This window comes from Aspergillus campestris (genome assembly GCF_002847485.1).
Source record: "Aspergillus campestris IBT 28561 chromosome Unknown P168scaffold_1, whole genome shotgun sequence".
Classification (NCBI taxonomy): domain Eukaryota; kingdom Fungi; phylum Ascomycota; class Eurotiomycetes; order Eurotiales; family Aspergillaceae; genus Aspergillus; species Aspergillus campestris.
The window spans coordinates 2,224,317-3,196,501 of record NW_020194336.1 but is presented as its reverse complement, the minus strand read 5'-3'; the positions used below and the strand labels follow the sequence as shown (position 1 = coordinate 3,196,501).

Below are 972,185 nucleotides of genomic sequence, written 5' to 3'. Positions count from 1 at the left end.
TTTGATTAAGATGAACAGACGGGTTTTTATTTTGGCTTCTTGGCTTCTTGGCTCCTGCTTCATGTGGAACCATCCTATGTCATAGTTTTCAAGGATACTACTCTTGCAGTACTACGGTGTAGGCCCACGTTCCACATCATAGGACTTTCTTACCTAGGAGTATATCCGTAGTGTTTCAGGGCCTATCCACGTGGCATGGTATGTACAAGTCAAGCACCATATGCAGTCGGACAACATGAGTCTCATGTGTCGTGCACGTTGCCGATAACATCCGGATATCAAGGGCTCGGCATATGAAGACTGGAAGCCAAACGGAACCATGCCACTACTGCAAACCCTCCAATCTAGACCTATCGCCTTCGCAACCGTGCAATAAAGTCTTCCCACTAAGAGTTATATAGTAAGATCTCATGGAAGACCCAGAATTTGAATTGCTTGAAGAAAGTGATAATCAATAAGGGCTGCGCCGACCTTATTCCTCGCTCGGGATCACCGTAGGTATATACTATACAAATATAAAAGTAATCAGACAGACACTTATGGACCATGGTAATACAGAGGAGAAGGAGAAGAGTTCAAAAGAAAGAAGAAAAGTACAGCGCTCGTTCAACTTCTAACTCATCTCAGTCCGGACATTCATTCCCCCAGGATGCTTCTCAAGAACTTGTTCTTGTTCATCGTTCGCTCACTGTCTAAATCGGAGTGCCCAAGTTCTCTGGATGGCGTCCTATGCCGAGATCACGCTCATAGATTCCCCTCGCAGCTCGTGGCTGTGGGTATCGGGGCCCGAAATCTTGGTAGCTCAGTGGTATTGGGACACGATCGCTGTTGTCCTTTGCGGCTCTCCGCTGTTTTCGGGTCCCCTGGCATGGTACAATTGGACTAATTGTACCAGAAAGCTCAGTATACCCGGTCGATTGGGATATTGGGCTTTCCAGCGCATTATCAACATCCTGGCAACTGCATCGACTTGAAGCCGCCACGGAATCATGTGCTCTTCGAGTTCGAACGTGCTTTATTGGATCTCCAACGCCGGTTAGGCACTCCACATGTTGTGGCAAACAGATAGACTCTGATCCAGAATCCCACGTTTGGGCCGAATTGGCTGAGCAGTACGGATGGAGAGGGACGTCGACAGGGTTGGCCGCAAGCCTCGGGACAGAGGTATCCAAATCATATCGCTTAGACTTGTAGATCCCGGGGTGGTGTGATGGGAGATACTCCTCGGTGTGATCTTCAAAGTGAATGGATGGCTTTTCCTCGTCTGTATTTGTCTGAAATGGATCAATCCAGGCGATCATCTCATGATCCTGCGCTTTAGTTTGCAAACTTCCCCTTCCAAAGGTGGTATCTCCGTCTGCTTTGGCAGCATCTGCTCTCGGTCCTCCCCATGTTCGTTGGCTGGCAGTCAAAACTCCATACACCACATAGAGCCAATTGAAGAATGGGTTCAATATAAACATCAGTGGATAAAGCCAAGCCTTGTATCGCTTCAGCTTTGCTCCAAAATAGAGCATGAGTAGGTAATTGAGCCCTAGAGACACACCAATGAATCCTACAGGAAGGTCTTCCACCCTGTGCGAGGTGGTAATGAGTGAGATAACCATTACGGGGAATAATAGACTTGTCGTCCGAACTGTATCCTGCGCAAGGCGAACCAGGCATAGAAGAGGGTACCGCCTCCATAAGCGAGTATCAGTCAACATGCACACCTCGTTGGTCAGATACCCGAGGAACCAACGACGCCGTTGCTTCAAAAGGCTGCGAAATGTCTGGACTGCTTCAGTTTTGCAGAATGCACTGGTGCACATTTGGATTTGATAGCGTTCCTTGGCCCCTATCATAAGTAAATGTGTTAACCAACGATCTTCGCCCAAATGGCATTTCCCAAAATCGAAAAGGTCATCACACTGCTCGGCTTTGTCCATGAAGTAGTATTTGGCCATTTTTCGAAAGGCCGAAAACCGTAAGATTGTCAATGCCCCAGGGAGACAAGTCACAGCGCCGCAGCCCGACTCCACGGAACGCTCGAGGAGCTGACCATGGATATATTCCATATCCTGAAGCACAGTGAGAAGAGAGTTATTTTCTGTGGTGGAAGTTATAATCCCTGTCATAGCTAGCATGTTGGACTTGCTGCCCGGCTTCAGGTCCATGTCGTACATGAAATTCTGAAGAGCCAACTTGTCGAGGATACAATCAGAGTCAATGAACAGCATAAAGAGATTATCGTTGTGTTTAAGGTAGTCCGAGTACACTCGGTCGATTAGCTTAAATGTCTGTTTCTGGCAATGCCGTTTTCCTCCGTGCTCAAAGCGCGATACTGTAATTCTGGCGCCTCGATAAGTCACATCTATGCTTCGCGGATGGTCTTTAAATGCGATGGGAATACCAAGGTGATGGATGACCTGGAGATAGGATTCGTCGATGGCGTCTCCGTCATACGAGAGGAACACATGAATGCAATATGATGGATAGTCACTGCGAACAACCGAATCGATGGCCTTTACCAAAATCTCCGGGTCTTCCTTGTATACTGGGATGACAATAACTGTCTTGGGCGCTGTACGGTCGTCTAGGGCGTTTTTGATTCGTTTTGTGCGCCCCAATGAGCTTGTGACCACCCTGTAGACACAAAAAAGCCAGGGTAAAGTCAGAAGCGTGGCAAACGTCCAGAATGCAAACCACTGAAGGAAGGAGATCATTCGCTTGGGGTAACGCCGTGTGATCTGAGCCGGCAATGGAAGAGTGACAAGCATAACCGGGAGGAAAATACCTCTTTGGGCGATCCATTAGTACCATGTCCTGTCAAACAAATCTGATCATAAGTGTACCTTAGCATAGAGAAAATAATTATAAGAACCACTGCGAGAGCTTTGATACTCCAGCGGTCTGCCTTCTGGTAGGCCTTGACAAAGCAGTACAAGAAGGCTGCTAGAAACAGGAACCATTCCAGAAATGCCGCCAGTAAAAGTGGCATGGCAATCGACATATATGCTATCTGAACCATCCATCAGCTGTGGGACACGCGATCATTGAGGAGATAAAAGGACAAGGAATAGACCCTACGTCTTTGGGAGGCCATGGCCTCAAGAGCCCGGTTCCATCATCTTTGCCCATCGCTAATATGTTCCGGGGCAGCGCCTTCAATCCTAGAATGCCAATTTCAGGCACATGCATGGTCCTCACCTCCCTTCCAAAAAGCGTTCTATAGTATATGGCGATATGCGTAACTAGGAATAAGACGGAAGCAGCGCATCAAAGAGTCGACTTGTCGGAATGGAGCAAGTATAGAGACCGTGTTGGCTTTGATCGAACCTTTGCTAGAAGACTTGATCGCCGTATCTGTCGTCTGAAGAAGGGCTGCGCTTTTCAGGAGGAGAGATATCTTGACCACGTTGACCACAATAGACAAAAGCTGGGAAACGAATGATTCATACAAAACCAAAGAAAGTGTTTTTCACAGAGCACGATGGAATAGATGTAGGGTTAAGAAAATAATTGTAACGAAGATGGTGAATTGGGAGTCGCGAGCTTGGGAGTTCTCAGAAAATGAGTTCCAATGGACGTGTGAAGAGCAAGCCATCAAGCTCCAGGACGGGTGTGTACGTGCGGTCCCAAAATGGCAGGCGCACGCAGACTGGACTGGAGGTAGGTTAGTACTTGGTGGTAAGGTAAGTAGGGGCTTGAGTACTGATTCAAAGTAGCCCGACAGACACGAACAAAAGATACTTATCATGCTCAGACTATTTTCGATGGACCTAGCCCTAGTAGGTGACATATCTCAGATGTTAGTATCTGTCCCCGTTCTACTACTCGAGTGACGATACGTATATTGTGGTCTTGACACCACCAGCGCCTGGGGCATAAAAAGCGGGATTGTTTAATACGTTCCCAATTCATCCCCAAGACATTATTCTGTACCAGGCATCTATAATGGGATATCATAGTATGAGGGTTCATGTGTCCTGGCTTGCCGAAGCCCCTCATTCCAGCGAAAAGCCATCACCTCTGCGAACAATTGCAGGAAAGTATACATCATGTGATTTCATGATAGGGTCAGATCAAATTGCTATGAAGTGTAAAATGGTACCAGCGGAATAGTCAAGTCAACCATAATAAGCTATCGTCGCCTTTGTACACTACCCGAGTCCGTTGACCGAGGTCTATTTCTTCTTCTTGGTCTTGTCCGTCACGTCAATCCATTGCGTCTTCAGTCCCCGCCGAAGTAGAGCGGTTTCCAATGCACGGCGTTGGTCGCCCTGTACCAAAACTTCCATCACACCCTTAGTGGCCCCTGTAGCCTGTGTGACGCTGGTGCTGCTAGCACACTTCTTTTGCAGCTCTTCGGCCAGTAAGGTAGGGATGATTCCAAATATCTCCAGATTGAAGACCTTGGTGACGGTCTTAGACCCCGTCCGCCGCTCAAGAGTCACATTGACCTTTGGTGCTGTGCCGGCTTTGGGCTTGACGTCGGCCATCGTTTGACCTTGTCTGAGAATGACATAATGGACTGTCATGAGGCCGTGGTCTTCGACGATGCGTTTCAAAAGGCCGTCTCGAGTGGTCTTTCCACGTGCCAAGGTGCTCTTGTCCTCGGAAGTTGATGTCGTAAAGATGGTGTTGGCAAGGTATGGATTCACTGAAATGATGCGACGGTTTCCCTTGTCAACAATCGGTGGGTTTTGGGATTGGATATACTGATCTAAACGACTGGAGACATCGGTGTATTTATAGTAGTTATCCGGGTGAGTTGCAGACAAGGCCGGAAAGATGGTCGGCACCAGTTTTCCGGTGGGTCGATAAAGGTTTTGCACCGTGATTGTCTGGCCGACTGAAGGATCATGGTCATCTGTCGCCGGAGCCTTCTTGTTCGAGGCAGATTTTCCTGCATTCTCGATGGCATTCTTCGACGGCAGCCTATAAGGGACAAATTCGTCTACCCGGCGATCGTCGAAGTCCACATCCAGGATGACGGTCTCTTGCCCGTTGCGATCTTTCGATTTGACTAGGCGCTGTTTGTCGAGATATTTGATGAACTTCTTGACGTTCTTCCAGCTTGTCTTCTTGATCTGATACCACTGCATCTGCTGGGCTGAGTAGATTGGCAGATATGGCGTGATCATGTTAGATATCAGGGCAGAGGGCTGCACAGGAAGAGAAAGCCCGTGGTTGGGCGATGTGGGGTTATCCTGTTTGAGTTTGTGTAGAGAGTAAAGGAAAGCTTTCTCAAAAGCATCGTCGATTTCTGCACAGCATCAGCATTGTCCTAGACAAAATTTGAGATTTTTTTGGAAATAGCGTACCTTTCATCGAAGGCTCCTTCTCGGTAGCCGTCGTCTCTTCTGGTTGATCTTCCGAAGGTCCGGGAAACCCTTCCCCATTCTCTTTCTCATCCAAGGTAAGGCCACCGACACCCTCCTGTACCTCTCCTGCACTAGATGCGTCTTGATCCTGTTTCTCCTCATCCCAGCCTTCTAGATACTCGGGGGCTGGCTGACCAGGCCGAGAAGACGAACTCCAGGCCCACAGCTCATCCCCCTCCCAATGCAAACCTTTAACCGCGTGGCCTTTTGTACCCTGTACCTCCCCAAGAGACGAGACATCGATCTCACAAACCCCCACAAACAATGGCACAGACCAACGGTCCAAGCCCGCGACAGCAACCACGGCCCCCTTCACAGCCCTTTGAGGGAAGGGTGGCTCGTTTGCCAGACCGGGGGTCATCAGATCCGCGCCCGCGTGCAATTTCCGCATCACCATTTCCGGAGTGTAAAGCAAGGGCACCAGGTTGGGATTGTTCCAGAGCGTATATACCGTGGGATATAAGCGACCGTCCGCACCAGGACCATGATCTAGTCTAAACCACAGGATCCGTTCATCGCCTCCAGTATGAGTCCCCACATACACAGTGCCCTGGACCTCCTTCAACTGTGGGCCTGCTGTGGTCGTGAAGCGCGCAGACGAGGAGTTCTCGGGCAGTAAGGCATTCCGGATGGTAGTGAGATTGGGGGTTTGGGGGGCAGATGCGCCGGGATCGGTTGAATCATCCCCGCTACGTTCGGGGGGAGGGTTGGACGGGATCTCGACTTTGTAGTCACGTATGATCTGATCGGCGATTTTCCGACGATCTGAAGACCGCAGCGGGGAAATATTTTTGATCTCCTTGGTGTTAGCGCGTCGTCGTGTAGGGTAAGTTATTCATGTGGTGGGGGCTCAAATGTGGTGGTGCAGTTTGCGAGAACAGTGCGGGGGAGGGGTTCACACACCGTCGGCTTCTTCTTGAACATGTTGGGCTAAGTATAGGTAGTGTTATTTAAAAAGATGCATGTACTTGTCATATCCAAAAAGCCTGAATCAATATCCAGCTCAATGTTGGACTAACCCGGTAAATGTGTCGGGGGAATGATTGAAGCTGGAAGAGAAAAGTAATCGCTGAGCTTCCCGCGGCGTGAGGGTCGAGCGGGGAAGAGCAAACCCAGAACCTGCCTATCAGCAAGCAAATCTTTTCCAATACTGAACAACCCACCTAGCAACTTACTGGTGACTACTTTCGTCATCAACATATCCTTACATTCAACATTCTATATTAATTGAAATATTTACTCACTCTTGTTTCTCTTAAGCCAGCTCACGCCATCAGAATGGCTAATGACCCATTGCCCATGACGGAAAGAGAATGGAGACGGTTTTACCGTTGAATTCAAGGAACACCAATCCCTGTGGATGAACGAGAAATTGTGTTCTGCGTCGAAAGTCACCTACAAGCAGTATTTGCTCTTCCGGGCTATCCTCCTCCCATGCAACAGGGGGGCCATGGCAGACTGTTCAGGACCCCAGCGATCCAACAACAGCAGGTAATTCGCAACAAGGCTGAGCAAGTTGCTTTTTGGTGTGCCTACGAATCTGCTGTTAACACTACTTTCGTCTCATTCTCTTACAAGCCATTGCGGATCTATTTCCTCAGTCCGGGCGCCAGTGGACAGCTGATAGAATACGCTTAACGGCTGGCTTTAGCACCCAGCGACGGGAAAAGCAGTCTGTTGCATATACCGGCGGACAACAAGAGACGTCCAGTTGTCGCATTTGGCACTCGTCGAGTGTAACCCATAGCCGCGGCAATACTATTCTCCAGCTGTTTATATATATAGTGGTTTGGATGAAGCAGTACCCTGGTGGACCAAGAAACGATAAGCGAGCGAGTTCGACTAGCCCAGGATGAGACCGATATTTATCTCAGTCTTTACTTACAATCAAGGATGGTTGCGCTATCTAAATGAAGGCCGCGGGAGTATCGCGAATGCCGGGCTACTCGGTGACATCAATCGCTATGCTCTGTTCAGAGATCGGCCATTGTACCAATGCCGAATCGGTATTTCGTCGGGCTTGATATGACTGATATTATCGGCAGACATGGACACCAGTTGTGCACTAAAAACCACAATGTGTTTACTCATTGGCCTAGGGAAGCAAGGAAATCAAATAACTGATACTAACTGGTGCTCTTGAGACCCACGCGGGATTAAATAAGTAACAAATACCGAACACCTTTTTGGGGTTACCGCAGGTTTCGCACGAAATAGAAAGAGGAAAAGGGTGAAGGAATATGAGATCTACAGCCGGTGATTATAGACAAGTCACGAGTCCTTGTTTGAAATATGTTATTAGAACTATAATGCTTCTTTTATTTCATCATTCTATCTTATTTGGGAACACTTGGAGATCCAGACTATCACTGATCATTACTCTATTTTGTCTTATTTTCAAGCGACTATCACTAGAAGACTATATGATGTATAGAGAAGGCAAGAAACTACCCAAACCAGCCTACTATAAATCCGGCCCACATATCCGCCCACGCGTATTGTATTTATCCGACCTTAGTACTTCGTAGTACCATGTCATATAGGATGAGTCAAATAAGTAGACCGTTAAGTTATAGGAGTAAATAATAATGCCCGCTATGATGTACCGCAGCGCTCAAAAAAGGAATCAGCCAGGAGGAAAGCGGGCATCCTTGAGGCAAATAGTATTTGAAATGGTGGAGTACCACTCGCCAGACGAAGAAGATCTAACACACTAGATAGGATGGGACAAAGAAAGCACCGACTCGGGAGGAATCCGGTAGCCTAGTTGATTTCCGGCCTGTTCTCAAAAGGTTTAGCGGATTCACTCACCGCGAGATGATTTACTCCAGACAATCGGGAAGATTATTTGTTGTTGAGTCAGGAAACTGACTCCTTGTCAGTGTGTGTTTACTGAACTATACCTAAATAGTTAAGTACCGGACTACTGTGGCTGACTAACACCCACCGCCCCAACCCAAAGGAGTTGATGCCATTCTCCCCTTTCCTTTTCCCTCATGCGGATCGACTGTGGGCGTATGATATCCTACTATCCGTCCAAATATTATTGATTTATTTATCGTATCTCTTAAGCTATCTCTGCGTTGAGTGTGTATCTTTGTGCTTTCTACCACGCGATTGTTGTTCGTCAGATTTGCGCCCACCGCCTCCTCCGACCCGTCGCCGCTCCGGTTTTTCCACTCTCCTTTCGATCTCTGCCGCGTCGCCTCCGCCTCCGCCATCTCTTACGCCGGTCCAGACCCCCCAACATCGTTTCTCCCACAAAACCCCCTCCTCTTCTCGACTGGATAACAATACGGACCGGCAATCCATCACCTTTCAGAACACTCGGTATCGCGTGATCCGCTTCGATGGGTGACGGGTGCTGTTGATTTCGAGACGTCGGATATTCTGCGCCCAGTCCGTATCGCTTCGATCGCAGTTTCTTCCCGACTTGTCCCGGAGGGCTTGGAGTTACGCACAGGTAGTGTTGGAGGTCGGCGCTGTGTCAGTGGATAAACTGGGTGCTTCGCAGCCCTATTATCTCCAGCTCCGTGGACCCGCGGATTCCGACGATGGGACCAGCAGAGGCCGCCTCTTCGCCTGCGTTTCCTGCCCTGGACCCCATAGTTGTGGACGACGAAATGGAGAACCCTTATCATACGACCAACATGGATTTTTTGGACTCCGCAAGGTTGCAGATGTCGTCTGAGAATGCTGGTCAAGATTTTGACGATCTCTTTTCCCATCCCACGTCCTCCCGTACCGTTACCGAACAGGGATCTGCCTGTCTGTCGCCCTCAGAACTGTCTGTGAAAAGACCCTACCAAGAACAACAGGATGCGCTGAGACCGCCGAACATCGTGAAGTCAGACTCTCCTGCAGAGTCGGCGGATGATTCGAGTCGGAGTTCGTCCTCGGAATCGCCCCGTAATCACCTGCGGAACCCATCAGTCTCTTCGTCTACCTCTGCCGTCCACAGCGAAAACCACATGATGCCTTTTGGATACACATCGGAGGACTGGGTGAACTCAGACCTTGGCTCGGTAAAGGAAGAATCGCTGTTCAATTTCGATCCGTCTTTACCAAACGTCGAAGTCCCGTTTTCTACCGAGCCCGATCTGGAAACCAGCAACAAAGCGATGGATGCAGCCTTTGATTTCGAAAGCGCCGCCAGCACACCTAGCCCCTTGAGGACGGAGCCAGCTCCGCAGTTGAACCATCAGAAGAAAGCCAAGCCGCGATTTCGGGGTGCTTCTAGTACTATGATTAGACAACCTGGGTCCCCTGTGAGTAATTCGACCATAGGCCATTGTCGCGATTATAACGTTCTAACCCTTCATCAGCACATCGCCTCCGGCGGTTCGCCATTCCCTACTCATCATATCAAGGAAGCATCTCCATTTTCGCCATCAGGGTTACCCGGCCATGGAAACACGCCCAATCAATGGGGAGGACAATCTCCGTCGTCGCTCCTAGAGGAAAGCTTCGGAGGGATCAACATGAACGGCAGCTCTCCTTTGAATTCCAATATCACTTTCGGCGCCAATCCCTTTGCCTTCGGCATCAATTTTGCGCCGTCTCCTCAAACCAACATTCAACCGGAAATCCCGCAACGCCCGATCCTGACCGTCCATCCTACGTCGCTGAAATCGCGAGTTGAAACTCAGATACCCATCCGTTTAACGCTTTTCCCGTTGCCTGCCGGAGTCAAAAGGCTCAGATTGCCAAGTCACACCATCTCGAAACCAAAATTTCTGGCGCCCCCATCTGCTGAACGCTCTCCAGACACCGTGGAGCTGCACACTAGCTTGGTTTGTACAAGTGCAATGCAAGATGAGGATAAGCTCAAGAAGGCATATGCACGAGCGCGCGGCGACTTCCGCCACTCATACAGCTCTAGTCCTCATGTTGATGACATGCAGGAAGATGATAAACCCTTGGAGGGTGGTGAAGTGAAGATTTGTGCTGGTTGCATCCAACGAGAACGGAAGCGGGCATTCCGCAAGAAGCAGAGGAAGCCAGAGGAAGATGAACTGTTTCAAAAGGATGAAGGGAAACGGGTGATCGTATTCAACACCAACGAGATCAAGGACTGGACTGAACCATCGAAAAACGCTGTTCCGGGCTATCACGATGCTCCGTTGCCAGCCGCACCTCCGGGAGCTATGCAGGTCGAGCTGCCTATGCGAATAGCCTGCTACTGCAGGCACCAGAACGAGAAACTCGGGTTCCAGGTCATATTCACGGTCAAAGACTACAAAGACAACGTGATCGCTCAGGCTATCACGAATTCCATCATGATCACGGATGACCACAAGACCCACCCTCCTCCGGGACCTCCCGCCCCTGGTCCGTCTCCTTCTTTGCCTGACGGAACGCAGCTTCCTGGTGTTAGCGTATTCCCGTCGGGCCCCAGCATCGAGGTGAGCAAGAGCTCTGCCTCGTCACAACCGACGTCGGAGGCCACGGATCTTCGGCAAAAATTCAATTCGGAATATCGGTTGAACTCGCACTCTTTGCCGGCTTCCCAAAGCTCGATTAGTGGGGCATCGCCCAATTCGCAAACTCCACGCAGTCTCTCGCGACAAACCTCTCCCAACGACTTCCAAGGTCCGATGAGCAAACGACGCAAACATAGCAGCTCTGGAAGACTTCCGTCAGAGTTGACGATGACCAAACTCGAGTCAGCACAAGGTTCTTCGGCGGCCTCAAGTACGCCGGGTGTCAATGCTGATACGCCATTTTCTGCTCCTCGTGGATTCGCATCACCTGTTGAAAGGCCCTTTGTTACCTCATCTGCTATGTCTGGGCAGTTTGCCAATGGTCCTCCGACCCCCAACAGTGGTGAAAACAACCTATTTTTCAATCCATCACAGCAACAGAGCCTAGACAACTTTATCCAACAGCAATTGATGTCTGCGCCTAACTCAGCCCAGCCTAGTCGCCCGAGCACGCCCGGTGGTTCCTCCCGCAACACCTTTCAAGATCAGAACTTCAATGTCCCGCTTGGGCCAAGTTCTTCTGCTTCGATGTGGCCGCCGCTGACAAATCCGGCGACCCGATTACCCTCCGTCATCCATAAATTGGTACCAGCGGAGGGGTCTATAACCGGGGGAACGGAAGTCACGCTGTTGGGAAGCGGGTTTTACCCCGGCATGGAAGTGGTCTTTGGAGACACTTTGGCTACAACAACCACTTTCTGGGGTGATAAGTGCCTCAATTGTCTAACTCCCCCTGCGCTTCAACCTGGGCTAGTGGCCGTTGTCTTCAAACATGAGCATCCCACATTTGGCCAGGTGCAGGCCGCCCAGCCTTTGATGCCAAAACAGCATCAGTTTTTCCGCTACGTGGATGACAGAGAATTGCAGATGTACCGGCTCGCGCTTGGAATCCTGGGGCAGAAACTCGGTAGCCAAGCCGATGCGTTCCACACAGCTCAGCAGATCATGGGTAGCGATCCTAAATCAATCTTCGGCCTCCAGAAAGACTTTCAAGGCGGGTCTGGTGGTCATCAGCGCCAGGTCCCCGGGCTGGAGTCACAGGGCCAATTGGGTGATCTGGATTCCCGGATGCTAACCTACCTCGAATTTGTGGACCTTGACGATAACCCTCGTCCGCCCAAGTTCAATTCTCGTTGTGCAACGGGTCAGACTTTGCTTCACTTTGCTTCTTCTCTGGGGTTGACACGCTTTGTTGCGGGACTCCTGGCAAGGGGTGCGAACCCAGATGTCCAAGACAACACTGGCAACACACCCATGCATCTAGCCGCATTGAATGGCCACGCCCACATCGTCCACAGGCTCCGTTTGACAGGCGCCAATGCAAGTGCTCGCAGTGCCCGTGGCTTCACGCCTGCCGATATCGCATCCACACTCCCTGCACACCAGGCTGCGTTTATCCCCCCTCGCAATCATCGCTCGCGCAGCGTGGGATCATTGGGCTCCTCGCGGCGCAGACGCAGCAGCTCTGCATCCGTCCACTCGCTTTGGGAGACCTCTTCTGGTTCTTTCGATGATGTAACCTCAGATTCTGAAGGCGATAGTTCGGAGGACGACGAACGCATTTTCGCTGCGTCGCGGCGATCTAGCATCCATCAGGATGCAGCTACGTCTATTCCCACGCCTGAGGCGTCTCCCCCGGCAGAGGACGCCAGGCCATTCTCCCCTCCTGCCGCCCTCGTGGCTTGGCGCAATCAACTGCAGGCTCAGATTAACCAATTCCAGCAGAGCGTCTCCAATGCGTTCCCTAATCTCCCTGCGCTTCCTCCTATGCCGGCTCTGCCTGACTATCAGGCTCATCCGATGATGCGGCGCATTACAAACCTCGTGCCGCACCGGCCAACTGCGAAGGATGGCTGGTGGGACCTCTTGACAGGCAACTCTGGGCCCAGTGCCACCGAACTACCATCTTACGACGACCTCTACCCACACAGCGAGAACGTAGATGAAGAGGAAGCCGAGCGAACGAAGAAGTCGACCCTACTGCGAGCTGCCACAGAAGCAGCTCTGGACCAACATTTCGAAGCACAAGCCAGTTCCTCGGTCGCGGCCGCTCCTGCGAAACAGGAGAGAGAAGATATCCAGGATATACGGATCGGTCGCAACGTGATATCTCGCGAACAGCAGAAACACCTTCGGGAGCAACAAGCGCGCCGGATGAAGGGACTCGGTAGTGACCGGAATCTGTACTTCATTTGGGTAAGTTTCTAGCCTCCCCTCATATCCCCCTTTCCAGCCTTTGCGAGCCTCTTGCTAACTCATTACAGATCCCTCTCCTACTTCTGGTCATTTGTGCTTGGGCCCGAAGCTATATTCCTGGTATTTGGCGAGTCTTCTCCGAAGGGTCTCAATTTATCAAGGCACGATTTGCGCAACCCGCTTTGGAAGCAGGGGCTTAGCTCTTGTTTAGCGTTCTTTTGTTTTATCCTCTTTCTTTTTTTTTTCCTTCTTCCTTTTTGTTTCTACAAGCTAGGGCGTTATGTCCTCTGGACGGATATCACATTGGACATGTGATTATTTTCTTTGTTTCAAGTATTGGTACTTGCATAATGACGGGATACGACTGCTTTTTTCAATTTTATAAGGGGCTTGTAGTTTTCAGTATGTTTGTCTTGGATCACTGGCGACCTGTTATACTTTACACAATTAGTGATAAATTGCGGTTTCATCTACTCGTCTGTATATAAACATGTATATATGTGTGGGTTATTTTAATAGACATTATGTTTGAGTCCCTGCTTTGGCCGTCGATATAGATCGCGTACCTGGGGAACTAGTCGTGATGAGGTAATTAGGATGTCCAGAGCCCACGCCAAGAAGCGGACAGCGAGCCCCAACGCGGAGAAAGACAGCGGCCGCCTTGGTGCCCCCCCAAAACAACAAACTCCTATCCCTGCCCTCCATTCCACTAAGAAGCTCTCGCTGTTTGGGGATCTGCGTTAGTCGCACAAGCGGCATGTCCTCGAAGTCTTGTCTTTTATACCCCGAATAGAGCTCGGGAATATGGAGCCATCACAACAGGCGGGCTCGAACAGTGTCACCGGTAAGGGAGGCGAAAGGACCGCTCCCCCTCCCCGCAAACACAGTGCTTTTTTTTGTGGATTGCTAACTAATGCTGTATTCATTTTCCTTAGTCGAGTATACTGATCCGTCTGGCTTGTTTCCTCTTGTTCAACCCATCATCGCGGACAAGGTCCCTCTCAAGAACCTCCACTGGAAATCCCCTAGCCGCCCCGTTCGGTCAATCGAGTCGCTCCGCATTGGGTTCGTACCTGTCCAGCAGGGGGCAAATGAACGCCCATCTTCCAGCGAAGGTGCGTCAGGCACCGTAGCGCATCGACGGCACCAAATTCCCGGTCTGCGCCAGACCCCCTATTTGAAGATCTACCTCCTCCGCTGCGACGACAACGACACATACAAGAACACGGCGCGGAAAGCACTACGGGAGTGGATCAAGTCCCATGCGTCAACGTCGCAGTCTGGCACCCAGCCGAGCAGCCAGGAGAAGCATGACGCTTTTGAGTGGTTGATTCTTCATGTGGCGCAGGACGGGGACGGCACCGAAAAGGTCGCGCCCTCCACCAAATGGGGTCGCACCACGACGACGGTCTTGGATAAGGTGAAGGCCGACTTTAATGGTACCTCGAAGTCTGCCGTGGATAGGGTGGCCCAGATTCGTCTCCCGAAGCCGGATAACAAGCAGAAGTCGCCCGAGCTGCGTGAGCAGGTCGAGGACTTTATCGAGAAGGTCAAGAATGGTATCCTGGCGTCCTTGGATCTCCGTGTGGCGCAGTATGAGGAAGACATCAAGGAGAAGGACTCGCAGCGGAGCTTGCCTGGTTGGAACTTTTGTACATTCTTCATTCTGAAGGAAGGGCTTGCGCGAGGGTTTGAGAATGTAGGGCTGTTTGAGGATGCGCTACTCGGATACGATGAGCTGTCTGTTGGGCTAGATGCTGCGATCAATGACCAGCTCGAAGGCGTCGAGCAGCACGGCAATATTTTCTTGGAGTACAGTAAAGATTGGCAAGAAAAAGCCAAAGCGGCTCTGGCCTCGGCGTCTGCCCGCAAGGACAGCGATGACACCCAACCAGCGTCGATTCCGGAAATCGATGTGCAAGACTTTCCCATTGACTCGAACAAAAAGGCGTATCGTGATATGATCCTGGCCAGCAATATCTCGGTCCTTGATTTTCGCGCCTATGTTTTCTCAAGGCAGCTAACGCTGCTTTTGCGGGCAGCAAAGGCGCCGTCAATGACCACTACAGACGTTGATACCAGTGAAAAGCCAACTAAGGACGGCAAGAAACCCGAAGATCTATTGTTACTCTCCGAGGTCTGCGAGAGAGCGGCTGAATTCGCCAGTCTTGCCGCTCGAACGCTCCGGGGTGATCTAACAGCCGGTCTAGCGGATGTTGAGTCTCCTGCAAAATCGGAGGTTATCCACAATCTGGTTTCGTCCTGGGCGTATGCTGTTGTGTCGCAAGTCCTGGTGCAGACGTTCACCCCTACCCTCACACTCCCCGAATCGTCTCTCAATACCATCAATAAGGCCGTGGCAGCGTCTGCGGAGAGCAGACCGGACACACCCAAGCGGTCCAGCTCATTAGCTACTACGACTGGAGCTCGACCCTCTCGAAGCAGTGAAATTCTACCGGCCGAGGCGCTTTCGCATGTACCCTCTCGATCTGTTCACGAAGCATCAAAGCCTCCAATCACCCTCAGGACAGGCGGTGAACAACTGGCCTCTACGAGAGGCGATCTTCTCCTAATGGCCCGGCGTTTACTAGAGGAGATTGCGAGTCAATGCGGCTGGGAGGAAAAGTGGCAGAAACTTGGACTTCTTTTCGACGACAAGGAAGATGACGACATGGACGAAGTGTCTTTGAGTGATACAGAGAAACCAGTCAAGCCTTCCCCAGTGGGCTCTCTTGCCGGCGTCGATCTTCCCCGCCTGAAAGCAGCGCTTTGTGGCCAGGAAGCCTTCCGCTCGCATTACGAGGAGCTCACAGATCTGATGTATCGACATTATGTCATTGCGAATCGCAGCTACTCAGCACACATGGCATTGGCAGACATGGCCCTGCTGCGATTCCGACGGGACGATCATAGCGCTGCCGCCTCTTACTTCCACCAGATCACGCCCTTTTACGGCAATAAGGGCTGGGTCGTCCTAGAAGGCGTGATGCTGGAGATGTACGCACGTTGCCTCAAGCAACTGCAGCGCAACGAGGAGTATGTCCGAATGACGCTTCGCCTGCTAGCTAAATATGCAGTCTACATACAATCAAGCCTATCGGCGCGGCAAAAGACGCTAGATGCCTCGCACATCTTTGCTGAGAATTCGCTGGTCTTCCAGTATGTCGAAGAGTTGTTCCAGGTGTCGAGCACGCTCCAGAAGGAGGTTTCAGCTTCCTTGACCGATTTCTTTGCGGATCTGGAAGTTAAGCCGTGTGTCCTCCATTTTGCCGACAAGGATGGTTTCCAGATGCAGCTTTCTCTGCGGTTTCTGCTGGGAAAGCGGATCAATATCGATTCCACTAAGGTGCGGCTCGTCAGTGCCGGCGGTGGTCAAAGCAACGAGCATTGGATCGAGGCTTCTACCAAAGCCACTGTCAAGTCGTCCCTCACAAAGGTCCTGGTGGATTCATCGGTAAGTAAACTCTTCTCCACCTACACTGGTCTCTGCTCATATCTGTCTAGATCACCTTGCATGGAAAGTACTATGTGGATCGTCTCGAGGTGCGATCTGGTAATCTCACTTTCACATTCGGCGGCGGGAAGAACTTGGCTCTCCCGGTGGGCTTCAGAGAAGCTGGGGAGGCCGAAGTTGAAGACAGCCGGCCCTACATCTACTGCTACCCCCCACCGGAAGGACTGCAGGCAAAGATCGTACCCCCTCACCTAGTCAATCTCGAGGAAATGCGAACGCTGGAGCTGGAACTCAATAGCGGGCGGAACGATATCAGCACAGGGACTCTCCGGGTCAGGCCCGCCACCGCGGGGCTACGGCTCCGAGTGGCAGAGGCCGAGCTGGTGGAGGGCGACATCACGATTGTCAGCAACAGCGACGGAAACATCGAGTTCGCAAGCCTGAGCGCACAGTCCTTCGTCCGTCTACGGATCCCTTACACAGTGGAGGAAAACCACCCTGTCCTATTCGCGCGAGCCGAAATTGGATACGAGACAGAAATCGGCCAGTTCTCGTACTCGTCGACACACAGCATCGTCTCCGGTCTCCCGATCAGCGTCAACGTGCAGGATGCCTTCAAAGACAGCGTCCTCTTCTCTCGGTTCACCATCAGTCCGGCCATGATGATCCCGCTCCGGATCCTGACATGCCGCATCCCAAGCTCCGACGTCTACCAGGTCCAGTCCAACGTCGGCGAATCCGTCGCGCTAGACGTATTCCCCAAACAGCCCGCGTCCCTCGTCTACAAGATCCAGCAGCGGGAGGACTGCGTCACGTCTCCGGGCTCGAGACGGTCGCTCCGCCTCAGCGTGGATTTCACATGCATCGACGACGAGTACCTGTCTGCAGTGGAGCAGACGTTCCAGGACAGCATCGCGTCCAGCAAATTCCGCGAATACACGACGCTGCTCACGTCGCACATCGTGGAAGCCGTCCGCGCGCAGTTGTCGATCTCTGACATGGAGGTGATTGCGCTGGTGCGTGAGACGGAAACGCTGGGATACACGAGTGTTGGTTGGGATGGGCTTTTAGGAGCACTCAAGGGGTCAATGGACGAGTTGAGAGCGTGGCTCCAGGAGTGGCACACGGTAAGTACCGCATACACGAACGCTTTAGACCATCTACGGCCGTGTTGCTTTAATCATGACAGACCCAAGACTGACGTTCTAACCCGACAGAAACACCCCGTCATCGTACTCCCAACCCAGCCCTCCATCCCACGCCGACACATCATCATCCCAGTCGACATCCCAGAGGTACAGGTAGTGCACACCGCAGAACTCCGCCTCAACAACCTAGCCACGGACCCGCGCCACGCAGCCGTCGGCCAGATGATCTCCGGCGATCTCGTCCTCCGTCACACCCGCCGATGGTGCACCCCAGCAAACCGCGAAAACGGCACCGGGAGCCTCGAATTCACATACGAGATCCACGCGAACCCCGAACACTGGCTCGTCAGCGGGCGACGCCGGGGCAACTTCAGCGCCAGCGAGGGCGAAACCACCACCTTCCCCGTGATGCTGCTACCCCAGAAATCAGGCCATGTCCTGCTCCCGGGCCTCGAGATCCGCACGTTCGTGCCCCCGCCTCCTTCGACGCAGTCGGCAAATGCTGCCGCCGCTGCGGCTGCTGCTGCTGCGGGAGGAGGGACGGTGCAGCGGCGCCAGGTGCCGAGCGAGCTAGACTACCGCAACCACGCAGAGACGCTATTGGTGTTGCCGGATCTGCGGGCGACGACGGTGCGGTTGAGTCCTGGGAGTAGCGGGCATGGAGTGGCGTGGTTGGTTGACTCGGAGCGGCGGGTGATGCCTGCGTAGGTGGTGCCTTGGGTGGTACCACCTGTTTCCTTGCATTCATGGAATGAGGGGTGGGGAGGTAGAAAGCGGATGATACATTGATTACCTACGGAGTACATTACGAAGTATATAGAAATTTAACCAGTAATATGTGACTAGACTGTAATGATTAAGCGCAGAGATGCCGTCCCTTGCTTCGGTACATACAAGGACTGTTTCACAGACAGTCATTCAGCTGGTCAGCTATGTCGACCCTCTATGATACGACGGGCCCAATACAATCAATCATATATCAGCCCGCCCATTCTATTCCCAAAGGTATCGAACGTAGTCAAAACGAAGACAAATAACCAGAAAAATCCCCCCCAATTCAACAAATCAAAACATGCCCTTTTCTTTTTTTTTTTTTTTTTTCCCCCTCTCACTTAGGTATAGACTGGAGTGAAGCCCCACCGTATTAGCGCCCGAACTCTAGAGATGGGAAAAGGGCTTGTTCAATTGACATCCCGAGGCGGGAAAAAAACTAGAAGACAGGGAAGAGAGTTTCCGCCCCACTTGGGTGGAGTCGGACCCGCTTCTCAACAAAACGATGGGCTGCCCCAACAAAATCTAGGAATTGACGGGTGGGAGGGGCCTATCAGGTTCTTTTGTTGCTTGGAGGTAGGTAGGTGCCAGTGTTTTCTGGGTGGTTTCTTCTTTCTTCTATAGGAGGTTTTGTCTACGGTAGATTGTTATCTACGGTAAAGAGGGAGTAGATGAAGTATAGGATTGATATGACTTTGTCGATTTGATGTTGATCCAATCGTATATAAAAATCGGATAGGGGATTCTTCAACCGTATCGTTTGCTCCCGCCGGAGAAATACAAATACAAATCACGATGAAATAATATTCAAATTGTAAACCAAGACAATCACATGCTGCAAATTCTCCCGTCCATCGTCTGATCATAATGATCACCATTTTGTGGCCCTTTCCACCAGATGGACATGGCTGTCTCGATGGGCAGGGACCATCATCCACCAGAGGCCGGTGGTAGGGGCCACACCATCTACTACTGAAGCCAATGGCCGGGATCGCATTACCTTGTTTCACGGATTGAATGGCCGGGCTATATGCTATGACTTCCAAAGTCAGATGAAAGATAGATCGGTGTTTGGAATACTGCATCTGTCGGTAATCGGTAGAGACTATAGTCATATGCTGGAATATCCACCTGGTTGGCATCTGAGAATACTCCGTACGTTGTAGAATCACATGAGGCGACTCAGTCTATCAATATCCAGAACAAAGGCCGAATGTGCTGTTGGCTTGATAAGGCAGTAGCAGTGTACCATCTCTCCATGCCAATCCCTACACAGGTCAACCAGTCGTGATAAAGAACATGGCACCCATCAGACCAAATCAAGGACACCCAATCCAGTCCCACCACGAACGATAAGATCCAAACCGAGTCATCTCCGTCAGGTAAGAAAGAAGGCGACCAATTCCATTCACAGGTGTTTCCGTTCCTCGCCCAACACAGTAGGTATCGTCCTTCGGTCTGCCACACTTTCTTTCCAGCGAGAAAGGTCTATCATATGATACCTCGGGCCCCTGTGAGGGACCGGAAAAGAAGGAAAGACGATCAGGTCAGATCGTTTGTTGAGAGCAGAACCCGTTCTTTCTGTGGGTCGAGACAGGATCCTATCTCTCTTGATTGGCTGTGTATTGTGGGTTTCTGATCCCCCGGTTCCTGGTCTGTATTTTACGGGGTTTTTTGCAACTTGCGGGTGTCCGGACCCTGGATTTTTTTTTTCTGATGGGATCAGCCATCCACATGGCGATCGATCCTCAACAGGAGCGGTGTATATCCGTTTATTCGTCTACTATTTTACATGTGACAATATGAAGATGAATAATAATAAGAAAAATGGAAGATAAAGATATGTTGGGAGACAGAGAGAAAATCCAATCAGATGATCGATCGAGGATTATCCGTCTGGGTGGCGGGCTGATCATGCAGTGTGCAGAACCACTGTTCCTGATGCAGGTCGTCTGCAGTGGACTGTGACCACTGTGTCTATTATATGATCAAGCTGACAGTTATTATTTATAGCTTCCATATCATGTAAGAGACTCTTGATGTACGGAGTACATCAAATGATAGTAACAATAATAATATGAGTGATAAAGCAAGAGTTGATAGTGACAGTAACACATACTGGCTGATCGCCAGTCGAGTCTTAGTCTGTAGAACCCTGAATATTCTCTCGATTCTCTCGAACCCGCACAGACCAAGGCACAATACACCATCCCCAACCAAACGCAAATTACCACCCAATACCAAAGATACCACCCCATCCAACCGACCCTCGCCTTGTCAGTGGCGCCACCACCCATTTCACCCCCCTAACGGTATCCTCTTCGGCCCCGGGGAGACCCAAAATTACCCATGATGGAGAAAGCGGGTCGCAAGGAAGTGTCTTTCGGTCTGATTTTCCTGGTTTTTCGGATTGGTTTGCAATTTTCGGTTTTTTTTTTCCTGTTCTTTTCCCTGCGCCACTGGTGGTTTGTGGACATCCTCATTGGTTGGTTGCGCCCCTTGCGCGATTCTTTGCATATTTCCATTTGAGTTCCCTCCATTCATCCCTACAAGTCGATTAGTAGTTGATTGCTTGGATGATCTGAATAGAATGATCTGAAACGGAATAGTAAAGAATTTCGGAAGGAAAAAAGAATTTATTTACAGCTTTTTTCAGTTGTATCTGGTGAACTGTTTTTAATTTTCCAATTTTCAACTCATTGTTTATATTGATTCAGTATATTTTACCTTATTTGGATTTTTTTATTTTTTATTTTTTTATTTTTTTATCTTACATTTATTTTTTTTTGCCTCTGCTCACCAGCTGAACCGTTCTTCGTCCCTTTTTCTTCTCGCCGACTTCCTACTTCCTCCTCTTCCTTCCCTTCACCTCTCTCCTCCTCTCCAATTCCCCTCCCTCTCCCCCTCTCAGGCCTCCGGTGGTGGTCCTTGACGAAGATCGGTCTACATACCTCCTATCCACCCTGACCGGATCATCCTCTCTCACACCCTCCGTCCCTGTGGTGTCGTCCCTTGGTAAGTCTCCCGTTAGGAGTAAATTCCCCGCACTGTCAATCGTGGTCAGGATGGGCAATATTTCACCCCCCCCCGGTGTTGTCCTTCCTTGTCCTTCCTTACCCCGGCGTGTTCTTCCTGTCCCACTTCGCATGGTCAAGAATCACATGTCACCACGCCCACACATCCACATCCACATATCCAGTTGCTGACAGCAATTGCTCCAGAACATCATGTCGTCCACCGCGATCCCCAAGCGCATGGCGCTGAACCGCAACCCCGGGACCGACTCGTCCGTTCCCTCCATCGCCCCCTCCCCTATGGAGAGCCCCCGGCAGTCCCCCTCGTCCACCTCCCTGTCGTCCATGGCCTCTGATGCCGAGGCCACCAAGGCCTCCAAGCTCCTCGACACCTATGGCAACGAGTTCAAGATCCCCGACTACACCATCAAGCAGATCCGCGATGCCATTCCGGCCCACTGCTACCAGCGCAAGGCCTGGACTAGCTTGTACTATGTCTTCCGGGACATCGCGATCCTGGCCGCCGTCTTCTATGCCTTCCACAACTATGTGACTCCGGAGAACATCCCGTCCCTGCCCGTCCGCACTGGGCTCTGGGCTCTGTATACCGTTGTCCAGGGTATGGTCGGTACTGGTGTCTGGGTGCTGGCTCACGAGTGTGGCCACCAGGCCTTCTCGCCCTCCAAGGTGCTGAATGACACGGTTGGCTTCATCTGCCACTCCGCCCTTCTCGTGCCGTACTTCTCCTGGAAGATCTCCCACGGCAAGCACCACAAGGCTACCGGTAACGTTGCCCGCGACATGGTCTTCATCCCCAAGACCCGTGAACAGTATGCGTCTCGTGTCGGCAAGGCCGTCCATGAGCTCAGCGAGTTGATGGAGGAGACTCCCATTGCGACGGCCCTTCACATGATCCTGCAGCAGCTGTTCGGGTGGCCCTTGTACCTCCTCACCAACGTGACCGGCCACAACCACCACGAACGCCAGCCCGAAGGCCGTGGCAAGGGCAAGAGCAACGGATACTTCGGCGGTGTCAACCACTTCAACCCGTCCAGCCCTCTGTATGAGGCCAAGGATGCGAAGCTGATCCTTCTGAGCGACCTCGGTCTCGCCATCGTCGGCAGCGTCCTGTACTATGTTGGCTCGACGTACGGCTGGCTCAACCTCTCGGTGTGGTACGGCATCCCCTATCTGTGGGTGAACCACTGGCTCGGTAAGTTTTCGAATCATCTTCCTGAAATCATGATCAGTTCTAATTAGTGTCCAGTTGCCATCACCTACCTCCAGCACACCGACCCCAGCCTGCCCCACTACGAGCCCGAGTCGTGGACCTTCGCCCGTGGAGCCGCTGCCACCATCGACCGTGACTTTGGCTTCGTCGGCCGTCACATCTTCCACGGCATCATCGAGACCCACGTCCTGCACCACTACGTCAGCACCATCCCCTTCTATCACGCAGACGAGGCCAGCGAGGCCATCAAGGAAGTGATGGGCAACCACTACCGCACCGAGGCCCAGACCGGATGGACCGGCTTCCTCAAGGCCCTCTGGACCAGCCCCCGCGTGTGCCACTTCGTGGAGCCCACCGAGGGCGCCGAAGGCGAGGGCAAGGGCGTGCTCTTCTTCCGCAACACGAACGGAATCGGGCTTCCCCCCACCAAGATCCACGCCCAATAGATTCGATCTGTCGATACATAGAACGTGTGGCTGTTGCAGTATTTATTTTGGTTTTTTCCGTGGTGCTCTCGCAGGATCGATATGGCCACGATCTGGACCTTCCTAGAGCGACTGCCAGTCGGTTGACATTAAGGCGTATTCAAAAGATGTTCCATTTTTTTTTTCTCTCTTTCGCTCTCTCTTCTCACTAATTGTTGTTAATTGCGAATGGTCTCATCGATGTTTTTCTGCCATCTTGTATCATCTGACATATATGTTTGTGTGTGTTGTGTGTGGTTGTTAATACGCCTTATCATTGAAGGGATCAGACAGTGAGCCATATCGAGCACCGCAGCTGAGGCCATTCTTCCCACGAGTTACGAGCGAATCATATCGCGCTGTTCGATCTGTCAATAGATAATAACACCGTGAAGCGAGCTATGATGTCATCAAAAGTAACGCAGTAGCAAGGTGCAGCAACTGGGGTAAAGCCCAAGCTTAGGCCTAGACCACAGTACTCTAAATAAATGGAAGAGCGAAATAAAGGTGGATACAGCGATCAGAAGATCCCTTATACCATTTAAGTATCAAGCTTGAAAGTGAATGAAGATTGACTATCCTAACAAAGCACAAGCCAGATCGGACGTTCGAAGCAAGATGCGGGGGCGAAAGATATTTATATACTGTAGCTCCGTGATCCGCGCACTAGCCCTGATTTGTTATGTACGTCTCTGTAAGTTGCTGGGGCTTTGACCACCAGATATGGTTTTACATGGGTTGGATTGACTTGATTTTTCTTTCTTTCTTAATAATCTAAATTTTGTGTTGTGTTGTATTGGGTAATGTAGGATAGAGCTTTGGAGTGTCTTGTCGTGTCATGTGGAGGCGAGGCGAGGTAATTGACAAGTGGATGGATTGATTATATTTTGATATCTATGGGTTTTGTTCCTCTATCCTGTATGATTTATTTATTTACCTCTATACCTACCACTTCATGGAGTACAGAGTTAGTGAGTTAGTATATGGCAGAGACCTACCTGCCTCTTTCGATATCCATATGGTACTCACTTTGTACTTCCGGGATAATGAAATAACGGGCTGGGTTACTGTGGAACACGGACGTGGGTATACTACCTATCTACCTATACAGATACCGAGCAAAAATCCACAAGTACCCTCATGCCTGACTGCCTTTCCTGTTTCAATTATACAGGCGAGCAGTGCCGTGAATTTCGAGACCGCACAACAACTTGGATCATTCATTAGTAGCTGTGGAGTGACTGCGTAGTTTATTCTAATATCATGGGTGTGTTTACTGCCATTTACGCTATAAACAAGTCTACCATCCACCCATCAATGGAATTGAGTATCATACTCTAGTTACAGAGTATCCAGCTTACTCCACCCTCACTCACTCCCCCAACCCCTCCATCAACCACTCATCATACAAGAGTTCCAAAGCCGTCGGCCGGTCCCGCGGGTCCCACTGCAAAGCCATCCGTAGCCAGCGTAAAAACCCTTCGTTGTCTTCCCCTTTAACCATCTCAGCAAGGCTCTCCAGGGTGATCTCTGGAAGGGGGACTACTTCCTTCCAGTCCCCCGACTCATCCCAGAAGACCGAACTGAGGTGTCTTTGTTCCCGGAATTCAGGCGGTGGGGGGCCTAGCAGGGCGACTAGCTCTGCCATGTGGACGCGGTCATCGAATACGCCGCTTGGGTTTTTGCCGTTGATGAGGGTGCGGGGGCTGACGATGTCCCAGGCCTGATTATCAGACAGAGTATCAGCATTTGCTTGGTAACCAGCTTAGGTTATGTTCACTCACGACCATGGCAATATTCCATATATCTACTTTATAGCTCCACTTTGATCTCAAAATCACTTCAGGAGCTCTGTAGACATTGGGCATGATATCTTCGTTGTGCTCTTCATCGCCTATTCGAGCTTCCCCGAAATCGGCGAGGAGAGGCAGCCCGCCTCTTGGAATGAAACTTAATGTCTTGTAGATAGTTCGATCTTTGAGTATCTTTCTGGGCGATGGATCTGTGACTTCGGCTTCTTCAAATCGTTCAAGACAGCTTGTCTCTGGGCCCGGGAGTAGCAAGTTCTTCAGCTGAAGGTCTGGGATAATGTTAGACTAGTAACTATATAGGGTCTTCTCCAGGGGAATTTAGAAATAATATCAGTTACCAGTATGAATAACATGACATTCCGAATGCAAGAAATCTAGCGCGATAAGTAGCTGTCGAATACCAGGCTTCATATCATCAAGAGTCATCACATGCCCAGGAGACATCTTTATCAAAACATTCGCGCTCGTCCCAAGGGGCTCGTGAGCCAGACAGACGTGGCGGCCATGCGGGCTCTGAATATAAAAATAGTCGAGGAGTTTTCGAATCAAGTTCCTGCCCGGATGCTTCGTTTCCACCGAATTCATATGCTTGTAGAGGTCCAGCTCTCGGTCATGGTCCCGGTTGTGGCCCGTAACGTAAACTTTCAGAGCAACATATGATGATGTGCTAGTTTTAACACACGCTATCAGAATATCGTCGATGAAGCAAATAATCTACTGCACCTACATCAAGTCTTTCGCAAGCCAAACCGTCGAAGTTACCCCGTATCCTATCTTGGCAAGTGTTTGATACCGCTCATTGAGTATCTCGCCCTGGCTGACCGGGTAGTGCTTCTCAGGTTGGTAAGTTGGCAGTGTCTCCTCGTCAATCTTGATAGACTGGTCAAGCAGCTTGGAATCCCGAGGTGGGAAATACTCTGGGGGTGCTTTTCCACTGTGATGACATGACTGTTCGATGCGGCAGAATTGTGGTTGATGATACATGGTTACTTAGAAAGAATCTTGAAATGCCAACTCTTAACATTGTTTATTCTATCTTATTCTATGCTATGCTATGTACGTGCCTGCACGCTAGCACGCCATAAACAGTCTATTATCTACCTATCATGGTATAGCATCATACTCCAGTCATGGAGATTCATCCATCATGTCGTAAAACCTTCATATATATGTCTAACTATTTACATCATCGAACAGCTCTAAGACCGCCCTCCCAAATCGTAAACTCAACCTCGTCGCATATATTGAACTCTTCTTTCCCGTAGACTCCTCCCCCCGTCCACGGAGCAAAGACAAGCTTCATTATCCGTCGGGTTGGCCTATCGGGTCGCTCGAGGGGATGTGAGGAGGGAAGGCGGTCTTTTGCGGCGGGGATAGTAGATGGGGGGGGTTCGGTGGGAGGTTCAGCGGCCGAGTTTTCAGCGGATTCTCGACTTGTTGTCCTGTTTGGTGGCTCTTGATATGGTGGTTTTGTTTCCTCCTCATCATTATTGCCCCCTTCTACTGTGTCTGTGGGGTCCTGTAACTGCGGCTGTGACTGTTCTAGGTCCGGAGGTGGTTTCTCCTCAGGATGATGGGACATATCCCCCCCGTCAGCCGCAACCTGCTGAGCACTGTCTGCAAAAACCAACTCGTCCAACGTGGCGACACGCTCTTCTTTCTTCAATGCAATCCGACACGCGATCTGCGTCGCCCACACCAGACCCAGCGCGGGCGTCTTCAGAGCCGGCTGCCTCTGGTAAGGACTCCAGGTCGGAAACGCCGACTGCCGCGTATCGCCCCAGCCGGTGAAAAACCGCTGCTGGTGCAACAGGCTGAGCATGTCGTTGCGCACTGGACTTCCTACCAGGTAGGACCCGTCGAATGGTGGCTGCTGGTGCGGAGGCCCCCCCTCTTCATCCCCTGCGTACGGCGAGGACGATGCGGGAGAAGATGGCAGTGCGGTGTGCTGGGACGACGGGTCTAGGTTCCCCGGTGAGTACTGCATCCGGGTCCGCACCAGCGGGGATGCTGTCGCTGGGCCGGGGTCCCGCTGCGACGGTGAGGAAGAAACGGGCGTCCCGTTCCCTGCTGTGGCTGCCCCTCCAATGCGGACGGGCGGTCTCTCCGTGTCTTCGAAGCGATCTGATACCTGGTTTGCGACGACTACGGCGATGGACTCCGCGGCCGCTAGGTTCCGCAGCATTTGGCCCCGTTTGGCGAGTTCGCCTGAGCGCGCGGACAGGCCGGACAGGCTCGAGGACGAATGTTCGGCGCGGTAATTCGACGTGATGGAGTCGATAATTACCAAGCCAACGTTGTGGCGCGCGACTACCACTGGAAGCTGGTAGTTGAGTATGTGATCCTGTGTCTCGAGGTCCATGGCGTTGATGGAGAGGATATTCTGCAGGGACGGCTTGGGGACAGCCGCCGAGAGCTCCGGGTGTGAGTCGAGCATCTGCGACAGACGGGAGGTCGATAGGGGCGCCTCGGTAGAGACGTAGACGGCATTCTTGCCTAGGCCGCGGGGTGACGGGAGCTGGACGGAGAGGAGGAGACTGAGGAGGAACTGGGTCTTTCCACTTCCGCTGTTCGCATTCAGTCAGTGTTCAGCTGTTCAAACTAATTCTGTGTATAACATGCAAGGGTGCAGTAGCGCAGACATACCTCTCACCCGTAACCTCCGTCAGATATCCCGTGGGCACCCCGCCTCCCAGCAGCGCATCAAGGGCGGGGTCGAGCGTGCTTATCGCACTCCATCGCGACAGATCCAACGCGGTTGTCGGGCCCAGGACGAGTGGCGCGTCGGCATTGAGGCTCGAGCTGGGCGGTTCGTCGGGAGATGGTTCGTCCTCGAATCCGATATCGTGGTGTAGAGCGCGCACAAGCTGGGTGGTCAAGCGACGGACGTCGGCGGGGGGGACGTGGGCGCGTTTGGCGATCTCGAGCGGGTCGAGGGTGATGAGGTCGACGGTGCTGATGTGGCTTCGCTCTAAGGGTGGGATGATATGCGCGTGTGGTCTGGTTGGAAAGTCCGGGAGGACTGAGAGAAGATCCATAGAGGTCAGTTCTATCGAGAGAGACGTGAAGTGGATGAACTTGTTGGAGCTCGGGAAGATGGCTGTGAACCAATCAGATACTCAATCGGGTAATAAGCAGCGGCCGACATGTCGGAGGGTTCATTAATAACGAATACTAGGACTGTGATATGACATGGTCAATTCCGATTGAGTAGTACCTAGTAATATAAACTAAGCTTATAAGATACAGATTACTGCTCTCCTGCGTTTATCACAGCTTAGTATTTCCCAGCTTCGCGGTAGAGGCTATGTTCATAGTAGACAATATATACATCCAACCCCTCCTAAACAGTACTCAACAGCACATATTTACAAACTACAATTTACACCCTCTCCCCTCAACCGCCCTCATCTGAATCTCCTGCACACCCTCATCCCCACACCTCACCAAATCCTCCCCCAAAACCGCCTCACAGCCCCCCAATACCTCCCCGCATCCTCCAAAACCAACGCACAATGCTCCGCCTCCCGAAACACAACCTCATCAACCGCAAACCCGGCACGCCTCGCATCCACCGCATGCGATCTCACATTATGCGCACCTACCATCTCATCGGCCTCTGAATACAGATATAGCCGGGGAACACCCGCCCCAAACACAGCGGGATCATTCAGCTGGCGGCGCAGATCGCGCACAGACGCCATGAGGTGCAGGTGCTGGAGGACCGTCACGGTCGCGATGGTCGGGTACAGCAGGGCGCGGCCGATGGACTGGATATGAGGCGTTGTCTCGGTGGGGAGAGAGAGCACGGCGGCGTTGTATGAGCGGCGGAAGGTGGTGTCGCCCGGGGAGCAGTCGAGGATGACCCCGCGCAGCGGGAGGGGGTAGTTGTTCTCTTCGTGCCATGAGAGGGCGAGCTGTACTGCTGTGTTGCTGCCGCCGTGGGAGAATATGTGGAGCAGGATGCTGCTGCTGCTGCTGCTGATGCTGCTGTCGCCGCTGGGGGATGTCACGTTGGCTCGGCCATTGTGGGTGGTGAGGATACGGGCGATCGCGTCGCGCGCGGGCTGAAGACGGGCGCGGAGGGCGTGGATGGTGCGGATGGTGATGTCGAGGACGATGCTGGTTATGAGGAGGATGCAGGTGTTAGGGAATTGTTGTCGGTACCCCTCGATGTACTTGTGGATGCGGCGGGGTGTTGCGCCGCCGAGCCATGTGCAGAGGATGACGAGGGATGGATCGTTGGGGGTAGCGTCTGTGACTGATGGGGGCTCATATAGATGGGTGTTTTGCGCGAGGGACTGGAGTGGTGTTTGTGATGCCATGGTGGTGCTTGCTGGCTTTCCTAGTGGTGAGAGTCATTGCTCTCTGGGGATGTTGTAGCGTTGCTGGTTTGCGCCGCATGCATTGGGGGGTGATCTGATCCCATAAGCCGTAGTAAGGTAAGCAGCTTCTCGTAGCCACCGAGGTTAAATGTATAAATCATGTCTTTCATGAGATATCCATGTCTAATATGTGCTTCTGTTGTATGGTATCTCTGCTTTCATATGATCTGGATTAGCCTCTCCACTACAGAGTACTACATAGTGCCATGCCCTGACCCAGTACAATAGGCCAATGTTAGCTGTTTGATGCTCACCCAATGTCAAGCTGCCAGACCAGAATGAAAAACCAACTGGCCATGACTCTAAACTACACGTAACTACCCATCGCCATCCAAAACATACTGCTCAATGACACTATCTACGTGATCGCCCACCCCTAGCTCTACTCTGTCGGACTAGGGAGTACCCACGCGGGAGTCAAGCCAGGCACCACCGCATTCACCACCACGAGGGCTTCGGCCGACCGCGCCAACCGAGTAATTCAAGGGATGGACTCTGCATACTCGCTGTAACCGAGCCCCGAGAATGCGAGGAGTATTCAGGCAATGATAACGGCGGGGAAACGCATACTCGGTGTTTGATGTCTCATATGGACGGCCAAGGTGCCGCAGGTCGGTTTGTTCCCTGAGACAAGGCTCGCTCCCCTTACATTGTGCATTGGTATGGACTGTGCATACATGATGGCGCGTGCTTTCACTTGCATATTGATGGTGTATCAGGAGACTACCTATCGAGTTGTTGGAAGAGTGGAGGTGATTAGCTGGATCGATTACCTTGCCATCGACGTCGGCTGGCGAAGCTGTCAGGATAAGACTATTCTATTATGTGACCCCATGATGAACAATCAACTGTACCGTATGGTAAGCTCCATAGTCAAGGTATTGGAAAGGCGCGAGAAAAAAAGCAAAAAGAAAGACTAGAAGACAAAATGATCAAGAAAAAGCTCACCATCGCCTCCTGGCGCAGCTGGCCCTTCCTGGAGCCAGGAGCGAATATGGCTCCTGCCATGTTGGGTTAGATCTATTAAAACATACAATAACCTACGGAGATACGTATTCAGCGAACACCATACTTGCATAAACGATCATACTCCGCCAACCCCATACGTACGCAGATAAAGTACCTTCACAAAGGCAACTGATCCAGCCAGAAGGCAACCACAAGGCAACGGAGAAAAAAAAGGAGATGTCAAAGCGAGACACTATCGCGCTCAGTGGCCGGATACGAGGGCGGAAGCTGATACATCACATTGTACGTCGCGTATCCACCGAATAAAAATGGGGGAACAATAACGGTCGTTAAACCTGATGCAGTTTAGCGGATCGGGGGACGTAGTTGGTGATCCTGCGATGGATTAGCAGGAGTACGAAGGATGAAGAAGGAGTTGGACCCATCCATCATCTTATTGTACGACGGCTGGATCAGTCGAGTGGTGATGAGGATTATTGTTGACGGGTCAATTCCATTGTCGGCGAGGCCGATGGGATTGTATACGAGGTGAGTGATGGGGTTCGCTTTCAGGTCAGTGTTGTATCTGGGTACTTCGTACATCGTCTGGACGTTGGATCGAAAAGGGTATAGTGAAGGCTCGATATATTGGCCGATCGCCAGACACCGAGTCAGACAATGGACAGAGGCTGCACGGCATCATGGCCGTTGGGAGTCAGTTGACAGGTGAGTGCGACCCCACTGCACTTAACTATATCACCTGAAGACATGACAGGGGATGACACCGTTTCTTTCTTGCTCCCCTGTCTATTGGGGTAGTTATCAAGTGGCAGGTAGGATTTCAGACGTATCGAGTCTCGTTATTCCGATGAGCCATGTAGGGATATCTCCCTTACCGAGTACTGGCTTGGATGACGGAGATTTAGGGCTTGAGGCTTGAGGCTTGCAGAGCAAATCAGGCCACAGGCTAGGAGAATGTGTCACGGAGGCGACTTATAGCGACGACGACTCATTGGAGCTGTCTCACACGCTATCTCACGTCGTATATTTACTCCGTAAGCCACATTTCCTATATTGATACGATGGAAACCTTAAAGCAAGGCGTGCTACTTTACTCTGTATACTCTGAACTACATACTTTGACAAGTGTGGTATTGTCTCCGAAAGACGACTAGATGTGTCTGGTATATACGAGACAAACACCGACAATATCAACAACGTCTCTATATAAAAACTTCTTATAGATTGAAAGTAAATTCTGACATGAGTGCCGTCACAATCTTCCGCGCGGGTATTGGCCCGTTATTAAACACACCCACTAGACACAGTGAATCAACAGGGATAGATGGTCACCACATAACCACCACCCGCAGTCCCAAACAGATTCAGAAAAGTGTCACTAGCATTCCAACCCCAATCCCTCACCTGATGCACCCGGAAACAACGGGTAAATGGGTAAGGGTGTGCGCTATATTTCGACGACGCCGGGCAAAACCGAGGGGTTCATATATAACGTAGTATTGCACAGATATACTCGGTGTATCCTTGGATAGAAGACGGCCAGGAAGTAGTAGGCAGAGAGGCACCCAGATATGCAAAGGGGCTGGGAATTTGGAAGAATGTATTATCTAGCCTAACGTGCATGCATATGATACATAACCTCGAGATCTGCCGATTCGGTGAGAAATCCCTGACCTCAGGCTGACAAGGACCGAGCGCTTAAGCCCTGTGTCTTAGTCCAATTATATCCATTGAGAAAGGATAGAGATCGACGAGGGAAGGCAACCCTGCTGGTTGATATAGATGTTTGTTTTCTATTAATCAGATTTAACTTCGCTGCTATGGACCTGTAGACGTTTGGCTAGGGGAACTTTTTGCAGGATTGGCCAACGGTCACTGGGAAGTCGACTCTGCATGAACGTGTAAAGACCGTTATTTAATAGGTAGGTATCCATGCGGGCAACTCCGGTACTGTGGTTATTGGCTCGCTTGTGGGATACCACGCGTATCAGTCCATGACGATGCCGCTATACTAGGTAGACACTCCGCCCAGCATCGTGATGTGACGATATTCTGAAGTCCGAGACCGCCATCTACCAATGTATCAAACTGAGACAGCCATGGCGATAGCTGCCAAATGCTCCGACAGCTATCCTACATCGAAGCCAGACTGATCATAGGAGGCGCTACAACCTCAAGACATCCATCGATAGGTATAACGTCTATTCCAAGAGGTCTGAACTCTAACAAAACCTAATGACTTAAACATAGCGGCTAGCTCAACAGTTTCTTGGTTACTGGGACAATCTGTGTGGAGGGTTCAAACGGCCGCAGAGGTAGTTTCCAAGCGATGACGATTACGGCGCCAAAAAGCCTTTAGTTACCATGGTTGACGTGCTTAACCCGCGTCGGATACCATCAGATATATCTTTGTGTCTATTTATTCAACTATTCAATTACTTAATATGCATCATACCGGGGGAAGGTGACAAAGTATTGTCCAAGTCCAAACCAATCAACGAGAGTCACACGATGCTTCAATGATTCAGGAAGACGCTCCATACCCGATGGTGTGTAGTCTAAGTGGGCCGTAGATTTTCCTTAGTGGCGCATGAGGAGATTTTCCAGTTCTTCCGTCGTGGTAGGGATGGGATCCTTGCCCAAGGAACCGCCTTGCCGTCGCATGAGTCGTTAGAACCTTCCACGGCTGGTTCCATCAAAACTCCCAACCTATCGCATCAAACCAGACCGGTCCAAATCCCCGAGGAACCTTGTTTCCTTCGTATAAAGTCTTCAGGTCTACTATATGGAGAATAATGCGAGAACAGAAGAAGCTTCTCGTATGGATACCTACCAAAGAGTGGATGGAGTCAGCTCTGGACCCGCTTCCCATCTATTCGGTGCGGACCGTCGGAGGGTGGGGACCATGTATTATTGGTTCTTCGATCATCTCCACCCACGGACAAATTGACAAATAAGCATTGTGTCAAGTTCTCCGAAAAAAAAAAAAGACGGTCTCGGACGAGCCGAGCGCGTGGCTTGGGAATGCGGCCGAGATTTCCCCTTCTTCCGCCAATGATGGATGGATTTTCGAGGACGATGCACGAGGTAGTAATGAGTGAAGATTTTTTTTTCTTTTTTTTTTCTGTGCCGTGATGGTATGGAGGAGGTGAGACAGTGATGGTTCGTGCATGTGCCTTTGCCAGCTAGCTCTGTACCTTGGTACGGAGCATCTTGGGCGGTGGGCCTCCTTTCATAGATAAGCACTTCTGTACCTGGTACCTACAGTAAGTTAATACTAGGTACTCTGTATAAGTGGAGGTATGTATTACTGGTACTAAAGACAAGTGACTTCGTCATTCAAGGATACCCTAGCGATCGACGCACCAAGGAAGCGGACGTGGGGCCTTCTTTTCCGATATGGACAAGGATGTTCCCCCCAAACCAATGGGCAACCGGCGACCCATCGTGGATGTGACAGATGGGAGGGAAAGCCCCCTGTTTTCGGCTAAATCTCTCTTGCCGGATTCAACCTAGCTCGGTCATGGCTGGTGGAGTCCGTGATTCGGTGGTTGTTCAAACCCCGGCTCCTGTCATATTCGGTAATGATCGCTCCCCAGACTCAGGTTTGTCGCCCGCTTGGGTCTGGTCGATACTGGGACTGAGTAATGGTGGGGACTCCACCCATAGGATCCTCGATCGGGTACGAGGTTAGTCGATCTGCTTCGATTCTTCTGTTTTATTTTCTCGTTCTTTTTTTGACTTTCTTCGGTTGAAGTGTAATTAATTAATTTTGGTTCTTTCTTTTTTTATCCTGGATAAAAGTTATTGTTCTTATGCGAAATGCTGGATATGCTGGATCATTGAGATGTGAAACAAGTAATGCAGGCAGATTAATCAGGCGGTATTATCCTCCATCTTCCTCTCTCTTTTCTTTCTTCTTTCTTTTCTTTTTTCCCTGTATTATGTCTAGGCTGAGAATGTGCTCTAGTTTCTCAGATTCTTGTTTTCTCATTCATGGAATCTGATCACAGTGCATGCGCAAAATCCTCCAGAGTTGGGTAGGAAATAAGGAGGGTACTTGATCGACATAATAGAATCACCAGGTCTTGCCATCGGGGAGGAGGGGGGTTTACCGTGCTTATGAAGATCATGGGTCTGGTGTATCCTATTACTACGAATTAGGCAGTAGGTTGGAGATACCAGGGTGATGATGACACCATAATTATCTAGCCGACAGCAGTTCCTAATCTCCCCTCTGATAGAGTCAGTTGTCTTCTGATAGGAATGAACAAAATAGATGCATGTCATCCGAAACTAACTTTTATCCCAGCGCAACGGATTCCGCCAGGTGTCTAGTGCGTTGGGCGCAGAATGGAATGCAGGCTGCAGGTGGCGGTCCTTACATTCTCAGCGGGCTTAGGTTCAGTCTGCGTTGGTTCCCAGAACGCTGGATTACGAAGGGGCTGCGACCAGTCCGTTGGGCTGGGTATGGCCACCGGAGGATTCAAATAATGGAACAATATAAATAAATATATTTAAAATACATAAACAAAATAGGAGAAAGAAAGGAAATGCTGTCATTGTCTTGGTCACACAGGTAGAACCTGAGAACACAGGCAGTCCAAGGTGTCAAATCCCCAGCTTTCCGGATCCAATCGTTGAGCTTCACACATGGTGCCACTGAATCCTTGGGATTGCTGCGGTTGTGTATGGGTCAGTGCTACTCTGGGCTTTGGGGAGTCTGGATCAGTGGAGATTACGTGTACGATAATCGATCCAAGATCTGCACTGCTAGCCTTGTGCCTGTCTCCGTCCAGGAGTCTGTTAGTCTTGCCGACGGGGGACTTCTTCGTTTCTGATCATATGGTCAAGAATATAGGGATACTACCCTTCTCTTCACTGATCATAAGAACAATTTAATCAAGTAAATCAAGTAAATCAAGAAAGAAAACGGTACCTGACCAGCACGATGATCAAAAGTGAGAGGGTGAGCACGCCAGCTGACTTCTTACAGGGGCTCTTAGTATGTGATCGACTATGACAAATTCGTCTAGTGCCCTAGTAATGGTACCTCCTACCTAGGAGAGATAATTTGGGATGCGCCGGGACTATCATGGCCGAGAACAATTGGTCTTCCACAAGGTCGCCTAGAAGAGAAGATCCACCCTAGGACAGAGAGGGGGGGGGGGGTTCAGGAAAGTTGGGACCGGGTAATCGGTGGGGTTACAGAGTTACAGCATTGGAATTTGGAACTGATGGGCCTGCCGCTAATCTTCAAGTGTCCTAGCTTGTCCCGCCCCGACGATTCCTCCGTCCAGTCATGCAGTTCCATTCCGCACTGGCGCTGGCGTGACTTTTCCCAATATTCCTCTTAGCTTTGAAATCATCGTCTGGGCGGAGTAAGTGATGTTTTGTCACTTGGGACGGTACGGAGGGCCCACTGGTAATGATGACCATTTATGCTCCGTAGTCCGTACTTTGGGTGAAACCACAGATCGAGGTTTTGCTTTATTTTTATTTTTACTTTTATTATCATTATCCTTTTTCTTTCTCTCTTCTTTCTTCTTTTCTCTCTCTTCTTTTATTCTTATTTTTATTTACCGATTTCTTGTCTGAATCGTGACTGCCAAGCAGCGGTGGTAGTAATTACTTACAGCCCTCGTGAAATGCCCTTACGGAGATACAGAGATACACAGCTTACAGGGCCCCTCCTCCTTTCTCTCCCCTTTTACCTTTCAGTTTTGGCCGTGCTGACCCAGTACCCACCATTCCGGCTCCGTGGTTGCAGCTGGGTCCTGCCTTGTTGGTAACAAACTTGCATACTAAGAATAATAAATCGAAATAAAGATATAATAATAAAAATAAATAATATAATAAAAGAAAACAGAAAAAGAAAAAGTACCACCCACTCATTTTACTCATCCAGACCGACCTGAGGAATTCATCTCATTCTTTGCAGTCTGGATAATCATTATTTTTCTTTTCTTTTTTTTCCCTTTTTTTATTCTATAGTACTCGAATAACTAGAACGATTCAAAGGAAAAAGTGTAGATAAATCATTACCAGTGGTCAAGATCGAGAAAGTGGGCCGTCCCCGTAGAAAAACTGAACCCATCAGGATATCTCGTAAGTACCAAGCTAGTGAATCTTACCACCGCTGGGGTTTAGTGTCCATGGTATAGTTAAATCATGATGGCGGCAACGGGACCGTGGTTACAGCTGACAGGTAGGAGGTCTATCTGCGCTTCCCCCCTCTTCTTCGCTAGTTCACCTTCATCTCTCCTACTCCCACCCCGACTTACCGACCTCTTCCACACTCTATCTTTAATCTTCACGATCCTCGTCCACCCTCTTTCTTTCATTTTCTATATAGGCCAATCGCTGGGATTGATCGCTGTTTGTTAAACCAGCAACAGCCTCAGTGATATTCTCCCCCCCCTCCCTCCCCTTTTCGACTCCCCATTCTCGCACCATAGAGGTTCCTCTCGTGCCGATAGATGCCCTGATCACCTGCGCCCGTCCCTTGTCCCGCTATACCTACGAGTCGGGTCGCAGCTTGAAATTTCCGCAGGATTCCTGGAGGAACGAACCAACAGAGATCGGACTGAACGCTGTATACGTATCAGTTGACGTGTGTGAGAACATACCTGGAAATCAGCCCTGGAGCTTGAGCGTGGCGTTTGAGGTTGTTAGGTATGTTATATTCCGGAACCATTGCCTTTCGTTCGCTTGATGCGTGTGATGCTTGGTGGTCAAGGGGAGACGGTCGAGAGTATACTAATGGTATCCAACAGGTTATCATTCGATCGCACGGGATAACATTCACGATGGCAACCAGAGGTCCTATGCCGCCTCCGGGCCCTATCGGGGAGCACTGTGTCAGCCGGGTCACTCGCGGCGGCAAGTTGCTTACCTACCGACTGGTTGTGGTGCAAGAACCACACCGTGCAAGGGCTTGCGGTGCCGGTGCTAAATGTGCGCAACGACTTCTAAACTACCCCAGAGAAAGAGACTTTGACGAAGCTGACTGTCGTTCGTCCTAACAGCGTCTGCGGACCGTCGTCCTGTCGACCCGCCCCCGGTTGTCGAGCTGCGTATCTTCGAGTCGGACCCCCACGATGAGCACAACAAGACCGATATCACGTTCGCCTACAATGCCAATTTCTTCCTTTTTGCTACATTGGAGAGCGCACGCCCGGTGGCACACCCAAGGGTCGCCCCTCCTCCCCAGTCCTGTCCGGTATTGACGGGGGTGCCCGTAGCGGGAGTGGCTTATCTGGACCGTCCGCACCAGGCTGGGTATTTCATCTTCCCCGACCTATCGGTGCGGCACGAGGGTCACTACCACCTGAATTTCCATTTTTATGAGGAGACCAAAGATAGCAAAGATATGAGCGAGGGCGCCCCGGCGGGCCAAGTACCCGCCCCCAACCCCAGCACTATTCCGTCCAAGCCGGCCCCTCCCCAGTCCGCGCTTGACTTCCGGCTGGCCGTTCTCTCTCACCAGTTCAGCGTTTACAGCGCAAAGAAATTCCCCGGGCTCACCATGAGCACCTCTCTGAGCCGCGTCATCGCGGAGCAAGGCTGCCGGGTCCGGATTCGCCGTGACGTCCGGATGAGGCGCCGTGGCGATAAACGATCGGACGACTTTAACTACGAGGAGCAAGACGCCTATCGATCATCGGACCGATTTCCCTCGTCGGATGCCTACGCCCGGAACGCCGCGGATCGCGACCGCTCGGCCAGCATCAGTACGACCGACCTGTCGTACCCCTATGGCCCCGATGCGCAACGGCGGCAGTCGACCGCGGAGTATGGTTATCCGGCCGCCCAGCCTTATCAACGACCCATGCCCCCGGCCCCGGCACCCGGCGTACCGGGTCCGACCGCCGCCGTCGCCCCTGTTGCGGCCGCTCCGCCTCCACCCCAAGCGGCTGCTTCGCACCCGTCGTCACACCTTGCCTTCGGCTCGACGCAATCTCAGTATATGGCCCCCCAGCCACCCCAATCCGCTCCCGTTACGACCCCGTCCGCCACCTATTCTCCCCATCCGCCATCGTCTCATCACCGGACTCCTTCGACGGGTACCGAGTATGACTCGATGAGAGCCGCTCCCCCCTCGGAGCCCCGCCAGACTACGGGAGACGACCGGGAGCAATTTAGGCTGCCTCCGATTCACCTGGCGTTTCCCAAACCGTTGGATACGGTACCCGCGAATGAATCGCGGTCTTCTGATCCGAGTACTTATCGGCCTACGGCCCCGCCTGCGTCTCGTCCTCTGGCTCCTCCCTTGCATTCGCTTCCGCCTTTGAGGACCCTTGAGAGGTCACTCCCCGAGTTCCAGCCTCCCAGCGGGTTTGCGCAGAACCAATCTGCCGAGATGACTCCGACGAAGAAGACCCTGTGGGACACCGCGCCCACGTTGACCAAGCGGACGCACGCGGAGACGTTCGGTCACGATGATCGTCCATTGTACAATGGAATGCGGCCCGACACCGAATCGTACCCTGTGGGACAACGGAAAGCCTCGGAAGACAGCACCCGGGAGGCATTTCACCCCAGTCCTCGGGATGAAATGGAATATAAGCGAGCGAACGGGCGGATGGCCTCGAAGCCAACTCCTGCCATGCTGTAGCCCGTCGATCTTTGCTCACAGAACAAAGAAAGAAAAAGAAGCAATTATGAAAAAAAAAAAAGGAGGAAGAAAACAAGACGAAACAGAAAAAAACAATATCATTTTCTTCTCCGCGCTTCTTCATAGAACGGCGTCTGGGCATATTGTCCACTGGAGCTTTTTTTGTTGTGGTGGAAGATCTCTTTTGTTTGGTTTTTGTGGAGGTTGAATAGATTCGTTGGTGAATCAGGCCCCATGCATCCATCTTCATCATTCTTCTCTTCCCTGTCTCTCCTTTGATTCCCTTTATACTGTATTTTTTTTTTTTTTTTTTTTTTTTCATTTCTTTCTTTCCTTGTTGTATATGGTTTTTTTATGTGTTTCCTAGATATTCCCCCGGACTGTTCGTTTCATACTCCAGACGAGACTTTGATTACTGTGTTGTGTTACAGACACTGATTCTATTTTGGTTAATTTATCCTGCCCAGGGCAGATGAACTTCATTTCTTGTGTTCTTTTCTACGTCGCAATCCAGCGATTTGGAGCTGGATGAATCTATGGATACATCATGCCCTATGTAGCATCTTAAAATTCCCTACTTTGTGCTCTGCAAATCTTGCGGGCGCCACGTTTTCCTTTATAATACACAATGGGAATAGCTTGCCACACCACATAGCTTGCCACATACCAGATACACGACACGACAACATTGTCCGCTCAGACCACATGCGAGATAGTTAGATTTCTCTGCACATTCCAGCTCGTCAACTCTGGTACGTAAGTGGTTCCCCGTAAGATGAGCCCCCCTCTGGATCATTCCGTGGTGGGGCCATCAGAGGTGGGCCGGCAGTCACTGCACGATGGGGAGCAGAATGTGGTCCAAGACCCTCACTCGGGCCCTTCGATCGGTTCGTTCTCAAACACCTTGCATTCTTATTATAAGGCTAGGCGCAGGTCGGTCCAAACGCCAGATATCCCATCCCTCGGTCTGGAAGATGATTCAGATGGAGAGGATGGAATTATGAGAGCCTTCATATCAAGGACTGTCAAGAATGACGAACCGTTGGAACTGATGATGAAGGGAACAGGTGCAGACATGACTAAGGTGAGCTTGGCACATACTTGACTGGTCAGTTCCCGCACGCGGCAAAACAATAACAACAACAATAACAATAAACAACAACAACAACTGGCGGTCAAAATAGTCCACCGTCTGTCGATCATTTACTGGTCTTCTCCACCTGAGACAAAAACAAACACCCCCGCCCAGTGTTCAGGTGTTAATCCACTTGTCAAGAACCCTGATGCTATCTTAATGCTGTCTTCCCTCACTCTCCCATCTCCATCTCTATTCCCTCTCTCTCCCTTTCACTCCCAGATATCTAGTTGTAGACAGGCGTTGACGAAAGAAGAGAGGATAGGCTATCCAACCTCGTCATCGTAGAGATGACGCAGGGCGCGGAGGTTCGTGTCAATCTCTTTATTCCTTTCTTCCTCTGTCTCATCTCCCTTGCGCCCCTCCCTCCCGTTCAAACCAACTCACCCGTGCACCCTGACCTGCAGATGACACCCGCTCCAGCGAACGTCGACAACAACAAGTCTCCAACACCCTTTGAAGCAGCCCACCAGCTGCAGCAGACCCTCCTCCAATCAACCAGTGGCTGCTCCCCACCCCGCTCCCGCAAACACTCCCGCGCAAGCAGCACCGCAAGCGACAGATCCGACCTGTCAGGCGTCACAGGCCAATTCGACGACGCCGATGAGTTCGATTACCCCCCGGGGCCAGCCGGCTCACCGTATTCCAAACGCCGTCGCTCCAACGACTGGCCGCGCGGTCCAGAAGATCCTTCGTCATTATCATCTCGGAAGGAAAACACCAGCTACCTCTGGCCCTTCCATCACGGACGCACGACAGGCTCCCCGCGGGGGTCCGCGCGAAACCGCCATGCGGTTCCGGCGAGGGGTCGACGGTCCAGGTTCGTGGAAGCCCACATGAATGACAGCGTGAGCGAGAAACCTCCGAGTATCTACTTGCGTGATGGTAGACCTGCGCCTGGCGATGGGCCAAATGCGAACGGCCAACGTTCGTCCGGGATCTTCCGCTTCGGGAAAGCGATTGCGTCGGCGTTTAATCCGTTTGGTGCTTGGGGTAACGTTACTGAGATGTGGAGGGGTAGCTCGCCGGAGGCGAACCATGCTGTTGATGACCCTGTGGCGCAGGCGGAGAAGGCGTACGCGGAGTTGAAGAAGTCGGGGTATAAGGGGACGAATAAGGGGAGTTATCTTCAGGATATGAAACCGGGAGGGCCTGACGAACAGATGTGGAAGTCGAAATCAACGAGGGAGAAGACGGACTACAAACCGACTACAGGCTACCACTCGAGGCAGAACTCAGGCGACGGACACGAGTCCAATACTTCGATTCGAAGCTCTATCAAGGAACTTCGCAAGGCCAAGTCCTCCCTGGGGATCCCCACCATCAACGCGACGTCCATCTTCGGTTCACAGCGTCGTCGCTCCGACGACTCAGGGAACCCCGAAGTGCGACACCAGAAGTCGCGCAAGGAACTCCAAAAGCAAGCCAAGTTACTCAAACGCGTGAGCGATCTAGAAGTGAAACTCGGCAGAGCGCGTCGCGAGTTGCAGGATCTGATCGGGGAGGACGAAGTCTTCGAGACTATCTTCTGCCAGGACAGGGCTCATCACCGGAAATTCGTGCCGGGGGCGCTGCCTTCGCTTCCTTCGGAGCGACTCTTGCATGCTGCGGCTTCGTCGCCATCGGCGCCGTCTGCCGAGCTTGCTCGTTTGGCTGCGGTGTCGGAGAATGTCCAGCGACAGCTAGAGGAGTTGAAAGGCGATCCTGATTCGCCTGTTAAGTCCAAGAGTCAAGCTGCGCCTTTCACCCCGACATCTGCCTCCCACGAAAATCGCTTGCAGACTTCCTTAACGGCAGACAGCCCTCCATCTCGGAAACGAAAGTCCCCAGACCCAGCCTCCGTCCAAGCGAGAGAAGGCCAATCCACGCCCAGGAGAGTTACCGAGGAGCCCACCAGCACCCCAGCGCCCGACAGCACGCGCAAAGCCAAACTCCCGAAAATGATCATAGGCGACAGCCCGGGGTCCGTCGAGCGCAAGTGGCCGAAAGACCAGCCGAAAACCAACACACACCAACAAACCCCCAAAGAAGACCGAGGGACCAAAGAAGACAGAAGCAGACCACCCCTCCAACCCTCCGCCAGACGATCCCCCTCCTCCCGGCGGAAGGCATCCAACTCGCGCAACAGAACAGCAGCAGCAGGGGTGCCCTCCCTCCGCATGAAGAAGGGCCGCTCGAACCTCCGCTCTGCGAGCGCTAGCTCCGAAGCTCTCCCGCGCTTCTTCCCAGACGACGGCGATGACGGAGACAAGGAAAACCAGTACCAGTGCCAGCCCGGGGAATCAACGACCCCCAAGTCAGACGACGGCAACACCAACCCCAACGATGTGACAACACCAAGTCCCAGCCCGACGCCCAACAAACGCAAAGACCGCAGCGACACTACCTACAGCTACATCCCGCCTGTACCACCCCTGCCTAAGGACCTCGCTGCCACGGCCGCGAAGGTCGACCGACGGCTTGCAAAGGAGATAGGCCAGAAGAGGGTGCGCGGGAAGAAGACGCAGGGTGGGGTTGGCAATGGGAATGGGGGAGTTGTTGTGCATAATAAGGGGAGTCGGGAGGGGATGAATTTTCAGTGGCCGGATGATATTTTCTAGGAGAATTGTTTGATGGGCTTGGTGATATGGTTGGTTTGTGGTTTTGATTTTGACTGCAGGGTTATGATGTTGGATTTGAGGAGAGGAAGATGATGATGATGAGGTGGATGAAGAGCCTGCTTCACAGCTGCATACACCGTATACAGTGTACGGTGTCTTGTCAGCTTGAGCGGGAGGGTGGGAGTGAATATGTGTGTGTATGTGTGTGCCATTTCCTTTGTTATCACGATTCACGAAGCCACGACAATGTTTACCGCGACTATGTCTATGATTGATCAATCAGTTACCCAATGCCATGCCTATGCCTTATGCCTTGCAATGCGATGAATTCATATACAACCGTAGATCAATAGATAAGACGTGAGTCTAGTCTTGTCGAGGTCTCAAGCTGAGGCTAATGACTCCGTGATTGTGGTTGTATACATAAGCTGCATTCGTATCATAATCACATTGTCTACTGTCAACGGTCATCATAGTCGAGGATATGCAATGTATATAGATCTTTCTTGCTTATCCTCATTTATAGACCAGCTTTCCCTTGGATCGGTTAGGTTATAGAAAGCCAAGCCCAGCAGCCCACAGAATGGCAGTCGCATTTCCATGAGAACCAACACCAACGCCTCCTGTTTATCAAATACCCCGTCAGTGACTCGGACTCGATATACGGCAGAAGGAAGGACAACAAAAAAAAAAAAGACACAGAGAGAAGGGAAGACCTGCCAGCAATGCAACCCGGCGCACTCGTCACAAACGACGTCCACCTGCCCCTCCCCTCCCCCTACCCATCACCGCCAACCTCTCCAAATCCCACATCTCGCCCACCGGCATCCCGCACAATCGAGGGGCCGGGTGGGACCCACCTACCGAGGAACAGCCTGGACAGGAGGGAACGGAATGCGGATTGATGATGGATGTTGGCAGCTTTGGGGTTCAAGAAGGGTGGCTTGGTGGCACCATTGCCTGATCAGGTCATTCTTTCCTACTGGAGTACGTGCCCAGGTGTCCGTCCCTTGTTATTTCGTATCTTGTATGTCTGTCTTAAGCTTCGGAGGATTGTCCCGGCGTGATACATGTATCACCAATATATATCAAAGACCCGACAGAATGGGTTCGTCGCACTGATATAGGATACTTACAAGGCCAAAAGTGTCGTGATATCTTGTAGCCGAGTGGAATTCTCTTGTTGTTTGCAACAGGTTTACAAGTTTGATTCTAACAACTGTCCATCTCAGTTTACGTATTCATGTATCATTTGGTAGACCAATTGGCCTTCCTTTTTTTGTGGATTTTCATTCAGGGAATGATTTGCTGTATTATGGTACAGAAAGTGTATTCCGTCAGAGGCATTAGCTGACCTGGCCAGCAACATCACCCACCAAGGGTTGGGAATCGGGGAAAGGAGATAGATCGTAACTCGAATATCCGACCCAGAGAAGACCCATGCCACGGCATGGGTTAAGTTATGCATCCGAACGCGCAGCAGACAAATGTTATCATAATCCAGACATGATGCAAGGCGGCCATAACCAACCTATGCGTAAAGCAGAAGGACAAACGCCATAAAATTCGACACCACAGTAGAAGCCTTCCCAGAAGAGTTCACCAAGGCCACCGTAACCTGCTGATCCCAGGACATCGTGCATGGTACGCCCGAGTTAATAGCCGTAGGATACACCTTCAGACGCCGGGGATATTCCAGATAAAGCACATGGAAGTCATCCGACACTTCCATAACACAGGATAAAAAAGTCAAACGGTCGCTAAGTGGATCATGAATTAAAGATCAAAAAAGAAAAAAAAAAAAAAAAAATGGAAAGAAAAGAAGAAAAGGCCAAGCGTTTAGGTTGGACTGTATCAAGTTTGGGTAGGCACGCCGGTGGATTGCGAAGCATTTCGACCTCCGCGAATCCCACCGCGGCCACGCGAGTAGCCGCGACCATAACCACCCCGACCACGGCCGAAACCTCTGCCTCGTCCACGACCGCGGTAGCTGCTGCGGTACCCATCGACGCTACCTTGGCCGAAGGTTTCGATGTTTCGCTTCTCTTCCTCGCCGCGCCACTCGCGACCGCCATGTCGGGCGCCAGTCCCTTCTTCACGGTCACGAGCCTCGCTGGAGATGTTATCAAAGAAAGAGCTGGTCCGGTTGTAAATCTGGTAGCCATCCGCACTAGCACTGGTTGATTCGTCGTCACCCTCGGGCATTGGGTTCTCGGCTTCATGAATGGGGGAACCAGAGGCAATCGCTTCTTTAACCATGTCCTGTTTGTTGAACTTGGCGTTGGCCGTTTCAAAGTCATAGTCCGTCTTGGGGACCTCGAATTTCTTCGTCTGGCCCTGGTACTGGCCTCGACCGCGCCCGCCACGGTTCTGGTGGCCACCCCGTGAAACACGGTTAGACTCATAAGCTTTCATTTCGGCCATCTGCTTCGTCATTGCGTCGACAGCAGCGTCCCCAGGCGCGGACTTCTGAGCATTAGGCTGCGGAAGCTTCGCCATGGCGGCGGCGACAGCAGCCGTGGCCGCGCGAGTGGCCTCGGTAATTGCCGCTTGAGCTTGGCCCTGGGATACATTATTCCCGGGGGCACCAGCAGAAGGTTGGGCTACAGTGGGAACCGGCGGTTTGGCAGGGCCCGTTACCGGGATCGCGGGCTGTACACGGCCGCTCCTAGGTCCAGTGGGTGCTGTCCTAGGCACACCAAACCCACCGTGAGTGACGCCGGCGTGGGCCTGTGAAGCTTCTGATACGGGAGGTTTAGAGTCAACTGGGGGTGCCTGAGCACTCTGAGTGACTTGTGGTGTGGCCGCCGCAGGCGCCGGAGTGACATCCCGACTAGCAGGCTTACTAGATGGTCTTTCGCCAACCGGGAGCTCTGAAGTTGCCCTAGGCATGTTTACGGGACCTGCGCCAGGGACTCCTGGTCGCTGTGGCGGAGGTGTCTGGTGCGGGCCAGGAGGTCCGAGGGGCATTTGAGGTGGAGGAAACTGGCCCGGTCCTTGGGGGAATCCCTGACCAGGGGGAGGAAACCATCCCGGGGGAGCTCCATAAGGCATGTTGGGAAAACCTGGTCCAGGCGGGAATCCAGGTGCGCCAAATCTCTGTCCGTAAGGCGGATAGAAGCCTTGGAAAGGAGGCTGCGGAGGGTACCCAGGAGGAGCCGGGCGAGCTTGGTGGGGTGGTTGAGAGTGAGGGGGAGGCCCGGGGGGACCTTGAGGACCGGGTCCTGGACGCGACATGCTCTGTTCACACAATTAGCAAGTTATTCATGAAAAACAACATTGGCTGTGTGCAATAAAAATAAAAAGGCCCATGATCATATCAGAAGGAAGGCAACGGAAAATATCCACATAGTTTTGCGCAATTCAGAACAGGTCTGTGAGTTTACATCCGAATATATTTCATCATGTGATCATTCGTCCGACCGCGACATAGACGGTGGACTTGGGCAGGGAGAAAAAATTTTCACAGCAAAACGGGTTCAACTTACACCCAGGATAGCAGGATCATCAGGTACCTGAGGAGGTTCGGGCTTTGCCGGTTCCTTATCCTCAGCTACACTGATGTCCTTTACATCGCTGCCACGGAACACAATGTATTCGTAGACACTGGTAGATGGAGCAAGCTCTTCCGAAGGGTTGCCTCGGCGGCCTTCTGTCCCGAAGGAAACGACATTCTCCAGAGCTATTGTTGAAGCTTCAGGGTTGATCTCATGTAAGGTACCAACATAGCTGTGGAAGACTGGGTTAGCTATAGCTCAAGGATGAGAGCATTGAATGGGAGTAGGAAGGAAGAAGAAAAGCGAAGAGAAGAAAAAGATTTAAAAAGGAAAGCTAGAAAGTGGGAAGCTTACCGAATATCACTTTTGGAAATCAGGTTGAACCGCTGACTGCCAGGTGTTAACTCCAGCCGAGCCGCACAAACCCTGGTTCAAACCAGAGGGCAGAGAAGACTGACCCTATGAGATGGTTCATATCCATGCTGACGGGGGGAGTTGCGCGCCAATGCGCACAGAACAAAAAGAAAATAGGAAGAGAGAGAGAGAGAGAGAGAGGGTGAATGGAGGAATTTATAGGAGTGAGGGTGGTGGAGAGGGGAGGGGGAGGGGGGAAGAAACGCGTATGAGATGAAAAGAGAAGAGAAAAGAGAAGACGAGGTGAGAAGAAGGAAGAAGAAGAAATAGGTGGAAAGTCGGGAAAGGCGGTGGAGTCTTAGGGTGGGAAAAGGTCGGGCGCTACGGCGGGCTGGAGGAGCTCTGGGCGCAAATACTTCGATTCTTTCTGCCATCTTCGTCTGAACTGCGCGAGTGGGTGATTCGACTGGCATTATTGAGTCAATTTTGGTTTACATGGTGGGTATCGATTGTTCTTGAATTGTAGTTACAAACAGTCCCAGATTTATTGGTTGCGCGATCACCTCCATCCACGACAAGGCGAATATGGCTCAGTCATCCCACCGTGGCGATTTCTTCCAAACCACGTACGTCAGACCTCCCAGCAGCATCCCGTCATGTTTGCTAATTCCCCTCTTCTAGGACAGCTTTAGAGGACCAAAATCGCAAGGACACCAAGTCGTTGAATCCAGATGGATCGCCCATAAGGCTACAGAGTAAGATACTGGCTGTTCAGGCAGACCCGAAGAATGCGGGCGTCGTGTTTGTTGCCCAGAGCGGGGGAACGGTCCGGAAGATCATACTCGAAGTAGGTGCATGGTGTCCTTCTTTCTGGATACCTTGCTGGTACTGTAGCTAAGATAGCGCTCTGTGCGTCGCCCGTGACCGCAGACAGGGGAAATTGCCGCCGTCTTCAAAGGACCAACTGCGCCGGTTACGAGTCTCTGCTTCAGTCCCGATGGCCGATTGCTGTTTGCCGGTTGCTGGGACAAGACTATTTGGAGCTGGGAGGTGGCTACAGCACAACCGAAGTTAAGATATGAGGGCCACACCGACTTTGTGAGATCGGTCGTCAGTACACAGTTGAAAGGACAGGACGTCCTCGTCTCCGGCGGTGCGGACGCGCAGATCTTGGTTTTCGACATTACCAGCGGGCAGCGCTTGTCGGTCTTGAAGGGCCATGTCAAAGGAATTCAAGATCTCGCGGTGGATCCCATTTCTCTGGAATCCGAGAGCCCAGAATTGACCGTCTTCAGCGCGGGGAGTGACCGGGAAATCCGCCAGTTCGACATCGCCCATGGCAGCAAAGACCTTACTGGGACGGATGCCATTCTGGCTCACGACACCAACGTCTACAAGCTGTTTTTCGATCGGGACGGGGATTTATGGACTGCCTCGGCAGACAAGACCGCCAAGTGTCTTGCCCGAGAGGACAGCTGGAAGCCCAATCTGACGTTAACACACCCGGATTACGTCCGAGATGTCGTGGTGTGTGAACAGGGCGGCTGGGTCGTCACTGCCTGCAGAGATGAAGAAGTTCGAGTGTGGAATCGAGCCGTATGTACCCTGTTCCTATCCCTGTTCTGGCTTGCCACTTTCTCTGTGTTCTGACCGCCGCAACATCTAGACTGGAAAACTCCATCACACGTTCTCCGGGCACTTCGAAGAGGTAACGGGCCTAGTACTCTCGGGATGGACGATTGTCAGCGTCAGTATCGATGCGACGGTACGGCAGTGGTCCTTGAAACCGGATGATCTACAAAACGCAGTGGAAAAGGCCAAGAAGCCAACCGAAGAGGACGAGGAGACGCCGGAAAATTCGGGACCTAAGCTTACAGAAGAAGAAGAACGGGAGCTGGCCGAGCTCATGGGTGAAGACTGAATGGAGTGACATCATGGCGAAAGCCAGCCATAATGAGATACGTGGAATGTATAGGTTATATTTCTTGTTTATAGACACCAAACTAAAGATCATCCATGATAAAACATAATCGAGCTTCATGACAAGAACCGGTTAACGAGACGCTGTGTCGCCAGTGCCCCCCGTAAACGCGCCTCACGTGACCGTTGGTGCAGCCATGACGCACTGCCTGCGGGCGACGATCTCCCGGATGCGGGCCAGAGCGCAGAAGACGAAGCACATGGGCTGGGTTTCTTACAGAGGCGCTTGTCCAGTCTGATCTAGTTGATTCTCAATTTATCTCGCTCTCCTAATTTAGTCTTCGTGTGGAGTGTATAAATTGTTCTACGTGAACGTTCCAAAATTATTCGACGATCTCTGACTGGAGCCGCGGCTCCCTTGGGGCGATTTACCGCCAACTCTTATCGGTGCTTCGGACCCCTCCAACGCACTTCCGCCTACGGATACAATCGGGCAAGATCGTTCCCCCGCGCCAATACACACGTATCCCAACACTTACCCCCCGCCGCGTGGGTATCCATCGGTAATCCTTCCAGAATGTCGACATCGGCGGGCCTGCACGCGCAGTCCCACGATGCTGCCGCAGAGGCGGAGCCCAAGCTCGTTAACCGGCTGCGCGAGAGCCGATCGCCCTACGTGCGGGCGCACATGAACAACCCCGTCGCCTGGCAGCTCTGGGACGCGCAGGCTATTAATCTAGCCCGGCGTCAGAACCGACTGATCTTTCTCAGCATCGGGTACTCGGCGTGCCACTGGTGCCATGTTATGGAGAAGGAGTCGTTCATGTCCCAGGAGGTGGCGGCGATATTAAACGAGTCTTTCGTCCCGATCAAGATCGACCGCGAGGAGAGACCTGATATCGACGACGTATATATGAACTATGTCCAGGCCACTACCGGCTCGGGCGGATGGCCGCTGAACGTGTTCCTGACCCCGGACTTGGAGCCCGTGTTTGGCGGCACCTATTGGCCTGGACCGAATACGACCGCGCTGCATGGTCACGAGACGCTGACTCTGGTCGATATATTGGAAAAGCTCAGGGATGTGTGGCAGACCCAGCAGCAGCGGTGTAGGGAGAGTGCGAAGGAGATCACCAAGCAGCTCCGGGAATTTGCGGAAGAGGGGACGCATTCGTTCGAAGGCGACCGGGAGGTGGATGAGGATCTGGACATCGAGCTTCTCGAAGAAGCCTACCAGCATTTTGTGTCGCGATACGATCCCGTCTACGGTGGCTTCTCGGGGGCTCCGAAGTTTCCCACCCCCGCAAACCTCAGCTTCCTGCTCAACCTCAAAATTTACCCGAGTGCGGTGTCTGATGTGGTCGGAAAGGATGAATGTGAGACTGCGGCTGCTATGGCGGTCAATACACTCATCAATATGGCCCGGGGTGGTATCCGAGATCATATCGGCCATGGCTTCGCACGTTATAGTGTCACCCCAGACTGGAGCTTGCCTCACTTCGAGAAGATGCTCTACGACCAGGCGCAGCTCCTGGACGTCTACGTGGATGCATTCAAAATTACCCACAACCCCGAACTCCTGGGTGCAGTCTATGATCTAGCCACTTATCTGACGACGCCCCCGATCCAGTCACCGACGGGTGGGTTCCACTCGTCCGAAGATGCGGACAGTCTCCCGAGTCCCAACGATACAGAGAAGCGCGAAGGCGCTTTTTACGTGTGGACATTGAAGGAGTTAACGCAAGTTCTCGGTGCACGGGATGCGGGCGTATGTGCGCGTCACTGGGGCGTGCTGTCCGACGGCAACATCGCTCCCGAGAACGACCCCCATGACGAGTTCATGAACCAGAACGTGCTTTCTATCAATGTGACGCCGAGCAAGCTGGCTAGAGAGTTTGGCCTTGGAGAGGACGAAGTGGTTCGCATTATCCGGTCCGCGAAGCAAAAGCTCCGTGAGTATAGGGAAAGAACGCGGGTGCGTCCCGACTTGGACGACAAGATCATCGTTGCTTGGAACGGATTGGCCATTGGTGCGCTCGCCAAGTGCAGTACGCTACTTGAGAAGATCGAGAGCGAGAAAGCGCTGCAATACAGAGAGGCTGCGGTCAAGGCTGCAGGGTTTATCAAGGAAGCTCTCTTTGAAAAGAGCACCGGCCAGCTTTGGCGCATCTGGCGTGATGGCGACCGAGGAGACACGCCTGGGTTCGCCGATGACTACGCCTATCTGATCAGTGGGCTCTTGGAACTGTATGAGGCTACGTTTGACGACAGCCATTTGCAGTTTGCAGAACAGCTGCAGAGTATGTGACCCTCTTAACCAAGAGGCTCCCCAATACTAACTACTTGTATCAGAATATCTCAACCGCCATTTCCTTGCATATGCAGGTTCAACACCAGCAGGATATTACAGTACACCTTCAACCATGACAGCCGACATGCCGGGACCTCTTCTCCGCCTGAAGACCGGAACGGAGTCAGCGACGCCCTCATTCAACGGCGTGATCGCCCGCAACCTACTCCGTCTCGGAAACATCCTAGAAGACGACGTGTACCGGACACTCGCGCGGCAGACCTGCCATTCCTTCTCGGTAGAGATCCTCCAACACCCCTTCCTCTTCGTGGGCCTCCTCGACACCATCGTCGGATTAGAGGCCGGCACGCGCAGCGTCACGGGTGTCTTCACGACCACCCATCTGTCGCGGCCGCAGCCCCCAGAAGAATTGATCAAGCGATCCGACGAGCCACTCTCCGTGCGGGACATCCTCATCCAAAAAGTCCGAAGCCAAGCCGGACCGGGGACGTCGACCTCGACTGCAACCGCCTCGCTCGTCGACGTTCGCCCGTCGCACGTGGGCGATTTCGTAGGAAACCAGTCATTCTGGCTGAGGACACGGAACCCGCTGTTCAAGGACCTGTCACCGCCTGAGCCACCCAAGAACTACCTATTGGTCTGCGAGAGCGGCAGCTGCAGAATTGTCGATGTCTAAATCAGGGTAGATACATGCATTTCGGAGTTTTCCCCCCATCTAATCAACGCATGTATCGGTGGGATTGTGTGTCTCGTTTGCGCGCAAAAAGTGCACTTGGAGAGGAGTCCAAGCTGTGTATAGGCTTGGTCGACTGTTGTTTCGGATAGTCGGAGGCGTTCTGGGTACACCAGGCACCCGCATATTCGAAACCTGTCATAACGCTTTGTACTTGTCTTACTTGCCAAATCAAAATTGTTAGACACAGACATTCCGTGAAACAGCATCAAACAGACACAGTCAGACAACGTAGAGAGTAGACAGCGAAGAGCGACGTAGCCGTAAATCTACATCTAGATCCAAACTGTCCGAGTCCGACCCATGCTTCCACGATCTACAAAGTAATAACTATATCCATATTAAACCCTCGATCATGTTCATCCTCCGCACAGATCTCAATATCTAACTATATCTGGTATCTACCTAAGGCAAGGTTTAGCCACTAGCAAACAAACAAACAAATAAATAAATGATTATAGCGAAAACGCAAGGGTATGACAAAAGATCAAACGGTCCCTGCCTATGATATCACGCAGTTAGCCGCTCTGACGAGTCTAGTTGAGATCGAGATCGAGATTGAGATCGGAGAATATTTTACTGATTGGTATTTTTTATTTGTTCAAGGGGTTTATTTTTGTGTACTCTGTACGACGTACGGGGTTCTCCGTAGATCGAGTTTCACGGATGAATGCAGAGAGGGCGGTCTTGTCTCGCTGATTTAGGCGTTATCGCGGCTAGTTAGTTGGAGGTACTGTAGAATGTGAGTAACCTTGGATACTCTCAATGAAACATCTACTATCTTACTCTTTCCCATTCATCATAGTTAATAGTAAGGAAAAGCAATAAACATATCAAGTCATCCTATTACCTTCCCTAATCCCAGCCCACGAAACAAATAGATTAACCCGACCAAACCAGTGAAACCATCCGGATCCGCACGACGGTTTCTTCTCACCGACAGGGATACAGTATATTGTCCATCAACATACGAATAACTACCTAGCGAGCCCCAAACCGGACAGGACCTCATCCGAACTTCCGAGTCATGTATAATTACTTTAATTAACGGTCTGGAGTCGAAGGAGATTACCCGACGCGGTGGACAATATATTATGGTTGTGCTAGCGCGGTGGCTGAAACAGGTGCATACGGGGGGGGTGCTTTATGCACAGTGTTTGTACCACGGTAGCTATCCATTCAGGACTATTGTTGTTTCTGTCATCATAATTGTGGAGTGGGTTTGTTGCAGAGTGTCTTATCTGGACTAGTCGAGGTCGTATAGGCTTGATAGATACGAGGGGTAAATAGTACAAGGTAGTAGGTAGTTGATATGAGGGTGTGGCATCAACACCATTGGATTTAGGACAAACCTGACTAACTATAAGCTAGAATGACACATCAAAGTCAACGTGGTATCGCTTGTACCTGGTCAGGTACCTGACTCTCTTAGCGCCGTGAACATGTCAGAAGGAAACCCCTGACAACCAACCTGGTTGAACCAGACTGGGCGATTCTCCTGCAGAGCCAGACCAGACCAGATCCAGACCACCCAGATCTCATACTCACCGTCAATTCTCGTCTGAGCGTCCCGGTTCCATTCAAATGAGAGATGGAGTCAGGACAAGCCAGCTAAACTAGATTAAGCCAGACCAGACCACTCAGTGTGGACTGGGCATTGGCCGGTGGAATTGAATAAATTAAGTTCTGAACAAAAAATGCGCAATGACAATGGGCCAGCCAAGAGCGTTAGTGAGTCAGTTAGGTGAAAGAAATTTTGGTTTTATTTCCCCAGCCAAGGCTTCCTAAGGCTGGGCACGATCAGAATTCTTTCCGATATGTCTAGACCCCATGGCTGGAGGATGTGGAAGGATGGGCTAGAGCTCTTAGGCTCTTGCCTATGTGGTCTAAGAGTCAGTGGTAGGTGATAACGATTTGGAGACAAAAATTATCATATATACGGAGTACATGAAAGATAGAGAAAACAAAAAAACTAGAAAATAAAAAAAAAAAAGAAGAGAAAAAACAAACAAGACAGAGGAAGAAATCCGTCAACAAAGATAAATCTTTGTTTTTGTGGGATATCTCGATGAATCGAGTCAACCATGGATCCTACCAGGTAATCTCCGAGCCCTCACAGATCATGAATCGATGGTCCTCAATATGAAACATTAGTGGAGGACCAACAGAGTGAGCTGCCGAGTTGCCAAGTTTTGGTGGTTAATCATGGTTGCTCGTCCCTGCGCTGGTGCCCGTCCCCAGGAGCACAAAAGTGTCAAAAGAATCGAGCTTTTCTCTTGGCTGGCTGAAGTGGTCCGTTCAACGGTCCTGTGGTGGCAATGAAAGAAAGGAGAAGAAAGGGCCGGAAAATAAGATGGTCGGGTATTGTTGGGTATTGGGTTTGTTGTTTATTACCGACGTCAGCAGTAGTTTCCTGCTATCTCATGCTATAAATGATCATCATTATTATTACTATCGTTATATTACCTATGGTTACTACCATCGATTTCTTATTCTTTGTTCGTTCTATCCTTCGTATATCCTAAATTCTCCAAATTATCGAGACCAGACAATTTTGATTGATCTGACTGTGTCAAAATGACGAATATATCTGAAATTTCATGGGGCACAACAACCGAGTCTGTTCTCACTGATCGACAGATGTTCCCTGGTTAACCTTACTCCGTACTCCGTACCTGACCTAGTAGTTACCCCCATTTACGGAGCTCCCGCCCTGCACAGCAAGCCACCTGTCCCTCGATACACACTTTACCGCCTGGAGTAAGTGTCTTTCCTCGGGCGATACCTGCTGAAAATGAAATAAGAGGCAAATTGGTTTGCCACGTTCTCTTTCTTCATTTCTGAACAAAGCCGGATCTTTGATTTTAAGTTTCTATCTATGCATATTCTTTGTACCCGCTGGGTATTCTTCATGATATTTTTGTTATTATGATTTTTTGATACTTTTTCGACTGGATCTCCTTAGGGTTCATTGGCCCCAGAAACAAAAGGTAAAAAAGAGGTAAAAAATCCTTGGCACAGGAATGGTTACTGACAGGATGATGAATTGGGGCTTGAACCTTTGTTTGGAGATGATTCTCTTTGTTTAGTTCGGCGGTAAGAACTAGTTCTGGAGTATGGAGAAACCAGTACCTGAGGACAGGCCTTCATGGGTCATGACGGTGGGAAAAGTGGAGACGCGCCAGGGGTCGCAGGGTTCGAGCTGCCTGTTTCATTGGTTACAGACCCTCCAGTGCCTGAAACGGGGCGGCATGTGGATATCCCCATTCGGGTTAGACTCTGTCAGGGGTTATCATCATCAACCGCTGGCGAAAAAAAGTAGTCGAAATGATAAACAATTAGTATGTGTTCCTGTGGAGTGGCTGATAGACAAAGAGAACGCCGTTCTGGATTCCCCCAGGCGAGACATCCATTGTATCCTTTATATGATCCCAGAACCAAACTCAGCTGGGAAAGAATGCTTCGTGGCAGTCCACCAAGTAGAGTAATGTAGCCCTGTAGCCCAGTCTCCCGTAGTGATTTGTGGCATGTGCCACACGCGGTTGGGAGGTTCCTCTCCCCATTCAGGGGAGACTTTGATCCCCTCAGACCATTCCCATGGTACTTGAGACTGGTCTGAATGGAAAGAGGCATTCCGGCGTTCCCTGGTGGAGGTTTTCTTTTTCTGATGATGAGGATAATGGTCATCAATCTAAATAAAAGAAAAGATTAGCCGTCATAATTCCCTCGATCGAGCATCACACAGAGTACTATAAGTGAGGTTGGAGCTCCCTGGGCGCTGGATTAATTTGCCTTTTAATTAATGATCCCAGATCGCACGGCCCCACTGGGAAAACACGCCCACTGGAGACGCTCTCCCCTTTCCACTCAGCTCACCTCCCGCTCTCCATCGGTTTTACCTCACTCTCTCATTTACTATATTATCACTTACCCTTCCCCTTGTCTCTCTTTTATCCCCCTCCTCATCCCCACCGTTGAGCGTTCACTTTCGTTCCTCTCCCCAAACCGCCTTTGGTGCACTTTTTCCACTCTTTCAAAAAGTGCTCTTCAGGCTTGTCACTCTTTTTGTTTACCCACGGAAGTTCAAGGATCCCCCGGACTGCCCAATATTCCCCCCCCAATCGCACCCGTTAGTTCTATCGCAGTCGATCTGCTCGTCAGCCTTGAACGCCCTTCGCTCTTTGGTCCCGCCCGAAATTCGCTCTTTTGGATTTGATTGTTTGGTCGGATATACTTCCCGGTGAAGTCATTTCTTGATCGATCGCAGTTGACCTGTGGGAACACTTCTCGATATCGTCAAGGGACAAACGAAAATCCAGTCAATTACCAGGAACCGTAGGCCCCATGCGCTCTGTATATCTCTGGAGCGCCCTGTGCGCGGCGGTCGCCGTCAGCGCCGCTGAGAAGCGTGAGTACACCACCGAATGGACTGTTGTTACCGTGACGACTACTATCACGGCACCCCTGCCCCCTTCGACTCCCACCAATCCGCCAGTACCAGGACTCCAGGATCCGGACACTTCTTCTTCTTCTTCTTCAAGTACGCATGCTGAGACTCAGGAACCCCCCACAGCGGCACCTGCCCCCGTGGTGACGACTATCGTGGACCCCCCGCAACCGGCCCCAACGGACAACCAGCCTGCGCCGCCTCCCCCGACCGACAACCCGCAACCCCCCGCCGACGGCCAGGCCACCACTTGGACTTCTTCCTGGTCTAGCGAGTGGACTATCACCGGCGATGCCCCCCAGCCCACGACCATGTCGACCACGACCTCCGCCGATGAGGCCAAGCCGACCAATGACTACATGCAGCACGTGCTGTACAGCCACAACGTCCACCGGAGCAACCACTCGTCCAACTCCCTGGAGTGGGACTCCAAGTTGGAATCTAGCGCAGAAGTCCTCGCGAAGCGTTGCGTGTATAAGCACGACCCGTGAGTATCCGCGGTTCTCGACCGTGTGGGGTGCATGTTGGAGAGGCTGACTTTTGATTTTCCTTGGTATAGCGATATCAACGGCGGCGGATATGGTCAGAACATTGGTTACGGAGTCAAGTCGGATAAGGTCGCCGTCATGATCTCGAACCTGATGTACAACAACGAGATGGGTTTCTTCGAGAGTCTGTACGGCCAGGACAACCCAGACCAGTCCAACTTCCACGCCTGGGGCCATTTCACCCAGATTGTGTGGAAGGGCACGACTCATGTGGGTTGCTCCACGGTCGTGTGCCCGTCCCTTGGCAACGTTGATGGCTCGGACATGCCCTTCACGGTCTGCAATTACGGCCCTGCCGGTATGCTCCCGCCTCCGTCTCTAAGTTTTACCCAAGAGGCATGCGCTGACTATGATTATTAGGAAACTTCGATGGTGAATACGCCGCCAACGTCCTTCGTCCCCAGGGACACAAGATGTATTCCGCCTAACCACCCGAATCCTTTTTGTATTACCTTCGTTTCTCGCTTCAACGGTAGCAGGAGTTTTATCCCGCCTGGGGCATCGAAAACCGCCTAGTTCTTGAAGCAGCCATGATTCTTGCATGTGACTGTCCGGATGGAAATTAGGAATTTCATGGGGTTTTTGTGGTCCTTTTTTCCATGGACAGGAAGACCGCCACAGTCAGTCGTGCTTTGGGGCGGGGTGTAACTCTTGATATCGACCGTTTGCGATCTTTTTGGGAAGTCGAACGTCCGAAATTTGAATGGAGAATCTTTTTTCTGGCAATTGTCAGTCATTCGAAACACTTGTCTTTGTTTTAATTTGACTTCTTTGTGTCTAGTCTTGTCCTTTAATCTTCTTTTCTTGACCTCTGGCCTTTCGAGATTGCATCATCATGTTTGTCTCCCGTGCCCAACTTGCCAAGGCTTGCTCCGGGGTGCTTTTGGGGGAGGGGGATCACTAATATCCTCTTTCCCCACCATCTCCCACCCCGAACCACAACCCTACGCCTTTTGGGCATGACGTTATCCGGTCTTTGTTTGTGAATATTCATTCTTCTCTTGTCTTGGTATCCCAATGACACACCCGAATCGTTGGATCTCTCCTCTTTTTCTTCTTTACTCTTTCTTTTTGTCTAGCCTGTGACGTGGGTAAATTGGCGCCTGGAATAGACTACGATATGGATGACCAAACACTGATTGACGATCTCCCTTGGCCATGTTGTTTGTAGATAGTAACGATGTAATTACTGTTCAATTGATCGATGTAATTCCACGGTACTTTTGCAGTGCATCCATGGTTGTTGCCTCGGTATACCAATCTTGAGGCGAATTGCCCTACCGGTGATCAGGGTTGAGATGGAGACCACGTGACCTACCGTTCCCCCGCAAGCAGTTCATCCGATTCCCTTGGCCCTTCAGCGTTTCCACTGCGCCAAAGTCACAGTTACACTCGGTTTCCCTTCGCCCGAAACGTCATCAAGCCTTGACTAGTAAGTTTGACTTCTGCACACGTCGAGGACTGGGACTCTTGATTCTTTCTACCAAGGTAGTTTGCTCATTGCGCGTTTCGGATATTTGTAATAGAGAAAATATAATACACCTGGGTTTGGGGATGATTCGACTTGTATCAGGATCACTGACTTTATAGGTACTAGTCAAGTCTATAGAATTGGGACTACTACGGTGACCTCGATTACCCCAGTTGGTCACTGCGTCAAGTGAGAGAACCCGTCTGACCGGTGCAATTTGTCCATAGACTTGCATCCTTCTTGGATTTTTCTCCCGAGTTTCGGCCAGAAGTTTCTTTTATCTGTTCGTTACTTGACGTCCCCGCCTTCTGACATCATCTATTACTGCGGCGAGAACGGCATCCCATTGCTGTACAAAATCAATTAGCATCGGCCTGTTTGATGCTGGTGTCGTTGGCTTGGTGAAACATTACAATCTAGTTTCTACCGGGTTGATTTCTATACGTGACCCACTAGGACTATCGTTGCAACGGGCATCGTATCTCTTGGCAATCTGTCGCAACCTGCCTATACAGCCCGCACCAAGCTTCATCCATCCGTTTCTCCGACACCAATTCACATCATCCCGGTCTGGTCCTGAAAGCTGCGGAGGCTTATGCCCGTGTGAAAGTGATCCACTTGTGGCTCTACTGTATTAGCTGCAGGCTCTCTTATACTACCTACCAGCGATTCTTGCGTCTGGTGCATCGTATCAGCGCTCTACTGCTTGGTGAGTCCCCTCCACCTCGCCTCCCTTTCCTCCGTTGCCTGGCGCTATTTTCCCATTGTTCCGAAGCCACCCCCTCCACCCCGCGCTCTCATGTTCCCCCCGGGGCCCTGGTACCGCAAGGGCGGTCCTCTTGTTTCCCAGGAAAATACAAATATCATCTGGCCCTTCTCTCCCCGTCCGTTGGACCTCTTCACTTGACCTACTTCCCCCAAGCCCACTTACAAAAACCCACCCCGTGATCTATACCATACCTGTCATGCGATAATCTCTATGCCCTCCTACTGCACGCAAGATTGCCATTACTTCTACCGCACCGCCTTGCGCCTCTTATCTATCCCCACTCTACTTGCCTGTCGCTACGCTTGATATTCTCACTGCGCGGTCCGGATATTGCTTACTGACATCATGTCGTACTCCTCTATGGCAGTTCGCCATTTCACGTCCCCCAAACCACTCGCGGACACCATGGAGTCCGCTCGGTACCCGTCGCTGGAGCCGAAAATCACACCCACGTCTGTGGATGCAGGAGAGCAAGAGAATGCCACCCCGGTGGTGGGACCGAAGACAGGGTTGACATTTTCCCATCAAGACGCTTTACCCAAGCTGCCGATTCCCAGCTTGGAGGACACCTGCAAACGATACCTCGAGTCCCTCTCGGCGCTGCAGACGCCGAGGGAGCAGATAGAGTCCAAGGCGGCTGTACAGGATTTTCTCAAATCGGACGGTCCGGTGCTCCAGGAAAAACTCAAGAATTATGCTACGTCGAAGACAAGTTACATCGAACAGTTCTGTAAGTGCTCGACAGATGTATTTCCACCAATCAAGCGCGACATCATATCTAATAACTCGGACCATAGGGTACGACTCGTATCTGAACTGCGATAGCCGTAAGTTGCCTGATTCCTACTCAATTTATTACCTGTACTAACCGAAACCACAGCGGTTGTCCTGAACCTCAATCCCTTTTTCTTGCTGGAGGATGACCCGACCCCTGCAAGGAATAACCAAGTGACCCGGTCAGCGTCACTGGCCGTGTCAGCACTGGCCTTCGTCAGGGCGGTTCGTCGGGAGGAATTGCCGCCAGACAATGTCCGTGGGACGCCACTTTGCATGTACCAATACTCGCGATTGTTCGGAACCGCACGACTTCCGACAGAGAATGGGTGCATGATCAGCCAGGATCCTAATGCGAAGCATCTGGTCGTTCTGTGCCGAGGCCAGTTCTACTGGTTTGATGTTCTCGACGAGAACAACGATCTCATCATGAGTGAGAAGGATATCGCCTTGAATCTCCAAGTCATCATCAACGATGCGGAGCAGACTCCAATCCACGATGCGGCGAAGGGCGCCCTCGGCGTTCTTAGCACGGAGAACCGGAAAGTGTGGTCTGGAGTGCGAGACATCCTGACCAAGGACGAGGGATCGAACAACGCGGAGTGCCTGAACATCGTCGACACCGCTCTCTTCTGCCTTTGCCTGGATGACACCGAGCCCCAAAGCACGTCTGACCTGTGCGCCAACATGCTCTGCGGGACCAGCGAAGTGATCCGCGGGGTGCAGGTCGGCACCTGCACCAACCGGTGGTACGACAAGCTCCAGATCATCGTCTGCAAGAACGGCAGCGCGGGAATCAACTTCGAACACACCGGTGTTGACGGCCACACGGTCCTCCGGTTCGCCAGCGACCTCTACACGGACACCATCCTCCGTTTCGCCCAGACCATCAACGGCCAGGCTCCGAGTTTGTGGGCGACCAGCAGCCCCGACCCATCCAAGCGTGACCCCCGAAGCTTCGGCAACGTCAGCACCACCCCGCGCAAGCTCGAATGGGACATGGCGCCCGAGCTGATCATCGCACTGCGGTTCGCCGAGTCTCACCTCTCGGATCTCCTCAAGCAGCACGAATTCGAAGTTCTTGAATTCAACGGCTACGGCAAAAATTTCATCACGTCGATGGGCTTTTCGCCCGATGCCTTCGTGCAGATGGCATTCCAGGCCGCTTACTACGGCCTCTACGGCCGCATCGAGAACACATACGAGCCAGCCATGACGAAATTCTTCCTGCACGGTCGGACGGAGGCCATCCGCACGGTGACGAACGAATGCGTCGACTTCGTCAAGACCTTCTGGGGCGAGAACCCGCCGCAGGAGAAGGTGGACGCTCTCCGCAGAGCCACCGAGAAGCACACGGCCATGACCAAGGTGTGCTCCAAGGCGCAGGGCCACGATCGTCACTTATACGCACTCTACTGCGTATGGCAGCGGTCCTTCGAGGAGGCCCCCGCTTCGTCCGGCAACGACAGCGTCGAAGGAGGCAGCTCAACCTTCGGCTCCAGCCCCGTGGAGAACGGACTCGACTCGCCCAAATTCTCCCCCTCAATGTCCGAAGACGGCCTCTCCACCAACAGCTACGGTCTCCGCGCGATCCGCCCCGCACCACCTACCCCCGCCCTCTTCAGCGACCCCGGCTGGGACAAAATCAACAGCACGATCCTCTCCACCTCCAACTGCGGCAATCCCTGCCTGCGGCACTTCGGCTTCGGCCCCACTTCCGCCGACGGCTTCGGCATCGGCTACATCATCAAAGACGAGTCGATCTCCATCTGCGCGTCTTCCAAACACCGCCAGACTGCTCGTCTGATGTACACGCTCGAGTCCTACCTCTTCGAGATCCGCAAACTCCTCCGCACGACGAACCGCGAGGCGACGAGCCCGCGCACCAGCCGCGCGCGCGAGACCGAGGCCCTCGCCGAACGACTCCAGCAGAACGAGAGTCACCACCGTCGGGGGCGAATCGTCCGGGGGGATCCGGGTCAGATTCATCGTGGGGCGGAGACGCCTACGACTGATAGTGGCGAGGTTGACGATGATGGCATGGGTGGATGTAAGTGCTTTCCTCTTCTTATCATGTTCGTATATATGGAAAAAGATACTAATAGTGAAACAGACGGCTTCTTCGACGCAGGCATGCTCCTCCACGCGCTCAAGGGCGTCAGCGCAGATCGGGAACGCGCAGCCGAAAGACCCGAACGACGGCGGTTTGTGGGAAAGAAGTTGCGGTTGAATGATTACTGAGTTGGGGTTTGTTATTACGAGTTGGTTATGGTGTGTTGGTATATGACGCGGCACGGATATATGCATTTCGATACCATTATGATTGGGTTTTAGCTGAATTTTATATATTTGAGTTTTTATTTCTGGGTTTGTAGGTTTGGGAGCTTTCATATACATACCCTACATGGACAAGGGAAAGCAAGAGCGTTGTTATTGTCGACCTGGCACTGCCAAGCAACGCAGATTCATGCTCTGCCCCCATCTATATCTCCAATGATTACGAAATAGAGATAGATCCCCACAGAAAGAACTAATCCAGATCCTTGACATGAAAGATAGATCATATATATCTATACCACTGGTCGCCCTTGACCCTTGACTCGGGCTAATATCAACTTTGCCCGTTGTTTGATGGCGCGATATGACACCGACGCTGATGCTGATGCCGGGTAGCTGGAGCGGGACTATCGCCTGCATGAAATTCTGTCCATTCTGTGCCGCGTTGCTTCTCGACATGTCTCCTTTTCTCTGTCGGTCTTGCCTCATACTCACCTGTCTAGGGTCTCGTGCATTGCGCGCCATTCTTTGAGTTTTACACTTGCGCTGGACGCGAATGCTAATGTACGTGAGGATGATGCTTTTACGCCGTTATCTTCTACGTCCCTTTGCCGTGAGTGTTATTTGCCGCCAATTGAGGTAGGTTGACGGAGAAGAAGAAGAGGAAGTAAGGGGGGGGGGGGAGGTTTATACTCAGAACGTGACTTATCCAGGCCCTCAGGTTTTCTATATTCCGTAGAGGTCTCGTGCCTCCACCGCCAGAGGTTCGATAGGATGTAGTATAGCTAACCTCCCTGACATATAAGGTATGCTTTCAATAAGTAGCAAGCCCTTGCCACTCAGCTACAAGAGGTATCTTACCTCCATTGGCTTTCGTAGCTTACCCTATATCTAATGCGACATCATGTAACAATGATCAACGTGCGAACGCGATACACACAACAGAATGAAGAATTGACAAGTCAATCCAATCAATACCTAAGATAGTGATATGAAATCCCATAACGATAATCTCCAGGCAGATACAATTGGCCGACATGCGTTCATGCCCATCTGATCATATTGCCCATACATCAGCAGTTCTGATATCAACTTCAACCAATGTATGCCGTCTGTCGATCCCGAACGAGTTTTCCTTGCATGGCTCGTACATGGAGCGCCAGTGCGCCACCCGTGTGTGCCCAACTGCTTTTCATGGTTGGGGCCTACTGGTTTATCGAGTACCGACATCCCTCTGGAGAGCAAGGTAAGCTTGGTCAAATCGTCGAGATCAGGCATACATGGCGAACCCCCACAAATCAAACCAACACACCCAAGCCGTTAAAATGCAGGTGAACAGTCTAGCGATGCAGCTCTACCCCATACTGGCGCACGTGCATACTGACTACCTACCTACGTCCTCGAGAGTGGCGTGCGAGTACGGCAGCTTCTTTGCAGCAAGCCTCATGCATGGTGATAGACGGCTTTGCTGGATTGGGTTAGTATAGCTTATAGACTGTTGGTTCTACTGAGTTGTTTAGTGAGTTTGCCAAGGCATTGGTCTGTCATAGGAGGGTTTTTATTTCCCTCTTGCCCTTCCCCACTTTACATGGTTTGATTTATTTTGTTTGGTTTCTTTGAGTTTGGGTGTTGTTGGGGGTGGGTTCGTGAGTATAGCAGGAGGTGTGTGGGGGTTTGTTATGATGTATGTTGGTGTTTGGAGGAAGGCTACAGCTAAGTAGGTTACTCGTGGACCGTGGTACATATGCTTTATGTATGGACTGGAGTATGGAGTACAAAGAGGCGTCAACTAAGTTGGTTCAAATTGGGTGGCATGGTGTAGATATATGCTTCTCATTTGAGCCCTACCTCGTAAGACAGCCTTATCTACTACTTATTCCTACTACCTGGTATATTGAGGGTACTTAATAGGGTTAGCCATACATGAAACAAATGCTAACTCCCAGCACGTCATGAGCGACGGTATAAATCCTTCGTTCGCATCTCAGATCTCACCGTAAAGAATCGACTGCGAGGATAACCGGGAATTGACCTCCATCAGCCAACAAAGCCAAACCAATGAAAATGGACACCGGTGAGGTCATCCCATGGATCAGACCACCTTCTAGAGCGCCCCTAGTCTCATTGATATCCAGCCAGATTAAGATCTATGGCCAATACCACCGTCCTACGCAGATGTGGACTTGCACAGCCTTCTTTTTCGGGCCCTGTGCTGGGGACTACGGTGGTCAGGGTAGCGCGGGTCCTGCCGGATCAACTCGTATTAGTCAGTATACTGTAGTCACGTGATACATTAGACCATGATCATGATTCTCTAAGCCAGGCAGTGACAATGATCAGTGTCATTGTTCTATACTTGGGCTGCCCTGTCTTTATCCATCAGCTCTAAGAGACTGTCTATCAGTCATACTCTCCCTCACCTACATAATCTAGAGTAAGTTGCTTCAATTCCTTCGGATTGCCTTCTCTCGGTGTTAGCCCGACACCGGACCCGTGCTGTGATCTGCTGGCGGTTGGCAAATTACCATTGCGTATCTTCATCCTCATTCGTTGCCCGTGGTTTCAGGCCATGGCCCGAGAGTCCTGATACTGCTAGTCTTGATGCCTTAACCGGTCCCAGGCCCTCAGGCAGCTCCACCTTTTCCCTTCCCTTCCCCCCTTCCTTGCCTGCGGACTCCGTACACATTATCCCTTCTTAATTCCACGGCCTACACTACCTGGCACTACCTACCTGGTACAGAACTCTCTTGAATCCTCAGACCATCTGGTGCATCGGATCCACCCTCCTTGTCACTGGCATTGGTTCTGCCGCTCACCCCCCCCTGGCCCTTCTGCTTCCATTTCTTCCTCTAGCGGCCCCCATCCACCTTTCCGCTAACAGATCCTGCCTCTGCATCGTCGGCGAACCAGCGCCCTCGTTGCTGAGTATCTGCGGTCTTGCTTGGTCCTGCACCACGGCAAATCTGCTCGTTCTCCGTCCCTCAACCTGCCCTGCATTGATAGGGATTGTTGGTCTGCACGAGCATCGTGTTTTCATCATTCTCCATATTGACGATACCCTATCTATTCCTTCCCATTGCCTCGCCCTCATTGTGTCATTTACTGGTTGCGTGGTATTGGACTGCGTGGATAATTCTCCGTCGTTGATAGACCCGAGCTCGGATCATCTATTGATCTACTTCCGGGCTCACGCACGCCTTCATCACTGCATCACTCCATCCACACTTTATCTCTACTCCTTCCCCTTATCTTTTTGAGCCACCTCTCTGCGCCCGACTTAAACCAACACTTTCCTTGAAGGAGAGAGAAGCCACGGAAAGCGACACTCCTTGCGATATTAACTAGCGTGCAGCAATCTACCCTCTCCTTGGCGCCCTCTTCCCCGACCGCTGGGAATCCCCCGTTTGCCGTCGATCAGCGGTCGCATTTTCGACGACGGCCCCCCCGAACAACCGATTAGCCCTCGTTTGGCTCTTCCAGTCCGACTTGAGATGATGGCGGCAGCGCTTGATCAACCATTCCCCGACTCGGTCGCCGGCGCCCCTGCGACCGAGGCAGCTTCGATTACCCCCCCTCACAGCGTCAACGGCAAGAAGGACGCCCCCGAAGGCGCGCTCTCCGACCTGTCCGACCTCGAGCTCGACCCCAATGCCGGTGGCGGCCCGGATGTTACGTCGGTCGAGGCGGAAGAAGAGGACATCGAGCCGGATCATTACTATGGCGGTGGCAAGGTCCCTGTGTTCAAACCGGTGAGCTTGGAATTCGCGTTTGAGGGGGAATACCCCTGTCCGGACACAGTTGACTGATTGGCCGTCGGAACCAGACCATGGACCAGTTTCGCGATTTCCAGCACTTCATCAAGAAGATCGAGAAATATGGTATGAAGTCGGGAATTGTGAAGGTCGTTCCTCCGAAAGAGTGGTATGTTGCGCGCTTCTCATCTATATAGGTCTACGCTAGATCCATCTCTAATCGCGCCTGTTTGCAGGAGCGATGCCCTACCACCCCTTGACGATGCAGTTAAGAAGATCCGCGTCAAGAATCCGATCATGCAGGAATTCCACGGCTCCCACGGTACCTACACCCAAGCGAACATCGAGAGACAACGGTCATACAACTTGCCACAATGGAAAGGACTATGCGAAGAAAGCAGCCACCAACCCCCCGCTCGTCGCGGCGAGCGGCGCCGGAACCAAGAGCGAGTCAATCGTGCGGCTCCGGCCCCTAAGTCTCAGACCGGTCGGTCGGAAACACAAAAGCGCCGACCTGGACCGGGGCGGCCTCCGAAGAGAGCGAACCAGGTCAAAGTGAAGGAGGAACCTCAGGCCGAAGAGGGAATCGACAAGACCAAGCTCGAAGGGCCCCCAACCCCCGTGTCGCCCGAATCGAACCCCGTCGAAGCGAAGACAGAGGAGTTGAGCGACGGCGAATCACTCCCCGCGACGAAGCCCAAGGGGCGACAGCCCAAATCGGTGACGGCGCGGCGAAAGAACAACAAGGGCGACGCGGTGGATTTTGTCGACGAGGAGGCCTTCAAGGACTTCGACTATCGCATCCACGACCATGGGGAGTACACTGCCGAACGATGCGAGGAGTTGGAGACCGCATACTGGAAGTCGCTCATGTTCAACAATCCGATGTACGGGGCGGATATGCCGGGCTCCCTGTTCGACGACAATATCACCCAAACGTGGAATGTCGCGAAACTGCCCAATCTGCTGGATGTTCTCGGTCAGAAGGTGCCCGGAGTGAACACCGCGTATCTATACTTGGGCATGTGGAAAGCAACCTTCGCCTGGCACCTGGAGGACGTGGATCTGTACAGTATCAACTATATCCACTTTGGTGCGCCCAAACAGTGGTATAGTATCTCGCAGGAGGATGCTCCCCGTTTCGAACAAGCCATGAAGAGTAAGTTGAGCCTGTGGGGGGGTAGTGAGGTGGTACCGGTACTGACAGGAATTCCAGGCATTTGGACTAGCGATGCAAAGAACTGCGATCAATTCCTCCGTCACAAAACTTACCTGGTGTCGCCGAGTCTCCTTAAATCTCAATATGGCATTACTGTCAACCGGCTAGTCCACTACGAGGGCGAGTTCGTCATTACCTACCCCTATGGGTACCATTCCGGGTACAATATCGGATACAATTGCGCTGAATCGGTCAACTTCGCGACGGAACAATGGCTGGACTACGCTCGAGTGGCCAAGAAGTGTCACTGCGAATCGGATAGTGTTTGGATCGATGTGGACGAGATTGAGCGCAAGTTGCGTGGCGAATCGACGCCCGAATATTACGGCGAATTCGAGAGCGACCTGGACGAAGTTGAGGGAGCTTCCGATCTTCTGACTCCCCCGCGCAGCGTTCCAGAAAAGACATCTACTCGCGGTCGCAAACGGAAGCACGATGGCGAAACAACCAAGACGAAACGCATCAAGGCTGGTTTCAACCTGGCGAAGAAACCCTGCCTCCTGTGCCCGAACGATATGGACCACGAGGATCTTCTCCCGACCGAAGATGGAAAGTCGCAGGTCCATCGGCGCTGTGCGCTGTATACCGAGGAGACCACCATTCTCCGTAACGGGTCCGACCAAGAGACGGTGTGTGACGTCGACAATATCCCCAAGGCTCGGATGGGTCTCAAGTGCCTGTACTGCCGCGAGGTGCGCGGGGCTTGTTTCCAGTGTAGCTTCGGTAAATGCACGCGGTCCTACCACGCCACCTGCGCCATCCTGGCTGGTGTGCAAGTAGAGGAGGGTCAGGTCGCGGTGGTCGCAGACGACGGGAACCAGTACTCCATCCCCAGTGTGGATCTCAAGTGCAAGTTCCATCGCCAGAAGCTTCCTGCGTGGATGGTGGGTCATGACTCGCCCGACAAGGACCGAAAACTGTTGGCGATGGCGCAGAGGCTGGGACCCCGGGAGCTGGTGCAGTTCCAGGCCGACAAGGAGATCAGTGGCACCGTGGTGGTGGAGAATCGACCAGAGGAGCGGGCGGCCCTAGTGAAAGTGCTTCCTCGAGGGTCAGTTAAACCAACCCCCTGCAAAGCTGTTTGGGATTTTCCCGTTCCGGAAATCCAAAACAAACACCTAAAACTGTACCTGATGCTGACCATGGTTCCAGGGATGTCATCGAACTACCGTACCGGTGGATGCTGTTTGTGCGCCGGAGCAACTTTGCAGCTCTGGCGCCCGGGATTGAACCACTGCCAGCGCATCTGGCGCGCAAGCCCGACAGTCGGAAAGAAGTGGACTCGGCCATGCCCGTGGCAGGAACACCATTTGGCGATGGGCGATCTCCATATCAGTGGGCCGAGTTCGAGACGGTCGATACGACTAATCACCACCTCGCCCCACCATCGTCGGGGCCAGTGGACATGAACAGGGGTGACCGGGTCTGGTATTACCTGGGCCAGTCGTCGACCGAATGTAGGGCTCAGTATACACACAACCCTAGCGTGTCCGTCCACAACCCGCGGTCGAATTTCCTAGACAGCGTTAAGTCTCTTGGCGCCGTGATGGGCCGGCTCCCCTCTTACCCCCACCACGTCCCGCCTCAACCTTCTGCTTCTCGGACTAGTCATAGTCACTATGCTGCCCCTCCTCCTCCTGTTCCTTCTGTTGTTGTTCCTCACCTCAACCACCTCCGACAATTCTACCCGCCCAACCACCCTCACCATCGCCTTTCGCCTGCTGCCCCCGCTGCTGCCGCCGCCGCCGCCGCCGCTGCTGCTGCTGCTGCTCCCGCCACTACTACGCCCACTACTACCACTACCACCACCACCGCCACCACCACCACCGCTGCTGCTGCACCTCTCTCCCGCCCTTCCCTACTGCAGCGCCCTTCTTTTGCCCCTCCTCCTCGTACTTCGTCGACCTCCTCCTCCTCCTCGCCTTCTGTCACCTCCGCCGCCCATTCTGCGATGCCGTCGGCCTATCGATCCTTGCCCACTCAATCTGCCCGCCATGCTCCATACCCATCGATTGCCAAGTCTCGTTTTCAACACCACCCCCACCAATCCCAGCAGCAGCAGCACCTCAACCACCTCAACCACCACCAACACCATACCCCGCAGCCGCAGCAGCAGAGCCACTCCTCCCTCCCGGCGAATACCTATGCCAATGTCCGAGAGCTTATCGCCCGTCGACGCCTGGTCCAGATCACCGAACATGCCAACGTGTTCGCCGGGTATACCATCGTTAGCCCAGAACTGGTCGTCGAGACCCTGTTGGGGCCGATGGGCTCCATGATGCCGTCCAATGGACTGGAGAAACTGGAGCTGGCCATGGCCCAACAGCGCGTGCAACCACGGGCCGCCGACGGCACCTTGCTGCCGCCGCAACCCCTCAACATGCGCTCGGAGGAAGTGACTCGGTTGCTGCAGATGCTTCGGTTCTCGGTGGTGAGTCATCGGGATCGGTTGGATGTGATCCAGAAGAAGGAGTCGGAGAATGCCCGGCAGGAGTCGGCCAGTCGGGGCACGGCGTTCTCTGGGCGGATGCCACGCAAGTATGCCTTCTTGGAACAGCAGCAGGAGCAGACGCCGACCGTCTACCAGTCCCCCTACGACATGCCGTCCGGCTTCACGGAATACGCACAGAAGACCTTCGGTCTGACGCCGTGCGAGCCCGAGCTCCCCAAGCCTTCCCTGGCGAACGACTACTTCGCCGGCTTGGCCCCCGAGGACCAGGAGAAAATCCTGAAGACGTGTGGCAGTTTCGTGCAGCGAGCGATCGAGCGGTCGGCGAGTCACAGCCGTCAGAGCTCCGCGTCCAACCTTCGCCTCGCGTCGGCTCTCGCCCAACAGACCGAAAACCCCACGATCGACATCACGACGGTCGAAGATCTCCCGTTTACGGGCCTAGACTTCCCGCTTCATGCCGATTCGCCCTGCTCTAATTTCAGCCGGTCGCATCTGCGGTTTCAGTCCCCCAATGACTTCCCCAGTCACGGCGGGGAAGTGCATCAGGACCACCACGATCTGTTCGGGGACCAACAAGCGAACACCCGGTTCTGGCAGCATGGGCCGTGGGCCGCTGGGGATGGCAACACGCCAAACGACGAAATGCGGCCGTTCTTTGGACCACACGAACGCCTCAAGCATGACTATGCGTCGTCCGACATTTCGTTAGGGCGTGGTCCAGGCTCTCTACATTCCGTTGATATGGCCGGGTTCGGGCTAGATGGGAACGACGACATCTGTGCCGTCCTTAGTCCCTGACGGTGTGGCAACCTTCTTTTTTCCTTTTTGATGTATTCGCAGGGTGGCATGATTGCATCCATCACTCGCATGTAACGATTTATCTGGATTGACGACAGCATGATTGGGCGTTTCTTCTTTTCTTTTCATTCCCAATTTTTTTTTTTTTTCACTTCATTTCGTTTTCGTCTCCGTCGTCTGGCTCTCCGTCGTGACTCTTTTGGCATTCTCCTGCCATGACTCCGGGGTGCCTTGGAATGTTGACTGGTTACGACGGGTTGACGTTGGTTAGTTCATCGACTCGACGCTCAGGACGAGAAAAGAACAAACCACTTTGGATTCGACGAGCCACGGACTGATCACGCATGTCCCGGTTCTTTGTTCTGGTCTACAACGAAAACGACAGCATCGTGATGACCGACTTGGGGAGCAGACGGCCCATCCAACCTTCAAATGGCGGTGGGAGCGCAGTCCGCCAGGTGGCATGCCAGCAGGGCAGCTTGGGGTTGATGCCCGGATTGCTCCACCCAACATCTAACTCCCACGTCACATTTCTTTCTTTTCCTTTTTTTCATGAGCAATCCTTCATCATCTCCCTTGATTTTATCTCCCTGTATCTTGTCCCCTTATTTCCCTCCTCCCACATTTTCCACCATCTTGCCTTCTTCCTCTTCACCCCCTTGTTTATGAGTGCATTCGCAGGGCTCCGATCCACGATCGGAGACAGACGGGGCCTACTTTCGCCCCTCGTGCCTGCGAGTCTGAACGTACTATAGAGAGATTCAACAAAAGAAAAAACAAACCAAACCAAAAGCCACACATAATTCCCCCTCAAAATACAGTTCTGCTTTGTTTACCTATCAATCAAAAATTTCGATTGTGCCCCCTATTCTCCTGTTTGATACCCCCCTTTTGAATTTCCTTCCCTATTTCAACTCGGTTGGATTTGTTTATAATCCCTCAACGGTCGTCTTATTCCACTGACACACGCACCCCTTCACCTCCTTTTCCTCTCTCCCTCGTGTCTCTCCTCCACAATGTGCTTGTTTCTACTGGCACTTCTCTTGATTTGGTCATGTCTGCCTTGTCCCTTCTCTATGAGACGGGCTGAACCAGGCTGGCTAACAATGGCAATGGCCACTGTTCGCAAATGGCAAATACAGTCGCATGATGTATGTAGAAGGAGAGCGATCAAAAACAAAAAAAAGCCTACTGATAGCTTTGAATGGACATTATTTGACCCAGACCTGAAGACCCCACTCTAATTGCAACTGTAGTCATATGCATTCTAGTAATATCATTTGAGTTGTTTGCGGGGGAAACCCCAGGGCCACGAGTAATGAATGGAATGGAATCTGTAACCCAATGTTATATCATGTATGGTTCAACCCCAGTTTCTCTCCTCGTATCCGCCCGTCCGTCCCTGACCGACCGTTTTCTTGTCTTCCCCGCAAGTTAAGTGGGCGGTTCGGTTCCACTTCACCGCGCGGACTGCGGAGGGGGGGCGCAAAGATGAAATGAACGAAATCGGAGATGGTGACGATGACTATGACGTTTTTTTATGGGGTTCAAGAATGGACTGAGGGGATGTACTCCATATGTGGTTGATGTCAGTTGTGGGGGTGGATTTAAATCAAATAAGACGAAATACCAAGTTACTTGGTTGGATGTGAGGTTAGATAGAAGTTACATTGTAGGACGAGAGAAAGATGTCCGGTCGGATCTGGAGAGGATTGATTGAGCCCCTTACATGTGTTGCACGGATCAGATTGATTGATTCTATTTTGGAGTCGACGGAATGATACATGGAGTATATAGGGCTAATGGTTGTTTTGATTTATTCTGTGAGGGTCAGTATTGGGATAAAGGGTTATCTTATAGAGTCAGTTCCATCGTGTAGATAACCATCTATCTAATCAATATACGAATGTATCAATGTTAAGAGGCGGGGAAGGAAAAGAGAGAGAGCCATGTGGATTCTGCACCCTCTTGTCTGCCAGGGCATTAAACAGGGACTGGTACGATATGACCCCACATATACCAAACCTCCGATACGTTATCAGCGCGCTCCGGGACCGCCGGCATTTGTTAAGGTCGGGGTATCCATTACTATCTATCTATCCTGATATCATTACCTACGTTAGTTACTACCCAGGTGGGTAAGGTAGGTAAGATATTACAGTATCTATGAGGAGAAGATCACCATTGGAGAAAGGTTACCTGGGTTTAGTCGCGTATTGAATCTCCGACGCTAGGGTCTTATCTATGGTCTGAGCATTCGTCTTACTAGTGTCTGGGGTAGTGTAGTATCATAGGATGGGTATGGTCGTAACTTTGAGTAGACGGAAGATACTGGATGGTACTTGCGTCAACGAAGGAGCGCCTGCGAAAACTAAGTCCCTTATCGGTACCGATGACCGCTGGTTAGTGTATTACTTAGGAGTGACCCTGCATGCATGATGGACTCTTTGGGTAGCTCCCCTCGTGATCCTTCAGTCACGTTTCTGACTCTGATCCCTTGCGCATTATATCCATTCAACTTTTCTTCCTCCTCCTCACCTCGCCTTTCGTCTGTCATCGGCATGACGCCCCATCCTCTCAGCTCTCCTCCCTGAATTGTGACCTTAACCTTGTTCCGAATCCAACAACATGGCTCCCGACCCCGAGCAACCCTCCGTCGCAGCCAACGCCGACGAGGCGTTGGCCCGCATGGGCTACCAGAGTGAATTGCCGCGCAATTTGAGCATGTTGAGTATTCTGGGTCTGTATGTCAACAACCGCTTCTACCTCCACCCTGTCAGAAACACCAATTGACCGATACAAGCTCCTTCGCCATCATCGCCGCCCCCTTCGGCCTCAGCACCACCCTCTACATCACCCTCATCGACGGCCAATCCGTGACCATCCTCTGGGGCTGGGTCTTCGTCACCCTCATCTCCATCGCCATCGCCGCCTCGCTGGCCGAGATCTGCGCCGTCTACCCCACGGCCGGCGGCGTCTACTACTGGAGCGCCATGCTGTCGACGAAAAAATGGGCCCCCATGATGTCCTTCATCGACGGCTGGGTCACCCTCGTCGGGAACTGGACCGTCACGCTTAGCATCACGTTCGCCGGCGGCCAGCTTATCCTCAGCGCTATCTCGCTGTGGAATGAGGATTTCGTCCCCAATGCCTGGCAGACTATTCTGACCTTCTGGGCTGTCATCCTCTGCTGTGCGGCTGTTAATATCTTCTTGTCGAAGTGGCTGGACCTTATTAACAAAGTTTGTATCTTTTGGACCGGGGCCAGTGTTATCATTATTTTGGTTACGCTGTTGACGATGGCGGAAGATCGGAGGGATGCTGAGTTCGTTTTTGGTCATTATGATGCGTCGGAGAGTGGATGGTGTGTTTTTCTCTTTTCTTTTCTTCTTCTCTTCTTTCTTCGTTTTTCTTTTATCCACTGGCTAACCCTTTAGGCCGGATGGCTGGGCTTTCTTCGTCGGCCTCCTACAGGCCTCGTATACCCTGACCGGGTATGGCATGGTGGCTGCCATGTGTGAAGAGGTGCAAAACCCCGAAAAAGAGGTCCCGAAAGCGATTGTGCTGTCTGTCGTCGCCGCTGGCGTTACCGGCGTGGTATACCTCATTCCCGTGCTATTCGTGTTGCCCTCGGTCAAGGCGCTCAACAATGTGGCCAGCGGACAACCCATTGGCCTCGTGTTTAAGACGGTCACCGGCTCGGCCGGCGGCGGCTTTGGCCTACTATTCCTGATTCTGGGGATCTTGGTGTTTGCGGGTATTGGCGCCCTGACGGCGGCCAGTCGATGCACCTACGCGTTTGCCCGGGATGGCGCCATCCCCGGATTCCGGCTCTGGCGCAAGGTGGACAAGCGCCTGGACGTGCCGCTGTGGTCCATCATCCTGTCGACCCTGGTGATTTGCCTGCTGGGACTGATCTACTTCGGATCGGAGGCCGCCTTCAACTCTTTTACCGGCGTCGCCACCCTGTGCCTGCTGATGTCGTATGGTCTCCCCATTTTGATCAGTGTCATCCGCGGACGCGAGGCTGTGAAGGAGTCGAGCTACTCCCTCGGGCGGTTTGGTTACGCCATCAACATTGCCAGTCTCTGCTGGATTGTGCTAGCCGTGGTCCTATTCTGCATGCCCGTGTCGTTGCCGGTGTCGCCCTCGTCCATGAACTACGCGAGTGTGGTGTTTGCTGGGTTTGCCTTGATCAGCATTACTTGGTATTTCGTCTACGCGCGCAAGCATTTCACCGGGCCTCCTGTCTCCGGCGACGACGTGCGAGGCGTGATGACTGGGAAAGACTTGGGAGAGGATGAGACGGTGATCGCGGAAGAGACTGAGAAACGATCCGTGAAGCAATGAAATATAGATTGAAATGAAATAGTGGATTTTCGGCGTTTGGGAATGATATACCACGTATTGATACTGTTATGGGGGGGTTCATTGATTTTTAGCTGTATTATGTATGTTGCGCAGAATAAAACAATTTATGTATATGAATGTACCTAGACAAGTAAGATTCAATATGTATTAAATGCAGTGGAGTGTAGTTCTTGAAGTGCATATCTGGGGAAGTCTCTCCAACCAGACGGGCACAGCCGGCGATCACAGGGCACCAGATGTCCGAGAACCGCGGCTCATCCGTTGTCATCGACCTAATCAATCACCGCAACTGATTCAATCCTGGCATTCAATTCAATCAATCAGCCAACAAACTCCACATTCATTTACTCATTCATCATCATCACTACAAACTCACCCCTCAAACCAGTTTATCCAACCCCTAATTCCTCATCTCAAACGCCACACTGGTACAATTACCATTCCCCTCCTACTCTATTATTATCATTGTGCTCTGGAGCCTCCCACTCTCATTGGGTTTTTTTCTTGTCATTTTTTTTTTCTCCCTTCTTCCCCGAAAGCGGAATCCGGGGAAGCTTTTTCGCCTCTCCTTGAACTCTACAATCCTTTCTTCAACACCCCTTTCGATCCTGTCCTCGTACACGTCACACCGTGTACCGTCGCCGGGTCGTCACCTCGAACCTCAACTGGTTGAACGCTTATGTGATTGATTGGATTGCCCTGTTGACCTCCATGAGGGTAACCCGTCGACCCCAATGCTTCGATACCACACTGAAGAGGCGCTCGCTCAGCCGAGGTTCCTAATGAGCATGTCGGACTCCGTGGGTATGTTTTTACTACTTTATTTTATTATCGCTATTGTTGTTTATTCTTTTGTTGTTCTTCTTTGTACTGTCTTTTTATCTTATTTTATTGTTCAATCCACTAATCTGACCTGGCAGATCGGGTCTTCGTCCACGCTTTGAATACCGTCAAACGCATCCCCCGAACCGGTACCGCACGACCCCCTGCGTCCGAACGACTGAAGCTCTATGGCTTGTACAAACAGAGCATGGGTATGGACTTGCATATTCCTGACACTCTCGAACTATACTGATGGACGACCACAGAGGGCGATGTGGAGGGAGTGATGGATCGGCCGATTGGGAACACCGCGGACGTCTACGCCGAATGTGAGAAATGGTGCGTTGGTGACCAAACGGGTGGATCGTCAGATTGGACGATAGATAACTGGGGACACCGCATACTGACTCGCCATTAGGGACGCATGGTTTGCCCAGAGCGGGCTATCTCGCACCGAAGCCAAACGACGATACATCTCAACCTTGATCGAGACGATGCACCAATACGCGTCGCAAACCCCCGAAGCATGCGAACTAGTCTCCGAACTCGAATTCGTCTGGGACCAGATCAAGTCCAACACGCCCCCGTCCACCGCGTCCAGTCCGCGACAGACCGTCGGGGTTCCGCCCCTGCCGCCCGCCAGCTACCCCAGCATCAACGATCGCCTGGCCCGATCCGACTACGAACATATGGTGACCGCCACCGCCCGCGGGGACTCGCGACTGCGCGTCCTCAGCCCCGTCAGCCAGCCCGAAGACATGTACCGACGCCGCGGGGGCGCTTCGCCCATGCGCGAGGACGAAATCGACGAGCAGGAGCGCGCGCTCGACGAAGAGGAGGAAGAGGAGTACGCCGAAGCACAAGATACCCTATACGACGATGACGACATCATCGACGACATCGTGCAAGTCCCCGACAACTACGACAGCGGGTCCACGAACCCAGAAGCCGACGAGGAAGAGTTCGAGCAGGAGCGTCCACCAGACGAAGAGTACGACGACGACGTCAGCAGCGCCCTACAGCGGCGGCGGTTGAATCACCACCCCCAGCACCCGCACCAGCAAATCCCGGATGTCGGCCACCCACGATGGCGTCGACGGGTCGAGCAGGCCTTGACTAGCATGACGGCTGAGATCGCCGCCGTCCGGGAACAGATGGAGTCGCGCGCGCTGGCCCAGCGCCGTCGCAATGCCCTCTGGACCTGGATCAAGTGGCTGGTGTGGGTGACGTTCCGACAGATCATCTGGGACCTGGCTGTGTTGGGGGCGATGCTGATCTGGATGAGGATGCGCGGTGACCGTCGACTCGAGCAGAAGCTCCGGGTGGGGTGGACCGAGGTGAAGACTCGATTGATGAGGTTGAAGTCGCTACGACAGGTGCCGAAATTATACACTTTTCCTTGATTTTTCTTTCCTCCCCTTCTCCTCCCTTCCCCACCCCCCTTAAATATCGATGTTCTTCGGTGTTCCGCTTTCGCTTCAGGTACATATTTGATTCATAGAAGAGGGGCACGACCCTGTTTGATCTGCCTCTCTCACTTTTTGCTGTTCGTCTTTTTGGTTTGGTATGGTCTTCCTCTTCCACTTTCATCCTTTTCTTTTCTACCCCCTTTTTCCTTTATCTTTTCTTTCTGTTTTCACAATTCATGATATCCTGCATGGAAGACAAGAAGAAGGCCCCCAGCCGGCCCGTTTCCTTTGTGATCTTGATCTTGATCTTGGTGTTTTTGTTTTATTCAAGTGGGTGTTCTTCGTGTTTGTTTTATTTGGTAGAGGCGAGCATGTGCATGCACTTTTGACTTTTCATTTTTTCATTTTTGTTTTGTTACTTCCTGTATTCTATGCATACATAGGTTGGTTCATATATAGATGGACGGAGAAATATCCATCAAATGTTCATTCACTTTTTCTATTCTCCTTTAGAGTTTTGGTCTTGTGTAAACGTATTTCATCTCTTTCCTTGGTTAGATACTATACTACTTTTTACTGGTGTATCTTGCGCAAGACAGTATGAGGAAGAATAGACATAGTAGACAAGAAAAGAAATAATAGTAGACGATCCAAACAACCATCGATTCCTAATGCTAATATATACACATACACAGACAGACACAAGACAAGACAACACGCACAGCCCGATCAATCAAAGGAACCAGCGCATTCCCTGAAGCAGAACCAAATCTAGACCGAACGAATTAAGAAAGGGGAAAAAAGATAGGAAAATCAACATAAAATACTGCCATAAAGCGTCCTGGCTTGTTATCTTTTTTTTTATCGTTTATTTTTTGTGGTAGAGGCTGGTTCACCATTGGGGACCGCTGTGCTGGGCGTACTTCTGCTTGGGGCGCAAGTGCACGGGGACGACGTTTTCGGGAGTGCCGGGGATGGTCTTTTTGAGGCCCTATACCATCATCATTAGTATTGATTTTATATGATGGAGCGCAGTTGAGGGGTGTATATCACTGGGACAACAGGGGAGAAAGAAGAAAGAAAGAAAGAACATACCAGCTTCTCAAACACGCAGCTATTCAGGTTCATCTCCGCCTTTCGGCACTCCCACAGACGGTGGTTGTTGTTCTCAAGACACTCCCAGTGCGCATTGAACTGCTGCAAGCAGTGGGTGTTGATATCCTTGATTCTGCATGATCAATGCTTGTCAGCCATCATCCATCCATCCATCCATCCATCCCATGTATAAACCACATATGTTGGGTTCCAATTCGTCCACCGGTAACTCCGGCAAGGTGAAAACATACACACTAGCCGCACAGCGCGTAACCTTCCGCCCTTCCTTCAGACACTCCAATTCCCCACGGCCGTTCGACTCCACCTTGCACTTCATGTAGTCGTCGTTGAAGGCCTTGCAGCGGTCGCCGATGAAGTAAGCCGCGCTGGTGAGCGGCGCCGACGTGGTTCCGATCTCCTCCACCTTGGGGATGTGGTCCGGCATCGGGGTCGTATCCACGAGGATCTGCTGGTTGAACCTGCATTGAGTGGTTAGATCGATGATTCTATCGGTGGAAGGGCGCTGGCTCTGTCCGAGCGGGCAGCATTGCAACGTACTGGGGCTCCCGGCGCGACATTGTGGCGGTTGGTGGGTGTCTATTTAACTTGAAAAGGGGGAATTGGAGAGATTGAGGGTGGTGTGGACCGTGAGGCTGTCGCTGTCGCTGTCGTCGTCGAAGGCCTCGGATGAATTGAGGGATTGAGGAATGAAGCGGGAGCTCAGGTTGGCTTGGTCAGGGCCGTTTTTGCCCGTCCGTGATTGGCTGTGGCTGCAGTGGTTATGTAAAACTGCATTTGTTGCCTGAGGCTGTGATGAAAGCAATGAGCTTCCGCCCACGTGACCGGCGAAAAACAAAGTGGTTGCTTTTGGGTCCATCACGAAACTCCCGTTGATGAGAGAGCTTCGTATCGCGGTGGTCTTGTCTTCTCTCTCTGGCGCGCGTGATTTTCTCCCTCATTTACGATTCACTTTCGACCTCCAATCATGCGGTGCTGAGACGTAACGAATCTCCCTTGTTGTTTAATTGATTTTGTCGGTCTGAAGACAGACAACCGTTTTTTGACCCGTTGACTTCCGTCGCGGAGCTATTCACTTTTTTCTTCTCTAAGACCGGACTGTCTCGACGTTGCCGGCGCAGCTCTCGTCCTACCGAATATCATCGATCCTGTTGACCCTGTCTGACTACCTACTCCCTCTTCGCCATGTCTCTCTTCGGCCAACCCCAGTCTGGCGGCATGTTTGGGGCAGCTGCCAATAAACCCAGCCCCTTTGGCGGCGCCGCCGGCGCCGGTGCCGGTGCTACCGGAGGTGGTCTCTTCGGACAAAACGCGACTACCGGAACCCAGCCTAGCGGAGGCAGTCCTTTCGGCTCATCCAATGCGACGCAGCAGCAGCAACCACAGCAGGGTGGTGGATTGTTTGGCGGCGGCGGCGCCTCGACGACGAATACGCAAACGGGTGGTGGTGGATTATTTGGGGGGGCGGCGGCTCAGCAAAAGCCAGCGGGCGGGGGTCTCTTCGGCGGCCTCGGCCAGACGCAGACACAGCAGCAACCTCAACAACCGCAGGCTGGAGGTGGGATGTTTGGTGGTGCCTTGGGACAGCAGAAACCGCAGGGAACGGGTATGTTTGGGGGCACATTAGGCGGGCAGCAGCAGCAGCAACCGCCGCAGCAGGGTGGTGGGATGTTCGGAGGGTTGGGTCAGACACAGCAGCAGCAACCGCAACAGCAGCAACAACCACAGCAACAGAGCTTGTTCGGAGGGTCGCTACTAGGCGGCCAGCAGCAACAGCAGCAACAACAGCAGCAGCAGCAGCAGCAGCCTCAGTTGGGCCAAACGATGGCTTCTCAGCAGCAAGGGTCGAGTCTGTGGTCGCCCGGTCGAGCCGTCACTGGAGGTTAGTCCCTGGGCCCCTGACAAAGAGTTGAACCGATGGGGTATTAAGCTGACTCGTAACAGTACATCGAACTGTCCCGATGCAAATTCAAATCGTCAAGGATAAATGGGAGGCCGTCAACCATACTTCCCCGTTCCGCACTTACCTGTATAACAACGTCGGCGAGGAGGCCGCACCCTTCTACCAACCGAGCGCGGAGGATGACGAGACCAAATGGGAAGATGCTTTGCGGAAGCGTCCCGCTCCCGGATACGTCCCCGTCCTGGTGAGGGGCTTCTTCGAGCTGGGCAAGCGGGCGCAGCGCCAGAAGGACTTCTTGTCCATGATGCAGACTCGTCTGCACGAAATCAACAACTGTCTATCGGACCTGCTCTCCCGCCACGACCTCAAAATCTCCGTCAAGATCGCCGACTGCCGACGGAAGCACCTGGTGCTGAGCAAACGCTGTCTGTCGCTAGCGGCCAAGACCCAGGTCCTGCGCAATCGAGGCTACGCCATGGACGATGCCGAGGAGGAGCTTAAGAAGAAGCTGACCCAGCTGGAGCGGTCGGTGTTCGACCCGTCGCTCGGGGGGCGTGCAGAGGAGATCTGGGCGCGGATGCTTGCCATTCGCGAACAATCCAAACGCCTACAGATGGAGATGGAGCGGGCTGGCCCGAGAGCGGCTGCCCAAGCGGACGACCAACTCGATGAAAATACCATGAAGACGGCGAAGAAGGTATGCTTTGACACAGCTGTCGCGACCTCTATGGCTTCTTGCTAACCGGCACAGATTCTCGACGACTACCACGCACAGATCCAGCACCTACAGAAGGAGCTCGTCTCAGTGAAGAAGGAATTCGAGGAGGCTGAAAAGCTAACTGGCGCGTAACTCGCGAACGGGTATTCCTCTGTAATGACCTGGACACTGCCTCGTCCTACGGTTGATTGACTGATCTATTGAATCCTACACGGAGCAAGGAGTTTTGGAGCTTGGTTGTGGACCTGAATCCGTGTGACGTGGCTTGCTTGAACAAACGGTCTTAACTTTCATACCATAATAGACAACTGCCTAGAAAAGCCCTGCCAAAACACGACCGACAAGAATCTGGGATGCGTTCAAGTATACAACAAAATGGTAATAATACAATCTATCATGATATATATCGGTCGAATGGGAGACGTAGCGATTCCCGGCCAGCGATAGATTCTAGCCGCTCGATCCTGTCCACACGCGCCCATTCACACCGACCGTCTCAACACATGGCGTAGCATAGTAACGTGAAACCTTTAAAGGAATTTGCGGACGAAATCGATGGCGAAGGGAGCTTCATCAACGGTAATATCGTTAGTTTGAGATTCTCTCATCGAATGTGGCGAGACAACATACACAGGTAGAGGAGGACGCTGCCGGTGACGGCCATGCGGACGGTCTGGTTGGCCAGCAGTTCACCCGCCTATTGTTTAGTTATTAGCGTTGGATTTCATGAGGCCCCCGGAAAGACTATTGAGAGCAATAGATCAGAGGGGAAGAAGATGGGAAGTCGTACGCGGATATCCTCCTTGGAGATCTGTTCTTGGCCTGTTCCATGTTAGCTGAGATATCCCAAATCAAACATCCACATATTGATAGAGTAACATACCAGGAGCGAACATTGTGACGTGTGTTGGATAGGATAGGATAGAAAAAGCGGATGGTATAAAAGTGACAGTGATAGCTGAAAGAAACACCGACGATGGCGAAAGTTCAATGAATGTTTGAAGAGGCTGCGATTCTGCCGCGCACAGACCAGGCGGTGTCGCGGCAAATGATGTTTCTTCCGGTCTATTAAGCCTGCCTCTCTTCCTGTGTCTTCCACCTCACTGCGCGCGTTTCTTCCTCATTGCTCTATTATCCCCCTGGGGTTCACACGTATCAGACTACCTATTGAATTGCGCGGCGGCTGTTGTCTGTCTGACTTATCTTGGTATCGGGAGATTTTGAGCCCGCGTTGTGACCCGCGGAGAACTCGCCGCATCATCTAATCTCACTTTATCACCGACTCCTTACTATCTATCATTTTCGCTTTCACTTCCTTAAACACCGTTACATCGATCCCATCGCCCACCGTCGAAATGTCCGCTAGTCCCGAACCCAAGACGGTGCCGGAGACCGCGCCCGACTCGGAGGAGCCCACCCAGGCCCCGACCCCTGGCGGTAACGATGAACAGGACGACGAAGAGCACGAAGAGAAGGTAGCTGCATCTGCGGAGCCTGCCTCCCCTCCCGCCGCCGCCGCCGCCGCCGTCGATAAGGAGGATGTCAACGAAAACGAGGAAGACGACGACAACGATGTCGAATCCGACGACGAATCCATCATCTCCGAAGTTGACGAAGCCCAGTTTGAGGACTTCGATCTCGAGAACGTCGATATCGAGGACCGTCCGCAGCTAGCCATCGACGAGGACAACCTGAAGCTGATCGGTCGGCATAAGCGCAAGCGCACGGACTCCGGTGGCGAGCGGTCGCAGCGGAAGCGCGAGGGTCGTCGCGAGAAGAAGACCCGACGGATGAAGGAGCTGGAGGAGGGCCCGACTAGTGATGGGGAGGGTAGGACTAGGCGCAAGGTTGAGCGGAAGAAGAAGGAGGTCGCGCCGGAGGATGATGAAACGCTGGACCCTGCTACGCGTATGTTCTTTCTTTCTTTACAGGTTGATGGTTTCCCTGGTGGCGAGATGGCTAATTTGTACAGGTCGTCGTCGAGCTTTGGATCGTGCGATGGACGAAGCGTTGAAGAAGCCGACTAAGAGACGTGCCCGCAAGGCTGATGGCATTGTATGTTCTCTTTCCATACTCTTTCCATACATTTGATTGTCCCCAACTAATTATCTAGGATTTGGAACAAATGGCCGACGCGGAGATCGAAGATATGCGCCGTCGCATGACCAACGCAGCGCAGATGGACGCCGAAAACCGACGTGAGGGTAAACCCGCCATGCACAAGCTTAAGATGCTGCCCGAGGTGGTGTCGCTGTTGAATCGCAACCAGTATGTCAACAGTCTGGTCGATCCGGAAATCAACCTGCTGGAGGCCGTGAAATTCTTTTTGGAACCGCTGGATGACGGTTCGCTGCCGGCCTACAATATCCAGCGGGATTTGATCGGTGCGCTGGGCCGCCTTCCGATCAACAAGGAGGCTCTCATCGCCAGTGGCATTGGCAAGGTTATTGTCTTCTACACGCGCAGCAAGCGCCCCGAGCCGGGCATCAAGCGCCAGGCGGAGCGTCTCCTCGCTGAATGGACTCGCCCGATCCTCCAGCGAAGTGATGACTACTCGAAGCGGGTGTACCAGGAGGCCGCTTTTGATCCTACGTATGTTGCATGCTCAACCCCGCCAGATTTAGTTCTGCCGATGCTAACCGATCCCCCAGAAAACTCACTTCCCGGACCCAATCGGCGCAGGCAACGGCTGCCGAAGCGCGTGCGCGCGAACTGCTCCCCCCGCGTCTGGCCAACCGTGCGCGGGCCGATATCACGCACACCAGTTATACGGTGGTGCCGCGACCGACGATGGTACAGGAAAGCAAGTTTGCGCGACCTCTGGGCGCCAGCGGAGAGGATCGATTCCGGAAGATGCGGGCGCGCCAAATTGCGGCTTCCAAGAACAGTCGGCAGAGGTAGATATTGGATTGGAGATTGTGTCATTAGAAATATTGGTGTCGTGGAGGGGGCGTTCTGGCGTGTCTTTTGAAACATGGATCGTAACTGTGCATGAATGGGTCGTATTGCAATATTCGCACTAGTATTTGAACATAGCATGTTGATTATCAATTTTCCATGAAAAATCAAGTAAACGAAAGTAGAAACAAACTCCTTTACTGGCTATTATTAGGATTGCATGTCCAAGTATGGCACCACCACAGCGCAAGCAAACACCGAACTATGGCCGGCAGATACCGGGCCGACGTCATCGGGCTTTGCTCGTTCCGTCTTGCTTCCGTTCGCCATTCAACCTCTTGATTTTTCGATGACTCTTACTCCCAACAACTTCTGGTTCGTATAAATCCAGAATTCATTCCTCAATCCACCTGGACCCTTTGTTTTTCACTATACACTACATCAATTCAGTGTTGAAACACACCCCCACCACCCTTAATCCATCACCATGAAGATCCTGACCAAGGCAGAAGAGGATGCTCACTACCGGTAAGCAGCGAACCGCCACCCCGCCACCTGTCGAATTCAATCCACGATCGCAATATGGCAGCCATGGTGTCTTTTCCTCAAGCTAACAACCGAAACAGAGAGGTCGTCAAAGGCGGCACGATCGGCACAATCCTCGGCCTCATCGGCGGCGGCGCAGGCGTACTGGCCGCAGCCCGCCGCTACCCCACAATCCGCAACCTCACCATCCCCATGAAAGCCTTCCTGGTCACCTCGTCCGGTACCTTCGTGGGTATCGTGGCAGCGGATCACGCCTCGCGGGCGTACGAAGCCGAGCGCAACCAGACCGTCCAGTGGTACGAGAACCGCGAGCAACGGCTCCGCGATAAGGAGCTCTCGAGCCTGTCGTTCGTCGACCGCACAGTGGCGTGGGCGAAGCGCGAGAAGTACAAGATTGTGGGCGCGACGTGGATTGCGTCGATGATTGGGTCGTTCGCGCTTGTCGGCCGGAACCCGTACCTCTCGGGTCAGCAGAAGCTTGTCCAGGCTCGTGTGTATGCGCAGGGCTTGACGCTCGCCGTGCTGGTTGCTTCGGCGGGCTTTGAGATCGCTGATCAGAAGAAGGGGAAGGGCATCCTTGATGCGAAGAAGAAGGCTGAGGCTGCTGAGAAGGGCCAGAAGGCTGTTGAGGTTGCTCAGCCTGAAAAGGAGCAGAGCGGCGATCTGTGGAAGGATATGGTCGCTGCTGAGGAGGAGAGACTGAAGAACAAGCATGTGGATCTTTACGAACATCATGAGAAGCAGAAGGACGCCAAGGAGCAGGCTGGTGAGGGCGCCAAGGAGCAGGCCCAGGCCCCCGCTAAGGCGGAGGGCAAGAAGGAAGCGTGAAGCTTGATGACGGATTAAAAAGTCTCATTGGGTTTTACTCGGATGGTGCATGGTGTTGACTCCCCCTTGTTTTTACTTTCTTTAATCATGGCTGGTCCATACGTTGATTACATGCGGTGGATCTGCCTCTTTCCATTGTGTTGTTTATTGTGATGTATATTGCGGTTATCTCGCCGCTCTCTCCCCTATCATTCGTGTACATGATCTCTCGCTTTGGGTCTGTGTCCTTTTGTCTATATCTTGGTGTTGTTATACATTCACATAATACATATTAGATGTTTGAATATGGCGTGTTTGGAATTGACGTCAGTAGCAGTCCTATGGAGGATTATCGTACAAATGAGAGGCGGTGGAAGCAAAAATCAAGCCGTAGATCTCAAGTAACAATGAGCATTGATCCCGCATTCGAGTTACATCATCGCCCACCAAGAAAGGCTTGATTTCATTAGCCTACATGCCTGATCGTCAGCCGTTCACCTGGTGGGGTTGAAATCACAGACTGGTGATGAAAGACACTATACGTCACTCTGGGGTTATAAGCTTCCTGGTTTCCACATAGACTCTTGGCCTCCACCGCATGGTAGAACCATCCATGAACCGAGTCAAAATAAACAATCCAGTCGGAGATCAATTGGCATACATCATAAATATGCCATCCGGAGTCGATCTGCGCTATCATTGCCCCGCTCATTTAGAGCTAAGCTGCGTACTAGGTAGAGATCCTGCACGTCTCCCACCAATGAGGCGCAGCGCTTCCTGGGGCTGACAAGGGCCGACAAGCTAGGATGAAAAGATCCTTGGACTTCCCGACCTTCCAAACGCCTCCTCAGCTGACAAGAAGGGGATAAACCATGTGGGCAATGGACAGAAAAGTCCCCCAGCAGCATACGCTTTCCCTTCCCGTGGACGACGACAGCGTCGATCGGTTAATGCAAGCCGCTCTGCACGGCCACACCCACATCGCGAAAACCTTGCTTTACGGCGTCTCGGCCGACATTAGAGACCGGACAGGCCGGACACCGCTATCATGGATTGCGTCGTACGATCTGACCGCTAGGCCGGGGGACCGCGTCATCCCTGAGCAGTTTGTGCGGTTTATCCTGGGGAAAGGCGCTGACCCGAATCTGGGAGACCTCCACGGCGAGACGCCGCTGCATTGGGCGGCCAAGGCCGGCGATGATGGAATGGTAGATCTGCTCCTGCAGAACGGGATCCATTCCGATCTGGCGGACTTGCGTGGCCGCACGCCGTTGTCGCGCGCGGCGGAGCGTGGCCATTCCGCGGTGGTCAAGCTGCTCTTGACGACGGGCCGGGCGGACGCGGACAGCAAAGACGCCAGAGGACGGACACCATTGTCGTGGGCAGCGGAGACCAGACGCTTGGAGACCGCGCAGATCCTGCTCGACCACGGCGCCAGTGTAGACATTCAGGACCACGAAGGGCAGATCCCGCTGTGGTGGTTTATCAGCAATGCAGTCACCGTCCGTGCTGCGGATGAACAATCGGCCACATCGCCGGGGGACTTCCAGCAATGGCTGAACCTCCTGGGGTCCAACCATGGAGTTGAGCCGCTGACAAAAGCGCGTCGTACGTTTCTCTCATGGGCCTGTGAGCGAGGCGATAAGAAGCTAGTCGAGCATCTCCTGCGGACGACCTGGGCCGACCCGAACACCGTCGATCGGTACCGGAAGACGCCGCTGATCTACGCGCTGGAATGGGACCACTATGACATCGTCGAATTGCTTCTCTCTGGGGTTGCCGAGTCTGTCACGAGACGAAGGGATATAGTGTCGCTTCGGATTATGGTCCAAGAGGGGCGGTCCCGGATCCTCAAGTCGTTCCTCGAGCGCTTCAAGCCGAGTCTCGAGGAGGAGGATGAGTACGGCTCCTTTTCACTAATAAGAATGGCGTTGAGCCAAGGGGACCGCACGACGGTTACGGTCCTTTTAGAGCACAAGGCTACCATCGAGTGTCTCGAGAACGCCGACTGGTTTGGGCCCTGCAGTACAACCAATCCGGCCACGGATTTGGTTCCTCTCAAGACAGGGCACGTAGAGAACATCCAGCACTCCGTTCCCGTGATGGACATGACAATCAAGGATGCCGACCGCGGCGCAATTGCCACTCTGCTGCGCCAGCGTGCCAAGTTATTGCAACTCAAAGAGGACGACGAAGAAGGCTACGGCATTGGACACAACAGGAAGCAGGGCAGAGCAAGCACGGCCGTCTACATCACGGCTTTACGCGACGGGCGGAAAAAGGCGCGGTGGATCTTGAATAACTTCGTGGACCGCGAAGTTCGTGCCTTGCCCCGGGTGACGGAGGAGACGCACTTGATGTCAGTAACGCTCTTCCTAGCCGGTAGACTGTACTGATCCGAACAGACTCTTCCGAGAGAATTACGTGTGGAACACGTACTCCCAGATGGATCATTCGCCGAACCAGCTATTCTACTCTCTCGGACACAGGGGCCCCTGCAGAACGTTTACCCTGTCCATCCGGGGAGACGTTAAGATGCAGAGGGTTCTACCGCGGCGATATGACGCAGACGGCTATACCAGATACGAGGACCACGCTACCCGCACCGTCGAGTGGGTAGTCCTAGAAGCGCCTCTCAAAACAATCCACTACTTCAGCAACTTGCCCTACGGCTGGATCCCGCAGAACGACGTCGAGCTGGTCCAATTATTCATGCAAACCCTGAGAGACGACTGGATGGCGTTCTGTCAGGATGCGCGCAACAGCATGGGAGAACTTGTAAGACCACCGTCTAGAGAATGAAGAGTAGAGTATCGCTGACTAGTCGACTAGCGATCCCACCAGCTGACAGCGCGCGGCAAAGACGACGTCCTGATAGACACCGTAGCGGAGAGTATGCTCCAGTGGACGCACATCCAGGGCATCCTCACGGAGCAGCTCAGCCAGGCACGGAGTTTTGTCTCCCAGTATCAGCGATTCAGCGAGACGCGAGGGTTCAACGAGAAAATAAGCAAGATAATCGATGCGCTTGACCAAGACGTCACGACGCAGATTGAGAAGCTGGAGCAGACAGTCCGCGATCTCCTCCAGATAGTGAGTTTCCCCCCATATGCTTCTATGTTTACGGTTTTCTAACGACAGGATAGGAATTTGCATGGGTTACCATCAACGAAGCTCATCGGTCGACAAGTCTAGCGGCTAGCTTGCAGCGGCTCAGCTGGATCACGTTTATTTTTCTGCCACTTATGTTTGCGTCGGTTTGTTCTCTCCCCTTTCTTTACCCCATATTGCCATGTCTAATATGACGTGTAGAGTCTCTTCGGAATGAACGTAGACGTCCTCAAGAACGACCCCAGCTGGCGCTGGTATCCCCTCGTGGGAGGCGTACTGCTCCTACTCACACTGGTAGTATGGATATCGTCAAAATTCACCAATGTAAGTGACTGAAACCCCCCCCCCCCCCCAAATGTTCAAATACCCTATTAAACACCATCGTAGGTGGATCAGATAGAACACAAGACAAGAGCCATAGCAAAACGATCAATGCTCCGGCTGCGTCCTGTCAAGAAGGATTTTACCACGCAGAAGACAGGCTGGTTATGACACATCACATAGTAGTACAGCTAGACACTATAGACTACCAATAGATCTAGTAAACCACCCAAGGCACGTTCACCCAACAAAATGACCTTAAATGCATTTCCAACCCATCACATCAACACGTTAAAGAATCACGTCCCCATTGGACAGTCAGTCCAAAGTGGATTTTCGCGATTGCTTGCGGTTTGGGTTGGGGAGTGACTGGGGATGTTGGGGGGAGTGATCTAGGCTTGTCTGGCCTGGATTTCAATTCAGGTTGGATCAGATTAGATCGGACATTGGCATTGAATGGTAGACATGTCAGCGTGGCTGAGACTAGTGTCTATTAGACGAGGCTGAAATGTATATTCGTGGTTGCTCATAGTCCAGGATTGTATAGTCGGGTACCTCCCACCTAGTGTGTGAACATGGGCCAAAGCAGACATACTTGGATATTATGAGAGTGGGATAGATACAACCAATATCATTACAGTGTTTCTCAAGTGAGTAGAGGGTTTAGAGCCCATCATATTCTAAGAAAGATCAATTATTCTCAATTTAAACTAAATAGCTAAGAGGAAAGGAAGAGCGGAGAACAGATGTCATGGTCAACACATGGTTACGTCTTGGTTGGGGAGTTAGCCTGCGGTCTTTTCATACTTGCTCCAATATTATTCTTCGAAGTGTAGAGTTAAAGTCAAGTATACTGCCCTTTTTTTATGCTTCGAACGGATTCATACTGATATCACAGGATAGAAGCATAGTGGAGAAATCATTTTATAGTACTATGTCATGGCTGTGGCGACGGGACATAGAACAATTTGCCAACCATATCTAGAAGTTTATTTGGGTATTTGTCTTGAATAGAAGGGATGGTAGTGCTGATCACACATTTTATTAATGTTGTTGCCTTTTGAGTGCACATAGCGATATAGATGATTGTCAGATCTTCCAACTCTAGCATGTCATGTTCCATTGAGGTGACACACTGGGGCTACTATTGTTTTGCTCAGTGGTTGTTCAATATGCCCAGGGCGTGCTCAATTGATTCAATTGATTCAGTAAAAACAGCGAGAGTTAGATACAAAGATGCAAAAAGAGCGTTTGACATATCTGAAAATGCAGTACATGTATATGTACATCAACTATAGGTGAACTCCGATAATGAAACATAGAACGCAGCGACCTTAATTAAACACATAACCGTCCGGTAAAATATGATGACACAACGCTATGGGCCCTATTGGGAAACTTGGTCACACTGAATACCGCCGAGGTATCCACTCACGGCTTCTGTCCGTAGACCAGATAGAGTTTCCCGTACTGATGAACGGACGTATCCCGGAGTTCCTTCTTCGCATGGGCCACCAGAACGGCAACTTCGTTAGACGACCAGCCCAGAACTTTGGTCAGAAGCTCCGGCGCATACGACTGGATGCCCTGTGCCTGCTGGACCTGGAAGAATCTGCCAATCTCCTTTTGCTTGGGGTCTTTGGGCCAGGGGTTGAACGGGACCTTGACGACTCTGCAGTTCACATCCTTGAAGCCCGCTTTGGCCAGTTCCTCGGGCCAGCTGTCCATCTCGGCCATGGGTTTTCCGAATTTGGCGCTCGCCTCTTGCAGCAGGGAGACCAATTGCTTGGTGTAGGGCGCCTTGTCGAGGGTGCCGTCGTCCGAGAAGACCTCGATGCGGAAGCTCTGCACTTCGAAGTAGCCACCGGGTTTCAGATTCGCGTAGGCTTGTTTAGTAAGGCGGCCGAAGTTGCTTACAGCGCCCGCAAGCTCACGGCCGTGGATGTAGTCGAAAGGGCGCGAATATGTCCACTCGGCTTCGAAATCGTCCACTTCGAACTGGCAGTTGGGAGGGGTCCTTCAACCGCTGGGTTAGCGACCTGAGAGCTAGCGATCATAATTCCTTTCTCACCATTTCGGTTGGATTGCGCTAAGGTCGTTTCCTTTCGGAAAAGTTAGATCGACAAATGTCTGATTTGGAAGAAGCACCAGACTCACCGGTCACATCGGCAGATGCATAATGGCTACAGGTCGATTAACGGTGTTAGTTGGCTGCTGAACTGTCGGGAGGGGTATATTTGCGTACTCGGCAAAGTCCACTGCCCAGATGCCCGTGCCCGTGCCCAGATCTAATACGCGTTGAGGATGCTCGCCGATCGGGGCGGAGTGGAGCTGGCCGTCGAGCACGAGGTTATAAATATGGTGGAGTAAGTCCATTCGGTCTTGCTCTTCCTCATCATTTGGCTGTCCTGCATTAGTAATCGATCTGCGTGGGTATGAGACAAAGAACTGGCTAGGCTTACAAGGACGTAGGAGCCTGCTTGGTAGGCATGGTACCTCCGGCCGTTCTAGATCGTCATTGTCAGTATAAGGCGTCCGTACGCGGGAGATGGTATGACAAGAGTATACCTTATACCTAGTCGATATCAATATTAGTTTAGTTGTGATCCATCAACTCGATCAGGTCAGAAGTCTGGTGAAAACTGGACGCACTCATAATTTAAGATGCTGGACGAAATCGAGGTCAAATCTGACTCGACCGTGTAGATCGAATCTCCGTCGCTATTCTCTGGGGTACTCTTGGGCGACGTCAGGTTATGCGACTTGATCACGCGGTACCAGGGAGACGGTGAGATTAGGACATACATCGGCCAGGATGGCTGGATCAACGGTCCGGTGGATATCTTGAGACATGGTTTTAATATGTCTGGGGAGTGAGTTCAGTAAGGGTTGCAGAAATAGGAATAAAATAAAAATAAAGATAAAGAGAGAAAAATGGTTCCCTTACAAAGACACCCTTCGAGTCAAAAAAAAAGCCGAATGAGAATATCAGAGATGACAGCCGCGTGGATATCAGTCCCAACAGACCCTGGCTCGGTTCACGATCAATGAAGATGGAGACAATGAGAATGGACAGCACGGGGTAAGAGTGGAAAGTAAGTTGTGGGAGGGACCAGGGAACGGAAGAGAGGAGGGGTGGGGAACCATGACAAGGTGACCCACCCAGCTCTGATCCGGATCCAATAGTACCTTCTCTCAACTCCCCACAACTTCCCGTCCCGAACCCCCGTCAGTACGGCAGTTCATTTACATCCATGTCACCTGCCAACTGAGCGGAGCAAGGTTTCCAACTACATGCACTTTGTGGTCCAATTCTAAACTGAGACCGGAGTACAAGACACGGGAGTGGAGATCTTTGATCTCCCGCAAGGCATACACAGCTCCCTGACTTTAAGTCTCTCGAGTGTTCCATTGTTTCGGGTGATTACTCGATCGGACGCCACAAGGCGTTTTAATGCCAATAATAGAGTGGCTCCTGTTCTAAAATGATGAGTACTAATGTGACGACAAATCCCTATGGAGTACATTTTCTTCGTCGCAGGTTGGTTCATCCCACGATACGAAGGCACGTCCCTAACATACACCAAGGGGGAAGGGAAAGGACCATAATGCAACCTCACGGTTGATCTTGGGATTCTATAGCGGTAGAGAAGAATAGAGGAACATATTTGCAAAACCAGAAGATGTTTCCTTCTTGTACACCTGCACAACCACAACAAGGAATTAAGGATCGTAGGCACAAACACACCTCACCCGGCCAATAATCCAAATCCAGTCAGTATACAACGAAGCTTTCCATCCTCTCCCTTTCCCGGGCGACCCTCGTAACCACGGTTGTGGACCAGCCATGCATGGTCTGTCACTTCTATATCTTATCCTCCCTTCGCCAGGAACGCGGTTATCTTTCCATATCAACGTGGTTGATAATCTCGAGTGTTTCCATACATGCTGAATGAGTTGTGTCTGCAGGAAGTTTGCGCGAATGGTGCTAGGCACTGTGACATTAGCCGTATAGAGTTGAAATGCGCGTGTACCAGCAAAGAATTCCAGAGTGACGTTTGAGAGTGTATGGAGCCCCGTTATCCCGAGGGAGTGGAGGAGTGGAAGGTAAGATGCTCTTTGCCTTGGATTGAGTGGCATTTCTTTGATAAATTATCTCTTTTATATCTATCATTTTGGACCTTGTATAGTAATACTAACAATATATAAACCAGAGTGTCGAAACCTTCTCGATAATATGTGCAAGAATACGAAATAGAGCCAGCCGTCTATTCTGGTGGACAAGTGGAACTCGAGTGTTCCTTGGTGATGCTTTCTATGTAGATCACCTACTATAAGCCTGTATCCTCTTCAGTAGAGAAAGACATGGTTACAATCTTTCCGATGCAGTGTCTATCTGATGCCGCTTGTTATAGTGCCTTAAACATGATTCTATATCCACCACGTCCCTCAAAGACTAACAGAATGGTTTGCGCTTTTGCAACTACAGTATTGACCAGTTGAACCAGCGCAGATGAATTCAAGACAAGGTTCTCTACTTGCATTGCCAATGCAATTGATGCATTCAGCAGTGACGTAACGGCATAGCTACGACCCGCAGCGCAGAGAATCTCCGCGTGCGAGAATATACAGGAGTGTCTGGGGATATCAAGCTTCCTTGCTTGGCACAATTGTCCATCTTAGAGAAGTGGTATGCTCGGTATGTCCGAGAGTGCAAGATGATGTTTGTCCACATTTTCAGCTGAACTCTATCAGTTACACAATGCAAGGGGCTGTCCCTGACATACGCCAGGGGGTAGGGTATATGAAATCATAGTGTAGCCCCACGATTAATCCTTGGTATTTGACAACGGGAAACAGAGAAAGGGGAAAGATATATAAACCAGGTGCTAGTCTTGATTCCCTCGTGGGTACTTCAACAATCATCCAAATTCCAAGTCCAAAGCATACTATTACCTCACACACTCAATTATCCAGGCCCTGTCTAAGCAAGAACAATAAGAAGAAAATGAAGCTCTCCATCCTCTCCCTCCCCCTGGTGACCCTCGTGGCCACGGTCCTGGCCCAGAAACCTTCCAAATGCGTCGTACGTCATTCCCTCATATTATACTCCCTTCGCCATGACTAGGCACATAGTCACCCATCCACGCCGAGATAGTCAATGTTCAAGAGTCTACACATACTGAAAGAAATCCGCCCACAGGAAACCTGCTCCAGCAATGCCGGACCTTGCGACTTCAAAAAGCTTGACATCGGCTGCATGTGCAGCAACGCGGACTTCCAGGCCCAGGTCCGCGACTGCATTCACAGGGACTGTCCTGATCAGCTCAAAGGTAAGAGTGTCTTTGCTTCTGGTTTCGATTTTACTCTCCGTTGATAGACCGTCTCTCATATTGTTGCTCTATCACTCTTAATCTTCACTTATAACAACGCTGACCATATACAATCCAGACGCCGAGAGCCTGCAGCACAGCGTCTGTGGCTAGACCTGTCTTTTCTAAATTGGTTGGATAAAAAATTTCTTGGTTTCTTTCTACAGGGATGGGTGTGGACTGGTATCTTCCAATGGAGAGAAAGACGTGGTTGTTATCTATCCCACCTCGCTCGTTCCAGTGCTCTTGAATATATGATCTGTATCCCATACAATGGGGTCTGTTGAAGAACAGTCGAATGGTTTACACTCGCAGTCTGAATACCTATCCCATTCAAATAAAGTAGCTCAAATCCAGAATATATTTCGGTATACAATTCAATGGGCTCAGTGATTTCAAGGTAGTATATACAACAGTGAATGCCTATACTTCGTACTAAAGATATAAACCAACATAAGTTCTTCATGTCAACAACGGTATATAATACATCTCCATGTTAAATCAATCCCATGATCTCACCGTTCCCACTCTTCCAACAGCTTCGTATCCAAAGAAGCATACCCCTCCACCACACGGAGTCCCCGCAATCTCTCCTCCTCGATCCGCTCCCACGTCCACTCATCCGCATCCCACGACTCAGTATTCTCCGTGCGTTCCTTCTCCAGCGTAGCCCGCTCAGGAATATCGCCCTCCTTCATCTGCAGCACCTCGCGAACCAACGACCCATCCACACCCGCCGCAGAAGCCGTAATGCCCTCACCCGCGGGCGTGCCCACACCAGACACCTCCGCCGAAGACTCAGCAGGCGTCTCAGCCGCGACACCCTCAGGCCGCGGCGGGAGAAAGCCACTCGCACGCATGACCCGCTCCGGCGAAACAGTCAACCGGCCCTTCTTAGCAACGTACTTGCTAAGCGCAGTAGCGAAAAGGACCCGCTGGCCGCCCTTGCGCGGCGCCGGCCGCAGGAAAAAGCTCATGACATACATCCACTTCTGGTCCCAGGCGATGGTCTTGGACTCGATCTCGTACTTCTCGAAGGGCTTGATCTCGCGCTTAAAGTTGCAGTACACCGACCCCAGCGCGATGTACATGGCCTTGGACGCAGGCGGCTTCTTGCCCTCCTTGCGGGCGGCGGCTGCGAACTCCGCGTCGAGCTCCTTGCTTACTAGACCCACGCCGGGGGAGTACAGTCTTGTAACGAGTGCTGTGCGCGCGACGTCTAGGTCTGAGAAGTAGGTGCTGTTGGATTTGTGGAAGTTGTAGTCTGTTTCCCACATGGGTGTGCGCGATGTGATCCCGAAGGCTGTGAAGACTGGGTGTGTTGGTTTGCCTGTGTGTGTGGCAATGGCTGTGCCTTTGGGGAAGTATGGATGGTCGGTCTTCCATCGGATGTTGCCCCAGAAGTGGCGGAGGATGCGAAGCTGGCGCATGTTAACATACTATTGTTCATCCGTCCCCGTCCCCGCCCCTGCCCCCTCCCCCTGGCATACTCGGGGTATGTTTCACGTCATACTTACATGCCAGATGAATGGAAGGTTTTTCAGGTTGACAATGGCCAATAGTAGCGTCAGCGTCTTCCAGGGGATGGACGCCGATGCGCTTGATAGCAGCTCGCGCACGCTATCGATGTGGGAGGTCGTCACCATGATCGGGCAAGAGTACACGTTTGCTTTTATAATACAAAGGAGGGTATCTCAACGGCAAGGGCTGATATTAACGAATATGTATAATCGGAATTCACGAGTCCAACAAATAGAAATCAAGATAAAAGGAGCGTCTGATCGGAGGGGCTACAGTAACCCTCTCCACGACAATATTTAAACACAATTGAAGGCTACACGTCACAACTTATGAAAGGGTAAACGAAAGATATAACGAGCGACTGCGACAGACTAAAAAAAGGTGGATGAAGTGGGGGAGATTATGTAGATCGACCGGGGAGAGGAATCAGATGGGCTGAACAGATCCAAAATGTTGGGACTGGGACAACCGAGGCCCGACCAGCGTCACGTGTTGATAATCCCGCTCTCTATCTTGTCGGATGAGACAAGGATATTGAGCCAAACACCGGGACTTGAAGTATCAGATTCAAAGTCAAAAAGATAACCGACGTCCTGAGCTTTGCATGCTGTCCTCATCAGCTCGCCCGGCCTGAAGATCTTCGCAAGCGGGAATCCTGAGCTAGCGCGTGGTGTGTATGGCGTCAGTTGCATTGCAGGCGTAGACTCGTTCACTCATCTGGATCGACTTTGCGACGCGTCTGGGTTTGAACCTGCCGCGTGAATGCGGAGTAGTTGTGGACGATGATGGAAAAGACCATGATTGTGCGGGATCTCGAATTTTAGAGGCGTGCGCTTTCCACACTGTGCATTGCTAGTAGAATTACCACTGGTGATCATGACACTTTTGGCCTTCGTAAGTAGCCTTATATTCAGTGCAACGCTATCTTGCATAGTCAAATTCGGCTATACCAAATTTATCTCGTTATTTTGATTCATGTAGGGTCTGATGTTGGGAATAATAATCCAGCATACTCGATACATTTGTGCTCACATACTGATGGAACTATAGCAAGGAGGACTAATAGGAGCCCTCCACAATATTAAAGTGAATTTATACCACAAAGAGCCAATTAGTACCTGCCAATTCCGCGACGTGCAAGCTTGCGATGAACCCGACCAAGCCCAATGCCACCACCCATACCCAATCCTGAACCCAGGCCAAGACCTCCACCTAGACCATTGCTTGGTGCCGCCCCTTGAGCTGGCATGACTACAACAGTTTGTGCAGGTAGCTGTTGCTGTTGCTGTTGCTGCTGTTGTTGGCCATGGTTTTGTTTACTTGTAGTTGTTAGCTCCGAGTTTCAGATTTGATGGATTTGGGGCCATGAGCTTAGCATACATCTTGTGTGTCGCCATATTCATGCCGACAGCTCCCAAAAGTGCACCCCCTGCAGTGGCCAACTTCCCACCACCCATCTGATGGGCTGCATATCCTCCAGCTGCACCGCCTGTGACGGTAGACCCGAGGCCCTTCTCACCATCTCTGTTCTCAGAAGCATGACTCGAATCCGCTCCGTCAGATGGAGGAGTATATTGATAATAAGAGGCATTTTCACCAGGCAGTTGCTGGAATTCGTACGGTGGTGGGGTGGGGCTATGAGTATCTGTGGGCACGGCTATTCTGTGTGTAGAGCCGTAGTGACACGAGCTTGTGCCAACGTAGGGAGAGAAGGCTTCATGGCCATTGCTAGAGTGCTGCCCACTGTAGGAGTCCTGCTGCTATATGGTTCGACGTTCAGTATTGAGGATCTCTGGATTCATCTGATCTTTCGGCGATTTTGGTCTATCGCATAAAGCCCAAGATCATATTGCAGACAATAACTCACCTGAGGGTACGAGCTTGATCGTTCAGTTTGGCCACAAGAGCAGCCCTCTAGGTGATGGTCGTTATATTCACTTTTAGGGTACGACATATTGAAAAAGAAAGGACGCGATGCAACTGGAGACAGTGGATAGGATTATTCGAAGATCTGGAGCTGTTGGTATTGATGGATATGCCGATGAAACTTGCTGATATTTTTTTAATGTCTGGACAAATGCCTTGATTTATATCTTTGAGAATGCCTTACCATATGATTGTTTACATACAATACTTTACAACAATCCAACACTAAAACACCTGAGAAGTAGGAGGACAGGAGATTGAACTGCCAATAATTGCCCCAGGATTACTGTGGTAGCATTGGAAGCAATAGTAGCATAGGTCAGCGAGTTTCATCGCGCAAATTAATGCGGAAATTGAAGATCGTCGCGCGCAAATTTTGTTATAATGCCATGTACAATATAGGGCGATGAAAAAGAGACGCTCTTAGCGCAAATCTAGGTTTTTTGGAATGAATTAGTACTACCTAACCAGCTAAGATGTCATTCCTTTCCAAACAGGGTCTAGCATACACAAGGTGGCTGTGGTACCAAGATCGAGCTGAGCTTGACACTGCATCGTTATCGCTCTGAGTATCTCTGACTACCAGCCTTGTTGCTTGGGAGTTGTCCCACCACTAAATACCCCACCTACCACTATCGAGTCGCTCTTTGATCAAAAAAATGCAAAGTCAAAAAGCCGAGCGAGGTCCAAGGGGAAGATATGCCCGCACAATATGCCGCGGCTGTCGCTCAAGAAAGATTAAATGCGTCATGCAGAACCGGGGAGATCTCGGTCCCTTGGGTGTTCCGCAACCTCCAGAAAAATCGTGTGAAAGATGTCGCAATCTGAACCTGGAATGCATCTTTGAGCGTACCTTTTTAGGACGCCCCGCAGCGAAGCGCCTTCGTGGCATGGCGGCTCAAGAGAATGATACCGTAATATCAGCCGAATCCGACAGACCTAATGGGCCTGTCACTTCTACGCTTTCTAGCGTGGATATTCAAGATCATCTATTCTCCGATGCAGCGGAGATTGGTCCCAATTGGCAGGAGTTGCGAATGAGATTAGCTCCGCGTCCGACTAAAGAAGAGCGTTTCAGATCGATGATAGAGCCTCATTATTTCCTTTCATCAGTCTTGTCCAAAGATCAAGCATTTGGGAGCGATGTAACTCAACTCCCTTCGTGTTGGGACGCATCTCTTACAGAGCTCATTGACAACGACACTGCGGAGTCGCTCGAAAAGAGGTGAGCCCACTTGATCTGAGATCTTTCACCTTGCCTAACTAGCGAGGATAGTTTGACTTGGCATTACTTTTTTCATCCTTCAATGCCAGGATTGGTAGAACTTAGAAGCCGCTTACTCTCGAATGACTTCACGTCGATCAATCCTGCAACTAAGCTGCTCTTTGCACTGCTCTGCTTGACCGCTATAGACATTGACGAGGCCTTGGCCAAAAGACACCCCGCTTTGAAACCGAGTCTTCGCCTTGCTGTGGCATTCGTCGGCCAAGAATTTATATTTTCGCCACCAACGCACCATGACACGGTTGTGGTTTGCCTTTTTTTAGCAGACTACAAACCCACAGCTTTAGCCACGACACAAAGAGTCTTACATCGTGCCATTAAGTCTGAAATGTTTGTTCATTTAGCTCAAAGAGTGGCAGAAAGACTTAAAGAAAACTCGGAACAAGGAGGTACACTTCCATGTGAGTTGTATATTGCGGATGGTGCCCAATTCGATTTGGGCTTTAACCAAACGGTAGAGCGCTTACAGCTATTGCATTTTGACACATTCCTGGATGGCTACCTTGCAAAATCACATTATGCTTTACGACAAGCTCTTACGAAGATGGCGCCTGTTGTCGATGTGTACCAAATTGTTTTGAAACATCGGCAGTGTTCACCAAGAACTATCTTCCACATAAATTGGGCCATGTCAGTCTACATTCTGTTGAACGCTGTGGCAAATATAAAAGAACGATGGAACAACCCCGGATCGCTGTTTAGAGAAATTGACGAGGCTGAGAGAAGATGTGTTGAGCAACTCAAAACAAGTGACGACTTATTCGAGAAATCATCGGGCGTTTTTGACTCGCGAGAGATAGAGGCTGCTCGCTCCATCTTAGAGCTAAGGTTCAATTCTATAATCGCTAGGATATGGGGCCTCGGGCTTTTATATGCCTCAGTCCTTAAAGTAAGGTCTTTGGAAGGCGGACCGAAATGGGAACACGAGATTGAGAGCCATGAAGCAATTCAAATCAGTGACCAAGTCAGGGGAAGCAGAGAGGATATGATCGCAGGCACAGCAGAACCCTTTGCTATGGCATTGAGTCAGCTTGGAGTCAAGTTTCCCCAAAGGCTAACAAGACTTTTGGAGCTCTTCATCAGATGCACGGATCTGAGGCTTGCCGGGACAAGCTTTTGCCCTCCACTTCAACATCTTGCTCTTGAGGTTCTCACACATTGCAAGAATATTGTTGAAAACAATCTTGTGCACTTGAAGTGTTTTGGACGACTGAACCCCGAGTTTGAGAAACAGCTCGAGCTGTTTACCATATGCGCACAGCGATTCGATTCCATGGTTGCCGCGCCGTGGACATCAACTGACGTGGCCTTTGCTAATGGCTGCGTCTATGCCGTGGGTAGTAAAGTAATAGTGGGCTTTTGTCAGGTGATGAAACCGGCGAAAGAAAACCTTTCGAGGCAAATCGAAAGACAGGAGTGTCAGCAAGGAGAGGAGAGACAGGCAGGAGTGGGCTTTTCGCCCATGTACTCAGACATGAGTGAAGGCACTTTCTTCAACTTGACTACGTCAACTGAAGCATGGAATATGTGGCCTTACCTTGGAGGATTTGACCCGCTTCCCAACCCACTGGAATTTTATGACTGGATTGAAGGCCACAATACTGATGGTAATCCTGGGAGTATCCCATTTCTATAAAATATATGTGCATAGTCATTTGATTCTTGCTTCCATGTAACGCAGCATGGCATTCAACCCCCCGCTGTAACATTATTGTGACAGCAAGAGAATCATGGGCACCGAATCTCAACATCTTTTTGGTACAGATGAGTAAAGCAAGCTGATATCGACCGGGTAGAACACCGGGTGACTATCTGTGGGTCAATTCTGACTCCCCGGCAGAGAAGTAGTGCGCAACGAGCGCGCAACGAGCGTGCAACTGACAAGTGTTTCCTTGGTCGATCCCGCGACAAGAAAATGCGCAACGAGCGTAATTTTTCCAAGGCGAAAATGCCACAATCCAAGTCTCATCCGACATACTCTCCTATTCCCATTTGATGTTACGCGCAGATCACCAGTAAACTTCGCTACTAATAGTTGGCTTGATTATCCATGTGGGTATATGGTATGTTCTATTGCGCGCTCGTTGCGCACTACCACAGCCCCGGGCAATCAGCTTCTATGACTTCATGCGTAAGAACCAAGTCAGCCCACTAATTGGGCTAAGCTCGTGGCTTGAACTATCAGCTGGCGAAGAGCGGAAAATTAATTGCGCATCTTACTGACGATCGGCTCTGGTAGTAACTAAACCCTAAGGAATGAAGAAGGAGATTATATATAAGTCATTGATTCCATAATGTAGTTGGGGATTCAGCATGCTCATCAATTATGTTCTTCAAAGGTCTCTTGCTCCTCGCTGGAGCACAGTCCGCTTTTGCTACTTGTAAATGTGTATGTCTTTGCAACTTGAGTTGTCACATCTTGGAAACTGACAGGATCTAAATAGACCCCAACTGACGAATGTTGGCCATCGTTTTCTACATGGAATTCCCTTAATGTATCCGTTGGTGGTCAGCTTATAGCCAACCAGCCCATTGCTCAACCATGTTATCCCGGCCCGGGCCAGGATGCAGAGCTATGTCAAGATATCAGCCAAGAATGGACGAGTTCAAAGTTCCAAGAGGCCCACCCCGTCGGATATACTTATCCAGTTGCTGTGACCTGTCCTCCAATCAATGCCTCGATCGCCGCTTACCCTCTTTGCCAACTGGGTGCCGCTCCAGTATACACGATCAATGCAACCAAAACCAGTGACGTCTCAACAGGCATCAAATTTGCCAAAGAGAATAATTTGCGGCTTGTGATTAAAAACACCGGCCACGATATTGTGCAAAGGTACGATAATCTGATTCCCGTCGATTTGGAAGTTGCATCATGTGCTAACGTTCTATTGGCAGATCTCAAGGATATGGCAGTCTGATGATTTGGATCAAATACATCCAGGACGGGCTATCTTACCAAACCCGTTATACTCCGTCAAATCATTCCTGTCCAGCCAATTGGACTGGGGGTGCCATCACTGTCGGTGGTGGATATATTTGGGGAGACGTATATGACTTTGCAGCCAAGCACAACTCTATCGCTGTTGGAGGTGATGATAGCGTAAGAAATCATTCATCTTGAGTCATGACTGGCAGACAGGCTAACAAGAACACAGACTGTTGGGGTCATTGGAGGGTATATCCAGGGCGCCGGCCATGGCCCGACTAGCCACGCCTTTGGATTGGCGACCGACCAAGTCCTCGAATACGTAGTCGTCTTGGCATCAGGAAAGGTTGTGAGCGCAAGCCCATGCCAATACCCTGACTTATTCACTGCCCTGCGTGGAGGAGGTGGTGGTACGTACGGTGTTGTTGTATCCGCTACAATCAAAGCACACCCTACGCGCCCAGTCCTCGCGCATACGTTACTCATGACTCCAACGAAGGGCAACTTGAGCGATCTTGTGAATGCCACTGGCAACGTACTATCAAAATATCCCATTCTTTCGGACCAAGGATTTGGGGGTATCGGGGAGTTGCTCAATATGAAAGGGAAAACACTCTACGCGCACACCTTCATCATGTTCCTTGACAACAACGCTTCCAGCACCATCGAGAGCACTAAGAAGTTTGTGCACAAGCACCTCGTGAGCGATCTGCTTCCGTACAACGAGACATCGCTTCACGTCTCTTCTTCCTTCAGCCATTACCCGACGTTCCAGGGATACTTCGGCTTCAAAACTCACGCAGCCCAGGCTGGAGATAACCTCGTCATGATTTCTCGATTCTTCGACAAGAAGTCACTTGTCTCCCAGCAGGAAGGTTTATCTAGTATGCTTTCGACCATGTTTATCGAGACAGGCCCAGGGGCCCGTCCCTCTGGATCTGGACTGTCGCTGTCTCTCGATGGTGGTGGACAAGTCCTTCACCAGGAACCCTTCACATCCGTCAACCCAGCATGGCGCAAGACCTACGCTCTCTTGACACATGTCGATCTCTATCCTCTCAATGCAGGCTCGCAGGGAGTCCAGGAAGTCCAGGACAAGGCTACCTACAAAAAGCTAAAAGCAATGGAGGATCTGACCCCCGGCATGGGAACGTATCTGAATGAAGCTGATGGATTCGATCCCCGATGGAAGGAAAATTGGTTTGGAGAGAACTACAATTGGCTCAAGTCTGTGAAGCACAAGTATGATCCTGAAGGCGTGTTTTGGTGCTGGCGATGTGTTGGGAATGAGGGATGGGAAGAAGTGAAGGGCGGTGCGACCTACGGACCCCTGTGTACAACTGACTAGGTATTCTTAATGAGGGCTGCTATAACAATTTGCGCAGTATTGCTATAATATATTGTATGCGGATTTGAACTATACAGCAAGTTTCGAAATATGTCCTAAGTATATGAATTGAAAACAGTAACAGCAACACTTGTAAAAGATATAGATACCGCGAGACCAACAAAGATCTTGTCACATCTTGGCCTTCCCAAATCTCTATCACGCTATACTTGAAATTTGCTTTGGTAGTTGCCTGTTTTGTTTCGCACTTGTAATCCGGGATATAGTAAGAAGTGAGGGCTCTCAAAAAATGATTGCTAATAAACAATATTGTGGAACAATGTGCTTTTAGATAGACTAAGCGTAGACTAAGTGCTCAATAGATGCCTCTGATCAGTCTGAGCGCATCGAATTTATGCTGCATAAAAAAAACAATCTACATAAAAACACATCTGTGATTCGCTCAGTAATATATGTAGTGGGACAATAGACAAATACAGAGATCCATGGATACAGTCACATAGAATACAAGGCTCCGTCCAGCCTTCCCGTTTACAAATCGTCCGCGTCCGCGTCCGCGTCTTCACTTGCCTTGCCCTGTCCGTTGAGTCGAGACATCTCAACCTCCTCCGCGCGCCCAGAGCCCGCGCCGGGAGTAGACATGGCAATGGCCTGTCGGCCCGAGTCAGATGACTCCAGGAACTCACGCAGTCGCTTTTTGCCTTCCGTGAGAGCCTGGTTCGAGGCGGCCTCGGACATCTTGATGATCGGGCCCCACAGGTTGAGCTGGTAGGTCACGTAGGCCCCGATGGCACACAGGAAGAGAAGGAAGAAGTAAGCCGGGTTGCGAAGAACTAGTTCCGAGTGGTTAGTCGTGGTAACGAGAATACTATACAGCGTAAGGGGGACTCACCAGCAACGATCTCGTTCCACCCAAGGGCAAGCAGGATGCCGTAGAAATAGAGGGGGACTTGGGTCATGCCACCAATAGCGCTCCGCTTGGCCTCGACATACACCCCGTCCGCTGCTTTCTTGAAACGGACCGTGAGTTCCTGTCGCTTACCGTCGCCGAGGATGGTCATCTCCTCCTCCAGGCTCTTGCCCTCCTCTTCGTCGACTCCGCCAATGGGGGCCAGATCCTCTTCATCGGCCGGCGTGGCAGAGGTGGGCGTGTGCCCAACCCAGCGGTCGAGCGGGGGAGGGGCATTTGTATCAGCCAGACGGAACCGGGAGAGGAGGGGAATCAAGGTCAGGGTCGACTCCCGGGCGCGAGTATAGATGCCCTCAATGTCGTCGGTTGGCCGCCAGATCCTGGGGACCCCAGCCTCATCGTAGCGGAACTTGTCCTCGAAATTCTCGCGCAGCTTCAGCAGCAGGTTACCCTCGATCATCTCCTCGTCGATCTTGGCACGCAAAACGCCCCAGGACTTCCGGCGCAATCGCCAAAGGCCCACATCGACCTCCTCTAAGCTGGCGTCGAAGCTGCTAGCACGGTCGGTAAACCTCCGCTCAGCATCGAGGACCGTCTCGACGAAGACGTTCCACACACGGTCCCAGAAGCCTTTCTCGGTGGGCTTATTCCCTTCTTCCGGAGCACCGCCCCCAGCCCGTCCGGAACCGAGGGCGTTGAACTCGAGGCCGATGGCCTCTCCCAGGCGGGACTGAACCCATCGCTCAACTCGGCTAGCCAGGCGCCGCATCTCGTCCCGTCTGAGCCGTGAACTGACGTCCGCAAGTTCCTTCTCGTAAAGAGCCAGCTCCTGGCTATAGTCACTGAACTCGGTGCCCTCCACGGCCGTTGCGCGACCGACCTCTTCGAACTTGGCCACGGCTTTCTTCGCCTCATCTTTGACAATCTCGGCAAAGTCGTATCCCGTGCCTTTCTTCTGGCCCGACTTAACAGCCCCCGAGACAGCCTCGCTGAATTCGTGGATCCCCAACTTATGCGCTGCGTGGAGCTGACCATGGAAAAGAGCCTTGAGGCGGCTATCGATCTTTTCTTCCAGCTCGGCGTTCTTGCGCTGGTAGACGCCCTTGTGGTACCGACTGGCTTCGGTCTCAAAACTCTTCACGGCCTTGGTCCGCGACGATCGCATCGCAGCTCCCAGTCCTCCGAGGATTTCGGGCTCGCCCAGACGAGCGGCTTGGGACTGCTTGTCTTCAAATGGGACGATAGCCTCGTCGAACGTTACCATCACTGCCCTCAAAATCTCATCGCATCGGAATTGCGCGAGCAACTCTTGTTGCGTAGGAAGATCCAGGTCTTTGTTGTTGACGATCTGGTCCCAAATACCCTCCGCATAATGCGAGAACCCGTCCGCCGGAATGCGTCGGTGGTACTCCGGAAGGAACACCCCTCCATCAGAGAACTGCCCCTTCTGCGCATCCAACGTAGGGTCCCGCTGGGCAGCACGGAAGCGCAGGCTGAGCTTCTGCGTCTCGGCCACGAACTGATCCGGCTGATATCCTTTGTGTGGGAGGCCGTAGAACTGGAAGTCGAAGTAGTCGTGGACAGGCGCGTTTTCCAGGCCTGCGGGCTTAGAGATCGAGTCCCACAGGCGGGACATATCTTCCATGAGCGTCTTCTGGAGGTTTTGGAGGGGAGTGTTTCCGACGAAATCCCGAATGACGAAGAACAGAAGGGACCGGTGAGTGGTACTGAAGACCGAACAGTCAGCACAGAGATAGAATACAGCACATCACTCGAAACCAACGTACCTCCTGTCCTTCAGGAATAATTGAAGATTGACCTCAAACACCGTCTTCAAGAGACCCATGTTTGCTCCTTGGTATAGACCCACCTGGTGTTCCCAGATGTTGACAATGAGGACTTCACTCGTCGCCAGGGCAAACAAGGCGCTCTTGCGCTCAAAGTCCTGATCCTCTCCTCTCTCACGACCGTCCGTGCCTTCCACGTCCATAACCAAGATGTTGTCGGCCATCGATCCATCCCCACCCCTCTTATTCTTAGATAGCCAGATACCCTTGGTCGTCTGTCGCCGTTCCATCTCGGACATGACGGAGAACTGTGTCCCGAATAGATGATTAAGGAGCGTCGACTTTCCAGTGGACTGAGACCCAAAGACGGAAATGAGATGATAGTTGAAGCCTGCTGGCGTGACATCTTCATCGGTCAAGTATTTGGACAGGTTCGGACTACAATATCATAGTTAGCCCCTGAAGGTATATGCCCCCCTAGATTATAGGGAACACCGAGACAGATCACACGGCGTCAAGATGCCAGAGACAAGAGACCGAAGATGCGCCCGCAAGGAAGAACAAGAAGGAGGCTTACTTGAACTCTTTATTCTCATCAATGACCTGCACGCCATGCCCGTAGGCTTCCTTGTGGCTACTCTCGCCCCCAATCGAGGCGAAATGCCCATTAGTACCCATGACGTAGAGCTCCCCCTGAATTCACTTCAGAACCGAGAAAGCGAGTCGCGATGCGAGTAGATGTGATGTCGCTCAATATATAGCTAGTGTTCACTCCCTAGAAGTTGGAGACACGGCTAATGTTGGAATCTGGGGAGGGGATCCGGGATAACGTCTAGTGCGGAGAGGGTGGCGAGAGACGGTTGAAACGAAGGAGTAATAAGAGGGAAACGCTTATGCGAACGATATAGCAAAAGGGTCACAGTTAATGCTGATCCTAAAGTGATAGAAGAACTAAGTAATCACGAGGCTGGAGCACATGAGGACAATGGATGATTGCGCCCGAGGTCGGATGGTTAGCTAGCTGCTTTGGGGGCGTCGAGGGTGTGGTGCCAGAACAAGAAGGGGAACAACTGACTAAAGATACATTTATTTGCATCATCGTTAGTGCCTGCGGTTTCAGGCTGTAACACCCGAGTGGGCATGGCGTGTTCCGTCATGGGACCATGGATGCCTCAGGCACTACTCCATACTTGCCACGGATGATACGTGAGAATTGCAGCCAAGTTGACCTGCTATATATCTTTTCTCAGGCTGATTTGAGACCACGCCAAGATTAATTCAGCATTGGCTGTTATATACTGAGAGACAAAACAATATGCCAAAACGTGGAAAGTCATTGGTCTCATATTCAAGACATGATAAGAACTATAAGAGGGGAGTGATCAAGGAAATTCTACATATTTGAGTACAATAATACAGATACAAGGACATGATAAGGCTCAAGAACTCCGGCCCTAGCCACCATCAGGGGTGTATCAACATCTCCCAGAACCCCACGCGATGACGGCGTAACCTAAAAATACCCTGGAAGCAAGTGTTTTATGGGGCAAGATAGCCCCCGACTCGAGTGCCAACTTAGACCATGACGCGGGTCACCAGGCCAGTGGCCACGGTGCGGCCGCCCTCACGGATGTTGAAACGCTGGCCAGCCTCGGCAGCGACGGGGCGAAGGGTCTTGAGGACCATCTCGACGTTGTCACCGGGCATCACACGCTGGGACTGGTCCTCACCGGGGAAGCTCAGGTCGGCGGGTTCATCTGCGAAAGATCATATATTAGATGAAGTCGGCGGGATTGGAGCATGACGACGATTACTTACCAGCAGTACGCAGGAACATCTGGGGACGGTAGTTGGCGCCGAATCCGGTACGGCGACCACCTTCGGCCTCGGTCAGGACGTACATGGACACCAGGAACTTGTCGTGGGCCTTGGTGCTGGCAGGAGCGGCAATGACCATGCCACGGCGGACATCCTCACGGCGGATACCACGGAGGAGAAGGCCGGAGTTGTCACCGGCACGAGACTCGGAGCAAGACTTCTTGAAAGTCTCAATGTCGGTGACCTTGGTCTTGACGGGGACGTTGCTGCCACCAATGATCTCAACCTCACTATCCTTCTTCAGAAGGCCACGCTCGACGCGGCCGGACGCGACAGTGCCACGGCCAGGGATGGAGAACACCTCCTCAACGGACATCAGGAAAGGCTTGTCCATGTCACGCTGGGGGGTGGGGATCCAGGTGTCAACGGCCTCAAGGAGGGAGTCGATACGCTCGGTACCGATATCGGAGCGACGGCCTTCCAGAGCGCAAAGAGCAGACCCGAAGATGATAGGAGTCTCTTCACCCTCGAAACCGTAGGTGGAGAGAAGCTCACGCATCTCCAGCTCGACCAGTTCCAGCATTTCGGGGTCATCCACAGCATCGACCTTGTTGACGAACACGACGATCTTCTGGACACCGACTTGGCGAGCGAGCAGCAAGTGCTCACGGGTCTGAGGCCTGTTTTGCAAGTCAGCATCATCCTTCCATCATCACAGATTCTTGTTTCGGTTGAACCATACATCTGACCGTCGGAAGCGGCAACGACGACGATGGCGCCGTCCATGTTGGCCGCACCAGTAATCATGTTCTTAATGTAATCGGCGTGACCCGGGCAGTCAACGTGGGCATAATGGCGGTCCTGGGTCGAGAATTCGATGTGGGCGGTAGAGATGGTGATACCACGCTTGCGCTCCTCGGGAGCCTTATCGATGGCATTGTATTCGAGGAAGTTGGCAAGACCCTTAGAGGCCTGGTATTTGGTAATGGCAGCGGTCAAAGTGGTCTAACGAGGACATGCTGGTTAGAAACAGGCCGGGCACCAAGGGGAGCGCAACAGTGAAAAGGCGTCAAATCCTCACCTTGCCGTGATCGACGTGACCAATGGTACCTATTCCGTGTTCGTTAACAACCGAGCGATATTCAAATCAATTGGCGAAAAGGAAACTATCTTCATACCGATGTTGACGTGAGGCTTGGTACGCTCGAAAGCAGTGGCCAAACCACGGGCAGCCAGGCGATCTTTGCAGAAGAGATGCTGGACGGGGTTGACAGCGCTGGGACGCAGCAGGGAAGCCCTGCTGCTGCGCATGAGAAGGTTTGCGGATCTGGAGATGCTCGACATGATGGCTGCCTGGTACTGATGAAAAGACCGACGACAAAGATACCAAAGGAAACGCGATGGAGAAGAGAAAGGAAATATGATCAGGACCGCCTGGACCAGTTGCCCGAACCCGAAAAATTTAGGGAGGCGCTTAGTCAGGACAGGGACCCGTCCAATGAGAGTGGCGGGATTGCGGAAGTGCCTGGCCTGCTATAAACTTTTGATGCTGGAATAGTGACTTCTTCATCAATCATTGACCTGTCAAACTTCCAGGGAGTCTACATAAGACTGTTGGCTGAGTGCATCCGGTGTCTGCCACGGTGTTGGATTAGGGACGTTGGATATCCTTGAATAGTGAGAACTTATATAGTGGAGGCATACGGAGTACAATACGGGCATCGCTCGGCATGCGCTCTGATGCACATAGACCTGGAACATCTGTATATGAAAAGACTCCTGTACAACTCCCATAGTCAGGTACTCGGCAGCACCTCCAGGATTGACAATATACACCCTGTATGTAATGGACTATATTTTATTTTACATCAAGTCTTTCCTCTTCAATATGATCAAGACCTGCTTTCCCAGAACCCCTTCCATCGGCTTGACCAGACCAGCATTGGCCTCGTCTGCCACCTCCATCACCCGATTATAAGTGTTCTGCGCTTCTTCCATGGTGGGGGCCCGTTTTCTCTTCTTGAGAGTCAAAAGGACCTCGACTTTTCGACCCTTCTCCAAGAAGCTCGCCAATTGCTTCATGCGGTGGGAGAGATCATTATTGCTGATGCACCAATTCAGCTCTATCTGTTTAAGCTGCGACTTCAGTGCCTTTGCAGCCTTTGCCTTGTTGCGTTCGTACTCCCGTATCGCAGCCTTGTTCATGATCTTGCATACCGGAGGTCGGTCGCTCAGCGGGGGTGACACCTGGAGCACGAATTCCTCGGCACGATTGATAGAGTTCAAGACATCCCGAAGCCTCGTAGGAGGGTCTAGGTGGCCTTCTTCGTTAACCAACTGGATATGTGGCACCCCGATCTGCTCATCTTTGAATTGTTGTGACTCGTCTTGCGCAGTAGGTTGCCGCCTAGGTATTCTTAGGAATCGCAATTGCGGAAGGTTCCGTACGACGGGAGGATTGAGGGCATGGACGGGGTGGGGGTGGAATATAGGGCGGCGGAGAAGTGAAAACTGAGTGGCATCGGTGGTGAATGTTCGACGGAGGGCTTGTGTCGTTGAAAGGAGACCCCGAATGTGCTTCATCTTGACCCAAACCAAGTGGGCGTAGGTGGATGGTCCGGAAGAACAGGGAGAGCCACAAAGCCCGGAGGAATTCCAGGTGCGAACAAGGCGGAGCCGCTAATAATGCAATCAGATAATAATACCAATCACAATGACGAAGACAATAATATTATTCAGACGTGGGCGAACCGTTCCCTCATTTGATCTAGGGAAATACAATGGAGAGATCGAGGATAATGGAGTGGACACGAGGAAATGAGGTTGGACTGACGCATGCGGAGCATGAGCCACAGAGGGTTCCAGAGTTCGACCGCGGAGACTCGACGGTGTGTGGTGTGCGCCACCGTGGGCGGATCCAGAACGTTTCAAAGGGCTCTCGGCGACTGGGGCCTCCTTTCTGTTCGGGTCTTTCTCTCTCCCTTCTTTTTTTCCCTCCCTGGGTCTTCTCACTCACTCGCCCTCTAGGGATTCATTCGCTTGGTTTCCACTCGCTTTGTCTTTTATTCCCTCCACAATCCTTTGTTGATTTGCCCTGGAGGTCTTGGAGCGAATCTATGGTTTCTCCTTTCGGCCGCTAATCCATCTTTCTTATCGTTGGTAAGAACAGAACAACGCCGACAGGTCTCCGGATTGAGAGGCCACTCGCTTAGCTTTACGTTTCCGGCCTCGCTCGCATGTCGACCGGAGTTGACGGTTGGCATCTGAAGAACACTTCGTCTTTCTCACACTCAGGGTCACGAACGAGTAAACGCTCAAATTCACGGGCCTCCGAGGCCGCGAGCCCCCCCGTCGACTTCCTGAACAACGTATCGGATAAAACACTTGACAACCCATTCACCGCAACCATGGCACAAAGTCAGCGATCTCGGTACCTCAAGACAGGCGCCATCATTGGTGCCCTGTTGATGATGATGTTTTGGTTATCTCCCTCGAAGTCGTCTGTGGCGAATGTCAGCGGATCCCGTAAGTTATCTACCAGTGCCTGGTCGACTCAACTGGCTCGGAGGCCAGCCAACTAATAATCACATCGCAGAAAAAGCGTCCCCTGGCACCGCCGCGCCTTTGACGGACAGGTGCACCAAACCCCATGACCCGTCAAAGCCACTGATCCAATATGCCCTGATGATCGACGCGGGAAGCCAAGGTTCTCGTATCCACGTCTATCGATTCAACAACTGCGGTCCCACTCCCGAACTCGAAAATGAAGTGTTCGAACAGACTGAAAAGAGGGCTGGTGGTTCTGGGCTGAGCGCATACAAGGAAGATGCTGAGGGCGCAGCGAAGAGTCTTGATCCTCTCATGCAGGCGGCTTTGCGGTCTGTCCCTGATGAGTACAAAACTTGCTCTCCAGTCGCCGTGAAAGCCACCGCGGGTCTGCGTATGCTTGGCCCGGAGTTGAGCCAGAACATCTTGGAAGCCGTCAGGGCTCGATTGGAGACCGTCTATCCCTTCCCCGTGGTTTCCCGCGAGAAGAATGGTGTTGCGATTATGGACGGCTCCGACGAAGGTGTCTACGCTTGGATCACTACGAACTACCTTCTTGGAAAGATTGGCGGGCCCGACGAGACCCCGACGGCTGCTATCTTCGATCTTGGTGGCGGCTCGACTCAAATCGTCTTCCAGCCCACATTCGCAAACAGCAAGTCGGGCGGGATGCCGGAGCGACTGGCGGAGGGCGACCACAAGTACTCTCTTGACTTTGGTGGCCGATACTTCGAGCTCTATCAGCACTCGCATCTGGGTTATGGTCTCATGGCTGCGCGCGAGGCTGTCCACAAGACAATCGTTGAAGCAAAGTTGGCCATGGGTACTAAGGATCTGGCTTGGCTGAAACAGCCCATCTCTAACCCGTGCATTGGGCCAGGCATGAGCCGTGATATTACTCTGACTTTCCCTCACGATCACCCGCTTGGACCCGAGGTTACGGTTACTATGGAGGGCCCGAAGGAAGGTTCTCTCGCGGCTGTTCAGTGCCGTGGGCTCACGGAGAAGATCCTCAAGAAGGATGCCGACTGCACTCTAGCCCCGTGCTCCTTCAACGGAGTTCACCAGCCCTCGCTCGAGAAGACCTTCTCTCGTGAGGACGTGTACGTCTTCTCGTACTTCTTTGACCGCACCAGACCCCTGGGCATGCCGGACTCATTCACCCTGGCAGAGCTTCACGACCTCACCTCGACGGTCTGTGCCGGGGCCCCGTCCTGGAAGATTTTCGAGGGCATCGAGGGAGCTCTGCCGGAGCTGCAGGGTCGCCCCGAATGGTGCTTGGACCTGAACTTCATGCTGGGACTCCTGCACACGGGCTACGACATGCCCTTGTCGCGTGAAGTCAAGATTGCGAAGAAGATCAAGAACAACGAACTTGGCTGGTGTCTTGGTGCAAGGTAAGAGACCGCCCTATATTGACTACGTAATTACTATACTGACAAACGCAAACAGCTTGCCCCTTCTGAGCCAGGAATCGGGCTGGACCTGCCGGGTGAAGGAGATCGTTTAATGAATCACGGCGATTACGGAGATAAACCAACTACCCTATCTATATTTTTGTCTCATGTTTAATTATCTCTGACGGGTGCAAGCCACGCTGTCACTTCCTTCATGCAAATAGAGCTTGGCCATTTACCATTCTGCCATTTATCTGTTTGTCGCATTAGATTTGGTTGATATTATATATGGTGTTGAAATAAATCGATTTGACACCGAGTTTGAGTGAAGAAAGTTCATGGAGTTTTTATACATTGTTATTTGTCCAGATGTAGCGGAATAGTATCAGCCATAGCACATGTCCTTTTTGCCACCACTTCAATTCTAATATAACTTCGACAAAAGAGAAAACGAAAGAAAGAAAGAGAAAGCAAATTCTATACCACCAACTCCCACATGTAGATACCTATAACATGCAAGTATAAATAAAGAAACACGAGATCCACCGGGAACGCCAACCCATGCAATCTAATATAATGTCGCGCGACAGTAGGTCTCCCTCCACTGGGTGCATCACTCGTTGATCTCCTGGATAGAGGGTTTCTCGGTGGACGATTCGTGATGCTGATTGCCCATCAACTTGCCCAAAACGTCCGTCTCCTTAGCCTGACTTCCGGGAGCTGCTGTCTCGGGATTCTGAGGGTTTGTGGTATTGGTGTGATCTTTCTCGTCATCTTCGTCGGAATCGTCCCCGTCGCGCTTTTCTTCCAGGACGCCTAGGCCGAGATTCTGGATTATCAACCAAAGTCAGCCATACACTATTTCAATCGGTGTATAGATACCACCCCCAAAGAAGGATGATCCCACTCACCATCTCGATATACCTCCCCTCACCCCCCTCGTCCGCCTCATCCAGACGAACATCCTGTCCTCGCCCAGCCTCAATCTCCCGCTGAAGATCCTCATTCGCGCTCTTCATCTGCGGAAGGAAAGTAGACAGACGGTCAAGAAGACCATTATCGCGCTTCATACGGTGGATGTACGGTCTCGGACGGCCAGGAACGCTGGGCGGGACGTCAGACCCTTGCGCGCCGGTGTGACGATCAGAGGTACGTGACTCGGAATTGCTTTCTGCATCGTTGTCGCTGTCGCTGTCTGACTCGGACGAATCGGAACCCGACGACGAGGTCGGATCGTCGTCATCGTCGTCGTTGCAGGAAAAATCCGCTTCGGTGCGTTTCGAGGCGGACGGCGCTGGCCGGTGAGCGAGATCTGTGCGCGTTTGTGTGGGGTTGACGGCCATGGTTGGTTGGTTGGTTGGTCGGTCGATTGGCTTGTTCAGGTTGTGTTAGGTTGGATTTTGGAATTAGGTAGGAGTGTTGAGTGCTCTTTTTTTTTTATGGCCCCGCGCTGCAGGATTGGAGATATTTTGGAACGCCGGGCGTATCGCGCGAGATAAATCCTTATCGAGGAGGACGGCCGCTCATTGGTGGATCGTCTGACTAAGGCCGGCGGCAGCCCGATCTATGAGGTCCATTCATTCTTGAGTCTCCTTCGAAGATATCACATTGACAGGCAACCGAGTGATGAACATTGGCGGTTAGGGAAATAGGAGGAGGATGAAACGGCTCGAAGTGGTTTCCACGTGGCTGATTCCCCTCAATGGTAGATCCTTTTGTTCCACCATCATTGTCTGATTGATGGAGAGCGTTTGACACCCCAGCATGGTGTCAGCTTCAGGAATTCTACTGGGACAAACTGGCTATCACACGATGCGATGTTAGGCTCTTTCAAAATGGCGAGTAATCTTCTTGTTCTAGCTACGGAGAACCTTAAACTCGCTCATACTATCCACGGCGTCAATCCAATCTATACAGATTCTTCCAGTCCCCAATCATCCGTGTCTGGTGATTGAAACCAACAATAGGCAAGGTTGTCTAATTGTCCATTGACTCGCTATTGATAGGGCTACGGTGATTGTTCTGAGATCTGCTGGGGTTTTCCAACGCTTGGCCATATCTTGGACTTTCCATTCTCAGTATACTTATACTCCAAAGACCTCATCTGTCCCCAACCTAATCACACATACCCTACATGCATCTGACCGAATTCAACACGCACCCAACATAAAGTATGAACGTTCTTAGATTACCACAAGAAATACCCATGGCTGCACCCTCACTCAAACTCGAGCCCATCAACGAAGACCCAACCCAAAAAGAAGGAGAGCCCCTCTCAGCAGAAACCCGGAAAGCCCTCCACCAAAACATCGTCAGCAAGCTCCGGCCACTGCCTTTCCAGTATCACTGGGCCGTCTGGTACGACAAGCACGCAGAGAACACGGCGACCCCATCAACCTACCAAAACCAGTTATACCTCTTACACGAGGACGTCGCTGACATTGCGACATTCTACCGCGTGTACAACAACTACCCATGGCATAGAATCCGCATGCGTGACTCCGTGCACATCTTCCGGAAAGGGGTACGTCCTGTCTGGGAAGATCCGGAGAACGCCCAGGGTGGATGTTGGATGTTTCGCGTGCCCAAGAGCAAGGCGCAGGCGTTTTTTCACGAGATGGCTGTGCTGTGCTTGGCGAATGAGTTCCAGGCGGTTGTTGAGAAGGGTATGTATTGTGTACTCTCTCTTTATCTCTCTTTGTCATCTTCTTTACATAACTATTCATCGCGATGTATGCACGCACATATACTGATCAGCCCAGAACACGACCATGTCCTTGGTATATCCATGACCGTCCGTTTCAACTCCCATCTCATCAGTGTCTGGCATAAGCTTGGCTCCAACGACCGCTCCATTAAGGCACTTGAGTGCACAGCTATCGACCGTTTATCACCCGAGCTGCGATTGCCAGCTGCAGGGCCCGATTCCTCGTCTTATTCGTATTCTTATCGCCGCCACGATGAGAACCCCGGGTATAAGGAGGCGATTGAGTTAGCGAGGAAGCAGTCAATTGTTCGGTAATCCATTAGACCTGGATAGAGTCATTCAAGCGCATGTTTCTCTTTATTCAGAACGTTGGATCAGATAGGGATCTTGATTTGTATAGCAACTTTAGATTGGCAATATTCAATGGAGTGTAGGCACTATCTAAACAACCTTGTCATAAAAACCCTTTTTACACCATCATGTACCAGGCCATTGGACGAACATGAATCTCTAAAGGCATTGAAGACCTACAGGATGTGATATTGAGCTGGGTCACATAGTAAGGATATATTCCCCCTATTAAAGCCCTTATGGTTACAAATCATACATCGTCAGTCGCGTGGTCTAATGGTTATGATTTCTCATTCACAAGTATTGTTAACTGAGAAGGTTCCCGGTTCGATCCCGGGCGCGACTATTTTTGTGTTTTTATATATTTCCGCTACGCTATCTTTTTCGGGGAGGATCTCTTTTTTCCTCGATCTAAAAAAGACAGGAAATGAATATCAATTGTAAGTCTATACTCGTTGTCGCAACAATGTATTGTGTATGCCCTGGGTCCGAATTATAGTATTGTCGTTGATCTCGATGCCAACAAGCAATAACTAGCAGTAGAATAGGTTGTCCCGACATTTGTCTACTTGATTTGGTGTATACTACAGTGTAAACCTGGCAGCCGGGGAACCAAGAAACCACAGCAGGTTTCTCTGTATTGAAATCTTCGAGACTTCAAAGTGCATAAGAGGATGACGGAGAGAGACACAGCAGGAGGACTTGGACGGCAATACCATCCTTAATTCACATTAATAGTACATTTTCCTTGATAGATAGATTCTGGTGCGAGATATCCTCAAAGAACCTCGACGTATTATAAAAATGCATTAGACGTTCAATGCCCAGGGACACAGATGCTGCTAAAGCCCCCCCCCCCCCGCAAGGCGTCCAGGCCGCTGGGGAGAGATGTGTATGTATGTGTACATTGTAGATAGGACTTTGGGCCAGGACCAAAGACAGAAATTGACAGCCAAAGACTGTGTCATTTCTGACCGTTCAAGGAGGTCTAGTTGGCGTCTTTTCGGCACCACCAGGAACGTACCGGTCGATTTCCACGAATCCTCGCCGCTCTCGCTCCCGCTCCCGCTCCCTGTCTCGGTCTCTATCCCGGTCACGGTCACGGTCCCGTTCTCGGTCTCGATCACGTTCTCGTTCATCTGCCCGTTCTGAAGAGCGAAGTCGACGACGCGGAGATCGGCTGCGGTTACTTGTTACAGGCACGTAGCGGTCGATGTCGAGAAGGCTAGGCGAAGGATGACGGGAGCGAGACCGCCGGCGAGATCGTGAGCGTCGCCGAGAAGAGGCTGATACGCGAGACTGCGATCGTTCGCGCTCTTTGCCGCGCTCTCGCTCGCGTTCACGCTCCCCACCATGTTCCTTGACCCGCTCGCTGTCCTTGGGTCTCTCGCGACTGCGATCACCACGCCCACGTTCTCTTTCACGGTCTCGCTCACGTTCCTGATCCCGACCCTGTCCTCGAAATTGTGAGCGCGAGCGAGAACGATATCGCCGTCGGCGATACTCATCGCGGTCGCGGTCCCGGTCCCGGTCCCGATCACGGTCTCGATCCCTGCGGTCCCTGTCACGATCACGGCTGCGGTCCCGACGATGGTCGAAATCCCGATCACGGTTATCACGCCGGAGATCTCTCTCCCGCTCGGTACTCTTATCGCGATATCGCGCCCTAGATCGGTCTCGTTCCCGATCCCTGTCGTATCCGCGGGTGGTTGACCTACTCCTGCTCCGTCTCCCGGGTCGATAGCTGCGATCGCCAAATCTGTCTTCCCGACGGTCGTCTCGGCGATCTTCTCGACGATCTTCTCGACGATCTTCTCGGCGGTCTCCTCGAAAGTCACGAATCGGAAGTCGTTCTCCGGAATCCCGATCGCGAGGTCGAGCAGAGGCATCCCGCGAATCCCGGCGATCATCGTCTAATCGTGAAAACCTTCTCCGGGAGCGGCTGCGGCTTTTGTCGCGTCGGCGAGTGCGGTGATGCTCGTCCGCTATTGTCGACTCTCGTCGTCGATTAGGATCGGTCTCGCCAGCTGGACTCTCTGCCTTGGAAGGAGTATTGGTGTGTTTCGATTCCGATGTTGCTTTGGTTTTGGTCGTTGGGGGCTTTAGACCGTTTTCGATCGCCTCTGCTTCTTCGAAGTCGAATTCTGGCTTCTGGCGAGCCTTGGCTGCCAGCTCTTCACCTTCCTTTAGAAGCATTTGCAAAGCGGCCTCCTCCAACGACTTCTCATCCACAGGGGGTGCCGCCGCCGCCGGCGGAGCAGGCGTCGGTTCTTTTGGCGTCGCAGATTTTTCCTTCCGGGCATCGCGATAACGCGGAGACAAACCACGGTCAGAGCGATAGCCAGGAGAGCGGTCACGGTAGCGATACCTGTCTCTATCCCGATCTCGGTCCGAGTCACGATCTCTTGTGCGACTGTGGTCATGCCAGTCGCGGTATCTGTCTCGGTCTTCCCGTCGTCGCCGTTCGTACCGTTCTTGCCGTTCCTTTTCTCTCTGCTCGTCCGCTGCGCGTTGCTCTGCCCGTCGCTCGTCCTCGCGCTCCCTCCTCCTGGCCCGGTCTTCTTCATCTTTCTGTCGCTCAACCTCGCGACGTTTTCGATCCTCCTCTGCCTTTTTCCGCGCTTCTTCCTCTTCCTTTTCTCGCTGCTTCCGGACCGTTTCCTGCCATATCTTCTCTCGCTCGTCACGTAATTCCTTGACATGGGCAGCGTAGTCTTCGTCTGTTTTATTTCCAGCCTGTTCTTCCGCAAGTGCAACCTCGTCACCAATTTCTTGCCGACGAATGTCGCGAACAGAGTCTAGAATGGTGGGTAGGTAATTCGAAGCTAGCGAGTCTAGTGACTTCTCCACCGTTTTGTAGATATCGCTTCGGTCCACGGCGCCTTCGATCAATGTCGCAGCCTTACCGCGCTCGCGGGAGAGGAGGCCCGGTTCGCGATCGATCTCCGTTTCTGCCAACTCCACTAAGAGGTTTGTAAATTCCACTTTTTTCTCCTGATAATCGACACAATTAGCATGGACAACCCATTTGAAATAAACCATCAAGAGATAAACAAGATGATAAACGTACCCCATCATGGAAGTCCGCCCAAATCTTTTTCCGTATATTATCGAAACCACCCTTTTTCTTGAACGAATGGAGTAGATCCTCAATCGCGGTGTGTTTCGCGGCGGACAAGGGTAGCTCATCGGTCTTGAACTTCTTCCGTTGCAGACTGTCGACATCGATCGACGGGCGTTTTGCGCTCGCGGGCTGTGCATCAGTCATCTCCTCTGGACCAGCCATAACGAGAAGCGCAGAGAAAATGCGCAACAACCCGGTGAGGAAGGGGATCGAGAAAGCGCGAAATACACAGCGGAGAAAGCGCGTGGCGCAAGATGGACCCTCCAGTGCTAAGGCCGGAGAATGATAACACTGACTGGTTCATTTTCCCTTAGTTCAGCAAGAGCGACCGGGCTCAGCGGACTAAACCGTAGAGGGAAAATCAGTTCGGCACAATGTTAATCCGCGGATTGGGAACTGCGGCTCCATGATTCGATGAGTTGGGTAAGGAACATTCAAACCGTCAACATCATCTCGACCGGACGATCACCTATAATCGCCAATTGCGCCGCCGGTTCACGCCCAGACCGTGAAGTGACTGTTTGAGCTTCATCCGGAGAAGACTCCCTCCCCGACTTCCTCGCAAACCCGACCCTCTCGCCGGGTTTTCTTCGCACGATCCTACCCCCCTCCTCCGTCCGCGCAACACATTCATAATGGTCCACAAGGTGCTCTTCTGGGGCGGCTTCGGTACGTACACTACCTCTTCGATTTGATCCGGATCTTCTGTCGATATGAGTGCCGTGTCGCGGCCCACCACTGTACCCCCACCAGCTAACACCTCGATCCCTAGGCATCGCCGTCCGTCTTTGGCAACTCGGTATCGAGATGCGTCCCATCCTCGCCAAGGAATCCCTCTGGGTGTACCCTCTGTTCGCCGGAGTCGGTGGCAGCTTCGGCTACTGGCTGCAGGGCGTCGAGACCCGTCAGCTCCGGATCCTGGCCCAGCGCCGCGAAGCGATCCTCGAGAAGCGCCGGAGAAGGGACAACCAGGTGCAAGAGGCTGGCTCTCTGGCTGCGACGGCATGAAGGAAGGGCTGTACATATAGTGGTTGATTTCTGTTACAGTTCTGTTTTGGTTTTTTTTTTTTTCTATCGTGTTTTTTCCCGTTTCCCTGGTCAAGTCAGCCGGGGAAGGGTGATGAGTTGTGTGGACTGCGGACGGGCGCGGACTCGGTTGACCTGCCCCTTCGGTGTACTAAAATTCAATTGAATGGTTAATGCTCAACTTATTCTTTCTCTTTGGTTCTTGTTGCGGTGGAGATTGGTGTATCTCTTTGGGTGTGGGGTGACTGGGTTGGGGCGAGCATGTAAGGAATCCACGGGCTAAAGGTGGTAGGTATTATAGGGACCACACATTACCCAATTGGTTTATAGTAGCCGTCCTACCTGGTGAATCCTCCACAGATCTACTACTGTGGTGCTTATTTTATATGCATGGGCTGGTGGAATTGCCTTGGAATAGCGTTCTGATCATAGTGCTTGGCTGCGTTGCGCCGTGTCCTGCTACAAGAAAAGCAATAAACAGTAAATGATATATGCAGTAGTCCCAAGATCAAACAGTGTCCAAACATGTATATTGAAAAGAAGGTATCATGAATTTCATGTACAGGTACCGATCACGGCAAATTTATGTCCGCTCAACCGTAAACTGCAAAGACACTTCCCACTTCTGGCCGCCAGTTCCATACCCACCACCTAGTCGGTTCTTGATCAAACTGGAGATACGCTCTCGGAGCCTGATGAGGTTCTCTTCGGAGCCGGAAACCCGCAGCTTGAGATTGGCCATGCACAGGCCATAATGCACCTGCCAGAAGCGGGCATCGTCAACACCGAAGACGTTCGGGTCAGCTTCAATGTCCCGAATGACATCGTTGACGCCCTGGCCTGAGTAGGACATGAGAAGCATAGAGCCCAGTGTCTTGACCAGACGCACGCCGATGACACACATCGAGATGGAGATAGTGCTAGACAGGAAGACATCGAGCCAATTATAAAGCTTGATTGACACCAGTGGAAGCAACAGAAGCAGCGTAGAGCAGGAGAGGGTCAGGAAATGCGACGGGTTGCTCAGTACCGACGGGAGCGATTCGATATATCCAAAACGCATGGCTTTTCCTATCCGGGCATGGTTTTTGAGCCCAATCGCCGACACCAAGGTTGATGAGATGGCAAGCAACGCGGTAATATCCACGCTTCCTACCGAAACACGCTCATGGGGGTGAGGGTGGTGAGGCTCGTGCCCCGAGGACTCGAGGAAGTGCTGGAGACTATGTGAAATCAAGTCCATCCCCATGAAAAGGAGCAGGACACACATTGCGAACCCAGCCAGCACTTCTGCACGTTCCAGCCCAAATGGATGCCGGATACTAGATCTCTTCCACACCTCGAAGTTGCCCAACACATCCACCGCTACGCAAAGTAGCGCTCCAAGTGAATCGAATAGGATCAAGTGAGACAGAGCTGTCATCGCCAGCGACCCATGCGCGCTCCAGAGAGTGTAAGCGGCAACAAACATGTGGCAGACACTCCACCAGAACCGCGTCTTTTGCTCTTTCGACATACTCGTTCGGTATTCCTTCAAGGTTGGGATCGGCAACGAATTGGGAAGTGCCAAAGGTGCTCGCGGTGGGGGTTCGAGAAATATCTGATGTGAGATACTGCTATGCTTGTATTTGTGTCCGCGCCGCTGTCCGATATTCTGATAATGCAAACCACCGCTTTAGCGTCGCACTCTTTGAAGAGAAAAAAAATGCGATTTTTCAGACTTACCGATTTCACGACCGGACTTTTGGCCATCGTCGCCGTCTTGAAGTTGAAGGGTCCCGCAGATGCATTCTCGTTCTGGACGGTGGCATCTGAAGGACTGAGGTTGAAGGAAGACCGCTGAGGACTCAACCGACTACGATTCTCTCCATCCTGGGGCGATCGCGGAGTCGGTAAGTCCCCCGCTAAAGGAGACAAAGCATCATGGTTACCAACATCAAAGCCAGATGGCTCGTTGGATGGATTGGGAGAATCATCCGGGGGAGGAGTGGGCGTGCGGGGAGGAACAGGGATGGGAAAACTGGATGCCATTTGCCCTGCTGAGGATTGAAGGGATAGGAATTGACACCTGCACTGACAAGATGAATGCTCGGGCGCGGGATATACCAATCAGACGAAGACCAAAAATCCAAGAACAGGGTGGAGCGGAGGCATGGACCGATGGAGGTGAAGATGGTTAGGAGGTTCCATGCGCGCGATAACTTGGCTATCTGTCGGGGCCTGAGGAGATAACGGACGCCACAAAGGTACCCAGGCGGACAGCCAGACTCCGTCCCTAACAATACAGCCTGAGTGGCCCTGAAGTACCCGGGCGGGCGCTGCGGCGGGAGTAGCAGATCACTCAATTGGGGTTAGTGGGCAGTCCACTACCCGCCAAGACCCTTGAAGTGAGGACCGAGAAACATGGATGAGGGCCTAAGGCCTCGACTCTCTCATAGCATCATCGATTACTCCCCCCCACTCCTTCCGGCCATCACCATCTAACACTAATACTACCCACCCACCCGTCATTCCTGGGTTACTTCTACCTACAGATTCCATCTACTCATCTTCTTTTTACTCACTTGATATTTCTCTTGGGACTCTCTGTACCCTACTGGACCGGACCCTTTTGATTTTCCATCGGGACTGGCGATGCGATACTCCGTATAGACCGTTTTATCGTGAGGAGAGTCCGACTCTTATGCTTCCCGGCTCCTAAGGTGCATCTATGGATCACCGCGGTTCCTTCTTTTTCCTTCTCCTCGTGTTCTATCTTCTTCTCAATTCCCAGTCGCATGCTCCGCTGGTCGCGCAGGATCGGGAACGTCAACGGGAGCTCGAAAGGGAGCGACAGGCGCTCCGTTTGCTGAATGAGTCTTCCTATGGAGACTTGAATCCTGAAGCAGATCGGTGGCTGCCGTACCATGGATTCAGGAAGAATGACAGTTACGCGTGGAGTCTCCTCGGCGAGGTCCAGGATAGGGCGCGGGATCAACTGCAGTCGATCGTATCCAACGCCGGGTTCGAACCGCCATCGCCCGGCCTCAATCTGTCGCAGTTACCTCTTCCTGTGTATCAAAATGTGACAGGGAAGCTTCAGGGAGATTGGGTGCGTCGCAAGCTGGCTGGGGATCGACCGCCGCTAAACACGACCGCCATCGCGTTGGAGAACGAATACTTCACGAACGAGTTTAGCCAGAATGTCACCGGCAACAGTGGGACGTTCTACTTGGACTTGCGGGAAGGCGGAGGAGAAGAGCTGCGGCTGCGCAATGGCGAGATCCGGGAAATACGCGCAGCTATGGCTGTGGAGAGCGGCGATTTCTGGGGAACCACCTGGCACCTATCTTTGTACGGTGTCCATTTCCCGGAAACCGGGGCTGTCGTCCTGACGACCTCGAGCGAAAAGTTTGGCGGCGTGTTCGCTCTGCCGCATTTGGCACTGTCGTCCGATGGGTACGATCTCTCCCACAAGCTCCTCGTCAAGTCCCTCTCCGATGCCATATCGGAGAAACACAATCGGCCGCCCACGATATTACCTTGGCCATTGCTGGTCGGTACGGAGCAAGTGGAATTTCCTTCGCCCAAATGTGAACACATAGTCTACTTGCAGCAACATCCGGTTGCGACTCGCGATTATCTGATGGACAAGTCGATCATCCACCAAGTGGAACAAGAGCTTCGATACCCGATGGGTGCCCCCATCCCATCGCCTCCACTGATGGCCATGTCAGCCGTGGTCTTTTCTCCTGACTGTGGCTACATCCTGGAGACTAAAGGCACACCTGAATTTCCGCCAACAGACTCGCTCTACCTGACGGGGCTTAAGTTGGAAGAGTTTGGCAAATACTCCGCGCGTATAATATCCGTCATGTCGGCCTTCTGGGTTGCGCAGATAGCATTGCTTCTTCGGCAGATCAAGGTTTCTTCTACACCATCGACCCGAAGTCGTGTAAGCTTCTACACGATTGCGCTGATGGCGTTCGGAGACGCTTTTGTGCTCGTTTTTGTCCTGCTTGAGCTTTACCCGGCCGTATCGTTTCTGATTATGACGACCGCTTCTTTCCTCACTTTCCTGTCAGTCAGCTACATTGGCATGAAATTCATGATGGAAATCTGGGCGGTTCAGGCACCGGAACGGAGGGAACAAGAACGGAGGGAACAAGAGCGTCGCTCGAATCCCCCAACCCCTAGTGTGCGACCTGGAGACCTGCCACTGCCAGTGACTGCGGCACGGATGCGAGATTCGGGTGCAACGCCGATCATCTTGACGCCCGATCAGGATCCTCCGGAAGAAGAAGAGGAGGCACCGCCGGCCAGGGCCACCGCTACACCATCCGCACGGGACGCTCGCAGCGACGTCGGAGCTATGTATGCTCGATTTTACTTCATCCTGTTTGTGACGCTTATTGTCTCCATCTGGTCATTCATGTGGCCAAACCAGCTTGCAGCACTCTACGCCCGGGTTCTGGGGTTCATCTATGTGTCCTTTTGGACGCCTCAGATCTATCGGAACGTCATGCGCAATTGTCGCAAAGCCCTACGATGGGATTTTGTCGTTGGGCAAAGCTTTTTGCGACTATTCCCGTTCATGTACTTCCTCACTGTGCGAGGAAACGTGCTGTTTGTGCGACCCGATGTGACCACGGCGTTGGTGCTGGCTGGGTGGGTATGGATCCAAGTTTGGGTATTGGCAAGCCAGGACATCCTAGGCCCTCGTTTCTTCATTCCTCGTGGATGGGCACCCCCAGCCTATGACTACCACCCTCTCGTGCGTGATGCGGCCGGGTCAGATGATTTGGAGTCCGGTGGAGTGCTACCCATCGAGGCATTACGAGCCGACGAACGAGACATATCAATAGACGACAAAGGCGATGACAAGCACCGACCCAAGGACAAGAAAAAAGCGATCTTCGACTGCGCGATCTGCATGCAGGAGATTGAGGTGCCCGTCTTGGCCGCGTCCACAGGCAGCAACAGCGTCACGGACGGAGCCACCACCATCCTCAGTCGGCGCGCATACATGGTGACTCCGTGCCGGCACATCTTCCACAGCACTTGTCTCGAAAGCTGGATGCGGCTCCGGCTGCAGTGCCCGATCTGCCGCGAATCCATCCCTCCTGTATAGAATGTATTATGGCTATGGTTATGACTATGATTCATGTGATAGTGTACATTATCTAGAGTGTCTGACATGGTTTGCACATCACCGCTAGTGATTTTATGTTCAAAAGGGTTTTTTATCTCAGTGTATTATATTTATCATCTATTATATATATGGCAGGGTTCCTTAACTATAGAAACAATCGAAGCATAGTTAAGGAGTATAATCTGATCATGCAAGCTCTCACCGCTCGGGAGGTGTCGGCGAATACCATACATAGCTGTGATTCGTGGACGGGAAAGGTGCAATGACGAAATGAAATGGCCCGCCTGGGGCCCGGCAGGCAGATGCCCGATCCTCGTCCACCACGATTATAGCAAATACAAAGGATAATAAAATGGAAAAATAATAATGATACCTTAGATTCTGAGAATACCTGTACAATATACTACGGCACATAATATGGTGAACAACACCTACAGCATTGATGTCTAATCCACACTGAGAGAGCGAAGGAAAAAAGAACTCATCAATTCACATGCAATCAATCCCAATTCTACTACGTACAAAAAAACAGACACCCGGAAAAGCCTTTCCCGAACCAAATAATAATGATAATAATAAAAGAAGCTTAGATATCTACCTATACCTAGTGGTCCTCACCACTGATAGACTCCTTGTAGGCAGCCTCATCCAGCAGGGCATCCAGCTCAGCCGGATCGTTGACCTTGATCTCGGCGATCCAGGCATCACCCTCGGGGCTCTCGTTGATAAGCTTAGCCTTGTCCTCGAGGGCGGCGTTGCCCTGCAACACGGTACCCGAGACAGGGGAGAGGACGTCAGAGGCGGACTTGACGGACTCGACGGCACCGACGGGCTCGCCGGCTGCGACCTCCAGGTCGGCGCTGGGGAGCTCCACATAGACGACGTCGCCCAGGGAATGGGCGGCGTACTCGGTGATTCCGATCTTGGCTGTTGGGAAGGAAAGATGTCAGTACAGCTCGAGTAGTACACAGGGTGGGAGTGCGCAATTGGAGTCTTCTTGCGAGGGGTGGTGGTGGTTGCTGGGCTAGATGATGGATGCTACTTACCCGTGCCGTTGTCGGCCAGGTCAATCCACTCGTGAGACTCGGTGTACTTCTTCAACTGCGCTGTATAATAAGAACAACATCTCAATTAGCTATTCGCCATGCTACACGGTATATTTCGAGGCCATTCATGACTCAATTGGAGGAAGAAACGCACACAACGGGCTCTGCGAAAAGCTCCGGATGCTTCCCCGCGGGAAACCCGCAGCGGGCGACACCCTGCGGACGGCAGCCAGAGGGAGCTGCTGGGAGAGGGCGCGCGAGGCGAAGGGGCGGAGGCAACGGGCGACAGCGGCCATTGTGAAGGTGACGAGGTGTCGAGGGGAGAAGAGAGTGGGAATTGTAAGAGTGGAAGATGAGTGAAGGAAGATGGAAAAGGGCGGGGGAATTGTGCAAAATGACTTTATCTACTCCATCCCATGCCCGCGGAGCAGTGAGGGAAGCAACCAGGGCCCGGTTCAGTGCTAGTGGCCGTAACGGGATTAGCGCGGATTACGTACGTTTCCGACCGCTGATAGCTGTGCCAAGCGTGACTCCGATAAGCGGCTCCCGGCGTTACGGGAAAATCTCGACTTGTTGTCTGGTCAGTTATTAATCGTCGACTTTATCGTCATCCTGCGCTCCGGCATCGTCACCCGTCTGTCCTTACACGCCCGCAATTATGTTGTATGAGTTGATTGCTATTGTAAGAGACTTCTTTACCGATCTGTTCGGCGTTTCCCAATGGCGCGGTGGTCCACTAACACACTCCTTAGGTCCGTCCGGGCAGCCTCCACGAGGTCCGCGAGTACGTCTTTACCCAGCGCCCCCGACCCGCGCATATATTCTACCCTTCATCCATCAAAAGCACAAGAATTGGTATTGACACATGCTAGAATTGCCCGAAACTGCGGCCTCCAGGTTCTCCGCTCCGGTGGCGTCATCCGCGGATACACCAACTGGGGTACCTTTAGATTGCCCAAGCCCACGACGAAACATCAGGCCCGATACAACGACGGCCATCATTTCATCATGCGCTTCGACTCGTCCGGACCCGTGCAGACCTCCATCCGCCGCACGCTCGGCCTCGATCCCCGGATGATCCGCTTCTCGGTTGTGAAGCTGGGCGACAAGCTCGAGGAGATCAAGGATGTGGAGGGACATATTACCTGGAACCACGCACGCAACATTTCCGACACGATTTGAGTTGGGGGCAGCGTGGTGGAAAGCGATTTGTATTGGATGGGTCGGTTGATTAACTGCAGCGCTGCAGTTCTGTTTGGGTCTGTATTATTGGGGATTCGGAGATATCGTTTTGTATCATCATACCATTTCAGCATCGCAGGCGCATATATATGATAATCTTTTTACGTTCTTCTTTGTCATTTGCTGGGTTGCTGGACACCAACCAGTACGTTGGTTGCGTATACCCTTGCGCTTACTAGCAGGAAGTGATCATGGGACCCGCGTTGTTTACCACGCCGTTCGCACCAGGGATGCGTTGTCGGCGGGATATCTTTAGGGGGGATCGTTAATGCCATTGGTTTTATACCAGTGGTTTGCAACTGTTGACATCTCTATCCCAGCTCTACGCCTAGCGCGTACTACCAGTCAACCTGCCAAGCCATCGACATTCTTCTTAGCCAATAGATAACTAGATGAACAAAAGAAAAGACCCTGCACACAAGGTCCTTATGAAAAACCCAAGCAGCGTTGTTGAAAAGAACCTGCAAGGGCTTTGCAGTAGCTGTTGCGATCATCGACTAATTCTGATCGGATTGAAGCAAGTAAGTAGCTTTAGGAACCCCAGGAACCGACAGGGAGGAGTCCCGCAGCGGCAAATCGGCGACTGCCCACGGGGAACCTTAGTAGAACCGCCATCAACCGAGGTCCCATGATTGATCATCGATCCGCCCGTGGAGATTTAATGCCAGTATCTTCTCTTTCGCGATTATTCTGTAGTCCCAAGGGCGTTATTACAACATCCATTGCTATATCAAGCCACGAACGCCCTACAATCTTAACTACTCCACTCCCGACCTGACCCCTCAGCTTTAACCGATCCCCGGAACTATTTATTTACCCTGGTCATACCTTAATCCCACCCGTCAACACCAGCCTCAACAATTGCCGATACCGACACTATATCTCCGGACTTTATATACGGGCGCAATGACGCAGGAATCTTCAGACTCGGGAGCTATGCCCTCCCCGTCGTCTTTCGCCAATTTGATGGCCCTCAAGCCACTGGGAAATGCCGAGGTCCCGCCTAGCCAGCCTGAAAGGGTCGAGCTGTTCCAATCACTAGCAGTCCCATTTACCCCGGGGAGTCGCGGTGTAGCATTCGGAGGGCACGTCTACGCGCAGTCCGCCTACGCAGCATCCAAAACCGTTAAAGCAGGCTTCGTCATCCACGTAAGTGCCACGGCAAAGAGACGCCACCTGCGAGGGGTGTCTCACCAAAACCATGACCCAGGTACTGACCGCAAGACTAGGATATTGCCGGTACATTCATTTTACCCGGCCGCTTAGACGTTCCGTACATTTACGCCGTGCGTCATTTGCGAGACGGCAAGGGATATTGTAGCCGCGCAGTCGATGTCCGCCAGGGCGGCGAGATCTGTTTCTCGTGTTTATGCTCGTTCAAGCGGGATGAAGCACCGATAGCGGTCAGCCATCAGCCGCCACCCGTGCAGGAAAGATTCAAAAAAATTCTCGCGGCGCGGCGTCCCGAAGACCAACCGCCCAGCGTCGGTGTGGACGCAGACTTTTGGATCGAGCTTCTAGAGAGTGGAGCCGTCTCCGAGGCGCCGTTTCCGGGGCTAGACGTGCGTAAAGTTGACATGCTGGACTACAACACTACGGACGAGGTGAAAGCGGGGCCGGAAAAGTACCGTCAACTAACAATGTATTCAATCCGGGGGTCGCCCCTAGAGGAGGCGTCAGGGCTGGCGAGTCGGGAAGAGCTGAAGAAAAGGGAGGACTCGGGGGAATTCGACAACCTGTACGCCTGCGCACACATGTATTCCAGCGATAAGAACTCCTTGCTGTTGATTCCGCGTGCGCTGGGTTACAAGACCTTTGCAGCCATGGCCAGCTTGACCTTGACGGTCGTTTTCCACCAGCACGGAAAGGCCTTGCGGATGATTGACTGGGATTCAACGGAAGGGGGCGAAGAGCTTCCCAAGAAGTGGTTCATCCAGGAAGGCTGGTCGCCCCGTTCTGGGGAGAATCGCGCGATCCACGAGAGCTGGCTGTGGAGCCCGGATGGACAATTGATGGGCACTAGCTACCAGGATAGCTTACTGAGACTTGCAGGCCGCGGGGAAAAGCTATGAGCTGGACTCCACAGAGCGTTGAGGGAGATGCTTCTACCATTTGAAACTAGAGATAGATCTTATCATGTACAGACCCAATGCACAACTTGCCTTTGTTTTTTGCGGGATGTCAACTGCCTACCGAGTCTATATCATTCTGCGAGGGAAGGTTTGCCAATTCGTAAATATATATAGTTAGATCGATCCTGAGTGGGAGAGATCTCCACCCACGCCTATGATATTACCGATAGCGGCCATGAGGCTGGAGGTGGATGTGGAGAGGAAGGCGAAACAGGGTGGAGACTGGAGAGGCAGACCGCGTGGAGTTACCCAGCACGGGTAAGGCGCCCATGGTTCCATCCCGACAACTCTCTGTCAATGTCTTCCGTGCGTCTTCCTCCGATTAGTGTCGTTCTTCTCATTCGCACGGAACCACAGGCGGTCTCCTCTCCACAGCATCCAGCGCCTATCTACTGCTATTCCGGTACTTAGTACCTACTAATGAATGGTGTCAGTGCCTTTGTTGATCGGGTCGACTCCGTTCCTTTATTATCTCTCCGTCCCCACCTTCCTCAGTTCTCGGCTGTTTCCTCCGTCGAAAGATTTTAAAGTACATACCTAGGTATGTGCCCGGTTGACATCATTGTGCAACTCGTCCTTGGCACCTCTGTCGGTGCAGCCCCTGTCTGACTGAAACTTGACCTACCCTAGCCCACCGATAACCGAGAGTTCTCTTTTGTTCTCTCGGTGTTTGATTGAGCTTGTGTTCCTGGAGCTAATCATTGCAACCACAGGCGCCACCCCCACAATAACCCATAGCTCCCGCTTGTATTCGCAAGGATCTAATAAGCAAAATGGCGATCGAGATTTCTCCCTTAACCGAGGCAGACATCCCTGCAGCGATCGAAGTGATCCAGCAGGCATTTGCCGAAGATCCCTATTTCTTATGGGTCTTTGATAAAGCCCAGGTAAGTCCAAGCTTTGCCATGTGGTCTTCCACCCGCGTGGGGCCCAGATCCGCCGGCTAACATCAACCCTCGTCGAGAGTCCCGTCGACCCTTCGGGATTCGGATGAGGTGCAATAACAGTTCAACCAACAGAGGAATTATGACTCGCTCAAAGCGCGTTGTCTTTGGGGCATCGACAACGCCCTCTTCCAGGTCGCGAAAGAGGTCGACCCTGCCGGTTCGGTTCCGTCGCGTGTTGTTGGCGTTTCTTGCTGGATGCGGCCCCATTCCCCCTCGGAACCAGAGAGCTGGACCAGCTGGCTGCAAGGGTGGGTGCTGTCGTACCGCCAACTGTTGAACAACCTGTTTCACTGGGGTCGCGGTGGGCTCATCTCGCGCCGCTACTGGATCTGGAAGGAGCGGCAGAATGAGGCCCAGACCGCCATCTGGGACGACCCGCGGGGGTATTACTTCTGCAACATCGTGGCTATCAGCCCCGACCAGCAGGGGAAGGGGATTGGACGGTTGTTGTTCAAGGCGGTGGCCGATATCGCTGACCAAGAGGGCGCCAAGTGCTATCTGGAGAGCTCGAGGAATGAGCCTAATGTGCAGATCTATGAGAAGATGGGGTTCGAGCTGAGACGGGAGATGGAGTGTCGAGATGGCGACGATGTTTGCATGGTACGTGGCCCGTAAAGCAGTATGCCTTCACTGGCTGGGTTCGTTGTCCTGCTAATCACCGTGGCTGCAGCTTTATTGCATGGTTCGAGATCCCAAGACCTAGATTAGAGCCAGGATGCTTGTTCACTACAGGAGGTTGCATTTGAAGGTGAATCGCGGCATAACTAGGGCGCGAGGTTGTCAGCACTTATCGGACTCCTGACATATGGACACAGTGCTTGTTGCAATATTTGACAAATGGAATACTACCTTTGTTTCAGACCCATGGCCTAAGAGGTATGTCTACCTCTCCGGTTCACATAGTATGGCTTGGCTGCAGAGGTTTCAGTATGACCAGCTGGTAAAGAAATGGCGGGATGCAAAGCGGAAAATGACAGAGAAAAATCGGAAGGGAAAAAGGACAAGAATAAAAAAGAATATAAAAAAAAAATCAAAAGAAGAAGAAGAGGAAAGCACAAAAAGAACAATTACAAGGGGCACCAGTCCAATGCACGAGTTTAGTGACGCCTTGACATCGAATCGAAGAAAACGGTTGGTGTATCTTCCAAGAAGTCGAAAGTGTCGTGATGGAATGCCCACCCGGACTCCGGTGGTATAGACGTTCTCGACTAGAGTCTGGCTGGTTTCCGCTCTCGCAGAGCTCCACGATAAAGCCCCTTAGTTACTTTTTACTTTGGATTGATGACCCTGTCCCATCCAAACAGACAAATAGTCTTACGCAAGCAGATCCCGGGTTCCACCTCTTCTCCACCATAGACACGCGGGAATCAAAGGGAGACGGGTGGTACTGGTATCAGGTCTTGTTTTGGAGGAATAATTCTCTCACAGCCATGTTACAGGTGACGTTCCAGCCTCTGACAAACTTCCACAGAACTAATTACGAAGCACACGGGGCAGACGGCGTGGCTTTCACAGTAGAACCATGGGATTCCCAAAAATTGGCGTCCATGCCCCATTAGCCCGACTTGGCCCCCATGATACGAGTCAGTGTCCCGATCACCGTTTCGAAAATCCTCTGGAGGAGTCCTCTCTGGTGGCACCTTGACGAACTCGCCTATCGTATCGTCCACAAGAGGATGGCAAAGGAGATCTAACGGGAAGAAGCTTTGCAGGCTTTGCCGAACAACGGCCCTCATCGCTATGGGCCTCCTCGTTTCCAGTCTTAGTCCTATCCTATACTGACTAGTTATATGCGGCCTCTTGACTTATGAAAAGTTTCAATACATCTGTAACTGTTTTGGACGAAGGTCCCATTCACCACAGTACTCGACTGGCTCCAAGCCCCTTGTCAAGCAAACAGCGGACTAGATATCTCGAATATCACAGCCATCCTTCTGCCCACAACGATCTACACGGAACAGTCCCTGCTCGCCTCTTAATGCGGAAACATTCCCTTCTCCGAGTTCCGGCGTGACATGACCAGTACAGGCTGCAACGCCATGTCCCTAAAATGCACGGTCCAATGAACCAGCAACAAGCAACCAAACCAACCAGCAACAGGAAGAACGTCCGCCCCCAACCGAGTAACCGAGATTTCGCACGTCATCTTCCCCAACAGAAACACATCTAACGGCCTCTCCGGACAAGCCTACGAGACCAAGATCCGGACAGATCCGCTTCCTGGCCGGGTTGATATCCCAGCCACTCTTAGCCCCGAGCAAAGCAAGTCTTGTCTTCCCGCCTGTAAGAGGCAGGGCTGCCATCCAGTCTGATAGGCAATTCGGGACGCAGATCGCAAACCCGCGATCGCCGAGGGCTAAATTTCCCCTGACACCCACACACGAGGAATCCTACCACTAGTCCTGCTGGCGGTTTTAAACAGCCTATGATGGGGGTGTCGGTGTGTGTGTGTGGAAGACAGCATCGTAGTTTGCTGGCCGCCCGTCCCCCCACCTCTGGAAGGAAGAAAAGAAAGGAGAGGGAATCCTAATAGGAGAGGAGGGATGAGTCGAGAGACCTAATATGTGCAGCGTGTGGCACAGGAGGCCCACTATTTCAGCCAAAACGCAGAGACCAGATTGGAAGCCCAGATGGCACTGCCCACGGATATATCGCGATACCATTTTGGGAGAAAGAAGACACCGTGCGATCCACAGAAAATGATTTTTTTTTCCTTTTTCTATGCCCTTTTTTTTTTAATCTTACTGCCGCCGTTTCGCACGCTCCTTTACCGTTACAAGTTCATGTCTCGCTACGAAACAGAGATACCTACCACACGCTAGACATTTCCCCCCCTCTGATGTCGCATATGCCGTCTTCTAACCGCGGACTGCAGCTCCCATAACCGCATAGGTCTTTGCACTGCCCAGTGACCGGCCGATTGATTAATAGGCATTAGCAACCTGCAGTCGTCAGAAACACTGGACACTTCCGTGCATGCAAGCACGCAACCAATCGGGGGGTAGGAAGTGCAGTCGCGAGGAGAAGAGCGGGAGAGTTTTTTTCGTGACCCCGCAGAGGGTATGGATGGCTGTTGTCCTGTCGTTGTCGGACTAGTGCTTGATACTAAAGGGACTATTGGATTTTGACATGTATCCGCGATCTGGGGGATGTAAAGGTGGACACTTGACGGGTGGTCTGGCGGAGGTGTTTCGATTACTGTAGAAGGTAAATTAGAGTATTCATGGCAGACTTATTCTTAAGGAGGTGGATAATTATTGTTTACTAACTGCTGATAGTCTTTATAGCATACCTACTATGTACGTAGATTGTTCACACCAGGGTATGTGTCTTTGGGAATATCAACCCGATATAATGGCCTGTTTTGGCTTAGTGTAGATAAAAACGAGAAAGGGTAGAAGAAGCGATATGGGGTTAGAAATATTAGGAATGTCAGCTACGGATATACTATACCTAAGTGTGTCTTCCCTATAGAAGTACAGAATATTTAAACAAATAAAGCCACTATAAAACCAAACCGGACCGGAAAAGCCCGCAGCTAACTACCACCTGCTGCAGCGATGACACCTGGTACCGTAAATTTAAAATGAAAAGTTTGATAAATATCCAATGGGGTGAATTTCGAAGGTTCTCCCAATGTGTTAATCGCTAGTAGAAATACGGTGTAGGTGGAAAATTCACCGCTTATTACCTGCCTGCCTATGCTGGTAGGATTCCAAGACGCAGACGCGCCCAAGTGAGTAAGATCTACCTACTATTGTATCTTTAGTGCTCGTTATCAAGTAGGTTCCGAGGACGCACACTTCAGTAAATAGTGTGGTTTGATTGGGATAAGACCACCTTTTGAAGTCCAGTGACTATATATTTGGATAGTTAAGGGCTCCTAAAGATATCTCTAGCGAAAATTGATCAACTGTGATCAATTCGCTAAGCTAGCCAGGGATTTACAGGGCTGGTAATTTGTCGCGGGTATCTGCCACGAGTCTCGTGGGCTGCGTTTTCTTTTTTCATTGGGTTTCTTTTGATGATTATTCTTTTTCCTGGACAGAAAGGAGCAATGCCTGAGTAACGACAAGTTCAGTGCTTATCATTTGCAATTGCATCCCTATCCTTATAGATACTGGAGTGTAATGAAATTATCAGCATATCATGTGTATATGGAAAACGGCGAAGACTGTAGAGAATATACATACATGAACAGGGTAAACTCTAAACACACGCTATATACCCAGGAGATAAAACAACAGGCTGATGAATATACTGATCCAGAATAAGAAGTACTCCAAGCACCTCAATGGATACAACAGTAGCACAGTATTACCCTGAGTTCAGCGTTTAGGTCAGTTGAGTGGAGTCTGTCGCGTGGTCAGTGACGTGACGAGGTTCCATCACTCTATCACTCCATCACTCCATCACCAAATCCAGGATTCAGACCTGAATCGGAGTTGATGGAGGTGGCCTGTGATACGTGCGTTTATCGGGCGGACACTGTTGTAGTACCTACCTTATGATGTATGTGGGTTTGGGTTTGATTGGTTTCATTTCTTGGTTTTTATTGTATTTGATTTTACAATCTACACCTTATCATTAGTTGATTCGTTAAAACCTGTTTATATCAATCTTTTTTCTTGTTTTTCTTGCCGATTGTTTCATCAGTGTTATTAGCTGAGGTATGAAATAAGAAAATATTGAACAACAGGCTTCTATCACCTGACTTTTCATCGCGGATAGAATGTTATATAAAACTGATGACAAGAAAAGGGAAGCATTCTCAAAATAAGCAAACGAAACAGCTGATTAGGATCAGATAAAAATAGGCCGAATGCCGGCTCCTGCTTAATCGTGCAGAAAAAAAAAAAAAAAAAAAAAACGACGAACTGCCCAGGTCGTCACCCACCTACCGACTATTGCCTAGAGTAAACAACACTATGCAAGTCCTACCCTAACAAGGCCCCAGCCAGCCGGTCAGCCGGCAAAATCTCGCAATCTGATTGACTAGTCGATCCGTGATGATCGTCTGGCCCAAGGCCCTATGAAAGCCGTTCCCTGCCGGGTGCGTCGACATGAGGTAATTCGAACGAGGGATGGACGGGGGTTGTGCCGTGTGAAGGTCTCAATACTAGTCTACTGAGTCGTGAGTACCCTCCCAATCATCAGATGGCCTCAGCCGTCAGGTAGGTGTTGTAGATCGGCAGTGCGTCAAACACAGCCGGAGCAAACCATTGATGATCAGGCCTGACGTTGCTCCTCTGTCCGGCAATCTACCCTAGCGTGCTTTTCGTGGCCGGGGTGGGTAGTGGTACCCGCTTTCTATCGGTAGGTCGTTGATAGACCCTGGATAGCTTGGACAACACGGATTTGTCATTGGGAAAGAAGAGGGGGTAGGTGTTCTCGTGCCGCGGTATCTGTTGCACCGGTTGATTCGAGGTGGATTTTGTTTGGATTCGGTTGGAAGTATTACGGACTCAATAAAAACTAGGTTGGAAATTTAAGTTTATGGTATACTAGAAATTCAAGGGAAAAGGAAAGGGCAAAAAAAAGATTTTCGCAAAAAGAAGAAAAAATAGAAGGAAAAGGAAAATATCGGCCATCCACTAATCATTCTTTATAGAATTTCCACTAATTCCGTCTGCCATGATACCCTGTCAGGCATTCTGCCCTATAAGCGCCATACGGGTATCCATGAATCTGTAGACAACCAGACCGCCATTCACAAACCCCGGGATACAAGAGTGGTTATATTGGCACAGAAAAAACCGTGAATTTAACAGATTTTCTTCCATGAAAAAAACACGGACACAAGGATAGACAAAAAAATAGAAGAGGGGCAGGCAGTCATTAAAGGTATAGATTGCGAACACAGGAACCAACGCATCCGTCTGCATCGTGCGTGCAGACTCGGCCCGAGAGTGGACTAAGGCGCCAGTAGACTTTCCTAGCACCATGCGACTCCTACTCTTTGTGTGTTTTTATTTGGATCTAACAACCGCGGCGTATTATATACGGAGTACGGAGCACTCCATAAGTTTTGTATTGTCTGGGGAATAGTGGGGATCGTGATGGGCAGTAAACGAAAGATAGTCTATCTCTATTAGGGTTATCCCCCTCTTCCTTCCCGCTTTTCTTTACTATAGTGTCTTAACTATACTTACTTTGCCAATACCCAGTGGTTTGACACTGCCTATCAAGTCCTTTGGCAGGATCCAGCCCGTGCATGCAGCAATCCCTGATTAGCGGGCAGCAACCTCAGAACTATTTGTTTCTTTGGTCCAGTGTCATCCATCCTTTTCTAGTTCTAGCGAGTGTGTAACCGTAATTTGTCACGGCTGTCTGCCACATGGACGATTGGTCTGAGTTCAAAACTGACCGTCCTTTGGCACGGAGAGGATAAACAGTGGACGGTGGAAATAGATTGCGTCGATCGATGCGTGGGCCAATGGAAAGGGATGGAATAATACGTTTTTAGTAATAATGATATTAGGTACTTACCTACCTGGCAATTATCATAACTAAAAAGGGTAAAATATGTAAAATAAACTAGTAATATCAAGAATATAAATGACGATAATAATAACAAGTACATCAGGATTTGCGGATAGGTATAGATGAGTAGATAACACGTAATTAAACAGATAAAACAATGACAAGAACAGAATCAGACAATTACCTAGATACAAAGTAGACACGTAGGTAGATATGTGCCTAGGTACGCAGTAAATGAAAGTGTAGCAGTCTCGGCCACGCCGCAGGTGGAGGGGACGGGCCATTCAGTCAGCCACAACATCAGGCACTAAATTAGACTTGATCTTGGTTTTTGATCTCTGTAATCTGGAAAAAAGCCTCGATTGTCACACTCTGTGGCTGATCAACTGATGAAGACAGTGCAACACCCGTCGTTCATCGTGCCCTAACATTCATTCAAGGTAGTGGGCAGCCAGTCACTGAGAAAGGAAAAGAGGGAAAAGACAGCCGGGCACAGACACTCCCTCTCGATCAAGGTGGCTCTGGTCCATGCGTAACGGACGGTGTGTGTGTTGCCTTGGCGCGCAACGGCGTCCGCACCGCCATGCAGGTAAATTCCGACTCAACCGGATATCCGCCGTTTCGAATGGCTGGTGGATCAGGCGGAAGTATGTAGTAGTAGTATTTAGCATGTAGTATGTATGCTACCATGTCGGCACGCAAGTAGCAGCAGCTGCTGTGAGAGGAGGGGGTGTGTGCTCCGTATGTAGCTACGTAGTTTTGGTATAGTATGCATATTTAGGTAGAAAGAAGGAGAGAAAGAAACATCTTGATAACTAAATCATCATCTATTGTAGGTATAGTACAGTACTGCCGGGACAGAGAGGAAAGGGCTCGTAGCCCTAGTTGCTCCGGTCTAGCCTGAACTAAATCCTTGAACAAACAATGATGAAAGGGTCAGGGCGTTTTATTTATTTATTTTTAATTCGATATCCTCTATTTCTTTTCTATTATCTCATTTTTCTACCTAGGTATCTACTATTTACCCTTACCCAATTCCAGCAATATTCATCTTTCCAACAAGCCACGGCATCCATTTCCCCTCCCCTCCCCTTCCGAATCCCTGATACATCCTTGAATTCCTCCACTCACCCACTCACTCACATCAATGGATTTCGTTCCCTTTCTCCAACGCTGCTAGAGATCGACATGTGACTGAATGATCATTCGCGAGTCTAGAGCAACAAGCCGGACCAGCAACGGATAACAATCGGAACCGGAATTTTAGGTTCTTAGGTTCTTATCCCAAACAATCAATCGACCCTGACTCGTAGCAGGATAGTTTATGATGAAATTGGTTATAATAACAAACAGTACCTACCCAATATAATATACCTCGTCGCAACGCTAGTAGATGATTTGATGTTTTTATTTTTCCACCTTACCCCCGCCTCACCCCTTTGGATTTTTTATTTATTTTTTTATTTTATTTTCCCCTCATCTACCTGGTAAGATGATTTTTTTGCCCCTCATTGGAGATGTCACAGCAATGTCTACTCTGTACAGCTGGAGACTTGGAACAATGGGTAATATTTTTCAACGAAAAGAAAGCAAAAGAAGAAAAGGAATAAACATAAAAGATAAAATAACTATCGCAAACCAATTCTAAGTATCCACTTTTTTTTAACTCCGTTTTAGCACCATGCTGCATACAAGCAAATCCCAAATACCAATCCAAGTTCCCGATACCGTATATCATATCCTATCCTGTAGGATAAAAATGTGGAGAGGCGAATGAAAAAAAAAAAAAGCAAAGGGGATATCAACAAAAAAAGGCATGGAGGGGGGAAGTCGAAACAGAACAGGAAAATGGAAAGAAAACCGCGAAGAGGGAAATAGTCGAAGATGGAAACAGCCAAAAAAAAAAGAAGACGGTCCACACGTCCCCTTTCCACCACAACCATCTAACAAGATCGAAACAATTATCTCGAGAGATATGCGGGATCGTCACGGATCATGAGTCACGTAGTCGGGTCGAAATCCATGGAACCAGCCCATCCAAGGCGCATTCAAGAAGGCACGAATTGAACGAAGACGCAGAGCACAGCAGTTGCAGCGGTCCATGCCGCGCAGATGGAGGGCTGATGCGAGGGTGTCACGCAACCAGTCCATACATATACATCCCAGACAGGTAGTGGATGTTCAACAGCATAGGCGACATTTCCCAATGACGACAATGAACCGATCGTGGGGACTATCCTTGCATCGAGTCTCTTTTTTGTCCGTGTCGTCCAGCGAAGTCTCGATGAAATGCGCCGAGGGCTCGCGACAGGTGCTGTAGATGTGGTAGTTCTTGAAGTAATTGCACATTGCGGTCAAGTCGAAGGCGGGAAGCGCAAGGTTTCAGGGAGGGCGGAGAGAAGAAGAGGAAGGGGAGGATATAGAGTTTATGTTGATTGACCAGAGACGAAGCGTTTAATTCGATGTATATTGTATACCATATGTTGATGATAGCGAACTGGAGGACAATGGCGCCTAGGCCGTGGGGAGGGAAAAACCAACTCTATAGTCACTATAGAAGAAGTCGAACGGTCAATTGTCGACTGGAGCTCTGGACGGGGAGCCGGTAATATACAAATGCCAGGTGCAGACACATGCTGTCATGGCGGGCATGGACAGGCGAGGGTGTTTGCCATTTAGAAACATTGGGGGTGTTTAGGGCCCATCACAAGCCGGGTGCAAGAAAGTCCCAGCAGGGGGCGGAGATGGTGAGAGAGAAGAAAGAGAGGGATAAAAAAAACTAAGTAAAATAAGATAAAGTAAAAATCAGAATAAAAAATGGAAAATAAAAATAAGGGAAGTGAAAAAAGAGAAAAGAAAAAGAAGGAAAGAATTGAATTGTTGAATTATTAAATTTAAATCCAATCAAATAAATTGGTACATTGATAAATTGATGCCGGGATGCCTCGCTTCTCAACTATCCCGCCGGCTGTGGTAGCAGAAACTGTCGGGCGTTTCGGTTGATAAAAGATTAGATAAATAAATTGAAATAATCAATAATGTTAATATTGAGGAAGGGTGGAAAAAATAAGGTAAAAGTAAAGGAAAAATAGTAGGGAAGAGAGAAAAGAACGCAGGAAAAACAAAATAAGATAGAAAAACTCAAAATCAAAAAAACGTAAAATAAATCCTTGCCCAGGTGGAGGTCTAGCGTCATCGAACGTCACCCAAGATGCAACACTTGAGAGTGGAATAATGCCGCGGCTAAGGATATTAAATCGCTAAAGGTATGAAGGAGCATGTATCCTCGGGGGAGAAGAACTGGTCCACCAGACGGCCTGGTCTACCTGAAGGGTGAAACACCAGGACCCATCTCCGTTGGCCGGATCGGGTCAATGGGAGATCGACGCGGTCCCTCGCAGCCGTTGATGCTTCACCCGCACGTGGCGCTAGCCAGGATTATCATGCAGGCGCAATATGGAGGGTTACAAGATTGAAGAAAGTTGGAAGGGGTGCCATGTTACTGTGTGGGTGGTCATCGTCACCGTTGTCTGTCCGAGAGAGAAGAGGAGAAGAGATTTGTCCAGCAGACGAAGGGAAGTGCCAGCGACTGTTTCAAAAAGCAAACATTAGACAACAATGGCCCACTAACGGCGACTTGGCCAACATGGAAACGGCTTTCCTGCCCCACGGAGTAAAGTTCGGGATGAGATGATGGATATCAAATTATAGGAGTTGACAATATTTAGGTGGATATTGCCATCATTGGTCCGTTCGAACCATCCCATTCATGCCGGCTGACCTTGCGCGTCTTGACAGGGGCCAGGTATCTCGTCAGATGTTATACTAAGCTCCCGAAGTTGCCTATCCGTGGGTGCAAGAGTCGACCCATGACATCAGCAACTTCACGTTGAAAGGGGCTAGCTTCTGGTGGCGGACGTGTACATGTTAGGTTCAAATCATGCCGAGGCGTGTTTTCTGTCCCAGATGCATCGCATAGGATGAATTTACACAGTCAAGATAGCAAGTTAAGCTTCCATAGCAGTGAATCCTCTGTACGCAAATTTTCTAGTCATATGTGTCCTTTATGAAAGTTAGGGGAGTTGGTGGAATACCTGATGATAGGTGACTAGGTAGAGATGTAGGTCTGGCAGGTGGGTACAATCCACATCGACTTCTCGGTTCGAGTACGTTTCATTGGTTCCTACCCCTGATTTTCTAGACCAGGAAATGAGAAGCGAACCAACCGCAGACTAAGGAAAAGCCGAATCCAATGCGATAGAAGAAATCGGCTGAAATGGGGGTCTGTCCGTACTCCGTAGTACTAGGCTGGCACTATGGGGCCGAATCGACGTACCGAGCAATTAGCGGAAGGGACTGGAAGGGAAATAGCGTCAAAGTTAAACCCCAGTCAATGGAGTAAGCACTTTCATTGTACTATACACCTCACGCACAGGCCCAGAACCTAACGTCCTGGAGGAAGCAACCAAACGGTTTCGATAAAACTCGGCCAACGAACGAGGGTGTCACGCCTTGGAAAACGGTTCGTCAGGGGCCTTGTCTGCTACTGAAAAGACAGAAGCCAAAAAGGAATAAATGAATTTCTAATTAAAACTCAATATTGTTCATTTATTTTACCTTTATCTTTATTATGTTTCGCTTCTTTCCGCTGGATAATTTAGGCATGATACTCCGTAGACTGCGTTCCATCTACTTTCTCTAAACTTTCTTGAGTACTATAAGGACACACAGCAACTGTGGCATTATCTTGCGACGTGTCCACTTGAACAGGACCTTCCCCAGCGAATTCGATTTTTTCTCTCTTCTTAATTTGATTGATTCTACTTTGGTTCATTTATTCTTGCTTTCTTGTGTTTGTTCTTTTTCTTGTCTTCAAGTAGTGACCGAAAATGGTGACCGAAATGACGCATATGGCCCAGTGACGAAATTACTCGGTTTACTCGCAAGATCACCATCGACGATCCAGTATAGAAGTCGCTCTTAGGTTAAAAGCACTAACGTCAGCATACAAACTCACTAAAGGCCTCTCAGACGTTGAGTAAGGCGAGTCGAGAAGGAAAGGAACCCGATCCAAGTCGGGGCGCGGCCGGAAACCCTTCCCGTTTTTGATATGATTGACTTGTACTGAGCAGCATCGAAAGTGACAGACAGCATTGGGACCGCGGCAATTAATCATACCGATACTAGAAGCCACGGCGCCTGGGATGCGTTGATAATCTCACGGCTACTCCCCCTGACGTACCCACTACTTATAGTGGGGTTTGCTGGGATGGACTTGAAACCTTGTAAACAAAGCTTACTAGCCTTTTCTTCCGCGAGGCCTTATCGGTGGTCTGACTCGATTTTTGCAGCCGGGAATATTCTATGAGGCCACGGAGCGAAATTGAATCCGCTTGCATCGCAGATTGTGTCTGTTGTCGTGGAGATAGCTAGGCTTGTTTATCGCGATTCGGGAGATTGAAGTAATCGCTGTTCAGGGGGCGTTCAAAGCCACATTTGGCATCGCAAAGGCAGACCGTGCAATAGCACTTTTCATAGACCTAGGATTCGGTATAGGGGTGATTAGCATGGTCATACTTGCATGTGCCGTGTTTTCCTGGGAATCCATGACACGCAAGAACATGGGGTCTGATACAAGTACTAAATAGATACTATACAACACCAACATGAAGATTTGCTGACGTATTTACTATAATTCTGAAGCTAGAACATTCTAACTGTTCCTGTTATAATCCTACCCTACTTTAACCTCATACTCACCAAAAGCACCTGGACTAACTATAAGTGGGGAAGTGTACCTGAATAGAACCTCAGGCCAGGCCGGCCGGCAGGCATCCAGGCACAGACGGGCGGGACTGACCGCCTAGCGGGCTCACCAGGAACTTTCCCATTTATGGTTAGCGCCATCATGTTGCGCCTGGGGCATCTCTCAGGCCAGACCAGTCCCGATTTGACCCTGGTGCACCCCGTGATCACCAACCCCAGCGACCGATTCGCAAAAGCATCAAAATTCCTCGTCAGCATCGCTACGGGATCGATCGCGAACCCTGCTTAGGCGATTTCCGAACTCTTTGCGCTCATTCTCACCTATCTCGGTGCGCTTGTTTCTTCCGTCTTTTCTGTGAGATAGCACTCACTGCGGTCCACTGAGGAGAGACTTGCGATTTGGGTCGTGGGGTGGCCTCGGTCGTTGTGGAGACGAGGATCTGCTATCCATCGAAATAATCAAACAAACCAAGATTCGACTGCGATCATACCCGTACATTTCGCGCACTCCCGTACCTGTGTACAGTTTCGCGATCATCCGCCGCGATGGGGTTCGGTGATTTCAACACCATCTGCGAAAAAGCGGCATTGCCGCTTTGCGCCCTGGTGGGCCCCGCCTCATCGATTACAGGTTCCACCGGAATCATTCCCAACTGCTATGCGAGGAATGTCGAGGTCGCCAACACGATCATCTTCGAGGGCGCTGCATCGTTTGTCCATATTATTGCGCTGGGAATGACGGTGATTATGATCTTGCACATCCGGTCCAAGTTCACTGCAGTCGGTACGTTTCAATTCTCCGATCTGGGTCGACGGATCAATTCTAACGGGGGGCTTCGTACTGTTTTGTAACAGGTCGCAAGGAGATTATCACGTTCTTCTATATCTACATGCTCTTGACAATGTGCTCTTTGATCATCGATGCGGGAGTTGTTCCCCCTCGGAGCGGGCCGTTCCCATATTTTGTTGCCGTTCAGAGCGGACTGACCTCCTCGCTGTGTACATCTTTACTTGTCAACGGGTTCGTGGGCTTCCAGCTCTATGAGGATGGAACTGCCCTTTCCGTCTGGCTACTGCGGTTGACATCAGTGGCCATGTTCGCCATATCCTTCCTCGTGTCGCTACTGACCTTCAAGTCGTGGGGTGGTCTGAGTCCGACCAGCACCGTCGGCATGTTCGTGGTTTTGTATCTGTTGAATGCGGTCTGCATTGCCGTGTATCTAGTCATGCAGTTGCTGCTGGTGATGAACACCCTCGAGGACCGCTGGCCGCTGGGCCACATCTGTTTCGGCGTGTTGGTGTTCATCTGTGGACAGGTCATCCTGTACGGATTCAGCGACACCATCTGCGACAACGTCCAGCACTACCTTGACGGACTTTTCTTCGCCACATTCTGCAACCTACTTGCCGTCATGATGGTCTACAAGGTAAGCCACCAATCGAACCCGACTGTCAAGGGCATAACTGATCTCGCAGTTCTGGGATTACATCACCAAGGAAGATCTGGAATTTTCCGTTGGCATCAAACCCAACACGTGGGAAGTGAAAGAACTCCTCCCCGAAGAGGACCGCCGACAGACGGGCTTCCAGGATTCGAACTCGGAGTACGCCGGAAGCATGTATCACCATCGCGCGTCGACCTATAACGTCCACCAGTATTAACCTTCCACCGCATTGTCTTTTTTACCCGTTTATCATATTATTTTATCTTTTTTTTTTTCTCGCACAAATTCATAAATTTGAGTTCACTAGCGGGCACGAACTGAACTCTTTCCGACGGAACCCGTTTTCTTCAGACAATACCGACGAATGGATCCGAGCGCTATGTTGCGTATACTGCATTTCTCATCACCCTTCATTTGGTTTTAGCTGTTGCCTAGACACTTCCCGGTGAATTAGCATCTGTCATATAAGCTTCTTACGCTGCGCTGTATATCTGGTTAATCTACTACATCCGTTTTTACCCATTCATCTAATTCCATGCAATCCTATTTCATACTATATTCCTATCTAAAAACATCTACCAACCACCCGTCCATAACAAACCTATTAATCAACAAGGATCCGAAATTCCAATACCTACTGATCCTATCGCGGTCAGAAAGACAGTAAAAGAACCAAGGGTTAAACCATATCAAATAATACCCCTCCATCCTCCAAATTCTATGTACAACGCACCACAATACAGCAAATCCCTTGACCAAAAACGAGTAATCTCCAACATCCCTGCGAGATCCGGTAAAATTAACCGTCAATAGGCTAGGTACTACTGTCGGCTAGTCTACTGCGGTACTTATTTCACCCGCCCTAGTACTTTAGGTAGATGAGGCACCTAGGTACCTAGTAACTAAGTACAATACACTTTAATATAGTTACATGAAGATGGTGCCATCAGCCGGACCGGTAGGTAGCGTACGTAGCACCTGGGGCCTGCCTGAACGGCTAACGACGGGGATATATAGTTTGTTAGGTATATAAATCATGGTTAAATATGGATGGATATAGTCCAAACTATCAAGATAAACAAAACGAAATAAAATACAAAAGTGAGAAAGACAAATTAATAATGAAATCGAAACGAAAATAGTAAAAGCAACATAAATACAAAATCAAAAATATAGCAGAATCCAGGAGTGGATTTACTCTACCAGTGTATTCAGTATTCATGCAACAAGCGAATAAAGAAGTTAGTTAGTACACGGCTTAAGCGGGTGCGCGCGGCATGTGCAGAAGTCTAGATCCACGTTGATCAATCAATTTAGGAAAAGGATTCCGAAGGCTCGTCAGGACGACCGGTTGGAGAAGGTTGGTGGGCGGTCACTCACGGCCCCTCAATGATGTTTAGATTGTTGTGCCGGTTGAAGTATACAGAATAGATAACTCAATATTATTATCTTCCCAGTAATTGAAGTTTAATAAAGATTTCAAAGATGGTTGTTATTCTATTGGACTCCCATCCTGGTCGGCGTACCTTTTACCTAAAGTAATTAAGCTCCGTTTTATAGTACCAGCAGTCAGACCACTCCGGCGTATACCGTATCATGCCATAAGATAAACCATCTTCGGCGCAAGGACCAGTCGGCTCAGGCGCTCGACCGGGAAACAGACATGACAGGAGTGAGACTGACCCCACCTGCAAATATTCCGTCTCGGTGGTCGGACCTTTGACAGCGTACTTAGTACACTAACCCACAAGGTGTCACTCCGCGATAGGGCGAAATATGGAACCTCGGAAGGCATGGAACGATCGACGAGGGGTTGATGATTGCTGCATCCCTGCCGATACCGTATGGCTTTGGTGGCTTGGAACGGAATCCTAATCCCTAAATTGGCAGGAATTGGTCAATCATTCCCTCCCATCCCACAGGATTCGTAGCATCTGTTCGCGGTGATTTAGGCGAATTGTGTTGTTCGACCAGAGGCTAGACCTGCAGTACCTTTAAAATGGTTCAACATGATTTTTCATTCCCTCTTCTCGGGTTCTTTTTCCCGTGTTTGATCCTTTTCAAGCCACGAATCTAATCCACAACCACGACATCGTCTCCATCCATGAATCCGTTATCAGTGTCGTCCGCACCCTTGCTGTTGTCGGTCCGTGGAATGCGCTCATCAACCGTAGCGGAGGAGTACCAGCTCTTGTCGACGGACTTCACGAGCCATTTGGATGCATCGCCAACGAGGTCCAAAAAGGCAGGGTTCTGCTTGGGCAGAAACATGCTAATGTGCGCCTTGACTTCGTCGCTTGCATTATCGTTCACCGCTCGGACCCATCCGAGACCTGGACCCTCTTGCACAGGCAGGTCCCGGCCCTCTACGTTTACCGGCAGGGTGCAGAATGTGCGGTGTTTTGACCGTATGATCTTTTGACTAAAAGAGGTCTGTCCGGGACCGGTGTTCTCGACCAACGCTGATGCATTCTTGCCCAGGCACGTATAATAATTGATGCAGCCGATGCCCCGGTCCCTCTGGACCTCGGCCAAGCGGTCCAAACGCTGGCGCATCTCGGCGGACCGTGTCAAACATCCAACGAATTCGAGATGCGACGAGATCCAGCCCCATCCGCTGGTTATATTGTGTCTCTGGGAGTAGATAGCTGCTGCGCCGCCTGCAGCAACTGCGCCTGCAGCTCCCGCAAACATGGCGTACCGGCCCCATCGCTGCCAGGAAGGTGTCGCGGCGGCATCTGTAGATGGCTCCGGGCTGTTGGTCACTGCAGGAGTTTGCTGTTTCGATCGAGCCTCCTGGTTGGTAGCCCCCTTGGGGGATGACGCGCTATTACCGCCGAATCCGAATAATCCTGCTACCTCAGAGACTGCGCTGTACGCAGACGAGGCATTCTTGTAATGCCCTTCAGCTCCGTAGGATATAACACCTGGCGCTATGCCCAGGAAAGGAGTATCAAAAGCCAGCACGCCTTGAATATGCGGGAACATAAACGAGCCAGGTTCTACAACAGGAGAGGCACGGGCTTTCCCCGTATCCTCCTCCGGAGCCGTGGCGGATTTCGGGGGTATCGGCTGCTCCGAGGCCAACAGGATCAACGACTCCGCAGCAACAATCCCACCCATCGAGTGGCCGATAAGGAAGACATGGACGGAAGGGTCAACAGTAGGCGACGGGGTCTGATTCTCGACCTCTAAATCAATAACTTGATTCTGTAGCCTGTATATCAAAAAGTCAGTCAACTACTCGCGCAGATTCATCGTTCGCGCGTCGACAACATACCATTCCCGAAAATTGGCCACACATTCTTTCAGCTCGCCGCGAGTATCATACCGAGGATACACAGCGGTGGCGACCTGCACGTTGGGCAGACAGCGGCCCACCACTGCCTTTAGGCGTTCGGGGAAACTCCCAAAAGTATCATTGTCTCCCTATCGATGTACTTGTCAGCAAGCCGATCTGGCATATTGCGGGCGTCTGACACAGGCGCATGTCTTCTGGACAGGCGGCGAAGGACGGAGTGAGACAAACCTTGAAGCCGTGAATAAATACTAAAAGAAGCGACTTTTTCATCTTTGACCGCAGATCTGATGTCGAGCATTCATCTTCGCGGGGCTAGGCTGATCGGAGAAAGAGATCTGGTAGGGTCGGTGGTCTGAGCTCGCTATTTCCGAATCTGGAGCAGGAATGGCTCCTTACGTCATCGGTATGATATCATGTGACTGCCCAAGTATGCAAATATATTGACGCCAAATTGAAACCACAGCATCCTACTAATATCAGAAACTTGAAGGTAGCATTTGATAATGTAATCAGACAGCACTTATATCCAACATATAAGCTCACCCCAATAACGAAGCTCCCAAAAAAAGCCCAAGATTATGTGATCGGTTAATCCTCAGCAACCGCACATCCTCGGCTTCTCCACTTTCCTCTCACCGTTGCCGGCCCGAACCCATACTGATAGTAGTAGCATGTAGCTACGTACCTCGTAGACACAAAGTGAAGACACTACACAAACCTTTATTTCCAAACTCAACTCATATACAAGCTTAGAAGGGTTATCAGAAAAGAAAGCACCATGGCAGGAGAAATCTACAACATCGTGAAGCTCGTCCCTCGGCCGGAGAAGTTCAACGAGGTGTGTTCATACCCTATATAAAACCCACCCCTGATCAACTAGTACCCAGGTATTCATACGCGCCTATCCTACACTCAGACTAACCATCGAATATAATATAATATAACCAGCTCGTGGAAGCATTCAAAACCCTCTCCAAGCACGTCCAGGAACAGGAGCCCAAGACCCAAATCTACTTTGCTCTGCAGCCGCCCAAGAGCCAGGAGCTTATTATTGTGGAGAAGTATGTTTTCTCCCTCCGTTTCCCTCTCTTTCTAAGAATATAGTAAACGCCAACTACTGGCTATGCTACATGCCATCCCCACCCGCTAACCCCACCCCGTGAATATACAGGTACACAGACATCGACAACCTGAAAGCCCACGCCGGCTCGTCGGAGTTCAAGACGTTCTTCAAGGCTGTGGGACCGCTGTTGGCGCAGCCTGCTGAGATTAAGACTTCGTCTTTTGTGGGGGGATTTGATGGTCGGGCTAAGCTTTAGGTTCTGTCTTCCTGTAGGGGTGACTTTGCTGTTTTGGTGGACTAGTCGTTGGGACGTTCTTTTTTTATAGATAGGGGTAACTCTGTCTGGTTAGCTACTGAAGGAGAGTGGAAGTGTGATTGATTTGATGGCTACTTTTATAATAAGAGGTTTGTAGAGATCGAGTCTGATCGAGGAGACGATGCATCGCAAATGTAGTAGATTGTGTTGGTTTGATATTTGAGATACCTACCAATATAGATTCTCTCTATAGAGCTAGCTCCCTGGAGCATCTTACCAATTCATCTATATGTTGGTTCCCCAATATCCTAGAAGAAAAGCAAACGTAAACAGCGCGCAATATGTGCTTATCTGATTTATATACACCACTACATGTATATACCAACTCCCAAACGAGGAAGTCAGATCCGCCCACCTCAACTATAATTTAAAAAAAAAAAAAAAAAAAAAAAAAAAAAAAAAAAATACAAACGCCAATCCAACTCTATCTTCCAACTCAGCAAGAAACAGCTAGTAAATTCCCCGAATATCCAAGCTATACAGTAAAGTAACATTCAAGCCCAAAACCGAACGGGTATACCCGAGTTTGATGCTGAACTCCAATATCGTACCAACAGTGTAAAGTGAATTAGACTTGTAAAAAGAAGAGGCAAAAAGAGGCAAAGGCTGATGAATGATTCGTGATTTCGTTTATCCGTGAGCCGTGCATCGTTCATTGAATGGTAGATGGTAAGGGGGGACGTCGGTCGGGTAGCGTATCTTTCAGACGGCTGACTCTTCCAGACGAACCCATTCACGGGGAACGTCCATGCTGCGGTTGACGCGGCCGCCGGGGGTGAGAGGGACGTCGACACGGCCTCGGCCGCGTTCGTCGTCGGCGTGCTCTTCGTAGCAGGATAGCCGCGAGAAGTAGTCCTCGAGCACCGCGTCCCGGTCGTTGTCGCCGACGATCGACGTATATTCGGGGGGAGGCGTGATCAGCGGTGGCGGTGGAGGGACGTCCTCGAAAGGAGGTGGAGCGAAGGACGGGGCTCTCAAAAGATGCATTGGACGCGGTGCCGGGTCGGTAGCCGGCTCGCTCGCCCCGTACGCCAAGTGCGCCTGAGGAGGCAGAGCTAAACCGCCAGAGCCGTTGGTGAAGCTCCGGCTGACTGACCGTCCAGGAAATGGCTCCTCCCCTTCGGAGGGAGGACGGTGGCCGCCTGAGTTGTTCCGGTGGAGGGGAGGGGCGCCGGGGCACCCGCACTCGAACTCCTGCGCTTGCGGCACGGGATCTGAGTTCGGGGTCGTATACGCGGGGAGACAGATGTTGGCTTGGGTCGCTTTGCAGGAGAGGAGATGGAAGGGAGAGTCGATTGAGATCTCAAAATGTCTCCTCTTTCCTGAGTCCCGTTCGTCAACCTTGGAGAGACGCAGTACGATCTGGGAAAAAGAGGCAAGGTTAGCACGGCGTGGACCATCATCCGCTAATGGGTTGCATACCTTGATCCAATGGTTGATTTGGATATTTTCGTAGGTCGTGTCGAAATGCAGCCGTTGAGACTCGTCGCGGTGCTTCATTTCGTGGCAACTCGGGAGCTGGACATTGAATTCCATCTCGGTCGGGCCGGTTCCTGCGTCGCTGGCGACGTCTCCCAATAAACTCGTCCGACTCCGATCTACGAGTTCTTCGCCCCGCGCCGCAGCCTCACGCTGGTCGAAGCCGACACCGCCGCCAGCCATGACACGCATAGAGCTGCCAGGGTAGGTGCTCGTACTGGGAGAATCCGCTCGCTTCTCAAAGAGGAGGACCTTCTTGGCTGGTTGAAAGCGGTGGACGCTCTTGTCGCTTGTCCAGTGTTGTATATTTTCGGAGACGTAAACCTTAATCCGATGACACTCCACCTTGGAGAGGGGTGTCAGTTTGAATGCGATGGGCACCTGGGTGCCCAGGGGAAACGACTTCCCCGAGATGACAATATCGTAGTGCAGTTGATCCTCCCAGTTTCGCGAGATCGCGATCGGCTCGACTTGCTCCAATGAACCCTCGGCTGGGGTCCGAATAACGGGGACTTCCAGGCTGCCCAGCAGATTGGGCCGGAACGCGCCCGACCGTTCCACGATGGCTTCAAGATCATACTTCACAAATCCCAGTTCGGTATTGATGGTCTCCGGGAGAGAGCCATCAACGGGAAATTCGAAGTTATATATATAATCACCGGGAGGGAACATGAGGTAGTTGCGCGGTGGATGAGCGCTGGTGTTGGACGGTGCATCATTCTTGCCAAAGCTGCGCGAGTGATGATGATTTGATTGCAAGGAGAGCCGCTTCGACCCACCACTGCTCAACGAGGTCGAGGATCCGGTTTTCGGGAAAAATTCACGGGCGAACGTTGTCGTTCCATCCTTTCCCGTCACGGACGGCAGCGGTTTGGCAAGTCGATAGAAGGATGCACCGTAATCATTCTGCATCAGGGTGCTACCGCCGTGGTCGAAGTAGACGACGCCATGGGTGACGAGGTCGTTCTTATCGTGGAAGTGGATTTTCTTCGGGGGGATTCCTAGAGTGAAACAAGGTTGATGAGTAAAAAGGACGCACCGAGCAGGATGGATCCAGTCGTACCGTCAGGCCAGTCCGTTTGAGCATGTCCACGGAAACAGACAGACACCTTTTTGATCTTGACAGGTTTGGTCACCTTGAGATGCAACTGCCCGCGCAGAATCGCAGACTTCTTGGTGGTCGGATCATTTTGATCGTATCCCTGCAGATACAGCACGGGCTCCGTGAGAGCGACACCGACGGTGATGCCGCTGCCCGTCGCGACAGTTTTCTCGTTGCGCAAGGTCGGAAACTGCGCGGTGGACTCTGGAGGGGGGGTACTCTGGCGTGTCGATCCCGAGCGGGGTCGATTTGCCGAAATGGTCGACGAGGAGTCCGATCGTAATCGGCCAGTCTGCGTATTTGCAGCCGCCAACATTTGAGCATCGTCTGCGGAGATTAGGATTTCCGACACGGGACGTGGACGGCGTGAGCGAGACATCGGGAGGCCAGGTGGCGATGGGGTGGGTTGCATGAGACCGGGGACCCCCAAGCGGAGGAGGCGCTTTGCGTTTTCCCGTGGACCCGCCAGCTTTCTGAAGATCGACCTGCGACGGTGGCCTTGCTTGGAATATGGGTCCGGTACCAAACTGGACCCAGTCGGTGTCGGAGGGCTAAGCGACCGGCGATGGTCCGCTCTGGCGTTCAGGAGGCCGGGAAATAAGGGGAGAGTATCAGGCGCGCCACAGGGAAGCTGATGGACAGGATGAGTCGAGACCGAACCCGACGATTCCTGCGGCAAAGACGGAACGTGAGTAGTTGTCATCATTGCAAAAAGACCAAATCCCGCATCATTGATCGGACGATAAACATGAACATCAGGGATCCCGCCAGACAGGGCTCTTTCTTTTTCTTTTTTCTTTTTTTTTTTTTTCCCTTTCTAGTCCGCTCAACACCCGCCACTGCGCAAAGGAAACGGAGGGTTTCGCACGGGATGAATGAAACAACAATAGTGAGGCGCGTGAGTAAAACAGGATAGGCGCAGCAACACTATTCCCTTGGTTGGAAGTGGGAAAAGAGGCACATATGTACAAGCAACGCGACAAGAAGAGAAGACCAATGATTTAAGAGCGAGGAGCAAGGCAAGAAGAAGACCAAAACAGCAACGACAGGCAATGAAGTCACTTACCCTGCAGGTAGATGATACACCCGGGAATCAGAATTGGGGCGCTTGAAGGGTATATTATAAAGTACACCGTACTGGGGATTATAGTGATTATGATAGGACCGAGCGATTATCCACAACCCTGATGCATAGAGTCGTGCGACCTCTCTCAAGGCCTATTTTTAATTTCCTTTTCCTTTTTCTCTTTTTTTTTCTAGTTTTTTTTTTCTTTAGTTTTGGTTTGCTTTTTCACCCCTTAGTCCGCTTTGGCTGAAGATCGACTGACCAACGCAAGGAGGACCACAGTTGATATATTGATATCGATATGTCGGAAAAGGGAGGGGGAATCTGGAGGAAATTGGCGAGAGAGAGGGGAACGACGAGGCAGCAATGATTTGGGAACAGAAGACCAATACCAGGTAAAGTAGCTTGGTGAAGATGATCAACTGTTGTCCAGCAAACCAGAGACAGCGAAAGGCCAGAAGGGTCGATGAACTGCGGGGAAAAAGGTCTCTGGAGTAGGTTAAGTAAGGTAGGGTACCGGGGTGGGTTGCCGTCAGGCTGCTGTCCAGGAAGAATGAATCAATGATCTTCTTCCTTGATCGTAATACGAGTGGACGAGGGACGTGATGGTACTGGCGTTGCGACAAAACGAGGCGGTGCCGAGGCAAGAACTAAGTAGGGATATGGGGGTCAGGCGCGCCTTTTCTGAGGGTCGGAGTCTCAAAAAGAGGAAAGTAAAAAAATGAATAAAAAAGTAAAAAAGTCAAATCAAAAAAGATAGAAGGGAGAGAGAGGTAAAAAGTACAATGAAATATGACAGATATTAGGATTCTGGGATGATGACGCGGAGTGGAAGGAGGTAAACTTCCTTACGATCCGGCGATCCGTGGGTGAAGTTGGATAAAGTGGTTGATTAATCAATCCATTGATGATATCAAACCGGTGGATCAACCTTAAATGGGCTTCTAAGTTTTGTCCACGGGTTTTTTGGACCAACTTTTTTATTTCTCTATCATTTGACGAAGGGTAGGTAGTACGACACCTACAATCTCCAATCACACCTATCAACAGAAGAGACCCATAGTGGATCGTTGGAGAAAATGTCCAAGAGTGCCTGTATCCATTCCTAGATATTGGAATCTGGGTGTATTGGACATGTGACACGTATATGGATGGATTCAGATAACTATCAGCACCATAATGTACCCACCCAACCGATACCTACTAAGGTAGTATGGACACCTAACAATGTCAAGAAGCTGAAGAATGTGCAGTGTGAGGCTCGGAGGCCGAGGATTAAGCGGATGTTGCCTCCGTGCGGATAACCCGGCACCATTCGAACCAGTATCCCAGTCGACATTATTAACTGCCTTTTCGACCAGAAGGGAAAGACGTTCCTAACACCAGTCTATAACAGCTGAACAGCCCACGAGGGAGGTTACCAACATGAGGGTTCAGGTGAGTGACAGGCGGTCTGCTAGACCGGTGGATGTACTCTGTACATCAGTGCAAATCTTCCCCGAGCGCCAATCCCCGTGCGGGGATCGTCTGGGAGAACCTGTTGGTTGTCGGTGTGGTGGTGGGAGCTGCATGACATCATGATATTCTCCCCCTCCATATTTGTCGCGCCCCCCCCCCCCCCCCCTTCCCCCCCTCCAGGACGGGAGTAAATCATGGTATTATTGCACTAGATTAAGAAAATGTCACGATCATCGCCGTGGTCTTGTGGATATTTGTACTGAATGAGGAAGGGGAAGTGGGTATCAAACAGTATTGCAAGTGTTGCTCATGCTTGAATAATACCAACTATTTTGTCCTTTTTCTTCTATTTTACCTTGTTGGCTTGATGTCCATTCTATTTTAATCACATTTTCCCGTCTGATTTCAAAAAGGGCCGGTCAAAGTTTATTTCATATCTTAAATCTATCTGTCACTCTTCAATCACTAACTATAGCCGCTTATCTCACGCGGCATTGGTCGGCGCCTTGGGTCAGCGCTGATACGCTTCCATGCTGTCGGGGTACGGGATTCTATCCACTGATCCACAGAGAGAAGGATTTTTATTTCTGCTAGGCGTGGATCGTTTGCATTCTAGAATGTTGGAATGAGAACCCCTAGTCTAGTGATGAGTGACCTCATCACTAGACGGGGTATAATAGTCATCATCATTAGCTGTCGTCTGCTCGCTCATAGATTCTATCAACCCGCACATTCCTTAGCATTTGGTCAATTGAGAGGTCTGTAGATTGCCCTAGCGCTTTACCTCTATACGCCACAATCTGTTGTAGGAACATGGCTATTTGAAAGTATATATGTAGCAGATCGTGGTCGATAGGCTTGACACGAGGCAAAGCCACGGGCAATCCACATGCAGAGCTAATCTGGTTTAAAGTTGAGGCGTCAACTTTGACAGGAATTGAGATTAGCTCTCTCTAGAAGATACCCCGGCTGACGCCTTGCGTCATTGCACATTCCGGGTTTGGGCTATCCCTTGCATAGATTCTTTGTGCCTTCTGGAATTGAAAGCGGGGGGTGGTGAGGAGACTGTCCTGGACTCTGTAGCGTAGGGGTTTGGACGATCGAGGTTGAGAGCAAGGTGGTCTGCTCGCTAGTTGAATGACCGTACATGTAGATTAGCACGATGCTGTTTCGTGCTTCGAATCCAGTTTGCGTAGTATGTTGACCCCAGAAGGGACCGTATATTAGCTAATACGCTATCAGATATTCAAACCATCCTTCTCATGCGCTGGTCAAGGCTCTCTCTCAGAGATAAATCAAGAAAACCAGTTGTCGTCGATCTCGGTGATATTCATTAAGTCATCGCCTTCAAGCAGATTCGGATCTCCCCCTGCTTCTCCTCCAAAGTTATCGTTCTCCATGAATAGATCGTCGAAACTTGATTCCCCCGGTCCTATGATATCCTCGGTGTTACTTCCGATCTGTGCGTCTGGCTGCTGGTTGCTATTTTCACCCCCAGGGGTGTCTGTTTTCTGTAGGTCCAAGTCGAATACATCTCCGCCTGCTGGCCCACTGGCGCCTGCCCCTGGTAGCTCCATGGCTGTGTTCGCGGACGGATCATTCTCGTTCGTATGACCGTTGGTGCCGTCCACGGCATTGGCAAAGTTGGACCCGGACAGGAAATTCTCGTTCCCAAGGTCGTCATCCCCGAAATCTAGGTTGAGATCGAACTCGTTGGGGGCGCTGTTGTCGTTTAACATGGAGTGGAAACTGATTTCTTCTGGTTTATTTGGGGATTGGTCAGGAGCTGCGGCTGCCGGTTCGTCGTTATTCTCCGGCTCTTGTTTCACAGGTTGATTCTCCTGCTTCACCGGGGCAGCTTCTTCGGCCGTGGCGACCTCGGGTTGCTCCGTTTGGCCTGGGGCATCTTTTTCTGCAACTGCGCTGGCGGACTCCATTTCAGGCTGTGATGGTGCAGGTTCCGGGTCTTGCTTGATGTCGGTTTCATCCATGACGGTGTCTTGAGCTGGTTGTAGGGCGGACTTTTGGGCCAAGACTGCTTCGTAGTCCCTTTCCAAAAACGCTTTGGCAATAAACTGTTTACTGTTAGACGAATCCGATAGTCGACCCAGGACACTTGTATCATTGTCCACAGTTGATAAGGTTCACTCACAATCTGTTCAGACAAATTGTCCAATGCGTTCTGAAATTCTTCGTGGGCGACTGGGATCGTCCGCTTCAACTGCGTCCTGGCCTGCGTCGAGCCTGCTGCCCGGAAGAATCGCCCGGTTTCGACCAGCTATCAAGCGCATGTCAGGCTCTCGTCCATCCACCGGGATCAATGGGGAATTACCGATTTATTGACCATCGTAGCTAGGACCCCCAAAGACTCGGGGTCCGCATAGTTTGTTGTAGCCATACTCGTGAGCTTCGGATGATCTCTTCTTCAGAAGCGAGATGGGAGAGTATGGAGATCCTGCTATGCCCAGTTAATGGATCGGGACTAGTGTTCACTTAAACAAATAATCGACAGGCTCATCATTCATGAGAGCAGACGCACAAAAACAAGAAGATCAATTAAGACAACATTTGGTATTATTGCTACCACTTTGGACTGAAGTGGGATTTACAGGTCATACATCAGTCCAATTGAAAAAAGGCACGGCACCCCAGGAATCGTGATTATGTGATGTATCTAGCGCTAGACGATCTGTATCAGGGGCTAGAAAAAAATCCAAAAGAACGTACCTGAAGGAGCTTCCAGAAATAAACCGGGATAATGTCTCGCGACAGATGGATAGATCGATAGATCAACTGGGGGTCAAGTGGTAAGCGCCTTGAGGAGGGAACAAAGAGACTCTGAGAATGGGATGTCTGAAGTTCCAGGCAAGCCTAACGCCATGCGGACTAGATCGGAGCTCACCTTTCCCCACCCGCAGCGGCTCTTGACCATCCAAACTCCCTCGTTCCCTTCAATCATCCATCTTCTCCCCCTGTTGTTCTTCCCGATTTCATTTCCATTCCATTTCATTTCTCACCTGTTTCCTAGTTCCCTTTCCTTCTTCCTCGTCGTTTGTCTCCTGGTGTCGAGATCCGAAGGTGATTTGTTCATTTCTCCCCTTTGCGTCTTCTGTTTCCCTTATTTTCCTATCTTCATTAGCTGTCGGACTGTTCTCCTAAGCTTTGTCGGCCACTTCTTCGCTGTCGTTGAGAAAGTGGTGTTTTGAGTTGTCTGGATTCTAGCGCCTTTTAATCCGTCACGAATCTTTCTTTGTTTTTTACTCTTCCCACCTTTACTCCAATCGTCACTTCGTCGACGGTTTATTTTTTTTTTCTCTCTTCCCTCTACGCTTTTCGTTTTCTCTGTCTTCTCATCTAGCGCTTGTTGCTCCATCTTCAACCCTTCCCCTTTCTCTTTTCCCTTTCCTTTATTTCCTTGTCGATTGTGTCCTTTGGTGAGTCGATCCCCGCGTCGCTTTCCGCCTTTTGACACCCAGCAAGCAGCCTCTGACTGCGTAACGCCCTGCATCGTCCCGTCACAGGCAGCAGATTTTCCCATCACCTTACTTCCCCCCTGATCAAACACTACCAATTGGGGGAAAAAAAAAGGAAAATACCTAATAATAGTAACTGACCGGTATAGCATTTGGATTACGGATCGCCTCCTTTGTATATTCCACCTCGCGGACTTCTCACAATGGCTGATAACGTTCCCGCCTCGGCTCCCTCGAACATCCCTCAGGCTTCGCCTGCTGCCGCCGGACAGCATTACGATGGCTCTCAGGGTAACGGGCCAGCGAATCCTTCCCACATGCCTCCTCCTCCCCGCCCGCCCGTGATCATTCCTCAGAACACCAACCCGATCCCGACTGCCATCACCTCTCCGATGTCCGGGAACATGATGTCTCCGACCAGCGCGGGCGGGTTCGTGCGCCGGGCGGCCCCTGAGCCCAACAAGAGAGCTCTCTACGTCGGTGGTCTGGATCCCCGGGTGACGGAGGATATCCTGAAACAAATCTTCGAAACCACGGGCCATGTCAGCAGTGTGAAGATCATCCCCGACAAGAACGTGTGTTTACTCTTACTCTAGCGTTGAGAACTCCCTGTGGTACTAATTGAAACAGAAATTCAACAGCAAAGGTTACAACTACGGCTTCATCGAATTCGACGACCCGGGTGCCGCCGAACGAGCGATGCAGACCCTCAATGGTCGTCGCATCCATCAATCGGTATGGGATCATGTTCTCTCAAGTCCCCCTTGGGAGCAATTGCTGATGGCCTGTCAATAGGAAATCCGCGTCAACTGGGCCTACCAGTCCAACAGCACCAACAAAGAAGACACCTCGAATCACTTCCACATCTTCGTTGGCGACCTGAGCAACGAAGTCAACGACGAGATCTTGCAACAGGCGTTCAATGCGTTCGGCTCGGTGTCCGAGGCCCGGGTTATGTGGGACATGAAGACCGGCCGTTCTCGTGGCTACGGGTTTGTTGCTTTCCGCGACCGCAATGAGGCCGACAAGGCCCTGACCTCGATGGACGGGGAATGGCTCGGCTCCCGCGCTATTCGGTGCAACTGGGCCAACCAGAAGGGACAACCTTCCATCTCGCAGCAGCAGGCCATGGCCGCAATGGGCATGACCCCAACCACGCCGTTCGGCCACCACCACTTCCCTACGCATGGCATCCAGAGCTACGACATGGTGGTCCAGCAGACCCCGCAGTGGCAGACCACGTGCTATGTGGGTAACTTGACCCCGTACACCACCCAGAACGACCTGGTTCCCCTGTTCCAGAACTTTGGCTACGTCGTGGAGACTCGTCTCCAGGCCGACCGTGGTTTTGCCTTCATCAAGATGGACACGCATGAGAACGCGGCCATGGCCATTTGCCAATTGAACGGATACAACGTCAACGGACGACCCCTGAAGTGCAGCGTATGTTTTCTACCTTGGCATCGTGCTTGCTCTACATGCTCTGCGTGACCCCGTCTATTGTCTACGTGCTAATATCGTCGCAGTGGGGCAAGGATCGCCCTCCCACCGGTCAATTTGATAACTTTTCTGCTCCCCAGGGTAACTCCCCTTTTAACTCCAACCCTACCCCATTCTTCCCTCCGTACCCTGGTCCAGGAGGACCGATGGCTCCTCAAGGTAGCTCTCCTACCGACGACGTTTATCACAGTGGGGAACTGTAGCTGATGAAACGAGGTTCAGGACCAAACCCGGCTGGTAGAGGTTGGGATCAATCGGGAATGGCTGGCCAGGGGTATGGTCAAGTTCCTGCAAATGCTGGCTTCGGCCGCGGACAAGCCGCACCCAATGCCGGCTGGGCTCAACCCAACAACGCCAACTTCGGAAATGGCTTTGGAGGCTACCAGTCGTAGCCTGTCGATATACTCCCCGAGCATACCATCCTGGCTACTGCTGAGCATAGTGTCAGCAAAAAGATTGATCTTCAAGATGGCTAGTGGTTATAGCTACCTACAGTGATAAGAAGAGGCCCTTTTTGCTTGTGTGTGGTTTTTCCTTTTCTCTTTTCTCTTGTCGTGTCTCCTTTTTCTACTATTTTCTTTTTTCTATTTTGTTCTTACTTCAATCTTCTTTTCTTATCTTCTCTCTTATTCCAATTACCAATCATCTCCTCCCCTTCGATCTGCATACTTCTCTTCCCATGCAATGTTTCCCATCGTTGTCTCAAATGGATTTTGAAGCGCTTCCCCCATTCTCGACTGCTTTCTTTTTGAAATTAAACCTGTGTGTTATCGTACACCAAATACCCCAAGTTCATCTTGCTGGTTAAATCCCAATTACTTCTTTCAATCATGTCAAGATTCCTGCTCAGGAGCTTCTTGGACTTACGGTCCAAGTCTTTTGCAGAACAAAAAAGTACCTCCATGTCTCTCTTCTTTATCTTTATCATTATTTTGGACCGTCATTTGAAACTTTCCTCTCGGAGTTCCTAAAGTATATCATACATAGTTTGTATGCGTGGCCGATTACAGGAATCGGGTTCTCTTATGCATGCCCGCACTGTATTTCTTGTTCTGCCATATAGCTGGTTTTCTTTCAGAATATTTCTGTTCATTATTTTCATTCTCTATGATATTGGCCATTCTCAATATGCGTTCTCGCATTCTGTTCTACAAAACTGTCCCCCTGATGATACCAATTTGATTTTCGTCGCCAGTGCCCTGAGGCAAATCATTACTTTTAGGTCTGGTTGCCGGTGTTTTGGACATTCAATAGTACTTTACCCCTGACATTCAAATGAGAAGTTGTGAAAGAACAAGAGCAAAACTGTTATATTCTGGAGATAGACTAGCTACCAGTCATAGCTTGTATTTTATATTCCTAGGTATCTAATTGACACCAACTACTCGATGTCACTCGAATTACTCCACACTCAAGAAACCGTTTCCAGACCAGGTCTAAACTTGGGTCTACTAAGACCGGGTACCGTACTCACGGGGTGCGGTTGATAGTGGGTTGCTTACCGCCCGGGTTCTGGGTGGTCCAGACTACTACTACCCGTTCCAATCCCGACCCTTCCATCTTTCGCAAGAAACAACCTCCCAATGAACACCCGCGCAAAACAACCTTCCACATCTCCAGTCTGAATGAGACCATCCTAACCATCAGCTGATATGGTTGCGCCCACCTCGCGCCAATGGAAGATGCAAACGGCCCCAAAACCATAATCCCCGCGCCGCCGGACAACGATGACCAGCAGCACCCAGGGCGGACGCGCTCCAGCAGCGCAAGCAGCGGACACAAGCGCACCACATCCAGCTCGCTCCTGTCACGGCTCTCCTTCCTGCGAATGATGCAAGCCAACCAGGACAATAATCCGTCCCAGCGAAACTACCCCAGCGCCAACCGCGACAGCGTCGACGAGCTCGGCCCGGGCCTAAAGGGGGCCAAGGCCATGTCGACCGCGCTGCAGCAGCACAAGCGCACACGCAGACGGAGAGGCTCGCTACGGAAGACAGCGCTGCTGGGAACGCGGTTCGAACACCGCGATAAGAAGATCAGCCGGACGTCGTCGGATGTTCTGCGGGGGGAGGTCAGGGAAGGACCACAGCAGCTGCCGCCGCCCCGCGCTGGGACGTTCCCTGTCGGCAGTGACATGTACCCTATCGGCAACCAGGACGAAGAAGAAAGTTATGAGAATACGCGAGCGTGGACGTTTATGGAGGCGCCGTCGAGGTCTGCGGGGGACCATCCTCATCTGCCCCTCGCAAAGGACGACAAGATGCTCGGGGGTGAGACGACCGACGACGAGGAGATCATGACGTTCCCGCGCGTCAAGAACACAAACGCCGCTGTCGCTGCGGCGCTGCATAGTTCCTCCGCGGGCAGCAATGCCGGCGCTGCAGGCTTGCACCTCCCGACGACCGCTTCCAGCGCAGACCCCTACTACGCTCTCCAGGCAGAGCCGGCGTACAGGGCCATCCACCGGGCCAAATCGCCTCTCACGACTCATCCGGCGGATATAGCGGGTGGCCCGGAACTGGTGCGGGACTACTCGGAGACGGAGTGGTGGGGGTGGATAATTCTGATTGTGACGTGGATTGTGTTTGTTGTCGGCATGGGGAGTTGCTTTGGGGTGTGGAGCTGGGCTTGGGATGTCGGTGAGACGCCCTATGCGCCGCCTGAGCTGGAGGATGATCCTACGCTGCCTATTGTCGGGTATTATCCGGCGCTTATTATTCTGACGGCTGTTATGTCGTGGGTTTGGGTTGTGGTTGCCTGGGTGGGTATGAAGTATTTTAAGCATGCGAATATCTCGGGGGATGATATATGATTGTACCAACCAATGGATCTTTATGTGCTGTTTTTGTCGCCCTAGACAAGCTCTTAGAAGACAGTAGTTATATGAGGCTCACAACTCCTAATAGCAATACGCCCCAAACTCCACACACTAGTAGGCAAGAAAGAGTAAATGGTCAAATTAAAAATATCTATGATGTATGCTGCACCGAAAGCCACAATACCAAAGCAACAACCCCATCCATGTCTTCTCGACAACCTCGCAATAGTAATCCAATCACCAACGCCAGAGCCCATCAACTCCAAATCATATTCAATCAACACAGTCGCTAATGCGACAACGCGCACTGATTCGCGACAGAAATCTGGTGCTGTTCGAGTCCTCCGCTGGGATCATCCAGCCTCGATCCGTTCAGATTGATAGCCGGTGTTCGCGGGCCCTCCGTGTTCTGAGGCTGCACCGTGGTTCCCGGCGCCGTGCTAACGAGGCCCTTGGACACGGCGAAACAGGAGGACCGGTCTTGGTTCACGTTCTCGACGTAGAACTCGTCCATGATTGGGTGAAGCAGGACGGTCTGCTTGTCGATTGTGACGACGGAGTTGGCGGGGACGGAGACCCAGTTGTCTATGATTGGTACTGTCAGTGTTTTGCCTTTCCCAATGAGAAAGAAGGGGGGGGGGGTTTAAAACGTACGTCTCTCAAAAGTGATCGGCTCACTAGCCACCAAAACGATATCCGCGCCCTTATCATGGCGCTCCATCTTATAATGGCCCTTATCCGCCCCCTCCTTCCACTTTGTCCCAGACGAAAAGTACAAACTCGCCGGCTCATCCGTCTTGCTGCTAATATACCGCGTACAAACAACCGTATTCCCATCCGTGACAGCAAAATTGAGCAAACTGCGCGTCTCGACCCCTGAAACATTATGCCTCTTGGGAATATCGCGAATAAACTCATTAATCTTCGCAATAGTCTTCACCATCACACGCCTCAACACCTCATGCCCAAACCCATCAGGCCCCGGATCCGCACTCGGATCCACGCCCTCCTTCTCCAGCAGATCCAGAAACAGCGCAAACGCCCACTCGCTGTCCGTGCCGCCCTTGACACCCAGGTACCACTTGTCGGCCAGCGAATCCGCCAGCGTCCGCTTGATGTACCCCCACCCGCCGACGTTGCCGTTGTGCATCCACATTAGACGCTGGTGCTGGAAGGGGTGGCAGTTGTTATCGGAGAGGGCGCCCTCTGTTGTTGCGCGCACGTGCGCGAAGATTAGGTTTGAGCATGTTTTGGAGGCGAGACGCTCTAGGTTCTCGCAGTTCCATGCAGGCAGTGTGGATGTGAAGATGCATGGCTCAGGGCCGAGTTTGGGGTCGGTGTAGAAGCCTACGCCGAAGCCGTCGCCGTTTACGGGGCGGCGGTTGTCCTGTTTGTTTGTTAGATGGCACTTGTCTTCTTTCTTTCTTTCTTTCTTTTTTTTTTTTTTTTTGTATATCCTCGTAGGGTACTCCTCCGCACACTAGCTGGATCGGAGCTCTCCCGAAAGTATCGATTGCATGATATCGAAAGCTTACCAGTCTTAAGCGAGAGTCATACGACTGAGTCAGGATAGAATGACTGGGTTCAGTGACCAACTTGCTGAGGCGAATGTCATGGCTGCCTTTGTATATCTGCGAAGGAGCGGTCAGAGACATGTGTACTGGAGTGATGTATGTATGGACAGGAAATGTACAAAGCCAACTTACCAAGAAACGGCACATGATAGAGGGTTCAAGTCCGACTACTCTGTGCTCTAGAGGCTATGATTCACCAAAATAGGGGCAATGAGCTTGGAATAAAGGAATGCTAGAAAGTTGAAGTTTCGACTGTTGACCGGCAGGGCCGAGATCGCAGGCTGATAACGTGTGGGATCTGGTTTGTCCACTGTCGATTGAGCAACACGTCACCCTGCACCACAATATGTATCAAGTACTACAAGATCAATTGAGCCTGAAGACCTTTAACAAAAATATAAGTGGTATTTAAAGAGTATAGTAAAAGAAACATGTGTTATCTACTATGATGATGTCGCCATTCCAATCCCACGTGACTCACACCGACTCCGTACGGGCGGCGACGCGGCCAGAGCGCGCAGGTCACGGGGCCCGCCGGCAGACATCGATGACATCCCGCTTTCTCCATTCCCGGCTTCACATCATCCGATTCTCCAACAGCTAGCTCTTCAAGCTTTGCCTGCACCTTCCTCTCTATCATCATATCCCCACGTGGCGCTGAGCCCTGGAGATGACTACGTGCTTCCCTCTTTTCTACTAGAGAGGTGTATGAGATCACAACAACCATGAGCGGGAGAATTATCTCCCACCGACTAGTTCCGCTTTTGCGGACGGGACTCCTCGCCCGCCGTGTTCACAACGCCAGCGCTAGGACCGGGGGCCTGTTGCGCTCTGATGGCGGTGCCGCGCTGCGAGGACGGGCCTGGCCGTTTGGGGCCAATGCTATCCATAATGTCCCCGCTGTGCGCACCATCTCGTTCGCGAGAATGCTTCCCAAGCTGGCTGTGAAACTCGCGAAGATTCCGACGATGTTGGGCGGGGCGACGGTGGCTGGATTCGCTTATTTTCAGTACCAGGCTACCCGTATGTGAATGATAATGTCCTACTTGTGTTGGAGAATGTGCTTGGCTAATGTGAATTTACCAGAGGCCGGAATTTATGCGATCGATGTGTTTAAGCGAGCTGGGGAAACGGCAGGCGATACGGCGTCGAGCTTATTTTCGGAGCTGCAGGGTATGGCGGAACAGACCCAGCGCGGCTGGCAGAAGACTACGGGGGACATTGAAGTCCCGGAATGGCTGCAGAAGATTCTGAGGTTTGACGAGGAGTCTCAATCCAACAAGGGTGGTTCTTCGGGGGGCGGAAAAGAACCCAAGGAAGCTAGGTCTGGTGCTGCAGCGGCTGCAGGCGCGGCCACCGGTTCGGCGTTGGCATACGAGGATGACGACGAGCGTTCGAATAAGCAGGCTGCGGAGGACGATCAGATGATGCTTCTGACGCGGAAGATGATTGAGATCAGGAATATCCTTCAGACCGTCGGGCAGTCCAACACGCTCACGCTCCCGTCCATTGTCGTCATTGGCTCTCAGTCGTCCGGGAAAAGCTCGGTTCTGGAGGCCATCGTGGGCCACGAATTCCTTCCGAAAGGCTCCAACATGGTCACTCGACGACCCATCGAGCTTACGCTTGTCAACACACCCAATGCGCAGGCTGAATATGGAGAGTTCCCGGCTCTTGGATTGGGCAAGATCACCGACTTCTCTCAGGTGCAGCGCACCCTTACCGACCTCAACCTGGCTGTGCCTGAGAAGGACTGCGTGACGGATGATCCGATTCAGCTCACCATCTACTCCCCCAACGTCCCTGATTTATCTCTCATCGACCTTCCGGGATATATCCAAGTTGCTGGCGAGGACCAGCCCCCGCAGCTGAAGCAGAAAATCTCGGACCTTTGCGACAAGTACATCCAGGCGCCCAACGTGATTCTTGCGATCTCCGCCGCAGATGTTGATCTTGCCAACTCGACCGCTCTCCGGGCAAGCCGTAGGGTCGATCCCCGAGGCGAGAGAACGATTGGAGTCATTACGAAGATGGATCTAGTTGATCCTGAGCGGGGCGCCAGAATGCTCGCCGACAAGAAATACCCTCTTCGTCTAGGATACGTGGGAGTCGTCTCTCGCATTCCGCCAACAACAACCCTATTCTCCCGAGGAAGTGGCAACATTACGAGTGCCATCATGAAGAACGAGCATTCCTATTTCTCTGCGCACCCCTCCGAGTTTGGCTCGCAGTCTGATGTGTTGGTTGGCGTGAACACTTTGCGCAACAAGCTCATGCATGTCCTCGAGCAGACGATGGCGTCAAGCCTAGCCGGTACTAGGGACGCCATCAGTCAAGAACTAGAAGAAGCGACGTACGAGTTCAAGGTCCAATATAACGACCGTCCTCTGAGCGCAGAGTCATATCTCGCCGAAAGCCTGGACAGCTTCAAGCATTCGTTCAAGGCGTTCGCCGAAAACTTCGGCCGACCGCAAGTCCGCGAGATGCTCAAGAATGAGCTGGACCAGCGAGTCATGGACATCCTGGCCCAGAGATACTGGAACCGACCAGTCGACGATCTGACCAGCGCACTGCCCGAAGTCGATCCCCTCAGCGACCTGCCCAAGGCCGACCCAGAATCGCTCTATTGGCACCGTAAATTGGACGCGTCGACTTCCTCCCTAACCAAACTCGGCATTGGCCGACTCGCTACGACTGTCGTTGCGAACGCCATCCAAAGCCACGTGGATCGACTGCTCGCCGATTCCACTTTCGCTGCCCACCCATACGCTCAGAAGCAGATCGTGGACGCGTCCACCAGCATCCTCAACGACCGCTTCTTCAGCACCAGCGACCAGGTCGAGAACTGCATCAAACCGTATAAGTTCGAGATCGAAGTCGAAGATCCTGAGTGGACCAAAGGCCGCGAGAACGTCAGCAAAGTCCTAAAGGACGAGCTTCGCGCTTGCGAAGCGGCATTGAAGCGTGTCGAAGACAACATCGGCAAGAGAAAGATCCGCGACGTAATGGGTTTCGTCGACAAGGTACGAAAGGGCGAGTTGGTTCTCGAAGGCGACGGTGCCGTCGGTGCCGGTGGTTTCAGCGCTGCTCTTCTGTCCAAAGGTACGAAAACTCTCTCAAGAGTTCCCAACCAAAACTCCCCCCCACTCTTTAGACTCCAATCCTAACCTACAAACCCCAGGCCGCGAAAGCATCTTCCTCCGCGACCGCGCCGACTTGATCAAAATGCGCCTCCTCGCAATCCGGTCCAAGCAATGCGCCACAAAAAAGAACAAATACTACTGCCCCGAGATCTTCCTCGACGTCGTCGCCGACAAGCTCACCTCCACCGCCGTCCTCTTCCTCAACGTCGAGCTCCTCTCCGAATTCTACTACAACTTCCCTCGCGAGCTGGACCTCCGCCTGGGTCGCCACCTCTCCGACGCAGAGATCGAGCGGTTCGCGCGCGAAGACCCCCGCATCCGCCGCCACCTGGACGTCATCCGCAAGAAGGAGCTGCTCGAGCTGGCCCTGCAGAAGATCGAGAGCATTCGCCAGCTGGATGGGCGGAGCAGTTTGCATCGGGGTGGTAAGGAGCGGCCGGCGTTGGCGAAGGAGCAGCGCGGGAGGGGGTGGAATTTGTTCTGATATGATTGATCTGTCTGACTTGCGCGTAGATACCTAGATATTGATTTCTCTCTTCTTCTTTCTCTCGCTCTTTTCTCTTTCTTGTTTATTATTTCGGATCGTCACTCCCTCTACAATGGTCTGCAACCTTCCTCCAGGCCAACCATCCGTCTCATCTCATCTGAGAGTTCACCCCAGATATCTATAATACTGGGTACATACATTCCCACTCCTTATTCCAACTCAGGACGAACCATGTATATTAAACACACCATACTGGAAACATTCATATTCAACCCCTTTTCCCATCTTCCATAAAGTAGCACAGTATCATCCAGTACCAAGCTATACCAAACACCCACACGGAGTCCTACGCTGACTGATATTTCTCACACAACCAAACGGATAAATATCACGTGTACTTACGTGTACCACTCGAAGAAGAGGTAGATGGTCGACTGCTTGCCTAGAGAAACCTAAGTAACAGGCACATTCTACGTATGGTCGTATTGACAAACACGATCCATAATGAGCTAAGTAGGTCTGTTCCAGGTAGTAGATCTAGTCAGACTCGTTTCCATGGTTGGTTTGACATAACCCATGTAAATCAAGTATCCACTTGTGGTGTTCAAGGCAATAAGTAGATAGATACGCTTATAGAAGACAAAGAAAGTGGAAATGTTCCAAAGATGGTAGTACAAAAGATAGGATAGGATAGGATAGGAAAGCTAAGTAAGACAAGTGAGAAAGACAAAGTGGGACAATAGAAAGACAGGAAATAAGATCATAGAAAATAGAAATAGAAACGATTATGGCAGGTTCTAGAGTATCTCTAAAAAAAAAAAAAAAAAAGGAAAAGACATGAATAAACCAATCAACCCCACGCCAGTCTATCTATTCAATACACGGAGAAGAAAACAAAGGAGAAAAAAATAAGATAAGAAGGAAAATTAGTGCTTTTCGAATACCTCGTTTCGAGAGATAGTCGGACTAAATCAGCCGACTAGAATGCACCGATATCTTTAGCTAGATGGCGTTCTAGGTAACTGACACCACAGCTGAAGGACAGTCCAGGTATTAGACAGCCCTACGTGGTGTTGAGGGCAAGAAGGGTAGGTGGAAGAAGAAAAGAACATGGTCGTGGAAACGGCGTCAAGGAAAGATGAGGGGTTTGGTGAAGGGACAAAGCGAGAGATTGGTTCCCTCGTGCCCCGAGTGGTGAGTGAAGGATGTATGAGTGAGTGAGGGATGTAGTTGGTCGAGAGGTTTACTCGCGAGACACGTCACGACCGAAAAGCTTGGCCTTGATCCAGTCCACAGCGACCAAAACACGGTTGCGGTCTATAATAATCATCAGTAAACTATTCACAAAGAAAGGGGTAAATGGTTAAAACTTACTGCTGAAGCACATGCTCAGGTAGGCGCTGCGCCAGAACAGGTAGGTCATGGTGCCACCGCTTGCGATATTGCCACTCAGCCAGCTGATATCTGCAACCGCGCGCTCCTTGCCAATGTAGGCCAGACTGCCCTGGTGGGAGTACTGGAAGGGGCCGATCTGCTTGATGCGGCGCAATTGACGCTGGCGCTCACGGATATCGTCAAAGACCTTGTTCCGCTCGTCGCCGTTCTTGGCCAGGGCCTGGGCGTCCGACAGACCCTTCAATTCCTTCTCGAGAGTCTCCGTCTTCGCCATGGTGTTGAACAGGCGCGCCAGGAAAGCACCTTCTTGGCCGGCAACCTGGGCGGTGGGGGCGTAGTTGGTGATCGCACAGTCACCGACGGCCCAGACGTTCTCGGTGCCGTTGACGACGAGGTACTCGTTGACGGCCAGACCGCGACGCGAGTTCTTCTGGGCGGGAAGCTGGTTCATGAGGTCGCGAACGACGTTGCGCACCGCGTTACCGGTGGCCCAGACCAGCAGACCGTAGGGGATGGTCTCCAACTCCCGGGAGCCATCGGGCTTGGTGACCTCAGCCTCGATGTACTTGTCGGTGACGTTCTTGACCATGGTCTTGGCCCGGATGCTGATAGCCTCCTCCTTGAAGGTCGACTCGGTGTAGTCAATGAGCTGCTTGGAGAACATGGGGAGCACGTTGGGCAGCGCCTCGACCAGGGTGACGTGGAAGTTCTTCTGGATATCGGGGATCCACTTCTTCAAGTCCTCCTCGAAGAAATCCTGCAGCTCGCCGGCGAATTCGACACCGGTCGGGCCACCACCGACGACCACCATGTGCAGGAGACGCTTGACCTCCTCGGGCGACTGATCCTTGAACATAGCGGTCTCGACACAGTCCATGATACGCTTGCGGATCTTCTGCGCATCGCCGACTTCCTTCAGGAAGCAGGAGTGCTCCTTAACACCCTTGATGCCTATCATTGTGCGTCAGCGGGTGTCATCAAGAGGGAGGAGTATCGAATTGGTACATACCGAAAGTAGCGTTCTCGGCACCGACACCCACGACAAGCATATCGAAGGGAACCACGGTGTGCGAGATATCACCCTTGATCTCGGAGTCGTCGCTGATGTACACCACGCGCTTCTCGTAGTCGATCTTTGTAGCCTCGGCTTCGTAGAACTTCACGCCGGCGACTTTCTGGCGAAGGATGTTCCGGATCGGCTCCATGATCGAACGGTGCTCAATCAGACCGGTGGTGCACGACGGCAGCAGGGGGGTGAAGAGGAAGTAGTTTCGGGGGGAAACCACGACGACATTGTAGTTTTCCGTGTCGAGCTTCTTCAGCAGAGAAACGGAGCCCCATCCGGTACCTGGCGCGCGGAATTCTCATCAGCAACTATATTCGTTGTCGCGTCGAACGGGACACTGCAGGAGACCGCGCAAAAGCCTCACTTACCCAGAATCACCAGGGTCTTCTTCGACGGGTCCGGCTCGGACTGCTCGATCGGATGACGTTGCTCGTAGATGCTGTAAACCAAGGCACCGGTCATCCCCAAACCGGTCAGCCACGTCAGGCGCCAAGCCCACCGCAAAAACCGGAATCGCTGCTTGGGCTTCGGGGCGGGGGCGGTCGGGGCGGCATCGGCGTAAGTCCGACGGGCGACGCGCTGGACGGATTGCTGGGAGAGCCCGCTGGAGCGCAAAGGGCGAGCAGCGCGAAGGGCATGGCAGGGAGAGCGCGTCGAGAGCGACCTGCGCGACAGCGACGACAAATGCATGATTGACGGGGGGGTCATGTTGGCTCGCATGGCCAAAGTACTTCCAACCATTGTTAGGTTGTCGCACCTAGACAAGGGCGAGGCAGGAAGAGCGCAGGTGGAAGGGAGGGGAGAGGTGGAGGGAGTGAAAGAAGGGAATGGGAAAAAGAGAAAGAAAGAAAGAAGAGAGAAGAAAGAAGGGGTGGATAAGAAGATCGACCTCTTTGATAATAAACCACAAGCCTCGAGGAAAGACAGAAAAAAAAAAAAAAAATATGCCCGCCCAGGTGACTGATTGCGATAGCGTTTTTAGCTCTTTTGGGCGAATCGGTGTGCTTGCTGGGACTGTAGAAGGTTTAGCTGTCCCGGTGGAAGTTTTCCTCTTTTACCCTCTTAATGGGGTCTGCCGTGGGGCTTTTCGTTCCAACGCCCCCCCTGGAGCCACCCAAACTCGTCTGTTGTCCGGTAACAGATTGGGATTATTATTAAGAATTGGGGTGAGGGGAACTGATCTCGGTGAGGAGATGGATTTGTCGTGAGGGGAGCAGTCAACACTCCTCCTGAGGGGTCAAAATACAGGATCGACTGATGATTCAATGGTGACTCAATTCAATGATTTGGAGAGAAGAGGTCGTGATGCATATGAAACGACAGTCTTTGATAGACCCGACTGACGTCGCACAGTATGAAACTTCCGAATTGGACAGGGATGATTAAATTGAACCAGCCAGATGGGAATAGCTGGACGGTATATTGTAGATTACGAGGTAATTAGGTACATACTCCCCCTACTCGGTAGATATCTCCAATTCATTATTATCCTGATCTCCATTCACATTCAAACTTCAAAAAGATTGAATATCAAAATTCATCAATTAGATAAAGATAGCCAGTCAGCTGACACATCACATGCCCAAAATAGCCCACCGCGCTAAACCCAAACGAGCGACTCTGGTCACGGTCCTTCCCGAGAAACTCGCCGGGATCATCCGCCAATTCTAGACCATTTAGTCTTTGAATGGGGTTCTTCTCTCCATCTTGCCAGCCCTTCTTCTCGTCTGTCCCACTGACGATGAGAATCCGGGGCAGTCGGAGATCCACTCGGATCCCGTTGGCGTCCTGGGTGGATAGCCCAATTGTGCCTCGGTTGAACCGGTGCTCTCCGATTCTGACCATGAGCTGTGACGTCGAGTCATCCCATTGACAGTGTCCGTCAATGCTCTTCATGCCTCATGCTCTCCTTCTGCCATACTCGCTATCTATACTATGTCGATCTATAGTGTGGGAGATGTATCTCCTGACACTTCATCCGACTTGATCCTGATTTCATCGGAGAGTGTAGGCTTCGTAACCATGCCGAGCTGCCATGTCCTGTCGAATTTCTCGGGAGAGGTTGTCCCACGCGCATATGGGCGCTTTAAAATCGCGCTGGATGGGACAATGCCTGTGTCAAGCGAATATCCTTCGATCGTATGACGGGAGACTGCCAAATGCATGAGATCCTCAATTGGGCCAAGCAACGTTTGCTGGGATCGACTGAGTCATAAATCGTCAGGACAAAGTGCAATAATGCTAGGGAATTCTATTCCTAATGTGGGCACGTCTCGGCCATTGAATCGGGATTGATGCAAGAGTACCTTCAACAGATGCAAGAGCACTTGCTTGACTCTCCCATTCATCTTCCAGATGATCCTCGCGCAGGCGTTCTTCTCCATTGCTCAAGACTATCGTAGGCCAGCAGCTTGCGGTCCTGACATATAATAGTAAACATATACTGGTAAGAAGAATGACAAGTGCTTTATCGAGGCTCGAGCACATCATATAGTCTAGTAAAGAGTAGAGAGATATAAACGAGGCCTACATTCTTCTCATAGATCAAGTCTAAAATCTTCCATACTATATCAGCCGCTCAAACACATCGACTGCATGGAATACTCGATACCACCGATGATTGTTCAATTTCTCTGTGAATCATTTATATTATTCGGGTGATATGGTAGATAGATAGACAAACTCGTTGATCTACTTGGCCCTTATGAGAAGATATATCCGGACCCCAGTAATTATATATAACCTATACACATAGAGCCGTGAAACTACTGCACTACCACAGCAAGAAAGATATCGTAATACTTTCGGGGTTCAAGAGAGCGTCTACTATCCAAGCTTATAATATCCAGTCATCATCTTGTCTGTCTTGTCAAAATTTGCTCGCAGAACAGACACACTGATGAATACGCCGCCCGCTTCCTACCAGTACCCTCATCCGGAGTGCAGACTAGAGCTCGCTTCGTACAATAGAAGCACATAGACATATATTATATTTCCTAACTTTTGAAGATCTCCAATTAGGAAATCAAGACAACGTCGTCCGAGTAACTCATATATTGAACGTGTGGGCTACTTGGATTCTCAGACCTGATATATGACTCTCATCACCGACAATGCTGGTAAGCACATCAACCAAGAATTCGAAGACATATAACATAACGTCTTACAGGCTCGGTCAGTAGCATGCCCGGAACTACACCCAAGACACATAGATGAGAGACTGCCCTCTCGCAAACGTCGTTCGTCCCTATACACCCACGGGTGCGAGTTTGCCAATATCCGTAGATTGACCGCGGCCCGGACCTTCTAGGTAGGAACAGCGTAGACCTCGTCCATCTACAGCGAGGACCTAGCAGATATCACAATGCTCCCATTCGTGCACATCGGCTTGCTTCCCTGTCCACGGCGATTTGAGAGCCCAGCTGTTGTATGCGTTCAGAGGGCTCATCTCAGTTGGTGGTGCATACGGGGAGACGTCTTTGCGGGAGTTGCCAATACGGCAGTAAGCTATGGCGGGGGTGAAGATCGCAATGCAGTCGTCTATTCCAAATGTTGGCCGCAGACTGAACCCAGAAGCGTTGTAATTCGGGAAGCGATATTTGAAGTCGTCTGCTGGACTCTCCCTCGTGATTTTGATCGAATCGAGTGTCAATTTGATGGAAGATGACAGGAAATGCGAACGATTTTGAATTATGAATATATATTAATACACTCAAGATGATAAACTGCGTTTATGGGTAATCAACCACGGCCTTTGGTGGCCGTCTGCCACGAGGGCCTGGCTTGGGTCGGCCATACTCCGGTCAGGGTGCGCTATGTTGGTGATCACGATCTATTGGAGGCGTCTCTCTTGGCCCTTACAAAGTAACGAAAGCACGGAAGTAAACCCCTTCAGTGAGTGGTGTCTGCGTACGGAACAAGCGTGTATATCTTGGTCAGACTATCTATAAAGCGTTTGGAATCAAGAATGGCTTCAAGAAGTTGAGAGACTATCGAAGTGATACTCCCTATCTCTTGGGTTGGATGAGCATATCAGCTAATCAACTGGACTGCTACCTGGAACAAAGTAGACATATTGTATTTATCTAGTGCTCAAGTGGCAGACGGTCAACTTCTCTTGGAAGTTCACAATGATCTTGGATAGGAGATCCAAATAGCATGTAATGCGTCATAATCAAGCTGCCACAAAGAGATGAGGGCGTAGGCAGTATGTCATAGAAAAAGGTGGTGATTGGAGGGTGTATATAGAGTGTATTCTATTAGTAGGGAAGAACCTTCTGTCACAACAAGTCCTATAGACTCATTAAAGTACAATATGTTGGGTATATCAGTCAGGGTAAGCCCTATACCAATCGTTGGTCAACATTTTGGTGTAGCGGTCTTGAGACAAGGTCCTTCTGGTCGGTATTGGGCAACTTTGAAATCCCACCACAGAAGAGATGTCTATCTTTAATAAAATGTGGTGCCTCTCGTGTGCTTGTATAATGTATACCTTTGAGAGATATCCGTGAGCAGTTACGGTTATGGCAATTGTTTTCAAATCTCGTATGCGATGAAGGGATGTGGCAATGTATAAGCTCAATAGGCTTGAACACTACGCTCAGCCAGCGGCTTCCAAAGCAAAAAGCAACAGCTCACCTCGAAAACCAATATAAACACATACAAAAGTACTAGATGCCGAATGGCGTAAGTAGGCCGTAAATAGTATATGCATCAGCTCTCCTTAGAGTTTGCTGCTCCAGTTAAAACAGCGCCGGTCCAGCCTGTGCAACCGGACTTGACGAAAGCCCACGGAAAACCGAGAACGCAGATTATGCGGTGGAGTGAAATACTTTCTCACCAATGGCTGCTCTCACGGTAAGCCGCGGTTGGAACAGGCAACCCGTCTACGTAGCAATAGAATAGTAGGCAGCATGACATAACTTCACAGTTTGTCAATAGGAAACCATCCTGTTTGCGGTCTAGAACACGGCCAAGCAAACCGGGCCCTGTAGCTTTTATTCGAAGGCTGGCTGGCTGATAGGTACTTTATTCTAGCGAGCTTCGATAGAGATCGTGATGACGGAGTCTTTGTCCTCCTTCTCAATGGAACGCCTTTCCCTGGATCGCTTTGAAATTGGCCTAGGCGCGGACAAAATCCTGCGAGGAAGGTCCGGGGAATATGTGGCTGGTAGATATTAGCTGGTCATACATTTCTAGGCGACTCCACGGATAGATAGATAGATCCCTGGCGCGAATGAAACTCGACCCGACTCGACTCGCTGGCTGGCTTTGTGCATGGGATGTCTGTTGCCCTAATCGAGCGAAGAAAGCAAGATATTGACTTTGTCAGCTGCTTGGCTCCCTTGTGATCGGAAAGCTGTCTGTCTCACTGGTTTCGGTAACACCACTGGTCGATGGCATGGTTGTCTTTGAGGGCTGCCCGTACATGTCAACAGAACGTTGACGGCATATGGTTGCCTCTCCGTGGGTCGACAGCGATGGTTGCGTGTGGCTTGCAGGAGGACCAGTCGACTGAATCATGTTCGAAACCGAGTCAGACGGCATGAGGGAGAATGAAGGTCGAGATTTTTTTTTATTTCTTTATCTTTCTTTCTGAAATATCCCAAATCTTTCCTCTTCCTATGGCTGTTGGCGTTTTCAATTCTTTGTTCGGATATGTGTTAGATCAAGGATCCCCCAACGATAGGCATGGTTCCCGATATAAAGAAAGCAAGACGTACTTTGTCAGATGCAACAACAACCAACTCGCCCAGCTCTATTTGTTGGTTGACGCGGCCGGCAGCGCGGATGCGTTGGGTCTGCGCAGACACATAAAGTACAGCATCCACTGCAGCTGCGCGATGTACCTCCCTGATCATTAGGGCCAAGAAATCAAACCAACCGCTTTGAAGTATGTGCCAATCCAGGGACAAGGAACGAAGGTATCCCATTGCCCACCTTATGTACGAATACGCCCAGCCCAGTCCGATACGACGAGCACCTCCAAACGAGCGCCAAGGCCGAAGACAATGAGAGCTCCGTGAAAATCATGGACCGGCTTGCTGATTCCCTCATTCGGCAGCGCATGCAGGCACTAACCCCAAACTAGTTATATTGGCTTTTCACCTGCCGCGCGTTTGTCCCTCTGTTCAACTTTTGATGATATATCAAAGAGACTGGAGGGAAGATCCCGAGGTACAGAGTATACAGCCAATATACAGCCTGGAGATTGACTGGTTTCCAAGGTGGAATGCAGAGGCTGGCTGGGCTGGCCCGCTGCGTTGTTAAATCCTCGTACCACTCGCCCAGGACTTATATGCGGTGATAGGCCAATTCCGCGTGTGACTGCGAAGTGGTTTTGATAGAGCAACAAGAACTGTGTCACGGATATACTGAAGAGGGAGAATATGAAGTCGACTGTTGTGCTGTGGAGAGGATTGTTGATTGAGGGTAACAGCACACCAGAGGTGGCTCACTGTGTTCAATAGAGCGCTGGCTGTACCCTAACTTGAGACTCACTGTGACGCCACAACTTCACTATGAGCGCAATTACTATGCTTTTCTTGAATCCGTTCCCCGATATTAGCAGTTTGTAGCCCATCACTATCCCTCCATAGAGAGCCCTTCTGCCGGGTCGCATATCGTATTCCAGCCTGTTCCATGCGCCTGGAAGGTCAAACCAAGCAAAGGTATTCTCCACCCATTTCGATCGAGCCGGCCAGCTGACCGACCGACTGACTCACAACTCATCGGAGGAAAGCAAGTTGACAGCACTGCGAGTTGCTCCTCGGCGACATATCCGGTTATCAGCACGACTAGAACATGCCGTCTTCCCGTGCGTCCCACACATACGACAGAGCATTACGTGGATCGGTCACCACAGTCGATCTAGACAAGTACATCCATGTCGCGTATCGTATAGGGGGGCCCCGAATGCACCGCGAGAGGATGACGATAAAACAATTGTTACAATGCTACTCCTGAAGACGCAACACTCCCCATATGGGAATGACCAGATAACCCTGCTCGGCAGCACAGCCTGAGACCAGCTCGCGGGTGCGAGGAAAGTGGTAAACAGATGAGTGAGGGCAGTGACACAGAGCGAAAAGTGGCAGTGATAGTCTGGACCGTCCCACTCCAGGCATCTTTGTTTGACCCGACCAGTCGTCCCATAAAAAGATCAAACAAACAAGTTTAGTAGAATAGCTCCAAAAGAACCTGCTTTAACCGTGCCATGATAATCAGTATGACATGATCAAAATTATGATTGATTATCACCATCGTTACCAATCCATCCAGCCTCCAACCTTACGTGTAGGTGACTCCACCACGCGTTCTGGCAAGTGACGATGTCACTAGTGTCCTGTGTTTGGGCGGTTGACCACAGACTGAGGCCCTAGGCTAGGGTCGATGTCGGATGATTATGAATGATAATCACTTATCACAGCCACTCCAGGCATTATGATGATATTAAACTGAACTCACAAGATCATTCCTGTTTGGGTAATTATTTTGACGATCTAATCGACTACGCTGGCGTTGACTGAAACCGAATAATATCATTTCGAATCAGGGAGACTCTTATGAAGGTCATGTGAGGTCATGTGTTCAGTTTCATCTGATTAGGAAAGCGGGGCCCTAGCTGAGGCAGGGATACTTGTAAAACCGGTCAAATTCGCTGAGGGCATGGTGCGAATGGTCATACAACTGGACCTTCTGTGTCTAGTGTCCAATGATCCATACCGGATACTACTTACTGTCTGTAGAGTGCCTATAGGAGGCGGCCTCAGGCATATGAGCAAGTGAGACAGACTCGTAAGGGACCAGGTAGAGTCATCTGGCCCCGAACATAATAAAAGCGATCTTTAATTATTGCGATCGCATCCCTCGGACTCAAGGGTGTTTACACTTTACACTGATCACAGCGGTCCAGACGGTCTGAGACATGATAGACAACCCCCCCCCCCCCCCCCCCCCCCTCCCCTTCCTCCTCCTCCCACTATGAGCCATCAACCTAACTGGACCAGCTAGTTGCTCCCCAGTCGCGAGGTGGGCTGCAAAGATGCAGACAGACAGACATCGGCTGGACATAGTGGCCCTGCACGGGGCTGTCTGATTGGCGCAAAACTTACGAAACGCTGGGCGGAGGGGGGCGGGCGTGTCTCCCCATCAGTGTGGAAAGTGACTTATTTATATTACCTGGTAGGTAATAGAGAGGTTTCATACCTGCCGTGCGTTCTTGTATCCCCTCACGACAAGACTATGACTAGGTACGAGCAAACATGGGGGCGCGCGTCTCCATAACGGGGGGCCCAGAATCAATCTGCCAGCTCCTGCTGACCTTGTCCAACAACAATGACAAAAGCAATGAGCATATGGTGTGGAGGGGGACCAAACTCTACTGAGGAGAGGACGGAGGAGAGGCTGAGGGCCTGATAATCTATTTCCAAATCGGTCGCGATGATAGGGTGGAATATTATTGTTGAACTGGAGACACATGTCTACCACTCCTTGTATAATTGGATGGTCTTTTCGTGTGTCTGCCTCTTCTGAAGTCGATGCAATATCCCACGAAGCGGACGGAATAGAAGGGGGTGCGTCTGTGTGGTCGGGTACTTACTATACGGCATCCATCCATCCAACCCACGTAAGTAAGGCTCTGTGATATCGATCCATACATATCGAAACAGCGATATTGATCCGAAGACAAGGGCAGTGGGATCTTCAGCATCATCATTACAGTACATGCGATCATCGGAGTGACCGACTTTATTTTCTTTTTCCTACTTTACCTTTCCAACATGGGGCTCGGTTACCACCACAATGACAATCAATCAATACCAACATATCCCCAAGCGACTGACCGACCGACCGCGACGATCCCAGCGCCTCGTCAAGAGTAGAGTATATAGCAAGTATCCTTGCACAGTACTGAAACCAGTCAATCCATCCAATCCAATCCAATCCGCGCCATACGACGACTCCTCACAGCATAATCGAAAGGGATAGGCTGGAAGTAATACACCCCAACGGGCCTGGGCAACATGAACGAAAGTCAAGTCAGGCTGGCTCATTCCTTCAAACGCCCCACGACTCATAACGGTCAGCAGTAATAAGGCTGCAAAGTACTCCGTACATCAGCTATAGAAGTTACTACTATAAGTTACACCCCCTGTTATACTTGGGGCTAGATGGTCTCTGCAGATGTCGGGGTTCACACGGGCCTCGTAGAAGGGATTATGATGTATCTATTTCTTACAACGCCAGACCTGACCTGACTGACCTGACCTGACCTTCCCCACCAAACGAGTGATGTTGTCTGTTTACTTACTTATTTCCGAGTCATTGCTGCATAAATGATGAGTACTGGAGAGGGTTGTCCAAGGATACGACAATCAACCACTGTTTTCTCTTTACTTTTTTTTCTCCTTTCATCCTGCATGTAAGGAGCCATAAAAAAGCACAAAGAAAAGAAAAGACAAGAAAGACTGTGGGAGGTGTGATATCCCATGTAAATTGCTGGCTGTCCTTGCGTGTCATTCTCTTTGATTAATTATTGATATCGCCAATCAGTCCGGTGACGCGATCATTTGCCGACGCGCCTGCAGTGTGAGAAGAGGAGAGGAGAGAAGCGAGCTGGGGATGACAACCAACAACACACTAACTACAAGCTTAGGCCGCGCATTAATGTCAACTTCGTGGGGGGTGGATAGGAGAAAATCCCCTGTAAATATCACCCGCCCAAGAAGGGTAGATAATGTATGTATGGATGAAGCACAAGATGTGACTAACGTGGGAAGGGGGTTAGAGGGGGCAATAAAATAGATAATAACAAGGATTATTATTATAATATTTATTATTAGCCTGGAGCGATAGCATAATCAGACAAAAGCAGTAGTAGGTTCTGTCCACTGTTAAACAGGCAATGCTTGTGGCAGGACTCTCGCGCGGTACGAGAGATTGTCGAGCTGATCAAAGCCTTCGCATTATTGATGCTGATCCGCTTACAAGCACAGGGTTTTTTGGAGAGTACCACACCATTACGAACTGCGTTGCTTCCTTCCAAGCCTCCAACAGGAACGATGTACAGTCAGACGTAGGTAGGCGTGCCCTGCCTTGCCGAGTACAGTAACAGTCGAAGCCCACCAGACCAGACCAGTCATCATCATCGTTGGGGTCCTTTGATCCCAAGGAACCTGACCATTACCAAGAGGAGGGGGGCGAGGGGGGAGGGGTTTATCCACTACTCCATCAGGAGAACATTAACCGCCCAGTCAAAGGGGATATCCTATCGCGAATCAGTCGTACAGAATACCACTGCTAAAGACAAGAAAGCAAAGATCAGCTCGCCGGGGAGGTAACCTCGGATTGGGATAACCAGGATGTTTCATCGAACCGCCCTGCAAGATGTGGAGTAGGAGGGAGTAACTTTCTCCTCATCATGGATATCTAGGTATCAATCTATAAAATTAAACCGGCCTCAATGAATGGGGCACAACGGATCCTTCTTGGTTCGGAACGAAAAATAGCCGAAGTTCGAGAAAGTGCCATCGCCAGCATACATAGTACATGCCTAGTTGGAAACCCTTGGACGTGGGATGAGCTAGATCAATGTTAATTTCAGGTTCTAAAATCGGTGATGTCTCTTGTCACAGAGCGGGGAGGAAATTAGTTCAGTGCCAGGCAGCAACTGGGCCCGATCGCGTTAGTCGTTGGAGAGCCACATGGTTGTTGGTTTGGCCGTAGTCGGAATAGGCCATCGTCATTATTGGCAACTGTCCTGTAGTATGACTAGACAGGTAATGAGTGAGCTAATAATAATAGACAGCAACTAACTGATTATCGACAGTTTAGACAATTATCATTAGTTTAGTAGTATAGTGGCGGTCACCGAGGATTGACCCTCGGCCATGGTGCCGCATCCGGAGGTGGCAACAGGTTGGATTGGTTCAACATGGTCGATTCTCTACCAGTTTCGTCGTAGCAGGCAATGGTGCCTGTCGTTTTTGCTTTTGCTGGTCGGGCGTTTTCTTGGATCATCGCGCACTACGTAAACGATATGGAAATAATAATCACATCAATAATGATATTTAATAAGCCTTAATAAGGTTGAATAATACTAGATAATATTGAATAATATCAACCGACAATACTGACAAGGAGTGCCAGTGTATAGAGTAAAACCGACCATGACCGGTCATATCCAAACGAAACCCGTCTCCATACTACGTACTAGGTATGATACTATCCTATAATTCCTAATCCTTCTCATTTTTGCCCCCCATCCTCTCCGCCGACCGTCCCGGCGACGCGGAAAGGATTCGCCTGGAAACGATGGCAGCAAGAATGGCCTCTGAGTGGCCGGACTCGGTGGAGTGTGTGGTATTGGGTTTAGTGAAGAGACAGACTTGTGGCAGCAATCCTTCAGAGAAGATCCGAAAACCACCAAAGCAATAATTATGCTGGGACGCGGTGGATAAGGTAGGGAAACGAACGGATCGAATCCGATGAATAAAAAATAAAATGAAATATAATAAAACAAAGGAAAGATGTCGAATAATGATAATTACTGGTTGCGGTTGAAGACAGCTAGCTCCGAAGTCGATCCTCGCACAGAGCAGCCGCCGACATTATGCCGGTTTTGCTATTGCTATGCAAACACTCGAAGAGAAGGAAGGCATGCGATGTATTCTGGACCCTCATGACGAAGAGTGATCGTCGTGAGACAGTACCAAATATTAATAAATCTTTATTATAATTATTGTAATTGTTATCGCCGCCCTTCTCGCATGCTTTGGTCTGTGGAGTGGTCGGATGACAAGTGATCCAAGGATTCAATCCGTGTATTCAATTTGATAGTCTTTCAGTTTTACCTTCATTTGGAGAATCTAGACGGGACTTGAAAGCTTCGAGAGATAGCATTGAGCTAATATTAATAGCATCAATTTTTAAATATCAAATGCACGAGCAAAATAATAGAAATTTCGTAATAAAACTCAAACATAAATCAATAAAGAACTATGAAGTGTGATAATACTGGTTCAAAGTTGGTTAGCTGGAAGATGGAGCATGGCATACACACACAGCGCCCAGAGTCCAGTCCAGTTAACCCCACTGGGCAAGAGAGAACAAACCACACAGCCTTCTTAAGTTCTGGAACACCAGAACCCACCGTGTCTATGTGTTACACTTGTCAGTGGTTGTTGGCCCAGACCTAAACCAAAACCATGATGGAGAAAAACGGAACACATTTGTCTTCTGACTATCTGTCTGATTGGTCAAGTATTTGTCTTTTCCCCATGACTACTATCAATCAAGTTGATAACTTTCAAAGTCGCAAAACCGAGCCAGTTCCGCCAAGGTATAAGCCTGGCTGAATGGGGGCGTGTTTCTTCCCATCCTGTTTTGTTTGGGATAACCATGCGATTACGGGGGCGTCAAAAGCACCAGGGAAGAAGGCTGGGACTTCGAGATCCCAACATCCCCGTTCTTATCCGGGCCACACCCGGAACCAGTGTAGAGTTTGAATCTATACGAAGGCGGCTAAGTTTCCATACTCCGGTTTTATCTGGTCGTATACTTCAATGTTTCTGCCTATCGGCATCCAACTGGGCCCCCAAACCCAGCGGGGTCTCTCGGTCGGTAGCCTGACTAGCTGATATACGGATAGTATGTTCACAATCATTTCGGTTTGGTTTGAACCATGGAGGTTCTCTCCACGGATTAGTATGAACTAACTTGATCTCGGTAAAAAAAAATCTCTTTCGCGTGTGTGATTGGAATGTCGACGGTGAGCCTCGATTCCGGCGACAATAAGGATGGCGACGCCCCAATGATGTGATGTTGGGCTACTGTTAGTTGTAATGCAATAACTACTCCATATACGAAAGTCTAAACAGCCCCCGAAAATCTCATAATTTCGTCAATATCCCACTAGGGCGAGGGCGAAACTTGAAGAAAGAAGAGGCGAAAAAAAAGCAAATAAAAAGAAGACGACAAAATGGAGTAAAAAGGCTCCAGGTTGACGAGATCCGCAGTAATGCCAATCAATCAAAGCGGGTGCTATGTATGCATCATCACAATCCGGTCATTCCTGTGTCTCCCCGATATGCTGGTGGATGATACTTCAAATAGTATCTGTAATGGCTTAGAGTCATAGACGACGGAGTAGATATGGAAATGGAGTTCTCCACAGTGACAACTTACACTTATAAAGTAAAACATTTTCTCAAAAGAAAAACAGGCAAAAAAGAAGTATAGAAGGCTATCAGGTTATGCTAGTCACGTTGCTTGCTGATTCGTATACACGTTCCCCGTCACCCCCTCCTCCTCCTTCTAAACCTCTCACTCGTTTCCACCCCTTCCACATCCTTTCCCTTTTCCAAGTTTGAAGGGCGGGGGTTGGTCGTTAGCCACTTTCTGCGCGACCGGGCGAATGAGAGGTCGCATTGATGTATCGCTCTGGAACATTTGATCTGCTCCACCCGGTAGGTATCATGGATGAAAATTACAGATGATAGAGAATTGGAAATGATGGAGTCTCTTTGGTCTGTCCGGACCAATTCCAATGATCCATGTACGGAGTACTCCGTACAGTCGTCCGACTGATTGCTCGATGCCGACGTACAGAAGGAGAAGAAAAAAAAAACGAGAAAGAAAGAAAGAAAGACAGAAAGCAAGCAAAAGAAAAAGATTGAGGTATCACGGGCAAAACGTAAAAGAGGTCCATTACGCTACATGGCGAGCTGTTCGATCGTCCATCTCCAAACTAAAATCTTCGGAGAAATGGTAATATTGGGAAATGCATCGTCGGACAGTATCATCTAGGTGGTTACTTCTGTGCCCTTGACTGTATGCTGGTGGTCGTACGCCGACGTTGGCGTTGACGATCAAGCGTCCTGGTAAGCTCAGTACTATTCGACTTTCCCCCTCCGAACGCAGAGGTAGCCGGAAATGACCAGGCGTCTCGTCTCGATGACCAGAGCATCACCTAGCACTTTCGTAGATGATGTAAAGAGTAGGTCCTTGGCTGGATAGCTAACTAACCTCTACAGTACTACTCCGTACAGTGCTAGTAGATTTCGATTTCTGGATGATATGGGACCCTGGTTGGGCAGATGATCAGGAGTAAAATATCTACCTAGTTTTCCCCTGTATATAGGTTTCTCGGCAGAGGTAGTATCATCGCGACCAATGATTGAATCCATCTCCCACTTCCATACGGGGCAAAGGAGGCAAACTGAGAAGATGTCCTTTGGAACGTTCCCATATTATTTATGTACCATGTAATCCATACTCCGTACTATGTGCTAGGCGAAGCATATATGGAGTAACACTATTGGTAGGGTGGTCACTAGATGGCTGCTGAACGCAGCGGTGTCAATAATAAAGATATATTTTTTTTCTTTATTATTATTTCCTTTATTTTGTTTTCATTTCCAGCCGCTTTCTGGTTTCCCTTGTTGGTCCTTGTCTCAAGGCGAGTCAGAGAGAAGATAAGGAGGTTCACTTTTATTGCAAATTGTCTGAGCATCATCCATCCCCATCCTTAGCGCCGGTATCCATGCCATGCTAGGGGACCTGGAAATGGTAGTGACTGTCTTGGACGCAAGTTCCCCCCCCCCCCCCTCCTCCGTCTGGGCCCCCATTGTTAGTTTCACCACCTTGTTGCCACGGGAGGGCTGCGCAATGTGATAATCCCCAAGACGGAGAGGGTGATATCAGACCATGGAAACGAAATTTTCTCTTTGACGCCGATCCAACCAGAGTCCCCGAATCCATCATACCTAATGTATCGATGTACACGAGCCCAGCTGACAGGGGCCCCCGTAAGGGTAGTAAGTGGAAAGAGAAATGGAAAAGTCCCCAACCCGTCCGTCGTCCTCCGCCGTCGCCGGGGCCTGCGCCTCCATGGGTCCAAGGGTGCTTTTTTTTTTCCTTGGTCGGGTGGGCTCTCCTCTTTTCCCAGGCAAACTAAACTACCTACCTAAACCATTTGGTCACTTTATCCTAGAGGTACCATGAGTCCGTAACGACCGATTGTCCTATGGTCGCGAAACCCAGAATTATACCGGGAAGGACCTAGTGGCGGCATGACGATGGACTGGAATCAATTTTGGGCTATCGGAATCGTCGAACACACCGCAGAATGACACGCGGAGATGATGAATGGATCCTTCTTTTCTTTTTTTCGTTTTCGTTTTCTTTTCTTTCTTCGCTTTCTTTTGTTTTGTTTTTGGGTTTGATGGATTTTTGGTTGGGACGTGTTATGGAATCCTACGACTGGCCAGAATACAACAGACTAACAAGAACGACCAGTTGGACGATCGAAAATAGCAGTCTGCGAAAAGGCGCCGCAGACGAGATCGGTGTTGGATGGGGAGATGATGATGAATTATGTGGGGTGGATACTGGATAGGGAGAACTCACAGTAATATCTCGGGAGGGTAATAAACCAAGTAGGTAATAATACAGTGATTTGGACGGGAGAATATTACCAGTACCAGTCCGGTCGGTCGGCAAGGTTGGTTGTTGGCAACAGGCATGTAGGGCGCATAGCTAATGCATTATTATTATGATGGGTATGCATTACCAGGTTCAGATGGATCAGGGGGGGGCGTTTGTGGCCGCTGCTGACCCCCCTCAGTATGGAGACTTACTCGTATACCTCTTCGCGTCGCAGATTACTTTACTTGGATACTTTACTTGGATGGGAAAGGTACTACGGATAGTTAGGATGTATAGGGATCCTAGGCACAAATCCTGGTAAAGTGACCTATCTGTACTTCTGTAGTCTCACTTCGTAAGGACGGTATCAAGAGGTCCGGCGGCTACAACCTATCCACTATTCACAGGGAAAAGGAAGGCAAGGCAAGGCAAAAGGCCCGGGAATGAACGGATCAAGCACGGCGATTGGAGGGTTGAATTGGTGCTCTTTCGACGAGTGGGGTTTAAAGTCATTGGCTGACTATTTCGTGGGCCTTCTGGGTCCTCCTCGTCGGAGTGACGCTTCCATCAGCTTGTTGTTATTTGTCCAATAAACTGGCCAAACAAGCGTGCTGTGTCTCCAGCTGCATGTACCTGCCTTGGTCTTTTTGGTGCGGACGCAAGTACGCAGTAAGAAGCTACGAGGCTGGTCAAGGTCGAATCATTACGGAGTTAGAGGTGTTATAATTAGGTCGTACGGAGGGCGGAGGACTCAGGCTCTTTCCGACCATGAGATTGACTATGAAATTGACATGACTACTGGGAGCATTGATCATGACTATTACTACCTACTATGTAGTACTATTCCATCGGTGCCGTGCTTGTGGATAGGTGACGGACTGGGGGTCTGTCATTTACAGCCAATTTCAGTCTAGGCTAGTGTTAGTGTGTAATGTAATGGTACTCCCTAGCAGTCTCCGGGCATGTTCCATACCGGGGAACAAGAGGGTCGGTAATCCTCTGTCTATCTCTTCCTCCTAACAACAGCAACAGCAATATGATTTGAGCTCATTAGCCTGGTGATTAATACCACACCCAGTCAATTCCCCTCCACCCACACCATACCATATGTGCCCGTCTTGTTTCTTTACCATTGCCATACCCTGGGAGCTTTTCCAAGGTAACCCACAGAGCCCATTTCACATTTCTACCTATCAGTGATAATCCTTCGTCTTTGGCCACTCTTACCAAAATTTCGATTCTGTACGCAAGTGACCCATAATTCCAACCTTTCCGCCTCTCTGTTTTCTTTTCTTTTTTTTTTACTTTCTCATTTTCTTTCTTTTTCGCTTTATTATTTTTTTCTCACCTTCCCCAATTCAGTCATCCCTATGGGCCATACATTATCTGTAAGCATGAGGTTCCCCAAAGTAAAACCATCCAGGTATGATTCCGTAAGGATCGTTTGATGATTGCACCGGTACTGCGGCGCCAATGGAATTCTCTATCCTATTCCCCCCTCTCATTCCTTTGCCTTCAACCTGGTTCAACTAGATTCTGGTGATCAACCATACACGAGTGCACAAACCCCCTTTCGCTCACTTCTCCCGTGCCTCCCGGGAAGCTGACAATGCCCCCTTCACCCCTGGGGTATTATCTTTCATCAGTGTATATGGAAGTACGTATTATTCTTTTGTTTTGTTTTGCTTTGCTTTGCTTGCTTTGATATGGTTTGATATAGTCTGGTTTAATTTGATTGATTTACTATTACTATTCTTATCAGTACTTTGTATTATTTCTGCTCTATGCTATCATTTGGAATATCAACTCGGATACATAATTACTTACCAAACCTTAAGCCTGGAAAAAAGGTAATTAAAGAAACCAGAAAAAAAAAAAAAAAAAAAAAAAGGTTATTTGGGCGGTACACCAAAACGACGGTTGCAATGTGACGCTAAAATTGATTTATAATTGGATCTGATATGGGTCCTGACGGGGACTCAAACAATCACCACGACGAGGTTGTTGTCCGAAATTCCCATCCCCTCTTTCTCTTCCTCACTTTCCGCCTCTCTGGCTGACTGATGGACGTTTCTCCCGTGGACTGGACTGGACTGGACTTGGGGGACCCAGTTTACTCACTAGTCGCTCAGCCTACCCTTTCTTTCCTTTATCATCATCATTATTATTTTTATTTCTTTTAATTTCTACGCTTTAAACTCACTTTACTGGTACAAGACTAGGGCTGCTCACCTTGTTACCCTTCCACTACTCCGTAGCATGCATCCACTTGTTCCCTTGCCCCCCCTCCCCTTCAACCCCCCCGTGGGCTCTTCTGACATCAACCGGTATTTCCATCACTCTTCCAAGACAAAGCAGAGACAACCAATCTAGGATGACCAAACCGGAACCGACCCAAACGAGTCCAGAAAGGAGGATCTGCCTTCTGGACCTGCGTCCGGGCCAAACTCTGTCTACTCTGTATGGTCACAGCACTTTGTTCCGACCGAGAACTAATACCCTGGCTCATGCTAGCGGAGTTGGATGATTTATTAGTATTTGCTGGATGAGGCATGATGTCTTGACCTCATCCTTTGCCTATAATTACCTTTTTTTTTTCTTTTCTTTCCTTTTTTTACCTTTTTTGGTTTCTTTTTATTTTCCTTTTTTGTTTTATTCCCCTTCCCATTTTCCTTCTCCTCTCTACGTAGTAAGTCTTCTTTTATTACAATTTTCAATTTAATCATTTCTTGATTTTACCTTTTTATTTTGGTTTGATTTATTTTATTTTTCACTCTATTTCCTTTTCCGCTTCACCCTTTCCATTCCCTGCCTTATTCAATTTTGAATCCATTCTCTTACATAGTTTGGATCCATAGAGCGTCTTGGTATACTAGCTTTTTGGTTTTTTAGTTTATTCAATTCATTTACTGGAGTCTCTTCTCATTTATTCCATTTTATTTATCTTATTAATTACCATTCCATTCTACTATAATACTCTGGGTATTTGATTATGACTATCCTTTACTTTGATTTGATTTTCATTTAATTATTCTTGGGACATACTTTGCTTTGATCTATAACTGGTTGATTCGCCAACTGCTATAGTTCCTGCTTATACCTTCACCTCACGTCCCTTCCTTTTTATTCTCAATATATCTCTCTATATTGCTATGGATACTATGTGATATTTTTGTCTATCTTGGCCTGGAAACCCCCTTCACCAGATCTTGCCTCTCACCCCTTAAGTGCCTTCATTCCACCAGGCAAGGCATGGTCAACATTCACGAGCACCACTGTTGCTATCCGACCAAGACCCGCATGGCTTCATGATATTTACAATCAGAGAGTATACAACCTCGAATCTTGTGTCTACCTAATTGACCCATTCCTGAGGGTTTGCTCATTCACTTTTCCGCCGTTACAAACCAGCGATTGCAACCGTGGATTGGTAGTGGATAGTGACATTGAATATATCACCATCTGTCAATGAGAGCTCCGCAACAACTCCGGTTACCAAATTTACCCTCCTAGATCTCTCAACCTCAGTCATCTTGCCGGACTTTCTTCTTTTCTCTTTCTTGCCATATGTCTCTTCCAGTCCTCCCGACACACTCATTTCCTACTGTCCCTCCGATTACTCCCACTCCACCTGTCTACACTCGCGCGGAAGGCGTAAGGAAGCGACATCTCGAATCTCTGCCCGAAGTGTCGGATCACTGGACCGCTCCCTTCAGGGACGGTTTACCAACTCCTCCCAGCGACATGACCGGCGTGGCCTACAACAGCATACCCCCGTCCAGCTATGGTTCGAAATTGGAGGGCATCACCCTTCCGCCTTACGCCAAAGCCCCCAACTACTCGTGGATTCCCTCGGAGCCGTCGAGTGCCGTGACGCTTTCCAACCACCGAAACCATGAGCCGTCGATCCAGAACGCCCCGGCCTCGGAACCGGAGAGTCGGAAGAAAAGCACCAATTCTGTTCCCTCATATCTCAAAGTTCCTCCCTCTATCAATAACGGCAAGGGAAGCTTGACTGAATTTGCTGCGCAGGTGAGCTCTCGTTCAACTATTTGATGAAGGTGGACTGGGTACTGACCAGAGTAGATGACGTGCCTCTTTTGGTTCGAAAGCACTGCCAAGTTGAAGGCCATTGAAGACCGCCTGAACTCCGTTCCCTTCCTTGTTCCGGAGGCCTTTCCCACGGCCGGATTTCAGAAATGGGTGACGAATATCCTCTCGACCACCCAAGTGAGCCAGAACGTCATCCTACTGGCATTGATGTTCGTCTACCGCCTGAAGAAGTTCAACCCCGGAGTGCGAGGGAAGAAGGGTAGCGAGTATCGTCTCATGACGATTGCCTTGATGTTGGGGAATAAATGTGGGTAACCCGAGGCCCTAGTAAAGTGACGCAACAGAGAGCTGACTGGTTTGCAGTCCTTGATGACAACACCTACACCAACAAGACCTGGGCCGAGGTCTCCGGAATCTCGGTTCAAGAGATTCACATCATGGAGGTCGAATTTCTCAGCAATGTTCGGTACAACCTGTTCGCGTCTGAAGAGCAGTGGGCGGAATGGCATACGAAGCTTGCTCTCTTTGCCGACTTTTTCAACAAGGCGACTCCTGCACTGGAGAGCGAGATGGGCCCATCCCCCCCAGTCCTCCGCGTCTCGCCCAATCTGGGACCGCTCCCTCGGGTGCCGCAGCTGTCATCTCCAGTATCCAAATTGCCCTCGCCTCCCGCATCCGATTCTCTTCGCTCCCACAACTGGAACCTCCCATTGAATGGCCCAGCATACTCGGCCGCTCCCCAGCCCCGGAACGAAGGACCCGTTCTTTCTCGAAAGCGTACTCGCGATGAGCAGATCGAGGAGCATCCGGCCAAGAGAGTGGCAATGCCAAATTCCGCGCAGAAACCTCTACCTGTCTTGCCGCCATCGTCGGCGTTGGCGAACATGCCAGCATTGCCTTCAGTCTTGACTCCGACATCAGCCTCTTCACAACCTTCCCTACCCACAACTATCTCGAGACTGCCTCCACCTAACTTCCCGCCGCCCTCCTCTTACGCCTACACCCCGTCTATCCCGACCCCGGTATCTCAGTACCCTCCCGCTGCCTCTCGCGCCATGCAGTCTTCTTTCAACCCCGCTCCCACCTGGCCGTCTCAAATGACTCAGTCGATGAGTGTTCCGCCTATGACCAATGGACTTTATGCCTCCAATACATCGATCTCGCTGCCAGATCCCGGAAGACTCAACAGCAGTCCGTTCGGAGTGTCATCGGCCACCGTGTCTCCTGCATCGGCATATTCCGTCCATACTCCTCAAACCTATCCATCTCCCTCCTACCTCCTCGCGAACCGAAACTCGCCCTACCGGCCCGTGCGAAGCGTCAACACCTTGCTGATCCCTCCGCCATCCTCGTCATTGCAACAGCAACGCAACATTCCCTACGAGCACATGCACTATCAGCCACTCGGCAAGACCGCGGCCGACCGCAAGTCTGGTCTGTTGCCGTACCTCCAGCCCGAGGATTGGTCGCAGGGACAGCAGTTCCTCCACCCTATCTTCCACTCCACCCCGAACTACTAGAGATGGCCGAATTTCATTTCTCGCAACAAAACCACCCATCACGTGACACGACGATTCATACGAGAGAGATGCTGATTCTTCTTTTCCATTCTGATTATTGAACTTACGACAACCCTGTATATTGTACTTTTAACCTTTTCCATTTTTCACGACCTGGCATCATTATGGCGTTTTGACATAGAACTCGGATTAACAACGTGTCCGGGGGATTGAAGATTTTTATCCATTCTCATTCTCATGTTATCTACTCCTCAAGCATCATGGGACTCGGCGTCTTTTATCTATCTTCTACTGCAGATTTGATCTGCGAATACATCCAGTGTGTTGATTTATGCATTGCATGTCTAGGCGCTTTTGGGTGCTGTTTCAAACGGACATACTTAGCTAGGTAGACTGGCCTTCTGCTGGTGACTTATATGATTATCGTGTGATATCTTATTCTGTACTCCGTAGTTGTGGAATTTATTTGTAGTTCATACAAGTCACATCGATCATGATCTTGCTAGCTTTACTATCTCGCCTTAGTCGATGAAGACATACAGACTTGTCAGGTGATTAACTCTCGTCATTACTGGACGGTCAACACCGTAGTAATCTGCCAGTCTACCGTCTTACAGGACCACTTTGACCACACTAAAGCCATGCCATATTGACAAATGTATGTATAGCCTTTGCTGCTCTGACCGACCAGGAGAGTAGCATGATGAGGATAGGCTTGGCTCGTAGAGTTTTACTGGTCTGGTTTATTGAGCTTTTGTATTGTTGGTGTATTGCATAGTAGGTATTTTGGTTAGGAGAGAGATGGCTTGACTTGGTCGTAGGTATTAAGTGTATATTATACTCGGATCCATAATCAAAGATTTTTTAGTTATTTAAGTTTAATTTCTCTATCTAAATGTCTTCATTTGATAGGTTTTGATTGGGAATTACTCTGGTTAAGAGGAATTATAGTACCTAATGGTTGTTAACGATAACCATAGGTATCGACCTAACTATGGACTTGGTGGGTTTGTTAGTAAACGGCCCGACATTTATCCACCCCGGGCCGCCAGCAGCAACACCCGGAAAGATCTTGTCGCCCGTTCGTTCCCATCCATATACATAACGCCGCCCATAACCACGCCGTCCACAACGCCATTGCAACAATGGCACCCAAGCTCCAAGCGTTAGCCATGCAATGGCAGCGCGCCCTCGCCAAGCCAATCGTGGCAACCCCGACACAGTTCCTCCTCCCCCAACTGCAGCAACAAACCAGGAACGCCCACATCCTCGCCTCGCTCTCCGATAACCCCGGCGCCTACAACAAGAAGATCCGTCGCGGTCGTGGTCCCGCTTCGGGGAAGGGAAAGACGTCTGGTCGTGGTCATAAGGGTCAGGGTCAGCATGGAAAGGTCCCTGCGGGTTTCAACGGTGGTCAGACGCCGGAGATTATTGTGCATGGTGAGAGGGGGTGGAATAATGTGTATGTTTTTTCCTTCTTCTTTTTTTCTTTTCATTCTGGGAGTTTTGCTCTATACGCTTCAAGCGGAGAGTGAAAATGCTAATGAAATGCTAGTTTCGCCCTCGACCTCGCAACCGTCAACCTAGACCGCATCCAATCCTGGATCGACCAAGGCCGCATCGACCCAACCCGCCCGATCACCATCCGCGAGCTCGCTCAATCCCGCTGCATCCACCAGACCAAAGAAGGCGTGAAGCTCCTCGGCCGCTCCGCCGACGCCGACACCCCCACCGACGCCTCCGCCGAGACCCAGGCCGCCACCGGCAGCAGCAGCGCCCTGAAGCAGCCCATCCACATCGTGGTATCGCGCGCCTCGGCGTCCGCCATCGCAGCCGTCGAATCCGCCGGCGGCTCCGTGACCGCCCGCTTCTACACGCGCTCCGCCATCGCGCGCATCATGAAGCGCGAGATGCACCCGTTCGTGTCGACGGCGTGGACCACCGAGAGCGGCAGCGACGAGCTGCACCGCGCGGACGGCATCCTCGACGGCCAGACAACCGAAGTGGCTGTTATGAGCCAGATGGGTTTCAAGTACCGTCTGCCGGACCCGACTAAGCGTCGCGATATCGAGTACTACCGTGACCCTGCCCACCGCGGGTATCTCAGCCATCTGCTGAAGCCGATGGAGGGTCCCAGTTTGTTCTTCCGCAGCCCGGTTGAGAGGAAGTCGGCTGCTGGTACGAGGAAGGAGAAGGTGTTGCCTGAGAACAGACTTTGGTAAGGGTAGTTTGGTGCCTGACTGTTTGGTGTTAGCGCTTTTCTATCTGTGTATTTTGGTAGGGTTTGGTTGATGTCTTCCTTTTTTCTTTGTTATATTGGATCCTTGTATAAATATCATTTCTAGATCTTCATGGAATACGCTTTGAGCATAAGCTTCTTCTATCTTACGAGATCTATCACGGCTTGGTTGCAACACTCGAGAAGTCCAACCTACGCCAAACAGGATTGCTTTGATGGCGAACCTACATAATTTCGTCTATGAGCCAGCTGTCTTCGCCAGTCACTTCGAATCAACGATAAAGCCACTTAAGCCTATTGTATTAAAGAGAAAGAAGACCTCCGGATAGGTATATAGGTACACGATAATTAAGGCAGAAAATTCCGACCGTACAAACGCCTTGCTGGTTGCCCACGTATCATTTTGGTAATTTTGCTCAAGAATCTGCTCGGGAATTTTGCTCGACTGGTTGAAAGAAATGGGAATAATGGGGGAGTGGAAAGCCAAAATGTCGATGCTTGGAAAACAGACGCATATAAAAGAGAAAGTAGTATAAAATATATCAAAAACGACGAAAAATGAGAAGACACCACGAGAAAGCGAGAGAGTAACATCAGAAAGGAAGGGGAAAAAACAAGAGAAAAAGAGAAGGGTATCAAATATGATCGAAATCCGAAACACCACCACATTCGTCCAAATTCATTATAGGGTAGAAACGACCTCCTGGTCGTAAAATTAGAAATTCGTGTCAATCTGTGACGACCCATCGATCAACGAGGGTTCATAACACAAATCACACCGCATGACCCCAAAGACACTTTTACAGTCTCCACGGGCTTTCAACGGCACTGTCATCAATACCATCCGAGTACTCTTGGAACCAGCGAGAAGACAAAACATCGCGAATGGTCCAACGGCTTTCAGGGTTCATATCGAGGCATCCTGCGATCACCTCCAGCGCAAATTCTCGCTGCTGGCGACCAGGCAACTCATCGCCCGCGCCCAGCACGGCATTTTTGTCCCATATGCCGTTCATGATGCAGTTTTGAATGCGAGGAGCAAAGGGGTCCTGGAATGGTCGTGATCCCACCAGCACAGCGAAGAGGACGACGCCGAACGCCCACATGTCGACCGAAGGGGCGATGATGCCACATGAAGAATGAAGCAGCTCGGGGGGCGCGTATTCTAGGCTTCCTGCAACGCTGGTACTGGAACCAGCAGGTCCGATATTCTGCGGGGGTGGCCGATCCGCTGCATCGTCGTAAGGGTCGGGCGAGCCACCGTCATTGTCCGTGGACATCCATTCTGCCATTCCAAAATCACACAGTACAAGGTTGGACGAAGTCTGGCCATCGGACACCTCGACCGGATCCAGGAGGCAATTCTCGAGTTTGATGTCCCGATGCACCACGCGTGCATCCTCGTGCAAGTATCGCAAAGCGCAGGCCAACTGATAGGTGTACTTTTTTGCCAATCTCAATCCAATACCAGACCGATTTTTTTTTATGAGGTCAAATAGAGTGCCGCCGATGTGCAATTTGGTGAAACAGAAAGTTGCATATTCGGTCTCGTAGACCGCGTCCAGTGTCAGAACATTCGGATGGCTGAGATATCGCCAAACCCCGACTTCGTGGTCGAATTCAGCTTGAACGGCGTCGTTCTCCATTTCGCTCTTGCCAGAAACTTGCTTCCGAACAATCTTGACAGCCAGCCGCTTGGTTTCGCCGCTCTCCTCAACCTTGTAGGCTTCTTTGACCGTACTAAAACCACCGAAGCCGATTTGCTTTCCAAGGACGTAATCCGTCCCGACCATTTGTCCCTCATCGTCGGGCTTGGGGGCAGGTTCTTCCCTGGTGCTCCACATAGAAAGGAACATGCTGGCTGGTGACTTGCCGCTTGAGGCAGTAGATCGGCGGGAACTATGACGAGTAGAGCCTCGGAGACCCCTCTGCTTGCTTCCGAATGGAGTGGGCACGCTTCCCGACCAAGAGCCGCGATCATCCAATGACGCAAATGTCTGTGCTGGGGACGCCACGCAGATTGGAGAAGGAAGGATGCCTTTCGACGCTTCCGGGGGAGTTCTCAGCTCCTCTGTGACGGGGGATGCAGTTGACACGGAGGTCAAGGAAGTCGGACGGTCGATATCCTGCTGAGCATCGCGAGTCCCACCATCTTCCTGAGGGAGCGCGTTCCTCAAAGCTGAGCTCCTCGGCTGGAACTTCTGAGCTCGCACCCTCCCATCGCCTCTGGGTAACGGCTCTTCGAGCGGTCGCGGCTGGCCCGAGTTCAGGGTAACATTCGGGTCAAAGCTAACGGAGGGTCGCCGGTTTTGCAGGAACTCATCAAAAGGGGATGCTGGGATATCATCCGGTTTATGAGGGAACTCGACATCATCTTGCGGAGGAGGTTCGCCAGGACGGGGTACGGAGATTGGCGGTGTCGATGAATGCAAATCATTCAGCACACTGTTGTCTTCATCAGTACCGCCACGGGATGCGTCATAATCGTGAAAAGTGTTGGTACGGTCGCCCTCGATACCATCTCCACTACCCATCCCTCCTCGTCCCCCATTTTCAGGCCGCCACCGGGGCCTGTGTGCGAGATCGAAAGAAGTATCAAGCCTCAACCCAGCCAGCGCACTGTTCCTATCTGTATCAGCCATGCCCCTCCCTGAGAGCGCAAGGCTAGTTTCGTAGTAGTTATGTCGAGTTGTTGTAAGTTTCTAGCGAGTATCACGGGATAACATGTGTGGTGAGAGGTGGATTATATGATGAAAGGATGCTGTCGCAAAAGACACCCGACAGAGGATGACGTCGACAGGGAGTATAGTAGGCAGGCAGTGGAAAGGGTCTCATCGACAAAAGGTGATAAGAATGAGGTCACATAGGTTAATATGGATGGTAGGAAAGAAGGAAAAATCGTCAGATTGGGATGAAAAAGAGGCAAGGATGGGCATATCGGGTGAATACGGAGGTCGATTACTGCAGGATGAGGAAATGAGCAACAGCGGGGAAGGCGGGTCAGGGTGACTAATGCACAATACTATCAACCAGGGCCAATGAACGCGGGGGCAGACGTAAGGTGGACCCGCCCGGTCTATCACCTGACTCTAAAGTCATCGGCGCTAATGCAGTGTACCCTCTTACCCTGTACCCTAAACCCTAAGTGCGTCCCGGTGAGTTCGTCTGTAACCTGCATTATCGCCTCTCGTTCAGCCACTTAAACGTTTATATTATGTTTATTCATGTATAATGAAGTCGCAGCTTACTTAAGACGTTGTCCATCTACCGTTCTTAATACTCTCTAACCCCCTTGGTATAGTGGTGGTACAAACCATGACAATGTTTACATGATAACTTGCTCCGCGGGACATACTATTTAAGTTGGATAAAACTATGGGGTAATCAGACCGGACTTGAATAGATTGCAGGTGCCTAGGCGCTCACAGGAGAAGTCTGTTTGAAACCCCACCGTAGTACTACATCTAGATGTGTGAGTGGAGTACGGAGTAGATCTAAAATAATCCAGAATTGATCTTTCGATCTTTGGGCTCAATTGTCAGTCCAATACATGTCTAAATATGATAGGAAGGAACTCATGCATCGACTGAGCAAAATACCACGGGATACGTCTCATTGGATGGCAACGACGTCGTGCCTCCACGAGTGTGTCTTCATCTAACATATGACGTGAAGAGCTACTACTCCACATACGATTCGCTTGAAGGCCTGCAAGGCTGGCTATTAATCCATGTACTAAAGGCAGAATTTCCGATGATGCAACCATCGCTACACCAATATTCTCGAGTCGTATGATGATCCCTCACTATAATTATGTTGCTATAATTAACTATTTCATCCCCCCTGTACAAACATGAAATTGCAACGTCATGGAGAGAGGATAACAAAATCTCTCTGATCACCGAGGTCTAATAATCTTTAGTTGATTGTTGTAAGTCTCTAGCAAAGACATTTTCCCTTTATAATCTGTATGTCTTGATTGAATCTCCTTGTTGTTTAATTTGATGAAAAAGATGAGGAATTCTTTGATTGATTGACTGGGAAAGGGATCGGATATTCCTTTTCTATGTGATTGATGCAAATAAGACCCATCATACCTATTCTTCCAGAAGATGTATCTTCAACCCAAGGGAATTCTGAAGTGTCCGTTGGGCATGGAAGAATAAATAGTTGGGCGGCATATACACCTTCCCACAGTAACCAAGCCTGGGCATCTAGTGGGGCTAACCGAAGTGGACGACCCAAGGGATCGTGTCTGTGGTCCAGGCACGAGTTCCTTTCCGACGTTGGCTCATTTAGGCGCGCGCAAGGGGCGCTTGTTACGGAGATTCTGGAGACCTCCTTTTCCCGCGTGTCTCACAAGTCTGGGGAGCTCGTTCCATCCAACTGACGGACAGAGTTCCGGGTTGTTTGTTTGTCTGCCCACGGCCTCTTTCTTTTTTGCTTTCTTTTCGGTCGCTCATATTACTCTGGAAGTATTATTTTCATCCCGTCGCTCGAGCCCCCCCCTTTCGATCGCCTTGTGCGATTATTCTTTGTTTTCTGTGGCCCAGTGCCCTCCCCCACCTGTCGCTATTCGTGGCGTAATTATCTCCTCGTTCTATATTCGTCTCTATTGATCGCGGCCGGAACCTTGTGGCCTTCGCTCTTTTCTATACTCGTCGTTCTTGTCATTCCTTCGAGTTCTCTGGGTCGTCAAAACCGCCGCGTTCCTTCCGCACTTTGATCCAACACAAAATTACCAATTAATGAATCGCTCTTAAACTCGCGAGCTTTACCTCAACTTCTACAGATCTCTCACTGCTTTCTATAAAAACCTCCAATTCCAGCACCATGGCGAGACCGAAGATGGTGCGAGCGGGTACTTGTTTCCCACTCCGTATAGTCCCCACATAATACTAATTTCCAGACACTATAGACACCCTTGACCTCCAAGACGCGGAGGCACCATCGGCGAAGGACCACACGAAGCAGGGTAGTAACGCGGCCAACACCCAGGGTACCCTTGCCCCCCACCAGGAACAATCTATCCGCCATGCCGATCAAGACTCGAAGTCGGAAATGAAGCAAGGGCCCGGAGGAGTCTCGACGAACGGCGACGGAATAGACATGTATGATGACGAAGATGACCTGGATGGTGATTTGAGACATGGCCATGACGCGGACGATGGCGACATCGGCGACGGGGACAGTGATGATATGCTGGATGACGAGTTTATGGACAAAATTTCTAGCTCCCCATCGATCGACGATGGTGAGTAATGCCCTCTTTGTGGCATTCTGTCATACCGTTTTCGCTTTGTGCGTGGGCTCTACAAGTTTCAGGCTAACCCCGATCAGAGGATATCGACTTTGAATTCGTTTACGCCCTCCACAATTTCGTCGCGACGGTCGATGGACAGGCCAATGCATCCAAAGGCGATACCATGGTTCTTCTCGACGACAGCAACAGCTATTGGTGGCTTGTTCGCATTGTTAAAGATGGCAGCATTGGTACGTCGAGGTCCTGCCAATAGCATTCCACTTACTTACCAAACCTAGGGTATCTTCCCGCTGAGCATATTGAGACGCCAACCGAGAGGCTTGCTCGTCTGAATAAGCACAGGAATGTTGATGTATGTGGCTCTGACTCGGCTCCTTGATTTGTCTAATAACATCTTCAGCTTTCTGCCACGATGCTGGGAGACAACTCGGAAAAGTCTAAAAACCCGCTCAAGAAAGCAATGCGACGCAGAAATGCAAAGTCGGTTGCTTTCACTAGTCCGACCTACATCGAAGCATCCGATGTCGATTGGTCTACTGACGAGGAAGATGATGACGATGCGTCCTTCGCTGATGAGGACTTGGCGCGGGACGTTGTTGACGACATTCAAGAAGAGCAAGACGATGACATTGTTGTGGAGCCCTTGAGAACTAAATCACAGCGTGACAAGGTATCCGAGGAAACGGAGAAGATAGATGAAGTGCAAGAAGCCGATCCCTCTAGTCCTACTAAACCACGATCGAGCCAGGACCTCCTGGAGCCTGATGGTAAGATGATCTTTATTCGCGCCATTCGACTGTTTCACAACTGATCTAACTTTGTTTGTAGCCGAGAGCACTGTCAGCAGATCGAGAAATGGTACTGTGCGGAATACGGACTCATTCTTCAAAGATGAGACAGTGGAAACGAAGAAGATCTCACTTACTCCCAACCTTCTCCGAGATGAGAACCGTGGCGGGCCTATGTCACCTGATTCGAAAGAGGTAAGTTTTCCACTGGTCTTTTGTTTCCTGTTCAAGGTACTGATAGGATGTTGCGCTGCAGAGTCGTGGAAGCTTAGACACGCTGGACAAGGCATCTATCTACACAACCGACAAAGAGAAAGCCAAGGAAGACAAAAAACGCAAGGACAAGAAGGGCGGGATGCTCAGTGGCTTGTTTAAGAGAAAGGATAAGAAACCCAGGACTTCCGAAGATGAGCCCGAGGACCTCGAGAAGGTCTCCGGCGAATCATCCCGAATGTCACCACCGCCAAAGACCTCAATGGAGTCGATTTCTACCATCTCTTCACCCGAGACGCGTTCTCCTAAGTCTGTCGCTGCCGTGCAAAGACAGACTGGTAAATTGCAGAAGCCGTCTCCGGAGGCCGCTTCCCCCACCAAGCAGGATTTCGAGTACACCTCTAGGGCACATGAACGGATCCCAGAGGAGGAGGAACCATTATCTCCGGACATCCAAAAGCCAGACCAGACAATTCGCCGTGTGGCGTCTGAGGATGCTCAAACCGCTTCCCGGTCTCTCCAACATGTTGGCACGCACGGAGAGGCTGTGTTGTCTTCTATTGATACGTCAAGGTCGCCAGCAAAGAACCAAAAAGACGAGCAAGAACTGGTTGATAAACGGGCGTATGTCCAACCGCAGTCTGTGATGTCTCCGCCCCAAAAATTCCCGCCAAGTCAGGGCTCAGAAAACCGGAACCAACGTTTGGACTCGCCTATCCATACATCTCCCACGGTATCTGGAGTTTCACCACTGGCACCAAGCATGTCATCACCGGGACGCTCTCCTTCTCCAGTCTCCCCGCCTCTGTCACCTGCCAGTGATACTATGGATCGAAAAGCTAGCGACGCGACTTCTGTATCGTTATCTTCTGAGCTTCCTCCATGGAGCGATGCAAGCCTACGCTCGTATCTTGACGAAGAAAATGATATCCGCGATCTGTTTATTCTCGTCCATGACAATTCCAATGTCCCACCTGCTGGTCCTGACCATCCGATAACCGGAAGTCTCTTCAAAGAAGAAAGCAAGAGGCTGAAGGAAATGACCAGCCACTTGGACACCATGCTAAGTGACTGGATCACCCGGAAAGCACAGAGCACAACAAGCAAGTAAGGATGGTTCGCACTCCGAAGATACCTTTTCCTTTCTATCTTTCTTTCTCTCTTTTTTCTTTCTCCCTTTTATCTGGCTAGACTCGGGCCCGCGTTCCTATGCAGCAAACGGCCTAGTATTGGTTACATATTGGCTGAAAGGGGTGCGATGTGCTGGACGCATGATTTTGGTTGGACCATTTGGACACTCTTTTTTCCGCCCTTTTTTTTGAAAGAATCATCGGGGGCAGTATGGCTGCCTTCATAGGACATGGTGTCTTTTCTTTCTCTTATTTGCTACCAGTCGTTTTGCCATTTTCGTTTGGTTGTTGATTTCCCCGCCTTTTCAACCCTACTGGGATACCCAAGTGATTTTCGTCTTTGTTGCTTTTGTTTTTATCTTTTTCTCTGCTTACTATTCCCCCTATTTGATTTTGAGACTTTGAATTATTCATTTCTAGACCTGAATACCTGTAGATCCTTAAAGTAGAAAGTTAATATCGTACTCAATACTTGGCACCCAGGTCAGGATATTGGAGTGGGTATTTGTTGAACCATCAAGCAATGTCAGCAAATACACATATGATTCATAGCAAAATCTGTCATTTACATGATTGGCAATCATCAGGTCTGACGTAAGTACGAATTACAAGACCGCTGTGTAATATAATGCAGGGGGGTGTCGTGCGGCCTGGTCAGCAGATAGGGAAGCTGTCATTCAGCCGTCATTCAGCCAGTCATTAGACAGACAGTAATGATACACGCATGCCCTTCCCTACATCTTACAATCCTAGGTATTTATACATATTGAGTCAACATCCTGACGTATCCCAACAATCGTGAACTTCTTTCTTTTCCCTTCGCTGTTTCAGACTACATACCCTTCAACATGGCCGATCCATATCAACAGTATACAAACCCACACCCGCAGTACATGCAGCAGCCAGCCCCGCCTCCCCCCCCTCTTCCTGCGGAAAGCGAGGCAGCGTACTACGCACCGCCCGATAGTCTCTACCAGAATCCTCCGTATGACTACGAGACGCAGTACTCGTATGGCCAACATGTCCCGCCAGATCATGGATCGAACTATGATGTGAGCCAGATGCCGAGATATCAGCCTCCGATACCGCCACCGGCGCAGAGCCAGAGCGATAACTTTTTGAGTCCTGCGTCGGCGGCGGAGTATCATCCGCAAGAGTATTATGATTCGGGGCGACTGAGTCCGAATTATGAGGCTGTGGCTGTGGGGAAGATGGGGAGTAATGCGGATTATTAGTGTGTATATCGTCTTTTATCCTTCCTGTTTGGGCGACTAACTAAGAATGTGATTTTGCAGCAATCGACACCCAGCTGAGAACCTTAGCGGGAACAGTCCACACCCATCCCAGCGATCAGACCTCCCAGAAGGTCCCGGAGGCGAAAAAGACGGCGGCGCAGATGGCAGCGGCGACGAGCGCAGCGTGGGTGGGGCCCTGGTAGGCGGCGCTACGGGATACTATCTGGGACATAAAAAGGGTCATGGGCTGCTGGGGGCTGTGGGTGGTGCGTTGCTGGGGAATTTCATTGGTGATCGCTTGGAGGGGGATGATGGGAAGGGGGAGCATCATGGGGGCCGGCATGGGCATGGACATGGACATGGACATCGGCATGGGAGACGGCGCCATCATCATCATCATGGTCATCATGGTCACAGTCATGGTCATAGTCATAGCCATAGCCATAGTCATAGTCATCATCGGAGCCGGTCGAGGCATGATACTAGTAGTACTAGTTATAGTGGGAGTTCTTGATCGTGGGTGGTTTGTTGAGTTTGTTGTTTTGTCATAGGTTTGTTGCCTTGCTTTGTGCTTTGCTGGTTATTAGAGGGGCGTTTGAAGAAGATGCTGTTTTCAAGATTGATGATTCTGATGATATGATGATTGATGATTGCGATTAATATCGTTTATGATTAAGATCCAGACACTACAATTTTACGCACCATTTATGTATCGATAGATCTAAAACAGATAACCATACAGTTTTGAATACTATCTGTATCATCAATTAGTAGCCATGAAATCACTACAAAGGCTTGAACGAGTCTATCTCGCCGTATCAGAGTCCAGACATGAGGCTCAGCGATATCAGATCTCCGATATCCGGCTCGACCAATCGACAGCCACAACTTCGCAACTTGCCAAACCTTATTCTAGACTAGACTTTGGTCCAGGCAGACTTTAAACCCTGAAAACCAATCATCTCGCTCAGAACACCCTGAATGTCGAGCAATCGCGAAAATCCACTCTGGCCTACTGGACCAATGGCGGGGAGAGCCAAAGTACACGTCGACGCGTCGGTTGAGATAGGCCAGTCTAGGCTGTTTCAATAGATATGAGTCATACTTGATGGATCTTATCTGGATAGAGAGCTGAAGTGTGGGACGAGGTCGTATTCCTTACTTTCCATTCACTGTTTCCTATCATGTTTGGGGGATGCACTGGGATCATCCTGAGACAACAGTACACTATCCTGTCACAGATGACGATTACTAACTCAACTCATACATATCTACTGGTCTACGATCAAGTGTGCCTATACAGGCATTTGAATCATAGGCTGTCGTTTTGTCCGTTCACAAACCACATGAGCTCGTACAGTACGCTGTTCTTTTAGACACCACGACTGATCATCAGTATGTAGAATGGCCGTAACTTGGCAATCGTCACACTGCGTGAACCACAAGATCCATGAGATAAGCCATGTCGAATCAGCTCTCAACTCTCAGCCATCACGCTCCCTCGTAAGCGGCCGGGTGAACGGCATAAATAGCAGTATTCGTCCCACGTACGGACGTCAAGCATGTAACAATGGATAAACCTTATTTGCGTGATTCTGCAGATGAAATCCTCAAAGACTCCATCCCCCAGGGAGGATCATGGAGGAGATGCTCCTGAAGAACTACCCCAACCGGGTGTGATATCCGCGGTGTAGACACTAGCGAGGAATGAAGATCCGCAATAGCCAAACACGGTAAGCCTCAGGCTGACCCGCCGGATGCCCGATCCACTCTATTGCGGGCAGCCAATCAGCGGGCCTGGATAGCGGGGGATCTGTTATCAGCGGTGACAATCATCCCCATCAACTCGTGACCGGATCTCAGCTCGAATGACTGACTGGACTAGTCCACCACACCTCATCCCTTCCCTCCTCCCTGACTCTCCCCCTTTCCTTTCATCCGACTTGCTATTCTTATTCTCTCTCTGTTTCTCAACTGTTATTTCTCTCCGATCTTTGTCGCTACGCTTGAACATCCCTCCCTGTACAGTTGGAGTATACCGCTCGATAGACTACGCCTGCTCCGTGTGACGCGCGCCGGTGTCCCTACATTATTCTCCCTCAAGCTTGCTAGAGCATTACCGCAGAGTCCTGTCCGCGTGACACATCATCGAAGAAACAGATCATGCATTTCCCTCGATTAGAGGCTGCATTACCGCATCACTGTGAACCGACATCGCCCGTACTGGCCTATATTTCCGCCCACCTGCACATATGCCTTCCGACGCCTCTCGCACTCATATCCACCCTCCTTGGGATGCTCAGCATAGTTTCATGGCTATTCGCGCAGCTCCCGCAAATATACAAGAATATACAACTTCAGTCGACGTCGGGGTTGTCCATCTACTTTCTTGTGGAGTGGTGCTTGGGTGATGCGAGCAACTTGCTCGGTGCTCTGCTCACCAGGCAAGCAGGCTGGCAGGTGGTTATTGCAGGGTACTATGTGCTGGTCGATGTGACGCTGGTGTTCCAGTTTTTCTGGTACACGCACTACAAAGGAAGATGGGAGGATCGCTACATTGGATTTTCTTCGTCGCGCCGCGATGATGGATCCGAGGACATCCTGGAAGGAATCTCCGTCATGGAGGACGACTCCGCATCACAGACTATTTCTACAGGGGGCACACCGAGATCCAACGCAAAGAACGTAGCGGATCTTAAGGAACCACTACCGCGCTCCCTGGGCAGCCAGTCTCCGTCGTATTCCCACATTGAGAAACTAAGCACATCCCGACGCACGACGAGCCGACCCAGCAGCGGACCGAGTCTTCCAAGTGGACCAGCAAGGACGATTCTACTAGCCTCGATGCTCTGCGCCATGGCCGCAAACGCCGCACCGACAGAAGTGCAAACCACAGCCAGTCCATCAGACGACAGCCTCGAACTTCTCGGCCGGATCTTCTCCTGGATGTCGACCGTCCTGTACCTATTCTCGCGCCCTCCCCAACTCTACAAGAACTACTGCCGCAAAAGCACCTCAGGCCTGTCCCCACTTCTCTTCATGGCCGCCTTCTGCGGCAACTTCTTCTACTCCGCCTCACTCCTGACGAACCCCAACGCCTGGGCCGACCTCCCACCCTACGGCGGAGGCGGGTGGGCCGATGCGGACGGCAACGATCGTCTGGAATGGATCGGCCGAACTATCCCGTTCTTCCTTGGCGCCTTTGGCGTTCTCTTCTTTGATGGCTTCATGGGCGCCCAGTTCCTCATGTATGGCTCAAATGATGACGAATCTGTCATGGAAATCGAGGACCCTAAGCGTGGGCGTAGCAAGTGGACTCGCGTCCGGGGCTGGATGAGAGGCTGGATCCCCTCTATTTCTCCGGATCGTATGCAGTCTGCGGAGGCGTCTCACGAGAGTCAGCGTCTTCTCGCTGGTGAGCGGGATCGATATGGTACTGTCTGATGCTATTCTCCAGGCAGTCACTTTCTTGATTCTCATTACTTCTTTCGCATCACCCACTTACTGTTATTCCCGACGATCTCGCCTGCATTCGCAGAGGGGATTCAATCATGACGTTACGACATACACACCAGAGTACATGTATCCTCTGGACTCCATACATTTGTTCTCTCGCTTGGCACTATTTTTTTCGGGTTTCCTACCTTTAGCATTCACTTGGTTTAGCTTCTTGGCGTACTATCTTCCTTTTCTTTTTCTTTCCTGAATCTGTGCCTTCCTCCCCATATTACACATTGTTTGGCGCTCACACACGCACGCGTCATCAGAATTGGATTTACAACGGTTGTTCTGTCTTGGGTCAGGTTGGTTACTCCGATATGGTTGGTTGGTTGGTTGGTTGGTGGGTATACACACATGCATACAGGTTACATCTTTCTATAGACGGCAGTCATATGGTAGAGGGTCAGTCAGTACATACTATTACAATATGTACCAGAATTACACCACAGCTTCAACATTTTCATAAACCTTTCTGCTTCGGTGCTCACAGTGCTCACGTGTCAATTTTGCTTTTTGCTTTTTGCTCACTGAAAAAAACCTACGCATACCCGGAGCTTATCTCAGTTAGTAGGGGGAGATAACCTGACATACTACCAGTAATACGAAGAGCCTGTCAAAGAAGCCAACGCGCGCTCACAATCTAGTTCCGCCATGTATCGGCCGCCCCCAAGCCCTATCACAAAGTTATACCACCAGAAATCTTCCATCGTGAACCCAAGCGCCGTGGTAAACTCCCAATACTCAGGGTACCAGCCCGCAGACTCCCAGTCCAGAAACCCCGTGATCCGTCCGTTCTGCACGAGGATATTATGGTGTTTAAGGTCGCCGTGCGTGAAAACAACACGATGAGCCATGGACCCCATCTTCCTGGCCCGAGCAAGCGCATCGTTGTACTCTGCTTCAGACGGGAAGCCGCCTGCCCAAGCGGGCTTCAGAAGGTTCTCGTTGAGCTCTTGCTCCGACTCGAACGGCCCAGTGAGATGATCATTAGGCACGCGGACACTCCGGACAGCCGTGCCCACCAGAGAACAAACCCTGCTCCCGTCCCACGGATGTTCCCATCTCCGCATCACCTCCAAGTAGCCCTTTAACTGCATCTGGATGGTATCCCGTTCAGCGTCGCTGAGCGCTTCGTATACTCGACCAAGTTCATCGCCGGGAATACGCGTCATCGGGATCGATACGGGAGCATGCGGACTATCCGCATGTTCTCCGTAGCAGATCACTCTCGGAACGGGGAGACCTGCCCTTCTGGCGACCTCCATCGTCAGGACTTCTTCCAACCGCGTGCCGTCAGACCATTTCAGGATCCGTCCGAATGGAAGCTGGGCGATCTGGTTGTCGTAGGTGGTCCCTACCCAGCTGCAGTATGATCGGTAGAACCGTCTCAGGTACTTGTGACTGATGCCCCATAGTCGGCGTACCTGTGGATGAGTCGTGCGTGGGGTTACGGGTATTTGGTCGGTCACTGTGTGTGTGAGGTGTGGACTGTCCAGGTGAAATCTGGCATCAAGCAATGGAGTAGCAACGGGAATTCCATCATCAGGGGAGATTATAGCAAAAGTGGAAGGGGTTGAAACGGAGTGTTGGGCCTGATGGGAGAAGAAAGAAACATGTTCGTTTTCTGGGTCAGATGCTTGCATTCATTGTCTCTGGGCGGTTGTTGTGCACGACCATTTTCCTCTGGTTAATTGGGTTAGGGTTCACCCCACGGGGATCCTGTTGGTCGCAAAACAATGCCCCAGACTCTACGCCTCTAGGCCCGGTCCGAGGCCGGCTTCCGGGGGCAATCCTGTCCCTTTCTAAGAATCATCGAGATAGCTTCTTTTATATGGGAGATATTAACACATAACAGACCTCCTCTTATCTTATTGCTTAGCTTATCTCTATATATATAATTAGCTAGTGATAGCTAATAGTGAAAAGCAAGATTCTTCCTTCTTCTCCTATGTATGGGTATATATATACGTAGCTTTCTTCAATAATTTTATATAAGTTTGTCCGGGGATACTTCCATGAAACTCTGGCTGGACTTTTTCGTGAATTAGGTGATCCCCGTCCGCTGGAAACCACATGCATTCAATCAGCTGGTGCTCCATCCCGACCAGAAGGAACTCATTCTGGTTGTCATTGAATCGCAAAGAGACAATGGGCTTGGATTCGAGGACTTTGGGGCAGGCAAGGGTCAGGGGATCCTGGCGCTGCTCTCGGGGCCACCAGGAACGGGGAAAACCATCATGGCAGAAGCAGTGGCTGAGAATCTTCGTGTCCCATTGCACACTGTCGGCTCTGAGGATTTGGGCTCTGGCGCTTGGGAGATTGAGAGGCGACTCAAACAGACAATGAGCCTGGTTGCTCGCTGGAACGCCATTCTGCTACTGGACGAGTGTGGCATCTTTCTCGAAGCCCGCACAACACACGATCTCGAACGGAATGCCGTCGTATCGGTCTTCCTGCGTTGTCTCGAGTATTACGAGGGTATCCTCTTCATGACCACCAACCGCCCCGAGAATATCGATGAGGCCTTTCGCTCTCGGATTCATCTTATGCTCCAATACCCCAAGCTCGAGTCACGGTCGCGCCGCCAGATATGGTCGAACCTACTGCAGTCGTCTGTTCCCCATCACGAGCTGACAGAAGACGATATCACTCAGCTGGGGGCTCATGAGCTCAATGGACGGCAAATTAAGAACACTGTGAAGATAGCTCAACTGTTAGCGCTCAAGAGAAAGACGGGGCTGAACAGGGTATCTGTTGATGCTGCTCTAGGGATTGAAAGGAAGTGGCAGACCCCTGATTTCAACACCAGCCAGTCTGGATGTTCCAGTTTCTCCTGTCCAGCGGTAACAGAAGAACTGACAGCTCCGCCAAATGGCGACACGGGCCGAGTGGTCGCAGCCCAGGAGACGCAATCTTTAAAACGCGCACGCGATGTCGAGGTGACAGACGAGAAGAGGGAGAAGAAGAAGCAGAAGAGGAAGGATAAAAAGAAGAGCAAGAAGGAGTAGTGGAAGACGGCGCGGGGTTCAAAAGGCTACTCAAACGTAGTTATGGGAGGACAAGAAGAAGAAGAAGAAGAAGAAGAAGAAGAAGAAGAAGAAGAAGAAGAAGAAGAAAGGAACATGTTTGGCAAAAAAGGCAAGAGCTACTTCGCAAACCGGCTACCCCCGTTTACATCTGTCTCTCTCACACTCAGATTTGTTGTTCACTTCTCTCATCCCCGTTCCTGGCCTCACCACATCCAGCAAAACATGTCCCGATCGCACACTATCACACATTATGCATGCTTGACACATCCTGAGTAGACTTGTTAAGACAGTTTCCCTACAATTCAAAGCGTGTTCAGGTTCATAGATGCTTAATCCCAAATCGCCAACCCGTTATCTTCCACGACATTATGACTTTTTTTTTGTCAATAACCAAGACGCAGTCATTCCAGTGCCTAAGCAGTGTGGGGCTGCATGTGGTATGTAGGATTGGGGCTTCTTGTAGATTGATTTTGGCGAATGTATTGTCATGTGGATGGTGGTGGTGGTGGTAGACAATAAATTCAGAAGACATAACAGAACAGAAAAGAACACACAAAAAACAATATGAGACTTGAGATCCCATATACTTGAGCATTTATCTGTCTATCATTACAAATGATAACGGTGAATGAATGACCGAGGCATATCATATGTGTATCTACCTTACAGGAACGCTCATTCATCGTCAACCTCATTTCATTAAGCTAAGGTACAGCGGGTCGGTGCAAACGTCCCGGGTAATAAAAGATGTATGTGAAAAAAAGGAAAAGAAAAAGAAGAAAAAGAGAAGAGGAGAAGGGAACAAAGAGCAGGCAGCCCCGGCCCTCCAGCACTTGGTGGGCAGTCGATAGGCGACCGCTCGGTGGGTCATAAGGAAGTGTCTATAGGGATGACATGACGGTGGTGATGATTTGACCAGGGGGGAGGGGACACTGCCGGATGAAGAAGAATAATGGTAATAATGGTGATGTTGATGATAACGGTGATTAGGGGATGATCGGGGGGAGAGGGAACACGGCGGAATGAAATGGAGGATGATCCAGGACACTCTCGGTTCTCTGTCAGTCGCACGGCGCGGAGAGGTCAATAGGATGATAGAAGACGAGTCGAGGGTATGTTTTGTTGCGATTGATGTTTTCTCCAATTAGTGTAGGTGTGATGAACCATGATGATACCCCGACCGTCTTTCGATCTGAGTGCTCCCATGGGGCGCGTGGACTGATCTCCGAATAGCCGTTGAAGGCGGTGATAATAATAGAATCTGTGCCGCGGTATGACCAGCATCAACCGGGTCCATATAAAATTGAACCGTGACTGTGTGAAAAAGAACTCCTTCCAATCCTATATGCAAGACCACCAGAGGTAATATGGACATTCAACGTAACGAATGACCCGGCCCGCCCGGAAGTGGGCAGGCTGGGTTGGGCTTCCAAAAGAACACGCGTGTGCCCGTTTAGTACAACGGCGTCTGCACATCTTGAACACCACGCTTGATCACATCTTCGAGCCGCCAGCGCGGCGGGATGACGGTGCTGCTCTGATGACGACGCTGGTGTTTCAGCATTTCGGGAGACGGCTTCACATCGTCGGTGGGCGGCAAGGCGCCCCCAGCAACGCCGGTCGAAAACTTGAGTTGCAACGCGTTTCCGATTTCGTCACACGCAGCCAGGACCCGATCCAGGTCTTCTTTCGTGTGGGCGGCCGAGACGCAGAACCGGGCTCGGGAGGAGACCAGAGGGGTAGCCGGATAACCGACGACGACCACGGAGATCTTGCGTCGAAGCATTTCGTGGGAGAAGGCAGGCATCTTGGCCGGGTTGAAGAGGAGAACAGGGATGATAGGCGAATCGTCGTGGCCGTACACTATAAAACCAAGACGCTTCAATCCGAGACGCAGGTAACGAGAGTTGAAGGCCAATCGCTGTAGCCGCTCTTCACCCTGGCCGGGGACGATGTCGCCGCTGATAAGCCGCAGCGCCGAGGAGATCTGCGACAGCACCGCCGGCGCCGGAGACTCTCCGTAGAGAACGCCCGAGTTGGTTGCGCGCAGGGTGTCAATCATCGCCTTATCCGCCGCGATGTAACCTCCGTTGGCGCCAAAGGACTTGGTGAGGGTCCCCATCAAGACATCCACTTCGCTGGTATCGACGCTGAAGAAGTCACAGACGCCGCGCCCGCGGGGACCAATGGCGCCGATAGAATGGGCTTCGTCGACAAAAAGGTTGAACTTGTAACGTCGCTTCAACAGAATCAGGCCGGGGAGGTTGCACATCGATCCCTCCATGGAATAGAGGCCCTCGACCACGACCAAGATCTTCTTCCACGGGCGGTGCGTGCGCGGCTGTCCTTGGCTAATTGCCTCACGCAGTTTGATCTCCAGATCCTTCATGTCATTATGTTTGAACATGGCGATCGACGCGCCGGACAGACGGGCGCCGAAGCGGATCGACGCGTGGTTGAGTTCGTCCGAGATGAGGAGACAGCCCCGGCTCACCAAAGCGGGGAAGACATTGGCATTGGTTCCGAAACCCATGGAGAAGACCATCGAGGCTTCCTTGCCCACGAATCTGGCTACTAGATCCTCCACTTCCACGTGCAGATCCTGCGAGCCGACTTCGGCGCGGGTGCTGGGAGAGACGATGCCGTATTTTCGGATCGCCTCCTCGGCCATGTCGGCGCAGGGGCCTTCGGATTGGGCGAAGCCCAGGTAGTTATACGAACTGAGGTTCAGGGTGTCGGTGGTGGTTCCGGTGAAGTAGAAATGCTTATTGTGGTCATTAGTGGACCGGTCCATCAAGGTGATGTACCGGCCGGGCACGCCGATCACGGGGCGTTCGAAGCAATCGTTGATGCGCAATTTTAAGCGGCGGACGTAGAAATTATCAAAGTCACTATTCAAGGCCCCGTAGCCATTCTGCGGCTTCAGGTGGCGATAATGCTCTTCGCGGAAGCGCTTCCCGAAGAAGTCACGGACGTGCCCAAAAGCAATTAGGATTAGGTAACTGATGTAGGTGGTGAGCAGATAGTAATAGGGCGGTTCGTCCATGACGGGCTCCGGGAAGACACCGCCAGGATGTCGACTCGAATAGCGGTGGCTTTGATGACCGATGGGCCCGAATTGCGCATGCTGCTTCGCCAGGCGACGGGCCTGCTCCGGCGAAGGGGGCTGGAAGAGCGTAGTGGGCGGCTCGTCCATGTTGGGATTGTCCGCGGTGGCGGTGGAGAGCGAGATCGTCGGCAGCGATAGGGAGGCTGAGCTGATGGGAGGAGCGGAGGCAGGAGGCTGTGAATTGGCACTAGCGGTCTGTCGAGGGGCAGTCGCGTCAGCCTTGGGTTTCGGGGAGGCGGAAAAGAACTGAACGAAGCGATTGGGCTTGACGGAGGACGATTGAGTCGCAATACCGCGCTTCCCGGAGGAGGTGGAGGAGGGAGAAAAAGACGGCGAGCCGGAGGGGTCTTGAGCGGAGGAAGAACCAACAGATCGACGAGGCATCGCAAGGAAACCAACGAACCAGACAAGTGAGTGTTGTTGCACCACTGGTGATTTGAGAGATTGAACTCTGCGATGAACACCGGGACAGAAGTTGTTATCACGGCACCACCAGTCTGGTTTCTTGGGTTAAGAATAGATCGACACCAATCTATTCAGCCGCAGAACAGCAGTTAGCGACGGCGTTCCCCAGTATGATAAGACAAAATAAAATAAAAATAAGAATATGGTCGAATGGGTGTGAAGAAGGTAGCAAGAAATTCAAAGGTCGAGTCGTGCAGGTAAAATTCAGGTACAAGATAGGAGAAGGGTGGAGGCCGATTCCGAGGGAGCCGGGTCGGTCCTGTAATTTGCGGGAACGAGCAAAATGGAGTTGACTGACCGACATGCACACGTGGAGAAGGCGTTGAAGGACTCGGAGCCTTGCAAGAGACGGAGAATGGATCCCAATCAAGGGATGGGAAGTTTCAATTCCCAGGCAGGAGTGAAAGGATTGACGAAATTTAGGAAGAGAGTGGAGGATGATATGACACAAGAGCAAGAGGGGGAAAAACAAGAGGAGAGAGAAAGCTTGAGGAGGAAAAGAAGCGAAGAAGAGAATTCGAGAGAGAGAGAGAGAGAGAGACAGAGAGACAGAGAGAGTCCTTGGGTCACGGATGGATCCAAGCGCCAAGTTTTGGTTGGGATTCTTTTTCTTTTTCTTTTTCTTATTTTTTTCTTGATTTCTCTATTTTTTTTTTTTTTTTTTTCTTTAATTTTGATTTATTTTAATTATATTCTTTTCCAGTTCTTTCGCTTTCTTCCCCTGGCGTGAGTCTTATTTCTTCATTTCTCAGGTTGACTAATGCTTTACTGCTTTTCTCCGACGGCTCCGAGGTATGGTAACGTGGTAAGATATACCGGATGGAAAGTAGGATCGGAGCGATTGGCTGGATTGGACCACTATGGAAGCGCCACTAGGATGGGTTTTCATACGGTAAATGAGTTACCAACTGAGTTACCAGCCCCCTGGTTCCTTTTGTGCTTATTTTATTAATGGATTTTATTCATATTGATTTGATATTTTATTTACCTACGGTATATTAGTTTTAATTCTTTCCCTCCCTTGAATGTGATCAACTAACGAGTCTGATTCAATTCAATTGGATCAACTCATCACAATCCAGCCCACCCAACTTCAGCCTAAGAAAGGGGCATGCAAGGTGAAAGAGATGGAAATGAGGTGAACTCATGCAGGAGACTGACTTCAAAGGTTCAGACTCCATCCGACATTCCACTCCCCTGGATTTCCACCACTCTTGAAACACTGCACTCTCTGTTGTTCTCCAGAACTGCATGCTTCGATGCCAGTATTGTTCAGGAGGATCCACTGCCGGTTGACGACCTATTTTTACCCCTTGGATGACCGACGCCGTGGATCGGTACAACGGTAGAAGAAAGACTCCCAAGCGGTCATCAGAATTGAGTACTAGTAACCCTCTAAGAAGAATCCCCTGTCCACACTACCGTGGGCTATCGTGGCTATCGTAGCCTTAGTGGCAATGCCAAGACCCGACTATGGATCATGCATGATGGGTGTTGGGCCCGTTGGGGTTGCGCCGTTCAGTCTCCAAATCATGGACTCCAGAAATGTATTGAGCGTGATAGAACTCCGTAGGCGTCGTAATGCTTCCTGGACTGTGACCGGTGGAGTTCCAATTGAACGATTCATTCCATCTTGGGATGTCACGGCGGGGGTCCCCTTCCTCATGGTTTGAACGGCCACCGCACCTCCGGTATTTTCCGCCCCCGCGATTCCAGATTTGGAGTCAGCAATAATTCGCCTCAGATCAGCCTGGTCTGGATTTTTCCCTGTCAACCCAGGTTGATCTTCTCATTCTTTGATCCATTGCCACTGGGACCTCCCATTCAACTTTCAACTCACTCCTCTCCGACACCGAAGCAATTGGCGCACCCTGTATCAAAGAGTCAGTGTGGGGTAAGGTTACAGTTCCAACCCACGACAACCGATGATGGCCACAAATGGGTCCTGTCATACTTCCCCGGAAGAACTATGGCGGCATTCCTCGCCCGAAAGCACCCAGATCCACGATTTCATGCAAAAGTCGGCGAAAAAATATGACCTGCCTTTAAACAACTACCAAGATCTGTGGCAGTGGAGCGTGTCCGAGCCGGCCCAATTCTGGGAACACGTGTGGGAATACACCGGCGTCAAGGCCCACGAACCCTACAACCGCGTGAGTAGACCCGGCAATTTCAGCGATGATGCGTCATTGATTCCCTTTGCCCCGTTACCAGAGTTTCTGACTGCCGCATAGGTCCTGGGAACGGACGACTCTCTCTTTCCGCGGCCGAACTTCTTCGAGGGCAGCAAGCTCAACTTCGCCGAAAATCTACTCTACCCGACGAGTGCCCCCGATGAGAATGCCATCGCCATCATTGGTGCTACGGAGGTGGGTCGCGAATATATCTCCTGGAAAGAACTTCGTGAGCGGGTTCGTAAATGCGCCAATGCCCTGAAAGAGGCGGGTCTACAGGCAGAGGATCGGGTCGCGGGGTTCCTCGGCAACCATGCGAATACGGTGGTTGCCATGCTGGCAACAACGTCAATCGGCGCGTTCTGGACCGGAGTCTCCCCAGATACCGGGGTGCACGCGGTGCTTGAGCGCCTTCAGCAGATCGAGCCGAAAATCCTATTTGCCGACAACGCCTCGATATACAATGGAAAGGTACACGGAGCGAATGCAAAGCTGGGGCTGATTGCCCCGGAGATACCGAATCTGGAGCTGCTCGTTTTGTTCGAGACGGTTCCGTCCCACACCTTGAACCTAGAGGAGATTCCGCTCGTCAAAGGAAAGGCTCTCACCTACGATGCCTTCCTCGGCAATGTCAGCAACTCCTCGGCCCCGCTGGAATTTGGCAGCTTCAGTCCGGAGCACCCCGTTTATATCTTGTATTCCTCCGGTACTACTGGTGCGCCGAAGCCCATTGTGCATGGGTCGCTGGGCACTCTGCTGCAGCACAAGAAAGAACATGCACTCCATTGCGAGATTCGCCCGGGAGACCGCCTGTTCTACTTCACAACCGTCACCTGGATGATGTGGCACTGGCTGATCTCCGGTCTGGCCACGGGCGCCACTATCGTTCTCTACGACGGTTCGCCCTTCCGGCCGTTCGACTCCGAGGGAGGAAATGGGGAGATGGCGATGCTGCGCCTAATCGACGAACTGCAGATTACCCACTTTGGCACTTCCGCCAAATACCTTTCCGTGCTGGAGCAGGCATCCCTGAACCCCCGCAGGCACCCCCACCGCCCGGTGGCCCTGCAATCCTTGCAGGCGATTTTCAGCACGGGATCCCCCCTCGCTCCCTCGACCTTCGAGTACGTCTACTCGTCGATCCACCCCGATATCATGCTGGGCTCCATCACGGGCGGCACCGATATATTATCGCTATTCTGCGCCAGCTGTCCGATTCTACCCGTCTACAAGGGCGAAATTCAGTGTCGCTGCCTCGCGATGGCAGTCAGCGCATATGACTATGCAGGGAAGGACATCAGCGCTTCCGACGAGCCCGGCGATCTAGTCTGCACCAAGCCCTTCCCCGCCCAGCCCGTCATGTTCTGGCCGCCGGGCCCGACCGGAGCAGACAAGTACCGCAAGAGCTACTTCGACGTGTTCGGCCCGTCGGTCTGGCACCACGGTGATTTCGTGCGCATCAACCCCGCCACAGGCGGCGTGACCATGCTCGGCCGAAGCGACGGCGTCCTCAAACCCTCCGGCGTCCGCTTCGGCAGCGCAGAGATCTACAACGTCCTCCTCAAGCATTTCGCGGAGGAAGTCGAGGACTCTCTATGCATCGGGCGCCGGCGCGAAGGGCTCGACTCAGACGAGACGGTCGTCCTTTTCGTGAAGCTGGCCTCGTCGTGTGAATCTCCGACCGGTATGCCAGCCGACCTGGCTACCCGCATCCAGACGATGATTCGCAAAGAGCTCAGTCCGCGCCACGTGCCTGGTGTCGTGGATGCCTGCCCTGAGATTCCGGTCACGTCTAATGGGAAGAAGGTGGAGAATGCTGTGAAGCAGATCTTGTGTGGCCTTAATATTAAGATCGGGGCTAGTGTTGCGAACGCTACTTGTCTTGACTGGTATAGGAACTGGGCTGCGGAGCATCCTTGAGTCGAGGATTTCCTTATATCAACTGTACATGTATAGATGGACTAAGGGTTGTAGATAGACTTAGATCTTAGATAGAATATACCATAGAATCTCTCCCACGTTAACGTGAACTTGAATTAGATGAATATCCCCAACCACAGGGACTATCCTCGTATCAGTATACTAGGCGTACTGAGCCGATGAAGCCTAGGTGCTTGCTTGTGCTTTTCATAGTGCAGCGGTTGCCATTCCATCAAGCCGAGGACGCAACGTTTCAGACAATGCTTGTCAATTATTTGACACCATTCGATTCAACAAAAATCGTAATACAAATTCCACACTCATAAACAATCCTGTTTCTGCAACAATCCGTAGTCGCAGCATCCTGTTCTTCCGACCTGTCCGGCCCATCGGCGCGTCTCGATTAGATAAGCGAACCCGGCCAAATCCTTTTCCAGGGCAGACGGCCGTGACGAAACCTATCCGGAAGTAGTCGACTTTCTCTCACCATATCGCACGGGGAGGCGCAAGTTCAACAGATTATTTCTAACCGCGCTTTGAAATCTACATATTCACCATGCGTCGCTCTGTACTGCGGGCAGTCGAGTCCGCGAAGCCTCTCGCCCGCTTGCCTCGTGCAGCGTCCAGAGGTTTTGCTACTGCCCAGGAAGATAACTCGAAGGTATGCATGCACCTCTTTGATACGCACAGCTTTGGGGATTGCTTTAACCAGTGACTGACACTTTCTTGTGCTAGGACCCTGTCGAGTTGGATCAGATCACCGCTCTCCCGAACGGTATTCGCGTCGCTACCGAATCCTTACCTGGACCTTTCGCCGGTGTTGGAGTCTACGTGGACGCGGGCTCTCGCTATGAGGATCCAAGCCTTCGAGGTGTGAGCCATATCATGGATCGGTTGGCGTTCAAGTCGACCACAAACCACTCCAGCGACGCCATGCTCGAGGCCCTCGAGGGTCTGGGCGGAAACATCCAATGCGCTTCGTCCCGCGAGTCGCTCATGTACCAGTCCGCCAGCTTCAACTCGACGGTCTCTACCACCCTCGGCCTGTTGGCGGAGACGATTCGTGACCCGCTCATCACGGAAGAGGAGGTTCTTCAGCAGCTAGCGACCGCGGAGTATGAGATCAATGAGATCTGGGCTAAGCCGGAGCTCATCCTGCCGGAGTTGGTCCATATGGCTGCCTACAAGGACAATACTTTAGGGAACCCTCTGCTTTGTCCCGCTGAGAGACTGGGAGAGATCAACAAATCTGTGGTGGAGAAGTATCGCGAGACGTTCTTCAACCCGGACAGGATGGTCGTTGCGTTCGCGGGAGTCCCGCACGACCAGGCTGTGAAGCTCACGGAGCAGCTTTTCGGCGACATGAAGGCACACAGCCCGAGCAAGGGCCCTGTGCTTTCCGGGAATGGGGTGGACACAACCTTATCCTCTAACGAAGGCCAAGTACACACGATCCCTCAGTTCTCGCCCACATCCACCATTTCGTCCACGACTGCCTCCCAGAAGACCGAACTCGGCTTCCTCTCCAAATTCCCCTTCCTCAAGAATCTCTCTGGTTCCGGATCCCAGTCGGGCTCTACGGAACCGCTTGACCCGGCGCTGATGGAATCGCCGTCGTTCCATCTGACGCGCCCGTCCCACTACACCGGTGGATTCCTCTCCCTTCCCCCGATTCCTCCCCCGGCCAGCCCCATGCTCCCCCGGCTGAGCTACATCCACCTCGCCTTCGAAGCGGTCCCGATCTCGAACCCCGACATCTACGCCCTCGCCACTCTCCAGACCCTTCTCGGCGGCGGCGGGTCCTTCTCCGCTGGTGGGCCCGGCAAAGGCATGTACTCCCGTCTGTACACCAACGTGCTGAACCAACACGGGTGGGTCGAAAGCTGCATCGCCTTCAACCACAGCTACACCGACAGCGGCATCTTCGGCATCTCCGCCTCGTGCAGCCCGACCCGCTCCACCGAGATGCTCGAGGTGATGTGCCGTGAGCTGCAGTCGCTGACCCTCGACACGGGATACAGCTCCCTGCAGCCGCAGGAGGTCAACCGGGCCAAGAACCAGCTCCGCTCGTCGCTCCTCATGAACCTCGAGTCCCGCATGGTGGAGCTGGAGGACCTGGGCCGTCAGGTCCAGGTGCACGGCCGCAAGGTCGGCGTCCACGAGATGTGCCAGCACATTGAGTCCTTGACCGTCGAAGACCTCCGACGCGTGGCTAAGCAGGTCTTTGGTGGCCTCGTCCAGAACCCTGGACAGGGAACTGGTAAGCCGACGGTTGTGTTGCAGGAGGGCGAGCTGGAGGGATACCGTCTTCGTCCGTTCCCGTGGGAGGAGATCCAGGAGCGGATTGCGCGCTGGAATCTCGGACGTCGTTGATTTAGTATATTAACGTGTCGAGGGAATGCGAGAAGGCACTTACTATAGAAACGTCGTGTCATATTAGATGTATAGTATAGAACGAAGACGATCGGATTGGTATTCCACTCTATGTATTTGAAAATGATAATGAGATTCATTCTAATCTACCATGTTGAATTTTTGCAGGCCCTAATTTTTGAAATCACATATTATTCGTAGCCTCCAGCGATACTATCACATAAAAAATACAATAAGAAACCAAAAACGAAGAAAAAGTAAAAACATCGTCATAGTACTTACATACTGCATAGTAAAAGCGGCTCCCGAAGCTCCTTGCCACTTTAGTCGCCGAGGGCTCTCGCTCCGCCGGGAAAAAAGTTGGACCATCGGTGCTCAACCTCATCCGCCTCGGAATCCGCAAACTCACATCTAACCTCCCCTTCCCCGACCACATCACTCTTCAACCAACGCGCCAACCAAATTCCCTCCTACCTCTATACACGCTTTATAGCCTTTTTTATTCACAACCTTCACAATGGTCAAGCTCACCGAGGTCGAGGACGAGCACTTCACCCAGGAGAAGCCCCAGCCTAGCAAGCATGATGTCCTGCTGGCTTCCGATGATGAGGACGACTACACTGATACTGGTGAGTACTGCTGCGTCAACTTTCTTTTAGATTGAGGGGAATATGCCCCATCGACAATTCATCGCGCTGGCTTGCCTTCTTTTCTCCCTCACAACACCATCAATCATCAATCAATCACCATCTGCGTCATCCACAATCCACCCAACACGCCCTCCCCCAAAAAATCAACCAAAAAAACCCGAATTCCAATCTCAAAGAGTCATCCATCTAACCATGAAATCAACAACCAGAATCCGAGATCTCCGAGCAGTCCGACGAAGAACTCGACAGCGAGTCCTTCCTGGACCGCCTGTCGGCTCTGCAAGACATGATCCCCCCGTCGGCCCGCCGCTCCTTCACGAGCTCCGTCTCCGCCGTCACCAACCTCACCAAGTCCAGCCTGAGCTTCAGCGGCAAGGCCCTGTGGATCCTGAGCACCAGCGCTTTCCTGGTCGGTGTCCCGTGGGCGCTGGCTTACGCTGAGGAGGAGCAGTATATTCAGCTCGAGCGCGAGCAGGGTATGATTAAGGGTGCTAATGATGTGAGTTTATAACTTTCTTTTTCCGTCTATCTTCGTATTTCACTTGGGAGTTGCGGCTATCGTGCGTGTTTACGTACGCTGTCGGGCTTTGGTTTGCGGGGACGGTGACGTGAAAACTTTTTTTCTGGTGATGATGGCACCAACAACATCAGAAAGAGTGGTTTCATGCGTTACAGCTCTCTCATCATCCGTTCTCGTTGGAAATTGTATGACCATACTAATATAATCCTCTCTAGATGCTCACCCCCGGCATGGCTCCCTCCGACGAGCAGAAGGCTCAGTCCACCATCTAAATGAAAAACACCGACGAATATGAAGATCACAACAATTCGAATGATTCGCCGTGAATCTCGCTGCAGCGGCCGCTCGATCCGCTCGACGCTTTTTTGACCTTACGGCTTATGTATGTGGTATACGATGTCATTGGTTCGCCCGGCGGAAAAGACTGTTGGTTATAAAAAACAAGAGAAAAGAGAAAAAAAATGACAGAAAAGAAGAAGGGGGAAAACAACGGCAACATGCTGATTGGTTTGGATCCAAAAAGGAAAAACGCTCAGCATCGGAGCGGAGTGGCATGAGAAACAAAAAATGGGCATTTGCATGATCAGGTTTCGTTTCCAACGCGTTGCAGTGCACGAACGGTGTTTCATCACTATTTACCCAACCCCTGTTGATTGATCTTTGTTTTCATGCTTCATGCTCAATTCCTCGTTCGTCTCCTCTCATCTCTCATCTCATCATTGTTTCGGGAGTCGTGGGATATCTCGGGCAATGCTTGTATTTGTACATTTCCTTTTCTCTCTCTCTTTCTTTCCTTTTTGTCTCCCCCTGTTGTTATGTGAGTTCTTCCTTGTGTTTAGTATAGTTTCGACCTACGTTTTCCGGATATGGACTGGATGAGCGGATGGTGTTGGGAATGAATCAATCAATTTAGTTCTTTCCTTTTTATCGGTTGGACTATTTATGTATGTATGTATGTATCAACAGGTACATTTCTGTCTGCCAATAAGTATGGGATAGATGTCGTTTGTGCCGTTGTAAAAAAAGCAGCAGAGAAAAGGAACTGTCAACCAAGAGATGAAATTGGGTATCACAAGAATATGGAATATGGATTCCGTAATAGAAAGAAGATGACAAGAAAGAAAAGGTGCAAATAGAGGCAATAGCAAATTCCTTCCGTAGCATATGTAAGACCATCGAGGAAGAATATCAAGAATGTTTGTAAAAGAAGCAAGAAGACAACGAACTCGAAATTCAGCCAATACTGCCAGAAAGAGCCCTATCAAAGTGTCTACAACAATCAGTCAGTCAGTCAATAAGCCCTATTCAGTTCAAGAAAGAGGATGGGGAAAAGAAACATACAGTCGACTCCCTAGCCGTCCGCAAATTGATATGAAAATCGCGCCACAGCTTTTTAACCTCATCGTTCTCAACCATCGTTTTGAAGACCTGCGCGGCGTACTTCGTCTGTTTCCTCACACTCCAGTGGCTGCGTTTGACGACTTCCTCGTCGGAGAGGTACCCCATGCGTGCGAGGTGGTCGACGACCCATTCGTTGAGGTTGAAGCGCCAGTGGGTTAGTGTGTGTGCGATTGTGGCTCGGTTTTTGCAGTGTCTGTTGAGATGGTTAGTTTGGAATTTATTGGGTCTGGGGTAGACTATGGGACTGGTCGTACCGGCCGAGATAGAAGCGGTTGTTTTCGTCGGGGAGGATGTGGCCTTCGCGATCGCGCTCTACGCCGTCATCCTCGACCTCCTCCTCCTCTTCTTCTTCTCCCTCCTCCTCCTCCTCCTGTTGTGAGAGTTGTCCGTCGTCGCTGCTGTCCTGGTCTGTAAGCGCCTCCAGCGTTTCCAGAGAATACGCCTTTCCGTAGAGCTTGATATCCGATGAAGCCGGATGTCCAGACCGTTTACACGCATCACACGGGTGGTGCTCGGATGTCGGATAAGAGGTGATCTCGATGTATGGACGCGCGAGAAGAGCGTATCGGAATTCCGCGTTCCACACTGACGACACAAGTGTTGACCCAGTCCGCCCCTTGACTTCGCTTTCGAGCTTGTCGAAGGCGACTTTGTAGAGCGGGTCGGACCGGGGGAAGGCCGGGTTGAGCTTGTTATGCACCATCCACTCCACGGCGTCTTGGAAGTAATCCTTGAGTTGCTTGTATGCGTGGCGGGAGAACTCGAGGGGCATGTCTTCGTGGCTGGTCGGGACGCCGAGCTTGTCGTCTTCGTCTTCTAGCACGAAGTCGTCCTCGTAGCGATCTAGATCGTCGTTGCTGGCTATGGCGGATTCGACGTCGCTGTCTTCGTGCGTGATGCGGAGTCGGGGCTTTCTGGTGTCGCTTGTCTCGCTGCTTGCTTCACTTTCTTCGCTTTCTGATTGATCGTCCTCCTGCTCGGATTCTTCGTCCTCTTCCTGGCCCGCGGATTCCTCGATATCGTCTTCTTTTTGTCCTGCCCGTCGGCGCCGCAGGGTCTCTAGGTGGAGCTGCCGCTGGGCTTTAGCTGAATTCGCTAGTCGACCACGGGTTCTTGTCTTCTTTACAACTACTAAAAGTCAGCCATGTATACTAGGTGCAGGCGAGATCTAGTAGCATACCGGAATCTTGAAGATCCGCCAGGTCCTCCTCAATGTCCAGCATATCCTGGTTTTGATTCTGCGGAGGTGTCTGAGGGGGTTCAGTAGGCGCACTAACGCGCCGTCTTTTGACGGGCGAAACCACCGGTTCATCCTCAGAATCATCCAGTACTACAGTAGACACCGGTGCTGGACCTCGTCTCAGCTTGCGGCGAGGTCGAGTGATAATTTCGTCGACATCGCTATCTTCCAAAACGGCCGGACTTGGGGAGGCTGCAGATGACGGCTCAGGAGCATCCGGAGTGGGGGAGCGTTTTCGCTTAGACCTTCTCTTTTTCTGCTCAGATGGCACACTGCGGTTTGTATCCATGGTCTCTTCCTCTTCGGCGGTTTTAACATCTGGCTCGGGAGCGGGGACGTCATCGGAGCCGTCGGCCTGCGTCGACTGCTTGTCTACTCGAAGACTCATCATCAGCAACAGACATCCCGACATAACGAAGCAAACGTGTAAGCAGCATACCTTTCTTTTTCTTCTCTTTCTTCTCCTTCTTGGCCCTCTTCTTTTCTCGCTTCTCCTTTTTCTCTTTTTTGTCCTTGGTTTTTTTTTCGCGCCCGGGCTTCATGGTGTCTTCCGCAGATTTCGTCTCCACGATCGGGCTGGGCGAGACTTGGGGACGCTCCCGGCGAAGTGTGGCCGTTGAGGGATGCCCGTAGCGCAGGGTCGCTCGGCGATCGGTTCCATCTACTGTTTCTTGCGTATCTTGGGTCGGCGACGCTACCGGGGCGAAGGAAAGCCGCGTCTGTTTCGCTTTGCCATAGGTGCGGGGCATTTGCGATGGGGGAGTGAGCGGTCTCAGTGCGTAGGGTGGGTATGAGGTTGTCACTGCTTGAAGTAAAAATGAAAGAAGAAGAGCCAAAAGACTGATCTGCAAGCAGACAACTTCTCTTAAGACGAAGGTAAAATATGGACCACTAAAGGTTTTGGAGAAGCTCCGGATGAAGATCCGCGGAGACCGCGTCGGAACGTCACGAGAGCACGTGATATGATATAGACCGATCAGTGATTGATATGGGAAGTAGGCATGGATATCGAGGTTGAACTTGCTGGGTTGAAAATCTACTACATAATAAGAGGAACGATATGTTCAACCTAGTACCAAGTACTGTCTTAAATCAAGTGAAAAAAAAGTGAAACTGAATTTATGTTTTGCTCAGACCCAGAAGTATATATCATTCAGATCTATGTGATAAATATATTTGCAGTATAGATATGTTGAAGGGTGTTCAGAGTAAACAATCCCAACACATGAATTTCTTATAACAGTGTTACTATCGTTATTAAACAGTAGTTTCATGAACGAAGATTTCCACAAGCATCAAACAAAAATAGATCAATTGCTTAATCTTGTTAGCATTGCCAGTGTCCGTGACCAATCTACTGGCTCTCCAACACTAATATACCAGCTCCAGCATTCCGTGTCCAAATTTATAGATTGTGCATTTTGCATGTCTATCACTTGTCAGTGCTAAACACCACTTTCCCCATGAAATGCACTGCCAACAACAACTACGCGCATTCATCTATGCGGTGCTACACACAATTTCTTATGAGACCAAAGCTTTCCACCTCTCATCCCAGTGAGACCTTGAGAAAGACAAGCCTAAAAACCAAGACTAATTACATCAATTACTTTTGAAGAAGCTCGTCCCGTGCTGTTAATACCAAAGTGGTTGGAACAGATTTCAAGATGGGAAGTACTGGTGAGCCACCTACTGCCGTGGCCAGAAGGGCTGGTATCTTCCCGGATGGATTAAGACAGGTAAACAGCCTCATCCTTTGAACTAATGGGCTGCTCAGTTGAATCTGTGTTAAGCCTATTCTAATCTTGCTGGTGAAGCTTGTGGTCTGGGAGACGTGTGACCCCTGTTAATTCTCAAGTCTGCGAATCCCTCTGTTCCCCATCCATCTACTCATTCTCGCCCATCCATCGCTCGTTTCCCCAGAAGTCGGTCTTGAATGTCTTAGTGACACCAAATATCAAGAGATCCTGGATCTATAATGCCGCTTTATTCGTGGATTTTGTGTCATCCCATTCCCTCGTTCATTTGTCTCTGATTCGTGGAAATTACAGTGTACTTTCTACGGCCTAGAATTTCCTCGAATACCACCCTAGGTCTTTCCAGATAGCTTCAACCTCGTCGACGCCTCAAGCTACCCCTGCTCGAATTATCGCCCTTCGTTGGCCCTGCCTGGTCATCCCACCTTTTAGGGGCTGCATACCGACTCCTAGTGCTATGGGCACGGATGTTAGCGTTGGTTGGGGAAGCCCGTCTCGTGGGTTCGGGCTACCACCGAGCGAGGGACTCGACTATGGCCTACTTATGGCTTAAGTACATAGAGGTTGTCTCCGCTCTTTTCCTATCTGATCTGTGGTGACCCACAACTCGAGCGTATCTTCTGTTTATGTAACTCGGGAGGGCATCGCCAGGTCAAGATCAACATACAACTTGTGATAGTCCATGCATGGGTTTGCAATTGCTAAGGACTAGTTAAAACAAATCTCATTCGATTGGTATCGCATCTCCCCTCCTTGCTCCGCGAGCACATACCGCAACATAAATCACAGGCACCATGGGAACCATGGGCTTAGGCCTCTCAAAACGAGGCTACAACTGGTTCGTACATATCACCATCATCCAGTTGGGTTAACATAACTAACTTATTCCAAAGGTACATCTCACTTGTCGCAGCAGCATGCATGGTGCTTTACGGCTATGATGCATCCGTGTACAACTCCGTCCAAGGATCCACAAACTGGGTGACTTACTTCAATGAGCCGGATGCAAACGTGATTGGGGCTGTCAACACAGCATACACTGTTGGTGCAATTTTCGGAGGTTTTTTCCTCGGGGGCCCGATTGCCGATTTTTTAGGTCGGAAGCTTGGGATGGGTATTGGCTGCGTGTTGGTAATTGCGTCAACATTCATGCAGACGTGGTCTCCACGTGGGAACATCGGGTGCTTCCTTGCTGGAAGATGTATCATCGGTATTGGCCAGGGGATTGCCTTGAGTAAGTCACTGATTATATGCTGTCACATGTAGAAGAAAGGAAGTTGAACTGACCGTGCTATCTGACAGCGTCGGGCCCGATCTATATTGGTGAGCTTGCACCAGCAGAGATTCGAGGGAAGATCATGACATTCTGGCAAATGTTCTACTCGGTGGGATCTTTTATCTGCTTCTGGGTGAATTATGGCTGCACCCAACACAAAGAAAATCTGGGTGAATGGGATTGGAAAATGGTTGTTCTTTTCCAGCTTCTGGTTCCCATCTTGATTCTCTGCTTGTTGCCGACTATTCCCGGCTCGCCACGATGGTATAGTCTCACATAGTACGCTCCATTAAAATTTTATGCTAACATAACACCAGGTATATCCAGCGAGGAAATAATGTCGAAAAAGCTCGTGCCGCTCTTGAAATGGTTCGAGAAACAGCGGAGGAAGTAGAAGACGAGCTGCTGAAAATCCGCGAGGCCCTCGAATACGAGAGGGAGGCTATATCCAGTACCTACTCGGCCCTTTGGAAGGACAAGTCTTTGCGCAAGCGTATGGGTCTGGCACTGGTTGTCAACGCTGGTCAGCAAATCACCGGACAGGGGACGCTGAATACGTACTCCACCAAGATCTACCAGAAGGTATTCACCAGTGCCGGCCAGATAGCCCTCATCAACGCACTCAACGCCACTTTTGGTATTCTTTTTACGCTGAATGCTGTTTGGATCATTGATCGATTTGGGCGAAAGTTCCTCCTCATTATTGGAGGCATTGGTATGGGGATCTGCATGATCATTGTCTCTGCAGTTGAGACAGAGACCGCATCACCCGGTGGCACGAAAACCCAGCCAGTCGGTATATCGATCGTGTTTCTACTATTCCTATTCATATTCTTCTGTGAGTGTCCAATAACCACTAAATACCCATGTCAATTGCTAATGATAAAACACAGACAAACCATCCTGGGGCGCCACGGTATGGATTTGGACCTCAGAAATCTTCTCTATGAACGTGCGAGCGCAGGCAGTGGGAATGGCGTCGCAGACGCAAAACGTCGCCAATGCCATCTTCCAACAATTCTTCCCCATCTTCCTGGATAATTGCGGTTTTTATGCGTTCTACATGTTCGCCGGTATCAACTTTCTCCTCGCCGTGTTTGTGTTCTTCTTCATCCCGGAAACCAAGCAGGTTCCTCTCGAGGAGATCGATGCCCTGTTTGGCGGGGCTAATCATGTTACACATGGCGAGGATCTCATTAGGAATGAGAAGGAAGTTAGACCATCGTACTCGGATACCGGCGAAAAGAGGTCTTGAAGCAGTTGTGGCTGAGAATGCTGCCGGAGATAGGTACGGCTTGAATGTTATTGTGATGTAGTCTCGCATACGACATTTATCCTCACTGATACTGGATCATTAGGATGCCCCTTACTGGGGATACACCTGGCCCGTTTGACATCAATTCAACTAACCTTATCAAATGTGGAGCCGAATGCCCAGCTTTATAGACTCGACCAGCAGCCGTGGTATGCGGGGAAGCGAGACCGCGGATTAAATCCGGGGAAGGGCTCCATCATCTCTCTTCTCCTACAGATTATTTCTAAGACCATAATATACACTATATTGTCCTCTGTTCCCCCACTATTTACAGACCCATACACTACGAACGAATTGAGAACAAGTCTCGCCCCCAAATCCTAACCCGTATATCCCCACGTGGACAACAAGCCCTAGCGACCATCCTCAACCTAAATCAAACGCTAAACACCCCCAAGAAATGAAGGCTCCCAACAAACGGATCCCATTCCGCCCGCCAAGCAGACCAGCTAGCCTGATTAAGGGCGAGTTGAGTCCTGGGCTGGTTCTTTTCCTGTATTGATGTGGTGGCAAATCGGCGGGCTAACTCCAACCCAACCCAGAGATGTGGTCGGAATCGCTCCGCACTTGTTTGCCCTTGGGATGTCCGGGGTTTGCGGGGGAGGATCCAGCACTAGCTTGGCATGTTCTTCCTCTCTCCAAGTTAAGTTCTTCCCGAGATTCTGGGGACTGTCGTATACTATCGTCTGGATTTGTTTTTCAAGCACCTCTACTAGGTTATTCAAGCGTACAGGCAAGACTTTTATTGTAAGTAGGTGCTTCTATAGTTAGTGGTAGTACAATCCCACTGTTCGCCTTTCCTTCAACGATTATCCATAGCAAAACCTAGGTATATTCACTTCTATTCTCGTACTTCGCAACATGTCCGACTTCATCTATCTCTCCCCATCTTAAATCATAACCGCCTACCAAACTGATAAAGACGGATCTTCCTTGTCGAGACATCCCCATTAACTAATTAACCTCCAAGTGCCAATCCTTCTTCCCTGCTAGACGAAAAACCTTCTTTGTACCCAGTTTCCTTGGCGCGCGGAACCCGGTTGAGAATGCGGAATCCTTACGTTCCTGGGCGTCATGTATCTCTGTTGGCGCAACTAGTTCATGCATATGGCCGTCGGAGAAGACACCGACTTTAGCTTTTGTTTTTGATTTCGTTTATTGAATACTGGTTTTTTATTTTCTTATTTCGTTCTGGGCGGATGGCGCTTAAGTAGGTGTGATAGTAATAAGTGTTAGTCTGTATAAAGGGTGCTTGCCCCGCGCTTTTCGTGCTGGTGATGTGGTGATGTAGGGGCCGGTGTTTATATTTCTAGGTACTCATCCTCTATTTTTCTTTTCAAACGTGTAGAAGCTACGTGGTTCTGGTAGTATCTGCTTCAATCATTGACTTTGTGGACTACCCCTACCTCCCTCTCTTGCTACCCTACCTCCACCACCACAGCCTTCCACCAAACGAGGTCCCAATCCTCCAAGGGCCCCAACAGAACCCGCAAAAATGACACCACCATCCGACCCCGAAAAAACCGAGATGTCTCAAGAGCACCTCGAAGACATCAAGTCCTCCTCAAGCTCCACCCTCTCGCCCGACGCCGTCTCCGAGCGCGCCCTCCTCTGGAAACTCGACCTCCACGTCGTCCCGATCCTCACCCTCCTCTTCCTATTCGCCTTTCTCGACCGCATCAATATCGGAAATGCGCGGCTCATGGGCCTGGAAGAGGACCTCGGTATGAAGGGCCATCAGTATAATATCGCGCTGTTTGTGTTCTTTATACCGTATGTGCTGTTCGAGGTGCCGAGTAATGTCATCTTGAAGAAGGTGAAGCCGAGCTGGTGGCTTTCTGGGATTATGTTTGGGTGGGGTGGGTTATTCCTTTCTTGCCTTTCTCTCCCTATGATATTGATTTGGTGGTTTTCTAGGTATTGTGACAATCTGTCAGGGTGTGACGGAAAGTTTCAAGGGACTAGTTGCTTGTAGGGTCTTAATAGGGTTGTTGGAGGCTGGGTTCATGCCTGGTTCGTGCCCCCTTTATACTCCATATTATCGGATGTATGCTGACTCCAAAAGGATCCGTATACCTCATCAACATGTACTACCGTCGCCACGAGCTCCAGTGGCGCCTCAACGTCTTCTTCAGCGCAAGTATCTTGGCTGGTGCAATCAGCGGGGTACGTGACCCTCCCCCCAGCCTGACGAAACGCATTTAATAAAGAATATAGCTTCTCGCCTACGGCATAGCCAACATGGACGGCATCGCCGGGTACAGCGGCTGGCGCTGGATCTTCATCATCGAGGGCCTCGCCACCGTCGTCGTGGCTGTCATCGCCAAATTTGTCATCGTCGACTGGCCCGAATCAGCGACCTTTTTGAATGAAGACGAGCGGGCTCTCCTGCTGAAACGGCTGGCCGAGGATCAGGGCGAAGCGAAGATGAACCGGATGGATAAGAGCTCGATGAAAAGGACGTTCTCGGATCCGAAGCTGTACCTTGGGTACGTGGCAATTTCCCTGGATGAAACCTCCGAGATTTGTTGAACTAATGATCGTGTCGAATAGCCCTATCATGTACTTCGGCATCGTCAACACCGGCTACGCGGTATCATTCTTCACACCGACCATCCTGCACCAACTCGGCTGGACGCAAGTGCGCGCACAAGTGATGAGCATCCCCGTGTACTGCGTCTCGGTGGTCATCACACTGGCGACAGCCTACGCGAGCGACAGGCTCCGACACCGCTTCGCGTTCACCCTGACCGGGTGTCTCATCGCCACGCTGGGCTACGTGATTCTGCTCTGCCAGGGCTCTGTGCCCGTGGGAGTGCGCTATTTCGCCGTCTTCGCCATCACGAGCGGCGGGTTCCTCACGCAGCCGATCTTGATGGGTTGGCTCAGTAATAACATGGCGGGCCACTATAAGCAGTCTATTGCATCTGCGATGCAGATCGGCTTTGGCAACTGTGGGGGTCTCGTCGCGAGTAATATCTATTTCGACTCTGAGGCGCCCGGGTACCGCACGGGGTATGGTGTCAGTTTGGGGATGACTTGGATTTGTGGATTGTCGTGTATGGCTTTCCTTTGGTATCTGGTTAAGGAGAATAAGTTGCGAGAGAGGGGGGAGAGGGATCATCGGTATGAGCTTCCGAGGGAGGAGTTGGAGAATTTGGGGGATGATCATCCGAGTTTTCGGTTTACGTATTAGAGTATTGTTTGTTGTTTGGGAGCTTGAGCATATTGGAATTAAATTGGTGTCCCGCGTTCATTCATCTTGTATTTACTCGGAGACTGGGACTAAGCTGTCCCGTGAGTATATCGTCGACTCGACCTCTCTGTCTGCACTCGCGTCCACGCTGCTGGTTGACTCGGCATATACGGTGCATTTCCAGAACGATATGCTTACCCCATCGAAATGGAATGTGTAGCAGTATTTTTTGCGTAGGTCCGACTGAGAACCCCCTATTGTACTCGTTGCGTGAACAACAAGCTCGTCCAGTGTTTGCGTTTCTTCTCTAGCCCGCTGGGGCAGCGTAGCATTCATTCCATAAGAACGATGGTAAATCTCAGTGGATCCACCAACGACGTCCTCTAGCCAAACTTGTATGTGTGGGCCGCAGGGTTGCAAGAATGAGTCCTTGAGACGGTAAACACTGCGTCTAACCACTGCTGTTTCGCTGATCTCTTCACAGAGGAATTCCTTCTCGTATCCCGGGGTAGACACATATCGCGGAAAGAACGTCACTGTACCAGATGCATTCTTCTCCCCGGTAGAGTTTTTCCGCGAGAATCGCCAGGTCCCATGGAGAGCCCGAAAGACTGCGGCGGCGGTAGCCATATTCGGTAGATCAGGACTGGGAGAGAGGGTTTTCTCCAGGGATTCCAAAACAATACGAACGTCTTGATCTCCCGCGGTTTTCCCTCTCTCCACGCAACATGCGTTGGGTTTACTGCCCGTATACCGCGCAGGTATAACAGGCCCTGGCTCACCCTCCGGTATGGAGAGTGGAGTACGACAGATCCCTAGCTCTCTGGAAAAAGACTCCATCAATCCCACGTAGTCGCCCATGGGGAATTGACCACGCTGCAGGCGCGGATCGGCACGCCTAAGATTGCGAATGGCTTGTCTTTCTTGAGATCGTGACTCAACCTCATGGCTCGGGATCTCAATTGGATCCTCGGATTTACCTCGGGACCAGGTTGCCGCGAGGCTTTTCGCCTGCATCTCCATGGCGCCCCAGTATGGACCGCGGTAGAACCCGACGAACCCTAGGTCGGGTATGTCAACGTGGGAAGTACCCTTTCCGTCTAGAACAAGGGATAGGAAGGAGTCGCTTGGGGAGTACTCCAGTGTTGTGAGGACATCCTCTGGAAGGTAGGATATAGAGGTAAATGGTGTAAAGCCAGTGGCCGTGACGATGGCAGCAACGTTGTCTAGGAGCTTCGTTTCGCCATTTGGAAGAGTCACTTCGATGCTCGCTTTGTCAGAGGAGAAAGGCTTCACAGCGCATACCCGTCCAGTAACTGGGTTGATTGTCCCTGCGCGCACATATTCTGCATAGTCGTCTTGAATGGCTACCCAGGACGGTGGTTTGCGGTGATCTTTTCTGTCGTTTATATGGACATCAACACTTCCGACGCGTCTGTGCTCTCCTCCAAACAAAGAGAAAAAATAATCATTTAATTTCGTAGCCTGTTCTTGACCGATAGGCCCATAGGCATATTCGACTGGTCCTGGTGGACGCCGTGCTAGGTCATAGAACACTAGGTCAACGGGTAAGAACGTCGAGGGTGACTGAGCAGCAGCCGACGAGCTCGTATGTGGAATGTAAAATGGGACTGTCCAGAATGGCCTTGAACAAACATGGTACACCTCAAAGTGCGGTGCATTTTGGGACGAATGTAGTGAATGCTTGAGAGAGGACAAGTGAAGTGAGATTGCCGATGCAGCCTCAGCACCAGAAATACTGCCTCCAATGACAACTATTTTACCACCTGCGGTTCTGGCAGTGTTCAGAAACTTGCGCATATCGCCCTCATTGTTCAGAGCTGAGCTGTGGATAGCCCTGTGAGCAAAGATATCTAGCCCGGGGATATCTGGTGTGTGAGGACTCGAGAAGTATCCAGATGCGACCAAGAGGAAGTCGAAGGTTTCACTGCTTTCTTCTTGGCTGTCCTTATCCTGACCTGTACTGCTGAGACTTTAGCCTGTATTCCAAGTCTCCTGGCAAAAGCGGGTAGAGAAACCTTTCATCCGAAACCCAATGGATAGTCCACCGCTCACTCGGCCTCGCCTCAGCACAGCGGACAGCGCGAACAACCCGCTGGCCCAGCCGAAGCACATCCGGCGACAGATACTTCTCCGAATACCTCTTCAGATACCCCCCCACCTGCCACGCCTGGGGAAACATAGGAACATCCCGTCCCTCGAATACTGCATCCCACGCCAGATCGGAAAACGCCACCGAGAACCTGCTGAGGTTTGTCCTCATCAGCGGATCCACCTGCAGCCCGCGCGTCGGCCGGCAGCTGGAGCTTTCATTCTCAGCGGCTGGGGGCTCCGTAGGCCATAGACCGCCTATATCATGGCGTTTTTCGAAAATCACCGGCTGAAATGTCCCTTCTGGATGGTTCTGGAGCAGCGTTTTGGCTGCTACTAGGCCCGAGGGACCGCCGCCTGTGGTTGTTAGCCGGTATATTCCCTACAAAGGGTAACACCCTCATCCTATACTAAGGGAGAGCTGACCTATTATGGCGACTTTCTTTGGGCGTTGCATATCATGCTATCACATCGCCTGGCTGGGAGACATGAATGAGTGAAGGATGAGGGGGTCCGCCCGTGCCCCGCAGAGGGGTATCATATACAATATTCCCTCTTCTCGACAGCACCCAGCAATGACAGGGGTGGTAGCAGAAATCGCACGGGGACATGCTTTTATGTTCGCTCTTAATGATTATTGTTGTTTGCTCGCATCTTCAACCTCAAATCGTAAATCATTTCATAAATTGAAGTTTGCCAATTGGCTTCCAGTCTTCCTACGTTAGCAGTATGCCAATTATCGTAGATACACTACGATGTGCTCGGGAGATACATTGCTTATAGTTTCGCCAACCTCCCAGCAGCGACTTCCTGAGCATTGCGATAGTCAATCGCAAAACTATAAGCGGGATCGTAATGCATAGCCCAATACCCATCCCAGATGGTCTTAGTGATGGGTCCAACGTTCCCCCCATTTACAGGTTCACCATCCAACGACGTGATGGGCATCACACCACCAGCAGTCGTACACATGAAAATCTCATCACAGGAGTAGGCCAAACTAACCGGCACGACCTCGACGCGAACCGGGATCCCATTAGCCCGCGCGACGTCGATGACACTCTTGCGCGTCACGCCTTCCAAGACGCCCCGGTCCGGAGTATAAAGGGTACCGTCCTTTACCAAGACAATGTTGTACCCGGAGCCCTCGGTGAGATTTCCATCTCCGTCGGTGAGAAAAGGATAGTCGGCGCCCCGATCGGCCGCCTCGATCAGACCACGCGTCAAATCACCCCATTGCAGGTTTTTCACAGTGGGGTCCATGGAGCCTGGTGGGACCCGTCGCACAGTGCGGGTGATGATAGCACTACCGCCGACGTGCTGCTCCTTGGGCTCCATGACCCAGAGATAAGGGACGACGAATAGGTAGAGGGTATTGGTGAGGTCTTTGGTTTTGGCACCTCGGACGCCCTGAAGACCGCGGGTGACGATTAATTCCACAAAGGCGTCTTGGATGCCGCTCTTCGCGATCATGTCCACTAGGATTTGCTTCACCTGTTCCCGGGGCAGAGGAAGTTTGAGGTGCAGCTTATGACAGCTGCTCTCTAGGCGGGACAGGTGATCGTCGAGGCGGAAGAAGCGCCCATCCCAGACTGCGGGGACATCATACGTCAAATCACTGTGCAAGAAGCCTTGGTCTAGGAGGGGAATCCGGGCCTCGGCGATGGGGACGAGATTCCCTTCCACCCACGCGATTCCTTGGGCGAAGGGACTATTGTTTGCTGCGAGAGTAGCCTGTCGAGAGGTATATCCCGCGAATACATCTTTCATGGAAGTCATGGTGGAGGGACTTGTAGTATGAGTCGATTTTTGGTTTCAATCAACGACTGCGATTACAGCTGAATGGATTATTCGGCCGTATAGACTGTGCACGACCTTCCCTCTTATATGCTGTCCACGAGAGAGGGGTGCACAGGGCATGGTTAGGGACATGAGGTACATTAGTGCCGGTGCTTCCTTCACATTCAAGCGTTGCATTGAGCGGGGGAGCGGGCGGGCAAGGCAGCGAGACACCCAGGCTGCAATAAGGAACGAAAAACGAACTTCCCAATCCGGCAAGTGAAACGACTGACATAATCAATCCGGGCCAGCCGAGTCCTTATTGCTTGATTCGGTTAGCGCCAACTGGTCAATCTGCACGCAGCACTGTAAACGGAGGATAAGGTTATCTATCTACTAAACAAGCGATAGTCCGACCAACAAATTGACATATCCGTAGAATTGAACGACTAGCTATGAGTCAAGCAATGGATCAGTTAATATGGCCTGATCTTACAATCCTGACCAAGTCTCCGATGCGGGGCAAACCGAAACCTTTAGGTAATTGACACAGGGACCTAGCCTTGGTGCTTGCTATCAGCGGAGGTTCCCCACACTCAGTCGTTGGTTTTAATTCGGACCCAAACCTCAACCTGGGGCGGTTCATTTGTCTTCCACCTCTGTAACTTCCCTTGACAAGAGAAACTCAAGATTGCAAGATGTCGCAAAAAAATGTCGTTGTGATAGGGTACGGAATATGCATTGGTTTCTTCCATATGACATGAACAACTAACGACTGTAGAGCCGGTGTCGCCGGGTTGACCACCGCTCTCCTCCTGTCCAAGCGTCCCGGCTACAAGATTGTCGTGGCTGCCAAGCACATGCCGGGAGATTATGACATTGAATATGCTTCCCCGTGGGCTGGAGCGAACTATATGCCGTAAGTCATACTGTGGATCTTTGCTAGACAGTGACTGACTGGTTTCATGCAGTGTTTCTGTTCGTGGAACAGAGGCGGCAAAGTGGGACAAGGACACTTGGGGTCCGCTGGAAGACCTAGCGCAGAACCATCCCGATGCTGGGGTTCACTTCCAAGGTATGTCGGAACACTGCTGTACAGTTAACTCGGAAGCTAATGTTGCCTAGAGTGCGAAATCCGCAGTCGCTCGAAGGATGTCGGCACTGCGACGGCAGACTGGTTCGCTGAGCTCCTGTCGCCCAGCCCGTGGTTCAAGGACGTCGTGCCCAACGTATGTTGAAAATGCATGTTCACAATCAGTGTAAGACCAAATATGCTAAAAACCCACAGTTCCGCACGCTCCCTAAAGAGACTCTCGGCTCAGGGATCGACTCCGGCACGGCATTCACCTCCGTCTGCATCAACACAGCCATCTACCTCCCCTGGCTCGTCTCGCAGTGTCTCAAGAACGGCGTGATCTTCAAACGCGCCGTCTTCAAGCACATTTCGGAGGCAAGCTCCTCAGGCATCCACCCCGGAAACAAAGTCGACATCGTAATCAACTGCACAGGACTGATGGCCTCGACCCTCGGCGGCGTGGAAGACAAAAAGGTCGTTCCCGCTCGCGGTCAAATAGTTATCGTCCGCAACGACTCCGGTCGCATGTACGATATCTCCGGCACAGACGACGGGCCCGACGAAGCGTGCTACATGATGACGAGGGCCGCTGGCGGCGGCACCATCCTCGGCGGCTCCTACCAGAAGGGCAGCTGGGAGTCGCAGCCGGACCCGAATCTCGCGACCAGGATCATGAAGCGCGCTGTTGAGCTGTGTCCTGCGCTGACGGGCGGGAAGGGAATCGAGCATCTGGATGTTATTCGCCATGGGGTGGGGTTGCGGCCTGTGCGTGAGGGTGGTACCAGGATTGAAAAGGAGCGTCTGGGAGGTGTGTGGGTTGTTCATAACTATGGTGCTGGTGGGGCTGGATATCAGTCATCGTATGGGTGTGCGAAGGCTGCTGTTGACCTCGTTGAGGAGGCCTCGAGAGAGAAGGCGAAGCTGTAGATAACATACCGTACGGTATATAGATCTTCTTAGGGTAGGAAGTCAGTTTTGTAAAGCAGTGCCTCAATGCTGATTCAATTCCGCCGGGCGGATGGAATAATTACAATTTACCTAACAGTCTTGAGTAGTAGACAGTATACTATACATAGGTTATCAGAATTGTAAAAGATATACAAACTACAATATTAGCAGGATTTATACCCAGGCAATATTACCCCATAGTAATGATGTGCCCGCCAGCCCGACCCCACTTCAGAAGATACCACGTCCAAGTTCATACATCACATCAATCAATCAACACAATTTCCCCCCCTGCATAACCCACCCCAAAACCTAGACACCTACCCTAAGTATCTATATACCTCATTAGAGCCAACACCAACAATGGCCGCAACCGCCAAACGCCCCGAGATCATCGCGCTCGCCCGCGACTTACACGGCGTGCCCATGTGCGAAGACTACGAGCGCATGATCTCAGGAATGATGTACGTACACTGCACACATATAGTACCGTTCCTGCATACATTAGTCACATATAAAGAAATATCTTACCACATACCACGTTCCCCCCAGTTAACAATCACAGGTACAACCCCACAACCCCGCAACTCTCCGAAGCGCGCCACCGCTGCCGGGGCCTCACAGCCGACTACAACAACCTGGACACGAAAACCATCAGCTACGAAGAAATCGGCACCGCACGACACGCCCTCCTCGGCAAACTCGTCGGCAAAGTCGGGGCCGGCACGTTCGTCGAACCCCCGTTCTACGTAGACTACGGCTGTAATACAGTCATCGGGGAGAACTGCTTTATTAATTGGAAGTTAGTATCCCTTTTCCCCCTCCACTTCCCATATATATCGTGATGAATGCTAATGGCGATGACAGTGTAACAATCCTCGACACAAGCCTCGTCCACATCGGCAACAGAGTCCAACTCGGCACCGGCGTAAGCATATTCAGCGCCGGGCACGACACGAGCGTTCTCTCGCGGCGGAAGTGCGTCGAGTTCGGACACCCGGTGTTCATCGAGGATGACTGCTGGATCGGCGGGAATGTTATCATCTTGCCCGGGGTGAGGATCGGGCAGGGCTCGACGATTGGGGCGGGGTCGGTTGTCACGAAGGATGTTCCGCCGTTTTCGGTCGCCGTGGGGAGTCCTTGTCGGGTGATAAAGACGGTATTGTCGGCGGAGGAGGAGGAGAGGGAGGAGGGGAATGTTTATCGGGATTTGTAGGTGTTGATTGAGGTCAGCTCTTTGGTGCCTGTTGTTGCTGGTTTAGTGTACTGCTGGTAGGGTGTAGATAGGTATATGGACTATATATAGATGATATTGAAACGCGTCTATGCATACCCGTTCGTTCAATCACTGGTACAACTACTGATTCTTCAGGTCGACCGCTAGATTATAGGATAGAGTGTTTGTTCATTTGTATCAAGGGTCAGGAAGGTTTCATTCGGGAGAAACATCAAGCCAAGTCAACGAACAGTGGTTCGTTCAAGTCTCCAGGGCATAGATATATATTTCGAACACCAAGTATATATTACGTGGAATTGTCATCCAATGCAATCGGCATCGTAGAAAATCCAGCTCTACTACATCCTAGCCATTTAGTACAGTACTTGCCATAGCACCTATAGTATATATACATGTGACTCACTGTTTCCAAAGTGGTCAAACTCAACACCAAGGTCATTAATGCTTCAAACTGAGCCAAATTCAAGGCACTGCTTTATCCATCCATCCTATCAAAAAAAACAAGACACAATCTGAGCAACTCTTCATCCCCAAAACCAAGAAACCTCATCAAAGTCAATTAAAAATTATATTCAAGATTCATTATCGGATCAATGGGTATCAAAAAAGGGTATAAAAGAAGAAAAAGAAAGAAGGAGAGAGATAGAGAGGTGGTTGGTAGAGAAAAAAAGAGGAAAAAGAAAAAAGATATCAACGGCCCGAGCCGCGGATCGAACGCGGGACCTCTCGCAGATATGCTTGGGTTTAAATCCCTAAGCGAGAATCATACCACTAGACCACCCGGGCTTTGATGATGACGACATGAAGGGAGGATTGTTCCAGAAGGCGGGAATCCAGGGGAGCTGGTTGAAGGTCGGTTGCATGGAAGTGGAATTGGCAGTGGAAAGGAGGCGAGACGGAGTTGAGGTGAAGGTCATGAGATCGAACGTGATGAGCGTTTTTCGACAAGGCTGAGAAAAAGAAAAGAAACAAAAAAAGGAAAAGAAGATGAGACATTAAACGATAGGCTGTGCGATGATGCTTGTTTGTCGTTGGCGTGCGTCGCTTGGCGCCGTCTGATGACGCCAATGCCAAGGGCGAGGATTCGCATGCCCGCATCGTTCTGGAAGTAGGGGGTATAATCCATGACGCAGCCTGCGCCTCGGGTATCGTCACTTAGATCGATTGGTTTGTTTCAGGGTTGGCTGGGTGGGTGTCGATCTGGGGTAGTAGTAAAGTTCTTTGGGAGGGTTGATTCTCCCACCTAGATAGTGTGGCGATCGATGGATGGCGTGTATGAGTTGTTACACACCGCTGTTGTCGAGATGGTGTGGGCAGGGACTAGGGAGTCTAGTGACCTAGTTGGATACCCGCTCCAGCCAAGCAGTCACCTGCACCTCTGGGCTGTCGCTTTGGGGATGATAAACGGCTGTGACCTGCTGTGACGTGACAAAGGTATCGACGTTGCGCTCGGTCAGAGGAACCTTGGTCCTGTTCTTCTGTCGAAGGACCTCGCGCTCGGCACGGGCAGCCGGTGATAACTTGGAGAGGGTGTTGCGGATGCGACGGATGCCATCTCCGCCCGGGAAGGAGGTGATGCGCGGTGGGCCGAACGGGGTATCGACTCTCCACGGGTCTTCGGAGGCGAGAGAGCGAACGCTCTTCTTGCGCTCGGAGCGGAACTTGGACATGATGGGCCAGGGTGCTTTGGAGGGGCGGTTATGATGGTGATGATGACGGTGGAAGGGGAAACAGGAAGGCATCGAAGGGGGGACAACCAATGTGAATATATAGGGGGAGGGTTAAGAAAGTATGTGTTGTGCTGGACTGGCTGGCCCACTAAAGTGATTAACGTGCGGGGGGGCGCGGCGGGGTGGCAGGGGACTGTCTTCGACATCAACTGGGTAAATACGGGATGAGTGGATCCGCATGCACTAGTTCCAGTGAAGTTGGGGAAACGGAGGGGAATAAGATAGATAGCAAGTGCGCGAAGGAAGACTATACCTGCCATTAAACCTGCAAGAGCCCAGAAGGAAATAATACGCTACTTGGCAGGAAAGTAGCCCGGGGGGTCCGAGTGTTATGCCATGCCTTGCCTTGTCTTAAACGTGGGATTTCTGATTTCCCTTCATCTCTGTCTCGAGAATGAGTGGTTAAGGAGATTAAGATCAGACAAAGGGAGAAAAGAAAACAGGAGCATGGAGGGAAAAAGGGTGACCTAACGACGTCATTGAACAACGAGGCAGGCACTAGGATATGTTGATCCGACAGGTTTGGTTTCATGACACGACTGTATTTATTATTAGCCTGTACCTTGGACAGATAAGCACTGCCATACTAGGACATAAATAATAGAAAAACGGCAATAACGGCAATACTTCCACATTCAAGTAATATTATTACCCGTTCCACTTACGTATCATCCCATCAAGATAGTACTGATGGGTTCCTGCCTCACTTACTGATAACACGGCAATCGCGCGTATCCCTCTAATCTAGCAAGTAGTTACCAGTTAGCGCCCGGAGTGGGGTGAAAACAAGACGAAGCCATACACTTAGACCTGGTTTTATCTCGACCAGACAAGCGTGTGGATAAGGCTGATCTCCCAGAATCATCCGGATTGTTCGACCAGGGATTGTAGATGCATGAAGCTGGTGCTTGGCAGGGAATGATCGCCGAACAAGTCATCAACTACTCCATACTGTAATCTAGTCCATCTTAGCAGGTTGTACACAACCGGACTGAGACTGCATCTGACACAAGCCCAGCTACCTGATAATGAGACAGTCATTATTCTATCCCATCAAGTAATCCACCAAGTCATCTATCTACAATCCCCCACTGACAGCAACTCACTCACTCACGCCCCTCCCCACCCGCATAGCAAACATGCAACTCCGCGGGGATCAACCCAACCAAACGCAGCTGGAACCATCTGGAAAAAGCCAAGGAATGCTTGGAAGGGCTCCGTGCGGGGTCAGCAGCCACCAGGTGTCAGTAGCAGTATCTCCGCTGGTCCATTGCCCGCTCTGGATGCGGGCCCTGGATGGGTGGTTGATTTGACTGGTTGGTAGTCTGTGGGTAGGTACTGGATGGGTTCGTATTCTCCGTCTACCTACATAATGCTTTCGAGGTGATTCCCCGATGCATATCCTGATTGGGTGTTTGGTTTGGGTTGCGTGGACTTGGGGTTGGCGTGCGTATATTGTGCAGGCTTGTGCTAGGTTATACTACTAGGTTGTGGATTAGGTATGGGTGGGGACTGGTCATCTGACTAGCATTTGCAAATGGTGTCTTGGTGAAAATATGGAAGTTTGTAATTTCCCTAGCCAATTCCTATACACCATTGATATATATCCACAGAGATATTATACACAAATCAAATCAACCATACCCGCTGGTTGGCAAAAACGCCAAACGACCATTTTCTACAATCTTGCATATCATACCAGATGCCCAGGCAACGGTCACTAAGAAATCAACAGTTCTCGAACGCTCATTCCCGTCTTCTTGTGGGGATCTTGCATCGCAACTCGGGGGCCTTCCGGTGGAGTGTGATGCCCCTCGACAGAGCCCACAGAGCCCACAGACCCCACAGACCCCACCGACCGGCGACACTCCCGGTTCAACATCAGCAGCGCAGCTGACGCCTCGTGGTCGAGATTGGCGGACGGGTTCATATACTGCGGGTGGAGCGCTGGTGATGTGTGTGCGGACGATGCCGTCCATGATGCATGCGACGAAGGGATGCCATGGTCGGCAAGATACATGGGACCCAGGGCCGGGCTGGGGAGGATAGAGGGTAGAGGCTCGACTGCTGCAGCGGTCGGTAGTACACCACCCCAGGGAGATGCCAGGGATGCCTGGGGAGCCTGGTATGGAGGAAGGTCCGGGGATACCGAAGCCGAGGGGTCCTCGGCCTCATCCCCCAGGATTTCAGGTGACGTGGGAGAGGGAGGTCCGGGCGGCATTCGCAGAGGGGCCGTGGCCGGCTGGTCGGTCGTCTTCAGATCCTGGACGCACTGTTCCAGGTAATTGACGTAGTCAATGCTTGCCTAGTGATACTATCAGCCGACTGAACGAGGGTGGGCGTGAAGGGTCGGGTCGCCGGACGAACCTGCAAGATAGCCAGCTTATGCATCTCCTGGCCATTACAGGCGGGAATCATATCCTTCAGCGTCGAAAATTCCTCGTTCATTTTGGACCGCCGCCGTCGCTCGATCAAACTGTGGGCGGTCTTCCGGGCAATTTTCCGACCGGCCGCGCTCGTCGCACTGGGTTGTTTCTTTTTGGACGCCGCCGCCGTCGGGCTGTTGCTGGGGTTCTTGCCATTCTCCCGGGACTTGTTGGCCGGCGGGGGAGGCTTGGGTTGGGTGTGTGCCTTGGGCTTCATCTGGATGATCTTGCGGGTGCGGGTGGGAGGTGGCGGCAGGCCAAAGTCTTCGAGTGGCCTCTTGACGCCGGTCTGATGGGGTTGGTTTGCACGACTCCGAGCGGCGTCTGGGGAGGTGGGCGAGACCGGATAGTAAACTGAGGGGTCTGATCTTGAGGATCTCCGGCTGGGGTGGTCCAGGTTGGATGGACTGACGGCGGCAGGAGGTAGAGCGAACAGGTCTGTTCCGTCCAAGGATGTCTGCTCCTTGATGATGAGTTCCCCCGACATGGCGGGGGTCGGAGGAAGACGAGAACGAGACATGGGGGCGAGGCGAGACGAGGGAATGGCTGAGGTTTCAGCGAGCACGAGACTGGTGCACTGGTCTAGGAGTATGTAGGACAACCGGTTTGGCCAAGCGAACGTTCCTAGATGGTAGGGTGAGGTAAAAAGGATAGATAAATGTGATAAAAATAAAAGAGGATTCTTATTCAATTGTATTCTCTCAAGGAAGAGAGAAAAAGTTCAGCCCCAATGATCTAAATCAAAAGACCAAAACAGCAACATGATGGGCTCCTCCGTACTATAAGGAGATCGGGAAGGGGAGAACGAAACAAGGGAGAAACTCAAAAGGATGGCAGAATCCGATCGGGTAATACGTCAGGTCTCAAAGACGAAAGTCAAAGGCCAAAAAGTGCAAGCAGGAGAATGGGATCGACGTGGAGCCAGGAGAGAAAGACGAAGTCGATCATGGTGTTTGGTGTCGCGTGCTTGGATTGCCCATGCCCACGCGGGGGATCTAAGGGAGCTAATTGGCTGTATGTGGGTAATGCACTTCCGCGGTGCCTGTTTACTTAATGAGTATTTCCTTCGTACTTTAGTAACAATTGACTTTGGTTAGAACTCGTGTTGGTGTCTGTTCTTCTGATGGGTGTACCATTAATCGAATTTCAACCTTATCGATTTGTTTGGACAACCATGGTACGGAAGAGAGCACCAAACACCAGGGCCCGGAGCATGGGATGAAGTCGGAGTCAAGGCAACTATCACATCCGACATCCGAAGTCTTTCCGAGCCCAATATGATTAAGGTACTCCCACTCAGGAAATTGTTCATATGACTTGCAGACAATAAAAAGAATACCATTGTTACTCAATATTGGAGGACCATAACATGAAACAATCAAACTAACGACATCCTTCGAGACGACCAGCGCTCCGAAGATCGTCGTCATAGGTCGCGTGTTATTTTCGTAGCCCATACACTCCCTGATACCTTACTATAATAGCGAAGGCACTATAGTGTGTTCCGTGGTCCGCCCCCGGACGGGGATCGGAGCACGTGCACACCTCCCCTTCCCTGAGTGGGATTTTCCCGACAAGTCCATACCGGGTATATTTCCATGAATCCACCGCAACTATCCATGGACGAGCATGGATCCCTGCACATGTTCCTCCCATTCAGAGTCGGAGCTCCTGCACGATGGAGGATACCCCATTCTAACGGCACCGATCGGTACACCCAATATACGTATCCCAGCTGTCACCCATTAGTCAATGAAATCTACCATCAGACAGGGAAAGAAACCCACCAGAAAGATTCATCATGAGGCAAAGCCACCACGCACGCCTGCGCGGCAATCGCACACAGAGCCGAGCAATCGGACGTATCGTCGGAACCACTCGATGCTTCCTTATTGGCGCTGTGCGTAGTGTCCGGCGATGAGATCTTGGGCCAGTTGCGGTGGCCGCCTTCACCGGGCGCAGTCGCTCGATCTGAGGCTGTGCTGTTGGTGCCGGAGATCTTGGCTATGCGGAGGGGGCCGGCGGATGGGAACGCGGTGGATGTGGTTGCCAGGATGGCAATGGTTGTGAGGAGGGTGTTGGTTAGGTGCATGGTGCAGGTAAGATGTAGTTGATGGGTGAACCAACGTATGGACAAGTATGGGAAAATAGGTTGGGACGTAAAGTATACAGAAGAGGAACTCGTAGTGAACAATATCTTTCTTCTTTCCACTGACTTGGGAACCATGGTCTGTATTCCATCGTCTTTATATCGTGGACCTCACTAGAAGCAAGAGCTAGCATTCACAAAGGCACATCCAGCCTCCCACCGACCTTCAGCATTCCTCATATCCCCAATGTCACTTTAATTTCTTCAGCCAGACTCGAATTCACACTATGACTGGGTGAATATAACAAGGTGCATACCAGACGATGATGAAACATGATCGGATCAAATAACCGCTATGTACACAACGCGCTCATGCATACCAGGATCGTCGCAGGGAGGACTGACCGTGTCTTTAGGGCATCAAAGCATCTGGTGGTACAGACTTTGATGGTTTGCAGGTTTGCATAGTCAACTTTACGTGTTATGTACATCTTGGTTTGGGTACTGCTTACTATGTGGTACCTTATCTATGCTGGAGTATCACCAGATCAGCTATCCACACGGTCAGTAAGTACCTAAGTACCTGCCTGGTATCTGGGGAGTAAAGTCCAACGCGCAATTCCTGCACGAAAACCAAACTCGGGATATACTACACCCATACATACTTTCCCAGCATCAAGCATTATGGGTTTATCAATTTACACCCTCCCACACACTCAACAACCAACATGACAGAATGAATAAAGGTGAAACACCAAACTCCCCAACCTTGAGGAAACATGCCAGCCCAAGGGGTTCGCATTTTTCGTCGTTCCAGCCTGGCTACTTGAAGTAAGTGAGAAAGAAGGAGTGGGCGTGGTTGTATTTTCAGATTTGCGATCCTGAGACGGTTCAGGAATGCGGGTCTTCACTCGCTCCTGAGTAGTATTAGGTACCGGTAGTATCTGAGGTAGGTAGTTCTACTGGTATAGCTGTTGGATGATATTGTGTGGGATTAGTAGGTATCTGTCTTTCCTGCCCCTTGTTCTATCTCCTTGAATAAAAATTGATGTCATAGTCTCATGTTTCTAATGTTTCTATATACTCATGATGTATGTTTATATTTACATACAAATTCCATCACTGTATCATGCAACAAGGGCATCCATCCCTTCCCTTCATCTACAGACTGACATCATCACCGTCATATCACACAGTGAAAGGCCAACTCAGGTAAAAACTCTCTCCAACAACACCTCCCCAAAGTTCCCCTCAACAGGCGACCCATCCATCCTCCAAATACGATTCCCCGCCGACGCACTCAACCAAAACCCATGGTCACTAGAGCTCTCCTCATCGCCCTCAAGACGGTGCCTATTCCTCCTATCAACAATACAAGCCCCACGCGTCCACTGCCCCGTCGTCTCAACCCGGATATCCTCCGGCGACGTCGCACTCGGCACCCACCGCTTGTCGTCCGTCGTCAGCGCGTACCACACACAAACAGGGTCATGCAGGCTCAGCTCGGCGTCATCGCCCACGTGGCCCTGGTGTAGGCGCTCCAGTGTGCGGAACGTGTGCCCCATGAAGGCTGAGACCCATTCTGCGAGTGGTGAGCCTGCGACGACTAGCGGGGCGGTTGTTGTGCGGAACTGTCCGCGTTTCATGCCGTGCTTGAGGGTGATGTCTAGCGGGAATTGCCGTAGTGTGAGCTGCTTGGGGAGGGTGGCTGGGTAGTTGGGGAGGCTTTTGGGGCTCTTTGTGTGCGGCATTGTTGTGTGGGGTCGGGGGGATGTTAGGGCGTAGACTCTTGCTGCTGCGACGGCGTCGGCATAGGCGTTGAATTCGCCGACGGGGGTTACCTGGGGTGGTAGTGTTAGCATACAGCCTCTCTAGATATATAGATGTCTGGACGAGTGCGTCTGAAGGGTGTAAGGGTATAAGGGTGTCTCGCGGCTTACATTCCCAGGCTCATTCACAGTCCCTCCCATAACGACAACCTCCTTAACCCGAAGGAAAGCTTCCGGGTCAGCCGCAGACGCAAGCGCCAGATTAGTCAACGGACCAACAGCCACGAGCGTCACAGTGTCGGGGTCATTCTCGCGCAGCACACGCAGGATCTCTTCGTGCGCGGGGCGCTTTGAAGCGACGTATAACGGACGGGCAGGGTCGCCCACTGGAACGGGGTCGATCTTGGAAGGATCCGCAGACGGGTCGAAGAGGTGCTCCCATGTCTCCTTGGGAGTAAGATGTGGGTGCTATACGTAGTCATTAGTATTTTGGTGTTTGTAGGAATGGTTGGAATGGTTGTGTCTCTTACACTAGCGTGGATACCGCCTAGTCCGTCGGTTCCGTCTGTAGATGATCAGTTAGTACTTGGATCCAGGTAGACAGTTAAGAAGGATGGATGTACTCACGGAAGTAATCAGCCAGCATCTTCTGCTCCTCGAGGGGATCCTCGGCTCCCACCGCTACCGTGGGAGGATGGGCGCGCAGAGCGTCGAACCCCTCGGGCCGGCCCTGCTCTCTGCGCCACTGCATCTCGCGCTCCAGGATGTGGAACATGGAGACGACATTGCGGAGACAGCTGTAAAATCTTGGTCAGAAGCTGGATACTGAAGGGGAAAGGGTATAAGATAGTCTCGTGGCTAACTGGCCTGACCTACCTTCTCACTTCAATATTGCCAAATGTCAACGAGATCAACTCGACCTCGACTTCCTCGGGTTTAGCCGACAGAGCGAGGAGAAGCCCGAGAATGTCATCGATGCCCTATTATTTTACAGCCAAATTAGCATGGGTTATTCAAGCGAAGATGTCCATTGAAGCGGCATGATATGAAAGATGAGGGGTAAGGTGGCGCACGGCGCAACTCGCAACTGGTAGAATCGCGAGGTATACCAGGTAAAGTTAGTACATACAGGATCGGTGTCAATAATAATTTTCTTGCCCATTTTCTCTTATGTCTCTTGCGTAGTTCTGATTCTAATAAAAGGTTTGCACAGCAGGTAGGTACCTATTTATTGATTGTTGTAGAAGTGATAAAGCCAGTGACGAAGGCGGGTTGGTTTGGCTATGTCATCATCGAACTCCACTTCGTTTGACGTTAGTCATGGCTATTACGGACTCCGGGGGGCTAGTTAGGGACAACTCCTGAGTAAGTGGGTCCTGGCTACGAACGCTTCGAAGGCTCAGTTTAGATTTGGCCATGCATTGAGGGTCTCTTATATACATAGGTTGCAGTATAACATCATTCCTTGTATCAGACAGACAACGAACATTGACACCACATGGCCTAGAACTAGATGATATACTATAGCACGCTCTACTAGCACGAGAAACCACCCTGTCGGCACTGTTCAAATGAGAAAATTGGTAGATTGCTCGGTCATTAATTGTCATCGAAGTCACTGTATAAAATGCCACTGCTTTACAGGATAGAAGGCGAAAAAAGAAGATAAAATGATTGGAAGAGATATCAAAAAGAAAAAGAAAAACACATCCACCGATCAGTGGTGGTCAAAGCCAGCGCCCTTGTGCCACGGGCTCGCGTTGTTCTGGCCACGCTGCATGGTCTGGGCTGAAAGCATCGGGCTACCCATGGGCTGTCCATTGCTGGGGATGAGCGGCACGGACAGATCGACTTGGGACACGGGGGTGTGAGGCGAGGGCTGGTCCAGACTGTGGCGGCCGCCGAGACCGTTGCCGGGGGAGAACGCATCGCCATACATCGGGTCCTTGTGGTCGCCGCGGGCGGTGGCGCCCAGGGCGTCCAACTCGGTCGACATCGGCAGGTTGTGCGACGACTTGATGAACGAGTCGCGGTTGTCGGCCATGGGCTGGTATCGGGTGTCCGGGTTCTTGGTGAAGATGGCGAAGGCGGAGGAGACCAGGATCGCAATCAGCAGGATGAGGATGAAGACGGCGTTGACGACGAAGAACACGACGCCCATGACACCGGTCACCAGGCCCGGCTGGTTGAACACGCCCGAGAAGAAGAGGAGGAAGATGGAGTTCAGGAATCCGACCGCGCAGATCGCGATGTTGGCCACGTTGGCCTTCTTGTCCATCCACGGGCGGAGGACACTGGCCGCGATCAGCATGGCGGCTTCGATGACCACCATGGCGACCGTCTGCACGACGGGGGCCGATTGAGCGCAGGCGATGAAGATGGCTTTGGCGGCGAGATAGGCAAGCGCCAGGACGATGAAGTAGTACGCAGTGGCATTGTACTGGGTGTAGAGGATGCCCCACTTGGTCAGACACACGGGGTTGGCATAGAGGATGAAGGCCGGGTTCTGGTGGATTTGCACGGATTGCCGAGCGAGATAGATCACCTTGAACGCCGCGACGCCCACCGTGACCACGGTCAACAGGAGCATGAAGACCGCAAGGAAGATCTCGGCCGGTGAGTCCCGGTGGGTGAACTCCCACAGGCACAGAACACACATCTGGACGAATCCAACGAGGAACAGGCGGAACAAGGTCCCCTTCGCTTTGAGGTTCCAGTCGATTTCCTGGACCTTATGAGTTGGGATCTTCCCCTTCTTTTCCAGGAGGGTATAGATACCCCGGGAAATCCCAAGGCAGATCATGACGAGAATCACAAAGGCGAAGAAGAAGATCAGACCCGTCAAGAAGATATTGGTCAATTCGATCCCGGCGCGGAATCCGACTCGCTCGATGCCAGCGACGGAGACATCATCTGCCGTCCCTTTACTGCCTGCCCTCCTCACCAGGCCGGACGACCTCTTCATGATATCGAGCGACCGCTTTTTGACGACGTGAACGGAAGTATCTTCGAGGTTGGATAAGATCATGGATGGTTTTCCGCCCGTCGCTCGCTGGTACCAAGTGGTCAGAGTCTCCAGGAATTCGACGTGTATGATCCCCATACTCCACTGGAAATTCTGCGTCCAGGACTCCACGATCGGAGGCATATCGACTGCGAGCATACCGAACAACGCCTGGGATTGCATGAACCCGAACAACGTGAGGACGTTTGTCGCAATGTGGATGGCAGTCTTGGATAGACCCATGGTCGACATCACAGCGGAGACGAGCACACCCAGCCCCGAGATGACCGCGGACGACCATCCCACTCCGGACTGGTAGACTGTTTTACCGTTGGTAAGGGATGCTTCAATACAGGAGATGCTGTCGCCCGTGGTGGTTTGGTTGATGTAGACCCGGATGGTAGCGTCCAGATCCGGCACCGAATATGCGATCCCTACATCTCTATGGTTAGGACCACCACCCACGGCTCCTGCTTGCTTTCCAAGCACAGAGAAGAAAGGTCTTACCGGGAATATTTTTGGCCACATCCTTCGGGACATCGACGTTGGTGTCAATAGGGGGCATTTTGCCCGAGCGCAGGGGACACAGCCCGTCCATTTTCATTTCGCACGGGTCCATCTCCTTCCGCAACGCCTCATAACCATAGGCCGTGAGAACCACCGTGGCACTCACTTTGCCGGAAATTGAGGATATCAGATCAAAGTTCAGGGATAGGGTGCTGTTGTCCGGGTAGAAAATTGCTTCAAAGTGAGAGGATGTGATGCCTTGGCCCTCGGAGCACAGAGCCAGAGAGTCGGATTTGATCATGTCAATAGCCATGACCAGCGGGCACAGAAAGGCCGCGAGCAGGTAAGAGGACAACTGCATATTGGCCAGTTGTCCCTAAAAGGGTTTCAACAAAAGGGTGGGAAGAATGGTGTCTGCGATGTAAAGAATGATGCTCGCAAGCGAGGAGATCGATAATAACAGGAAGTTGGTTCAAGCAAAATGAGAGACTAGTCCACCAGGGCTCATGAGGTTCTTGTAGCGCCAGCGACGAGATTGGACGACGATAGCTCTGCCCTGAAGTTGTACAGAGCTTTTGATAACGAGCGTGGTATTCGGGAGGGGTGGGAGGGGGCCCTCAAGCCAACAAGCGCCGATGAAAACGGCGCTGAAACCAAGATCAGAAGGGAATGAATGAATGTACAGTATCGGAGTGACGGAGAGACCGCAATAGATGGAGCATCGAAAATAGTCAAGCCTAAAGAAAAGAAAATAAAATAAAAAATAGACCAAAAAGGTAAAATGAAAAAAATCGAAAAAAATAATATAAAAAAAAGTAGAAAATAAATCTAATAAAAAATTAGATAATAAAATACATGAGAATTAAAGAAGAGAACCGGCAGGATAAGGAAACGGGAGACGGAGAATGATGGGGGAAAGAGAGGAAAAAGAGCGTGGTTGGAAAGACCGAGTGTATGGACATGGATGGATGGGTCTCCTTTTCTTTTAGTTGGCCGTCCCTGGGCTCTTTGGCTTGAACCAACGGACAAGGTCTTTGTGGGATTGACGGGCGACGCGAATCGCTGAGACGGACCGTGATGGGATCGTCGAAGGATTATTATTACACAGCCACCCGGATAACTCAGGAGAAGAGAGGGGAAATCTTCCCATGTCGTCGAGTATAAGCTCGCCCCCTTCCCCTCAGGTTACAAGACCCATGGAATGTAAATTAAATCAAATGCTTGCACATGATAGACTACTTACCGTCGTCCCTTCCCCCCCGCAAGAGAGCTTGGGTGTTGTGTGTCTGGAACAAATGTTGCCGGAGGATAAGAGGAAGAATAAATTATCAGCCTTACTGGTGGCCGTCACCCTCTCCATCGACATGATCGTTTTTGTTAGGTGTCTGGACGATCACTATCATCACTAAACGAAGATTGGCCCGTTGAACCCCTGGACCCAGAAGTCCTTTGGTTTTTTTAATATTTTTTTGCCTCCCCCCCATAGGATGGGTCCTCGTGTTAGGCCAATATAACCTGTAGATAAAATCATGAGCATCTGCCACTGGCGTCAGTTGACAGTTTTCATATCACGCTCCTCCGGCTGGATCCGGTCGATGGTACCTTTTTCTCGTTCGTCCTTTCTTCTTCTCTTTGCCTTCTTTTTTTATGGGGAAGCCCTCCCGGTCTTGACACGGTAGAATAGGTGACGTAGTGGAGGCGGGTTGCCCCTTTTCACAGGCCCACCGCATCCAAAACTCAGCTGGTGAGGAAATGAAGATCATAACATGGCGCGATCCGGGGGGGCACACCATAGGCGCACATTCGCACCGTCCCTTGGCTCGAGGACCCCTGTGGGGTTACCGCAGAAATAGAAACAGAAAGCCTTGGATGTGACTGCGTCAGCTTGCTGATCGAAGAGACTAACAAGTCATGACCCTTCCGCGGGTGAAAGTTATATATATGAGGCGATTACCACACCTAATCTCTCAATGAATCGTTGGGAGAAGATCCTTGATCCTCCTGTTCATGACGACATCGTTTTAGATGAGAAAGCGAGCCGAAGTCGCACGCCCGTTATGTGAAGTGGAAACAAGATCTTTTAAGCCGCAGTGGCCAGCCACTATTCCAGCCAAGATCTGGAGGTCTTGAAGACGATGCCAGCCATTCTGTCCGACATGAAATCAATGACGACTGGTCGTTCGATTGCTTGACGTTGGTCAGTGTCAAGTCGACTTGGGAGACCCTGACAACCGAGGCATGCTGCCGATGGAGAAGATAACTAGCCTTTTCAATAGATGGTTCTTGGGGGGCTTGGAAGGCTTGGACGGGGCTCTAGAGTCCAGGGGAATTTTTGGTTGTGTCGCACGGGTCAAATAATTGTCTAGGGAGTGAGACTTGAGTGATGAGGCGGAGCGCCTACATCCTGTATACGAACGCCTGTGGAACATGGAGGAAGCATCAGGTTTGGACGCTTCCCTTCCACTTCTTACTTCATATTTATACACATCACGTGGTGCATGTCTACTTATTCATATTCACTTATAATTGATAATGAAGGCATTCTTTCTTCACATCTTGTTTTCTCTTTTTTTTTGCGTCCCCAAGTCATAGTCCATACACAGGGATGAGTTTCAGATGTCAACTAAGGCAGAGGACCTCACAGCGAACCACGTTATTACAGTCAGAAATAAGACAAGGTGAGGTTACATCCAAAAGACAGATGACCAAGCACGCAAACCTCGTGATATTTCAAGACATCTGTGTCGGTCGCCACCCGATTGAGTGTCAATATATTGGTGTTGGTCATACTCGGGATAGGTGAGATGTCTTAAAATCTCATTGTGTTGTTAGGCTGTGTCTTGCTTCATATATAATGGTGCACGGAGACTGGATAGTCACTAGTTAACTAGGTAGCTACCTATTCAAGAGGACTCCGTTTATCGTGACTTCCAGGGGATGAGCATCTTCCATAACTCTAGAGTCCAGAGTCAGATATCTGATTGCGATTCTCCTATTGATTTCCCCGGGGTTTCAGCGGAGACTACAGACTAACTCCAGACTACAGAGACAGAGACGTGGCCTGTTCGACCAAGGTCCCGTATTGTCAATACGGATGTGGTAACCACTGTACTCGGTGACTTCGATCCGAATACAGAACGGATACACGCCATCATGATCCTCCCCGGTGATTCGTGTGCGCATTTGATGAAACCCTCCGTCGGCCTTGTCTAGACGTCGGGAGACAGGGTTACCGCAGGATGGCATTTCTAGGAGCGAATGAACAGCTTGATCCTTTACACTTGGACCTATCTAGGCCATCCTCTCATAATGGGTGACCATATGATTCACGATATAGACATTGTTTACCTGTTCAATACAGGTCTTCATTGCCTGGATTCGAGGTACCAGGACAACAATGCCTATCTGTCATCTAGGTGCGATAGTCTAGATCCTCCTCCCTAGACCCGTTGCTTATTGGCTATGCTGCAATGGTGTCTCTAGATGAAGGGAAGACTCCTGTGTGGTGAGCTTATCCTTTCTCCGTGATCCATAAGACTAAGCGCAAAGGGCGTGTAATATATACAACAAAAGGGCATGTCTCGATTTATATACAGTCGAGATGAATATTCAATGTCTCCAAGTTCGTACTTCATTGTGGTAGATCCATTCCACACCTTGGTAATCTGAACTCCTCCCCTTTTGATGAGCATACACCAATGATCACATTGCGTTGAGTGGAGTCTCAAGTCAGTCAGCAGTGCAAAGACCACCTTGATAAATTAACATGATTATGATAGATGGAGTACTTTAATCTCAGTGGTGAGTATCAGAAATGGCGATCAAGAGCTTAGCATAGCAGTACCTTTGAAGAGCTCTCAGGTAACACTCAAGTCAATAATACTGATTGAAGGTGGAAGACGTAATTACCATGTAATGAAACATGATTTCATCCGGTGACCGGTGACTAGTTCGTAATTCGGGGCCCCTTCATCTTCGGCCGTTGTCCTCTTCTTCCGCCTTTCTCTTCAACTCTGCTTGTCTCCTTTTCCCTCCTCTTCATATCCCTCCTGTGTTGCTGCAATTGTCTTCTGAACGTACGCGGTTTACTCTTCCGCAACCCTTAATTTCTCCGACACGTTCTCATCGAGGTTGTAGATCGCGTTGATGCTCCTCGGGTGATCCGCTTTTCTCGCCTCTTACCCCGTTCTCGCACGCCTCGTCTTACCTCGAAGCGCTACGGAACCGAAAAACCACCCCCTGCTGACGATCGACGGTTACTTCGGTCATTCCTAGGTCATCGCGAAATCTTGCGGAAAGCTTCAATCGCTCCGAGGGATTGATTCTGATAATTGATAATTGTTCCGGCCCATTGGAAGCTAGCCACAGCGCAACCGCAACGCAATCTGGCCTCACGGCAATTAGCTTCTCTTGGCATTTCTCTATCTTCTCCTTCAACCCGCTCTTGATCTTCCCATCTTTCTCAGCTCGATGATCTAAAGTCAACTTGAGGATCTGCGAGAGGTCGCCCGCTTGGTATCTTCTCGCACATGTACTAGTTGCCTAGTTGACAGCTGTCTCTTTCCGACTCTTGACACGCGTGCGCTGGTTGCTCCAGTTCCACCGCACAGATCCGCAATCCGCTTCTTTCACCCCTAACCCGTTTGTACTTTGAATTACTACTGTAAGTATGATAATATCGCCTGTTTCCCGCGCCATTGGCTGACCCTACTTTCATTAGCATCGAAAATGATGAACCCATACATCAGCTGGGCCCTCGTGCTCGTTGTGGCCGGTGGCCTCGGTTGGTACTACAATGGCCCTGTCCCCAAAACGAAATCCCCGATCAAACCCGCCACCGAGAAGATCGAGGCTGCAGTGAATGTGAAGAAACCGAAGCGGAAAACGAAGAAGTCGCCGGAACCCTCGCCTGCCCCCGCCTACCAGGAGGAAAAGTCCGTGTATGAGCCGCAGGTTGATGAGGCCGACGAGGAGATTGACCAGAAGGAGATGGCCAAGCGCTTTGCCGCTGTTAAGAACGGAGTTACCCCCGGTGGCGGTAGCAAGTCGCAGAAGAAGAGCAAGAAGGCTGCGGCTTCCACCCGGGCCGAGAAGGGCGACAATCGCTCCGTTTCTCGTACCTCGTCCACCGGTGCGGATGCCGATGATGATCTGTCCTCTACCGGCTCTCCCATGGTTAATGCTGCTACTTCGTCCGCCGATTACGTTTCGGATATGCTCGAGGCGCCCGCCCCCGGAGCTTCCGTCCTCCGTGTCACTGGTTCCATGGACTCCGACTCGCAGAAGAAGAAGAAGACCCAGTCCTTCAAGCAGGTCGAAACCAAGAAACAGCGCCAACAGCGTCTGAAGAACGAGGCTCGCAAGCAGCAGGTCCAGGAAGCTGAAGGGGAGAGACGCAAGCTGCTGGAGAAGCAGCTGCACTCCGCTCGTGAAGCCGAGCGTCAGGCGGCAGCCAGCTCGAAGCCGTCGGCGCCTCAGACCAATGCCTGGCAGACGAAGAGCGCGGCCAACGGCGCCAACGGCACCAACGGTGTCAGCAGTGCCCCCAAGCCCGCCCGGCCTGCCTCGCTGGATCTCCTGGACACCTTTGAGCCCGGCGTTCCGTCCGCTCAGCCCGCGAAGCAGTGGAGCCAAGGGATCCCCACGGAGGAGGAGCAGATGCGCCTCCTCGGTGCTGGCGATGACCAGTGGACGACTGTCCCCAGCAAGAAGGTCAAGAAGAAGGGTGGCAAGACTGACGAGAGCGAGGCCAGCGCCACGGAGAGCCTGCCTCCCTCGTCGGCCCCTACTCCCGCCCCGGTCGAGCCCAAGGTGAAGGTGACCCCCACCTATCTCCCTGACGCTCTTCGCTCCGGGCAGAAGGGTCACCCGCTCGACTCCGACTGGGCCGCTTGAATGACATGTCTTGAATTCTCTCCGCTCCCAAAGCCACACCGGCGAAAAGGGGCAGCACCTTCCATCTCCGCGGGGAACGCGCAGCTTGGACTGTACCTACTACTATCACTCGAGGATTTGGCGTTCTCGGTCATCGACTTTATCAAAAGCCAGACCTGTTGGCGGGGCATCACATTGCTGAGGGTTCGGCGACGGACGATTCCCACCGACGGCACAGAAAACACAAAAAATATCCCTGAACAGAAAAAAGCAAGGTAGAGAGGAGTGGCATGTATTCTTTGATATGATCTTTATCATTCTATTGTTGTCCTTCTTAGGTTACGGCTTTGTGTTTTCTTTTCTTTACCACTTCTCTGTCCTTTTCTTTTCTCTATTTCCTTATCTTTTCTTTTCCTTTTTTTTTTTTTTTATCATTGTGGAAACCGACTGTGTTCTCCCGGTTATATTCTGCATGACGCTGTGGACTCGCGGCCGAGTGGAATATTAAACTGGGGTCCATCGTATCTTTCTTCCGACCTGGACGGCGTTCGCATACCTCTGTCTAGGCTAGTCGAGGCTCAGACGAAATTGTGGAGTATGATCTGCAACGTTCGTATATCCACTGAGCGACAGCTGGCCTTTTTCTATTTTTGTTTCTTCACGGAGGCTATGTTCGATCGTCCAGATCAGGTAACTGTTGTTTTTCTCTCTGTTCCATGCGCTTTTGTTTTACTACCGGAATTATGCTTGGTTTGGGTGGGGGGAACGAAGAAGATCTGGGATCCCTCGATTGATGTGGGGGGGGTCGGTGTATGTATCTTAATACCATGTATATCCATCCACTGAAGAATGATTAATGCGGGTGCTTTGACGATTTCAAATCCCGTGGGGAGACTGTTTATTGGCGTAGCGATGATCTCCATATGCATCGGACTCCGGAATTCTATTGAGGTTTCTGAGGTTTATTGAAGGAGGCGCAGGGCGGCAATCGACCATACCGCAAGGGGACTAGCGGCGAGTTCCGGTTATCGTGTCCTGAACTGGCCTGAAAGTCACGGACCACCACAGCAGGCGGAGCAGAATAACAACTTCCCTTCCACCCTGGCTCCTTTCACCTTGACTTCTTATACGGTTCTCTTCTTCTCGATCTTGACCAGCTCTCTATAGCTTTGGTCTCTTTTCTCTCCCTTGCGCTTCGTTTCTTGCTCTTCCAATCTTCCGGTTTGCCCGTTTATCGTTTGTTTTTCCTTCCGCCACTGCCGAGGATCAGGATTACCCACTATACCCGGCGTCATCCACCTCCCTTCAGCCCTCTTTGGTTTCTCTATTCTAAGTAACAGAAACCAATAAACCAGAAGACCCCGAATTCTCCCGCCATGGCGCAAATCCGGGGCACTGCGGGATACAATCTCGGCCATCAGAACCCCTTCCAGGGTCCTGGGCGAGCTGATGCCATTGACGATCCGAGCCCCTTGGATGCGATCCGGGAACAGACCAGCAAGATTGAGGACTGGCTGGACACGATGTCCGACCCAATCAAGCCGTATGTTGCTCCCAGTGACTCCGATTCTTTGAGTGTTACACCAGATCATGTTTATGAAGGGGTGGGCGTTTACAATGGCAGTTCCGAAATGCCCTGCTAACACCGTGTCTTTTTGCTCCGCAGGTATCTACCAGCTTTTGGCCGATTTCTGATCGTGGTCACCTTCATTGAGGACTCATTGCGGATTCTGGCCCAATGGAGTGACCAGCTCATGTACCTGCGTGACTACCGAGGGAGTAAGCCATACCCTTGCTTTGCGACGAGACGGGCCTTTGATAGTCCCGTCGCCATCCCCTAGTATACAAGCTGTCATACAGAGGTTGTAGCTAACTCTACATCTTCTATAGTCCCCTGGGGCATCACGCACACCTTCCTCCTGTTCAACGTGCTCGCGATGACGGTATGCTCGACACTGGTCATCGCCCGCAAGCACACCGAAATCGCCGTCGCCGGCCTACTGCTGGTCGTCATCACCCAGGGCCTCGGATACGGACTCATCTTTGATCTCAACTTCTTCTTCCGCAACCTCAGCGTCGTCGGCGGTCTTCTCATGGTCCTGTCCGATTCGTGGGTCCGCAAGAAGTTCGTGCCCGCGGGTCTGCCCCAGCTCGACGAGAAGGACCGCAAGATGTACGTCCAGTTCGCGGGGCGCGTTCTGCTGATCTTCCTCTTCGTCGGGTTCGTCTTCTCCGGCCAGTGGAGCTTGTGGCGTGTGATCGTCTGCCTGTTCGGCCTCGTCTCCTGCGTCATGGTCGTCGTTGGCTTCAAGGCCAAGTTCAGCGCCATCATGCTGGTGCTGCTGCTGAGCGTGTTCAACGTGCTTGTCAACAACTTCTGGACGGTATGTTCCATCCCCAAGGGACACATGCGTGCAATTACTAAACTCAATGCAGCTCCATCCTCACCACCCCCAGAAGGATTTCGCCAAGTACGATTTCTTCCAGATCCTCTCTATCGTGTAAGTGACGTCATCCGTTCTTCCACCTCCATCCTCCCCGCAACCACTAACACCGGCACACAGCGGAGGTCTGCTGCTCCTTGTCAACATGGGCCCGGGTCAACTGAGTATGGACGAGAAGAAGAAGGTCTACTAAAGAGTAGACACCGTCGAGTAAAGCACGAAGACAAAGTAAACGGAAAACAAAGAAAAAACGAGTTTAGTCGAACTGTATGGCTCGTGACATGATTTTTTATCTATGGGCTTAGGGCTAGTGAGACCCTTATGAATATTGAGATTTGATTGCATTTCATCTATTTCATTTCCTTTTGACATCCATTCAATTCATCGTCCACATCCCTGGGAAGAAGAAAAGCATATTCTGCGATGCCCTTCATACTGGATTATATTATTCATCAATCAATCTATCTAGCTAGCTAGCTATTATTTAGGGGAGCTAACAATGGATTATTTGTCTGGTTCCAGCTTGGGGTGGATTAGCTGCATTTCATCAATGAGTCTTCAATGCAGAGTTATATTCCAGCATTTGTGTATCTTTTCTATATCTTGTTTCTATATGTCCTAAACTATCAATTTCTCGGATGAATCAATCAACCATATAATCTACATCTTTTACTTTGGGCGTTTCCTCCTTGCATACGTGGGTCTACACTACACTACTTCTCCGACGCCCTTGCTCTGGATTTTTCTCCCGGTGCTATTTTCGTCATCTTATTTATTCTTTTCATCCTTCCTTGATTTTTATATATTATTGGGTAAAATAATAAGCAATTATCTATCTGTTTGCATATAAACCAGATGTTCTAACCGCGCATGTATGATATGTATGTATCTATGGTGGACGGAACCCGGCTGGTGGATTAAGCGTATAACTCTATTTATTTGACTTTGGCTAGATTTTGCTAGATCTCACCTTATTCATTTGATAGATCCAGAGGATGCCTCTATTTATGCCCAGATGAAATGAATGCCTTTGTATCCTAGAGTGGGACGATCATGCACCCTGCGAAGGATGACATATACCACACACCATATGGTTATGTAGTTAACTTGAGGACCTTCTCTCTAACCACCATACTTCGGTGGTCAGTTTGGTCAGGTGGTAGGTAGGTAGGTAGGTAGTTAGTTTTGTGTTGTATAGAAGGAAGGACTAATTCAAGTTGAGACCCCTTCTCATGTTCGTTTTCCCTGGGAGGTGATTAGGATTTAGTGATCCGTCAAAGGATAGAGAGAGAGATATATACAAACAAACAGCATAGACTAGATAGACTAGACTAGACAAACACTGGATGTTCAGTATCGGCGCATCTTTAAGAAATACATCAATGCCTGACAACAACACAAGATACTAAGACGGTTTTGATCTGATGCTCTATCATGATCAACTAGTAATAAAGCAATAGAAACTAGTTCGTAATCTACTTCCTATCTCCGTATCGTAACTATGGGGTGTTTGGCTTCGATGCTACATGGCTTATCTATATTAGATTATCAATGATATATCCTATCTACTCCTGAATACGCCGTACCTCCTACTATATTATAAGAAATGGAGACCACTCAATACTATACTCCCTACACAACTAGTACGCATCCACTCAACTATACCACCCCATTTCCTACTCTAATCTCTACCCATAATCTAAACAATTCACACAATTGATCCATTGATCTCCTATCTATAACTAAACAAACCAAACAAAAAAATAAAATAAAGAAAACAGACATCGAACGCTCAAATGCACCCACGCAAGACGGAAGGCAAACAAAAAGATATACCTAGGTTATTATTGTAGTGTACACGATGGAAAGTACAGACACAGGGTCATCATTTCCATCCAGAGAAGTATAAAGAAATAACTGATAACTAAGGAGAGTAATCCACGCACGGCAGCTTAAACAGATGAATGAAGATGTTTAGAACCCCTGCGCAGGGACGGTCGGAATGGAAATTGGTAGAAAAGAGGGAATGAAGGAAGGAAGAAAGAAAGAAAGGTAGGCGGTATAATGGGAGACTAGTAGGAGGATAGCCAGGCGACGTCCTCACGTTCGATTCGTGCTGGTCCTGCCATTCTGTGCACATAGCTTTATCTATTCGAACGGCGAACATGCTTTTCTGATATTTCTGGCTCCCATGCAGAAAAGGATAAAAGAATGACCGCTTTTAATTGCTGCCAACGCCGAGGGAAATAAAAAGGTGGGTAGAATACCGCCCCTGGAATCAGAAAGGGGGGAAAATGAAAAAGCCACGAGAAAGCCAACTCCCAGCATAACAGAACGCAAAGGATGAAAAGCGAGGAAGGGGGCGGAGTGCGACGATCACCCTAGATATCCATGCTCCAACGCCACGGCCGGATCTGTTCGAAGTGGCCTACTGCGACGTCGTCGTGAGGGTCGTTGATTTCCACATGGATACACTGGACCTTGTTGGTATCCCGCTGTAAGGTGGAAAGAGTTTTGGAGATCTGCGGGTGGTGCACTTTATCGCCATCGTTCATGCGCTTGGAGACTGGCCGGGAAACGGGGGTATCGGGAGAGTGTAAGGAGACACCAGGGGAGGAGTCGGTCGGAGAAGGAGGTGACGAGGAATCTGATCGGGAATGAAGGGACTCAGGGATGACGAATTTCGATTCATCGCGGCCGTACACGGAGGCCGAGGGCAGGAGTTGAGGGACACGACTGTCGGGACCAGCAGGTTCCCGACTGCGATAGCCACTGGGAGTGACGCGGATCGAAGGCTTAGGTTTTCGTTCAGGGGCGCGAGAGGAACGGTGGGATGTTTCTTGCGGTGAAGATGTAGGTCCGGTGGCATTCTTCTCGGGGATGGTTCGCCGGGTGGCTTCAGTCGGGCTGCTGCTGGAAGAACTGAACCGCTCCTTGCCAGCCATAACCTTGGCACTCGGCGGAGGTTGCAGCATCCATCGCGTTTCCGCCTTGCTCTTAGGCCCACTGACGATCGGCGGGTGCAGGTCGTTGACAGGAGGCACCCGAGCGATGTAGTATTTACTATTCGAGTCCTCGTCCGCCCTGCCCCGACCGGAGAGTCCGACCGACGAACCCTTTACCTCCACCTCTTCACCCCACAGCGGTTCGTCCTCCCGTTGATACCGCATCCGATTCCACCGATCGCCGAGCTGGTGCTTGAGCACGCTCTTGTCCTTCTTCTGCAGCCCTTCGAGCTCCAACTCGGAGGCATCCAGGGATCGTGCATCGGTATTCCAACTATCCGTCCGACGATGGTTGTTGCGATGCCTTCGCGGCGGGGGTCCGGGGCCCAGGGCGATTTCCTCATTCCACCCTTGGTTAGTGCTAAATGCGGTCGGCTGGGCAAAGGGTCGGGGTTGGTCGGTCACGACGGCGTCGATCTTGGCGTTCTCGCGGCGCGATCGGGCGGCATCTTTCATGCGTTTTCGACGGTCGACTGAGTTCGCACAAGGGGTGCAGGTAGCGTAGTAGAAGACGGCCGACTGGACGCCCCGATAAAGCCACATGGTGACGAAAGCGGAGGCGGAGTGACGACGGCTTCGGTTTCAACGGATAACGAGTAACGAAGTGATACTGTTGATCCGGCGACTACGGACAGGGCGTTCAGAAGAACAGACGAGCCCGTAGGCACGAATAAGTACAGTCCGAGGTGTGCAGCGACGGTGACGAGAACATGAAGGGCGTTCTTGGCGTTTGCAAGCTGGCAGGTATAGATAACGGAGGTCGCCCAGCGACCTACAACGTATGGGCGGTGAGATAGGGGAAGGAGGCGAAAAAGGCTCAATACGACGAGCACAACCGAAGACAAAGTCTATCTCCAGGGATGAGGGAACTGAGGGGTAAGGAAAGGAGCGACAATCAGAAGGAAGAATTCGAGAAGAGGGGAGAGATGAGGGAAAAGAGAGTGAGAGGGGAGAAGGAGACGAGAGAGAGAGAGAGGAAAGAAAGGGACCGATAGGACGGAACGGAAAGTGACAGGGCCAGCCTCAGGCAGTTAAGGGGCAGGACGGGACGAAACAGTTTTGGGAGAGACTTTCTCTTGGCACGGGCGGGGCGTGGATTAGGGAAAAGAAACGGCGCAGTCAGAGATTGATGATCATTTCGTACGCTTGGAACAAGGGGCTTATATTGGTTTATCCGGTTTATTTCATGGACATTGGATCTTTAATTTGATGTGAAAATTTGATTTTTTATCTTCTTAAGATCCATATGTAATCTCCTATTCCCTGGCCCGACAGTCAGCGGTGCCGAGTTCCTCATCCGGGGAATCCTGGCGCCCTGTTCATGCGACGGGTGTCATCTCCCTCCCGAACTAAATAGTCACCATTGTAACACTAAAATTGGCAAGGTAGAGTGAGATTGAGTAGTATTCCTTTCTTCGTCCTAATAGTAGGTATCAATGTAGATCTCTCGGCCACAGGTGTCATGTTGGAGCCCCTGGAGGGATTCCGTTCCTCCGTCTAAGTATAGAGAAATCGAACACATGGAACATGTATCCATACATCAGTTTGGACCCCACGATGCGTTGTGCTTTGCTTTTTCCATTTCGTTCCCCAAATAGAATCACCACCGCTGATTGGGGTGTAGTCGTGGACATTCCCCCGTCCCAAATTCCAACAGTAGACGGACCGCACGGATGGCCATCTTGTGTTCCCGGTGACCCCCCATCCATCCCTTGTCAAGCCTTATATCCACCGTCCCGAGGCTCGTAAGTTCCCATAGCACCCTGTCTGGAAGAGCGTAATCGGTCGGTTGACAGAGGATAATCACGGATGGTCAAACCATGTCCACAGCCACAGGGAACGATTCTGATCTCATCCTCCATGCATGCAGGCCGCGGCATGGTCGTGCGCCCCGTCCCCGCATGGCCCCCAGCCAAACAAGTGACGCCTTCGACCGCTTGCCACCTCACCACCCCTTCCTTTGAGAACAATAAAAAAAGAAATAGAAGGTAAAAAAAAAAGAAAAAAAGCAGATCATGACGAAAACAACCAGCTCGACTAAGCATGCCAAGCCAAGCCAATCGAACCTCCCCACGTCATGGTTCGATCATCCGCCACCGTAATCGTGAGCAAATTAGAGACAAGAGTGACAACAAGACCACTGGAGGGCGTGCGAGCGAACGAGAGACAGCGAGAGAGAGAGAGGTAGGGAAAGGGAAGAGAGAACCAGCCAGCTAGCCTCCTGTCGTAGGCAAACCGTCGTAAGCATGCATGCAGAGCCTCACGCGTTCTTCGTGCCCCGAACCACTTCACCCTTGACCTTCGTCCAGTCGATGTCCTCGTCGATCTTCTCGTCAACCTCACCGCACACCACCACGTTGTCTCCGCGGATCAGGTAGAGCCCGTGTTCGATCTGCGAGCTCGGTTCCGGGTCGTCGGGTGTCCGGATGATGCGCTCGATCGTGTCCAGGAGGACTAAGTTTGTTAGCTGGTCAGTGGACAGCAGTGTGCCCAGCAGGGTGCGGCCGTCAACGGTCAACACTAGGATTTTCTCTGGAACGCGGTAACCACGTATTAGCTTGCTTCCTTGCGTGGAGAGTTTGCGTCGATCTAGGTTCCTTACTGTTGATATAAGAGTTGAGAGACATTGTGGGATTTCGAAAGAAAAAAGAGTGAAAGTCGTGAGATAGTACTGATATGGTGTCTCCGAGCTCGAATGCGCGCCTCGGCTTAAAACCCTGGATAGCGATATGATCCCCAGCTAGTCACAGCTATTTCGGTTCGTCGGGAGAGCCGCGCTCGTCTCTAACACGAACAGATGGAAACCGTATGAGGTCCTGGACGTAGACAGACGCAGTAGGTCGTGGTGAGATGACCGCAAAAGGATTCAAGATCGCCCGACTCGGAATTTCGTGAGCTGGTGATGCTACCCGACGTGATGGGAGAGCTCGCGGGCGGTGTCGTCCTCGGCACACGTTTCGGACAGTAGCGTAGATACGGATCGTATATAGTCGGGCCGTCGATAGAATCTATTCTGGGTATGGTGAGTTATGTAGTGAGGGGTGTGGCCGGCAATTGGAAGTGTTTGCGCTGCTTCTCCGGGTCCCGTCACCGTCGCCGATATGGTTTACATGGTCACGTGAGAGCAGATATGGGCTACCATCCATGTCGATGGTGGAAACGTTCCACCAAGACAGTGTCTCCACTACTTCCTAATTATGTGCATATGAAACAAATGGTTAAAGATTCATTCCAAAGCAGTCGTCTCATGCCAATCTTAATAATTTCGGTGGATGATGTCTTTCAATTCTAGTAAGGTCCACTGATCCAGAATGCATGATACAATTTATAGAATATATTGATTCGCTACCACTGCCTACTACTTTGCACGTCTGCTTCAACCAGTCAAAGCCCTCAGATCCAACGGCACACTGCTTCCCCGCCCTGCGCGATACCGTCGAGTACCCCCAACGAAAGGCCGAGGCTTGGGTAAAAGCCCCTCCGGTTGGAACTTGAATCGATTGTCATCTACCCGAATGGCCCCGTGCGCACCTGGACCCAGAGGGCTCGATCCCGGCGACGGCCCGCCGTTCGTGAGGGTGAAAGCGCTGGGGTCCAGAGGGGAACGACTGGGTTGGGAACTGGCGGGAGCGTCGAAGGAATGTGGAGGCTGAGAGGGCTGACTGGGAGGAGGTGGCGGAGGTGCAGCGGGCGCCGACGCTGCTGGTGGGGGTGGAGGGGGCGCGGACGGGGTGTGATGGCCAAGGGCGTTCCTCGCTGCTTGTACGGCTATCGAAGCTGCGGATGTCCCATTAGGCGGTAGCGGGGCTGATGATGGAGGCGGGGGCGGGGGTGTAGATCGCGCAGGCGCTGGAGGAGGAGGAGCCCGGGGGCTGACGCCGCAGGCGGAGGAGGGGGTGGTGCCGACGGACTGGCGGAGGGAGGCGGTGGGGCGGGAGCAGAGGGCTTCTTGGAGAATATTGGTGGAGGGGGCGCTCTTCCCGGACCGGGCACTGGCGGAGGCGCGCGAGGAGGTGGAACATCGGGGGCTGACTTTGCCGACGCGGTTGAGATAGTTGACGACGGTCGAGAGCCCGGCCTCGGCGGAGGTTTCCTGAGATTCGCGACCAGCGGGTTCACCGGAGCAGGTGGAGAGCCTGCCGAAACCGGGCGTGGTGGAGGACGAACGCCTGGAGGCTTTGGAGCTGAGGCAACTGGGGGCCTAGAGCTATCATTTTCCGACTTATATGGCGAGTCACGGTTGGCACCGGTATCGACACCTCCTCGACTGCGCAATTTGGGCATCCCGCCAGCAAGAATCCCAGCAAGCTGCGGAGGAGCTCCCGGTGCGCTGTCGCCTCCTGCTCCTGCTCCGCTATCACTCCGTCCTCGGCTCGCTGCTCCTGGAATTGGCGGTGCTTGTGCGGTGGGGGGCTTCTTCATTCCTGGGACAGGCGGGGCACTTGCAACGGGAGGCGCGCCGCCTGATTTCACCCCCCCCGAGACCTGTGGTGCCGACCTGTCGTTGGTAACGGCCTTCTTCAACCGGGCGCCCTTGTTGATATCTGACAGGAGCGCGCCCTATCCAAGAGATTAGCAGTCGGCCGGGGCGGGCGCTTCAGATTCGTTCCTATCTTACCCGATCTTTCACCTCCGATTTGGGCGGCCTATTTGGTAACATGGCTGGCGGGGGAGGAGGAGGAGGACCACCCATCGCGCCGGGTGGCGGCGGGGGCGGGGGCGGCGGAGGCATGCTGTCGAGACAACTATCTAAGACAATTGGATATGGCGCTCAATGCCGGGGAGATAGGGATAAGGGTCGATGAGGTCACTTAGGGAGAACGATACTCCAAAACGTTAGGGATCATTTGTTCTTGCCTTAGAAGGCCAGGGTCAACTGAATAAAAAGGAACCCAAGACGTAGAGATGTCGTCCAGGTAGCTGTGTTGACCAGAGGGGAAGAGGAAGTAGGAGAGAGGGGAGAAGGGGAGTGAGATAATGGAGGGTTAGGTAAATGGTTCGTCAGAGGGACTCCAGGCTGCCTTCGGAGTTCAACGCACTAGTGGCGGTGTTGCCGCCGGCAGTATGTCTCCGCCTTGGCTAAGTAGACGGTAAATATGGGCCATATCGACTTTGTCGTGATTAGCATCTTTCACCAGAGTCCCACAGTTCCATGATGATGATGAAAGGCATTGCTCTCCCCCGTCAGAAGGGTTCGACTCCACACGCGCTTGTGTGTCAGTTGTGCCAGATATCTGCTTCGCCCGCTCCCCGCCAGCCGTCTCAGTTTGCCCGACCCTATACGACCAGACCGTTCACCCGCAAGACGGAACTCGGACAAGTGCGCCCCAGAAATGCGCTGAACCGACCATTGACGTTCCCTCGATCAATCCCGAGACGATTCGCGTCTACGGCGTCCGAATCCCCCGTTTCGCAGACCCCCGAGGCTACCCTCGCGCAGATCGAACAGGAACTCGACGAGCTGCGAAACACGGACGCGGTCCCTTCGAACCAGACGGTCGATTCCCTTCTGCACCGATGCCAGGAAATAGCCGAGGCGCTGGCTCTCCCCGAGCAAGACTCGAAGACACCAGCCCCTCGAAAAGACGACAATGAGATCTCGCACCTCCTCGACCTGGAGGAAAAGAACCAAACACGGAAGCGAACCAAGTCCTCCCCCAAAGACACAATCCCCCAACTCTCCAGCGCCGTCTCCCGCGTCGCCTACGAGCTCCTCTCCGACGAGAAGGTCTTCATCACCCCCGAGGCCCTAGCCCGCTACTCCAAAATCCAAACGCTGCTGAAGCGCCCAGACTACTTCCCCGAGATCTTCTACCAGTACGCGCACAAGCCCCACCCCGAGGAGGGCAGCTCGCCCGTCAAATACCACAAGGCGAACCCCAAGGACATCAACAGCGCGATCCCCGTCGACATCGCCAACATGGCGCTGGGTGTTGCGATTGAGCAGCGGAATTTGCCCCTCGTGCTGTCTATAATCGACCACACTTTCTGCGCGCCGGCCTTCCACCGCGCCAAGGTCTTCAAGAAGGCTGCTATCCCGCTGGGCGGTCTGGCGGCTGCTCCTGCTGCTTGTTATGCTGTCGCTTCGTGGGCTGCGAGCATGCAGAATACCATGGATCCGAGCACTGCGACGGGGATCGCGTTCGCTGCTATCCTTGCGTATGTGGGCGGGACTTCTTCCGTTGGGCTGTTGGCGATCACGACTGCGAATGACCAGATGGAGAGAGTGGTGTGGCAGTCGGGGATGCCGTTGCGGCATCGCTGGCTCCGTGAGGAGGAGCGGGCTGCTTTGGATAAGGTTGCGCTTGCGTGGGGGTTCAAGGATGAGTACATGAGGGGTGAGGAAGAGGGGGAGGAGTGGGAGAGTTTGCGGGAGTTTATCGGTATGAGGGGAATGGTTCTGGATAAGACGGAGTTGATGCCTGGAATGGAGTAACCGCATCTTTGGCATTGATAGTATATCTTGTATTTATTTTATAGATATCATGTAGTTTTACGCATACTTGATCGCATCTTCAGTTACCAATTTTACTGAGATACAAAAGAATGACTACGAGTGTCAAGAAAAAAGTAGAACCAAGTCGTGAGTGTTTTTCATTCCATACATAAGGCGTTCAAAACCCCACAGCTAAGATCCTAAAACCCCAGCGTAACGCAAGAGCGCAAGACGTCTAGTACAGACGCTTGGGAGGAGACATGGAAGCCTTGATGACCAGGCTTCCAACGTTCTGCCAGCCCTTCTTGAGCAGGGAGACGAGGTAGTTGATGGCCAGCATAACGTTGGAGACCAGCTCGTCCTCGATCATGCCGACGTTGCCAACGGCAACACCCAGGCACAGAACCTTCTTCAGCTGGAACTTGATGGTCGACTTGACGTCGGTGACCTTGTTGTTCAGGTCCTCACCGTGGGAGACGGGGGTGGGGAACTTGCCGGCTAGAGGGGAAAAAAAATCACGGTCAGTTTTGAGGTAGAGGATTGCAAGGCGAATAGATGTCACATACCCTTGGACAGACCGGGACCGAGGAGACGGGGAATCTGCTTGATCAGAGACTCGGAAGCCAGGAAGGCATCGTACTTGCGCGCGAGCTTCTTGATGAGCTTCTTGTTCTTGTTCAGCTTTTTCAGGTCGTCGGTGGACATGCCGTCGATGCCGTGGTGCTTGGCACGATCGAGATCGTGCTGGTCACCAAGAACACTGTAGAAAGACAACTGTCAGCCACCTTATTCCGCCATTATCCATCACTCGACGATTGTTTCCCGTCGATCACATCCATCTTTCAAGATTTGTCGGCGCAGAGGCATATAGACGTACCAGACGCTCATGTTGGGGCGGGGCACGGTGGGCAGGCGGATGGTGCCGGAGAAACGCTTGTCACGCTGGGGGTCATAGTTCTTCAGACCGATCTGAAGCTCGACGGTCTCGAGGAAGTTCCTCTTCTTCTCATTGAGAGAGTAGTTGAGGAGCTGCGAAACGTTATCGCGCACTCCGGCTGTCACGAGGCAATAGATGTTAGCAGCGGTTTCACAGGGGACGACGGCGTGAATGAGATGGAAATATCATACCGACTGTGATCTTCGACATGATGCTGACAGTCTTCCAAAAGGTCTCTTTTAGGGATCTTAAGGTGTGGCTCTGCGCTGATTCCTAAGACAGAAAGAAAAGAGGCTCCCGACATCGAGAGAAAATCCAGTCTCCGCTTGTGGGTGGTAGCGGCGCTAACCGGATGTGGGATAGCCTTGCCCTAAGCGCCTAATGAAGTTCACTGATGACAAAGACATAGCATAAAATCTAATCCCCGAGTCACGTGCGTACGGCTCAATGAAGCAGTGGTCGAGACAAAACATCCCATCTTCTGCAATGGTTCATCTGAATTTTGGGCTCCATTTGTTATCTGGGCAGATGCAAAGTGTACGAGAAGAAGAACACTTTCCCCCCCCTCAGTCTCGCAGTCATTCTAGCACTCTCCAACCCATTCTAGGGTATCACTGCCAGGATGGGGTATACACCCTGCCCAGCATCTAGATCTAGGATCGTAGTCTAATGAACTTTATACTGATTAAGAGTCGAGAATTACTGGGAACTAATGACCCCTTCCAAGCTCATATGCGACATATGGAAGTCACGTTCCGGTAGTAAATGTTTAGGGGGTGTGGTCAGAGGCCGGTCAGCTGCACGAGCCCCCTCCTCACGCCCCCAAGGCAGCAGAACACTGGGCGCGAATCGACTGGTAAATCGACACCGTCGGCTCAGCCCTCAACTGACTAGTTCAGTCATTCGCTCCTAACTTTAGCACGCGGCTGATAATGCGCTGATGATGTCTTGAATCTTAGCATTTATTAGTACGATTGCCAAAGCACTTTGTGCTACTGAAGAAGTGCTTAATTTTTCTCTCATCTTTCTGTCAAGCTATTGTTAACTGCTTATCACTGACCCGCTTTACATATTCTGTATACTTACTCCACGCTTAATTGTCACTTTGCGAAAACGCGGTTTAGACTGTTTGTTTAGCACGTGAAGGGAAGCAAAAGCAAGCATGTCTGAATCTCCGCGCTCTCACAGCTTTCAAACACCTCGCGAGTATTATTCGAGCTTTACGAAGAATCCGAAAATCCAGGATAGCTTCGATAACATTGATGATGGTACGAATTTCAGGAATTACTTGAGACACCTGCAGAATCCAGGGACGCGCAACTTTGTGCTGGACTTTGGCAATGATGATGCGTGGTGCGCGGTGAACATGGAGAATGGCGATCTCGCAGCCTTGCTCCAACAGCAGGTATGGACTATGGGACATTCTCACTGTTGATCTGGTCTGATCATTTGATAGAAACCTGGGTTCTTTGGGACTCGATGGATGTAAGTCGCATTGACACCTTGCTACTGGAAGTTTTTGATCGCTAACAGCGAGCTTAGAAATATATGGGCCCCCGAGGAGCAGAAGGACATAATCAGGGTTAGTTTCACAACAAGCACTTATAGTCCCTCCATGAGATTGACTCGTCCAGACAATCACAAGCCACTATGGAGTCTCAGAGCGGTTGCGGGGAATGATGTGTACAGAACCAGTGGGACGTCCATCCAAACCTGCCGCCAATGCCGACCCTTCTAAACCCCAATCTCCATCGGTCGAAATGGTCGATCCATCCCCCCGTGTTCGCATGGATGACCTCGAAGAGGCGCAGGCGATGAAGGACTTGGCCACGCAAACCCAGGCCCAGACGGCTGCGTCGTTCAGAGGCCTTACCTTTGCCCATGTGACGAACCAGATCTGGCATTTTTGCTCCGTCGACCATGGACCGCGTTGTATGTAGCACTGGACCATTCTATCTTTCTATAATCGCTACTAACTGAGGCTACAGATACCTGTCTCGGGTTCAACTCCCTGTACGTCGTTCCGAACGTTGAGATACAAAATGAGAAGTTCCTCCCAGACGGAAAACGATTATGGTCGTGGTTGATTCTATTCAATGATGGTAGGTCTTTTTTCTTTGGAATTTTGACGGGTTTTTGCTAATTTGGTAGGGACTGTCGTGTCGATCCAGGAGAATCCGTATCCTGGGGCGTCCAAGCCGTCGGAAAACGAGCTGAGGTCTGTCCTTGGGATAGTCCGCCGAAACGTGCAGTTTATTTTTGCTGGGGTTTCTAAACAACACTCTGCCCTATCGGAGAGCGACTCGTTAGTGACTATCCGAGTGCGACACTTCCGCGACGCAGGGCCAGACGACGCAAGCATCAGGCAGGACGACGGGCCGAGCCTGCTTTTTTTCTATATCTTTGACGATTGGCCCACGAGCTACGCCCTCGTTGCGAAGCGGGAGCATAGATATGGAGTTGTTCTCGACAAGTTGGTAGGTGGGCCCGGTCGTTTGGTTTGTCCCTCGTCTAACGCGGCAACATAGAGACGAGATATGCTTACCAAGCCTGCTATTGATTTGGTAAACGAACTGCACACGTTGGGCCGACAACTGGGCGTCTTGAAACGCCTATACCAGAGCTACGAACTGATCATGCTGCGTATTCTGCAACAACAGCGTACCCTCCGTGACGAGGCTCGCTCGAACCCTCCTCAACCCTTGACAGCGCATATCAATGGAGCTCCCCAGACGGCGGATGCCCAACACCAGACACTGCCATATAGCCCCAGTTTCCCAATTCTGTCAGACCACAGCGTTGGTGTGCGACTGAGTCCAGCTGCTGTGACGCGTTTCGAACGACTGCTCGACCGTATCAAGTTGTACTGCCTCTCGGAGCTCGAAACGTGCCTCACGGAGAAGGAATCCATGACATTTCTTGTAAGACGCGTGTCCCATGCTATTGCAGACACTTTGCTGACAAGCTGTCTAGAACTTCAACTTGATCGCCCTGAAAGATTCGCAGGCCGTCGAAAAGCTGACCCGCATCACGATCCTCCTGGCCAAGGTGACGATCCTCTTCCTGCCAGTTAGTCTGATGACCGGGTATTTCTCGACCGAGTTAGCGAATGTAAAGGGGGTCTACACCGTCGCCCAGTACTGGGTGGCCTTTGCGGTGATCATGGTCCTGTCCATCTTGGTTCTGGTCATGTTCGGATACATGAGCGACACCATTGAAGGTAAACCCATCTACCAGTCGTTCTGGCAGACATTCTTCCGGTCTTCGAAACACCGACTACGCGCTCGACAAGAAGACGAAGACTTGCGATTGCACTGAAATTCCAAGTCGTCTGGTGATGACTTGATATGTTCAACTGATGTTAAATGCGTGACGGATTATGAAGGATGAGAAGAACGATAATACTCGCAGTATATCCATAGCTCAGCGGAGTCTAACAATGCAAGAAGCAACCAACGTGGCCCTTTACCGAACTAGGTAGATGAAACAATCCCATTCAAGAGTTGATTATCATCTGAACCATGGGCCTTATATGCTGAGTCACTCCCGCGGCGACAGGAGTGGACACCGAGACCGAGACCGAGACCAACCATCTGATTAGCGTTAGGTATTATAAGGTACTGACACCGTATTGTGCAATGCTTGTAAATTGTACGCTATGGATGTAAAATAACAGCCACATGGTTCTAAATGGACACAAGAGTCTGTCACATGGACTTCCGATCAGGAGAGACATCAAGACAGATTGACAAAGGCTAGTCCAATAGGGAGACGTAGCTTATCAAGGACAGACAGCCAGAGCGGACCCAAAGGGAAATGACTAGCTTCGAACATGACGCGTATGTGGGTTCCGGAAGTTCTTGGGGTTATCTTCGAAGCTGGTCTCCATACAGGGGGCGAATCTTCATTGTAGTAAGTAGTGCGGTGTAATCGTACAGTACCGGACACGATATATGTAATCAGTGTTCTGATGGCAAATTATAGGGGAAGTCGAGATAACTTCTTGGACAGACGACAACGACCGTCGAGATCCACTTCGATGGGGGGTTTAAAATCCAGGCCGATGGGGAGCCTATCAGGAGATGGCCAGTTAGGTTGTCTGGACCTTTGTTCGTTGGGTTTAACTCGAAGTTATTTAGCTGTGGTTACTTTTAGTCAGGCAGGTTCTCCCATGGATGGGGAAACACCGTGTCCTCTTCGTGACGTACCAGTATTATACCTTTTATTACTGTCTTTGATACTTCTTGAATACTCTAGGTTACAAGATGCTGGATTGATCGATATGGAGTATTCTAATACTGATAAAAGACCACGGTGGAAGATGGCTAGGCAGCAACAGTAGCACAGTAGCACAGTAGCAATAGTAACAACTATCAACAATGATCGACTGGTTGATAGAGTAATTATAGCAGCATTTCCAGTATAGACATTAGTGTACTCCCTTTTATCGGTCCCTTGTTTTCCCTGGCTGGTTTCGTTCAAGAGTGACGGAAGCTACGCCGGCGGCTGAATTTCTTGACCTGGCATTTTTTCGCAGCAAAATCCCACCGCCCGACCAAAACAGTGACTGTCTTAGTGTCCGCCATAATAACATAACGCCTGCTTGTCCTGACCGGACTTGACCTGTCCTAATTCTAATTCTCCTTCCCACGCCATCACCACCTTTGAACGAACCTCACCCCATTCCACCCTCCATCCCTCTATATCTTCTGGTAAGCTACCTACTGTTTTGTCTTCGCCGTTGCCCTTGATTCTTGAATCGCATACTCCCCCCTCCGTCGACTCGCCTGTATTGTTTCCCCCCTCTCTGCGCCCACTCCGTGTATGCGGTAACCCCTGATTGTTCTGGTCATTGGGCCTTTTTTTGGGTTTATTCTGGCCCTCTGCCCACTCTGCAGGCCTCTTTTCCCCGGCTTCGGTTATCGTGCACCCTTGACTGCTTTCTTCTCTCCCCCCTTATATACCACGGGTGTTTCTGTTTACTGCTTTTCGCTCTTCCGTCCATCTGGCTATTATCGAACAACAAAACATTTCGACTATTGATTATTCTGACACCGCTTTTTTCCCTTCCAGTCCTCGAACTACATCCTCGCCACCGCCAATATGGGTCTCACTTTCTCGCGGCTGTTCGATCGTCTGTGGGGCAGAAAGGAGATGCGAATCCTCATGGTCGGTCTCGATGCTGCCGGTAAAACCACCATCCTGTATAAGTTGAAGTTGGGTGAAATCGTCACCACCATCCCTACAATCGGTCAGTCATCGCCCCTCCCCGTGTTCCGTCAATCAGGAGATTTGGTCGGACCACAGGCCACGTGGTCTGGAGGGGAACTTGCAACTGACCTGAAATACTTGTAAAGGTTTCAACGTCGAGACCGTCGAGTACAAGAACATTCAGTTTACCGTGTGGGATGTCGGTGGACAGGACAAGATCCGTCCTCTCTGGAGACATTACTTCCAGAACACCCAGGGTATCATCTTCGTCGTCGATAGCAACGATCGGGATCGTATCGTCGAGGCCCGGGAAGAGCTGCAGCGCATGCTGAACGAAGATGAACTCCGTGATGCCCTCCTCCTTGTCTTTGCCAACAAGCAAGATCTGCCGGTATGTTTTTCGACAGGAGATTTCAGCGAAATGATGATATTGACGTGATGTTAGAACGCCATGAGCCCCGCCGAGATCACCCAGCAGCTTGGTCTGCAGAGTCTCACCCGCCGTCCCTGGGTAAGTTGGACCGACCCCTTCGGATGACGGTATCCGTGGCTAACGAAATCTAGTACATCCAATCCACCTGCGCCACCACTGGTGACGGTCTGTACGAGGGTCTGGAGTGGCTCGCCGAGACGCTCCGCAAAACGAACCGGGACAGCTAGACTGTTGTTATGTCATTAGAAGGATGATCTGGATGGTTGACTGGGAGTTGGGGATGATGAATGGAGAACCGGGGCTGGCAACGACACCCCGTGTAGGGCAGGAAATGCTACGTGGCGGTGCTTGTATGTTCTCTTAACGGCTCTTCATTCCTCTATGCAATTAGCTTTTTGTGTTTTCTTCGTTCATCCCGGCGTCGATCTCAACGCATACTCCTGTTAAAACATCTTTTCCTTTTCTTTTTCCCTTTGTGTCTTTCCCCTTTCCCATTTTGCCTCTTCCCCCCTATTATTTTTTTTTATTATTTTACTTGATTTTCCTTGTGTTTTCTACTCTACTGGCAAAACTTGAATATTTACGAGCCACCGTGAACGGGTTACGTTCAAAAACGCCAATGTATTCTGATTTGAAACAACCATAGTAGACTACTATCTAGGCCATCACATTTACCACATTACCAAGCCAACTATAAAGAACAGCTGAACCCAACAAAATAAGATATAACCAGATTCATCCACACTAAACCCAGACCTAAACCTACGACCCCATTCCCATCCCCTCAGTCCAACCTAACCCATCTACACCCCCAACACCACCAACCCACCCAACATCCACAACCGTCCCGCCCCCACCCATCCCATCCCCACTAACCCACCAAGCAGCAGCACGCACAATCTCCAACACACAGCGCAGCTCATGCCCATCCCGCGGCGCATAAACCATCACAAACCCAGTTGGCACGCACCGCCCCAGCAATCCTCCCAGCCACCCGGTGTCATCATCACGAGCAAGCGGATGCCGCTGCGCCCAGCCGCGCTCGATGGCGGTGGCTACGTCTGCGGGGTGCAGTGTTAGGTGCAGGCTTCCGTCTGAGGGGTGGGCGTGGCATATTTCTTTGCCGTTGGAGGGATTGGTAGTGGTGGTGGAGGGGTTGGGTTGGAGGGGATGGATGAAGAGAGCCGTGCTGTGTTTCTCGAAGGAGGAGGTTGCTGTGTAGAGGGTGGAGTGGTTGTGTTTGGCGAGGGTGTGGAGGGCGCTTGTGAGGGCTCGACGCATGGTGTTGGTGTTGTTGTGTGTTAGTTGGCGCTGGGGGGCGATTCCGGAGATGAGGGGGCGGGGGCTGGGGCGTGTGGGGAGGGTGTGCAATGAGGTATGGAGGAGGCCGTTCGGGTTGTGGAGGGTTGAGGGGATGGGTGGTGGTGTGAGTGGGTTGCGGAGGGCGATGAGGCGGAGGAGGCTGATGCGGAGGTAGCCTGTGGGCGTGGAGGGTGTGCCGCCTGGTCCGAGGGCTAGGAAGGCGTGGTAGTCTTTGCGGATATGGTGGGTTAGGAGGAGGAGGGGGGGGAGGGAGAGGGTGAGGAGGATGAGGGGGAGGATGTTTGATGGGGGTGGGTTCTGCTTGGTGAGGGTTAGCTTTAGTATCTATGGGGGGGGGGGGGGGGGGGGTAGATGTCTATAGGGTAGTGTGGTTGAGGTAGTTATGGAGGTTGAGTGTCGTGACGGGTGTAGGTAGTAGGGTAAGCATACCATGACGAGAGGGTTTACGCTGCTATCGTGGGCAAAGTAGTTGATAGGCAGTCCGAATCAAGTATCCAACTTATCCAGCATTCGACTATTCAAGAAGGGTAGAAAGGTCAGTCTCCATCCGTGATTCCAGCGAGTTAGATAGAAATCAAGTATGATCCGGCCCAGAAGGTAGATAGGCAAATAGGAGCAATGTATGCCCGCAAGCGGATGGCTAGAGTGTCTTTGCATTGACTGTGTAGGTCAATAAAGTTGCGGAATTAGATGTGGTATTGGATCTGGTGTGTATGGTTTGACCTTCCTGTTAGGACTGACTTCTGCGGGCAATAGTTTTAAAGATAGTTTTAAAGTTGAATATGTGTTTTTGAGTGCTTGTATAGGTGGTGTACTCTACGTATGTTTAATGATATAGATATGGTTTATACTGCTGGGGGATGATCTTGTGCATTATCTGCATGATTGGGTATGCAGCTATCACCTCACATAAGCCATTACCTTGCTGTATCTCTAACAGTATGGGCAAATATATTGTAGTAAATATAACATAGATACTCATATAAGTCTGTCAAGCAAATTCATGCTGAAAGAGTGGGTGTAATCGAATTCATCCAGAAGTAACCATGATCGACCTACTATCGCCCTAGCCAGATCGGGTTGACCAGTTGGCCAACCAATTTTGGTACGAGGTACGGCCCGCTGAGATACCTTCAAGTACCTGGATATAGGCACACATTGTACCTGTTCCTTTTGTCAACAAAGACATCTGTGATCCATAACAAAAGATATCCTCTTGATAAAAACTGGGATATGTTTATTGCTTGCTATTCGGCAATGATTTCCATCAAGGCAGCATATGCCAAGCCGTAAGGTGACTAGTGGCAAGCGTTCCATCCCTTGGGCAACGCTGGCGTCGATCCAGTGATCCCCGGCCGACTAGTTGCTGGGGCGCCTTTGTTGATATCATTTTATAGATCTCTCCATCTATCCATCTCATCCACTCTCGTCCTTGGACCCCACTCGCATCTCAGAGATCGTTCATTGTTCTCTATTCATCCCATTTCATTCCATCTTCCTTTCCTATTAATCTAATCTTAATTCTTTCTTTTGTACTCTGATCTAATCAAGTAGTGAGTTGACTGCATGCTGGCCATACCATCTAGGTTGCATTGAGTTTACCAGGAGGTACGTGAGAGATCAGATCCCTTGTAATGTCTCATTACAGTCCCTTCCTCCTAACTCAGTCGCATCCCAGGACAATCCCCCTTGGTCCCTCACTCCCTGCATCCCTTGACACTTTGGATCGGTCCGTTGATCGTCCTCCTCACATACCACACCCGCTGCGTGGCATTGCTGTCGATTTTTCGGCAGTCAGCCTGTAGCCCTTGCGACGCGCAGCCATGACGCTCCCAACGGGGAGGCATTCCTCTAGCTCCGATGGCTCATTCCCATGCTCCCCGGGCGGTCGAGATGCCACAATAGACCTCGAGAAACAACACCGACCACGCAACTACCGCCGAACGAGCTACAGTTCCTTCACTTCAGCAGACAGTGGTGACGACTCGGTCACCTCGTCTTCCCCTTCGGACCAACCTATGTTGGCCCCTACAACGGTGCGCCGCACCCGCGCTGGTGTAGGCTTCTACCGCGTCCCCCATCGCATCATGAGATGGCTCTGCTTCTCGCTATTCATGGCGCTGGTCTTGTTTATTGTCACCTTGTTCCGATTCACGATCACTTCCTCTGTTAGTCCAGTTCCTCTGGAAGTACCTAATACCCCTCCGAAGCCGCCGACCTGGGAAAGCTTCCCGTTCTTAACACGATATCACGGTGGGATTCGGACCTTGGTGCCCCGCAAAGGTCAAGTCGCTGAATATCCGAACGATGAATGGGAGGCGTTGGGGTTGGATGCCAATGAGACGAAACCAGCCGTCGAGGCACGCGACAAACACCTGCCCGTGTCGAGTTCGGTTTTCAATCCTTATCCCGACTACGCCTCGCAGAAATACACTGAGAAATATGGCGAGAAGCGTGAGTGCTTCTTGGATGAGCATCGGGCGATCCACGTTCCCCAGGTTCACCATTATCCTGCGGTTCCGCGGGGTTTCCCGGACGCCGTGATGGGCTCAAACGAGATGCTGGGGATTCAAGACGATGTGTGCTTTGACCGCTTTGGCCGCTTGGGTCCCTACGGCTTAGGGTATAGCGTACGAAAAGGCGGCATCGGCGCCGGCTTGGAGGGCGACCGTGACGGCGCAGAGCGCGTCTGGGAAGAACACCCGCCCGTGGACTTTCGCAAAGTGGACTGGGCTGCTGCTCAAAGCCGCTGCCTCGATATCAACCGACATCGATTCCAGGATCTGCCGAAACCGCGGGCGAATCACTTCCTCTCGATGCCGGTGGGCACGCTGCTCACGACCAACGAGACCTCGCCAAAACTGCAGGACCGACAGGAACCGCCACGGGTTGGCAGTGAGCGTTTGCAACGGACGGCTGTCGTGATCCGCACCTGGCATGATTTCCGCTTCACCTCCGAGGACATCCTATACCTGCGTTCTTTGATCTCGGAGTTATCGCTCATGTCCGGCGGTGAATACGTGGTTCACATTCTGGTTCACGTCAAGGACGAAAACCTGCAGATCTGGTCCGACGACGAGACATACGACCGTGTCCTGAAAGACTCCCTGCCCGAAGAATTCCGCGGTTTGGGGACGCTGTGGTCCGAACGGCAAATGTCTCTCATGTACCCCGGATTGGAAGAGACAATGACCCGCGGGCTGCCCATCCACGGTGTATACCGCAGCACCTACATGCCCATGCAGTACTTTTCACACCAGCATCCCGAGTACGACTACTACTGGAACTGGGAGATGGACGCGCGGTACACAGGTCACTGGTACCAGCTTTTCGAGAAGGTCGTCGGCTGGGCAAAGGAGCAGCCGCGGAAGGGCCTCTGGGAGCGAAATGCTCGCTTCTATGTTCCCTCGGTCCACGGCTCCTGGGAGGACTTCCGCCAGATGGTCCGCGTGCAGACCGAGATCGGCACCAACAGCCCGAACAACATGTGGAGTGGAGCCAACGGTCCAACGCCCGGAGACAAAAGTCCTCACAAACAGCAGGGCGACAAGCCGATCTGGGGACCCGAGCGGCCCGACGAGCGCGACATGTTCGAAGTTGAAGGCGAGGGCATCCCCCCAACCACGGTGGACAAGGACCGATACGAATGGGGCGTCGGGGAAGACGCAGACCTGGTCGTGTTCAACCCGCTCTACGACCCAGAAGGCACCACCTGGCTCCTCCGTGACGACGTCACCGGGTACAACCGGGAGAACGGCATGCCCCCGCGGCGGACAGCCATCATCACAGCCTCGCGTCTCTCCCGCAAGCTGCTCCACACGATGCACCGCGAGACGACCCTCAAGCGGCACAGCATGTTCTCCGAGATGTGGCCCGCCACAACGGCGCTGCACCACGGGTTCAAAGCCGTGTACGTGCCGCACTCGGTGTACGTCGACCGCCGGTGGCCCACGCGGTACCTCGAGTCGGTGTTCAACGCCGGCCGCAACGGCGCGTCGGGAGGCGCGCGCACCTCCATCTTCGGCGACCGCGAGCACAACTTCCGCGGCACCACATGGTTCTACTCGGCGGGGTTCTCGCCCAATCTGTGGCGCCGGTGGCTGGGTTATAAGGTCGATAACGACGGGGGCGAGCAGGCGGAAGTGGCTGGGGAGGGGCGTATGTGTCTTCCTCCGATGCTTTTACACCCGGTGAAGGAGCTGGATATGGTAATTGATGATGGTGTTCAGCCTAGTGAGTCTACTCCTGAGGAGTAGCCACATTCTGGGCGGAGACTGCTATATGTGTGATGTGATTTTACAGTTTGATGGGCTGACCACTTACGTTTGGCAAAACGGCGTTGATCTATTCTGGACTGAGCTTGAGCATGTTGCTGGATGTTAGAGTTTTTTTTTTTTTTCCGACCTACATTATGTGTATATGAATGACTTGATGAATGATATATTCCCTTCAGTAAACTCACCAATAGGCAACAGAGAGAAGTGTATATTGTACACATAGAGTATGCTATATATAGAACAGTACAGCCTTGCATATCGAACTCATAATAACATTCCAAGATAATTGACACCGCTGCCTAGCACACAAACCCACATCCATTCTCCATAAAAGTAGCACACGAAACAATCCAATAACCTCCAATATCAACATCAATCTCAATCCCAAGCTAAACAAACCCTCTCACGAAACCCACCTCAGCCCTTAATCCAAGCCCAGGGAATTAGGGCCCGAAATAAAACCCACCGAACAAGGCTGAGTGACAAGGAAAAGTTAAAAAAAAGCCGTGGCGCCAATAGTCCCAACAACGCACACAGCCGTTCAAAGAGCACCCCGCGCCTCATTGGTTATGTCTTGACAGAAGGGCCCAACACAAGGCTGCCACTTCCCGTATGTACGGAGTAATAAGGCCCTTAATTCCAACAGAACAGGATGTGCGTACATGCCGGGGGCTGAGATATGAGGGAGGAATGTGACGGATGTTATGTTATGGCCCCTGGATTGGGATACAATCAAATATATACCCTTGACGCCCGCGCCTTTGGAATCTGGTTGTGAATGAAACAAAACAAACTTAAGCAACAAGAATAACTGAGTTCACTCTTTGAACTTTCCATATCAATATCCACATACCTAGGTGCCCAGGTATATAAGACACAGAGAAAAATGCACACCAAGTTCCTCGCAAGCAGCCTTATGGCTTTCTGCCTGTCGGCGACAGCAGCAGCAGCAGCAAAGGAATTCCCCAAAGCACCTGTCACGACGAACAACAACCCTACCGTCCAGCTCAAGGCGGAGCTGCTGGACAAAAGTAACACGACTGTTCGCGGCCAGGTTACTGCGTTTGCCTTGCCTGATACGGCTGGTATCAAGATTAATGCTCGGTTTACGGGTCTTCCTGATGGAAAGCCGTTGAGTGCGTCCCTCTCCCTTTCTCTTTCTCCCTCTCAGTTACCACAGCATGGTGTCCAAATCTACCCTACCCATAAACAAAAGAATCTCAATATACTAACAAAGCAATAAAATAGAATACCACATCCACGTCAACCCCGTCCCCGAAAACGGCGACTGCTACGCCACAGGCGGCCACCTGGATCCCTACAAGCGCACCGACACGCCCCCCTGCGACATCAACGCGCCCGAGACCTGCGAGGTCGGCGACCTCAGCGGCAAGCACGGTCCCATCTGGGCGGCTAAAGGCGAGGGCTTCGATACCTTGTACACGGACTATTTCATCTCGACTGAGGTCGGCTCGCCGGCGTTCTTTGGTGGTCGCTCGCTTGTGGTCCATGCTGCGGACAATACGAGGCTGAACTGTGGGAATTTTGAGGTTCAAGGTGGGGTTATCAGGGGGTTGGGGGACTTTCATGAGGGGGGGTATTGAATGAGTGAGTGACTGGGTTGGTTGTTCTTTGCGGTAGGGTTGGTTTAGATGGGGGGGGGTGGCGATAGGGGAGTAGCTGGTGGTTTTGCCCCGGTGGGGATAATGTTGTTTGAATTTGAATTTGTTGGCTATTTATTTGGTTGTTGGATGTTTGTTGAAATGCCATAGTTAGGCAGAAGAAATAATCACCCTATTCTGTGATGCGCCAGCGAGGCACGACAATCTATAGATGTCAGATATCATGCTAGTTGACGAGTATATTATACTCTTTTTAAATGCCCACTCCTTGCATGCCAACCATAGAGGCAATGGATCACGTCGGCTGCCCATCCAAATTCTCCAACCTGCTCTGTATGGCACTCTGGAAATACTGCCCCTCCTCCCCCTTATACTCCTGCAGCACAACAGCCCGCATCAACCGCCTAGGAGCCCTCCGCCCAGTGAAGAGCTCAAACTGCGCGAACCCTTGCTCCGGGAGCACGTCCAGCCCGTCGAGGGTGACCCAGCCGCGGTGCGAGAGGGCTCGCATTTGTTTGATTAGAGGGGAGTAGAGAGGTTTGTAGGCGAGCTATTTGTATGTTAGTTAGTATTGGGTTGAACGGTACTCTAGCTGAAGCTGGAGACATACCTCGACGACTACTCCACCAGTGGGACTCTCCAGCCACTGCGACGGGATCTCAAAGTTCGGCGCCGGCTGGTTACCAATGCTGTGCTGCGGGATGCAGGAGCAGATGACGGTTGGCTGTTTGTACTTCTCTGGCCAGGGGTCGTCTAGCGAGTGCAGGATGTGGATTCTGGCGCCCTCTGAAGACCCGTTTGCGCTGGTACTGCGGAGATTCTGTCGGTTATAGTGGTAGGCGAGTTTCTCCGCATTGGCAACCGTGCGGTTCCAGACGAAAATGTTCTGCACCCCCAGGTGAATCATGGAGTATACGGCTGCGCGAGCCATGCCGCCTGCGCCGATTACCACGCCTGTAGACGAAGGCCGGATTGCATTCGCTGGGGAGAGGCCCCTCCGGAAACAGTTGCACATGCCGATCCAGTCGGTGTTGTCTCCGTGGAGAGCCTTGATCGGCCCCGCGCGGCTTTTCTCCATGTACAGCGACGAGCCCTCCGTGTCTGTGGTGTCTGTGAATTTGCGGATGGGAATTAAAGTGTTGACAGCCCCTATGGCGCGCGCGTGGGGCGACATCGAGTGGAGGAGTGGGATGACCTCTGTCTTGTACGGTAGACTGACGCTCGTGCCTCCGAAATGGGGGTTCTCGACCAGCTCGTTGAGACCGCGCAGCGAGGACGACTGGTGGAGGTTGTATGTGTGGGGTAGTCCGGAGGCTCTGTATGCGGCGTTGTGCATCGCGGGGGATAAGCTGTATGTGATGTTTGCGCCGAAGACGAAGAACTGCATGGGGTCCAGCGCGAATGAGGTGTAGAGGGCCCCTTGCGCCTCGCGTAGCGTGATGCACGGTAGTCCCTTGGTGTGGATCTCGGGCGCGAGGGACTGGTGCACGACGGGGGTTAGGATTGGGTTGAAGCAGCATGATAGTCGGCCTAGGGAGCCGGAGTTGTATGCGATGAGAGGTAATGATGGTGTTGGAAGGGACGTGATGCGGTGGCGGAAGCGTTCGACGGAGAAATTGTCCTCTATTGATGCTGCTGGCTGGGTCAATCGGACCATGTCGCAGCCGAGCTGTTGAGCTCGTTCGTACATCGTCTGAAACTCGGCGTTGTCCCAGCCTCCGGGGCGGGATTCCAAAGCTGCGTAATGGCCGATCACTTTGCTTGATCCTTTGGAGGAGATTATCTGCATTAGAAGGGCATTGTCGTACGAAAGGTCGACGGTCAGGAACTCGGGTGCTAATCGTAAGCCGTGCTGTACTAAGTTCAGATACTGCTCGGCTGGGCGGCGTGGGTCCTCCGTTTGCTGCGCACCGGACCCGAGGTTACTATCGACATGGTAAATCAGGGGCACGACTATGTTCCGTCTGATCATGGCTACGATGTGGCTGATCCTGTCTTCATAGGTTGGATCGTCTCCGGTAGATGTCTTCCCCACGTCAACCTTCAACTCGAATGCGTCCGCAGTGGACTCCAAGTCCTCGATGTCCAAATCACGCTCGAAGAACGAAGAAATCGGCACGCTCACTGCGTAGGTGAACGTTCGCGTCTCGACTGGCTGCATTGACAGGGGGAACGACGCCAGATGATTGCTCAGATCGGTGGGGTCACCAGTAGCGAATGCGATGAAGCGGAGGAAATCCCGCTGCAGCCGTTTGAGCGTCAAGAAAGGAGTGACGGGTTGATGCCGCTGATTGACCTCTAGATCTAGTAGTGTATGAGGTCCGTCTCTGATAGTCCTTTCCGAGATATTGAAAAATTCGAAATTGGAACAGTCCCGATAGATCGGACCAGAGAGTTCCAGGAAGCGACGGATCTTGTTCGAATCCCACGCTTTAAGGTAAGATTGAATACTCTCTGGATCTCGAACGATATGGATCACCGGATGGGTTTTTGCGTACTCTCTAAGCAGCATCTGCCCACTCCGTTCCATAAATCCAGGTCCGCACACAATTACCCAACCCTCGCTATGTTCCGCCAACACCGACTCCATGACCCTCGCATCTTGACGGCGATATTCTGTCAGACCGAATGATTTTTTGAACGTGGCGCGCGAGTGTCCCGTCACATGCTGGAAGTATCGGTCTGCGTCTATCAAGCGACGTCCCGATGTGGCTGCCAGGATGACCGCCAGACTGGATTTGCCCGTGCCTCTGATTCCGATAAGAACGATGGACGAGTTCGGAGTAAATTTGCGATTGGTATGGAACGACCTCTCCAGGCTGCCCTGCGATGTACGATTGGAGTTTGTACCTCTCTGGGTTTCGGGCTCTGTAGCTGTCACGCAGAAGGACTCATCATGGGAGAGAACCCCCGCGATGCTGCGAGCACTGATTAGGGGCGTCGCGTTGTACACATCATGCCCTTGCGCGAAACGTCTTCTATTTTGCTCCTCCAATCCCTCTAACTCATGTAGCTTTCGTTTGACCGGCTTCACCAGAATGGACATGACCGGAGTTGAGACTGCGTCGTCGGTTAGATGTACATTAGAACGTCACAGGCCACGAAATGCGCAGTCGCGAAGCCTTTCGAGCCGCGAACCATGGAGAGCCGACAAAGGGCGCGTCGCATGTGTGAATGGCCGTTGATTCAAAAGAGATTGTGTCATAGCATGAGGGTTTCTGACAATCTAATCCTGTAATAAGGACAATGGAGACTTTGAAGGATGTGCTGTTGTGGGGTGTGCGAAGTATCCAAGAAACCACAATGTACCGAATCACACCACACAGCGCAGCCAAAGGAATTTGCTCTGACCTCGGCGCTTCCGCGGGGAAGTCAGACTTGTGCGGGAAAAGGCTCAGCCGGTCAGCTTGTCCATTGCCTGGCTCGAGTGTCGCGTTGTGGAGCAGTTCGGTAATTTCCCGTTCCCCACGGGGGATGCCGACGATTCAGCGGATTGATGTTGGTCATAATGGTTTTTCCCCGACTTTCCCCTCATGATTTTCTCCCAGTAATTCTCTCTGTTCACAGATCTCTATTATCATCGCTTGTCATTTGACATTTCGACACTGGTGTCTTTTGGGATCCTCAATTAATCAATGCCCTTCCGTTGACCACCTCTCTGTACCCTTACCCTAAGAGGTGGGGCCGCTCTCGATCGCATTCCTTTAGATGCGTCGCCGGCAAAACGTTCATTTCGATGGCATGATCGGAAGATGAACGTGCATCTAGAACAGTCAAGCGGGCCGTTGTACAGACGACCATGACCGGCGACACGCGCCACACCGCAAGGGGCAGCAGCAGATCCAAACGGCGATTAACAGGGGACGACGACAGCGGCAAATTGAATCGCGCTGCAGATGACTCGGTCTCGAATCCCAAACGTCAGCGAGTGTCGCGTGCTTGCGACAGCTGTCGTTCGAAGAAAGACAAGTGCGACGGCGTCAAACCGGTGTGCTCGACATGCGCTTCGTTATCGCGCCCGTGTACATACAAAGCAAATCCGAAGAAGAGGGGCCTGCCGACGGGGTATATTCGCTCGCTCGAATTACTATGGGGTCTTGTATTTTGCAAGATACAGGGGAGCGAGGATGTGGTTCGGGCGTTGTTGAAGACGGCCAATTTACCGAGTCATTTAGCGTCGATGGGTAAAGAAACGGAGGCGTCGGATACCCTCCTTTCTTCGTTCAAGAATAGCGCTATGTTGAAGGATATTGAGAAGATGATTTTATCCTTGGAACAGCCAGAAGAGGAGTTGGACAAGAGCGATCACATTCCGGGAGATAATGACTCTCCCTCTGATGCAGGGAGCAGTGCGCTGGCTTCCAACGCCCTCGAATGGCACTTGCCCCAGATACAAGTATATGAAGGAGAAGCATTGACTACATCTGGGCTTTCTCCCGCCAAAACACCGAGTACTGCATCCACTGCCAGGCTTCCTCCATGCATGACTCGTGATTGTGGCAGTCAAACCATGGATGCTGAAGTGACGATTGACCCCCCATCCCAGCTTTCACCTCTCCGAGCTGACCACCATTCAACACCACTCAAACTTCCTTCCAATGTATGGCCTTTGCTTGACATATACTTTTCCTACACACAATGCTGGTTTCCTATACTTGAGAAACATGACATACTTCGCACTGCATTTCGCCATTCTGAAGACGACGCGCCGGTCGATCCCTCATCCCCTGGTTCCGGAGATTATGCTGCTCTATGGGCCGCTTTGGCCCTTGCTTCTATTCAAGAGACATCAATCTCAAAGACTGGCGCTCGCAGTCGACTGGACTGTAATGTGTTATATACCACAGCCAAAAGCCTAATCCCTGACGAGAGTGACGCTTATGAGATCGGTCATGTGCAGGCATTATTGATCTTGTCCCTCGTGAAGTTTGGCCAACACAAGTGGATGACATCCTGGATTCTTGTAGGACAAGCTGTTCGAATTGCACGCTTTTCAGGGCTAGATTTTCTTCAGGGACAGGGCGCGAATCGAGACGGCAAGGCTTCTCCGCGTACCAAACATGTTCTCTTGGGCTGTTTTGTCCTGGAATCATTGATATCTATGCAGACTGGCCAGGTTCCCTCCATGCGGAAGGATGATGTGGCGAAAATTGGTTTGATCAACGAAGATGGCTTGGAAGAGTGGCACCCATGGGAGGACCAGACCGGCCTCCAACCAGGCGAACCATCGCGTGGTTCATTCCACAGGGGGCCTCTCCTTGCTCTAAGCACGTTCAATCGTTTGGTCTCGCTGATGTGTATTTTGAATGAACTTTGCTGTTTACGGCAAAGCCCAGCCGTCGCCCTACCACAGCTTGAGGCACTCCAGCGGCAGCTGCAATCGTGGGCGTCCGCGCTTTCGAAGAGCTACCGCGTCGATCTACAGAACCCTGCCAAAGTGGGCTCACCACATATCTTTGGCCTGGAAGTGATGCACGAGAGCGTTGCTACAATACTGAGCACCCATGTCGCCCTCCAAGAGAGCGATGGGAACAGTCTAGAGTCATCATATACGAAGGGTGCTACGGAAAGCGCCAGAAGGTTACTGCTACTGCTCCAGACCTACGTAAATAATTACAGTCTTGCAGCGACGTGTCCGACATTCGGAATGATGCTGAGTTTCAGCACCCTACAAACCACTCTTTTCTCTGAAGCTGAGCCAGAGTTAAAGAAAGAACTTCAATCTTTCTTGTCCCGCTTGTCAGCAGTATGGGCAGATCCAAAGAATACCATTCCAATTCTGACGCCCCCGGAACAACCGCCAATATCAGAAACCATGGCTCTCACAAGGACTCGAGAGGAAACTCACCCTCATGTACCCTCGGATAACTCTACTGTCATACCTCAAGCCACAACTAATATCTCCATCAATCCGTCACGAAGCACGCAAATGACGAACGAGAGCCGCAGAGACCTCGCTACCCCAGAGTCACTCATAGCCAATCTATGGATGAGAACACCGAGAAACACCGAAGGAAACATACCGTTATCTTTATCAACGCCCACGCCTTCGCTAAACGTGCATGGATCCCCAAAGGAAAGCCGCCACCGTGCATCTATATCTGAAAAACCGTCGAACGAAACGCCAATGGCTATACCCGACACAGCAACCCAATTCCACAGAAATGAACCTCAATACCCCACACCTTTCACCGAACCCAACCTTAACCTCGGCGCCTTCGTAGGCGTTGACGGATACGGATCTCTCCAAAGACAGCGAATCGCCCCTGATTTGGACGCATTGTTTGATGAGCTAGCATCCCTTGATGGGACAGAACAGTGAGCTTCCTCGTTAGAACATTATTCAAATGAGTACAAGCTAATATATGGCTGATGCAGCGCTGATAACCAGCCGGAGTTTATGCAGAATCTGGGATTCGTGCCTGATGCTGGGATTCCTGAGTTCTATCCGTATACACATCAGGTGGACCCTTCTTGATGGCCAAGCCCTGATTTTTCTGTCTTAAGCGACTGTTGAAAGATAGTGATCATGTTACCTCAGGCGAAAGTAACGTGAACTTCCATTTCCGGCCATGATTTAGTGGCGACGGAGTATTCCATACAAAGTTGGAATGCTTGTACATTTCGCAACGGTCTATTAGAGATACCCAATAAGATACTACACATTGCATCCCCCTAGCCTATTACAGAAGATAACAGTCTTCAAAAATCATAATTATAGCGACAGATGTATATGCAAAACAATCACAAAACCGCCCTCCCCTCCCTCTTCCCCCCAAATTTCCCAACCACATACTCCACCGCAACCTTATACCCAAACACCCCCAATCCAACAATGACACCCGCCGCCTTATCACTCAAATAGCTATGGCGACGCCAAGGCTCCCGCGCATGGACATTACTCACATGCAGCTCGACAAAGGGGATATCAACCGCGAGAAGCGCATCGCGGATGGCGACGGAGGTATGCGTGAAGGCGCCGGGGTTGATGATGATGGCGTCCATGTGGGTGCGGGCGGCTTGGATGCGGTCGACGATGGCGCCTTCGTGGTTGGATTGGAAGGTGATGAGCGAGGCGCCTAGTGAGGCGGCATGGGCTTTGCTGCTGCTTTCGATGTCGGTGAGGGTGGTGGTGCCGTAGGTGGTGGGTTCGCGGGTGCCGAGGAGGTTGAGGTTGGGGCCGTTTATGAGGAGGATTGAGGGGGGCATCTTATTGATTTATTGATTATTTGTTGTTTATCTTTGGTTAGAGGAGAGAGATCGGTGGGGAATTGTTCGATGTGTAGTTATTCAAGGTAGCAACGTTGTGTAGAGTAAGAGTGGATGATGATATGGAGTATTTAGGGTTGATATAGTTCTATACGTTGTTGAGTATGATATAGTTGACATTCTGTCGATTCCGCTTCCTGTTCGGATATACGAATATGCTAACTATAGGTAGAGATAGTGGCTGAATATACAGTGTCTACTTTTAGTATTACTCTGCAGAGCAAGTTACTGTTGGCCCAACCATGGTTAAGATAAACCGGATGGATATTGTAGAAGAACAGTGGAGAAGGTGGCCGGCTAAGCGTACATCCGCCATCTGATTCATACATCCGTACTGCATCACTGCGTTATAACCACTGATTATTATTTCAAAATATATTGCCATCAAGAAGAGAATGACAGAAGCTTGTAAGATACTTCTGGGCACTGCATTTGAAATAGTGTATAGCATGTCGACATCTTAATATCAATCTCGGAAAACCCCCGATTGAGTCACTCAGAACAACACCCCTAGCCATGTAAAGCGAAGTGGAGACGACTCCAGATCAGCGGCGGTTATCCACGGACGCTCAAACCTCCAGAGCGTTGATTTGCATTTCCAAGTCTGGTCTTTCCTTCCAAAGACTTGCTCAGAGCACCTCGTCTCCTTTCTCTGATTGTCGTCGCGTGATAACACCCTGCAGAGTACGATCACCGTTGAACAACACCACCGCTAGCCTGCATCTTATCATGGCCGTGACCGAGTTCTCCCAAGATCAGCTAGATGAGATCTACACCTTCGCGGTCGATCTAGGCCGCAAAGCCGGCGAGATGCTGCTGGCCAGTGTCGAGAGACGAATTGGAGACGGCGACAACCAGTTCGAGGAAAAGGACAGTTCAGTCGACATTGTGACTCAGACAGACGAAGGTTCTACACCAAAATCCGGTATCTCACACACAAACTAATAATCACTCTGGAAGATGTGGAGTCTTTCATCAAGACTGCGATCCATGATAAATATCCTGCGCACAAGTCAGTCTTTACTGTCCCTCCGCAAAAAACAACCAATCTCATTTAATGGATACCACAGATTCCTAGGAGAAGAAACATACGCCAAAAGCCAGTCGCGCGAATACCTCATCGACGAGCATCCAACATGGTGCGTCGACCCATTAGACGGTACGTCAATCCCATCTCCAATCACCAAACCCTCCCGACCAGTCAGTCAGTACCTTACAGAATCCAACAGGAACAGTCAACTTCACCCACCTCTTCCCCATGTTCTGCGTCTCCATAGCCTTCATCGTCAACCACCGCCCCCTAATCGGCGTAATCTACTCCCCCTTCCAAGACCAGCTCTTCTCATCCTGCGCCAACCGCGGCGCCTGGCTCAACGAAAAGCGCCGCCTCCCTCTCATCCGCAATCCGTCCATCCCGCCCTTACCATCCAACGCCCCCAGGCAATGCATCTTTTCCTGCGAGTGGGGCAAAGACCGCCGCGACGTTCCCGACGGAAACATGCACCGCAAGGTTGAGAGTTTCATGAACATGGCTACTGAGGCTGGTGGGCGTGATGGCAAGGGTGGCATGGTGCATGGCGTGCGGAGCCTCGGTAGCGCGACGTTGGATTTGGCGTATACTGCTATGGGGTCGTTTGATATTTGGTGGGAGGGGGGGTGTTGGGAGTGGTATGTTTTCTCCTCTTTTTTTGCGTTTTGATGAGTGGTTGATTTATATTGGATAGGGATGTTGCGGCGGGTATTGCTATTTTGCTTGAAGCGGGTGGGCTTGTCACTACGGCTAACCCTCCTGAGGATCCGATGACGGCTCCGATTGAGAATTTCAGGTTGGGGAGTCGGCTGTATCTGGCTATTCGGTATGTTTTCATATATATGTATGAGGAAACAGGATAACACTAATATGTTCAAGACCGGCTGGTCCGTCGTCGACAGAGACAGGGCGACAGTCGCAGGAGAGAACGGTGCGGGAGGTATGGCGTCGGGTGCGTGAGCTCGAGTACACGCGGCCTGGGGCGTGATCAGTAGCCTACATTGACAATCTTGGTCAAAGACTTGGCAGTTACAAAACGAATACAATGATAAAGAAAGATATGCTTTATTTGACATTTAAGAATCATTCTATCACATCAATGCTCTAGGGTATGCTATACACGAGAATCATGAGTACGTAAGGTCAGCAACAAACGCGCAAAGAAGAATCACATCTTCGACAGCTTAGGCGTCCGGTCTGCAATCGACCTGCTCACCATGTCGCGGACAGCCTGCACCAGGCCCGGTACAGCGACGATATCCCGATCAGTCCAAAGTCGCGCTTGCTCCAGACCCTGCCAGATGAGGGCTTCGGTGCCCATGATGACCTTCCAGCCGGTGGCGGACGCCAGCGCCGCGATCTCGGTGTAGGGAGTAGGGTGGTAGCACATCTCGAGGATAACGCCCTTGAAGGGTTCACCGGACTGCTGGCGCGATCCCAAAAAGGCCTGCAGGGTCTCACGGGCGCGGAGCTCCTCGGGCGTTTTGGGCGGGTAGTTCGGGATGCCGGAGACAATGGCCGCGGGCTTGTCGGCCGCCGCAGCGGATGCAGGGTCAGAGACGTGGATGAGGGGCGCCTTGGTGGAGTCGGGATTGCGCTGGTTGTCTTCCCGGAGGATAGCCTCGACCTCTGCGCTGTCGCGATTGACAATGTAGATCTTGCTAGCGCCTAGCCACTTGCGCATCACGTAGATCGCGGTGCGGGCGGTGCCGCCGCCGCCGACGATGAGGGCGGGCTTGCCGCGGAAGGGGTCCTCGGGAGTAGCTGGGGCGTTCTGCACCAGGGCTTCGCGGATGCCGATGCAGTCGGTGTTGGTGCCGACGTAGGTGCGCTTGTTTCCGGCCCCCCGGCGCACGAAGATGGTGTTGCAGGCGCCTGCTTGCTGCGCGTCTTCGGTCATCTCGTCTAGGTAAGGCATGATGGCTACCTTCCAGGGCATCGTTACAGACGACCCGACGAACTTGGGGTTGGCTCGGATTGCCGCCAGGTACTTGTCGATTGGTGGTGATTTGGTGTATGGCGGTGGGTAGGTGGCTGATTTGCCTGTGACGCTGGACAGGGGGATCTGCGTCCAGTTCAGGCCCAGCTTCTTGTAGACGGTCTGGTGCAGGGGTGGCGAGAGAGAGTTGATCAATGGGTGCCCGTATAGATAGGCTACCCCATCCAGATGGTCTGGGCAAGTAATGGGCTCTTCAAGCGGTGGTTGCGCATTGTTGGCAACCTGTGATGTGGCCATGATAGAGGGACCAATTAGGGCTGGAAGAAGTGGAAGGTGTAGAAGAATTGAGGTTGAGGGACTTGGTCAAAATGGCCTAAGGTGTGATCTTAACAATTATACAATAGCCATTAAGGGTTCCAACATTGAATGACCTCGTCTAATAAGGACAGTCCGAGTGGATGAAGTTGAAGAAACAATCAATGCTGGTTTGCGGCGGAGAAACATTTTGCTGGCCCGTGACGGCGGGTGCCTGAGGCAGCACCTCATCTCAAGTGTTCAGCCGATCTCTCTCTCTTTTCTCTTTGCCCTCGTCTACACAACTCCCATCTGTGGGTATCATTCCTTCCTGGTTGCCCCACTGACTGACATAGATCCAGCATATCAAGAATGAAACATCCGGAGTGCGATCGGAAGTTATCCGCTCCATCTACTCTTAACCACAAACTTTAGGGCCGGGGAGAACTCTTATCCCGGCCAAGCGTCCCTAAGCCTCATTAAGCTCGCTTAATAACTGACCCCCATGGGGAATGCCACAAGGATGTCAGAGCCGGGGAAGCCCTTTTCCCGGCAATTTGACACCCAATGGCCCAGGACTCGTTAGACATGCATCTCGTGGGATCCTTGACTCTTGGCTGCGAAATGCCGAAGACCCGGGGGTATCGCCCAGCCTAGGATGGTCCGTGCCGCTATTCACTCGATAACCTCGGACCTGACTGGTGAATGGTTTACTAGCTTCTTCGGTTCAACCATGCTAATGGCCTGGTTCTCCACCTCTGGCCTCCAACCTTCCTGCGTCTCCACAACCACTTCGAGAGCGGGATCGGAGAGAGACGTCCAGCTTTTGGCAGAGATTTCTTGACAAGGCGTAGCTTGGGCTGGATCTCGTGGAAGTCACCCGAGCAAGAAACTTGTACAATAATTAGGTTTCTATATCCCAGTCGCGTGCGCTGCGCTCCCTTGTGGTATAGTGTTTTCCGGCTCTGGGAGTGAGATATACGTTTTGCCGCCCCTAGTCTCTCTCCAACGACATTGGCCAGAATATTGCATGCTGGGGTTTCCTTCCCCTTCTCCCCTGTCCGCATCCTTACGCCGCTGCGTGATCCCCGGATTTTCTCTCCTGGGACTGAATTAGCGTGACGTTAAGTCACCCCATACTATTTAGACCTGGTGCCCGGTCAATCGTATGGTATTTTTCTCATTCTTTTGGTTCTTCATCTACATCTACCGTCTGAGCCTAGCGCTGTTCACAATACCCCTGTCTATACCTAGCCCTTGGAATTACATAGGAGGTCTCGATATTCGCGCCCTTCCAGGTCGGGCAAGTGCACTCAAAATGGGCGTTCTGTCGCTGGTCGAGGACCGTCCTACTCCCAAAGAGGTCTACAACTGGCGGATTTACCTCCTCGCAGCCGTCGCGTCGTTCACGTCATGTATGATCGGCTATGACAGCGCCTTCATCGGCACCACCATCCAGCTTGACTCTTTCAAGGAAGAGTTCAACTGGGACGCCATGTCCCCGGGGAAGCAAGACCTGGTGAGCGCCAACATCGTGTCGCTGTACCAGGCCGGGGCTTTCTTCGGCGCATTCTTCGCCTACCCCATTGGCCATTTCTGGGGGAGAAAGTGGGGTCTGATGTGCTCCGCCTTGATCTTCACCCTGGGCGCTGGCCTCATGCTGGGGGCCACGGGTGACCGCGGTCTCGGGCTCATCTACGGAGGACGTGTCCTTGCCGGTCTGGGGGTGGGAGCAGGCTCGAATATCACCCCTATCTATATTTCCGAGCTGGCCCCGCCTGCCATTCGGGGTCGGTTGGTCGGTGTCTACGAGCTGGGTTGGCAAATCGGTGGCCTGGTGGGCTTCTGGATCTGTGTAAGTGGGAGTCGCAAGAGTCAACAAGGCTCTGCCAAAAGCCATAACAATACATAGCTGACGGTGCTTTAACAGTATGGGGTCGATTCGACCATGCCCCCCAGCCACAAACAGTGGATTATTCCCTTTGCAGTGCAGCTCATTCCGTCAGGTCTGCTCATCTGCGGCTCCTTGTTCATCAAAGAGTCTCCGCGGTGGCTGTTCCTACGGGGCCGGCGCGAGGAGGCCATCGAAAGTCTCAGCTGGGTCCGTCAGCTCCCCGAAGACCACATCTACATGGTCGAGGAGATCGGAGCGATCGACCGCGCCCTGGAAGAGCAGCGGACCACCATGGGTCTGGGATTCTGGAAGCCGTTCATGCTGGTCTGGACCAACAAGAAGATCATGTACCGTCTGTTTGTGGGCAGCATGCTGTTCCTGTGGCAAAACGGCTCCGGCATCAACGCCATAAACTACTACAGCCCTACCGTCTTCGCCAGCATCGGCGTGAAGGGCGGCAATACCAGCCTGTTCACCACCGGTATCTTCGGCGTCGTCAAGACCGTGGTCACGTTCGTCTGGCTGCTTTGGCTGATTGACCACGTGGGCCGACGGATGCTTCTTCTGGTCGGTGCGGCCGGCGGTTCGATCTGTCTGTGGATCGTCGGTGCGTATATCAAGATCGCCGATACCAAGAATAGCGACAATACGGAGATGGATGGCGGTGGCATTATGGCCATGTTTTTCTTCTACTTGTGGACGGTGTACGTACAGCCCTTTGGATGCATTCCTAGATCTATCCCTCTAACCTACTCATACAGATTCTACACCCCCTCATGGAACGGCACCCCCTGGGTAATCAACTCCGTAAGTCCACCTACTCAACCCCAATAAACAACCACTCACATTACCCAGGAAATGTTCGAGCCCAACATCCGATCCCTAGCACAAGCCTGCGCAGCAGGCTCCAACTGGCTCTGGAACTTCCTCATCTCGCGCTTCACGCCACAAATGTTCGACAAGATGGACTACGGAGTATACTTTTTCTTCGCGACGCTGATGATCTTCTCCATCGTGTTTGTGTTCTTCTTCGTGCCGGAGACGAAGGGCGTTCCGCTTGAGAATATGGATGGTCTGTTTGAGCATAAGCCGATTTGGCGGGCTCACGGCGAAGTCATTGCTAGGCTGCGCGAGGACGAGATGCAGTTCCGGAGGGATGTTGAGGAGGCTGGGGGGTCGAAGTTGGGGTGGAGCGGGTTGAGGAGACTGTTCAGGGTAAGGGGGTGGATGGGTGAATGTGGTTGTATATATAGGTTTGGTAGTTAAATTTATGAATTGAATATACAGTCGGCATGCTGCGAGATCTGTCTCTGTCTACTAGATGTTAATCAATAACGAGATTGGCGTATGGCTTTCCCTCTCGCTGCTACACAATAATAAACTACTCCACTGTTTCCCCCCGCCACCCTCCTTCTCGCTCTCTCCTTCTCTCTGTCCATACCTATGTATATGTACTGATATACCACTCCAAACCCAGCCTAAAAAGCACCAACATCAACATCAACATCAACAGGCCCCCCCGTCCGCAACGACTCCCTAACAGCCCCACAAACAACCAAAGCCCTCAACCCCTCCTCCCCCGAACACCCCACCTCCACCCTCCCGCAAATAACATCCACAAAATGCCTCACCTGCTCATCAAACGGCTTCTTCCCCTCCTCCAGCTCAACCTCAAACCTCTCCACCCCCAACCTCTCCCCCAACCCCCCTCCCCACACCCATCATAACTCCACCGCGTCATATCCGGCACACTCAACGACGCCCGGGATCCAAAGATGCGGTAAAAATCCGCCCCACCGCCCTCCACCCGCGGAATAAGCGGGTTCTCGCCGGTCCCAGCCTCGAAGTTATGCGGGGAGGGCGTCGCGTCGCAGACGAGGAATGTGCCCACTGCGCCGGACGCGAAGCGCAGCGTGAGGGCGGCGCCTTCTTCGGTGGGGTTGGTGCGTTGCGGGGGGTTTGCTCGGCGTGCACGCGGGTGATGGGGCCGAGGAGGTAGTGGAGGATGTCGATGTCGTGGATGAGGTTTATGGGGATGACGCCGCCGCCTGTTGTGGAGGAGGCGCGCCAGGCGGTTGGGGCGGAGAAGTAGGAATCTGGTTTGAGGAGGGTCCAGAGGCCGTTTATGGCGATTATGTGGCCGAGGGAGGTGGCACTTGAGGTGAGGAGTTCCTTTGTTTTGAGCACGTAGGGGTTGAAGCGTCTGTGGTGGCCGACGAGGAGTTTGAGGTGGGCGTGTTGGGGTTGCTTTAGGAGAGAGAGGAGCTCGCGGGCTGAGGCGATGTTGTCGCTGAGGGGTTTCTCGACGAGGACGTGGATGTTGGCGAGGAGGAGTTGCTTGGTGATGGCGACGTGGGTGTGGTTGGGGGTGCAGACTATGGCGGCGTCGGGCTTGGGGATTGCTTGTAGGGTGGCTTCTATTGTTGGGTAGTAGCTTGTTCCTAGCTTTTGAGCGGTGGTTGCGGCGCTGGGGAGGGGGTCGATGAGGGCGACGAGGTCGGTGGAGGGGTTGGAGAGGATGGATTGGGCGTGTCGGGGGCCGATGAGGCCTGCGCCTACGATGATGAATTTGAGGGTCATGTTTATTTGGAGGTTTTTCTTGTGTAGTATGCTTGAAGTATAGGCTGACAAGGAAGAGAGGGAGATAGAACGCGATCAACCAACAGGGTCAATTCCATCAACTACAGACTAATGAAACATTGACAGTCATCGAAATAATCCTCTGCTCATACGCGGGTAAGTGAGGTACATGATCCACAGCGCAGGGAGAAAGCTTAGCCGGGCTGTTTTAGCCCTAAGTCTGGGTCATTTCTCCAACATCCGCTTATAGTTGAGAATGACATCAATACCAGACTCAGTAAGGATCATTTGAAAATAGAACAGAACTAGGTAGATATCACTGAAATATTCATCAGATCTAGATCACAACGCTCTGGCACTCTTGTGTCTGCCATGGTGTCTTGCTTGGGGGCATATACTCTAGATAGTGTCAGAATGGAGCTATCCTAGAATGGCATTATCGAATGGGCAGTTTATGAGACTGCCGACTCTGTTATTACTGTAGGCAGTTGTCTACTATCTAGATGGATGATCCAGCCAAGCAACTACTGATAGATGAACAGATCCATCCCGCCCACCGTACCTACTTAGAATTTCTTCAGCGTTTACGAAAAACCCCCTGCTCTATGTAGCAACATCTCAAACATCGAAGCAAGTCAACTCTACCAGAAGTATAAAAGCATGAACTGCATCATATAAATATTACGCTATGCCCTCCTGCACGCCAATAGACCAAACACCAGATCAATCCGATCAAGCCAGCCAGCCAAGTCAGTCAGTCAGTCGTTGAAGACGAGAGAACCCATACATTTAAATGCCAATGCCGTCGCTGTCGTCACTCTTGATATATCTTGTGCTTTATCTTTTCTTTTCACTTTTTTCTTCCTTCCTTTTCTTTTTTTTTATTGTCACAATTTTTTGTCTTTTAATTTTGTTATTCCGTTGGTCGTCAGGCGGCATAACGTCTCTGCTGCACATCCCCGTTCGTCAATCCGAGAGATATTGTTGAAACTCCCGTTTCACGCAAGACAGAGAAAAGCATAGGACGATCACAGTTATCAACACTGGATCGATCCTATCGCCGCGAAATGAAAGAATGTCTAGTGGTATATATAATAGGAAATTATGTGAGCGCCGTTGGGTGTGGCGTTTCGGCCCCGTCGTAAACGACGGGCTAGAGTGCACAAGCCAGAGTGCGATGTTTAAGCTTCTTGCGCCCACCGCCGCTCGCGCAGCGGCATCTCCTCCCCGGCCTGGGCTCGACTACCGTCCGTTTCACGGCGCCAGGCGTAGTATTCTCCGAGACGGTTCTCGGCGTAGGTGGCGTAGTCGAAGTCGATCTGGGAGATCTGGGCTTGGATCAGACCCCATACACCCCTATCACTATTAGCTCGGCTCATCACAACATATAGGAGAGGCTGGTTATACCAGTAGAGTCCGGGAATTCCCCGGAATCGATCCACGTCCTCGTACAGCCGGTCGACCAGGTCCGTCTGCGACGATTCGGAGATCCCCTTGTGTGAAGTGTAGCTCTTGATATATTCCGTCAAGAACTGCCGGCGCACCGCCCGGGTGGGCATCATGCCGTAGTCGCAGTCGTATCCGCCCCACTCGGCGAAATGGTTGGCGATGTCGAATGCCGCCGGGGAGGGAGTCGCGTATTCGTAGTCGATGAAATGGACCGTGGCGTCTTCCGAGTCGTTCGTCGACGGCAGCGCGATCACGTTGGCGCAGAGGAGGTCGCAATGGGCAAACACCAACTAGGAAACCATCGAGTTAATCGCGGCTCTCCTGGAACCCCTCGTGGGGAGTCTGGACTACGTACCCCGTCTTCACCTAATCCCTTTCCGTCGTCAAACTCGCCCGCTACCCGCTCCAGCTCCCCCTGCAGGCGGAGTCGCCGCTGGCGTTGGTCCTCGGAGGCGCTCGGGAGGGCGAGGATCCACTTCTGGAGAACCGTCCACATGTTGGGCCCGGGCTGGCGGGGCTTGATCAACGGGAAGTCGTGCTCCCTGGGCTGCAGATGCGGCTGGGCGTCGGTCTGCGCGTCTACTTGGGGGATGATGGGCATCGCCGCCGCAGACATGGAGGGCTCCGCCTTGCCCTTAATGGGCAACACGGCGTGCCACTGCGCGAGCCTCCGGGCCACCGGCCGCCAGATCCGCGGGGTCACCAAGTCATCGTGGGTGGCCGGACGGCCCCGGATGAAGCGGTAGAGGAGGCCATTCTGGAAGCGGGCCAGCAGGGGCGGGGCTAGGCCGTGGCGAGCCAGGAGCGCATGGGAGTTCGTTTCTCCTAAAGACAGCACAATCTACTCAGCAAGGTCGCAATGGGCAGGGAGAGGAATGGGCACCGGAGTATGGCATACTTTCGCGGTCTATGATAATCTCTGTATGGTTACCGTACGCTCTCATCAGTACTGCATCGTTGTCTATCTGCTCCTCGGACCAGCCCGATTTGCGATTGATGATTTTGAGGAGCTACCGGTGAGTATTAGCGACAAAGTCCGAGGTCGCCCGTTTTTACGAGGAAAGAGCTGCAGAGGGGCAACGCGGGAAACACACAGTGTTGGTGATCCCGTCCGTGAACCGCACGAACTCGATCTGGTTGCCTGGGCCCTCCCAATGTGGGTTTAAGGTCAGAACCAGCCTCAACGCGGAGGCGTGCGAATCCGCATGGTTATAGGACTGGGCGATATACCGAACGGAAGATAAGGCCGTCGACTCGGGTGTCGAGCCCATATCGCGGAGGGGTCAGGAATGAGCGTCAATCGATCTATTCAAGTATACTTTGCCAACAGTTAGCCAGGGGGATAACCAGTTTCTTTCACTCGGGGATCCGCTAAGCAACACCATCTTCGCAAGTTCAATGAGGAAGTTCCTTACCTATTTATCCAGTCTATGCAACGTCTGAATCAGAGCTGATCGGCGCATTAGCATTCCAGACAGCGAGTGAACGGTAACCAATAATGAATACCTAGTAACGAGTACCTTCGTACAACAAGAAAAAAAAGCCACTATGAGGGGAGGGGAGAGGGGCGGGATGAAAAGAAGAAATAGTGGTTAATAGCCCCTGTGGCGGGGAGGAGAGACGCTTGAGTATCAATGGGCGGTTGGACTCGGGGGTGTGATTGGCAGATGCGGCAGGGCGCCCCTCACTTTCTGCCTGAGTCAGCAATGATCAAGACAGGCGTTTCTTCATCTAAAATGACGACACGGACAAGATTGATATGCATGGGGGCTGTCAGAACTTAATCTCTTGCTGATTATCGTGATCTCAGGGACTGTACACCTTCGTATCTCTATATAGTAGCTAGACAGTCTATGCTGTTGTTGAATGCTACTCTAAATGAACCAATATACAGTATCTTCAGTATATTAACTACTACCAAAGACACCAGCCTAACCCAAAGCACCAAATCCACTCAACCATTCCCATGTGATCCCAACATGTGACTTTGACGCCCACTCCATCAGGCATCAACGAACCCCATCACATGACATGCCTAACCCCAGCCCTACACCCCTCCTCCCTCGGCAATCACTAGTCAGAAACCCCCCCTAGCGCGACCGCCCCAGCCCGACTACAAATAGCTCCTCTCCCCCCCCAACATTTACACTCTTTTTTTTTTCTTTCTCTATCATCAGTAGAGGTTTACATTGACCAATGTAAATTTTTAACACCGAGGTCCCTCAAAGAGGCTTGCTGAGGGTTATCCTGTTTGGAATTTTTTCTCTATGGGTTTCCCTCCGTTCCCAACTTCGAAGAGTGTCGTGCACGTTCCTTTCTCCCTAACACCATATGGCTTACATAGGGATTTCATTTCGCAAGATTTGTGCCCCATGCTCGTGAGCTGTGGAGGAGGTGCTACATTTTTTTCTACTTCATACTTTATGCTGTGTGATGTGGATTTTATTATCATTATTATCTAGATTTGAATTCACTTCGTATATTATCATGATTATCTTCTCTGGACATCGTAACTGGTATAAACAGCTAGAATGACAGCTGCTGATTAGCATATAACCGTCTACTTGGATTTCAGTTTCGACCAAGGATGAATGCAATGAATCTCGTGTCTCGTCCCAAGCATCCATCTAAGGATGCTTTTTTAATATATATCAAATACTAAATCAAGCCCGTCCAGCATTCCCAATCTGGATCCTCTCTCCACTCCACCTATCGTCGCTGCGCAGCACCGGCCAGCTCGTTCCGTCCGCCTTGGCCAGCGTCAACTCGAGCTTCGTGCCCAGCACCCGGAACCCAGACTTCTCCACGTCGATGGGCGCAAACAAATTGTAGGTATCCTTATACCGCTTGTTATCCGCGGTCGGCAGATCGAGCTCGACCGACTGCGGCGAGAACTTCACGCTCGCCCTGTCCTTGTCGATCTTCTTCAAGTAAAGCGAGGCGTTCACAGTCGACGCCGTTTGGTAGAAATCGTTTCTGTATCAAAGCCCAATTAGCCTTCCCCTCCCCCACGCACCTCCAAGCTGGAGATATGTAGATGCCTACCGGACAGAATCCACCTTCTCCTCCCCAGCCGGCTTCCCCTTCCCAACAAACAAATGCTTCACCTTCTCCGTACACCCAGGCAGCTTCAAGAACTCATCAAACTCCAGCACGCGCTTCTTGCAGCACGACCACCCCTTGCTCCCCTCATGGAAGATCGGATGCCCGGGATGATGCACGCACTTCTCGTCCGCGCGCGGCACAGCCGCATCGTAGCCCGCGCCGCAGCCCTTCCGCCGACAGGTCGCATTCGCGGGGATCTCGAGGGTCTCGTCGTCGGACTCGGGTTCCTCGGGCGTGGGCGTGGGTGCGTTCGACGGGGGCGGGATCGCGGGGGAGATGGTGTTGCGCGGCACGGCGCTCTCCGGTATCGCGGTGACGGGCTTGACGGATGGCGTGGGGGTCTCGGTTTGCGACTGCTCCTTGGGAGCGGGCTCCGCGGGCGTGTCGTCTACTGTTGAGTGTTTGCCGGTCGTGCAGGGTGGGATGGCGAGGAATTCGTCAAAGGTGAGCACGCGGGGCTTGCAGCATTTCCAGCCTGTAGATCATGACACCAGTAGATTTCAGTCAGTTTAGTGTCTTGCTATGAGGGACTAGTTCCCACCGTCAGGTAGGTAGGTCGAGCTTCCACAAGACGTAGGTCGATAGTTGCCCGAAAAGAAACTCCAAGGTCCTCAAACTTACCCTTTTGGCCTTCATGAAACACCGGCGGACCGGGGTGATAGACGCAAGGTTCGTCGGCGTCGGAGAATTCCTTCCCGCAGCACTTGTGCACACACTTGGACGGCATCCTCTGGTTTGTATGGTCGATCGGCACTCAAGAGAGAAATAGAGAGAGGGAGAGAGAGAGAAAGAGAGAGAGAAAGAGAGAGAGAGAGAGAGAGATGGTCTGCAGCGGGGAAGGAAGATCGCGGGGAAGAAAAGCGAATCGCAGACAGAGGTACCGGTACAAATCGAAAGTAAACCCGATCCATGATGAAAAGCTAACACGCCCGCCCCCCGAACGGGTTTAGTCTCAGGAAGCTCGAAGGTTCCAGTCAACATCCATCGTCTTCTATACCTACTTCAGTTATTGTATTTCTACCGGTTTTCGGACAATTAACTCCTCATCGAATAATATATATATAAAAAAGATGTTCCCAACACAAATCCTCTCCCAAGCCGCCCGCGTCACGCTCTTCACCCGCGTCGGCTGCGGCCTCTGCGACACCGCCAAACACACCGTGACGCAGCTACACAAGCGCCGCCCATTCGCCTACTCCGAGTGCGACATCATGCTGCCGGAGAACAAGTCCTGGAAAGACGTCTATGACTTTGACGTGCCGGTGCTGCATGTACAGTTTCCCAAGGGCCAGAACACGTCGGAACTCTCGGATCCGAAGAAGCTCTTTCATCGGTGGACGGAGCAGGAGGTTGAGCAGTTGGTTGATGAGGCTGAGAAGGCGTCTTCGTCGTAGGGTCTCTTGATTTCCTGTCTTTATTGAATATACCACGACGTCGCTGGGCAGTCAGCGTCACGTGTGGTGCCCGGACGGTGTGCAAAGCAGCTGGGTTGTATGAGCCATCTCCAGATATTGAGAATATGGGTTACTCTTGCGGCAATAAATCCCCCCGGCTGGCTCGATTGATTGCCTCTAAGGGCTAGCTTAGAGCTGATGCTTTCTTTGCCTGTTTCAACACTGCTTGGGTCGCCCTCGGAGTCTACCCTCGTATAGTTGGTTGGATCATATATCAAAGTGCCTGCGAAAGCCGCCGTCGACGAATCAACAGATATGCCCAATAGTTCTGAATTAAGTGTAAATAGGATTAGACTATATACAATCATAATCGTTCTCGCGCACACCCCCACCATAAATCACTCCAACCCCCCACCAAGATCAACCGGCAAACTCTCAATCCACGCAAACTGCCCCCGGCTAGCATTCATCTGGTCCCCAAGACCCAGTCTACTATAACTGCCCCTCCCCCCCGCCGTTCCATTCGCGAGCACCCCATCTCGCAAAGCCAACCCAGCACTACCTACACCCTCCGGAGCCGGCCTCCTAACATCCTTCGACAACCCCATCAACGTATCCCAGCACCGCTGCGCACCGCGCTTCAGAGACCCATGCGGCCAGATATTTCTGTACCGATCGAGGAGGTCGACAGCGCGCGAGCGGGTCGTCTCCATCGCCTGGCTGTCGATTCGCGCCGGGTCAGTGCTTCCAGGCCCGCAGAGACGGTTCGCGAGGGCGATTATCCCGCAGGCGTATGCGTAGTGGATGTTTTCCCAGTATGGGGTGATGGCGTTGGATCCGAGCGCGTCGGGTTGGCTGTTGAGTAGCCCGTCTTCGTTTTTGTAGAGGAGGTCGGCGAGCTCGGCGGCTGCGCCGGCGCATTTGCTTGATGAGTCGCGGATCATGCTGAGGGCTATGGGGGAGTCCGGGGATGTGGCGTTCCTGTCGGGTGCGTGGGACTGGCTGTCTGTGGGAGGATTGTGGGTATGGCTTAATGCGAGGCCGAGGATCAGGAGAGGTCGGTGTAGTCGTAGTTTGAGGTACAGGTAGCGGATGCGAAGGATGTTGCGTTGTCGGTGGACGAGGGGGTCCTCTGGATTGCCATTTGGTGTCTCGGTTCGGAGGAATGATGGCAAAGATCTCTGCCAGTCGTATAGGAAACTGTCCACTTTGAATAGTAGCCTGAAGTCCAGGGATAACATCTTTTTCGAGGCACAGCCGCTGGTCTGTACCCTCGACTCGTCTTCCCAGGCCATGATATCTTCGACGTGGCAGTAGAGCCTCGCGCAGGCTGTCAGAAACTCTATCGTGGATGGCCGTTCGGCATGTGCCCGAGGCTGCTTTTCCGAGATGGCGTCGAGGTAGTCGGTGTCCGAGTGCATAGGCAACGGGACGCGGAGCGGGTTGGGGGTCTGCGGTGGGATCCCCAGCTGCAGCGCAAGCATTCGCTCGATAATCATGGCGCTGTGCCAGAGCCTTCGGGCCAGGTCCCGATCTCTTCTCTCAACGACGTCCCGTCCCCCTGTCTTCAGGTGTAATCCTTGAGTTTGGGCAATCCTAATAGTAGATCCAATGACCGACCACGCTGACTGCAGCTTCCCGGTAGCATACAGGTAATGACTCTGCAACAGGGAGCTCTGTATGTGCTCCCATTGGTTCCCAGGCTGGACTATCCCCGGGGCCAAGTTCTTACCGTGGGCGAAGAAGCGGTCCACATCAGCAAAGTCCATCTGGTGAGAGTTCCATCCGGAGATAGCGAAGATGACATTCAGGATCCCGTGGAACGTGTCCGTGGAGGAACCCGTCTCTCGCCCGGTTTTTGCCGCTTCATACGCAGATCGGAAGTGGGCCAGGTCAAATATAGGCAGGTTTGCGTATTCTCGCGTGAGGTAGATGTGTATGAGGCTATCTGCCAGCTCCTGGGTCAAATGCACGGGAAAGTCACGCCGCGTCGGGCCTTTGGCAGATGATGGATCCTCTCCGGGAGGACTCATGATCGGGGAGCAAAAGGCGCCATCCTCCAGTGGTTCTTCCGCTTTGATATCACCCGTCCGTTCGCCGACGACCCGCTGCAATTGCCTAAGGCGCGAGTAGTCACTTGCCATCTCCGGGGGCTCTGTCGAGAAATTGGCCGTGTGGAAGCTCTGGTCCGAATGGACAGACTCGACTTCGACCTGTTCATCATTAAGGTCAACGCCGGCAGGCTCATCCAAGCTCTGGGGTGTCTCAACGCCGTTCGCGATGATCTCCGGACTAGAGGAATGGAAGGGCTCGATGACCACCATGGGTATCGTGGACGGACTCCGGAGAGTGTCTGACGGATACCAACCCTGGCTCCGACGTACTAGGGTTTGAGACTCCCTCTTACGCTTGTTGTTACTGTTTGACGGTTAGGACGGTCTGACGAAGGATGCCGATATGTCCATACATTGGCGGGGGCATGTCAGAGGGCTTGTACGAGCAGTCCTCCTCGAGGCCCCGGGCTTTACAGCCGCCACAGCCTAACAGATGCATCAGCTGTCGTTACTTAGACAAGGGAGGTGGAGCTACGTACTTGGTCGGTTTCGATCACATCCTCTCCGTTTCAACCGGCACACGCAACAAGGAGTAGACGGGAGGGGGTCGTTGGCATAGCCCATTTGTCTGGTAGGCTGGGTTTGTTAAGATGCAATCAACTAAATGTACGTCAATTTATCTGTATGAGATGACCAAAGTGTGTGTATCAAAGCATTCGGCAGAAAGTGGGGAGGGCATCAACGAAGAAACACCTGAAAGTCAAGGCTCAGGTACTAGACGACCGTAATAGGAAAAAGAAAACGTATGAAACCGTAAATTTTAAGAACGATAACTATAACAGAACAATTGGATAGAAGAAAGAAACCCAATTGCGATTATGACAGCCAGTCAGGCCATCTACGCTTTCACATACCTTTATAATGAATGATTGGGCATGTAAGCGCGGCTGGGTCTGAATCTGGGGATGCTGGGGACGCTCCAGCCAGGGAAGACGCGGTCTGGGACGGGACAAGTCAACCCAGTCCACAACCAGACAGTCCTGTCAACAATCCCAACAGGACAATCGACCGACTAAAGAGATATATAAACGAGTCGAAAAGATACGATAAGGTTTTGGTACTAGAAAGATGATGATGATGATGCTGGTAGTTGAAGTTGGCTGGGACTGTTCCCCAGGGGCGGACGCGGGTTATCCGAGTGCCTTATCGAGCTTATCGTTATCAGCAACTGGCCAGAATAGTCACCACCGAGGTAGGAGTTATGAGGGGAAATCAATGGATTCGGTGGAACTCAAAAAACATTCAGGATGTCAGATAGGTTAAGATTGAGAAAAGGGTTCAATCGTCCAGGGATCTCAGTCCCTAGCCCTGTAAACAATCGGATACTGTTTGTGATCAGTCAGGTGATGAACACATGCAGATGCTTCAATTGGTTGGTTACTTTCGCATCTAAATCCATCTTACATGGACTCATTGTATAGGGATTGAAGGCATTATGAGTGCTATCGTTCTAGAACAGGCTCGTACGTAGGTATAAACAAGCTGTCTGGGTTCTTGTTTCTGCGCATTACGGTTACTACCTATAGCTTGCGGACTTTGATAGGCCAATCGACTACAACTAAAGCCAAGGTCATCGAAACCAGTATCCAATCATTATTGCTAATATGTAATGCATTGATTCATTTTCGAAGTAGCCAGTAGCATGTATAACTGCTAACTTCCAATGACACTATACACAGCCACTCAGGTTAGATCCCAAGGATCCGATACATTGTACCTGGAACAATCCCCCAGACTCCACACGGAGCCCTCTCGGATTATGTATGTCCAGTAACGAGGTTCGTAAAACATTAAAGTGGAGCCCAATATTTGCGTGTAAGAAAACGGACGACAAGAAGATCTCCCCGGGTCATCGGTCGCTCTGACATATGACGACAGGGAAAGGAGTGGGAGGGATATAGAAGAATGTACACAGCAATAAGCACCAGTGGTGCAGGGCATAAATAAGCATCAATCATGAAGGAGGAAAGTGAAGGGAGGTTCTGTAGTGAGTGCTGTCAAAACCACACAACACCCACGACAATGCTAATCACAATCGCCATGCAACTGCCGCGCAATCTTTCTGGATCTCGATCAAGCGTTGCAGCCTGGGCCTCTGCTGCGGCTCGCTCTGGGATGTGCGCAGGTTTGGCTGTGAGATTGACATGGGGTATCGTTTCTGGCAGAACGATATTGTGGACTTTTGCCGGAGATGCTTGCGAGCAATTCCCTTCTGACAAGACATAATCGTGGGAAGGAAATTGAGCAGGAACATGCTCCTTTGGGTGTGACGTCGTTGGATAAGAGGTAGGAGGCTTTTTATTAAGGAGTTCGGGTGATGCGAAAAAGGTTTGAAGGTGGTGGACAAGATAGCAGGCCCGCTGCCATGTTGCGTTGAAGGGGAAGGAGAATCTCGATTCGGTGAGGTTGATTTCATGCGTAAGCCCGCGCGTGTAGCCTTTTTCAAAAGATCCCACCACGGCAGGCGTCGCTGGAGTAACAGGTAAATCGACAGTCGGTGTATAGGGCGCGGGGTCTGTCTTGCCGGAGCTGTCGAGCAAGGACGGTTGAGGAATAGGAATTTGTTCATCGACTTGTTTATAAACAAGAGATCTGAACGCGCGGACGCCCCGCACGAGACTCGACGGTTGCTCAACGGGACGCGTTATCGGACCATCGAGAACGGGTGCGGTTTCAATCAGATTCTCAGCCAACGAGTCCAACGTCGTCCGTCGAGGTCGCGACTTGCGGTCCAACAGCGGCTGATCCGCGCGCTCTAAATAAGACTTGCTCTGTCCATTATCCGTCCGCAACAACGGTTGCACATCGACCAAGGCATCGCTGACGCGGGGAACATCTGTCGGACCTGCATTGTGAGCTCGAGAACCACTATCATCCATTCATTCCTGGGGCAAGCAACATACGGTGGGCGTCAGGACGGCGATAGCCCAAATATCCAAAACGAAAACTATACAGATCCCATTCTTTCGCTAACGACGGCACCAAACTGAACAGCGAGAAGACAAGAAGAGCAAGGAACGGGACTGCGACAGGTTTCTGTAGGCCCGACCGCATCGTACACACTCATAGAAATCTCTCTCGAGCAGAACCGACACACTTCAAATCGCTTTATTTCGACGGCCGACAAAGTATACCACTCGGTGTAGACGCCTCAAAAGCAGACAGCAATTTCATTGCCAGTGCGTAAGGTAATAAACCGATCGCGGTTGGGATGTCGTAGCCCCGCAGTGCGTAACTATGTCACAGTGGCAAGCTCAGTCGCCCAGCACAACGATTATCGTTTCGATCGTGGACCAAAGAGATCGGCCGATGGAATGCGCAGGGAAAGGTGGGTTTGTGGTGGCCGGTTCGGGTAACTCTCGCAGGCAGGCACGTCTTTTCTTGGAAACTAATCCAACGTCCCCAGCAACGGGCGGTCGGAGGGGATCAGGGAAGGCAACAATTCGAACCAGAAATAGAAACTGCAGCCGTCTGGCCTTGATTTGAATTGACGCGACGCCTATCAGTCTTTTAGATATGGAAGAATCGCCGAGGAATGACGTAAAGGACGAGTACTAAGGTTGTGGCTGAATAGCTTGGGATAGCTCCGGCTAATGATAGTGGTCGCAAGCGGATGCCGCCCAACTGATTGGACAAGGGAGAAACAAGTCTTGGAGCAACAGAGAAAAAGAGGGGGATCCCTGTGGAGGGGGAGATCAAGAAGATTAAAAAAAAGTCACAGACGATCAGAACTCATCATGCATGATTTATTTTGGCGAGTCTGAGTCCGAGCTCCAAATAAAATTTCAAATCTCCAAAATAAAATTAATCAAATGAATCGATTAATTAATTGTGTCTTAAAGTGGTGGTTCGCGCCAGATTCCTTGTTGGCCTCGAAGAAAGGCCTTGACCGCCTCCTTTATCATTGGCCCTGAGTATCAGTGGAAATCATCGTGGGTCCTTCCTGGCAGTTAGTACCACTGCAGACCACCGATGGAGTCGGGGCCGACCGACCATTGCTCTTGATGCCGTTTGCAGTTGCAGATGCAACCTCACGATGACCATTGTGTTGCGTTCAATCCCTCTATTTAACATCTGGGTCCTTGCTCTAAACGGCTTTGGACTTACTGGTACCTTACCCACCATGATAATCGATTGTTTCTTGACCTACCTTGCTGGGAAACTTGGTCCTTAAATCGGACTAAACCGCTTCAAGAACCCAATTTACCACCCGCTGCCCAGGGCGAAAACAGGGCACACAGGGTCAAGTCTGAGTAGCCATAGAATTCTTAGACTCTTGGTGGCTCGTATCAGGGAAATCTCGGTCGATATCAGTTCAGTCCCAACTCTCGTTTCTTTCGTGGGCAAGCCGACAACTGGTATATATAAAAAAAGCGCTTATTAATCGACATGTAGGGATAGGATAGTACAAAGACAGGATACACTCCAGGCCAACAATTGTAAAAGATTGTATACCATGCTGGTATTATAGAAACCCATGCTATACCTCCCAATGAAAAAAGTATACAAAAAAAGAGGCAAAAAAAGAGACAAGAAAAGAAAAGGGAAAAAAGAAAAAAGGTACGGAAATTTTTTGAACGAATCGCAATTCCAGTCGTCATATATAATAATAGTCGTGGTCAAGACATTTCACATCACTCGTAACGGTCTTTTGCACAGAGATAAAGCACCTAGATAGGATTCATGATAGTCGGGTCAGGCACAGCAGGCGACAGCGCCTTCTGGTTCATCTTGACAGGGATCGGGAGTCTCGAGGCTGCGACTTTCGCCTTGGGCTGCGAGGCCTTCCTGGGCGGTGGGGTCTCGGCCTGGCTGCGACTACCGTCACTCCTCGAATTCTCGCCACCGGGAGTCATCGACGGCGTTGTTGTACTGCCGCCTTCGAGAGTGCTCGTCTTCCGTCCACGCTTCACCATCTTGCCTAGGACTCGCACGATCTCGGCTGCGTCCGTGAAGCTCTCGTCGTCCATGCCTTCTTGCGCGTTGTATACGTCGGATATGGCTTGTTTGGCGAGTCGGCGGCAACCATGGGAGTCGTGAAGGCAGTCGTAGAGGTAGGCCGCATATTCGAGTTTGATGGATAGGCGGAGCGGGTGGGAGCCTGGGAGGAATTGGTCCGCTAGAAGCACTGCTTGATCAAAGCAGGCTGTTGCGGTGGGGGTATAGTCGAGGGCTGGGAGGAGGAAGGCGGCCGTGTGGGAGGGTCGGACGGGTGCGAGGCCCGGTGGTGCCTTGGTCACTTTCGCTCGGGAAGAGTTCCTGGAGGAAGTATGCCGCTCGGGAACAGCCAGTTCCTCTCCTTTCCCTTGAAAGGAGAACCGCGACATTGAGTCTTTGGAGGGCGATTCCGATCTGCTGGCGGGATTCCCCGCAAGGCTGAGGATCCCCGGGGAATGGATGGCCGGTTGGTTGTGAAACAAGACAAAGATGTGGTAGAAGGAAGCTCTAAGTTTATATGCAAGGATCTGTAACTCGACGGAGACATGGACCATCGGGAGCACAACCTGTTCCAGTATTACAAGCCCTTCCCGGGAGAGCCAGATAACATGGTGGTAGAGCTGAAGGGATTTGGTCTCGCGAGTCGGATCCAGTCGTCGCAGCCGCCGCGCACGGAGAAGCTTCTTCGACAACATGATCGATAGGCCGAGAATCTTGTATAACATTGCAGACAGCAGAGGGCTTTCGAAGGTCGTGGCGGCCGCGAGGTTAGCCAGAGCCTTCTGGTCTACTTCGGATGAAGCCATCCACAATGCAATAAATGCGGGATCTATCGTCGGCGCATTGCAAAAGCTATAGTCAGCCGGACCGGTCCCAAACAGAGGCATAATGTAGAGCAGCCAGTCAAGATATAAACAGCAAAGGTAGGGCGCGAAAACTCAATTGAGCTGGGAACCATCAAGCTCCCTCCTCTGCGAGAATAAAAGAAAAACATTGAGAAATGAAACATTCTACGGAAGAAATTAGGCAGGAAAGAAGGAAAGAAGGAAAGAAGGCCAGAGCGAAGCATAACAGCAGCAGTCACTTTCAAGGGGACCCCAAAACAAGACGAAAGAAGCAAGCGGCAAGGCGACTCCATAAACTTACCTCCGAAGCGCGCGCAAACAATTGATGGGACACAATTAACCGTTCAGACGTTGTTCTTCTGCATACCCGTGCCAAGCGCTTATGCGAGTCTGGTTATTCAAAAATTGACCTTGAAGCTGGGTGTCGCTGGTGTTCAATGGAAGGGAGAATCTCGTCACTCGTTTGACCGTGTCCGTCAGTTCCTGCTCTTGAGCCGTTGCTGTCAAACCGGGCCAGGGAGGATGGATGCAGGTAAAGATAAAACCACAAAGCCGCCAAGTCAAACAAGCCGTTATGGTATACTACATGGAAATCGGGGTATAAAATTGGACATAAAGGTCCTGGTGTACAAGGTGCGTTTGCGAAGCGGGGGAAGCAAGACCAGAGATAAGCAAGGGTCAGTACATCAAACGGCTGAACAATTCGACCATTCGTCTGGGTGACTGCCTCTGGAAGCGAGTACGGCAAGCAATTGGGGATAGTGTAGGGTTCATGCAAATGAAGGGGTCCAGGGGGTGTATAATGATAACAGATCTTGGTTTAACAACCATGCAAGGTACGAAAAGGGGTAGTCAACAGCAGAAGGTCAAGAAAGCAGTCAAAAGCATTGTGTGCGCAACGAGGAGTGGTAAGGCATATTCATATGTGCTGAGTAGTAGCTGGGATCGAAGATGTTGCTGGCAATGCGAGGTGATCGATTGATGAATACCCAATCACTCCGACAGTTGGTTAAATAGGTTGTGTTAGTTCGTCCCGGGGATCGCCATCTCAGGCAAAGAAATCGAGTTGACGGTGAGGCATGAACATGAGGCCACCGAAGCCCTATCGGAAATAAATTTGGACAGGAAAGCAATGCAAAATGCAATTGATGAACAAATCAATGTCAATAAGGAGGATACAAGAGAAAGCACCTAGGCAGTAAGGAATAGAGACGGGCAATGCAAGGGCAGGGAGGTTATCTGCATGGGGGGAAGTGGAAAATCGGCCTCGGACAGCAAAAGTGGACGGAAGCCCACCACAATAATAATAATAATATATATTCCACCCCGCCTGGAGAGCGGCAGCTACTGCATTAGATAGTAAATACACATTACCTCGCTACTCCACTTGGCAGTTGGTACATAAACATCGGCACAAGACTGGCGTATAATCCTTTTGATACCCAGGAAACGGTACAATCGGGCACGAATAGTATCAGAGTGACTCCATCGTCAGGGTCTTCGTCATAGGTGATAAAATGGCAATTTTGTTGCGGGGCACATAGTAGTAGAACGTAGTCGTAATAAATAAAATATAATAAAATAAATATAAAGTGGCAAGTTGGAGACCCTAGTGCTTAGTTACTGCTACTCAGTGCTCAGCCATGAGGCGCAATGGACAGCGCATCAATCCTAATCATTGAGCCAAGTCAAACCCAATCCAGTCAGTCAGTCGACTGTTAGACCCGTCCCATCCCGTCGATTAACCGTGTCTTGCAATTTCCAAACCAGTCGAATGGGACGGTAGGAATAGCCCCCGTTGAGTCAAGAACCGGTGAGTCCACTCTGGACCCCGAACATCGCCACAGCCATGGCAAACACGGATAGAAAGTGACCTGCGATTTGGTGCCTGATCCAAACCTCCAGTCCGATTCGGAGACGGTCTATCCGGCTAAGCTGGAATGGCTGCCCCGCGCGCTTCTTCGTATGCGACGTGAGGATGGCGGCAGAATTAGCTCGGAAAGACGCAACACTGACAGCTGGCTGCCAGCGTGGCATCGGAAAAATTGATCCTGTCGAGGGGTTTTGCACGGCGTCTGGGCGAATCATGTTGCTTCAATCTTAGCCTAGCAGTGGGTGGGATCATGAGTTTAGATTCTATAGGTCTATGTCTATTGAATGCCGTATCGACCTTGAACTGGAGAAGTCGGGAAGATATATGATGACATACATACCAACGATAAAAAATGGATTGTAAATAAATTAAAAAAGGGAGAAAAAAAGAAACGACAAGGGCCGGATTCGAACCGACGACCCCGAAGGGATAAGATTTCTAGTCTTACGGATTAACCGCTCTCCCACCTTGCCGGGTTCATATTATCACGTGTCTCTCTAATGATACAGGTCTCACTGATCATCAGTTTCTATCCGTGAAACAGTAAAACATCATGTACAACTACAGTAACAGATATGGAACCCATACTATCTCTCTCTATTCCTGGGGTGAATCATTTACCAAAAGATCTGATACAGTATGGGAGATAAAAGAAGATTACTAGCATGGTATAAGAGCGAATATCCCACAATAAAAGTTACCACAATATATCTGAGTACACTCTACGCGGCCTTTATATATAATCACTCTATGAACTCTACATGATCACTCAGTCTATGAAGCCCTACATGGTCACTTATTTAACCCCTTGTTATAGTTTAATTGTGAAACACGCAGTCAGCAACATGTCAGCGTTGCCGAGTTTCTCCTACAAATTGTCATTTTGATTCTTCATGTTTCTTGCAACCTTGTAACTATTCGCAACTTCTTTATATAGCTTCAAGAATCGTCGACATCATCAAAATTTGATTGTTTTCATTAATCTTCCTACAATATACAATTTTTCTTCTTCACCTAGGTATTTTGCTGGGATATCAGTCACATCAAAACCGACCAAGATGCTATTCGGTATTTTGGTACAGTGGTTGAGGTATTATATATATTGCGCCTGTCCAAATTACCCGCTGGCTGTTATCTGTCTACCATGACCTCGCAATTTATATCGCCCACCATGGACCCCCAGCACAGTATCCACTGAACAATCTTCGAATACAATATATATTCTGGGCTCGCAACTGCTGCACCCGAACCTGAGGGTGCTCTAACACAACTCAGAGGGACAGTGCAGCATGGCCAACATACCAGCAGCCAGAGCTTACAAAGCGCCTTGGAAGATCATCAGAAGCATTATCTTTACAGCTATTCCACGGTAGAATTCTCCAGTCTAAGATACGACCAATAACCAGCACGCAAATACAGTTGATATTCCTACAATGAAGAACATGAACGTTGATCATCAAAAGAATGCCAAATCCCACCCATGAAAACACTGCAGATTCTGTCGAAACACTAATTTTTCTTGACCTGCATTCCATCAACTCAGAAGATGAGATGAAACCTTTCGGCTCAACAACAGTTACAATCGGAAACTGGAGAAAAGAGTCCGACTGTTCCTGGGCACATGCTTCAAAGACTACAGAGCTGAGTCTTGTGGCAGAAGTAGGGTTATCACAGTCGTCTCGAAAACTAGGTAGCTGTTGAAGCTCGAGAGTAATTTGAGACCTATACCGTGTCAGTGTACATCGCCGTCATTTTGAATATCAACCGGGTATATCCAGAAATTATCATACAGCGATGGGAGCTATCCTCTACCAAGAACCGCCTTTTCTTAGGGGCTCTCCCTCTTTAGCACGTCGTACTGCATCCCTCAAGCTATCTCGAGCAAATAACACGACATTCGTTACTGGAGTATTTGAAATGAATGGGCATATTACAACTGCGACGCAGCTGTATCTACCCTTTGACAAGGTAGTTGGGCGTCCACCGAACCCGCCTCTGCAAAGGGATCTTGTCCATTTACGAGCAAAAGTTTGGATGTTCAAGTTTTGCCGAGAGGGTATGGTGGGACGAAGAAGTTCCTCCTATGGCTTGATTGGGCTATGTTGTTGGTGGTTTATGTGATGAGTTTACGTGGCTGTTGTTCTGGCGTATTTGTCGCAATAGAGGGAGAAAATATCTCACTCGGCTGCAAAAGATATTATGACTGTTGCTTCAAATTTAAGGACCCCAGTCTTGTCTATTTATTTGGAATTTATATACAATTAAGTTCCATATAGATTTTAAACCAATTGGGATCTAAACAAAGCTAAATACATACAAGGCTATCATGTCCATCCCCAAATTCCTAATTCCTCCAAGTGGAGCTGCGTATATAATCCCTCATAGATTCCAGACAGATCACGGCCTGTCCGCTAGAATCCGCCCCATTCCACCCTCATAATTCATTCTATATCATAAAGTTCATCATAGGACATATACTTCACAAAAGCGCGTTCCAAGAAAGCCCTCCACACTCGGTTCTTCTTCGTTACGGTATCGTCATCGTCATCATCACCAGCCCCCTCGCTACTGGCTGCGAAATTGTCCGCAGCCCGAGTAGCCAGCTTGAAGAAGCTGCGCACCGTGAGATCGTCCATCTTGTATATACGATCCTTTGTGTCGTATTCGACCTCGAATGAGAAAAGGTTCTTCATGATTGTTTCGTCGGATTCCTCCATGGCCTGGTTGGTGGTGTTGGTTGAACTCTTGAACTCGGCCATTTCATCGTAGATCCGAGTCAGGTTCGCGAAGTACTGAGTGTAACTTAGCCATGTTAATGGCTGGTTTGAGTAGGCTGGTCCTGGGGGTGCCGATGGCGATGGGGGTTCAGGGACTTTGAAATTTGGCTTCTTCTTTTTTTTCTTTCCATTCTTCTCCGGCGTTCCTTCGTCGGCAGAGTCATCGTCGGCAGAGTCATCGGTCTCATGAGAGCGTACTTCATGAGACAAATTGCTGGAATTTTCTACCCATGTGGCCACTCCTTCCAGGCCGGTGATATTATATTCGACAACTCTCAACGTTGGAAAATAGTTCGGTACCAGACTGGGAGATACCAATGAGACACTATATCTCTCGGCCCACGGGCCCCCAATCTTCTTGAAGAACTTCTTTCTCTTCTTCTTAGATCCCTGCGATAGGATCTCACCCCCAGGAGGTGAATCGTCCATCAAGTCTTCCATCAGTGATAGATCGTTTGGCGGGGAAGGCATCCTAGACCAATCCTTTCGGAGACTAGAAAGATAGTCGGAACGGGACTGAACACCGACCCTATCTGAAAGCTCTTCTGAAGGGACTTCGGACGACGAAGCCCCAAAATCGTCAACGATGTCAATCTTGCGACTGTCTTGGAACATAAAGTGATCGAGATTCATGTGGCCATATGCACTGCCGACAATCACATCACGATACTGATGCACCCACAGGGTGTACTTTTGCCAGCAGGACTCATCCCAATTCTGCTTGGAACTCGTCCTCGCCGGGGGCACATGCCCAATCAAGATCGCCTTCATTCCACGGGAGCGTAGTATTTTGAGCTGTACGCGCAGCCACTCCATGTGTTCGTAGCCTGGTTCCGACTTATCGGCGCACCCGTCGACCGCGGAGTTGGAGTCGAAGAAGTACATGGTATTCAGACTGATGACCGCCAGCTGATTGGGGATAACTTCCGAGGTGAACCAGCCACCTTCCACGAAGCTATGGCGCTGGTGTTCGGGGATAAACCTGGTCCAGACGTTCAGATATCGTTTCGTCCACTCATTTGGCCCGTCCACGAGAATATTGTGTGGCATGATGTCGTTGTTTCCGAGCGTGGGGATGACGGGGATCGAAAGCGTGCGCGGAGCTTCGGGGTGCTTGAAGGTGTCGAGAAACTTGTCCGCGATGAATTTGTTTAGGGAGATCACCTCATCCGGTGTACGAGGGTTCTTCCAATCGTTGTCGTGGCGAGCCGAATCCCCTGTCCATATCACAAAATCGATCTCTCCTTTCAGATTGTTCTCAATCCAGCGAAATGTCTCGTCGATGAGGGCCAAGGGCGCGTCGCATTCCGTGCCTTCTGCGCCGAGATACCCCGCGCGCCCTTCGCCGCGGTGGCAGGAAACACGCTCCGAGGTGGAAGCTCCATCTTTGTAAAGTCTATCCGGATGGAGATCTGAATTGATCAGCAAAGGGATCTCTGAGTTGCGACCTGACAAATCAAGAATGTGGTATAGTCCATACCCGTTATGTGCAGAAAACGGCCCGACAGTCCTCGCTGGGACCCTGCAGAGTTTGCGGTATCTGCATCTGCGCTCGAGGACAAAGCCTCATGTCCCAAGGGGCGTTGATCCGACAGAGGACTGGCAAATACACTGCCAAAAAACAGAATGCCCGCGAGCAATGGATTCGGAATCATTGGAGTTTTCGTGCCAAGGAGAGCTCGACAGCGGGGAACGAGCGATTATCCTTGATCAATAATATCAATCATAAAGCAGACATCGGTACATGCGATTTAGAATAGAAGAAGAAGCGACTGCTGATAACGAAAATAGGGAAACAATTAGTTTTGAATTCGTTTCATTTTTTTTCCCGAGTGAACAGTGCGATATCGAAGTTACTGACCGTCAGTTTAAAAATGGAGAAGTAGCTTCGGAAGAGCACGAGACAACAACGTCACCACCTAAGTTAGTGACCTCCCAACCGTGTGGAACGCGCTGACAATTCTCCAATCAGGTTAAGGTCTCCCGACAATTGATGGCAGACGACTCCACACCATGGTACTGTGAAATAATAATGTCTTTCTCTTCACGGTCAAAGGCAATGTATTTATTTATTGCGACTGCGACTCGAATTGTGGGGCAGTTAATTAGGGTCAGAATGGTGTAGTAGGTAGGTTGGTGGCTACTGCAGTATCACCGAACCGGCATCAAACCCCCCCCTACACAACATCATGCAAGGGAGACAACTGCATCTCAGCCTGTCCGATTGTCCAGGCGCTCCACGTGCTCATTGGCGTGGTTCCCACTCCACGATATTTCCACACCCATCCTCAACGACCATCCAATCATTCAGTTTCTCCGCCAGCCAAGACACCTTCTCTGCACATCACCGAGGACCTTGTGGATGATGGAATGCCACGACTACCAGGAGGCAGTGGATGATCTAGTCAGTTGAGCACGCTTTGATCTCTCAACTTCGTTCAGGGTAGTACCGATCTCAGAGGTCTTACGATGCATCTTCTACGGAAGTGTTTAGCCTCAGCGTTGCATCACCAGTACAGTACAGCACGGGTCGAAACCTCTTTCCGGCCGCTGGAGACGAGCTTATCAAAAAATCTGGTCTATACCTTGACAAGATGGCAGTCTTCCTATTTGACAGATTTGACTGCATTGCATACATGACTGAGAAGCTGTATTGTCCATACTGCTAAACAAAGGGTCATCGCCAAAGTTCATAAGCCCGGCGGAAGCCCTGTCCTCCCACACTCCCTAAAACTACTGCTCCCCGGGTAGGAGGGCCAGTCTCCCCACGAGCTTGTTCACCACTGTCCGCATCTGCACCGCGCTGAATCTTCTGTATGAACTCTTCCGGGTGGTCCCAGCATGACGAAGTCCCTGCGCCGTGGACACACCGGATGAACGGCTGCCCGCTCAGCGCGAGTACATAGTCTCGTGTGATTCGCCTGTGTTCATTCGTGAGGGTGCTGCCTTGCTTCCGGCATAGCGTCTGGATAGTCTCGACTGGCGATGCCAGTAGGTTCCGGCCGACGGGTAGGTAGTTGCACGGAGAATCCAGTTTGCTGGCCCTCGTCCCCACGATTGCATCTCCCAGCCCCGCGCAAAAAAGACAGGGCAGCTCGTTCAACAGGGGCGCCCATCCCAGACCGGGTCGCTCCACCATGATGGTCTTCAGGTCGCTTCGTGGAGATCCTACCACCAAGTCCATGAATTCATAGCCGTAGATCCGGGACCCCCTGGGCGGCTGCAGGGTCGTCATAGAAAAGTTGATCGAAAATCCCATGATGAGCTCGCGCACGGTCAGCGTGTCTTCCCCGACTCCCTCCACCGCAACCGCCCCGTTGGCTCGCAGGCTCTCTAACGAGCTCGCGGATCCATTAGAAGGTATCGCGACGGGGATCGGTCGCCGGTCACCTGGCGGCGACATCATGGAGTGGTAGACCAATAACATGTGATGGTAGATGGAGAGAAGGGGCACGAGCCACGCTCGTTGGGCGCTGACGTCGTAGAGAATGGCCTGTTCCAGCATACTACTGGCCAGACATCGTGTGTAGTTTCCTCCCGGCGTGAACCGGACGGTGTTGACAGCGCGTTCCCACGCAAACCCAACCTGGGCCCCAATCTGGATGGGTGCCGCCGACTGAGCTAGCAACTGCAGATTGGCTCCCTTCCAGCGCCATGTCGTGGGCTTGACCTTGGCGTCCGACCAGCCCACATTGGCCTCGAGACTGTCCGTCCCTAATCGGACCTGTGCCGATGCGCACCAGCCTAGCAGGGCCTCTGCGGTATGAAGCTCTTCCAGCGTTTGTCTCTGCAGCCAGGATCCTTGAGTCGCCAGCAGTTCGGATTTTCGGAGCTGCTGCTCTCCAGGAGCAACCTCAAAGGTGCCATATCACCTGGCCGCGATCGTTGATATCAACCGGAACCAAAGCGGTCGAGTAGCCCATGAGAACCAATCCTGACTCTATTTCTACAGGGTATTCCACTGCTGCAAGCTGGAGCAAGGCCCCGAAGCTCAATTTCAATAGCCCATTTGTAGGGAAGACCTCAGCAGGCATTACGACGACGACTGCGTTTTCAAATAGCTGAGACCAACATGCGGGGGACGACAGCATATGAGTCTCACTCATTGTGAACCTCGAACCGTTGAATGAGCCCGTGGAAACCATGACTGTGACCCCGTTTCTCGGCGTACGGAATGTCAGACACAGCCACACCGCGATGTCTTTGAACTGAGGGTCCTCCCTGGAAGTCATGATAGTCAGCCGGTCGGGCGTTGCCTCAATTACCGTATCTTGGTCCACTAGCGATTGCGCGTCAGTATCAGAACGCAAAACCCAACTTGATGAGGAATTACTTGCCAGACACATAACCCGGAGAGCCCAGAGCATCGATGCAGATCCCCACTAGCTTGACCCCCATGTCTGGGTGAGAGCCCTCAAGGTACTGCCGGCAAGTCATCAACTCGACCGAATCACTCTTTGCCACTAGAGTGATTGCATCGAGAACGGACTCTCTCCTGGCATACGCATTTGCACTGGAAGAGATTTCCCGGAGCAGTGATGGCAATTCCCAGTCAAACGTGATCACTTCTCGAAGCCGGCCGATATCAGGAGCAGCTGGGCCCGACGCGCTCTCCTCGACAGAGACCCTAGAGCTACCACCCCGGCCTACTCCTATATCATCATCATCAGTCCATACAGATCTTTGAGATCCTATATAATTACGGATTGGATACCTAGCATAGGAAGGTAACGGTGATCCAGAAGTCCAGCATTTTCTTGCACGGCTGAAAGGTCAGCCCAAGGGGATACCGGTTCATCACTCGATGGAGTCGTGGACGAGATGCTGCTATTACCCAGCCGCACAGCTCTCACGTAACCTCCGTAACCCCCTCCGTAGCTTCTTCCGTCAACCCCAATCTCACTTCGGTTATAACCTCCACGGCCGTGAAATGCTTCGCCTCCGGACCTGTCCTGGCGGTCCGAAGCGGGGCCGACTCGGATCACCCGGCCATCAAACCTGATGGGGAGAGAGATTTTGTCAGCAACAATTGAAATTCTATGAATTTAATGCAGACCAGCTCTCATACTCTTTGTTATTCATGGCCTGCTGTGCCACCACGGCGTCTCTCTCGTGCGCAAAACGAACCAACCCGAACCCCCGACTACGTAGCGTGTCGCGATCTTTCACCACAACCTACTCAAAGCAGCACATATCAGAATCTCTTGATCCATCAATCTAGCCGATAGCAATGGCAACTGACAGCTTCCTGCACCTCCCCAAATATCTCAAACCCATGCCGTAGAGTTGCGTCATCAGTGTGCCAGGCGAGGCCGCTGCCGCCGTTAGCAATGGGCGCGGAAGCAAAAAAGCGAACGATTTGCACCCACCCGATAAATAGCTTTGACATGGCGATTTGCTGGACGCCTAAGGTCTCGGTTGTTGTCGTCGCTGGGAAACAATATCTGTGGATTTAGGAAACTGGGAGACGGGATCTGGCAGCGTCACAGCCTTGGGCTCAGCCGTGAGCGCACCCCCATGCTTGATTAGCTTCCTTCCCTGGAGGATTAGCACGAAAAATGCTGCCTAATTAATCCAACTTATAGTTCAATTATCAGATCATAAACATTTGTAAAGATTTCGAGCCCCTGACCATCGTTGCGACTCATATAATGCGGCCATTTACCATCCACCCTACCTCTGGCTAGGGCGGCGGGGATTCAATTGCATTAATGGGTGTTTGATGGTGAAGCTGGCCTGCACACCTATCTAACTAGCGGATATTCTGAATTGAGAGTCTTTGGTGGATATCAATACAGGTGTACATGTATGTAATCATATACTGAACCTCTACCAGACAAAGATCCTCGAAAACTACATCCATGTGCTATTGATACAGTTCACAATACCTAGGTAGCTTTGTTATTTGACATGCCATTTGACCGTCTTGATTCGGTTGAAGAATGTCTCTCTCTTCATATCCATAACCAAACGGAAGATCCCAAGGATATAGCCCTTGGTTGCTCGGCAACAATCTTACCCCGACCTCGTGAGGCCCGTGTCTGATCTGCTCGGAGATTTATACATGTACACTTCCAATACATGAATGGCACGTACACTATCTGATGGATGTACACCGGAACCTATAAGCACTCAGCATGGGTCATAAGAAACATCCATGGGCACTCTTGTGCGCATATCGGCTTCAATGCCGACACTGGCTCTGTTCGCAACAACATTTAGATATTCCTCCAAAGTCCAAGCTAAAGACAGAAAGCAGAGAAGGAAAGATTCACGGGCTAGTCTGCATAAAAGTGAATTGATGCCCATCTGAATGTAGCCTCTATTTATCTTGGTCGAATAAGGCGAGCCACCCCCTCATCGTCGAGTGCGGGGTTAGAAACCATGACTTCATCTTCTGATAACTGGAACTCTCCACCTGCAAACCATCAATATTCGAATACTCTTGTCGTATAGTAGCATTATATCCTCTCTTCTATATATCGAGTCAATTGGAAAAGCATCATGTCAGAGTTCCCTTCGCTGCAACCCGCCTTTACGGTCAAGGTAGGTAGAAGTACCCTCGCAGCCATGATCAGACATGCCGGAAAACGAAAGCACATTCCACATACTGACATTAATCTCCAGGTCGATATCGATGCCTCACTACCTGTTGGTAAGTCTCACTTCCATGATGTGCATCAATTATGCAAAGCCCATGGGACTGACTGATTGGAAACAAAGGGAGTGCGTCTCGTACCGGCAGCCTCCAGGTCGTGGTAAGCACACCTTACAACTTCCCCATAATCTAAACGAACATGATCTCACCATATACCAAAACGCAAGCCCATGATCGGCGGCACCGTCAAGAGCGATTCGAGTTTCAACCTCCCTATCGATGCCGAGTTCGTCGGAGTGGGCAATGACTACATCCACGGGGATCCGGATGGTAAACACCTGCGATTGAACGCCCATGGCGTTCTCAAGTAAGTGTGCTATTGCAATACATCCCATTGTCATCTGTGATACTGACGTGGTGGGCTTATCTTCTAGGACAAAGGATGATGCGGCATGTCTCTCTTTTCTATCTTACTATGGAAGCAGTTGCTAACCGTCCCTTGCACAGCTGCTCTACTTGAACTATACCGGTGTCATCACGCTCGGCCCCGCGGAGGCGGCGGTTTTCGGTGGTACCGCTGCGGATGGCTCTACGCCTTTTGGGAATTCCTGTCCGTTAGATTCCTTTTGTCGTTCCACTATGAGGCTGCGATTGCTGATATTCTGGTTTCCCTTCAGTCACACACTTTACGTTCGAAGTAAGTATACTACTTATTTTACCAGTCGCCCGTCAACAGATCATATCTAATTGTCTCAATACAGACCGGCGACGAACGCTACAAGGAGTTGGAGAACCGCGTGTTCGTCGGCCAGGGACGATTCAATGTCGAAAAGGGAAAGCCTATCGTTGTTGAGTATAGGGTTGGACAGGTTGTACACGGCTAGCAGTTTGCTCTGTTACTCTCCAGCCTCATATGGTGTCTATGTCAATATCACACATCTCAATGGAGTCAAGACATACCATTACCATCCACATAGGAAACACAGACATAATCCGCAGCCAGGAATCCCACCCACCACCACCCAGCAAACTACATACACACACACACACACACACACACACACACACTACCCCCCGCAAGCAACGGCCTCCTCTCCCCATCATCACGACCCTCCCCCCAATACCGACTCCTCCCCTCCAGATCACCCCCCTCACCCACACCCCCATCCGAACTCCCATAAAACGACCCCCCCAGCTTCCCCCATTCCCAACAACTACTCCATCTCTTCTTCCACAGCCGCACGGCAAGAACCCCCGCCCCAATGGCAGATACCGTCCCTAGAACAGCCACAACAACGCTCAGGAACGTCACCGTGCTCACGTGGCATCCGAAGGGCGGCGCGCGCAGCTCCCACCGCTCTTTTTGGCCGAGCGGGCAGATACCTGTGTCAAAGAGGGGGGCGAGGATGGGGAAGTGGGAGGGGTTGGGGACGCAGGTTGAGGTCTGTTTTGTTTTGTTAGTTTTTTGTTGGTTTGGTAGTGTACATGTGAATGATCCGAAATAGAAGAAAGGAAGATGAAAAAGGAAAAAGGAAAGGAAAGAGAAGAAAAAGAAGAAAAGAAAGGCATACCACTGCGCACCAACTGCATGGAACATCCCCCTCCAGGCACCACCCGCACGACTGACGTCGCCAGCAGATCCGGAACAGCGGATCGTCGATATCCGACGCGAGAGATGTATTTCGGTCCATGGTAGTCTTGTGACCTCTTGGCTACAACGCCGACCTAGGTTTAAACAGCGTTGCGGGAGCTCCCACTGAGGTCGATATTTTGGCTTGATAGATCTTAAATAATTTATTGTACGATTTCGAAGTTGCTGAAGCTCGACAGATGCGAAGAGTGTCGTGATGATACTTGCTGGTGGCTGTGCGGGGTCCGGCGGTTCGTGCTCTGGGTTTTAGATTGTATACTACCTACCTGGGCTATTTATTTTGTTGTGGGTTCCGTGTACCACCGAGAGAATTCTCCCTTTCAGTTGTATATTGTTGTGTGGGCTTTTCGGATTATAGTTCTATGATATACCAATCTGCACTACAGGTTCATAATATGAGATGGCTCGATTAATCCATTCGTGACTGTGTACATGACGTATAATTAAAGCCTCTCCATTTACACCCTAGAGCCCCAATGATTTCTCAATGCTAGAACGAAATCCCATTGCAAGCCAAAAAGGAGACAGCCCGCTTTATAAGACCGGCGAGTGAACGTACATCAGACAACGCGCTTGACCTGTACGATGATAGCGTTAGCGAGCACTCCGAATCGACTACAGAGTTCACTGGAAGGATTTACCTCGAAAAATCTCTTCAGCCACCACACCTGGAAGACTCCTTCGCCAATGACCACAGCCAGCTGGAACATACTCCACCACTTCACCCGGGCGTTGGTGCTCTCCGCTGTGTTCCGGTGGACTCGTTCCCTCATCACGATATAAGACTGCTCGTCCTTGACCTGGGCCAAGGCTTCGGAAAGCCGGCGGACTAGAAATGATACCGTTAGTTTGGTCCGGAGCGTTGACGCACAAACCCCATCCGTTTCAGGGCGGTCTTCCTACCTTCTGTCTCCAGCGGATCCTGTGCGAGTTCCGATTCGGGGACGTAGACGATGCCGTGGACGTTGAAGGAAACCTCCTTCGAGTTGGAGGCCCAGCCCTCGTTGCTGAAGCAGTAGGTGAATTGGCCGTCGGAGTGGGCGTTGAACGAGTAGTCTTCGGAGGAGATAGCTTGCTTGAAGTACTGGCGGTGTCCGCGGGGGTCCTCGACCTGTAGACAGAAATAAGACGTCAGTATTCTGTTTGAACCGACAAAATGTAGCCCCTTCTCTTATATGCATGAAGCTCTTTTCGTCCGTGGGTATTCAAATAACGAAAGCCCCCCTCCCCCCAATCTCAGAAACACCACCAAAACAACACAAGGAGACCTTACCCAGAAGTCCACGTCAAGGTTCCCACTCCCTCCAAACTCCCGATCACCGACCTGGAAGGTCACCGTCATCCGATCATCCTTGTGCAGCGACTCGTGGAAGCATTCTCTGGAGTGAGCTTTGAGCTGGATAGTGTGTGCGGTCGCGGCCGTGATCCACCCGAGCGCGGTGATCAGGATCGTTGTTGCGGAGAATCGCATGGCGGTGGTGTATTTGTCGTTCCGATAAGTTTATTCTCGGTCAAAAACGGTACCGGATCCCTTTTAGTTGAGGGGACGATTAGTGGTGGAGGGTGAGGCCTGATGGTTGATCGTCGACCCGACGCGCAAGGTGGTCTCTCTTCCATCTACGGAGGAATTTCGAGACGCACGGACCAGCTAAACAAGGTGTCAGGACAGGACCTCAGGAGCATTAGACAAACCATCTAGCTGTCTAGGTAAATTTATGGAAGTTTCAATTCTTATTAATTTGGATTAATAGCTCTTATTTTCTTTAGCTTCAAGCAACTTTTATGATTATTCCTTACCTCGATAGTTGATTATGAGTATACATCCCTTGAAACCCATAAGCAAGCTTCGGAAATGTATCAATGGTTTTTCGCTTTCCAATTGCTTCTTTCTTTTATTTGTCTGATCAGTACCTTTCGGTTGGTGTGATCCTAGCTTAATTGGACGTAAGATTCGTTTGCTGCCCTGTTGTCCACGCCATCTGGTTGATCATTGGAACCAAGTGTATACATACGTGTTGGCAGCAAATGTATGGCATATGAGACGGTGACATATCAACACCGCCGATTTCTCAGTGAAACCACTTCGTCCAATGTTTTTATAAGAAGGATACAGGGGAAAAGCAAATAATCAAACAAAAAAGAACAAAGAAGAAAGTAAAAAAGCCCCACAACCGTTTGGTATCAGATGCCGTATTTACCATATCCCACCTACGTATTATCGGTCAAACCTACCTACTTACGGATACTTGGGAAGGAAGTACCGTCCTCAGTACTCCTGCCCTGGGTAGCACTTGATTACTCTGGGAAGGAGTGTATATAACTTGGGCAATAAGTGTCAAGATAGTTACTTCCTATTTCATCTTGTCCGAGAATATTTGAAAGTCGCCAGCTTCACCAGTGTTACGAAATGAGATATCAGTCAATGGCACCTCCTATGATGCTGCGGTTGGTTTCCAGACAACATGCCGGTTTTCTTGATTGACGGAAAAAGCTATCGAGTTCCGTTACTGTCATCCTGGAGGAATCCCAGGATTCTTTTCAGAGAACCACCAATGGCAATCGAAGCCAAACCTACCCGATGGACTCCAGCAGAAGATGCACTTCTCAAGGAACTCAAAGCGTGTCATACACCATGGCAATCGATATCCATCGCCATTGGACACAGACCAGTCGCCGAACTCAAAAGACGCTGGGACGATCTGGGCCGCTACGAGAACAACCAGAACCGGCCTCTGAACGGGAGATCTTACAGAAGGAAATTCTACGAGAATCCTCCGAGCATGGGACCGTCGGGAGATGAGGAGGCTCCGCGTAATGTGTCCTTCTCCGATCCGTTGATCACCGGGGGCGATGTGGGTACAACCGTCGAAAAGCCTTGAGTTCTGGCTCCATTTTGTGAGAAGTCGAATGATTGACGGCTTGTTGCAGATGGATTATGTCGGTAGCCGCTCGTCCCTAGAGACTAAGAGAGTCCTTTATATCGATCGCGACTTGTCGTGGCAAGAGGCCGTTCTGCTACATCAGATCGCGGCCGGATGGGAGAAAGAACGGTGGGTGGCAATCAGTAGCCGGTTCAATGATAGGACCGGACGAACCATTACCCCGGAACAGGCGAAATCAGTTCTTGATCACTAAGCATTCGAGAATGCGTCGACACATCGAAGAAGAACTTTAGGCACAGGGCATGGGAACAGAAGAGCCGACACGTGTGTCATGATCTCGGCGCTGTCCGGATGGAATGCTGGAGAGGGCTCGATTCGATCATACTTGGAGAATGTTCGATATGATGGATCCATCGGCGAGAAGGATGATGTTTTTTGTGTTTGTTGCGCTGTTTCTTTATCGTTCGCCTCTGGATGAATCCAGAGATTAGATGTCCAAGGTTCTCGAGGAATGTACTCGCGTTCATCGGCCGAGTGACATCATGGTCCTTGTCCGCAGAACCAGTACCTTACCTAAGGCCATGAACCTAATAACAGAATAGCCAAGAATAGAAAGTTCAATTCCCACGTTTTGGCTCTCCGAAGGTTTGTGATATCAATGATAAGGGTGCATAAATCCGCAGGGGCCACTAGGGAGATAAATAGCTTTACGGATATTATAGTTTATAAATAACTGTGGATGTTTAACCATTCAGGCAACAGGAAGTACGGCACATCAGGAGTTAAGACACCAATTTCGAGAATAAATAGAGAAGTCACTAAACCATTCTAGCGTTGCAGAAGGAAGGGGGTTGGGAGTCTGGACCATGGCTGGCCAACTTGGGCCTGTTGCAACTTGCCCGTCACTGAATGGGAGCAATAATAATAGGTAGTCAGGTACCATAGTGGATGGTCTCACTCCGAGACTCCCCCAGAATTAGAACAAAACTTATAGGGATCGCCGACGCATTTTGGCATCATCCAGTTAGCCTGTCAACCAGGGGTCGCTGGGTGGAGCCTTCGAGGGTCTGGAATTATTGAATACCTTTGTGGATTGGATGAAACGGACGGTTGTGCCCCTCCGACGTGCCTGTTCTCATCATTGGCCCTCAATGTCTCGTGCGCCCCGATCGGATCCATGCAAATTGGGCCTTGTCTCTTTTGGCTCGTCGTGCTCAGGAGGCGAACCTTGGGTTCTATCGCCGCTGCTGTCGTGTTGTGATCCAACTTCTTTCCTTCCATTTCTCCACACTCTTTTTCTCTGGCCCTGACGTACGGTTCCTTGGATTTTCTTTATTTAACCTCAAGTCGCTCTTTGCCAGTCGTTCCGACTCCCTTACATCTCTTATTCTGTCCATTTCAAACATCCCTTTCTTTCAAGACCCTCGCTTATTTCTGGCTGACGAGGAACCTTGTCTTCTCGCTCTCCCTATTCACCCATCTCTGCTTCTGCAGTTCTGATTCCTTCTCACGAAGAGATCCCTCCACAATGCGTCTCACCGGATTGCTTCCTTTCCTGATGGCGGCCGCCCCCGCGGTTGCTAAGCGCGGTACCCTTGGTTTCGCTCTGGGCAACCAGAACGGCCCGGAGAGCACCGACTGCAAGTCTACCGAGGACTACAAGAAGGACTTTGATGCGCTGAAGCCCTACTCCACGCTTGTGCGCACCTACTCCGCCAGCAACTGCGATACCGCGGAGAACATCATCCCGGCTGCCAAGGCCAAGGGCTTCAAGGTCGTGCTGGGTGTTTGGTAGGAATCCTCCACCTGGAACAAATGCGCATCCGTGCCATTGCTGACAGTTTATTTTGCTTAGGCCCGATACTAAGGAGTCCTTCGAGGAGGATTTCGAAGCCCTCAAGTCTAGCGTCAAGGGCAACGAGGATGTCGTCCAGGCCATCACCGTCGGCTCGGAGGCCCTCTACCGTGATACCATGAAGGCGGATGCTCTCCTGAAGCGCATCCAGCAGGTGCAGGATGAGTTCCCCAAGGTGACTGTCGGCATGGTCGACAGCTGGAACAAGTTTGCCGATGGCACTGCCGACGCCATCCTCCAGAGCGGCATCAAGTACATGTGAGAATAACCTGCAATCTCGTGTCTGCACACGGTTTAACTAATCATTACGTCAGTCTTGCCAACGGCTTCGCTTACTGGCAGGGCCAGGCCATCGACAATGCCACCAACACCTACTTCGACGATATGTCGCAGGCCAAGGCTCACATTGAGGAGGCTGCTGGCCCCGAGGGCAAGAACATCCGCTTCGGCAACGGCGAGACTGGCTGGCCTACTAGTGAGTAACCCTGGTTTCCATTTCACTGACGATGCATGCGCTGACGATTTTGTAGACGGCGGCTCTGATTACGATGATGCCAAGGCTGGCACCAAGAACGCCGAGATCTACTGGAAGAAGGCTGTCTGCGGCATGCTTGCCTGGGGCGCTGATGTTTTCTTCTTCGAGGCCTTTGACGAGGCCTGGAAGCCCAAGACCAAGGGTGACAACGGTGAGATGCAGGACGAATCCCACTGGGGTGCGTTCACCGTCGACCGCAAGGCCAAGTTCGACCTGTCTTGCCCTGACAACTAAGCAGAGGACATGAATATTTGTGTTCTTGTGTTTTTGGGTTCAACTGAATAGTCTACTTGGATTGGACCTCGCTCTTTTTTCTATGATTCTTCTGTATCATATATCACATATATCAGAATTGACAAGCGATCAAGCGACTTTTGAGACCATCACATCACGTGGACGACTTCAGTAGAATAGGAAGATTGATCCACTGTTGATCCAAACGCGATCCAGCCTAATGTGGAAAGGAGAAATAGTTACTATTCACTGACTGTAGCCACTATAAGATTGATCAGTTGATATCATTAGTCAAATCGAGTCGTATTATTCATAGTGTAATCTATTCTGAATGGTGGTATGGCTGTATGTATGGATGTATGGATGTAAGGTAAACATGTGGAAATAGCCGACTGGAGAACCGTGGTTCATAGCGTAGTTTTTACCCCTGAGTGGCCGACACGAACCAGAGTCTGTTGTTTGTTTATGGGGTTGGATCCTGGTCATTCAGGGGTCATCTATATCTATTCTTCCTTCTCCTTCCTTTACTTGAGTGTCTTTGAGAGATACTTATCATAAACAATTAGAATAGCCAGCCAACAATCACAGTATGACCATAAGCCAGACGAGGCTCGCAGGTAAATGTACACAGGTTGGTACGTGTACCGACAGCGTACATACCGAGTCAAAACTGGAGCCCACCCACCACTAGACAAGAGACCACTAGACAAGAGACAAGAGGCAGATGGCGGTCAACAGGTGGAACAGCCGGCCGATCCTCTGGATTTCGAGTTGGCGTCAGGAAACCATTCCCACTGCAGTATATTTGACCGTCTTCCCAGGCCTGGAGAAGGGACTATTTCCGAGGTCCATTGGCCAAAGTAGGTAAACTTTTAATTGGAATTTTTTACCTTAGTGGTATATTGGCTGTAAATTACCTGCCCTTTTTCCCTGTCCCAACGGCCGTCCGCAAGTTCCCTCCCCTCCACCTATGATAGTCTGCATAAACGGAGTCCTTCTTGGCCGATCGTGACATAGACCAGCGACCATCTATTGGATTGGATTCTCGAGGGTAATTAAGAAAAAAAAAAAAAAAGAACTGACCATCACTCTCCATCTTTTTTTCTCCCCTTAGCCCCGACTTTTCGCTCTCCCTCTCTCTGTTCGTCTAACCTCGATCCAGCTGTCCTCCGCGTATGCGCCATGTCCAAGTTTTTCGCATACCTTGGGTATCTGTGATCTCTCCCTTATCGACACCATTTGCTCGCCCTCCCGTGTTGGGTTGGATTATCTCGGCCTACACCACCACGCACCCCTGAAGAACCGTCCCGCCAACCCGCCCCTAAAACACGTTATACTTCCCTGAGTCGCGGTACATCTTGTCTCCTTCCCTCCCCCCTCCTTCTGTGCCGATCACAGGTCATTCTGCGAGGTTGATCCGATCTCTGTGGTTTGATTTCCATGCTTCAATATTTTGGACAATAAGGAGAGCAGCAAGCCAGTGCTTGCTGCAGGTGTCGACACGGAAGGTGAGTGAATCTCTCTCTGGGATTCGTTCTGCTTGTTACCGTCCCCTCCCTGGCTCTCCTTATACCCACTCGTCCTGTCAATCACACATTCCAGCGCTGATAAGTTGAACGCGTTCTCGCAGATCTAGATCCGTCCGTCGCCCATTCGGCGCATTCTTCGGTGCCGCCGCATTCCGCAAATCCTTTGATCATTCGTGACGATTCGCACTTGACAGTTCCATTGACATCGGGTTCCACTTCACCAGTAGAGTCGAGTCGCTCGGCCGCTGGATCCCCTGGTCCTCGTATCCCCAAAAGGGACCGCAGCGTCGACCCCGACCCGCCTCTGGCCAAGTACCGTGGCACTGGGGATTCTTCCACCTCGTCCCCCGAGAATCGAAAAGCCGAGAGTAGCATCTACTATACCACCGTCTGGGGTTCTCCGTATGCTGCACCAAGCCCTCGGAGGCTCTCCTGGTCATTGAGTCAGTACGGCATCGTCGATCGTGGTTCTGGAGCCAGCTCTCCAGGCTCGATGCACAGTGGTCTCCCCCACGACTCGGAAGTGAACAATAACGATTCCCTGAGGCCCCCCGCCTTCGAAGGCTCGACGAGACTGCCGCATAGTGGCACCCTCAACCGTTCCTCGGGACGCGGCGACTTTTTTGGCAGAAAGGGAGGGAAATCGATCAAGGATTTCACGCAGGATTGGATAAATCAGTACCTCTCGGGTCAGCCTAGGACAGAGCGCAGTAACTGGCTGAGCGACGACTCTGGCAGCGAAGCGCCCTCGTTCTTCACGGCACCGAATAATTTCGCCGACGACGCATCGGACGATTGGCTTGCGCTAGAGCAAGATACGCGCGACGAGGATCTCCTCAAGACCCCGACGCTCTCAGACTTTGTAGGTCGACGATCGGCGGCTCGTAACGGAGAAGGGCCTTCTTCTCGTCCACGGGCAAAGGAGCACACTCACAAGAGAGCCGATACGCTGCGACAGGAGGATTTTTGGGGATTTGCATACGATCAAGACCCTCAACCGATCACAATGTCTGACGCAAAGGACGCCCAGTCTCCCACTGAACAGGAGCCGGGCAAGGCACCCGCGCGGGCTGAGAAGCCGTTGCCGCCTCCTCCCGCCGACGACGCCCAGGAGACGTCGACATCTGACAGCGCCCCGCCCCCTGAACCTAAACCGATGAAGACACCGGAGAAGAGTACGACTCCGAGGCCGAGGAAGAAGATCCTCTGGCGGGGAAAGGCATGCATCATTGCCCTCCCAATGGAGGACAAGAGAGGCTCGGAAGAATCGGGATACCGCCTAATGTCAGTAAAGGACGTGGACGAAAAAATGAAACAGTGGGAGGAGCAAGGGTACGACACTCGTGGGTTCAGTGTTTGCGCACCGGAGGACCCCGCAGATACCGAGTTGGGCGGCAATAGTCGGCCAACGTTCCCCGACCAGATCGAGGCCTACGATGACTACAAGGCAGGGAACTACGGTGTGAAGATTCCGAACAAGCACGAGTGGGATTCCTACGTCAATTTCCTTCAGGAGGAAAAGCTGCGAGCCCTGGGTGTGCTGTCTCCGGCGGAGGAGCCGGCGCCGTCCATTTCGCCTGCGTCGGCCGCGATGGGCCAGGTTGCCCCGTTCCCCGGTCTGGTTTCCTCACCACCCATCCCAACGGCGTCAGCAGCTAGCAACCCGCTGTCTGTGCCTCATCCGTTCTCGCCCCATTTCAACCAGTCCGCAAACCCCAACAACGGCATCCCTTCGTTGGCCTCCCCCGCCTCGCAGTTCGGCGTGCAGACGCCATTCATGGGCGTCGAGCATCAACATATGCTGCCCGGCTTCCACATGCCATTCCAGCCGACGCCTCCGACGCAGGGAACTCTCACGCCCCAGAGCTTCTTCAACGCCAGGAATGTCAGCGGCACGTCCACCATGGGTGGAGGCATCCCCAATTTGACGTCCATGTTGTCGCCGGTATCTCCACTGCATGAACAGAATGGGTTCCACCCCGGCCTGAACGAACAGCACTCGTCCATGAAGGACGCTTTTGGTGACCCTATGGCCCATGATATGCAGGAGCACATGATGGACGGTCAGCTGCTGCGACCTGTTCACACTCCTACCGAGGATGACAATTTCCATGCCTCGACGGTTGAGATCGCCCAGCCCACGCCTCGCGGCCACAGCCGAGGCCACAACCTGAGCGAGACGCTTCAAAAGGGGCTGGACCAGATGGGTCCGTCTGATTACCACTTGGAAGAATCGATCAAGCGACAACTCGAGGAGGGCGACCGTGAGCCGGCTCACAACTTTGAAGGCCCTGGGCTGATGAACTCTCGATGGGCTATGCCAGAAGACCAGAACCGTAACCTCCACCACCTCCCCCAGCATGTGCAACAGTTTTACAACGGCAGCTACCCTGCAGAGAACGCTCACGAGGGTTCCGACATCGACACCAACCCAAGTCTGTCTGGAACACCCCATGTACACGGTGCGCTCCCGAACCATCTGCCTTGGCATCAATCCAAGCCGAGTGGCGGGTCCTACGGTGTTGGGCACCGTTCCAAGCTCTCGGCGTCGACTCTCAATGTCGACGCGAAGGAGTTCGACCCGTCGGCCTCGATGTCGTTCCAAGGGAACGCTGCCGATAACCCCGTGTTTACTTTCGGTTCGGGAGCCGGCTTCCAGCCTCCATCGGGCACATATGGTATGGAAGGCCCTTTCACACCCGGCAGTGCGAGGCACAGCAACGTGGGCCGCGCGTCTGGTGAATTCAAGTTCTCTCCCGCTTCCTTCAACGTCGGGGCCGCTGCATTCAACCCGGCTGCTAGTGTCCATTCTGCGTCCTCCAAGCACGCATCGCCCGGACGGGCCAACATCTTCGGTGACATTGATCTCTCGGAGATATCCAAGCCTGCGAAGAAATCCAAAGCCATCCCCATCGTACGCCCAGACAGCGTTCAGGAGCAGAAGGAAGAAGAAGAAAAGGCAGCGGATGATAACAACGGCACTGCTTCTGCTGACCGTCACAAGCGAGTTCGTCGTGGTGTTGAGATTTCTGACAAGGAGGCTAAATTCAGTATTTCTGATAACGCCTTGGCAGAAAAACTCAACCTCCAATCAGCCCAGCCCTCGAATCTGTCCTTGTCCGCTGCGGGCAAAGAGAATACATCCCCCGAGAAAGGAGATGCTAAGCCGAGCTCGAAGATTGAGAAGCTCGACGAGCGCAAGGACACACCTGTCAGTGAGGCGTCCACTTGGGCACCCGAGGGCAAGGAAGAGCCTAAACAAAACGAAGGACAAGACAAGGAGCACAAGAAGACGCCTGAAGTCGAGCCGATTTCGGCCCAGGAACAGCCCGCCGAGCAACCCAAGGCAGAAGGTCCCCCGCCGAGAAACCCGCCGAGAAGCCCGCCGAGAGGGGATCTATCTTCTCCCGCTTGGGCAAGAGATTCACGTTCAAGCCATCTGTGGCTGAGTTCGTTCCCTCTGCCGCTAAGCTACAGTCTCCTTCGCCTCAACCTACTCCTGCACCCAAGGAATCAGAGCCTACGCCCCAACCAGCTGCCGAACAGAAGAATGATCTCATGGCCTCCCGTTACGCTGACCCCGCTCCTCCGGCCGAGCCGCAGAACAAACCGGCCTCTGCGGGGACCGATGACCCGGAGATCATGGCGAAGGCCCTGTCAGCTGCAATCGCCAGACAAGATGATTCGGACCAGGGATCCCCTGACGAGGAGGAGCTGAACGCGATCATGGAACAGCTCAACGGCGATTCCGACGTTGGTGTTGAGAGGATAAGCACACCGCACCATGTCTATCGCTCTCATCACGAGTCTGCCGTCGCGCCGTCCAAAGAAAAGCGCCACGCCCCTGTCGAGATCAGGAGTGAGGCTCCCAGTCCTAGCCCAGGACGCGGTCCCATGCCCCATGCTCTGGACATGCCCAAACTTGACTTCGATGCTCAGTCACAAATGGCGGTCACTCCTTCGAAGGGCTTCGCTTCCGGTATGCACTCGCCGATCCGGAAGCTGGCGAACCCGAACGACGACCACATTAGCGATTGGGATGACGTGATTACGTCTGGCGAGGAAGGAAAACTGATGAACAGAAGCCGGTTCTTTGATCGTCGGATCAACGACCTCGTCGGATCTGCGGTCGAAGAGCGTCTGTCTCCGCTTGAGCGTGCGCTGGGTGTCATTCAGCAGTCAATGGCGGCTATTGCCTCTGGCGACCCGAGTAAACTTGGCTGGAGCACTTCGGCTGATGCCGAGAGCGATGCCGATGACGAGGACGACGAGCTTGAAGAGAACGCTTCGTTCAGGGCACGATCACCTGTGCGACAACAGAGAACTCGCAAGCTTGATCAGCTGAAGTCCGTCATCCTGGAGGCTATGGCCGCCCGGGAACTTCCCGCGGAGCCAGAAAAAGAAGAGGTTTCCGAAATCGCTCAGATTCGCGACAGCATCGCTGAGTTGCAGACCTTGACCATCCAGAAGCTTTCGCAGAACCCGACCGCGGATCTGCGGGACATGATGGAAGATGTTGTCTCCGCCCAGCTGGCGCAGCAGCAGGCCCGTCCGTCCGATGCTGACGAGATCGGCGCCGACAGCCTTATGCTCCAAATTGATGGCCTGAAGAGCATGCTGCGGATCACCGATGAAAGGGCTGAGCAAGAGTACAAGCTGCGGCGGGAAGCCCAGGACTCTTTGGCAGAGCTGCAGCGGCTCTTGAAGGTTGCTGAGGAAGATGCCGCTCGTCACAGCGAGGCTGCAGAGTCTGCAGAGGCTCGTCTGCTTCAATTCAAGGAGGAGAAGATTCCTTACTTTGAGAGGATCCAATTCAGGACCGACTCTCTGGAGCAAGATCACGCCACCCTCAAGCTTACCCTCGCGGAAGTATCTTCGAAGAATATCCACCTGGAGGGCACCTTGGACGAGTACCGGGTTACCAGCGACAACTGGAAGCGACAGGGCGAGCGGGCCAACGCCGAATTGGAAGTCGTCAGGAAGGAAAATAAGAAGCTCACTGGCCACATCGACCATATGAAGACACGGATCGAGGATGGCATCAGCATCAGAAAGAACCTGTCGGAGAAGCTGGACCACATCCAGGAGGAGATGGCCCATGTGACCTGCGATATCACCCGCGACCAGGTCAATTGGCGGAAACGCGAAGAGCAGCTCAATTCGAAGTACAACGACATGAACGCTGCTTACAACAGAGAAGTCAAGCTGCGTGAGAAGCTTGAGAATGACGTCAGCGAGCTTGAACAGCAGGACCGTGAGGCTGCTAAGCTCAAATTCATCTTCGGGCAGTCCCAGCAGGAGAACGCGAGACTGGAAGAGCTGGTTGCCAACTTGCGAATTGAGAACCATGAACTCGAAGTCAAGGCGGCTCGCTTTGAGCGTGAGTTCAACGACGCGCGTGAGAGCAGTCGGATGGAGATCCAGCGTACTAGGACCTCGATGGAGGCCGACCTCGAGGCCGCAAACAGCCAGGTCAACATCGTCCGGGCTGAACTGGAGGCACAGTACCTCCGTCTCCAGAGCCAGCTTGATAGCTTCCGACTCGACAGCGACACGGCACGGGAGCGCTACGAGATGCTGCTGGAAGAGGCCAACGAAACAAAGGCCGCCTCCATCGCCGCTGTTGTCGAGTCGAAGGAGATCGCTATGGAGGACCAGCGGAAGCTTCACGAACGCACTCTCAATGACCTCCGGGAACGCCACGCTCGCGCACTGCACAACTCGTCTGAGGACAAGCAGCGCGGAGAAAACCATCTCATGGAGCGGTTGGCGCTGTCCGACGAGAAGGCGCAGCATCTACAAGACCGCGTCCGCCATCTCGAAGAGAAGGTTGAGATCGCCCAGTCCGCAGCTCGCGCAGCGGCTGAAGCCGCCCAGAAGGGCAAGGCCACCAGCGCCATGCCGTCTCTGCATGCAGGCTCTCCGTCACTGTCCTTTGACAAGGACTCCCACGCCCCGGAGAAGATCTCGCCGCAGGCGCTCCGTGAGTCGATCCTTGTTCTCCAGGACCAGCTGCAGCAGCGCGAGTCTCGCATCGAAGAGCTGGAGCAGGAGGTCTCTGGTTTCGACAAGGATGCACCAAACACGATCCGCGAGAAAGACACCGAGATCAATTGGCTGCGTGAGCTTCTCGGAGTTCGCATCGACGACCTCGAGGATATCATCAAGACCGTCTCGCAGCCTTCGTTCGATAATAACGCTGTGCGCGACGCTGCCATCCGGCTGAGAGCGAACCTCCAGATGCAACAGCAGGAGAAGGAACGAGCCTCCCCGGGCCAGAGCTTCCCGAGTCTCCGTTCTCTCACCGAGCTGACTTCGTCGCCACGGTCTCTGCCCCTCGCTGCCGCCGCCGCGTGGGGTAACTGGCGCAAGGGACGGGACAGCCAGCAACAGTCCAACCCCTCAGAGCAGACGCCATCCAAGACGAGCCATGCCAGCGCGTTCCTCTCCGGACTTCTAACGCCCCCGAGCTCGCACGTCCGCCGAAGCCCCCTGAACGCCAGTGCTCCCCCACCATGGAGGCGCACATCCGACAGCGGGGCTGCTCACAACGTGGACACGACCCCCAGACCACTATCTTCACGAAGCGGCGCCGGGAACCGCGAGCCACCGCAGACCCCGCCTTTCCTCCGCCAATCCAGCTACGACCACGACGCCGAGCCCACCGTCGACTACGGCGAGAGCTCCCTGGAAGACGAGGAGAACGAGGAGAACGAGGAGATTGAAAGCACCGTCGACGGCCTCGTCTCTGCGTCCCCCAAGGACGCGAGAGATGACGGACCGTTTGGACCGCAAATAGCATTCCCGCCGCCGTCTTCACCTTAGATTGCCCATATGTTCATTTCTTTTTACTTTCCGTTTCATTTGATTGCATTTCATTTCATTTATTTCCTTGTGTTCTCCCCCCCTGGTTTAGTTGATTCGAAATCATCAGTCGCAGTCGCTTAGACGAGAGGGCATTGTGTTATTACTATAATGGTGGTGTGGTGCAAACCCAGAAATTTTTCTTTCATCGTTTTCATCATCTTGCAATTTCATGTTTCCTTTCTTATCAGCATTTGAGAAGTTCACCATCACGATCTTTCCCCTCCTCTCCCCCCTTCCCCCTATTACTGCTACATACACGTCCATATCTATCTGTTGCTTTGCGTTCTTCCCTGATACCAATACTTGTTGATTGATTGATCGCACGAAACCGTTCTTTTAAACCTGCTCTGCTCTGCTCTGCGCTCTGCTCTTGTACATTGTACCATCCTCCTCTCTTCCTCTCCTCCTCTCGCCTAATATCGATCTATCTATCTATCTATATATCTACCTATTCATTAATTGACTTATTACTTGGTCAGCTTGTTCTGCTGCGTCTATGGGCGGGTTAAGTTGAGTTTGGGTTTGGTGTCTTCTTGCTCTGACTGTTATTTGTTCATGGCTAGTTAATCGAATGGCCATGTATATACTATAGATAGATGTCTCTGTACAGTCGTGTTGTCTGTTACTTGCGGTGGGATCCAGTTTGGTTTGTCTGATTGTAGATATCATATTATACTGTATTATGTTATAGATGTTTGTCATTCTATAGAACTTTTATATAGATATGGCAGATAGATAGATAGGTAGTGTAATAGCTAACCAGTATAGATGTGACCTGTAGTGATACTCTAGGGTATAATCAATTATCTTCAAGATTTGCCTTGGATTAGTCCACCCAGACATGTATCTAGAGGTGATAATGGTATACTACATAGTACGTAGTAAAAGAGTCAAAGCAAACAATCAATTCAGCATTACTTTTAACCAGTAGTATATAACCCATAACCCAAATCCAAACCCAATCTCAAATCCAAATACGCCTCCCGTCCACGCAAAACGCCCAAAAGCAAACAAACCTAATACTTTACTTATATCATATATCATAAACCAATCTGATAACGCCCCCCAACCCGACCCGAGGCCCCCGCCCCCGCGCAAAAGAGGGTGTCTTATCATCCACCTCTCATCTCCGGAAGAAGACATCTACTCCTCATCTCAAGGGAAAGATATATTTGCGCCTAGCTCCCACTGCATTTTTACGCCATTTGCTTCGAATAGAGCCCATACTATGTATCGGGTGGGTTCTTTTAGTTTTGGAGATGGGCTGGGTTGGGGATGGGAGCTGGAACTGGGGAGGGGAGGGGTGCTGGTTGTGGGGGTACTTGATGTAGGAGAAGAGGAGGGGGGGGATGGGGAGGAGGGGGAGGACAGAGAAAAATAGGAACACGAATCAGAAGGAGAGGAATATGAGGAAGAGGAAGCAGATGGGGAAGAAAAAGAAGAAGTAGAAGAAGAAGCCAAGGCAGAATCCGCCACCTCAACCCCAACAGCATCAGCATCAAAGTTGAGCCGATCCAGCAAAAACGGCCAGGCAGGGATAATGTCCTGCGGCGCCTTTTCCTTCCGCACCCTCAGCCACGCGGCCGTCGAATTCGTCGGGCTGCCCGCGGCGGAAGCCCGCCGCCCCGCGTAGGGCTGGTAGGCTGATGTGCAGGACGAGATGTTGACCACGTAGAGGGTGCCGCCGCGGGAGACGAAGCGGGTGTGCGAGCCGCCGGGTTCGTAGATCACCGCGAGCCGGTTGTCGGGGGAGGTGGCGAGGAGGGGCGAGGTGAAGGTTGCGGAGGGGAGGTTCGTGTTGGACCATCTTTGGACGTCGTGGCGGAGGTTGGTGGTGGTTGTGCCTGGGGTTGGGTCTGCGGGTGTGTTTGTGGGCGGGTTGGGTCTGCGTGTGTAGGGGGGAGTGAACCGGCGGGCGTGCTGTTGTTGTTGTTGTTGTAGTTGTTGTAGTAGTAGTCTTGATACATTTGGAGAGGGGAGGAGCTGGGGAAGGGGTTTGCGCTGGTGAGCACGTTGTTGGTGTTGTTGTTGTTGTTGTTGTTGTTGTTGTTGTTGTTGTTGTTACTGACACCTGGTAGGCGGAGGAGGCTCGGGAGATAGTAGCGGGAAGGCAAGACGCGGTGAATCTGGACACCGGCAGTAGTGAGCCCTTCTGGGGTAATGGAGCCGACAGCGTAGCTGTCCACGAGGCTCGTCTGAAGAGCGGCGATGAAGTACCGGGTGGCGGTGGTGGTGTCCAAGCGGGACATCCTTCTCGTGGGGTAACGGTGGTGGTTATGGTGGTGTCTGTGCTGAGAATGTACCTGGAAGGACGGCGGGAGGAGTCGAAGGCCGCGGAGGAGACATTGCCCCCCGCGGTGATCTCCAAGGTCGAGGGCGAGAACGACCGAGTCGACGTAGATGTGGTTGAGACTGGTCTTCCAGTACGACAGGCCCGGGTTGCAACCGCGAGCGAGGTCCGGGTTCCCCAGGTAGCGGACACGCGAGGGCTGATGGGAGGTCGTCTCGCGGTGGATGCAGACGCGGAGGAGGGCATCGTCTTCTGTGAATTCCAGCGACTTGACGACGCCGTCGGTTTCTTCGAAGCGTGCGGGTGGGGCGAAGCGGAATACTTTGTTGGTCTGGTTGATGGTGTACTCGACTGGGGCGGCGCGGCTTTCGTCGTCGCCGTCGCGGAGGCTGTAGATCTGGATATTTTTGCCCAGGGCTACTGCGAGGGTGTCGCCTCGCGAGGAGACCGCGAGGCAGTAGTTCGTGTACCGCTCGTTGATTGGTAGGTAGACGGAGTTATTGATGCTCATCGAGTTCCCGCAGATGGACTCCCAGGGCGGGTACAATGATGGAGCCACTGGAAACTCCCAGGGCGCTTGACTGCTGTACACACGTAATCGCGCTCCCTCCAAGGCCACTTTTATGTGGCCATTGGGTGACGAAGCTTGCGCGTTGCTCGGACTACAACTTGAAGCAAAGGGCAGCTCGGAGACTGTCTTTCGGACGTTGGTCCGGTAGGAGAGGAGGTTGAGCCGGGCGATCTGGTCGAAATATCTGTTCCATTCGGCTCCTGTCAAGGAGCTTGTTCTGGGGGGCATCAGCACGTGGGTTTGCTGGAGCACCCGTGAGAGCATACACGGCGCTGAGGCCGCATATCGCCAACCGCGACATGTTGACCGTGCGGCGTGATAACTCTCGATGTCCAGCTGTTGGAGAATGGATTGGATGATCTCCACGGGCAGTGGGGCGGGCCCTGTTTGTGATTTTGCCATGGTGAGAAGGATATCTCTTCAGCAACTGACAGGGCCACTCGATTTCAATCCTGAAGGTCTGTCACAGGAACTGGTATCACCCTTCGATTTCAAGGTCCTCAGGCCCTGTGATAAGAGCTGACACGATCACTCGACGAAGAGATCTTGAAGCTCGGTCACAAGAATCAGAAGCCTCCTAATATCAAGACGAAACCTCACCGCAAATATCAACCCTAACAGACCGCAACTCTCACCAAATATTCCTTTTGCTTTCCAGGGTCTTCGCGGTCCTATCCCTAGCCAGTCGATCTGCACCAAGGTATGCAAGATGCAAGGCACATTACACAACAGCTCGTACGTCAAGCCGGGAAGGACATTGGGGAGGAATGCAGCAAAGCAAACAAAACTCACAACTCGCCTTGAGAGAGTTTGCAGGAGGGGTTTGCTTCCGAGGCAGCCGCTGTCCATCGCGTATAAATTACATCACTTTGGTCGGCCGCTTTTTCCGCTGTTCGGGCTTGAGGTCAAAGTTTAATATGGGTTGTTGGGTGGGTGGGATTGTAGCCTGCTGTTCTGTATGTACTGCGTCCGGCTAGCGAGGTGATAGAGAGTAGGAGAACGTTGTAGGATTCGGATGTTGATACAAGGATGCTACGCTGTGGAAATGGCAATTTCAAGTTTTTATTGAAAGTAAAATATAGGTATGGATTACATACGTCGATATGTACCAAAGTGGCCCTGCATGGTGTCGAAACAATTAGTCCAAGCAGGGACCACCACCCATGGCATCAAACACAACCACCCAGCAACCTTGCAGTAGGAACGTATCCTCCATTAGACCACGTTGCAGGTAGATGTCGTTCGTGGCTACCCTAATTCTAGGGCCCATGGATGAAAGAAAGAAAAACAAACGGACCGCAGTCCAAGAACTGACGAGCTGACGAGGCGCTCGAATATGGGGTATATAAACGCTAAAATCTTAAAAACATATCAAACCAGCTTTTGATCAAAGACGAGTCGGCAACACCACACAAAATGAGAAGACCAGTCCGGTCTCACCTGCGTAGTTCGCACAGAAAGACGGAATGAGGGTGGAGGAGAAGGGAACTCCGGTTCCAAGCATGCTCGCGGATTTCGGTGTGATGATGGGGGCACAAAGAGCCAACTTCGTGAACTCGGATCGAAAAGGGTAAAGGCGCTGTCGTCATGGCATAGTCTGGCATCGAACCACAGATGATGCCGTGGGGACTCGCAGCACAGCTCACACAAAATCATCACCCTGTCCACCGTCGATGATCTTTCTCCAGTGCTGTGGAAGGCACACACAGACCAAGGGGAACGCTTTGATATCCCCGATTGGCGCCGGGGAAACCAAAGGCCTCTGAGAGCCATTGGACACGCCGCTATCCCGTTGTTCGCGATGTCGGATGTCGTAGTCCTCGGCAGTTTCAGGGACGCGAATCCCCGTGGCCCAGCCATCATCCCAGATACCGATCACCTTCAACATCTCACCGCGGTCCAGCGCGAACTCGTCGTCCGCTCGGGGTTGATATGCCCACAAGACCGCGACCCTATCACCCGGGCGCATGTCATCTTGCGAGTAATAGTCTTGGAAGGTCGAGAGCTGCTCCGATTGTCCGCTCGACAATGCTTCGGGGGACGAGTAATTCCCCACCGTCCCTGAACGAGGCGACGTGGTGTCGCTGCCTACGCCGGCCAGGACCGAGTTGCTGGACAGGGAACCCAACCGCTTCCCGGCAGTGGGAGGGATACTCTTGGACATGGCCCCGGGACTCGCCCCATAGCCTTCCGAGTCCGAAGTGTCGCTATGATATTTGCCACCAAAGAAGGCTGAGGCCCGGGAGCGTGCGGATCCAGGAACTTCCCGAAGCGCGGACATGCGTGTGACTCGTCCACCAGGGATCGCAGCGAAGCCTCGAGGACTTCCCTGCTGCTGCATCGAAGGCGAGCCCTTCCGTTGGGGATTGGGCTGGTTCAACCCACTGTCGAGGCTCAAGCGACGCTTTCGTCGCCAGTACACCAGGGATAACATGGCCAGAGCGGCGATGAGGGCGAATGCCGCGACGGCGCCGATCACAACCCCGGCGATCTCTCCTCCCGACAGGCCATGGTGCGCCTCGCCGGCGGAAGCATCGGAGGTCGTGGTGAACAGCGGGGGGAGGGTGCTGGCCGACGGGAGCGTGACGTCTCGGCATCGCGTTCCGGCGTCCGCGTTGACACAGCATGAATCGGTCGAATTTGGCGAGCTCGATCTGCAATAATCACACAGGCCGACCAGGTTGGAGCGGAAGCCGCATTCTTTCGGTTCGTTGTCGGCTCCATGGATACAGCCGACCGTCAGGGAGTCGGCGGGTAGGGCGCACACGGTGAAATCGGAACGGATTTGGTCCAAGTAGTTCTTCGCCTTCTGGGGACACCGTTCGGATGTGAGGATCCTGCCTTCACTCGTCGCCATGGAGGCCTGCAATTGTGTATTAGTAGCGGTTGGGGCTAGAGGAAGGGTAAGAGGACGAACGCAAGTGTCAGCACAGAGCGGGGGGGATTGTTCATCCGACAGGTCGCAGTCCTCCTTGGAGCTCTGGACCAGCCCACTGCAGATGGAACTGGTGGTATACTGGGCGTAGAATTCGTCCGTGTCGGTGAGATTGGCCCCCTCACATCCCAGGTAGTTTACATATCTAATGAGCGGTGATTTAGCGCCGAGCTCGCTGTCTTGGGCCGGAGGCCGACTTACTTTGACCGGACGTATGACCCCAGGACGAAGTCATCCAACGCTTTATCAAAGTCGGAGAGGCTAGTCACGTCTTTCATAAACGGACTGTGCAGCGGTTAGCGGGTTCGGGTTTGTGATAGGGTTGTCAGGATCAAACCCATACAAATCAGTGTGGATACGCGAGTTGGTCGATATGGAAGACGATTTGAAGGCAGGACATTGTTTCGACCCGGACAGCGAAAAGCATTTGGCCATGATGGGCCTCGTCGACCCTATCCAGCGGGTGGCTCGTCAAGCAGTGCTCTCGGTATACGGTTCGTGACCACCCGAAGGCCCACCACAATCAATCGCGAATTCAAGGACGGCTCAGTAGTCGAATTGGCGGACAGAATCGCTCATAGCGTGGCACGGTCTTTTCGCAGGTTGTGTCGTCAATGCGTTGGGTGGTAAACCTCGAGTCGGTTTTGGATGGATGACAGCGGAACGATCGCAACGCGTCCAGCTTTCAAAGGGACCGGTTGAGATGATAAAAGGTCACCAGCCTTAGAGGAATAGGAAAGTGAAAGAGGAAAAAACAAGGTGGTCCAAGCCCGGATCCACAGGAGTGGTGGAGAAGGGAAAGTGAAAAATCAATAAATCAATAAACGAATGACTGGGAAATGTGACGAGTGGTGAGAAGGAAAGACGAAGCACGAGAGATGGGGAAGAGGAGAGAGAGAAAGAGAGAGAGAGCGAGAGGAAAGACGAGAGAGAAAAGAGAGAGAAGGAGATAAAGCCAAGAATAGAAATGAGCAGAGAGAAGGATTGAAAAGGTAGGAAGATTTGACTCGTGTCGATGCTCAGCCTGGACGCTTGATTAGCGACAGAGACTTAGGCAGGTACTCAACACCCCCTCACAGACGAAAAGTGCGATAAACAAGGTCAATCTCCATCCCAATGCAGTCGACTCGCCAGGAACAGGAAATATGGACCACGCGGGTTGAAACTCAGACAGACCGATTGGAAAAGGGGGGATAAAAGAAAAGCGAACTAACCTCGAACTAAAAAAGCACCGGCGTCTGTCCAATCTCTCGACTTCTCCACGGCCCTTACTGTGTCGCACAGGTCTGCTAATTATTATTATTCGGATTCTTATTATCGTTAATTAATTGTGATCTCCAGAAGACTCTCACCGATGAATCGGGTTAACTTGAGGCAATGCAAGTCGCCTAGGTCAATCGAGAAGACTGGATTCGGTGGATTGGATGAGCGATCTCGATCCACTTCAGGCTCGAGACCCTAGATCACCCGTTCGTGCCACCGAACGGGTTCGTCAATCCTGGGATGGAGTACAAGAATAATAATCGAAGTCAAGGCAAGGGTGGTCGGAGGTATTCTTCTGGATCAATCCTCCGAGGTCTGACACCGCTCGCTATATATACAGATCCAATCTGGTACTTTGACAACCCCAACGCCTAATAAACACAAAAGAAAGACAAAAGCAGGAACGCCAACATGATGCCGTCTGATTGGGATTTGGCTGGTCGGTCAGTTGTCTTTCTGACGTGGCGTTTCGACCGATAGCCTCGTCCATTGAAGGGCTGAGTATACAACTCTCTGCTAGTCATCCACGTCGCACCATCGCTCACTGTTGTCTCTGAAATTGTACCGATACCTATCAGAGACCATTTCGGATGAGCGCACCTCGATCAGTGGGACCAGCATGTGACTAGAGTACGAACAGTGGCTGCAGATATTATCGGATATTTTCCACCTTCGCTGTTATGCACTCGGTTTGTTTGACATCCAGATAACTGGCAAACAATCCCCATGCCAGACCACCTGGTCAGGCGTCAATGCCAGGGACGATGGGGATCAAATTACCCATGATCAAGGACAGAAAGCCCGGCAGGACTGGGCCCAAGCTCCCAACATCGGTGTTTCAGTTGCTGCAAGGTCCCTTGCCCAGTCACAGCGAAGAAGCCTCGGCTCCACCCTTCTAAAGACGATCGCTATTTATTGTAAGATGATGATAAGGACAATAATAGTCACTGACTCGGGAAATACAAATTACCGGCCGACGTCGGTTATGCATCTTATGGACGATTGATGGCTTGATTGTCAACATCAGACTATCTTCTTATTGGCGCTTCGAGACCTTCACTTTTGCTCTTCATGCCTTAATCGTCAGGCAGAGATACAAGTAGATCCACTGTTCTTCAGCCTCACGTTCTGACCTTGCTCATGTGGCACTCAAGATAATGAGATCACTTGACTCTCGAAGTGAGGGGAGACTGAATATCATCCACCTTACTCTATGCCGGAGATAATTAATCTCCAAGGCGCATACCCCTAAATTGACCTCGTTATGGGTGTTAATTTCCTGTATGCAAGGACGATCTAGCGCACAAGCAAGACCGAGTTAGTCACAACACTCATCTTCAAAGTCACACTCCAAGCGTCAAAAGGGTCAACCCTGGGTTCAACGATGGACGAGAAACTGATACCCCGCTGTTATGACACGAGGATGCGGGATTATCGTGATCTGGTTGGTAATAATCTGACTATCTCTGTAGAAGCTGTCATACCCCGCAGGCACACGAGTCCCTAGTCAGTCAGCCAGTTTTGCAGTCAGGGACTGTCAGAATAGGCAACTCAGAACTAAAGACAAATCTATACTATCTATCTCAGCGGCATCTTTGTAGATCTAAAGAGGGTGAGGATAATTTTAATACATCCTTAGTATATAGGATGTTTGATACTGAAATATATAGAACCACCGTGGGAGTATACAACCCAGATCAACAGATCATATACCGTTTCCCAAGCACAGATAACCATAATGACAGAACTAATATTACATAGATATAATATAGATATATGTAACCATTATATAGATATAATATAGGAATGTATATGATGAAATGAATCCATGATGGCTCATCGCCACAGGTCAGGTGACCTCAGACGTCATCTGACAGGCAGAGGCGGCACCATTATTACTGTACATTTCCCCGACTTCTCCATCATCCTCGTTGCGCTGCATCGCTGACGGTCTTCATCCCACTCGGTGACGCCAATCCCATCTGCCGTCGGCCCTGCGCGTTCCTTACCTTTCAGATAGATACACATCCACCTTGATCGTCTCTTCTTAGAATCTTATATGGTGACAAGGTCCTCGAGAGACGTCACCTTATCATAACAACCATGTGCAGCTCGGACATGTTCCTTGGCGTCCTAGCCATCTTCTTTCCCCCAGTGGCAGGTAGGTTCCCATACGTCATCTGTTGTGGTCTAAGAGTGGCCCCCTACTCTCATATCCCCCGAAATCATCTAAGATCGGACCAAACTAACCAGAGAACCCACAGTATGGATCAAGAAAGGACTATGCACCGCCGACTCTGTCATTAACCTTGCCCTCTGTTGCCTGGGGTATATCCCCGGACTCCTCCATGCCTGGTACGTAATCATTAGAAACCCAGAGCCCGACTACGACGATCCCAACTACGAGCCGATCCCACGGTCTGGGTCGCGGGACGACGTCGAAGGTGGCCGCGTGACCTACTACTACGTCTCGCACCAGTCCCCGCAGCTTCAACCCCAACGGGGTTATGGCACCGTCGAATCGCAGGGACCACCCGCACAACCTTCTCCCAAACCCCAAAATCAGAACAGTGGTGGCAGCGATGGTGGCGGCCAGGGCAGCAGCCAGGACAACAGTCACCACCATGCCTCGGATGAGGCGCGTCCTCCCCCAACGTATGCGGAGGCGGTGCGGGGTGATCATAAGGTGCAGACCGACGAGTGAGTGCAGGGTATGATCAGAGTTGACCCGGGGGGGAGAGTGATTGGGCCGTCTCTTTTCTCCGTGGGATGGGCGGACCTCGTTCATTGCCCCTCATGTCTTTGCTCTTTTGGGATAGTGGTGATGGGCCATGGGAGCGACCGGCGATTGGCACATGTGTATACGATATCACAGCGGACGAGCTCAATGGGTTTTGATTTCGACGAGCTATGGATTTGACGACCCTGCATAATATTGTCTCGGATTTTGTAATGAATGTTTAGTGTATTGAATATTTTTCGAGAGATTTTCCCGGAGGCAGAAATGAGTTCGCCAGAGACGATCGTGGAGAATTGCCAGCCTCGTAGGTCCATCGGAGGACAACTGGCGGTGGGGGGGAGGAGTTCTTCTTCGAAGCCCGCAGAACCCGCGGACATGTAAATTCCGCTTTCCCGGTGCTGCCCGGACCCCATCGGGACCCCCAACCCCAACAACATCAATTCCACGTCCCTCTCTTCCCCACGACCAACCATCAATCAGCCTCTGGTCGGCAACTCGGGGCTTCCCTTCATATCGGCCATGCAGTCAATGCCACTGCTGTTCCGGCAGTCTCTCCGAGCGAGCGCCAACCTCACCAGAACCCCTCGTCCCATTCGCCCACCTACGTTTCCTTCCGCCATCAGCTCGAAGACATTATTACCGCCCACCACACGGGCATTCTCCGTCTGCCTGCAGCGTCAATTCCGCAGCAACCCCGCCACATATGCCTCCCCCAACGACCCAGACCACCTGAAGGATCAGGAGAAACACGCAGAGCAATCACCGCAAAACGCCGCCGACACCCCGTGGACCGACGCGATCCCGAAACCGGACGTGCTCACCGGGGAGCAACAGCCCCCGCCCGCCGCGGAGAAGGAGTCCCTATACAGATCGACAGAGGAGTCAGGGAAGACGGGCTCTGACCGAACGCACGATGGTGGTCTGCCGTCGTACATGGAGGACCGCAGGTCGCAGTTCGCGAAGCAGTTCAGCACGATGATGGACAATCTGCAGTCGAATGTCTTCGTGGCGGGTCAGCGATTGAACGACCTGACGGGATATTCATCGATCGAGTCTTTGAAACGAGACATCCATAACCAGGGCAAGCACCGTGACCTGACTTGACTACACTTTCAGCCACCTGCTAACCGCCCCAAAACGAACAGAGGACCGACTCCGCTCCGCCCGCTCCCACGTCCGCAGCGCCAAAGACGCCTACGCATCCGCCATCAACCGCCGCTCGACCTCGCAGCGCGAAGTCAACGAGCTCCTGCAACGGAAACACGCCTGGTCGCCCACCGACCTCGAGCGCTTCACGCACCTCTACCGCAACGACCACACCAACGAAGTCGCCGAGAACGAAGCCCAAGAGGCCCTGTCAGCAGCCGAGCGCGAGGCCGAAGAGGCCGCCGCCCAGCTGAGCAAGAGCATCCTGTCCCGCTACCACGAGGAGCAAGTCTGGTCGGACAAGATCCGTCGCATGAGTACGTGGGGCACCTGGGGCCTGATGGGCGTCAACGTGCTCCTGTTCCTGATCTTCCAGATCGCCGTTGAGCCGTGGCGCCGGGCGCGCCTGGTCCGCGGCTTCGAAGAGAAGGTCATCGAGGCTATCGAGAAGGAGAAGTCATTTAATAACGGCAACATCCTTTCTCCTGAGGACGGTCACGTCCCGAAGGATGCGCACTTCTCCACACCTCTTGAAGTTACCGATTCCGAGGAACCTTTCCACACCAACAGTGCCCCAGCTACCACGGACAACGCCCCCACCCCGGAAGCAGCAGCAGCAGAAGCAGCAGCAACACCAGCCGAGACACCCCTCCCCCCAGCAGACAACTACAAAGACGTGCTCAACAACACCGTCGAGCACTGGCGCCGCGTCCTCCACGACTGCTTCAGCGAGCGCAGCATCACCATCACGCAGCGGGACCTCTCGACCGTCGCGCTGCAGGGCGCCGCAGCCGGCGCGGCAGTCATGGGTCTTGTGATCGCACTGATTCGGCCGCGGTGATTGTGCTGACTTAACTGTCGTGATCTGCGGAATGTATATTTGAATATAAGTCCAAGTTTTGGTTGAGTTGTATCAGCGTTGCTTTTCTTTCTTTTGGTTTCTTTTCTTGCTTTGTTTGGTTTATGCTAGAGCCGGAAATGCTTTTGTACAGGGTGATGAAAATAGATATGGATGGATGGATGGATGGTTGGTTGGATGGATAGGATAGATATACCTGTATAAATATGAAGATCTTTTCAACTACATGCATGGAATGGACACTACTTGTAGATGATACCTATATAATACCCATACATCATCTGATTGAATGACTGGATAAACCACCTGAGTGGGTACGATGTGAACGACGTCCACCAGGATCCTTAGGAAACTCTAGTATCAGCCTATGGATATGGTATGTTGTACAAAGTTTGATACTACATACAATACACACACGGAGAGAAAGAGAGAGGATTAAAAATGAACAAAAGAAACTGAACTGCGTAGCGAATATACTATATAGACAAGACAAGACAAGACAAGACCAGACAAGACCAGACAATCCATCCACGTCCGAGATTTACATACATGTGCATTTTCAACGGTTTTCTGAATCAGGCCTTCCATGTCTCCTGTCTGGTGGAGGTGGAAAAAGTCTATGACTTGGAAAGAAAAGAAAAGTAAAAAAAAAGAAAAGAAAGAAAGTCCCTAAACAAACGGGTGGCTCTCTCTGAGGTGTCGTAAAGTAGAGCAGAGCAGAGCAGAGGATTTGTTGTCGAAGGGTACTGAAAACTGACACCAACAGGTTCAGGTTTTTGGTCGCACGTGTGATCAATCGGTTCCATATTAAAACAAAGTTCTCTTTATAATCTTGACAAAGGGTACACTGAGATGTCCATCTAAAACCACAAAAACAAACAAACCTTCTGGTCTCTCCCTCACTTCCTCCGTCTCAACCCCTTCTCCATTTTGCGTTCAGTCAATCGTCGCTCAGCAACCGGATGACGGGCGGTGATACGATGCGAATGCGTTTAACCGATAACGAGGGACTCCTCGTCGGGGAAGCTGTACTGAGGAACCTCCAGGTTCAGGGGAGCGGGACCCTTCCTGATACGGCCGGAGATGTCGTAGTGGGAACCGTGGCAGGGGCAGAACCAGCCACCGTAGTCGCCGGCCTCACCGATGGGGACACAACCCAGATGGGTGCAGACACCTGTAGGGCATGTGTATTAGTTGCTGAACAGTAACACCAGTGGGATGTAAAGTGTCACGAGATAATAGAAACATACCAAGCATGACCAGCCACTCGGACTTCTGGACACGGTCCTGATCGGGCTGGGGGTCACGGAGGGCCTTCCAGTCGTAATCCTCGGCCTCCTTGATCTCATCCGCGGTACGGTGGCGGATGAAGACGGGCTTTCCACGCCACTTGATGATGACCTGTAGACGGAGTCAGTCTATTGGACCCTGAACGATTTGCGACGAGCTGTCGGCGGATGGACAAAGGACGAGAGGAATAGCATACGTTCTTGCCCTCGGGGATGGCACCGAGACCAATCTCGACCTTAGCCTGGGCCAGGACGTCGGCGGAGGCGGACATGTTGACGAGGAAGTCTGTAGACGGATGTGTATCAGCCGAGGGATCTAACAACCTCCCAACCCAGTGCGTCCACCATGTGACGCCTTCCATTGTCCAAAACCACCAATTGCAACTGTATCCCCACAATCCTCCTCTTGATAAGCCTGGGACGATAATCCAATCACTCACCCTGAACAGTGGCCTTGGCGCCCACGGCGGAGGCCAGACCGAGAGAACCGGCCATGAAGTAGGAGAAGACCTGGTTGGAGCGCGGGGACTTCTTGGAAGAGTATTTGCTGAAGTTGGGGATCTTCAGGGTCGACGAGTACTCCTCGGAGGAGCCGAAGGGGCTTTGGAAGGAGGACTTGGAGGCCTCGGAGACTCCCCTCCGCTGTTGGCAGGAGGCGACGGCGGCGCGGGAGGTCGTGGGGAGCTGCTGGCGGGCGCAGGCGCGCAGCAGAGAGCTGGAAGCGGAAGAGAGAGACATGGCGAGAGAAGCAATTGCAGCCGACCAATTGCTAGATCTGAGGGAGGGTGGTCGTGGGGGAGGGGAGGGGGGGAGGAAAACACGGGGTGTGGTGAGGATTTTCGGCCAGAATGGAGATTGGAGGTTGAAGTCGGAGGGCCGGCATCACCCTCAGGCTCAGTTTTCACTAAGCCACAAGCGATCGGAATCAGCGGCCTTCTGATTGGACGAGCCCACCCGAAAACTGCCTTCCTTGATTGAGGACATATATAGGTACTATCTAAGTTCTCTTATGACTAGAATATGGATGGATTCATTATTCAACTATATATTCTTTATATAATTATGTAATTCCTTCTTCTCATTATATACAAAATGCTTTGATAGAGACGAGTGTTGGTGAACTGTTAACGGACAAAAGGCCTGGCTGCTGAGTCAGCCGTCACAGACCCGATCGAGTCTTCCGCCCGAGATTAAACACCATCATTTGAGTCCTAGTGTGCCATTGTCATTCAGAGTCTGATCTGGTTCTTCATCTTAAAACGAAACTGTCAAGATGATGATACGATAAAAGAAACGGATGATAATAACACTAATTTGCAGCACTGCATATATACATGTCATTTTCTTCCAAACTAACCAGCACAACTAACAGCAAACCCAGGTCCAGTGTACTATCTTCGCCAACCAGCGACTCTCCGTCCCAGAAGTCTGACTCCCACCACGAATACCTTCTCAAATGAACAAAAGACGTCGGACAACGAGCTTCGACATCAACCAAGGCCCAGGATATTCAACAAATATAGACGCATATATTCGCTTCCCCAGAAAAACGTCTACTTTGCCCACAACACTCAACCGACCACACCGAACGTCCCTCACAGTGAAACAACGGAAAGTACCAGCGACAAGAACATCTCGCTTCTTCACCATACATCGCGCGCATGATCCTCGAACACTACATGCACGCCGCATACGCAGCCTCCGTCCCGAAACCTGGATAAAAAGCGCAACAAAGAAAGTCAGGGATGTAGACTGGGTTCTGGCTAGGCGGATGTCCGAGGATGGTGTGGGTTATGGGAAGAGGGATGTAGTAGCTATATATGTGGAGCTCAGTGAGGAAGTAAAGTAGGTCTACTACGTAGGCATACCATGTGTATGGAGTTGTTTCTTGATATGGTGGACACTATATCCTCACTAACTGTCATAATGTGAATGAAAATAAAAGAAAAAGGCCAAAAGTCATTTCGAAATGGACACAAACAAAGTTAAGAAATCGAAAAAAAATCGAAAAAATGAAACAAAAGACAAACTCCATAATACTTGGTATATGGGTATGGGACGAAACAAACAACCACAAAATGCAAGTCCATCTACAAAACCCAGATCCGATCCAAACCCAACTCCGCCCAAAGCTCGACAAATGGAAATCTCCTGTTCCCGTGAAGACATATCGATAAGATTGAGTGCAAACCTCTCATAGACCGTGCAGTAGGCTACCCTCCGCGAATGGGCTCTGCGGCGTCATGTCCAACATGGGTTTGGCCGCGTTGCGGTCGCCCGTTGCGACGCCGTGTCCGATTGGCGCTCCGCTTGGTGTCACGGCCAGCTGGGCGGTTCGGGCTAGGAGGCTGTTTGGTATGAAGGGTTCCTTCCCTGGGTACTGGGCGCTGTCGATGGGAGACGTGGGGGAAGAGGGGGCGGTGTATGTTTGGTGGTGTCGAGGGTGGTTGCTCACGCTGCGGGCTGTGTTGGATCGCTTGCGAGTTCGACAGTCTGCTGTTGTCGCTGACGGGAGTTCTGGGACTGGAGGGATAGTTGGCCGTTTCCAGGTCGTTGCCGGTGGGATTGTGATTGCATTAAGCGGGCCATCACGGCTCGTAGCGGCGCCGATTAATGGCATGCCGGGGTCAACCGTGACGGCTCGGCCTTTGCGGGCATGCTGCGGTGGCTCTTGGTAGACCGGCGTCAAGTCGACTAGCGGCTTGCTCTTGACGGACTGGGAGCGTTTCATGAGACTCGCATGATCGGGGGCATGTGCCGACGTCATCGTATTGGATCGGCTGTTGGACCGACTATTGGGTCCGCTGGCGGAGTTGTGCGACGGACGGGAGCTCATGGCCCCGACAAGGCCTTGGGTAAACGCTTCCTCATTCGCCCTCCTTTCTTGTTCTTCCCGCTCTTTCATGGCCCGTTGGCGGACCGTATAGGTTCGGCCCAACAGACCTGAAGACGTAAAAGGAGCCGCTTCAGACAATTGAGATAATGGCGTATCGGCATCTGTCGCGAGCGACTTTGGGAGAGAACAGGGAGGTGGTCCGTGGCCCCGAGCGCTCTTCTTGCGCGAGAACAGCTGCTTGGATGTCGTTGCTTTCGAGGGATCTTGAGACGAAGACGAAGCCATTCCTTCGTCAGAGCTCTCGAAAGGGTTCATCAATGGCTTCGGGGGCGACTTCACTCCACCTCGGGCGTCATCCGTGTCTATCTGGGATTGCCGTTTTTCTTCCGGCCTACCGGCGCATAGTTTGGTCACCAGGTACCAGCTGCGCCAGGCTTGAACTGCCTTGTACCAGGTCTCCGCGACATCCTTGTGGTTGGTCGAGAAGAAGTGCACGAATTTTTCGGTGGTCAAGAACATGCTTGACTTCTGCTGGCTTTTCACTGCCTGGCAGACCTTTTTCGGCGGCCTCACGCTGTCCGCATAGTAACTTGATGTGAGCGAGTACATATCAAAATCGGACAGATGGCAGGTGTTGGTTTGATCTTGGCTCCGCTCCTTCTTGGAGACAGTGATCTGCCCATCCGACCGTAAGGTCACGTAGCGTTTGTCCCACTTGCGCGGGCGTTGCGAGTAGTACATCTGTACGGTCACGTCCGCAGGTGGTTCAGACGAGACACTTTGAGACTCGAGCATAGACAAGGCATCAAGGCTGGCGGGAGGAACGATGATCAACCGGTTCTCTCCATCACTTGCCCACGAGTTCATGACATCTCTGATGTACTCGTATCTGCGCAGCGGTCGCTCCAGCCCAAGCTCTCGGAAGGACTCTACCAATATGTATTTGTGAGGGTCAATCTGGCCAGTCAAAACTTCTGCTGCGGAGAGCAAAAGGTCTTGGGCCGATGTGGATGGGACCACATTTAGTATGAAAGTATGTTTCTTGAACTGGACATGGACTGCCCGTTCGCCGGAATTCACGGCAGAAACGGGCGCATCGATGCCAGGAAACCGGCTCAAGGCGCCAGATTCGACCGGGCTGTTAAATGCGGCATCGCTGTCACTTTGATCATTTGAGAGAGCATTCGGTGGCTTCCTCGACGGCGGTGTTGGTTGTTGATTCTTCGACCGTCGTCGACCCGCTTTAATCTCTTGACTCGACGGCCTGGACCGAGTCCGATCATGGTTGCGATCGTCATCGGGCTCGTTTTCGCTCTCTGTATTCTTACGAGTCCTCAGTCGCACCGTTGGTCTCCGAAACGCCGAAGTGGACGCCGAGGAAATTTGATCCCCTCCAGTCAAACAATCCATCGCATTTTGTCGATGCAGATCGCGAGCGGTTGCAGAATGATCGCCATTATTAGCGCGGGCCCTATTGTGGTCTCCACCACGGTACGGTCTCTCCTCAGTGGCCGATCTCGAATCAATCTTGTTGTCTGCAGCAATTCTGGACCCCACGTCCTCGCTACGTCCTGCAGAGCGCCGGCGGACGGGAGAGTCAACAGTGTCACCACGGGGACGTCCCTGATGCGCGAGATCTCGCGTTCGATCGGCGGAGGTCGGAAGGGGAGGCGGTGGATCGGGAGTCGATTGCGAAGTGGATGTTCTCGGACGCCGATATCGCGACATACTTCTCTTAATGGTGGTGTTCGAGGCCAAAGCGGTCGCGAAATCATCCTGAGGGACGGGCGCATGGGCTCCTGAGCCCGCGGCGCTAGGAGCACGAGACACCGGTGGCTGTTTGGCGGCTTTTCTCACGGACCGGTAGCGGGAAAATTTCATGGGGCCACCACCCTGGCTGCCACCCACACTGTCCTGTTTCTCGCTGGCCATCTTGATGCTGTCCTTTCAACGGTGATATTCATCAAGGTACCAAAAGCATGGTAACGCGAGGCGCGCCGTTTTCAAACAATCCCGTATAGTTGTAGCACAGTAAGGGGGGGTTATTTGAGCAAAAAACCTCCCCACCAGTCCACGTCGCGCCTAATCAGGTTCGACTGTCCAGTATATCCCACCCAACCCAATCTCGTCGAGGGTGCACAGCAAATAAATGGGACCGCTGGCTCGTTGTTCGTCGCCACCAACAAACAACGAGAGCGGAAAGATTGGATAGAAATAACGACGGGCCTTCGTATTCTCCACCCCCCCCTAAAGCCTGCAGGTATGTTTCACTGGCGTTTAATCACTTCATTCTCTCTGGTCAGATCCGGAAGCCAAGCCCAACCAAGGGATATAATGCGTCGAACAACGACAGATCTTGACCAGGGCTGAATGGAATGTGCGGAGACGTCGACCAGCGGTGGACAGACTAGTAAGGAGTGGAGACTGGAGCAAGAGATCTGTTGTGTAATGGAACGAAAGGGAGTTTGATTCTTGCAAATGCGCGCCGTGCAGCGACAGAAAGGGAGGCTGCAGCAACTGCACCTGGATCCAGGCAAGGGGGTGAGAGAATTCGGTTGGTTTTTTTTTTCTCTTCCTTTTGACGCATTTGGGAGCGGGCGTAGTGGAATTTAACTAATTTATGGGCAAGTATGATGAGAAAGGGTCAAGACTCTAGGGAAATTGTCCAGACCAACTTTGGTCCAATCCGGGAGAGGATTCCGGGGAAGAGGAAAACCTGCTTAACGGCCAGACTTGCGAATTGCGACCAACCTAAGTGGCGTGGGATCCAGATACAACAAACACTAAGGGAAGGAAGTTGGTAGGATTTAGTTAGCGCCAAGTCTTGGTGAGATCCATTCCTGCATCCCATTCATTTCGTTAGCCTGATTACCAGGGTTAACTAAATACACCAGCCTCGAAGCGTCCAGTGGGGCTATAACCACCCGTCTTTTCCATGAACAAAATCTCATAGGATATAGCCATATAACAAGGGATAATCAAATAATATAAAGAAGAATCAAAAAGGGTCAAGTCGATATACACAAGCCACAAGCCACACGCCACGCCGGTTGGGTACCCACCTCTTAGACAATGCCACCAAGTCAATTTATGCTTTCCGTTGGAGCTTATGATCACTGGCTAGTCCAGGACGGGGGGGGAGAGAGAATGGAATGATTATTCTGGCCCATTATGCATTCGTTGGTAGGTGTGTAAACTGTGTATCAATAGCAACATCGATGATCAACTTTTGTTGTCCTGTCTAGTGTTTTCCCTTCCATGGTGCTGTGGCGATTCACCCAGTTTGAGTCTTATTTCTTGTAGGCTCCCAAGTGTTTTTTCCTGTATCCCTACATTAGCCTCCCCCGCCCACTATGCAGCGCCAAGTCACTCGCAGGAGGAAACTTACCACCATGTCACGAAATTCACTGTCCGTACATCAATCCCCATGTCTTGGAGCCCCTTGGTCGAGAGGTGGGTATCGTACGGCCGTTGCACGGACGCATTCGGATCGTTGCCTTCTTTGTTTCGGACCATCCCGACGAGCGACAAACCCAGCACCTCAGCCAGTTTTTCGCAGATCTCATACTTGGTCATGCGATCTTCAGACGAGAACTGGAGGATCTTGGGCAGATGCTTGGTCGTCCGTTTCTCCTTGACGGCCTTGAGGTATTTGATCACGATGTCGCGGCAGATTCGGGCGACATCCTCCGTGTTGGTGGGGTAGCGCTGCGCCCAGTCGTCCATCTTGATGCCCGCGTTTTCATCCTGGGCCTTCTCGATCGTGTCGATCAGCGTGTTCACCGCACTCTCGGAGTTATCCTTGGCGGCGCCGTACAACACCGGCACGCGCAGAACGACGCCCAGCCCCGTCTCTTTGGTCGCTTCCAGGACGGCGATCTCCCCATCCCGCTTCAGCTGCCCGTAGAGGTTCGGCGGCTTCGTTTCCGCGTCAGCTTCGTAGGGTGCATCTCCTTCGGTTCCCGGGAAAACGTAGTCCGTCGAGATGTACAGCAGGAAAGCTCCCCGGGCCGACGTTTCTTCGGCGAGGACACGAGTGGCGTCGACGTTAATGCGGCGGGCGAGCTCGGGGTTCTTTTCGCACGAATCGGGAGAGCGGTCCGCAGCACCTTCATTCCCATGGAATTAGTATACATTGTTGTGGGTTGGGTTGAGAGGTAGTCTCAACGTACAGTGGATGACAATCTGAGGCCTGGAGGGTACATGATTAGCACGGAAGAGCACGGCAAGCAAGAAACAAAACGACTCTCTATATCTTGGTAGACATAGATAAGCCGGAGGTGGTATGGGCTAACTAAAACTACTTACTTCGCATCATCCAGCAGAGCCCTGATCTCCTCCGGCTTTCCGAGATCAGCCTTGAGGATGGTTGGGGGGTTAGCTCTGGAGTAACCCTGGCCGACAGCCAAGCATCCCGAATGCTTGAAGGTATTCAGTACTTGTCGGCCCAGAAGACCGGTCGCTCCGGTGACTAAAGCAATGCTCGACATGATTTCAGGGTATGTTTCTTCGGAGGACATGGTGTGGAGGGGGAGCTCTGCTTTTTACTGAATTTGAGCTTTGCTGCGGGACCCGGTAGTGACGTAACAGCCGTTCTTCTGGGCCTACGTTTCAAGGTTGGGAACGCCGGGACCAAAACCGGATCGGGTGGTGTGGTCACTGAGTAATGGAAACCTCTGCAGGTTGATAATGAGAGTGATTATCTGGTGGAGATGGAGCAAACGAAATGATGCTTTAGTTTTGCTGTTTATGAGAGCTAGTCAACCCCACCGGTGAGGGGTTGATACCATGACGCACTAAGACAGCGATTACATCCAACAATAAGTGTCACGACACTTTTGGGACATAAGTCGCTCGATAACAAGTGCGACATTAAACTATATATACGGGTTATATTGGAGGATAGGGGGGTTGTTTTCTGAAAGCGACCGGCGTGCCTGAAGATCCCTCGTTAACCTTTATGGGCTTTAGTGATCTGCCAACTGGCCAGAATTCAATTCGACGGCCGCCTGGCGAGCGTGGTCTGAGAGCAGAACTAGTGGAATAGTGAATAATATAGAACTTAGATATAATTTTGTGTTTACACTGAGCTTCCATAAGTATACATGTTCCTCTATAATAATCAGTATGGGGTCAATTTTTAGGCCGTGAAGACTGAAAGTAGAAAGATGCCATGGTAGACGGATGACTTTAGGGTTGATACGGAGAATAGAGTTCGCCTTACGCTCTCAACTCCTCCACAATCCGACCGCGCGCAAAGATCCCATCTTGGTATATTATATTTATCACATTGATCGGTAGGTAGACCCTTGCATATGAGGGATAACTTATGAAGCACAGCTCTGATTAAAGCACAGCTCTGATTAGATAGATATATACATTAGGATCTCGCTCTCGATCAGAGCTAATCCTGCAAAAACAAAGATCAATGCGAAGATGATATAGTGTCCTGTGGCATGCAGTGAAGGAGCTTCCTGTGATCACAAGATAGATCATGTATGTAGAGGACGTAATAGATACGCAAAGTTATAGATGAGCCATGCATAATACAGAGTTAGTGATAAATTACATGGGTCGTCGCTAAAACCGGAATCCGTTATAATGATTCATACTCCTGGGTGTATGCATGGAAAATGCCACAATTCCAGAACAATCACATATCCTGAGACATCGCCCACAGCCACAGCTACGGGACCGAGTAACACCAACAGCTGGCTGCAGAGTCGCACGGGGCGAGGCTTACTGTCTCCAACTGCTCAGCTGTATAAGCTGCAATTGGCCCGAGATTTTCCAAGCCAACAAAGAGCTACGATCTCTGATAAAGGAGCTCCACTATGAATTATGTCAGATCTAACACACCTTGTCTCGGCCGCTTGCATGGTACTTGGGTTGAAGGTGCTCAGTGGCGATGGTAGCAAGTACTCCAGCTGTTCCTGATCTATTTATCTCCGCCAAGTTGATCTCCAACCCGAGACTGTGGCGTACCCGGTCTTAGATCTCGATAGCTATCAAAGGATCGACGGCAATCTTGGCGGCTTGTAAAACATCCATGGCTTCCGAGCTTGCCGTGTGCTGCATGATCAGTCTGCCCAGCTCTCGGCAAATGGTTGCTTCGGTCTCAGGGTCATCGGGGATAGCAGGATTTTGCTCGATCCTGGCCGGCAGTACCCTGGTCTGGTCATTGGTTGCGTTCGGTGTCTTGAGCTGATTCGATGTTACGGTATATCGCGTAGCGCATGTTGCGTGTCCTGGACGTGCGGACGGTGGAGTCCATATTACTTACTGGGTATGGTCACAGATGGGGGGAAAACCAGAAGTGGGGATGTGATCAGTTGACGCATGAAAGTGGATTGGATCTTCCAGACCGACATTTGCAGGTCTAACGGATACATCTGAGCTCCCATCAGCCAAAGAGGTAGACGAGTTGCTTTAAGTCTGGGAGACCAACTGGCGTGGTATACGTTATGACGGTCTATGTCAGTTGATTGTTGACAATGTGTTACATTGTCCATGTCTTTCTTGTCTAAAGAACGAATGTAGACTGGGAGAAAATATAATCACTATGGAAGAAATTCATGAGAATATGATCCTGGCCGAACTAATCATGTTTATACTTAGAGATTAGCGTGGTGCAGCCAATGGCATTATTAAATGACCAATGAACCGAGAAGACAGGTATCTCGAAGTGTGCCATCCGCACAACTACTTGGAACCCCCGGCGGGGGAATCAACTCATCATAGGTAAGTAAACGGATTTTAAACGCCGGTCGAGAAGATAGCTCCGACGGGATGTCTTCTTCTTTCCATCTGGTGGTATCCGGCAGCCACAGTTCAAACATCTTAGCTGAAATCATGGCCAACGGTGAAAATACAGCATCCAGCTCTTTGCCCTCTTTTAGCTGCTCTCCACGAAGACACAGATACAAATTAGTCAGACCCTTCATATTTGCCAGAATCGCACAGTCGTTCACCCAAAGGTCGTATCGGCGAAGAAACATTTTGTATGTATCTCGTCGAGACATTCTCTCGAGCGTCCAATCCAGCTTTAAAGTGCGAATGAGGTTGAAGCGTGACGAGGGCACCGAGTACGACATCGATCTCACGTCTTTGATATCATTAAAGTCGAAGACGTTGTCTTTATATAGTAGAGGGACAGTCTCAGAGTACCTGCATTCGTCAACAAAGTCCTGCGGCCTTTTCATGTATAGATAGGCGAATGGGCATTATCTTACACCGTCCGACACACTTGCAGCAACGACAGCCGGCCAACGGCCTTCAACCTGCCTCTCAAAGTTCGCCCATTCATATCCGTATCAATTCGGCAGTGAAGGTCCGTCGCCAGATGACAACCATTGCATTCGAGACCCAGCAGTCGGAGTTTGGTAGGCTCACAACCGATATGCCAGCGGTGGTCACTCAAGCACGCTTCCCAGATCTTCAGCCGGACATCGTATGGAAGCCGACATAAAGGCGACTGTTGTTGATCGTATGTCTGTTGGGTCACCGTCTTGACCACAAATGAGATGCTGGGTTCACATTTTGCCTTCTGGTTACGTTGAAAGACCTTTCCCATGAGACTAGTAGGCTGTTGCGGCTGCTGATGGACTCTCACTTTCTCAATTACCTGGGTTTCATTGATGCCTTCCGGTAGAGGGATGGTAAGTGCCCGTGGACGTCTGGTTGGCGCTTGCTGGGAGTGGAGGATAGATGAAGATGTTGTTTGGGGATGCTTGTCTGTAATTGCAGCCATTTTATGTCACAGCATTTTCAATATTCTCATAAACCAAAGACCGTGGATTACAGAGTAGACTTCCACATAATTATATCAAAGGTATAACACGTGTCAGCCTCGTCAGGCGTCCTTTTCCATCATATAATTGCTGCCTAGTTGGGGGCGTTGAAATTAAGACATAAACAAAACATGTGCTGCCAGTTTGAGCATCCTGTTCTATAGTCTCCTGGAAAGATGAGATTCTCCGAGGGAATAGACTCCACGAATTGAAGAATTCATAGAACGTCAGTGGTATATAGAAAGTACATGCCTGAGGCAGTAAAGATGACATAATCACTGGCCCCTGCGCGGGTGGGACTTGGCTCGCACAGACTCGATCGGTTGCCATGCGCTACGGCCTGTTGTTTCCCGCGAACCATGGGAAAGTGCGGATTCGACCATCGGATGCGATCTGTTAGTATTTGGGTTCACCCACTGTTTCCACTCTACAGATCTATCCCCGATTGCCCAAAAGTCGCTTCATGCGACTTATCCAGCTCAGCTTGAAAGGTTGACTGTTTGGTCATAGCTAGCTGGCTGGCTGCGTGGGTCGTCGTTTGTATTTTTGCTTTCATTTTCCATTTTTGCATCGCCCTTGAAGGACAATTGGGTAGGCGACACCGATCTCTCGCGAACCATGGCGGACGATATGGCAAATCATTACCAGATGCTGGAGGAGTTGGGAAGTGAGTTCGATAAATTGGAATCGTGGTCAATTGCAGGAACTGATGCGAGCGACTGTTGCAGGTGGGAGCTTTGGCACGGTATACAAAGCCATTGAAAAAGCGACGGGGGAGATTGTTGCAGTGAAACACGTACGTGAACGCGATATGCAATCCGGTTTTCAGGAAAAGCAATAAGACTGACTCTAGAACACATGACTAGATTGATCTCGAGTCGAGCGAAGATGATATCCAAGAGATTCAGCAAGAGATCTCCGTTTTGGCCACATGCGCTAGTCAATACGTGACACAGTACAAAGCGAGCTTTCTTCGAGGACACAAGTTATGGATTGTCATGGAATATCTGGGCGGAGGATCGTGTCTCGATCTGGTAAAAGCAAACCGACCTGTCTGATGCAGGATCCATCGCTAATGTGGATACAGCTGAAACCCGGGGTCTTTAACGAGGCCCATGTCGCGATCATCTGTCAACAGCTGCTACAAGGCCTTGAATACTTGCATAGCGAAGGCAAAATCCATCGGGACGTTAAGGCGGCCAACGTACTCCTCTCGCATACCGGGAAAGTGAAGCTTGCGGACTTTGGGGTGGCGGCACAGCTGGTGAATATCAAATCACAGCGAAATACTTTTGTCGGGACCCCGTTCTGGATGGCACCAGAAGTAATCCAGCAGGCTGGATACGACTATAAAGCAGATATTTGGTCTCTAGGAATCACTGCCATCGAGATCATCAATGGGGAACCGCCGCATGCGAGTACCCACCCGATGAAGGTGCTCTTTTTGATTCCCAAGGAGGCCGCTCCTCGCTTGGAGGGCAACGAATACAGTAGTGCCTTTAAAGATTTCATCTCGCAGTGCTTAACGAAGGACCCCGACCGGAGACCCAGCGCGAAGGAGCTCTTGAGGCACAAATTTATTCGCAATGCGGGGAAGACTGAAGCGTTACAGGAACTCATCCAGCGGAAGCAAGACTGGGATGCAGGACGAGGCGTGAGCCGCAATGTCAAATACTATGCCGAATCCCTGTGCGTGTTCCTAGGCCATTCTGATGAGACGTCGACTAACAAAACAACTTTGGCAGAAACACGATGACCAACTTGCAGGACGATGACGATTGGGTTTTCGACACCGTTAGAGCACCGACAATGAAGATAGCCGAGGACCCGGAAGACATATTCCGTGAGCCAGAAAGCCAAAATCTTGTATACGACGAGACCTCCGAAACTTCCGAAATGATGGAAAGCTTGCACATCTCCAACAGCCCGCCCGTTGCACCTAAGCAGGTTCCGAACTCGACAGTGCGGCGCATTCCGGCTCCCGAACGGATCCCTTCGATCAAGCGACCTCAAAAAAAGCGACGATCCAGCGGTTTCAAACAGCCCCTCGGAGTTGACTTGACCTTCGGCAATAGTCCATCGGCAGTCCGCCCATTCCGTCGCGTTTCCGACAAGGCACCGCTGAACGCAACTGACAGTCACTATTCGCCTCCATATTCTTCCAGCAATGGGGAGAATGCTAGTCCCAACGCCATATCCACCGAGGGGAACAGTAAAGAGGCGTCTCTAGGCCGTCGGGCGTACAGCAAAGCTGTAGGGATGGCTTGCCAAGAAGTTCTGGGGACAACTGGGGATCAAGACAAGCGCGAGGCGATTTCGCGGCTGGCAGAAGCTTGGAGTGACCTGGAAATGGTGGACCCCGAAGGACTTTTCCACATCCTCAGGGTCACCAATGAGAAGCTTCAAGCGTAAGTGGTTCTTCTTCTGTTTACCTCCTGTTTTCCATTTTTCTGGTTTTCTACTGGTGTCCTCCATTAGCGCTCTTGTCCTCTTCCCCAACCATCTGCTTCTAACGATTTGCTAACACTTCTTGGTCCAGTGACACCAAGCTGTCAGGTCTCGTTCCACAAGCTCCACCACCCGAATCTCCACAGAAGCCTCGATTAATTTTGGCACAAAACAACCCACACCTAAAAAGCCACAAGCGGCGGCAGTCGACAGCTACGGTTGAGCCTAACCTGCAACCGGCGCAGCTAGCCAGCCTACCGGGCCAGCAAGTTCCTGGAATGGAGCACACCAAGCAGCTGTCGGATGTCCTCTACCAATGTTGGTCCGAAGGCCTTCGCAACCGCTGGGCTGGGCTTTGAATGACACTTTCACTTGGTGAAGAGCATCCTTCTACTTTTCCTCTTTCCCACATCCCTTTTCTTCCATTCGCTGTATAAATGGTCTATGTGGCGTTCGTTGTACTATGTTCTTTCCCCTTGCTTTGCACTCGTTTCCCGTCCTTTTCAGCTTTTGATTGATTACTAGCGTTCGCTTGACTGTTTCTTGATGCACCTGATAGGGTTCTTATACGTTCGTTTTCCTGCGTCTGTCTTTTGGAGTTGGTTGCTGATGGCTGGCACCCCATGGTTGATTCCCCCTCTGCCAACAGTATAGCATGACCCGTACTCTGCGGCCCTGCGGGTCTGCTTGCCCACATCTTCTAGCCGTTACTGGTCCCTCTCTTTTCCATGCTGCGATATCTTTGGCGAGGACCCGGGTCTGGAGTTTGCATTTGACTCTGTTTGTGATGGATTGCTGTCATGGGCTTTGCTTTTCTTTTGTTGATAGATTTGTCCCCTGTACATTTTCTTTTTCATCCCCCTTTGCGAATATTGGCTGGGATAGTCGTGTAATTATCATGATCTACTTTTTGTACGAATGTGTGTACGGACATAGATACCTAACAAGGCAGAGTGATGGTCCAAGACGGCCCTGCGAATTCTTTGGTAGGCAGATAGCTTCCAATATAGCTATGCTCTTGGTAGTAGCAGGAACCTTTGAACATGTCATCCCTGCTATTTTCCAGATATTCACCCCCGTCCATGTACGACCGTTATATAATCGATGATTGACATCCCTACTACCCTGTCAGATAGGGCTGGTGATCCACCACGAGGTGTTCCATGTGCGGCTGTCAACCACCTGCAGACAGACACTGACTCGGGTTTAGATCTAGCGGTCAAGCAGGGGGTTCTCAATCGGTGCAACCTCAGTAGATGTTGTCTGCTGTAGAGAACTCGCACTCCTTCCATAATCGACCTAGCAACGCCGAGAGAACTCCATTCCCCATTTTGGGAAAGGATTGTTCCCAGCAACGGTGAAAATCTCCGAGCGGCATCGCATCTAAGTCAGTCTACTACCACGAACTATTCCCAGATCATCCTGCAAGGAATATGCAATGAATCATCTTAAAGATGGATCGTCCGGTGGGATTATTATTAGCATCAACACTTCCAAGTCATCGACTCATCATACTAATTATAATACTCAATCTTAAATAAAATCAAGAAGAACCCGCATGAAACGGAGGTGAGCAGATCGTGCCCCTGAAAGGCCGGCCAGAAACTGGAGGCGGAAGGGATTCGCGCTCGACCCGCTCCGTCAGCAGAATCCTCTCTCCCCATCGCTCCTCCTTCGTCAATTAAACGGCCCTTACCGGCTCTTCTGGGTGATTACTACGGTATTAATTACCCTTTGGCCCTTCTAGGCGGGGAGACGGAAGCTATCTCGAAGACGGAAGAGGTCAAGAATGAGGACTAACCTGTTTGTCGTCTAGTTCAGTGATGCGTCTCCTGGCCCAGATTGTTTAATTTCTTCGCTGTCTCCTCTTCTCTGCCGCTCTCGACTACATTCCTTTCTTTTATTTTGACCCCCTGACGGCCTTCTTCTTCTTCTTTTCTCCATCCTCGACTATTGGCACGTTTCTTCCCCCGTTTCTCAGCTAGAGTTGAATGTTGTCACCCTTTCACCTCCTCGTCTCCCTCGACCAGTGAACCCTTGGTCCGTCATGGGGGATTCCCCGGGAACGGGCGAGCCGGGAACTGCGCCGGAAGCGTTCCAGCCATCCAAGTCGTCTTCACCTGACCAGAACCAGAACCAGAACCATGACGCCCCGAATCATCCGCCACCGTCAAATGATCTCGCCAATGATTTTGATCTCCAAAACCGCGAGCTTCGCCGACAGAAGCGATCGTCTCTTCCTGCTCGACCTCACGCCGCCGCTCGTCACAGTAAAAGGTTGACCTTGAACTTTCCCATCAGCATCCCCCCGGATTTGCTCTCAGAACCGAGTTCTGCGTCTCCCGGATCGATGACGCCAATCGGTCGTTCGTCCGCCCACCAATCGCCGGTGCCTGTCGGCAGCCCGCCGCTGGGCTTGGATGATAAGGATGATGGATCGGGGATCTTGACCGCCATCGCATCCCAAGAACGGAAGGTCCTGGAGCTCAAGGAGGAGTTGCAGCGAGCGGAAACCGAGCTGGACTCTTTGAAGAAGCAGTGGGCGCAGTCGGAGAAATCGAAGAAGCGCACGGAGATCAACTACCGCGCGGAGCCGCTGGTGCCGTTGAAAACGCCCGACCAGGTGATCGGCGACCCGCTCGCCCAACATAACCGGGAACGCAGCGGAGGGAGTGTCGACAGTCCATCCGCGACCCAGGCGAGGCTCAGCCGGGAGCTGGAGCGCCGTCAGAGCCTCCGCTCGGCGACGAACAAGGGCACTACCATCTCGTCGAATGGGAGGCGGGTGTTTCAGGGGTCGCACGCGCGGACTTTGTCTCTACTCTCCGCCGGCTCGGGCCCTACCAGCGGTAAAGCGCCTGGATCTGAATCACCCAGGGGCCAAGGAGAGGCGGAGCGGTTGGGTCGGCCTCCGCGGTCTGCGACCTTGCCATCCCTTGAACGCATGCCTGTGGCGATGGGTGATAAACAGGCCCAGGACGCGATGTCGCAGTGGGGACAGACCTTGCCTCCCCCGTCGCGGGAAATGCTCATGCGAACGGGCAAGCAGATGGCGTCCGACCTGAGGGAGGGACTCTGGACATTCTTGGAAGACATTCGACAGGCGACCGTCGGGGAAGAGGGAATCAACGCGACCGAAACGAGAACCATGCGGTCGTCCAGCTCGAAGTCACGGAGCAGAGACCGGTTGTCGGTCCAGGGAGACCGGCCGTCACGGTCGTCTTCGACGTCACAAAGCAAGGGGGCGGGGGCGAAACTTTCCGGTAAAGACTCGAAATCGGTGGACCTAGATATGTTGTTCTGGAGTGAATTCGGCATTGATACCCCTGGGCAGACGTCCCCGAGAGCACAAGAAGCGTCCAACAACCAAGACGGCACGACCGACCCCGCCGCGTCCAGTCCACCCGACGTTGATGATAACTGGGACGATTGGGAATCGCCGCAGCCGAAGAAGACGCACACCCCATCATCCAGCCACTCCACCTTGGCCTCGAAGCACGATCGGTCACCGACGACTCAGAACAGCAGTCCCCGGACTAGCACAAGGTAAGTTTTGGTATCTGTGCGCTTATGCAATTCTGGACCGTGTCGACCGAGATGCTGATTTGTCTAGCTTGGGCGATTGGCGCGCCACCCAGGATGCCAACATGTCCGATCCCAATGGTTCCGATGGAATCCCCTGGCCCGCCATCACGAAGCTGGCGCCCTCGAAGCTCACCCGCACCGCCTCGAACCTGATGGCGGAGTGGGAGCGCAGTCTCTCGCAATCCCCGGAAAGCGGGCACGAGAGGAGCTCTTCACTCGATAAGGACCACAAGAACGACTAGAGTCCACGCCCCCTTTCTTTTCCTGCTACAACCATTTGAGCGCATTTTTATCTCGGCTCTCGGTGCTACTGTAAATATATGCACCCGAGTAGCCTGCACGATCTACCTTTTTCATTTCTTGGTGACCGGATTTCCCTGGACATGAGACAGTACGGAATAACGCAGGGTTTATGATCGTTGATCCGAATACCCTTTATGATCACGCTTTTGACTACTTTACCCTTACGATCCTTGATGTCCATTTAACTTGTGTTTGGTCTGATTTACTTTTCTTTACTTTTCTTTACTTTTCTCTTCGATGACTTGGATGTTTACAACATTCTGGAATGTATATTTAAGTGTAGTTCAGTTAGACATTTTCAACCGAAGAACTTTATTTCTTTCCAAATCTATTGCGGCCTAGAAAGCCACCAGGACAATTTCTCCGTATGCAATCAATTCGGTGATTATAGTAGGATTGGTGGCGATATCGGTGTCTTCCCGAGAATCCTCCGGGATGTCACGTGTCATTCTGCGTCCATGGTCCGTCCGGCCCGCAGTAAATAAAATTGCGACAAATTCGCCCATCTCCGCAAAACCCCCGGAGATCACCAGCTTCGTCATTCTTTGGCGCTGTGTTTTGCGAGCTTTCCATCTTGGTTGCGTTTTGCATTTTTTTACTCGAGAGTTCTTCTTTGATATTTCCGGATCTCTCTGAAAACAGCTGAAACCCCGTTACTCGCCAAACGAAGAGAGAAAAAGACAAAACAAATAGTCAGCGCACGTCGCCATGAGTTTTCCTGGAATGACCTCGCCCGTGGGCATGGGTGGTGCCGGGGGTGCTGCCATGCCTGGGATGAGTGAGCAAGAGCAGATGATGGTCAAGTCGGTGAGTTTTGTCAAAAGGATTGCTATATCTATTCGACCGGCAGGACGCTAATCTCCAATGTATAGATGCAAGCCGCCATGGAGTCGTGTCCGGTGAAGACCGTGATGGCCGGCGGTATGGGTTTCGCACTTGGTGGTGTGTTTGGCTTGTTCATGGCCAGTGTATGTCTTCTCTCCTACCCCTGATCTCCCTACGCGTGTGCTCTTGACCAGACAGCTAACGGACCGCCTCCACGACAGATGTCCTACGATTCCTCCTTCACCCCACAAGGCAAAGCCATCATGGACCTCCCCTGGAAGGAGCAAGTCCGCCGCGGCTTCAAGGACATGGGGACCCGCTCGTGGTCGTCGGCCAAGAACTTCGGTATCGTGGGTGCGCTTTACTCGGGCACGGAGTGCTGCATCGAGGGCCTGCGGGCTAAGAACGACCTCACCAACAGCGTCAGCGCTGGGTGCATCACCGGTGGCATTTTGGGCGCCAAGGCTGGGCCTCAGGCTGCGGCTGCTGGGTGTGTTGGTTTTGCGGCGTTCAGTGCTGCTATTGATGCTTATATGCGGATGCCGTCGGAGGATGATTGAACTGCTAGAGTGGTGTGAACCAATCCTTTTTCTTGCATGAATGGGATTGGTGGTGAAGATGACTGTAAGAGATGTGGAAAGGGGCTGATTGTCTGATTATACATTGGCACGGCGTTGACTTGTTTTGGGATAGAAGTGGCAGCATTGTGGCGTTATGGGTGTTTATTTTCTGCTGGGGTCTGCTTTGGCTGGCTCTGGCTTTCTGGCTCTCAACCTTATAGCTAATAGGTTTGAGGGCTGGTTTTGTTGTGTTGGTTTGCACATGGGACTCACAACTCTTCTGTATAGTATCTTGTTACATATTAGATTTAGATGTACGCACAAACAAGTGATCTTTGACACATCCATTTATTGTATAGCCTAGCATGGGCTCCAGTGGCAGTTTACAGCAACCACAGAATAGGAAAATTAGAATTGGAACCCCAGCACATTGCTTTCACTCTCGAGACCAGCAACGCGCTTCATGATGGCCTTGACCGGCGCCAGATCTGTTAGACCAGCATAATGCGCGAGCGTAGCCACCTTCGACTCCAATTCCGACCTGTGAGCAAATAGTCAGTATAGCCCATGACACTGGCTACTAGCCATCGTATGAAACAAGGCCTACCAAGACAACGTATCCCCCGGATCCCCCTTAACCACATCCACCTCCTCCGTATAGGAATCCCCACCCTTCGTCGTAACAGTAACACACCCCGTCCACTCCTCCGGAAACCTCCCATCAATCCGCTCATCCAGCACCATCTGCACCCTCGTCTGAAACTCCCGAATCACCCCATCCCGCAGCGCCTCCTCCGTGAAATCATTGATCGACGCCCGCCGATACTTCGCCGCAACGCCCAGCACAAACCCCATCGAGAACTTGCTCTGATGCACCGTCTCAGCCTGCTCGCTCATCGACAGCACATTAATCCCAGCCTGGTACATGCGCGCCACGACGCTCTCGATATCGCCGATCTTCACATCATGCGTCTCGACGATCTTCAGCAGCGCGTCTACGCTGGGATGCGTGTGTCGGCAAGATGCGTGCCACTTGAAGCTCGACTCTAGCACGGAGTATTTCTGCCCCAGTAGGGCGTCGATTGCTGTTGGGATAGTCGCTCCTGATGGGACGAGCGAGGCTCCCATCCCCCGCTTTCCCTCGAGAACGTCGCGCGGGCCGAGCAGGTCCGCCTGCGCTGTGTACGCCGCGAAGATCCCGTCGAAGCAGGCCTTGCCGGTGTGCACTTGCTTTGAGTGTGTCGCGTCGAGTAGGAACTGCCATAGTCCGGCGGCTTGCGTTCCGGCTGTGCCTAGTGCTGAGAGCGTCTTGTCGGTGTCGAGGTTGAGGAGCTTTGCTGCTGCTGCGGCGGCGCCGAGGGTTCCTGCTGTTGCTGTTGAGTGGAAGTTCTACTGTCTGTTAGCTAGATACCTGGCTTATAGATACCGTACGAATGTACACCACGACGGGAAAAGAATGTACATACCTGGTAATGCGTCTTCCCAAGATACTCCCCCGTCCGACAAGCAACCTCATACCCAACCACACAAGCAGTGATGAACTCCTTCCCAGTCGCTCCCTTCTCCTGCGCTACAGCCAGCGCCGTGGGGAACACAACCGTTGCCTTTACACAAATCAGCCACGCCATTCATATATAGATATATTCTCAACCTTTCCCCAACCCGCAGAAGAACGCTGGGAATAGAGAAAACCCACCGGATGCACAATACTACAATTATGCAAATCATCCTGCTCAACAACATGCGACGCCGCGCCATTCACAAGCGCCGCAAACGCAGCACTGCTTGTCCCCCCGCTGGCATCTACAATCTCGCTCTTGCCAGACGCGGGGCCCATCTGTTTGCTGAAGGCTGCTATCGCTGCTATGGCGGGGTGGTGGCGGCCGGCGATGGCGCAGCCGATCCAGTCGACGAAGAGGGATTTGGTGCGTTGGATGGCTGCTTCTGGGAGGTCGTCGTATGTGAGTGTCGTGCACCATCTGGCGAGGTTTTCGGTTCGTGTTGGTGTCATTTTCTTTGGTTTGGTTTGCTTGAGTTGGGATGTTTTTGGTTTGGGCTGTTTGGTAGGGAAGTACGTGTTGGAATATTATGTTAAGGGCGTGTTCAGTGTAGTAGTAATGTAAAAGGTGTTGAAGTTCTGTTCCCTGTATTCAGTCAATCCCCGGATTCGAGGCTATAGTTACTACTCCGCATGGAGGCGCGGGGCGCATCAGTGGGGTTGATAACGGGTATAGAGAACCCCCCACGCAGCCGATATCCGTGCCGAGGTTACAATTACGGTTCTGTTGAAGACGGATTGTCATACTCGCACGCATGCAGTCAAATCAAATTGCTATGTACAGTAATGATCACATTGAAACGTTCAGCGTGAGTACGGCAGCTGTCGTAACCGTATTGGTTGTGTCCAACCGTCTATAAACTCTTTTTAAAAGACTTAATGCTTGTTTAAGGAAGCACAATGTACTTCTCAAGGTGCTTGGGAATGGCATTGCGCAACCCCTTGTTCTGCAGCCACGTGTCCGAGAACAGGCGATCCGCGTACCGGTAAGCACCATCGCAGAGGATGGTGACGACCGTGTTGCCCTTGCCGAGCTTCTCCGCGACTTCCTTCGCGGCGACAACGTTGAGCGCGGAGCTCGCCCCCAGGTACAGACCTTCTTCGTCCAGGCAGCGGTACACCATCTCAATGGACTTCTCGTCGGCGATGGTCAGCGAGCCGTCCAGCAGGTCAACATCCGGCGCCAGGTTGTCCGTCACACGGCCCTGTCCAATACCCTCGGTGATGCTGCTTCCGGACCGCTCCTTCAGCGTGCCTCCACTCTGGATGTAGCTGTGCAGCACACTGCCCGGCGGGTCAGCCAGGAAACACTTGACCTTCCCGTCGCTGGCATCCTTCAGCGCGCGCGTGATACCCGCCAGCGTGCCACCAGTGCCAGTCGCACAAGTGAAAGCGTCGACCTTGCCGCCCGTCTGGGCCCAGATCTCCGGACCGGTGGTGGCAATGTGCGCCTGGCGGTTGGCGGTGTTGTCGAACTGGTTCGTCCAGACGGCGTTCTCGAGCGACTCGGCGTGTCTCCGGGCCTGGTGGTTGTAGTTCTGCGGGTTGTCAAACGCCACCGCGGGGACAGGGTACACCTCCGCACCCAGCAGACGCAGCAGATCGATCTTGCCCTGCGACTGGGTGTTGGGCATGTAGATCACGAGCTTGTATCCCTTCGACCGGCACACGTGCGCCAACCCAATACCCGTGTTGCCTGCGGTGCCTTCCACAACCGTTCCACCGGGCTTGAGCAGGCCCTTCTCCTCGGCGTCTTTGACCACGAATAACGCCGCGCGATCCTTCACACTGCCACCGGGGTTCTGGAACTCGGCTTTGCCGAGGATGTTGCAGCCGGTCTGCTCGGAGAGGCGCTTCAGGCGGATGAGCGGCGTGTTTCCGATTGCTGAAACGCATGTCAGCAATCTCTCGTTCGTTCAATTTCGCTGTTGTTGGGGGAGAGCCTGGTAAGGTGCCAGTGCCGTACCTTCCGTAAGGCCGTTGACATAGCCCTGCGCCTGCGACACTCGCACTGCATAACCAGTCGAGCCCTCTGCGGCACGGAGGGCCGTGGTGCCAAATCGCCGAACACTTTGACGGAACATATTGTCTTGATTTTAAAATCCAACACAGGCACCCCAGAACGCCGTTAGAATGACTGTCTGGGAAAGAAGGAAGAATGGATGGACAATCATCGATGTTGGGGAGCCGATCATCGGCGTTAGTCAGCAGGAGTCACGTGCACGATGGCGTGCTTGACGATAGCGATAGAGTGGTTACATGATAGGAAGCGGAGACGCGCCAGAGCAACATGACGTTATTTTCATATACCATGCTTGATTATAGAGAGAGATGCCATACATATATTGGTCTTAATTGTTCCTCGGGGGAGCGTGACTGATCCAAAGGGCAGATTGTCCCCGCTCCAGTAGTAGTAGTACAGTAGTAGAGACTCAATGCAGCCCTAGCCCTTATCGGGCTATTTCCCGTTTGGGCTGTTTGTTTATGCGCAACCCCGTGACTGTCCTGTCACCTCGTTATTATCATCTATCGCTCCGCCAAAAACGCCGCAACTTCAATTTCGCATCCCCGCTGCGACACCACCTACCACTTACACCAGGGAGTGCTGCGCGGAATCGCCGCTTTCCACAGAGAAAATATCAAATCCAACCATAGATGACGCTGTTTGGTAATGGTTTTTGATTTTATCAACACCCCCACCCGCTGAGCGACATTCCTCACGACATACCCCTCCTCACTATTACAACATCATGCCTGCTCGAGTTTCCGCCCGTTCGACATCAGGCTCGTCACGCAAGGCGTCAGCACAGTCATCTGTCTCAGGAGGACGTGCGGGTTCCGCGACACCCTCGTTCGCCATCCCAGAAGAGCCCGAAGCCCCCGAAGCCGTCCCGAGCCTGCGTCGCGATGTCGGTTCGCTCTTTGCAGACGCCCAGCGGTCGACGACTGGTCACCGTAAACTCGTCGTTCGTCTGAGGAAACTCCAAGAATCATGCTGCGGAATTTCTCGAAAGTCTAAGAAGGATGACAAAAGTGCGCCAGAACCTATACTACCGACCGAGGAGACCCTGCCGGAGAAGGAGCTTAACGTGGAGATCGGTCGCTGCATGCTGCGTATCTTGGTAATCAAGAAATCCGAACCCGTCGGTGACCGCATCTTGCGATTCCTTGGAACTTTCTTGACCCATGCGTCGGAGAAAGACGCGGAGCTCTTCGCCTCGGACGATGATGATGAGGGTATACCTGAAACGCCGACTGCGCGCTTGACGGCCAGTTTGGTCGCTCTCCTTGCTCCTATCATGTCTGCAAAGGACAGAACCGTGCGCTTCCGTGCGACTCAGACCATCGTTCATATCGTCAACTCATTGGAAACGGTGGATGATGATGTGTACCGTGCCGTCCGCCAGGGCCTGCTGAGGCGAATCAGAGACAAAGAACCTTCCGTGCGGGTGCAAGCCGTAATGGGATTAGGCCGTCTAGCCGGGAATGAGGATGAGGAAGAGGACGACGATAGCAGTGCCCTTGTCGAGAAACTTGTCGATATCATGCAGAACGATACGAGCGCCGATGTGCGCAAGACCTTGCTTGTCAACCTACCCCTTATGCAAAGGACACTTCCATACCTCCTTGAAAGAGCCCGAGATCTCGATGCCCCTACGCGGCGTGCCTTGTATTCCCGTCTACTTCCCACACTAGGCGACTTCCGACATCTGTCACTGTCAATGCGAGAGAAGATGCTCCGATGGGGCCTACGTGACCGAGATGAGAGTGTCAGGAAGGCCACCGGAAAACTTTTCTACGATCGCTGGGTTGAGGACTGTGCAGGGACCAATAGCGAATCTGAAGGGGGACCTACAGGCCAGCGTTCCCCACCCAACATTCCAGCTTTGTTGGAATTGCTAGAGAGAATTGATGTGGTCAATGCCGGTATCGAGTCTGGCATCGCTCACGAAGCAATGGCCAGCTTCTGGGAGGGACGGCCCGACTATAGGGAGGCCGTCGTCTTCGACGAGCCGTTCTGGGAGTCGCTAACCGCAGAAGCGGTCTTCCTCCTCCGGTCATTCAATGATTTTTGCCGTGTGGAAAATGACGGAAAATACGACAGTCTTGCCGACGAGAAGATGCCCGAAGTGACCGCCTTTGCATACTATCTGAACAAGTATCTGACGGATCTCTTAGAACGGAAGCGGGCTGCCAAGGAGAATCCTGACGCGAACGAGGATGATGACGTTGAGCAGGAGTTCATCGCTGAACAACTCCTACACATTGCATTGACTCTGGATTACAGCGATGAGGTTGGACGACGAAAGATGTTTTCTCTCCTGCGCGAGTCGCTGGCTATCCCTGAGATGCCGCAGGAGTGCACGAAGCTTGCCGTTGAGACCCTGAGGTCTGTCTGTGGCCCTGCGACAGCTGCCGAAAGCGAATTCTGCAGTGTTGTTCTCGAAGCCATTGCCGAAGTTCACGACACCATCGTCACTGAGGATAGCTTCGTGTCTGCCAAATCTGAGATCAGCGACGACGCCAGCTCCCGTCAACGGTCCGAGACTCCGGGTGGCGAAGACAACAAACCCTTCAACAAGGAGGAGGCTAAGGCCAAGGTGCTTCGGGAAATCATGGTCAACATGAAGTGTCTGCATATTGCGCTGTGTATGCTGCAGAATGTAGAAGGGAACTTGCAGGAGAACATGAACTTGGTGACAATGTTGAACAACCTGGTCGTCCCTGCTGTCCGAAGCCACGAGGCACCCATTCGGGAGAGGGGTCTGGAGTGCCTGGGCCTCTGTTGCATGCTGGATAAGGTCAGTATATCTACAGTCCATATACTTTGTTGACTGCGCCATACTAATCAAAATGTCATTTGCAGACGCTAGCCGAGGAGAATATGTCTCTCTTCATCCACTGCTACAGCAAAGGCCATGAGGGCTTGCAAGTCACGGCACTCCAGATTTTGTGCGATATGGTAACGACTCATCCCACATTGCTCGCGCCTGTCACCCAATCCGATGGGGAGACCGTGTCCCCGCCGGTGTTCCAAAAGCCGCTCCTCAAGTGCTTTTCACGCGCACTCAAAGCAAATTCGCCCATCACCGTGCAGGCAGCTGCGGCGACTGCCTTGTCCAAGCTGCTACTCACCAACGCTTTTGCGCCATCCAAGGGCAATATCCCACAGGCCATCCAGGAATACAACGAAGCCGCCATCGATACTCTACTACAATCGTTGGTTCTATCCTTCTTCCACCCTCGCACCCGCGAAAACCCGGCTCTCAGACAGGCACTGGCCTACTTCTTCCCCGTATACTGTCACTCCAATGTTTCCAATACGGAGCACATGAGGAAGACTGCTGTGCCTGTTGTCCGTGCTGTGCTCAACGCTGCCGAGGAACATTACTCGCTTGAGGCAGAAGAGGATAGCGACGGAGACATCGATGAGAGTATCGGCGAGCGAGAGGTGAAAGCCCTGATGAGCGGTGTGGTGGGAATGCTTGCGGAGTGGACCGACGAGCGAAGAGTGATCGGCCTCGGTGGTGAGCGCGTCCTCGCCGGGGCTGCAGCTAGCAGCAACGCCTGCGGCTTCGTCCACCTCGCTCTGGTCAAAGACATCCTGGAGCGTGTCCTCGGCATCAGCGCCGGCCCCAACCGCTGCACCAAAGAGGAACGAAAGCTGCTCTTCTCCCTCCTCAGCAAACTCTACATCGCCCCGCCCCCGGCTGTCTCCTCCCGCTCTGGATCTCGCAACCCCGAAGGTGTCGACGACCAAGGGTTCAACTCCAGTGTCCGCAGCGCGCAGATTGAGATCGCTCCCGAGAACACGGCCCTGGCGCAAGAAGTCAAGGAGCTTCTGGACCAGACGATCGAGGAGGGCCTGGCGGCCGAGGCAGCCGGCCGGAATGCCCTGGTCAAGGTCAAGAACTCCGTTCTGAAGCTCCTGGCCACGGCGAGCGGCTCCCGGCGCAGCAGCGCCAGACCGCGCGACGGCACCGATGAGGGAGACAGCGACATGATGAGCGTCCGTTCGGGAAGTGTCCGCTCCGGCAGTGTTCGTCCATCGATCGAGCACGGGGCGCTCCGTCGGGGTGTCTCGGTTGAGCCGAGCATTATGGAAGAAGACGAGAACGACGATAGCCGGACGACGATTATCAAGTCTGAGGCTGGGGATGAGGTGTAGATTTGATTCACGTTTGCTGTCTTTCTTTCTCTTTTCTATATTGAATAGGCTCGGCGTTCGTTGAAGTGTGTTTTCTTTATAGGTTGGCTGGTATAGGTGTCATGAGTGGATGGATGGATGGGATGGCAATGTACTTACATTTTTCTTCTTCTATGGGATTCATTTATATGATTTGTTTTCTTCAGTCAATGCTACTTCTACTCCAAGTTCCTGATATGTATCGTATCGTATCGTGTCTATTCCACAATCAAGCCCGGAGAATTCAACAAACCAAACCATCAACAACGGCATAATTACCATCCCAATTTCCAGCCATTGCAAACAGGCAAATTCCACCACCAATGGATTAAACACAAACAGACCATCCATCGACAGGGAACAAAAATCCAAAAGTCAGAGCCAATAGTCACAGTAATCCACGGTGGCAAATTAAAGCCTAGCAGGCTGGAGGCTGTCGAGCTCCCCGCAAATGCACACACTCTTACCTCATACCTTCCCTAGTCTACTAGTGTCTCGGAGCTATCCTATCATGGAGGAATGGCCAGATAATCCGATACTAGGTACTACTCCGTTTGTTAGATACATAGGTATGTATGTAGTACCTCCCCTCAAGCAGAACCAAACATTCGGACATTTGGTCCCGAGTGGGGAGGGCAGCAAATGTCTCACCATTGAGGTTGTCAGACTGTCGATACCTTCTTCATATGCTAGGTAGGTTGGTTATTGCCTAGACGCTAATGATACATGGACATCTGTAAAGGGAGGTAAGTACTCTTACCTACTGGGAGCATGATTTCCTTGGATTGTGGTTGCTCTGTTCTCTGGCTCTTACAGCCTGGGGATTTGGAGAGCCTTGGGGGTGATAACTATTAATTGGTATTATTGTGATTGTTATTCTGTCTGCCTGGCATGGATTATAGATAGTATTAATAATTCTATGCAGACGGTGAAATCCACTGCGTTTGTTGGCTGGTCAGATTGGTGGGGATTAAGGCCAGGCCCACGCCGTGTTCTTTTGATGGTGTTGGGAATATGGTCTTCTTTTATTGTTATTAATGTTATTAAAATTCTTCTTTTGTATAACTTCTTGAATATATATATTTGATATATATCTATTCTTCTGGTAAACTGTGAAGAATTTGTATAGTGGACTGGATACAGATTGATGGATGTAATGATGTTGTGATGCTGTTTGTTGCCTGTTATTGTTGTAATCTGTAAGTACTTGGTTACTAGTAAAACATAGAGTAATATACCTCTATCCATACACCTCAACTGTGATCTATATCTATCTACTCACCCATTTGACAGGAAGAATGCCTGTATGTTTATAGTCATTATTTAGGTGCTCTGTACAGGGTAGATATCTCCTCATTATCACTACTAGTGATCGGTTTTTTCATCAATTCTAGAATTGATGATATCTTAATATAGAGGTATCTATCCATCCCCTATTACTTACTTAAACACTGCCTGATACTGCATTACACCACCGTCAGTATCACTCCTGACAGTCGACATCTGAACAATCCTCTGCGCATCCAAAAGTACCTAGAAAGAACTGCATATCAGAGTAGCAAATAGTGACGCCAGATCCATTCATACAGCTGCAGACTCCCATGCATTGGATTATTTCCTCCGTCTTCCAGCTGTAATAGATCGGGTGTATACATCCACTCTCCATCAATACCGCCTTGATACATGAATCCTTGTGTATTGGCCGCCTTCCCACACAGAGACCGATGTATCTCCAATTAATTAACAGAGCAGTCTCAGGGAGTAACCTCGGTGGGAGAGAGGTTACTTCCATGAGATCATAGCTGGGGTCAGTATTTAACAACTGTCCCGATCAAGATTTCCAGATTCAACTGGAGTGACTACTGAAGTTAGAAGTAAAGAAAACAGAAAGAAAAACAAAGAACAAGAGTAAATCTGGTACGGGTTAGTGAAGTCGAACCACTTTCAACCCCGAAACTTTTCTGTTTAATCTCGACGCTCCACCTGGGAAAAAGGGAAAAAAAAAAAAAAAAAAAGAACCTACGGTGGACCAACTTTCACTTTTCCTTTCCTTTCTCTCTCTCTCTCTCTCTCTCCTCTTTCCCTCTTTCCCTTTCCCTTTCCCCCCTTAGGACCGAATCCACCTTCTCTTCCTCCCCTTCCCTTTCGTTCCCCGTTACTGGTTCTTCGTTTTTTTCTTTTTTATTTCCTTTTTGGGAGTCTCTTCTTCTTTGTTCCAGCTCTCACCGGTTGAGCCCTTCTATTGTACTTTTTTTCTTATCCTCGATTCCCGGTGTCTCTCCCCCCCTGCTCACCAAATAGAGACAAATCAAATTCTTTACAATCTCGTCCTCCCATCCCAAGTCGACCTTTTTCCATTCTCTCCCTCCTACCCTGTGCGGCCTGTGAGAGAGCCTTTCCCGGCATCCAGACAGCTTGAGCGATGGCAGCCGTTTCAGCGCCCACTCCTAAGCTGGATCGCTATATTGTCGTCCACGTCGCAACCACCTGCGATGAACATGGAGTCTACGTCACTAAGGATTCAGCGGAGGTGATTGAGTTGGGTTGGATTTTGTTGGATACCAAGACGTGCGAGGAGGTAAGCAATTCGTTCATCTGGGTTTTTGCATTCGGGGAAGGTTGAAACACGGCTTCATCCCCCTCCTCCTTTCTTCGCGTTGTCCCCCTCCCCCCCGATCGACTCGTTGCCCCGCCTAGGGGTAAATGAGGGGGTTAAAGAGATGAAAGTGTATCTGGAGAGGGGAATAAAAAAAAACGAAAAGCTTGTTGTTATGTACCCGCATATCGCTAACTTGGGTTGCTTCTCCCGTGTAGTTGCACCACGAAAGTGTTCTCGTCAAACCCGTCAACACCCCCATTACGCCTCTCTGCAGTAAGTGCATCCAACCGTCCAATTGATCGACCATCAAACCTTCAATGCCCTTCCTACCTGGTTTTCCCCAACTCCCCCTCACGTCCCTTTCCACCAATCCTCAAAGTATTCGGTCTGTTGGTTCCATGGCTGACGGTCTTTTGAAGCGAGCCTTACAACTCTGACATGGGAGCACGTCCGCTCGGCAGGTACTTTCCGCGACGCCATCAACCGCTTTGACGCCTTCGCCCAGGAACATCTCATCAGCAAGAACTTGGAATTCGCCTTTGTGACACTGGATTCGTGGGACCTTCGCGTGCAACTGCCCCGTGAGGCCCGCGACAAGGCGGTGGTGCTGCCCCCGTATCTCCAGCACTCCCGGACGTTTGACCTGCGCACCGAGTATCAGAGATGGCAGACTCATCACCCCGAGTCCCTGCCTTTCGGCCCCAGCTCCCTCTCCAACATCTGCGCCGCCCTCGAAGTCGAACCCGTCCAGTCCTCCGCCCCCATTAAGCACAACCTCCCCTTCCACCTGCAGGCCTTGGCCCCCGCCTCCCCCCGACGCGCCATGGACGAGGCCATCACCCTGGCCCGCGTTCTCCGCGGACTCATCCGCAAATCTCAGCCCCCGCACGAGCACCCCGAGATCCTCACCCGGCCGATGGATGCCCGCGCCGACGTTCGTGCCTTCTTGACGGAGCGCAGCAAGGTCCTCCATCTGAGTGGACTCCCCCACGATACCACGCAATCGGAGCTGGAGAGCTGGTTCACCCAGTTCGGTGGTCGCCCCATCGCCTTCTGGACTCTCCGCACGCCGGACCAGCACAAACCGACCGGCACGGGCTTTGCTGTCTTTTCATCGCACGAAGAGGTATGTGTTTTGGTCTTCTTGACGGTTGTTTGATCCACAGAGCTGACTTTGGTGTGACTTCTAGGCTGCCGAGAGTCTCTGCATGAATGGTCGTGCTCTGAACGAAAAGGCCATCGAGGTCTCTCCCTCCTCCAGCCGTGTTCTGGACCGTGCGGCCGAGATCCTGACCCCGTTCCCCCCGTCGAAGAACCGCCCCCGACCGGGCGACTGGACTTGCCCCTCGTGTGGCTTCTCCAACTTCCAGCGTCGCACCGCTTGCTTCCGCTGCTCGTTCCCTGCTATGGCGGCCAACCCCGACCCGATGGGATACGGCGCGTATGGCTACGGTCCTCCGTCGATGATGCCTCCCCACATGAATCACGGTCACGGCATGGGCCACCCGCGAGGCATGGGTGGCAACGGCGGCGTTGTTCCCTTCCGGGCAGGAGACTGGAAGTGTGGCGGGGACGGCTGTGGCTATCACAACTTCGCCAAGAACATCAACTGCCTGCGCTGCGGCGGCCCCCGGTCCGGGGCCGCGGTGGTCGCCGATTCGGCCTTCCCGTCGCCGATGGACCCGCCATCGACGTTCAGCATGGGGCCCAACTCCATGGCCAGCACTCCGGCACCCGGCCCCTTCACCTCCGCTGCGGGCGGTTTCGGCGGCTTCAACAACCAGCAGTTCGGCGGGCCTAGCAGCTACGCCCTGCCATCGGCGGCCGGATTGGGGAGCGGCGGCCCGGGTGCTGCTTACCCCCAGATGGGTGGTCAGATGAATGCTGGCTACGGCTCGACCAACGCCTCGCACTCGGCTGCCTCGTTCGCCAACCCCGCCACGCAGGCCGCGTTCACCGGTGCCGACCATGCCTCGTCGACCAGTGCCTCGAATGGTGCCTTCTACGGGAATGACGGCACGAGCGATCCGTTTGCGTTCCTGTCCACCGGTCTGGGCGGGTTGACGGTGGCCGACGATGGCCATTCCCGCCGCAACGGCGCTGGCGCGAACAAGTCTCCTGCGTAAATCCAGGAACCTCTCTTCACTTAAATTCTTCGTCCCTGGAGAAACTTTTCTTAACCCATTACCTTCTTGTTCATGACGCACTCCTCACTTTGTTTTGTCAATATGGTGGTCTAGATTGTTGGTATATGTGATGGTTGATACTCGTTGATGCGTGTTTGTATAAGGGATTCTGCCGTTCGGGTGCATTCGGTTGGGAGGAGCAGGCCGGTAGCGTGTCGTCGTTTCATCGGATTGGTCTTTGTTTTGTCTCATCTTGCACAGCCTTTACGTCCAGCCTTTTCGGTATGTTTTATTATTGCGTGTTTGCAAGCGATGTTCTTGAGGGTATAGAGGGGTCTGTCCTGGTCGACGGAGGCCGGGGCGGCTTCGTCCGTCAATTCTCCGATTTGTTGGCTACCTTTCCCCCAGCCCGTTGTTTCCTCGGCCTGGGACTTGCAGAGGGGTTCATCGCTGGGATGGCCACCCGATTGGACGTCGTGACTCACTCATGGCATTGCATTTCTAGATATTGTTTTCTTTTGCGAGTTCATCTCTGCACTCTTTGGCACTCAGGAATCATTGGGGGATTACGGTATTGCTCACGGATGGGATACAATGGAACGGACTCTGTTGGGGGTGTTGGGGTATTCCTTTTGAGCCAGCAAAATTTGAGCCAGCAATGACAGATTTGGGACATGCGAGGCATACGGATTGGGAATCGAAGGTTGTTTTTTTTCTTTACTTTTTTTTTTTTTTTTTTGAATGTCCATAATTATTCTGTCTTTATTCCTATTTGTTTTTTGTCCTCTCATTTGGTCCTGTGCCTTTGTATGGAAAAGTTGCCGCGGTCCTACGCTGCCGTTATTGTACAGAAGTGGCTGTTAGATGTTCGCCTGTTTTGGACCGAACTGGCATTTTAGACTGTTCTTCTGTCCGTGCAACTTTGAATGTAATTTGTAAGATTCATTGTGTTCAACTAGATCTTTGAACGATATACGGAGTAGCTATGACGATCATGTTCCCGGGAGCGAGAATATACTAGTATCTTGCCAGCACAGCTGTAGTGTTAGCTACAACATGTTAGAGTAGCCTGATTTTCAGACCGACTAAATGACCATCACGATTTTACACCCCATAATTCAAAGCATACAATCAATTGATTGAAACCCAGGACAAGTAAGTGCAAGTGGAAACCCAAGTGGAGAGCCCGAGCTAACCGCGCGCCAAGCGCTAGCAGAGCTCTGGAGGCAGCCGCGGGCCTCGCGTCCAACGACCTTCTGTCATCGCCCAGACCGGACAGCGGACATCTTCAGCGTTCAACGACCCAATATCACGAATTCATCTTTTCAACGTTATTCCGAGCTTTCTGACCTGTTTGCTATCACCTGAATATTTCGCTGGTGCTTCGATACATCGACGTTGCCCATAATGTCCGGATATGACCGAGCTCTGTCAGGTAAGAGAGCTATCACCCTAGCTTTATTGAATGGTGAGGTTCGAGGATGCTGACAGCTTGATAGTGTTTAGGTATGAATATTGGATCGTCGTCTGGTTCATTGAATATCAAGCTAAACGCCCATTTGCAGCCCCGACGGGCATGTCTTCCAGGTAGAATATGCCATGGAAGCTGTCAAGAGAGGTAGGCACCCAGCTCCCCCATCCCCGCCCCATCTCCCAACCCCATCTTCCCCCAACCAGCCAAATACTAATCTCTCTTCTTCACCCTCAAAGGCACCTGCGCTGTCGGCGTAAAAGGCAAAGACGTCGTCGTGCTCGGCTGCGAGAAGCGCTCGGCCCTCAAGCTCCAAGATACCCGCATCACACCGTCGAAGATCGCCAAGGTCGACAACCACGCCGTGCTGGCCTTTGCCGGCCTGAACGCCGACGCCCGCATCCTGATCGACAAGGCCCGCTTAGAAGCCCAGTCGCACCGGCTGACGGTCGAAGACCCCGCGTCCATCGAATACATCACGAAGTACATTGCGGGGGTGCAGCAGCGGTACACGCAGAGTGGAGGCGTGCGGCCTTTTGGTATCAGCACGTTGGTGGTGGGGTTCGATCCGAATGATGGCGTGCCGAGGTTATATCAGACTGAGCCGTCGGGGATCTATTCTGCTTGGTATTTATTTCTTTTTCTTGGATCCTTTTACGGGGGGTCTGGTGTTGGGGTAGGGGTTGTTGGCTAATGGGTTTGTTTGCTGTATAGGAAAGCGAATGCTATTGGCCGGTCTAGCAAGACCGTCCGCGAGTTCCTCGAACGCAACCACCAGGATGACATGGACCGCGAGCAGACGATCCAGCTGACGATCAAGTCGCTGCTGGAGGTCGTGCAGACGGGCGCCAAGAACATCGAGGTGGCCATCATGGCGCCCGGCCAGACGATCGAGATGTTGCCGGATGACCAGATCGAGTCCTACGTCAAGAGCATAGAGACGGAGAAGCAGGAGGAGGCCGCCAAGAAGAAGACCGGTCGGTCGGGCACCACCACGGCTGCCATCCTAACGCGCCCCGGTGGCGGTGAGGGCAGCGAGGCTCGGGAGTAGGCTTGTTATGGGGGATGATGATGTTGACTAGTTAGTTAATTAGATTAAGCTATGTGGGCTACGTTGAACATGCTATTTCTTTCCATTATCTCTCTTTCTCTTGTTCCACCTTGAAGTGCGTATTGGTGCCGCTATCTGTAGTGTATGGCCATATGCCTGCACATGTACGTTTAAAAGGACGTATATACACATTGCTTTATTCTAAAGCAAGACAGGAGGTAGTATGTCTGTATGTCTGTATGTATTGTGTATATGTATGTGTTTGTATATGTATGTGGAAGGCATAAATCATAAGCATCGTAACCGCAACCACGAGGATCCGTAGATCCAGATCTAGACAGCTATATCTAGCACAAGCGCTCCGAGGTATCTTTGAGAGAGAAGATGGAGCGTTCGTTGTCGCCGCGCACACGATCATCCTTGAGCATTCTACATAATTAGCATCCTTCCTACACATACATATATATAGATATATAGATATATAGATATATATGTATGTCTGGAGAAGAGTACACACCTGTTATCGACACGAGCATCATCACCCTCTACGTGCAGCGCAGGCTTAGGCGTCACTGCCTCGAGGACGAAGTGGTTGTCGCAGTGGGGGCAGTATTCGTCGCTGTTTCGGGGTGGATTTGTTAGTATAATGGAAGTGTAACGGAGGGTTTGTTCTTTGTTCTTTGTGTGAATGTGGGTGTGCATGTGTAAGGGAGGAAGGGCATACCTCTCTTCAAACTCCGCCGAGTCCTTCCGGAAACACTTTTTGCATTTCTTGCAGGCGAAGATCTGGTGCGCACATTGTCTGTTAGATATAATGGTCTTGCAAGCATTTTATGCGATATAGGATTGTTGATATTGGCGGACGACAATAGGGTTCACGGTGATGGTGGGGTAGATGTATATACCATCTCGGGAGATTTTTTGAGCGAGTGGTCTTCTTGCTCCATGTGGCATTCAGCGCAGTCGAACCATTTCCGACCTGGCTTGTTATTATTTCATCTCATATTGTGGGAGGGGGACTGAAGTATCAGTCGGAGGAAAGGGGGTATGTACAGCATGCAGAGCGGATAGAGACCTGGGCGTTGAGGATGTGTTTACTAGATGAAAAAGCGTTAGTGTGGCTGATTTGTGATCGACAGGATCCGATCGCGGGTGACGTACCACATGATGGATATGGGTTAGGGAGAGATCAGAGACAGGGGTGGTAGTGGTGGTGGCAGTGGCCGTGGTGGTAGTAGGAGTGGTTGAAAAGGAAGAAATTCGGAGAAGGGAGGCGGATGCGAGGATGGTGGAGACTGGGGGGCAAAGAGCCAGATTAACGCCGGGATGTGTTGATAGGACTAGATAAAGACAACTAAATATTAGAGTAGGCAACGGTTTAGTTTGAGATGACTATCACTAGACCATGATCGGGACTGGTATATTCTACTGAGTTCAAAGAATCCGACTCGTGCGGAACGAGCTACAGCTGACAGCGCGTGGTCAGTCTTGGTACCTGGCTTGGTTGTCCATCATCTGCCTCCCCACACCCTCTTCTCTTCTCCCTTTCCATCTCTCCCTCTTTCTACCACTCCCGACTTTAATCTCTCTCCTCACCACGTTTCCCCTCTTTCATACTTCTGTCTTCTCTCGCTACCATCTTACTCGTGATATCTGGCATCAAACAGTGTCATCCCTTTGTCTCCTTATTCCGCCTTCGTTCCCCCGACTTCTGGTTCCCCCATTACGCCGAGCCCACTTCGAAACTCCGCCACCCGCCGACCTCGGGGTTTCAAACCACTTGAGCTCCCTTCTATGTCACGCCCCTTGATACTCAGTTGAATTGGTTGCAATTGAAGGTATATGGTCTATCTGAGCCGCAGCTTGTGTTGGATCGATCGTGAGTATGGAGAAACCTGGAGAGGGCAAGGAGAGCGCGGATAATGCTCCTATTGTATGTTTTGCGGTCCCTTCCCCCTGGCCACTATATAGTACTTACAGAGAACCTGCAGAGACCGGTATCGTCACTGCTGTCGCATTTCGAGAACCTTACCACCCGCCGCCCGTCTCCGTCTGCCCAGTCGCGCGATTCATTGTCCGTCCTGAAATCCTCCGAGCCAACTGATGATTTCCGGGCCCGGGCTTCCCTCGACTTGCCTCGTTCGCGTTCCCCCTGGGCCTCGACATCCGATCTGCAACATGATGACCGCTCTGGATTCGTCCCGACGAATGGGTATTCGGCGAGGAACAGTGGATCGCCCGGGAGATTACCGGGAAGACGGCAAAGTCGGCCAATGTCGATGAACTTCCGCTCCTCGCCGCAGCTGGCGCCGACTCTGACGGTGGACTCCCCGCGGTCACCCCCGCGGGAATTGGGGAGCCCAGTACATCGCGACCATGATTTTCGGACCTCTCGCAGCCCCGGCAACCATGTGCGGGACTCGTTGCCCGCGATACCCCAGCGCCCGTTCAATCGGGCGATCTCCCCCATGTCCGCTTCGTCGGTTCCAACGGAGCAGAAGGTCTCCCACTTGTCCCCGAGCGCGTCGAACACCATCAGCGTGGGGGAGGATGGCATGTCGGGTCGCAAGTTGAAAAGTGCGTCGCTGCCTCCGCCTGCGAACCGCGCGGCAAAGCCCAAGATTCCGGCCAAACCGGCGGCGTTGGCCCACCAGGATGGAGGTTGCTTGGCTCCTCGGTCGGAGCGTGCGGTTTCCGAGGAGCGGGTTTCACCGTTCAGTACACCTCCGAGTAGCCCGGAGAAATCGCCGAAGCAGTTGTCCACATCCAGAGCGTCGACCTTCCCGCATTCGCTGTCGCAGCCGGAACGTCCAAGTCCGAGCCCGTTGATAGGGAGAGGGTCACCCGCTCCTCCGATACATACAATGCATAGCGCACGGGAGTCGTCGTTGTCTCGGCCGTCGGGAATGTTCGGGGCTCCGCAACCTCCAGTGCACTCGAAACCATTGATGGTTCACATTCCCCAGGGACCGTCCGTGCAGCCACGATCGCTGGCGAGCGCACCCACAGCCGGTCCGCCGCTGTCTAACCGGTTACAAGCCATCGACAGCCCATACGAGCGGCCGGGTCTCCCCCCACGGCGTCGCGCCTCGCGGTCTCCGTCCCGACCTGCGTCCCGCCTGGAACCCGCGTACACCGGTCCTGTCTCGCGGCCGGGATCGCGAGCATATGCTCATGGTGAACTGCAGACTCCCAGCCAGGTTCAACGGCAACCGTCGTTTTCTCGCGACACCAAACCCGGAGTTGCCCGGCCGCTCGCAGAACGGCCTAGTGTCGAGCCGCCCGTTATTGAGCAACCGGTCGTTGGGCGGCAACCGGTTCGCCCGATCCAGACGGACGAAGGCATCTTGCGAGTGGATTACCCGGATACATCGTGTGCGAACCGACGCCCTCCTGTCCTGAAGAGCGGTCCGCGGGAGATCAACACGCGGTACGACACTCGTCTGATGGATGTGTGTGGGAAGCATGTGTGCACCACTGGCTATCTCACGCGGGTGTGGGATCTCACGGACGGCGAGCAGATCTTGAGTCTTAGCCATGGTGAAACCGTGAAGAGTTTGTCGATCGCTTTCAAACCCGGTACGGGACTTGAGGACGAAGGACAGCGATTGTGGCTAGGAACAAGTGCCGGTGAACTGCATGAAGTCGATATCCCCACTCGGGCGATTGTTGCCAGCCGGTCTTATCCGTCACGCCGGGAGGTCATCAAGATCCTTCGACATAAGAAGGAGATGTGGACTCTCGATGACGAGGGTCGCTTGCTTGTATGGCCGCCGGATGAATCGGGAACCCCGCAACTCCAGTACAGCTACCATAATCCTTACGACCGTGTCGCGCGGGGGCACACCTTTTCGATGGTTGTTGGCGATACCCTCTGGCTGGCCACTGGAAAGGATGTGCACATTTACCGGCCCAACGCAGCTGACGATGTTTCTTTCCGAGTTCTTCAACGGCCACTAGGCGCGCAGCATACAGGGGAGGTGACGTCGGGTGCCTACACCACCAAACATGGCGGTCGCGTGTACCTCGGCCATGCTGACGGCAAGGTGACCATCTATTCGTCCGCCGATTACGCATGTTTGGCCGTGGTCAACGTCAGCGTGTACAAAATCAACTGTCTGGGTATCGTCGGGGACTATCTCTGGGCGGGCTACAAGACTGGTATGATATATGTATACGACACGACTACCAATCCCTGGACCGTGAAGAAGGATTGGATTGCCCATGACAGCCCGGTGTCCCAGTTCTTGCTAGACTGCAGCAGCGTATGGACAATGAACCGGCTCCAGGTGACGTCGTTGGGCTTAGACAACTGCATCCGCTCGTGGGATGGCATGCTGGAGGATGATTGGCTCGGTAAGTCTATCTGGGTGGATTGTGTGGCCATGGCTAACGTATGCAGATTCTCGGATGCAAAACAGGGACTTCGAATACTGCAAGTTCCGGGAAATCAACGCCGTCATCATGACTTGGAACGCTGGTGCCTCTACCCCAGGGAGCGTGCGCACAACCACCTTTATCCAGGATGCGATCCGTCCCGACAACCCGCCGGAGATTTTGGTCTTCGGTTTTCAGGAGTTGGTCGATTTGGAGAATAAAAAGATCACTGCCAGTACGTGTCAATCCGGTCCCGGTTTGAATTGTACTAACGCAGCGCAGAGAGCCTGCTCATGGGAAGCAAGAAGAAGGAAACTGGAGAGAAGGAGCACATGAGCCGGCAGTATCGTGTGTGGATGGAACATTTGACTCGCTGCATCAACGAGTGCATGCCTTTGGATGAGTCGTATGTGCTGTTGCACAGCGCAAACCTGATAGGTCTTTTTACGTGCATCTTTGTCAAGCACAAAGAGCGCCATCGTATTAAGGGTGTCAATGCTGCGGAGGTGAAGCGTGGAATGGGTGGACTGCATGGGAATAAGGTAATTTTCCCTAGTTTTCTTTTCGCGCAATGATAGGGTTGACATGCTGACTCTATAGGGTGCTCTCATCTTCCGCTTTATCCTCGACGACACCTCGCTCTGTTTTGTGAATTGCCACTTAGCTGCTGGACAGACTCAGACGGCAAACCGCAACAATGACATCGCGGGGATTCTCGAGGCGGAATCACTCCCCGCGGAGCACAGCCCCACAGCTCGATTGGATCATTTCGTCAGCGGCGGTGACGGCTCGATGATCATGGACCACGAGATCTGTGTCCTCAACGGCGATCTCAACTACCGCATCGACTCGATCCCACGGAACGTGATCATCGAAGCCATCCGGAACAACAACCTGGCCAAACTGCTCGACCGGGACCAGCTGCTAGCATCGCGGCGCAAGAACCCAGGATTCCGCCTCCGGTCGTTCAACGAAGCCCCGATCACGTTCGCCCCGACTTACAAATACGACGTGGGCACAGACGAGTACGACTCGAGTGACAAGAAGCGATCGCCTGCGTGGTGTGATCGCATTCTGTATCGGGGCTTGGGACGCATCAAGCAGTACGACTACCGACGGCTTGAAGTCCGCGCGTCGGACCATCGGCCCGTGACTGCATCATTCAAATTCCGCATCAAGACTATCCTGCCGGAGGAACGCACCACGGCATGGGAGACCAGCCAGCAGGACTTCCAGGTAGAAAAGCGGCGGCTCGCATCGGAGGCGAGGTATGTCCTCCTCCAATCATTGCAAACTTTCCACATGAATACTAACGGATTCACACAGCATCGAATACCTCATCGGCGTCCTAGGCACGGACCCAAAACAAGCCCGCGCCTTGATCCTAGGCGCAGGAGCCTAGTCTCCCACTGGCCTAGTCATTCTCCTTCGCTGACCTGACCCGACCTACAATCTGGTCTTGTTTATATTACCTTCAATCTGTTTATTTGTGTTGGACTATTCTTCTGGTTAGCGGAGGCCGAAACGATGGGGGACTGCGCAGCAGTCATGCTGTATGACTAATGAATTTACGATAGACATGGTTTTTATGAGCCAGAGGTGTGTTAGAGCTGCCTTTTCTGAAGGAGGCAGGGGAGCCTGGCACTTGAATCATTAATGGGTGTTGGTGTTGGTGCTGGGGGATCTACTGTATGTATGTACAGCTGTGTATACGAGGGGGTAGATGGTATATAGTATAGGATAAGATAGGATGATTAGAATTGGGCCGCTGGCTTTCTCTACCTTTCTTCCACACTGACTTTTCACCTGGATGAATATAGAAAATTTCAAAACAGACAAGAAATAAATAAATAGATAATAAATAAACTGAAACCAAACGGGATATCTAAACATACACGATGCACGATAACACAAACCACCCCATCATAAACCACCAACTAAAGACACCTACTTAGCTTCTACAGAAAGCAAGCAAACTAAACAGACAGCTTAACAGCAGCCATCCCCTTCGCAACAGACCCCAGCGCCGCAACACGATCAAACCACGACGTCAGCTCCGGGAACCGCTCCAGGTCGAGCCCGACTGAGCCCGCCGCTGCGACGTACGGGAAGGCTGCTAGGTCGGCGAGGGTGCTTTATTCAGTTAGCTTGGTCTACCCCTCAAAAACATGGAATGGCACATTCCAAGGGGATAAATAAAGAGAGAGGAAAAGGAAAAGAGGGAGAGACAAACCATTTACTCCCCACCAAAAACCTCGTCCGAGCCGTCGAAAGCTGCTGCTCCAGCCTCAGATACAGTCCCAGCGCCTTGCGCGCAAACGGCACCTCCTCGTCTCCCTCGGGCCCCTTGTTCTTTCCGTCGTGGTGGTTATGATTGTCGGCAACAGTCGTGGAGAGGACGGAAATCCAGCGCACGACTTCCTCCGCCTCCTTGGAACCCTGTGCGTAGGAGATGTGTTTGTGCTGGTCGTGCGAGGAGAGCAGGTAGGTTGTGATCTCGGCGAAGCCGGAGAAGACGTGGTGGGTGCCGTGGCGGGAGATGTTGGTGATTAGGGGGAGGGTGGGGGATGCGGGGATGTTGGGGTCTTGGATTTCGGAGGGGGAGGAGATGAGGTGGAGGGAATGGGGGAGGCTGTTCATCTGTTAGTTTACTGCTATGTTTCTTTTATGGATTGGGAAAGATGTGTAGGTAGAGACGTGTGTAGAGGTGGGGTTGGAGGGGGGAAAGGGGATGAGACTGACCGGAGTTCTTCGAGGACGATAGCTACTGTGGCGGCGTCTTTGGAGCCCGGGGTGGCGTAGAGGGCGATTTGGCCGCGCTGTTCGTTGAAGACGTTCATTGTGGTAGACTAGAGACGTGTGTTGGTGGTTTTCAGAAGGTGAGGTTTTTGTAGATTGGTGGGGGGGGAAAGGGGAAAGGTTCTTTAATAGTCCGGATGAGATTGACGAGTTGGTGCCTGAGCTGGAAGAATGGGATGACGTTGATGTAAAAGTATTAGCGGGGGGAGTCATGCTACTGGTTGCTGTCCCGTGGTTCTTCTTTTCAACCCCAATTGTTCCCCTCTTTGTTCTTTCTTTTACTAACTACTTACCCCATAATATAATAGGGTATGGGAATGTTAAGGTAGTAAATATAAGTTCTTATCATTATGTGTTTCTTTCTGCTATAGTAGAATGATTTTTACCACTTCTGACTTGAAATTCAACTTTGTTGTTCCTCAACCATCACCAACTGGCCAATAGACTTTCTGGAACCACACAATTCTAGCACGTGCATTATTCAGGGTCTTGTATGGTCCAATCTATACAGCTGTATATTTAGTTCCATCCATACATTAGAACAGTCAATGAATACTGGCTCCTACGAAGTGGATGATCCCTCACTCTAGAAACCAATGGTTCATTTACAGGCTACCAAAATATACTGATGTTTGAGTGAATAAGATAAATATGCCCCAGGCATACAATCAGTATGGAAAGTACTAGAGAACTGTACTTGACTTCAGGATGAGAAGGTAACCAAGTGATAGATAAGGCATAATTCACAGTTCAATTCACTCACCCTTGGAACTATGCAACCCAGTAATGGAATATGCACCAACGACTTGTTCTCCCATATAAAAAGTATCTATCTACAATAACTACTACTGCAGATTCTACATGACACAACTGCCTTGATTCTCAACCTGACTTATTAGCATCATCGTCCGTTGAAATCATCAAAATGAGCACCCGGGATTTCTACACCGTCGCCCACGAAACCCTCCAATGCATCTACAGCAGCGTGGAAGTCGCCCAGGTCGCGCACGCCCGAATCCAAGCCCACAAAGCCACCGACGGCGCTAGCGACGAGGGCGAAGCAGAGCTAGCGGCTGTCATCCACGGTCTAGAACGCCTGATAGATCAGTTCGAGTTTCGCCTGGACACTGAGATTGGAGACACTCCGATGGCGATAAGGCTGAAGACGACCTTGAGGGGCATTCGAGATCTGCTGGAAACCTTGAGACCGTCCCCGGTGCTGGAGGATTTGTGCGCTTCTTTGGAGCAGTTGGGTGTTGAGAGGGATGGTACGTTTCTTTCTTTGTCTGTTTCGTTTTGTTTTCTGTTGGCTATCTTGGGCCTGTGCTCGCTGATATCTTTGATGTTGCTCTCTCTTCGGTATGAGTTTGCTGGGAGAGAGCCTGTTCAATCTGGTTGATTTCCCCACTAAATGATCGTATTGATACTATATAGTGGGAGAGACAGGACCACCGGAGAACACCGAAAGATAGAGTATGCTACGACTGCGAAGCGTGGTATTGAGATGCGTGCCAGGGACAGAAGGAAGATCATGGACGCCACCAACCGATGCTCAGGGAGCTTTGAGGATAACATAGTTGATTGAATGATGGCAAGAGCAAGGATATGTATCAAGGGGGTCAATGGTTTCAAACGATACTTCTCCTCAGCGGATGGGGGTTCTTTTTGATCTTGTGCAAATGGTTGAAGTGATATCTGAGTAAGTGTGAGGCCAGGAATCCGAGCTCAAATGCAGACATTGATTATGCAGCTCCTGCTCTAGTATGTGATAGTCTCTGTACGGAGGTCTTACCTTCGGCGAAATACTCAGACATCCGCAGACTTTATTTCTACTAATGCAGACCCTGCGTCATCACATTGACCATAATTCCTCATTTATTAAACCAGACCGGTGCCTGCAAGTCAGGCTCTCCGTAGTTTAGTTACATACGGAGGAATCCATGCTCTCGCCTTCGTCTCTCCATCGAAGATTCGACAATTGGACCAAACCAGCAGATTGAGAGTAACTATGTAAATGCGCGGCCAGAACAACTTTAATTGACCAATTGACAAATACCAAGGCCTGGATCGTTTACAATCGGTGACGAATGCTCTGTATCGTTCCTCAATAGTCACTCGCTGTCCCACCCTAGACCATGGTCAAGTCAACGAGCAAGCACACTGCTTCTGATACTGGCAACCGACCTACCCCAGGAAATCCCCAGCGAATGAGCACTGACAATACTGGATCAGCAGCGGTCTAGACACTTAATCTCTAGTGTTGGACCGCGTATGTCGCAGACAACGGTAGTCCCCTCGTACATCGTATTGAGTGCCATGTTCGGTTAGCCCGAGCCCTTCGGTATAGATGAACAACGTCGATCAGTCCTAAAATGTACATTCATCCTCGAATCCAAACCAGACATCGACCAAAGAGAATCCAACATTTGAAAATAAGTAGATCTATTGGGCAGACTCTCATAGCTGCAGCGGTTTCTAGTTTTTAGTACCTCTGGAAATGGATATGCATGCGACACCTCGGTTGAGCTGCCAATTTCCCTTGTTGATCGGATATCCGCCCGGAGATGAATGGAATGAAGGGGCCTTTGGCTCAGGGTATGTCGAGAGGGGTAGGACCGTTGACTCTATATAAGTTCCTCGAGGGTACGACTAGTACCCAGTTTATATTCGCATGAAACCCCACACTTTCTCTTAAACCGCCTGCAAGAGTACCTACCCCTGCCCAGAATCTGCACTCAAAACGCTTGATTGATCCACGATGAAGCTCGCCATTCTTTCAACCGCTCTGAGCTTCGTCTTGGCCACTGCAAATCCCCACTATGCACACGGCTCTGCTTCCAAGTGGGAGGCTCCCGGCTTGAATGACTGTATATTACCAAGATCCGAACCCGTAGACGAAGCTGACGGTATACATAGTCCGCGGACCATGCCCAATGCTGAATACCCTGGCCAACCACCATTTCCTACCGCACGACGGCAAAGGGATCACCAAAGATGTGCTTACTCGTGGCTTGGGCGACGGGCTGAACTTCAATGCGTCGCTTGCGGGCTTGATGTTCAAGATGGCTACTGTTGCTAATCCCGAGCCGAACGCAACCTTTTTCACCCTGTATGTATCCTGTCTTCTGCCTTTGCATTGGGAGAGACGTATGAGCTCACTGTCGTTCTAGGGATCATCTCAACAGACATAATGTCCTGGAGCACGACGCGAGCCTGAGGTAAGTTCATCATAGGATTCACACAATGACCGTCGATATGCATGACATCAAACTAAGATAACAGCCGCACCGACGCCTACTTCGGCAACAATCACGTATTCAACGAGACCATCTTCAACGAGACACGCGCATATTGGACTGCGCCCTTACTAGACGCCAAAATGCTCGCCAACGGCAAGATCGCCCGCCAGGTGTCTTCCCGTGCGTACAATCCCACCTACAAGTTCACCTCAAACACGGAGGCATTTAGCGTCGGGGAGGTCTCGGCCCCGATCGTTGCCTTTGGCGACATGGATGCGGCGACCGTTAAGCGAGATCTCGTGGAGTATTTCTTTGGTAAGTCCATGATCTCTGACACCATTTCGTATGCTATATTGTGTTCATGTGCTCATTGACCTGGACAGAAAACGAGCGTTTCCCTACCGAGCTGGGATGGTCGAGGAAGGAAGAGGTGGTTAATATTGAGGATATTACTCGACTGTCGGCGATTATCACGAACGCGACGAATCTTCTGACGGGGTCGCAGGAGAAGGAGACCAGGCGGAAGGACTTGCATAGTGGATTCCAGGTCCTTTAGGAAGGACTAGGGCAGGATGTAGATAAGTTTCAGCCTTCTACATAGTATTTGACATATCAGCCACGAATGACTATCCAAGATAGATTGTGCTGGATGGGCTTAAGCATTTGGTGTGACTGCTGTGGGCTTACACTGGGTGTGTATCGAGATGCAGACAATGTTCTCGGAAGCGCTCCCCGGCTGTGTGGAGATCGCACATGTGGCAGATATTATTTTAAGGGAAGTTGTGCATTATACTGGTGCTGGTCTGAATTGTCTCAGTAGACAGAGTTACATCAAAGATGTAAGTCTGCAATCAATACAGCCTCTGAGCCCATCAATTCTTGATTACACACAAGTAGTCACCAGGCATTCTCAGGAGAATGACATACCCAAGGGTTGGTTAGGAAGGTGTTTTTATGGTTTTAGAAACCCACCAAGCCACTCACCCCCAGCGAGCTGCTCATCCTGTATTAGATTGGCAGGACGCCCCCGGAACCCGGCCCCGGCCCACCCCAATGCGCCCCGGATTGGGGTGGAGGTCATCCAATTGCTTCGAGACCAGAGCGGGTGAATATCAAAGATAGCACCATCCAAATAACCCTTGCTATAGTTCGTCGTTTGACCCGCACAAGCACCCCGTCCATCTGGTACTCAAAGCCTTGTTTGGCAAGACCATTGCCAAAAAGTAAAAGTGCAGGATAACTCACCCAGTCTAAACATACCTAGACGGCATGCTAGCAACTACAATACTCTGAGTGAAGCAACTAGTTGGAATTGAATGCTGGGCTTGCACTACGGCGGACCCTCAGCTTGCCCACATTATTCCGAAAGATAATCAACAGGTAAGCAATAAGACATTTATATTGCTGTTCTATTAGTAACAGTTTGCCATCCAATATGGATCCCCACCTCGGCCGAACCTATATAGCCCGATACGCTTTTCAATATCGTCAGATCAAAATGCAATACCCCTTTGCCCAACATGTCACCATCAATTTGACTATGCCCTTGACCCAGGATTCATATATTAGAATATCAGTCAGGTTGAGCCCTATACCAAACGCTGGCCAGCGTTTTTGATGTAGCGGTCATGACCTTATTCAACCCACGCATCTCTAGTTTTCTGTTGGGTTCGAGATCGAGGACCAAGAGCGCAGGAAGACGGCAGCAAAGAATGGCATCCCCTTACAACGAATTATTCCCACAGCTGAGATGTACAAATGTTGAGAATATCAGTCAGCTCAAACCCTCCCAAAGTGCTGGTCAGCATTCTGGTGCAGCGGCTGTTACATCATGCCAGCTAAGCCGTGTGAGCTCCCTGCGCGGGCCTACGGTATTCTGCTGCTAGAAGCAGGGAAAGAAAGAAAGAGGAAAGAAAGAAAGAGGAAAGAAAGAAAGAGGAAAGAAAGGAAGAGGAAAGAAAGGAAGGACAGACATGAATCCCTAAACCCCGATGGGCAGTTAGGCTAAATACTGCTAATACTTGCCGGCAGTAGCTATCGGCAGGCACGAGGGTGCCAACAGCCGGGTCATCAAAAAAGACAACAAGGCACTCAACAGAAAAAAAGAGCCGAGTGTTTCACGAGTAAGAAACAACTACATATTGTCCAATCTTTCAACAGGAGATATCCGCTCGTTGGAGCTTGGGGCCCGACGTTTCCACGGGGCTTCCACTTTTCAGTTCTATACTCTTGATGTGAGACCACTAGATGGCTCATGGCTGCAAAGCAAGTAGGAAGAGAATAATAAGAATGTCTCAAGTATCTATAATCATACTATAACCACCCGCAACTGGTGGCCACAGGTAGCAAGCTTACTCTCAGCTCACCATATATCCCATATCACACCGGTGAACCGATTCAGTGTATTCAACTGCGCGATATCCCAGCTCCTAAATCAATCCAGCACAGATCAAGCTGCCTTGAGATTTCAAATCATGTCAACCCCATTCTATACCCTGTCAGCAGTTTAATAGCACGCCGCGCATTTCACGCATCCGGATTCGTGGATTGTTACTCCATCGGACACGGATTGCGGAGACGGTCTCTCCGCGGGGTTGCAAATCATCATCAACACCAGCTAGGGTCTGACTTTAGCGCCGCCTGTTCCACTATCTGATTGGGCGTATGAGAGCCACAGAGGAGAAAGAAGCCGTCAATCATCCCCCGAGCAGAGGTTAATTCAATCTACATGATGTTTCCCGCTGCGTGGTGTTGAAATGTGGAGCCGGCGGTGTCTAGAGTACAAATAGCCCGCCTTATGCTACTCATACGTTAGTAGTATTAGCTCATAAAATACAAATTTTGGCCTATCCTTGTTTGTGTTGCACGTGTCGACATTCTTTTCTTAGGTGAGGATCTACGTGATATTCAATATGCGTGATCGCGCTCTTTTCCTCTCCGCCTTGCTGGCTGGACTGCCGCATGGGACGCTTGCCCTGGAGATGGCAGATGGCATAGTAGGTCTCCATTTTCCCGTAGACTACTTGTCTATGTTAAATGTCAGAGGAAGACATACTGACCAGAATAGGGCAAACTCCCAGCTTTAGGCTGGAGCACCTGGAACGCCTTTGCCTGCGAGATCGACGCAGACAAGATCATGACAGCCGCCAACCAGTTCGTTGAACTGGGCCTGAAAGACCTGGGCTATGAATACATCAACAGTTAGTCCTTACAGCCCATCCTCTAAAGCCCAGTGTACTGACAGCTCCAGTCGACGACTGCTATTCGGAGAAGAACAGCCGCGATTCGGAAACCAATCGCATCAAGCCCGACCTGAACAAATTCCCCGATGGGATTTCCGGACTTGCAGAGCAGATCCACGCGTTGGGACTGAAAGTGGGGATCTACAGCAGTACGCCCTCCACCCCGGCCTTCTTTCCCCCTACCTTCGGAGCATTGAAGCGTCGGCTAATCTACTAAACAGGCGCCGGAACGGAAACCTGCGCCGGCTATCCCGCCAGCCTGGGCAACGAAGACATTGACGCCGAAACATTCGCCGAATGGGGCATCGACTGTACGCTCCACCTTTCTCCAGCCCCATCCCGCAGTATAGTACCTACTCACAGCAGACTAACAACATCAAAAACAGACCTAAAATACGACAACTGCGGCGTCCCGCCAGACTGGGCAGACGAGTACACCCACTGCGTCCCCGACACCTGGAACGGGGACTCCCTCTATCCGAACGGCACCTGTCCGGAACTGTTGAACCCGGCCCCGGAGGGCTACGACTGGAACGAATCCAACACGGCCAAACGGTACCGCGCTATGCGCGACGCTTTGCTGAAGGTCGACCGTCCGATCTTGTACGCGCTGTGTGAGTGGGGCCAGGCGGACGTCAACGCCTGGGGGAATGAAACGGCGCAGTCGTGGCGGACGACGCCGGATATCACTGGTGTGTATTCGTTGCTCTTTCTATTTCTATCCCGACGTGTTCTTCCAAAAGATCAGAAGAAAGAAAGAAAGAAATAAAGAAGAAAGAAAGGTTGAGACAAGCTAATGCGGATTACTACACAGATTCCTGGGACCGAATCATCGAACTCGCCAACGAGAACTCCTTTTACATGGAATACGTCGACTTCTGGGGCCACCCGGACCCAGACATGCTGGAAGTCGGAAACGGAAAGCTCACGCTCGAGGAGAACAGGGCGCATTTTGCGCTGTGGGCGGCGATGAAGTCGCCTCTGATTATCGGGACCAGCGTATGCTTTATTACCCTCTTCCTTATTCCTTCCTTCCTTCCTACCTACCTTCCCTTCTGTCATTCTGTATCTACCTTCCAAAGCCAAGCATACTAACCAAGTAAAGCTCGACACAATCGACCCCGACCACCTCGCGATCCTCAAAAACGAGTACCTCCTCGCCTTCAACCAGGACCCTGTGATCGGCCGCCCCGCCTACCCCTACAAATGGGGCTACAACGAAGACCACACGTTTGACCCTGCCCATCCGGCAGAGTACTGGTCGGGCCCATCGTCTACGTTGGAGGGGACGCTGGTGCTGATGTTTAACTCGGAGGGGGAGAAGAAGACGCGGACGGCGGTTTGGAGTGAGATTCCGGAGTTGGGCGGTGGTGAGCAGAGGGATGATAGGCATCAGAGTGGTCGACGCTGGAGTAGACGGGGTCAGAATGACAGACACCAGAGCGATGTCAAGGGTAAGGGGTTCCAGGTGACTGATGTGTGGACTGGGAAGGATTTGGGCTGCATTGAGGATCAGTATGAGGTTGAGCTGGAGAGTCATGATATTGCTGCGCTGGTTGTGGGGGGTGCTTGTTGATTTCGTTGGATGTTGAGGCAGAGTCAGTATAAGCTGACCAGGCTGTGGGGTATGGAGGGTAAAATGATGCTTCTCATACACTGAGGAAATACCTACCACTAGTCAGGATACAAAATGGAATTCTGTTGAGACAGATAAATAGTCAATCAATAAGACGGTGTAAATTCGACGAAATAAATACGAGCAAAATGATGTAATCAGTCCTCGACCAACTAAAAGCCCGCAATGACGAATATATATCCCAGAAAAAAAAAGTCACCCAAAAGACAGCCAGTATAGGGTATATCTCATTATAACATTATCCAACCAACACTCCTCACCGAGAACCCTCCCAGCGAAGACAACGACACCACCTGGCGATTACCGCCACAAATCCTGACGACTGTCGCGTCTCCAGCCCCCGCTGCTCTTCGGACGTCCGTCCTCCACAGGTATGGCCAGGAACCCGCCAAAGCCGTTACCAACCAAGGTGCTCTTTCTCGCTTCGCCGCCCCAGTTGCGGCTGAGCTGCGCGTCGTGGAGACTGACGGGTCGGGTGGTGCTGTCGCGACGGCCTCGGGTCGACGGCGGTTCGTAGGGAGTGAAGTTCCACTCTAGTTCGTCCAAGCCCTTGCTGTATATATCGAGTGGGCGCGAGAGGACCCCGCTCGCGAGTTGAGGCCCGCTGTCGCCTCCCCCGAAGAGACGCGGGGGTGGCAGCAGGAGAAGGGCTTCCGGTAGGTCGGCGTCCCGGACGTACAGTTGCCGCAGATATGGTAGCGAGTTGGATACCAGCGACCCGATCAGGTAGGTATAGTAGGAGGCTGAAACGGGTGGCAGCCCGTAGGAACCGTTGGGCGACGTGATCTCGTAATGGAGTAACTCCAAGGACCGAGATGCCAGGGGCGGTACCTTCTCCGCAGGGAATGATCGGGTCACTTCCTGGACTATCGAGAAACTGCGCAGGTTAGGCGCGGCTGGGAGGATGTGATAGATGCCCGACGGCACGACACCGGTCGATGTCAGGTTTAAGGAGGTCAGAGATTTGCGGCACTCCGGTACGGAGAAGATGGCGGCAAGCCCACTTGCGGTGACATTCGGCATATCGCGAAGGGTGAGCTTCTGGACCGGAGGAAATGGCGGTAGTGCTTGAGAATCAGCAAAGGCGGAATCGTCCAGCCAGGGAAGATCGTCCAGCGTCAATTCGCGAAGCCTGGGGAATGACCCCAGACCCGCCCGAAGCATCACCGGCTCGACGTGGAGCCGGGTGAGCTCCAGGACCTCCAGATTCATCCACAGATGGGATCCTGGCAATTGGGAGAAGCTCCCTTCGGACCCCTGATTATAGGTCATGCGGCGGATGTCGTGGCAGCGGGCCATCAGCTCCTGCTTCAAGGCCAGACACGACCCGTCGTCGCTGTATAAACCCGCAGGAAGGTCGACGTAGCGCAGGTTCGGCAAGACGGAGATGGTGCGGGCGATTTCCCCTTTGTTCGCTTCACGGGTCATGTACGGCATACGGAGCGACAAGACCATGTTTCCGAGCCCCTGCGACTGCCGGACCGAGCGCATGAAGATTGTCAAACGGACTTGCGGAGCGTCAATCGGATCGCCATTGCGGTCGAAGACAGAGCGGCGTTTTCGCTTGGCAGCTAACTGCACCTCGAGCTCACAGTAGTGGACTGGGTCGATTCGAACATGGGCGTACCTGTTGCGGGGCAAAAAAGGTCGATATCAGTCAAGCAAGCCACAAGAAAATCAACTCGCTTGCAGATGAGGTGCATACAGTAACGCTCGCGCGTCCAGATACCAATGCTTGCACGCTAACGCACAGTGGGCCAGATCCCGCATGTCACAAAGCATGCAACCATCCTCCGTCATGGACTCCTCGGAGGTATCATAGCTTGTATCAACGGCGTGTGGACAAACGAAGGCGAAAATTCGGGCTAACACCGGTCGGGGAAGTTTCTTGGTATAGTCGAGACCGCGCCGGGGCACTGGGGGGATGTCATCATGGTAGCGGTAACCATCGATGCGGAGAGAGTCGCTATTCCCCGCACGGCTACGGCTTTTCGACCGCCTGCGAAATCGGCTCAAGAATCCCATGATGGGAGCACCGGCATGGGAAGAAACACTGTGAGATGACCGATGAGGTCAAAATGAGACGGGGGGGGTGGAAGGGAAGAAGTGGGGGAGAGGGGGATGAAGAATGCTAAAAGGAATGAGAATGAGGGAAGAAAGAGAGAGGCTGATTAGCGAGAAGGAGGGTGGAAGAAGAGCCCGAAAGGCAGTGATGAGCGGGGGATGGGGGGGGGGGATTTGGCTGCATGTACCCGCCAGCTCGGATTCCCAGACTTTCCCTTTGTACCTGCAATTTCTTTGGCTCCTTTCAGTTGGGAGATGGAGATGTTCCTGTCGATGTCTATCCAGTCTCCAATCTCCGCCTCCTGACGGGGCACAAGGTTTGTTTTTGTTAAATCCACCCCTGGTCGGGGTCCGTTCTTGGTCCGATCGATTCAACCCTGCTCCTCAACCTGGACACTTATTCCTTTCACAAGGGAGTATAGCTTAGTACGCCCGATCTTATTTATAGCAGCCTATCAACGGAGTGATTGAAGTGGGAAGGACTCTGATGGCTGCAACGCCCCCGTCCCAGTTAGGGGCCGCAAGAACGCGCAGGCGGGTGTTTCAGCCTGGCGGTTAGTTCCTGCGGTGGTTGGCCCACCAGGGTGGAGCCTGGTCGGGGGAACGGTCAATTGTCACCTCTTTCAACCAACCCTCATGAACATTGGTCTTGAATGGGCAAGTTGATTGAGCGATTTTAGACCGGAAATGGCCTGCTATTCGGACACCGGCCTCGCTAATCGGGGTCGCTAAAAAGTGACGTGAGAATCGGTACTACATATTTTGGGGTTCCGATATGATACTAGCTGTGGCCAGGCGAGTCTATCCAGTCCAGGTTACGGAGTACTCTGTCTCCCATTCCAACTTCCTCCATCGCAATGACCAACACAGGAATCCGGAGCCTGGAAGAGCCTGAAAATCTTCAACATTAAGCATATTCTGAGGTCACACAATGGAAGTGCCACCAAATGACTGATGGCAGTGGCAATCATGCTTTCTTGACAAACCATGACATCATAATCCTGACCTTGTTCTCAGAACCAGCCATGGTCATACCTACAGCTGTACCGAATACTTCGTAGACAAAGCATGATGAATTCAAGACTATTTATTCAATTGAAGTCCAGGCCTACTGTATTTTCTCGTCAGACGTCTTGGTTACCACGCCTAGATACTATCTTCCCTTGTAGGACTAACACACACACGACTGCCAGAGCTAAACTCCCTATACCATCTCCTCTGACATCACGACAATCGCATAACATGGCAGACGATGCACCCGGCGGAGGAAGTCCCCTGCCCAATCCCGGCGTCGGTCTCGGGTCAGTCGAGAAATACCCCAAAGAACTTGCATGGCAAACCCGGCCTCCGTATCGCGTCGTCTCGCGCGACGAGTTTGGTGAAGTGAAATGGAAAGGTGGATGCCACTGCGGCCGGGTCACCTACGAGGTGAACAGGGAGCAACCGTTGAAGGCCAAATATTGCCATTGCCGGGGATGTCAAGTGGTGCATGGTATGCGAGACCCTCTCGGGGAACGTCAATGGTAGCCTAACTCACTAACCATCTTCTCCAGGTGCACCCTTTCAGTGGGCTGCCATCTTCCAGAAATCCGACATCTCGTTCATCAATGGGGCAGATGGCCTCGCATTCTATGCCTCTGATCGCAAGACGACCAAGTACGAGCTTCCCACCAAAGTGTCGTGTGCGTACTGTCGGACCCCGATCATGGACGAGGGAAGGAACATGTGCCTTCTCTTCCCCGGGACGATCCACTTTGGTGATTCGCAGGAGGAGCAAGACGCATGGATGAAAGCGTTTGAAATAAGGTATGTGTGTGGTTTTAGCATTTTGGATGCAGATATTTGTCTAATGCAGGACACAGTTGCCATATATTTTACAGCCAGCGGTCTCTCAATATCCTCGACGGCAAGCAAAAGTGGTCAGGAATGGATGAGAATAGCGACCTTGTCGACGACTATGGGAAGAAGGTATGATACTCACACTTGAGTAGTCATACAGGCACGAAGGATATTTATCATGTAACAAAATTGTTGGGATTGAACTCATGGGCATAGTTTGTGAGGGCATATGTATTATTAAATCAAGCATTGATATCAAGGACAGACTGGGCAATTGCAGAAGCTATTAATCACATATAACTTTATTCATAGAAACACATAAGATCTATACATCTTAACATTGCTTATACTTTCTACTCTTCAACCAAGATCATAGTCATATAGAAGTCTCACCTTTGTATAGTCCCACGTAGATTGACATACTCCAGGAGTTGATTATACCTTGTTACCACTGAGAAATCTCACTCATGTTCAAATGAATCAAGAATAGTTTAAAGTAGCAATTATAATAAATTCATTAAAAAAACAATGATACATCTTTCAAGGCCCTGGTGTGCTGCATGGTTAATTTCGGAATATTACTGTAGATATATACTTCACTGGGACTATTATATTATTCACGTGTGAGTATCTATCACTATTGATGACCATGTCACACTTTATACTGGACAAATATACAAAGATGCAATTATGAAGCTATCACTGATATAATCTCTATATATCTAGCTAGTCACAGCTGGAATGGTCATTCTTGATTCACTTTAGGCCTGTTTTGCAATCTTCAGAGACGAACAAAGAAAAATCCCTGTATCTTCTGCTGGTATAAATATGACGCTGTGGAAATTCCAGAGAAGCAAGACTATCCATCCTCACTGATCCTCGAGTCAGCACACCTACTTCAAAGTACAATTTCTTCGGCCAAAAGCCTCTCCCAGTCGAAGACTACTAATAGAAAACCTTGTTTCTTCACGCAAGATGCCTTACAAATCGGAGTGGACTATCGACATCCCAGATACACATCTGGCGTCTCTGATGTTCACCTCTCCCACTCACCCCCTGTCAGACTCAGCGAGACTTCTAGTTGATACCGAGAAGCCAGACACTCACTTCTTCACCCCGGCCTCGTTTCGCCTCATGTGCCAGCGCCTTGCTCTCGGCCTGCAGCAAAATGGAATCAAACCAGGCGATAGGGTCCTTTATGCCTCTGGAAACACTCCCCTCTATCCAGTCATATTCGTGGGAATCATCATGGCCGGAGGTGTGTTTACTGGGGCCAACCCAACCTATGTCCCGCGCGAACTCGCATATCAACTCCAGGATTCTGAGCCGACAATCTTTCTTTGCTCGAAGCAAATCCTCACCAACGGCCTCGAAGCAGCCAAAATTGCAGGACTGGTCCCAAACCAGATCTACGTCGTCGACGAACTCCTGAACGGAGAAACGCAAGAGGAAACCGGCTGCCGCTGGTGGGGTGAACTCCTCGCCTCAGAGGACACGGCACGCCACTTCGCATGGAATCCTCTTTCCGCTCCAGGAGAGGCTGCAAATACGCTTCTCGCCCTGAACTACTCCAGCGGTACAACCGGTCTACCCAAGGGTGTGGAAATAACGCATCGAAACTATGTTGCCAACATCCTCCAGGGGATCCATAACTACAAGCTCGGTGAAGAGATGGCTGAGCGATGCATCATATACCTACCGATGTACCATTCCTTGTCGCAGAGACGAATCATCACGAGTTTGATTCAAGGATCTGAAGTGTATATCATGCCGAAGTACGAGCTCAAGTCTCTTTTGGAGAATATCCAACGGTTCAGAATCACTATGCTGGTGATGGTGCCCCCTGTTGCTGTGTCGCTGGCTAAGAGCCCTATTGTCAAGAATTATGATCTAAGCAGTGTCAGAATAGCTGGGTCGGGTGCAGCCCCGCTCACGAAGGAGATATGTGAGACGATCGAGGAGATGTTGAACAACCAAGTTGCTATCAAACAGGGCTGGGGAATGACAGAGTAAGTCATGAGGAGCGTATCCATTTTGATTCATTGATTCGTTGTAATGACCGTTATTCTCTAGATTGACTTGTTCTTTTCTCTTCTGGATTCCTGGAAAACATTATCCACGATCGTCCGTTGGAGAGCCCCTAGCCAACTGCGAGGCCAAAATCATGAACGAGGACGGGACGGCTGAGCTGGGCACAAACGAGCGGGGTGAACTGTGGGCACGGGGTCCCAATGTCATGCGCGGTTACTGGAAGAACCCCCAGGCCACTGCAGACACAATTAACCCGGATGGATGGTTGAAGTCTGGTGATGTCGCCTACGTCGACGAAGAGGGTCGCTTTTTCATCGTGGATAGACTCAAGGTAGGATCCCCTATGTCCAACACTGACCGATTGCACTTTATGTTCAAGATGCTCATGGATGTCCTTACAGGAATTGATCAAAGTAAAAGGTGTTCAAGTAGCGCCTGCAGAATTGGAGGGTCAACTGCTGCACCATCCCGCTGTTGCTGATGCCGCAGTCACAGGACTCAAGATGTCAGTATTCACTATCTGTTGCGTTGTCCCTGGCTGTCTACTATTAGTACTGACAAATTATTCTATGCACAGCATTGACGGGGAGTATCCTCGAGCGTATGTCGTTTTGAAACCTGGACATCACGCCACCGATAAAGAGATAATGGACTTTATCAAGGAAAGGGTGGCTCCCGTCAAGCAGCTTACCGGTGGGGTCGTGTTTTTGGATGCGATTCCTAAGAACGCTTCAGGGAAGATCTTGAGGAATGTACTGAAGGAGATGGCCCAAAGAGAGGCTAAAACATTGTCGGGTGCATCTAAATTGTGATATGACAGCAAGATGCGTACATGCGAATATCCAGATTGAGTTTGGGAAATTTGGGAAAACAATTGGGGCTAAATGGAAATGCAAGAAAGTAAGGGAACAAACAGAAGAGGCTATGAAGGAAGAATGAGAAACATCTATGTAACCAAACCATATTTATGAAAATCTAATTCTGAACTGTATCATAGTATGTAAATGCTTGTAAATGGCTAAAAGAACATTGAGCAGATCAAGTAAGAAGGATGCTTAAACAGGTAGAGGGCAGACTGGTGGGGCCAACGCAAGCTGAACATCGTATAGTACCTTAAGATCATGATATTTATAAGCAATGATTTACATGTCTACCTTGATAGGCTCAAGTATATCTTTAGGGTAGATCTAGAGGGCACACGCATTTATCAAGAGACGAACGTGGTGTATCGCAGGGCCGTCAAACCTAGCGTTCTATAAATGACGTCGATCGGTTTCCCCACCCCTCATTCTTTTCTCCTCACTCGTCCACAACTCCCATTTCTCCTGCAACACTCTTCGAGCCAAGTAGCCATTATATGTATGTATATCCCAGATATTTAGGTAACCGGGTGTCTTCCAACGACATCACCCACATCAACTCTCCCCCTCCCCATCCAACATTCTCCACACCAAACAAAAAAAACCACCCCAACCCCACCAACAACGCCCATATCAAACCGCAATTGAACCATACTAACCAACCAAACCCCCAGACCCAACACACCAATCCCATCCCAACGAACCTCCCAAATCAGACCTACAAATCAGGCGAAAAACATGTCGTGGTTCCAAAAAACATTCACCCTCCCCGCGCACTCCCGCGGCTCCTACCTCGTCACCGACGAAGTCATCTCCCAACTTCCCGAACTCCGCGACTACAAAGTCGGCCTGCTGAACTTGTTCGTGCAGCACACGAGCTGCGCGCTGTCGCTGAACGAGAACTGGGACGATGACGTGCGCGCTGACATGACCGACGCGCTGGAGCGGGTCGCGCCGTATGACCGTAAGGGGAACCTCTATCGGCATAGTGCTGAGGGGGAGGATGATATGCCTGTATGTTTTTTTTTTTTTCTCTTACTCTTTCTCTTTCGATTTAGTGAGTAGGGTGGTTGGGGTGGAGCTTGCTAACTGGTTGGAAATAGGCGCATATTAAGTCCTCTCTTATTGGTGCTAGTGTGTCCATCCCTATCTCGAATGGTCGTCTTGCGACGGGTACTTGGCAGGGGATTTGGTATCTTGAGTTCCGGGCTTCGCGGCACTCGCGCAAGGTGGTTGCTACGATTCAGGGAGAGAAGGCTTGACTTGGCGGGCCTGAGAGTGATATTGAGGGGACGAAGTCTATGATGTGATGATTGTATGAGATAGCCGGGGGTACTTGGTATGGTGAAAGCGAGGGCTGCAGAGTTATATATCAGGCAATATAATGAGAAGAGTAGCAAAGGCGATCAATATATTGTCGATCGCAATCGCCATTCAGAAGGAGTTCAAATTACTGTCTTTGTAGAACTAGGGAAGAACAAGTTTTACTCTAACTCATGGAACAGTACACTCTGTACAGGTGGTCGCCCTTGTCAGGCACATAATAGAACAAACAATCATCAACGCCAAGAAAACAACCAATCTACCGCTGCTCCAGGCCACCGTCGGTCACCCGCTGCTCCTCGTTCACCTCCGCAGCGTCGCCCACGGGCTCAAGGGGGTAGCTGGTGGCAGGGAGAGACTGGAGGTATGCGCGGTGCTTCTCCTGGGCCTGTTAAACATATTAGTTAATGTCCTAGCCTCTAAAACCACACGGCTATATATCAAGGGAGGATCATACAAAGGGCACACCGCAGTAACCGCAGGTCGCAATCTCGGGCTTGTCGGTGTTGATGTAGATTTGGGGATGACCGAGGGGACCACCGCCGCCGTCGCATCTGACGACACGCTTCTTCGTCCAGCGGACAGGCTGTCTGTGGATGAGCTCAATGGCGGCGTAGGGTTGGGGCTAGTGGAAGACTCGTTAGCATGTATATACACCAATTGACAACTGGGACCGGTCCAATGCGCAAAGCACGGCATAATGTATATCTATAGAAAGGATAATGTCAAAAAGCTCACCTGCAATCCCATGATGGTCTGCTCAAAACGCGGCCCCGTCATGGCCTGCTCCCGGGGCTGCTGGCTGGCCGCCCAGGTGTTGGCCCGGTTAGGAGCCTGCAGACTGCGGATCCGCTCGCCGACCTCGGGGTCCTCCTGGAGAGTGCCCTCGAATGAAACAGCGTCAACGGGGGTGGCATCGGTGACGGACACATTGGGGACTCGCTTGGGCGGGTTCGGATCGTTGGCTGGGTTCGGACCGGTGGCTTCGCGCAGACGAGGGGCAGTGGTCGTGTAGCTGGCCCGGGCGACGAAACGGGGGCTCCATGCGGCCTTGGAGAGGGCCGCCATGCGGCTTCGAGCGCAGGACATCATCTTCGGCGTGTGATCGCGAGTCGACGACTGGTGGGGAAACGGGGAGAGTACCGGGAGTGACGGAGGTGAGGTTGAATAATTAGCAGTTGAATGGGCGAGGTTTACTTAGCGGCCGCTCGAGGGAAGTTGGCCAATCGGCTGGGCTCCTAGGATGGTTCTGCCACTTCCGAATCTGGTTCCGCCTTTGGTCGATGTTTTTTTCGTCCTCTCATGTTCGTTGCATTACCACGGTCACAAAACTTCACGTTGTGCTTCTTTTGTTTGGTTTGAGGGTCATATTCCTGTTGCAGGTTATTATCAATAATGGCAGGCGCTTCTCCTTCTGGCTCTAAGCCAGAAAAAACAATGTCGTCGCGACTGCTCACTATGAAGGTATGTGCCTTATAAAATACGTTATCTACGCGCTTTTTACGACGACAGTCTAACAAACCGGACAGTTCATGCAACGCGCTGCTGCCACAGCCGCTGCGAAGGAATCTTCTCAAAAACCCTCGAGCACTGATCCCAATACGCCCTCACCCAAACGACAGAAAGTCGGCTACAACGACGCAACGCAAAGCCCCTCCGGTACGCCTACGTCTGATCTAGAAGCCATATCGGCTGCCCTGGCGGCTGAGGAGGAGAAGCGTCGGGAGGCGGTTACACGACAAGCTGCGGAGGCGGGCGAATCCGAGTGGGTGCTCGACTACGGCAATGACGCTTTCAATCAGTATCCGTCGCAACCGCCTGTGGTTGTGGCCGATTCGTTGGATGTTGATAGTGAGGATATGGATTATGGTGGACGCCAATCATACGGGAACTACAAGAAAAAGAACAAGAACTGGGTATGTCTTTTTTCCCACTCAATGTTGTTGCAATGCGACACGAGAAGCTAACTGCTCCGGAATGAAGAAGGCGAACAAAGATCCAGAGTCTGGAAGCGAGGAAGAGGACGACGAGGATATTGACGCCTTGATAGAAAGTGGCAAGAAAAAGGCGAACAAGAAAGACAAGGACAGGGCCCACCAGCCGGTCAGGTTGTCCAAGCTCACGTCGATATCCGGTGGGGGTCAAATTCAAGGCGGGGGGATGAGCAGATCCCAGAAGAAGCGCAAGAGCAAGTAATCTCGATGCTGTCATCTACCAAATCCACAGCCGTGTCGAGGAGGATACTCAATATGCCAATCTCCGTCAATGGCTACACGTCTGGGTTCTCGCGCTGCCGGTCACACCGATATACCCAAACGACAGGAGATGCGCAGTGTCGTCCTTGTCTTTACTGGCGAACGCTTCATCGCAAACCAGCGCACTCGGTACTATTTTGATCCTTTAGAATCTCGCGCAGCGCGCTCCCGAACAAGGAACACGTCTCCCGCCTTGACCTGAATCTTAGCCCCAACAGACGATCCTTGGAACTTCTCCGCAGGTGCATCACTTGTTCCAAAGGCCGGGATCCTGATCACACGTGAGGCAAACATGCGGAAACGATCCTTGTCGCCAGCTCTGAGACGGAGAAAATTGGGTTTGCGGCTGCGAGCAGGCTGATCAAGTAGTTCTTCCCCGAAGGGAAACCTCAACGTGGGCGGTTTGAGGATCCCTTTCGGATGGGAGCGAGGTGCATTGTCCGGGAGATCGGAAATTTCTATCTACTAAGCAATACCGAGTATTTAGTCTCGGCCAAACCTAAGCTCACCAGTAACAGTTCCACAACCACTGACCTTATTCTCGAGTATTCTGCGTATTTCACTTGCTTCTGTAAATCCAAGGTCTATCAAACTTAGTCAAAATCCATATAAGAACCAGACAGTCCACGACATACCTATACCCCTCCGAAGCGTCCTCCCCTGCCGCCGTTCCCTAAAGAAGCCACCAGAGCTCACTTGTCGCGGGAGTGTAACGCGGGCACCGTCTTCTCCCTGGAGCCTGAGACGCACAAGACTGGGGGGCTCGGTCTGTAAGTCGACCGATAAGCTGTCGCGGCACAAGCAGGGAAACGACATCAGCTGTGGTTGTACTCTGTAAGTGTACATGTGATGGAAATGAGAGGGACTGGATGGTTTGGGGAGTTTGGGTGTCATGGGTGAGGTTTAGATGAACGTTGACAGTGCGCGTTGCTGACTATGAGCAAATAATACCAGTGGGAGTAGGTAGGTATAAGTGAGGTGTCTTTCATGGTTTCTATGTATCAGCCAGATCAGACTGCACGAGATGTTTAGTAGTAGGTAATAGTATACCGAGAGCAATTGGAATATCTTATACATTGATCTACCCATAAACCCAACCCAGCACATAACCCTACAAAAACAGGCACAAAAAGAAAACAGAAAAAAAGATATCAATCACAATTTCGCCTTCTCCTCCCCAACCTTCCTCTCCCACCCCCTCTGCACCGAATAATTAAGCGCCAAATTCCAAGCCGCAACGCTCGCCCCCAAAGGCGGCGCCAGCAGCAAAGCCCAAGCCCACCACCTCGGACTCCTCCCACTAACCAGCCCCATCGCCCGGCTGACCTCCCTCTCCAAATCCCCCCTATCCCCATCATTCCAGACGATGACCGCGCGCGCAGAGTCCGTGCCCCGAAACTCCGCCTGCCGCACCTTCCCCAGCACGTCGCCCTGGCTGCGCACCCTGTTCTCCGCATCCTCGGCAGACAGGTGCGGGTCGCGCGCGCGCAGCCGCGCCATTTGCACGGCGGGGTCCTTCACGCCTACTACCATGACGGTGCCGCACATGACGTCCATGCCTGCTTCGAAGAGCAGCGGGACGTCGAGCACGACGGCCCATTGGCCGCGCAGGTAGTGGTATACGAGGACTTTGTAGATTTCTTTCCGCACGGCTGGGTGCACGATTTTGTTGAGGACGGCGCGGTCTCGTTTGCGCTCGTCGGTTGTGCCGAAGACGCGCCGGCCTAGGACGGGGCGGTTGAGGGGGCGGCCGGCGCTTGGGTCTGTGCTGGTGTTGCTGTTGTTGTCGGCATCTGGGGGGAGAAGGAGGTCGGGGGTGCTGGGTCCAAAGTATTCGACTATGGCTTTGTAGCCTGGGGTGCCTGGTTCGACGACCTTGCGGGCGAGGATGTCGGTGTCGATGATGGGGAGGGAGTACGGGGGTGCGGAGAGGATGGAGGAGACGGTTGATTTTCCCGTGGCGATTGAGCCGGTTAGGCCGATGATGAGCATTTTGGATGTTCTGGTGTGTTTGTTCGTTGTTGGAGTTGGGGGGTTGGTTTGGCTGCAGCTGATGATACTGCCGCTTTGCTGTGGTTATGGCCTGTGCGCAGTAATTGAGTGCGGATGCAAGGAACGTCCCAAACACTAGCCGCAATGCAATGTAGTATGGCTTTATGTTCTATAGGAATGCGCGATGCTATATCGCAACCAACTTATTAGTGGAGTGGATTGAGTGGGAGAATGATGATGGGGTTACAATGCGGGGAGATTGCATGATGCCGCAACCTCGGCCTACTTGTCACCGCCTACGCAGGCAAGCGCAAAGGGTGATGCTATAAGACAGCACCAGCTATAGAGACATTAAATGATCATTTGTATATAAGCGCTCCAAGTAAAAAACGCCGTCTGATATACAAGGAAATGGGGTATTCAAGTGTTTTATCCTTCGCATATTCTTACAATTCATTGGGATTTTGTCGATCCTCGCCATCCCATCACCGTACCCACCAGAGCTGTGAAAAAGCAATGCTTTGTCTGAAATGATGTTGACTTGAGACTTCAAACCTATGCACATTTGACATCAAGTGTGCTAAAATTCGAGTGAGGCCTCAGGGCTGGTGGCGGAGGCGCATATAGCACCTGTTGTTCATCTGGCCAAGTGGGACCGAAGTAACCCGCGGGGGTAGAAGCCAGCAACTCTCAAAGCGACCGCAAATTCCCGACAGCTATTGCTCTTGTATAGACCAACTGACGAACCGCTCCACGAAGGGATCAGCCCTTTGTCACGGCGTCAATAATTAATGATATGTCGGCAGTGCAAATCTGACAAGCTATGTAGGAAATCACGCCTCTGGAAGACCACCTGCGCTGGGATCTTGGGGCTGACCATTCCATCCAATATGGGGCCAGCCCTTTGGTAGAGAGGAGTAAGGAGGCAGCGCATAGCGATCATCGCACTCGCCTTCATCGGGACAATGCAAGTTGCACATTCCAAACACCTTGCAATAGCATTCTTCCGCTGTTGGGCAATAGATGGGTTCTTTGCCAAAGATCACTGCCGAGAAGTTAGCACGAGTTCACCAATCCGCAATTCCACCAACGGTGTCGCGTCAGTAGGGTAGGAAGTAAACATACTATGCCACGAGTATTCCATGATGCGTCCACTCAGCTCATCCGGAAGCGTCGTCGTCGCCAGCCAATCCCGGAACCTAATGTAGTCGCTCTTGGGTCGCTCGAGGATCTTCCACCGCGTAGCACCAAACTGCGCGCAGCACGACACCCCTACTTCCTGCGGCACTGGCTCTCCGGGAAAGAGCTCCATAAATCCGGTTTTGAAGTACTCGCCGGCGTGGACGTCATTTCGATGGGTATCCGTGAGCGGGTGGATTTCGACGGGGCAACCAAGCACCCAGGCGCAGCGTAAGTTCACGTAGCCTTGTTTCTGAAGGTAGGGGACCTGGAACTTTTGGAGCATCGGGACGCCGTCGTAGTAGGGGTCGTCGTTGTGCCACTGGAAGCGCTGCGAATGGATGAAGAGGATAGACTCTGGGAGATTGTCGTAGTTATCGATGATATACCTATGGATATGCACTTGTCAGATCACGTTAATAGCCACAAGGAACTGAATCTCTCACGTCAGGTAAACCATCGACTCTCTTCCCTTGTTCTGCTTCACCGTCAGTGGCGCGTTCTTGTCGTCGACCACGTAGAGATTCTTGTCCCAATCCGGAAAGTTCTCAAACAGCCAAGACACATCATCACGTTTCATGCTCGCCACCACCATGGCGTTGTCGGCCTTTCGAGAGGGGGGCCGCTGCGACGGGGTTGCCATCCCTGACCGCGGGTCCCGGTATGGCCCTCTCTCCGCTGAGCCATCGTGCGTGAACACTGCTTGTTGTTGTCGGCGGTCCGAGGAGTTTGCGAAAAAGAGGAAGTAGATCGCGCAGACGAGAACGATCGTGAGGAAAATGGCCTTCTCTTGGTTGCGACGGCGGCGATTCGAGGGTCCGCTACGGCAGCAGAACATGGTGGCAGTGGATGTAATGTTGCGGGTTCGATTCGGTGGTCAGATCGGTGTTTAACAGGTCTTTTGGTATATTGTTCGGCGTGTGTTAGGTGAACGAAAGTAAAACCATGTTTAGGCATGCGTTGGAGATATGTGGCTGGATGGCCTGATGCTTTGCAGGAGCGGAGAACAGTTCACTGCCAGCCTTTCGAAGGGGGGGGGGGGGGAAGATCAGAAATCAACGGTGTGGAATCATCCAGAGTAATCACGAGGGTGAATTGAAGAGGAGGCAAAGACCGGCGTCAAGAGATGGGAATTGAGGAGATGGTTGGTTGCGTTGCGAGTAGTTTTGTGTACGAGGTATTAACCAACAACCAGCTGGCCGCTTTTAGATCCTACTGGGGGAGCCCTGGAGGAGTGGAGCCCGCGATCTGCACCCGCCACTTGCGCAACGTAACAGTAATGAGATTAATTCTCCTGCCAAGATCTACACTTTCATCCACCATTGTTAACCACACAGTCACATACATCAAGTTATTCACAGGTGTCGATTTCTACAAAGTACCACGTATGCGCTGGAATACTCATGTCTAACCCGGACCCCGCGTTTCCTTCATCCGAACCCACTCCGTCAATCACTTTGATATCCGACGAAGTGACCTTCATGTCGTTTTCGGTGGTGATCCAGTACTCCGGACTGGAATGTGTATATCCCAAGATATGACTCGGCAGCCGGGGGACAATATCGTTCGAATGAGTAACGCGGTAATTCGGTCCATGCGCCGTGATATACTCCGCCAGCTCGGTATTTCCCACCCGGGGGGAACCATATGTGTACTACCAGTTTGATCAGCCGGTGGAACCGTGATTAAACAAGAAAGACAGAGATGCATGGTCAGCGAGCAAGGGTGACACGCTTCCGACTCACCAGCTCAATCTTATATCCTGCATTCCGCAAAGCGACCGCCCCCAACGTCGCGAGGGCAGCGCCGTAGCTATGCCCGGTGAGCGTCACGGAGTAACCCGGACGGGCCTTGAGGGCCAAATCAATCTCCTCTGTCAAGTTCTTCTCGACAGTCTGCCACGACTTCCAGAATCCCCGATGTGCACTGCAACCGAGGCACAGCTCATCGTTCAGTTCTTCCAGGACGAGGTCCAAGTTCGCGATCCAAGTGCTGAGACTCCGGGTGCCGCGGAACGACAGCACCAAGCGTTTGTTAGTCGCGTCAGCGGCCAGGAATCCAGCGACGTCGCCGTATTCATATCTCCTGCAACCCCTGATCAGCTATCACCTACCAAGATTCCAAGGACTAACGCACCCGTGAAACTCAGTAAGGGTTTTCGTGTCGGCCTTTTCCACTGTTGGACAGTTACCCTTGGGGCACCGCACTTTGGTCCCGGGGGACTCGAGGTTTTCGTCGCAGTACGCTGCGGCAGCATACTCTGCGAAGAGAGTAAATTCCTTCAAGCTCTCAAGAGACACGTCTGCGGCAGTCAGTCCTTGAGGACACGAAATCGATATCACGCTTACGTACCCCGAGTATCCAGCTGAGCCGGTACTGCTGCGCTCAACGCCGCACAAGCAACCAAGCACACGCAAAGTATGCCACCTGGTCCGAACATGCCTAACGTAGAGACCGCAATACGAACAGAAATACCCAGAGAGGAAGAGCAAAGGGCGCGACGAGCACGAAAGCCAAGGGGTAAAACAAAGGGCCCCTCCCAGGCTATTGAATAATACGTATCACACCAGAGCGCTTCGATCGGAGCACCAGTCCCTTAATTCTTCGATCGGGCATAGAGATGCAGGCAGGGTATTCTGTAGACTGATATACCACAGAGCCAGCCCCCTTTAAGAAACTCGACAGGGAGCCAATCCCCCGACCATTCTACATACCACCCATCCACCCCTTGGTAGGTAGCATCCACACAGTATCAGACGCCCTCAACCCTTCACCTCCAACGAATAAAAGCTCGAAAGAACGAAACCAAAAAACATCAACTGGCCTCTCACGAGAACACAAATTAGCCAGCCCGGTCAGGGTGTGGCTTGATTACATTCCCTCCGTGCTGACTCCATCGTCGAAGTCAAGAATAGATCGGACCTATCCGGTTACCCACATAGACTACTCGATCATTGCATCCCCGGATGTATTCGTACCTGACAGTAAGATAACCGCAGGATAATAAGCCTGGACAAATAACAATCCAGCAATGGAACCTGATCATTGGAGAGGGTCTCGTGCCGCTGTTTGAGTGGATGGGGACTCATCAGGAATGCCCGTCCTGTAAGGGTCAAGATGTCATCTGCCAAGGGTCATGCTCGGCGCTGGGGCTGGACGATCGGAGCGATATGATATTATCGTTTGAGTTGGCACGCCGATCATCTTGTGCCATTGTCTCCGAGTTGTTGATACTATTGGTGCTTGACACATACCCTAGTGGTTGTGTATCGGGATAGTATCTAGCTGTGAGCAAGAAAAACTGTACTAACTGCACGAGTAAACAAAATAAACATTCCAGGACATTGACAGACCTTGGGTGGGGGGGGGGGGGGGGGGGGGGGCGACCTCACATTCCCAGAGCCTACTTTGGTCACAACAGGCATCAAGGTCGTTTGGATGGCGTCCCCAACATCTTGGTTTCAAATGAAACCTGTGGAACGGCCAAAATAAGCAATTCTCTACGTACTGAAACAGATGGGCATGACCTACGATTCTACCTTTTCCTTTTTATTTCCATTTCGCAGCGATGACTAGTTGGTTATACAGGTCGGCTGACCGATTGATATGGGCCTGCGGTCTAAGGCGTGAAAGACGAGTGTGATTAGTAGGATGGCACCCTGCCTTTACTTTAGCTTTGCTGATCTACCTTGCAACTTCCTACAGGATCTTTACCCTAGCCATCATGAGAATATTCAATACCCCGTATAATTCGCTGGATTTTACGAAGATCACCATCCTCTAGAAAATACACCAAGACAGATATATCGCTCCTGGAAACGCCGGCCTAAGAAAAAAAAAAAAAACAAGCAAGCAAGCGCAATAAGAGAGAAGACAGACTTTCAATCTGCCAGTAGCTTGAGCTACCCTCACTGCGCAGTCTGCCCTCCGGTCTCCTGCCCATCTGCATTATAATCCGCCATGCCTTCGTCCTGGCTATCGCTCTGTCCAGCAAGCACCTTGGTTTTCGGGGGCTCGTTATCAGACAACGGCGTCCCAGGGGTCGCAGCAACGACGTTGTCGTTCTCGTCGACGAACTCGAAATTGTAGCGCGAGAGGAGATGCGGGATGGCGGAGAGCTGGGGGCCGTAGCGGGCGGTGTTGTCGTATAGCTCGAACAACGGGACGGCGAGGAGTTTCATGTTCTTGGGGACGGAGAGGACCTCTGCAAAATTAATTAGACAAAATCCACACATGAATGACAAAGACACGGGGTCGGAAAGAGACATACTCTTCTTGGGCAACTGGATGAAATAAAGCTTCTTGCACTCCTTCGGCCGGGTAACGTGTCCAGGCAGGAACGGGTACATGAAGGTCTCGAAATTCGGCCGCCACCACTGCGCCAGGGTGTCACCGATCTCCCAATCCTCGTTGACGCCTTCACCCGAGAACTGCGACCCAACAGGCGCGAGACGCTCATTCAGCCGCTTCTTGAAGCCGTCGATTTCCTCGTCCTCAAAGTTGAGGTAGTCGCCGGGTCTATATTCATCGCACCATTAGTATCCACCCATGTCATATAGTATTGTGCATGTCAAACATACAGCTTGAAAAAGGCATTCGCGATCTGCAGCATCAGGACATGCGGGTGGTTGTGTTCGTGGCAGACCAGCACGCCCTCGCAGGTCCGTCTCATGCCGTGGATGTCATAATGCTCTTCCAACCGCTTCAGTCGCGCCAGGACCGATGGGTCTTCCTCTGGTTGTGTTTCCTTGGTGCCGAATGTGTAGTTGGACAGAGGGTAGAGGCGGATCGTCTCTGGTTGTTGTGCGGAGAAGGTCTTCGGGGTGATGGGGCTACTCGAGTATCGCGTTAGTATGGCGCGAATGAGGGGATGTGATACGATAGCTTCAAGAGAGGACAAGCTCCTTTTGTAGGTTTCGGGTGCTGGATGCTGGGGTCAGGTCATCCTCTGGAGTAACTTACGGGTGAGAGCTCTGCATCGCTGTTTCGGTGGCCGTTGACATTCCGGCAGTGCTGTGATATAATCTGATGGAATTGCTGGTTCTGTTGTAGGAGGGACAGAGAATAACTAGGTAAGGTGAGCCACAGTGGGCTTTGTTGTCACTGCGATGCGGCGGGTTGGAGATAGTACGGAGCGGAGCATGGACGGAGCTAGAGGTGTTGCTGCGCGCTCGCGAAAACATTCAGCCGCCCCGAGGTGTGTACAGCTCTATGTAGGTCAAATGTAGTACATACTTACAGCGCACGATCTACGAATCAGTAAAGGCCATCTGTCCAGTATTCTAGTAATGAAATTTGGTATTCTACTTCTACACATTGTTCAAAGATCGAATCTACTTGAGTTCGTGGCACCATGATCCTAATGCCCCACCGCCATCGCCCACACCCATTCCCAATTCACAACACCGAAACAACATTAAAAAGGACCCATTGGGGAAAATTGTTGCAACATGTAGCAAAAGATGTCTATCTAAAGTTTCGCATCAAAATCTTCATACTCGGTGAGGTCCGTAGCAGGGCTGGGACCCGCGCTGACAGCCAAGCGGGCCTTGAATTCGGGGACGTTGGTAATGTAAGTCGGGCCCTTGCCCTGCTTAGAAGCATTGGCCGCTGCCGTCGAGTTAGTGTTGTCATTATCGTTCTTGGACACGAGTCCGAGTTGCTTGAGATGGAAGCCCAGGTTGCGTTCCGTCTGTGCCATCACCAGGTTGACTTGTTGCTCCGACAGGCTCATCTCGCCAATGAGGAAAGCCCTGAAGGTATCCAAGACTGCGTTCTCGTCACCGGTCGAGATGTCGAGACCAGCAAACGCAGCGCTCAAACGATCCGTGTCCACCGCAAAGCCGTCGACCTCCAACTGACTGCCCAGCAGCGAAACCAACTTGGCCTTCTTCTCCTGGGGGCTGGCCTTCGTGCCACCCTGGGCGTTCAGATGGATCGCGAGCTTAGCCCGTGTGGGGGACGCGGGATCCGCGTACTGCCTGTAGAACTCAATAAGGTCCGACTTGGTCAGGACGCGGACATTGGCAGCGTCGTTTTCGTTCTGCACAAAATCAAAGTACTCCGAGCCAATATGGTTCCAAAAGCGGGAAGTCTCGGAACTCAGGTTCTTCAGCTTCTCCAACCGCTTGTTAATAAGACTGCGTTTGTAGCCTTCAAACTCGTCTTCCGACATGTCCTCTAATTTCCTTCCAAAACCACGTAAGAAGTTGTTGATCCGAGATTCCAGATAGGCGGCTGTGCGCTCGCTTTGAATGATCACGCGATAGCCAATGGCCGTCGCCGCATAGCGGGCGCCGCTCCACACGACGTATCCAAGCTGCTCCTTGCTGCGAAGCTGGTCGAAGGCGGGCTCGTCGGTCATCTGGGCAAACAGCAACAGCTTCGCGCGGAGAACGTCGTCGGTCATGTCACCGATGGAGAGATAGTACTCGATGCAATGGTTGACATTGTCGGGATCCTTGAGGGTGCGCTCGTAGACATAGTCCGATCCCGGAGGGATAACCATGTTGCGTCGCAAGTTCCATTGGGACTGGGGCAAGGGGCGGCTCTGGAGGATCTTTTCGATGGAGTCGGTCATACGAAGTACATCCTCCTTGTACAGGTTCCCATGCGCCAGCACCTCGATGTGATTCTGACGGAGAATTTGAGGGAAGAAGCACGAGATGTCCTCGGGTTCGATGTGCTCCAGCTCAGCAGCATATTGCTCGTTGGTCCAAGCTTTCTCTGCCGTCAGATACCGTGTGAAGTCACCGACTTGGTAGAATGGCTGCTGGTACTCGGAGTTCTTGTAAGAACGAGACAGGCGCTCCTTGATGACATGGAATCTGTCCTGGTTAACAACCAGGTCACGCATGCTCGTGAGGACCTTGTCCAAAAGCACGGCCATCTTGTCATTGTATCCACCGACCGATATATCGAGTCCGAAGATGCTGGCAGATAGGTGGTATTCGAGGCCGGCCAATTCGGCATCGTAGGAGTACTCAACCAGAGCGTCCCGCACCAGCTCACAGTAGAATTTAGACTTGACGAGATTCGCCGGAGTAGCCCACACTAAGGGGTTTCGGAGCGTGACATGAACGGTAGCCTTTGGGACCCAGAAGCGGTCGTCCTTCTTGAACCACAGCCGCACATGGTCATCGTGGCGGATGAGCTTCGGGGTCTTGGCCGGCTCTTGCACCTCCTTGCGTTCTACCGAGAGCCTAGTGGGAACAAACTCGTTCTTATGCGGCATATGCAGATCGGGAAGTCTAGTCTCTGGGGACGTAGCCAATGCTTCGTGGATATCGGCCATGAAATCCTGGGGAATCTTCTCAACCTTGTAGTCGGTCCCATACCACTTCTCCTTAGAGTCCCAGTCTCCCGGGTAGTCCTGGGCAACGATGGTCATCCGGAAATTGTCGGCTCTGAAATATGACAGGGCTTTCTTGATAAGCTCCGGGTCGTACTTCCTCATGATTGAGCCACTCAGCAGCCAACCTCTGGGGAGAGGCTTTTGCATCACACTGCTCAAGCGGCTGGTGAACCGACTAGCGGGCGATTTCTGCTTGAAGCGGAACTCCACCTCGGCAAGGTTCTTCATCTCATCGAAGATCCACTGCTCGGGCTCCCGTTCCTTGATCATTGCGATGTATTGGAACACCACCTTCACCACCTCTCGATACTGTCGCAATCCCTCCCGGGTCAACCGAAGAGAGACTGTAAAAAACGCAGCTCCGGGGCAGACGGGCATGACACCGGCCGACAGCCCATTCGCCCAACCCTTTGCCTTGACATAGGCCAGGATACTGCCGGGTCCCTCGTGGCCAATCAAGTGACTAATGTACCGACTCGGCTGGGACTCGTACAGAAACTCCTCGTCCAGGAATGGGAAGTAGATATCGACCGATCGCGAGTCCATAACCGGCTTGGCGAAAATCTGCTTGCACATGTCGTCCTGCGTCCATGGTTGGACATCATCCCAGCGATTCTGCGGAAGACTCTTGTTCTGCACTCGAGAAAACAGATCGCTCACCCACTGCTCCATCTCGTCCAGTGATTCGCGGCCCAGAACCACGACCTTCATCCGGTTCGATGAATAGTGCTTCTCGTAGAATTTAATGAACTCACTCCGAACATCAAGCCCCCGCTTCTGCGGCTCTTCCTTAAGCGTCTGCAGGTTGCCGGTGGAGAAATGATGATAGGGATGTGCGGGATTCGAAAGGGATTTGTTCAGCTGCATTAAACGCCACAGGTCGCTCTGAAGGTTCTTCTTATTCTCTGAATCCACCGCTCTTAGTTCGCGGTCCAGGGTCGACTCCAGGAAAAGAGGAGACACGAAGAACTGGGAGAAGCGATCCAGGGCGCCATATAGGGCCGAGGTCGGGTAATTAGAAGACGACCCATTTACCGGCAACTCTGCATTCGCGGGTGTGCTGTCGGTGTCACCATTCTGGGCCGAGCCGCCGTTGGGGGCCCCCTCCGTCGGCGCGGTTGCCGATACCTCGAAGAAATAGTTCGTCTCTGTGGCGGCCGTGTATGCGTTGGAGGAACCGGAGTTCGAAGCGAGGAACTGGTTGTACGCGTTTTCTTTGGGATACTGCAGTCCAGGCACGGCAGTTAGTAGTCTGACATGTGGCGCCCAAGGGAAGGAGGGAGAGGGGTCCAAGACCCATGATTCGAGGGCGGCATACCTTTTGTGTTCCCATGAAAAGCAAGTGTTCTACCGCATGCGCCACACCGCTCAGATCGTCGGGGTCTGAGAAATTTCCCACATTCACGTTGACCGCAGCGCTGGCCTTGTCTGTGTCGGGGTCGTGGACCAGGAGGGCTTCGAGTTGATTCGGTAAGCGGATGACGCGATAGGAGCGGTCATCGAGTTCGGGCTTCTCCAGCTGCTCGGTGATACGTTGAATTGAGCCCATGGTGATGGGTCCGGTGGAAAATGAGGCACGGGGAGTTGAAGGAAGGGAATGGAGATCGCGCGGCGAACTGAGCCGACGAGAAGGTGAGGACAACCCGGGTGAAGCCGACGAAGAGAAAGAGGCAACCGCCACACGCGCCCCTGGCCGAGTAATCGAGCTAGAAGCTGAGCAATCCAGAAGAACTCTGAGGTTCCACAGCCGCGTTGCAGGGGACCTTGGTAGTATCATCCAGAGAAGGATGCAGGCGGAGGTCCAGTTTACCCAAAGTCAATGCAGATCACGCAAGGGCGGAGGTCAAGTGGACAAGGAAATGTTGGGTGACGTGTTAATATCTAAAAAATAAAAATAAAAAATTGGAAAGAAAGGTAGGTCTTAAATGAAAAGAGATCGTGACAGAAAATGGATTGTAATGGAGAATTCCAGTTGGCTTGGACACAAGAGTCGCAGCCAAACAAAGCGGTTGAGGGATGATGACTGATGCAATGCTGTAAATACCAGTGAGATGCGGGAAGAGTGGCGGAGACGGAGACCTATCGGGGACACGCGAAGTGAGAAGGCGGTGAAAAGAGAAAGGAAGGGATGAGGGTTGACTGGCGTTTTTATATCTGACCCAAGGAGGTGGTATTCACTGTTCTACTGTCAATTAGTATCCTGTCAAGTGAGTGCATAGAGTGAAGGTCATCCTGACTACCTGGATATCATCACAATATATGTCATCTTGTGTGACTTTCATCTGCCTTGGTGGTGAATTATTACTACTACTGGATCAAGTTATATATACTGGATGATACAGTGACAAGAACATGTCTAACATTCCAAGTCAGAATGCAGAACATATAATTTCCAAATGAAGAAGTTACTGTCTGATCTATGGTCTATGGAAATCTACACCAAACTCTAGCGATGCCTAGACAAGCTCAACCCTATATTACCCGAACGGGGCATATGTCAGATGTACCTAGCCTGGTCAGCCATTGGGACTTGCAATAATAGCTTCCTGTCTTTGTTCAAAACATATCCAACTTGCATTCCACAGGGTTGTTGTACATAATCCTTGTATACAGAATGGGCCCTGAACACCCAGGCTCGGACAACAACCCGATCCATCGGCATCTTCAACCGAACGGGATACTTCATGCCCGGGTATAGAACACATTTCTTCTCCTTCCGAAATGCCACCAACAGATAAACTTCATAATAACAATACCCAATCTACAATTGTCGCAAACAGTATAACTCAAAATGGACATCGCCGAATCCCTCACAACCACACAAGGTCTCCAGACCATCCACTGCATCGACATGCACACAACAGGCGAACCCACCCGCATCATCTATGCGGGGTTCCCCAACCTCACAGGCACGCTTCTCTCGCAACGCGACCAAGCCAAACAACACCATGACGACGTCCGGAAACGCCTGATGCTCGAGCCGCGCGGTCACGACGGCATGTACGGAGCAATCATCCGACCGGAGACGGAGCTGGTGCTTAACGGAACAGCAGACATCGGGGTGCTGTTCACCCATAACGAGGGCTACTCGACGATGTGCGGACACGCAACCATAGCACTGGGGCGATTTCTTGTCGACACGCATGACCGCAGCGTGTTTCCGCGGCGGGACCAGCTGCGATTCGATCCCCGCACGCAGACTGTCGCGGTCAATATCCACGCGCCTTGTGGTCTGGTCCGGATTACGGTGCCAGCTACGGTAGACGGAAACAAGTCTGATCCTGCTCGTCCTGTGGCGTTTTTCTCGACGCCGTCCTTCGCCACGGCGCTGCAGGTTGAGATGCCCGTGCCGCCAGAAGTGCGTTGGCCGCAGCTCGGGGCGAAGGGGTCGATTTTGCTGGATGTTAGTTATGGTGGAGCGTTCTACGCTATTGTCTCTGCCTCAGAACTCGGGTTTGCGGGTCTCCGCAATGTCGATCTGGATGCTGTTACGGCCTGCATGCAGATGCTCATTCCTTATCTCAAGAGCCGGCCCGAGATCGTGTCGGCCATTCAGCATCCTGATGATCCACGACTCTCGTTTCTGTACTCTGTCATGGTAGTGGATCAGGCTGTGGGGCTCAAACCACAGGACGTGCTAGGGAGTGAGACAGGTCTCTGTTACTTCGCTGGCAACCAGATCGATCGATCGCCTACGGGATCGTGTGTCTCGGCCAGGATGGCACTGGCGCATGCAAAGGGCCTGCGCGGTATTGGACAACGCTGGGCTTATAATTCACTTGTGTCTAACCATTTTGGCACGGGGGCATTTAGCGCTGAGATCGTGGAGGAGGTTGAGCTGCAGGGGGCGATAAGTGGGAAGATGAAGGGCGTTGTTGTCCAGGTTGAAGGGCAGGCGTTCTATACGGGTGCTTCGAGCTTCATGGTAGAAGAGGGTGACGACACTTCGCGAAGCGGGTTCACGATGGGCAGTGTTGCATAGAAGCCTACTGGGGTGCGCGCATAACACTACATGAACTTGCTAGATGGCCGAATTCTAGATTCAGCGTAATTGATATAATTTTGATAGTGGGTATCGCATTTCAATGTGCTATTTTGCGCCAACGTTCTATTCATGGATACAGAACGAACGTAGCATTCGAGAAGAGCGACAAATGCTTTGACTTACTATTGATACCTACAGTAGAGTCTGCCACATGTCAAGGAGACACCACCAACCCAGACGTAGCGAAGTACAGCTCCGCCCCTTTCTTACTCTTTGCTGTGTAAGTCACTGCCGTCTCGAATGGAAAAACTACTGGTGCAAAGGTGAAGCTCGATTGCTCTATCTAGAGCAAGACCATTTTGCACCATTTCAATATTCTATGGTGTCAAGATATTCTTGTCCAACTAGCGTTTAGATAAGTATGTGTAAGTATTAGAATAAGCTATATTGGTCAAAGTAGATGATCCTAAAGATGACGCATCATTTCTACTGCGTCCTCAGACTGAAGACCGGGTCATATCACTTTCTTTGTATGGACTGGGACAGCGCATACCGAATAGGGTAGATAAACCAGCCTTCGCATCACTTTATGCTTCAAGTGACTGCCTTGGACAACAAGAATATATGATTTTCTACTATGCCAGCGCTAGGTTGAGTAGTCACTAGGTAAGTCAGTATCCCGTACGAGTCAACACATGTTTCCTGACTTGTCGTTCACTTTCATACCCTCATCATAGTGTCCCGTGGACCAACATTTGACAAGCATCCCCGGTCTTCACTGATATAATTAACACATCATCTTGATGTCACCCACAGTCCTTGTCATATATGGATTATATGCTGGTGTGCTTGGAAGACACCCAGATATATTGGTAATGCTTGAGATAAAACAAGTCACAGGTAAGATGAGGTCATTCTTTCTCTTTGTACCACTCATCTTGCCCCTCCCCCGGGATCCATATATCAATTGTAGGGCTGTCACAGACGATGATGGCATATATGATGGTCACCTGGTATGGTATTCTACTCCCATTGTTTCCGGAAAATCCCGCTTGCCTGTGATGAACAGTTTCAAATGCAGCGATCAGACAGCAGCACACCTATCTAAATGACAAGGTTCATTTCTTCTGAAGCGAAGAACTTTTTATCTGCTACGTAGTGGTGCTGGGGGGTCCAGCGAAGATCCAGGGAATGCCTATTATTTTGGTTTGATAGCAGCCATTGCCTAAACTGGCCTCTGCATTAACTTCATAAAATATGTCAGACCATTAATGCCTCATCACAGACGCACCTGTCAATCCCCGTCAAATATAGTAACAATATCCAGCGAGTTTCTATTTTAAAAACTACAGCGCGACAATCTCGGACCCGTAGACCAAGACTGCCTCCGATAACAATGGCTCATTAGGTAAATAGCCACGTCCATCCCCGAAAACTATGTAGGCAGCAGGTTTTCCTCGTTCACGACTGGAGGGGGGAGCCGAACGATCTAAATATCTTCTGCCGACGGGGAGGCTGTGCAAGATCTCGGCAAACTACCAGCCCAAGGATCATTTTAGTTAGTTACTTGCCTAGTTGGTAATTACCTGCCAAATCTTAACCTAACGGTCCACAACTCAGCTCCCCGGGCTTTGAAGTAGTAATTCCGGGTAAAGACATTTGTGTGTACCCTTAGACAAGATCTCACTTATCACTCACTTGAGTAGTAGGTCCAGATACATTAAGTTCAATCGAGCAAGGGCGGATGCATCTACTCCAGATTATTAGACAGTGACATCACCAAACACGGGGAAGATCTCCGCGGAGAGCCGGGGTTGAGAGAAAGCATCGGGATGTCAACGAAAATAACCACCCACGTATGGCGATCAATTCCAGAAGCCCATTGAATTGTGGCAGTGAACAACAACTGAAGAGTTGGGCAATCCCCGCAGGCAGACTTGTGGTCCAATAGACAATCAGCTGGCATGCACGTCGACACAGCAAACGGCCGTCATTGACCAGGCAGCTCCTTTCGCTGGTCAGAGATTGGCACTATCCCTTGTGGATCGGCGTTGCACAGGGTTGGCTGTTTGGGTTTGCGACCCTTGGCGTGGGGATCTCGGAAGGGCTTACCAGCGTTCAGTCGTTGTAGATCTCTATAGCCATGCTTGTCAGACACGTCTGTGAGATATTTGGGGATCCCGAAGGCGATTCATTTCTTTGTAAAGAAGGCAGACACTAGTCTCGGCAAAAAGCAATTATCGAGTGTGTATCACCACATCGCAGATATAAATACTGGCTAGTTGCCCTCTGATCAAATTCATCATCCTTATACTCTCACAAGCTTACTACATCACACTATCACTACTCTTCTACTAATAATTCAAACCAACCTTCGTCAACCTACTCATCCGCCATCATGCGCACCCAACAACTGCTTGCCCTCTCCGGTCTCATGCTCATGAGCAACGTCGTCGCGGGCGCCGAGCTCGAGAGAGACGACGTCCCCAGCCGCTGCTGGCACGTCTGCGGTCCCGTTGTCGCCATCGCGCGCACATGCGACAACGTACACCACGACAACGACCGCGCTGAGATGGACTGTATCTGCGACTGGAACAAGACCAACAAACTGGTTCCCATCTGTGAGGCCTGCATCGCGCAATACCGCAGTGACCGGAAGAACCGCGACACCAACCGCAAGGACCGTGACGACGACGACGATGACTGGGACACTGATGATGAGTATGACAATGACCATGACGACAAAGATCCTCATGACAACGGTTTGTCCCATCCCAACCTTCCCCTTCTTACATAGTTGAAATATACTTTACTAACAACCATACAAAGATGCCTACGATATCGTGACCAGCTGCAACCTCAAAACCACCACGTACAACTCCGCCGCTGCCACCAAAGCCGCCGACTCTGCCTCCAGCAGCGGCACTGCGGCCGACACCATGGCCACCCCGACCGGCTCGGCAGCAGATTCCACCGGTGACACTGCATCTGCGCAGAAGGCTCGAACGACCGAGAACGCAGCTCCAGGCACCGTGGCCCCCAAGGCTGCTGGCGCTGCTGCTGTCGCTGGTCTCGGGTTCCTTGCTTATCTGTAAGGGGTGTTGACATACACTACGATACTCCACGGGGGTGGGTTGTGCGAATGAGTTGGAGCCTGGGAATGTTTGTGGCTTGTATACCCAATGCACTCTTTGATGTCTGATGGTTACGAGACATGTGTACCTTTTTCGTCACTCTTTGTACTTAGTTGGCAATTGATTAGTCTATTTTCAAAGACCTAGCCTAGTAATGCTGTAATGGTAGGTATAAACATTTCGAACAATAAAGATTCATACACTATTATTTCTATCTAAGCCAGGAACACTCAACGAAATCATCTAAACTCGCACAACCAACCCATTCAAGACCTTCCACCCAGTAGAACGACCTAGACACCTCTCATACTCCCCATACCTACAATTCAGGTCCAGATCAAGGGGCAGACGCCTCCTGCGCATTCCAACTCGCAAATCTCGCCCCCTTACCTCGATGACGATAAAGTCCAGCAATCCAGACGCGTGTAGCGGTGGATTGCTGGACAGGTGCCCCGTTTATCTCGTGGGACTGACGTCGTCGTAAGAAGGGCTAACTCTGATATTGGTGGTATTTGGGACGTTATCCATGTATACGTATACATCGTGTTTAGCCCGGTGTGCTGGTCGTAAATCCAGTAGGTTTGAAACACGTGTACTGGGGAATGGGTGACCTCAGTAGATATTGATATGGGTTGGAAGGAGATGAGTGTAGGTAGAAAGAAACAAGTCGTGTTATTTGTTGTTACTTGAGGATATCTCGACTGTCATCAATATAGCTACGTATCTCACCAGCCCATCAGACATATTTCCACGTCATCGCAGTGTGCTGCAGCATTGCAAAGTCAATATAGAACTGCATGTCTAACAGTGGAAGTGTACCGGGTATCTTTCGATACAATAAGTATAACTTTTTGATATAGCCTCTAGAGATAAATTCGCATTCAATCCGGTAAAAGCATCAACCAGAACGTTTTTCCAGAAACAGCCATTATATATGCTCAAAAATCCATCATAAATCAGCACTCCCCAACCTCAACTCTAAACACACCGAATGCTATCAAGCCTCAACACCACCCAATCCCAAGAACAAGCCCGAAATCACTCATTGTCAACAAAAATCCACGCAATCAATTCCAAAATGCAACACCCCTTCGGAGATCAGATACCCCAGAGCCCTTGCATGGACCGAACCAGACGAGGCCAGTCCCACAGGTCCTCCCAGTTAACCGGGCAGTTCACCAGTCAACCAGCGAACCAGTCAATTCTCGTGTCTTGGGCGAATCAGGCAAGACTTCCATTTCTCTTTTCTTTTTTTTTTTTAAATCCGTTTCCATAAAACAAGGCGCAGCATGATTGATTGAGTGATTGATAATACACGTTATTCCCACCTAGTACCCCATCCAGCGCCATCCCGCCAAACCCGGTAACCAACGTAAGAAGAACACCCATTATTATCTGGTTCAGCGGGCCATCCCGAGAAAACCAACTGTAAATCTGGGTCTGGTGTGGGAGAGGGGGTATGGTTTGTCCCCGATCGCATCCATCCTTGGTTCCGGTGCGGGTTTTAGTGGGTATATTTGCTTATTGGTGGCGTGCATCGCCTCGATGATGATGCATATAGTAGGTTTCTTTCTTCTTTATGTTCGGTTTTACCTTCCTTTTTTACTCTCTTTTTTTCTAATATTCTTTCTTTCTTTGTAGTGTCGTGTGGCGAGGACTAGCAATGGTAGTATGTATGGTGTGGTCTGTGTGGAAGGCTGGCGGGTTGCATGCATGTATTTCTAAAAAAAAAAAAAAAAGTTAAAATAATATCCTTATTGCAGGCCTAGACTCAGTATGGAATCGCTTACTTGCTCTTGTATATCACTGATCAGATTGGTCTTTGTACATGTCAGTAGGATGGGTTTACAGCGCAGATTCGATATGCAGCGGGGAGAGAGACTGCATAGCTGCCGGATAGGGACTCGAGAGAGCATCGGGCAGTCTGAGGTAAGGTAAGAAAAAGCATCATCAGATATGTCGTGTCGTGCGCTCTTTTTCACCGCTTAGGATACACTACCTTCGTGTTGTTCCTGTTTGGCTGTGTGCTTTTGTTTACTGATTCGTTGTTCTTTCTCGGCTAGTTGAGGTCTGAAAAAGAAAAGAATGATCGCTTGCTCACTACTTCGTATACTAGTAGTAGGTAGGTAGTATGTATGGAGTACGAGGTACTCCGTACGAATACTACTAATAATATCTCACTAGACGACTGGAAAAAGAGATACCACTCAGGTTGTCAAGAGACAGACAGAACAGTCCAGCCGATCAGATACGTCGACCCGAACAACCCGACAAAGCGGATAGAGAGTCGTCGCCGTGAATCTCAACGCAGCCATACAGCCCGACATCCATCATGAATAGGACACCGTCATGCATGAATTGGCTGCGCAGACGGAGTCGGGACGGAAACCTCGGCAAACCTGAAACCTTGTCGCTCTTGCGGGCCTCAAGACAACGGATATCGGATCACGTAACGTGATATTTCCCCCTTTTCCTGCTGCCAATCAGCGGTCAGGGGAAGCTCTTCTTTTAGTTCGTTCTGCGCATTCCGTAGTGCCAATCGCCCACCGAATATCCTCGATTAGTACGGACTATGGAGTAGTGCTGTATCTTGGGAACAGACTAAGAATGTTCTATGAGACACTTTTTTTGGGGAAGAGGGGAGGGGAGGGGAGCTAGTCGTTGGTGCCGGGATCAGCTTGGTTGATGTGCTTCCTCGAGCCACCACCCGCGCCACCACGCCGGACGCAAACGCCAACGCTTCCAGCTGTCCGTTTAACTGCAAGTACTTTGTAGAGCTGAAGGTAGCTCTGGATTTGGGACATAGCTTACATGACGTTCCGGGTCTCAACGATGCAATTGGGAGTGCGAGCCACAGGTGACATGTCGGTCCTGCGCCGCCAATGCTTGCTTCCGAGTCGGTCAGAAGGAAGATCGACCGACTCCTGTAAGAAAGTACTACAGACTGAGACTAGTCTACCTGGTAAATTACATACAGTAAGTGAGTCGAGCTCATAAGACCCGCTCCCTTTTTTTTTTTGGAATTATCGAAACGCAATGGTAGGAATCTGACGTCTCCATCGAACAGGTTCTGGCGACGCTCTAGTGGCTTCTAGCTTCGGTGTTAATCCTAAACCGCCACTACATACTTAGCCCATCCCACTCCCCCCATAGTCCCGAGTCCGGTTATGAATTGGGGGGCGAGTCAGAGCGGATCCCCTGACAAGTTTAGAATAGTCGGGGAAAGACGGTGTCTGATCGTTATTCGCTCGGGGATATGGGCTTGTTTCCGAGCCGCAATTTAATTGGGAGCTTCAGGGGTAGCTCGTAGCTATTCATCTGTTTATTCATCGTTGCCCATCAGCTTGGGAACGAGCTATCTGAGTAATACTACTAATCACCAAGGCAAAGGGGGATTAGTTAGCAGATCAGATGGAGCAGAGCCAAGTCGAAGTTATGAAAACCTCATTTGGAGCTACCTCGTAGTAGGAAAGACTCAGGGGGTGTCTGGTGTCTGCGTCTCAGATTGATGGGGATGAGTAGATTACCGCGTGACGACAGTAATAGCAGGCGTGATATATCAGCCTTTCCCAGTCTGGCATTTGATTGTCTCGCCGTTATTATAGAGTCCATACTTTAGTATTGCCTAGCATATCCAGACAGAAACGTCTTTGAACTCGCCTGACTGTTTCAGCCAACGAACTCCAGCATTGATATTGTCCGACCTCAGATACCTTAGAATTACACCGGAAATGCACCCTTTCCAACCCACCAAGCTTCCGCATCGCATGGGTCGATTCCATCCCAAAGGAACTGACTTCCCATCCGGCGGGGTCAACGGATCGACCTTACCTTCGGGCCGACCAACAAGCCAATAGCGATGATAGTGGCCCTGAGTCGAGTCAAACCATACCATTGGGGGGTAGAATCCTACCTAAAAGGGAGAAGCAGCGTGTGGGGACGCCTTTAATTGCAGCGGGAGCTCTCTCCTGTTCAAAAGGGAAGTCGAGCCAGGAAGTTGACGGACTTAAATAACTATACCCACTTGACGACGAGACGGACCCTCCTTCACCCCCGTTGAGCCCACTCTCTAGTGATAGTTGCTGTCGGTGGGAAAATGAATGACGTTGGAGGTGTGTTGGATAGGATGGGCTTTGTGGAGTGCTTGGTAACCTGGGTTAGACTGAGAATTACTCTGTAGAAGTCGTAGGTGGTAATGGGTTGTGGTTGTGTCGAATCATTCTCCAGTGGGCAGTAGGTAATCTGGCAATGATGCCGAAGTGCCGTCAGTAGAAGAAGATGGAGCATGGTAATTAATTGTATTGATGGTGATAGGAGAAATCATGGGACGTTTTTTTTTTTAAAAAAAAATTATCAGTATTCCTTATATATTTCTTCTTGTTATTTTGCATTAGGCAGCATCCGGGTCATTGGTGTTATTGACTTCATAGCAATTTTCTAAATCACAATAGGGAGGGATTGGCCCAGGAAGGAAGCCAATTCCCCGTCCTGTCCCCAGCTGAAAGAGAGGGGCAGAATCCGAAGCGGGGTGCGACGAGTCTGGTTTCAATGGTTTGATGGTTTGTAAGGGACGGAGAGACATTCTAAGATGAGTATGAAACAGCCGGTAGGGGAGGACTCGAGTGCTCGAGCGTTGACCTGGGTTCGTGTCTAGGGTAGGAGTACAGGATATATAAGGCGTTGTATCCGTACCTGAAGGGTATGGATACAATGACGAGATAAGATCAACAAGACCCGTGGTGTAGGACCTTGACTGTCTTGACCAATGGAAAGAGACATTTGAAATGACTACACCATTCGAGAGCCAGGGGTAAAGCAGAGGACTGAGGAATGGCAGTGATCATTTACTGCGTCCTACCTATAGTGCCCAGGTACTGACAGACTGCTATGAAGATGCACGGTTGAAAATCTAGTACTCGGTACAATACCATGCTTACCGGATAGATACTGATATTGAAAGGGGAGAACCGCAGACACTGAGGCGTTAGTAGCTTTCCCGTTCGAGCAGAACTTTCCTATCCTAATTACTTTCTATTTTTATTTGCTATTCGTCCCATATCCCATTGATCTTGTCTTCCATCTTCCATCCTCATACGTTAGTTCGCCTGAGATAGTTAGAGGGAGTTGATTTTCATATTCCCTACCTGGGGTGTCGGCCAATCAAACGGCATCTACCCCTTTTGGCAAAGCCTCAGGTTGTCATGACCGACCTAACTCCATGATAATTTGAGGTGTTTCCACTTCCCAATTTCTCCTAGTCCAGTGTGTAGAAACGACATGGAAACAATGATGACAATTATCAGAGCAATAGCAACAGTAATAGTGCTTCGTAATCATGACAGTGGGAGAAAAAGGAGACGATGGTGTTCGCTCCGGAACACCAGGGCGAAACGGTAACTATATAAAGTTCCCCTACTGTAAAGACACTCTACTCTGTCTATCAAAGCATCCTTCGATCCAACAGACCCAAACAGCATTGGATCAACCGCCGAGAAAAGAAAACACGGAACCATAGGGGGAAAAAGAATCCGAATAAAACACGCAAACCAGGAGGACATTCCAAATCTTCCCCGTCCTTACTCCAGTTATACCAGTATTGGACTGATTGTTACGGGAATCCCTTCATCGTCATCTGGTTCCTGTGTTGTTACAACCTACCTCTTGACCTTGATCCCTTCTGCTTCTTTACTCGGACAAGCTCTGTCCCCTCATTCTCCCTGTCAATCCCTTTTACGATTCAGACTGACCCGTTCCGGTGGGTATCAATCCGTACTAAATCGTGGTCTTTGGCTTGTACGTGGTATTGTATTGGAATCCGTTGAAACAGTCTGAAGAAATTGGAAGATTCTGATCTGTTGCCTGTGGATAAGCATATTATTTGCTGCAACCGATCTCTCTCTAAGCGCTCATCCTCCAGATAGTGGCATCCATCAAACGATCTATCCATTCCTGGGCTCTGGCGTTGGGGATCCACGGGAAGGGCAGAACGCAGGACGAACTAAGCGGTCTCTTCATTCCCCCTCTCTCTCTTTCTCTCTCTCTCTCTCTCTCTCTCTCCCTCTCTCTTCCCCTCCACTCTTCATTTCCCCCCCCAATCTGTCGGTCTCCCTGGACTACTAGCGTTGTCTCCCGTTTCTCTTCCCTCACTTTCCTCTCTCTCTCTCTCTCTCTCTCTCTCTCTCTCTCTCTCTCTCTTTCTCTCTTTCTCCCTTTCCCTTCCCTTTCCCCGTGCTTTCTTCCCCCTCCTCCCTCACCACCAAACCTGGTCCTCTTATCAATCCGGCTATTACGCCTTGAGACATCTCCGTCTTGATCAACCGGGTAGTGGCAACTCTTTCCCCTTTTCTCCTCTTCTCTTTTCCCTTTTTTCTCTTCTTTTTTTTATTTGTTTTTTTATATTCCTTCTTCTGTTCTTTTTTAAATTCATTTTTTACTTTATTTCTTCTACATACCCCTCCCCTTCAATCCTCGGATCACCTTCGATATTCTCTTTTGATGTTCCAAGGGAGAAAAGGCTCAGGAAAAAAAAAAGTTTCTTTGAACATTAACGCCTCAGGACACCCCAGACACCCCTGTCATTGATGACCCAACGCATCACGAGACAATCAATTTCGCACCTCTGAGCGGTTTATTGAATCTTCTCTTTTTCTGTGTCGTGCCATTATACTCGTGGTGTCTTCGGCCCTGTTTGTTTGATTGTTCCCTCCACCAGAACCCACAACGCCTTGTCACCCGCGCCCAACTCAATTTTCGTGTCGAATTCCCGCACGGTTTCATCCACCTTCCCCGACCTCGTGGGTCGCACATTTGCACGTCGCCCCCCCCCAATCCCGCTCGACGCCTGCCCGATCGCTCTTATGTTGGAGTAGTCCGTTTGGGCGATTTTGCATCTCATCGAAACGGGTCTGTTGTGTAGGGATATATTTGGATTTTACGTGCCCACATTCTTCGGTTGAATCGTCCGTCTGGTGGAAATTCTCCTTCTTCGCCCGCCATGAGTTATCAACAAGCGCCGGATATGTATCACGACAACTCCGCTGCGCGTTCGCCTGGCTCGCAGCGTCATCAGCAGCCCCTCCACCGCCAGCCGTCGCGACAGTTCGACGCGTACGGCCCCATGCCCGTGAACCTGTACGAGGACCCCATGGCCCGCTACGACACCGGTCGTCTGGAACGCCTGAACCCGTCGCTGCAGAATCCTTCTTATGCGTATGACCTGGCTGGCTCGCAAACTTGGAACCCGAATGGATTCGCCAACGCCCAGTCGCTCGGCGGCATCCGGTCGGCCTCTGCCAGCCTGAAAACCTCTCGCACCGGCCGGGCGGCCCTCCCCACGGTGAGTAGTATCGGGTGGCGCGATGACGAAGTTGTCGATGGGGATGGTGAGGCTAACATCTGTCACTAGACCTGGCTCGACCAGCAGCCGGGCATTCCCAGCCCCTTTTCCAACCTCGGTCCCGGCCCTCTCCAGGGCGGCGCGATTCGTTCCGAACCCACCGGCGCGTCGGAAGTGGACGATGAGCTGATTCCCACCGCCATCGTCATCAAGAACATCCCCTTTGCGGTCAAGAAGGAGCAGCTGGTCCAGCTGATGACGGAGTTGAGCCTGCCCTTGCCCTACGCGTTCAACTACCACTTTGACAATGGCGTCTTTCGGGGACTGGCCTTTGCCAACTTTACGTCGGCCGAGGAGACGGCGACTGTTATTGAGGTCCTCAACCATTTCGAGCTCCAGGGACGCAAGTTGCGCGTCGAGTACAAGAAGATGCTCCCCCTCCAGGAGCGCGAGCGCATCGAACGGGAGAAGCGGGAACGTCGCGGGCAGTTGGAGGAACAGCATCGCCCCATGGCTGGCTCCCAACTCCAGACCCAGAGTTCGATGTCCTCGCTGGCTTCCCACATCCCTGCGACATCGCCCTCGCCCGTCTCGCAGCGTGGGCAAAAGCTAGGTAAGTTGGGTTGTCCAGCGATTGGTGTCCTTTTTAACGTTCTCCGTCACGATTTGATCTTACTGCTATCGTCTCTTTGATTGGTTCCTTTCGCCGAGATGGATGTGTTCCTAACCGACTTTTCCTTACAGATGTCGACTTGAATGACACCCAGACGCTTCAGTACTATTCGCAGCTTCTCCTTTTCAAGGAGGATGTTGGTCGTGACTCCTTGCTTTTCCCCGCGAACCTTACCCCCGTCCAGCGTCGCACGGTGCACACTCTTGCCCACAACATGGGCCTGGGACATGCCTCCCGGGGATCGGGAGAGCAGCGGCAGGTGCAGGTGTTCCGGGTCTCTCCCGGGACCAATGTGAGCCCGCCCATGACCTCGATCCCTGCGGCCGTCCAGCCTCCGGATTCGGGTCGGCGCGCACTGAACCGCGCTGCGACGATCGACTTCAGTGAAGCCCGTAACGAAGCCCCGGGCCCCTACAACTCTCTCCGTGGGCAGGCGTCGGGCTTCCTGGGCGTTCTGGACTCCCCTGGTAACTATACAAATGCGCAGAACCTCCGAGCCGCCAAATCCTTCGCCGATCTGCGTTCGTACACCCCGTCGCCCGTCCCTTCCTCCGCCAGCTTTCCCACGGCAATGCAATCGAACGGCGCCCGCCTCCAACAGTATGACGGTGTCACCAGCGGCGCCTCCAACACTCCGACCCTGACGCCCGCGCCATCGGGCTCTTCGCTGGGTATGCAGCGGGACGACAATCTGTTGAACAGCCTGGGCGGCCTGTCGCTTGGAACGGGAATTGCGGGGCAGAACTCGAGCCCGAGGAGATTGCGGGGTATGTTCTCTTGGGAGCAGCCGGAAAGCCAACCTTCCAGTGCTGGCCCCATTGGTAGTAACCGATCCATGGGAGTGGGATTTGACGGTCAGTCACAGGAGCGCATGCCAATTAGACAACCCCGAGGCCCTATTTCCGACAAGGGCGCAGGATTCCGACGACAGAATGGACACCAATCGCACGGCAGTGATGAGTTGCGGACCAACTCTGGTGTCGAGATCATTGTGGAGTAAAGAAAAACGCCAACTTGTTATTATTTTTTGATGGGAGATGAAGACAACGACAAAACTTGTTAGATTGCTTTTCCGCAAGAAGCATACGACTCTTATATCACGAGGCCTGATCCTATACTGCGATTTATTGGCTTACGATTCGATGAGGGATGACGAGATGACACTCAAGAGAAGCGCAAGAAAAAAAAAACAAAATTCTCTGATCTAGCCAAGTTTAGACGTGATTTTGGGGCAGCCCACCAGGCACATCTTTTTGAACGGTCAACTCTATTTTTTTACATTATCTTTTTTTCTTTTTTTTTACATTTTTTATTACTATCCTGTTTACTGTTTCTCGGAAAAAGAAAACCCACAAAAAAGGAAGCTCTTGAAGGTTTGAGACCCAGGCACTTTACATGCAGCAACCTCGTTATTATTTATACGCTTATCTTCGACTGTGTCTGTTGGCGGAAGGCAAGGACAATTTTTTTTTTTTAAATCCCAGGAAGACCACGAAGCACGACAAAAAGTCTGAAAAGAATTCCAATGTCTTTTCTACCATGGCAAAGAGAGATGACATACCTGCATTTGCATATTTCTTGGAATGTTTTTTGTATATGGGGCGATTTTTGCATTGTTTAATCATGTGCTTCACTTTTCAATTTTGTCTTCCTATTTTCCAGCATTGCTACACACTGTGTTTATGCGATGCACCGGGTCAAATTGCTCATGTGACTGGGGATTTGGTCTAGGATTCAAATTCTGTTCCGTTCTCTCCAGTTCGCATGTTGGTTTGGCTTCGACTGTATTTGCATGAACATGGGAATTGTGGTCTCGACATCAAAGGGTGGCCGTTTGCGTTTACGTACGGTGGCTTGACGGAGTTCAAGAGGGCATAATCTCATTCTGTCCACTGATACCAAGACAACCAACCATCGGACTAGTTATGCAGTCCGATAGGTAGGTTTCCCTACCGGTTGTCTTTTCATCTTTACTCTTGCCCCGAGTTGCAAACAAACGAATCTGCCTTTTCTATATCTCATTTCATTTATTTTATTTTACTATTCCAGTCATTTCCTCTTTCTGTTCTCGCCAATGCATCCACATCCATCCATCCTTCCCCCTTCTAATGGGCCTTGACTATCTATCTACCCCACGAGGCCGAGTCTGCAATATCTTTCTATTCTTATCTCTTTCTTTCTATCTATCGATCTTGCCCCTAAATCGTCTCCAGTACTCTACTCTGATTACCTTTTTCAGATCGTCAATAAATGTATGTTTTATTATCAGTTTGGACCTACCTGGACTTGACTTTGGTGGTGGTGATGTAGTTGATGAGTGATGCGGTGAGACCGCAAGATGGGATGGGTATATAAGGTCTTTCACACGTGTTCTCTGTATTTGAATCATGTATTTTAATTTTACAAAGTATGAATCGCTGTCATTGCAGAGGGTCTAGGAAGGAGAGTGAGTATTATCTAGTCATTCATTTGTCAATCTTTTGTATATTGCCTTGTGTTGTTGATTTTGTAGAGTTTACTGCTTGCTTTTGATTCTACAACGGCGTTTACATACACATCTGTCTAGGTTATGATAATTTATCTTTTTATCGTTTGTTCATTTATTTAGTTATATACTTGGTTGGTTTTGCTCTTACTTGTCATTATTCCATTTATTGCTTTATGACATACACACATACCTTAAGCAAATATGTCATATATATATATATACTCTTCATCAAACAATGTATTTGATATACAAAACTTTATTCAAGCTTAGGCCATGTACCTCCCAGAACAAGGCAAGAGAGAAAAACAAATACATAATAAGATTAAATAAGAAGGCCTAATCAATCAACCTAGTTGAAAGACTTGTATAGAATGTAGTGGGTAGGTCGGTTGGTAGGTGGGTAGGTGAATAGGTAGGTAGAGTGGTGGAACTAGGTAGGGGAAGATGTATATAGCATAGAATCTATACTACGAGTAGTATCTGGTAGGGGAGACGTGTATAGAATATACTACGAGTAGGAACAAACTTGACTAGTAGTACAAAGCGAATGGCATATCTACTTTCACCACTCGAATAGATGGAGAAAACCATGAGTGGTTGATAAGAGAGCTGACTTGAGCGTAGTATAGATAGAGAGGGAGGTGGGTAAGTAGACAGGTAAAAAGACAAACAGAAATCACTCAACACCATCAATCGAACAATGATAATAATAGAACAGGAATTTACTTAGACGTGGGGAAAAGTAAGAACAGAATTGATGAGCCTTGCAAGCCCACTAGTGAGTTGTTGGGTTTCCCCTTTTTCCCCATCCTGATATGGCGAGCGCCCTTGGTGATTCAGACTAGAGGTTTGGACGAATAGCGCGGGGATGGGAGGAGTAGAGTAATGAAGAGAGGAATAGTAAAAAAAAGGAAATAACACTGGGTGAATAATATTAGAGGAAAAGTGAAAGAAGTGAAAAAGTGAAAAAAGAACCACTATCAGGAATAGATGATCGAAAGGATTTTCTTCTTTTACGTTTCGAATTGCAGCGTCATCAGGGTGTGGGTGGTGTCTGGTGTCTGTGTCTGCTGGCAAGTCTGCTGTCCCGTAGTTCGTCATTGTCGTGAGATTAATATTGGATGGAACACGACCCCGGACATCGATCCATGCACATGCACATCCTGAGCGCTTTCAGTCGTCATCGTTACCAAACGCCATATTTTCGTGGGGTATTCGCCGTAAATTAAGCATCGGACTTGGTTTTCTTCTTCTGCTCCACCTTGAGCAGGAGCGCGCGGTTGATGCGCGGTAGCACACCGCCAAAGGCGATGGTCGCGCGAATCAGCGTGTCCAGCTCTTCGTCTCCACGGATGGCGAGTTGCAGATGGCGCGGGGTGATACGCTTGACTTTGAGATCCTTCGCGGCGTTTCCGGCAAGCTCGAGCACTTCCGCAGTCAGATATTCGAGGACGGCAGTGACATAGACAGCGGCTGGTTGATTTGTCGTATTAGTGGTGTTTTCAAACAAACTTGTTTGGGAGGGGCAGGCATAGAGCGTGCTCGAAATGGGGGTAGTATACCTTTAGCACCAACGCGCATCTTATTCTGGGTGTTGTTCTTCAAGAAACGCTTGACACGACCGCAGGGGAACTGTAAATTCATAAACGTCAGCCTAAAATCCAGCTTATAGTAGATGTTGCAATATATGGCCTGAGATTTGGCAGCGAAGAAATCCCCAGACGGGATTGCCCGGGCGGGCATCCGGGGGACCCGAAACGAGACACGAGTATTTCCAATCACAGCCTAAATCGCACTGCGATACAGGAGTTGACGCGTCTCAAGAACATCACTAGCCAAGAGGGGGGAAATGGGAAAATAGGAAACCCAACGGCTACCACATCACTGGTCGCCGTCACAAGGCAAACCCTCGCGCCATCAAACTGATGCAGGAGATAAAAACACTGACCTGCAAGCCGGCCTTTGCGCTGTGGGACTTCTGGGACTTCCCCGCAGAGTCCTTGGAACCGCCCTTTCCACCAACAGACTTTCCTTTTCCGCCCGGCATTTTGAAAAGCGTCGAGGTTTAGGGTCGCAAGGATGAAAATGTCGCGTCAAAAGGGAACTGGAATCGATAGAGCGGGATGGTGGATGTTGAAGCGATCCGATTTCTGGAGACGCGCGCGTTGTTGATGGATGAAGGAGTCAGAAATGTCAGAGCCATCCTGGTCGCTAAAGACGGCATCGAGCGTGGAACAACGCTAGTCCCGATCGGGAAACATGCTCAGGACGGGCCCAGCTGCAGTGAGTGCAGTCTCCCCACGACGACCGTGGTTGACTGCCATGTCATTCGATGGGTGTGGTGTAGAGTCTGATCAAATGAATTTGAGTAGATAAGATCAGCCTGTAGAAATGATTAATGCTGGATTAGTTACCCAGCACATGAGCATACCACCATGCGCTTGGCTGACAGGAGTGAGTAGAGTCTGAGAAGAGTCACAGAGCGATGCTCTGGTCTTCAGGCATACCATCTTGGTAAACCTGTAAGCATTATAAGTGAATGGCACATTCCAAACAGAAAGACCCATATAGGCTCCTGATGCCATCATGACCTTGGGAGCATGGTTGCCTTTGAACACACCAAGGCATCGTGAAGGTTGGCAAGGATCCAACCGTGCAAAGAGCATTGATGGCCGCTGCCCATTACCTAAGCCAACCAGGTGATCTGGATCTTGATGCCTCACAGCCTGGACAATCCTGCCTGAGGCCGCGAACCACGACCTTCTGGAATGTGCTGCGGACTGCTCACTAACCAGTTATCGCGTTATCAGTCTCGTGGCAACGGGTAAACACTAAACACCGCGCCACAGAAGGGTTTTCTGCACGTGACCTGCACCTATCTGGACAGCTGTCCGACTTCCCCAGTTCCGCACGCTGAGGAAGTTTCTGTCCCCGTACGCGCATCTTCAACAGCCTTTTATCCCCGCTTTCTCTTCGCGCGCTTTCAAACGCCTCTCTCGTCAAAATGGTGTCTCCTCAGGTGTAAGTGCTTTCTCCTGGTATTATTGGCGTGGGCCCTACTATCTCGACGAGATCGGTTTGGGGCGCGTCCTTGTGCCGGAAGGGTACCCCGTACATTGCTAACGTGGAATGTCTGTACAGAACGAACCTCGCCATCATCGTGGTGATGATGCAGCTGTCGAAGAAGATTGCCTTTGACGACCCCGATGTGCTCATGATGGTCCGTGGCGTGTACATCCTGTCCAACGTCATCATCTTGAGTCTGTACCTATACACGCAGTCCAAGATCACCGCCAAGAAGGGTATGTATCTACGTTCGCGACTAGCTACAAGAAGATCCAATTCGCTAACGCATCTGTAGACTTGATTACGCTCAAGTATGTCGAGCCCGCCCCCATGGGCAGCACCGAGGAGCCCAAGCCGGTGACCACCACCAACATGGAGTACGACCGCGGACAGCTGCGCACCCTGATGAAGGGCCAGCTGATGGGTGTCGGCATGATGTGTGTCATGCACATCTACTTCAAGTACACCAACCCTCTCCTGATCCAGTCGATCCTTCCCCTGAAGAGCGCCCTCGAGTCGAACCTCGTCAAGATCCACGTCTTCGGCAAGTCCGCCACCGGTGATCTGGCGCGCCCCTTCAAGGCCGGCAACAGCTTCATGGGCCAGGGCCAGGTCAAGAGCGACAAGGCTTCCATCGAGAACGCCGAGAAGAACTACCGGGGTGGTGTCAAGGAGGAGTAAATGCAGATGCATGAGTTTATTTTTTTTCGTTTCCTTATGGTGTAGGGGACATGCAAGTGGCACTACAAGGGCTTGTCCCTCTGTACTTATAGAGTTGAATATTGGAAACAGGGGGTTCAGGAATTTATGCAGGGAAAGGACGACGTCTGATCTATTTCAATCTTGTCTATATATTGATAATGGGCGAGGAGACCCCGTTCTCCTTTTTTCTTTCTTACCCATTGCGACTATGGCCTATTGGCTTCCGTAATGGTTGGACGTGTCGGGGTCGTTGAGGTTTGGTTGGGATTTGGAGTTGAGAATGACTTAAGCTATCAAAGAAATCTTACCTAATTTTAATATCCACGCCCCTGTCATTAATGGACACCTATATCCTACCCCGGATGTCATTCTTGGATCACTAGACTAGAGTAAAGTAAACTTTTTGGGTGGCAATCACCACCAAACAGAGTTACGCAGGACAATGGAATCGGTTACCAAGCAGCCATTCCTTCCAGGATGATGGTCCCACCAAGAAACAGTGGTCGGAGAATTCACCCAGTGGGAGGATTGTTCGATGCGACCGAGTCAAAGATCGGTGTGTCCATCATGCCACTTCTCTCAATTGATTGATCAATTGATTGCTTGATGTTGACGAGGCTGTATAACTAGAACGGTCGAGACCTGGATGTTTGGTAGGGTGGTATTGTTGATTTATCCGAAGGGGTTGTTTTTGCTGGCATCGTTTATGGTTGTCTGATCCCATTGAAGGTAGTTTTTAGTTACGCACTGCGGGGTTAGGCGGAAGTGATTGTTTCATAACTGTTTTCCAGACACATCCTGGATCTCCTATTGCATGTTGATCTCAGGGATAACATGCATAACTCTGCAACGGAAAGTGATGTATCAGCACAACCATGATTAAAATAGATATATTTGAAAAAGAACAATAAATAAAATAAAATAAATAAAGATAAATAAACAAAATAAATCAAGTCCAGATCAATTGCTATTAGAAATCGATTGACAGCGGACTATCAGAGTGAAAATTGCACACCAACGCGTGATCAATCCTCTGGCCACCGGTGACTCGGTGACTCTTTCAGGCTCACGGAGAGGACAGAACTGGTCCTTCAGAAGCCCATTCGAGCCTTTCGGTCATGCCAAAGTGAAAGGAATGCGGACCATTATTGACCCGGATCGGTCTCACGGCCCGAAAGCGGAAAGGGTTTGCTTTGCCCCTCAGTCCTTAGAGGGGTTGAGACCGTGAGAGACGGTGTCACCGTCATCAGGTCTGGTCGAGTGGCAGATATGGCTCATTATCCCTCACCCCTTATGGATTGGTTGATTACATCATAATTCATCACCTATGAATTCCGTCCTTTCCCTAATAAAGAATCCCCTCATTCAATACGGGTAAAGAAGGTAATAGTCAACTGTCAAAGGCCCGAGAATTGCCTTAGATCCGTAGCTCTCCGTAGCTAACCCCTGGGAAGTTCCGAGAATCTGGCAAAAGATTCACGAGGTGGAGAGGAGCGAGGACCGTGTTAAGCCCACTGATTGGCCACCTGTGGAGCTGCCGAGGGGAGGGAGGGTTCGCAGATATCGTGAGTCTCCTGCTTTGCCCGGTGTATGAAACCGGAAAAGGTTGCTGGGGAGCTGGGGAGCGGCGCAAGCCGGGAACCTAAGCTGGCCATGACCCGTTTACTGAGCTGCTGGTGGCTTTTGGCCCCGTCGGTCCGCCCGGTGTGCGCTTTTGATTTGACCGAGACGCTGGAGGTTGGGTCCCCTTAGTGTACGATGTAATCTGGTCGTTGCGTCAGTTGTCCCGCGTTTCCCATCCTTTTTCTACTTGACCCCTCCCCCACCATCCTGCTTCTCTTCTTCTTCTCTCTCTCTCTCTTCTCTTTCATCCATTCATCACTCCTCTTGACTCTTCATCTTCTATCATCTCCTCCTTTCTAAATTTCATCTGTAAGTACTTCTCTCTGACACACACAGAGATAATACATCCCCCATCTCTACTGTTACCCCTCCAAGCTAACAGCTACCCCGCCTCAGACCACAACAATGGCCCCCCAGGTTGGTATCAACGGCTTCGGTCGTATCGGTCGTATCGTGAGTTCTCCCTTATTCTGAAGCAGATGAATTGGTTCGGGTAACTAACAAATTATCTAGGTCTTCCGTAACGCGTGAGTGCATCTGCCTGAGAAGTGTCTTGATCACCCATGGAAACATGGATCAAGACCTCATCGGTTGGATGACCATACTGACCAAGCTTGATTCATTAGCATCGCTGCTGGCAACGTCGACGTCGTCGCTGTCAACGACCCCTTCATCGAGACCCACTATGCTGTATGCACTGCCATCTTAGCTCTACCCAGAGGACAATTGACTAACCACAATGATCAACAGGCCTACATGCTCAAGTATGACAGCACCCACGGACAGTTCAAGGGCACCATCGAGCTGTTCGACGGTGGTCTGGTCGTGAACGGCAAGAAGATCCGCTTCTACTCCGAGCGTGACCCCGCCAACATCCCCTGGGCCGAGACCGGTGCTGCCTACGTCGTCGAGTCCACCGGTGTCTTCACCACCACCGAGAAGGCCTCTGCTCACTTGAAGGGCGGTGCCAAGAAGGTCATCATCTCCGCTCCCTCCGCGGACGCCCCCATGTACGTCATGGGTGTCAACAACAACACCTACACCAAGGATGTCAACGTCCTCTCCAACGCCTCTTGCACCACCAACTGCCTGGCCCCCATCGCCAAGGTGGTCAACGACAACTTCGGCCTGGTTGAGGGTCTCATGACCACCGTCCACTCCTACACCGCCACCCAGAAGACCGTCGACGGTCCCTCCGCTAAGGACTGGCGTGGTGGCCGCACTGCGGCCCAGAACATCATCCCCAGCTCCACCGGTGCCGCCAAGGCTGTCGGCAAGGTCATCCCCTCGCTCAACGGCAAGCTGACCGGCATGGCCATGCGTGTGCCTACCTCCAACGTCTCCGTCGTTGACCTGACCTGCCGCACCGAGAAGCCCGTCACCTACGAGCAGATCAAGAAGACCATGAAGGCTGCCTCCGAGGGCGAGCTCAAGGGTATGTTCAGAACTCCTCATAGTCAGTCGACGGTTTGCTAACCTGTTGTCCAGGCATCCTCGGCTACACCGAGGACGACATCGTCTCCTCCGATCTCAACGGCGATGACAACTCCTCCATCTTCGATGCCAAGGCCGGTATCGCCCTGAACGAGCACTTCATCAAGCTCGTCTCCTGGTACGACAACGAGTGGGGATACTCCCACCGTGTTGTTGACCTCATCGCCTACATTGCCGGTGTGGATTCGCAATAGGAATCAGGTCGGAGCGTGGGGACCAAGAGTCTCCTTTAAATGACCCAAAACAACGCTTCGTGGCTGTGGGACCTGTCGCCTTCTGGACACGGGCTTGATGGATCGCGTCCACTAGCATAAAAGCACATGATAACGTACTACTTTAATGAAATGATACATTAACGTCCAATACATCAACGTCCAATGCAATGCTTCCTTGTAAATTGGTAGATAACGCGCTGTTAATCGTCTCTGGTTGCTAGTGGTAGTTACTGGGGACATATCACGTACAGATCATAGGTAGATGAGTAGTGTCGGCCAAGGCCGGTTCTAGTCGGCGAATTCTCGGTCGAGACCACCGATCAAAAACGCTCTTTCATGTACATCTCGCAGTTCCTTGTATCAAGTTTGGACTTTACTGCCTGGTACTTATTGAAGCTCTTCTGATCACACACCCACAATAGAATCAGGCGCAGCTCCTTTAGGTTCTTCCTTTGAGACCCTTGATTGAGAACCGTTGGCCTATCAGACGCAGGCTTGCTGGAGGTCACGTGTCGGGGAGCTAGGTCAACCGTCTTTTGGGAGCTACATGCTGGACCCAGACCAAACCAGAACGACTTTACAGTAGTGTCTTGTCGCGATTGCCAACGCCAACCGGTACCCATAAGAGGCTGGTATAACGGGTCCACCAGCTGGATCTTTCCTTTCAGATTGCTCAACTTGATTTGGTTTGTCCCGCGTTGGTCGCTATCCATTATCCATCTCCCGCGTCGGACGGACCCTACTAGTAGTAGTCGCTCTACTACGACCTAACCCTCACTGCATTGTTGCAATTCACCTCCGCATAAAGAAACAAAGCCGACTGGTTATTTTCGCTCTTTCTCTTGGGGCATTGAACCCAACTGCATCATTTACTTTGAATTGTGCGCCTCAACTTTACGTACCAAGCGCTTCGGTGGTAGAAGATTCTGCGAGCATCATCCTCGTCTGTCCAGCGTACCACCCTGTCCATGAAATGCCAGTGGCTTAAACCTGCCATCTGAGAAGCACCAAGTCAGAAGTTCCCTAGGGTTCTTCGTGGGAATCATGGAACGGGACGAAGACACCGTCATGGGAGAGGCTGGCTCCCACCACCCTCACCCGACTACTACTTCGCACCATCTGACCGATGGCGTCAGCGAGCAGCACCAAATGCCCGCCCATCTCCTGGGGAGATCGGATCCGTGGCTAGCACCGCCATTGCTGGGCTCGTCCATCAATTTACCCATCCAGTCAGGGGATGGAGCAGGCGACGCCGGCGTTTCGCCCCCCAAGAGTCTGCCGAAGTCGACCGACTCTGGCGATGCGACCGCTGAGGATCTCGACAAGCCAGACAGCTTGGTGGAAGAGAACTCGAACTGGTCTGATGACGATGTTGCCACCCGGACGGGCCTGCCAATTGCCTCGCTCGCGTCCGGACTGTGCTACGATGTTCAAATGCGCTATCACTGCGAGGTCCGGCCAAGCACAGATGTCCATCCGGAAGACCCGCGACGTATCTACTACATTTACAAAGAGCTGTGTCGAGCGGGCCTTGTAGACGACTCTGAGTCGTCTCGGCCACTGGTCTCTCGACCCTTGCAGCGAATCAGTGCCCGCAATGCTACCGAAGAAGAGGTCTCACTGGTACACACGCCGGACCATTATGCTTTTGTGGAGAGCACGAAAGGTACGCCCCGCAGATCTCATGAACATGTCTTGATTCGTTATTAACTGACGCTGTGCAGATATGTCTGACGAGGAGCTGATCCAGCTGGAACACCAACGCGACTCGATCTATTTCAATAAACTCACGTTTGCGTCGTCCTTGCTTTCGGTCGGCGGTGCTATTGAGACATGCCTTGCTGTCGCCACCCGAAAAGTGAAGAATGCAATCGCCGTTATCCGGCCGCCCGGGCATCATGCTGAGCATGACAAAACCATGGGGTTCTGTTTATTCAACAATGTTTCTGTGGCCGCACGTGTTTGCCAGAGGGAGCTCGGAGACAGCTGTCGAAAGATTATGATTCTGGATTGGTAAGTTAGTTCCAATCCCTGAGATTACGAGGGATATTAACATGAACAGGGATGTTCATCACGGTAACTATTGGCTTTCGTCTTAGCCGACGGCATGTTGCTCACGTTTTGTAGGAAATGGTATTCAAAAGGCATTCTACGACGACCCCAATGTCCTCTACATCTCGTTGCATGTGTATCGGGATGGCAACTTTTACCCGGGCGGTGACGAAGGTGATTGGGATCATTGTGGTGAAGGCGCAGGGCTTGGCCGGTATGTTGTGCGCTTATCGTTGAATTTTACCTGACTGACATGGTGTAGAAATGTCAATATTCCTTGGAAGAATCAAGGCATGGGCGATGGCGATTACCTCTTTGCATTTCAGCAGGTCGTCATGCCGATTGCTCAGGAGTTCAATCCGGACTTGGTAATAAGTATGCTAGACACAGGTTCAGTAAGGACGAGCTGAAGACTGACATAACCTAGTTGCCTCTGGATTTGACGCCGCCGTGGGCGACGAGCTTGGAGGATGTTTCGTGACCCCGGCCTGTTATGCCGCGATGACACACATGTTGATGACGCTGGCGGAAGGAAAGGTTTCCGTTTGCTTAGAGGTCGGATTGCCCGCGGTTCTATAACTCGGCTGAGACTAACGCGATGCAGGGCGGTTACAACTTCCGGTCGATTTCGAAATCGGCGCTTGCAGTCACCAAGACCCTCATGGGGGATCCGCCAGATAGACTGCATTCCAACACGCCGTCGGATGAGGCGATCTCCGTTGTGCGGCAGGTCATGATGATCCAGTCTCGTTTCTGGCGGTGCATGTATCCGAAGCGACCAGAGACGGATGGATTGTGGACGGATAGGCTTCATGGTTTGTCTCTCCCTAGGTATTAGAGAGCGGCATTAACAGTGGCAGATGTCATCCGCGCGTACCAGTCGAAGCAGCTCTACGACAACTACAAGCTTACATCACTTTATATCTACCGGACGGCTATTTCCAAGTCATTCGAGAACCAAGTATTGGCGAGGTAAGAAGACAACAGATCGCAGTCTACGCCCATGTACTAAGTTCTCTAGTGCAAACTACTACCAAGCCACACCTCTCCTGGTGATCTTCCACGACCCGTGAGTATCCCGACCAAATCACAAAATTATATCTAACGAATGCAGACCGGAAATCATGGGCTTGCCCCATCCCGTCACCAACAAGCTGGAGGCCCACAACTGCTGGATGGTCAGTAACCACCTACCCAACTTACTGCATACGCTAACCGACCAAGGCTGATGTCATGAAGGACTATATCGCATGGGCGATTGGCAAAGGCTACGCTGTGATAGATGTAAATATTCCGAAACATGCGACAATGGAGCCGGTGCGTTTTGTTCTCTTCATATTATGTGATATTACTGACATCCAAAGTCACCCGGGAAATACGAGGACGAAAGCGAGAATAGGCCTACCGCTACCGAAGAGCTGGCTGGATATCTGTGGGACAATTACATCGAGTGAGTGGATACGCCGAATGGAAGGCCATCAGTCCATGAACTAATGCAGGACAGACCGAACGACGCGACAGAGATTTTCCTTCTCGGCATCGGCAACGCATTCTACGGAGTTGCAAACCTTCTAATCAACAGAGGTAACACCACACCACCAAGTAACACGTGCGCCAGCAACTAACCTTCCGTCCAAGACACACTATACCAACGAGTCAACGGCGTCGTCTCATTCGTCGCCGAGAACCCCGTCCGCGCAGTAGCCTCGCACACGCAGACCTGGCTCTCCCGATGGTACAGAGACGTAAGTCAAATCCCGACCGATCCCCATCCGGCCCTCCCATTATTTGCAGCGCGCTAAACAAAGCAGAATTCCCTCGTATTCGTCTCCCACACGCACGGCGTCTGGAACAACACCGGCCAGCGCAAGCCCTCCAAGCGCTACGGGCAACTGATCCAGTCTCCCAAAGCGGGGCTCAGCGAGATGCTGATGCACCACAAGGGGGATGTCTTCCGGTGGGTCGAGGAGCGGGCGGATGTGCATGATAGCGAGGAGGTCGAGGAGGAGAAGCGGACGAGCCGGTCGCCGAGTAAGAAGAATACTCAGCCGACACCTGGGTTGAATTGATCCGGGGGTTTTATTTACGTTTGGGTGATGTATCCGGCTGGTTTGCTCTGCTCTTGCACATACATACATACCATACCATACTACTTGCTAGGCACTCTGGTACTACTACTACCACTATACCACATGACCCATAGGTTGTAGTCACCTACCTACTTCCCTATCCGTCGTCCACCACCTCGGCCGAACCAGACATGAAACGATAACTAAAGATAGTAACGGAAATAGTACCCAGAGTTACATTATCCACCTTCGTAAATGACCCAACAAACCCATAGAGACAACTCCCCAAACCACAACTCCCCAACTTCCCAAGCCAAAAATACCCACCACACACCCCCCATTCCATTCCATTCCAAACAGCCACTTCATCTCCGTGCAGAATTTGAATGTCCGCAAAAATCCAAAAACGGCGCTGACTAACTAACTAACCCACCCCACACCCCCCCGCGCGCGCCACCCCCCACATTCCATCACCTGATTGATGTCACGGTGATGGACGGCAGATTCGGAACTTTTTTCCGAGAAAAAAAGCATTGTGTGTATGTATGTAACCGGAGAATACGAGGGGGGATTCTTTGGTTTGGGGTGTCATCTGGTTCGGTTTGGTTGTTGGGTTGTTGGGGAGTAGGTAGGTAGGTAGGTATTTGCGGGGGGCCTTACTGGGCTTGCCCGTCCACTGGTTAGGGAGGTTGGGAGGGAGGGAGGTGACTACCTATGGAACAACACCAACCAGATGCGTCGTGTAGGCTGTAGCAAGCAGATGCTGCATTAGTAGTGTAGGTAGCTGTGGTGGGGTTTGGCTGTGGCGTTTGGGGTTGGGGTTTGGTTTGAGGGGTATCTACATATCAGACTTGATCTATAATAATAGTAGCACTCTACAATTCTAGTACTCTATAATTATAGTGGATACTCTACAATGATAGTAGCCACCGCTGTAGCCCGCCACCCTAGGTACCTATAGAAATGAAGCAAATGCTACCTGTCTCAGATGGAATGTGGTTCATTGCGGGGATGGAATGTGTGGTTGGTCGGAATCGTAGACCTGTTTTCTGATGTTACTTTTTTCTAACGTTGACCTGCTTTGGGATGGGTGTGCTATGATGTAGATGTGGATGAAAACGGTCATCTATCTTTCTTTATATGGGGAGGAAAAGGTATAAAAAGGTAGATGCATCCTGCGTCTATACTACCATCTCAGCAAGAAAAGACTCAAGTCAATCAATCAATCAATCAAGCAAGCATCTCCAGAATCCCATCCCCCTCCTCAACCAAACCACCACCTCCTCAAAAAAAACCACCAAAATGAAATTCTCCACCCTCGCAACAACCCTCGGCCTCACAGCCCAAGCCACCGCCCTCGGCCGCGCCGTCGTGCACAACAACTGCGCCGAACCCGTCTACCTCTGGTCCGTCGGCGGCGCCGTCGGCCCCCGCCAGACGCTCCACCCGAACGAAATCTACAGCGAGAGCGTCCGCCACGACGCCGCCTCCGGCGGCGTCTCGCTGAAGATCACCCGCGGCCCGGACGGCCTGTGGGACGGGTCCGCGCAGACGAACTTCGCGTACTCGCTGACCGGCGATCGCGTGTGGTATGATTTGTCGAATGTGTTTGGGGCGCCGTTTGAGGGGGATGCGCTCAGTGTGAATAGTGATGATCCGAGCTGTGGGAATATCTGTTGGGCGGATGGCGTGAACCCGGGTGGGAACCATGTTAGGGATTGTTCGGCGGAGGCGACTGAGGTTTTGACGCTTTGCGCGTGGGATTGTTAGTTACATTCCCGGGTTGCTGGGTATTGGATTGGATTGGTAGGTAGGTGGGTAGGTACCGGTGTCTATCTGTTGATGGATAGGTACTTACTTACTTGCCTGCTTGCCTGTCTGCCTGTCTACTTGCCTACCTACTCGATGGGTTGGTTTTATGTATCAGTTGTTGTATTTCTTGAAGTAGCTCATTGGAGTTGAAGATGAATAAATTGGTATATTTGCTTTCGACTTATCCTGTCAGACATAGTACTATAAATGTCATTTGAAATAGAATTAAACGGTATCGAATTGAATGTCTCGCTGATAAATATACACGTGAACATCGTTCAAGTTCAGTGTATAATGCAAGCCTCGTATACAGTATATACACTCCGGCGGGATAATGTCAGGCTGATCTCGAGTATATACTCCGCACCAGTCTCGGGTATGTACCAGCTCGGGTATATACCAGCCCAACGGTCCGTCATCTCTCCTATATGCAAACTACCCACAGTAGCCAACTCCATCATCCAAACTATAGAGCCTGTCTCCCCCGCGTCTCAATCGGCAACAAACACATCGCCACAAAAGCAGCCAACATAAGCGCCCCAGCCGCATAAATCGGACTCGCGGGGTCCGCATCAGTCGTATAAATAGCGATAATAGGCGCCATCAACCCCGCAATACGGTTCAAACAGCTAGCGATGCCGGTGCCGGTGCCGCGGTTGGGCGCGGGGAACACCTCCGGCGTGTAGGCGTACAGCACGCCGTACATGATCATCTGGAAGAAGGATTCGAGCGCGGAGCAGACGAGCTGCACGTTGGGGTCTTTGGAGGCTGTGAAGCAGAAGAGGAGGACACCGGTGATGAGGGTTGACACGGCCATTGTGCCTTTGCGGCCGATGTATTTGATGTCGACGGTGTACCAGGCGAGGAGCGGGCCGGGCAAGCCGCAGACGGCGGTGATGGCGTAGTTGCGGTAGGTGATGTAGGTGGAGGAGTTGGCGCCGATGTATTGGGGGAGGAAGGCGTTGAAGAGCGTGTAGCCCATGCCGATTGTGGTCCAGCAGAACCAGATCAGAATCGCTGTATCGTGTTAGTGGATTGGGGTGTTTTAGGGAATATTATGAAGGTATCATACTGGTAAACCCTAGACGCTTGTTGCCGAACAAGGGGACTATCTGCTGGTAGGAGAACCGCTCCAGCGATCGTTTGAGAATCTCCGTATAGGACAAAGACTGGTCCTTTATTTTCTCCTCGGGGTGTCCCCCGATTTCATTCAGGATCTCCTCCGTCAGCCACGTCTTGGCCCTATTTTTCTTGGCGATGCCTTGAACGGCACCCACGGCCTCATCCTGACGCCCTCGGGAGACGAGGTACTTGGGCGACTCGTACAGCGTAAATAGGAGGAACCGACAGAGGAACATGGCAAATGTGATGGCGCCCAGCGACAAAACCAGGTATCTCCAGCCCCAGTTGCTCGCCTTGGTACAGGTCGAGGCTTCGTCGCAGGAGAAGTTGGGGATGAATGCCCACGCCAGCAGACTGGCAATCAGATTCCCGACGGACCAGAATACGGCCAGGGAGCTTAGAAGATTGCCTGATGTGAAAGGCAGAAACTCCAAGAAGACAGCGGCGTCGACAGGCAGGTTTCCGCCTACTCCTACCCCTAAGCATGCGTATAGTGCGCAGGCCCTGGCAATCTTGTTAATTTCGGGGACTGAAACAAAGTAATGAACCTGAAGAGAGCAAAACTAAAGGGAAGGGGAAAAATGAAGACATACCCAACCCAACTCGATGCACCACCGGCGGCGAGTCCAAACGCACCGCAGAGAAATAGCGTCATGTTGAACGCAGGCCGGCGTCCAATCGCATCCGAGGCAAGACCCCAGAAAGAAGCACCGACAATCAGACCCACAAACAAGGCACACGTTGCGAAACGAGAATTAGATTCGGAGATACCGAATTCGTTGGCCAAGGGAGTCAGCGTGAGGGCAACCCCCTGAGCAGAATTAGTAGAGTTAATTTTCATTCATATTACGAAATCGTACCTGTAGCCAGAGACTAGAAGGGGTTAGATATGATCTATAAATATGAGGCGGGAAACGCTTACTTATCGGCAACCCAGCCAAAACCACACAGAACATACAGTTCATACTGATAACGGCCCATACCAATATCCTGGATGGCTCTGTTGATCACCTTCGATTTCCCTGCACGAGACATTAGAACCCGAAACTCGGTTCCACCAGGGTAGGGGTCATGAGTTATCCGCACGCCAGCCCGCTGACAGGGCAAGGCCGATCTGCTTGGAATCAGATTAGACAAGGGACGTACGGTCATAGGCAGTATCATGAGAGGAAGAGGAAACGTCCGCTTCGACTTCCGCACGGAGCGCTTCGAGAGTTAGCGCGCTGTACGGCGGGGGCGGCGACGAAGCGGCGCCCTTCTCTTGACATGATGCCCTGTCATGGGTGTGGTTAGAGTCGGCTTCCGAGTCGGGCTTCTTCTCCGCATAGGGGGCCGTGGTCGGTTTTTCAGGCGCAGGGGCATTGGCGAGAGGGATGACTACCTCGGGGAACTGTTGCCGGTCCCGGTTGGCGAGCAGGTCTCTCCAGTTCCAGGAACCCATGGTGGTGTCCGGTTGGTTTATCGCACTGGGTGGGGGGTTGGACTCCGAGATGGCGCGAGGCAGAATGACCGTGTGGTTCGCGCGGTCGGTCGTGGATCCGACCGGTCAAAAGGTATACGACACTTGCGCCAGGGCTAGCCTACCGTAATTCGTTCGGTGTTTTACTGAGAAGGTCCGCACGGGTGGTTGAAATCAAGCCGCGCGGGAACTGGGAACTGATCGGAAACTGATCGGTGCACTGGCTGTTGGATTCGGCGCTGTCTGAGAGTCCCGGGGTATGGAGATTCAATCGGAGACGCTTGGGGATGTCGCAACGGGTGAGAAAGAAAGTTGGATGCTGCTACTTCCGTTTGGAATCTTCGCGTTTTTGGTAACTTGTTGAGAGTGGAGCCAGTTTTTGAACTTTGACAGATAGTAGTAAGTACTATATAACAGGGAGCAACTGTCAGTAAGTAGTGATGTCGGGAAACGACACCACTGATCCAATCGGGATGGCGTGGAGAAGTGGGGAGACAGTGCACGAGTCGTGCTGGCCTGTCGAGGAGATCAGAAAGGGGATAAAAAGGGCAGTGGGACAGTTGAGGGCAGTGGGACAGTTGATGTCGTCTTCGCCTCCGCAAAAGGACGTCGATGGAAGGTGACGACAAGAGTAGGGAAGAGATGACGTGCCGTGGGAGAGAAGCGAGGCAGAGAAGCGAGGGAGGAAGGACCTTTTTAGAGGGAACTCAATGTGATGCTGACCATGAAGGTTATTAGATAATTGGAAGCCCCAAGATGGGTCAGTGAACCATGTTGTCCAACCACGTTGACCATGGATCTGATTCGATCGACTGCATTTGGCAAGTCGAGTTCTCCACCATTGACTATCTTCATCTTATTCAATATGTCAATTGACTTTATACCATATGACAGTCTTGTATGAGGTTGAGGATTGAACTGTTACATACAATATGCTGACGCGACTTCTGATAAATGATCAGCTTTCGACAGAGTACTATCCCCAGGTGTAAGTTGAAGCCATGAGAATGTGGTGACCAGTACTTACTGAGATGGAGCCATACAGATGGGTCCGAGTGGGTCTTCATCCACGAGAGGAGAAAAAGAGGAAAGTAAAAAGAAAAAGAATCAATAAATCTACAGCATTAGTAATCCAACAGTTTTTATGTTGATATTTATGTACACAATAAAAGCAACTTTGGCTTTGACATACTCGGTATACAGATGGTGATACTTCCTGAATATGCGCGGACTGTAGTTCTGAAAAGTCCTCATGAGACTATAACAGTCAGTCGGTTTGAGCCGAATCCGATCTGACTCCACCCAGCCCGAGTTGGATAGCAAACAAGGCAAGAGTCTTGGCCGGGAAAATTTTTACGCTCCTTCAATCTCCATTCATCCCATATCTGGTCTTGCTTGGTAGCCCAACAGTCCAACACAACCGGTTGGATTGCTTAATACAATTAGCCGGATCCCTAACCTGCTATGATTGACATGGTTTTTAGTTGTAATATCATTACTAGATTTGTTAGTATCCCACGTGTGTATTGTCTGCAAGGCAGATCAGGAATCAGCAATCCACGCGTGAAATCACCATCCCTTGCATAATCCCTCCAATTCCAACCTATTTCTCCACATTTTCCTGATCTTGAACTGGGATTAATAACACCAAACCCCACGAGGCATCGACACATCGATCAAGAAGACCCATGACTGCCAAGCAAGGGGAGGGATATACTTGATAATGCCAAGTGCCCCTAATAATCTCTCAGTCTGCCGGTGCCATATGGGCCTATGGGGAATCGGAACAGACCAGTGGGGCACGGGCGTCGACTTGCCGGTTCTGGCCGGCTATTGCTTGATCCAACTGCCTTGACACTCGGATGTCCACCACGAGATATGATTCGTGGGTTGGTCGGGCTTGGTCGGTGTTGAACCGTTGTGCGTCTTTCGCAATGGTGCTGGTTTCTGTAGTTTTTGGTAGGGTTACGATAATTCCAGGTACTTGTCCGCTCAGGAAGCTGACGGCTGAGTCGGAATAGACAGTATTGGAATAGATAGGCGTGTGTTCGGATATGGACTTTATGTTGGGGCTTGACGACCGTTCACTATGACTAGGGTACATTGTCTCTGACAAGTTCCATATGAACTAGAAACAAGGCATCAAAGCCACACCGGCTTATAATTGCGGCCTGCGCAAATCACATATACCGTGTATACACTTTCCCACCTCATATCATACATAACGCTCTAAAGGACTCACTTCAACCACTTCCTGAGAAGAAAAGCTACAATATCGGTACCGCTCATCTCCATCCCCGCTGATACTGTTCTCTCGCTGGACTTCACCCCACATAACAGGCTTCTCAGCAGCGTCGGTGTCGCTCTCGGGCGGATGGCAAGCCGCGCTGATAGCGGCACTGCAATTCAGCGCCAGCGGCATGGGCGGGTAGTCGAACCTGATGATATGCATCGCGAGGTACATGTGCATCCAGCCTAAGACGAGGATGCCCATGTACAAGCCCGATGCGATGATCGACACCGCAATGGCGGGCATAGATCTATCCTCGTCGAAGTGACCATGTACGCTGTATGGCATGGCCTCCACGTACGAAAACGCCTCGGACATAAGCAGATGCAAGACGGAAAAGATTACGAACGTGGGGACGCCCCATCTATACGGGATGGTGAGGTAGTACGTCGAACGCTGCTGGCCTTGGGGGAATGAGACACGCAGCGGTTTCCGTTTGATGGCGTAGCTAGTGTACTCGGCTGCGAGAAGCATTCTTGTGAGCACGTTGTTGACGAGGTAGTATATCATTGAGACGACAACTTGGGGGGAATTGACGACTAGCACGAGGCAGGCGAAGCTTTTCTTTGAAAGACGCGTGTCTAGGGCTGGCGGAAAGATCTCCGAGAAGACACTAGTCGCGACTGACTTGCCTGATTCGTTGGGCATGTTGCTGGTCAAGGGGACGAGACTTATTCCGATAGAGGCTGTGGCTAGAGTGACTAGGAGCCAGAGCAGTAATCGTGGGACGGCGTCTTTCCATATATACGCCTTTATGCAGGGGTAGGTTGGACGTGCCGGCGGTGGAATTGTTACATCTCGGTGTTGGGTATGCCGTAGAGGGTCTATTGGGAAGTTGGATCGCCAGGACAGGTGGACCTCGTTGTTCATGGCTTGCCGACGCGGTACGTGTGGATGGGCGAGAAGAGACGTATCGGCTGTTATAGGATCGGGTCTTCGCAGAAAAGAGGCAATGGCGTCGCCTGTCGTAAGAAGGATCTCCTCCCGATTGTCACAGATAATAAGAAGTATGCCAATCAATTTCGCTGCAACGCACCCAGTCACAATCAATCCAATGGGAAGATTATACACCATTTGGCATTGCGCTTCGCTTGTTTTACTCCAGCAACCATGGACAGCATAACCATTTATCGAACCATCAGAGAAGTCACACAAGCTGTTAGATCCTAGGAGCTCGGATGGAGCCGTTGTATACTCCATTTCCCCATGAAGTCGGAATAAGGAGTCGGTAACACACCTCCAAACGGTACTTTTGTTGGCCGGCATGTTGTCACTGGCAATAACCAGCGTGAGGCGTGTTTTCATCAATTTGGTAGGATGGACCAATGATTCGCACATTCCTGGTACGCCTATCGTGTCGCCATAGTAGTTCACTTCTTCTTGCATCTCTTCAAGGTCCTCGTTTGCGAAATTTCTCTGAAGCTCGTTTGCACTGACTCCGATCGTCTCCTTGAATAGCGAACCAGGGGCGAATTCTGTGGTCGAAAGGGTTGAATTAGAAGATATCACCACAGCCCCGAAGTCGTTGGCCCCAACCACGGTATGTACGAAGGAATTGTACCTAGATCACCCAGTTTTAGACACTTGCACCATCCATGAAACATACATATCATTACTCACACCAGCTGGACCGCAATCGAGGTGGCACACAACACTAACCACAACAATTTGCGCCATGGAGCAGCAAGCCAGATATTCGTCATGCTCTGGGACCCAATGGCCACCCATGTCCGTCTACTATGAGCCCGGTCAACTTCCTCTCTGGAGGGGGCCGTGACAATCTGGCAGCAGTAATTACTCGTAGCAGTCAAGGCGACGCCAATGGCATTGACTAGGAGGCCGAGTCCGATCGATATCCCATTTACCGTGTCACAATCCCCTTCGTAGAACATGTTTTTGGATTTCTTGGAACGTGCCAAGAGCGCGAAAGTCACTGTCATGCTGAGGTTGATCGCGAGGATTACGATCATGACATAGATACATAGACGTACGCCTTGCATCCATTGTTTTCCTTGTCTCGGTGCTGTCGTTTTGTCTGGTGATGTGTTGGATGGTCCTTTCTCTTCGTCGTCTCCCGGGCTGGGCTATCAGCATGATTTGTCAATGATATTGAAATGCTTGCTTACCTATTGTCTGGGTGACTCTGAAGCTGTACATCTTGACCACTTTCAGGGCTGGTAGGGCTGTTATCTTGACTTCTGGATGTAACTGGGGATACCAGAGTAGTGGTAGTGCTTATTGCTTCGCAAGACATAATGTACTCTAGCCCAGGTGGCTGACTCGTAAAGATCCATGACAGATGCAAATAACATAAAATATACTACAGCGTGTTATATAGCTTCGGATAACTTGCCTATGGCACTAATTTCTGACTCCCATTAGCAGAACATACAGCCTTGTGTAGCACTTTCAATTGGATTCTCCAAAGGGGCCAGCAGCCTTGTCGTGTGCACAGCCTTACAGCGACCCACTCCCTCGCATTCCGGACACCAATATGGGATACCACGAGGCCGATCAAGAACCACCGTACTAATGAGGGTTCTGATTTGGAAAGCATTGGAAGTGATGCACTGTGATTACAGGGGGGTAGTTCCTTTTGTCGCACTGTTATACAGGGAAAGGAGGGGTCAGCAGGATTCGAATTTCATACATCCAGCTTTTTGGCCCTGGATTAGGTTACGGGGCGAGATTTCATCTTAGCCTGGCACATGTCTTTACTATATTTAGCAGTTTGTATCCAATCTGGGGTAGGTTCATGTGGGGAATGTGGTGGTCTAGATTGATATCGGGAATATGATGTACCAACTTAGTCGACAGACATGAAGAATTAATAGAGCTTTTCTATATTTTGGTAGCTAAAGTAGCCTAGAACACTTGAAATAAACATGAACTAAACGCATTCCACACTGCGATTGCAAACAGACGCCAACAACACGAACTACAGTCAAGCAATGACGTCACAACATGCCCAGCACGGACTGACTACCACCACCCTCCTCTACTCCATCAATCCACAACCTGATCAATTAACATCCCTAGCTATCAAATCAGTCAGAATCACACCTAACGTCAGACACAAACAAACTAATGGCCCGACCAGCCATGGGCAAACTATCCTTCGAGGCTTACCCCCTCCGACCCGTCCCCGGCGCCCCAGCCCCGCCCGTCGCGGCCCACCTTCCCGTCTTCATCTACGGCACAGCCTGGAAGAAAGAGCGCACGGCCGATCTCGTCCACCAGGCCATCAGCAGTGGGTTTCGTGCGGTCGACACGGCGGCCCAGCCTAAGCATTACCGTGAAGACCTGGTGGGTGAGGGTGTGCGCAGGGCGATTCGGGAGGGGATTGTTCGGAGGGAGGATCTTCATGTGTGTATACTTTTTCTTATCTATACATATATCCCCAATATAACTTTTTGTTCATCGAAAAAACAAAAGACAAGACAAATGAAAGAAGAAAAGATGTAACTAATAAACCCCAGATCCAAACCAAATTCACCTCCGTCAACGGCCAAGCCCCCAACAACATGCCCTACGACCCCTCAACAAGCATCACCCAGCAAGTCCACGCCTCAATCGCCTCCTCCCTACACAACCTCCGCACCAACGACACCCCAAAGCCACAAGGCAGCGACAAAGGAACTTCAGAAGACAGCTACATCGACCTCCTCCTCCTCCACTCCCCCCTCCCAACAATGTCCCAAACAGTCGAAGCCTGGACAGCAGCCGAGACATACGTACCGCACCGCATCCGCAACCTAGGCATCTCAAACACAACACTCCCCATCCTACGAGAACTCTCGTCGCTAGTCCGCGTGCCGCCCGCCGTCGTGCAGAACCGGTTCTACGTTGCGACGCAGTTTGATGTCCCGCTGCGCGAGTTCTGCCGCGAGCAGCGTGCGGGTGGAATCATCTATCAGAGCTTCTGGACGCTGACGGCTAATCCGGAGTTGTTGCGGTCTGGGCCGGTTGGGGAGTTGGCACGTTGGGCTGGTGTGAGTAGGGAGCAGGCGCTGTACTGTTTGGTGCTGGGGTTGGGACGTACGACTGTTTTGAACGGGACGACGGATCGGGGCAGGATGTGGGGGGATTTAGCGGCTTTGGGGGCTGTGGAGAGGGTTGCTGGGGAGAAGCCGGGATTGTGGGAGGAGGTGTTGGAGGAATTTAGGGGGTTGGTTGGGGATAGTGTTGCTTTGTAGGTCTGTAGTATTCTTGGTCTGTCGAACTGGCTGTAATTGAGGGAAGTCAGTCACTATGTTGGCATACATATGACATGGTAAAGTCTTGATAGTTCTGACCGTTATTTATATGCTCCTATGAAGAACCAATGCATGAGACTCTTATTTGCTAGAATAAAACATGTACCTCCCACGCTTTCGTTAAATACTTTACTTGAGTATCAGAGGCAACTCAGACTCGCCTGCTCTACCATAAGCTATCCCGCGAATCCCGCAAATCCCGCAATGCATGCAATCCACCCCCAGCTACGAACCATCTACACAGCCCCCGTTCTCTCCTTCAAATAAACCATCAACTCCTTCTTCTCCCACAGTAAAAACGTCTTTTGCTTGTCCCAACCCACAGATTCAGGAGCAAGGCTAAGATCAAAGTGGTACAAGATTTTGGCAAGGATAACACGCAATTCACTGTATGCCAAACTATACAAACATCAGTTATACTTGGAGCCATAACAACAGCCTTCAGGCCGCGGGGACAGATGGGCTTACTTCTTCCCTAGGCAATTTCTTGGTCCAAACGAGAATGGTTGAAGAGCTGCCTTGTTATCGCTGGCGTATTCGTCGCTGATCCATCGCTCGGGGATGAATTCGTTTGGTTGTTTGAAATTGTTGGGGTCGTGGTAGGTTGCCCAGTGGTTGACGGAAAGTGCAGTCTGTACGTTGCTTGTTAGAACAAGATAAAGAACAGAGGATGGAAAAAAGAACAAGACGTACCCCAGCCGGAATATGCTCCCCACAAACTAAGAGTCCCTCAGGGGCAATTCTCGGTATCCCATTGGGAACAGGAGGATACATGCGCAGACCCTCCTCAATGCACGCATTCAGATACTCCAACCTCGCGAGCGCCCCAAGCTCAATGTCAGAATCCCTCTGAAAAGCACCTCGAACCTCCCTCATGATCTTATCCATTTTCTCCGGATTCCTCAGCAAATGATACGTCAACCCACTCAACGCCGTAGCCGTCGTCTCCGTCCCCGCAACCATAAAGATCTGCGAATTGGCGTACATCTCCGGACGACTCAAACGGAGAGTCTCCTTCTGGCCCATCACAATACCCCATATATCCGGTTTGTGGACTTTGCACGCGGGGTCAATGCGGGTGTCCACGCGCTGCATACACGCCTTGAAATGCGCGGCGGCTTTCGCTTTCAGAGCTTGTGGGATGAGCATCTGCGTGATACGCGTAGACCACGGGTAGTAGCGGCCCAGTCTGCGCAGCGCGTTGGTTTTCATGCTGAGGTATATGGCGGTAACCCAGTTGTGGTCGCCGGTGCCGGCGAGGAGGTCCAGCGAGGCTCCGAAGGTGAGGTCGCCCATGATGTCGAAGGTGGTGAGATTGTACTGGTAGACTATTTCAATCGGGGTTTGCGGACTTTCTCGTGTGAAGGTGCGTAGCTTGCTGATCAGCATATCCGTGTAGTGGGTGATGAGGGGCTGCTGTTCACGGAGCGCCTTCTCGGAAAAGGCGTGGGAGAAGTTGCGGCGGAAGCGGGTGTGGTCTGGCCCTTTGGCACGAATGATATCTGAGGCGCCGTTGAAGGAGGGCCCGATGAATCGGGGGTCCTTTTCTGTTGACTTTGTGCCCGCGCCTGCGTGGCCGTAGATGCCTTTCCATGCTTCTGGGGCTGTGTAGCTCAGTTCATTTGGGGCTACACGGACGACGCTGCCGTAGACTGTGTGCAGCTCTGTGATCCAGTCAACTAGGTCGCCTTTGGTGCTGTGGTATAAATTTGGGATCCGGGATATGGCTGCGTGTTTTGGGCCCGGGAATCGGGAGAGGGGGTTGGTGCATAGTTCGTAGAAACATTTTGCTGCGATGGTGAGTAGAATCTGTATTGAAATAGCTTAGTATCAGATGTTTCTTGAAGGGGGGGATCTCAGTAGGACATACTGAGGTAGCTATCACAGCAACATAGTGCTGGGAAGTATAATCCGCAATGGTCTGGAGCAGCATATCGATATTTACCAGATCAATAACCACAGACAGAATCTGAAAGACAGTAGGTAGTAATTGAGAAACGAACGCGCCTTTATATACCACTCTCGATGAGTTTCATATTTCAGTATGATAATAGCCTTGCAGGAATGAGGGATTTACTATAACTAATATGAACCGGTTATGAAGACTGTCTGCAGTATAAACCCACTGATGCTGGCATATCCGGCAACCCCACTTGGAAACCACAACGCTTATCCACTTTGTGCATATGATCTGCTATGGCCTGTGAATAGCTTCCCTGTGTTTATGCTGGGCAAATTGGGCATAGGAGATTAGTGCACTACTGTTCTTTCTTTACCATTTTCTATGTATGTCCCCTTCGACCCTTCGAACATGCGTGCATGAGCAAAATGCAGGACTGCACTAGCTGATTCAGCCAGTGGAATGCGAGATTGCATATCTTATATTGAAGCAAGACATCTTCAAGTGACAAGAGCTGTGTTTCTCTGGGGACTATGTACTATTGGATCTTTGTAAGTAGCTAATGAGAATATCCAAGAACGTAGATCTTGAAACCCATTGAGCAAGAGAGTGTGGATCCCTTTGAGCAACAACCAGTTTCAATATATATGCGGTTGTAAATCGACTGCTGCTAATATCTATCTATATCAACAACGTCTTCGTCATCAATGCCAGGGGTTCAATGTCGCCCCTTCTCCCACTCCAAAGTCCCAGCTCGCTCCATCTTCCGCTCTCGCTCCCGATCCCGCGCAAGCCCTCGTTTTCGCCCGCCGACAATCTCCTTCTCCTTCTCCCGCGGGTCAATCACCATCAAGGAATCCGCGTCTCCGGGATGCTCCTTCTTCCACTTGAGGTCTTTGCCCTTCGTGTCCTTGCCGAACTGCAGCTGGTGGGTCAGCCAGCCCCGGTCGTCGTCATCCCCGGCGGCGGTTTCGTGGTCCTCATCCTTCCATGATTTGCAGGACTGGCAGTTGGCGATGAAATGTAAATCGCAGAGCTGGGCTTCCGGGTCTTCGGACTCTTCGTTCTCGGTATGTGTGCCCTTCTTGATTTTGGATGGCGGGGGGGAGGTGTCGCGGGCCGGCTGACTCGTATCTGCGGTCTCGAGCTTGGACTTGAACGCATTGAATAACTTTAGGGTGTCCTTGTCAGATGAGCCGCTGAGTCCATTCGCGCCGCTGCGGCCGCCACCGTTTGTGCTCCCTGGTGGTGGGCGTCTGCGTCCGCGGATCGCTGTGTCCGGGATCATGGCTTCCAAGGCGGATTTCTTGCGACCGGAGTCTGCGGGCCCTGCGTGCACGTCCCGACGCATGGAGGCCATAACATTCTCGATTTCGGCGTTGGTGCGAGACAGGAAGGACTTCTTTGCGGGGGGTGATCGCGATTGAGAGGGCGAGCGTTCTGGCGACTCCGGGTCAGGCAGGGGGAGTTGTTTCTCTGGCTCGGGCGTCTTAGGACGGGGCCGACGCTCAGGGGACGGAGAGTGCGGCCGTTTGCGCGGTTTTGTCGGGGCCTGTGTTTGGTTCTCGACTCGAATCTTGCTAGGAGCGTCGTTGAACGTGCCTTGCGTGTCGGTAACGAGGCTGGCGTTGAATTTGGGCTTCGCCGGTCGCACGGGAATGTCTGCGGCCACGTCGCCATCATCTCCAAAACTCAACAGCGTCTTCCCGCCTTTAGCCGTCTTCTTCTTCTTTTTAGGCGGTGCAGCTTTCTCCGTCTTGTGCGCGGTCGCCGTGATTTGCCTCTCTTTGATCTTGCCGGCCAGCGGTCCCAACTCCCCGACCTCGCAGCCAGTCACCTTGACCGGGTAAACCGGTGTCTCCGTGCCTTCTATGCGTTCCGCTTCCGCGATCTTCAGCAAGTTGTAGATGGAGTCGCCTTCGATGCGCCCGAAGAGCGTACACTGCCCATTCAGCTCGCGCTCCGTGTTCCCCAGAGTAATGAAAAATTGACTTCCGTATGTGCCGTCCTCGCTCTTCGCCATTCCCACCAGCCCTCGCCGGTTGAACCGTAGCCGGCTGTGTAGCTCATCGCGTAGCACGACCTTCTCGTCCGGATCGCGCGCGTCCGGATCGTATTCGAACTCTGGATCTTCGTAGATGGACGTCCCGCCCGACCCGGTACCTGTCGGATCGCCGCCCTGGACGATGAAGTCGGGGACGATGCGATGGAAGATGGTGCCCACGTAGTAGTTGTCCTGGCAGTGTTGGAGGAAATTTCGACAGGTGAGGGGTGTCTGGTTGGCGAAAAGGGCGATTTGCAGAGGTCCGAAGGTGGTTGACAACGTGGCGGATGCGGTGGCCGCCGGCTCGGTGGAATAATGGGCGGACATTGCGAAGCGGAAGGCAGGCTTATTTAGGGGGTCGTTGGAGTGAACGCGTTTGAGGCCTGCGCGGGTGCAGGTCCTGCAATCGCCGGTCGGGAGAGGCTCAATCGGGTGATAGGCGGTGATAGTGCGGGGAGAATGAAGTTGAGTTGCTTTCGAAGTACTGTTGAGACAACTCTTGTCGCTGAAAAGGGTAATAGGAGGGCAAACGGCCCGCGAGGTGGATGCGAAGGATCGGGGGAGGAAAGTTGACCGGAGCTGAAGCTTTTCGGGGAAACTTTCAGCGCGAAGTCAACGTCATGTCACGCTCGCTTTCTCCCTTTATTTGGCCTAACCCCGTTCAACCACCCACAAGAAAGGTGCATTGAGTATTCAACAGGCATTTATCGAGACTAATATTGATGTACATATATAATGGTCTCTATTATTATATTATAATATTACTGATAATTTTTACTGTTATTGTATCTTTGAAGAAAGAACAGATACCGCTGATATGACTATCTCCTTCGAGTCGGTTGATTAATTATATATGGAGCGCGACGGCTCATGACTCTCCCAGATTGGGATTCCTTCCCCTACGTATAGCTTAAAACAGTCATGGTCGCTCAAAACCAAATCACTGCATAGGACATGGATCGTCATCCGTGTCCTGAGCCCTTGTTGTCTCCGTCTCATCTCCGGCCTCAAGCGCATCAATCCGTTGTCGAACACGCGCAACATCAGGGGCTGAATTCGGGCCCGATAGCATAGTCTCCTCAGCTAGGATTGCCTCCTGTGGCCGATTTCTTTGCCGCAGCCAAGCCGTGAAGCTCTGCATCATCACCGTCCTCATGAAATCCGCCTCTGGGCCTCGTATACCCTCTGGTGGGGATGGGATCTCGTCGTCATCTGCTCCGTGAGTATTATTCTGCGGTACTGAGCCGGAGACAGTCGGCCTTTCATCCTCCCCTGCTACTCTGCTGGTATCAGGCTGCGATGCCGAAGGTATCGGCAAGGGAGGAGCTGTGCCATTCATCTTCGCCAGCACGTATTCGACCGTCTGTCGAAGAAGGAGATTGCGCACACCGTTATGCGCTCTCCAATCATGGATTTGCCTTGGAACAGTAGGACCGACATAGACCTGGTTGGGGTGGTCAAGAACAAGCGGCCACAGGTCCTCGAGTAATGCGCTCTGAGATGAAAGCATTCCATAGAGATCGCCCCAGACGAGACTGCCTAGAATGCGCATCTGTCCGTGATATCCGGGGGATTCGTTGGGTCGCCCGCATCCTTCTTCGGGATCATAATCTGCATCGACGGCAAGGACGAAGCCGGTGAAATCGCCAGCTAGCAAGAGATCAGTTGCGGCGGAGTAGGTATCTCCCATGTATGAGGCGAAACTGGCGTGGTCGGCGACGAGGAATACCCGGTCGTTCACGTGGTCATTCGGGTCGAATGATGCTAAAGCATCGCTCGTGAATTGCCTACAGAAATGGCCAGTTAGTTAAAGACCGTGGTCCTTCTTTGATCAGACGATGACATACTGCTTCGCCGCTTCTACATCTCCCTCGGGGACGTTCAAGGCCTGTCCATCCAACCAGTGCAGTTTCAGATGCCCTTTGAGTTGGCCACTTCCTGTCTGGCCTCTTCCCCAATTCGACACATGAGCCTCCACTTTCTTCACAAAAGCCGCCCATTCGGCCTCGGACTGCTGGTACGTGAGCTTATAAATGGCGAGACCCCGAGATGAATGACTAGGGGAGTTCTCAGTCATATACAGCTCTTGCATGATCCATGGTTCTTTGGGCATCGTCGACAACGGCTCGCCTCGGGTTTCTAACCGCACCAGCCACTGGGCCTCAGTTTGGTCAGAGCCCGTCTGACAGAGCGATTCTGGCGATGCGACACCACTTCCCGTACTTCTTCCTTCTGCGACTCGTCGGTATATGATTTGTCGACTGACTTGTTTCAACCGCGTGGTGTAGGCCTTTTGGCGGTCGGTCAATACAGGCGACTGCAGCTCTGGTGGGATATTGGGTCTCAGTGGAGGTGCAGTGTACCCCTTGTAGCCATGCATCGGCAGCATGATCCCATAGTCCGCGACCGCTGCAATCTCCGCCAGGATTTGCAGATTGTCTGTGATATTCCATTGGATATGATCGACGACATCTTCTCTCGTCGGACGATGCGACGCCAACGATTGCAGTAGCGGAGCCTGCAGCGCATTAACTTGAAGTATCACCCAGCGGTGTGCGCGCTCCGTGACAGTCTCATAGTGCGCGGCGATGAACTCTGTCCAGAGGGTAGCGACGCTGACGCGCTCCTCACCCCGCGAAGCGCGCCCCTCATTGAGCACAGTATCTAGCTCCGCCCAATGGTCCCAGATCAAGTTGAACGTGTCTCGCAGATTGCGTATGACCCGCGGTTGGTTCAGGTAGTGGAATACAGCCAGCACTGCGGACAAATGCTGAGAGGCGATTTCGAAGTTCTCGGGACGATCGAGGCCCTTTTCCTGCCATCGCTCTTCACAGAGTGGGACCATCCCTTCCCACAGACGAGATTTGATGGATTGGATGTTCTTTCCCACGAGGCACAGCCGATCGCCGTCTTCCATGGAGCCTACCCGCTCCATGACACGCTCGATTATCGGTTGACCATCATCGCGGGGGACTACTGCGACCTGGACTTCTTCGCCGGCGAGTCGGGCGAGTTGCGTTTCTTTTCCGTTGGGAAGCGGTCCTTCGACGCAAAACTGGAGGAAGTGCGCGATCGTTTGGGGTTCGATCAGACGGTCAACTGCAGTTGTTAGTAGGCTCAGTGCGTATCCCGCGAAAGACGTCATTTACCGATCTCCAGGTCCTGGTCCTTTAGATGGGGCTGGAGGATGATGCTACTTCTCTGGACGAGGGAAGGGTTCAGGTGATCGTATCTGGTACTCATTGCTGCTAGAAATAATGATAGGAGCACCACAGTCTGGTATTGTCCATTGGAGAGGGAAATTGGCGTTGGCGAGTTTGAAAATTATCAATCGTGCCATATTAGGCACCCGAGTGGCAGAGACGCCATGCTTGCCTAGCGTGTCTAAAACCTGGTGATGTCCGAGACACATCGCTCTGGTTCTTTCGGACTCTGTCTTGAGCCTCAGTGTGAGCCGGATTGGCCTAGACCATGTGGTTATTCCCAATTAGGGATTTCTAGGCAAAAGTAAGCAGTAGTACCGGAAACCACTAGCTGCATTTTACCACAATTCCTTGAAAATTCGAGTCTGACTGGGGGCAGGATTCATATGGCTGAACCGCAATCTTGTTGTCTGAGATTTGTCTTAGAACTATCTTCAAGTTACCAAAGCGTGCGATTGGTATCTGGCACAATTTGGCCGAGAATATCGCATGCCTCGTAAAGGTAACGCTCATTCATCTAATAAATAATTAAGACTTATCATATTCAAGATAAAGGTATAAAATATCCATTTAAATACCAGAACACGTGCAGTGCATCCAGAAACATTCGATCGGCCATTCTTCCGATCCCCACAATTCCGGCAGCCCCGCATTTAAGTTTTGCGCGCATGAGGGGTGAGAACCATGCATTATCGTCCCTACTACCAACATGTCGGATCGCATTGACGTGCTGCTTTATGGGCTCGGGGCGTAAGTTTTTACGTACTATTCCAATAGGCGCGAGACCATCTAACAGCATCTAGAATCGGCTCCTTTTACGCCTTCATCTTGCAACGTTGCGAGCGGGTGCGCCTGACCGTCGTCGCGCGCTCCAACTACGAAGCCGTCAAGAGCAATGTATGTTCGTCGTTTCGCGGATTCTGTAGCTATAATAACAGAAAAATTCCAGGGAGTCTTCGTGAACAGTGCCAATCACGGCCAACACCACTTCCATCCATACAAAGGCGACTAGCCCATCGCCCCCTTTTCATGATTGCCTAGAACAGCTTAATAACAATTACCATCAGTGGTCAAATCCCCCGCCGAGCTGACTGGGAAATCTGACTTCGTCGTATGCGCCCATAAAGCCATTAACCCCGAGGCCACGCCGGCGGCCCTTGCGCCCGTCGTGGGCGACAACACGACTATCGTGATCATCCAGAACGGAGTCGGCAACGAAGAGCCCTTTCGGCGCGCGTTTCCCACAAACTCGATCCTAACCTGCGTGGTATGTTCCTTCCCCCACACTTTCGACTGTCTCCTCGATGCCAACTGCCGTAAAATCAACAGGCCTGGGTAGGAGCCAGTCAACCCACCCCGGGCACAGTCCACCACACGGTAGCGGAAAACACCCAAATCGGGCTCTTCACCGATGCATCGTCTCCTCCATCACCAGAGGGAAAAACGCGCCTCGCGACCTTCGCCGCTCTCCTCCAAGAAGGCGGCACAAACGTCGACGTCGTAGACGACATCCAGCGGCGCCGATGGGAGAAGGTTTCCTGGAACGCCGCGTGGAACGCCATCACCTCTTTGACGAGGATGGACACGCAGGATTGGTTGGCCTCGTCGCCCGACGCGGTATCACTGTCTCAACGGCTGATACTGGAGGTGGTATCTGTTGGGAGAGCGTGCGGCGTGTCGTTGCCGGATGGGCTGGAGGAGGAGTTTATTACGCGGGCTCGGGGGCTGGGGAGGATGCGGACTAGTATGCAGTATGATTGTGAGCATGAGAGGCCGATGGAGATTGAGGTTATTTTGGGGTATCCGGCTAGGAAGGCGAGGGAGTTAGGCGTTGATGCGCCGGTCTTGCAGACGCTGTATGCGTTGTTGCGGGCTGTTGATGGGCGGTTTGCTGCTGGGGTGGTGGGTTCTGTATAGGTTTGTTGTACTGGTTTGGGATAACTAGAGTTTAGATTGAAGATAGTAATATCTCCTACGTGGGATTTTATATTAAAGATATTAGTACTAGTCAATAGCCAAAGCAAGCAGATGCCAACACATTACGCCCAAAACCTAGTTCTCTCAAATGCCGTACACATCAAAATAGCAATCGCTTATATCGGGACAACTGCAGTTCACGTTAGGGACATGCAAGGATTCATACGGATTTCTGAAGAAGCAAAGACAAACTTACTAAACCGGGTCCTGCCCGAATATAATATGCCACATGTACTCCATCACCCTCCCACTAACATCATCCTCCAGCTCCGTCTGCATCAACCAGCGATGATACTGTGTGTAGGCGCTGAGCGGCCTCTTCAGCACCTGCTTCCGCGACACCGCAAACTGCGCACAGCACGGCGTGGCCACGACATCCGGAACATCCGTACTATTGAAAAAGCTCACCCAGGCTCGTGCGAACGATATGTCAGTGTCCTTGATCTCTCTATATCGCGAAGCGGAAGAAGAGGAAGACGGCAGGAACGGCCGGATCTCGTCGGGACAGCCCGGGTTCGGATTACAGCGCAGATTGGCGTAGCCGTTGCGCTGGATGTGGTCTGTTTGCAGCATCTGGACGGTCTCGACGTTGCTGTGCTGGCTGAACTCGGTGTGCCATGCTTGCGGGTAGCCGTCGCGGTGGCTGTGGAGGAAGATGATTGTTTCTGGGAGGTTGTGGTAGTTGTCGATTATGTATTGAAGGTAGGCGTTGGCTTCTTTGCCCTTATTTTTGGAGAGCGAAAGAGGTGCGCTGGGGTCGTCGACTGTGTAAATTGCGTTTTGCCATCTGATCTACATTAGTATTTTCCTCCCGTCCCTATCTGGGTACCTCTATTTGTGAGGTGGGGTGGTGCATACTCGGGTAGATCGCGCAAGATCCAGCTTGTGTCTTCGTCGGACAATCTCCCCACGACGATGATACCGTCTTTCATCTGAAGTCCAGACGCCTCGTCCATGACGATCTGGTCCCCTTTGCCCATCTGGTCTCCTCGCGACGGCGCAAGGCGCTGCGCATTGAGCCGTTTACGCGACGAAGCCGGCGTTGGGTCCGGATACGAGACTTGTGCCCGAGTCTTTGGCGAACGAATGACTGGTCGAGCGGTCAAATTGACTCCCTGCTTGTCTGTATCACTTTGCGCGACGCCGTTGCGCTTCCCAGCCTGCAATGGGAAAGAAAAACTGCGGATATCGTCCCATTTCGACTGAATCACAGACGAGTGTCGCTCGACTATCAGCATGCAAAGAATTAGCAGCACGGCTACCGTGCAGATGCGTTCGAAGGCTCTCATGGTTGACTTCGGGCCTTCCCATCACTCGGTTAGGAGGCTTAGGACTGCAAAAGTCTGCGGAGAAGCAGTGGAGAAAAGCGGTTCTTTAAGAGTGTTAAGAGTGCGCCAGGGCAGAGACCCCCTGTGGGGCAAGACAGTTATAGTAGGTACTAGGTGACGGCAAGCGACGATCCCAACACAGCAGCTAGAAGTGTTCTCTATTGAAGTCAGTAGAGTTATCATTCCTGGATATTTGAGAACCCCAGAGTATGGGCGAGTATTGATGTCATTGCGAGCTGTGATCCGAATGACCGTTTCTGCAGTTGTCTGCTTTTACGTGCGGGCCGCTGTGGATCCGGCCAGCACCTTTTCCGTGGTTCGGGGTGAGTATGCGCCTCGATGTCATCATCGACCTGCCAGGAACGATTCCGATCGCTGGTGTCGTGCCTTGATTCCGGACCTGAGTATAGTGATCTATGGCGTTGTTGGGCGGCATTTGAATTATGGCTAGGTGGTGGTAGGTGACAATAGATGTCCCGATATCGGTCAAAAGAACACCGCTGTTATCACTTAGCTATAAAGGCATCATGGCCTTTTGCTCCTTATTTCTTTCGTCGCCTAGGAAACTACCCTGCGTAAATCCCGACCACACCTCATGTATAACGGAGAGTGCTTGCTTAAGCAGTTGCGATATCCAATTCCTCTTGGTTTTCAAGTTGTGGACTCATCATTTGAGGAAATGGGATTGATTACCATCACTGAAAGAAGTGCTGGCAAGAGGTAAATCCCAATATCTCGCTGGAGTACCTTGCAGGTATCTGAGACTCATCAGATTTTAAGCTGTCAAATATCCTTGATCGAACATTCCTTGCGATATAACATTGCTGGATGGCTGATCATCAGAAGCGGTACGCTGGCAGCGTTACTCCAGGATGCGGAGAGAAACTGGTATATCCTCGATACGTGAGGTTTTTTTTTTGTCATTGAGATAAAATTAACTATTAGCTACTGTATAGTATAGTAGTATAAACAATCAGCGAGTCATCAAGCGTATAATGCTTGAAAAAGACCTGCGAGAAGACCTGCGTATCCACGCAGCACAAATTAGTTGGCAATAAATCCAGCCTGATAAGGCCTGCCAAAGGTTCGTAAACAGTCAATCAACCCTGTACATCATTCCCTCATTTCCCTCGTTGTCATTGCCATTTAGGCACGAGAATCATTACTCTCCTTTCTAGAAAGCCTCGCCTCCTTCCGCAGCTTGTGAGTAGAAATGCATGACCGAACAAAGAGCCAAAAATACAAAATCCTGTCGCAGTCAGTAACGCGCCCCATACCAATCCAGACAGGTAAACATCACTTACATGGTAACCAAAGCCACCGCCGTCCCAAAGTACTCAATATCTGCCAAGGTCTTTCCACTGCAATCTCTATATCCTGCCTTGCAGTCATACGCAACACCTCTGAGATATGGCATCATCCACAGCAGGTACATAACTATAGTCGCAACCAGTCCGGTCCATGCGAATAGATCGAAGGTAACATATACGCCATGATGGATTGGTTTATGGGATAGCAACTCGACGCATACCGCTATAATTGACCACGCAAGGGTGTATCCGGTCTGGATTATGGAGAAGTCGTCCGTCAGATCTGAACTCTCTTGTATAGTGTATAATCGAAGGCCGGTGTACTTACGCCTGCTATAACTGGACTGAGCATGGGCCCGCCCAAGTCATAGTAGCCCAAGTCGGTTATGTCGTGACTGCTGTTTGCCCATCCGAAGACGCAGAGCGCAATGAGTGAAGTGATTCCTGTGAGGATGCGCAGAGACAGATTAGTGCTCTGAGCGTACCATTTTGCTCGTGCAGGAAAGCCCATGTTTGATTATTTGTTGGGTGGAAGGGGTGTAAATTGTGCAAATAGATGGTAAAAACACGAGAGCTTGGATGAAGATTGATGTTTGTGACAGTTCATCCATCTTATTTATCTTTCATAATGCAGCCTCATGGTCACAATGGGCTTAAAATAGCATAGACCAATGCCTTGACGACATGCCAGGCAGGTGGCAATCACCGAGTCAGTTGAAACGCGAGCAGCGGATCTAGCGTCCGCGCAGACCACCACATGCTACCTATTATCGGAAAGTGGCTTAGAACAGAAGTCAGGGTATCGGATCTAAAAATGATCTTTGATTAGTGGGGATAGCATGGCGGTGACTCGAAGGATTTGTGTGTTGGTTGGAAAAAAAGAGCCTTGGCCAGCTCATTTAACCCATTAGGTATCGAGATCTACGCTCCGCCGTGCACTGCCCAGGACGATCTATACAACTTAACCCTAAACTGATAATGAGCAACGGGAAGTCTAACGTACACAGGCGGTGCTGAAGATTATACCCCACTTAAGGCAGAATAATAATATGTAACGTTCTTCCCATTGTGTTCACAATGATATCACAGGATTGTTTATTCTAGGGCACAGATTCGGGGAAATCAAACTTTCCTGGCTGCGCATCGTGGCTGGGCCTTTCACGCTTATACGCATTAAGCTACAGGATTTAGCAGAAACAATTGACTCGGAAAATATATAGTATAATAGATTAGGAGCCGAGTCATTCGAAACGAGAGGTTTGGGTTCCATACTATTGGTGGACAAGCACCAATAGTATTCAAACTTTTTGCACTCCTTCTAGTAGGAGGGCATTTATTAGGTACAGTAACATTTGGTAGCATACTAACCATGCGATAAATTAGGTCCCAGAACATCCATCCACGTCAAAAGCGCTCGCTGATTATTGGCTCGCTCATTGTCGGATACAAAAGCCACGAGCGCTCTTCCACCTTGATCCGGTTATCGACAGGGGATCATGCTGAGGTGGGCAAAATTAGAATAGAGTCGAATTAAGCACTCTCTTCGGGGTAATGATCGTAGTTCTGGTAGGGCTCGTAAGAGGAGTAAGGCTCGTACGAGGCAGCTTCGGCTTCGACATTCTCCTTATTGGCGTCGCGCTTGTAGGAGCCGTAGCCCTTGTAGGGGGCGTAGTGTCCGTAAGGGTTGGCTTCTCCCTCCTCCGAGTCTGCGTCGCGCTTGTAGGAGCCGTAGCCCTTGTAGGGGGCGTAGTGTCCGTAGGGATTCGCTTCTCCCTCCTCCGACTCTGTGTCCCTTTTGTAGGGGTTGTAGGTTTCGTAAGGGTTGTAGCGTCCCTCGTCCCGGTCTCTGGCCTGGTGGTTCACGTCCCGCTTGTAGGGGTTGTAGGTCTTATATTTGCCATAGGGGTTTGCTTCTCCCTCCTGGTGCTCCACATCCCGCTTGTAGGGGTTGTAGGTTTCATAGGGAGTATAGCCATAGTCCTTGTAGTCGGCGTACTCTCCATAGGGGTTCTCTTCACCATCCTCTGGCTTCGCGTCCCGCTTGTAAGGGTTGTAGGTCTTGTATGGAGAATAGCCATAGTCCTTGTAGTCGGCGTACTCTCCATAGGGGCTCTCTTCTCCATCCTCTGGCTTCGCGTCCCGCTTGTAAGGGTTATAGGTCTTGTAGGGGGAGTAGCCATAATCCTTGTAGTCGGTGTACTTGTCATACGGCTCGTAGCTGGGGTAGCTGGCGACGCCCGAGTCTCCGTCGGCCTGCTTCTTCTCGTCGGCTTCGACGGGACGAGCGCTCACAGAGAGGAGCAAGGTAGCTAAAGTGAAGCTGGTGGCGACGAAACGCATGGTGGATGGAGAGTCTTTGTTAGACTGGAGAACAATGTATTGTGTTTGGGTGGGGATGGAGGAGCTGCCATTGTGTCAAAGTCAGTGGGTAGACAGGATTATATAGGTTATTGATAGAGGTCTGCGCGTCATCATGAGCCGTTGTAATAGTTTTCACTGCTTTAGACAATTGCATCAGAATCGTAGTTTGTATACAATTGGCATGTGGCAAAGGCGAGTGAGTAGCCATGGGAAAATTAGACAGGTAATAATGGATATTACAGCTGTACTTGGCTGTCAATTGTATTCAGCCTCACAAAAGCACAATGTAATACTAAAATTAAACATTGAATTCCGATCCATAACGGCGAACACTGTTGGGTCCATGCTGTCACCTACCTATTCCGGCGATATAAGATAGAAGCTGACCCACTATGTCGGGGTCGCGCGGAAACCATACCCACAAAAACAGACCAAACAGCCTTAGACGGATACCTTTCCCCAGGGTTCTAGACAGTACAATCAAACTCAATGCCGGCAGTGGTGACGGATCCCAAACTTAACCAATCTTCCATGAAGTGCATCGCCGGAGATGGAAATGGAACGCGAATTTTTGACTCGTGACGTAGGTTCTTCTCAGAACACCCTCGGGGTCTCTATGTCGAGAAGACACCTAGTTCTTCTGATAAACTCATTGTACATTCAAAGATACAGGTCTAGTTCTTGACACTTGAGGCTTCTCCTGCAATTTGGATCACTCGATCTCAATGGATCCAGACACAATGGCCGCTACACCACCAGATGAGGAGCAGCAGAAGAGCCTCCTTTCTGAAGAAGAGGGCGTCTGGGTGGACACAGAAAGGAAGGCGAAGAAAAGCTTTCCCCAAATCTGGCAGATTTTCGTGTACCCTATAGCCGTGGCTGCGATCTTCGCTATGGGGGCTGTATCTGGCTACTATTGGGACGATATGGATAAGCATTGCAGTACATACGTCTCGCAGCCCTGTATGACTCGGACTCACAACTCCTTATTGGCTCGTAAGGAGCAATTGCTAATTATTTGCAGCACCATTGTTGAGGGACATGGGGGTCAAGTACCATGTTCAGCAGTACAACGGGTCCTTTCTCCACGAGAACATCTATCGACAAGACGCGGGTCCCGAAGTTGACGAGGCTTGGGAGGCCTTGGGAACAGATTGTGAGCACTCTGATCAGTTTTCTGAGAGACTATGGTTGTTAACGAAAACAAGACCGACCACTTAGGGTTCCCCCCGAGGCGGCAGAAGAGGCAGGTATTGCCCATGATCAAGTCAAGATCAACGATAAATACGGCGGCGGATATCCCGCCAATCTGGAGGGGTTGCACCATTTGCACTGCCTGGTAGGGAATTCCACAGCCCATACTGCCTCTATTTGACTAACAAGACATGGTAGAATCTCCTCCGGAAATCGCTATATTACAACTACGACTACTACCATGACCTAGGCCAAGGTGCGTTCGTGAACGATGACTATATCGTCAAGCGCCACGTCTGTAAGTATCTTTTCTAGTAGACAAACCATAGCGAATATCATACTCACTCATTACCAGCCCACTGCATGGACATTATTCGTCAACAACTCATGTGCACAGCCGACACTGGCGTGCTAGGGCAGATCTGGGTCTGGCCCGACGGCCCCAAGCCGTTTGTCGACTTCAATACTAAACACAAGTGCAAGAACTATGACGGGATTCGGCAGTGGGCTCAAGATAATCAGTTGCCTGAGCATCCTCCCCAGGACTACATCCAAAAGGAGCCGGAAGAAGGAGATAGGATCTATCCTGAGATTCCTTAGGCTGGGGATAGCCATGCAATGATGAAGGTGCTTGGTCCTTTTGTCAGAATGGGATCTTGAACAAGAGGTCTTTGGTTACTTGTTGTATTAAGTAATGAGTAATATATAATGGAGCATAATTACACCCAGTAGGTGCAGCATCAACAGAATGTTGACAGGTATAGAACTTGCTTATCCATTGCACTGTGGTGGATGTAGTGTTTCATAGCATTCTATCTAATATAGACTGTATACACACTGTGCTCTGCACTTAGAAAATCATGTGTCATTAGCAGTACCTTCCACAGACATCTCGGTGATCACTCAATTTGGTAACTCAATAGTCATTGTCTAGTATGTCTGTGACTGAACCTCGGGAGTGAGGCATTCCCCTTCGAAGAAAATGACAGCATTGGACCCTACCCAACTAGATAGTCACTAGCAAGATATTAATTAGTGAATATACAAATTTCTTGGAGTATAAGTACCATCAATTTTCCGTTGTTCCTCCATCTCTCTACCAACTCCTTCCCCCACGAACAAGTCATCCTATCAACACCAAGCCCACCACAACCATGTCCAAGTCTAGCTTCGCGGTCGAAGAGTACATCCTCGATGGACAGCACATCCGCCAATACTCTGGTGCCACCATAACCCCCGACGCGCCTATCAAGCTCGCCGTGAAGAAGTACATTCCTCTCAACAACCCCAATCCCCAGCCCGGCGACGTGACTATCATCGGGTCTCACGGAGCTGGTTTCCCCAAGGTGCGTTGACTCGACACTATTCTTACGTAGACACCCTCATAAACTCACCATTGCTACTTTTTAGGAACTTTACGAGCCCCTGTGGGAAGCTATGCTAGCCAGAAGCGAAAAGGATGGTTACCGCATCCGAGCTATCTGGATTGCTGACAGCGCCCACCAGGGAGCAAGCGGAGTGTTGAATGAGAGAGTCGTTGGGAATGACCGTAAGTACCACTCACCCTGCTTATTATAAGTTCACATCATAACTGGTTGGAAGCGTCTTGGTTCGATCACTCGCGCGACCTCCTGCACATGGTCAACCACTTCCGCGATGACATGCCCCGTCCTATGATCGGCGTAGGACATAGCACTGGCGCCACGCAGCTGTAAGCACAATCTTCTTCGTCTATACAATACAAACGAACCAAGGCAAATCACTGACAGATAACTAGTATCTTTCTCTCCTTGATCCATGCTCGCCTGTTTACCTCCCTCGTCATGATCGAGCCCTACTTGATCGGCAAAGAGAGACACACCCAAGGTCTGGGAACCCTCGCATCAGCCATCCAGCGCAAAGATACCTGGCCCTCGCGTTCCGTCGCAGACAAACACTTCCGCAAGGCATTCCGCGTCTGGAACCCCGCCGTCCTCGACCGCTGGACTCAATATGGTCTGCGCGATCTGCCAACCGCCCTCCACCCCGAGATCAAAGTCGTCGACTCAGAAAGGCACAACCCACCCGTGACTCTCACCACAACCAAGCACCAAGAAGCCTTCTTCTACACACGTAGCAACTTCAGCCAGCACAGGGAGCTAGGCGCAGTCTACGCAGACGAAGCCAGCAACGATCCGCGCCCACCGCACGATCCGCTCTTCGTCCCCGACATGGTGGGCCCCTTGCACCCGGGTCAGAAATTCTACCGCCCGGAGCCTGTGCTGGCGTTTGCGCTGCTGCCTCATCTCAGACCTGACGTGTTGGTGTTGAGTGCTGCGAAAAGCGCACTGTTCCTGTCTGGGATCCACGACGCGGCGGTGAAGATCATCGGCACGCGCTTTTCTGGAAGTGGGGGGTTGGAGTATGGTCATGTTCGACATGATGTTGTGCAGAAGGCGGGACATACTTTGCCGATGGAGAAGATTACGGAGACTGCCGCTTTGGTTGGTTCGTGGGTTAGTGAGAAACTGAGGAAGTGGAGTGGGGACGAGAAGTGGATGGCGGCTATTGAGGTTAAGCCGGTCATTTCTGAGGAGTGGGTTGCTGAGTTGAAGGCGAGGGCTTCGTCTGACAATTCGCTGGAGAGAAAGAAACTGTCTAAACTGTAGGTTGGTATGTCTGGGTTTGAATTGGGTTGGTTTAGGGTTTGGTAGTTTGGTTTGACAGGACGGGATCTTGATTAAAATGTTAAGGAGGTCTACAGAAACTAATACTGAAATTGGAAATTGTTTCTAGAGTTGAAGGTCAAAATAACGTTATTATCATTGTTGGTCTACGGCTGGTGCCATCCACAAAGTACTTAGTAGTGGTGACACTCTACTTTTACATAGTATACTTGAATGGGACGACAACAATACACCTCACAATGGATATCGCACGGACCAAATCCTCATCAGAGACATATGCCATAGTTAATCGTCATGTCTGCAACCGGACCCACCATTAACCTATATACTACATGGGCCCATTAATGGTTAACAAACGCCGGCAAACTCAACCTACAGAACGGCCGACCCGAGTGGGTCTATCTCGGCCACCATGCAATTATGCAGTCGGAATTGCCACAAGCTCGGCTTCAGGGGCCAGAATAGACCCAAGCAGAAGTCCAATCGGAAAACTCTACCACTTACCAGTACAAAAGAGGTATAGATCAGGGTGCGGGTATGCAGATCGCTGGCGTCGGCCAAAGTTGTTAGGGTCTGCCGATGATTCATCGCCCGTCGGCCAACTTGAGATGGCCGAAGTATACCATCGGTGATGCAACAGTGGGCCGTATACGTGAAAATGGCTACATGACAGCCCAATTCGGGTATACATCGATGGCCGATGTTGATTGAGGGTATCCACTTGCTATCAGAGATTTCGCCATGCTTGAGTTGAATCTATCGATGTTTGTCTATATAATGAAGACCATTTCCGATGTATGGTTGTTATCAGCAGACCAACAACTGAAGAAGTTTTCATTTATACAATCTACAACAGATTCGACAAACAAATGGATAAGGAACAACAGAACGACTCGCCCGGCCTCTACCCCGAAGGCGGCTGGAAAGCCAACTCGGTCGTCATCGGCAGTTTCTGCTCGATCATGGGCGGGCTCGGGCTCATGAACAGCATCGGCATCTACCAGGCCTGGATATCAACCCACCAGCTGGAATCCATGAGTGCCGGCCAAATTGGTTGGATCTTCGGGATATACAACTTCTTGATCTTCTTCTGCGGCATCCAGATCGGCCCGATCTTCGATGCCAAGGGACCGCGGGCGCTCATGCTCGTGGGTTCCATCCTTATCATCCTCACCCTCATCCTCGTGGGCTTCTGTCGCGTGTACTGGCACTTCCTCGTCGTCATCGGCATTCTCGGCGGAATGGGGACCTCATTCATCTTCATCGTTCCCGTCGCCAGCATCGGACATTTCTTCTACCGTCGGCGAGGCGCCGCCACAGGGCTGGCCCTGTCCGGCGGCAGCATCGGGGGCGTCATCTTCCCTCTGGTCCTGGAATACCTAGCTCCCAAGATCGGATTCGCGTGGGCTACTCGCGTCATCGCGCTCATCACCCTCATCCTCCTCATCCCCGGCTGCATCCTCGTGCAATCCAACTTCCCACCAAAGCCATCGCTCTCCTCCAAGCGAGAAATCCTCCCCGACCTCACCATCCTCAAAGACCCATTACTCGCGCTGACAACCCTAGGCGTGTTCTTCATCGAATGGGGCTTCTTCATCCCGCTCGAGTACGTGGTCTCGTACTCGCTCGCCCACGGTATGTCTCGCCGTCTTGCCTACCTGACCATTGTGTTTTTCAACGCGGGCTCCTTCCCCGGCCGCTGGCTCCCGGGCATCATGGCCGATAAGATCGGCCGCTTCAACACGTTGATCCTCACTAACGTCTTATGTCTGATTGCGGTCCTGGCGGTCTGGATGCCTGCGAGTGGGAACGTCGCTGCTACCGTTATCTTTGCCGTCGTGTTTGGCTTCGCGAGTGGGAGTAATATTAGTTTGGTGCCCGTTTGTGTGGGAGAGCTTTGCTCTACTGAGTCTTACGGGAGGTTTTATACGACTGTGTATACGATTGTCAGTTTAGGGTATGTTTCTCTTTCTTCTTCTTTACCTTGGATACAATGCTAATGTGGTGTAGGGCCTTGACTGGGGTTCCGATCGCTGGTGAGATCATCCATCGGTGTCAGGGGGCGTATTGGGGATTGATCGCATTTGCGGGCTGCTCGTATGCTGCGGGACTGGTGTGTTTTATAGTTGTGAGGTTTATGCAGGAACGTAAGGGGAAGAAGGGTGGTGGGACGGAAGTAAATGCTTAATGTAGAAAGCTTAATGTGTGAAGACAATTAGATTTAACGAATATATATATATTATAGATAGAACGATTCCACTAGCAGATACTGAGTAGACCGGGCAGTTGTCTCCTGATAAGAATTCACTTAAATACCGATTTGGAGTTCAAAGCGCATCGAAGAACAATGAACCAATTCTTTGATATCATGCTTTTTTCGAGTATTGATATTTGGTCTTTGGCCTAGGGAATGATGCTCAAGTTGGTTATCCGTACTCTCACACCAATGAAGCCTTTCCTGGAAACCCTATTTGTCTTGTCATGAGTGCCGAGGTAGCCCAGAGCACTAGCCTACTCACCTTTTCTTGGCGAATATTATGTCCTATAACAATCCATCCCGAGTGGTCAGGGATCTTGGAAAAGGGGCATGTAACGTTGGATAGGTTGTTCAGAGAAGTATAGAATAAATTTTGAATCATAGGGCTCTAGGAATTGCAGACAGATATACCAAAGGTCCTGTGGTCTAGTGGTCATGACGTCGGATTCTGATTCCGTAAGCCCCGGTTCAATTCCGGGCAGGACCTCTTCTTTCTTTTTTGCTTTTTTCCTTTTCTTTTTTCTTTACCCTGCATGCAATATGCATCCTTTATTTCTTGCTTTCTTTTTAGACAAGATGTTCACGTGGAACTGGTTATAATGTTATGTTCCCCCATAGTAATGCCACAGTCATGCTGTCTGCTACTTTGGTATTGTCGCATTTCTTGGTAACGCTAGTAGTATAGTTTGGCGTCTTGGACGCTTTCCGGGCGTTTATCAGCCAATCGGTCAGTCCGTGTCGCCCATAAGCAATCATTCTTTCAGGTACTTAGTAGTCTCTGCCACAGGATTTTTTGTACGATATGCTTGAGAAACACACCGTTTCATGCTGCGAGATCTATTACGTGCGATCACCGCCTATGGCTGCTTACACTTCAGATTGTTTGATCAAGCCGATTTGATCTGATTTGGTTCTCTTTGCACTATATGGTGGATGAGAGTAAGTTATCCTTTTCTAGAAAAAGTCCATTTATGAGCTATATTGTTAATGTGTCAGCGCCCCAGTATATAAACGATCTGCCGAATTATGTGGGCACTACTAATCATCAAGCTTTATATTAGCTTAATCAACAGGCCGCGGGTACTTGCATTTATATAAGATTTCGACAAGGCCAAGGCCAAAAGTGTGTTTCAGATCAGCCCAGATCTCATTTATCTGGTTCTGGGAAATTTGGCCGGCCCAGTGACAGGCTTCAACAAGTAGAAATCTACCGGGGCGTTTCTCGTGTCAGGCCCTGTTAATTTCCATCGCCAAATGGCGTCCCGAGGGCTAGAACAAACGCCTCATACGACGCGGAGAGATCGTTTCGTCTATAGTGACACGGCCACTTTGGCATCAAACCCGTATTCTGGCTACTTGGTAGTGTGGCGTCCGATGTACTCCTGACATCGGTTCAGATCTATATGAGGGACGGCTGGACCGCCACCCCCGGAGTTGGAAAACAGTTGTCGGTCCATCAGCTTCTGGAAAGCTTCACTTTCGTTTCATTTGATTTACTGCGTTCTTTTTCAAGTCACTCTTTTGGTCTATCCTGTTTCACTCTTTTTGTTCTTACAATGTTTCTGGGAAACACTTCTCATGCCCTGTTGGGTCTTCTAGGTTGTCTGGCACTTCTCCCCCAACAGACCTATACTGCAAGTATTCCGTCAGAAGGTCATCTGTACCGCTTTGGACGCGTCTATCAAGGCCTTCATCACATTTCTGATTCGACTTCCGACTCGAGCTCTCATGGGGACACGCTCGCCCCCACCAAGCGCGACATCTCGTCAGAAGATCGTCTGTTCCGCTTTGGGCGTGTCTATCAAGGCCTCCATCACATTTCTCATTCGCATTCCGACTCGGGGGACGCGCTCACCCCCTCCAAGCGCACCGCGGAGTCTAGCTCCGTAGATGTCGCGACGAACACAGCCCCAGAAACAGCAAACGTTATCATCCCTGCATATGCATATCCGTCGGGCGGAGCTTGGACGCCTCTCGAGAGCCTGTGTGTAAACCCTCATTGACCTGTAGAGTAACAAGCTATTGACATTTCAGCGCAGGATAACCGCCCACCCCGACGTCCACTTCACTGTCATCATCAACCCCGATAGCGGTCCCGGTGCCAACTCCCTGCCTGATGAGAACTTCCGCGCCGCCGTTCCCAAGCTGGCTGCTCACGACAACGCGCGCGTTATCGGCTACGTCAGCACTGTGCGAGGCAACCGGGCGACCTCTGATGTGGAAGAGGAGATCAAAAGATATGCTGGGTGGCCGTCTGCTAGCGGGGATAAGGCCTTCGCTGTGAACGGGATCTTCCTTGACGAAGCGCCGACTGGAGACGGTGGTGCTGCGGTGTCGTATTTTCAGCAACTTGCTTCTTTGATTAAGCAGTCTGAGGGTCTTGGGCCGGACAACTACGTACGTTATCTTCTCTTCCCCTTCCCTCGCGGAATAAAGGATTGTCTATACAATAATCTACAAACCACACAAACTAACCCTAAACCACAGGTCGTCACGAACCCCGGAGCCGTCCCAGACGCAGCTTACTTCGGGCTTGCCGACTCGACAGTCATTTTTGAGAGCCCGTACAGCGAGTTTCAGAATATTCTGTCGTCAGACATGTTCAATACAATCAAGGGAACGGACCTCTCGAAATTCTCCTCCATCGTCTACTCCATTCCCGAGGGCACTGACCTCCAGGGGTTGGTTTCGCAGGTCAAGAGTATATCTAGCCAGCATTACCTCGGAGGCCTCGACACCTATATGTCGTATGATCCTCTGTTGACTCGCGTTGTGCCTTTGCTGGGGTAGTGTGGCTAGAGGTATACTGCTTCATACTGTCTGGAGGGTAGATGTTGAGATATAATAATTTTATTGAATCTGAGGTTCACGTGGACTCTATACACTTATATTAGTCTGAATATGATATCACCTACCATGCACGATATAATAACTGCGAATACAAGTGAGCAGTACTATGTACCAGGACAAAAGTTGAGATGCGGTAGAACGTGTTGGATGGCCGATTTGGTGAGGTCGCCGGCTCAATGGTGGATTATGTCAATAATGATATCATTATCCCGCATCAACCAGGGAAACCTCGAGGTCGTCATAAATATTAGCATATTCTATAACCACTTTTCAAATCCCAACAGTCGCTGACCAGAGATTATTAACTCGGTGACTGGAACCAGAAGCTTGAACCACCACCCTCGTAACCTGTGTAACAAATGTCTCTGTTATAGGCGGGAGACCTCAAAGATTCCACCTAAAACCAACGGGAATCATATATATCCTTTGAAATGGATCCCTCTGCTAGCTGTGTGGCCTGCCAGCCTAAAAGTCGAGTTTGCCCTGAACATGGTGGTGTAGAACAGACCAACCATGATTTTGAAGCTAAACTCCATGCCAAAAACCAGAAAGGTTTAAGACAGGTTATAGTCAACTTCACTCCATCGTTCGTTTAGTTCTATTTCCCATTTGTATATAGTATACTAATCATGCTTAAACAGATGGGTATGAATCAGCTCTATCATTATCCTAAGCTTATTTTCTCACCCTTTTCAAGTTCAGTGCTACCATGGGGACGGGGATTGTTTCGATTCTTCTTTTCAACCTTCCCTATAACGGCGATTGGCTATATTGGCTATCCGTGATTGTTTTCGCCTTTAATGTATTCCTCTTTTCTCTGTTCAGTATTATCTCTTTCATTCGATACACTTTTTTTCGAGGTATTTGGACAGCGATGTTGAACCATCCGACGCAGTCGTTGTTTCTCGGTATGTTTTCCGTTCAATCAGCAAAATCCATCGCGTTCCTGATACAAGGCCAACAGGCACATTTCCAATGGGACTTGCAACCATCATCAACATGATCTGCTTCGTATGTGTCCCGGCGTGGGGACAATGGGCTGCCAAATTGGCATGGGCCCTCTGGTGGTTTGATACCGTTATTTCACTTGCAAATAATATGTATCTGCCATTTGTTATGTATACAATATCGGTCTCTCCTCCCTAACAATCACTAACACCGAATCGCAGAATGTCTCGGCATAGCAATGAACTTTCGGGGATGACCGCAGCCTGGTTGCTGCCTGTCGTCTCCACCATTGTCGCTTCTGCGTCTGGTGGGATCGTGGCTTCGGTATTAGAAAACGATCAGCACGCTCTGTGGACCATCATTATCAGCTATATCCTCTGGGGGACGGGAGTCCCTTTAGCAATGACGGTACTCGCGATGTACTTCCATCGCCTAACGATCCATAAACTACCGCTCAGAGAAGTCATCGTGTCGGTTTTCCTTCCACTGGGACCATTAGGCCAGGGTGCTTTCAGTATCATGCAACTCGGGAAGCAGGCTATGAGGCTCTTCCCCGTAACAAACAGCGTTCCTGCGCAAGTCCCAGCGGGCCCTATACTCTATGTTCTCGGCTTTGTGCTCGGACTCATCATGTGGGGGTTCGCGCTTGTGTGGCTTTTCTTTGCGCTCGCCTCGATCACTCGGTCGAAATTCCCTTTTAACATGGGTTGGTGGGGATTTACCTTCCCGCTTGGGGTATTCACAACCGCGACGACTACCATTGCAAAGGAGCTTCCTTCGTTGTTCTTCAAGGTGTTAGGCACAGTGAGTTCTTAGATCGAATTCGAGATGTATATGTTTACTGACACAAGGAAGATATTCTCGGTTATTGTCATCTTACTTTGGATCGTTGTTACCATCGGCACACTTGTTAAATCCTGGCAAAGGAAGATATTTGTTGCACCATGTCTTAAAGAATGGGAGAAGTTGGAGGCTGAACGTCATGCGAAGGAATGTCGAGGTTTGCGAGATGCCTAGTCAGCTTTTTTAAATGTCATTCACATAGCGCCATTGATATCAATTTGAATTCGGACACAAGATGTTGAAAATATCAGTCAGGTCAAGCCCTATCAGAGAAACGTCACCAACGAGGCGAGGGTGATTGTCCATGATGTTTTTCGTTCAGAGAAAGTGGAATATGGCTCTGAAGAGCTGGTGGCTGCGGATTATGGATCCATCCTACAACACGTAGGAAGGATGGTGTTGTTCAGTGACAGAACTCTCTGGCAGCCCAGGATCTTGAAGCTTTACCTGAGTTCTATCTCCTGGCCACGACATTCTAAACGTCCGATAAAGTGCAATAAGTGCTATTGAAACTGACTGATCTTCCGCCCTGTCTCCTACGTATAATTTGCGGCAGGATCCTCAGCCCATAGACATGGTAAGCTACTTTCGATTATACCCAAACGTGTACGGAGTGATTGTCGGTCAATTAAAATTCCGTACGCAGCGGGTGAGTACCCTAGAACGCCAGTACCTAGAACTGGTTATATGTTGTCAGGGATATCAGTCAGGTCAAGCGCCCCCGAACTGCCATTCGGCTTTTTGGTGCAGTGGCTAAGATATATCATATAGATATATTGTCCCTGGATGGAATCCCTCCCAGACGTCGGAATATACCCCTTGCATGGACTGTCCCTGCATCACTTTGATCTTTCATTGCCTTGCAGTGGAGACGTATCATGAAAGTCCCGAATCTAGGGCTTCCAATGCACTTCCCACAAATTGCAAGCTTTCTGAGACGAAGACTACTCGTCTTAAGTCGTCATGATTCACCTTTATGACACAGACTTGGACGACGGGATACGTGCCTCATTGCCTCTTCAACTGTTTTGAGAGCGTAGCTAGCTGATTCTTTAGAGGAATCTCCACCCTTGGCCTCGGAGTAGGTCATCGAGACTCGCTTCATGTCGGGAGACGAGTAGCGCCCACAAGGCAAGTTGGTGCAAAAGATTGCTTCGTGGAATAGGGACTTTTCCGCCATCGGCCAGCTAATCGCGCCCACAGTCACGTCGAACAGATGCCGAATAAGCGACAGCCAAGCTGGCATTCACCCTTTGAAAGTCTTCAGCGAGTCCCAACTCGATAGAGTCAATGTCCGGGTGCGTATCAATCACCGTGATGTTAGTGCTTTTGATCTCTCGCCAGTGACTGCAGTACAGTCATTGCTTCGGGCTGCTGCGGCACTGTCAAGACAGGACATCCCGGTTTAAGGATTTCTCTCTTTTCCCCGGCAATATCGTCTAGCATCGGGCCAAGGACATATGTATGCTCCATACCTAGACTCGTGATGACGCTCGCACTGGGGTTTCGCAGCATATTTGTCGAGGCGTACCGTCCACCGAGACTTCAATGATCGCAGTGTCGATAATCTCCCGAAGGAAGGCATGAAAAGCCACCAAGCAGAGAAATTTAGCAAACGGGGGCTAGTAATGGGTAGTTGTCAATGGAAACTGGTGTTTCGCATACATCCGAATGTAGCGACCATTGAATAGATGAAAGAGGGTCTATTTCTCTCATATCTGTTGTTTAGCTGTTGAAGTCTTTCAATCTGAATTCCTTGAACACGCAATATTTCATAGTTATATAGTTAAAGCGTGATCGTCAGTCTTAAACTGTCTCAAACGAACCCCTCAGGCCCTTATGTGTGGTTAGTAAGTCAGTATGCATGCGTTGACAAATCCGGAACATCATACTCGACATCATCTGAAAGTGACATTCAATGGCTTTCCCTCATAGTTCTTTATAATCCACGCGACAACCAGCTGAAGAAACCCTCGTTCAGCAGTCGAAGCGGAAATGCCAGAAAAGTGGAGCAATTTGACGCGTCGTCGGGTCGTCAGATAGCAACGAGTCTGTCTGGTCATCAATTGAACTCCGACCACTTGCTTTTTCGTGCTGACGCAGTCAAGCAACGACATGTGCAACTTACAAATCTGCCGAATTATTTCCTGACGTTGCAAGTCGATCGATATCCAGATTTTGGGATAGATGTCGACGCTGCATCCCGCGTTCCACCCACAAGGGATTGACGCCTGCTCCGCTGGTGAGATGGTCGCCTTTGGATATATGCAGGACTTTGCCGTCATTCCCATCGTCATTATCCCGCTGTTGATCTCTAGAAGACAGGGGAGATGGGTGCTTTATATGCGCCGGCTGGCATTTTTGTGCGTCTGTTTTCTGACTACCCAGACTATCCGCTACAGTCGCTGTTCGCTGGGGAGTAACCTCGTCATTGGGATCTGGTCTGCGTATCTCGCTATCTGGAGCGGCGTGTTTTTGGTTTTTCGAGACTTTGAAGAGTGCTTTATGCGAGTCGAGGAGCACGTCGTTATGGAAGACATCCAGCAGTCCCCCTGCAAAGACCAAACCTATACTTCTTCAGCCGCCATACAGCATGAAGAACCTTCCACAAGAAAGCGACACCAGCAACCAACATCCACAGCACCAGCATCCCAGAAGGTGCATCTCCTCCGCTGGCAAAAATACCCAGACACTCTTCTCCACCGCTTCTTCTGGGTCCTCGACATGCTCCTCAGTCTCAAAGGCGCCGGCTGGAACTGGGGGCCGTCATCGCAATCGCTGTCTCTGCCGAGACTCCTGCCATCTCGAACCCTCGACGACAGGAAAAATCCACTCCGCGCTCTGATGCTTACCTCCTCGCTCAAATCCCTAGCTCTATACCTGCAAATGCTCCTTCTTCAAGCTATTGCCCTGAGAGACCCCTACTTTTGGGGTCCCTATGCCCCGCCCTCTCATCAGCCGGCTCTAGTACCACAGAGCGCCTTCCAGCGAGCTACTAGAGCATGTCTATCAGCAGCTATGATATGGACTTCAATGGCGCTTATTGCTTCCTCGCTAGCTCTCGCTCATACACTCATCACAGCCTGCATCCGCTCGTTCCGCAACAAGACAGGCACAGTAGCCCTCGAATCCGCATGGCTCTCACATGCCGATACTCTACTTCTCCCTGACACAGACACCGAAGCACGATCACCACCCACCCCCCAAACCACAGCCACTCTAGAATGGTTCTGGGGCTCCTTCTGGCACCAGACCTACAGACAAGGTCTGGTAGAGGCGTCGCGGTGGCTCTTAACACCACTGGCAAAAACACACATAGACAGACGCTTTCGCACCACCGTCTTCCGCTTCTTGGTCTTCTCTCTGAGCGGTGCCATCCATTGGTGTGGGCTGTATACCGGCTTGGTGCCGGGGGGTGGATCCCCGTCGTGGCGGCCGGTTTTGTTCTTCGCGGTGCAGCCGGTGGGGATGTTTGCTGTGGGGTGGTTGAGGGGGCTGTTGCTGTCGTCAGGGAGAAGTGAGAGGTTGTGGAGGGTCGTTGATTTGGGGGTGACTTTTGCGTGGTTGGTGGGGACTGCGCCGTGGCTTTTGGATGAGTTGGCGTGGACGGGGACTTGGGTGCTTGATGTGCCGGGGTTGGGGGATGTTGGGAGGATGGTTGGGTTGGGGGGGTGATGTTGTATTCTCTCTTCTTTTCTTAGAGTATGTTGACCGTTTTGATAGATTCTATAGAGAAGCCTCGCTAGACTCAGTCTCCTTCGATGCTCCGCCTGTATATTTGTGTAAAGGTCTCGTTGGGCTCTGACTGGATTACTTTGCGAGATTGGATTGCGTCGTCTGAGTATCTATATGGAAGACTACACTCACGTTAATAATGGTCATGACTGCCAGACTGAATACAGCCTGGGGTTGCTATTCTCATCTCATCATCTATAGTTATGATACTCTAGTAGGCATCTGCATGATACAGTCATAAGCTCATCAAGGCAAGCCAGTGCATGCATGCATCCACCACCCTATAATATCCATTTTGTGTAATCTCATCGACCAAACTACGCCTTAGTCTCAATAGTCTCCACCACAGCAGCCGTCCTCTTCTTCGTAATCCGGAACCCACCCACCAGCAAAAACAGCGCCTCCAGCCCCAAAACCACAGCCAAAGTGATCATCGCTCCGATGACACCCGCCACAGTGCGCGTCACACCGTTCTGGGCGTCCTCATCCGCGGAGCTCGCCCCCGCCGAAGACGAACCCCCGTCGGAGCCTGCGCTCTTATCGCACTGCCCGCCGCATTGCTCGCACCACTCCTTATCCGACATGACAGCGATCTTCTTCGTCTGGGACACGAACTCCTCCCACGGGATGGTAGCGCTCGACTGCGCATAGAGTGCGTACTCGGAGGGCGATGCATCGCCGCTGATGGTGCCGTTGTGGAAGACGAAGCGCACGCTGATGTCCGAGGTGCTGGGGAACGAGTCGCCCTTTGCGTCCGTCACGAGCTCCCAGGCCATCGACGAGGCGTAGTCTGGGATGCCGGTGAAGTCGGCGCTGGCTTTGGGGAGCTGCGCGAGTCCGAAGTACGAGAGGAAGGTGCCGTAGGAGCCGAACTGGATGTTGAGCTTGGTTTTGGCGCCCTTATCGGTGACGGTCTTGGTGAGGGCGTTGAGCATCTCGCCGGCGAGTTGGGAGCCCGCGATGGCGCGCACGGTGTCTGAGGTGTTGTAGGCGAGGTTGTATTGCTCGGTGTTGGCGAGGTGGGAGAGTTGTTGGAGTTCCGAGCGTGTGGGTGTGTTGCTTGTGTTGTGGATGGATGCGACGTTGAGGTAGTCGAAGATGGCGTAGGCGTTCTTGAAGGAGATCTCGTCCGTGGAGAAGGCGCCGGTTAGTTTGTCGGACAGCGATTCGTAGAAGGACTTGGTGGAGTCGTGGAGCCCCTCGTACAGCGACGAGGTGTAGTAGTTGTTGCTGCTGATCTTGGCGTTCTGGCACCCCGTGGCGTCCTGTAGCCAGGTGTTGTCCTCGCTGTCGGTGCCGGTCGTGGTGAGCGACAGCGGGATCAGTTGGTAGCCGTCTAGGGGCGCTTGTATGGTGGTCTTGTTGGCTAGGGTCTCCTTGGCTGACGGTCCCACGGGGGGGTACACGCCTTGCAGGAAGGCCGTGGCCGAGTTCTGCAGCACGTCGTCGGAGGGCGCGGAGGCACTGATCTGACTGAGCTTGACGACCCCGTCGTTCATGCCCTCAATGTGGTGCCCCGAGTCGGCGTCGATATACCGGTTATGGTAGTATACACCCGTCTGGTGGACTTGGCTGTATCCCAGGTCGGTGAGCTCGGTGCTCCCCAGCACCTTGGGCGTCCGATCACCATGACGGGCGAAGATATAGGCGCCCAGCACCCTCTCCGCAGAGGCGGGATTGACAATGGTGGCCAGGAGGGCCAGAACGAGGCTAGAGGGCTGTGTGGGGGATCGCATGGTGAGAACAGACCGATAACCTTAGGACGACAGTCAATTGAGGGGAAGGTGGGCGGCAGGGCCCGTATAAGTAGTCCAATCCATCAGCCTGACCGGGCGGAAGATGCCGCGGAGAAGTCACGCCAAAAACTCTAGTCCTGGCCCTGTTATCGTTGCATCGTCACCGTTGAAACATTTGGTCGATGCTTTCTTTTACTGGCGGACCAGCTGGGTGGGGTCACCCGCCGGATAGTATCCGATGTTTTCCTCTCACAGCGATCAATGTCAGTGGGATTTACTGCTAGAAGTTCAAGAGTCAAGAGTCCATGGTCAATTGATCAACAATTGCATTGAGTTGTGTGGCGGTTGAGGAGTAACTGCGGGGATCGGAGAGTTGGAGATGATAGGCAGGCGAGACGAAAACGACCATGCGGTATCAAGCTTGCATTGCAGCGTATTTACTACACGGAAGTTTTTACCTAATTTTATCAGCGTGCATGCCTATCGCTCATGGGGAACACAGCATACAGAGGACGCTATCTATCGGATCTAACTGGGGGGTTTGCCAGTCATCGCACAGGAAGCCGGCTGGTATGGTTGTCGGCCCACATCCAACCCCCACTCTTGTATCTGCAGGTGGATGCTGTCCGGATTGGAATAGATTGTCGCGATAATTAGACGAGAACGATTGAATTGACGCTCTGTTGGTATGTGGTATGTTCATACATCATCCAATTGATACTTGTATCGCCAGTTGAATCTAGTAGAAAAAAAAACAAGAAAAAAGACCCAAACACCGTTCATGCATCGTTGCTCCTCTATCATCCCACTACTGCCCCACACCAACACTCTTGTTGCCCATCAATTCACATCCATTGCGCACCACTCCGACCACTCCTCCGGTCTGCATCGTCTCCGATCCTCCGCCTGCGAGTCGCCATTCGATCTCCGCAAGGCCCTGCAACCAGGTGATCCGAGTCTGTGGCGGAACCTCCAGCCGTTGCAGCTGCTCGGCCAGCGCAGCCAGGATATCAGCCAAGGCTAGACCCTTGCTGAGCTTGAGTGTGTTGAGAGTGTTAAGGCACGAGGTGACATCGCTCGTGGCCAGCAATGTAGTCATGATTTCCTGGATATCTGACGGGTGCGGCGCCGCAATGCAGTCGTAGATGGTTTCGTTGGTGATCAGCTCAAGCTCCGGTACGGGCTCGTCCTTGGGGGCATTCTTCAGTGGGAGCGGTTTACCTAGAATCGCGATTAGTTCGAACTTTAAGTGGAAACCTAGGGGTGGGGAGCGTACTGCTGGCATGGCACGCCTGGAGCACATTCAGCGCCCGTCGCATATCACCCTGACTCAACTTGACCAAGCTATCCACAGCGTCGGGTTGAATGTTAACCTGCTCCTGCTCAACAACCTTGTCGACTAGTACCCGAATATCTTGCTCCTTCAACGGGCTGAATCGGAATCGCGTACACCGCGACAGCAAAGCGGGCGACAGCTTGTGTGTATAGTTGGCGATAATGCAAAATCGGGTGTTGGCCGTATACCGCTCCATGATCCGTCGCAGCGCCATCTGCGCGGTCGAGGTCATTGCGTCCGCTTCGTCCAGAATGATCAACTTGTACGATGCGAGAGAGGAGCCGCCGGCTGTCTGGGGTGCCATGGAGAAGATCTGCTTGGTGCCTGTGTATACTTGTGAGCTGGAGGCGTCGCGTCACGCTGATTCTGGGCGGACAAACTGGCAAATGTCTTGATCTGTTCCCGCACCACGTCAATGCCTCGATCGTCACTCGCGTTGAGCTCCAGCACCATCTGTCGCATGTTCTTGGTGCCATATATCCGTCTCGCGAGGGCCAGAATCGTAGAGGTCTTTCCGGTTCCGGGGGGGCCGTATAACAGTAGATGCGGGAGGCGCTGTTACAGAGTCAGCTAGGATATTCCCATATGACAGCACGGTCTGCGCGTACATTCTTTTCCACAAATCGGTTAATCGTGGCGATGATATCGTGGTGTCCCGAGACATCCTCGAGGGTATCCGGTCGGTATTTCTCCACCCTACACCAGTCCGTCAGTTATGCCACAACAACGGTTCGCAGAGTGGTAGCTCACCAAGGCAGGTTGTCTTGAGCTTCTACTGGCAAATCTGCTGCCGGTCTCTTGGCTTTGGCGTTCGTGTTGTCGGAGCTGAACTGGACCTTGGAAGACGGGACATCCACGTCCATTGCATCTTCGACGTCGGACATGTTGTAAATCACGAGTGATATGCGAAGAGGCTAACTATCAAAGAAATCCGAGTGAAAGTACTGATAAGAGAGAACTAGCTGGAGGAATCACCGACCGAACCATCCAAGACGCGTAGAAAGACAGGCGCGTAAAGAGGTTCGGGGCCGGAAAATCGTCTCGACGGGAGCGACCGACAGACCGCCAGGAGAGACGGTCATTATGGGTGATGACATGAATACTGCCCACTCTGGCAAGCACCGCCTCCGACCTCCGCCCCTCAACTCTCTCCAGTGATCTTGGAATCATTCTATCTCCGCTCACCGTCTCCTTTATACATCGTCCGACCTTGTTTTGTTCGGGTGTGGTTGATCGCAACTCCCCATATAAATCACTATGCCCGTATGTCAACCATCCCCTACTTCCCAAAGCTCGTGGTGGATCCTCCTCCTATCTAACCCCCCGATCTAGGCGTACCACTCCATCTTCCTCGAAGACCGGGATGTCGGCTTAATCGGTCTGTTTACCCCAGTCTCTGCGCATAGCAATTGATAGATCTTGCTGCGACCTCGTCTACAGCTGGAATCGTTTCTTTCTCAACTAATCCCGCACCTCGTCCAGGCAACTTCCCCGTCCTCCCCCTCCGCACCCGCACTCGCGGCCCCGCATACACACTCCCCCCTCTGCCGCCCAACGTCTCCGACCTCGACGTGCCCACAGACAGCGAATCCTACGACTGCGTCGATGAAATCCTGTCGCTCTTCCGCGCCAATGTCCTGTTCCGCAACTTTGAGATCAACGGGCCCGCCGACCGCATGCTGATCTACGGCACTCTCTTCATCACAGAATGCTTGGGCAAGGTCCGCTCGAACATGTCCTCGCTCGAGGCGAGCAAGGTCCGTCCTTCCCTGTTGGAATGCATGTCTTCTATACTTATATCCGATAGGCCCTGAACAACGTCGCCCTCGATCACTTCGCTATCCCCGGTGACGTGTCGTTCCCCCTCAACCAGGCCTTTGAGCCCGCCCGTGACCGCCAGGATGCGGAGATGCTCCGCCAGTATGTCTACGCTTGTTATTCCGCGGCGTTTTATATTTGACTGGCTAATGCTGTGACTAGGTACATCTCCCAGGTGCGACAGGAGATCGCTATCCGGCTACATGCGAGGCTATACCCCGGTGGCGCTGGCCCGTCCAAGGTGAGTGGTCCTCGCTTATAGTAGCCAACGGACATCAACTAACAAATGGATACGCAGTGGTGGTTAAGCTTCGCGAAGAGAAAATTCATGGGAAAGAGCTTCTAGGCTAGGAGGGACTGGATAGATGGATACCGCTTTTTATTTGGTCACAATTGAGCGTATGAGAAACCCAATGGTCATTTCTGTGTTTCTTGAATTCTCTATGATGCGTCTTAAGCTGTTATAATATTCGTACATGAACTTTTCCTTTCCTCCCTGTGCTATGGCAGCTAAGCTGATGCGGCGGGGGCCGACAAGTGAGTCTCCAGTGACGGACCGATTCGCCCTGTTCATGCCTAGCTCCGTCGTATAGAACACAGATACTCGTCACGGGCGTAAATGTACAGCCGCATGGAGATCTGGCATGACGGGGTTCTGGAAAGGCAGTCGTCGAAGCGTGCTCGAACCCGTATCGGTGTGGTTGCGTTTCGTACATTCGATTAAAAAAAAAGGGGGAGGATCACGAATTCATTTCAACGTCCGCCCCAGTGCTACTATCCGCCGTCGTCGCGCCAGTGTCCATCCTCCGCCTCTTGCGACTGGGGTTCCCCGCAGCCTGGATAGTCTGCTGCGTCGGTAGCACTCGGCTGGCGTGGAATATGTACCCCTCGGCACCACCGCGCCCAGACATCATCGGGTGTGTCCGGCCCGGAAGGACCTGCCAGGAGCGCACGCGGGAAGTCTCAAGCGTAGGCGCCAGCAGAAGCGTCGGGTTAACGTAGAACTCCTCGGCCAGCTCGGGGTAAAACGGGTCCTGGGAATCGATCCCGGCGGCGCCCGTCGTCTTCTCTTGCTCTTGCCGCCGCTGGCCGAGTTGGTTGCGTTTTGTGATGTAGGCGGTCTTGCGCGCGGTCGAGTACGAATCCATCACTTCGGTGAGGGGCTCGATGACGGGCGAGTAGACGGCGACTGGGGCCGATCCGGACAGTAGCGGGACGGTATTTCGCAGGACGCTGATGGGTTTCATTAGGGTTGCGACGACGAGTCCGTCGAAGCCGCCTGCGCGGGCTTCGTTCACCACCGCTTGGGTGCGCTCCCAGCGTGCACGCTTCCGGTAGTATGTGCTGCGTTTGCTGGATTTGAGGGCGGCGATTTCGTCACTGGTGAGGAGCTCGGGTTCTTGCGCGTAGATGGTATCTTCTTGCGGTTCGAGCAGCTGGAGCCAGGAGACGGGCTTCAGGTGCGAGTAGAGCGGGTGCGTCTCGCTTGGGTTGTCTTGGTCGTAGCCGAAGTATTTGAGGAGCGACATGTTGGGTTGTTTGTTGGCGTGCAGGAGGAAGATCGAGTTGTCGGGGGCCGACATGTGCGTGTGGCGCGGATGCCGCGAGGCCGGCTGCTGCTCCCCTTGGGCACCTTCTGTGGATGGGACGTCGTCTGACCCCTGTTGTTCCCGGTCGTCCTCGCCATCGTGCGGGTACAGGATCCCCATCCGTTCCGCCATCGCCGCCACGACCAGCCCGCCCGTTTCGTCAACCACGAGATAGCGACCGCGGGGCTTCGACGCGACTGCGCCGTCGAGTGGCGAGTTCCCCGCGTGGTGCACATTCGCCCAGCACCCCAGCAGCCCGATCAGCTCGTCCCGCAGCTCCATGATGCGCGCGGCGTCCTTTTCCTGCAGCATATAGTTCGTCAAAAGGCTGACGTCCATCGGCACGACCGTAAACCGCTTCATGTACTTCTTCCGCTTGCGCAGGGTGTATTTGGCGAGCGAGAACGCCGTCTTCTGGTCGAGCGCCGAGTGCGACTCGAGGATCTTCGCGATGATCTCGCGCCCGGACCCCGTCGACTCCTTCTTCAGCGCCTCAATCTCCTCCAGGGTCAGCTTCTGCGCCGACCCGTCGTCCACGATCTCGCGGTTTGTGCGCATCGGGAGGCTCTCTCCGTTCACGTCGGGCTCGTCGCCGTCGCCTTCGCCGTCTGCGATCAGCGTCTCTGCGTGTAGTTCGGCTGCGGTGATCAGGCGCAGGTTGTGGCCGTTGTTTTCGCTGGCGTCGTCGAAGACTTCGAAGGTGAGGTAGAATGGTCGCCCGATGATCTGGTTGGCGGGGAAGGTGCCATATTTGCCGAGGAAGATCATTCTATTTTATATTAGCATACGCTCATCTCCGAGACCACGAATATGGTAGTAAGGGATATCGGTCATACGTGTCAGGCACCACCTTCAAGATCTTGGTCGCATCCGACGGCAGTCGGAAGGCGACATATTGATTGGGGCGCACGTAGGAATGCATCGCGCTCAGAGGATTGAGTCTGTGGCAATGCCTGTAACTTCAAACAGCTCTACCCTCTAGACTCAGACCAACAATGGCAGTTTCCAACCAAGTCAATCACACCTTCAATCGTGCCAAACTGGATCATCCGTCCTAATTTTTTTCTCTTTGCGATAACGCACGGGCCATGCGGAGTCGAGATAGTGATTATGTAATTATACTCACCGCCCGGAACATTGTATTATCCGGCCAACGTGTATGATTACCGTACTGTACACGGTATAGTTACCGACTGCTACAGGGAGTACTCAGTGACTACTGCGAGACCGTCATTTGGAGAAGTTGACCCACTTGGCTGCATCTCCGCCATTCAGCATCGTTGAAGCTACTGGGTACATCACTCCATAACCAACAGTGACGCGGTGGAATCTTGATCGATGTGATAGGCAACACCTCTGATCGCTGTGGATCCCTCTTATATGAACAGGTCGAACCACCACCGTCGTCACTGAAGCTAGTTGCTTCTGTCAATCCAGACCAAGGTTGGTTATAGGAACGAAAAGCATGGCTATCATCCCGCGCCAGCTCTATTCTTATGACTAGCCAATTCTACATCTTAACTACTGGTACCCTCAGCCTCTTTAATCTGCTCCAGGCTGACTGCAACAACCGTCACTCCCCCGTCCCAGCCTGGTCCGCCGGTGTCGCCTCTCTAAGCCACTGCCTAGTCTCGTTTACGATCCGGTGGTTTACAACTTCGCCTCAACCATCCATACTCCATTCGTGCACGGGGTCTTTGGGTTTTATTGTCCTTGGTTGCCCGGTTAGGATTCGCTAGCGGTATTTATATTCACGAACGGGGGTCCACACGTTGCTCCAGCCTTGCACGTCGGCGAGTGCGCCTGCTGTCCTACGTTCGCTATAAGAGCTAGCCTTATTCGCCTTCATGGTGTTGCGCAAGCGAGCTCCTCCACATCTGTCACTTCTCGGTCAAGGAAACGCCCCTGCGGACTTACGCTCAGATCCTCGCTTGTTGGCCCCCAAGACCGCTCCGACCGTAAAACCCGCGTCGTCGTCTCCCCCGAAGCGTTTGACCCGCCCCAGGCGAGCTCAGAGCTCTCCGCACCCCCACCGCGTGCCGTCTTTACAATCGGTCTACTCCCCTGATCTCCGTACGTCACCGGCCTTCAATTTGATGCCGTTGGAACAGGCTCAGAAGTCTCCGATTCGGAATTTCCCCGGCGACATCCCAGTTCCGTGGATGGACGAGCTCGTGGAACGGCCAGGCCAGAGTCGTCCCCAGTCGGTGGATTCGACACCGCGTTTCAATATGGAAAACAATACACATAACGAAGGACCCGTGGACGAGCGGGGAGGCCAGGGCCGTGTTCCCTCGATCCTCGTCGCGGGGAACCAGCGGAAAGCAGACGATCAACAAGCCTCTGCCCATGCTCCCGACGGGGAGTATGTCGGTCAGCCACCGGTGCAGTTGCAGTCCAACAATCCGTTCTTGAAAGGTCAGCCAAACCATTCGGATAACCGAACGTCTGATGCGGGATCGTCATTCATATCCCAGGATGGCGCAAGCGGACGACTAGGTCAGGGTGAGTTCAAAGACGCATCCTCTGTTAAAAAAATGTTGGCTGACCAAAAGTAGATGAAGGCTATATTCCCATGACTGCACGCATATCGCTTGTTGACGAAAGTAATTCGGAAAATCAGTCAGCGACCGAGACATCGAACGCGACTGCCCAGCATCAGCATCCGGGGCAAAGCCAACCTCCAGTTGATCAAGTCAACAACGATCAATATATAGCTTTGCCCATGTCTGCTTCCGATCCGCTTCGACCCATGTCATACGACGGCCAGGTGTCCGCGTACATGACACCGCCGTCGGGGAAGTTGTCGCCGTGCGATGGAAGCAACACCCCTGCGACCCCTTCAACACCAGCTACGGGCTCGTCTCACGTCCTCGTCGAATTCGATCAATCCTTGCGGTCAGAGCCTAGTCCTGCTGAGGTGCCTCCGCCGAGCTACGAGTTGGACAAGCAACAGGAAATCCACAAGGACCACGGAAAAGCCCCGTCTCTGCCGGATCGCTCGGTCACGGGACCCAGCGGCGCTGCCGTCTTTCAGCCCAGAATACTACCCCCTCTTTCCGAGGCCGAAGAGAAGCGCCAGAGAGAGCAACGGTCGGAGACCTATGCTATCAGACATATCAACTGGAAGGATAGCACGGGGAAGATGCGCGAATCCCCCATTTTGATTCAGAACAAGAATGGTCCCTGTCCGTTGTTGGCCCTCGTTAATACAATGGTTCTACGAGCCAGCGAAAACGATCCGCCACCCATCGTACGGGCCTTGCAGACCAAAGAGCAGATATCGCTCGGTTTGTTGATCGAAGCCTTATTTGACGAATTGACGACACGTCTGAGTCCTGAGGACGAGTTTCCGGATATTGAGGCTCTGAGCCGATTTCTAACTATGTTGCACTCCGGCATGAACGTCAATCCCCGGCTCACATTGGTATGATATCATTCTCCTTTTCTCAAATTAGCTGTATTGATTCCGTTTTAGACATGGAGGGAAGCCCTTGGGTCTTTCGAGGCCACCGATGATATTCAGCTCTATGGTACCTTCGGCGTGCCATTGGTGCACGGCTGGGTTGCGGCCCCCAGAAGCGAAGCTGATTATGCATTGGCTCGCCTAGGCCAGTACCACGAAGATATACAGCTGCTTCCCTTCCGCAAGCATGAGCTTGAAGACCGTGTTACCCGCGGGGAGTCGCTCTCTCCAGAAGATGAACAGGTTCTCAAAGATATCCAAACCATCGAGAAGTTTACAGATATCGAGAACGCGACTCAGTTGAGCGATTTCGGCCTAGATCATCTGGCCAAGAAATTGGCCCCCGGGTCATTTTCAATCTTGTTCCGCAATGACCATTTCGCGACTCTTTACAAGGACCCTCGTTATAACCGGCTTTTCACCCTGATCACCGATGCTGGGTACTCCAATCACGCAGAGATCGTGTGGGAGTCCCTGGTCGATGTAAATGGAGCCGTCTCGGAGTTCTACTCGGGCGATTTCCGCTCCGTGGACCATTCTCAATCTTATTCCTCTCCTGGGGCGTCCGACCCGTCCGGCCCACGAACATCCAGCACTGCTCTCAAAGCCCCGCCCCCACGGAAAGACGGGGCCCCGTTGACCGCTCAAGAACAGGCGGATGCGGACTTTGCCTATGCACTCTCGCTACAGTACCAGGAAGAAGAGCAAGAGCGCACGGCAGCCAATCGAAGCCGTGTCCGAGCACCCTCCACGTCCACGCCGCAGACCAACCGGGGTACATCCCAATCATCCGATCAAGGTCGTCGGCCCACTTCCACCCGCCAGTTTTTCCAGCCTCAGCGGGGCAACACCGAAGACGACGGGCCTCCGCCCTCATACGAACAGGCGGCTAAGAGTCCGGAATACTCCCCAGAACGAACACCTCATCTAGTGCCCGAAATCCCTTCATACACTCCGTATACCAGGAACCAGTATGGGCGGCGACCGGCCAGCGGTGCCGTCGGCGCAGGGCTACCTGATCGACCACGGGATCGGAACAAAGACTGCGTGGTTATGTAAATGCAGCTATCAAGCCATCTGGCGTGAGAAGGCTTTTTACAGCTCGCCCACACGTCAGCTAACTTTATGACGGACGATATTTATGATGCAATGTATTCTACATAGATACCAATAGCAACAGCGCCTCTAGTACGCCTTATCCTTATTGGATTTGTGGTTTTGGGATTCTCGCATTTGCCTTTTTTTTTTTTTTTTTCATCTTCTCCTGTTTTTTGTTCAGGGGAACACTTAGGGAATTTATGTTCTGCCTTTTTATGTTCTGCCTTTTTATGTTCTGCCTTTTTATGTTCTGCCTTTTTTTGCGGCCAGATACACATCATGCTACTTGGTATTGAGCAACGGCATCGGCTATCATTGATTTAATGCAATAATATACCTTTTGATTATTACAGGCCTTTTATCACAGAACTCTAACGCAGTGCCGATCGAGCTTTTGAAGATATTACATTGCTCAGATTGTTCAGTGGTGCATTTCGATGACCAGCAAATGTTTCCTATGAACGATCGACGAGAGCATCAGGAACTGGCCGAAACACTTTCCGTCTCAGTGCTGCAGAATGGCTCGCTCTAGACCTCGGCAGTCCAGTCCTAGTCAGTACTGATTGATTTCATTGGCGGGAAATTCCCTAGACATGGCCCTAGTTGGTCCTTATGCCGATAAGACTTCTTCAGGTTCCGGTTCATAGCTTTCTCCACTGAGGAGTGCTCTAATATATCATTCTGCAGACTCATATTTTCCGAAATCATCCTTAATCTGGAGATCGCATGGATGTTACGTCTCGGCCCGCCGGTCCGCCGGTTGAATAGGGTTAAGCTGTGGAGTGTATTCCTCCACCTCTTGTCCTTCCCTGGGAATGCTCCTATATTTGTTGATTGTTGCCGCGGATTGATTGCAGCGGCGTATTTCTGTGGGGTATAAGATGAGCGCCACCATGGTGTGATTTACCGGAAATTTCGCACCTCGTTAACGAGTTCGCAAGGGCCGATTGATTGACGCGATGGAATAACCACACAATAATGGCGTTTACTCGGAGACAGCTCCGTGTATTCTTGAGTCTGTGGACTTATTAGCTATGTAGCACTTAATCAGATATAGTCCCGTCCGTCACCTTCACCTGGATCGCGATGATAATCCTAGATCACGCCGGTCTTGCTTCACCCAACTGCCGTCTGAATTCTCGTTAACATGCGGCCTTCGCTTCTTCTCCCCCTGTCCGTCTTCCTCAAAGGCACCTGGGCCGCTCTTGAATGCCCCGGGTCATTCGAGGACATTTCGGCTGCGGACTATGTAGCCAACCTTCACCCAGGGTGGAACGTAGGGAACACTCTTGACGCGGTCCCTGACGAAGGCTCGTGGAACAACCCTGCTGTCGAGGCCGCCACTTTCGACCAGGCCAAATCGGCGGGATTTAAGAGCATTCGTCTTCCAGGTCCGTCGTACAATGGTCTCTTCGTATCTGGCCATAACTAACTTAAGGGAATAGTCACCTGGGCGGATCACTTCTCGGGCGAATCCCCCGACTGGACAGTCGACGAAGCATGGATCCAGCGCGTCGCCGATGTCGTGGACATGATCACCTCGCGCGATCTCTACACAATCGTCAACGTGCACCACGGTGGGAACCCCTCCAAAGCGATGGGATATCAAATGCAGAGACTGACATGAACAGACTCGTGGAAATGGGCCGACGTCACCGCAGAAGGAGCCAATATGACCGTGATCGAGGAACGATTCTACCGTCTGTGGTACCAGATTGGCACGAAGCTGGGCTGCACGTCTAACCTGGTTGCCTTTGAGCCTATCAATGAACCCCCTTGCAATGATGAGAAGGACGCTGCTGAGATCAATAAGCTGAATGATATCTTCTTGAAGGCGATTAACGATGCCGGTGGGTTCAATGCTCAGCGCGTGGTGACGCTTGTTGGGGGTGGTGAGGACAGCGTCAAGACTTCGCAGTGGTTTGAGGCTCCGACGGGGTACTCGAATCCTTTCGCGATTCAGTTCCACTACTATAGTCCTTGTGAGTCTATTCCCAAGTCCATCTAACCACCATCATACTAATCAAGCTCTAGACGACTTTATCTTCAGCGCATGGTGAGCCTTAACCCCATCTATACCCCCACCCCATCCCTAACAGATATCCAAACAGGGGCAAAACAATCTGGGGCTCCGACGCCGACAAAGACGCCGTAACAACAGACTTCAAGCTCCTCCGCAACAACTTCACCAAAATCCCGCTCGTCCTCGGCGAATTCGACGCCTCCCCAACAAACACCGAGCCCGCCGCCCGCTGGAAATACTCGGACCACCTCGCCCGCACCGCAGCGGCGCACAACGTCTCCTACATCCTCTGGGACAACGGGCTTGACCACCTCGACCGCAAATCCGGCGTCTGGCGCGACCCCGTCTCTATCTCCATCCTCAATAACCCCGACACTGGCGTCTCCAACAGCCTCCCTGATAGCACGCAAGACGCCGCCACTACAACCCAGCAGTCCTCAGCCTACATCTTCCACCAATCCGGCGCGAAAGTCACCTCGCAAAGCCTCCCCTTCATCCTCAACGGCAACGCCCTCCAGACTATCAAGCTCTCCAACGGCACAGCCCTCAAACCAAACACAGACTACACCCTCACGGACTCAAAACTCACCTTCCCAGCATCCTTCCTCTCCAGATTCTTCTCCGCAACTACCGCCCCCGGCGTCCGCGCGACTCTCTCCCTATCCTTCTCCGCCGGCGCCCCCTCCCGCATCCAGCTCGTCCAGTGGGATAAACCCGTCTTGAAGAAGGAATCAGCGGCCGCTTCCGCCGTCGCGGGCTCGGACCTCCCTATCCCTGTTACGTGGAAGGGTCTTGCTAAGCCAGCTGCTGTTAAGGCACTTACGAAGGATGGGACTTACCTTGTTGATGATTGGACGGAGTATTTGGGGCCGTTGCAGCAGGCACGAGCGGTATGTTTCTTCCCATTTCTCCTTCTTCTCCATCAGAAATATAAATACTTTTTTTACCTTGCATATATGATCCACGCCTATCCAAGGAAGAATACTCACTAATACTGGAAATGGGGCGGGTGCAACAGACATACAGCAACCATTGGAATTGGGATGCGACGAATGTTATCCTCACCGCGGATGCTATTGACGCGGTGGTCGCTGCTAAGCAGGACACTGTGTTTACGTTTGAGTTTTTTCCCAGGGTGGAGGGAGGGGCGAACTCTGTTAACTTTACTTTGACGGTTTGATTCTGCTTAGCTGGGTGGTTGATAGTTGGGGATGTTCGGTATGTATGTCACATTATAAGTCTTCATTGATAACTACTAGTAGTCGTCCATTCTGTCTTTGTCTTGTCATATAACCGCATGTCCCGTCCCGTGCAAATCATTGTATAGCACGGCTATCTGTTCCTTCCCAACATAAACAAATGAATAAAATAAGAAAAAAACGCCCATGCCCCATAAACAGCATACCCAAATAAAACAACCGAGATAATAAAGAAATCAATATAAAATCTTCAACTCCCACAACGGCAAATGCGGATCATACTTATCCCAAACGATCCTATTCCGCTCATCAAGATGCGCCCTCTCATCCGTGATAGCAATCTCACTCGGCGTCTCCATCACCTCCTGCGCACTAAACCCCCACTTATCTCGCGGAATCCACAGCGTCGGCAGACGCGCCTTGACGCAAGGCTCGTAGTAGGCGTTGAAGCGCTCCTCCTCGGAGCACTTAATCTCGACGTGCTCGCGCCGCACTTTCCGCCGCAGCGCCGCGTAGTCGCGGTACAGGTTGGGGTGGAACCACTTCCAGGCGGCGGCCCAGCGGCTGCGCACTTGTTTGATGTGGGGGTGGGTGGTGGAGGTGGAGGTGGGACTGGTGCTGGCGTCGGTGTCTGTGCGGAAGGAGTCTTGTTTGGTTTTTTGGGTCGCTTCTTCGGTGGCGAGCGTGCGCGGGAGGAACGTGTTGAGGGGTTGGAGGGCGTCGTTGAGGGACATGTGGGCTAGGGTCGTGACGATTGTGAAGAGGACCATTATTATGAGTGGGCCGATGGCGCTTTTGATGGCGAAGAGCCCGATCATGCAGATGTTGGCTAGGTAGATCCCTGTTAGGAGGTGTTGGAGGGCGCGCGGGTAGACGAGGCCCTTGGTGTCGATGCGGAGGTCGTAGACGAAGAGTAGGTTATAGCGGTAGGCCTGGTATACGAGGTAGAGGCCGATGAAGGCGAAGCCGAGGATTAGAGGTGCGATGCAGGAGTATGTTAGGGCTGTTGATGTTAGCTTTTCCTTCTTTTTCTTTTTATTTTCCTCCCCAGCGGTACAGAATGAAAGCGTCGACATACCGATAACTCCCATGTTGGTAAAGACAGGGAAGATATTTCCCCAGCTGATGCCGCCGAGCGCCGACCACCGCTGGTACAATTGTCGAGGGGACCGGTCGAAGAATGTAGCCATGAACTTGAACACCAGCACCCCTGCTACCTGGACAACTGCCATGGAACTCATGGTCAGACCCTGCAGGAGGAAGTATGCGATGTAAAAGTTAGTCGCCTTTGGCAGGTTCTCTGCGAGGAGGTCCTTTGCTGATAGCGGATCCTTGATAATCTGCTGAGTGGCCGCCGATGCCGCGGACGTTAAAGTGGTCACTAAAAACACTTGTACCACTTGGAAGCAAAAGTGCGCGCTCTGCGTGAAGAGCTCAACGTGAGAATTGGACGGTACGCCAGCACAGCGGGCGCAGACTGGTAGGGTTAGCTAGTCTGACATGCAAGGATATACATGTGTACATACATCGGCAAATAATTGGGACTAGAGACATCAGGAGAACCAGAGCACCTGATGGTAGCAGCCCTGATATCACACCCTTGATTTCATCGGGGAGCTTGTCGATAAAGCCGAGAAAAGGCAGGGTTTTGGTGAGATAGGTAATATTAGATATCAAGCCAACCGCAGCCGCCGGTACGGACCAGAATACTATCAGGGCCGCGATGCCGCCTTTGACCGCGAATTTGCGCACGACGCGTTGCCACCAGCTTAGATTCAGCGCCGACCACACCACCTCCTGGGGGGAGATGCCAATGTATCGCGGAGTCATGTGCATAGGCTGGTGGTGTGATAGGGTCTGCAAAGCGACCTGGGCATCGTTTTGCGTTTCAAATTCAATGAACACGGCCGACAAATATTTCACCTCGCCATCTTTATGCTTTTGCTGCAGGTGGTTCACCTCTTCAGTGACCTCGCGGAGTTGCTCTCGCAGCCAACGGATAGTGTCAACTTTTTTCCCAAACATCTTAGGCCGGTGCGTCGGTCGTTTGATATGGTGATACACGGAAAAGTCCCGGCCTGCCTCGCAGTCATGACGTGCCTCGTTGGTGAGGCTTCCTTTCTTCAAGACCTTTCGACGTGCGGAGTTCGCAGCTCGAATCAGCTTGGTCTCAGCGCTCTCCAACCGGTATGCCAAAGTTTCCTGCCTGGAGACTTGTTTCTGTAGCTCCTTGCAGTCGGAAGTAATCCAAATCCGTCGAATCGATTCGCCGAATACCTGGCGTAACTTTTTCTCGTTCTTGTAATCTTCTGGGACGGACATGAATAGCACCGTTCGAGATGATATGCGATGAATGTAGGCGGGAGAATTGAGATACGCCTGTCGCAAATTGGCGTAGAATATGCTCTCCCGAGTTACCACATAAAAGACGAATGCTGTCGATGTTAGTGGTGCTGAGATGGAAGCTAAGGGACACATACTGAAAAATATAATGGCCACGACAGCGTGTGCATAATATCTCGTGGGATCTTTCACGTTGCTAAAGCTCAGCATGTCAAGCTGCGTGTTCCCTGCGCCGCCAGTGGCATGGATAGGAAGCAGAATCGGCCATGTTATGAGACACCCGGTGAAGCAAGTGGAACTGAGCACTCTTATAAACCGAAGGAATAGATATCCATCCATGGACGAAGAGTGAAGCACGTAATCATCCGAGATCTTGAGAAAACTCCCAAACCAGTTGAGGAATCCTGACGGTAGTTCAGGGCTCCGCTCACTATCAAGCTGATGAGTAAATCTCCGAAAACCGTGGGCTCTAGATGGGTACATACTGTTCGTGCCAGCACGGTAGATGAGTCCTAGGAGCGTACCACCGTTGCTGGGTTCGTCGGCAGATCAAAAACAGGCCAAACCAAAACACCGCGATCACCAGCGCAGGGAGGAGAGTTGTGATAAGCGCGGAAAGTGACGTCGACCCCTCGACACCGAAGTTCTCCATGGTCTCTGAGGTCTTGGTCGAGGCATTCCCCTGCGCAGAGCCGACATTGGGGTCATTGTTTGGATCCTGCCAAGGCGTGTCAGAAAACGAGATTGTGGGGTCGAGATATTGTTTGATTCGACCTACCAAAAGGTCCTGCCGCTTCACAAGGACATCGAACCAGCGGAAGTCAGCCATGGTTACCTACTCGTGGCCATGGACTGTTGGGACGAAAGCAGACAGTGCAGGTTATACCACACATTCGGGGTTGTGAGTATTCAGGAGCTGGTCTCGGGGCAGATTCCCTGTCAAAAAAATATTCAGCGAGCGGGCCGTCCCACTACTAAGGCTAGGACTCCATGGCAGCTGAATCCCAGACTTGTTGGACCTGTCAGTGGTACTTTTACGTACGATTGCACAATGCACATAGTGACGGCTGGCTGGCGCATAGAATTAGCGCAGTGTGACGGTGGATCCAATGCCATTAGCGGGCTGGCCGGACCAAACCATTGGAATGCATGCGCGATCCTATCGCGATGGATTTTCTCTCAGGGGCATGCTGATTGGATTGACATGATCCTTGCCATAGATAGGTTCACACAGAATGCGGTCGTCGGCACCGCACCGTATGTTGATCAGGGGAGGGCGGAGCCATGGGGCCAGATTTGGAACCATGGAAAGAGATCGAAAGGACCGAGAGATCACAAAGGGCCGTCCATCGAGGTGGAATATGCATGTAGATCGGCTGGGAGAGGACGCCGTCGCGGTTAGCAGTCACTAGTGCCCCGTCCGCCTGGGGATCATCTACTCTGTTACCATATTGGGGATAGGCCGATCATTGCTGGGGTTGACATTCCGACATCCTCAGGAGGATGATTGGTCGCCACGCCCAAATATAACTTATTGCAAGGGCTAGCAATGTGAATAGGAGGGTCGTACTCCAAAGTAGGAGTGTGATTAACGGACGTGGAACGCAAAGAGTATCGGAAGTCATCGCATGTTTCTTTTTCGATGGACAAATGGGGCTGCCTAGCGCGATCGCAAACAGCCCCAGTAGCGAACGAGCGGGAGTTACTCGGTGTTCAACACGTCCTCACGACTTCCAAATGAGAAAAACAGCAAACCATGCAAGGGGGGTAGGTCTCTTCGGATTAACATCGCATGGCTCGTGTATTTGGCTGACAGACAACCACGAGGCCAGTCCTTAATTGTACTTCGTATACTATATGTGAACAGAGAGGGCCCAACCTTTGAACCAAATGATTTTGATACCATCGCCACGGGTGTCCTCAATATTCCTCGTTGACATGTTCAGACCTGGACAATCTGGAAGCGATTCTTTCAAGAGCCAAAGGGGATGGCTGGCGCTATTAGAGAAGGATTCAATTGCGTCCACCCTTACTGCGCAAGAATCAACACGGCAGTGGGCAGGTCCCCTTGCGGCAAACATGTTGGCAATCACGGAATGGATTCTATTACCATCCTTCTGAAATAGTTGTAGTCACAGAACCTCAACCTCCCGGCCTTTTTTTTTTTATTTTATTTTTTTATTTTTTCTCTTGGGGGTCTTTTTACTGGGCAAAAGCATAACCCATCCGAGAAACACTAGCATTGTCTCTGTGCATGAGACATTCCCAATCGTCATCAAGTCATTGCATAATCAATAGCGCGGGGATGTGATATCAGACTTCCGCTAAGTTTCACAAAGCAAGGTGTACTGGGGAAAATGTTGAAGTGTCGTTTTACTGCGCGTTCCCTTGAGCGTTGCTTCTAGTATTCATTTATCACGAGGCGTGTTATTTTGACGGTTCAAGATCTAGGGACAATTTAGTGTTAAATGATTAGCTTGTTAGCGGTGATATGAGCAATCAATGGTATCTGTGCCCAGGGTGACTGGATCTCTGCCGACATCAATATGACCTCATCTGTGATCTAGGTAGCTTGAAATTCTTATTAATTTAGTGATCAATTAGAGCTCTGGTTTCGGTCATGATAATCATAATTTAATAGCTGACCACGGTGACGTGTACCAAGGAGTAGTCAACCTGCGAGGCTATTGTCCTGGAGTCTGCAAATATATGTAATCAGTGCCATGTCACTGGGTTACATTAGGATATGCCTGTAGGGGGTGAAAGTTCTTCTATGTAATCCATTGACATCATAGAAGTTTTTTTTTGAAAGCATCTCAGGTGACAATGAGAGACCTTTAACCCATACGGGGTACAGAGTAGTGATGAGGATGAGGATGAGGACCAATCTCATAGATCGAACCGGTTGATCTTTACCCGAAGTAGACCAGAGGCGGTGGGGAGTAGCAGTATCCGTTGCCCCATAATCCGCGGTGTATTCGTCCGCATCTACGAAGTAGTTAGCTGTTGACCTTTGTTGACCTTTTCCTTGCTCGGGTTCTTGCTTCTCAGAGATGTCGCCTTCTGACAGGGGCACAGCAATGGAGGGAGAGAAACAATGCTCATCCGGTTCTGCTGATGGAGCCCCCGTCATTTCACCAGTCGAATCAAAGCAACCGTTTCCACCCCTCTCTCCTGATGACCTCGCAGCAACGTCCCATAATACCTATGAGAGCATCTACGCAGAGGAGGACGAACAGGGACTCACATCTCCAAACCATGCGGATGTGGAAGTTGAAGACGACGATGTGGATTTCCAGTCTCACTACTCCCTGGACAACCAGTCGTTTTCCGATGCGTCCACGGATTCGGAGGAGCTGTCTCCGGACGATGGCATCGGTATGCACCATCCATTTCGACAATCCTCGAGCTCTCTCCACGGTCCGAATGCCTTCGCGCCACCATTCTATAATCGACCGCCAACGCCGCTACCTCCATCACCATCTTTGACCTCGCTCCTCAGGCCTCCGTTTTCGACCACTACTTCTCGCCCCACCACCCCTGATAGTTCCGATGTGGAAACACCCAATGATACTGAAGCTGCCGTTGCCAAGTCAGCCCGGCGTGCGACAACTGTTCCGCGGGCGAGCCCGAAAGTGCCTACCTACGAATACTATGGCTTTGTTCTCTACCTGGGCTCTTCGCTGGCCTTCCGTAAGTTGGATTCTGTAGAAAGGGCGGGCTCTTCGGTGATGCTGACATCTTTAGTGATCTATATTCTCTGGTCCTTTCTTCCGTCCCCCTTTCTCCATCAGCTTGGCATATACTATTACCCCAACCGTTGGTGGTCATTGGCATTCCCCTCTTGGCTGGTGATGTCCATTATCTACATTTATGTCGCCTTGGCGTCGTACAATACGGGCTACTTGACTCTCCCGATGAATAGCATTGAGAACATCGTGGATGAGGTGGCCAACGTGGCAGTGATCGACGGTAAAGCCAGAAGGCGACCTGGTGGCGCCGCGCAAATGCGGCCTGGTGCAACCTCATATCAGATCATGGGACCCCAGAATCGGAAGGTCAATTGGCCAGAGATATGGAATGAGGGGACCGATGCCGTGATGGATATCCCTGTGGGGGGCGTCTGTGAAGTTTTGTACGGCCAAGACCGGGATGATGATGAGTTGTATGATGAGGTATCCGATGCGAGAGAGACTTGACCAGCCGGTGTTAGAGTCAGCTTACACTTGAAATCTCGTGAGAAAACGAGTTGTCTGGCCTGCTGATCGGCCAGCGCATTCTGAACGCTGTTCAGTGTTCGCACATTTGCTTGCTTCCACGCAAAATTACTGGTAGCAAGCGGGTAGGCCTTCATTCACACTGACGAGTTGAATGATCGCAGAACAAAATCCTTGGATGGCGAGCTGAGCCAACTCCCCCAGACAGATCACCAGGCATGGGATCAATGGGTCGCGGGTATCCAGATATTTGGAGTTCTTCAGTATCCTCTGCCATTATCGGTATTGCTTGGCGTGACCTTCTTCACCCGTGCAATATGGGCGTTTAGGCATACTCCACTCACCCGGCCCAGTCCAATTGTCAACGAGACCGGGAGGGAGTACTTCGTATACAACAGAGATTGACGCGGACTACTATACTAGCCACCTCCCTGGAACCCGTCATTTGCTACAAATAAGCCAAACGGTGTTCTAGAAATTCAAAGTGCTGGTTGTATACTTTGACCTCTTGATACAGGGAATACCCGCGTCTCCTATGAGAAAGATGGCGGAATTGAATGTGGACGAAGCACAAAATACCTATCAACCTATATACTACCATAGAGATTCTTCATATATAAGACATCCGTGCTGATATAAGGAGGATGACGCCCGTATTGTCCCTGTCAATCTCTTTACAGGTCACAAACGTTAGTAGCATGGGGCACGTTAAGCTTGCAGGGTCCAGCCCACAGCAAAAAGCAGCTAAGGCAAGCCCCGTTCGACCTGAACAACAGAATAGATTAAAGCCCTAGATTTCAAGAATGAGAAGAACAGAGTCCAGCGATTGACAGTTCGTAGACAGCATCCCTACCTGAGGACACGGTATGGCCATCCCCTGACAAGGGCGCCTAGAGCGGCTAAGCCCGCGTGGGCGCCTAGAGCAGCCAATCTCGGTCGAGTCATCTCCGAACTTTGAACCCCAGCCTGAGCGAACCACAACGAACCAAACTTCGCTTCAACGCGCCATCGACTTGCTCACCGTCTGCTTCCCCCCCCAGCCCTCCCGCCTGCACCTACCGGGACGATCTCCTTTTCTTCTGTCCGCATATCCCTTGTTGACCTCGAATTTTGTCGCCTTGTCTCTCTTCATTACTTTCCGGTCTTATCGGCCACCTCATCGACATCCGTTGTTGTTTACTTGTTCCGCTAGCGCTGACACGGTCGGGATCCTCGTTTCCGCCGGTGTTGCCCGCCGTGAGACTCGAAACGGACGGCTCTAACTTTAAGTCTCCGAACTTTGTGGATCGATATAGCCTCAGTGTGTACAGTTTTACTGCATTGTTCTGTTTTACGCCCGGATCTTAGGACCGTCTGAACTCCGCCAGACGGAGGTGCGGTCTTCTTCACCATTACCCCGTCGGTCGGACGCTTTCCCACCCCAACCTCCTCCCGTGGTGATTTCGCATGGCGTGGCAATCCCCTTCACCCATGGCTGGGGGTGGAGGATTCGCCGGACCTGGTGGTGATGGGTCGCCTAACGGTGGACAACCTCATGGAACGGAGTACACATTGCAAGGTGGGTTCTCGGCTAAAGTACCATCCCCCCTCGGACTTCTCAGACTGACCGGTGTCGCGATTCGATGTAGGTGTGATGCGCTTTTTGCAGACAGAATGGCATCGACATGAGCGAGACCGCAATGCGTGGGAGATCGAGCGCGCGGAGATGAAATCTCGCATTGGGCGCTTGGAGGGCGATGTGCGGACGGGCAAACGGTTAAATGAGTCGCTAGGGAAGCACGTGCGCTTGCTCGAGGCCGCATTGAAAAAGGAGCGTGAGAAGGTGAAGAAATTGAGTAATAATGAGAAGGTTGAGGACACTCGGGATGCTAAGGAGATCGCCCGCGAGAGCTTAAACGCCATCAAATGTATGTTTTCTTGGTGTGTCGGTCACGGTCGCCGTCGTGCTTTACTGATCCCCTTTTCGTTCCCCCTATAGCGCAACGCCCGAAATTCCCAATCGATGTCGGCGACAACGATGCCAGCGCAGAAAACCATCCCGATTTCCGACAAGAATCAGAACGAGACAAGTCGCGTCTCTACCTGTCCAAGGCCTCCCAGGAAATCACATACCACGTTATTCCCTCGTCGCAGCCGCCCCTTGATCTCAGCGACCAAGACCTTTCCAACCATGTTTACGGGGGCCAGCAGCTGCCCCAGCAGAGCTTGGAGGAAGCATACATTCAACAGCAGCGACAGAAACAACAGCAGCAGCAGGCCAACCATATGATGGCCCGCGAGGTGGCTTTGCAGAACCACCAGCCTATGGCGCCTCCCTATGGCGAGAATCAGGCTATGAATCGTTCCATGAACCGGTTCGGTATCCATCCCGCTCCCAGGGACGGCCTGGAGCGCAGACCGCTGGAGGCGCAACCCCCGGCCGCGTCCGTTGAGAATAGGAGACACTCAATAGAAACTGGTCCGCCAGACGGCGGTGCAGCTGAAGAATCCCAGATGTTTGAAGGCCATGCAGCACCTGGTGGGAAGGGCGACATGACGACTCAACCGACGGAGGATCAGTCGGACGACACCGATGGTTGGAACTTTGACGAGCCGGAACAGGAGCCTCCGACAGAGCCAATGCCGCCTCATCGCCCGGATGTGGATGCTTTCCCGAACGCCAATTTCCCCAAGTCCCCGCAGCGATCTGCGGCCCTTTCCCATCGTCGGAAGAGCTCCGGGGCGAGGCGCAAGAGCGAGGGTGCTACGGACATGGCCGGCGAGGATGCGAAGCAAAACTCGCATTTTAATGTGCGCTTTGTTCTCAGAGGACATCTCGACGTCGTGCGGGCGGTGATTTTCACCGGTGGCGGTAGCCCTTCGGAGCCTGAAATCTGTACGTGTAGCGATGACGGGACGATCAAGCGCTGGACTATCCCCGCTACGTTCGGGAACTTTGGCCCTCACGGGCCTAACTCCGATAACAACTTGGACATCACGAGCTACTTCACCCATCGCGGACACACCGGGGCCGTAACTGCCTTAGCGGCGTGCTCTCCGCAGCAGAATTTCTCCAACGGAGGTCGTGCGACCGGCGACGGATGGGTGTTCTCTGGTGGACAAGACGCTAGTGTCCGCGTGTGGGAACGTGGGAGGGTTGATCCAAAGGCCACGTTGGACGGCCACACTGATGCGGTTTGGGGGCTCTGCGTTCTGCCTGGCACGGCAGGGTCCATATTTGGCGATGACTGTAGCCATTACGGTGGACCAGATCGAATTCTGCTCGCATCTGGTGGTGCGGATGGGCATATCTTAATATGGGCGGTTAGTGCGCCGCCCCAGCTATCTTCACCCCAGGCAGGTTCGCGACGAGCTGGGGGAAGTCGACGTGCGAATTCGATCTCTTCGGGATCGAACTTCCCGTCATCCCCGCAGCCGAGCATAGCCACAACTACGCCGTTCCACTACTCCCTAGTCCGCAAGATCGTCCGGACCGAGTCCCCGTCCCCGACATGCATTAGCCCGCTGTCTCTTGCGGGAATCAACTTTGTGGTTTCTTACACTGATGCTTCCATCCTTGTCTACGACACGCGAACCGGAGAGGAGATCGTGGGCATGGCCAGCTTGGAGACATACGACGGTACGCCATCGACTGGGGTCAACAGTGTTGTGACCAGTACGATCGGATTCGACGGGTCCGCTAACCTCGACCCCGCCCGGCAAATGGCCGAGGAAGAAGTGGTACACGGCGCGACTGGGTCGAGTGGCGTGGAGGGTGTGATCATCAGCGGATACGAGGACAAGCACATCCGCCTGTTCGATGCCAACAGTGGTAAGTATAAGTGATATGCCCCGACATTATGGAAGACGATATGCTAACGTTTGCCCAGGCCAATGTACCTATGCCATGTTGGCCCACACGGCCCCCATTGCCTCCCTCTCGCTGTCCCCTGACGGACGGGAACTGGTTTCCGCTGGCCACGACGCGAGCCTGCGGTTCTGGGACCTGGAGAAGCGGAACTGCTCCCAAGAGATGACCAGCCACCGACCGATGCGGGGCGAAGGGATCACCAGCGCCGTGTGGAGCCGCGACGGCCGCTGGGTCGTCAGCGGGGGCGGTGATGGCATTGTCAAGGTGTTCTCGAGATAAATGCGACCCTCGATGTACGATTTTATTTACTATTCTATATCCCCCGCTGATACCTTTCTTCTGCCCCGTGTACTTTGGACGTACGAATGGATGAGCGCTTGGCTGATTCTTGAGCATTTGCAACGGTGTTCACTTACCCCTGGCACATGTTCCTTTCGACTTGTGTGGTTATAGTTTTCTTTCCCCCTTCCCCTTATGTGCTACACTTTACGATTCATCTTCACTTTCTCTTCTTGGCGATCTCCATTTATCCATTTTTTCTTTCTTCTTCTCACTCTCTTCTACCTTTCCTGTATGAAGTCTTTTGTGTCGGAGGGTTTCGCTGGAATACACTTATATTTACATGGATGCTCGAATCAGCTTCAAGCGGCGATGATAAGCCTGCATTTTCAAGATCGTGTCAATCGGAGTTCTGGGTTTGAATTTGTTCCTGTACACCAGACAATACCTACTACTATAAGCTTCGGCATCTACCTACCTAGTACTTAACTTACTCGAGCATACTACATACCTCCCTAGCAGTATTGCCCTTGCCTTGGATAGACCTACGGAATTGAACGATTTTCTAGCATATAATGGAGCAAGTAGAACTGATGTGCCAGATTTATGAGAAATTAGTGGCTCTTGTTGAACATACCCATAAGCACAATCCAGCCAGGTATCATAGGTGGTAGGTACAATCATCCATCAATCAATCAGTAATTACCGACTCGACCCCCAAGCCCCCTTGAACAAACCTCTCAACCTCTCCGCCTCCCCCTTATCCCCAACCCTCTGCTCCAAAAACCCCTGCAAATCATCCCAAAACGCCTCCGTCCCAAGCACTCCATCCCCGCTAGCCGCTGCCGCCTCCGCCGTCGAGGGCTGCTCCCGCTCCTCCTCCTGCTGCTGCTCCTGCTGCTTCTCAACAACCAACGCACCCCCCATAACCATAACGCCAAACTCCACCGCCTTCCCACCACTCAACATCCCAGGCTCATCAGCGACCACCTCCGCGATCGTCTTCCCGGACACCGGCTTCCGCTTATACAGAATCTTGATCTTCTCGAGCGGGACCTTGTTCCCCGCGGCGTCGGCGACGACGCGCGCCTGCACGGCGTCCTTGAGGTCCTCGACGGTGGTGGTCGACAGCGGGGCGTTGGGGACGCTGAATTCCAGAACGGGGTTGCGTGCGGATTTCACGTGTACCGTGATCGATTTGGATGAGCCGGGGGCGGCGCGCTGGTTGGCGGTTCTTTTGGGCATTGCTGGGTGCGGGGAGGGGAGTTTGGGGAGGACGTACTGTTTTTTTGGAGGGTAATGTTAGTGGGTTGTTTCTTTGGTGTTCATCATGGGAATTCTTCTTTTGCTGATGCTGCTTGCTTTGGGGGGAGATGAGAGGAGGGACATACCGGTGCGCGGAGGGGCACTCGCTCCGGGTCGATGACATAGTCGGCGGGGAGTTTGACGGGTCTGGAGTCGAGGGAGTTGAGGAAGGATTTGATGAAGCTGACTTCTGTCATTTTGGCGTGTGTTGAAATTGAATCAGGGAGATATTAGGTGGTAGGATAGGCAAGAGAGGGAAGTAGATAGGTGAGTGGACTGGTTTGATATCGGAGCTCAAGGCATTAAGGTGGGCAGTTGGCAGCTTGCGGGAACTTGCCTGTTTCGGTCTGATGGGGTGCTGCTTTACTCAGCTCTGGTAAAGCGGCAACAGTTGGCGGAAGAACAACAGCCTGAATTTACAGGCAAAAGTCTACATACACCGCCTTCAACTGCCACCCTCCACCGCCGGCGGAAAGAAAAGAAAAGATGGGAGAAAAAAAAAATCCACCCGATCTGTCGCATAACAATTTCACCCAATTCCTTTTTTTTTTATATTCCCCCACCTTTAATCGTCACAATGGGTGTAGGACGTCGTATGAAGAAGCAGGGCCCTCCGGCCCCGCTGGATGCGGAAACGATTTCGATGATCAAGAAGCGCAAGGCTGGTGGGGATGTTCAAGGAAACAAGACCGAGAAGCGACGGAAGGCCGAAGACCTCAAGCCTGTGAAGGCTCCCAAGAAGACCAACGGAGCCGCTGTGAACGGAACGACTGCTAAGAAGGTGGTGGAGGAGAAGAGCAAGGGAAAGAGCAAGCCTGTCGAAAAGAAGCGACAGATCTTGGAGTCCGACGATGAGGATGAGGATATGTCCGGCATCGAGGAAGCAGACATGGACGACGAGTTTGACGACCTTGATGGTGTGAGCGATGGATCGATGGGTAGCAGCCAAGAAGAAGACTCGTTGGTCGACTCGGACGAAGAAGACCACCCCCGCGAAGCCATGTTCTCCGACGACGATTCCGATGCGGAGGAGAAGTTGACGGCGGCCAACATCGAGGGTCTGTCGCGGAAACTCGACCTGGAGAGGGAGGCAGAGGAGGAGGAAGCAGAGCGAGAAATGCAGGAGGCGGCCATGCAGACGAACATCGCCGGCGACCGTCCGGATGTGTTTGGCACTGAGACTGGACACCCCGGTATGGCGCCCGACTTGCAACTCCTCCGCACCCGAATCACCGACACGATCCGCATTCTCGGCGACTTGAAGACCCTGGGCCAACCGGGCAAGTCGCGCGCCGAGTACGTTCAGTTCCTCATCAACGACATCTGCACCTACTACGGATACACGCCGTACCTCGCCGAGAAGCTCTTCAACCTGTTCTCGCCGATGGAGGCATTCGCGTTCTTCGAAGCGAACGAGACGGCGCGACCCGTCGTCCTCCGTACCAACACCCTGCGCACGAACCGTCGGTCTCTGGCGCAAGCGCTCATCAACCGCGGTGTGGTGCTCGAGCCGGTCGGAAAGTGGTCCAAGGTCGGTCTGCAGGTGTTCGAATCGGCGGTGCCCCTGGGTGCGACGCCCGAATACCTGGCGGGTCACTACATCCTCCAAGCGGCATCGTCCTTCCTCCCCGTCATGGCCCTCGCCCCTCAGCCCGACGAGCGTGTGCTCGATATGGCCGCCGCCCCCGGTGGTAAGACGACGTATATCTCGGCGCTGATGCGCAACACCGGCTGTGTGATCGCCAACGATGCCAGCAAGCCCCGTGCCAAGGGTCTGATCGGTAACATCCACCGTCTGGGCTGCAAGAACACGATCGTCACGAACCTCGACGCCCGCGAGGGCTTCCCTCATACCATCGGCGGTTTCGACCGGGTGCTCCTGGACGCTCCCTGCACCGGTACCGGTGTCATCGCCAAGGATCCCAGCGTGAAGACCTCCAAGACCGAACGCGACTTCCTCGCCATCCCGCACATGCAGCGCCAACTGCTGCTCGCCGCCATCGACTCGGTCAATCACGCGTCCAAGACGGGCGGCTACGTCGTCTACTCTACGTGCAGTGTCACGGTGGAGGAGAACGAGGCGGTGGTGCAGTACGTGCTCAAGAAGCGCCCCAACGTGAAGCTCGTCGACACCGGCCTCGGTGACTTTGGCAGCCCCGGTTTCACCAAGTACCAGGGCAAGCACTTCGACCAGAAGATGACTCTCACCCGCCGGTACTTCCCGCACCGCGAGAACGTGGACGGTTTCTTCGTCTCGAAGTTCAAGAAGACCGGTCCCAGCCCCACGACCACCGCCCCCGCCGATGGCGCCGCGGCCTCGGCCGACTCCAAGCCCAAGAAGGCCTCCAGTGCCTCCTCTGCCGCTAGCACCGACGACGAGGACGTCATCGACAAGACGCCGATCACGGATGAAGATGGTATGGTTCCGGATTCCGAGGGCGGCGCCTTCGGACCGTTCGAGGACAACGCGGACGACGATAAGGAGCGGATTCTGCGTGCGGAGCGCAACCGCCTCCGTCGCAAGGGCCTCAACCCCAAGGCTGTCCTGAACAAGCCCAAGAAGGCCAAGGACGAGACCAAGCCTGCGGAGACGCCGGCACAGGAAGACAAGAAGGATGCGGCCCCGAAGCAGGCGGAGAAGAAGGCGGACAAGAAGGACGAGAAGAAGGCGGACAAGAAGGAGGACAAGAAGAAGCCCAAGAAGGAGACCAAGAAAGACACCGTCCCCGAACAGGCCGAGAAGAAGATCAAGAAGGACGATAAGAAAGACGCTACTCCCGAGAAGAAGAGCAAAAAGCCCGCCGCCGACGCGTCCAAAGGCAAGAAGGGCAAGAAATAATAACCTCATCGACTGTATAGATGTGTTTTGAGGAGGGCAAAAAGCATCGTGATTATACTCTGGCGGATGGCGCAGTCATGTCTGTTTTCTTTTTTTGTTGGATTATGTAGTAGATATTGTTCGTCACTGAATTCAATAGATACCATTTATTTATTTGTGTCTTTCTATGAGATAGATGGTATGGTTCATGTCCACCCGACATTCCTATGGGGACATATACTGCTAGAGTACGGAGTACTTCAACCCTGCCTACCTATATAACGAGATGGATGGTGTTTGATGTCAAGACCCTACCACTCGCCAATTGGTGTTTTTGTGGTCGAATGATTACGATAAAAGACATGCCAATAGATGGGTAAAGGTCAACACCCTGATGATATTCATTCTGACCTTGCAGAGAAAAACGCCCAGCTTTTCCAGGCCCCCAGCCAAGAAACTGCAAACCGCCCAATTCTCCAGGATTAATCAATAAATACAAAGAAGAAATAAAAGATAAAAATAAAATAAATAAGCCGCAACGTCCCTTGCGAATCTGACGATCCCTCGCTAGGAGCGAATCGAAGAAACCGCCAGCATCATGAACACAAGAAAGACAATCAAACCGAGCACCGCGGGAAAGACACTATCTGCGGAGTGTTGTTCCCAAGGATCATGGTTGGGCGACGCATGGAGATCATTGGAGAAGGTATGATACTGGTGTTGTAGCGCTGGGTTGGGCGCCATGTTGATGGGCTGGGCGGGGTCTGTCGCGACGTCATGGTCTGGGGGGTGTATTTCATGATGGTGATGGTGATGGTGATGGTCATGGTGATGGTGGTCCTGAGTGGGTTAGTCTAAGGCCTAGAGGGCTAAAAATAGAGGGTTACTAGGAAGGAGGAATCCTTGCTAGGAAAGGAAGGGAATGGAATGAAATGAACATACTGGGGGTGGATGGTGGTCTGCCATGGTTAGTAAAGCTACACTCAACCCATCCTACTCACAAGCGAAAGAAGGAAGAAATGATATAGGGTACTAATTCTTCTTGCTGGATTGAAGAAAAGTCCAAGATTGGAAATGAAGCCAAACTCTATCCAACCAGGCACGTGCAGCACGCCTGCATTAAGGCTGACGGATTTCCACAACAACTTCCTCCACTGCTCCGCCACGATACTACCCTATCCTGGTGATCAGCCATGTCATTACCCCAACCAGACCGGAACGTTGATTTGGCTCATGCCAAGCTAATACCTATACGAATAGCTGCTCCTTCTCCATCCAATCATCCAATCACTCGGAAAGTCGCATGGGACGCCTTACAGTCTGCAAAGATGACTTGTCGCAAACCCCCTTTCCAGTCGTGAAGAACCTCTTCTTACCGCCCGTGAATTGGGCTCAGACCGGTTCGGGTGCGATCGACAATGCCCAGGAGCTTTCGACTCAGCCTCGATCAAGGTTTTTCTTCAAAAATAGGAACCAATGGCGGGCGTCGACTGCTCTGTCATGACAAACCTACCGAGCCATCGAGCGTATGGGGTCATCCCCGAGCGTATGCAGAGGTCGGATGCCCCGGAAGATTCGATTCAATCGAGTATGACGCTGCGCTGTGCATCTGCAGAAAAGTCAAGGCTCACATTGGGTTGGTCCTCTAGGTAGAGACTAGAACCGACGCCGAGGGGCCCTCGGCCTCAGCCTCGTTCAGGAATCAAACCCTAGTCAATAATCGCAGCGGCTAGTGGACTTTTGGACAATACGATATGCTTCCTGATGAAGGACTACCGTCGCTCGCGATAGATGTATCTCCTCGAAGAAAGATACATAAGAAGAGCTGGTGCCCTCGTAATTCTTGACCGCATCTAAAACACATCAACCGCATCACAACGGTCTCCCTCTTTCACGATTCATCATTATAAATCCACCATCATGTGGTCTGTGATACCCATCGTATTATTCTCCCTCGTGGCATCCGCCTCCCCGGTGGACCACAGCCTCACCCGACGCGACTTTTGCGACGGAGTCGATGCCATGCCTGTCCTCTACCACGAATACGGCAGCGACAAATGCAAGCCCAAGTACTCGTTGAGCGATGACGGCGTCTGCCGCCACACCTCGTTCGAGGCGAACCGCTGCGCGGCCTTCTGCCAAGTGCGCACCAACTTCTTCTACGGCCAGGAGCAGCCCTTCGTCAACACCTTCTGCCATGGCCCCGAGACCTGCACCATCACGTCAACGCACACCCGCACTGTCGGCTGGTCCCTCAGCATCACCCCACAAATCCAGAACGCGCTGAAAGTGGGCGTCTCCGGCGGCTTTTCGGGGAGCTCGGGGGATGCCGTTGCGCATTCCTACTCGATCAAGCTGGAGAGCGGCCAGTGTGGATATTTTACCTTCGTGCCGGTGGTCAAGAGCGTTTGGTATGTTTCTTCCCCCCTCCACATCTCCTTCATATAAGTTGTCCCTGTGTACATGATAAGCAACTAACTGAATGAATAAAGCGGATCGCTCTCCACCCAGAGCCAACGCGTCATGTTTTCCCCTTGGCCCGTTCATTGGTGCATCAACGATTACAAAACCACCGGCAACGTGTGCGGGGACGAGCTGCGCCTCAACCCGGACGGGAGCGTCGACGGCGAGACCATCTTCGTGCGCACCAATTGCGAGAACCGCATGCCACTCCCCGCCAAGGAACAGGACGCTGTCTACCAGAAGCCGGGCGTGCCCATGGACCGCGGAACGCAGGAGGCCTGGGCCAAGGCGTGGGGCAATGGAGACCTGACGGCCGCAAACGAGGACACAGCGGTGAAATGCGAGACGAGCGACGGGTCCGCAAAGATCGAGGACTGCAGGCACGCGTTCCTCTCGCTGCTGAAGTATCCTGACATGGAGGCTCAAACGGGGAAGAAGGGGAAAAACTTTTGGCTTGGGGTACGTTCTTCCTTTCTTATCACTTTTTTTTTTTTTTTTTTTTTTTTTTTTTTTTTTTTTCATCAACACTTGCTTTTGCACATTGGAAGTCTAACGCTTGCATAGTATGTCCACTCGTGCGCCGTTGCTCTGGAGTACGACTCGGACTGGGACGAGGGTTCCTGTGGCATCACGCGCGGTGATGCCGCCATGGCTGCGTACACCATCTCCGACAAGTGCTCGGATCATGGCAAGGGGCTGGTTGGCGGGAGCCGCAAGTTCGGCAAGGACAAGTGCCAGGCTAAATTGAGAATTGTTCACACGGAGGGGTTACCTCCTAGTCCTTCTTGAAATAGCGGAGGAAAAAGGGGATTGCTGGATAGGGCGAGGCTCGGAGTATGCTTGGTTAGAGTTCAACCTCTCAGATATAATTTACTAGATCTATCTAATTAATAAGAGTAACTGATGGCAGTTACAGATAGCTTAATCATATAACTCAGCAGTTTCAACCATGCAGACATGTACTTGCTCGTTTACTCGCTTCATCGCTTACAGGCCACTTATGGAATAACCAAACTTATCATTCTAGCACCTACTAGTTATCAAGTATCCACCACCACCAACCTACCACACTTCCTAGACGTTATAGTATACTCTACCCAAGGTAATACACTAAGCACCATCACCCCTCTCAGCATCCAACACAAAAATCCCACCCACATCCCCAGCAACAACCTCCTCCTCCACAATCAACACAGTAAAGAACCTCGCCTTCTCGTCCCCCTCGCCCACATTCTCCGACCGCACATGGTGACATCCAGGCCCCTCATACCACGTCTCGCCCACCCGGCTGATAATCGGCTCCTCGTCGTTCATCTGGTTCAGCACCGTCCCGTCCGCCACCACCGCGACCACCGCCGCCCCGCCGTGCGTGTGCGCCGGCGTCGCCGCCTTGCTGTCCATGCTGACCATGCCCACTACGACTGCTTTGCCGGGGATGTTGGGCGGGTGGTAGATGTTGAGGACTTGGAAGGTTTCGCGGGGGCGGCTTGTTTGGTTAGTATTGATGTTGTGGTATAGTATAGGATTTTATAGTATGGGGTGTCGAGGGATAGGAATTGGTAATGACTTACCCCTCTACATGGTAGGATTCGCCGATTTTGATCACTTTGGGAGATGACATTGTGATCTATCTCTTTGTTTTGGTCTTTGTTTTTTTGTGGATATGGATTATATTGATTTCGTCTGTGGACTGTATAGAAATATGATCCAGAGAAACGCCGTATAGATATATGATATATCCATGACGATATAGTCGTACAGTCTAGGCCATCCGGGGCTTCCACGGGGGATGTGAGGAATTCCCTTGATTGGAAGCCTCTTCGTATTTGATTTGCTAAGACTTCGTGGACAAAGAACGAGGGTGAGTATAGACGATAGGAGTACCATGGCTGGTGGTGGTACGGATGACGTGTGTACCGCTCAATCTAGGGGTTCAACTCGATTGACTTCCTACTGCTACATTACTTAGGTATAAACATCTGCAATCCCCACAACCAATTGACAAAACAAACAGTGTCAAAATAAGAAGAGTTAAATCAAGAAAAAAGAAGATGAATAAAATGCGCGCCCTTATCCAACCCACCCCAACCTCCCCCTCCTCCGCCCTAATCCTAACAACAGACAACCCCATCCCCACAGCGGACTCCACCACAATCGAGCACCTCATCCGCGTCCACGCCTGCTCCCCCTGCGCCAACGAACTCAACTGGTCCACCTACGTGGACCTCCCCGCCCTCCGCGCCCTGATTCCTTGCCCCGACGTCGCCGGCACGGTCGTGACCGCGCCGCCAGACTCGCCCTTCCAGCCGGGCGACGCCGTCTACGCCCGCACGAACTACATGCGGCCCGGTAATGCGCGCGACTACACTATTGCCCTGATAAACGAGCTCGCGCGCAAGCCGGCATCCCTGAGCTGGGCGGAGGCCGCCGCCGTGCCGGTGTCGGCGCTGACGGCGTGGCAGATTCTGTTCGTGCAGGCGGGGGTGGTGGTTGAGCTTGAGGCGGGGCTCGAGGCGGCGAGGGCTCAGTGGAGTGGGAAGCGCATGCTGGTGACGGCTGCGGCTGGGGGCGTTGGCTTGTGGGTGGTGCAGCTGGCGCGGCTGCTGGGGGCGGAGGTCATCGGGACGTGTGGGAATGCGCAAAGCGAGGCGCTGGTGCGGGAGATGGGTGCCGAGGTGCTGAACTATCGGACGACGGATTTCCGGCGCTGGGCGGAAGACGATGCGAATAGGGTCGATGTCGTGGTCGATAATGTGGGCGGGTCGGCGCTGCGGGATGCCTGGTGGGCTGTGAGGGACGGGGGCGTCGTGCTCAGTATCGTTCAGCAGCCGGGGCTGGCGCGACCGCAGGAGTGCTTGGTGGAGAATGTGAGGGAGGTGTTCTTTATTATGAACCCTGATGGGGAGCAGCTGCAGCAGATTACGGAGCTGATTGAGGAGGGGAAGTGTCGTCCGAGGGTGGACAGCGTGTGGCCGCTGGAGCATGCCAGGGAGGCGTTTGCCAGACTGGATGGGGGGCATGCCCGGGGAAAGATCGTGTTTGATTTGTCCTTGAATCAGTAAGTATTTGTGAGGGGATATTGCTAGAGTGGCATGTTTATAGTGTCTTGTCGATGGCTTCAATAGTACTCCATGTTTGAGGCCTCAGCCGTGCGGCATTAACAGCTATATGCATTTTCAATTGACGTATCATAGAAGTCGTACGATCTTAGCCACTGCACCAATATATCGATCGGGATTGTGATCGGGTTTGATGTGACCAATATCCTAACATTTGATATTGATACCTGGATGCTAAGTCACTGAGCTATCCTATATGACCCGACCTGCGGGCATGCTCACACTTCCAGACAACTCCTCCGACGAGATTATTTCAATCGGTCCAGAAGCAGGTGTTGAACGTATCCAAACTTTGGGCTCAGACATGGCTGAACGGTATATATGACTGATCAATCAAAATTGGACACCTTGCACAACTGGGTTTTTGGCTGCTCTGCGGAGGATGCCTTTTTTACTTAGGGGTAGAGAAGCGTCGGTCTGACTAGATGACCTCTTCTAGCCGGCACTACTCGAGCCCTCTGTAACATCGAGTCAAGCGATGCTTGCTCCCTCGGCAGCTTAAGGGTGAGCCTTTTCCCTGTTTGAAGCCTTCATCACATCAAGCTTCTTACAAACATCTTGTCGAACGTCATCAGTCTGGCCGTTCAAAGTGATTGTTTGATGGTAAAATGTCTCGCCACATTCACAAGGCCCAGATCTGTGGAATCCTGTGACTTCTTTCCTTATTTCTCGCGCTCCAGATACTGCACGAGTCTTGAATGATGATTGGGGCCATGAATTCATCGTTGGCGTTCTTTGCTGGACTCCGATCGCGCTCAGTGGCGATCACGTGATTACGTGTCTGTATACACACGACGAGACAAATTGAGATCTCGTAACTCAACTCCCACATCACAATTACAGAATCCCTCCCGGAAATCTACCAAATGTGGGCAGGGCATAGAAAAGAGGGGAAAGTATTCATGCGTCACTGGCTTATGGCGATCTTAGTCCTTTTCAATAGACGATCCCCCACCCCTCCGAGCATACATGTCCGGCTCACACGAGATAAGTCACGGCGGTTCCTGCCGCTGTCAGTGGAGGGAGAGTCACACTTGCGATAACCATGATAGATACACCGTTAGCAAGAAGTCAAGGTAAGGAAGGCAAACTCAATAGCTCATAGATGCGGTTGGTTGATCTGAGACTCGACGTCGATCGTCTCCGCATTGGCAGGATCCCCGCAATACCTTCCCCGCCCGATGGTCTGTTCGCCTTCGCCTTGCAGGTCTCAACGCTTGGCTCCAACCAAGTTACATCCAATTCAGCGAAAACACTGAAACGCCGAACCACGGCAGGTCCCCTCAGGATTCCCTAGCGGGGAGCGGCCGAGGTCTTCTGTGGTCATTTACATGTGGCTGCAGGCGCGGGATCCTTAAGTAAATATAGAGATGGAGCCGGTAACAACCTTACGATAATTCTGTCAGAACGAAGCTTCGACTGCTGGAAGACATCACATTGCCAACTTCCGCAAAATTCCACGGCAACATGACCGTCGTGCCGGACACCTTCAGTGGCTACGTGCACAATCTCACTCCCGCTCAGGAGGCTAAGTTGCGCGATTTGTGGGTCTTCTTCTTCACATCCGCCGCATCGATCCTCACCAGCGTGTACGACGTCAAGCTACCGGAAGGCCCGCCCAGCAAGCTCTTTGAAGTACTCGACAAGATCACGGAGCCGACAGTTGAAGCGGTCATTTCTGCGCTCAAGGACGCCGAGACCAATGAGCACACAGATGCCTCGGCGACGGACAGGATAGAAGGCTCTGGCGGTGACGGCGACAATGTGGAAAAGAAAGACAGCGGGATCGGGGGAGAACACAGAGAACAAGAAACGCTCGATAAGGTCGAATCCCTGATCAATAAAGATGAGGCCAAGAAGACACTGCGCACGGAGATGACCACGAAAAAGATCACTCCGGAGCATTTCTCCGCATTGTTTGCCCAGTTGCGCCAGATGGGTATGCAAGAATCGGAGATCAAGACCATGGAAAAAGTGGTGGCGAGGATGACGCCCGAGGAGATGTGCTTCGCAGTCATCAAGATGGTCAAGCAAGAGCATCCAGACAGCCTACTGCTGCGGTTCCTACGTGCACGCAAATGGGACGTACGCAAGGCCTTCACCATGGCGGTTTCGGCAATTCTATGGCGGAAGGAGATGGAGGTCGACGATGATATCATGCCCAAGGGGGAGCTGCACGCACTGCAGAAATCGCGCGATCAGAAACTCTCGGCAGCGGAGAGGAAGGAGGGCGCGGATTTCTTGGAGCAGCTGCGTACGGGGAAGAGCTTTCTGCATGGCGTTGATCGCCAGGGACGGCCGGTGATCTATGTCAGAGTCAAGATCCACAAACCCGGAGCGCAGAGCCAGGAGACGCTGGAGCGATATATAGTTCATGTCATTGAGTCGACGAGGATGGTTATTGCACCTCCCGTCGAATCTGGAGTGCGTGTTTTCTCTCTTGAAAGAGGAGAGAATTACAGGCTAACGTTCGGTTCCTTAGACTATTGTCTTCGACATGTCTGGTTTCTCTCTGTCGAACATGGTATGTTTTACGACTCCGCCATAAAATCATGCAGTCGACATTAACGGAACAGGAATACCAACCGGTAAAATTCATCCTCAAGTGCTTTGAAGCAAATTACCCCGAGTCTCTGGGAGTGTTGCTAATCCACAACGCCCCATGGATTTTCTCCGGTAAATCCTGACTCGTATTCCCCCCACAATTAACCCTCACTAATTAAAAAATGAAATAGGGGTCTGGAGGCTCATCCACGGGTGGATGGACCCCGTCGTCGCCTCCAAAGTCCACTTCACTCGGTCGATCGAAGACATCAACCGATTCGTGCCACGCGAACAGGTTCCTCGCGAGCTTGCTGGTGACGAAGACTGGGAGTACAAGTACAAGGAGCCTGACGACGACGAGAACGCGATCATGCAGGACACGGAAACACGCGACAGTCTCATGTTTGAGCGCCTGATGAGCGGCATTCACATGTTTGCGGCCACAGCCGCGTGGATCTCCGCCACGACCTTCGCGGGCGGGAAGAGAAACCAAGCGACGGTGGAAGCGGTCAAAATGCGTCGGGATACAACCATCCAGAAATTCCGGGAGAATTACTGGCGGTTGGATCCGTATGTACGGGCTCGCGCGCTGATTGATCGGGCTGGGATGTTAAATCCCGGTGGGGCGGTTGCCATGGGTCTTGAAGGTAAAGGGGGTTAGTTGGGTTTTCTTTTTTTACTTCTTCTTCTTCCTCTTCTTCTTCCTTTTGTGTAGTTTTGTGCAAATTGTTGGGGTATAATGCCTGTCTGACTCCGTCTGGTATGGTACTCGCAGGATTCTAGGCGTGCATCCTTCGAGTAGCTTAATTCTTTTCCTTGCACTTAAGTGAGCCTGATTTCCAGCTTTTCCCAGGATGGCAGGAGCAATTCCGACGGTGTGAATAAGAGCAGTAATGATCATCGGCAGCAGATGAGCCTCTTCGCTGGGCTCCACTAGGCTACTAATCCATCCGACACAGGAGATAGACCGAGACACGGGACCCAGGCCTACATCTCCTCGGGGGTTCCGAATCAACCGCTGCTAGCAATCAAGCGTCTATAGTCATTTCCCATCCGGCGATCTCGGTGGATTGCAACCTGGCCAAGCTGCGATTCAAGGTATCCCCGGACGGACCAATGTTGGCATCGCATCGGAAGCCTCCCGAGAGACCCAGTTCCTAACTTCCTAGGACGTAAACTGAAGGAGCGCCTGGTCGGCAGGAATCAGCTCCTTGACTAGTGTCGATTACCGAGGACAAATTGATCACCGCCTGTGCATATATCGACAGAAGTAGGCTGGCGGCCTGAGCCTGGAAGCCCGGAAATCGACTATCCACGACGTACTATTTATATGGCTTCAATCTATGCCCAAATAAGTAGGGCCATAACAAATCAAGGCTCGCGTGCGAAAGGCTCTATTTAGCGGCGACCTCCACAGTGATACTGCCAATAACTCACCGAGAACGACTAAAATCAATCGGGGACCCCTGGGATGTGGATCTTCTTTTCGAACCGTCACTCACTAAGCGTGGATCCACGGTGGATCTGCTCCCACGTCCAGAAAATCAAGATCCCAGGATCCGTCGTGCAAAATAGGATTCGTCCCGCCACACCACATTAGCTGACCGTTGAGATAATATAGGTGAGACATTGGGGGGGCAACTTTGGAAGAACTCTATTTCAACAACTTGTTCGAACACGTATGGAAGCAGCCCTATTGTCGATATCAGCTTGACAGGACTCGGGACAGCTTACGCAGCGACCACAAAAGATGATATTGGGACCTGAACGTGCCTGGAAATTTTTTCTCGGATACAAGATGAAAGACCCACGCTGCCAGGCTTTGTAGAGCCAATTGCACAGCTGGTGATGGAGCTCTGAACGTGAAAGGCCCTTTTGGAAAATTGGCCCAGTGGCAACTTGACTTTTTTTCCCCCCTGACTAGGGGATCTGGCCTGCCGGCTATGCGTCTCCGTGATGGTAGCTGCGAAGAGATGAAACAGTGGATATCTGACTACCACTTCGGGGCGGATGGAAGCCGAAGACGCATTGGTAGTATTGGTCCAGCAAGGTCAGACCTGGCGAATTATTGTCCGCTGTTCGAACCCTAGGTGGCGATCTCTCTTTCGAACCACCTTTTCACCGAGGTTTATTTGACATCTTGAATTTCGATATTATTCTTGTGCTGCTCCGGTGGACCGGGGTACAGAGGAATTAAAAAAAGAAAATTCAATTGGTATCCGCTCTTCACCACCCCCCCTTCCCACCATCGATTCCACCCCCTGGTGCCTGCACTACACAGCTTCCAGCTCCCCCATATTTGGAGGACTGGCCCGGATTTCTCGGAATCAGATTGTCTCAGACTGATGATTGCATTCCGCTTCCGCTCTTTCTTTCCGTCAGAGGCATCATCAATCCGGCCATGATTCTGCGACGTATATTGATGCTGGCCCTTCTTGGGCTGGTGGCGTTCGTTGCGGCTGCGGAGCAGCTTCCCCAGTGTGCGGTACGTTCCTGAGTTCATCTATATTAATATCTGGTGTCTCACCTCTGACAGTCGTAGGCTACCTGTCAGAAAGACACTCTCGCGGACAACACGACGTCATGCAGCACGAAGGACCTGCAGTGTCTGTGTGACGATAAGAAATTCCAAGATGCTGTGACAGTTTGTGTCACGGCGAGCTGTTCAGGGCGAGAGGCACTGAGTAGGTTCTTACTTCTCTGTCTATATGCGTGCATGAGTACTGATTCAGACAGCGGCGAAGCACGTCAGTTCTCAACAATGCGGCGTCCCGCCGCACAAGGGCCACCCTGAGGTCGAAGGCGCGACGCTGGTCCCGTTGATCCTGGCCGGGATTCTGTTCGTGGTCCGTATGGCGGCCAAGATCATGGGACTGGGTGGTGGCTGGGGACCCGACGACTATACGATTATCGTCGCTGAGGTGGGTAGTTGTTTGCATCTGATGGAGTGCTCTTCTGACGTGAACAGGTTTTGGGGATTGCCATCTTTGCGCTGAACGTGGCCAGTAAGTTCACTTTATTTAAATATACACTCTGGATAGAGATTAACCCTCCCAGTGATCCACTATGGATTCGGTCAAAACATGTGGGACATCACTCCGATGGATAACATCACCGTCGTGTACAAGGTGCGTCCGGACAGCCCACCCACACGCTACAACACGCCACTAACAGCCGCAGCTCTTCTACGCCTTCGTGATCATCTACAAAGCGCAAATCTCCCTCGCCAAAATTTCCGTGTGTCTCTTCCTTCTGCGCATTTTCCAGTCGACCGCCTTCCGCTGGACCACCTACATCATCATCGGATTGAACGCCGCCATCGCCGCAACCTGGATGTTGACAGACTCGCTGCGATGCATACCCGTGCATCTGTCGTGGACGGCCTGGACGGGTGAGGAAACGGGCCAGTGTATCGACTTCATGACGGTGACGTTCGTCAACGCGTTCGTCAACATCGCGGTCGACACGGCCATGGTGCTGATGCCCGTGTACGAGATTTCAAAGCTGAATCTGTCCGCGCGGAAGAAGGCGGGCGTGAGTGTGATGTTCGCGATGGGTCTAGTGTATGTCCTCTCTTCCTTTCTTTTCCTTGCATATTACTAACGGCAGGACAGATTGACCGTCGTCGCCATCCTCCGAGTAATCGTGTTCTGGTTCAACCGCTGGGGAAGCAACCCACTCGGTAAGCCCTCTCCATCCGAAATGTATTCAAAACGACACGACACTAACAAAGGATACAGTGGAACTCCAACCCATCGTGCACTGGTCCGTGATCGAAGTCCAAATCGCCGTCCTATGCGCCTGTCTACCAACGACGCGTGCCATGGTCGTGCATCTCTTCCCCTGCCTGGTAAACGGCTCGGGAGCCAACTCGACACAGCAGCCGACGGCGCCGTCGAAGATGTTCGGCGCCAGTCGCCAGCCGGGCAACATCTCCATGACGGTATCGTACTCGGTGGACTACAACAACAAGCCGCACCAGTCGGACCAGAATAGTTTTGTGCGACTGGTGGAGATGGATCCTATCCGTGATGATTCCTACCCGTGATGAATGAGCTTTATGTTCGGGTTGGATATAGGCGTTGGTAGCTGGTTATTATAGCACGCTGGCTACATGTATTATAGCTTAATCGGTAGATATGGATGGGGATGGAGTTTGAAAATGAATATCAAATTAAATAAATAAGGATAAAATATAGATATTCGTCAGTATGAGAAGAATGACTAAGAACTGCCTCTGTGGGTCGTGGATCCACCATGATTTGCGCGGATTTGAGCATATACTACGGAGTATACGGTCATTGTTCTCTATTTGCTTGTCTTCTCTTGGATACTTATTTTACTCTCTTCTCTCCTCTTACTCTACTCTTACTAGAACTCTAACCCTAAATCTCTCTAACTTTAACTCTATTATCATCTACTTATATCACCTCCCTGATATATCCCATCCTAACCGCACATACATCGCCCACCACTGTCTCTATTACTACATCCTCCATATTCTTCTACTCTGTACAAAGAGAACAATAAATCTCAATAATAAATCAAAATGTGCGGCCCTCCCCGCCCCAGCAGCGGCAATCGCATCGCCATCATGCACAGCACCAACAACAAAAAGACCAGCCAATACGCCATCTGCTTCCACGACCGGACGGCGACAGACGCAGGCACGCGCGCCTTTGTTCGCTTCAGCGACGCAGGCCAGTGTCAGCGGCTGCGTGGGAGGGGTGTTAACTTGCGGATTGAGTATGTTCTTTCTTTCTTGGTTGATCTTCCCACGTGTGGGTACACATGTATAGATAGGATGAAGCTAATAAGCTATAGAAAACACGGCGACTTGACAACCTCCGCTCAGCACCACCCTCTACATGCGTTTCAGCTACCACACGGATGGGACGAGCGCGAGTTCGAGCTGCCGGAGCGGTTGGATCTGGGGGTGTCGGAGAGGGGCATTGTTGGGCGCAGGGTGACTGTTACTGTGGATGGGGTGGATGGGTGGGTGGATATGGGGGTTGTGGGGTATGATTGATCTTTCTTCTTTTTTTCAAGGTTTATTTTTGTGCTTGGTGTTGGTTGTGTTTCTGTGCTATTGGGTAGGGTAGTTTGGTTAGGCCGCTGGTTCGGTCTTCAAGTTTATATAGATGTATATTAAGTATGAGTTGTATTTATTCTTTCTGTGAGGGACAGCATAACAAACCTAATAGGTATACAGACATGTATATAGTATAGTATTTCCAATTCAACCCAAAAGAATAGAGTCAAATCTAAACCTTCGGAGCGTCCTTCTTCCCACCCGCATACCGCGCCTCAGCCTCCTTCCAGTTAATCACCTTCCAGATAGCCTTCGCATAAGCCTTCTTATCATTCTTATACTGAAGATAATAAGCATGCTCCCACATATCCACCCCCACAAGCGGCACCGCATCAGTGATAGGATCCTGATCCTTGGCACTAACAATGCTCAGCTTCCCGCTGGGCGCATCACTAACAAGCCACCCCCACCCGCTGCCCTGCACAGCGAGAAGATTCTCCTCAAAGGCTTCAGTGAAGGCCTTGATGCTTCCCCACTGCTCCTTGATAGCGGGGGCCAGGGTGGGCGCGGCCTTGTGGATGTGTGTCTCGGGGCTGTCGAAGGGGGCCAGGTTCTTCCAGAACAGCGAGTGGTTGATGTGGCCGCCGGCGTTGAACTGGACTAGCTTTTGCTGCTTGATGAGCTCGGGGAAGTCGGGCTTGGGCTTTTCGAAGGCCTTCGCTTGCGCGGTGAGCGCCGCGTTGAGCTTGTCGACGTAGGTCTTGTGGTGCTTGTTGTAGTGGATGTCCATGATCTCTTTGGAGATGGCGGGTTCGAGGGCCTGTTTGGTTAGTTTTTTGTGTACTTTGCTTGTATGAAAGGAGGGGTAGAGACGTACATCCAGCTTGAAGGGTAGCTCGGGGAGGGTGAATTTGCCGGCCATGGCGCTCTGCTTCTTGCTCAGGGCGAGGAGGTCTGCGTCTGACGGTGGCGTCGGTGCTGCAAGAGCGGCAGGGAGGAGGGAGAAGAGGACGAGGGAAGGGAACTTCATGGTTGCGGTTTATGATATGATATCACGTCACTGGGCCAGTTGATCGTCGAACGTGTGGACCGTGGAGAGGACCGTGAGAACTGGGGTGAGGGAAATTGAGCGCTTTTATAGACGATCAGAATGACGCCAAGCATGCTGGTTTACCCGGTCAGCTCCCGGAGGAGCAGAAACGAGATGAAGGACAGCAAGGCTCGGTGCCCGAGGTGCAGGCGTTGTCTGGGATAGGGCTAGTTTGGGGGCGTGATTGGAAGGATTGGGCGCTGATTGATAGAAATGCCAGCAGGATGCCAGGATGCCAGGATCACGTTGAGCCGGGAGGGGAAATGATCATCTGTCGTCAGCATATTTGATGTGCTTTAGTCTCTTAGCTCTTAATTATACCTTGCTTTCGCTCTCCTATCCTATAATTCCTGTGGTTGACTTCTTATCCTATCCTATTTTTATGACCGGTACCTGTGGCAGTGCACGAACTAGACCGTTTCTCCCCCAGCATTCTGCAAATGATTATAGCCTCGTTTCATCTAACCATGCTTTTGTGTAGACAATCTACTTCATCTTCTAGTCAGATATAAATCGGCTTAATACTGTATCTTGTCGCGATCTTCGTACATCAGGAACAAGGTTATGAACAGATGGATGATGTGAATAAGATCGATGAATAATTATCCCGATCCATTGATGAATTATGTACATGACTAATCCATGCGGGGCCGAACCTCGGCATCTCCGTCGGTTACGTTAGCCTTCTTCTACGTCTACTTCTACATAAACTCGTCAACAAACAATACTTCATACTTCATACTTTCAACAATTATAAATCATAAAGAAAAGAAAACAAAATGTCCGTCCAAGACCAAGTCTCCCTCGACAACTTCAGCAACATCTTCTCCCTCGATGGCAAAGTCGCCGTCGTAACGGGCGGATCCCGCGGTCTGGGCTTGCACGCTGCGAGTGGGTGTGTCTCCTCCTCATTCCCAATTCTCAAATAGTATAATATATACACGTATATACGGAGAACTAATAATCTATATAAAGTCTCCTCCAAGCAGGCTGCTCCAAAGTCTACATCACCAGCCGCAAAGCCTCCGCCTGCAACGAAGCCGTCGCCGCCCTGAACGCCCTCCCGGGTAAACGACCCGGCGCACAAGCCATCGCCGTCCCGGCCGACAACTCGCGCATCGACGAGCTCGAGCGGCTCGTCGCTGAGGTCCGCAAGACCACCGACCGCGTCGATATCCTCTTCGCCAATGCCGGCGCTACCTGGGGCGAGAAGTTCGATTCGCATCCCCCGGAGGCGTTTAGCAAGGTTATGGATTTGAATGTGAAGAGTGTTTATTATTTGATTCAGAAGTGGGCCCCCCTTTCCTCCTTATATACATATATATGTTTTATGTATAAGGTATATGTATGCTAATACGGTATAGGTTCACCCCCCTCCTCGAACCCCACGCGACAGTCGCCGAACCCTCCCGCGTAATCGTCACCGGCTCCGTAGCCGGCATCGCGCTAGGCAGTCTCGGCCCCAACGCCGCCTTCGGATACAGCGCCTCCAAAGCAGCCGTCATGCACCTGACCCGCAATCTGGCCGTTGAGCTGGGCCCCCGCGGCATCCTCTGCAACGCCATCGCGCCGGGGTTCTTCCCCTCCAAGATGGCCAGCGGGCTGATTGAGAAGGCCGGCGGCGTCAAGACTATGGAGGATCATAGCCCTAACCGTCGGCTGGGCAAGCCGGAGGATATTGCGGGCCTGGTGGTGTTTTTGGCGAGTCGGGCCGCGAGTCATTTGAATGGGGCGGTTGTTACTACTGATGGGGGGAGTCATTTGAAGGGGAAGCTCTAGTCTTTTTCTTCTTTCGTGATATTTGTTTCTTCGTTTGTTTCTGAAGTTCGTTAAGTCTATCTTTGTATATAGTTATAGAACTACAGCTTCGTCTCCCGTCCCTCGACATGGACCGCCTGGTCCACAATCTCCATCGCCCGCATCAGCTCGTGGTCATGCTGTCTGGGCGTGATAACCTGCACGCTCAGCGGACTGTCCAGGTAGACGCGGCGATCGACCGTTTTCTCGTTCCCTACATCAGCATCATCCATTAGCAACCATCAATCAAAAAGGGGCAAAAGAACCAAGGAAAAAAGAAGGGAACATACACAACCCCCGATTCGCCTTATCCCAACTCCCCCCAACAGGCCCCTCCACCTCACCTTCCAAATCCGCCTCCCCAAACCGCCGAACCGGCACACTCCCCGCCGGATAATCAAGCAGCACCCAGCTACTCGTATACCCCACAGCATTATAGCGATCCAGCTGCGGCACCGGATGCGGCGCCACCGGATGGATCAGCGCATCGATGCGCCCTTCTCCCGCCTGGCCCACCTCCCACAAACTCCGGTGCAAGTCCCGCTCAAGCACCCCCCGCTGCGCCTGCAGCTCCGCCAACTGCGCCACCGTCAGCGGCTTCCCGCGCTTCATGCGCTTCTGCAGCCACGGGATGAGCGGCTCGCCTGTGCGCTCGAGTATATCCATCATCGTGTTGCCGCCGTCGATGCCCATCAGCCGGCCTGCGACTGTCTGGCAGCGGGTGAGTGCCTTCGGCACGGGTACCTCGACGACTTCCACGCCGGGTGTGCGGCGGAGTGCAGTGGCGACTTCGTCGACGACGCGTGCGATGGGCGGGAGGGGCGCGACGATCCCGTCGCCGCGGAGGATGCCGATCTTGAATTTCTTGCCTGAGGGCTGTGGGGAGGGTGAGGGTGAGGGCCACACGCCCGGGATGCAGTCTTCGGCGAAGAGTTCCGCGCGGGGCACAATCTCGCGCATCAGGGCGTCGAGGTCGGCGACGGAGCGGGCGAGCGGGCCGGCGACGGTCTGCAGCGAGATGCGGTCCTTCCCGGCTGGCTGGCCCATCTGTTGGCCGGCGAAGGGGACGCGGCCGACGCTGGGCTTGAAGCCGTAGATGCCGGCGCACATGGCTGGGATGCGGATGGAGCCGCCGATGTCGGAGCCGAAGCCGGCCATGGAGCCGCGGAGGGCGAGGAGGGCGGCTTCGCCGCCTGTGCTGCCGCCGACTGTGAGCTGGCGGTTGAGGGGGTTGAGGGTGCGGCCGAAGAGGTGGTTGGCTGTGTCGAGGGCGCCCATTGTTTGGGGCACGTTGGTCTTGGCGATTATGATTGCGCCGAGGGATTCAAGGAGGGTCACGAGGGGGGCGTCTGCGGAGGCGGGTTGGAAGGCCAGGGCGGCGAGGCCGAGGCTGGAGTCGACGCCGGTGATGTTGAAGGTGTCTTTTAGGGTGATGGGGAGGCCGTGCAGGGGGCCGATGGGCGTGCTGGTGCGGCGGAGGTGCGCGTCGAGGTGTTGCGCGCGGGTAAGCGCCCGGTCGAAGAGTGGTTCGGTGAGGCAGCGGGTGAGCTGGTGGGCGATGGATGCTCTCTGATTAATGTTTAGCTGGATGTTTAGATGTTGTAGGGCCGAGAAGCAAGTACCTTACAGAATGCACCCACGACCTCCTCACAGGTGAGTTTCCCCCCAGCTATCTCTCCCATCAAACCCCGGATATCGTACTTCTCCGTGATGTCCAGCTCGTGCGAGGAGAGAAGTCCACACGTTCGCGGAACGTCCATGACGTTGACGCGTCCATAAGACTGGACGTCGGTGACGGACTCGGCGGGGGAGAGCATCCCCGCGGGGATGTGAGCGGGGGAGAGTCGCCATTCGGGGGGGATCTGGGCGGCGAGGTGCGCCTGTTTGCGCTGGGCGATTTGCTGGTAGGAGTCCATTGTATAATATACAACATACAATTATAACTATAACTGTATATCATGTATGATTGTCGTTGTACAATAGAAGTTGTAGAATACTCCGCAAAAGAGGAGATGGATAGCCGAGATTATGTAAGAACCGAGGTTAATATCAACAGTATCTCGATATTTTGAATACCTTCATGAAATATGTATAGAGAAAGGTAGATTAAAACCGCGACACATCCTTCCCAAACAATCTATTCAACAGCCACCGGAACCCCACCCGCAACTTATTCCGCCAACTAATACTCATCGTCAAGTACGCCGAATTCCACACCAGCGACGCCATCCGCCCCGTCAGCTGGCCAGGGAGGTACTTGCCCACCTGCTCGGGCAGCTGCATCAGCGCGCGCGCGTCGCCGATGTACGCCAGCGTGCCCATGTTCTGGAAGGAAAAGGGCGACGCCTGCGCCAGGTCGCCCGCGTTGAGCCGCGCCGCCAGCCACTTGGCTTCTTGGAAGGTAGCTTGCGCTGTTGCGGGCGGTGCGCCTGTCTCGGGCATGGCGTTGTCGCCTAGGGCGTAGACGTCTTGAAGCACGGCAGTTGTGCCGTCCGGTCGCTCTAGCTGTACCCGCAGCTGGCCGTCGACGAGGAGGGCGCCGACCTTGGGGGCTTTCTTGACGCGCCAGCCGGAGTTGTGCTCTACGGAAGATTCCGCGGGGGACGCCGCGGGGAGGGCCTTCCCGTCTTTCAGTTGCGCGGACCGGGCGGGAAAGGTAGGAACCTCGTCAAGGCCCGTCCGGATCAACTTGTTCATCGTGTTGCCCGTCACCCACACGCACATACCCACGCCGACCTCGCCCTCTTCCTCCGTGCTCAGCGTCAGACACTTCTTAGGGTCCATGTAGTGCGGGGGCTGCTGGCCCGGTTCTCCCCAGCGGAGGCTCTTAACATGGTGAGAGGTCTTAATCTCAATACCCTCCTTGCGCATAGTGTTCATCGCGTATCGCGACAGCGACTCGTCGAACATGGACAGCACGGTCGGCGCGACGTCGTACAGCGTAATGCGCGGAATGCCCTTTAGCGTCGGGTACAGCTGGATGAGGTCGGAGTAGATGAAGTCGCGGAGGTGGGCAGCCAGCTCAGTGCCCGTGGGGCCAGCGCCCACGATAGTAAAGTGCAGCAGCCACCGCCGCATGTCGGGCGTTGTCGTCGGCAAGACAGCCAGCTCGAAGCACTCTCGCACGCGACGCTTGACGCGCTTCGAGTCGCCGATGTCCTTGAAGAAGAAGGCGTTCTGGCGCACGCCGGGCGTGTTGAACGTCTTGCTGACGGCGCCGACGGCAACCACGAGCCGGTCGTAGGGCACGTCGAACATCTCACCTTGTTCCCACCAGGCGGGAGAGGGGGCCGGGTGGGCGACATTCTCCTTCTCGTCTGTGTGCTCGCGCGAGGTCTCTGTCACGCCGCTGCGGACGACGGTCGATTCGCAGCGGATGACCTTGCGGTCGAGGTCGATGGAGCGTGCTGCGGCCTGGATGAAGTCGATTTGGGCGGATGGGTCGCGCACGGGCTCGACGATGTTGGAGAAGTCCAGCGAGCCGCTGGCTGTCTCTGTGAGGAGCGGGGTGAAGACGAAGTAGGAGCGGGGGGAGATGACGATGGGGGAGAACTTTTGGGGGTCGAGTTTGCGCGAGACGCCGTATCCGCCCCAGCCGGATCCGAGGATGACGACGCGCTCTTTCTTCTGCTGGTGTGTGGTGGTGGGAGTGGCTGTTGTGTGGTTGACTTGGGTGGCGAGGAGTCGATGGGGTTGGAGGAGTCGTGTTGGCCGTGTGCGTCGCACTGTCTGTCGTAGGCCGGGCGACAGACCCCGAACGGGGTTTAAGGCTGGCATGGCGAGGGTAGAACACGTTTCGTCGAGGTAAGTCCGGCGATGGGATTGACCTTTTGTAGTTCAGTCTGTCATATCTGACATCGACCTGCGGGTCATCATGACATCACGCTCGGGAGAACAGCAGAACCAGAAAACAGCAGAACCATAAAAAAAAACCATCGAGAGAACCGTAAAAGCCATAGAAAGACAGGATATCGCTAATCCAGTCAATTCCCGGGTCAACGGAGGCAATATGTGGTCCACATGCCGATATCACCGTCCACGAGGCATCTCACTCCGAGACCCTCCGAGGGCACGAGTCGCGTCGGAAGGAGGCGGATAGATGATAGCCAGTATGATTATCTCAACATTCAGCTGTAATTCAGGCACATGTAAGCATCGGTCGGATTCACGAGAGATTACTTACGGGAATCCACGGGAGGAAAGATTCGAGAAGTCGGAGAGAGTTCGGGTTTGAGGTCGGATTGGAGTCGGATGGAGATGATCTGTCGATCTGTGGAGCATGTGAATTATTGATTATACTATTGATAGAAGATTTAATTAGTATAGTACGGAGTACTAGTGGTCAATATATTGATCGTTAATATAATAATGGTCATCGTGGACAGTATCGTTAGGGTACATGTTATGGTTAATGGTTAGATAGGCTATACATCCAAAAGCTTCACTTGATATCATACGAATAGTCCTTCGAAAAAGGCAACAAATCCCCTCGATACGACCCCTCCACACTCCTCCCCCCTCTGGATCTCACCCTCCGTTCAATCTCCATCGTTCTCCTCCCATACCCACCATCATCAGTATCTACATCCTCCTTCCCCCGCCGTGAAGAAGCCCAAAGTTTCAACCGTCTCCCCCCCTCCTGACAAACATCCCCAATATCATCAACAGCCAGCGCAATCAACACCAATGGAATCGAAATCGCAAAGCCCACCCCAAAAATATACCTCGCCACAAACCCCAGATGCAACCTCTCCTCCCCGTTCTCTGCCCGCGGGAACTCCACGATGTTTATCGTAAACAGCGTCGCTATAAAACTCAGCGGCAGAAACACGATCGTCACGATCGTGAACACCATGATGATCTTTCCCTGCCGCGTCGTTCCCGCAGCTTGATCCCGCGCAAACCGCGCTTCGAAAGCGTTCGCATGCTTCTGTTTCAAATCCAGCAAGTCCGTAATGGACATGTAGATGCGCTCGGCTTGCTTGTCCATGCGCTCTATGTCCTTGAGATGCATGTCGATCGTGCGCTGCTGCTCTTTGAAGCGCTTTTTGACCTCGTATTGGGAGCGCTGTTGGCCGGCGTAGGTTTCGCAGATTGCGTCTTGCAGGTCGGACAGCACGTGTTGTTGGTGTTCGAGGACGGTGCGGATCATGTTGAGCTCGTCGCGGATGTCTTTGGCTTCGGAGAGGAGGTCGGTTTCTTGGCCGATGTCGAGGAGGTTGTCGACGAAGAGGGGCTGTTCGCGCTCCAGCTCATCTGCATATAAATCCAGCGGACTGGGTCGGTCAGGCTGGTAGCTGTTGCTGGTGGTTGGCCGAGGGGGAGGAGGGGGAGGAGTCTGCCGCGCGAAACGGCTCAGCTTGCGGTGGTTCTTGAGCCAGTCTGACGCCTGGGCGGAGGCGCGATTGAACAGGTTGAAGAGCAGCGTCTCGCGATCCGTGGCAATACCAATGCACGACTCGAACATGTCCAGAAACTGATACTCCTCGTCGCCCATGCGGTGGCGGTCGAAGACGCCCGAGCAGCGGTTCGTGATCGTGATGGCAAGATCGTACACCGAACGCACTGGCTCGCGCGTCTTGGAGTTGATATCCTCGATGATGCCGTCCAGCACGTTCAGCGGATCATTCCGCGGCTGGTCCCACCGCTGCGCGAACCCGGTGACGATCAGGTTCGTGCCGACAATCCACATCCACAGCTGGTCGACCATGAAGATCTTGGGCTCGCCGGATAGTCGCTCCCGGCCTTGGCCTTTCGTCTGGTACCGGTAGACTACCTGGTCCTGGTCGCGCGTCTGCGTGTCGATGTTGGGGTAAAAGAACTGGTCGAGGGTGCGGCGGATGTGTAGAGATGTGCTGGATGATGCTAGATGCGCTCTGATGAGCAGCTCATCGCGCGTCCGCGTCTGCTCCCCTCCTCCTCCGCTCGGCCCCAGCATCTGCGCCTGCTGGATCGCATCCTGCATCTTCTGTCTCCCCTGCGCGGTCTCGAAATGCAGGTACGGCATGAACACGCAGACGTTGCTCGTCGCCGCGAGCGCCGTCTCTTTGCAGAGTGTTAGCGGCGCCGGCTTGGCCTTGTCTTTGCGGGCAGCTGTCGCAGACGGCGGCCACGTCCCTGGCTTTTTCTTCTGGCCTTTCGCTTTCTTGCCTCCTTCCTGGCAGTAAGACTCATTCTGATACTCCCCCTTCTTCCCCCCTCCAGACAACGGCTGCTGCTGCTGCTGCTGCTGCTGCTTCTTCCCCTTCGGCCCATCCCCCGAACACCTCCTAGTATCCCCCGCAGTACTCTCCCCCACCGACCCCTCCCCCCCAGAACTCCTCTCATCGTGAACCCTCGACCCCGAACCGGACCCCGACCCGGACCCCCACCCCCTAGGACTACTCTGACAAAGCGGCCTCATAAAAAGCGAATGCGCCCTCTGCCCACGATGCTGATAATGGAAGCTCCTCTCCAGCCCCTTAAAGCTCTCCACATCGTGCGCCCCCTCCTCTATAAACGCCTTCGTCAACAACGCCTCCACCCACCCCATATCATTCGCCGGCAGATGAATCCACCGAAAGTCCGTGGCGCCGCTCCGCTCCGGCACAGTGCTAAACGCCGCCTTCCGCGGATTCTCCGCATCCCGCCCATACAGCAGTTCATACACGGAGATCCGCCGCACGCGGTTCTCATTATGGAAGTTCCCGAAGTCCACGACCGTCGCATCGAAGGCCTCGCACGCGCGTCGTGCATCGGGAGTCAACATATTGATGTTGTTTACTGGAGCCAGCAAAGCCAGCACATCCCGCCTCTTGAACTGCGCCGCGCGCAAGAAAGGCGTACTCCCGAAGTTATCCCGCAGCCGCCTCTTCACCCCCGGCTGCGCAAGCAGCATCTCCACAACGCCCACATGGCCCCCCTGCGCAGCAAGATGCAGCGGCGTCACCCCGTTCAACAACTGACTGTTCACGTGCGCGCCCGCGCCCAACAGCAACCGCACCGTCGACTCCGACCCGTTATCGCAGGCATTATGCAGCGGCGTCCAGCCGCCATCGCTGCGCGCGCTGACATCCGCGCGGAACCCGAGCAGCAGCTCGACGACATCGTCCCGCCCGTCTTTGATCGCCAGGTGCAGCGGGGCTTTGTTCCGCGACTCGACGGCGTTGGGGTCCGCGCGCGCGGCCAGCAGCATCTCCGCTAGGCGCAGCTTGCCGGTCGCGCAGGCCCAGTGCAGCGGCGTGCGGCCGAGGGCGTCCACGCCTTCGATGCAGACCGTCTCGCGCAGGAGCAGCGCGATGACGTCCTCGCCCCAGTCGCACTGCTTGTCCGCGGCGAGGTTGTGCAGCACGTTCCGGCGCCGCAGGTCGCGCGCGTTGGGGTCCGCGCCGCGCGAGAGCAGACAGTGCACCATGTGCCAGTGGTTTCGCCAGGCGGCTGTCATGAGGGCCGTGCGGCCCTTTTTGTCGGGGGACTCGGGGGAGGCGCCGTAGTCGAGGAGGAGCTGCACGATGCGGACGTGATTGCGCTCGGCGGCGCGGAGGAGGGGCGAGGGGCGGGGGGGAGGACGTCTGTGGGGGCGCCTTGGGCGAGGAGGTACTGTGTTGCGGAGATGCATCCTCGTTCGCAGCTGCGCATGAGCCCGACGCGGAGGACGGAGTCGGTGAGTTGGTTGGTCTCGCGGCCGGCGGTGAGGATGTGGTGGAGGGCGGGGGTGTCGTTTTGTTCGACGGCGCGGAGGAGGCGCGGTTCGAGGCGGTCGTTGGTGTGGTTGGAGCTGGTTATGCTCGAGCGGGAGGGGGACATTTTTTTGGGTTGTGGGGGGCTCATTGTGGTTGTGCTAGTGTCGGGGTTAGGGGGCATGGTTGTTGGGTAGGTATGGTGGTTGGTGTGGTGATATTTGGGGTAGGGTGTGGTGGTGATAATTGTGATGAGCGTGGTAGTTATAATTGTGGTGATGATAGCAGGGGTGCTACGGATAGTAGGTGTGGGATGAAATACGAGGCTGACACCATTGCGACGATCAATGAAAAACTTGCTCTGTCCGGTTAGCTGCAGGTTGCTGATCGACTAACCTATTCGTCAAGTTAGTACAAGCCCCTCGTCTAGCCTGATCCTACAGACGTCTACGGGGAAGCCACCAGAGTCGACTAGTAGACTACGACGAACATACAATATACTAGATGAATTCTATTACCGACCAAAGGTCTGATTATGCAGTCCGTCCATGGTCCAGAACATCCAACCCGAACCATGCTCACCGGTCTAAACACGGGTACAGAATGACCCAACAGGAAAACGAGAAAGTCGACAGCGGAGATCGCATGTCCGATCGACCCTATCCACGGTCTGGTGACCATTGGACGGGGATAAGAATCGAACGATGAACACGAAACGGAAGATGGGGGAATCACCACACGGGCTCAGCAGGAGAATTAAAAATGCAATATGCGAAGGAAAATCATCGCCTCAAGATACAGAACAAGAAATGTTAAAGGAAAGAAGAGAAAAAGAAGGAAAGAAGAAAGGAAGGAAAGAAAGGAAAAAACGAAAGGAAGAGAAGGAAGAAATGGCAACGATGGGATTATCGTTTCTTCTGGTTCGGCACCTGCTTCAGAATGTCATCAAAGCTCATGGTCGGGTTGAAGCGGCTCATGGGACGCGCCGGGGGATCGATCGGCGCCACACCCGCCGGCAAAGGAAGCGCCTCCAGTCCCGGGTTGATGGACATCCGGTGGTCGGTCCGACTCCGCGCGGCCGGCGAGGTGGCGCGCGGGATGGCCGGCGGCGGCGTGAGGCCGACGTGCGTCGGCGCCAGCAGCGGCGTGGGCTGCTGCGACCCGGAGTAATACGGCTGCTGCAGGTGCGGTTCCGACGAGGAGCCGGCGGACGACTGCTGGGCCTGGTACGGCGAGGAGAGCGAGGATTCGTTGTCATAAGGGTCGTCGATGGTCGGCGGCGCCAGGATGGCATCCTTCTCGGCCCAGAGCTCGGCATCCCGCCAGCAGTGACTCCGGCGGTAGATGCCCTCCACGCCGTTGATGACCACGTCCGAGGGCAGGCTGACGACCCCGGCGCCGCCCGCGACGCCGAACCAGCTGCGGGCGGCCTTGCCGTCGTTGTGGATCCAGGGGCGCCGCCGCGCGGGGCGATGCAGCAGAAGTACTCGACGCCGTCGGTGTACTTGACGTCCTGCACGTCGACGACGAGCAGGGGCAGCGACTGGATGACGCAGTAGAGGAAGATCCACTGGCCGCAGCGCAGGTCGATCAGGTCGTTGAGGCTCTTGCCGTGGGCGGAGCGGCGCTCGAACTGCATAAAGGCCTCGATGAAGGGGGTGGGGCGCAGGCTCTCGCGGGTGTAGGAGCCCATGAGGACGGCGTTGATGTCGGAGTCCTTGAGCTTCTTGGTGCGCTTCTTGGCGTCCTTCTTGGGGTCGAGCGGCTTCCGGTAGAGCGGCTGCAGGGTGGGGTAGAGCGGGATGTCGAAGGGGATGGGGGGCAGGACCGGGGGCGTGCTGCGGTCGTACTCGCTCTCGACCTGGCGCAGGGCGCGGTTCATGACCTGCTCGGGGTCGGCGCCGTCGAGGGCCCCGTCGGAGCCGGCGCCGGCCATGTCGATGGTGCGGGTGGTCAGGTTGTTGCGGTCGACCATCATGTCGTAGAGGCCGGCAAAGTCGTCGTACAGCTCGGAGAGGACGCGACGGTTGAGGCCGCTCTCCTCGAACTGGTTCTTCTTGGAGCGGGCCTTGGGGGCCAGGAGCCGTAGCGCTGGCGGTAGTACTGCATGGTGAAGCGGCGGAACTCCATGAAGCCGGCCTTCCAGGTCTTGAAGCGGATGACCTTGCTCTCCATCGAGGTGGCCGAGTTGGCGATGCCGGAGAAGACCGAGGGGAAGTCAAAGTCGTCGAGCTTGCTGTAGAGGACGCGCAGGCGGGTGTCGAGGTCGATGAAGCCGCGCTCGAGGCGCTTCTGGGTGACGGGGCTGATGAGGCCGTACTTGGGGCTGCGCAGCTGCTTGAGCTCGTCGAGCTTGCCGACGCCGTGGACGAAGCCCTCGAGGTAGAGGGGGAAGAAGCGCAGGCGCTCTCCCAGGACGATGGCCTCGATGGTCTTCTCGCGGCTCTTGCGGACGTCGTCGAGGCGCAGCTCGTCGCAGTAGTTGCCGAAGCTGGTGGTGGCGGTCTCGCCGAAGTTGGTGCCGTCGAAGTTGGTGAACTCGAAGCGGGCGAGGAGGGTGGCGACGTCCATGAAGATGGAGAAGAGCGAGGGGGCGCGCGGGGTGGCGATGAGCGACTGCCCCATGAGGAAGGCGAAGAGGTTGCGGAAGAGGAGGAGGGTCTCGGTGTCGTCCTGGGCGAGGCGGGCGTGGGGGCTGGTCACGTCGCTGTTGAGGGGGATGGGGAGGTAGAGGTGCAGCTCGGGGTCATCGGGGCCGTCGTCGTCGTCGAAGGCCATGCGACGACTGCCCGAGCTGTCATTGTCGTCGTCGGCCAGGCGGTCCTGGGGACCCAGGGGCGGCGAGGCGTAGCCGGCCGCGGAGTTGCCGAACGAGAGGGTGCGGGTTTGTTGCTCGAGGGCCCGGGCATCGGTGCCGCGGGCGAGGAAGTTGAGGGAGGGCGATTCGGCGAAGACGGTCGAGTGGAGTTTGAAGGAGGGGGGGCGGCCGGCATTTTGGGGGAAGAGATAGACGTAGGTGTCCCCGGTTTCGTTCCACAGTTCGGGGACCTGCTCGCCCCGGGCCAAGGGTTCCAGGTTGTAGAGGATCTTCTGATCCAAGCCGGCGATCCAGGCCCCGGGCAGCTGGGGGCTCACGGGCAGCGAGCGGGTATCGACGGAACTGGCGCGCTGGCGGCCGGGGATCCAACTGCGTCGCTTGGAGGGGGTGCTCGGGCGGGAGTCCGGGGCGGTGCCGGGGACGAAGAGCCCCGCGGCGCTGGCGGGGCGGTTGCTGCTGCTCCTCCGGCGGCCGCGGCTCTGCGGACGATCGGGGGAGTTGGGGGCCGAGTCGGCGAGATCCTGGTTGACGTCGAGGAGGGAGGGGGGGAGCGGCAGGGGGCCATCGAGGGGCATGTCGTGGGGGCCGGGGGAGCGGATGGGCATGGGTTCGCCGACATCGTAGGAGGGGTTGTAGCTCGAGGCGAGGCGGGCGGGACGGGAGGAGCTGCGTCGTCGTCGTTGATCTTGGGCGAACTGATCGGGGGAGGGTTTGGTGGGCGGGACGGGGGAACGAGGGGAAGAGGGGGAGACGGAATCATCACGGTTGGGATTGGAACCCAAGGAGAAGAGGGAGGAGATCCGCTTGGCGGATTTGACGGGGGCGGACAGCATGGCTGGATTATTAGTGAAGAGAACTGGAGAAGAAAAAGGAGGAAAGGAGGAAAGAAAGGAAGAAAGAAAAAAAAAAAGGAAGGAGATGGAGGCCGGCAAAGGACAGCCGTGAAGATGGGATTAGGGGAAGGAAGGAAAAGAAAGAGACATGAGATGGAGAAAAGAGAGAGTAAGAGAGGAGAAGAGAGAGAGAAAGAGAGAGAGAGAGAGAGAGAGAGAAAAGAGAGAGAGTAAGGGTGAGGAAGAAAGAGAGAGAAGAAGGAGAAAGAGTGAGTAAGGAAGAATGTGAAGCAAAATCCACCAGTTCAGTCCGTCTTACCTGGAAAGAAATAAAAATAAATCACCAATCAGATCATATAATGCAAAGATATAAATAACCCGATCGGTCGACAATCAATAAAGATATAAATATGTTGAAAAGCAATAACAAAGACAAGCAAGAAGAAATCAGAACAAGAGAAAGATCAGTCACCTGTTCTCCTCAATCCCATGAACTGAAAAGAAAGAAAGAGAGAGAGATGATGACAGTGTTGGAATGTGGATGTCGGGGAATGGATCGGCAGGAGGGATCCGAAGAATGGATCTTTACCAGATAAATCCTGATATGGGTTATCAACAGTCAAGATGGGAGAGTTGAAGGAAAGAAAGGAAAGAAGAGGAAAGTAAAGTAAAAGAAAGGAAGAAAGAAGAAAGAAAGTAAGAAGAAAGTAAGTAAAGTGAGGACGGAGTAAGTGAATCCCCTGGTGGAGACTGAACTGGAACCTCAGGAGATGGAGTGGAGGTGGTGGATGCCACGAGATTCAGACCATGGATGATACGATCGATTAGGATGGAGATGGAGTATTGTTGAGTATTGACTTGAGGATATCATCAGGTAGTAATAGAATAGAAAGAATAGAAAGAAGAGAGAGAGAATAGAGAAAGAGAAGGTGTATAGACTATAGAAAGTGTCTGCTGTCCGATCTTGGCGGACTTATGCTCATAACTATCATGTATTCTTTTTATCCTTCGGTCTTTCTGTTTTCTCTGGTTTTATCGATGACTTTTCTCTCTCTATTGACTTTGTCCTGCCACTTCTTCCTTCTTTTGTCTGTCTTTTCCATGATTCTTACAGACAAGGTTGCATCCTTCTCCTCCTGACTGGTTCCTCCCACTCCCCCAGTGGGTCCCCTGACTCTCAACTCTCTTTTCTTTCCTGATTTTTAACAAGGCTGGACTGCCAGCTCAGGAGGCTGTACTCTATCTGATCATGGCTGTGTATTCTATTCCATTGACTGGCCCTTTCCATTATCCATGGTAATCTGTACGGATCCGTACAGAACACCGAGCTATCCTATATTACAACAGGGATCATACCCTGTACTCCCAGATTCGTGGGTCCCTCAGGAGATGCGTGTTCACCTCGGACATGCCGTGACAGTCTACCTGTTCGGAGGCCGGTTTCTTTCTTTTATTCAGTTTTCTCGTTTCCTTCCTGACCTTTTTCCAAGGATGACAAGAATCAATACAATAAATGATATAATGATATAAATCAAACAGTACCAACAAACCTCCCAACCCAAACGAAGGCGCGCATCTAAAAATAGTCCCTCCAGAATACTCCATCATCCTCCGTCTAATATCACATAATATCAATATTCTCAATATCATCAATATCATATAACACAGTACCACCGGATAATAGCATACAGGAAACATATCAGATCCAAGCCTTCCGCGCGTCGACCCTTCTGACGTGTCTGCTAGGTAGGTACGAGGTACCATGTAGGTACCGAGAATATCCCGGAGGCAAGGAAGGATGGTTGCCGAGTGTATGCGTTCGGTTCGACTTGTACCCGATTTACTTGATTATCATAGATATCTGTAGATGAATAGATAGATGGTTATGATAAAAGACTAATCCATCTCAAGACAATGGAATAAATATAATAGAGAAACAAAAAAATAGAAAAAGAAAAAAAGAACGTCCAGGGTGAGGCTCGAACTCACAACCTCTCGATAAACCGTTGTTTAACAGTCGAACGCGCTAACCAGTTGCGCCACCCAGACGAGCTGTTATTATGGCGTTTGATATTACCCTACATCTATCTCTTGAGGCATTCTTATTTCGCCACTGCCTAGTTGCCCCTCTATTTATACTGACAAACAGACTGAGACATTCGACAGATTTTTCCAAGACTAGTAGGAGAGGTTGTGTCATGTTGTATAATGGGGGTGGTATGTCTGGGTGGTATTCTGGATGGTATTTCAATGGTTGTGTATTCTATCTAGTTGTTTGTTCTATCAGTTGGTTATTTATAGATATCAGGTTTCATATCTTGTCCTATGTACGCATCAATATAGCATACAGATACAATTCCCCCCCATCATCTACAGATCAAGTAGGGCCTAGTGCTCACATAAACTAAAACTCCCCCTCTCATACTCCCGATTCTGCTCCTCCCCCTTCGCCCCCCTCTCCGCCATCAACTCCAACCGATACCCCCTCGCCTGCTCGGCCGTCATACACCCCCCCTCATCAACCAACCCCCCATCACCATCTCCCGCAACTCAACCGGCAAACTCGGCAACACGCCCCTCACCAAGCCCGCCCGCTCCCGCGCCCACTCCACCTGCTGCGGCGGCACATTCGCCGTCGAAATCACCCGCCGCAGCGGATCGACCAGGAACAGCGCGAGGATCTTGCGATGCCCGCGCCGCGACCGGTCCGCCAGCTCGAACGGCGCCACCCGGTGCTGCACCGTGTTCGGGAAGGTCAAGAGCCGGCCGGCTGGGCAGAGCACGCTGCCGAGGTCTTGAGTGAGGTTCTCTCCCCCGTAGCCGCCGGATACTTCGGGTCCGAAGCCGTAGACCGCTTGGATGAACTCGTGGTGGCTTTGTTCGTAGTGGACGCTGTCGAGTTGGGCGGCGCGTTGGCGGAAGGAGAGCCGGCTTGAGGTGATGTTGGTGCTGTCGTAGTAGTAGATGGCTGTTGCGCAGATGCGTTCGTTCTGGATTGTCAGTACTCATCTTTATCTTTATTTCTCTCTCTCTCTCTCTCTCTCTCTCTCTCTCCCTCTCCTTTTTTTTCCGGGGAAAAGAAGGACTCACCAACTGCCCCTCAATATGCCACGACCCCCCACCATACTCCGGCTTCTCCGGCCCAAGCTCAATATTCGCCAACTTGACAATAACCTGCAGACCCTCCTCACGGAACTTCTCCCGCAGAGAGATCCTCTCATACGGCTCAGGCGGACAGAATTCCCCCTCCGGCTCAGGCAGCTTGATAGGCCTCGAATGCGACCACTCGCACCAGCGATCACTGAACTCATAGCTGTCCTCCTCTTCCTCGTCCTTGGCCACGGGCTCCGGCGTGTCGCGCGCCACGTACTCCACCTCCCTGTAGGGGATCCTGTCGCGCCGATACCCGTGCACGGCGGTCAGACTCTGGTCCCAGAGGGGGATGGCGCGCGCGAGGACGCCCTCGATGGCGCTGTAGAGCGCGCGGTGCTTGAAGGGGGCGAGGTTGTTGATGTAGGAGGTTATGCGGCATTCGCTGTCGCTGTCGGGGGTGAAGCGGACTTCGCACGGCAGCCACTGGAACTTGGTGCTGAAGGCGTTGCCTATTTCTGATGCGAACGGCCAGAGGGCGGGGTCGAGAGTCGGCGTGGGGATGACTTCGCCTTTTCCGGCGCTGTCGAGGCAGTCGGTGAGTGACAGCGTGCGGTCTGGGAGGATGCGCGTGTGCCCGTAGACGAGGGGGTAGAGCGATGGGTGGACGAGGTCGACGACCTTGTTGTCTGAGCCTGGGTGGTAGTCTTTTTCGTCTTCCGGGACGTTCTCCAGTGGTGCGACTGCGTCGCGCAGTGCTTGCTGTAGGTCTTCTGGGACTGCGGTGTCGGAGCGGACGACGCCCATGTCGAAGACTTGGAGGAGTTTCTTCTCTTCGTAGACGCTGGCTTTCCATTGCATTTCTTGCACGATCCAGTCGAACATCTTGGGGGTGACGTCTAGGTCGGACGTGGCGATTTCGTCGCGCCATTTGGACGTGATTTTTTCGTCGAATACCTTTCTTTGTCAGAAGAACGAGTCTTCGAGGGTCTGGGCTGTAGGGAGGGGGTACCTTATGGTACCACATCGGCTTCTCCGAAATATGGTTCATAACATCCATCATGTTGAGTTCTCGCTGGACGTAGATCCGACTGCGAGTGTTAGTCTTCATTCTGACAAGACCGGTCTCATATACACTCACGAGGCGTCCGCATCATGGTCGCGTGAATCTAATGCATTGGGGAACATTTTCGGGGAGTCATAATGGGAGTCCTCCTAGATGTCAGCTTGGATGAACCGACGGAGGTGGAGGGAGGACACGATGCGACATACGGTTTCCCCGTGGTTTAGGGCATGGGTGTACCCTCGTAGGATGGGCGCGTCATTATTGGAACCCATGTCGCAGTCTGTTCTTCAACTGTTGGTAGTCGACAGATGGATTCGCGTTGATGAAAGTAGGGTTGTCGTTCACTTTATAAGTACCTTCCAGAAGACAGAACAGATCAGGCAACGGCTAAGGCACCCGCCGCTAACTTCTTCTTCTCTCGCGGCTCGTATAAGGATCACTAGGCAGTAGGCAGGAAGTCCAGGCAAGAGATCGAATCTAGTCAACAACCGCGGAGCAACAGGTTGTCTTGGTCTGATAGGTGTGTGTGTGTGTGGAAGAGAAGGTCGTGTGGGGTCCTCACCTCTGACAGAACCCATTCGGCTTGATATACGACATCTTGTTGACGGAGCTTGCCGACCCCACTTCCCCATAGGGTTAGATATACTCGTATTCTATACAAACCAAGCAGAGGTCGGCCTTTATGAACGAATTGATTTGTCCATTCTCCTGCTTGCTACGGTAGTAAGGAGCTCCAATACGAGGTGATTATCAGTCCTAGTCGTGTTTGTCTGTTGAACACATATAGAGTCTAATTCCAATTGAATACTATGATCTGTTTGAGCTTCGTACGTGGCCTATATTCAGTGCGACAGTCACTTGGTTCTTCTACACAAAGAAAGTGCCGCTCCGAATATAGCGTCTCTTACAGAGGCCTAGAGTGTCATGATATCCCTTGTAGCCGAGTGGTATCCAACTTTTGCAACAGGCACGATATGTAAGCCAAGTAAGTCCGTATGGACCCTGTCCACTGACGACCATGCAAGCTGTTGGAGACCCGAATATCAACGAGGTGTTCTATACAAAATTCAAGATTGAAATCTCCGTGGCCAAACCCTATACCCGACATCTAATGCCCGCTGTTGACTCATCTATACGTTTCCTTCTTTGTAATCTCTAAACTTGCTAAAACTTGCTGTTAACTTATTTACATGTCTTCTGCTTCACTAGGATGGCATGGCCACACCCGCAAAGTCCGCACCGAGCCGCACTAAATATGTCCTAGTGTCCTTTTGATGCAAAAGCCGAATTATCTCGGCCCGTTCATCTTTCCATTTGGTCTCGTCCAGCTTTGACGCCAATTGTCGCCCTGTGTTACCCTCGGAGTCCTGGATCGAAATATCAGCACCTTTTTCAAGAAGCATTTCTACGGCTGTCGTCGAGGCGCGAAAAACTGCTTGATGGAGCGCCGTTCGACGCTGTACGCCGGCAATCTCATTCAAGTTGATATCTGGATTCTGAAGAAGGAGGTCTAGAATGGTTTTCTGATCCGCGACCAAGGGTCCAGCCCATTGAGCCGCGGCCAGGAGGAGGGGCGTGGCACCAGCTTGGTTTTTAGCGTTGACTAATGCGCCCCGGAAAAGCAACAGGCCAACGGCCATGGGGCTCCTACGCCGTATGGCAAGGTGCAACGGACTGTCGTGCCCATGGGGTGTGTAGACATTGACATTGGTCTCTTTCCCTCCGCCTCCGACGAGAAGACATGCTAGCGCATCCAGTTGGTGCTTTCCAAGGGCATTGTTCCCTTGGATGTCGAAAACACTCAAGATCGGTCGTTTGCCAGTATGGTCAGGCTTGTTTGTGTCAGCTCCCCCGTCGATCAGATCTCGGACGAGACTCGTATGGCCGGCGAAAAAGGGTTGTTCGATTGCGATCTGCAAGGCAGTGCGTCCAGTCCTCCGCTCGGCGACGTTCAAGTTGACGTCGTGATTCATTAGCGCTTGGACGCACTTGTAGTGCTGATATGTACCACCCTGGATGGCTCGGAGTAGAGGCGTTGGTCGCGGTTTGAACTCGGTTCCTGGATTGCATCCGTCCTTCAGCAGGGTTCGCACAGCTTGCACGGCCCCTTCGGTACAAAAGCCCTCGAGAATATGTTGGTCTCGATCTATCCATTTCCACCACCGTTTGTTGCGGTTTATTGGGACAATTCTGGTGTCCTGCGACGAAGCGGCCTCCCAGGTCGTGTTCATATACACCTCCGGACTGAAGACAGATATCAGCGAATCTTTCTTCGTGGTCGTCTGTTTTGCACTTGTTAGGAGTGCCTGTTTGTGGAGAGACATGGAGCCTTTTTTGAAGCGGGCTATGGCCGACTGCTCCTTGGCTGATGATGCTTGATCTTCTGTTTCGGGTTTGGATGCTGTTGTGTCGCTCTGCAGTTTTTCTATTATCGCACTTTCATCAACCTGTTCTTTGGATAGATTTCTTTTTTCTGGTGGTGGTAATATGAGCAACTCTCCTCCTGGGGGTTTATTGGTCCGTTTCTTTTCAGGTCTAGGTCTTCTAAGGAGGCCCAACTCGAACTTTGGTGCTCTTTGCAATGCATTTCCCTGTACCCTTTCGATGCTTGCATCACTTTTCAGGTTCAAAGAAGACCCGTTACTATCGGTCGTCTGCACCTGTTCATTCAGAGCGTCATCGGTGCTTTCATATGCTAGCTGTTCTTCATATGGCTTGGTCTCCCTCGACCATGCCACCATCGCGTCGTATTCACACCGGGTAGTCACCAAAGCAGTTTCAGATTTGCCTTGAGTACCAGTGGAAGTCAACGGTGGGGGCTTAGTTATCTCTGTTGATTGTGCCGTCAAGAATCCGTCTTCGATTGGGGTTGTCATTTCCTGCTCAGGTGACGAAGACACCGTAGACTCTTCGTCTGGATCGAACATCGATGGAACAAACCCCCCCTGTTCTTGGTAGTAGGGGGTGCTGATCGATTCCTCTGTCAACGGAAGGGGCGGAGGCAAGTCCAGTGACTCAGCGTATCCCCAAATAGTGTTGGAAGACGGTAGAATGTCCGCTGGAAACTCCTGTTCTCGGGTGGTTGTGCCAGTCCGGCCATCATCCGCCCAAACATTGAACTCCGCTTCTGCAGGTGGCCATATATTCCGTGGTTGAGAACCATCGACGTTTGCCGCGCCAGACTCCGCTTCGCGTTTGTGCGCTTCATCTTGGAATGCGAGGCTCTCAGGGGATTCTGTGTTGTCTTCCAACGGAATAGTTGTCCTCTTTGACTCACCATCGGCCTGGCCGCTATGCGACTCGGTGGTGTCATCCAACGACTGGTAACTGCCGGTGATAGATAGCCCATCAAGCTGCACCATTCTTTCCTCGTCAGAGCTCTCTGCAGAGTAATATGTCGAATTGTCCTCCACTGTTTGGATAGGAACCTCTATATCCGAAGACTCTGCTGTGCCATTGACGCCCATAGAGGTCAAATTCATATCGTCGTCAGCAACAGTGTCCAGCCAGTACCTGATGGTCCGGTTTTTCTCCTGTTCGCGGGCTCTGTCGACTGGGGGATCCAATAACGCAGTGAGCTGGGCTTGCACGTCCGCCGAGTTCCCCGGCGCGGAAGCATTGTTGTCTTGGGGTTGCTGGGTATAGAGAAAGGAACGTTGCTCGTAATCCGGCCAGCAGTCAACGCAACAAAATGCGTTAAAAGAGGGCGATTCCATAATCTGCTTCATAAGATCTTCAGCTTTCGGGCGCTTATTTGGTCTGTCTTGCAGCAGATCTCGGACCCAGGATAGTGGTTCGGTGCTTTCATCTCGCTCTGCTGCGCAGCGGGTAAGCCCCTCAATCCATGTATCGATCACTGGAAGATTAGCCCACAGGTACGGCCCGGCTCCACGGGAATGTGAAATGTCACGTAGCAGAGATTTCAGTTTCCGAACGGTGCTGCCCAACAGCACGGTAGACATTTCTAGGAACACCACGCCCAATGACCACATATCGCTGGCGGTGCTGCGGCTCTGGTTCAGCGCAACCTCCGGCGCAATGTACTCGGCCGTAAATGGGACATTGCGATGGTTGGTGGTGCTTTGTCTCGAGCCCTTCCAACTATAAGCGGTTCCGAAATCAGCCACAAAGACTTGACCGTCCTTGACGAGGATGTTCCGCGACTTGAGATCCCGATGGCGGATCTTGTTCTCGTGCAAATACTGAATCGCTCCTGATAGACAGCCGAAGAATGGTCGCAAACATTCAGCACCCGTTCCAGCGCGGCCTAAGTTCTTCAACAATGTCTCCAGGTCATAGTCGGCCACGGGCTGCATCAAGAATGCAATGTACTTCTCGTCGGTGTATGACGAAACATACCGAACGAGGTGAATATGAGACAGGGCTTTGAGATACGATAACTCCCGGATTAGAAACGCTTGTCCTAGCTTGTTGGTCTGGGTATCTCTTCCGCGCAGGACGCGTTTTCGCGCATATGATTGGAGACTCAATCGGCTGGTGACGGCGTCGACTTCTCTGGTTCGAAAGACAAAGACAAAAGCGATCAATCAATGTCAGGCGCAAGTCGACACAAAAACCACAAAAGCGACACTTGGGGAACTCACCCATATCCCCCCCGGCCCAGCGATCCCTTGTAGTAAAAGTACCTCTGCGCATCCCCCGCAAAGCTCAGGTGCGGTTCACCACGGTTATCCAAACCCTTCGCCCCCGAGGAAAGCACGTATGGCTGAAACCGCAGGAATGATTCTCGGAGGCCATCCTCACGCAGGAAAACTGGCAAAGTGTCCTCGTTAAACGGAATATGGAAGTCCGTCAACTCGGCCTTCACGAAATAGTCCAGCAGATCCAACCGCTGGATGTTCCGTAGAACAAAATATATTCGCGGTCGCTCGCTCCATGCGAGTAGTCGCTCATCGCCGTTATTTTTGCCTTTCTTGAAGAGAATGTCGCTGATCTCGTTGCATCGTTTGACACTCACACTGCGAAATACAGCCGAGTTGGTCGCGGATGCTGGCCGACACAAGCGAGCCAACAACTCCTCTACATCAGACTCGTCTTTTAAACCGACAGCAGGCGGGGTCGGTGGTGGTGCTCGTCTCCCAAAGACCCCTTGGATTAGTCCCATGGGTCTTAGTGAAAAGGGCTGGGACATGGTGCATCGGGTCTCTACACCAGTTGTCCCGGCTATCGAGCGGACATGGAAATGTCAACAACGGCTCTTGGGTGTCTAGCCAAAAGGAAATACGAATCCCGACAGACAAGGCTATCGATTATCAAGCGGGGTATGAGGGTTTCAGCCCCGCGGTTCTTAGGACATGACGTGGCGCTTAGCGCTCAGTTGCTCAATCTCGCTTCCTCGAGGGCTCCCAGCCTGATTATCGTCGGTCCATTTCTTGTGTGACGCGATTATGGAGGTGCTTGGAACAGTTGTCGGCGTTGCACAGGTATTTGAAACATGCATCAGCACATATAAGCTTATCTGTCTTGCAAACAACGTCGGTAAAGATGGCGACCAGATCGTGTCGCGGCTGCAATGGGAATATTATCGCCTCATACAATGGGGCAAAAGATCCGGAATTGAATCCAATTCCCCTTCGAACCGAGTCAACTGGGAGGTTGCCAAGTCTCTGTTAGAAGAGCAACAGGAGTTGTTGACCTCAGCTGAAAAGCTCAAATCTAAGTATAACCTCGACATTGACGATGAGATCCTAACCGCCACAAAGTTGGAAGAAAAGGCTGCCGAGACTTCCTCTAGCTTGACCAGATTTCTGCGCCATCTCACAGCAGCAGAGTCAGGTAGCCTTCGAGCGAGGGCCATCCAAAGCCAGAACAGTCCTCTTCGACGTCTTCGTTGGGCCAGTACGGGGAAAGACAAGACAGACCGTGTGGTTACCGACATCGCAGAGTTGAACGACCGGCTGGATTACCTTTTGGATTCAGTTGATCGCGATAGACTCAATGCCGCGTCAGAGTCGTTGCTCAGAGATCTTATCACACACTGTAACAACCCGAACGAAGTGAACACCATCAATGCGCTCTTGAATCCGTCAATCTCAGACTCGAACCAGGCTCTCGCTGCAGCCGCATCTTTGCGACAAATCCGTTTGTTGCTAGCGCCGCCCAAGGGCTCAGAGCAAAGGTCCGAGCCGCGAGGTGCTCTGCAACTCCTGGAGCTTCGTCCCCGACGTCTGACTCCCGAGGACTCGACGCAGACCTTGAAATACGCGGGTATCGAGCCCGCAGTTTACAAAGGACAGAACGTCATTGTGGAGTGGAAAGTCGCCGAAAATCCAGGATGGGATCAGCTCGCCAAATATGTCCGCCGACTAGCGCTACTCTTGAGTAAAATGGATGATCCGTCATTTCATACTCTCCCATGGCAGGGGCTATTACCGTGGCGTGAAAGATCGCTGTTCGGCTTTGTGTATAGATATCCGGTTCCAACTGAGCAACTCAAGGGCTCCCATCGTTACGAACTCCTGTACTCCGTGATCCAAAGTTCTGCAATCGCCCCGTTAAGCCACCGCGTGAAAATCGGAAAAGATATGGCAGAGACGGTGCTCCAACTTCACACCGCGGGCTGGCTACACAAAGGAATTCGATCTGAAAATATAATCGCATTCTTCGCTCAGAACGAAGAAATCCTTCCAGAGAAAGCTCATCTCGTCGGATTCGAATATGCCAGACCCGACTCTACGGATGGTTTAGCCATAACCCAGCTCCCCGGTGGTTCTCTTGGAGCGGACCAATACCGACACCCAAGGGCGCGGGGAGCTCATCGGAAATCATATCGGAAGGCATTCGATCTTTACGCACTAGGCTGTGTTCTTCTTGAGCTTGCGCTGTGGAAGCCGCTGGCGGCGATACTTGCCGAGACCCATCCCGCAACTGATGAAGAGAGAAGACACTCGAATGGGAGCCCCATAAACGAAGCCCGAGTGCCATCACTGCTGTCATTTCAGACATGCACATCATTGCAGGTGCTTGTCACGCATTTTGCAGGTAGCATGTTTTGCGATGCTATTGCGCTTTGCTTTGAAGATCGGGCGTTTGATGATAATAGTCTGGATAGACAGAAGACGGTTCTCGAAAAGTTAGGGAAAATCAGTATATAATCTTAGAGACAAGCCGGTAAAAGCTTCAAACAGGAAAACTTTTTCTCGGTAAACCCTGTCGCCTGAGCCACCTAATCATCTGGTACAGAGGCAATACGCCCGCAAGCGCAATCTTCAGATGAAGAATCCGGGGAGGGTTATCCCCGGAAGCTCGAGTAGCTCCGTAGCACTGTCCAGCATCGTATGGACTCTCACTGCTCCTCACTCTGCTCTGGATCTTCTTACGCAAGGTGATCAGCTCCGGCTCCGCGGTATTCCAAGCTGCCGCTTTGCCCTAAGCATCTGTCGCAATATAAGATGTATTATTGGAAAGTACCCACCGAGCACAAAAGTATCTACATATATCTTGTAGCCGAGGGGTATCCTTCCCCAGCAGCATCTATACCCCATACCACGCAAACAGAACACTCTGAAATAGAACATCAAAACATCACACGAGCCTCCACAGCCCCAGTAACCTCCATAACATCATCAAACACATCAAGGATATGCTGAAAGAAAACCGCGTTCAACCGCGACCACCCACCCCCGATCATCCCAACCACATCTCCAGCCGGATTGAAGACGAGCGACCCCGCGTCTCCCGGTTGTGCAAAAATCCCAAGAAGTGGGTTGGCGACGGATCGCTCGCGAGTCGCAACCGTGAGCTCTTCTCCATTTGGCCCCCTTTCCTTGGTGAGGCGTATTGGCCGAGCTCCGCTATAGTCTCCCTCTGTCAATCGAGTTGAGCGGCCGCATTTGAGAAGGGTCTGAAACTCTTTCGGATTGCGAGAGGCTTCGAATCGTAGTGTCCTCAAAGGGAAGAATCGTCCGTAGGTATAGACCTATAGCTGTTAGTCTGTCTCTGACCAATGTCGGAGAGATGGCAATGCGTACGTTGTTTCTGCCCAGCCTCTTCGGGTCTACTTGTATCAGGGCCCAGTCGCTGATAGAGGGCATGACATCGTCCCCGCTGCGCCTGGTCCGGTGTAAACCACTTCCGAACGCAACATGACCGAGATGGTATTTCTCCGGGACTGCAAATTCTTGCAAGTGAGCCCTGGAGCGCCGAATGACATCCAGGTAACGCATGCACGTCTTGGATGATCTATGGTCTGTGTCGGTCACGTCCACTTCGTCTGATCCTTGGTCAGGCAGGTCAATGCCCCGCATCAGGTCCTTTAATTGGTCGTTTTCATAGGCAGTTATTTCCCTGGTGAGGCGATCAATGTTCACCTGTAGATCGTATACACTGGGCTGATCAACTTGCAAGATTTCTTTCACCGCGGTATCGGATTCCGTGACGGGAGAGGATTCCCATCTCGCGAGTGCTACTCATACGATATTAGCCAGTATAAGTGATTCGACGGCGGTTTGGCTCACCTTTCTGGGCCCCTTCCTCACAGAGTAGCCCCTCACGAAGCGCAGGAGGTGGATAAACGCAGTGAAAGCATGTTATCCCATATTGCTTCGATTGCTGGCCGGGAAATAGCAGCTCAATGTACCCCCCAAACGTCGACGAACCCGTTGAACTATTCCCCATCCCCATACTTACTCCAGGCAGGGCCTTTTCGCTGATTGCAGCGCCATCCAGTTTGGCTCGCGCGGAGTTATGATCCCGGTCAGCCGGCCCGGGATAATCAACGAGGTTTTGAAACTCGTCTTGCAGAAAGACAACAGCGGTGGTCGACTCCTCGAATGAAGCTAAAATAGCTTGTATCTTGCCCTGGGAAGATAAGAACCGCTTATCTGCAGAGTAGCACACTGTCACGATGACGGTGATGGGGTTTGTGGCGGGTTCTGCTCTGTGGATTCCGTAGCGATAGCACTGGAGGGATGTCCATTGGCTGGTATCCAGCTGCTGCAGGATGGCGGCTGATATGTCCTCCCACTTGGAGTAGATCGAATCAGTTGTCAACACTGGGAAGCACATGGCGACTTGCTCTTCAACACCATCCAGGATCTCCACATTGATCCCGGGGAAATGTCTGCACAGCAAATCGTACACGAGACGGGCAATTTCACGCCAGTCTTGACGAACGGGCTGGTCCTTTCTGCTTGCGTAAATCAGGACTGTTGGTACAGCGTGGTGCTCAGGGTCAACTACGGATTGTCTTCCGGTGATGTGAAAATAAATCTCACGCATGCCTTGTGCTTTCAGGAGGTCAGAGATCTGCATGCTCAACCTTGGGCTTTCTTCCATGAGTTGGGCGTAGTGTTTATACCAGTTGTGGTCGATTAGCGTGGTACGGGCCGGTAAAGAGCAGAGGTACGGCCCTCCGGCTCGCATTTCTGAGTTGTAGAAGTTGTCTACGGGGTCGACATTGCTGGTGATGTTGAGATATGACTTGTCCGAGGATGATGACGACCACGATAGTCGATGGGCTGAGAGTCTAATGCCCGTGGATTCGGGCGAATCTATTGAAGGCAAGGATGAGAATCGGGGCATTATGCCTGACAGGTGGTTAGTCTGGCTTCACTTATCATAGCTGTACTAACTGAGATCTCGACTGAATAGGGGTATCTATTTTGATGGTGTCCGAGGTTGATATTAGCCACTGCACCAAAAATCCGAACGACAGTTTGGGAGAGCTTGAACTGACTGATATCCCCGATAAATGATGTCGATGTTGAAAAACGTTGATTAGAGAATGCTGGACAAGTGGACACATCTTAGAAACAGGGAGCAGAGTGGGAAAAGGACGCTGCATTTATGTCTTTTCTAATAGTCTATGATGAGTCGCTTTCCCATGAGAGTGATTAAATCTCGTTCACTCTTTGCTCATCTGCTCATCATAATGACACTATTAGACGGAGTCTGACCGAGATGCCTTGGAAGATTGAGGTTCTGTCCTGTCACTAGGTTTGGAGTTGTTTCAGAGTGACGGTTTGTGGCTTGATAGAAAGCTTAAGCCATTCGCTAGCCATTCACCTGCATTGATGAGGTAGAGACAACATTTCGGAGTCTGGAGTTTCATTATCACAGCATATACATATGAGGTATTAATATACGTGATATCTGGGTACAACCTGTACCCTACATCATACACCAGGTGCAAGACAACCAAGTCTAAGGCTACCGCGTCTAAAAACGACATAAGTCAGCATGAAGCAGCCCACCACATTCCCAGGGGAAAGAAAAGTTTATCTCACCCTCAAGTTCGCCGGAACAGTACTCCGATACCGCCGTTCCAGACTCCTCGTGTCAGGATCATTCTCATCCTCATCGCTCTCCACCCTCACCTCCCTCGTCTGCCAAATACCCTCCCGACTCCCCAGACTATCTGTATCGTCTCCTCGCGGCTTGCGGCGGTCATCGAGAGGTAGGTCCGATGCGGAAGTGAGCGTCTTCGTATTGGAGCGGCGTGAGCTGGACGAGAGCGGGAAGGCGGATTTCGAGCGCGAGCTGCCGCTGTTTGCTGAAGTGGATTGGGCCAATTTGAAGATCCGGCGGAGGAGGGGATGGAAGGCGGGGACGCAGGCTGCCACGATGACGACATTTTGTTCAATGCTGTGACGGAACTGGATTAGAGAGGGAGATGCGTAGTACATAGATGAAGTGTACTCACAGGCCCCAGAGGACCAACGGGACTAGGTTATAGACTGTTTCGGACATATCACTCGTTAGAGGCTGTCGACTCGTGTATATAATATAAGGATGGAGGGGAAACCCACGAGGATCAACTTTATCCGTAAACAGATGCAAATACGTCGCCTTGACGACAGTCACCACGGCCGACATCAACGTCAACCCCATCATGACGCAGACAATCACCTTCTTCGAGTACGCCATCTGCAAATTCCAGAAAGCGCTGATGGGCACGACCGCCAGGATGATGTCCGTCACCGTCGTGTACGCACTCACCCAGTACTGGAAGTCGTCGAACACGGCGGGATTCCAGCAGCTGCCGTGGAGGGCGGGGTTCCAGAGCCTCTGGGTCGGATTGCACTGCACGAAGACGATGACGACAGAGATTAAGGCGAAGAGGACCTGCACGATGGATAGGCCGTAGAGGAAGCGCTTGCGGGCGATGTTGGGGTCCAGGAGGTTGCTGACGAGGATGGAGATGGCGATGTTGGGGAAGCTGAAGGAGCCGATGTTGAATGCTTTAATAATGTTAGTTTGTATACGACTCTGGTAAGAAATGATGCAGTCATACGAAATGCCAGAATCTGCCATTTGGCGGTTACCACGGTTCGTGCCATTCCATGTTCTGCGACGACTGCAGCCGTGTGTCGACCGAAGCCAAGGGTGACCGAGTAGGAGACCATGGCTGTGGCGACGATGCTGAGGATCTGGATACGTTGGTCTCTCTTTCTATGTCTCTCTCTCTCTCTCTCTCTCTCTCTTTGTGTGAGTGCGACATACCAGCGAAAAGACAATAAAAAAGTCATCCCATCCCACCCTCTTCACAATCTTCACGCGAGCATAGAGCCTGAGAAAAACCGCAACAATAGCCACTCCGGTAAACACCCACCCAACGATATTGACCTCCGGACCACGAGTCTCACTGAAATCCACATTGGTGTTGAGGGCTGCCATCGTGGGCAGTGGGCAGTGGGCAGTGACAGCGGGCCAGCCAGCCCTAATCCGAAACACAGGAAGATATCGGGCTGAAGATGGAAGAAAAGATCTCCACCATCCAGGAGATTCTTAAGAGAACAAGTATACTTATACAATCATCTTCCCCGGGAAATTTCCATCGAAGGATCGAAGATGCAGGGTTTAATTCCAACATCTGGTGTACACCCGATCGGCTCCGTCGTCTCTGCCGGTCTCCTGCGTTGGTTGATTCCTTCGTGGTGCATTGGATTTGACCAAGGCAGGTACTAGACCGAGGGAACTAAACCAACAGGGAATCTCAATCAGAGGTAGTAATGGGAACAATCTGGAACAAAGTAATTATATCATAGCAATGATCTAATCGTAATATTAAATGGCGAATCACGCTCTAAGCACTAACCCACTAGTCTCAGCTTGAGAAGACAGGAACAAGTCGCTTCGGATCCTGATGGACATTATCTGCAACACCCATGTCAAACCATGGAGTACAGGATGGTAACTAGGTCAGTAGGCCCAATCTACTATGCATCTAGTCTGGAACCGGCCGATTTGGGGAACGGCGGAATGCTACCTGGTCCAAACTTTGAGACCCACCGTGGCCCGTCCCAATCCACTGTTGTGAACTCAATTTTGCTTGGGACGTTTTCGCTATAGGGGTGTCCATCTGTCACTATAGTGAAATCGAGTCAGACTGACACGGGGGTGGAAGTTAATAAAAGCTTCAACTGTATTGTATAAACCTAATCAGTATCTAGCCAAACAGTCGTACATATTATGAAAAAGAAAGATCAAGCCAACTCCGCCTCAATCAAACTCTCCGCAACCCCCGGATAAGAATAAATCTGAACAACCCTCAACCCAGCCTTCCCCAAAATCCCCCTCCACTCTGCCTCGGTCCGCTCGCGGACCGCGAAATGCGCTAACATCATCATGTCCATACTCGTCGCCGCCAGCGTGGGCTTCTCCTCGCTTAGCACGATCTCATTGAGCAACACCCGCGAGTAGCCCCGCTCCAGCGCAGGGACCAGATTTTCCAGGATGCGGACGCCCTCGTCGTCGCCCCAGTCGTGGAGAATAGAGTGGAGGAAGTAGGCGCGCGCACCGCGCACTGGCTGCGGCGTGAAGAAGTCGTGCGCCTGCGCTTCGAAGGGTAGCGATTTTCCTTCGCCGCAGCTGGCGAGCACGCCCGCGATGACGGGCTCGCGGTCTTGGAGGATGATGCGGCCCGGGTGCGAGGGGTGGTGCGCTGCGAAGGTGGCGACGTCGTGGCCGCGGCCGCCGCCGACATCGACGAGGAGGACGTCGTTAGTGGTGGGGGGGTCGTGGTAGCCGGTGATGAGGCGCTCCGCGACGGGGTAAAACCCGGGTTCATGCCATTCAGCTTTTCCGGCGCGGTAGGCGGTCATGAAGGAGTCGAAATGCTGGAGGTGCGGGGGGGTCGAGACCAGCCATTCGAAGAAGGCGAGGTCGGTGCCGTGTGTGTCTTGGAAGGGCCCGTCGAGCGCGCCTAGCGACGGCGGTCGGTATCCGGTTTTCTGGAAGTATTCGGGGAACTTGTTGAAGATGGGTCGGGAAACGTCGTAGCAGAACGAGACGCTGTGTTGGTATCGCTCTTCGGCGAGGCCGTTGCTTAGTTTGGTTCCGTGGAATGCGCCGTCGTGGAAGGTGACGAGATGCATCGTGACGAGGTGTCGCATGAGGCGTTGGAGGAGGAGCTCGTGCACTCCGGTCTTGTTGGCTAGGGTTGATGCGTCGAGTCCGTTGTCTCCGGCGTCCTTCAGGTGCTGGAAGAGCTGGGCGTTGACGGCGATACGGACGATGGCTGACATGGCCGGCTAGCATCATTGTCAGCAGGTGTTCGCCCCAAGGACTGACATCGCTATATGCGATCGTTGGATTTACCTCCGCCCAGAAGCTCCGCTGAACGAACTCGCTGGGGATCTCCAGCTCGCCGACCAGGGCGCGTCCCAGTTCGATCAATGCTTCTCTCGAACCCGACCCATTCTTCTCGTAGGCCTTTCCAGCCAATGCTATGGATTGGAGGATATCAGATACTGGGGATGCCATGGTTATGGTTTCTGTCTTCTTTTCTCCGTCCTTCTCGTTTTCCTGGGTTTGAGACATCTTGCAATGAGGGGCTCAATCCGTTTTTAAACCGGCCACATGTAACCGTTATCGATAGACTTCATCCCTCCCTGACTGGCAGCTAGGGCCGTTGATCACACCGTCTCCTTTTCATAGTCTGATCCTGCTATCCTTGCTGTTGGTCATTTCGTAAACGGAACGAGGGACAATTGGTCAGTCTAGGAGTTAGAGGCCTTAGTCTGATAACGCCTGGCCCACTACGTCAGCATTAGTGGAAATTGGAAATATCCTACCCCAAATGACAATGACTCGCGACTTGGGGTCCGTACCGTTGGACGTATCGACTATATCGATTCATTTCTTGATTGAGCTTCGTCAAGGCTGACTCGTGATTCTGCGACATGGGTTCGGCTTTGCAGTCTAAATCAATGAAAACAGTGTGGGTGCAATAACTGTCTCAACCCCCAATTATCACGCTTGGTCGAATTCCATAATACTCACGACCGCGACATCCCCATCCTCCCCAGCCAAGCCCTCAGATCAAAAACCCCATCTCTCAAATCCTTCCTGTTACCAGCAAACACAAACGTGTACCCAGAATCCTGGGCCGGCTCTTTCCCATCTCGATAACAGATACAGCAAGGATCAGCACGGTAGTTGATTGTTTCGTACGACGCCAACCGTTCCGCATGCTCCTCCTTCATGACCTGATAGACGGCACCTTCCACCGTGGAGCCGGGCACGTCTACAAGAGCGGGGTATGGGCCCCATAGTTTGCACTCATGGCCCTCAATGGAGGCTGGTCGGAACTCGGGTTCGTGGTCTAGTTCCAGCAGCTCGCGAACCAGGCAAGGATCGGTCAGCGTGCCGTAGAAAAAGTACGGTCCGGTCGGTGCTGGGCCTGTCGGACGGGGTATATGGTTCAAGAAAGTGTGGGGGACTTGTCGGAGTTTCAGGACGTATGGGGAAATCTTTGAGCGAGGGTCTTGTGGTGGTGGGGGTGGGGGCGGAGGAGGATGGTCTCTAGATTCCATGTCTCCTGGTGAGACTGCAGATGGGGTCGAGTCTGGCACTCGGTCTGTTCGCATGGCACTTTCCAAATGAATGTGATCCACGGGTGGTAGGCTTCCACTGAGTCGCTATAATAGCAAGGAATGTCGCCAGCTATGTTTATGGTGAACTAGGCCCACTTCGCGTGCCCACCCGATGGTCCACCACAAGCTTTGACTGATATAGAGTTATTGAGCCGAGCCTGTGGGACTGCCAAAAGTACCTTCTCTATAAGACGAGGTTCTTGTCGACTATACCCAGTGTCATATGCTGTACGGCTCGGATATGGATGGTGTTTGTGTGGGTCTCATGGCGCAATTCCACGGTCGGAGTCAGTCTGACAGGCAGCAACACGACAAACAAACATTGTGGCTGAAGTCAGCCTCGGATAGTGTAACAATGGTCTACGGATTATATCTGCTTCGACTTATGCTTCATATTTAAATGCTGGTGTTGGACTCTTCAAGAATAACGGCATAAAAAATATAAAAACTAAAAAAGAACGTCCAGGGTGAGGCTCGAACTCACAACCTCTCGATGAACCGTTGAATTAACAGTCGAACGCGCTAACCAGTTGCGCCACCCAGACGACTTGTTGTGTTGGGGCTTCTTCCTGCGCTATAAGATGGACAACTACTATTCACACCAGCCTAGTTTGAGAAGGTTGTGGCGCTTGGACGCCATGATGCTCTAGCTCAATACCATTAGGGGAACATTACACCATTACAGCGTCTGCAGTTGCTTATCTCCTATTTCAGTCGATCCCTCTGCTGGCTGCTCCTAGCTTCTCCTAATCTACTTTTTGCTCTCATCTTCTGATTCACTTTTTGCCGACGTTAAGAATGTTCAGTCGGGCTTGCAGTGGATGTATATATATCCCGCTCACTATACTATGGTCGCCCACACTGGGTGTACAGAAACAAACATCCTATACGCCGATAACCCATCCATTAACATACACAAGCAGGAATGATCAAAGCCTCTATCCAGGCGTGCTACATGGCTAGAACCGACCACTCCCTAGAGATGACTGCCTGACACAAGAAAGAAATCGAGCGGGCGCATACGCCGAATGAAACCCAACACAAGCCAACCTGGCAGCTGCCATTGATTAAAGGGTCTCGGAGATTATACCCGACGAAGTAGACATCAACACCAGCTATCGTGAGTCTACGCGACCACAGGAAATCAATTATACAGCAGTTCGTCGACTGCATCGAAGAGAGAAGCCCAGCGGCTTGAGGAGTTGAGCAACCAAGACGCGAGCGACAGCCTTTCGCAGATCATCCCGTCACCAGAGCGACAGCATTACTTGAACCCGGCACGCACGTTTCGCCCCAGGCATAGAACATTTGGATACTCAATGCTCTCCAATTTTTCGTGTTCTATCTATCGCCTAGGCATGGAGACAAGACAGGCTCCAGCAGCCCACACACCGACTTGTTCAGCGATTCGGCTTGGGTTCAAGAAAGAAAGTTACTTACTCCCGAGACATCCACTGGTTGATATCACATACCATTCGACAAAAAGGGGACTCGCCGATCAAAAGACATGCGAGAGCATATCTCGGGAGAGAAAAAAGAAAAAATGAACGTCCAGGGTGAGGCTCGAACTCACAACCTCTCGATACACTGCTGATTTAACAGTCGAACGCGCTAACCAGTTGCGCCACCCAGACGAACTGTGCTTGTTTCTAACCGAGCAGGATAGAGATCTCGAACAGGGTTGAAGGGTTGAAGCTGTTGTCTACTTACTACCTTTACAAGAGACTCCGTACACTAACATGGCAAAGAGGATGTGTCCTTGGTAGGGGTGTGCCCCTTGGGCCTTGGGACGAACCACAATTTTAGGTGCAATTGTCTTCAGGAGGACAAAGCTAGTACGGTTGTTAATCCCACCAATGTCTTCTAGACCGCGTCCAAATAATGCAGGGATACCCTCGGAGGAATGCTATTGTTGAAGAATATCAAAATCACTAAGACCCGGTCAGTGCGATTTCCTATGAGTACAGGCCTGGGATACTACACCCAATTGTTCGGGAATGACAAAACTTACCATCATACGTGAGCCAACCAGCCAAGTTAGGAAGCATATGTACTACAATTCTGCGTCTATTCTAGTCAGCCCCGGCCATTCCGAGATGCTTTTTCAATAGACTATATATCAAGTGATTAATCTCTACTATGTCACCGCCCATTCAAAGCTTCACCCAGTGACAGTCATCCCAGGACCATTGGCTTCCCGTGCTTCATATAGTCACTACAATTAGCCTGCACCTGGACAGCCTTGCAGCTCCGGCTGTTGTTTCCTTTCACTGACTCATACAAATCAAATCTTCAAGTGCCAGTACCCCATCTACACCATTGCACATAGAATGAGGAAATCCAGGGGGTACACTGATACCTCAGGCGTCTCCTTGACCTATCAGATAAAACGAGAGCCGCATAGCTCTCCTCCAAAGATAGACTGGAGAAGCTGGCAATTATCAATCCCGTACCTTGGACTGGCTGAATATGATCGGCTACCCACACCAATAGTTATCATGATCTAGACGTGACTTCTGCAATTGGACATCATATATACGATACAGAGACTTACCTCGGACCATGAATGACTGCGTTGAATCTAGCTGGTACTTATAAAGGACGTATAGCAGCAAAACAGAAATTGGACGTCTTCCAAATGTAGAAGGCAGTCACAGACACCTGTTTATGGCTCAAAAAGTATAGAAGTTCGTACCCAGACGAGGAAATTGATGTCTATATTCAATGAACGATGCAACATGAGCAAATCCAGCATCCACCTGCGCTACAACCTGTCATAACGAGACCACAAAAGTGGACACCGCAACGGGACAGTAGCGGATAGGTGAAAAAAAAAAATCAAAAAGCAAAAAGAATCGTCCAGGGTGAGGCTCGAACTCACAACCTCTCGATAAACCGTTGTTTAACAGTCGAACGCGCTAACCAGTTGCGCCACCCAGACGAACTGTTGAAATACTTGCATTTCAATTTGCTTTATCAAGCAAAAGACTTGCTTGTGCGCCCTTCCGCATACAGAATGAATATCGGCCTAGCCCTCCGGTAACCTCCGTCCATCTCCAAACCCACTCGACCACCAGAATAATTACAATAATCAAGCAAGAGAAAACCATGGGCTCCGACGACCAGAGTCAAGAGCCAATTAACCTATCCCGGGGCCATCCTAACCCGGGGCTATTACCCACCGCCGCCCTCACCGACGCCGCCACCAAAGCACTCACAGACCCCTCCATCAGCACGCCCGCCTTGCTATATGGCCCCGACGAGGGGTACCACCCGCTGCGCGAGCATATCGCTCAGTGGATGACAGAGTATTACCAGCCCCGCGAGCCCGTCTCTGTAGATCGGATCACCATCAGCGGCGGCGCCAGCCAAAACCTCGGCTGCATCCTGCAGGTGTTCACCGACCCCGTCTACACGCGCAATGTGTGGATGGTGGCGCCCACCTACTTCCTCGCCTGTAGCATGTTTGAAGATGCGGGCTTCGCCGGCCGTCTAAGAGCCGTCCCGCAGGACGATATCCACGGCGTGGACATTGACTTCCTGCGTCAGGAACTGACCGTCGCGGAGAAGAAGGCCGCCGCAGATGGCAATTGCACTCCGGTATACCACCACCACTACCACCCAGAGCAATCAATTCCTACATTCCTTAGATCGTAAAATGAATACTGTTTTCCCTTACTAACCTTACCATGTCATTTCTCCCCCGGAAAAGACGTACAAGCCCGCCCGTCCCTGGGCCCACATCTACAAACACGTCATCTACCTCGTCCCGACCTTCTCCAACCCCACGGGCCGGACGATGCCGCTCTCCGAACGCGAGAACCTCGTTCGTCTAGCCCGCGACTTTGACGCCCTGATCGTCTGCGACGACGTCTACGATTTCCTCCAGTGGAGCGCCGACCCCCGCGCGCCGCTCCACCCCAGCGACACCGCGCCCCAGCCGCGGCTCGTCGACGTCGACCGGTTCCTGGACGGAGGGCCATCCACGCCCTTCGGCAATGTAGTCAGCAACGGCAGTTTCAGCAAGGTGATTGGACCGGGCCTCCGCACAGGCTGGGCGGAGGGAACGCCACAGCTGGCGTATGGTTTATCTCAAACGTATGATTCTTCCCCCAACGCCATCAAACTACCGACGAGTAAGCTAACGCTCAAAAGCGGAACGAGCCGCTCAGGTGGCGCCCCGTCGCAAGCAACAGCAGCCATCATCGCCCAGCTGTTCCCGCAGCGGACGATCCACTCGTTCGTGGCGGAGGTCCTGCGGCCCGCTTACGCGAGAAGGTACCGGCTGGTAGTGGACGCCTTGCGTGAGCATCTCCTCCCGCTTGGGGCTACGCTGCCGGGGCTGGATTCCGACGCGGGTGGCCCCGTTGGGGGGTACTATGTGTGGGTGCGGCTGCCGGAGCCGCTGCGCGCGAGTGAGCTTCCGCTGGGGCGGTTTGGGGTGGCTGTTGGGGTGGGCGCATCATTTGCGGTGCGTGGGGATCCGGCGGTCGAGAATAGTGGGTTTGATCGGGGGGTGAGGGTTTGTTTTGCTTGGGAGGAGGAGGGGAAGTTGGTGGAGGGGGTGAAGAGGTTGGCTGGGGCTGTGAGGTGTGCGTTGGGGTGAATTGTATATGAAGGTAGTTGATATATTTACTTGGTATATACTGATTGGTATATATACGGATGAGTATCTGGTAGAGAAAGGGTAGTTATTCAGTAGGGAAAGGATAGTAATAGATAATCTTATCATATTGGAGAGAAGTATATTTTATTTTCTGTTTGCATTATATTGCTCTATATTGTACTTTATTCTCCAGCGGAGTTGAATATATATTAAGAGACCCACAATAGTGGCAGCAGGAACAATTGATCTGAGCGTTCTTCGTCACTATTGTTCTTTCTTTATTCTTCCACATCTACTCCATACTCCGTTGAATAATGGAAAGCAATACATGAAAATCGTACAGACTACTAAACCAGGCTATATGCAGGCCATATTGACTCTAATTGTCGTACAGCGTATACACGCACATGGGAATCACCCCAATACCCCACCAAATTATATCCAAAATACACTCTCAATCATTCATCCACATTAAACCTCCAGAGTAAACCTAATACTCGCTCTCCTGAGAACCATCCTCAGGAGATCGATCACACGCTACCCACTCGTGGATAACCCAATGCATACCCATGCAGGGTCATCAAGAGGGTCTTCATCACGCCCAACTCTAACTGACCCCACCAAGGCACAATAGCATTCACAGCCCAGGCTGCCTCCAGCGAGTTATTGACCTGGCCAAGTTCTCAATCTTCGTGCGACCTTCCATTCTCGCCCCCCTACCTATCCAGGTAGGTACTCGTTATTCTGGTTTTCAGCTATTCAGCGATTCGGCTTCCCATCTAGACCAATCGCCAAGACAGGTCGTGGAATAGATACCCCGAGAGGAGGAGTAATGCAGGGATATCGCCGGAATGCAGGGAAGTGGGCGTCGTTAGTCACACCGGCTGACTGCCGTGGCTGCGAACCAGGGGATTGGATTCTAGGCCTGACTGGGTTCGTCAGGTGGGAGGATCATCTGCTTGTTGGTCCCGAGGGGAGATTGGGAACTTGAAAAGAATCAATATTAGGAGTGATCGAGAGGATGGACTGAGTGGGAGGATGAGATGAGAGCGTTGTAGGAGGGAATCCTGAAAGCTTGGCTGGCGGGTATGGGTTGTATGGTATGGGTTGTATGGTATGGTATTATGGTATATCGGTATTAGTACCTAAGGTAGTAGTGCTAGTACGGAGTAGTAGTAGTTAAATTTAGTACCTCGTACGGAGTACCACGACAGGACTAGTATGAGGTGAGGACTACCCCAATCCCAACTGTTACAGCACTCACTGGCAAGTAGCTACAGACTAAAACAATAGACTTTGATGATACGTCCCAGATGATTATGATATCCCGGTGATCAAACAACCACCCGGCTCGGTACCGTCTTCTTCACGACCCCTGGATTCAGCAGTGGGTCCTGAATTGTCCTAGTCCTGGGTTCCTGGACCATGCCGAGCACCCACCGAGGGGAGAGGCAACAACAATAGGCAGGAGATGAGGATGGAAAGTGGGACTCCCCTCGTCGATGAGATGGATGATTGACATTACTGCCCAGACTGGGTCCCGTCCGGAATGTCCACCATCAATAAACAGAGCACGCGTCGAGCGCTATTGTTGTAGGAGAGTTGCCCCCATCCAGGGCTATGCCATCCATTCCTTGGAAGAAGATCTCGGCCGGGAATGGGACACGCCAGCCAGAGGGAGTGTTTGTTTGTTCCGAAGCTGAGGTGTCCCCGACGCGATACGGAGAGATTGAAATCGAGGAATCCGGGGGTTGTACCGGGGGTTGTATAAAGAAGGACTCGGTCCAATTCCGTTCCTGGTTCTTTTATTGATCTCTCTCTTTCTCTCTCTCTCTCGCTTTCTCTCCCCCTCGGTAATTTCCTCTCGACTCGGCTTGGGTATCTAATTGGAGAGTTTCGGTTTCCTTTGGCGCCTAATCTCCGCAACTCAGAGGTCCATTTTGTTCAGGTGTTTCGGTAAGTGCAGCAGTGGGGAGTGAGCAGTGGTCCAAGCAGAGAGGATTGACAAGAGGTAGTTGTTTCATCTCGTCGGCCATCCGTTTCACGCCGTCGACGGTGCCTGGCGATCGAGGCTGCTGATTGGCAGTGGGCGTAATAGACCCGGCCTGAATAGGGAATTTCACAACAAAACCGTACCATACGATACAATACGGGACTATACAGTTCTGCACTGAGTGACATCGGAGTAATTTGTTTCATCCACCTTAATATTCCTCTGATTCTTATATCTTTGTCGCTCCTCTTTCTTCATTGTCTGGTCCTTGTGTTTCTGTGCTCTCTTTTCTTTCTTTCTCTTTTGTCGTTTGCTGTTTGTCTTTAGTGTGGTTCATTCTTTCTTGGGTTGCTTCATCCTTGATTTCTTCCATTCTTCGCCCCTCGTCCTGTCTCGACTCTCTTTATATTCATCGTGACCTCTCAGGTCGGGTGACGAGATCAGCCGACGGGTTTTTGCTTCAGTACTGGTTGCTGAACATATTGGACTGCTCGCAGTACTTATACTTACAACATCTCTCGTTGATTTCATCACTGCTGGTTCAGTGATCTTTCTGCCGTCTCGACGATGGCATCTTTTTCAATCAAAACCATGCTGCTATTGGTGCAGTGCCTCGTGCTCTTGGGTCTCGTCAATGCTGTGCCGACACCTCAGGACCTGCAGGTGGAGCCCAAGTTGGATGTCGCTCGCGCGGCGTCCGACTACTGGGTGGGAAATATCAAACGCCAGGGTGCTGTGGCGTTTGGCAACGGTACCGACTATCAGGTTTACCGAAACGTGAAGGACTTTGGGGCGAAAGGTAGGGAAAACACTACCCTCGAGTGGGGTTTGAGGGGGATCGGCTAACAAGAATAGGTGACGGTGTGACCGATGATACGGCGGCCATCAACAAGGCCATCTCGTCCGGGAACCGCTGCGGAAAAGGATGCGACTCGGCGACTGTCACGCCGGCGCTGGTGTACTTCCCCGCGGGGACCTACCGGGTTTCCAAGCCCGTCGTCCAGTACTACTATACCCAGATGGTGGGCGATGCGACCAGCTTGCCCGTCATCAAGGCCACCAAGAACTTCGCCGGAATGGCGGTCATCGATGCTGACCCCTACGAGGATGACGGGTCCAACTGGTACACCAACCAGAACAACTTCTTCCGTGCTGTCCGCAACTTCGTCGTCGATCTGACCGACATGCCCCAGGGATCTGGTGCTGGTATCCACTGGCAGGTCGGCCAGGCCACTAGCTTGCAGAACATCCGCTTCGAAATGGTCAAGGGTGGCGGTGACGCCAACAAGCAGCAGGGTATCTTCATGGACAATGGATCGGGCGGCTTCATGTCCGATCTGACCTTCAACGGCGGTAACTACGGCATGTTCCTGGGGAACCAGCAGTTCACCACCCGCAACCTGGTCTTCAACGACTGCAACACTGCCATCTTCATGAACTGGAACTGGGCCTGGACCTTCAAGTCCCTGTCCATCAACAACTGCCATACCGGCCTGAATATGTCAAACTCGCCGCAGAACCAGACCGTGGGCTCCGTCCTGATCCTGGACAGCAAGCTCACCAACACCCCCACCGGTGTGGTCACAGCCTTCACCAAGGACAGCATCCCCGTCGGCGGCGGCGTGCTGATCCTGGATAACGTGGACTTCGGCGGCTCCAAGGTCGCCGTCGCCGGCGCCGACGGCAAGGCCGTCCTCGAGGGCGGCCAGGTCGTGTCCCACTGGGTCCAGGGCAACAGCTACCTCCCATCCGGCGCGCACAAGCGCGAGCTGCAGGCCGAAAACACCGACCAAGAAGTGGAGGTGGTGGTCGAGACCGTGACCGAGACCATCATGGCCTGCTCGGCCGAGCACCATGCGCCAACTCTGACCACGGCCCCGTCGTCGAACGCGGAGCCATCATCAACCGCCGAGAGTCGCCAGGGAACCGCGGACAACAATATCCCCGTCCCCGGCATGTCGGTCATCTACCCTACAGTCGGCACTCTCTCCGCGCCGGGCTTTGCCCCGCATCCGTCGGACGGCACAGGCAAGGCAACGGCCGAGCCTCCCACCGACACCAAGGCGCCGAATGTTCCTGGGTTCCACCCCCCTGCGCCGAAGCCTACTCACGAGACCCCCGCGGAGCTTTCTCCCGTTGAGCCTTCTGCCCCCGTTGAGCATCCCACTGCCGTCAAGCCTACGGCTGAGGCCCCCCCTCCCCACACCGGCAAGCCACCGGCCCAATCTACCGCCCAGCCTCCCATGGAAGGCGCTCCGTCGACCTCGGTGGTGAACGCGCCGGCTAAGCCGCCGCATGGGTCCAAGACCTGTTCCAGCAAGACCGTCACCAAGACCCGACTCCAGACGATCCTCCCGGCGCAGACCAAGCCCAAGTCCTTGCTGACGGGCGGCAAGGTCTTCGAGCGCTCCAAGCCGCTGTACGACGAGTACGCCGCTTCCTCCTTCCTCAGCGTCAAATCCGGTGGCGCCAAGGGTGACGGCCGGTCGGACGACACGGCCGCTATCCAGAAGGTTCTTGACAGCGCGAAGCCCGACCAGATCGTATACTTCGACCATGGCGCCTACGTCATCACCGACACGGTCCGCGTGCCCAAGAACATCAAGATTACCGGCGAGATCTGGCCCCTGCTCATGGCCCACGGCGAGAATTTCGGCGACGAGAAGAACCCGATCCCCATGCTGCAAGTCGGCCAGGTCGGCGACGTCGGCTCAGTCGAGATCAGCGACCTCGCCCTGCAGACCAAGGGCCCTGCACCAGGCGCCATCCTCATGGAGTGGAACGTGGCAGAGGCGAAGCAGGGCTCTGCCGCCATGTGGGACACGCACTTCCGCGTGGGCGGATCCGCCGGCACAGAGCTGCAGAGCGACACGTGCTCCAAGACGCCGAAGCAGACAACCAAGCCGGACCCGGCGTGCGTCGGCGCCTTCATGCTATTCCGCCTTACCGAGAAGGGCACGGCCTACATTGAGAACGCCTGGTACTGGACGGCGGACCACGAGCTGGACCTGCCCGACCATAACCAGATCAACATCTACAACGGGCGCGGCGTGCTCATCGAAAGCCAGGGGCCCGTCTGGCTGTACGGTACCGCGTCGGAGCACAACCAGCTCTACAACTACCAGATCGCCAACGCGAAGAACGTCTTCATGGGCCTGATCCAGTCCGAGACGCCCTACTACCAGGCCAACCCGGACGCGCTCACCCCCTTCACCCCGCAGAAGAAGTGGAACGACCCTGACTTCGCGAGCTGCACGACGGCAGCCTGCCGCAAGGCGTGGGGACTGCGCGTGATTAACTCGTCGGATGTGTACGTGTACGGCGCGGGCCTGTACAGCTTCTTCGAGAACTACGGGCAGTCGTGTCTGAATAGCGAGACGTGCCAGGAGAATATCGTGGAGGTGGACTGCTCGGATGTGCATATTTATGGGCTGAGCACCAAGGCCAGCGTCAACATGATTACCTCCTCGGATGGGAAGTCGCTGGTGCCGGAGAAGGACAATACGAGTAATTTCTGCTCGACGATTGCCTTGTTCAAGCAGTCGTGACCTCTGATGTAGTGGGTGGTTGTTGTTGAGATCGCTTTTTTTTTTCTTTCTTTTCTTCTTGTTTTTTCTTGTGGATACCACGTTAATATAGATGGTTTCTTTCTTTCTTGCAATTTTATTCCTCTTCTTTCGTCTTAACTCTTTCCTCCATCGTCTTTCTATCCCTTAATCATTTCCCTAATCAAGTGGGGTAGAACCATACCCACGGCAAATGACACCACCGCCAAACAGCACAGAGCGTCAGAGACAACCGTGCTCGCCATTCTGCACGTCCATTGCGAGACGGCGCTTCCTTTCCCTTTCCGTATAGATCTACGCCACTAGTTGGGGGTATAGTTCTGCTTCCCACTGATTTACCAGCACGTCAGTGTAGCAATTCCCACCAGGCTGGTCGGTGTCTTAAGCGATGCAATTGGACGGGGATAGAGCCTTTTGTGCTTGTTATTGCACTACTTGCCCTATTTCCCTTCTTCATTGCTTGATTCGTTCCACGTATAGTTGGTAGACGAAAGTACGGTTCATCCGGTAGGTTGGTAGTTGGTAGATACATACTAGGTAGTTCGTGTTGATCATTTAGTTAATGAGTTAGTTGGTATTTAGTAGTAGTAGTTCGTAGTATGTAGAGTCAATCATGTTCGTGACATGATAGTGGGATACTACAAGCGAGGTCGATCAGCGATGAGATGACCCGGGGGTGGAATTGCGTTGTCCTTTTTCTTTTTCTGTTTCTATCCCCTTGAGTGGAACTGAATTGGATTGAAATGGGGGTTTTGAAGTATAAGTAGTCTTCTTTTTCTTGTTCTTTTTAAGTTGTTCACCTTCTTTCTATCCATCATCTATCTACTATCTACAGTGTCACACATACACAGCATCCTCTCAACCACCTCAATTTATCAATCATCAACACACACCACTTCATCTATACCGTCACACTATACAGTAAATAAATAAACAAAATGCACCTCCCCCTCCCCCTCCTCCTCACATCAACCCTCGCCCTCCTCACCGCAGCGGCCCCCACCCCCGCAGAATCATCCAAACGCAACGACCCCGTCGACCCGCTCGACCTGAAAGGCACCATCAAGGAGGGCCTCAACGCAGTGACTGGCCTGGTGGGCGTTGAGGTCGCGCACAAGCGGGAGATCGAGAATAATGCCGAGAAGCGCTTTCTGAATGGGTTGCCGCTTATTGGGGATTTGTTGCCTAATGGGGATGCTTGATTATTCTTATACCCTTTGGATGGCTGGGTTTGGTGAGGTTGGTTTTGCTCTCCCTTTTCCTTCGTTTGTTTCTTTGGATGTTGGTGGTGTTGTTTGGGTTGAATGGGGCACGGTACCTGTTGGTAGTACTATTGCTAATTGTTTACTAGGTCCGTATAGGACTACAGACAAGGTGATGGGTGTATATACTATTACAGTATGTATGAGCAATAACCTAAATACTATCTATCTACAATCTATATACCATCAATGATATCCTCCTTTCCCCCCCCTATACTATCTTATACAATATACCGCATAATACTGGCGTCTTTCTGAGATCTGATGACTCACACGTTATTGGCGCACGACCAGCTGCTATTCGACGAGTCTTCGTGGATAGCAACGCCGGATACGTATAGTCCCAGACCGCACTGTTATGTGTTAGCAGGGTACTAGTAGAGTACTAGCTAGCAGATAGATAGTAGGAAGGAAGAAAGATAGAAAGAAGGGTAGGAAGACGGAAAGGAAGACGGATAGGAAGAAGGATAGGAAGAAGGAAAGGGAGAAGGATAGGAAGAATAAGACGTACTATAGCACACGCAATCCCCAAAATCAACACATTGACAACCGTCAAACAAGCCTTGGCTGTCGTCTGGAAGTACCGGCCGCGATTCATATGCAGCCAGAATATAGCCGGGAGGCCAACTATATCATCATCATTAGTAACCAGATACCTTTGTTTTCATTTAACATAGGGAAAAGGGGGCGTACAACTGAACCAACTTCCGAAAAGTGCACTCTGTTGCTCAATTAGCCACTACTCTAAACGTTTTCGTAGGTGGAAAAGTGGAAGGGACATACAATCAAACTGAGCAGATTATTGAACACGGGAATCGACTCGGCGACGACCCACGAAAGCACCCACACGACCAAGCAGATGGCTACCCACGATCCGATCGATAGGAAGCTGCGCTGGTGCATCATGTCCGAGCCGCGGAAGATCCGCACGTAGATGTATTTGCAGGCGACGTGGCCGAGGACGACGCCGGAGAGGGTGGCCTGTACTTATATTAGTATAATCTTCAGATAGTAGATTAGTAGATGAATAAGGAAAAAAAAACTCACAGTAGGAATGGCTATTCCCCACGCAATCTTCCCCATCAACGGGTGCAAGGACAGAATAGCCGGGGACTCGACGTCCGGCCCAGCAAAGCGGTAGATGATCAGCGCGGAGATGAGATACAGCACCGTGTCGACGATCTGGAGCATGGCCAGCGACTTGGGGAAGGTCCGCGGGTCTTCGGTTTCGGACATGAAGCCGAAGTAGGCGACGTGGGCGACTGTCTTGTTAGTTGAGTTCTTCTCACTCGCTCACATTTGGGAGAACGTACGGTATGCGAAGATGATGTTGGTGACTGCGAGGAACCCATCCCGGAAGCTCACATCGGTGGTGGATTCGAGGCGGATGGGCCCTTTGCTTTCCACGCCCATGGCGACCATGGTTATGATGGTCGCTACGAAGATGCTGGCGAATGCTGCTGGCGATTAGCCAAGAATACGATGGATGTAAGAGGGGAGGCTTACAGGCGCAAGACATCCAGTACACTTTGTCCATAGTGCGCGGCAAAGCGCCGAGGAAGCAAATCACCAGCCCGACGACACCAAATACCAGCGAGCAGGTCCCGTGGTCAGTAAGCACGTTCATCAAGATGCTGAACATCAAGATGTTGCTCGCCATGAGGAAGATCAGGAGCAGCAGCTGGCCGAGGCCCAGCAGCTCGCGGCCGAACCGGCCCATGAGGAGTTCGCCGGCGTCGCCCATGCTGTGGATCTCTGGGTGTCGCAGCTTGAACTGTCCGATGACGTACCCCGTGTACCATGACAGGGCGGAAATGAACACGATCATGACGGCCGCTCTGTGAGTGGTTAGTGATTGATTGGGATACTGCGTCTGGGGATACATACGGTCCCATTCCAAGGGTTGCTACGGCGGACGGGAGCGAGAGGATGCCGATGGAGACATTCTCCGCGATCATGACTGCATCCAATGAATCAAGCCTTAAATAGAAAAAACGATGAGAGACTCACGCATGCCACAGTGCCTGATTGGTCAATGATAAGCGTATGCATAAAAAAAAGGTAGGTAGAATCCGGGGAAGAATCCACGAAGAATGAAACTCACCACCACTTCATAGTCCGGTACTTCACCTCCGCCGAGTCTTCATTACCAAACGGCTCCAGAGCCTTTGCTGGAAAGTCATCGTCCCCATCTTGGTCCCGCTGGGCAAGGCCCACGGCCTTCTCGTCGGGGTAGGGTTTCTCGTCTGGGGTTTGCATTGTGGGGTTGAAGTTTTTCTCCCCTCCTATGATTTTTCTTTTTCCTCTTCCCAGACCTCTTACTAGAGTTCAGTCTCCCCGGCAAGCCTCTTCGAGCAGTCCAAGACTTCAAAAGATCGAAAACCAGACTTATCGATATAGATAGACAGCCAAGAACGATCCTGCAGATAATCCCGGCACGTGGCTGCAAAATCTCTGACTCCGCAAATCGGAGGGAGTCCCGATCGGGCCGATCGCCGTTTGCGGTTTAGCCTGCCTGTCACTTGTCCAGACCCTGATTCTGCCCTGGATTCCAACCTTGGCTGGCCATGTTGATTGAGGGGAGTAAAGATTTGATTAAGTCTATTTGTACTCGTATAATAATCGTAAGTCCACACGCAGAGTGGTTCTAAAGCTCCTTCTTGAGAAAATGCTCCGGCTTGTGCGTCGTCTCGTAGTCCACATGCACGTAGGCCCGCTCCACATCCGGAAGCGACTCGAGCTTGATCTGCAGCTCCTCCGCCACGTCGTGCGTCCCACGCAGGCTGTCGTTGGCGTCCATGACGATGTCCACCTCTACGAGAAGGCGCGGGCCGGACGTGTACGCCCGGACGGTGTCGATGGCGGTGATGAGGGGGGAGTGGGTCATCGCTGGATTGTTAGTATTTCCATGACAGCAAGATGGAAAGATGGAGACATACAGATATAGGTGATCAGCTGCTGCATCTTCGTATCGGCCGTCACGCCAATCAGCAGCTGGAACTCATGGTACGCCGTATGCAGCCACAGCACGCTGATCAGCACCGACAGGATGATCGCGCCCATCGGATCGATCCACCAACGCAGCTTGCTCCCGCCCACGGACGTCAAGATACCAAACCCATTGATGAGCAGATCGTTGCGGTGGTCCTCCCACAGGATGCGGATCTGCGACACCTGGTGTCGCAGCGCGAAGCAGTAAGCGAACAGCACGAACTTGGTGCAGAAGGCCACCGCGACGGCGATCACGGACGGAAGGTGAAACCCTCCCGTCTCGTTTTCGGAGCCGACGGACAGCTGGCGCGCCGAGAAGGCAATCAGGATGAACGAGACGGCCGTCATCAGGAAGCAGAAGCAGATGTTGCCCGCCGTCTCGATGCGCGCCTTGCCGGCGGGGAACTTGCGCGGGTCCACGCGGTTGACGGCCTTGTTGCACAGCAGCAGCGTGAGGTTGGACATGGGGTCGAAGACGGCGTCCGCCATCGTCGTGAACAGCGACAACGACCCCGACGCGATCGCCGCATACAGCTGCAGCACCGACAGCACGATGTTGGCGGCGAAGGAGCCGTAGACGGCGATCTTGTACTTCAGCTGGTTGTTGGCGTTGACCTCGCGGGCGGCCCGGACGTGCTCTTCCACCGGCTTCAGCATCAGCTTGATGTTCTCGTTCTGCGCCTCGTAGAATCCCTGCAGTTGTTTGGAGGTGATGGCGTCCGCGAGCACAGTCTTTGGGTTCCGGGTGGTGCATCGACGGTCGCGCTTGCGGGACGTGTTGGCCGCGGCGTGGTGGCTCTGCGGCTGCATCTGGCGGATCTCCTCGGGGCTCTTGAGCTTCGAGGCGAGCTGAAAGGGGTCATTCTCGCGGGTGTATCGCGGCGGGGGCTGGCTTTCTTCGTCGGTGGTGCTGCTGGACCGGTGCTGCGTCGTCTGCGGCTCGAGGGCCGTCGAGGCGGCTTCATCATAGGAGAGCATTGCCAGCTGCGTGGGCCGGTTGAAGGGAGAAGGATGGTGCGAGGCACTGTGACGAAAGTGACTGTCTTCCATGATGAAAATGGGGGAGAGGAGACCTCTCGATGAAACAGATGATGCAAGGGGGTTTTCTCAATGGAAGGGAGGATAGGTCAGATGGAGAGAGGGAAAAGAGGAGCGGAAGATAAGATCACATTGCAGAATGCCAAGCCCGCCGGAGGCGGTGACTATGCTTGGCACGATGACCAATCCCTTATCTGATCATTCTACGCTACACAAGATCTACACCGGATTCCACTCTAGGCAGCAGGAAAAGCATTCTTCTATTCCACTAGAAGCTAGATCGAACCAAACCCCCCATCATAAACTTTTACCGGAGATTTACCGGAAGTATCCGAGCAGCGACTTGAGCACACCGCCGACCCACTCCAACTTCTCCTCGGCAGTTGCATCCGCGGGCATACCGGGGTTAATCTGCGGGAGTCCAGTAGGCGCGGGCTTGCTGATGGTAGAGAGTGTGGTTGGGATGGGAGGCGGCGGCGGCGCGGATTGAGTTGGGGCAGCAGTCGTCGTGGGAACGCTGCTGGTGGTCGGGCTGGGGTCGGAGGGGCCGGTGCCAGAACCCGCTCCGTCGACCGTGAAGTCAACACACGACTCGTAGGTCTGGTCGATCGACTCGGCGAACCAGTACCACTGCAGCACGCAGGCGCCCGCCTCGGAGCACTGGCTCAGGTTATCGGGGAGGGTGACGCTGAACTCCTCGTCGCTGTCGGCCACGCCGGTCTCCGTGGAAGCGTACTTCTCCCACGACTTGAGGGCCTCGCCGATGACGGAGTTGGAGGCTGTGTCGACGACGGAGACGTTGGCCACTCCAGTGTGGGGCGCGCGGATATCGACCTTGAAGTCGATCTTCTGTCCCGCGCTGTACGAGTAGACGTTGTCCTTGTTGTCCTCAAACTTGTAGCCCTTGCAGAGGAAGATGTTGCAATCCTCGGCGCTGAAGTCGTCCTGTCCGCTGGTGACCTGAAGCTCGCCCTGCACGTTGCCGTAGTTGTCGGACTTCTGGTTGGTCACGACCTGCTGGCCGCAGGCGGCCTGCATGGCAGTGCCAGGCATCCGGGGCTTGGGGCTCGTGACGAAGCCGTGGCCGTGGGCCAGCCCGATAAGGGCGAGAAGGGAGATGGTGTGCTTCATTTTGGATGGTTGAGGAAAAAGATGCGAGAGGGAAAATATGGTAGAGAAAGGACGAGGTATACCAGTATACCACGAGGTAAATGAATGGAATTGAAATACAGGAATCGGTCACAGACCGGATGTGAAATGAATGTGCAAAAGAGAGAGAAAAGTTGATCAAGCCTGCTGCTGAGGAAACGAGATATCGAGGTCTGCATCTCCCTCTATATACTGTCAAACGACCCATCATACTGCCTAGGGTGTTTTAATTAACCGGGGTTCGTTCCCCTCGGGACGACGATCGGAGAGGCTCGGCCGTTCTATCATGTTTCAAGAGAGGCTGGAGCGACGCCGTAGGCACTCCATCGGCATGACACCTTCGGCCCAGCAGATGCTGCTACTGCCATGCGAAGAGGAAGCGCCGGGTAGTTTCACGATGCTTTAGGGTGAAACAGGATGTGAGCTTAGGCTCCGGTGAGATGCTTGGCACCGTCGCCGTTTCAGCTTCATTAAGTGTCGGACAGACTGAAACCACGCTTGCCAATGCTGTGGGTCATATTTGGCCCTAATTGCAGTTTCTATCTGTGGTCCGTCTCCGAATAGGAATGGTACTCTTGCTGTCAAGTCCAAACTCCCTTCGCAGGCGTACAATCAGCCCCTTATCACATCGGATAATTGAACAATTCGGTTGTCGGTGATGTGAAATGCCGGAAGACTAGAGAGGAGCTAGATTGCCGGGGTCGGATATGAGTGTATCAAGGAGGACAAAGTTAATTGAAAACCAGGGTATTGCTCAAGTAGTTAACGCGGATCCGCAAGGAGGTATCATTTGAACCAAGAGACAAAACGCAAAGCTAATTACAGAACTCGTAAAAGAACATCGATCATCACACGGAGACATACGGTGAACAAGGAAGAATACAGCAGTAAAGGGGGGAAAGAAAAAGAAGACCGTTGCTGCTGACATGTACATCATCCTGCAGCTCATGTAGTGCGTTGCGTCGGTGGATGCGCGCTGTTCCACAACCCAGGTTCAGGCGCTGTCCCATCCGCTGATTGGTTCCCTGCAGCACCTGGCGGACCTGCATTAGTAGCGTAGCTATCGGCGAATGGGTTTTGCACTTGGAATTCCTCCGACCGATATTCGTACCGATTCGGGCCAGCGCCCGTGGCACCTGTGCCCACCGGCGCTGAGACCACACCGTACGAAGTTTGACCATGCGGCGACACAGGCGAATCCGATTCGTGGGCAGTTGGCCCCGGCGAAGCCGGTCTATACGAAGCCGGCGGGCTGTGCGAAGGTGGTTCGTATGTCGCTGGTCCCTGCGAAGCCGGCACCGGCTGAAGGGCAGGGATGTTGTGTACTTCGCGAGGCGGAGTAGGCGGTGCGGGGACCGGTCGAGGGGCACCCGAGGCACCGCTGGCATCGTTGGATGAGGCCGGAGACTGGCTCCCGGACTTTCCTAGCGCCCTGCGTGCCTGCAACATAGCTCGCTGGTATTGGGAGAGGGCCACCGACAACTCATCATTCGTCTCAATCAGGGTCGCCAGGGTATCCTCGTCGGGAGGCGGGTTGGAACCGTGAATGTAATCCTGCACGGCGCGCGACGCATTCCGGCAACGGCCGGAGAACTCCTTAATGAGTTCGTTGTCCAGGAACTCCACCGGGGGCGTCGACTGCACGAACTGGGTGAGAAGGCTGGCTGACGTCTTCGCCTCGGCGATCCGGGAGGCAAGTTCCTCGGGCGGCGGGAGTCCTGGCGAACTGCGGTGGATGACAGGGACGTTCGGGTCTCTCGGCGGCATGGGAGGTGGTGCATTGGGTGCGTTCTATACGTTTGAAGCATGGTGAGCGAGGTCCAACCGAGCATGCATGGTCAACGGGCGGTAGGAGTGTCCTTACATTGCGCCACTTGGGATTGGCCTTTTCCTTCCTCCACATACCCAACAGCAACCCCAGATCCTCATCCCACGGTCGCTGCGTCTCCAACATGTCCAGTGTCTCCGACAGGAATTGCTTCACATACATATCCTTGCCCTGTCGCAACAAGTCCCGCACGGTGGTAACGAACTTGGAGTCAAAGTTTCGCGAAAAGGTATGGCCCGGGTTCTCGATGAGGATGCGCATCAGCATGATGGCATTGTACTGGACATTGGGGGATGACGACGCGGGATCGGCCAGCAGTTTGCGGATGCGATGCGCCGCCTCCTTGGCGGCACTGGGGCTCGACTCGGCGCTCTCGACGACTCCCGGGAGATGAACGAACTCCGTGCCATGCTAAAGAAAACAACAATTAGCACTGCCTTAAAGTATGTAGACGTGGGGAAATGCAGTCGCGGATCATGGGGTAACCCTTAGAATGTGACATACCGCAATGTTGGGTCCGTTCCCAGACTGGCAGAATGCCATCTAATATCGCAGCACCGGCATCGTCAGTCAATGCTAATCACTCAACTTCGCAGATATAAGAACGAGAGGAACCAACCAATTCTCTCAAGACGACCGCTTCCGGGGCATCCTCAGGATATGCGGGCGCGCTCTCCCGCGCGAAACCTGCATTGAACGTTAGCGACCCCACGCGACGATCACACGGCACCAAGCGACATACTAGGACGTCTCATGGAAGTGAGGATGCGCTTCATGATGAACGAGATGATAGCAATGGACCACGATGAGAAGCTGAACCGGACGAAAACCGCAGGAGCAGAGAGGGGAAAGGCAAATAAGAACGAAAAAAATGCACGGATGCAGGTGAGATTGATGTAGCTCAAATAGGTTGGTTGGGTTCTTATTTTAGGCGCCTGCGGGATCCAGCCAGACCAGAAGGAAAAGGCGGCGATCGTTGGACGGCCAGAGACACTAAGTATAGTAGCCTGGAGTCGCGGCCCCGATCGACAGTGGCGATGCGATGCTTTAGCAACACGCAAGCTTGGGGGCATCAATTTTGGGATGACCCCACGAGCCCCAAACGTTTGGGAAAGGGTGCTGGATGCTGCCTAGTGGTGTCAGTCGAGGATAACGCTTATAGGAGTGTTCCGTCGATCTTGGCATGGCTTGACGACCTAGTACCGAGTATTTAGGTACCTATATATAGGCAGCAGATGTCATGACCAGTGATCTGACCACTGTAATCTTCATCATGAGGTTAGAATGTTTAAAAAAATTAAGAGGATAGGCTCAAATCTCATGAGTGGCAAATCAGTGGCCATCTTGAACCGGTCGACATGTACGCACATTGTACATTCTGGCCAGTTGCCCCAGACAGTTATATAGACTGAGTGGAGTTCTTGGACCACATCCTGATCCTGGGGGGATTTCAATCTCGTCACAAGTTACATAGTACACTGCTTCCAGCTCTACATATCCACTATCACGAAACAAAATAGACAACTACAAGTAACAGATCACGTTTTAAAAAAATTCAAGTCGTATTCTATTCATGACATAACATGAAAGCACAAAACACCCTTCTCTCCCCGAATCGAGGTCCGGAAAGGCTGGTGGAGATGCCGGTGGGAAATAAGATTGTCGATGAACTGGACGTGATCCAGCCATCCATCCCGTAGAAGTAGGCTAGGAGCATGTATTCCACGGGGACGCACCGACCACCATGGAGCAGTTGGCGGATCCGGACGGGAATTTTTCCAAGAAGAAACAAAAATAAAGATTCACTTGGAAAAAGGATGAAAAGTTATTTTTTTTTGTATTCCTTCCGTGACAAGGTATTGGTTCCGTACAACTGAAAACTCCGGCTGGTTCCCATTCATTTTCCGACTACCGTTCCCTCCTTTCCGTCTCTCGACACCACCTACATCCGCTTATGCCTGGGTAAGGGCCTGGCGGACGTTGGCGCCACGCTGCCGGGAGCTGAGGTGGTCCTTGGCAACGACGGGGCCCTTCTTGACGACCTCCTCGGCCTCGGTGAGGATGAGCTCGATGTGGCAAGGGTTGGTCATGTAGGGGTTGATCTACACAATTAGTTTCTTTCTTCAATCTTCGTCCCTCTCGGTCATCACAGGAAAGGATTGGCACATACACGACCGTGGGCACGGTAGGTGCGTCTGCGGCCCTTGGGGGCCTGGTTGACCTGGATGCGCTTGACGACCAGGTTGCCGGTGTCGAGACCCTTGGTGTCGGCGTTGGCCTCGGCGTTCTTCAGGAGGTCGACGAGGAACTTGGCGGACTTCTCGGGCCAGCGGGCCTTGCTAACACCGAACTGCTTGCCTGGGAATGGTCAGCCTGGTGTTTTCCAAGCCCCTGGATTTCATCCTTCTGAGATCTGCAACCCCATCTCCGATCTCTCAACCCGCAAACATGTTCTAGTCCACTGGGGAGAGATCCTCCATTTCATATCAAAATCACTCACCCTGGGCACAGCGACCGGTGCTGCCAGCAAACCGGCGGAAGGGGACAGCCTCGAGCTTGTTGGAGACGTTGTCGAGGAAGGCAAGGGCGCGCTGCAGCTTCATGCCGTTGATGGCCTGGGCGGTCTCGCGGGTGTTCTTGAAGCTGACACGCAGGTAAGAGCCCCGGGCGCGGGCGCTCTTAGCGGGCGAAATCTCCTGAGCAGCGTAGCGGACCTGAAGGAAAAAGCACCCGTATCAGCATGAAATTCTTCCAAGTCTCTCGCCTTTTCCCATTCTTTCGTCTTTCCCTCCTCTTCCATCGTTCAAAATCTCCTCCTCCAAATCCCAGTATCGAATTTGACGCAATGATGGGGAGGTCGTAGATCGAGACGGTCCGGTCGACACAAAACACCCAAGGTCATCTCCTCGCCGTGTCCCAATCTCACGAAAATTCCAGGTCCTCGCATTCCGACCTCCTCGCATCGAATAGGAAAGGTAATATCTCGAGAAACACTCACCATCTTGAAGTGGTTGCCGGGCGGGGTGGTCCTCGATTGTCGGGTTAGAAGTTTGTCGCTTTACGAAGTTCGTCGGCCGCGGGTCGGAATCGTGAGTGCAGTTCGTTGTGGTGCGCCTTTTTTCGCTCTTGGCGCCCGCAGCCCTAAGCGAGCCCTACCGCTAGCCCTGTTTGGTACCCACCGCCCGGCAGTATATTTGTTACTTTGTACTGACTATCTTCGATGTATCCAGAAATTGAACACTTGAATTCATATCATTACTCGATCTATCCAATTCTAGGTCCTAGGTCTACTTCTTCTGCTCCGGAACGGGCGTGATCATCTCCCCCTTCTCGACCGCCGACCGCAGATTTTCGAGCACCAGCAACTCCATATTCTTCTGCGTCTCGTACGTCATGGTACCAATGTGTGGCAGAAGCATTACACGGGGGTTGTCGACCAGTCCCTGCTCCACGACCGGCTCGTTTTCGTACACGTCCAGACCAGCAGACATGACCTGATCTGTCAGCTTGTATTTCGAAAAAAAAGAGAGAAAGAAGAAACACACCTTGCCCGAGTCCAATGCTGCCACGAGCGCCTTCTCATCGATTAACGCCCCCCGAGCCGTATTGACGATCACGACGCCGTCCTTCATCTTTTGGAACTCGTTGGCGCCGATAATATGCTGAGTGGATGCGTTGAGGGCGAGATTGAGACTCAGCACGTCGGAGCTGGCTAGGAGCTCGTTGAAAGACACGTAGGTGGCGTCCCCTTCGAGTTCGGGCGAGAGACGGGAGCGATTGTGGTAATGGATCTTCATGCCGAAGGCTTTGGCTCGATGCGCCATTTCCTGGAGATCATTAGTACCTTGTTTTTCTTCGGGGTACACCCCCCCCGGCTTGATACTTACCCGTCCGATGCCGCCCATTCCCAGGATACCTAACACCTTACCTTGGGGATCGTGGCCTAGCGTGGTCTGTCCATGCCATTTTCCTGCACATGGATGTTAGTAGCTTGATATGGTTTTACTTTGGAAACGGCGGGGCTACCAGCGCGCAAGGCGGCCAAGGGCACGTAGGCCTGGCGCAAGGCGCCAATCATCAGGAAGATGCCCACGTCTGCGGTGGCGTTGTTTACGGCGACAGGGGTACTCGAGACGAGGATTCCTATCGTAGCTTGTTAGATGGCCTGTAGTATGGGTGGTCTCATACCGTTGTGCCTGGTAGATGACGTTACCTTTCTGAGTACACCCCGCAACGTCGATGTTGTCGTACCCCGCCCCGTTGTGGCAGATGTACTTGAGCGATGCGGGCAGGGCAGACAGCAGTTCCGCGTCGAACGGGCCGGTCAACTGGACCTAGTCAATCTTCTGTAGATTGTTGTTTTGTAGCGTCGACATACCTTGGTGGACACATTAGAGCGGTAGATGGCCTGGACGTCGTCATATTGGCCCTGTTTGCAGTTGCGGAGAAAGTCTTCGCGCGTGCCCTCGGGAAATTCCTAATCGGTCAGGACAATATTCGATCGAACCGGATGGCTGGGATGGTACCTTGAGGGTGAGTATGGACGAAAGGGCTTCCCACTCCTTTCTGGCGTGGGTGATGTCTCCGATGAGGAGTGCGGAGGGCATGACGTTGATTGTTGGATGCTGGATGATATTACAGTACTCAAGGTGTAAGTGGAGAAGATCAGAAAGAAGTAGTTTATAAAGAGAAGAATCAGTAGATCTGGTTAAATGTCAGGAATTATATTTCCATGGATAATTGGAAGAAGAAGAATGAATTGAGGGGTCAACCATCGTGATATCAATCCATCGGGCTCATTTAGCCATGAGATGGTTATGGTATTACCAATAAATACCTAAAATACCCAGTTATTTCCGGCATCATCCTATCTAAAGTATATCATAATACACAGCCATACATCTACATCACTCTCTCTACTTCATACTTCATACAATGATCACTTCCTCACTTTCAATCCTACATCTGTCTCTCTCACACTCACGTTCGTTATTCACTTCTTTCATCTCTATCACTGTCTCATCTATCATGACATACACCTGGAGTGACAGTCCATTACCCCCTTCACTTCTCCACTGTCGGCTATTGACCAGTTCAATTCCCGACACCCCACACTATGATTACGCCAACCAATGTATGGCAATCTTCTTCCCCTCTATATGTTCAATTTACACATCTGACAAGCTCCAGATACACCAAGTATCCTACATAATCGATTGAGTATCCCACATAGTCAAATCCAACCTCAGACCAGTCCACCATGGCCTCCAATCCCACCTGTGAGGCACTCGTGCTGCACGGCGCCAAAGATCTCCGCATGGTATGCCCTCCCCACTATACCCCCAGATCAACCCCCGCAAAACACCATGTCTAACAAATTTAGGAATCGCGCGCAGTCTCCCCCCCATCCCCCGATGAAGTCCAAATCGCCATCCGCGCCACCGGCCTCTGCGGCTCCGACCTCCACTACTACAACCACGGCCGCAACGGCGACTTCGTCGTGCGCCAGCCCTACTGCCTCGGCCACGAGTCCTCCGGCGAAGTAACCGCCACCGGCACCAACGTGAGCACCCTCCAAGTCGGCGACCGCGTCGCTCTAGAAGTCGGCCTCCCCTGCACCAAGTGCCCGCTCTGCCTCCAAGGCCGCTACAACATCTGCCCGGACATGAGGTTCCGCTCCAGCGCCAAAACCTACCCCCACCTTGACGGCACCCTCATGGAGCGCACCAACCACCCAGCCACCCTGTGCCACCGTCTCCCAGAGAACGTCTCCTTCGCCGGCGGGGCCCTCGCCGAGCCCCTCGCTGTCGTCCTGCACGCCATCCGCCGCTCGCGCCCGCCCGCCCGCGCAGACGTCGATCTCGCAGCCGCCCACGGCGCCGGCACCGCAGCGCTCGTCTTCGGCGCCGGAGCCATCGGCCTCCTCCTCGCCGCCGCGCTCTCCCTCACAGAGAACTTCTCCTCGATCGTCATAGCAGACATCGACCCCGCGCGGCTAGCCATCGCAGACTCCCTCTCCCTCCCCACCCTCCACACCTTCCTGATCCCCAAACCCAGCACCCAACCATCAGAATCGGTCTCCAAAGAAGACGCAGCCCTCCAGTCCGCGCAGTCCCTCGCCACCCAGCTAAAGAGCTCCATCCCCGACGTCGCAGCCGGCTTCGCGAGAGTCTACGACTGCACGGGCGTCCCCGCCTGCATCCAGACGGGCATCTACGCCGCCGCGCCGGGGTCCGTCCTCGTGCAGATCGGCATGGGTCATCCAGTCCAGACTGTCCCGCTGGGGGCGGCGGCGCTGCGTGAGGTGGATCTCATTGGTGTGTTTAGGTATGATGGTGCTGCTTATCCGGCTGCGATTGCGCTGTTGGGTGGGGGGAGGTTCAGTGTCGTGGAGGAAAAGGTTGTTACGCATCGGGTGGCTTTGCGGGATGGGAAGGAGGCGTTTGAGTTGGCGGGGAGGGGGGTGGATGGAGAGGGGAGGACGGTTGTTAAGGTTGTTATTGAGAGTTGATTTTTGCTTTTCTTTTCTTTTTGGTTTGTTTGAGATGAGTGTAGGGAAGAAATATTGGATGGATAAGGAATACCCAGAATGGAATGTACATTGTTATCTAGTACTTGCGCTATCAAACACCCACTAAAGTATCCCCACAAGCCATACAAACTAGTACCTAAGGTAGAACAGTACGTCTTCAATACTGAAGAAGCAGTAGGTGACTATGTCTCATATTACCAATCGACTAGTAGATGATACAATGAATAAATCACTTCAACCCCCCAGCAAGCAACAAACTCTGCCCCGTCATATACCCCGTCTCAACAAGCATGCTCACCACATTAGCCACCTCACCCGGCGTCCCCAACCGCCCCAGCGGAATCCCCGCCGCCACCTCGGGGATCGCCTGCGCGTTGGGGATCATGCCCGTGTCGCCGATCATGGCCGGCGCGACGTCGTTGACGCTGATGTTGTGTTCTGCGAGGCGCGTGGAGAGGTTCTTCATCATGCCTGTTAGGCCGGCTTTGGATGCTGCGTAGTCTTTCCCCCATATTCTTATTAGTGTCGTTTCATTTGTTTGGGGTTTGTATTTTGAATGGTGGGTGTGAATGGAGAAGGGGAAGGAGACATACGACACCCATTTATCCCCCCTCCATACCCCGCAATAGATGACATGAACACGATCCTCCCCCACCGCTGACCCTTCATATGCTCGACGACGCCCTTGACGAGGATAAACGCCGCCCGCATGTTCACCTCCACCGTGTGGTCGAACTCTTCCAGTGAGATGTCCCACACTTGGGGAACGCGCTTGCCGTGCCCTGCGTTGGCGATCAGGATATCGGGTCGCTGGCCGTGCTGGGCGTCGATCTCGGCGAAGAGGGTCTCGATCTGCGATGCGGATGCCATGTCCACTTGGTGGGTTGTGATGCGCAGGGTGTTGTGCGTTTTGCGGAGGGTGGTTGCGAGGGTTTCGATGGCGCTGGCGTTGCTGTGGTAGGTTAGTGCTAGATGGATGTTTTTGCTGGCTAGTTGGTGTGCGCAGGCGGAGCCGATTCTATATAATATCTGTGTTAGTTGAGGGGTTGTTGGGTTGTATTGTATGGTGGACGTGATTGTACCCGCCAGATGCACCTGTGATGAGGGCAAGTCGGCCGCTGACTTGGTTGTAGTCTGCCATTTTTCTTCCATTTGCTTTGTGTCAGTGGTTCGAAATGGTGACAGGAAGTGTTCTGTCAAGGTATATATGAGGGCATCGGGCTTTCCCCGAGGGTAGATTCTACCCCGCATCGCCAGTGTGGGGTACACCTGGGCAATCAATCCCTCGGCAAGAGAACCAACGAGTCCTCCGATCATATTTCACCCTCTATACCAGATAGAGAATGTTTTTTCATACTGGTAGATGGATCTCAGTGTTAAAACAGCAAACTACCCGCCATGTCGACCCACGACGACTGCCACGTCTGCGAACGCTCCTGTCCCGTCTGATAGAGATCCTGATTCTGGAAGCCGTCCAACGCCAGCATACCCGACCCTGAGATCAGGTCGCCCGAGACGTAGTCGCCCACGGCTTCCAGATTCAGCCAGGAGAAGTCGTTTGCGGGGCTGAAATGCACGCAGCTGTCGTCGGGCATGGGCTGTGTAAGTGCGCTGCTGCTGCTGGGCATGGGGAGATCGCTACTTTGGTGCTGTGGGAGTGTTGTTGGCACAGCTGGGTTGGGTTGCCAGAGAAGTTCCAGGAGTCGCGCGTACCGTGACCCGATGTCGTCGGGCCCTGCGCTGGCGCGTTTTAGGATCTCGGTCGTTCGGTGGACGAGTTCGCGCACGTCCATTTCTTCGGAGGGTGGGAGGACCCCGAATGAGCGAGCCTAGATTTGCTCGTGTTAGTGAAAGTTTACTGGAGGGGATAAAGGTTCAGTGGAGGCGGACCTTGTAGAGAAATACAGCGGCGTAAATTCCGTATAGGTAGAACCGGAGCGGCATGAAATGCAGCTGTCGCTCAGGATGGACTTTGTCCACGACGATGGCCAGATACGCCTTGGCCGCGTCGACAGACTCGTAGATGAATCGCGCGTCCTGCAACAAAGCGACATTACTGAAGGTCGAGCGCAAGTGCTCCTTTTGCGACTGGCTGTCGTTGTTCGTCTTGGAAGCCAGAGCCTGCGAGATAGTAGCCTGGAAGGCAAACGCGTTTGTGTAGAGTCGCAGATATTCGTACGACATCTGTAGTGTAAATTGCATCGGTTCGGAGCCTAGACACGTTAGCGGGTGTTTTGACAATTCGAATCGACCGACCTACAAGGCAACGAGCCCCAGAGCGATTTCCACCGGAGAATGGCCAGCCGAAAATCGTCGACATATTTCACATAGTCCCCCGTGAGCATCATCTGGTTGCTGGTTCGCATCCCCGAGTACAGCACGTCGTGCACGTTGCCATACAACTGCGTGAGGTCGAGCGTCGCCTGGAGGATCCGCGCGTAGTCCTCATCGCCGTCACCGACGGGCAGTAGAGAGGGGAAATCCTGGCTGACCAGACCCGTCATAGGACCCGGCCCTCGCGACCAGAACGCCCGCCCGATGCGGACGGAAATCAACCGATCGGAGACGTAGCAGCTCGTCCACGCCAGTCGCCGGCGGGCTTCCACCTCCGTGTCTCCCGAGTCGCCCCGAAACGACGTTCGATCCAGCCCCAGAAAATACCCCGATCGCAGGGCCAGTCCGACGTGCATCCACGCAGCGCGATCTTCCTCTCCGCGCCCGACGCGCTCGACTCCGGGTCGGAGTCCCTGGGGCTCCCACTCGGCGAGGAGTAAGAGCGCTTCAACGGCTTCGACGTCGCAGTTTGCCCCGGCGGCGATCCCGGAAATCAGCTCGTGCATGTATCTAGAACAGTACTCGTGGATCTCCGGTCGCGCGGTCAGATCCTTCGACGCGATTGTGAGCACCGCCGTCAGCAAGTGTTTCTCGTTCGCGGCAAAGGCGCCCAAGGCACGGCGATCGAAGTATTTTCTGGGGACCAAAGGGAGATATGGATGGAAATGATCGGCGTAACGGGACACCAACTGCCACACGGTCCCTGGCTCTAGAGCGCGCGATTGCACCAGTCTATAGTTTTTTATGTCGCCGGGGGAATCGAAGTCGGTCACCGTGCCCTGCGGGGCACTGGAGGCCGGGACACCTCTAGGGTTTGCGCGCGTCAGATCTGGGCCCGAGTCAGAAGCGGACCCGTCCGTATCCCGTCTCGCGAGGCCCGTCAGACACTGCCAAGCGTCTGATGGATTGCGCGGTACCGAACCTATCGACGTCGTGTCATCGTCGTCCACTGCCGTAGGGGGGGCATCTTGCGGCACGAATGCCACGGGATCGGGATAGGAGCTCGATGTCGCCTGGGGATTGTCGGGACGAGACGGACTTGCGCCATCGACGGTCGATTCGTCATGCTCCATTGCTGGATCGTTCCTCGGGGTCAGAGGCTTCATTTTATTCTTCCGGATACGACGACCTCCCCGATTCGAACTGCCTAGAACGCATTCGTGGCCGTCCTGAATACACCGTTGGCATGGGGGCATGCCTGGTCGTCCACCACCGGTACTACAGTCTATTAGCAAGACCGAAGCAAGCTTTCGTGACGAGGTGAGACGTACAGAACACATTTGGATTTTCGCTGTCGACAGTGCAAGCACGCCCTCGACACGCGCTTCATCATACGCGTCCGACGAGGCCGGGATCGCGACAGGGGTGTCGCATTCTCCACCGCAACGAGTTGGCCGTCTGGGTACATTTTGCCGGAGTCATCTAAGAAGTTTAAACGACTCACGCAAAGTCTGACTATCTCAAGTCAAGTTGGCACAAGAGGTATGTTCATGTCCCACTGGAGAGATCTCGCGCGGAGCATGAGCGCGCCAAGAACTGAATGATGCGCCCGTACAGTGTTTGCTAGTACAATCCCGGATCTGTGAGGTTATCGGGAGCCGGGGAAAACGCGGGGAGAGAGTCGGCGAACCACGGGCTAGAGGATTGACCTGTATTACTCAACCGCATGTCTGGACTGGAGAGCCGCTTGAAAACAAACTACCAACCTGGGTAGTTATCACAAGAGCTAACTCTGGTACGACCAAGAATCGCTGGTGAATGGGGAGTAGTGACTCCACGGTCAATAACCGACAGATTGCGGGGCTTCGGCAACGGAAGATGCCTATTCGGGAATTCATACAGTCACTGTACCCCGCCAGTGATTGAGTTGCGAGAGTATTTAATAGCAGTCGTCAAGAAGTTACCACATTACAATTGTTGTCGTTAGCTTTAACCTTCGTCGAACCACGTCCTGTACACCTTTCCACATCTACATCATGGCTGCCACCGTCGCGTCGCTCTTCTCGCTGAGCGGGAGAACCGCCATCGTTACCGGAGGCACGAGGGGAATCGGACAGGCAATGGCATATGCGCTCGCAGAGGCTGGTGCCGATATTATCCTGGTTCAGGTATGATTATAATTTGCTGTCTCAACACGTCTCGCCTGGACGATGCACATGATACCGGGACTGACGGGCGCGCAGAGAGACGAGTCCAACACCACAACCCGCGACGAGATCATCAATCGCCTGGGTCGCAAAGCACACATCCACGTGGCGGAACTGTCGAGCCGAGAAGCCGTCAAACACATCATCCCCACCGTGACCAGCCTGGGGTTCACGCCGGATATTCTCCTGAATTGCGCAGGCATCCAGCGGAGACATCCGAGCGAACGGTTCCCGGATGAGGATTGGGACGAGGTGGGTGGCATGACCCTCTTCCTGACAAGTTCCGAGACAGACGCTAACCGTTCCCCCGTGTCGAATCCATAGGTCCTCCAAGTTAATCTGAGCTCCGTCTTCGTCTTGTGTCGCGAGTTTGGCGCCTATCTGCTTGGACGCGATGCCTCCGAGTTCCCGTCCAGCCGTCGTGGCTCCATCATCAACATCGCCTCTCTCCTGTCCTTCCAGGGAGGCATTACCGTGCCGGCCTACGCCGCCTCCAAGGGTGGAATTTCCCAGCTGACCAAAGCGCTCTCCAACGAGTGGGTGGGTCAAGGCATCAACGTCAACGCCATCGCTCCCGGCTACATCGCGACCGACATGAACACGGCCCTCATCAACGATCCCAACCGCAACGTGGGCATCATGGCTCGGATCCCAGCCGGACGGTGGGGTAACCCCGAGGACTTCAAGGGTGCGGTCGTGTTTCTGGCCAGCGCAGCGAGTAGCTATGTTTCAGGGGAGATTCTTTGTGTGGACGGAGGTTGGATGGGTCGGTAGAGAACGGGTAAGCTGTAAGACATTGACCCTCGTCGCAGCTGTCATATCACGGCCTTCTAAGAACAGAAATTAATCATAGCAGTAATAATATTATCATATTTCCGATGTACAAATCCGGCATTGTAGTGCGACCGTTTGAAACCGAGGGTTGGACTGTAATTTCCACCGAGCTGGAGATTTATCCGACTAAAATTGGAGTGCTGAGCAATAGTTGACTATTATACTAGAGTAAGCAGTAAGAGAACGGTTCGTTCCCCGTGACTCCAGGATGGTTTGGGGATTTTTAGCCTCACAGGATGCTTTGATCTTCCTCTTTCTTCCTTCCACCTGTGTCTCCCCCCGTTTCAATTCCTTCCTTCCATTGGTAATTATGGAAAATCATTATGAGTGCTATATTGACAGCCTCGAGGTGTCACAGGCGACTCCTATATCCACCTGCTTCACCGGCTCGCTAACTAGTCGGTCACCTTGTTACTAGGCAGAAGACGCTATCTCGTAGCCAGTGGGTCGCTGCTAGGCTCCTAGTCCGTGTCCAATATGGAGTCGTCGGCTCCATCTGACCTCCCTAATGTGAAACATGCAAGTGCTGGTCGAGTCCGAAATCACATCAGGCATTCACATCCTCTGCAGACATGATGCAGGTGGTTCAGCGTGGCGACTATTCTCGCCGCATTTCTCAGCTGAAAACCGGCTGAGAGAGGAGGGGTTCGGGCGCTTAAAGTCCGGTCGATACGACAATGCACGGCAGTACGGGCATCGGATCTGTAGGGATCCTAGGGAAGGGCGCTACACCAACCGCATCGACCAGGTTTTCCCGTCCCCTGTTGGCGCCCATCACTGGCCAAGACGCTCAGGAAGACCGAGCGAGTAGCAGGGCAGACATCGCCGGCTTGGCGCCTAGCAGGAACGTCTCTCCAGGGCGCCAGATCAGGCTAAACGACACTAATTCCTGGACGGCCAATATTGAATGGCGCGATTACTTGGGTGTGGAGAGGGATCCGCATCTGATCCTTCCAGATTGTTATAGCTTTTGCTTTTAAGGTTTCTGTCTGTCCTGTTGATCGGGTTCAATGGTCTGATGCCAGGAACCTTATGACTTTTCTTGTCTTTTCTGCCCCCTTTCTCCCCTCGAGTTCCTGCAGGGTTGGGTTCTGATCACTCTTTTTATCGTCTCATGTCATTCACAACTGTCGACGGGTTTGGTTCTGGATTCGCATGATCTTTGTCATTCATTCTTTATCCTTCGCATCACCAAACAATCGAAACAATCTCTTTGCAGGCCTATCCCTTGTTTCTTTCATTCCCTTCCGCTATTGTTGGTCTCATTGAGACATTGTTGGCCACCGGGTCTTGGCCACTGGCATGCCCATAGATGTCAAGGTATCTGCCCATCTGGTCTCTCTCTTTTGATTCTCTACATTTTCTCTCTCTTGTTTTCATGAATCCCCTCGTGAAACGACTATGCCATTAAGAGATTGGAGGTAAACTACCATACTCATCCCTTGTATAACGCCGAGGTAATAACCCCACTCAAGTGCCGCGACAAGTCATATCCAAAACAACCCGCCCTGTTCCGGTTGGCCAGGCTGGGATCTTTCTCAGATACCGTTCCGGCGCAGCTTCGCGTCTGAGCATCGTTGAACCCATCTCAACTTCGAAAAGAGGACCACGAGTCGGCAGATAACTCGGCCCTCCACGCGGCGACTGACGGGCCTTTGGTTTCTGCAACTTCGTCCGACGTGTTCCTAGGACACCGCGTGCCTGTCCCCGCATTCCGGTTGTTTCCCTGCCATTCCGAATTCTTCTCTCGACCGATGACATATGGGACTTGTCTGGAATCCGATCGTTCATAACACCCTTTTTAAGCCGTATCGTCGCCCCCCACACACACACACTCGTTCTCTTATCTGTGCTGGGCCTCCCTCGCAACGCTATCACCCGTCTCGTCAGGCCGTGAAAATACCACGTTTCGATGGATGGCCTCGATCAACATATCGCCCCCAGAGGCTACGGATCAAATGCCACTTATGTTTATGAATACTCTCGGGGCCTGAACGGGGTCCACGTTCCACGCGATGTCCTTTACACGCGCATCATTCTGGGCTCTCTCCTCTTGATCGCCCTCGTCATCTTCTGCGGCCGAATCGCCCAAATCAGCCATGCCTATCTCCGTTTTATCACCTCCCTGTCCGCCAGCCGGCGGCAACAAACGTTCTGGAGCGTCGAAGCTTCCCCCACCTGGGCCCGTCTGAAGAAGCATGTGATGTACGCGCCGCTAGGGAGGAAGAGACACAACCGAGAGATCCAGCTATCGTCGGCGGTCAATATCGGAACGTTGCCGTCCCGGTTCCAGGCGGTCCTGATCTTTCTCTACGTGGCCAGCCAGATCGCCTACTGTGCCACTTTGGACTACCGCGTCAACAAGAAGGAAGCCCTCTTTGCCGAACTCCGGGGCCGATCGGGAACGCTGGCCGTTCTGAACATGGTCCCTCTTTTCATCTTCGCCGGGCGCAACAACCCGTTCATTTCGCTGCTGCGGGTCAGCTTCGACACCTACAACCTCCTCCACCGATGGCTGGGCCGCATCGTGGTGCTCGAAAGCGTGGTGCATACCGCCGCGTGGGCCGTCAATGCCTGCAACGAGCAGGGCTTCAACGACATGCTCTCGCGCCTGCGGACGACTCCCTTCTTCACCTGGGGTCTGCTGGGCACGTGTTCGATGGTCTTTCTCTGCCTCCACTCCCCCTCGCCGATCCGGCACGCCTTCTACGAGACCTTTTTGCACCTGCACCAGCTCGCCGCCTTGCTGGCGTTTCTCGGCGTCTACGTCCACCTCGACCTCGACAACCTGTACCAGAAGAAGTGGGCGACCGCGATCGCCGTCATCTGGCTGCTGGAGCGATCCGTGCGGCTCGGCCGCCTCCTCTACCTCAACGTCTCCATCCGACACGGCGCCACCAAACTCGTCGTCGAGGCCCTCCCCGGGGAAGCCTGCCGCGTGACCTTCCACCTCCCGCGCCGAGTCCGCGTCAACCCCGGCAGCCACGTCTACGCCTATATCCCCAGCGTCGCCCTCTGGACGTCCCACCCTTTCTCGGTCGCCTGGGTCGATCCCATCAGCGCGATGAGCCCCTTCTCCTCACACACCGAATCTCCGACCTCCCCTTCCCTTCTCGAGAAACAACCCCCCGCGATCTGAACACTTATCTCGAACAACAACAACCCCGCAACCCGCACCAACCCACCTCCGTCTCCCTCATCATCACCGCCCGCCAGGGCATGACCCGCAGCCTCTACAACCGCGCGCTCGCCGCCCCCGCCAAGACCCTCCGCACCACCGGCTACATCGAGGGGCCGTACGCGGCCCGCCCCGTCAACTTCGCCAGCTACGGCACCACCGTGCTCTTCTCCGCCGGCGCCGGCATCACCCACCACACGCTCTACGTGCGGGACCTGATCCTCCGGGCGGCCGACGGCTGCGTCGCCACGCAGCAGATCCACCTCGTCTGGTCCGTCCGCAACACGGAGCACCTCACCTGGGTGCGCGAGTGGATGGACTCGGTGCTCCGGCTCCCGGGCCGCCGCGACATCCTCACCGTCCGCCTCTTCGTCTCCAAACCCCGCAGCAGCCGCGAGATCGTCTCGCCCAGCTCCACCGTCCAGATGCTCCCCGGCCGCTGCCGGCCCGACGTCGTCCTGGATGAGATCCTCCCGGGACGGGTCGGCGCCACCCTGGTCTCCGTTTGCGGGCCTGGCGCGTTTTCCGACGAGGTGCGCGCTGCGGCCCGGGGGAAGATCGGGAGCGGACCGGTCGTGGATTTCGTCGAGGAGGCTTTTACCTGGTAGATAGATTTCCCTTTTTTTTCCCTTCCATTTACATCGTTTTCACCTTTTTCTCTTTCTTACTTTCCTTTTCACGACTTGGTCGGCTGGCTGGCTGGTGTTTTTGGAGCGAGGCTGTCTTATCTGTTTGGGTCTCGTTTGTGTTCTATGTGTTCTGTCGACATAATTTTGGGATGTACATTCTTTAGTATTACTGGCAATAATCAGGCGTGGACTCGTTTCCATGGGCACTGTCTTGGATAGGCACAGTTATTACCACTAGATAGAAATCAAAATACTTCGATATATACAACCTTGACACAATATCCATATGAGTACAAACAAATAGGGAGACGGAATTACCTAGTTTACCGGTGCAATTTGACGATGTCTATGTAGTATATGTGGAAGCAGTCATTGCAATCGTTTGGCATGTCAGCTGACCTGCGGTCTTCTTCCCACACAGTTGACCGTTTGTATTGTGATCAATCTTTCAATAAACATAAGTAAGCTTTCCCAACGCTCTGAATATCATCAATTTCATCCTTTCGGGCGTCTTTCCATCCCTTATTTCCACAGGTAATACTATGCCAATGGACTTGACGATAACATGACAAGATTGGCGAACATGGAATACAGAAACCTATCGAAGAGAGAGTCCGAATCTGCCAGAAGAGAAAAACGAAGAACAAAGGAAAGAAACAATCGGGGCTACTTTGCAGTCGGCGACAGACCACGCTTGACCGGTTGTATCCACTGCTATCTTCCACAGTATGCACAGTTGACAGTCCGGCTCAATATGGGGGTTTACTTGCAAGATCCCCAAAACTGACCTCATCCAGCACGCCAGGTGGTCATGTATCATGCTCTGGGGCTGATATCCCCAAACCATGAAGGCTTGACCTGACTGATATCCCAAACATCAGGTAGCCCAATTTCATCCATTCGCCTTGATGTAGTCCAGTATTTTCTCGACTTGAGTAATACCAGTTGGGTCATCGATGTCGATCGTGCCTTGATGAAGCGGCACTAACTTTTCACCGTCTGGTAACTCTCCATTGAATCGATAGAATCTCACCTTCTTGCCAATTGCGAGCGCACCAAATAGTCTGTCAGAAGCGTACAAACCCATGACAGTGTTGTCCCAGTCGGCCGGAGTATCCATGGATGGACGTTTGCATTCAATCGACAAGATGCGGCGCTCCGCCCAGTCGTTTGAAGCACTGGGATCCTGACATAATGCTTTGACTTGGACGACTGTGATTACGGGCATATTGTTGTTGGCGAGCGTGGGGCCTTTGAAGTTCCACTTGTAGCCGTCGCGACCAGGGAACCACTATAGCACTATCTCCTGCCAGCAGACTTGGACAGAGTCTTCTAGGCTGTGTGGTTGTATCAACTGCAAAGTATTGCGGAAGCCGATATTACGTTGCAATGATGGACTATAGGCAGCCATGGTGGTCCAATTGAAAAAGAAAGATGGAATGAACAGAAAAGAAAAGGTGACTGGGGAGTAACGTCCAGGTCGTTAAGTACCTCTGAATCCGGCCACCATCGCATTAAGCATCGAGTATCAGCGGTAAGTGGGCGTCAAGGTACGTGACGTACCTTATGGGAGAGGCCAATGGGGAGGATAGAGTTGCTGTTATTCGCACCTTCCTTTTCAACCACCTGAACAGACCGTGTGGCTGGCGTGTAGGAAGGTGCGATTGTACTCGGCTTGCACTTGAGATGGAAAGAACTCGTCTGATATCTTGCCGAATACGGCCAGGAGTTGTCATGATATCCTTTGCATTCCTCTTACTGCAACATCTTATTCCTCCTCATGTCGGTAAACTGCTTTGGCTCCACGCCTGTGTCCTTCATTTCATATCAACTGAATGGCTCCTAATATCTACTGTCCTTTTTGTGGAGTCATTCTGCTGCCCGATCCCTACGAGTTCGATAATCCCCAGTCTCCACAGGTCCGCGTCCGCCCATGGTACACACAAGCACGAGGTCTCTACACCACGAATGCCGCGACGGACCGCATTTCCATAACTGGAATAGGGATAGTACAAGACAGAGAAATTCTCCTCGCGCCGCCTGACAGCCATACATCGTACATCGATGGGGAATGGGGGGCCCTCGAAGAATGGGGAATTCGCGACCCGGATGAAGGCCGTTGGTGCTTCTGCTTTCACGACTCATGCTGGAGATTGCTGCTTCTGAGGCTGGGCCACGGACGGAGCGATGGTCCCCTCGACCAACAAGCCATTGCAGAGTCGGTCTTCTACCAGCTCTACTGCACCCCTTTCCATATGAGCTCCAGCTTCCAATTCGGCCACAATTATTTGGGTGCCGTGGAAACGCACAAGCCGCTTGGAGACCCCAAACCTGTCGACCCGAACTCCTTCTTCTACGCTGACCCCTGTGCGATCCCCTCCGCGCATGAATTGGAAATGATCGCGACCAACTCCCCCAAGATAACGGGCGGTCCGTTGCAGAGTACTACGACCGCGGCGAACAATGCTGACCACCACCAAGGGGGTGCTCATTTAGAGGGCAATGACGATCGGTGTTCGCCCCCATGTTCTGATGACCTGAAAGGGGAGGTTCTTGAGCCGCCGGGGGGGCGCAAGCCACATGGTTTTGAGAGACTTCCAAACGAGCTGATCTGCTGGATCCTCTCCTATCTACCCTTCCGCGACTTCCTGAAGATGAGACTCATATGCCACAATCTAGCCCTTTTTTCAAAAATCAATGCGATGCCACAGTCGTACTGGCGGAGTAGGTTCTACTTTGGTCAGGAGGCTGACTTTCTTTTCCCGAATCTGACGGATCAACGAAACTGGTTTCTTCTTTTTTTCGGAACTAAAATACACATGACGAGCGGAGGCTTGTCGCTGGCCAACAGGTTGAGAATCCGCCGACTGTTAGGACCTATTGCTGTTCTTGTGGAAACTGGGTCTACCTTTCGGCATGTCCCACATGGGATTGCGGTGCACCCTGCGCATGACGACCCCAACTGTTCCCAGCTAATAAACGACGAGAGCATCGAAGGATTGCCTCACTTCGTAAATGTGGTTAGATCCTTTTCCGGACAGGTAGTCACCATTCGGCCTGACCATCTCCTACATGAAGGATGCCGTGTGCTTTACTACAGGACTGTGCTTTACTCCAGGTCACAACTATCCAAGCCGCCGCATGGGCAGCATCAGCGCCGATGGGGCATCTCAATGGTAGGGATCGGTGCACAGTTCTTTATATCAGGAATCGACCTCCGCGTCTCGGGGGAGTGCGACGCCAGCGGCGGTCGTCTACTCGGCTACCACAATCCGGCGGCCATGAAGTGGGTAGAGATACCGTCTACCACCCCCATCAGAGCCCTAGGGGTAGCCTTTCGCTCGGGAGGGCTGACGGGGCTCAATTTGATATCCCCAAACTCCTATTCATCGGGTTGGGTCGGTGTCAGCAATGGTCCGGGAGTTTCAATCGGCACCCTTGTAATCCCGGAGGGGAGAGGTCAGTATTGTCTGCTCGCAGGCTTGGATCATTTAAAGATCGTTTCACTCGGTTTCGGCGAGTTGGCCGACCACTGCGAAGGCCATCTCGAACTTCCCTGTGCGTCCATTCAAGATCTCTCTCGTGTTTATTCCCATCTATGGACGCCGCCTCCCCCTGGGCACGAGAACCTGACAATTGGCACCATTTTACCACGCCAGCCATCCCAGGCTTTTGAACCGTTGATCAATATCGACTTCGGTGGCCCACAAGGTGTGCTTCTCGGATCTTTGACGAGACTTGCATTCCACATGGCATCCCGTCCGTACCCGCTCATGGGAATAGAGGTCTCTTATTCAGATGGAAGATATATGCTTTTCGGCTCTCGTAGTGGATGTGTTCTCTCGGTTTTTGTCAACGGTCCGGAGGGAGAGCGCATCAACCATATCGGTATTTTCGAACACGATCTGGATGATTATTCCGAAGCTACTACGCTGGATGGCTTGCGGGTCTCGCACATTGTCCCCAAGACTTCGTGTATAATGCTAATCTTGACCCAGGTGTCGACGAATTTTGGACGAATGGCCGCGTTCGCCCCCCTTCATACCCGGTCCAATGCAGTAACAAGGGAGATACTTGCTCCGCCGCATGGTCATACCATCACAGGATTCACTGCCGTCGAGCGAGTATGTATCCAAATCCTTGTACATCCGAGTGGCAGCTGAATACTTTCAGAAGCACCACGGTGGTTTGACTCGAGTTGGTATTCAATCCCAACCGTGTGGCGAGCAGCCCCCGATACCGAGCATCTCAAATCACGAATGCCACCTGGCGCGCGAGGACCAGCTTCAATACGACGTCGTATTCACCTTTCTCATCAGAAGCATCAACCCCGATAATTTTCAGACCTACGCGTCACTGAAGAACGTCCGGAGGATCCAGGCGTCGACAGGCATCGAAGGCCGGTCTAGATCCACCACGCATATAGCGGGCCTGAAGCTCGAGTACCATGGCCACCCTAGCCCAGGAATCGTCGGACAGTGGATGAGTCTACTCGACGACAGTTTTGAGCTCTCCCCGGGCGAGGACATCCAGACGTTAACAACATGGCTGACGCCGATGGACACCTCTACAGAACCCCCCACAATGAAATTCGGCCAAGTCGTAGCCATCCACATCGAGACAACGCGTTCTCGCAGCGTAATGTTCCGCTCCCCCGGGTTTCACTCCCTCCCTCCCCGTAAGCTGCGAAGCCAATACCGGGCCAGCTCCGGCGAGACACTAACAGCCATCTCCTGGATAATTAACGCAACCCTTGATAGCGTCCGAGCAGTCATCACCGCAAACACACCAGCACGTCGCGCACAAATTCCCATCCCAGAACCAAACGCCCCCTTCGATCAGATCTGCAAACTAGACTTTGAGAGACTCCCCACTCCCGATAGCACCACCAACAGCAGAGACCCCCTCGCTACAGCCGAAGCCTACTACGGCCACCGCGCAATCATCGGCCTCGCCTTCACCTACACCTCCGGTTCAAAAGCCAGCATCGGTGACCAGGGCCTCGACCTCGACACCGTCACGCGCAAAGCAATCCATTTCGCCCCTCACGCTCGCATCGTCGGCCTATTCGCATGTATCGTCGAGACCGGTCTCACAGAACTCGCATTCAAGGTCAAACTCGACCAGCCCGCGCAGTCTCGATACGAAACGCTCGTGCTGGCGAATACTCCGCCCGGTGTTGACCCTGTCGCGTACGGCTTGGGGGACGTCTGGTCCGAAGACGATGGTGCATTTGTGCAACAGATCCGCCATCCGGGCTTTCCCCAGAATAAGATCTTTGTGGGTCCGGCGCAGACGAGGCTGGTTGGGATGTATGTTGGGTGTCGGTGTTTTCAGCACGTCGGGTTGGTGTATGAGCCCGAGGATGTTTTGGAGGATATTTAGGTGGTATTGTTACTGAAGGTGATTGGGAATGTGGTGTACAGGAGTTGGTTATGAGGCAAGTTTTACTATCAGGGCTCGAGTGTATTATTGTACCACAGAAAGTATTTGTCTATTTATTATATTGTGTATTGTCTAGAAAGGTGTAGAAGCTTCTGGCTTTATGGTACAAACGTAACGCATGGCACGTGGTGATATCAAGAGGTGTTGCAACAGATAAAATGTGTAATAAGATGTGAATAAACAAGAGAAGAGAATAGAAGAGAGAATATAAGAGAAATAAATATAAACATCTATAAAGGTGAATCAAAAGACAAAGAAAAAGTAAAGAAAAAGAAAAAAAAAAAAAGAAAAAAAAAAAAGAAAAACAAATTAATAATTAAGAAAAAAAAAGATTCTAAGCCTTCTTCGACTTGGGCACTCTCGCAAGCCAGTAAATAAACACGGCACCCGCAATATTAAAAGCGATAAAGACCCACATCAGGCCAAAGTTGCGCCAAGCATCGCCGTAGAAGCTGTTCACTTGGGCCAGGAACGAATCTGTCTTGCTCATGGAGCAGAAAGAGCAGTCGGACATGGCGTCGGGATTACTGAGGTAGCCGCCAGCGGTGAAGTCGCCCTTGCCGGCCATGACGATGTAGTTTTGCATGTACTCGGCGCAGGTCTTGCCGGGAGGCGGGTTGAAGGAGAGGAACTCGACCTTATCGCAGACGGCCTTTGCGCCCGACACGCCGGTGGAGAGCATGCCGGAGACGAGGTAGGTGAAGGGGGAGACGCGGTACATGAAGATCCAGAAGCCGGGCATGTTCTGCGGGGTGGCGAGGACGCCGCAGAAGATGAGGCAGAGGGAGAAGAGGAGGTTGGCGAGGTTGCCGCCGGTCTCGGCGAGCTCGATGCCGGCGATCATCATGTGGGCGAAGGTGGAGGTGAAGAGGAGGAAGGACAGGATGAGGAGGAACATGAGGCCGCCGCGTTCGGGGACGGACTGCGGGGACTCGATGGCGTTGCGGTAGAGGCCGATCGGGTAGTACCAGCAGACGAAGACGAAGACGGCCATGAGGGCGTTCCAGGGGAGTTCGACGATGATGTTGGCGGTCATGAAGGCTTGCCAGGAGTAGGCCTTTGAGGGCCGCTCGCGGGCTTCGTAGAGGGAGCGCTGGGTGCAGAAGTTGGGCATGATTTGTTGGACGAGGTTGCCGAAGATGGTCATTAGCATGAAGATGCTGAACATTTGGTTTTGGAGGCCCTGTTGGGAGTTGTTGGCCTGGAAGAAGGAGAAGCCGATGTAGAGCGCCGAGAGGATGCAGAGGGCCGCTTTGGAGTAGATGTAGATGGGCGTGCGCCAGTACTGGGAGAAGACGCGGAGGAGGCATTCGCGGAGCTGGGCGCTGAAGGGGGCGGCGAATTCGTTGTAGCTGCCTGCGTCGGCTGTGGATGATGAGTCGACGGGCTTTTGCTGCAGGGTGGTCTTGAGCTCGCCGAGGTGGTTGAGCACGCCCTGGCGCTCGGGGCTGTCGCGCCAGACGGTGGGCCAGTCGATGTCGCTGTGGGAGCCGGGCGCGGCGCCGATCACTTCCAGCATCCATTCGGCGGGGTTGGCTTCGGCGGGGAGCTTCTGCGCGCCGTTCTTCTCGAAGTAGTTGGACAGGGTGGACGAGTTGGTTCCGATGTCGCCGAAGTAGACGGTCTTGCCGCCCTTGGCGAGGAAGAGGAGACGGTCGAAGCGCTGGAAGAGCATGGCCGAGGGCTGGTGGATGGTGCAGAGGATCGCTTGGCCGTGTTTGGTCAGGGTCTCGATGAGATCCAGGATCGACCAGGAAGTCTGACTGTCGAGACCGGAGGTGGGCTCGTCCAGGAAGAGAAGCAGTTGCGGCTTGGCGGCCAGTTCCACACCGATGGTCAGACGCTTACGCTGTTCCACATTGAGACCTGTACACTATTAGTTTCACGATTGGGAGGATAGTGTTTTGTGGGGGGGGGGGGGGGGGGGGGAACGCACCTTCACCGGGAACACCAACAACGGCATCGGCGTAGGAGTCCATTCCGAGAAGCTTGATGACCTCTTCGCAGTAGTCGAGCTTTTCCTGACGGGAGACATGGGCGGGTTGACGAAGCAAGGCACTGAAGCGCAGCGCCTCGCGGACCGTAGTAGTGGGAAGGTGGAGATCCTGCTGCTGCACATAACCAGTCTTCCGCTGGAAGGATTGATCACGAGCGCGGCCGTCGACCAGCATCTCACCGGTCACGACTCCCATGGTGACACGGGTAGCCAGCACATCCAGAAGCGTAGTCTTACCGGCACCCGACACGCCCATGAGCGCGGTACAGGTGCCAGGCTTGATCCATCCGTCCACGTGGTCGAGAATGCGGCGCGTTTCGCTCTTGATTTTGACGTCGTAGCACACGTCTTGCCAGTGGAAGATGGCCTCCTGTCTCTGGATGGCGGCCGTTTCCTGGGGTACCGATTCGGCGGTCTTCTCGGCGCCGCTCGACGAGGAGCCGCTCTCCTCGTCGCGGGACGAAACTGCGGTGTGGCCGCGACGGAAGAGCAGTACCTCACCCTTCGACTTGGCCTCGGAGATGTATTCGGTGGTCATGAGATGGGTCGTCAGGAAGAAGGCCATGAACGCAAACATGATGCCGAGGTTCCTCCACTTGTGGCCGACGAAATACTCGAAGCTCTTGGCGAGGAACTCGGTACCCTGGACCGTCGATTGCCCACTCACGGCACCGACAGTCGAGCAGACTGAGTATTCCAGTTCAGTGTACCCAGGACCAGCGGGGACAAACATTTTCTGGTTGCAGGGGAATTCCCGGGCGTGGAACTCATTGACCATCAAACTTTCGAAGCCGTACGCGATGGGGTTGATGTAGTTCATCCACCGGGACCAGCCAAGCATATTCCGCGTGGGAATCGTGAAACCGGTGTAGGTGACCAGGCCCAGGATCAGGACCGCCGCGGGCACCAGGGCCTGCGACAGAGTGCGAGAGCTGGAGGCGAGCGTGCGGAACAGCATGGACATGGTCAACGTGGTGACGAACGAGAAGAGCAGGAACGTGAAGAAGGCCCCTGGGGTTTGACGAAGACCCGTCATGAAATAAAGCGTGACGTTGAAGGTGACCGCGTTGGTGAGCTTGTAGGGCATATCACAAAGCATTGACGCGATCGCTTCCGCGAACGGGTGATACATGGCGTACCGGGACTGCTTTTCGACAATTGGGCGTTGAGCGTACAGGGTGAGAATCTAGGATAGCGAGTTAGCGTCGTGGGATAATGGGGCCGATGGGAGGGAACGCCTACCTCGAGGGCACTGGAAAAGGCGTTGAGCAGGACGGCAAAGAAAAGCAGAGCACCACGGGAGAAGAAACTATTCGTGTCCTCCTTCATCTGGAAGAAGACACTGCCGATGATCAAGGCCATGATGAAGTTACCGATTAGCTGCGACAAGGTCAAGCTGGCATCACCCTTCAGGCGCTGGAAGCCTCGAACCATGCACAGACGGACTTGCTCATAAATCGACACGGTATACGGCGATTTCACGCGCCTAGAGGGGTTTAGAGGTGGTCAGGCAAACTTGATGTGCGAATTCACTCACTGGTTCCGGGCCTGCATGGCTTTGCGAGACTCGACGAACTTGCCAAGGGCTTCTCCGTGGAAGGGGAACTCCTTGCTGTATTCGTCGATCTCCTGTCGAAGCTGGCGGTGGGCATCACTCTGCTTCCAGACGGCCGCAAACTCATCGGCCGTCTGGGGGACGCGGCCCTCGAATCCGGGCTTTACGATCCGCTCCGCCGGGCTAGTGAGGGAGGTCAAGAAATCGGCGGTGGTCTGACGATCTGGGCAGTGGAATCCCATGTTGGTGAAGAACTCCTTGGCGTCTTCGGTGCGACCAAAGTAGATTTGTCTGCCTTCGTAGAGGACGGTCACCTTGTCGAAGACCTGTGTCATGGGTTAGCTTGTGCACGTTGGCGAACAAAAGGCGGGGAAGGAGAATGGGGAAACATACGTCGTAGGCACTCTGCGACGCTTGGTAGATGGCAACGGCAACGGTTGCACCCGCATACTTGGTCATCAGGTTCAAGGTCTTGCAAAACTCCAGGGCGTTGGCGCTGTCCAGTCCACGGGTACTGTTGTCCCAGCACTGGAGAGGACTGCCGCTGAGGGTCACCTCGGCGATACTGACACGCTTGCGTTCACCGCCACTGACCCCGCGGACGAAATCGTTGCCGACCTTGGTATTCAAGGTGTGCGACAGGCCCAGCATGGCCATGACGACGTCCCGCATGTGCTCCGCATACTGATCCTTGGACACGCCGGGCAGACGGTTCCGCGGGGCGCGGGTCAGGGCGGCAAACTTCAGGGTGTCGCCCACCGACAGCTGGGGAAAGTGCACGTCGGTCTCGGCCGTGTAGATGGCCTCGCCTCGGAACTGCTTGCGCATCTGCTTGGCGGAGATACCCTGGTAGTTGAGTTGGGACTCGGAGTCCATGTGGAGACCGTTCATCTCGCCGGCCAGGGTCTTGAGGAAAGTCGAACAACCACTGCCGGGACGACCCAGGACGACCAGCATCTCGCCGCTCTTGACGAGGCCGTCAAACTCGTTGAGGATCTGGATCTTCTGCTTGCCAGAGCCCACGAGGGTCCGAGCCAGCGCGCCGACCTGCAGGACGGAGTTGAAGACATCCTTCTGGTAGTCGGTGGGACTGCCAAAGCCGTGGACGCTGAGGTTCTGGAAGGCCACGCCGGCCTGGCGTTTCGGGTAGCGTTCGGGGTCCCGCGACGACAGGGCCAGCAGGTTCTTCATCCAGTTCTTGGAGCTGAAGTTGGGGCCGTGCGGGTTCAAGGTCGAATCATCCGGGGTACCGAGGAAGGGGTTCACGTTATTGTCCATGGTGGAGAAGCGAGTGGACTGGCGGGTCAACTGTCGGGCCAGATGGGAGACCTTGGCCTCGCGCACGTGCTCCTCGCTGACCTGGCTCATCCGGCTTTGCTTGTCGCTGTAGGATTCATCATGGCTCTCGGCCATGGTATCGGCCATGCTGATATGGCTGCCTTGTCCCTCGTGGTCGGCGTAGGCGGGCGAGTCGTCCGGCATCAGGGCACCTTGCTCCTGGCCCACACTATCCCGTCTACCCGATTCCACCGTCCGCGAGGGGTTCGGATTCGGGTTAATCGCGCCGAAAACATTCATGATGACGATGAGGGCGAGACACGAAGTCTCTGATCAGGTCGGAAGCCAGACAATGAGTATGAGTATATTATATAGATCGTGATCTGAGAGCTTTCAATCAAGAATAGGGGAGGGAGGAAGAGAAGGGGAAGGATGAGCAAGGAGAGTCACAGAGGGAGATGACGAGGGGAAGAAAAGGAAGAGAAGGAAAAGAGGTCAGGATGAGATAAAAGAGCGTTCAGCCTAAGGTCATGTAGCTAAATCTCTATCGCAATCCCTGCGGGATGACCGTATTCCGGTCGTATTCTTATATAAAGGAGAAAAAGATTAGGGGGAACCGAGTTCACAAAAGACCCGCCGAGGTCTGGAACTGGATTGATGGATGAAATTGGCGAATCGGGTGGAGGCAAAGGAGCGACCCGGATCCATAATGGTTGTTAGTGTTTGGTAGAGACTAAACAGTACTAACTAAGTAGAGTCTGATACTCGGACAAGAAACAAACCCGAGTTCCTCCACGTTCTGCTGGCTGCCTGACCAGGTGTCAACGGAGGGAGAACGATCCGTGATCGGGATCTTTGTCCACCGATACTATACGGAGTACTCTCTTACTCTCGGATTTGCCACTTTCTTTTCTGATATTGTAGAATAATGTGTACTTGTCCAAGACTCGGACTGAATATATCCACGTATCTGTGCAAATGTCAATATCATCAATCAACTACCTATCTGGATGTACAATGTACATAGTCTAGATAGATTGACACATTCCACAAAATGTTCCGGAGCATAAACGTGGCAAGCATTAACCCAAACCAGTTTAGTGGGGAAAGTACCCGAGACGTCTCACATTGTGCTGGCGGGGCGGAATGGTGGCCTTCCGACCGTTGGTTTCTTACCGTACCGTTCTCGGATCCGGATGGAAACGAACCCGTCTCTTATGTGCATAATTCTCTGTCATCAACCACAATCCAGGATCCACTCGGCTGTCACTCCCATCCGATCCCCAGACCCCATACACAATCAACTACGGAGTACATAGTATGTCCCTAGTAAATACACTAGACCGATTATACCATATAACCAGCTCAGTCATTATAATTAGCCCAAACAGGGGTACCGGCGCACAGATCGAGTCAGCAGGGAACACGACAGATTGAGTCAGAGCTCGGACGATGGCCTTCCATCATCGAACCATCCCACGGAGATTGGGATGGCGAACTGCACTGACTCATTGATGGGCACTGGTAAAAATGCTTCTCCAGGCATAGCGCTATCCTGTGCTTGGCATCAATTCTGACTACTATGTTTTATTCAATCCTTGATCAGTCAGCTCCAATCTAGTTAATACCATTCTCTTTTACTTCTCATGTCTTATGTCTTATATTTAGTAGTAAAATTGTCATATTGGTGGCCTTATTAACGTTCAGATATACTAGAGCATCTACATCACGTGAGGAATATCGCTGTGCCTACATTCTAATACCTACAAGTCTCTTCTGCGTATACGCTTCACTCCCGGATAGACCGTCGTGAATACTTACCAAATTCGCAAAATTATCTTCTCAGATGGCAGACACTACGGAACGGCTCCAGCCTACCCCGTCTGAATTAAACCATGCAACAGACAAGTCCCGCTCATACTGGCAAGCCCTTGCCGATGAAGTTATTGCTCCTCACGAACAAGGAACCATTCCCCAGAATATCACGCTCCACGATATGCTTGGTCAGGTGCCCGCAATGCCTGATACGCCGCTAGATATATACCAGATTTCTCTCGGTCCCGATTCTACTAAGAAAGCTATTCTGACTGCAGCATCCTCCACAATGCGCCCCACCGACGATGCAGCATGCGGTGTTGGCGAAACCCTCAAGGTCACTCGAGCGGCTCTACTGATGGGTGTTCGCGCACCAATCTCGTGTAATTGGACTGGGGCTAGCTTTGGCCAAGAGGCTATGGCTGACGATGGGAGCCGAGGCCGGCCGAACTATGTAGGGGTCGTGTCGCTTGCATGGTCGTATATTTTGTCCGTTCGTTTACTGGAACTACAAAAGCACGACGGCGCTGAAGCTGAGTACACGAACTCTACAGCGAGTTGGTGTTCTTCACACGATGTGTGTGCTCCTGGATCGGCTTCTACCATCAATATCGGCAACGTAGACGCACATGCCGCCCGATGGTGGGCGGCTATACTAGCCCCCGGACGAGGTTGGAAGGTAATTATCACCCAACAGGGAAACGAAGCCTACTTCGCACCGTGGTCTCTTTCTCTAGAGCTCGACTCATGTCCGAGCATCGTATGGGCAGATAATGGGCCCCTTCCGCAGGACCCTACTATTTACCCACCTCCTTCATCCCGAACAGCTCTCGAATTCCTTGTCGGAATCTGTCTGCTCCACGACCTCGGTAGTCAATTCCATGCAGGCTTTGCAGCAGCATTGACTTTTCCCACCCATAGTCATTATCAGAGGGCTGTTGAACTACCGCTTCCATTTAGCAACAGCAACCACCAAAGATATCCTCCGTCTGAGCAAACCACAACAGACCAACTGGCTATCTACGAGTCTCTTTCCTTTTATCTAACCCTCAGTTGCAATCACAGCGTCATAATGTCCAGTCTCTGCGGGTCATTCTGGGAGCCTAGCATCCCATGCAATCTCGTCACCCCGTGGCTCCATCCCATCCTAAACGAAGTATCGCAAAGACCCGAGATACTCAATACCCCAGGACGCTATGCTGAAATCGTAGCTCTCATATGCGGTATCCGTCGACCGCGCCTTTCTTCCCTCTGGATTGGCGCTGCTATAAGCGGCCTAATACCCAAAATCACAGCTCTAGTCAAGGGCGGTACGCCTCCTCTCGACCCCAACGGCTATCCGTGGACAGGTTGTCCGCAAGGCTTTATGGACTTGGCGGGTTCAGGCCCATATCTATATCGCAATCCCTCGAACCAAAACCTTATCCGAAGAGTTGACATATGGCGTCTGTTGTATCTTCCCGTTTTAGAGGACGACGGTCTGTATTATGAAAGTCTCCCGTTTTCCCCGTGGGAGCCTGTCGGGCAGAGTATAGAGCTGAATTGCGCCCTGCGCGTGAGAGCACACCGGCTCTGTTCTAGACATCGCCTTCTCTATGAACATTGGACTTGGAATCTATTAGACGGGTCGAAAGTCCAGGACAGGGGGTTTACTTCTGTCAGGCGTCAGAACAGTCCGCGGAACTTTCTCGTATTCTCCAAGTCAGCACCAAGTGACAACGCGCGTCCAATTATGCCGCTCGCGCAAGACCAGGAGGCGTCGCGTGAGGCATCCATAGCTGTATTTGAATGGGTGCTTGCAAATCACGAAGGCCGACCCCCTTCAGAACCGATCTATGATGATGAATGGATAGCGCACTGTACTGCCTACGATGATGATTCAGACTTGGGTATGGGTATTGAACCTACTGATGAGGAATGATTCCCCGCGGAGTCAACCTCGAACCTCTCGGGCAACAACGGTGAGAATCGTGTAGCAGTGGGATGTCGGATCAGTGATTGGATGGACAACATTCCCTAATCATCCAATATCCATTGGGAGACACATCCTAAGCCATATATGGTTGTGTTTTCATGATCCGGCATCAAGTAAACAGAAAAAGTGGCCAATCTCCCACTCGCCGGTGATGGTCAATCGATCACCAAGTACGAACATTTACTGGCTCCAGAGTAGGACTAGGGCTAAATGAGAGCGGAAATAAATCAGATATGAGAAATAAAAAGAAAGAAAAAAAATGCTTGACAAGGCAGGGGTTCGAACCCTGGACTCATTACGAAGCAGGGTTTTTCACGCCAACTGTGAACAGTAGCGCTGCTTAAATCTGCCGCCTTAACCACTCGGCCACCTTGCCATTTTAGCAATTAGGATATTCGAGGTTTCGATCCTTGTCTTTACCTTTTCTTTGCTGTTTAAGGAAGACCAGCCCTAGGTCCAGCAGATAATAACTACTCTAACTATAATCTATACTACCTTCCATCTGGATGATGATTCTTAGTGGTAAGGCTTGCATCCTTGATTAGACATACTATCTTATTCTCAATAATGGCGGTGGAACAATTTCCTCTGGAAGATTATCCCGTCGCTGTCGCTCCAGTCCAGTTTGCAGATCCAGGGCAAGATCTTCGTGTCTGTCATTATATTTACCATACTGGATTAAAGCTAGACTGTGGCTCTCCTGGGCCTCTATGGCGCCCGCGGGAGCCCACTGATACAGATTCAAATACTAATACAGTCAATCGCTACGAATCATCCTCCCCCTCCTCATCACTCTCGTCCACGATCGGCTCCACCAGCAGATTCCCCCCACGCCCGATCTTATCTTGAACCGTACCCCCGGCTTCAACCTCGTACACGACACGCGGCATGGGCGACACCAGTCGGAATCCATACTGGTGCTCAAACCCGGCCGGCTTCTCCGCCCCAGTCGCCTGTCCCTGCGCATCCTGGAGAAGGTCGTAGCATTCGACGAGTGCGTAGAGCTCCTCGATGTCTGCGTCCGGGGCAAATTTCCGGATCACCCGCTCGCCCGTGGGCAATCGGAGGCTGACGCGCACGGCATCCTTGACGTCGGACCCGGGCTCGTCGGCGATGGATTGCACGCGCCACTGCTTCCACTGCTGCAGGTCTTGTTGTCGCTTCTCCTCAGCGGCCTCGCGCTCGGCCATCTCCTGCGCCTCCCGCTGCTGCGCGGCTTCCGCCTCGCGCCGCTGCCGCGCCCGTTCCCGGTCGATGGCCAGCGAGCGCTCGTAGGCTGAGTCCTGCTCCTGCCGGAGGCTGCGCGAGGCTTGTTGTTCGGCCCGCGTGGAGCGCAGGCGGTCGAGCGGCTCACGGTTCTGCGAAATCGCGGACCGGAGCTTTTCGATGAACTCTGCCGGGGACGTGGTTCCTGCGATCCGCGAGACGACCGACATGGCTGTCGAGGACACGCCGGGGGTGTGCACGATGGCAGCTGCAAAGGGGAACTTGGTGCATCGGAGGGAGTTGGAGACCTGGTAGGCTTCGGAATCCTGGATGTTGCCGCCCCAGACGATGACGCCGTTCTGCGGGTCGTTGACAAAGTCGACCACCTCGCGCGAGAGCAGCGTGTCGCGGACCCAGCCGTTGGTGTCATCGTGTTCGGGGGCGATCAAGACCACGAGGAGGACTTTGAGGTCCTTGTGAGCCTTTTCCAGCGCCATATTGTATCCGTTCTCGAGGAACCCGAGCGGGTTGGTGCCGTATTCCTCCTCGAACTCCCGGATGAACCGGGCTGCCGTGTCCTGCGGGCCCAATGCCCGGCGTCCGTTGGTATTTCGTCGCGACCCCTGCAGGGCAGAACCTGCTGTTGTTTGGAATAACCGAGGGAGGAATGGAAATAGAGCCCCGAAAAGCCGGAAGGAGCCGCAGAGGAGCCGGTATAGAAGATTGAACGGAGTAAACAGGAGGGCCAGCAGGAGCGGCGGGCGATAGGTGGGCTGGTTCCCCGACTGTGTAGCGACTCGGGCAGCAGGGTCTACGGCGCGAGCCGCCGGGGAGAATTGCGCTGTCAGGTCATCGGTCATGAGGTTCTGGGTTTGGCGAGCTGGTCGTGGCGGAGAGTTCTCGAGGGCTGCTCGTGCCTCTTCCACGGGATCAGGACCCTCCCCATCGAAGAACTTGGAGACGGCGATCTACACCAATGAAGAAAAAACTCCAGTCAGCGCATCTACCTTGAAATATCCGGTCCACATCCCCTACCTGTACGTTCCATTGTGATCGGCGTAACAGCTCGATCGCTTCCGCGGGTTCCTGGCCGGTGACCGCGGAATAGGTCTCGAGAGCGGACCGTTCGCTATCGGAGAGCTGGGCAATATCGATCCCAGAGGACATGATCAATCTGTTTCGAAATCCATACAACAAATTATACCGGGAGGGGAGGAAATCAACAAGAAGCAACACAGCGTGATTGTAGGTAGCTTGAGCTCCTCTTGATAGATGGAGATGATGACAGAATGCCGGCTTACATAATCGCCAGCTGGCCAGTGCGACTACGGAGAACGAGAGAGACCGACGAGAGAACGAACTGTCTTCAGCCTCCCCTCCCTCTCCCCACTGCACATCCTCCATTTGTTTGTTGGGATCTAATTTCTCTGTTCTTCTACTTCCCTTGATCTACATCGTTCTCGTGCCATACTTTCGAGTCTATCAATGGCATAACTCGCCCTTGGTGGCTTTTGGTTGTCGGGCGCTAAACACGTGGTACGCCCATTCTGTTTTGTCGGTTTGGATATTCAAACACCTTGCGAGGGGAAAACTGTGGGGCCCTTGGTTCCTTGCTTGTTCCTTCCTTGGACCTCCGTGAGATCGATCTATCAGGATTCCGTCACAATTTGGTTTGATAGAGGAATGTGGTCTCCTATAGATCTGTTCGGTCGTCCGGTCTTTCTTTGCTTGGATTCAATGGAGATCCCGCTGCGCTGATCCGCGCCCCCCATCAATTGTGGACATCACGAGATATCATGGCTTCCGCCGGAAAGTCCGCCCTGGACGAGTCCCGTCGTGGGACGGGATCCCCGAAAATGAAGACACGAGGTGAGCCCTTATCGGATGGAACTGGAGGGGCTGCGTCAAGCCTGCCGGGCTGGGCGGTTCTGACGGCAATGTTTCAAGGACATGTCGTCCAACCATGGTGACTTACTAGGCTGACACGTTGTATTTGCGTTATTGTAGTAGAGAATGCGAAAGATACCCTGTGTCGCAATGTGACCATCTATGGTCGATGTCGGTTTGAAGACAAAGGTGCCGCGATAGTCCCTTGCCTTGCCTGTCCCATCCAGCGATGAGCTTCGTCTGACGTTGTCCTGAAGGATGTGCCTTCAATCACGACCCGAACAAATTCAATCCAGCGTATCAAGCCGATAGGTGGGATAACCCGAGAGAGAAGGAAGCGGCCTGGTTCGGCATGGAAAGTGGCTGACCGTTAATGACAACAATAGAAGGCGATTGAACGTGGAATCCCCCAGCTTTACACCGTCGCTATTGTCTTCCAATGGCTCTTCCTCCCCGACCTTATCATCCGCCAGCATTAAGAAAATGGCAACGATATCCCCGAAAGCGGCGAACGCTGCCCCGTTTCAGCCCCGGGGCATCCTTTCACGTATGGTCTATATTACTGCCACTAGATCGTTGGCTGACCCGTACAAGGATCTAACTCCAGCACCCCGAGTGCACGTCAGGAAAATATGGCACCAGACTGGTCCGTGGCTGAGGTACAGGAATTTGTGCCCCAAGGATTTGATACCATGGTAAGGCCGCCTTTCGCTCTTTCCCTTTGGGTTTTGTTTCCGCAACGGAACCTTGATGTTGCCCACGTCTTTCCAATGTCCTTGATACGTTCGTGCCGCCGAAGTTGCGGGGAAGAGTCCGGTTGCCCGTATCTTCTTCGTTTTTTACCTCTGGGATAGTCCGTTGCGACGTCTGCTCGTTCACGGCTCTTGTAACATGTCGCGTACAAGCACGCGTGTTGGTTCTTCCACGGCCAACAATACTGGCCCTGCTCTATCACTCAGACCATGCGGCTCGTATTCCGATCCTGAGGCTGACCTGAACCTTCAGACTACGCTCCCGGGCAATGGAAATGGCAATGTTTCTTCGACTAGCCCATTTGACCCCTTTGTGACGGCTTCAAACCCCTTGGCCGCGGCAAGTGCCGTTGGTCCTGTCCAGGCGAACCCATTCTCACCCGACACGGCTGCCGCATTAGGCGGGGCGACATTTTTCACCAGCCAGTCCGGGTTCCAACAACCAGTAAGTTTGCATTGATAGGACACAGCGGATGGGGCTGATCTCTTCAAGGTCCAATATCACCTATACGCCCCTATCGGACCTCATAATCAAAATACTTTGGGTTATCAGCGGAACGTCCACGACCTATTCCTGCCCAATGACTTCCGCGAGGAGCTGCAAAAGAAGGCCGCAGCTACACTCCAAACTCTACCCAGTATGTAGCGGCCACGTCGTACATCCGGATCCTTTCTGACTGGACAGATACCCAACTCCCCGCCCAGGTCGATTATTTCCATTCATTGGTTCCCTTGGATTTGAACCACCAGAAGAACGCGACCGTCTTTGGCTTTCCCAGCTGGGTCTACAAAGCGCAGTCCAGCAAGGACGGCAATTTCTATGTCCTTCGCCGTCTGGAAGGTATTTTTCCCTCTCCCTTCCCTGTCGTCCCTTCTTCTATTTTCCTCCACAATCTTCTCCTCGGTTTTGCTCAAACTAGTGACAACTGCTGACATGCGTAGGATTCCGGTTGACGAATGAGAAAGCCATCCGATCCGTCCAGGCATGGAAGCGGGTCTGCAGTGGCAGCGTGGTCACTATCCACGATGCTTTCACCAGTCGCAGCTTCCAAGACAGTTCTCTCATCTTCGTAACGGATTATCACCCCCTATCTAAGACCCTGGCGGAACAGCATTTGGGTGTCGGGACGCGATTCCAGGGGCGGCCGAACACACACATCCCAGAACAAGTGCTGTGGGGCTACATGACCCAAATTGCCAACGGATTAAAGGCCATTCACAGCAATGGGCTCGCGGCGCGGATCATTGATCCTAGTAAAATCCTGCTCACCGGACGCAACCGCATCCGCTTGAATGCATGTTCCATCATGGATGTGGTGCAGTTTGACGCGCAACGGCCGGTGGCGGACCTGCAGCGGCAGGATCTTGTCAGCTTCGGGCAGCTGATCGTGACCCTGGGGGCCAACACGCCCAGCGTGATGCACAACGCGACCAAAGCCATGGAGCATTTCACGCGAGCGTACAGCCCGCAGCTGAAGAACTCGGTGTTCTGGCTGCTGAGCGGGGTGCAGAAGGAGCAAGAGCGCAACATCGACATCTTCATCACAGGGATCTCGTCGCAGCTGATGTCGACGTTTGACTCGGCACTGCACATGGACGACCAGTTGACGTCTGACCTGAGCCGGGAGCTGGAGAACGCGCGGCTGGTGCGACTGATGACGAAGCTGAACCTGGTGAACGAGCGGCCCGAGTACGAGCACGACCGACAGTGGTCGGAGAACGGCGAGCGGTACTTCCTCAAGCTGTTCCGGGACTACGTTTTCCACCAGGTGGACTCGCAGGGTGACCCTGTTGTCGACCTGGGACACGTGCTGATGTGTCTGAACAAGCTCGATGCGGGGACGGACGAGAAGATGACGCTGATCAGTCGGGACGAGCAGAGCTGCTTTGTGGTGAGCTACAAGGAGGTCAAGAAGGCGTTGGAGTCGTCATTCCAAGCGCTCCTGAAGGCACGGCGGCTACATTGAGCGCCGTCATTTGTACCCAAATTGCGGGACGGTTATATAGTTAAGAAACGTCCGATGGCCCATCGGACGGGGTCACTGGAGTGAGATGGACTGAAGATAGGGTATACATGATATGACACATTGCTAGAATGCGCACTGATTAGTTAAAACAATAAACAAATGAATATCAATCTAAGTTATACAATCGACTAATTAACAGCTTACAACTCCCCATGCACCCCCTCCACCACACCCTCCCCACCCAACCTCCTCTTCAAATCCTCCACAGTAACCTCATCCTCCTCCCCCGTCCACTCAGGCGCCACCTCCCTCCCCCACCCGCCATTACCATCACCACTCCCACCAACTCTCAAAGGCGGCACAAGCACATGCCCCAAAACCTGCACCGCCCCATCACTAACAACAACATCCCTCCCAGTAACACGCGTATACCCATTAACCTTAACAGAAGCATACACCCCGAATCTCACAATATCAATCCCAAGGTGCGCCCCGCCATCACCATCACCATCCTCATCGTCGTCTTCATCCTCACTCGGCACATCCAAATGCGTAAACGCCGCAGGCGGTATCTCCGTCACGGAGCCATTCGCGCCGTACACAACGTCCGTGTAGATAGCTCTATCCGGCACGATGTGGTATTGGAGCAGACGGCGGAGGTAGGGCTGGCCCTGCGGGGAGAAGAGGAAGGAGGTGGTTTTGGAGCCGAGTTTGGCGAAGGCGGTGTTTGTTGGGGCTAGGGTTGTTTTTTTTTTTATTTCTCTTTGGGGATGGAGGTTGGAGGAGGGGTGGGAAGATAGAGGAAGGGAGAGGTTGGTTTTGTGCAGGGCGAGGGCGAGAGTGCTGAACTGGGAGGGATCTTCGTCGATGAGGTTCTTTGTGGATTTTGGGGGGGTGAGGATGTCGGTTGGGATGTGGAGGAGGCCGTTTGTTGCTTTCTATTCGTTGTTTTTTGTTAGTTTGGTTGTTGGTGTGGTTTTTATATAAATAAGAATAGGTGGGTGGTGGTGGTGGTGGGACATACTATATCAGACACTACAATCCGACTATACTGATTAATGACGATCCCACGCCATCCAAAACGGACAACCACACGCTGGGGGAGGTCATCTCCGAGCTCGTCGCCGACAAGCAAGGTAGGAAGTGTCTGAGCGTGGAAGATGCGCACAGTGGGGTAGAGTCCATCGAGGAGGTGGTACTTTGCGACGAAGTTCTCTTCTTCATCTTCCTCGCTATCTCCGCCGGATTTAAAAGCCGAGTCAGGCGGCGCGAAGAGCGTGACGTTAGCGTCTGATGCCTTGAGCAGACGGGTCAACTCGTCGTCTTTGGAGACGATCCGCGCTAGGATAGTAGTGTGTTTGCATTCTGTGATAAGCTGGTAGAGGGTTTTGTTGGAGGGCGGATGATGGGGACGATTGGGCGGGGAGGAGCGGAAGCCGGGGGTTTGGGAGAGGGATTGGGGGTAGGTGGCGGGGAGGTTGTAATTGCCGTTGTTGTTGTTGTCGGTCTCGGCGTCGATGAGGGCGCTGAGCCAGTTGTGCTGGGGGGAGGTGTCGCTGGAGGGCTCTGCGTCGAGGGCGATGTCCAGGGGATTTGGGGATTGGTTTTGGTTTGGATCTTGGGTTGGGGGGAAGAAGGGGAATTGTTGGGGGAGGACTATCCCTCTGGTGAGGGGGAGGAGGGCGAGTGCTGGCCACGGGGAGAGCTTCATTGTACTATTCTTCCACTTGTGTATTGGAGTGGGTTGGGTGTATGGGAGTCAAGGAAAAGGTATGGTATGTATATAAATGATCAATGGCATGATGTTGAGCTCCATGACGCCGTGGTGGTGGGTATGATGTCATGAGTTTATAGAAAGTATATATTTGTCTAGATCGACCAATCTATGTGATTGTTTAGATCAATCCGGTCAATGGAAGCCTTGCCTACCTGTATTTAATGGGTTGATCTACTAATACCATCATGACTCGTGATTCATTAATTATTGTCTTGAATACATCTTGAGGTTGATAGATACCCTCCACACTGCTTTCCCATAAGAGGTGGAGAGACGCATTCTTCTCTAGGAAGACGAGGCTATTCCTCTGGCTGCACGAACGGATTGGCAATCTCCTCGCTGCCATCTGCCGGCGAGATCAGCACGATCAGGGTGCCGCGGGCGACGATCAGGCCCAGCGAGCGGGTGTTCTCGTTGCCCTCGTCGTCTGGATGGTGGTTAGCATTTCGACATGCTGTTCAAGGGACTATGGAGCTCAACTCACCTCGCATAGATTCCTTCACATCATCGAGAACCAGATTCATGAGCTGGTCGTAGCCTTTGAGCAAGCCGACCACTAGATTGGTCAGTATGATGTAGATGGAATACGTAAAGACAGCGCAGATAGATGACATACCCTCCCTCCCACCATTGAACTTGACGCGCACCTCCTTGTCCATATACTTGGTCAAATCGAGGATATTCTCCTTCTTGGGCTTCTCCTGCTGTTGCTGATGTTGGTGGTGGGCACCGCCACCACCCGCACCGCCACGGGGACGACGGTCATAGCCTCCTCCGCGGCCACGACCTCGGAATGAGCCTCGATCGGACATGATTATTCAGTCTTGTTCTTTTAATAGATTCTTTTCTTTTTGAATGATTGGTTGGGTTTATTCCCCTGGTGTTATTGATTGTTAAATTGGAAATAAAAAGAATGAATGGATAGTGGTTTCTTGGTTGGGTTAGCTTCAATACTAAGGTAGATGGAGATGATAAGATGTGGTGTGGGTGGAATGGATATGATTTGTTCCGGTTAGGTAAGCGAGAGGGGTATGCAGATGGATCCAAAGGAGAGGAGGGAGCCTGGATGAGAGAGGAGGAGAGGAAAGGGTGAGGTGGTTACCTTCGGTTGACTGAAGTTGGTTGAAGTATGAGGGATTTTCCACTCAAGAAGGGATGGAAGAAAATTCACGGGCCTTGCGGGTGACGCTAGTCCGTATAGGGCTGTCTGGTTGGGCAGTCACCGCTGCGTTGAGTCTTGGGCGGAGCGCGATCTGGACTGATCTCTCTGGGGAGTATCAATAGACCGTTTGGTCTGGATGCAGGGAGGCTGCCGATATTGAGGACCGTCTTCCAATTTCCCGATTTATCGACATGACTGAGGATTAACTAGTTGAATGAGAAAATAGATATCGATCGATAGGTAATACCATACGCTGTCACACGCACCCGGCGGATCCCCGATAAGCTCATCTGTGTATTATATACCTGAGGATACGATACGATCACATTCACATTATGGGATAAGCGGTAATTAATGTAATCATAATACAGATCACCTCCCGAGTTGCACCGAAGCCCCCGGCGGAACCGCCCGGCGGGACTCCGCTGTGTAATCTATGGTAATTCCTGGTAATAATACGCAGAGAAGGATAATCCCGCATTCCCGTTCCGCCTGGACCTCCTCTTATTATCTTTCCGTCTCTTCCCCTCCTCTCCCTCCTCTCCTCTCCTCCCTCCTCTTCCCTCTCCTTTTCTCTCTCTGTTCTCTTATCCTCTCATCCTGGGTATTTGGTGTCTTTGGGTACTCTACAAATCATCTATCTAAGTTCCCAAACTCCCATCCCTACTACTACCCTATAGATAGGGATCCTGTTGGGGATTACCTAAACCCACCGAACCCAACCGGCGCGGTCGAATCCGCCTGAGAGCCTGACCGCACGCTCCGCCATCGGTCGCCCATTCCTTCGTTCCCATTCTGCCTTGCCGCTTTTCTCTTCCACCCCCGTCTACCGTCTACCTTTCTCCTTCCACACAGGAAGGAATCCAATACAGACCTCACATCTACCCTTTCCACCGCGCGCTTGAATTCACCATGGATGCCAGAACCCCGGCCGAATCGGCCGGCAAACGACCGAGATCGCCGACGGGTGACTTCCCTCCCATCGCCTCCAAGATCCCCAAAACGCATTCCAATCACCTACAGATCAACTATCTCGCCCGTCAGTACCCCGATAACCTTCCCCTGGTCTCCGCCGATGACAACATGTCCGCCATCATCCACTTGATCGGCGAGTACGACGGCGTCTTGCACCGCCACGAAAGCATCGCCGGCAACCTAGGCGCCTGTCCCTTGGGCCCCATCCTGATCAAGCGCTTCGAGCGCCTCTTTGACGGTCCGCCGCGCGTGCTCAAATCGCACGGAAAGGACCCCGCCAACATCACCTGGCTGGACGTGGTCGAGTTTGCCAAGAGCAAGCCCGAGCAGTTCAACCTGGAGAAGTCCCGCAATGGCGTGCGCGTCTGCCAATTCTACACCAAGCAGTGTCGCGTCGAGATCAGCGAGGAGGACTTTGTGCTGATCGCTTCCGGCATGCCCCAGAAGATGATCCCCCCGCAACCCATCATCGAGGATGAGGAGAAGGAGCTGGGAGCCTTGGAGATCCTGGAGAAGAACATCCAGCAGATCATCCAGGTTGCCGACCAAGGTAGCTTCCCCCCTCTTCCCCTCCTTTGGCGTTCTTGGCATTGAATGAACTAATGCGCCGGTCTGCAGTCTCCGCTCGTGCCCGTCAGCTGAATCACCGCCTGAAGAATCGTCGCACTGCCATTGTCACGCGACGGGAGAACGACCTGTCGCTCCACTCCCAGCAGCAACAGCAGCACGGATCCTCCTCCCCGCCGTGGCGCGAGCTCAACGGGAATGGCCCCGTCCCGATCCAGAGCAACGCCTCGTCTGCCACGCACTCCCCGTCCACCGGGTTTGTCGCCGTCAACTCCGGTCGCCCCGCGGCAGATGTGACCCTCGACGACCCCTCGCTGTCGTCGCACTTCATGTTCTCCCACTCGAATACCGACAACGTCACCATCATCAATGGCACCTCCATCAAAGGCGCGTCGCCCACAACCCGCGCCGAGCTGATGAAGAAGTTCTTCACCACGCAGGACCGCCAGTCCCGCGCCCTCGAGGAGGCGCCGTCCACCGAGCGCCAGCCGTCGCGCCCGCGCGCACGCGCCTCCGACGCCGCCGATCACCCCATGTACACCCCCGGCGCCGCGACAGTCGCCATCCCCCACACGCCGTCGTCGCTGCTACCACCGCCCAAGTCGCACCACCACGAGAAGGACGACGGCGGCCCGTTCAAGATGGAGATGGTCGCGCGCATGGAGGAACTACAGCGCGGGGAGCGCATCATGCCACCCTGCGACCGCTGCCGCCGGCTCCACATGGACTGCCTGAAGAACCTGACCGCCTGCATGGGCTGCACCAAGAAGCACGCCAAGTGCTCCTGGAAGGACGTCAAGGAGGACGAGCTGCACGAGTACCGCGCTGCAGGCAACAGCATCCGGGAGCCCCGCACCGCCGACGAATCCTCCGGCAAGGACTCCCCATCCACCACCGCGGCGCCCGCCCCGTCGACACAGGGCACGCCGTCCACAGCGACAGCTGCCATCCCGGTCACGGAGCCCCTGCGCGAAGAGCGAGGACGAGACCGCGATCCCTGGGCCGGAACCGATCTCGCCCAGCGGCGAGAATCAGCCCCCACAGCCAGTATCCCCCAGGGACCCCCCACCGACTCGACACCTCCCCCCGACGAGCCATGAGCGAGATGCACAGCGCGCCGCGCTCAGTCTACGAACGACGCCCGAGTCTCCACCAACGCAACGACCCAGACGACGACGACCCAGACGCCAACCAACGCCTCATGCAAGCCATCCTCGACACAGTGGACCACCACGCGCGCGCAGCAGCCGTACACGAAGTGACCCACGAAGTACCAGAACGGGAAGGCGAACGAGAGCGGGAGCGGGCGCAAGAGCGAGAACGGGAGCGAGAACGAGAGCGCGAACAAGAACGCGATCGCGAGCGCAACCTGGTCCGCGCATGAAGCATGAAGCATGAACCCTTGTCTATATGTTTGTTTCTTTTTTTGTCTGCCTTTTTTACGATGTATTGTCTCTATCTGTCTCTTTGTGTAGCGTTTAGCGGATATCCCGTGTTGGAGTTGTTGTGGCTACTCTATATCTAGTTACTTGTATATTCTATATTGCAGAAGTCTATGGGCTTAATCTTGAATTCATTATTGATTCATTGAGTTGATGTGCACGTGATGGGGAGACGATCGATACCTAGGTACTTGATCTACTTGGTGCCATCTTTGCTTTCCTTTCGTACGTTGCTCAATGAGATATGCTCCACAGTGGAAGATCATAAACAAATACAATGTCCCCACAGAGGAACCAGCTAACATGAGATATATATATATATACAAATACCAAGCCAACCGATTGTGGAGTTTCATGTACAAACCCATCTAGGCGACATCCCGCATATACCCCACAGCCCGTCCCGCCTCACGCCTCACGACCTCATCCGGCCAGTCCCTAGCAACCCCAACCAACTGTTCTTCCCAGAACGCCCACCGCTCAGAAGGGCAGTCAAAATGTTTCATCACGGTGTCGATCCTTCTCGGGTTCCAATTCTCCATCTCACCGCCGCAAAGTCCCTCATATAACTTCCGCCCAGTATGCTTCATCCAACCAGCCACAGCCGGAACCTGAAATCGCGGTTCGAATGGCTCAGAGACCCAGAAACCCATCGTTTGTGTCTCGGGCTTGTCCTTGGTGCCGAGATGCCATTCAAGTGTATGAACCACGTAATGGAATGGCCTGCTCATGTCGAATAGTCCCGCTGCCACGAGCTGCGCCTCGATATCTTGTGCCTTGATGTATTGGTCCGCCGCGTGGTGCAGCGCAGTAGCGGAGGTATCGCCACGTTCGGCGCACTCTTCGACGATGATGCTGGGCGTCCTCCAAGTGGTGTCTCGCCAGACCATGTTGATGTAAGGGAGCTGACTCCAGGTGAGGAGCTCGTCGTCGTCGTCGAGGGCTTCTCCGCGGTGGAGGCCATCAGGGGTGTTTGACATGGCGGTGAGGAGGGCGATGAGACCCGGTGTGCGCGAGGAGGGCCATTCCAGGAGAGCATCCACCAGGAGCTCCAATAGTCGGCAGAGAGCCACTATCTCGGGGTTGTAGGTTGCGGGTAGGTCTGGGATAGGGGTGGTGGAGATGGGACGGGTGATGGCGTGGGCTGCTTCTTCTGGGGTTGTTTGGTTGAGAACAAAGGCTTGGAGGGAGGTGATTTCTGAGGCGTAGATGGATTGCAAGGGTTGGCTCTTGCTGGGGTAGTTGAGGAGGCGTTGAGAGAGCCATTCTTGGAGAACTTGGTGTTCTTCGGGGTCTTGGGGCATATTGGTTGTTATCCCCCCTGACATTGTTGGTTGAATGTTTGTCTAATTTTTGTCTGATCTGGTCACAGCCCTGTTAAATAGGTTTAGGTCTGGTTTGATGTCATCTGTCAGCCTTGTTTAGGTCTGGTTTGACGTCATCTGTCAGCCTTGTCCATACGATTATGGGACGTCGTCTATCAGCCTCGTTCATACGATCATGGGGTGGTAGTCATTTGATTGATGTTAATCAGAAGTGAAAAGGTGAGGACTACCTTTTTCAAGGCACTAGTTCCCTGACTCTTACTATTGGAGCATGTCGAAAAGGGTTCAAGTCTGTATTAGTTCACGATGGATTACCTGGGATCTCGTAACGACTTACCTGGGACTATGTGACTAGTCGCCCGACGGACATCTTATCTTCTCAGGCTCCATATATACCCATAAACAAAATACCAGAGACCCAGTATACTGCAGTATACTGCAGTATTCTGTATACTACGGATAATGGGTGGGTAGATGGTAGGTAATAAGTGGTAGGCAATGGTAGTAAGTTGATGGATCAAATCCACAGGTATATAACGCAAGTCTACTCCGTACGTCGAGTATAAAAATACTAACTCCCATTCACCATATCCCCAAACTCCCCATCAACAGGCCCGGGTCCATCCCGCAACCTGCGCAACCCCTCCGCATCTTCCACCCACCCACCAACCTTATCCACCCCATCAATAAACTCCGTCCCAACGCGCAAGTTGAGAGCCGCGCTGAGCGCGCGCTCAATCCGCACCTCGCGGCTCTCCGTCACCAGCACGCGGAACACATGCGCCAGGAATCCGCTGAGTATATCGACGCTCCAGTCGTCCGGAACGAGCCGCAGCACGTCGTTGACGTCGAACCACGCGGCGAAGCGCGCGAGCAGGTCGCTGGAGCGCTCGATGCGCTCGGATGGGTCTGCTATGCGCAGGAATTCGTCGAGCAGGTTGCTGAAGAGTTCGCGTTGGAGGGTCCGGTCTGTTGGTGCGGCTGAGCTGGGGCCGCCGAAGATGCAGTACCGGATTGCGGAGTCGTAGTCGCCTAGGCCGTGCGTGAGGAGGTGGAGTGCGTCGCGGTGGCGGCCTTGGAGGCCGTCGAGGATGACGGACTCTGAGACGAGCTCGTGCTGGAAGGGTTCGATGCGGGAGAGGATGCTTGGGATTGAGTAGGTGAGGTTTGTTGGGGTTGGGGTTGTTGATGTTGATGAGAATTGACTGCTGCTGCTGCTGCTGCCTCCTAGGAGCTGTAGGAGTCGGATCCGGGACTGCCACCATGGCTCTGGGGGCGCGTTGGCGGTGATGAAGTTCATGTATGTTGGTTTTGGGGGTTGTAGGGCACGGTATGTGGAGTATGATTCGGAGAGAGATTCTCGTGCTTCAGGGGACGTTTCGAGCACGGATAGTACCGTGTCTAAGTAGTATGAGAGAAGGTCGTCGGCGTATTGGGTTAACTGAATCCGTTAGTGTTCTAATGTTCTAATTGAATGGAAGTTCTAATGAAATTGGATGTTCTGATGAAATAGAACGTTCCAATAAGAAAAGACTTACATTCTTCGAAAAAACGAGGTGCTCCAAGTAGACCTGCACGGCATTGGGTGCCCGCTCTTTCAGCAGAGGAACGACCTCAGCTGGTGCCAGTTTGACGCGACTGCTGCTATCCGCAAACACCTGGGTTCCAAGCTTGGGGTTGCGCCCAGCCAACCACGACCCGTATTCCTCAACGAGCTGCGCATCTTTGATCTTAGCTAGGTACCTGCGCATCTGCGCCTCGGCGCCAGAGACAGTGACCTCTTGGCCGATGTCTTCCTCCCCTTCGATAATCCGCCGCCACGTCTTGAGCACATTGCGCGACATCTTCTGGCTCTGATACAGCCGGCTCAGCACGAACAATCGTTTGTATTCTTCCAGCAGTGCCACCGCCCGGTCGAAGCTCCCTTTCCAGTTGTCGACCAGTCGGTTCATCTCGGTCCGTGTCTGCGATGACTGGCGCTGTTCCGGCGTGTGCTTCGAGTCTTGCTCCAGAAGGAGATGCAGGAGAGCTGCGTCGACGCTGTCAAAGACGTATGTCTCGTCGGTGATGCTTCCGTAGCCCCTCTTTTGCTGCCATGAGAGCAGGAACCGCTTGATCAGGTTCAGGACATCGCCATCGATGGGATTTGGGGAGTCGCCTGTGCGCTTCTCCAACTGCTGCAGGTAGACTTCTGCAGTCTGAGCCAGCCCTGCATGGATCCAGATCCCTTGCGGGCCTTGCAGGACCTCTCGTCGCAGGAGAGGGACCAAGACCAATGCGATTCGCGGGTCCAGGTCTCCCGTGATAAGGGCTCGTTCCGTAGCGTCAAAAGCCGCTTCGTCTCTCGCTGCTGCGTCCATCGAGATTAGGTCTCCAAAGAGCAGCAAGCTCGCCTTCTGCTTCAGGTAGTTGAGCCCTAAAAACTCGGCCTCGGACCGGGGCTCTGTTTCCAAAACCACGTCAATGATGTTCAATATGGCATCCCTCTCCAAAGACCTGTTCCCGTTCTCGTCTTCGGTCTGAGCCCCCTGGAGCGCGTCATTCAATTGTGAGGTGAGCGGATTACGCACAACCCGCCAGATATGATTTCCCGACCAGAGTACGAGGCCGCTTTGGGCTTTGCCCAGCGCTCGGGCAAACTTGGTCTCTTCGGCATTCCGCTCTGCTTCCCAGCCCCGCTGAGAGTCTCCTTTCTTGGCCCCTTCAGAGTCTGTCGACTCCTGGGACTCGAACAGTTCCTTTTCTTTCTGCAGCTGCTCGATGGAGGCCTGGGTGCGCGGGTCGTTGGGAGACATGTGTGGCAACAAAGACGGTGTTTTGAGACGAACCATCTGCAGTAACTGTCCAACCTCACTGAGTTCAAACTGACTAGAACTCAGTGTGTTGCGGAGGCCCACGTAAGACGGCTGCGTCCCTGGAGGCGCGGGGATCTGCACCCAGCTTTTGTGCGTTTCGGCCTCCGCCGGGTCTACATCCCAGGGTTGCACTTCCAACGCCTTGCGAGGTTCCTGGTCTTCACTGAGGTCTACCAACGCAAGGATGAGTTCATCGCGCCTGTTATCCGGCGACTGTATTAAATTGGTCTCGTCACCCGCGTCGATCACAAGCGACTCGGGGTACTTGTTGAAGGTGATCGTTCCACGAACCAGGTCACCATCCACATTGAAAAACATGCCAACACCGGGTTCTGACTCGTCAGTTCCCCTGACGAGTAGAAATTCGGTAGACGTCGGAGATAGCACATGGGGTTTCAACCGCTTTGGCAAAGGAGGGAGCGGCTTCCGAGCCTCGGATGGCGGCTGTTCAGAAGAACCCCGTGGTGATGCGCTATTTTGGCGCTCTCGGGAAACCGATCGTCTCGGGCTCGCAGGATTGGGAGACGACATGGGGGATAGAGAGCTTGCGCGTTCCCGCGAGCCTGGTGGCAACTCCGACTGCAACATCCCAGTCAATGTATTGAGACTGGAGCTTCGGCCATGGCTAGAGCCATCGGCCGAGGACTGCGGTGGCGGGGATAGCGACGCCCCCTGCACGTCCTCCACGGGGCCAGGGCCGAGTCCGTCGCTCAAAAAGGAGATGGGTAACAGGTGTATCTTTTGCTGGTGCTGGACATCGAGGAGCGAGTACGAGTTGGCGTCTGCAGCGCAAGCGACAAATCCCCTGCGCGACGCAGCCAAGCAACCGGGGAACTCAATATTCCTAAGCAATCGCGCCCCGTCCCCGATCTGTACCAGCATGGTTTTATTCTGGACGGCAATCATGATCAATTGTGTCTCTTCATCCTCCGGTACCGCGTTCTGATCCAGCCCCCCGATCCAGCAGCAGTTGTTGATCTTGAGGTTACCGAACGCCGGGCTCAGCTCGGGGAGCAGGTAAAAGGTGGCCGTGCCATTGCACCGAACACACGCTTTCCCAACGGCGGGGAGAAGAACGATCTGTTGGATCCCCCGTTGTTCCGGCGGAATCGAAGCATTGGGGGAATGCGGGATGGGCAATCTCGAGGCTAGGATGAAGGACGGCTCGCTCGACTGGTCGGAGGGGTCGGGGGGGAGGCAGACGAAATGCAGGATCTCGGCGGAGGAAGTGCCAATATACAAATTGTCATCTGTGGTTGAACTGTCAGATCCATTATGACCCACCAGCGGGAGGATCAACGCGACTCACTCCAATATTCAACACAGGTGATCCGGGTATCGTCATCGGAACCGTCCGCTGACAGCGGTACCTGTTCCAAGAGAGGTCGGAACAGATAAGGCGCGGTAGGAGGATTGACTCTGCGCCTCTTGCGGGGGGCAGAGCCATCATCGTCCGACGCCATGACGAGACCAGCTCTGGCGTCCAAATTGAAGATGGGGGGCGATATCTCCAGGGAAGAGTGATGGGATTACTCGTTATCCAAGTTGCGCTCGGCGGGAGTTGATGTCACGTTGCGGCCTTGTATGCCTGAGGCTAGGAATGGGGGCCTTGCTGAGTCATGGTGACCAGCCCTAACCTGTCAGATATACTGGCCGTATCAAGTACTCGATTATCGATCAAAGGCTTCCGAATGCGTAGTGATATACTCAGCAGTGGTCACAGATTATCATCTTAAGTCAGTACGTCTTATGTTACTCGAAAACCAGTAACCTTGATGCTGGCACATAGTTCACTCTAGAAGACACCCTGGTGCCACCACAGAGAATGCATGCTTGAAATAACTTGAAGTGCTATTGAATACTAGACGTAATTCTCGTTTCGGTTTTGATCATCCTACTTTCTTTATACCTTGATCTCTCTGCACCGCTCTTTACTATGAATCATAGTAGTCAGAGACCCCAGATCAAGACTGATCCTGGGAATGTTGAATCACATCGTTGGCTGCTAGGGCGCCAGAAGCGATGGCTAAAGCGGTAAGAAGGACGTGGAAGGCCTTCATATCAGACGAGTCAACTATTTCATGTTGATCTATGTTTGCAAATTTCAAATGATCGGAACAATGTCATTCTTAGATGCGCCGAGGGCGAGTCCTTTATGAGTCTTTTTGTGGTGGCCATGTTCTATTGGAATATGGTGGTCCACATGGAACCAAAGTGGGTGACAGTTTTTCAACAATTGGGACTATGGCGCAGCTGGGAGCGCGTTAGACTGAAGAATCAACTTCAGCCTCCTACTTCCACCGAAGTAGTGTAATCTAAAGGTCACCGGTTCGATCCCGGTTGGTCCCATATCTTTTTTCTTTTTCCTTTTTCCATCAATTTTCATCTTTTACCCCAGTTCTTCTTTTGAAGAAGCATAACATGATTGCTACCTATCATCTATCTATCTGCTTACCTGTTTTGTCTTTTTCATTGTAATGAAAAAGTGTACCTAGATAAGGTACACAAAAGTTTAATGCTTGAACCTGTTATAATACGGGGCAACTACTGTCCGATAAGAGCGCACCTGTCCACCAGCATACAAGTCAACTCAAGCAGACAACTTGGATAGCGCATGGCCAGCGAACGCCCACTGAACTGTTTGATTCGATTCTTGTCGTGTTCCTTTTGTGGATAAATATAACTCTAGCCGATGACACGCCAGCAAAGGACAAAAAGAATGTTATTGGAGTCAAAATTCTCCGTATATTGTGGATAGCAATGCAAGCACGCGTAAGATTAGCAATATAACCAGCAAGTTTGCTAGATAAAGTGTTGAGGGAACATAAATATGAAGTCCAATCTCCTGCTGTATAGAGCCAGAACCCTGTATGGCTTACGCGTTCGGATCAACACTCGGCCCGCTCGGCGCTGTCATCTACGTCTCCGCATTGCGATTCATCCAAGTTGTCATTATTATCTTGGGCTATAGGCGTCGTTTATATCGTCAATTTCATTTCTGGCGGGGGCGCAACTGTTCTGATCTTTTCTTACCGCCAGGAAATACCGACTCGGCCAAGATGGATTCGTTCGCTCTCACCGAAAGCCTTGTCCCTGAGCACAACAGTCAAGATGGCCACGAGTCCGAAAACACCCCCGGAAAGCTGCCGGAAGGAGCGAACAAATTCCAACGCGCCATTGCGGCGTGGAGAGGTATGGTGTTGAAATTTGGATGTCGCAACTCGTGCTTAATTTGAGAGCTAATCTATAACTTATTCAAGGCATCGATCTGACCAACACTGTCGCAAAGTTGGATGGTACCGCCTCGGACATTGTCGCTGAGCAGCGGGATGCGCTTGTCCAGAGGAAGGATCTCGCACAGAAGACCAAGGATTTCAGAAAGCTTGATGACTCGTCCAAGCTTTCAGAGTACAAGGCTCTCTTGAAAGGTCCGTCGGACTCGTTGGGTTTATGTGTTCCCGGCTAATGCTTATTGCCAGCGTACCAAAGCTTCATTGACGTCTTGACCAACCAAGGAAAGGCCTCGTCATCTGCCTTTTTGCAACTCTATTCGTCTCTTTCGGAAGCGCCCGATCCTTATCCGCTCCTCGAAACCTCGGTCGATTCTCTCGTCCACTCCGAAGAAACCGTCCCCAAGTTAACCTCCGAACGGAACCATCTACAGGGATCGGTGGATCGATTGACCTCCCAGCTGGAGGACACGGAAAAGCGACTCGAGGAAGAACGGGCCGCGCGGAAGAAGTTGGAAGACACCCAAGAGTCTCGGATTAAGGAGATCGAGACCTCCTGGTCTGCGGTGTTGTCGGAGAAGGAGAATAACTGGACCGCCAAGGAGAAGACACTGGAGGAGAAGGTGGAGAACCAGGAGCGCTTGCTTAAGGAGGTCAAGGCCAGCTATGAAGTCTCTCAACGACTGGGGCAAGATAACGAAGGCGGCGATAGCGCTCAAAATGGAGCAACCGCTGCTGAACTCGAATTCGTGTCGGCCGACCTAGAGAAGACCAACCTTCGACTCGCCGAGGTCGAGGCGAGGAATGAACAACTGCGGCTTGAGCTGGCTCAAGCTGCGTCGCATGCTCACCCGGACCAGCCATCATCCGTCGAAGACGACCCATCATACCTCCGCCTCCAGTCGGAGAACTCCTCTTTGCTGCGCAAACTCGATGCGGCCCGATTTGATAAGGACTCGGACCGTCACTCGTGGGAGGCCAAGGTTTCTCAGGCGGAACGACAAAGCGCCAAGGTGTTGACTGAGAGGGACGATTTGAAGTCCAGGCTAGAGAAGTTCTCCGACTACGAAGAAATTCGCCGGGAGCTGGAAATGATCAAGGTGAGCTCCACCCTACATTCAGCCTGACATTCCGTCTAACTTGTATCAGTCTATTGAATTTTCTCCCGGTGACGACGATGATGGTGAAATAAATACTGCGGCTGCCAACGGGGCGGCCGCCGCAACCAAGGATGGATCCAAGAACAGCTTGGAGCAGCTCCTGTTGGCCAGGAACAAGAAGCTCACCGACGAGCTCACTGTCCTTCGGGTCTCCCATCGTGATCTCCAAGGCCAGCTTGAGACTCTTCGGGAGGACCTCTCGATGACAAAGGAGGAACTCGAGAAGTCTCAAAAGCTCTCCACGACCCTGGAGAACGATCTTCTCCGCGTGCAGCAAGAAGCTGCCAACACCTTCCCGTCGACGGCGATGTCTGTCGCCGGAACCTACACCACGCGACATCCATATTCGGCTCGCAAAGGTGGCATTTCCCCAACGTCGTCGATCATCTCAGGCTTCGATCAGTCAGCCGTCTCTCCTTCAATGGATGCGATCCGCGCAGGCGAGCCCGTTGGCGGCGGCTCCGGCCTTCTACCCATGATCCAAGCCCAGCGAGATCGGTTCAAGAAGAAAAATTCCGAACTCGAAGAGGAGTTGTCGAAAACGTACAACGCCGTCAAGTCTCTCAGGCAAGAGGTCGCCACCCTCCAAAAGGACAATCTCAGTCTCTACGAGAAAACGCGATACGTCTCGGCATACAGCCGCGGCCAGGGCTCCACGTCGACAGCATCTACATTCGCAAACCAGCCAGCAACCTCCTCCGTCCACTACTCAGCAGACACGCCATCAGGCCTTTCCCTCGACCGATACGAATCCGCATACGAGGCCAAACTATCACCATTCGCCGCCTTCCGCGGACGCGAGTCAGTCCGCGCCTACAAGCGCATGAGCCTACCCGAGCGGATCGTCTTTTCCTTAACCCGGATCATCATGGCCAACCGCACGAGCCGAAATCTCTTCGCGGGGTACTGCTTCGCACTGCATATCCTCGTCTTCGCCATGTTATATATGATGAGCTCGATGGAGATCGAGAAGCACAGCAGTGCGAGCCTCGGCGCCGCGGCGGGGACGATAGCGCAGAATATGAGAAACGGGGGGTCCAGCGGGGGAGGCCACCCTTTACATGGCGATGATTGGCAGGAGGTAGGCTTCGACCACTCTTCCTAGTAAGTTGTTGTCGGACTGGTTCGTCATGTAGTAGTATTATTTCCCAGGATTACCCCGACTGTTGGCGTTTGGTGGTTAGCGATTACAACTGAATATACATATTTCCTTTCTCTCGGTATTTATCCATTTTCGGTGGACAGTCCATAAAGTATTAAGCCCCCAGAATTGGCGAGCAGCCAGATAGATCGACAGACAGCCAGGCAGGGACATACTTACTACCTACGGGTTAAAATAATAAAAATGAAAATAAGTGTTCCAGCAGTGTATAATAGGAAAGAAAAAAGAAAAAAAAGAAACGGCCCGAGCCGCGGATCGAACGCGGGACCTCTCGCAGATATGCTTGGGTTTAAATCCCTAAGCGAGAATCATACCACTAGACCACCCGGGCGCTTGTTGTTGAAGATGATTGGTTTGGAATGATACTTGTTGCTGAGACTAATATTAGGTTCAATTGTCCTGGATAGTACAGAAAAGTGTGTGGAATTTGGTTATGCTAAAGCTAGACTTTCAGATTACATAGCTTTTGGCTTAACTTATGCTGTCTTGCTTTAGCATCATTATATTTTTACTTCTTTTCATTTTTTTGGTCGAGGGTGTTATGGTCTACTTGGTTCGACATGGGTTATATATCTAAGTCTACATGCCAGGTTAGGGATCCAATGCGGGGAGGGCATACAAAACCCCATAACTGCCCCCCAAGAATGGGAATACTTTTTTATACCAAATACGGCCCGAAAAGCGCAACCGAATGGCTACACAGGAATGACTGAGTCAATTTCACCACGGTAACTATCCACCGTGGCTTGTGCAAATCCAGCATGAGGAAAGGGCGATCTAGTCTTAAGCGATAGCAGTGGGGTATCAACTCCAACAACAAGCGGGGAGGGAGGAACCGTTATCTATCGTCGATTCGCATTGTTTCACTGTCCTCCGCGTGTACGCATAAAGCCACGGTCACTCTCACTGCTCCAGTACTACTGTCTGATCGACTGGAAGACGTCTAGCATATCAACATCGACAAACAATGGCCGAAACCAAAACATGGCTGATCGTCGGTGCGTCTCGTGGGATCGGTCTTGAGTTCGTCCGCCAGATTCTTGCCCATGGCCATCGCGTTATCGCCACCGCGCGCAAACCTGGCTCTGCCTTGGAGGCTGTTGTTCGGGATACAGCGGAGCGTGCGACTGTTCTGGAATGCGATGTGTCTAGCGGGGAGAGCATCACTGTAGGCTCACTTCCTGGAGGCGATGGAGAGAGGATGGAAAGGAAAAGAGGGAAAACGAGGTTAACCCTGGGCAGAGATTCACCGAGCAGTTAGTCAAAACCGGAGTCAAGAAGATCGACTACGTTGTGATCAACGCTGGGATCTTGGAATATCCAAACGTGAGAAACCCTATTCCGCCCAACCACGCCATTCCCATCACCTAACCCTCACTATTATGCGCCATAAACCACCCCTAAACAACCACTACCACAGAGAACCCTCGAGATGTAAGTACTACCTTACTAGCAGATCCCAAACCAAAAATGCCACTCTAATAAATGACCCCCAGGAGCTTCGATCACTTCGCGCGCCACCTGCACACCAACACCGTGGGCCCCATCATTACAGCCCAGAAACTTCTTCAACAGACTGAAGTCGCGATCGGGACAATCGCGTTCATGTCGAGCGATTCGGGTTCCACGCAGCGCTTTCTCTCATTCGAAGATGGGTAAGACGAACCGGCCTGCACGTAGCCCGGCATCACGAGCTAATTCTGGTTGAAAATCCTAGATTCGCCGCGTATGGTGCATCCAAGGCGGCTCTTAACCAGGCTTTGCGTGTATGTCCCTGTTACTCTTTTGATGCAGGCGCACGGAGCAGCGATAACTGACCGTTGACTCGCGTAGCATATGGCAGAGGAGCTGAAACGCAAGGGTAGAGGCACTGTGATTTTGGCACTGCATCCGGGGGAGGTCGCCACGTGAGTTCATTTTCTTGTTGCAGTGCCGGGTTAGAACAGAACATGTCGGGCTAATATGGGGATATTATCCTGCTAGCGATATGGCGAACATTGAAATCACCTGGGAGATAGATGGTGGACAGATCAGTGCCGAGGAGTCCGTCCGTGGCATGCTGGAAGTTATCCAAGAAAAGACTATCGAGCGTACGGGTACGTTTTGGACATGGGAGAATGTGGTAAGTTTTGAGGGAGTTGGTTTGTTGCTTGCTACTTGCTTGTGTTTGCTGACGCGGTGGATAGGAGTATCCGTGGTGACAGCTTGTATAATAGGTTGAGACATGTTAGGGAGTCGTGCAATAAGCCACAGCAATATGCTTTTACCACAAGGCACAGTATATGTCCTTTTTTTTTTGATTTGAGTAAGGCGAAGGATATTGTGGGTTAGAAGCCACAAGGAATAGCTCACCAGGAACCAAGTACAATAATCATGGACAACCCAAGTGAACAAACAAAAGGCCTTGCTACTTCCTAGGTATGTGCCAACATAACAAGGAAAGACTGACCCATGCTTCTCAAACCCTCGGCAGCAAAGTCGGACATCGACGTCCATATGGCCGTGTCCGGCGCTAACAAATGAATTACACTCCCTGTCGACTTGTCGACCTCTCAGAAATAACCCGGACTTCTCGATCTCGCGGTCAATTACGCTACCTCTCCCAAAAAACAGTCCAGCAGCTGCAGAATAGTCAGAATCGCTCGACGCCCTTGAGGTTCTTACAGAACCCCCGGACCTGGGTGTTTTATCTGTTAGACGCCCGTCCTAATAATAGTACAGCGTTTATCCTTAGGTTTCATCCATCATCTAGTCACAAGAGGAATTCAAAATAACACAAACTTTATTGAGTCCTGGTTCGGTGAAATGTTTTTGGAGGAGGTTGGGCCTTGGGGTGGACTTTACAAACGGGGCAACTCATGGCTTGAGTTGTTTGATTAATAGTCCAGTTGATAATCCAATGATGGTGACTACGCAAATAGTCATCATGAAAAACCATAAACAGCAGAAGGTTAGTCAATTATGCTGCTGAGGTTGACCGGTTTCGACAGATGTTTGTATCTAGGGTTGTTACACTGTAGGTAGTATGCAGACTCCTGGGTCAACCCCGAGAGAACCGATGCGCCCGTGATACCCCGTTGACAAGAAGATAAATTAAAGCGTCAATTTGAGTTCGCTCGAGCCACTGCCTAGTCTCCAGCATTTATTCCTGGCTGGCTGACTGGGCGAGCGGCGAGCCACATATTATGCCGAGGGGATGGCGCCAACCGGCTCAATTCGAAAGAAGAGCATGATACATCCATCGATGGCAACCGGAGTAATAATACAATCTCACCGGCTCAAGGTCCACGGTCGAGACGCTTGTCGAGGTATAATAAAGCATGTAAGATGTCTGTTCTTCACACTAACCCCGATTGGCAACCCTGTAAGCGCCGGGGTTATAATTAGATCTGGAAACCAACCGGGGAATTTCCACAGCGAATGACCGTACACCATGTCCTTCTCCACTTCGATCCCAGCAGAGCTCCCAGATCGATGGCAATCACCAACCAGATTGCTCGTCATTGTCTGCAGACCAGCTCATGTTTCGCGTGGCCGTCAACCCTAGCCCCGGAAGGATTCCAGCGCATACCGACCTGCCAATGGTTGAGCGCAGTGCGGCGAGGTAGTTGCGGGCGGCTAGCCTCTGGTGCATCCTGGCTCGATTCTGTTTATAGATACTGCAGCCTGGGTTTCGGGTTGAGAGCGAAGAATGTCGCCGGGCTCGAGTAGGCGACTTGGTAATTTGGGGGCTGGTATATATTGTCTGTGCTCTGCGCTGACGACCTGGTCGCCGATTCACCGTTGCTCTTTGTTTTCAACTGCATACTACTCAGCTGGCTTCGAGTGGTTTGGACGTCTTTCCTTTGTCCTGACTCTCTTTTGTCGTTCAACAAAACTCCTACTTAGCATATTCATCATTGAAGATATCTCTGAGGGATCCCTTCATATTTTAAATTGATACCTACTATATCCGCGTAGACCGTGGATCGACTCAGCATCCGACATGCGTCCTATCTTATACCTCACTTCGTGCCTGGTGGCCACCTCCCTGGCAGCGCCGACCTTCTTCGACGATGCATACAATTACTCCGACGAGATGGCCGAGTTCCTCGGAAAAGTGAGCCAGCACATCCACGGAGACGTCAAAGACCTTCTCCACAAAGCAACCACATGTGATCCATCGAGCATCGCCTTGCCATCGCACGCGTCAGGACTACCCCCTCCCGACGACCAAAAGCCAGCCTACGTCGCTGTAGGCCGTGGCACACAGGTAAGACATGCCCCCCTCTGCCCATACACCCCCAAACAGACACACGGCTAACGACAACCAAACAGAACTACACCTGCACCGACTCCACCTCCAACTCCAAGCCCGAAGCCGTCGGCGCCGTCGCCCGCCTCTACAACGCCACCTGCATCGCAGCCAACTACCCAGACGTGATCCACACGCTGCCCGGCCTGGCCTACAAGCTGACCTTGCCCCCGGGCGACGCCGACCCGCTGCCCCCCGCGAACATCGACCTCCTGGGCCACCACTTCTTCGAGAGCAAGGTCCCTATCTTCGACCTGGACACTACGACCTCCCGGAAGTTTGGCGTCGCACGGACAAAGAAGGTCAGTGATATCGATGCGCCGTCGGATGCGATTCAGGGAGAGAACGGGGCGGTTGCGTGGCTCTACCTTGAGACGGTCGATGGCACGGTCGGGGGTTACTCGGGTGTCTATCGCGTGGACACTGTTGGGGGGGCCGCCCCTAAGACCTGTGAGGGGATGGAGTCCTCGTTTACTGTGCAGTATGCGGCGAACTACTATATTTATAAGTCTTGATGGGTTGGGTTGTTCCTTTGATTCTTGGCTGGGATGTCTTTCTTTTTCTTTTCTGTCAATTTGCATAGTATCGGTGTTATAGGGATCTTGTTTAGACGCATTGCACATTTCGAGTCATACAGGATGGTGACTTACCATTGACATACCATGTAGGTACCTTACAGTACTCACTATGCCGTAGGAATACCTCACAGAGCCTGAGGTATCTCCCTGTAGATCAGTCCTGCACTCCCATTGGACGAGGGCTTGCACATATCAGGTGACCTCGCTATGAGCGGCCACCCACGTGACCGACCGGCGTGCCCACAGGCCCGATCCCCAAAGCGGCCTAGCGCGGTCTTGATTTTCAGAGATTCCAAAGGCTCTGCCTGAAAATTCTCGACCGCCAAAAAAAAAAAAAAGAGAGAAAAGTCCCCGACAAGCAGCACGGCCTCGACCTCGAATCATCGCCAACGAGTCCTTCTCTCTTCTTTCCCTCTAGTCCTTTTGTTTCAATCTCACGAGATTGGCGATATCGACAGGGTCCCACCTTTTCGACTCCGATTCTTTTCATCCTTCGAACCTCCTGTGTGGTGCTTAGCATCCCAGTCCTACGTTTTTTTTTTCCCGATCGATTTCGAAAGAATAATATCATAACACACAATGGCTTTCGGACCCCCTAGAGGCGGACGTGGCGGTGGCCGTGGTGCTCCCCGTGGCGGCGGTGGTGGTCGAGGTTGGTTTTTTTTTCTTTGCATCCCTGGGCGTTTGAAAACGTCGTGACGCCCAACGTGGTTGGAATCGGTTGTGGATGTTTGCGATGCCATATGTCTTTGACTAGATTCTTCTACTTGGGTGGATGGCGTTGGCTCGTCCTGCGATCTTGGTAGAGACAGACTGGCTAACTCGTTGACTGCAGGTGGCTTTGGAGGTGGTGCTCCCCGTGGCCGTGGTGGTGGCTTTGGAGGTGGTGGCCGTGGTGCCCCCCGTGGTGGCCGTGGTGCTCCTCGTGGTGGCCGCGGTGCTCCCCGTGGTGGCCGTGGTGGTGGTAAGCCCGGTGCCCGTGGTGGTGCCAAGGTGGTTGTCGTAAGTAGTCCCACGATATTTTTGGCTTGGGAAGAGAAGGGCCAAGCAAGGGCGAAATTTGATGGATGAAAAGCTGACATGCCTGCTCTACAGGAACCCCACCGTCACGCTGGTGTCTTCGTCGCCCACACCGGCAAGGAAGATCTGCTGGTCACCAAGAACCTGACTCCCGGTGAGGCCGTCTACGGCGAGAAGCGTATCTCGGTCGAGGGTCCCGCCGGCGACGAGGGCGCCGTGACCAAGACCGAGTACCGCGTGTGGAACCCCTTCCGCTCCAAGCTGGCGGCCGGTATCCTGGGTGGTCTGGACGACATCTACATGCGCCCGGGCTCCAAGGTGCTGTACCTGGGTTCCGCCAGCGGTACCTCGGTCAGCCACGTCGCGGACCTGGTCGGTCCCACCGGTAACGTCTACGCCGTCGAGTTCTCGCACCGCTCCGGCCGTGACCTGATCGGCATGGCCACCCACCGCACCAACGTCATCCCCATCGTCGACGACGCCAGACACCCGCTCCGCTACCGCATGCTCGTGCCCATGGTCGACGTTATCTTCGCGGACGTTGCCCAGCCCGATCAGGCCCGTATCGTCGGCCTGAACGCCCACATGTTCCTCAAGGCCGAGGGCGGTGTCATCGTCAGTATCAAGGCCAACTGTATCGACAGTACCGCCAAGCCCGAGGTCGTCTTCGCCCGTGAGGTCCAGAAGATGAGAGACGAGAAGATCAAGCCCCGGGAGCAGTTGACTCTGGAGCCCTTCGAGCGTGACCACTGTATAGTGTCGGGTCTGTACAAGCGTTCTGGATGAAAAGCTATTTGACGTTTCCTAATTTGGTTTTGTTTGATTTTTTTTCTTCTATCTTTCTTTCTTTTTTTTATCCTGGCGTCGAGTGTTTGTGATATGCCGAAATGTTTTATTTACTTTATGCTTCTTTCCTTTAATCTTTGTGTCGAGGTTTCTTACCTGTATTTTTGGTTTGAATCAAGAAAGTTAGACTGGGATGAGTTTGTAATTTGTTGTAGACATTAGACAGGGATGTAGAGCAAGTGTTGCTATCACTAGTTGACAATGGCTAGTCATAACTTGATTATCCAGAGTATCATATACTTTACCTTATTTGCACGAGGGGAGAAGTCAAAGTCTGACCAGGACTCTCATTCCATATCTATTCCAAATTATGCACAGTGAACAAGTCCACAGAAATAAGCCTAAACCCAACCCAACCACACTATCAACATCAACCATCAGTGCATAGACAGCAATAATCCACAGCCCCCCCCAAATGATAACGACAGGGATAAATCCACCAGAAAAGGAGTAACGGGGCTCCAGATGTACCACCTCAACACGATTGACTATGGCAGCCCATCCTATTCCGGTGCTGCCATGAAGCTGTATTGAGGGTAGTCACATACTCTACTAGGTCTGTTTGATTGTAATTACTGGTGTGTGAAGTAAAAACATATATGATCGATTGTTCTTCATCTATAGACTACTCCGGTACTCCCGTATGGCATAATCCTGGAATCGAGGACGTGGTAAATCACTGGGAGACTCTCATCATATCTATACCAGCTACTTCCTATGGAACGTGCGGGAGCAATTGGACATGCTTGTTCCCTAACTTCAACTTGCTGTATGTGCAGGCGTCTATCTCATCATGAGCTACCTCCCTTGGTATGGTCATCCTCGATGCCATGCTGGAGTCGTTCCTGGCTTTATGCTACCGACTCATGCACAGCCTGGGTGATTTGGATAATGCCATGATTTTGCACACATTAGATACCGATGCAGTCACTATCCCGAGGGTGATGGACCGCGGTCGATTTAGAGTACGGCAAGGATTGCTGTACCGATTAGCCGACTCATTTTCTAGTGTTCTCATGACGAGAGGTGAGATGTTAGCTTGGTGCGTTTCATCCATATCATTAGATCAACGGAAGTGTAGTTCCTGAAGATCACTGATCGGGAATTTCGAGCCACAGCCACCGTCGTCATCAATGTTGATAGTAAACTACCGACATGATTTAACCTGCTTGCATTAAGCCATATTCCAAACGAAGAAGCCCGAAAGAGAAAGAAGGAAGGAGTGGAGCACTGACTAATCGCCCATCATGTGACAGGCACGGCGATGATGACATCGGATCCGGCAGCTTCTCCGCCATCGCGACTGCCCTTTTTTGACTTTTACCCCCTCTCCTTCCCCTGCCTACCTCGGTCCCTCCAAGAGCATCTATGCGATCCGTTTTACCGGCTTCTTCCAAACTTGCATTACGACCTTTTTCATCGTCGAGATATCTTCTTCGTGCTCACTCGCCCTCTCCTTGGACTTGTCCTAGACCGAACGCCCCTCTTGGTTTCGTGCCCCGCTCTGTCTTACCTTGCCACGCCACCAGAAGAACTATGGCGTCCGCGACGACTTTTTACGACTTTGAGCCTGTCGATAGTAAGTCTTCCCTTCTATCCAACATACCTCAAACCAACGGCAATCAAAAAAAGGAAAAGATAAGATAAAGGAAAAATGCTAACCTTAACCTCCAGAAAAGGGCTCCCCCTTCCCTCTCACTCCCCTCAAAGGCAAAGTCATCCTCGTCGTCAACACCGCCTCCAAATGCGGCTTCACTCCTCAGTTTAAGGGCCTCGAGACCCTCTACCAGACCATTAAGGAAAAGTACCCCGAGGACTTCACCATCCTCGGCTTCCCCTGCAACCAGTTCGGCAGCCAGGACCCGGGCTCCAACGACGACATCCAGTCCTTCTGCCAGGTCAACTACGGCGTCACCTTCCCGGTGCTGGGCAAGCACGACGTCAATGGCGAAGACGCCGCGCCCCTGTGGACTTGGATGAAAGAGCAGCAGCCTGGCCTGATGGGCCTCAAGCGCATCAAGTGGAACTTTGAGAAGTTCCTCATCTCCCCTGACGGGAAGGTCGTCGGGCGCTGGGCTAGCGTTACCAAGCCCGAGTCGCTGGAGCAGACCATCCTCGCTGAGATCGAGAAGGCTAAGAAGGCGGGGTTGCTGGCGTCGCAGCAGGCTCAGGGTGGTGAGCAGGCGAAGTTGTCGTAAGCGTGTGATGGATTGATTTTTAATTTCCTTTTGTTTGTAGGTGATACCATGCCTTTCTTATGTTGATTCTTTTCGTACATTGAAACTACGTGTATGTGTGTACGTGTGTGTATGCATTTGATTTCTGTTCGTGTTATTCATACCAGATTGCAACGCTGCATAGCGCCTGTGTTCATGGTAATCGTCATAATCGCATCTTAATATATGATACTCCCCGAACCGCTCCTAGCCCATCTTTAGATGCAGTAGACACCAATTCAAGCAGCACCACCCTTGGGGATCAAATTCCGCAAGGAAAGATCGTACACGACGTCTTCCACTTTCTTGACCTGGACGAGTTTAGCATTTTCTTCTCCCATTCTGATAGTTTCACATACACTATACTTAATCCCATCACTCCTCTTCCGCAGGATATCATTCTTCAAGTTCAGCAGCTGGAACCCAGAGAACAGATCCTTGATGAACTGGCTGATCTGCAGCGGACGGTCATAGTCGCCGATTGTGACGGAGTTGACAGCAAGGCGAGACTATACATTAGTTAGTAGCTAGAATATACACATAGAGCGTAAAGAGAGAGAGAGGGAAGGGGGGACAGACCAGCTCTTCAACCATGGAGATCAGAGCGAGGAGATACTCCTCGATTGTGAGATGGAACGCATCTTGCTCTTTGAGATTGACGGGGACTGTACGTTTAAATATAATCAGTTTCGCACCCATATTGAAAAAAAAGGAAGAAAGAAGATGAGACGCACTGTCAAGAAACTTCCCGACCTCCTCAATCGTCAAAAACGACGCTGACCCAGAGCTCTTATACTCCTCTAGACCGCCCAACCAGGCGCAGAGCTCGATGGCGGAGACCTACCCACAGAGCAAGTTAGCTAGCTCACAGAATAGAGTAGCATAGCCAGAGACAGACCAGATTCTGCAGTTCGCGTGTCCACACCCCGTTGTACTTGTAGAACGGGTGCTTGTCTGCCACGGCTTTCAGGGCCTGGACTTCTTGCTTCTGGGCGAGGATCTCTCTGGTGGCGTCTTCGAGGACGGGGGTCACTGGATTGGTTAGTATCTCTTTATATATTGTCTGTCTTGTTTTGTTTGTTCTATTTGGTTTGGGTTGGATAGAGGGAAGGGGGTGAGGTTAGATACATACGCTGGTTCCTGGGGGTAGAGTGAGCCCGTGAGAGGATAGCTTGTGTGGATCTTCCTGGGATGCATCAGTTCTGGACCGATTATTTGCGCTGTCTTCTCCGCTCTTCTCTTCTATCTGCATCATGCAAGACAATTGACTGAATAGCTAGGATATATACCTCTTCTAGCAAGGGTTTGTACGATATCATGAAGTTCCTAAACCGTCCTGTCAGTTTGGATCTAGTTTTTTTCTCTCATCATCCCGCCGAAGAAAGCTCCGTCTTGGCGGGATTGGAGCGGAGGGGAGGAGGGAGGGACTGGACTTACGTCGCGGACGGCGGCCTCCTCGTCGATCTTTGCTTGGAGATCTTCGAAAATTCTGTTCTCGATCATGGTGGTGGTGAAGGGTGGGATGGGGTTTGTTTGTTGGAGACTGGAGGTTGACTGTGGTGAGAGGAGGTGGGTGTGTGTGTGGCTGTTGGTTGGAGGTTTCAGAGATGGCGGGCAGGATTGTTGATAGAGCTTCAGATAATGTTATTACACCACATTCTTCGATCCATCGTTTTTTACTATTACTATTGTTATCATTATATATTGTTACGATTTCCTTTATTTCATGTGAGGTGATATACTCGTCTGTTCATATTTAATGTACGCGCTCTGGTCTGACCTGTATCAAGAACGAACGTCCTACCGCGATCGCGGCGTCTCTACTCAAGATATTACCGATAGAACGGGAAAACTCGACATGCAAGACTTCGTTCGACAAGCTACAAGTCAAGTTGTATTATGATAGGGGAATTAGCTGTACAGACATATGGCAATGGGCCGAGTACCGACAGGTACGATTGCATCTCTTGAAGTCAAGATACACTCGTGGCTATTGACGGGTTTACATACTGAATGTAAACACGGGGACAAAGAACCGGACTAAAAGCTAGACTTTATATTGGAGATACGACTTAAAAACTATTTTCTTCTCCAACCAGCTGGATATACCAACCAAATTGATGAAAAAAAAAGTTCGCGTCGATCGGGAGTAGTGTAAGCCCAATGACACTGTGTGGCCAGACATGCGCAAGCACAGAGGACCGGCCACGGGATCCAAAAATGAGATTAATCAAAGTTGTGTTCAGTTAGAACACTTTCAGAGATTAAACTGAAAAGAACAGATACTACACTTGATCTAAGCCAAAAGGCAAAGAGAGCTGGAGAAGAAAAGAAAAAAGATTAAACGGAGGAGGGGAGGAGGAGGTATTTATACTCTTCCCCTGTTGGTCCGTGCGATGCTAGTCCGCTAGCGCGGTTCAGGGATGACGGAAGCGAGCGAGATCGACTACTGTCAGGTGATTGGAGACAGCCCTAACTGCAGCCCAGCTCCAGCCCTAGCCACTATGCCCGAAGGAGAATCGCTCCCCGAGACTGACTGCCTGGTCTCCACCACGCAGTATCCGTCGTTTTTTTCCCTTTGATCTTCTTCCAGGCGCAGGATACTTACCTCTTTGCGACCATCTATCTATCTATCCCCCATACCAGCCCCTCCTCCCCAATCAGTCGCAATGGCTCCCGCTGTCTCTGTATGTTACCGTCCCTGAAACCGCTTTGCTGTTCCCCCTGATGGGTCGATCGTGTGTGTTTTTCATCTGCCACTGACCGACTGGAATATGTCGGTCAGGGAATGGGAAAAGCACACACCGACACCCCGGGGATTCGACATCAAGGAACAGTAGGCTAATTTCAATGTCATCTGGATGAATAGGCTCGTGGTCGCAAGGCCCAGAAGGTCACCAAGAAGGTATGTCCCGGCTACTCTTATCCTACCCACTCTTAACGATAACAGCCCTAACCAGCTTGTATAGTTCACCATCAACGCTTCGCAGCCCGTGAGCGACAAGATCTTCGACCTCTCCGCCTTCGAGAAGTTCCTCCACGACCGCATCAAGGTCGAGGGCCGCGTCGGCAACCTCGGCGACAAGATCGTCATCTCCCAGGCTGCCGAGGGCAAGCTTGAGGTCGTTGCTCACATCCCCTTCTCCGGTCGCTACCTCAAGTACCTGTACGTTCACCCGACCTGCCTTTACCTCATCCGGAGGAAAACTACGACCCGTTGAACGACCCGATACTAACTATAAACAGGACCAAGAAGTACCTCAAGAAGCAGCAGCTCCGTGACTGGATCCGCGTGGTCTCCACCTCCAAGGGCGTCTACGAGCTCCGCTTCTACAACGTCGCTTCCGAGGAGGCTGATGAGGAGGAGGAATAGATTATTCGTCTATTTTCGCTTTCTCGTGGGGATCTTAGATACCAAAAATAAATTAAAAAAAACTTAGCAAATGATTTGAAATATATTCAGTTGTTAAATTGGGGGTTTTCATTGTTTAGTGTGTTGTAGGTTGTCATTGTATACTGTATAGTAAAGTGAGGCTTGCTTGATAGGGTCTTGTTTGGATGCTGGTTTGAGGTGGCTCGGTTGTCGTGTGGCTGGGCTAGACATAGTATGTACTATGTGTGATCGTCTTGTTCAAGAAAGACTGTAACTGTAAGGCAGCCCTTGTGTCTATCTCTGTCTGCTGTCCTTGTGCTCCCGGCGTTATGAACCGCAGATATTCGAATTGATATCATCGTTCCGCATGCCAAGTGGTCTACCATCATCCTATTCCATTGGGTATCATAAACGAACTATATATGCCAAATTCGTGAGAATCAACCACCACTCCTCAACCACCACTCCCGCGCTTATGTCCAGCCCCAGGCCCCAGACCACGAACAGGTCCAGAGGCCGTCACACCAGGAGGCGGAACGAGGCGGACACCCTCAATCCGCCATCCCTTCGCCCGGAGAGTCTTCCAAGTCTCTGCAGCCTTAACTCTCACTAGATCGCCCGTGGCGACTGCATCCTCCCTGGAATCGTGGCCCCTGTTTCCACCGGTTTGGATATCCCGATCGAGATACCTCTTGCTGAGGATCTTCAGGCTTGTGCGGAGGGGTAGACCTCGCGGATGCGGGTATAGGAGGACCGTGTCGATGATGGTCGGGTGGATGATGCGGCTGGCGTTGAGGTCGTTGTCGATTGCGTGGCCGATGAGCGGCGTGTCGGGCTGGAGGAGCGAGAAGAGGAGGGAGCGCGCGGCTGCGGGCGACTCGACGACTTGTAGTGGGGCGGACTCTTCCTGTGACGGTGGGGTGCTCCCGTATGGTATTGCTTTGGTGTAGTGCTCGGGGAAGACGCCAGAGAAGCGCGAGTTGAGGTCTAAGACCTCCCCTATGGGCCGTACCAAGACGTCGAGGAGGGGTTTTCCTTCGGGCCAGCTGACGGCTGTTAGGCGGATGAGCTCGAGACCTAGGGTTGTGTATCCCATTTCGCAGTCGAAGCACACGGGCGACTGTGGGCCCTTGTCTGGCTGTGCTGGGGTCTCGGCGAATTGGAGGATTGATGCGAGGCGTTTTGTCTCTGAGACTTTGAAGACGTGCGAGTTGCCTTTGGTGCAACCGGAGGAGGTCCCCAGTGTCTCGTTGCAGCAGCTGTAGTACGCTTCTCGATGGCCGGTGATGTGGTCGGTCTGTTTCCTTGTGGGATAAAGAGGCTTCCCTGGGTGGTAGGTGCATTTGCCCCCGGTGGTGAGTGAGCCGTCCTCGCGACGACCGGGAAACACCTGAAACCGGCCACCGCACCGATCGCATTTCTCCCAGCCCTTGGATTCGATGACGCCCTTCTTGGCACCCTCGACTTCCTCCTGCGTGGGTGCCCTTGTCACGTAACCGTGGTTTTCTAGGCCGTTTAGAGGCGTGATCAGCTGGCTCGCAAGCGCGATCTCCTCGTTGACGGTCATGCCAGTCGTGAAAGCTTTAGGATTCGCCTCTGGTGTCGCCGGCGCAAGCTTGTAATATCTATCATTTAAATGAGCCTTGACTTCTTTGACCCAGTCCTCCGTGCTCATTTTGGAGAGCTTCACAATCCGGAGCTTGATGACATTTCCGTATATGCTTGCGTTCTCTCGCGCAAACTTCTCTTCTTCATCCAGTGCCATAGTAACCAGTTCATTGGGGGTCAGAATCAGGTATTTCTCGGTGCTGTCTTTGTCTTTGGCCACCTTGTTGTTCAGGGCAGTCATCGCGCCATGTAGCTTGGTCAAGATAGACAGCCGCACGCCGTGCGTGGCTGGCGTTTTGGGAATCATTCGGGGGTTTAGACTTTCTTTAGGAGCTCGTCTCGGCGGGAGACGTGATTGTGACGGGGCCGCTGTCGCTTGTGTCGACACTGGTCTTGAAGGCGGCGGCGAAACCGCTCGGGACGCCGACTGAATCTTCGAGGGTCCTTGGCTTGCAGGCTTAGCCTTAGCATCGCTGCCACTAGCCACCGCTGGTGAATCTCTCGGTACGCTAGATTGACTTTTCGGGGCCGGTGACGGCCTCTCCTTCGGTGAAGGTCTTGACTGATCTTTTTGCGAAAAACCACTGCTCTTGGTAACGCTCGCATCTAGCTTGGGTTTCTTCCGCGCTGGAGCCTCCGCCGTTGTGTCATCAATCTGCATGGGTTGTGAATCGTCCGCCGCGGAGGGTTCATCAAAGGGAGGGTTGACGCTCTCGTGAGAGAACATGCATGTCATGAGAGAACATTGGGAGCCCTCCGGACAAGGGACCTCCTTGAACAGGCCCAAGGTAGCAAACATGGTGATAAGAAGAGATACGGTCGTCGATGGTCGTGGAGAAAACGGGTGATAGAACAATAGACACGGTTGGACTAAGTCGGTAGAAGCCACTGCTCATAACCTCCCTATTCCTAGAGTATGTACCCAAATACTGCAGTATATCCAGAAGTGACTGATATCCAATCTGCCAAAGAAGACAGATGTGTCCAAGGCGTTGTGGCTGTTCAGTCCTCAGCTCTGAACACGTGCAGTTCACTAGAAACTCAGCCGGCAATGGCTCACGCAGAAATATTAGCCCATCCCAGCCAAGCCATACCAACCAGTCTATTGCTTGGTCTTCACTGTCTGAGTGCTCTGCAGTATCATGTCTGGTGGAAAAAAGCGGACGGGGAAATGATCACAGCCAGGATGTCGAAGTGCAAACACCCCAAATAACACAAAGCTCTTATCTTATCATCGGTCCCGTGGATGCTGAATAATATGATGCCTGATTAATGGGGCATACATTTGTGCATCCAACGAGTGACGTCCTTACTGTTACAGCTGTATATTGCAGGATATTATGTGTTTAAATTTGGAATTGTTGAGGATCGCCCATACGTGATTTTCCCAGGATCGTCTGTACTACGTTTAGTTCAGTTGAGCGACATGGTAGAGCGTATTACCAGTGACTTCATCGCTGACACTGGACTCGCCACATGTATGATTCCATGACATACATGACTAGTATACATCCAAAAAATACTTTTATCTACGCTCTGACTAGACGAAGTGGAATCATTTATGTGTACTCATAATCTCATTATATCATATCTAGTAATAGTATCTCGCCATGAGCCCCCTGACTTAGGAAGACACTAAGATATCCAGACGGTATAGTACTTCCCGCCAATTGTCATTTTTCACCTGGAACGCCACCGGTGGGTCCATACCCTGGTGCTCCTCTATAGAAAAGAACATGCAATTAAGAAAGGAGAGTGAAGGAAGAGGTTATCCGTCCCTGGGCAAGGAAGCCCTCGCAGGGGAATAACCCGAGCCCGAGAAAGAGGGGCAACCGTATATCAATGAAGAGACCGTGGTAGCAGTAAACCCAGGACCACGAATATACGGGGGGTGGCGAGGAAAGGGGGAAAAGGAAGCGTGAGGTGGAGAACTTTGCCGCAAAAGCGCGTTTATCAATTGTAGATGGCACCCGCCTCCTCAGTTTTCTCGCCCTCGAATTCTTTCGGGTTCTTCTTGAACTCGCGGTCCATGGCGAACTTCACAGCCCCCAGAACGTCGTCGGTGACCTGCTTGGGCGGATACCGCGGCTCCATGCCCTCCTGGTAAACGCCGGTCTTGACCAGAATCGAGTACCAGGTGGCGTCGCTGATACGGTCGAACTCGTTGGTACCGCGGACGTCGGACTCAGGCGTGTCACCAATGAAATAAACCGTTCCAGGGGGTTTGTTGATCCCGTGGATCTCCTGGCGCCACTGCTGCAGGAGCTTGGTGGCAAACTGGAAAGTACCCAGCTGGGGCTTGCCGAAGGCAGTCGTCGCGAGGTCCTTGCCGGTGATCGTTTTGTAGAGGGTTTCCAGGGAGGCACGGAGCGCACCCATGCCGAGCCGGCAGTGCTCGTGGGACGTAGACCAGACAACGTCGGTGTGGGAGAAGAACACGGGAGGTCCCTCCTCGTGGGTCTCAGACCGGGTGCCCAGGTGACCGTTCTTGGTCATGATCACGTCCAGGATAATCTGCTGGTCGCCGGCCCAGTCGCGGCTGTCGGCGAACACGAAGATGGCGTCGATTTTGGTGTTGGAGAGATCGCGGGCCCGGGAGTTCTCGAACTCGTCGTCGGTCAATTTCCGGAACGGGGTGGTGTCCTGGCGGGTTTTGATGATGTCGCCGGGGGTGATCACGTCCTTGAATCCGTAACCCTCGGCCACGACGCGGCATTTCTCGCCTTCGCCACCGACCACGAGCACGGTGTTGTATCTCTCAGTCATTTCTCGCATGGGGGTGTGGCCGCAGATGAACTGGCCGGTGGACACCTCGATTTCGAGTTGACGACTGAGGTCTAAACATCGTTCTTCCTCGGTCTTGCCACCACCATTTGTTAAGAAGATATAGGGACTAGACGGAATAGTTAGTCAATCGATCTACTCCAGACAGGGAGGCAGGGAAGGACATACACTTTCACCCCATAAGGATTCTCTCCATTGATGTACTTCAAAGCGCCGACAGCCTCGGGGATCGGTTTCCCGCCTCTCATGAGGACGCCATCGATGTCGAACGCAAACGCAAACTGGTCCGCCGTAGCGACAGGCCGCTTCTCGATGGGCTCAGCATTTGCAACGGGGTTCTCGCCCGAAGACACTTTCTTTTGCGGTTGTTGTTTGGTCATTTCCCTTTCGATGGCTGATATTTCAGGGTCGGTAGGAGGTATTAAGTCCTTCGGAGGCACGACGACGTTGGGACCAGTAGGGAGATCGGTCCGACGTATATCCAGACCGGGGACCTGGCTTTCTAACCCGTGGGTGGTCGCCATTGGCATGTTGTGGTACAGTTTGAACGAGGGGTGGAGACCGGATAACTGGTTTTGGTAGAGACTTGTGGGGCCTCTGACGGAGTATTGTGAGGTTGATCGCCACTGGGGTGTACTATACTCCGTATCTTCTAGCAAACAAAGCGCTAGTCGAGAATTGGTAGAGTTGGGGTTTGTGCCAGACGCTGATTATATCTGGGACAACGGGGTGGAAAGGAGCGGAGATGCTGAGCGGTTACTCAAAACAACTGTCCTTGTAGTTGTAAATCGATACGGTCGAAGGACGATCAGGATAGAATAAAAAAGTCAAGTTAGAAGAAGGGGTTGAAGTAGACCGAGAGCAGTACACTGAACATGGAACTCGGGCCCCATTAAATAAAACATGAGAGTCAATGGAGAAGCCAGCCGTGGGTCCGTCATTGACGACATCGCGGCCGACAATCCTCGATAACAGTATTCTTAATATTCAGGAAGAGGCCAACCCCATTGCCGGGTTTGGCTGAATTGTCCCTCAGACTGTCAATTCCAATGGTGGATCCACACCAAGACACGCTGATTTGTTCTCCATTCGGCGGGTCTGGCACTGTCTAGACCGGTTCTGTCGTTACCATTGATATCATAGGCAAGGTTGACACCAACCAGAGATAAGATTGGACGAGAAGGAGTTTGGAATGGAAAGAGAAAAGGAACAAAATTCAAAAGAAGCGGATATTATAATACACAACATCTTTTTCCAAATACGACCCATCCCCCAAGATATGGAGAAATTCATCTCAACAGTCAATCCCGATTCCCGTATAACAAGTACGAAAGCGCCGAGAGATGAAATTCTCGTCATGACGTCACCGCCACAGTGTTCGGTTGCCGACATACACCACTACGTACTGATCATCCCCCGGCGAATCACGGACACGAAAGGGGCCACGATTATTAACGCGTCATGATGTAACTGCGGCTTAACATCTAAACTTAGTCGTAATGATGTGTTGTTATGGTTTCCGGTTGTAACTCCGTGCTCGGCCAAGCCATAGCCAGAACAGGACAGGCTTTCTTGACTCTAAGAGATGGCATCCACACGGGGTAATTCGACTTCAAGTCATGAATCATCATCAGGAGAGAAGGCTTAGGATTGTGAACAGTTGGTTTCTAGGAAGAACTGGGTCTAAAGATACTGCCCATATGCTTTCATTCGTTGACTCTCTCACTCTATATATATAATTAATGATTATCCAGAATCATATCACAGCAGAATATAATACACGTGAATAAGTAGATAAATGTCTCAATCCACCCGAAGAATCAAGTCAGATCCCAGTCGAGAAGGCGTAAGATTGCGCTCCACCGGTACTGGCTTCTTTTTCGGCATGCAGAAAGGCGTGTCGGTGGAGCGCCGACGGTCAGATGAAGCGCGGGCAGCGGGATCCAACCAGTAGTCGTCGGGAGCGTAAGGGACCGTCAACGTGGGGGGTTGCGGTCTGCCGCGATGGATATCCACTCTCTTGATATCGTCTCGTCGCACAATTCGAGGCCGGGTCACTATCTCTCGTACCGGGCTGACAGCTCGAGAAGGTGGAATCTGGGGGTACATCCCCAGTTGTGGGGCAGGGTGGACATGATCCCGCTGCCCTGTTTTCTGCATATCGCCGACTGGTGTGCGAACCTCTCTCACGGGACTGAGAGACGTGAACCCGCCGGAATGTCGGGACGTCCGGCGGGACCGTGAGTCCTCGTTGATATCGACGGTTTGAAAAGTGTTCACTGGATCATCCCGGGGGTTGCTGTCCGTGTGATGATCGTAAAATGAACGCCGCTGCGCGTTGCGAGACGAGGGCCGCTCGGTGCCTCTTGCGTACCCGAAATTCGGGTTGTGCCAGTAACTCGCAACATCCTTCTCCCAGCGTTCTATGGGTGAGAGGCGGTGTATGTCGGCGCGTCGTGAGGGTTGGATCTTTTCGCCAGCGTTTGCGTATACTGGCTTCTTGCGTGGGTCCCACCCTCTCGGGGTCACCATGCCGGTGTGTGATTTCCCAAAGCCATATAACATCGCGCGGGGATTGGCCGGCAATCCCATCATCGGAGGTCGACCGTTTTTAGGACGGCCTCCATTCCTATAACGTCCTGCTGTACCCGGGAAATTGGGATACTGGTAAAGGCCGCCCACAACGCCTCTCGAGCTTGTAGCTTCTTCCTCGAACATGGTTTCGCCAGTAGCAGGATTCATATACTTCTGTTGACTCCACCGCAGGGGTTCCGGGCAAAGCCCGTACGCTGGCTTGTCTGGTAGGAGGTCCGAAGCAGTGCGTGGGGATGACTGGGTCGGTGAAGCACCGAGGTCAGAAGTAGAGGAATAGGCAAAGCCAATCCGACCTTGGTGGTAGTTTCGTCTCTGATCATTTTCATCATCGTCATCGGCTCTCGTGATGACCACTGCCGGATTGTGGTCTGCAGACTCTGGCGGCGACGGCGACACCAATCTTACCGTGTCTGAGTTAGTGTCTCCTGCATCAGCCATAGGAGTAGGTCCTCTAGGCGTTGGCGAGGGGCGCCTAGGCGGAAGTGAGAAATCCGGAGGCTCGGACATGACCCCGCCAATTTCGAAGAAGTCACGGTCCTTGGGCTGTTGGTTCCGACGCCGATATTTGCGACAGCAGAAGAATAACACGACCCCAATTATGAAAAACCCAGATACACCAGAGGCCACAGAAACCCCTATGACTGCCCCCGCATTGAGGTGGTTAGAGCTCGGAGGCGCAGTGTCAGAAGCCGGCTGATCACTGGTCGTGCTGGGAGAATCTCCTTGTGTTTCGCTGGCCGAAACAGGGCCCTGGAAGCTAGTGACAGATGCGGTAGGCACGTTATTCGTCGTCGTTATTCTTTGCCCGGAGGTTTCGGTCTCTGGGTTCAATGTACTCGTCGAACCGCTGATTATGCTCGTAGGTTGGCTAGGATCGTTCGATATTGTGGACACGACCGTGGCGGTGATGGTGGCATGTGTCCGTGGGAGGGCTCCAGTAATCGAGTCACAAAGGGAATAGACTTTTGAGCCCAGCACAACCTCCATTGAGCACGTCGAGAGGCCACATCGTAAGGCTGCTTCCCCCAAAGTGTATCCGCTCACTGTTTTCGTCCTGCACAGACATCCTAGATCCCACGCCCCGGGGCAGTTACTTTTTTGATAATCGGATGCAATAAACGCCTCGACACACTGTAAGGCGCAGTCCGGGATGGTTTCGAAGTATGTGGGTTTCGACGCCGTTGTCCGGACTATTTGACCTGGTCTAGCCAGGCATAGTGGGATGAAAGAGAGGACTGCTATGACCACACAGTGCATGGCGAGTAGTGGCATATTTCGGCTACTCGCAAACACCTCATTAGCGCATTGATACCTTCATAGCCAACCCAGATGAAAGTCGCTGTCAAACACAACGCACCGAAGTATATTGGAAAGGGCTGATATCCAAAAGCGTCTCATAGCCCGCTGCAATATCGGATCTGCACATGGCCCCAACAATCATAAGGGCGTATAACAGACCATTTCCCTAGGAAATGCGAAAATGAAAGACGCGGGGGAGTGGTTCAAGAATCACAGTCGTCGATTGATGTTGTCCAGAAAACTATGTAACACGTAATAAGAGGGAGAAGGAATCATTCTGAAGAATAGCGTGAGAATCATCTTGCAATTAAGCAATCAAAACCCATCCCCGCGGACTTCATCGTGTCATAGTCCGGCGTCAAGACGCAGATCCCCCTTCCACGACCGTGAGATTGACTGGCTGGGGCATGCACAAGCGGCCATCTCAGACGAGGATGATGAAATCTTACGCCCTATAGGCGCCCTGATGAAACACCCGGGCATCGCGCCCAGTGGTGACGAGAAGGACACCACTAATCGAGCGTGAAGGTGGTAGGCGCTCTCTCCCGGTTGGATAAAGAGGAGTCGAGATACGCGCCGTGTTGGCGCCGACGCGAAGCAAACCGATGTAGGACACCCCGAGTCAGCTGACCAAGGTCGGGGTCTGGGCGCTTCTGGCCCGGAGCACTGACGAGCTTATTTAATTGCAGCGCGATTGACGATCCGTCGCCTACTTCGTTTGTGGGGATTTTGTATACATGGATCGCGTTGAACAGTTGGCAGATTAGGTTGGAAAAATCACACCCCATAATATAGTTTCAGTGAATTGGAATTTATTACGCTGGCAGGAACTACTACTCTATTCTTAGAAAGCTAAATCTTCCACAGCATCTGGCCTGATAAACCAGGCAATTCATTGTTGAAATCACGGGGCTTGTGATATATCAACTCGACCATAATAACACCCCAATTCGTAACACAACACACATGACTCGACACCGCTTTTTGCTAACGTCGTCGCTTCCTCACCATTCTCTACGTCGAGCAACTATAATATAACGGCGAGGTACTGCAGAGAATCATACTTGCATGAACATGGAGGACAGGAGCAAGAGATGGGAAATGATATTTGCGGCCCGGATGAGCCAGATTGTCCCAGGCATCTTCCTCGGAAACGTTCAAGCATCATTCCGACGAGAGATGCTACGACAAAATGGTATCAATGCCATGGTTTCACTTACCGATGCTCGATGGGTCTGGTGGAACTCTACGACAAGGGAGGCGGGGATTCCAGCCAGCCGGCATAAGTGGGTTCAATGTGCAGACCTCTCGACACAGGACCTCCTCGCTCATATGAACAACATCTGCGACTTTATTGACGAGATGATATCGTCCGATCTACCATCAGCGCACTCTTTGAACGTCCAACGACGCCAAAGCCATGGGTTAGATGACCATCCACATGATGCACCTGCAGGAGCGGTACTAATCCACTGCGACCTGGGGGTGTCTCGTTCACCAACTATTATCATCGCCTATCTAATGCGCAAGTATGGCATGAAGCTAGAGCAAACAAGGGCTTTTGTTCAACTGAAACAGAAAGTCAAACCAAGTGCTAACTTCATCCGACAACTTCAAATCTGGGAAGCGCTGGACTATCAAGTCTGGGAAGATGAGGGGCGAACCATTCCCAAACCGCTATATCAAGCATTTCTCAACGACAGAGCGGTTCTTCTGCATAAAAGGGGCCTGACAGGGAATGAGCCACTCGCACCTACCAATCTTTAGTTCGGTCATCGGGGGATCAATCGATTATCCGAATGAGCTTGCATTTCGGAGCTCCTCATCCTACTTGTCATTGCTGTTTTCAAGCGCTGCTCAGCTGCATTTGTTGTTTCTTTGTCTTTCACCATGGTGTTTCGGTTGTTCCTCATCATACATCGTCTTATTTTCATTCGCTGGTACTTTACTTAATGGGACATACACGCACGGTCTTTGAATTCGCCCGCCGAGGCACGAGCTCGTCTGAAATCATTCCTCTACGGTTTGTAGAAGCTTTCCTGGAAACTACATCAGCTCCCCGTTACGTCAAATGGGAGACCCAATGCTGCCGCGAATGATTCGGATCACGGACTTTTGAACGTCAAAGTTGCAGCCTCTCGCTACATGGCGCACCTGGAGAATGTATACGGCGATAATCTGCCAAATATATGGGTGGACTCATTGCGCATTATGACCGTCACTAATGCTTCGTTCAAAGTCCAAGGATTAAACTGTTTAATAATATCGATGACGGGCGGACCTGTTTACATAGATTATGCATCGCGACTCCAGGCGGCATAGACGGCTTTCCCAGATAGATACTAATTGACCGGCGCTTGATGTCCCGTCTCATGTCACGCTGCATCTACTATCACAATTAGGCATCTGCTGAGTTCAATAACGAGTATATGCCTGCGTAAAATACTGCAATTGGTCTATAGAATCAACACAACTCTCCCAACGACTTACGGAAAATTATCAACAGGCTTCAGACAAGACAAAGCGTTGCCAATGCCATAATCCGATCATAAAAGTAAACCAGAGATAAAAAATCATGATTAAGGGTAACGACAAAAAAAAAAACAGAGCCCAGTTGAGCTGGTATCATCCGGAACAAAAAATTCCAACGTAACAGGACATAATAATCATAACAGAAAACAGTCAAGGCATAGGAAACAATCAATCAATCCCAACTCCATCGCAATGACAACACAGCGAAGCTGGAACCACGTCGCTAACCTTCACGCAACCAAACCATCCAATGGGGTCGCCGCCAAGTGGCGCGGCTGCATTTGGCTAGACTTGGGTGGGTCGACCATCATTCCACGGGAAAGTAGGTACTGCTGACACACATCACCGTTCCCTCCCGTTGAATTTGGAATCCGAAAGACGGCCGATAGATTTTCCACTGAAGGAAAAAATCAATCAATCGATCGATCGAATTGATGGACCCGAATTGGCTGGTGGTGGTGGCGGGCGGTCGGATGGAAAAGAGAGGTTGAAGCGGGTCTAGTATTTAAAGATAATGTACCTAAAGAGGTGTATTAGCAATTGCCACTTGAGCGTAGACGTAGACTCATGAGGTCGTAGGGGAGGAATGGTAACAGAACATACATAGCGTGGATGATACCGGGAATCCAGCCCAGGATGGTCAAACAGATGTTGATGAGGAGATCAGCACCGCAGCCGCGCTCCAGGAAGACACCTAGAGGGGGCAGGATGATCGCAAAGATGATCTTGCAGATGTCACTGTTTCGCAGGTTAGCTGTCTGGACAGAGGCACTGGACAGAAGCCCATCGGAGCGAGATATTGGAGAGAATACTCACGAGGCGGTGAAAGGCATGGTGAACGGATGTGTCTTTTGGACAGACGAATTGAAAATAGATGGTTGGTTATTGGTTTGATTCTAAGTTGGAGAGTTGGGAGAATGATAAGAGTACAGCAGTAAAGAGTAAAAGAAATCAGGAGAAAAGACGGGAGAGAATCGGCGGGCTCTTTAACTGTTTTTAAATCAAGGGCGGCAACTCCTAATCCACCAGAGGGAAATCATGGCACGGCTGTTTGTACCTCTCTCTAGCCCCGATAATAATAACCACCACTACTAATTTGCCATTAATTATACTAAAGAAATGATATTTATGGAACCCGAGAACAGGCTCAGCGAGTAATGATGCGTATTCCTCCCCATACACAGCCAAGATGGTTAATTCCTTTAGGTCAGGAGAATCATGCTTTCGATGGATTGACCAGACACGACGTCATGGATCCACACAACCCTGTGGCTCATGCGAGATGCACATCTTTTGATTGGCGTAACGCCACTACTAAACATCATTATTCTGGGATTTCCCGCTGCCTAGACTTTTTTTCGCATCCCGGCTTGAAGACTTGGTTGATACGGCGACACCATCGGCTGACTTCTGCGTCGTACGTGGGCATGCATCTTGCTATCCCCAGTGGCTGAAAGGTGGGAAAGACACAGCCTCGGCTGCAAGGGATTGTCAGGCTGTCTTTTTCTTCCTCATTTCCTGGTCCCGCTGTCATGTCACCTTCTGTCAGTTCACAGTTTGCTTTATCCTGTTGCCTGGGATGGAGGCTTGGCAAGTCAGGGGGGTTCGAACTTCGGTGACTTTGGGATTTGTTTATCTCCCAGGTTACCACTATTCTTACTGGGAAGTTAGTTCCAACATGCATGTGCATACTATATATAAACTGAAGCCGACAGCTCCCAGGCTGACTCCATATTGAATAACAGCCAGATGGGGCGCAGTGGTGGGCCAAGAGCAGCCCTACAGCCCTATCTGCCTGGACTAATGCTGAAATTAATCCCAAGTACGCGCCAGGACCTTGAGAGGGGCGAAAGGAACATTATTCGCTCCTGTTACCCCCCCCCCCTGGAAAATGGGGTTTCTACCAATCTCTTAATTGTCGAGGCAAGGTACTCGAGTCCACGCCCAGAGCTACGTCATTGCTACCGGTTGGATAGTGTCGTCTAATTTGGCAACGTCCATGTCTATCCCAAGGTAGTGGTTTTCAAATCATCTATTCTACCAGATAGAAATGAGCTATTTCTATTACAGCTACAAACAGTGTGTCAGAATGAACTAGACGGAGTCGATGTAGAGGTGGGTTGGGTATACATTTTACGATGGTTATTCACAATAAACAATGCTGAGATGGAATAGTGTGACTGCCTAGGCGTAAGGTACATTATTCTGTACCAAAACAACCCCATCACAAGACCCCTGCAAGTTGATATCATACCTCATCATCGTCCAATTCCTCAGGGTCATATAGAGCAAAACCCCAGGAATGCTAGGGCTCAGAGCCAATGACCGATATGTCACTGACTCCAGGTCTTGGCGCCGACCGTCAAAAATGTCATTCTCCGCGAATCTGATCGCGCAAAACATCCCCCTCCGCCCTGTGAACCGCCACAAATTCGCCAGGCGATCTGGGTCAATTGGACCCATTCCTATCAACTCGACCAGTGTGGCCTCCATGCGCACATGTCGATGAAATTCGGGCTTGCCCCGGTCGCCGTGCCCACGCGGGCCACCCAGCCCTTCCGGCGGGTGTCTGGCTGTCGCTCTTTACACATCAACGCCCGGTCCCTTCGGCGAGCTCTACCTGTCGCACGGGGAGAACATCGACGCCAAATCTCGTCGAACTCGGGCGCTCAAGCTTTCGCATACACGTGGCTGACGCAGACCCCTGAGAGTATAGTAAGCAGCTCGCGTCTCTAACAGCCGGAGCGACTGGCTAACCGTTCAAGAGACTCCCGAAGATGTCTTGTCTAGTCTGCCTTTACCTCCCAAATCGCTCGCGAGCCCGGTCGCTATTCCCGTCCTTCTGGCCACCCCGGCATTCGCGCAGTGGATCAACACGGAGAATGGGTTCCTCGAACAATGGGTCAATCGATTATACCGCGACGCCGACGTGGTGGACTCTTCCGGCTCCGTCGACACCGTTGTTGCGCTGGTCGATAAACTTCCCCGACCTTTACTGCGTACCGGAGAAACCAGAGAAAATGGCCATGTCGAAAATGTGACGGAGAGCGAGGGAATGTCCGTTGTGTTTGTGAAGCCAGAACAAATCCAAGGGAAAGCGGCTCCGCCCCGTCGGCTGAGGACTATGGAAGCCGATGAGTCTGCCCTCGTGTTTTCGATCCAACAAACGGAGCCCTCTGTTCCTGAGAGGGTGGTCCATGAAGTCGGACTACGTCTGGCTAATACGATATTCATCAACGGCAAAGAAAATACGCTCTTCGGCGCACGGTGGGCCTACAACCAGGAGGCGGGCAAGTTTGTATTGGGCCAGTCCATCGACTTATCGAGCTGCGTTGTTACATCTACGGCGAATGCTATCCAGAGCTCTACGGTACTTCCGTTGCATCCCGTGGGTCAGCGGAGAAGGGTGATATCTAGTATGGGCAATATTCTCCGTCAGATATCGAAGCACACCGACAGCCAATCAACCACCCCGATGCCCGCGTCGTCTGAACTAGAGACAGAGCTTCCTCGCTACATTGCGGAAAACAACATCCTCGATCAGAGAGTCTCTGTCTGGGCCCTGGTTGAGGCTCCTGGTGGGGATTCGCCTGTCCAGGATGGATCCCAGGAGCCTCTCACCGGGGCTATCCGGACGGGCGGTAAACTTCACCGTGTCATGAGCGGAGGAGGCGGGTGGGGAAAGAAACAGGGCCTTCTGTCACTTGACTATGAAACTAGCTTTTTGGACTCAAGTGAGACGCGTGGGCTCTGCACGATCGATCGTGTGTTTTCCGGCGATAGCCTGGCATCTGAGATGGAACTGCCGTCGTTTGGTCAAAGTGCCATGATTGATGATCTAACCGAGCTTTCCCAGGTCGCCAAGGCTGGGGATTATATTCAATTCTTCGTCTCTGTGGACGCCGATCACTCGCATGGCAACTTAGACATGGCGAACACTCAAGATGCCGTTTCGTATCAATTCGGTGTTGTGTCCGATCTTGAAGGTTCAACCATGCAGGCTGGTGGTGAACAGCCAAAAGACCTGACACTCATCCCTCAGCAATTTGGCGCACTCTCCGAGAAGGCAATCACCTATCTCCAGCCTGTTGTTCGGGCCGAGCTATGTCAAGGCGAGGAGGGACTGGGAGGTGTAGAGGAGTCTCGGACGAAGTTGGATATCCCGGGGACTCGTGTTGGATTAATACTGAAATAGGCCTGCAAGGTTACTTATAATGCATGAATAGACATGTAAAATACGACGCATACAATCTCCCAAAAAACCCCAGTAGGATGTAGGATACATTGTGACGAGTGATGGTTTGTATGAGGCACGGGACGACGCCAAGCCGGGATCACGTGGGCGGCCGTGGTTCAGCCGCGAAGCAACAACACCCTTTGCGTCTTCGCCTCAACTCTCACCTCCAGTCTCGTCCTCAGAAGCTCTCGCATCATCGCAACCCTTTGTCTACCTGGGTGAATCTACCCATTTCCCGCTCTTCTCAACTATCTCCTTTCTAAGATTCTCTATCTCGAGTCCCTCGGGTCCACCTAACCCTCCAAAATGGCCACCGAACTTTGGTACGTAATCCCTCCGACCGGACTCCTTTTCCCAGACCTTGGACTGTCATGTCGGGCCTATACCTCAACGTGACTCGTGTGCTCTGTTTAAAAAATATATTCTAATTCCTGCGTTTCGATAGCCCTGTCTATGCGGTGAGTACCACTGTCCCAGTCCCACGATAGCAAAGCTCTGCACAGTCCCGACGGATCGGCTTCGTCCTCGTGTCGATGCACTCAACAACTCGGTCATGTTTTCGGGAATCATCTCTAATGAATGTGACGTTAATAGCCCTTCTTTGGCGCGCTGGGTTGCACCTCCGCTATCGTTTTCACCTGCTTCGGTGCCGCCTATGGAACCGCTAAGGCCGGTGTCGGTATCTGCGGCATGGCCGTCCTGCGGCCCGACCTGATCGTCAAGAGTACGTCACAAGTCTCTCAACAGATTGAAAGGAGTCTTGTGGTGGATATGAAGGTGCTGACTCCGGGTGAATCATAGACATCGTCCCCATTGTCATGGCGGGTATCATCGGTATCTACGGACTGGTCGTGTCCGTCCTGATCGCGAACGATCTGAACCAGAAGGTCCCGTTGTACACTGGTTTCATCCAGCTTGGAGCTGGTCTCGCCGTCGGTCTGGCTGGTCTGGCCGCTGGGTATGTGCTACGATTCCTTTTGGGAATAAGCTGAGGCTAATTTGGTTTAACAGCTTTGCCATCGGTATCGTCGGTGACGCTGGTGTCCGTGGAACTGCCCAGCAACCCAGACTCTACGTCGGCATGATTCTGATTCTCATTTTCGCTGAAGTCTTGGGTGAGTCATTTTCTCAAACACACCTCCGCTACTGTGTTTGAATCTCCCCGCTAACCTCGGCTACCCGCAGGTCTGTACGGTCTCATCGTTGCCCTGCTCATGAACTCTCGCTCGAGCATCGACGTCTCCTGCTAAGGAGCCGATCACCCCATCGAAATTGACGTACGCACAAACCGCCAAGCGAGAGACTAAATTCTAGCCTACTCTCTTCTTTTGTACTGGGTACAACTGGAAAAATCGCAATTGCCGAAGATCCCGAGCGCGCATCCGCTATTCTTGGGCTTTGACAGACGAGTTGGATGAGTTGGATGGGCTGCTAGGGCAGGATGTTATAATCGAGCAAGAACATATACGGACGGCACTACCCAGTGATGTAGCATTAGCTTTGAAGCAGTGGAGGAGGTGTTGTGTTATGTCAAGAGTAAACAGCATCTTATGGGTAGTGTGTTTACGCTGGGCTGTATTCTACGAATGTTCGCAGTGGTCCTAGTTAGGATCGCTACTTTGCAATGTTGAATGGTCACCTTTTTCCTCTTTTCCAGCTTCTTTTATCCTTTGTCTTCCTGCCTGCCTGTTTGTATTTCTTACTCTTATCTGATTTGTAAAACTGCCTACTGCCTACCTAGCAACTACTAAGTACTTGACTGTATCTCCTGCCTACCCAACACCGCAGAGAATCCGATCAAACCCCCATTTACAAGAGACCTACTCTTAGCGACGCCTCGTCAAGAGCAAAGTAACACAATAGTTGTGAATAGCTGAGTGAATAGAGATAAAATACTAAAGACGAAAGATACTTTAGGAATGGGGATATGTAAATAATATTGTCTATAAGCGGACGATGCGAGAGAACTATGCAGTACGGAGGACCAAAAAAAGTCAAAGTAAATCCAAACACCACAAAGCTGAACTAGCGAATCAAAGAAAAATGAGGACCCTTTATGTGGAAAAGGAAGAGATAAAGGAAAAATGGAAAGGAAAAGGAGGGTTCCAAATCTCATATATGAAATACTGTGGAGCTGTGGTGTATTGGTGAACAAGACTGGTAGAGGATAAAAGAGAAAGAAAGAAAAGCTAGAAACGGTGTCAATCAAGACATACAAACAGTATATCTCACGATCAAGCCTTATCGAGCTTCCGTCTCAGGGTCCTCGTCCGCCGCAGCAGCTTCTTGAACTTGTGCTTCTTCATCTTCGCCAAGCGCCGTCTCCGCGTGCTGATGGCGTGCATGGTGCGGTTGTTGCGCGAGCGCTCGACGTAAGTCGCGCCGGGGTTGCTGTGCGGGGCGTCGATGACGGCGTTGGACTCGTCGGCGGCGCCGGGGGCGTCCATTTCCGGGGAGCGGACGAACGGGCCCGTGTGAGCCTGGTAGGTCTTGCGGCCCTGGGCGTCCGTGGACTCGTGGATGGTCAGAACAGCCGAGTAGCTGTTGTTGTCCGGCTCGGCGGCGGTGGCAGCGGCGGCGTCGGCGTCGGCGGCGGCCTTGGCCTCGTCGAAGGGCACGGGGGCCGGAGGCGGGTTGAACGGGCGGAAGCGCTTGGCGAGATCCTCCACGGAGACCTTCAGGTCGGCCATGTTGAGGCTGCTGTCGGAGTGGTGGTCCATCTCGAAGTGGTTGCCCAGGGCGCTGCCTTCTTGCTCGCCGAGCTGGTGGGCTGAGCTCTCCATGGTGTCTGCGGCGGCGGATAGCGTGAAGATCACGTCGTCCGCTTCCTGCTTGGTGGGCTTCTTCGCCGTGAAGATAGCGTTGAAGGCTTCGGCGGTGGAGGTCGGGGGGACGGTGGTCGAGACGGAGATGGGGCGATGGATGGAGAAGAACGACGCCACATGGACATCTGCGAGAGAAGTAATATGATTAGCTTGGACGAACCTGTAGTGTTTAAAAAGGGAGGTATAGTTCTGAACTCACCATGAGGCTGCAGGTGCTGTGTCGAGGGAACGCTGGGCAGGTTGGAAAACGCTGACGGCTGGTTCGACTTGGGACCGTTGCGGCCGTTGTCCTTCCCACGGCGTTTCGAGGCTTTCCCTTCACGTTTCTCCCCCGAGTTGACACCCTTCGCGGGAGCCTGAGACGAGGCTTCTACCCGCCGGGAGCCATCGCTGGGTTTCGAGGACGAAGACGAGTACCGGCGCTGACGCACATGTTGAGTGGCGCCGAGAAGACCGTTGGAGGAAGTTGACAAAGTCTGAGTGGAAGAGCGAGAAATGCCGGAGATGGGCGCAAGAGGCGTCCATGCCACACGGCGCAACGAGGAGGATAGCATTTTGGTCAGTGTCGTCAAGCCCAAGAGCTAGGCCGATGTTGTTCGGAAGAAAGTCGGGTAGAATCGCCAGAGGCGAAATGAAGTCAAACTGATCAGGCGGAATCGCCGATTAGGTAAGGCGGATGATCTTGCCTGGTCACGTGGTACGTGGCGCATCGTACCTGGTTGGCGGCCTCAGGCAAAAGGCTGTGGCAGCCTTAGGCACATGTAGGATCTGCAAATTGTATACTTCGATCTTCAGAGATTTGAAGTTTTATATATTCTTTATTTTCTCGAATGCCTCTGCTCTTTGTGGATGGATTTATACATATTCAGACTAATTATGACAGGCTCGCTTATCAGTCAAATTTAAGAATAGTTTTGGTGAGAGCCTGCGTATGAGTATGGGAGATTCTTTGGTCTAAAGTACAACAAATATATTCCCCGTTATCAATAGTTCACCTGCCACTTCCTCAATGCACTAGAGGTTATTCAAATGGCCAATAACGCTCAAATTCAGCCCTTTCCTCATCAGTCTCAGCCAATTGTTCCAACATCTGACCTTTAACTTCCGTGAGAGCAGCTTTGCAATCATCGTATCGCTCATGCTCGATGAAGCCTTTGTCTGGCCATAGATCACCCATTCTCTCCTTGACCTCCGCGACAAGCTGGGTCCCTGCCACTGCATCGTCACTATCCGTTTTGATGCGTTGAATATCTGCCTCCGAAAAGTGAAAGGGGAATGGGCTGTCATGAGTAACGGCAGGTAACTCCGCCCACGAGTCCTTCAGATCGACCAGAAGTGACTGAAAGTGCGCCTCGCCATATTCAAACATTCGGCGGGCAAGAAAAATCAGTCCATATGCTGCTGTCTTTCGGTATTCAATGACTTGATACAGATCCGGGTTTTTAGCTTGCATGAGTTTCCGCCACCCAATGAATAGGTTTTGGATGGTATACTCATGCACGGCCGCATATCGTTCTTTGGGTGAAAGACCCGAGAGTTTCGGCCGTGATATTAGATCAAGTGTCTCAGGCTCAAGGCAATCCCAGTCGAGAAAGGCCGGATCCGGGTTATGATTGAAAAGAGATGAGATATGACAAGACTGCCAGTCGATAATACCCGTAATCTTTCCGGGATTCTGTGGGTCTATAAAGATATTATCATCATGCAAATCATCATGCCAGAGATAGGGACTAGCGATAGCTGTATCCTTTGGCATAAGAGCATTGATGACTTGTTGGTACCATGCTAAAGCGGTGGTTTTCTTTTCTGTGTCTGGCTGGTAGAGATTTGGGCCACAGAACAACGCGATTTGTTTTGGAGAGTTTAAACATTGTATTGCCTTTAGCTCTCGCGTCCTAACTGCTTGTAGGTATTGTATCAAAGAGGTCCCTGTGATCTTATTAGTAACAGGAAGGAGCATGGTAATAATATAGATTATGACATACATGGCCCTTTCTCAACATCTAGCACTGATCGACCAGCATCAAACCAATCTCGGCTTGTAGCTGGGCCAATAGTAAACTCAGAGTCTCTGACAGACTCGCCATCCTTAGCATAGTAACTGCCCTCTAGTGGTTGCACGTCTCTCTTGTAGTATAAGCCGCCATAGTGTGAGAATGAAACACTTAGCCATTGCTTCTGAAGATGTGTCACAGCAAGAAGCACTTGAAGTTTTTGAGGCAGGGTCATTGTGTCCCAAACTTGAGACAGCGGAACACCTTCAACTTTATCCGTAATAATAAATTCAGCCCCAACAGGATGCGATTCCGCATGCGAGTTCCATGTATATACTCGAGGTGCTGGCGTGTTGAGAACTTTTCTGGCCTCCACAATCAGCCAGGTCAGTAAGACTCTATGATCAGATAGACACGATTGCAAGACTCTATAATTATGAACGAACGTACAAAATCCATCGTAGCAACTTCACTAGCAGTAGTGAAGTGCGGTGCCCCAGCATTCGGGTTAGGCACCTTAGCTACAACTTCCCGACCATTATCCATAGACATAAGGAATGCCTTGTTGAACATACCATCAGGGAACTTCGTAATTGAGATACACTGAGCGGCTCCGACCTAGTCTGCCGCGATACTCGCGAGCCTATTCAAGTCGAATCTGACCTCTCGCTTGCGCAGATTCTCCGCCTCGTCTATGACGAAACGGCCTCGCGTGAATTTGAAGAATTCATCTCTAGAGTTCCAGTCTGCGACGAATGAGTCACATGTTGCATCGCGCCCAAACTGGCGTGTTTACCTTTCTGGGGAGAGCTCATGCCCATGCTTGCGGAACAGTGAGCGTAAGAGGACATTGAGCGGCTGTGTTGCTTCGGACTTGGTATTATACTTTGGATCCACCGCAAGAGGAGCGAGGATGGATGCCGACGCATGCTCCAGGCAATGTGGTGATGCCTTTGACCATACCTATCTTCCAGAAGATCAGATAGCACTCTATCACGCGAACATCGGACTGTCGGGAAAATGGAGATTGGTTGTAAATAGATATCAGTTCAATGATTGCTGAGCAAATCAAAATATGATGATTATGATGATGATGATGGTTCTGTGGAGGAAGATTGGATAGGAACTATGAGACTCTCAAGGGGAAACGAGACAGTCTGCATGGGGCCCTGCGTAGGACAGCTATTGGTGGCTTACTATTGAGAAAACATTCTGATGCGTGTCATGACAGAGATAGGTATAATGAATACTCCTTTATATCGAGTCCGAACAAGTTAAACGTAAATTTTTATATCAATGAGAGTAGATCTAGAATTACTTTTCGCCGGTTTCATTGCCTGAAAACCAAGCATGAGTATATCAAGGGTGCTAGATTGGATGAAAGACCGGCGACTCTAAAGCTCCCGATTTACAGACACAGTCTGCTGCAATTTAAATATAGTAATCCGATATGGTGTAACGGCTAGCATCGCTGGTTTTCACTCAGCAGATCGGGGTTCGATTCCCCGTATCGGAGCTTAACTTTTTGTTTTTCTTTCTTTGTGCTAGGTACTCCGCATGGTAGATCTACCTCTTGGCAGTTCCCTACGTTTTTATAGCCAGGGTTGTCAAAGGAAAAAAAAAAATTCATGCTTACCTTCCAGTTTTTGAGTATACCCTTGAAAATAAGGTGGTTATGAAAAATAGCAAAAAGTAAGCTCCGATACGGGGAATCGAACCCCGATCTGCTGAGTGAAAACCAGCGATGCTAGCCGTTACACCATATCGGATTATTACGAAGAATCATGCGTGCTTTTTAGTACCTTCACCTAACGAATATCCATGGATCGACAATGTGATAGAGACATTCAACCCTGACGTCAAAGAACGGTGATTATGGTTTGACTTGGATTCTTACTTCCCCCCCTATCCTTCTCTTTTCTTCTTCTGCACTCAATATTAATTTCTAAACATCCAGTGACAACCTTTGCTTCTTTTATATCCATTGGCTGTGATATCAAGCGATTCATAGACATTTCGGATGTCAATAAAGCAATAACTTGGGGTAGATACCCTTGGTAACGAGGATGGCCACCATGCGAAACCCGGCAGCCTTGACCGACCTCCCACTTGAGCTATTATGGATGGTCTCTGAGTATCTGTCACCAGTTGACCTTGCTTGTCTCGCCTTAGGGAATCGTCATCTGCTGCATTCCTTTGCTGGGGCTGCTTTCAAAAACTTCTCAAACGGCCGCACCGGAAATCCCACGGATGACGCACGTATCCAGCTATTATCTCGGCTTTCTTGCGACCTACCGCAGTACCATCTCTGCTTTATTTGTCTTCGACTTCATTTGTGGAAAAAGGCTGGGCTGCCAAGCTATCATTTCAAGGTCAACCACCGCACAGATGCCTTGGATTATACCAATTGGTACCTTATAAACGATCTACCCCTCTCTCACCACCCATCACATACCCTTTACAGGTTCCACTTCGTGCATCTACAGCTTGCCATGAGAAGGTTTTACTACGGACCGGAGTTCGGAATCCCCGTTGAGTCATTGCTCTACACAGAGATCAAAGCAAGCCGATTCAAATCTAACGGCCCGCTCTTACTACACCCCCCTATCAACAAGGCATCAGAAGGAGATACTCAACAGGATAATATGATGATTCTATTCTCTGCTGAAGCTCGAATCTGCTCTACGCCTCCGGCTTTATGTATGCGGACGCAAGATATAGCGGTAGTAACACGACATAATTTACCACGGCTGTGGCCATGCCGCGAAAACGGACCTATGAGTGTCTGCCGGCATATCCCCACTTTTGACCCGGGCTTCGACGACATCTTGGCCTCTCAAATTAGGCATTATTGCTCTACCACAAGCCCCCCGGTCCCAGCCGACCAAGGGAGTTGTGATAAATGTAATACCTCTTGGCAGTTGGAGATTCGAACCCTGGATGAAACTCATGCAAGCCTCATTCTTACCATATGGATGGACCTAGGACCGGGGCTCAGTGTGGAAGATCCTCAGTGGAAGTATCGTCTTTTTAATGTACCCCCCTCGCTTTCAGCAAAACACGAAATAGTGGACTCTCGCCTACGGTTCGAGAGGGACTCTGTTCAAGCTAGGTCTCCAAATGCTCTGCCTGAGGATGAGATGTATCACCGCAATATGTCGTTGCTAGAAGGGAAGAGATATCAAACGGTGATGACTCCAGTAGACGGTAGAATCTACGTATTGCACGGACAAGCAGAAGCAAAAGCAAAGACAAGTCCTTCTCGCTGTATTATTCTCTGAGAAAAGCCAGCTAGGGTATCCAATGTTTGTTTAATCTTTTAGAGGAACGCAATTCAAGTCTTGGTTCTAGGGCTGTAGATTGTCGAAATCCCGCGTGTACTTCGATGGATCCACTACGATATTTCTGGAACGGGACCAAATCATGCGCTAAACCTAGTTAGATCTATGACAGACACTCTTCCTAAATTATATCGATCAAACCGCCGATACAGAGCCATCAACCTACCATCTCAGATTGCCGGATTCCTCATAATTATAGCAACCCCCGAAATGGCAGAATTAGAACCAAAGAAAAGCGACCTCGATCTTGGGGGTAGCTTCCTCAAGGACCTACCAAGTTCAATCGACAGATATCCCTACGAAGACGAGTCGTGCTTTCTCCGGGTCTTCAATCTAAAACTTGATCATTCCGGATCCTCAAGACATGGAGACAACGACTTTATCCTATTTCATATGAGTCGTGAGATGATTGAAACCCTGTTCGATCCAAGCAACGAACCAACTACCCTTACACGTAACTGTTCCTCTTTTGATCTCGACGAGCAACTAATCCTGATTAAAATGCCTTCTCTCGAACATGGGTGCGCAAGCGGTGCTTCAGACGACGCAATCATGGCAGCACTCCTGCCAATGGGGCTATATGGCCGCCTACACAAATACCCTGGCGTAACTATCCGAGGGGGAATGAGAGGAAAGCAACCTGACTGTGACTGGGGCCCTAGGAGGCCACCGCCTGGTTATCCAAGGAAGAGGCCCTCGGTTGCTTTAGAGGTTGCGTGGTCTGAATCAGATTCAAAATTGAATTCCGATGTTCGATTCTGGCTGGATCCAGCCCAGGGAAATGCCAGGATCTGTCTAACTCTGAGAGTAGACAAGCACGAACCAGCAATCCGTATTGAGAAGTGGAGTCTTAAGGATGGAAGACCCCATCGCTTCCAGATTGTCTGGGTGACTAAAGTGTCAGACCAGATAACTGTCACAAACCACCCTCTTATCATACCATTTGAAGATTTATTCTTCCGTCCACCATCTATACCGACTGAACAAGATATTGAAATATCACAACGAGCCCTTCAAGAGATTGCAGAGAAAATCTGGGATATGCAGGACTTCTAAGCCTCTTCCTTCCCTCTTCTCCATATGGCTTCCCTCTTGTACTTCTATTTTTCTCTCTCGATCGGTTTATACCCTGGGTTTAGTCTGTTTTACGTGCTTTCTAGTTTTTGAAGATTTCCGTGTTCCTAGATGTGGATATCACGTTTCTTATTCAATTCTCTCCTCCGTAGGCATACTAACCTACTAAGGCCGTTTCCCATATGCAAGTGTAGAAGTTAACGATAGGGGTCAGTACAAATATGGGCTTAACAGTACATCCGCATGATCATAAAAGATAATATTGACTCATCCTTAACCCCTTCAAGATATCTAGATCTACTACTACTACTACTACTACTACTACTACTACTACTACTACTACTACTACTACTACTACTACTCATGTACTAGTCGTACTATTCGATAGGTTATATATATACTATATAAGAGATAGAGATAGAGCTACGTCTCTGCCCAGCCCAAGACATATCACCCAAACAGCTAATGTTCTGCGCGCCATTACCAACTTAGCCACAACAATATGCTAAATCCGATAAATCCTTCGGATTTATCACCCCCAAGACCGAAAACTATACCATTAGCGCACAACTAGCAACGCGGTGGCTGACCTTTCCTCCATGACAATCATCCGCGTTAACCACGGGATCCACTTCCTAGATGGAGATAGATAAGATTCAATCAAGTTTAATTACGCCTAGCTTGGTTTTTCTTCGAGATTTTAGCCGCTGGGAATTCACAGATTTCCGGTCGATCGATCGTGTTATTGTATGTCCTCTATCTGATAGCTAAGCGCATGGAATGAAAACTATATATCCGGGTGAAACGGTACAAAAGGGATGGAGTTTGAGAGGGAAAATCCCAGTGGGTAGACAAGGCTGGAGAGTCGGCGAGGGAATCAATCAACGCAGAGATTAGATTAGTGAGAACGGTAAAAAGAGAATGGCGGGATCGTCCGGCACATGGTCAATGTGTCATGAAGGAAAATCAAATTAATACAAGAGGAGATGGTATCGATCTGCATTATATAGGAAAATTTGGAATGAGACCCTCGCTGAACCGAAAGAAACGTAAGGTCACCGGGTACTATGGGCTTTTCATGAGGCGTGCCGAATATGTAGATAGATGCGTTAGGACCCGACGCCCTTGGGCGGGGGGCTAGGCACAGAGAAGAGAGAGAGAAGTGGGATATATAAGGTGGTGGTGTGTGGTAGGTCCGAGCGAGCCGAAATGGCATCGTATGGCATGGCATGGCGTGGATATCGCTCGGGAGATGCAATGCAAAGGACGGTAGATTAGAGAAATGAAAGTCGAAGGCTCGTGCTCGTGGAGGATCTCGTGAAAGCCAAGCGTCCCGGGTGAGGACATCTGTCCCGCTTATAATATGAGGGTGTGGAGGTTTTTCTGGATTATCATGTCCTGCACCGAATCCATGGTTGCTTTCAGCAGGGTTGTATCAGTGGCGTTTGTGTAGTGGACGTAGATTTCGCGGTCTGGTATCCGGTTGATGCCACGGAATCGATCGGCAAAGTACCTGGCGGCAGCGTCGAAGTCGACGTTCGAGCCGTTGTAATCGGGGAAGTGGTTGGATACCGGGGACACGTCGAGTTTCGCCTTGAAGAGATCGATCTTGTTGAGGAAGAGAATGATGGGTTTCCGCTTGAACCATTCTCCGTTGACTAGAGACTCGAAGAGCATCATGGCTTCGTGCATTTGGTTCTAAGTAGACAAGGTTAGGATGGCATTTTCATCAGGGCATGCGGGATGGACTCACGGCATTCTGGTCTTCTACGAGACACTGGTCGTAACCGGACAAGGCGACCATGAAAAGAAGGCATTGAACGCCCTCAAAGCAGTGGATCCACTTCTTCCGCTCAGACCGTTGACCACCAACGTCCATCATTCTGAAATTCATCTGGCCCAACTCAAACAGGGTCTCCGTGATCCCCGTCGTCCGTAAACGAGCTTGCAGCATGTCTTGATTGTCGGGAAGCCAGCCCGGTGTGAAGATCCGGTCAAGCGACGTGAAAAAGCTGGGAAGTATTAGCACATGTTGGCTCAATGTACCCATATCCTGGCACTTACTAATGCAGGTTGTCATGAAGAGCAAACTCATGCCCCCGAGCGACGGCCTTCTGCACCCCTTGGTCGCCCCACATGCCTATCATAGCGTCGCGTACTTTGAGGTCTGAAAAGGCTTCGTCGCAGCCTACGTCAGGCTCTAAACTGTCCACTAGAGCCGCCAATGGCTAAAGCAGGAAAATCCGTTAGCCCAAACTGCTCATGGATAAGGAATCATCAGCCTGCCTACCTGCGTCTTCTCGCTCTCATATTGGATATTCTCCGCGCGGATAATGTCCAACAAGACCTTGAACGCAATTACAAGGTTGGAATAGATTACCGCGCGTGTTTGGCGCCGCTCTTCATCAGGAAACCCTCCCGAATGAATAATCCGCATTTGCTTGATGATTGTCGATTTTCCGGACTCTCCAGCACCTGTTGTGTCACAGTCAGTTCCGACGGCTTCCATAATCACCGTGTGATCTTATCCTGATACATACCAAGAAGGAGAATCTTGATGGTCCTATCCAGATTCTTTTTATCATTTTTCAAAACCTTTTCAATCCGAGCAGTCCGCTGAAGCGCATCCTTGTCCGTCGCGTCGACGGGTTTCGAGCTCATACACCCCATTTTGAATTACCTGCCCCACGGATACCGAGATAAACTGCATATGATAGTTAGATCTCGATTCTGCTGCCCACATATGTAAGAAATTCAGTGGGGCTGTCCCCGAAGTAACTGTCTTTGTCTTCGAACTTGAATCAGGGATGCGCTCGGACTGTGTCACTTGACCATCCAAGAACCGGCGCCCGAGACATACAAACAGAACTATCATCGCAAACACGAGGACGGGGGCAGAACCACGGAAGCCCCAAAAATAAGACATGAAAGAAAGAAAGGCACTTACATCAATATAATCCAACCAATACCCGGCTCGAATCTGCATCACACGAATACGTTAGTCAGAATGAACCTCTATTGAGGAGTCGCTCATGGCGCAGTAATACGCATATGGTCTAACATACAGCGCGATATCGGATCAACGGAGGCCAAATCGTCGGCGCTTTCTAGCTCCCGAGCGCGTCCAAATTCAAGATCGCTCGATTTCGAATATACCTCCAATGTGTCCTTCAATCGATACGTTGAGTCTTGACCAGCGACACACTCCTTTTGTGTCGTTTTGAACCCCGAAAAGATTCCGTCGCAAGAAGCCGCAAAGGTATGAACACAACGAGATTCAAAGCTCCGAGTCTGGCCCTCGTGTTCCCAATTCCAACTGAAAAGTGCTTTGCCAAGGCGGAGGTATTTAGTTTCGGGAGAGTTCCGGCGTCCTCAGCTGGGCGTTCAGGAGTACTGTTTCGACTCAACCGTGGAGGAGATTATATCGTAGATTCTAGCCCCGCGACCGAGCGTGATCCCACTGCGTTCCGAGTTCGGGATCGGTTCTTGGTAGGAGAATAGGAGGGACTGGCGCAAGTCAAATCGAGGGTTCGAGGATGGAGGAGTGCCGACAGCAGCTAGGTCCGCTAAGCGGGGAAGAAAAAGAGAGAGACACCGAGGGTTTGGTATATTAATACCCTGGTCAGCGGTTCATGTCTACCGACCCACCAGGCGAGAACGGGCAAAAGGGTAATAAGGAAAGGGGACAAATGTGGGGGGGGGGGGGGGGGATGAGAGAGGGAAGTTAGGAGGAGTCCACCCGAGTGGGATCAAAATAGGGTGTACGGTGGGAGGTGATGTTGCGCAATTCACAGGTTATATTCAACCAAGACCGATCGGAGAGGGGGTCATGGTGCCAACGCGGGTCGGGATGCTAAGAAGGTTTGGGAGTAGTCATCCTGCAGTGGACATTTAGTTCGGGGGGAGGGACTTCGGTACTAAGAACAATTTAATATTGAGGACTCCATACGGCGAAATTGGGTAAAAGATTTCCGACGAGAAAGATGAGTCTTAGCCAAGGAGGAGAGGGAGAAGTTGGGAAGACCGGGCTGACAGGCCGTAGCTGGTTTAGTGGTCATCTAGCGGGGGGAACTAGCAGGCTTCGGAGGTATCTATCTCCAAAGTAACCTACCTCTTTGGTCATAGAGTCGATGGGGAATGAGTGTGGAATGTTCATTTGAGTGGTCCAGCAGACGTAGCGGATCCACCGGAAGAGGGTCCATTCATCTTTCATGGTTAGTTCTCCATTCCTTCTGGTTTCTGGGCCTGTCTGGAGCTGATTGGAAAATGGAGAGATTAAAGTAAGTACTAGATATGCAGCTCCTGTCTTTCAATGGGTTTTGATAGTATTCCAGTACAGGTAGTCAGGTAGATGCCGGATCCCGGAGGCGTACAGAAGTTTACAGATATACAGAGACATCTGCCGTCAGCATGCAGAGGTACTCCGCCTACAGGAGTAGAATCAGGTCACTCCTTCAATCCTTCTGCATATACATGTCCATAAGTATCCAGAATCCCGTGTACCATCATTGAATATCAAGTACTCGGTCAGTCCGTACAGGGTAGGATGTGAAGAAACAAAAATACACCGGGCATAATACCATGGACAAAACACGTTTTACTGAAACAGACAGGTTCCTCAGGCGTCGAGGATTGCCAAGTGCTGCAACCGAACAATCGCCACGAGGTTGATACGCCATTCGACGCATTCTGAACATGCACGGATCGACAATATCAAAGTGCCCATCATAGTCATACAGGATCCCAACTTCCCAAGTCATGTTGGTTGTCGTACAAGAAACGCCCCATTCATTAATCATGGGTCGGACATTTTGCTGGTTTAGTTCTGCAGCGGATTTACTCTCCGTAACCGATATTATCACTTGCACTAGTCAATCCTGCCAACGTCCTGTCAATGTATCCAGAAAAAAGAAAGCAAAAAAAGCAATGACTGTCAGTTCCGGTGCCTGTTGATCTTTTCTGAAGACCCCTGTCATTAACGCGATGGATTATTACGGACCCGGTCGTAAGAGATCCCAGCGCGACCAGTCCTTCTTTTCTTATTTTCATTTCACTTCCATTTGATCTGTTGGTTTTTTTTGTTTTCTCGAGATGGTGAATTTTAATAATCTCTCCTGGGTGATTGTGGGGTTTAGGGGAATTGAATATAAAATAATTAAAGAAAATGAATGATCAATGATTAAAGATAAAAAATAAATCTATCGAGTCATGTACCGGTTTTGTCACGACTCAGTTGGGAGGTCAAAGTGTATTTTATCATTGTATACTCCGTACGCCCCGTCGTGGATTAATAATCGGAATGTACACCTGTACTCCGCACATAACGATGGAGTTAATCATACTGTAGGTCAAAGACAGATTTTATGACGCGTTCCAAAGTCTATTTCTTGAGTCGAACTTTATAAGCTTCACGTCAGCCTAAATTCTGAGAATTAAATTGTTGTTTAAAAGAAACAAAGAGAAGGGAAACAATCACAAATGCACATACGGGTGGCGCTCGGTTCTCGGACTTCCGGTTTCATCTGCCCCGAAAGCAACAAAACATACGCCCCGTTATGACACCAAGGCAGGGACAACCGTATCCATTTCCAGTCCGTTACAATACATTACCAGGTCCTCGACTGCTTCTTGACTTGTCTCCCGTACACTCTGGTCGAGGAAACTCACCCGCTCGCAATGCTTGCTTCGATGGGGATCTCGAACAGATCATATGTTGTTGGATATGCGGAGGTATTCGGGTAGCTACAGGTCATAAATTAAAAAGAACCATGTTCGTCCGTTTCGATTTGTGTGGGAAAATATTCAATTCTAGTCTTGGCCTGCTCAACCACTCCACATGGAGTACGGTACTTCGCATGCTCGCGACCAGAGGTTCATGACCTATCTCTCTATAGGCGCCGATCAAGTCTTATCTATCATGTCTTAAGAAAGGCGGAGTTTCTGAACCTAAGGCTCGGGGAGGAGAACAATATCCAGGAACCTTGTTCATAACAAGATCAATATTGAATTATGCACCTCCGATCAACAGGGTTGTTATGCGGGATAATTCTGTCTCCTAACTTTCGTTCTTATCCTTATGCTTCTCACCGGACAGTGACACTCATCCATACATACGGGGTAGATATATGATCGTCCACCATTAAGCAGTCATGGGGCCGAAGCCAGAACTATAAGCCGTAGATATGACAGGTACCCGTTGAGCAACATAAGCAATCCGAGCTATCTACTAGTACCTTTTAGGAAGTAGACGTTGTGCGCGTCCACAGCGCTGAGTATGGGTGAGAAGGAAGTTCATTCACCATTACGGAGTACTGTTGGCTCATTGTCCTGTCCAGACAATCTTTGCAGGCCACGATGTTGGTCGAAAGCCTGGTGTTCTTTAAGTGGGTTCGTTCGTTCTATCATTAGCCACAATGCCATGTCATTATCATATTGCCTTTTTCTGGGGTCAAGTCTCGTATTGGGTTCGATATATCAATTCATTCATTTTACTTGATGTAATTGTATTTAAATAATAAAAAATTATATTTTTTCCCTTTTTACTTGATTGATCTCATTGTTGTTTATTTTCTAAAAGGAACCGAAATTAGCCCGTTTCACGAAAAAAAAGTAGGTTTTCTTCCTCCGACTCCACACGCCAAGCAGGACAATTAGCGGAGTGGCTTGACAAGATCCGACCCCTCAAGCGTTGAAACGGGGTCGGTGCATGTCGTTGTTGATCAATATCACCCGTAACAAAGTACCTACTTACTCCAGAGCAGCCGGTCTTGTTAGTTCAACAGCCAGCATCTTCGTAGACTGTGTGTGGCATGACCTGTCGCAACCACGCGAGTTTCTCACCTCCAAATCCCACCACTGCGGTGTGCCGAATAGTAAGTTCAATGTATCTCTTCATTTCCCATTATCTGGGTAGGTCTCCGCACGTTGCTAAGCGCCCCCAATTGACTCGGGGACCTGCCCACGCTTTCTCGAATTAGGAAGTACGAGATGCGCCCCGGGCCTGGCGGGCCTGGGCAGCTAACCACAATTCTTCAATTCTTCAGCAACAGAGTATATAGAACCCACTACCCAGAGTCTCAGACAGGTACGAATGCCGACAGCCCAGTGCATCTGTCATGTCCACCATCAGAAAGTCAAGAGATGTCGCGTGGTTCTATTTTGAGGAGTCTAGAAGACCTGTCTACTACACCTAGTTAATCAGACCTACTAATCATCCCGACCCACTGTTTTCTCCCGGCAACTTGTTCATCCTGTATTCCCTCCAGACTCTCCCCGTCTAGTCACACGACCCCCTTGTTCGTATGGCTGGTGGTGGAGAGGCAGAAAAGTGGATAGTCAATGAGATGGCCGTTTCAGGTTTTGACAGCTTGCCATGTCTTCCCTTTCTCCCTCTCCCTCTCTCTTTTTTCGAATTTTATTTTTATTTCTGGTTTTTATTTTGGTCTCCTTTCCATCCGGCGTTTGACCCCTTTCGCCAGTATCCCGATCGGTCGATCCTTATTTGCCGGTGCTATTTTCGTGGTGATGGGTGGATAGGGATCTATCATAGGCTATGATCTTTTGTTTCCGACTCTTCCGAGGTTGTATTTCTAAGGGTAAGACTTGTTGGCGGGGTGTGAGGGAGAGGATATTGTTATGGATTTGTACGAGCTATATATCATAGACCTTGAGTAGAACTCTTAGTTGCTAATCTATTACTATAGTTATTTCCTTCATATTCGATTTATGTATCTTCATTTCCTTCTTGAACCAATTTGTCTTAGTCAATTCTTCTTGTTTAACTATAACTAGTTAATTATAATATTTCTAAAACACAATAACGTAGATATAGACTTCGGATATCACCTCTACCTAATATGTCTGTTAGGTAGTAGTATTCTGCCGAGGGCGGTATCCCATGATTCTATCGCTACACTTGATCAATCTGTAGCTGTGTTCAGCTGTAAGCCCGGTTGGTCATATGGAGGAGGTAACTAATTATTCCTTCACTGTTGCGATCGAGCCATACCATCATGCTATATATTGTACCGATTCAAAAACGTCCCTTGCTCTGCTGACAGTACCTACGAGATAATGGCCATGCATGGTTGAAGACCAATCAGGAGTGCTATGCTCCGACATTCTCCCAGAACGATTAAGGGGCTTTCTTTGTGTCAGGATTCTCAAACACAACATCAAGGAGCCACCTCACTCACATCCCCCACGATTAACCCAATATCATTCCCCTTGGCACGACCGCCGATCATCTCGGATCTAAAGAGCTTGGGATCAGCCTAGTCGTTACATATTGATATCCCAAGTTCGCCAGTATACAACACACATGGACAAAGCAGAGCAGCAAGCGCCGGCTGACCGTGGGCACGACATCTCCCCGGTCACGAAGCGTACAGCCTTTGGAAATCCGAGTACAGCTCATGACGCGAAAAGAATTAAACACATTCAGGATGGGGCAACAGAACTAGCACCAGAGGTTACAACCCCAGCTACTACAGCTCCAACCCTCAAATCTCTAGCTACAATCCGTAGGGTGGCTTTCCCTGAGAAGGTATATCACCATCTCTACCTTGGCGACTGTCAGGAAGTGTTCTAATTACTTTACCCCGAGTAAAGCCTGCGGTTGTGGAAGAACGAAATGGCGAGATCGAATTCCAAGTTGTCAACAATGATGGTTCCCACGAGAGTATGATCATTCTTACAGGACTCAAATGTCTGTTTCAGAAGCAGCTTCCAAAGATGCCGAAATATTATATCGCGCGTCTTGTGTATGACCGCACACATCAATCTTTGGCTATCGCTAAAAGGCCTCTGGAGGTCATTGGTGGGATATCATTTCGAGAATTTCGAGATCGCAAGTTCGCTGAGATTGTCTTTTGCGCTGTCTCATCCGATCAGCAAGTAAAAGGCTATGGTGCACATCTCATGGCTCATTTGAAGGACTATATCAAGGCTACTTCCCCAGTGATGCACTTCCTTACCTATGCTGATAATTATGCCATTGGCTATTTCCAAAAACAAGGGTTTACTAAAGAGATCACCCTTGGCAAGTCGATCTGGATGGGATGCATCAAGGATTATGAAGGAGGCACACTGATGCAGTGCTCCATGCTTCCCCGAATACGATATCTTGAAGTTGGTCGTATGCTGCTAAAACAGAAGGCAACTGTCCTAGCCAAAATGCAACGCTCAAGCAAAAGCCACATAGTTCACCAACCTCCGCAATGGGCTAATGGCGTTACTCCAATTGATCCACTCTCCATCCTCGCCATTCGGGAAACTGGCTGGTCTCCGGAGATGGATGCATTATCACGAGAACCACGACATGGACCCCATTTCAATAAACTTCGACGTTTTCTGAACCAAATCCAAAACCATAAACAAGCATGGCCGTTTTCGAGCCCGGTAAACAGAGATGAAATCCCTGACTATTACAATGTCATCACATTGCCAATGGATCTGTCGACTATGGAAGAGAAATTGGAGGGCGATTCTTATACCACTCCAAAAGACCTTGTCCGCGACCTACAATTGATCTTCAGTAATTGTCGGCAATACAACGATGCAACAACTGAACTGTATATGCTAAATGCGCGGGCAGGTTGGAGAAGTTTATGTGGGGCCTTATCAAGGAGATTCCGGAGTGGCATGAACTACTTGAGAAATAACCGGTCAAGAGCAGTTCGCCGTAAGGAACACCTTTCGTATCAACCCCGGGCCACGTCCAAAATGATGAGATCATTGAGATGTCAGCATTGTAAGATACCACTAACAACCATTGATAGGATCTCAGTATATAGACTGGGCTGCTGAAATCATGGCGTTTCCCCATTTCCCAACTAAATGTTTCGAGTTACTCCATGCGCGTAGGTCTGTTGCCTTGCGTGGAGCCTAGCAGTCAAAATATACACATGGAACGGGTACATGTGCGACACGGCCTATATTTTTCAAAATCCCTACTATGCATGATACTACTGGACATATATTCTTCTCCTGCTGTGTTATTTTTGTCCAGATCCATTCTGTCATCTTAGCTCGCCTGGGTCCTTTGGAGAGCCAGCCAGCTATTGCAGAATTCGAGTAGCAGAGCCTACTCGACAGCTTCAACAAGCTGTGGAGCTCACATGGGAGCATTCAGAACCAAATAGACATAGTTTAGGCTACTGTAGCATTCTTCTGTGACCGAAGTATCCATGAGATTTTATTCGATGCGAAACACGTTATTCCTTGAGCACTTTTATTGACCCGTTGGGGTGTTTGTATATATTTTGTCTATACTTCGTATATCGGTTCCTGATTACCTAGGTAGCCATACTGCAAGTCTTCCAGCACAACAGTATCTAAAGCATACAGAATGTGTCCGTCAAACTCTCTCATTCCTTCTGTCCCTTTCTGAAATGTCCAGAACAGTAACACATTTATTTGTGTTCCACTATGCGCCCTACTGCACGATGACATGCCAGCTGACTCATCACGTGGCCCTGTGGTGCTATGATGAAATGTCGTGGCCTCCCCGGCGCTTTTCTGGTGTTGTCTCTCCATCATCAAGAATTGAGCGTATCTAAATATACTTGATCTTTCCTTCCACTTATCATCCAATTGCTGTATGTGTGTGTATTAATGTGGAACGTGAGACGGGCGACGAGTGAAACAGCATGTCTGCCTCACCCCCTCCCAGGTCAGCTTTCGGGAGCCTACTACATTAATGGGTAGATGGACACTGACAGCCCATAGCTACCATGATGAGCCCGGAAACATTCCACCCCCACGAGAAATGTCTACACCTGAGCTAGAAAAGTGTCGTTTCTTCCACCCTGGCTACAATTCCGACCATGATGGGATCCAGCTGCCCGTGAATGTCCGCCGTAGCAACCAAACATCATGGCTGTCCCTAGCTCGTTATGCCGTGGGCACAGCCATGCTAGCTTCAGTATACTTCTACTTTTGGACAGGACTGTGGAGTGAGCTCGAGACCTTGCCTCCAACTGCTTATGTTCCCCTACTGATGTTTTCTCGACTTAGATGGCCTAGCTGACGATGCTTCCCCGCATCATACGGCACCCCCTCTTTGCGAGACACCCGAATGTGTGCACGCTGCTTCTAATATTCTCGCCAACCTGAATCCCAATCATGCGGAGATTGACCCGTGTACCGATTTCGATCAATACGTGTGCGGGGGCTGGAGAGAAGGGCATGACATGCGTCCTGACCAAGGCTCTATATTTGCGGGGACTCTCATGGCGGAAGCAGCCCAGACGAAGCTTCGCCATGTCTTGGAGTCACCAGGGGCGTCAGATCCGTCCGACGCAAACAATTTTGAGAAACTGAAGGCAGCTTACGGCGCTTGCATGGATGAGACTGCGATCCGCGAGCGCGGAAGCAAGCCTCTCGAAGATATGCTGGCTAAGTTTGAGGATATATACGGCAAAAGCTCCAAAGAGAGATCGAGCGCCAATCTCACCCATGCGATACAATTCTTTTTGGATTTTGGAGGTTCTGCATTATTGTCATTGTATCCTGCTGTATGAAAGCCCCCTTCTGCCTCTGCGAGCACTCGCTGACAACATAGCCTGATGATCGGAATCCCGACTCCCTTGCCCTGTTTGTGAGCCCTGTTGCAGAGATTGGGCTGCCAGCGAGAGAGTATTATAACAACAGCGAGCTTGTGGCTGAATATAGCACAGTAGCAGAAAAGGTCCTTGGAAGCTTCGCTGGGAAGAAAGCGACACGGCGTGTCGAAGACCTCATGGAATTTGAGAAGAAACTCGCAGATGCGAGCCCGGACACGGAGACCCAACAGGATGTGACGAAATATTACAACCCACACACTGTGAAGGAAACGGAATCACTCCTCCCGCAAGTTGACCTGTCCAGCATCATCTCTTCTCTGGCACCAAGTGGTTTTGAAACCGATCGCTTGATTCTGGGATCGCCCACGTACATGAAGTCGCTATCTTCCATTTTGAACGACACCCCCAGGGAGATCGTCCAGCTGTTTTTCACATGGAAAATCATCCAGGTGTTTGAGGATAGTATCGAGGATAGCCGGATTGCGCCCCTTCGTGAATTCAACAACGTCCTCGAAGGGAAGGATCCCAAATCTACCAAAGACCGGTGGCGAAGGTGCATCGCTTCGCTGGATTTCAGTCTCGAATGGATCCTAAGCCGTTTCTACGTCCTAAACTCCTTTTCCGAGGAGTCGAAGAAGCTCGGAGATCAGATCATATCGGACATCAAAGATCGCTTCGTATACACATTAGACCAGACGAACTGGATGTCCCCCGAAGTGCGAAAGCTAGGGATAGAGAAGGTCGGAAACATCGTGCAGAAGATCGGATATCCCGCCAAAAGCCCTAATATCATGGACCCCGTGGCGGTGGAGAAATACTACGAGAGCTTGGAGGTCTCAAAGGACGCCTTCTTCGATAATGAATTGGCCGCCGCGAAATTTGGCACCAGACGACAATGGTCAAAACTGGGAAAGCCAGTCGATAAAGACGAGTGGGACATGTCTGCTCCTACCGTGAACGCATACTACAATCCTCCCGGGAACGAAATTGTTTTCCCTGCTGGAATCATGCAACCCCCAACATTTTACGGACCGGCAGCTCCTCTCTACCTGGCTTATGGAGCCTTTGGGGCCGTCAGTGGGCATGAACTGTCGCATGGTAAGTCGTTCTTTATGAAGACTTGAGAGTTTCGCTCACACTTTTCTTCCAGCATTCGATTCCACAGGCCGACATTATGACCAGACGGGGAACTACACCAACTGGTGGGACGAGAAGACGGTCCAAGCTTTCGAGGAGCGTGCGCAGTGCTTTGTGGACCAGTATTCGGAGTTTACCGTGCCGGGCGAGAAGTCGGAGCCTCTCCATGTCAACGGGCGTCTCACTCTGGGCGAGAACATCGCCGACGCCGGTGGCCTGGCAGCTGCCTACCACGCGTGGAAGAAGCGTGACGGAGCGAAGGCCGACGCCCATCTGCCAGGGCTGTCTGAATTTAGCAAAGAGCAGCTGTTCTTCATCTCGTACTCGAATTGGTGGTGCAGCAAGACGACTCTGCAGGCGGCCCGGGAGGCTATCTACAATGACCCGCACGCGCCTAAACCAGTGAGAAACATCGTGAGTATCTTGATCAAACCTCTGTACTTATGGTGGATCTTCTAACTTGGATATCTTACAGGCGACCATGGCAAACTCTCGGGAATTCAGAGAAGCTTTCAAATGTCCGGAAAAGAAGCCTACTTGCAAGCTCTGGTGAGCTGAGCAGGAGCATTCCAGTTTCCAGTATAGGCTGAATATTATGGAGTATCACGAAAACCGCAATAATGGTTATCCCCACCATATCACTTTTCCCACATATCATTTCTCCGTAGACCACCTTTTCCCGCGTATCACCTCCTGCCATAGGTCATCTAATCTCCGTAGAAGAGCCACTCAAACGGCGACATAAACACGAATACCCTCCCACTACAACACTCCCATCAAACCCATCCACTCTGTCACACACAGCTGAACCACATAAAAACAACAATAACACCCACCACACATAGTCTAGCCCATATATGTCACCGTGGGATCATTGCAACGTGACCACGACCACAACCAACCCGGTCCGATTTTAGGTTTTCAACCGGCGAAATCAACCGTCTCGCTGATTTCTTCCGGGGGGTTGTAGGGGTGGCTGGAGGGTTCGCACCTCAATTTGGCAGGTAGTATGGATGGAGTGGAACGGGGGGAGCTCCGTTGGACCGCCTGAAGAAAATCCCTGTTCGACCGTAGTGATTAACCCCGTTTGTGAGCGGCACGAGCTAACCTGCTTAACAGCGGCCAACCAAATAACCGACTGCAGGGTTTGGGCACGGTCTGTGCATCTGATGTCATTTACATGGGTTGAGACTTGAGACCCCCAGGGCTTGGGGTCTTTCACCGCTTGGTTGGCATTGCTTTTGTAGGCTCTTGTTAAATAGAGAGGAGCAGCGGCTGAGGAGTGAGGAGCGTGGGCGTCTGCGGCGGCTGGATTGTATATGATATTCCGTATAGCTATATACGGTGTGCGAAGTATCCGTACATGTTAGTATACACAATTTGGAGGGGAATTCCCCGACGATCTACCAAGTATTTAATCAATTGATTAATTGAAGCTGATTGAGATTAATGAATGATTGCCAGCCAAGACCGATGATCGCACGGGCTGTTCTTGGGAGCCACAATCCATTACACAGACTGAGCCAGAGTTTGCCGCTATTGCATGGTTGGTTACATAGGGTCAGTTGTGTTTCTCTGCTTGGGGGTATTTATAGGGGGATTATGGATCCGTTGTGTTACTGTGGCTCTGGTGTCAAACTTGTTGTAGATCGTAGTTACCTACTATCCGTACGTGACTACTGGGACTCACTATGATCAGGTTGCCATTTTGTAGGCTAGTCAATTGATATTGAGAGAGCATTGAATTTGTTGTGCGATGGATAGATCGTGAATGGGTAGACATCTTTGATTGATTAATAAATATTTTATTATTATATTTTCTGATCTATCTATCTATTTCTTCCGTGTAGCCCATACTTCCTACCTGCTTGATTATGGCCAAGGTAGATAGGTACCTGTAGGCAGGCAGCTGACGATGTATGATCTTGCATTGTCACAATCCACCATTGACCGATCAATAGGGGCGTCAGCCGCACAATTCAACCCTTGAACCCACTATGGACCAGGTAGGTAAATGCAGCATGCTACCTTACACCTTACTCCCTTCGGTAGTGAGGACGGACTCCGTAGTTCATAATCTCCATGCTGGGATGAGATGCTGCTGCCCAATAGAAACGGATGTTTCGCGAGTCCGTCTGCAGGTGCGGAAACTGGGGTTTGATGGGATTGTTGCGGTGACAATGTCATCCTCTTTTTGGATTTATTCGATTATTTTTATTTTATTTTATTTTATTTTATTTTTTCAAATTTTCTATTCGTTTTTTTTCTTCTTCCCTCTTTTAATGGTTTATGCCTGATTGTTTCTGTCAGAAAACCTGTGGTAACAGGGGCTTGCGGATCAAAAACAACGAGTTCTTTCAAACCTCGGAGTCCCTAAGCCGGGATCTAATAATAATCCTGGTATAGGCAAGTCGACATGACGATGAATCATTTCCCCTACCTCCCGCAAACTAAGAGCCCGCTAAAACGATCGGTTGGAGACCCGCTTCGAAACGGTCGTGACTCGCCAGTCGCGGTGGAGGGTTGGGCTGGATAGACCTGGATGGGAGAATTGATAGGCTCCGAGAATTACCTCGGTCGGTAAGACCTGATCCGACATTGCCTGTCAGGACTGACTCCATCTTGGCTTCAATCTGAGCTCTCCCCCGGGGCTGCTTTGCTTGACCGTCCGTTGGATAATGGATACTTGACTTAAGTTCGTTTAGGTAGTCCTTAACGGCTCCCGGGTGGACCGGGTGGCTGCCTGTCTGGTCTGCCAATTGTGTTGCGATCCGTTTTCTTTCTTTCTTTTTTAGGCTTTCTCCTTTTCGTCATTTGTTTTCCGGTGGAAATTGATCTTTTTACGGTTCCGTCCCCCTTTTTCTGCTAGATCATCACGTTGTGGTTGGGAAAAAAGTTGATTGTTGGACGTGTGTTATCCAGCCCCTACTCGTCTGTTCCATCTCTTTGTTCCTTTTCTTTTCAGATGGTTAGGGGTCGAGCTGAGAATGTTCCAGCCTCGGGGATCAGCTGCTTTCCTGCTAGAGTTTTCTTCCTACTTGACTAGGGCATGAGCTTAGTCGCGGTCTAGCTCCGAGTAGTGTTGGACCAGCGTCATGGATGGGCAAATTCGTAATCCCGAGATTTAGAGCAGTGGGAAGCCCTAGGATTCTCAGCCAACAGGAACAGCAAGAAAAGGTAGAGTAGTCGGCAAAAAACGAAAAATAAAAAGAATAAAACTCGATACATCAATTCTCATTCGGCTGTTGGAATGGTAGTCAGACTGTCGAACCTACCGACACACTGGTTCAGCAGACTTGGACGAAACTATTCCATGTGAATCATGCAAAATCAAGACGGAGGTTTTTTTTTTTTTTTTTTTTTTTTTTAAGCTCAAGATTGAAGTTTGCATTGTCCTCGAACAAGGACAAGGAAAGCGGTCCCCGACCGTCCGTATCCTTTCGTATCTCTCTCGAGTTTCAAGTTCCAACGCTGAGGGCAGCCTTCTCCTCGTTAGCCGGGTCCGTGGCGGACGCAGGTCTGTCGATCCGCGCCGCTCACGAGGTAGGTAAAGAGGGGGTTCCATCGCTGATTATTATTCGCCGAGTGGACGGAAAGAACAGAGGGCCAGCCACAAAGACGGCAGCGAGCTGAGGAGCACCCAGATGTGACCTGGGCTGGATCATTGCGTTGGAGTAGCTGTTGTTGTGTCTCCTATTATGGGCTCCGTCCAAGATGGAACGATAGCTTTAGCTGAATTGATGCATCGCGTCTCCTCCCCCCCTCCTGGCACTATTTCCGGACATGATTAAGATTGGCCCTGGGTCCCACGATCTGGGAGTGCAGATCGACTGTCAGCTGACCGGATCCGAGAACTCGATGGGTGGGAGTGGGTCGAGGAGAATATGCGGTTCAATGAGGATGAGCTGTGAGGGCGGATAACATACATCATTGTTGAGTACTTTGGAGTAGACGGAGGGATTTATACTAGACGGGAAAGCCAAGGTTGATTGTGTCCAAACCCATCGGGATCGTGATTGATCGATCTTGACAGATCTGTTTGACAGGTTGGTGTGATATACAATCAATCTCCAGACTCAATATCTAGAATATGATTAATAGGACTCTGGAGAGATACGATGAATGACTCAGCTGTGGATAACTCCATCCCCTCCACTATTCCTCATTGATTGGTACTTGGCTCCGATCAAACACCAAGAATGATCCTCCCATTACAATCCTCACACTAACAACAAAGCCGAAGGATGAGGAGGTTGGCATGGACGGAGGGATGGAGGGAGAAATCCTCTCCTTGGGGCTGTAGAGGGTTCCGCCAGGCTGGAACCACGTCTGGTAGTATTCTACTGTACATAATATGGAGTACATAGTATAAACTAAGGTACCGGAAGAGGAAAAAGAGAAATAATAATCATCAACGAACGGTTTGAAGTTCCGGCGCGTCTTGTTCTTCCACTTTACGGTTCGCTCTTCCTCTCTCCACTTTCCTTCGTTTTATTAATATTTATTTATTATTGATTTATTCTCTCTTTATTGTTAGTTGATTTACTTTACTTTTTTTTATTAAATCCTTTCTCTCCCTCTCCACTCCCTTCTCTACTAATAATACCGTGAATCAAGTGATTATTGACCTACCTCACCCTATATACTCCTGCCATATACCCTACCTATTTACAGTCCACACAAACCTTTCCCCTCTCCTCCCTACTTTCCCGGGGACTCATTCTCTATATTTATCCGACCCTTTGGGACGATCATTACTCTACGGGGTTATCTCCCGCCTCCCCCCCATCGTTGACTTTATTCCCTGGGGGTTCCCTACATTACAATCTGAACCCTGGTGGGATTGACTCCCGGATTCTTCACCCTACTCTGTCCCCTTGCAACATAACAACAACCTTTCCATGTTTGGTACCGCTGGGCCATTCCCAAACGTCTGATCGTCTCCTGGTTTGCTTGGAGTCTGGTCATGTCGTGTCGCAAACACGGTCTGCGATCCTCTGGGCGGCTCCTCCATCCAAATTCCGTCTAGCTTTTCGCATCTTCGTGGATGGGACCCTTCTCCTCGCCCGGTCGCGTAGAGGAGAAGTCCATCCGCCATGGAGTTGACCTCCGCAACCCGCGATTTCTCCCATAAGAAGACCGTGTCGACTTCAGCTGACCTACCGCCGCCCTCCGCCGAACGCGATCCCCATCACGCCAATGCCGACCCCCCGTATGCGGCGTCGACTTTGCGACGCGCCCACACCGTGGCGCAGGGGAGGACCATGGGCGAGAAAACAACCATCAGCATCAAGGCTGCGAGAGACAGGATGGCAACGTCGATTCTACGTGTCAAGGATAGTCACGAACTTCTGCGGAAACGCTCCTTCAGGCGGCCGGACATTTTGAGACACCCGCGTGATGGGACTGCTGCGACAGCTGCAGCTCCCGCGACGGCACCGACGAAGGAACGCCATAACTTTACGGTGGGAAACGTGGGCCAGAACGGAAAAATCTTCCTGAGGTATGGGACGAACTCGTGATATCCGGGACAGGCGTGTGCGCCTTGGGTGACACGGGGGCCCTGGACAAGAACAGCTCACTAACTACGTCGGATGGTTGCACAGGCCGATTCAAAACCTGCCCCTCAGGGAGCCGCGACTACCACATCTGGCTCCGCCACTCGACCAGGACAGTGACGAGTCCCTTCGCCCGCATGGAAATGGGACCCTAAGCGCGTCCAATGAACCGTCGCGATGGTCAGGCTCCCAGCTCTCGGAGTTACGCCCCGATTTAATCCCCGAGGAAAGTTGCGAAGACGCCGACTCCATCCGCTCCCGTTCGACGCGGGCCGGCTATAACTATTCACATCACCGCCTCCGCCGGAGAGCGCATTCCTTTTCCACCATCTCCGAACAGAGGTCGATATCGCGAGCCGGACAGTCGGGCGAGTTCCGGATCACCATCAATCGAGCGGACGAGCAGCGACCCAAGTCGGCCGATGGATCGATACGCTCACCGCTGGATGTGCCGGTGGCTAGTGACCGGCTGGACGCGCTGCTCTTCGGCGACGACGGCACCGCGTTGCATGATTCGATCTATTCGCGTCTGTCCGACAGATACCGTGTCCCACACTACCTGAGCGACAACTGGCCCTCGAGTCTATATGTCGACGGCGTCGGACGGCCATCCTTCGCGGCGTCGATGTTCTCAGGAGGACAAGCAATAGAGCTCGCGCCAACTCCCGCTGGTCCCGGGAACGGCGTCCAGTACGAATTGCAGGAACCTGTCGGGCCGTCCGTGTTCGAAGATCTCGTGTCGGAGATGGACGCCGAGTCGGTCGTTCGATATATCCCCGGCACCAAGGACATCGGCGCGGCCACCCCGGCGCGTATTGTGGCGCAGATATCCTCCGAGTCCTTCATGGACTATGAGCTCGTATCCGATTTCTTTCTCACCTTCCGCTCTTACCTCTCCCCGAAGAGCCTTCTTGCTTTGCTGCTTGCTCGACTGCAGTGGGCGATCAGCCGACTCCAGGATGATGGCAGAATCATCCGCATTCGCACATTTGCCGCTCTCCGACATTGGATTTTGAATTACTACGTGGACGATTTTATCCCTAGCTACGACCTGCGCGCCCTGTTCTGTGAGACGATCAATAACATGTACAGCGATGTCAAGGCTCGGGAAAACGGCGGAATGAGCGATCTGAAAATCTTAATCGACCTCAAGCGCTGCTGGTATGGGAAGTGTTCACAGTACTGGGAATTCCAAGATCAGCATGTCACCTTCCAAAGTCCAGACCTCCCCATTGTTCCCTGCGGCGAGGGCGCTCTTGAGTCAAACCGCGCGGAGGACTATCACTCCCTGGCTAGGGCTAAGAGCAGCCACGGGATCGGTCTCGGTGAGGTGGAACGCCGCTCTATGACGAAACACGACCGCAATGGTTCCGCAGCCACCGCCAAAAGCATGCCGATCTCCGGGGAGAGTGATCGGAGCGTTCAAGCCACCTCCTGCTCAGCTTTGCCCCGGCCTCTACAACGCATTTCGATGCCCCATACCGGGCCCAAGGGACCGCATCCAGTGCCTCTGGCGCCGCTCAAACCGGTAACGCCTGTGCATGGGTCACCCTCGGTGTCACCGGTCCTCTCCCGACGTTATCACTTCCACTGCCACGCCCACAAGCGCAGCGGTAGCTTCTCCGACTCCGTCCGAGACGACAGGGCTCCGTTCGCCTCACTTACACATGACCACCGCAGTTCCTCCTCCGTGGGAGCATTGGATCTCGGCGGGTTGATCCGCGGCGAGCTCTATCCTCCGGCAGAATCATACATGACGATGATGGCACCTCCTTCGCCCCCACTGCCGTCATCCACCAACTCTCCGGGTCCAGTTCGCCGGGGCACTTCAGAATCCATGCACAAGCCCACTTCTTCAGGTTCCGGTGTCAAGACCATCATCGGGTCGATTCGCCGTGCCTTGAACAGTCGCCATGGTGCCAGTCAAAGCCTCTCCGGACGCCTTGTCAACGCCCCTCTCAACCACGCAGTGCGAGCGAAAACGTCTACTTTGCCGGCCAATGTTGCATTCGGGTCGGATCTATATCGCGATCGAAGGGTCGCAGCTGCTTCTCAGAAACTGGTTCGGATAGATGTACTGTGCGATGAGACACTGCACCACTATCGCCGCCTCATGGGTTGTAATCATTCGAAGACGTTTAACCCACTCCACGCGTCCACCACTTCGCAGCAAGGGTCTGACCCAGATTTCCAACCACCAAGTCGGCGAATTACCAGTGCACCAGGCCGCGAAAGGATAAAGAGCGATCTTACCGGAGGCAGCGAATCTATCGTCATTGTCGATGACACCGGATTTGGGTCTGCTTTGATGTCAGGTGCAATAGTGGCGGAGCCGGCTGGTATGGATGAAACTCCCGATTCCCAAGGCGCGGAGAATCCACCGACAACACCAAAGGCACCATTGGCCTTGCGCGTACCGTCCCACAGGTCAACCTTGACGGGCGACGAGTACTCATTGCCGCTCTTCTACGAAGGTTCTGATTATGCACGGGTCAGTCAAGCCTCGGGGCTTCTTCAACCGCTGGATATTGTGAAGGCACGGAGGTCCTTGTCAATGGAGAGAGCATCGGCATCATGGAAGAGGACGTCGCCGTCCCTACGCCTTCGGAAATATGCCTCCTTCCAGAGTGGTATCTTCAGACACAAAGCCGTTTCGGGCATCGGGCCAGAGTCCTCAGTTTCTGACCAGGTCTCGCAGAGTCCCCAGGATCGAGCGGGCGGGCCAAGTCTCCGTAGGCGGCCTGGCGGGGACTTGCGTCAAATGCGAGACGGGCGTGGCTTGCCTACTCGCGCAGAATCCGGGTCATTTATATCCGATTATTCTTATCATAGTTCCTTTCTTGACAGCAGGGCTTCTCGACTCCGGGACGCCGCCTCACGACCTCAGACCAGCCTGATCCCCCCCAATCCACGGTTTTCCCTGATTCAGACCAATTCGTCGCAGGAGATTCGGCGCTCATTTGAGGCTGCTATTGCGCAGTTTGCCCAGATCCCCGATGACATGGACGACGATGGGGGGATCGAGTCGACATTGCTCAAACTTGAAGGCAAATGGGGAGACACCCATGAGACTGATGATGATGGGCAGCGCCAGTCTACCCGTGATGAGGTCGCGCGGGAGCTGGAAATGATTTATCGCAGCCATCCCCATCTTCGGCAGGAGAGTCGCAGAGGATCTGGCCCTGGCGGTTGGACCCATTCTGCATTCCCCGGAGAGAATCTCAGCTACTCGTCTGCCCGCGGGCGGATCGTTCCACATCGACCTTATTCTGACTCCGTCGCCGACTCGGAGGATTCATATAGTTCGATACCGCTCCTGGAGCGCGGCCTGAGCGACGAATCGATGAAGAGACCCGGAGCCAGCCAGATCGTTCGTCCCCTTGTGCCTCCTAGGACTCAGCCAAGCGACTCCTTTACTCGGGGTACATCCGACGTGGATTCCTCTCATAGGTCTTATGATTTCGTGAAGGAGACCGAGAGCATGAGGGGAATACCGCGGGGTTCGACTTTACCAGCGCCCGTTGCCCAAAGACCGCGGTACCGGGCAGGCCGTCTCTCCAACCTTTCGTCTGAGCTTTCGGTCGACATGATCGACCCGCGCGAAGCCCGGGAGCCACGGTTGTCGATAGATACCCGGACTCTAAGTGATTCGTCCCTCGGAATCCCCCCCCACCCCCTCGCACACCCTCCTTCTCCTCCAATGACCATCCAGAATCCTCGGTCTGTGATCTCTTGCGCAACACCGCTGGACCCCATCCTCTTCCAAGCTCAGCCCCCGACGCCAGACCCTTCCCCCCACAGGAACGCCGAGCAAGCCAACGGCCGGTCTATCGGCGTTTCTGGTGATATCTTCTCCCATACCGAGATGGACCGTCCACACCACGGTCTTTCCCAGGCCCCCGGGCCCAGCCTCGACCACGTCCCCTTTGTCCTGTCGTGCGAATCACAGACCCTCGCCCAGCAACTGACCCTAGTGGAGGTAGCCGCACTAAGCGAAGTAGACTGGAGAGACCTCGTCGACATGCGTTGGAGCAGCGGCTCCCCAGCCATCCTGAACTGGGCCGAGTTCCTCGCGAGCGAAGACCACCGGGGCATCGACCTGGTAGTCGGGCGCTTCAACCTGATGGTCAAATGGGTGGTCTCGGAGATCATCCTCACGCAAGACATCCACGAGCGCGCGTTGACCATCACCAAATTCATCCACACCGCCGTCCACGCTCGTCGACTATGCAACTACGCCACTGTGCTGCAGATCGCCATCGCATTGTCCTCGACCGACTGCTCCCGACTAGAGGAGACCTGGGCGCTGGTGCCCCCGGGGGAAAAGTGCCTCCTGAAAGACATGGAGCTGCTGGTCCAGCCGGTGCGCAATTTCCACGACCTCCGCGTTGAAATGGAGTCTGCCAACGTGCAGGAAGGCTGCATTCCATTTGTCGGTATGTTTACCATATACATATACCCCTTAAAGTAGTATGAAGACGATACTGACGGATGAAATAGGCCTCTATGTCCACGACCTGACGTACAATGCGCAAAAACCGGCGCAGATCGAAAACCGGAAGGGCGAGCCGCTGGTGAATTTCGAGCGCCATCGGACGACGGCTAAGATCGTGAAGAATCTTCTTCGACTGATTGACGCGAGCACCAAGTACAACTTTGAACCGGTGCAGGGCATCATCGAACGTTGTCTTTGGATTTCCGCGCTGTCTGAAGAACGGATTCAGAATCGGAGTAAACAGCTTTGTTAAAGAAGAAGAAATCAGAAAAAAAAAGGAAACAAAGGGAAGTAAAAAAACAATACAAAGAGAAAAAAAGGAGAAGAAGAAGGAAGCCAAGATTACATGCATGATGGCGTTTGTCCGGTCATTGTTTCTCTTTTCCTTGGTTCTTTTCTTTTCTCGACTAATACCCTGACGAAGTTATTCCTTGGTGATCACGAATTTGAGGCATCTTTGATGTCCGCAACATGTATAATAGATAGGATTTGCATCGGGTGGAGGTTTTGATTTATCTAATTAATTAATTATTATTATTATTTTTTTTTTCATTATTTGGGTTATTGTTTGTTTTTCCTAGAATTTCTCAATTAGTCAGTTATTTTGATGGTCTTGTATAATGAAGCATACATGGAATTCCTATATTCACTGTCCCAAACATGTAGAAGTAAATTACATTCACTGGTGGAGCATGAGACGTTTGGGATTGATCAGTGGAGAGAATGTCAGACGCGGTCAAGGAAGCTCAAGCGCTTTCGGCCTTCCAGGTTTCCACTTCTTCTCCCGCCTTAACCTGACTTGTCTCTTTCAACACCTCCAAAGCACTGTCAAGATCAAGGAGGTTATTCATCCTCCCTCCACTCGACTGTCTCCATGGAGCTACTCTTATTCCCTAACTGTTGATCCGTGTCATTCATTCATTCATTCTTCACCCATTTCCCCGCCCTCCTCCCTTTCCTCTCCCTTCCCCTCCCCCTCCCTTCCTCTCCCCTCAGTCCCAAATCCGGACCAGACCAAATCCATCATGGATGATACCCCCGTTGTCCACCGCGGGGCCTCCAACGACCTCGAGCGCACAAACGGGAGTCACAGCAACAGCAACAGCGACAATGACTCGGACCGTCCGGACTCCCCGCAAATGCCTATGCCCGGTGGTTTACCGGATGACTTACCTACGTCGTTGGATGACCGTCGTTCGATCCCCGTCTTCCCGCAGGAGACGGAGATGTATGACGCCTGGCAAGGTATGCAATTCATTCCCCGTTCGATCGCCCCCTTCCCCTTTCCTACCCCTCACTGCGTGCATATCCGCTGTTTGTCTTGGTTTGTTTTATTCTATTTTCTTTTGTTTTGCGAGTTGCGGGGTCTTGCGGAATTTGGTCCGGTTGCCTTGGTGTGCGGTCATACTGTGCGACTGTCGTGAAGGGAGACAAGAGGGGGCCCAGACACCACAACTCGATCGAGAAAAGGAAAAAGGTAAAGAAAAAAGCTAACCCCCCAGGCCAATCCCAATTCCTTACTACCCCCGTCGCTGCGAAACCCTTGAGCTTCAGCCTCGCCCTCGACGATCACGCACACGACGATGAACACAATCTACAAGCTCAGTACGGTCGCGGTCTCGCTCCTCCCACTGATGACGACAACGAGTCGACGATCACCGCCCGCTTGGAGGACAGCGACGCCCGGCTGATGGAAATGCTCGCCGCACAAGCCGCCCACCGGGAAGTCGACTCCCTCGGCGCCGACGAAGAGACGATCGCGGCGGATGAGAAGCTATCGGAAGCGGAGAAGAAGGATATTCTACAGCGGAGCTTGAATATGGCGGCTAGCAATGGCGATGTCGACCGCGTACATAAGCTGCTGCAGGGCAAGGCGAATCAATACGTGGATGTGAATAAGCCGGACGAGGAGGGAACGGTGCCGTTGATCTACGCGAGCTGCTTTGTAAGTGGTCGCCTGCCTTGGTTTTTGCTGGGGGGAGGATGATGGCGATTCTGGGACTGCACTGACAATCCATGCTAGGGCCACCAAGACGTGGTTTCCGCGCTGCTGAATGCAGGCTCCAACGTCGACCAGCAGGATCGCAATCAGTGGAGCGCCCTCATGTGGGCTATGACCAATCGACACAAGACCATCGCCAAAATCCTCCTGGACCACGGAGCGTCCCCGGATATCAAGTCCTCGTCTGGCGGAACGGCCTTTGACTTTGCCCAACCCGGCAGCGAGATCTCCGATTATCTTCACGAGAACGGGTACAATTTCGGCCCCGAGGCCGTCGAGGATGATTTCTACGACTCTGGATTCGCGCAAGGTCGCTTTGAAGAGGAGTTCGCGGAGAATGAGATGAAACGCCGGATGATGATGGAGGAGAGCGCTATCAACTTGGAGGTGGACTTGTCGAGCCTGGGGCTTGATGAGAAATTCGACGTGAGTATCCTTCTTGTCTGTTGTTTCAGCGGTGTCAGTCCGTGGGCGTGATGCTGACCGACCCACAGTCCGTGGATGACGAAGAACTCGAAGGGGAACAACAAGAATTCGTCTGGGATCGGTGCCTCAACGATCAAATGTTCGTCTTCCAGGATCATGAGCTGGAGAGGATCCTGGACATCATCATTACAAGAATGAGCCCCCAGCGGTCGCCGTCGCAGAAGCCGGTTCCCGCCAACCTGCTCTTTCTCAGTGCGCGATACGCCCACTATCACGCCAGCCCCGAACTACTGGCACAGCTCCTGGTTTCCGCCACCGAAAAGATCAACGACGTTGTGGAACGCCATCAGTGGGACATGACGATACTCGCTTTCTGGATGTCGAACGCCACCTTACTGCTACACTACCTGAAGAAGGACGGGGGCCTGGTCGAGTCAACCGTGGAGTTCCAGCTGCACCTGGCGGAGCTCATCAACGAGATCTTCATCCTGATCATCCGGGACGCGGAGCGGCGGATGAACAAGGTGTTGGACGCGGCCATGCTGGACCACGAGACCATCCCCGGGCTGGAAGATGTGGCGTTCCAAAATGAGTGGAAGCTCTTCCGGTCCAAGAACAAATCCAAGGCCCCCGAACCCGCAGAGAAACGCTTCCGACCTCCGTCCCCCAGGCGGCGCGCCCAGATCTCTCCCCGCAACATTACCTCCCTACTCTCCTCGACGCTGTTCGTCCTCGATCTGTACGACGTCCACTCCGTCATCACGACTCAGATCCTGTCCCAGCTCCTGTACTGGCTGGGGGCGGAGATCTTCAACCGCATCATGACCACGAAGCGATACCTAGCCCGGACGAAAGCGATGCAGATCCGGATGAACGTGTCAACCTTGGAGGATTGGGCTCGGATCAACAACCGCCAACCGGAACACTACGAGAACGGGTCGACGTCGTGCACGGGGGAGAGCACCATGGAGGCGGCGCGGCGACACCTGGCCCCTGTAATCCAGCTGCTGCAGTGGCTGCAGTGCTTCTCTTCCTTAGGGGACGACTTTGAGTCGCTGCTCACGACGTTGATGCAGCTGCAGCAGTTGACGCCGGCGCAACTCCTCCACGCGGTCAAGTCGTATCGGCCGGAGGTGGGGGAGAAGGGACTGAGCAAGCCGGCGATGAAGTTCCTCATCGAGTACCAGCGTGATCCGGACCTACTGCTCCGCGAGCAGGGGAAGATGCAGGACGCCGCACGGCAGGGGACAGCGGTGAGCGCCGAGGCCGGCCAGGGCACAGCCGACGGGCGCCCGGCGACACCGCCGCAGGGGCAGCCGGCTGTGGGCGACCCCCGCCCGTCGACGGCGCCGGGGACGCCCGAGGCGAGCGGGCGGACGTCGACCTCGATCGCGTCGCCGGGATCGCTCCGCGCGTCCTCGCGCCCGGCGTCGTTTCGCCTAGATGACCGCAGCGTGGCTAACAACGTCTTTCTGGACCCGTCGCTGACGCTGCCGTTCTCGCTGCCCACGAGCACGGATATGTTGATCAGCTACGGGGCGGGCTGGGGAGGGACCAATCGCGAACGGGCTCGCAAATACATCCCGACGGTGCCGCCTGAGGTACTGAGTCGATTTGACCGAGATGGGTAGATTTTCCTTATTTGATTTCTTTTCTTTTTTTCTTTGTTTCTTTCTTTTTATCTACTTTTTTGTGTTGTGATTGGGGGAAGCATGGGACGGTGTGATATACCCCGCGCTGTAGAGATTCATTCTGGGACGGATTCTGATCTTTGAGTATATATACATGAACTTTCTTCTTTTCTTCTCTCTTTCCTTTCTTTTTCTTTATTCCGTTTATCCATTTGGTTCGAAGGAAACTACCAGCCATCTAGAGCCAATGACATCCGTCACCGAGAGAGAAGGTCCGCTAAGACGAAAGGGAGAAGGAGATGAGGCCAGACAGCACACCCCGATACTATCTATCAACAGATGAGGATCGACCGGTGGGGTTACCGGATCGGGCGACGGACAAACGACGCTGATTCCTGAAACCCGGCAGGATCAATGAGCTTCTAGATGAAACATGGAGGGAGATTGACTGAGACGGGCTCCGTGGTCGGGGTCCAGGTGGACCCTCCGAGATGAACGAGAGCGAGAGCGCATCATCGGTAGGATACCGGAGAGAGTCTAGTGTGGTGTAGGATAGATCATCTCAATCGATCTCCGTGTTTGGTGGTTTGTTGCATCAGGCACCGACATTTCCCTCCAATCGCGTGGGATATCTGATTCTTCTTGCTGCTTTCTTACCTTTTCCTGGCACATTTTGGATTCTTTAGTTCTTTCTTGATTTCTTATTCTTTGCTTCCTTTTGGATTGACTGTCGCTTTCATGACACAGGTTCCAGGGGTTCCCTCCAGTTCATAGTGAATCCTGATTAGGATTCCGTGCATCCCGCCGGTCCGACCCGTGTTCCATTCAGACTCGGACAATTCAGCCTTCTCTCTCTCTCTTCTCTCTCTTCTGCATTTCTCCAGTGGAGTGCTAGGGAGTGCACGAGTGCCAGGTGGCTGTTTAATCTCTGCCCATCTATCATCGCACTGATTTCCTCATTCAACACTGTCTCACTCCAACGGACTCCCAGTTCCGGTTAGACCAGGTGGATCGTCCGTCTTCTTTGGGTAAGTGTGCCTTGCCAGATCGGGGCAGTTCCTGTCTCGGTCTTTTGGCTTCTTCTCTTGTTCTTTCTTTCTTCTTTCTCTATTCTTTATTTATCTTGTTTTCCACCATGTTTCTCTCCCTCTCCCTCTCTCTCCCCTTCTCTCCTTCTTCTCTTCTCCCCTCCCCTCTCCCTTCCCCCCCTCCAATTCTGCCACCCCCCCCCAATGGGGCTAGAGAATGCTCCTCACCTTGAAGCCTTTCAAGGACGGTATCAAAGCTCCCCATGAGTACTCGGTCATTCGACAGTCTCGTCCATCCCGGCCCCCCCCCCCCCCCCCCTCCTTGCTGGATCCCTCCGAGGATCACCCCATGGCGTCGTCTCGCCCGGGGTTACCTCCGCCCGCCTCCCTCGCCTTACCGCCTCCCGACGCCGCCTTCACCATGACTCCGGCCACCCAACACCGCCCCGCCGTCCCGCCCCGCCCCCGCGACCGACCCACGATGACGCTTCTCAGCATTACTGGCAGGCCCGCGCCGAGGAGGATCGGAGACGACAGGAGGAGGAGAGAACCCGTCAGGAAACCCTGCGTCTGGAACAGCGTCGCGTCGAACAAAGCATGCTCCGCGACTCCCTCCAGGCGGGCGTCCCCCCGCACATGGTGCCGCTCATTTTCGCCGGTCTCAACCCCGGCGCAGCGGCCCCGACCCTACTGGAGTGGTCCCACCCCTACCCCCCGCAGCTGACCCCGACGGCCCGCGCTCCCGCCGCCCCGCCCTCGCTCTCCCTCTCGCCCCGATCTCCCCCGCGCCGGTCCTCCCACCTGCGCCGCGAATCGCGCTCCGCTCTCCCGCATCACACCTACCCGGGTCCACCGCCGCCGCCTGTTCGTGCCCCGGGCGTCCTCCTCTCGCAGCCCCTGTCGTCCTCCACTGCCGTGTCTCCGACTCCGTCGTCCCTCGGTCGTCCGACCCCCGCCGGCGGGGCCCCCGAATCCCGCGCCGGATCCCGCGCCCCCTCGACGGACGGCCCGGCGCCCTCGCGGCCCATCAACCTCAGCCACGTGCACTACGCTCCGGGGTCCTCCGTCCCGTCCACCCACTCCAGCCCGGGCCCGGCGGACAGTGCCCACCCGCGCCAGTCTCCGCCCGCCCTCTACTTCCACCACTGGGTTCCCCCGGGGCACTCGCTACCTCACCCACCGTCCGGCCGCACCCACCCCGAGTCCCCGGGGACCTCTAGCTCCCGGCGGTTCGAGCATCCGAGCTCGCCGGGCCGGAAGCGCAAGGCGTCTGGACCTCACCCGCCGGTGCCCCCGCCCTCCATGCGTCTCTCGGCGAGCCCAGCGCGGGAGGCCTCCCGCACGAGGCCCCCCGAGGTGTCTAGTCCGGCGTGGGATCGCCGTCGGACCGAGGACCTCGAACGCCCGCGAGACCCGCCTCCACCTCGGCCCCGCGTCTCGCCGCCGGCGCCGCCGGCCCACCGACCGCCGGCTACGAGCCCCGAAACTGCGCCCCGTGAACGCGACCCGAGGAGCCCTCGACCGGCTGTCCAGCACTTCCAGCACGCCCCCGCCTCAGCAGAACCGGGGGAGGACCGACCCCGACCCGGCGCGTGATGCATGCTGATGACATTTCCATTCTTTCTTCCCTCATCTTCTCTTTCTGTGACCTCCCTCCTCGAATCCATCCCATACCCCAACCATCGGTACATCCGCGATGTACCCCGCCTCGACTGGTTCGCGGCACAGACAAACCACGGTAGAGGGTGGATATGGATCATCCAACAGCGGGAATGTTGGATGAACAATATATATAGATTGTTTCTTTAGACGGTACAACCTTATAAACGCGGTTGACGGATGGGTATCGCAATAGCATGCATGATCGGTCGTTGACCGCTCGCTTTCATCCTTGAAGGAGGGGGCGTTGTATTGGAAGTAGATTAGACGAGCTCGACTGTTGAATCTGGACGGTGATTCTCTGTTTGGGAAAGGAGTGCTTGATTACTTTCGATCTGTATATACTTACACACACTGGTTCACTGCATCTGTACAATACGATTCGAGATCGATTAGAATGACCGCTAGTTGACTGTCATTGATATGATATTACTCTTCATTCTCTTATGTCTGTTAGGTCTAGCTAGTAGTTACTTAGGTAGATGGTTACTCTATGATACGTGCGGTTTATATGAACAAGTATATCTAACTAACGAACTCGATTGGATGAAATAAACAAAGGAAGATAAACAATAAACTATAAGAAAGAAGATACGAATCAAGAATGGAAAAGGAACTAGAGGGAGATAGATGGTTGAGTGGACTGGTTCCTAATGAAAAGGTATCCTGGGAGTGGAAAGGGTATCAGGAATGGATGTTATGATTGATTGATTTAGTATTAATTGGGGCGCTATATAGGTAGGTGAGGTATCGATCGATAGTTGGATAGGGATGGGGGTAGGCATATGGATGGTGTATGTATGTATGAACGCATGTAGATGGGTATGAATGGATGGATGTATGAATGGAATGATGGACGGATGTAAACAAAGATAAAGGATGAGAAACGAAACAAAGAAACAAGTAAAATGATAGACGAACGGTTTAACAAAGGTAAAGGAACAAGGAAAGAGTAGTGTAGTGGAAACGTATTGACAAGTCGGCACCAAGGAAATAAACAAAGCGAATGTAAAAGAGCAGCACTGTGGAAGATAGGTAGGTAGTAGGAAAGTATTAGAAAAGTCCCGCATATGTATAGAGCCTCTCAGTCCTGGGTATCGCAGACATGGAGACATTGACATGGACATGGACATGGTTCTCGTGATGTGAGTGAGTGAGTTGAGCCGTGAAAGTAGTAGGTAGGTTAAAGAAGAGGTATCGTAAATAATAATAATAATGATAATAGATAATGATAACCCGACTTTTGGGGGTTCAGTTCGTCAGCAGTCGTTTGTCCATCACGTTCTTCCGGGGGATCGGAAGGGGGAGTAGGTCCGGGAGAAAGAAAGAAAGAAAGAAAGGGTTATTATGCGGGTATTATAATAATTAAAGCAGTCCAAGTCCGTTAGGTAGAGAGGATGCTCGACTGCGAAGGACTAATGCGTCCTCTTCCGATGGACTTTCCACTCCGCTTTGGCGACTCGCATGAAAATCTCGACGTCTTTGATAGGCACCCAGCTCGTGAGGACCTTCATGGCGTTCTCAAAGTCCGATTCGAGGATGATGTCGCGCATGCCGTCGATGAGCGCCGCCGATGTCGCGTGAAGGACGTCGAGGCCCTTGCCGAAGGAGCTCACGTGGCCGTTCGACCGTTTGCTGGAACTGGTGATATCGTCTGCGTCGCCGAGGAGCATGAACACGTCCCATACGCGGAGTTGGGCCGCGAATGGGATGGAGTAGTTGAATAGCGTTAGGTACCACCGGGTGCCGTACGCAGTGGGTGGGATTCCGAGTTCGTTCTGTGCGTTATCTTGGTTAGTCTGAGGTTTCTTTTGGCATCACGTTGGATATGTGTACGTACCAGTTGCGTGGCGACTTCGCCTCCCGCCAACCACTCGCGCTCGAAATCACCCAAGGCTTCCATGAGCCCCTCGAACCCTGACCGGTACAGCTGTTCTAGCCCTCGTAGCTGCCACAGTCGCACGAGCATGATGAACGTGTGCTCTTCGTCGAAGTAGGCCAGAAGGGTCGCCGCAAGTGCGGCCATACCCTGGACGTATCCCGTGTCCGGGAAATACAAGGACATGGCATGAAGTACACGGAACAAGAGTCGTTGACCCCCGCGATAACGCCGGCGGAACATGATGTGACTGGTGATGGTGCGCGGGACATCGATGTCGATCTGCACGTCGTCGGGCGACGAGACCATTTGATACTCGTGGTAGGCTTCGATGAGGTCTTCCTCGGTGGGACTGTCGCTATGCCTACTGGCGCTTGCCTCGAGGAACGAGTACCACGCGGTCGACCGCCATCGGTCCGGGATGCCTTTCCAGGTGCGCTCGATCAGCTTCGAGCTCTGCGTGTCGAACTCGAACCTCATGCCGCCGCCGTCCTTGCTCTTCCTGGCTGGCCGCGCCATCTTCGTCCACTTGTCTTCTCTCTCCCACTCCTTCTTCCGCATTGCACGTGCCGCTGGCGTGTTGAGCCCCTCACCAGAACTCGGGGGCTCCATTGGAAGCGTCAGCATGTCTGCCGCTTCATCCTTGTATCGACGATCGCGATTATGAGGGAGATGGTTTGTTGCCTGGCGAAACCGTGTAGTCGTCCGCCGTAATGGCGCGCTATATGTGCTTTGCGACGAAGTGGGTCGTATCGAATGTTCCGAGTTCTTGCGCGTTGGTGGCCGACCATGAAACGACCGGTTACTTGCCAGGGCCGAGGGTGGACGGATGGAGTGCTTCCGTCGGGGGGTCTCCGACGCAAGAAGCAGACTGGTCGACACGCGCTGTATAGGGCTTGGATCAATACCTTCAGCCGAGTTGCTAGTGGGGGAGCGGATGAAGCCATAACGGTCCACATCCCCGGCTCCGATATTCTGCCAGTATTCAATCCCTCCAGCCAACTCGTGGGCTTCCTTCTTGAACGTCGCAGCCGCCTCGGGACCGATAGACGACGCTATGCTTTTGGTGTCTGCCCCTTGAGAGCTACTCCCGGAAGGCCCCGATACCTCTTTGATCGCGGCACCGTCTTCCCACAGCATTCCGTTGTCCATCGCCAATGACTGCGCCACTTCTGAGTCGGTCACGTTCTCCTCTCCCTTGTCGTACATGAGTCTGACTCGTCGCGACAGCATGTCTTCGTCTGCGGAGATGGCTCTGCTGGCAATAGTGCTTTGCCGGACTCGAAGTGACGACGACGGCGGTTTCGGGCGCATCACGGGCGGCGCGGGTGGTTCAACCTCGGGGGCGGGCGATTCAGCCTCAGGGCCGGGCGGTTCAGCCTCAGGGACGTTCTGCTCCATCGTGGGGCTCTGTGCGGGCAAAGAGACGTTGTCTTGTGCAGGCTGCTGACTCTTGTCTTCTGGTTGCGGTTGTCCCTCCCGCGCAGGCTGCTCACTATGCTGCTGCGCTTCGTGTCCTTCCACTTGCTTCTGCGCTTCATGCTCTTCCTCCTGCTGCTCAAGTTTCTTGCGGTCCCCTTTATTGATGAGACTTCCGCGTTTGGAAAACCTCATCGATTGCGACCCAAGGCCGTCCAGGGACGCCGTCGGGATGTCCAGCGAGATGCCGTTGAAATGCGGCTCAATCTGGGGCACGGGTGGCGGCGAATCGGCCTTTCTTTCAAACTCGCCCGACCTCTTATGTCTCAGCCCACCCCATTTGCGCTCCGACCATCGGGAACCGGGGCGGGACCCAGGGCGGGAGCTGGGACGAGCCCCCGAATCATTGACGACGATGTTCGGAACACTGCGCAACGAGCGCAAACTGACCGTATCGTCCGCGAGGCTTTTCCTATCCTTCGCGATGGGTGAGGGCGGCAAAAACCCGAGGTCTGCCTTGGTGCTGCGATGCGACGACGGGCGGAGTAGGCCTGGATGATCGCCCGTGCGCCCGGACGATGCGCTCGTCCGAGCTGATTTGGTGTCAGAGTATAATGAGTGGACGGGCGTTGGTAGCGAAGCCGATCGGAGAGCTAGATTCTCGTCCATGGAGGCCGTTTCGTCGTAGGGAACGGCATGGAGGGTCGTGGCCGGCGGCGGCTCGGACACCACGTCGGTGGATACGGACGTGGATCGTTGGTCACTCATTCTTCTGACATGACTTGCCCTTGGGTTGTTTCTGAAGATCCTGGCTCGTGTGAGTATGCGACGACGGTGCGAGGGTTGTCCCTCTGGTCCAGGCGACGAACGTAAAAGGGTATCAAGGGAGGAAGGCAAGAGGGGGGGGGAATAAGGGTCGTCGTGGACGTCGTAGCGGCGATTGGCACAGTGGGCTCACAGCGGAGTTGAGGGTATACAAAGGAAGGAATAGTAAAGAATGACAGATGTGAAGGGAGAGGTTCTTTGCGCAGTTGCCAGTCGGGTCATGACCGACTCCACTCGAGAGGGGGCGAAAATGTGGAGGATCTGGAGTTTGGGAGGTTGTCCTAAAGAAGTTGGTTGGACCGCGGCTCCTGGGATGCTTGGCGGGCTGGACAACCTTAACTTTTTACTATTTTAGTGACCGTTTATTCTATTCAAGAATCAGGAACATAGGGAGGAATTGACCGAGAATAATACTGAAAAATATTCAGAAAAAAGATGTATGATTTACTTATCATGACCAAATCACTAGTATCAAACATCAGGCTGAGCCTAGGGATGTTTGTACGCCATGGATCCAATAAACCCCCCAAGCTGTTGAGAATCCTCCTCGCCCCTCTCTTCTCCTTCCTTGGACTGGCCGTTTCGTCGATGAAGATGATTATTATTATCGACCAACCAGCCACCCTTCATCGTCACTAGAGGAACCAAAGAATCCCCAAGCAGGGATCGCAAAGGGAGAGGGGGGGGGGGGCGGCCTGAGGTCCACAACGGGACAGCCTTGGGCCGCGCAGGTTGCAGCAGTGGAGTCTCAGCCTCTTGGTGCTTGATTGTCAAGGTCAAACTAAACTGGAGCAAGTCAAGTCCAGAAGCACACCCCGAACCATTCTAGTTAGTTTGGAAATGATAATAGTAGCATCTGTGGTGGATTATGGGGATCGATTGATTACTTGGAAGGATCGGAATTGCTGTACCACGTTAGCATTGGTTGCGTTTCCGTTGGCGGAAATTACATCCAGGTTTAGAGCTAGAAAAATAAGGAAAAATAAATTAAAAAATCATATAGATGACTAGAAAGAATAGAAAAGTAAAAATAAGCCCTAGGCAGAACTCAATTCAATATCAGCAGACAAAGGGGCGGGAAAGCCACACGAGCAGATCATCCGCCACCGTTGGATAACGACATCGCATTCATGCATGAATCATCAACTGTCATCATACATCTCTTCCTAAGTACCTTTGACGCCCAATCCCAGGAGGGGAACGACACCTCTCCTCCGCGACGGCGACTCGTTGATTGCAGATTTCTTTCATTGAAGTATTCTGATCCACTTGGGTGGCTATCTACATCCAGTGTAAATGCAAGGATCTTGTCCTTTTCTTCCTTCTTCCCTTTTTTCCCTTTTGAGCTTCACTCCTCCTTAGCTTATGCCGCTTCTGCCTGTTGTAATGTCCTTATCACTCCCCCCCATGTTATCGCTGTGTATCGGGGAATGCATGCCACCGTATTTCCTCCGCTTTAAAATGGACGCACGCCGTAACTCCTGTGTGACCAAGACCTGCTGGCCATCAATGCAATGCCGTACCCAAAATCAAACGAACCGTGAGAGACGGTATCACAATCAGCCCGAATAAGACTGTTGCTCAGATCCCAGGGTTAGGCCATGGCCGCATTGACACCCGGCCGAGATGGCTCGCGCGTGCCACGACCCGGTTCGATTGGCTCTTTGGGCAGCAGTTCGATCTGGCGCACCAGGAAACTCTTTTCGTCCGTGAATTGGTCGTCATCCGTCCGGTCTTCCAGGAATCGAGGGAGGAACTTGAGGAGACGATCCCGATTGTTGATGAGGATCCGTTGTACTGCCACCGATTTGTTGGGGTTCGCGACAAACACCTGAGCCACAGCTGTTAGACAAGGCTTTTCCAGGATCTCAATGGGAAGTCAGACATACCTTGAACACATGGAATCCTTCATATTGCACCATCTTCCGATCGTCTCGCAACAATTTCATGCATAGCTTGAGGTTTTCGCCGCTCTCAACGTAGGCCATCATCACGTTGTAGTTGGCGCGGTCTAGCAGGATTTCACCTAGTAACTTGATGCTCTGTCGCTTGGTGACGTACGAGTCGGATTGCACAAGAACGTCGTTGAATTTGGTGAAGAAGATGTCAAAGTTGGTAGCCAGGTAGCCCGTCACTAGGTTTTTGTGCCGGGTCAGAATCTCCTGTTAATCGCTCCTTGTTAGTACACGCGAAGAGAGATTTGGGGCGTCACTTACCCTGAAAGTTGTGAAAGCGTCGGCACTCAGCTCAAAGCTACCCCTATCAATCCACTCGAAAAACTTCCAAAACACGCCGTTCCCGTCCTGAGGTGTGCCGGGCTTGACCTCACTGAGCCTGATAGCTGGTTCTCCTTCCTCGGACTGGTCGTACAAGATGATTGCCGCCACCACGTCGTATTTCAGTGCTTCCCTCAAGATCGTCCCACATGGCATTGCACTGTGAGAGTACTTGTAGCCTTTGCATAGCTCGACGATGACCTCGGGTCGGTTGTGGACAATGTAGGAGATGACGGGGGGGTCCCCTTGACCCGTGCCGGAGTTTTTGAAGCGAAGAATTTGGGAGAAAATGGTCTGCACATCTTTTCTGGCTTCGAAAGAAAGACGATCGATGAGACAGGCCAGGTCGTAAAGTAGATCTTCTTGCAGGGTAGCTTGGACGAGTGCCTGTACTTGTTCGGAAGAAACTTCGATCTCTAAGAAGGCATGGGAATTAGCAAATGCGCTGCTTATGACTCTATCGCATTCATCCCAGGTATCCCATCAGGAAGCCTGCAATCAATGAACCAACCTTGTGTTCCTTGGACCATCAGTTTCATGTGGCCGAGCTGTTTAGACAGGTCATCTTCGGCCTATGAGTTCTCAACCATCAGCAACCAATCCCCAGCGAATCTTGAACCACGAAACTAAGAGATGAGATAGAACACGTACCTTTGTTGCCGCTGGAGCTTGAGAATCACGCAGCCTATTCAACCCCTCCTTGATCGACCGAGCAACTTCTGATGGCTGCCGAGACCGACCGCGATTGAAGAAGAAAGCCATACTAGCATGCAGGAGCTTATGTGAGGGGAGTGAGATTGCTCACTTGACAAGAACAGTACGTCACAGGAATTGAGTAGCAGATGCAGAATATGTACGACCAAGCAACCCAGTTCCTCTGGAGAAGAGTAAGGCAAGGATGGTGGAAACTGAAGACTGAGGGGGGAAGCGGTGACGCTGTTTGGTGGTGTTTGGTGGGGGGGAAAGGGAACTGTTATCGGCGGGAGTTCTGGTAGTTCTGGGCCCGTCGTCGGGTCGATAAACAAAGTCGCAAACTCAATACGGCGGGGCAACCGGACCTTTTTTTTTTTTTTTTTTTTTGCCGTCCCCATACAATCACCTGCGGATCTGAAGTTTGCGACACCACTTTTCAATCTACATTATTTATTACAAGATAGAAGGTTTTGATTAGGGGAATTATTGGATCGCCTTTTTCCTTTCTGGTCTCACTCCGTTCATCCACGGAATCGTTTTAACTTCAACTATATCTGCCCCGCAGTCCGTCGCTATGTCGGCTACGCAACCTTCCAATGTGGTCCCAGTCAAGGACGACGATGCGCGATCGTCTGCCTCGGAGGATTCTGATATCAGCAACGAGGAGGGATGGGAGGACGTTGAACCCGATGACGAGACCCAGCCCGTGGTGGGCTTGTTCTCCGAAAAAGTCTATCCCGATGTGCACGCCATGTTGAAGGAGACCAAGGAGAAGTACAACTTCGATCTGCAGAAGATCCAAAGAGAGCTCGGTGTGTAACAAATTAAATTCGAGCTCAGCGCTTGAGTATTCCTTCCGCTGCTTTTGTCCGGTTGATTTATGATTGAACGATGTCGTGAGCATTCAAGCTAACATCTGCCTTCCTTCGCCCCTCCAGGTCTGGACTTCTTGGAAAAGATCAAACTAGTCAACTACCTTCGATCCCAGGTTAAGGCCGGGAACATGTCCCCCGACGTGTCTACCAAAGAGAAATTCGAAGACGATGCCTACCTCAAACCCGTTCTCGAAGACGATGCCCTCCTGTACAGCCTGGACGACATTGAAGACACAGAATCGGAAGCTCCCCGCGGCACCGAAGCGGATAAGCGCGTTGTGGAGCTCCAGGAGGAACTCGAACGTCTCCAGAGCCAGTTCTTCGAATACAGAACCGCCGTGCAGAAATCTATGGAAGACCAATTGACCCAGGAAGACGATAAAATTGTCGCCGCTGGGCCATCGACGCGGACGGCTCCCGGCAAGGCCGAGGAGATTGATGCGGATTATTTCTCGTCTTACTCTTACAATGGTAAGTCACTCTACATCGCGCGTGCTCGCTGCCCGGTTGCGCCTGCTAATGATGCGCCCCAAAGCGATTCACGAGTCCATGCTTAAGGATAGCATTCGCACCGATTCCTACCGCGACTTTGTTTATGAGAACAAGCACGTCTTCAAGGATAAGGTTGTTTTGGATGTTGGATGTGGAACAGGAATCTTGTCCATGTTCTGCGCCAAGGCAGGCGCCGCCAAGGTCATCGCGGTCGACAATTCCAACATCATTGACCGGGCCAAGGAGAACATCCACGAGAACGGTTTTGGCGATGTCATCACGTAAGTGTCAAACTTCTCCCTACGCCTGAACTCTCTTCGATGATCAATTGCTGACGAAATTTAGGTGCATTCGTGGCAAGATCGAAGAAGTCGAATTGCCTGTGCCGCAGGTTGACATCATCATCTCCGAATGGATGGGTTACTGCCTTCTGTTCGAAGCCATGTTCGACTCCGTCATCTACGCCAGAGACCGTTACCTCGCACCCGGGGGTCTCATGGTGCCCTCGCACGCTACCCTCCACATTGCCCCCTTCGCCGACCCAGACTTCGTCGCATCGCACGTCTCCTTTTGGAACGAGGTCTACGGGTTCAAAATGAAGAGCATGCAGCTCGGCATCTACGACGAAGCGCTCGTCCGCAGCGTGGAGCCGTCGGTCATTCCCGCAGAGTCAACCGTTTTCCTTCCTCTCCCGCTGCACACGATCACGGTCGAGGAGCTCTCGTTCCTGAAGGAGTTTGAGGTCACTCTGAAAGACGACATCGACGCACTCGACGGTTGGTCCATTTGGTTCGATATCTTCTTCATGCCCTCGAGAGATGCCCCCATCGCGGACGATGCTGTCGTTTCGGAAATGAAGAAGAAGGGCATCGTTTCCTTCACCACTGGGCCCTATGGACCGGAGACTCACTGGCAACAGGGCGTCCTTCTCATTGACCACGGCGATAAGAAGCCTGTGGCCCTTAAGAAGGGCGAGACCATCAAGGGCAAGGTCGGCTACCAGAAGAAGAGCGAGAAGTCTCGCTCTTTGAACCTGTCTATTGAATGGAGTGGAGAGAATGCTGGGAGCGGGGCCCAGAAGTGGAGCTTGCAGTAATTTGAAAGTCTCCAATTATTTGCTAGCTTCGCTTTATATATAGATTGGTTGGAACTGGCTTATGGACGATGGAATGATATTGGGGGTATATAAAAATATGTTATGCTTGAATCTGGGTATCTAAATGAAGAATTCTTGAAGCACCAGTAGTTACTCTTCGCGTGTACGATAATGTCTCGTTTGGGGCTCGGGTTCATGACGAGGCCTGCTATCACTTCGACCGTGACGGCGATGATGATGGTGACGATGATGTGAGTGCGAATGTCTCTCCGAATGCGAATGTCTCTCCGAGCGAGAATGCCTCTCCGGGCGAGAATGTCTATCCCGTGAATGATTTCTCTCCCGACTTTCTCGACGGTGTCGCCTGTGGTGCCGATGTGACCTCCCTTCTGAAGCCCGTCTATCTGGTGAACCGTCAAGTTTGAAGTCCTCAAGACTATCTTGCGACTGCGATCTTCTGCGACGGCGAGACCGGTGTCGTTCCTCTGACTTTAATGCTTCCAGCTCCCGCCTCCTTTCCTCATTCCACTTTTTCCTCTCCAGCTCGACCGACTTCAACTGCCGAACACCCTTCTTCATAGCCGCAAGGGGATCATTCGAATTCATCCGGGCCTTTTCCCTTTCACCCCTCAAAACATCTTCATTGCCCCATACATCTTTACTAGACATAGACTCTGGCGCCACGGCATTATTCCCTGAAGACGAATACCACGGTTTCTCCCCAACAGACTGACGAAACCCCGCCGCGTTCGAAAAGCGCATAGTATACTGATCCTCAAACCTCCGCTCTTTCTCCTTCACTTCCTTCTCAGCCTCAGGATTCTTCTCCGCACGCCCACGTTTCTCCTCCGACGGAAACAAGTTGATATGACCGGTACTATCCTCAAGCGGGGCATCGCTTTTGCGCGACGGACCCGCCGGCTCCGTCCTCCTCGCAAGCGCCAGCTGCGCATCTTCGCGCGCAAACCGTATATCACGGTCCGTGTCGTTTTCGCCCGCCAAGCGTCTCCGCTTCCTCGGATGCTCTGCGTAGCTTTTACGGTCGGCCTGGACCGGCGACGGCGACCGAGGGGCAGGTGGCGGGGTCGGCGGTCGTTCACCGCGGAGAATCTTGATCCGTCGCTCGGCGTCGACCTCCTGCATGAGACGCTCTTGTTCCTCTTCTCGGGCTTTGGCTTGCGCTTCGTCGCGCCGGACGCGCGCGATGTTTTCTGGGTTGTAGACGTTCCATGATTTCTTGCCTAGTAGATGCCTGGTATGGGAGAAATCGCGGGTTAGTTTGGGTGGGATGGTGCGTTGGTAGATTGGTATAGCTTACAGAGGCATCCTGACGGACTTCACCCTAGTGGCGATGATTGGTATAGCTTTGATTCTCTTCGGTGGGACCTGAGAGATGGGCTGCTTGTGGTCGAAGATCACAGTTGCGATAAGGAATCCAAGGAAGGCGGTGAGCGGTATCAGCGGAAAGATAGGACATTCTGCCCCCAGATCAGGATTGCCTAAATAGGAAGGTGGAAGTATAGCCCGCGAGGAAAGAGAAGTCGCGTTTACAGTATCGAACCTTATGAAGATTAAATACTTAGAAAATTTGTAACGCAAATGTATAGTATATACGCCCCTATTGAGACAAATTGGATGGGTTTTAAATACTATCATTGGACTTGCGCGAGAAATTGTCAGGACCTCCCCAGTGCAATAGACTGGTCCGGACAGTTAGGTTCAGCATGGTTCTTTACCAAAATATTACTATGTGAATATTAAGACATGAAATTAGCAGTAGATTTTCAGTTGAGTAATTGTTTGCTTCTTCTTCTGTTTTGTATTTCTAACAGATAGTAAACCTAGCAAAAGTTCTCTTAGTCTTTCCCAGTGCATCCAACATGTGACTTATGAGGGCTTCTGATTCACTATATATTCACTACCAGCTACTTGCTCCTCTTCCTACTTTTTGCATTTCATCACTCTTCCTTTAACTTACCCCTTCTCGGCATCAGTTTGAGACCATCTATCCTTGATATAATCATCCAAGCACTCTGCATCTGCTTCCTTTATCACTCCATCTCTCGTTCATTGAATCACTTTCAACATGGCTGCTACTCCAAATCCACAGAGTTCCTTGAAAATGGTTTCTCGGTCAGAGTACAATCTGTTGGAAGAGTGGGCTCCTCAAACCCTAGACGACTACTCATGCATCAAGAATGACGGCCGATCCGCCCAAGAGCATCAAAGAGACGTGCAGACTCTACCCAAGAAGCTTCAGGGGAATCCCTCTCCCAGACAAACTCGACAACGGTCGTCTTCGGTTTATGAGGAATGGAAGGCTCAGGTGTTTTGCTCTCGAGTGAACAACGCCGCCCCGACTGAGCCCCGCGCAGCACTGAGCGATGTGAATCCCTCTGATGTCAACCATCCTGCCTCCCAAGCCGCTCATGACACCCACATAGAGAGGGAAAAAGTCAAAGACCATCCGCGTGTAGTGGTGGGAAAGGTTATCACCAATGACCAGAAACCTCCTCCGAAGAGCGCAGGACATAGTGGTAAGTGATACAGGGTCCCAGATGATTCGCATGCACGCAATTTGTCTAATTGATGACTATCTTTTCAGGTCGCAATCCAAAGCCTTCCACCCGCAATAGCGAGCCTCACAATCCGAAGAAGACCAACAAGCAGCCACCCAAGTCAACCGATTCTCATAAGCCTAATGCAGGGCATAAGCACCCTATTGGACCCAAATTTGTGACACCAAATGGTACCCGGATCGGCGACGCTGATCTGGAAAGGCTGGCTATAGGAGTCAAAACTCAGAACGGAGACAAGGCGTGTTTCCTCCTTAGCTTCATAGCAGATCCCTGGAGTGGTATGAAACCAATCGAGACCATGTGTTTTCCTCGCAATGACTCGACGCCGCCCTTGGAGCAGGGAGCATTGGCTATCTTCATCGACAATCTTTGATTTTCCTTATTACATGCTGCAGGCCGTTACGTGGAAAATATTCAAGTAAATGATAGATCACGGGGATGCGACACAAGGGTTTCTTATGTATGGGTCCGGAAAGCGCGAGAGTTACACTGCAGCAGTTACACTACAGCACTAGACGAGATGCCGCTGGTTGACGGGTTGTCTAGCTGTTTGTCTACATGGAGTAGATAAATCGTCGAAGAGAAACCACAGAGTTTGACAGACCTTTTTTCAGTAGGGATAGTGTAATGTTTCGAAGTTTGAGTTGATTTCGTGTGAAATCAAGGCGAAACATTCTTTGCGCATGAATGTCTTACTTGATATTGATCTCGGATAGGGTTATTATTAGGCGCGAGATTGTTATGGTAGCTTTTGTAGGCTGTTCATCAAAACCGTGCCATGTTAACTGTTATTTGATTGACTTCCAAGGAAAGAAGAGATATCAAGACGAAGGAAAAAAGTTACAAGGATGAGAGAGTTGAGCCGAGTATATGGTAGAGAAAAGCATGCCCTTTTCATTGTACTAGGGACTTTTCAATCTTCTAAGCATAGACTCGAGAATGCTTTGTTTGCAGTTGACCCCTGAATTTAACAGTGCATTAGGCAGCTTCTAGCCTACATTCATTGTCAGGTAATGAAATCCATGGCCAATAGAAAAAACCCCTGCATCTACGTAGACTTTTGAGTTTCGGAGGTAGATGATTCTTATTACCTCTTATTGGTCCCACTCAAAATGATACTATCGCAGGTTTTGATGGGTCATATCCTCTCCATGGCACCCTGTCAGGGGTGTGCATACCCCCCTTTCTTCCTCTTCCTTGATTCCCTCATCCACATCACTATAACTGACCTCAACATGGTGTTCACCAAGGTTACACTGATTTTGACCATGGTCCGTATTGCCAGTTGATGGTGAACAAAGGTCCGACTGGGGTAACCAAAGTCCGACAGGTGTCGCAACTTCCTTGACTTCAAGATCCTGCATCATAGAAAACATCAGGTTTCCCACCCCCCCCGCAAGCCACAAGTCCCGTACTGCACAGGAACCCACATCACGCTAAGGACCCGCTGTTTGGGTGGTATCCACCCAGCTTGGTTGTTTCTCCAATGGAAAGGGACCAATCCCAGAGGTGAGGTCTATTTAAGATTACGCTGGTCTGTCCTCCTGCAGCTATAGCCCCATGTATCTCTACCAAGCCTAAAGGCTAACCGCTCCCCTGACAAAGAAGTCCCCCCTGCACCATTGGCTACCAAGCGGTATTCCTACAGGCCTAGTGTCTCGACTTTTGTCCACGTGTGCAGTGCATGGGTGCCAACGGGTTCCACATCTCGTTGTCCCGAGCGTGGAGCCTCCCGATGGCGCCTGGTCAACTCCAGCGGTAAAAGCGGCGGGCAAAATTGGTCGCACCCGGGGGGTGGAGCGGAGCGGGGTTGGGCGGAAGCTAAGCGGTCGCCCTCCCGCGCTCTCCCGCCCACCTACGTCACCAGCGGGCCGTTCTACACGATATCATGTGATTGCAAGGGTAATTTGACCTGTCCATTTGACTCTGAGCCACCCCCCTTGGGACTGTGGCTGGTGTGTGATTTCCCCTGTCACACCCCTTGGGCCCCGTGGTGTGTGCTTCGGGGATGCTCGGAGGACCGTGCTCCCAAGCTACATACCTCAACGGATATCCCGCAAGGTGATCGTGGGCTTGCGCATGACCTGACACGATCGTCAGGGATGGGCCCTATGGTGGTCTGATTCGATGTCCCGTTGGTTTGGTACCTGGAAGGAACCAGGGGGACAGCACCACGTGAGTGGACCCAGGTAAAGGTAAATTTGACCTTCTCTTGTTTTCAGGCGGTGGGAATGCAGTGACTTCTGAAAAATGAAATTGATTTTTCCCAGGTGATAGAAACAAGAACACGCCCGCCCAACATCAGTTTGTGGGAAATCGAATATAAACAGCAAACCGTCCCAAAACGCCAATCCGCGAACCAGCCTATGGCTGGATCACAGAGAATTGACAACCAACGATCCATCCCTCGAACAAATAATCAAACATGGACTCGTGACCGCCGCCAATAGATATATACCGTGCCTTTGAAAAAGAAATAATAGATGGAAAGATCTTTTGCTCCACCGAGAGATCAGTTGTCGTCGTCAAAAGTGTACTTCTTCGCCGCTCGTCGGTACTCATCAGGGTGTGCACGTTCGGCCTTCGTCTTCAGGACACTGGTAGTGATATCTGTTAGTATGCTACAGCCTGCCCAGCTTTGTCTTCTCCGCAGGAAATTGAATTTTGCAAATCCGACTCTTGTATGCTGCCAAGAAAGCCCAAAAGAGCGGAGAGCGGCGGAAAATCCACCATATGGCGGAGTGAAGTCCAACGGCCGGTATACCGTAAAGAGACAACAACGCAAATGCAGAAAACAGTTAAACACTCACTTTACGCGTTTCTGGGTCCACTCAAGATCCCGCTTGGTCTCACGGGCAACCTTGATACCGTCTGAGAAATTGGCGCGGGCACCTTTCAGGCGGCGCTGAGCGAGTGCTTGCAATTCAAGAAGTTCTCGCTGCTTTGCGTTCAATTGGCCGGATCTTTTTAAAACTCGTCAGTTTGCATTCTCCTGGTCGAGGCTTCTTCTTCCGCCCAACTTTGATAGGCAGACAGATCGGAGCGGCCAAGTGATACTCACGTTTGCGCTTGCTTTGCTAGGCCTTTGTCCAATGGAGTCGGATCAAACACGTTCTGCATGCGATCACTCAGGACATCCATGACATCGACCCCGGAGTACGAAGCGGCACTGGACTCATATTCGCCTCCCACGCTTCCGGAGCCATAGCTGAACCCAGCGGAGGTGCGACTTCCCGTAGTGGTGCTAGTGTCGGAAACATCTGGAGGAGAACCAGATATGCGACTGACGGGATAGAGGCCGGCCGGAACAGGAGCTTTGGAAGGAACATTGATAGGGAGGGCAGGGGATTGATAGTGATGGGTGGCCATTGTGGTAAGATATGTCAAAGGACAACAGAAGTTGAACTAATAAAACAAGGTGCAATGATCTAACAAGTGTTCAACTATGGTTGAAGAAGTATGATACGAGAGAGTGGTTGGAACTAGGTAAGCTGATATGGCCGGGCTGGGATAGGAAGACGAGGACTGGAGAGATGAGAAAGGAAGAAGGAGGGACAGGATGATCGAGGGAAAAGTTGACGCCTTTTATAACCATCTTCGGAAGTTCTTCCATCCGGCGGAATGGGTCTCATGGGGAGAATAGGTTGACAAGAGGGGGTGGGAATGTGATGGGCGAAGCCATCATTGGGCACTGGACCATCCCGGAAGCCTTTACTCCCATTTCCCCCGACTCCCATCCTTCCTACTCCTCCAATTCTCTCCAATCCCAACCCACCAATTCCACCCGGTTTTCAACTTCTGGCTGCCAATTCGTCCCTTGCCCCGATTTGACCCCGCTCTGGGTGGAAAATTGAAACCTACGAAGCGGAGACAGATGGACGGAGACTGGTCCAGCCCTCTCTATCCTCCTCCACTCGGACATCCTCCCGCACGGCCGTGGCGAGTCTTATCAGGCATTGACCCAAAATAGTCTTGGAAATTGCCTCATACAATTGGGCTACAATGCGAGAGAAAGTACTCTCGCAGCAAGATATAAAAGGGAGTTGGTGGGTGTCCCGCGGACAGGCTCGAAAAGTTCATATCTGGCCCGCTCCGCGGATGACCGCTGCTACTTATGACGGACTCGTTCCTTCCACTTCTCCCATTTCCTTCATTCTATCTCTTGCTGACGGCTCCTTCTTTTTGTGCTTCTTTCGATCTCCAACCCTGTTTTTATATTCATTTAGCCCTTCTCAACCGTATTCTTCGTCTGGAAAGTTCTCAGGTTCCTAGATCCGCCATTTCCGTGTTTCCAGCTCCTAGACCCCGTGCTACCCAATTTTCAAGAATATCGGGAGGCTGGGTGGCTGGGAGAAACATGGCCCCTGGGACCAGACTCGAGATGGACTCGGCATCGATGTGATACCAAAATTGTCCGAGGACGGGACTACCGCATTGTGACAGCCCCGATTTGTCGAACATTCTCTATCCTCTATCAGAAACGCTCTGAATTCGGGGACAAAAAGATTTTCTAACTGTGTTTTCACATGGTTGATGTACTTGCCTATGTCTCACAAGAATTGCTATTCCCATTGACTGAAAATGAGACTGGCGTGAGGCCAAATGTTGGACATTGCTCATATTGGTTGAGATACCAAACTCATGGCCTGCTTGGTGTATATATCAAATAACCAGCTTTCATCGTGCTAGGTAAGTATGATTCCAGAAATTCATGGTCCTGCAGCCGGGCGTGGGCGCGGAAACTAAACGGAGGATAGGGAACTGACATGAAAACAGGACCCGCGGCCCAACATCACAGGACGTGAGGGTTGACAGATTTGGACACCGTTGCATGGAATGAAAAAATCCGAGTCGATTGGTGCCGGTTATCGTCCACGACTGATGCGGATTCGTGCCCCTGTCTTGCGCATCCATGTAACGAATGCCTAAGATCGCTCAAGTGGTACTGCATGGTATTGTGATAACATCGTCAAAAGGGATGCGAAATTGTGTAACGCAAAGAGCTCACTCGTTTCTCTGCATACTGAATGAAGAAAGAAAGGAACCCGAATCCCGAGACATCCTTGGATTCCACTGATCGGCGGCTGCCTGTGAATTTTCTGGCTCAAACAAGACCAGTACTCCGAGAATGGAGAACTCGATACCGTGAGCCGACGACAAGCGCTTTAGGCGCCGCCAATGTGAAGAGATCCTTGAGAAACTGGTCCGCGGGGAGCTTCGACAGGCAGCTTGTTTTATGGAGGGATCAAGTTTTTGCAAGTTGAGTGACCGGCTTTATCATGTTGGAGCTACGACATTAACTTGAATATGGGGGATGAGACCGGATGCTAGAAAGGACAGAAAAAAAGGGCCCACCTTTACTAGCGAGGAAAAAGATCTCTCGCTGATATATTGGTCACGGAGAAACTTGCTTAGCCCAACATGCAACTCCCCATGTCCATTCATATTCCAGGAAGGGGGCAAAGGCCACCCAGTGTTATCCACTCCGTTCACGGTTAAATCCACCCGAAGCCTAATTGCAGTAGTGACAACCATTCGCTGGAAACCCCTTTCATGCGGGTATCGTCATCGCCCTCCAACCTTGCTGCCTCACGGTTGTTGCCTGACCAAGTCTGGCTAGCGGTCCCTCCCGGTTCTCGACTATGTCTGCATATCATTTCGACAGCGAATGCACAGGGAAATGGCCGCATCAAGAGCCCCTTTACTGGCTGTTAGCCCGACCGGACTGTTGGGTTACACAGTGGACCAGCTCACTACTGGATAACCTGAGAACGACATGAGGGGCCTCTAATGGCTCCACGACGGCTTTGCCAAACTTGGGGGTGTTTCCCTGTTTCCCTTGCCACCGGTATATCATTGACCTAACAATGATATCTATGATATGACACTAGTCGAAAAAGGAGCAGTTGGACCTCTAATAAACTGAGTCATGATCTTGACAGACTGGATAACTATCGCCCCCTCCATCTATCCCGTGAGGAGCCTCTATTCACCTCACGAGTTCATGTTCCAGCTGATCACGATAGCATGAATTGGGGTTCCCTTTTTGATTGGGCTCTGTACACGAGTCTCAAATACGGTAGCCTTCAAGGGTCCGTCCAAGGTTCCTTTGCACAATGCCAACTGTGCCCAACGACTCAGCTGAGGCCCGTGTTAGGGCTTATCATCAAAGACGGGAAATGAATGCAGTCATGCCACCGCCCTTCCAGAGAATTAAATCCTTCTGTGTTTAAGATTGGTCCTCTCCCAATGATAGTTGAGCCCGCACCCCCCATGTTCGTGGACGCAAAATTGGTCGCAGGGAATGTGGGGTTAGGTTGAGATTCGCCTATAGTGCGTTCGTTTGTTTTTTCTAGCCTTCCTTCCTCACCGCCACAAGCAAGACTGATACCTGAGTACAGGTCCAACCAACCGGCTTCGCAACCTATTGGGTGTCAACGATAATCAGGCCGTACGGGTCTGTTACCCTTCTATGTTTAACTTTCTAGAACGTAGTGGGTTCTCAACAAGGTTGGACCAAGCAGTCCAACGACGTGACCCGAGAGAGGCCGGAGCGGATGCCAACACCCCCATGCTCATGCCTGACCTACTTAAGGCACATTTTCTAGGTAAAGCGTCTAACCTCTCCCTGCATGAGAAGCCCCTCCTCAGATGCTCGTCATAATAGACGGCATGGCATCTGGAAGCATGTCTGTCACTTGCCAGTGCCGTCATCAACTAAAAGCGTTGGGCATTCTGGTTTATCCCAATACTGATTATCCTGGAGCCAAGTACCTCTTTACTTTTCAGTATATTCCTCTTATACTATTTTATTTCCCTCTCCGTTATGATTTCAACAGCATCCCACCCCCCATCCAGTCTAGGCATTTATGCCACCAGACGCAATGCAGCTCATAGAGGGGAGGGGGAGGGCGAGGGAAAAGAGCGGAGATGGCGCTAGCTCACCACTGCGTTGGCACCTGTCGCCCCGATGAGGTATGGCGCCACAAGTCCTTGACTCTGCTAATGATCTACATCTCTTTATGGAAAGCAGCGAAAGACAGGCCGTCAACATGGGAGACAGAAAATAATTAAATCAAATAACAATAATAATTAAAATGAACATGTGCAAGGAAACATTAACACAAATGGTGTTGACACCATCAGACCATTTCCTTCTCACAAATAAGCGTACCAAGATGCGCGTGCACCATATAGAAAAAAGTCAACACTAATCATTCGGACGCAGACTAAGAAGTTCCAGTTACACAGCAAACGAGGTCAGTCCGTCTCTATCGGCGATTTCGCGTATATCTCAGATGAGCCACATGGTTAGCAAGGGAAGCAAGGGAAGCAAGGGATGTCATGTCACAATGACGTTGGCATCTTACTTAATATACCAGGTAGCTAGCTACCTATTCAAAAAGGGAAGGACGGGACTTCGGTAAGGTGGCGCCCATGTGACCGTTAGTCGAGGTACTCAGATGGACCATACAGAGGGATTGTCCGTACAGCGCCCATCTTGGCTGGTTGGCCGTCAGCGAGACTAGGTAGACATGAGTGAGTGGGTGAGTGAGTGAGTGGGTGGCACTTGATCGTACGTAGATTCCACCGCAGGTTGGTTGATGCCCTTTCGGTCGCAGATGCGTTTTGCTGCTTACGGCAAGACAGAACAGAGTAGGTGGATAGATGATTGTTGATACACCGGTAGTATACCACAAATACTACTATCATTGATATTGAATTATATAAGGGCCTAAAGATCCAGTACAAACATAATCCGTTCGGTCAACTACTATTCTGATAACATGTAGTAAGTACGCATGTATGTGTGCAAGAGAAAGAAGACCAGATTATGAGTTGATATATATATATGATTAAGATGGAAAAATACTCTTAGCATCAGCAAATACAATTCAGAAGATAGAAAAAAAAAGAGTTCGTGCTCATAATAAGCTGGTATCGGGGTGTAAAGCCAAAGCCGTAAAAGAGGAGGGGGGTGAATAAAGAAAGGTTTAAAAACAATATAAATGCTCAACAAATCCGAGAAGACAACAAACTGACGCCATGCACGAGGTGCGAAGGGTTCAATGAATATGAGTCATATAAAAAAAGCTTGAAAAATCCGGCGGCCCCCTGTAATGCTGAAAGGTATCACTCAAACTTGAATGCCGAATGCAGATGAGATGCATGGTGTGGAGAATAGTAAAAAAGGAAAAAGAAAAAAAAAGCAATAGCCAAATATCAAAAAAGAAAACGGCCCGAATATATAAGCCGTCCAAAGACAAGTTGCGAACAAAGGTAGTAGTATAAATAAGTCCAAGCCCTCAAAATCATCCCAAAAAAAAAAGTAGAAAGGCGCCTTTCCGTCCGATATAGCTCTCGCCAGCCCAAAAATGGGGCCCAGCCCATGATAAGAAAAAGACAAGACAACTAGTAGCAGGTATACATCATGGCACGGGAATAGGTTGTCACAGGGATTTGTAGATAATGCGAAACAAACGACTTGGGGAGCGCGTGGTAGGCAGACGCCTGGAGTCGTCATGTTGCATACTAAGTGCGTACCCTTCCGATAGGCGGGTGTCGCCCTGTCTGCTCTACTCTACTCTTCCCGGTGACTGTCCTCACTGTCGGGTCTGAGACGATCTCGGAGTAGGAGCAGAGGTCGGTTGGGGTCGAGCAAGCCAATCATCATCTTTCCTAATTCGTTGTGTTTGATAGGCTTGGTGACGTAGTCGTTGAAACCTGCGCGCGCTGCATCCTCAATCTGATCTGTCATCGCATTGGCCGACAGGGCCATGATCGGGATTTGGGGGTAGTGGTTCTTCAACTCCCAGGCGCGAACATCACGGCAGGTGTCGTAGCCGTTCTTGATCGGCATTTGAATATCGCACTGCAATAGCGGGTTAGCCACTCCTCCCTACACCTAATCAGGTTGGAATACTGGTCACTCACGATGATGAGAGAATAGTATCCCGGTTCTTTGGAAAACACCATCTCGGTACACTCCTGTCCATTGGCGGAAGTTTCGGCCATCACCTTGATTTTATCAAGATATTTCATCATGACCTGATTTCAAGTTAGACATGTCAAATAAAGACCAGATGAACGACGCGTCTTACCATGCGATTGGTCTCGTCATCCTCGACGAGTAGAACTCGATAGCCTTTGTTCCCGATAACCTCTTTCACCATCTTCGACATAGTTTTGAAATTGTTATTAATCTCTCTGGCCATGTCCTGGTTCCTGTCCTTGCTCAGGTCGCGTCGGTTGTTGGGGTCGAAGATCGCCGAAAAAGCGGACGGCTTGACGGGCTTCGGCACCGTGTATACACGCTTTCCGCTTGACGACAGCTCCTTGATCTTGGTATTGATCAATCGTTTTTGGTAGAGGTCGGAAATGATAACGAGAGACGGGGCAGTAGCAGGGTCGCACTCGGACACTTTTTGGATCATCTCGACGACATCGTCAACACTCGGCAAATTGAGAACCAGATGGGTGGGTTTGAAGCTGCCCCGATCATTCATTGAATCCCTCCAATCCTCAACATCGGGCATTGTCGTTATCGAAAATGGGACCTCGTGTGGTACAACTTGCTCAATGTGCTGCTTGATAGCTTTGCGCGTATTATTCAACGGACAAAGGATGAGGATAGAGTAGGGAGTTTGAGATTTCGAGGTGCTGGGTTCTGGTTTCACCGAAGCCGGCTGCTGAGAAGACGACGGTATTTTATGCGAGGTCCCCGTCCCCGCGGCAATGGGCTCTGCCTTGTGCGATGCTGGGCCCACTGCTTGGGGTCCGGTGGTGTGTTTAGTAGAGGAAACAGAGGGCGATTGATGGAGGTTCGATGCAAGGCGTGAGGGAGGAGGCGGCTGAGATTTAGACGTTTCAAGAGCAGACGAAAGTTCGGACACATCTGAACCTTTGGAGCCGATAGAGGTGGTGTGGGAAGACGCGAGTTTTTGAGGGGGGGCGGGTTTCGTCTGCATCGCAGGAGTCTCAGGAGTAATACGAACAGATCGAGGCTCCTCGGCAGTTAGCGGAGGGGGCGCATCGACCTTGACATAGAAAGAGAACTTGGCCCCTTGCCCTTCTTTGCTGCTAGGGGTCAATCTACCGCCATGCATTTCAACAAGCTGCTTGGACAAAAATAGCCCTAACCCACTGCCGGCATGTTGCTGGGAGCCATTCTGGCCAAGTTGGCTGAACCGTTGCATCAAACGTTCGGCGTCTCTGGCGCTGAATCCTTTCCCGGTATCAACGACATCGAAGTTCAACAGCAACTCGGTCTCCTTGACAATCGCAGATGGGTCGCGGTGCATTGAGCAGCAAATGTGGATTTCCCCTTGTGCAGTGAACTTGACCGCATTACCAACGAGATTGATGAGGACCTGACGAATTCGGAACCTGTCCCCAACAACCATCGGAGGGACATCAACATCCATGAGATAGTTGATTTCAAGACCCTTGTCGATAGCCCTAGATGAGACTGTGTCGATTACGTCTTCAATAACTGACCGCACATGGAACCAAGAGTTGACCAGGTTCATCTTTCCAGCTTCGACCCTCGACACATCAAGGATATTATCGACCAATTCTCGCAAATTGGTGGAACTGTTCTGAATAGTGTCAAGCATCCGCCTCTGATCAGTATCCAAGTGGGTATCGAGGATGAATGGGATTGTGCCAAGTATCCCATTCAACGGGGTTCGGATTTCATGAGACATGTTGCTGAAAAACTTGGTCTTCGACTCCATCTGGTTGTTCAATTGTTGCATGGCTTTGTTAAGTTCCCGTTCGAGGTTCTTGCGGTCGTTTATGTCAGTGCAGGTACCATACCACGAGGCCTCTCCGCTGCCAAAACTGCTGGTTTCCACACGAATTAAGCGGACAAGATGCCACCGGAAGTCGCCGCCCTTGGAGCGAAGGCGAATCTCCGTCGAGTAAAACACCCGTCCATTCTCGTCCTTCTGCACGGAGGCGACTCCGCGCCTCACAAGCTCATCCAGTGCGGGGGTAACACCATGAACGAGAGGTCTCTCCAGTGGAGCACACGTTTTCGCCAGGTCGGTTGATGATTCGCCGAAATCCGGAAAAGCGGTTCCGGCTTGGGATTCGGCAATGTACAGCGAAAGTACTCCGCACTTCTCCAGATCATCCGGATGTATGTGTTTCGCGAAACCGAAGTTGAGAGCCTCCTCCAGCTTTTGGCCGGTGTAGAGATGCCATTGCTCGTTGGCGAAGATCAGGCCACGATACTCGGTAGCTTCGAAAACGACTTGCGGGATTGAGTTGGAGAACGCCCGGTACTTTGCATCGATGGCAAACTTCTCTCTCTCTTGCGTGGCTTTAAGCTCGGCTATGTGCTGCTCGTGTATGTCGAGGAACGAGCCAATCCAGTATAACACCTCTCCCGTGCCAGAGATAAGAGGGTTTGCCCGGAAGATAAACCAACGGTACGCCGACTCGTCATTATACCTCCGGACACGCACGCGTTCGGTGAATTGCGAACCCGTCCGTAGGGCATTGGCCCATTCCCGAGACACATGTTCGCGCTCACTATCGTGGATATTCTGCCAAGGATCTCTCAACTTTTGATCCTGGTGTTGGCCCCTTCTGTATGCGTCAAACTTGGAATTGGTCCAGACCACTTCCCCACTCTGAGGCTTAGCAAGGAAAAGGTGGAGAGGGACCGAGTTCAGCATTAACTGGGAAACTGTTTCGGAAAATGGACGTGGCACTTCACGCTGTAGCTGAGCGTAGAAAGAATTTGTTGGGGGATGGCGGGATGCGGCTTGGGTTGGAGAGATAACGGGGGGTGCTTTCGACTCTTGGGGCGGAGAGACTAGTGGGGGACTCGGATCTTGCGCGGGGACCTCTTCTTCGACCGGGTTCCTATTGACCGGTTTTCCCGGGGATGTAGGTGTCGACGATGCAGCGTTTTGCTTCAACTTGCACAGACGGCTCCGATGCTGATTGATGGCCTCGCGGAAGTTCTTGGACTGATAGACATTGAAGTAACTATCGATGTTGTCATTGCTGACCTTGGCAGGTAAACCGGATGACTCTCCAGAGATGTTCGTCACTCCAGTACCGATGTTGCTCAACTCAAAACCGGGTGTACCCAACCCGGAGATGGAGGGGCTGAGCTTCGTAGAATGAGATTTTTCATCGGGGCTACAGAGGCTGGCGTGCGCTGACAGAGACCCATCGTCGCCAATCGTATAGTTGACATGCCCACTGAGACCAGCTACGAGTTCTAGTTCACTGCTCTCGTCGGAGAACGTACCACCCAGACCGAGGAGCTGCCCGTAGCGAGGAGCTTCCAGGCGCGTGGCGAACTGTTTCTCAAGCTGACTGTATTGTTGAGCCAAGCAAAACGAAGTCGTAAGGTGTGGTATGAGATAGGACAGCGACTGCCTCAGGTTCGTAGGGTAAGGTATCGCGGGCGAAAGTATGGATATAACCGCAACCGGAAACCTCAACGTGCTCGACGATGTTTGTTTGGAACGCCCCGCATGCACAAGGGGGATATGGACCACCGACTTTGCTGTGTCCACCCCGATCGCTTCAAGCGGCCTGAGGGTGGCATAGTCGTGAGGAGGGGGATGTTTTGCAAAGGCACCTTCATCGACGGTGTGGCTGGTGAAGAACGGGTTTTGGTCGGCTTGTGCGCGTGGTGCTGGGGACGGAGCAGGCGACTGGGACCAAGGAGACGGCGGCACTTGCTCGTACTCATCGAAGATTTCCACTGATGGGTGCCGACGCGCGAGGGTGGCGGGGTTGATGGGGTTGGACATAGACCTAGATCGAGGGTCGTAAGGTGCTGGTTGGGCGTTTTGGACCTCCGCAGTCGGTGTCGTCTGAACCCTATCTTCCGGGGTTTCAACCGCCTGGCTCTGCGAAGGCTGGGAAATCGCAACATCGCCTGCATATTCGCGCGTCAACACCACAGGCCCCGTCCGCCCAAACAGCTTCGCAACACCTGTCTTTTTGATCAACGGGTCCGTTTCGGCCTCCAAAGGCCTAGGGATCGGGAAAACAGCTTGCCGAAGATTGTATCGAGCAGGACTTATCGTGTCAAGTGCTTGATCTTGGGTGGGGGTGCTTTCCTGGCCTGAGTTTGCTTCGACCCGCGATTCATTCACTGGCACAAGGGAAGTGGTGTCGCTGGCGATCAGGGCGCGTTTGATTTCCACCCTCGAAGACTGTTTTTCTTGCAACAAGTGATGCAATGCGTCCGGGTTGTGCGACGTGGGAGGTTTCCTGTCTTTACCAAATCCAGCAAACGAATGTCTCGAGAAGAGCGCGGGTCGCTTGAGCGAGGCAGTGGTAGGCAGCCCATTCGTCGAGTCGGGAGCGTTCAGCTCTCCCTTCTGCTGATCTGTGTCGCCTGTGTCCTTCCGGGTACCGTTCCCCGCTCCCGCCGCCTCGGTGGGCATCTTCTGGCTTTCGACCTCGACCCCTAGGTTGTTGTCGAAGACGGCCTTCTGACCCCACGGGACGTTCTCGAGGTCTGTCGCATCCCCAGGAACAGCGAGCGAGGCCCGTTCCGCGCCGTAGTGCCTTTGCAAGACATGAACCACATTGGTCCACCACGCATCCAGGCCCGGATCCGCGTTCAGTCGCAACGTTATATCGTACAAGTTCGGCGTAGGGTAGGCTGGATCCTCGGCCTGATTTTTGTGGTGCGAAGGGAGAAATATACCGTGAGGGGTGAGTGTGTTCGTGGCGGTGGACGGTCGCTCGTCCGTGGCTGGCGTCGGCGCCATGTGGAACTTGAGCTTTTCGGCGGGAAGCGTTAACTTGAAGGCCCCGTTGTTGGCCGCTGGATCTTGCATTGAGCGCCGTGGCGGCTGCTGGTCCATCGTGGGGAACGGGTAGGAAAGGACGTGGTCGGGATGGTTCTCGGACGAACCATGGTGGTCTCTATCCTTGATCGTACCGGCCGAGCCGGTGGAATCAGAATATGGTGCCGACGACACACCTTCAGCTGCGGGCAACGCGACCTTCGGGGGCGATACATTGGAGAGACGTCGTTTCCGGCCTAGCTCGTAGGGATTCGATAAAGGATCCGACTGAGAGACAGCTTCTCGCGGGGCCGATGAGCTCTGGCTCTGGGATTGCTGCATCTGTTGATATACCAGCAACTCTTCCATCTGCCTCCGGAGCTCCTTGAGCGTCTGTAGACTCCGACCTTGGTCCTCTTGGGGATAGTCCTTCGCCGAATGGGGGTTCTCCTTCGCAGGTAGTGGTATGTGGCAAGGGTTCGGGGTCTGTTCATGCACGATCGAGGAACGAGAGTTAGCCTTGAATCCATTATCTTCCAGCACGGCATTTGTATCGGCTGCATATGCATCATGGTTGCCGGGAACGGAGCCGGAGGTCGAATGAGAGACATGATAATGAGAATGGGGGGCGGCAGCAGGCGACGGAGCCTCAGCCGATGATGGAAGCGGAGGCGTCCTCATGCTGTGGTGAACTTCCCCCATCCTTGACTCCGTCCACCGCCAGTCAGATAATCAATTCTCCTGGGCGATTCCAACTCCACAGGAGCCAAATGGGACACTCATCTCTCGGACAAACAGGTCCGCAATCAGAGAGTAGGGAATGAGGGAAGCAAGAGAGAGGAAAGGAACAAAAACTCAAAAGGAAAAAAGAGGGGCAATAGGGAAAGGTAAAAAATAAATAAAAAATAAAGTAAAATAAAAAAAAAAAGTGGAAAATGGAAAATGGAAAATGGTAAAGTAAAGGAAAAGGAAAAGGAAAAAGACCGAACTAAACACTAAAAAATAAAAGTGAAAATCAAAGTGTAAAAAATACGTGTGACTTAAAAAGAGATAATGATGATAGAGGTTTAAAAAGGGGGGTGTGGAGTGGATGTTTTTTTAGAAACCGTGAACCACCAGGAAAAAAACACCCTTCCAGTATCTACCACTGAAAAAGTGTGGAAGGGTAAAAGGGTGACGAGAGGCAGTTGAGGAGAGAGACTAACAACAAGACAAGAAGAAAGAAAAGGGAAAAGTTGAAGGGAAGGGGAAAAAGAAAGTTCGTCTCCAGAAAGGTCACAAAAGCGGTGTATCAAAAAAAACAGTGGTGGTAATAAAGCAACAGATGATTGTGAAGAGACACAGAGAGAAAAGGGAAGGGTTGGCTGATCTGACCTTTGCTACGGCTTTCAAAGCACTACTGGAGCAGTCTCTGCTCTTCTGACCCAGCAGATCGACGATTTGTGAATGTGCTGAAAGGTGTAGTGTGGAAATGGTCCGCCTCCGGGGGGGGGGGGGGGGAAGGACCCAAGCTATGACGTAGGAGAGCACTGGGGCTCTGACAAACCCGCGGTTACTGACAAAGTCTCCCAGACTCCGGGGCTGAGGATGGTTAGAGGGGTAAGAATGGCGGGTACCATGTAAAGGGAGAAGTGTGACGTAGGAAGGGGGAGAAAAGAGAGGAGAGCAAAACACAGGAACAACGAAGACACAGGGTTCTTGATGGGTAAGCACGCGTTTGGCCAAAGATCTAGAAAGGGTCAAGAAGAAAGAAAAAAAAAGAAGAACAACAAGAAACCAAGGCTGAAGGTATTAAGAGAGAGTGCGAAGGGAGGTCAATTGTAATGATTCGAGGGAAAGGATGAGCAGAGCTAGGAGGACCGGAAGGGAAGTAGAATAGTCCGTCGTGGAGAGCAGAATCATTCTTTGGATCGTTTAGGTCGAATGGGCAGAATATTATGATTATTATTAACGTTATAATATTGGGATCTTCTTCTTTTTCATGATGATGTTGTTGCTATTATCATCAGTATTCCCTCTCATCTTTGGTGATCATATAAGACAGAGCACATAACCACAGTTTAGTTAAGATATAATAAAATATTGGAAAAGACATAATAATAATAATAATAATGCATTAGTCTCGGTAAGATACGAGAGTGACTCCCTACCTACGAGGCTGAGGGACGGTGTTGAAACTTGCCGGTTGCTTTGTTTAAGAATGCAGCGTGCTTGTTGATGACCTCATACTGGCAAGGCTAGAGACCCACCGGTAATCATTCTCCTCCATACCAGACATGATGGAAAAAAGTCAAGACATTCTATGTGAATGAATGAGAATCCCTTGGTATGAGGATTTGGTTGATTATCTTCCAGGCCTCTTTGACACTGCTATATTACCGAGAGCCCTCCAGTCAAGCATGTTCCTGGAGATCTTAGGGATTGTGAGGTGGATTCTCTTCCCGCCCCGTTTTGTATCGTCCAGTAAATACCCGAGAGAATAGCAGACGGTGGATGGAATGGGGAACATCCCACTACCAGTCAATTCTCAGCAAATTGTATTGGTCAAGAACCCACATCTGTCTTTTCTCTCACCCTTGGGAATTACTAATAGGCGTTCCACTAGTTAACCACGGGAGTGTGCAGTACGGACAACCCCGGACACTATTCATAAGAATGACTTTGGGTCCTTGGGTCAGGAGGTGAAGCTTGGGATCTGACTTATTGTCATCAAGTTGTCATCAGGGCGAGTGGATCAGTGGTTCGTCAGCCTGCCTGTCTGCATGTACCTACCTAACTAACTCCAGTTCTCTGTCTAGATGGTCAGTGACAAGTCTCCCCTGAAAAGCTACTAGTAGAGGAGAACGATTGAATGACTCCACATTCTATTGATTTAAGGGGAATGAATGTTATAAAATAACGGCAAGAAACAAGCAGACAGTCGATTTCACCGATCTAAAAATAAGATTAAAACGAACCACAGAACCACCGACGTCAGCCCAGCACATGGCCCTATACTATCTATTTCCCGAAGGATGGAGTAGGTGCTCCTGACATCAGAATTTGGGAGAGGTTATACCTAGTGGGTAACTACCTACAAGGATTAAAGCTAGATGATATGGACTATTCCCACTAGAATCCCCAATAACCATGACAACCAGTAGTGCGTTATACTGATTCAGTTTGTTTCCAGCTTTTGTCTAACAGCATAAAGGAGGTAACTACTATATACAAAATTATCAGCAATACAGAGTAGACACATCGACTACATTTACTACGCGGCAGGCATTAGAACAGTCCTCCATCATCAAGCTGCCTACTTACGGTGTAGTAGCCATGTCCCCCGTAGGATCTAAATACCGCCAGTCCATTCCTTCGTTGCTTGTTACAACACGCCTGCTATGACCAATCTCCCATTGAACCAACACGAGTGATCCTTCCAGGCTAAATCATCCCGAGTATTTGGTACAGGATTCCAGCTTCCCAATGGATCGCAAAATCGATAAAACCAAGTGCTAGACAAGTGGTCCATAGTTAGTCGATTAGTGCAATGCTAGCGACAGTCCACCGACCTCCTATCATCAGCCATCATATTCGATGGGCGACAAATTATGGGGCCACGTCAGGGGCGCCCATAACGGCCGAGTCGCCGGGGCTTCCATGGTCCATTCCATTCCACATCATCAGCTCTCAATAGTTCCAATCCTAATCATTAGAATGACTCGTCGTCATCCACTCATCCACGCTAGCGACTGTATTTATTTATCGAAAGTTACCTTGAACTACAGCTCTAGAAATTAGTTCACCTTTTCTAACACGAGTCAGTATTGCTTTTTCTAGTCTGACTATACATTTCCCAGCTTCTTCCTGCTGCTCGCCTGTACTCGTAATCTGTATGGAGTAAGCTGTCCCCGATTTTGTAAAGGACGCTACAGATACATCAAGGAGAGTGGGTATCCTCTCGCAAGTCTCAAAGACACATAGCATAGCGTCTTTGCATCTTTGGATTATTGACTATGTCGGTGGTTTCCTTCCTATCGAAGCTTGTTTAATTCGAAGCTTGAACCTCTGTTGGAGGATCTAATTGTGCTCATTTTGACTGTTTACTACCGACTAAGATACCGACATACCTATTGAACAGTGCAAGCAGAACTATCTCGAGCGCTTCCGCTGACTTAACACTCAGTGCATGTTGATCATACAAGGGTGATGATAAGGAGGATTTGGTTTGATCTGCTGGTAGTATGAATTGAATGAGGTTGTGGGAAGTTTAAGCAATATATCTAATCAGTTACCCGCATTAATATGGAACACTGCTTGATGAAGGACTAGCGATATATCACCTACTAAGCCCTGTTTAGATTGAAATTCCACCTCTGATGGATATATAGAAATCAAACTTATCGAACCTATCTCAAGGTTTCAATCTTTGCACATTGTTGATTATTATGCTGTCGTGGGAGTCCGATGATGGCTGACTCAGCCCTCCTGAATAGTGCCTGTGACCTAGCTGCCTGAGGCAGGAACAACACTCGAACCAGCGGGCCAAAAAAGACTTATTTCGGAAACGCCCAGATCAGGTGCTCCCCCGCCCACTTGCAACCTCTCTTTGAGCCGCTGAGAATTGTTGCAGCTGCACCGTGGCAAATCTAGCTTATCCCGCCTGTCGTCTCGACTTACCTTCGAAAGCGAGTTGAGCGCTATCTCTTCCCCGCGCCTTCGATTATACGACGCCTGTACCCCCCTCCCTCCCGTCTTACGAGGGATAGGCGTCTTGCCTCTCGTCTCGATAGAACGGTAGAGCGATTTGCCCCTTCCCTCTATGACACCGGCCTCTCCACCCCCAACGTCCTTTTTGACATTTTGAACGAATTCCCCGGATATTTTGACATATGGCTGTGTGTTGAGAGGAAAGTGTGATAGTCAAGGATAGCTCGATTTTTGGTTGCGATGGACGACAGTCATATCCTTGGCGAGGACCTACCGCTCCCTCCAGCACGGCTCTTCGAAAGATTGGCGCAGCTGCCTGGATACACCTGGGATCAATCAGTCGAGCCGTTTCATTCGACTTACAACCATTGGCATGTTCTCGGCCTCCGCCACTCGACCGAATCCGACGTCAGCACCCCCGCGGCGACCTCGTCGGGACCGTCGAGCCTCACGCGCAACTCCCCGCGGACCGAGTCACGTCCCCAAATTCGGCACCAATGGAGAAGTAGCCTGAGCGAAACGAGCAGCGATATCTCGCTGTCGCGCGCCGACCATGAGCCAATTTGGACACCGGTGATAGCTCGGGTCTCGTCTCACATCGTGAGGCTCGAGCGCGAGTTCCACATGCTGAGGTCTATCGTGCAGACGTCCGACCCGGACTGCAACCACACTATACGCCCGATTGATCTTATACGGATGCCATCCGACCCCGACGATGACGGTCCTCTCCTGGTGGCCATCTTCGAAAACCCGGGCCCGAACATGCTGCGGGAGATGGTGGCGTTTGGCCCTGCTTGGTTTGCCGTCGGAGATAGGGGTGATAGCAACGAGCCAACTCCAGGGGAGCAGGTCTCCCTTCCGGTCTTTTTGGATTTTGCAATTGGCGCGTGCGACTGCTTGGAGCTTCTTCACTATGGATTGAAAACCGTCCATGGTGAAATCCGTGGAGACGCATTTCACTTCAATAAAGAAACCGGGTCGGTGAAGCTCACGAATACTGGTAATGGCGCAAAGTCATTCGATAATGTCCTTAGCGAAGGCTGGTTGACGGTCTCGAGAGAGCTTGGCGTCAAGAACAAACTACAGTTCATCGGGCCAGAGCAGACGGGAAGAATGCCGACTGAACCGGATAGCCGAACGGATATTTATGCGCTGGGCGTGCTCTTTTGGACAATGCTTACCGGAAAGCCCGCATTTACTGGGAGCGACCCTGTTGAAGTCGTGCAAAATGTTTTGGGGAAGAAATTACCTCCCATTTCAGCGAAAAGGATGGATATCCCAGACGCTGTCTCCGCTGTCATCCAGAAAATGACACGGAAGGCAGTCAACGAGCGCTACCACACGATTTCTTCGGTCAAAAGAGATTTGGCTCAGATTGCTCAGCTACTCGGGGATGGCGATAGCGAAGCGCTGAAGGACTTCCAGATCGCACAACGTGATGTCTCGTCCTTCTTTACTCTCCCGACCCGCATGTTTGGCAGACAAGAAGAATACGGGAAGATACTAAGCGTCGTTGAGAAAGTCGCCCGGCGCCAACAGTATGCCCACTCCCGGGTTTCTGCGCAATCCTCTAACGGACTCGGTTCAACTTCTTCCGTGTCGGACAGTCGTGTTGATAGCTTCGAAATTGCGTCGGGTTCCAGTGAATCTGGATCGTTCCAACTACAGTCTAAATCGACCTCAAACCCTAGCGCCAACAACCTTGGGGGCGTGTCGACGCATGAATCTCTCCACAGCACCGAGTCTTCCCTTCCCACCCCCAAAGCTAGCTTTGGCTCAGGCAAAGCAAAGTCGCCAGTGGAGTCGCGCGCCTCTTGGGAAAATGTGGATCGAGAGAGCCATCCGTCTACTGGCACTAACTCCCTGAGCCACCTGGATGCCTTTGGTATCAACCGTCACAGAGTTCCGCACAAGGTTCGCCGCGCCGGGAAATGCGAGGTCGTCACCATTTGTGGCGCTGCTGGGATAGGAAAGACTGATCTCCTCAATCGTGTGCAACCGGCGATACGTAAGCTCGGCTACATCGGGATTGCTCGTTTGGATCGCGCACGAAGAGTGCCCTTTGAGCCCTTTGCGAAGATTCTCGCCAGCCTTCTCCGCCAGATCTTTTCGGAACGGGATGTAACAACCGACTACCATGACAACTTGCGCACTGCTTTGCGACCCATGTGGCCGACGCTCCACCGAGTTCTGGAACTCCCGGAGCAACTCATGTCTTCAGGTCGCACTGAAAAGCAAATCTCGCCTAAGTTTTCTGCTGCGCAGCATATCTTCAAAGACGATTCCACCAAAGGCGAGCCATCGAAACGTGTGGCTCTGCCCCACCTTGACCACGGTCAGAGCTCCGTGGAGTTCTTCTTGACAAACGCGGCATCGAAGAACATGCGGTTGATGGAGACATTTCTGGAAATCCTCAAAACGCTCTCAAACTATAAACTAATCTGTGTGGGCGTGGACGATTTGCACTATGCCGATGATGAAACACTCGACCTTATCGTGAATATCATGAAAGCGAAAATTCCATGCGTGCTTATGCTGACCAGTCGCAAATCCGAGTTGGAATCGCATATCATGAAAAATCTTTTCGAAGCGGAAGGTCCCAATGTGACAAGGATTGTCCTGAAGCCGCTTGGAGAGGAAGAGGTCATGGGGATTGTGGCCTCTACAATGCATCAAGAACCAAACCCGACGCTGACAGCTCTTTCGGCTATCATTCAGGAGAAGAGCTTAGGAAACCCATTCTATGTGCGCATGATGCTCGAGACCTGCTACAGCAAAAATTGCATCTGGTACTCATGGAAGGATTCGATATGGGAATTCGATCTCGACCGGATATTCACGGAATTTGTCGCTCCTGAGTATGGCGAAGGCCTCGGACTCACCTTCCTCGCTCGACGCCTCCAAGAAGTTCCCCCCGCTGCTCGATCGATACTCGTTTGGGGGTCCCTGTTGGGGAGCCCCTTTCCATTCTACCTTGTGCAGAAGCTCCTCACGGGCGAATTTCTATACTCGAGTGAAGATGATAAGTCTATCGATCTCACATGCCCGCAGAATGCTAGTATGATCAAACAAACAGAGGGGGATATAGTAGTTGGACTGCAGTATCTTGTCCAAGCAAACCTCATCGTTCCAGGAAAGACCGACGATGAATTCAGGTATGGGCCCCTTCGACAATACTGCCCCCTAAGACCTTGGTTGACATGATCTTGCAGGTTTGCCAATGATAGACTTGCGCAAGCCGCAGCGTCTTTGACGGACGGTCGCAAAATCGAGAAGATGCATTTCATCATTTCGCAAGCTATGATGAAGTATTATCATGACCGCCGTAGCCGCTATGCTATGGCTCGCCATGTGGCCTTGGCGTCGCGAATCATACGGTCCCGTGTCGTGCAACGGCTCGACTACCGAAAGATACTATGGGATGCTGCGCAGACTGCTTCTCAATCTGGAGCACGGCCAACGGCGCTTTGGTATTTCCGTCATTGCATTGCTTTCCTCCAAGATGAGCCTTGGGATGACAACAACACCGACGTCTACTATGATGAAACATTGCGACTGTATCTCGCGACCGCAGAAATGGCATGGTCTCAGGGACATAATACTGAATCTCTTGACTTGCTCGACAAGGTGTTCGAACATGGGAAGAGCGCCGTGTGCAAATCACGGGCGTGGATTGTGAAAGCCAAGATTTACGCCCAGATGGGTAATCACCTGAGGTCCATGGATTCGCTAGTCACATGCCTTGAGGAACTCGGTGTTCATCTCCGAGAGTTCACCACATATGATGAATGTGACGTCGCATACAAGAACTTGAAGTCCCACCTTGACAAGGCTGACCTCGGAGCCATAATACGCAAGCCTGTCAGCAAGGACATTAACATGATAACCATCGGCTCGGTCATGGCCGAGGCAATGGCTGTCACGTATTGGGATGACCCGTTGACTTTCTACCGGATGGCGATTGAGATGATGAACCTTCACTTGTTCAAAGGCGGATTCATTCAAATCTCGATAGGCTGCTCTCACCTCGCCATGGTCTCCTTCAGCCGCTTCCGGGACCTGGACCTGGCCGTGAGACTCTCCGATTATGCACTTGTTCTCCTTGAGCGCTGTCCCGAACCATGGACCCAAAGCCGAGGCTCAATTGTTCACAATCTCTACGTGAGTCATTTGCGCGTGCCGCTAGCATCGACCCTTCCGGCGCTTGAGGACTCTGTGGAGACTTCCCTGTCCATGGGCGATCCGTACATCACGTTGATCAGCCTCTCCTCGATGGCGATGACAAGGCTGTTCCTAGGTCATGACATGACTCAGCTGGAGAGCTTTTGCAATGAGAGCCCCGAAGATCTTCCAGACTGGACGAATGATACCCGCGGAGGTGCCAGCCTCCTTGCTGTCCGACAAGTCGCGCGTGCCCTGCAAGGCAAAACGTTCCATCACGACCCCAATACGATTATGAGCGACGAGCAGCACTGCTCCCACGAATACATTGCCTTCTTAGAAAATAATGCCAGCAATGCTGATCGACCTCGCGACATATACTGGGGACTGGCCATGATACCTTTGTTTGTGTATGGACATCACGCCAAAACGATCGAGCTAGGCATCCAGATGATGGAAACAATGCCCAGGCTCTGGTCTGCTCGAGTCTCTTACGTTGTCTACTTTTATCTCACGCTTGCTCTTCTCACCCTTCACCACGAATACCCCGCTGGTGGGTATCTAGATGGCAGTCTCAAGACGGTTCTGAAGTATAAAGCGGAGGTCGATTTCGCTCGCAGTGCTTGTGATGCGAACTATGGGATGTGGTCATTGATATTAGAAGCGTTGATTTCCGAACTTCGGAATGACCATACTTCGGCTATTCAAGCCTTTGAGGTTTGTCAATATTGGAGTAATTCAAGGATAAGTCCGCTGACTATGTGACAGGCGGCGATCGATCATTGCCAAATCCACGGCTGGCCTATGGAAGAGGCTCTCGCGCTTGAATTGCACGGTACGTCCCCCGCCTCTCTCGCTGCCATTGAGCAGTGGAAACTGAACAGCGCGCTAATTACGGGAGCAGGGGAATTCTTGATTCGCCGCGGTGCCAAACGAGCAGCGCGTTCGGTGATGCAGGATGCCATTGGTGCATGGGCCGCAATAAGTGCCGCAGGCAAGGCGGCCCAGCTAACCGAAAAACACGAATGGCTCTTGAAAACAGCGACGTCATCTAGAAACGCTGACGCAGCTTGTCAAACCGTCGACTCGCTCCTTGCAATCGATCACAGCACAGCCCCGGAACACATGGGCGTAGGCCAGAATATGGACGAGGATGACCGGAAACATCGCTGGATAGAGCAGAATGGGGTCACTACTGGCGAGAGGTCTCTCGATATTTCCGGCGTCGGACTCGATATTATCGATTTATCGAGCATCCTCGAGTCCAGCCAAGTGATGTCCTCTGAACTCCAGATCGAGAAGCTTCTGGCTAAGATGGTCGAAATCGTGTTGGAATCGTGCAACGGGTCTGATTTTGCGGTGATCGCAACGAATTTCGACGGCAACTTTACCGTTGCCGCAGCGGGCGACCTTGAAAAGGGCCAGAGGTCTTTCGTTGATGGCCTCCCTTTCTCGGAGGTCGAGGACAAAATGGCCCAGCAGATCTCTCACTACGTCATGCGCACCCGGGAAGAGGTTCTCGTTCATAATGTTCTCGAAGACGAGCGTTTCTCCAACGTGATTGAGGCCTACCAGAGTCGGTACCCGCTCGGTCGGTCCGTGATCGCGTTGCCCATAATGCAGGCGGAAAATCTTCTTGGGGTGATCCACATCGAAGGGAAACCCAACTCCTTTACCCAGCGGAATCTTGTCGTTCTCCATTTGCTGTGCAACCAGATTGGGATCTCCTTGTCCAATGCGTTGCTTTTCCGGGAGATCCGCAAGGTCGGCGCTACGAATGCATCGATGGTCGAATCTCAAAAGCGCGCTCTGGCACAAGCTCGCGAGGCGGAGCAAAAGGCGAAGGTGGCGGAAGCAGAAGCTAAGCACAACGTGAAGCTCAAAGAAGATGCGGCAAAGGCAAAGTCTATATTCCTGGCCAACATCTCACACGACCTGCGTACGCCGATGAACGGTGTGATCGGCTTGTCTGAGCTTCTCAAGGGAACCCGTTTAGACAAGGAGCAAGATGAATATGTCGAGTCTATTCGCGTCTGTGCTGATACGCTGCTTACGCTTATCAACGATATACTGGATTTCTCGAAGTTGGAGGCTGGAAAGATGAAGATCTCTACCGTGCCGCTTAATATTAAGGAGACGATCGCTGAGGTTGTACGTGCTTTGCGCTATACACACCGAGACCGGGGCCTAGAGACTATAGAGGACCTGGACAAGGTACCGCCAGATCTTGTCGTTCTTGGCGATCCTGTTCGGTTGCACCAGATCTTCATGAATCTTCTCAGCAACAGCTACAAGTTCACGCCGAAGGGGTCTGTCACTGTGAAGGCTAAGATTTCCCGAGAAGGCAAGGGCCGCGTCCGATTGGAGTGCTCGGTGTCTGATACGGGCATCGGCATTCCCGAGGAGCAGAAGGCTCGACTTTTCCGGCCGTTCTCTCAGGCGGATAGTTCTACCGCTAGGTCCTATGGCGGCAGCGGTCTTGGGCTCAGTATCTGCAAGGCAATTATTGAGGATGTTCTGGGTGGTGCAATCTGGCTCGATTCCACTCTCGGCAATGGCACCACTGTGACCTTCCATCTCTCTTTCAACAAGGCCAAGGATCCCGCAAAGTCCCTATGGTCTAAGCACTTGAAACAGGTTGAAGCGAAGGCCTCGCCCACGCCCACTGCCCGCGATCTCACTCAGGTCCCTCGTGATCAAATCCGGATATGCATCGCCGAAGACAACCCCATCAACCAGAAGATCGCCGTCAAGTTCGTCAACGGGCTGAATCTGCAATGCGAAGCCGTCAGCGACGGCCGCCAAGCGGTCGAAGCACTGCGAGCACGCTCCCGCGAAGGACGCCCATTCCACGTGGTCCTAATGGATGTCCAAATGCCAACGCTAGACGGCTACAACGCGACGCGTGAAATCCGCAGAGACCCCGACCCCAACGTCAACGAAGTGCTCGTCATCGCCATGACCGCCAGCGCCATCGAAGGCGACCGCGAAAAGTGTCTCGACGCAGGAATGAACAACTACCTTCCCAAGCCTGTCCGATCAACGGTGCTCTGCGAGATGCTCGACCAGTACCTTGCGCCGGTCCCGACGTATACGCGAACGCGGCTGTCGATCCGCGCGAGAGAAAGTATTAGCCATGAGGCGGGCACGCCGAATAGTGTTTCGTCGTCGGGTTCTGATACACAGGTTCTTGGGCTGACGCCGGAAGAAGAGAAGCCACTGCCGCCGCCGCCGCCTCAGCAGCAAGGGGAGACTAGTTGACTTAAGAGGCCTTTTCTCCATTTTCTACCCAAGAGATTGAAAAAGGAGAAATAGTTGATGCTCTCGCACAATGCAATGACCCTGCGCGCGGACCCCGATCCTTGCCAGTCAAGTAGGCCGAGGGGTGCTTCGTCCTTCTCCTCTGCCTTCCCCTTCTTTGTCCTTAATTTAATCCCCATCGCATATTCTCATCCCACACCAACTGGCGTCTATAATAGGTTCAACGGCGTAAGGTCCGGATTTCTCATGTTTAAACCTATGTTTTGTTTACACTTGACGATGATGAAGGATATGATTGACGAGTATAGCGATCATGTCTAAAACTTACAACAAGACGCCGATCGAAGAAGAAGTTTTCCTTTCCCTTTTTTCCCCTTTCTTATTTTTTTCTATCGGGTTTTCCAGATACCTGTCCTGGTTAAAATGTTCTATTACTTGTTCAGACGTTAGGCTCTCTTACAAATCCGCGATTAATTTATCTCAAAGATTTTGCCTTTGGTGCAAGTGTTCGTCTACTTTTTCTTTGGTATTTCATTTGGTTCTATTCTTTGACTTCTGTCTTTGGGTTTCTTGCATTCGGAATTACTGTGTTCTGTTTGGAAACAGCTATCTTCTGTTCTGTATATAGTATATAATTGGCTACGACTGGGCGTTATGTAGGTATGATTCCAAACTTCACTAAAATAGGAGATATCATACCAGCTATCTAATTCCCTTCCTTCCCTACCTATTGTATTCTGTATCATGGTAGAAACCCACCAACAGAGCAAGAGCAAAAAAAAAAAGAGCAACCCAACAGTCCTTCTTCCCTCCGAGCCTCTCTCCACCCAACCCGCCAAGCAACAACCCTGTACAATAATCCCAGCACAATGACATGACGTGCACCTTGTGTCTTACTTCTCTCCCCCGCTCCCGGTACACAATCCAGTCCAATCTAATCCCCAAGGGGTAAATATATACATACATGCATATGTATGCAACGTACACGATACTTACTACCTACCTACCTGACCGTCGGAGTAATAAACAACATAATTACCTAAGCACAAGGCGGGGGGGGCATGTCACGACTAGATTGAGTTGGTCGCGTGGTGAGATATGTAGATAGATCATGGGCTCGTCTGTCCCGACGGTTGTGTAGCGAGTGGGCTCTGTAGGTATGTAGTGTAGTGTAGTGTACTCCGTCATTGAAGGTGAGCGAGATATATAGGACAGGGAGGAGCGGCTAAGGCTATAGCTGACGACGTAATGTGAGTAGGTTACTGATGTAGTGTGTTGGACAGAAGGTCTATATGTTACACTTTGTGGATATGCGCGTTGGATGTTGGGCGGAGGGTGACGCTGTTTGTTCGACCTTTGTTTTTCTCCTTTTCTCTTTCGTTCTTTGCCTCTTCTTCTGAAGCTAGGGTCCATGGACGTTTGTTGTTGTGGCTGGAGTATAGGGCATTGTTGTTAATCTCTTGCCATTAGTAGAGGTTGAAACGGGGAGGAATTGAGTGAGGAAACAGTGTAGTCTTTTTATATCAAAAAAACTTGAATAGAATATGAAAGGAGAATCAACAAGGGAATAAAAAAGGAATAGGGAGAAAAAGATTCATTATTGAATTCTAAAGATCCCGCGCCAACGATGCAACCACTCCTTCGATGACGCTCCCATGACAAGGCAACAATAGTCATAAGAGTAAAATGGAAGAAGTAAAATGGAAAAAAAAATTTAAGAATGTATCAATGAAAAAAGAAAAGAAAGAAACCAATGAATAGGAAAGAAATAAAAAATAGTTTAGAAAAGATGAAAAGAAAAGAAAGAAGAGCTCAACCCTCCCCTCACCCCGTACTGTTGGTTGCAACCTCCTCCAACGTCTTGTATCGCCATTCGTACTGAGCCAATTGCTTCTTCTCCGCGGGCGACAGGCTCTTGCCCTTGTCCGCCATTTCTTTCTCCACCTGCTTCAGCATCTCCCAGCGTTTGAGGATCTTAAACTGGTGGTCGCAGATGGATGTGAGGTTGGTGTCCTTGAGAGCCAGGCGCTCCTCAATGGTGGAGTGGTAGGAGAGTTTGGCGTGGAAGAGGGCCATGTCGGATTCGTCGTACTTGAGGCCGCGGACTTCGGGCATGGTGGTCGTGGTGGGGTAGGGTCCTCGTTGCGGCGGCATTGGTAGTGTGGTGTGTGTAGTATTTGAGAAGGTGGGAGGGGTTGTAGTAGGTGTGAAGCTTTGCTATGAGCTTGATAATTGATGTATATGGGGGTTGGAAATGGGAGGTGGGCTTTGAAAAGGAAAGCGGGCTGTTTGTTGCCTCGGTGCGTGGTAGTCTCGGACGCTCTGAGTAGAAAAAGTGATGGTGGATAGACGAGAGATTCTTTAGTGCTTTCTTGAGAAGAAAAAGAGAAAAAAGCTTTCGATGGATATCAATTCGAGGGGCTACTGAAGCTATCTTAATATACTTGACATCTCGCAGCATGACAGTCTCTGTTTGACTTGATGGTGCGTCTTGTGATGGTCTCTAGAGGCCAGTCCAATGACAACTCTAGGGAAGTCGTCGATTGTCATATTGAGATAGACTGTGACACCATGAGGCCCGTCGCAGTGCAGCCGGTGTCTCTGGCAATAGTCAGTGAGCCCTTGGGATTGATGTAAGGCTCCGTTGTCTCCATAGCTGTGGATCAACAAACCTCGGAATGTTTCAATACTCCCGCCTCGGTCACTCGCCCTACCTGCATGCAATGGTGGCGGATTGGTGCAAACATACATAGAGCTGCCATCGTGGACTAAGGGACTGACGGTTAACGGCCACCGAGCGCAAACACGGTGTGGGCCATGCGAATCGTCTGTCCCACGTTTGAACAAAGGAATGTCAACGTGCCAGGCTAGACAGAAATAGGGTGGAGTGCTCCAGATGGCCGAAAGCATGCAAGGTCGCCCTTCTGATATGAAGAAGAGTTAGATTCAATGGGTTGAACCTCCTGTTGCTATCTGTATAATCCATTCGTCTCGACTGAATGGCAAATGTAGGTTCCCTCCTAGGGAAATACTATCATATCACGGGACGAAGCATCCCGCTACGTCTGATTAGCTTTTTTCTCTTATTTTTGTTTCCCTTTCTTTCTTTCTCTCTTTTTTTTTTTTTTTTTACTAGACTTTCTGGTTTCCCCTCTTCTCTTAATTCCCTTTTAATTTCCTAGTTATGCCTTATTCGTGCATCCTCCCGTATGACCTGTCGCTAGCCGCGGGATGCGTTGTTGTGCAACACTGGGAGGGACCTATTCTGGTCTAAGGAAGACCACTTTGAACTTGCTCAACTAACAAAAAACTGATGATAGGCTGTCTACCAGATACTACCATCTCCGGCCAATCCGGTTTGTCAATTGTGCCGACTGAGCCACACTGTCAATATAGCCTCGACCCGCAGTGTCTAGTCCATGATATCAAAGAGACGTTGAAAGTCGCTTGTCCGTGAGTAGATCAGGGAAAACAATGAAAACGTCTAGTCATTCACAAAAACGGAAAGGGGGGAAATAAGATGTGAAAGATGGACGAATGTTTGGTTCCGATAACAATCCATGCATGGTTCATGCCTTCATCCGATGCTGATCATGTGTGCCCGACTGGTCAACGGGCTTTTTGCAGATGCAGTGCAATGTATGTAGGCTATGAAGATCTGGTACTATTCTCAGTAAATTCAAACGTTGAGAGTTGGCAATAGTGCCAACGGCCAAGCCTTAGGGGTATGTATGCATCCGGGGCTGTATAGATCCAATGGCAGCATCTGTGGAAGGTCTGGACACCACACAAGAATGGATAAGATCTGACTGTTCAACACACCCATCAACTTACTGAGAAAAGTCTCAGCATTCTGAATATTAATCCCGGATGGGCTTCCAAGAAGAAGATCATCTGACTGGCTAATATGGTGCCACATGAGGCTGGGGACAGGCACCCTTAGGATGAGCCGCGTGATGATGATTAGGGCTGAAAATAGATATCAACTTAATATTCCCTGCTTCGGCCGAACAGAAGGTGAGTTTAATTCCCATACGGGGTCACAAAGTATAGGATCTCTAAGACTGAAATGCACCCCAAGCTCTTTTATGGGGTCGCGTGAGCATGAACCAGATACATTGAAGTATTAGGCGTGTGATGAATGCTCCAATAGGCTATAGATAAGTGACACCCTCATCAATTGCTTCGGGTGTCTCCTTTTGGCTTTCTGGATATCTAATCAGATCTTCACCAGCGCACCTCTGGTGTCTCAAGAACTGCCATTAGTATCTTCAAGAGCCAAATCATATGTTTCTAAAATGATGTAGTATAGTGGCACTAGACGAAGGTAGTTGCAGGCAGTGTAAGCTACTCAAATGCTGTAGCCGATCTTTTCGACCTTATAGAGATACCATAGTTAGTGCCAGCACCACCTTAAATGAGGAAGCACAGCAGCACAGAGCGCAAGGGACAAGGTTTATGACGAGTAGAGGCTGTGGATCATAGCAATCGGCAAAGCGGAAAAAGTCTGCTAGATGTATACCTAGAGAATAGTCAACACCGCAGTCGCATGACTTGCCTGACATGATATCTTGCTATGATTGCATAGCGGTGGCATTTTGAGATGATCATGCCGGCATATCTCGTGAAACTTTATGGGCGCCGTCGAAACCGGTTGGTTATGAGAGCGCCGACATCGGTAAACACAAAGTAGGTTGCTGTGGCACTGGGGGGGAATTGCCAGTCGTTACATCGTGCCATCCACGCCAATAGGAATCAGCGCAGGGTCAATCTAGAAGAAGTCAGACAAAGCCCAGCGCGCTCACTTAACTGCGAAAAAAAAGGAGAAGAGGAATGATAAGAAGAAGAAAAAGAACGCTAGATGACAAGGGAAAGTAAAAGCAAAGTCAAACAAGTAAGAGAAGAAAAGCAAGAGGAAGGGGAGGTGGAGCGAAATTTCACATGATGTGATGATACCACCACTATTTCCACTATTGGAAAACGAGTATAGGAAGGAACCATGAACCGAGACGAGTGACCCCGGGAAAGAGCACACCACTGGTTCAATTCGATAACTTCCAAAAGAATCTTCAATCTGTGAAACAGTCATTCCGATGATGGCCTCATTAACATCACCGCTGCTCCTGTGGTACTTGACTACCACCCTCCTGGCAGCGTCCCTTTCCCCGCGCATGATGTAGTAACGAGGCGACCCCAGGATCAGGGGATAGATAGTAACACAAACTATGGTAGAAAACAAAGCTTCCAGAATGAGTGGAACCCGACGGCTCCGACTACTGTCCACTTTGGGTAAGCCCGAACGTGGCCACGGTCATACATATGATGCCGGTCATCAAACCATGACGATGCACTGACACTACCTCACCGACATATTTCAATGTGGACAAGATTGCGGGCCTTAGCTCCGTCGGAAACTGTTCAGTCACAAAAATAGATGTACTGGTCGAACGGTCTGGCAAGATTGCGACCAAAACCACCATGGCATTACCAACGAGATCGGTCCCTCGCCTACCCATATTACCTAGCAGGGGTCAGACGCCGGCCCACAAACAATGCCAGTATCCTGAAAGCGGGTTCCAGGGCTCTTAAAAGAAAATATTTATGCCATGTCATTATGAACGTTAACGTTGCTCATAAGCAGCCAATCGACAACGTATACAGCTGGGTCATTTCCTTGAACGAAGAGGAGAGGAAGTCTGCCCATAAACTGAGACTGGGTGCTCTTCTTGAGTCTTTCAGAAACCATTTTCATCGGAGCTATCCAAGACATCATCTTGGGAGACATCATCTTTGAAATGGATATCCCTTTTAGATGTATTTCCCCATGTCAGCTGTGTCCACTGTCGATAACCGAGACAAAGGTATTTGCGCATGGGCAATGAGATATCACAAAGATCAGGAAATAGGCAACGAGACTTGCATCGGGTTTTCGGTGACACAACTATAATATGTTTGCACCAGAGGCTCATAGAGGCCCGAACTACTTGTGTGACACAAGTAAGGTGGCCCATGTGTATGAGCTCAGATCGGCCACTTTTGCCACAGGAAAACAGCCATAGAGGACTGACGTTAGTCCGGTGTGCTTCCGTTCAATTTTCCCGGCTTCGCCTTGACAGTCGAGCATGATTGGTTTTATCCAAGGAGCAAGTCACAAGCAATATGATCATGCTTTGTTATGTGTACCAATCGATCTTCCACAAATGAACGCATCGGTCTTATGATATCAGCTTTACTAGCATAGACATACGGCCAGTAGCAGATTAAAGGACTTTCTTATTGCCTAGAGGTCTGTTTGCTGTTCTAGAGGTCCAAGTCAGCTTGCAGCACTGGCAGATCGGTTGAGAATCAAGGTCTTAACCGAGAACATAGACTAGCTCAGCACCTGATGTATGTGAGATTCCAGTCAGATGCCATTATGACAACATACTTATTTTGTCTGCAGCAATGCGGTCTTGCGTTGAGGTAAGGTCAGAATTAGAAAGCACGAGCCATTCTCAACTCAACTTGAGATCCCATGGCGTTCCGTTTGTACCACCATTTGTTGCTCTGTACTAGGCAGAGAATAACAGTTTTTGATCCAGAAAATGCGAATTTTTTCAAAGACTCTATAGAGCAGGCGTGCGGTGTTAAACACAACTGACAATAGGATTGTGGACAGATTGTAAGATGGAGAGGAGGACGAGGGGAGATAATAGAGTGAAATGGGTGGGAAAGTGACTAAACCCATTGAACGTGGCACATGACCCACGACGTCCTCATCATTTCTTCAAGTCCCTGATCTTGAATCTACCTTCGTCCACTCCCTCGGAAACCGACAACTTTGGATTCAAGACCTAGCATGGCCGCCAATTCGATGGGTACGAGTGTCCTGCACAAATACCTGCAACACTGGACGCTTCAAGGCTAGAGGTCTTAGACAGAGCTTGCTCTGGTCTTGCCGGAGCTTTGCTACCAACGATTCCAGGCACTATGCGACATGAGGAAGATACCGTTAAGTGTGGACGCTTGCCTAACAGCGCGGTGCATCATCAATGACTTAACAGCTTGAAGCCGTATATGATGTGGGACATGACGCCTGAGCCAAAACATGGTGGATACTGAACCGCCTTGCCATTATGCTTCAAGCAGTACCCGCTTGCTGGGCTAGTACGTGCCAGGTAACATAGGAATAAACTTCAGCTACCTTGATCAAATCTAGTTGAATTCCATTAGAAGAATGGAGAACCCCGCACAGGCGACCACGGAAGGAAGAGGAATTAGTGATGCTTCCCCGCTTGGCTTCATTGATAAGGGTCGCTTTTCCCCTCATGACGCCCCAATAAATTTCCAGATTTCGCCCGCCGTGCGGTAACCTCGGCCAGCGTCCATCATGGCATCCAAAGTCGACATACCCCCGAAGTTGGTGCTCAAGGGTACCCCAAAAGAAGTATGTTTTAGCAGTACAGCTCATCTGTGATTATCTCTTTCTGCCATGCTTCCTACTCGACACAATTTAACCAACCATTTGGCAGATTGGTCTTGAACATGGCCGCCAGCTGCAGCATCAAATCAAAGACCAGCTGGAGATATACAAAGAGATGTTCGAGTACATGTCCAAAATGGACTGGTCGCAGGTGCACAAGCTTGCCGCAGATTTTCGGGCAACATCAGAGCAAAATACTCCCGGCATTCATGCGGAGATGCAGGGCATTGCGGAAGGCGCAGGCGTGGAGATGCTTGACATTGTGGCACTGAATTGTCGGAGTGAGATCTCTTTGGGCCATTTTTCGGATGGGTGTACAAGTCTCTCGTGGAAGAAGGGCGAGAAAGGCAGGGTCTTGTCGCAGAATTGGGACTGGACCACGCGGGTTGGCAAGAACCTGGCGATGGTGCAGATTGAACAGCCTGATAAGCCCGCAATTTACATGGTGACCGAGGTAAGTTAGATCTCGTGTATCCTACATTATTGCATGTTAATGTTGGACATCTAGGGTAACGGGTCGTTGACTTCTTATAGGCAGGGATTGTTGGCAAGATTGGATTCAACAGTGCCGGAGTTGGCGTCTGCTTAAATGCCATAAAAGCACCCGTATGTGACAGTTCCAAAGTTCCTATCCATGTGGCGCTTCGACTGTGTCTGGAAAGTGTTTCTGTGGACACGGCACTAGAACAACTTAATTCCCTGGGGGGTGCAGCCTCTAGCCAGCACATTCTTTTGGCCGATAGTTCAAAGGCGCTAGGGCTTGAGCTGTCTCCCAACGGCGACGTATATCTCCAAGAGGACGCCAACGGGATGGTTATACACACCAATCATTTCATCGAGAATGGGTCTGTCCAGGAGCCACCGTGGCTTCCCAGCTCTCCAGTACGCTTGAAGCGGTGTCAACAGCTTTCTCGTGAACTCCTCGAATCAGGTGTTGCTGGGAACATGATCACCCCGGCCCTTCTCCGAGAACAGATCTTTGCAGACAGATACAATGCGCCAGGGGCCATCTGCGGCTCTGAGGACCCGTCACGACATCCTATACGACAGACCTCTACTCTGTTCAACATTGTGATGAATCTAGAACCGGGCAATCTGGGGGCGGAGGTTGTGTTTGGACGACCTGGGTATGAGGAAGAGAGTGCTGTAGTGAAGCTGCCTTGGACAACTGGAACCCGATGGTCATCGTGGTTGCTTCGCTTATTTGGTCTCTGAAAAAGGGCCAGCTATTTGTCTGTTGGATACCATGCTACTATCCAGAGAAGACAACAGTACGGTCAATAGATACACAGTTCAATATATAACATTAGAATAGTTGAAGTAGTGATACTATCCTTTCTATAAAGCAAAGACATCCAGCGGCTGGCCACAAAACCAGCATGGACCGCACGCACTGCGGGAAGAGCAAGCGGATTCATATCAAGTCACCAAGATGTAGTAGCGATACTTCATGGCTATATATTCTATGAAAACAACATCAAAACATAAATTAAAAAGATCAATAAACTGTTTACTCTTCATAGTAGTGCTGAGGTAAGTCCCCTATCGGGGAATCCGACCCGAGGTTCGGACTCCGATGGTCGAATCCTCGCGGGGGAATTCGTCATCGATAAGTCGATAGTGTTGCACCTTGCTTGAGTGGAGAATCCAATTCGGATTCCGATCTTTCTTTTTACCACCGCCAATTCCTCGTCTGTTGGTAAAGAGATTCCACCTCTTCTTATCTCTGGATCGCTGAAAAGTGTCCACTCGTAACCAAATGGCGTCGGCTACTGGAATCCCTCAGGAACATCCGCAAACCATCACCGCGCGTGAAGATGAGCCTCTGCTAGGTTCCCCGGGCGATGTCGTCCAGGAAGACCAGCAGCCCATCTTTTACAATCTCGTGACGGGTGCGTTAATCTAGTTAGAAATTGGGTCGGGACTGGTGACACTGATGATGTGATGCAGGGACGGCGTCGGTGGCACAGTTCGGCATCTGGCTAGTAAGTTGTCCCATGTTGACCAACAATCTCAAATCTATGGGACAATGAAGGGATCGAGATGATACTGATTCATACGCTTCAGCTGGTCATCCTGGTTTGGTCAAACGTCCTGTCACATCCATGGATGCTCTTTTCCGCCCATCCGGTGAGTGGACCTTCGACCTTCTATATGAATATGTAGATATCAAGATCGCTGAACCCCGTCACAGCTCCTCAATTCAACGGCCATTCTTCTCCAAGTCCAGGCTGCCCTGGTCCTGCAACCCACAGTGACTCCCCAGCAAAAGCTCCTTGGCACTCGCATTCACTATGGTATCCAAGCCGTCAGCATCCTCGGCTTCATCAGTGCCTTTATTGTCATCGAAGTCAACAAGGGCAATCATGCCCGCCTGACGTCGCCGCATGGCATCATGGGCCTTATCACGTACATACTCATCATCCTACAGGCCACTGGGGGCCTGGTACAGTATTTCTTCCCCACGCAGGTGCTGGGAAGTGTCGCCCGCGGTAAGGCGATGTACAAATATCATCGTATGGTCGGGTACACGTTGATGACGCTCGAGTTGGCTACCGTTGCGGCCGCTACGCAGACGACGTTCAACCTGTCTGTGCTGGCGATTCCGCTGTGGGCAGTGCTGTTAGCGGCGGTTTTGGTTATCGCGGGACTGGGGGCTAGGGCGAAGAAGCAGAAGTTAGGCCTGTAATTTCCCTTTATTGCATGCTTCGTATTTCTCCAATTTCCGTCTCTGCTATATCTATGGTTAGAAGACAAGAATGGCCGTGGTGGTTGGAGTCTGTGGATATTTGATGATTACATTGAGTCACTTGGTATTTGTCAGTTCTATGATATTATCTAGCACATAATTTATCAAGATTCTCATTTAGAGCCTAATATACGCTATAAAACTATAATCAATCGATTTTACTTCCATGAAGGTTCACAATAAGGTACAGAGCAAGCAGATTTCCCGAACGGGATAAGCGTCGCTGATCGTCCGATGTCTTCTTTTCTCGCGATCATTCCACTATCCGCCCTGGTTCCCTTCGTTCAACCTCCACTCACCCCTCTTACTCTCACTCACACCGTCATGGCGCCTGCGAGGCCTCCCTTTGTCTGCCTGCAGTGCAAAATGACCTCCTCTCGATCTCCTGTCTCCGCAATCCTCCGTCGTGCCTTTTCCTCCTCATCTCGTCGTCCCGAGTCAATTCGACCCGCAACGGCGCCGAAACCCACCCCCGATATCAAGCACATTCGCCAACACGCAGAACTATACTCCAGGAACAGCGTCGATCGCAACTACTCCGCGCATGCCGATTACCCGGGCCAAATCTTACAGCTGTCCGAGGAGGCCCGCCGTCTCGATCACGACCTCAACGCTCCGCGCAGCCGTATCAAGCAATTGGAGAAGGCCATCGGCAGATTGGCAAACGCTGCTCGACAACAGCTACAACAGGGAACCGAGGGGAAGGAAAACGATGGGAAACAACAGAATGAACTTGCATCCCTCCGTGCGGAAGCTCAGAAATTGAAGGATCAATCGCTCACGATGACCACGCGACGGACCACCTGCACGGACGAGATTCACCGGCTCGCCCTCTCGCTTCCCAACCTGTCCAGCGCAGATACCCCGGTCGGAACCGAACCCACGCTCGTCGAATACCTCAATTTCAACCCGGACGCCCCGCCAGACTGGGTCCGGCATCCTGACCCCACCCGCTCACACGTCGCGATCGGCACCTCGCTCGGCCTGATCGATTTCACCAGCTCCGCAACGACCACCGGCTGGGGCTGGTACTTCCTCACGAACGAGGGCGCGCTCATGGAACAGGCCCTGATCCAGTACGCCCTCAGCGTAGCCCGCAAGCACGGCTGGAAACCGGTGTCACCGCCCTCAATCGTCTACTCCTACATCGCCGAAGCATGCGGTTTCCAGCCCCGCGACCAGCACAACGAGCAACAGATCTGGTCCATCGAGCAGAGCGACAAAGACAAGTCCAAACCGCAGCGGTCGCTAACCGGCACCGCCGAGATCCCACTAGCCGCCATGCACGCAGGGCGCGACTTCGACGCCGCCGACCTCCCCGTCAAGCTGGTAGGCCCAAGTCGCTGTTATCGCGCCGAGGCCGGATCCCGAGGCGTGGACACTAAGGGTCTTTACCGCGTGCACGAATTCACCAAGGTCGAAATGTTCGGCTGGGCCGACAACGTCGCCGCCGCAGAGGGCAAGGCGCCCGGGAACAACCCCACCTCAGACGACCTCTTCGCCGACCTCCTCGCCATCCAAACCGAGATCCTCACTTCCCTGGGCCTCCCGTGTCGCGTGCTCGAGATGCCCACCACAGACCTAGGCGCCAGCGCCAGCCGCAAGCGCGACATCGAGGCCCTCTTCCCCTCGCGCCTGCGCTCTTCTTCTTCCCCCTCCGAGGTTCCCGACCTCGACTCCGCATGGGGCGAGGTCACGTCCGCCTCCATCTGCACGGATTACCAGAGTCGACGACTGGGGACGCGCGTGCGCGGCGGCTCAGCCAAGGACTCTCGATTCCCGCACACGGTCAACGGCACGGCGATGGCCGTCCCGCGCGTTCTGGCTGCCATTCTCGAGAATGGGTGGGATGTGGAGCGCAAGGTGGTGGTTGTTCCGGAGGCGTTGCGATCGTGGATGGGCGGTATAGATGTGATTGGGAAGAATTAGGGGATAGCACTTCCACTGACAAGTATACTGTATATCCGAGTAGATGATGTGTATGTATGTATATTATAGTTACGATCGATGTCGATGTACAGAATTCTTCATTTACACAGGAGCGTTTACCACGTTTATCACCAGTCCTCCCTTTAGGCTAGAACTGTGCCGTCCATGAATCAGTGTCTACGAGATTATACAGAGATAGCAAGAATCATATCATAATATCATTCCATATCAAAACATAAAACACGTGTATGCAGCAAAGAGGTCTCTTCATAACCCGTATATGGAATACAGAGGCACTGACCTAAAGGTAAATGGATATCGTAACTTCGTGAAGACATGAGCGTAGAAACATGAACATAAACATAAACATCAATATCAACATTAACATGCAAGTGAAACGTAAACGTAAAAGTGAGACTCCGCGCATCATCAACTTCATCATCATCATCGTCATCATAATAGTTGGCGACCGGCTCAACTAGTATGAAAACACCTACCGAAAATAGAATGAAACCCAAAGAAAAAGAAATGGAGGAAGGGGAGGAAGGGGGTGTGTGTGTGTGTGTGTGTGGAAAGGATCAACTCCACGGAATATCTTCATCTTCCACCTTGATGCAAGTCAGATAGGGAAGACCTGTGTCGCTGAATTCCCCGCCCTTCAGGTCCAGCTCGAGGAAGTTGCGCATGAGCGGCTTGACTATTTCCCGCGCGAGACGCTTGATCTCGTCCATTTTGCGCTCGAAGCGCTTGAGGATGTCGCGTGTGTAGAGGGACTCGGAGGACGGGGTGGGGTGGACTTTGAGGAACTTTTTGAGCTCGTCGTGCGGGAGGTAGGCTTGTGATGAGGGCGTGCCGATGAGTCGGTATACCTGGGCGGAGGACAGAGGGGAGGCGCTGGGTTTGGAGGCCGTCGATGATGAGTGGTGGTCCTGTTGGCGGTGGTGGCTGGTTGACTGTGAGGAGCGACCGGTGGAGTTGTTCGTGGCTGGGTAGGCATTCGCGGATGTGTTTTTGAGGATGGGAGCTGGCGGGGGCGTCGTGCTGTCGACGAGCCACTGTCGGAAGAGCGAGATGGCTAGCCAGTCGAGGTAGGCGTTGGTCGGACTGACGCGCTCGCCGCGCGAGGTAGTCAGGGTCAACCGGAGGAGCTTGGAGTCGATGCGCGCCTTCATGTACTCCAGATCCTCTACTTTGTCCTCAATGATGTCCAGTACGGTGCTCGGTAAGGGGGAGTAGGGCCCGTTCCGCAAGTGAGGCAGGCCTGCGGGCCATTGTCCGACCACATGGATCAGGGCTTCTGCGAAGATGACCCGACTCCTTGCGAGGTATCCTAGCTTCAGGTAGCTCGGTGGATATTTTGCGATTTGCTTGAACAGACGCGACCCAAAACCGAGAAGATGGTGGTCTACCCGAGGCCCGGTGACTGGGAGCGCATCGTACATATCAGCAAGCGCAAGGAGCGACCTGCACTCCGAGTACGCCGTCGCGATGTTGACGCTGTTGAGCACCGGCGCGTAGTTGTAGAACAGACGGAAGAGATTATCGTAATCGCGGATGGTCGGATCCACCCCCGCGTTCCCCATCCGCGATGCGTGCGGGACATTCACCACGGACTGCATCCCAGCCAGGTTCGCCATCGACCGTACAAAGCCCGCTTGCGTGTTGGAAGGTTTGGTCATTGCAGAGGGGGATTGACATGCATCGCTCGTAAAGGCACTGGAAAAGCTTGGGGCCTAACGGTGTACATTAGAGCCTGTCAGAGAAAAGAACGCGAACACGCGCGGCATATGTACGAACCTTCTGGACAAGTATCGGCTCCTCATCCTCCGCCTTGTTCTCCCAGTCCAACTCGTATCGCCATCTTCGCTTGTCTTGGGGCCAGTTCAGTGCTCCAGTTTCTGACTGGGCCAGGGTTGATCCATTTGACAACGACGAGTTATCTTCGCTGATTCTCGACATGAACCCTGGGTCTGGATTGGAGGGCTTGGAGGGCACTTGTCGCGACCACTCCTCACGCGTACTCGCCTCGAAAAACCCCGAGCACTGGCAAAGGATCAGTCGATGAACAAGATATCGCCTCTCCTGGCTGTTCGCGCGGATCACGATCTCAACGTCGCCGGTGTGGGTGAAAATTGGAAAGTCATTCTGGGACTGGTGGGCGAGACCACCATGGTGGGAGCGACTGGAGCGATGTCGCCGGCTGGTCGAGTGGCGAGACACCGACGACGGAGCACTCGGCATAGGCACAGAGCGATCGAGTACTTGGGCCTGAGAGACCATATCGGCGGTAGTGACAGCACTGGTGGTAGCAGAAGGACCCTTGGTGGTCATGGTCAGCCCCGGCGCTTTAGAAACCGAGTGCGCGGTGATCGAACACCAGACCGCCGTATGCGGGCCTTCATTCAAGATCCAGCGCGACGCGAGATTCGAGAAACCGGAACAGGCGGACGGAGCGGAGGGACCGGGTGGTTGTTGTCGGAGGGATTTTATCGAAGGCGACCAGGAGTCGGACGGAGTCTGTCGTGTGGCGGATTTCCCACAGCTGCTAATCCCCGCCGCGCCAAACAGACGGGCGAATCAAGCCTCACGGTTCGATCCTCGAAGAGGGCTTCAGAAGGCACCGAAGGTGTCGAGGCAGAGAGCCAGGTGGTTGGACCAGAAATTGAAAACGACAACAAGAGAAAAGGTGGGCGCTGATATGATAGAATGGGGTCCACCAGCTGCAAGTGGGACTGCAGTTAATCAATCACCGTCAGAACCACAATCGTAAACAAACAAATGGGCGATTCCAATGATGGGACTAGTCTCTGGTGGGAGACCGTGTATGGAATGATGCAGGGGTAGATCCAACACATCCAGAGCCACCGATGAGGGGACGGAACCCTCAATCATGGATCCTTGGAATTCCCATTGATATTGAAGTTAATCCACTGTGACGATTGCCGACAATTAAACTGATACCGGTGGAAACTGGATCATCTGGAGATCAGCCATCTAGACTCTGTCCTTTCTCTACATTTCACTCTGACATCATACCGGACTCTAGAGTCTCCGATGGATTGGGTCAATGCGAAACAATGGCTTTCTAATCAACTCAATCATTAGAAATAGATCAAGACATCGATGGCATCGCTATCCGATCGACGCGTGGATCTGAAACTGAATCTGAAATCGAAAGTGAATCTGAATCCGAATCTCAAGACAATACAAATGCATAATTAGTCATTTGTATTATGACTCAGCAATACCCCGCCAGCACATGATCAACTTCATAATTACCCGATCGGGAAACAAACTTATCTGGTTTCCCCGGCCGACTCCGGCGAAGCTTTCCTCGTTTTCACCTACTTCATCCTCATCATCGGTCGTTGATGGAGCTGCCATCATAGAGGGAAAATACCTCATTCTGTCACTCCGCTCCCTGCGACCCTTGATTCGCGACACTTCACCCCCACCCACCTGCGCCATCTCTCATCTTGGAGGAATGTTCGCCAGATCCCTCTCGACTTGCTTGACCTGTTCCTGATCGTATACGCTTTGAGAATGACGAGTATCATGCTGAAATACCTGTCCCAAGCATTTAAAAGCTTCAGTGTCCCGTCATGACGAAAGGCTGCTATACCTGTCGTCGCCGCCGGGTCATCTGCGACAATGGCCTCCCATCATGTCGAAAATGTCGGGATGCGGGGAAGGAATGTCTGGGATACCAGAAGCCTCTTGTGTGGGTGAAAGGTGGCTTGGCCAGTCGGGGCAAGATGATGGGTCTCAGTTTTGACCAGAGTATGAAGGATTCGACCGACTTCAAGGAAAAGCATTCTTCCATGGTTGGGCCGTTGCGTGCCGTCGATGCTCCCGACCAAGATGGACATGATTCACAGCGAAACAACCAGACGGAGATGATGCCTTCGCAGAAGCCAACAACTCTCGTGGCATACAATTCTCCGCCTCGGATCCTCGTGGACCCCCTATTCCAGGACTTGAATCCACTGATACGGTTCTACGTCGTTCATTGTACGTGAATAGAAGTCAATTATCCTCCATATCTCTGGATGGCGCCGCTAACGCTCTCAAGTCAATCAGAATGTAGCAAATAATCTGATCTTGTACACCGACGTGCAAAATCCGTTTCTCGAACTCACCCCCCTGATCGGTGGATCGCCTGGCCTCGCCTATGCTCTCACAGCCACCGGAGCTTTGCACTACACAATCATGGCCCACGATGACGTCTCACTCATGCCGTGGTCGGCGGATGGTACCAATTTGACGGGGTCCTGGCTGTCCGTGCAAGAGGTCGAAGATGCTGCGATGAGCTCCATGGCGCGGCGCCCATCGTCCAAGGCGTACGAGCAGTTTCTCGGGCTCAAACAACGCGCGCTGCAACAATTGTCGCGTGATATTGAAGACCCGGTCCTGCGCAACGACACCCGGACTTTAATCACGATCGTGGTCCTCGCCTTGATGGACGCCATCGAATCGGGAGGTGGAGCGTGGAAATACCATCTGGAAGGCGCAAAAAAACTGCTACAGACGCGGCAACAAGACAATAATCGGAACCAGACACAGGGAATCATCGAATGGCTAGACACATCCGCCATTGACGGATGCCTCATGTGAGTCTCACCTTACCCAACTATATCCCTGGTGGCATCTGTCAAACTAACCCATTGGCTCCCGCGTCTAGCATCCAACTCATGGGGTCTACACTCGCGCGACCAGGCTCCCTCTCAAAGCCATTCTACTCAACGACCGACATGTCAGCGGCAGTTTTGAAACGTCTGGAAGAAACAACCTGGGTAGGATGTCCCGCCTACCTACTAGAGGTCATCTTCATCGTCCACGCATGGTGCTCCGAACCGAACGCCGGCCCCACCTCTCGCCCCAAGATGATCTTTCCGTCAGCCTTCCTGGCCAAGAATGCGGATCCGCTCGAGTCACCCCGGGCCTTCCTCCACCACATCCAAGCCTTCGACCCAGCCGCCTGGGCGGAAACAATGCAAAGCTACGTCTTCCTCCCAGACCTGACCATGCGCATCGCCCTAGCAACCATCTACCGCGCCGCGGTCTACCTCTACGCAAGCCGCGTGCTCTGCCGGTCTCGCGACGGACCCATGCTCTCCCTCGCCAGCGGACTAGGAATCCCAGACGACCACAGCGACGTCGCCAACCTTCTCATCCGACAGATCATGCTGATCCCCGTCGCAGACCCCCACTTCAAATGCCTCATCTGGCCCACATTCATCGCAGGCGCCGAGTGTCGCGATCCGTCGCTGCGGCCGCCCCTCATGGAGAAGCTTAGCGCCCTGTACTACGACATCACGAGCATCAATGTCCGCAATGCGGCGTGGGTGTTGACCCTGATGTGGCGGAAACGAGATCAAAGACGCATGGAGAAGGCCAGTTGTCGTTGGGAGACTTCTCTCAGCGCTTCTTCTTCTTCTTTTACTTTTACTTCTCATCCGCCTCACGACATAAATGACGATAACGACGACGATGACGACTTCGATTGGATCCAGGAGCTGGACGAGTCGCGCATAGATTGGTTATTCATATGATTACCAAGCCTGGAATGCGTCCTACGTCTCTCTGGTTATGCAGTACGTAGTAGTATACATTAATCATGTACATAGTCATCTATACCCCTGCGGACAGCACGCCAGTCATATTACTTGCCTGATACCTACATATAAAATGTGAATAACACGAAATAAAAAGCCAGATAAGATTCTCTAGTTATGAGAGATAGACGAGATAAAGTAAAGATGGATAGAATGAAAGAAGAAAAGCAAAGGCTAATAAAAGATCAGAAATCCACGAGGGAGATGAAGATGAAGAAGAAGAAGAGAAAAAGAAGCCGCTCACGAGAATCAACCGAGTGGTATAGATCGAATGACAATGACAATGACGGAAAGAGCTTTCACGCTTGCCAGACTAAACTGCTAACGAACCGGACAGGTGTGTGTGTACCAGTCTCTGTATATCGACATATGAGAACAGAAGAGACATTGAGCAGGTCTAGCTCAGAGGGATCCCCGGTATATAGCGTAGTGCGGAAGGTACATGGGAGGAGGGACTATGGGGTTAAGGATCAGGCTGGAATCAGATCAAAGGCACAAGAGAAGAAGAACAAACTAGCTGAGGCATCAATGCATGCGCGCTTCCTTCTAAATGCAGGAATCTTCTCAGGGGATCGAAATAAATGTAAAGATAATCAGAATAGTAAAGCCCGCTTGTCGTTGGAAAGGGAAAAAGCAATGCAGAGAATGTTTGATCATGTCGCCAAAAAAAGAAAAAAAGAAAAAAAGAAAAAAAGAAAAAAAGAAAAAAAGAGAAGAGAAAGAAAGAAATGAAACTTTCACAATGCAAGCAAACAAATGAGACAGACCCTCACGATGGGGTCATAACTGAGAAACCCATTGGTATCAACAGAAGCCAAAAAGACCAAATAATTATCAGAATGACATCGAACAGAAGGAAACAGGTCTCAGCGACACCAGTCGCCCACGCTGGGTAATTGCAGAATCAAACAAAAGAAAGCAGGAACGAGAAGAAGAAACACGAACGCTATATCGGTGAAATGGTGGAGAATTTGCGACCCGGCGCAGCGAGCACTTCAAACCAAACATAGGAGAGAGAAAAGAAAGAAAGGGAGAGATTCCAAGGCCTTGGTGGCCTTTAGAATACCGCGGATAAGCCATTCCTCGAATGGCGTCTGCTGAACCGTTTCCGTCCTTTGACGGATTCGTTATCGTTGCCTTGGTGTTTGACCAGGGTGGCTCGTGCGGCCGATGGGCCGTCGCGATGCACGTCAGAAGTCCGGTCCAAGGTATTGGCCTGGCTGGACAGTTCCGACGGCAGATCCCGGAACGCATCGTCGCCGGAATAACCAGTCTGCTGCGATAGAGCCATTTCCTTGGCGCGATCGAGCGTATCGAGCCATTCCTGGGCCGACAACGCGGTGGCTCCCATGTTGCTAGACGACGGTTTGGGATCTTCGAAGACAAAGTGTTTGTCTCGCTAAACACGGGCCGATTAGTGATACAGCTAGACGTATGACGGGTGGTTATAAAGAGAGGGGGGGGGTCGTACCGTGTCTACAATCCAACAGGAGAAGCCTTTCGAATCCGCCGACGTGCGATAGTGGGTCCCCGGTGCGAGCAGCGACAGCTCCATCTTGGCTTTCTTCTCGTCTCCCCCCGACGCCGCCATGATGATTCGCCCCGAGGAGGTAACCATGACCAATCGCTGTCGCTTCTTCGTCGCACTCCCGGCAAAGAACCGCGAGAACTTCTTGTGCGGCTCCACCTCGCCGCCACTGTTCTTGGACGCCGGGCTGTGCGAGGCCGGGGAGGACAGAACGACCCAATTCCCCAGTTTCAAGATTCGTTCATTGGTCTTGGTGAGCACAGGGGACCACTCGATATCCAGCTGGCTGGGAGGCGGCAACTCGGTGATGAGTCTCGGCATCATGCGGGAACTGGCGTTGGTGGGGTGGGGGGGCGCGGCATTGATGCCCGGCGGGTAGCTGTCGCCGCCGTCGGCGCCGTTCAGCTTGATGGGCTCGCGCGGGGGCGGCACGTAGGCCTTCAGGCGCGGGGCTTTTCGCTTCCACAGCTCAGGGCCCCACGTCATCCCTTGGAAGAACTCGTGGTTCTTGATATGCTCGATCGGCAGTCGGCGAGCGGGATCCAACACGAGGAGTCGCTCGACGAGATCCCGCGCGACGGCGGGGAACCCGAGGGGAAACTCGTAGTCGAGGGCGACAATTTTCTGGAAGGTCTGGTACTCGTTCCCGGCCTTGAACGGGGGCCGGCCGGCCAGCAGTTGGTAGATAATGCAGCCAAAGGCCCACAGGTCACTGGCCTTGCAGGCGTTCTTGTCCGTCAGCAGTTCCGGGCTGACATACTCGGCCGTGCCGACGAACGAGCTGGCCCGGTCCTCCTCGGGAATATCGGTCGCGTCGAGCGAGGGCACCCCGGTCGAATTGGCGCCGGGTTTCCGGGCGGACTTGAGGATCTTCGCGGTGCCAAAGTCGGTGATCTTGACGTGCATCTGGCTGTCCAGGAGCACGTTCTCGGGCTTCAGGTCGCGGTGAATCACGCCGCGCTTATGCATGTAGTCGATGGTGTCCAGGATCTGCGCGCCGTAAAAACGCGTGCAATCCTCGTCAAAACTCGACATGCGTTTGAGCACCCCCAACAGCTCGCCGCCCTTGCAGAGATCCAGCACAAAGTATAACGAGCGCTCGTCCTGGAAGGTATAGTAGAGTCGTACGATTCCCGGATGGTCCGTCAGTCGGTTCAGGGTGTCCTTCTCGATATTCACATATTTGACCTTCTTCTCCTTGATGATGTGGCGCTTGTCGAGGATCTTGATGGCGTATTCCTTGAGGGTCTGGCGGTCCGTCCCCAACACGACGGTGCTGTATGACCCTTCTCCGAGAGTGTTGGCGAAGATGAAGTCGCGGACCCCCTTTTTGATGTATCGCGCGACGGGTTTCCCGCTGGAGTCGAGCTCTTGCCGGACGGAGACGGCGGCGCCCCGATCCTGCCATTCCTCACTGCTCGGGGTCGGACCATTTTCCATGCCGTAGGGAGAGCCCGACAGCTGCGCGGGCGGGCCCCCGCGCGCGTGGGCCCGTGACGACTGGCGGATGGGGGCAGTTCCGGTGGGCATTTGGGCGGTTCGGTAGGCGCGATCGCTGTGGCTGTTGTCGCGGGTGGGCACGCCCGCCTGGTAGGCGGCCGAACCACCGCGGGACTCCGCCCGGGCGAGGCTTTCGGACGCCGACGACGCGGCGGAATCGGTGCGAATCCGGTAGGAGTCCCGGGCGGCCAAGGTGGAGGTGGAACCGTTCGCGTATAGGCCGGACAGGGGGCGGGAGGAATTGGACGGGGTGGATTGATGGTGGTGGGCGGAATAGGGAGTGTATTGGGGCGACGTTTGCTGCTGCAAATCCAAATAGGGAAGGTAGGTTGAGCTGCGGTTTTCCTGGGAGAATGACGGATCGGGTGTATCTGGGGAGATGTCGTGGGAGGGGAGTATGGAGAGCTGGGGCGGAGAGGCTGTTAAGACACTGCCCGACCGATCGGGCAATGTGGTTTCGCGCGTGAGATCGGACGTCGTTGGAGCCGACGCGGCCATGGGGCCCGGGGTGACCGCATCTTCGGACGAGTGCAAAGACGAGTCATCGGGGTTTGCGATCCGTAAGCCTCCCAGAGACTGGGATAGGCTAAGGTCTCCATCCATTATGGGCATGAGGAGGAGTGGGGTGGGGGGGGGGGTGGTGTTGGAGGTCGAGAAGCGTGGAGGTCTGGATGGAAGGAAGATTGCGGCGGAAGGATCGAAAGGGGGTTTTGCGGGTCAAGGAGGGGGAGGATCGGAGGGGAGAGGGAGGAGGTGCGGGAGGTGGGCGTGAGTGTATTGATTGTCAGAAGACGCCCACCACAGCAGCACCAGGAGAGAAGGGGAAAGCAGAGAGGATATTGGGAGAGAAAAGGGTGGAAAGGAGAGGAGGGGTGGGGGGGTTGAGGGTGAGGAGAGAGAGGAGGGGGGGAGGGCGGGGAGAGGGAGGAGAGAAGGAGAGAAGGAGAGAAGACGGAGATGGATGAACGAAAGACTGAATGACGAATAGAGTATTGGAGGAGAGAGAAGAGGGAGAGAAGGGAGAGAAGGAAGAGAAGAAGAGGAAGAGGGGAGAAGATGACTCCGTGGTTGTAGTAGTGGTGGTTGTATTAGTGGTCAGAGTTGAGGAAGAGAGGAAGAGAGAGAGTGAGCGGTCGGAGCAGGAACGGGTTGAGATGGATCGGACATCATCCACCCAACCACACTAGAACAGACAAAATCAAGAAGAGAAGAAAAGAAAAGAAAGAAGATCAATCTTCTAGAATGAATAAATCGAATCAATCGAGAGACAGAACTGCCGATCCACGAAGGGAAAGAATACCAAAGACAGAGAGAAAAGACTAAGATCGGATGGGGGGGGCCTGAGGATCTCCACAGATACATCCATGATCCTCATCGATCCTTTTCATGAGTTTCTACGCTCGACCGTCTCCCTCATTACGGCTCCTGCTGCTACAACCAAAGCCGGTTCCCTTGGCGGTCGACACATTGGACAGAAGGCTTCAGAAAAGTCCAAACGAACCAATCTTATAGACAGGTACGCCACGAGGTTATTATTAGTAGCAGTGGAGTGGACATCGGTAGGCAGAACTAATCTGGTGGAATTGCCAGCCATTCACGATGGACCATGTCGTGATTACCTCGGTCTGCTGCTATTATTTGGAAGTATTTGAATTGTGAATTAATGTTGATATGAAATTGAAATGGGATGGGAATGAAAATGGACTTGTAGTCATATTAAATGGATGAATCAATATAGATATAAATAGAGGTTTTACTATGTTGGTAATGCAATATCAGAGAGAAAGAGAACAGTAACACCACTCACCTAGACTTTTGTATATCTATTCAATTCAGAATCTATATTCTGTATCGCGTCCATCCCTTGATATGTTGAGCCCTGCCATCTCTCAACGATGACGCTGATAAATGCCACCACATCTAGATATACACCCATCGCTCCTCCCTACAATATGACCGATAGACATTCCAAGTCAAAACATACCCCAGGAAGCGATATTCCGTAGATACTACCTACTTACATACACGATCTACTCCTCCCAATAGCCATCCACATCAATCCAACAGAACCATGCTCCGACACAAACCAACCCGCATATCCCTCGACGAAACGGACCTTCACTTCCATCTCTCCCGCGTCTACGCCCGCCATCCAGAGTACTACTACTACTACTACTACTACGAAGGCGACGGCGACATGGACGACCAGCTGTCCTTGCACTCAGACACCCCGTCGTCCTCTGTTCCCACCCATATATCAGAGTCGATCTGTGACGGGGAGGATGTCGCGCCTGCTGGCCAGAATCCATATCCCGGTCTGAGATGTAACACCGCTGCTGATATCGTCTTGTCGTCTCGTTCGAGCTCTTTGGTTACCAATCCTGGTTCGGATATGAGTGAGATAGGTGCTTCTACTTGCGCGAGATGGGCTCACCAGGGGTCTGGTTCTGTCGATGAGGGAGACAGTCCCTCTGAAGGAAACGGTTCGTCTATTGGCAGTGACAGTGACGATGAGATTGCAGTTCAACCTCTGAAATGGAATGGTGGTCCCAGGTCGCCGTGGGTGACTGCTTGTTACGCGGACAACAAACATTGTTCACTTCTATCAGAAGATGAGCGTCCTATTCGCCCAGCCACACAACCAGCCAGTCCTAGACTTCACACTGCCATATTCAGCACAGTGTATGATAGAGTCCTGAGATTTCTTCCTACCCAGCAGGATCTCTTTCATCCACTTAAACCTCTGCTGCACTCACCCATCCCACAAGATCATTGTGAATCTGTTTCCACTCCCGGGGCTGTTAATCAGCTGAGCAACACAGGTAGAGCACCATAGTGTGTCCATCTGCATTGTTTTGGATAATACTGACTGACAGAAGAATCCCCCACACAAACCTGCCTCAGTCTCAACAAAGAGATTGAAGAGCTGTGTACAAACACCACCTGCGGCACCCATCACGACCCCACTCCAGGTGGTCTAGTCGTGCAATTAACCAGCCTCATCGACCTCGCTTTGAGCACCCTCCCAGGCGACACCGTCTACCAAGCAAACAAAATGGCCAAGAGAGGTCGTGCCAAAAACAAGCAGGCCAAGGCTGGTGTGCGAGAGACGTCCTCGGATACTGTCAGTATGGGTGTAGAAGACGGTAACAACCCGGTGTGGGACATCAATGCGAATGCAAACTTGCCCCATGCCGAGGAGGTAAGCATCAATATCACAACATCGCGGAAACCATCTATTGACCGTCTCATGTCCAGAGAAAAGAAGGAAACGCATCGCACACGGAAGCAAAGATCCCCGCCCACAGACGCTGCGACTTTTCTTCCGCCGTGCTGCGTGAGACCAACGAGCCTCCGCGTCCCTATGACCGCAGCATCCTCGACATCGACCCCCCGACCACTTTCGTGAATGAAAACGTCACAGACACCAAGCGTCGCGGACAGGACAATCAGACCAATTCCATCATGTACGGCGTCCGTCCCGAGATCAAAGCGGTGGTGAGTCTCTTTACCGTCCCCGATGTGCATGCTTCACTAATAGAAGGCTAATGCAGAACCACGGTCTCGTCCACCCCATCCTGATGGACGCATACCACTTCCACAACTACGTCAACGACTTCATCACCGAAGTGCAAGGCGGTCGCGTCGACGACATCGCCGAACTCGGCCTGAGAAACCTGGAGCCGTTCAAGGTCCCGGGCGACGAATTGCAGATTGTCCCCCAAGTTAAAGGCGGTGGCGACCAAAATGACGAGTTGGATTATTGATGATTGACGATTGATTGATCGCAAATGGAGAAGAGTTATTGACTTAGTTAGTTGGCGTTTTGCCTTGAGTTCCTGTTGTTGGCGACTAGTCGGATGTCTCATGTCTCTGTCTCATGTCTCACCCCCACCCGACAGTCGCCCATCTAGCGGGTCATGCAGGTATCGGTTTCCCAGAATAGATCCAGCGATCGAAGCCGCAGAGGATGAAAGGGTCATCTGACATGAGATGAGATGAGACGAAATTGGAAGTGGATTGATTGACGAATAATGGAAACGTCCTTTTATGTACGTACATACTTGTACAGTGCTGCAGGCGCAGTGAGATCGGAGAAATATTAATATACTTTACTGTACATTTGCATCAACGGTACCCCGTATAGAGTAGGTACCATCGTAGATACGATCCTTTTCTGTCTATGGATAGATGAGACAGTCCTTGTAATTAGCGGTAGAAGTTGGTAGATCAGTCTTGCATATTTCTAATTTTGAATCCAGTACGTGAGACATCCAACCGCCGCTCTGAGATGTCAACCATGTCATGTACTTCGTACAGAGTATGACAAAAGAATACCAAACCAGCAAGTAAGTATCCGTACTCCCTACATGCTGATGTACGTATCTGTATCTTGGGTTGGAAGGTGAAATTCTCAGATGCACTGTCATATAATGCATATACTGCATCTGTATCTATATAGACTGGCCCATTCGTCTGTCATGATGATCAGCCAGTCATTGAGGCGCAATTCAAACCATCAACTGATCCATACATGCGATGCAAGCTGGCGTAGTCAGAACAAACATAATAAATAATAAATAAACAAGTAGGCGACGGGGCTGGAGCGTACGACTATTCAAACAGATAGTGAGATCAATCTGCATGTAATATGCATGAAACCTGTGAGCTTCCCCATTAATCATATTTGTGTCGTCATACCGTATTATGATATTACTTTGTTTTTATGGAGTTGAGACTGCGTAGGTGGATATTAGATAGAGATATTAAATACTCTATAGCAAACTATGGAGTACAATAGAGTAACTAACCTATACATTACTACATACTAGCACGCCCATATACTATAGGATACCTACTAATACTGTCACAATCCTGACAATATCATACAATACTAACAATAACATACCCCCAAACAAGCACCCCCAAACCCAGAGTCAAGCCTCAAAAGTGCAGACCCAGTGACCGAAACAAACCACAGGAGATTGATCAGTGGGGAAGGAAATAGAACCTTGAAATAATAATAATATAATAATAATAACACTATACTACTAACTATACTAGTTATAGAGTATAGTATCAACCCAAACTAACCTAATTAAATCATAAGCTCCATTTTTAGAGACCTGGGGGCTCCATACTTACGCGTCCCGAACCCACGGTGGATCTCCCCTTCTTCTTCTTCTCTTCTCCTTCTCTTCTTGTTCTTGAGTCCTGCCCCTGGGTAACTACTAGTGGACAATACTGTGGACACCAGTAATTGAGGATTATCACTGACCTGGTAAGACCTGGTAAAACTGTAAGTAGGCACATAGGTAGGAGGATTTGTATTATAGTTAGTATTTTGGACCTGGTTTCAACAAACAGAATGTCTATTAATGTTGTGTACTACGTAGGCGGTGAGAGTCTGTTAACTAACTGTTTACTTGGCTGAACAGGTAACTAGCTGTGTTTGTCCAGTTTGTCCAGTTTGTCCAGTTTGTCCAGTTTGTCCAGCTTATCCAGCTTATTTACCCTCTTTCTCCGCTTCATCATTCGCCAACTTAATAGAAGCCAAGTAGGTAATAACCAAATCAATAAATAAACAGACACCCATACTCGACTCCCTAAGCGAGACTGAGGTACTTATCAAGAAACACACCTGAGACACCACCACACGCAGGTCTCCATACCCCATATCCATATCCATAAAAAGACCAACATAAGATAGACTACTACGGAGTACATGACAGGTAATATAATATATCTCGAATCGGGGAACGCGAGCCGAACATCCCCCCCTTCCCTTCCTTACCCTTCACCTCTCCGGGCTAGACTTCGATCGTATCGTACGTCCTAGGTTGGAACTTGTTGATTGATTGGGTTGGTGGCTGTCTCAGTCTCAGTCTCAGTCTCAGCCCTGGAAGGATCAGCGACGAGGTTTGGTTCCTTACGGGATTGGTGACGATCGCTGGGATTGGGTTCGGTGAGGCTCTGGCTTGATAGTTTGTAGGTAGTTACTTCATTTCTATGTCTATCTTGCTGAACGAGGAGGCTACTCTATGCATACCATTAACGCGATGCTGCAGCAGAACAACCAAGCCAAAATGCATGTCCATTCATCTAGGGAAAAGGTTTATAAATTCCGAGGTAAATGCGATTGACGATGCTCATCACCGTAAAATGCCAGCAATCAAACGTCTTCAGGCATCGCTTCCAATAAAAAAAAGGTAAAATAAAATAAATAAAGAAAAAAAAGAAAATAAATGAAATGGGTAAAATGAAAAAGAAATATTAACAACCCGTAGACCGTAAATCTTTATCTAGGCTCTTTTTTTTTTTTTTTTGTTGTTTTTGAACTCCACCAGACATCTCGTATTAAACCTGAACAAGTCTATAAGAAGAAAGGGGTGCATTTACTGCGAAGCCTTGCTCTTGGCAAACGCCTGAGCACCGTCGACCAGACGACGCTCGGTGTTCTGCCGGCCGTTGACGAAGTCGGGGTAGTTCAGGGTCAGCTCAACGGCACCGTTGACAATGCTGTCGACAGCCTCCACACCGAGCATGAAGGAGTGGTCCTGGTTGCCGACCTCGTAGCGCCAGCTGCCGAAGCGGCCACGCGACCAGATGTCCATGGACTGGAGCTTGGGCAGCATCTTGGTGAGGGCACCCTCACGCTCCAGAGAGGGGGTGGGGTAGCCGTGGTCGAAGCAGCGGTGGTAGGTGGAGACGATCTCGTCGCCGGGCTGCAGCATCTCAGTGTTGACGAGACCCTGGATCGAGTCGGCGAGGAGAGTCTCGTGGTTGACCGCCTTCATGGAGGACTCGGAGACCTCCAGCATGATGGACCAGTAGGGGCCCTCCTTCTCCTCAGAGCTCGGGGCCTTGGAGCCATCCGCCAGCTGGAGGGTGGGCAGCTTCTTGCCAGCCTCGGGCTGGTTGTGGGGGGAGTAGTTGGAGAAGATGGTGGCACGGTAGAAGGGGCAGTTGTCCTCGGGGAAGTACAGCCAGCACTTGTCGCCGATACGCTCGGGACGAGAGCCACGGATACCAACACCGATGACGTGGGTGGAGGAGTAGAAGAGCTCCTTGCTGAGGGAGACGAGCTCCTGGTCGCCCATCTGCTCAGAGAGGGCATCCACGGCCATGGTGGACACGAGCTTCTGGTAGCCGATGGTGGTGCCATCCGCCATGGTGACGGTCTTGTTGCTGGCGTTGACCTTGCTGACCTTGCCCTTGTCACCGTAGCGAGTCTTCTCCTTGGGGAGAGTGTCGGCGACGGCAATCCAGATGCCACCGGTACCGCCGCGGGCGGGGAAACGGAAAGTAGCGTTGGGACCCCAGTTACCGGCGGTCTTGTTGAGGATGACGTTGGTGGTCACGGCCTTGACGTTGGGGGCAGCGACACGCTCGCCCAGCCAGGCACATTGCATCTAGACGGTCATTAGTAGCTGGTTCTCGTCATGCTCGAGCGTAGGACAACATACCTTGGTGGTGGGCACAGCCCAGACCTTGTAGTTGTAAGGTCTCATGAACAGGTCGGCCAGACCGGTACCCATCATACGGACGATCCACTCGTCGAAGTTCTTGGGCTTGACGTTGGAGACGCGAGCCTCGATGGCAGCGTCGATCATGCCATCAATGCACTTGACCTGCTCCTCCTTGGGAAGCATGGAGATGTTGTTCTGGAAGGGGTAGGGGACCCATTCGTTCTTGCAACGAACGTAGGAGATACGCTGGTGGCTGTACCAGTCGTCATCCTTGGGGAGGGCCTCGTTGATGCAGTCATCGAAGTACTTGTAGTGGGAGAAGATAACGTGACCACCGACGTCGTAAAGCTGTCATTCCGAGTCAGCGAGCCATTGACAACGACACCATTGTGACGGAAACCCATCAGGTGACGGAAACCGCCGGGGGGAGACTCACGAAGCCTTCAGGGGTCACATCGGTCGAAGCCAGACCACCGGGGGTCTCGTTGCTGTCGACGATCAACCACGAGGGGCCATCCTGCACCGATTATCAGCATGCTGTCCAACTTGAGTAGCTCAACGACGGTGAATTCGTACGATCTGGTTCAGACGCTTCGCGGCACCGAGACCGGTAGGGCCGGCACCAATAACGAGAACGTCAACGGAGCTGAAGAGAGGGTGATGTTAGCATTGCTGGTGAAGGGAACCCCCTGGAACAGAGGGCAGGGAGAGAGAGAGAAATCCTTACATGTCTGGGTGGGTCATCCTGCCTTGTAGGATATCCTGAAAGCTGGGAACGCGGTTTAAGGTCTTGCGGGCGAGGCTAAGCATGAAAGAAAAATTGAAGCTGCAGGGAACTGCAGGATTTAAAAGAAGGGGGAGGGGGGCGGGGGAGAGAAGAAGAATGAAGGATGGAAGGGAGAGGGATAAGAAAGAACGGTGAGAGGGGAGGGAGATGTGTCGCAGACGGACAAATAACGAAACGTGACAAGAGGGGCAGGTTAGTTGGTTACTGTATCTGTTTCAAGTTTAGGCCCTAATTAGAGTAATGAATACGTATGGAAAAGGTCGGGTTGCCGCGCCAGCTGCTGGTGAGCCCTGGATAAGGGGGAGGGGAGGAAATGACCCAATTTTGAAAATAAAATCATTATTCGAACCATATTAATAAAATTATAAAAATATAAAAATACATATCAATAAAATAATCAAATAGAAAAATAAAATAAAATATATCAAATAAAATAATTACCAAATCAAAAACAAGATATTAATCAATTGAGTCAGGAAATTAAACAATCGGTCTCAAACGTCTGGACTCTCTACCCATGAGCCTGATTGATTAATTCGATATGGCGGCGTCACCACTAATACTACACACTAGATAGAGATCAATTGACCTTGGACATGTTATCTTGGTGGCTCGAGAGTATCCAATCCCTACCAGCATCTCCAAGCTCAGTTGCTTATCTGGCCGCGTCCAGGTGTTTTGACCCCTCCCCCTCCCTCCCCCAGGTTCCAGGAATTTACTGCTTGCGATGGTTCTTATCCTGCCTTATCAGCATTCTACGAATGCGGGCATCCTCTCCCGTCTGGGATCACCCCAAGAATGTTCAGAACACTGGGAAGAATGTGGCTGTGGTTGTTTCCATCCATCTCTCTGGCGTTATTGACTTGTTGACTATTGCTGTTGCTATTTTGCCGAAACCGTACTTCCATCTTGAACCCCACACCGCCCGGATACCGTACCTCTGTCCTCCCGGATACCCTCGAGTAACGGAGTTGACCCGTTTGATTATTGGGATCGCCTTGGAAGCTTCCATAGCACCTTCGAAGGATTTTCTCGTCAGATAGAACACCTTGCCCGTTTGAAATAGGGTATGGGAGAGCCGATCCCAGATCTTTCCATACTCAGTCAGAAGATCTCCAGACTCAGTCGCCACCAATGGCTCTCCCCCCGAGTCGCACGTTGTCCCCTCCCTCGGCTATCAAATTGACACATACGTCGTCCGTCGACGAGACTACTTTCCAAAAGACCAGCAGTTACTCCGTAGTTTCGGGTTGCACGGAGGGGAATTGTCCATGCCGATTCGATAGGGTAAGTGATCATCACCCATTTCGATCCATCGGGCTCTGGGAAGAGATGGAATAGAACTTGCAAGGTGTCGCTTTGTGCGAAAGAGGCTAGACTTTCTGGGCTGAACCCATTGAGCGGACGGACACCAGGAGAGGGTCCCACTGATTATCCTTCTGAGAACGGAAGGCAGCGGCAGATCTCTTTCCAGAAACCGGACGAGGGTACGGAGTAGTAAAGGTGTTGGGTTAATGAGACCAACGGAAATTCCCAGCCACTAGGAATGGAGGAAAGCTTCGTCTTCTCTGAATACATGACGCTTACTTGTTACTACACCGTAACTGACTCTTATCGAGGTTTGTTCATTGACCTTTCTTTCTGATTAGACTTCCGTCTCCCGATAAGGCTGTCTTGAGTTCTACTGAGTACTCCCGATGCGACGGTGAAACCCACCAAAACCTCAGTCACAATAGACATTGTCTCGATTGTCAACATCGGGAAGAAGGGAAGGGAATGGAAATGCGACGGTGCTCCGGACGTCACCCGAAAGGGACCGGAGGACCCACGAGCGATCCCCGAATGGAAGTTCAACTAATAACTAAAGGAGAGTTCCTTGACACACTTGTGGTAGTCAGTTATGAATTCACTAGGTGCTGGGTACTGGGAGTGAGTGCTTAGGGCATAGTCGCCGGGGTTGGCCTTGGAGTCTCGACTTAGCGACTAGTAGTAGCAAGCAAGTTCGATTCTTAAAAACGCCATGGACCCAAGGTCACGGCAGTTTCTAGCCCATCAGCCATCAGCCATCAGCCATCAGATCGCCGCATTCCCCACCCGAGGCCAGGGACCATCGGCGGCGACGCTATGGACAAGTGGCCGCTGAACGCGGGTAATTTGAGTTGCTTGGCTGGGAAGCCACCAGAGTGACTGCTTGCGTAATGCACACTAGCGCCAAACAAGTCAGTGTTAATTTGGATCAACAGTCCATTTCTTTCGGGGGGTGTTGATTTGCTGCTGGATATTATCTTTCGGTCTGTTTACTATATATGGGTGATCAGTCAGGACTGCGCTATCTATCACACTGACCGTTATTCTTAGGGTAAGATCACCAAATTTTCTATAAGTACGTGGTTGTAGGCAATAGAAGGCAACGGATATAAAAGAGGAAAATACAATAGAATTAATTTAAAAAAGACAGAACCACGGTACCACCGAGAATAAATAGAATATATGGCCGTCAAATAAGACAATGGAAAAGGGGGCACACCCGGTGGAGAGGTAGTGGAGACCTGGAGATTGACACCACCGTCCAATTCCATTCTCGCCACGAGAGAAGTTGGTTTAGAAAGAGTGATGAACATAGGTGACGACCCACCAGTGACCACACCTGGAGGGGTTATAGGAGACATGATACTAATCCAAGTACCTTTTGATGTCGAACTCTGCATCAAAACAAGAAATGAACAGACAAGGGTTAAGATAGAAAACAATATAAAATCATATAATAAAGTAAATGAAATAATAGAAAGAAAGAGGCACAGACAGGGGCTACGTAAGTCCCGGCTTGAGTGAAAGAACAAGAACCCTGGGACTAGACCGAATGAGGCGAAAAAGGCTGGCCAAGTGGGAACGGGGTGCAGAGGTCTACGTGTATGTATGGTCCTGACCGTACCGGTACTCAATTACCAATCTCGTTATTTGCCCCTGACAAACTACCAGATAATGGGAGTATTATATAGTAAGAATGGTGTATATAATACTTACAATACACCGAGAGTACTTCGGTCGTTGGAATTACCGCCACCTCGTACCGAGTATGTACCACCCGTACGACCGCCTCATCCATTTATCGATCTATCCCTACACAGATTACGTACCCACCTCACCTTTTTTACTTTTCTGGTTTCCCCACCAGGGGCTGGGGGGTCGGGGGGAGTGTCGGGGGGCTGGGATTCGACAGGCTAAATGTACTGTGCCAGGGAGGACAGTGGCCACTGGCCAGAACTCGAAACTGGCCGACAGTCTTTCCTGGTAGTGGTTTCATACCATCCGGGAGTAATTTATAGGATACACAGCTGAGACGCTTTATATCACCACTGGAATCATTCAGACTACAGAAAGTATAGTATATTGTAGATCATGTCCTGAATGATCTGTTCCAATTCCGGTTCTTCACTGATGTTTGATTGAATAATTCACTTCGGTCTCTATCTAAACATTTATATAAATATGTACTTTTTATTATAAATTCCTGGATAAGACTGTAGAAAGAAGCACGGTGGAGACCTGCTGCTTGCAGCTTTGCATGCCTCACTGCCGCAGGGACTGCGACTAACTCCAGTCCGGTAGTTATGGTATTATGGTAGTTACTCGGTGGCACAATCTCTCTCTGAAAGAAGTGTAAAGAGTAAAGAAGGTAACCAACGAAATCTCCCATCTTGGGCCACGATCTGTTGGAGTCTCTTAGACTTGCTCTTGGTACTGCGGATCCCCGACCCTCTTTATTATATTATAATCATAATAAATAAATAGAATTATAATATAATATCATCTGTGACTGGTTGACAATCCTAAAATAACCCAAGTAATTAGCTTAACCATTCCCAGACTCCAATCCAAACCCAAACCAGTCTTCAATCCCTCTTCTTTTCCTCCCCCAGACCACTTTCTCTCTCTCTTCCCCTCCGAATCCTTCTCTTCCAACCTTCCTCCTCTCTAACCGGTTCACTCCGTTCGCGTCGTCTTGTTTCTCTTTCTCTTTTCTTTTCTTTTCGATTTCCATTTTCAGACCAACTCAGTCGTTCACTCTTTTCATACCGTCGCCCCTACGGTCTTCGATTCTTCCGTGTTCTTTCCCTCTTATCTTTTTAGTACTATCATTATCCTCCTTCTTCCTTCCCCCTCTGAATCACTTCTCTCGTGGCATCCTCCAAGTTTGGTCAGAGTAGCCTGTTAAGGCCGCGCAACTTCGATTTCCAACGTTTTCTGTCCGACCAGGTCTCTACCTCCAAAATGAGCAACGATGGTGAAAAGGTGAGAACCTCCGGCGAGGTCTCTCGCGCGGAGCCGTCTCTCCCCACCGTCAATCCTGCCGCCGAGAAGCCGGAACCTCCCAAGGCCTCGTTTCACCCGGCCGTATACGTGAGGTGAGTCTCGACATATGGGGAGTTCGAAGACATCGTGGGATGCGCTGTACTGACCGATCACCAGCGCCTGGATTACCTTGAGTTCCAGCGTCATTCTGTTCAACAAATATATCCTCGACTATGCCAACTTCCGTAAGTGGAATCCACCCAACTCCGCGGGATACAGAGACTAACTTCCCCGATCGATAGGCTTCCGTATGCTTTCCTTCCCTGAATGCGACTCGAATATACCCTAACCCCTCATCTAGCCATCGTCCTGACCACCTGGCACTTGTGTTTCGCGACGCTCATGACCCAGATCCTCGCTCGTACCACCACCCTTCTCGATGGCCGCAAAACCGTGAAGATGACCGGCCGGGTCTACCTGCGCGCTATCGTCCCTATCGGTCTCTTCTTCAGTCTGAGTTTGATCTGCGGCAACGTGACTTACTTGTATCTGAGTGTTGCCTTCATTCAGATGCTCAAGGTGCGTCCAATCATTGGAATGGCTGGCTAGTCCATCTTGTGCTTATACTCTAATCTAGGCCACCACCCCCGTTGCCGTGCTCTTGGCTACCTGGGGCATGGGTATGGCGCCCGTCAACCTCAAGGTCCTCATGAACGTGGGCTTGATCGTCGTCGGTGTCGTCATTGCCTCCTTCGGTGAGATCAAGTTCGTCTTCGTCGGCTTCCTCTTCCAGATCGGCGGTATCATCTTCGAGGCCATCCGTCTCGTCATGGTCCAGCGCCTGCTCAGCTCCGCCGAGTACAAGATGGATCCTCTGGTTTCCCTGTACTACTTCGCGCCGGTCTGCGCGGTCATGAACGGTGTGACCGCTCTGTTCCTGGAGGTTCCCAACGTCACCTGGGGCCACATCCAGAACGTCGGTGTCTCCGTGCTCTTGCTCAACGCCATCACCGCTTTCTTGCTGAACGTTTCCGTCGTCTTCCTGGTACGTCTCCGCGTCCCTTCCTACCAAACCGCACTCGGTCGACTAACCATCCTGTTGTAGATTGGCAAGACTTCGTCTCTGGTGATGACCCTCTGCGGTGTCCTCAAGGATATCCTGCTGGTTGCCGCCTCCATGATGCTCTGGCAGACCCCCGTCTCCAACACCCAGTTCTTTGGCTACTCCATTGCCCTCATCGGTCTGGTCTACTACAAGCTGGGCGCCGACAAGATCAAGGACTACGCTGGCCAGGCCAACCGGTCCTGGGCCGAGTTTGGCGTCAACCACCCCGTGCGCCGCAAGTCGATCATCATCGGCGCCGTGGTCCTCATCTTCTTCCTGTTCATTGGCTCTCTGGGCCCCAACTACGCTCCTGAGCAGGTCGACCGTGTCAAGGGCATGCTGGGCGGTGGTACTCCCGCTGCTCCTCCTGCCACCCCGTAAATGGGTACCTTGATGGTTTTGCCCCATCGAGTCTGCATGTCTGATCCGTTCAGCCCTTGCCACCCCGACGCGGAGTAAACGAAGCGATCCTGCCGAGCGAGGGATACGGGACTCTTGGCGGGTCTGAAACGACAACGTCCTACTCAGCATTTACATTCCTTTGATGTTTTCATATTTCCGGCCCTGTTTGCTCATCTACCTGGCCATCTACTACTTTTTTTTTTTTTTTAAGATAATGTCTCTCGGTCAGGGTCGACCGAGAGGATAAGAAGCGAAGGACGGTGGAGCGTGGCCTCATGCAGGGAATGCAGCCACGGCTCCGAATCCTCCTTTTGATTGATTGATACGACTTTGTGTGATTCCAGTTTGGGGATCTTTGTTTATGGTGCCAGCCCGCGTGGGATAGGGGCTTGATTGTATTCTTGGTTTGACTGGACGCATTGGATTTGATGTTCGCGAGGTTCTGGTATCGGAACCTCGGCTGTCTTGCAATTTCTTGGTCCTACCTGTTATTTATTCCAGCGATGTTCAAAATTAGACTACCCATTTTTCCAATTTTTCTACGATGTAGTTCCATTGACTGTGGTAAGTTTTAGATTACATGCACGGTAGACCTGCATCTCTAGAGTACAAAGGGTATTGCCAACGGATCGAACAATACGAAACAATGCTACTGTATTAATGATTGAACATGATTGTCCTTCGTCTTACCTCACTCCCATTCCCGAGACCAAACTGCCAGTAAGCAGTAAGCATCGAGAACCAAAGTACTTTGCCCTGGCATATTGCCACAACTCGGCCGGTGGCGGGGGCGGGGCGGTCACTGTTGGTTCCTGGCGAATGGAGAGGAGCCATGGTACGGAGTACTCCTTACTACCTAGGTATCTTATAAAAAAGATATATTGGGAGATACGCATACCAATGATAATATAATATAATACGTAGTAGGTAGATAGTGGGTAGGCGACATGTCGAGTGAGGCAAGTAAGCCTCGGCTTTTTTCCCCATTTTTCCATCCCTTTGAAAGTAGATGCCTTGAGCTTCTAGTCTTCCCTTCTATCTCCCTCTCTGTGTGTGTGTGTCTATTTTGGTATCATTTTCACTCCGTACTTTTCTTTTTTTTCTTTTTTTCCCCCTTCACTAGGTAGGTAGGTAGGTACCTAGGTATGCTGTGACTGACTGACTCGTATCATTTGAGTTCCATTCTTGGTTGAGGCTGGTTGTCTAATTTAGGTGGTTTACCCTGTGGTCGTTATTTAGCTACCAGCCGCTAGGATATTCTTTTACATTCTGGTATATCTGTTACATTATATTGCACTTTTCTATTCACATGTATATGTCAAAGACAGATCTTATTAGGCTGGTTGACATCAATACCTATCAAAAGGGGCATTTGAATTGCGAAGTGCGGAGAGTTTCTAGGACTATATAATGAACTTACTAGAAAGTACTGCCGACTTGTGGAAATGAATGTATCCTCCGAGACAATATTGACATTGAGTCTAGTTAGTGTATGTGCATGTTTATATGTGGCTGGAGAGAACAATTAGGTAAAAATATAGATCTCGATCCCTCCGCATCGCTTCACGCGAAGAATAGGGTGTCTGTGGTATGTACATACCACACTCACACTCACTCACTACACTACACTATATTTACCCATACCTAAGCACATACCCAGGTAGCTAGGTAAAGTATGACTAGCCTGAATACCATTTTACACTGATGGTGTGTATAAGCGAGTGTAGTATTTCATTTCCGACGCCTATAGCTGTGTATATCTATTGAACATAAATATAAATATAGTAACAGTGGATTTGCACTCGATATTATATAGAGTAGACAGAGAGGAGAGTACTCCGAGGAGTAGACATTTAATAGAAAAGGGAAAGTAAAAAAATGAATGAACGCCCATCTATGGTGGTCGTGAGACTTGTATCGATTTGATTGAATTCGATTCGTGGATTGATTGCCGATTCTCGTGATAAATTCGTACTCAGTATGTGTAAGTCCGGGTGAGCCTACGCTGTGCATTTGACTTCCCTGACCGCGGGCTCCTTCGCGTCGGGATACAGGAGGTCGGGCTGGCTGTCGGGCTGGCTGCCGTCCATGAAGAGGTAGTCGATCTCCTCGAGGGTGAGGTTGGCGGTCTCGGGGTAGAAGTAGTATACGATCTGCCCCCTCATTAGTCTCTACCTGTAAATCGGTAACCGGAGTGCATATGAATATAATGCACATCAGCTATGTATAAGGACGGCTCACCGGGACAAAAATCAGATTCATGCACATGAAAATCAGATATCCCTTCCAGACGAGCTCCTTGATCAGCGTCGGCGCGATCATGGCCACGAAAAAATTCCACAGCCAGCTGGCTGAGATCGCAATGGCTTGTCTGCTTTCAGCGTTAGCGTGGTGATTCCCGCAAGGGAGGTAAACATCTGGAATGGGGCGGGGGGAAACCCTTACCCTTTTGCGCGGACATGTAGGGGGAGCAGCTCCGGGCTGTACACCCACGGGATGCAGTTGATGGAGGCTCCGAAGATGAGCATGAACAGGAAGAAGAACACGATCGAGGCGGTTGCCGCTGGCTTTTCGATGCTCGTTCCTGTGGGAGTGGTCGGGTCAGTTGAGACCCGGCTGGTAAACGGAGAAGCATGCGGAGATGGTGAGTACCCTTAAATGAGAGAAGAATGGAGATCATCATCATGCACAGGAAAAGCCCAAAGTTTCCCCACATCATTGGCCTGCGGCGGCCCAGGCGATCCGAGTACATTGTAGGGTAGATGGAGCCTGTTGGGGCCATGATCAGCGCGTGTTCGTCTCCACATAGCAGAGATGCACTTCAAATTCCAACCTACCAATAACAAACATAACTTGGATTACGCCGCCCAGGAGCAGACTCAGCTGCTTGTCGAGGCCCACATTGGTCTCCAGGACTGGATCGCGTTTTGTCAGAACATTTGTCCGAGTCATTCAAACACTGGCCGTTGAGATCCTTGGATTCTTACCCGATGTGACATATGTCTACATGCCTTGTTAGCTGGTCCGTGGTGTTGCCCGCTTTGGTTCGATTGCTGACACTTACCACGATGAAGTTGATACCGGTCATTTGATTCATGAATTGTAGACCGTAAGACAGCAGGACGCGTCGTCCCGTTTGAAGCTCGTCCTTTTTGAAAATTCGAGACCATCTGTACTCCTCCCGGAGCTTGTCGAGCTCAACGGCCCTGTACATTCCTCGCGAGTCCTCAACAATTTTAGGGTCATCCGCGGCTCGGTCATAGACATCGCACAGAACCTGCAAAGCTTCGTCGGGTCTCTGCCACCGGTACAGCCATCGTGGGCTTTCCGGAAGACTTTGGGGAAAAAGGCAGGGTTAACCACGGGGACACTCAAGGACATCCAAGTTAAACTTACCCACGGACCATGATGACCACGACGATTGCAAAGATCATTTGAAATGCAATAGGGAGCCTCCAGCTCACGGAGCCTGTGACATAGCTCATTCCATAATCGAACCAATAGGAGATGACGATGCCGACTCCGATGGCGAGAGGCTGACTGCACACATACATTCCTCGATTCTTTGCCTCGCACAATTCCGCTTGGTACACAGGGGCTGCAACGCTCATGATCCCAGTCCCGGTGCCGCTGATAAAGCGGGACACGAGCAGCTGGGCCTGGGAATAGGAGCAGGCCTGTAGGCTTGCTCCAATCTGCACGGAATGTTTCATCAGTCACGCCATTCGTCTAACGAAGAGGGCTCAAATGTGGGACGAACTATAATCCAGGCCATGGAGAACCACATTGTTTTCCGAAAACCCAGTTTATCTGACACGACGAATGCAACAACCGTGCCAAAGAGACATCCTAGGTTGTAGATTGCCACAATGATGCCGAGGACGGCAGAACTGGGGTGGTTGAGAAGGCTGAGAAAGTCATCGTTCCGGACAATCCCAGAGAATACACCTTGGTTATAACCTATATCCAGGTCAGCTCTGTCTAAGATCGACACGGACTCGCAGAAAAGGAGGGGAGCCTGTACCGAACAAGATGAAAGCTACCTGGCAGGTGAACAGAATGGCCAACCGAAGGCCAAGCCCTCGACCGTACATGGTGTTGTTCCCAGTCATGACAACAGTACAATGGGAGTGGGATTCTGAGAGTGAGAAGACATCCTCGAGGTAGGCCGCAACGCCGATTGAAAGAGTTTAAATACGTCCAACTGCGCTTGGGGTTTGCGCACTCGACATGCAAACATAGCGGATCATCATGACTAGTCCCCCGGTGGGCCCCAGAGGATACACCCACCGTGCCTGCAAATGGGCCGAGAGCCATGGGCACAAGGGAAGGGGCATTTCCCTGCCACGACTGGTGCTCTCTCCCAACGGCAGACAAGCTGTGCTGCCTGCCCACCAGCCCTCCAGCCTTTAGGAGGTGGGCATCAGAGCGGGCCCCATACCAACCGAAAATCTTAACCAAAAATACCGCACGTATCTTCAGCCTGGAACACAGGAGGCGAGGTCAGATGGTGGGATGCACTGTCTCAGCGATTTCTGATTGACCGAATCATGTTCTGTTTCTCATATTCACATCCCACATGATCCACAACGATCAGCTAAACACTCTCTTTTTGGACCTTGTTCTTTCTTGTTTTGGCCTCGGCCGAAGATCCCATTCGACGCTATACTGGGAGGGGGAGCATCAATGGCCCAGAAACCATCGCCATGGCGTAGTCCGGGCATTATCGATGAATCTTGGAGGAATTCCTCGAGCAAGGACCTGCTGAAAAAGCACGGTTCTTTCCCTGAAATCCATCCCAAATCCCACGGCATCATTCTTGACCCATCCCTTGCCTTGATAGTGTGAGGGGTTGGAGTCATGGTGCTGTAAAGGCGGTCGAATAGTTTTCAAGCGCTTGTGATGGTGGCGACATTCGTATCCTCCCCAGTCTGGTCGTCTGTTCCAAATTAAGCTCTGTGTTGAAGAACCCTGGATTGGCATGGACACGACGTAGAGGCTTCCATCGTGCACCGGGTAGTCAGTCCCCGGCGATATGCAGCCCTGTGAGCTGGTCGATGTTGAAAGACACGGGCGACTTTCTGGATTCAGGGAGGTGAATTGCCTCCCCCCAGGATTCGGCCCGAGGTGTCGCCGGTTGTTGCTCACAAATCAGTCTGATGCAGATCATGTGTTACTTATACACATGGCATAGATGTGTCATCCAGCTGTGCCGGATGTTTCACATCTGTAGAGATCTAGGTGTATGGCCTGACGAAATGAAGCTACATGAACCTCATTCCGCTTCAAATCGGCCGCGTAAAGTGCCTTGTATGCTAGTATACCGCGTTGCCGTGAAAACTTGGAAGGATTACTGGGTACAACACGTAAGAAGCGTCGGTCCTGGCATGTGATTATTACCAAGGCCTTGCTAGTCAATCTTTCCTTCCTTGGACAGGAGGGTTCCCTAAAGATCTCTAAATATAGGACTCAATGATATCAGGATACAGATGTAGGAGGCTCGGGGAAAGATGAGTTTAGGAAAAAAAAGCCCGGAGAGAGTAATTCACTTGGCACGGTTCAGTTTAACTCGGTTGGCCAGAATTGGTAGGTCGTGCGGTGCAACTCCTTCTGTTTTGAGCACAGGAACGCACGAGATGGCGTGACTGGAAGGGGAAGTTCCGGGGATCTGCCTGGGGATTGGAGTGTGGAGACGGAAGTGGAGGTGGAGCTATGGAGATCATGGCGCTGTCGGGATTACTCCAAGAGCACATAGTCCCCAGCTCCCTGATCGTCCGAGGCATACCAGATCTAGCCCGATGGGGAATTCGGAATGAGGGCTGGCGCTCGCATTATATGAGATCTCATTACAGGGCCATGTCAGTGTGAAAAACTGTATTATTAGTTTTGAGTTATGCCCCAAGGTTTCCTGGAAGACGTATTCAAATTCCCGGGAGGCAAATCCTAATCGCTATCATAATCGCTTCCTTCGTCGTAGTAATCGCCGTAATGCCCAGAAAAGGCGGCGTTGACGCCATCATCCTCGTCATCGTCTCCATCCTCCTCATCGTCGTCATAGTCATCATCCGGCTTTTCATCCGCTTCCCCTGCGGGGCCGCGGTCCTCTCCATTGGCATCGCCCGCTCCGGTCCCGCCCTGAGAAGGCTGCTGGGACGGGATAGGTCCCGGCGCCCCAGGAGCCGGAGACTCGGCGGTCTTGGCGGGCATCGGCGGCTCGGTGAGTTTAGTGCGTTTCATAGCCGCCTCGGGTTCTATACTAGCACTCCGCCGGGACACCACGCTCTGGCTGCGGCTCTGGCTTCGGCTGAGACTCTCGACCTTGGCCTTGGCCGCCTCGTCGGCACCCTCTTCCCCGAAGAGCGATTCCAGGAGACGGTAGTTGATCTTCTTACTGAAGCCCCTCCGCTCCAGCATTCGGCGGGTCGCTTCGGCAGGGGTGGAGGCACGGGAGTTCCGCCCATCGCCCTCCTCCCCTTCCCCTTCCAAGTAGGTAACATCCCCCATCCGGCCCCGACGGCGCTTGCGGGGCTTATGCATGCCTGGACCAGAATCTGCTTCTTCCAAAGCACGCTTAAGCGCCTTGGCCTGCTGGGTTCGTAGATAATCCTTGTTCTCGTGTACCCAGATCCGCTCCTTGATTTCCACCTCGGCGGGAGACAGGAGGCAATTGGACACCTCGGGATCAGACTCAAACTCAGAGGCATCGATCTCCATGCTTTCGGATATGACTTTTCGAGGTGGTGCCGTATTATTATCGAGCAGGTTCGACCCCTTCGCCAGCAACGCCGTCATCTCGGATTCCAGCGCCTCCTCCGAGGCAATCTGATCGGGAGTCGGCGGAGGCAGTGGCTTTCTTTTCCCGTGACCGGGGGCTTTTTCGCCCGGTTCGGGAGTGGCCTCGTCCAACGCGGATGACACCGATGACACCGACGACACCGACGGTTGCCGCGAGCGACTGTCCGCCGTCAACGCGGGGTCAATGGGGAGGCTTGGGATGGCAAAGCCATCCGCGTCGACACGTTTCGGCTGAGTCGACACGCTTGCCTCCGGTAGGTCCCCTTCGATCTCGGCCGCCGATTCGGGGCCTTTCTTTTTGATGCTGCGCGACGGCTTCCGCCCTTCCCGGGCTCGGGTGAAGGACGGCGGGTCGTGGGTGTTCTCCAGTTGGACTGAACGGAATTGGTCAACGGTCAGCTCTCCACTCTCGGTGGAGCTGAATTCGTTCAGTCGCTGGCTGATGGTGATCTCCGTCACCTTGACCACGTAAACAACCTCTCGAACGGTTCGACGGAAGTTGTTCATCCGGGCTGCTAGGATCAGGGCGGCGCCACAGATACCAGCGGGGCGTCGACCAGTAGTCATCCAGTCACGGTTCATGCGCTGCACGATCCGCACCGCTTCGCTAGCAACCTGCATGGTCGAGGAACCGAATTCAAGCTGCTTGGCAAATCGGTAAATCAAACTCTCCGGGTCGATAGGGTTCATCAGAAAGACATTTCCGCCCAAACGCAGCTCATCCAGGAGCGCTTTGTAGGTTCGACCCAGTTTGAATACGTTGATCTGGACGGTGGTGAGCAAGGGTTTTTAAACTAGACGCGATTCAAGATATACTAACCATGAGGACATCGGCAAAATCGATCAGCATGACCGTGTTTCCATCCTGTCGACGGCAGGCAATATATAGAGCCACTGCGGCCACGGTCTTGGTTCGACGACCCTGGATGAAGTTGAGACCCACGGCCAGCTTAAACACCTGACCGGCGGCCTTCATGGCGCTTTCGGGGATCATCAGGGCGCGGGACAGCTGATTGATGTAGCGATTACCTTTCGCTCGATTAGCGGGAGTAAACCCAAGCAAGAGATCTAGACAAACATACCATTCTGCTCCGTAATCTCTCGACTCTCCATGGCACCTCCGCGCTGAAAGCCGGGACCATAGCTGCGGACGTGCGATTGGTCTTCACCGACAAAGGTACCTTGCACGACGGCCGCACCCGAGGAGGTCTCCCCAAATGTCACCTCGGACACAATGTTCGCTTCGCTGATGACTGTACCACAGCCCGAACACACCTTCTGGCCATCATCCTCGACGATCTGGGGTGCCGGACAGCCGGGGTTCGGACACGTTGAGGTCTTAGGATGAGTGGTCGGCCTGGCCGGCTGGGGACGGGAGATTGGCTGGGGCGTCTGATCGGGGTTGGGTTGGGGGCCTTTAGACTGGCTAGACGACCCATGGGAGCCCTCGGTCCACTCCTGGGCGGGATTGGCGCACGAGGCCCAGGTCTGGGTGCGGACATTATGATAGTGGTGTCGTTGAGTGGGACGATCTTATTCGTTCTGCCTCTATATCTTTTTCTTCTCCTTCCAAGTGTCGGTACAATTCAAATAGCACTTCACCGCTGACTCATATTCAAGTAATGTAAGGTGAGATGGGCCTGACTCTATCGGTTCTGAGTTTGATGCCTCAGGCCACCAAGGGAGTAGGATAAGAAAAAAAGTTGAAAAAAAAGGCCCCACCAGTGGATGGGAAAGAACGACGACGAACGAATATTGGACCTCCGAGATATAGTACAAAGGAGCAGTTCGTAGACAAATGGTCGAGAATGGTAGCTAGGGTTAGTTGATCTGGATGGATGAAGGGTATCCAATAGCAACGATGATCGAGAGAGTGAAGAGAGAGAGAGAAGAGAAGGCGCGGAGAGGAGAGGATGGCGCCGAAAGAATGCGGGCAACCTGAGGCACGTCCGGCTCTCGGTGGTCCAGCGGGCGGGTCACGTGGCTTATTGGGTTCTGCCTCAGGTTTCCTACCCCCCCAGTGGTGTCAGTTCGATTCCCTCCTGGTCCGGTCGAGATATTGTCGAGAATTTTCTTTTCTCCGAATGATGCTGGGATGACAGTCTGGTCTTATTATTATTGATTTGATTGACTTTTATTTTTCTTTTTGGTACGTGTGAATTTATGTTCTCCGAAATCATTTGTAATAGTGAGAAGCGCTATATAAACCACCCAGATATAGTCACGAACTACCACATATCTCATAGACAACCACCATGATTCCAGAATAAAACTAGCAGCACTAGAGGACTAACAAAAAAGACTAGTTGATCGGAGATCTTCAGATAATGAGATCATTTGATGATTGATAAGATCGGACCAGTTTGCCACCGCATCCGTTCTGTTGCTTTCCCCGGCTTGTCGAGCCAAGTGGGAATGCGAGATTTGTGCGTCGTTTAGTCTCGTGCTCAACCATGTCCACCACACGCACAAAAGGCGCGTCCCTTCATTTATTTGGAGAATGGGGAAAGGATAAAAGCAGAGGAATTCCCTGTCAGATCCATTTTTTCAATCTGAACTTGGTTATTCATCTCTTCCAGGACCCATAACTTAACTCGCGATAAACCTCGTGACTAATCTTACCTCATAGAGGAAATACAACATCCCTCCACAAGTCTTCCTTAAGACATACATTCTTCTCTTCTCGGAATGATGCCTGCCCTCGCGGAGCAGGGCACCCAATGCCTCCGCAGTATCTTCTTCGTGAGCAATGTACATTGCTCCTCGTGTGTGGCCTATATCTCAGAAGTCCTGGACGAGATCCCGGGCCTGATTGAGCTCGATGTCTCCATCTTTACCCATGAGGTCCGCGCCGTCCACACGGTGGACACCAAGCCCTCCGATCTGGCCACGGCGTTGATACAAGCCGCTTTCGAGGTCCATCATGTCACCACCTACGACCTGCAAGGGACAATTGTCTCCGACATGGATACCTCGTCCTGGCTCCCCCGAGACTCCATCCTCTTCTCTCCTCAGTCCAACCCACAGCCCATTTCGAATCAATCCGCCCAAAGACACGCCGAGAATTGCGACGCTTGTCGTAAAGAAGAACTCGAAATCGCTTCGACTGACCCCGCGGCACTGGAGCGAACCGTCGGCCGGTCAAGGGCGCAGCCCGGATGTCACCGAACGGAGGAGGAGCAGGACAGTTTGTCGGATACCGAGCCTCTAGCGCCTCAGGTCTCAGTTGCGGCCTCGGCTGAAGGTTCCGTCACCACGCACGTCACCTCCTCGTCACAGTCGCCGAAAGACCATGGAAGATTTCGTGCCCGTGTGAGCATCGGGGGAATGAGCTGCGCATCGTGTGTCAACTCCATTACCGATGAAGTCAAACATCTCGATTTCGTCCTCGACGCGACGGTCAATCTACTGACCAATAGCGCAACGCTGGTCTATCGCGGGCCCCAGGAAAACATCAATAAAGTGGTCGAGCAGATCGACGATATTGGATTCGAGGCGTCTGTGGATGAAGTCAGTCCCGAGGAGATGGCTTCGCCGTCTGGTCAACGCCCGTCGTCCACTTTCGTCGCGGAGCTGGCCATCAACGGCATGACCTGCGGCTCCTGCGTTGGGGCTGTAACCCGAGGTCTCCAGGAACTGCCGTTCGTGACGGACGTCTCCATCAATCTTTTGACGCATGGCGGAAGAGTCGAGTTCAATGGGCGCGAGAATCTGGACGCAGTGACTGAAAAAGTCGAAGACTTAGGGTACGACGTCTCTGTCAACAGCGTCTCTCCAACGGCCGCGGTCGCCGACGAAACCGAGACCAGGTCAATCGCTATTCACATCGATGGCATGTTCTGCCACCACTGCCCGGAAAAGGTGTATAAAGCGCTTGAAAAGCTCCCGGACATCAGCGTAGACCCCGGTTTATCGGTCAAGAACCCAATCCTGAAGGTCACCTACATCCCCCATGCTCCATCTTTTACCATCAGAGAGATCCTTCAAACCGCGGAGAAGGCGCATGATTCTTTCGTGGCGACGGTATACCACCCTCCCAGCATCGAGGACCGTTCGCGCGCGATGCAGCGACAAGCAAAGAGCCGGCTGCTAGCACGGTTTCTTTTCGTCTTGTTGGTGGTCATCCCAACCTTTGTGATCGGCATCGTGTTCATGACTCTGGTGTCGCCCGAAAACAAGACGAGAAAGTACCTAGAGCAGCCCATATGGGCCGGCAACGTCTCGCGGCAGGAGTGGGCTCTCCTCATCATGGCGACCCCAGTCATGCTATACGGAGCCGATCTATTCCACGTGCGGGCCATCAAGGAGATCTACTCGCTCTGGCGTCCCGGCAGTCGTGTACCCGTCCTCCGACGCTTTTACCGCTTCGGAAGCATGAACCTCTTGATCTCTGCCGGAACAACCGTGGCTTACGTCTCCTCCTTAGCGGTCTTGATCATGGATGCGGTGGCAGACACATCGTCCGACGCACACAGCGCCAACTACTTTGATTCGGTTGTGTTTCTGACCTTTTTCATCCTCGCCGGCCGGCTCATCGAAGCATACAGTAAAGCCAAAACCGGCGATGCGGTCGCAGCACTCGGGCAACTGCGGCCTTCGGAAGCACTTTTGGTCACCGGAGGCGGCGAGATCCAACGGATCAGCTACGACCTACTGGAGATCGGCGACGTGGTCAGCATCCCCCACGGTGCATCGCCCCCGGCGGACGGGAATGTCGTCGGTCCCGGATCCTACCAATTCGACGAAAGCTCTCTGACGGGAGAGTCAAGACCCGTGAGCAAGAAATCCGGCGACGCAGTGTACACGGGGTCCGTGAACGTCGGACAGCCCGTCCAAATCAAGGTATCCGCCCTCGGGGCAGCGTCCATGCTGGATCAGATCATCGCCGTGGTGCGCGAGGGCCAGAGCCGACGCGCGCCGCTGGAGCGATTCGCAGACATACTCACGTCCCACTTCGTGCCGGTGATCACGCTCATCGCCATCCTGACCTTCGTCATCTGGCTGGCCCTAGGGCTATCGGGGGCTCTCCCCGCCGATTATCTGGACAATGCGCGCGGAGGCTGGACGTTCTGGAGTCTCGAATTCGCTATTGCGGTCTTTGTCGTCGCGTGCCCCTGCGGCCTTGCACTTGCTGCGCCCACGGCGCTCTTCGTTGGAGGCGGCCTGGCTGCCAAACAGGGTATCCTCGCCAAGGGCGGAGGCGAGGCCTTCCAGGAAGCGAGCAATCTCGATGCCATCGTCTTCGACAAGACCGGAACGTTGACCGAGGGGGGTAGCCTCAAAGTGTCCGACCACGAGTCGCTCGTCGCTTCCCCTGAGCAAGTGCAGGCCGCTTGGGCTTTGGCGCGAAAGCTCGAGGAGAGCAGCAACCACCCCATCGCACGAGCCATTTCGGAGTTCTGCAACGAGAAATTGGGAGACGGTGTATCTATCTTAGACGCCGACATCGAGGAGATCTCCGGACAGGGAATGAAGGGCAGATTCACTGTCTCTACCAATCAGTCCGAGACGACCGCAACCACCCAATACGAAGCAGCAATCGGCAACCAGCGTCTCCTCGAGAATCTAGTTTCCCTCAGCGAAGATGACACTCTCAACCTCTCCAAAGCCCTATCCAAATACCAAGCTGCAGGAAAATCCACCGCCATCCTCTCCATCCGCCAAACACCATCACCAACCACCAACAGCAACGAACCCACCCCACCCTTCACCCCAGCCCTCATCTTCGCCATCTCCGACACCATCCGCCCCGAAGCAGCGCAAGTCATCTCTGACCTCCAAAAAACCCGCAAAGTCGCAACCTACATGTGCACCGGCGACAACGAAACAACCGCCAAAGCAGTCGCCTCAATGATCGGCATTCCGCCCACAAACATCATCGCGAACGTCACTCCCGCCGGAAAAGCCGACTTCGTGCGCCGCATCCAAGACGGACTTTTCCAAAACAACTCCACCACCCTCACCCTCTCCGAAATCGAAAACCAGCGCTCTACCAGCAATAACAAAACCCACAAACGTCCCGTCGTCGCCTTCGTCGGCGACGGCGTCAACGACTCCCCAGCGCTCGCAGCCTCCGACGTCAGCATAGCAATGGCCTCAGGCTCCGACGTAGCCATGAATTCCGCCGACTTCATCCTGCTCAACTCCGAGCTGAACTCCATCCTCAACCTAGTGGTTCTCAGCCGGCGGGTGTTCAACCGCGTGCGCGTCAACTTCGCCTGGGCGCTCGTGTACAACATGGCTCTTGTGCCTGTTGCCGCGGGCGTCTTTTACCCTATTGTTAGTGGTCATGAGCGGAGGATGGTTGGTGATGATGGCCATATGGTGGATGTTGATATGCATTGGAGGTTGGGGCCCGTGTGGGCTGCGCTGGCTATGGCGTTGAGTAGTATTTCGGTTGTTTGTAGTAGTCTTGCGCTGGGGATTGATTGGAGTTGGTTGAGGGGGTTGGTGGGGTTTAAGAAGGGTTGATCCCTTTTCTTTTCTCATGTTGGGTGTGTGGTTTATTTTGGTGCATTTTTGGACTGGTATGGAGATGGGTGTTACCATTGGCACGGACATCACACATGTACACATTAATATCACGATAACGAAATCATGTAATGATCACAACAATCATTTTTTAACAACACTCAAGCCAATAAAACATAAATGATAATCAACCAGCCTCCCCCCACACCTCCGCAATCTTCTTACTCAAAACCTTAGCAATCTTCCTCCGCCCAACCATCGCATCCAGCTCCTCCGAAACCATCGTCTCCCTATCTTGGGGCTGTAGCTCCTCGAACGCCCTAACAAATGCCTGAGGGGTGGGCCACTTGCGTTGAATCTCCAGCGCCTTCTCACCCGTGACCCCGCGCGTACACATGAGCATCTTCAGGTAGACGTCGCGGAGAGTGAGGATCTCTGATTTCGACGTGAGGGCCGAAAACGAGGGGAAGGTTACGGCGAAGGTTGCCGACGGCGTTTCTGCGCGCAGTCGCTCGAGGGTATCGAGATAGGATTGGGAGGAGGAGAGCTGGCGGCTGGGGATGAGGTTGAGGGAGGTTGACGGGGTGGTTGTCGTTGTAGTTGTGGTGGTTGTATCGTCTTCGGACGGAGCGCAGTACATGCTGCGCAGGAGGAAAGTCATGCGGGTGAGGTAGCGGATGGTGTCGTCTAGGTTTTTAGTCTGCTTGACGAAGTAGCCGTTGACGACTTGGGTGGAGGCAATTGCGGAGGCGACCATCTCCTGGTACTTGGAGCCCGTCTCGTTGGAGACGGAGAACTCTTCGATGAGGTAGATGACGTTTCGGATGCCGGAGCGGCGGAGGCGGAACTTTTGCTCGTAAAATCGGCCGTCTTTGATGGATCCGATGAGGTCGTCGAGGCGCTTGCGCTCGACGATCCAGTCGAGCATCACCTCGTCGCCTTCTTCGCCGTGCTGTGAGAGGAATGCCGGGTCGTGGCATTTGGCTACCCACATTGCGTCGCCTAGTTCTAGGGAGCGGACTTCTGGAATTATGCCCTTTTTGTCTAGTTCGTTGGAGATGTAGTCCCTGTCTTTGGATGTGCGGACTTCGCGGTTGTCCAGGACCAGCTGGACGGTGAAGCTTCCTGGTGGGAGGTTGATTGGTGTGACGGGGCCGTCGTATTCTGAGTCTCCTCCCCAGTCGTTGTCACGATCTTGGGTTTCGTTGTCGTCATAAGGCTCCAGAGAGGCCATGGATATTCCCGACTCTTGGGACTCGGCATTGGTGCCGTTCGTAGCCTACTAAGGTCAGAATCCGCGATACCTACAAACCAAGCACTTCTTACCTGAGAATCGCCCAATGACATAGTGTTCTGCTGGCTGTTACCCGGAAGAGTCTGCCGGACTCTCTTCGCGACCTCCCATCCCTCCTCGGTCAGAGCGTATCTCTTGAGCGGATGCCCATGGTCATAAACCAGATCCTTCTGGATCAGGGTCTTCATCGAGCTCCACGCAGTAAAATACTTAGTTGGATCGCTAGGAGCCGTGAAAGAGGTATCGCAATACGGCTCTGCCTTCTCAATCAGTTGCGCTTTGGTCAGGCTCTGCGACGAATCCTCCTCGAGGCTCGATAGGCCAATGATCAACGCATATGGACCCGACCGTAACGACGGCACATAGGGCTTCGCCTTTCGCGTTCTCTTCGCAGGCTGAGACTCCACTTCTTCTGTAGCTTCTCTAGGGTTCCTTTTGCTGGATTCTGCACAATGTCAGAATGCTGCGATGACTCTCTATCAGGGCCTGCAAACCAACGTTTCTGAGGATGCTCAGGCTCCGGAAGCCCGTTTTCCAGACAATAAGCTTTCAAATTCTCCGTGAGACGATCACAAAGTTTAGGTCCGAGACCATTCAGCTGCTGCGCTTCTGACGGATGCTGGAAGCTCAGTGGGCATGCTTTCATAGATTCGTAAGCTTTTTTGTATCTAAGACTGTTAGCGCCATATATGGCCAAGAAGGATTAAACCGCAGGTACTAACACTGTAGCCCCTTTACTATTACGCTCTCGCGCCTGATCCAACCATTCCTTGATCCATCCTAGTAACAGGGGATTCGCGCAGGTCTCCGAGTCAGCCATGGTTTGATAAATCAAACTCGGCTAGAGAGCGTTTTCTCAATCAGAACCGCCCAGAAGACTATGAACGAGTGGTGACTCAAAAGAGACAATCATCATTAGGACCCCCTTTTTAAAGATTGTTGAGCTGCAGGGTGATGAGTATAGAGAGATTGTAGATCGAAACGCGCCCCGGCATGAATGAGCTTCACGTGGATTTCCACTTTGGGAAGTGTGGCTCATGGGAGGTGTGGCGTTCGTGGCGCGTGATTATCAGTGCTTTTCATTGGTCAGATTCAAAGTATGCCAGCAGTATAAGAAAATAAGTGACGAATTTTTCAAAATCACTAATTCTGTATCTACCAAGGTATAGGAGCAGTTACCAAAATGATTGCATTGGTCAATCTTGTTTCCTGGTTGAAAGTAGCACAAAAAATCCCATATGCCAACAAAAACATATTGATGACGTCGTTGTCCGGGTTCCATACATATACCGTGGTTGAGCCTTTGGCCAGGGCGAACTCCATATCCTGTAATAATATATAATACTGGCTTTTCCTTGGAATCATTCTTCCTTTGCAAATCATACTACTGGGTCCTGCCAACAGCAGTCAGATAATATTATGGCCGCGGTAGTAAGCCAGCCCACCGGCCCAACCGACAGCCACATCCTATCCCAAGTCGAACAAGACGAAAAGGGCCTCGCGCAAAAGCCACACGTAGGCCCTATCGATAACACATCTGACATTGGCTGGGGGGCATCTCCTCTTGAATTCGAAAAGCGAATCGTGTCTGGCCTGTCAAATGAAGATCTCTGGATGCTTATCAGACGGTTCAATAAGGTATGTACCTATCTGGACGTCGACACCCGCAGCAGGACCGGATATTGACACAAGAAAGCAAATATACTGCGTCAAAAGCGTGCCCGAGTCACTTGCGCAGAGCCTGGACCTCAATCGTGCGGCCGATGAGGATTTCTCGCCTGATAAGTTGCGCGCTACTATAGAGCGGTTCTACACTGTTGTTGTTGTGGAGCTTGCTGGGTTTGTCAAGCATGTTGCTAGATTACGATCGTGGAGGGAGCCACGTCGGACGTCGGTGTTTTGCATTGTATGCTGGGACTTCTGGGGTCTCGAAATTACTATCATGAGGCTAACAGATGGTGCAGGTCTACTTCGTCGCATGGTTTCTGGACCTGCTCGCACCCACTCTAATCAGCGTTCTCCTTGCCCTAGTTATATACCCACCATCCAGATCAATCCTCTTCCCACATGCCCCAATTCCCCTTGTCGACAAAGACACAGGCGGGGTACAAAAACCAACAGCCGGTGTCCTAGGCTCACACTCTAGCATCACCGGCGCCCCCGAGAACTTCAAAGGCGAAGCAGCCGAGAAAGAAGCCAGCAACCTGATGAGCAGCATGGCGAGCATGGCAGCCGGAAGCGTCACAGGGAAACACGACCAAGGCACACCTGACGACGCGCCCATGGAGAAATCCGCTCCAGATGCGATGGACGTGGTTTCGGACGCGGCGGATGCGCAGGCTTCTGTGCATGGGGAGGTCCCTGAGAAGTCCCATGATAAGACGAGACAGCCTATGAAGGAGGTTGTGCTTGCTACGGCTATTCAGTTGATGCGTGGTGTGAATGATACTGTTGATACGTATGAGCGGTTTGCTAAGTATGTGTGGCTTCACGTATTGTTGGAATGCAGCTCTAATCAATGGTGACAGTGCGCTTTCGCCAACGCCGCCCTTTTCTTCGTTCACGCCGTACTTTCGCTTCTCGTGCGTCTTGGCTGTTTCTTTTGCAGTGTCGCTTGTGACTTCCAGCCACTTGTTCGTCAAGATTACTACCCTGGTGACTGGGTTCAGTTTCTTCGGCGATCCGATCATCCAGCGCGGAATGGAATACTTGGACGACAAATATCCACTCTGGCGAAAGAGCCTCTCACTAGAAAAGCAAGCCCCTCTACTCTCCCCTTCTCCAAGTCAATCTACTCTCAGACAGAGCTAACAGTCCACACACAGCTCCCTCCTAAAAGGCATCCCCACAAACGCCCAACTAACCCTAACCCTCCTCCGCAGCGGCGAAGCAAACGGCTCCCCCATCCCCCCACCCCCCGGAGACAACCATAAGGACGCACCCCCACCATCAGAGCCCACCCCAATCAACACCAACAATCTCCAACTCGGAGCCTCCAACGAAGAAATCCACGACGCCGCATCTCCCGCACCGCCCGGCTCCACCCCCCACGAAGAGCCCGCCACCGACGCGCCCAAACCCAAACATAACTTCATGTCCGGTCTAGTCAACTTCTTCCGCGGCACCACATCCACAGGCCTCCAAAGCAAGCTAGCAGTGGACCGCGCCCGAGCAGCAGCCGGGTCCCGGCACGCCAAGAGCCGCGTGGGCGTCCTCCGACGCAAAGGCCAGACCGTCGTCCCGCGGGGCCCCGTGCATTTCGACGCGCGGTACCACGGTAAACGCGGCGCGGTGATGCTCGACGCGATGCAGGATCCGCCGGTTGTTTACTTTACGACGGATCCGGCGTCGATGGCGGAGGACCAGAGCGTGCGGGACAAGAAGGGGAATAAGTCTGTGTTGTTTGCGTTTCCGGTTACGGATATTGTGGAGTTGAGGAAGATGGGGGGGCTGGGGTGGAAGGGGAAGTTGGCGGCTGGGTGGGCGGTTGGTGGGAAGGAGGTGGTGGATGGGCTGGTTATTGTTGGGAAGGGGCCGCAGGAGAGGTATCAGTTGACGGCTATGAAGACGAGGAATGATTTGTTTAATCGGTTGGTGGCGATTGATGGGCAGGTTTGGGAGAGTTATTGATTGTGAGAACTGTGCTGAGATGTTCAAGTTTGGAGATGATGCGGTATTTGTTCTAGACATGGCTGTGGGCTTCGTTTGGTCAAGTGGGCTCGTTAGAATTAGTATTACTATATTGGCCTCTGTATAATAGGTGATATATCATGATGCGTATTCGTTAATTGACTATCAATAGACCGTCCCGAGACTACAGACATATGTACAGCTTGTATACGACTCAACCAACCTCCAGACGCAATCCTCATTGTTGAGTCAACTCCAACTGATAGTCCCGGACCGCCTGCTCAAAAGACTCATCGCGCTTGAACCCCAACGACATGGCTAGTTCATTGTTCACACGAGTAGGCCACGAATCCAAGATCGGCCGGAGAACAGGGTCTTCCTTCTCCTTCAGCAAAGCCAGCTTGTCCTTCCCTCCGACCGCCTCCAACGCATCCATCATCTGCTGTATCGTCACGCAGATCCCCGGAACGCTGATCTGGCGGATATGCGGAGGAATGGAGTCAGGTGGCAACGAAAGCGTGACGATCAGATTGTGGACCAGAGTCCGGGGCGAGCAGATCCATGACTCGAACGACCGATCCTCCAGCGGAATGACACACTCCTGCCCATTGAGCGGCTCGCGGATCATCCCCGACAGGAACGATGACGCAGCGGCAGTGGGCAGCCCAGGTCTAACGGAGATCGTCGGGAAGCGAAGCGTGAAGCCCGTGATGAAGCCGCGGCGCGTGTACTCGTTGACGAGGGTCTCGCCGATGATCTTCTCCGCGCCGTAGGACGACTGGGGCGTGGGGATCACGGTGCTGTCCACCACTTTCGGAAGGGGCTGGCCGAAGACGGCCTGGCTGGAGGAGTAGATCACGCGCACGCCGGGGCAGGTTTTGCGGAGGACTTCGAGCAGATTGCGGGTCGCGTCGACGTTGACGCTCATGCCGAGGTCGAAGTTGGCTTCGGAGCCGGAGGACATGATGCCGTGGAAGGCGTACACGGCGTCGAGGGATTCCGTCACGACGGATTGGGCATCTTTGAGAAGGTCGGCGGTCACGGTGCGTGCATTTTGGGGGTGTTTGGCGCCTTTGGGGATGGGGGGTTCGTTGATGTCGGTTAAGGTCACGATGTGGGAGGGGTCGTTGAGGAGTTCTTTGGCGAGGAGTTGGCCGATGAAACCGGCTGCGCCGGTGATGAGAATCTGCATGTTGTAGAGGATACAGTATGAGGATGGGGAAGTGGTTTGGATTGGAGATGGAGAAGAGTGGTTTAAAAGAAGTCGGACCTGATGTTGACCCTGTTATTCTATCGTCATGTCGGGGGTGGGGCTCGCATCAAGTCCGAGGTCCAGCTTCCCCACCGGACTTGACCCGTTGTTACCCAGAGGGAAATAAACAAGGAAAGGAGATGGAGACAAGTTAGTTATTGTATTCTCGATCTTGTCTTCTTCATGGGAGACAGCTGTTGAGGTCGTCTGCTTGTCAGATATCTCGACATTGTGGCCAGACTCAACAGTATGGGGGTGGGGTTGGAGGACTCACTTCCTCCAATAAGACTATGCGATTTGCCCCATCAATCAACATTTCTGGGGATTGTAGGTACACAAGGCCTCGTAGCATTCCTCCAATTATAGAGAATTTGTCTTGGTGGTTATTCAGATATTAGACAGTCAAATAAGATCAATTGAGTAATAACGAAAGAATATAGAAATCCCACGAACTATCCATGAAGAAAACAAGGACGTGGAAGCCCATTGAACCCCACGGGCGCTTAGAAGAAAGGCGGGGTTTCGCATCCATGATTTCCCCCTCAATGAAACCAGTGGTTTCCTTTTCTACTCTCTTCCCTCCAACCCCTATCGCATACTGCTTTTTGAATTCTCACCCGTACAAACCAACCGGATCGCAAGTCTAGGATTGATTGCTTTTTTGCGCGATCGGATTCCTCCAATTTCCTTTCATGCCGATTGTATCCGTCGCAAACTGCAGTCCCAGGTTGGCTGCATGATGCCCCGGAGCATCCCCGATCACTCCCATTGCCCCTAGCCAATACCCTCCAGTCATCCTCTAGGACAGCTCCATTATGAAGCGCTCTTCATCGGATGTCGGTCTCGAGTCCCCTCGGAAAGATGACCGGCGTGCGTCTCTGGCCCCGGACGGACGGGCCCCGGTCCCGAGGATCTCCAAAGCCCGCGCGTGTGAGTAACTGAAATTCCTCCCGAGGAGCGTGGGTGGATCGTGCGGGGTGCATATTCTAAATAGATCGCATCTAGGTGCGGAGTGCAAGCGCCATAAGATCCGTTGCGAGTTCAAACCGGGCGAAGCCACGTGCAACAAGTGTATGCGCAGTGGAATCAAATGCATAGTCAATGACTTTTCGCAAAAGTTCGTCGACGACGATGGAGTGTGAGTGGTTTCTGGTTCTATATATAAGGCTCAATCTTTGGTGAGGTGGTTCTGAGTTGTTGTGCTAGATGGAAGTCTCAAGCGGCGGCCACCATTCAGCAGCTCCAAGCCGCCGTGGCACACTTGCTGCGCCAGAACGCACTCCCGGAGCTGTCGACGTATTTCGCCAACGATAGCGGTCAGAATGGATCGAGTCCCGCCTCGTCGCATTACCGTCGCGATTCGGCGTTCGATGGCTCGCAGTCGAAGATGAACTTGAACCAGACCAACCACGTGAATCACTCAGAGCCAGGGGTTATGATGGACGTGACCAGAGAGGCCTCCCAGGAGCCGGACCTTGGAGACCGAGAAGAGCTGGTGCCGGCGCCGATGCGCAGTCTCTACGAAGTCACGAAGCTGCGCGACTTACGGCATAACCCGGTGCAACAGCCCAAGCTCACGCTGCTGGAGGAGGACTTCATCTCACGAGGGTTGATCTCCATCCATGAAGCGGAAGAACTATTTGCATACTTCAGCCGCACAATGAACCAGCTGCTCTGGGGAGGAATCATCCTCGTCCACCGGGATCTAACATCCGTCCGACGAGCGTCAACCCTCCTCTCCGCGGCGGTCCTCACGGTGGCGGCCCTGCACATCCCCAATCGGACGGAAACGCTGAATCGGTGCTACGGCGAGTACGTGTCACTGGTATCCGACATGTCTCTGACTCGAGCGCACACGCTGGATGACATCCGCGGGCTGTGCGTGGGCGCATTCTGGCTCTCCGAGCTGAGCTGGAAGCTGTCTGGCCACGCGGTGCGAATCGCGACGGAGATGGGTCTCCATCAGAGCTACCAGAAGATGATGCGGGGCCATGGCGATCAGTACGAGCGAGCTCAGCTCTGGTACCTGCTCTACGTCTGCGACCACCACTTTAGCATCGCCTACGGGCGACCTCCCGTCATCCACGAGGACGTGGCGATCAAGAACTACGAGTCGTTCCTGCAGTCCCCGATGGTGGTCCCGGGCGATATCCGACTGATCGCGCAAGTGGCGCTGTTCATGATCCTGACCGAGGCGTATCGCATGTTTGGCAGCGACACGGAACAGGCCTTGACGGAGGAAGATTTCGGCCAGCTGCGGGTGTACAACGTGGCCTTGGATCAATGGCGACTCCTGTGGCAACCCCGATCGAGTAAGTAAACACCTTCAAACTAAAGACACACCAGACAAGTCAAACCAACCACTCACAGTTAAACCAGGCGACAGCCCCTACGTCCGCACCTACCCCTCCAAAGGCGTAGTGCTACACTACCACTTCGCCAAATTCCAACTCAACTCGCTCTCCCTGCGCGCGCTCTCCCCAACCAACACCCCCGTCTTCTCCATGGACCGCAAAGAAGCCGCCAACATCGCCATCTCCTCCGCCATGGCCTGCCTAAACATGGTCCTCGAAGAGCCCGACATCCGGGACGCCATCGTGGGAGTCCCAATTTTCACACACACCATGGTGACCTTCTCCGCAGTCTTCCTGCTCAAAGTCGCCGTCAACTGGAACTCAGCCTACCTGAGCATCGACGGCCGGCAGGTGCGCCGGCTCGTCGAGCGCGTCATCGAGCTGCTCAATTGCGTTTCCGCGGGCGATCGACACCTGACGCGGCATATTGCGCGCGGGCTCGGCAAGATGCTCGAGCGGTTCGACTCGTGGGATACGGCGTGGCAGGGGGGTGTGGGCGGGGGCGCCGCTACTGCTGCTTCTGGTGTACCTGGGGGTGCAGGGGCAGGGTCAGGGGCAGGGACCGTGAACCGGGCCGATGGCGATGTACCCGGTGGAGCCAATGCCATGGCGCAGGGGTTTCCGCCGCCGGACCTGATCTATGACATGGTAGGGACGTACGGGTTCGGGTTGGATGAGAATCTGCTGGATCCGAGTATGGCCAATTTTGAGTTTTTGGCGCAGTGACCTATATACCAGTTAAAGAAATATATATATATATATATAATATCAGAATGATCGATATTATACTAGATTGGGGATCAAGATGATGGTTTATTACATTGTCTGGGTTGAATTGAGTTGAATAGGTTGGCCCGAGCGCATCCGTCTGAGAGTAGGTAAGCTCTAAAGCTGGAGCTGGGGATAGTGTATGTACTATGTATGTATGTATGTATGTACCACACACACGACAGCAAGTAAAACAGTAACACTCACACAGGAGCAGCAGGTCTCGCTCTGTCCATAATAGAGAAGTGGGTGGGGTTGCAGTGTAACATGGATGCCCGGCTTATTTCTTCTTTTTATTTTATTTTAATGTCCAGGTAAAAGTAGCGAAAAAGAAAAGAAAAAAGTATGTAATGTCAAGCAGCAAGGAAGGGCTGGCTGGTCCTTTGGAACTGACATCATGATCCAGTCAGTCCAAGCTGAAATGAACGGCTGGAGAGAGAGGAGAGGAGTGCCTGGTGCCTGCTGTTATGGGCACGTCCTGTTGGTTAAAGACACGGGGTTGCTTTGCTGTTTGCAGGTGAAAGTGCGACTCCTTTTTGTTTTCTCACTTCTCTTCTATCGGTCTTATCCTGTCTTTAATATCTGGATGAAAGCTCAATACTTTCTTGATTCAGTTGAAAGGGTGTCTTGTTTTCCTGTTTTGTAGGTAATAGATAGCTTGTCAAGGTAGAGACTGTACAGACAACCACGGCAATACCTACAGTAGTCAGTAGTCTAGACCACCTAGGCAAACGGGGGTGGGTAACAAATTGAAATAGTCAGATTACGACGGTAGTAAATAAGATAGTGTTATAGACACAGCCTTTTGAGCACTAAAGCGACGGCCCCCCTTTCGTTCTCCCAGCAGCAGCAAGTAAGTTCCTCCCCAGCAGATGATTATCATTATTGCAGCTGCTGTTCTGTTTCTTTTTTTTTTTTGAATCCCATTTCGAATTGGTTTCTTTTTTCTTGATTTTGATCTGAATGATCTGAAGTTAATAAGATCAAATTGGGGCATTATAGAATAGAAAAAAAGAGAAATAATAGAATAAAATCATGGAAAAATAATGGCTCATAACTTAATGATGATGCTCACTCATCATTCCCCTCCCTTCCCAGGGTACAGAGGAGGAGAAGCATGGGCTGGGGCTGCACTGCGCTGCACTGCGCGGCGCTGCTACTTTCTCTGTCTGTACTTGCGCCAACCCTGCTGCCCTGCTGCCCTGCCTGCCTCTGGTCCGTTTATTATTCCTAACCTCTCCTCTCCCTCTCCTCCCCCCATCCCATTCCTTATCCTACCTACTTACTTACTTCCCTTCCGACTTCTCCCCTCCCCCATTGCACCATCCTAGCTCAAGGAAACCCTCCAACTTCTGCACAGCACACTTTTGCGCATCGATTGCGCCTACCATACCACACCACACAATGTCCACCCGTAAGAGAAAGCAAGAAGCCGAGGAGGAGGAAGAGCTCCAGGCGCTTCCTAGCGACGAGAGCGAAGAGGAAGAAGAGTAAGTCCTGTCTGTCTGGATCTTTTTTTGTTAGTCTTTTAGTGTATTGCGAATGCGCCTACCAATTGATTTCCCTTCTCTCTTCAAAAATATATTGAAATGGAATGAATTGCTCGGTTGTGTCGTTTGTTTGATGTCTGTCGTTGTTGCGGTTGCTCTGAGCTTCGGCTGGGACTTAGTTGACTAGCCTCGGTTGGATTGCATCATCGTCATCGATTTGATACTTTTTCTTCACACTTGTTATTTGTGGATTGATTCGTTCGCGCTGCGTCGCGGCGATGATAGCGTTCTGCTTGCTATCTTCGATTCTCATCATGCCTTATCTTCATGGAAAGATATGCAAAACTAACGTGGCCCAGATATGAGGACTCCGACGTAGGCGAAAGCGCAGGCGAAGAAGAAAGCGAGTCAGAAGCGAGCGCCGAAGAAGGAGACGAAGAGGAAGAAGAGGAAGAAGGTGCTCCTCAAGAGAAAGGTTCGCTCCCTGCCATTCTCTCCATCTTCACCCTACCCTCGAAAGACAACAATGCTAACGTGTATTCCTACCACCTAGGCCCTCCCGCCCCGAAGAAGCGAAAGACAGCCACCGCGCCCGAGGGTGAGGGTGAAGGTGAAGAGAAGGAAGAGGTGAAGGAGAAGAAGAATGGCAAGGACACTGGCGAGAATGGTGTCGAGGATGACAAGGAGGGAGAGGAGGCAGGCGAAGACGAGGAGGAAGAGGCGGAAGAGAAAGACGAGGGCGCTGAAAAGACGGAAAAGAGCAGCGGCCCTGCTGCTGCGGCGAAGAAAGCCAAGGGCGATGTTGTGCCTAAAGAGAAAGAGGTGGATTCTGATGCTTTGGAGGCGGATGAGTGAGGTCAAACGTCTTTGTTAACCCTGGATAATGCTGTGTTAATCCGTCAAGTTGACCTCTTATTCTTTGCTTCTGCTATGGGCCTTAGTCTATATTCTTGGATCAGTAGTAGGTAGTCTTGTTCTGATACGGCCTGGACTCGGAGGTTATGGTATAAAGATCTCTTGTCGTGGTATGTAGTTCAACATATTTCCAATTTCCAAGGACGATTGTCACATTCTTGAGAATTCTATCATCGTTTAGTTATTTCAGTGGTGATCCACTAGTGGAAGTGGTGTGATAAATTTACATTTTTTGAGATGCCAGCACATACATACCTTACATAATGACACTGACTGCTAGTCCATCTATACACCCAGTGACAATTGAAAAATTTCAATAGATGGTATATTAGGGTAAACAAGATGGAGGGAAATGATAGGTAACAACGTGTAAGCAGGAACAAAAGGTCTACACATCGTTTCCCTTACGGTTATCCACACAACTAGTGACTATAAAGATCTAAGGATGATCAATACCTGCCTATAACTACCTACCTATAACAAGTGTACCGACTACACAAATCAAAAAAACATCCCCATTTTCGTGTATTCGCTGCAGCCACGCTGGAAACATTGACTCTCTCCCAATCCCTTTTTTCCATCCCTCCCCTGCCTAAGTAATCTATAGGAGAGACTGTCCCGTCCGGGACTATTGTAGAGAAAATAAAGAGTATAGAAATAGGGTAAGAAATGAGATTAAATGAAATAAGGAGAAGAAGAAAAAGAAAATCAGCCATCACTGCCGCTGCTGCGGAAAGTCGCGCATAGTTGGCAGTACTGGTGTGTGAGATCCAGGACCGGCTGAGACAGGTTAGTGGCCTGGACTATACTGCGCACCTTGACGGCGCCTTCGTCTTCGATGAGCTTGCGGATGAGGTAGAGTAGTTCGGGGGAGAACTGTATTGGTTAGAACATTCATCTAATGGGGTATCCCTTTTCCTTTTGTTTGTGGGACCTACCTCAGAATACCACCGGTATTGCCAGGCAATCAACCGGATCAATGCGCCCAGCATGGACCGGGTGTCGTTGCGCTTTTCGTACAGCTTCAGCACTCCCCGCATGGCCTTGGGCGAGAACCGGATCTCCAGACAGTGCTGGTAGGCTTCGATGCCTTCGTCGAAGTGGTGCAGTCGCTCGGCGAGTTCGCCGAGGATCTCCCATTCCGTCGCGGACTTCTTGTACTCGATCGCCTGCTGTCGGAATTGGGCCATCTCCGTTCGCCAGATGGTATAGATGCGGAGGTCCTCGTAGAGGACCATGAACAGGTTGTCCAGCCAGCGCTCGCAGAGACGCTTGTTCTGGAACTGGGTGTAGGATGCGTGCGAAGGGTCGGGCTGGGATATGGTTAGGATGTTGTTCAAAACCAGGCGAACACGTAAACAGGGAAACAGATAAACAGGTAAAAGGTACTCACATCGTCGCGGCCGGATTTGACCACCGCCGACGCCACGGTTTGCTCCGGTCGCTCGACGGTGACCTCCGATGCTTTGTCGCCGTTCGTGGCGGTCTCGGACTGCGTCTGCGCGTCTTCGTCACCAGCGCCCTTCTCGGCGTCTCTCGCGTCTTCGCTCTCTTCGTTCGCGCCAGAACCGATGGACGGCGACACCTTCGACGTGGAATGCTGACGCTCGACCCGGTACTCCTCTTCCATGACGAAGACTTCGCTGCGGATCTTGAGGAGCTGGTCCCACCCGATCGCGGCCGTGATCTTCGTCAGGAGGTTGTAAGCCTTGAGGAATGTCCCCTGGTACGTCGCAGCATGGAGTCTCCGCAGGGACGGGTGCACGTAGTCGTGGGGGTCGCCCTGCCGCGGCTGGCCCTCGTCGATCTCATCCAACATGCTCTCCGCTAAGATCGGGAGCATAATGCGAGACGGCTGGGGCATGCGGGGCGTGTCTTTATCCTGGTACGTGAACATCGGACAGGAGTTCAGCGTGAGGAGCGCCAGGTCCCACTGTTCCAACCCCACGTACACCTCCGCCAGTCGGGCCCAGGTGCTGAATTCGCTGGGCGCAGCAGTGACGGCGCGTTTCGCGCATTCCAGAGCCATCTCTCCCTCGCCCTTGTTCTTGCAGAACAAGGCCTGGCAGTCGAGCAAGGAATAGTCCATCGGGACGTCCTGTAAGGAGTCATACATCAACCGCACCGCTTGAACCTCCTCGTCCGCCATGAGCATGACCTGGGCGAGTAGCGACGAGACTTCCACGTCTCTTGTGCGAAGCTTCTCAAACAGGTTGATTCCCGAAGTGTAGCGCCCGGTGGTCTGGATGTATTTCAGAAGGCCCGATGTGAGGTGATTGCTGACGGTATTCGGTACTTGGGTTTCGGGGTCGGAGCTAAGTTGCCGTCCTACACTGCCGTCAGTATGTGTCTCAAGTAGAAAGCTCCCAGCGTGGCGCACCCAAGAAGAACAGCCTCTCTGCGGCGTCCAGGAACTTGTGCTCCATCTCCGTGTTCGTGACGGGGTTGAACCGGCGAACGCCAACAATCTTCCGGATGGAATCCCCGCTACCATTATCCGCGTAGGAGTAGGCCCTCAAGATACCGCACAAGAATGTTTCCAGCCATAGGGCCTCGGTGGCAACACGCTGCTCCCCGCGCTCGTCGATGCAATAGCTTTCCAGGCTTCCCGGGATCTTAACTTCGACACGCATGTCCAGGTGGGAAAAGGCGTTATAACAACTGCGTGGGGGTCAGAAATGGTGCATGCGACAAGAGACCAACATCATTGGATGATCTCACCAATAGATCCCCGAGACCACTTTGTGGGTTTTGTCCAGGGGAGAAAACGTCAACGTATTTACGTAGGCAGCCAGGCTGGCGGAGGACGAAGCATCGATTCCGGTAACATGGTGATAAACCCCCGTCTGCTATTGTCGCAATCAGGTTAGCGATCATCTATTGCCTTCACGATCTCTGGTAGACGCAACCATGTCGCGCCATCGTGAAATTGGATTCGAAAGAGACGTACCTGACGGCCCGTGTTCGACTTGGGCTGTTTGACCAGATACACCAAATCCGGGGGACCTAATTCTCGGAGATTCTGTAACGATTCTGTGCGCGCCTCGACCGCCGCAAAGATATCCTCCTCCTCGTATAATCTGCGGGCAATTGGGTATCAGTTCCACGTCGACTGGGGGGAAGTGGAGCGCATCTGTTTGCCTCAGGAGTACGTACTCGGGGACAGCTGGCGCAACCATGGCGCATGCGAAAGGAGGAAGAGATGCGACAGAGATAGGAGGAAAATCGAAAGAATCAAAAATTAAATTGAATGTACTTTTTGGTACGAAAGAACGAGGATGCTCAAAGAAGCCACTAGGAGTAACTGTCAGGGACAAAAGGCGCAGGAGGTCTTTTGGGGGGGGGAGAAGAGTCTCGGCGCGGCGTCGTCACGGCCGGAGATCAACCAGGCCGTAATCAAACAAAGTACGGCCGATCCTCAGGCAGACCCGGCTAGACAATGCGACCCCAGGCACCCAGGCCACCACTTTTTCCCCTTTGGGAAATTAAGCCCAATTCCCGCCTGAGGCCACCCCCCCCCCGGGCGGAAAACGCGTGATGCGTGTTCCGCTGCTTCTTGATCGCATCGTCCATCTCAACTCCACCTTTTCAGTGTTCTCGTCGCATCTACTTTCCCTCCCATTCTTTGGACTTGCGATGTTGCATAGCGCGACTCCCATCCGTTTTCCAATGCCAGCGACTTAACCCAGGGCCGGAAATAAGCCCGCATCGTCATCATGTCTAATTGGACGGCTCTGAATATCGAACCCGCGGAAGCTGTCGAGGAGGAGGTGGACGATACGAAGGAGATCCAGATTGAGGAATCGCTGAAGCTATACCAGAATGCGCTGAAGCTTCACTCTCAGGGCCCTCGGTTCTATGACCAGGCCGCGGAAGCCTATGACGCCCTGCTTAATTCGGAGATCTTCAAATACCCCGAGTCCCTCTCCGGGTTCAAGAGAGCTGCCCTGCAAGATACTGAACTTCCGCCGACGGATGTGTTGGATGATTCTGTTGCGGTTGAGGCTGAAACGCTGACAAAATACGATATTAATGATTCCACATCGAGCACATTGTTGCAGACCATCTACCTTGCCTATAAAAACCACGGACAGTACATCCTCGATTCTTTACGGTCCAATCTTGAGAACACCCCGAGCACACCGGACAATGCCGACGAGATATCTTCGAAGATTGCGCAACGAGCAAGCACCGCCTTATCGTCGTTTGCCGACGCCTTGGAAAGCGACGATACCGACCTCAACCTGTGGAGACAGAGCGCGAGACTGAGCAGCGCCTTGCAGAGCTATCGACTAGTACGATACTGTTTGGAGAGTGTATTGGCGGATGACGAAAACCGTCTGGAAATCAGAACAGAGCAATTGGGATTGGAGGAGACATTTGCGGAAGAGCGACTGCGGAATACGCTACGGACACTGGACGACCGATTATCCGCTTCCTACGTCCCAATTAAGAAACCAAAGAAGGCTCTGTTGAAGATTTTGAAACGTCACATTGACCCGTTTCCTTATTTGCCTGCCCTGCCAAATAGTCTACAGGACGCAGATAAGACGAAACGCTCTCTCGCCCTACAACCCTCACGTCATGATATCCAACCAACCGCGCCAACTTGGGCTGGTGTGGGTCAATCTCTCCTCCAAGTCCTTGAGGATGAAGAGCAGGGGTCGTCCGATATTCGCCCCGGGTCGTCAATTAAAATCACTTTGCCGCCAATTAGTCGCGAGGTGAAAGCGACAGAAGCCAAGGATGCACTGCCTTCCGAACAAAAGGGCGACGAAGAGGACACAGCACAGAAACCAGAAGCCTCTATACCAGACGATGGAGACCAGATCATGAAGTCCCGGCCTCCGACGAGTATCAAAACCGAAGGTGATTCATGTGGAGAGCATGCCGATGATCATTCGTCTGTTGACCAAAGGGCAGAACAACAGCTCATGGAGGGCCTGGAACTCCCGTCCCCTACCCTTCCTGAAGCAGACAGCCAACAAGAACCCGCCAATGCTGAAGAGCCGGATCTCAAATCATCGGTGAACGGCTGTCGCAAAAGGTCTTCTGCATCGGCAATGACTGAGGACCAAGCGGAGGGCTCCAGGTCAAAAAGTAGACGGACGCGTCTCCGAGAATCAAACGCAGATCTGCCCACCCAGTCCGAAGAAGTCGCATTCGATCAAAATAAGTTTTACGAGGATCAACTTGCCGAGTATATCCAGGCCGACGAATGGATGCTCGACACGGTGGGGTCTCTATTATCCAAGGTTGGCGTCGAAAAGTTAGGGACGGTCGATGGCATAAGGAAGCTTGTGTTTGCCGAAGGGGACGCCCCGGCGGATGCAGCAAGTTTGCCTGCAAAAGTTGAACAATTGCTGCCCCAGGACCTGAGGAACATCATGAAAAGTTGGGATGAAGGGAGGTCCCAGGTCATGCTCCAAAGCGATAACTTCTCAACGCTTCAGAACGTCCAAACCATGGGCAAATCTGGACTGGCCATTTTCCTGGAACACTCGAGGAAATCTACCCGCAAATTAGGGATGAAGCAAGTCCTTTCTGGGGATGAAGAGCTGCAGGAGTTGTCAGACCATGTCAATCAAGGATGGTTCAATGTCCACGAAGTGGCCTTTGGCTGGCTCTATTCGCTCCTGGCACCCGAATTTGGGAAAGGTCTCGCGGGAGGTAATGTCTCCAGCGCAGGAGATTGGTCCAGCCTGAAGTCGGCCTACGATCAATGCCAGTGGCCTGAATCTCTCAAAGAAACCGTGACAAAAGCTTTGCTGCGGGACGACGAGTACGTTTATGGGAGGATGTGCGAAAAACTCGAAGCCCTCGAGCACCAGATACTCTCTAGCAGCGCCCAGGCACCTTTTGAATACACCGTCGGGCACTTTTCAGACTTGGGTTTCCTCCAAACTGTATTTGAGCTCCATCTCGACATATACAATTCTATAAACAACCCGAACAGCGAGGTGGATTCGGGCATTAGGAGCGTGCAGCGAGATCGCTTGGCAAGATGGAACATGCTAGCTCGTACCTCCCTCACGCACTTCATGGACCATGGGCCCTCGGGAGTCAACCAGGACAATATCACTCTGCGCCATATCTGGGCGTCCACATTCTACTCCAACATGATTACTGACGCTTCGAGAGAACATGTCCTCCTTTGTCTTCAGGAATTAAAACGCCTGCTGCATTGCCTGAAAGATCCGGAGATAACCCTCGTGAACAACGCCATGATGCCGGAAATAGCGGCCGAGGCCATCGACCAGGAGATATCCAAGTTGAAGTCCATGGACTTCTTCATGAAGATTTTCAACCCCGAATCGGAAGACCCTGTAGGGCTGATTGAAACAATCGAGCCAATCCTCGAGCCTAGTTCTGTTCGTTTCGTCGAAGAGAATGGGACCGAAGAGCAGAGCCTCGACCAGCCAACCTCCCAGATCCACGAAATGGGCTCTTTCCTGGATAGGGGGGATGTCACTCTGCGATTATTTTTGTGGCAAAGACTGCAGGACGCGTACAAGTCAATCAATTACCCGCCCAAGATCATATCTTGCCAGCTTCGTAGTATCGAGACGATAACACGAGAGCTCCAGAATCCTGCGCATCTGGAGGAACCTACTGAGCATCGCCAGACCCTCCTAATCCGATGGTTCAAATCGCTTGATGGCATCTTGAGCAAGACGACCACTGCTGTTCTTCAGGACAAGGAGAAGGCCTTCGATTGCTTTGATATGGATCATCTCAGGTCGTCAATGTCAGCACTCGCTTTTCTACTAAACCTACTCCATAGCTTCATCGTCTATGAAGACTCAGTTCGAGTGGGCCAAACGGCCGGATCTGACCTCCGCGGCGCACTCGCCAAATCCTTGGAGAACTTCAAAGACAAACTACGCGATATGAATGTCCGCTGTTGGATCTTACTCTACACGCTCCTTAGGGAAGCCATGGCACAAAGCGAAGAGGATTTTGACACCCCGCTAGAGGACCGCATCCATTACTTGCGTGCCGTGCACAATGCTCTTGGTATCCGGAAGATGTGCAAGCGCTCTCAAAAGCAATTCCTCAAGATCATGAAATCGGAGATCTTTACTTTGGATGTGAAGCAAGATGTTGAGGCGGACGAGTGCCAAATTCTATACGATATCCATGGCATAAAGCTGTCCCCCGTTGACGGTCTGTTAGCCGAGCACAATTGCCCCGTTGAGAAGCTGGACCGACCAACGGCGATAATGATGATCGACTTGGTCATGAAACAGGCAAAGAAGATAAACATCAAGGACTTGTCCAAGTCAGAGCTGAAGGCCACGATTGATAAGATGCAGTCGGCCATTGGCACTACCAAGTCGTCGCCTCCGTTAACATACAACAAACGCGTTCTGTCGTCCTACTTGAAATCTCCGCTCAACCCTACGGAAATATTTCACGCCATCCGAGGCCTTGACGATCTCCCCTTGATCCCTGTTCCTACCGAGAGTGCAGTAATCGCACGAAAAGGGTGGTATTTCCTTTTGGGCCATGCAGCCCTAACGAAATTCCGTTCCCAAAAGCGCTTGAACCCCGTCCCAACCACTGATCTCGACGACGCTATCACTTGGTTCCGGCAAGATATTGAGCATGGGACGCCAAAGTGGGAGTCGTGGTATCGCCTTGCTCAAACATACGACTCGAAGTTAGAAGAGGACATCACCTGGTCTGCAGACAAAATCAATAACAATCGGACCGACCTGGTAACCTGGCAGCGTAATGCAATCCACTGCTACGCCATGGCTATTGCAACCGCAATCAGCACTGCCGACCCAGCACCGGAAACCCGAACACTCCTAGCGGATGTCTATACGGATTTCGGAATCCGTCTCTACGCGTCCTCGCGCGAGCCATTGTCGATGGCAGCTTTCAACATTGGCGAAGCGACTCGTCATTTCAACAGCGAAGAAAACCAGCAGATGTACGAGAGGCAGCCGTTCAGGGAGATGAAGATTTACTCTGTCTGGAGCCTTGCGAGCTTTCTTCTCAAGCATGCCATCATCAATAAACCCAAGAATTGGATGTAAGTTTGGTCTACCCACTACCTATAACAGTACGGAAGCTTATTGACCACGATACAGGACTTACTATATGCGGAGTAAATGTCTCTGGAAGATGTATAGCTGTGACGACTCTGTGCGGGGGAATTTCAGACGCATCGAGGTTGACGAAATGGTGGATTCTCTACTCGATGCGATCGACGCACTTCCTCAGCGGAGGGATTCCCGCTCAGAACCTATTTTTGAGCCGCATTATAAGCTTGTGTCGATCATCGACAAGTTGGTTCAAAGAAACACGTTGACGGTAATACGCTCACACATAAGAAGCTACCTTTTTCGTATAGCACCTCGCTAACACCCCACTAGGCGGCCGAAGCAAGCAAGACTCTTCTAGCGACTCCCTGGGCTCGCAAGGTTGAAGCACCCGAAGGACGCGAAGACTGGAAACCGTATATACTCAAAGTGCTTCGAAATCTGAAGCATGGGGACAAATCTAATTGGCACCATCGCATGGCCTTCAGGGTAAGCCACTTATTACCCCTATTGCCTTGCATGGCATTGTTAATAAACCCCGTCAGGCTGCACACATCCTCTACGACGACCAAAAGGACGCCACGGCAGCAGCGGCAGCTAAGGGCGAACTCGGGCACCAAATCTTCACCAAAACCATGACCATCCAAGTCTGGAGGCCTGAATTCGAGCGCCCCGGCAGACACTTCGTGTATACAACACGATACGTATACTTCTACGTAGCATTGCTCGACCAGCTCGACGACCGCGCGAATCTCGACCAACTACTCCGCCGAGTGCGAAAGAAGCAAGGCGACTTCATCAACCACACCAAGCTCTGGGAAGACGTCTGCCTCACCTACGCAAGAGTCATCCGGCGCGCAGGCGGCATCGAAGAAGGCCACGAAGAGGGCGTCTTCAAGCCAATCAGCTGGGACGAGTTCGTGACCAACACCGCCCGCCTGGAAGGCCTCGCGCAACTCGCTCCCGAAAGCACCCTCCTCCTCGAGCTCCTCCGCGACGCCATCGAGCTCAAAAAGCTCAACAACAACCTCATGAAAGTCTCCCTCCTCGAAGACCTCATCGCAGACCTCTACTCCCGCCTCTACGAAGTCAACATGCCGCAGGTCCTCGAGCAAGCCAACGAGGAAAACAAAGAGAAGATGAAAGTCGACCACCTCCTAATGGCCACCACCGACGGCGCCGCAGACGGCTCAACGCCACCTACCTCAGCCCCACCATCCGAAGCCCCCGCGCCCCGCGGCCGCACAAAGGGCATCGCGCGCCGCGACATCCAAAAACGAGCGGAGACAATCGTCAGCCGCAAGCTGACGCCGCGTGTGCCCACAGCCAAGGTCTCCGCCCCCGCGGAGACTGAACCAACACCGCAGAACCACCCTCCCAAGAAAGGCGGCGCCACTTCCGCGCCCTCGCAGACGAACAAAGACACCACCAGTAATGGTGTCCAGGCCGTCGGCAGCTCGACGGGACACCAGAGCGATGCACCCGATGGGAGTCTGCACGAGAGTGCCGACGATGAGAGCGAGCTTAGCGAGATCGACGATGAGAAGCTGTCGAAGCTCGCTCCGGAGAGGAAGCGTTTCTTCCCTAATCTGCAGAACAGGGGGTCTGTGGAGCCTGGGTCGGAGATGTCGGCTCAGGTCAGCGCCGACGGAGATGGTGGGGCAGCCGCTGCGGCGGCGGTGGAAGAAGGGGCCGATAGAGAGGGTGATGTCGGCGAGAACGAACAAGAAACTGGACCTGTCGGAGAAGACGAAGAGGAGGAGGAGGAGGAGGAAGATGATAACGAAGAAGGAGATGAAGGCGGCGACGAAGCAGGCGATAGTGAAGAAGAAGAGGAAGGAGAAGGAGAAGAAGTCGCCGAGGGAGAAGACGCCGAAATGGGAGGCGATGAAGAAAACGACGGCGAAGATGGCGCCGATGCCGAAGAACAAGAACAAGAAGAGGAAGACGAAGAGGAAGAAGAAGAAGAAGAAGAAGCTGAACCTGTAGACGAGCCTGAAACCCAAGGCGATGACAACGACAACGACAACGAACCCGGAGACATGATGAACGTCGATGGCGACGACGTCGACGTTGAAGAAGAAGAGGCCGACAATGTTGAAGAAGCTGCTGGTGGCGAAGGTGAACCTGAAGCTATGGACGTTCGTTGAGCTTTCGTCGTCTGCCTAACTTTCGTTCTTTCTTTCCCTCTGTTTTCTTTGCATGCTCCCTTGTCTATTATACATTGTACGGGTGTTGGTACGATATCGGGATACCGGCGCTATTGCTATTGTGTGATTTTTACCATGATCTACCGGCGTTACTATCCTGTAGGCTAGCAGTGACATTGCGATCTTCGCATAATGTATTAGTATAGGGGAAGTGATGATTTTCTATTTAACAGTGCTATCTTGACATTGCTTGCTCGCATAACCTACATCAACCAAATACCTAGAAAGTAAAAAGCAAAAGCAAAAGCAGTAAACCCAACATGTTGGCGTGATATCTTGTATTCATGAAAGAGAAAAAACGATTGAGCATGGGAATAGAACTTCAATAAGCACTTCAAATATCTTCCTCGGGTGCCAAATCCCACTTGCGGGTTGCCATCTTTCTAGGCTTCTTTCCGGGGGATTTGGTCGGTTGGGCGGGAGAGAACATGCTGTCGGCCAACTTCAGTTGGTCCATGCGCTGAAGTGCAACCTCGATGTCACTTTCGCGGCCCAGGATGTTGGAGTTACGAGACGACTCGAGCACATTCTTGGGCTTGGGCTTTTTGGTCGGGGAGCGGCAGTTGAGCTCTCGCTCGAGAGCAGCAATCTTGCTGCGGAGCTGGTCATTCTCGAACTCAAGGTCGTTCACTCGGTCGTCCTCGGAGGATGCTGGATCTTCATGGACTGGGTATCAAATGTCAGTCACACCACAGATATAGTGGAACAGCGTAAACTTACCGTGGAAGCCTCGGGACAGAAGCTCGATCTTCTTGTCAAGGTGTTCGTTATTGTGGCCAGCCTAGTGAGGTCAGTAGAAGCGCAAGGGTGGCCCGGGAATCGCTCGTACTCACCTGTTCGTCCAGGGCAGTCTGCCACTTTTTCCGTTCTTCCTCCATTCTCTCATCCATCTCCGCCCAGCACTCTTCCCGCACATCTTGCTCGATCATGATGCAGGTCTCTTCGCTAGCTTTCAATCTGAGCTCGAGTTCTGCCTTCATGACCTCTTCCTCGGCGAGCCTCATGGCAAGGCCTTCATTTTCTTCGGCCAGTCGCTTGACTTCAGCTGTGGCCCTTTCAAGCTCTTCGGCTGTGGTTAAATCCGGCGAATTACGCCCGCTTGCCGTAGCAAGAGAGTTAGACCCAATAGACTCCGCAATGGACGGAGCTCGAGGCACAGCAACTTCACGCGCCAGTGCCGAATAGCGCAGGATTTGGGATGTCGCGTTGTAGTCACCCAACGGATCTGCCGTCACAATCATAAGTGCTTTTTGCGGGTGACGGTTCAGGCCTGCTGCCTGGCCCGGGGAGGGGAACGAGTTGGAGAACAACAGCTCTGTAAGTTTACATTGTCTGAAAGGGACGACAGCGGTCTAGTTTGATCAGCACAAGAGCAGCAAAGGATTATTAGACGAAAAAGATTGCAGCCCTACCTTGTTCCCGTCTTGAATAGAGCTTTGCATTTGCAAGCATTGACCGAGGTACATCAGACTCTCGTTGATTTTACCAGCTTCAGCAAGTGTTGAGCCTCCCGTTTTCGCGGTTCTTGCTCGCTCGGAACCTGACACTTAGTTAACATCGACCCGTCATATCCCGATGGTATATTCTTACCAGCCAAGTCCGCAACAGTCAATGTGTTCCCAATCCAGGTCTCTTCGCCAGTTCTCTTACTCCGCATCCGTCTCTTGACTTCAAGGCAGAAGAAACCGTGGCTTCGAGAGCTCACACTGTTGGAATTGGTTCCCGTGACCCTCCGCTCCGTAAGGCCAATCTCAAGAATCGCCAGTGCTTCTTCGTAAGTGCTACAGGCAATCTTACGCAGACCTGCAACGAGCTTTCGATCGGGAGATCCTTCGGTCGACTTGAAGAAGAGGTGCTTGCGTCGATCCTTTTGCTGCATATTGGCCCCTTGGCGTGACACGGTGCTGCCTTGACCAGGGACAATAGCTGGGGACAATAGATCAAAAATGCGGTCGTTATACACTTCATACATCGATACTAGGACGATATACTCGGAGTTCGGGTTTAATTCCAAGGTCAGGTGGCTGACATCGGGGGATTTGGGCAGAGCGCCGGGCCGTGGCGGCAGGTTACGACGAGGGAAGTTGATCGCTGGCGTCGGGTCCTTCAATATTTGCGATAAAGATTTAGCACACAGTTTCTCATATGAACAATAGTGGAAGTTGGGAGTAAGCGCTACGGAACCATCCTGGACGTGTCTGGGTCTCTCTTCAGGAATAGTCTGTAGACCACGGCGCAACTTGCGACTACATCGTGGGGAGCGTGGCGCCTCTCCATACGACAGGACTACTGGCGGGATAATTCCATGGGCACGATCGGGGGATCTCCCAGGCGTTGATGGGGGAATGTCTTGGGACCACGGGCTCGGGGGGAAGGGTTTCCATACCGTCATCGGGGTGTTAGCTCTGCCCGAGCTCATGGGGGTTTGGGCCCTTGAATTTCGCCCACGTTCACTCGGGTCGGTGTATACCGCTTCGAGGAACGTCTGGGCTGAGAATATCTGCGCTTCTGAAGGGTCCGAGGCAGAGACGGATGCTAGGAGAAAGGGACTGATCGAGTTGTCGGGGGGTTTGATTGTCGATTCCAGGGACCTGAAGATCACATCGAGACTCATCTGAGTGAGTCCCCTCTGTGTCTTTGAGCCCAGAATGGTGTGGCTCTGCCTATCGTTAGGACAATGCTTCCTGCCATTTGGTTCGATTAGGTTCATACCTTGCCGCTCCCGGTTACCCCCAAGGTCGCAATGAGGCCATCCCTTCCTTCCTGCAGCACACCCTTTACCAAAGAGTCTATCCCGGTCTCTCCAAACACGTTCAGCTGGGACGCCGACTCGTCGAAGACCTTGGTGAATCCGAACTTCTCGACTGCGCGTTTTCGGGTATCGCTGGGCGGTTGCAGCGTAATATGGGTCGGGCCAGCATTGGGAGCTTGGCCATCTAGTTGGGAATCTCTAGTTTCTGGGGTATCGATAGTCATGCAACGCTCAGTTTGGTGATCTTGGTGTTGTGGACCGGGCGGACGGAGGCGCAAGTACACCTGGAAGAGTGACGCTGGCGGGGTTTTCGTGCCCATGATGACTGTTTATGCACTCCGGCTGAGAGTGACAGGTGTTGTCAAGGATCTACTTGGTGGGATATGAATCTCAACGCGAGTCCAGACCGCGCGAGAAGAGGAAATTAAGAGTGGATGATGAAATGTGCCCCAATCGGAACGTGGAGGGACTGCCTTCTGCAATGTTGTCTTCCCGTTTGGGCTAGTGCGTCGTTACCCCGACAACGCCCTCCCGAAAGGGTAATCCGGGGTTACTGCCTGATGTTTATGGCATCCGACCCATGGTATATCAGCGACTTCAATCAGGCACCACTTTTTGGGGTGTTTCTGGCAGTGAATACATCATTCTTGCTGAGCAGAAGGCTGGCCTCCTTTTCTGCAATACGAGTCATTCAGCCCTTGAAGGACAGGTGATCTGAGAAATCGCGTGGCTCAGCCCTGCCCGATCGTATTCGCTTAGAAGCCAATAGTCATGGGTGAAAGAATCGGTCCTTGCCCGAGATTACTCACAAGCAGGCTAGCCACAGCTGAAGACCTGTACGATGTGTTCCCATCTGATTCCACCTCAAAAGCGCTCTCCTATTGGGGTTAGCTCACGGTCATAGCACATCTCGGCGATTCAATCTTCTGGGATGTGATTCCATCCTGTGGCTTGTGGCGCAGCGTCAGCGACCTCTTGGGGGAAAACCCAGCGCCCCTAACCAGACGTGGACCCCGTACTTGCGTTGGAAGGCTGTGCTGTCAGCACCAGAAGCTTAGAACCCACATCGTGGGTGTCCCATGTATCACCAGGTGGAGGCTTGTTTCTTTTTTCTGCTTCGCTCCTTTCCTATTTAGGGTTGCTCGTTTTCGCTAACGGCGGACGTTCATGCTGACGATGATACTATCCAGACGGTCCAAAGTATATAAAGAGCCTTGGGACTCGGGTCTATCTGTCTCAAGGCTCAGGATTAGAATCCATCGGTTTAGATACTATCCATTTGATTGTTTTCTCCTCGACGATCACATACTTTTCACTATTGTTTTCTTTGTTCATATAGATTCCAGCAGCAAGGTATCACGAGGTCATGTTAGAAAAACGGTCACCATACCGTAAGTATACCCTGAAACCCATACGAATAGGGCAGAAGTATCATGGTACTAATGTCGCGAAGAGGAGGGCAGCCTCTGGTATTATGCGCCGAATAAGGGCGCACCCATCGCATTCGCAATACTTTTCGTGATATCAGGCGTTATCCATGGTTATCAATGCAAGTATGTATTGCTGGTCCTATAACATATGATTATCGCTGATCGGATCCCCAGCAAGTACAAGTCATGGAAGGTGACTGGCCTGTTACCGTGGTCAGCATTACTTTTTACCGTCGGGTTTATCTTGCGCACGATTGGCGCTTTCGGAGAGTGGGACAACCTGAACATCTACATCGCCGGTTCAGTATTTTTGCTTGCAGCGCCGTGAGTTCACTCCCCACCCCGGGTGATCAGACATGTTGTGCAAATTGCCTCATCAGTTATTGACGATGTCTATAGGCCGGTCTACGAGAGCGCAAACTTCCTCACTCTGGGCCGCATTCTGTATTACATCCCATACCATGCACCAATCCACCCCGGCCGTGTGTTTACCACCTTCGTGGCCCTAGCCATCGTGATCGAGGTCATCACAGCAAACGGCGCAGCACGTGTGGCGAACATGGGCAGCTCGGAGAGTTCCAAAGATACAGGAAAGGCATTGCTCAAAGCCGCCTTGATTCTCCAACTGGCGCTCATGGCCGGGTTTGTTGCCCTGGCCGGCAAGTTCTACTTCAACTGCCGCCGCGCAGGTGTTTTGAACAGCAAAGTCAAGCGCGCTCTATCCGTGCTGCTCGCCAGCTGCACGCTTATCACCATCCGCACTATCTATCGAACTGTTGAGTACTTCATGACGGCCACCATCGATGTCAAGAACATCAACCCGATCATGAAGAACGAGTGGTTCTTCTGGGTCTTTGAGACTGCGATTATGTTCTCAAATACCACGATGCTGAATCTCCTCCATCCGATGCAGTGGCTCCCCCGCTCGAACAAGGTATACCTTGCGAGAGACGGGGTGACGGAGTTAGTGGGGCCTGGATACGAGGATAAACGCCCTTTCCTTCAGACATTTTTCGATCCATTTGATGTGGTCGGCCTTGTCACGAAAAAGGGGAAGAAAGACAAGTTCTGGGAAGATGAGCAGCCCCTTGGGAGTTCTAGCCCGACCCAGGTATGAAAGTGGGCAGGGACTTGGCTTGACATTATACTATTCGCGATGAACGACCTTTTCACTGTCTTTGTGTCTTTTTTTCTCTTTTCTTTTTTTTTTTTGTTTTATGAAGTATAAGACAGCGATATATGTGTTTAATGATAGAATTAGATTTCCAATAGAATTTTCACTTGATTTTGCTTGATCTTGCAAAGGTAGTAGAAAGAGCATCCGCAGTGTTCTAAAGATGATGGAGAAGGGCGGAACCCAAGCCCGCAGGCAACGAGGCGGGAAACCACATGGCCTTCTAGCTCACCTCCAGGGAGGACACCTACGCTCTTTCATCTGCGATCCCAGCAGAACAAACTGCGACCGACACCCCACAAGTCGATCGACCACAAGATAATAGTGCTTGTCGTCCGTCACTTGAACATCGCAATCACTGATCAGTTGATTTGGCCCTTTGTTTTTGTTTTTCCCGAGCTCCACCCACCTTAGCAATCTATCTCTCTCTCCGCATTACCTCCGAAGCTTCCTCCGCAAGAGTCAACCTCAACACTCATCGCCGCCATGCTGTCCGCCCTGTCATCCAATTTAACGAGTGCGCGTCAGACGCTGACGCAGGTTCTCAATTTCGCGCTGGTGCTATCCACGGCATTCATGCTATGGAAGGGCCTGTCGATCGCGACAGCGTCCAGTTCTCCCATCGTCGTGGGTGAGTCGTCCTTTTCTCGCGCGAACAGATCTCAAGGATAAATAGCTGATTGAATCCCCCGCAACAGTCCTTTCGGGATCCATGGAACCCGCGTTCCAGAGAGGCGATCTCCTCTTCCTGTGGAACCGCAGCCCCCGCGCCGAGCTGGGTGAGGTCGTGGTGTACAATGTCAAGGGCAAGGATATTCCGATCGTGCATCGCGTTGTGAGGACGTTCCCGGAGGTGGACAGCAAGACGAAGAGGGTCGTGGAGCCTTCAGAGTATGTCCCTTTGTTCTCTTTATTATCTTCTGCAAATTATTTAGCTATCAACGGCCGTCTGACATTACCGACTTTCCTAGCTCCTCCGCGCCTTCGAACGACATGCTCCTCACCAAGGGTGATAACAACATCGCCGACGATACCGAATTGTATGCGAGAGGCCAGGACTACTTGGACCGTCGGGAGGATATTGTTGGGAGTGTGCGCGGGTACATTCCCAGCGTGGGCTACGTGACGATCATGCTCAGCGAACACCCCTGGTTGAAGACGGTTCTTCTGGGGATAATGGGGTTGACGGTCATTATGCAACGGGAGTGATCAGGGGGTCCAGGATATAGGACAATCTTTCGGTGTTTGACTTGGTTTTTTTGGCGGTTCTACGGACACAATATATGATTGTTGCGGATGTTTTTATGTTGAAGGGGCGAGTTTAATACACGTCGCTTGGCTTTGTAGATGCCTTCCCTAAAAAGGTCCAGTGCATGGTACTTGTAAAAGGCTGTCCCTTGGAAAGTAAGCACGGTCCGTGGGTGGCAATTCGGCCGCAACCATCGTCGGTTGTAGTATCCGTCTTTTAACTATTGCCTTTTTGCTTTCATGCTCAGTCTTGTTTTATTCGCATGGTAATCTCAGCTTGATTCGCTTCGTCAGAATATTAATAGCATCAAGTCTCCTCAAGTAATCCACCCGAAACGGACAACTGACGTCTTCCTGCCCGGCCCGATCTCCGCCCCGCCCGACCTCCAGCGCGGCCCCGCCGCCGCCGCGTCAAGCTGTTGTCACGAGACGATCCCCGTAATCCAAGGCTGACTCCGATTTCCCCTGATCTGTCACCTTTCTGATATTCTATCGATTGTCTCTCTGATTCTGCTACATTCGTGGTGCGTTTCAACCTTACGTTTCTCCCTTATCAGGTCACATCCCGCCAATTCTCAACACCGTGCGGTCCCGACGACCCCTCACCCCACGTTCCATTCCAAGCGCCCGCCACAGAAATCACCCCCGCCACTGCGAGTCGGTCGTGAAGAAGTCACAATGAGTCAAAAGAGAATCGCAAAAGTATGTAATCCCGCACCCTTCCTTTCAACGTGACCCCGCTACCTCAGAATCTCTGGCTAACTCCCGCCCCACCAGGAACTGGCCGAGCTCGTCGAGTCGCCCCCGGAAGGCATCAAAGTGGAATTGGCAGACGAGTCCGATCTCTACCAGTGGAACGTCTACATGGAAGGGCCAGAGGGGTCTCCATTCCAGGTATTTCCCTCATCTCCCCAACAAAGCGCCCCCACCCCCGCGTTGAACTTGAACCCTATTGAGTCATACACTACGAGGAAAGAGTCCAAGCAACGCTAACCTCCACCGGCTCCCAGAATGGAAAATTCCTCGTCAAGTTGAAACTCCCCACCGAGTACCCGTTCAAGCCGCCCGCCGTATCGTTCGGAACGAAGATCTACCACCCCAACGTGACGAACGATGATAAGGGGAGCATGTGTCTGGGGATGCTGCGGCCCGACGAGTGGAAGCCAAGCTCGAAGATAGCTGCCGTGCTGCAGTTCGCGCGACAACTGCTCGTGGAGCCCATGCCGGACGATGCGGTGGAGGGCCGCATCGCGGAGCAGTACAAGAATGACCGCGCTCGGTATGATGAGCTTGCGAAGGAGTGGACGAGAAAGTACGCGACGGCGTAAAGTGGGTGTTGTTGGCTGTTCGTGATGCGGTTGGGTTCATGAGAATCGATCCGTTAAAGTCTTCTTGTGTTTGGATGGGGGACAAAAGGAAAGGGTAGAGAAACCCGACTCCTCACGTCCAGTGTTACCTCTCTTGACGACGAAGATTCCAATGGATACTGATCGCATGTGGGTTACTTGGTACATGATACAACGCGATGGACTATGTTATTTTTACCTTTTTTGTCTTTTGTTTTCCTTTTTACATTCCCTCTGTACAGCTAGGGGAATTGGCCCAAGAGAATAGAGCAAGATGAATTCGAATGACTCCTTTATGACGGGTGCGCAGATATATACATATGCCTGTCACCTGGATATATTTCTGAAATCTTTCCCTTTCGTCATCTTATCCAGATATACTACCACCACGAGCGTGCTCCAATACACATACCAAGAGTATAAAACCTACTTTCACAGTCCGTCGGGTCTCTATCCGAGATCTTCCTATTTTTACCCTATACTCCGTAGCGGAAAGATATTCCACATGGATTCTTTGTTCGCGTCTGCGGGGTAGACCATCACTTTTATTGATCGATACGGTGTTGATCTTAGTCTATCATCCTTATTAACGTAAGACCTGAAGAGATCTTCAAGAACTACTATATATATATATATGCCGCACAACTCGTGGTCGACCATTTACATCCAGTGAGTTCAATATTCTACATGAATGATTCCTGATCTTATCTTTCTAGACAATGTCATAACTGTATTATAATCACAGAATTCTACAAAAAGAAACTCCCATACATCCAACCCCACTATCAACGATACACATATCGATAAAGCAACTATTCTCAATCCTGAACACCCCCCAAATAACAGATTTAACCCCACTTAGAGATCTATAAGACCTAGGATCGATATTACCAGATAAGAAAATCTACAGCATCTCATGCAATCTCAGGTTGTCTCTCGCGCAGTGTTCCAGTCAACATGCATCTGCAGCAAGATACCCCCCTCCCTCCCCCTCCCCCACACTACACCCCTTCTCTCCACACATCTCTCTGCAAGGGCCAAAGACAGGATCTTTTCTTCCTGTCATGTGAACAAAGATGAAACTTCCCCCTCTTTGCCCTTGAAACCCCCTACCTAGACATATACCCCCTCTTGGACGCAGTTAAATTAGATATAGTGGTGGTGGTGTTGACCCTTGCGTCGCGGGGCAGTCTGCAGACACAAACTTCGGTGCGTTTGGGTAACACTATTGAATGGTTGTCGACTGGCTTATCATGTGTGGCTGAGTCGAACCATGTAGTTCATAACTTCTGTGGATGTGATGTGAGGTGATGTGGATGTGGGGGATGGATTGGTTTGAGAGCCGGGCTAGGCTGGGCTGGGTCCGGGTGTGAACCATGGTACGATGATTTTTATATCCACCTGTTTGTAATTACAATATGTAGGGCTAGGCTTGGTTAGTGATATTGTTTAGGTGGTGGAACCATGGGTGCTGCGATTTAGTGTAACTGATGATATGAGTAGCTTTTGTTGACTTGCAAGTCTCCTCCTACTACGGTAGACCACTTGTATATACTTCCAACTGTGACAGTAGCGAAGATAATCGCCCTCAGGATACCATCACAGTTACTCATTCTGCCTGTGTCCATCAACACACTGTCCATCGACATGTCCATCAACCTGTCCAGTCCCCAGAAAACAGTATATCAAAGTAGCCATGACAAGACACGTCGCACCTATCATACTAGTTAATAAACAATAACAAACAAATAGAACAGACTGGACCAAACTCACTCCAGAACCAGTTCATAACAGCATAGTCCATCGTCTCGACGAGATACCCTGCGATGCTCGGCCCGAAAGCTAAGCCCAGGCAGGCTGCAATCTCTGTCATGGACATCACGCGCGAGAGCCCGCCTCCGGGGCCGAATATCCCGGGTTGTTTTTCTTCGTACTCTTTGACTACCGCTGTAGGTGTGCTTGTGTCAGACTCTGTTCCTTTCTTCCGGGACGATGTATGGGTGGGGCCAGAGTATGGGTTAGTTATACGCACCGGTTGCTTCAAGCGTCGCAACACCAGACCCAAACGGCCGCACAATTCCGAGAGCAACGAGAGTTGCGGAGTACAGCGCAGGGCCGTGCTCCCGACCCCCGGCCCAAGGAAAGCGGTCGTCTCCCACCATGCCTAGGAGGGACAGGAGGATCCCTTGGACGATGAATCCGACGACGGAGGGGGCTCGGATGCCGACGCGATCGCGGAGCCAGCCGGATACGGGAGAAAAAACTATACCCGGGACGGTGAGATAGGCGAATGCGACACCGACGAGGGAGGTGCCCCAGCCGAAGACCTGCTGGACGTGTAAGGGGAGCGTGGCGCTGAAGCCTACGCTGATGGAGACGCTGGTGATCTGGGCTAGTAGCGCTACGATCAGGCGGCTGTCGCAGAGCATGACGGACCAGAAGTTGGATTCTGGGGTGGGAGCAGGAGTAGTAGTAGTAGTGGCAGTGGCCGTAGTAGAGGATGACTGGGCGTCGGGAAGAAGACTCGCGGTCTCTTCTGCTGAAGGGGGCGGTACCCGGGTTTCGATCATCGCCATTCGCATGGTAACGTCGATGGCCAAGACCAACAACGGGACGGACCATGTCGCCCAGTATCCCACCAGCTCCAGCAGCAGCCCAGCGGTCATGGGTCCGCTGATCATGCCGGCGTTGACGAAGGACATGGCAAAGCCCATGGATGTGCCGATGGCATCCTGCTCGACGGTGTCGGCTATGGTCGCGAGGCCGACGATCCAGACGACGGACCCGGCGATCCCCTGCAAGACGCGACCCGCGAAGAGGACGGTGAGAGAGCTGCACCAGGCGATCATGAACGTGCCGATGATGCACCCGATGAGCGAGATCACCAGGGGCGTCCTGCGGTTGGCGGACTTGTCGGCAAAATGGCCGATGAAGACCCCCGAGAGCGCGCAGATGTAGCCATGGAGGGCAAGGATGGCCGACGTATACCACTGGAGCTCGGAGAAGTCCTTATGGAGACGGGTCTCGAACATGTAGCCCAGGATGGGAACCAGGAAGGCATAGAGGAAGGTGTCTAACTTGCCCGATTAGCCCTTGTCTTAGATGCTGACTGCTGACGAACCCGCGAACAGAGCGATGCAGATCGTGCCAATGATGAACCACTTGGACGAGCGCCATCGATAGCCGATGGGCATGGAACCGGTGCCACGCATGATGATCGGAAAGGGGATTAAGTCGCAAGCTGTCTCACACGGGAGACACTCGTGCTGTTCTCATTGTTTTTAAGAGGAGTCGCAGAAAGATGGCCGAGCTGAAGCGCTATACTGTACGAGACACGTGAGGTTGGCCATGAAGCGGGGTGGCGGAGCGATATTGCAGGGACTGAACTTCCTTTTACGGACCCCGACTGGACTATTTCGGCGCCTCGGGCGGGATTTGAATGGCGCTGACGATAAAGGCATCTCCTCTCAAACTAGGGTATATTGATGCGCATATTCGTATCTGCAAAGACCGCGAAGAGGAATCAGGGCTCGTTTACAGGGAACAAGAGATCCATGCCACCACGAGCTTTGACTCATACAGAGTCCGCATATACGATGAGACTAGAGCTAGGGTAAGAGGATGGATGCATCCTCTAGAACAGCCAGTCAGAAAGTTGACGTCCGCTGACTCCATTGATTGCCCTCACGACCTCAGGTCCAGACTATCTCAGCCTCAGTTGCCTTATTGAAGCACCATCGACTTCGCCAGTCGGTTTGCGAATCACACCCCAATGACGCAAGGGTACATTGCATCCTTCTACCAATCTACTTGCCAGGGCCTTCGGACCAAGGGCCCGAAGGAAGTAACCGCCGTACCTGTCGCCAGTCGCTGACCCACCGGCCTTAGCACTGTGGGGCAGCCGGCCAAGGCGACGAGTACGGAGGGCATCCCGTTGAGTGGACACTCAACAGTGGATTTGTTGGACACCCTTCTCATCTTCCCCCAGGAACGATCGGCTGTCTAATAAGAACCGGCCAACCCGTTCAACCGTTGACTCACAGCGAACAAGAATCGGAGGCAGAAGGATGCCTACCGGGATGAAATGGGACGAGTGACCAGTAACGAGTCGAGCGTTACGAGTCCGACCGGATTCTTGGGCGCTTCCGACGGTGGAGCCAGACGAGGCCCAACTGCGATCCCGATTGGAAACCGGTTTGTTATGATCGGCTGACCTTCTGACTCGTTTCTAACTTTTCCAGTTTCAAAGATCTTCAGAGTACATAATACTACGGAGGACAATGACATACTACATAGGATGTATGACAGTTGAATGTTGATATCAAGTTTTCTGCGCCGGGTCTGCTGGATGCAGGTTTCCTTCCGCCCGACCGTCCTGCATACATATGGCATTATGACGACAGGTGTCGCCCGCAATGGACGCGCAGGATGGTTGACCTGTCATAAAGCAGCTGGATGATATGATTCTTGACCTGCATGGAGGCATGGCTACATTCCTGGGTCGGTTGCTGTGTAACCCGATCAATGAAGGGATAGGATATGAGATGGGATTGATCAGACTGGGACGGAGTTACAATCCCATTCATTGCTGTGGACATTTGATTATTCTGAAACTGTGCTGGTCCCCAACGTCGATCGACTTTCAGACCTCCAAATTGGGAGGGTGAGAACGAAACCATACTGGAGAAACTACGTCGAAAGGGAGGATGAGAATAAGACCTCTAATAAGACAACAAGACATCAATTTGATCCTTTTATTTATTTATTCTCTTCTATTTATTCGTATGACTATTCTCATTATTTTTTTATATTTATTAACGGGTCCGACTAACCAGAAAGAGCACTGGAGCTCCCATCAATTTTTCCCCTTTTTCCACGTCGGCTTTTCTCTTCCGCGTCTTGATGGGCCATTTTCGTCTCTTTCTCGTCTTTGATTTGATCTGGATTGAATTTTAATTTTAGTTTAGTTTTCCTTAGTTGTTTTATTTATTTGATTTGATTTATATTTTTATTCAGTCTAGTTTGTCCCATTTATGTTATTTGATTATTATTTTCCAACATTCTAGGGCTTCTCGGGTCGCTTCTTCAGTCCCTTCTTTTCTCCTCTTTTCTCTTATCCTCTCTCATTCTTCCTTTCTCCTTCTTACATCCTCTTCTTTTCCTTCTGTTCTCAGAATGGGTACCCATTTGAACCTCTGGTAGGGTTGTGAGAGATCTAGATGCTGGGGCTCATTGCATGATTCGTTATATTACCACTCGTTTATCATATTATCTACCCCCCCCGTCACTCGTTTGATCAACCTGCATCCCGATTAGGTCGGCTAGTTTTGACCTCACTTTTGCCTCCTCACTCGTTTGCCAACCGACTGCTGACTGCGCGCCCCCCTGTGCCGATTGCTTTTTCTACTCTCTTTTGTTCCCCTTCATCGATCTCTCACGGGCTCTCCTGATTGAAACTGAACGATCACCTCTACCCTCCCCTGAGTCGAACGCCCCAAGTCGAATCCACCCAGCTCGTGGATTCGCGTCCAGTTCACTTTCCATCCTTTTGATCTTGTCAACAAATGTCCAGCGGGAACTGGCTTCTACTACACCGTGGCCATGGTCACAGAAAATGGAGAGTTTCGATATCCGCCTCGTTCGGCACAACATGATATCCCGAGCCGTCGCAAGATCCCTAATCCACCCCGCCTCGATCCGTTGAGGATCAATCCTCCCTCGCCGACACGCCCCTCGACCGCCGACGCGCCGCGGCGACCCCCTGCTAACCGTCGACCTCCGGCCCCTCGATCCCCTCGCCGATACCCTCCTCCACCCAGGTTCCCGGATGATCCGTTCTCACGCCCGGTGTCCCCCCAGGTGGGGGTCGGGGGTGACCGTGCTGGGCGGATGCCGACATATCGGGCCCCGCCCTTCCCCGTGGCCCCCCACGACCGTCGCCCCAACTATCCCGGCAGGGACAGCTCCCTCGAACCCCCCGCCCACCGCAAAACGCCCCCCCGTCAGCCGAGGCTGCGGACGTCCATGTCCTCGTCGAAGCTGAGAGCGAAGCGCCCCAAACCGCCCAACGATCAGGGTCTGTTGCCTCGATCGATCCCCAATGGGTCGCCCGACGCCCACGCCGATAGTCCGCTGCGGTCGAGTGTGAATTCGGCCATGACGTCGCAGTCCAGCTTCGAACACAACAGTGGCACGGAAAGGAGCAGTGTCCTCACCAAGAGCAGCTCGTTGACCGACTTGTCTCCCGATACGCCCGGCGGGCCGTTTGAGAAGGACGAAGGAATGAGCGTCGAAGATGCTATCTCCATGTACCTGGATGGGTTCAGTGATGTCACGGAAGAGCCGGGCTCCCCCGACTTGTATGGCGAACCCAAGCAACGGCCGTGGAGTCCGCCCGCAGAGATCTCTTTGGACGATTTGCGTCCGACGGAGGAGCCGCGTTTGTCAGAGGAAGCTGCTGCCAACGACAAGGATCTGCCCTCACTCCCACCGTTTCCCGAGGCGGGTGCACCCGACCGAAGCCCCCAGGAAGAGCAGTTTTTGGGCGAGTCCAACTCAGACACGAAGCCGCAGGAGGAACCCTTGGACGCGCGTGGAATCGACCCCCCTCGTGCCAGCGAGCAAACGCCCCAGACGGTGGTGATCCCCGGCAGTGTGCCACCACCCTTGGTGATGGGCACCGAGACTCGAGACCGCTACGGGTTCCGGAAGACGAGCCATCACGTCACCGCGCAAATGTACGAGGCATGGAACGCACCGTATGCCGAATCGATGGCGATCCACCGGGTCAAATGGGCGGAAATGCTCCGTGGGCATGGACTGCCCACCAATGACCCGACCATCTTCCCGCCCAAATCCAACAAAGTCAAGCGGTTTGTGCGCAAAGGGATCCCTCCGGAGCATCGCGGGGCGGCGTGGTTCTTCTACGCGGGCGGGTACGACCTGCTGCAGGAGAATCCCGGCGTGTACGACCGGCTGGTGGAACAGACCATGGGATCCCCCACCAACGACGACAAGGAGCACATCGAGCGCGACCTGCACCGCACCTTCCCGGACAACGTCCATTTCAAACCCGACTCCGCCGACTCCGCGGGTGGCAGCAACCCGGGGCATGGATCGGTGACGGTCGAGACCGAGATGATCCAATCGCTCCGCCGGGTGCTCTACGCCTTCTCGCTCCACAGTCCCCAGGTGGGCTACACACAGTCCCTCAACTTCATCACGGGGATGCTGCTTCTGTTCCTCCCCGAGGAGAAGGCCTTCTGGATGCTGCACATCATCACCTCCGTCTACCTCCCCGGCACCCACGAGATCAGTCTCGAGGGGGCCAATATCGACCTCTGGATTCTGATGGTCCTCCTGAGAGATTCAGCGCCCCAGATCTACAACAAGATCACCGGGTCCCAGCCGGGACGGCACAAGTCGCCGCCACCACTCACGGTGAGCTCCCGCTTGCCAGACATTACCCTGGGCTTGACCAACTGGCTCATGTCGGTCTTCATCGGGACCTTGCCCGTCGAGACGACCCTGCGTGTCTGGGATGTCTTCTTCTACGAAGGGTCCAAAACGTTCTTCCGCGTGGCCTTGGCCATCTTCAAGGCCTGTGAGAAGGACATCCTGGCGGTTTCCGACCCGATGGAGGTCTTCCAGGTGGTCCAGGCGGTCCCCAAGAGACTTCTGGATGCCAACACCCTGGTGGACGATTGTTTCGTGAGACGCCACCGGTTTGGCCAGGGTCGCATCGACGAACTCCGCAACTCACGCCGAGCGGCAGTGCGGCAGGAGAAGCTTCGACGATCGGCGGCTTTCAGTAAAGGTCATCTCCAAGCGGCGACGGATGAATGGCGGACGAATCGGGCCAAGACCCCGATCCAGGAAGTGGAGCGCAGCTTTGTCGATTCCTGGCGACACATGAAACACCATGCATTTAGGTGATTGATCACCGGCATGGTCTATTCTTTTTCTGTTTCTATTTAATGATTTTCAATGATACCCCGATAATGTTCCCTCCTTTGGACTTTTCTTTTCGTTTCTCTATTTTCTAGACATCAAGAGCTCTGGCTATGCCAACCCCAATAGATCTGATTGTTTACCCAGTGGTTCCTGAACCGGGTCCGCCTTTCATCCCTTGGCCCAGAATGGAGCAGGAAAAGAGTGAGACTTCCGCACAGTCTCAACCACCAAGTGAAGAGTCGCATTTTTCGAAAGAACCATCAATGCCTTGATGATCCGCCCATGTACATGCGAAAGAAATTCATCCTCCATCCTTAGGTCCCTCGAACTTACAACCGTATGCCAAAGCCGAGGTCCAAATTGACTTTCCGGGGCTGCTTTGTCGGCCATCATCATGACGCATCGCCCGGCGGTGACTGTTTCCCGCGGTGTTCCATTCGCTGGAAAGGGATATCATAACATCATGCAGGTCTCCACTCCCCTTGCTGCATGATTGAGTTGGTTCGGCCGGGGTTAGCACCACTCTTCAAGAATTCCCTGCTCCTGAGCCTGTTCCTCTCGCTTTGTTTGCCTCCCTTCATTCTCTCCCTGTACCCCTCGTGTTGATTTATCACTTCCCCCTCCCCTTCTGTCCCGATCTGCTCCCCCATCTGTAACCCGTCGATAGTTTCCACATATGCAGCCATGAGTGGACAGGCGGCGAGTTACTACAATTCTGGCCCGAACTACGCGGACGGCCAGTACCAGCAGCCGCAACAACCCGTCTACAACCAGAACGCGAGTGGCAGCAATGCCCCCGTGGGCGATCAAAATGCCTATCAGTATCAGGACCCACGAGCGCCCCCGGAACCAAAGCCACCACCGCAAGGCGCCCCGCCGACCTATAATCAAGCGGTCTACGGGTTTGACGAGGCGTTCAAGATCGAGAAGCCCAAGTTTCACGATATCTGGGCCGGTCTCCTGGTAGGCGCGAACCCGATCCATGGGGCTATAGCTACACGCACCCCCTGTTAGGCAAGATTGCTCACAAATACAGCTCATTGCGGTCTTTCTCGGCTACGTAGCGGTCTCCGGCGTGGCCATCTACCGATATTCGAAATACAAAGGATTCAACGGCGGGGGCATCTACGATTCGGCCAACAACTTCTCCCTCGACACGAACACGCTCGTGCTATTCATCTTCGTCCTCTGCGTGGCGCTCGCATTCTCATACGCCTACTTCCTCGGAGCCCGCTACTTCCCCAAGTTCTTCATCTGGGCGACAGGGATCCTCAACATCGTCTTCGCCCTCGGAACAGGAATCTACTACATCGTGCGCAAGCAATACGGCGGCGGAATCGTATTCCTAATATTCGGCGTCTTCGCCATAATCTGCTTCATAAGCTGGATCCCGCGCATCCCCTTCACAGCCTTCATGCTCGAGACCGCCATCGACGTCTCCCGCAATTATGGACACATGTTCATCGTCAGCGCTCTGGGCGGCATCGTCGCCACCGCCTTCGCCGCCTGGTTCTCGGTCACCCTGGTCTCCATCTACGTCGCCTACGAGCCCAGCGGCACAGGCGACAACCCGTCCTGCCCGAACGGCGCCAGCGGTGGGTGCAGCCGCGCGCGCGTCATCGGGCTTGTCGTCTACGTAACCTTCGCCATGTACTGGGTCAGCGAGTGGATCAAGAATACAGTGCACACGACCATCGCAGGCGTCTACGGCTCGTGGTACTACTTCAGCAACTCGCCGAACGGGATGCCGAAGGGCGCCACACGGGGCGCCTTCAAACGCGCAACGACCTACTCCTTCGGCAGCATCAGTTTCGGCAGTCTCATCATCGCGTTCATCAACATGCTGCGGCAGGCTTGCTCAATCGCCCAGCGCCAGGAAGCTGCGCAGGGCAGCTTGGTCGGCAGCATCATGATGTGGATCTTGGGATGCTTCATCGCCTTGCTCGACTGGCTCGTTACGCTCTTTAACCGCTACGCATTCTGCCACATCGCCCTCTACGGCAAGGCTTACATCCCCTCCGCGAAGGACACCTGGACGATGATGAAAGACAGGGGTTTGGACGCCCTCGTGCAAGACTGTCTGATCGGGCCGGTACTCACCATGGGCTCTGTCTTCGTGTCTTACCTGTGTGCATTGCTCGCGTACCTGTACCTGCAGTTCACGAAGCCCGCCTACAACACCGACGGCAACTTCACTGCTGTTATCATGGCATTCGCGTTTGTGATCGGGCTGCAGATATGCCAGATCTTCATGACGCCTGTGGGGAGTGGCATTGAGACCATCTTTGTGTCTATGGGGTGGGATCCGCAGGTTATGATCAGTGATCATCCGGATTTGTATTATCGGTTGGTGCACCTGTATCCGAAGGTGCAGCAGGCGGTGCATACTTGATTTTCATATTTGTTTTATTATGATTAGGTGGAGTGGAATGAGGTGTTTTCGGATACCGCTGTATGATTAGTTAGGAGATAAAGTAGACTATGTCCATTTAAATATCATAGTATTCGTGGATAACCACTATTAATACTATTTCATCGTTTAAACATGCTAGCATCGTAACAGTAAATGAGAAGACCAAACCAACCAAGTCATAAACCATACCGGCATCAACTGAGAGGCATAAACTAGTCCTATCAATCAGATCAAAACAAGCCGAAACATCAAATCATCAAATCAAGCAGTCAACACAAGACAACAGACAACAGACAAACCTTATTAAAAGAAAACTCAAGCAGAGTAAAGAGCAACTATAAAAATGACCCAAGAGGGTAGGTAAAACAGAGAGGTCTAAACCATAACCCCCAAAACACCAACAACCAACCCCCCGACAACCGCCCCAACCGACAACCTCACCCCTCTCTCAGCACCCCCCTGAAACAAAATCCCATGCTGCTCCCCCTCCCCATCACTACTATCCGTCCCACTCGGCATAATCGCCGACGAAGTCGCCACCACCTTCTCAGACCCGCTCGCACCAGTAGCGCTCGTCGACGGCGTCGCATGGGCCAGGATATCGCCGCCGCCGCTGCTGCTTTGGACCGCGGCGGAGCCATGCTGTGGCGAGACGCCGCTGGGGCGTGGCTTGGATCGACTGCTGCTGCTGAGGCTGTTGCTACGGCTGGGCCTGGTGTCGACTGGCAGTCGCAGCTTGCGCTGGTTACGGTGATGACTTGGTAGATTACGCTGTGGGCGGTTTCGTGGGTGGTTTCGGTGTCGGCGTTGGTGTCGGTGCCAGTGGTAGTGGATGATTCGGGCAGGGCGCGAGCTTGGTGCGCGTCGTTGGCGAGGCGGACCATGGGGCTGCTGCTGTGTTTGCGGTCTGAGGTTGAGATATGGGTGTTGGGGTTGCAGATTAGGGTTTTGAGGGATTCGACGGCTGTTTTGAGGATGAAGTAGGTTAGTTTTGTACCTAGGTTGCTATATATGGTATAGGTATGGAAGGTGGTGGAGAGCATACGGAAGTGGTTACGAGCACACAAGGCAATAGTCGCGTCGGTGAGATTGTGGCCTGTGATATCGGAGGTGCAGAAGCAGACTAGAGCGGAGGTTCCGGGGTTGGAGGCGCAGGTGCCGAGGTTTGGGTCGGCGAAGATGGCGTCCTGTGTGGGTTAGCTGTGGTCTTATATCATGAGGTTCTCTCTTCTTGTTGGTTGTGCAAGGGAAGAGAAGGTGGAAGTCACTTACAGCACAGCGGTCGTAGTTGTCGAAGCTCTGCGATGCAGCCAGGTTGGCGAGGCCCGCAGTGAGGACGGCAATGCTTGTAGTGACACGCATTTTGATATCGGTTAGTATGGTCAGGATATAGGGTTGAAGCTGATGGTGGATTATCACCACGAGAGGCGTAGTAAAGAGTGAATCAAGTAGGAGCTGATAAAGATCGTATAAGTCGGTAGTCGAATTTAATGAACGTGTCGAGAGAAAAGTATCGAGAAGAAACCGGCTGAAAAACCAGCCATTTAATACAATATCCACAGTGTAGGTCTCATCCCTTGGTGCACACCGACCCCAGAGCCCCCCAAGGCTATTGGCAGCTTCCAGGTAAGCAGAATGAAGTCTGGAATGCGCAAAAGTAGGTACTCCTGTCCAGATAGGGCCCTATCTGCGATCATCATTCGTCGACCTCCTCGGAATTATCTCCCTGTGGACTTAATTCTCCGGGCAAGTCAACAGCCCTACCTCGTTATTCTCCGCACAAACCGGTTTGGAATCCTCAAAACCAGCCATCCGTGACACCCCCCGGCATTCGCCACGGTGGAAGTAAGGAGGGCGTGTCTTTGGAATGTTGGATACAACGCCATTTTGTGGTTGAGTCCTTTGAAACAAGGTTACCGGTTGCTGTGGATAGAGCAGTGGGTTCTTTGCGCGAGATATCTGTAGTAGCTCGCGTGACTGCTTGTTGTCTCTATCGGGTGGACAGGGAGAGGGAAGTCATATCGCGTGATGAAATCGTGTCAATTGCTGGATATCTCATAGCCGGTCAACCAAACTCCGTCCGACTTAACATTACAAAGAGCGTAGGTCCAAAATAAACATCATAATCATAAACAATCATCAAAGCCTGTACGCGACATCCATGCCATGCCATCGCCGCCAGGGCAGGCATAGCAACCAGCAACAAGCCGAATCAAATCAGAATTTCTCACTCGTAAAACACCTCGTGAGAGAAACCAACAACCACGCGACAATCTTGACAACCATAGTAAGTCCCCGAACAATCATATCCAAGCCGAAAAACAGAATCCGGAGAATGCCCCGCGTGACGCCCGGTAGCTTCTCTCCTTGCCGCGAAGACCCCTGTCCGAATTGGCCGTATTTTTCCAGGTCAAATTCCTCAACCACGACCTTTTGATTCTTCTTCCGCTGCGGCTTTGTGGGCTTGGATAGCCGGCTCCAGGATCGGAACCACTTCTTTTGTCCGCTTGCGTTCTCTGATTGTTGGGCTTTCACCTGGGATATGAGATCGCTGCCTTCGAGGGCGTCCTCCCGTTCTGCGAGTGTTGCGACTAACTTTCCTTTGTACATTGTGCCTGGTTCTGAGGCTGGAGACTGGATGCTTTGTGGCTTGTGGGGGTCGAACAGTTCCATATCAGCCAAGACGGGGTTGGTCGTTTCGTCCGAGATGGCTACGGCCAACATGGCGGTCACCAGCGAATCGATCGCGTACAGGGAGGGGACCGTAGCGATGATCGCGGCGGCCGAGATAGAAAGAGACATGGTGCCGAGGTCAAGCGATGCCAGAGGTTCATCGGCATCTGTCAGAGGCAGTGTCGACGTGCGTGGCGTCGCCACCATGTTCCCCGTCTCCGCCGAATTGGCCGGGAGTGGGGTGGTCACGAGAATGACGGGCGGTTGCTGGTGGTGTTTCGAGTCATTCGACGGCGTCGAAACGGTGATGTGAAGAATGCCAGCGTACCTCGATCGCATGGGCGAGAGGGGAATTCCAGCTGCGCCGACCAAAGCCGGGGGCGGGGGCTTGCTGAGCGACGGGTGGTAGAGTTCGTAGACTTGCTTTTCGGAGTTCCACGACAGTCTGCAGGATTCTTGGGCTGCTGCACGTCGGAGTGCGTGGGCTTCTAGTTCTGCGGCCTCCGCGGGGTTCAGTCGGCGCGCCTTTGCGGACTCCTCGGCCTGGTCGATGGCTAGCATTGCGGCCAGCCGGGAAAAGAGTAGCGATACGAGCCCGTCGTTGGGAGGCTTGCGTCGCTGGCGGTCTTCGATCTTCAGCGTCATTACGGGGATATTGCTGTTCGGGCGCGATGGGTTCGATCTAGTGACGGACATCTCGTTGGTCGAGAATGTCTGCATTGTGTAGAATGGGCTTTCTGGATCGCCGAATAGAAACGTCGCTGAATTGGCCCTGCTCGAGTTAGTGTCTAGGAACTTGAGGATTGCCAGGGTCAACACCTACCGTGTCATGTGTAGATTGAACGGTTTAATGTTCTGCGGTCTCTGACCATTGGCAGCATCCCAGAGGCTGTTCAGTTCTTCCGAAGAAGGGTACTGTGCCTCCGCCGGCTCGAGCATACTCATCGGAAAGTTCAGCACACTCGCAGGAACCGTTTTCGGCCCAAGACTCCGATCGATCTCCGATGCTGGCGAGAGCGTAAGGTTTTTGGGTCTTGAAGCTGACCGAGTGGGCCTATCCACGGTCTGCGGATAGTACTGTTGCTGATTGAGCGGCAGATCTGGGTTATAGCGTGGAAACATCGACCGTATAGGGTTTCCCGGGGAGCCTGGTTTCGGCAAAGATTTCCGAGAGTAGGAAGACACATCATCTTCGCTATGTGTCACTGATCTGAAGTCTTCAAATATCGGGACATCATGTCGTGGTTTGTCTTGCTGACTCGGTCTGGGTTGCGACCCCGATGACCGGGGCGCATGTACAGATTCAGGAGTAGACGCGGTCGCTGGGCGAGAAACACGGGCTTCAGGAGGCGGCGTAGCGTTATTCTTGCCTTCAGTAATTGCAACGAACACGGCTTCAGCTCCGCTGTCCTTCCCATTGAATTCATCTAGAGGGATCGAAGCCCCAGACACGGGGGTCGTAGTAGGCTTCTTATTTCCCCTTCGAAACGGATTCTTGGCGACTTTGGCCGGAGAGGCAGGAGGAAAGAGTTGGAATTGACTCATGATGCCCTTTCAACTGGAGTAAATCCAATTCTCAAGAGGACCATTGATTTGATCTGAGGTAGGTGAAGAACCGAGAAGAAAGAAGGACATCAGAACCACCATCACCAGCAAGACCGCAGCGACATATACCCCTCACCCCAACCGACCTCCATCATGGTGTCGAAAATCTTCAGCAAGAGCAATTGCACAAAGGCGTCAAGGATCTGAGCTATGAGAGGCTCACAGTAGTGTGAAGAACAAGGGTTGGAGTGCATGAAGGACGGGGTATTGAACCCGGCGGCTAATTTCGACCTCTCGCTGGCCGAATGGGAGGCTCGGTTCCTGGGCGCGCAGGCGGCCTGACATCAGTGACAGCGCTTCGGTAAACAATCTAAGGTTCTTATTTGCTGGTTCGAGACGCTGAGATGCGAAGGATCGGATTCTTCTCCCCGCGGGCTACCGTGAAGAAGTTGAAGATATTGTTATCTATGGGAAGGTGGTCACCAGGTTGGTTCTATTGAGCCAATAAACGCTTTGTATAGCCTTACTTGTGAAATTTGATATTCAATAGCCAATGAAGATTAAGAAAGATTATTGTGAGGTCTTTCCTTGTCATCCTTCAGGTCGGGAGGTTGTGATAGCAAAGCATATTCGTCGTGATTCGTGGTTGGGAAGCATATTCCCCGCATAATCGGTCTTGCGTCTATGCCTGTAGGACCCTGGAATAGTAAGATCGGTGTGATAAGAAGTTTGTTTAATCTCCCCACTGCTTGGAATATTTACATCTACCAATTAAAAAGAAAAAAAGACAGGTACAGCCCGAATGAGCTCGGTTAGGCCAGTCTGGGCGAAAAGCAGGGCTAGGTATCTAGACATATACTATCATTTCAACTAGCCTCTAAAGCAAGCAGCGGTTTTGTTATTCCATGAGAAATTGATCAACCAGTAGAATAAATGAGCGAAATAAAATAATATATTGAAATCCAAGTAGATATATACCTTGGTGGAAAGTAGACGCCTAACTGATCTATACAAATATGGTACAAGCGACGGATTCGTGGCTCACGCTTCATGAGGATCATCGTACACGCTATATGTAAGCCCTTCGGCCATCGCGATCGCGCCCTCCATGTTGTCCTTGTTGTACAGGAACAACCCCTGCAGCGCGGCCGCACTCGTGGTTCGGGACCCATCGGGTTTCCGCCCATGTTCGTCTTCAATCAAACCCAACTCATGCAGTCGATCAAGGAACACCTTTTTATGGGTACCTTCCGTGTCGAGTTCGCCGTAGAACCGATCCCAGAGGCAGCCCACCTGGTAGCGAGTGACTTCACCGAGGCGGACAGTCATGTCCACCCGACCCGGTCGAACCAGTGCCGGGTCAAGTCGCTCGACGTGGTTTGTGGTGAGGAAAATGATGCGCTCCTCGGCACTGGCCACGCCATCAAGGGCATTTAACAGCCCGGAAAAGGTCACGTTGGCGCCGCGATACCCATCTGACTCCGTCTGGACCCGGCGGTTTGAGAAAGCAGCGTCCACGTCCTCGAGCAACACGATGGTCCGATTCGGAACAATAGTAAGGAGGTGGTTCAACCGATCGTCAGTCAGACCACGCTCGCTAAGATTGAGAATGGCGATGTCATAATCGAGTTCGCCAGCCAAGGCCTGGATGAACGAACTTTTGCCGGTGCCGGGTGGGCCGTAGAGCAGATAACCACGTCGGTAGGGAATCCCCCGATCGTGGTACCATTTCCCAGTCGATATGAAGTCTGACACATCCTCCACAATCTTCTCTTTGACGCCCTCATCGAGAACCACCGACTCCAACGGACGCTTCCGCCGAGGCTGTCCAAAGGGTTTCCATTCCGCACCCCAGCTGTTATAGATAGAGGTCTTTCCTTCGTGCGACTTAGCAGCATAGGCATGGGCCTCAGTGAAAAGATCCTGGAAAATGTGGCGATGCGAATAGAGTGTCGTCAACGTGATTGTTTCCCATGGCCGGCCCGTCTGCAGGTCTTGTGACTTCGCCTCCCGCATCCGATTGACGAAGATGAACGCATTCTTGTATCGCAAGACGTGTCGCCCGGGGCCGGGCACTAACGTGAACTGAGTGTGGATCGCACCGTTCGAATGTTCGACTTTCTGAGTTTGGATGGAGAGATGGCGCATTCCGGGCGTTAATCGCTGGAGCATTGAATCCACGAAGCCAGACCTGCTGGCTGCGGACCGAGCCGTATTGAGCTGGGATTGTTGATACAGCGTCATCCAATGTAAAAACCACGGGTAGGAATCATCTTTGATGCTGATCTCGACGTCAACGAGCATGCGCCTTCGCAGGAGCGCGGCACCGTGTCGGAAACCTTTTTGGGCGAAACTCAAGCCCGCGCCGAGGCCAGCGAGACCGAATCCCTGGCACGATAAAAATGATTAGCTATCGCCATCCCCACGCGACAGTTTGTTTTTATTGTGCGAGCGAGATCCCTTACCGCTGTGAAGAAAGGATTGTTGGTAAGTTGAGAGAAAAGTCCGCCGTCCCCCGTGGGCTGCCCCGCTGCCTGGATGGCATCTTTCTTTTGCTGGACGATTAATTCGCCAGCCGAAGGCAGCCCCGGAGTGTTTAAAGGTCCATCTGGATTCATCCCACGGAAAATGGATGGATGCTTTGTCGGTCCTCGATCGCGCGAGTTGCGTGGAAGGTCGAAAACATCATACCGAACGATATCGGAAAGCCGGAGTCAGACGGGCCGAGAACGTCAATCTAGTCAATCTGGATTCTGGGGTGTTTTGATACCAAATACCTTCAAGTTGTTTTTCTATATATACAATTCTTTGAATCTATGTCATGACAATTATACAAAATCTAGAAAATCATAAGCACCGCGTACGGAGTGCTTTCCATCCATAATCGAGATGAGATAGAGGTTTCCTGTTTAACACAGATCGGAGATAACGGGGTTAATGTGCTCCCCAGCTAACTCCGCGTTAACACGTCCGGTGCTTTCTTTTCCTCCGGTCTTTTCTGTCTTTGTTTCCCTCGAGCTGTTCTCTTTGTCAGGGATTATCTTCACGGTCTGGATAAGACGGTCATTATTGCTAGACTGCAATAGGAGGTAATTAGAATCCTTTGCGCCCAGAAAACCACTTGTGGAGTGGCTCATTCCCAGTCCAAACGATTCTCTCCACGAAAATGCGTCATAATCTGTATAATATCGTTCTCGCTAATTACAATTCAGCTGACGACTGCAGTGCTGCCTGGCTGCTCTTGTGACGGCGCGTCGGAGAGCCCAAGCGGCCTTAACTCCATCTATCAGGTTGTACTAGTTCGCTGTCAACCGTGGCCGAAGGTCAGACCGTTTCTTTTATAAAGAGCAGCTCCCTCGGCTATGCGTTCGTTTCTGCGCCATTGGTTTCGCTTGCATATGAATAGTGCAACAAGGCCCCGCCGATCATCACCAGAGAGACGCAACATGGCTTCTTCCGCCATCACGATTCTTTACGCACTGAGTATATCAGCACCTCCTGTGTCCTCTTATCCTGATGATGCGGGTAAGAAAGAGCATCATGTGCACGGGGGATTCAAAAACCCCTGGGAGTAAGTAATTCCGGGGAGATAGGGATGCGGGTATCTGTGGTCTCTCAAAACTAAGCAGTATGTTCTAGTTCATGGAGAACGATTGGCTTTGGGGATATGTGGCGTTTAGCTAGGTGAGTCGGCTTTTGCTAGGTCTCTCATCCGGATGATTATATCTAATGCGTACGACCATGAAGCCGTCAGCTCAATGGACACGCGAATAAACCAGACACCACACCCCCTACAGTGCCTGTTCGCAAACCCGAGTTCTTACCATCGCGGGAAACTTCGAAGCTTCGCGCAACGTGGTTAGGCCACGCTTGCTACTATGTCGAATTCCCAAGCGGACTCAGAGTACTATTCGATCCTGTATTTGAGGATCGATGCTCGCCGGTGTCCTGGCTAGGGCCCAAGCGTTTCACAGAGATGCCTTGCGAGGTCCGCGACCTTCCTGTCATTGATGCCGTGGTGATCTCCCATAACCATTACGATCATTTGTCGTACCCCACCATCAAGGAGATCGCCAAAACCCATCCCAATTGCCACTTTTTTGCCCCGCTGGGAAACAAGCAATGGTTTACCAGTTCTGGCATACATAATATTACAGAGTTGGATTGGTGGGACCAGCGTGACATCTCCCTTTCGCCATCACACGAGTCGAAGGTTGAGGTCGGGAACAGCACTGGAAGTCCCCCATCCAGCGCAACCGATATCGAAGCTCGCATCAGTTGCCTACCTTGCCAACACACCAGCAACAGAGGGATATTTGACAGGTCCAAAACGCTATGGGCTTCATGGTCCATTGAATCCGGAGGTCAAAATGTATACTTCGCGGGGTACGTAACCGATGACTCTTTATACGCGAATTCAACTAATAATCTTGGTATCTTTCAGAGACACCGGCTACAGAGCGGTACCGGATCTTCCCATCGGCACGGATGACTACGCCCCGGAGTTCAATTTCCCTTCCTGTCCCGCTTTCAAACAAGTAGGGGAGTTCCGGGGCCCGTTCGATCTGGGACTGATTCCTATCGGCGCTTACGATCCTCGGTGGTTTATGAGCCCTATGCATGCAGACCCTCACGACGCGGTCAGAATTTTCCAAGATACCAAGTGCAGGAAAGCTTTGGGTATGCATTGGGGCACTTGGGTGTTGACGGAGGAGGATGTGCTTGAGCCTCCGCAGAAGCTGAGAGAGGCATTGAAGAGGCATGAAATTCCGGAAGATGGTGTGTTTGATGTCTGTGATATTGGTGAAAGCCGCGAGTTTGAATAGACAAGCTAGTATATGTGGAGGTAGACGGGTGGAGACATGGAGGGTTGTTGGAGGGCGCCTCAGATTCTTATGTCAGTATATAATTTAATTAAACAAGACCGATCATGCATTACTAGCTATCATATAATTAATCCGACAGGTAGACAATATGACACTATGCGCAGGTGATTATAATGTCTTTCTCTTTAGCTCTGATTGATCAATAGAAACAACCATGTCATTTACTGATACAACTTAGACTATGTTTATGCCCATGTAGGATATACAGTGACAGACATAATATTCCCAGTCACTCCGCAAGACAACAGTGAATATGGAGGCCTTCCACAAGCAAACGAACTACCTATTCATCAATAAAAATATGCCTCATCATTTGGTACACACATCTTGGACAACAAACTGCACATATATCAAACAGTGGTAAGCATTCAATTCTGTTTGTATTCAAACTGAGTATATGACCACGCTCACTCCTTTATCTAGTATCCAGTATACCGTGATTTGAACAGCAATCCATCCTCTGAGACTGCTATCTGCGTCGATTTACCAACCCAACCGGGTCACAACCACTACACAGTTAACCACACTACCTGCGGGTTGATTAATACCACAATGGCCCTAGACTCCAAGGTTAATAATCAAAATCGGACAAGCCCATCCTGCGAGCCCGACGACAAAGACAACTATTCCACCGAAGACGAAGAGGAAGTACTATTCGAGCTAGACGAAGAAGCCATGGCACAACTCCCACACAACCTTCAAGGTATCATGCGCCGAATCCACCTCGAGCGACTACAGCGACTGAGAATAGAGCAGCCAAATGGACGGTTCCGCAGACAGCACAAGACTACAAGGCCGTCGCGACGGTATGCGACTGCGCCGTCTCGACTCCCACCCTCCCAACCGTGGGCATTTCCGAGTAGCTACCGTGGAATGCAAACCCGAGGGTTTCCCAGGCTAGTTGATATGACATGGTGCAGGTGTGCAGTTTGCCGGAGCGTGCGGGCCATAGACAACAAGTGCGATGTGCGTGCTCTTTACGGGTCTGGGTTGAGCGGCATGGCGAACTTTAGCAATGCAACACTTCCGGATTATACGGGTGCATCGAGATTAGATACTACAGCACAGATCGGTGAGAATAGACGTCGGAGTGAGCCTCTGTTGCAGAAATTACGATCGAGCGGTACGCATCATGGATACGAAGCAGACGAAGATGAGAAAACGTGGCGGCAGAAGGAGAATCTCTACTCCAAGTTCTGCAAGAAACGCACGTCCACTATGTGGAGCCTGCGCAATCGAATGTCCAGGGGGTTTCATACAATGAACAAGATATTCAGGAGGTGATTTATTGATGATGCGCAGGTCATTCTGGCGGGTTGGTTGGGAACCCCTGGGAGGCGGGGGAGCCATCGGGAAACGGATACGGATCACTTGGGAGTAGCTGCTCTTTTATGGTGAAATGCTAATTCTAGACTAGAGAAATGCTATCAATAGGAAAAGAACATTTCATCCGAAGTAAATACGAAGAACAAGCGAAGAGAAGCATCGAAGCTGATAGATTTAGATTAGGGGGAGGGACACCCGGGCTAGTCCCGATCGGGCTAGAGGGCGGTGAGCTTCCAGTCCGCAATCCCACTTCGAGGAGCGCTGGAAATTTGATGCTGAAGGCGGGCACAACTCTCCACATCATCTACACTTCTTCCCCCCACCTTTCGGACGCCACGAGATATTCGCGAAGGATATTTCACTGGAAACGTCCGGACTAGCTGGCTTCTTTTTAATTTCCCCCCGAGACAACGTAAACGTCCACCGCCAAAATGCAGGCCCCGGTGGTGGTGATGAGTATGTTACCCCGAGGAGATGGACTACCTGGGATCTTTTGCTTCAGTTGCTAATGTATTTGCAGACACCAATTCTGGTGAGAGACAGGTTGGTCGTCAAGCACAGCTTTCGAACATCGCTGCCGCGAAGACGTATGTGGCTCTTCCGCCTTTCACTTTCCCCGCTTCGGCCGTAACAGAGGAATTGACCCTTACAGTGTTGCGGACATCATCCGATCATGCCTTGGACCCAAGGCTATGCTGAAGATGCTTTTGGATCCCATGGGTGGTATTGTCCTGACCAACGATGGTCATGCAATCCTCCGAGAGATTGAAGTGTCACACCCCGCAGCCAAGAGCATGATCGAGCTCAGCCGTACGCAGGATGAGGAGGTTGGAGACGGTACCACGACCGTCATCATTCTCGGTACTTAATTTTCTTCTTTCTTCTGTTGATGAATTCTTGTGGTTTGCATGCTAACCTGTACCAGCCGGTGAGATGCTCGCACAGGCTCTTCCTCAACTCGAACGTAACATTCACCCGGTTGTCATCATCTCGGCTTTCAAGCGCGCGCTCGCGGATGCTCTTGCTATCGTGGAGGAAGTGTCGGTACCAGTGGATATTCATGATGACAAGTCGATGTACACTCTGATCCAATCGTCAATTGGCACGAAGTTCGTCTCCAGATGGTCGGATCTCATGTGCAGCCTTGCATTGAAGGCTGTGCGGACCGTCTCCTTCGACGCCGGTGGTGGAAAGCAGGAGGTTGACATCAAGCGGTACGCTCGTGTTGAGAAGATCCCTGGCGGTCAGATCGAAGACAGCGAGGTCATCGACGGTGTGATGGTGAACAAGGATATTACGCACCCCAAGATGCGGAGAAGGATCGAGAACCCCCGTGTCCTCCTGCTCGACTGCCCCCTGGAATACAAGAAGGGCGAGTCGCAAACGAACATTGAGATCACCAAGGAGGACGACTGGAACCGAATCTTGGAGATCGAGGAGGAGCAGGTGAAGCGCATGTGTGAGGCTATCTTGGCTCTTAAGCCCGACGTTGTCATCACCGAGAAGGGTGTTTCAGGTAAGGGAATTCGACGGTCTTCTGCGGAAATTATGGTTTCTAACGTGTGTTGGTAGACCTTGCGCAGCACTTCTTGGTGAAGGCCAACATCACCGCTCTCCGCCGTGTCAGGAAGACGGACAACAACCGTATTGCCCGCGCTACTGGCGCCACCATTGTCAACCGGGTCGATGATCTTCAGGAGTCCGACGTGGGCACGCAGTGTGGCCTGTTTGAGATTGAAAAGATCGGCGACGAATACTTCACCTTCCTCACCAAGTGCCAGAACCCCAAGGCTTGTACCATCCTGCTCCGTGGTCCTTCGAAGGATATCATCAACGAGGTTGAGCGCAACCTTCAAGACGCCATGTCTGTCGCCAGAAACGTCATCTTCCACCCGCGACTGTCCCCCGGTGGTGGCGCTCTCGAAATGGCGGTTTCCGTCAAGCTGGCTCAGCTGGCCAAGTCTGTTGAGGGCGTGCAGCAATGGCCGTACAAGGCCGTGGCCGATGCGATGGAGGTCATCCCCCGAACGCTGGCCCAGAACGCAGGCGTCAGCCCCATCCGTGTCCTTACCCGCTTGAGGGCCAAGCACGTCGAGGGCCAGACCAACTGGGGCTTGGACGGCGACTCCGGCACCCTGGTCGATATGAAAGAGTATGGCGTTTGGGAGCCTGAGGCGGTGAAAATGCAGAGCATCAAGACCGCGGTTGAGGTGAGTTTCGAACCTTCCCTTCCCCCCGGTCTTTCTCCACTAACCTCTCGACTAGTCCGCGTGCCTGTTGCTTCGTGTGGACGACATCTGCAGCGCCAAGTCTGCCCAGCAGGCAGGCGCCCCTGTCGGCGGTGGAGAGGAGTAAGACATAGAAATAGTGGCTAAAAGATCGCGTACATAATGCTGAACGATTACTCTTTGGTTCTGTATGAGTATTCTAGACTATAAAAGAATTCACATGGGTATCTTCATATTACACACTTCGCGACCAGACCTGGCGATATATTGCCTGTGGAAGCTCTTCGGAAGGGGAAAGGAGGTCTCAATCATCATGAATGATAACACCAGGTGTTTCAACGGAACGATCCACCTCATCAGAGCCCGTATTCTGAACCCCATCCATACTCCCACCAAGCGCATGGCCCGACGCCCCATTAGCCGATTGCTCAGCCATACCCCCATCAGGCCCCTTCTTATTCTTCCGCGCCGCATTCTTCTTCCCCCTCCTCTTCCGATTCTTCTCCGTCTTCTCCTCATCCTTCCTCCTAATCTCCTCCTGCTTCCTCTCCCACTCCTCATCCCCCTTCTCCCTGTCGACCTCTCCCTGCATTAACCGCAGCCGCTCGTACTCCCTCCTGCGACTCGCTTTGTAAACGTGGAACTCGCCGGATCCCGCACCGGCCGAGGACCCCTGCACGTTCGCGACAATCTCCGGCGGGGCGGGCATCGACCCCGCGGTCCGTTCCCTGGATGGACCGGGAAGACGGATGTCTTTGGCGGGGTCGCGGAAGAGGGAGCTGATTTGTGTGGCTTGCTCGAGGTGAGGCGTGATCGCGCGACGCTTGACGGGGCGTTTGCTGCGCGGGTCAGCGCTCGTGGGAACGGACTCTGGGCCTGGTTCGGACATTGTGGTGGGATGATTCGCGTAGAGGTCTAGCGGTGTTGGTGTTGGGTGGAGAAGAGTGGTGAGAAAGTTGTTGTTGCCACTTTCCGCGGAGGAGAGCGGAGGTTCTTCAGCCCGGTTGTAACAATAAGCGGTTATTGCGCGTAGCCGTTGTGGCGTTATGGGCGCTGCAAGCTCGCGTGTAACAGAAGTATGACTTTAAACTGATGTTCAACGCTGGGGAAAGGTAGTTGCGCCAGGCGTGAGGTGGAAATGGTCCTCCGTTTGCGCAGGAGAAAAAGAAGATCGGCAGATATAAGCTGTAGTAAGGACTCCAGCCAAGGCGGTGATGGCAACTGGGGAACAGAACATGTGACACGGGTAAAATAATTCATTCAATCGGACTTGGTGATTCGATCTCATCGTTCTTTTTGATCTCGACGCTTGTGCTGTCGCTCTTTGCGGTGCATTTTTATCTCATCGTTTGTATTTTGTCTTCTTCGTTCTGATGTTATGATCTTGTCTGTACATTTTCTTCAATATCGAATTCCGGGTCTAAACTCTCCGCGTCGCATCACCCCGCGGTTTATCACTTGGTAGATAGCTATGGGTTCCAAACCAGGCCAGAAGGTGAGCGGTCACTGTGAGCCCAAGGTTACGCCCATGCGGTCTTGCTAAGCTATCTCGTCTTTAGTTTGGTGTTGAAGATACTTGTCGCCTCAAGTCAGACCCCGCGTTGTTGGGACATGTCTGTGTGAGTGATACGGCGGTTTCTACTTCGGTTGACCTTATCTGACGTGGTAGCGGTTACTCTGCAGAGGACGCACTATGATGTATGTAATATACTGACCTTATTTTTCCGTCCAAAGCATTTGGTAACTGGGTAAAAAGGTGGAAAGCCAGGACCATCTGCATGATCTTTTGATCCGTTCCTACACCTCCGTGCCCGAGCAGGTTCTGATGGAATTCCTAGAAACAGGCGTGGTATGTAATTTCTCGCCCGGGAAAGGCCTATGTTCTCTGAATGCCGGCTTATTGTGTCCAGCCACCAAAGGGATATGTCTTCGTTAGTTTCCTGGAGCCGTCGCAGGGTAGCTCTCTCATACATGAGGATGATCTCGAACTTGTAGACCGGGCTTTGGAGCTGGGCGAAACCGTGAAGCGTCACTTGGACGATACAATGAGTGGCACAGTCGTTAGCACGTCTGCTAAGTGCTGCCTTGAGCCCATCGCTTTTCGAAATCGAGACCCGAACACGGGAGAGTACGGTTCACTCAAGTTCGCCGACAAACCGCGCCCACGTGTCTGCTCGGTCCATCCCGAGCCTGACGATGGAGAAACGCCACGGCTATACAATGTACCGCTGTCCGAGCTCACCAGTTACGAAGAGTTCTCTGAAGGGGACTATATCATCTATCGACAGAAGCTGGGATACATACACGCGGTCGACCGGGATGCGGTGCTACTTCTGCCGAACCAGAAGGTTGTTATCCCGCACGAACCAGCTCAATTGGAAGTTCCACTTTGTTCCGACTCCAGCAAAGTCGTGTCACTCCCCGACCACTTTGACGCTATTAACACACACCGTTTGAAAAATGGCGAGTTCATGTGGTCCACGACAGAAGCTGACTTTGTGTTCCCCGGTCAATTTGTGTTCACTCCTTCCAAAAATCTGGACCGGAAGGATATAACCCTTAGCAGTGGCGAGCAATTCGTGCCAGAGGGTTATGTATTAGCGACGCCGCCTGAGAACGTGCATGTCGACTGGGTTTGCCCCAACGTGTTCGCGACAGGGATGCCTTATACCAGTGATGATAGTGAGACTCTAATGGCTTCAGATTTGATTGGCAATGCGGTGAAGTGTGATTTTGGCAGTCTACCTGGTCAGGGTTCTCGTGTGCCCCAGGTCAAGTCGGATACTTGGCTAAGGGCCGGTGATAAAGTTCGATTCCGAGACACGAGGGCAGCAGCTACCACATATGCTACTTACCAGCACATCCCCCCTGACCAGTCCTTTGGGTATGATCTCAATATTCTGCGGATAGTATCTACCGAGACAGAGGTTACTGTTCAGTGGCAGGATGGAACTACCACTACCGAAAAGGGGCTCAACCTGAATAGATTCCTAGGCCCCGAGGATGAAGTCTGGCCCGGGAATATCGTTGCCCTTAAAGACGCGACTGAGAGGATTCAAAGGCCGTATCACCAAAGTGACAATCCTCGTCTCACCACAGCGAGTGCTGAATTTTGGGATACGATTATTGTCAAAAAGATCGGGGTGGTTCAAGCTGTGGATAGCCGAGAGCGTATAGCGTCAGTACGTTGGTTCAACGGACCCGGGGTCGAACTGCTGAGCCAAGGAAACATATTGCGACCGGGCTCCTCTCTAGGCGAACTTGGCCGTGACTCGACCCATGTTTCTCTCTATGAGCTCACCACATATCCCGGCCTCAGCAGATTGATCTCCGATACGGTACTAATAGTTCCAGAAACGGTTCACCAGTCAACAATGCCGGGTCCACAGGAGGAGGCAATTGAAGCCACGGGGCCGTGTACTCTAAGCTTCCTGGCTCCTGTCACCTTGTTCAAGGCGTTTGTGTATCTTGAATCCATGAAAAATGCCATTGTAAAAACTGAATGGTTCCGAAACACGACCAGAATTGAGACGTCGCCCATTCCGATACAGTTCGGCATACACTACGTTGAAGCCGGGATGAATGAGCCGACAGACTTCGTTGGCAAGATCATCAGCATGGACGTGGATGGTACCATCATCGTTCGACTGGCGGGCATTGACAACTGCCGAGATATCCGCGTTCCGTTTGAGAGGATCATGATGATTATTGATGAGGAAGAAACCGTTCCCCCTGGCGCTCCCCCACCCGGTCTCCCGCTAGACATGGAAGATCCGTGGATTACAGAGACGTATGAGTACGAAGGGGGTGTACGCCTCGATGATGGTAGCGGAGATGATGATTGGATGACGGAGGATGGGTATGAAGAGATTGATTGGGAAGAGACTCCCAACGTCGCCCATGAAACCGGTGGCGGTGGTGTCGACCGTAACGAGAACTTCACGACACCTGGAGTCTCGGAGATCGCACCGCCTGATCACGACGATGACCATACCAACGAGGAGGCTCTCCCCCCCGCGGTTACGGAACAGCCTACTCAGGGAGAAGACGGGGCCCACGATCCGTCAGGCTCTGCGCCCTCATCATGTCCCCCCAGCTTTGCCCTGCTGGAAGGTTCTCCTCCCTCGGACCATCGCTTCATTTCCCAGTCTGCACCGAGTGCATTCAGCAAATGTTTGAAGCGCATCCGGAAGGAATTCGGGATTCTGTCCTCGTCGCTACCGCCTGGCATCTTCGTCAGGACATGGGAGTCGCGAATCGACCTACTCCGCGTCTTGATCATTGGACCGCAAGGGACTCCCTACGAGCATGCTCCATTCGTGATCGATTTCCACTTCTCTGATGATTTCCCCACCCAGCCGCCGGCCGCGTTTTTCCACTCATGGACCAACGGACAAGGCATGATCAACCCGAATATGTATGAAGACGGGAAAGTCTGCCTGAGCGTCTTGGGGACATGGCCTACCGAGAACCCCGAGGAGACGTGGTCGCCGGTGAACTCGACCGTGCTGCAAATTTTGGTGTCTATCATGGGTCTGGTTCTTGTAAAGACGCCATTCTACAGTAAGTTCCGTGAAGTTTCCTGTGGTCGCCACGGTAGCCTGTCTATTTACTAACCGGTCCCAGACGAACCCGGATACGAATCACTTGCCGCGGAGAACGACCGACGAGTCGAGTCCAGCCAGTACACCGAGAAGGCATTTTTACTGACTCGGCGATTCATCCAACATGCGCTGGAACATCCGGTTGCCGGGTTAGAAGATATCATCGCATGGAATTACCTTGCCGACGCCGAGCACCAGAAAAGCGAGCATCCTCAGTTGCTGCGACGAGCCATCAAGGAGGCCCTTGACATGATCGAGCACCACAACTCGACCTCTACCGAGGATGCTAGCGATGCGACCCAGGCCGTCTCGCCGTTTGTTTCGCGACTCAGTCTCGGGGCAGTCGTGATGCTCCGTAAACATGTCACTGCGCTCGAAAAGATCGAAGCTGCTGCCATGGCACGAAGTTGTTCATAGATTAGATATCGTATTAGATACTCATAAGACATGACATCGCATCTATCGATTGAACGCAATCAGTTGATCTTTTCCCAGCGCCTCGACTAGACATGGGGCTAAGGACTCCAGGAGAAATTCTTCTGGAAGATCCATCGTATCTGATTGATCCTTTTGTTGAATCGAGTAGATAAGCCAGGTTATACTTCAGAGAAAAGAACAAGCAAGTACAACGTTCTTTTACCGAATGTGCAACAATCTCCATTGCCCCGGTCGCGGCACCGACTCCATGTAATACATCCTTATTTCTCCTCCCAATTCTACAGAAACTCAACAAAATATCTAAATTCTGGGGAAAAACCGATAGTCATATAAATAATAAATGGGCGAGGCAGATAGACACGTAAGCACTGTGCATGGTAGAAGGTCGGGAGGCCGTGGGTCAATCACTCTCGCTCTCTTCATCTTTTTCCACCTCTCTCTTCTTTCACTCTCCTTCCCCTCTCTGCTTTCTTCCATCCGTTGTCATCTTTTATCTCTGTTGATAGATTTCTTTACTTCTATTACTATTCCTATTTCTTCTTTCCTGGATTATACTACATCCCCAAACTATCTCGACCTTGTGGTTATATCTCCCTTCTTTGTTTGTTTTTGACCCGCGACTCGGAGCTTTTGCGCGTCAGACAAGGAGATGCCTTATCGTGTGGGTATGTTGTTCAATTTACATCATAGTTCTTGTTTTCTTTCATTCATTCATTCATTTACTTTTGACAATTTGGTTTTGGTCAATCAATTACTATTCCCAAGCAATTGTACCTGCGCTCGTGTCAATTCCCTGCATTCCTGATTACTTCCCCGTCCATCATCCTACCCCGTCAACTGGCATATTCCCAGTCACTTATCCCTCATTCTCCCTGTCCTACATCTATTATATTCTCATTAAGATCCTTTTACTTCCCTTTCTCTTTATAAGCCTCAACTAATTCCCCCCCAGAGGCTGCCAAAACCGGCCGCGCCGGCTGCCAAAACAAAGAATGCAAAGACGCCAAAGTCAAGATCGCCAAGGGCGAGCTCCGCCTAGGCACCTGGGTTGACAATGACCGCATCCAGGCTTGGATGTGGAGGCACTGGTACGTACTTCACTTCTTCCTCACATGTGGGGAACGAATATCTACCTAGACACACACGCACCTTCACAAGTAGGTCCAGGTAAGTACACTATACTAATACTCTTATTCAGGGGATGCACCACTCCCAAGCTCATCTCCAATATCAAAGAATCTATTGGAGAGGGAGAGGACATGGATCTGGATGCCCTCGATGGCTATGATGAGCTGGAGGCTGGTGAGCAGGAGAAGATCCAGAGGGCGTTTGAGCAGGGCCATGTTGATGATGAGGATTGGAAGGGGGTAGGTTACTGATTTCCTTTGCATTTCCTATCCAGCTGCGTTCCGCACCTATAGGTACTTCATGCAACACGTATACTAACGATTCACAGGATGTCGAAGTGAACCGTCCCGGCTCGACGGGCTTCCGCAAGCGTATCTCTAAAAAGGCCGCCAAGGTAACTCTTCTTGATCATTCCTCCGGACTTCAAAATGACCATACTAATCACTAGCAGAAGGACGAAGCCGCATCAGAGGATGAGGAAAAACCAGCCCCCAAACCCAAGGCAAGCGGCCGCGGCAAAGCCCAGAAAAAGGACGCATCGCCCGAACCCTCAGCGGAAGAGAAGCAGCCCACCCCCAAGAAGACCAGCACACCCCGCGGAAGACCCAAGAAAGTGGTCGCGGAACCCGAACCCGAGGCCGAATCCGAGCCCGAAGAGGAGAAGCCAACCCCCAAGACCAGACCGGCCCGCCGCGGCAAGAAAGCACCCGAGGAAGAGGTCGAAGCTCAACCCGAGCAGAAGAAACCCGCCGCCAAGAGAGGGCGTCCTTCCACCAAAGCCGCTGAGGAGCCTGTGGCTAATTCCTCTGCGAAGCGCCAGCGCAGGTCTACGGCGGCTGAGGAAGTTACGACTGAGCCTGCTGTTGCGGAGCGGCCGAAGCGCCAGCGTAGGTCTACGGCCGCGGCTGAGGAGGATGTCGCTGAGCCTGCTGTCGCGGAGAAGCCGAAGCGGGGACGGAAGAAGAAGTCTACTTGATTTGTACATTTCTCCCTTATTTCGTTAATTTTTATATTTATCTTCTTGTCTGTCGTGGTCGTTCTTTTATTTCCTATGTGGCGTGTTTTGTTGTGTTTGAGGGATGATCTATGGCATATATTCATGGAAGGAAGCTGTCAATGAAATGTGATATCCTGTCTATGCATGCATGCAGTCTTCAATCACTGATATTCCACATTTCCTTCTTCCCACCAACCAGTATCTGCGTTACATTTCCTACTTGATTGACTCCCAGAGATGATATTCTCAGATCCATGTACTAATATCAATATACAAATACATTGTCTAGGCCGTTGCAGCTAGACTATCTATCTATCGTATTCATCTACAGACAAACAGACAGCCAGGACGTAAAAATAGAGGCGGCCGAATGGAGTATTTATTTCCTAGCTAGATCATTCTCCCAGTATTCTGTTCCCGTTCACCACATCGATGGTATTCATGGCATACACTGAGCGTGCACGCAGAAAAGCAGAAAAGAACAGATAGATACATAAAAACCAGTCAGATCAAGGAGCGACAGCAGTTTGACTTGCGACGAAAAGAAAAATATATAAAAAAGAATCATTCGCTTGGAGCAACAAATAGCAGGCGCATGGCTTCATTAAAAAGGTAGTTTCGGCCAACCTCGAAGCGAATGCAGTATTATTAACAAAGGATTGACAAGAAGTGACAAGAGGTCATTCATCATTCGTTACCATGTTTGACTGGCATTCTGGGATTTGGCATGGTATGGCATGTATGGCATGGCGCGTGGCTGCTTTGGTTTGTTTGGGTTGCGAGACTTTTTTTTGTTCTTTTCTTTTGTCCTTTTTTGGTTTTTTTTTGCGTTTTAGTTGAGACTTTGCGAAAATGGGTAGGTAGGTCTGGGGTGTCTTTGTTGTGGCCGGTTGTGCGACTTGGAGAATCGGGGATTAGTCCATACTGGATGGTGAGGGTCATCAGTATAAGGTTGGTCTCGCTTTTTTTTAATATAGAACAGAGGAAAACTTACGGAGACTGCTCCATATCATCCATATGGTTACACATAGCCACAAACAAGTCAAAGAAGAACCTGTGCCCCATTTCCATCTCAAACTGCATGGTTCCACTGGTCTTGAAGATCTGGCGAGTTCGAATAATCATAGCCAAGTACCGCGCCCGCAGCTGGTACTCCGTGTCCGGCGTGTTGTCGTAGGCATAGCGCGCAGATTGCAGGATCACGCCGACGGGTAGGCCGGTCTGGAGGCCTTGCTTGCGAAGCGCAAGACGCTTGAGGTCCTCCATGCCGTACCTTTCTGCCGCGCAGTAGACCGCCGTGTCGCGGAGGACGACCTCCTTTGTGGCGGAGAGCGTGATGGTCGCTTCGCTAGATCCGCGGCTGCCGTAGCCGGGGGGCACGGTGGGGTCTTGCTGGGCGTTCTCGAGTTCCCACCCATCTTGGGTTTTGTTGCGCAGGAGACGGGGGAAGTAGTCCCCTTTGTATAGGAACTCGAGGATGCAAGACAGGATCTCGGGCTCCCTGAATTTGTTATTGATGATTCTTTATATAGTAGAAAAAGGGAGAAGGGAATGGATTACTCCTCTGGTAAGATCACCACCTTGTTGGTGTTGTCCTTTGCGAACTGGTCCTTGAGCAGCGCACCGAAGAAGGGAGCCCTAGAAAGGATGTCTTCGTGAGCCACGAACAGACGCTCCTCGGGGCTCACAACCAAGGTAACGATAGGGCTGATCAGGGGGCTATCACATTGTTAGTCTCAGCTGCAGGTCAATATGAAACAAACAAGGGACTCACTCCGTAGGAGACGGTGGTGGACTCTGCGTCTTCCCATGCATCTTTCCCTTCACCTTACCCTCCATCGTCTTCGACCGTGACGGCTTAACCCTAGTCGACTTTCCCACTCGACCCGTAGGACCAAAAGAACGTTTAGCCGCCGAACGACGGCCGCCGTCTACATCCATCAACCGGGTCAGGAACGACACAAGAGTCATCCAGACGTAGATACAAAGAAACGACAGAAGAACCCAAGCAAAGGGAAACAAGCGAGCGAGCTGGGGGTCAGGAGGAGGGCAAAAGAGGGCTGACGCTACCGGGTCATGCGCGGGATCATCGCATGAGGGGATGAGCCTTGGAAGCGTTCCATCCAAGACGAGACTCCCCTCTGAGCCGCAGGGCTTCATATGAAGGAGGGATATGAAGACCCTGGGGACATCGAGGGAGGATGACACGTCCTAGGTAGGAAGCTTGCCGCGTACGCACAATCCAGATCCCACCATCCACGGGTAGAGGGTGAAAACAGGCTTGCGTGCGCGGGGATCGGTCGACTCTGGGCCTGAGGAAGAAAGAGAGAAAGAATACGAAGCTGGAGAGGATGAGATGACGACGAGGAGGCTAGGCAGAGATCATGTGATATCATGCAGGTGATGCGATTGTGTTCCTGATTGGTGTGTTCGTCTGCTGCCTATAGTGACATCTACCGGAGATATAAACCAGAGTACGGAGTAGTAGGATGATACATTGAGTACATGGAAAGAATTAATGTCCTGCACATCATGAAGATCATAAGATTACAATATACTCTGCAAATATATATATTGGATTCTGTTGTTGCTCCAATTTGACTCCTACGTTATAATAGGCACCTCATTCCCCGCACTTCAAGGTGCGCTCTCATACTTCGACACTTTGCTCAAAGAACACTACAACCATCAATATAACTATTTATTAGGTATCTTATATAAAGTACTTAGCATCCTCAAACTAATCTCAATATAACGAAGACATCCACACTGCGATCGTCGATCCAAAGCCCAACCAACCAATGACATCCCATCCCCCCCACTGGAATGAGGGGAAATCGTGGCGAATGCAAGTAGTGGCGCAGGCCCATGTGGCGCACGGCTCATGCGCGCCTCAGGCCCAGGTAGTGATATCATCGCCTGATCCGCCCAGCCCTCGAAACATGGATGGTCTGTCTGGTCTGGTCTTTGTTATGCAGCGCGCAGGGATGCAAGGTGGCCATCTTAATTTAAAGAGGGGGTTTCATCATTTATCGGGCTGATATCCTAATTGATTGATTGGATTAATTTACTTCTTTTTCTTGTCTCCTCTGTTAGAGATACTACTACTTACTATTCATGTCTTTGATGTCTCTTATGACATACTACTACAGTAATTAGCACAGCCCAGCCTCCTCATCTCCCCCACGTCTTCTCAGCAGAGTCAACCAGAGTCAGGCACCGAAGAAGTAAAATGCAGCAATTCAAGAACTGGGGCCGCCAGTCACAGCGCAGACCGTCCCAGCCTCCTATTCTAACCCCCGAAGATGAAGCCTTTCTCCGAACTATCACGTCCGAGGATACGCGCCAGCCTCCCGTGTCGCCTCCTACCGAAGAGGCGCCGGCAAATCGCGACGTACAGACCCCTATCAGCCCGGTCGAGCCGGTCGCAGGAAAGATCCAACCCTCGGTTTCGCCGGGTGAGGAGTTTGGGAGAGAACTAGGAGAGGAAGAGAGAAGGAAGACACTCGAGAAGGAGGAAGCGGAGCAGAAGGCAAAAGCAACGCCCAAGGATCGCAGGGCCAGTCATGTGCCGGCAGGGTCTTCTAAAACAGATAAACCTCCGGTAGAGAAGAAATTGAATCCACTGAGTTGGTTCAGAAGGAAGAGTCCCGAGAAGAAGGTATGACGCTTCCCCTCTACATTGCCTCAATATCCACGCGCTCACCCTATTGCGCCCACAGAAAAGTGAACCAGAAAAGAATGCCACAACCGATATCCCCAAGAACGCGCCCGTTGACAGCGCAGCCGACGCCGAAGTGAAGCAAGAAACCGAGGATATGACGGAGATCCTGGAACGTCTGAACCTAGCGGCGGACAACAACAACGTTTTCTCCTTTAGCGACGAGACGCAGGAGCTGCTGCGGAAATTCACGCTAATCTTCAAGGACCTGATCAACGGCGTCCCAACCGCCTACCATGATCTCGAAATGCTGCTGACCAACGGCAACCGGCAGCTCCAGAGCACCTATTCGCAGCTCCCGGGCTTCCTGCAGAAGCTAATCGAGAAGCTTCCGGAGAAATGGACGGATACCCTAGCCCCGGAGATTCTCGCCGTCGCGGGCGAACGAGCGGCCAAGAGTGGCATGAATATCGAGAATGTCGGCAAGGCAGCCGCTGCTGCCAATAAGATGGGCATTCAGGTGCCGAGCTTGAAGGAGCTTGTTGGAAAACCGGCTGCTGTCGTGGGGATGCTCCGGTCTATTGTGGCTTTCCTGAGGGCTCGTTTCCCTGCTGTGTTGGGGATGAATGCCCTTTGGTCGTTGGCCTTGTTTAGTATGACACTGCGTTCTCTGGTTCTTTCTTTCACTGTCTACGTGCGAAGCTGACGTATATCCACCCGATTAGTACTCCTGTTCGTGCTGTGGTACTGCCATAAACGCGGTCGCGAGGTCCGTCTCGAGAACGAACGCCTCGTCACCGAGGAGGAGATCGGGAAGATGAACGAGGATTCTCCGGAGGAGCGAATTCGTGCTACTCAAACTCTTACTACTACCGCGCCGCAGGGTGCGTCCGCCGCTGAAATCCGCGACGGAATCAAACAGGCGCAGGAAGCCCGACAGACGCCCCAGGAGACAGCTTCGACTCCGGCTGAGAGCAGCCAAAAGAAAGAGAAAGAGAACGAAGCACCGGATACACCTGCGAAGCCGACGCGGTCCAAGTCAAGATTGTCGATATTCGGTCGACCACATCCGAAACCTGCGCTTGATCCAAAGGATGTCCAACCATATCCTGGAACATAACCACCTCCTTGATTTTTTTTTTTTTTTGATTTTTTGATTTTTTCTTATTCTTTTTGTTATTCCTTTGGATATCTTGGCTATTTATCATATGATACTATACCCATTTCTCCTTTTGCAACGATACTACGAAACCATGTTTATTTACTCTTGATTTTTTTCCCTTCTGTTTTCTCTCAATTTTCTAGAATGATTTCCTCCCGTTTCTAATAATAAGATCCGCAAATTGGCACCAAACCCACAATTCTGATTCATCTAAACCGTCACATGAGCCATGGTTTAGCATCAAATAGCGCGGGACACTGGGCCCCGGGTGGCGACTTTGAAACTCATGATCATAATTTTTCCACCGTCTTATCGTAGCCGGGGGGTGTTTTCCACTATGAGATCAGAGGGGCGTCAATCTTCGATTAGGGGAAGACATTAACACTAGCTTGGATTCATGTCAGGTAACACCACTAATATAGCCAACTTCTTCCCAACGTTCTCTTCATTCATATATCTGTAGAGTGTAGACTCAAGTCTTGCCGGATACTGCCGTCCAGCCATATGGCAAATCGTACATCAAGTTCTCGGCATCAAAGTAACTGCGGGGTGCAGCTAATCCCGAGTGGTAAATACTGCTGTCCCCATTGGCCAATGAGTGTGCTGGTTGATGCCGATCGGGCGTCTCCACCGTCAGCCACCGATTGCGATAGAACCGAAGTATGTAAGGTAAGGTAAGCGTGGTATCGCAGGATGAAGGCGGACCAACGTCGGCTCCGGTACTTCCACCCTGAGAGGAGACTATAGGAATCCTACGTACTTGTCATCACGGTTTTGATTTCAGTTAATGGCGGTGCCTACTACTTAATATGGATTGTGGCGAGTTTGGAGTAAATGTGAGGCTCATGGATCCATGAGAATTTCTTTCTTCCGGGAGTTGGGCCACTGGATACGTACTTCAATTAGGAAGTAATACCTATGGTAAGGTATGCTCCAAGCCACGAGGCCGCCGCCATCTCCGAGCACCGCATGAAGTGTGAGTACTTGAGTATGGGTGGACCATGTTGGGAACTCCTGAATAGTTTCCGTTTTAGGATGCGGCAAACAGACCCGCCCATATCACGACACTCTGGTCTCTACCGTACCCCAAACACATGGCCCAGCTATGGCCCAGCAGACGGCAAGACACCCAAGGCAGTTTCCGATAGCTAACGCAGCTAACAGCCCCCAAGCACCTAAGCAAGATACAGACAGTTGTCTCCCTCCTTACCGCTCTTTCAACCCAATCATATCCCAGCATCGCGCATCATGCATGTCAGTACCCCTCTTTTTGTTCTTGATATCCACTCTGGAGTTGTCTTTGCAGATGGATAGGTAAGTAGGTAGGTAGGTAGGTAGATACCTTGCTCGATACTACCTTACCTCTAGGAGGCTGGTGAGGTTTTAGTTCAGGGCTTTTTACCTACTGCACTGAGGCGCGCTAAACGGACGGCGTGGCCTGACGGTAGTGGTTTGATATTGGTCTGGGTTTCTGGGTTCTCTTCCGCGATGGCGTCTGGCGGTGGCAGCTCACCTTGGCTGGCTTGCTGGCCTGTGTTTGGGCTTGGTTTAATCTTCCGAGAGCTAGATGAGTAGGTGGTGTCCTGCATGCGAGTTCGGATTGGGGTTCAATGTTCTGGAGCTGGTTCTTTGGTTTTCAATGCGCTGGTTGGAGCATATACTCTTTAATTCATGGAGTAGCTTGGACATGTGTAGAGGTCGCGGTACTTGAGCTAATTGTACCGAATTGAGACATGCTATTTGGGTTCTGCTGAATCCGTGAGCTTCCGTTGCTATTGCATATAGAGTGTATTCCATTAAAGTCTAGCGGAGGCAGTAACTTAAAAAATATATACTGCCTCAGGCCATACTTATGGTATATTACAGCTGTGTAATGCGGATAGTTGTCCAATACTACCCTGACAATCGACTACCAAGCTCCATTTTCAAACCCCAAATAATTGAATTGCACCAGATCATTCGCTACCTGCAATTTATCTAATTTCTTATGGCGGTTGCTGTTGGCGCCAAGGCAGCGGACCAACAACTAGCCGCCATCACCAATCTAGACGGTAAAATACAGACTAACCATATGGGAATCAATAACGTGTTTGCTAAATTGGGTTGATTGCTTTGGCCACGTATAACGTTCGACGATCTGAGCCGCAGATCGTGGAGTCGAAGACATCAACATCTAGTAAGAAATTGCTTCCTTGTAGAGGAAGATGCATCGAGCTTGAGTTATCAGAACCCTGCCCCTCGTCTGATATGTCACCTCCAACTGGGTTTTAAACAGGAGTTGATCATGATGTCGACAAACAGAATTCGTGCAGGGAGCACGGTTCAAGGAATGTCCCCTTCCCGACAGGGATTTCAGTAATACAGTTACTGGTGATACTCTAGTAATACAATGGGGGACGCTTCGTCTGTCGCATACCCACAGGGAAGCCCCTCCCATTCTTGACTTCCAGGAGCCTCTGCAATGAAGGTTCGGATCGATCTGCACCAACTCCTGCATACCTCTGATCGAATAGCTCACAAAATATATAATTGGGACTGCTTCTATTCTAAATCCGGTCCGTATTCCATCCACGTTTACAACAACTGTACCCCTCATCGAGTCATAACCCGAGTAACAGACATGGTCCGTGTATTTGTAGCTTTGATCGGCTATGAGTCACTATGACTCTCCTAACAATGCACGCGAATGGGTGGAGGCACTGGAGACGCAGAACGAGCGGGTCAAGTCGTGATTGTCTGCGTTGGTGCTGGATCCTCATACCTTGGTAGTAGGTACTAGTCGGTAGCCCATCTGCAGATTCAGGTACCCAACGGGGAGCGGAGGGGAGCGGGAAGTCTGTACATCAGTGGCATGCTACACCCACGGTCTAAGTTCTCTCTGTTACTTTTCCGAAGTTCCAGTACAAGCCACTGACTCAACAGAGCCCCTTGGAACTTTGGCAGGATGAGTCGAAAAACTCCTAGATTCATGACCCCTCATCATTCTCATGGTTGCCTCGAGTGGATCAGGAAGATCTATGACTGATCCATTAGTTTGATGAGTGTCAGGTTTGCCCCTCCACTCACAGAATGGTGTGATTGGTTCAATATAGAGAAAGCGCTTGACAAGAATCAGTGGAAGAGAGGAAAGGAAAAGAAAAAAAAATTACCAGTAGAGAACCATGAACATGAGGAAAAATGGAATGAGGGTAAAATGCGGTGAATGACGAGGAACCAATGGATAGGGATGTTTTACCAGACATTCACCAATCACTCCCGGGCCCAAGACCCACTGGAAAACTCGACCCGCCCCAGAGCTCTCTAGGGTCAGTCCCGCCTTAGTCCGCCCCCCGAGAAGGCCCGTTCTGTCCTGTAATACTAGTGATACTACGGCCGGCGCCACGCCCACTTGCAATGCCAGTGGGTACGGAAGCAGATCTTCTGTTGGCCTCCTCGCTCATCTTTTTTTCCCGGCCTTTCTCCTTCTCTCCCACCCCTCATCACTGCCATTGTTCAACACGACTCTTTACTTCCCCCTCAAATACCATATTCAAAACATTCTTATTATTCTAAACCAGATATTGTCAAGTGTTGCCAAAGATGGCTTTCGTTGAGCTGTAAATCCCTCGCTGGGGAGAAACGGCAGTCTTTTCCCCTGCCCTCCCCAGTCCTGCAGCTCCGAGTATCAAATCTTGACTTGACATATCTGTTCCTCTTTCGACGCACGGTTCAAGAAACGTCGGAATTGCCCCTCTATCACTTCACAGAAGAAGCACTTGGTCGTCCCACTTTGGACGTGAGTGCTTTCGTGGTTGCAATCAATCTCGACTTTCAATCTCCCCCTCTTCCCTCCGATCCCTCCCTCCTCACCTCCGATCCTTCTCTCCCACTCGACTTTACGATACAACGGATTGTCTCTTTCTCTTCCGGGCTGTGCCGATATACAGTCTACTCAATAAGAAAAGCGAAAGACAAAAACCAAAAGACTAAAATAAATTGGGACCGTCTGAAGTCTCTGACGCAGTGGCCTCAGTCTCGCGCAAACTCTAACAGCACCAAACCACAAACTCAAATTTACTTATATTGGATCAACCCCCCTTATTGAAATAAGGGTGCACATTCATCATGTCACCTCACCAGTCGTCAAAGCGCCTGGGCGCCAAGGAAATCCATCGCAATTCCAGCCCTCTATCCAACTTTTCCCCGAAACGTCTGAGCAAGGCAGTGTCGCTGGGTCCTCTCAGTTCGGACCGCAAACGAAGAGCGTCGTCGTCCGTCTCTAGCGTGTCTTCTGTCTCCTCGATTGAACTTAGCGACGATGCGAACGATTCCGAGGAGGATGCCGATGACGAGGATGAACGACAGGCTGTGCGGGTTTCGTCGTACGGTCGTCGCGAACGGTCTCATAAGGCGGGATTAAAATCGAAAAAGCGGTCGAGGAAGATGAGAGAGTCGGATGACGACGGGTACGATGGCCAAAGAAGTGGCAACGATGATGACTCGGAGGACAGCTCCGACGATATCTACGCAGCGGTGGACTACATTAGTGACGGGGACGATGGGGAAGACGGCGATGTGGAGAAAATGGAGGAGATGATGATTATGGAATCCGAGACGGAACAGGGGTTTGCTCCCTTTGCCGCGACTTCCGGTGGAGATGCCGAAGCTTGGACGGGCCCGAACGTCTTTGAGGATCATATGCTTCTGTCGACCGCCTCCTTCTTCGACGAGGATCAGCTCTACAGTGCGATGCAGACGTTCGGAGACAATGAGCTCGCCAGCGAGACGGCCGTGGAGACACCGGTGCCGCGGCGTGTGCATTTCGAAGAGTATTCCGACTCTTCTTCGGACAGCGATTCTCACACCGAGGATGAGATCCCCAGCGACTTTTTGCAGCAGGACTCGCTCGATCCGCAACTGCGACGGATGATCGAGAGTGACAATGAAACCTACAAGCGCCATCATCGTCGGCAGTCCGAGGAGATGTTCGCCGAGTCGGATTATGGCCATTCCAACATTTACCACGTAGAGTCCGACGCCGCTGCATCCGAGGGATCCGAGTCGAGCGGCTATGAGAGTATGCAGGAAGCCTTCAGTTCCCTTCCGATCCTTTTACTGACCTGATTTGAAGCCGATGATGGCGAGACTACAGACGAAGATCTTCCGCCCCCGGCGACCATCACCCATCCGCGATCGATTCTCCGTCGCGACTCCTCTGCCTCGCTGGCCCCGACGGCGGATGACAAGAGTGATACCCCTTCTCGTCGACGGGGTCCCGTCATGGGGACGTTCGTCGCAGACCCTCACAAGCCGGTCGCCCTGGTGGACTGCACTGGCAAGCACCTGGTGATTATACCCGCCTACGCATCGTCCCGCCATGATTGGTTGGAGTCCACGACGAACAGCAACTGTAACACGGCCAACAATAGTCCGCGGGCGACCACGATGCATCTCGTAGACGAGAGTGATACGGATGCTCTCGTCTCACCCAGCCATATTGACTTGAGTCCCATGCTGGCCTCGAGTGCCAACCTCATGATGACAGCCCTCGGGAATGATATCGCTCCCGGCGGTCAGGTCATGGGCCCCCCCGAGGCATTCTACCCGTCGCAGGAGTTCACCATTGATAGTTCCTTCGAGGACGATGAGGATGAGGATCCCGAGTCGGTTCTAAATGTGAACGACTTCATCGACTTCGGCGATGGGTCGTCCGACGACGACGACATGGAGAAGGCGTCTGAAGACGACATCCTCGCGTCGCCGATGGCGCCTCCCTCCATCCACACCGCTGCGGGCACGCCGACCCCCAGCCGCTGCGAGGAGATGCAGCCGGCGACCAGTGCGGAGCGATTCCTCAACCACCTGGACCAGGGCATCGTCACGGCCTTCCGCCGAAACCACAATCGCTACCAAGCCCTGCTACGCCTTCCCCAGCACCGAGAGTTCATGCCCGCCAATTCCCCCTCCCGGGCGACCAGCGTGTTCCGACATGCGCGCCATGCGGACCAACGCACGCCGACGCGGAAACGCAAGGCTGGTGGGTACACGGGGGGCGAAGCTGTCCGACGCAAGCTCATGGATGCCCACCGCCGCGGCCAGCTCCCTTTCTAAATTATCCACAACCCCGAGATCCAAAGGAACGAACCACGCCCCGAGGGGGTGTGTCACCGGTTGCCTTGTGCACCGTGGCTTGTGGCACCATGACCTTTGATGACCACTGACGACGCTTGAGTCCCGCTTTATTTCCGAAGACCAATCGACACTTTTTTTCTTTCTCCTTCCCATAACATCTCGATTGCATCCAGTCGTCTTTGATGAGATCGACGCACCTTGCGGGACGGGTGTCGACGACAGGGTTCCTGCAGCCGACCGTCTGGGACGGTCGGTTCGGTTTTACATTGAATTTCTGATCGGGGAATAGACTTACTCCACTGGGACATAATCCTGGAAAAAGTTGATGAAGTACGAATTTTTTTTTTTTTCCTTATCTTTTTTCTTTCTTTCTTCCCATTTCTTTCTTTCTTTCTCATATCACGAACATAAAGTCAAGCCATATGGCATGTATGTATGTATGTGATTGATTGACGGGTGGATGGATGATAGTAAATTCCCCTTGGAAAGTCAGAGGAAAGATAACGTTCTCCCCCTTTCCTGGCTGTTTGTTTATTTTTTTTTGTCATGTCAGCGTCCAAGCCTGTTTGTTTAGAATACCTATCAAGCAAAAATCTGAATACCTATTCATTATAATTCTTCTTCCTAGTATAGTAAGAGATTACTGATATCTTGCATGTAGAGTAAGGCTAGATAGTAGACGCTAATGTATGCAACATGCTCTGATATTTGACTTGGGTGCATCAAGTACACAATCTAGATGATTGCATGAGGTTTGTACGTACGTAAAAATACTATCAGATCGGATCTGTCCCACTGAACATCAGGTCCTCTAAACTGTCACGATAAATCACTCGCTCTAAAAAATGGCCCGGGTCCGCTCCAGCGCCGGTGATAATGCCATTGACTGCCAGCCCATTCCACCGTTGGTGGATGTCGTGAAGGTTCATAGGCGTCATGTTCAGGTGCAAATACCAGTGTGGGGGTTGTTGTGGTCTAGCCCATTGTTGCGCTATGCCGAGGAATGTTGAGATCGGTATTTGGTCGGGCTTGGCATGATGAAATACCAACACCACCTCACGCCTGACCTAGGCCGTTGGATAAGGTTCTGGCTCTGGCTGAGAAGGGTTTGGTGTCAGGTAAGGGTGTTCTTGAAGGGAGTGATCATGGTGAGGATGAAGAGACTAAACAGAAGTTGGGGAAGAAAAGCCGAGTAAGGGGATATAGAATCCCGTGATCAGTCTCTGCCCTGAGATATCTGGTCGTGATGTACGGGGTTAATCATTGGAAGGAGGTCATGGCAGGAGTACAACACACTTGAGTGAGATATTTATTGATCAAGTATTGGTCCGTGTTTCTGGCACGGTCTGGTCACCCTCGAGGCCATCAAGGATAGAACCAAAGGGATAAAGTCAGTAGATTGGTGGCGCCTATTACCACAATAATTTCAGTAACACCGGAGCCACTCCATCCGAGATTTCCCCAGATAGTATCTGTAAGTAAGCTGTCTTTTTCCCCATACGACATATCCTCCGATCAAGGAGTAGTATATTTGGCCACCCAACTCTCTAGCCGAAACAAGGAGACATACGTCAACGGGCACAAACAAAGGATAAAAGACGCATGGTACGACATGCGGAAGGTGGCAGAGAGCTGCATCTTGCATGATGTGGTTGAAGTGGGGGGAGGGCTAGACTTGGAGTGTCTTGCCTTGTCTTGTTTTTTGTTTGGATGATTCTTGTTTTGTTCGATTCTAATTTAGGGTTTGTGCGGTGGGTTGGATTTGTTGATTATACTGGTTTACATGTTGATGTCTCATGATTGATGTGTCATGTTCTCATCATTACTTTTCTTTTTAACACATTAGAATAAAATGAAAAGAGAAAAAAAAAAAAAAAAAAGAAGAGAACAATAAATGACAGCGGCTACAATATGCATTACCATCTCAGCGGCAAACGTCTTCTTCACCAGACCGGACCAAAGGGGAATCTTTTCTAACCGCCAGGACAAAGGTGAAGAAGTCATTCGGAAGGAAATCCCCGTCACACTGGCTAAAGTCTATCCTGGATTCTTCTTCAGCTCCTAATAATAGTCATCGGGTCAGACCAATGTCTTGACCCTCGAGTGGGCGAGACGCCCATCTATTATGTTTTGATTAATATCATTTGGTTGATTCTTTTTTAGACAGACAGCAAAACAGAAGATGGTTTCGTTTCCATCAATATCATGAATTCAACTGATCAATTATCTTCCCAACCTTCTCAAGACCAGACAGACAGACACCGATGATGTGTCAACTGGATGCAAACATGTATCACTACCTGAGCATGTCTAGCCCTGTCTAGGATCAACGAGATCGTCCACCTGATTGGCCGCCACGTCGGCAACCATGGAGAGAAACGAGTTCGTGTGGAGGATGCCAGACAATGGCCGAAGCCTTCCATAACCCCACGGATGATGGAAATTCTCGCGATTGGTGGTGTGGCTGCATGTTCCTGCACTAGTCGGCCAACCACGCTCCTCCATTGGTGTCATCCAGGGCCAGAACGGTGATACCTGGGCAGATTGTCTTACCGTTTCTTGCTTGTCCTGGCTAGGAATCCAATCATTCCTTTCATCCACTGGATCCCTGGAGCTTTCGATGTCTCATGCGGTTTCTTTGGGGATTCTCTCCGGATCAGTCGCGAGCCTAAGCCCTAATTATCTGTCTGCCATGTTTCCCCCATTGGTACCTGATCAGTGCCGGACATGGCTTTCTTTAAAGAGTCCCCCATCTCCATTCAGTTCCTCTCTTTTTCTTCGTCTTTTGATTGTTCTCTCATTCTTTCTCTACATCGTTCGTTTGGTCCCGTCAGTCGTAGACTGCTCGTTTCTTCTTCTGCTACACATCCATTCGTTTAACCCTAACCCTACCAGGGGATCACTCGTTATCTCTGCTGGCAGCATAGAGTCTCCTATTGTTCGTTTGATTCATTGTTATTGCCAGTCTCGATACTAGACTTCCACTGTTTTCAACAACTCTTCACGAATCAACAGATTCCTCATCATGCGGGCCATCGCTCTCATCTCCCTCCTCCCTCTGGCGGCCCTCGCCCATCCTCAGGGCCTCGTACGTCTCCTCATTCTCCTCAAGTATATCTAGACATGCTGATTGATCCAGTGGTGGGGCACCGACACCTGCTACAACAGCCCAGACAACACCGACAACGAATGCTCCGACCATCAGAGGGCAGGCTTTGACTGGTCAGACCTGGCCGATGGAGCCTTTTCCTCTTACGGCGGCTTCGACTTCAGCGGCTTCCTGTCGGGCATGGGCTTCGGTGGCTCTGAGTCCGGGGTACGTCTTTGTCTCACCTAGACTTCCCTAAACCAACTAACATCCCCAGGGCCGATGCATTTCGGGTAAACTCTCTCGGAGCAGCGCTGCCTCCCTGGTGATCTCCGCTGGTGTAGACATCGACGCTTTCTCCATCACCAACCTCAAGGTCTCCACCTCCGTCGAGACGGAGATACACATCGTCTATGGCATGCCCGACGGTTCCACCTGCCGAGATACGGCGTGGTGCTCGACCGAGGCCGAGGACGTGAGCAACGACCAGTGCGGTGGCGCCATCTCCGTTGGGTTTGAACTCCCGGAGAACAGTGACAGCGAGGACTGCGATTTGGACATCCACCTGATTGACTTTGATTGCTCTCCGGGCCCGAAGCCCCCGGGTGGTGGCCATGAGCATCACCCCGGTCCTCTGCCCACGCCCCCCTCCCTTCCCACCCCGTCCGTCCCCGGGATTCCTGGCTTCAGCACCCCGGTGATTCCACCCCCGGCGATCCCCACCCCGGTAATCCCGTCGCACGGAACTACCCCCCCGGTGGGCCCCATCGTGACGCCCCCGGTTCCCACGAGCATCCCGGTTCATATCCCTCCTCCGTCTAGCGTGGGGCCCAGTAGCGGCCCCTCTTCGCCGCCCGAGGGCCATACTACCACCGTGGTGACCTACGAGACCGTCACCACCTGCCCGGTCACCAACACCATCACCTCCGGCGCGTCTGTCACCACCGAGGTATCCAGCACGGTCTCCACCATCACTCTGACCTCGACCTCAACCATCTGCACCAAGTGCGCCAATCCCCCGACGCCAGGCGTGCCCACCGGCGTGCTGCCCACCTCGACCCCAGCCCCACCAGCCCAGACCACTACCGTGGTGACCTACGAGACGGTGACCACCTGCCCGGTAACGACAACAATCACATCCGGCACCACGACCTCCACATCCGTCTACACAACCGTCTCAACAGTGACCCTCACTTCAACCGACACCATCATCCACCCCACGGGCCCCCGACCTCGCCCCCTAACCCTCCATCGCACCCTAACCCTCCGTCGCACCCTAACCCTCCCTCCGAATGCCCCACCGTGGTCCCCAAATGCATCAACACCTGGCTCGACCTCCCCAAATGCGACTCCAACGCCGACACAACCTGCTTCTGCCCGTCGTCAGACTTCACCTCCAAAGTCATCTCCTGCATCCAAGCCTGGGGCTCCTCCGCCGCCGAGATCCAGTCCGCGCTTTCCTACTTCACAGGCATCTGCGCCGCCTTCGTCCCCACAAACCCAGGCATCGTCACCGCCGTCCCAACAACAATCACCCTAGGCCCAGTCCCCAAGCCAACAGGCGCTGCCCCTATTCCCAACGGACCCCCGGCGCCCCTGGCCCCGGCCCCGGCCCCGGCCCCGCCCCCGCCCCCTGCACAACCCTAACATACTCCACCTACACGGTGACCGTCCCGCAAGTGGGCTTCAGCACGAGCGCAGGCGTCTCCACCACGAGTGTAGGCCTGATCCCGGGCCCGGCTCCTACGGGCGTCATCCCGGGGAACACAGCGACGCGTATCCCCAACCCGTGGACGGCGTCTTCTACGCTAGCTACCCACCGGGGTGGTAGCTCGACCGCTGTGGCGGGGCCGACTGAGACGCCTCCAATTTTGTCGAATGGTGGGTCGAAGACGGTTGTGTCTGGGGTTTGGGCGGTGGGGGTTGCTGTTTTAGTTGGGTTTGTGTAGTTGTTTCTTTTTTTGAGATGGGGACGGGGTTGGGTAATCTACGTTTCAGATTGTCAATGTGAATAGTGTATGTAGATTGGACTGGTTGGTCAGTTGGTGGAGGTGGGTGGTGTATTATGCTGATAGGTATATACTTTTTGACTTAATTATGGTTTATTTGACTTGGTGGTTTCTATGAGTATTATAACTGCAAATAAAGTCTAAGAATCCATCTACTAGAGCAGTAGGCAGCCTACACGAGGACAACAACAATAGTAGCAGTTTACTGAACCTGATTTCCAATCCAACCCTAACAACAGGAACAGGTCCCCCAATCCTCCGACAGGTTACTACTACCTACGTCAACAATGATATCTAATAGATCCTGAAAATACTACAAAAAAATAAATATTGAAAATCAAAATCGAATTAAAAAGATATAATGACAAATCCCCCCCCGCCACTCAACTCAGCACATAAAGAAGAACGAGAGACGGAGAGATAAATCATCATCTGACGTCATAATACCCCGCGCTGGTTGCTAAGCAAGCACGTAATATCGGAGAGATATGGTCTGAATAGCTTCATATTATTAATTGCTGTTTTGCTGTATATAAATGATCATCATCTTCAATCTTTCGTACTTGTTATTATCTATCTATCTATCGATCTATACATACATACATACATACATACATCTGTCTACTTATCTATCCATACAAGACTCACATACAACAAGCAGTAACCAATATGTCTACTACAACAACAACTACCACTACCACTGCTCCTCCTCCTGCTACCTCTTCTCCTACTACTACCACTCCTACAGCGTCTACAATCCCCCGCGGCCCCATAACAGTCCCCCTCATCTTCTACCACCCCCCACCAGACAACTCCACCCCCTACAACTACGTCGAGACCCCGCCAAAAGGGTACCCCCAGCGCAACTTCACCGAAGCAGCGCACGACGTGCACCTAACCGACATTCGCCCTCCTCACCACTCCCAAGACAAAGAAGACCAACAACAAGAGTTAAACAAATACACCCTCCAAACCCACGCCTTCCAAATCCACCGCCACATCCCCACATCCACAACCTACAGCACCTTCACCTCCGACACCTCCGTCCAACAAACCTACTACCCCGAAGTCTCATCCCTCCTCCTCTCGCACGTCCCCAGCGCAAAGAAGGTCATAATCTTCGACCACACCATCCGCCGCGACATAGACGGGGCCGCGCGAAAACCCGTGCAGCGCGCGCACGTCGATCAGACTGCCAAGGCAGCCGCCGAGCGGGTGCGTCTGCACGTCGAGGATAAGGAAGAGGCGGAGTGGATATTGCGGGGCGGGATGCGGTATCGGATTGTGAATGTTTGGAGGCCGCTTAATGGGGCGGTGGAGAGTGCGCCGTTGGCGTTTGCGGATGCGGGGAGTGTTTTTGATACCCCCTCATCATCATCATCATCATCATCTTCTTCTTCTTCTTCTTCCTCTGGTCCTACTTCTGGGGCAGCGGAAGAAGGGGGGGAGGGTGACTTGGTAGCAGTCGAACACCGCTACCCGCACCGCACGGGCGAAACGCTGCAAGTAAAGTTCAACCCCAACCAGCGGTGGATGTATCTCTCCGGGATGGAGAACCATGAGAGGCTGCTGCTGCAGTGCTCTGATAGTGAGGGGGACGGGGTGGGGCGGAGGGTGCCGCATACTGCGTTTTGGGATCCGAGGACGGTGGAGGGGGCGAAGCCGAGGGAGAGTATTGAGGTTAGGGCTTTGGTTTTGGGATGAGATGTATTTGGGGGGATTCTTCTTTTAATATATGATATAGCAAGTTGGTTGTTTTTGATTTACCCTGCTGTAGCTCTTGGTAGTGTGATATGTTATACCTTTGGAATATGTGATTTTTGAGTAGGTAATACAGTGATACGTTAAATTTCAATGGATAACCATGTAGGTCACTTGATAGATAGTAAAATAGTTATTGCTCATATACACTGCAAACAATAAAGCCATACACCTGATCCACATTGCAGTCCATCTGCAACGTAACTATTCCCGACAAACAAGTATGTAAACACCAATGGAACAAAATAAAACAAAACAAAACAATAGAAAAATAAAAATAAAAATAAGATAAAATAAATAGAATGGAAAGAGAAAGTAATTATGGAACTAACGCCAAGGTATTAATTGTATCGCCCGCTACCCAAGTGCATCATTCCATGACCCTTAAAAACGCCGGAGAGAATAGGTAGATAGACAACGCTACGTTCGGGTCTTCTTGGCACGCTCGTGACGCTCCGGCTCCTTGAGCGGAAACAGGTGGATGCCCATCTCGGTCGGGAAGTCAGGGTGCAACAAATTGAACCGCTGCGGGTTCTGCGGCACCCCGTTGACCTCGGACGGCACCGGATCGACCAACAGCTTGCAGAGACTCTTGTCCACGTAGCTGGCGGGCTTCCCTTGCAGCCGATCCATGCGCGCCCAGTCGTCGTCGACCTCCTCGTTCATCAGCGATGGAGGCGTCGGCGCGCCGCTGTTGCTCGACCGCGCGTGGTAGTTGGCCAGGATGTTGTACGGCAGGCTGGGACGCACGGCGGGCTTGTCGGACAGCTCTGCCAGGGCGTTGAGCGCGTGGTTGCCGTGCGTCCGCGTGGACCGGGTGGCGTGGTAGTTGTGGCTGGCGGTGCGCGCCATGTCGGTGGCTGGAGTGCCGTTGTCCTCCGCCCCTGTTCCATCGCCCATGCCAGAGCCGTCTTCGTCGGTGTTGTTGCCATTGGTGGCTGCGCCCGAGGGCTGGTCGGCACGCTTCGAGGTGGAGAAGAAATGCACCGTCGCAACGTGGGCTTGATTGGCGTGCGCGCTGAGCTCTTTCTCCGTGAACAGAGACTGGATGGAGTAAGAGGGCGCCTGCTGCTGCTGGGCGATCTGGGCCTTGGCGCGCTCGGCGGGATTCGCGAGGCCTCCGTCCCGGACCGGCGAGCCGACGTCTTCCTCTGGAGCCTTGCGCTTGCGCTTGTTGAGCGTTTCCGACATGATGCCATTACCCAGCTCGTCAAGATCGACCCGGTGGCGGGTGTGTCGGGTCTTCCGGTTGCCGTGGATGCCGCCCGGGCTGGCCGGGTTGGTGATGCTGAACTGGTTGGGGTGAAGGAGGAGGGCGTTGGTGTCGGCAATATCCAGCTGCTCCTTTTCGCGCATCAACCGAGCTCGTTTTCCGGAAATTGTCTGCACGAGGCGCTCGCGCAGGGTGGATGAGAGCTGCTTATACTCTTCTTCAGCGAAATGGGCTCGAAACGCGTAGTCCCGTTGGAAACGCTCTAAGTTATTGTTATGACGGTGCTATAACTGTTAGTATTGATATGTTGAGAGCAGACACCAGGGAAAGGAAGGCGAAAGGAAGAAGAAGAAATAGGGAAAAGAGAAAAAAATCTGTAGTATAGGATAGAGAAAACTCACCATAAGCATCGCCAAATCCGCATCAGTATCAGTCTTAACCTGATTAACCTCCTGCACAAAGCGCGAGTACCACATGCCCGCCAGACTCGCCATCTCCTTAGCAAACTTGCCGCCACCAACCGTACTCTCAATCAACTGCGCGATCTCGTCCGCCGAATCCGGCAAGGGACCGGGGTGGTAAGGATCGGCATTATTGATGAGGGTCATGTCGCATTGGAGGGCGTGGAGCTGCTGGCGGAACTGGGCGTCTCGGTTCTGGCTGAAGGACACGGTCAGATCGTGGAGGCGCTCTTGGAGGGCGCTGCGGCGCTTGTCTCGCTTTGTGAGGGGGACGCTCGTTGGAGGGCTCGTCGATCGCCCGCGGCTTTGGAGGCTGTTGTTGCCCATGGCTGAGCCTGGGCCTGCTGGGGAGGTCGGGGCTGGCGAGTAGGCCATGGTTTGGGGGTGGGAAGGATTTGGCGGATGAGGAGGGAGGATGGGAGGTGGTGAGGTTCGACAATAGAGGATGAAGACTATGTGCTGCAGAGAGCAGCAGTGCGGGGATGCAGGTCTGGGAAACGAGTATACATAAGTTTAGGAAGAGACATCAACTGAAGGAGAACTGAAAGAGAATGTGATGAGAAGAGAGAGAGAGAGAGAGCATAATCGATCTGTGATTGAGTCTCTGGGCCTTCTTCTGACCGCCCGGGAGAGTGGGAGATAATGCCCGCCTGCAAACCGTGCAAACATTCCTTTCTCTGGAAGATGCTCCGTCCAGTTAACCCGATCGGGATATTCGATCAACTGCAGTACTTCATCCACCAGATTGCTTCATGCTTACACTATATGTCTCGATCCCTTGTCAATAGCTACTGTGGCTTATAATGATTATATCTACTCTATCAATCTGCACTTGAGTTTATTAATTTCAAAACAGGCATATTGCAGTATGTAACTAGCGATGCTACTACAACATAGTCCAGGATTTGCTTTAATAGAAAGAATAATAGTGATATGCTACAGCCTATATTGCTGTAGTAGAATATATTGAACATGGACACGTCGTGTACATCCATCATTTCATCATCCATGCGGACCCGGCCACACTCATGGCAGCAAAACAAAACTCGCTGGGTATTTAGATCCGATCATCAATGCACTAAACAGAAAATGCTCCGAGACTCCTCGCCATTCCAAGGATTTTATACAACCCGACCAAAATAGACACCGACCGACCCTCCCAGATGTATCCAAGACAAAGGAAATGAAAGATAATAGGAGAAGGTGAGGGACGGCGGATTGTACACTGCTCTGCAGGATGTACAATTCTCTTCCGACCTCAGTGGGACCGACGGATCACGAAGACACCCAGCTCAATCCCATCTGGGGGCCCCTCTTCGCCATACGGCCGCCGCCGGATGCCATCGAGGATCTCCCCCAATAGCATCGCGGACGTGACTTCCTTGTGCTCTAGGAGATAGTTGGAAGACACGTTCGACATCTTGCTGGCCGGGAGGCGACGGCCATTCTGCCAGTACACGCTCAGGACTTCTTTCATCCGAGCTTTTTCCTGGTGAATGTACCACTCCGTCCACGTGTTGCGGTCGGGATGGACACTGCCCTTGCGGGCATCGACGACGCTGAACCGGGAGGACGACGAGCTCAGCGCCTCGCAGAGCTGCGACAGGTTATCCTTCATGGTGTCGAAATCTTCTAGGTGGCTGACCGAAGACAGCTTGCCCAGGTAGCGCCCAATGTCCGCCGACATCTCGTTCACCACCACCAGCTGGCGAAGCAAGGGGTCCAGGATCGGTCCCAGGTACTGCGATTTGAACGTCGACCCACCCCGTTTGGTGGGGTAGATGAACAGCATCGACCCGTCCTCCCGAGACAGCTCGGAGAGTCGGTCCACGAGGAAAGAGGGGCGGTGAGGTAAGAAGAGGTCCTTGTATTCCTGGGCCGAGGACGGGGGAAGATAACGTTCCAGGATCGAGACGTGAACGGTGGAGGGAGGGACAATCGGTACGGGAAAGTGCGGGGCGCGGGTCTGGATCAAACCGCGGAAATCGTGGTAGGCAGAGACCACGGCGGCGTTCGAGAAGACGGTGGAGTTAAAGTAGTCGTTCTGAGGGAACGACTGCGGAGAGTGCGGAGGGGAGTGCGGCAGGTTGGAGAGGCTGAATTGTTCGGGCACCGCGTGGGTGACGTTGATGTATGGCGACTGTCCATGCTGGAGTCGATTCTGGACGGTCTGGACGAGGGAGCAAAAGACGTTGTCGTGGGTCACGATGGATGCGTTTTTCTCCGGGCAGTGGGGGTACGGAAGCATCTGGGAGACGATCCTGACCGACTCCCCAGGGCCATTGGAAAACGGGAGCGACGATACTGGAGGATTGGGTTAGGAGGACTATTCTCGACGGGTTAGACAATGGATGGCTTACTAGTGGCGTCGATACTGTTTTCCAACCAGGAATTCTGATCATAGTCCATGTCGCCGGACGAGCCCGGGCTGCCACCGGAGCTGGAGCTGGAGGGCGTCACGTTGGCGAGCTGGTCCGTCGGACTCGTCAGACCGCCCGATGCCCCTCTCGACTGGGAACTCAAGTTGGGACCTTCATCCATGGGCATCAGCCCAGGGTCCTGGTTCATGTGACGCTCAAATAGTAACATCCCGGATCGCGGGTTCCAGGCCACGTGATCGTCTTCCGGGGGAGTCGGGGGTAGACTTGAGAGATAATCGCTCTTCTCCGACTCTTCAGGGGTCGACTGGAATGCTTGAGCCGCCAGCGAACTCGAAGCGGTGGGCGGGGTGGACAATCGAAGATTGGACTCGGCGGACTCGGCGGACTGTGGGCGCGATTCGGTCCGGCCGGATTTCGAGGCAAGGCCCAGGTGCTCAAAGGATTGAATGTGGAGGGATGCGTTGCTGCGGGAGAGGAAACGAGAGACCGGGGAGGGCTTGGTCAGAATGGAGCCTTGGGAGGCACGACGTTTGAGTCGGCTGGAACCAACGTTGGGAGCGAGTGATGAGGATTTCTGTGACGGGGAAACGGGGCTTAGGCGAGTGGGGTCCTGTTTGTCGAAAGAGGTGATGACACCGTGGAATTCTCCGGGCGAGTAGGTAGACGTTGATGCAGAAGATGATGGTGATCGCATGATCGAACTGTCTCGCACCATAGAGGTATGAGGATATGGTCCATGGCACTGTGACTGATTCATCCAGTCTGCGTTAGGAAGACGAATACCGGTGGAAGGCGGTGATGGAAAACGGTCGATCCAATGCCAGCTACCGGTACATAAGACGGGGGACTTGATATACTGGGCTACTGGGCTGCCAGGGATATCAAGCGGAGGGTGATTGAGTGTGGTGAAGAGTGCTAGGGTGGTACACCGAATACTCTAGTCGTAGTAGTAGGGGCGATCGTGGTTGATAGAAGGACACGAGTGGTTAGTGAGGGAGAGAATGTTCGGGCGATTGATGGTGGAAGAAGTGGCAGAGGGCGGAATAAAGAGGAAGAGAAGGGAACAGAGAGTAGGGAGGTGGGGGAGAATTCAGGTGGGTTGATGATGAATGACGCAGTGGGGAAGAGAGAGATTGAAGGACAGAGAGAATGGATGGAAGGAAGGAAGGAAAAGAAGATGGTGAATGATAATGTGAATGACGCCTGGGAAATTGATCCAAGGGCTAGACAGGTAGAGAGAGAGAGTGACAGCCCGAAAAATTAGGAGTCCCCGCCATGGTCAAGGCAGGACTTAAGGAGAACAGCAGGAAAAGTGCTCGTTCTAGACCGGGCGGTCTGGACTTGATTGAGGAATCCATGACCAGGACACGAGGACGGTCCATCCTGTGGTTTGGTACGGTATGGTATTTTGTCTGTTGGGGTAATTTATCTTTTATCTCATTCTGTTTCCATTACTTTTCCTTGTCCTCCTTATAAAAGATAGAACAAATAATATTCATTATTGATCAGATCTATTACTCAATATCTATAACTTACATCAGTTCTCTCCTAATTCTTTCACTTGTTTACAGCCATCCATCACAATCAGCAAGAAATCATCCAGCAAAGAAACAAGGCAAAAGGCCACTAGCGCGGACGCCCTGGACCTGTCTAGACCCCCCTATGCTGGCTAATCGGGGCGAAAAAAAAATAAAAAAATAAAAATAAAAATAAAAAACCGTAACGGGACTTACACGGATCTTCTTTTTATTTTTTCCCTTTTTGCCTCCCCGACTGAGGGTGGCCCCACTCCCTCGTCTGACTGGAGTCACTGGATAGAAAAAGTGGATTCGGTGTGGACTGGGATCGAGAAAGACCCTTGGGAGACGGAAGCACTGGGGAGGGTTCACGAAATTGAGGGACAATCTCGGAGGTCTAGGATTAATGAACGGCTTTCTTGGGACAAGAGCCGAGTCCAGAGTAGAGTCCAGAACTATCGGAGGAGGGGAAGAATTATTGACAATTATTCTCCTCCACCGTTTCTCTCCCTGACCTCCTCCTCTCCGGTCATCATTACAATCATACAATCACATTGGATCTCGTATTACTGATCGGCGGCCGGTGCAGGCTTAGCTTGATCAGCTCAGCACAACACAACAACAGCACAACAAAGGATATCTTTGTTTCGGGAGATGGACTGATAAACGACCGGTCTGTCGCACAGCTAGCCAATTCTTTACAATCTAAATAGATCACAACGCTACTCCGTCTTGGGGACACAGCTGAACCCAGATCTCAGGGCAGGACGTGATGAATGCCGGAAAACAATCCCTGGTCCAATCAAGGCAGGGACGAGAATCGATGAGTCAGGAAACGAAGGATCCATGGAATCCATAGTGCAAATAGTGCACTTTGGTTTCAGCCCGATCCTCTTTGGAGTAGTTGAGCATTGACCTCACAAGAAGTATCCGTGATGTACGGAGTAGATACTAGATAGTATCGAGTCATTTAGTTGAATTAGACGGTGATCATATACCTTATTGAAGTACGGAGTCGACTTTGACAGCTTTGACAACTTCATTAGAAAAATTAGAAAAGTGTAGATACAGTATTTACAGATAACTCCGGCGGATGACTTCGGACATTCTTCCGCGATGAGAGTATGGAACCAGACAAAATAAGATCGAAAAAGATCAAATCAAATCGAATAAATTATGATAATATAATAATAATTAAAATATATTGAAATCAAACAAATCAAATCAATCCATCAATCAAGAAAGGAATTATGAATGTCTTGACATCAACGAGTCATGGAAATCTCGGCCTGAGGGGCAACTTGCCAGTCTTTTTGCAATCGCCCGATCGAATCCATTGCCGCTTCCGGGAGGATTTGGCGCCTAGACCCTTGTTGGTTCCGTGCTGCCGATGATCTCTTTTTCACTACGACCTGGCTATGGATAGTAAGACACCAATTTCCTGGGTCTTGGTGACGAGGATCTAGGGTTATTGTTTTCTTACTTATATTTGCTATCTCTCTCTATCCAGGGTAGAAAGACTTTCAATAGTAAGGTTCCCTGAGAGTAGTATCACTACCCATGAGACTAGAGGAAAACAGACAACATGATCTCGACCCATCGCCGATCCGGCTGTTTCCATTTTCTCCAGTCTGGTCTGGGCACAGGTATGAGCCCTAGACCTAGAACCACAGCACCTGTCACGGACTTCCATCCGAGTTTCCCTTCTGGCCGCCTGGCCGCCTGGCCAGCCTCGTCTATCGTCAGATAGTCCGTATCTACTCCCAAAGTACTACCGCACTAGGAATAGAATAGAATAGAATAGAAAGAAAGAAAGAAAGGAAGGAAGGAAGGAAGAAAGAAAGAAAGAGAATTATCCGACTCTCCCCAATTCTTCCCCAACCGTCCAAGATCACCATCTCCCTCCAATGCGTCCTCTCAAGAAACAATTCCAATCCCACTAACCAACCGGCCTCCTATTCGGGCGCGATGCATGCATGTCGTAGACCAGTACTGACTCTGACACGTCCATTAGTACGGGTACTTTGAGCGGTGCTCCGCCGGGCGCACCATTTCTTTCGCCTTCGCCCTCGCCTGGTGCAGCTGTCGAGAGACTGTCCTCCGGAGGATCGTCGTCATTGACCACTGGTTCTAGCTTGTCGTGAGCACGACAGGGGGACTAGTGAGGATGGCATGGTTGTTATTGGTGGTTGGTCCGGTTGGTTGATGGGAGCTGTGACTAGTGGGTGAACCCTGATATTGGCTGGTTTTGTTGTATATAGGTATGTACCTATTGTAGTAGGAGTGTACGGAATAGTAGGGTAGGTTGCTCTATAAACGCCAGCGAGTCTAATAACAATAAACACATCCACCAAACCAGTACACCACAGTAGAAACCAAACCAAACCACAGAAAGAAAGAATGCAAGTAATCATTACTGAACAAACAGAAATCCCAACCATCCCCTTCCACGGTAGAAAGCCAGAAAAGACAAAATAATCAAGAATAAAAAAAATACCTCGGCTCGGAGAGTTGTGCGTTACCCAGAGGAGCAGGCAGCCTGACAGCCTGACAGCCTGAAAAGCCATCCTTAGACCGGGATCTCAAACAGGGCAATCCACGGAAGCCCGTGTCTCACTTGACAACCCACCATCTCCATCTCCCTTGCTGGTCTGCTTTGTGGATGGGATATTTGTTAGTTAATTTAGTAGGTGTGCCGATGGGGTTGGGGTCGTTGGAGACTTTATATATATATATTGATCTATATATTTATATATTGTATGGATATATAGGTATTAATTAGTATAGGCAACGTCAACACAATCAGCATTAATAAGTTGGATTAAGTAGTACTAGACAGGTCTACTAGACACCTTAGGTAGTAGAATGCCTAGTTTGAGTCTGATAAAGATTAACTAGGTCAATAACAACACTACCACAATAACAATAACAATAACACAACACTAACAATCAATAACCACGGCGAGAATGACTGGAATAAATCCAGTCACAAACTCAATGTAATACCGCCCATGTTTCCTGCATAGTACCTATTTCAATCTCTTGGGAATCACTGGCTTCCATCCCACCAATAATATTCCAACATGGGTTGTGATTGATGAATGGCCCACGTCCCGTGTCTCCACTGCTGTTTGTCTCATGTAGACAAGGGAGCAGTCCGTTGCCGTTGCCCTCGTCCTCCGATGATGGGATGGGATCGGAAGAATTGGCCACTGGTTGGTCGTGTTGAGCGTTTCAGGTGGTTACTTATCACTCTGTGTATGTGTACTGGATTCGGTTGGAATTCATTTATTTTTAGTTTATTTTGTTTTGTTTGTTTATTTATTTATTGTTGATTATTTGCCTCAGGACGGGCAATCTCAATGCTACGAGGACTAAGGTATAGATAGTATAGCGCTGATGCGACCATAGTTCTGGACAGATCTGGCGCTGGGATCGCCGTTCTACAAATGGTTTGGTGATTCGGATGGAGATCAAGTCGATTTTAGTACTTTCATTCGTGGTAGTATTAATACTTGAATGCATGCCATGATTCGTGGCCATTCCCATCTCCCGACCAAAAGACAGACGGCCCACCAAAAAAAAAGACACTAATGCATCCTGAGGACACACACACACGCACACGGGGTCGCACAAGCACTAGCTAGCCTGCTTCAACCACCGCATCCATTTCAATCTCTACTAACATACGGTCGTCCACGAATCCGTCCCGCACCACCAACATCGTGGCAGCCGCGCCTATCCCTGGCCGGCTGGCACGGCCCAGCAGTTCCGAGAAGGCTTCCCCGACCGCCATGCAGTCGTCAGGGTGACTGACAAACATCCTCACCCGCACCACGCTCTCCGCTCCCTGTCCGCCTAGTGCTTGCACGGCTCGGATGCACTCGTCGAGTGCCACGCGAGCTTGCTGGCCTGCATCACCTGGGTAAAGTACCTGCGGGGCTGCGTGGCTGGACGTGGGGTCGACGGCGGTGGTCCCCGATACGAAGATTTGGAGGCCATGTCGGACGGCTCGGTAGTAGCCAATCTTTTCCTCGAATGGAGAGGGGGTTGCGTAGCATTGTTTGGACGAGGGAGTCGTCGTCGTCGTCGTCATGCAACCTTGAGGGGAAGTAGTTGTGGATTCCATGTGGTTCGTGATAGTCTCGACCTCGAGGTAGGTATCCAGGTGATGTCACAAGGAGGATTGTTCGAGGGAAAAAATTGCTGCCGGTCTTGATGGCAACATATTGGACATGAGTCACGCCAAGGACAGACGGTCATATGGTGTCCTGTCTGGTGTGGACAGCCGAGGCTCTGTCATGTTTGAGGAATAGCGCCCGATCTGACATCGGGTTCTCCGATCGGTATCTTTACACCGAACGAGTCATCTTTCCTCCCTCGAGTTTCGTGGGCATGCGAAATGCTGACATGCGAAACGAGTCCAAACATTTAGCGATCGCGACCGTGGAACAATACAATCTGGTTTACGTTGAAACGCAAACTACACACTGATTCACGAGGTCACCGATCTGCTGCGGGGGTCGCCGTGCCGGCGGGTGTGGAATCGTTGAGTACGATCGTTCCGATACGACTGCAAGCACCGACTTGCCGCGGCCTTGCCCAACCACTTCTGCTCCTCGCCCGTCATCCGGGAGGTCTTCACCGCTATTGGGTGGGCCTGCTGGCGTGATGTGTCACGTCGCAAGTGCGAGTTGGCCTTGTACGACGCCTGCGACTGGAGAGTCTGCCGGTCTAGAACCGCCCGGAGCTCCAGACACTGTAACACCAGTTGCTTGACACCATCGGTCAGCGTGCAGGCGCGGTACTCGATATCGGGCCAGAAGTCGTCACCCCAGAACGGATCCTCGCGGACCGCCGTTTCCAGCGCCTCGAACCAAAAGTCGAAGCTCGGCAGCCGTCGCTTCGAGTTGAGCATGTCGAGTCCCTGCAAGTGGTCGGCTAGTAGACACGCTACTGCAACGAAACGGATAGTCGGTTCGGAATTCAGCACGTGCAGCACAATGCAGGCGGGACACCGTTCGGTCAGATACGAATCGTGCTCTTCGGTGAGCACGCAATGCAGCCACGCATAGGCGCTGCGGGCCTCTCCTCGAAACGCCCGTTCCGATTCCAGACCCTTGTCATCCGGCAGCACGCTGGCCGCCGTCCGCGACGCCTGGTGGTGCAGGAGGACTAATGGTAGTAACAGCGTGTGGATGATATCGCGATGCAAGCGGAACGTCTCTTGCGCATGGTTCGAGCAAGACTGGCGGTGAAACGAGCAAAAGCTGCGACAATGGACTGTTAGCGATGATCGAACCCAAACCGGTATATCTCGCCACACGTACCTGGGAGCTTGCATGCCCAACTCCTGGCGCCTCAGGTGCTCCCGCATCGCTGCGAAAGCCTCATTGCGCTCCAACCTGTCTGTGTCTCTGTACGAGAGGCGAAACGGCGATGTAATAGTGGTGTTCGCCATCATGGATGTATACGAGCCGTTGGCTGTCGTCGGGAAACTATTCGTGACAGGGGGAATAATCGCGACCGACAGCGAACCTGTCGGTTTGAATAACAATCCAACTATTTTGGACGATGACGTCGAAGATGGTAATGGCAACTAATGCCAACCAATAGAGCCCCTGCGGTACGGAGCCAGACGGAGAAGCTTTCCAGATACTGCGACAATTGGGGGTGGACGAACCACGGATCGCATGGTCCAGGCAATGGCGAAAATACTGACAAGAAAACCGGGAAGCTTCAAAATACAAAAAACGCAAGAAGAAGGATAGCTACACCTGACCAGTGTCCTGCTCTAATGGAGAGACTGGAGGGAGTCGCAACGGGGAAGAAGATCGGAGGCGAGAGAGAGGTGGGGATCATTAGATAACTATATAAAGGGAGTGGGCGAGCGACCTGCCTGAGGCGATGAACGCAGCCAAAGGTGTAATCGAATGCGGGCAGGGGCCAAGTCCGGTGTGGCCCCGTCATCCACGCAAGCCCATGACGATCATTTCATCTTAGTTCCCAGCAAAGCAATCTCTTCCCTCATAATTAAACTGGTTTCTCCCTTCTGATTGACTGGTGCGTTTTCTAATATTAACGCTTCTTAGGCTGAAGGTCTAGTCCGCAGTCTATCTGACGCCCCATCTCCACTCCAATTAATTAGTCCAATCTCCCCTCCACCCTCTCTCCCTCTTTGGGGGTCTCTTCTCCCCTTTCGATTCTTTCAATAAACTCCACCCCCTTGGTTCAATTGTCACAATCAAGATATTTTCGTCCAAGGGGGGGGAAAAGAACCGTGGGAGGTCATCCGAACTTAAATCCCACTTCGGACCCCTCCGGACCACCAGCCCAAACAGGAGTTGCAGAGTTTTTTAGATGATACCATGACACCATCAACAAGATGATCGCAATTATCACATTGTGGGGCCTGCCAGGGTCTCGATCGCACTGCCAAGGTTGGGTCGACGCATGAAAGAAGAAATTCTTCTCCGTTTCCCTGATTATTCCATCCTCTCGTCCAATGAGGGGGGCCCCTTTCCGTAGGGACGAAACGTGTCGAGGCCCTATCGGGGGGGAAAGTTCCTCCACCTTGATTTGGGAGGGTGTTAGAGCTTTGATAAGGCGTGTTTGGGAAGTGTCAGGTCGAAATTGAAGAGGAGATCAGTCGGTCGTCCGGACGGAGTTGGATCTGTCGGCAAAAACCGCTGGATCTTCCCGCAACCGAGTTGAATCCGCGCATAATTCAGGAATCAGGGGGTACTATTACTAATGTTTTTATCCAGCGCCGTTAGCTCCTTGCTGAGTAATACCATCTTCACGTGATATCACGAACGGTGGTTGACAGAGGAAGGAGATACTCTATTGCAAGCCTCCCAAGCCACACAGTGGCAGGATCTGGGGTTGCAAATGTCCGAAGTTCCAGTGGAAGCAGGAAATACAAACCTTACGTCCTCGGGGGATTCCTGATCTCATCGTTTCCCAACTAACACGCTCCGCGGTCGCGGAATAGGTCGCGTCCAAGTATCCCTGCTTCCCCTGCGGTGCATACTGCATTCCATCCCATCGGCATATCCAGGTAACTGGGAGTCGATCAAACACAGGTACCCAAGCTACCCACATATCTGGGCCCCTGGAGTCAGTGGTGTGGGAGTAAATCGCTGCGTGTGAATTGCTATCGACGTCATTCTCCTTCAGGGACGAGACTGGCATGCATGCTCCCAAGGAGAGTACAGTATCTGGTATGGCTGGGATAGAAGGGTGTTCGCGAAGGTGATCTGCTGGGATATCTGGGGTATTAAAGAGCTGGTAGTTTCCAATGGAATTGTCTTCTCACACATCGTCTTCTCTCGCCGTAGCCTTGAACATTCGACCGGCTCTCTTCTAGTTGCGTTCTGATCTAGCGTAACTGCATCAGACCTCGACTCGCGAACCATCACCATGCCATCCCTCCCCTGGTCGACTATCTCCCTTTTGCTAGGGAGCTTCTCCCTAACGGCCAACGCCGTGCAGACCATCTCAGCTGTCGGATCCAAGTTCTTCTACGAAGATGGAACGCAGTACTTCTTGAAAGGCATCGCGTACCAGCTCATCCCCGAAGACCCTCTGATCGATGTCGCGCAGTGCAAGCGCGATGCCGCTCTTATGGGTGAGCTGGGCGCCAACTCGATCCGCGTCTACCACGTGGATCCAAAGGCCAACCACGACGGATGCATGAAGGCCTTCGCCGACAAGGGCATTTACCTCTTCCTGGACCTGGACACATTCGACACCGCCATCGACCAGGTCAGCCCCTTCAACCCTCCCTACCCCAATTCATCATTAACATGAACATTACAGACCACCCCCAAATGGACAGAAGAGCAATCCAACGCCTTCAAAGCTGTCATGGACGCCTTCCACCAATACGACAACCTCGCCGGCTTCTTCGTCGGCAACGAAATCCTCACCACAAAGGAGGGCTCCCCAGCAGCACCGTACGTCCTTGCCGCTGTCCGCGACATGAAATCCTACCGCAACAAGAAGCACTACCGCAACATCCCAATCGGCTACTCCGCAGCAGACATCGCCGAGCTGCGCCCCATGCTCCAGAACTACCTTGCGTGCCGCGACGACGCCGCGGAGCGGGTCGACTTCTTCGCGCTCAACGCCTACGAGTGGTGCGGCGACGCGAACTACAAAACCTCGGGCTACGTCAACCTCCAAGCGCAAGCCAAGGACTACCCCGTGCCGATCTTCTTCTCTGAAACAGGCTGCAACGTCGCGCGCCCGCGCCTCTTCACTGACCAGCACGCGATCTTCTCCGACCCCATGGTCGATACCTGGTCGGGCTCTATCGTCTACGAATGGATCCAGGAGACGAACGACTACGGGCTTATCAGCTACGGTCCTGAGGAGCCGAACGCCCCCGCTACCAAGACGAACGTCCAGGACGGCTTCGTCCGCAGCGGCAAGCCTACCCCTATCCAGCCGGACTTTGATAACCTCAAGGCCCAGTGGGCGACCCTTAGCCCTAAGGGCGTCCCCTTCGATGACTACGTGAAGACCACCGGCCAGATCAAGCCCCCAGCTTGTCCGGCTCCCACGGGCGGCTGGCTCGTCGACGCCGACAAGCCGCTGCCTACGCTGGGTGACGAGTTCCATCGTCCGGCGGAGACGGATCTCCCGACTGGTCATGGTCACAGTCACGGTAAGGAGGAGAGTGGCAAAGATGGTGAGAGCTCTGGTAGCTCCTCGTCCTCGTCCTCCGGTAGTGATGGTAACGGTGGTTCCACCAGTCATGGACCTTCGTCGTCCGATCCCTCATCGACAGATTATGAGCTGAGCAACGGTGCTGGAAGCCTTGCTGCGCGGCCGTTTGATGGGGCGATGAGCTTGGCGGTGTTGGTTTGCTCGGCTGTTGGAGGGTTGGCTTTGTGGCTGTAGATGATTGCTGCTTTTGTATACCTCTTTATGTCCGTTTTATTTTTATATTTTTTTGCTCTCTAGAAGAAATGAACCACGATTGTTAGTCTATGAATGTATTGCTGATACGTGTTGTGCTTGGAGCAGTTTTTATGTTTATTTCTCTCTGACTATGTTGGTTGGTTTGGTTCTACCATAATAAATTAGTAGGTAGATATCTCAATATTTCTGATCAATGTAGAACCACCTATCATCCGTTCATTCGTAATCTACAGCGAGCTGATATCTGAGTGAGTGGAGTATACAGATCAGTGGATCATCACTGATAGTGGGCCTCAGGAACATAACTGCCATTTTGAGACATCTACTTATCACTCCACCAGCTAAGCTTGGTCCGTGACTTTGAAACCATGAGGAATCACTGCTGGCTTCAACATGGACACCTCAGCGTTGTGATAATGGAGCTCATACCTGACACCTCCTTTGAGAGGTGATACTTTCCTTGTGATTGCTGGTGCTCGGAATTCGGGTCGTTCAGAGTTCAAGGCTACCAATATTTACGGGCAAATTGAGTCATAAGCGGACAAGTGATTGGGATGCAGGTAGGTCATGTTTACATGACAATGACTTGATCAAACAAATCTACAACACCAGTAGTACCTGCCTTGCCTGCCTATAAGTATTCCCACTTTCCCTCTCTCTTCTCTCTCTTCTCCTTCATTTCTACCAACTCCTTCCACTCCTCTGTATTTCACCAACTTCTTCCATCCGTCAAAACAGTCAAAACTCGATCATTCCATCAATTTCCATCTCCTCGTTACCTTCCTCCGACAACCACGAGAAGACAAAGTAACTTGTAAGTGAGAATATCAAGATCAACCAAGTTTCCTGCCGCCGGAATCCCCTCCCCTACGCTACCCTCACCTGCGGAATCTATTCGCATTGTCTGCTTTACGAACATTACCCCCTTCTTTGATCCTCCCCCATTCTGACCTATATAGAATCATGTCTGGTAAAGACAGCCCACCCCATCCACCCGCGGGTTTTACTGGCTCCTCCACTTCCCAATCTTCCGGCCCAAGCCAGGGCTCTCTTAGCCGCCGAGGCCAAAGCTCGTCCGGCGAAAGCTCCATCACGTCCAGGATTGATTCATCTGACAGATGGCGATTGGGGGGACCGGGGCCTCTCCCGGGCTGGCCGCTCGTATACAACCGTCATCCTGGGTTTGAGATACCGGAACGCTTGGCAAATGCAGCGATCGAAATTGCAACTCAGCATGCCCGGGAGCTCCCCTATTCGCTCATTCAAGTGGTTTGCGTACACACGGAAGGGGATCCGCCGAAGCGTGAGGACCTCACTCTTAATATACGTGGCGACCTCTCGGCCCGGCACTCGCAATGGATGAGTATGCTCGACACCCTGATACAGGTTCTTTTGGGCATGGGATGGTTCGGTCGTATTGAGATTATTGACAACAGGGCAACTGAAATCAAATCGTTCCCGCCTAAACTTCCTCAGCAAGCAATCGCAAACTGGGAGTTCCTTTTGTCCGGCGTCATCCAGCGGTTGGAATCTCATCAACTACCTCACGTTCTTATCCTCCCTATGAACCGGGGCTACTGGGAAGACATCTCTGTTCCAACCATCATTGCGCGAGTTCAGAAAGGGAATGCGTCTACCAGCACTATGAACCAAGCTTCCCAAGTTATCTCTGAATTCCTCCATGGGTATGGCTTGCACTTAGAACTGACTGGAGATCACGGACTCTGGGGTCTTTTCGGTACCTCGGGCTCACAGCCAGTGCCGAGACTCGCGACCGAGTCAGGTACTTTGGGGTGGCCTTTCAACCGTGGCTATAATAACATGGGAATGAGTGTGGCTCGAAAGGAAGTGGCGGACTGGAGTGGTACCATTGGGGGTTATTTGGAGTACGACGGTCATGCACTTGGGATTACATGCCACCACGTTCTTCGTAAAGGCTTGAATGAACAAGTGGACCTCGGTTAGTAATCTCCCAAAGTCGTTGCACCTTGTTATAGGACTGAATTGCTAACTCTTGGGCCGAAAGATATCGACGACGCAGGCGGCAAAAATCTACTGTGGAAATGCCAATCCCCTTCCGCCGTTGATGTCCAAACAATCAAAACTCAGCTTTCAGGCCAAATTCCCCGGTCTCCTCTGCCTTCCACTCTTCCCGCGGCGATTATCGCTGCACACCAGAGGGAGACCCAGGAAGCTGCGACCAAGCTAGAACAAGTTGAGTCGTACAAAGTGAGTTTGGGTAATGTGGCTGCGACCTCTGGGTGGAGGAACGTTCCCTTACAAGCGCAGCCGCGGCCAGCGCCGCCTGTAGAGATGCTCATGGATTGGGCGATTGTGGACATGTCTCCCTCTCACTGGCCCCAGTCTGTCAATTTCATCGGGAACGTCGCCGGGGAGCTCGCCCAAGACATGAATCCGGCTACGTCGCACTGGACTTGCCAAGACTTTGTCGTGCAGACGGTTGCCAAGCAAGGTTTGAATGGCGAAGCCGTTTTCAAGCGAGGTCGCAGTACTGGTTTGACCACCGGAGAACTCGACAGACTAGCGCCGGCTTCATTCCGTATCCCCGAGGTCCCTCAACGACCCCATCATCGCTGCTTCATTGTGGCACCCTACCCCGACCGGGTATTTGCAGCGACGGGTGATTCTGGCTCGTGGTGCCTCAACGGAAACGGAGAGGTACTTGGGATCCTTATTGGGGGAGATCCAACTGGGGCTGGACTCGTGATCCCTATGAAGCTGGTGATAGAGAACATGGAAGCCTTTCTGAAACTCCCAAGCGGTAGCCTCAAACTACCAGGCGCTCAGCAGGGCAAGCAGCCTTAACCAGGAAGCAGGGTGGGTGTTGCAAGCGTCTGTAAGCAAACTGGGGAAACCATGCGAGGACCGCTGGTTAGCTACATTGGCCTAGTATTACCGTCGTTTTTATCTAGCAAATTCAATGTAGGATTATTTTCATTAGGTACATTGTTTCTAGGTTTCAACAAGTATCCTTGATCACATATAGTGTGTGCTGTGTGGTGATGGTGAACTACCACCCCCGAAACCGGATCACCGCGAAGTAGCCGGATTCTTCCACCCCTGCCCACACGCCTTGAATTCTTAAAATGGTAAACTATATTCCGCGAATGCAATTTGCCATTCGTATCAACTTACACCACCACGACTACAGCATCGTAAGGAGATCGTTTACTATCAAAAACTCAACTTGCACGCATTGTACCCAGTATCAAAAGGATAAGGAGGATTAGCTCATCTGTCTACTCGTGAAGCACATTATGAAACGGCCATAGGGGGTGCATATAGATGGACTTGAGCAAAACCAGCGATGGGCAAGAGTAAGAAGACTCGAGACCCCGATTCGTTTTGCTTCGCGGTACCAGATACCTACCTACCCACCCAGTTTATAGAGCAGCAGCAGCTAGCCGAGATGCGTGGAAGCCAAAGGGTTGAGTGGTTTGGGTGTCGGTGAAATAACCGGCGGGAAAGAAGACAGACTTGTCTGTTGTCTCTTTTGCTTTTGTAACCAGTCCAGATTGCTAATGTACTTACCTACCGACTTGACATCTCATACTCATGAAGATGCTGTGGACGAACAAGTCTGACATGCGAACAACGTGGTAAAGCAAGCCAGCACCTTCGCGTAGCCATGAAAGAAGGAATTACACATGCTTGTTGAGTGGTAAAAACAGACAGCGGGAGTATATCAGAATATTCATTCGGCATCATGGTATCTAGATATGAATGAAGATAAATTCAGGTAGATATATCCAAAACCAGTCTCGCAAGAGGGATACTCGGTTTCTGAAACAAGAGGTCACGCATAGCTGTGATCTTGCCACTGTCATCCATAGTTATATACTCAGCGCTGATGAATATAAACATGTCCATCTATCATTTATACAAGATATACCATCCATTCCGTCTAACATCAGAAAGTCGTACCATTTTCATAACCAACACACATATCAATGAACATAAGAAGAGATTAACAAGTCGAGAACAGACAAGGATGACCGGGGTATCAAACAGAGAAAAAAGTGGGTAGGGTAACAGACACATCTTGAAACCACGCTAACTTGAGATGAAACAAGCATAAAGACAGTAAGGAAAAAAAAAAAAAACAAGAAAGGAGTTTATGAACAACTCTCATGCCATCAGGTTATATCCTTACCAAACACCGCTCGCCGTGCTACTCGCATACTCGCTCGTCGCACCACTGCTATACGCGTAGTCCTCCGGCGTGAAACGAAACTGCGACGTCTCGGGAGATAAAGTGACGACGCTGGCGGGAGTCAGCGGCGGCGTCATGGGACTATCGGAGTTCCGCGACGTCGGGCGGGAAGTGGAGATGGACGACGGGGGGAGTCCAGTCTTTTGTTTGTGGCGAGCGGCCCAGTGCGGGCGGCCGTTCTCGCGCAGGTCGGAGGTACAGTGAATCGTGGCATCGGGCTGCTGTTGCTGGATGACACAAGCAAAGTGGCGCTCGATCTGGGAGGCGGATGGGCGGGTGGCGGGATCCTTGCTCAGCATGCTGCGCGCCATTTCTAGCATGGGCGGGAGGGCGGCGAAGATGGGGTCTTTCTGTTTTTTCGTCGCGTCGTGGTCGAGCAGGGTTATCCACGCGGTGACCTGGGCCAGGTTACGGTCGAGGTGAAAAGAGCAGTCAGCGACGCCGCCGCCGCGGCCGGCGGTGCGGTTTTTGGCACCGCGGTGGTGGACGAAGGTGGAGATGCGGCGCTTGCAGAGATGGGTGAAGATGTCGAGGAAGACAGCGCCTAGGGAGAAGATGTCCGACGCTGCGGGGTGGGTCTGGTGCGATTGCCAGGTGTTGACGACTGCTGTTTGGGAGTGGGTGCTGGGGAGGCCGACTGGATTGGCTCGGCTTGTTGATGAGGCCCGGCGTGGGGAGCCGGGGGAGGTGGGCTGTGACGGGGCGCAGATGGTGGGTCGTCGGAATGGGGCGATGATGCTCTTGCGGGAGCTTCCCCCGCTTGAGCCGGATGATGATGAAGACGGCGTGAAGGAGTGGCGAGAGGGGGAGTTTGGGAATCCGATGCGGATGGCGGTGCCTTGGGAGACGGTGGACTCGGGCCGTGCGCTCTCTGCGTCGGGCTCTACCTGATGGGGTTGTTTTGTGAAGCTGAGGTTTAATTTCGTCGACCCAGATGAACTTCTCCGCGCGGTGCGGCCTCCGGATGGTAGGGCTGATTTCAGTGGGCCGGTCTCGTGCACACTGGCGGAGCGCACCCAGCGCTCAGGGGCGCCATACTGGTATGATTCCACGTCGTCGACTTTGATGGGGGAGAGCAGCGTATCCAGGGCCTCGAACTGTCCCAGGAAGATCTTGGAATCGGCATCGACGAAGACATTTGATGGACGGATGGAGCCGTGGGCCTGGCCGTGGGCGTGCAGCCAGGCGAGGGCATTTGCGAGGCAATGGGGCCAGTTGAGCAAGACCGCTCGACGGTGGGGTTTGGACAGGCGTTTGAACGGTTGCGGAGCGTCGGTGAGAAACGACATCAGGGTGCGTTCGTAGGCCCCCGAGAACAGGATGCACACGGTGTTGTCGACGAAGTAAGACCCGAAAATGGAGCAGATGTGCTCGTGGGAGAGTCTCTTGAGGGAGCGGATCTCGTCCAGCACTTCCTCCTCGTCGAAAAAATGCGGAGCGCCTCCCACGGTGACCTGGGTGCGCAAGTACACTCGCGGAACTGCGCCAGCGAGGACAACTTTCTCGACGCCTTCGCGGGCGAGGGTTGGCCCCGTCCGCAGGAGCTCGACGGGGACGCCCTCGTTCTCCGTGTATTTGACGTGTTCGCCTTCCCGGATGCCGCGCACGACGAATCGCCACTGCGCGAGGAAGAACTTCGCTTCTAGCTGGGAGTCCTCGCCGGATGGAGAGAGCGAGAGTCGGTCGACGCTGTGGGCGGCGATGGGAAGATCCGAGTCATCGAGGGACTCGTCTACCAGCGCGAAGATGCGCTCGGGAATGCCGATATCAACCAGGGTGAGGAAGAGTCGACCCGCCTTGGTGAGGATCCACTCGAGGTAGGTCTCGCTGGTCAACCCATCGCCCCATGCTAAGGGGCCGACTAGCTGGGGAAGAATCTCCTTGGGAAGTTTACTGAAGACGAATTCCGGACACAGGGTTGCTTTGATTCTGTCTTCGGGCCACCAGATGGAGGTGATGACAGACATGGTGGGCGCATTCCTGGCCGGCCGACAGAAGGGAGCTTGGTCTGGGGAAGATATAATATAAATGACCAAATTCTCGGGACACTGCACTTTCTTTTAGGTTAGCGACCGCATGTTATTGTAGGTGCTCAACCAGAAACTAAGGGGCAGAAGCAGCTCCACTTGCAATCCCGGAAAAGATACCGGAGGGAGAGCGGATGACGGAGGTTGCAGTGATGGCTCATATCACTATCAGCCTCGACACGAGGCTTATCAAGCGTCCCAAAGGGGATCTTCACGGCAAAAGCAACGTGATAATCAATAGTGGAGGATCCCATGAACTTAACGAACGGCCAAGGTATCATTATCAACTACGATTGTCCGGGATGATTGGCTATTGTTAACGAACTGTTCAAGGTAACCATGGGATCCCTAGGCTCAAACCCAAACCCTGAGAATATCTATATCAGACAGGCACAATCCATGATGCAACCAATGGCGATCGGGACACCTGCGGTGCCAATGTTAAATCCTGAGGCTCGGGAGGAATGGTTCCATCCTTCCTGCGGCGAACGCGACACGACCGCTGGATCGGCGAAGGACGAACTCATATAGCATTGATTCAAGAACCGAGTAGGGGTATTATATGACGTTTCAAAAGTTGCTTTTGTTTGGCCATTGTCATCTAATGGCGGGTTTAGCGCATCCCACAACAATGAGGCAAAAGCCCAACGGTTGACCAGTCTCCACCTTTTGTGATCAGTAACAAAACCCAATGCTCAAAATGTGCCTTCCAGCCGAGCCGGGGATCCGTCGGCCAACATGAGTGGACGAGAAGCAGTGCAAGTGGCGTCGATCTGGCCGGGGAAGCAAAAGTCCAACAGCCAAATACAGCACAGCACAGGCGAGTTTGACTTCTCTTAGGGCAAACGGCCGTCATGGGACCCTGGTCGGCTTATCAGTGACATGAGGGGAAACGGGGGCTTTAGTCAAATTGGGCCCGAGATAAGGTGCTTGGCGTGTAGTGCATGGGCCCATAGAATATCGCATGGATCTACAGAAATAGATAGGTATAGGTCAAAGCGGTAGACGAGATATCCGCTGTCAATTCGGACGGGTTTCCATCTCTTTTCGCTGCCGTTGCGAGGCTGTTATCGCAAGCCTCGGCACTCTCCGTCCTTCCTCCGGGGCATTCCGTCGGGTTTAATGGAGTATCCTGGAGAATGAGAACACATCTCCCGTGGTTACATTCTTCAGGAAGAAAGGTTCATTCATATATACTTGGTTTCTGTCTGGGAGTGGCCGGGATAGACAACTGATAAGAGAGTGGACAGATCACCCAAAACAGGTCCATTACTTGCAGGTTGAGATCGCAAGAAGATTACTTCTGGAGTAGTAGGCAGTAGACTGGTCCATACAATTAATCTAAGTAATACATGTTTCGTGACGTCGAAAGTACCTACGGCTCACTAGGGAGTGGAGAGGAGTCGATAGTTTGTCGACAGACAAGGTAAATAGTCGATTGTACGGAGTACTATTCTACGAACTATACAATCTGCTTCTTCCGATACGGACAGGCAGGAACATCATTCACTAGTTGTAAATTCCATACGCACAGTATATATTGCCCTAAAACCTCATGGAGGGGGAAGACAAGAAAGGAGGTAATGTACGCTACTACCAACATTTCTTGTATATAGGCCAGCTTTTTGAATCGAGACAAGGCTGACCAGTGGACTACAATAGTGCCAGCCCTAAGGACGTCAACTCATATGGTATCATATATCATAAACTATTGTATTGAATGATCTTCGAATTATATAGCAGATTGTCATTATGAAGCCATTACCACGTCCTCCTGAACCGCCGCAATCCACCAGCCCCACCCCATTTCGCCAGCGCCATGGGATCCTCCTCCTCGTCGTCTCCATCCTGCGAGCGTCGGAGCCGACGAAACCGCTGCGACGGTTGTCGTTGCAGCGGGTCGTCGCATGACTTGCGCTGACTCCATACCTTGCGGAAAATTTGCTGCTCGTCATCTGATTGTCTGGCGCGATTGTGGAGGAATTCCTCGTGGGCTTCTTTTTCCTCATTCAGGGCTTCAATCTGTTCGAAGAGATTAGGATTTCGGATATTCAAGGACCACGAATTAAGGAGTCTGTGACTGGAACAAAAAGAAAGGAAGGAATAGGGAGAGAAGAATAAGGAGTAAGAAAGGGGATGTGAGGGGACATACACGAGCCAACCAAACCTCCTGTTCGGAACTCCACGCCTTCTGACATCTCCGCAGTTCAACCTCCGCAATTTCCAACTCGCGCTCCTGCTCCTCCGTCCAGCGCGGCCTATCACCAACGATATTCGCCCAACCCACAGCCCGCACCGCTGCAGGGCGTCCTTTCTTGGCCGCTGTCGTCATCGCCACCTTGCCCTTGCTGCTACTGCTGCCCCGGCCACTAGTGCCGCTACTGCTCGGGTTGCAGCTAGTCTGGCGGTAGTGGCGGCTGTGGGGAGGAGGCTGCAGCTCCTGGAAGCTCACCGCTCCGTGGCGAGTCCGGGGATGGTCAACATCGCTGGGACTCTTCAACGTCACTTGGATCGAGGAACTTTTGATGTATTCGGTGGCTTTTTCTTTCCGGGGCGTGGAGGAGGAGGACGGTGAGCGGGCGAGGTGTTTGGTGCGAGTCGGGAGGTGGAAAATGTACTTGACTGTGCCGGTGACGCCCATTGTGTTGAGGGATGAGGTGTGTGCTTTTTAGGGATGATAGCAATGTGTATTGAGGTAGCGGTGTATGAGTGAGTGGAAGTCACTCTGTTCGTTCTTTTGTCTGGTTTTGTCTTCGGTTCTCTCTTTTTGGCCCCTCACAACGCTTGGGCTCAATCCTTTTCTTTTCTTTTTCTCTGCCCCCTTTTTGGAGATTATCAATTCCCAGTTCGGTTGACTTTCCTGTAAACTGACGACAACCGCGTGAGTACCTTGTTGCTTTGTTCTCCAGACTCAGTGATAACGTCTAGTCTGATCACCAGGGTCCTGCCGCCATCGTGGGCTCCACGAAACTTTATATCCCCCGGGGAAGAGGACTACCCCCCCCCCCCCAGACCACCCAAACAGGAAAAAGCAAAAATAAGAAGCTAAAGACAAAAGGGAAAAAGGGAAAGTAAAAAGAAATCCAACCAGACCGGTCTGGAAGCCATCCATGTACGAGGATGTCATTCCGCCGCCCTGGCATCGAGGCCACATTACTCTCAGCTAGAGCCCGACTTCACGTCGGGTCCCCTACAAGCCAATAAACCCACAGATGGCCCACTCACACATCATCGTCAGACATTCCGACATGGAAGCGCTTCCGGCGTCTCTTTTTCTGCTTGGCTGGTGGCCCTCCCTTTCTTCCTTCTCCTCGAAAGGACCCACCCTCTGTAGACGCTCTCCCTACATGGCCAGCCCAAACTGCCGCGGTGAGCGAGGTTTAGTCGAAACAACTCCTCCCCGTCGTTGACGCAGTCACTAGAGTTGCTAGTCTGATCTGATCTATCCATCTATCCTGGGTCCGTTCACTACGTGGAACCCTAGTTTCGGGAAAGTCAGGCCCGTACTGCATACAGTCCCGATGGCAAGCGGAAACGTGGCCGGTGGATGATTGATCAATCGATCTTACTGTCTCACGCCGAGATGTATAGACGGACATGGAATGATGTGGCAAACCGTGTTCGCATGGTCGTAGTGTTTTGTGTGGCTATTCCCATAGGGTTCATCCATGTACATACGTCCAACTGTGCTGGGCTCGGATAAAAGACCAAGGAAGAAACATGCACCCGACGCATCTGTCTAGGTAGATATTATGGTGGCAAAATGGATTTCCCTACCCCAAGTCCAAAACAGTAATCAAGCCAAGGATTCGAAAGTAGTAATTGGACTCGTGACATTCAGCATTGACAGGCCAAGCGCCGGAACCTGAACTTTCAATACTACCAGCCAATCAATGCATGTATTACATCTCGGATTCGAAGAGAGTAAACAGGAATAATCCTGGTCTAACACCTGCGCATCCAATGAGGTTTGAAGGTATTCACATGAGAGACACGAAGAGGGAATTGTACATGAATCGGTAGAGCATGTCATATACAGAGGAAGAGATCTGTGACCATCATTGGTTCGCCCACCCGCGAAATCCGAAGAAAAACTTGGAAGAAAAAGAAAAGAAAAGAAAAGTCCCAAGGAGACAGGAAACCCAAGAAAAGTTCCATCTGTGAAATAATCTAGCTGCTGATGGGATCTCATCAAAAAACAATCCCAATCATCAACGCCACGCTTAACATCGTCACTGTCTCCGGATCTCAGGATATTTCTCGCTCCACGCGCTGTACATCGTGTTTCGCCTTCTGTGGTGACATGAACTACCTGGATAGTGGCAGTTTATCGCTGGTGTTTGGAACAATATATTGCAATGGTCCATCTTTCCTTCCAGTCCGATCTTGGCGAAATATTGACCATTCGGTTAGTATCTGTTCTGATACACGTATGTTCCGAGGCCACTCATTGTCTCTGAAGAGCTCTACTCCCCATTTCTTCGGTGTGAGGAACAAGCCAATTTTTCCATCTTTGATATCCGTCTGGATCACGAATTCAGGAGACATGAGAACATGACTGTCCAGTAAAGAAAACAGGCAGTGATAAATCTCATTTTGGTACTGTCCTTCCAGTGGTTGGGCTAGCTGATATGGCTGGAAATTTCTGATAACTTCGAGCGCCGATTGTAGAGTATCATGATAAATCTGGTTTATCTACCAGTGTCTTTCTTAAAGAAAAGACACTGACAGTACCTAGACGATTGTGCTAGCAAACAGTATCAAATAAAGTACTCTATAGAATTTGCACCTACCACCGGTGGATTTGGATATGAAGTGTCCATCACTACTATCAGTTCTCCGCATGGAGACACCCATTCGCTATGATATTATGCTGGAATATCAAGCCCGATCAAATGCCGATTTGATATTTTGGTGCAGTAGCTGTCGTGTCATCATTTGTCTTACTGTGAGAATGCAAGTATGCCAGAGGCAAGAGTGGTGAGATGGAGGAGAATGAATGGGAACAAGACTTGTTCATGATAAAGCTGTTTATATCATGGGACTGTAGTGCCACACCTGCGTTTCGCTTGTAACTCTCCTGATTCACTCTATACTGTGATTGTGACTTTGAAAACGAAATTCATCTTAACTATGGAAAGACTCCTGCTTGAGTTAGTATATCATTATCATCCTTCACACTAGTCGAATCTGTCAGTCGTCTGATTCCTTCAGTATCCTATTGAGAAAGAGAGCGTTTAAAGTTTATTGAACAAATTGGATTGGATGGATATCTTGGAAAATTCAATAGGCCACCAGGGCTATTACTATGCTAATATCACTCGCTCCCTTATCCAGCTAGCAAAATGTAAGGCAAAACATGTAGGTACATACAACAAGCCAAGTTAAGTCAAGTTCAACTCCCATGAACCAGTGATATGCACGCTCAAAAACAAAATCCCAAACTCTAAATACCAATCGTGGTATCTCCCCTAATTTGTTCCCCAATAATAACACTAATCAGTCGTCTATGCAACTCAGCTTCGCTCCACCCAATCTGACCTGTCCCCCCAGCCTGCAGGTCAGCCTTGGCCAGCTCCTGCACAAACCGGTCGATGACAGCAAACTGGCGCTCCGTGACGGGCACTCCGTGCGCCCCGCTCGACGTCCAGATCCAGTCGCCTATGATGTCCGGGCGTCCGGGCGCGGAGAAGTAAGGGAATCGCTCTGGGTGCTGTTTTGCTAGGCGGTAGAGGCGCCGAAGGAAATTGTAGTGGTCGTTGGAGAAGTAGCCCGAGACGGATAGTGGAAGCTGCCGTTCGTAGGCTTCGCCGCTTATTTCTTTGGTTGTGACGGGTTGTGGCTCTTCGATGACCTGGCTAGAGCGTCTTCGGGATAGGCTTTGCCGCGAGGGGGGCGATCGTGTGGTTGGCCGGGTGGGTTTCAGTGTTGTTTCTCTGGATGCGATAGGTTGTGGCTCTTCAATGACCTGGCTGGAGCGCTTGTGAGAAAGGCTTCGCCGCGAGGGGGGTGATCGTGTGGTTTGCGGAATGGGTTTCGGTGTGTCTACTGGCTCTATCTCCTCTTCATCATCCACCTCTTCATCATCTATCTCGTCGTGAGAAGGTGGATTAGCTTCAGACACCTCATCCTCTTCCTCTTCCTCTTCAATAGGGACTTCTCTAGCGAGAGGAGACTCGGGATGTGCAAATGATTTCCGCACAGGAGCTTTCAACCATCCTGGTGTGAGACTACTGATCTTTTGGAACCATGTAGATGCCTGGTTATCGCGTTCGATTGGACGCGATGGCGTAGAATGCACGTTGGACGTCTCGTGGGGCGATCGTCCCTCGGATACCGCGGCACCTGAAATACTGCTGTTTCCGTCTTCGTCGCCTTGCAGATTGGCGTACTGTAGGCTTTGCTCGTGTCGGGTAGTCGGGTCGATCTGAAACGCCTCGTCGTCCGAGCTTCTATGCGGGCTAGACACGAAGTATCCGTCGGACTGGTTTTGCTCAGGCAGATAGTCGTCCACTTCGTCTCGGGCCCAATGAGGCGTTGCTGTGTTGCGAGACTGGGCGGAAGATGGCCCGCGTGTAGAGGTAACGGGACTGCTTTTCCCGTAATAATATCGGGACCGGTTGGGCGTGTTCTCTACACGGAGCAAAGCGGAGACGTCGACCTCTTGCTCTCGCAGCTGTCGCACCCGGGACGGACCCAGGTTTGGGAGCTTTTCTCGCTCGTGGGCCCAGTGGGAGCGCGAAAACATCGCAGGGCTGTCAGCAGTGGATCCAGCCCGCTGGGGGCTCGACTCGGGTTCGGGACGCATGTCGTTGGCGGCATCGTCGGGCATAGGAGAGGAGCGGCCAGCCTCCATGCTATGGTCCTGGGCTTCTTGCTGCCAGATGTCTTCAGAGCCATCATCATCCTCTTCGTAATCATCCTGGAAATCGAGCTGTTGTCGCGATTCCGCATCATCCTCATAATCATCCTGAAAATCGGGCTGTTGTCGCAATTCCGCATCATCCTCGTAATCATCCTGAAAATCAGGCTGTTGTCGCATTTCTGGGACAGCATCTGATCGAGGCGTCTTTTCCACATCGTACTCCTGTTCTTGGTCATTCCACGATGTATAGGCATCCTCCACGTCACCATTCGGGCTTGTTGGAGCAGGATAGTCGCTATCAAGAACAATGACTTGGCTCGAGTTAGCCAACTCAATCTCCCTGCTGATAGCCTCCCTCTCCCGTTGCCACTCTGCCATCCGCCGTTTCATTTCGGGGCTTGGGGAGTTGTGGTATTCGTAAGCCGCGTCCGCTCGCTGAGGTGTCGTTCCCGAATTATGCGACATGGCTTTCTCCGTCGACTTGCTTTTCCTGGATTTTGCTGTATTGAGTCGTGCATCTGTCGCTGATTCAACTCGTCTCCGTAACTTGACCAGCTCCTGTCCAAAGTTCAAGCCGGCCTGCAGCTCTTCTTGTGAATCAGGATGAAGGTCGCTGAAAACAAGTTCTAAGCGTCTTCTGGATGCCTCCAGCTCCAGATCTTGGTCTCGTAGAGACATCCTCGCCTTTCGAGAGCTCTTCCTTCCGTGGGGATGCCGAAGAGTATTCCCAAGCGCAATGCCTGCACGGATCATCCTAGCTAACCTGACAAGTGGTCGCCGTTCCTTCAGAGTATATGACGGCTGAACTGGAGAATCCCTTGCGGGAGAAGAGGCTGGGTATTCCAGGGCACCTTCTGGGCTTTGGGGGTCGGGCGAAATGTCATTTTCGGTAGTCGGTAACGAAGGATAGGCTGGTTGCTCGTCCATTGGCCTTACGTCGTGCTGCATGTTTGTAGCAAAAGCATCCGCGTTTGTCTCCTTTGTCGTTTCTGCTGATTTCCGGCGCAAAACTCCATTGGATTCTCGCTCAAAAAAGGGTTTGAGGGCCCCTTTGAGCATTTTCGATTCGGCACTGATATGGTTCTTGGCCGATGGCAATGTATCTAGCGAAACCATACTAAAGCCTTCACTTTCGATGATCGAGTCAAAGTCTCGGTGCTCGTCTGTTGGGTCGGTTTTGTCGGTTGAGTTATTTGTGTGGGCTTCGCCGGGGGAGGTGTTGTGCTCGCTCTCTTTCGCGTTTTCAACGGCCGTCTCCGGTGACTCTCGTCTCTCTTCGTCGGCAGATGGCGAAGAGGACAATACTGGGTAGAGGCGCGGTGGCCCCGGTGTGTGGCCGGCATCGAATGTGTTTTCGGAGGCACGGTGAGATTCACGAGACGGGGAAGGCATTTTTGACGGCGTAGAGTTGAGGTTTCCATCGTTGTGCATATACCCCTGGTCTATGTGATCGACATTCGGTGTATTGAACGACTGCTCAAACGTCACCCTAGGAGAGCTCCGGTCCCGGGAAACTGCCTCATGCTCTTCCTCTGGATAATTCGCTCCAAAGGAGTCAGGCATTTCCAGGCCGGTCGGAAGACCTCCATCGTCTGAATCATCATCCCCATCTGCATCCGCACCGAAATTCAAAGGACTCCATCTAGGTTCGGATATGGGTTCCGGGTGCACAATCGACCGCGCGTAATTATCTGCCAGCTCGTTTGCCTGCCCGGTTGCTTCGATCACATCCGAGTCTGGCGCTTGCTTCTTGGGCCGACCGCGCTTCCTCTTCTGCGAACCTGACGCCCCTGGACCGGGGGTATGGCCTGGACCGGGGGTGTGACCTGGACCCGGGGTATTGCCCGGGCTACCAGCAATCGGCGCAGGTGTCGGTGTCGCATGTAGTTGCATGTCGGACTTCCGCGGGCGGCCTCGGCGTCGTCGGGGTGTTTGTTCCGAATCATCCTTGAGCGGCACTTTCGTTGTCATAGTCGTCGATGGGCGGAGCCGTTTCCGTGCAGGGCTACCCTGCTCTTGATCTTCGTCCTGCGTCGCTTCGAGCGTCACCCGGAGCCTCCATGGTGTCCCATTTCCATCGAGCGGACCCTTGTCGGGCGACAGGGCTCTCTGCCGACCATTAAGGTTCGCGTTCATTGCGGGAGAGGCAGGAAGGAAAACATCGTCGAATCGAATCGAATGGGCGCTTTTTGCCGGGCTGAGACTGATGCGCCGATTACCCTTGGTGGCGGTGTGTGGGGTCTGGAGGAATTTGAAGTTCGGGGGTGACATGACGCTTTTCGGACGTGGAGAGGCCCTCATAGGTGACGAGAGCAGATACTCCGGGTCGCCGGGGGGACCAAGAATGTCCGGCGAGGAGGTCCGGCTGCGTGAAGACATCATCGAATGCATGAGGTATGGGCGGCGGGGGGAGTGAGGGAGCTGGACTCCAGGCGCGTCTCATCAAGGGAAGTCGGAGAAGGACAGTTGAACCATGTAGTTATTCGATCGGACGCGTCTACCAAAAGTAATATCTAAATCCAAGCAGAACAAAGCTTCCGGAAAGCGAACGACAGCGGCCACATGGCGGAAAAACCGAGTCAATGAGAGCTACAGGTGGAATGATAAACAAGCCTCCCAATCGAGCAGCTCCAGCGATCGCGATGGTGTGATTATGTCATCAAGATCGGAGATTCATTGTTCCCGACCGAAGACACAGAGACCTCAGGCCGAAATCTCAGGCCGAGATCAGGCCGGGATCAGGCCAACTCCGGCATTGTGCAGCTCCGTCTACTACCGTAACATGGATTCCCACGGCATTCTTCCCTCTCCTTTGTCATTTCCATGGTGGTTTGTCCTCCTCAAGAATCCCCAAGCAATGGACGGGAAAACTCCAAGCCAAAGACTCTGGAGCCACTAGAAGAGGAGATTACCAGCCTTGACATTTCCCCGCAGTGCGCCGTCCTTTGCCTAGCCGGATCCCCCGCTGGAATTGCCCCGTTGTGGTCTAGTGGGTGGTCTAGTGGCCGCCTCTTATTTCTTACTCTCTGGTGGCTTCACTGGCTTCACGGTTAGTGCACCTCTTGGACTGACGTTAAAGCATCATAAGGTATCATTCTCTCGAGTCACTGGCTACTACCTTTGCACATTCATAGTGAATCAGATGATCTAGTGTTGGATTCACCATCAATCCAACTTTGTCTACTAGTTCATTAATCGTTTGGGTCTATTCATCTATCCCGTCTGTACCAGCCAATCGACACTCGGGGTGAGCCAGTGACACAGACACCCAAGGCATCCCTGCCAGTACCAACAGATTTCCCGCCTTAAGTTCATTCTTAGTTTGATTGCGTCTTTTTCGGATAATTTATCACTGCAACCAACAATTCGGGACAAATCAACTGGGTTTCCAGCAAAAGTGATCTGGAATCCTTAGGTCCCATTCATTTGTTCCTGTACCCGTTTCCCCACTTTGAGGTCAGGTGCAAATGATGAGGTAGTAGGCCGTGCCAGCCTACTCCAAACACTATATAAATAAATAGAATGGGCCGCTCCTCCACACTCAATCAGGGATCCCCCCAGTATCTTGGTTGCTTCCGCTATCTGGTCTGCCCTCGTCGCATCACTCCCCGGGTTTTGGCCATCTACTGTCTCCTTTTTCTCTCTGTCATCTCTCTCTTGGGTGCTAGGATGCATCTCAAATCCTATCTGTCCGCAGCCCTGTATGGCTTGCCGGCGCTGGCTCAGCCCTCCACCGCGCCGACCGACTCGTCGGCGGTGGATCCCTTCAAGGTGTACACCATCAAGGCCGAGAATATCACCGCCAAGTTCATCCCCTACGGTGCCCGTCTGACCTCGGTGCTCGTGCCCGATCGCAATGGCAAGGAACAGGACGTCGCTCTCGGCTATGATGATCCCGAAGACTACGTCAAGGATACCAACGGGGACCACACTTACTTCGGTGCTGTAGTCGGCCGGTATGCCAACCGCATCAAGAATGGTACTTTCACTATCGGCGACACTGAGTACGAGGTTCCCAAAAATGAAAACGACGGACTTGATACCCTGCACGGGGGTAACATTGGTTACGATGAGCGCAACTGGACCGTCACCGCGCAATCGGAGTCCTCGGTGACATTCACCCTGCTCGACCAGGGGTTCCAGGACTTCCCTGGCGATGTGATCACCCACGCCGTGTACAGTGTGGACACCGCGGTCACCCCGGACAACCCGGACGGTCTCCCCCAGTTGACCACCAAGCTGATCTCCGTGGCCTTGACCGAGTCCACGCCCATCATGATGTCCAACCACATCTACTGGAACCTCAACGGATTCAAAGAGAAGAATGTCCTGGAAGACACCTTCCTCCAGATGCCTCTCTCGACGCGCCTTGTCGCCACAGACGGCATCCTGATCCCCAATGGCACGCTTCTGGGAGTTGATTCCTACGACGGTGCCGCGGACTTTACCACCGGGAAGTTGGTCGGCCAAGACGTCGAAAAAGCTGTCGGGCTGTGCGGCACCGACTGCACGGGCTACGACAACTGCTGGATCGTGGATCGGCCTCCCCAGCAGGCGGGTCCCACTTCGTTGGTCCCCGTTCTCTTCATGAACTCCAGCACCACCGGCATCAGCCTGGAGGTGGCCACCAACCAGCAGGCAGTCCAGATCTACTCCTGCGTGGGACAGAAAGGCAACATCGCGATCAAACCGTCCCAGGCCAAGCGCAATAAGGAGGAAGGGATCGATGGCGCCACGGCGGTCAACAAGTTCGGCTGTGTCGTCATTGAGCCGGAGGGATGGATTGACGGGATCAACAACCCCGAATGGGGCCAGCTGTCCGACCAGATCTATTCCCCTGCGGGCGCCCCGGCTATTAATTGGGCTACCTACAAGTTTGGTACCGTTTAGGCTTTTGAAAGATTCCGCGATGATCGACCAATCTATTGATTGGATTTAATTACTTTCGACATGTCAGCTGTTCCTGCATGTCCACAGTCCAGGTACATAATTAGTACTAATGCCACTCTCATTTGGTTTCTTCCCTTTTATCCCCTGATAATGTAGTAGCCAACGTCTTGGCTTAAGGTACATCAACATCGTCGTATTCACGTAATCCGTGCTACTCTCCCACGGGAAGGTAAACTACCTACCTAGAATCCAAAGTAATATCTTTATTATTGTATATCTTTCATTGTTGTTCTACAAGCTGAAGTCAAGTACAAGCTCCCAAACAGGAAACCGGCACTGGGCTAAGGGCGGATCTACATCGGGCCGTTGCACCTTGGTTCTCCACGGCCACCACCACAACAACACTCATGTAAACAACCATCTCATCTCATCCCCTAAGAGGATATCTACCATTCCCGCCGCAGGTGCGGGGCACATTGATGTTTTTAGCGTAGGACTGTTGAAATCTTTCCAGATGGGAATCCCCGGGTAGGTGTATAGCCATGTTCTCCTTCCTGCGATGTTACATTTCCGTCGAAAGGAGAAAACTCGCCATTATATATATCTTCCAATTTCACCGCATTCAACAAAACCGCTAACAACCAACCAACAGACTTATCAATGCAATTGGTTCGGGAGAGCGCATATCCCTATCTAAATTAGCTATCACGCATTTTGAGCGAACGGCCAGACCAATTCGCGTGGCCGTGGACATCTCAATATGGCTCTTCCAAGTCCAAGCCGGTCGGGGAGGTCGGAACCCAGAGTTACGGACGCTGTTTTACAGGCTGCTCAAATTCCTGGCTCTTCCCATCCACCCGCTCTTTGTGTATGACGGGAAGGACAAGCCCCCGTTCAAAAGAGGCAAATCTGTCTCTGGGCGGAGTTACGGGAGTGCCCCGATTATCCGGCTCTCCAAGATCCTAGTGGATCTTTTCAGATTTCCTCGCCATGAGGCACCGGGGGAAGCGGAGGCTGAATGCGCCCGTCTGCAAAGCGTGGGTGTTGTTGATGCGGTGATGACCAATGACGTCGACGCCTTGATGTTCGGCTCGAGTTTGACTATCATGAATTTCTCCAAGGAGAGTGGGAGTGGGAGCGGGGCTGCGACGCATGTGACTTGCTATAGTCGTGGCGACCCGTCGTCGCCTGCAAATGTCAAGCTTGGTAGCCCTGGAATGATCCTATTCGCGATGCTCAGCGGAGGTGATTATCTCCCGTCTGGGGTGCCCAAGTGTGGTAGCAAGCTTGCAGCGGAGATTGCGAACGCCGGGTTTGGCGAGGATCTCCTCGAGATTCTCAATTCAGGTGGGGATCAGGTCGATACGAAGCTTGGTGAATGGAGAGAACGGCTTCAGTATGAGCTCGAAGAGAACGAGAGTGGCTACTTCCAGACCAAGCACAAGGCCGTTCGGATTCCAGAAACGTTCCCGGACAGACAGATTCTGTCGTACTACGCAAAGCCTGTGGTCTCGGCAGCAGACAACATAGAAGGCCTACGGCGTCAACTAGTGGACTCTTGGGATCGGGAAATCGACGCCGCAGAGCTGAGGATGTTCACCGCCGATACCTTCGAATGGAATTATCGCTCTGGCGCACGGAAAGTGATTCGACTACTGGCAGAACCGCTGGTTTTGAACAGGCTTCGCCTCCAGAAAGGGCCGTCGGCTTTCTCGCCGGGCGCCGCCAGATTGTCTGGCAGCAGCGTTCCCATGCTGGAAAAGATTTACAAGAGTCGCACGAGCTTCAGCAACGACGGGCTCACAGAGTTCCAGATGGATTATGTCCCCATCGACGTTGTAGGGCTGGATCTTCTTGCGGAGGAGCCAAACCCTCCTATGCCTTCTCAGGAAACGACGATCTCGGGCGATGAAGAGGAAGAGGCTGACGGTGACGGCGAGCCTGTTATCCAGTCTCCTGTCAAGAAACGGGTGACGAAGCGCTTCGACCCTTTTGCCTCGGAAAAGATATGGGTTTTTGAAGAACTGGCTACGATAGGGATCCCAGAGGTGGTGCAAACATGGAAGAAGGAACAGTACGACAAGGCCAACGCTCCTAAAAAGCCAAGAGCGCGGAAGACAGGCCCTAAAAAGAAAGGACCCATCGATGCGGGGATGAAGCGAGGGAGTATTCTGAAATACGGCACCCTCACAAAAGAGAGATCGGAAATCGTGCAACACAAACAGACAAAGATGCTCGAGGAGGCGGTGTCAACGGCAACTTCGACAAAGCATAGCCCGCCGAACTCTGAGAGTGCACAAACCTCATCGGGCCATGACGCGTATGTCCAGCAGTACATGTCCACTCTTCCAGAATATCGGTGATTTAGCCGATTGTCTGACGTTGTCATGCAGAGATTCTTCCCGTGCATGTAACACCCCGTCAAAGGCCACCCGTTCTCGGGGTTCAGCTAGGCGTGGAGCAGAAAGTCTAGGCAATGCTGAAGATGGGGAGGCTGATGAATATGCTGTGAACCTCTCGTTGAAAAGTCCCTCGCCCGCTGTGCGTGTAGAGGAGAAACGGAGGAGCCGTTCAACAGTCAACCGTAAGGATGCAGCCGCACTACCCAACACGGAAGAGACTACATTTTCCCGCCGTTCGGAACGGGCGAGGCGCCGGAACATGTCGAAGACTAGTGAAGCTTTGGATGCATCCCAAGAGCCGGACGAGGTGGTATTTCTGGGATCACAGACATGCGACAACTCTCAAGCACCTAAGGAAACACCTCGAGCTCCACGGGGTCCTAAACCCTCTTCAAAGGAACCAGTGTGCACAAAGCTTCCAGGCGAGGCCTCCATTCCAAAGGGCGGGAATTCCAATTCGCTCACATCACCTGAGGATGATCCTCCGCTCTGCAAAGCGACCACAACTGAAACAGAGCAAAAAGAGCCAAGTAAAAAGGAAACGAGAGCAAAAAGCGTCGACTTTTCGCCGAAGAAAAGAACCAAACCCAAGCCAACAACCCAGGCCCAAGATAAACCAACCAGCCAAGAAGACCCTGGAAAACGCCAACCTCCTGAGAACCCCCAAATTCCATCCCACGTCGACTCTCCATCGGAGAAGGGAAACAAACCCAAACCAACAACCCAGGCACAAGATAAACCAATCAATCCAGATCCTGGAACACGCCAACCTGAAAAATCTCAAGTCCCCTCCCACGTCGATTCAGTTATAATATGCAACGGATACTGGACAACAGAAGATACCCCTCCAACTGAGCTGGCCTCAGACGACAACGTCGCCCAAAAGCAGAAGATTGATTCTCGTGGCGTTAAGCGCATTTCACGCGTTAGTGTCATTGACTTGCGCTAAACTTTGCCTTGCATTTGACAGATTGGGCTTTGACGCTGGAAAGTTAGCATAGTCATTTTATATATCCTTTCTGACTGCATCCTGGTTTGAACTGGACAGTGGATTGAGGCGTTAATTGAATAACTGCCTACCTACCTATCATAGATTGAGGGATGGATATACCCCAACGCACGCGTTTTGAGCACTAAGCACATACATAATAATAGGAATACATTACAGTGCCACACACACACCCGCAATATAAACACAGAATATTAAATCTCTAAGTTTTCTAATATATGTAACTATGAATGAAGTAAGAAGGAAAAATACAAAGGAAAGTAAGCAAGCTGTCTATGGTGGTAACTTGTTGAAATGTTGCCTTTCCTTGATCCAGACAACGTAGGGAGGGAGGGAGGTAAGGGGAGAGAGGGGGGAGGGGAGAGAAGAGGAGGAATGATGATGTTATTGTGGTATAGGAATGGTAATAATAGACATAGTGATGGAGAAGGTTGAATAATGCTGAAAGGTAGGGTAGGGTAGGGAAGGAAGGGAGTGTCAATATAGGCAGCGGGGTTGAAGTGTTCCTGACAAGTGACGATAAAGGATGATGCTATACAAAAAGAGGTGTGCTGATGAGGAGAGAAACAAAGGGGAGAGAAACAAAGGGGAGAGAAACAAAGGGGAGAGGGGAGGAATGCAAGAAAGAAAGCAAGAGTAGGTATATCCAAGTTGCCCTACTAAGTCAACGGCTCACCCAAAAACCTTCAAGAAACCCCACAGTCCAATCCCACTCAGAACAGGGATCGTGAAGTTATCGTCCCAGCCGAAGATATCAATGAATTCACTGCCAGCGGCCACCAAGCCGGAAACAACACTCATGACGCCGAGCGCCAACGGACCGGTGACCTGGCCCGTGGACGTACCAGTCTCCCAGCCGAGGAGACCCTTAACGCAATCAGGGAGGAGATTGATACGGCCCGTGAACATGAACGACCCCTCCGGGTCATTCGGGAAGGCCCCGTAGTAAGGAACGAAGTAGCCCCAGAAGGCAGCGGCGGTGACGACGCCGACGACCCAGGCGCTGAACGTGCCCGCGAAGCTCTTCCCCTTTCGCAGGCTGAACGTGTAGCGGCCGTAGAGGCGGCCGAAGGTGGAGGCCGCCGTGTCGCACCAGCTGAGAAGGAGGACGCTCATGACGCCGACGTCCTTGGGGAAGAAGCGCAGGGCGGCGTATGCGCCGGTCAGGTACCAGATCACGCCGTTGTAGCCTGTGTATTCCGTCTCGCGCATGAGCGCCCCCAGGACCTTGGTGTAGAATCTGTTGAACCTCTCCGAGCGGTGGCGGATGACATCTGTTGCTGCGATCGGGACCAGGGCGGTCATCAGCCACGGGGTGATCTGCGATGCCTGTACCCCGCGGCTGTACAGGTGTAGGGTAACAAATCCGATCGAGACGTGGAGGGCTTTCCGCGGGATCTCGTGGCGATGGATGAAGTTACGGTAGCGAGTGTGGAGCGGGATCAGGCCCAGAGGGGACGGAGACCGGGAGATGTCAGGCAAGGCGCCGTCGGCCTTTGCAGAATGCGGGGATAAAAAGCCGTTGGAATCCGCTTTCTCGTTGGTTTTCGCTCCGGGACTCTTGACACGCTGCATGGGGTTCGACCGGCGCTGACGCTTTCGCGGGCTTAAAGGAGTAGTGGCCGGGCTGCGCGATCGTAGCCGCGAAGACCTGCTCTCTGTACCCGACTCACCTGCGATCTCCTCCGATACGTTCCCTAGTTGTCGGCGCCGCGCCGCAGAGCGGGTCATGGGAGCCGCATAATTGTCTTGGGAGCTCGATCTGCTATCGGGCGCAGGGGACGGCGAGATGACACGAGGGGTCTCGGGGATCGCATTGCGGGAGGACATGTCGACCGATCTGAGCAACAAGAGTGGAAGGCTTGGAGACCGGATTATCCCGTCAAAGGGCTTCTGAGGGAGTGTGAAGATACTCGAGGCAAAAATGCCATAAAAGAGAGAACTGCCGGCCTCGTTCGACGGAATCGTGGGCGGTTAGGTAGGAATAAGCAGGACAACCTTTCCAGACGATGAAGATGGTGTAGTCTAAGTATACAAAGAAGGTTGCGCCGAATCACAAGAAGAAAAACTGCAGAAATTCACGCATCACGTAGACGATGATTCCTGTAGAAAGGACAGAGTCGCTAGCGCTGGTTAGTTTCCCTTGTGAAAGCTGATGTCGCATGGAGACAGAAAGCGGGCCTGAGGCGCCCGTTCCTCCCGCTGCAAACGGGTCACGTGTGGTGTGGCAGAAAAAAGCACACCGCCCTGATATCTAATCGCCGATCTTTCTGATAAGCGTTTTTTTTCGTCCGGGAAAATATTGGTTTTTCGGCTCGATTTCAAGGAGATATAGAGGGTTATAACCACTTCATTTCTCTCAATTCACTATAATGGCCCCTAAGCCGCCATCTGGCACGTCTGCCAGAGCTTGGGATGGTGTCAACCCCCCTCTGTCGGAATGGGTGCTCGACGCTGTCTCATCTATGGGCTTCACCCGCATGACGCCCGTCCAGGCGTCTGCTATCCCTCTGTTCATGGCGCATAAAGATGTCGTGGTGGAAGCCGTTACTGGTAGTGGGAAAACGCTGTCGTTTTTGATTCCCGTGGTGGAGAAGCTCTTGCGACTCGAAGAGCCCATGAAGAAGCACCATGTCGGGGCGATCATCATTTCGCCGACGAGGTAACATTTCCTCTGCGCAACATTAATGACCCCACCGATGCTGACTTTCTGTTCGCAGAGAACTTGCGTCTCAAATATATAACGTGCTTACGTCTCTACTCGCCTTCCATCCTCCGTCCGCCGCTGCGATCAATCCTCCCGAAGACGGCAATGCGCCGCGCCAGAAACACTCTGCCCTCAAGGTCGTCCCACAACTCCTCCTCGGCGGTTCGACTACCCCAGCGGAAGACTTGAGTAGCTTCCTGAAGAGATCGCCGAACGTGCTAGTGTCAACCCCGGGGCGGCTGTTGGAGCTCCTCTCGTCACCCCACGTGTACTGCCCGCAGTCGTCGTTCGAAATGCTGGTCCTCGACGAGGCAGATAGGCTGCTGGACCTTGGGTTCAAAGAGACTCTGCAGAACATCTTGCGTCGGTTGCCGAAACAGCGACGCACTGGGTTGTTCAGCGCTAGTGTCAGTGAGGCTGTGGATCAAATTGTCCGAGTCGGTCTGCGCAATCCCGTCAAGGTCATGGTCAAGGTCAAAGGGACAGCAGGAGTCCAGGATAAACGCACACCCGCAAGGTCAGTAACAATTCGACTCTCTGCACGTTACTCCTGAATACCTCAGCTAACTCAAAACAGTTTACAAATGACCTACCTCACTACTCCCCCCAGGCACAAATTCCTCGCGCTAAAGCACATCCTCGCCTCCATTGAACCCACTCCCCAAAAGACGATATTCTTCGTCTCCACCTGCTCTGGAGTGGACTATCTCTCCGCAGTCCTCCCCTTAATACTGGGCGACGACGTATCTTTAATACCTCTGCACGGGAAACACCAGGCCAACGTCCGCCAAAAGAACTTCACCCGCTTCATCAACTCCCCCACCCCAGCAATCCTCCTAACGACAGACGTCGCCTCGCGCGGACTAGACATCCCCTCCGTGGACCTCGTCGTCCAAATCGACCCGCCCTCCGACCCCAAGACCTTTATCCACCGCTGCGGTCGTGCCGGCCGAGCCGGCCGCAGAGGCATAAGCGTGGTACTCCTCCACCCCGGCCGCGAAGAAGACTACGTGTCTTTCCTAGAAGTCCGCAAAACGCCCGTCGTGCCGTTCCCCCACCCCATCTCGATCTCGGACGCCGAAGCAGACGAAGCCACGGACACCGCCCGCCAAGCGATCCTCAAAGACCGCACCCTGCACGATCGCGGGCAGCGCGCCTTCGTCAGCTGGCTGCGCAGCTACAGCAAGCACCAAGCGAGCAGCATCTTCCGCGTGTCCGACATAGACTGGGAAGCTCTGGGCAAGGCATGGGCGCTGCTGAGACTGCCCAAGATGCCCGAATCAAGGGAATTCAAAGGCGATCGCACCCTCGGCGTCAGTGTCGAATGGGACAAGTTCGCCTACAAGGACAAGCAGCGGGAGAAGCAACGCAAAGAGGCCCTCCAGGAGGCAGCCGAGGCAGCCGCCAATCCCGATTCCAAACCCCCCTCCGAGCAACCGTCCAACAAGCGACGAGCCAGCGAGAGCGTGGCCTGGAGCAACAACATCGAGACCAAGAACAAGAAGCTGAAGAAGCGGGAGCTGAAGCACGCGAGGCGCGAGAACGAGAGGTGGGAGGCTATGAGCGCGGAGGATAAGCAGAAGGTTCTGGAGACAAGGAAGATGGTTGAGGATATCAAGGCGAAGAATGATGAGGAGAGACGGCTTAGACTCGCTGCTGCTAAAGCTGGCGGCGAGAAGGATAAGGCTGGTGATGATGGGGAGGAATTTCAGGGGTTTGATTGATTGATTGATCGGATTGCTATTTGTATCCTACCTACTTCCCACCTGCAGTGTCTGTCGCTGGTGTGTTTACCGAGGTAGGCGCCGTCTTGTAGATATTGAAAACATCAGTGGTCCTTAGTGTCGCTTGTTTTCTGTTACCTCCCTATGTGAACTTAACATTGGATCCTGTATATGGCATGAGATGTAAGGGTTTATCCCATAATCCGATTCATATTCCAGTCAGGACACCATCATATGCACATATTGAGGATTTGCTATTTGCTACAGTTTATGAATTTCGATCCCCGAAATAAGACTATCCGAAGATAAACTACACACCCTCAAAGTATACCATCAATTTCGCTAGAGCAAGGGATACTACGGACTGGATACTACGGACTTTAAGAATCGAGCTTGAATGTATCTCATTAGGATCTAACGCTAAAAAAGCAAATCAACAAATGCTGTAAATAACACCATAACGCTCATGCAAATCCAGGGATGACCCGATTGTATCACAACTCCAAAGCATATTCCATACACAAACAAGACGTCTTGACCGCAGCGGGACTTGCCAACTCCATGCGAAATGATGGAGAGGCCCGTTGCTAGGCCAGCGGACAAAAAGAAGTCAAATCACGTCGAATCAACTCAAAGCAAATCAAATCAGTTAAAAAAGCAAATCAAAAGCAAATGCAACATGAAAAGTAAAAGCAAAGTGAAGAGTAAACGCAAAGCAAAGCAAAGCAAAGCAAAGCAAATCAAGTGCAACATAAAAAGCAAAGTGAAAGCAAAGTGAAAAGTAAACGCAAGAGCAAAATCAATGTGAAATGTCCACGGCACACCAAACAATCAAGTTTGGGCCTCTTTCCACCGCCGCACACAGTTCCCGGTAACAGAAGAGGGGGCAAGTCGAAGGGCCACAAAGTAATAAAAACAAAACTAAATCTCCACGGCGCATCGAACAATCAGCTTTGGGCCTCTTTCCACCGCCACACACTCCCATGCAGAAGGGGGTCAAGTGGAAGGGCCACAAAGTAGTGAAAATAAGATGGCACGCAAGGAGATCACAGAATGAACATAACAGACGCAACAAACGCAACTAACGCAACTAACGCAACTAACTTTCCACACAAAAAACACAACATCTCATTCAACATTTCGTGCCTTGGATTCCTCGAACGCCTCCAGGCTGGCGCTGAAAACAAGGTAAGCTCTGTCGACTTCGGCATCATCCCAGATGCTAGAGAGAACATCGAGAGACTCGGGTTGGGTACCAATGCTGTCGACTAGGCTTTGTCTTTGCGGCCAAACAAGGTTTCGGAGGTCGCCGGAGGGACACTTCTCCAAGAGCCACTGAGCGTCACGAGCGAAGTCATCATCTCCGAACGCATCGGCTACAACTTCTTCTCTGTTGGCAAGGGCGTCGGGGGTGGGAGCAGTCATAGGGCTCGAATAACGACTGGTGGTACGGAGGCCACTGGGCGTTTTGGGCTTGTATTTCTCTGCTCGAGAACGGACTCTTGCAAGAGCTTCCTCGTCGACTTTGGCGGGGGTTGACGGGCCTGCAGGAGTCGACGGAGCTGCGGGTGTCGGGCGGGGAGCTTGACGAGCAGGGGATTGCACACTAGAGAATCGAATTAGTACATGCCAGCACGAACAACAGGATATCATGCTACAATACCTTTCGGGCTGACCACTAGCCTTCACGGGGCTGGGTCCAGCTGACAGTGGACTGGGAGCCGGGAGGCTCATGGGGGAGTCTGGCCCGCTCGAATCACTGTCGTCTGAAAACGCATCATAATCAAGCTGGAATGTGCCCTGCAAATTAGGGACGAAGCCTGGACGTTGCCGTGGCTCATAAATGGTATCGACGTGAGAGGCAGGGGTGGGTGACACTTCGGGAGAGGCGGATGCACCGCCCATTCCAATAAACTGTTTTCCACGGTAAGGATCAGTCGCGCGAGCTCGCGATCTAAGTTTTGAAGGTGTGTCCTCTGGGCTCGCGTCGAATCTGACCTTTTTCGAAGGGTGGTGTTCCGAACCAATGGCATTGCGGACGATCCCTTTGCTCAGTCTGCCCAACTGTCTTGGTTCGGTCTGAGGCACTGTCGGCTCAGAGGTCGAATTCGTCTCATCTTCACTGTCAGAACTGTAACAGAAGTAATCCATATCCATCCCGTAGCTACACCCCTTTGGGTTTGGAATGACATCTGGTGAAGGTGAACGCTTGCGCTTCTTTTTGGTCGTCTCGTCGACCTTTTGGGGTGATCTCTCAAGGTCCTGATGTCTTGGTGTGGCTAATTCCTGGGGCACTAACTCCTGGGGCTCTAACTCCTTCGGGACTGACTCCTTGGGGATCGACTTGTCTGTCGGCTGTCCTTCCGTAGGCTGGCCTTCTGGCAGAGGTGGAGCTGGAGTAGTCTTAGGAGTCTTACTGATATCTCCAAGATAAAGCGACTTGTCCATGGGGGCCGGGAAAAGAGAGTAAGACAGATTGCGTGGCCGCTTCGCTGGCCGCCCTTCGCTCGTCGATTGCTCACTCAGACGACGGCGAGAATGAACCTCGGGAGTGGGTACAGAGGGAACGGACTCAAGGGGCTGGGTGCGAACTATGCGCTCAGAGGACGGCTGGGGTGGTACTATATACGATGAGCAATCCACTCGCCATATGGCGTGGTGTACGAAAATGGATATAGACATACCTGGTTCTTGCCTCTCGGGGGACCGACCGAGTCCTGGTATGAAGCGGGAGAAAGTGCGAGGCACGGAGCTGAGCAATCCGCGGATGTTCCAACCCTGTTGCCTTTCGGGGGTGGCCGGAGGTTCGGGCGCCGCTGGTTCGTTCTCGGGATGCTGGGAGTCTGTCTCGAGCTGTTCCGCTTCGTATGCGATGCTTGCTTGGGAAACTTCAGGGAAACGGTTCAGAGGAAGCATTTCCGCGGCCCGGCGGTCAGCCTCTCTCTGGGCTATGAGCTGTGGGACGCGAAACAAGGTCTTGTGAATCCGTCCGTCTCTTTCCACTTTCCGGCGTAGAAGTCTCTCCGAGTAGGGCGCGGCGTTCGTAGTCAGCCGACGAGAAAGGGGAGTGAGTCGACGGGTATGAGGCGTGCTACCCGGGGGGCCCAAGTTTCGGCGCTTGTTTGCGGTTGGCGTTTCAGGGGCACTGCGATCGTCGTCGCTGGTTTCGATATGGGGTCGCTTCCTGTTGACTTTTTCCTTGGTTAGCGTTGCTTTCTTGCCGTGCTCCTTGGTCTTCTTCGGCTTCTTCGCGTGCTTGGCCTTCTTGGTCGTCTCCGCCTCCTGGGATGATGGAAGGGAGGCGCCCAAGCTGGGCGGATGACGGGGGACGTGGGACCGAACTTCGGCGGGAACCATCGCTGCCTTGAAGGCAGCCAAGAGGGACCCCGATGGTCTTTCGGGGCCCTCTCTTTCGGCCCAAACACTTGAGCCGGCCCTGGGGCTCATCTCTGGCTCCTCTGGAACCGGAGAGAGCACAGCCAGGGCACGTTTGGGCGCAGAACGCCGGACCGGGGTCCTGCGTCGCGCCACAGTCGGGCGGAGTGGGGGGCCTGGTGTCAATTCAGGCTCCCCCGCCAACGCCGCTGGAACCAACGGCCCCTCCACGATCGGCCGTCCTAAATAATAGGAGGCCTGGCCCGGCTCGAAAATCGAATACGGGCTATCTGCGATGTGTCCCAAAAGGGAAGTCCTTTTGGGGATCGATGGAGAGGCCTGTTCAGCCACCCAGTTGCAGTAAGCGTCGAGTATCGGAGTGTGAAAAACTGGGCGTTCGCCGTCGAAGATCGACGCGAACCGAGGGGCTTGAACAGAGTCGCCTGAAACTGGAGTGAGGGCCTGCAAGGTCTGCCCGGTAACTGGAGAATTCGAGACACTTGCACATGGGGACACATGGGCAAGATCACTTGCAGGCTCCTGCACTGTTTCAGGACGACACGCTGGTACAGCGGACGACTCCGTCGAAGGAGCAGGCTGAGGGACGGGGCTTGGCAGAGAGTCCTCCAAACTCACCAGACTCAACTTGGCAAGACTCTCCGCCAATTCATCTGCTTGTGCGTCCGCCTCAGTCTGCTCCTCTCCGGAGCCCATAGAGGTCGCAAGGGTCGGTGCAGCAGGCTCCGCCGTAATAGGCGGGCTAACGGGTGCATGGATGACTTCTGGCACTGCTGCAGCCGATTCCTCCGGTTCCTCTACGGTTGGTTCCGCCACGGCTGGGGGCTCAGAGGTGTTTGGGGCCGGTTGCTGCTCCAAGGCAGACTCCGTGACATTGCCGGCATCGGGTCGCTCAACTCTCGCAGGAGTCGGCTGCGGGGAACCACTGACCGAAGGTTCTTCGGCAGCTTCTTCCGTGGCAGATACTTCGGTTCTGCCCGCAGCCGACTCCCGCCTGTCGTGTAGGGATAACATCTCCGCGATACTTGCCGCGAGCAAGTCGTCTAGCTCGGGGTCGGGGCCGCCAAAAAGAGCGTCGATGTCTACATCCAGGCATTTCGCGCCCGGAGAGAGCGGCGACCCCAGGGAGATGGGCGACCCCGGAGAGGAGATCGGCAACCCCGGAGAGGGCCGCGACCACGGAGAGAGCGGCGACCGCGGAGAGAGGAGCAACCCGATGGGCTCGGGTCCAGGGTCTGTAAGGAACTCCTGCCACGGAGTTCCGATGGTTCCCGCAAGACTCCCAAAGATGGGGCTTGCGTTCTGTGGGGGGGAGGGAGGGGAGGGATGGGACCTTTCGGGGGAGGAATGGGACCTTTGGGGGGAAAACTCACGGCCAGATGAACTTGGTTCCCCCAGGGGGGCACTACCTGAGCCTGTCGATTCGACTACCTCGGGGGCATCCTGTTGGGTATCCGGGTCAGGTACCTGCGTAGTTTCCGGCGTGGGCTCGGCGGGCTTTTCCGTTTCGTTGTGTTGTGATTCATGCTCATCAGCAGAAGTTTGCTGCTCCGCCTTGCTGGAAGTACTTTTCGTAGTGCGCTTGCGTTTCGATTTAGTGGTTTGGGGGGTCTTTTTGGGGGCAGCCTTCTTAGTAGAACGCCCAGCTTTTGCACGTGTTGTGGTTTGCTGCGCGGCAGGTTGTGAAGATTCAGAAGGTTGCTGGGAAGTATTCCTGGTTGACCGAGTAGCAGGCTGTGATTCAGAAGGCTGCTGGGAAGTGCTCCTGGTGGACCGAGTACGACGAGAAGCCCCCTCTGTATCGAGAGAAACAAAGCCGCCAGGCGACGCTTGCTGTGAGCGAGTACGCATCTCGACTGCTTGCCGTCAAAAGGGCGGTTGAGGTTCGAGCAGAGTGCGACGCGAAGGGGAGAAGTATCGAAAGATATTCTGTATCGAGAGATAGAATCTCAGTGTTTTAGTAAAGGTGTCTGAGACTGTGTAATAGAAAGAGAAGAGATAAAACTGTGGTGGTTTGATCTGAAAGTGGGTGGAAGTGGGTGTTTGTAGAGTGTGGAGGAAGAGGATGTGGGAGGGAAAAAAAAGTGGGAGAAATGATGGGGGGGAAGGGGGTTCATGTAGACGCGTCTTGTTGTGTATGACTCACACTGATGTTGTCGCTGGCGACGTGCAAGCAACACGACTCAGCAAAAAACTAGGTTGAGGTCGACATTCACTTGCGTAGATGGGACTGACAGTGATGGTGTTGAGGTCGCAAAGTTGCGCGGCGAAGGAACAGTGATTGGAGTTGAGTTGCGGTCACGGCAGAATCAAGGCGGTAACAGCTCGAGGTCCCAATACATGCAAGAGTACCTTACTATTTGGTTACCACCTCTTTTGACTCAGTGAAGGATATTTGGGAATTATGAACGTTGTCTAATGTGATTCAAACAAAAAGTTTCTAGAAATTAAAAAAGAAGGGAGGAGATAGAAGACTGATACTGTATTTGTACAAGATGGATCCCACCGCTGGTACGAGAGCCCAAAAGAGGATCCGAAAACATCACAAGCTAGAGTATGCCATAAGGGCAATACCATATAGTAGTTACACGCCAATATTCACTGAAAGAGACAAAAACAAGAGTGACAGAAAAGTAGGAAAGAGTTTCAGCAATTACATGCTGATCTCACCCTTCCAAGATGCATCCGACAATCCCAAGGTCTCAACCAAGTTCTGCCACCGCGGCCCACCTCGCTCCTTCGCCCGTAGATACTGTAGTTGTTTTTGTCTCTTGTGAACAAGTAGTCTGAGGTTACGCTTGTTATGCTTATCGTTTTTGGCAGTCTGCATGTGTCGAGAGAGGTTCATGATCTTGGCCGTAAGCACGGCAACCTGCACCTCCGGAGAACCAGTATCCCGTCCGACTCGAGGGGTCTTTTCCGGACGGACAGCGTTGGGGACTTGCGCGGCTGTCGGCTTCGGAGGAAGGACTTGGTCGGTGTTGTGTCGACCGAGCTTCTCGATACACTTCTGGGTAAGAAGGCGCATTCGGTCCTGGTTATTTCCGTTGCTGATGTTCACGATACGATTGATCGCCTCCTGAGCATTCCGGTGTTCTTGCAGATGTCTTTCGGCCGCTTCCTTCTCGAGCTGGGGATCGGCAGTATTCCGGTCGGGGTCTGCGAGGGGCGAAGTCAAGTTCTTCGAGTATTCCAGCGCATCCTGTAGTCCATCCCGAGTCACCAGATAGTTGAGCTTCGCTTCAGATTGCGACGCGCTTGGCGCGCCCGATTGCGTCGTCTTGAGCTCCTGGACAAATTCGGTCTGCTCGGTGTGCAAGGGGTCGCCTTGAATGACGCGTTCCTGAGCGAGCGCTTGTTGGCGAGACACATTAGCGGCTTTGCGCCGGCGAGACTGGGCCATCATATACGGGTCATGCTTTCTCCGCTCCCGGCTTTCAATCGAGCCCGCCCTCACGGATGTCTTGGAAGGGTTAATCAACAGGGCAGCAAGAGGGCTCTGGACGTTCGAGGAGCCTAACATTGCAAGTTAGACCAAAGACGGGATGGGATACCAAGCCAAGGAGGGAGTCATACCACTGAAGGCCTTGAGCGAAGGACAGGAGAGAAAGCGAGGAGGCATGTTGACGGAATATGTGGAGTATCCTGGATGAGAGCGGCCGACAAAAGAAAAGGCCGTTCGTTCCCTTTCTAATTCCAAGACAGATATCTGGAGCTTGGATGAAGTTCTCCGAAATCTCGAAGCCGCATTCTGGCGCTAGTCCGCATCGGTCCAGGGACCACACGTGACACCGGGGCGGGTCGGAGGGTCCCGATGCTGACCAACCCTAGTTAGCCCTAGAATTCACAAACGGCAAGCGAAATTTCGAACCATATCGTCGCCAGAAAGCGCAAAAGTTCACCTTCGCGTTCGTCCGACTCTCCCTCGTTCTCACCCACTGCGACAAGCGCCAGACGATTGATATCTTCAACCTCGATATCCTTTGCAAGATCAATCGCCCGCCATGGCCCCCTCTCAGCTCCCCCCGTCTTTCAACCCTACGTCCCAGGACATTGAGATGCTGCTCGCAGCTCAGTGCCACCTGGGATCCAAGAACCTCCAGGTTCACATGGAGCCTTACCTCTGGAAGACTCGCCCCGATGGTGTCAACGTTCTGAACATTGGCAAGACCTGGTATGGAATTTTTGGCTCGGTGGAATAAAAATTTGGGCAGGATCTAACATTCGCCGCTTCACAGGGAGAAGATCCTCCTCGCTGCCCGTATCATCGCCGCCATCGACAACCCCGCCGATGTCTGTGTGATCTCCGCTCGTCCCTACGGCCAGCGTGCTGTCCTGAAGTTCGCCTCGCACACCGGTGCCACTGCCATTGCTGGCCGTTTCACCCCCGGTAACTTCACCAACTACATCACCCGCTCTTTCAAGGAGCCCCGCCTCATCATCGTCACCGACCCCCGTACCGATGCCCAGGCTATCCGTGAGGCCAGCTACGTCAACATCCCCGTCATCGCTCTCTGCGACAGCGACTCCCCCACCGACTTCGTCGACGTTGCCATCCCCACCAACAACAAGGGTCGTCACTCCATCGGTCTGGTCTGGTGGCTCCTCGCCCGTGAGGTCCTCCGTCTCCGTGGCACTCTTGCCTCCCGCGAGGCTGAGTGGGACGTTGTCGTCGATCTCTACTTCTACCGTGACCCCGAGGCCGAGGAGACCAAGGAGATCGCTGACGAGACCAAGGTCGCCAACGCCGAGGAGGTCGGCCCCGCTGCCATCGAGTCCGGCTTCGCCGGTGACAACTGGGACACCCAGGGTGCTGGCGCTGGTGCTCCTGGCACTGCTTTCGCTGCTGCTACCGCTGCTACCGGTGCCGCCAGCTGGGAGGCTGAGGGCGCTGACTGGGCTGCCAGCTCTGCCGCTCCCGCTGCCGAGAGCTGGGCCGAGACCCAGCCCGCTGAGGGCAAGTGGTAAATCTTCAGATATGATCAGGGCGACCATTGAGAGGGGTCATGGTTCTTTTCTTTCAAAATGGCGATCAGGGAGTCACGGTCTCAGAAATCATCTCTTGATCCAGCATGGCGGATGCTAAAAGTATCCGACCAAGAAAGAGAACGAAGAAGAAAAATCCCTTGACATGTCTATCCTAGTTCTAATCAAAAAGAAAAAAGCAAAAACGCGAAAAAAGAGCAAAAGAAACGAAACTTTTCACCGGGAATTCCGCAACTTCAAACCCCCCCTTTTCTCTTTTTCCTACCTTTTTTCCTTGGTATGCCACAGTGAAGATCCTTTTGTTTACTTCAGTCCGTTTTTACGCGTTGTTCATGGTGCCATCAGGGGGAAATTGCATTGCCAAAAATCGACTGGCGCTTACGAGGGAAAGATATCCAGATGTTCATATAATTGATGAGCTTCTGGGGGAAAGCCCTGCGCTGTTGATTTCACAAGGTGGACTTAAGCGTTGCCTTGGTTTCTCCTTGTATGTTTATCATAGCCGTAATCGAAAGTGATGCTAGCTACCAGGTGCATGATCTTTTGTAGCCCCATGTAGTGATGTAGTTACCTAGGATTACGTCCAGGTACCGTTGTAGGTCGTGACCAGTTATCCACTGCCCAGGTAACCAGAAGACGAGATGACCCACGACTAGGTATTCACTTCATCCCTCATAACAAAAACTCCAATCCTTCAAGTCATGTAAGTGATGGCCAATGTATCACCACAATTCACATAACATCTACACATCTACCAGCCCTCAGAGAATGACACAACCACCCGCAGTCTGTCCTCCCGTCTCAGTAGTCATCATACCTGCAAGCCTAGCCAGGTCCTCAAAAGTCTCGACCAAAAGCTCCCCAGTGATAGCAGAACATTCTGCATACCGGTCACAGCGGAGCTCCTGTGCAATCCGATAAGACTATCATTGTAAGTGTTAGTACCTAGAATAAATATGAAGACAATGCCCCTCTACAGGATGGTAAGGAAGCGGCTTACTTCTTGCGGGTAAATGATCCCCTCGCCTTCTTTTCGAAGGTCCCTCTTCAGGCCTACCAACATAACAGGGATGCGTTCACCCTGGCCACGTTGGAAATATCTGATAATGTCATGTCGCCACTAGCAACACAGATCACTTAATAAAGACCCTGATCGCTGAGCAGGACAGTACTTACAGCTTTGAGCCCGGCTAACGTCTCCCGATTCGAGATATCAAATGCCAGAAGTACAACATCTGGTTTGAGTGTCGTCCAGTGTTGGTTGGGGCTTGCTACATCGTAGGCTTCCAAAGTAAATACTTTCTTGGTGAAGCGAATGTCAAACAAGAATGGTTGATCGGTATCGCGCAGCAATTCTGCCCCGCTTGCGCCGGGTGGTGTTTGGCCTGTGAGTCTGCGATGGGTGTTTCTCAAAGATCTGTAGTCCCGAAGTTAGCCGAGTGAGGATGCTAGATCTGAGATGAAGTGAGGCCAAATCTGTAACAGCAACGCGATAGAAATGCAGTCCGTAGGCTCATCTTGCGCAAGGTTGCGTCGTATGTACTCACGATAGAAATGTCGTTTTGCCACATTCAGGGTCTCCTAACAGTAAGACTGTGACAGTCTGCTTGTCATCTTGACCATCCACACTATTTGCCATTGGCTTGTCTTACTTCTGTATAGAAAGTATTGGTTGTCGGAGGCCAATTGTAAAACATTGTCTTGTGGTCAGGAATATGTTACGACTGATCTTATTCAAGGTCCTGATAAGATAAGAACGTAAGCAGATCAACCATAGTATTCAGTCGCATTACTACTTTCGAAGCAGAACCTACGCTAGGTAGTATATACAAAAAAGAACCCAAAAAAAAGTATTACACCTCTTATTCCTTTGGTTAAAGACAATTTTACATCTAAATCCCAGATATACACGTCGATTACATCAAACAATCGGATAAAAGATGCCCTGTATATCCAAAGCGTGCCTGTAATATTACAATACACACCCATAACTAGTGTAGATTCACCATATGGTAATCTTCCCGGCAGAAACATTTTTCCCTCGAGTCGACGCTCTACAAATCATCCACAGCCTCAGAGGGGATGCCGAGATTGCAAGGGAGATTTTGCCAATCCCTAAGTCGTTTTGCAGAGCATACCCTATCCAAGCGCGGCTTCCAGTCCTCCCTATCCTCCCGCGCCAAAGTGACAAGTTCCTTAACAACGGAAATCATGTCTGGCGCCGCCGAACACCCGCCGCCTCTACAGGCCCAACCGGACTACTCAACCTGGAGTACGTCGCATTTGATATCTCGCATCACCGAGCTAGAACGCCAGCTGAATTCTCGCACCGCGGAATACACGCCTATCCTCCCACAAGCCGCAAGCGATGCCGCGCCCGCGAATCCTTCCTCCGTTGCCCCTCCTGCGGACTCGCCTACAACCGATGCTGCTGCGCAGAGAGTCGCATCCGACAAAGACGCCTCGCAGCAGAACCCACTTCCAGAGGAGGACGACATCACACACGCGAAAGCGCCAAGCCGTCCCCCAAAGCAGGCAAGGATGATCGATCCGTCAAAGTACAACACCCGCTACATAGCGCTCAAATTCGCCTACCTGGGGCAACGGTACAACGGGCTCGAGCACACGAATGGGAATATCACGCCGCTGCCGACGATCGAGGAGATGGTGTGGAAGGCTCTGCGGCGGACGCGCCTGATCTTCCCGACGAACGATTCTGGCGATTATGAGGATAGCAATGAGCCGAGGGCGTTGAAGCCCTACTCTATTAACTGGGAGGGGTGCCAGTATTCCAAGGCGGGGCGGACGGACCGCGGTGTGAGTGCTTTTGGTCAGGTCATTGGGATTAGGGTGCGGAGTGCGCGGCCGAAGGTTGATAAGCCGGCTCAGGCGGACGAGAATGGGGATACTACTATGGAGACGGAGGTTGAGGATAAGTGGGATGATATTGCGGATGAGCTGCCGTATATTACTATGCTTAACAAGGCCCTTCCGGAGGATATCCGGGTTCTTGCGTGGTGTCCGCACCCGCCAGAGGACTTTGATGCCCGTTTCTCGTGCCGGGAACGCCGCTACAGGTACTTTTTTACCCAGCCGGCGTTTTCTCCTACGCCGGGACCTCTCGGGTTCATATCCCCCAATAAAGCGCAGAAATCCTCTCTGAAGTACCGAGAAGGGTGGCTGGATATTGAAGCAATGCGCGAAGCTGCCAGGAAATTTGAAGGCGTGCATGATTTCCGAAACTTCTGCAAGCTGGATACCAGCAAACAGATCGAGAACTTCACGCGAATCATCCACCATTCCGATATTGAATTGCTGGACCCCAAGACTAGCCCACTGGGCTACGTTGGTCAGCCAGGCTTCCGAGCCGTGGAACATCCTGCATTGGATACGAGCGACAGGTCGTCAGAGATAGCATCGCCCGACTCTTCTCAGGTGTATGTGTTCAATTTGCACGGCTCGGCCTTTTTGTGGCATCAGGTCCGACACATGGTCAGCATCCTGTTCCTGGTCGGCCAGGGCCTCGAATCACCATCTATTGTGTCCGATCTGTTGGACGTCACCAACAATCCGCGCAAGCCAAACTATGAGATGGCTAGCGACGCCCCGTTGGTCTTGTGGGATTGCATTTTCCCCGATCAAAAAGGCGACAGTCGACAAGATTCGCTGGAATGGGTCTACGCCGGTGATCAGAGACAGAGCAAATCCCAGCTCGGAAAGGGAAGCAGCAAGTTTGGCGCTGGAGGTGTCGTGGACGACCTCTGGTCTGTCTGGAGACAACGAAAGATCGACGAGGTCTTGGCCGGTGCCTTGTTGGACTTATCTATCAAGCAGGGTGACCAGAGCATTGTCCACAACGAAGTCGAGAATGCCGTTGCGGAGATGCAAAAGAGAGGACAGAAGCACTTCCACGGCGGCCATATTGTTCGTACCGGCGGGCAATATGTTCCCGTCTTGCAAAAGCGGAAGTCCGAAACCGTTGAGGCTCAGAATGCGCGGTGGTTGGCGTCGAAGCAGCGGAAGACAGCCGCTCAAGGTGAAGAATCGGGTCGGCTTGACATGTGAATAGGAACAAGACTGTATATACCTCATAGAATCAATAGATATATGTATTTGAATGAGCTGTCTTATGATTTCGAATCATATAGGCACCGCCGCGAACCTCTCCAAACTTCTTCTAATATCGCCCGGTTCGGTAACAGTTTCTAGGCCAGTCAGCAATCCCTCCTTACACACAGACCGGGGGGAGTACTCACAGGGAAAACAACCACAACGTCAGGCTCCCCTTCCACGATCAACGCGAGGTAGAATCGCACTTCAAATCCCTTGAAAGCCTCATGTATGACGATATCTTGTATCTGGGTGGTAGGTATGAATCTCGTCGAGGCTTTCGACAAATAAGTCGACGAGGAGGTAGACGTCTGGATACCGAGACCACGTATAACGAGGAGTGATTCTTCTATAGACACCAATTGAAATAAGCATCTTCTCCACAACCCATTCAAAATCTCAAGGACTTATGTACCTGTATATCCCTTCCTAAAAACCCCATATATCAAGACCGTGCTAGCAACCGCGATGAATCCATAGCTATACGCATCCGCAATGCGACAAGCGAGCGCACCCCCAGGAGTCGCCCAGATTGTACTCCACGGCAAAAACGGCCCATCTCCTTGGAAGAAGGAATGGCGTAACTTCGCTGTATCAATGATGTGGACGAGGAGGAAAATTAGCGCGCGCAGGAGAAACTGGAACAGTGAGAGGATCCTGGCTGGTGTGCTTGTTCGTCGAGAGGCGTTGGATACCGTGAACGATACGGTCGTCGGAGACGGACGCCGCGATAGGAGGCGAACGGGCATTTGCGGAGACTGGGAGCCTTCGCGGAATCCTAAGTCATAGACATGAATTCATGGGCCCTGTGAGTGACTAGCTGAAACTGACGATAATGGCAGTGGATCAGAAAATCAACAGGGTAGAGTCGGCATTCAATGCGCAAGTCGCGATATGGAACGCGACTGTCAGCTCCCGAAGCTCACCCCGGTAGACCACGTGACCAGGATGGTAGTATCGCTCCGCGGTCTGGTCCCTCAATGTGAGCTCGCAGGGCCGCAGTGCATATCACGTGTGTTGGGCTGCATCTGCTCTGTAAACATCTGTCCTACCTATCTCCCAATTGTCCATCCTACACTTAAATGCTCTCTCCTTGTCGTATGATAAGTTTGAGGATCGAGTTCTTGCAGTATCTCTGCTGTCCGAATTTAAAAGGAAGATCAATGCAGACGGATGCACAATGCGACGCAGATGGCCTCAAGCAAATGGAGGGGCATACGATGACTCTGGTGGGGAAAAGACACACTGACGCAGATATCACTGGGTTTGGGGAATAAACGCCTCGAGAATAGTGTATGTTGACTTACATCACCAGGAATTATACTAGGAACAAAAAACGCAATAATCGACCGTTCTATAAGATCCTCATCCATTCTGATAACGAGTGTTTTTGCTTGTCTAAACACTTATGGCTCAATTATTCCACTAATAGAAGGCACTACCAAACAGCCGCGGGTGCCAGTTCAAGGGATCAGATGCTATTGGGATGAAGCAAGATCTAATATGCCAAGTGTGTCAAATTGTCAACTCAAGCTTACAACTGCAATATGGTGACACCAGTCCGTTGAGTATTCTTGCCTCGTGAGCAATCACTCACTCTCTTCTCAAATACCTTTTTTCATGCTGATGGTAGATGCAAAACGCACAGGATATTCTGGACGCGGCTTAGGTTATCTTGGAATGCCGTTATTGATCTTCTTGGCTATGCCAGACCATCTACGATTTGATCAACTAAGTTCAAATCACATTCGCACTTGAACCCCTTGGGATTGATAGGAAGGACACTTGGTTCATTCAAGTTCCTCTCGCTTTTTACCTGCTTGTTCCTATCCTTTGTTATCTTCTGGAATTGGTTTCTATGTCGCATGTACCTACGGGCAATGGAGACCATGCTCTTCTTGTAGTACGGGAGCTAGCACTTTCGTAACTGAAAGAGCGCCTACTGTTCTTGTGCGGATTGAAGAAATATGCTTCATGGTACAGGACGACCGTTTGTCAGTTTGTTTTGTCAACCAACTCCTAGTGATACTTTACATCCTTTGATGGTGATGTCCGCCTTGTCAGCATCCACCGTTTCCCGCGGGGTATTGTTGGAAAGCTGACCTAACCGGAACCGGCCACTGGGAACCTGAGGCGACAACGGCAGAACCCCGAGGCACCGGCCGGCTCCACTGGCGGAGAGGCATTTTTTTTTACTTTCGGACTCACACGATCTTTTTACTTCCAATCCTTCATTTCAATGTCTGTCTTGTCCAAGTGTTCCTACCTGGGTTTTGACTTACCGCCATGAGGTAGTTGCTCATCCGTCCATCCTAGTTGTTTGATTCTTGTTACCCTTTTCATTCAAGAGGAAATCTTGCTACCCCAATACTAATCTCACCGACCATACCGCCCCTCCAGACCTCCCGCATCGGATTTGCAAACCAATACTTCCTTGCCGCTTCCGAAACATCCATCTACTCCACTGTGCCTATATCCTCCAGGCCTATCAACCAATACCACGAACGATTCCCAAGCCACCATGGTCCGAAATATTGTTGTCATGGGGGGTAATTCCCACCCGCAACTGACGGAGACGATATGCAGTGTTCTCGGCGTCCCTCCTGCCGACGTATTACTGTCGAAATTCTCCGTCGGCGAAACCAGGGTGGAGATCCAAGAATCCGTTCGCGAGAAAGATGTTTATATCATCCAGTCTGGCGGTGGCAAGGTGAATGACCACCTCTTGGAGCTTCTCATCACGATTTCTGCGTGTAAAACCGCATCGGCGAAGAGAGTCACCGCCGTGCTCCCGTTGTTCCCATACTCGCGCCAGAGCGATATCCCGTATAACAAGGCCGGGGCTCCTCTGGTTAAGAACTCGGCTGGAAGCAAGTCTGCCAACGGCTATACCTTCGAAAGTACCCCGTCCACCCCACACCCTGGACACGCCGACAGCGCCGGCCTTATGAACGGTGTCGAGAGTCTCCAAAAGAGTCTCGCCAAGGCTCAAATTGATGACCAGGCCAACGGTAGCCCTGTCAAGGGCCGCCCTGTGAATGGTCTCTCTCGCAGCAACACCCTTGATTCGGCCAAGTCGACAAGCACTGTTGGAAACGGGATTCTCAATGACGAGAACGCAAACAAGATCAACACTTTCCAGCCTCGTCCCGGCTACAAACAGTGGGTAGCGCAGGCGGGCACTTTGGTCGCGGATCTGCTGACCTGTGCCGGCGCGGATCACATCATCACCATGGACCTGCACGATGCGCAGTACCAAGGATTCTTCGATATTCCCGTGGATAACTTATATGGGAGACCTCTTCTGAAGTCTTACATTCAGCGGAATATCCCTAACTACAAACAATCTGTGATTGTCAGCCCCGACGCTGGCGGAGCCAAACGTGCCACCGCCATTGCGGACTCTATGGGCATCGAGTTTGCTCTGATCCACAAGGTGTGTTTCCCCGAAACCATCTGATGATCTTTTGTCTAATCTTTTGTAGGAACGACGGCCGACGCGCATTACCGACCGCCAAAACGCGACCATGATGCTGGTCGGAGATGTCAAGGGCCGGACGGCAATCCTTATTGACGACCTGGCTGATACGTCGAACACCATCACTCGGGCTGCTAAGCTGTTGAAGAAGGAGGGCGCCGCCCAGGTTCTTGCCTTGGTGACGCACGGCATCCTCAGCGGTGATGCCATTGACCGCATCAACGCCAGCGCCCTCGACAAGGTCATCGTGACCAACAGTGTGGACCAAGCGGACCATTTACAACGGTGCCCCAAGCTGGAAGTTCTGGAAGTTGGCCACGTTTTCGCTGAGGTAAGAAAGCCAGTCCGTTTCTAAATCAGCCTAGTACTAATATTCGCAGGCCATTCGTCGCGTCCACCACGGAGAGAGTATCAGCGTTCTCTTCCAGTATGACTAATTGATGTTTCTTTTTTGTTCGTTTGGCCGTACTATTCCTCAGAGATAGTGGATGGTATATGAAAAGAATTTTGCAAGAAGAGTGATGAACCGAAAATTTTTCTGCCTGTCCTTTTGATTTTGACCTAAAACCTCTTCAACACGTGGTTACCCACCACTGCCTTCTTATACTTCCTTGATCTATAACAATTCCCAACTTAACCATTGCATATATTATACGCCTTTGCGTGAAACTATCTCATTTTCCAAAGCAAAAGGATAGATTATTGCAGCTCCAACAAGAATACAACATGTCTTCAATTTTGTTCTGCATATCTATGCCCTGTTGACATTTAATTGATTATGAGTCTTCTTTTGTCAGCAACTGCATTACTTCCTCTTCTTTTGCTTTTGGTCATATCTTAAATGGATCACAGCTGTACTAGGGTTGAAATCTACAGCGTTCCTAATTCCGTTGAAAGCTGGGAAGTGATCACAGGCATACCATACCTGGTATCGCGATGTGTTTCTGGGTCCTCATCTGACTTTTCCCTATTTGTCTTTTGATACAGGGGAGAGGACTCGAAGAGAGGATGAAAAGTCGGCACAAAAGTGTTAGTGGAACATTCTATGTTCCAAGAGGAATTGGCTACTTCAACTTTCACCCAGCGTGAATATCCTATTGTTGGCTTGCCTCGAAATACAACCAGAAAATTGAGACCTGGAGGCAGAAAGCCCCACGGGACCTGGGCAACCTGACGACCTCATTCCATGGAAGGCTAGCAGAGCCTCCTAGTTCAGAGCTCACATGTACCTTTACAATACAGTGAAACCACAGATACCTCGATACTCACGCTGCTTATCTATACTAAAATATATCACAAGAACAGTAATGACCCCAAACGCCCAAATCAAGCATAGATATAAGTAATGATAAACCTGGCTGGCGTGGGTATGCGGGGGATGGTTTGACGCAAGATATAAGATCAGATACTTTGCAATCAGCAGTACAGTACAGTACACGAGGAGTCCATCCCAGAAGAACCAAATACTAGGTAAGAAACAAGTAAAAAGTGTATAGAACGCGCTCAGAAGACAGAGATGAAATTCCCAATCCTCTCTTTCTGGTTCTGGGCAATACACTCCGAGATCCAGGTGACGTTCCGGATTTCCTGCTCCTTTAACCTCATCCACGCGTACACCACGGCGGGTGTGAACTGGCGCGTGAAGATAACCTTGGACATCTCCATCTCCTTGTGGTAGAACATGTCTTCGAGACTCTTGCCGTCCGATCCCCCAAGACCACCACCACCCTGCGTCAGGCCCACCGCGTCGAAGAAGGCCTTGTAGTCTGCGGAAATGCTCACGGCCAGCGTGACAGCCTCCAAGTCATCGGCGCGGGACAGCATCAGCGAGCCCTCGGGGTACAGTTTGCCGAACTCCGGGTAGAGCTTTCTACGCTCCTGCTTGGAGAGCTCCGTGCCGAAGGAGTTTAACGTGATGTTGATCGCGCGGCGATCGGCCTCGAATTGCAAGAATTCTGACATCACCTCCTGCGTCGGGGTGCCCTTGAAGTCGGAATCCGTGTTGACGAACTCGTAGAAGCTCTCCAGGTAGTTCTTGTAGAGGGTGTTGCGGATGATCTCGATGTTTAGCTCGTCCAGATCCTGGTGGCTCAGGCTGCCTTTGAAGAAGCCGGCCAGGGGCGTCTCGATCAACACGGAGTTGTACAGCTCCTCGATGTTGGTGGCTACGCACAGCACGGGCAGCGTCTCGAACCAGCCCAGGGGGTGGCAGCGCTCCAGGAGCTCGCGAGTGTCTCGTTCGTGGAGGGTGCCAGTGATGAGCAGGGCGATGTTGTCAATCATGTAGCCATAGGTCAGGTACTCAAGGAATTTCGCAGTCGACCCTGTGGCCTGGGCGAGGACATAGCGGAACTCGGCGACTAGCTTATCGGTCATCTTGCCGGCTAGTGACGAGGTCGAGGGATTAGGAGGAAGCGAGGCCAGGAAGTCGCCATACGCGGGTGCAAGTTGGAGCTTCACATCTGCAGGGTAGAAAGACCGTTAGAGAGACTAAGCGTCTAGGAGGGTAAAGGCAAGCGCACCATCTATCGTTTCGCATTGGGTCAAGTTGTTGTAATGCTGGCCGGTGAGGAGGCTGTTCCGATATCCTCGGACAATGCCCTCGATGTAGCTAATCCAGTCAGTTTAGGTCCTATACAGATGCATCAACCAACCTACCCGCCGTTCACGTTGAAAAGTAGACCCTCCATGGTGGTGAACAAGATGATTAGGACTGCAGAGCAACTCCGCGACGCCAGATGAAGCTGGCCAGTCCACCAAGACCGCATCGGCATCCACTGCTGGTTATGTAATCCGGTCGCACCGCCCCACAGACACCAGCCACAAGTGTGGCTTGGCGCATTTCGCTTTTTTCACGTTTGGTTTTAACTTTGGTTTTCATGGGAAAAAAAAAAATTCCCGCCAGCCAGCGAGAACATCGAATTTCTTCCTCCAGCTCGTTCTTGGTGGTATTCTCCACGGTCGCCAACTCCCCTCGGTCTTCTTTCTTTCACTCCTCCCTATTTTTACCTTCGATCTAGCTGTTACTTCGATATTTTATTGAACAGCTGGGATTGAAGCCGCCCACCATGACGCTCTTCATCCTCTCCGAAACCAGCGCGGGTTATGCCCTGCTTAAGGCCAAGGACAAGAAGCTCCTCAAGAGGGAGGATCTGGCTACTGAGGCTGCCACTGCTGAGGGTGTCTCGAGCTTGTGAGTTGCAATTCTTTTTTTCGGATTATGGAGGCGCGAATCTTCTTTGCAAATTTCTGCACTAAGGGGAAAATTTTTTGTGCGCTACAAGTCTTCTAACACACGGTACAGGTTGAAGCTCAAGAGCTTCCAGAAGTTCGACAGCGCCGCTACTGCCCTGGAGGAAGTCGCCTCTCTCGTTGAAGGCAAGGTTTCTCCTCGTCTGGCCAGTCTTCTCGATGAGATCAAGGACGAGAAGAAGGCCTCCTTGGCTGTTGCCGACCCCAAGCTCGGTAAGTGCCCATATGTAATAAAAGCAGCATTAGTTAGTCCGTATGCTAACGTTCTCTATGATAGGTGTCGCTATCAGCAAGGTTCCCGGTCTTTCTCTTCAATTAATTGCCGATTCCAGCACTGCCGATGTCTACCGTGCTATTCGTGAACATCTGCCCACGTTAATTCCCGGCCTGCTTCCCCAGGATATGTCGACTATGTCGCTGGGTCTGTCTCACTCTCTTGCCAGACACAAGCTCAAGTTCTCGCCTGATAAAATCGATACTATGATTGTACAAGCCATTGGGCTTCTGGATGATTTGGACAAGGAGTTGAACAACTATGCCATGCGTGTGAAGGAGTGGTACGGCTGGCATTTCCCCGAATTGGCCAAGATCCTCAACGACAACCTCGCTTATGCCAAGCTCGTCCTGAAGATGGGCATGCGATCTAACTGGGAGTCTTCCGACCTCGCCGAGATCCTTCCCGAGGAAATTGAGGGCGCCGTCAAGACCGCCGCCGACCGCTCCATGGGTACCGAGATCAGCGAGCAAGATCTCGAGAACATCCAGGCGCTGGCGGAGCAGGTTGTTGGTTTCACGGAGTACCGTCAGCAGCTCAGCGGCTACCTGACTTCCCGTATGAATGCCATTGCCCCCAACTTGACTGCCCTGGTGGGTGAACTGGTTGGCGCCCGTCTGATTGCCCACGCCGGTAGCTTGACCAACCTGTCCAAGAGCCCCGCCAGTACCATCCAGATCCTTGGTGCTGAGAAGGCCCTGTTCCGCGCCTTGAAGACCAAGCACGACACCCCCAAGTACGGTCTCATCTACCATGCTTCCCTCATCGGCCAGGCCAGTGGCCGCAACAAGGGCAAGATGGCCCGTGTGCTTGCCGCCAAGGCCTCTCTCGGTATCCGTGTGGATTCCCTCGCCGAGTGGGAGGATGATGTTACGGAAGAAGAGAAGGCTGCGCTTGGTACCGAGGCGCGCTTCAACCTTGAGCGGAAACTCGCCGCTATGGAAGGCAAGGCGCTCAAGCCCCGCGGTGTCGTCATCGCCCCCAACGGCGCGGCTTCCCAGCCCAAGAAGTTCGAGATCAACGAGGCCCGGAAATACAACGCTGACGCTGATGCTCTCACCGGCGATGAGCCTCCTGCCGCTCAGAAGGACAAGAAGCTTGTGCAGGAGGTCGACGACGAGGAGATGGCCGATGCTGACTCGGACGAGTCTTCTGACGAATCGGATGATGAACCCAGCAAGAAATCCAAGAAGGGCAAGTCCGATTTGGAGAAGTTGGCCGAGAAGGCCGGCCTCAGCGTCAAGCGGTACCAGCGCAAGCTCGAGCGCGGCGAGATCGAATTCGGCGCGGATGGCACGCCCAGCTCGATCAGCAAGAAGGACTTGAAGAAGGCCAAGAAGGAATCGAAGAAGTCCTCCAAGACCGACGAGAAGAAGCGCAAGCGCAGTGACGACGGGGAGGCGGTCGACAAGTCGGAGAAGAAGAAGAAGAAGAAGGGGAAGGACTAAATGTGGAAGACGCACGAAAAAGGTAAAAAGTTATACTGATCTGATCTGACGGATGGTTTCAAGTTCTGTATGATATCACAGATTTTGTGGGTTGAATTTTCTTGTCATTTCTTTTGAGCTCTATCAATGTTTGGGCGGCATTTCACAGGTGGACTCGATAGGTCCGTCCTCGGCGCAGAGGTGCTCGGTTTAGGCAGTTAGGAATAATGTCGAATATTTCAAATATTTGTTCAGTAGAGTAGTTACAAGTCGACAGCCCACTCTACCTGGGTATTCTACCTTGGGTACATCTTACCTGCAGGCTTTCGCCGGTACAACCCCCTTATACAACGCCCTGCACTTATGCAAATTACCTTGCAAGCCACTTACTCTACCCATTCACAGTCCAGCTGTAGAATCGCGAGACAAGCAATCGCCAACATTAGCTGACTTGGGTCTTTATCCTACAAACCCAACTGTTGCCTTGACTCTTCATTTCTTTCAACAATTCATTACCTTCTTCATAGTCATCAGAGTCATAAAATCATCATCACCATTCTTACCATTCCCACAAACCAACAATGCCCCTCACCCCAAACACCCTCTACATAGCCCTCTACCTCCGCACCGACCCCCCCACCCCAAACAACTACCACTGGGCCCTCTACCTGCACAACCCCAACCCCACCAGCAAAATCCAAGGCAGCACAAAATACCACATCGTCAACTCAAACCCCAGCTCAACCTGGGTAGCGTCCCACGGGCCCGAATCCGGAATCCTCAAGACCTTCCTCCTCGCAGGCCTGACTCGCATCGGAGAGATCCCTGATAATCCTGCAGTACTGGCGAAGACAGACGAGGTGATTAGGTCTTTTGATGGGCAGTTGAACGAGATGGATGTGACGTGTCGGACATGGTTGGTGAGGGTGTTGGAAGTGTTGCAGCGTGAGGTGGGCGTTCCGCGGTATAGGGATGGGAAGGATGCTGGGGATTTGGAGAGGGAGGTGTTGGGGTTTGGGAATGAGGTTGCGGGGGAGGCGGCGAGGAATGTGCAGCCGAGACCGGTGGTTGAGTCGGTGGTTTGTCTCTAATCATAGACTGTGTACTATGTACGAACTGTAAGTAGTGGAGTCTGTGTATGGGCTTCCTCTTGGATGCATGGTGAGTGGAAGGGATTGTTCGGTTGATTTCCTAATCAATTTATTGTCTTTACCTTATCAATCATGTCTACTAAATCTACTTGCTGTTAAGCACAGCAATAATCGAATAATAATTATCAATCATTCAAAAACCAACATCTTCATCTCGATCTATATATTCCACACTATATACCATCCAACCCCCACATACCCACCACCTTATAGCTCACACCGCCCACCAAATTCTGCCGGCAAAAGGCTCCCTCCAAATCCAATTTCTCCTCACCCTCCGCCATAATTTTCCCAGAACTCCATTACACCATATATCATTGCATAACACATCAAACACAATGAGGGTAAGTCAACTCCAAATCACACATTACACTTTCCAAACGTAACTTCTAATACAAAATAATATAGGTAATCGACCCCCAATCAGCAGCCCTAACCAACATCGAAGTCCTCGCCTACCTAACAGCGAACCCACCCCGACGACCACCCAACCCGCCCCCGAACTCGAGACACTGGGTTCCGAGTCCGGATTTGAGGGATCATAATACTGTCGTTAAAGAGGTGTGTATTCATATACTTACTCATTATCTATACGCTGCTCTGTTCTTCATTCAATATCCCGCGCATACAACCACCCATAACGAACAGTCCCCACCAATGACTCAAAACAATAATCAAAAAGAAACCTAACTAACTGCAACAACAACAACAACAGATCCACAACTACATCTCCCGCCTCTCCCCACACATCCTCACCTACCCGCAATATGTCCCGGACCAGCTCAAGAACCAGCCCCCGGCAGCCCAACAACAATCGCAAACCCAGTCGCAAATAGACACCAACGGCGGCGACAGCGCGCCGACGATGCCTCTCGCCCCGGCGCAAGCCAACGCCCCGACGCCGATGGATAACGCGCTGCGGGAACTCGTCGTGCGGTTGCAGCCGTTTGGGCTGACGAAGGGTGAGGTGCTTATGATTGTCAATTTGGGGGTTGGGGTTGTTGGATCTGCTGGGCAGGAGGAGGAGGAGGAGACAGAAGAAGGGGAGGGGGAGGGTGAGGTAGAAGGGGAGGGTGAGGTGGAGGCAGAGGGAGAGGGAGTAGTAGAGAATGGGGAGATGAATGGTGATGTTGATGGGATGGAGGTTGATGGGGAGGGAGAAGGGGAGGGAGCTGCTGCCGCTGTTGAAGGAGAGGAAGGGCAAGGGGGAGAGCAGGGCGAGGGCGAGGGAGAGCTAGCGGAGGAGGATTACGGCGCTCTGGCGCTTTTGGATACGGTTATTGAAGAGCGGGAGGAACGGTTGAGCAATGAGGATGTTACGAGTATATTGAGTATTATTCGGGAGTTGTTGGGCCCGGAGGCAAAGGTATGATGGCTGGTTGGGAAAAGGTAGGCGTTTGTTTTATATTCTTTGTACTTTTGGATAGTCCTCATGATTATGGTTGATTTGCTGTACAGTATAGAAATGCTGCGATGAACTTGAATGATCTAAGAGGTCAAGTATAAGTACTATGGGTTCTTCTAAAAATATGGTATAAAGCTAAGTTGGTATCTATCTTACATCAATCTCCATCTACCGAGGGTCCCATCTTCCCAAGGACATTACACAAACGAGCGAAAGACAGGGAAATAGTGCCAAACCCTGTCCACAGCACTCCCTCCCAGAGAACCAATCCAGTTCAGTCAACTTATCCAAAGAAACTGGAAGAGATTGAACACCCAATATCAAATGCATACTCAGAATAGCAAAGCCGGCTCGTGCTGTTGTAAGCGATGAAGCAAAACAAAAATAAAAGAAATATGTACAGTGACGCGAAAGGCGGCTTTAGTTTCTGCCTTTGGTTTCAACTCCTGATGCGAGACCAAGTCGCAAACCTATTCATGCTGGACGGAAAGACGGAATTAACCCTCTTTACCTTTGACAAGGTTCCCAAACTGGTTGTAAACAGGTTCGGCATGACCTTCGCCGCCTTCTTGTCTCCACTGGCCCAACTCATCGTTGAAGATATCTCGTTCGTAGCCTGTGCAGACCTCGCCAAAGTCAATCCATTCTCCCTTGTCGGTCCAGATACCGCCTTTCCCACCGCGGAGATCCCACCATTCTTGGCCTCCCAGCAAAGCCGACTGCGCCGCATCGAACCCAATAGGGGAGCGCACGTACTTGCGAAGGAGAGCCCGAGCCCATGGGTGGTACCACATCTTCTGCCACCAGTGGTCTCTGATTGAGTGGTCCCCGTCTAGATGGATCATGGCTGGGACCGACGTAGAGTGGATGTTGGTCATGAGCGGGAGATTGCTCCACGAACGGTTGTTGGGATTCGGGAGAGCATCCAGGTTATAACTGAGGGGCGGATTGAGGATTTCATTTCTGCCGTACTTGGGATGGATAAATGGGTTGCCGAGGTTCTCTGGGGAGAGATCGTAAGGCAGTAATAAGCGATGTTCGCGGGGGACGCCGTGCTCCATTTGCACGGCAGAGGTTCGATCCACATCATTATACTTGAGCCATTCGACGTCGCCCTTGGACATGAGCTCGTTGAAGAATATACGCGACTCGTAGTCGATCCCGATTCCGTATTCGTAGCGCTGCCCAGGTTCGAGGAATGGATGATGCACTTTGGTCATGTTCGTTGCATCTGAAATGCCGATCATGTCATACATCCACTCTGTGAATGGACTGGAAGTCCGTCTTCTTTCCAGCTCCCGCACATACTCCTGTCTGCCGAACATCTGGGTCAAAGCCAGGTGATCACCTCGCGACCAGCGCTGTCTGTCAACGAATCGCAGAATCTCTGCGTAGATCAACTTCAAGTCAGCCACCATGCCAATCGCCGCTCCGGGCTTGATATAACGTGGTCTGATCAAATTTCTTTCGGTATCCGTATCCCAGCCGTAGGCGTCTGGAGGAAGGGTGGAATCCGGCACTGAGGCGCACCCCGCATCGAGCGTCATATTAGGAAAACAATCTTTGCTTGCACCGAACAAGACTCTTTGCGAGTATTTCTGCTCAATTATCTCCGCTCCTCCGTTGATCGGGTTCTCCACAGCGACGAAACCATATTTTCGCCGCAATTTCGCATTATTTTCCTTCAAGAGGTCTTGGAACCGCCGGATCATAATCTCAGGCGGTAGCTGGAAATAGACATCGTCCCCATCCGCAATGAGTACAAAATCATCATCTTTCACGTGCGGAGCATGCTGGAGGAAGTTGTTCATGTCCTGTATGCGCTCCACCATAAGACTCCACTCCGTCGCCGCCTCCGGGGGTTTCTTGTCATATCCGACCAACGTCGGTGGCGGATAATTCATGATCATGGCGGAAACCAACGTGCGACAAAGCATGCTCGACTTTCGCCGTGCAGGAATGACCAGATGGAAAGACGGGTTGGCTTTTTGTAAATTATTCGGAAGGGGATCAGTTGTATTAGGGATCTGTCCCGCCGAGGGGACAATCTGGAGGTCTTCGGGGCGAGCATTGGATGGTTTATATGAAGGAAATTTCAGGTAGTAGTTCTCAGTATCCTAGAGAGCGCATGCGATGGTCAATATCAAGTTGCTAGCTAGCGGACCTCGTCTTCGCCAAGGCTAGGCCACGGGAGCTCACCTCTTTTTTAGTAGTAGGAGTACGCCACAACAGCGTTAGCACGAAGATGAAGAATCCGACCGTGACAAAGAGGGCCCTCGTCGGGCGCGCTCTCAGACGACGGTAGGACGTCTTCTCGGCAAGGGTCGACATTGTCGACCGGACTGAGTGGTATTGGTCGCCCCAAGGGCTACCGGGGGCACCCAAGGAGGCCATCCTGGGTACTGAGAACGGGAGACTTTCTTTCTGGACCGATATCAAACCCCCCGCTAGTCGAGCAAGGAACACACGATTGAATGAACTTCTATACAAGCGTCATGGAGCGATGAGCATTCCGAGCGCTCGAGCATTCATCTATTCGAGAAGGAGAGAAAAAGGGACGTCGTGGCAACCGGAAGAATTAACGAAGACAGCAATGCGCCATGTTGTCCACCTTGGGGGGTCGATGATGGCGACTGATATGAAAGTTGGCCGGAACGAAAACGCCAAACTTCGAACAAAATGCGCCGCTGACTTGATGACGCAGGAATCGAGGGGGGACTTGGTCAGGAAACTCTAAGGGCACGTTGCAATAACTTTTTGGGGGGGGGGGGGAGGAAGTGGATTGACGTCCACGGTGGAGATGTTCCTGACGAGGAGATTCGCTGGGGGCCTGTCGTCCTTGCCCCGTCGTAAATCCACCACTGTAGTAGTAGTTGTGTAGTAATCGAACGGTAATCCGTACCATCGAACTAACTAACCAACTAACTACAGTTGTTCTGGCCCTACGGGGGCTTATCCGCGTGCGACACTGAGACTACGGGGTACATGGGGGGGCTTTACCTCTTTGAGCCTTAAGGGCTTGCTCGGAATTAGTCCCTGTCGACAATTTGACAATTAACTTCATTTCTTCATGCAAATTACATGGAAGCACAATACTGTACCTCCCATTGTCTCCTTTTTCTTTGTATGCTAGTGTAATACGCAGAGACTTATGATCCGTCTGATCCTTCGTCTCAACCCATCCAATGCCTTTCAGCGCCGCGTCATCTATCCTAAGCACTGGTATTGTCGTAGCGTTTGCGGGCTTGGCAACCGGGAGCGGTTCCATCTTGGTAACCGTAACGGACTCCGGCGGGTGCTTATAAGCATTTCCAGGTATTCCGGAACAAGCAACGTGAGACAAATACAAGAAAATTGCAAATTATACAATATACATGAGGTTGAAATAAGAATTAAGTATTCGCTCGGACCCTGGACCAAATATTCCATGTCCAATGCTTCATTCCAGGTATATCTCCTCCCGTAACCGTTGTAAATTACGGAAAATGCCCCCAGCCGGCCCCTCACTCTCCTGGCGCCGATGGCTCGCAGCCTGTCGTCCTCTAGAAGAAGCAGCCAGCTGGCGGTCCTCCTCCGCCCGAATCTGGCTCTCCAAAGCCTGGCGACGATCATCGACCGTCTTCGCCAAACTCTCCACGAACCGCGTCCTGGCCTTCTCCTCAGCAGTGCCCTTCCACATAGCCGCCAAAACCCGAAGCGATTCCACCCGTCGCGCAGCAGCGTCGATCCCCTCCTGGCCCCCACCGTCGCTATCAAGCAGCCTCGTCACCTCCGCGCGCAGCTGCCTCATCACCTCCTGGCCCTTCTCCTCGCGGCTGTGGCTCTCGGTTCCAGGCTCGGGCGCAGACACAGAGATGAACGACGACGTCAGCGACGTCTCCGACGGCGGGAGCGGCCACTCCATGGCGTCACCAAAGGACTGGACCACTTCTTCGAGTCGCGCTCGCACGCGGTTCAAGATCCGTAGGTTGGTGATGTAGACGGGGTCTTGCACCGTAGCATCTTTGCCCGCCCCGGGCGCCTCACTCACTTCGCCCGTTTCCACGGAGTCTTGCGCGCCAGTCTCTGTAGGCGCAGTAGTCTCCGGGACGAACTTGCCAATATCCCCATGTAGTGTCTCCGTCAACGTGTCCGAAAGCCCAACAGTCTCACCCCGCAGGACCTCAACCTCGTAAGCAAGGCGCGCGCCACTCCGCAGTATCTCATCCGTGAGCTGCGTCAGCTTAGTCGAGTGCCGCGCGCTCTGCGCATTGACCTGCGAGAGAACGGACTGGACTTGGGCGGATAATTCGGGGAGGGCGACAGGAGCGGTGGTGGCTGCTCCTCGGGGGGGTTGCGATTGCGATGACGCCAGCGTCAACGGGGGGAGGGCATCGTTTAGGAAGTCGGCGGGGTCGAAGGATGGGTCTGTGAAGTTGGGAGAGAGGTCGAGTGAGGGTCGCGGGCTGGGGCTGTGAGTCGTCGCCCCGGGGCGTGAGGAGGGACTTTGCGAGGGAGCCATTTGATCTGATCATACAGTGAAGAGGGTCTCTTGAGGCATTGGGGCGCGAAATTGCCAGTTGGCTGTGGTTTAAAGATCGGGTAAATGGACAGTAGCCTATACCGAAAGAATGGAGAGTTTTGGGTAGGTCGTTATCGTGTATCGAGCAATCATTATTTAGTCCAGTAGGTTGTCATTGCGGTGCCTGGGCCCCTGTGGGTAGCGGCACTCACCGCCCGATCTCCCCTGTGGTACCAATACGGACGTTGTAGACCGGAAATTACCACTACATATCCTCCTCGACATCGGCGTGAGATATACGTCCACTACCCAGTAAGTTTTGATAGGTACATGATCATACGAAAAATTTCCCAAATAACATACGATAAATCAACAACATTGTAATCATTAAGTAATAGGACAGCTCATTAAGTTTAGGTCAAGCGACAGAAGTAAAGTGGGTATCGTCGTACAGATCTCAAGAGCAAAACAAGGCGAGAGAACAGCAAAGAAAGAAAAACAAGCATCGTATACCCTCCGCCATAGACAGCTATGTCTGTGGCATCTCGTTCTGATCACGCATTATCGTATAAGTATTCGTTGATCTCGCGACAGCCAGTCATAACTAGGCGGACCCGTTCAAATGTTCTCAACCACGCGCGCGTTCATCGCACGTTGGAACCCATCATCGGCTTGACCCGCTGATTGGTATTGGCTGGGTCCCTCGCCTGCATTTTCGGCGGCAGACAGCTGCTGCTGGACGGATTGGTTGATCGCGGGCAAGAAAATGACCTTGCTGTTCGCGGTCTTGGCCATGGCTTGCATCGCCTCGAGGTAGCGGATCTGCATAGCAGGGGCAGAAGACAAGATATCGGCAGCCTGACGCGAAGTTAGCATATCTTCTAAGCTTTCTACCTGCGATCATAGATTCATACCTGGCGCATCAGTTTGGCCGATTCCACTTCGGCACGTGCAGAGATAACCTTACTCTCACCGATACGCTTGGACTGCGCGGCCATAGAGAGGGAGTCCTGCAGCTCGTCGCTGAAGATGATATCCTTGATCAGCATCGACTCCACCAGGACACCCCATCCGGAGGCAACATCCTCAATGATCTCCGCGGTCGACTGGGCGATCTCCTCGCGCCTTTCAATCACATCCTGTAGCACTCTGGCACCGATGACATGGCGCAGAGTTGTCTGTGTGCGCTCTACCAGAGCCTGCTTGATGTTTGAGATTCCAAAGGCAGACTTGTGGGGCGACGTGACTTGATAGTAGATGACGGAGGTCAAATTCAGCGTGACGTTATCTTTGGTCATGCAGATCTGGCGAGGGACCTCTACGATTTGGATCTTCACATCGATGGCCTTCAGGCGCTCGCTCAACGGGTTGATCTTGACGAGACCGGGGTCGACGGCGCGTTCGAAGCTATTTCACACTAGTCAGTATCTTCTCCTACAGCACCGGAAAACGCGCATGGAGTAAAATTCAAGGGGTCACAAACCGTCCGAATTTAGTCACCAAACCGACTTCGCCCTGGTCGACGGGTTTGTAGGGGTTGGGGCAGCAGACACAACACGGGATAGCACCCATAAATCCGAGACACTCTCCCAAACTATGAACTATGATGATTGTTAGTCCGGGTTTGACAGAATTTGGCTCTCCTCGATCATGGATAGAAATAAAGTAGACTTACTTAGCCCAGCATACCAGCCATGGGCGGCAGAGTTGTCTTCTTCGTGCTGGATCCTCTGCGCATATTTGGGTTGCAAGTCGTCGAGGCGCGCGGGCTGCACATTCACAAGGCCAGTGCGCGGGTCGGCAGATCGAACAGGTGCTTTGCCGTTGGCTGTTGAGTTTGGTTCGGCGGACATTTTGGCAGGTGGAAGATAATACGGTTGTGTTGTTGATATTTATCGTATATATTTTGGTAGGTCGGGCTTGCGAATCGGTGGCAGAAGAGGCGTGGAGTAATGGGATGGACAGGTCTGAGTAGTAGTGAATTGGGTAGCGGCTGTCTGGTGTACGATTACTGTGGGAATAATGGACGAACCAAATAAATATAAAGACCGATGAAGTAAATAGTCCGGCGATGAAGGGGCCCAACCCGAGTTAAATACCCCAGGAGCTACTCAGACCATCGCAAATACGAGCCCGTGGCTGCTCCCTTCCTCAACAGAACCCCGGGCCATTACCCTGCCGTGCTACTCCAGATGGGGGAACAAATCTGTAGTTAACAGACTAGGGCAGTGGCTGGCACCCTGCGCCGAGAAAGATCAAACTTTCTACTACTATGGTTGGCTCTTGGCTGCCCATTGTCTCAACTCTCAAGGCTCACACTAACAATCTCCGCTCCTTGTTGACGGGGATGTGAGTTAGCTCAAGGTTAGGTCAGTCCCCACTCCCAAGGCTGAGCACAACCTATGACCATTTTGGTTTCTGGTCTTCTGGGCGTTGCTAGTCAGGTGCCCTGCCACTATCATCACCATTGGCTCATCCCCGGGAACTTGTGGAATGCGAACCGGGGGCCAAGAAGCTTTGGGGAACAGTAAACGACGATCGGGTTTAATCCTTCGAGTTGGCATTACATCATTCATCAAAGAAAGTACAAATGCATCGGTAACAGCACTACCGCTTCCTGTGCTAATATGACGCATCTTCAACTCTCATGTCGGCAAGCCGTGCCGATGAGACATAATCAGGCTGCGTGAGGCTTTTGGTCACTGGCTATTTTCTACGTTGGTCACTAATAGCAATAGCCCTTGTCCAGGAGATCGATCTAAGCCTTGGTAGATAGTAATATGAAGGATCCGAGCCCTTTGATATGGCGCGTACTAGGTAGGCGTTTTGCTAACCATGTGAGCCAAAAAGTAATTATTCTTTAGAATTCCCTGTGAGGCTTAGTAGTCACTGTGTCTTCAAGATGTGTCTCTACACATGGTAATTGTAGACCAATATACAAATTCGGTCATGAGGCTCGCAGACAGAGCCATAGAGAGAATCCATGCCTATTCCGTAGTAAGTGGCATGGCGTTAGGCTGTTCGTCCGTATGGGTTCACCAGAAAGGGATAAAACAGTGCTCCACTACAACAACTGATTTGGCAGAATCGAACAGGCACTGCCTTCCATGCCAAGAAACACAAACATTTTCCCTTTTTCCTCGCCACGTGTTGATTACTCCAAGTAGTTATAATAAATAATTATCTGATTGTGTGGTTTCGCAGTTAATAGACGTGTGGACTTGGAAGAGATCTAAGATATACCCCGACAATACGGAGTACTTCGGGCATATATTCAGTGGAGACCCGCACCCATATGCGTCTTGGCTACGGAGTACAGCCGTGTGGGTCGTTCGTACATGACTTCCAGGCTGTGTAGGATCAGTTTCTAGAATTTCTGCGCACTCGGAGTAGGTCCACATACTCGCTTGGGAAATGCTTTTCGTTCCTGTTCATATCTTATTTGGCTTCCCTAATCTGGGACGAGGCTGATCCCACTCACCATCTTGCCTCGAGTCAATAGTTATACGACTAGTGCATAGGTCTTCGGCATCGATGCCTCAAATTGTGGCTTTGTATTATCAGAAAGAGTTACTGCTTGAATATTATATAATCAAAGCAGCTTACATCAAAGAAGCATCATTGGTCTAGTGGTAGAATTCATCGTTGCCATCGATGAGGCCCGTGTTCGATTCACGGATGATGCACTATCTTTTTTTTCTTTTTTCTTTCCCATACAATTGAACATGGATTGGTTTGGTATCGTCGAGTTACAACGATATACTGACCTGTTTTTACTCCGTATATCAAACCATTACCACGGTAGCTGCAAAGGAGTTGGCAAGTTCGATCCCAAAACTGGCTCGGCAGTACCAATATCCCTAGTACTAGTCAGATATAAGAATTATGAAAGGAAGAGAACAAAACATACCCAGGACCCCGTGGTGCCCAGAATTGACCCGTTTTGCTGATATCAAACGTCTCAATGAACGACGCAAGAGACCGGCCTGCTTCGTCAGGGGTGACAGCTAGAGTTGGCCCAAGTCAGTAACCTCGTCGCAACGCCCGGATCTTTACATGACTGACCCCCACCTGCATCCCAGTATCTATCGAACCCAACACTCTTGGTCATTTCCGTGCGCATGAACCCCGGATGGACCAAACCAACAGCAATGCCTTTGTCCTTCAGGTCCAAGCTGAGCAGCTTCCCTACCATGTTCAGAGCAGATTTGCTCGCATGGTGGCCATAGTTTCCTCCACCCTCTGTTTCATGCCGCAGTGTGATACTCCCTGATTCACTACTGACCAGGATCACTTTGCTGCCTTTGTCGAGGAGATCTGCCTTGACGAGATTCTGGACGACAAATACCGGCCCGATGGCTGATGTCGTGTACATCTTCACCTGCTTCTCCCAGTCTGGGTTGTCGAATGTCTCGAAGCCAAAGTACCCTGCTGTGATTATCACTGTTGACAGCTTGAGTGGTGATGGTAGTTGTTTCACGAGGGTCTGGCCCACGTCGGGATGTGAGACATCGACATTTGGAACCCAGGAAACGTTTTGCTCCGAGTCAGATGGTGGATTTGATCGTGTCGTCGCGAAGACTTTCGTCGATTGCTTCGCTGCGTAAATACTTCTGAGTGAGGCGCCTAGTCCTCTCGTCGCACCGACTATCAGGATATTGTTGGTCATCTTTGCGTACTTTCTCGTGGTATAAGGGAGCTGTGGAATCGACTGATGAATGATTCACCGTACCAGAAGCTGTAGCCGTAGATTAACTTATAGAGCAGCATTCTCCTAATCGTAGACAATTGTGTGATGGCTGGCTTGACGTAACCCCGATAGATAATGACGTCAGGCCTGGTAACTGTCTACACTATCCGGAAGTACAGATGTACATAGTGACGGGGAGTCGGCATCGGAGAGTCTCAGTATATCTGATAAAACACCACTTGTGAAATCCAAAGTGCTATATATACCATAATCAGCGTGGGCTTAATGGGCCTGTTGAAAGCCTATACAAGGTCTATATCAATCCGACCCTCTATCAGACGCGGCCAGACCAATCCTAAAATAGATTGGCTCAGAGAGAGCCTTGGTTGCTGCTTAGTCAGATCCGTCCCCTCCCTCCTTCCTCTGCCGGGCGGAGCACTAGCGCAGCCACAACAATCATCCGCATGGGTCAGCCAGTTTCCTTGAAGCAGGGGACTATTGGGTCTGCGCATGGTGACAACTTTCTTTGACACTGGCCCTGAGATTGGAGCAGGTCTCCTCAGCCACTGCTCTGTATCACGATAATGAGCTCACTATCCCAATTAGTCCTTCATGTGAAGAAAGCTCGCGCTGCCCTCCAGAGGAGGAGGAAGTCGGAGTCTAAAAAGAACCATAATCCATTTAGGAACAGTGCCTTTCCGACGGTATCGTCAACATCAGTGTATGTCCAAGCTCTCTCTTAGGTCTTGAACCCACCGATGGCTCCTACATATGGTAGGTCGCTAATGTTTCTGTTTGTTTAGACTCAACAGAGTCAACATAGTGCCCACGTCGTCCCCTTGGGATGTCCTCCCTGTTGAGGTTCAGATTAAAATATTTACCCAATGCGGGATAAGGGACTTTGTACCGCTAAAGCTCGTCTGCCAGTCCTTCAACCAGCTCCTTACCGCGCACGAGCAGCTCATTGCGCGACATTATCTTCGCCAACGCCGCCATGGCACCCTCCCATCCCCCATAGACAGCGAGCGAACATACACTCGAAACCCGGAAGATGATGTGGTACTCCTGTCAGATCTCTTCCCACCCGCAAAGAGCGCAAAGGGTGGCCATCTATATACCTTCCGGTACATCTATAGCCTTCAACGGCGGCAGAACCTCTGCTCGAGGCTATGCTACTACATCGCGGACCGAGTCATGGATCGATTCGTTCACAGGGAGCCGGTGTATATGAGAACCTTGTTTCCGTCAAGGGGTGAGCGCAGTAATTTTGTGAGACGGGGGACTGCGAGAATAATGTTCCACTTAATGCCACTGATGTGAGTTATACCCGAAAGACATCCGTCGGCATTTCTAATGCGCCTTCCTTCATAGGTTTTATGTATTATACTTTCTAGAGGCGTATAGCCTGGCCAGGCGCGAGCATACCAATACCCTTTTACGCGATTTCGAAGCTGGACGACTGCCGGTTCCCATACCTCCCGACATCGGTAAATCTATGTACCGCGAATTACAAACGAAGATAGTCCAATCTCCTCCTTTCACCGACACACCCACCTTAATATCCGCAAACCATTGCATGAGTCTTCTTGTGTGTTATCTACAATACACCGTACCGCCCGACGAAACTACTACTGTGCCAGACGACAGTTGGATAGGCTCGTTGCTCACCGTGTCACCCTTCGTGCGGATCGTCGAGTACTTCTCAGCGGAGATCGGGGATGGCGGCAGCCAGCGGATGCAGCGGAAGGACTTTATGCACAATTTCCACCACGATATCACCTTGAACGAACAAGATAAGATCAAGTCATTGGTATTTCAGAAAGCTCCAAACGAACATCTGCATAATTCCTTGCAGGACGTCTGGTTTGATATTGTCCGCAAGGAATTGGCTTCAAGGGGCGTTGGGCCACACGATGCCGAGCGCATCATGGTCCGGGAAGATTTGCCTATATTATTTGGCTGCGAGGAATGTCGGGAATCTGTTGGTTGGCAAGCATAATTATACCATGCTCTTTTGAGCGGCGTTTCTTGTCATTTATCTGGGGTTTGGCGTTTCGGTCTGGGGGCCTGGTGGTTGTTCATGTATTACTGAATGAGACAAATCTGTTGCACTCCATGAAACTCAAGAAAGCGTCATGGCCATTGCCAAATAAATTGGCCCTATCGGCTATGTTTCACTGCAAGCTACCTAACTCCTGTCATACCTATATTCCCATGGGAATGGTTATCAAGCAACTCAAGTAGGTAACCCTAAACCCTATGCAGTCCCAATTCTTGGCGCTAGCTTGTTTGTCCTGTTTGTCCAAGTCGCGACTTATCCAGAGCGCATCTATCTCCACCAGAGCTATCCATGAGCTTCGATATGTATACACTTCAATAGTACTCCAACGTCCAACACCGGAATCAAAGATGGCACCAGCCACCCCCCAGCACCTCCTAAACACCTCCTGGACCCTCCACCGTCTCTCCCCCCTCCACCACGAAAAAGAGTTCGCGACACTCAGCACTCCCACCGCATTAAAGACATACGCATCGCGACTCCAAGACCAACTCACCGGGAGCACACTAGGCGGGCTTCAAGCGAGTGGTATCACATCAGGCGCAGTCGCCGACGACGAAGCTCTCTCCCGAACGGGCGCTCTCAATTCATGCACCTGGGAGACACTCCCAAGCCTCTCGTTCCTTGAACCGCAAACACAGTCTCGATCCAACCGTCGGCAACCAAAGCAACAACCCGGTATTCTCGTGATCCTGGAATACGAGAACATCGTCTACAAAGCTGCGTTGCTCGCCCCTCCCCCGACGACAGGCTCTCCCACCTCCGACCGCAAAGGATCCACTCATCTTCCGCTCCTGTTAACGCGCTTACCGGGCCCCCTCCGCCAAACATTCATCTCCTTCCTAGCCGCAAACTTCGACACATACTGCTCCGCTCTGCGCTTTCCATCGCATTTCATGTGCGCCGGGCTAGAAGCGTACGTCAATGGAATAAACACCGAGGAAGACGACCGCGCAGCGCAGCGACAGACTGTCCTCGAAGACGTGGTGAAAGAGATGCAGATCACGCTGTCGTTTTCGTCATCCATCGCGCCAGAGCTACGGTCTCTGAACGTTAATATCCCGCGCGGGTCATTGGCTGATTTCGTTGACACTGATCGCGAGGACGGGTCTATACTGTCGAGTCTTTCGTCGTACCTTGAGAAACACCTGGCTATGAAGTTGGATTTGAGCGCAGAGTCAAATAAGAAGATTAGTCCGGCTAAGGAGCACGTGCGTGTGAGCAGAATTTCTTGTGGAGGATTCTTGCTTGGTGGGGATGGGAGGTTGAAGCTGGTTTCGGTGCAGAAGATGATACCGGGGGCTGACGTTGATGAGGAGGACGTGGTGGGGGGTGAGGGGGGTAGTGGTGAGGCTCCGGGTGAGAAGGCTCGGCTTATGCTACGGGCGAATGAGGCTCTCTTGCTTGCTGTTCTACGCAGGGTTGCGTCTGTTGATGAGCAGGGTGTTTGATTTGACGTGGCTTTACGTCGAAGATTGAGTCACTGAGACGCTTAATCTGTGGCTGTCTCGATTTTTTTTTTGGTCTTTCTCGGATCTACATGGGAGACTGGCTTATATACAACGAACGCCTACGGCCAAACGCCAGGGGGAATTTGCCATCGCTCAAACACCGGATGCAAGGTCTTCAAGTCATAACAGGACATGGTTGTACCAGAAACATGGGTCAGCTTCCTCCATGAGAAAGAGAAACTCAAACATCCTGGCCACGGTCTTCAGACTCCGCACGCTTGAGTGCCTCATCCACGCTAGGGAGGAAATGCGCCAACCCGCCGCATCGGTCCACGATACCGCTCCTCTCAAACATGCGGAAGACACCGCGGTTCTGCAGACGGCAGAAGTAGACGCTCGCGTCAACTTTCACATAGCCGTTTACTATCTCGTACAGAACCTGGGTTCCGGAGCCATCGATACTAGTCACGCCGTGGACGTCGAAGATTACGTTCTTGTTGTGCTCGGGGGACCGCATGCGAGGGAGGGACGGGTGCGCTCGGCTGGTTCCGTACAGCTCCAGACGGCGGAGACGGTTCTTGAGATCCCCCGTGTTGGCGAACGTGAGTGGTTCCGGGATCCGTACGATCAGGGCGCCTTCGACGAGTTCCACTTCTTCGGCGTGCAGTTCGGCGCTTTCGAATCGATCGGGGGCGCCAATGATCTTGCCGAGAATCTGGATTCGGGGCTGGGTGGAGTGGCGGACCAGAATTATAATAGATAGGCCCATTCCGAGGGCGATTCCCAGCTCCAGAGAATAGAAGATTGTGGAAACGAAGATGAGAAGCATTAGCACGAGCTCTGACCACCCGCGTAGACGGATGAAAAAGGCCACGTCGTGGGGACACTCTTCGATCAAGCTGAAGGCGACCACGGAAATCATGGAGCACAAAACGGCTTTCTGTAAATCATTAGCATACATGCCCGTCGGCTGTCCTGGGTCAAAACTTACCGGCAGATAGTAGAGGTAGGGCAAGAGCACCATGATGGACACAAACGTGATGATACTCAGGAATATACTACTCATCGGAGAACGAGCTCCAGTCGAAGCATTGACTTTGCTTCTCCCGTATCCACCGAACGCAGGAAGTCCCATGAAACAGCCAGCACCAACGTTAGCGACGCCCAGCGCCACCATTTCCCTGTTGGCACTGACGGAGATCCCCTGCACTCCATCCGGTTTTGTATCACCCAGTCCTTTAGCGGCCACGGAGGACTCAAAGAAGCCAAGAAGTGCGATGATGAAGGATGTGCTCATCGCAGTGCGCACGTGCTTCACGTGCTTGAACTGGAACGGCCACTCGAACTTGAACACCCCCGCGGCGGTATTCTTGGTCGGGCCCAGGATCTCGAGCCCACGCTCATGCCAGCCAAAGTGCCATGTCAAGACCGCGGACAGAATGACCACGAGGATGCGGTCTGGGAAATAAACAACCTGGGGGAACCGCGGTTCGATGAACTTCTTCAGAGTCCTAAACAAGTATGAGTTAGATCTTGCCTATATCCCTGTTGGTAATTGGCGACACATACCGGAACAACATGATTACAAAGAAGCTACAACCGGAGACCGCGGCGGTAAGGCCATGGCATTCACGAATGTTCGTTACGAAGAATACCAGCTTATCCACCGTGCTTCCGTGGCTCACACCAACCTCCTTAGCCAGCTCAGCCAAGCCAACCTCCGGAATAAGTTGATCCACGACGATGACGAAACCAATAGCAGTTATAAAGCCTCTCAGGAAAGGTCGGCTGAGCACATTATCCAGAAATCCAAGCCGCGTGAGGCCAGCAACGAGGATCATCGCCCCGGCCATGGCCGTAGCTACCCCCACAACCATAGCATTTGCGATGCCATCTTCCTCACTCGATTCTCCTTGTTTGACGCTGGTCTTCACAATCGTGCCTATAAGCAAGGATCCGGCCGCTTCAGGTCCGACTACCAGCAGAGGGCTGCTCCCTAGGATGGCGTATATAAACGGACAAATCACAAAGGAGTATAGCCCGTTGATCGGAGGAGCATGGGCGAGATTTGACGACAAGGATAGTGCCATCGGAATGTAGATCGACCCAACAGTCAACGCCGCGATAAAGTCTCCCCGAAGGAACGACAAGCGATACTGGGTGATCCAGTTGAAGAAGGGGATGTAATACGAGATATAACTAAAAGCAGTCAGTCAAATCTGAAATGGTAGCGAATGGCTACTAAACTCGAAAACCAGCATGGATCCGAAACATACAGTTTTTTATGGTTGTGCACGGGTAACCCTGAGGTGGATGAGTGCATCGAAGGCATGTTCTCCGGCCCTTGTGCCCCGTCCAAAGCTCCGCTGGGAGTCTGATTCTGTTTGAATGCTCCTCCGAGGCCTGTGCCCACCCCATTCCCAGCGTCCCGCATCGAGTCTATATCCATATAGCGAGCATCCCCCTCGTTGATCTGTGGAGAGAAGGTGCCATGGTTGTATGATTCTCTTGAACCGCCTACAGGATCTGGGCGGTTATACGACTCTAATAGACGGGTTCGGGCATCGGGGATCTGGGTTGTTGATCCGTCAATGGAGTCATCACGACTATGCGTGGTATTCCCCGAGGGATTCGGGGGGGAGGAATAGAAGATGCCGAGTATACGGTCCCGCAAAGAGCGGTGTTGACCCGACTCGTGCAGGTAACTAGAGCTCGACATTCTCGGGAGAAGTCAAGTCAATAGCAACGAAAAGGCTTCAGGGATGAAGGCGACGGGATCTTCGTCGACAACACGCCATACATCTAGGGGTGAAGAAAGAAGAGGAAGCAAAGGGCGAGCAAAGAATTCTTGAACCAATCGATATGGTAATGGGTTCACGACATTGGTCAACGCGAGTAGGTAGACAGCGCATTAGTGCAAGCGGAGGTGGCCATTACCCGTAGAGGGATAGTAAGCTTTTCCTGGAAAGAAAAGTAATTTATTACCACATAAATGACGGAATCGACCAGTGTGAAACTGGAAAGTACTTTTTAGGGCACTTCCACTTTCCAAAGGACTGCTGTACCGGGGGTGAACGATCCCCTGGTTTCCGCACTGTGTAGTGGATGGATCGTCGGGGATGAGACTGATAAGAGACCTTTGGCTAAGTATGCAATGGAGCGACAAGCGATAAACGATAGAGCAACTAAGAAGCAACTAAGAGGAAAATGGGAAAATGGTGAGCAATCGATCTGCCGGGCGGTGAGGCGGCAGCGGTGCACGTGATGAGTCACCCACGCAAAGCCCAAAGTGGGTTTTGAGGTTTTGAATTGTGTTCGCTCCCAGCAAAGTATTCTGTCCCTGAACCAGCACTAGATCACCCCATCTTCGACTTCCTTATCCCGCGGAAGACTACTCGAAGGACTCTCCCGTGATTCCTTTCCGCTTTTCATCCTATTCCCGTGGTTTTTCGTTCGTGGAGTCTAGCTGGGCAGCAGGCGCAACCCCGCCAAAATGTCGTTAACAAACTGCCGTTTCTACGAGGAGAAGTATCCGGAGGTTGACAGCTATGTCATGGTCAACGTGAAGCAGGTGCGTGAACTTGATCCGTCTTTTGGGTGACTGGTATGGAACAGAATCTAATCAGTGTCATTCCGACTTGCCAGATTGCCGAGATGGGCGCATACGTGAAACTTCTCGAATATGACAACATCGACGGAATGATCCTGCTCTCGGAACTGTCGCGCAGACGTATCCGTAGTATCCAGAAGCTCATCCGAATTGGACGCAATGAAGTCGTTATTGTGCTCCGTGTTGATAAGGAGAAGGGATATATCGATCTTTCCAAGCGACGAGTGTCTCCGGAAGATGTGGTGAAGTGTGAGGAGAGATACAACAAGAGCAAGGCAGTGCACTCCATCATGCGCCATGTTGCGGAGGCCACCCAGACTCCCCTCGAGGAGCTATATCAGAAGATCGGCTGGCCCTTGAACCAGAAGTACGGGCATTCGCATGATGCTTTCAAGATCTCGATCACGTAAGATCTCTCGTTCGTCGATGCCGCCGGCAGCTATCTAACATTGCATAGTAACACCGACGTGTGGAACGATGTGGAGTTCCCCAGCGAAGCGGTGAAGAAGGAGTTGACGCACTATATCAGCAAGCGACTCACTCCCCACCCCACCAAGATCCGTGCGGACATCGAGGTCACCTGCTTCGGTTATGAAGGAATCGATGCGGTCAAGAACGCCCTGCGCACTGCGGAGGCGAGCAACACCGAAGAGAGCCAAATTAAGGTCAAGCTGGTCGCTCCTCCCCTGTATGTCTTGACTAGCCAGTGCCTGGATAAGGCTGTTGGTATCAAGCAGCTCGAGGAAGCTATCCAGAGAATCTCGGCCGCGATCAGGGAAGCGGGCGGTGGTTGCATCGTCAAGATGGAGCCTAAGGCCGTCACGGAGCACGACGATGCTGTTCTCCAGGAGCTGATGGAGAAGCGTGAGCGCGAGAACATGGAGGTCAGCGGGGATGAGAATGACTCCGAGAGCGATGATGCCGGTGTTCCTGAATAAATCACACACATCCCATCTTGCAGCACCGCCTTCGGCTTATAGCCCATCCCGACGGAGCAAAAAAGTTTCAAAACATCTGCACAAACAGGAGTTGGGTAGCCTTAATATGCCTGGGGACAAATTGATCCTTGGTATTGGGTTGTCTACTTGGAGGAGGCCGACAAAAAAAGTTCAATAGAAAGGTTTCGATGCGATACGATTTATGAGACTGGAGACGGTTTAATGTGCTCACAGGCGCAATCACGGGTGGCAGCGGTGGTGTTGAATCTCATATGAATGCATATGGTGCTACATATACTGTCTTCTGTACGAGAGTGGCCCTTTCCGGTCACTTGAATATCTGCTGGTCGGTGACTGCGCTTCGGACGATGGTGCTTAATTCCATGTTCTGATGTACATAAGCTTTTTTGATCTAAGCATCAATGCAAGTGGTACCTATTGTTAGAGCTTATCAATTTATTATTCTTCAGTTTGGTGGGGGTATTTTCGAAAGCGCAAACTTTATAATGTAGATGCATCGTATCTGAGATGCGACCGGCGATGCGGTGGTTGGGTGGCCGAGAGTGGGGTAGTTGGATCTTCGATAAGCTTGGGGGCACCCGGCTTAGTTTACCCCCGGATATCTCTTTGTTATGAGTTACAGGATTTTGTAAACATCACCCTGACCACCTCCCACTAGACCGTCCTGGTCAGCTCTGTCAATCTACTTACGATGGGCCTTTGGCAAACATTGTTCAATGGCGATAGCAGGGAAACCACCAGTGATCGTCCTAGCGACGGACACCGCCGTATGTCGTCGTACACTTCACCGTCTACCCCAAACCCTTGACTGACAGGAATGAGGATAGTGCTACCCGCCTATGCCGCTGATCCAATCCCTGCGGCACTTCCGTCAAAGGAGGTGACCAAAATCGCTCTCCGGTTGAGATACCAGATCGAGCAGCTCATTCCCTGCGAGCTTGAAGAAAAGATCATTACCAACCCAAACAGCCGCGTGATCACCGCAAATGTAGTCCAAGCCGCCAAGCAAGCAGGGGGTGAGGATCTGCGGGGTTGTGTTCCCTTTTGCTTGCTTGTTTGTGTGCGATGGTTCAAGGCGCAGGCTGGGGAGGAGCTTTGGGATTCCGACCTTCATCAGTGCAGGGCTCTCGCATGTGAAGTCATTGCAAAGCGAATGTAGCACAAGTCTCCTCGCGTTCAGGATTGTGTGCAACGATCGCTAATGAAGTATACAGTATCGAGGCCGACCAGGATCAGGATTTCTTGCTGATCCACGTACTACTGAAACGGTACTCCATCTTCGTTGATGGGGAAGACACGGCGCCGGCTAATGTGATCGAACGCGCCGTCGATCTCCATGCCCTGGAGGTCATCGGGTCCTCTGGATACCAGAAATGTATCAAATGTCTATGGAACGGCTGGTTTTGGCAGGAGGGTGGGAACAACACGAATTTCGTCCCCTACCCTGAGAAAGACAACACCAGCTTCGCCGCCCATTTTCACCCCGACCGGATGAGAACGCCTTTATATCAGAAGATATGCCAAATCCTATTCTCTTTGGTGTACCTTGGGTTGTACACCGAGGTTATAAACACTGTCAATCCAAGTGGAAACTTGGACGTCGTTGAGGGCGTTCTCTATGTTATGACGCTCGCGTTCATCTGCGATGAGCTGGCGAAATTGTGGAAGATCGGGACGAATTACTTTGACTTTTGGAATGCCCTCAACTCTACCATGTATACGATCCTTGCGGTTTCCTTTTTCTTGCGGATAGCTGCTTTGACTCATTCTTCTTCCGCCGACGATTCAGAAAGACAGAGGCTGAACGAGCTGAGCTACAATTTCTTAGCTTTCTCGGGCCCGATGTTCTGGATTCGCATGATTCTCTATCTTGATTCCATCAGGTTCTTTGGAGTAATGGTCGTCGTTCTCCGAGTCATGATGAAAGAAAGTCTGATCTTCTTTGCTCTTCTCTTCGTCGTCTTGATCGGTTTCTTCCAAGCCTTTATTGGGATGGCCCAAGCCTCCAGTGATGTCCCGATCACGAAGACAATCCTGGTAGGGATGGCCAACAGCGTGATGCAAAGCCCTGAGTTTGGTCTATTCGAGGAGTTTGCCTTTCCTTTCGGCATGATCTTGTACTACATCTATAATTTCATCGTCATGACCAGTGAGTCAACCCCTTCCATCACCGTTCCGCTACTGGTTTGCTGATTCCCGAATTTGATAGTTCTGTTGAACATCTTAATTGCGCTGTACAACAGCGCATATGAAGATATTTCCGGTAATGCCAACGACGAGTATATGGCCGTTTTTGCACAGAAGACAATGCAGTTTATCCGAGCACCCGATGAAAACGTCTTCATACCACGTAAGTTCTCGCGTTAAAGACAGACCTACTAATAGTGAACAAAAATGACTTTGACTAGCATTCAACCTGCTCGAGATCGTCTTCCTGATCATCCCCTTTGAGTGGTGGCTCCCGCGCCAGCACTACGCGCGGTTAAACGACATCGTTATGGGCATTATATACTCACCGATCCTCGTCGTGACTGCGTACTTTGAGACCCGTGACGCCCGTCGCATCCGATCAAACCGCCGTCGGGGCGAAGAGGATGACGATCACATGCAGGAATGGGAACATGTCGCCGGGGGCGTTGACTTTGACCTTGATGATAGCTGGAAACAGGTTGTTGAGGACACCACGCCCAATGTCCTGGAGGACAGTACCGGCTCGGAGATTGCCCAATTGAAAAAGCAGATCTCGGATTTAACAGATATGATCAGGGTTTTTACTGAGAGCTCTGGATCGGGTGTGCCGTGCGATGAGCCGAGTTCAGCTGTCGCGGAGGGCGAGTGAACTTTGTCTCGTCCAAGTCCCGACTACCATTGAGTATCGCAGGACGAATTGACCATTGCCCCCATTCCGGCGGGCAAATTCCACCAGCCTTGGCGGTCCGACATGCAGTTTCACAGTTCCCAACTGCATCCATTCCTCCAGGAAGGACCTCGTTAACAAGCCAGCATGTGCACAATACAGAAATGGGCAAGGCGAAAAAAAAAAAAAAAAAAAAAAAGCGCAAGACAAAAATGCAAAAAGGAAAGCCCAACGCGGGGGTCGAACCCGCAACCTTGAGATTAAGAGTCTCACGCTCTGCCGATTGAGCTAGCCAGGCTCGCTTGTTATATTGCCGAGCTGGTGTTAACATTATATTTTGGTTTGTTGAAATACTCGTCGTAGGGCTGTGTCTGCTTGGTATATCGATGTTCATCATTATAGTTACAGGCAATAGTAGTAGCATGGACTTTTGTTGTTGGTGGTTAAACACTAGTTTGATGGATTCGTTATATCTCGTCATAATAAAAATCCCAAATATGTAAACGAGGCATAGACATATGGGCGATATAATCACTATGATTGAGTTTCTTGTCTTACTGGAGTAACATATATTTTTAGTTATACTCCCGTCAACTCTAAATATACACTTCCCACACCCACCACACAACCAAGTCAACGACACAAGAAGTTTATTTCAGATTTGTCTCCCAGTATATACATACTCATGAGCAGTACCAGTATATCTTCACCCCAAGTACACACAGATAAAACAAAAAAGAAAGTAGAAAAAAGCGCTTTAACCATCCAAAAGTATCCATCGCATGCGACGCCACCAACCACTCTACTCCTACATCCAACCTCAAACAGAGAATGACTATCAACACACCTAACAGAGCTGAAGACACCAATATTTAGCCGACTAACCTAACAGACACCTGCAAAGCAACCTGCAAGGCACACAGTCTACCTGCATTGGATCTTCGCCGGAGAATATGCGCCGATGACTGTGGGCATCGAAGGGGGGCCTTTGGATAAGGTGTAGTATAGCACTTTCTAGGCCGGGGAAACATACTAACTTATCCCCGCCCGAACAAGTGATATCAGACAAAGTATATCAACAGTCGCAGCCACAGAAAGATGGGAGATTCGGCGGTCTACTCGCATCAAGTATGTTCGGTTCGTCCATGCTGAACAGTGGACGGACTGTGGGCCGTATATACGCCCGCCCGCCTGCCGCCCGCATCACCCTGCAGAGCTAATGCAATGCATATTTGTTTAACTAAAGGCCTGCTTATTCTATTTGCTAGCTTACTTTTATCCAACACAGGTTAGATAGCAAAGAGTAAGATAAGACCATACATAACAACAAAATAAAATAAAAACAAAGCACTGCGTAATAACTAGCACTGAATGAATAGTCAATAAATATAAAAAAAGAAAAAAAAGAATAAGCCCAACGCGGGGGTCGAACCCGCAACCTTGAGATTAAGAGTCTCACGCTCTGCCGATTGAGCTAGCCAGGCCAGCTTATATGAAGGGCTTTGCTTAGCTGGTTTATTAAGACTGAGTAAAATTTTATTCTGCTAATACTAGATGGTCGTGCTTTGTATACCCGAGGACTAGATTCGAAGCGCAGGTGAGACATCTACGTGCTAGATTCTATTCAAATAATGAGTTGAAATATCCTTGTCTTTCGTTTTATCATTGAAATGTATAGCTTGTCGTCTGGTGGAAAGGTTCGCTCTGTTTGTTCAAAGCTGTCGTATAGAAGTTATCCAGTGGAACCCACATTGAAGCCGTCTGCCAGCTATACACATGAGGCACGATATCCAGAATGCCAAAGCCTCCCGTGTCTAGTCTATTAGAGGCAAGCGAAATCCGGAGTTTAGTGGCGACAGCCCATACCGACGACTGATACCGACAGCTTCTACTTTCCATCTTTATGTCAGAACCCATGGAAGAAATGTATGATAGAAGTAAAAGTATGACAGGTGATTCACATATTGATGACGCCTGATGCCATGCAAATAGGAAGAGCTCATACAAACGCCGCGCCAAATACCAAAGCCAAGCCAAGCCAAGCCAAGCCACGAAGTAAAGTAAGAACAAAGAAGGAAAAAAGGCCAGTAAAGTAACCGCTAAAGGGAGGCAGGCTCAAGTTGACTGGGATACCAGGGTTCAGCATGAAAGGCCGTGTTCAGTTCGTCGCCAAATTACCAGTGTATACGTTCTCAAAGTCAAGCCCGTCCAACATCCCGTTGATCCGGTCGATCTCACGAGAGAGGTCCTCCACGTTCATTGCTAAGCTGCTGACTTCGTCGAACTTGCGGCGCCGGTTGGCGTCTGCGATCATTTCGGAGACGAAGAATTTCTGCTCTTCGAGGACGATGAGCCTCTCGCGGAGCGACTTCTCCTCTGCTTCGAGGGCGGACACGGCGCTGCTTGTATCGCTTGCGAGGCTGCAGTTGCTGCCGCCGGCTGCTGCGCTGCCGTACTTGATAGACGCCAGGGCGGATCCTTGGCGACGATGCCCTGCAGTACCGGGGCTTGGACTATCGGGAGAGCTGGCAGGGTTGGGTATTCGTCCGTGGGGAGTAGCGTGTTTGAGGACCTTGGGCAAGGATTTCAAAGGAAGCATGTGCAGGTGGAGGAAATTGCTCGCCTGCTGGTAGATTGCGTTCTGGAGATTCTTCTGCATGGGGGATTTTGTGGGGAGATCGCGTATTCGCCTGGCGGCGATATTATACTGAGCGAAGGAATCGGTAAGCCGCCTGCGGACTTTGGAGGCTTCCGCTATTTGGTTAGATGTGGGTGGCCGCTTGGGGTCTCTGCAGAAATGGTCAGTCATGTTGAACCAACAGTAAATGGTTGGCAAATGCTTTGACTGCAAGACATACTGTAAAGCAACCAGAAGCTTTTGAAACTTCGGCATGAGGATCCGAATGCCTCTCTCGAACTGAATTAGATTCTCGTAAGTCTTCAAATCAGGAGGCTTCCGCATTACGTCGGCTTCGAAGTCACGCCGGTCAAACAAAGTAGCTCTGCAGTCTTTGCAAAGCCGTACATCGATATCTATAGAGCCAGTATCCGGTGCCTTTTCTGCGGGTGTTTGCGAAACTGCAGCTGGTAAGTCTGGGCAAAAGCAGTGAAGAACGAGACAACATACGAGGTGTGATACTTAAAGGCACTGCACTCGAGCACCCAGTCTCTGGGTCGCCGCAAACAACTCGCCCGCAAGTTCTGCAATGGTGCCTTCGAAACGTATAGCTGGAAAAGTCCTGCTGGCAGAATGGACACCTAGACACGCTGGAATCATCCTGCCAGGTGATAATACTTTGTTCCAGAGCCTTCCGTTGATCAATCTGGCCTAGGAGGGGCCAGCGCTTAGTCGCGCCGGACTGGATCTGGTCCCGAGGTAAAGCAGCGAGGAGCTGGGTAAGACGCGTCAAACGTTTCTCCAGCCGGGAAACCTCGAAGAACGCTTTGCCGACAGTTTGCTTCCTCACAGCCTGGAACTCGTCCATTCGATCTCTTACGACGCCTGCAAATAATCAGCTCCTGCCCCAACAATGCAGCGAAAAGAGTTGCGTACCGTTGTGGTCGTTGTATCCCTCCCTAGACTTATAACAGGTCTCGCAGACCCGGTACCACAAGCCCCGCACAGGCTCATGCTGCGCAGACCTGGACAGCCTCATCTGGTACATGGTATGCTCCTCGCAGAACAATTTCCCGCACTTACGGCAATTTACACACCCGTTGGTCGCGTTGAGCCGCTGCCCGCATGACGGCTCCAGGCAGACATCGTAGAAACCGCGAGGTTGCCAGTGCTCCTTTGTGATAATATCTTCTGGTTCGGGGGCTCGTGGTATTTCAGCGGGTTGAGCGGACACCACAGGCACAGGCCCGGGAGGTCGACTGGGGCCCGCGGAAGATTGTAGGTTTTCGTTCGACTCGAAGACGTCCAGTCCCTTGAGTTTCTGGTTGAGAACCGCAAGTGGTTGAAACCGCTTCGCTTTCTCCATCTGGACCTTGAACCAGTCTTTGACCTCGTCCTGTCGATCGTCCTCCAGATTCTGATGTACGTCATCGAGGTGCCTGGTGGGCTATGTATTAGCGATATGAAGTCGGGATGGAGGGCGCTTGTCGGAGGAAAAGGAGGAATACCTATTTAACTGGAGTAGAGTGACCTGTTTCTCATTATCAGCAAGCTTCTTCACGATCGGCGATCAAAATCAGCGGCAGAAGGCCGCGCAAAGCGAACATACCATCTCCTCACTACAGATGGGACAGGCCAGCTGGGCTCCGGGCGCAGCCGGGGCCGCAGGCATCGAAGGAGAGGCATTTTCGAGAGAGATTCGGGAAGTGAGGTCTTGCGTTTCGTAAGAAAACTGAGAGGCGGAGGCCTGGGAATTGAGAGAGATGCTGCTTGCTGACGGCGATAAGACCCTTGGTTTGGGCTGCGGAGACGGAGTTGAGGCGGATGGGGGGACAGCGCTTGCGGTGCCCAGGACACGACCACCACCCAGCGTCCTCCGGGGCATGGTGAGATGAGTTTATTGGAGCATGGGAAGCCAGATCCGCGAGAAGCGGAAGATGACAAGACTCAGGCGATGACCAGCGGGTGTGTTGGGGGGTGAGGAGAAAAAGGGTGGTGGTGCATGCAACCCAGCTCAGTAGCTTCGGTGTCGATCAAGAGGGAGGAGACGGGTGGGTGACGGAATGGAATTATGGAACACATGGGGAGATTGCGGCCGCTGGGGCGGAGGGGCGGTATCAGCCTTGTCGCCTGAGGCAGACAGCCAGCCTCTTCTCTTCTCATTACTTTTGGTTTCATTTTCCGTATATATATTTGATTATGTTTTATTCTAGATGTAGTATACTGGATACTACAGAATAAACACTGCCAGAATCCCTATCTGCAAATACTGTATAATGTATGGTATATCATTGCCCCATCAAACTAAACACCCCCATGAATATTATGACGTTCCAGACCCATACTCCCATCAGATGCCCACACATGTAGGAAGAAAAGGGGGAAAGAATCGAGATCACATATTGGTCTAACCTGTTATGTACTGTACTGCACTAATCCATATAACTAATTATCGGTCTTCGAAACACCGCTCTCTATCACCAACACATCGGAATTAATACAGACATCAGGACTCCATCAGCCCACGAAAGTAAAACCACCAAGCGGGGAGACAGAAAGAAAAGGACACAAAAAAAAGGAGATTAGGTTATCTTCTATTATCCACTTGCCGCCAGTTGCTCCGGGTTCTCCTTGGCCTTGCGGGTGGTTTCCCGCTCGAGCTGGTCGGGACGGCGCACAGCGATGTCCTTGGGGCGGAAGTCGCTGAACAGGGACTTCAGAGCGTTCTCGATGAGCCAGCATCCGCCGTAGTCGAGTGCCATCAGGACGGTGAGCGTGATCTTGAACTCGTTGCTGAAGGGAACAAGACGGAGCTTCTCGTTGATCTCAGGCACGAACTCCGTGGCGCAGGAGAAAGCAACACCCGATGCCATGATCAGGCCCCAGTACATGGCCCTGTTCTCGCGGATAGACTCTCTGAAGGGACGGCCCTGGTAGTTGATCGAGAAGGTGGAAATCTGCTGGATAAGCTGGAGGAGATAGATGGCGCTGTTGAGAAGCGACGGCTCGAATTCACCCTCCAGATCAATGTCGGATGATCTCCTTGAAGATGTTAGCGGGGTGTTCATGGAGCTGGGTAGTAAGGTGGGTAAATGGACATACGGTTCAATGGAGTACACATAGTTCGACAGGTAGATCAGAGTAGCAATGTGAATGGCAAACTGGCCAAGCACGGATCCAATGATGTATACGTTGAAGATGTTGGGCTGAGGGCGTTCCTTAGACAATCCCTCGACAGACTGGATAATTTATCAGTAAAAAGTCATCATTACAAGTTTCTGGGTTTCTTACCTTGGCACGAGAAATGGAAAGGAAGCAGACGCTCATCAGCATACCACTGATAGTAACCTGGCCGTCTCCAAACTTGATTCCGTCGAGATAGATCACACTCAAACTGTAGGCACTGATCAGGCAGTTCAAGGCGAGAATCTTGTACATCTGGATGGTGGCAACAAGGGTGCAGCGACCTTGGCGGATAATGTTGGGAATGGCAATCACATTGGCCAGCTTGCTAGTGAACGGCGCAGCGACGGACGCATCTCCCAGCTTGATGGTGGGAGGCTCACTATCATCCAGTTCCTGTTCCATCATCGAAGACGTGAGCTTGTCGGCAAAACCAGCAGCGGCCTGGGAAGCCTGTTGCTGGCGCTGCTGCTGGGGGGTCAAGTTCGAATTAGACTGCTGCAGTGCTTGGGCACCGGGGGAAGTAATGGTTCCTTCGACCTGGGCCTGGGCCTGGGCCTGGGCCACGGCGGCAGCGCCCTTCTTCGTGGCTTCGCGTTCAATGGCCTTCTGGTAATGCGGGTTGGTGGGTCCGGGGGGATACAGGTGTGCAATCTGGGCGGGAACGGGCGGAGAAGGCTGGTTGAAGCGGGCCATCATGTTGACCTGTTTCTCATAGATCTCCTTCATCTTAGTGTTGCGGTAGTGCTCGGCAATCTTTTGGAGATCGTCAGTAGATCCGTTAAGAAGGGCAACACCGATATGGGCCTGTTTCAAAGCTCCAACATCGTTGGTACCGTCACCACACATCAGAGTCGTATAACCGGCATCCTTGAGGCCAAGCAGAATGTCCTCCTTCTGCTTCGGGGATACACGTGCATAAACCCAGGTATGACGGAGAAGGTTGGCGAATGCCCTTTGGCCCTTGAACTTCGCTAGCGCATAGCCCGTGATACAGATATCCTTGGTTTCCAAGATCTCGGCATCCAGATCTTTAGTGGGATCGACATCGCGGTTGAATTTGTCATCGATGCTTCGCCAGACGATCCTTGTCCCTGATGTATCGTTCTCGGGGGCGTCAAGAATAAGGCACTCGCGGTCAACGATTTCAACTTGGCGCGCGACATGGACGGCAGTAAGAGGGTTGTCACCGGTGATCATGACAACACGATGGCTGCTCTCATTGAGCATACGCACGGACTTGATAGCATCGTCCTTCAAAGGGCATTGCAAAACCAGGAAGCCAGCAAAAGTCAAGTCAGACTCAACTTCTTCTCTGACGTAGTTGTTGATACGACCTTGGGACAGTTCGGCTTCGGTGGAAAGATACTTGGATGCCAGGGCAAGGACACGAGCACCGTTACGAGTGAAGTGCTTGTAAGTCTCTTCGTAATGGGGAGGAGTGTTCGTAAGCATGGCTCTGATAGTCTCAGGAGCACCCTTGACACCAACGAAAGTAGACTTGACCTTCTTGGAGTTCTTGCCGTCACTAGAGACAATCGTAGCGATAGTACTTTGGCGTTTCAGAGCGGAAGAAAATTGGAAACGGCGCTTGACCTGAACCGACTCGACAGGGAGACGAGCTGCAGCCTGTGCGTTCTTGCAGGTAAGGGTATCGTTTTTACCCAGAGTCCAGCCAAGCCATTGCAAGGTCGCCTTCTCCATAGGGTCACCGACAACTTCGCCTTCATCGAGCTTCACCAGAGCGTGGGCACTCGCAAGAACAAGCGTGGTGTCAAGTCTAACATTGCCGCCCTTGGCCAGGTCGACGTGAGCGCCGTCCTTCTCGATGCTGGCGCCCCGATGACCCAAGTTAAGGCCGGCGATACCATCGACGACGAGATCCTCACCGGTCAGGGTACCGGTCTTATCGAAACAGGCAACATCAACGCGTCCGGCGTACGGAATGCGGAACGGCTCCGTGCAGAAAATGGCAAACTTGCTCAGCGCAGCCAGACTGGTGTTGACCGCAAGACTCAGTTCCATAGGAAGCTCCGGAGGAACGACACTGGTGACGATCAGGATACAGTCCAAGAGGAGCTTCGATCTCTTGCGGTCCTTTGCGACACCCTCTTTCCAGACATACCACGCAGCAGCGAGGGCGAACATGAGAAGGAAGAGGATGAAAAGCAAGGCCTCAGCGTTGTTGGCAGACACGCGTTCCGTGGAGTAAATCATGGTACGGACAAGGCTCCCTTGGCTCGTTTCGAAGCCAGTCTTCACCACAATACCAATAGCGCCATTATCCGGAGGAGAAGAAACCTTCCCTGTGCGCAGGGTGTTATCCGGCCCCTCCATGCTGGTACTCGGGTGAGTGACCTGCAGAACCTTGGTACCTCCGTGTACAAAAGCATTCTTGTCTAGTCCTTCCGGATCAAGCAAGTCATCTCCGGGTCTAAGCTGGATAGATTCCTTCAAAAGGGGCGTGCTTTCACCAGACAGCATAGCTTCGTTAACGATAGTACTGCCTTCAAGAAGAAGGATGTCGCAAGCGACACCGCCATCCTCCTTGGTCCGGTTGACGGACATGACATCACCGGGAAGCAGCTTGTCACTGGTGATTTCCACCCACTTCTTCTCGCGATATACCCAAACATCATAAGGCTTAATGTTCATTCCACGGAATTCGCTCAAAGTCCTCTGGCGCTGCCATACCACAGTGCTCTCAAAGGCGACAAGCATAAAGAGCGTGAACAAGGAGTAGTACCAGTATTCATCAAGCATCCACAGCCCAACGCAGAAGATCTGGAAAACGAAGAAAGGCGCCACGGCATGTTCTTTCCACAGTTCGATGAAACCGGGGACGGGAATATCAAACGTATTGTCGCCGTAATGGTGCTGGATGCGCTCAACTTCAGCTTTGGAGCTCAGGCCTTGGCTGTCCTGGAAGGTTTTGACGGCGGGTCTTGGCTCCTCGTCAATGACATACGACAGGGGCGCGAAGCACCCGCGGTCCGGGTAGAAAAGGAAACGGCGCTTCTGGAACAAGAACGAGACCGTCCTTTTCCCACCCAGCGACTCGCGAATTATCGGGCAGATCTCGGCAGAACCGGCGTTGGCGCCGGGGATGACCTTAATGAGCTGGGCCGAGTCCAGGGACTTGGCCTCTTTGGCCGTGAAGAGAGTTTCAATGTTGATGTTCCATTTCGTCATCAACCACAACAGTGACTGGGCCGTGATGATCGTTGCCACCCACACAAACGTCCATTCTTGACCTTGGATATATCGATCGTAGCGCTCAGGGGAGAGGTAGAAGGCGAGAAACGCGGGCCAGATGACTAGGAACGGCCAGACATAGGTGTGCACCTGGACAGGCAGGGGATTGTGGAGGGACGCATGTTTGATCTGAGGATCCTCCACGAGTTTCGCCCTAAAAGAGCTGTTAGCAGGGGGGAATAAAGCAAGCTTGCGGGGACCATGGGGTAAAGATGTGCAACTGACATTGTGCCAATCGAATGACCACAGTCCAGGCCAAACGACGCGGGATCAAAGGGAAATGAGAAGGGGAAAAAGGGTCAAAAGATTTAGTAAACCATAGGGGAGAGGGAAAAGGTAATCCTATCTTTCCTAATCTCCTAAATGGGTAAAGGAAGGAAGTGATCGAAGCTGCAAAGCGTAGCAGGGAAAAAGCCACCTTAACAAACCAGATGGTTCTCCGGAGATTTCGCCGCTTTGCTTGGAAGTCCGCCTAGGCCGGGCGTTGGGGATTGTGATTGGCTAGGCCAAGTGCCACGCTTCAGGGCACGGATCTTTGATTTTCCTTCCGAGTCTACACTATATGTGATGGAAGCTTCTAGTTGTATACTTGAAAGGTGCAAGGGTTTGATATTAGAGTTACGTCGATGGATCGTTTAGGTGTATATGGTGAGTTTATCTGGAAGTTGCTTATCAGGTACGCTTTTATGCCAGGTATCTAAGGAGATTGTAAGAAGCAGATCTAAAGAATCAGTCTATTAATCAGATGTAGTATAAGTATTCTATTATTCAATTCAATCATTTCCAAATTATCTATACAGATCCACTATACCTGGTCTGTTGTTACAAGAAACGATTTGTGTACATTGACCCCGCCAGCCATCGAGTTCTGCTGGGGATTCAAGTTCTCCTGGCTACTGTTGGTGCTCCCCCGGGAGGTCGCCACCGTCGTGACCACGCCATGGTGTTCGCCACGGTCGATGTCCGGCCTCCAATAGCTCGGGGCGTTTCGATCGTGCTTGGACTGGAAAGTTCCGTTGCCGGTCATGCTGGACAGGGGGAAGGTGCCTGACTTCTTCGCGCTGTGGGTGCCCCCGTAGGAGGTTCCGCGGAACCAGCGGAATAGTGGACGGAGGGTGACGAGGCTTCCGGCTGTGATTCCTAGCCCGGCTTCGATGTTGGACCATACGGAGATCTCGGATGTAGCGTCTGGAGGGAGGGAAGTTAGTCTCCGTATGTTGACCGTCGAGGATCTGGCAGAGAGAACTTACAGAGGAACTCGGGGTCCTTATAATTATGGAGATAAGGGATACGGACGATGACAGCGGCGCTGGCACTACATTCGACAGTCAGTATTTGAATCACCGGGGTCTGGCGAGTGTCAGGGACATACATGCAGCCCAGACTCAAGATAAACGCCAAAGCAACTTTAGTCTTTCGAGTCATTTGCAAAGTCCACACCAGTGCGATGGGCAAGAGGCCCAGGGTAAGGTCACAAAGACAGGCGGTGACACTGTAGACATAGGCGATGTCGATGAGATAGTCCGTCTTCAAACAATGACCCTTGGTGGACAACCGCTTCCAAAAATGATGGACCGGTTGGCATTGCAGGGTCAACATGAACCAGAACACGAGTCCCACCACCACGGTTACGGCAATGACGAGCCACAGGAGGATTTTGTGGAGTTTGGCGACTGTGAGACGGAGGAGCGCCAGCGCGATTGATATTTTGGCAACGGCGCAGGTGAAGACATAGCTGAGTTGGCCTAGCCACCACCACTGTATCGGTTGCTGTTAGAATATTGCGCCGGCTTTATTCCCTGCACTTTGCAACATAGGAAGATAGATAGATAACTTACAAACATGGCAGTTTCAATCTCCTTGAGTTCTAGGTCTCCCAGTTTCTGGCCCATGCCATATAATGAGCCTGTTATTCCACACAATGCGAACAAGATATTCAGGCCCTAAGAAGTCGCAACAAGTGAGCCCGTATCCCTGGAAAAGAATATAGATAGTGACGAGACATACCATCGCGGCAACCATTAGAGTGTCATCCCACCCGAATGCTCGCACTAAGCGCAGACGGACGAAACATCGTAGACACACTGTGACGAAGGAGACTCCCAAAAAAACCACCGTGACAACGAATATAGATTCGCTGCGACCTGAGAGTTCCCTCATACTGAAGCGCAGCGCAGGCTTGATTGATCAGGCGACTTTCATAATCTCAGGGCTGGATGGCATGCCCTTCAGGCGGGGACGGTTAGCATAACAGTCTTTTGCAACATATACGCACCTTTTCTCTACGGGCGACCATTGGTGGCGGGGAGTGCCGTTATAGGGAAAAGAGAGGAAGGACGTCAAACGCTAGGGGCATGTAGTCCGTAGGTAGCATTTACGGGGGGGAAATACGAAATACTGACTGGCCAGTGGCAAGTCGCCTGCGGGCTGCCATCAGGCTTGGTGGGGTGGGTTGCCATCGTCTGTTTGGGATTTGGCTACGATACCAGAGATCATTTGGGTCTAGTCGAAAGGCTATAAGTTATTGGACAGGGATTACAAGGAGACAATAGATACCGGGGTTGCAACACTGCAGACCTAGAGACTAACCCTGGATAGTACTCCGTTGATTGTTTGGGGCAGAGTGGGGAATAAACCTCTACTAAGCAGGGACCTCGAGCCCATTCCGTGGACCCGACCTCTTGGAGAGAGACATTGTTCTCGTGGAGACTGGAGAGAGGAAGCGAACGATATGATGTCCAACTAGATGAGCACGTCCGCCATTGTCAACTAAGATAAGCGCATCTGCGAGACCATACCAGGAACAGGAAGTGCACTCCGGAGTAGCCGTTCAGGTGGTCCCACCGAGCGGAAAAAAGAAGTGGGTGCATGTTTGGCCAAGACCTATCGGATTAGATCGCCAACCACAACACGGACTCACTCTATAGGGGCGATAATAGTTCATCGCAAATCGCCGCAGATAGTGGACGAGCAAAAGGGAGGCGAAAATCGCCAAGTCGTGGCAATGGCTACGCCAGCCCAAATGCAGGCTAAACAGCCGATCAGCGACTTGGTCATCCTCGGTGTTTCTCGATGCTCCAGCGACTCTCTCTTAGCCCTTGGGCGGAGTGCGGCGGATTTCACGAAAAGACGAGGCCCGAGAGCCAGCTCCTCCACTTGGTCGTGCACTATTACCTGATCCTATTTCAGCCGCGCTGGCAAACTCCACAAGTGAGACAATAGATATCTAGCCCTCACGCTCACGATAATCCAGGACTGGCTGTCATGCGTTACCGAACGAATCCTAAGTGCTGATAGTTGCAGAAGCGACCAAAGAACGCACCAGGGGAGAAGCTGATAACGATACTAAACCATGCACCGGTGCCTTTATTCTATATCGGACATGATGCATTCCACTAGCCCTCACTGCGTGCTTCATGGTGGTTAGGCTGCAGGCGATCCTCACCCAATGTGGTAGGAAGGGGTCGGCACCTGTTCAGGTCGTAGTGCGTTCCTGGCAGAGTGTCCGAGTAGGGTGGCATTGTGCTAAAAGAGCGCCTCCCGTAATTCGCAGATGGCCACTCGCTTGAAGACCATGCAGGCAATCGGCGAATAGAATAAAATGACAGGGGTTCGGAAAATGTAATAGATGAAAGCTGGGCCGGCATTTCATGGTTCCAGGAGCGAACTTTCTTTTCCGCGGAGCACGTGTCGGTCGGGAACCTGAAGCCAGCGCCTCAGGCTGCCAGGCTAGTCGTCCGATCACTACTATTTTGACCTGGAGATTGGCTCTCACATGGGCCGACAGCGCGGTCCATGCTTCTAATACGAGAAACGAAATGAACACCTCAGATGTTTACTCAATGGAAACTCCACCGATTCAAGAGATCGTGATCGATCAGGCGCGATGTATGGAGCATGTATGTAATTGTTTGTGAGACCGAGATCGGCATTCTTCTCGAACCATTGGCGTGGCTTGAGATGTCTCTTGGCCTTCCCACCCAGAAGAGATTGTCATCATGGTGGTGATTTCGATCAACACGTGGTGATTTAAGTAGGACGCCTAGAACGATTGGATCTGAAGGCGACTGACTCGCAGGCGGTTTCCCCCATGTCTCGATGGATTTGGGGGCGTTTTCCCGAACCTTTTTTTGGAACGTCTGTAGTGGACCACGGGGATAAACCCCGACAAAAACACGAGCGAAGCTGCCAGTGAAGGTTTTGTGCAAGGCTAGAATCGACAATGATGCCAGGGGCAATACCATGCTAAACTTGAAGATCCGTCAAGAATAAAGTTACGTCCGGAGCTTTGCGACGAGAAAGACAAAGGCAAAGTCACCCGTGACCCGACCGAGTGTTTGCCTTGTTTACGAGGTAGTAAATTCAAGGTTCTGACCGTCTAGGGTAGCATTGCACCCCCTGACCTTGAAGTCTACACAATAGCCATGGGTGTCTAAAAAGGTTTTCCATTGCTATATAATTCGACTCCCCTCTCACTTCACCATTGATAACAACGACATAGATCACCTCCATAAGTCTGGAAAGACGAGAAATCGTCCAAGCTTTGCGCTCCATCGTTTGCCATCTCGCATAAATTGAATCCCGAACGCGGGTTAGCGTCAAAGCAGAGTGGATGCAGCGACAACATGAACCCCCGATATTTCCCCCATTCTTATCTATGGTTCGGCACAACTTATTCCATCCTTCAGGAGCAGCCGGATGAGCGAAACCCGACTGCGTAGATCGTCTGCCCGGATTCTCTCACCTGGTGATATCGCATGGCAACACCCTGTATCTCCCAGTGTCTTGCTTTTTTTCAATTCGCTTAAACCTCGCCCCCCTACCTCTCAGCTAGTGGCGACGGCGTGTGTGGGCAGTACTAATATAGTTAATACACTGTGAGGCCTAGCGCGACCTCATTTAATATCCATGGGTTTTGGGTAAGGGTGGGGGGGTGGGAAGCGGGGAGTTAATCCCTCCGGAGAAATGCCGACAGCGGATATCCTTGAAATCCGAAGTCCAGCTGCCCAGATATCCCCCTTTTCTGAAACCTCCCAGGTGTCAAATGAAGTGAACATGACTGACACTTGCCTGTGATAAGCCAAAGATAAGCTGTCATGAGGTTGTGGCTTTGCGATATGACGCCTGAGATGGTGATATAATTCGTATCCTAGCCCGACGTGGAGGAGGGTCGGAGTCATGGACATGCAGGTGACTAGACATGAAACATGACACGGCCGACCCCTGGACTCTACTTATCCATGGATCTGTGCATTGTTCACCAGCTTCCCATATTGTCAACGAATAGGATTTGGTTAGGAAGCCCCGTAACGCGCTGGTTCTAGACTCGCCGTGTCTCACACGGTCCTGTCTAGGTACAAGGTAGGTCAGCATGGCACTTATACCATGCGTCTACTTATGCAGAGAATTAGTGCAAATTAGTGTTTGGTGGTATGTTGTTGGGGGAAGCCACAGATTCTAGACTACATTATCAGCCTTATAGCTGAGGGCTTTTCTATGCATATCTACGAGTTCGCATTTCACTCCATAGCCAGATAACCACGAACTTATCGACATACAGCCAAGCTACTGATGTGGGTGGTTTGGCGTGGCATTATGTATTAGGAAGTTAGAGATTGTGGGCAGCAAGAGGCTTTTGTCATTGAGAGGAGAAGCGGAGACAATGGCCTAGTAATGCAAAATGAGTGCAGACAAGAACCCAGTGCATACATATATCAACAAATAACTGAGAGCATTAAGAAAAAATAAGTGTCAATGAATATAGGAGAGAAGCACAAAGAAAACCTTATCTCCGAACATCCCAGCCCAGTACACCAATGTAAGAAAACGTTCAGTCATAAAACTCGGACTTTGAGGCCTTCAGGCTATTCGTAAGGACCGTTCAAAAGTCCTTTGCAAAAGAGCCCTCTGTCGAATGCGATCCATCCATGTCAATGATCCCACTCGACTGGACGCTCTGCACGTCCGTAGGGGAAGGAGGTCCATCAACCTGGACTGGCTCATCTTCGAGCCGCTCCGTTCGACCATCCTCGGATTTGTCAACTTCCTCCCAGTCATCCTCGCTCCTTTCATCGCTTCTTGGAAGTATATGGTCGCTCTGCACGTTAGTGCTCTGTCCAGGGTCGTCTGCATTAACCTTCTGTTTCTTGCGTTCCGGGAGATCATCCGAAGCAGGGTCCACGGTGGGCGCATCGGGAAGCTTGGCGGCGAGAAGCTCTGGCGATGGTGAAGACTCACTGGTATCATTCGTTCCGGTCCGTCCGCTGGCTTCAGGTGCGTTTTGGTTCTCAGGAGGGAAGAAGTAACTAGGAACGGGTCAGCTGTGGGGTCCATGTATTGCGCAAATATGTGTCACCCATACGGTATGGCCTCCTGGTAGGCAACCTGGTCTTTCTCCTCAAAATTACAGAAGATAATCCTTTCCAGTTTCCCGATATTGTCCGGGTCGTCTAAGAACCTCCGGGCTTCTTCGACCGCAGCCCGCGCTGCTTCGTCACTAGGATATCCATAGACTCCGGTGCTGATCGCAGAGAACGCAATGCTCTTCATATCGTTCTCCACAGCCAGCTCAAGACTCCGGCGGTAGCAACTCTGCAGCAAAGCCTTGGGTCGGTCACTGCCCCGTCGCATCTCATAAGTATAGATCGGCCCAACGGTGTGGATGACTCGTTTGCACGGCAGCTCGTAGGCAGACGTGATTTTGGCATCGCCCGTGTCGCAGCCATCCAAGGTACGGCACTCCCGCAGCAGCCGAGGACCAGCGGCGCGATGAATGGCGCCGTCGACTCCTCCCCCGCCAAGAAGCGATTCGTTTGCGGCATTGACGATGCAATCGACATCCTGAAGTTTGGTGATGTCGCTGCGGATCAGAGATATGACATCATTGAAAGATCGGGACGGAGGTGCGAGAGGAGTCGGCACTGGGAATAGATGTTTCACTTTATACAACAATGAAACGGTGGGGATCTCTGCGATCGGAACAAACGGCGGCGGCATCTTTCAATGAGGTCAGCCTTGGGGGAGAAGTCAACACAGCAATCGCTTTGTCCTGGATGCTGGCTTGCTCGAGGTGGAAGTTCAAGATGATGATTTGCAGTGTAGAATTCAATCAAATGGGGAAAATCTTCTTTTCCTCTTTCCTTTTTCTTTGAGATCAATAATGGCTCTGACTCGATTGTAGCTTGAATCGGTCGTTGGAGACCAAAGGGTGGACAACAGCTGCCCCACACGTGACGACACATGATTGACAGTGCTTATCGATAAGATAACGTCATGTTTATGGCCTGATCTATAAGGCACCTGATGGATCACATCCATGTGTTTGAAAGATATCACCACTCGGCCTCAAAGTATATAATGACAAGTTTGCCCTCCGTGAGTCAATTTATATATATTGCGACAACATGTACCCTACATTTTTGCAAGGGGTTACGGGCTAGACTAGGTACTTGTTATGCGGCAGGAGCAACGGCTTTCCTGTACATACCGGCCCGCGGCCCATTAGCTAGCAATGATATGCTTCTTCCTTCATTTCTTCCCCTCCAACGTTCGTATGGATGAAGACTTCTGCTGGATATTATAGCCCGCCTATAATCGTGGTATAGTTGACTGCGATTTCCAGAAGCGAATGTTCCTGAAATCTTGCATAAGACAAACAGCAGTGGCAGAGTTGGCATTTTTCTCTCCCCTAACATCAAAATTGACCTGTTCGAGGTCGACGATGATCACTCGCTGTCTGTCCTTGCCAGGCTTTTTCTCCAGCATCGTACTCGACGCCGTATGGTGTTAAAGTCTCCAAGGCATCCTCAAGGCTCTGCTGTAAGGCCTCATTCTCACTTTCGGGGAGTTTGTTGCGAGCAAGATAGTACAGATGGCGACCAGCGATGGCCAAAAAATTAAGTGCCATGGATCCGTCGTATACCGCTTTGCCGTAGAAATAGGGGATGTCGGTCCCCTGAATAGGTCTTCACAGCTTGTAGGCTTTTTTCTCTGTGTCGAACTCCGGTTCCCAATCGGGCTTCGGTTTTTTGAGGATGACCGTTTCTTACTGGGAAACTTTCAGGCCACCGCTCTTTAACCCATGGACAAAGAACATCCATCGATAGTAGGTTGAATTAGAGTCAAGAGGAGTGGTTGGGTGAGCTCTAAGCAACACACGGTAGGCCATTGTTGTTGTATCAACTTGGCCTTCTTTGCAATGACAAGCCGTCTTCCTTTCCTAGACGGAAAACCTAAGATAATTAGTGGTACAAGATGACGAAAGAACCGCTAATTAGTTTATAAATGGAAGCTGGGGAGTGGTGTCGAGACCCATGATTCAGGATGAGTAAATTCAGAAGCTTCGAAAGAGGATGTCCAGGAAGGGAGAGAAAAGGAAGAGACTATCCGCTGCAATCCCTACTTTGTATGTAGTTATGAGATAGGAGGAGGGAAATAAAGCTTCCAGGCAAAAATATGTATGTTTATCAAGAAGACCGCCGAGGGAAGAGCGATGGAAAAGCCAAAACAACGACGATATTGATGATTATGAAGAGCCGCGAATAGTTGCAAGGTTGCAAAAGAATGAAGACGCAGAATGACGATTTGTAGGGGGAAAACACTGCAACTCAGCTGAAGTTGCCCGTTTGAATGTCTCACAACTCGACAACCGCTAGGAAGCAAGAAGTGTGAACATACCGACTGGGGTAGAAACAGACAGACACCTGCAGACTTCCGAGTCAGTTGCTACGAGGTACTGTTCCGTCCTGTGACACCCATACAAAGTGATCAAATCTCTTGTCTCTCTGGTTTATAATAATTTCCCGTTGTAACTCATGTGGGTGCCTCAAGCTGTTATGTCCGGGCTCTCGTAATTCCATATGGGCCTTCCTGTCCATGTCTATATCCTCGGCGTGTGTTGTCAGTAGTATGAAGGATCATGATCTTCCACCTTCCTCGACCCCCCTGCACTAGTTGTTGCTAGATGTATCCAAACTCTGCAAGCCAATCGGTACAGCACATATTGACCCGTTGGTTGACCGTGAGCAGCATTTTCTGCCAAAGGTATGAGGAACAGTCAATGGCGCATCCAGGGCTCAGAACTTCTTCCCAGTCTTGAGCTCTGAATCGCGACATGAAAAGGTTTATCGACTTGCAATCAAGCATTTGAGAGAAGTGGTTCTCATCCACGTATCTTTTCCCCCCTTGATTAGGGGGCTTATACCCAGGCACCGTCCAATTCAGGGTGCCCGTGCCATGAACATGGAAGGGCAGCTTGGCTTAATAGACCCAAATAGTATTCATATTGTGTTGTCTACACGATTGGGCCTCCTTCTCGACACATTTCCCAACTTCAAGGATTTTGGACGTTCCATGGATTTTCTACAGATTGGTTAACCATATAGATTAATTTTGTCTCCCAATTCGCGAACAGATAGAAATCTGGAGGACTGGCACGAATTCAGCCACAGAGTAAGGTAAATCTCCTTAGGCCCGAAAGCTTGCAAATCACATCGGAGAACTTAGTGTCTATTCTTTGAGTGGATGTAATTTCTCTGTACAATACTTGGTACTCGACAGACATGTACATGAAAATATCGTGAGTAGGGCAAGCAAGAAAAGCGTCGTGGCTTATAGGGTCCTAAGCTATACCCTTGACCGTGACCCGCCTTCTGTATAAAGTTATACAAATTCAATATAAGGGTCATACACAGACTTCTGTTCTAATAAAGTTTTGGCTTTTTTTCAGATACATTATTGGGATTTGTGGCCAGGATCGACTCTCTAGGCCTGAAGAACCATTTTGCTCAGCTGTCAGTGTAAATGTCCCCTAGTATGTGGAAGTGTTACTTGGACCTTTCGGCCATTACTGACTTGGAATGATCCCGGAAACGGTGATATATTCAAATATAATGCAACCCTCTCTCCCTCTATGTGGAAGTGACTGCAATCAATTGGCATGTCAGCTGACCGGCAGCGTTTGCAGAGTTCTTTTCCCACTGTTTTCCATCTTGTATTTAACCATCAAGCAAGCTTTTCCATAGCTCTGAATACCATCAATTTCATCCTTTCGGACGCGTTTCCATCCCCGTTTCCACATAATATATGTCAATATCTGCTTTGGAAATCCGATCCTACTGGAGTTTGCTATCAACTTTTCGACGTAATTCTGTCACTTGAGCTCTGTCCCTGAATGGTTTACAGAGTGAAGCTCATCTGAATACCTCTGGATGATCATGAGCCCTGCCTACCCCAGCTCTTGCCAATGTGTGGTCAAACACAATCAAGCATCTGGCAGTGGTTCATATTTTTGACATTGTCAAGCATCATCCCAGAACACAACAGATACAACGTGACGGGATGAAAATTTTGTCAATGAGGTTCATCAACACGCAAGGGTGGGACTATGTCGGCCCTGCTACATTTAAGTGGCATGGTATTTTCTGTAGCCTGATGGTCTTAACTGTCTGAGTCTGATTATCATACTTGGTACCATGTCCATGCGGTTTGTCGAATGCGATGGGGTTTATGTGGACTGAAAACTATATCTGGCAGAGCACTCTCGTCACCCATGGACATAATACAGTGATCAGCGATACGAGTAGTAGTAGGATACTAGATCCCTTCTCTTGCTACCCATAGGTGTGTAATAGGCTTCTTACCGCAAGATTGCTCCTTCTGAAACAAACCCCCTTCCATCAATGTCTGCAAGAGTTCGGATACTCCGTTTTCTACATGGAAATAAACCTTGGAAACTGATACCCCAACACCTCGGCCAGAAATTGCTCACCTGGTCATTTTCTACATGTATATCTATATTACTAGGTACTCTCTCGCGGATTGGCTCATTGAGACTACTAATCTAATACGTCACCCACAGCTCCAGCCAGCTTGAACATGGTCAGGGAGCATGGTAAGTTCTCGAAATTGTATGGCTGATCAATGCTGACCACAATATCCAGATACCTCGCATACTGAACGAAGACCAGCCAGTCTGCAGCTTGGCAAAGTAACTGTTACATCAAACATATTGACCAAATAGATGAATGTTAGCCAAGCCATCTGCTCATGGATGCGCACCTGACCAAATGGCTGTGATTGTACAGGGAGCTCGGGATTCTTCTTGCCTGAGCTTGATCTCTGTCATCTTTATAATCCACGGTTACTGTTGATGAAAATACTACATAGGTAAGTAACCCCGAATAGACGATCTTCCTGTACGTCATTTCATGCAACATGTACGATGCACAATCTCATTCAAACTTAAACCTTATAAATTCCCCGAGCCCTACATACTGACCATTGACAGCTCTTCCGCATACTTGTCTCGTGATATTTGTACAATCCAGGTCTTCTTCGAGCGATGGCTAAATTAAAGCTACACCCGAAGGCTCTTACTCCTGTTGATTATTAAAAAGTAAAGACCGGTATGTGAACCGCGTCAATATCCAAAAAATGGTCACCTCGAAATAGATGAGCAAGGTAGGTGTCGATATGAAGTTATTTGAATCCCCTGCCTCGTCAATAACGGATACAAGATGCTTTTTCAGCTATTGGTGGATCGAACAATATTCTGCGTGCGTCCAAAAAAGCCCTTGTTCATAATGGTCACCCGGTAGACAGTCAGTAATCCGTCCAGTGATTCCGACTTGTTGTTAGCCAAACCAATCTACTGCCTGCATTATCTTCCTCCCAACAAACCAATGAAACGGCCAGCATCATTGTCGTTCCGGATTCTCCGTGTACAGACCGCCTATTCTGATTTTTAGGCTGATAGCCGGATATTGCACTGTGTTTACTGCTTACATGCTACCTACTAGCCTCGAGCTTGGTGACGTTGGGAGAGATAAACCACGCATTACGGGATTCCTTTGGCGCCATGGCATTCCACCTAGTTACTTCCCCCGCACGCCAGTCCGCAACTCACGAGGCTAGATACCCAATGCATGAATCCCGAAGCTCCAGCCTTCGCTTAAGAGAGGAAGACCTGTTGATCATTTCTTTGCGGGGAATAAATGCCTGCGGGGAACGAGATTTTTCAAGATGATCACGACGCACGCAGGGTCGTATTCTCAAGCGACTAAGAAGCTGATCTGCGCCATGAAGCAATGTAGCTCCACTCTAGCAAAGCTGCAGCAAACATACTAGCTATATATATGAGACGATGGCGCCATCTTTAAAAAACAAGCCAAGTGAACACCATGTGGTCAATTACTCGGTTTACTGTTGTTGCGTCCTTCCTCTTGTCTGCGGTCGTTGCAGACTCTGCGGCAGTTGAAGACCCTCCTCTTCTCCCCTCGCAGGATCCCTGGTATGACCAGCCAGAGAATATCGCCAGCTTCTCTCCTGGGCAATTGATCCGGACTCGTCAGGTCTCCTCGAAGCTGCAGCCTTTCTTCTCCTCCCTCCCCGCCGATATCTCGGTCGAGTCGGTGCACCAGTACCTCTTTCGGACTACAGACAGCATCGGCGACCCTGTTGCTTCCGTGGTCACATTGATTGAGCCTAGCAACGCGGATCCGAACAAGCTGCTTGCCTACCAGGCCCCTTACGACAGTGCTTCTCCGGACTGCAGCCCCTCTTACACCATTCAAGACCGCAACACACTTGGGTTTGAAGGGTTTAAGCTTCCCGGCACCAACATCTCGACTGATATCCCCTTTGTAAGCACAATCAAGACCTTACCCCGTCAAGATGCCTCTAACCGATAATATCCTAGGTCGCTGCTGCCTTGAATAAAAGATGGTGGGTCCTCACGACGGACTATGAAGGTCTCGACGCGCAGTTCACCGCTGGCCTACAATCAGGCCATGCGACCCTCGACTCCATCCGCGTGGTGTTGAAAGAAGGACCCAAAGTCGGGCTCGGGGTCAACCCAAATTACGCGCTCTGGGGCTACTCGGGGGGAGCACTGGCCTCGGGCTGGGCAGTCGAGCTGCAGCCAACCTACGCCCCCGAGCTGACATTCGCCGGGGCCGCCCTCGGCGGACTCACCCCCAACATCAGCTCCGTGCTAGAGACCATCAACAACAGCTCTTTCACGGGGCTGGCGTTCTCCGGCATGTACGGACAGGCAAAAGCGTACTCCAACTTCAGCAACTGGCTCGAAACGAACCTGATGCCGGAGAAGGCAAACAAGTTCTGGGACGCCGCCAACAGCTGTCTGGCCGGGGCACGCGACAAGGGAGGCGGCGAGGACATGTACAAATATATCCGCAACGGCAAGGCATCGTTCCTCGAGCCCGTGCCGCAGTCCATCTTCAAGTATTCCGGGCAGATGGGCATCCGCGGCACGCCTACGGTGCCCTTGTTCGTGTACAAGGCCGTGGGCGACGAAGTGAGTCCGATCGAAGACACGGATGCCCTGGTGGAGCAGTACTGCGCTAAGGGGGCCCGCGTCGAATATCACCGCGACTGGGTCGGCAAGCACATGTCGGAGGCGATTGCGGGGTCCGCCAGCGCTCTGAACTGGCTGAGTGAGCGAATGAATGGCGAGGAGGTGGATGATAAATGCAGCACGAAGCAGGTCGTGCTTAGCGAGTTGGACCCAGCAACGCTCGTGACGCTAGGCGAGGAGCTTTTCGCGTTCCTTCAGAGCATTCTCGGTGCGATTCTATAGGAACGATGTACCGGGATGTCAATATAGTATATAATGATGTGATGTAGTAATTACTAGCTATGAACGAATGACGGAATTGAATTGACCATTGATACTTAATTCATTGCAATCATCCTAATGCTATTTTCAAGCTGTCACTCGCACTGTGCGGGGAATGAACCTGAGTCCCGAATAACCGGAGATTTAAACAACCGTAATGCAAAAGCCGAAAGGCGAAAATGCGGGGTGTGTCAATCTTCACCCCATTAGGCGCCAGACACATGATGTTGTGATAACCCAACAAGGCAAAACAACGGGCTATCATATAGGGCAACAGACCAATCCTATCCTACCCCAAGCGAGAAGATGGCGCTGGGTTTCTGTCAGTCGTGTCGAGCCGAGGATGTGGATCCTTGATCTACGCGTGGTTTCTTGCAGGATGGAGCACCGAGGAGAGTTATGTTCGATGGCGTGTGATTTCGGGTGCTAGGGAAGCTGGAGCTGTTGAGTGGGACTCTGCATATTGGGAGCTAGCTGTAGCCTAGTTACGTAGATTTGATAGAAAGTTGTTGGGACTTGAACTCTGAGGGGGCCATCCAGGTATGATTGAGCCAGGCTATATGCCTAGTGAAGATAAGTGTATGAGTGTAGCTTTCCATCTGTATACATGATGGCATAAGGCACTTAACTGCCATCATGTCCAACGATTCTAGGAGACAGTTGGCTATTCCCGCCGAACTCAAAGCGTCGGACTAGGAGGATCAGTCTTGTACCGAAATGGGGCTGTTGGGAAGCCGATTCACATTCACAAATAGACAATTATACAAGGGTGTCTTTCGGAAGAGCTCAGTCTTGCTCAGGATAGTCAATGAGGTACCTGTTCAGTGGGCCATCATACCTGCGAATTTCTACTATATAGCCTTAGCGCTCTTCGGCCTGAGGGTTCTGTCAACTATATCAGATGCGATCTCTTCGAGGATTCAAAGATGACAATCAGGTGTATATTGTGGCCTGACAATATCAAGTCTTCAACTCTACCCGACAGCTTCTGCATGTTCTCGGTGTCGAATATAGTTATAAAGTATAAGTGGTAGTGACTGCACAATATCGAATAATGCCTGAGGTATCACCTGACTGAAGGCAGGTGCTATCTTCATTGCATACCTGCCTATCCTGCAGGTTGCACCTTCCCTCATACACTTCATCAAGGTTCGCACTTTCCATAAGTTTTTATCAATTACATCAAGGTCCCCGCCATTTCGTTGAATCTTTTCTATCATGCCCAGATAAGTTAATAGATAGTTGGAAAGAACGATCTAGTTGGGTTTCCAACGTTGTCTTCATCATTGGCATTCCTGATTCAACACTCAATCCGTGAGAGTTACGATTTTCCGCACCAGAGGCACAGCTGCGGGTTTTTAGAGCGGTATACAAATTCAGGAACCGACAAAAGCCATATACGACCAGGTATCTTGTTTTCTCATGGATGACGAGTAAGCTGTCATTGCAACCATCCTGATCCAAATGCTCAACCCGGATTCTGCACCACAGCATCAGACATATCACAGCGTCATTGATCAGTGAGAATCATAGGCTGGTTCTCCAATGATCAAAGCAGAGGTGTCAACTTTGGCTAACTATGAGGGGTGATAATGATGAGGATGATATTGTTTAACGTCACGGCGGGTAACCGCGCCCTCGGCCTTGCGACCTCCCAGGGGGTATATGGACGCGCCACTCGCTATGGAAATTATATACAAAAGAAGAAGCCGGGCGATTACGCTAGTTGTCTGCTGACCTTTGGCCAGTCGAGAGAGTTGCAGGGGGTCCAAAAAGAGATGTTTGTTGTGAGGTCCTGCCCGGAATTGAACCGGGGCTTACGGAATCAGAATCCGACGTCATAACCACTAGACCACAGGACCGATAACTGTGAGAGGGGATTGTTGGTAAACGTCTCAAGAAATTTCATGCCCTTGATGTGAAAACAATTCAAAAGGAGAATTTAAAGTCAAGTTTACCGCAGCTTTATCGACCAGAGGCGAGAGATAAAAGCTAGAAATTACCGACGTCTTTGATCATGACTATGGGATAACACGGCGTGCCGTTGAGTGGACCACCCATCAATATTCAAAAATATGGACTATCTGACATCCTCTCGGAAGATAGGGTCATGTATTAGATTCTTGAAAGAAATAGGTACCACTAACAGCTGTTTAGCCTACTTACTAAGGCCGAATGAAAGAATTCTTGAAAAATATAGAGTGATGGAACGAATTTCAATGTTTCTTCGACTATATAGATCCACCTACGGAGAGAGAATGGCGCACGCATATTGGGACCTATGATCAAGCGCGTGCTGTCTTCTCCGAATCATGAGAGACCGATTCAAGAAAAAATATGACAAGGGAAGAAAGGGAGAAATTTGAGAAAAAACCTCCGTGGACAAAGGAACATGACTGTGTCATGTATGGCACTATTGGAAGAATTGCATTCCAAGCACATCGAACGAGCTTGGAGAAGTTGGTCGAAAATGGTCAGCACTTTTGAGTAGGGCGTTTGAGAGGCAACCATCGTCTCCACACAGACTAATTTCTTATTCTATACGTCTAACTGACTTGATCTAGTTTGATCTAAAAGGAACTAGGGTGGTTTCATCGAGCATGCATCGTATATGCATGTTTGCCTGCTTGTCAGCATATGCTTATCCTCCGAGTCGAGCTCAACTTATCTACTACCGAGGGGGCCCATACATACCGTATCCACCGGGAGGCGTTTTCCTCGTGTTTCTTTGTCGTTCTAAGGGCCGCGCCGCCGCCTACTGCACGGGTGAAAGATCGATCGCCGCCACCAGTCATGGCAGCGCTCGAGGTCTATACCGGGACCGTATCAGGCTTGATCAGGCTTGATCAGTCTCTACATTTGGTAAGTACCTGTCAGTTTCTACTTGTACTGCAAGTTGCAACAAACAAGAAAAACTTACATGCAATGCAGGTGAGCATCTCTCTGCATGTCTGTATGTCTCCTTGATTGCCTATGTGTTTCGGAGTACTCCGCACTTACCTGGAATTTACGCTTGAACATACTGCCGTGAGCTCTTTTCATCTCAACCAAATCCATAAGTATATGCAAGAAGGCATGTGTCATGCAGAGCTTACATGCAAAATGAATGTCGTAAGTTCGAGAGATCTTACTCAAGATGGCTAGGGTCTTTGATTGACGTGGAATGAGATAAGATATGTCGAGTTTGAAGCAACAGGCTTGCAGACTCATTTCGAGAATACGAGTCGTGTACTGCTACTGTGTGCCACACCCGACATGCGCATGGCGGTGGGTGGTTGGTATATTCAAGAACCCCTGTGTTTACGATACCGTCCCACTCGTCTTACTTCTGTATGAATATCAGTCCTCGAAAGGCGAGACTTCTTTTTGTCCCAGTAAATCGGTATCGAGATCGAAGACATGATTCGAACTAGGTTTCGGTGGGCCACAACCGTTCGGTAAGCAAAACCCGGCGGACACTTTAGCCACAATGATATCCCACCAATGAGAATAATTGGCCTAATAGTAATGCATGGTTACTATGAGGTTCTTAGTCTAGACTGAGGAGAGCACAACTGATCCATGTCACCATCAACGCCATCCTGATGAGCAGGAGACAGCAAGATCTATTGAGTTGTCATTAGACTTCTTTCAATGACTGATATGTCGTACATATATCTTCCATGTTTCTTTGAGTTGGTACATATCTTCGAGCTAAGGAATATCTACAACTTAGACCTCGAACCAAGAAATGCCCCAATTAGCGGAAGGACAGAATCAATTCGAGCAATTATCATGCGGAAGCAGAAAGGAACCCCATGTATCGTCCCACAAAACAACATTACTACCTACGAAGCAACATTACCGTATCAGCCGAGACGATCTATACAAGATGCATGTCGCAATAGTGTTTGTAGCACGAACAGTGGGAACATCCCTGATAATTCACCTGCTCGTGTCCAATAACGGCCCCACATCATCTCGCGCTGTTGGTTCCTCCCCACTGGCGCGTAACCCAAGACTCCTTTCTTTGTTCTGACCAGCCATCACACAGAAACCATGCACATCCATGGAAGGGGAAAAGCTAAACCAGGGGGAATCGAACAGGGAGTGGGTCAAGCCACGACAAGCTGAACAGGCATATCCATGCCAAATCCTGCAACTAAGATCCTTAGTACTGTTTCTCCCTTGGTCAAAGCTGGCTCCTGCAGTTCCATCTGCAGACACAGATCTGATCTGATCTGATCTGATCGGCACTAGGCAGTGGTCTAACAAAGCGATCCCATCGCAAGGGTACCCTAGTTCCCGATACGCTGGGCTACGTGGATGCTAGCTCGATCTGATTGATTGCTCATACAGATCCAAAACTGGAGTAGATGATACAGCGCCATGCCCAGTTTCTAGCGCCGATGTCTCACCATGTGGGACCGCGATATGGTGTGCGTTAGCCTTGGTGGTTGATACTTGTATCGTCTGTGCTTGGTATCACCATACTTTGCTTTGGTCAGATGGCTGCTAAGATCGCAAACCTCTGTGTAAATAGCCATGTAACGGTATCATCGATTGACTCTATAGAGTACTACTTCTTCTTTATCTAGTACCTACATACTTTATTTCCAATCATTGATTGTCAACGCAAGCCACTCGTCTAGGTATGATACTTGCTCATCATCACATTATGTGTAACCTATAGCCCAACCCAGAGATGCTAATGAGTCGATGCTGGACAAGAACAAAGAAATATCTCTTTCAAAAACCAACAAGAGGGTATGACACGGGGCATTTTACCACATAGGAAGATTGACAGCTCTCTATCCACCCGCTCCAAACGCGAATTAAAGATAAAAGTATAATTGAAAGTTAAATTAAAAGTTGAACCAAAAAAAAAAGAAAAGAAAAGAAAACGTAGTTAAAAGAAAAGATTTCAGCCAGGGACGGCTCAATCTCGGCTTATCTCCGCGTATTATACTAAGTAGCTAAGCAGCAAACCCTAACAACAGCCAAGAGGGGGTTGAAATTTCTCGTACGTACGTACGTACGTACGTATGTATACATACAGAAACAGCTCAGACATATCAAGAACAAACAACCCTTTCTAGATATACCTAGTATACCCCAGCATCGGCCGCAACAACCGAACAGCGCCGGCTCGGCCGATCGCGAGACGCAGTCAGAAAGTAGCGTGCATCGACGACCAAGCCAGCTGAAAGATAGACTA

General features: G+C 51.8%; 350 protein-coding genes and 17 non-coding genes across 367 annotated transcripts; 185 read left to right on the top strand and 182 right to left on the bottom strand.

The window, feature by feature from the left end:
- Window positions 1-692: 692 nt before the first annotated feature.
- chsD (chitin synthase D) lies at window positions 693-3,010 on the bottom strand (the record flags this gene model as incomplete). Its single annotated transcript, XM_024833219.1, has 2 exons — window positions 693-2,778; window positions 2,835-3,010. 2 exons carry the CDS (start codon window positions 3,008-3,010, stop codon window positions 693-695), a joined length of 2,262 nt encoding a protein of 753 aa, XP_024697409.1.
- A 1,073-nt stretch (window positions 3,011-4,083) lies between these two features.
- P168DRAFT_308627 (putative RNA binding protein Ligatin/Tma64) lies at window positions 4,084-6,366 on the bottom strand. The gene is made up of 3 exons (XM_024839215.1): window positions 6,270-6,366; window positions 5,307-6,162; window positions 4,084-5,248 (listed from the first exon to the last, which is right to left on the bottom strand). Exons 1-3 carry the CDS (start codon window positions 6,288-6,290, stop codon window positions 4,167-4,169), a joined length of 1,959 nt encoding a protein of 652 aa, XP_024697408.1. The 5' UTR covers window positions 6,291-6,366; the 3' UTR covers window positions 4,084-4,166.
- Window positions 6,367-8,920: 2,554 nt separating this feature from the next.
- On the top strand, window positions 8,921-13,245 carry P168DRAFT_314867 (putative membrane-tethered transcription factor (SPT23); the record flags this gene model as incomplete). The annotated part of the gene is made up of 3 exons (XM_024839845.1): window positions 8,921-9,634; window positions 9,692-13,045; window positions 13,114-13,245. The coding sequence occupies 3 exons, from the start codon at window positions 8,921-8,923 to the stop codon at window positions 13,243-13,245; spliced, it is 4,200 nt and encodes a 1,399-aa protein (XP_024697407.1).
- A 494-nt stretch (window positions 13,246-13,739) lies between these two features.
- Window positions 13,740-18,415, top strand: P168DRAFT_263172 (putative TMEM1 family protein). Its single transcript, XM_024834786.1, has 4 exons — window positions 13,740-13,889; window positions 13,981-16,499; window positions 16,550-17,626; window positions 17,717-18,415. The coding sequence occupies exons 1-4, from the start codon at window positions 13,850-13,852 to the stop codon at window positions 18,353-18,355; spliced, it is 4,275 nt and encodes a 1,424-aa protein (XP_024697406.1). The 5' UTR covers window positions 13,740-13,849; the 3' UTR covers window positions 18,356-18,415.
- Window positions 18,416-21,645: 3,230 nt separating this feature from the next.
- On the top strand, window positions 21,646-23,109 carry P168DRAFT_314865 (oleate delta-12 desaturase odeA; the record flags this gene model as incomplete). Its single annotated transcript, XM_024839844.1, has 2 exons — window positions 21,646-22,645; window positions 22,700-23,109. The coding sequence occupies 2 exons, from the start codon at window positions 21,646-21,648 to the stop codon at window positions 23,107-23,109; spliced, it is 1,410 nt and encodes a 469-aa protein (XP_024697405.1).
- A 1,390-nt stretch (window positions 23,110-24,499) lies between these two features.
- Window positions 24,500-25,884, bottom strand: P168DRAFT_294661 (putative protein kinase; the record flags this gene model as incomplete). The annotated part of the gene is made up of 5 exons (XM_024837970.1): window positions 24,500-24,850; window positions 24,912-25,129; window positions 25,277-25,605; window positions 25,666-25,817; window positions 25,855-25,884. The coding sequence occupies 5 exons, from the start codon at window positions 25,882-25,884 to the stop codon at window positions 24,500-24,502; spliced, it is 1,080 nt and encodes a 359-aa protein (XP_024697404.1).
- Window positions 25,885-28,291: 2,407 nt separating this feature from the next.
- Window positions 28,292-29,624, bottom strand: P168DRAFT_23399 (TMEM53 family protein). The gene has a single exon (XM_024833395.1). The coding sequence runs from the start codon at window positions 29,261-29,263 to the stop codon at window positions 28,382-28,384; it is 882 nt and encodes a 293-aa protein (XP_024697403.1). The 5' UTR covers window positions 29,264-29,624; the 3' UTR covers window positions 28,292-28,381.
- A 5,210-nt stretch (window positions 29,625-34,834) lies between these two features.
- Window positions 34,835-35,351, top strand: P168DRAFT_23377 (uncharacterized protein). Its single transcript, XM_024833386.1, has 2 exons — window positions 34,835-35,227; window positions 35,289-35,351. Exon 1 carries the CDS (start codon window positions 34,946-34,948, stop codon window positions 35,192-35,194), a length of 249 nt encoding a protein of 82 aa, XP_024697402.1. The 5' UTR covers window positions 34,835-34,945; the 3' UTR covers window positions 35,195-35,227; window positions 35,289-35,351.
- A 1,750-nt stretch (window positions 35,352-37,101) lies between these two features.
- Window positions 37,102-38,909, top strand: veA (sexual development activator VeA; the record flags this gene model as incomplete). The annotated part of the gene is made up of 2 exons (XM_024839843.1): window positions 37,102-37,249; window positions 37,321-38,909. 2 exons carry the CDS (start codon window positions 37,102-37,104, stop codon window positions 38,907-38,909), a joined length of 1,737 nt encoding a protein of 578 aa, XP_024697401.1.
- Window positions 38,910-39,928: 1,019 nt separating this feature from the next.
- P168DRAFT_286881 (putative nuclear RNA binding protein) lies at window positions 39,929-42,945 on the top strand. The gene has a single exon (XM_024836448.1). It carries the CDS (start codon window positions 40,335-40,337, stop codon window positions 42,642-42,644), a length of 2,310 nt encoding a protein of 769 aa, XP_024697400.1. The 5' UTR covers window positions 39,929-40,334; the 3' UTR covers window positions 42,645-42,945.
- A 1,484-nt stretch (window positions 42,946-44,429) lies between these two features.
- Window positions 44,430-46,752, bottom strand: P168DRAFT_286880 (putative G2/M phase checkpoint control protein Sum2). The gene is made up of 4 exons (XM_024836447.1): window positions 46,600-46,752; window positions 46,496-46,531; window positions 46,133-46,373; window positions 44,430-45,884 (listed from the first exon to the last, which is right to left on the bottom strand). The coding sequence occupies exons 1-4, from the start codon at window positions 46,620-46,622 to the stop codon at window positions 44,499-44,501; spliced, it is 1,686 nt and encodes a 561-aa protein (XP_024697399.1). The 5' UTR covers window positions 46,623-46,752; the 3' UTR covers window positions 44,430-44,498.
- A 154-nt stretch (window positions 46,753-46,906) lies between these two features.
- On the top strand, window positions 46,907-48,581 carry P168DRAFT_247314 (WD40 repeat domain-containing protein). The gene is made up of 4 exons (XM_024834077.1): window positions 46,907-47,121; window positions 47,177-47,342; window positions 47,426-48,091; window positions 48,162-48,581. The coding sequence occupies exons 1-4, from the start codon at window positions 47,081-47,083 to the stop codon at window positions 48,414-48,416; spliced, it is 1,128 nt and encodes a 375-aa protein (XP_024697398.1). The 5' UTR covers window positions 46,907-47,080; the 3' UTR covers window positions 48,417-48,581.
- Window positions 48,582-48,657: 76 nt separating this feature from the next.
- On the top strand, window positions 48,658-51,730 carry P168DRAFT_247312 (thioredoxin domain-containing protein). The gene is made up of 2 exons (XM_024834076.1): window positions 48,658-50,715; window positions 50,768-51,730. Exons 1-2 carry the CDS (start codon window positions 48,993-48,995, stop codon window positions 51,400-51,402), a joined length of 2,358 nt encoding a protein of 785 aa, XP_024697397.1. The 5' UTR covers window positions 48,658-48,992; the 3' UTR covers window positions 51,403-51,730.
- Window positions 51,731-55,803: 4,073 nt separating this feature from the next.
- P168DRAFT_278356 (PR-1-like protein) lies at window positions 55,804-56,882 on the top strand (the record flags this gene model as incomplete). The annotated part of the gene is made up of 3 exons (XM_024835684.1): window positions 55,804-56,393; window positions 56,466-56,752; window positions 56,815-56,882. 3 exons carry the CDS (start codon window positions 55,804-55,806, stop codon window positions 56,880-56,882), a joined length of 945 nt encoding a protein of 314 aa, XP_024697396.1.
- Window positions 56,883-59,039: 2,157 nt separating this feature from the next.
- P168DRAFT_314856 (choline/carnitine O-acyltransferase) lies at window positions 59,040-61,709 on the top strand (the record flags this gene model as incomplete). Its single annotated transcript, XM_024839842.1, has 4 exons — window positions 59,040-59,424; window positions 59,492-59,521; window positions 59,575-61,518; window positions 61,582-61,709. 4 exons carry the CDS (start codon window positions 59,040-59,042, stop codon window positions 61,707-61,709), a joined length of 2,487 nt encoding a protein of 828 aa, XP_024697395.1.
- A 3,527-nt stretch (window positions 61,710-65,236) lies between these two features.
- On the top strand, window positions 65,237-69,966 carry P168DRAFT_228235 (putative jumonji family transcription factor; the record flags this gene model as incomplete). Its single annotated transcript, XM_024833122.1, has 5 exons — window positions 65,237-65,494; window positions 65,569-65,666; window positions 65,734-66,656; window positions 66,714-67,767; window positions 67,869-69,966. The coding sequence occupies 5 exons, from the start codon at window positions 65,237-65,239 to the stop codon at window positions 69,964-69,966; spliced, it is 4,431 nt and encodes a 1,476-aa protein (XP_024697394.1).
- A 114-nt stretch (window positions 69,967-70,080) lies between these two features.
- Window positions 70,081-70,832, top strand: P168DRAFT_23174 (uncharacterized protein). The gene has a single exon (XM_024833294.1). The coding sequence runs from the start codon at window positions 70,311-70,313 to the stop codon at window positions 70,719-70,721; it is 411 nt and encodes a 136-aa protein (XP_024697393.1). The 5' UTR covers window positions 70,081-70,310; the 3' UTR covers window positions 70,722-70,832.
- A 1,579-nt stretch (window positions 70,833-72,411) lies between these two features.
- On the top strand, window positions 72,412-77,045 carry P168DRAFT_308618 (putative GABA permease). The gene is made up of 7 exons (XM_024839214.1): window positions 72,412-72,710; window positions 72,770-73,330; window positions 73,404-74,229; window positions 74,464-74,467; window positions 75,258-75,371; window positions 75,426-75,498; window positions 75,578-77,045. Exons 1-7 carry the CDS (start codon window positions 72,595-72,597, stop codon window positions 76,560-76,562), a joined length of 2,679 nt encoding a protein of 892 aa, XP_024697392.1. The 5' UTR covers window positions 72,412-72,594; the 3' UTR covers window positions 76,563-77,045.
- A 165-nt stretch (window positions 77,046-77,210) lies between these two features.
- Window positions 77,211-78,347, bottom strand: P168DRAFT_286870 (coiled-coil-helix-coiled-coil-helix domain-containing protein). Its single transcript, XM_024836446.1, has 4 exons — window positions 78,222-78,347; window positions 77,915-78,142; window positions 77,664-77,796; window positions 77,211-77,559 (listed from the first exon to the last, which is right to left on the bottom strand). The coding sequence occupies exons 1-4, from the start codon at window positions 78,239-78,241 to the stop codon at window positions 77,461-77,463; spliced, it is 480 nt and encodes a 159-aa protein (XP_024697391.1). The 5' UTR covers window positions 78,242-78,347; the 3' UTR covers window positions 77,211-77,460.
- Window positions 78,348-78,852: 505 nt separating this feature from the next.
- Window positions 78,853-80,672, top strand: P168DRAFT_23111 (putative nucleoporin). The gene is made up of 4 exons (XM_024833265.1): window positions 78,853-79,051; window positions 79,215-79,563; window positions 79,626-80,281; window positions 80,336-80,672. Exons 2-4 carry the CDS (start codon window positions 79,245-79,247, stop codon window positions 80,432-80,434), a joined length of 1,074 nt encoding a protein of 357 aa, XP_024697390.1. The 5' UTR covers window positions 78,853-79,051; window positions 79,215-79,244; the 3' UTR covers window positions 80,435-80,672.
- Window positions 80,673-80,832: 160 nt separating this feature from the next.
- P168DRAFT_314850 (uncharacterized protein) lies at window positions 80,833-81,198 on the bottom strand (the record flags this gene model as incomplete). Its single annotated transcript, XM_024839841.1, has 4 exons — window positions 80,833-80,870; window positions 80,933-80,999; window positions 81,093-81,124; window positions 81,186-81,198. 4 exons carry the CDS (start codon window positions 81,196-81,198, stop codon window positions 80,833-80,835), a joined length of 150 nt encoding a protein of 49 aa, XP_024697389.1.
- A 213-nt stretch (window positions 81,199-81,411) lies between these two features.
- On the top strand, window positions 81,412-83,335 carry P168DRAFT_286869 (transcription factor SPN1). The gene is given in 5 exon segments (XM_024836445.1): window positions 81,412-82,210; window positions 82,275-82,357; window positions 82,416-82,893; window positions 82,909-82,911; window positions 82,949-83,335. The coding sequence occupies 5 exon segments, from the start codon at window positions 81,658-81,660 to the stop codon at window positions 83,323-83,325; spliced, it is 1,494 nt and encodes a 497-aa protein (XP_024697388.1). The 5' UTR covers window positions 81,412-81,657; the 3' UTR covers window positions 83,326-83,335.
- A 309-nt stretch (window positions 83,336-83,644) lies between these two features.
- P168DRAFT_286868 (HIG1 domain-containing protein) lies at window positions 83,645-84,835 on the top strand. Its single transcript, XM_024836444.1, has one exon. The coding sequence runs from the start codon at window positions 83,783-83,785 to the stop codon at window positions 84,572-84,574; it is 792 nt and encodes a 263-aa protein (XP_024697387.1). The 5' UTR covers window positions 83,645-83,782; the 3' UTR covers window positions 84,575-84,835.
- A 4,325-nt stretch (window positions 84,836-89,160) lies between these two features.
- Window positions 89,161-91,052, bottom strand: P168DRAFT_286865 (class I SAM-dependent methyltransferase). The gene is made up of 9 exons (XM_024836443.1): window positions 90,933-91,052; window positions 90,791-90,851; window positions 90,636-90,723; window positions 90,575-90,577; window positions 90,448-90,494; window positions 90,231-90,388; window positions 90,143-90,168; window positions 90,057-90,087; window positions 89,161-90,002 (listed from the first exon to the last, which is right to left on the bottom strand). The coding sequence occupies exons 2-9, from the start codon at window positions 90,836-90,838 to the stop codon at window positions 89,417-89,419; spliced, it is 987 nt and encodes a 328-aa protein (XP_024697386.1). The 5' UTR covers window positions 90,839-90,851; window positions 90,933-91,052; the 3' UTR covers window positions 89,161-89,416.
- Window positions 91,053-92,904: 1,852 nt separating this feature from the next.
- Window positions 92,905-93,700, top strand: P168DRAFT_323857 (uncharacterized protein). Its single transcript, XM_024840745.1, has 3 exons — window positions 92,905-93,071; window positions 93,189-93,318; window positions 93,437-93,700. Exons 1-3 carry the CDS (start codon window positions 92,994-92,996, stop codon window positions 93,469-93,471), a joined length of 243 nt encoding a protein of 80 aa, XP_024697385.1. The 5' UTR covers window positions 92,905-92,993; the 3' UTR covers window positions 93,472-93,700.
- A 23-nt stretch (window positions 93,701-93,723) lies between these two features.
- On the bottom strand, window positions 93,724-95,297 carry P168DRAFT_323856 (acyl-CoA thioesterase). Its single transcript, XM_024840744.1, has 2 exons — window positions 94,875-95,297; window positions 93,724-94,778 (listed from the first exon to the last, which is right to left on the bottom strand). Exons 1-2 carry the CDS (start codon window positions 95,001-95,003, stop codon window positions 93,873-93,875), a joined length of 1,035 nt encoding a protein of 344 aa, XP_024697384.1. The 5' UTR covers window positions 95,004-95,297; the 3' UTR covers window positions 93,724-93,872.
- A 602-nt stretch (window positions 95,298-95,899) lies between these two features.
- P168DRAFT_22902 (uncharacterized protein) lies at window positions 95,900-97,139 on the bottom strand. The gene is made up of 4 exons (XM_024833164.1): window positions 96,989-97,139; window positions 96,746-96,929; window positions 96,259-96,635; window positions 95,900-96,197 (listed from the first exon to the last, which is right to left on the bottom strand). Exons 2-4 carry the CDS (start codon window positions 96,830-96,832, stop codon window positions 95,990-95,992), a joined length of 672 nt encoding a protein of 223 aa, XP_024697383.1. The 5' UTR covers window positions 96,833-96,929; window positions 96,989-97,139; the 3' UTR covers window positions 95,900-95,989.
- Window positions 97,140-97,398: 259 nt separating this feature from the next.
- Window positions 97,399-99,725, top strand: P168DRAFT_301422 (Zn(II)2Cys6 transcription factor domain-containing protein; the record flags this gene model as incomplete). Its single annotated transcript, XM_024838526.1, has 4 exons — window positions 97,399-98,029; window positions 98,081-98,336; window positions 98,434-98,490; window positions 98,559-99,725. The coding sequence occupies exons 1-4, from the start codon at window positions 97,464-97,466 to the stop codon at window positions 99,723-99,725; spliced, it is 2,046 nt and encodes a 681-aa protein (XP_024697382.1). The 5' UTR covers window positions 97,399-97,463.
- Window positions 99,726-100,384: 659 nt separating this feature from the next.
- On the top strand, window positions 100,385-102,449 carry P168DRAFT_301421 (FAD-binding domain-containing protein). The gene is made up of 4 exons (XM_024838525.1): window positions 100,385-100,478; window positions 100,534-100,922; window positions 100,985-101,189; window positions 101,245-102,449. The coding sequence occupies exons 1-4, from the start codon at window positions 100,416-100,418 to the stop codon at window positions 102,361-102,363; spliced, it is 1,776 nt and encodes a 591-aa protein (XP_024697381.1). The 5' UTR covers window positions 100,385-100,415; the 3' UTR covers window positions 102,364-102,449.
- Window positions 102,450-102,674: 225 nt separating this feature from the next.
- On the bottom strand, window positions 102,675-106,100 carry sey1 (dynamin-like GTPase SEY1). The gene is made up of 4 exons (XM_024836442.1): window positions 105,638-106,100; window positions 105,061-105,498; window positions 103,256-105,000; window positions 102,675-103,196 (listed from the first exon to the last, which is right to left on the bottom strand). The coding sequence occupies exons 1-4, from the start codon at window positions 105,736-105,738 to the stop codon at window positions 102,895-102,897; spliced, it is 2,586 nt and encodes an 861-aa protein (XP_024697380.1). The 5' UTR covers window positions 105,739-106,100; the 3' UTR covers window positions 102,675-102,894.
- A 248-nt stretch (window positions 106,101-106,348) lies between these two features.
- On the bottom strand, window positions 106,349-108,275 carry P168DRAFT_308611 (translation elongation factor Tu). Its single transcript, XM_024839213.1, has 5 exons — window positions 108,057-108,275; window positions 107,960-107,988; window positions 107,621-107,883; window positions 106,879-107,558; window positions 106,349-106,817 (listed from the first exon to the last, which is right to left on the bottom strand). The coding sequence occupies exons 1-5, from the start codon at window positions 108,220-108,222 to the stop codon at window positions 106,636-106,638; spliced, it is 1,320 nt and encodes a 439-aa protein (XP_024697379.1). The 5' UTR covers window positions 108,223-108,275; the 3' UTR covers window positions 106,349-106,635.
- Window positions 108,276-108,660: 385 nt separating this feature from the next.
- Window positions 108,661-109,700, bottom strand: P168DRAFT_286858 (putative translation initiation factor IF3). The gene has a single exon (XM_024836441.1). It carries the CDS (start codon window positions 109,459-109,461, stop codon window positions 108,742-108,744), a length of 720 nt encoding a protein of 239 aa, XP_024697378.1. The 5' UTR covers window positions 109,462-109,700; the 3' UTR covers window positions 108,661-108,741.
- Window positions 109,701-109,862: 162 nt separating this feature from the next.
- On the top strand, window positions 109,863-112,187 carry P168DRAFT_286857 (guanosine diphosphatase). Its single transcript, XM_024836440.1, has 3 exons — window positions 109,863-110,403; window positions 110,474-111,821; window positions 111,877-112,187. Exons 1-3 carry the CDS (start codon window positions 110,286-110,288, stop codon window positions 111,932-111,934), a joined length of 1,524 nt encoding a protein of 507 aa, XP_024697377.1. The 5' UTR covers window positions 109,863-110,285; the 3' UTR covers window positions 111,935-112,187.
- Window positions 112,188-112,434: 247 nt separating this feature from the next.
- On the bottom strand, window positions 112,435-113,266 carry P168DRAFT_323851 (NOPCHAP1/New4 family protein; the record flags this gene model as incomplete). Its single annotated transcript, XM_024840743.1, has 2 exons — window positions 112,733-113,266; window positions 112,435-112,650 (listed from the first exon to the last, which is right to left on the bottom strand). The coding sequence occupies exons 1-2, from the start codon at window positions 113,162-113,164 to the stop codon at window positions 112,435-112,437; spliced, it is 648 nt and encodes a 215-aa protein (XP_024697376.1). The 5' UTR covers window positions 113,165-113,266.
- Window positions 113,267-114,027: 761 nt separating this feature from the next.
- Window positions 114,028-114,843, top strand: P168DRAFT_314838 (eukaryotic translation initiation factor 4E; the record flags this gene model as incomplete). Its single annotated transcript, XM_024839840.1, has 2 exons — window positions 114,028-114,487; window positions 114,584-114,843. 2 exons carry the CDS (start codon window positions 114,028-114,030, stop codon window positions 114,841-114,843), a joined length of 720 nt encoding a protein of 239 aa, XP_024697375.1.
- Window positions 114,844-115,141: 298 nt separating this feature from the next.
- On the top strand, window positions 115,142-115,225 carry P168DRAFT_t27. The gene has a single exon. It is a non-coding gene; the product is annotated as a tRNA-Val (tRNA).
- Window positions 115,226-115,746: 521 nt separating this feature from the next.
- On the bottom strand, window positions 115,747-118,226 carry P168DRAFT_301414 (BOD1/SHG1 domain-containing protein). The gene is made up of 2 exons (XM_024838524.1): window positions 117,950-118,226; window positions 115,747-117,873 (listed from the first exon to the last, which is right to left on the bottom strand). Exons 1-2 carry the CDS (start codon window positions 118,163-118,165, stop codon window positions 115,858-115,860), a joined length of 2,232 nt encoding a protein of 743 aa, XP_024697374.1. The 5' UTR covers window positions 118,166-118,226; the 3' UTR covers window positions 115,747-115,857.
- Window positions 118,227-118,443: 217 nt separating this feature from the next.
- P168DRAFT_323848 (putative NADH-ubiquinone oxidoreductase 14 kDa subunit) lies at window positions 118,444-119,175 on the top strand. The gene is made up of 2 exons (XM_024840742.1): window positions 118,444-118,672; window positions 118,776-119,175. Exons 1-2 carry the CDS (start codon window positions 118,639-118,641, stop codon window positions 119,009-119,011), a joined length of 270 nt encoding a protein of 89 aa, XP_024697373.1. The 5' UTR covers window positions 118,444-118,638; the 3' UTR covers window positions 119,012-119,175.
- Window positions 119,176-119,531: 356 nt separating this feature from the next.
- Window positions 119,532-121,287, bottom strand: P168DRAFT_247289 (cation efflux family protein family). Its single transcript, XM_024834075.1, has 2 exons — window positions 120,755-121,287; window positions 119,532-120,683 (listed from the first exon to the last, which is right to left on the bottom strand). Exons 1-2 carry the CDS (start codon window positions 121,058-121,060, stop codon window positions 119,613-119,615), a joined length of 1,377 nt encoding a protein of 458 aa, XP_024697372.1. The 5' UTR covers window positions 121,061-121,287; the 3' UTR covers window positions 119,532-119,612.
- A 215-nt stretch (window positions 121,288-121,502) lies between these two features.
- Window positions 121,503-124,289, top strand: dscA (ubiquitin-protein ligase dscA). The gene has a single exon (XM_024836439.1). It carries the CDS (start codon window positions 121,740-121,742, stop codon window positions 124,137-124,139), a length of 2,400 nt encoding a protein of 799 aa, XP_024697371.1. The 5' UTR covers window positions 121,503-121,739; the 3' UTR covers window positions 124,140-124,289.
- A 356-nt stretch (window positions 124,290-124,645) lies between these two features.
- P168DRAFT_286851 (glycine decarboxylase subunit H) lies at window positions 124,646-125,590 on the bottom strand. The gene is made up of 3 exons (XM_024836438.1): window positions 125,361-125,590; window positions 125,207-125,266; window positions 124,646-125,087 (listed from the first exon to the last, which is right to left on the bottom strand). Exons 1-3 carry the CDS (start codon window positions 125,500-125,502, stop codon window positions 124,765-124,767), a joined length of 525 nt encoding a protein of 174 aa, XP_024697370.1. The 5' UTR covers window positions 125,503-125,590; the 3' UTR covers window positions 124,646-124,764.
- A 180-nt stretch (window positions 125,591-125,770) lies between these two features.
- Window positions 125,771-126,553, top strand: P168DRAFT_286850 (mitochondrial 37S ribosomal protein bS6m). Its single transcript, XM_024836437.1, has 3 exons — window positions 125,771-125,888; window positions 125,959-125,990; window positions 126,079-126,553. Exons 1-3 carry the CDS (start codon window positions 125,865-125,867, stop codon window positions 126,386-126,388), a joined length of 366 nt encoding a protein of 121 aa, XP_024697369.1. The 5' UTR covers window positions 125,771-125,864; the 3' UTR covers window positions 126,389-126,553.
- Window positions 126,554-127,157: 604 nt separating this feature from the next.
- On the top strand, window positions 127,158-128,583 carry P168DRAFT_323843 (acyl-CoA thioesterase). The gene is made up of 2 exons (XM_024840741.1): window positions 127,158-127,597; window positions 127,678-128,583. The coding sequence occupies exons 1-2, from the start codon at window positions 127,355-127,357 to the stop codon at window positions 128,518-128,520; spliced, it is 1,086 nt and encodes a 361-aa protein (XP_024697368.1). The 5' UTR covers window positions 127,158-127,354; the 3' UTR covers window positions 128,521-128,583.
- A 986-nt stretch (window positions 128,584-129,569) lies between these two features.
- On the top strand, window positions 129,570-130,354 carry P168DRAFT_286848 (GNAT family N-acetyltransferase). Its single transcript, XM_024836436.1, has 2 exons — window positions 129,570-130,127; window positions 130,198-130,354. Exons 1-2 carry the CDS (start codon window positions 129,723-129,725, stop codon window positions 130,228-130,230), a joined length of 438 nt encoding a protein of 145 aa, XP_024697367.1. The 5' UTR covers window positions 129,570-129,722; the 3' UTR covers window positions 130,231-130,354.
- On the top strand, window positions 130,238-130,843 carry P168DRAFT_22730 (uncharacterized protein). Its single transcript, XM_024833121.1, has one exon. It carries the CDS (start codon window positions 130,333-130,335, stop codon window positions 130,723-130,725), a length of 393 nt encoding a protein of 130 aa, XP_024697366.1. The 5' UTR covers window positions 130,238-130,332; the 3' UTR covers window positions 130,726-130,843.
- An 11,479-nt stretch (window positions 130,844-142,322) lies between these two features.
- On the top strand, window positions 142,323-143,718 carry P168DRAFT_263139 (chitin synthase export chaperone; the record flags this gene model as incomplete). Its single annotated transcript, XM_024834785.1, has 3 exons — window positions 142,323-142,560; window positions 142,632-143,203; window positions 143,253-143,718. The coding sequence occupies 3 exons, from the start codon at window positions 142,323-142,325 to the stop codon at window positions 143,436-143,438; spliced, it is 996 nt and encodes a 331-aa protein (XP_024697365.1). The 3' UTR covers window positions 143,439-143,718.
- A 1,576-nt stretch (window positions 143,719-145,294) lies between these two features.
- Window positions 145,295-146,792, bottom strand: P168DRAFT_278327 (esterase/lipase family protein; the record flags this gene model as incomplete). Its single annotated transcript, XM_024835683.1, has 3 exons — window positions 145,295-146,438; window positions 146,502-146,650; window positions 146,751-146,792. The coding sequence occupies 3 exons, from the start codon at window positions 146,790-146,792 to the stop codon at window positions 145,295-145,297; spliced, it is 1,335 nt and encodes a 444-aa protein (XP_024697364.1).
- Window positions 146,793-147,300: 508 nt separating this feature from the next.
- P168DRAFT_314826 (putative quinol monooxygenase) lies at window positions 147,301-147,841 on the top strand (the record flags this gene model as incomplete). The annotated part of the gene is made up of 3 exons (XM_024839839.1): window positions 147,301-147,360; window positions 147,471-147,583; window positions 147,694-147,841. The coding sequence occupies 3 exons, from the start codon at window positions 147,301-147,303 to the stop codon at window positions 147,839-147,841; spliced, it is 321 nt and encodes a 106-aa protein (XP_024697363.1).
- Window positions 147,842-148,603: 762 nt separating this feature from the next.
- Window positions 148,604-151,185, bottom strand: P168DRAFT_230422 (arrestin family protein; the record flags this gene model as incomplete). The annotated part of the gene is made up of 3 exons (XM_024833234.1): window positions 148,604-149,263; window positions 149,324-150,381; window positions 150,444-151,185. 3 exons carry the CDS (start codon window positions 151,183-151,185, stop codon window positions 148,604-148,606), a joined length of 2,460 nt encoding a protein of 819 aa, XP_024697362.1.
- Window positions 151,186-152,487: 1,302 nt separating this feature from the next.
- P168DRAFT_286839 (uncharacterized protein) lies at window positions 152,488-153,120 on the bottom strand. Its single transcript, XM_024836435.1, has one exon. It carries the CDS (start codon window positions 152,885-152,887, stop codon window positions 152,717-152,719), a length of 171 nt encoding a protein of 56 aa, XP_024697361.1. The 5' UTR covers window positions 152,888-153,120; the 3' UTR covers window positions 152,488-152,716.
- Window positions 153,121-154,301: 1,181 nt separating this feature from the next.
- Window positions 154,302-155,404, bottom strand: P168DRAFT_314824 (uncharacterized protein; the record flags this gene model as incomplete). Its single annotated transcript, XM_024839838.1, has 3 exons — window positions 154,302-155,081; window positions 155,159-155,284; window positions 155,339-155,404. 3 exons carry the CDS (start codon window positions 155,402-155,404, stop codon window positions 154,302-154,304), a joined length of 972 nt encoding a protein of 323 aa, XP_024697360.1.
- Window positions 155,405-156,682: 1,278 nt separating this feature from the next.
- On the top strand, window positions 156,683-158,371 carry P168DRAFT_294641 (nuclear and cytoplasmic polyadenylated RNA-binding protein pub1; the record flags this gene model as incomplete). The annotated part of the gene is made up of 5 exons (XM_024837969.1): window positions 156,683-157,054; window positions 157,110-157,214; window positions 157,275-157,922; window positions 158,006-158,138; window positions 158,202-158,371. 5 exons carry the CDS (start codon window positions 156,683-156,685, stop codon window positions 158,369-158,371), a joined length of 1,428 nt encoding a protein of 475 aa, XP_024697359.1.
- A 1,191-nt stretch (window positions 158,372-159,562) lies between these two features.
- P168DRAFT_286836 (PIG-Y family protein) lies at window positions 159,563-160,830 on the top strand. Its single transcript, XM_024836434.1, has one exon. It carries the CDS (start codon window positions 159,655-159,657, stop codon window positions 160,789-160,791), a length of 1,137 nt encoding a protein of 378 aa, XP_024697358.1. The 5' UTR covers window positions 159,563-159,654; the 3' UTR covers window positions 160,792-160,830.
- Window positions 160,831-160,931: 101 nt separating this feature from the next.
- P168DRAFT_301400 (glutamine amidotransferase subunit DUG3) lies at window positions 160,932-162,775 on the bottom strand. The gene is made up of 4 exons (XM_024838523.1): window positions 162,504-162,775; window positions 162,333-162,428; window positions 161,452-162,184; window positions 160,932-161,382 (listed from the first exon to the last, which is right to left on the bottom strand). Exons 1-4 carry the CDS (start codon window positions 162,516-162,518, stop codon window positions 161,087-161,089), a joined length of 1,140 nt encoding a protein of 379 aa, XP_024697357.1. The 5' UTR covers window positions 162,519-162,775; the 3' UTR covers window positions 160,932-161,086.
- Window positions 162,776-162,961: 186 nt separating this feature from the next.
- Window positions 162,962-166,271, top strand: P168DRAFT_263127 (dynamin-related GTPase MGM1). Its single transcript, XM_024834784.1, has 3 exons — window positions 162,962-163,394; window positions 163,458-165,473; window positions 165,553-166,271. The coding sequence occupies exons 1-3, from the start codon at window positions 163,097-163,099 to the stop codon at window positions 165,996-165,998; spliced, it is 2,760 nt and encodes a 919-aa protein (XP_024697356.1). The 5' UTR covers window positions 162,962-163,096; the 3' UTR covers window positions 165,999-166,271.
- Window positions 166,272-167,244: 973 nt separating this feature from the next.
- P168DRAFT_314819 (alternative NADH-dehydrogenase) lies at window positions 167,245-169,170 on the bottom strand (the record flags this gene model as incomplete). The annotated part of the gene is made up of 4 exons (XM_024839837.1): window positions 167,245-167,318; window positions 167,376-168,347; window positions 168,406-168,744; window positions 168,831-169,170. 4 exons carry the CDS (start codon window positions 169,168-169,170, stop codon window positions 167,245-167,247), a joined length of 1,725 nt encoding a protein of 574 aa, XP_024697355.1.
- Window positions 169,171-169,919: 749 nt separating this feature from the next.
- P168DRAFT_286832 (uncharacterized protein) lies at window positions 169,920-170,566 on the bottom strand. Its single transcript, XM_024836433.1, has one exon. The coding sequence runs from the start codon at window positions 170,356-170,358 to the stop codon at window positions 169,993-169,995; it is 366 nt and encodes a 121-aa protein (XP_024697354.1). The 5' UTR covers window positions 170,359-170,566; the 3' UTR covers window positions 169,920-169,992.
- A 16,892-nt stretch (window positions 170,567-187,458) lies between these two features.
- On the top strand, window positions 187,459-189,464 carry P168DRAFT_278318 (putative mucin; the record flags this gene model as incomplete). The annotated part of the gene is made up of 3 exons (XM_024835682.1): window positions 187,459-187,923; window positions 187,978-188,251; window positions 188,308-189,464. 3 exons carry the CDS (start codon window positions 187,459-187,461, stop codon window positions 189,462-189,464), a joined length of 1,896 nt encoding a protein of 631 aa, XP_024697353.1.
- A 1,112-nt stretch (window positions 189,465-190,576) lies between these two features.
- Window positions 190,577-191,830, top strand: P168DRAFT_323829 (mitochondrial 54S ribosomal protein uL15m). The gene is made up of 2 exons (XM_024840740.1): window positions 190,577-190,926; window positions 191,020-191,830. Exons 1-2 carry the CDS (start codon window positions 190,610-190,612, stop codon window positions 191,684-191,686), a joined length of 984 nt encoding a protein of 327 aa, XP_024697352.1. The 5' UTR covers window positions 190,577-190,609; the 3' UTR covers window positions 191,687-191,830.
- A 673-nt stretch (window positions 191,831-192,503) lies between these two features.
- Window positions 192,504-194,345, bottom strand: P168DRAFT_230473 (serine/threonine-protein kinase; the record flags this gene model as incomplete). Its single annotated transcript, XM_024833240.1, has 1 exon — window positions 192,504-194,345. One exon carries the CDS (start codon window positions 194,343-194,345, stop codon window positions 192,504-192,506), a length of 1,842 nt encoding a protein of 613 aa, XP_024697351.1.
- A 1,970-nt stretch (window positions 194,346-196,315) lies between these two features.
- P168DRAFT_22177 (SH3 domain-containing protein) lies at window positions 196,316-199,203 on the top strand. Its single transcript, XM_024833104.1, has 7 exons — window positions 196,316-196,564; window positions 196,622-196,957; window positions 197,044-197,196; window positions 197,245-197,318; window positions 197,367-197,733; window positions 197,795-197,949; window positions 198,011-199,203. Exons 1-7 carry the CDS (start codon window positions 196,537-196,539, stop codon window positions 199,076-199,078), a joined length of 2,181 nt encoding a protein of 726 aa, XP_024697350.1. The 5' UTR covers window positions 196,316-196,536; the 3' UTR covers window positions 199,079-199,203.
- Window positions 199,204-199,945: 742 nt separating this feature from the next.
- Window positions 199,946-200,965, top strand: P168DRAFT_323826 (uncharacterized protein; the record flags this gene model as incomplete). Its single annotated transcript, XM_024840739.1, has 2 exons — window positions 199,946-200,331; window positions 200,393-200,965. 2 exons carry the CDS (start codon window positions 199,946-199,948, stop codon window positions 200,844-200,846), a joined length of 840 nt encoding a protein of 279 aa, XP_024697349.1. The 3' UTR covers window positions 200,847-200,965.
- Window positions 200,966-202,014: 1,049 nt separating this feature from the next.
- Window positions 202,015-204,274, top strand: P168DRAFT_286820 (PQ-loop repeat-containing protein). The gene has a single exon (XM_024836432.1). It carries the CDS (start codon window positions 202,496-202,498, stop codon window positions 203,774-203,776), a length of 1,281 nt encoding a protein of 426 aa, XP_024697348.1. The 5' UTR covers window positions 202,015-202,495; the 3' UTR covers window positions 203,777-204,274.
- P168DRAFT_286819 (phosphotransferase family protein) lies at window positions 204,275-205,445 on the bottom strand. Its single transcript, XM_024836431.1, has one exon. The coding sequence runs from the start codon at window positions 205,096-205,098 to the stop codon at window positions 204,424-204,426; it is 675 nt and encodes a 224-aa protein (XP_024697347.1). The 5' UTR covers window positions 205,099-205,445; the 3' UTR covers window positions 204,275-204,423.
- Window positions 205,446-205,631: 186 nt separating this feature from the next.
- P168DRAFT_332320 (P-loop containing nucleoside triphosphate hydrolase protein) lies at window positions 205,632-206,841 on the top strand (the record flags this gene model as incomplete). Its single annotated transcript, XM_024841656.1, has 1 exon — window positions 205,632-206,841. The coding sequence occupies exon 1, from the start codon at window positions 206,071-206,073 to the stop codon at window positions 206,839-206,841; it is 771 nt and encodes a 256-aa protein (XP_024697346.1). The 5' UTR covers window positions 205,632-206,070.
- A 1,474-nt stretch (window positions 206,842-208,315) lies between these two features.
- On the bottom strand, window positions 208,316-210,355 carry lcb2 (putative serine palmitoyltransferase 2; the record flags this gene model as incomplete). The annotated part of the gene is made up of 1 exon (XM_024833233.1): window positions 208,316-210,355. The coding sequence occupies one exon, from the start codon at window positions 210,353-210,355 to the stop codon at window positions 208,316-208,318; it is 2,040 nt and encodes a 679-aa protein (XP_024697345.1).
- Window positions 210,356-212,246: 1,891 nt separating this feature from the next.
- P168DRAFT_323822 (acetoacetate--CoA ligase family protein) lies at window positions 212,247-214,608 on the top strand. Its single transcript, XM_024840738.1, has 2 exons — window positions 212,247-212,589; window positions 212,671-214,608. The coding sequence occupies exons 1-2, from the start codon at window positions 212,362-212,364 to the stop codon at window positions 214,528-214,530; spliced, it is 2,088 nt and encodes a 695-aa protein (XP_024697344.1). The 5' UTR covers window positions 212,247-212,361; the 3' UTR covers window positions 214,531-214,608.
- A 412-nt stretch (window positions 214,609-215,020) lies between these two features.
- Window positions 215,021-217,011, top strand: P168DRAFT_263111 (mitochondrial-processing protease subunit alpha). The gene is made up of 2 exons (XM_024834783.1): window positions 215,021-215,191; window positions 215,266-217,011. The coding sequence occupies exons 1-2, from the start codon at window positions 215,087-215,089 to the stop codon at window positions 216,901-216,903; spliced, it is 1,743 nt and encodes a 580-aa protein (XP_024697343.1). The 5' UTR covers window positions 215,021-215,086; the 3' UTR covers window positions 216,904-217,011.
- Window positions 217,012-217,510: 499 nt separating this feature from the next.
- On the top strand, window positions 217,511-218,259 carry P168DRAFT_286815 (mitochondrial import receptor subunit TOM22). Its single transcript, XM_024836430.1, has one exon. The coding sequence runs from the start codon at window positions 217,840-217,842 to the stop codon at window positions 218,062-218,064; it is 225 nt and encodes a 74-aa protein (XP_024697342.1). The 5' UTR covers window positions 217,511-217,839; the 3' UTR covers window positions 218,065-218,259.
- An 804-nt stretch (window positions 218,260-219,063) lies between these two features.
- On the bottom strand, window positions 219,064-221,578 carry P168DRAFT_323819 (uncharacterized protein). Its single transcript, XM_024840737.1, has 5 exons — window positions 221,154-221,578; window positions 220,655-221,086; window positions 219,729-220,602; window positions 219,415-219,667; window positions 219,064-219,343 (listed from the first exon to the last, which is right to left on the bottom strand). The coding sequence occupies exons 1-5, from the start codon at window positions 221,461-221,463 to the stop codon at window positions 219,335-219,337; spliced, it is 1,878 nt and encodes a 625-aa protein (XP_024697341.1). The 5' UTR covers window positions 221,464-221,578; the 3' UTR covers window positions 219,064-219,334.
- A 1,787-nt stretch (window positions 221,579-223,365) lies between these two features.
- Window positions 223,366-225,127, top strand: P168DRAFT_263108 (putative MFS sugar transporter). Its single transcript, XM_024834782.1, has 4 exons — window positions 223,366-223,705; window positions 223,774-224,011; window positions 224,065-224,585; window positions 224,641-225,127. Exons 1-4 carry the CDS (start codon window positions 223,393-223,395, stop codon window positions 225,000-225,002), a joined length of 1,434 nt encoding a protein of 477 aa, XP_024697340.1. The 5' UTR covers window positions 223,366-223,392; the 3' UTR covers window positions 225,003-225,127.
- A 1,237-nt stretch (window positions 225,128-226,364) lies between these two features.
- P168DRAFT_263105 (MFS general substrate transporter) lies at window positions 226,365-228,258 on the top strand (the record flags this gene model as incomplete). The annotated part of the gene is made up of 5 exons (XM_024834781.1): window positions 226,365-226,921; window positions 226,980-227,075; window positions 227,128-227,228; window positions 227,280-227,551; window positions 227,616-228,258. Exons 1-5 carry the CDS (start codon window positions 226,558-226,560, stop codon window positions 228,256-228,258), a joined length of 1,476 nt encoding a protein of 491 aa, XP_024697339.1. The 5' UTR covers window positions 226,365-226,557.
- Window positions 228,259-228,294: 36 nt separating this feature from the next.
- Window positions 228,295-230,987, bottom strand: P168DRAFT_22027 (uncharacterized protein). The gene is made up of 3 exons (XM_024833095.1): window positions 230,797-230,987; window positions 230,298-230,727; window positions 228,295-230,242 (listed from the first exon to the last, which is right to left on the bottom strand). Exons 1-3 carry the CDS (start codon window positions 230,825-230,827, stop codon window positions 228,331-228,333), a joined length of 2,373 nt encoding a protein of 790 aa, XP_024697338.1. The 5' UTR covers window positions 230,828-230,987; the 3' UTR covers window positions 228,295-228,330.
- Window positions 230,876-232,334, bottom strand: P168DRAFT_286812 (aminotransferase class IV). Its single transcript, XM_024836429.1, has one exon. It carries the CDS (start codon window positions 232,147-232,149, stop codon window positions 231,148-231,150), a length of 1,002 nt encoding a protein of 333 aa, XP_024697337.1. The 5' UTR covers window positions 232,150-232,334; the 3' UTR covers window positions 230,876-231,147.
- A 344-nt stretch (window positions 232,335-232,678) lies between these two features.
- Window positions 232,679-234,197, top strand: P168DRAFT_301382 (FAD-dependent oxidoreductase). The gene is made up of 5 exons (XM_024838522.1): window positions 232,679-232,876; window positions 232,931-233,068; window positions 233,121-233,224; window positions 233,275-233,378; window positions 233,438-234,197. The coding sequence occupies exons 1-5, from the start codon at window positions 232,848-232,850 to the stop codon at window positions 234,149-234,151; spliced, it is 1,089 nt and encodes a 362-aa protein (XP_024697336.1). The 5' UTR covers window positions 232,679-232,847; the 3' UTR covers window positions 234,152-234,197.
- A 1,907-nt stretch (window positions 234,198-236,104) lies between these two features.
- Window positions 236,105-236,195, bottom strand: P168DRAFT_t13. Its single transcript has one exon. It is a non-coding gene; the product is annotated as a tRNA-Pro (tRNA).
- Window positions 236,196-236,746: 551 nt separating this feature from the next.
- Window positions 236,747-237,079, bottom strand: P168DRAFT_314798 (uncharacterized protein; the record flags this gene model as incomplete). The annotated part of the gene is made up of 1 exon (XM_024839836.1): window positions 236,747-237,079. The coding sequence occupies one exon, from the start codon at window positions 237,077-237,079 to the stop codon at window positions 236,747-236,749; it is 333 nt and encodes a 110-aa protein (XP_024697335.1).
- Window positions 237,080-238,859: 1,780 nt separating this feature from the next.
- On the bottom strand, window positions 238,860-240,085 carry P168DRAFT_314797 (uncharacterized protein; the record flags this gene model as incomplete). Its single annotated transcript, XM_024839835.1, has 2 exons — window positions 238,860-239,444; window positions 239,507-240,085. The coding sequence occupies 2 exons, from the start codon at window positions 240,083-240,085 to the stop codon at window positions 238,860-238,862; spliced, it is 1,164 nt and encodes a 387-aa protein (XP_024697334.1).
- Window positions 240,086-240,936: 851 nt separating this feature from the next.
- P168DRAFT_286806 (uncharacterized protein) lies at window positions 240,937-241,800 on the bottom strand. Its single transcript, XM_024836428.1, has one exon. It carries the CDS (start codon window positions 241,655-241,657, stop codon window positions 241,331-241,333), a length of 327 nt encoding a protein of 108 aa, XP_024697333.1. The 5' UTR covers window positions 241,658-241,800; the 3' UTR covers window positions 240,937-241,330.
- A 90-nt stretch (window positions 241,801-241,890) lies between these two features.
- Window positions 241,891-242,298, top strand: P168DRAFT_21923 (uncharacterized protein). Its single transcript, XM_024833093.1, has 2 exons — window positions 241,891-242,011; window positions 242,071-242,298. The coding sequence occupies exons 1-2, from the start codon at window positions 241,988-241,990 to the stop codon at window positions 242,257-242,259; spliced, it is 213 nt and encodes a 70-aa protein (XP_024697332.1). The 5' UTR covers window positions 241,891-241,987; the 3' UTR covers window positions 242,260-242,298.
- A 414-nt stretch (window positions 242,299-242,712) lies between these two features.
- Window positions 242,713-244,650, bottom strand: P168DRAFT_308592 (putative nucleoside hydrolase). The gene is made up of 6 exons (XM_024839212.1): window positions 244,553-244,650; window positions 244,300-244,403; window positions 244,051-244,220; window positions 243,954-243,988; window positions 243,595-243,891; window positions 242,713-243,495 (listed from the first exon to the last, which is right to left on the bottom strand). Exons 1-6 carry the CDS (start codon window positions 244,583-244,585, stop codon window positions 242,863-242,865), a joined length of 1,272 nt encoding a protein of 423 aa, XP_024697331.1. The 5' UTR covers window positions 244,586-244,650; the 3' UTR covers window positions 242,713-242,862.
- Window positions 244,651-245,140: 490 nt separating this feature from the next.
- P168DRAFT_230494 (transient receptor potential ion channel family protein) lies at window positions 245,141-247,295 on the bottom strand (the record flags this gene model as incomplete). Its single annotated transcript, XM_024833241.1, has 2 exons — window positions 245,141-246,861; window positions 246,935-247,295. The coding sequence occupies 2 exons, from the start codon at window positions 247,293-247,295 to the stop codon at window positions 245,141-245,143; spliced, it is 2,082 nt and encodes a 693-aa protein (XP_024697330.1).
- Window positions 247,296-251,343: 4,048 nt separating this feature from the next.
- Window positions 251,344-252,882, top strand: P168DRAFT_21746 (uncharacterized protein). The gene is made up of 2 exons (XM_024833088.1): window positions 251,344-251,597; window positions 251,655-252,882. Exon 2 carries the CDS (start codon window positions 251,663-251,665, stop codon window positions 252,827-252,829), a length of 1,167 nt encoding a protein of 388 aa, XP_024697329.1. The 5' UTR covers window positions 251,344-251,597; window positions 251,655-251,662; the 3' UTR covers window positions 252,830-252,882.
- Window positions 252,883-253,266: 384 nt separating this feature from the next.
- P168DRAFT_21748 (uncharacterized protein) lies at window positions 253,267-253,703 on the top strand. The gene has a single exon (XM_024833089.1). It carries the CDS (start codon window positions 253,406-253,408, stop codon window positions 253,652-253,654), a length of 249 nt encoding a protein of 82 aa, XP_024697328.1. The 5' UTR covers window positions 253,267-253,405; the 3' UTR covers window positions 253,655-253,703.
- A 182-nt stretch (window positions 253,704-253,885) lies between these two features.
- P168DRAFT_286798 (protein ERV29) lies at window positions 253,886-255,820 on the top strand. The gene is made up of 5 exons (XM_024836427.1): window positions 253,886-254,351; window positions 254,475-254,587; window positions 254,699-255,192; window positions 255,245-255,309; window positions 255,373-255,820. The coding sequence occupies exons 1-5, from the start codon at window positions 254,185-254,187 to the stop codon at window positions 255,443-255,445; spliced, it is 912 nt and encodes a 303-aa protein (XP_024697327.1). The 5' UTR covers window positions 253,886-254,184; the 3' UTR covers window positions 255,446-255,820.
- Window positions 255,821-257,633: 1,813 nt separating this feature from the next.
- On the bottom strand, window positions 257,634-258,800 carry P168DRAFT_314791 (uncharacterized protein; the record flags this gene model as incomplete). Its single annotated transcript, XM_024839834.1, has 1 exon — window positions 257,634-258,800. One exon carries the CDS (start codon window positions 258,798-258,800, stop codon window positions 257,634-257,636), a length of 1,167 nt encoding a protein of 388 aa, XP_024697326.1.
- Window positions 258,801-260,517: 1,717 nt separating this feature from the next.
- Window positions 260,518-260,884, bottom strand: P168DRAFT_314790 (U6 snRNA-associated Sm-like protein LSm8; the record flags this gene model as incomplete). The annotated part of the gene is made up of 2 exons (XM_024839833.1): window positions 260,518-260,789; window positions 260,860-260,884. 2 exons carry the CDS (start codon window positions 260,882-260,884, stop codon window positions 260,518-260,520), a joined length of 297 nt encoding a protein of 98 aa, XP_024697325.1.
- Window positions 260,885-261,570: 686 nt separating this feature from the next.
- P168DRAFT_286795 (putative proline-rich, actin-associated protein Vrp1) lies at window positions 261,571-263,214 on the bottom strand. The gene is made up of 3 exons (XM_024836426.1): window positions 262,876-263,214; window positions 262,135-262,817; window positions 261,571-262,009 (listed from the first exon to the last, which is right to left on the bottom strand). The coding sequence occupies exons 1-3, from the start codon at window positions 262,987-262,989 to the stop codon at window positions 261,634-261,636; spliced, it is 1,173 nt and encodes a 390-aa protein (XP_024697324.1). The 5' UTR covers window positions 262,990-263,214; the 3' UTR covers window positions 261,571-261,633.
- Window positions 263,215-263,250: 36 nt separating this feature from the next.
- On the top strand, window positions 263,251-264,748 carry P168DRAFT_278291 (uncharacterized protein; the record flags this gene model as incomplete). The annotated part of the gene is made up of 3 exons (XM_024835681.1): window positions 263,251-263,319; window positions 263,383-264,640; window positions 264,738-264,748. The coding sequence occupies 3 exons, from the start codon at window positions 263,251-263,253 to the stop codon at window positions 264,746-264,748; spliced, it is 1,338 nt and encodes a 445-aa protein (XP_024697323.1).
- A 40-nt stretch (window positions 264,749-264,788) lies between these two features.
- On the bottom strand, window positions 264,789-265,840 carry P168DRAFT_301371 (60S ribosomal protein uL1; the record flags this gene model as incomplete). The annotated part of the gene is made up of 4 exons (XM_024838521.1): window positions 264,789-265,191; window positions 265,260-265,453; window positions 265,571-265,748; window positions 265,822-265,840. 4 exons carry the CDS (start codon window positions 265,838-265,840, stop codon window positions 264,929-264,931), a joined length of 654 nt encoding a protein of 217 aa, XP_024697322.1. The 3' UTR covers window positions 264,789-264,928.
- A 705-nt stretch (window positions 265,841-266,545) lies between these two features.
- P168DRAFT_263097 (uncharacterized protein) lies at window positions 266,546-269,238 on the top strand. Its single transcript, XM_024834780.1, has 8 exons — window positions 266,546-267,035; window positions 267,087-267,115; window positions 267,173-267,212; window positions 267,265-267,562; window positions 267,619-267,732; window positions 267,782-268,107; window positions 268,159-268,551; window positions 268,604-269,238. The coding sequence occupies exons 1-8, from the start codon at window positions 266,793-266,795 to the stop codon at window positions 268,946-268,948; spliced, it is 1,788 nt and encodes a 595-aa protein (XP_024697321.1). The 5' UTR covers window positions 266,546-266,792; the 3' UTR covers window positions 268,949-269,238.
- A 1,115-nt stretch (window positions 269,239-270,353) lies between these two features.
- On the top strand, window positions 270,354-271,621 carry arfA (putative ADP-ribosylation factor). Its single transcript, XM_024833078.1, has 4 exons — window positions 270,354-270,881; window positions 270,988-271,232; window positions 271,287-271,352; window positions 271,406-271,621. The coding sequence occupies exons 1-4, from the start codon at window positions 270,734-270,736 to the stop codon at window positions 271,499-271,501; spliced, it is 555 nt and encodes a 184-aa protein (XP_024697320.1). The 5' UTR covers window positions 270,354-270,733; the 3' UTR covers window positions 271,502-271,621.
- A 276-nt stretch (window positions 271,622-271,897) lies between these two features.
- Window positions 271,898-273,824, bottom strand: P168DRAFT_323799 (uncharacterized protein). Its single transcript, XM_024840736.1, has 2 exons — window positions 273,739-273,824; window positions 271,898-272,894 (listed from the first exon to the last, which is right to left on the bottom strand). The coding sequence occupies exons 1-2, from the start codon at window positions 273,784-273,786 to the stop codon at window positions 272,037-272,039; spliced, it is 906 nt and encodes a 301-aa protein (XP_024697319.1). The 5' UTR covers window positions 273,787-273,824; the 3' UTR covers window positions 271,898-272,036.
- Window positions 273,825-274,066: 242 nt separating this feature from the next.
- Window positions 274,067-277,001, top strand: P168DRAFT_247237 (DUF3405 domain-containing protein). Its single transcript, XM_024834074.1, has 2 exons — window positions 274,067-274,205; window positions 274,276-277,001. The coding sequence occupies exon 2, from the start codon at window positions 274,421-274,423 to the stop codon at window positions 276,851-276,853; it is 2,433 nt and encodes an 810-aa protein (XP_024697318.1). The 5' UTR covers window positions 274,067-274,205; window positions 274,276-274,420; the 3' UTR covers window positions 276,854-277,001.
- A 759-nt stretch (window positions 277,002-277,760) lies between these two features.
- On the top strand, window positions 277,761-278,478 carry P168DRAFT_278285 (putative cytosolic Cu/Zn superoxide dismutase; the record flags this gene model as incomplete). The annotated part of the gene is made up of 2 exons (XM_024835680.1): window positions 277,761-278,010; window positions 278,123-278,478. 2 exons carry the CDS (start codon window positions 277,761-277,763, stop codon window positions 278,476-278,478), a joined length of 606 nt encoding a protein of 201 aa, XP_024697317.1.
- A 313-nt stretch (window positions 278,479-278,791) lies between these two features.
- P168DRAFT_230450 (putative quinate pathway repressor protein QutR) lies at window positions 278,792-281,542 on the bottom strand (the record flags this gene model as incomplete). Its single annotated transcript, XM_024833236.1, has 2 exons — window positions 278,792-279,046; window positions 279,107-281,542. The coding sequence occupies 2 exons, from the start codon at window positions 281,540-281,542 to the stop codon at window positions 278,792-278,794; spliced, it is 2,691 nt and encodes an 896-aa protein (XP_024697316.1).
- A 400-nt stretch (window positions 281,543-281,942) lies between these two features.
- P168DRAFT_301365 (putative C6 transcription factor QutA) lies at window positions 281,943-285,022 on the top strand. Its single transcript, XM_024838520.1, has 2 exons — window positions 281,943-284,814; window positions 284,875-285,022. Exons 1-2 carry the CDS (start codon window positions 282,296-282,298, stop codon window positions 284,972-284,974), a joined length of 2,619 nt encoding a protein of 872 aa, XP_024697315.1. The 5' UTR covers window positions 281,943-282,295; the 3' UTR covers window positions 284,975-285,022.
- Window positions 285,023-285,240: 218 nt separating this feature from the next.
- Window positions 285,241-285,705, bottom strand: P168DRAFT_314779 (type II 3-dehydroquinate dehydratase; the record flags this gene model as incomplete). The annotated part of the gene is made up of 1 exon (XM_024839832.1): window positions 285,241-285,705. The coding sequence occupies one exon, from the start codon at window positions 285,703-285,705 to the stop codon at window positions 285,241-285,243; it is 465 nt and encodes a 154-aa protein (XP_024697314.1).
- A 789-nt stretch (window positions 285,706-286,494) lies between these two features.
- P168DRAFT_314778 (inositol monophosphatase family protein) lies at window positions 286,495-287,783 on the top strand (the record flags this gene model as incomplete). Its single annotated transcript, XM_024839831.1, has 6 exons — window positions 286,495-286,672; window positions 286,726-286,777; window positions 286,836-286,924; window positions 286,995-287,433; window positions 287,490-287,621; window positions 287,675-287,783. 6 exons carry the CDS (start codon window positions 286,495-286,497, stop codon window positions 287,781-287,783), a joined length of 999 nt encoding a protein of 332 aa, XP_024697313.1.
- Window positions 287,784-287,963: 180 nt separating this feature from the next.
- On the bottom strand, window positions 287,964-289,031 carry P168DRAFT_301364 (shikimate dehydrogenase family protein; the record flags this gene model as incomplete). Its single annotated transcript, XM_024838519.1, has 1 exon — window positions 287,964-289,031. The coding sequence occupies one exon, from the start codon at window positions 289,029-289,031 to the stop codon at window positions 287,964-287,966; it is 1,068 nt and encodes a 355-aa protein (XP_024697312.1).
- Window positions 289,032-290,277: 1,246 nt separating this feature from the next.
- P168DRAFT_323793 (sugar porter family MFS transporter) lies at window positions 290,278-292,462 on the top strand (the record flags this gene model as incomplete). The annotated part of the gene is made up of 5 exons (XM_024840735.1): window positions 290,278-290,883; window positions 290,959-291,626; window positions 291,684-291,729; window positions 291,778-292,137; window positions 292,436-292,462. Exons 1-5 carry the CDS (start codon window positions 290,347-290,349, stop codon window positions 292,460-292,462), a joined length of 1,638 nt encoding a protein of 545 aa, XP_024697311.1. The 5' UTR covers window positions 290,278-290,346.
- A 212-nt stretch (window positions 292,463-292,674) lies between these two features.
- P168DRAFT_314775 (Gfo/Idh/MocA family protein) lies at window positions 292,675-293,502 on the bottom strand (the record flags this gene model as incomplete). The annotated part of the gene is made up of 1 exon (XM_024839830.1): window positions 292,675-293,502. One exon carries the CDS (start codon window positions 293,500-293,502, stop codon window positions 292,675-292,677), a length of 828 nt encoding a protein of 275 aa, XP_024697310.1.
- A 1,181-nt stretch (window positions 293,503-294,683) lies between these two features.
- P168DRAFT_314774 (putative ethanolamine kinase) lies at window positions 294,684-296,222 on the bottom strand (the record flags this gene model as incomplete). Its single annotated transcript, XM_024839829.1, has 5 exons — window positions 294,684-294,858; window positions 294,910-295,241; window positions 295,307-295,776; window positions 295,850-295,961; window positions 296,046-296,222. The coding sequence occupies 5 exons, from the start codon at window positions 296,220-296,222 to the stop codon at window positions 294,684-294,686; spliced, it is 1,266 nt and encodes a 421-aa protein (XP_024697309.1).
- A 1,320-nt stretch (window positions 296,223-297,542) lies between these two features.
- P168DRAFT_286785 (CORD and CS domain protein) lies at window positions 297,543-298,934 on the bottom strand. Its single transcript, XM_024836425.1, has 3 exons — window positions 298,678-298,934; window positions 297,997-298,531; window positions 297,543-297,927 (listed from the first exon to the last, which is right to left on the bottom strand). The coding sequence occupies exons 1-3, from the start codon at window positions 298,781-298,783 to the stop codon at window positions 297,615-297,617; spliced, it is 954 nt and encodes a 317-aa protein (XP_024697308.1). The 5' UTR covers window positions 298,784-298,934; the 3' UTR covers window positions 297,543-297,614.
- A 136-nt stretch (window positions 298,935-299,070) lies between these two features.
- On the top strand, window positions 299,071-299,797 carry P168DRAFT_286784 (uncharacterized protein). Its single transcript, XM_024836424.1, has one exon. It carries the CDS (start codon window positions 299,127-299,129, stop codon window positions 299,448-299,450), a length of 324 nt encoding a protein of 107 aa, XP_024697307.1. The 5' UTR covers window positions 299,071-299,126; the 3' UTR covers window positions 299,451-299,797.
- P168DRAFT_278274 (transcription factor domain-containing protein) lies at window positions 299,725-302,128 on the bottom strand (the record flags this gene model as incomplete). The annotated part of the gene is made up of 4 exons (XM_024835679.1): window positions 299,725-299,778; window positions 300,017-301,742; window positions 301,870-301,990; window positions 302,044-302,128. 4 exons carry the CDS (start codon window positions 302,126-302,128, stop codon window positions 299,725-299,727), a joined length of 1,986 nt encoding a protein of 661 aa, XP_024697306.1.
- A 1,096-nt stretch (window positions 302,129-303,224) lies between these two features.
- Window positions 303,225-305,074, bottom strand: P168DRAFT_323788 (uncharacterized protein). Its single transcript, XM_024840734.1, has 2 exons — window positions 304,468-305,074; window positions 303,225-304,409 (listed from the first exon to the last, which is right to left on the bottom strand). The coding sequence occupies exons 1-2, from the start codon at window positions 304,616-304,618 to the stop codon at window positions 303,562-303,564; spliced, it is 999 nt and encodes a 332-aa protein (XP_024697305.1). The 5' UTR covers window positions 304,619-305,074; the 3' UTR covers window positions 303,225-303,561.
- A 1,160-nt stretch (window positions 305,075-306,234) lies between these two features.
- erg27 lies at window positions 306,235-307,389 on the bottom strand (the record flags this gene model as incomplete). Its single annotated transcript, XM_024838518.1, has 1 exon — window positions 306,235-307,389. The coding sequence occupies one exon, from the start codon at window positions 307,387-307,389 to the stop codon at window positions 306,235-306,237; it is 1,155 nt and encodes a 384-aa protein (XP_024697304.1).
- A 2,223-nt stretch (window positions 307,390-309,612) lies between these two features.
- P168DRAFT_t12 lies at window positions 309,613-309,693 on the bottom strand. Its single transcript has one exon. It is a non-coding gene; the product is annotated as a tRNA-Ser (tRNA).
- Window positions 309,694-311,661: 1,968 nt separating this feature from the next.
- P168DRAFT_294619 (endopolyphosphatase) lies at window positions 311,662-313,652 on the bottom strand (the record flags this gene model as incomplete). Its single annotated transcript, XM_024837968.1, has 2 exons — window positions 311,662-313,409; window positions 313,478-313,652. The coding sequence occupies 2 exons, from the start codon at window positions 313,650-313,652 to the stop codon at window positions 311,662-311,664; spliced, it is 1,923 nt and encodes a 640-aa protein (XP_024697303.1).
- A 1,022-nt stretch (window positions 313,653-314,674) lies between these two features.
- P168DRAFT_301355 (RNA recognition motif domain-containing protein) lies at window positions 314,675-317,560 on the bottom strand (the record flags this gene model as incomplete). The annotated part of the gene is made up of 6 exons (XM_024838517.1): window positions 317,240-317,560; window positions 317,066-317,172; window positions 316,712-317,034; window positions 316,331-316,649; window positions 315,870-316,218; window positions 314,675-315,829 (listed from the first exon to the last, which is right to left on the bottom strand). The coding sequence occupies exons 1-6, from the start codon at window positions 317,384-317,386 to the stop codon at window positions 314,675-314,677; spliced, it is 2,400 nt and encodes a 799-aa protein (XP_024697302.1). The 5' UTR covers window positions 317,387-317,560.
- An 824-nt stretch (window positions 317,561-318,384) lies between these two features.
- P168DRAFT_323784 (DUF3237 domain-containing protein) lies at window positions 318,385-319,550 on the top strand. Its single transcript, XM_024840733.1, has 8 exons — window positions 318,385-318,543; window positions 318,625-318,652; window positions 318,721-318,755; window positions 318,823-318,962; window positions 319,030-319,045; window positions 319,103-319,205; window positions 319,273-319,292; window positions 319,357-319,550. The coding sequence occupies exons 1-8, from the start codon at window positions 318,502-318,504 to the stop codon at window positions 319,477-319,479; spliced, it is 507 nt and encodes a 168-aa protein (XP_024697301.1). The 5' UTR covers window positions 318,385-318,501; the 3' UTR covers window positions 319,480-319,550.
- Window positions 319,551-320,650: 1,100 nt separating this feature from the next.
- Window positions 320,651-321,835, bottom strand: P168DRAFT_286780 (emp24/gp25L/p24 family protein). Its single transcript, XM_024836423.1, has 4 exons — window positions 321,520-321,835; window positions 321,150-321,357; window positions 320,888-321,075; window positions 320,651-320,824 (listed from the first exon to the last, which is right to left on the bottom strand). The coding sequence occupies exons 1-4, from the start codon at window positions 321,715-321,717 to the stop codon at window positions 320,807-320,809; spliced, it is 612 nt and encodes a 203-aa protein (XP_024697300.1). The 5' UTR covers window positions 321,718-321,835; the 3' UTR covers window positions 320,651-320,806.
- Window positions 321,836-322,708: 873 nt separating this feature from the next.
- P168DRAFT_278267 (SANT/Myb-like DNA-binding domain-containing protein) lies at window positions 322,709-323,381 on the top strand (the record flags this gene model as incomplete). The annotated part of the gene is made up of 2 exons (XM_024835678.1): window positions 322,709-323,098; window positions 323,175-323,381. 2 exons carry the CDS (start codon window positions 322,709-322,711, stop codon window positions 323,379-323,381), a joined length of 597 nt encoding a protein of 198 aa, XP_024697299.1.
- Window positions 323,382-324,656: 1,275 nt separating this feature from the next.
- P168DRAFT_314763 (uncharacterized protein) lies at window positions 324,657-334,106 on the top strand (the record flags this gene model as incomplete). Its single annotated transcript, XM_024839828.1, has 6 exons — window positions 324,657-324,919; window positions 324,984-325,241; window positions 325,298-325,458; window positions 325,514-325,696; window positions 327,383-330,730; window positions 330,799-334,106. The coding sequence occupies 6 exons, from the start codon at window positions 324,657-324,659 to the stop codon at window positions 334,104-334,106; spliced, it is 7,521 nt and encodes a 2,506-aa protein (XP_024697298.1).
- A 509-nt stretch (window positions 334,107-334,615) lies between these two features.
- P168DRAFT_314762 (F-box protein) lies at window positions 334,616-337,411 on the bottom strand (the record flags this gene model as incomplete). The annotated part of the gene is made up of 3 exons (XM_024839827.1): window positions 334,616-334,642; window positions 335,625-336,004; window positions 336,058-337,411. The coding sequence occupies 3 exons, from the start codon at window positions 337,409-337,411 to the stop codon at window positions 334,616-334,618; spliced, it is 1,761 nt and encodes a 586-aa protein (XP_024697297.1).
- Window positions 337,412-338,458: 1,047 nt separating this feature from the next.
- On the bottom strand, window positions 338,459-340,829 carry P168DRAFT_21259 (SH3 domain protein). The gene is made up of 3 exons (XM_024833063.1): window positions 340,288-340,829; window positions 340,146-340,229; window positions 338,459-340,089 (listed from the first exon to the last, which is right to left on the bottom strand). The coding sequence occupies exons 1-3, from the start codon at window positions 340,377-340,379 to the stop codon at window positions 338,652-338,654; spliced, it is 1,614 nt and encodes a 537-aa protein (XP_024697296.1). The 5' UTR covers window positions 340,380-340,829; the 3' UTR covers window positions 338,459-338,651.
- A 2,304-nt stretch (window positions 340,830-343,133) lies between these two features.
- P168DRAFT_286776 (putative stress response RCI peptide) lies at window positions 343,134-344,202 on the top strand. Its single transcript, XM_024836422.1, has 2 exons — window positions 343,134-343,368; window positions 343,472-344,202. The coding sequence occupies exons 1-2, from the start codon at window positions 343,311-343,313 to the stop codon at window positions 343,909-343,911; spliced, it is 498 nt and encodes a 165-aa protein (XP_024697295.1). The 5' UTR covers window positions 343,134-343,310; the 3' UTR covers window positions 343,912-344,202.
- A 163-nt stretch (window positions 344,203-344,365) lies between these two features.
- Window positions 344,366-346,158, top strand: she9 (putative mitochondrion biogenesis protein (She9)). Its single transcript, XM_024836421.1, has 2 exons — window positions 344,366-345,028; window positions 345,093-346,158. The coding sequence occupies exons 1-2, from the start codon at window positions 344,467-344,469 to the stop codon at window positions 345,932-345,934; spliced, it is 1,404 nt and encodes a 467-aa protein (XP_024697294.1). The 5' UTR covers window positions 344,366-344,466; the 3' UTR covers window positions 345,935-346,158.
- A 586-nt stretch (window positions 346,159-346,744) lies between these two features.
- Window positions 346,745-348,049, bottom strand: rip1 (ubiquinol--cytochrome-c reductase catalytic subunit RIP1). The gene is made up of 4 exons (XM_024833058.1): window positions 347,682-348,049; window positions 347,439-347,527; window positions 347,203-347,353; window positions 346,745-347,126 (listed from the first exon to the last, which is right to left on the bottom strand). The coding sequence occupies exons 1-4, from the start codon at window positions 347,977-347,979 to the stop codon at window positions 346,945-346,947; spliced, it is 720 nt and encodes a 239-aa protein (XP_024697293.1). The 5' UTR covers window positions 347,980-348,049; the 3' UTR covers window positions 346,745-346,944.
- Window positions 348,050-349,435: 1,386 nt separating this feature from the next.
- Window positions 349,436-352,009, bottom strand: P168DRAFT_314757 (uncharacterized protein; the record flags this gene model as incomplete). Its single annotated transcript, XM_024839826.1, has 1 exon — window positions 349,436-352,009. One exon carries the CDS (start codon window positions 352,007-352,009, stop codon window positions 349,436-349,438), a length of 2,574 nt encoding a protein of 857 aa, XP_024697292.1.
- Window positions 352,010-353,461: 1,452 nt separating this feature from the next.
- Window positions 353,462-354,597, bottom strand: P168DRAFT_278258 (dTDP-4-dehydrorhamnose reductase family protein; the record flags this gene model as incomplete). Its single annotated transcript, XM_024835677.1, has 3 exons — window positions 353,462-354,186; window positions 354,250-354,326; window positions 354,386-354,597. The coding sequence occupies 3 exons, from the start codon at window positions 354,595-354,597 to the stop codon at window positions 353,462-353,464; spliced, it is 1,014 nt and encodes a 337-aa protein (XP_024697291.1).
- A 1,471-nt stretch (window positions 354,598-356,068) lies between these two features.
- Window positions 356,069-357,827, bottom strand: P168DRAFT_301345 (uncharacterized protein; the record flags this gene model as incomplete). The annotated part of the gene is made up of 4 exons (XM_024838516.1): window positions 356,069-356,325; window positions 356,361-356,549; window positions 356,784-357,271; window positions 357,310-357,827. The coding sequence occupies 4 exons, from the start codon at window positions 357,825-357,827 to the stop codon at window positions 356,069-356,071; spliced, it is 1,452 nt and encodes a 483-aa protein (XP_024697290.1).
- Window positions 357,828-358,485: 658 nt separating this feature from the next.
- P168DRAFT_229588 (STE20 family serine/threonine-protein kinase) lies at window positions 358,486-360,674 on the top strand (the record flags this gene model as incomplete). The annotated part of the gene is made up of 6 exons (XM_024833193.1): window positions 358,486-358,534; window positions 358,596-358,663; window positions 358,734-358,901; window positions 358,955-359,556; window positions 359,613-360,275; window positions 360,407-360,674. The coding sequence occupies 6 exons, from the start codon at window positions 358,486-358,488 to the stop codon at window positions 360,672-360,674; spliced, it is 1,818 nt and encodes a 605-aa protein (XP_024697289.1).
- A 1,321-nt stretch (window positions 360,675-361,995) lies between these two features.
- On the top strand, window positions 361,996-364,521 carry P168DRAFT_286770 (uncharacterized protein). Its single transcript, XM_024836420.1, has 2 exons — window positions 361,996-363,861; window positions 363,929-364,521. The coding sequence occupies exons 1-2, from the start codon at window positions 362,363-362,365 to the stop codon at window positions 364,140-364,142; spliced, it is 1,713 nt and encodes a 570-aa protein (XP_024697288.1). The 5' UTR covers window positions 361,996-362,362; the 3' UTR covers window positions 364,143-364,521.
- A 210-nt stretch (window positions 364,522-364,731) lies between these two features.
- P168DRAFT_323772 (translocation channel protein TIM22) lies at window positions 364,732-365,926 on the top strand. Its single transcript, XM_024840732.1, has 3 exons — window positions 364,732-365,010; window positions 365,076-365,171; window positions 365,250-365,926. The coding sequence occupies exons 1-3, from the start codon at window positions 364,912-364,914 to the stop codon at window positions 365,586-365,588; spliced, it is 534 nt and encodes a 177-aa protein (XP_024697287.1). The 5' UTR covers window positions 364,732-364,911; the 3' UTR covers window positions 365,589-365,926.
- A 70-nt stretch (window positions 365,927-365,996) lies between these two features.
- Window positions 365,997-367,599, bottom strand: P168DRAFT_278253 (MmgE/PrpD family protein; the record flags this gene model as incomplete). Its single annotated transcript, XM_024835676.1, has 4 exons — window positions 365,997-366,129; window positions 366,196-366,977; window positions 367,055-367,192; window positions 367,285-367,599. The coding sequence occupies 4 exons, from the start codon at window positions 367,597-367,599 to the stop codon at window positions 365,997-365,999; spliced, it is 1,368 nt and encodes a 455-aa protein (XP_024697286.1).
- Window positions 367,600-367,906: 307 nt separating this feature from the next.
- Window positions 367,907-369,279, bottom strand: P168DRAFT_263076 (cysteine synthase A). The gene is made up of 2 exons (XM_024834779.1): window positions 369,113-369,279; window positions 367,907-369,031 (listed from the first exon to the last, which is right to left on the bottom strand). The coding sequence occupies exons 1-2, from the start codon at window positions 369,228-369,230 to the stop codon at window positions 368,034-368,036; spliced, it is 1,116 nt and encodes a 371-aa protein (XP_024697285.1). The 5' UTR covers window positions 369,231-369,279; the 3' UTR covers window positions 367,907-368,033.
- Window positions 369,280-369,723: 444 nt separating this feature from the next.
- Window positions 369,724-373,501, top strand: P168DRAFT_323770 (condensin subunit YCG1). The gene is made up of 2 exons (XM_024840731.1): window positions 369,724-371,948; window positions 372,014-373,501. The coding sequence occupies exons 1-2, from the start codon at window positions 369,897-369,899 to the stop codon at window positions 373,313-373,315; spliced, it is 3,354 nt and encodes a 1,117-aa protein (XP_024697284.1). The 5' UTR covers window positions 369,724-369,896; the 3' UTR covers window positions 373,316-373,501.
- Window positions 373,502-375,755: 2,254 nt separating this feature from the next.
- On the top strand, window positions 375,756-378,058 carry P168DRAFT_228670 (putative RNA binding protein (Arp); the record flags this gene model as incomplete). Its single annotated transcript, XM_024833142.1, has 4 exons — window positions 375,756-375,911; window positions 376,148-376,205; window positions 376,352-377,058; window positions 377,123-378,058. The coding sequence occupies 4 exons, from the start codon at window positions 375,756-375,758 to the stop codon at window positions 378,056-378,058; spliced, it is 1,857 nt and encodes a 618-aa protein (XP_024697283.1).
- A 1,332-nt stretch (window positions 378,059-379,390) lies between these two features.
- Window positions 379,391-380,663, top strand: pre6 (proteasome core particle subunit alpha 4). Its single transcript, XM_024836419.1, has 5 exons — window positions 379,391-379,493; window positions 379,558-379,564; window positions 379,624-379,676; window positions 379,769-380,156; window positions 380,244-380,663. The coding sequence occupies exons 1-5, from the start codon at window positions 379,466-379,468 to the stop codon at window positions 380,578-380,580; spliced, it is 813 nt and encodes a 270-aa protein (XP_024697282.1). The 5' UTR covers window positions 379,391-379,465; the 3' UTR covers window positions 380,581-380,663.
- A 121-nt stretch (window positions 380,664-380,784) lies between these two features.
- P168DRAFT_286764 (CHY zinc finger protein) lies at window positions 380,785-381,934 on the bottom strand. The gene is made up of 6 exons (XM_024836418.1): window positions 381,742-381,934; window positions 381,634-381,677; window positions 381,486-381,559; window positions 381,305-381,366; window positions 381,098-381,199; window positions 380,785-381,009 (listed from the first exon to the last, which is right to left on the bottom strand). Exons 1-6 carry the CDS (start codon window positions 381,744-381,746, stop codon window positions 380,928-380,930), a joined length of 369 nt encoding a protein of 122 aa, XP_024697281.1. The 5' UTR covers window positions 381,747-381,934; the 3' UTR covers window positions 380,785-380,927.
- A 213-nt stretch (window positions 381,935-382,147) lies between these two features.
- P168DRAFT_247213 (putative inositol polyphosphate phosphatase) lies at window positions 382,148-386,722 on the top strand. The gene is made up of 6 exons (XM_024834073.1): window positions 382,148-382,513; window positions 382,572-384,936; window positions 384,983-385,192; window positions 385,240-385,499; window positions 385,558-386,225; window positions 386,284-386,722. The coding sequence occupies exons 1-6, from the start codon at window positions 382,466-382,468 to the stop codon at window positions 386,357-386,359; spliced, it is 3,627 nt and encodes a 1,208-aa protein (XP_024697280.1). The 5' UTR covers window positions 382,148-382,465; the 3' UTR covers window positions 386,360-386,722.
- Window positions 386,723-386,933: 211 nt separating this feature from the next.
- Window positions 386,934-387,797, bottom strand: P168DRAFT_323765 (glutathione S-transferase family protein; the record flags this gene model as incomplete). The annotated part of the gene is made up of 3 exons (XM_024840730.1): window positions 386,934-387,090; window positions 387,191-387,589; window positions 387,700-387,797. The coding sequence occupies 3 exons, from the start codon at window positions 387,795-387,797 to the stop codon at window positions 386,934-386,936; spliced, it is 654 nt and encodes a 217-aa protein (XP_024697279.1).
- An 884-nt stretch (window positions 387,798-388,681) lies between these two features.
- Window positions 388,682-389,341, top strand: P168DRAFT_278246 (uncharacterized protein; the record flags this gene model as incomplete). The annotated part of the gene is made up of 2 exons (XM_024835675.1): window positions 388,682-389,024; window positions 389,199-389,341. The coding sequence occupies 2 exons, from the start codon at window positions 388,682-388,684 to the stop codon at window positions 389,339-389,341; spliced, it is 486 nt and encodes a 161-aa protein (XP_024697278.1).
- Window positions 389,342-390,514: 1,173 nt separating this feature from the next.
- On the top strand, window positions 390,515-391,551 carry P168DRAFT_301335 (peroxidase family protein; the record flags this gene model as incomplete). Its single annotated transcript, XM_024838515.1, has 5 exons — window positions 390,515-390,623; window positions 390,673-390,865; window positions 390,927-390,974; window positions 391,039-391,310; window positions 391,379-391,551. The coding sequence occupies 5 exons, from the start codon at window positions 390,515-390,517 to the stop codon at window positions 391,549-391,551; spliced, it is 795 nt and encodes a 264-aa protein (XP_024697277.1).
- Window positions 391,552-393,907: 2,356 nt separating this feature from the next.
- Window positions 393,908-395,834, top strand: P168DRAFT_308575 (glycoside hydrolase family 27 protein; the record flags this gene model as incomplete). The annotated part of the gene is made up of 7 exons (XM_024839211.1): window positions 393,908-393,991; window positions 394,063-394,195; window positions 394,246-394,386; window positions 394,459-394,548; window positions 394,624-394,929; window positions 395,052-395,236; window positions 395,343-395,834. The coding sequence occupies 7 exons, from the start codon at window positions 393,908-393,910 to the stop codon at window positions 395,811-395,813; spliced, it is 1,410 nt and encodes a 469-aa protein (XP_024697276.1). The 3' UTR covers window positions 395,814-395,834.
- Window positions 395,835-395,965: 131 nt separating this feature from the next.
- P168DRAFT_263061 (F-box domain protein) lies at window positions 395,966-398,090 on the bottom strand. The gene is made up of 2 exons (XM_024834778.1): window positions 397,579-398,090; window positions 395,966-397,500 (listed from the first exon to the last, which is right to left on the bottom strand). Exons 1-2 carry the CDS (start codon window positions 397,896-397,898, stop codon window positions 396,174-396,176), a joined length of 1,647 nt encoding a protein of 548 aa, XP_024697275.1. The 5' UTR covers window positions 397,899-398,090; the 3' UTR covers window positions 395,966-396,173.
- Window positions 398,091-399,009: 919 nt separating this feature from the next.
- P168DRAFT_286761 (GFA family protein) lies at window positions 399,010-400,076 on the top strand. Its single transcript, XM_024836417.1, has 3 exons — window positions 399,010-399,429; window positions 399,491-399,743; window positions 399,800-400,076. Exons 1-3 carry the CDS (start codon window positions 399,180-399,182, stop codon window positions 399,909-399,911), a joined length of 615 nt encoding a protein of 204 aa, XP_024697274.1. The 5' UTR covers window positions 399,010-399,179; the 3' UTR covers window positions 399,912-400,076.
- A 573-nt stretch (window positions 400,077-400,649) lies between these two features.
- On the top strand, window positions 400,650-402,767 carry P168DRAFT_286760 (acyl--CoA ligase). Its single transcript, XM_024836416.1, has 4 exons — window positions 400,650-401,785; window positions 401,850-402,138; window positions 402,209-402,312; window positions 402,385-402,767. Exons 1-4 carry the CDS (start codon window positions 400,752-400,754, stop codon window positions 402,617-402,619), a joined length of 1,662 nt encoding a protein of 553 aa, XP_024697273.1. The 5' UTR covers window positions 400,650-400,751; the 3' UTR covers window positions 402,620-402,767.
- Window positions 402,768-403,117: 350 nt separating this feature from the next.
- Window positions 403,118-404,146, top strand: P168DRAFT_301330 (YjbQ family protein). Its single transcript, XM_024838514.1, has 3 exons — window positions 403,118-403,166; window positions 403,342-403,681; window positions 403,771-404,146. The coding sequence occupies exons 2-3, from the start codon at window positions 403,406-403,408 to the stop codon at window positions 403,927-403,929; spliced, it is 435 nt and encodes a 144-aa protein (XP_024697272.1). The 5' UTR covers window positions 403,118-403,166; window positions 403,342-403,405; the 3' UTR covers window positions 403,930-404,146.
- Window positions 404,129-405,139, bottom strand: P168DRAFT_323759 (zinc-finger domain-containing protein). The gene is made up of 3 exons (XM_024840729.1): window positions 404,729-405,139; window positions 404,448-404,615; window positions 404,129-404,378 (listed from the first exon to the last, which is right to left on the bottom strand). Exons 1-3 carry the CDS (start codon window positions 405,080-405,082, stop codon window positions 404,250-404,252), a joined length of 651 nt encoding a protein of 216 aa, XP_024697271.1. The 5' UTR covers window positions 405,083-405,139; the 3' UTR covers window positions 404,129-404,249.
- A 288-nt stretch (window positions 405,140-405,427) lies between these two features.
- On the top strand, window positions 405,428-406,186 carry P168DRAFT_314738 (uncharacterized protein; the record flags this gene model as incomplete). Its single annotated transcript, XM_024839825.1, has 3 exons — window positions 405,428-405,454; window positions 405,520-405,906; window positions 405,974-406,186. 3 exons carry the CDS (start codon window positions 405,428-405,430, stop codon window positions 406,184-406,186), a joined length of 627 nt encoding a protein of 208 aa, XP_024697270.1.
- A 191-nt stretch (window positions 406,187-406,377) lies between these two features.
- Window positions 406,378-407,139, bottom strand: P168DRAFT_278237 (uncharacterized protein; the record flags this gene model as incomplete). Its single annotated transcript, XM_024835674.1, has 3 exons — window positions 406,378-406,707; window positions 406,780-406,829; window positions 406,881-407,139. The coding sequence occupies 3 exons, from the start codon at window positions 407,137-407,139 to the stop codon at window positions 406,378-406,380; spliced, it is 639 nt and encodes a 212-aa protein (XP_024697269.1).
- A 190-nt stretch (window positions 407,140-407,329) lies between these two features.
- On the bottom strand, window positions 407,330-408,458 carry P168DRAFT_286756 (putative dephospho-CoA kinase). The gene has a single exon (XM_024836415.1). It carries the CDS (start codon window positions 408,235-408,237, stop codon window positions 407,401-407,403), a length of 837 nt encoding a protein of 278 aa, XP_024697268.1. The 5' UTR covers window positions 408,238-408,458; the 3' UTR covers window positions 407,330-407,400.
- A 132-nt stretch (window positions 408,459-408,590) lies between these two features.
- On the bottom strand, window positions 408,591-410,464 carry P168DRAFT_247203 (DUF3431 domain-containing protein). Its single transcript, XM_024834072.1, has 3 exons — window positions 409,863-410,464; window positions 409,363-409,805; window positions 408,591-409,282 (listed from the first exon to the last, which is right to left on the bottom strand). The coding sequence occupies exons 1-3, from the start codon at window positions 410,252-410,254 to the stop codon at window positions 409,071-409,073; spliced, it is 1,047 nt and encodes a 348-aa protein (XP_024697267.1). The 5' UTR covers window positions 410,255-410,464; the 3' UTR covers window positions 408,591-409,070.
- Window positions 410,465-410,767: 303 nt separating this feature from the next.
- P168DRAFT_314735 (lipase family protein) lies at window positions 410,768-411,856 on the bottom strand (the record flags this gene model as incomplete). The annotated part of the gene is made up of 4 exons (XM_024839824.1): window positions 410,768-411,070; window positions 411,162-411,501; window positions 411,553-411,718; window positions 411,769-411,856. 4 exons carry the CDS (start codon window positions 411,854-411,856, stop codon window positions 410,768-410,770), a joined length of 897 nt encoding a protein of 298 aa, XP_024697266.1.
- Window positions 411,857-413,162: 1,306 nt separating this feature from the next.
- P168DRAFT_323754 (cleavage and polyadenylation specificity factor subunit 5) lies at window positions 413,163-414,524 on the bottom strand. The gene is made up of 4 exons (XM_024840728.1): window positions 414,379-414,524; window positions 413,997-414,248; window positions 413,687-413,934; window positions 413,163-413,620 (listed from the first exon to the last, which is right to left on the bottom strand). The coding sequence occupies exons 1-4, from the start codon at window positions 414,417-414,419 to the stop codon at window positions 413,325-413,327; spliced, it is 837 nt and encodes a 278-aa protein (XP_024697265.1). The 5' UTR covers window positions 414,420-414,524; the 3' UTR covers window positions 413,163-413,324.
- A 213-nt stretch (window positions 414,525-414,737) lies between these two features.
- Window positions 414,738-418,477, bottom strand: P168DRAFT_323753 (a-pheromone processing metallopeptidase Ste23). The gene is made up of 2 exons (XM_024840727.1): window positions 418,089-418,477; window positions 414,738-417,994 (listed from the first exon to the last, which is right to left on the bottom strand). The coding sequence occupies exons 1-2, from the start codon at window positions 418,317-418,319 to the stop codon at window positions 414,887-414,889; spliced, it is 3,339 nt and encodes a 1,112-aa protein (XP_024697264.1). The 5' UTR covers window positions 418,320-418,477; the 3' UTR covers window positions 414,738-414,886.
- Window positions 418,478-419,561: 1,084 nt separating this feature from the next.
- P168DRAFT_301323 (putative proline racemase) lies at window positions 419,562-420,752 on the top strand (the record flags this gene model as incomplete). The annotated part of the gene is made up of 1 exon (XM_024838513.1): window positions 419,562-420,752. One exon carries the CDS (start codon window positions 419,562-419,564, stop codon window positions 420,750-420,752), a length of 1,191 nt encoding a protein of 396 aa, XP_024697263.1.
- Window positions 420,753-423,153: 2,401 nt separating this feature from the next.
- Window positions 423,154-423,850, top strand: P168DRAFT_314731 (putative GPI anchored protein; the record flags this gene model as incomplete). The annotated part of the gene is made up of 2 exons (XM_024839823.1): window positions 423,154-423,517; window positions 423,585-423,850. 2 exons carry the CDS (start codon window positions 423,154-423,156, stop codon window positions 423,848-423,850), a joined length of 630 nt encoding a protein of 209 aa, XP_024697262.1.
- A 7,033-nt stretch (window positions 423,851-430,883) lies between these two features.
- Window positions 430,884-433,199, top strand: P168DRAFT_332230 (putative R3H domain protein; the record flags this gene model as incomplete). Its single annotated transcript, XM_024841655.1, has 3 exons — window positions 430,884-431,225; window positions 431,295-431,838; window positions 431,970-433,199. The coding sequence occupies 3 exons, from the start codon at window positions 430,884-430,886 to the stop codon at window positions 432,896-432,898; spliced, it is 1,815 nt and encodes a 604-aa protein (XP_024697261.1). The 3' UTR covers window positions 432,899-433,199.
- A 2,412-nt stretch (window positions 433,200-435,611) lies between these two features.
- Window positions 435,612-436,433, bottom strand: htz1 (histone H2AZ; the record flags this gene model as incomplete). Its single annotated transcript, XM_024838512.1, has 3 exons — window positions 435,612-435,859; window positions 435,949-436,018; window positions 436,335-436,433. 3 exons carry the CDS (start codon window positions 436,431-436,433, stop codon window positions 435,612-435,614), a joined length of 417 nt encoding a protein of 138 aa, XP_024697260.1.
- A 108-nt stretch (window positions 436,434-436,541) lies between these two features.
- On the bottom strand, window positions 436,542-437,226 carry P168DRAFT_20596 (uncharacterized protein). The gene is made up of 2 exons (XM_024833041.1): window positions 436,837-437,226; window positions 436,542-436,736 (listed from the first exon to the last, which is right to left on the bottom strand). Exons 1-2 carry the CDS (start codon window positions 437,050-437,052, stop codon window positions 436,650-436,652), a joined length of 303 nt encoding a protein of 100 aa, XP_024697259.1. The 5' UTR covers window positions 437,053-437,226; the 3' UTR covers window positions 436,542-436,649.
- A 164-nt stretch (window positions 437,227-437,390) lies between these two features.
- On the top strand, window positions 437,391-438,133 carry P168DRAFT_314728 (PHO88 family protein; the record flags this gene model as incomplete). The annotated part of the gene is made up of 3 exons (XM_024839822.1): window positions 437,391-437,407; window positions 437,528-437,688; window positions 437,748-438,133. The coding sequence occupies 3 exons, from the start codon at window positions 437,391-437,393 to the stop codon at window positions 438,131-438,133; spliced, it is 564 nt and encodes a 187-aa protein (XP_024697258.1).
- A 2,049-nt stretch (window positions 438,134-440,182) lies between these two features.
- Window positions 440,183-441,465, top strand: gpdA (glyceraldehyde 3-phosphate dehydrogenase GpdA; the record flags this gene model as incomplete). The annotated part of the gene is made up of 5 exons (XM_024835673.1): window positions 440,183-440,230; window positions 440,291-440,304; window positions 440,404-440,467; window positions 440,528-441,212; window positions 441,266-441,465. 5 exons carry the CDS (start codon window positions 440,183-440,185, stop codon window positions 441,463-441,465), a joined length of 1,011 nt encoding a protein of 336 aa, XP_024697257.1.
- A 1,065-nt stretch (window positions 441,466-442,530) lies between these two features.
- On the top strand, window positions 442,531-445,607 carry hdaA (histone deacetylase hdaA; the record flags this gene model as incomplete). The annotated part of the gene is made up of 15 exons (XM_024835672.1): window positions 442,531-443,152; window positions 443,211-443,499; window positions 443,549-443,562; window positions 443,614-443,752; window positions 443,801-443,913; window positions 443,966-444,093; window positions 444,143-444,353; window positions 444,399-444,510; window positions 444,560-444,607; window positions 444,653-444,716; window positions 444,763-444,855; window positions 444,903-444,988; window positions 445,043-445,122; window positions 445,177-445,283; window positions 445,350-445,607. The coding sequence occupies 15 exons, from the start codon at window positions 442,531-442,533 to the stop codon at window positions 445,605-445,607; spliced, it is 2,364 nt and encodes a 787-aa protein (XP_024697256.1).
- Window positions 445,608-446,764: 1,157 nt separating this feature from the next.
- P168DRAFT_286746 (putative BYS1 domain protein) lies at window positions 446,765-447,415 on the top strand. Its single transcript, XM_024836414.1, has one exon. It carries the CDS (start codon window positions 446,910-446,912, stop codon window positions 447,375-447,377), a length of 468 nt encoding a protein of 155 aa, XP_024697255.1. The 5' UTR covers window positions 446,765-446,909; the 3' UTR covers window positions 447,378-447,415.
- A 470-nt stretch (window positions 447,416-447,885) lies between these two features.
- Window positions 447,886-449,982, bottom strand: P168DRAFT_228772 (MFS general substrate transporter; the record flags this gene model as incomplete). Its single annotated transcript, XM_024833150.1, has 6 exons — window positions 447,886-448,436; window positions 448,492-449,045; window positions 449,135-449,352; window positions 449,402-449,414; window positions 449,464-449,563; window positions 449,688-449,982. The coding sequence occupies 6 exons, from the start codon at window positions 449,980-449,982 to the stop codon at window positions 447,886-447,888; spliced, it is 1,731 nt and encodes a 576-aa protein (XP_024697254.1).
- A 1,789-nt stretch (window positions 449,983-451,771) lies between these two features.
- On the bottom strand, window positions 451,772-454,544 carry P168DRAFT_332229 (uncharacterized protein; the record flags this gene model as incomplete). Its single annotated transcript, XM_024841654.1, has 4 exons — window positions 451,772-452,128; window positions 452,243-453,851; window positions 453,911-454,369; window positions 454,417-454,544. 4 exons carry the CDS (start codon window positions 454,542-454,544, stop codon window positions 451,772-451,774), a joined length of 2,553 nt encoding a protein of 850 aa, XP_024697253.1.
- Window positions 454,545-455,196: 652 nt separating this feature from the next.
- P168DRAFT_286743 (putative aldo-keto reductase (AKR)) lies at window positions 455,197-456,627 on the top strand. Its single transcript, XM_024836413.1, has 2 exons — window positions 455,197-455,656; window positions 455,770-456,627. The coding sequence occupies exons 1-2, from the start codon at window positions 455,378-455,380 to the stop codon at window positions 456,484-456,486; spliced, it is 996 nt and encodes a 331-aa protein (XP_024697252.1). The 5' UTR covers window positions 455,197-455,377; the 3' UTR covers window positions 456,487-456,627.
- Window positions 456,628-456,816: 189 nt separating this feature from the next.
- P168DRAFT_323742 (cytochrome P450) lies at window positions 456,817-458,479 on the bottom strand (the record flags this gene model as incomplete). Its single annotated transcript, XM_024840726.1, has 3 exons — window positions 456,817-457,178; window positions 457,240-458,355; window positions 458,417-458,479. 3 exons carry the CDS (start codon window positions 458,477-458,479, stop codon window positions 457,011-457,013), a joined length of 1,347 nt encoding a protein of 448 aa, XP_024697251.1. The 3' UTR covers window positions 456,817-457,010.
- A 518-nt stretch (window positions 458,480-458,997) lies between these two features.
- cwc27 (putative peptidyl-prolyl cis-trans isomerase) lies at window positions 458,998-461,064 on the bottom strand. Its single transcript, XM_024838511.1, has one exon. The coding sequence runs from the start codon at window positions 460,815-460,817 to the stop codon at window positions 459,165-459,167; it is 1,653 nt and encodes a 550-aa protein (XP_024697250.1). The 5' UTR covers window positions 460,818-461,064; the 3' UTR covers window positions 458,998-459,164.
- Window positions 461,065-461,321: 257 nt separating this feature from the next.
- P168DRAFT_263040 (uncharacterized protein) lies at window positions 461,322-463,733 on the bottom strand (the record flags this gene model as incomplete). The annotated part of the gene is made up of 3 exons (XM_024834777.1): window positions 461,322-462,277; window positions 462,338-463,589; window positions 463,640-463,733. The coding sequence occupies 3 exons, from the start codon at window positions 463,731-463,733 to the stop codon at window positions 461,431-461,433; spliced, it is 2,193 nt and encodes a 730-aa protein (XP_024697249.1). The 3' UTR covers window positions 461,322-461,430.
- A 669-nt stretch (window positions 463,734-464,402) lies between these two features.
- P168DRAFT_301310 (ketopantoate reductase family protein) lies at window positions 464,403-465,647 on the top strand (the record flags this gene model as incomplete). The annotated part of the gene is made up of 5 exons (XM_024838510.1): window positions 464,403-464,443; window positions 464,497-464,590; window positions 464,643-464,697; window positions 464,761-464,960; window positions 465,023-465,647. The coding sequence occupies 5 exons, from the start codon at window positions 464,403-464,405 to the stop codon at window positions 465,608-465,610; spliced, it is 978 nt and encodes a 325-aa protein (XP_024697248.1). The 3' UTR covers window positions 465,611-465,647.
- A 107-nt stretch (window positions 465,648-465,754) lies between these two features.
- On the bottom strand, window positions 465,755-467,222 carry P168DRAFT_301309 (DUF3431 domain-containing protein; the record flags this gene model as incomplete). Its single annotated transcript, XM_024838509.1, has 3 exons — window positions 466,529-467,222; window positions 465,867-466,457; window positions 465,755-465,800 (listed from the first exon to the last, which is right to left on the bottom strand). The coding sequence occupies exons 1-3, from the start codon at window positions 466,957-466,959 to the stop codon at window positions 465,755-465,757; spliced, it is 1,068 nt and encodes a 355-aa protein (XP_024697247.1). The 5' UTR covers window positions 466,960-467,222.
- Window positions 467,223-468,071: 849 nt separating this feature from the next.
- P168DRAFT_332219 (uncharacterized protein) lies at window positions 468,072-468,819 on the bottom strand (the record flags this gene model as incomplete). Its single annotated transcript, XM_024841653.1, has 3 exons — window positions 468,072-468,247; window positions 468,303-468,562; window positions 468,637-468,819. 3 exons carry the CDS (start codon window positions 468,817-468,819, stop codon window positions 468,145-468,147), a joined length of 546 nt encoding a protein of 181 aa, XP_024697246.1. The 3' UTR covers window positions 468,072-468,144.
- A 1,019-nt stretch (window positions 468,820-469,838) lies between these two features.
- Window positions 469,839-470,648, bottom strand: P168DRAFT_314717 (uncharacterized protein; the record flags this gene model as incomplete). The annotated part of the gene is made up of 1 exon (XM_024839821.1): window positions 469,839-470,648. One exon carries the CDS (start codon window positions 470,646-470,648, stop codon window positions 469,839-469,841), a length of 810 nt encoding a protein of 269 aa, XP_024697245.1.
- A 761-nt stretch (window positions 470,649-471,409) lies between these two features.
- P168DRAFT_294607 (oxidase ustYa family protein) lies at window positions 471,410-472,463 on the top strand (the record flags this gene model as incomplete). The annotated part of the gene is made up of 5 exons (XM_024837967.1): window positions 471,410-471,632; window positions 471,694-471,825; window positions 471,878-472,008; window positions 472,062-472,161; window positions 472,219-472,463. 5 exons carry the CDS (start codon window positions 471,410-471,412, stop codon window positions 472,461-472,463), a joined length of 831 nt encoding a protein of 276 aa, XP_024697244.1.
- Window positions 472,464-473,017: 554 nt separating this feature from the next.
- P168DRAFT_278213 (toxin biosynthesis protein) lies at window positions 473,018-474,511 on the top strand (the record flags this gene model as incomplete). Its single annotated transcript, XM_024835671.1, has 4 exons — window positions 473,018-473,209; window positions 473,274-473,412; window positions 473,466-473,574; window positions 473,641-474,511. 4 exons carry the CDS (start codon window positions 473,018-473,020, stop codon window positions 474,509-474,511), a joined length of 1,311 nt encoding a protein of 436 aa, XP_024697243.1.
- Window positions 474,512-475,388: 877 nt separating this feature from the next.
- Window positions 475,389-477,128, top strand: P168DRAFT_332203 (MFS general substrate transporter). The gene is made up of 3 exons (XM_024841652.1): window positions 475,389-476,486; window positions 476,540-476,694; window positions 476,775-477,128. Exons 1-3 carry the CDS (start codon window positions 475,399-475,401, stop codon window positions 476,804-476,806), a joined length of 1,275 nt encoding a protein of 424 aa, XP_024697242.1. The 5' UTR covers window positions 475,389-475,398; the 3' UTR covers window positions 476,807-477,128.
- Window positions 477,129-477,201: 73 nt separating this feature from the next.
- On the top strand, window positions 477,202-477,273 carry P168DRAFT_t28. The gene has a single exon. It is a non-coding gene; the product is annotated as a tRNA-Gln (tRNA).
- Window positions 477,274-478,018: 745 nt separating this feature from the next.
- On the top strand, window positions 478,019-479,655 carry P168DRAFT_20394 (spherulation-specific family 4 protein). Its single transcript, XM_024833040.1, has 4 exons — window positions 478,019-478,439; window positions 478,560-478,770; window positions 478,826-479,183; window positions 479,274-479,655. Exons 1-4 carry the CDS (start codon window positions 478,190-478,192, stop codon window positions 479,574-479,576), a joined length of 1,122 nt encoding a protein of 373 aa, XP_024697241.1. The 5' UTR covers window positions 478,019-478,189; the 3' UTR covers window positions 479,577-479,655.
- Window positions 479,656-480,119: 464 nt separating this feature from the next.
- P168DRAFT_308560 (TDT family transporter) lies at window positions 480,120-481,890 on the top strand. The gene is made up of 5 exons (XM_024839210.1): window positions 480,120-480,226; window positions 480,334-480,544; window positions 480,601-480,754; window positions 480,806-481,388; window positions 481,440-481,890. The coding sequence occupies exons 2-5, from the start codon at window positions 480,346-480,348 to the stop codon at window positions 481,599-481,601; spliced, it is 1,098 nt and encodes a 365-aa protein (XP_024697240.1). The 5' UTR covers window positions 480,120-480,226; window positions 480,334-480,345; the 3' UTR covers window positions 481,602-481,890.
- A 1,724-nt stretch (window positions 481,891-483,614) lies between these two features.
- On the top strand, window positions 483,615-485,102 carry P168DRAFT_278209 (uncharacterized protein; the record flags this gene model as incomplete). The annotated part of the gene is made up of 1 exon (XM_024835670.1): window positions 483,615-485,102. The coding sequence occupies one exon, from the start codon at window positions 483,615-483,617 to the stop codon at window positions 485,100-485,102; it is 1,488 nt and encodes a 495-aa protein (XP_024697239.1).
- Window positions 485,103-485,301: 199 nt separating this feature from the next.
- On the bottom strand, window positions 485,302-487,029 carry P168DRAFT_286741 (histidine acid phosphatase). Its single transcript, XM_024836412.1, has one exon. It carries the CDS (start codon window positions 486,896-486,898, stop codon window positions 485,480-485,482), a length of 1,419 nt encoding a protein of 472 aa, XP_024697238.1. The 5' UTR covers window positions 486,899-487,029; the 3' UTR covers window positions 485,302-485,479.
- Window positions 487,030-487,580: 551 nt separating this feature from the next.
- P168DRAFT_247184 (replication factor C subunit 3) lies at window positions 487,581-489,250 on the bottom strand. The gene is made up of 5 exons (XM_024834071.1): window positions 488,985-489,250; window positions 488,843-488,930; window positions 488,615-488,789; window positions 488,175-488,558; window positions 487,581-488,119 (listed from the first exon to the last, which is right to left on the bottom strand). Exons 1-5 carry the CDS (start codon window positions 489,116-489,118, stop codon window positions 487,707-487,709), a joined length of 1,194 nt encoding a protein of 397 aa, XP_024697237.1. The 5' UTR covers window positions 489,119-489,250; the 3' UTR covers window positions 487,581-487,706.
- A 109-nt stretch (window positions 489,251-489,359) lies between these two features.
- On the top strand, window positions 489,360-490,517 carry P168DRAFT_301304 (actin-related protein 2/3 complex subunit 3). The gene is made up of 6 exons (XM_024838508.1): window positions 489,360-489,497; window positions 489,567-489,612; window positions 489,717-489,991; window positions 490,042-490,154; window positions 490,215-490,293; window positions 490,351-490,517. Exons 1-6 carry the CDS (start codon window positions 489,492-489,494, stop codon window positions 490,396-490,398), a joined length of 567 nt encoding a protein of 188 aa, XP_024697236.1. The 5' UTR covers window positions 489,360-489,491; the 3' UTR covers window positions 490,399-490,517.
- A 275-nt stretch (window positions 490,518-490,792) lies between these two features.
- trm6 (tRNA 1-methyladenosine methyltransferase subunit GCD10) lies at window positions 490,793-492,563 on the bottom strand (the record flags this gene model as incomplete). The annotated part of the gene is made up of 2 exons (XM_024839209.1): window positions 490,793-492,410; window positions 492,478-492,563. The coding sequence occupies 2 exons, from the start codon at window positions 492,561-492,563 to the stop codon at window positions 490,793-490,795; spliced, it is 1,704 nt and encodes a 567-aa protein (XP_024697235.1).
- Window positions 492,564-493,028: 465 nt separating this feature from the next.
- On the top strand, window positions 493,029-496,454 carry P168DRAFT_286738 (MINDY family deubiquitinase). Its single transcript, XM_024836411.1, has 3 exons — window positions 493,029-494,146; window positions 494,200-495,068; window positions 495,120-496,454. The coding sequence occupies exons 1-3, from the start codon at window positions 493,489-493,491 to the stop codon at window positions 496,164-496,166; spliced, it is 2,574 nt and encodes an 857-aa protein (XP_024697234.1). The 5' UTR covers window positions 493,029-493,488; the 3' UTR covers window positions 496,167-496,454.
- Window positions 496,455-497,352: 898 nt separating this feature from the next.
- P168DRAFT_263029 (putative extracellular endoglucanase) lies at window positions 497,353-499,408 on the top strand (the record flags this gene model as incomplete). Its single annotated transcript, XM_024834776.1, has 6 exons — window positions 497,353-497,596; window positions 497,651-497,782; window positions 497,837-498,187; window positions 498,240-498,261; window positions 498,317-499,118; window positions 499,247-499,408. 6 exons carry the CDS (start codon window positions 497,353-497,355, stop codon window positions 499,406-499,408), a joined length of 1,713 nt encoding a protein of 570 aa, XP_024697233.1.
- Window positions 499,409-499,663: 255 nt separating this feature from the next.
- P168DRAFT_314707 (putative DUF221 domain protein) lies at window positions 499,664-502,599 on the bottom strand (the record flags this gene model as incomplete). Its single annotated transcript, XM_024839820.1, has 6 exons — window positions 499,664-500,430; window positions 500,506-500,904; window positions 500,954-501,862; window positions 501,908-502,200; window positions 502,256-502,488; window positions 502,549-502,599. The coding sequence occupies 6 exons, from the start codon at window positions 502,597-502,599 to the stop codon at window positions 499,664-499,666; spliced, it is 2,652 nt and encodes an 883-aa protein (XP_024697232.1).
- Window positions 502,600-504,850: 2,251 nt separating this feature from the next.
- P168DRAFT_314706 (uncharacterized protein) lies at window positions 504,851-505,969 on the top strand (the record flags this gene model as incomplete). The annotated part of the gene is made up of 2 exons (XM_024839819.1): window positions 504,851-505,463; window positions 505,518-505,969. The coding sequence occupies 2 exons, from the start codon at window positions 504,851-504,853 to the stop codon at window positions 505,967-505,969; spliced, it is 1,065 nt and encodes a 354-aa protein (XP_024697231.1).
- Window positions 505,970-507,030: 1,061 nt separating this feature from the next.
- Window positions 507,031-510,606, top strand: P168DRAFT_301298 (cell differentiation and development protein Fsr1). Its single transcript, XM_024838507.1, has 4 exons — window positions 507,031-507,545; window positions 507,616-507,894; window positions 507,966-509,798; window positions 509,857-510,606. Exons 1-4 carry the CDS (start codon window positions 507,434-507,436, stop codon window positions 510,114-510,116), a joined length of 2,484 nt encoding a protein of 827 aa, XP_024697230.1. The 5' UTR covers window positions 507,031-507,433; the 3' UTR covers window positions 510,117-510,606.
- Window positions 510,607-510,716: 110 nt separating this feature from the next.
- On the bottom strand, window positions 510,717-511,693 carry P168DRAFT_323728 (uncharacterized protein). Its single transcript, XM_024840725.1, has 2 exons — window positions 511,508-511,693; window positions 510,717-511,397 (listed from the first exon to the last, which is right to left on the bottom strand). The coding sequence occupies exons 1-2, from the start codon at window positions 511,616-511,618 to the stop codon at window positions 510,819-510,821; spliced, it is 690 nt and encodes a 229-aa protein (XP_024697229.1). The 5' UTR covers window positions 511,619-511,693; the 3' UTR covers window positions 510,717-510,818.
- Window positions 511,694-511,962: 269 nt separating this feature from the next.
- On the top strand, window positions 511,963-514,394 carry P168DRAFT_286732 (rRNA (cytosine-C5-)-methyltransferase NOP2). Its single transcript, XM_024836410.1, has one exon. It carries the CDS (start codon window positions 511,999-512,001, stop codon window positions 514,258-514,260), a length of 2,262 nt encoding a protein of 753 aa, XP_024697228.1. The 5' UTR covers window positions 511,963-511,998; the 3' UTR covers window positions 514,261-514,394.
- Window positions 514,395-514,620: 226 nt separating this feature from the next.
- On the bottom strand, window positions 514,621-515,243 carry P168DRAFT_323726 (uncharacterized protein). The gene is made up of 2 exons (XM_024840724.1): window positions 515,182-515,243; window positions 514,621-515,079 (listed from the first exon to the last, which is right to left on the bottom strand). The coding sequence occupies exons 1-2, from the start codon at window positions 515,203-515,205 to the stop codon at window positions 514,807-514,809; spliced, it is 297 nt and encodes a 98-aa protein (XP_024697227.1). The 5' UTR covers window positions 515,206-515,243; the 3' UTR covers window positions 514,621-514,806.
- Window positions 515,244-516,159: 916 nt separating this feature from the next.
- On the top strand, window positions 516,160-517,491 carry P168DRAFT_278197 (uncharacterized protein; the record flags this gene model as incomplete). The annotated part of the gene is made up of 3 exons (XM_024835669.1): window positions 516,160-516,650; window positions 516,732-517,161; window positions 517,267-517,491. The coding sequence occupies 3 exons, from the start codon at window positions 516,160-516,162 to the stop codon at window positions 517,489-517,491; spliced, it is 1,146 nt and encodes a 381-aa protein (XP_024697226.1).
- A 321-nt stretch (window positions 517,492-517,812) lies between these two features.
- On the bottom strand, window positions 517,813-518,323 carry P168DRAFT_278196 (uncharacterized protein; the record flags this gene model as incomplete). Its single annotated transcript, XM_024835668.1, has 2 exons — window positions 517,813-518,188; window positions 518,274-518,323. The coding sequence occupies 2 exons, from the start codon at window positions 518,321-518,323 to the stop codon at window positions 517,813-517,815; spliced, it is 426 nt and encodes a 141-aa protein (XP_024697225.1).
- Window positions 518,324-518,762: 439 nt separating this feature from the next.
- Window positions 518,763-519,764, top strand: P168DRAFT_314699 (NADP-dependent oxidoreductase; the record flags this gene model as incomplete). Its single annotated transcript, XM_024839818.1, has 1 exon — window positions 518,763-519,764. One exon carries the CDS (start codon window positions 518,763-518,765, stop codon window positions 519,762-519,764), a length of 1,002 nt encoding a protein of 333 aa, XP_024697224.1.
- Window positions 519,765-520,667: 903 nt separating this feature from the next.
- On the top strand, window positions 520,668-521,203 carry P168DRAFT_20111 (uncharacterized protein). Its single transcript, XM_024833039.1, has 2 exons — window positions 520,668-520,897; window positions 520,977-521,203. The coding sequence occupies exons 1-2, from the start codon at window positions 520,791-520,793 to the stop codon at window positions 521,116-521,118; spliced, it is 249 nt and encodes an 82-aa protein (XP_024697223.1). The 5' UTR covers window positions 520,668-520,790; the 3' UTR covers window positions 521,119-521,203.
- An 85-nt stretch (window positions 521,204-521,288) lies between these two features.
- P168DRAFT_228309 (CRAL-TRIO domain-containing protein) lies at window positions 521,289-523,026 on the top strand (the record flags this gene model as incomplete). Its single annotated transcript, XM_024833124.1, has 4 exons — window positions 521,289-522,245; window positions 522,304-522,345; window positions 522,398-522,497; window positions 522,557-523,026. 4 exons carry the CDS (start codon window positions 521,289-521,291, stop codon window positions 523,024-523,026), a joined length of 1,569 nt encoding a protein of 522 aa, XP_024697222.1.
- Window positions 523,027-524,673: 1,647 nt separating this feature from the next.
- Window positions 524,674-526,513, top strand: P168DRAFT_308550 (CFEM domain-containing protein). The gene is made up of 8 exons (XM_024839208.1): window positions 524,674-524,850; window positions 524,908-525,049; window positions 525,102-525,286; window positions 525,334-525,370; window positions 525,423-525,493; window positions 525,546-525,928; window positions 525,980-526,047; window positions 526,106-526,513. Exons 1-8 carry the CDS (start codon window positions 524,767-524,769, stop codon window positions 526,411-526,413), a joined length of 1,278 nt encoding a protein of 425 aa, XP_024697221.1. The 5' UTR covers window positions 524,674-524,766; the 3' UTR covers window positions 526,414-526,513.
- Window positions 526,514-526,914: 401 nt separating this feature from the next.
- P168DRAFT_278192 (uncharacterized protein) lies at window positions 526,915-527,394 on the top strand (the record flags this gene model as incomplete). Its single annotated transcript, XM_024835667.1, has 2 exons — window positions 526,915-527,111; window positions 527,190-527,394. 2 exons carry the CDS (start codon window positions 526,915-526,917, stop codon window positions 527,392-527,394), a joined length of 402 nt encoding a protein of 133 aa, XP_024697220.1.
- Window positions 527,395-527,629: 235 nt separating this feature from the next.
- On the bottom strand, window positions 527,630-528,319 carry P168DRAFT_294582 (superoxide dismutase; the record flags this gene model as incomplete). Its single annotated transcript, XM_024837966.1, has 2 exons — window positions 527,630-528,217; window positions 528,275-528,319. The coding sequence occupies 2 exons, from the start codon at window positions 528,317-528,319 to the stop codon at window positions 527,630-527,632; spliced, it is 633 nt and encodes a 210-aa protein (XP_024697219.1).
- An 898-nt stretch (window positions 528,320-529,217) lies between these two features.
- P168DRAFT_301290 (oxidoreductase, short-chain dehydrogenase/reductase family) lies at window positions 529,218-530,358 on the top strand. Its single transcript, XM_024838506.1, has 3 exons — window positions 529,218-529,382; window positions 529,463-529,777; window positions 529,852-530,358. The coding sequence occupies exons 1-3, from the start codon at window positions 529,267-529,269 to the stop codon at window positions 530,264-530,266; spliced, it is 846 nt and encodes a 281-aa protein (XP_024697218.1). The 5' UTR covers window positions 529,218-529,266; the 3' UTR covers window positions 530,267-530,358.
- On the bottom strand, window positions 530,307-532,200 carry P168DRAFT_332169 (putative general amidase; the record flags this gene model as incomplete). The annotated part of the gene is made up of 3 exons (XM_024841651.1): window positions 530,307-530,498; window positions 530,575-531,853; window positions 531,907-532,200. 3 exons carry the CDS (start codon window positions 532,198-532,200, stop codon window positions 530,347-530,349), a joined length of 1,725 nt encoding a protein of 574 aa, XP_024697217.1. The 3' UTR covers window positions 530,307-530,346.
- An 8-nt stretch (window positions 532,201-532,208) lies between these two features.
- P168DRAFT_286725 (putative pyridine nucleotide-disulfide oxidoreductase) lies at window positions 532,209-534,442 on the bottom strand. Its single transcript, XM_024836409.1, has one exon. It carries the CDS (start codon window positions 534,059-534,061, stop codon window positions 532,391-532,393), a length of 1,671 nt encoding a protein of 556 aa, XP_024697216.1. The 5' UTR covers window positions 534,062-534,442; the 3' UTR covers window positions 532,209-532,390.
- Window positions 534,443-538,847: 4,405 nt separating this feature from the next.
- On the bottom strand, window positions 538,848-541,593 carry P168DRAFT_294578 (uncharacterized protein; the record flags this gene model as incomplete). Its single annotated transcript, XM_024837965.1, has 3 exons — window positions 538,848-539,361; window positions 539,430-539,978; window positions 540,047-541,593. The coding sequence occupies 3 exons, from the start codon at window positions 541,591-541,593 to the stop codon at window positions 538,848-538,850; spliced, it is 2,610 nt and encodes an 869-aa protein (XP_024697215.1).
- Window positions 541,594-542,838: 1,245 nt separating this feature from the next.
- On the bottom strand, window positions 542,839-543,505 carry P168DRAFT_20022 (uncharacterized protein). Its single transcript, XM_024833038.1, has one exon. The coding sequence runs from the start codon at window positions 543,355-543,357 to the stop codon at window positions 542,944-542,946; it is 414 nt and encodes a 137-aa protein (XP_024697214.1). The 5' UTR covers window positions 543,358-543,505; the 3' UTR covers window positions 542,839-542,943.
- Window positions 543,434-545,871, bottom strand: P168DRAFT_278187 (DUF4246 domain-containing protein; the record flags this gene model as incomplete). The annotated part of the gene is made up of 7 exons (XM_024835666.1): window positions 543,434-543,454; window positions 543,625-543,645; window positions 543,737-543,856; window positions 544,176-544,583; window positions 544,684-545,640; window positions 545,696-545,774; window positions 545,825-545,871. The coding sequence occupies 7 exons, from the start codon at window positions 545,869-545,871 to the stop codon at window positions 543,434-543,436; spliced, it is 1,653 nt and encodes a 550-aa protein (XP_024697213.1).
- P168DRAFT_t11 lies at window positions 543,558-543,642 on the bottom strand. Its single transcript has one exon. It is a non-coding gene; the product is annotated as a tRNA-Asn (tRNA).
- A 1,083-nt stretch (window positions 545,872-546,954) lies between the features above and the next one.
- P168DRAFT_301286 (ankyrin repeat and protein kinase domain-containing protein) lies at window positions 546,955-550,901 on the bottom strand (the record flags this gene model as incomplete). Its single annotated transcript, XM_024838505.1, has 2 exons — window positions 546,955-550,264; window positions 550,354-550,901. The coding sequence occupies 2 exons, from the start codon at window positions 550,899-550,901 to the stop codon at window positions 546,955-546,957; spliced, it is 3,858 nt and encodes a 1,285-aa protein (XP_024697212.1).
- A 256-nt stretch (window positions 550,902-551,157) lies between these two features.
- On the top strand, window positions 551,158-552,864 carry P168DRAFT_314689 (uncharacterized protein; the record flags this gene model as incomplete). The annotated part of the gene is made up of 1 exon (XM_024839817.1): window positions 551,158-552,864. The coding sequence occupies one exon, from the start codon at window positions 551,158-551,160 to the stop codon at window positions 552,862-552,864; it is 1,707 nt and encodes a 568-aa protein (XP_024697211.1).
- A 372-nt stretch (window positions 552,865-553,236) lies between these two features.
- Window positions 553,237-555,292, bottom strand: P168DRAFT_301285 (uncharacterized protein; the record flags this gene model as incomplete). The annotated part of the gene is made up of 4 exons (XM_024838504.1): window positions 553,237-553,688; window positions 553,741-554,174; window positions 554,227-554,320; window positions 554,399-555,292. The coding sequence occupies 4 exons, from the start codon at window positions 555,290-555,292 to the stop codon at window positions 553,287-553,289; spliced, it is 1,824 nt and encodes a 607-aa protein (XP_024697210.1). The 3' UTR covers window positions 553,237-553,286.
- A 627-nt stretch (window positions 555,293-555,919) lies between these two features.
- P168DRAFT_314687 (uncharacterized protein) lies at window positions 555,920-557,386 on the bottom strand (the record flags this gene model as incomplete). Its single annotated transcript, XM_024839816.1, has 6 exons — window positions 555,920-555,928; window positions 555,997-556,354; window positions 556,413-556,446; window positions 556,519-556,950; window positions 557,004-557,139; window positions 557,213-557,386. 6 exons carry the CDS (start codon window positions 557,384-557,386, stop codon window positions 555,920-555,922), a joined length of 1,143 nt encoding a protein of 380 aa, XP_024697209.1.
- An 809-nt stretch (window positions 557,387-558,195) lies between these two features.
- On the bottom strand, window positions 558,196-559,474 carry P168DRAFT_229762 (putative O-methyltransferase; the record flags this gene model as incomplete). The annotated part of the gene is made up of 2 exons (XM_024833201.1): window positions 558,196-559,242; window positions 559,310-559,474. 2 exons carry the CDS (start codon window positions 559,472-559,474, stop codon window positions 558,196-558,198), a joined length of 1,212 nt encoding a protein of 403 aa, XP_024697208.1.
- Window positions 559,475-559,989: 515 nt separating this feature from the next.
- P168DRAFT_278181 (gamma-glutamylcyclotransferase family protein) lies at window positions 559,990-561,226 on the bottom strand (the record flags this gene model as incomplete). Its single annotated transcript, XM_024835665.1, has 3 exons — window positions 559,990-560,631; window positions 561,071-561,155; window positions 561,189-561,226. The coding sequence occupies 3 exons, from the start codon at window positions 561,224-561,226 to the stop codon at window positions 559,990-559,992; spliced, it is 765 nt and encodes a 254-aa protein (XP_024697207.1).
- Window positions 561,046-561,131, bottom strand: P168DRAFT_t10. Its single transcript has one exon. It is a non-coding gene; the product is annotated as a tRNA-Asn (tRNA).
- Window positions 561,227-562,134: 908 nt separating the features above from the next.
- On the bottom strand, window positions 562,135-562,220 carry P168DRAFT_t9. The gene has a single exon. It is a non-coding gene; the product is annotated as a tRNA-Asn (tRNA).
- A 1,222-nt stretch (window positions 562,221-563,442) lies between these two features.
- On the bottom strand, window positions 563,443-563,527 carry P168DRAFT_t8. Its single transcript has one exon. It is a non-coding gene; the product is annotated as a tRNA-Asn (tRNA).
- Window positions 563,528-563,662: 135 nt separating this feature from the next.
- Window positions 563,663-565,192, top strand: P168DRAFT_323712 (aminotransferase-like domain-containing protein; the record flags this gene model as incomplete). The annotated part of the gene is made up of 3 exons (XM_024840723.1): window positions 563,663-564,186; window positions 564,299-564,684; window positions 564,742-565,192. The coding sequence occupies exons 1-3, from the start codon at window positions 563,695-563,697 to the stop codon at window positions 565,190-565,192; spliced, it is 1,329 nt and encodes a 442-aa protein (XP_024697206.1). The 5' UTR covers window positions 563,663-563,694.
- Window positions 565,193-567,776: 2,584 nt separating this feature from the next.
- On the top strand, window positions 567,777-570,835 carry exgO (exo-beta-1,3-glucanase Exg0; the record flags this gene model as incomplete). The annotated part of the gene is made up of 2 exons (XM_024840722.1): window positions 567,777-567,984; window positions 568,041-570,835. The coding sequence occupies 2 exons, from the start codon at window positions 567,777-567,779 to the stop codon at window positions 570,731-570,733; spliced, it is 2,901 nt and encodes a 966-aa protein (XP_024697205.1). The 3' UTR covers window positions 570,734-570,835.
- Window positions 570,836-571,689: 854 nt separating this feature from the next.
- P168DRAFT_314682 (uncharacterized protein) lies at window positions 571,690-572,112 on the top strand (the record flags this gene model as incomplete). Its single annotated transcript, XM_024839815.1, has 2 exons — window positions 571,690-571,931; window positions 572,103-572,112. The coding sequence occupies 2 exons, from the start codon at window positions 571,690-571,692 to the stop codon at window positions 572,110-572,112; spliced, it is 252 nt and encodes an 83-aa protein (XP_024697204.1).
- A 170-nt stretch (window positions 572,113-572,282) lies between these two features.
- Window positions 572,283-574,272, bottom strand: P168DRAFT_278178 (putative amino acid transporter; the record flags this gene model as incomplete). The annotated part of the gene is made up of 10 exons (XM_024835664.1): window positions 572,283-572,366; window positions 572,525-572,640; window positions 572,707-572,734; window positions 572,797-572,994; window positions 573,061-573,275; window positions 573,327-573,470; window positions 573,520-573,851; window positions 573,901-573,973; window positions 574,024-574,037; window positions 574,118-574,272. 10 exons carry the CDS (start codon window positions 574,270-574,272, stop codon window positions 572,283-572,285), a joined length of 1,359 nt encoding a protein of 452 aa, XP_024697203.1.
- A 388-nt stretch (window positions 574,273-574,660) lies between these two features.
- P168DRAFT_294573 (cation diffusion facilitator family transporter) lies at window positions 574,661-576,054 on the bottom strand (the record flags this gene model as incomplete). The annotated part of the gene is made up of 2 exons (XM_024837964.1): window positions 574,661-574,902; window positions 574,953-576,054. The coding sequence occupies 2 exons, from the start codon at window positions 576,052-576,054 to the stop codon at window positions 574,661-574,663; spliced, it is 1,344 nt and encodes a 447-aa protein (XP_024697202.1).
- Window positions 576,055-576,360: 306 nt separating this feature from the next.
- Window positions 576,361-577,173, bottom strand: P168DRAFT_314679 (lytic polysaccharide monooxygenase; the record flags this gene model as incomplete). The annotated part of the gene is made up of 1 exon (XM_024839814.1): window positions 576,361-577,173. One exon carries the CDS (start codon window positions 577,171-577,173, stop codon window positions 576,361-576,363), a length of 813 nt encoding a protein of 270 aa, XP_024697201.1.
- A 963-nt stretch (window positions 577,174-578,136) lies between these two features.
- P168DRAFT_314678 (VHS and GAT domain-containing protein) lies at window positions 578,137-579,795 on the bottom strand (the record flags this gene model as incomplete). Its single annotated transcript, XM_024839813.1, has 5 exons — window positions 578,137-578,982; window positions 579,056-579,430; window positions 579,524-579,562; window positions 579,639-579,706; window positions 579,762-579,795. The coding sequence occupies 5 exons, from the start codon at window positions 579,793-579,795 to the stop codon at window positions 578,137-578,139; spliced, it is 1,362 nt and encodes a 453-aa protein (XP_024697200.1).
- A 906-nt stretch (window positions 579,796-580,701) lies between these two features.
- rpl17 (60S ribosomal protein uL22) lies at window positions 580,702-582,100 on the bottom strand. Its single transcript, XM_024836408.1, has 5 exons — window positions 582,018-582,100; window positions 581,520-581,733; window positions 581,190-581,377; window positions 580,891-581,121; window positions 580,702-580,824 (listed from the first exon to the last, which is right to left on the bottom strand). The coding sequence occupies exons 1-4, from the start codon at window positions 582,018-582,020 to the stop codon at window positions 580,972-580,974; spliced, it is 555 nt and encodes a 184-aa protein (XP_024697199.1). The 5' UTR covers window positions 582,021-582,100; the 3' UTR covers window positions 580,702-580,824; window positions 580,891-580,971.
- Window positions 582,101-582,283: 183 nt separating this feature from the next.
- Window positions 582,284-583,752, bottom strand: P168DRAFT_301276 (D-mandelate dehydrogenase-like dehydrogenase). The gene is made up of 7 exons (XM_024838503.1): window positions 583,546-583,752; window positions 583,398-583,496; window positions 583,233-583,347; window positions 583,046-583,162; window positions 582,907-582,989; window positions 582,565-582,846; window positions 582,284-582,513 (listed from the first exon to the last, which is right to left on the bottom strand). The coding sequence occupies exons 1-7, from the start codon at window positions 583,624-583,626 to the stop codon at window positions 582,307-582,309; spliced, it is 984 nt and encodes a 327-aa protein (XP_024697198.1). The 5' UTR covers window positions 583,627-583,752; the 3' UTR covers window positions 582,284-582,306.
- A 507-nt stretch (window positions 583,753-584,259) lies between these two features.
- Window positions 584,260-585,530, top strand: P168DRAFT_308540 (NAD(P)-dependent alcohol dehydrogenase; the record flags this gene model as incomplete). The annotated part of the gene is made up of 2 exons (XM_024839207.1): window positions 584,260-584,339; window positions 584,403-585,530. The coding sequence occupies exons 1-2, from the start codon at window positions 584,280-584,282 to the stop codon at window positions 585,528-585,530; spliced, it is 1,188 nt and encodes a 395-aa protein (XP_024697197.1). The 5' UTR covers window positions 584,260-584,279.
- A 231-nt stretch (window positions 585,531-585,761) lies between these two features.
- P168DRAFT_286716 (SDR family NAD(P)-dependent oxidoreductase) lies at window positions 585,762-586,980 on the bottom strand. Its single transcript, XM_024836407.1, has 3 exons — window positions 586,634-586,980; window positions 586,145-586,569; window positions 585,762-586,052 (listed from the first exon to the last, which is right to left on the bottom strand). Exons 1-3 carry the CDS (start codon window positions 586,690-586,692, stop codon window positions 585,781-585,783), a joined length of 756 nt encoding a protein of 251 aa, XP_024697196.1. The 5' UTR covers window positions 586,693-586,980; the 3' UTR covers window positions 585,762-585,780.
- On the bottom strand, window positions 586,928-589,293 carry P168DRAFT_278170 (Zn(II)2Cys6 transcription factor; the record flags this gene model as incomplete). Its single annotated transcript, XM_024835663.1, has 4 exons — window positions 586,928-587,380; window positions 587,442-587,764; window positions 587,812-589,103; window positions 589,157-589,293. 4 exons carry the CDS (start codon window positions 589,291-589,293, stop codon window positions 586,928-586,930), a joined length of 2,205 nt encoding a protein of 734 aa, XP_024697195.1.
- A 491-nt stretch (window positions 589,294-589,784) lies between these two features.
- On the top strand, window positions 589,785-590,911 carry P168DRAFT_286715 (putative 2-deoxy-D-gluconate 3-dehydrogenase). The gene is made up of 3 exons (XM_024836406.1): window positions 589,785-589,993; window positions 590,069-590,284; window positions 590,357-590,911. Exons 1-3 carry the CDS (start codon window positions 589,862-589,864, stop codon window positions 590,804-590,806), a joined length of 798 nt encoding a protein of 265 aa, XP_024697194.1. The 5' UTR covers window positions 589,785-589,861; the 3' UTR covers window positions 590,807-590,911.
- A 1,867-nt stretch (window positions 590,912-592,778) lies between these two features.
- On the top strand, window positions 592,779-594,652 carry P168DRAFT_314672 (ferric reductase family protein; the record flags this gene model as incomplete). The annotated part of the gene is made up of 2 exons (XM_024839812.1): window positions 592,779-593,873; window positions 593,927-594,652. 2 exons carry the CDS (start codon window positions 592,779-592,781, stop codon window positions 594,650-594,652), a joined length of 1,821 nt encoding a protein of 606 aa, XP_024697193.1.
- A 751-nt stretch (window positions 594,653-595,403) lies between these two features.
- On the bottom strand, window positions 595,404-596,044 carry P168DRAFT_19638 (uncharacterized protein). Its single transcript, XM_024833037.1, has one exon. The coding sequence runs from the start codon at window positions 595,899-595,901 to the stop codon at window positions 595,566-595,568; it is 336 nt and encodes a 111-aa protein (XP_024697192.1). The 5' UTR covers window positions 595,902-596,044; the 3' UTR covers window positions 595,404-595,565.
- Window positions 596,045-596,508: 464 nt separating this feature from the next.
- P168DRAFT_323700 (F-box protein) lies at window positions 596,509-600,111 on the top strand (the record flags this gene model as incomplete). The annotated part of the gene is made up of 2 exons (XM_024840721.1): window positions 596,509-598,797; window positions 598,847-600,111. 2 exons carry the CDS (start codon window positions 596,509-596,511, stop codon window positions 600,056-600,058), a joined length of 3,501 nt encoding a protein of 1,166 aa, XP_024697191.1. The 3' UTR covers window positions 600,059-600,111.
- Window positions 600,112-600,368: 257 nt separating this feature from the next.
- On the bottom strand, window positions 600,369-605,564 carry P168DRAFT_286711 (pleiotropic drug resistance family ABC transporter). Its single transcript, XM_024836405.1, has 5 exons — window positions 604,063-605,564; window positions 603,652-603,995; window positions 603,357-603,600; window positions 602,055-603,300; window positions 600,369-601,984 (listed from the first exon to the last, which is right to left on the bottom strand). The coding sequence occupies exons 1-5, from the start codon at window positions 605,245-605,247 to the stop codon at window positions 600,453-600,455; spliced, it is 4,551 nt and encodes a 1,516-aa protein (XP_024697190.1). The 5' UTR covers window positions 605,248-605,564; the 3' UTR covers window positions 600,369-600,452.
- Window positions 605,565-606,319: 755 nt separating this feature from the next.
- P168DRAFT_286710 (uncharacterized protein) lies at window positions 606,320-609,150 on the top strand. Its single transcript, XM_024836404.1, has one exon. It carries the CDS (start codon window positions 606,794-606,796, stop codon window positions 608,681-608,683), a length of 1,890 nt encoding a protein of 629 aa, XP_024697189.1. The 5' UTR covers window positions 606,320-606,793; the 3' UTR covers window positions 608,684-609,150.
- P168DRAFT_t7 lies at window positions 609,002-609,113 on the bottom strand. The gene has a single exon. It is a non-coding gene; the product is annotated as a tRNA-Leu (tRNA).
- A 123-nt stretch (window positions 609,151-609,273) lies between the features above and the next one.
- On the bottom strand, window positions 609,274-611,174 carry P168DRAFT_247142 (clathrin-mediated endocytosis regulator UBX3). Its single transcript, XM_024834070.1, has 2 exons — window positions 610,979-611,174; window positions 609,274-610,911 (listed from the first exon to the last, which is right to left on the bottom strand). Exons 1-2 carry the CDS (start codon window positions 611,108-611,110, stop codon window positions 609,502-609,504), a joined length of 1,542 nt encoding a protein of 513 aa, XP_024697188.1. The 5' UTR covers window positions 611,111-611,174; the 3' UTR covers window positions 609,274-609,501.
- Window positions 611,175-611,327: 153 nt separating this feature from the next.
- Window positions 611,328-614,702, top strand: P168DRAFT_286708 (PAN-complex poly(A)-binding subunit PAN3). The gene is made up of 9 exons (XM_024836403.1): window positions 611,328-611,812; window positions 611,951-612,019; window positions 612,088-612,142; window positions 612,217-612,377; window positions 612,425-612,525; window positions 612,836-613,027; window positions 613,076-613,220; window positions 613,268-613,423; window positions 613,525-614,702. Exons 1-9 carry the CDS (start codon window positions 611,740-611,742, stop codon window positions 614,547-614,549), a joined length of 1,977 nt encoding a protein of 658 aa, XP_024697187.1. The 5' UTR covers window positions 611,328-611,739; the 3' UTR covers window positions 614,550-614,702.
- Window positions 614,703-614,749: 47 nt separating this feature from the next.
- On the bottom strand, window positions 614,750-616,289 carry P168DRAFT_301265 (uncharacterized protein; the record flags this gene model as incomplete). The annotated part of the gene is made up of 2 exons (XM_024838502.1): window positions 615,574-616,289; window positions 614,750-615,487 (listed from the first exon to the last, which is right to left on the bottom strand). Exons 1-2 carry the CDS (start codon window positions 616,258-616,260, stop codon window positions 614,750-614,752), a joined length of 1,425 nt encoding a protein of 474 aa, XP_024697186.1. The 5' UTR covers window positions 616,261-616,289.
- A 222-nt stretch (window positions 616,290-616,511) lies between these two features.
- On the bottom strand, window positions 616,512-617,434 carry P168DRAFT_286705 (putative small nuclear ribonucleoprotein (LSM7)). The gene is made up of 3 exons (XM_024836402.1): window positions 616,943-617,434; window positions 616,811-616,882; window positions 616,512-616,753 (listed from the first exon to the last, which is right to left on the bottom strand). Exons 1-3 carry the CDS (start codon window positions 617,136-617,138, stop codon window positions 616,626-616,628), a joined length of 396 nt encoding a protein of 131 aa, XP_024697185.1. The 5' UTR covers window positions 617,139-617,434; the 3' UTR covers window positions 616,512-616,625.
- Window positions 617,435-618,092: 658 nt separating this feature from the next.
- Window positions 618,093-620,593, top strand: P168DRAFT_308532 (Zn(II)2Cys6 transcription factor domain-containing protein). Its single transcript, XM_024839206.1, has 4 exons — window positions 618,093-619,013; window positions 619,082-619,983; window positions 620,079-620,300; window positions 620,370-620,593. Exons 1-4 carry the CDS (start codon window positions 618,401-618,403, stop codon window positions 620,412-620,414), a joined length of 1,782 nt encoding a protein of 593 aa, XP_024697184.1. The 5' UTR covers window positions 618,093-618,400; the 3' UTR covers window positions 620,415-620,593.
- A 61-nt stretch (window positions 620,594-620,654) lies between these two features.
- Window positions 620,655-621,814, bottom strand: P168DRAFT_286703 (uncharacterized protein). The gene has a single exon (XM_024836401.1). The coding sequence runs from the start codon at window positions 621,774-621,776 to the stop codon at window positions 620,841-620,843; it is 936 nt and encodes a 311-aa protein (XP_024697183.1). The 5' UTR covers window positions 621,777-621,814; the 3' UTR covers window positions 620,655-620,840.
- A 537-nt stretch (window positions 621,815-622,351) lies between these two features.
- P168DRAFT_262990 (putative TGF beta receptor associated protein 1) lies at window positions 622,352-626,201 on the bottom strand. Its single transcript, XM_024834774.1, has 3 exons — window positions 625,962-626,201; window positions 623,336-625,902; window positions 622,352-623,238 (listed from the first exon to the last, which is right to left on the bottom strand). The coding sequence occupies exons 1-3, from the start codon at window positions 626,113-626,115 to the stop codon at window positions 622,369-622,371; spliced, it is 3,591 nt and encodes a 1,196-aa protein (XP_024697182.1). The 5' UTR covers window positions 626,116-626,201; the 3' UTR covers window positions 622,352-622,368.
- Window positions 626,202-626,890: 689 nt separating this feature from the next.
- P168DRAFT_t29 lies at window positions 626,891-627,001 on the top strand. Its single transcript has one exon. It is a non-coding gene; the product is annotated as a tRNA-Phe (tRNA).
- Window positions 627,002-627,563: 562 nt separating this feature from the next.
- On the top strand, window positions 627,564-630,252 carry P168DRAFT_262988 (CCAAT displacement transcription factor COY1). Its single transcript, XM_024834773.1, has 4 exons — window positions 627,564-627,844; window positions 627,913-628,080; window positions 628,132-628,982; window positions 629,032-630,252. The coding sequence occupies exons 1-4, from the start codon at window positions 627,712-627,714 to the stop codon at window positions 630,145-630,147; spliced, it is 2,268 nt and encodes a 755-aa protein (XP_024697181.1). The 5' UTR covers window positions 627,564-627,711; the 3' UTR covers window positions 630,148-630,252.
- Window positions 630,253-630,444: 192 nt separating this feature from the next.
- On the bottom strand, window positions 630,445-630,535 carry P168DRAFT_t6. The gene has a single exon. It is a non-coding gene; the product is annotated as a tRNA-Pro (tRNA).
- Window positions 630,536-631,031: 496 nt separating this feature from the next.
- On the top strand, window positions 631,032-632,405 carry P168DRAFT_323690 (SDR family oxidoreductase; the record flags this gene model as incomplete). The annotated part of the gene is made up of 8 exons (XM_024840720.1): window positions 631,032-631,372; window positions 631,447-631,530; window positions 631,625-631,638; window positions 631,701-631,859; window positions 631,922-631,970; window positions 632,038-632,111; window positions 632,188-632,326; window positions 632,391-632,405. The coding sequence occupies exons 1-8, from the start codon at window positions 631,172-631,174 to the stop codon at window positions 632,403-632,405; spliced, it is 735 nt and encodes a 244-aa protein (XP_024697180.1). The 5' UTR covers window positions 631,032-631,171.
- Window positions 632,406-632,582: 177 nt separating this feature from the next.
- On the top strand, window positions 632,583-633,461 carry P168DRAFT_286700 (uncharacterized protein). The gene has a single exon (XM_024836400.1). The coding sequence runs from the start codon at window positions 632,724-632,726 to the stop codon at window positions 632,976-632,978; it is 255 nt and encodes an 84-aa protein (XP_024697179.1). The 5' UTR covers window positions 632,583-632,723; the 3' UTR covers window positions 632,979-633,461.
- A 241-nt stretch (window positions 633,462-633,702) lies between these two features.
- On the top strand, window positions 633,703-635,131 carry P168DRAFT_323689 (uncharacterized protein). The gene is made up of 2 exons (XM_024840719.1): window positions 633,703-634,456; window positions 634,522-635,131. Exons 1-2 carry the CDS (start codon window positions 634,190-634,192, stop codon window positions 635,011-635,013), a joined length of 759 nt encoding a protein of 252 aa, XP_024697178.1. The 5' UTR covers window positions 633,703-634,189; the 3' UTR covers window positions 635,014-635,131.
- A 410-nt stretch (window positions 635,132-635,541) lies between these two features.
- On the top strand, window positions 635,542-637,076 carry P168DRAFT_323688 (rRNA 2'-O-methyltransferase fibrillarin family protein). The gene is made up of 3 exons (XM_024840718.1): window positions 635,542-635,728; window positions 635,912-636,078; window positions 636,172-637,076. The coding sequence occupies exons 1-3, from the start codon at window positions 635,656-635,658 to the stop codon at window positions 636,880-636,882; spliced, it is 951 nt and encodes a 316-aa protein (XP_024697177.1). The 5' UTR covers window positions 635,542-635,655; the 3' UTR covers window positions 636,883-637,076.
- Window positions 637,077-638,340: 1,264 nt separating this feature from the next.
- Window positions 638,341-639,365, top strand: P168DRAFT_323687 (glutathione peroxidase). The gene is made up of 2 exons (XM_024840717.1): window positions 638,341-638,521; window positions 638,617-639,365. The coding sequence occupies exons 1-2, from the start codon at window positions 638,479-638,481 to the stop codon at window positions 639,138-639,140; spliced, it is 567 nt and encodes a 188-aa protein (XP_024697176.1). The 5' UTR covers window positions 638,341-638,478; the 3' UTR covers window positions 639,141-639,365.
- A 32-nt stretch (window positions 639,366-639,397) lies between these two features.
- P168DRAFT_323686 (translin) lies at window positions 639,398-640,740 on the bottom strand (the record flags this gene model as incomplete). The annotated part of the gene is made up of 8 exons (XM_024840716.1): window positions 640,596-640,740; window positions 640,448-640,484; window positions 640,291-640,344; window positions 640,057-640,190; window positions 639,893-639,998; window positions 639,738-639,823; window positions 639,518-639,667; window positions 639,398-639,469 (listed from the first exon to the last, which is right to left on the bottom strand). Exons 1-8 carry the CDS (start codon window positions 640,659-640,661, stop codon window positions 639,398-639,400), a joined length of 705 nt encoding a protein of 234 aa, XP_024697175.1. The 5' UTR covers window positions 640,662-640,740.
- A 1,072-nt stretch (window positions 640,741-641,812) lies between these two features.
- Window positions 641,813-642,634, top strand: P168DRAFT_286694 (60S ribosomal protein eL22). The gene is made up of 4 exons (XM_024836399.1): window positions 641,813-641,845; window positions 642,028-642,063; window positions 642,128-642,324; window positions 642,405-642,634. The coding sequence occupies exons 1-4, from the start codon at window positions 641,828-641,830 to the stop codon at window positions 642,529-642,531; spliced, it is 378 nt and encodes a 125-aa protein (XP_024697174.1). The 5' UTR covers window positions 641,813-641,827; the 3' UTR covers window positions 642,532-642,634.
- A 351-nt stretch (window positions 642,635-642,985) lies between these two features.
- Window positions 642,986-644,938, bottom strand: rex3 (putative RNA exonuclease Rex3; the record flags this gene model as incomplete). The annotated part of the gene is made up of 2 exons (XM_024834772.1): window positions 642,986-644,526; window positions 644,620-644,938. 2 exons carry the CDS (start codon window positions 644,936-644,938, stop codon window positions 642,986-642,988), a joined length of 1,860 nt encoding a protein of 619 aa, XP_024697173.1.
- Window positions 644,939-646,092: 1,154 nt separating this feature from the next.
- Window positions 646,093-647,453, bottom strand: P168DRAFT_314654 (phosphatidyl synthase; the record flags this gene model as incomplete). The annotated part of the gene is made up of 2 exons (XM_024839811.1): window positions 646,093-647,032; window positions 647,092-647,453. The coding sequence occupies 2 exons, from the start codon at window positions 647,451-647,453 to the stop codon at window positions 646,093-646,095; spliced, it is 1,302 nt and encodes a 433-aa protein (XP_024697172.1).
- A 1,225-nt stretch (window positions 647,454-648,678) lies between these two features.
- P168DRAFT_286692 (uncharacterized protein) lies at window positions 648,679-650,976 on the bottom strand. The gene is made up of 2 exons (XM_024836398.1): window positions 650,876-650,976; window positions 648,679-650,797 (listed from the first exon to the last, which is right to left on the bottom strand). Exon 2 carries the CDS (start codon window positions 650,788-650,790, stop codon window positions 648,727-648,729), a length of 2,064 nt encoding a protein of 687 aa, XP_024697171.1. The 5' UTR covers window positions 650,791-650,797; window positions 650,876-650,976; the 3' UTR covers window positions 648,679-648,726.
- A 915-nt stretch (window positions 650,977-651,891) lies between these two features.
- P168DRAFT_278146 (dual specificity protein phosphatase family protein) lies at window positions 651,892-652,584 on the top strand (the record flags this gene model as incomplete). The annotated part of the gene is made up of 1 exon (XM_024835662.1): window positions 651,892-652,584. The coding sequence occupies one exon, from the start codon at window positions 651,892-651,894 to the stop codon at window positions 652,582-652,584; it is 693 nt and encodes a 230-aa protein (XP_024697170.1).
- A 1,263-nt stretch (window positions 652,585-653,847) lies between these two features.
- Window positions 653,848-654,182, bottom strand: P168DRAFT_314652 (YqaE/Pmp3 family membrane protein; the record flags this gene model as incomplete). Its single annotated transcript, XM_024839810.1, has 3 exons — window positions 653,848-653,869; window positions 653,953-654,087; window positions 654,166-654,182. The coding sequence occupies 3 exons, from the start codon at window positions 654,180-654,182 to the stop codon at window positions 653,848-653,850; spliced, it is 174 nt and encodes a 57-aa protein (XP_024697169.1).
- A 1,535-nt stretch (window positions 654,183-655,717) lies between these two features.
- P168DRAFT_323680 (uncharacterized protein) lies at window positions 655,718-659,314 on the top strand (the record flags this gene model as incomplete). The annotated part of the gene is made up of 7 exons (XM_024840715.1): window positions 655,718-655,765; window positions 655,831-656,059; window positions 656,115-657,523; window positions 658,181-658,310; window positions 658,388-658,544; window positions 658,598-658,701; window positions 658,772-659,314. The coding sequence occupies 7 exons, from the start codon at window positions 655,718-655,720 to the stop codon at window positions 658,834-658,836; spliced, it is 2,142 nt and encodes a 713-aa protein (XP_024697168.1). The 3' UTR covers window positions 658,837-659,314.
- A 188-nt stretch (window positions 659,315-659,502) lies between these two features.
- On the bottom strand, window positions 659,503-661,030 carry P168DRAFT_301247 (mitochondrial 37S ribosomal protein mS38). Its single transcript, XM_024838501.1, has 2 exons — window positions 660,611-661,030; window positions 659,503-660,536 (listed from the first exon to the last, which is right to left on the bottom strand). Exons 1-2 carry the CDS (start codon window positions 660,963-660,965, stop codon window positions 659,821-659,823), a joined length of 1,071 nt encoding a protein of 356 aa, XP_024697167.1. The 5' UTR covers window positions 660,966-661,030; the 3' UTR covers window positions 659,503-659,820.
- A 359-nt stretch (window positions 661,031-661,389) lies between these two features.
- P168DRAFT_19117 (phosphotransferase enzyme family protein) lies at window positions 661,390-663,353 on the bottom strand. Its single transcript, XM_024833018.1, has 4 exons — window positions 663,202-663,353; window positions 662,856-663,151; window positions 662,397-662,775; window positions 661,390-662,340 (listed from the first exon to the last, which is right to left on the bottom strand). Exons 2-4 carry the CDS (start codon window positions 662,976-662,978, stop codon window positions 661,433-661,435), a joined length of 1,410 nt encoding a protein of 469 aa, XP_024697165.1. The 5' UTR covers window positions 662,979-663,151; window positions 663,202-663,353; the 3' UTR covers window positions 661,390-661,432.
- P168DRAFT_314648 (uncharacterized protein) lies at window positions 663,024-663,226 on the bottom strand (the record flags this gene model as incomplete). Its single annotated transcript, XM_024839809.1, has 2 exons — window positions 663,024-663,151; window positions 663,202-663,226. The coding sequence occupies 2 exons, from the start codon at window positions 663,224-663,226 to the stop codon at window positions 663,024-663,026; spliced, it is 153 nt and encodes a 50-aa protein (XP_024697166.1).
- A 496-nt stretch (window positions 663,354-663,849) lies between the features above and the next one.
- P168DRAFT_t30 lies at window positions 663,850-663,921 on the top strand. The gene has a single exon. It is a non-coding gene; the product is annotated as a tRNA-Glu (tRNA).
- A 181-nt stretch (window positions 663,922-664,102) lies between these two features.
- Window positions 664,103-664,174, bottom strand: P168DRAFT_t5. Its single transcript has one exon. It is a non-coding gene; the product is annotated as a tRNA-Glu (tRNA).
- Window positions 664,175-664,225: 51 nt separating this feature from the next.
- Window positions 664,226-665,859, top strand: P168DRAFT_19095 (uncharacterized protein). Its single transcript, XM_024833016.1, has one exon. The coding sequence runs from the start codon at window positions 664,472-664,474 to the stop codon at window positions 665,684-665,686; it is 1,215 nt and encodes a 404-aa protein (XP_024697164.1). The 5' UTR covers window positions 664,226-664,471; the 3' UTR covers window positions 665,687-665,859.
- A 2,317-nt stretch (window positions 665,860-668,176) lies between these two features.
- Window positions 668,177-669,490, bottom strand: P168DRAFT_314647 (guanine nucleotide-binding protein subunit alpha; the record flags this gene model as incomplete). The annotated part of the gene is made up of 5 exons (XM_024839808.1): window positions 668,177-668,518; window positions 668,574-668,832; window positions 668,885-669,048; window positions 669,111-669,295; window positions 669,361-669,490. 5 exons carry the CDS (start codon window positions 669,488-669,490, stop codon window positions 668,177-668,179), a joined length of 1,080 nt encoding a protein of 359 aa, XP_024697163.1.
- A 5,534-nt stretch (window positions 669,491-675,024) lies between these two features.
- P168DRAFT_301243 (bromodomain-containing protein) lies at window positions 675,025-676,995 on the top strand. Its single transcript, XM_024838500.1, has 3 exons — window positions 675,025-675,365; window positions 675,431-676,502; window positions 676,600-676,995. Exons 1-3 carry the CDS (start codon window positions 675,141-675,143, stop codon window positions 676,707-676,709), a joined length of 1,407 nt encoding a protein of 468 aa, XP_024697162.1. The 5' UTR covers window positions 675,025-675,140; the 3' UTR covers window positions 676,710-676,995.
- A 364-nt stretch (window positions 676,996-677,359) lies between these two features.
- Window positions 677,360-680,467, top strand: P168DRAFT_286683 (M13 family metallopeptidase). Its single transcript, XM_024836397.1, has 6 exons — window positions 677,360-677,492; window positions 677,549-677,775; window positions 677,837-678,336; window positions 678,384-679,482; window positions 679,535-679,935; window positions 679,997-680,467. Exons 1-6 carry the CDS (start codon window positions 677,470-677,472, stop codon window positions 680,072-680,074), a joined length of 2,328 nt encoding a protein of 775 aa, XP_024697161.1. The 5' UTR covers window positions 677,360-677,469; the 3' UTR covers window positions 680,075-680,467.
- Window positions 680,468-681,345: 878 nt separating this feature from the next.
- On the top strand, window positions 681,346-681,895 carry P168DRAFT_18964 (uncharacterized protein). The gene has a single exon (XM_024833005.1). The coding sequence runs from the start codon at window positions 681,519-681,521 to the stop codon at window positions 681,816-681,818; it is 300 nt and encodes a 99-aa protein (XP_024697160.1). The 5' UTR covers window positions 681,346-681,518; the 3' UTR covers window positions 681,819-681,895.
- Window positions 681,896-684,149: 2,254 nt separating this feature from the next.
- On the top strand, window positions 684,150-690,079 carry P168DRAFT_247118 (mitotic regulator LTE1). The gene is made up of 3 exons (XM_024834069.1): window positions 684,150-685,024; window positions 685,128-689,515; window positions 689,580-690,079. The coding sequence occupies exons 1-3, from the start codon at window positions 684,618-684,620 to the stop codon at window positions 689,825-689,827; spliced, it is 5,043 nt and encodes a 1,680-aa protein (XP_024697159.1). The 5' UTR covers window positions 684,150-684,617; the 3' UTR covers window positions 689,828-690,079.
- A 640-nt stretch (window positions 690,080-690,719) lies between these two features.
- On the top strand, window positions 690,720-693,633 carry P168DRAFT_229119 (DIL and Ankyrin domain protein; the record flags this gene model as incomplete). The annotated part of the gene is made up of 4 exons (XM_024833172.1): window positions 690,720-690,819; window positions 691,077-691,519; window positions 691,598-692,002; window positions 692,071-693,633. The coding sequence occupies 4 exons, from the start codon at window positions 690,720-690,722 to the stop codon at window positions 693,631-693,633; spliced, it is 2,511 nt and encodes an 836-aa protein (XP_024697158.1).
- A 1,245-nt stretch (window positions 693,634-694,878) lies between these two features.
- Window positions 694,879-696,659, top strand: P168DRAFT_323672 (uncharacterized protein; the record flags this gene model as incomplete). Its single annotated transcript, XM_024840714.1, has 2 exons — window positions 694,879-694,909; window positions 695,002-696,659. 2 exons carry the CDS (start codon window positions 694,879-694,881, stop codon window positions 696,255-696,257), a joined length of 1,287 nt encoding a protein of 428 aa, XP_024697157.1. The 3' UTR covers window positions 696,258-696,659.
- A 1,076-nt stretch (window positions 696,660-697,735) lies between these two features.
- P168DRAFT_314642 (putative TBC domain protein) lies at window positions 697,736-700,386 on the bottom strand (the record flags this gene model as incomplete). The annotated part of the gene is made up of 2 exons (XM_024839807.1): window positions 697,736-698,098; window positions 698,161-700,386. 2 exons carry the CDS (start codon window positions 700,384-700,386, stop codon window positions 697,736-697,738), a joined length of 2,589 nt encoding a protein of 862 aa, XP_024697156.1.
- A 481-nt stretch (window positions 700,387-700,867) lies between these two features.
- P168DRAFT_286676 (uncharacterized protein) lies at window positions 700,868-701,097 on the top strand. Its single transcript, XM_024836396.1, has one exon. The coding sequence runs from the start codon at window positions 700,879-700,881 to the stop codon at window positions 701,080-701,082; it is 204 nt and encodes a 67-aa protein (XP_024697155.1). The 5' UTR covers window positions 700,868-700,878; the 3' UTR covers window positions 701,083-701,097.
- A 619-nt stretch (window positions 701,098-701,716) lies between these two features.
- P168DRAFT_286675 (Mo25 family protein) lies at window positions 701,717-703,659 on the bottom strand. The gene is made up of 5 exons (XM_024836395.1): window positions 703,371-703,659; window positions 703,231-703,291; window positions 702,660-703,135; window positions 702,333-702,605; window positions 701,717-702,274 (listed from the first exon to the last, which is right to left on the bottom strand). The coding sequence occupies exons 1-5, from the start codon at window positions 703,479-703,481 to the stop codon at window positions 702,038-702,040; spliced, it is 1,158 nt and encodes a 385-aa protein (XP_024697154.1). The 5' UTR covers window positions 703,482-703,659; the 3' UTR covers window positions 701,717-702,037.
- A 153-nt stretch (window positions 703,660-703,812) lies between these two features.
- On the top strand, window positions 703,813-706,013 carry P168DRAFT_323669 (protein arginine methyltransferase RmtB). Its single transcript, XM_024840713.1, has 4 exons — window positions 703,813-704,224; window positions 704,351-704,758; window positions 704,823-705,060; window positions 705,125-706,013. Exons 1-4 carry the CDS (start codon window positions 703,987-703,989, stop codon window positions 705,873-705,875), a joined length of 1,635 nt encoding a protein of 544 aa, XP_024697153.1. The 5' UTR covers window positions 703,813-703,986; the 3' UTR covers window positions 705,876-706,013.
- On the bottom strand, window positions 705,976-707,244 carry P168DRAFT_323668 (uncharacterized protein; the record flags this gene model as incomplete). Its single annotated transcript, XM_024840712.1, has 4 exons — window positions 707,194-707,244; window positions 706,429-707,127; window positions 706,043-706,364; window positions 705,976-705,987 (listed from the first exon to the last, which is right to left on the bottom strand). Exons 1-4 carry the CDS (start codon window positions 707,199-707,201, stop codon window positions 705,976-705,978), a joined length of 1,041 nt encoding a protein of 346 aa, XP_024697152.1. The 5' UTR covers window positions 707,202-707,244.
- A 717-nt stretch (window positions 707,245-707,961) lies between these two features.
- On the top strand, window positions 707,962-708,827 carry P168DRAFT_314638 (uncharacterized protein; the record flags this gene model as incomplete). Its single annotated transcript, XM_024839806.1, has 2 exons — window positions 707,962-708,412; window positions 708,481-708,827. 2 exons carry the CDS (start codon window positions 707,962-707,964, stop codon window positions 708,825-708,827), a joined length of 798 nt encoding a protein of 265 aa, XP_024697151.1.
- A 1,894-nt stretch (window positions 708,828-710,721) lies between these two features.
- On the bottom strand, window positions 710,722-712,200 carry P168DRAFT_286672 (KxDL motif-containing protein). The gene is made up of 3 exons (XM_024836394.1): window positions 711,516-712,200; window positions 711,265-711,417; window positions 710,722-711,051 (listed from the first exon to the last, which is right to left on the bottom strand). The coding sequence occupies exons 1-3, from the start codon at window positions 711,821-711,823 to the stop codon at window positions 710,967-710,969; spliced, it is 546 nt and encodes a 181-aa protein (XP_024697150.1). The 5' UTR covers window positions 711,824-712,200; the 3' UTR covers window positions 710,722-710,966.
- Window positions 712,201-717,035: 4,835 nt separating this feature from the next.
- On the bottom strand, window positions 717,036-722,904 carry pkhB (putative sensor histidine kinase/response regulator; the record flags this gene model as incomplete). The annotated part of the gene is made up of 3 exons (XM_024835661.1): window positions 717,036-717,326; window positions 717,389-717,502; window positions 717,556-722,904. 3 exons carry the CDS (start codon window positions 722,902-722,904, stop codon window positions 717,036-717,038), a joined length of 5,754 nt encoding a protein of 1,917 aa, XP_024697149.1.
- Window positions 722,905-727,152: 4,248 nt separating this feature from the next.
- P168DRAFT_314635 (putative sensor histidine kinase/response regulator) lies at window positions 727,153-734,334 on the top strand (the record flags this gene model as incomplete). The annotated part of the gene is made up of 4 exons (XM_024839805.1): window positions 727,153-730,067; window positions 730,125-731,790; window positions 731,842-731,908; window positions 731,978-734,334. The coding sequence occupies 4 exons, from the start codon at window positions 727,153-727,155 to the stop codon at window positions 734,332-734,334; spliced, it is 7,005 nt and encodes a 2,334-aa protein (XP_024697148.1).
- Window positions 734,335-736,158: 1,824 nt separating this feature from the next.
- On the bottom strand, window positions 736,159-736,488 carry P168DRAFT_314634 (uncharacterized protein; the record flags this gene model as incomplete). Its single annotated transcript, XM_024839804.1, has 1 exon — window positions 736,159-736,488. The coding sequence occupies one exon, from the start codon at window positions 736,486-736,488 to the stop codon at window positions 736,159-736,161; it is 330 nt and encodes a 109-aa protein (XP_024697147.1).
- Window positions 736,489-739,017: 2,529 nt separating this feature from the next.
- Window positions 739,018-739,638, bottom strand: P168DRAFT_18462 (putative MFS sugar transporter protein). The gene has a single exon (XM_024832967.1). The coding sequence runs from the start codon at window positions 739,505-739,507 to the stop codon at window positions 739,136-739,138; it is 372 nt and encodes a 123-aa protein (XP_024697146.1). The 5' UTR covers window positions 739,508-739,638; the 3' UTR covers window positions 739,018-739,135.
- Window positions 739,639-741,703: 2,065 nt separating this feature from the next.
- On the top strand, window positions 741,704-743,011 carry P168DRAFT_314633 (putative acyl-CoA:6-aminopenicillanic-acid-acyltransferase; the record flags this gene model as incomplete). Its single annotated transcript, XM_024839803.1, has 3 exons — window positions 741,704-741,760; window positions 741,846-742,250; window positions 742,331-743,011. 3 exons carry the CDS (start codon window positions 741,704-741,706, stop codon window positions 743,009-743,011), a joined length of 1,143 nt encoding a protein of 380 aa, XP_024697145.1.
- Window positions 743,012-743,436: 425 nt separating this feature from the next.
- Window positions 743,437-744,639, top strand: P168DRAFT_286660 (cytochrome b561 domain-containing protein). Its single transcript, XM_024836393.1, has 4 exons — window positions 743,437-743,688; window positions 743,747-743,781; window positions 743,864-743,926; window positions 743,991-744,639. Exons 1-4 carry the CDS (start codon window positions 743,556-743,558, stop codon window positions 744,483-744,485), a joined length of 726 nt encoding a protein of 241 aa, XP_024697144.1. The 5' UTR covers window positions 743,437-743,555; the 3' UTR covers window positions 744,486-744,639.
- Window positions 744,640-744,841: 202 nt separating this feature from the next.
- On the top strand, window positions 744,842-746,601 carry P168DRAFT_286659 (putative serine--tRNA ligase DIA4). The gene has a single exon (XM_024836392.1). The coding sequence runs from the start codon at window positions 744,870-744,872 to the stop codon at window positions 746,472-746,474; it is 1,605 nt and encodes a 534-aa protein (XP_024697143.1). The 5' UTR covers window positions 744,842-744,869; the 3' UTR covers window positions 746,475-746,601.
- Window positions 746,602-747,052: 451 nt separating this feature from the next.
- P168DRAFT_294543 (BTB/POZ domain-containing protein) lies at window positions 747,053-748,754 on the bottom strand (the record flags this gene model as incomplete). Its single annotated transcript, XM_024837963.1, has 2 exons — window positions 747,053-748,207; window positions 748,272-748,754. The coding sequence occupies 2 exons, from the start codon at window positions 748,752-748,754 to the stop codon at window positions 747,053-747,055; spliced, it is 1,638 nt and encodes a 545-aa protein (XP_024697142.1).
- Window positions 748,755-749,797: 1,043 nt separating this feature from the next.
- On the top strand, window positions 749,798-752,167 carry P168DRAFT_301229 (Zn(II)2Cys6 transcription factor). Its single transcript, XM_024838499.1, has 3 exons — window positions 749,798-750,485; window positions 750,547-751,084; window positions 751,156-752,167. The coding sequence occupies exons 1-3, from the start codon at window positions 750,077-750,079 to the stop codon at window positions 752,024-752,026; spliced, it is 1,818 nt and encodes a 605-aa protein (XP_024697141.1). The 5' UTR covers window positions 749,798-750,076; the 3' UTR covers window positions 752,027-752,167.
- A 979-nt stretch (window positions 752,168-753,146) lies between these two features.
- P168DRAFT_228808 (PDPK1 family serine/threonine-protein kinase) lies at window positions 753,147-755,720 on the bottom strand (the record flags this gene model as incomplete). Its single annotated transcript, XM_024833155.1, has 2 exons — window positions 753,147-753,488; window positions 753,561-755,720. The coding sequence occupies 2 exons, from the start codon at window positions 755,718-755,720 to the stop codon at window positions 753,147-753,149; spliced, it is 2,502 nt and encodes an 833-aa protein (XP_024697140.1).
- A 1,468-nt stretch (window positions 755,721-757,188) lies between these two features.
- P168DRAFT_323657 (uncharacterized protein) lies at window positions 757,189-758,977 on the top strand (the record flags this gene model as incomplete). The annotated part of the gene is made up of 4 exons (XM_024840711.1): window positions 757,189-757,513; window positions 757,997-758,319; window positions 758,376-758,615; window positions 758,672-758,977. 4 exons carry the CDS (start codon window positions 757,189-757,191, stop codon window positions 758,882-758,884), a joined length of 1,101 nt encoding a protein of 366 aa, XP_024697139.1. The 3' UTR covers window positions 758,885-758,977.
- A 915-nt stretch (window positions 758,978-759,892) lies between these two features.
- P168DRAFT_278121 (uncharacterized protein) lies at window positions 759,893-761,209 on the bottom strand (the record flags this gene model as incomplete). The annotated part of the gene is made up of 9 exons (XM_024835660.1): window positions 759,893-759,902; window positions 759,947-759,972; window positions 760,027-760,128; window positions 760,263-760,361; window positions 760,396-760,405; window positions 760,537-760,559; window positions 760,759-760,828; window positions 760,950-761,094; window positions 761,167-761,209. 9 exons carry the CDS (start codon window positions 761,207-761,209, stop codon window positions 759,893-759,895), a joined length of 528 nt encoding a protein of 175 aa, XP_024697138.1.
- Window positions 761,129-763,475, bottom strand: P168DRAFT_247087 (protoporphyrinogen/coproporphyrinogen oxidase). Its single transcript, XM_024834068.1, has 5 exons — window positions 763,314-763,475; window positions 763,163-763,232; window positions 763,023-763,103; window positions 762,584-762,934; window positions 761,129-762,529 (listed from the first exon to the last, which is right to left on the bottom strand). Exons 1-5 carry the CDS (start codon window positions 763,394-763,396, stop codon window positions 761,513-761,515), a joined length of 1,602 nt encoding a protein of 533 aa, XP_024697137.1. The 5' UTR covers window positions 763,397-763,475; the 3' UTR covers window positions 761,129-761,512.
- A 377-nt stretch (window positions 763,476-763,852) lies between these two features.
- Window positions 763,853-764,500, top strand: P168DRAFT_18333 (uncharacterized protein). The gene has a single exon (XM_024832958.1). The coding sequence runs from the start codon at window positions 763,970-763,972 to the stop codon at window positions 764,414-764,416; it is 447 nt and encodes a 148-aa protein (XP_024697136.1). The 5' UTR covers window positions 763,853-763,969; the 3' UTR covers window positions 764,417-764,500.
- Window positions 764,501-765,429: 929 nt separating this feature from the next.
- Window positions 765,430-766,133, bottom strand: P168DRAFT_18335 (uncharacterized protein). The gene has a single exon (XM_024832959.1). The coding sequence runs from the start codon at window positions 766,079-766,081 to the stop codon at window positions 765,728-765,730; it is 354 nt and encodes a 117-aa protein (XP_024697135.1). The 5' UTR covers window positions 766,082-766,133; the 3' UTR covers window positions 765,430-765,727.
- Window positions 766,134-767,645: 1,512 nt separating this feature from the next.
- glfB (UDP-galactofuranose transporter) lies at window positions 767,646-769,152 on the top strand (the record flags this gene model as incomplete). Its single annotated transcript, XM_024839802.1, has 6 exons — window positions 767,646-767,779; window positions 767,844-767,911; window positions 767,969-767,974; window positions 768,028-768,245; window positions 768,304-768,711; window positions 768,772-769,152. The coding sequence occupies 6 exons, from the start codon at window positions 767,646-767,648 to the stop codon at window positions 769,150-769,152; spliced, it is 1,215 nt and encodes a 404-aa protein (XP_024697134.1).
- Window positions 769,153-771,110: 1,958 nt separating this feature from the next.
- On the bottom strand, window positions 771,111-773,386 carry P168DRAFT_18216 (sugar transporter-like protein). The gene is made up of 10 exons (XM_024832955.1): window positions 773,198-773,386; window positions 772,934-773,133; window positions 772,570-772,868; window positions 772,238-772,508; window positions 772,161-772,176; window positions 772,011-772,088; window positions 771,826-771,942; window positions 771,619-771,757; window positions 771,415-771,544; window positions 771,111-771,326 (listed from the first exon to the last, which is right to left on the bottom strand). Exons 1-10 carry the CDS (start codon window positions 773,283-773,285, stop codon window positions 771,174-771,176), a joined length of 1,491 nt encoding a protein of 496 aa, XP_024697133.1. The 5' UTR covers window positions 773,286-773,386; the 3' UTR covers window positions 771,111-771,173.
- Window positions 773,387-774,667: 1,281 nt separating this feature from the next.
- On the bottom strand, window positions 774,668-777,470 carry P168DRAFT_308506 (transcription factor TFIIIB subunit BRF1; the record flags this gene model as incomplete). Its single annotated transcript, XM_024839205.1, has 4 exons — window positions 774,668-776,733; window positions 776,789-776,997; window positions 777,051-777,383; window positions 777,425-777,470. 4 exons carry the CDS (start codon window positions 777,468-777,470, stop codon window positions 775,117-775,119), a joined length of 2,205 nt encoding a protein of 734 aa, XP_024697132.1. The 3' UTR covers window positions 774,668-775,116.
- Window positions 777,471-778,659: 1,189 nt separating this feature from the next.
- P168DRAFT_230568 (putative copper resistance-associated P-type ATPase) lies at window positions 778,660-782,439 on the top strand (the record flags this gene model as incomplete). Its single annotated transcript, XM_024833245.1, has 2 exons — window positions 778,660-779,100; window positions 779,188-782,439. The coding sequence occupies 2 exons, from the start codon at window positions 778,660-778,662 to the stop codon at window positions 782,437-782,439; spliced, it is 3,693 nt and encodes a 1,230-aa protein (XP_024697131.1).
- Window positions 782,440-782,605: 166 nt separating this feature from the next.
- On the bottom strand, window positions 782,606-784,841 carry P168DRAFT_286646 (crossover junction endonuclease MUS81). Its single transcript, XM_024836391.1, has 4 exons — window positions 784,456-784,841; window positions 784,232-784,401; window positions 783,766-784,178; window positions 782,606-783,718 (listed from the first exon to the last, which is right to left on the bottom strand). Exons 1-4 carry the CDS (start codon window positions 784,551-784,553, stop codon window positions 782,627-782,629), a joined length of 1,773 nt encoding a protein of 590 aa, XP_024697130.1. The 5' UTR covers window positions 784,554-784,841; the 3' UTR covers window positions 782,606-782,626.
- Window positions 784,842-785,070: 229 nt separating this feature from the next.
- On the top strand, window positions 785,071-787,486 carry P168DRAFT_286645 (DUF3292 domain-containing protein). The gene is made up of 5 exons (XM_024836390.1): window positions 785,071-785,371; window positions 785,430-785,639; window positions 785,698-786,209; window positions 786,262-786,489; window positions 786,559-787,486. Exons 1-5 carry the CDS (start codon window positions 785,153-785,155, stop codon window positions 787,361-787,363), a joined length of 1,974 nt encoding a protein of 657 aa, XP_024697129.1. The 5' UTR covers window positions 785,071-785,152; the 3' UTR covers window positions 787,364-787,486.
- Window positions 787,487-787,529: 43 nt separating this feature from the next.
- On the bottom strand, window positions 787,530-788,815 carry P168DRAFT_286644 (SDR family oxidoreductase). The gene has a single exon (XM_024836389.1). The coding sequence runs from the start codon at window positions 788,553-788,555 to the stop codon at window positions 787,602-787,604; it is 954 nt and encodes a 317-aa protein (XP_024697128.1). The 5' UTR covers window positions 788,556-788,815; the 3' UTR covers window positions 787,530-787,601.
- A 395-nt stretch (window positions 788,816-789,210) lies between these two features.
- Window positions 789,211-791,697, top strand: P168DRAFT_323648 (putative C6 transcription factor; the record flags this gene model as incomplete). Its single annotated transcript, XM_024840710.1, has 4 exons — window positions 789,211-789,545; window positions 789,621-789,753; window positions 789,822-790,927; window positions 790,995-791,697. The coding sequence occupies exons 1-4, from the start codon at window positions 789,431-789,433 to the stop codon at window positions 791,693-791,695; spliced, it is 2,055 nt and encodes a 684-aa protein (XP_024697127.1). The 5' UTR covers window positions 789,211-789,430.
- Window positions 791,698-793,141: 1,444 nt separating this feature from the next.
- On the top strand, window positions 793,142-794,082 carry P168DRAFT_278111 (uncharacterized protein; the record flags this gene model as incomplete). Its single annotated transcript, XM_024835659.1, has 2 exons — window positions 793,142-793,227; window positions 793,587-794,082. The coding sequence occupies 2 exons, from the start codon at window positions 793,142-793,144 to the stop codon at window positions 794,080-794,082; spliced, it is 582 nt and encodes a 193-aa protein (XP_024697126.1).
- A 515-nt stretch (window positions 794,083-794,597) lies between these two features.
- On the bottom strand, window positions 794,598-797,462 carry P168DRAFT_286643 (ChAPs family protein). Its single transcript, XM_024836388.1, has 7 exons — window positions 797,299-797,462; window positions 797,093-797,222; window positions 796,864-796,991; window positions 796,523-796,803; window positions 795,536-796,470; window positions 795,081-795,455; window positions 794,598-795,018 (listed from the first exon to the last, which is right to left on the bottom strand). Exons 1-7 carry the CDS (start codon window positions 797,319-797,321, stop codon window positions 794,851-794,853), a joined length of 2,040 nt encoding a protein of 679 aa, XP_024697125.1. The 5' UTR covers window positions 797,322-797,462; the 3' UTR covers window positions 794,598-794,850.
- Window positions 797,463-797,714: 252 nt separating this feature from the next.
- On the top strand, window positions 797,715-804,588 carry hir3 (putative transcriptional corepressor of histone genes (Hir3)). Its single transcript, XM_024834067.1, has 4 exons — window positions 797,715-802,183; window positions 802,242-802,464; window positions 802,527-802,682; window positions 802,739-804,588. The coding sequence occupies exons 1-4, from the start codon at window positions 797,859-797,861 to the stop codon at window positions 804,341-804,343; spliced, it is 6,309 nt and encodes a 2,102-aa protein (XP_024697124.1). The 5' UTR covers window positions 797,715-797,858; the 3' UTR covers window positions 804,344-804,588.
- A 40-nt stretch (window positions 804,589-804,628) lies between these two features.
- P168DRAFT_18030 (kinesin family protein) lies at window positions 804,629-807,650 on the bottom strand. The gene is made up of 7 exons (XM_024832947.1): window positions 807,116-807,650; window positions 806,790-807,062; window positions 805,994-806,507; window positions 805,816-805,943; window positions 805,237-805,755; window positions 805,124-805,184; window positions 804,629-805,069 (listed from the first exon to the last, which is right to left on the bottom strand). Exons 1-7 carry the CDS (start codon window positions 807,473-807,475, stop codon window positions 804,738-804,740), a joined length of 2,187 nt encoding a protein of 728 aa, XP_024697123.1. The 5' UTR covers window positions 807,476-807,650; the 3' UTR covers window positions 804,629-804,737.
- Window positions 807,651-808,358: 708 nt separating this feature from the next.
- P168DRAFT_323643 (putative RTA1 domain protein) lies at window positions 808,359-809,855 on the top strand. Its single transcript, XM_024840709.1, has 4 exons — window positions 808,359-808,546; window positions 808,609-808,708; window positions 808,760-808,909; window positions 808,985-809,855. The coding sequence occupies exons 1-4, from the start codon at window positions 808,522-808,524 to the stop codon at window positions 809,700-809,702; spliced, it is 993 nt and encodes a 330-aa protein (XP_024697122.1). The 5' UTR covers window positions 808,359-808,521; the 3' UTR covers window positions 809,703-809,855.
- A 166-nt stretch (window positions 809,856-810,021) lies between these two features.
- On the top strand, window positions 810,022-811,121 carry sec11 (signal peptidase complex catalytic subunit SEC11). The gene is made up of 3 exons (XM_024836387.1): window positions 810,022-810,390; window positions 810,458-810,650; window positions 810,731-811,121. Exons 1-3 carry the CDS (start codon window positions 810,246-810,248, stop codon window positions 810,966-810,968), a joined length of 576 nt encoding a protein of 191 aa, XP_024697121.1. The 5' UTR covers window positions 810,022-810,245; the 3' UTR covers window positions 810,969-811,121.
- An 82-nt stretch (window positions 811,122-811,203) lies between these two features.
- On the top strand, window positions 811,204-812,694 carry P168DRAFT_286639 (putative ubiquitin conjugating enzyme (UbcB)). The gene is made up of 3 exons (XM_024836386.1): window positions 811,204-811,709; window positions 811,785-811,901; window positions 812,018-812,694. The coding sequence occupies exons 1-3, from the start codon at window positions 811,686-811,688 to the stop codon at window positions 812,333-812,335; spliced, it is 459 nt and encodes a 152-aa protein (XP_024697120.1). The 5' UTR covers window positions 811,204-811,685; the 3' UTR covers window positions 812,336-812,694.
- Window positions 812,695-813,848: 1,154 nt separating this feature from the next.
- P168DRAFT_308496 (putative MFS transporter) lies at window positions 813,849-815,565 on the bottom strand (the record flags this gene model as incomplete). Its single annotated transcript, XM_024839204.1, has 4 exons — window positions 813,849-814,068; window positions 814,127-814,300; window positions 814,386-815,426; window positions 815,475-815,565. The coding sequence occupies 4 exons, from the start codon at window positions 815,563-815,565 to the stop codon at window positions 813,959-813,961; spliced, it is 1,416 nt and encodes a 471-aa protein (XP_024697119.1). The 3' UTR covers window positions 813,849-813,958.
- A 2,389-nt stretch (window positions 815,566-817,954) lies between these two features.
- Window positions 817,955-820,288, top strand: P168DRAFT_314609 (putative GTPase activating protein (Gyp3); the record flags this gene model as incomplete). The annotated part of the gene is made up of 1 exon (XM_024839801.1): window positions 817,955-820,288. The coding sequence occupies one exon, from the start codon at window positions 817,955-817,957 to the stop codon at window positions 820,286-820,288; it is 2,334 nt and encodes a 777-aa protein (XP_024697118.1).
- A 519-nt stretch (window positions 820,289-820,807) lies between these two features.
- On the top strand, window positions 820,808-822,816 carry P168DRAFT_286636 (choline transporter-like family protein). The gene is made up of 2 exons (XM_024836385.1): window positions 820,808-821,269; window positions 821,343-822,816. Exons 1-2 carry the CDS (start codon window positions 820,991-820,993, stop codon window positions 822,696-822,698), a joined length of 1,635 nt encoding a protein of 544 aa, XP_024697117.1. The 5' UTR covers window positions 820,808-820,990; the 3' UTR covers window positions 822,699-822,816.
- Window positions 822,817-823,094: 278 nt separating this feature from the next.
- On the bottom strand, window positions 823,095-824,081 carry P168DRAFT_301207 (extracellular serine rich protein; the record flags this gene model as incomplete). The annotated part of the gene is made up of 4 exons (XM_024838498.1): window positions 823,095-823,460; window positions 823,490-823,683; window positions 823,765-823,906; window positions 823,992-824,081. The coding sequence occupies 4 exons, from the start codon at window positions 824,079-824,081 to the stop codon at window positions 823,095-823,097; spliced, it is 792 nt and encodes a 263-aa protein (XP_024697116.1).
- An 855-nt stretch (window positions 824,082-824,936) lies between these two features.
- On the bottom strand, window positions 824,937-826,937 carry P168DRAFT_308493 (uncharacterized protein; the record flags this gene model as incomplete). Its single annotated transcript, XM_024839203.1, has 2 exons — window positions 824,937-826,164; window positions 826,216-826,937. The coding sequence occupies 2 exons, from the start codon at window positions 826,935-826,937 to the stop codon at window positions 824,937-824,939; spliced, it is 1,950 nt and encodes a 649-aa protein (XP_024697115.1).
- A 935-nt stretch (window positions 826,938-827,872) lies between these two features.
- Window positions 827,873-829,603, bottom strand: P168DRAFT_262909 (bifunctional AAA family ATPase chaperone/translocase BCS1). Its single transcript, XM_024834771.1, has 2 exons — window positions 829,403-829,603; window positions 827,873-829,325 (listed from the first exon to the last, which is right to left on the bottom strand). The coding sequence occupies exons 1-2, from the start codon at window positions 829,553-829,555 to the stop codon at window positions 827,979-827,981; spliced, it is 1,500 nt and encodes a 499-aa protein (XP_024697114.1). The 5' UTR covers window positions 829,556-829,603; the 3' UTR covers window positions 827,873-827,978.
- A 780-nt stretch (window positions 829,604-830,383) lies between these two features.
- P168DRAFT_278099 (putative Zn-dependent hydrolase/oxidoreductase family protein) lies at window positions 830,384-831,763 on the top strand (the record flags this gene model as incomplete). The annotated part of the gene is made up of 4 exons (XM_024835658.1): window positions 830,384-830,508; window positions 830,577-830,621; window positions 830,685-831,323; window positions 831,382-831,763. The coding sequence occupies 4 exons, from the start codon at window positions 830,384-830,386 to the stop codon at window positions 831,761-831,763; spliced, it is 1,191 nt and encodes a 396-aa protein (XP_024697113.1).
- Window positions 831,764-832,337: 574 nt separating this feature from the next.
- On the top strand, window positions 832,338-833,235 carry P168DRAFT_286634 (uncharacterized protein). Its single transcript, XM_024836384.1, has one exon. It carries the CDS (start codon window positions 832,376-832,378, stop codon window positions 833,105-833,107), a length of 732 nt encoding a protein of 243 aa, XP_024697112.1. The 5' UTR covers window positions 832,338-832,375; the 3' UTR covers window positions 833,108-833,235.
- A 205-nt stretch (window positions 833,236-833,440) lies between these two features.
- P168DRAFT_323633 (chaperonin-containing T-complex subunit CCT3) lies at window positions 833,441-835,573 on the top strand. The gene is made up of 6 exons (XM_024840708.1): window positions 833,441-833,605; window positions 833,670-833,736; window positions 833,802-834,010; window positions 834,075-834,665; window positions 834,722-835,359; window positions 835,415-835,573. The coding sequence occupies exons 1-6, from the start codon at window positions 833,581-833,583 to the stop codon at window positions 835,502-835,504; spliced, it is 1,620 nt and encodes a 539-aa protein (XP_024697111.1). The 5' UTR covers window positions 833,441-833,580; the 3' UTR covers window positions 835,505-835,573.
- Window positions 835,544-836,543, bottom strand: P168DRAFT_286632 (PRKRIP1 family protein). The gene has a single exon (XM_024836383.1). It carries the CDS (start codon window positions 836,264-836,266, stop codon window positions 835,682-835,684), a length of 585 nt encoding a protein of 194 aa, XP_024697110.1. The 5' UTR covers window positions 836,267-836,543; the 3' UTR covers window positions 835,544-835,681.
- Window positions 836,544-836,693: 150 nt separating this feature from the next.
- On the top strand, window positions 836,694-840,579 carry P168DRAFT_308489 (ubiquitin-conjugating enzyme E2). The gene is made up of 6 exons (XM_024839202.1): window positions 836,694-836,872; window positions 836,937-836,996; window positions 837,061-837,075; window positions 837,134-837,226; window positions 837,288-839,940; window positions 840,004-840,579. Exons 1-6 carry the CDS (start codon window positions 836,849-836,851, stop codon window positions 840,396-840,398), a joined length of 3,240 nt encoding a protein of 1,079 aa, XP_024697109.1. The 5' UTR covers window positions 836,694-836,848; the 3' UTR covers window positions 840,399-840,579.
- A 133-nt stretch (window positions 840,580-840,712) lies between these two features.
- P168DRAFT_17835 (uncharacterized protein) lies at window positions 840,713-841,167 on the top strand. The gene has a single exon (XM_024832932.1). It carries the CDS (start codon window positions 840,760-840,762, stop codon window positions 841,030-841,032), a length of 273 nt encoding a protein of 90 aa, XP_024697108.1. The 5' UTR covers window positions 840,713-840,759; the 3' UTR covers window positions 841,033-841,167.
- Window positions 840,864-842,834, top strand: P168DRAFT_286630 (uncharacterized protein). The gene is made up of 5 exons (XM_024836382.1): window positions 840,864-841,084; window positions 841,372-841,507; window positions 841,618-841,786; window positions 841,876-841,941; window positions 841,999-842,834. The coding sequence occupies exons 1-5, from the start codon at window positions 841,069-841,071 to the stop codon at window positions 842,521-842,523; spliced, it is 912 nt and encodes a 303-aa protein (XP_024697107.1). The 5' UTR covers window positions 840,864-841,068; the 3' UTR covers window positions 842,524-842,834.
- A 170-nt stretch (window positions 842,835-843,004) lies between these two features.
- P168DRAFT_17815 (uncharacterized protein) lies at window positions 843,005-844,458 on the bottom strand. Its single transcript, XM_024832931.1, has 4 exons — window positions 844,315-844,458; window positions 844,105-844,263; window positions 843,539-844,045; window positions 843,005-843,468 (listed from the first exon to the last, which is right to left on the bottom strand). The coding sequence occupies exons 1-4, from the start codon at window positions 844,353-844,355 to the stop codon at window positions 843,459-843,461; spliced, it is 717 nt and encodes a 238-aa protein (XP_024697106.1). The 5' UTR covers window positions 844,356-844,458; the 3' UTR covers window positions 843,005-843,458.
- A 1,075-nt stretch (window positions 844,459-845,533) lies between these two features.
- Window positions 845,534-847,742, top strand: P168DRAFT_323629 (uncharacterized protein). Its single transcript, XM_024840707.1, has 3 exons — window positions 845,534-846,205; window positions 846,267-846,858; window positions 846,931-847,742. The coding sequence occupies exons 1-3, from the start codon at window positions 845,777-845,779 to the stop codon at window positions 847,323-847,325; spliced, it is 1,416 nt and encodes a 471-aa protein (XP_024697105.1). The 5' UTR covers window positions 845,534-845,776; the 3' UTR covers window positions 847,326-847,742.
- A 3,804-nt stretch (window positions 847,743-851,546) lies between these two features.
- On the top strand, window positions 851,547-853,457 carry P168DRAFT_216807 (uncharacterized protein; the record flags this gene model as incomplete). Its single annotated transcript, XM_024833084.1, has 2 exons — window positions 851,547-852,423; window positions 852,478-853,457. Coding segments are annotated over 2 exons (1,857 nt in total), but the record flags the coding sequence as incomplete, so codon positions are not given.
- Window positions 853,458-856,503: 3,046 nt separating this feature from the next.
- Window positions 856,504-858,213, top strand: P168DRAFT_314596 (extracellular serine-threonine rich protein; the record flags this gene model as incomplete). The annotated part of the gene is made up of 4 exons (XM_024839800.1): window positions 856,504-856,566; window positions 856,618-856,794; window positions 856,844-857,571; window positions 857,631-858,213. The coding sequence occupies 4 exons, from the start codon at window positions 856,504-856,506 to the stop codon at window positions 858,211-858,213; spliced, it is 1,551 nt and encodes a 516-aa protein (XP_024697103.1).
- An 830-nt stretch (window positions 858,214-859,043) lies between these two features.
- Window positions 859,044-860,371, top strand: P168DRAFT_286624 (putative methyltransferase). Its single transcript, XM_024836381.1, has one exon. It carries the CDS (start codon window positions 859,245-859,247, stop codon window positions 860,277-860,279), a length of 1,035 nt encoding a protein of 344 aa, XP_024697102.1. The 5' UTR covers window positions 859,044-859,244; the 3' UTR covers window positions 860,280-860,371.
- A 74-nt stretch (window positions 860,372-860,445) lies between these two features.
- On the bottom strand, window positions 860,446-862,601 carry P168DRAFT_262896 (Sds3 domain-containing protein). Its single transcript, XM_024834770.1, has 2 exons — window positions 861,951-862,601; window positions 860,446-861,833 (listed from the first exon to the last, which is right to left on the bottom strand). The coding sequence occupies exons 1-2, from the start codon at window positions 862,383-862,385 to the stop codon at window positions 860,757-860,759; spliced, it is 1,512 nt and encodes a 503-aa protein (XP_024697101.1). The 5' UTR covers window positions 862,386-862,601; the 3' UTR covers window positions 860,446-860,756.
- A 667-nt stretch (window positions 862,602-863,268) lies between these two features.
- P168DRAFT_278087 (uncharacterized protein) lies at window positions 863,269-865,106 on the bottom strand (the record flags this gene model as incomplete). The annotated part of the gene is made up of 2 exons (XM_024835657.1): window positions 863,269-864,314; window positions 864,371-865,106. 2 exons carry the CDS (start codon window positions 865,104-865,106, stop codon window positions 863,269-863,271), a joined length of 1,782 nt encoding a protein of 593 aa, XP_024697100.1.
- Window positions 865,107-867,847: 2,741 nt separating this feature from the next.
- Window positions 867,848-870,004, bottom strand: P168DRAFT_314592 (YjgH family protein; the record flags this gene model as incomplete). Its single annotated transcript, XM_024839799.1, has 3 exons — window positions 867,848-867,906; window positions 867,958-868,038; window positions 869,599-870,004. 3 exons carry the CDS (start codon window positions 870,002-870,004, stop codon window positions 867,848-867,850), a joined length of 546 nt encoding a protein of 181 aa, XP_024697099.1.
- A 399-nt stretch (window positions 870,005-870,403) lies between these two features.
- Window positions 870,404-871,369, bottom strand: P168DRAFT_314591 (uncharacterized protein; the record flags this gene model as incomplete). Its single annotated transcript, XM_024839798.1, has 2 exons — window positions 870,404-871,178; window positions 871,239-871,369. 2 exons carry the CDS (start codon window positions 871,367-871,369, stop codon window positions 870,404-870,406), a joined length of 906 nt encoding a protein of 301 aa, XP_024697098.1.
- Window positions 871,370-873,330: 1,961 nt separating this feature from the next.
- On the top strand, window positions 873,331-874,815 carry gel6 (putative 1,3-beta-glucanosyltransferase; the record flags this gene model as incomplete). Its single annotated transcript, XM_024840706.1, has 2 exons — window positions 873,331-873,675; window positions 873,730-874,815. 2 exons carry the CDS (start codon window positions 873,331-873,333, stop codon window positions 874,813-874,815), a joined length of 1,431 nt encoding a protein of 476 aa, XP_024697097.1.
- Window positions 874,816-875,799: 984 nt separating this feature from the next.
- P168DRAFT_278084 (uncharacterized protein) lies at window positions 875,800-877,662 on the top strand (the record flags this gene model as incomplete). Its single annotated transcript, XM_024835656.1, has 2 exons — window positions 875,800-876,796; window positions 876,863-877,662. The coding sequence occupies 2 exons, from the start codon at window positions 875,800-875,802 to the stop codon at window positions 877,660-877,662; spliced, it is 1,797 nt and encodes a 598-aa protein (XP_024697096.1).
- Window positions 877,663-878,994: 1,332 nt separating this feature from the next.
- P168DRAFT_262890 (protein kinase domain-containing protein) lies at window positions 878,995-881,187 on the bottom strand. Its single transcript, XM_024834769.1, has one exon. It carries the CDS (start codon window positions 881,035-881,037, stop codon window positions 879,007-879,009), a length of 2,031 nt encoding a protein of 676 aa, XP_024697095.1. The 5' UTR covers window positions 881,038-881,187; the 3' UTR covers window positions 878,995-879,006.
- Window positions 881,188-882,843: 1,656 nt separating this feature from the next.
- On the bottom strand, window positions 882,844-884,036 carry P168DRAFT_286617 (uncharacterized protein). The gene is made up of 2 exons (XM_024836380.1): window positions 883,250-884,036; window positions 882,844-883,119 (listed from the first exon to the last, which is right to left on the bottom strand). The coding sequence occupies exons 1-2, from the start codon at window positions 883,736-883,738 to the stop codon at window positions 882,859-882,861; spliced, it is 750 nt and encodes a 249-aa protein (XP_024697094.1). The 5' UTR covers window positions 883,739-884,036; the 3' UTR covers window positions 882,844-882,858.
- Window positions 884,037-884,115: 79 nt separating this feature from the next.
- Window positions 884,116-884,826, top strand: P168DRAFT_286614 (uncharacterized protein). The gene has a single exon (XM_024836379.1). It carries the CDS (start codon window positions 884,346-884,348, stop codon window positions 884,505-884,507), a length of 162 nt encoding a protein of 53 aa, XP_024697093.1. The 5' UTR covers window positions 884,116-884,345; the 3' UTR covers window positions 884,508-884,826.
- A 1,580-nt stretch (window positions 884,827-886,406) lies between these two features.
- On the bottom strand, window positions 886,407-888,692 carry P168DRAFT_286613 (putative AT DNA binding protein). The gene has a single exon (XM_024836378.1). The coding sequence runs from the start codon at window positions 888,425-888,427 to the stop codon at window positions 886,544-886,546; it is 1,884 nt and encodes a 627-aa protein (XP_024697092.1). The 5' UTR covers window positions 888,428-888,692; the 3' UTR covers window positions 886,407-886,543.
- Window positions 888,693-891,347: 2,655 nt separating this feature from the next.
- Window positions 891,348-892,985, top strand: P168DRAFT_286611 (aldose epimerase family protein). Its single transcript, XM_024836377.1, has one exon. The coding sequence runs from the start codon at window positions 891,632-891,634 to the stop codon at window positions 892,850-892,852; it is 1,221 nt and encodes a 406-aa protein (XP_024697091.1). The 5' UTR covers window positions 891,348-891,631; the 3' UTR covers window positions 892,853-892,985.
- A 381-nt stretch (window positions 892,986-893,366) lies between these two features.
- P168DRAFT_314584 (crossover junction endodeoxyribonuclease) lies at window positions 893,367-895,215 on the top strand (the record flags this gene model as incomplete). The annotated part of the gene is made up of 2 exons (XM_024839797.1): window positions 893,367-893,380; window positions 893,505-895,215. 2 exons carry the CDS (start codon window positions 893,367-893,369, stop codon window positions 895,213-895,215), a joined length of 1,725 nt encoding a protein of 574 aa, XP_024697090.1.
- Window positions 895,216-896,470: 1,255 nt separating this feature from the next.
- On the bottom strand, window positions 896,471-898,395 carry P168DRAFT_286610 (diacylglycerol/polyprenol kinase family protein). The gene has a single exon (XM_024836376.1). The coding sequence runs from the start codon at window positions 898,091-898,093 to the stop codon at window positions 896,936-896,938; it is 1,158 nt and encodes a 385-aa protein (XP_024697089.1). The 5' UTR covers window positions 898,094-898,395; the 3' UTR covers window positions 896,471-896,935.
- Window positions 898,396-898,601: 206 nt separating this feature from the next.
- On the top strand, window positions 898,602-900,756 carry spb4 (ATP-dependent RNA helicase SPB4). Its single transcript, XM_024834066.1, has 3 exons — window positions 898,602-898,925; window positions 898,984-899,487; window positions 899,548-900,756. Exons 1-3 carry the CDS (start codon window positions 898,636-898,638, stop codon window positions 900,692-900,694), a joined length of 1,941 nt encoding a protein of 646 aa, XP_024697088.1. The 5' UTR covers window positions 898,602-898,635; the 3' UTR covers window positions 900,695-900,756.
- An 891-nt stretch (window positions 900,757-901,647) lies between these two features.
- P168DRAFT_17476 (uncharacterized protein) lies at window positions 901,648-906,323 on the bottom strand. The gene is made up of 5 exons (XM_024832911.1): window positions 906,234-906,323; window positions 905,461-906,016; window positions 903,379-903,885; window positions 902,358-903,315; window positions 901,648-902,300 (listed from the first exon to the last, which is right to left on the bottom strand). The coding sequence occupies exons 2-5, from the start codon at window positions 905,936-905,938 to the stop codon at window positions 901,823-901,825; spliced, it is 2,421 nt and encodes an 806-aa protein (XP_024697087.1). The 5' UTR covers window positions 905,939-906,016; window positions 906,234-906,323; the 3' UTR covers window positions 901,648-901,822.
- Window positions 906,324-906,555: 232 nt separating this feature from the next.
- On the bottom strand, window positions 906,556-907,785 carry P168DRAFT_323611 (mitochondrial 37S ribosomal protein uS15m). Its single transcript, XM_024840705.1, has 2 exons — window positions 907,664-907,785; window positions 906,556-907,603 (listed from the first exon to the last, which is right to left on the bottom strand). The coding sequence occupies exons 1-2, from the start codon at window positions 907,707-907,709 to the stop codon at window positions 906,741-906,743; spliced, it is 909 nt and encodes a 302-aa protein (XP_024697086.1). The 5' UTR covers window positions 907,710-907,785; the 3' UTR covers window positions 906,556-906,740.
- A 306-nt stretch (window positions 907,786-908,091) lies between these two features.
- On the top strand, window positions 908,092-909,055 carry rps0 (40S ribosomal protein uS2; the record flags this gene model as incomplete). Its single annotated transcript, XM_024833238.1, has 2 exons — window positions 908,092-908,261; window positions 908,326-909,055. 2 exons carry the CDS (start codon window positions 908,092-908,094, stop codon window positions 909,053-909,055), a joined length of 900 nt encoding a protein of 299 aa, XP_024697085.1.
- A 577-nt stretch (window positions 909,056-909,632) lies between these two features.
- On the bottom strand, window positions 909,633-910,745 carry P168DRAFT_286605 (putative Rho-like small GTPase). The gene is made up of 4 exons (XM_024836375.1): window positions 910,621-910,745; window positions 910,250-910,490; window positions 910,074-910,193; window positions 909,633-909,996 (listed from the first exon to the last, which is right to left on the bottom strand). The coding sequence occupies exons 1-4, from the start codon at window positions 910,710-910,712 to the stop codon at window positions 909,835-909,837; spliced, it is 615 nt and encodes a 204-aa protein (XP_024697084.1). The 5' UTR covers window positions 910,713-910,745; the 3' UTR covers window positions 909,633-909,834.
- Window positions 910,746-911,145: 400 nt separating this feature from the next.
- On the top strand, window positions 911,146-913,165 carry P168DRAFT_286604 (pseudouridine synthase DEG1). The gene has a single exon (XM_024836374.1). It carries the CDS (start codon window positions 911,285-911,287, stop codon window positions 913,136-913,138), a length of 1,854 nt encoding a protein of 617 aa, XP_024697083.1. The 5' UTR covers window positions 911,146-911,284; the 3' UTR covers window positions 913,139-913,165.
- A 4-nt stretch (window positions 913,166-913,169) lies between these two features.
- On the bottom strand, window positions 913,170-914,051 carry P168DRAFT_17453 (PIG-H family GPI synthesis protein). The gene is made up of 3 exons (XM_024832910.1): window positions 913,599-914,051; window positions 913,330-913,532; window positions 913,170-913,278 (listed from the first exon to the last, which is right to left on the bottom strand). Exons 1-3 carry the CDS (start codon window positions 913,930-913,932, stop codon window positions 913,201-913,203), a joined length of 615 nt encoding a protein of 204 aa, XP_024697082.1. The 5' UTR covers window positions 913,933-914,051; the 3' UTR covers window positions 913,170-913,200.
- A 1,653-nt stretch (window positions 914,052-915,704) lies between these two features.
- Window positions 915,705-917,098, top strand: P168DRAFT_278072 (ribose phosphate diphosphokinase subunit PRS5; the record flags this gene model as incomplete). Its single annotated transcript, XM_024835655.1, has 3 exons — window positions 915,705-916,619; window positions 916,669-916,992; window positions 917,042-917,098. 3 exons carry the CDS (start codon window positions 915,705-915,707, stop codon window positions 917,096-917,098), a joined length of 1,296 nt encoding a protein of 431 aa, XP_024697081.1.
- Window positions 917,099-917,838: 740 nt separating this feature from the next.
- On the bottom strand, window positions 917,839-919,389 carry P168DRAFT_308475 (H(+)-transporting V0 sector ATPase subunit d). Its single transcript, XM_024839201.1, has 3 exons — window positions 919,320-919,389; window positions 919,184-919,272; window positions 917,839-919,123 (listed from the first exon to the last, which is right to left on the bottom strand). Exons 1-3 carry the CDS (start codon window positions 919,349-919,351, stop codon window positions 918,165-918,167), a joined length of 1,080 nt encoding a protein of 359 aa, XP_024697080.1. The 5' UTR covers window positions 919,352-919,389; the 3' UTR covers window positions 917,839-918,164.
- A 183-nt stretch (window positions 919,390-919,572) lies between these two features.
- nop58 (RNA-processing protein NOP58) lies at window positions 919,573-921,783 on the top strand. Its single transcript, XM_024840704.1, has 3 exons — window positions 919,573-919,854; window positions 919,966-920,126; window positions 920,191-921,783. Exons 1-3 carry the CDS (start codon window positions 919,730-919,732, stop codon window positions 921,633-921,635), a joined length of 1,731 nt encoding a protein of 576 aa, XP_024697079.1. The 5' UTR covers window positions 919,573-919,729; the 3' UTR covers window positions 921,636-921,783.
- Window positions 921,784-922,195: 412 nt separating this feature from the next.
- Window positions 922,196-922,779, top strand: P168DRAFT_301174 (uncharacterized protein; the record flags this gene model as incomplete). Its single annotated transcript, XM_024838497.1, has 2 exons — window positions 922,196-922,693; window positions 922,741-922,779. The coding sequence occupies 2 exons, from the start codon at window positions 922,196-922,198 to the stop codon at window positions 922,777-922,779; spliced, it is 537 nt and encodes a 178-aa protein (XP_024697078.1).
- Window positions 922,780-923,084: 305 nt separating this feature from the next.
- On the top strand, window positions 923,085-923,792 carry P168DRAFT_308474 (uncharacterized protein; the record flags this gene model as incomplete). The annotated part of the gene is made up of 3 exons (XM_024839200.1): window positions 923,085-923,109; window positions 923,174-923,326; window positions 923,481-923,792. Coding segments are annotated over exons 1-3 (471 nt in total), but the record flags the coding sequence as incomplete, so codon positions are not given.
- Window positions 923,793-924,299: 507 nt separating this feature from the next.
- P168DRAFT_247008 (glycosyltransferase domain-containing protein) lies at window positions 924,300-926,914 on the bottom strand. Its single transcript, XM_024834065.1, has 2 exons — window positions 926,370-926,914; window positions 924,300-926,287 (listed from the first exon to the last, which is right to left on the bottom strand). The coding sequence occupies exons 1-2, from the start codon at window positions 926,562-926,564 to the stop codon at window positions 924,668-924,670; spliced, it is 1,815 nt and encodes a 604-aa protein (XP_024697076.1). The 5' UTR covers window positions 926,565-926,914; the 3' UTR covers window positions 924,300-924,667.
- Window positions 926,915-927,599: 685 nt separating this feature from the next.
- Window positions 927,600-928,793, bottom strand: P168DRAFT_286596 (uncharacterized protein). Its single transcript, XM_024836373.1, has one exon. The coding sequence runs from the start codon at window positions 928,669-928,671 to the stop codon at window positions 927,610-927,612; it is 1,062 nt and encodes a 353-aa protein (XP_024697075.1). The 5' UTR covers window positions 928,672-928,793; the 3' UTR covers window positions 927,600-927,609.
- Window positions 928,794-929,025: 232 nt separating this feature from the next.
- Window positions 929,026-931,000, bottom strand: P168DRAFT_308472 (slipin family protein). Its single transcript, XM_024839199.1, has 4 exons — window positions 930,347-931,000; window positions 930,155-930,272; window positions 929,586-930,078; window positions 929,026-929,529 (listed from the first exon to the last, which is right to left on the bottom strand). The coding sequence occupies exons 1-4, from the start codon at window positions 930,522-930,524 to the stop codon at window positions 929,290-929,292; spliced, it is 1,029 nt and encodes a 342-aa protein (XP_024697074.1). The 5' UTR covers window positions 930,525-931,000; the 3' UTR covers window positions 929,026-929,289.
- Window positions 931,001-932,286: 1,286 nt separating this feature from the next.
- On the top strand, window positions 932,287-932,357 carry P168DRAFT_t31. The gene has a single exon. It is a non-coding gene; the product is annotated as a tRNA-Gly (tRNA).
- Window positions 932,358-932,464: 107 nt separating this feature from the next.
- On the bottom strand, window positions 932,465-933,340 carry P168DRAFT_278064 (oxidoreductase, short chain dehydrogenase/reductase family superfamily; the record flags this gene model as incomplete). Its single annotated transcript, XM_024835654.1, has 3 exons — window positions 932,465-932,531; window positions 932,582-932,678; window positions 932,737-933,340. The coding sequence occupies 3 exons, from the start codon at window positions 933,338-933,340 to the stop codon at window positions 932,465-932,467; spliced, it is 768 nt and encodes a 255-aa protein (XP_024697073.1).
- A 605-nt stretch (window positions 933,341-933,945) lies between these two features.
- Window positions 933,946-935,360, top strand: P168DRAFT_308471 (F-box protein; the record flags this gene model as incomplete). Its single annotated transcript, XM_024839198.1, has 3 exons — window positions 933,946-934,082; window positions 934,165-934,677; window positions 934,733-935,360. The coding sequence occupies 3 exons, from the start codon at window positions 933,946-933,948 to the stop codon at window positions 935,358-935,360; spliced, it is 1,278 nt and encodes a 425-aa protein (XP_024697072.1).
- Window positions 935,361-935,770: 410 nt separating this feature from the next.
- Window positions 935,771-936,871, top strand: P168DRAFT_314568 (uncharacterized protein; the record flags this gene model as incomplete). Its single annotated transcript, XM_024839796.1, has 1 exon — window positions 935,771-936,871. The coding sequence occupies one exon, from the start codon at window positions 935,771-935,773 to the stop codon at window positions 936,869-936,871; it is 1,101 nt and encodes a 366-aa protein (XP_024697071.1).
- Window positions 936,775-940,019, bottom strand: P168DRAFT_308470 (SulP family inorganic anion transporter). The gene is made up of 4 exons (XM_024839197.1): window positions 939,148-940,019; window positions 938,441-939,070; window positions 937,863-938,382; window positions 936,775-937,811 (listed from the first exon to the last, which is right to left on the bottom strand). The coding sequence occupies exons 1-4, from the start codon at window positions 939,588-939,590 to the stop codon at window positions 937,113-937,115; spliced, it is 2,292 nt and encodes a 763-aa protein (XP_024697070.1). The 5' UTR covers window positions 939,591-940,019; the 3' UTR covers window positions 936,775-937,112.
- A 176-nt stretch (window positions 940,020-940,195) lies between these two features.
- Window positions 940,196-941,876, top strand: P168DRAFT_301165 (translation initiation factor eIF2 subunit alpha). The gene is made up of 3 exons (XM_024838496.1): window positions 940,196-940,442; window positions 940,517-940,887; window positions 940,939-941,876. Exons 1-3 carry the CDS (start codon window positions 940,365-940,367, stop codon window positions 941,417-941,419), a joined length of 930 nt encoding a protein of 309 aa, XP_024697069.1. The 5' UTR covers window positions 940,196-940,364; the 3' UTR covers window positions 941,420-941,876.
- Window positions 941,877-942,063: 187 nt separating this feature from the next.
- On the top strand, window positions 942,064-944,496 carry yvc1 (putative potassium ion channel Yvc1). Its single transcript, XM_024836372.1, has 5 exons — window positions 942,064-942,207; window positions 942,268-942,595; window positions 942,655-943,589; window positions 943,650-943,790; window positions 943,849-944,496. Exons 1-5 carry the CDS (start codon window positions 942,132-942,134, stop codon window positions 944,277-944,279), a joined length of 1,911 nt encoding a protein of 636 aa, XP_024697068.1. The 5' UTR covers window positions 942,064-942,131; the 3' UTR covers window positions 944,280-944,496.
- A 26-nt stretch (window positions 944,497-944,522) lies between these two features.
- P168DRAFT_t4 lies at window positions 944,523-944,595 on the bottom strand. The gene has a single exon. It is a non-coding gene; the product is annotated as a tRNA-Lys (tRNA).
- Window positions 944,596-945,708: 1,113 nt separating this feature from the next.
- P168DRAFT_t3 lies at window positions 945,709-945,781 on the bottom strand. The gene has a single exon. It is a non-coding gene; the product is annotated as a tRNA-Lys (tRNA).
- A 427-nt stretch (window positions 945,782-946,208) lies between these two features.
- On the bottom strand, window positions 946,209-948,959 carry P168DRAFT_286589 (putative vacuolar segregation protein (Pep7)). The gene is made up of 6 exons (XM_024836371.1): window positions 948,524-948,959; window positions 948,423-948,445; window positions 947,851-948,353; window positions 947,425-947,799; window positions 947,156-947,375; window positions 946,209-947,086 (listed from the first exon to the last, which is right to left on the bottom strand). Exons 1-6 carry the CDS (start codon window positions 948,797-948,799, stop codon window positions 946,456-946,458), a joined length of 2,028 nt encoding a protein of 675 aa, XP_024697067.1. The 5' UTR covers window positions 948,800-948,959; the 3' UTR covers window positions 946,209-946,455.
- Window positions 948,960-949,511: 552 nt separating this feature from the next.
- Window positions 949,512-955,512, bottom strand: P168DRAFT_314563 (ion-transporting P-type ATPase SPF1; the record flags this gene model as incomplete). The annotated part of the gene is made up of 8 exons (XM_024839795.1): window positions 949,512-949,956; window positions 950,017-950,153; window positions 950,206-953,506; window positions 954,186-954,540; window positions 954,603-954,667; window positions 954,725-955,110; window positions 955,191-955,295; window positions 955,360-955,512. The coding sequence occupies 8 exons, from the start codon at window positions 955,510-955,512 to the stop codon at window positions 949,512-949,514; spliced, it is 4,947 nt and encodes a 1,648-aa protein (XP_024697066.1).
- Window positions 955,513-957,095: 1,583 nt separating this feature from the next.
- On the bottom strand, window positions 957,096-957,670 carry P168DRAFT_17159 (uncharacterized protein). Its single transcript, XM_024832892.1, has one exon. It carries the CDS (start codon window positions 957,594-957,596, stop codon window positions 957,192-957,194), a length of 405 nt encoding a protein of 134 aa, XP_024697065.1. The 5' UTR covers window positions 957,597-957,670; the 3' UTR covers window positions 957,096-957,191.
- A 1,285-nt stretch (window positions 957,671-958,955) lies between these two features.
- Window positions 958,956-960,515, bottom strand: P168DRAFT_323593 (macro domain-containing protein). Its single transcript, XM_024840703.1, has 2 exons — window positions 959,714-960,515; window positions 958,956-959,657 (listed from the first exon to the last, which is right to left on the bottom strand). The coding sequence occupies exons 1-2, from the start codon at window positions 960,346-960,348 to the stop codon at window positions 959,234-959,236; spliced, it is 1,059 nt and encodes a 352-aa protein (XP_024697064.1). The 5' UTR covers window positions 960,349-960,515; the 3' UTR covers window positions 958,956-959,233.
- Window positions 960,516-961,045: 530 nt separating this feature from the next.
- Window positions 961,046-961,519, bottom strand: P168DRAFT_278055 (uncharacterized protein; the record flags this gene model as incomplete). Its single annotated transcript, XM_024835653.1, has 2 exons — window positions 961,046-961,316; window positions 961,401-961,519. 2 exons carry the CDS (start codon window positions 961,517-961,519, stop codon window positions 961,046-961,048), a joined length of 390 nt encoding a protein of 129 aa, XP_024697063.1.
- A 4,012-nt stretch (window positions 961,520-965,531) lies between these two features.
- Window positions 965,532-966,949, top strand: P168DRAFT_301160 (LIP-domain-containing protein; the record flags this gene model as incomplete). Its single annotated transcript, XM_024838495.1, has 2 exons — window positions 965,532-965,993; window positions 966,050-966,949. 2 exons carry the CDS (start codon window positions 965,532-965,534, stop codon window positions 966,947-966,949), a joined length of 1,362 nt encoding a protein of 453 aa, XP_024697062.1.
- Window positions 966,950-968,567: 1,618 nt separating this feature from the next.
- P168DRAFT_286584 (uncharacterized protein) lies at window positions 968,568-968,847 on the top strand. The gene has a single exon (XM_024836370.1). The coding sequence runs from the start codon at window positions 968,581-968,583 to the stop codon at window positions 968,830-968,832; it is 252 nt and encodes an 83-aa protein (XP_024697061.1). The 5' UTR covers window positions 968,568-968,580; the 3' UTR covers window positions 968,833-968,847.
- On the bottom strand, window positions 968,779-968,850 carry P168DRAFT_t2. Its single transcript has one exon. It is a non-coding gene; the product is annotated as a tRNA-Gln (tRNA).
- A 646-nt stretch (window positions 968,851-969,496) lies between these two features.
- Window positions 969,497-970,198, bottom strand: P168DRAFT_301159 (uncharacterized protein; the record flags this gene model as incomplete). The annotated part of the gene is made up of 4 exons (XM_024838494.1): window positions 969,497-969,568; window positions 969,683-969,798; window positions 969,909-969,959; window positions 969,989-970,198. The coding sequence occupies 4 exons, from the start codon at window positions 970,196-970,198 to the stop codon at window positions 969,559-969,561; spliced, it is 387 nt and encodes a 128-aa protein (XP_024697060.1). The 3' UTR covers window positions 969,497-969,558.
- Window positions 970,199-972,185: the final 1,987 nt, after the last annotated feature.

Bases quoted from the DNA above. Each gene is read 5' to 3' on its own strand.
- P168DRAFT_247087 (XM_024834068.1), bottom strand. From the start codon at position 763,396: ATGCTTAGCCTCGCCCGCAAGACCTTAAACCGCGTTCCCAGCTTTCAG. The intron at 763,104-763,162 runs GTACGAATTCAC...TAATCGGTGCAG, and splicing joins CGAAGCGTCTGAACCAGATC to GATGGCCCCTCGTGGTTGAT. The intron at 762,935-763,022 runs GTGAGTCTCCCC...TCGGAATGACAG, and splicing joins ATGTGACCCCTGAAGGCTTC to CTTTACGACGTCGGTGGTCA.
- P168DRAFT_23174 (XM_024833294.1), top strand. From the start codon at position 70,311: ATGTCCCGGTTCTTTGTTCTGGTCTACAACGAAAACGACAGCATCGTG.
- P168DRAFT_323848 (XM_024840742.1), top strand. From the start codon at position 118,639: ATGGTCCACAAGGTGCTCTTCTGGGGCGGCTTCG. The intron at 118,673-118,775 runs GTACGTACACTA...CTCGATCCCTAG, and splicing joins GCTCTTCTGGGGCGGCTTCG to GCATCGCCGTCCGTCTTTGG.
- P168DRAFT_247213 (XM_024834073.1), top strand. From the start codon at position 382,466: ATGGAGAAACCTGGAGAGGGCAAGGAGAGCGCGGATAATGCTCCTATT. The intron at 385,193-385,239 runs GTACGTGTCAAT...AACGCAGCGCAG, and splicing joins GAATAAAAAGATCACTGCCA to AGAGCCTGCTCATGGGAAGC. The intron at 386,226-386,283 runs GTATGTCCTCCT...GGATTCACACAG, and splicing joins CGGCTCGCATCGGAGGCGAG to CATCGAATACCTCATCGGCG.
- P168DRAFT_323754 (XM_024840728.1), bottom strand. From the start codon at position 414,419: ATGTCAACGGCCACCGAAACAGCGATGCAGAGCTCTCACCC. The intron at 414,249-414,378 runs GTAAGTTACTCC...ATACTCGAGTAG, and splicing joins GCGATGCAGAGCTCTCACCC to CCCCATCACCCCGAAGACCT. The intron at 413,621-413,686 runs GTATGTCTCTTT...TTAATTTTGCAG, and splicing joins CATCCAGTTGCCCAAGAAGA to AGGTCCTCTCCGTCCCCAAG.
- P168DRAFT_286857 (XM_024836440.1), top strand. From the start codon at position 110,286: ATGGCACAAAGTCAGCGATCTCGGTACCTCAAGACAGGCGCCATCATT. The intron at 110,404-110,473 runs GTAAGTTATCTA...ATCACATCGCAG, and splicing joins GGCGAATGTCAGCGGATCCC to AAAAAGCGTCCCCTGGCACC. The intron at 111,822-111,876 runs GTAAGAGACCGC...AAACGCAAACAG, and splicing joins GGCTGGTGTCTTGGTGCAAG to CTTGCCCCTTCTGAGCCAGG.
- P168DRAFT_323688 (XM_024840718.1), top strand. From the start codon at position 635,656: ATGGCTTTCGGACCCCCTAGAGGCGGACGTGGCGGTGGCCGTGGTGCT. The intron at 635,729-635,911 runs GTTGGTTTTTTT...CGTTGACTGCAG, and splicing joins TGGCGGCGGTGGTGGTCGAG to GTGGCTTTGGAGGTGGTGCT. The intron at 636,079-636,171 runs GTAAGTAGTCCC...CCTGCTCTACAG, and splicing joins GTGGTGCCAAGGTGGTTGTC to GAACCCCACCGTCACGCTGG.
- P168DRAFT_286639 (XM_024836386.1), top strand. From the start codon at position 811,686: ATGAGTCAAAAGAGAATCGCAAAA. The intron at 811,710-811,784 runs GTATGTAATCCC...CCGCCCCACCAG, and splicing joins GTCAAAAGAGAATCGCAAAA to GAACTGGCCGAGCTCGTCGA. The intron at 811,902-812,017 runs GTATTTCCCTCA...ACCGGCTCCCAG, and splicing joins CAGAGGGGTCTCCATTCCAG to AATGGAAAATTCCTCGTCAA.
- P168DRAFT_323770 (XM_024840731.1), top strand. From the start codon at position 369,897: ATGCCTGCTCGAGTTTCCGCCCGTTCGACATCAGGCTCGTCACGCAAG. The intron at 371,949-372,013 runs GTCAGTATATCT...TGTCATTTGCAG, and splicing joins TCTGTTGCATGCTGGATAAG to ACGCTAGCCGAGGAGAATAT.
- P168DRAFT_323784 (XM_024840733.1), top strand. From the start codon at position 318,502: ATGTCAGAGTTCCCTTCGCTGCAACCCGCCTTTACGGTCAAG. The intron at 318,756-318,822 runs GTAAGCACACCT...CCAAAACGCAAG, and splicing joins CCGGCAGCCTCCAGGTCGTG to CCCATGATCGGCGGCACCGT. The intron at 319,293-319,356 runs GTAAGTATACTA...GTCTCAATACAG, and splicing joins TCACACACTTTACGTTCGAA to ACCGGCGACGAACGCTACAA.
- rpl17 (XM_024836408.1), bottom strand. The intron at 581,378-581,519 runs GTGAGTGATTTT...GACCATTCCCAG, and splicing joins CACCGGTCGCTGTGCCCAGG to GCAAGCAGTTCGGTGTTAGC. The intron at 581,122-581,189 runs GTATGTGCCAAT...CTAATTGTGTAG, and splicing joins CCTACCGTGCCCACGGTCGT to ATCAACCCCTACATGACCAA.
- P168DRAFT_17476 (XM_024832911.1), bottom strand. From the start codon at position 905,938: ATGCGTACTCGCTCACAGCAAGCGTCGCCTGGCGGCTTTGTTTCTCTC. The intron at 903,886-905,460 runs GTGAGTTTTCCC...CCAAGGAAAAAG, and splicing joins GGAACCAAGTTCATCTGGCC to TCAACAGGAAGCGACCCCAT. The intron at 902,301-902,357 runs GTATTGTAGCAT...TCGATTCTCTAG, and splicing joins GCTAGTGGTCAGCCCGAAAG to TGTGCAATCCCCTGCTCGTC.
- P168DRAFT_247118 (XM_024834069.1), top strand. From the start codon at position 684,618: ATGGAGTTGACCTCCGCAACCCGCGATTTCTCCCATAAGAAGACCGTG. The intron at 685,025-685,127 runs GTATGGGACGAA...ATGGTTGCACAG, and splicing joins AACGGAAAAATCTTCCTGAG to GCCGATTCAAAACCTGCCCC. The intron at 689,516-689,579 runs GTATGTTTACCA...CGGATGAAATAG, and splicing joins AGGCTGCATTCCATTTGTCG to GCCTCTATGTCCACGACCTG.
- P168DRAFT_286675 (XM_024836395.1), bottom strand. From the start codon at position 703,481: ATGGCTTTCTTCTTCAATCGCGGTCGGTCTCGGCAGCCATCAGAAGTT. The intron at 702,606-702,659 runs GTAAGTGACGCC...AGCGATTAACAG, and splicing joins ACGCTTTCACAACTTTCAGG to GAGATTCTGACCCGGCACAA. The intron at 702,275-702,332 runs GTATGTCTGACT...GCTGTGGCTCAG, and splicing joins AAGGATTCCATGTGTTCAAG to GTGTTTGTCGCGAACCCCAA.
- P168DRAFT_286692 (XM_024836398.1), bottom strand. From the start codon at position 650,790: ATGCCACTACTCGCCATGCACTGTGTGGTCATAGCAGTCCTCTCTTTC.
- P168DRAFT_286819 (XM_024836431.1), bottom strand. From the start codon at position 205,098: ATGGAGGTCGCCAGAAGGGCAGGTCTCCCCGTTCCGAGAGTGATCTGC.
- P168DRAFT_286636 (XM_024836385.1), top strand. From the start codon at position 820,991: ATGAGTGGACAGGCGGCGAGTTACTACAATTCTGGCCCGAACTACGCG. The intron at 821,270-821,342 runs GTAGGCGCGAAC...TCACAAATACAG, and splicing joins ATATCTGGGCCGGTCTCCTG to CTCATTGCGGTCTTTCTCGG.
- P168DRAFT_17815 (XM_024832931.1), bottom strand. From the start codon at position 844,355: ATGGGAAGACGCAGAGTCCACCACCGTCTCCTACGGAGTGA. The intron at 844,264-844,314 runs GTCCCTTGTTTG...ACAATGTGATAG, and splicing joins CACCGTCTCCTACGGAGTGA to CCCCCTGATCAGCCCTATCG. The intron at 844,046-844,104 runs GTAATCCATTCC...TAACAAATTCAG, and splicing joins GTGGTGATCTTACCAGAGGA to GGAGCCCGAGATCCTGTCTT.
- P168DRAFT_286741 (XM_024836412.1), bottom strand. From the start codon at position 486,898: ATGCGATCCCCCACACAGCCCTCTAGCCTCGTTCTGGCCCTCCTGGCC.
- P168DRAFT_301298 (XM_024838507.1), top strand. From the start codon at position 507,434: ATGGCGTGGCAATCCCCTTCACCCATGGCTGGGGGTGGAGGATTCGCC. The intron at 507,546-507,615 runs GTGGGTTCTCGG...GATTCGATGTAG, and splicing joins AACGGAGTACACATTGCAAG to GTGTGATGCGCTTTTTGCAG. The intron at 507,895-507,965 runs GTATGTTTTCTT...TTCCCCCTATAG, and splicing joins GAGCTTAAACGCCATCAAAT to CGCAACGCCCGAAATTCCCA.
- P168DRAFT_286694 (XM_024836399.1), top strand. The intron at 642,064-642,127 runs GTATGTCCCGGC...CAGCTTGTATAG, and splicing joins CCCAGAAGGTCACCAAGAAG to TTCACCATCAACGCTTCGCA. The intron at 642,325-642,404 runs GTACGTTCACCC...AACTATAAACAG, and splicing joins GGTCGCTACCTCAAGTACCT to GACCAAGAAGTACCTCAAGA.
- P168DRAFT_323611 (XM_024840705.1), bottom strand. From the start codon at position 907,709: ATGCCTCCTCGCTTTCTCTCCTGTCCTTCGCTCAAGGCCTTCAGTG. The intron at 907,604-907,663 runs GTATGACTCCCT...TTGCAATGTTAG, and splicing joins TTCGCTCAAGGCCTTCAGTG to GCTCCTCGAACGTCCAGAGC.
- P168DRAFT_301400 (XM_024838523.1), bottom strand. The intron at 162,185-162,332 runs GTAAGCTTTCGA...ACAAACAAACAG, and splicing joins ATGACTCTCGCTTAAGACTG to GACAACCGCCGCCCCGTAAA. The intron at 161,383-161,451 runs GTACGTTTTAAA...TACCAATCATAG, and splicing joins GCCGATCACTTTTGAGAGAC to ACAACTGGGTCTCCGTCCCC.
- P168DRAFT_18216 (XM_024832955.1), bottom strand. From the start codon at position 773,285: ATGACTGGGAACAACACCATGTACGGTCGAGGGCTTGGCCTTCGGTTG. The intron at 771,545-771,618 runs GTAAGGGTTTCC...CGCTGAAAGCAG, and splicing joins CTACATGTCCGCGCAAAAGG to ACAAGCCATTGCGATCTCAG. The intron at 771,327-771,414 runs GTGAGCCGTCCT...ATGAGGGGGCAG, and splicing joins TGAATCTGATTTTTGTCCCG to ATCGTATACTACTTCTACCC.
- P168DRAFT_262896 (XM_024834770.1), bottom strand. From the start codon at position 862,385: ATGGCCTACTCGCCAGCCCCGACCTCCCCAGCAGGCCCAGGCTCAGCC. The intron at 861,834-861,950 runs GTGAGTTTTCTC...TAACAGTTATAG, and splicing joins CGGATTTGGCGATGCTTATG to CACCGTCATAACAATAACTT.
- P168DRAFT_286738 (XM_024836411.1), top strand. From the start codon at position 493,489: ATGGTGTTGCGCAAGCGAGCTCCTCCACATCTGTCACTTCTCGGTCAA. The intron at 494,147-494,199 runs GTGAGTTCAAAG...GACCAAAAGTAG, and splicing joins AAGCGGACGACTAGGTCAGG to ATGAAGGCTATATTCCCATG. The intron at 495,069-495,119 runs GTATGATATCAT...ATTCCGTTTTAG, and splicing joins TCAATCCCCGGCTCACATTG to ACATGGAGGGAAGCCCTTGG.
- P168DRAFT_286764 (XM_024836418.1), bottom strand. The intron at 381,560-381,633 runs GTACATACCCCC...ATAACAAGCCAG, and splicing joins CTCTATCCGCTCTGCATGCT to GTCGGAAATGGTTCGACTGC. The intron at 381,367-381,485 runs GTATATACATCT...TGTGCGCACCAG, and splicing joins TCAAAAAATCTCCCGAGATG to ATCTTCGCCTGCAAGAAATG.
- P168DRAFT_323822 (XM_024840738.1), top strand. From the start codon at position 212,362: ATGATGGCCACAAATGGGTCCTGTCATACTTCCCCGGAAGAACTATGG. The intron at 212,590-212,670 runs GTGAGTAGACCC...ACTGCCGCATAG, and splicing joins CCCACGAACCCTACAACCGC to GTCCTGGGAACGGACGACTC.
- P168DRAFT_286839 (XM_024836435.1), bottom strand. From the start codon at position 152,887: ATGTCGACTGGGATACTGGTTCGAATGGTGCCGGGTTATCCGCACGGA.
- P168DRAFT_308560 (XM_024839210.1), top strand. From the start codon at position 480,346: ATGGGGACGGGGATTGTTTCGATTCTTCTTTTCAACCTTCCCTATAAC. The intron at 480,545-480,600 runs GTATGTTTTCCG...CAAGGCCAACAG, and splicing joins GACGCAGTCGTTGTTTCTCG to GCACATTTCCAATGGGACTT. The intron at 481,389-481,439 runs GTGAGTTCTTAG...GACACAAGGAAG, and splicing joins TCTTCAAGGTGTTAGGCACA to ATATTCTCGGTTATTGTCAT.
- P168DRAFT_19095 (XM_024833016.1), top strand. From the start codon at position 664,472: ATGGCCACCATGCGAAACCCGGCAGCCTTGACCGACCTCCCACTTGAG.
- P168DRAFT_22177 (XM_024833104.1), top strand. From the start codon at position 196,537: ATGGCGAGACCGAAGATGGTGCGAGCGG. The intron at 196,958-197,043 runs GTGAGTAATGCC...AACCCCGATCAG, and splicing joins CTCCCCATCGATCGACGATG to AGGATATCGACTTTGAATTC. The intron at 197,197-197,244 runs GTACGTCGAGGT...TACCAAACCTAG, and splicing joins TGTTAAAGATGGCAGCATTG to GGTATCTTCCCGCTGAGCAT.
- P168DRAFT_286710 (XM_024836404.1), top strand. From the start codon at position 606,794: ATGGCAGACACTACGGAACGGCTCCAGCCTACCCCGTCTGAATTAAAC.
- P168DRAFT_301243 (XM_024838500.1), top strand. From the start codon at position 675,141: ATGGACAAAGCAGAGCAGCAAGCGCCGGCTGACCGTGGGCACGACATC. The intron at 675,366-675,430 runs GTATATCACCAT...CCCCGAGTAAAG, and splicing joins GGGTGGCTTTCCCTGAGAAG to CCTGCGGTTGTGGAAGAACG. The intron at 676,503-676,599 runs GTAAGGAACACC...AACCATTGATAG, and splicing joins CCGGTCAAGAGCAGTTCGCC to GATCTCAGTATATAGACTGG.
- P168DRAFT_286683 (XM_024836397.1), top strand. From the start codon at position 677,470: ATGTCTGCCTCACCCCCTCCCAG. The intron at 677,493-677,548 runs GTCAGCTTTCGG...GACAGCCCATAG, and splicing joins TCTGCCTCACCCCCTCCCAG to CTACCATGATGAGCCCGGAA. The intron at 677,776-677,836 runs GTGAGCTCGAGA...TTCTCGACTTAG, and splicing joins CTTTTGGACAGGACTGTGGA to ATGGCCTAGCTGACGATGCT.
- P168DRAFT_286770 (XM_024836420.1), top strand. From the start codon at position 362,363: ATGGGGGATTCCCCGGGAACGGGCGAGCCGGGAACTGCGCCGGAAGCG. The intron at 363,862-363,928 runs GTAAGTTTTGGT...TGATTTGTCTAG, and splicing joins AGTCCCCGGACTAGCACAAG to CTTGGGCGATTGGCGCGCCA.
- P168DRAFT_247142 (XM_024834070.1), bottom strand. From the start codon at position 611,110: ATGTCCTCTGGGATCGATATTGCCCAGCTCTCCGATAGCGAACGGTCC. The intron at 610,912-610,978 runs GTAGGGGATGTG...TCATTGGTGTAG, and splicing joins GATCACAATGGAACGTACAG to ATCGCCGTCTCCAAGTTCTT.
- P168DRAFT_332203 (XM_024841652.1), top strand. From the start codon at position 475,399: ATGGATAAGGAACAACAGAACGACTCGCCCGGCCTCTACCCCGAAGGC. The intron at 476,487-476,539 runs GTATGTTTCTCT...AATGTGGTGTAG, and splicing joins TATACGATTGTCAGTTTAGG to GGCCTTGACTGGGGTTCCGA. The intron at 476,695-476,774 runs GTGGGACGGAAG...TATATATTATAG, and splicing joins ACGTAAGGGGAAGAAGGGTG to ATAGAACGATTCCACTAGCA.
- P168DRAFT_286672 (XM_024836394.1), bottom strand. From the start codon at position 711,823: ATGGCCACCCATCACTATCAATCCCCTGCCCTCCCTATCAATGTTCCT. The intron at 711,418-711,515 runs GTGAGTATCACT...AGTTTTAAAAAG, and splicing joins CTAGCAAAGCAAGCGCAAAC to ATCCGGCCAATTGAACGCAA. The intron at 711,052-711,264 runs GTGAGTGTTTAA...TATCACTACCAG, and splicing joins TGGACCCAGAAACGCGTAAA to TGTCCTGAAGACGAAGGCCG.
- P168DRAFT_323772 (XM_024840732.1), top strand. From the start codon at position 364,912: ATGAGTTTTCCTGGAATGACCTCGCCCGTGGGCATGGGTGGTGCCGGG. The intron at 365,011-365,075 runs GTGAGTTTTGTC...TCCAATGTATAG, and splicing joins AGCAGATGATGGTCAAGTCG to ATGCAAGCCGCCATGGAGTC. The intron at 365,172-365,249 runs GTATGTCTTCTC...CCTCCACGACAG, and splicing joins TTGGCTTGTTCATGGCCAGT to ATGTCCTACGATTCCTCCTT.
- P168DRAFT_308592 (XM_024839212.1), bottom strand. From the start codon at position 244,585: ATGGGCAAGAAAATTATTATTGACACCGATCCT. The intron at 244,221-244,299 runs GTAGGTCAGGCC...AAGATTTTACAG, and splicing joins GGCAATATTGAAGTGAGAAG to CTGTCTCCGCAATGTCGTCT. The intron at 243,892-243,953 runs GTAAGAGACACA...GACTACGTATAG, and splicing joins TAGGCGGTATCCACGCTAGT to CACCCACATCTTACTCCCAA.
- P168DRAFT_247184 (XM_024834071.1), bottom strand. From the start codon at position 489,118: ATGTCCGACGTCGAAGATGCAATGGACGTGGATGTCCCGTCTTCCAAG. The intron at 488,559-488,614 runs GTTTGTCCGCCC...AAGTATACACAG, and splicing joins ACAGATCAAGACATTTGCCA to GCACCAAGCAGATCTTCTCC. The intron at 488,120-488,174 runs GTACGCTCCCCA...TCGCGATTCTAG, and splicing joins CCAGGCGTGCCATGCCAGCA to GTAAACCGCTCCCACTGAAG.
- P168DRAFT_308475 (XM_024839201.1), bottom strand. From the start codon at position 919,351: ATGGAGGGTCTACTTTTCAACGTGAACGGCGG. The intron at 919,273-919,319 runs GTAGGTTGGTTG...TGACTGGATTAG, and splicing joins CTTTTCAACGTGAACGGCGG to CTACATCGAGGGCATTGTCC. The intron at 919,124-919,183 runs GTGCGCTTGCCT...TCTACCCTGCAG, and splicing joins CCAATGCGAAACGATAGATG to ATGTGAAGCTCCAACTTGCA.
- P168DRAFT_17159 (XM_024832892.1), bottom strand. From the start codon at position 957,596: ATGGTATTGCCCCTGGCATCATTGTCGATTCTAGCCTTGCACAAAACC.
- P168DRAFT_286725 (XM_024836409.1), bottom strand. From the start codon at position 534,061: ATGCCAGCCTTAAACCCCGTTCGGGGTCTGTCGCCCGGCCTACGACAG.
- P168DRAFT_21746 (XM_024833088.1), top strand. From the start codon at position 251,663: ATGATGAACCCATACATCAGCTGGGCCCTCGTGCTCGTTGTGGCCGGT.
- P168DRAFT_262909 (XM_024834771.1), bottom strand. From the start codon at position 829,555: ATGAATCCAGATGGACCTTTAAACACTCCGGGGCTGCCTTCGGCTGGC. The intron at 829,326-829,402 runs GTAAGGGATCTC...TTATCGTGCCAG, and splicing joins ACAATCCTTTCTTCACAGCG to GGATTCGGTCTCGCTGGCCT.
- P168DRAFT_301229 (XM_024838499.1), top strand. From the start codon at position 750,077: ATGACGAAAGGCTGCTATACCTGTCGTCGCCGCCGGGTCATCTGCGAC. The intron at 750,486-750,546 runs GTACGTGAATAG...AACGCTCTCAAG, and splicing joins ACGGTTCTACGTCGTTCATT to TCAATCAGAATGTAGCAAAT. The intron at 751,085-751,155 runs GTGAGTCTCACC...TCCCGCGTCTAG, and splicing joins GCCATTGACGGATGCCTCAT to CATCCAACTCATGGGGTCTA.
- P168DRAFT_286732 (XM_024836410.1), top strand. From the start codon at position 511,999: ATGGGTGTAGGACGTCGTATGAAGAAGCAGGGCCCTCCGGCCCCGCTG.
- P168DRAFT_20596 (XM_024833041.1), bottom strand. From the start codon at position 437,052: ATGCTCTTTGCACGGTTGGATCCTTGCCAACCTTCACGATGCCTTGGT. The intron at 436,737-436,836 runs GTCAGCCAAGCG...TCATTTGATCAG, and splicing joins CTCAGACTCTACTCACTCCT to ACTCTACACCACACCCATCG.
- P168DRAFT_286660 (XM_024836393.1), top strand. From the start codon at position 743,556: ATGGCGTCGGCTACTGGAATCCCTCAGGAACATCCGCAAACCATCACC. The intron at 743,689-743,746 runs GTGCGTTAATCT...GATGTGATGCAG, and splicing joins CTTTTACAATCTCGTGACGG to GGACGGCGTCGGTGGCACAG. The intron at 743,782-743,863 runs GTAAGTTGTCCC...CATACGCTTCAG, and splicing joins CACAGTTCGGCATCTGGCTA to CTGGTCATCCTGGTTTGGTC.
- P168DRAFT_323857 (XM_024840745.1), top strand. From the start codon at position 92,994: ATGAAGCTCTCCATCCTCTCCCTCCCCCTGGTGACCCTCGTGGCCACG. The intron at 93,072-93,188 runs GTACGTCATTCC...ATCCGCCCACAG, and splicing joins AGAAACCTTCCAAATGCGTC to GAAACCTGCTCCAGCAATGC. The intron at 93,319-93,436 runs GTAAGAGTGTCT...TATACAATCCAG, and splicing joins CTGTCCTGATCAGCTCAAAG to ACGCCGAGAGCCTGCAGCAC.
- P168DRAFT_286870 (XM_024836446.1), bottom strand. From the start codon at position 78,241: ATGTCGCGCCGGGAGCCCCA. The intron at 78,143-78,221 runs GTACGTTGCAAT...CACTCAATGCAG, and splicing joins ATGTCGCGCCGGGAGCCCCA to GTTCAACCAGCAGATCCTCG. The intron at 77,560-77,663 runs GTATGTTCTTTC...ATGATGGTATAG, and splicing joins GCTGCGTGTTTGAGAAGCTG to GGCCTCAAAAAGACCATCCC.
- P168DRAFT_286820 (XM_024836432.1), top strand. From the start codon at position 202,496: ATGCATTTCCCTCGATTAGAGGCTGCATTACCGCATCACTGTGAACCG.
- P168DRAFT_262890 (XM_024834769.1), bottom strand. From the start codon at position 881,037: ATGTCTGTCATCACCTCCATCTGGTGGCCCGAAGACAGAATCAAAGCA.
- P168DRAFT_323629 (XM_024840707.1), top strand. From the start codon at position 845,777: ATGCAGCAATTCAAGAACTGGGGCCGCCAGTCACAGCGCAGACCGTCC. The intron at 846,206-846,266 runs GTATGACGCTTC...TTGCGCCCACAG, and splicing joins GGAAGAGTCCCGAGAAGAAG to AAAAGTGAACCAGAAAAGAA. The intron at 846,859-846,930 runs GTATGACACTGC...CCACCCGATTAG, and splicing joins TTGGTCGTTGGCCTTGTTTA to TACTCCTGTTCGTGCTGTGG.
- P168DRAFT_23377 (XM_024833386.1), top strand. From the start codon at position 34,946: ATGGTGCCACTGAATCCTTGGGATTGCTGCGGTTGTGTATGGGTCAGT.
- P168DRAFT_20111 (XM_024833039.1), top strand. From the start codon at position 520,791: ATGTCCGGCTCACACGAGATAAGTCACGGCGGTTCCTGCCGCTGTCAG. The intron at 520,898-520,976 runs GTAAGGAAGGCA...CCGCATTGGCAG, and splicing joins ACCGTTAGCAAGAAGTCAAG to GATCCCCGCAATACCTTCCC.
- P168DRAFT_286645 (XM_024836390.1), top strand. From the start codon at position 785,153: ATGGCCGCGGTAGTAAGCCAGCCCACCGGCCCAACCGACAGCCACATC. The intron at 785,372-785,429 runs GTATGTACCTAT...GACACAAGAAAG, and splicing joins TTATCAGACGGTTCAATAAG to CAAATATACTGCGTCAAAAG. The intron at 785,640-785,697 runs GTATGCTGGGAC...CAGATGGTGCAG, and splicing joins GGACGTCGGTGTTTTGCATT to GTCTACTTCGTCGCATGGTT.
- P168DRAFT_301276 (XM_024838503.1), bottom strand. From the start codon at position 583,626: ATGCCCTCCGCACTCCTCATCGGAGACATCACCCACGCCAGAAAGGAG. The intron at 583,497-583,545 runs GTACCATCCCAG...CTGACCGATTAG, and splicing joins CGTCCATACTCACCCTCAAG to GAATTTCCCGAGGGCACGCG. The intron at 582,847-582,906 runs GTAAGTATCAAG...AATGATCTCCAG, and splicing joins GAATGGGCGGCATCGGACGG to GAAATGGCGCATCGAGCCAA.
- P168DRAFT_247312 (XM_024834076.1), top strand. From the start codon at position 48,993: ATGTCGACATCGGCGGGCCTGCACGCGCAGTCCCACGATGCTGCCGCA. The intron at 50,716-50,767 runs GTATGTGACCCT...TACTTGTATCAG, and splicing joins GTTTGCAGAACAGCTGCAGA to AATATCTCAACCGCCATTTC.
- P168DRAFT_22902 (XM_024833164.1), bottom strand. From the start codon at position 96,832: ATGTCGTACCCTAAAAGTGAATATAACGACCATCACCTAGAGGGCTGC. The intron at 96,636-96,745 runs GTGAGTTATTGT...ACCATATAGCAG, and splicing joins GATCAAGCTCGTACCCTCAG to CAGGACTCCTACAGTGGGCA. The intron at 96,198-96,258 runs GTATGCTAAGCT...AACAACTACAAG, and splicing joins AATATGGCGACACACAAGAT to TAAACAAAACCATGGCCAAC.
- P168DRAFT_286604 (XM_024836374.1), top strand. From the start codon at position 911,285: ATGTCTGGCGCCGCCGAACACCCGCCGCCTCTACAGGCCCAACCGGAC.
- P168DRAFT_20022 (XM_024833038.1), bottom strand. From the start codon at position 543,357: ATGGTACCTCGTACCTACCTAGCAGACACGTCAGAAGGGTCGACGCGC.
- P168DRAFT_19638 (XM_024833037.1), bottom strand. From the start codon at position 595,901: ATGCCCGTAATCACAGTCGTCCAAGTCAAAGCATTATGTCAGGATCCC.
- P168DRAFT_18462 (XM_024832967.1), bottom strand. From the start codon at position 739,507: ATGCGCGGGGAAAGGGACGCTGCCAGGAGGGTGGTAGTCAAGTACCAC.
- P168DRAFT_21923 (XM_024833093.1), top strand. From the start codon at position 241,988: ATGATCGGATCAAATAACCGCTAT. The intron at 242,012-242,070 runs GTACACAACGCG...CCGTGTCTTTAG, and splicing joins TCGGATCAAATAACCGCTAT to GGCATCAAAGCATCTGGTGG.
- P168DRAFT_286776 (XM_024836422.1), top strand. From the start codon at position 343,311: ATGTGCAGCTCGGACATGTTCCTTGGCGTCCTAGCCATCTTCTTTCCC. The intron at 343,369-343,471 runs GTAGGTTCCCAT...GAGAACCCACAG, and splicing joins CTTCTTTCCCCCAGTGGCAG to TATGGATCAAGAAAGGACTA.
- P168DRAFT_286868 (XM_024836444.1), top strand. From the start codon at position 83,783: ATGGCAGCCATGGTGTCTTTTCCTCAAGCTAACAACCGAAACAGAGAG.
- P168DRAFT_286614 (XM_024836379.1), top strand. From the start codon at position 884,346: ATGGAAGCGCTTCCGGCGTCTCTTTTTCTGCTTGGCTGGTGGCCCTCC.
- P168DRAFT_308550 (XM_024839208.1), top strand. From the start codon at position 524,767: ATGATTCTGCGACGTATATTGATGCTGGCCCTTCTTGGGCTGGTGGCG. The intron at 525,371-525,422 runs GTAAGTTCACTT...TAACCCTCCCAG, and splicing joins CTTTGCGCTGAACGTGGCCA to TGATCCACTATGGATTCGGT. The intron at 525,929-525,979 runs GTATGTCCTCTC...ACGGCAGGACAG, and splicing joins ATGTTCGCGATGGGTCTAGT to ATTGACCGTCGTCGCCATCC.
- P168DRAFT_21748 (XM_024833089.1), top strand. From the start codon at position 253,406: ATGATCTGCAACGTTCGTATATCCACTGAGCGACAGCTGGCCTTTTTC.
- rip1 (XM_024833058.1), bottom strand. From the start codon at position 347,979: ATGTCTCTCTCTTCCGCTTCCAGCTCTCTGCTGCGCGCCTGCGCCCGC. The intron at 347,528-347,681 runs GTGAGTGATTGG...ATCCGTCTACAG, and splicing joins CGCCAAGGCCACTGTTCAGG to ACTTCCTCGTCAACATGTCC. The intron at 347,354-347,438 runs GTATGCTATTCC...CTCCGTCTACAG, and splicing joins CCATCCCCGAGGGCAAGAAC to GTCATCATCAAGTGGCGTGG.
- arfA (XM_024833078.1), top strand. From the start codon at position 270,734: ATGGGTCTCACTTTCTCGCGGCTGTTCGATCGTCTGTGGGGCAGAAAG. The intron at 271,233-271,286 runs GTATGTTTTTCG...ACGTGATGTTAG, and splicing joins CCAACAAGCAAGATCTGCCG to AACGCCATGAGCCCCGCCGA. The intron at 271,353-271,405 runs GTAAGTTGGACC...AACGAAATCTAG, and splicing joins GTCTCACCCGCCGTCCCTGG to TACATCCAATCCACCTGCGC.
- P168DRAFT_323829 (XM_024840740.1), top strand. From the start codon at position 190,610: ATGGCACCCAAGCTCCAAGCGTTAGCCATGCAATGGCAGCGCGCCCTC. The intron at 190,927-191,019 runs GTATGTTTTTTC...ATGAAATGCTAG, and splicing joins GAGAGGGGGTGGAATAATGT to TTTCGCCCTCGACCTCGCAA.
- P168DRAFT_286711 (XM_024836405.1), bottom strand. From the start codon at position 605,247: ATGAATGTTTTCGGCGCGATTAACCCGAATCCGAACCCCTCGCGGACG. The intron at 603,996-604,062 runs GTATGTTTCCCC...CCCATGACACAG, and splicing joins CGTCGCAGAGTGCCTACGAC to GTCTTCGACAAGGTGACCGT. The intron at 601,985-602,054 runs GTGCGTTCCCCC...AATAGTGTACAG, and splicing joins TGTTGGTGTTCCCGGTGAAG to GTCTCAATGTGGAACAGCGT.
- P168DRAFT_286617 (XM_024836380.1), bottom strand. From the start codon at position 883,738: ATGGGCGTCACCGGCACAGTCAAGTACATTTTCCACCTCCCGACTCGC. The intron at 883,120-883,249 runs GTATGTCCCCTC...CTCTTCGAACAG, and splicing joins AGGAGGTTTGGTTGGCTCGT to ATTGAAGCCCTGAATGAGGA.
- P168DRAFT_301382 (XM_024838522.1), top strand. From the start codon at position 232,848: ATGTCGCAAAAAAATGTCGTTGTGATAGG. The intron at 233,225-233,274 runs GTATGTCGGAAC...AATGTTGCCTAG, and splicing joins TGCTGGGGTTCACTTCCAAG to AGTGCGAAATCCGCAGTCGC. The intron at 233,379-233,437 runs GTATGTTGAAAA...AAAAACCCACAG, and splicing joins TCAAGGACGTCGTGCCCAAC to TTCCGCACGCTCCCTAAAGA.
- P168DRAFT_247203 (XM_024834072.1), bottom strand. From the start codon at position 410,254: ATGTTCTGCTGCCGTAGCGGACCCTCGAATCGCCGCCGTCGCAACCAA. The intron at 409,806-409,862 runs GTGAGAGATTCA...GCATATCCATAG, and splicing joins GAGTCGATGGTTTACCTGAC to GTATATCATCGATAACTACG. The intron at 409,283-409,362 runs GTATGTTTACTT...ACTTCTCGGCAG, and splicing joins CATGGAATACTCGTGGCATA to TGATCTTTGGCAAAGAACCC.
- P168DRAFT_323687 (XM_024840717.1), top strand. From the start codon at position 638,479: ATGGCGTCCGCGACGACTTTTTACGACTTTGAGCCTGTCGATA. The intron at 638,522-638,616 runs GTAAGTCTTCCC...CTTAACCTCCAG, and splicing joins CGACTTTGAGCCTGTCGATA to AAAAGGGCTCCCCCTTCCCT.
- P168DRAFT_286605 (XM_024836375.1), bottom strand. From the start codon at position 910,712: ATGGCAAATAGTGTGGATGGTCAAGATGACAAGCAGACTGTCACAGTC. The intron at 910,194-910,249 runs GTAAGTACTGTC...CTGTGTTGCTAG, and splicing joins CGTTAGCCGGGCTCAAAGCT to TGGCGACATGACATTATCAG. The intron at 909,997-910,073 runs GTAAGCCGCTTC...TTACAATGATAG, and splicing joins GGATCATTTACCCGCAAGAA to TCTTATCGGATTGCACAGGA.
- P168DRAFT_286624 (XM_024836381.1), top strand. From the start codon at position 859,245: ATGTCTACTACAACAACAACTACCACTACCACTGCTCCTCCTCCTGCT.
- P168DRAFT_286644 (XM_024836389.1), bottom strand. From the start codon at position 788,555: ATGCAGATTCTCATCACCGGCGCAGCCGGTTTCATCGGCCAACTCCTC.
- nop58 (XM_024840704.1), top strand. From the start codon at position 919,730: ATGACGCTCTTCATCCTCTCCGAAACCAGCGCGGGTTATGCCCTGCTT. The intron at 919,855-919,965 runs GTGAGTTGCAAT...CACACGGTACAG, and splicing joins GCTGAGGGTGTCTCGAGCTT to GTTGAAGCTCAAGAGCTTCC. The intron at 920,127-920,190 runs GTAAGTGCCCAT...TCTCTATGATAG, and splicing joins TGTTGCCGACCCCAAGCTCG to GTGTCGCTATCAGCAAGGTT.
- P168DRAFT_263111 (XM_024834783.1), top strand. From the start codon at position 215,087: ATGCGTCGCTCTGTACTGCGGGCAGTCGAGTCCGCGAAGCCTCTCGCC. The intron at 215,192-215,265 runs GTATGCATGCAC...TTCTTGTGCTAG, and splicing joins CCCAGGAAGATAACTCGAAG to GACCCTGTCGAGTTGGATCA.
- P168DRAFT_286798 (XM_024836427.1), top strand. From the start codon at position 254,185: ATGGCGCAAATCCGGGGCACTGCGGGATACAATCTCGGCCATCAGAAC. The intron at 254,588-254,698 runs GTAAGCCATACC...CATCTTCTATAG, and splicing joins CCTGCGTGACTACCGAGGGA to TCCCCTGGGGCATCACGCAC. The intron at 255,310-255,372 runs GTAAGTGACGTC...ACCGGCACACAG, and splicing joins TTCCAGATCCTCTCTATCGT to CGGAGGTCTGCTGCTCCTTG.
- P168DRAFT_308489 (XM_024839202.1), top strand. From the start codon at position 836,849: ATGGGTTCCAAACCAGGCCAGAAG. The intron at 837,227-837,287 runs GTATGTAATTTC...TATTGTGTCCAG, and splicing joins AATTCCTAGAAACAGGCGTG to CCACCAAAGGGATATGTCTT. The intron at 839,941-840,003 runs GTAAGTTCCGTG...AACCGGTCCCAG, and splicing joins TGTAAAGACGCCATTCTACA to ACGAACCCGGATACGAATCA.
- P168DRAFT_323643 (XM_024840709.1), top strand. From the start codon at position 808,522: ATGTTAGAAAAACGGTCACCATACC. The intron at 808,547-808,608 runs GTAAGTATACCC...AATGTCGCGAAG, and splicing joins AGAAAAACGGTCACCATACC to AGGAGGGCAGCCTCTGGTAT. The intron at 808,709-808,759 runs GTATGTATTGCT...TCGGATCCCCAG, and splicing joins ATCCATGGTTATCAATGCAA to CAAGTACAAGTCATGGAAGG.
- pre6 (XM_024836419.1), top strand. From the start codon at position 379,466: ATGTCCGGATATGACCGAGCTCTGTCAG. The intron at 379,677-379,768 runs GTAGGCACCCAG...TCACCCTCAAAG, and splicing joins CATGGAAGCTGTCAAGAGAG to GCACCTGCGCTGTCGGCGTA. The intron at 380,157-380,243 runs GTATTTATTTCT...TTTGCTGTATAG, and splicing joins TCGGGGATCTATTCTGCTTG to GAAAGCGAATGCTATTGGCC.
- P168DRAFT_286596 (XM_024836373.1), bottom strand. From the start codon at position 928,671: ATGGCTCCCTCGCAAAGTCCCTCCTCACGCCCCGGGGCGACGACTCAC.
- P168DRAFT_286785 (XM_024836425.1), bottom strand. From the start codon at position 298,783: ATGCCGTCCAAGTGTGTGCACAAGTGCTGCGGGAAGGAATTCTCCGAC. The intron at 298,532-298,677 runs GTAAGTTTGAGG...CATGATCTACAG, and splicing joins GTTTCATGAAGGCCAAAAGG to GCTGGAAATGCTGCAAGCCC. The intron at 297,928-297,996 runs GTAGGCATCTAC...GCTTTGATACAG, and splicing joins GAGAAGGTGGATTCTGTCCG to AAACGATTTCTACCAAACGG.
- P168DRAFT_286589 (XM_024836371.1), bottom strand. From the start codon at position 948,799: ATGCCCCGGAGGACGCTGGGTGGTGGTCGTGTCCTGGGCACCGCAAGC. The intron at 948,354-948,422 runs GTATTCCTCCTT...ATAGCCCACCAG, and splicing joins ACTCTACTCCAGTTAAATAG to GCACCTCGATGACGTACATC. The intron at 947,087-947,155 runs GTATGTCTTGCA...CCATTTCTGCAG, and splicing joins AAGCTTCTGGTTGCTTTACA to AGACCCCAAGCGGCCACCCA.
- P168DRAFT_286700 (XM_024836400.1), top strand. From the start codon at position 632,724: ATGAATTACACTCCCTGTCGACTTGTCGACCTCTCAGAAATAACCCGG.
- P168DRAFT_17453 (XM_024832910.1), bottom strand. From the start codon at position 913,932: ATGCCCGTTCGCCTCCTATCGCGGCGTCCGTCTCCGACGACCGTATCG. The intron at 913,533-913,598 runs GTACATAAGTCC...TGGTGTCTATAG, and splicing joins TTTTAGGAAGGGATATACAG to AAGAATCACTCCTCGTTATA. The intron at 913,279-913,329 runs GTGAGTACTCCC...TGACTGGCCTAG, and splicing joins ACGTTGTGGTTGTTTTCCCT to AAACTGTTACCGAACCGGGC.
- P168DRAFT_263061 (XM_024834778.1), bottom strand. From the start codon at position 397,898: ATGGGATTCTTGAGCCGATTTCGCAGGCGGTCGAAAAGCCGTAGCCGT. The intron at 397,501-397,578 runs GTATGCACCTCA...GCCCCGCAACAG, and splicing joins CTGGACGCGCGAGCGTTACT to GTACGCCCATGTTCGAATCG.
- P168DRAFT_19117 (XM_024833018.1), bottom strand. From the start codon at position 662,978: ATGTTCAACAAGGCATTCCTTATGTCTATGGATAATGGTCGGGAAGTT. The intron at 662,776-662,855 runs GTACGTTCGTTC...CTGATTGTGGAG, and splicing joins AAGTTGCTACGATGGATTTT to GCCAGAAAAGTTCTCAACAC. The intron at 662,341-662,396 runs GTATGTCATAAT...ATAAGATCACAG, and splicing joins AGATGTTGAGAAAGGGCCAT to GGACCTCTTTGATACAATAC.
- P168DRAFT_286780 (XM_024836423.1), bottom strand. From the start codon at position 321,717: ATGCGATTCTCCGCAACAACGATCCTGATCACCGCGCTCGGGTGGATC. The intron at 321,358-321,519 runs GTAAGGTCTCCT...TTCTGTCTACAG, and splicing joins ACCTTGACGTGGACTTCTGG to GTCGAGGACCCCCGCGGACA. The intron at 321,076-321,149 runs GTAGGAAGACCG...TATCATTTCTAG, and splicing joins GGATCCGCTGGAGACAGAAG to TCCGCCGGCTTTCCGAAGCC.
- P168DRAFT_262990 (XM_024834774.1), bottom strand. From the start codon at position 626,115: ATGGCGTCGGACGATGATGGCTCTGCCCCCCGCAAGAGGCGCAGAGTC. The intron at 625,903-625,961 runs GTGAGTCGCGTT...GTTCAACCACAG, and splicing joins CACCTGTGTTGAATATTGGA to ATGACAATTTGTATATTGGC. The intron at 623,239-623,335 runs GTAAGTCTTTTC...TAACGGATTCAG, and splicing joins ACCTCGTTTTTTCGAAGAAT to TTAACCCAATACGCCGACGA.
- P168DRAFT_286851 (XM_024836438.1), bottom strand. From the start codon at position 125,502: ATGGCCGCTGTCGCCCGTTGCCTCCGCCCCTTCGCCTCGCGCGCCCTC. The intron at 125,267-125,360 runs GTGCGTTTCTTC...CTTATTATACAG, and splicing joins CTTTTCGCAGAGCCCGTTGT to CGCAGTTGAAGAAGTACACC. The intron at 125,088-125,206 runs GTAAGTAGCATC...CCTTCCCAACAG, and splicing joins CCTGGCCGACAACGGCACGG to CCAAGATCGGAATCACCGAG.
- P168DRAFT_23111 (XM_024833265.1), top strand. From the start codon at position 79,245: ATGTTTGGTGGTGCCTTGGGACAGCAGAAACCGCAGGGAACGGGTATG. The intron at 79,564-79,625 runs GTTAGTCCCTGG...GACTCGTAACAG, and splicing joins CGGTCGAGCCGTCACTGGAG to TACATCGAACTGTCCCGATG. The intron at 80,282-80,335 runs GTATGCTTTGAC...TAACCGGCACAG, and splicing joins CCATGAAGACGGCGAAGAAG to ATTCTCGACGACTACCACGC.
- P168DRAFT_286848 (XM_024836436.1), top strand. From the start codon at position 129,723: ATGCGGCCCCATTCCCCCTCGGAACCAGAGAGCTGGACCAGCTGGCTG. The intron at 130,128-130,197 runs GTACGTGGCCCG...CCGTGGCTGCAG, and splicing joins ATGGCGACGATGTTTGCATG to CTTTATTGCATGGTTCGAGA.
- P168DRAFT_323799 (XM_024840736.1), bottom strand. From the start codon at position 273,786: ATGTCTTTGTTGACAAAAGGAACAGGTACAATGTGTGCCTATATCCAG. The intron at 272,895-273,738 runs GTACTTGAAGGT...CTCACCAAGCAG, and splicing joins CAATGTGTGCCTATATCCAG to AACCCACCCCCATCAAACAT.
- P168DRAFT_18333 (XM_024832958.1), top strand. From the start codon at position 763,970: ATGTTATCTTGGTGGCTCGAGAGTATCCAATCCCTACCAGCATCTCCA.
- P168DRAFT_286865 (XM_024836443.1), bottom strand. From the start codon at position 90,838: ATGTCTCAAGATATCCACCGGACCGTTGATCCAGCCATCCTGGCCGAT. The intron at 90,724-90,790 runs GTATGTCCTAAT...ACGTCGCCCAAG, and splicing joins ATCCAGCCATCCTGGCCGAT to AGTACCCCAGAGAATAGCGA. The intron at 90,169-90,230 runs GTACGCAAATAT...ATCGACCTGTAG, and splicing joins TGGGCAGTGGACTTTGCCGA to CCATTATGCATCTGCCGATG.
- P168DRAFT_247008 (XM_024834065.1), bottom strand. From the start codon at position 926,564: ATGGCCTCCTTGGGTGCCCCCGGTAGCCCTTGGGGCGACCAATACCAC. The intron at 926,288-926,369 runs GTGAGCTCCCGT...TGCGCTCTCTAG, and splicing joins CTCCTACTACTAAAAAAGAG to GATACTGAGAACTACTACCT.
- P168DRAFT_263127 (XM_024834784.1), top strand. From the start codon at position 163,097: ATGAGCGGGAGAATTATCTCCCACCGACTAGTTCCGCTTTTGCGGACG. The intron at 163,395-163,457 runs GTATGTGAATGA...TGAATTTACCAG, and splicing joins TTTTCAGTACCAGGCTACCC to AGGCCGGAATTTATGCGATC. The intron at 165,474-165,552 runs GTACGAAAACTC...TACAAACCCCAG, and splicing joins CGCTGCTCTTCTGTCCAAAG to GCCGCGAAAGCATCTTCCTC.
- P168DRAFT_286784 (XM_024836424.1), top strand. From the start codon at position 299,127: ATGTTCCCAACACAAATCCTCTCCCAAGCCGCCCGCGTCACGCTCTTC.
- P168DRAFT_286646 (XM_024836391.1), bottom strand. From the start codon at position 784,553: ATGGCTGACTCGGAGACCTGCGCGAATCCCCTGTTACTAGGATGGATC. The intron at 784,402-784,455 runs GTTAGTACCTGC...TAACAGTCTTAG, and splicing joins AATAGTAAAGGGGCTACAGT to ATACAAAAAAGCTTACGAAT. The intron at 784,179-784,231 runs GTTGGTTTGCAG...GACATTGTGCAG, and splicing joins GCCTGAGCATCCTCAGAAAC to AATCCAGCAAAAGGAACCCT.
- P168DRAFT_308611 (XM_024839213.1), bottom strand. From the start codon at position 108,222: ATGTCGAGCATCTCCAGATCCGCAAACCTTCTCATGCGCAGCAGCAGG. The intron at 107,989-108,056 runs GTATGAAGATAG...AACACGGAATAG, and splicing joins CAAGCCTCACGTCAACATCG to GTACCATTGGTCACGTCGAT. The intron at 106,818-106,878 runs GTAAGTAATCGT...GATCTTTCGCAG, and splicing joins GATGTTCCTGCGTACTGCTG to ATGAACCCGCCGACCTGAGC.
- yvc1 (XM_024836372.1), top strand. From the start codon at position 942,132: ATGGGCCTTTGGCAAACATTGTTCAATGGCGATAGCAGGGAAACCACC. The intron at 942,208-942,267 runs GTATGTCGTCGT...GAATGAGGATAG, and splicing joins TCCTAGCGACGGACACCGCC to TGCTACCCGCCTATGCCGCT. The intron at 942,596-942,654 runs GTAGCACAAGTC...TGAAGTATACAG, and splicing joins GAAGTCATTGCAAAGCGAAT to TATCGAGGCCGACCAGGATC.
- P168DRAFT_301421 (XM_024838525.1), top strand. From the start codon at position 100,416: ATGTTCTTCAAAGGTCTCTTGCTCCTCGCTGGAGCACAGTCCGCTTTT. The intron at 100,479-100,533 runs GTATGTCTTTGC...GGATCTAAATAG, and splicing joins CTTTTGCTACTTGTAAATGT to ACCCCAACTGACGAATGTTG. The intron at 101,190-101,244 runs GTAAGAAATCAT...ACAAGAACACAG, and splicing joins CTGTTGGAGGTGATGATAGC to ACTGTTGGGGTCATTGGAGG.
- P168DRAFT_286610 (XM_024836376.1), bottom strand. From the start codon at position 898,093: ATGTCCTCCCGCAATGCGATCCCCGAGACCCCTCGTGTCATCTCGCCG.
- P168DRAFT_286806 (XM_024836428.1), bottom strand. From the start codon at position 241,657: ATGCACCTAACCAACACCCTCCTCACAACCATTGCCATCCTGGCAACC.
- P168DRAFT_286761 (XM_024836417.1), top strand. From the start codon at position 399,180: ATGGCAGACGATGCACCCGGCGGAGGAAGTCCCCTGCCCAATCCCGGC. The intron at 399,430-399,490 runs GTATGCGAGACC...CATCTTCTCCAG, and splicing joins GGGATGTCAAGTGGTGCATG to GTGCACCCTTTCAGTGGGCT. The intron at 399,744-399,799 runs GTATGTGTGTGG...TGCAGGACACAG, and splicing joins ATGAAAGCGTTTGAAATAAG to TTGCCATATATTTTACAGCC.
- P168DRAFT_286760 (XM_024836416.1), top strand. From the start codon at position 400,752: ATGCCTTACAAATCGGAGTGGACTATCGACATCCCAGATACACATCTG. The intron at 401,786-401,849 runs GTAAGTCATGAG...GTTATTCTCTAG, and splicing joins CAGGGCTGGGGAATGACAGA to ATTGACTTGTTCTTTTCTCT. The intron at 402,313-402,384 runs GTCAGTATTCAC...TTCTATGCACAG, and splicing joins GCAGTCACAGGACTCAAGAT to CATTGACGGGGAGTATCCTC.
- P168DRAFT_323728 (XM_024840725.1), bottom strand. From the start codon at position 511,618: ATGACAGAAGTCAGCTTCATCAAATCCTTCCTCAACTCCCTCGACTCC. The intron at 511,398-511,507 runs GTATGTCCCTCC...CCAAAAAAACAG, and splicing joins GAGTGCCCCTCCGCGCACCG to TACGTCCTCCCCAAACTCCC.
- P168DRAFT_286880 (XM_024836447.1), bottom strand. From the start codon at position 46,622: ATGGATATGAACCATCTCATAGG. The intron at 46,374-46,495 runs GTAAGCTTCCCA...AGTCTTCCACAG, and splicing joins ATTTCCAAAAGTGATATTCG to CTATGTTGGTACCTTACATG. The intron at 45,885-46,132 runs GTAAGTTGAACC...TTGTGTGAACAG, and splicing joins ATGATCCTGCTATCCTGGGT to AGCATGTCGCGTCCAGGACC.
- P168DRAFT_323856 (XM_024840744.1), bottom strand. From the start codon at position 95,003: ATGGTGACGACCTCCCACATCGATAGCGTGCGCGAGCTGCTATCAAGC. The intron at 94,779-94,874 runs GTAAGTATGACG...AACATGCGCCAG, and splicing joins ACCTTCCATTCATCTGGCAT to CTTCGCATCCTCCGCCACTT.
- P168DRAFT_286832 (XM_024836433.1), bottom strand. From the start codon at position 170,358: ATGAAGAGCATTGACGGACACTGTCAATGGGATGACTCGACGTCACAG.
- P168DRAFT_286756 (XM_024836415.1), bottom strand. From the start codon at position 408,237: ATGCTCATCATCGGCCTAACCGGCTCAATCGCCACGGGAAAATCAACC.
- P168DRAFT_247289 (XM_024834075.1), bottom strand. From the start codon at position 121,060: ATGGCATCCAGTTTTCCCATCCCTGTTCCTCCCCGCACGCCCACTCCT. The intron at 120,684-120,754 runs GTAAGTCTGAAA...TTGCATTATCAG, and splicing joins AAAGTCCGGTCGTGAAATCG to AATATCGGACAGCGGCGCGG.
- P168DRAFT_247237 (XM_024834074.1), top strand. From the start codon at position 274,421: ATGACGCTCCCAACGGGGAGGCATTCCTCTAGCTCCGATGGCTCATTC.
- P168DRAFT_263172 (XM_024834786.1), top strand. From the start codon at position 13,850: ATGGAGCCATCACAACAGGCGGGCTCGAACAGTGTCACCG. The intron at 16,500-16,549 runs GTAAGTAAACTC...ATATCTGTCTAG, and splicing joins AGGTCCTGGTGGATTCATCG to ATCACCTTGCATGGAAAGTA. The intron at 17,627-17,716 runs GTAAGTACCGCA...CTAACCCGACAG, and splicing joins GGCTCCAGGAGTGGCACACG to AAACACCCCGTCATCGTACT.
- P168DRAFT_286743 (XM_024836413.1), top strand. From the start codon at position 455,378: ATGGCCCGACCAGCCATGGGCAAACTATCCTTCGAGGCTTACCCCCTC. The intron at 455,657-455,769 runs GTGTGTATACTT...AATAAACCCCAG, and splicing joins TTCGGAGGGAGGATCTTCAT to ATCCAAACCAAATTCACCTC.
- P168DRAFT_323726 (XM_024840724.1), bottom strand. From the start codon at position 515,205: ATGGCAGACCACCATCCACCCCCA. The intron at 515,080-515,181 runs GTATGTTCATTT...TAACCCACTCAG, and splicing joins CAGACCACCATCCACCCCCA to GACCACCATCACCATGACCA.
- P168DRAFT_308627 (XM_024839215.1), bottom strand. From the start codon at position 6,290: ATGTTCAAGAAGAAGCCGACG. The intron at 6,163-6,269 runs GTGTGTGAACCC...AACACCAAGGAG, and splicing joins TGTTCAAGAAGAAGCCGACG to ATCAAAAATATTTCCCCGCT. The intron at 5,249-5,306 runs GTACGCTATTTC...GATGCTGTGCAG, and splicing joins GAAGGAGCCTTCGATGAAAG to AAATCGACGATGCTTTTGAG.
- P168DRAFT_323843 (XM_024840741.1), top strand. From the start codon at position 127,355: ATGACGCAGGAATCTTCAGACTCGGGAGCTATGCCCTCCCCGTCGTCT. The intron at 127,598-127,677 runs GTAAGTGCCACG...CCGCAAGACTAG, and splicing joins AAGCAGGCTTCGTCATCCAC to GATATTGCCGGTACATTCAT.
- P168DRAFT_286659 (XM_024836392.1), top strand. From the start codon at position 744,870: ATGGCGCCTGCGAGGCCTCCCTTTGTCTGCCTGCAGTGCAAAATGACC.
- P168DRAFT_262988 (XM_024834773.1), top strand. From the start codon at position 627,712: ATGGATTCGTTCGCTCTCACCGAAAGCCTTGTCCCTGAGCACAACAGT. The intron at 628,081-628,131 runs GTCCGTCGGACT...GCTTATTGCCAG, and splicing joins GTACAAGGCTCTCTTGAAAG to CGTACCAAAGCTTCATTGAC. The intron at 628,983-629,031 runs GTGAGCTCCACC...AACTTGTATCAG, and splicing joins GGGAGCTGGAAATGATCAAG to TCTATTGAATTTTCTCCCGG.
- P168DRAFT_22730 (XM_024833121.1), top strand. From the start codon at position 130,333: ATGGACACAGTGCTTGTTGCAATATTTGACAAATGGAATACTACCTTT.
- P168DRAFT_286836 (XM_024836434.1), top strand. From the start codon at position 159,655: ATGGAAGATGCAAACGGCCCCAAAACCATAATCCCCGCGCCGCCGGAC.
- P168DRAFT_308470 (XM_024839197.1), bottom strand. From the start codon at position 939,590: ATGTCGAGCTCTAGTTACCTGCACGAGTCGGGTCAACACCGCTCTTTG. The intron at 939,071-939,147 runs GTATGTTTCGGA...GACTGCTTTTAG, and splicing joins GTGCACAACCATAAAAAACT to TTATATCTCGTATTACATCC. The intron at 938,383-938,440 runs GTATGTGTCGCC...ATACTTGTTTAG, and splicing joins TTTGTAATCATGTTGTTCCG to GACTCTGAAGAAGTTCATCG.
- P168DRAFT_323759 (XM_024840729.1), bottom strand. From the start codon at position 405,082: ATGATGTCCTGCGCTCGAAGCCGCATGGCGGCCCTCTCCAAGGCCGCA. The intron at 404,616-404,728 runs GTGAGCTTTTTG...GTCTTCCACTAG, and splicing joins AGACCATCATGGGATTGCAG to CCCCAACCCTACGCCGCCAT. The intron at 404,379-404,447 runs GTATGATCCTCC...TATGTTTAACAG, and splicing joins GTTACTGCGGTGTGCCCTTT to GCCCAGGAGAAGCACCGCGC.
- P168DRAFT_323819 (XM_024840737.1), bottom strand. From the start codon at position 221,463: ATGCCCCGCACCTATGGCAAAGCGAAACAGACGCGGCTTTCCTTCGCC. The intron at 220,603-220,654 runs GTATGCTACTAG...GACTTTTAGTAG, and splicing joins GGCGGATCTTCAAGATTCCG to TTGTAAAGAAGACAAGAACC. The intron at 219,668-219,728 runs GTACGACCAGTC...CCATCTCAACAG, and splicing joins AACCGCTTCTATCTCGGCCG to ACACTGCAAAAACCGAGCCA.
- P168DRAFT_323669 (XM_024840713.1), top strand. From the start codon at position 703,987: ATGTCGGCTACGCAACCTTCCAATGTGGTCCCAGTCAAGGACGACGAT. The intron at 704,225-704,350 runs GTGTGTAACAAA...TCGCCCCTCCAG, and splicing joins GAAGATCCAAAGAGAGCTCG to GTCTGGACTTCTTGGAAAAG. The intron at 705,061-705,124 runs GTAAGTGTCAAA...GACGAAATTTAG, and splicing joins GGTTTTGGCGATGTCATCAC to GTGCATTCGTGGCAAGATCG.
- P168DRAFT_18964 (XM_024833005.1), top strand. From the start codon at position 681,519: ATGGACCAGGTAGGTAAATGCAGCATGCTACCTTACACCTTACTCCCT.
- P168DRAFT_17835 (XM_024832932.1), top strand. From the start codon at position 840,760: ATGGGCGAGGCAGATAGACACGTAAGCACTGTGCATGGTAGAAGGTCG.
- P168DRAFT_286611 (XM_024836377.1), top strand. From the start codon at position 891,632: ATGCATCTCAAATCCTATCTGTCCGCAGCCCTGTATGGCTTGCCGGCG.
- P168DRAFT_286815 (XM_024836430.1), top strand. From the start codon at position 217,840: ATGATCCCCCCGTCGGCCCGCCGCTCCTTCACGAGCTCCGTCTCCGCC.
- P168DRAFT_286716 (XM_024836407.1), bottom strand. From the start codon at position 586,692: ATGGCAGACTACAACCAAGTCAGCGGCCGACTTGCCCTCATCACAGGT. The intron at 586,570-586,633 runs GTACAATCACGT...GATATTATATAG, and splicing joins ATCACAGGTGCATCTGGCGG to AATCGGCTCCGCCTGCGCAC. The intron at 586,053-586,144 runs GTATGTCTCCTT...TATGGGGGAAAG, and splicing joins AGGGGGGATAAATGGGTGTC to ACTACGCAGCATCCAAAGCC.
- P168DRAFT_286812 (XM_024836429.1), bottom strand. From the start codon at position 232,149: ATGACTTCCATGAAAGATGTATTCGCGGGATATACCTCTCGACAGGCT.
- spb4 (XM_024834066.1), top strand. From the start codon at position 898,636: ATGGCCCCTAAGCCGCCATCTGGCACGTCTGCCAGAGCTTGGGATGGT. The intron at 898,926-898,983 runs GTAACATTTCCT...TTCTGTTCGCAG, and splicing joins ATCATCATTTCGCCGACGAG to AGAACTTGCGTCTCAAATAT. The intron at 899,488-899,547 runs GTCAGTAACAAT...AACTCAAAACAG, and splicing joins GATAAACGCACACCCGCAAG to TTTACAAATGACCTACCTCA.
- P168DRAFT_286705 (XM_024836402.1), bottom strand. From the start codon at position 617,138: ATGTCCGATCGAGGCTCATTCCGAGGTCGTGGCCGCGGAGGAGGCTAT. The intron at 616,883-616,942 runs GTATGTCATCTA...TGACCAATCTAG, and splicing joins GTTCAATGGTGGGAGGGAGG to TGGTCGGCTTGCTCAAAGGC. The intron at 616,754-616,810 runs GTGAGTTGAGCT...ACCACCATCCAG, and splicing joins TGTGAAGGAATCTATGCGAG to ACGACGAGGGCAACGAGAAC.
- P168DRAFT_301165 (XM_024838496.1), top strand. From the start codon at position 940,365: ATGTCGTTAACAAACTGCCGTTTCTACGAGGAGAAGTATCCGGAGGTT. The intron at 940,443-940,516 runs GTGCGTGAACTT...CCGACTTGCCAG, and splicing joins TCATGGTCAACGTGAAGCAG to ATTGCCGAGATGGGCGCATA. The intron at 940,888-940,938 runs GTAAGATCTCTC...AACATTGCATAG, and splicing joins GCTTTCAAGATCTCGATCAC to TAACACCGACGTGTGGAACG.
- P168DRAFT_301330 (XM_024838514.1), top strand. From the start codon at position 403,406: ATGTCGTGGTTCCAAAAAACATTCACCCTCCCCGCGCACTCCCGCGGC. The intron at 403,682-403,770 runs GTATGTTTTTTT...GGTTGGAAATAG, and splicing joins AGGGGGAGGATGATATGCCT to GCGCATATTAAGTCCTCTCT.
- P168DRAFT_263108 (XM_024834782.1), top strand. From the start codon at position 223,393: ATGGTGCTTTACGGCTATGATGCATCCGTGTACAACTCCGTCCAAGGA. The intron at 223,706-223,773 runs GTAAGTCACTGA...GCTATCTGACAG, and splicing joins TGGCCAGGGGATTGCCTTGA to CGTCGGGCCCGATCTATATT. The intron at 224,012-224,064 runs GTATAGTCTCAC...ACATAACACCAG, and splicing joins ATTCCCGGCTCGCCACGATG to GTATATCCAGCGAGGAAATA.
- P168DRAFT_286858 (XM_024836441.1), bottom strand. From the start codon at position 109,461: ATGAAGCACATTCGGGGTCTCCTTTCAACGACACAAGCCCTCCGTCGA.
- sec11 (XM_024836387.1), top strand. From the start codon at position 810,246: ATGCTGTCCGCCCTGTCATCCAATTTAACGAGTGCGCGTCAGACGCTG. The intron at 810,391-810,457 runs GTGAGTCGTCCT...CCCCCGCAACAG, and splicing joins CAGTTCTCCCATCGTCGTGG to TCCTTTCGGGATCCATGGAA. The intron at 810,651-810,730 runs GTATGTCCCTTT...CGACTTTCCTAG, and splicing joins AGGGTCGTGGAGCCTTCAGA to CTCCTCCGCGCCTTCGAACG.
- P168DRAFT_301365 (XM_024838520.1), top strand. From the start codon at position 282,296: ATGACCGGCGACACGCGCCACACCGCAAGGGGCAGCAGCAGATCCAAA. The intron at 284,815-284,874 runs GTGAGCTTCCTC...TGGCTGATGCAG, and splicing joins TCCCTTGATGGGACAGAACA to CGCTGATAACCAGCCGGAGT.
- P168DRAFT_323633 (XM_024840708.1), top strand. From the start codon at position 833,581: ATGCAGGCCCCGGTGGTGGTGATGA. The intron at 833,606-833,669 runs GTATGTTACCCC...ATGTATTTGCAG, and splicing joins GGCCCCGGTGGTGGTGATGA to ACACCAATTCTGGTGAGAGA. The intron at 833,737-833,801 runs GTATGTGGCTCT...TGACCCTTACAG, and splicing joins AACATCGCTGCCGCGAAGAC to TGTTGCGGACATCATCCGAT.
- P168DRAFT_301290 (XM_024838506.1), top strand. From the start codon at position 529,267: ATGTCCGTCCAAGACCAAGTCTCCCTCGACAACTTCAGCAACATCTTC. The intron at 529,383-529,462 runs GTGTGTCTCCTC...ATCTATATAAAG, and splicing joins GGCTTGCACGCTGCGAGTGG to TCTCCTCCAAGCAGGCTGCT. The intron at 529,778-529,851 runs GTGGGCCCCCCT...AATACGGTATAG, and splicing joins GTTTATTATTTGATTCAGAA to GTTCACCCCCCTCCTCGAAC.
- P168DRAFT_323788 (XM_024840734.1), bottom strand. From the start codon at position 304,618: ATGCGGTCGGGCCTACAGAAACCTGTCGCAGTCCCGTTCCTTGCTCTT. The intron at 304,410-304,467 runs GTATGTTGCTTG...CTCACAATGCAG, and splicing joins TCGCCGTCCTGACGCCCACC to GTCCGACAGATGTTCCCCGC.
- P168DRAFT_286630 (XM_024836382.1), top strand. The intron at 841,508-841,617 runs GTACGTACTTCA...ACTCTTATTCAG, and splicing joins GCTTGGATGTGGAGGCACTG to GGGATGCACCACTCCCAAGC. The intron at 841,787-841,875 runs GTAGGTTACTGA...AACGATTCACAG, and splicing joins ATGATGAGGATTGGAAGGGG to GATGTCGAAGTGAACCGTCC.
- P168DRAFT_286643 (XM_024836388.1), bottom strand. From the start codon at position 797,321: ATGGTTGCGCCAGCTGTCCCCGA. The intron at 796,471-796,522 runs GTGCGCCACGCT...ACGGCAGTGTAG, and splicing joins AGAGAGGCTGTTCTTCTTGG to GACGGCAACTTAGCTCCGAC. The intron at 795,456-795,535 runs GTGAGTACCTTT...ACCATATCCCAG, and splicing joins TCAAATCCGGCCGCGACGAT to CCCGACCCTTCGCACGCATC.
- P168DRAFT_301304 (XM_024838508.1), top strand. The intron at 489,613-489,716 runs GTCTGTTTACCC...CACCTCGTCCAG, and splicing joins CCGGGATGTCGGCTTAATCG to GCAACTTCCCCGTCCTCCCC. The intron at 490,294-490,350 runs GTGAGTGGTCCT...ATGGATACGCAG, and splicing joins GTGGCGCTGGCCCGTCCAAG to TGGTGGTTAAGCTTCGCGAA.
- P168DRAFT_286703 (XM_024836401.1), bottom strand. From the start codon at position 621,776: ATGCCCCAAGACCCCGAAGAACACCAAGTTCTCCAAGAATGGCTCTCT.
- P168DRAFT_286634 (XM_024836384.1), top strand. From the start codon at position 832,376: ATGGCCCTAGACTCCAAGGTTAATAATCAAAATCGGACAAGCCCATCC.
- P168DRAFT_286869 (XM_024836445.1), top strand. From the start codon at position 81,658: ATGTCCGCTAGTCCCGAACCCAAGACGGTGCCGGAGACCGCGCCCGAC. The intron at 82,211-82,274 runs GTATGTTCTTTC...TAATTTGTACAG, and splicing joins AACGCTGGACCCTGCTACGC to GTCGTCGTCGAGCTTTGGAT. The intron at 82,358-82,415 runs GTATGTTCTCTT...CTAATTATCTAG, and splicing joins CCCGCAAGGCTGATGGCATT to GATTTGGAACAAATGGCCGA.
- P168DRAFT_22027 (XM_024833095.1), bottom strand. From the start codon at position 230,827: ATGCAACGCCCAAAGAAAGTCGCCATAATAG. The intron at 230,728-230,796 runs GTCAGCTCTCCC...TAACAACCACAG, and splicing joins AAAGAAAGTCGCCATAATAG to GCGGCGGTCCCTCGGGCCTA. The intron at 230,243-230,297 runs GTTTCTCTACCC...AAGTCTCAGCAG, and splicing joins CATTGGGTTTCGGATGAAAG to TACAGGTCAGGATAAGGACA.
- dscA (XM_024836439.1), top strand. From the start codon at position 121,740: ATGGATCACCGCGGTTCCTTCTTTTTCCTTCTCCTCGTGTTCTATCTT.
- P168DRAFT_21259 (XM_024833063.1), bottom strand. From the start codon at position 340,379: ATGGCCAAATGCTTTTCGCTGTCCGGGTCGAAACAATGTCCTGCCTTC. The intron at 340,230-340,287 runs GTATGGGTTTGA...ACCGCTGCACAG, and splicing joins TCGCGTATCCACACTGATTT to TCCGTTTATGAAAGACGTGA. The intron at 340,090-340,145 runs GTAAGTCGGCCT...ACCGCTCATTAG, and splicing joins GGGTCATACGTCCGGTCAAA to ATATGTAAACTACCTGGGAT.
- P168DRAFT_308472 (XM_024839199.1), bottom strand. From the start codon at position 930,524: ATGTCCGCCGAACCAAACTCAACAGCCAACGGCAAAGCACCTGTTCGA. The intron at 930,273-930,346 runs GTAAGTCTACTT...CAATCATCATAG, and splicing joins TGGCTGGTATGCTGGGCTAA to TTCATAGTTTGGGAGAGTGT. The intron at 930,079-930,154 runs GTTTGTGACCCC...AGTGTGAAATAG, and splicing joins TTGGTGACTAAATTCGGACG to CTTCGAACGCGCCGTCGACC.
- P168DRAFT_23399 (XM_024833395.1), bottom strand. From the start codon at position 29,263: ATGGCATCACAAACACCACTCCAGTCCCTCGCGCAAAACACCCATCTA.
- P168DRAFT_286613 (XM_024836378.1), bottom strand. From the start codon at position 888,427: ATGTCGCATAATTCGGGAACGACACCTCAGCGAGCGGACGCGGCTTAC.
- she9 (XM_024836421.1), top strand. From the start codon at position 344,467: ATGCAGTCAATGCCACTGCTGTTCCGGCAGTCTCTCCGAGCGAGCGCC. The intron at 345,029-345,092 runs GCAAGCACCGTG...CAAAACGAACAG, and splicing joins ACGAGACATCCATAACCAGG to AGGACCGACTCCGCTCCGCC.
- P168DRAFT_286715 (XM_024836406.1), top strand. From the start codon at position 589,862: ATGGCTGCCACCGTCGCGTCGCTCTTCTCGCTGAGCGGGAGAACCGCC. The intron at 589,994-590,068 runs GTATGATTATAA...ACGGGCGCGCAG, and splicing joins CCGATATTATCCTGGTTCAG to AGAGACGAGTCCAACACCAC. The intron at 590,285-590,356 runs GTGGGTGGCATG...TCGAATCCATAG, and splicing joins CGGATGAGGATTGGGACGAG to GTCCTCCAAGTTAATCTGAG.
- P168DRAFT_301414 (XM_024838524.1), bottom strand. From the start codon at position 118,165: ATGGCTGGTCCAGAGGAGATGACTGATGCACAGCCCGCGAGCGCAAAA. The intron at 117,874-117,949 runs GTACGTTTATCA...GTCGATTATCAG, and splicing joins GGGCGGACTTCCATGATGGG to GAGAAAAAAGTGGAATTTAC.
- P168DRAFT_286850 (XM_024836437.1), top strand. From the start codon at position 125,865: ATGTTGTATGAGTTGATTGCTATT. The intron at 125,889-125,958 runs GTAAGAGACTTC...CACACTCCTTAG, and splicing joins TGTATGAGTTGATTGCTATT to GTCCGTCCGGGCAGCCTCCA. The intron at 125,991-126,078 runs GTACGTCTTTAC...GACACATGCTAG, and splicing joins AGCCTCCACGAGGTCCGCGA to AATTGCCCGAAACTGCGGCC.
- P168DRAFT_286632 (XM_024836383.1), bottom strand. From the start codon at position 836,266: ATGTCCGAACCAGGCCCAGAGTCCGTTCCCACGAGCGCTGACCCGCGC.
- P168DRAFT_286676 (XM_024836396.1), top strand. From the start codon at position 700,879: ATGTATGATTTACTTATCATGACCAAATCACTAGTATCAAACATCAGG.
- P168DRAFT_286584 (XM_024836370.1), top strand. From the start codon at position 968,581: ATGATGAGGATGATATTGTTTAACGTCACGGCGGGTAACCGCGCCCTC.
- sey1 (XM_024836442.1), bottom strand. From the start codon at position 105,738: ATGGGTACTAATGGGCATTTCGCCTCGATTGGGGGCGAGAGTAGCCAC. The intron at 105,499-105,637 runs GTAAGCCTCCTT...ATGATATTGTAG, and splicing joins GATGAGAATAAAGAGTTCAA to TCCGAACCTGTCCAAATACT. The intron at 105,001-105,060 runs GTACGTTGGTTT...TTCGGTCTTCAG, and splicing joins TTATTCCTGAAGGACAGGAG to TACCACTCACCGGTCCCTTC.
- P168DRAFT_308618 (XM_024839214.1), top strand. From the start codon at position 72,595: ATGGCTCCCGACCCCGAGCAACCCTCCGTCGCAGCCAACGCCGACGAG. The intron at 72,711-72,769 runs GTATGTCAACAA...GACCGATACAAG, and splicing joins ATGTTGAGTATTCTGGGTCT to CTCCTTCGCCATCATCGCCG. The intron at 75,372-75,425 runs GTATGGACTTGC...GGACGACCACAG, and splicing joins CTTGTACAAACAGAGCATGG to AGGGCGATGTGGAGGGAGTG.
- P168DRAFT_18030 (XM_024832947.1), bottom strand. From the start codon at position 807,475: ATGGGCACGAAAACCCCGCCAGCGTCACTCTTCCAGGTGTACTTGCGC. The intron at 806,508-806,789 runs GTATGGAAACCC...CAAATATTGAAG, and splicing joins GAGCTAACACCCCGATGACG to GACCCGACGCCAGCGATCAA. The intron at 805,944-805,993 runs GTAAGAATATAC...ACTAAGTGTCAG, and splicing joins GACTGTTGCGGACTTGGCTG to GTTCCGAGCGAGCAAGAACC.
- P168DRAFT_308532 (XM_024839206.1), top strand. From the start codon at position 618,401: ATGGATGCCAGAACCCCGGCCGAATCGGCCGGCAAACGACCGAGATCG. The intron at 619,014-619,081 runs GTAGCTTCCCCC...GCCGGTCTGCAG, and splicing joins CATCCAGGTTGCCGACCAAG to TCTCCGCTCGTGCCCGTCAG. The intron at 619,984-620,078 runs GTCACGGAGCCC...CCCCACAGCCAG, and splicing joins CAGCGACAGCTGCCATCCCG to TATCCCCCAGGGACCCCCCA.
- P168DRAFT_301247 (XM_024838501.1), bottom strand. From the start codon at position 660,965: ATGCTATCCTCCTCGTTGCGCCGTGTGGCATGGACGCCTCTTGCGCCC. The intron at 660,537-660,610 runs GTGAGTTCAGAA...CTTCTCTCGCAG, and splicing joins ACAGCACCTGCAGCCTCATG to ATGTCCATGTGGCGTCGTTC.
- cwc27 (XM_024838511.1), bottom strand. From the start codon at position 460,817: ATGTCCGCCCATTATTCCACCGAGCCGGCGGCCACCGCATCCGCCACG.
- P168DRAFT_263097 (XM_024834780.1), top strand. From the start codon at position 266,793: ATGTCTGAATCTCCGCGCTCTCACAGCTTTCAAACACCTCGCGAGTAT. The intron at 267,563-267,618 runs GTATGTAGCACT...CTGAGGCTACAG, and splicing joins CGTCGACCATGGACCGCGTT to ATACCTGTCTCGGGTTCAAC. The intron at 267,733-267,781 runs GTAGGTCTTTTT...CTAATTTGGTAG, and splicing joins GTTGATTCTATTCAATGATG to GGACTGTCGTGTCGATCCAG.
- hir3 (XM_024834067.1), top strand. From the start codon at position 797,859: ATGTCTAATTGGACGGCTCTGAATATCGAACCCGCGGAAGCTGTCGAG. The intron at 802,184-802,241 runs GTAAGTTTGGTC...ACCACGATACAG, and splicing joins AATAAACCCAAGAATTGGAT to GACTTACTATATGCGGAGTA. The intron at 802,465-802,526 runs GTAATACGCTCA...ACACCCCACTAG, and splicing joins TTCAAAGAAACACGTTGACG to GCGGCCGAAGCAAGCAAGAC.
- P168DRAFT_286708 (XM_024836403.1), top strand. From the start codon at position 611,740: ATGGCTTCCGCCGGAAAGTCCGCCCTGGACGAGTCCCGTCGTGGGACG. The intron at 611,813-611,950 runs GTGAGCCCTTAT...GCGTTATTGTAG, and splicing joins CCCGAAAATGAAGACACGAG to TAGAGAATGCGAAAGATACC. The intron at 612,020-612,087 runs GTGCCGCGATAG...GTTGTCCTGAAG, and splicing joins ATGTCGGTTTGAAGACAAAG to GATGTGCCTTCAATCACGAC.
- P168DRAFT_323689 (XM_024840719.1), top strand. From the start codon at position 634,190: ATGCGTCCTATCTTATACCTCACTTCGTGCCTGGTGGCCACCTCCCTG. The intron at 634,457-634,521 runs GTAAGACATGCC...ACAACCAAACAG, and splicing joins CTGTAGGCCGTGGCACACAG to AACTACACCTGCACCGACTC.
- P168DRAFT_286746 (XM_024836414.1), top strand. From the start codon at position 446,910: ATGAAATTCTCCACCCTCGCAACAACCCTCGGCCTCACAGCCCAAGCC.
- P168DRAFT_247314 (XM_024834077.1), top strand. From the start codon at position 47,081: ATGGCTCAGTCATCCCACCGTGGCGATTTCTTCCAAACCAC. The intron at 47,122-47,176 runs GTACGTCAGACC...CCCCTCTTCTAG, and splicing joins GGCGATTTCTTCCAAACCAC to GACAGCTTTAGAGGACCAAA. The intron at 47,343-47,425 runs GTAGGTGCATGG...CCGTGACCGCAG, and splicing joins TCCGGAAGATCATACTCGAA to ACAGGGGAAATTGCCGCCGT.
- P168DRAFT_286881 (XM_024836448.1), top strand. From the start codon at position 40,335: ATGACGCAGGGCGCGGAGGTTCGTGTCAATCTCTTTATTCCTTTCTTC.
- P168DRAFT_18335 (XM_024832959.1), bottom strand. From the start codon at position 766,081: ATGCAGAGTTCGACATCAAAAGGTACTTGGATTAGTATCATGTCTCCT.
- P168DRAFT_286795 (XM_024836426.1), bottom strand. From the start codon at position 262,989: ATGCCTCCGCCGCCCCCGCCCCCGCCGCCACCCGGCGCGATGGGTGGT. The intron at 262,818-262,875 runs GTAAGATAGGAA...TCTCTTGGATAG, and splicing joins AATCGGAGGTGAAAGATCGG to GGCGCGCTCCTGTCAGATAT. The intron at 262,010-262,134 runs GTCAGCCCCCGG...ACAAGCAGCGAG, and splicing joins CCCCCTCCTCCGCCTGCGGC to GAACGCCCTTGGCCATCACA.
- P168DRAFT_263076 (XM_024834779.1), bottom strand. From the start codon at position 369,230: ATGTTCCGTCAAAGTGTTCGGCGATTTGGCACCACGGCCCTCCGTGCC. The intron at 369,032-369,112 runs GTACGGCACTGG...CATGCGTTTCAG, and splicing joins TGTCAACGGCCTTACGGAAG to CAATCGGAAACACGCCGCTC.
- P168DRAFT_20394 (XM_024833040.1), top strand. From the start codon at position 478,190: ATGAGGGACGGCTGGACCGCCACCCCCGGAGTTGGAAAACAGTTGTCG. The intron at 478,440-478,559 runs GTCATCTGTACC...TCTCGTCAGAAG, and splicing joins TGCAAGTATTCCGTCAGAAG to ATCGTCTGTTCCGCTTTGGG. The intron at 478,771-478,825 runs GTGTGTAAACCC...ATTTCAGCGCAG, and splicing joins TGGACGCCTCTCGAGAGCCT to GATAACCGCCCACCCCGACG.
- P168DRAFT_323593 (XM_024840703.1), bottom strand. From the start codon at position 960,348: ATGCCGCCGCCGTTTGTTCCGATCGCAGAGATCCCCACCGTTTCATTG. The intron at 959,658-959,713 runs GTATGGGTGACA...ACCCGTTCCTAG, and splicing joins GCCTACCAGGAGGCCATACC to TTACTTCTTCCCTCCTGAGA.
- P168DRAFT_323753 (XM_024840727.1), bottom strand. From the start codon at position 418,319: ATGGGCTCAATTCAACGTATCACCGAGCAGCTGGAGAAGCCCGAACTC. The intron at 417,995-418,088 runs GTATGCCGCCCT...CCTGGACTGCAG, and splicing joins TTTTCATGGGAACACAAAAG to TATCCCAAAGAAAACGCGTA.